At 50.1% G+C, this 1141422-nt stretch overlaps 16 protein-coding genes, 1 long non-coding RNA gene, 7 other non-coding genes and 3 pseudogenes across 45 annotated transcripts; 14 read left to right on the top strand and 13 right to left on the bottom strand.

Moving 5' to 3' along the window:
- Positions 1–3304: 3304 nt before the first annotated feature.
- Positions 3305–26230, bottom strand: BRI3BP (BRI3 binding protein). Its single transcript, XM_060027881.1, has 3 exons — positions 25881–26230; positions 13904–14006; positions 3305–8475 (listed from the first exon to the last, which is right to left on the bottom strand). The coding sequence occupies exons 1-3, from the start codon at positions 26079–26081 to the stop codon at positions 8054–8056; spliced, it is 726 nt and encodes a 241-aa protein (XP_059883864.1). The 5' UTR covers positions 26082–26230; the 3' UTR covers positions 3305–8053.
- Positions 26231–29085: 2855 nt separating this feature from the next.
- DHX37 (DEAH-box helicase 37) lies at positions 29086–60085 on the top strand. Its single transcript, XM_060027882.1, has 27 exons — positions 29086–29268; positions 32954–33123; positions 35950–36062; positions 37626–37956; positions 40077–40225; positions 41394–41486; positions 43498–43594; positions 44483–44596; positions 47276–47377; positions 47600–47714; positions 48285–48380; positions 48585–48667; positions 49232–49364; positions 49819–49895; positions 50218–50450; positions 52280–52391; positions 53751–53857; positions 54017–54205; positions 54625–54749; positions 54848–54964; positions 56225–56397; positions 57782–57896; positions 58021–58158; positions 58358–58452; positions 58543–58616; positions 59285–59382; positions 59538–60085. The coding sequence occupies exons 1-27, from the start codon at positions 29163–29165 to the stop codon at positions 59621–59623; spliced, it is 3441 nt and encodes a 1146-aa protein (XP_059883865.1). The 5' UTR covers positions 29086–29162; the 3' UTR covers positions 59624–60085.
- A 1439-nt stretch (positions 60086–61524) lies between these two features.
- On the bottom strand, positions 61525–61596 carry TRNAA-UGC (transfer RNA alanine (anticodon UGC)). Its single transcript has one exon. It is a non-coding gene; the product is annotated as a tRNA-Ala (tRNA).
- A 248-nt stretch (positions 61597–61844) lies between these two features.
- TRNAD-GUC (transfer RNA aspartic acid (anticodon GUC)) lies at positions 61845–61916 on the top strand. The gene has a single exon. It is a non-coding gene; the product is annotated as a tRNA-Asp (tRNA).
- A 1971-nt stretch (positions 61917–63887) lies between these two features.
- TRNAF-GAA (transfer RNA phenylalanine (anticodon GAA)) lies at positions 63888–63960 on the top strand. The gene has a single exon. It is a non-coding gene; the product is annotated as a tRNA-Phe (tRNA).
- A 463-nt stretch (positions 63961–64423) lies between these two features.
- TRNAD-GUC (transfer RNA aspartic acid (anticodon GUC)) lies at positions 64424–64495 on the top strand. Its single transcript has one exon. It is a non-coding gene; the product is annotated as a tRNA-Asp (tRNA).
- Positions 64496–67634: 3139 nt separating this feature from the next.
- TRNAA-UGC (transfer RNA alanine (anticodon UGC)) lies at positions 67635–67706 on the top strand. The gene has a single exon. It is a non-coding gene; the product is annotated as a tRNA-Ala (tRNA).
- Positions 67707–73870: 6164 nt separating this feature from the next.
- UBC (ubiquitin C) lies at positions 73871–76309 on the top strand. The gene is made up of 2 exons (XM_060027884.1): positions 73871–74030; positions 74863–76309. The coding sequence occupies exon 2, from the start codon at positions 74866–74868 to the stop codon at positions 76237–76239; it is 1374 nt and encodes a 457-aa protein (XP_059883867.1). The 5' UTR covers positions 73871–74030; positions 74863–74865; the 3' UTR covers positions 76240–76309.
- Positions 76310–81185: 4876 nt separating this feature from the next.
- Positions 81186–82972, bottom strand: LOC132436392 (large ribosomal subunit protein uL11-like; annotated as a pseudogene).
- On the bottom strand, positions 81645–81755 carry LOC132436680 (U6atac minor spliceosomal RNA; annotated as a pseudogene).
- An 18345-nt stretch (positions 82973–101317) lies between the features above and the next one.
- On the top strand, positions 101318–101640 carry LOC132436444 (E3 ubiquitin-protein ligase RBX1 pseudogene; annotated as a pseudogene).
- Positions 101641–107824: 6184 nt separating this feature from the next.
- On the top strand, positions 107825–187018 carry SCARB1 (scavenger receptor class B member 1). 3 transcript variants are annotated; one of them, XM_060027887.2, is made up of 13 exons: positions 107825–108079; positions 150454–150611; positions 153094–153235; positions 156588–156791; positions 159182–159277; positions 161170–161285; positions 163220–163386; positions 169619–169737; positions 174474–174547; positions 177998–178049; positions 178951–179097; positions 182216–182344; positions 186019–187018. In XM_060027887.2, exons 1-12 carry the CDS (start codon positions 107954–107956, stop codon positions 182342–182344), a joined length of 1530 nt encoding a protein of 509 aa, XP_059883870.1. In that variant the 5' UTR covers positions 107825–107953; the 3' UTR covers positions 186019–187018. The 3 variants fall into 3 exon arrangements, with proteins under 3 accessions (XP_059883870.1, XP_059883868.1, XP_059883869.1); XM_060027886.1 differs by lacking the exon at positions 107825–108079 and adding an exon at positions 147862–148301; XM_060027885.1 differs by lacking the exon at positions 182216–182344.
- A 49283-nt stretch (positions 187019–236301) lies between these two features.
- On the top strand, positions 236302–244144 carry LOC132436445 (uncharacterized). The gene is made up of 3 exons (XR_009521793.1): positions 236302–236384; positions 240621–240803; positions 243536–244144. It is a non-coding gene; the product is annotated as an uncharacterized lncRNA (long non-coding RNA).
- Positions 244145–355770: 111626 nt separating this feature from the next.
- Positions 355771–577642, top strand: NCOR2 (nuclear receptor corepressor 2). 7 transcript variants are annotated; one of them, XM_060027888.1, is made up of 49 exons: positions 355771–356075; positions 386068–386114; positions 425625–425842; positions 431886–432013; positions 435482–435659; positions 442273–442452; positions 445990–446103; positions 456256–456312; positions 463177–463229; positions 473655–473721; positions 480540–480712; positions 482066–482159; positions 484872–485050; positions 488509–488563; positions 491019–491117; positions 504809–504939; positions 506343–506515; positions 508498–508560; positions 521020–521162; positions 528708–528855; positions 532641–532691; positions 533817–534444; positions 541810–541930; positions 542777–542933; positions 547282–547446; positions 548520–548674; positions 549348–549450; positions 549656–549760; positions 550045–550148; positions 553413–553563; positions 556291–556431; positions 556815–556901; positions 557603–557901; positions 559737–560091; positions 561270–561491; positions 562064–562315; positions 563152–563301; positions 563428–563547; positions 563638–563848; positions 566040–566581; positions 567638–567787; positions 568014–568159; positions 568659–568852; positions 569720–569869; positions 570484–570632; positions 571414–571467; positions 574424–574645; positions 575715–575894; positions 576497–577642. In XM_060027888.1, the coding sequence occupies exons 3-49, from the start codon at positions 425738–425740 to the stop codon at positions 576676–576678; spliced, it is 7686 nt and encodes a 2561-aa protein (XP_059883871.1). In that variant the 5' UTR covers positions 355771–356075; positions 386068–386114; positions 425625–425737; the 3' UTR covers positions 576679–577642. The 7 variants fall into 7 exon arrangements, with proteins under 7 accessions (XP_059883871.1, XP_059883872.1, XP_059883873.1 ...); XM_060027889.1 differs by having other exon boundaries at positions 491019–491116; positions 504805–504939; positions 547285–547446; positions 548535–548674; positions 566040–566467; XM_060027890.1 differs by lacking the exon at positions 532641–532691 and having other exon boundaries at positions 491019–491116; positions 504805–504939; positions 548535–548674; positions 566040–566467.
- A 4837-nt stretch (positions 577643–582479) lies between these two features.
- On the bottom strand, positions 582480–819481 carry RFLNA (refilin A). 9 transcript variants are annotated; one of them, XM_060027900.1, is made up of 7 exons: positions 819344–819481; positions 773387–773498; positions 633695–633757; positions 627166–627355; positions 596114–596426; positions 585490–585599; positions 582480–584090 (listed from the first exon to the last, which is right to left on the bottom strand). In XM_060027900.1, the coding sequence occupies exons 5-7, from the start codon at positions 596318–596320 to the stop codon at positions 583757–583759; spliced, it is 651 nt and encodes a 216-aa protein (XP_059883883.1). In that variant the 5' UTR covers positions 596321–596426; positions 627166–627355; positions 633695–633757; positions 773387–773498; positions 819344–819481; the 3' UTR covers positions 582480–583756. The 9 variants fall into 9 exon arrangements, with proteins under 9 accessions (XP_059883883.1, XP_059883885.1, XP_059883884.1 ...); XM_060027902.1 differs by lacking the exons at positions 773387–773498; positions 819344–819481 and adding an exon at positions 770587–770704; XM_060027901.1 differs by lacking the exons at positions 773387–773498; positions 819344–819481 and adding an exon at positions 642964–643103.
- Positions 596319–596906, top strand: LOC138414252 (sterile alpha motif domain-containing protein 1-like). Its single transcript, XM_069541341.1, has one exon. It carries the CDS (start codon positions 596319–596321, stop codon positions 596904–596906), a length of 588 nt encoding a protein of 195 aa, XP_069397442.1.
- Positions 784830–819457, bottom strand: ZNF664 (zinc finger protein 664). Of its 3 annotated transcripts, none has more exons than XM_060027896.1 (4): positions 819344–819433; positions 805033–805129; positions 788808–788871; positions 784830–788702 (listed from the first exon to the last, which is right to left on the bottom strand). In XM_060027896.1, exon 4 carries the CDS (start codon positions 788104–788106, stop codon positions 787321–787323), a length of 786 nt encoding a protein of 261 aa, XP_059883879.1. In that variant the 5' UTR covers positions 788107–788702; positions 788808–788871; positions 805033–805129; positions 819344–819433; the 3' UTR covers positions 784830–787320. The 3 variants fall into 3 exon arrangements, with proteins under 3 accessions (XP_059883879.1, XP_059883881.1, XP_059883882.1); XM_060027898.1 differs by having other exon boundaries at positions 805033–805126; positions 819344–819429; XM_060027899.1 differs by lacking the exon at positions 805033–805129 and having other exon boundaries at positions 819344–819457.
- Positions 819482–820435: 954 nt separating the features above from the next.
- CCDC92 (coiled-coil domain containing 92) lies at positions 820436–850644 on the top strand. Its single transcript, XM_060027895.2, has 4 exons — positions 820436–820915; positions 846513–846659; positions 847230–847271; positions 849228–850644. The coding sequence occupies exons 2-4, from the start codon at positions 846530–846532 to the stop codon at positions 850004–850006; spliced, it is 951 nt and encodes a 316-aa protein (XP_059883878.1). The 5' UTR covers positions 820436–820915; positions 846513–846529; the 3' UTR covers positions 850007–850644.
- Positions 850645–851447: 803 nt separating this feature from the next.
- On the bottom strand, positions 851448–999025 carry DNAH10 (dynein axonemal heavy chain 10). The gene is made up of 79 exons (XM_060027909.1): positions 998553–999025; positions 994918–994989; positions 991080–991180; positions 989853–989961; positions 985497–985612; positions 981753–981969; positions 980006–980163; positions 979048–979278; positions 975574–975764; positions 974250–974448; positions 970494–970688; positions 967288–967458; positions 965399–965575; positions 964460–964585; positions 963408–963580; positions 962660–962811; positions 956383–956547; positions 955560–955767; positions 952442–952598; positions 948902–949378; positions 948644–948802; positions 945671–945787; positions 945485–945587; positions 944493–944671; positions 941868–942079; positions 940638–940791; positions 938220–938453; positions 936377–936499; positions 934145–934378; positions 932371–932594; positions 926618–926887; positions 926288–926471; positions 924487–924621; positions 923168–923320; positions 920802–920990; positions 919236–919382; positions 918464–918655; positions 916718–916836; positions 914982–915140; positions 911743–911878; positions 909265–909387; positions 907450–907584; positions 906913–907129; positions 904342–904461; positions 903153–903298; positions 900785–900937; positions 899572–899832; positions 897920–898092; positions 896770–896863; positions 896273–896440; positions 895546–895734; positions 890591–890762; positions 886289–886492; positions 885377–885457; positions 883060–883257; positions 882364–882525; positions 879994–880168; positions 874127–874308; positions 871704–871840; positions 870444–870661; positions 869067–869288; positions 868741–868888; positions 866636–866915; positions 865410–865639; positions 864399–864672; positions 862805–862909; positions 862242–862396; positions 861557–861711; positions 859769–859952; positions 858975–859175; positions 858075–858284; positions 857844–857939; positions 856946–857117; positions 856206–856337; positions 855819–856030; positions 855560–855727; positions 853426–853606; positions 852345–852490; positions 851448–851856 (listed from the first exon to the last, which is right to left on the bottom strand). Exons 1-79 carry the CDS (start codon positions 998764–998766, stop codon positions 851710–851712), a joined length of 13758 nt encoding a protein of 4585 aa, XP_059883892.1. The 5' UTR covers positions 998767–999025; the 3' UTR covers positions 851448–851709.
- TRNAG-UCC (transfer RNA glycine (anticodon UCC)) lies at positions 983315–983387 on the bottom strand. Its single transcript has one exon. It is a non-coding gene; the product is annotated as a tRNA-Gly (tRNA).
- A 3315-nt stretch (positions 999026–1002340) lies between the features above and the next one.
- On the bottom strand, positions 1002341–1038323 carry ATP6V0A2 (ATPase H+ transporting V0 subunit a2). Of its 2 annotated transcripts, none has more exons than XM_060027912.1 (20): positions 1037992–1038323; positions 1032459–1032537; positions 1030355–1030452; positions 1028268–1028405; positions 1027145–1027233; positions 1025835–1025961; positions 1019035–1019117; positions 1017451–1017544; positions 1016277–1016489; positions 1014107–1014251; positions 1013694–1013830; positions 1013007–1013194; positions 1012821–1012911; positions 1011671–1011789; positions 1010041–1010251; positions 1009315–1009434; positions 1007652–1007771; positions 1005760–1005877; positions 1003686–1003857; positions 1002341–1003034 (listed from the first exon to the last, which is right to left on the bottom strand). In XM_060027912.1, exons 1-20 carry the CDS (start codon positions 1038106–1038108, stop codon positions 1002935–1002937), a joined length of 2559 nt encoding a protein of 852 aa, XP_059883895.1. In that variant the 5' UTR covers positions 1038109–1038323; the 3' UTR covers positions 1002341–1002934. The 2 variants fall into 2 exon arrangements, with proteins under 2 accessions (XP_059883895.1, XP_059883893.1); XM_060027910.1 differs by having other exon boundaries at positions 1014107–1014257.
- A 2967-nt stretch (positions 1038324–1041290) lies between these two features.
- TCTN2 (tectonic family member 2) lies at positions 1041291–1068867 on the bottom strand. The gene is made up of 18 exons (XM_060029339.1): positions 1068567–1068867; positions 1068281–1068388; positions 1067782–1067858; positions 1066168–1066363; positions 1063312–1063412; positions 1059226–1059416; positions 1058580–1058706; positions 1056419–1056560; positions 1055063–1055128; positions 1053631–1053765; positions 1053313–1053390; positions 1049265–1049345; positions 1048162–1048273; positions 1045907–1046013; positions 1044084–1044240; positions 1042326–1042451; positions 1042084–1042172; positions 1041291–1041840 (listed from the first exon to the last, which is right to left on the bottom strand). The coding sequence occupies exons 1-18, from the start codon at positions 1068865–1068867 to the stop codon at positions 1041746–1041748; spliced, it is 2289 nt and encodes a 762-aa protein (XP_059885322.1). The 3' UTR covers positions 1041291–1041745.
- Positions 1068868–1070386: 1519 nt separating this feature from the next.
- On the bottom strand, positions 1070387–1092404 carry GTF2H3 (general transcription factor IIH subunit 3). Its single transcript, XM_060027913.1, has 13 exons — positions 1092316–1092404; positions 1089261–1089340; positions 1083278–1083384; positions 1082718–1082884; positions 1080451–1080513; positions 1079544–1079573; positions 1079367–1079395; positions 1076519–1076593; positions 1075688–1075741; positions 1072677–1072745; positions 1072163–1072298; positions 1072013–1072049; positions 1070387–1071925 (listed from the first exon to the last, which is right to left on the bottom strand). Exons 1-13 carry the CDS (start codon positions 1092326–1092328, stop codon positions 1071856–1071858), a joined length of 930 nt encoding a protein of 309 aa, XP_059883896.1. The 5' UTR covers positions 1092329–1092404; the 3' UTR covers positions 1070387–1071855.
- Positions 1078754–1078858, top strand: LOC132436699 (U6 spliceosomal RNA). Its single transcript, XR_009521852.1, has one exon. It is a non-coding gene; the product is annotated as a U6 spliceosomal RNA (small nuclear RNA).
- An 85-nt stretch (positions 1092405–1092489) lies between the features above and the next one.
- On the top strand, positions 1092490–1103103 carry EIF2B1 (eukaryotic translation initiation factor 2B subunit alpha). Its single transcript, XM_060027917.1, has 9 exons — positions 1092490–1092638; positions 1093512–1093613; positions 1095837–1095973; positions 1096083–1096199; positions 1097933–1098049; positions 1098600–1098664; positions 1099870–1099945; positions 1101242–1101367; positions 1102059–1103103. Exons 1-9 carry the CDS (start codon positions 1092626–1092628, stop codon positions 1102221–1102223), a joined length of 918 nt encoding a protein of 305 aa, XP_059883900.1. The 5' UTR covers positions 1092490–1092625; the 3' UTR covers positions 1102224–1103103.
- Positions 1103104–1103390: 287 nt separating this feature from the next.
- DDX55 (DEAD-box helicase 55) lies at positions 1103391–1119239 on the bottom strand. Of its 3 annotated transcripts, none has more exons than XM_060027914.1 (14): positions 1119108–1119239; positions 1116470–1116520; positions 1116290–1116376; positions 1115022–1115113; positions 1114879–1114941; positions 1112857–1113006; positions 1111714–1111903; positions 1110157–1110239; positions 1108147–1108278; positions 1107208–1107300; positions 1106026–1106140; positions 1105397–1105565; positions 1104091–1104383; positions 1103391–1103835 (listed from the first exon to the last, which is right to left on the bottom strand). In XM_060027914.1, exons 1-14 carry the CDS (start codon positions 1119213–1119215, stop codon positions 1103659–1103661), a joined length of 1803 nt encoding a protein of 600 aa, XP_059883897.1. In that variant the 5' UTR covers positions 1119216–1119239; the 3' UTR covers positions 1103391–1103658. The 3 variants fall into 3 exon arrangements, with proteins under 3 accessions (XP_059883897.1, XP_059883899.1, XP_059883898.1); XM_060027916.1 differs by lacking the exon at positions 1119108–1119239 and adding an exon at positions 1118814–1118968; XM_060027915.1 differs by lacking the exon at positions 1107208–1107300.
- Positions 1119240–1120825: 1586 nt separating this feature from the next.
- Positions 1120826–1130213, bottom strand: TMED2 (transmembrane p24 trafficking protein 2). Its single transcript, XM_060027918.1, has 4 exons — positions 1129933–1130213; positions 1128306–1128498; positions 1125399–1125506; positions 1120826–1122358 (listed from the first exon to the last, which is right to left on the bottom strand). The coding sequence occupies exons 1-4, from the start codon at positions 1130110–1130112 to the stop codon at positions 1122234–1122236; spliced, it is 606 nt and encodes a 201-aa protein (XP_059883901.1). The 5' UTR covers positions 1130113–1130213; the 3' UTR covers positions 1120826–1122233.
- Positions 1130214–1141422: the final 11209 nt, after the last annotated feature.

Genomic DNA, 1141422 nt, shown 5'->3' on the forward strand with positions numbered 1-1141422 from the left:
CTCAGAAAATGGTAAACTGTAAAACAACAAAAACTATCTATCATTATGCCCAGCCGCCACTCTTCAGCACAAAGAAGATGGTTGTTATTTGAGGTTTTCTGGTTGTCATCTTTTATAGTCATTGTTTTGGTGACTAATGAATATCTTTACTGATACAAGTTTGGAAAAAAAAACCTCGAAAGCCACAACTTCACCAGGAGAGAGACCATAAAGGGTATAATGACTTCTGCCATTTGATGCTGGGCAGTCTTCCTCAACGTCTCTGAGCCTGGGTTTTCTCGTTTGTATTACAGAGATAATCCCTTCTTGGCAAAGAGAGTGGGTAGCTTCAACAAGCCAGGGCAGGTAGTGCAGAGCTGACACACAGAAGGCTCTGTGTATGAGAATTACTGCTGTCACTTACAGGGACCATGTAATCACCAACCCTCTCCTCCTGTTACCTTTCTTTTTTTTTTTTTTTTTTGGCCACATGTGAGGCTGTGAGGCTTGCAGAACCTTAGTTCCCTGACCAGGGATGGAACCCACGCCCTCGGCAGTCGAGTGTGGAGTCCTAACCACTGGACCGCCGGGGCAGTCCCTCCTGTTACCTTTCACGTCAACCTGTGGGACCCTTGGTCTTAAAACTCATCTAAGAGAAAACTATTGAACACTCTGACCACCAAATGTGTGGGGTTTTCCCTCACATTAAGTACTCCTGACACCAACTACCAGAAGTCAGTGCAGACCCCACCGGTTAAAGGGTCAGTCCCACAAGACTGTCCCCCCCAACTTCAGATGCAGATCAAAAGTAGGTAGGTCCCCAGGTTGCCCACACTTCTGTCCAGCCTGGCTACGAATCAGAGTTTCCATGACACCCTCCTCAGGTTCAATAATTCGCTAGAACGGCTCAGAGTACTCGGGAAACAGTTTTATTTACTATCACTAGTTTATTACGGAGGATGTGACAAAGGATAAAGATGAACAGCCAGCGGTAGATAGGGCGAGGTCTGGAAGGGTCCCAAGTATAGGAGCTCTTGTCCAAGTGGAGATGGGAGCGCGCCATCCTCCCGGTACAAGGATGCCTTCCCCAACCTGGAAGCTAGGGGCTGGGGAGCTGAAAATTCCAATCCCCTAATTGCACTGTTGGTTCTTGTGGCAGCCAGCCCCCATCCTGGGGCCTGCCGAGAGCCACGTCATTAGCATAAACTCCAGTAAGGTTGAAAGGGCGTGTTACGAATAGCAAAAGATGCCCCTTTCGCCCCCATCACTCAGGAAATTCCAAGGATTTTAGGAGCTCTGTGTCAGGAACCAGGAATGAAGACCAAATATATATTTCTTATTATATCATAAAATCACATCATCGCTCTCTAGGACCACCCCCAGCATTTCTCTAATTCCAGCTCGATAACTGGAAATCCTCCAGCCTCATCTTTATCTGATGCTCTGGCCATTCCACAGTGGTGTGCAGGACAGAGGACCACTGTCAAGCTGGAATTGATTAACCTGAGGGTTATCAGGGTAGATTATCCTAGGATGAGACAATTTCTAGGCCCAGACTCAAGTATACTTTGTATTGTGCAGATGCATTACTGTCCTGAGTTACAAGATTCATTTGTTTCCCAACAAATATGCATTGAGCCCCTGCTGGGCATAAAGATCCCTGAAGTCATACTTCTTCCCTCCCCAGGGGCCACATAAGCCCTCAGAGTCAGGCATTCCCACCGCTATGCTTCAGGGTAATGAGCACCTGAGTGATTGAAGTTGGCCCTGTTCCAGCGCTCTTCATATAATTCAGTGAGGTCTGGGGAAAATACAATGAAAGCCACAAATGCAAACCACATGGGTAATTTAAAATTTCCTAGTAGGGACTTCCCTGGCAGTCCAGTGGCTAAGACTCCGCACTTCCACTGCAGGGGGTGCCGGTTCTATCCCTGGTCTGGGAACTAAGATCCCACATGCTGTGCGGCAGGGCCAAAAAAAAAATAAGTAAATAAAATTTCCTAGTAGCCACATTTTATTATTTTTATTTTATTATTATTTTTTTTAAAATTTTATTGGTGTATCATTGATGCACACTGCTGTTAGTTTCAGGTGCACAGCAAAGTGAATCAGCCAGACACATGCTCATATCCGTCCTTTTTCAGATTCTTTTCCCATATAGGTTACTACAGAATATTGAGTAGAGTTCCCTGTGCTATATGGTAGGTCCTTATTAGTTATCTATTTTATTTTTTGGCCACCGCCGCAAGGCATGTGGGATCTCAGTTCCCCCACCAGGGATTGAACCCTGGCCACAGCAGTGAGAGAAAGCACCAAATCCTAACCACTCCCTATCTATTTTATATACAGTAGCGTGTATATGTTATTCCCGATCTACTAATTTATCACTTCCCACCCCCGTTTCCCCTTTGGTAACCATGTTTGATTTCAAGATCTGTGAGTCTGTTCTGTTTTGTAAATAAGTTCATCTGTATAATTTTTTACTAGATTCCACATATAAGTGACATGAATCATATTTGTCTCTGACTTACTTAGTATGATCATCTCTAGGTCCATCCATGTAGCTGCAAATGGCATTATTTCATTCCTTTTTATGGCTGAGCTATATTCCATTGTATATATGCACCACATCTTCTTTATCCATTCATCTGTCGATGGACAGTTAGGTTGTTTCCGTGTCTTGGCTATCCCAAGTAGTGCTGCTAAGAACACTGGGGTCCGCGGATATGTCTTCTTTAATGTACTCTTGCAAAATGATTAATCAGATGTATTTAACTCACGCAAATGGGCAATGTTGTCATTCCTCCTTCCCGTCCCCACTTTCTCACCAGCACTGATGCTGTGACTCACTGCTGCGTTGTCCTCCATGGTGTGAGGTCCCTGCTGTTCGCTCTCCCAGTGCTGGGCCAGCCAGGGGGCCTCCAGATAACGTCACCATGACTGGCCTCAAACTGTCCCCTGGAGACCCCTGTGAGATTTTCTTGGCAACATAAATATTCCCAGGAGCAATACTCTCAGGTCAAAAGTGTATTTAACGTCTCCGTTCTCCTCTTACATTTGTTCCTGAATGTTTGCTAAGGCTAGGGAACAATTTTTAGTACCCACAAAAGCATTCCAGTTCAGGGTGGGGTGGAGGTGTGTACATCAGTTGCTATATCCTGCTAGGATTGCCTGAATTAGCAAATAAAAATATACAATGCCCAGTTGAATTGCAGATAAGCAACAACTCTTTTTTGTTTTTCCTTTGGTGTAAGTGTGTCCCAAATATTGCACGGGACATACTTACACTAAACAAGCATTTGTTGTTTATCTGAAACTCAGATTTAACTGGGTGTCCTGTATTTTATGTGGCAACACTACCTCCAATCAAACAATTAAATTCAAGATTGTATGACTCTCCTTGGACTGGGGAACAGAATCATGGAATCAGCATTACAGGTCAAGATTGGGAAAACTCCACAAATGCTTGGTTGGAAGTAATGAAATACATTTAGGAAGTCTGCACAACAAAATTACCATCAACATTTATTAAGCTGTAATTTTCACAATATTTTAATTCTGTTCTGAAATCGGTCTACAAATATCTCTACATAACACCAAAGCCAGTGATTTAATAAATAAGAGGGACGTACGGATCGCTCTGCCAAAAAAATAAGCCTTATACATTTATGTCTATTTATGATATTTGTAGAATCAGTTTCCCAAGGCTCATGAAACTAAAGTGCGCACACACCACATACGCACACACACACACCACTATATTCAAATCAAGTGGATTTATAGTATCAAATTAAATGCTACGTAAAATTTATAACCAGATACACAAAATACAAGTTTGACTCATGAATACGCTGTGGATGATGGGTACCATACCTCACAAATATGATTTCCAGTTAAGAGGGAAATAATTGCTTCGCTGGATTTTAAGTGAGAGCTAATCACCACCACGAGAAATCAAGTTAATTACAGTATTCAAAGATTTAACACACATGCGGATATTAAACTGACACTACAATAAAACCTTTAAGTATGCAAAAAGACATTAGAACATATGGTTCATAATAACATTAGCTGCCGCAGATCTTCAGTAGACGGTGCAAAGGACGATCGGCTTTTTACGCCACCACCAGGGAAAAACTGGTCCCGGGGTACCTCCTACCTATCAAGGAATCAATGAAGAGCAGAGCACAGAATCGAGTACGCTGGACAAGGTTTGTTTATCCCCGATACTATACATCATATTGCTGGTCATCCAATACTAATTTTAAGGGTACTGTATTAGATACTGCAAAAATATATACTTCTCTTATTCACAAGTGAGGAGGGAAGGTTCAACGACTCAAATGGCCATGAACAAGAATGATGATGTCTTATTTTAAAAAGCTGGGGGAGCAGGTTGACACCTTTAGGACCTTAAAGAATCCCTTTTGTTTTTAATTTTCTTTGGCCGCGCCGAGCAGCTTGCAGGATCTTAGTTCCCCAACCAGGGATGGAACCCGGGCCACGGCAGTGAGAGCACCGAGTCCTAACCACTGGACCGCCAGGGAAGTCCCAGGCATTCCTTTTAAAGTGAGCTGGCTGGATGGGAGAGCTGGTTTTTGGATTAAATCAGCCAATTCAAAACCCATCAGGGAGAAGTGCTCAGGTGTCACGTTGTAAGGCAAGTATCATTCCTCAAAAGCATCTTAAGAAGCAGCCGGAAGCACGGAGATGAAGTAAAGTGGGATTCCCACTAGTGAGAAGGTGTCTTCGCCATGTTTCAGATTCTGCACTGGACATCTGACATGTTATTCCTAAGCAGAAGGCTGCTGAATCACAGGGCCAGACTAACGACCAAAGTGATTTGCATCTTTCCTGCAAGCCAGCCCTCGTGGGTGCGCAAAAGTCCTATTATAACCCTCCCAAGCACTGACCCCATCCTACATGTTCACCCTTAGTTCCAACAGGTGATGTCCCCAACTAGCTACTTCCCACCACAGTCAGAAGAGCACAGACCCAGTTCCCCTCCGTCTGCTTCCTGACCCTGCGCGTATCAGGCTTCCTGTGGTCCCACGTGGCATGGTATGCTTGTTGTCTCCAGGAAACTGTGGGTATTAAAAACCTTCTTCCAACGGCACTAACCTCTCTCAGTGCTGTCACTCGGTCACCTTCATAAGTTAAGACCCCTGGCATAAGTCACAAGGCTAGCTTTCAGGAAATTCTGTTGCTGCACTTTGCTACCAGAAATGACGTGGGGTACAAAAACAAAAACGAGCAAACCAAAAAATCCGGAAGGCAGGTAACGCGGATTGGTACTGGAAAATATATTTACAGAAGGCTGATGTGCCAGGAAAGCATCTTTGCTAGGATGTCAAGGAAGAGATTGCTCCAAACATTATCCCCAAACACCCACAGAAATCCAGCAATCTGGAGGCAGCTGGTCCTTTTTCTCTTCTGGACTATTTTCTGTTCTCGGTATTTACTGTGATACTGAAGCACTGGGCAATTAACATTGATGACTTGAAGGTATCTAAAAAACTGAGTCTTAACCAAAACAGAGATCCACAGTAGTTTTCGTCAGGATGTTTACATACCACGTTGAAGGATGTGTTACACTAATATATTCAACAGCCCTGAAGATATAAAAAAGGTTTCTCTTCAAGGTATGAGATATGGTACAAAAATACATTTCTCCATGTACAAAAGAGAGAAAAAAGGAAGAGATGAGGAAGGAAGCTTACCCTACAAGCTTCCATGGAATGGAGAAAGCAAAAAAAATAAAAAACCCAAATTATTTGGGGTTAAGAACACGCCCAAGCAAAAGTCAAATTTACGCATTAAAAAGCAGGCGTTATTCAGATCGAACATCCATGATTTCTATCAGAATTTCAAGGACTGTTCTACGCTGAAGTGATACCTCTAGTGAACTAATTAACTATTTAACTTTTGTTAAAAATAAAGACATCATTCCATCCCTTTGAGCGTACTGAGCTCTAAAACTGGCTTCACAGCCTACACTTAGCCAATCTGGAAAACGAGGTGCATATTCTCGACGGCAATCTCCAGTTGATGCTGTGGCCTGAGTCCACCAGCACCTAGACACGTGAGCCTCCCTCGATCTACTAGAAGTTAAAATGGTTTTCCTGCCTGGATCTCGGTACAGCACAGTGCCCATCAGGTTTCCATGTGTGAGGGTGGGTGAGAGAACAGAGTGGATGTTAGACCCAGACCAGTAATTTAAGACTTAAAAGCTTTGCGCAGAGAATGTCAATTTCCCTTCTGGCTAACAGGAGCAAATACCTAAATATGCCAGATACACAGAAGCTAAATGCACAAAAGGAAGGAGGGCAAAGATGACCTCCCTGGAGTTCTTCACACCCTGCGCTAAAATAGATTTGTCCGTAAATATCTAACTGACAAAACTGGAACGGTTTCAATGCAAAAAACACGGGGGTCAAATGCCCATGGGTAAAGATTCGCCCAAGCAAATTCTACAGAACATGGTTTCAGGAAGCGAACTGAATGCAGGAGAGTTTGGGTCCCGTTATCGTGCACCTTAATAACAGAAGTTTCATAAACATCCTCAGAAAACATTTGCTTCCGTTTTCCAGGTACTTGTAACCCCAAGTAAAACGTCACAGAAGGGCGGCACAGGAGGAGTTGGCAGGCAGCTGAGTTTCCCCCCAAATGATACCTGGTCCAAAAGGTCTTGGTCCTACCTGATCTGACAGGGGTCTCTGCAAACCTGCGTAGAGGGGCTCCTGTGAGGGGGCTGCCAGGGCACGACGCAGGTAGACAGGGAAAGACAGTCACGACCCCTGGCAGCATCCTTTCCTTGCTCTCCTGTGCTTGTTGGTACCCAGAAAGGAGCATCTCCACTAGCCCCTGATCCAAACCTTGCAAAGCCCCCTTTGTCCAGGACCCCACAGCTGTCTGCCCTGCACATACCTCTCTCTGCCCCGAGGGACCAGCTAAAAATGAGGTCACCCCAGACTCCAGGCAAAAAGCACCTAACACATGTACCGTAAAAATTTCAGGAAAAATAATTCAGATCTTCTCCAAGTCTGGCTTATTCCTGCTTACTGTTCCTGAGAATGCGTTATAAGCAGCAACGGACTCGAAAATGTTATTAGCTGCTATTGGTTTTCCTTCTAAGGTCCTGAGTCACCCAAAACCGAGATGAAACAGATAAACAAAAAACCCCAGCGAGTGTATCTTTCCTGTATCAACCTAGCTGGCAAATGGCGAAATTAGGACATCACATAGACTCCTGAATGAGCTCACCCAGGCGGCTCCCGGCATCAAACCCCAAAGACATTTCTTTGCCCGGTCCTTGAATTTCCCTTTACAAAATGTTGAGGTTAAGATACATCAAAGTACAGAAGGGGGAAAAAAATCTTAGGTTTTCTACAAATAGTGACTTCTTCATTTAGAAATAGGATTGAAGGGGGCTTGGCTGGGGTCACTAGGATCCAAAAGATGTTTAGTTTCATCCTTGAAACCCAATGGCCCACATTCAGAAGCGACAACATTCATGAAATCGACATCCACGAAAAACAACGCGAAACGAAGGTCACAGCTTTGGAACCTGAAAAGACTGCACACAGACCTCACCCACCAATCCCTACGCTGCAAAAACAAATGCTTGCCTTGAAACTCTTCCAAAAGGTCGAATTAGCAATTTCTTCCCCTCCATGTAAAGTTTTAAGTTTATTAAAACTTAACTCCATCTGCCTGTGTTAAAAAACCTTACAAAAGGTGTATTTAAATGCTTGAAAAAATTAACTTTATGCTCTATGCACAGATAAACTTCTCTTCCTGTACAGCTAATATGGTTATATCCTTTGTTTAAAAAAGATTTTTTTCCACTAATGACACTTGGTGGGTAGTTCTACACCAACGATCTTGTCCCATTCTTCTCGGAAGATGTCCTAAGAGTTGACACGTGGCTGGAAACACCCTCGCAAAGCGCCACTCTCCTGCTCAGACATGTTTATTAAGATTGTTTGGGGTTTGGCGTTCTTTTTTTTCTTCTTCTTTTTTGCTTCCGGAGAGAGGGCGCTGGGAGGAGGGGACCCGGCCGGCTGGCTGGTTGTCACTTGCCGTTGGAGCGGTCAAGACTCTCCAGCACTCGGTTGAGACGGATGTTGAGCAGTCTGACCTGGTTCTCCAGCTGTTCCAGCTTCTCCTCCACGCTGGGGCCACTGGGGCTGCTACGCCAGTAGAAACCCATGGGCCCGGTCATGAAGTAGATGGCCACCACGAAGCACAGCGGCAGCACGGCGTTCTCGGGCTCCCCCTCGTACTTGTGCAAGATGTACACGCACGACATGGAGAACAGGATGACCCGCACCACCCAGAAGAAGCGGCCGAACACCACGTGCAGGACGCTGAAGGTGAAGCCCAGGGTCAGAGACAAGAACCAGTAGGCCAGGAGGACGACGCCCACCAGCAGGAGGGCACGTGTGGGGCTGTTGGCCACCGAGCTTGGATTGAAGTACTGGGACAGGTTCGAGACTGCAGGACAGAACAGAGGGACAGCGGCCGGTTACACGGGGTCAGGGGGTTCTCTGCAAGCTGGGGGTGGGCAGCTCAGCTCACTGGCTGCGCCTCTGCTACACCCAAGGAATTAAAGTTCGCTGCCTCATTAGCCTTTATACCAAGTCCTGGGAAAAGACAGGGCAACGCGGTCATATCGTGGGTTTGAAACACCTTTCAGGTGGGGCGGAGCCTGAAAACTGGCCTTCAATTTCCTTTCTTCCTGTCTTCCATAGTAACAAATGCCCAGCGTTAGGCTGGGCACACGGCTGCCTAGGATAAGGGCGTTTCCCAGCCTCCCTTGCAGCTACATAACTAAGCTTTGGTCAAGGAGAGGTAAGCAGAAATGTTTTGGGGTGGCTTCCTAGAAGTAGTGGGAATATGCCCTTTATCTCTTCTTCTTCTGCCTGCTGGAATGTGGATGTGATGGCTGGAATAGAAGCAGCTGTCTTGTGTCATGAGGGAAGGGAGGTCACGTATTGGGGAGCAATAAGATGGGAGGGGCCTCGGACCCGAGGAGAATGTGCTACAAAGCCACCTACCTGCCTAACCACCTACCTGTGAACTTTCACATAAGAGAAATAAGCTTCCATCTTGTTTAAGCTGCTGTTATTTGGGGTCTCTGTTACTCACAGTCAAACCTAATTGTAACTGGTACCCACACATGAAGTTCCATCTTAAGAATGGAGTGAGGGCTTCCCTGGTGGTGCAGTGGTTGGGAGTCCGCCTGCCGATGCGGGGGACATAGCTTCGTGCCCTCGTCCGGGAGGGTCCCACATGCCACGGAGCGGCTGGGCCCATGGGCCGTGGCCGCTGGGCCTGCGCGTCTGGAGCCTGTGCTCCGCAACGGGAGAGGGCACGGCAGTAAGAGGCCCGCGTACCGCCAAAAAAAAAAAAAAAAAAAAAGAATGGAGTGAAATGGAAGACTTGCATCTTCTGTGTGCCTGACTTAAGAAAATTTTCAAATAGAAAATTTCAAAGGATAGTAAAATAAATACTCCTATCAAAACCACCTAGGTTTAACAATGGTTAACATTTTGCTCCATCTCTAGTCACATACCTTTTTTTTTTTTACCAAACCATTTGAAAGGGGCACACATTCTACTTCAGCATGCAGCTTTCTTTCCTAGTTTTACTGAGATGTAACTGACATACAGCACTATATAAGTTCAAAGTGTACAGCATGACTTGACTTACATATATTGCGAGATGACCACAAGTTTAGTTAGTATCCATCACCTCATATAGATACAAAAAAAAAAAAGTTTCTTCCTTTTCCTGAGAACATTTAGGATCTACTAACTCTCCTGATAACTTTCAACTATACGGTACAGCAGTGTCAGCTACAGTCACCATGTTGTACATGACATCCCCAGGACGTATCTATCCTATAACTGCAAATTTGTACCTTTTGACCATCTTCCTCCAATTCCCCTGCCTCCCACTTGGTGTCTCTGGCAACCACAAATCTGATCTCTCATTTTATGAGGTTTTGTTTTTTTTAAATTCCACATATAAGTGAGATCCTACAGTATTTGCCTTTCTCTGACTTATTTCACTTAGCTTAATGTCCTCCAGGTCCATCCACGTTGTTTCAAACGGCAGGATTTCCTTCGTTTTATGGTTGAATAATACTCCATTGTATATATACACACACCAAAAATTCGTTGTTTTTTTTTTTTAAATTTTATTTATTTTTGGCTGTGTTGGGTCTTTGTTGCTGCGCGCGGGCTTTCTCTAGTTGCGGCGAGAGGGGGCTCCTCTTTGTTGTGGTGCACGGGCTTCTCATTGCAGTGGCTTCTCTTGTTGTGGAGCACGGGCTCTGGGCGCACGGGCTTCAGTAGTTGTGGCTCGCAGGTTCTAGAGCGCAGGCTCAGTAGTTGTGGCGCACAGGCTTAGTTGCTCCGCAGCATGTGGGATCTTCCCGGACCAGGGATCGAACCTGTGTCCCCTCAACCGGCAGACAGATTCTTAACCACTGTGCCACCGGGGAAGCCCACACCAAAATTTCTTTATCCATTCACCTGTCAATGAACACTTAGGTTGTTCCCACATCTTGGCTATTGTAAATAGTGTTGCAATGAACATGGGTGTGTAGTTATCTCTGTGACAGGGTGTTTTTGTTTCCTTCAGATATATTCACAGGAGTGGAATTGCTGGATCATACGGTAGCTCTATTTTTAATTTTTTTTTTTTTTTTGGCCACACTGCATGGCTTCTGGGATATTAGTTCCCAGACCAGGGACTGAACCCGTGCCCTTGGCAGTGAAAGCGTGAAGTCCTAACCACTGGACTGCCAGGGAATTCCCTATTTTTAGTTTTTTGAGGAACCTCCATACTGTTTCCGTAGTGGCTGCACCAATTTACATTCCCACCAACAGTGTACAAGGGTTCCAATTTCCCCACACCCTCACCAACATTTGTTATCTCTTATCTTTTTGATAATAGCCATGCTAATAGGCATGAGGTAATTAATATCTCATTGTGGTTTTTTGTTTGTTTTTTTTTTTTTGCAGTATGCAGGCCTCTCACTACTGTGGCCTCTCCCGTTGCGAAGCACAGGCTCCGGACGCGCAGGCTCAGTGGCCATGGCTCACGGGCCCAGCCGCTCCGCGGCACGTGGGATCTTCCCGGACTGGGACACAAACCCGTGTCCCCTGCATCGGCAGGCGGACTCTGAACCACTGCGCCACCAGGGAAGCCCTCATTGTGGTTTTGATTTGCATTTCACTAATGACTAGTAATGCTGAACCACTAGTAATGTAGTATTGATACATTTTCTTGTACCTGTTGGCCGTTCATATATCTTTTTAAAAAATTAATTAATTAATTAATTTTTGGCTGCATTGTGTCTTTGTTGCTGCGCCTGGGCCTTCTCTAGTTGTGGCGAGCAGGGGCTACTCTCTGTTGCGGTTGCGCGGGCTTCTCATTGCGGTGGCTTCTCTTGTTGCAGAGCACGGGCTCTAGGCGTGCGGGCTTCAGTAGTTGTGGCATGCAGGCTCAGTAGTTGTGGCTCATGGGCTCTAGAGTGCAGGCTCAGTAGTTGTGGCGCACGGGCTTAGCTGCTCCGCGGCATGTGGTATCCTCCCGGACCAGGGCTCGAACCCGTGTCCCCTGCATTGGCAGGCAGATTCTTAACCACTGCACCACCAGGGAAGCCCAGGCCTCCAATTCTTATTAACGATGGGCCCCTTTGTGCCAGAGCAGAGCCAAGTCCGAGGTTGCAGCCTGGAGGAGGTGGGCAAGACCCCACTCATGGGATCTCAGAAGGGAGATGCGTAACACACGCACACGGAAAGGAGATGTTACAGCTGAGGGTGAGAACTGAGGACCAGGTTCCTCACACAGGGTAGTCAGGAGGGGCCTCTTGAAGGAGGTGTCACGTACCAGAGACCCAAGCATGGGAAAGATGGGATCAGGCAAAGGGCTGGGAGGATCACCCCCAGCAGGGAACACCTGGAGGGACTAGAAGGTACCAAAGACCCCAGCGTGTCCAAGAACAGGATGGGGGCTGGGCAGATCCTTGCTGCTTGCAGTGTCCTTGGTGTGAACCTGGTCGATTCCAAGTGCAGCAAGAAGTCGCTGGGCAGCTTTAAGGACAGTGACCTGACCTGCCTTCTTTGTTTTTTTTTTAAATCACTACTATAAAAGCAGTAATAAAAAAAATTGCTCTGGCTGATTTGCTGAGAAGGGACCCTAGTTAGGAGCTGTGCAGGGAAGAGTTCACCCAGCAGGCCTGAGGCCACTCTTTAGAAACACCTGCTGGCAAGGTGGGCCCTTGGCTGGCATCTGGGAACTTGGATTTCTGGAGTGTGAGGTTGTGATGCATAATAAGAAACATGTATTTGGTGTCCATCCCCATTTCTGGCACAGACTCCTAAGACCCTTGGAATTCCCTAAGTGACAACTGCAATAAAAGTGTCTTGGTAATTCACAGCCCCTTTTACCCACACCTGCGCTTGTTAATCAGCTGATTCTGGAAAGCCTCTCAGGATGTAGGCTGGTTGCCAGGGGAACCAACCAGATGATTAGAGGCTTGGGCCCTCTAACCTCCAGGAGGGGCTGAAGGTTGAATCCATCATCAGTAGCCAAGGAGACAAGAGAACTCAGAACTGGAAGCTCCGAGTCCCTGCCCACCAACCCTGCCCCACGCATCTCCTTCACCTGGCTGTTCCTGAGTTACATCCTTTCATAATAAACCCGTAATCTAGTGAGTGAGTAAACAGACAGTGAGTAAACTTTCCTGAGTTCTGCAAGCGGCTCTAGCAAATTAATTGAACCCACGGTGCGGAGGGGTCGTGGGAACCTCTGATCTACACTAGTCTGTCAGAAGCACGGATCTGTGACTGGTGTCTGAAGTGGGGCTGATTGTGGGACTGAGCCCGTGACCCGTGGGATCAGATGCTACCTCCAAGGAGATAGGGTTAGAATTGAGTTCAACTTGGGGGCTCCTGGTCAGCGTCCTGGAGAGCTGAGTGAATTGCATACACATTGCAGTGAGGGCTCCCTCCTCTCACCAAGAACAGGGGCTCCCTGGCTTGGACGTTTTTACAATCAGTGCGGTTCACGCTGACACCTGCTTTCCTTCGGGGAGTCGGGAATTTGGAAGGTGCAGGCAGAGAGCGCCTACATGACCAGCTGCCAATAAACACCCTGGAGGCTGAGCCGCTATTGGGCGTCCCTGGTAGATGACACCTCATTCGGGGGATAAAGGGTATCCTGTGTGACCCCCCTGGGAGAGGGCTCTGGGGGCCTGTGCCTGGTTCCCCCAGACTTTACCCCGTGAGCCTTTTCCCTTTGCTGACTGTGCTTTGTGTCCTTCACTGTAATACACCACAGCTGTGAGTACGACCACATGCTGGGTCCCGGGAGTCCTCCTGGAGATGCACAGAACCTGGGGATGGTCTAGGGGACCCCGACACAGACTGCTGCAGGCTTCCTGGAGAGAGGCAGCAGATTGGACCAGGGCCGTGAGCTTGAATTCAAAGGGTTCCAGCAGCTGCCGTCCAATTCCTAGACCAGGGCAGCAACCCCCTGGGGGGTCGCACATCGCTCCTTCAGCCCTTTTGATGATTGTGTGAGCGCCGCATTCCCTGAACTAAATCCCTTTCTGTCTAAGTAACTGGAGTAGCTGGTCACGGACTCCAACAACCTAGAGACTCCACCTCCAGTCCCCGAGGTTTGCCTGGGGGCACACAAGTTGGCACTGCCCACCTGCACCTTATCCTAAATAGCATCTGGGAATCTCAGCTATTTACACACGCAACAATGACAATAAAAAAGGTCCTCTCATATCCTCACTGCCCCCCTAGTTTTCTCTTGTGCCACCCGCCGTGGGTACCACTCCCATAATTTGACCAGCACCAGAATGAAACAGTGCCTTCAGATGAACGCCCCCCACACCTACCGTCAAGTCCAAGGACGTCCAAGAGCTCTGCCCAAACTTTCCACAGGGTTTCCACAAACATGTCCACTCCCAGCACGAACCTCTCGGTCAGCCTCGTCAGGAACTGCAGAAACGACAGAGAGATCAGTACCGACCCGGCCAAAGCTCCCTCCTGCCTAGTCCGGCCAAGCTTACACTTGGAGGAGAAAACACACCTGGCCGATGACGAAGGCCACCCCAGGACTGGCCGAGTAGCCCAGGGGACTGACGGAGCTCGGGACTAAGTGTCCAGGTGCCAAGAACCAAGCGAATCTAGACAAATCTGCCTCCTACGGGGGAAGGGATGCATCGGGGGAGCCGGGAGCTCTCTGCAGAGCTGCTCACTCCACCTCCGATTCCTCCTGGAGTCCTCCTGGAGCCCTTCTAGGTCGACTCTTTTGTCAAAGTCTCTGCCTGATTTCTCATTTTTAAACAGTGGGAGGTGCTGCAACCAGCCTATTTCCCCCGGAGGCTGGGACATTGCTGCATGGGAGCAACTCTGAAGGGCGAGAACTGTGGTTCTCACACTCAAGTCCCATCAGCATCTCCCTAGCGTGTGCAAACAGTAGAGAGAGGCCACGTCCATCCCAGCTTTAAGGACCCAGGGCTACTGAAGCTCTCCGGGGATGAATATGAGGTGCAGCTTCATTTCACTGTATTTAAAAAAAATATTTATCTTTTTGGCTGTGTTGGGTCTTAGTTGCGACACGTGGGATCTTTTGCTGTGGTGCCCGGGCTTAGTTGCCCCCACGGCCTGTGGGATCGAACTGGAGTCCCCTGCATTGCAAGATGGATTCTTAACCACTGGACCACCAGGGAAGTCCCATTTTGCTGTATTTTTTAAAAATAAGTGATATTAAAAAAATAATAATAGTAAGTGATAGTCTCGGACTTCCCTGGCAGTCCAATGGTTAGGGGTCTGCGCTTTCACTGCTGAGGGCCCGGGTTCAATCCCTGGTCAGGGAACTAAGATCCTGCGTGCCGTGCAGTGCGGCCAAATTTTTTAAAAAGTGATATTCTATACACATGGTATAAAGTCTCACTCCCCGCAACCCAAACCCCCTTCCAGTGGCAGCGCTGTTACCACTCGCTTGTGGATCCTCTCTTGGATGCACCGGGTGAGGAATGGCAGGAATATTTCCCCCATAAACGGCAGCATATGTGTACCGTTCTGCCGTGTTTCTCATGGAACGCTCAGCCTCGATTATTCAACTTCAGGCAGGACAGAGAGGCCTCATTCTTTGCAAAGATGGCACACCTGCAGCTGCTTATCCAATCCCCTATGGATGGGCGCCCAGGTTATTCCCAGCTTCCCAGGGGGACCAGAGTGTTGCAAGGCTCACGTGTAGAGGTTAAACGCCTCGAAGTGAATTGGTTACAGCATTTAAAATTGGATATCCTGGTTGGAGCCATCCTCCAGGACAGGGGGAAAGAGGAGTAGTGTTGAATCAGTGGCCGGGAGAGCAAAGGATGCCATTGACCTCTGTGCTACTGCTGTCGCTTGGCTGACAGCATGCGGGGCTGGGAGCTTAACTGTCTGGGTTCAAGTCCCAGGTCTGCCCCTTATTTGCTGGGTGGCCATGGGTAGAATACATATGTGTTACATACCAGGGCTCCACCTGACAAGTGGAGTTATTAATAGCACCCATCTCAGCTGGTTGTTGTGCGCGTTAAACGAGATTTGTGTGAAATGCTTTGACGCACCCAACAGAGGTTCAAAATGTCTACTGACATCCGATGTTTTTTAAAATTTATTATTTACTTAGGCTGCGCTGGGTCTTAGTTGAGGCATGAGGACTCTTAGTTGCGACATGCATGGAGGACCTAGTTCCCTGACCAGGGGTTGAACCCAGGCCCCCTCCAGTGGGAGAGCGGAGTCTTACCCACTGGACCACCAGGGAAGTCCCTGATCTTCTAACAGAAGCTTTGGCCCCAAGACTCTTCTGCAAGGACATCATCCTTTTAGCCTTAAATTTCCTAGCTGCAAGCACCAAAGGGATTTGTATGTTTAAAGACCACATGGATAAACCTGACATATCCACACCATGGGATATTATTCAGCCATAAAAACGAATGAGTACTGACACATGCTTCGACAAGGATGAAACTTGAAAACCTTACACTAAGGACAAGAAGCCAGATACAAAGGACCATAAATTGTGATTCCATGAATAGGAAATGTCCACAAATACAGGAAATGTCCACAGTAGGCAAAGCCATAGAGACAGAAAGTAAATTAGCAGTGGCTGGGGTTAGGGACAGAGGTTGAGAGCTAAAGGATTTCTCTTCGAGGTGATGAAAATGTTCTACTGTTGACTGTGGTGATGGTTACACAACCCTGTGAATATACGGTAATGATATATGAACGATATACTTTAAATGGGTGAACCGTATGGTATGTGAATTATACCTCAATAAGCTGCTCTTTAAAAACTGGAAGGGTACTAACATAACATCGTAAATCAACTGTACTCCTATCTAAAAAGAGGTTTTTTTAAACTGGAAGAGTAAAAAGAAATAATGGAAGGGTTGATGTAAAAAAAAAAAAAAAAGGAGGAAGTATGTGTGTCTGAGAGAAGAGAGGGTCACTGTCCCTCTCTTTGGCAGGGGTAGGTGGGTGAGGGGATTTCAGAGAATGTATCATCACCTGGAGAGAAGGCACACTGGTGTTGGTTTAGTTATAATTCTTTTTTGGTTAGAGATTTACTGACATATCATTTACATACCATAAAGTTCCCGTTTTTAAAAGGTACGATTCACAGCTTCCTTTTAGAAATTCCCCATAATCTAACGTTAGAACATTTTCATTGCCCCAAAAGGAGTCTTGTCCCTGTCAGCGGTCACTCCCCATCGCCTCCCACCCCCAACCTAGGCAACCACTAATCTCCTTTCCATCTCCATGGATTTGCCTTTCCTGGACTTTCCATACCAGTGGAATCAGGCAATCCGTGACCTTCTGTGCCTGGCTCCTTGCACTCAAAATAACATTGTCAAGGTTCACCCGTGTTGCAGCATGTATTGGTACTTAATTCCTCTTTCTTGCCAAAGAGCATTCCCTTTCAGGGATCTACCGCGTTGCTGCTCCTGTCGTAATTCTTTAAAGGACGCGTGATTTGTACACGTTTGCCAATAAGTAGCAACTTGTACATTTTGTTCAAGTGGAGGAAAGAGGAAAGAGCTCCACACCAAAAGCTACCGGGCTTTTCAAGGGCACCAGCTCTCCTAGAAAGGGTGCGAGGAAGTACTTATCTGGGGAGGAAGAGACAACAGTTGCTGCTGTTGCTGACCCTGTCTGTGCCTCTACTTTCTCAGCTGTAAAATGGAACTAAGATAAGACAGCCATAAGAACCTGTAAAGGCCTCAGGACACGGGAGCTACTTGGGTTGCTTGTGTCAGACCCGAGGATTTGCTGGGTGGCAACCCAGCGCTCCCAGCGAGGATGGAGGTCCGGCCCTCTCTCCAAACGGAGCCATCCCCTTCCCACCTAACAAACGTCTTCAAGCAGGTGCTCAGAAACCCACAGGCCCAACCAGGGTCTGGCCTGGCTCAGAGGAAAGTCAGGCCCACCCTGGGGACCGGCCAGGGCAGGAGAGGGTGTTGCAGGGACAGACCCATTGTGGGCCTTTTGGACTGAGCGGTGGGAACCACACTTGCTCTCTGCCCCGGGGCTAGCACCACTCACTGTGGCTTCCCCTTGGGCAATGTGACTCCTTGGCTCCCTCGTCTGTGTGAAGACACAGGAGCCCTCAGGGAGTGTTGCGGGCTGCACCGTGTTCCTCCAAATCTCAGCAAGGGTGAAATGGGATCAGTATGAGGGACCCTGATCCAACAGGACTGGTGGCCCTACAAGAAGAGATGGGGACATAGACACATACAGAGGAAAGACCACGTGAGGACACAGGGAGAAGCCGGCCATCTGCCAGCCAAGGAGAGAGGCCTCAGGAGAAACCAACCCTGCCAGCGCCTCGATCTCAGCTTTCCAGCCTCCAGAACTTCCAGATGATACATTTCTGTGTGAGCTGCCCAGGCTGTGGTCCTTCCTCACGGCAGCCCTGCCGACTAAGACGGGGGATCAGCGGAGCCCAGAGCCTGAAGCAGTTCACAGAAATCAGGTGAAAAGCTGAACCTACGGCACAGGTTGTATGTTTTCTACAACCTATAAAATATGGCCAATATCTTATAATAACTCTCAATGGAGTATAACCTGTAAGAATTGTGAATCACTATGTTGTACCCCTGAAATTTATATAATATTGTACAATTTGTATAATATCGTACATCAAGTATACCTCAATAAAAATTTTAATAATAAATAAAAAATTTAAAAAAAAATAAAAATAAAAATAAAAAATTTAATAAAATTAAAACAAAACAAAACAAAACAAAACAAAACTTGGGAGTTCCGTGGTGGCCTAGTGGTTAGGGTTCTGCACTTTCACTGAAGAGGCCCGGGCTCAATCCCTGGTTGGGGAACTAGGGAACTAAGATCCCACATGTGCGCAGCAAGGCCAGAGAAAATAAATAAATAAAAACGAAGAGAGAGAGAGACTTAAAAGACAGATCAGTGAAAAGGCAAGTGTAGCCTTTGGATCCCAATTCAAACAAAGCAGTTATGCATAAAGACGTTTTGAGTCGATCAGGGAAATCGGAAAATGGACTTGGGTTGGTTATTAAAGAATTGTCGGGGCTTCCCTGGTGGCGCAGTGGTTAAGAATCCGCCTGCCAAAGCAGGGGACACGGGTTCGAGCCCTGATCCGGGAAGATCCCACATGCCACAGAGCAACTAAGCCCGTGTGCCACAGCTACTGAGCCTGTGCTCTAGAGCCCGCGAGACTCAACTACTGAAGCCCGCGTGCCACAACTACTGAAGCCTGCGCGCCTAGAGCCCCTGCTCCACAACAAGAGAAGCCACTGCAGTGAGAAGCCCACGCACCACAACGAAGAGTAGCCCCTGCCCGCCGCAACTAGAGAAAAACCCACGCACAGCAACGAAGACCCAATGCGGCCAATAAATAAATAAATAAATAACTTTTTAAAAAAATAAATTAAAAAAAAAAAGAATTGTCATGAGCTGTGACGATGGTACTATGGCTACGATCTTTGCAAAATGTTCACCTGTTAAAGACGCAGACCGAAGTATTCAAAAGTAAACCATTATGTCTTGGATTAGCTTTAAAATACTATGCCAGGCTTCAAAAACTTTTTTGATGGGGAGAGCAATGTAACAAAAATGGCAAAACTGAGTGATGGGTACTGGGGTTCATTATACATTTCTTTCCCCGTTTGTATCTGTTGGACAATTTTCAGGATGAAAAGTTAAAACGAGGGAGATTCAGGTGAACCAACTCAGGAGGCCTGCGACCGTGGCCATGGCTATGGGAGAAAACACAATTACTCCAGCTCAGGGTTTCATCACCCTCCTCCTAAATCTGGAGGACGTCCCGCATCCTAAGTTCTCCTCGCCCCTATCATCCCCAGGCACGTGCAAACTGGCTCCCAGGAAATCAGGCTGTAAGGGCACATGTGTCTTCACGAACAAGGCAGAGAAGGGGCGAGTTTCTGCAGTTCAGAGGTGGCCCAAGCATCTGAGGAACACAATGAGAGATGCAGGTTACGTGAACTGAAGGTGCTGGAACACACGTGCAGACCACCTGCACGAATGAATTACGAAGCGGAAAAGGCACCTCCAGGATGGAAGGCCTCAACTGAAGATCAAAGTCATGGGACAAGCCGACGCCCTGTGCCTTGATGTGCTGCCCCAGCAAGGACACAAGACTCTCGCGTAGAATTCCTGCTGGAATTGTAATTCCTCAATCTAACCCTGGGGATGCAATCAGGTAAGATGCATCGTGCGAAAATTCAAAAGTCAACTGGCCTGTCCCAACCCCACGGAGATACCATGTCAGCCCCACTAAAGTGTCTACACTAAAAGAGACAGACAACTGTCAACAGATGAATGGAGACATGTGGTTCACGCACACACATACCCCGGAATACTACTTGGCCATAAAAAAGAAAGAAATTTTGCCATTTGCACCAGCTTGGACGGACCTGGAGCGTACTACGCTTAGTGAAATGTCAGACAGAGAAAGACAAAAACTGGGGCTTCCCCGAAGGTCCAGTGGTTGAGACGCCACGCTTCCTGTCAAGCAGAAACAGAAACATAGATGTAGAGAACAAATGTATGGATACCAAGGGGGAAAGGGGTGGTGTGGGAGGAACGGCGATTGACACATACACACTATTGATACTATCTATAAAACAGACAACTGATGGGAACATACTGTAGAGCACAGGGAACTCTACTTAATGCATGTAGTGTCCTAAATGGAGGGGATGTGTGTATATGTATAGCTGATTCATTTTGCTGTGCAGTAGAAGCCAACAGAACATTGTAAAGCAACTATACTCCAATAAAAATTAATTATAAAAAAAAAAAGAGGGCTTCCCTGGCGGCGCAGTGGTTGAGAGTCCGCCTGACAATGCAGGGGACACGAGTTCGTGCCCAGGTCCGGGAAGATCCCACGTGCCGTGGAGCGGCTGGGCCCATGAGCCATGGCCGCTGAGCCTGCGCATCCAGAGCCTGTGCTCCGCAACGGGAGAGGCCACAACAGTGAGAGGCCCACGTACCGCAAAAATAAAATAAAATAAAATAAAATGAGACTCCGTGCTTCCATTGCAGGGGGCGCAAGTTCGATCCCTGGTCCAGGAACTAAGGTCTTGCACGCCGGGTGGCTAAAAAGTTAAGGAGAAAGAAAGAAAGAAGGAAAGACAAATACTGTATGATAACTGTTATATGTGGAATCTAAAAAAATACAACAGTGAATATAACAAAAAAGAAACAGATACAGAGAACACACTAGTGGCTACCAGTGGGGAGAGGGAAGGGGGGAGGGGCAAGATAGGGGTAGGGGTTTAAGAGGTACAAACTACTGTGTATAAAATACATAAGTTACAAGGATATACTGTACAGCACAGGGAATACAGCCAATATTCTAAAATAACTATAAATGAAGTATAGTCCAAAAAGATATTGAATCACTATGTTGTACACCTGAAACTAATATAATATTGCAAATCAACTATATTTCAATTAAAAAGTAAACTAAATAAAATGCATCCAAGGGGTGGGGGGAAGACAAGAACATGTGTTGGCGAGGATGGGGAGAAAGGAATCCTCATACGCTGCTAGTGGGAACGTAAAATGGTACAGCTGTACAGAGGTTCCTTGAAATGTTGAGAGCTACCGTATGACCCAGCAATTCCACTCCTAGGTACATACTCCAAAATACAGAAAACATATATTCGCATAAAAACTTGCACATGGGGCTTCCCTGGTGGCGCGGTGGTTGAGAGTCTGTCTGCCAATGCAGGGGACACGGGTCCGTGCCCCGGTCCGGGAAGATCCCACGTGCCGCGGAGCAGCTGGGCCCGCGAGCTATGGCCGCTGAGCCTGCGCGTCCGGGGCCTGTGCTCCGCAACGGGAGAGGCTGCAACAGTGAGAGGCCCGCGTACCGAAAACAACAAAAAAAAACCCAAAAACGTGCACATGAATGTTCAAAGCAGCACTATTCATAGAATCCAAAAAGTGGGAACAACCCAAATGACCATCAACTGATAAATGGATAAATAAAAAGCCATAAGAAGGTATGAAATACCGACACAGGTTACAAAAGGGATGAACCTTCAAAACATGATGCTGAGTGAGAAAGAAGCCAGATGCAAAAGACCACACTGTATGATTCCATTTGTAGGAAACGCGCAGAACAGGCAAATCCATGAAGACAAAGAAGATGACGGGTTGTCAGGGGCTGGGGGAGGTGGGGTGACTGCTAATGAGTGTAGGGCTTCTTCGGAGGGGGGTGAAAATGTTCTAAACTTGACTGTGGTGATGGGTGCACAGCCCCGTGACTATAATAAAAATCACTGAACTTTCAGGGAATGAATTGTATAGTATCTGAATTACAGCTCCCTAAAGCTATTTAAAAAAAAAGACATAAATGGCAATGTCGTAAAAGCCTCCCTTACCCCCAGATGGGTGGAGGGACTTTGACAGACTAAAGGGAACTAAAGAGACAAGCGTTGATTGGGTGCTGGCTTTTTTTTAAAAAGCTATAAAGGAAATGCAAATATGGGCTGTATATTACAAAATATTATTGTACTAAATTTAAGTTTTGGGGTGGAGGGGCCACAGTATTATGGTTTTGTAGGAGAAAGTGTCATGATGTCTGCAATTTACTTTCAAAAAAAGTGTGTGTATGCGTGTGCCTGTTAGTGAAAGAGAAACAGTTTGGGGGGGAAGATGGTGAACCCAGGTGGAGTTTCTAGTTGTTCCTTATTCAATTCTTTCAGCTTTTCAAAATAAAAACGAAATATTATTTTGATTGTGGTGATGTTTTCAGGGGTATATCCATATGGCAAAATTTACCAACGTGTGCACTTTTGTCCCACTTTAAATATGTGTAGTCTATGTCGACTACCTCTCAATAAAGCTGTTAGAATGTTGGTGGGAAAAAAAAAAAGACTGGAAAGTGTCAAAGTTACTCTGCTCAAAATATTTGCTTACAAAGCAAAAGAATGTAAGCCTCTTAAAAAAAAAAAAAAAAAAAAGACCAACAGTTCAATAATGGCAAAGGAAAACAAAAAGCAGTTCCCAGAAAAGAAGACGCCAATGGATTCTGGATAAGTGAAAAGACCAGATATCTCACAGTAAAATAATAAAACCAAAAAGTTTACTGACACTTCGTTGGAGAGGGTTTGGGAACCAGCCCTCACACGTGTGCATGATGGGAGTATAACTGGAAAGCAATTCAGTAACATCTCTCAGTACTAAAAAAGTACATGAACTGGAACTGTGCATAAAGGACACGGCAATCAAAACTAATTTACGCTGTCGGAGTCAGGAGAGGGGTTGTCTTGGGGCAGGGGGATTTCGACCATACTTTTCTAGGTCTACATGCTGGTCACATGGGCGTGTTTGGTGTGTGACAATTCATTATGTTGTATAACTTACACAGAAAAGTGCACCAATTATATTTCAATTAAAGATTTTAAAACGCACAGATCCTGTGGCTCAGCAATGACGTTTCTAACAATTTACAGATGAACTTGTCTAAGCGCGCTGCACAAAATTTATACAGAAGGACCGTGACTGCAGCCAGGATTCACGTGGCAAAAGACAGGAAACTAGTGAGACACTGGCCATCAAGAGTAGGTTGAACGACGGTGCTTCCTTACACTAAATTACACCAGGCGAACCCTTCTTATATAAATATCTTCTACCATTTACTAAATGCTTATGAAGTGCCTGGTATTGTACAACCTGACTAATCACATTCAACCCTCCAATTTACCTCCTTTGCACAAATGAGACACACAAAGGTCAAGCAACCGGCCCAAGGTCACAGAGCTAGTGAGACGCAGAGCTGGGATGAACCCATGTCTGTTGGAGAGCAAGGCCCATGCTCCACCAGAAGAAGGTCAGGGGTTAACTTTAGACAAGTCCTAGATAGAACATGGAGTGTTTCATTAAACGCCCTCAAACTTCACAACCCACTAAGCAGGTCTGGCTCGCTGAAAACTACAGTCCCTAGCAGATCCAGTTTCTTTTAATTAAGATTAACAAAACAATCTCCCCCAAGACTGGCCGGTCTAGGCTACACTAGGCAGGAAGTATCGGGGCAGCCTCATTCTAGATGCCACAATGATTAGGGGGATCAGGAAGGGTCATGATGCTGGGAGACCAGTGAGGGTAACAGTGTGGTCCCCAGACCCACTGTGCCTGGTTCAAATCCTGGCTCTTCCACCCAGTCTGACCTGAAGCCGGTCACTTCCCCACTCTGTGCCTCAGTTTCCCTATGTGTAAAATGGAAACATTAATAGTACCTACCTCACAGGCCTGTTCTAAGGATTAAGTGAGTTACTCTACCTATAAAAGGACTTAGAACATTGGACCACCTATTTGCTAGAAGGGATGCTGCCCAGTTCATGAATTGCTGAATAAAACCAATTAGATCGTTTTTAAAAAGGCGCATTTGGGGACTTCCCTGGCAGTCCAGTGGTTAAGACTCTGCGCTTCCACTGTAGGGGGCTCAGGTACAATCCCTGGTCAGGGAACTAAGATCCTGCATGCCTCTCAGCCAAAAAAAAGGAAAAAAGGTGCATCCTAAACAAGCAAATAAATTAGTATTATTGTCATCTCTGCTGAAGGCACAAAACTTCATTTACCAAAAACTTCAGTTCTGACCTCGAGATTCTCAGATTCTTTGCCAGAATACAGCTGTCTTATTGGCACCAACCCATATTAAACTCTTCAGTATCTATTTTGTATTTCACGTCCGCGGACCTTATATTCTCAGATAGGACCGTCGGCCAAGACATGGGTTACTTGTGCTTACCCTCCTCAAAAAAAGTCACACTTCTTTTTGCTGTAAAAGGAATGATTTCTGCCTTGAAACGGCTCAGGCACATGGCAGGAGGGAAGTGCAGATTCACCCTTCACACTCAGGCAGACTGGATGGCCACCTTTCTGCACTCAGGTGTTTTTGTTTTCTCCCTCCGTGGCCACCTACAAAGAGATCCCGCCAGAACCCCCAACTTCTACGGAGGCTCAGAACACCCATAGGAGATGGTAGTCAGAAGTTAGTTTTCCCAACAAATTAACTTGTATTTCACCTCATCCAATTAGAATATCCAGCCAATCTGATTTGGGCTTTAATGTTCTTTTCTTTCCCCTCCACCTCAAGCACCAGAAAACTTTTTTTAAACCCTGAAAGCCCTTTCAGCGGGGCTTCGCAATGTTGATTTGCTCCTTGGCCAGGATATTAACTAACAACAGTAGCTCACACTGATTCTGCCATTACTCTGGGCCAAGAAAGTACCAACGATTCATAATTACAAACTCATAACCAAGAGGATATTATCATTAGCCCCATTTAAGGAATAAAGAAACGGAGGCTCAAAAAAGTGAAGCCACTTGCCCAAAGCTATCCAGTAAAAGCTGGAACTTAAACCCAAACTTCTCTCCGCTCCAAAACCCCAGGACTGGTGCAGAGCAAAGGAACTGGTGCAGAGCAGTAAGGGCTGCACTCAAGGAACCGCCTGACCACAGGTAACTGTCCCCCTGTTCACTTCCCCTTTCTCGGGGGACTTTTACCCCGAATGGCTACCGAGGGCAAAGAAGGGAGAAAGAACTCCCTGCGCTTCTCCGGAGCGCTCAACACCATCCCCAGGGGTCTGAGGCTCCTCAACAGCTCCAAAGTAAACAAAACGTTCCAAGTGAAAGGCCCAGCACACAGTAGGTGCTTAAAAGGGTTGTTACGGTGCCAGGTTGCCAAAGCAACAGAGCAGACTGCATTACTCCCATCCTTAAAAAATAATTTAAAAAGTAAAAAGCCTAAATATCTTCAAAGCAGAAGAAGGAGGGCCTCAGGTGCTCAGGGGAAATGGGTCGGGTGCAAGGCTACGGGAAATTCGGGGTTGCTGGGGAGAGCGCAGCAGCGTGGGGACAGGGCGCGGGCGCTGGCTGGCAGGGCGCCCCCTCGCCCCTCCCCCCCGCACCGGGCAGCCGCCACGATGCCTGGCTCACAGTAGGCGCTCATTCAAACGTGTTGAATGAATGAATGAGAGGCGCGGCCGGCGTCAGCGCCGCCCAGAGGAGGCCCGGGCCGCGCACCCCCGGGGGCAAGGTCCAAGGAGAAGTACCGCGTGGCACAGAGGGCGCACCGAGGCCCTGCGCCGGAACCGGCCCCCAGACCCGACGCTGGCTGGGCAGGGCCTGGGCGGCAGGCGGAAGGCTCCGGGGCTCAGACCGGGCTCCCCCGCCCCAGATCCGGGCCCCCCTCTTCCCGCGCCCCGGCCGGCCTGCAGCCCCGGAGGCCGCGCACGGCCCAGGCGGGCCCCGGGTGCGCGGCGGCTGCGGCAAGGTGACCGCGGGCGCGGGCGCGGGCGCGGCGCCCACCTTCTGAGCGGCGCGCACGTTGTCCTCGCCGAACAGACTGCTGACGCTCTGCGAGAAGGTGTTGACCGTGCGGCGGTAGCTGTTCTTCTCGGTGCCGCCGCGGCCCCGTGCCCCTTGCACGCCCGGGGCCAGCAGCCCGAACAGCAGCAGCAGCAGGAACCCAGCCTGGGCCCGGGGTCCGCCCGAAGAGCGCGCGCCCATCCTGGGGCCGGTGGGATGCGGGGTCCGGGAGAAGGGTGAGAGCCGCACAGTGGGACGCCGCGGCTCCGGCGGGGACCGCGTTGGCGCGCTCGGTAGCCAAGCACCGCACCTCTGCCCGCGCTGCTGCCGCCGCCGCCGCCGCCGCGCCACCTGCCCCGCCCCGCGCGCACAGGCTCGAAGGCCCCGCCCACGCCGCGCCCCGCCCCCGGACGCGGGACCCGCCGGCGACCTGGCCGGAGCGCCAGAGGAGGCTGTGAGGTTGATGATCTCCACGCCCCCACCGCCCGGAAGTCTTCCCTGACCTGGCGGGGCTTTAACCTTTTCTTTTTTAAAAAACAATTTTTATTTTTAACTTTTCTATAAAAAGCAACCCAAGCTTGTAAAAGTGGAAACAGCCCCAACAAGGACGAGTGCAATTGATTGGAAAATATGAACTGTAAACATTTTGTATATCGCTGAATTTATAATGACACCCCAAAATTGGCCACCGTTGCCGATGGCATGGGCACGAGCTTATTCATTCATTCTGAAATGTTTAAAAGAAAAGCATTAAGCATCCCTCCTGCCCTTCTTCAAAGAACTCTATTTCAGAGTCACAAAATAGTCGAGAACCGAAAGTTCTTTTTAGGAAAGTCCCGCTAGTAAATGAGGAGGGAGTGAAAGAGATTAGAAAATTAGAAATTAGAAAATCCGTTTGCACTCCTTAATGAAATGACAGGTCCAGGCCACAATCATCAAGACACTAAAACCAAAAGGTGGCAGGTCGGTGGGGAACTTAAAAAAGGAGGGGCCAAGTGGTCAGGACCTGGACCCGCCAGTCTTAGTGGCAGAAGTGCCAGCGCCACCTATGATGGATTCTTGCCAAACACTTTGGACCCAAACTTGATGTGGCCTCCACATCTAACCAACAGTTTACAGGAAATATGGGGGATGGAGGAAAAGAATTAGAAGCAGCAGAAGCAATCAGCTAAAGCCAGAATGTGGAGCATTCACCAGGATTAACGACCCAGTTTCCTCAATAAGTAAATGACATAAAAAATAAAAGCAGGGGGGCTTCCCTGGTGGTGCAGTGGTTGAGAGTCCGCCTGCCGTTGCAGGCGAAACGGGTTCGTGCCCCAGTCCGGGAAGACCCCACATGCCGCGGAGCAGCTGGGTCCGTGAGCCATGGCCGCTGGGCCTGTGCGTCCGGAGCCTGTGCTCCGCAACGGGAGAGGCCACAACAGTGAGGGGCCTTGTTTGCATCCTAAATCAAACCATGTCTAACCAGACATTTTTTGAGACCACCAGGAAAATAAAACTTAACTTTTGTCAACCCAAAGAGTGAAAAATTGCCTCTTTCTGAACTTACATTTTTCTAGATTCCTGGTGAGGTTTTTATATATTCACTGGTCTTATACTTCTTTTTTTTTAAGGAAACTTTTTTTTATATTGAAGTATAGCGTACCAACAGAAAAATACACAGATCATAAGGTGCCTCTCCATGAATTTAAATGACACACAAGGTGACCAGCACCCAGGTTGAAAAAAGGAACATTACCAGCTTTGCAAAACGGCTCCCTTTGCCCTCTGCCATTCGCTATGCCCCCTCCAAAATTTAGGGGATTCATTTTGCCTGTTTTTGAACTTTATGTGAATTGGATCATAAAGTATGATCTTTTGTGATTGGCTTCTTTTGTTCAACATTATATTAATGAGATCCATGCTGTTGTGTATTTGCCTTTTCTCCTTTTGCTTTATAAAGTGTTCTTTATAACTTCTAGAGATAATACTTTGGTATATAATATTTTAGAAGAAAATATAAGAGAATGTTCTATTACCTACCTAATAATTTGAAGATGAACACACTTTTTATTTACTTAAATAAACATATTTAAAGAAGAAACTGTAGATCACTATCATCCTAAGCAATAAAACCTATGAAAACACAGGTTTGATTTGCTCATTATAAGTTTTCCCCCTAAATCCTTTTTACTTAATTAAAAGCATGTTCATATGTATACTATGTAAATCCTCTCACGTACCACCTGTGTGTTCGTGGGGGCTTTTTTTTTTCACACACACACACTGTATTTTATTTTTACAAGAGATAAATAAACTGACAACAAGCATTGTAAATGGATGATCGCAACAAAAGGGGGGTTTGTTTTTGTCTTTGGGGGGAAGAGGGGAGCTCATCCAAATTAATCACACTCTTCATTCATTCATTCAAACCAACAACAATTTATTGCTTACCTGCTCTGCAGCACATCTTGATCTGCGTTGGCTCAGGGGCCCAGCCGCTCCACGGCGTGTGGGATCTTCCCGGACTGGGGCACGAACCCATGTCCCCTGAATCGGCAGGCGGACTCTCAACCACTGCGCCCCCAGGGAAGCCCCAAATAAGTCTTAAAAATAACTTTATCCTTTCTAAAATTCTAAAATAACGCCTAGTGTCTTCACTTTTTTTGTGATATAATTTAAATGTTTGCCCTTAACCAATTAATGCTTTTAACAGAAAAAAGAAGACACAATATAGATGTTCTAGTCGCAAGATACAGGATTCAGAAAATACATTATTTCCCAGTGCGCTACAGACAATGGGATGTGGTCATGAGAATTCAAAGTTGTCTAATAGATGCCTTCTTTTAGTTCTACCTGTCACTGTAATGGAAATATTTAGGGCCTTTTTATTACACAACTGTTTCTTGTAGGAATATCAGAAAATGCAGATAAGCAAAAAAGAGAGGGAAGAAGATTGTATTGGGGCAGGGTTATATTTTTAAAGGTGACAGAACACTCCCATTCCCAAATAGTCAAATTAATATTAGTATTTAGAGACTCAGACCAAACCTCTGTGAGAACAGTCCTGGGCTTAAACTGAGTCCCTCCTCTAACTTGGTCCCTCCTCCGCCGCCGGCCGGCCCTGGCTTTCAGCGTGGCCCCTCCTCCAGCCCCGCCCCCAGGGATTCCGTTATTTTCAGCTCTCGCGAGAACTCAGCCCGGAAATTTTCCGGCCGGAACGTTCGGTGGGGTCCCACGTGGGTTGGGCTTCGTAGTGTGCTGGTCGTAGGACCTGCGGGAGCAGAACAGGAGCCGGGCGCCATGGGGAAGCTGCGCCGGAGGTACAACATCAAGGGGCGTCAGCAGGCGGCCCCCGGCCCTTCCAAGGGCCCTCCCGAGCCGCCCCCTGTGCGGCTGGAACTGGAGGGTAAGTAAGGCGCCCCCGGACGAGGGCTGGGATTCGGGGGAGGGACCAACCAGGTCCTCGGGGCAGGGCTGGCCAATGGGGGCCGAAGGGCTCCCGGACTGTGCCCTGCCTCCGCGACTCGGGCGGGCGACACGGAGAGACACCCCTCTCCCAGATGATACAAAGGAAGGGGGAATAGTGACAGTTTCTTTTTAACTGAATTTGGAACAATATCTGGAGTTTTTTTCCAGTGGGGTCCAGCCCAAGTATAGCTCTAGGGGGAGTTTGGGCAAGGAATTACAAGGTAATTCCATCCATTCTAATGGCTTCGATTATAACCTCCCTACCAGCGACCCCTAAGTTTGTATTTTTCAACCCAGACCTGTCTGCTTAGCTCCAGGCTGCTTAACATTTCTGCCCAGACTCCTCCGTTTTGTTAGGAATGGCTACTGTGTGACAGGCACTATTCTAGGAGAATAACAGAAGAGGAGATTAAGGGAGAAACTCCCTGCCCTGCAGAGTTCAGATGCTTCTGGGAAGAGACAAGCAAAGATAAACACAAAATACATAGGACGTTTTGCATACATTCATACTAAAGAGATAAAGCACAAGAGGTGTTTGGGCAGGTTGCAGTGTTTCATTGAGGTGGGGGGCGGCAGGGAAGGCCCTATTGAGAAAGCGTTGAATCCTTTTTTAAGACCTGAAGGCAGTCAGAATGGCTGAGTGGAGATGAAATTTTAAATGGGGCAGAAAAAAATAAAATAAAATGGGGGCAGGATCTTGTAGGGCCTGGTGGGTCATGGTGGCCCTGCAGAGTTGAGAGCAGAGGAGGGACACAGGATGGGCTTAGTTTTTTTTTTGTTTTTTAATAAATTTATTTTATTTATTTATTTTTGGCTGCGTTGGGTCTTCGTTGCTGCAAACAGGCTTTCTCTAGTTGCGGCGAGCGGGGGCTACTCTTCGTTGTGGTGCGCGGGCTTCTCATTGTGGTGGCTTCTCTTGTTGCAAAGCACGGACTCTAGGCGTGCGGGCTTCAGTAGTTGCAGCACGCGGGCTCAGTAGTTGTGGCTCGTAGGCTCTAGAGCACAGACTCAGTAGTCGTGGCTCATGGGCTTAGTTGCTCCGCGGCATGTGGGATCTTCCCTGACCAGAGCTCGAACCCGTGTCCCCTGCACTGGCAGGCGGATTCTCAACCACTGCGCCACCAGGGAAGCCCAGGGCTTAGGTTTTAACAGCATCACTTTGCTGTGTTGAGGAAAAGCAGTAGAGGGCAGAGAATCTGGGCGATCATTGACTCTGGCAGGAGTTGGTGCTTGGACCAGGGAGGCAGCAGTAGAGGTGGTGAGAGGTGGTGGATTCAGGATGTATTTGGAAGATGGAGCTTTGTTCTGGCTGTGCGCAAGAGCAAAGGACACGTCAAGAACAAATCCCAGGCGTGCGGCTGGAGGCTGGAGGCTGGAGAAAGCAGGCATGGGCAGCTTGCGGGGAGGCCGGGAGCTTGGCTTTGGGTATGAGTGGTTTGGGGGGCCTGTCAGATATCCAAGCAGAAGGGTCAGCAGGCAGCTGCTGAATCGGACGCTTGAGAGAGGCAAGTCCAGGGGAGAAGCAGTTTGGAGTCATCTGTGTATAGATGATATTTATTTGAAGTCTGAAGACCAGACCGGCTCGCTGAGGTAATGAGTCCGGTCCAGTGAGGTGGGAAGAGAACCCTGGGAGAGTGTGGTTGTCCGGGGACCAAGAGGAAGACCTGCCCTCTGTGTCAAATGTGGCTGTGGGATCAGGCAGGGAGAGAAAGGACCGTGGATGTAACACTGGGGAGGCCATCGGCGACCATGATGGGTCCAGTTTCGGGGGAGAGTTGGGCTGAAGTGATTGAATGGGTTCAGCTGTCTTGCAGGCCCCTGAGACTGAACACATTCCAAAGGTGGACTCATCCAGCTGCTTGTATAGGATCCCTGAGGGCCAAGCAGATTTAGGTGTTAGGGAAGAGTGAGTCTAGATTCAGGAGGTGGAGGGAGGGAGAGAGAGCCGGGGCCGCTGGGGAAGCCTGCTTCCCTCGACCCGCTAATCAGCCTCTTCTTCCACACTCTCCTCTTGGGCCCGGAAGGCAGTGGGGTTATAGGAAAGATTGTCAGAGTGGGAATCTGGAGTCCGAATTCCCTCCTTGGAAGTTTCAGGGATAGGCTGGGAGTTGAAGCAAGTCACCTGACATCACTGTGCCTCAGTGTTCTCAGCTGTCAAATGGGTCCAGCAGTAACAGTCATCCTACCTGCTCTCAGAGTCATGGAGGTGGTATTTTGGGAGAATATGTTTGTGACTGAAACGAGAATGCTTTGAAAAGTAAAGACAAGCTGTAGAGATGTGATGTTGTCCTGTGATGGGCGTCATCCATTGTAACAGCAGTGACAGCTCAGGAAGTGAGATGGCCCCTCTAAGAGGGCAGAAGACCCCTGGACTGACAGTTGGGTGAGAGCAGAGGGACCTGAGGTCTCTTAGACTCAAAGATTTGGGGAAAGTTGTTTCTCACCCCAGAACAAGACATCTCTGTCTATTCCTGCCTTTCTCAGGGGCCAGAGGGATCTTACAAGAATATAAAACAGGTTACCTTCTTCAAAGAGCTTTCCCCGATCCAATATCACCCTTTTTCTTATTTTTATTTTTAGCACATCTCCCCCGCCCCCTTTTTTTCTATAGCACAGTGGTTCTCAAATTTTTTGTACCGAGAACCCTTTTACATTCCTAAAAATTGAGGACCCCAAAGTGCTTTTGTTAGTGTGGGTTGTGTCTGTCGATACTTACCGTATTAGAAATTAAAACCGAGAGATTTTGAAACACAAGCGCGTACAAGCACACACTCCTTTAGCTGTCACCATGTCACACGATTTGGAGCCTTTGGAAGATGCTGCTATACACTCTTTTCTTTTTCTCCCCCTGCTTTTAATTTGTTTGAGAACTGCAGAATGGATGGCTTGCATTGCTTAAAATAGTCTCATTCTTCTTACTGAGGAGCACACAACCTCTCCTACACTTGGTAATGTCATAAAGTTGTACAAAGCCTGAGCAGTTAATAAAAGTCAGACACTGCCTGTACGGGGACTCCAGCGTTGGGTGTCAGGCAGAAACAGGTGCTCCCCAAGCCCCCTCCTCCCCATGGTGCTGCAGTAGGTTGAAGCAAATCGCCTGATTTGGGATCGGCTTTTGGGATCTTAGTTCCCTGACCAGGCATTGAACCCGTGCCCCTGGTGGTGGAAACGCGGAGTCCTAACCACTGGACCACCAGGGATGTCCCAGACTCCACCATTTAAAAATAGATGTGACGCAAGCTTGGTACTCAGTCCACTGTACACGTGTGAGAGAGCGTCTTTCAGAGTTATTGTAAAGATGGTTTATTATAAAGATGGCCCCGCTGAACACAGGGCCCCGCTGGGAGGGAGGCGCTGTTGCAACCTGTTCCCTCCTTGCTGCGCCCCCATCCCTCTCCCCGCAACGCGAGGACGGCTGACCCGTGGCAGGTGCTGGGTGGACCGGTGGAATGAAGGTGTGACGGGCCTGCGCCCCCATTCCTATGCGGGTGCCCGGGTGGCTCTCACTGTGGGCAGGAGGGTCAGCCCGGAGGAAAACGGCGTTAACGCAGCATCTTGAGACTCGCAGGCGTCCGCGCTTTCTATCCTCCAGGGCTGTGGGTCAGGCAAGCGTGTCTTTTCAGATAAGGGCACGTTGAAAGGAGTCGATGCAAGCAACGTGCTCGTCCTGCCCGGCAAGAAGAAGAAGAAGACCAAAGCTCCTCCCCTGTCCAAGAAGGAGAAGAAACCCCTGACCAAGAAAGAGCGGAAGATGCTGCAGAGAATCTTAGACCAGAAGGAGAAGAAGCTCCAGGTATGCACGCTCTGTCTGCACAGCGAGGGATGGGTCGGGGTGTCTGTGACCCCCGACGTGATCCCTGTGGCTGGACTGTCGGATAGAACTTTCCAGAAGGAGGGACAAGTTCTGTGTCTGCAATGTCCAGTACAGTGGTCACCAGCCACATGTGGCTGTTGAGCACTTGAGATGTGGCCAGTGTGGCCGAGGAATTGGATTTTTAATGTGATTTGGTTTTAATTAACTTAAATGCAAATAGCCACGTGTGACTAGTGCCCCATATGGGACACACAGATCCAGAACCTTTCCAGTCCTTGGGAGATGTGCTACTTGGGTATCTGTCAGTCTGGGACAGGTCCAGCTTTGTGGACGCCACATGTTTGTTGAACCAGGAGTTGGTCGATCAATGTGCTCACTTTTTATTCTCCCCCCTCATTCATTTTGTTGTTTATTTTTTAACTTCATTCTGGAGAATTTTAACCTTTTTTGCTTAAAATTTTTTTAAGGAGAAAAATTTGTAATGAGAAATTCAAACATATATAAAGGTAGAGACAACAGTGTCATGGACTCCAGTGTACCTGACATCAGCTCCAACGGTTGTCAGGCTCATGGTCAACCTTGGTCATCTCCACGGCCGGTCACTTTCCCACCCCCTGGGTCAGAGCCCAGGCAGCATCAATCTGTACTAGTTTCTGTGGCTGCCTTGACAAGTGACCACAAACTGGGTGGCTTAAAACAATGGAAATGTGTTCTCTCAGTGATCTGGAAGCCAGAAGCCTGAAATCGAGGTGTCAGCAGGGCCATGCCCCTTCTGAAGTCTCCAGGGGACGGTCCCACCTGGCCTCTTCCAGCTCCTGTGGCTCCAGGTTTCCTCGGCTCATGGCCACATTGCTCCAGTCTTTGCCTCTGTCTTTATGTGGGCTGCTCCCCTGTGTGTCCCTCCTCTGTGTATCTCTGATAAGGACACTTGTCTTTTTCTTTTTCTTTATTTTTTTTGTTTTTTCTTTTGTTTTTCTGTTTTGTTTTGTTTTGTTTTTGGCGGTACGTGGGCCTCTCACTGCTGTGGCCTCTCCCGTTGCGGAGCACAGGCTCCGGACGCGCAGGCTCAGTGGCCATGGCTCACGGGCCCAGCCACTCCGCGGCATGTGGGATCTTCCTGGACCGGGGCACGAACCCGTGTCCCCTGCATCAGCAGGCGGACTCTCAACCACTGTGCCACCAGGGAAGCCCTTCTTTTTTTTTTAAAAAAATGTTTTGGCTGCACCATGTGGCATGCAGGATCTTAGTTCCTGACCAGGGATGGAACCTGTGCCGCCTGCAGTGGAAGCGCAGGGTCTTAACCACTGGACCGCCAGGGAAGTCCCAAGGACACTTGTCTTTGAATTTAGGACTCACCTGGATAATTCAGGATTTCATCTTGAGATCCTTAAGCTAATTACCCTTAACTTAAAAAGACCCTTTTTCTGAATAAGATCCCATTCTGGGACATGGATATATGTTTTCGGAGGGCCACCATTCAACCCATATACGTATCCCTGAATATTTCAGTTTGCATCTCTAAAATAAGGACCGTTTCAAATTACCACAGTGCCATTAGCTTGTCTAAATTTTTTCAAAATACCATTAGATATCCAGTAAATAGTCAAATTTCTAATTGTTTCATAGATGCTCTCCACCCGCATCTCTTGTCTTTTCTCCTTATATTTGTTGGAGAGATTGGTTTGTTTGTCTCAGAGACTTTCCCACGGTCTGGATTAAAAACTTTTAATCTCTGATATAAACATGGTCTTCCACCCTCCGAATTTCCTATAAATTGGTATTTGGGTCTGGGGCAGTGACTCTCAACTGGGACCGTTTTGCGCCCCCCCTCCCGGGAACATTTGGCCAAATCTGGACATATTTGGGGTTGTGACGATTTGGGGGACGCTACTGGCATCTGGGGTGTAGAGGTCTGGGATGCTGTTAAACAGCCTGCAGTGCTCATAACATCAAAAAAATGATCCGGCCCCAAATGCCAGTGGTGTGAAGACTGAGAAGCCCTGATCTAGAGGCTTCAGGCGAGTCTTTCTCGTTAGTCTTTCTGGCACAGTGACCACACGGCGTGCTGTGTCCACCAGGGGACACACAGGCCTCCCGTTAGCAGCTCTGACGCTTGGTCCCTGGAGCCCTTCATGCAGGGGAGCCTCACTGTCCTGTGCGTGTGTCCTATTTGAATGCTGTGAGCATCTTTTCTTGCTGTTCTGTACGTTGTTTTTTATCGATTACGAAATGTGTGTGTGTGTGTGTGTGTGTGTGTGTGTGTATATATATATATATATATACATAAACACGTATAAAAGCAGATATAAAATAGCTGTAATTTCAAGAATAACAAAACAAACACTCATGAATTGCTCACCCGGGGAAAGGAACCAACTGGACCCACCCCCGCTCACTGCTTTATTCAAGGCAGAGTGGGGACCACTTCCTGTCACACACTCAGCTCTTCTTCCCTTGTACTAACTGCGGGAAGTCTTGCGTTATACAAATGGGCCCTACTTTATTTATTCCGTCTCCCGTTGATGGGCATCTGGATAGTCGATGATCTTCCCTTACGACACACCGTGGTGCAAAGAGAGCCTTGTTTATCCAACCCCAGACTCCGTAAGGGGGCAGAAAGCCACCCTAAGCTCACGCGTCTGTCGGCGTTAAGAACTCCATGAAGGATGGTAATTGCAGTTTGACCTTTGGTTTAAAAAAGACTGTAGGTGTTAGTGATGCTGGAATTTTATTTAGAGTCTCAGCTTCCCTTCTGAAGAGGGGATCATGATGCCAAATGTGTGACACACTCATTTCCTTCCCCAGCGAGCAGAGATGCTCCAGAAATTGAGCGAAGTCCAGGTTTCGGAAGCTGAGATGAGACTGTTTTACACCACGTCCAAACTGGGCACCGGGGACCGCATGTACCGCACCAAAGAGTGAGTCGGCTGGCTCCTCCCTGGAGCCCGTCCTTCCCGCCAGGGCTCCCAGGGGGGCTCGAGGGTCATGGCGTCTTCTGGGGTTATGAGAAAATACATTTGCAATGACGCGTGTGCTAAAATGCCTCAAATGGGTAGAGGCCTCAGATAATGCAAACTATCCTACCGTGCACAGGATGCTGGCGTTTTCCTGCAGCGCTGAGTCCTGCCTTACAGGTCCTTCCAGCTTTTGCAGGGACGAGTAGGCTAGAAGTTGTCATCAAGGAGGTCAAGGATTTGATTTAGCCCATTAGCAGGTTTGTTTGGGTCACGTAGCATCATTAGACATTTGGATCTTCTGCACATGTATGAGTCTCCTAGGGCTGCGGTAACAGGTCACCACAAACTGGGGACCTTGAAACAAGAGGAATTTATTCTTGTGGTTCTGACTGCCAGAAGTCCAAAGTCAAGGTGTTGGTGGGGTTGGTTCCTGCTGGAGGCCAGAGAATCTGTTCCAGCCTCTCCCCCAGCTTCTGGTGATGCCAGTCATCCTGGGCGCTCCGTGGCTGGTAAACACGTCACCGCAGTCTCGGCCTCGTTGTCACGTGGCATCCTCTGTGTGTCTTCCATGGCCTTCTGTCTGTGTCTGGGTCTCTGTTTTCTTTTTGTTTCTTTCTGGCCACGCAGCATGCGGGATCCTAGCTCCCCGACCAGAGATTGAACCCATGCCCCCTGCATTGGGAGCATGGAGTCTTAACCACTGGACCACCAAGGAGGTCCCCTGGGTCTCTGTTTTCTTATAAGGACACCAGTCATTGGATTTAGGGCCCATCCTAATCTAGTATGACCTCATCTTAATGACATCCTGAAGACCCTGTTTCCAAATAAGGTCACATTCTGGGTGGCCATGAATTTGGGGAGATGCTATTCAACAGCCAACATTTAAGAATTAGGAGATTTCACATTAAAATCCAGGGTCCCCCCTGGTCTTGACCAGTTGGATGATGTGGCTGCACCAGCTGGCCTTCCCACAGAGGAGCCGGCGCTAGATGGGGCCAGTGTGCTCCCCCCAGCCCATGCCCCTGCCCACTGCTCTCACACTTGGCCCTCTCTGCTCATTTCCAGTACTGGCCTGTTAAACCTTGTGCATTTAACGACTGCTTATCAAGTGCAAACTGCATCTCAGGCTCTCCTGTGGGCCCTAGGAATAGAGCAGTGCACAAAAGTTAAATTTCTTCCCTTAAGAAGCTCACATTCTATGGTGGGGAGATGGGCAGTGGTCCAGTGAATACATATATATTTAGTGCTGGTGAGCACTAAGCAGAAAAGAGCAGGTGGAAGGGGATGGAGGGGGTGGGGGAGGTGATTGAGGCTACACGGTAAGGGAGAGTCCTCCTGAGAGGCGTCCTTGGAATCAAGTAAGGGAGCAGTTGTCTTCAGGGAGCATGGACAGCGGGTGCAAAGGCCCTGCGGCAGGGAGGGGCGTGGCCTTTGCGTCCTGGCCTCTGAGGAGCCTGCAGCAACCCAGAGCTGCCTCAGGTTGACTGGCCCGTCCTAGGCTCTGACTTCTGGCTCTCCCGGCAGGAAGCCCGACAGCGTGGCAGCCCAGGGTCTGGAGAAGGTCAGCAGCCTCAGCGGGGCCCACCGGAAGCGCCACCACCAGGAGGCAGAAGAGGAGGAGTCTGAGTCCTCAGCGGAGTCTGGACCCGAGGAGACCCCAGCGGACGAGCCGGCAGAGGCCGGTGCAGGGTCGTCCCCAGCGCATCTGCCACCAGCTCCGCCCGGGGCCAGGGGCCAGAGCCCAGTGCCCAGCGGTCTCCCTCCACCAGCTCCTCCTGCGGCAGCCTCTGCCCTGGCCAGGCCCCCGGCGAAGCCCGCCGTCTTCGTCCCCGTGAACCGCTCCCCTGAAATGCAGGTTGGCCTCTCTGGTGTTTAATTAAGGGCTTAGGTGCTCAGGTCAGTGCTGTGAGGGGGCTGAGGGTGCAGAGAGAGGGCATCCCAGGATCTGAGCAGGTTTCATTGCCTTCTGTGCCTCAGTTTCCTTGCCTGGAAAAGGGGGATAGCTGTACCCACCTTGCAGGGTTGTTGTAGGGCTGACGAGCGGGTGCCCGGCACGTGGTCGGGGCTGCTGAGATGGGTGTCCGCTGCCCTTATCATCGTCTGGTCACCGTCACCTTCAGCCTCTGACCACAGGTCCTGGTCCAGGCATCTGCTCACTGGGACAAGAGCTTGGGCTCTGGAGTCAGTTGACCTGGAACGGAGTGCTGGTGCCCCCACCTTCCAGCTCATTCTGGGCCTCGTTTTCGTCCGTAGCATGGGGGTACCCGTCTACTCACAGGGACTCCAGCTCTCTACACTTCGTATCCTTGTCTGGTAAAATGAGGGTCTCACAGGGTTGTCATGACAACAAGATTCAGGGAGGTGAAGCCCGAGGCCCATGGAACGCACTTGGGGAGCCGTGAGGCTGGTGATGCTGCAGGGTCTGGCTCGTCACCGGTGGTGGTTCCGTCCACACGTTTCCACGGAGCACGTGCTGTGGGCCAGCACAGGAGGTGGAGCGATCTGCAGTCTCGGAGCTCTCGGTCCAGCAGGGGAGACCGAGGTCGACCACACGTGGGACAAGAGCCACGGAGGGCAAGATCGGATACCATGAGCGGGGGTCACAGGAGGGCCTGGCTTCATCAGGGAAGGCATCCGGGTCGAGAGCTCAGGGACCAGATGAGAGCATGGGGGCCGTCCCACACCGAGAAGTGCATGAGCAAAGGCCTGAGGCAGAGGGTTCCTGGGTCTTAGAGCAGCTGTTTAAAACCACAGATTGGATTGTGGGAATGAGGTGATTTCAGTCACGGGTACATTTGTGTGCTCATATATAAGCGATTAGGGTGAGCTGACTGCTCTCACAGACCCTGATGTGCCGCTGGCTTCACGCCACAAAGGTTTCCTTGTAGGTGACGTCAGAGCCCCATGCCGTCCTCTGCGAGCTGGGGTGTGAGATTCTGCTCCACACGGCCATTCGGGAACCCGGGCTCCGCCCTCCAGTGTCCCTGGTGCCCCCTGGGGTTCATCCCCTGCCTTTCTCTGTGGCTTTTCCACGTGCATGTTTTTAAGCCTAGGTTTGCCTGTTTTTATAAGCGGCCTCACATCATATATATTTTTCAGCACTTTGCTTATTTGTTAGTCGGCATGGTGTTCCTGAGATGTGTTGATCTGTGTAGAATGTGCGTCACCAAGGTCCGTTTGGGTTTTGTTTTGTTTTGTTTTGTTTTCACGGCTATGGAGCATTACGTTGCGTGAATAGAGCCCATTTTAAGGACCCTTCTCTGGCTGGGCATTCGGGTGGTTTTAGCTTTTCGCTACCATCTTCACTGCTGATTTAAACATTCTTGCCTTTTTCTCAAAGCCACAGGTACAAAAATTGGGGGGGAGCAGCGTTTACAAACTGGAAGTCACAGCCATTGTGGAGTCATGAGATGGCCGCACCTTTTTTTTTTTTTTAAACCAATGGAATGGAATAGAGATAGAGAACAGAATGTTTAAAATTAGCGTGCTAGCATGCTTCTCACATAACAAGGGCAAGCAGGGGCTCAGGAAACTTCTCCCTCGCCGTGTAATACTTGTGTGAGCATGTGCATGTGTGTGCACGCGCACCCACGTGTGAGTACCTAGGAGAGGAATCGCTGTATCTCACATTCTCGATTTTGGTAAAATTAGCACCCGGTTGTTTGCCAAAGTGATTGTGCCGTAAGTGTAGTCTCCCCCCAGCAGCAGGCAAGAGTTCCTTGTGCCCAGAGGGGCTTCTCTGCACCACGCTGTCCCTGAGGACCCAGCCCATGTCTCTGCCCCTCCCCAGCCGTCAGGGCTTCCAGCGAGCGCACCTGTTCCCCTTGGCTGGATGCCGGCTGCTGCCTTTATAGGAACCACATCACCCTACGTAATCTTGCTTTGAGCAAAGCCCCCCATCCCCTCCGCCCTTCTGCAGGGGACGACAACCCCCCACCCCCATTCTGTGAGCGCTGACTTCCCCTCTCTCGCCAGGCAGAGCGGCTGAAGCTCCCGATTCTCTCTGAAGAACAAGTGATCATGGAGGCAGTGGCCGAGCACCCCGTTGTCATCGTGTGCGGCGAGACCGGCAGCGGGAAGACCACCCAGGTGCCCCAGTTTCTCTACGAAGCAGGCTACAGCAGGTGGGGGCTGGCCACAGGGTCCCCACAGGTCCCTCAGGTGACAGTGAGACGTGGACCCCGGAAGTTGTTAGGAGCAGGGCTCCTGGGGATCTAATTCCGGCTCTGCCGTTGCCGTGCTGTGTGACTTGGGGCAAGCTCCTTAACCTCTCTGGGCCTCAGTTTCCTCAGCTGTGACATAGGGTTCATCACTGCACCTACTTCACGGGGTTGTTATGTAGATGAAATGACTGAATTTGTGTAAAACGTTTAGGTTGGTCCCTGGTGGGAGGGATGGCGTGTCAACTCCTGTTGGCCCTTCCGACCCATGTGTGTCAGGGTCCCCAAGACCACCCCCAGGTTCAGCAATTTGCTGGGAACACTCCCAGGACCCAGCATGTAATCGTACTCACGGCTGTGATATATTACAGTGAACGACACAAAGCACAGCCGGCAAAGGGAAAGGCTCACAGGGTGAAGTCGGGGGAACCAGGCCCAGGCCCCCAGAGCCCTCTCCCAGGGCGGGGGTCACACAGGACACGCTTCATTGCCCGTGTGAGATGTCATCAAACAGGGGCGCCCAGTAGAGGCTCAGCGCCCAGGGTTCTTACTGGGGCTGGTCACACAGGCGGCCTCTGCCTGGTACCAACCCAATTCTAGACTCCCCAAAGGAAAGCAGGTGTCAGCGTGAGCCACCTTGTTTGTACAAGCAGTTCAGGCACAGTGAGCCCCTCTTGTCCGTCAGGGAGAGGCGGGAGCCCTCCTGAAATCCAGGATCCCAGACACCAGCCAGGGGCTGCCCTGGAAGCAGAGCTTTGTAGGGAGAGCAGCCTCGGGCCTGCTGGGTCAACTCTTTCCTGCCCAGAATCCACCACCCGTCCCCTGGGTAGGTTCTGTGGAGGCACGTGCGCTCGGCTGGGTTGGACAAGCCCCCCGGCTGCAGGCTCAGGTCCACCCAGGCCTCGTTCTTGTTGCGGCTGCCTGGACCCCTTGGCCCCGTGATTATCGGAGCGTCTCCTGTAGAATGCCCTGTGGGCCGTTCCCTTTTGCTGTTGTTAAGTGATGCTGCGGTGCCTTGCTTGGCGCCCGTGTCCCGTCACCCCCAGTGAGGGCCGCTTCCAGAGCCGCGTGTGACTTCGGGGCAGACGGGTGGGGCGGAGCCCTCCTGATGCCTTGTGTTCTCCTCCCCCAGTGACAACAGCATCATTGGCGTCACGGAGCCCCGCCGAGTGGCCGCCATGGCCATGTCCCAGCGAGTGGCCAAGGAGATGAATCTGTCACCACGGTGAGGGCTCTGCCTCCTATGGGAGAGTTGGGGGTGGCCCTCTGGCCCCACCAGACCTGAGCCACGGCGCAGGCCCTCGTTCCCCCGGGGGGCGCCACGTCTGCATCTAAGCATAGGGCGGTTCCCTACATGCCAACAGTAGGACCCTCCTGCTAGGGGCGTCGTGAAGCAGGGACAAGCCAGCCAGGCCCTTAGTGAGGGGACAGAGTGGCCCTTACGGGCCTTGAGGGCAGAGCAGAGCAGCAGGTGGCCGAAGGCAGGCAGGAGGCGAATAGCGTGGCCGGGTTAGTTTACAGCGCAGGTTTCCAGGGGGAAAGCCCTCTCCCGGCAGTAAGGCTGCAGGACTTGCCTCGGGAAGCAGTTTGAACACAGCATAGCCCTGGCCTGAGGGTGGCTCCGCGCCGTGTTGGTAACGCAGACGCCTGCGTCTCAGCCCAGACCGTCCAGTTCAGGCTGGAAGGGGCGGCGTGTCCAGTGTGGTCTGACCTGTAGGGAATACCCTGGCGGCCCAGTGGTTAGGACTCCACGCCTTCACTGCCGAGGGCCTGGGTTTCATCCCTGGTCAGGGAACAAAGATCCCACGAGCTGCGCCACGCGGCCAAGGAGAAAGAAAAAAGAAAGCACAGAATCGTATAGAGGCAGAGTGCCCGCCATCCACACTGGCATCAGATGTTTACCGACCAGGACCTGCCATGGGTCAGGCCCGTCCTGGCTCTGGGGACAGAACCCTGCCCCCGCTGGGCCCAGCACGCAAACTGGGGAGCCTTGTTCTGTTCGCGTCTCAGGTGGGCGAGGCACCCCAGCTCCCCTCCCCGGTGGCAGCCACTGCTGCGCATTTCCTGTGGCTCCTCCTAGACAGTTGTGCGCACAGACGGGCAGTTCTGCGTCTCTGTATTTCTCGCTGTCTGGCTGCTGCGTGAACGGTTCATACGGTTCACGCCCTTCTGTATCTTTCTTGTGGCATTTCAATGCGTACCTTGAAAGTTACAGTACATACAAAGCTGCCCCTTTCATTCTCTTCAACTTAAATTTATTTATTTATTTATTTGTGGCTGTGTTGGGTCTTCGTTTCTGTGCGAGGGCTTTCTCTAGTTGTGGCAAGCGGGGGCCACTCTTCATTGCAGTGCGCGGGCCTCTCACTATCGCGGCCTCTCCCGTTGCGGAGCACAGGCTCCGGACGCGCAGGCTCAGCGGCCATGGCTCACGGGCCCAGCCGTTCCGCAGCATGTGGGATCCTCCCGGACCAGGGCTCGAACCCACGTCCCCTGCACCGGCAGGCAGATTCTCAACCACTGCGCCACCAGGGAAGGCCAATTCTCTTCAGCTTTTTAGTGTAAAATCTTCAAGCGTGTACAAAAGTGGAGAGGCTAGTATGATAAGCCCCCATGTACCCGAGACCCAGTTTGGAGCAAGTCTCAGGTCTTGCGTCATCTCAGCCTCAATGTTTCACTGTGCGGGGCTGAAAGATCATGAGTCTGGGGTTTTTTTGGGTTGTTTGTTTTCTTGGCCGCGCCCCAAGGCTTGGGGAATCTTAGTTCCCTGACCAGGGATCTCGAGCCCGTGCCCCCTGCAGTGGAAGCGCAGAGTCCTAACCACGGGACCACCAGGGAAGTCCCTGGTTTGTTTTTTTTTAAGAATAGGATTCTGAAAACATAACTGCAGTACCGCCACTAAAGAGTGTATCATAACTCCAGAGTGTGCTCCGGTCCGTGTTCCCATTTCCCGGGTTGTCTCCTAAACAGCTTTTACAGTTGGTTGTTCACATCGGACTCCAGCCAGGGTCCGTGTGTGTGTTTGATTGACGTGCTCTTCACTTGCCCGTGACAGCTCCTGGAGAGGGAGGCGGGGTGGGCCTGTGTCCGGGCCTTGCTGGGGGAGCCGGTGGGCCCTCCCCTCGGCCGCCTGCCCAGCGGGGCCAGGCCTGCTCCTCTGCCCACCTTGGAGTGGCTGCACGGCTGCAGCCCCAGGCAGCTGCAGCTCTGGGGGACCGAGCCGTAGCCTGTGCCCACAGGGTCGTCTCCTATCAGATCCGATACGAGGGAAACGTGACTGAAGAGACCAGAATCAAGTTCATGACCGATGGCGTCTTGCTCAAGGAAATCCAAAAGGTTGGTTGCTCATCTGGTGTCACAAAGCAAGGCTGGTAAGCCTGGGGGCGGGGGGCTAGGCTGTCACCTGGGGTGTGAGCAGTGAATGTTGGCAAACCACTGTATTTACCACCGTGCTGCTGTGTGACCTTGTGCAAGTTACGCAACCTCTGTGATCCTTGGTTTCTCCATCTGCAAGCTGGTACCTTCCTCCTAATTGCTTTGAAGCAAAAATCGTGTGACGCACGAAAGCACCTTAGCACACCACCTCGTAAGTGCTCGTGAAACGTGAGCTTGTATTTTCAATGTGGTTTGGTTCACAGACTGTGTGTTAGCCAAATGCATCCTGCTGCTCTTGGGCTGTATGACGTCCCCCGGGCAGGGGTCACTGGGAGAGCAGAGGCGACTCCTGCCTCGAGGCCACCTGGGACGGTGGCTGTGAGTGTGTTGTGGTGTCGACGGCCCCTTCCTGTATGCCATGTGCTGAGCTCTTGCCCCTGGTCCCCAGCCAGCATCCCCTCGTTCCTGTTTCCTGCCTGCCCTCCCCGCCCCATGGGCATCTGCATTTGGTAGCTCAGCTCTAAGAGAGCGTAGCTGTCTTTTCTCTAGAAATTTCTCTGCCAGGGCCCAGGCCCCATGCTGTGTACTTTACAGATAGTAATTGTCATCGAAACTTCACCATTGACCCCGTGAGATGGGTCCCGTTGTCCCATTTGACAGATGAAGAAAGAGGCCTGGGAGGTGAAGCAGCTGGCCCGGGGTCATAGGCCAGGACTCCCCGCAGGCCAAGTGCTCTCAGATCTGTGCTGGCTACCAGAGGGGCTCCTTGAGCAGGCACCTTGGGGTGCACAGTGACCCTGGGGTGCTCAGGCCCGGCTGGCTGGCCTTACCCCCGACCTCCCCCACCAGGACTTCCTGCTGCTCAAGTACAAGGTGGTGGTCATTGACGAAGCCCACGAGAGGAGCGTGTACACTGACATCCTCATCGGCCTCCTGTCCCGCATAGTGTGTCTCCGGGAGAAGGTAGGTGAGGGTGCCGGGGAGCCCCGAGTCCCAGGCCACAGCTCCCACAGCCCACGGCGGTCTACACCCAGGCTGCTGCCGTGAGAGGGTCTCCCGGGACAGGACCCCCCAGGCCCGGTGCTGGGCTGCGGGTCTTGGTGTAAACAGACCTTGTGTGGTCCCTATCCTGGGTCCAGCCTCATCCACTGTGACCCTTCCCTCTGTCCAGAGCAACAGGCTCAAGCAAGGAGACCGTGGTGGGCCAGGCTCCACTGCAGCCGGCTCTGAGACGCCAGCCGGGTCTTCGGAACCCGCAGCGCTGGTGGGGCCACCCAGCCAAGCCCTTATGCTCCACGTGCTCTGAGATGCTTGCCCTGCGCCCGGCCTGGGGTCTGCCTCTGCCTGCATCTCCCCCACGCCAGGTCAGGCAGGGGCGGACGTCAGAGGGCTGCTGCCCTGGGGTGGGAGCTCTGTGGAGCAGTCCTGTGCTGGCCCCTGCCAGCCCCGCCGAGAGGTCAGCACTTCACCACGCCCAGAACCTTTATCAAGTAGACATCCGGTCTGTGTGTGCTGTGTGCCAGGCACCGAGCACATCACAGTGAACAGGACAGAGGCTCCTGCCTTTGTGGGGTTTCCATTTTCATGAGGGCAACTGACAGTAAGCAAACTCAGGAAACCTGTGAGCTGGTGACGGACAAAGCCGGGGAGAGGGGGCAGTGCCAGGCAGAAGGTGGAGGGTTGGTAGTGAGAGAAGACTCACTGAGAGGGTGACCTTTGAGTGGGGGGCTGGAGGAAGTGAGTGAGTGAGGAGGGGTACTGGTGGGAGGAGATTCTGAGAACTGAGAATAGCCGGTGCAAAGGCCCTGGGGCAGGTGTTATCCTGATATCTTGGTGGGGGGGGTTGGGACTTTATTTTACATAATGGATGCCCTTACAGTGTACGATTCAGTGGTTTTTAGCATATTCAGAGTTGTTATATCATCACCACGATCGACTTTAAAATATTTCTGTCACCCTGAAAAGAAGCCCTGTGCCCTCTGGCTGTCACCCCGTCCTCCTGCACTCCCCTCTCCAGGCGTCCGTCAGGGCACTTGCTGTCTCTGTGGATTTTCCTAGTCTGGGTGTTTCATGTAAGTGAAGAGACACAGCGTGTGGCCTTTTGTGACTGGCTTCTTCCACTTAGCACATTTTCACAGTTCATCTCCATTGTGGCCTGTGTCAGTGCTTCCTTCCTTTTCATGGCTGAGTCATCATGTGTGGAGGGACCACATTTCATGTATCCATTCATCTGTTGGAGGACAGTTGGACTCCTTCCGCGTTTTGGCTCTCGTGAACGTCCGTGTCCGGGTCTCCGTGTGGACTTGTTTCCTTTGTCTTGGGTCTGTGCCCAGGAGCAGAGCTGCCAGGCCCCATGGGAGCTCTGCGTTTAACCATTTCGACCATCCCAGACCATCTTCCGCAGCGGCTGCGTCCCTTTTGTTCCTGCCAGCAGGGTACAGGCTGCCAGTTCACGTCCTCGCCCACGCTTGGGACTTCCCGTGATTTTAGTCCTCGCCATGGTCTGGATTTGTGTGTTGAGGCCTGTCAGGCAGCCTAGGGTGGCGGAGCGGAGTGAGGGAGGTGGGGAGAACAGGAGATGCAGGGAGGTACGCGGGCTGGGGCAGACGGGGAGGTTGCTGCAGGAAGGAGACAGGGCCTTTGGTCTGCGCCGTGCCTCTCACCTTGGCTTCTGTTCGCCGAAAACGCTGAACTTCGGGGTTTGGACCTTACGAGCCTCAGAGGACAGCTTCCAAGGGCTCGAGAGCAGAGCCCGCCGGGGGCACAGTAGGTGCTGCCTAGGGGGCTGGGAACCAGGCACCCGCCACCGCAGTCACAACGTCGAGGGGGAGGGAGGGCTGAGACCACCACACCCATTGTGCCGGTGTGCCCGGTGGACCCCAGGCTCGGCCCTCCCGTCTCGTCTCACACCATCAGAGCTTGACTTGGAGGAATCTTTTTTTCATTCCTTTTGGCCACGCCGCACGGCTTGCGGGGATCTTAGTTCCCTGACCAGGGATTGAACCCACGCCCTCGGCAGTGAAAGCACTGAGTCCTAACTACTGGACCACCGGGGAAGTCCCTCGGGGCTATTCTTTTTTAATAAATTAATTAATTTGTTTATTTTTGGCTGCACTGGGTCTTCGTTGCTGCGCGTGGGCTTTCTCTAGCTGCGGCGAGCAGGCCTGCTCTTCATTGCGGTGCGCGGGCTTCTCATTGCGGTGGCTTCTCTTGTTGTGGAGCATGGGCTCTCGGCTCACGGGCTTCAGTAGTTGTGGCACACGGGCTCAGTAGTCGTGGCTCTTGGGCTCTAGAGCGCAGGCTCAGTAGTCGTGGCTCATGGGCTTAGTTGCTCCGCGGCATGTGGGATCTTCCCAGACGAGGGCTCGAACCCGTGTCCCCAGCATTGGCAGGCGGATTCTTAACCACTGCGCCACCAGGGAAGTCCCTTTGGGGGTATCTTAAGGGCTCCTTTAACAAGCCACTGCCGCCCACTTCTTTCTTAGATCTTTGGCAACCAGAAAGAGGATTGAGGATTGAGACGAGGTGGGGCTGGAGGGAGGCCAGGAGGGCAGGGCAGGTCTCCCCCAAGGGCTCCCCCTGCCCCCCATCAGTGTTCCTGACCCCGGGCGGCTATGGGTTCCCGGGTCTGTCGTCCCCCAGAGGCACTTGCCGCTGAAGCTGCTCATCATGTCGGCCACGCTGCGGGTGGAGGACTTCACCCAGAACCAGCGGCTCTTCGCCCAGCCGCCCCCCGTCATCAAGGTACCGCCCAGGCCGGGGTCTCAGGGTGCCGGGGGAGGCCGGGCCCCTCTGTCGACTGCGACAGAGCGCAGGACCCCTGCTGCGGGGGAGGTGGGTGGGATCGTAGCACCAAACGGAGACCTTCGTGGTCAGAGAGTTCAGGGAAGGGGAGGGCCCGGGCCTGGGCTCAGGTCACCCCTGACCCCCGACCCCGACCCCGTGCTTCCCTGGGCGTCCTCGTAGGTCGAGTCCCGGCAGTTCCCGGTGACCGTGCATTTTAACAAGCGGACGCCGCTGGACGACTACAGTGGGGAGTGCTTCCGAAAGGTCTGCAAGATCCATCGCATGCTGCCCACAGGTGAGGCCCCGGCCGGGAGGAGGCAGCGGGACTCGGGGTCACTCGGCCTCGCTGTGCCTCAGTGTCGTCACTGGTCCAGAGCGCTCACAGCACCTGCCCTGCCGTGTTCCGCCCCAAGGATCACGAGGCTTCAGGGACTAACTGGGTGGGGGGTGCCTTTTGTCCCCACAGACGCAGGGCAGGTGAACAGGTGTGTCCCACCTGAGTCTCACTCCTGACCCCCTCACAGTTCTCACCATATCCCCGTGGCACGTGCTCCATTAGTTCCGTTCACCAGGTGGTGGACCCTTGGGTTGCTCCCACTTCCCCGGAGGAGAGCTGCTTTCCCCGTGTTTTGGGCTCATAGCGGGGGATGGGATGCCGGCTCCCACGGCAACTGTTGAGCTCCTTGTCCCAGCGCCCTCGGCGTGCGGGCAGCTGCCCGTTGCTTGTCTGGGCCTCTGCAGCCCTGGTTTGATCAGCACTTCCTTGCGCCCCAGCTCTCAGATCAAGGCCTGGCACACGGTCACGGCCAAGGCAGCGTCTGCTGCGTGAACGAGCGGGTCACGGCGGGGCTGGTTCTCCCCACAGGCGGCATCCTGGTGTTCCTGACGGGGCAGGCAGAGGTGCACGCGCTGTGCCGCAGGCTGAGGAGAGCCTTCCCGGTCGCCAGGCCCAGGCCTCCAGGTAAGCCCAAGCTGAAGCCCCTCACCCAGGAGGCTGCGGGCGGTCAGCCTGGGCTTCGGAGCCTCCCCGGAGAGAGCCGGCCCTCTGCCCGCCTTCCCATCCCCCCAGTGCATGGTGATAGATGCAGTGACCCTACCCGGGACCCTGATGACCTGGCACCAGCCACAAGATGGCCTGCTCCCTAACTTGCTCATCTTTTCCCAGAAAAAGACGATCAGAAAGATTCGGTAGAAGAAACACGGAGGTTTAAGAAGTCGCAGGCTCGGGCAAGGAAGGCCAAGGCCACAGTACGTAGAGGCCAGAGGGGGCAGCTCAGGCTCTGCAGCCGCCTTGTCCATGTGGTGGCCGCTAGCCCTGTATGGCTGCACAGATGTAAATTTAATTAAAACCAAATAAAATTAAGATTCAAGTCCTCAGTCGTGTTAGACACACCTGGGGCTGTGGGTGGCCTTGCTGGGCAGCAGGGGTCTAGAACCTTCCTGCCGTGGAGGGAGGGGTTGACTGGTGCTGCTCTGGAGGCTGCAGGGTGGGCTGCGACTTAAAACATTCCAGGCTCCCGGTACTGGGGGCCTGGAGGAAGTTTCTGGAAGGCCCAGCCCCGAGCCCTGAGCAGGGCCTGCGTGGATGCCCAGGGCAGTGGTCTCAGGGCTGCACGTGTGTTAGCTCATAGCGTCCTCACGGCAGCCCTTCGAGAAGTCCCGTGATCATCCCCAGCTCTTAGATGAGGACACCGACGCAGGACGGGGCCGAGTGACCTGCCCAGGGTCACGTGGCCGCAGGCGCTGCTCGCAGTGCCGCTCTCTACGCAGGGTCCCTCGCAGCCCGCGGTGCTGATGTCTTGTTTACCGTAGACGCTGCCCCAGATCAGTTTGGACAATTACTCGGTGTTGCCAGCGGGCGGAGGTGACGAGGACAGGGAAATGGACGAGGAGTCCCTGGGCTCCGACCTGGACCTGGACTTAGGGGACGACGGGACGGACGGAGGTGGGACCCGCCGCGGCCTCTGCTCCCACCGCATGGGCTTGGGTCGAGCGATGGCCCCCCTCCAGCAACGAGCCCCAGGGGAGCTGGGGTTCCTGCTTGCTCTGCCCCCTGCTGTCCCCTGAGCTCCTGAAACCGCCTGACACAAAGGAGGCCCTCAGGTCTCTGTTGTGCCGGTTGTAATGGGGGCGCCAACCCTGGGCTTGGCTTTGCTGGGTGAACGCAGGCCTTGGGGGTTTGCAGGGGGGCAGAATCAAGCCCTTAGGGGTCCCCACACAGGGCCTGGGACTCTTCCAAGGAGGAGAGGCTGCAGCGTGGCTGGCTTTGCCGACCCTCTCTGCCAGTGCCCAGGGTTGAGCCCTGGCAACGGGGCTGCAGGGGGGCCTCCCCGGCGGAGCGGGCAGGGTTGCTGGGCAGCAGGGGAGCTGGGAGCCGCAGGCCTCTGCCTCTCCTGCAGGTGAGCAGCCCGATGCCTCGCTTCCCCTCCGTGTGCTCCCTCTCTACTCTTTGCTGGCCCCGGAGAAGCAGGCGCAGGTAACCGTGCGGGGCCTGGGATGGATGCCCGGTGGGGAGCGCCCAGAGGCGTTGAGGTGGGAGCAGGTCGGGCGCCGGGTCACCCTCTCCGTCAGCTGTCTGATCAGCGCCCCAGACTTTTGAGAGGGTATTGGGATCTCCTGCTTGGAGGACGGAAACGCTTCCCTCATTTAGTTGGGGAGCAGTGGCCCAAGGCGAGGAGAGTCACCTCCAGGCCCTGCCCCGCCTGGCTGACTTCTTCTGACCTCTGTCCCACAAATTCTTCCCTGACTCTGGTGGGACAAAGGTCAATTTTATTGTTGCTCCCGTCCCCCCATCCTAGGTCTTCCAACCTCCCCCAGAGGGGACACGGCTGTGTGTTGTGGCCACCAATGTGGCCGAGACGTCCCTCACCATCCCAGGCATCAAGTACGTGGTGGACTGTGGAAAGGTCAAGAAGCGGTACTACGACCGTGTCACCGGCGTGTCCTCCTTCCGCATCACCTGGGTCTCCCAGGCCTCGGCCGATCAGCGGGCAGGACGCGCGGGCCGGACGGAGCCCGGCCACTGCTACAGGTGGGGCTCCCGGGGGCCCCTCCAGTGACGTTGGGGCCACTGTGCAGTGGTCACCCACCCAGGGGCGAGGAAAGGGGGGTCCCGTGTCCCGCTGGAAGCCGTCCTTCGCACCCCCTTTTCTGTTGGCTTTCAGGCACTTGTGTTATTTCTTTATTCTGCTGACGTCAGGCCCTGTGTTTATCAGCACCTCGATTTTTGTTTTGTTTTATTAACACCTTTTTTGAGGTAAAGTTCACATACCATAAAACTCACCCTTTAAAGTGTGCACTTCTGTGGGTTTTAGTGTATTTACAGTGTTGTGCAGCCATCGCCACTATTAATTTTTAAACGTTCTCTTCACCCCCAAAGAGACCGCGTTTATCAGTTGTACCCATTGATCAGTTTCCCCCTGCATCTCCCTACCACTCCCAACCCACCAGCGCCCGGCAACCACTCATCTACTTCCTATCTCTACGGACGTGCTCATTCTGGACATTTTCCCTAAATGGAATCGGACAATATGTGACCTTTCGTGTGTGGCTTCTTTCACTCAGCATCATGTTTTCAAGGTTCATCCACACTGTTGCCTGTGTCAGTGCTTCATTCCTTTTAATGGCTGAGTAACAAGCGTTGGCGTGGAGGGACCACATCTCACTGTCCATTCATCTGTGGATAGACTCTTGGGTTGCGTCCACATTTTGTCCACTGTGAATAGTGCTGCCGTGAACACTCATGTACAAGTATTTGAACGTCTGTTCCCCTGCCTCTCGGGTGTATACCTAGGAGTAGAATTGCTGGGTTGTACGATGACTCTGTTTCACAATTTGAGGAACGACCAGACTGTTTTCCACGGCGGCTACTCCATTTTATCTATACATTCTCACCAGCAGCGTGCGAAGGTTCTAATTTCTCCACATCTCACCAATGCTCGCTATTTTCTACTTTATAAAAATGAAAGTACGAGGTGGTATCTCACAGTGGTCTTGGTTTGCATTCCTCTAATGATGTTGAGCATCTTTTCACGTGCTTACGGGCCATTTGTGTGTGTTCTCTGCAGGGATGTCTATTCAGATCCGTCATTTCTTTTTTTCTTTTTATAGTATTTGTTATTTTATTTTATTTACTTACTTGGTTGTGCCAGGTCTTAGTCGCGGCAGGCGGGCTCCATAGGCAGGCTCTTTAGTTGAGGCTCGTGGGCTCCTTAGTTGTGGCTCGTGGGCTCCATAGTTGTGGCATGTGAACTCTTAGTTGCGGCATGCACGTGGGATCTAGTTCCCTGACCAGGGATCGAACCTGGGCACCCTGCATTGGGAGCATGGAGTCTTAAGCACTGTGCCACCAGGGGAGTCCCTATCGTTTACTTTTCGGTCAGATGGTTTGTGTTTTGATTGGTGAGTTGTAAATGTTCTTTCTATAATCCTAGTGCTGGGTCCTTGTCAGAGGCATCATTGGGAAATATTTTCTCCCAGTCTGTATGCTGGGTTTTATTTGTTTGTTTTCAGTAGCTGTATGCTGTTCTTTTCAACGTTGCTTTACGTTACAAAAGAAAAGAAAATCGAGAAACTATGCCAAGAAAACTCGTAAGCAATAAAGTAGTTAAAACGTCCCGAGTGCCGTGTGCCAGGCAGTTCTAAGCAGTCTTATGTGAAGATACCTGAAGTATCTTCACCAATCCCAACGGGGCAGCTGCTATGTTCGCCCATTTCACAGGTGAGGAAAGTGAGGCAGGAAGAGGGTAAACCCCTCGCCTAGTGAAGTGGTGGAGTCAAGATTCAATGCCAGGTAGCTGGGCTGAGTTTCTTCCTTATTCACTTAACATTTCCTAGTCTCTCGTGCTTCCTTCTGTTCAGACTGTATTCATCTGCGGTTTTCGGGGACTTTGAGAAGTTCCCCCCTCCTGAAATCACCCGGAGACCTGTTGAAGACTTGACCCTTCAGATGAAAGCTCTCAACATTGAAAAGGTCAGTTGCAGCCCTAGCCCTGCCATCACCCCACTGATCTGCCAGGGTACCTGTGTCCGATCTGGGGGGCAATGGCGACCCCAGCCCCTCACGGGCTGTTCCTCCTTCCCTGCGGCCCAGGAAGCTCGAGGAGCTGAGCCCTGTGGTGCTTGCCCAGCCCCCTGCCGGTTTCTTGTGGGCCCCCCACCTCCTCAGTGCTGCACCCACTGAGTGTGTCCAGGGGTGCCCGCCTCTGCCCTGTTGCGGGAGGGCTGGCGCAGGCAGAGAGAACCGCCCCCATCAGCAGTCAGTCCCAGCCCTCGCTTCCCCGCAGCCCCTGACACCCACGAGGCTGCTTTCTTGCTGTCCCTACGGATTGTACATTTTGGACGTTTCATAAAAATGGAATCATGATATTTGTCCTTTTTTGTCTGGCTTCTCTCACTCAGCATCGTGGTTTGTTTTTTTCGGGGGTTTTTTAGCCAATGTAAACGTCATTTATCAGTTCAGTACACAGTAAGATGATAGAAAAGATAGGATCATGCTTTTCATTGCTAAAAGTTTTTACATTAGTTATGTTTGGTATTTTATTTTCAGTGTCAAAGAACCTAGCTGACAGTTTGAATCAGTCAGTTTATTTCAGCAAATATTATAAATCGATACGTGTTTTATATTTCTGTTGTTTGGACCATCCACAGCTGAACTTAGCAGCGTTGTTTTAAAGGTTCGTCCACACTGTAGCACGTGTCAGAATTTCGTTCATTTTTATGACTGAGTCACACTCCATCGTAGGGATGGACGCTGGTTTATCCACCTATCGATGGATATCTGGGTTGTCCCCGCCTTTTGGCTGCCGTGCCTAGTGGCGCTGTGAACATCTGTGTACAGATGCTTATTTTAATGCTTGTTTTGAGTTGGTCGCTCTAAGGTGCCACCCTCCCTGACCCCGGTCACTCCCTGTCCCTGATCTGTCCCCTGATCATCTCACTGTCTGGGCACATTTTCTCCTGTGATGACGTTTATTCTCGTGTATACTCACTGGTCGTCTGCGGCCCCTTCTGGCTGAATGAAAGCTCAATGGAGGCTGAGTCCTTGTCTTGTTTTTCTCTATCTCCATCGCCAAGAACAGCCTCTGGTGCACACGAGGTGCTCAGTACATGCTTCTGAGTGAGTGGATGATGTGAATGAATGAAGGAAGAGGGCCTGTGGAGTTTCCCCGGCACGTGGACTTTGCGTGTGTCCAGGCCCCCGTGTCCCATGTTCTGAGCGTGAGTGGTGCTCGGAGGGCAGGCAGTAGGAGCCCCGTCCTCCTGCCAGGCCTGGTCCCCTGCTTCCTCCTCCGCATTCACCTGTCTCCTGCCATGTCTCCCTGTGTCCCAGGTCATCAACTTCCCCTTCCCGACGCCCCCGTCCGTGGAGGCCCTCATCGCCGCCGAGGAGCTGCTGATCGCACTGGGTGCCCTGCAGGCGCCCCCCAAAACAGAAAGGTAGGGCAGGAGCTCGGGGGAAGTGGGGAGCCCAGGGCCCGCCCCGTTCCCTGCCCTCTGCCCTCTGCCCTCTCCCAAGCTGGCCGAGCACCAGGCCTCTTGGTCCGAAGGCTTCTCGTGGAGCCTTCCCCGCACCCATCACAGACCTCCATCCTCCAGGGTGAAGCAGCTGCAGAGGTCCCGGTGGAGCTGCCCCATCACTGAGCTGGGCAGGACCATGGCCACGTTCCCCGTGGCACCGCGCTACGCCAAGATGCTGGCGCTGAGCAGGCAACACGACTGCCTGCCGTATGCCATCACCATCGTGGCTGCCATGACGGTCCGGGAGCTGTTTGAGGAGCTGGACAGGTGGGGGCCGGGGGCTGGGCGTTCGGGGGCCGCCTGCCCTCGGCTGTGCCACGGTGTGGAGCCCGGCCTCCTGGGCATCACTGACCTGTTGAGTGGTCTTGTGCGAGACCCTTGCCGCCCTGCGCCTGGCAGTGTTCTCATCTCTACCGAGCTCTGTTTCTGTTTTTGTTTTTGTTTTTGGCCATGCTGTGTACCTTGTGGGATCTTAGTTCCCTGACCAGGGATCAAACCCATGCTCCCTGCAGTGGAAGCGCAAGAGTCCTAACCACTGGACCGCCAGAGAATTCCCACGATCGTGGGCATGTTGATCAGTGACCCCACCAGGCATTTTGGGGCTCACCCTGGGTAACTGGCGTGTTCCCTGCCTCTGCAGCCGTGCGCGGCCAGGGCAACAGCCTGGGTGCTGTGTGTGTTCGCAGGCCAGCTGCCAGCGACGAGGAGCTCGCCAGGCTGAAGGGCAGGCGGGCCCGGGTAGCCCAGATGAAGAGGATCTGGGCGGGGCAGGGAGCCTCTCTGAAACTCGGGGACCTTATGGTGCTGCTTGGTGAGTGCCCTGCGTGGCGTGGAGTGTGGCTGGTGGGGAGGTCACGCGGGGTGGGACGGGGCAGCGAGAATGAGTGACGCCCGCCCCCCCATCCACAGGCGCCGTGGGAGCCTGCGAGTACGCGGGCTGCTCTCCCCAGTTCTGTGAGGCCAACGGTCTGCGGTATAGGGCCATGATGGAGATCCGGCGCCTGAGGGGCCAGCTGACCACTGCGGGTACGGCCCTGTGCCCAGCAGAGAACTTGACCCTGTTGACGTTTAAAGTCGCTTTTGAGCGACGTCACCCACGTACTGTCGATCTCCGTTATTCACAGAGTCCACATTTGCGAATTCACCTATTTGTTAAAATCTGTTTTAGTGCTCGCCACTTTGGTGGTCCTTCGAGGACACGCACACGAGCAGGGCAGTGACATGTGCACGCTCTCCCGTCAGGCTGTCTGTCCGTCTCATCCTTTCCTTGGTGACATCCCTCTTGTCACCCTTTGTCCCGGCTCTGGCCTGGACCAGCTGCTGGCCGCACCTCCTGCCCAGCAACCTCGTGCAGGGGTCCCTGCTCCCGAGTAGGGTCCGGCCCTGGTTTGCTTCTCCAGCAGTGGAAGGGGCCCCTCTTGTTGGAGTCGGGGAGCAGCAGACGGTTCAGCCCCTGCTTTCCGCTCCTGTTGGTCTGAGTGGTGGTGGGGACCGGACCCATTTGAAGCCACATCAGGGCTGGGCGTGGGTGGCAGGTCTTCTGCGTCCTGTCCGTGTTCTGCCTTCTTCCTGTTTCTTTCCTCTTCTCTCGCTTTTTAAGTTAAACAACATAGGTGTCACTGAAGGTTTTGTAGGGAAGACAGATTTACCTTGCAAACGTCAGAACAGAAAGCCTTGGACTTCCCCGGCGGTCCAGTGGTTAGGACCCCATGTTTCCACTGTAGGGCCACGGGTTCGGTCCCCAGTCGGGGAGCGAAGCCCACTCTCCCCACCTGCGTCCCCTGTCCTGCTCCTCTCATTTTGTCCCTGCCGCCTCCTCCCGCCACAAGCAGCAGAGCCCAAAGCCCCACCTCCTTTCTCCCCACCTGCCAAGTGTTCCAGAGCTTCAGATCCTTCTCATGCAGAGGAAGGAGGCCTCGCCCTGCGTCTCGCGCCTGGGCTCAGCAGCGCAGGGCCCTCGAGGGGAGAGGTGGCCTCCATACTTGTCCTGCTCAGAGAGCGTGACTCGTCTGTCACGTCTCCTGGCTGGGCGTGCTCCCTGCCCCAAGGCCGACAGGGAGTCAAGTGCGAGCTCTCGCAGCAGCACGGTCCGCCGCCCGCAAGGGAATTGGGGTTCGTCCCGAGGACGAGGCAGGCATGGGTGTGGGTGGGCATCCTCGGTGGACGGGGGCCGAGATGCGCAGGTCGCTGAGGCCAGAGCTCCGAGCTGATCAGCGTAGGGCCTTCCAGAAGGCCGGGCGGAGCCAGCCCCTGCCTCGCCTTCCTCACGCCTCGGTCTGCCCCCAGTCAACACCATGTGCCCCGAGGCCGGGCTCTTCGTGGACCCCAAGATGCAGCCGCCTTCCGAGAGCCAGGTGACCTACCTGCGGCAGATCGTGACGGCCGGCCTGGGTGACCACCTGGCCCGCAGGGTCCAGAGTGAGGACCTGCTGGACGACAAGTGGAAGAACGCCTACAAGGTTGGACGCTGGCTCGGGGATGGGCAGCAGGGCAGTCGCTGCGCCCGGGCCCCCCGCCCTCCCTGCCCTCCGTCTCACGTCCTGGCAGCGGGGCACTCCAGACGCCCAGCTCTGGGCAACGTCAGGATGCCTGTGAGGGGCAGCCGGGGGGACCCTTGGGTGTGGGTGGGCCTATCCTCCCGGGTCACGGGTCCCGCCGCCTCTGGGAAGGCCCCACCCAGGGCCGAGGTGGGGTGACGGTGCAGCCGCTTCTCCCTTGGGCGTGAGCTTCACCCCAACTTCACTGAATGGAGATGGAAGCACACCTCATACAACTGGCCGCTGTAAAGTATACAGTTCAGGGGGTTTTAGTCCATTCAGAGTTGTGCGCCCAGCACCACAATAATTCAGAACGTGTCTATGACCCCAAAAGGCTCCGGATGGCCGCTGTGGCCACCCCCATCCCCTCTGGGTCCCCCCACCCCGCGGATCTGCCCTCTGGGTCCCCCCACCCCGCGGATCTGTCCTCTGAGTCCCCCCACCCCCATCCCCTCTGGGTCCCCCCACCCCCCATCCCCTCTGGGTCCCCCCACCCCGCGGATCTGTCCCTCTGGGTCCCCCCACCCCCCATCCCCTCTGGGTCCCCCCACCCCGCGGATCTGTCCCTCTGGGTCCCCCCACCCCCCATCCCCTCTGGGTCTCCCCACCCCCCATCCCCTCTGGGTCCCCCCACCCCCCATCCCCTCTGGGTCCCCCCACCCCGCGGATCTGTCCCTCTGGGTCCCCCCACCCCCCATCCCCTCTGGGTCTCCCCACCCCCCATCCCCTCTGGGTCCCCCCACCCCCCATCCCCTCTGGGTCCCCCCACCCGCGGATCTGTCCTCTGGGTCCCCCCACCCCCCATCCCCTCTGGGTCCCCCCACCCGCTGATCTGTCCTCTGGGTCCCCCCACCCCCCATCTCCTCTGGGTCCCCCCACCCCCCATCCCCTCTGGGTCCCCCCACCCCCATCCCCTCTGGGTCCCCCCACCCCGCGATTCTGTCCTCTGGGTCCCCCCACCCGCGGATCTGTCCTCTGGGTCCCCCCACCCGCGGATCTGTCCTCTGTCTACGGATTTGCTGTTCTACGCCTCTCACACGAGCGGGATCCTCCACCGCGTGGCCTCTTGCACTGGCTTCCTTCGCTCAGTGCTGCGCTTTTTGGCGGGTCGCGCTGCTGCCCCTGTCAGTACCTCTCACGGCAGGGTACGCGCTCCGTCGGCGGACACTCGCCGCCAGGGTGGCCGTTCGCTGGTTGACGGATGCTCTCCTTTCCTGGCTGAGGGTGTGACTGGATTCAGGGGGTCAGCCTCACCTGGCGCTCACGCATGCCCCAGGCTCACGCCCACCCGCCGTCTCTCTCGCAGACCCCCCTCCTCGACGACCCAGTCTTCATCCACCCCAGCTCCGTGCTCTTCAGGGAGCTCCCCGAGTTTGTGGTCTACCAGGAAATTGTGGAGACCACCAAGATGTACATGAAAGGTAGCGCAGCTGGCCAGCCCCTCGCCTGACCCGCGTGGCTCTGGTGAGCCGTGCCGCTGGGCCCTTGAGGGGAGAACCCACGAGCCTTCGCCGAGCCCCCAGCCCTTCTTTCCCGGGCCCCCAGGCGTCTCGACGGTGGAGGTGCAGTGGATCCCGGTGCTGCTGCCGTCTTACTGCCAGTTTGACAAGCCCCTTGAGGAGCCGCCCCCCGCCTACTGCCCCGAGAAGGGGCGGGTGCTGTGTCACCGGGCCAGCGTGTTCTGTGAGTCGGCGTGACTTCCCGGCGGCCTTGGGCTCCGCTGGACACGTGGTCCCGCCTCCCGCGTGCCCTGGGCGGTGTGTGTGTCCTGCGCCGTGTCATCCCAGGCTGCGGGCCCCCTTGGCAGGCGGGGAGGGGGCTGGCAGGGGAGGATGGCGTGGGGCTCCATCGTGGCCCCTGCTCACTGGCTCACGCGCCCCAGGTCGCGTCGGCTGGCCGCTCCCCGCGGTCCAGGTGGATTTTCCGGAAGGCCTCGACTGCTACAAGCACTTTGCCCAGGTTCTGCTGGAGGGGCAGGTAGGCGACAGCTCCCTCGGCCCCTTCCTTGGCACCTCGGGTGGGACGTGAGCCCCAGATCTCTCACCCCATCCTGTGGTCTCTCCCCAGGTCTTCCACAAGCTGGCCTCGTACAAGGGCTGTTTGCTGTCCAGCCCCAGCACGATGCTGAAGACGTGGGCCAGGTACAGTCTCTCCCGAGGGCGTCGGCTCGGCAGGTGGTGGTGGAGGGAGCTGAGACTAGTGTCCTGGGGCCGCCGTAACAGATCCCCAGCCACTGAAGGCCTTAGGACGACAGGAGTCTCTTCTCTCGTGGCACTCCCGGGGACTCGGGGTGAGGCTGTGGGTCCAGGAGCCCCTGCCAGCCAAGTTCTCCAGCCAGCACTTGGTTCTGAGCATCCGCTCTGTGCCAAGCACATCCTCGTGTTAGGGTCGAGCCATGACCCTGTCCCGTGGCATGTCCCAGGGCAGGGAGGTTCTCCCCAAACAGAACTAATACAAGTGGCAGGGGTGGCACAGCTACGAAGGGTCAAAGCAGGATGTGGAGGTGAGGCGGCGGGCGGGCGGACTCAGTCAGGAAAGGCTGACGGAGCAGCGTCAGGGGAGGCAGGGCTGCGAGCCGGGCGGGAGTCTGGAGGAAGGTTCCAGATGGACAGGCACCGTGTGTGGGAGCAGCCTGGGCGGGCGGGTCAGAGGCAAGTGGTGGGAGGCGATGGAGTCTGGATCCTTCCATCCGGCCAGCACCCCCGGCCTGCTGGAGGGAAGGGGACTTCCTGCAGTTCCTGGGCAGGCCTGGCAGTGGTACCAGCGTGTGGGCCTCGTGACGCCCCACGTCCTGCCTCCCCACCTGCAGGCTGCAGCCCAGGACAGAGAGCCTCCTGAGAGCCCTTGTTGCTGAGAAAGCCGACTGCCGAGACGCCTTGCTGGCTGCTTGGAGGAAGAACCCCAAATGTGAGTCTGACCAGGAAGGGTGCCCCGTGGCGAGGGCATCGCGGGGGGGACAGGGTGGGGCCACCGAGGGAACCCAGGCTTAGCAGGAGGGTGTGCCCTGCGGCAGGCGGGCGGGCACAGAGCTGCTCTGACCGTCCTCCCTCCCACCCCTGCAGACCTGCTGGCCGAGTACTGTGAGTGGATCCCGCAGGCCGTGCACGCCAACGTCGAGAAAGCCTGGCCGCCCACTGCTGACTGCTGACCTGGTGCCGGCCTGCAGGGCCGAGGACTGGCCTGCGGACCCAGGGGCCTGGCAGTGGCCGGTGTCCGCCATGGGCACCCTGACCCCAGACTGCGCCCAGCAGGCAGGTGGAGCCCCTGGACACCTGTGGTCGCCTTGGCTCGGTTCTCGGCACAGCTCGCTGCCGCCCTGGGCAGTCCCGCGCGGGGTGGCTTTTGTAACTCTTTATTACAGGGTGGGTCATGGTTTCATCTCCCATGCTGGTCCTGCTTTAAACGTGCTCTGTGGACGACACTAGTCCCTTGTAGAGCAGCAGGCGATCACGGGCCCTTCCTCCGCTCCCTGTTCCCTGCGGGTGTGGTGCACCCTGCCCACAGCCAGCGAGGTCCGCCAGGGCTCCCGCCGGCTCCTGTGGAGTGGGCGTCCCCTCCCCGGAGTCAGCTCCCCGCTGGCTACGTTGCTGTAATAAACCTTGACTGTGACAACAGGTGTATACCGCGTCTCCTGAGTTCTTTGGGCCAACCCCTGAACGTGGGGGTGGCCCGGGGACAGCCTGCACGTGCGCGTACACACACGTACGTGGAGACTAGTTTGGACGGATGCTCATGAGCGTGTTAGTGGTAATCCTGTGGCACGGTGAGCCTGTGGACGTTGATCATTTTTCTCATTTTTACTTAGGTATTTTTCCTGAATCAGTTTGTGTTAATATCAACACATAAATTCGGGAATTTCCTGGTGGTCCGCTGCAGGGGGCACGGGTTCGATCCCTGGTTGGGGAACTAAGTTCCTGCAAGCCGCGCAGCACAGCCAGAAAAGTAAAAAATAAACACAAATTCTGTAATATAAACACACACGTAAGACAAAACAACAGAGATACGTGTTTAATATTCCAAAACTATTCACTTTCTCCACAGCCTAGCTACTAACCCTACTGTTCCCCCAAACTAGGCGGTCTCCCCTACCCCACTCCCCCCGCGTTTAAGCCATCTGCAAGGTCTTGTTAGTCCACGTCCGGGATGTGTCCAGAAGCCCCTTGTGTTCCCCACTTACCCTGCTGTGCGCTTCCAGCGAGCCTCCAGCAGCTCCCGCCACGGCAGTGGCTTCCTGGCGGGTCTCATGTCCACTCTTCCCGCCTATGGTGGACTCCACATGGCAGCCAGAGGGAGCTGTCTTAAAACCTAAGTAAATCACGTCATTCCCCTGCAACAGGCCTTCCAGTGTCTTGAAAGATTCAACCCTCTCCTTCCCTCATTCATTAACCCTGCACAGGGCTTTTTTCTGTCCCCTCAATGCAGATTCCTCCCCCTACCCCCCTTCAACCTCAGGGCCTTTGCATCTGCCATTTCCCCTTTCTGCAGACAGGACCCCCTGACACTTTATCTGCGGCAGCCTCCACGTCCTCCCCCTTTAGTCTCCATCTCATCACAATTACCGTATTCATAAAGCTCATTGCTACTTGCTTATTGCTAGTTACCTAGACTGGAATACTGAGGACAGGAGGGCTGAGAAACCTTGCCCGGGGTATCCAGGGATACAAGGGTACTTGACGCTACCTGAGCACACAGTAGGCGCTCGATGTGTCCACATTTCTTGGCACTAGGTGCTCAGGAGTTACGGAATGAATGGACAGTTGCAAAACCCTCCTTAGAAATCCAGTGCTTCCTAACTGCTTGATGACGTGAGTCACTAGGAGTGTTTGTTTAAAAACGCAGCCCACTGCTGACCTGAATCCGAATCTCCAGGGGAGAGGACACGGGCATCTGTGATTGAGACCAAGGGCGTTTGACTAGCGCCACCCTCTCCAACGGAGCTCCCTTCTTAAGCCAGCTGATGCGGGGGCTTTGGGTCCCCTTCCCTGCTTTGCCTTCTGGTTGTGTGGCTGTGAGCCAGAGGGGGAAAAAATTAATTCTAGGCGAAAAACATGGAGATGCCGGGGATTGAACCCGGGGCCTCATACATGCAAAGCATGCGCTCTACCACTGAGCTACATCCCCAGACCCGTAGGGCTGCGTGCTGGAAGTGAGAATATAGGAAGTAGCGACTTCGCTCCTCCACGTCTCTTCCGTTCTGGTGGCTCAGCGCCTTCAGAGACGCAAGTAAGTCTTTCCCGTCCCAGGAAGCCCACCAACCAGGGGCGCGCGGCACTGCGCCCGTGGAGACCAGTGTTTGGAGTAGATGGGTGTAGCAGCCGAAGAATGGTGTTTCTTTATGGGTTTGGCGGGAGAGCATGCGTTGCAGCTCATCCTCGTTAGTATAGTGGTGAGTATCCCCGCCTGTCACGCGGGAGACCGGGGTTCGATTCCCCGACGGGGAGACTGCGTGATTGTTTTAACTCACTCCAACACACACACAAGATATTTGGGCCATCTTCTCCAGAATGATATGACTATGATAGACAGATATGCGTGGAAGCGTGTAAATTTGGTTTTTGGAATATGTCCATTTCTTCAAGAAGAGAGTGGAGGATACTGTATACTCAGCCACGAGCACTATAGGCTCCCTTCTGTGTAAGAATAAATATACATAGTGAGTATATCCGTATTTATGATCGGATCACAGCAACAACTAGAGCGAACTAGCTCCCATCATGCACCAGGCAGTATTTGTAAGCGCTTTACAGGTGCGCACCCACAATAAGCCTCGGAGGGGCTGTTTTATCACATCAGACAGATGAAATGCAGGCACAGAGCGTGGATCCAGTAACTTGTCCGAGGTCACATGAATCAGTCTGGTCTAGACCCTGGTTACTTCCGGGGAGAAGGACTGGGATAAGGTGGGAGTGACTCTGCCTTTCCGTTCGGTAGTTTTCTGGACTGTTTGAATTTTATTTTATTTTTTTTCGCTCTCCTTCCCTTCCTTCCTTCATTTCTTCCTTACTCGATTTTTATCACATTGGTACACTTAGTTTTTCAAGAACTACTACGCTTTTGTGGAAAGCAGCAGTAGGGTCCCGCGCTGGATCCCCTTGCTCCTGAAGTTGCTCCTGAAGGGATTTAGGACACCCCGTTTTGGTGTACTGTTTACTTTGAGCTGTCAGCACCTCACTGGTCTCCTTGCTGCCACTTGAGCCCCTCCTGTCCATTCTCCGTACAGCAGTCAAGGGAGACTTTAAGAGGTAAATCATATCACTCCCCAGCAGCTTTCCAACACAAGAGAAAGTACAAACCCTTCACCGTGGCTTTCAAGGCCGGCACGATCTGGTCTCTGCCCACCTCTTTGTCCTCGCCTCCTATCTTCTGTCCCCTCACCCTCTTCACCTCTTCCACGCTGACTTTCTTTCCATTCATATAACTAGCCGGACTCTGTTTCAGCCTCAGGGCCTTTGCATCAGCTGTTGCCTCTGTTCCAGAGGCTCTTCCCCCGGCGGGCTCTTCATTCTCCAAGTCTTCTCAGCACTCTCCTTCTCTTACTGCCCCATCCCAGGTGTTCCATCCCATCACTACCATTTATTTTGCTTCTTAGCATTCCTATTATGACTATTTTGTTACTGTATTTGTGACTGGGTTACAGGGTCATTAGGTGCTTAGCAAACGCTTATTAAATGACTTCACATCATGAAGGACGTCCACGCTTGTTCATCCTGTCCCAGACAACACTCCCCAGCCACCCATCTCCCAAAGGGCAGGGAAGCAGAGAGAGCCAGCCTGGATGCCGACCTGTTGATTTCCTCATGCCCTGAAGCTGAGCAGTTGCCACAGGTGGGGTGGCCATGCTTGGAGGCCGGATCTCAGTCACTGCCCCAGGGAAAGTCCATACGGCCTCCCACATGCCCTGGCGTGGTCAGCATCCCTGCCATGCCTTGGGCTGCTTGGTGAGCTGCACCCAAGGGGAGACCTTGTTCGGTTGCGCAGAGAAGGGAGCCTGAGAAAGCGGAGCTCTGAGCCAGGTAAGATTCGTTCTTTCCTTAATTCAGCAAATATTTTTAAGCACCTAGTAGGTGCCAGGCACTGTTGTCGGCCTTAAGCGATACAGCAGTGACAGAGGCTGATGAGTTCCCTGCCCGTCGTGGGTCTGTCATTCTAGCCGGGGGGGACAGATAATGGACAAGGAAAACAATACCTAAGCTAACAGTAAACAATAAAGGGCTGGGGTCGCGTAGGGAGGCGTGATCAGGGAAGGCTTCTCGGAGGCGGTGGCTTTGAAGGACGAGAAGGGGCGGGTACGGGCGAGCCTGGCAGGCATGCGTTCCCGCCGACCCCGGTTCCTCAGCAGCGGATCCCCAGATCGAGGACCCAGGGCCATTAGACGACGAGGAGGCCAGAAGCGGAGGTTAGCGGCAACAGTAGCCGAAATAGCTCAGTTGGGAGAGCGTTAGACTGAAGATCTAAAGGTCCCTGGTTCGATCCCGGGTTTCGGCAACTTAGTTTTTCTTCCCATGTGTCGGGGGAAAACAAAAAAGACAAAATGATTCTTTCAAATGAATAAAGGGGTTTCATTTTCTTTGTTTAAAACATCTCCGAGCAGTATCGAAGGGAAGCCAGAGGGTATGGGAACCTCTTTACAACTCCCCAACTGGAAAAATCCGACAAGACCAAGAGTTCCTTAACTCCGTTTCTTTCACTTCATAGGCATTTAACCTCTGTTAGATGTCTGTTAGTTAATTTTTGCTGTTTATTAATTTTTGCTCTCTGAACCCTCACGGCTAAATCATGGACCAGGGAGGAAAAGTATTCTTTAAGATGGAATTAAATAAAGTGGGATTTTTCCTTCTTTTGTTTTGTAGGAAAAGATGAAATATTTAACCTTTTGGAACATGTGACTATTTAGGGAACGCTGAATGTACCTTTAAGAGGAGAGCCGAAGGACGGTTTACAGAGCTCGTCCTCGTTAGTATAGTGGTGAGTATCCCCGCCTGTCACGCGGGAGACCGGGGTTCGATTCCCCGACGGGGAGGCGCGACCTCTTTTCGAGCTGTAATACATTTTTTCATTTCTCTTCCAAACAAATAACTTTCATAAAAATTCCTTATTCTTTGAAGGAATCAACCTGGCAGGCAAGCGAGATTTGCACCGGCGGTTGTCTATCATCCGCTTGGTTTTAGTCACGGACGAGCGTCCTCCCGTCACATGGTTACAAGAAAGAAAAAAGGCAAAGTTCTCACGTTGAAGTGGAATTTTCCACTTTCTGCATGCCACAGCGCCGCTGTCAAGTGTTTGATTTATATAATGATCTCCCAGAATAAAACTGTCAACTCCTAAGGCCAGGAAATGCTCATTCGGCTGCAAATTTTTTTTTTTTTTTTTTTTTTTTTGCAGCAAATATTTCGTCTTCTTATGTCTTGCACTGGCCCAGAGGTTGGCCCTCAGAAAATGTCTATGGATTTGAGACAGGAGGTAGGGTGAGTCTAAACTGGACGGTTTTTTTGTCTTACTTCAGTTGCAGACTCAGCTTCCTGAACATGCCTATATCACCCTTCCCAGGCTCCTAGTCTTCATTCATTTATTTGTCTGTTCATTTATTTTTTTTCACATTAATTCCATACATATTTACTGAGTACTTATTATGCGCCAGGCACTGTTCAAGGCTCAGGGGATAGAGCAGGAAACAAAACAGGCAAGGCTCTGCCCTACTGAGCTTAGGACCAAGGCATGGACACAGACAATCAGCAAATTGTATAAAAACAGGTTCTGAGAGTGATAAATGCTATGGAGAAAAAACAAATCGAAGTGATGCGATAGCGAATGCATGGGATTCACAGGTCCCTTCTTCTTCTTTTTTTTTTTTACTTTTTTTTAAATTAAAAAAAAATCTTGGCCACACCATGCAGCATGCAGGATCTTATTTCCCCAACCAGGGATCAAACCCTCAGCCCCTGCAGTAGAAGGGCAGAGTCTTAACCACTGGACCGCCAGGGACGGCCCCATAGGTCCCTTTAGAGAGGTGGCCAGGAAGGCCTTCCTGAGGACCCCGCCAATGAAAAGAAGCCAACCAGGAGGAGATCTGGGGAACAGCTTTCCAGACAGCGGGAATGGCAAGTGCAAAGGCCCTGGGGTGCATAGCAGCCTGGTCGCCTGAGGAACAGCTAGGAGGCAGGTGTGGCTAGAGTGCCCATAGAGAGGAGCAGGAGCGTAAGGGAGGGACGTTATGGGGGGTCAACAGAGGCCAGATCACCGAGGGCCTTAAAGGCCAGAGTTAGGAGCATGGATTTGATTCTAAGTTTTACGCAGAAAGCAAACATAATCGGGTTTGTTTGGAGCAATCAGGAGCACCTGCTGAACTGACTACAAGCCCTCAGCTCGCTCCCGAACCACGTCCAAAATACCACCACTTATGCTGCCGTCCTTCTTCCGTTCTGTGGCTAAGGTCGCTTGCTCTCATGGCTGCCCTCTGGAGCTAGAACGATAAGGAGAGAGGATGGCTTTCAACGGAGCCCCATTCCGCAGCTCACCCCATCGCCCTCCTGCTCCTTTCCTGTTTCACCCAAACAGTATCAGCAAAGCGTCAGTTCACACACGGGGTGAATATGAGAAGTAGTAGGTCTTCGCTGGAGTTCGTATAATAACAGCATTTTTAATAAAGGGAACTGGCATTTCAGAGCACGGGCCTCGCACCAGGCACTGTTCTACACCTTCTCTGTGTAACTCATTCAGTGGCCACAACCACCCTGTGAGGAAGTTACTATTCAAATCTCCATTTCACAGGTGAGGCCCAGAGAGGTGAGGTAATGAAATCACAGCTGCTGGGTCCAGTGTCCCGGGCACCAGCTCATTTGGGACTTGACTATGAGGGGTTTCAGGTACGGGCAGGCTGTAAGGGAGATGATTAAAGACTGAGGTGGCAGTGTATTTTGGGGTGCGTTCTCCACATCATAGTAAAGTGACTCTATTTCTTGCCAGGAAATCTCAAGTGCTGGTGGAAAGAGGCGTAGCCTCAGTTTTCGGTGTCTCCTTGTCTCTCACCGAACCAGTGAGTGGCACCTTGATGACTTGAGGGACACTCCATAGCATTGTGACTTCTCTCCCCTTGGGGAGCACTCTGGAAAAGAGGTGCTAATTGACAGCTAAGGAATGGCTCTTTTCAGTGAGCTATCTCACGGAGATTCCTTCCTTCCTCAGCGTTTTAGTGGGGGTGGATCTGGTTTTTTTTTAGTTTGCTGTTTTTTTTTTGAATATACCTTTTTTAATTGAAGTGTTGCGTTAGTTTCAAGTGTATATATGTATATATTCTTTTTCAGATTCTTTTCCACTGAGGGTTCATGTTGACATTCAGAGCTCTTTTTTTTTTTTTTTGTCTGAGTTAGGTCTTCCTTGTGGTGCGCGGGCTTCTCATTGCGGTGGCTTCTCCTGTGGCGGAGCACGGGCTCCGGTTGCGCAGGCTTCAGTAGTTGCGGCTCGCGGGCTCAGTAGTTGTGGCTCACAGGCTCAGCAGTTGTGGCTCACGGGCTCTAGAGCACAGGCTCAGTAGTTGTGGCTCATGGGGCTCAGTAGTTGTGGCTCGTGGGCTCAGTAGTTGTGGCTCACGGGCTGTAGAGCGTAGGCTCAGTAGTTGTGGCGTATGCGCTTAGTTGCTCTGCAGCATGTGGGAATCTTCCCAGACCAGGGCTCGAACCCGTGTTCCCTGCATCGGCAGCTGGATTCTCAACCACTGAGCCACCAGGGAAGTCCCAATAGTCAGAGTTCTTGTTGGAGAAAAATAAAAAGAAAAATAAAGGGTCTGCAAACCTCACAGTCACCAAAGGTTGGCATGGTTTTAAAGACCAGGAAACCGGAGATTTCTGGGTGGAGGTGCGATGCAGGCAATGTCCTTATTTATTGGAAAGAAACCCTTTTATTTTCTGTTCCTTCTCTTCTGTCTGTGAGGAGCAACATTCAAGAATAGGTCTGTCTCCCTTTGCTCTTTGGCTCCGGTATCAGCTGGAATTTCAGCTGCAGAGCTGTGAACGATGGGTTTAGTTGGGAAACAGAAAACGATTGATTTTGGTTTGCTTTAAACTTTAACACCCATTTAGGTATACAACATTTTAATTTAGGGAAAAAAAAATTTAAAGAATAGACTATAGCAGAGAATTTCAGAAAGTAAAGAGAAAGGGGAGGGGGATGTAGCTCAGCGGTAGAGCGCATGCTTTGCATGTATGAGGCCCCGGGTTCGATCCCCGGCATCTCCACTGTACCGTCCCTGGCTTATTTATTTATTTATTTATTTTCCCTCAAATTTCTGCCCCTGTTCATCATACAGACACCCTGGACGTGATTATAACGGGCATTACTCCTCCTGTCACTACTTGGAAGTGGGATTTTCACAATAGGTGGGATCTGCCCTTCTTGAAGTCCCTAACACTCCAAATGTAATTTTATTAGAAGAGGCAAAGGGAAGCAGTTACAAGAAACATGTAAAGGCAAAACCTGACACGATGACTGAAACCACGGAAAAAGTGAGAATGATCATTTAGGGAAGGTACCCTACGCTTCCTGGCATTGTGACTGCAGTCAAAGGCCTGGAGGCCTGGCGACTCACTCCCGGCCATCAGACGGCAAGCGCGGGCGTCATTCAAAGGTCTGAGCGTCCGTGCGGGCCCTTGCCCTTCAGTTGTGCTCTCAATGACTCCCTCTGAAAATGAAGCCATTTTCGGAGGGAGCCACCCAAAAGGAAACCAGCAGACACGGCAGGCGGGACCGTGCTTCCCGCTTCCTCAGCGACAGGCCACGTATGAACGCACGAATGGCTGTGGCGCACATACTGTTTAAACCTATGTTTATACACTGTACTTTATCATTAAAAATAAAAGCTATTTTATTAAAAGAAGGGGTCCTGTTGCACTCTGGGTTCGCTGGTTCTTTGTCTGCGGAAATAATGAATTCCTCGTCCATCAAATCCTGTCTCTCATTTGATTTGACCTCATGTTTTAAATCATAAAAACATCTCATCTTAGAGCTGGAGGGATCTGACTCTGCACAGCCTTCGTTTTTTGAGATGAAACAAATTCATGAAATGACTCCCAGTTAGGGAGTGGAGTACTGGTGACAGCTTCTCTTTGTAATGAACTTCCATGAAGGTTATTTCTCCCTAAATGTCAACAAGGTTTTAAGAGAACAAAACATTGAGGTTATCTCTAAAGTTATCAGGCCTCACGTGAAATGAATCATATGATTCTGTTTTACTTTGTATCTTACACTTAAATATTTCTAATAGCACAATGACAAGGAAAACACCATAAGGAAAAAAGAACAAGGTGTGCTGAGAAATGGAGCTTTCTAGAAAAGATGTCATAAATCTTTGAAAAAAATGTTTTCCAATGATTAGATTTGATTTTACAATTTAAAAAATCAAAATCCATTATATGAGGTACCAAAGGTAGTCACGTTCTTGCGACTTCCCGGCGGTCTAGTGGTTAAGCCTCCGCGTTCCCACTGCAGGGGGACCCAGGTTAGATCCTGGTCTAATATCTAAAATTTAAAAACTAGCCAAATTCATAGAAACAGAAAGAATGATGGTTGCCAAGGGCTGGGGGTGAAGGGTTAGTGTTTAATGGGTACAGAGTTTCAGTCTTGCAAGATGAAAAGTGGAGATGGATGGCGGTGGTGGCTGCACAACAGGGTGAAAGTTGAAAGGTAGCAGAACATGCCCCTGACGTTATTTTGAGCTACCAGCACTTGAAAAACAGCAAATGCAAAGCAAGGCTTTCACTGAACTCCCCTTCTCCGCCCAAAGACAGATCCTTCCAAAGGAACTCCATGGTCCTAGATTCCCTCCCCAGGAGTTTCACCAACCAGGGAAGATTGGCTCTTGACACAGGAGAGACTAAAAGTTGATACCAAACTGTGTCACAAGCTATCATATCTCTATCCATTCTTCTATTCTCCCAGTAAAAATCATTTACTCTCCCTTAAGAGGACTTCCCCTGTTAAGATGGTATTTAAGCCTAAATTCTAAAGTCACATCTTTGAGTGACACATTTTCCCTCCGGGGTATCTCCCATATATTCAAGACGTGTGCATGTTAATAAATTATTGTGCTTTGTTTTGTTTTGTTCCTCTTGTTAATCTGTCTTTCATTACAGGCATCTCAGCTAAGGACTCAGAAGGGTAAAAGGAAAATTATTTTTCCTCCCCTACAATATACTTAACACTACTGAACTGTCCACTAAAAAATGGTTGAGATGATATATTCTGTGTGCGTTTTGCCACAATTTAAAGACAACAAATTAAAACACAAAACAAAGGCCCAATAAGTTAACTAACTTCTTAACGTTCCTATACTAGGCAAAATTGGGGACTGGAACTTTCTGACTTGGGGGGGGGATGAAATAGGTTATTTTGAAGCTGGAGCAGTTTGTTTTCTGCCACACAATGCAAATACACAAACCTAAGCAGGAAAAGGAACAGAGCCTCTAGGGCTTCTTCTTCTTCTTTTTTTCCCCCTCTAAGGCGCAGATTCCCTTGACTTCCTTTTACGGTTATGTAACTGATGACAACACAAGGCAAACCTTTCCCATCCAGCTCTCCGATTTCACCCTTCCCTTAGGAGGAAAATGTTTGCTGGTCGTTGTGCGAACATTCTCATGATGCTGAGTTAAGTCCCATACAAGGTTGTGTGACCTTCAGGGGAGCTGAATCCTTTGGGGGAAGGAGGAAAGGCAGGCGGACAAACAGGCACCAGTCCGACCCCCTGCAGCCCAACACCCAGGCCCTTTGTGAGCTCAGCTCATCACGTGCTCACGCCTGCCCACCAATCCCGCCTTGTTGCTGGGTCTCTGTCACGCTTCCATTGGTGCCAGCTCTGACGCAATCCCTTCTGGGGCGCCTGCAAAGGATGGGTCAGTGGATGAAGGAGCTGAAAATGGATCCAGTGACTCAAGCTGCTTCTAGCGCGTTCTAGCACATTGCATTCCAGGTCCGGGGATTTTAGGAGCGTGACTTGATACCCGATTCCTGAATCCAAGTGGGACATTCAGACTTTGGGAGCCCTTCTCAGCAAATAGAAAAGCAGTTGTAACAACAGCAACAAAAATCCCCTGTACAGCAGGGTTTATCAACCCAATGGATTACTGACATTGGGGAGCGGGTAATTCTGTATTATGGGGGACCGTCCATTGAAGGATGTTTAGCAGCATCCCTGGCCTTTATCGCTGGGTGCTAGTGGCATTCCTCATCCCCAATACCACAGTATGACAACCACAAATGTCTCCTGGGAATTCCCTGGCAGTCCAGTGGTTAGGGCTCAGTGCTTTCACTGCTGTGGCCTGGGTTCAATCTCTGGTCAGGGAACTAAGATCCCGCGAGCGGAGAGGGGGCCAAAAAAAAAAAAAAAAAAAGTCTTCAGACATGGCCAGATGTCCACCGATGGGCCAAATCACTCGCGGTTGAGAACCACTGCTCGAGGTAAACGGCAGCCACCTGTCTTTGGGGCAGTCATTTTTCCCTCCCCTCCCCCTCACCTCAGTGCCCTTGGACAAATGTTTATTTCTATTGTGCTTCAACCGAACCCACAGTTAGACTTAAGTTAGGGACCGCAGGGGTGGTGCAGAGAATTTTTCTGCTAGAGACAACACAGTGTTCTCAGCTCGTAAGAATGTTGTTCTCTCTTTGGAGATAACCCAGGGCCCATTCCTCCACCCTCTGAGCCTCTCTTCTCTCTCCTCTCCCCCCTCTTTCTCCTTCTTTCCCTCCCTTGCCTCTGAAATCAGGCCTGTTTTTCTCTGTACCTTTTGGACCATGAAAAAAACTATGTCACAAAACTCGTGACTCAGCCTTTAAACAACAGGCATCACAAGGTTTGCAGGAAAGGAACAGCCCAAAGCAAACAGGGTGTGGTTTGAAGCCAGGTCTGGTCACCTGAGAACGTGTCTCAGCTTTTTGTTCCTCTAAAAACTTCTTTCTGAAATTTAGGGAGAAAAAAACTTTATAAAGAGCCTTGATGTTCTGTTCCTTTAAACTCCCTTTCCAAAAATTTAGAAATAACGTTCATGGAAGTCTGTACTGGAAGTCACTGTGAAATGGCAGAAATGTGTCGGGGGGGGGGGGGGGGTGGGAGGCTCCGAGGAGCTCCAGTTCTTTATGTCTCAGCTCAGAAAGAATTCAGCGAGAGGCAAAGTGATAGCTAAGGAGGGATTTATTAGACTAGGACGCTTGTGAGGCTTCCAAGCGGGTGGGCGAGAGGGGGCTGCACCTCGAGAACTTAGTGGGCTACAGTTTTAGAATCCAACAAAAAATGGGGAGGGGGAAAAGACCACCTTCTTCCTCATTCTTGAGTAGATGTTAAGCTTCCATCATCAGTTCCTCCGCCATGTCAGGCAGGGGAGTTTTCTTGTCCCTCCATAGTCAAGTCAGGACTGTCATGGCACAGTGGAAATGAGCAAAAAGGTGGTAACATATATTAAAAATGGTAAATCATCTCAGGTTTCAGTATAATGTCACCCTCTCCTTATATGTTTGTTTTTAGTATGCCCAGAGGAGCATGTCCTAGGGATCATTAAGTTACTGAGCTCACTGGGCACGATATGGGTCTCCTTCCACCGTTGTTTGTTTCGGGGCATGTCTCATGCTTCTGTTGCATGGGTTTTTTGTTAAGCAAGCCTGATGGTTCTGTGGTTAAGTAAACCTGCTTTCTTGAGTGAAAGACCCCTTAACTTACATACTTTTTTCTCTACTTACAATCCCCTAGTGGGATTAACTATAATGTTTAATCACCAACTTTGTCTCTTTACTCTGTCCCTGTCAACTGGGGTCTCCTGCTAACCTGAAAAATGACATTTTATTTTTATTATTCATTCTAATTTCCCAGTAATAAATTCATTCTGAAAAATGTTAAAAATGATAGAGGTTAAAGTCTATTTTGAAAATTGCTCAGACCTTTTTCATAAGTGCATACCCTGGTTACCAAAGAAAATATATAGCAGTTTTGTTCTGATTCACGTTTTAAGTATAATATTTAAATAATATAATGTTCATAATTTCAAGCACGAATGTAGTCTTTTCCTAACGGCAGAACATTTTTTAGTCAGTTGCCCCTTTTTCTCTCTATATATTTTTGAAGGCTTTAAGGGTAAAAATTAAAAACACCCTCCCCTCATTTGTACAAATAGGGAATATTTCTAGAAGAGTCCAGAAAGAACGGTGGCTGGGGAATTGAAGGCATGAGGAAGATTTTCCACTGTAAACTTCAAAAAAATCTGTTGGCATCATGTTCATATATTTCAAAATACTTGAAAAATCTGCTGGTGAAAGGACATAGAGATCATAAAATAGATTGTCATAAAAAAAGGAAAAAGATCTAACTGACGATCTTTTTCTTTTCTTTTACCCAAAGGGAATTTGCCTAGGGAATTAAATTTTATATTTGGGATATTAATTTTTTTCCCCCAGGAATAAACAGAACTTAGATTCAATAAGTATCTTCTTAAAATCTCGGGCTTAAATAGGTTTGATTTCTGATTTCTGAGCTCAACTAAATGTCAACAGAATTCAAATTCCAACGCCTCCCTGTTGATAATCAAGCACAAACCAGGAAGGCTGAAGAACAATCTGGAAAGTTCTGTCAGCTTTCAAGTCCAGCGCAAAGAGTTTTACACAGCTATGTGGAATATCTGCTTTTCTTTTCAAAATTCAATGTAGACCTGCCATAGGCATTTCTCCCTTGGAAACTTAGTTTCCACTCCTGTGTTCTGAGGAATTCCTGAGGCTCCTGACGACCCGTCTGAGGCGGGCTTGAGGCCGCGGCCCTGGGATTTGTCGAGTCATTCGTCTTGTCTGGGTGCCCGCCCGGTGGGGGATGGGCGCGGCCGCCGCAAGTTCGGGGGCTGGACTCCCAGAGTAGGCCTCGCGACGGGCTGAGGATGAGGGGGAAGTTCAGGGCAACAGAAACACTATCCATATCTAAATATGACTCACAATAAACACCCCTCTTTATTCGCGGGGGGTAGGGGCAGGGCGGGGTGTCCGCTGGGGGAGCGGGACCCCGACTCGGTGTGAGGCGCTCGGCCGGAGCCCTGTACGCCTAGGGCGGGCCTCGAGCACAGCGGGGCCCGTCCGGGCCGTGGGGAGGGGGCATCGAGGCCGGGCGGTGGAGACGGCCCGCTCCGGACGTCTGGGGGACTCCACGCCAGGTTTTCAGGCCGCCGGCTCCCCACTCTCCCTCCCCCCAATTCGAGCCCCGGGCAAGTCCGCGGACGCAGCGCTCCACGAGCGCGCTGATCCCTCCGCCAGGCCTCTCGGGACGGCGGCCCGCTCCGCGCCAGATTCGGCCCCAAAGCTCCAGTCTTCACAGGAGAGCATTTTATGAGTGGAATTAGTTGAGCCTGGGGTTTCTCTTCAGAGGGCAGGAGGGCTGCGAAAAGTAGTCCCTTCTCGGCGTTTCTGCGGAAGGATCTATCGGAGCGGCGCTACCTGTAACTATATAAGGCAGCGCCGGCGGGAGCGGTGCGGAAGCAGCTTCGTGAAGTTTGGGAGTCGAGTTGCGGTTTTTCTGCGTTCGCTGCCGACACCACCATTTGGTAAGGAGGGGGCCCGGGGGTCTCGCGGCCGCGGGGGGCGAGGGGTGTCGACTTGCCCGCTGCGGCAAAGGGAGCAGCCGAGGCCTTTAGTCACCCGGGGCCGGCTAGCAGCAGGGCAGCCCTGAGAGGGAGGAACGCGGCAAAATGGCGTCCGTTCCCCGTCCCTCGGTGGGAGAAGCCGGACTCCGAAGCGGGCTATGAGGTGGGAGAGAGAAGATGGGGGGCGGGGGAGGGGACTGCGCCTGAAAAGGAAACGCGAGAGGCCCGGGAGGCCTCCGTGGCGGCGGGCCCAGCTTTTTGGGGAACGGGGTTGGGCGGCGTGTGAGGGAAGCGAACATGAGGTCACGGTTTGACTCGAGCGAGAGCTCGGTTTCCCGTCCCAGTAAGGGGACAGTAACTGCCGACGCCACGGAGCCGTCCTGCCCCCGCGGTGGGGGAGGGGACCCGCTCGCCACCGCGGTTCCGAGACGTCATCCCTTCCGTGGGCTCATAATCGAGGGTGGGGCCGCCTGCTGGTATGTGTGGAGGGAGAGTTTTTCTGGTCTCGGGGCGCAGGGTTTGGGCCTGGGGTGGTCGCTGTCGTGTTGGCAGGGGGCAGCCAGCCAGTGAGGCGGGAGGGTAAGTGAGGCCCGCGAATTGACTGCTTTTCTTTCTTAAGTGCATGAAACGTTGCTTTTGACCTTATTTGTCAAGCTTCTGAGTTTTGGGGCAGGTTAGTCATTTGGTTAGTATATAGTGACGTATAATTTTGTAGCATTAGGTATGTGTTGACCTCTGAATTACCTGTTAAACGCTGGGGTTATTTTTTGTGTTAATTTTTTTGTTGCAACAGACAATGCAGATCTTCGTGAAGACCTTGACTGGTAAGACCATCACCCTGGAGGTGGAGCCCAGTGACACCATCGAGAACGTCAAGGGGAAGATCCAAGAAAAAGAGGGCATCCCACCAGACCAGCAGAGGCTGATCTTTGCCGGGAAACAGCTGGAAGATGGGCGCACCCTGTCTGACTACAACATCCAGAAAGAGTCCACTCTGCACCTGGTCCTTCGCCTCAGAGGTGGGATGCAGATCTTCGTGAAGACCCTGACCGGCAAGACCATCACCCTGGAGGTGGAGCCCAGTGACACCATCGAGAACGTGAAGGCCAAGATCCAGGATAAGGAAGGCATCCCCCCAGACCAGCAGAGGCTCATCTTTGCAGGCAAACAGCTGGAAGATGGCCGCACTCTCTCTGATTACAACATCCAGAAAGAGTCGACCCTGCACCTTGTCCTCCGTCTGAGGGGTGGTATGCAGATCTTCGTGAAGACCCTGACCGGCAAGACCATCACCCTGGAGGTGGAGCCCAGTGACACCATCGAGAATGTGAAGGCCAAGATCCAGGATAAAGAAGGCATCCCCCCAGACCAGCAGAGGCTGATCTTTGCAGGCAAACAGCTGGAAGATGGCCGCACTCTCTCTGATTACAACATCCAGAAAGAGTCGACCCTGCACCTTGTCCTCCGTCTGAGGGGTGGTATGCAGATCTTCGTGAAGACCCTGACCGGCAAGACCATCACCCTGGAGGTGGAGCCCAGTGACACCATCGAGAACGTGAAGGCCAAGATCCAGGATAAGGAAGGCATCCCCCCAGACCAGCAGAGGCTGATCTTTGCAGGCAAACAGCTGGAAGATGGGCGCACTCTTTCTGATTACAACATCCAGAAAGAGTCGACCCTGCACCTTGTCCTCCGCCTGAGGGGTGGTATGCAGATCTTCGTGAAGACCCTGACCGGCAAGACCATCACCCTGGAGGTGGAGCCCAGTGACACCATCGAGAACGTGAAGGCCAAGATCCAGGATAAGGAAGGCATCCCCCCTGACCAGCAGAGGCTCATCTTTGCAGGCAAACAGCTGGAAGATGGCCGCACTCTTTCTGATTACAACATCCAGAAAGAGTCGACCCTGCACCTGGTCCTCCGTCTGAGGGGTGGTATGCAGATCTTCGTGAAGACCTTGACTGGCAAGACCATCACCCTGGAGGTGGAGCCCAGTGACACCATCGAGAACGTCAAGGCGAAGATCCAGGACAAGGAGGGCATCCCCCCAGACCAGCAGAGGTTGATCTTTGCTGGGAAACAGCTGGAAGATGGGCGCACCCTGTCTGACTACAACATCCAGAAAGAATCCACTCTGCACCTGGTCCTGCGCTTGAGGGGAGGTGTCTAAGTTCTCCCTTTTAAGCTTTTGACAAGTTTCATTGCACTTTTCTTTCAATAAAATTGTTGGCATTCTCAAATAGTGTAATTTATTTCTTTTTAATAAGTGTTTGCAGAAGATTCTTTTTAATTAGGGGTGGGGTGTGAGGGATCAAAGTTTTGGTCTACCAGATGATTCTGTGGTAACCTAGAGGTAAGCAGTGTCAGTAAAAGGTGGCCTTAACATAGAACTGTAGTGGGTGAGTATAAATAAAACCCAGACAAGTTGGAGGTTGAAGTTAGAATTTTCCATGTGGACGCTTAGATGTAGGTTTACTTGTAAACTACTGACTTTAAAAATACTGAGTTTGGGTGTGGTCCCTGAGAGTGGGAGAGTTTCTGGAATACGAGCAGGGAGGAGCTATTAGAGGGCCGGCGTGGTGGAAGGGAACCTACAGAAAAATCAGTTTTAGTACATAGCTCTGTTTAAATTCACATTGAGCTGCATAGAAAGTCATTTGACCAGATGTTTTTTAAAAAGGATGTGGCAATGTTTTTTTGAATTTTATGTTTTATACAGCAGGTTCTTACTATCCATTGTATACATATTAGTGTATATATGTCAATCCCAATTTCCCAATTCATCACACCACCACCCCCTGCCACTTTCCCCTCTTGGTGTCCATAAGTTTGTTCTCTAGGATGTGGCAGTTTAATTTTTACTAAAGTCTCATTAGGCGTTATGCTAGAAAGTTTAGGAGTTGGTAGTTAGAGAAGTAAAGCTATTGTCAAAATTTTTGCTAAGATAAAGTTGTCAAGATTCCTTAATTTTCTGTGACTAGGTGAAAGGTTTGTATATAGCTAAATTGGTGGGTGAAGCCATTGGCTCTTGGCCTTTTATAGTAGTGACTTACCAATCAGATGCTACTGGTAAGTATCTTTGTATGTCATAACTAGAGCCAAAGGTGAAAGTTGCAGGGAAGCTGATTTAATATAAGGAGCTGGCACTGGTTGGTAGGTACCCCAGAAGTCAGAGGCTTATTTGAAGGACTCGAAATAAGGGATTGTTCTCCAAAGAGCATCACTCCCGCTAGCTTCTCCCTTCCTCTCTCCCACTTTTAGGGTATGCATGTGTAACTTCTGATGCAGAGGAAATTCTGTATTACTGCCAGTCCTAAAATACCTGAAGTCAACAGGCTTAAGTCCTCGCTTTAGGGCATCACAACTAGGAAATGCCATTTGAAAAGTTTGTCTTAGGCAAATCTGTTTCTTATTGTGAGTTTTCACTTTATTGACACCAGAGCATGTATAGTTCACTGGATTTCCGTGATTCACCCATGCAAATGAACATACAGGTCGAGAAGCAACATTACAAAAATCCCTGGAACTCCACCAGCACCTGTAACCACGTCCAGTCGCTGTGAGTAGTTTTTGTGTAATTTTATTGCTCATTAAAAGTAAGTGGTCATAGCATAGGGGTAAAACGTCAATAGCATCTTGAAAATGACCGCCCTGCAGGACAGGCTTTGCAAGCTTCCTAGGGCGGTGTTAGTGATGAGTGCTTTGTCTTCGAGTGTGAGGCGGTCAGTGGCTAGTGATGTTTCAGAATGTGGGGCTGGGTCAGCTCATGGGGGGAACCATGTGTGCGACACGCAGTTAGAAGGATCTTGGCATTAGAGCATAAAGCTGTGTGGGTGTCCTAGGGGTGGGGATGCTCAATGGAGAACTTGCTGAGGAACACTTGGCTCCTTCCTGTCAAGTTTAATGAAAGAAATTGCTAACTACAGGTGTAAACACTAGAAAAGATTTGAAAAACAATTAAAAACACTAAAATCAGTGATGGTACAAACTATATGTAAATATATTAAATATTAAAATATGCACAAGATAGTACAAACATTAAAATCATGATAAAGGAAGTGAAAGTTACACATAAGCTTACTCCCAAGAAAATGAGTATATTTGCCTCTTACTGTATCTAATTACAATGTATACATTGTTTTATAAAGTCAAAGGTAGCCCACCTAAGTTCCTAAGTAGTTAACTAACCATATTCCTTCCCAGTGATAACTAATTTTAAAGTTCGGTATTCCTTTGGGCTTTCCTCCTGTGTAGTAAATACATATAGATGTATACATAAATACAAATAGGACCATTCACAGCATAGCGTTTCTCAGCTTTCTTTTTTAAACTAGGTAATTATGGACATCTTTCCATGCCAGCATATCAGGATCTCCATCATTTTTAATACTCCAGCTAGTATTTCATTGTATAGATGATCTGTGACTTAATTTAACTTGTCCACCAACATTTGATTCTAGGTTTTTGCTGTTACAATCCTGCTGTAAAGTACATCCTTATACACATATCTGTCATATACTAATATTTTGAAAGGATAGCATAAAAATACAAGATTTCTATTTAATAAGGCTCTTGGGGATAATTTTAAAAATCAGCCTTAAAACATTTTTATAAATAATAATTACGGTATTTGTTACTGTCTCGTATTTTCCTACTTTTATTTTTTTGAGTAGATAATACGTTCATGTGTTTCAGACATATAAAAAGTTTAAAACAGTATATAATGAAAAGTTTTCAATTTTGTCTCCCAGCCACGTGGTTCTCCACCTCCCCTAGTATGTGCTTTCAGAGTTTCTCTATGCATGTACAAGCGACTGCTAATTATTAATTCCCCTTTATGCAAAAGGTAGCATACTGGCTTGCAGTCTGTCCTGCACCATGCTTTTTCACTTTATGTCCTTTATAGTTTTGACAGAGTTCTAATATCCTTTCATTATAAAGGAAAAATACCTTTCATGTAATTTTCTCAAGAATAAAGACCCCGAGAGCAACACAATCCCTAGTGAACATTTACAGGACCCTTCACCCAACAAATACAAGCATGACAGGAAAAATAGTGATATAGTGATGAACGAGAAGCGTTTCTATCATCAAGGGATTCTGAGGCTGAAGAACAGAGATGCTAGACTTGCTCAGTTTCGTTGAATGATCTTAAAGCACCCCAAAGTTTGGTTTCACACGTGAGTTAATACTACGTAAGGATTCATTTACATAGATGTGATTGTGTGAATCTTGAATAAACCAGAAGAAAAATGCGTGGCTCATTTGTTTAGTGTTCCTTTTTATGTTTCGTCTGAAAGCACAACGAAGTCCTCGTCAAATTATTATAAATATGGTCCTCAGAGAGGTATGCTGTTTAGAGATTGGCAAGCGCTTGTTAACTCAAGGATGTCAGCCTTAGTGTGCAGTGATATCTCTGCCGGAAGAGGGAGCTACTGGAACAGACTTTGGTTTAGTCATGAAGCCTGCAGCGCCCCCAAGCGGTGTGGCTGACTAGGCAATTTATGCTTTTACTTTTCTATTTCTCACAGTGGGTTGTTTACTCATTAGTAAAAGTTAATTTACTGTCCTCCCAAATGCCTTTTACTTTATCCTGTTTCTGCCGGTCCTGAAGCCATCTCCATTTTTTAAAAAAATTATTTTTTGGCTGCGTTGGGACTTCGTTGCTGCATGCAGGTTTTTCTCTCGTTGCTGAGAGCAGGGCTACTCTTCATTGAGGTGCGCAGGCTTCTCATTGCGTGGCTTCTCTTGTTGTGGAGCACAGGCTGTAGGCGCACGGGCTTCAGTAGTTGTGACGCACGGGCTTAGTTGCTCCGCGGCATGTGGGATCTTCCCGGACCAGGGATGGAACTCATCCCTGGTTCAATTGCATTGGCAGGTGGATTCTTAACCGCTGTAACACCAGGGAAGCCCCAAGCCATCTCCTTTTCCATTCCAGCTGGAATGACTCCTCCATAGCATCTAACGTAGCTATTATTCAACGTAGGTTCTCTGTTTCTTACAGTATCTCATCAGATCTAACCCCTCAAAATGCCCTTCTCCCTGATTCTCTTATCTGCTGACCACTTTCTTTTTCCCCATATGCTCCCTGACATTTTCTACGTCCTTGTTTCACTCCAGCTTCTCCCTCTTTCTAAAATACCACCTTTCCCCTATGTCTGACTTTAATAAAAACAAGTCTATAGCCTTGGCTGCAGTAAGGAAAGAGCTGGGTTCCTGGGACAGCACAGAGAGGTTATATTGCAGCCCAGAGAAGGCGTGTGTAGGATGGCAAGAGGTCACTGGCAGAATTTCCTGAGGCAGGAGGCTGGCTGAGCAGCAAGGGGCTATCAGCACAGATTTGTGGAAAGTGTAAGCATTCCTCAGAAACCCCCAAAAATACCAGGGAAGGGAAACTGGTAAGTGGACTTCCTAGAGGCGGTCACACACAATGCAGAACAGACCAGTCATATGGGCTTTAAAGGAAATGCTGACTCCTCCACACTGGCCCACACAGATGCTGGGTCACAACTCCCTGCCCCCTCCCTGTTGGTCATTCCCCTGGCATAGTCCAACCTGATGGGCTTCATGAGAATTTTCAAAGGCCCCCGTCCAAATGCTCGAGACTGTAAAAAACACATTGTATCCAATATATGAAAATTACAAGATTGAATTTAAATATTTTAGAATCTTCAGAAGGTAACACATAAACTGGCACAGACTTCAGTGCTGACATAGGGACTTGTATTTAATGGGGGTACTTTTTAATGCAAAATAGAATATGAAATGCTTTATATTTGGCTGTGGCATCCAAAGTAAAAATGTCTAGAGCCTACATGGGTCTTAAAATGGCCCTGTTCTTTTCTTTCATTTAAAAAGAAAATTGAAAACAGATTAGACATTTTTTTTTCAAATGTTTCCCTGCCAAAAGAGAATTTTGAACGTTTTTGGAATAAATCATCCCAAGAATGTCAGTATAGCTGATTTATTTTTTGATCCAGGATCCAGTAAAGATTCATGCTTTGCATTGGTTATTATATCTCCTTTATGTTTCTCTCTCTCTCTTTTTTTTGGTTTGGTTGTGAAATGATTCTTTATTTATGTGCTCCTTTATTGAAACACTTCCCTTTCTAGTTTTTAACTAACTGGGCATTGCCTGGCACCACTGTTGATGTCATCTTTCATGTCGTGATGGTGGTGGCCATCAGCACAGACTGGGCAGTGCTCAGGGTCTCTTGATGGTTCCAAGAGAATTCTCTCACCAAAGACTGGTGCTGCATCTGTCGAGCAATGTTGACAGTCCCATCAAAGTGATACTCCCACTGTGCTTAATGTTTTTCTGCTTCTTTCCGTCTCTTGGCCGTTCCTTGAGGACTTTGATGATCAGTGCAGAGGCAAAACATACCACCTCAGTCTGAGCCTGGTTGGTTCTGAATGGTCAGTTTCACTGTCATCCTCAGACGCTTCCAGTCACTGGTTGCCTTGGTAATGTCATCACCAACCTTTTTTGGAGACAGACCTACGGGGCAGATCTCAGGGGTCACGGCAGATGTGGCACTGAATTCCCCACCAGTGTACCTCAGGCACACAACTTTGAGAAACCGTGGGTAGGTGGCTGTACTTTAACCATATCTGTGTTGTCAGGCCTGAGGGCCTCTTCTGTCCTAGTCCAGGGGAGAGCTAACCTTCTCTCTCTTCACACAACACCTCTCCTCTGTCTCTCTTTTTCTTTGGCTGTTCAGCGTGGCCTGTGGGATCTTAGTTCCCTGACCAGGGATTGAACCCAGGACCTCAGCAGTGAGAGGCAGAGTCCTAACCACTAGACTGCTAGGGAATTCCCCACACCCTGTCTTTCTCTTAATCTAGAACAACCCTATGTCTTTTGTATTTCCTAGGACACTGACTGAAGAACCAGGCCAGCCGATTTAACTAATGTCTCCCGTTGTGGATTTGTCTGATTGTTTCCTCATGTGTGTGCCGTTTTGAAAAATATATATAATAGAACACATTTATTGTCTCCCAATTTGCACTCCACCTGTCTGTCCCTTCGTCTTTCTGTCTCAGCTAATATCTCCTCTGTGTCTTCCTGTTCCAGCCAAAGTCTCAACCTCTCTTTCATCCATCCAGTCCAATTCATCAGCAAATCCCATCCACTCAGCCTCTAAAACATAGCCAGACTCTTGTGGCTCTTTCTCCAGGCCAACACCCTGATCCGAGGCACCCATTTCTTTCATCTTAACCCCCAAACTGGTCTCTGCTCCCACTTGGGCCCTGGATGACCCACCCTCCTCCAAATAGTGTGGGATGTGCAGATTTCCAGAAAGTTGATGGCTTGAGCCTATGTTCCTCATTCCTCATTTCGGACTCTCTCTTTGGGCAAATACAACAATCAGGAGGATGTGAAGGGCATGGGGAGGGGGATGAGGCCCAGGGGACCCCCAGAAGGTGACAGTGTGTCAGCACATGGACCGCCGGCCCTCGTGTCCAGGTCTTCCTGCTTGCTGGTTTGCCATCCCAGTTAGTTATTGAAAACAAGAAGCCCTCCCCTGCGTAAAAATCCCCAAAGACCAGCCGTCCTATCTCTTGGCCTCATTGCTGCTCTTCTGCCCCTATTCATTCTCCCTTAGCTGCACAGTTTTCTTTACAGCTTAGGAACAGCCCGAGGCTTTTCCTGCTTCAGGGCCTTTGCACTCAGCTCTGCCTGGAATGCCCTCCCCTGGATCTTCCCATCAGAGGACCCACCTCCTCTCTCAGGTCTCAACTCCAACCTCCTTTCCATGACCACCATTTTAAACGAGTCCACTGGCTTTCAACTAGTCTCATCCCATGATCCACTCCTAGGTCCATCATAGCGCTTCTCAGTATCTGGAATTTTCTGACTGGTTGGATATTTGTCTACTGTTAGTTCCCCTACCTGTTAGCATACTGATAACTCAGTCCTCATCATGCATGGCACTCCAATCCGAAAATTCTTCGTTGTCCTTTTATTTTTTTAATTTTTTTGGCTGCTCTGTCTGGCATGTGGGATCTTAGTTCCCGACCAGGGATTGAACCTGTGCCCCTTGCACTGGAAGCTCAGTGTCTTAACCACTGGACCGCCAGGGAAGTCCCAGTCCGAAACTTCTTAACGACTCTGAGACCAAGGCACGGTGAACGTCCAGATTTTATTGATGTAGAAGCTGAGGTACAGGGAGGGCACCAGGCAGTCTGGCCCCAGTTCCACACTCTTTTTTTTTTTTTAATGTTATGGAATATATATTTGTATAGATTTTTATTTATTTTTTTGTATTTTTAATTTTTTAATACAATTTTAAAGGTTACTTCCCATTTACAGTTATTACAAAGTATTGGCTCTATTCCCTGCATCGTACAGTATATCCTTGAGCCTACCTTACACCCAATAGTTTGTACCTCCCACTCCCTCACTCCTAAATTGCCCCATCCCTCCCCTCCCTACTGGTAACCACTAGTTTGTTCTCTGTATCTGTGAGTGGGCTTCTTTTTTATGATATTCACTAGTTTGTTGTATTTTTTAGATTCCACATTTTTTTTTTTTTTTTTTTTTTTTGTGATACACGGGCCTCTCACTGTTGTGGCCTCTCCCGTTGCGGAGCACAGGCTCCGGACGCACAGGATCAGCGGCCATGGCTCACGGGCCCAGCCGCTCCGCAGCATGTGGGATCTTCCCGGACCAGGGCACGAACCCGTGTCCCCTGCATTGGCAGGCGGACTCTCAACCACTGCGCCACCAGGGAAGCCCTAGATTCCACATTTAAGTGATATCATACAGTATTTGCCTTTTTCTATCTGACTTATTTCACTTAGCGTAATGACTTCCAAGTCCCTCCATGTTGCTGCAAATGGCAACATTTTGTTCTTTTTTATGGCTGAGTAATATTCCATTGTATATATATGTACCACATCTTCTTTATCCATTCATCTGTCGATGGACACTCAGGTTGCTTCCATATCTTGGCCATTGGAAACAAGGCTGCTAGGAACACTGGGGTGCATGTATCTTTTTGAATTAGTGTTTTTGTTTTTTCTGGTTATATATCCAAGAGTGGGATTACCCTGCTCCACGGTCTTAACCACTATGCTCTCAGGTCCCCGTGGAAGCACCGCGAAGATTGGGGTTTTTTCTGTTTTATTGCTCTGACCGCAGCTCTCGGTGCTTGGAACCCAAAGCGTCTGATTCAGGCTCTGATTCCAAGAAGAAGCCTTTTATCTTCTTGCTGGGCTGGGTGGTAGAGCCATCACAGCAAGCCCAGGGCCTCAAGAATGGTCTGTCGTGTCTCACATTTAGGAGCGGCAGGATGAACAGCTTCAGGGAAGTCTCAGGGATGATTCATTGGCGTGGATAAAAGAAAGACAAGGCCAAGTTGTTAGAAGTTCATAGCTCGATTCCAGGAAGCTAACCACACATGGCTATTTACATTTAAATTAATTAAAATTAAATAAAATGTGTTCACCCATTGCACTGGCCACATGTTAAGAGTCTAGTAATGGGGGAATTCCCTGGTGGTCTGGTGGTTAGGATTCGGCCCTTTCATTGCTGTGGCCTGGGTTCAATCCCTGGTCGGGGAACTAAGATCTGGCAAGCTGTGTGGCGAGGCCAAAATTAAAAAAAAAAAAGTTTAGTAGAAACATGTGACTAGTGGACATGTTTCCATCATGGCAGAAAGTTCCATTGGGTAGGGCTGGTGTAGGTGGACCATCACTTAGTTAAGCATCCTTCTGCTGTTGGCTATTCACGTTGCTTCCAATATTTTTCTACTATAATCAGTGGAACAAGGTAATAAGACTATTCTTTTTTAATTTTTTTTTAATTTTTTAAAATCAATTAATTAATTATTTATTTTTTGGTACGCGGGCCTCTCACTGTTGTGGCCCCTCCGTTGCGGAGCACAGACTCCGGACGCGCAGGCTCAGCGGCCATGGCTCAGGGGCCCAGCCGCTCCGCGGCATGTGGGATCTTCCCGGACCGGGGCACGAACCTGTGTCCCCTGCATCGGCAGGCGGGCTCTCAACCACTGCGCCACCACGGAAGTCCAAGACTATTCTTTTTTTAAATAAGGTTTTGTTTTGTTTTGTCCTCACTGCGCGGTTTGTGGGATCTTTGCTCCCCGACCAGGGATTGAACCCAGGCCCTCGGCAGTGAGAGCTCAGAGTCTCAACCACTGGGCTGCCAGGAATTCCCTATATGGCTATCCTTACACGTAGATCTTTGCCCGTGTGCGCATGTATATCTGATAGATACGCTTCTCAAGGGAACTTGTGGGTCAAAGGGCACATGCTTTTTAAATTTAGACAGACTTTGCCAAGTCCCCCTCCAAAGAGGTTACACAAATTTACACTCTGCCAACAATAATCAACAGCCCCTGTTTCCCCACACCCTGGCCAGCACTGGGGCTTTTCAAACTTTGATCTTTGCTTGTCCGCTAGGTGAATAATGGTATCTTACAATAGTTTTAATTTGAAAATTATTTTAAGTTTCCCCTAACCTTATTCATTATTTCACTGGCAAAAGCACTTTCAATATGAAGAACATTTCTCCAAGTTCTCTGTATCTTAGTTGGGGACTTTGCCCTTCAGGGCAGCGTCTACCGTTTATATTGATTGCCTCACCCGTCACTGGTGTTGAACTGTGTGCTGCTAATTATTAGCTATGGTGGATTCAGAAGGAAGGGTAGAATTGGATATGGAACGCCCAAAGCTACGACAAATTATAAAAGGGCCCGGCTGTCACTTAAAAAAAAATATGATGTTTCTCATAAGAGACTCCATCATCAGGTACAGATTGTTCATTTAACTGCACAGGTAAGGGGCTGTCACTTAGTCCTTTTCCTCATGAGTAATTGACTTTTTGCTCTCGGAATGCAAATCTGCAGTGGCAGATACACAGGACTGTTGACTTTAAACTATATAACATTTAAAGATAATTTTGGCCACCCATGTTCGGAGAAGCACTATTCCATAGCCAAAAATGTGGGAAGAATGCAAACGTCTATCAACGGATGAATGGATAAACAAAAGGTGGTGTATCTATACATTAGGATATTATTCAGCCATGAAAAGGAAGGGAATTCTTTTTTTTTTGGTACGCAGGCCTCTCACTGTTGTGGCCTCTCCCCTTGCGGAGCACAGGCTCCGGACGCGCAGGCTCAGCGGCCATGGCTCACGGGCCCAGCCGCTCTGCAGCACGTGGGATCTTCCCGGACCGGGGCACGAACCCGCGTCCCCTGCATCGGCAGGCGGGCTCCTAACCACTGCGCCACCAGGGAAGCCCGAAAAGGAGGGGAATTCAGACACAGGCTGCAACATGGTTGATCTTGAGGACATTGTGCTAAATGCGATCAGCCAGTCACAAAAGGGCAGATAACGTGGGATTTCAGTTATATGAGGTCCCTGGAGATGTCAAATTCATGGGGACAGAAAGTAGAATGGGGGTTGCTGCCAGGGGCTGGGGGAGGGAGATGAGGAATTGTTTAAGTGGGACAGAGTTTCAGCTGGGGAAGATGGAAAAGTTCTGGAGATGGATGGTGGCACAACAATGTGAATGGACTTAACGCCACTGAACTGTACACTTGCAAGATGGTTAAAATGATTAAAGAAAAACAGTGCACACATGGAAAAGTGTTTAGGAAATAGGTGGAGAAACAGAAAATAGTCATAGAGGCTCCCATTTGGGAACTTCTTCTATTAGGGATTGAACCCATGCCCCCAGCAGTGGACACACAGAGTCCTAACCACTGGACCGCCAGGGAGTTCCCTGTTACGTGTCTTTTTATTTATTTATTTATTTTTAAAAAATGTATTTATTTTTGGCTGCATTGGGTCTTCACTGCTGTGCTCGTGCTTTCTCTAGTTGTGGTGAGCGGGGGCTACTCTTCATTGCTGTGCACGGGTTTCTCTTGTTGCGGAGCATGGGCTCTAGGTGCGTGGGCTTCAGTAGTTGTGGCACGCGGACTCAGTAGTTGTGGCTCGCGGACTCTAGAGCACAGGCTCAGTAGTTGTGGCGCACGGGCTTAGTTGCTCCGCGGCATGTGGGATCTTCCCAGACCAGGGCTCGAAGCTGTGTCCCTGGCATTGGCAGGCGGATTCTTAACCACTGAGCCACGAGAGAAGCCCTCTTATGTGTCTTTTTAAAATCACAATTTAAAATGTTTAAAAAGTATTTTTAAAAAACAAGCGCACCAAATATGTCATAATATTAAGGTTCAATAGAGCTGGATGCTGAATATGTTATTCCCTATCCTTTCATGAATGTTTAAAATATTCCACAATCAGGAAAAAATTCTGAAAGTAGTTCTTTAGGATACATGGGCAAAAAAAACTATGATGTAGAATCTTTTTAGCTTTTATGTAAATCTTTAGACTGTAAAAGCAGCAATAAGGCTTTATCTTTTTAAAATTATAAATTTATTTATTTACTTATTTATTTATTTGGCTGCGTTGGGTCTTCACTGCTGTGCGCGGGCTTTCTCTAGTTGCGTGAGCCGCGAGTGGGGGCTGCTCTTCGTTGCAGTGCATGGGCTTCTCATTGCGGCGTCTTCTCTTGTTGCAGAGCACGGGCTCTAGGCGCACGGGCTCAGTAGTTGTGGCGCACGGGCTTAGTTGCTCCGCAGCATGTGGTATCTTTCCAGACCAGAGCTCGAACCCGTGTCTCCTGCATTGAGCACAGAGTCTTAACCACTGGACCGCCAGGGAGTTTCCTGTTACGCGTCTTGTTGCAGAGCACGGGCAGATTCTTAACCACTGTGCCACCAGGGAAGTCCCATGTCTTTTTTTTTTTTTTTTTTTTTTTTGGGATACGCGGGCCTCTCACCGTTGTGGCCTCTCTCATTGCGGAGCACAGGCTCCGGACGCGCAGGCTCAGCGGCCATGGCTCACGGGCCCAGCTGCTCCGTGGCATGTGGGATCTTCCTGGACCGGGGCACGAACCCATGTCCCCTGCATCGGCAGGCGGACTCTCAATCACTGCGCCATCAGGGAAGCCCCCCCATGTCTTTTTAAAATTAAAAAAATACCTAATACATATTCACGATTTAAAAAAATTCAACAGCATTGCTTTGATTATCTATTGCTGCTTCATAAACCATTCCGAACTTAGTGGTGGAAAACCACTATGATCTATTACGATGATCTCCCATGGTTCTGGGGTGAGTGGGCTCAGCAAGGTGGTCGCTGCAGGGATCTCTCCTGTGCTTGGGGTCAGAAATGGCTGGAGGAGTCGGGGAGGCTTCCTCCCTCACTCGTTTGGCATCGGGAGCTGGTTTTGGCTGGGACCTCAGTGGGGGCTCTTGCCAGAACTCTACGCAGAGCAAGTTCATGTGGTTAGGGGTTCCTCCCAGCATGGCGGCTGGGTTCCAAGAGCCAGCAGCCCTTGAGAGCCAGGTGAACACTGCATCACTTCTGCCACCTTCTATGCATGAGAAGCAAGTACAGTTAGAAGGTACAACTTCAAGGTCATGTTATTAAAAAGGAACCTGGTTGTCCTTCACTCACTTTCCCTCTGCCCTCGGGCTTGGATGGGGACGGCCTGCCAGTGAGCCAGCTCTGACTCTCTGGGCGGGGTGTGTGTACAACTGCCTAAACATTCAAGGGGAAGAGAATTAGTTTCTGCCTTTTTGTTCTGGTTTTTGCTTTCTTTCCCCGCCCCCCGCAATGTGGTTAAAAAACACATAACATATAATGTACCATCTTAACCATTTTTAAGTATGCAGTTCAGTAGTGTTAACTATATGCACATGATTGTACAACAGATGCCCAGAACTTCTGCATCTTGCAAAACTAAAAGTCACTGAATAACAACTTCCCACCCCACTCCACCCAGCCTCTGGCAACCAGAATTCTACTTTCTGTCTCTATGAGTTTGACTACTCTGGGTACCTCATATAAGTGAAATCATACAGTATTTGTCTTTTTTGCGACTGGCTTATTTCACTTAGCATAATCTCGTCAAGGTTCATCCATGTTGTACCATGTGACCGGATTTCCTTCCTAATTTTTAAGGCTGAATAATATTCCATTGTATGTGTATACTACCTGTTGTTTATCCATCCATCAGTGGACTCTTGGGTTGCTTCGACCTCTTGGCCGTCATAAATAATGCTGCTATTTGCATGGATGTGCAAATATCTCTTTGAGATCCTGCTCTGAATTCTTTTAGGTGTATACTCAGAGATGGAATTGGTAAATCATATGGTAATTCTATTTTAATTTTTTGAGGAATTGCCATACTGTTTTCCATAATGGCTAAACCATTTTACATTGCCACCAACAGTGCCCAAAGGTTCCAATTTCTTCACATCCTTCCCAACACTTGTTATTTTGTTTTGTTTGTTTGTTCATTTTGCTTTGATAGTAGCCATCCTAATGTGTGTAAGGTGATATCTCACTGTGGTTTCGATTTGCATTTCTCTGATGATCAGTGATGTTGAGAATCTTTTCATATGCTGGTTGGCTATTTGTATAACATCTTTGTAGAAATTTCTATTCAAGTTCTTTGTCCATTTTTAAATTGGGTTATTTGATTTGGGGGTTGTGGAGTTGTAAGAGCTCTTTATATATTCTGGATTAACCCCTTAGTAGATATATGATTTGCAAATATTTTCTGCCCTTCTGTAGGTTGCCTTTTCGCTCTGTTGACTGTGTCCTTTGGTGCATAACGGGCTCCACCTTTTCATGGATAAATGTCAAAGAATTCACAGGCATGTTTTAAAGCTACCACAAGCATGAAAGTGTTCTGGGGGGGGAGGAAATGTCTCCCTCTGCTCTGACTGCCTTCCACAGAGATAACCTCTGTCACTGGTTTCTTGTGCAGCTTTCCAGAGGTTTTCTTTGAGGCTTTGTGATGTAAATTTTCCATAGAAGTTGTGCACAGTTTGTATTTATGCAAAATGAACTATGAGGTGGACCTTGGATCCTCTGGAACAGGTCTCTCAGGACCTCATAACCCTCATTTGTAACATAGGACAGTTGGAGTGGGTGATTTGCAAAGACCCTACATCCTGGATGAACACGGGCCACATGCTGGAGAAGAGCACTTTCCCACGTGCTCCTGGAGCCTCCTTTCACTCGGTTTATGGAGGCTTGGTCTTGCCTTTCGCTCTGAGCAGAGTCTGAGTTGCTCATTCACGGGAATCTAAGAGTTTGTGTTTTGTTTCACTTAAATAAGAACACATTTCCTTTTGTCGGGCTTCCCTGGTGGCACAGTGTTTGAGAGTCCGCCTGCCGATGCAGGGGACGTGGGTTCTGTGCCCCGGTCCGGGAAGATCCCACATGCCGCGGAGCGGCTGGGCCCCTGAGCCATGGCCGCTGAGCCTGCGCGTCCGGAGCCTGTGGTCCGCAACGGGAGAGGCCATAACAGTGAGAGGCCCGCCTACCGCAAAAAAACAAAAAACATTTCCTCTTGTCAGTTCTGTGCTGGGCAAAACTCTAATTTCAGTTCTTACTTTTCAAAAATTGCAAAAGATGTGAAACGTGGCACAGGAAGAAACAAATTTGATCTCTTGGCCTAAGATTCTTCTTCAATCTGAGATTCGTAGTGTTGAATGAAGAAGGTTCTCAGACTCCAGTGAGTGTCATGATGGGCTGGATTGTGGATTAACAGTGCAGAATTCTTGGAGTTTCAATCCATACCTGCTGAATCAATCTTTGGACTTGACTATAAAAACACAACTTTACTTATCATGGAAGAAAAGATCCAATTTACAATAGCAACCATAATGATGTAATATTTAGCAGCAAACTTCTCAAGAAATGTGGAGGATATAAATATAAAAGGTGTTAAAATTCTGCTATTAAATATAAAAGGAAGCTTGGATGAGTGGCGAGATGATCTTTGTTCTTAGAGAAGAAGAATCCATTTTGGAATGATGTCAGAGTTCCCTAAATATAGCCAGAAATCAGTGCAATCCCAGTTAAATAACCAACAGGAAATTATGGAGGACTTTGAGAAAATGGTGCTGAAGTACACAGAAAAAAATGAATACGTGAGTAATCATTAGAGAAATGCAAATCAAAACTACAATGAGATATCATCTCACACCAGTCAGAATGGCCATCATCAAAAAATCTAGAAACAATAAATGCTGGAGAGGGTGTGGAGAAAAGGGAACCCTCTTACACTGTTGGTGGGAATGTAAATTGATACAGCCACTGTGGAGAACAGTATGGAGGTTCCTTAAAAAGCTACAAATAGAACTACCATATGACCCAGCAATCCCACTACTGGGCATATACCCTGAGAAAACCATAATTCAAAAAGAGTCATGTACCAAAATGTTCATTGCAGCTCTATTTACAATAGCCCAGAGATGGAAACAACCTAAGTGTCCATCATCGGATGAATGGATAAAGAAGATGTGGCACATATATACAATGGAATATTACTCAGCCATAAAAAGAGACGAAATTGAGCTATTTGTAATGAGGTGGATAGACCTAGAGTCTGTCATACAGAGTGAAGTAAGTCAGAAAGAGAGAGACAAATACCATATGCTAACACATATATATGGAATTTAAGAAAAAAAAATGTCATGAAAAACCTAGGGGTGAAACAGGAATAAAGACACAGACTTACTAGAGAATGGACTTGAGGCTATGGGGAGGGGGAAGGGTAAACGGTGACAAAGCAATAAAGAGGCATGGACATGTATACACTACCAAACGTAAGGTAGATAGCTAGTGGGAAGCAGCTGCATAGCACAGGGAGATCAGCTCGGTGCTGTGTGACCGCCTGGAGGGGTGGGATAGGGAGGGTGGGAGGGAGGGTCACGCAAGCGGGAAGAGATATGGGAACATATGTATATATATAACTGATTCATTTTGTTGTGAAGCTGAAACTAACATACCATTGTAAAGCAATTATGCTCCAATGAAGATGTTTAAAAAAAAAAAAAAAGGTTATCTTCAACACCTTAATATAGCTAATAATGAAATGTATTTAAACTAAAAGCATATATATGCATACACAATTATATACAAAGTGAATATTTATGTACACATATATACTATACATAATAAATAAACATATAATTAAAAAAAATGAATACGTGAGAATTGTCAGGAAAATTCTGGAAATGGAGACTAGAGAAGGGAGATTAGCTTTACCAAATATTATAATGAATTATAAAGGTGGAGTATTAGATACAGTTGGCCCTAAAGAAGGAATGGCTGGATTGAGCATTGTCGAAAGAGAAAAATCCAGAGAGAGATGAAAGTATATAAAGAAACTGGCTTGTTAAAGATGGTGACTTCATTCAGTGGAGAAAGGACTTGTAATACATTGGATTGGCATAACTGGATTCCTTTCTTACTCCATAGCTGAAAACAAATTAATTCCAAATGGAGCAGAGATATAAAAATAGAAACACCTACAAATCACTGGAAGGGAATGCAGATTTTTAAAAAATGCTTGGTTTGGGAGACTTTTCTGAATATAACACAAAACTAAGAATTCATAGAAAAAGTAAATCTGATCACGAGAAAATAAAATTTCATCTTTTGCAAAATATTGAACGCAAAGCTGACTTGGAAAATATATTTGTAACTCTGATGTTAGGCAAAGAATTGGTGTCCTTCATATACAAAGAGCGAGTGCTAACAAACAAGACAGTAGAAGAAATGATCACAGGAGGTCAACGTGAAGTTCACAAATGGCTGATAACTATACGAAAAAATGTTCGGCCTCATTTATAATGAAAAGAAGTGCAGAGCCAAGCAATTAGTCATTTTTCACCTCTCCAGTGTGTGAAAATGAAGAGTTTGATAATACCCAACTGTTGAGGATACAGAAAAGGTTCTTGTGTCTACTGTCACTGGGAGTATAAATGGTGATACTCTTTTTGGAGACTGGCTTGGAAAAGCTTTTCAAAATGAAAAAGGTGCATACTTTGGATCCAGCGGGCTCAGGGCTGGGTGTTCAATCCCATGGAAATGCAGGTGGCATTGGTGGTTGCCCTGCCAGGATCTTTCTCCTCCTTCCTCCTCTGGGGCAGAATCCCCTCCTCTACAACGCACGTGTCCTGCGTGAATGCTGATGGGCCCACCCAGCAAGATGTAGACAGGGCCTCCAGCAAGCCCCTAAAATAAGACTTCTGGTAATTTTTTTTTTTTTTTGCGATACACAGGCCTCTCACTGTTGTGGCCTCTCCCGTTGCGGAGCACAGGCTCCACACGTGCAGGCTCAGCGGCCATGGCTCACGGGCCCAGCCACTCCGCGGCATGTGGGATCTTCCCGGACCGGGACACGAACCCACGTCCCCTGCATCGGCAGGTGGACTTTCAACCACTGCGCCACCAGGGAAGCTTTCTGGTAACTTTTAAACAGAGGCTGAAGTCAAAAGGACGGGGAAGCCGCAGCTGGTCGGAGAGTCTTTCCAGGCGGCGGGAACAGCATGTGCAAAGGCTCGTGGCTGGAGGGACCTGCAGCCGTAGGGGTGTGGGTTTCTGGGTCATATCACTTTGAGGGCTCTGGGTGGTAAGTAAGGAAAAATCCAATCAAAAGCGACTCGAACAATAGAGACCTTTGTTACGTTGCGTAACAAGACGCCAGAAGTGGGGCTGCTCCAGTAGGGGTTAATTTAGTACCTGAACATCGCCACAATGACCCAGATTCTGGCTTTTCCCGTTGGCTGTCAGAGCACAGAATTGAATGAACTGTAATCCGTGGTTCGCACCCCAACCTCATCATTTGGTCCATTCAAGTCCTGCTTACATTCTTTTTAACAGTTGATTGGATTCCATCTATATGAACTGTGCGAATAAGCAAACCCACAGAAACAGAAAGCAGATGAGTGGTTGTCGGGGGCTGGGGGAGGGGGAGCAGGGAGTGACTTTCTAAAGGGCATGGGGTTTCTTTTGGGGGAGATAAAAATGTTCTGGAATTAGATGGTGGTGAGAGTTGTCCAACATTATGAACATACTAAAACCCATGTAATCCTATGCCTTCAAAGGCTGAACTTTATGTTGGAAATCAAGGTGTCGCATGCTCTCCAAAGCCTCTACCGGAGGAACCTTCCTTGCTTTTTCCAGTTCTGGTGGCTGCCGGCGTTCCTTGGCTTGTAGACCCATCACTCCAGCCTCCCCTGTGTCCCCTCCTCTTATAAGTACACCAGTCATTGGATTTAGGGCCACCCCAATCCCGGATGACCTCATCTTCACTTGATCACACCCACAAGACCCTATTTCCAAATAAGGTCACACTCACAGGTCCTGGGGGTTAAGACTTGAACATACATTTTTGGGGGGACACAATTCTTCACTTGATCACACCTGCAAAGACCCTATTTCCAAATAAGGTCACACTCACAGGTCCTGGGGGTTAAGACTTGAACATCTCTTTTTTGGGGGACACAATTCTACCCACTACAGATGGAGAGAAATAAAAGGATTCGAGAAATATCAAGACAAGAGAAATCTTAATGGTTAGCTGGGGGTAGGAGGGAGAGAAAACAGAACGAAGAGGAAAAACGACTCAAATGCTTTTACATCAATAACAAAGCCTGGGCTGACGCTGGTGTCTTGTTGCTCTCTGAATGAGTTCCTTCGGGTAGAGTTTCAGGAACTTGATTCCAGTATCTTAGGACCGGTAAACACCTTGCTGAAATAAACTCCTTCCCGCCTGAGAACCTGTCTCCCTTCCCTGCGGGGCAGGTCTGGGGAGAGAGGAACTGGAAGAGAAGATGCCCTTTGCCCATGGAGCCCCCAGCTGATTGCACTAACTTCAATTCAGGCCACACTTGAGAGCCAAAATCAAAATCAAGGTCACAGAGCCCGGGGACATCTGAAGCTGCTGCAGATCTCAGCGGCCTCAGAGGAAAGGATGGAATGGGAGACCATGGGCCTGTCTCCTGGTAGAGGAGCTGGGGGACCCGTCAGCGTGGGAGTCCCTCCCTCCCAACCACAGGCTGCACTCAAAGCATTTGTTCTTCTGGAAGATTCTTCTCCTCCCTTCTCGCAGTCCCCAGGAGTTCTGATCCCCTGGACGGCTTGTGAAGACCCAGATACTGGGCCTCGCCCTAGAGTGTCTGACTCAGCAGGTCTGGGGTAAGGACCAAGAATTTGCATTTCTATCTTGTTCCCATCTCTCAGAACGGAGAACCACAGCCCGAGATGAATGGCTCTGAGCCCCCGTTGCACGTAGGGGTCACACAGGGAGTTAAAAACACCAACCCCAGTGCTGGACCCCGGACCCCGAAAATCTCCGAGAACGGGGCATGAGCTCTGACTTTGAAGCCCCCCAGGATTCTAAAGGTCAGCTAAGTTTGAGGTTGACACCATTCCCTCACTATGATTGGCTGAGAAGTGGACACATGACCAAATTTTGGCCAATAAGACATGGGGGTGGTGTGCTGGGGGACTTCCGGGTTGATGGCTGCCAACTTGCCTTGCAGCAGATGCTGGGGCAGGAAGATGGAAAGAACGTGGGTGCTCAATGATGTCCATCCTTGACCACGGAAACTGAGAACCCCAAAGCTGCTCCGTCTCAGGACTTCCCCCTTTTGTGGAAATAATAAATGTCTTCATTGTTAAACGGCTCAGGTTGGTGCTTTCTAGTACTTTCAGCCAAAAGCATCTCAATGGCTGCAGGTGTGAAACCCTCTGGCAAGTAGCCAGCAGCCGCAGTCAACCGCTTTATTGATTTACTTATGCGGTGAATGTTTACTGAGTGTCTTCTATGTGTCAGGATGGTTCTGGGTACTGGAGAGCATGAGAGAGGTCCCTGCTGTTGTAGGGCTGCATTCCAGCGGGGGGAGACAGACACAAAAGCAAGTCCACAAATAAACCAACAGAATAATTTCAGACAACGTTCAAGAAGGAAAATAGAGTGGTTTGCTGGAGAGTGAGGGAGGGTGGGGCTTCTCTGGGAAGGTGACATTTGAGCAGAGAACTGAATGAAGAAGCGCCAACTATGTGAAGAGGGGCAGGGGAAGGATTCCAGGCAGAGGGCACAGCAGGTGCAAAGGCCCTGGGGTGGGAGTGAACTTTGTTCAAGGAACTGAAATGTGGAATGTGAAGGTGGCATGATTATGCCAGCAGCCTTCAGGGGAGTATCTAAAAGCACACAGAAGCCCCACAGTCCAACTTTTTCTCTCTCTTTCTCTCGATTTCTTAGGGCTTTTGTTTTCAGGTCCAAAGTGTACTAGCGCTGGTTTGTGGAAATCTGAGTGGAGTTTTTCAGGCTTCTCTTCCTAACTCAAGAGAACCACTTAACCTCTCACCGTGTGTGGCCTGCTGTACACTGGCTTTCTTCAATGAAAGCCAAGGGTTCGTGCTTCAGCCTAACTAAACAGCTCTGTCTGCAGCAGGTCCCCATCTGTTTTGCTGTTTCTCCTGACAGAACATTTTCTGTCCTGCCCAGAAAACTGCAGCTCCTGTCACGGCCCCTTCCTTTACAACACCCACCTTGTCTGCCTGGGGCCTGCCGATGCCTGGGGACACATCCCACAGCATCAGAGCAAGAGGACGGCCGCTGTGCCGCCAAGCAGGAGTGTTGTTGAGGCCAACGTTGGTACAAAGAATCCTTTAGGATAGAAAAGGCCTTTGCCCTTTTAAAAAATTCACTCAACTTTAGAACAGCAAAGTTGCAATTTTCTTTCCTCAGTGAGGACACTGCTTCTGGACACCAGGTTGAGGTGTGTGCCGGGGGTGGCTAAAACCCAGGTCCAAGCAGGTTCTGGAAATATTCTTTGGCAAGAAATGGATGGCAACACCATTCTGCACACGGCTGCCAGCAGCAGAAAGTCCTGTTTGGGCAGACATGGGGTGGTGCCGAGAGGGACCACAGGACACTCACTCACAGGGTTCTTTGTTTAACTGTGTTTACTGAGAGTTTCCTGTGAGCAAGGGGGACACGGTCTCACACAGGTCCCAGACCAGTGGGGACAAAGATATTATTCTCACACCACTGAGTCTATAATGCCACCTGCACCTGGGAAAAATGCTCTCAGGGAAAGGAATCTGCTTCTGGGAGGGTGTATTACAGAGGTCACAGAGTGAACCTTTTTCAAAGCAAACAGGATTGAGTTACTTCCTGCTTAAATCCTGCACTGGCTTCCCGTTGCCCAGGTATAAAGCCCAGACCCCTCTCCAGGGCCCACAAGGCCCTGCAGCTCTGGCGCTGGTCCAGGTCCCCCACTTCTCCCCCTGCCACTCCCTGAGATGCAGCCTCCCTAGCCTCTTGTGGATCTTCTGATGTGTTCAGCCTGTGCTCACCCCAGGACCTTGGCACGTGCTATGCTCACTGCTCTAAGCACTTTTCACAGGTCCCCACGTTCTCCCTCAAAGTCTGGCTCCAATGCCACCTCCTCAGAGAGGCCTCCCCTGGCCGGCCCATCTCAAGTAACTCTCCTTACGACGTCTTCTTGTTTTATTTTCATGGCACTCTAATTTTACCCAGCCTGATGGCTTATGTCTGTGCCCCCCACTGCTATGAAAGCACCACAAGGGCAAAGACACCCCTGTCTTCACAGCAGGGCCCAATGCATGCCATGGTTTGTGGAATGAATGAATGAATGATTGAGGGACCTGACCCCATCTGGGCCAGCCAGTGAAGGCGTTCTGAATTGACATATGGTGGAAAAGGAGGGCCTCACCTCTGCTTTTTTTGGGGGGCCTCACCGCGCGGCATGTAGGATCTTAGTTCCCTGACCAGGGGTTGAACCCGTGCCCCCTGCAGTGGAAGCTAGGAGTCTTAACCACTGGACCACCAGGGAAGCCCCACCTTTGCTTACTTTTTGACCTCACATCTCATATTCTCACCTCTCCCCTCTACCAACCTGAGATCTTTCAGTTTGTTTGTTTTATTAAATAAGCACGCTAAAGTTCTAAGGGCTTCACAGATAAGAGCTCACTTGGTTCACACCACAGCCCTCTGAAATAGGTATTATTAGCCCCATTTTACAGATGGGGCAATTGAAGTCCAGAGAAGTAAGTATCATGCCCACACGTGAGCCGAGATTTGAACCTGGATTATCTGGCTCCAGACTTGCTGTTTTTAATGACTATTCTTTCTTACCTCCAGGCTTTTCCCCAGAATGCTATCTCTAGGATTCTCTTCCTCTTCTCTAATTAGTTCCTTTTTCACCACAGAATCAGTTCTCATATCTGTCAGGGTCCAAGCCGGAAGGGGACAGTGCATTAAAACTGGGAGATTTTGAAGAGGTTTTAACACAGGGACTGTTTTAAAGGTGTGAGGAAAACAAAAGGAGTTGTGAAGCTGTTCTCACTCCTAGGGCTGAAGGTTGGAGGGGAGGGAATGACCTTGGAACCTGGAAGGAGAGGGGCTGCCTTACTTGGAAAGGGTCGTGACCAGCCTGAGCATTTCTGTTATTTGTTGTTGCAAAAAAAAAAAAGCAAAACACCCCAAAGGTAGTGACTTAAAACAACAAAAATTTAGTATTTCTTATCACCTTCTGGCTTGAATAGTTCTGGAATGCCAGGGTGCCGGGCAGGTCCACAGATGCTGGCTGCCAGCTGGGCTGGTGGCTGGGGGCATGGTCCTCACTCACGTGGCTTCTCCACACAGCTGCTTGGGCTTCCTCACAACATGGTGGCCGAGTTCAAGAAGGAGTGTTTTAGGAGGTGAAGGTAGAGCTGCTGATGGCTTAAGGTCCGCTCTTGGAGGCTACCTAGGGTCACTTCTGCCACAGTCAACCCGTGGCTGACAGAGGTCACGGTGTCAGCCCAGATTCTGGGGGAAGGAACATGGATTCTCAGTAAGCGGAGTAGCAAAGGAGCATGAACGGTATCTTTACGAAGAACATACCACCAGAGGAGGCTGGAGAACGTCTCATTTTCCCTCACTCAACTTCTTCAGATCTCCTACCTCCCCGTGGCCAGAGCCAGCTAGAAACCAGAGGACAAGGGAGGCTGCTGACCTGGCTTCTGAGGGTCACCTTCTTGGGGAAGACGTCAGGATGGAGAAGCAGAAGGTAGTCCTTGAGGGACAGAACAATATCCTGGCGTAGGACCTCCCACTCTCAAGCTCTGCGAGAACTCTCTCTTTTTCCTTTGTTTGTAATTCTAGACCTCTGTGATTATCTATTGTCAGTCTCTCCTCCAGTACGGTGAGCTCCAAGAGGGCTGGGATCACGGCTGCTTCGCCCACCACTGGATCCCCCAGCGCAGCACTGTGTCTGGCACAGGGTAGATGCTCAATGAGTCTTTGTTGAATGACTGAGCCCTTCCTGATATGACACAGATTTCTTCCCTGGCTTTACCCCTCACCCCTGATCCATCCATCCCAAATACACCTTCCATCCGTCCAGGTCTCCCTGGCTTCCCCAACCCGAGTCATTACAACCCAGGCTGCGCAGGGCAACCTCACTCTCATCCTAGCAGAGCCACACTTTTTACTCTTGACCCTCAAGCAGCAGTCAGGGAGAAGTATTTTTATTCTTTAAAGAAAAAAAGGGAAATTGTCTTAGTTTGCTGTGTCTGCTGTAACAGAATACCGCAGACAGGGTGTCTTATAAACAACAGATATTTTTTTTCCTCATGGTTCTGGAGGCTCGAAGTCCAAGACCAAGGGGCTGGCAGATCCTGTGTCTGGTGACAGCCCACTTCCTGGTTCATAGATGGTTATAGGTTCCCTGTGTTCTCATGTGCCTGAAGTGGTGAGGGAGCTCTCTGGGGTTTCCTTTATACGAGCACGAATTTCATTCAAAATGGCTCCAACCTCATGACCTAATCACCACCCAGAGACACTCCCATCTCCAAATACCATCACGCTGTGGCTTAAGATTTAACATATGAATTTTGTGTGTGTGTGTTGTGTGTGTGGGAGGTACAAACATTCAGTCTATTCTAGGAACAGACACAAAAGTAGAGAAAATCGTACCATGAACCTCCATGGACCCATTTTTCAGATTCAACACCTATCAAGTTTTTTTGTTACAGCTGCTTCATCCAGCCTCTTCACTTTCTCTTTTAGTGAATTATTTTGAAGCTACTCTCAGTCACGATGGCCTTTCTCCCCTACATCCTGCAGTACGCACCTCGAAAATGCTTCACGTAACAGTTATCACCCCTTCAAAATTAGCAATCATTGAAAGCTTTGTTTTTTTGGTCGCACCGCGCAGCACGTGGGATCTTAGTTCCCCAACCAGGGCTCGAACCCGCGCCCCCTGCAGTGGAAGCGTGGGGTCTTAACCACTGGACCGCCAGAGAAGTCCCATATATATTTTTTTATTTTTTGGCTGTGCCGCGCAGCTTGTGGGATCTTATTTCCCCGACTAGAGATTGAACCTGGGCCCCGGCAGTGAAAGTGCAGAGTCCTAACCACTGGACCGCCAGGGAATTCCCTGAAAGGTATTTTAAAATCTAAATCAGATCACTCTGATTTCGGTTACTCTTCTGCTATGAGATCTCCACGGCTAAAATTGGAATTCTTTACCATGGCCTAAGAAAAACCTAACAATTAATTTATTGCACAAACTTTGAGAGTAAAAGGGGGAGGGTGCTAGTAATAATCATATTGGGACAAGAGATATAAACTGGGCGGTCTTGCTATCTGAGGGGCCTGCCCTTCATGGCACCGTCTCTGCTTACCTGTTCCTTGAACAGATGGGACATCTCCTTGCCACAGGGCCTTTGCACTTACTGTGTATTTTGCCAGAATGTCCTCCCCAGTCTCACCCTTCTGGTGTCACCCCTCCACCCCCTCATTTCTCTGTGGTGTTACCTCATCTGTTTCTCTCACTGGCACTTTAGCATCATATAAAATCCTTATTTATTTGCATAGGTGTGTTTTGTTTTGTTTTAAAATCTCTCTCCCCTGCTAAAACGTGAGGCCAGGACAGAGGGGACCTGTCTGTCTTGTTCACTATTCTATCCCCTGCCCGTAGCACACAGTAGGCCTGGCACAGTGTGGGTACCGGGTGAATATCTGCTACATGAATGGATGGATGGATGTTCATCCCTGCAGGTCCGGCGGGGCCAGGTGACCTCAGAGGAGCCTCCTGCGTCCTGGGACTGGAACCATCCTCACGTCTCCAGCCGTCTGGGCTGTGGGAACAGGCAGAGGCTTTTCTCTTGTGATCCGGCAGACACAGAGCAGAGTTGTTAGCTCCTGGTTGCCAGCTGAGCCCTCCCACACACTTACACCTTTGAGATGGAAGGTGGTTTTGCGGGTGATTCTGCAGGGAGTCAGGGTTTTGTAGGGGCTTGGCTGAGTCTCCTAGGGGGTGTGGTGGTGGTGGTGGGACTCCGGAGACCTCCACTAGCATTAACATGCACACAGCTGCGAGGGTCTGTGTGTTTCCAAAATGGTGGCGGTGATGGATGTGGATACCTGGGGTGGCACCAGCATCAGTGCAGGCAAGAAGCGCTTTGACATGAAAAGGGGGAAATGTGGTAGCCCTCTGAGCCTGGGATAGCGTGGTTGGTAACTGTGCCACCTGCAGGAACCACGTTATGAATCTTTGCATAGAATGTCAAGCTAACCAGGTGTCTGCTACTTCTGAAGATGCGCCGTTGCATGGGGGAGTTTAAGCACTTCCCCTGCAACTCCTGCTGCCTCAAAACACGGTAGTTGTGTCCGCTGGACAAGAGAGAGCGGGAATTCCAAAAGTATGGGCATTAGAAAAAGAGCATTCTTTGATCAAGCTCAACTGTTTTGTTCTTCATTTAATGACCTGCCCTCTGTTACTTAATTGTTCAATAGAACTGTGTCTCTCCTGCTTTGTCTTTTCAGTTTGCTCTTCCTGCAGCCCTACTGTACTCTGTGTCAAATAAAATCTACTTTCCTAAATTCTAAAAAAAGTGTTCTTGGAATTCCCTGGCAGTCCAGTGGTTAGGACCCTGTGCTTCCACTGCAGGGGGCATGGGTTCAATTCTTGGTTGGGGACTTAGGATCCTGCAAGCAAGCCGCCTGGCATGGCCAAAAAAAAAAGGATTGTAAAAAAGAAATTGCAGGAGTCATTTTCACCTACTGAAGAAAAACAGCTCCTAAGAAGTCATTTGCATCAATGGGATATTACAGCATGTTAAAGAGCATCTATCCAGGCACACTCCTGCCTCAGGACCTTTGCACTGACTTGTTGCCTGGGCCTGGAAAGACCTTCCCCAGATATCTACGTGGCTCGTTCCTGCACTTACCTTAAGTCTTTGCTCAAATGGCATCCTCTCACAGAGGCCCTCCCCCAACCACCCCATTTAAATTGCAACCCTGCCCACTGGGGGCACTTACCCTGTTCTCTTATTTTTCCTGCTAAATCGTATCATCCTCTAACACAGTGCAGTCCAACAGAAATGTGCAATTAAAAAAAAAAATTTTAGCGGCAGCATTTTATTTTTTTTTTGGCTTGTGGTATCTCAGTTCCCCAACCAGGGATCGAACCCGCACCCTCAGTAGTGAAAGTGTGGAGTCCTAACCACTGGACCACCAGGGAATTCCAGTAGCTGCATTTTAAAAAGTAAAAAGAAACAGGAGAAATTAATCTCAGTAGTATATTTTTAATTAGCCCAACATATCCCAATGTTGTCATTTCAACGTGTAATCAACATCAAAATATTGAGATATTTCATGATCTTTATTTCACAGTAAGTCCTTGAAACCTGGCGTGTGTAGGACACAGCAGCTCTCACGTGAACATCATTTCAAGTGTCTTGTCGCCGCGCGTGGTCAGTGGCTACCGTATAGGGCAGCACAGCCCTGGCATGTTATAAAATTTACCCATGATTATGTTCACCATTTATTGATCTTGCTTGTCTGCTGGAATAGAAGGTCAGCAAGGCTTTGTATGTTCACTGCTGGGTCCCCAGCACCTAGCAGAGTGCCTGGCGCATAGTAGGTCGATATCGGCTGAATGAATAAGAGCAGCGAATGTGAACTCTGGGTCTGTCTTCACCTGGTGGCGACCTAGGTGGCAGACGTGGCCAAACGTGATTGTTTCCTCTTCCTCGCTGGCTTTTTCTTTTTTCCCTGTGCTTTCTCTCACTCTCCCCAACTACTTCCTCTTTCCCCTCCCTCCACTTTTTCTTCAGCAAAGAGTAATGATTCATGTCTGGGCTCTGGAGACAAGCGACTTGCTTCCATCCCTGCCCTGCCACTAACCAGCTATGACTCTTCTGAATCAAGCCATTCAGCTTCCATGCAATACCGCTCATGCATTGCCCCAGGTGGTAATAATAATTCTCCCTGCGCTGAGGTGGGGCGGACCAGGTGTGGCAGCCTGCAGGCAGTGATGATCCCATGTAAGGGTGGCACCTCGATAAGTGTGTAACCAGGATTAGCTCATTTAATCCCATGACTACGCCAGGAGGTGGGCACTGTTGAGATGATCTCTACTGCATAGGTAAGGAAGAAGCCAGGGCACAGAGAGGTTAAGCAACTTGCCCAAGGCCACACAGCTATGTAACCTGGCTGCAGGTTCTTAACCATTGGGCTCTTATAGCTGTTGTTTATCAACGCCTATTGATTAAGGACCTACCGTGTTCCAGGCACTGTTCTAGGAGTTGGGGATACAGCAATGAACAAAATAGACAGATTCCTGCCCTCGTGGAGACTTTTTCATTCCAGAGGAGGAAGAGAACCAAATAAAACAAGCAAATACAGGAATAATGTAGTGTTGGATGGTGGTAAGCATAATAGAGAAAAATAAAACAGGGCAGGGAGATGGGGGGATTGTGGGTGTGGTTGTAATTTGAGAAGGTTGATAGGAAGGAAGTCTTTGCTTTGAAGATGACATATAAAGAAGGACTTGAAGGAAGGGAAGGTGACCACGTGGAGGTTTGGAGAAGAGTGGTTCAGCAGAGGGACCAGTAAGTGCAAAGGCCCTGAGGCAGGGGCAAGGCAGCAGGTTTGAGGAACACCTAGGAGGTGGAGCAGAGTGGGCTGGGGGAGAGGGGGACGCGAGGTCAGGGAGATGAGGGTGACCCACAGAGCTCACAGAGGGGGCTGTGGTGAGGACTTGGCCTTTTACTCTGAGTGAGGTGGGAACCACAGGAAATATGCTATACTTCATATAGCACACAACCCACTCATGTAGAATGTACAATTCAATGGGTTTTAGTCTATTCACAGAGCTGTACAACCATCCCCACAATCAATCTTAGAACTTTCCGTCACCCCAAAAAGAACCCTTAACAGTCACTCCCGATCCTCTCTGCCCCCAGCCTAGGCAAACACTAACCTGTTTTCTGTCTCTGTGGATTTGCCTGTTCTGGACATTTCATGGAAATGGAATCATACTGTATGCAGTCTTTTTTTTTTTTTTTTTTTTTTTTTTTTTGCGGTACGCGGGCCTCTCACTGCTGTGGCCTCTCCCATTGCGGAGCACAGGCTCCGGACGCACAGGCTCAGCGGCCATGGCTCACGGGCTCAGCCGCTCTGTGGCATGTGGGATCTTCCCGGACCAGGGCACGAACCCGCGTCCCCTGCATCGGCAGGCGGACTCTCAACCACTGCGCCACTAGGGAAGCCCTGTATGTGGTCTTTTGTAACTGCCTCTTTCACTTAGGGTAATGTTTTCAAAGTCATCCGTGTTGCAGCATGGATCAGTACTTCATTTTTAAATATTAAATAATATTCCATTGTGGGATATTTCACGTTTTATTTATCCATGCGTCAGTGGGGGGTATTTGGGTTGCTTCCACCTTTTGGCTACCGTGAAGAGTGCTGTCATGTACACATTTTTGTGCGGACACAGTTTTCATTTCTCTCATGTATATCCGGGAGGGGAACTGAGGGGACTTATGGCAACTCTGTGTTTAGTCTTTCGAGGAGCTGTTTCCAGACTGTTCTCCACAGTGGCCGTGCCATTTTACAATCCCACCAGCAGTGTATGAGGGTCCCGATTTCTCCACCTCTTTGCCAACACTCCCACTAACTGTCTTTCGATCGTGGGAGGGTTTTGAGCTGAGGAGGAACGTCATCTGACTTGGCGTTTACAGGATTTCTCTGACATGCACGTTGATAATATTTTACTATCATTAATCTTTCTTTTCCTTCTGCATCATTGTCTTGCCTCATCCTGGCAAAGCCTCTCTCTGAAACATGATGAAGTCTTTTCTCTGGCTTCTTAGGTCACCGCCCCCTACGCCCCCAGTGGATGTGGCTCCCCACAGCGAGGTCACGGCTGGTCATGTGTCTCAGACATCCTTTCATCTCTGCTTTCTCTCTTGTCAAGTGACAGTGTGGCGTGACATGAGAACACTCTTGCCGTGGCCTTGGGGGCTCTCTTGGGTAAGCATCACGTACATTTGGACCTTGAAGACTTGAAAGTTAGATTGGGTGAGATGGTCAAGGCGAGCCAGTCCTTGCCGAGGGAAGCTGGGTATCAAAGAAGGGGGTGGTGTCAGGGTGAGCACAGACCCCAGATTTTAGTTAATTAGTTAATTCCCAAGAACTACAAAAGTCAGCAAACATAAAACAATCCCCACAGCTGATGGCCGCTGAAGGCCTTAAGGAATTCAATGAAATTATATTAATTAATGAATGAGTTGGTTGATTAATTAAAGGTTAATTATGTCAAGCCTTTATTGAGTATGTACTAGGTGCCAGGCATTGTTCCAGGTGCTGGGGTTACATCCACTCACAAAAACAGACCAGCTTCTGTCTCTTGGGAGCTGGGGAGAGAAAGAAGTAAACAGATAAACGAATAAGACAATTTTAGATAAAATGGGGTGATCTGATAGAGAGTGACTGGTGGGTTGGGACTTTCATTTTGGACAGATTACACAGGGAAGGCCTCTCTAAGGAGCAGGCTTTGAAGTGAGACCTGCAGGAGGAGAAGGCGTCAGGTGTGGGGAAGTGTATTCTAGGCAGAGGGAACAGCAAGTGCAAAGACCCTGAGGCTGGAAAAAGCTGGGGCTGTTTAAGGAACAGAAAGAAGGCCCAGAAGCCTGGGGTAGAGAGAACAAGGGGCAGAGGTTGGGACATGGGGGCAGAAAGGTGAGCAGAAGCCAGGTCAGGTAGGTCCTCGGGGCAGCAACAAGAACAGCTAGCCTCATGGTGCTCTCACCTTGGGGCACTATTCTACGCACTGGCACATCTTCCCAACTCATTGAATCCTTGCGATAGCCCTTCGAGAGAGGCTCTTATTATCCCCATTTGACAGGTGAACAAACTGAGGCACAGAACGGGCCAAGCCACTTTCCCCAGGACTCTAGGGTGGGAAATCCTGCAGCACGGACTTCTTGGAACCTGTCCCCATCTGACACCACAGCCGCCTCATCTAGCCACCTTTGCCCCAGCCATCTTGATCTAGGTCAGGGGTTGGCTCCCTGCTCCCAGTACCCTGGACAATGTCGGGTCTCCCAAGGGGAACACAATGCCAGGCAAGGCTCTCTGGCTAGTCACAGCAGGTGCCTGATAAATACTGACTCAGGCCAGGCTGTGTTGCTTAAGGGTGGGCCTGGGAGAAGGCTGCTTCCTTCCAGGGTTGAAGAAGAGTTTCAGAAGGCCTCATTCTGAGCCCTCAGGGACTGGCCTGCCTTACGCAGGGGCTGGGGACACTGCCCTCCTATCCCTGCGTGGCCCCCACTAGAGACTGAGGGGACTGGTCTACATCAGGGATCCAGAGGTCCAGGTGGGGTGGAGGGCTGCAGGCATTAGGAGCAGGTGGGCTTGAGGACTGCAGCGGAGCACGCACCCAGGTTTCATTTTCTTGGAGCACTTATCTGCAATCCATCGTTCATTTGTTCACTTGCCAATCGTCTGTTTCCCTGTTCGTTAGAAAGCAGGGGCTTGGGTTTGTTGACCTAACCCTCTGTGCCTATTTCCTTATCTGTAGAACGGAGTCGCTGTGGGCCAGGCACTTAGCACAAGGACCCCACCTAGAAGGCTCCTCCCCGATTCATTCTAAAATGTTCCTTGGGAGCAAGCGTTCCCAGCCAGGCAGCGCTCAAGCTTTGTCTGCCTGGAGCATTCTAGCGCCTGGCGATGGTCAGAACGCAAGAACATATGAACGTGGAACAGGCCAGGTGGTGGCCCGGTGATAAGGGTGAGGGGTGAGGGGAGAACTGGCCGCTATTTTATTTCACACAGGGTGGCAGGGAAGAGCCTTTCTGATAAGGTGGCGGAGCAGTCGTGAAGGAAGGAGCCGGGCAGATATCTGGGGGGGACAGAATTCCAAGTCGTAGGGGTACAAGGTCCTGAGGCGGGAGTCTGCTGGGCTTGTTCCACGGAGAGAGAGGCTGCAATAGCATGTGTGTGCGCACACGCGGGAAGGTGTGTGTGGCGCCCTGGGGGGAGAGGAGGTCGCAGAGCTGGGGGCGGGCGCTCTGGAGTCCCTGCCAGAGTTGGGCAATTCGTACTAAATACGAACGGTGACGACGCTCAGGACAGAGGAAGTGGGAGGGGAGGAGGGGAGAAGAGGGGAGGAGGAGGGTCTGGGAGGCAGGGGGAGGAAGGAGAGGCGGGGGGGGGACGAGGAGACAGAGGAGGAGGCGGGAGAAGATGGGGAGGCGGGATCAGGTACAGGGGTGAGCGGGGAGCACCTGGGAGTGAGGAAGGGGAGAATGGTTACGAGGTGGAGGGGGGCCAGGCGCAACGTTGCACGTAGCCCACGAGAACTCCGCGTCTCCCTCCCGCGGAAACGGAAGCTAGAGCTTGGGGCCGGCGGCCGTGGCCCCGCCCCAATCGGACCATCTCTCCGCGCCCCGCCCCGGCCACGCCCCTTGCTAGCTTAGGCCCCGCCCCTCAGCTCCAGTCCTCTGGCGCCCGCCCAGATCCTGGTGCCCAGGGCGTCCCGGGGGCGGTCCGCCCCGGCGATGGCACATAAAACCGCTGGCCACCTGCCGGGCCGCTCCTCCGTGCGCTGCGGTCCGGGGCCCGCCGTGCCGCTGCGGCCCGCGTCCGCGGAGTCGCTGCTTCAGTCACGTTCGCCCCCGCCTCGGTCCCTCCACAGGCGCGGAGCTCCGCGAGCACCGCGCGGGCGCCGGGGCGCGCAGACATGGGCAGCCGCTCTAGAGCGCGCCGGGTGGCCGCGGCGCTGGGCTTCGCCGGGCTGCTGTGCGCCGTGCTGGGCGTTATCATGATCGTGATGGTGCCCTCGATCATCAAGCAGCAGGTCCTCAAGGTGGGTGAGGGGCCCGGCCGGAGGTCAGTGCACGCGGGCCCCTCAGGGGCTGGAGGGCGCTGGGCGCCGAGGAGGGCCGGGTGTCCTGGGCCGGGGCCCCTGAGCACCGGAGAGCCCAGAGGGCATGAGGAGGGGCAGCAGGCCACCTTCCCAGGAACCTCCCCGACCCAGGACGCAGGCTGAGTTTGGGGGCCAAGGAGGGCATCCAGGGCTTTTGCTGGAGGTGCAGGCCCGGGTTGGGGAAGCCTGAATTAGAGACCACCTGGGAGCCTGACCTCACCCTAAGGGTCTGGGGTCCAAGGCGGTCCTGGAGTGTGGCCACGTTTCTGGTACTGCCTGGAGGAGCCCAGGAGCGGGCTCACATGCTTCTTGCCTCTTCTGTGGCAGCCTGTGACAGTGTGTGGTAAAACTAGGGCTGCACTTTGCTTGTTTCCTGTGAGCACAGGAGGACAGGAACCCTCCATGCACGTGCACATGAGACTCACATGGGTGCCCAGGCCGGTGGGTGCTCAGGACAGCGGTCTCTGCTGTCCAGAGCCTCCCCATGCAAACTCCTTCTCAGAGGCAGAATGGGCTGCTGTGTCCTTCCCGGACGCTGCCTTCCTGATGCAGATTGGCAGCGATAAGCTGCTTTTCTCCCCAGATCCACACAGAGGCAGGCATAAGCCCAGGGCTGCATAAGCAGGGTCCTCGGGGAGTCCACAGCCTGAGAGCTTTCCTGCGATCCTAACCTTATACACCACTGCCCTTTCAACCAGGGAGACAAATGAGGCTGTCAGCTGGCCTTCAGACCGTCAGACTCTGCCCTGGGTGTCTGGCGGCATTTTTGAATGAGCCTGGAGTCACTGAAGGACAGGGAGATTGCAGAGTATCACACTTGAGGTAAAAGCATTCAGCTCTTTGAAGGAAAGGCCAGCACCTGCAGGGCCGGGAGGGGAGACTGAGGCTCACCTTGGCCCAAGATCCAGCCAGACACATAAAGATGTGGCTGTCATCACTTGCTAGTTGATTTCTCTTTTCCCCTTAACCGGCTTCTTTAGGCGAGTTTCTTGAGAACGGGGACTTGTCCCCATTTCGTGTCTGTGCCCCACGCCCAGCGCAGGATGCCTGGGAGATGAATGAATGAGCGAATGAATGAAGGCTGCATCTGCGTGGACCTGGCTGCCAGGTTTTGGCTTTAAAGATGGAGCAAGTTTGGTTTTTCTCGAGGTCTCTGGGTGAGCGGTTGTCTGAGTCATCTTGGCCACACTGTGTCCTTTGTTTTGTTGTCAAATCTTGTCCCATTAAATCCTGTAATCTGATTGCAAGGAGATCCTGGCCGATGGTGACATTGAGCTGCGAGTTTCTCTTAGTGTTTTTTTTTTTCTTGCCCGTGAAGTGGCGGGAAAAAGTTTCTTGGGGAAACCTGAGAGCGGCCAGAACTGCTTCTTTCTCTCCCGTGGTGGCCAACGGGTGTATATGTTTTGCTTTTCAAAGTAGCTGTGAGAGCTTTATCTCAGTGAAAGCCGGCCGTAAACGCCCGCCAAATTTGTGGTTTCTGTACTGTGTGAGCCCTGGAGAGACCATCACTTGGGTGCTGTAAGCGTGGCAAGCCCGTCGTGATCCCGTGCAGAGAGCCTGTTGCTTTGGGGGTGTGGGGATGAGTGGGATTTATAGCTGATGCAGAATCTTGTCAGCCCAGTCCTTCTTGGACTATAATTCAGGTGTTTTCTTTTCACGGCTCTCAATCAGATGAAGGATGCCTCTCTCTCTCTCTCTCTCTCTCTCTCTCTCTGTGTGTGTGTGTGTGTGTACATGCACACCTGCATGCCCTACCTAATTTCCCACTCCTCCTCAGGGCTTCCAAAGAGGAAAGCGCCACTGTCCTCTGTTGTCCCGGAACTAAGATTTCTGGGCTTAAACTTGAGTGAGAGCCAGGCAGCGTCCTCCGTGAATATCCCAAAGGTGATTGGTTTGTGGCTGAGTGGCGTGAAGGCACGGAGGCGAGTCCAGACTGTGACAGTTTCTTCTTGAACAGCTCAGGCTGAGCCCTGGCCAAGAGCCTTCCCTTGGAAGAAGGGCATCTGTGTTCAGGGGACCGAGTGGGTGGGATGCTAGGAGAGGGAGGGACAGCCTGCTGGTGTTTTCTTTGGCTGCATGTGTCCATGTGCCACTTGAATGGGAGGGCTTGTGCTTTGATTTCTACTTTTTTTTTTATGCTTTGGGGTTAAAGAAGTCCGTGTATATAAAATACATGGATTCTTGTTTGTAAAAAAAAAAAAAAAATTCAAGTGGAGGGGAAAAAAGGTTCCCCCCATTTTATTCCCCTCCTGGGATAGTACCACTGTCATCCGAGAGTATCTTTCTAGATTTTTATGGAGATACACATCACAAGCATGATTTAGACACATTAATATATATATATTTACATATATTGAACTATAAACTACATCGAAATAGCCTGCAGTTTGCTTTTCAATTCACAGATATCACTTGGGAATTTTTCCATGTCAAAACATTTAAATCGGTCACACTTTTCACTGCTGCATAGTATTCCTTTGAATGGCTGTACACTTAATTACTTACCCGTTTATCCATTGACTGATAATTTTCTCATACATACTTCTCTATGTACCTGGATGAACATTTCCACCGGGTACATTTCTAGAAGAGAAGCCTCTAGTCCAGATGGTGTGTCCAGTTTGCATTTGGACACAGACTAATGGCCCTTCTGAAGACTGAGGGCATTTACATTCCCTCCACAGAGTATGGAACTAGTCACTCCCTCACATCTCTGCCATTATTGGGATTACCGATTTCTTATTATAATTTTTTTGGGGGGGTTAATCTGATGTGTGTGATTTACATTTCTCGGGTTACTGGTGGGGTTGCATAGGGGTGTGGCTCGTTTTGAAACTGATGTCAGTTTCCAGAGCTCAGGGTTTGCAGACCTGGCTGTGCCACTTGCTGACTGGGGGCCCCAGGCCAGTTACTTCACCTCTGAGCCAGGGCATGTGTCTTCAGCTCTGAGGCAGGGGGTGGATTTAGTTTGTTTCCTGGCAAGATGATAAAGTACAAAGGCGGTGACCTGTGTGTGAAACTGCTCCGGAGGTACCCGGTTTACGCAGCTCGTGGCAGTTTCGGGCAGGAATCCTGACCGCCAAATCTGGTCTGCGTTTCAATAGGGGCATAGGAATTAAAGCAGGAGTGCTTCATCCAGTGGAGTTCTAGGTAAAAGTTAGAGAGAAGGAGCTAGATATTTACGTCTGGGCACAGAAAAGTAGAAAAAACACATTACTAATTGAAAAAAAGCTTTGAGGCTACTCGTGTTAAAAAAAAAAACCAAAAAAACTCCAAAAAACCTCCACAAAACGATACTCTGTCTTTTCACTGGGTTTCCATCAGTGCATGTAAAAGCACAGAGAAAGGTGTGGAAGGGTGTGCACCAGACTGACGAAAGTGGTTACTCTCAGGGGACTGGGGGTGTGGCAGGGGGAATATTTATGCATTATCTGGAAGACTCATACTTTTTCTTTGTAAATAAGGAGAATGTATTCACGTATTGTGTGTTTAGTTAAAACTTAGTAACGAATCCATAGCTTTCCCCAGAGAATGGCCAAAGGAGTTAGATGAAGAATGCAGGAGGCACACAGTGGAGGGGCCCTGGAGACAGAGGTCGCTGGGAGAGGCCCTGGGGGAGAATGAGACTCATTTCTTCTCCTTTCCCCCAATGGGTGGGGCTGGACAAGAGGCGTTCAGACCGAATGCACTCTGGAGTATAATCGAGGATGACTGTGCGCCAGGCATCTTTGTGAATGTTGATCATCTCGTTTAGTCCTGGGAGAATTCTGGGACACACATCTCACTGTCATCCACAGTTAGGGAAACAGAAGTTGAAGAGAGTAATTTGCCCAAATTACCTTGCTGGTGTGTGTGTGTGTGTGTGTGTGTGTGTGTGTGTGTGTGTGTGTGTGTGTGTGTGTGTGTGTGTGTGTGTGTGAAAAAATCCTGAGGCAAACCCCAGGAGGACGGGCGCTCTTCTATCCACAGCCTAGAACAGAGCCTGGCATGCGTGGCCCTCTGTGTTTGCATGGACTAGGAAGCACAGTCCAGGTCCCTGGGCGTGTATTTCCAAGTTACTGGGTGTCTCTGGTCCACCAGGGAAGGCCCCGCTGGGCCACAGGGGAAGGGGTTCGTTTGCTGGGCCACCATGTGCAATGATGGGCCTGGTGGCCTTCTCCACGGCCGGGGGTGGGGGGGGAAGCTGAGTCCCCCTCTGCTGTCTTTTATGTTTTCTAGTGGGAATCAGCCTTGGGTGCTATATCTGTGAATTTTTCCAGCTGCCAAAGTCTTCTCCCATCCGTGTCCCCATCTCAATAAGTGATATCTCCATTCGTTCCCTCCAAGGGTAGAGGCAAAAACCTTGGGTCATCCTTGACTGCAGGCTTTCTGTGATACCCCTGTATCTGGTCCATCGGCAAATCTTATCGGCTTACCTTCAAAGGCATATCTGCATACTGACCCCTTCTCAACGTCTCCACCACTCTGCCCTCCTCCATCCACTGCTTGGACTAGTGCAATAGTCTCATCTCTGGTCTCCATAGACAACCAGGTCATGTGGCCCCTCTGCTCACAACCCACTGAGGTTTCCTGTGTCACTCTGAGTGAATACCAAGGTCATTTTAGTGGCCTGAAGTCCCCCCGCCACCATGCGGCCCTCCTTCCCTCTGTCGCTGCACCCCCTCTTGGCTCCTTTGCTCACCTGCCACGCTTATCTCTTTGAAGTCCTTGAACCCAGCAAGCCTGGTCCCACCAAACTCTGGCTTGCTTTTTCTACCGCCCGGAAGGCTCATCCCCAGATATCTGTACAGGTCACCCCTCATGTCCCTAAAAGTCACCCCCTCATGTTATATGTTGATTTGTGCATTCTCTTTCTGCCTCCTGAGCCGGGGCGCGGGCTGTCCTGTCGCTGTCCCTGCAGTGTCCCCAGGACCAGAGCAGTGCTGGGGTTCACAGTAGGATGGTGGGATGGGCGGGCGCTGAGCGCTCTGAGGTCGGGCTGTCTCCTTAGCCCCTCCCCACCGCCGCCCCCAGCCTCCGACTCTATTTTGCCCCTCCTCCCTTGGCGAGGGCCACCCAGAGAGCCTTCAGGAGCACTGTGCCCTGCCCCCGTGCTTCGTGCCCTCTGGCGAATCTCCTTTGCCCATCAGTTCAAAGGCAGGGGCTGGGGAGAGAGAACAGTCAGTGGACGCTGATTATGCACTAGACGCTGGCCTACGTGTTTTACCTGTACTCAGTTGCTTCATTTCGTATCTAAATAGCTCCCTCTGCCTCTCTCTTATTGAGGGAAATGGAAGCACAGAGCCGGAAGGACACTTGCCCCAGGTCACACAGCTGAAGTGGCGGAAACAAGATTCCAGCGAGTCTGCCACCTGTGGACCCCGTCCTCCCCACTCTCTGTGCAGTATTTCTGAGCAGCTCGACTTGACGTGGGGGGCAGGGCAGGCCCTTCCCCTGTTCTCTGCTTGGGTCCACCTTTCCTTGTCCTTTTCCTGCACAGACAGTGGGGCAGCGGGGTCCTTCCCAGGCCTTTCCCCTGATAATCACCTCCCCCAAACTGCGAGTACAGAGTACGTCCTGACGTCTTCCCTTCAGGGCTGTCTGCTAGGCCCGGGCAGCTCTAGAATCGCAGATGCCAAGGGAAGCTGGGGAGGGCAGCCTCTCCCTGGCCCGTGGTCCCAGCGACCCTCAGGGTGACCCCGCCTGTCCTGCAGGGTCTGCTCGGCCAGCTCTGTGCCCTGCCGTCCGTCTGAGCCTCCACAAAGCCCCAGGGTTGCGTCTCAGAGGGCGTCACGGCGTCGCGGGCTGACCGCCTCTGACCACATCAGGCTCCATCTGGCCGCGGACTTGACCCGTGGCCGCGGACGGTGGGGCGGTGCTCCCTTCTCGGGGGGCAGTGGGGTCGCAGGTGTGCTCCGATTCGGCTCTGTTTTTCTTACTCTTTCCTGCCGGGAGCTTCCTATCCCTCCAGAGCCACAGCTGAAAATACGGGCTATTTTTAGTCTCCCCGAGCGTTGGTTATTTTTGTTCCCCTCTTTGCTGCTGACAGATTCGTTCCTCTGGCTTCCTGTGTGTGCACACGTGTGCCGGCTGTACACGCTGACTGGTGACACGGGAGCGTGTGTCGGCATGCGCCATGCACGCCTGCGTGTGGCCACCTGCTGAAGCACGCACACACAGACAAGTGCTGCGTGTCAGCGTGTGTCGGCGTGGAGCACAGTGTCTCTGTGATGGCATACACGTGTGTGTGAACGAACACGCGTGCACACTCATGATCTGTGCCCGCGTGTGGTAGCCTGGCACACGCGTTCACACGTGCGGTTATGTATGTGTCTATGTGTGGCCTCACACATGTGTGTTGACACCTGTTGAGTGTACAGTTACACACGGGGACATGTGGACACACGTGTTAACACGTGTCTGCGTGTGTTGGGGTGTGTGCACAGACGTGTGGCCATGTGTCCCACCATGGTCTGGCCTTCCCGAGGCCCGGCACGGGGCTGTGTTCGGTGCGCCTGGCTCTTCCCATTTCAGGACATGTTCCCCATCCCTTCCTAGAATGACTCATGCTGGCTGGGCCTCTGCTCCGTGACTCATGTGATTAGCTAGTATTTGGTGACACTCAGCTACCTGGAATCATCCCGTTCTGGCTTCAACTTCTAGCAAACGGGACAGAAGTGAGTCTGTGTCGAGGACTTGTTTGTTGAAGAGCTTCCCCTGGGCAGTTCGGTCCCGCTGGAGCCCCGGCACAGGCATGTCTGCTCCGTCAATGACCGTGGGTCCTCCCGGCGGTCATGGTGCCCGGAAGGGTGATCCTATGCCCTTGGCCAGCAGCAGAGAGGCCCCTGGGGTCATAAGCCGCCCCCAAGGCTGGTTTCAGCCACAAGGCTGACTTTTCTGGCTCATAATCTTAGAACTAGAGAATTCGGTTATGGGGAGTCCTGCCTGAGCACCCACCTCCCTCCCACACCCCCGGCCCTTCTGTGCCACAGAGATCTAGCAGCTTCGTCCCCATAAACACATTTATGGTGCAAAGAATTCAACTGTAGCAGTCGGCCAGAAATACAAAAGCAAGACAAAAGTTGAAGTCCTTTCATGTGCCTCGTCTCCCTCCCCCTTGGTCAAATGCGACCTTGGCCTCCACTGGCTCTGGGAGTGGCCACCAGAGCTGAAACGCAAAGAGAAACGAAAACAACACACAGAAGTTCACTCTTGGCTTTGGAGATTTCCAGGGCCCAGGAGCTGCTGAGTTATAGGTGGTTCTGATTTGAAGCTCAGGATCGTTTTGCTCAGAACCTCCCCAAACCCAGAGGTCCGGGCCCCTGATGGCCCAGGGCACAGCTGGCTTCATTGTCTTGCTTCCTTCCCCCACCTCCGCCCCACTGTTTCCTCCTGTTCCCCGCTTGCTTCGTGCTGGGGGGGAGGAAGGAACAGGAGTGGCCTGACCTGTGCTTACTTCCTGGTATTTGGGGTGAAGTTCCTTCCACCTTTTCTGGAAGCTTCTAGAAGGACTCTTTTTTTTTTTAATACAGCAGGTTCTTATCAGTTATCCATTTTATACATATCAGTGTATACATGTCAATCCCAATCTCCCAGTTCATCCCACCACCGCCCCCAGCCCCCCTGCCACGTTCCCCCCTTGGTGTCCATACGTTTGTGCTCTACCTCTGTGTCTCTATTTCTGCCCTGCAAACCGGCTCATCTGCACCATTTTTCTAGAAGGACTCTTGAGACGCTTTAATGTGTGCTCTCTTGGGCCGCTCTTGGACTCAGATGCTGGTGTCTCCTTATCTCCCTGACCGCCGGCCATTGGCACGTCCCAGGGCTCAGGCCTTTCCTGGCCGCGCTCACCCGGTCTCACGTGTCAAATGCCATCCCTGTCCTGGCACCTCCCAAATTGATATCCCAGGCCCGGACCTTTCCCCTTGAGCTCCAGCCTCAAGCATCCAGTGGCCAACTCCATATCTCAACCTGGGTGGTCAAAGGCAGCTCATGCTTACCCTAGCCAGCGCCTGACTTCCCATCACTCCCCGTGAAACCCACATTCCCATCTCAGGCCGTTGCTTGTCCATTCTCCAGCTCCCCGGGCCGAAAGCCTTGGGGTCAGCCTTGACTCTCTCTCACTTCTCACACTGGACCATCAGGGTATTTTATGACTCCATCTTCAAAATAGAACCAGAATCCAACTTCTCTCCACACCCACGGCCACTGCCCTGGTCCAGGGTGCCATCGGCTCTCACCTGGATTCCTGCAGGGTCCCTGTGCCCGCCTGTGCTCCCTGGTCAGGTTTTTCAGCACAGCAGCCCAAGGAATCCTATGAAAATTGCACCGTCCTCCTCTGCTTAAAGCCCTGCCGTGAACCTGCCCCATCCCCTCCGAGTCAAGGTGAGCCCTTATGTTGTGCCTTGAGGCCTTTGCCATCCGATCCTGACCCCTTTCCGTCCTCCCCTCACCTTGACTTTGCACATGGCCCTTGTAGCACTTCCTCAGACTTACTGGCACATGTGCCTTCCTAAGTTCTTCCCTCTGCCCACATGCCCACAGCTCTTTCCCTGATGTGACATGTGCGTGATTCACTCTCCCACCTCCTTTAGGCCTTTGTTCGGATCTCACTTGCCCACGGAGCTCTCTTTTTGAATATTGCAAGTTCCCTTCCCATTCCCTGGTGCTCTGAACCCTCCTTACCGTGCTGTTTTTTTCTGTAGTCCTGTCACCTGCTGAGATACCGCGGAATTTACCTATGCACCCCGTTTATCACTTATTGTCTGTTTCTCCCTGTGAGAATGTCGGGCCCACGAGGGCAGGGACCTTAGTTTTTGTTCATCGCTGTGTCCCAAGCACTTGGAACGACGCCTAGCACATAGTGGTAGGTTCTCAAATAGTTACTGAACGGATGTTTAGAAGACGAGGGTGGTCTCACTGGGAGGTTCGCGATGAGTGTCAGGTTGTCGTCCTGGGCGGGGACCTGGGGACCGCGCCCCTCCCCCTGCGCGGCCCCCACTCCACATCCAGCCCTTCCCCCTCTCACCTGCCGCAGGAGCTTCCTCTCCTGCCTGTCCGCTCCTATCCTTGCCACTCTGTTGTCAGTTTCCCCTGTCGCAGCTAGAATGCTCTTTAAAATAATGCACATTGGATCATTTCACAGCCCTGATGAAAACCTTCTTGCGTGGGGTCTGAAACCCGTCTGCCCACCATGGCCTGTAAGCCACTTACCTCCACTCCCTGCACTTCCGCCCTGCTACAGCCTCACAGGCCTTTCTTTTCCTCCAATACACTATGTTCTTTTCTGCCTCAGGACCTTTGCACAGACTGTTCCTTTCTCCTGGCTTTTATGTTTGGTTCCTGTTATGTTTCAGCTCAAATGTGACCTCTTGAAGAAGAGACCCCCCTCCCCCCATGAACCACACCCCATCTATGTTATAAGCATTCCATGTTACTGTCTTCCAAGCCGTCACCATGCTCTGGAATTATATTGTTCACTTGCTTGAGGTTCCATGAGGCAGGGGCCTATGTCTCTCTCCTTCATGACTGTATTCCATGGTTGGGGACCCTGGTCCAGGGCAGAGACCTGGCTGGGGTGGGACCTTGGGTCGAGGCAGTGAGACGATTCCAATCGGGATTCTCAAAAGCACAGATTTTTGAAGCCAGACTCCTTGGCTTCCAATACTGGCTCTTCCCCTCCTATCTGTGTGCCTGGCACCAGGGAGCACCCGGGAGCCTGCTGTCCATGATGTGTTCGTGGATTCAGGGCCTGAGTCTTAACAAGCCCTGCCTGGGTTCCAGAGACGTCTCTCTGACTCCAGTGACTGGGTGTTTCTACTGGCTGAGTGTTGATTGACCCCTCCTCTGTCCCAACGTGAAGGCGGAGTCGCCAGAAGGAAGGGACACAGGTTTACAAAGATGTCATTGGGGCCATCTGGGGATGGTGGGTAAAGAAAGAGCATCTGTCCTGTCTAAGGGGCCAGCGGAGGCGTGGAGGCTGGTCTGAGGCTGCCTCGCTCTGCCTCTTGGAAGGAGAAGGGATCCTCATGCTGGCATCTTGGCCTCAGCTGGGTGGCTTGGGCTGGGGGTGTGGCGGTGTTTCCCTCCTGCTGCGTTTAAGCCCAAGTTCAGCCTTAAAGTGGAACCACTTGCGTTTCCTGTCCTTAGGAGTGGAAACCTCATGAGGCTGGAGTCGGGAGACCCAGGTCCAGTTTGCTGGTGATACGTACTTGCTCTGTACGTACAGGATCGCACATCAGCTCAACCAGGCAAAATCTTTTACCTGCTCTCAGGAAACCACAAGTCGACTGGGTTAGTGTTGGCCTGGAGAGTGCAGAGAGGGTGGGGAGCGAGCTTCTTGTGCTCTGCCCTTCCTCCTGTGGGGTCCCATAATGAGTCCAGCTTGAATGCAAGCCAAGAGTTAAAAGTTCATTTTTTGTATGTGTGCTTTCGCATCACTGGCCAGCAGCTTTATCTGGGGCTCAGACGGCCATCTGTACCACATGGGGGAGAAACTGGCTCCTTTGAATTTCCCCGGAGGTCTCCAAAGGGAACCTTATGGAGGGACCTTCAAAGATAATTAGAGAATTTTCCCAGTGGCTGGGAAAAGTTGTGGTGGGAATGCTCTTGGGCTCTGATTGGCTGGGCTTGTCTCTCATGCTTATCCCTGAGCCAATCACTGTAGCTTGAGAAATGGACTGCTCCGATTGGTCAGGCTTGGATTACATGCCCATTCTTGGAGCTGGAGAAGGAGGACTTTTCTTCCCCAAAGCAGAGGGACTGAGGTGGGGTGGGGTGGTGCCCTAAAGGAAGAGGTGTGTGTGTGGGCACTGTTAGCAGAAGGAGGAAAGGGTGACAGGCAGCAAAAATGATTGATGTGCCCTTTTCCCCAGGGTAGCTTTCTCACTTCATCTCATTGCTTCTTGTTATTATAGTATTAGAGATTATTTTCTTTGGCTAGACCCAAGACCTCTGGAGGAGATGGTAGCTTATCAGCTAATTGTTTTTATCAGGGAAGGTTTCATACACTCAGATTGTTAGATCTGGAGCTTGGATTTTACTCAGTTCCATCTTTTATTTTTTCTTTGGGGAAACCAGAACCCAAAGGGAGCAAAGATTTAAGTAAGGCCACAGAGAAAATTAGCAGTGAGTACTGGCAGGGAAGACTGTCTCAAGTGGGCGGGGGAAGTAGGTGGAAGTCAGATGGGCCCCCGGAGCAGGGCTTGGAAGAAGCCAAGTAGTTGTAAAAGCAAGTCATTAGTTAGCATTCTTCAGGCAGAAAGTCCCCAGGGTCCCCTGTCTGCATTCCTGTCCGCCCACCTCCTGGCAGGATGGGAAGGAGGTGTTTGTTGTAAACTGGGAGAGGTGTCAGGGCTGGGGTGTGCCAAAGTGCAGGCTTTGTCTGCCCCGGGTGGGAGGCGCCAGTGGTGTGCCCTGGAGGGGTTGGGGCAGAGGAGGGATGAGTAAAGACTCTGATCTTTATCAGAATCTGCCCAGGTACAGCTGCAGAGGACTTGATCTGGAATCGCTGTTGCCAGCAGGTGTGTTCTGCAATGTGAACCAGCCCACCTGTCATCAACAGTCCCCCGGATGAACGGCTGCCAGCTTGTTGGCCCTTGCCCCAAACTCTGGGGCACACCCTTCTTCACCTAGGACAGCAAGGAGCTGTGTGTGAGAGGGACCTGCCTGGACAGCCAGGCCCCCAGGGCCTCTGGGAGCATCCCTTTGTGTGCTGAGAGAGCCCTGTGTGCCCACATGAGAACCTTCCTCCTGAGTGAGAGGCATGAGGCAGACTGGAACACGGGGAGCTGGAAGGCAGTGGTGGCATGTCACCGTCTCAAGGTCAGGCATGGGTTCTCAAACCCGCATGACTCTCTCTAGCCCTTGGCCAGGGTTTTGGCATCCAGGAGTTTAGGTGGACCCAAGAGCATAGACTTTGGAGCCAGACAGCCTGGGTTCAAATCCTGGTTCTGCCCCTTCCCAGCTGTGTGTCTTTGGACAAGTAACTTAACCTCTCTGTGCCTTATTTCCCCCACTGTAAAATGGCATTAATGGACGTATCTCCTGTACAGGGCTCTTATAAAGATGGAGGAGTTGGCACATGTAAAGCACTTAGAATAACAGCTTGGCAAGTGTCACATAAGTGTTTGCTGTTGTCATCATCTTAGCCTTATACACACACCTATAGTAGGATTAGTTAGTCTGTCATTTTACCGAAACGGGACCATACTACGCCCACTTCCCCGCATCTTGCTTTTCTCACTGCGTCTCTTCTCTAAACTTTCCCCGGTTGCTTGGGTAGCTCTGACTGGGTGTCTAGATGACTGAACATCCCATGGTGTGGATGTACGAGCCATTCCCAGGAGGGAGCTTTCAAACTTGTGAAATAATCCATAAAGCAGCCGAAAGTGTTCTTCTCCCACCTCGATGTTTCAGTTTGAAAAATTTTATTTTGGAAAAATCGCAAGAACAGTGCAACGAATTCCTGTAAGCTGTTTCCTGAGCTCCACCAATGTTTACGATTTGCTGCCTTTTCATTCTCAGTCTCTGTCTGTCTGTCTCTCTCGTTGCCAGACCATTTGAGAGTTGCTTGCAGACGTCAGGACACCTCGCCCCAGAATACTGCAGCGTGCGTGTCTTAAGGACAAGACTATTTTTTTCTGTAACCACAGACCACAGTCACACTCAGGAAAGCTCGTAATAATTTACTGCTTTGATGCTCAGGTTACATTCAGAGTCTCTTATTGACCCAAGAGCACCCTTTATAGCAGTTTTTTGGTTTTTATTGTTTAAATCACGTCCTGTGTCCAGTTGCCTTGTTTCTTTCTCCTCCTTTAATCCAGACCAGTCCTCCAGCCTTATTCTTTTTGCTGGGTCCTTCACAACACTGGCGTTTATTAAGGGACCCGACCAGTTTTTCTGGCGGAATGCCTGTCGATCTGGATTTGTCTAATTGTTTCCTCGTGAGTGCACGCTTTCTTCCGACAGAGTCCTACACAAAAGCCTCCTTGTGTGAGTCAGAGGGGAGTAGAGCTCTCCTGGCTGAGGTGGGATGGGCGCCTGGACCCCACCCCCATCCCAGCTTGGTGACCCCATCCCACAGCCGGCCTGCGCCCCCAGGTGAGTTTGAACCTCCCCTCGGACTGGAAGAAGCCAGTGATTCCATCAGGCCTTGCCTCGCTCAGCTGTTCCTCCATCTGCTTCCTCATTTTCTCAGCTCTGGTTCCTTGCCCTCACGCCCAGGCGTGCGGATCCTTCCAGCGGCCCTTGGCCAGCCTGTCTCCTCCCCTCCAGCCCTCCCCATCTCCCAGCGCCATGGACTTGGGGGCCACGGGCTGGATCGGATGCCGCCTCATCCTCTGGGCTGGAAAGGCGTTGCAGCCCTGGGGTGTCAGGGCCTGTCTGGTCGAGATGGGATGGCAGGTAGGAGGGCTTCTCGTCTCCGCCGCCTGTCCCTCTGAGGCTTGAAGAAATTCTTGTGCCAGGTCCCCCTGGCCCCATCTGGCCTCTTGGCTGGCACAGGAAGTCACTGTGGCTTTACTCGGCCGGGAGCCCGCTGTAGCTGGAATCCCTTGGCAGCTTTGAAAGACTCTCTAAGCCTCAGGACTTCCTTAGACCGCCTGTTCCCAGGATCCCTGGATTCCACCTGCTGCCGCCTCCTGCTTTGGACTTTCAACTTTGATTTCTTTTTATTGTGAAATCTTATGCACTTCAAGGAAAGTGCCTAAGACACACACAATTAAATAAATAACTATAACGAACACCAGTGTGATCATCCCCAGATGAAAAAGCAGAACCTCAGCTGCCCTCCAGAAGCCCCTGCAGAGGAGACTTGTTCCCAGCTCGCTTGACTTTTTATCGTGTTACCCCATCTACATCCCTAAACACTGGGCTTAGTTTTGTCTGGTTTTGAGCTTCACTTGAACGGAATCATATTGCTATGGTCTGAATGCCTCAAAATTCATGCATTGAAATCCTAATGCCCAAAGTGATGGTGTTAGGAGGTGGGGCCTTTGGGAGGTGATTAGGTCATGAGGGTGGAGCCCTCGTGAATAGGATTAGTGCCCTTGTAAAAGAGACCCCAGAGAGCTCCCTCAGCTCTTCCACCATGTGACGACATAGCGAGAAGTCTTCAAGCCAGAAGAGGGCCCTCATTTGACCATGCCAGCACCCTGATCTCAGACTTCCAGCCTCCTGACCGAACGAGATAAATGTCTGTTGGTTATAAGCCACCCAGTCTGTGATGTTTTGTTACAGCAGCCCAGCCCTGACGGAATAAGGCACATACTCTGTATTTTTTTATTTTGTCTTGCTGTTCTTGCTTCCCATTATATTTGTGAGACCCATCCGTGTTGTTGCAATAAACTGCACCCCATCTTTTTTTTTTTTTTTTTTTTGCGGTACGCGGGCCTCTCACTGTTGTGGCCTCTCCCGTTGCGGAGCACAAGCTCCGGACACGCAGGCCCAGCGGCCATGGCTCACGGGCCCAGCCGCTCCGCGGCATGCAGGATCTTCCCGGACCGGGGCACAAACCCGTGTCCCCTGCATCGGCAGGCGGACTCTCAACCACTGCGCCACCAGGGAAGCCCCATCTTTTTTAAAATTAATTAGTTAATTAATTTATTTGGCTGCGTCGGGTCTTCGTTGTGGCGCACAGGCTTCTCTAGTTGTGGCGTGTGGGCTCTGTAGTTGTGGCACGCGAGCTTAGCTGCCCTGCGGCATGGAGGACCTTAGTTCCCGGACCAGGGATCAAACCCATGCCCCCTGTGGTGGAAGCATGGAGTCTTAACCACTGGACAGCCAGGGAAGTCCACAAGTTTTTTAGTGAATAACTTACAGAGATGAAACTCAAAGAACATAAAATTAATCATTTTGAAGTGATCCATTCAGTGGCAGTTAGCACATTCACAGTGTGAAGCATGACCTCTTTCTGCTTCTCAAATGTTTCTGTCGCCCCAAAGTGAAACTCCACTCCCCATCTTTTCTTCCTTCCAGCTCCCCCACTCCCTGTCAGCCATTAGTCTGCTTTCTGTATCTGTTCCGGACATTTCCTATAAATGGAATCCCACCCTGTGTGGTCCTTTGTGCCTGGCTTCTTTCACCCGGCATCACGTTTTCAAGGGTCTTCAGATTGTAGCTTGTGCCGGTGCTTTACTCCTTTTTATGGCTGAATCATATTTCACTGTGCGGATGGACCACATTCTGTTTACTCATCCACCAGTTGAGGGGCACTTGGGTTATTTGCAGCCTTTGGTCACTGTGAAGAGTGCCGCTGCGGATATGTGCGTACATGTGCCTGTTGATCTATTTTCCCTCATCTCCTTCTATTTCCTCTTCTTCCCCTTATCCCTCTCATGTCTCACCCCTCCTTGCCCTGGCACCCATCCCCTGGGTGGTATGTCTTTAAATAGGACGTGTGTGTCCTTGTGCCACAGGCGGTGCCGGGAGTCTGCTCACAGAACAGTGGGCTGGAGCTCAGTTCTGGAGCCAGGCGGGCATGGGGGCCAATCCTGGCTTTGCCACTTGCCTGCGGGTGACCTGGGGTAGGTTCCTCGGGTCTTGCGTTTGGATAGGCTCCTGCAAAACGGGACAAACCACACCTTCCCGTAGGGTTGAGGTGAGGACTGGGCAGGCTAATAAGTGGTAAGTGCTTTGAGCTGGGCATGGCCGAGCAGGCCCCACGCGCAGCACATGGGCTGCCGGAGCCTGGGGAGAGGGCGACCTCTGACTCCTGCTCTGAGCCCTACTCTTCTCCCATCACGCTCTCGGAAATCTATCTATGGTGCCGTGTTCTCATCTGGCCCATGGCTTCTTGCTACTGCCTGGGTTTCCAAGTTTACATTCCTCATGTTTTGTTTATTCCTGGTTCCGTCCACTCCTTCCCCCCCAGACAGCAAACATCCTGGAACCTTCCATCTTAAAGTTCCCAAGAATTTCCTCGGGATGTGCGGGGAGTGGAGCTGCCAGGTCGAAGGGCACGGGAGGGGGAGGCAGGGAGCCAGTGCCATCAAATGTGCCTTCCAGAAGGGCCGTTGCCGTTCCCTCCCCCATCTGCTCCAGCGCCCGATACCGTCTGGCATTCTAGGCTGTGTGTGGTTGTGACGGGTGTACTTCTGGGTTGTGTGTTTGAGCCTTCTTCCTTTTCTAAGTCAGTGGGGGGATGGGGTCTGAGGCTCAGAGAGTTTGAGGGGTTTGCGGGTGGGGGGGCACACACAGAAAGCTAGGGATAGATCCCGGGACTTGGACTTGGTTTAATCAGAAATCTTTGGACCCCGGTGACTGAGGTCAGCTGCAGGGAGAGGACAGAGGATGTGAGGGGCCTCTCTTCAGCTGAAAAGGCTCAGAGGGAGACGTCAGCCTTGTGCAGGACGGAGAGGGAATGTGGCTGACCCCGCATGCCCCCCTGCTGTCTGCAACCGGCTTAGGGGTCCCCTCCCGCAAAGGGCGGGACTGTGGCCTCCTTGCTGTGTAACTGTAATGTGTGTATTACTTTCCGAGGCCTTTGTCCTCACATGGCCGTCCCCTCTGTGTCCTTGCCTCTTCTTTTTTTTTTTTTTTTGCGGTACGTGGGCCTCTCACTGTTGTGGCCTCTCCCGTTGCGGAGCACAGGCTCTGGACACACAGGCTCAGTGGCCATGGCTCATGGGCCCAGCCGCTCCGCGGCGTGTGGGGTCTTCCCAGACTGGGGCACGAACCCGTGTCCCCTGCATCGGCAGGCGGACTCTCAACCACTGCGCCACCTGGGAAGCCCCTTGCCTCTTCTTATAAGGACACCTGTCATTGGATTTAGGGCCCCCCCTAAAGCAAGGATGATGTCATCTCGAGATCCGTAACTCGTTCGCATCTTCAAAGGCACCATTGCCAAATAAGGTCAGCTTCTGAGGTTCCAGCTGGACGTGAATTCTGGGGGACACCATTTGACCCACGACCAAGTGTTTGCCCGACCTGCAGACCCACAGAACTCCGGGCTCAAATCCAGGTCCTAGTTCTTGGGTTCTCTGGGAACTTGATTTTCTTTAAAAGCCGATGTCCTCTTTTGCAGTTGGGGCTGATTTTCTTACCTCCCACAGACTAAAATTCAGGTAGAGCAGCCTCGGATGGTCGCGTCACTTATGACAGCTGGATGGGATGTGCTGGGCAGGGCCAGCTGTTGCCCAGAAAGCCCCCACTGGCATCAAAAATAAGGGAAGTACAATAGGGGTACAATGAAAAAAGATGGAAAGCGTGCAGAAAGTTACAGCCTCAAAAAAAAAAAAAAAGGCACAATGTGAAAAGTCACCACTGCCTCTCCCCACAGTGGGTCTTGGCTCCAAAGGCAACTTGGGTTAATAGTTCCTTCCTGAAAAACATTGTTTGTGTCTACAGGGACCGGGATATCCTCCTGTCCCAGGCCCACCCTTGAGGACCCTGCATGCCTTTTTCCACCTTGGGTTTGGCACTGAGGGGTGGGTCTTGGAACTCGCCCTCCTGTGGCCTGTGGGCCTGCCTCTCTGCCCTGAGGGTTTTGTACACAGAGCGCTGCAAAGGACGGGGCTGTTTCCCTGTTACTGCTGGAGCAGTGATGAAAGGCCTGCGCGGGAAGCAGTCCTCGTTCGTTGGCAAGGGAAGGTGCAGGTCGGGATCCATTCTAGAAAAAATCTTCCTGCTGGAGACGCCTGTGTGTCTTCTGGAGCTTTCTCAGGGAGCATATGTTTCCTGGGGCTGCCGTAACACGTCATCACAGACGGGTGGTTTAGAATAGAGATGTATTCTCTCCCGGTTCTGGAGGCCAGAAGTCTGAAATCGAGGTGTCGGCCGTGCTCCCACTGAAGGCTGTAGGGGAGGATCCTGCCTTGTCTCTTCTGCTCCCGGTGGCTCCAGGCATTCCTTGGCTTGTGGCCGCATCCCTCCAATTTCTGCCTCTGTGTATTCTCTTCTAAGGACACTCATCGTTGGATTTAGGGTCCACCTGCAAAATCCAGGATGATCTCACTTTGAGATCCTTAATTAAATCGGCAAAGACCCTTTTTCTAAATAAGGTCACATTCATAGGTTTTGGGGCAGAACTTAGTATGTGCCAGGCACCAAGCTGCGTGTGGTACAGGTTCATTGTCTTCATAACCCCCTCCGAGGTGTGGTTGTGCTTAGTTTCTGGCTGCAGTCCTGGCGGCTCAGAGAGGTTGAGGCACCTGCCTGAGGTCACACAGCTGGTGGTAGAAGCGGAACCTGGAACCCTCACTTTTGTCCCAAGGTTACAGCCCAGCCTCTCCCAGACCCAGACCTGGCTGGAGACGTGTTTTGTGTGGCCCACGCTGGTATTAAAAAAAAATTATATCGGTCGCCAGCATTTAAAGACAGGCAGATTTAGATCCAAATCTACATTTTGAGGCACTCCTGACAGTTTGGAAACTCTACATGGCCGCTGTCGGCCGGGGGCTGCCCCCGTTGGATGAGGTCTGTTCCTCGGCAGACCTCATTCTCACCAGGTTGATGCTTCCCAGCTCCTTGGCCGTGGGCAAGTGACTTGGCCCCTCCAGACCTTGATTTCCTCATCTGTACAATGGGGATAATCATAGCCCTGGCCTCATGGCTGTTGCTGCAAGGGATCAGTGGGCTGATAAGTGGGGAGTGAGTGAGCGCTGCTACGTCAGGCTGGCCTTGTGGCTGTTACTTACCAACCTTCTTTCGGAATAAATTCAGACTTAGTTCATGGAGGCCATCCAGGGTCCTGAGTGATGGACGAGTTCATCACAGAGGAAAACCGGGCAGTCGGGAGCCCCTCGGGGTTCTAATGCAGCTTATGGCCTTAGGCTCATCGTAAGCCTCCTGCCTTAGTTTCCTCATCTCTAGCAGCACCTGTTCTTTCTACCTGCTCAAATGAGGGAATAATGAAAAGAATTTAAAAATATAATTTTTTTTTTTTTTTTTTTGCGGTATGCGGGCCTTTCACTGTTGTGGCCTCTCCCGTTGCGGAGCACAGGCTCCGGACGCGCAGGCTCAGAGGCCATGGCTCACGGGCCCAGCCGCTCCGCAGCATGTGGGATCTTCCCGGACCGGGGCACGAACCCGCGTCCCCTGCATCGACAGGCAGACTCTCAACCACTGCGCCACCAGGGAAGCCCTAAAAATATAATTTTTGACTGTAATTATGAATATATGTGGCAGTATATATAGAGTTGAGGATTCAGAAAAGTGGCCATGCTTGGGCAGTGACCTAATCTCCCTGAGTCTCAGTTTCCCCAACTGTAAGGTGGGATGATGTTAGCATCCAGGGCATGGAGCCGTCGTGAGGACTCAGGGAGCAAAGTGCTTCGAGAGTTGCCCCCTCCTGGTGAGAGCAGTGGGGATGGTGGGGGTAGGGGTGGTGGGGCGGTGGTGATGAAGGGTGTGTCAGGCACCTGGAGCGTCATGGCCTGGGGGCTTGGGAACGGAGGTGGCTGTGGCCATAGGCCTGGGTGGGAGCCTGTCCTTGGGGGGCAGCCGGGCCCTCCCTGTCCTATCCTGCAGAATGACGTCACCTCCGTGCTCCCTTGGGCTCCAGCAGCTTGTGTGTGGCCGCGGAGCCCAGATAAGTGGGGTACAGCTGTCAGCAGTCCTGGCCATCTGTGTCCTTGGCGGGGGAGGGAGAAAGGCCGGGGGCTGGGGCAGCGTCCAGCTGAGGTTTCAGAAGTCCTTCAACCCGGGGAGCAGGTGTAGGGAGGATGTTCTTTGACTCCTCTTTGTGGTTTGGGACGTAAGCAGCCTTCGGCGCGTGTGTTCTGAGCTCGTACTGTGTGCTGGGCATTGTACCAGGCAGGGGAGCTGCAGTCCTGGACACCCCAGGCCGGGTCCTTCTCCTTTGGGTGGGTGGTCAGGAGGCCCTCCCTGAGGAGGGGCCGTTGGAGCTGCTGAGGAGTTGGGCGTAGGAACAGCACGCTAGGCACAGGGCACCGCAAGTGCAAAGGCCCGGAGGTGGGAAGTGGCTTGTCACATTGGAGTGAAAAGCAATCTATCACTCCAATGTGATTAGCAGGCCGTGGGCTTGGGGAGAAGTGGGTGGTGAGAGGGGAGAGGCGGGCCGGGGCCTTGTAGGACATGGGGAGGAGTTGAGATTTGGGTTTCAATTCCTTGAGATGCCAGTGGAGGGTTCTGAGTGGGGGGCAGGGAACGATCTGATGCGTGTCTTACAGAGCCCTCTGGCTGCTGCGGCGCGCGGGGAGGCAGTGTTGGGGGGTTGAGAGGAGGCACGGGAGGACGGTGGGTGCCTCGGGCCAAGGCAGAGGCAGTATAATTGGAAGGAGGGAACAGAGTCAAGGTTCCTCTTGTAGGGAGCGTGAACCAGGGATGCCGATGGCTTAGGCTCGGGATGGGAGGGGAGGAGAGAAGTAAGTCTCTTGAACTTCTATCTGAGGGATTCAGTGGCTGGCGGAGCTGTTTTCTAAGATGGAAATATCCGGGAGGGCAGTCAAGAGCAGATGGAAAGTGTGGGCCGTAGATCTGGTCCTAAATTCTTGGTGGGACAACTCATTCACAACAGAAACCGACCCGATTAGAAAACGCGCCGAGGACTTCATAGAGATTTCTCCGAAGAAGACACGCAAGTGGCCAACAGGCACACGAGGAGGTGCCCCGCATCACTCATGATGAGCGGAGTGCAAATCCTAACCACAGTGAACCATCACCCCGTGCCCACCAGCCTGGCTGCTGTCAAAAAATGACAGCGATTAGTCAGGATGTGGAGAAACTGGAACCTTTGTACAGTGTTGGAAGGAATGTAAATGGTGCAGCTGCTGTGGGAAAGTCTGGCAGTTGCTCAGATAACTGAACCATAGAATTACCATCGGATGCAGCAATGCTACTTCTGGGTACATATCCAAAAGAATTGAAAGCAGGGACTTGAAGAGATATTTGCACACTCATGTTCACCGCAGCACTCTTCACAGTAGGCAAAAGGTGGAAACAACCCAAGTGACCATCACTAGATGGATGGATAAACAGGATATGGTCCCTCCATACACTGGAATGTGATTCAGCCTTAAAAAGGAAAGAAATTCGGACACAGGCTATCACATGGATGAACTTTGAGGATATTATGCTAAGTGAAAAAAGCCAGTCACAAAAAGACACATATTGTGTGATTCTGCTTATATGAAGTCCCCATGGGGGGGGGAAATTCATAGAGACAGAGAATAGAGGGTGGGTGCCAGGGGCTGGGGGAGGGGAGTTAGTGTTTAATGGGAATAGAATTTCAGTTGGGGAAGATGAACATTTCTGGAGACCGATGGTGGGGATGATTGCACGACAGTGTGAATGTCCTTAATGCCACTGAACTGTGTGCTTGAAAATGGTAAAGGTGGTCCAGGTACTGTTTTGCGTATTTGACCACAATTTTAAAAAGTGATGGGGGAAATTCCCTGGTGGTCCAGTGGTTAGGACTCCACACTTCCACTGCAGGGGGTGCGGGTTTGATCCCTGGTCCGGGAACTAAGATCCTGTGTGCCGAGTGGCCCAGCTAAAAAAAAAAGAAAAAGAAAAAGTCACGATGGGGTTTAACCTGAGGGGAGATCAGTGCCGGTCCCCCTCCCGCCCCTCCCCACCGCCCCGCCAATCCGGGCGTCAAGGATCGGGTTCGGGTTCGTAGGTGGTAGACCGGATGGCCCAGCCCCTGGCCAGGGTGATTACAGGACGCTGAGCCTCTTGCAAAAGATCGAGCTTTTGGAGGAGACAGCCCCTGAGCCTCTGATTCCTCCGGGCTCAAACCACCGTTGCGCCATCTTACGAGACCTTGGCAAGCTTCCGCACGCGTTCTGGAACCAGGGCCAAGGTGAGTGGCGGAAAGCTCATTTAGCAAGCGTCCTTGTGGCCCGTTTACACCCGGGTGCTTTCTTCAGATCAGTGCATGTCCTTGTCACTTGATTCTCGGTGCTGCCACCGAGGAGGAGGGGGAGGTGCTCACGTCTCCATGTGGCCGGTCAGGGGACCAAGGGGCAGAAGGCAGGGGTTGGCACACTCTCTGTAAAGAACAAATAGTAAATATTCTCAGCTTTACGGGCCAAACAGGTTCTGCCTCAGCCTCTCACCTCCGCAGCCGTGGTGCAGAAGCTGCGTGGACCATATATCTGTGAGGGGGCTGGCTGAGTGCCACACAGCTTTATTTGTGGACACCAACATGTGAACTTCATGTAACTTTCATGTGTCTTGCGTTAGTATTCTTCTTTTTTTTTTTTCAAACATGGAAAAATGTAAAACCGTTGTTAGCTCCCGGGATGAAGGGAAACAGGCCGGATGTGGCCGCAGGCTGTAGTTTGCTGAGCCCTTTCTTTATTATTGGGGTGAAATTGTGGTGTTTGAAGGAAGGGCTGTCCTCTGCCTGAATTATGTGGAGAAAGTGGGGCAGAAGTCAGCCCTGGGGGAGACTGTGCTCGTCCTAAAGAGCACAGACAGGTAGACTGCCTGGAGTTCCCATGATGGTAGTGTAGTTGGTGGGTCCAGGTGAGACCCTGGCTTACAGGTGGAGGGTGAGATTGTGCTTGATTTTCCTGGGAGCCTGGGATCGGAACTGCGTGCGCCTTCCAGCAGTCACCTCCCTTCCCTGTGATCCTTATCTATCCACACCTGCGGTGAGCCTTTATGGAGGCAGTAGAATGTTAGAGCTCAGGCTCTGGGGGCAGACTGGAGTTGAGGACCCTCTGTCACTACTGGGTTTGTGCCCTTGGGCAAGTAAGTAGTTTAATCTCTCTGTGCCTCAGTTTCCTCATCAAAAAAAACAAAACAAATAATCGTACCTACCTCACGGACTAATTGTCATATTTAGATGAAAGCGAGCATTGCATCGAATGAGATGTTTTGGGCTGCAAGCAACAGAAAAGCTGCTTCCAAGTGGCTGGTATAATACAGAGGTTTATTATTGTGCTTCATGGGAGACCGGAGGTGGTGGATGTCTCCAGATTTATTCAGCTGTTCAGTGATGTCAGGGGACTGGGTCAATGTCTATGCAGCTCTCTCAGCCTTGCCCTCATAGCCTCATGATGGCTGCCACAGTGCCGGACATCACACTGTCACACACATCATTCAAAGCCAGAAGGAGGGATGGTGCCATGGGAGGGCTCTGTTCAGTTCTTCCTCTTATTGGAAGAGGATCTTTTTTTTCTCAGAAGCTGCCAGCAGACTTCCTTTTCCTTCTCATTGGTTAGACAGGCTCATGGGCCTGGTCTACTGTCTGGGCCCATTTTCTCTGAGATTTAGGGCTTTCTCTCCAATACTAGAAGCAAGTCAGGGTTCACTTAGTGGGAGGAGGGGATAAAGGTGGCCTTTGGGCCTGCCACATCAAATGCTCATTTAGCATATGGCCTGGCACCCAGTAAATGCTGGCATCGTTGTCAACGTTAGCCTAGTACATGTCGGGCAGGCAGAACTTTCACAAGTGAACATCCCCAAGTAATCAGCAGCGCCCCCAGAATCCCCTTGCACTCCCCCCTGTTGCTACCCAGCCCCAAGGGTGACCGCTACCCTCACTTCTTCCAGCATAGCTTAGTTTATCGAAATGGAATCACCCAGCGGGTACTGTTGTGGTCTGGCTTCTTTGCTCAACATTAGGCTTGTGAGATCCACCCACGTGGCTGTGCTTTCTCACTGCTGTGTGAATGTATAGTGATGTCTGGTTAATATTTGGGTTGTTTCTGGTTTGAGGCTACCAGGAGTAAAGCTGCTGGGAACATTTGTGTACAAGTCTTTGTGTGGACATGTGTTTTCCTTTCTCTTAGGTGATACCCCGGAATGGAATTACTGGGACGTAGGGCATGGACTTTAGCTTTAGTAGCTAAAGTGCCCCAACAATATTCCAAAGTGGTTGACAGTCCTGCCAATGTTAAACGATGTTCTGGTGCTGGCCAGTGGTTGCCAATAAATACATTTGATGAGCTGAGCTCTTCCTATTGTGTGTCTGAGTCATTTGTGAGTAACCTGTCATTTTTCCAATCCCTGCTCAGCTCCTCTCTGATGAACTTTGCCCCCCATAGCACTGAGGACCAGCTTTGAGCATATTAGATGCTCAGGCAGGGTTGGAATGAATGAATGAATGAATGAGTACCATGTTCTCATCCTGTGTTACTGTAGGACAGGCATTGCAAACTCAGATACCGTGAGGGCCATGCAGCAACTCCAGTGAGTGAAGCCACCTGGTGTGAGGTGATAGGAAGCAGTGAGGCCTGTGGTAACCTGGAGAGCAGATCCCACACCAGGAGCAGCTGCTACTCAGCTCAGCTGGGCCATGCGGGGAGGCCCAGGCCCAGTGCTGGCACGTCTCTTGGTTTTTCAGAAGAAGCCGGAAATCCAGAATTTATCTGCCATTTTTATTTTTATTTTTAAAAATTATTTATTTATTTATTTTTGGCTGTGTTGGGTCTTCACTGCTGCGCGCGGGCTTTCTCTAGTTGCGGGGACTACTCTTCGTTGCAGTGCGTGGGCTTCTCAATGCAGTGGCTTCTCCTGTTGTGGAGCACGGGCTCTAGGCGCGCGGGCTTCAGTAGTTGTGGCACGTGGGCTGAGTAGTTGTGACTCGCGGGCTCTAGAGCGCAGGCTTCAGTAGTTGTGGCACTTGGGCTCAGTAGTTGTGGCTCACGGGCTCTAGAGTGCAGGCTCCGTAGTTGTGGCGCACGGGCTTAGTTGCTCCGCGGCATGTGGGATCTTCCTGGACCAGAGCTCGAACCCGTGTCCCCTGCATTGGCAGGCGGATTCTTAACCACTGCGCCACCAGGGAAGCCCTATCTGCCGTTTTTAAGATGTTGTCAGCAAATTCAAATATTTTGAAATTCCATGTGATCTAAAACTCATCCACTGGCCAAATCGGACAGTTTGTGGAGTTGGCTTCAGGAAGACAGAAGACCTGTCTTTTTCTTTGGGGGTGGGGGAGGGGTTCGAATCTTTAAGTGGTTTAAAAGAAACTTGTTATGAAAATTTCAAATGTCCCTGAAAAAAAAAGAGAGAACACGGGACTTCCCTGGCGGTCCAGTGGTTAAGATTCCGCGCTTCCACTGCAGGGGGCGCGGGTTTGATCCCTCGTCCACATGCCGCGGGGTGTGGTCAAAACAAAACAAAAAAAGAGGGCTTCCCTGGTGGCGCAGTGGTTGAGAGTCCGCCTGCCGATGCAGGGCACACGGGTCCGGGAAGATCCCACATGCCACGGAGCAGCTGGGCCTGTGAGCCATGGCCTCTGAGCCTGCGCGTCCGGAGCCTGTGCTCCGCAACGGGAGAGGTCACAATAGTGAGAGGCCCGCGTACCGCAAAAAAAAAAAAAAAAAAAGAGAGAGAGAGAGAACAGTATGATTGCCCTGTGCCACTCCTCTGCGTTAATGGACATTGAGTCCCGTGCCCTCCGGTTTCATCTGTACCACCACCTGCATCCATTTCTCCTTCCCCGAGTTACTGTGAAGCATGTATAGAGGTTCGTCTGAGTCTCTAACACGGTGGTTCGCTAGCTGCCTCCTGCAGCAGAAGCCCTGGAGGGCTTGTTAAAACACAGATGTCTGGGCACCCCCCCAGCGTTGCTGAGTCGGCAGGTCTGAGATGGGGCCTGAGAGCCAGCTTTTCTATCAAGTTCCCAGGTGATGCTGGTGTTGCTGGTTCAGGGACCATGCTTGGAGAACCACTGCTTGAACAGGTCCATGGTAAACAAGGACATGAAGCAGAAGCCCCCCTGCCCCTGACGTTGCCCCCATGCTGTTATCCCGTGAAAACGAATTCCAAGGAGTAGCGATGAGTTTTTGAAATGAGGAACCTGATCAGCTATTCAGAAATGCCCTGCGTCCCCACCCCCTGCAGTTGGGTCCCTTTTGGGGGGCTGAGGAAGTGCGGCTCAGTGGTCGATCGGTCTTTGCCCAGCCAGGAAGCTTCCCGAGGCCCCCTAGAATCCCGAATCGCTCTGTCCTCTGACCTTTGCTCCCCCCAATCTGTCCTGTGGGAACCTGTTGGCTTTTGGAGGCCTGCTTTGGGGAGACGCCCCCCTGGTTCTGATGTTGCCCCAGGAGAGGGGAGGCTGGCCTTCTAGGGCCCCTCAGTCCCTCCTGCGCCGTGTTCCCAGCTGACACTGCAGCTGGCTGAGCTCTTTGGGGGGTGTCTCAGTTCCTGTTCTGAGGGACACCCTTGTGTCACCGTGAAGCCAGACTATCCTTTGGTCTTAGAATTCGGGAGGAGGCAGGGGCCCGTCTGCAGCCCAAAAAGGGCTTCTCTGCAGATCCAAGCTTTGAGAACAAAGTCCCTCCCACCCCGCACTGCAGCACTTGCACGAAGTCCCACGCAGACTGTGTTCAGCCCTGTGTTTCTTTTAAAGAGGGTTGGACCGAGCGTCCTGGGCTGGGCGTGGGGCTGCACTTCGGGACAGGGGGCTTCCCACGGCGGGACCTGGTCCACCGTGTCCCCGGCGGGGGCCCCGCCTGTTGGCTACAGACAGCGATGCTCTGGAAAGGAAGCGGTACATGAGGAACAAATGTCCCTCTGCCGCGGCGTTTGGGTGCTCCTGGGTGTGGCAGGGGCTGTATGGGAGGAAGCCCCGCATCTCTGAGTGGGTGTGGCAGGCGGGACGATGGCCCCCCAAAGACATCCTGATCCCGGGACCTGTGAATGTATTGCTCCACGTGACAAAAGGGACTTCGCAGCTGTGATTAAATTAAGGATTTGGGGGATGGGATTATCTGGGTGGGACCAGTGTCATCCTAAGGGTAAGAGGGAGGCAGGGGGGTCAGAAAGAGTGTGATGATGAAAGCAGAGGCTGAAGGAATGCGGGAGGATTCTAGAAGCTGGAAAATGCAGGGACTTGGATTCTCCCCGAGAGCCTCCAGAGGGAGCGGGCCCTGCCGACACCTTGATTTTAGCCCTATTTCGGGGTGAGACCTATTTTGGACTTCTGACCTCCAAAGCTGTAAGGTACTAAATTTGTGATGTTTTAAGCTGGTACATTTTCGATAATTTGTTACAGTGGCAATAGGAAATGAATGCAATGAATTTGCTTCCATTAAAGCCAGGGAAGTAAAATTATAACAAATTCTGGTTCCCGTTTAAGTAAAATATTTAAACGTAAAATCATATTCTTTTAACATATCTACTTTTTTTTTTTTTTTTTTTTTTTGCGGTACGCGGGCCTCTCACTGCTGTGGCCTCTCCCGTTGCGGAGCACAGGCTCCGGACGCGCAGGCTCAGCGGCCATGGCTCACGGGCCCAGCCGCTCCGCGGCATGTGGGATCTTCCCGGACTGGGACACGAACCCACGTCCCCTGCATCGGCAGGCGGACTCTCAACCACTGTGCTACCAGGGAAGCCTAACGTATCTACTTTTAAACATTTCAGTATTTTTTCAACGACTTTAATGTTCTGGAAAAAAAATGTATCTAGGGGCTCACATTCTTCCTTTGCTTCAAGCTCTGATGTGACTTGGCCAGGCACTGATTTGAACCTCACGGTAGCCCTGTGAGATAGGTCCTGCTTTGTGTTTCAATAGCTTCCTATCTTAGAACAGTTTTAGATTTACAGAAAAATGGAGGCGATAGTGCAGAGTGTACCTCGCACCTGGTCTTCCTGTTGTGAGCATCTTTAATTAGTGTGGTCTGTTTATTACAGCGAATGAACCAGGGGTGATACATTAGTATCAACTAAAGTCGCCACTTCGTTGAGATTTCCTTAGTTTTTATTTCACCTCCCTTTTCTGTCGCAGGATCCCGTCCGGGACACCAGGTCACACTTAGTCACTGTGTCCCCTCAGGCTCCTCTCGGCCGTGCCCGTTTCTTAGACCATCCTTGGTTTTGGTGACCTGGACGATTTTGAAGAGCACCGGTCAGCGCTTTTGTCACATGCCCTTCTATTGGGATTTGTCAGATGCTTCGCTCATGATTCGACTGTGGTTTCTGGGTCTGGGGAGGAAGTGCACAGAGGGCGAGTGCCGTGCTCATCCCGTTATGTCAACATGACGCCCCTGTTGAGGTTGGTCCTGTTTCCAATCCCTTTTTACAGATGAGGAAACTGAGGCACAGGAAGCTGTGTCGGGCACCTGCTGGCAGGAGGAGAAGGGCAGGAAGTTGGGAAGTAGGGAGCAGCTCGCTGCAGACGTAGGGCTGGGTCTCCTTGCTTGTAGGGAGTCGCTCCTGGCCCCCCCACGCCCCGTGCCCCCATTGGTCTCCTTGCTGTTCTCCAGGGGGCAGGTGGAGAGCTTCCGAGGTCAGATTTTTTTTTTTTTTTTTTTTTTTTTTTTTTTGCGGTACGCGGTCCTCTCACTGTTGTGGCCCCTCCCGTTGCAGAGCACAGGCTCCGGACGCGCAGGCTCAGCGGCCATGGCTCACGGGCCCAGCCGCTCCGCGGCACGGGGGATCTTCCCGGACCGGGGCATGAACCCGTGTCCCCTGCATCGGCAGGCGGACCCTCAACCACTGCGCCACCAGGGAAGCCCAGAGGTCAGATTTGATGGAACGCAGCCCCCTTGTTGAGCCTTTGTGGGCTGAGGCTCCCCTTGAGGGAGTGATAAATGGCTTAAAAACGCTCACCTCCATATTAAAATTTTTTGCTTTAATTTTCTTTTTCATTAAAAAAAATCTAAATTTAGGGACTTCCCTGGCGGTCCAGTGGCTAGGGCTCTGTGCTTCCACTGCAGGGGGCACGGGTGTGATCCCTAGTTGGGGTACTAAGATCCCACAAGCTGCGCGGCTCAGCCACAAAAAATAAATAAATAAAAAAATATCTGAATTTAACATCCATACAGGAAAGTGCACAGCCTTAGGTGTGGAGGTTGATGAATTTTTACGTGGGCGTGCACACTTGCCATGCTCACCTGTAGAAGGCTCTCCTGCACCCCTTTCTGTCAACGCCCACCCCTATCACCAGAGATGAGCTTTGCCCGTTCCCTGGAACAGCACATAAACGGACTCACACAGCGAGTTCTCCTGGGTGTCGAGCATCTCTTCGTCACGTTGTGCTCGTACGGTTCATCTGTGTCCACTCCCTTTCCTTGCTGGGTGACGTCCCATTGTACGCAGGTGCCCCCACTTGTCACCCATCCACTTGTTTGTGGACATTTGCGTTATTTAGCTTTAGGAGGTAACGCCACAGCGCTCTCTATGGCAATCGTACCGAATTACACTTCCGCCAGCCGTGTGTGAGCATTCGTGGTTGCTGCACATGCTTGCTGACATTTGCTATTGTCAGTCTTTTTCTCATCCTTTTTTTTTCTGTTATATATATGTATTTAATTATTATTATATGTGTATTGTTTCAGATTATTTTCCATTATAGTTTATTATAAGATATTGAATGTTGTTTCCTGTGTTATACAGGAATCCTTGTAGCTTATTTATTTTATATATAGTAGTGTGTAACTGTTAATCGCATACTCCTTATTTATCCCAGTAGGGTTTTTTTTTTTTTTTTGGTCAGTCTTTATCATGTTAGCCTTTTTGGTGTATGGTGTAGGATCTCCTTGTGAATCTAATGGACCTTTCTCTGATGACTACACTGCCCAGGGCAGGTGGGGTGGCTCTGTGAAGCCACGGGGATTGAGCTTCCTATCTTTCTACTCTACCATCCTTTGTGCGTGGCTTCCATTCTCAAGACTGCCTCATGATCCAAGGTGGCTGCTGTAGCTGAGTCCATCATGTCCGCAGTCCAGGCAGCAGGAAGGGGGACTTGTCAACAAATACGTAGGAATTGCCGATGTTGATAATGCTGGGAAGACAAAACGGTGATGGATAGAATGTGATGGGGGAAGAGCTACTTTAGAAAGGGTGGTTTCTTTGTCCATTTCATTCACTGCTAGAGTCCCCAGACCTAGAACAGAGCCTGACATGCAGTGAGAAACCAGTTAATATTGTTGAGGGAAGGTCTCGTTGAAAAAGTGACATCAGACTTGAGAAATGAGGGGGTCACCTATGTGGGCATCGGGGGGAAGATTGCCCTTGGAGGAGCAAACAGTCAGTGCAAAGGCCCTGTGGCAGAATCTTGCCCAGTGGGCTCAGGAACAATGAGGCCAGTGTGGCTGGATCAGAGTGAACGAGGTGGACGGCAAAGGGAGCTACGACTGGTATAGCTGCAGGGAGCCAGATGGTGCAAGACCTCATAGGTCACTGTCAAGAGATTTGGATTTATTTCCAAGATAAGTAGGGAGCCGTGGGAGGTGTTTGAGTGGGGGGAATACCATGATCAGATGTACCTTTTAAAAGGGCAACTCTGATCTATGCGGGAAATAGACTAGGGACAAAAGCAAAAGTGAGAAAACCAGTGAAGAGGTGACTGCATCTGTCGGAGCAAGTGATGATAGGAGCTGGGGTGGTTGGATGGATTTTTTGTGCATCTTAGAGCAAGACTTCCTGATGGATGGTTTTTGGGTGGGAGAGAAATGGAGGAATCAAGCATGACTCAACTTCTTAGCTTAAGCAACTCACCCCGCTGTTTCAGCAACGTGCTTGGGTTTTCTATAAAAAACCTTTTCTTTCATTCTTCTTACCTTTAAAACCAAAAGAAGTTGGAACATTAGCCAAGGGTGTGACGTTCCCAAATTCCAGACTGAATCAGCCCATGCTGCAGTCTTCCCTGCGCTCATGGGCCCCACGGGGCTGGGGACATCTCTGGAGCCCTCGGATGCAGGGGGTAGGAAGTGACTGGAGTGGGAAGGGTCTGGTCCTGTCCCAGAACCTGGCCTCAGACAGGTGAATCAGCCTCCTGGCCCATCTGGTCAGAGGTGTGTTGCCTGTTATCACTGGGGGAGGGATTGGGTTTTGCAATTCAATGGCCAGGTCAAAATTAATGATCAATTTGCGAAACTCCTGTCCTGTGTGCTCTGAGCTCAGTGGGAGAGAAATGTGAGGGCACTGGCCTGCATGTTGGTGCAGGACCTGTGGCTTGGTCTCTTCCTGCACCTGTGACATCGGGGTGGTAATTGGTCCTCGAGCTTCAGTGTCTGTGTCTGTTCCATGGGCCTTTGAGAATGTAATGAGGTGAGGTAGGTGGAAGTGTTTTGCTACCTGAGTAGTGCTTTACAGATGGTGGATAGGATTCTCCAGCTCCCCGACCCTCCCCCAGCTTCTCAGGGGCCCCGTCTTGTTCATCTTTAAATTCAGAACATGTCGTCTAGCACAGAGTGGGTGACTGTCCACAGAATGGCCTGGGTCCTAATTAGGTCAGAGCAGGCTCAGCGTAGGTAGTTCCCCAAAGGCTTCGTGGAGGAGGTGGCTCCTGGAGAGTGGGGTTTTGGATTTGGCACTCAGGGCCATCCTGGGAGCAGGGAGAGTGCCGTGGGAGGGCAGTGGCCACTTGTGGGTTCAAGCGACACCCTGATCACTTCGCTTTGCCCTGGCTTTTTGCCCCTGGGTTGGGCTGAATAGGGTCCCCCCCAAAAAATGGTACTTCCAAGTCCTGTCCTAACCCCTGTTACCTGCGAATGTGACCTTATTTGGAAATAGGGTCTTTGCAGATGTGATTAAGGTAAGGGTCAGGTGGGCCCTAAGTCCAACAAGAACGTCCTTATAAGAAGAGGACACAGAGAGGGGGGGATGTGATGACAGAGGAAGAGGTTGGAGGGGTGCGCCTAGGAAAGCCTGAGACCACCAGGAGCTAGAGGAGCAGGTTAGGAGCCTGCCCTGGAGCCTTCTGGAGGAGCGCGGCCCTGCCCACGCCTTGATTTCGGACTTCTGGCCTCCAGAACTGGGAGGCGTTACATGTTTTAAGTCACCCAGTGTGTGACTTTGTTCCAGCGGCCCAAGGGGCCTAACGCAGATGCTTTACTGCTCGGGAGATGGGCGAGAGATTTCCTGGTAGGTGGTTTCACCGGGGGTCGCGGACTTCCTGGCCCTCGAGACCCAGCAAGAGATGCTCTTTCTGGCCTCTGTGAGCTGAGGTCCCGTGCTCTGGCTGCTGCCTCCTGAGGGTGAAGGTAGAGGTCCCTGGAGTCATGGGGCCCCTCTCAGCCTCTTCCTGCTTCTCTACTCCAAGCTCATCCCATGCGTGTGCAGGAGGCCTGCCTGGCTGGCCTGAGGCCCCTGGAGGGACAGCCATGTGAGGCCTGGGCCTCTCCCCTGCCTTCCGCTGGCCTCTCTGTGAAACAGAAGGCTGGTCTGCTGTCCCTCACCCTGCATCCTCCAGGCCTCAGGACATCTGCTCTGCCCCTTCCCTAGGCAGGGTCCTCACTGCCTGGCCTGGAGAGGAGATGGGGTCTGTTGGAGGTGGGACCACCCTTGGATGGGATAGTGGTCTGAGTCTCATCATCCGTTTACCCCAGTCCTGAGGCTGTGGCCTGGCCTGTGAGGTTGCAGCTCACATTTTTTTTTTTTTTTTTTTTTGCGCTACGCAGGCCTCTCACTGTTGTGGCCCCTCCCATCGCGGAGCACAGGCTCAGCGGCCATGGCTCATGGGCCCAGCCGCTCCGCGGCATGTGGGAGCTTCCCGGACCGGAGCATGAACCCGTGTTCCCTGCATTGGCAGGAGGACTCCCAACCACTGTGCCACCAGGGAAGCCCGCAGCTCACATTTTTATGAAAATGGTGATTTTTAAGATGTATTTAATTGAAACATGAAATTTTCATTTGTTCCATCACACGTCCACTGAGCTGCTTGGGCCCCAAATAGGCCATGCTCTCTGTGTATTTAAAAAAAAAAAATTATCTCGGGAATTCCCTGGAGGCCCAGTGGTTAGGACTGTGCGCTTTCACTGCTGTGGGCCTGGGTTCAATCCCTGGTCAGGGACCTAAGATCCTGCAAGCCGGGCAGCACGCCCGCCTCCCCACATTCCCTCCATTACGAGCTTTTTAAAACATACACAAAGGAGAAAGCAGATCGCCGCTCCCTGGATGTTTCTACTTTGATTCTGTTTGTTCCCGAGCTCACGTTGCTGAGCACCTGCTGAGCGCCAGGCACTGTTCCAGGCCCTGGAGAGACATCAGTGAGCAGCTGAGGATCCAGTCCTGGTGGGTTTCTGATCCAGCGGGGCAGACAGATGAAGAACAATTGACACAATTAATTAGAATTATGCTGGAAGGTGACAAGGACTATGGAAAACCCAGAGCAGGCTGGGGGGTGTTCAGGAATTTGAAGGTGGATGGGGTGGGTCTTCCTGAGAAGGGGGCATGTGAGGGAAGATTAGGAGGGGTGAGAGATGTGGCCATGCTGCTACCTCGGGAAAAACATTGAGGGCAGAGGGAACAGCCCATGCAAAGGCCCTGGGGCAGGAGTGTGCCTGCATATACAGGGGACAGCAAGGAGGCCAGCATGGACGGGCTGAGTGAGTGACAGGGACATGGTAGGATGTGGGGCCTGGAGAGGCCACAGGGGCAGACCAGATGGAGGGACTTATAGACCAGTGCTGAGCTGGCAGCTTTTAGGTTAATAGCATTTTCAAGAAATAAAATGTTCCACATTATTTTGTGTGTTTGAAAAATTCATGTGAAGAGCCAATAGTGACTGTTACCTTTCTGCAGCTTGCCTTTTTTTTCACTCAAGATTCTTTCTCTGAGCCTTATCCAGGTAGACCCGGTCCTTTCATTCATTTTGCCTGATATAGTTGTGTGCAGAAGCCCGATTTATCTCTGGCTGAGAATCTGCTGAACCGTCTGTTCTGTTTCGAGATTCGATGATTCTGAGGCATGCAGGATCTTAGTTCCCCGACCAGGGATCGAACCTGTGCCCGCTGCAGTAGAAGCTAGGAGTCTTAACCTCTGGACTGCCAGGGAAGTCCCTCCACGATTCTTCTGCAGCCCTCTCGCACACATGTGGGACTGTCTCTAGGGCAGAGTTGTCCAGCTGTGGGCTGTGATCCGAGAGAGGGATGTGAGACGATTGGGGTCAGTGGGGGCCAACACTTAAAACAGAATGGACTGGGAGAGAATATCTGAGGAGCAAATAATCCATTGGGAGTGTAAGTGGCATCCTATTGGAAAGACGGGTGTTCTTTCCTGAAGCTTGTTTCAGTCACCCCAGGTGTGTAGGTTGTGGTCCTGGGCGGGGCCAGCAGTGTCTGAGAGCCAGTGTGCAGAGTGGGGGACTGCAGGGTCATGGGGGCGTGCCGTGCTCACGTTCTGGGGCACCTCCGTTTCCCCACACCTTTACCCGCACTTGGTTTTCTCAGGTGACTTAATTTGTGTCCATCTTTTGGGAAATATCTCGTTTTAATTTGCAGCTAATCTTTTTTCTTTTTGAAATTGTGGTAAGATTCACTTAACGTAAAGCTCACCATTTAAACTGTTAAAAAGCGTACAGTTGAGTGGTATTTAGTACATTCACGATGTTGTGCAGCCATTACCACCGTCCGGTTCCAGAACATCTTCATCACCCCAGAAAGAAACCCTATACCCGTTAAGGAGCCCCTCCCCAGTGCTCCCCTGGCAGCCACCAGGCTGCCTTCTGTCCCTGTGGATTTGCCTGTTCTTTTCTTTTCGGCTGCGCCGCGCCGCTTGCAGGATTTCAGTTCCCCGACCAGCAATTGAACCTGGGCCACAGCAGTGAAAACCCGGAATCCTAACCACTAGGCCACCAGGGAACTCCCTTGCTCATTCTAGACACTTCACATAAACGGAATCATACAGTGTGTGTCCTTTTGCGACTGGCTTGTTTCGCTTAGTGATGTTTTCAAAGTTCATCCATGGTGTATAGCCTGGGTCAGAATTTCCTTCCTTTTTAAGGCTGAATAACACTGGATACACCACATTGCATTTATCCACTCATCCATCGATGGACACTGGGTTGCTTCCACCTATTGGCTATTGTGGATAATGCTGCTGTGAACATAGATGTGCTCATATACACCCTTTTAAAAAAGGCTTGATGAAAACGTCCCATCTCTTGATTTTAGTTGCCACACCGATGAGGTATATACATTGGATAAAGTTCAACAAACTACACATAAAAAGGATGAATGATCAGGACCTCGATAACATTTTGTTAAGTGAAAGAAGACATATGTGGCCTTTTGTGTCTCTGCTTGTTTTTAAGAAATAGAGAATTAGGGACACATTTGAAGACTTGTGTGATTCTCTTTATCTGAGAAAAGGCAAATCCATAGAGACAGAAAGTAGATTGGTGGTTGCCAGGGGCTGGGGGAGAGGATTGAGTGCTAATGCGGTTTTGTTTTGGGTGATGACAATGTTCTGAAATTAGATGGTGGTGATGGCTGCGCGACTCCGAGAATAAACTAAAAACCATTGCGTCGTACACTTTGAATGGATAAATTGTGTGGTGTCTGAATCAGATCTCAATAAAACTGTCAGAAAATCTTAGTGTCGTGTTTTCAAGGTTCATCCGTAACATGCATCCTTTTTAAGTGTCGTTCGATGAGCTTTATCACATGTGTACATCTCTCCTGTCTGGCAGCCAAAATCAAGGGATGGGACATTTTCATCACCCCAAGGAGCTTCCTGATGCCCTTTTGCAGTCAGCTTCCTCCCTCCCCCGAGCCCCTGGCAACCACCGATCTGGTTTCTGTCCCTCTAGAGTTTTCCCTTTTCCACAGTGTCATATAAGTGAAATCATATAGTATGTAGCTTTTTGTATCTGGCTCTTTCAATTTAACATAGGCTTTTTTATCTAATTTTTTTTTTTTTTTGGCCTCGCCGTGCAGCATGCAGAATCTTAGTTCCCCGACCAGGGATCGAACCTGTGCCCTCTGCCTTGGCAGCTCAGAGTCTTAACCACTGGACTGCCAGGGAAGTCCCTAACATAGGCTTTGAGGTTCCTCCATGTGGCGTTTATCAGCAGTTGGTTCCTTTTATTGCCGAGCATTTATTCTGTTGTGTGGAGGCACAGCAGTTGGTTTATCCATTGTGATGTTTGAGTTGTTTTAAAAACATCTTTGTGATTGATGGACATTTAGGTAAGTCGTGCTCTTAAAGGCTTCCTAGCCTTTGCAGAGGCGGGGCCCCTGCCAGGACCGCCCTCCCCATCTTCTTTCCCTGGCAAAGCCCAACTCCTTTGTTCAATCCCCAGCTCACATGCCCTCTCTTCCAGGCAGCCCTCCTGACTGTCCAGAATGAGCCTGGAGAATCTGGTTGGATAAAAGGGAGTGGCGTCCAACGAGGGATCACCTTGGCCTTCTCTCTCAGTCTTTGTTTTCGGGCTGTGATCTTTGACCTTAGGGGAGGGGGCAGGGATAGAATCAGTTGTTAGTCAAAAGGCCCTGAGCTTGGCCTGTGCACTGTTATCTAATCAGCTTCCTGGTCCTGATGCCTGTGGTCCGGTGTTCGCAAGCGGTGCAAAGTCCAACCCCCACTGGAGGTGGGGCAGTGACAGGGGGAGGAGGAAGGGCCGGTCACTTCGTGCCAGGTAACTGCATGGCTGATCTTCTGGGTCCCCAGGCTCTACTGGACCCTGTTCTAAGCACTTTACCTCTACATACCCACTTACTTTGGACGCTATCATTACACCCATTTTATGGATGAGGAAACTGAGGTGCAGAGAGGATCAGTGACTTATCCCAGAAAGCAGAGCTGGGTCACAGGAGATTGCCCGATGAACAGGGGTGGGACCCCAGGGCCCCAAAACCCCTTCTGTTGGAGGGAGAGACACATGGCTTCATCTGGTGACTCATCGGTTTGGCACTGATTTATCCCTGAACTGGGTGGGCAGGCCAGGAGATTAGGAAAGCACAGAGGGATTCCGGAATTCCAAAAAAGCCTTGTCCGTGTCCAGGTACCTTTGCCAAGAAACAGGGCTGGGGGAGGGAGGCAGGAACTGGAAACTTTTTAAAATTTTAAACCACTTTATTGAGGTATGATGGACATTGAAAAAAGCTATATGTATATAATTATGCAACTCGATGAGTTTGGAGAGAAGTATACACCTGTGAAACCATCACGAGTTTGGAGAGAAGCATACACCTGTGAAACCATCACCAAGTGTACACCTGTGAAACCATCAGCACGATCAAGATGTCCATCACCTCCGAAAGTTTCCTCCCAACCTCTTTATTTATGTTTGTTATTATTGGTAGTAGTAGTAACAGTAGTTACGCATGATGAATAGGAGTTAGCAATACTGCATTGTATATTTAAATGTTTGCTAAGAGGGTAGATCTCATGTTACATATTTTTACTACCGAGTCCAAGCTCGCTCTGCTTGCCGCACGACAGGCCAATAAATTGGAGACGAGGTGTTGAGGCAGGGAATACGAATTTTTTTTAAAAAACATTTTTATTGGAGTATAATTGCTTTACAATGGTGTGTTAGTTTCTGCTTTATAACAAAGTGAATCAGCTATGTGTATACGTATATCCCCATATCCCCTCTCTCTTGCGTCCCCTTCCCACCCTCCGTATCCCACCTCCTAGGTGGTCACAAAGCACCGAGCTGATCTCCCTGTGCTATGCGGCTGCTTCCCACTAGCTATCTGTTTTGCATTTGGTAGTGTATATATGTCCATGCTACTGTCTCACTTCGTCCCAGCTTACCCTTCCCCCTCCCCGTGTCCTCGAGTCCATTGTCTATACAACTATTCATTCGTAAAGCCAGCAGACGGAGAAGACAGCCGACCAATGTCTCAAAGTAACCATCTTACAGGGTTTGGATGCCAGTTTCTTTTCTAGCACAGAGAGGGGGAGGAGATGAGGAAGACAGTACAGAGGCCATAAGTTTTGCGAATGTCCCCTGGAATGGCCAGCCCCGGGGAGGGGATGTGTTCATTTCTTCTTTCTTGCAGCCGTGCACAGGTGGACAGGGTCCGGATGCTTCCCTGAACAAAGGCATTTGGTTTAACATTCAGGCAGAGGGACAGGGTTCCCCGAGGCAGGCGGTTCTGTATAGACAGTCCTTTTAGTGAACAAAAGCAGCGGCAAGCAAAGGTTAAAGTGAAAGAAACAGGTCCAACATGGAGTCAGATTTGGCTCTTCCCTGTTACATTTTATCCCAAACACGTCAAAAGAAGGAAACTGGATCGATGTCGCTTTTCTCCTGGCCGAGTGCGCTGACTGAAGCCAGGACAGGCGGGCCCCCTACCTACTAGCCCCGGGTGTATCTGTTCTGTGGATGGGGGATGGAGAGAGGGCGTGATGGCACTGCCCCTCTGTCGCTCCTCCCTGTGGGCCTGTCTTTGTTGCTTTGGGTTAAAGATTTCCGTCCTGCATGACTAACAACCCCGCCCCCCCACCTGCAACCCCAGGAGCAGACTCCAGGCTGACGTTTGAATTCCACTCTCCAAGCCTTTGGCTGGTGGGGGTGGGGGGTGGGGGTGGGGAAATGGCCTCTGGGGTGGGACCTGTTGTGGGCCAGTGGGGAGGGGGAGAGCTACCCAGCCTCGCGGGCCCCAGTCCCGCCCCCGCCGTAACACGGAGAAGTCCCCCCCTCTGGGAGATGGTGCAGGTGAGGTGCTCTGTCAGGCGTGGCAGAGGGGCATCCCCGCGGTCCAGCCGTGGCCTTAAGATGTGTGACCCGCCTCCCGGGTGTGTTTTTTTTTAAATGTGATGGAACTGCATATTTAAAAAAATTTTTTAATTTATTTTAATTTTTTGGCTGTGTTGGGTCTTCGTTCCTGTGCAAGGGTTTTCTCTAGTTGCGGGGAGTGGGGGCCACTCTTCATCGCGGTGCGCGGGCCTCTCACTGTCGCGGGCCTCTCACTGTCGCGGCCTCTCTTGTTGAGGAGCACAGGCTCCAGACGCGCAGGCTCAGTAGTTGTGGCTCACGGGCTTAGTTGCTCCGCGGCATGTGGGATCTTCCCAGACCAGGGCTCGAACCCGTGTCCCCTGCATTGGCAGGCGGACTCTCAACCACTGCGCCACCAGGAAAGCCCCCAGGTGTGTTTGATTTTGAAAAATAAGTTGCTGCCATTGAAACAATTGGGAGATGCCATAGAAACATCTGGATTTCTGGCAGCTCACAAAACATGGGAGGAGCTGGAAAAACCCAAGCCCCGGGGACCTCAGGGGCCCAGAGGGAAGTTGCAACTGCTGCCTTTGTTTTAGGGGGGGTGACCCCTTCCGTTGACCATGTCGTCCCCCACCTCCGTGCTCACCCGAATTGCCCTCTCGGTTGTATGTATCAGGACTGAGCTGGGGACGGGCCCTCCCTACAGCTGTGCACGGGGCTGCCACTCTGTCCCTCCTCCCCTCTCCTGGCCACCCTGGGATGTGCCCTCACTGGGCTCTGCAGCTCCAGAGCTGGGGGCTGGGAGGCCCGGATGCGGGCTTCCCCCTCCCTGCATTAAACTTGGGAGAGGCGCGCTCAGGGCCGGCCCCCACCAGGGTCTTGTGGCCTTTTCCCTCGCACTGAAGAGGTCAGCTGTCACCTGTCACAGTGGACCCTCCTGCACCCCGCACCAAACTCCCTCACTTACGTCTTCATTAAAACTGACAAAGGAGACCAATAATAATAGTAATAATAATGATAATAATATTAATAATAGTGGCTGCCTCGAAGGATCGTGGTGCTAGTCAGGGAAGTGTGACAGTGCAGTGAAGAGTCTAGAGCAAGCACCTGACACACAGGCCCGCTTGGGAAATGCTCGTGTTTTTTTTTTTTTTTAGTTTTATATTGGAGTATAGTTGATTTACACTGTTGTGTTAGTTTCAGGTGTACAACTAAGTGATTTATATATAGTAGTGTCTATATGTTAATCCCAACCTCCTAATTTCCCTTTGGTAACCGTAAATTTGTTTTCTGTGTCTGTGAGTCTGTTTCTGTTTTGTAAATAAGTTCATTTGTATCATTTTTTTTTAGGCTCCACATACAAGTGATACGTATGATATTTGTCTTTGTCTGACTTACTTCACTTAGTATGATCATCTCTAGGTCCATCCATGTTGCTGCAAATGGCATGATTTCATTCTTTTTTATGGCTGAGTAATATTCCACTGTATATGTGTACCACATCTTCTTCATCCATTCGTCTGTCAATGGGCATTTAGGTTGCTTCCATGACCTGGCTATTGTAAATAGTGCTGCAGTGAACACTGAGGTGCATGTATCTTTTCGAATCAGAGTTTTCTCCGGATACAGGCCCAAGGGTGGGATTGCTGGGTCATATGATAATTCTATTTTTAGTTTTTTGAGGAACCTCCGTACTGTTCTCCATAGTGGCTGCACCAATTTACATTCCCACCAACAGTGTAGGAGGGGTCTCTTTTCTCCATACCCTCTCCAGCAGGGAAATACCCGTTTTTGTTGCTTTGTACGAACCATGTTTACTAGTCACCTTTATTTGCAGGTACTGGATGCTCGGGTTATAAAAATGATCCTTGTGACTCCTGTAGCTGGTAGGAAGACGTGTTTATCAATAAAGGATTGTTACACCTGAAGGCAAGTCTCTGATCTCCTGATATTTTCAAGAGAACCCTGAAGTCCAGGTTTTATGTTAAATCTCCCAGTTTTTTGTTCTTGGCAATGAGTTCAACTTTTCTTCATTTAAATGCCACGTAGGTCAAATGAGGCACAGCTGAGGCTATAGAGTCACTGGCCCCATTGTACAGATGGGAAGACTGAGGTTCAGGGCCGACTAACTTGCCCGGAGGGCCCTCGGGTCAGACTCCCTCCAAATCTGCTCCTTCCCAGAGCCTGCCGGTTGGGTACATGGGGCTGAGCCTGATCTCCAGCTCCAGCCTTCTGCCTTCTCTGGGGCTGCTGCCCATTGGTTCTGGGACAGTCTGTTTGGGGACAGTGGGGGTGGCTGTCCTTGTCCTGGAAGACCACGTTCAAAGAAAGGGTGAGGGTGACGCAAGCTGCCCAGACATCTAGCTTTGCAACATTGAGCGTCTATCTGATGGGCTGGGTCAGGCTGGGCGGGGGCAGGGTTGGGTGGCACTGGGGGGACCTCCTGTGTCACTGGGGCAGGGAGCTCAGAGCTGGAGAGCGAAGCAGGGATTAGAGGCCAGTGTATCTGACAGACTCTCCGAGTGAGCTTCAGACCTGTCATCTTCCGCCGTTTAAGGAAATCAAGTTCTGGCCAAGCTTTATAAATCTGGAGACTTAGAGTTTATATAAATTTCTGCCTTGCCGGCTTTTCGTGGAAAACCGCTTCTGTTCTCATCTCCTTCTGCTCTTCCCCTCATAGACCCTGCTCTGGCCATGCTGGCCTCCTTGCTGTTCCTGAATGCTCTGTCTCAGCTCCTCCCTGCCTCAGGGCCTTTGCACGGACTGTGGCTTCTTCATAGACTTACCCACCACCACCAAATACACGTGTTCCCCTCAGTGCCCTTAGTTTTTAATTTTGGTTTAGTTTTGGTCTTTTGTTTTTCCTTACATTTCACCTGCCTTACTCCTCTGTTTAAAATTGCAGCCTTCTTCCCTGTCCCTGCTGTGTTCTCACTATGCCCTGTCACCTAGCGTGCACTTTACCGTAATTATTGAAGACCTCTCCCTTACTGGAATAAGAGCCCCACGACGTTGGAGATCTGGGTCTGTCTTGTTCGCTGTCCTATCCCCAGCTCTTAGAAGAGGGCCCGACTTGTAGTAGGTGCTCAATAAATGTGCGTTGACAGACATAGAAAACAAACTTATGATCACCAAAGGGGGAAGTGGGATGGGGAGGGCCAAATTAGGAGTTTGGGATTAACAGATACACACTACTATATATAAAGTAGGTAAACAAGAAGGACCTACTGTATAGCACGAGGAACTATATTCAATATATTATAATAACCTATAATAGTAAAGAATCTGAAAAAGAATATATATATATATATGTAAAATTGAATATTTTGCTGTACACCTGGAACATTGTAAATCAATTATACTAAAGTTTTTAAAAAATGTGAATGAATGAATGAATTGAATGAATGAGTGAATGAATGAATGACGCATTTGGCACACAGAGCCCACTTTCCGCTGGGTGCCAAGTGCTGTGGTCAAGCAGCGGCCACCTCCTGGTCCCCCAACCAGGCTGCCGTTATGAAAACACATTTTAAAAATAACACATAAGGGCTTCCTGGTGGCGCAGTGGTTAAGAATCTGCCTGCCAATGCAGGGGGTAGGGGTTTGATGTCTGGTCCAGGAAGATCCCACATGCTGCGGAGCAACTAAGTTGTGTGCCACAACTACTGAAGCTCACGTGCCTAGAACCTGTGCTCTGCAACAAGAGAAGCCACCGCAATGAGAAGCCCGCGCACTGCAACGAACAGTAGCCCCCGCTCGCCGCAACTAGAGAAAGCCCGCGCGCAGCAACAAAGACCCAACGCAGCCAAAAATAAAATAAATAAAAAACAAATTAAATTTATAAAAAAAAAATACCACGTAAAAATAATATTACCTATTAACATTAATTATGTCAACTCCAGAGCCCCGTTCCCACCTCCTCCTGCCCCCAGAGCACCCCCTCCAGGGAGCCCCTTCCCAGATGTGCCTGTGGAGTCTGCAGCACAGGCTGGCACCAGGCAGCTGTTTGGGAGCTGGGTGGGTAGGTGGGCGGGGGCCCTGGCCCTCCTCCTCACGGACCTGTTCTTCTCATCCCCCACAGAATGTGCGCATCGACCCCAGCAGCCTGTCCTTCAACATGTGGAAGGAGATCCCCGTCCCCTTCTACCTCTCTGTCTACTTTTTCGATGTCGTCAACCCCAATGAGATCCTCCAAGGCCAGAAGCCGCAGGTGCGGGAGCGCGGACCCTATGTGTACAGGTGAGGATGGAGGGGGCTGGGCTGGGACTCAGGTCATCACCCCATTTTACAGATGAGAAAACAGGCCCCTCGCAGTAGTGGGGCTTGTTCAGGGTCAATCTGCTTCTCCCAATCTGGTGCTCTAGCGCTTGAGACTTGGAGAGCGACTGCCTGGCTTTGCCACTCAGCAGCTCTCTGACCGTGGGCACAGGCCTTTCCTTCCTTGTGCCTCAGTTTCCCGCTCTGTAAAATGGGGATGACAGTACGCACTGTGGGTGGTTATGAGGATTGGATAAGATGCTTAGCGGAAAGCCCAGCACAGTGCCTGGCATGTAGTAAGTGTTCAATAAACATCAGCTGTTAACATATTATCGTTACCTGAGTTCAGCTGCTCGCTGCTCAGAAGGCAAGTGTTGGGACTTCCCTGGCGGTCCAGTGGCTAAGACGCCGAGCTTCCACTGAAGGGGGCACAGTTCCCCTGGTTGGGGAATTAAGATCCTATGTGCCGTGAGGCCAAAAAGTAAAAAAAAAAAGGCAAGTGTTGGTTGGAAAGGAAAGGTTGCTTTATTCAGGAGGCCAGCAACCTGGGGAGAAGGCGAACTCATGTCCAAAAACTAGTTTCAAAGATTCTGCTTGACCATGGAAGTTTTTAAAGGGAAATCATTTGGGGAGCGGGTCAGAGCCTTCATCACCTCCCACTGTGTGCAAAACTTTCTTCTGATTGGTTGGTGGTGAGGTAACTGGGTGGTGTCCCAGGAATCTAGTGCTCAGCCTGAAGTTACCATCCTCCACCTGGGTGGGGGCCTTAGTTCCTACAGAACAACTCCAAAATATTGTTCTGTGTATCCTTTGAGGGGGAACCAGGACCCTGCCCCAAGGCGGCACTATTGTCTCCTGACTGCTCCTCCTTTGTTTCTGTATCCCCTCCCTCCCCTGATTAGCAACTGTGTGAATCTACCCTTTGGAACTCAGGGGAGGTCAGGGAAGCTGAATGAAGCCTATTTCCTACAAACACAAAATGGGGCACATGGAAAGGATTTGTTGGGGTCCTGCTCCGTTCCATTCTGACCACTGCTGCCACAGCCTCTTCGTTTGATTGTTTTCTTTGAGAGGGTGCAGATCTCCAGTGGCTACTGGGCTCATTGGATTGGCCCAAACAGTTTTCCGAGAGGCAGGGAGGCCTGTCGGAATACGAGGCCCGATTTCTTGTTCTGCCTGTTGTGCCCTCAGGAAACTGTGACCCTGGCTTAGCTCACCCATGACAGGCTTCTGTGTCAGAGCTGAGTCTGGTTTGCAAAGTTCCTATTTATTCCTTCGTTCCGTAAGTGTTTATTGAGTGCCTCCTGTGTGCCAAGCACTGTGCCAGTTCACTGTTTTTGTTTTGTTTTATTAAATATTTATTTATTTATTTGGCTGCGCTAGGTCTTAGCTGAGACAGGCGGGCTCCTTAGTTGCGGCATGCAAACTCCTAGTTGTGGCATGCATTTGGGATCTAGTTCCCGGACCAGGGATCGAACCCAGGCCGCCTGCATTGGGGGAGCAGAGTCTTAGCTGCTGGACCCCCAGGGAAGTTCCCCCGTTCACTGTTAAAGGCAGACAAAAGCCCCTGCCTCACAGAGCTGGCATTCCGATGGGGAGCGGGGAGGGAATAAACAAGTGGACAAGTAAGGTAAAACCAAGCAGCGTAAATGCTGGCGTGTTAGGAGTGAGGGGGATAGTGGGAGAGAGGAAGCCCGAGAATGGGATGGTGTCAGATGGTGAGGACCCCGGAGGCCACAGTAGGAGCTTGGTTTTATCCTGTGTGCAAAGGAGGGTGGTGGGCGAGAGGATGACGTGATCTGATTTCCCCTTTCCAAAGATTCTTCTGGATGCTCTGTGGAGAACAGTTTGCAGAACAAGGGAGAATAATGACAGCAGAGCAGCAATGAAACTTGCCGCTGATTTGTAATGTTTTCAATGCATCTGACAACCATTAACTCACTTAATCCTCACAAGTAGGGGCCTAATGAAGTAGGTTTTGTTATTACTCCCATTTTATTTTATTTTATTTTTGGCCTCGCCCTGCGGCATGTGGGGTCTTAGTTCCCGACCGGGGATTGAACCCGTGCCCCCTGCAACGGGAGTGCGGAGTCTTAACCACTGGACCGGCAGGGAAGTGCCATTACTCCCATTTTATAGGTGGGAAAACTGAGGCTGGGGCAGTAAATGATGGAGACGGGATTCAAGACCCCACCCTCTGTCTTCAGAGTGCATATTCCTCACCACCATCCTCCCTGCCTACCCCGGAGGAGCAGGGAAGCCCGGGAAGAGACTGATGAGGGACAGCGGCGGCTTGGCCAGGGGGAGGGGGCGTGTTGGGATTTGGTTACAGAGGCTTTGGTGCCGTGTCCTGCAGTGGGCAGGTGGCGGGAGGACAGATGGAGGGGAGGCGGCCAAGCTTGGTGCAGACATCCGAGGGCCTCTGGCTCCCAGGCAGCTGACCTACCGGCTTCCTCGCCCACAGGGAGTTCAGACACAAGAGCAACATCACCTTCAATGACAATGACACGGTGTCCTTCCTCGAGTACCGCAGCTTCCAGTTCCAGCCTGACAAGTCCCGCGGCCTAGAGAGCGACAGTATCGTCATGCCCAACATCCTGGTCTTGGTGAGGCGCCCCTTCTGTCTCTCTGTCTGCCCCCTGCACCGGTCAGTCCCTTGAGAGCACAGCCTGTGGCTCCTGCGGTGGCATTAAGCCCAGTGGGCTTCCTGGGCGCATCCTGGGCTCTGGTTTGGGGATATTGGCCAAAGTCACGGTCTTCCTCTTTTCAATTCTGCAAATCTAAAATCTCCAAAACGAGGTACTGGCGGGGGGGGCGCTGAATGGGGGTCCGTGTCGTCGTCTGTGGTGTTTAGGGGGAGGTTAAGGGCAGGGTGTCCGTTCTCTGCAGGTGAGAGTCATTGTAGTAGCTGGATTCACTGCCTGCCATGAGTGTCATGGTCCCCAAGACCACCCCCAGGTTCGCTGACTCACTAGGAGGGCTCACAGGACCCAGCAGATGTGGTCCTGCCCTTGGCTGGTTTGGTAGAGTGGAAGGAGACAGAACAGAATCCGCAGAGGGAAGGGGCACGTGGGGTGGAGACCCGACACAGGCTTCCAGAGCCCTGCCCCAGGGGAGTCACACAGTGCACGCTTCGTTCCTTCAGCGGTGACTTGTGACAATACAGGTGGGTGTCCTCCACCAGGAACGCCCACTAGAGACTCAGCGTCCAGGGTGTTTATTGGGGGCTGGTCACGTAGGTCCAGGAAAGCAGGTGGTCCGCGTAAACCACGTTGGTACAGTCCAGGCGCAGTGAGCCCCTCTAAGGGGGTGGTGAGAACCCTCCTAAAGCCAGAATCTCAGACACCAGCCAAAGGCCGGCCTGGCCAGGAGGCCTTTCTAGAGAGAGCAGTCTCAGGCCTGCCGGACGGGCATCTTGCTAACACTGCGTGTTAGAACTTGTGCTTAAGGCTGTACACATGTTACCTTGTTTACTTGTCAGCGATCCCATGGTCGTTAGGTACCATTATTTTCTCCATTTGTAGAGGAGGAGAACTGAAGAACAGAGAGGTTAGGTGACTTACCTAAGATCGCTCAGCTAGTGAGTAGCAGATTAGGGTTTTGAACCTACGAAGTTTGGGCTGTGAGTCTGCCCTCTGTGGCACGCAGACCTCCATTCAATCCTACTGTCCACCCAGTTGAAGGTCATCAGGCATTTGGTCTGGGCCTGGCCCAGGGCTGGGCTCAGGATCAGACGTAAAGGCACCTGGTAAGTCCGTTGGGTGGACAGAACAGAAGCTCAGAAAATGCAGCCCAAAGCCTTGCAGCTGCCCCCCTCAGAGATACACATGTTTTGGCAGTGAAGTCATTTTCTCCCACCGAGCCGGTTGGCAAAGACTGTGTGATAACGCCCAGGGCTTAGGAGCGTGTGTGGAAACAGATACTGTCGTTAGGCACGGAACTGGTATGAGCTGTTGGAAGGTAGTGATTTTCAATATAAATTGCATGTGCCTTTGACCTCAGAAATTTCATAGGTAGGAATTTGTCCTCTTGACAGAATAACACACGTGGGCAAAGATGTTTGTTCTCAAGGATATTTATTTCAGCAACGTTTTCAGAGCAAACATCTAGAAACAACCTAAACATGTGTTATGTGGAGTTATGTTGTGATAATCTACTGTGGGCGGGCAGTAGACTAGTATAAAGCCAGCAAAAGGAGGCAGGGCTGCAGGGGGTGTCATGGAACAGTCTCTTAGTCATATCTAACTGGGGAAAAGCAAGGTGCAGAACACATGTGTGAGGCCCCTACTTCAAATATTTCTAAAGGAGAAATACTTGCACGCACGTACCCACTTCCACGCAAGCGCCTTTACGTGCCTAGACCAGGGTGAGCTGCTTCTGTAAAAGGCCAGATAGATATTTGAGGCTTGGACGCCTAGATGTTCTCTGTTGCAGCTGTTTAACTCTGCCAGTATAACACAAAAGCAGGCCAAGACAAAAACATAAATGAGTGGGTGTGGCTATATTCCAATGGAACTGTTTCATGGATACGGAAATGTGAGTTTCATATAATTTTCATGTTTTTCAGAGTAGTCTTCTTTTGTTTTCCTTTCAACCATTTGCAAATATAAAATAACATTCTTAGCTCCCGGACTGTACAAACGCAGGCCGTGGGCTGGCTTTGGCCCACGGGCCGTAGTTTGCTGACTGCTGGTGTAGATTCTCTCTGCAGGAATACTCAAGAGCCCAGAGCAGTGGGTTGCCTTGGGGGAGAAGAATAGGAAGAGGGGGGTCAGGGGTCGGAGAGGGACTTTTGCTTTGTATCCTTTTATGATTTTTAAAAACCATCTATTTATTACCTTTAAAAAATCATAACGTAAAGGAGACCCTTGTGAGTTCCCACGGAGTCAGACCTCTATGTTTTAGGAAATGCTGGCTCTGTTCCCTTTTCTACAGGTGGAGATTAGCTTTTGGATGAGGTGCCTTTAAAACGTAAACCAAGTGCCAAGACAGTATCTCCAGAGGAAAGCGAAAATTAGAAAATAAATTCACCTAAATGCTAAGCACCCAGATGTTGGGTAGAAGAGGTGCTTGGGGTCTTGGAGTTTGGGAGGCGATGCTAAGGAAGTAGAGTCGAGTCTCCATGAAGATTCTTTTGGTTACAAGGTTATAGTAGAAGGTGCTCTGAATTGGCATAAGCAAAAAGGGCATATGTGGGCTCTTGTTACTGAAAGGGCAGGAGTGGTTTCAGATGTGGCTTGATGCAGAGTGCAAACAAGGTTGCCCGGATCTGTGATGGTTCCATGCACTGGCCGACCTGCCCCTCAGGGTGGCTACGGCCTTGCACACCCCCCGTTCAAGGACAGCCACAGGCACTTCCCCTCTCTACCCCACAGTCCCAGCCGACTGGCTCCTTGGGGCTTGTTGGCTGTGATTGGGCTACGTACACATAGAGAGGAACGTTTCTTTCTTACTGTTTTTTTAAAAAATATTTATTTATTTGGCTGCATTGGGTCCTGGTTGCGGCACGTGGGATCTTTCTTTGCGGCGCGCGGGCTTCTCTCTAGTTGTGGTGTGCGGGCTCCAGAGCGCACAGGCTTAGCTGCCCCGCGGCATGTGGGATCTTAGTTCCCCAAACCAGGGATCAAACCCACGTCCCCTGCTCTGGAAGGCGGATTCTTAACCACTGGACCACCAGGGAAGTCCCGAGAGGAACGTTTCTGATTGGCCAGGCCTAAGCCACATGCCTGCTAGGGGTGGAGTTAACTCGGCCTGAACTCAAGAGCACAGGTGGTCCTATTCCTGAAGGATCAGGGAATGGTTCCGGATGACCCAGACGCCCCGCGTGTCCACTGCAGGGACCCTTCTAGGCCTGAACGTTTCCCTAGATGGGCTGTGCCTGGAAGCCTGGCTTGAAGTTCAGGGAGGACAGACCAGCTGTGTCTGGCCTCTAACCCGTGGTGTCCCCTGGCTCTGCAGAGTGCAGCGATGATGATGGAGAATGGGCCCATGAGCCTGAAGCTGATCATGACCTTGGCGTTCAGCACCCTTGGCGAACGTGCCTTCATGAACCGCACTGTCAGCGAGATCATGTGGGGCTACGAGGATCCCCTCATCCACATCGTCAATAAGTACTTCCCAAACATGTTCCCCTTCAAGGGCAAGTTCGGGTTATTTGCTGAGGTAAGTGTGGCCCAGTGAGACGTTCAGGGCCTCTGTCTTGTCCTCCACTGACACAGCCTGGGAACCGGTTACCAGCTCGCTTTTGGAGCTGGTTGGGGGCCCAGGAGCTGTGGGTTGTAAATTACAGAAAAAATTACAGAAAACTCTAACTCAAACCGGCTTAAGCGAAATAGAGAATTCATTGGCTTATATAATTGAAAACTCTAGGGGTGGTTTCAGATGCAGCTTGATCCAGGCGCAAATGATGTGACTGTTGCTGAAAGAAAGGGGCGTGGCTGCTGGGGAGGGAGGCGGGTCACAAATGTCAACTATAGCATTGCTCTGAGTTGCCTGCTTTTTCTTAACCTTGACCCCTGCTGACCTAGTAGGGTCAGTGATTGGGATCCTGAATCATGATCTGATGTAGAGGCAGATCCCTGACCTTGGCTCCCTCAACCACAAGTTGTAACCAGTCCTCTGAGTTGCTCCAGCTTCAGCCTCCTTTTGGGGCTCCGCTGATCTGGCGTTGGGGGCAGTGGGAGGGAGAAATCATGATTCTGTTCTGGGCACATGGTAGCTGCTCAGTACATTTTTGACTAGGATGACAGGTTCTGGGTGTGTGGGTAAGTTGGCAAGTTTAAGGTAAGTGACATGATTCTTGTCAAAGCAAACTGTAAACTTGTAAACAAATGAAAGTTATTACCAACTGAGTAGCATGTTAAAACTTATATTTGAGTATGTATAGTGGAAATCCCAAAATAACAGTCCAGCAGTGACTGTTCAGTGTTCCTGTGGTGGTTTCACACTCTTCAGGGATCTAGAATTCTTCTCCTCCTCTGCTCTGCCCTCCTGAGGGTGTGGTTTCCATACTCAAGATTACCACATGGTCCAAGATGGCTGCTAGAGCACCAGCTATCACATCCACATTCTAGGCAACAGCAGGAAGTATGAAGTGGTGGGAGTTTTAGGGGCAGTCAGGGGAGTTGAGGACAAAACAGCATGTCCCAGCTGTTTCCCTCTTTAGGAGGGAGAAAACCAATTTCCACTTGTTTTCCATTGCCCAGAACTTAGTCATGTGGCCACACTTAGCTGCAAGGCAATCTGGAAAATGTTACCTTTTAGCTAGTGTGTTGATGCCCTGAGTAAGGTTCGGGTTTTGTTAGGAAGGAGAAAGGGGAGAATGGACTTCGGGTAGTGACTAGCAGTCTCTGACACACTTTGTCTATTATAACTATTGTGTTAGTATCCTTTTGGGTGAGCATTTATTAATAATAATAACAACAACAACAATAATAATAATAAAGCATTTTGAGTTCTTATTATCTCTCAGACACTGTGCTCAGCAGTTTTTACACATTAGCTCTTTTAATATTCTCAGTACCTCTTTGTAGAGGCTCCTGTTACTGTCCCCTTATACTGGCTAAAGTTTGGGTTCATGAAGCTCTAAATGGACGGGTGACAGAATACACAGATATTAGGAAGCCAGAGCAGGCTTTGAACTTGGGCCCTGCTGGCTTAACCAGTCAGTAACCGATGTAGCTATTCGGCCACTCAACAAACCCTATTGAGTTCCTAATGGGTGCTACACCTTACATTGTATGGCGTCCTCGGAAGGGTGCTTTCTAGATTTGACCCAGCAGTCACTCATTTCTTTGTACGCTCTGCATGTTTTTGCTCTGAATTAGAAATCTTTTTCTAAGAAATACCCTCAGAGTGCCAGAGCCTGCGCTTCCTGCCTAGAAAGTACTTGATAAACGTCAGGCCCTGTGTGCCTGTGTGCTTCAGGATATGCCGGGTTTAGCAGCCCCCAGATCTCAGTGGCTTAAAACAACAAAAGTTTATCTCTTGCTTATATGCCATGTCCAGTGCGGGTGGCCAGTGGGCCTCTGCTCTTTGTTGTCACTCAGGGACCCAGGCTGAGGGAGGCTCCAGCTGGACACACACTTCCCTGGTTTCTGTAGCAGCGACAGAAAGCACGGTGAAATTGCATGCACTGGCTCTCAAAGCTCCCACCTGGAAGTGACAGACCACTTCTCTCCTCATTGATCGTTTTCACTGATCAAAGAGGTCACGTGGCCATGCCTTAGTTTAATTTTGGGGGAGTAATGGGGTGGCTTTACTATTCACCTAGGAGGAGAACCAGACTCTCCTAGAGTCTGGGAGGGAAGGTGGGACTCTTTCTAGGACGGATGCTGTCATCAGGGGAGCGTCCCTCCTGGAAAGCCCCCAAGTCTTCCTCCTCTTGACCCCCAGTTGCTGGGGATGCAGCGGTGAACAAGATAACGAGGCCCCTGTCCTCTGGGTGAAGAGGGAGCCGCCTGTAACTAAGCGGGCTGGCTTGACCCCTGGTCCCCGGGTCCTTCGCCTCCATCCTGGGGCTTAAAGGTGTCATTCTCTGCCGTTGTCTGCAGCTCAACAACTCTGATTCCGGGCTCTTCACCGTGTTCACGGGGGTCAAAAACTTCAGCAGGATCCATCTCGTGGACAAGTGGAACGGGGTCAGCAAGGTGAGGGCAAGAGGCCTCAGCCAGCGCCTGTCCCGTACAGGGGCCGGGTAGGGATGGCAGGGGCTGCCAGGGCAGGCCACCCAGTGCACCTTCTTCCTCTTCAACAGGGGTTTGGGATTGACATGTACACACTGCTATATATAAAATAGATAACCAACAAAGACCTACTGTATAGCACAGGAAACGCTGCTCAATATTCTGTAATAACCTAAATGGGAAAAGAGTTTGAAAAAGAATACATACACGTATATGTATAACTGAATCACTTTGCTGTACACCTGAAACTAACACAACATTGTTAATCAACTGTGCTCCAATGAACAAAACAAAACAAAACAAAAACAGGAGGGGGTTGCATCCGCAGGGAAGATGCTCTCAGAGTTGGGGATTTTACCTATGTTTAAGGCTCAACTAGGACTTCCCTGGCGGTCCAGTGGTTAAGACTCCGGGCTTCCACTGCAAGGGGCGCGGGTTCAATCCCTGGTCGGGGAAGTTCCACATGCCGCAAGATGTGGCTAAAAACCAAAACAAACAAACAAAAAATCCCAAAACTCTAGCTCTTTGTTCCAGGTGTGTGGGGGGCATAGACACCGATTATTTCCGTGTATGCTGGGAACAGAACTGTTTCTTTGATGCCTCACTTACGAGAGCGCTTGGAATATTACACTGATGATATAACCATCCATTGCAGTAAAAGATTATTGAGTAAAAAAAAAAAATTAAGCTAGAAACACAGGAAGACATTCGCATGAAAAAATAAAATAATAGCTATAAAGTGCACTTTGTACGACTTCACACATCCAGCCCCACTCCCTCCTGAGTCACAGAGGAAACCCAGAGTTATCAGCGTTGGGTGTATTCTTCCTGTCTATTTGTAGCGATTTGCACGTGTGTTTTGTTTTTTTTTTCCTCCTTGGAGCAAAGTAAAATCATCCTATGTGCATAGTTTTGCAACTTGCTTTTTTTACCTGGTGGCCTTTTGTTATCACGCACGAGAATGATTGTGCGGTGGTGGTGCTCACACCTTCCAAACGCTTATCTGCGTGATAGTGGCAAAGACCTGAGCGGGGGGGAACAGGTTATTCCCCATCAGTGCCCAGAGCGGCAGGGTTACCATTTGCAACCATTAGTAACCGTTCCGAATGGGCGCTACTGAAATTCTCTTTGGCTTGCTTTTTCAATATAAAAATGTACAGGGACTTCCCTGGAGGGCCATTGGTTAGGACTCTGTGCTCCCACTGCAGGGGGCCTGGGTTCGATCCCTGGTCGGGGAACTAAGATCCCACAGGCGGCCCAAAAAAAAAAAATTATATATATATATATATATATATATATATATATATATATATATATATATATATATATATATAAATGTACACATGCTTAAAAACCTTCTCCTAGGACAGAGGGGTAGAATGTGAGAAGTCTGTTTCCTTTCTGTGCAGGTCTCACTCCCCAGAGGCAACTACTGTTTTGAGATCTGGTAGCCACCATTATTATTTTAAATATTTTGCTTACTGGGCTACCTTCTAACCTGATCTGTTCTCAGGAAGTGTCCTTCCTCTCTTAGAGGTGAGGAGGTCAGTGTCCCCTGCTCACCGTGCTCCTTGGAGATGTGAGTGATGGGTCCATTTTACAGATGAAGTAACTGAGTCCCCAGCAAAGTTGCACATTCAGGGATCCATGGTTAGGGAGTGGGGAGCTGCAGTCGACAGTGTTTCTGGCTGTCTACACAGCCTGCTCACCTTGCACCAGGCTGTCTCTCCGAGGGGACAGGCTTCTGTCAAGTGGGTAGTGACATCCCCCAGGGCACATGGCCCGTGAAGTCACAGCTCCAAGTCAGGTAGGAAATGCCCGAGAGCATTTCCTTACGAGGCCTTGCGTCCCCACAGGTCAACTTCTGGCATTCCGATCAGTGCAACATGATTAATGGGACTTCCGGGCAGATATGGGCGCCGTTTATGACTCCTGAATCCTCGCTGGAATTCTACAGCCCCGAGGCCTGCCGGTAATTGCCCTGACGTGGGACATTCTGGGCCTCCTGGGAAATCTGCCTTGCGGCCGCTCAGAGCAGAATCAAGCGGCTTGTGGTGTGAACTTGCAAAGCGCTCGTCTCTCTGTGTGTGCAGCGGCCTTTGGCGCCATCTTGAATTATCTTTGGTTGCGCCATGAAGGGCAGACGCCAATCGCTGGTGCTTTTGCAAGGCCCAGAGAGAGGCTGCTGGCCGTTGTTGGAGCTCGGTCGTGGTGGGCAGGAAATGAGCAGGATTGCCGGGGACCGTGCGATAAGGCAAGCGATGGGCCCCCTGTGCTGTTTGCTCGGCTGCCCTAATTCCCCATTGGGTGCTGTGACATCTGGGTGCCTCTCCTGCAGCCCCTCCAGTCTCCAGAGTAGCAGCCTCGGAGGTCAGCTTGGGGCTGAACAATGGCGGTGGCCCCGGCCGAGGGGTGAGAAGAGACAGTGGCTCCTAGAGCTCTTCTCTGGGTGCTGTCCTGTCCTCGGCTTCTCTGTTCAGGCCACTCTGGAAAAACCCTTTGCTTGGGATCTCACTGATGTGAACTCTGACCCACCCCCAGCAAACCCTGATGGAGCCCTGTCTGTGCGAGACACTGGGGTTCCCGCAGAGACAAGATGGTTCCCTGGGAGTCATGTCCTGGCGGGGGACTCAGGCCCACGCACCCCAGGGGAGCGTCAGAGAGCGGAGGCGCTTTTGCTGTGTGTGTGTTCACTTCTTAAAATTAGGAATTTCAACCTAGAGGAAAGTTGCGAGAATGTGCAACTTTCTCCGCATCGACTTCCCCAATTTCCCAGTGGTTTCTCTTTGGCCCCTTCTGCTTTATCCTCATCCCACACTTCTCTCTTTCTCTCTCTCTCCTTCTGTATATTTTTCCTGGACCCTTTGAGAGTACATTGGACGCCTAAATACTTCAGTGGGTGTTTTCTAAAAATGACATTTTCTTACATAACCCCATCATGTCACCAAAATGAGGAAATTTAGCATTGACGTGATACTATTGTCTAAGCCAGCAGTCTCCAATAAAAATATAATTCAAGTCCCATCTGCAGTTTAAAACTTTCTAGTGGCTGCATTAAAGAAGAGTAGCGAGAAATAGGTGAAATTAATTTTAATGATGTTTTGTTGGACCCAGGAGATCCAAAATGGTATCATTTCACAATGTGTAAACAGATGTAAAATATTGAAGAGCTGTTTTCCATTGTTTGGGGGTATCAAGTCATAGAAATGTGGAGTGCATTTGACACGTAGAGCTGCATCCTGACTTGGACAGGCCCTGTTTCAAGGGCTCTAAGGCCACGTGTGCTGAGTGGCCCCTGTGGACAGCACGGGTGGAGCAGTTCTGATCCACAGCCCATGTTCAAGGTTAGACGTGCCTTTGAGAAATACGGCAGGGTGAGCAGAAGAGGGAATAGGGTGTCGGCCACGTTGCTGCTGCCTACGGAGCTGACAGCCGCACCGTGACCTGAGTGAAGAACTGAGGTCTGATGTGGGGATGAGGGAGGAACGTTCCAGGCACCAGGAGTAGCAGATACAAAGGCCCTGGGGCAGGATGGAGCATGTGGGAGGAATACCACCTGTGGGGTGCAGTACAGGTAGGCAGGGGCTGGACCCTCTACAAGCTTGTGGGCCATGGTGAGGACATTAGATCTTATTCTAGATTAGACTGGAAGCAATTGCAGTTGTAAGTGGGGTCGCGATATAGTCTGACCTTGTTTTAAAGCTCCGTCTGCTTGCGGAGAATGGATTGGCGTAGGCGGGGGAGGCAGGGAGACCCATAAGGGAGGTCGTTGCAATTCGCCGGGCGAGAGACGGCGGCTGCTGGGACCCGGGGGGTGGCCGTGCCCGTGGGGCGTGGCTCAACTCGGGCCACCCACTTCCAGCCACCTCATTCTGGGGTGTCATCCTCCATCGTTTGTCCCCGCAGGTCCATGAAGCTCATCTACAAGGAGCAGGGGGTGTTCGAAGGCATCCCCACCTTTCGCTTCGTGGCTCCCAACACCTTATTTGCCAACGGGTCCGTCTACCCGCCCAATGAGGGCTTCTGCCCGTGCCGGGAGTCCGGAATTCAGAATGTCAGCACCTGCAGGTTCAGTATGTGTCATTCCCCACGGGAGGGCGGGAGGGTGTGGCCCGTGATGAGGGGCTTATCTGTCTGTTTACGCCATGGCCTCCATACTCTTGATAATCCCATTAGGCTGGAGATAAATAGGGCAGCAGAAGGATAACCAGAAAAAAAAAATACGTTTTGGGTATATCGGTTGCTGTCGTAATAAATTCCCACAAACCTGGTGGCCTAGAACAGCACAAGTTTATGATCTTAAGCAGCTCCGTAGTTTAGGGGTCGGACACAGGCCTCTCCGGGCTAAGATCCAGGTGTCAGCGGGCTGCGTTCCTTTCTGGAGGTTGACGGGGACTCTCCGTTTCTCTTGCCTTTCCCAGCTTCTAGAAGCCCCTAGAATCCCTTGCTCAGGTTTCCCTTCCTCTGTCTGCAAAACCAGCAACATCACAAGTCTTTGATCCCACTCCTGTGGTCACATCTCTTTTTCTGAAGCTCTTCTGCTTCCCTTGTCCAGTTTTAAGCGCCCTGGAGACTATATCAGGCCCACCTGGATAATCTAGGCCACTGCTCTCTATTTTTAGCGGATTAGCAGCCTTCATTCCTCCTGCGACCTCATTCCCTTTGTCGTGTAACCTAACTTATTCACAGGTCCCGGGGATGAGGGTGCGGACATCTTTGGGAAGGGCATCGTTCTGCCTCCCAGGTCGTGATAGGTGGCTTGAGAGGCAGGCTTCATGGGGAGGACCTTCCACCCCACCTGGGGAGGGAAGGAAGCTGGCAGCAGCCTGATGGTTCCGTGAACTCTTGTTCTGCAGTTCTGGGCTTGGATGCGGCCCCTGGCGCTGGCACACTGTCCTCTGACATCGTCAGTGTTTTCCAGCTGTGTGCCAGTCCCCGAGACGGCCCCGCCTCACATGCTCAATTTGGACACTCGGATGTCAGCTCGATTTCCCTCTCCCAACCCTCATCCAGGTCGCCAGCAAGCCCCGTGCGCCCTGCCTGCATCCTTGCTTTCTTCCGTTCCCCCGCCGCCTCGTGGTCCAGGGCCCTTTAGCTGGCCCTCCTCTTGCATTGTGGCCGCCCCGTGTACCATCCGTTTCCCAGACTGTCCAGTGCGGTCACCGCTGGCCTCGTGTGGTTATTTAAATTGAAATCGGGGACTGCCCTGGCGGGCCAGTGGTTAAGACTGCGCTTCCACCGCGGGGAGCACAGGTTCAATCCCTGGTCGGGGAACTAAGATCCTGCAGGCTGCACAGTGCGGCACCCCCGCCCCCCCCCCAAAAAAAAAGATAAATTGAAATTGGTTTGAATGAAATCAAATTAAAAAGGCAGTGCGTTCCTTGCACTGGCCACATTTCAAATGATTTCCACCCACACGTGCCTAGTGACTGCCCTGTGGGACATACAGTGAAAAAAGAGAACATTTTCATCATCGTAGAAAGTTCTGTTGGACACTGTTCCAGCAAGCAGCCCAGGGGACCTTTCAAAATCTCGGATTGCCACCCAGTCCTTTGCTTGAAATGTCTACTAGCGCCCCGTGCGTGTAGAGCAAAATCCCTACAGAGGCCCCAGTGCCGTCGGGATCTGGCCTCTGCCAGTCTCTCTAATGTCATTTCTTCCCGTACTTTCCCCACTGATGTTCTTCAGCCCCGCCCCTTCTCCCTGTTTCTAGGATATAGCTCGTTTGGTCCTGCCTCAGGGCCTTTGCATCAGCTGTTCCCCAGGCTGCTGTAGATCTGTGTGAATCATTCCCTTACCCGCTTCTGGTCTGTTCAAATGCCACCTCCTCCAGGAGGCCTGCTCTCTGATTTCCATCCTGAAGTTGCCCCCCTGCCCCGCCTCCCAGCTGCTCCTGTCGTTTCACCCTTGATTGTCCCCGAAATCACTGAGTGTGTCTTTTATTTCACTTATTGTCTGTCTCCTGTATTGGTTTGTAAATACTCCACGCAGGACTCTGTCCTTAGCTTCTAGAATTGGGCCCAGTATGTAGTGGGTGCTCACACGGTATGGGAACGTATGGATGTGTGGGTGTACCTTGCACTGAGGGAATTGAGGCTCGAGGCTAGGGTGTGACACCCTAGCTGGTAGGACAAGGAGCCACGCCTTATCTTCCGAGGTCTCGCCTTCTGCGGCCCGTTTGGTTGGAACCACATTTCCAGCTGGAGATGGGAATTTGGGAGGGGTAGTTTGCTGCAGGGTTGAGAGGAAGGACTGCCATCAGGTTGGATGGTTTCCCCAAGTTCAGGCAGTGAGGTGCTCCGTGGGTGAAGGGTGTGGAGCTGGGGCCTGGAAGTGCCCACCTCTGTCGTGCCCTCTTCTGGCCCACCTGCCCTTGTTCCCTGTTCGCTTCATTCTTTCTTCACTGGTGTTTACAGGAACTTCTGCTTGTAGGTGGGCTGACAGTGCAGACACCTGGTGGGCTGTGTGCTACACGGTTGCCGTGGGAAGTGGCAGGTGCTACACCAGCCTGATTAGGCCTAAAAGGGTGCTTCTCGGTTCACCTTTGCATTAGGCGTAGCTCTAGAGCTCAGCTGTTGTCCGAAGCCGCCTTTCGCCATGCGCCAGCTCAGCTTTCCTCCAGACCGCTTTGTTACGAGGCAGGCTCTCCCCTCCCGCCTCCAGGCTCACCTCCTCCCAGCTCTGGGTCCTGCAGAAACGGGACAACTGGCTCCTCCTCACTCCAGCAAAAGTTCTAGAGTTTGCTCTGATTGGGCTGGCTTGCATCACACGACCAGCTGTGAACCAGTAAGTGGCCAAGGGTGGCCTATGCTGATGGGCCAGGCTGTGTCACATGCTCAGCCCCTGGCTCCAGTGGGTGGGGCCAGCACCCACATGACAGGCGGCTGAAAATAGGGGAGGGGCTTTCTCGGCGTATAGGTTCCAGGAGAAAGAGTGGGTGCTGGACAGGCAGAAACTACATAGCCACCCACTGCCAAGGGCTAGGGATGAACATCGCACGGCCTCATCTTAGCACACGTGCCTAGAGAACTTCAGAAGTGCAAGGGAATTATGTATGTATTATGCAAATAAAAAGTCTTCTTTTACGCTGAAATAGACGTATATACAGGGAGAGGCCCAACTGACACGTGCACTTTGAGATTCCACCAAGTGATGGGGAAAGAGGACAGGAGTGACCTCCCCCCCGCCGTCACTGGCCTGACTGCTGGCAGCACAGCTTTGCTTGCCTTTGGTGTTTATGTGAGCGGAATCCTACAGCATATATTCCTTCTTCTCTACTTATGTCCTCTTTCGCCCACTTTTGCATTGGTGAGGTCTGTCCCCGTGGTCGTGGGTGCCCTCTTCCTTGCTATATAGTATTCCACGGTGGGACCACACCTCCATTTCCTTACCTCTTTTGCTCTTCATGGGCATCCGACGGGGTTCTGCTTGTGGACAGTTACCCCAGCGCTGCTAAGAACTTTCTCTCATACGTGTCTTTGGGTGCACCTGTGTCTGTATTTCTGTGGCATTTCCCTTGCTGGGCCTTGAGTAGTTCTCGGACCCAGAGAACTCTTCCTCCTCCAACCTCTGTGCTGTGTAGGGTCCTGAGGCTTGCTCAGTGGAGGCCCTTAATCTGTGGTGATCCCGGGCCATTAGGTCTGCTTAGATGCGCCATAAAGCTATAAATGAATTACCATTTATTACTTGGGTGTTGTCTCTCAGTCTGTTTGGAAATAAAATAGAAAGAAACACGTACATGCATGCATGCTATTAAAACACCAAGCAAGTTGGGCTCCCCTGGTGTCGCAGTGGTTGAGAATCTGCCTGCTGATGCAGGGGACACGGGTTCGAGCCCTGGTCTGGGAAGATCCCACATGCCGCGGAGCAACTAGGCCCGTGAGCCACAACTACTGAGCCTGCGCGTCTGGAGCCTGTGCTCCGCAACAAGAGAGGCCGCGACAGTGAGGGGCCCGCGCTTGCCGCAACTAGAGAAAGCCCTTGCACAGAAACAAAGACCCAACACAGCCAAAAAAAAAATAAATTAATTAATAAAAAAAACAACCAAGCAAGCTGAAGCAAGGGAAGGTGACGGCAAGTTGGTCCAGCCCGTGTCAGTCTCCCCCCAACCCTGCCACCCTGGCCTTGGAGGCAGGATGGACCTTGTCTGAGATGCGCCGCCTTCAAGGGCCTGGCTCGGTGACTGCTTCCCTTACCGAGGGAGGGGGGCGGTCCTTGTGTTTGCTCTGTTGATCTCCTTTCACAGTGAGAGGGGAGAATGGGAAACAGCGTTTTCCAAATTGTGAAACATTGTCCCTGGTGGTGCCCAAGACTTCAAAGATCCAAAGACGTAGCTTTATATAACATTGACTTACGTGGTGAGAGAGGTCTTCTGCTTTCCATTCTCTCTCTGTCCTTCTGATCACTTCCAGAAGAAAGTACCTGTCTAACACTCGTCTGTCTTTCTTTTTGACAGAGAAAGAGAAAGTCTCAGGGTCCAAGTCTCACGTAGGTAACAGTCTCTCGTTAGAATCTGCAACATTCATTCATCCGCATTGTATTTATTCCTATATTTATTTTCTGATTCTGGCAAGTGTTTGCCAGTTATGCCGCAGATAGCAAGCTCGTCCTTGAAAATATAGCTGTTTATGTAGAGCAATAGCAGTTGCTTCAGAGAAGCACATTGTGTAACAGGGCAGGGGGTAGCTGAATATGGCAACACATCAAAGAGGTACTAGGATGAATACATTAATGTTGAGAAGCATTAAGGCAATGAATGTAAAAGGACTCTGGGAAAAATGAAGTCAGACAGCGGTTAAATCTCAGCTTTTATTCCAAACCAGTGCTTGGCTTTGCTAAGAAACGCAGAAAGAATCTAGACATTTGAGGTTGCCAGACACACAGAAACAGGAATGCGGGTCACCTGGCTGGCAGCAGACGGGCTGCTGGTTTTAGGGAAGAAGACCTTGTGAGTTTTGTTTGTTTTTTCTTTCTTTTTTTCCGTATCGAGGTGAAGTTCGCTAATCCGCAATTAGCCTTTTTTTTTTTTGCGGTACGCGGGCCTCTCACTGCCGTGGCCTCTCCCGCTGCGGAGCACAGGCTCCGGACGCACAGGCTCAGCGGCCATGGCTCACGGGCCCAGCCGCTCCGCGGCACGCGGGATCCTCCCGGACCGGGGCACGAACCCGTGTCCCCTGCATCGGCAGGCGGACTCTCAACCACTGCGCCACCAGGGCAGCCCCGCAATTAGCCATTTTAAAGTGCACAATTCAGTGACATTTAATACATTCAAAACGTTGTGCAGCCACCACCACAATCTAGTTCCAGAACATTCTCATCAACCCAAAAGGAGACCCCGTACCCATTTACACTCACTCCCCATCTCTCTGCCCCGGCCCCTGTCACCGCCAGTCTGCGTTCTGTCTCTGATGTGCCGGTTCTTGATCCTCGTCAGTTTTGAGAGAGGCTTATTCTTTTCCCCGTTGACTTGTTGTCCGTCAGGCCTGTTGTGTGTTGTCCTGAGCACACGAGCATGCATTGGCGTTTGCCTCGCTTGGTCAGTTGATGGACAGCTTCAGCCTCGGGTGTCTGGGTGTGAATTTCCCACTCAGAGGGACCCAGGTCAGTCCCTGTTCTCACACGTTGGTGTCCCTCCCACAGACCAGCTGCTGGGAGAGAAGGAGCAAAACAGGTGTGTCTTCTCCCCTCCCGTGGACGTTAGGGAGACCTGGCTGCAGGTGTGCACACCTGAGCGTCTCTGATCATTGCCGTGTCGCCTGCAGAAGACAGTCCGGGCTGCTTGGCTTGGCGGTCCAGATGCCCCTCCTCTCACCCAAGTCCGAGTCTTTCTGTCCTCAGCTGCCGTCATTCCCCTCCGGGCGCCGTCTGCTCCACATGCACGGCGCATTTCCCACCTCCCTGCCTTGGCTTCTGCCATCCCTTCCACCTGGGACGCCATTCCCTCACCTTCTCTGTCTGGCATCTTTGAGCCGGCTTCTTCTCCTTCCTTTGATGTCTCCTGGCAGAAGCAGCAGCTCCTATGTTACCCTTCCTGTGGCACCGAGCTTGTCCCCTGCTGGGTGGGTTCCGGTTCCTGGTGCCTCTTGGGCGCTTGGTAAACATTTGCAGACTGAACGAATTCTCTCTGTCTAGTTATTGTTGTTTGCATCTTGTCATCATCATGAGGGGGGTGCACTGCAGGCAGTGGCTGTGTTTCATCACCTACGCATCCCCTTGCCCAGCTCAGGGTGTGACAGGGGCAGGTCTCTGGATGTGCCAACATGCTGCCTTTGTCTGACATCCCCTCTCTGCCCCTCTGCCTTCTAGACGCACCCTTATTTCTCTCCCATCCTCACTTCTACAACGCTGACCCAGTCCTGGCAGAGGCAGTGTCTGGCCTCCACCCTAACCCAGAAGAGCATTCCTTGTTCCTGGACGTCCACCCGGTGAGCCCCTGCCTGTCAGCCTGTGGGTGGGCGCGGGGATTTCTGTTTGGTGCACACCTGGCTTTCTCCTCTCCCCACTAGGCACCAAAATGTTCCAGTGTGGGGGTGATGGGAAGCCTGGATTTCTTCGGCAGTGATAGCTTCTAGGCTATCAAGCCTTCAAATTTTGCCCCGACTTCATAGTGCAAGGACTTTATCTCTTTATAAGGAAATTGTCTCTATAAAAGGATTATAAGAAAGTAAATTAATTAGGAATTATCAGCCTGCAAATTAGCCAGAGGCAGCCCTCTGGCTGCGCCAGCATACCGTAAAGATCTTTAGGTGCGGACAAGAGCCTGGAACATCTTGTGGATAAACTGGGTTCTGGGGAATTTGTCCTGTGTGTTGTTTTGTCTGCGAACAGGGACCAGGAGGGTATCAGACCTGTACGTGTGGCCCTCCCGTGGGCATGTTTTTACCCAGTTGCTTCTTTTCTTAGTGCCTCCGTTCCCTGGAAATTTGCCCATTTGGACTCGGTGGCTTTTTATCATTGATTAAATAAATTCTGTGGGTTTCTGTTTCCTGAGTGGACATTTGTGGTCTCCCCCACAGGCCTTTTTGGAAGCTCTTCTACCCGGTGCTGTTCCCTGCCGTTTTCCTTGGTACTCCTCAGATTTTCTAAGCCGCTGACTCAATCCCCAGCCCCCAGCACTCCACCTTCTAGCTCTCTCTCTCTTTTTTTTTTTCACTAAAAATCCAGGCTGAGCCTTTCCTGGCGGTCCAGTGGTTAGGACTCCGTGCTTTCACTGCCGAGGGCACGGGTTCAATCCCTGGTCGGGGAACTAAAATCCCGCAAGCTGTGCGGCTCGGCCAAATTAAAAAAATAAACAAAATAAAATAAAATAAAATAAATAAAAATCCAGCTAGTGAAGTCAGCTATGACTGCACACACTTCACATTCACCAAATATTTATAGAATGCTCATTATGCTACAGGTATAATTCTAGATGCTTCCACCCACACCAACTCATTTAATTTTCACAATAATCTGAGAGGTGGGCATTGCTATTCCCATTTTACAGATGGGGAAACTGTAGCCCAAATAGTTAAGTGCTACAGCTAGTAAATGGGATTCTTGGCTCCATAAGGGAAAGGTCTGTTCTGTCTTGTTAATCGCTTGGATTCTAGTAGTTACCACAGAAGTACTAGTATCTCAGTAAATATGGGTTTGATTTACTGAGATATTAGTGCTTGAGAGTGAGTAAGGGATGAGGCCGAATTCAAACATAGGTCTTCTTTGTTTTTTTTTTTTTTGCGGTACGCGGGCCTCTCACTGTTGTGACCTCTCCCGTTGCGGAGCACAGGCTCCAGACGCGCAGGCTCAGCGGCCATGGCTCACGGGCCCAGCCGCTCCGCGGCACGTGGGATCTTCCCGGACCAGGGCACGAACCCGCATCCCCTGCATCGGCAGGCGGACTCTCAACCACTGCGCCACCAGGGAAGCCCCATATGTCTGTTTTTTAAAAAAATTAATATACTTTCATTTTTGTTTGTTTGGCCGTACCATGCGGCACATGGGATCTTAGTTCCCCGACCAGAGATCGAACCGGCACCCCCTGCAGTGGAAGTGCTGATTCTTAACCACTGGACCTCTAGGGAAGTCCTTACTTTGGTTTTTAGAATAGTTTTAGGCCTACAGAAAAACTGAGCAGAAAATACAGAGAGTTCCCAGACGTCGTTTTCCCCTGGCACGAAATTTGTCGCAGTCGATGAAGGAACATTATTATTAACTATAGTCCATAGCTTACATTAGGCTTCATTCTGTGTCCATCAGGTTTATGGGTTTTGACAAATGCATCGTGACCTGTATCCACCATTACAGTCTCCTGCAGAATGGTTTCGCTGCCTTAAAAATCCCGTGTGTTCCACCCACTTATCCCCCTCCTACCTTCACTCCCATCCAACCTTTGGCAGTGACTGACCTTTTACCGTCTCTGTAGTTTTGCCTTTTCCAGAACGTCATATAGTTGGAACCGCAGAGTATGTAGCCTTTTTTTAAAAATTGAAGTATAGTTGACGTACAATATTATACAAGTGACAGGTGTGTAATGTAGTGATTCACAATTTTTAAAGGGTATACTCCATTGACAGTTATTTAAAATATTGGCTGTACGAACAGTTGTTTTAATGCCCACTACGTTCTGTCCTGTATTAATATGTAGTTAATTAAGTGGGTATTAATGAATTAAGTTGATAGTAATTTATTAATAGGAATCTATTGCGTGCTCTATGTTAAATCCATCCTTTATTGTTAGTTGTGTTAAGGCTTTTCCATACTGTCTTAAACTTTTAACCAGTTTTTAAAAGGCTTTTATTATAAAGCTAACAAATGGTTTTCCACTTTCTCTTTTAGTTCATCCACTTCACTGCTTCTCTCTCTCTCTCTCTCTCTCTCTCTTTCTCTCTCTCTGCTGGCTTCTGGGTATTCCAGCAAGAGCAAGATCTTTTCTCTGTTGTCACTGGTGACTTGCATTGTGCTGCGTGGATTTTCTTGTTTTTTCCCCACATTGAGAGAGAAACAGTTAAGTTTGGGAGGCTGGAGAAATGCAAACAGCTGTTTTGCAGCAGCACATCAGCTGATGCAGAAGTAGACTTCTACTCATTTCAGGTCAGGGGCAGACGGGGAGAGGAAGTGGCCTTGGATTTTGTTGTCGATTTGGGGAGGATGGTCATGGGGTCGATTTGCTGCTTTCTGATCTCATTAGCCCGGAAAACAGAATGCCTGCTGGAAGCGGCTTCTCTGGTGCCTTCTTTCCTGCTCCTGAAACCGGGGTGTGTGTGTGTGTGTGTGTGTGTGTGTGTGTGTGTGTGTGTGGTGACAGACGTGGGCTCACGGGTCCAAGTTTCTGTTCTGAGATTGCGGGGTGGTGGGGGACAGGCGGGGCTTTGCCCAAGAAGAGGGGGCTGGACAGTCAAGGAAGGAAAGAGACACATTTCCTGGAGAAGGAAGTGGCCTGAGTGGAGACCCCAGAATGTAGAGTCTAGAAAGCAGGATGTGTCGGGTCTCCAAGATCACCCCCAAGTTGGAGGATTTGCTAGGAGGACTCCCAGGACCCAGCATATGGTGGTACCCACAGCAGTGATGAATTGCAGTGAAAGACACAAGGCACAGTCAGCAAAGGGAAAGGCGCACGGGGTGAAGTCTGGGGGAACCAGGCACAGGCTCCCAGAGCCCTCTCCCAGGGCAGGGGTCACACAGGACACCCTTCATTCCCCGAGTGAGGTGTCCTCTACCAGGGACGCCCAGTAGAGACTCAGTGCCCAGGATTCTTACTGGGACTGGTCATATAGGCGCTGTCTACCTGGCACAGACCGAAATTCCGGACTCCCAAAGGAAATCAGGTGTCAGCATAAACCACAGTGTTTGTACAAACTGTCCTGGTACAGTGAGCCCTTCTTATCTGTCAGGGAGAGGTGGGAGCCCTCCTGAAATCCAGGATCGCAGACACCAGCCAGGGACAGCCTTGCTAGCAGGGCAGCCTCACCCCTGCTGGCTCTTTTGCACACGGGTGATCTCACTCCCATCCCACCGGGTTCTCAAGTTCAAACTCTCCCCCGTCCTGGGAGCATGGCCTTTGGCCAGTTGCTCTGTGCCCCTGGGGTCCCAAAGGACCTCAGGATGCCAGGCTGTATTGGAAGATAATGCCCTCTCCCACTGGTGTATGTGATAACAGCACAGCGTTTATAGCTCTGAGTGTGGCTGTCTTGCATCCCTTATTTTGCCCTTGCAGAAACCCTGTGAGGTGGGCAGAGTTGTCTCCACTTTCCAGATGAGAAGAGTCTCAGCTAAGAAGCAGCAGTCTGTCCTCAAACCTAGGTTCCTTTCCACTCTCATTTCCTGACATCATTCTGGAAGCACCTTCCTGGTTTTGGTCCTATATGTGTGTCACTTTTTGTGTTATTGACTTACTACTTAAAAAAAAAAAACTCATAAAAAAAAATTCCTGCACAAAGGAAGCTTTCTATCAGGACCTCAAATCGGAAATTAAAAATGTCTCTGAATAGGGAATTCTCTGGCTGTCCAGTGGTTAGGACTCTGCGCTTCCACAGCAGGGGGCGCGGGTTCGATCCCTGGTCGGGGAACTAAGATCCCGCAAGCTGTGCAGTGCAGCCAAAGAAAAGAAAAATCTCCAAGTAAAGAACGCAAAATATCACTGGGCTCTCTGTAAAATAGCGTCGCCTGCCCTTGGCACGAGCCTGAGGCCAGCTCTGTTGAAATGGAGGTCAGGTGGAGGTGTATTGCAGAGGCACTAGGGGCCGAGCCAGCTCCCTGCAGACTTTCTCTTTGAGACGCTGGTGGGGAGGGAATGGGGGGGTGAATGGAGAAGATAGTGACTTTATTAACATGTAAATCTATTTTATTTTATTTGGAGGCTGGAGGGAGGGGCGATGACTGGGAAACGTCCTTCTGCACTGGGGGATGCATTATGCAAGAGAACAGATGGAAAGGGTTAGTTCTTTTTCCATCCAGAGCGAGGCTGGCTCACCAGAGGGGATCCCTCGAGGTCGTGGACATCAGAGCCATTTGGGGAACATGTGTTTACCCATCAGGGCTTTGAATGGGTAGCGGAAGCCCCATCGGATGGGCAGTTCATTTGGGATACGTACCCTCTTGAGCGTGACCAGGGAGAGGGCCATTTGAAGGGGTCCCCAGGGCTCCAGGGAAGCCGGGCCCCTCACTGCTCTTGTCACTGCAGGTCACCGGAATCCCCATGAACTGCTCTGTGAAACTGCAGCTGAGCCTCTACATTAAGTCTGTGAAAGGCATCGGGTGAGTGGGGTCTGGGAGCCCCGGGCTGCCTTGCTGTTGAGAGATCAGGGACTCGGGACTCTGGCCATGTCCTTCGGAACCTGGCATCTGGGGAGAGAGATGGTCCTTCGGGATATGGAATCTGGTCCCTGCCCCTTGAACCCCTGAGGGGGGTCTTAGCTCTCAGCCGAGCCCAAACTGCATCCTGACATCCCTGCCCTGTACTCTCTTGACATTTGTCCCCCAAATTAGCCAGACTCTTCCATCCAAGCTGTCTCCCATTCGACAGAGTAGCAAAAATTAAATCCTGCCAAAACCAAGTGTCTGTAAGTGGAAACTTAGCAAACAGTCTTCTGAAGTGAGACCGTTCACTTGATGGGAGGAATTCTTTAAGCACTGGGTTTCTTTTTCTTTTTTTGGAGTTGGTTTTCAGTAACCGCTTTATCAAGATTTAATTCACACAGTATAAAACTCACCCTTTAAAAGTGCACAATTCGGTGATTTGTAGGACATTCACAGAGCTGGGCAGCATCACCCCAATCAATTTTGAAACATTTCCATCCACCCCCTCAAAAGAAACCCCACGCCCTTTAGCAGTCACTGCCCATTTCCCCAGCCCCAGGCAACCCTTAATTTACTTTCTGTTCCTGTGGACTTACCTATTCTGGCCATATCGTGTGAATAGAATTATATAATATGTGTCTGGCTTTTTTCACTTAACATGATGTTTTCAAGGTTCATCCACGTTGTGGCCTGTGTCACTGCTTCATTCCATTTTATGGCCGAATAACATTCCATTGCATGGAAAGACCATGTTTTTATTCATCAGTTGATGGACGTTTGGGTTGTTTCTACTTTTTGGCCATTATGAATAGTGCCGCTTTGAATATTTAAAGTTTCTGTGTGGATGTGTGTTTTCTCTTGGGTAGACACCTTGCAGCAGAATTGCTGGGTCATATGGTGACTCTATGTTTAAGCGTTTCAGGAGCTGCCAGACTGGTTTCCAGGGCGGCTGCGACATTTTACACTCCCACCAGCAGCGTGGGAGGTGCCAGTGTCTCTACATCCTTGCCAGCTCTTGTTATAACATCGAGTTAGGATAGAGTGGGTGAGGGAGCACACTGGTCGTTACGTCAGGGTCTGTACTTCTTTATTTTTAAAAATTTTTTTGGTCGCGCTGTGTGGCATGCGGGATCGTAGTTCCCCAACCAGGGATCGAACCCGTGTCCCCTGCCTTGGAAGCACAGAGTCTTAACCTCTGGACCACCAGGGAAGTCCCCTGTACTTCTTAGCATATTTGAAATAGTTTCATTAAAAAAAAATTCCCCCAGAAAGATCCTGGGCTGCAGGAATGTGAGCATCTGTTTGGTTTTGTGAGATGCCTCTCAGCTGGAAAGAATAACACTTTGTCTGAGCTGGTGAGCATGTCAGTGCAGCTCATCCTTACTCCCCCACTAGCTTTTCATTTTTACATTTTGAGGCTGCTCAGAGAGTTTGTTCCTGAAGCGTTTGTGGCGGGTGAAACAGCCCCACGCGTGCGTTAGGTGTCTGCTGCCCAGACGTGAGCTCCACAGGGCTCCCGTCCCTCAGCGCCTGGGCTGCTAACTTGGATGTGCAGGGCCGGCAGGTGACTAAGTGGAACCCGTGGGGATGGGACCAAGGGCCAGCCTCTGTCCAGCGCCAGGGCCCACGCACTCAGTGTGGCCACATCCTATGCATTTGCAAATGCATTTTTCAAAATCTGGATGTTAGCACACATTTCACCTGTTGGGAGTTCATTCAGATTTTTGACAAATGCTGCTCAAGCCAGCAGTCTGTCTGGGTGGCTGGATTCTGCCTGCTGGTGGCCCTGAGCCACCACCCTGATGTCTCCGGGCCTCTGCGTTCCCATCTGTTCGGAACCAAGGCCGCACAGCTGCCTGGCTGCCCCTGTGGGCTGGGATGGTGGTCTCAGGGGCGGTGGTCCAACAGCAGTGCTTGTCAGCATCTCCCAGGGCTGTCGAGGAACCTGTGTGGGAAATGTCTGGAGACCGCCGCCCGCCCGGAAGCAGAGCTGTCTGGCTGTGACTTGTCTGAGGAACTTTTGTGCTGTTTGCTCACAAGATAAAGGCAGCAGGGTTGCACACTCTGTGCATTCAATTGACATCGGTTCTTACAAACTCAGATTAAAGAGGCTGAAGTGAGGGGGATGCGCCATTGTATTTCCAGAGCGTCCTCCGTGTGTGTCTCCTCTGTAGGTGATACGGTGTAAATTCATTTCACTGCACAGTACTCTATTGAACAAGCGCTTTTTGAGAACTGTGATTGAGGATTTTGACCTTCTGTGCTGACTCTGGTGCCTGTCCCCTGAGAGAGTACCAGCTCCCCTCCAGCTGTGCCTTCTTTAAGCAGACCCAGGAATGGTGAAGTTACAGAATATTTGTTTGTCCAGTTGTTTGCAGGCATTTGACAACAAGACAACAATAATAAACATCGAGCACTATATGTCTTTTTTTTTTTTTTTTTTTGGCTGTGCCACACGGCTTGTGGGATTTCATTTCCCTGACCAGGGATTGAACCCAGGCCACAGCAGTGAAAGCCCAGAATCCTAACCACTAGGCCACCAGGGAACTCCCCTAGAGCACTTTTTATATGCTGGGTATTTTTCATGGTGTCGCGTTCCGTCCTCACTAGAGCCCTGTGAGGAGTTCCATTATAATCCCCATTTTACAGAGGAGGAACAGAGAGGGTAAGCAGCATGGCCAAGGTCACACAGCTATCTAGTAGCTGACTGTGTCGGGGGTCCCCAAGACCACTCTCGGGTTTGATGATTCACTGGGAAGACTCAGGGGACCCAGCACGTAGTTAATAGTCACGGCTGTGATTTACTACAGAGAAAGGATTCAAAACATAATTGGCAAAGGGAAAAGGCTCACGGGGTGAAGTCTGGGGAAACCAGGCACAGGCTTCTAGAGCCCTCTCCCAGGAGGGTCACACCAGGACACGCTTCATTTCCCCAGTGACAAGTTGTGACAACACGTGTGAAATGTCCCCTACCAGAGATGCCCAGTAGAAACTCAGCACCCAGGGTGTTTACTGGGGGCTGGTCACGTAGGCGCCTTCTGCTTGGCACGGACCCAGATTCCAGACTCCCCAAAGGAAAGCAAGTGATCAGCATAAACCGTGTTGTTTGTTGTCTGGGCGTATTGCCATCCGGAATAAGATTGGGATTCTGTTTCTAAAAAAGAACACATGGATATCAGCTAGGTCCCTGGCAGCCCCTCCACGTAAGAAGTTTTCATTTAAAGAGATATTGTTGGGTCATCAGGTTGCGCCCCGTCGGGAGATGCCCATCGCTCAAGCTCACGCCGACCAAGTTGCTGCAACGTCAAATCCCTCCTGACCCTGGGGCTTCCGATCACAGGTCCAGAGCTGCCTGATCTAAGACACCCTGACATAACTTCTCACTTGCTTGGTCTCGCTTATTTCCAGACAAACTGGGAAGATCGAGCCGGTGATCCTGCCACTGATGTGGTTTGGAGAGGTAAGGCTGCTTCCCTCTCCCCGGGTACTGGGCACCCGAGGGCGTGGTGTCTGATGCCTCAGTGAGGAGTTGATGTGGGCATTTGGGGCAGGAGGCTGTGTGTGGTGGGGAGGCCAGGCTGGGGGAGCTGGACTGAGTAACGCAGAACCATCTGTTAGAAACTTCGCCCTCTCCAAGCACTTTATGTCAGTTATCCCACTGGGTTGAAAGGATCACACGAGATGAGGAACACAGGAGCTGCATGAAACTGTAAAGTCCCTGGTCAGGGTGTAAAATAATTTTGTTAACGCACATGGCCCCTTCTCCTGAGATGAAGGGAAGTTGGTTTTCAGGGTGTCAACTTTTTATTGAAATTTCTTCTCTCCCAGCTTTTCAGGGTTCCTTCTGGCTTAGCTCGTTTTAAATCAGGGTGAGCTAATCGCTGGATCAGACAGGCTTCAAATGTCAAGTTCACTTCCCACTCACATCACAGTCTGATGGGGGGCAGGCGGAGCTCTGCTCCACGCAGACATTCAGGGACATCCAGGCTCCTTCCATCTTCTGGTCCTGCCCTCTTGGAGATCTTCAGAATCCGTTTCCATTCAGTAAATTGGGAAAGAGATGGAGAGAATCATATGGGAGCCAGGCGTGGAAGTTGCAGCATCACTATGCCCCCATCCCATTGGCCAGAACAAGTCATATGGGCCTGCCTAGCTGCAAGGAGTCTGGGAAATGTAGTCCTGTTGTGTGGCCCCAGAGGAAATAAGAGGCATGGCTGGCTCCATCCATCGCATGCTCTGGCCAGTGGGCTTGAGATGGGAAAGGGGTTGGGGGACAGAGGGGTGTGGTGTGGGGTGGCGTCTGCACCCTCAGCCCACAGTACGTGGCACCAGTCCACTTGTTTGTCTTTCTCCTTCGCCAGAGCGGGGCAATGGAGGGTGAGACCCTTCAGACGTTCTACACCCAGCTGGTGTTGATGCCCAAGGTGCTGCGTTATGCCCAGTACGTGCTCCTTGCCCTGGGCTGCGTCCTGCTGCTCATCCCCATCGTCTACCAAATCCGGAGCCAAGTAGGTGGTGGCCAGAGCCTGGCCGGGGCCGAGTGGCCCCTTGCTTGCCTGCTTGGGGGAAGGAGGGGCTCAGATCAGATCCCCCAGCAGCCCCTTCCTGCTGTGCCCACGGACACCTTCAGCCTGCAGCCCGCCTCGGGCGGCAGTCCTAGGTCTCCGCCTGGGCTGGGGAGCTGTTGCCGCATCCTTGCTTCTCTTGCATGTTCTGTTGCCACTTCTCTGCCTGTTCTGGGAGGCCTGGGGACCCTCCCTTGGAGGGGCTGCAGGTGGTTTTGGATCAGGAGACCTGGTACTTGAATGGTTTGTTCTTCAAGTCAGCAGCTGCTGGCTTTCAGGCTCTGGCAGGTACAGGGATACGACAGTGAACAAGGCAGTTGCTACTCCCGGGGGAAGGGGGGTGCGGGGACTGGCATTCTAGTTGGAAAGACAGGTGGAAACCAAGTAAATAAACAGAAGAGATGATTTCACCGATGATAATAGAAAATGTGATGGGCTTAGGGCAGTGCTGTCTGATACGAATACAACATGAGCCACGTGTGTGATTTTAAATTTTCTAATAGCCACCTTAAGTAAAAGGGAATTAATTTTAATCATATCTTTTATTTAACCCGAATATATCCAAAATATCAATATGACCATGTCCACGTGTAATCAATATAAAAAATATAAATTTTTTACATTTTCTTTCTGGTTAAGTCTTTGGAATCCGGTGTGTATTTTACATTTACATCAGGTCTTGACTGGGACTCGCCCCTTTTCGAAGCCTCAACGGCCACATGTGGCTACCAAGTTGGACACCGTAGCATCCCAGGGCGTTGGCGACAACTATAGAGATAATGTCAGAAAAGGTTTCTCGGAAGAGGTCGAATTTAAGCTTAGAAGTGAATGCTCAGCACAGAGTCAGGGAAAGAGTGCTCCGGGTGGAGGAATGGCCAGTGCAAAGGCCCTGAGGCAGGGGTGGGTGAGGTGTGTTGGAGGCTCCCGCAGGGCCAGGGTGGCTGGAGGGGAGTGGGCATGGGGGCAGCGGGGGAGGAGGTGGCGTCTGAGAGGCCGACGTAGGTCATGCCTGGTCCTGTAATGCAGGGTGAGCAGCTTGGAACTGATTCTGGGGGTGACGGGAAGCTGTTGGAAGCTGTAAAGGAGAGGAGTGACTAGGTCAGTTAACGTGTGGCCGCTTGGTCTTCAGATGGGAAAGCGGAAGCAGGGGGACCAGTGAAGAGGCCCAGGTGAGCGAGGATGGTGGCTTGGACCAGGATAGGAGCAGGTATTTGGGGAAGGGAGCACGGATGGAGAAGAGCCCTGAAGAGCCAGCCCTGGGGCATCTACCATTCAGAGGCAGGAAAAAGAGGGGCCAATAACAAATGCCCCCCTTTTTTGGCCACGTTGTGAGGCATGCAGGATCTTAGTTCCCCAAATAGGAATCGAACCCATGCCCTCTGCAGTGGAAGTGCATAGTCTCAACCACTGGACCACCAGGGAAGTTCCAACAAATACACCTTCTTGATTTGCATCATTCATTCATTCATGGCATTCACTGACACCTTCACAGCTTATGGGGGGGTCACTGTGCACAGTTCTGGGGATACAGACATGAGTAGGATGTGAGGTCCGGAGACCAGGGGGCTTTAAGCAAGTTACTGCCGTCACATGGTGACAAGGCCCGTGGATGCAAGGCCCCCGGGGCAGCGGGGATCGGTGGGCAGCTACCTGGTGGACAGGGGACCCTGTTCAGTGGCAGGGAGTCTTGAAAGGCCATTTTGAATCCATGAACCAGAACCTCCCCCCCCGGTGCCCCCTGCCCCCCGAGTTGTCCTGGAGCCACAGGCCTCAGCCTCGGTCGGGGGCTGCGCAGCTCCCCTGCTGCCCCTCGGGCCACCTGCAACGCCTGCTTTCTCGCTTTAGCTCCGGCCAACAGCGTTTTCTCTTCTTCCTCTTCCTCGGAGGCAGCTCGCACGCTCGCTCGCTTAACTTGCTTGTTTGCTGGGGCGAGGACAAACCTTTCCAGGCTCTTAACCTGGGCTTTCAGACCCTTAACCTGATTTCCCTTCCAAATTCCCAGTCCTTTGGGGGAAAAGGTTTGCACTGGTGTGAGGGTACCGGGGCCTCTGGTGTTTTGAGCCCCCAGTGAACGTTGGGGGCCCGGTCCTCTGTCACTGCCCCAGCCAGAGCAGAAGGGAACTCCCTAGGGTTTTTGGGATGAATCATGCTGGGAGGACAGAGGGGCCAGAAGCCCTAGCCCCCAACCTGTGGATGCCTCCCTGGGGCCAGCATCACCGTGGGTTTCCAGGAGTGAGGGCCAGGGGAGCAGCGGTGAGGGGCTGGACCAGACAGCCTCTGCCCTCTGCCTCTCCTAATGGTCCGTCAGAAGGGGGAGGGGGAAGACGGTGAGGATGAACAATGTGAAAGCTTCCCTGCTTCACATCCCCCATCCGTGTCCCCCAAATCCGATGAGAATATCATCGTCTCTACTGACCATGGTTGAGGCCCCCTCCCCGCAGGTTTTGCTGGACGCCCAGTCGTTGAAATTTATCCCATTATGTATTTTTTGGTTTAGCAGGGGTTAGGCCTTATGTGTTTTTATGTATCTGTCCTGATAGGGGAGAAAAAAAAAAAAAAAAATGGCGTGTGGTTAAACTCAACGTATTTTAATTTCTCTTCAAAGACGTTTTTCTTGTCAAGTCATTCTTGAAAGAAAAAAATTTTTTTTTAGACAGAAATGTCGCTGTTTCTGGTCGATTTAAGATGCCACCCACTAGCTCAGTCAGTGGAGCACGAGACTTAAAATGCCACTTGCTCAGCTCTCTGAGTCTCGGCCAATCCACCTTGCCCAGCACGGCCCATCTCCCCTCCGTGATTCGGCTCAAATTTTCAGGCTGACAAACCCTTTTCACCTCAGCTTGCCCGTCTGACCAAGTGTGTTTCCTGAAGATGCTCGTCTTTCTGTCTTTGGTGAAAGACACCATCACTCCCCAGGTCTCAGCCAACTCCAGTCACTAATGGTGGTTGGACTCTAGAACTCTGTACCCCACCCTCTGCTTTTTGAAAATCGGAGAACCGTGTAAAAACCGTGTGTGTTCGGCTGCAACGTCAACTATAAATTAGCTTGGTTATCTTCTAGGAGAAGTGCTATTTATTTTGGAGTAGTAGTAAAAAGGGCTCAAAGGATAAGGAGGCCATTCAGGCCTATTCTGAATCCCTGATGACATCAGCTCCCAAGGGGACTGTACTGCAAGAAGCAAGACTGTAGGTGGGTACCAGGTAACACCTCTCGCCCCCCATCCCCTCCCATAGTGAGTAGAACTCTGGCGGCTTGAAACGCTTGGGATCTCACACATCTCTTCAGCCTGAACTTCACCTGGAGTGTCTACAGATTGAAAATACGTATTTGTGTATTTTGTTGTCTTCTTACGTTCCGAGTGATCCCAGGCGTGGTAGGCGATGGAGGGTGACTAGTGGGCTGGTGTCTTGTTTGCAAGGTTGTCTTAGAAAGGCAGGATCGAGGTTTAGGTCTCAGCTGCTTCTCAAACCTCTGGTGCGATATAGACTCTTCTGGGAAAGTCTGCGAAAAAATGCAGGTCCCCAGACATCCTTCTAGACCTCTTGGAATAGCATCATGGGTGGGGCCCGGGAATCTGTATTTTAATGGCCCCCTAACAGGATTCTGATGTGGATAAGTTTAAATAAATCCGGATGACTGGCCAAGAAAAGAGAATTTAGGCATCAGCTGGGCACCAAGTGTAGATCTAGGACTCGGTCTGAGGGTATGGTTGCCAGACTGAGCAAAAACAAGCAGCCCCAGAAACAACAACAACAAACGGACGCTCAGTTAAATGTGAATTTCAGGGAAACAGTGAATGATTTTTAGCCTAAGTGTGTCCCATGGAATTATCAGGACACGCTTCTACTGAAAAACTGTTTGCTGTTTACCTGAAATTCACATTTAACTGGCTGCCCTCCTTCATCGGGCAGCCTACCTGCGGGAGACGGAGGCTAGTGCCTTTGGGGGTTCACCTCCTGGGCTGTGTTCCTTTAGGTCTGAGGTCTTAGGAGAGCCGAGTCCCGCCAGGGGATGTGACAGGCAGAGCTCTGGGCCCTACGGTTGGGGTTTGGGCGGGGGTGAGTCGCCCTATGCTTATGCCTCGGATTATAGCTTTTGGTTTCTGAAAAATGTACCACCTCTCCAGCTTCTGGGGCTGGGCCTGCTCGGGTTTAAATAGCTTTCCTGAGAGCCACAGGCTGGGGATGAGGTGACAGCCCTACTCTTTGGGACCAGTTGGCGGCTTCCAGTTTGCTTGGATTGCCAGGGCCGGAGGAGGAGATAAAATAGAACATGGGCGCTGGGCGTGGGTGTGTTTGTTGGCAGGTACTGCCAGCCCTGCAAGGAGCGGGAGGGAGGGACCGCTGTGCCCCCAGCCAGGCTCTGGGGGGCTCCTACTGCCGATCTGGGGATAAGAGAGCCCGACCACGTCAGGGCTGGGTGTTAAGGGGGTTGTCTTCCTGAGCTTAGGGGGCAGGGTGTCCTAGCTGGAGACGAGCCCCCCGTTGCCTTCCTCTCTCCCAGAATTCCTCTTGGGACGCCCTTCTTGTGTACAATTTGGCCCCATTGGCACCCCTGCCCCCTTGCAGCCACGATTCCCTTCTGCAGAAACTTGCCTGGCGTTCTCGCGGTGCAGGGGTGGGGTCTTCAGGCACAGAGATGGGGGTTATTTGCTTTTAGCATAGATAGAGCTGGTGTTTGTGAGGTCTCAGCCCCATGGCTGCACCTCCCTGGACACAGCCAGGATGTCCTGCTCCCTGCCCCCCCCAAAATAAAAATAAAACAAAACCAAAGCTGGAGTCTCTTCGTGATTTACCAGCAGAATCCAAATGTCAAGTTATTAGGGAAGTTTTTGATTAAAGAGATGCTACTGCTCTGTCTTCTGGAAGACAGGTCAGCCTTCGGCCCGGATGAGACCCCTACCCCCCGGTCACGTGTACTTGGGGAAGGCAGTGTCCTGTCGGGTCTGCTTTAGGGGACCAGGCACCTGGGAAGCGGCCAGTGGTCCTGGAGACCTGGAATCCCTGCAGCTCGGCCTCTAGCCTGTGCTGAGTCCCTGGGGACGGTCCTATACCTTGCCCCGCGTCTGGGCACGGGGGGTGGCCTTGAGGGGCTGCTTTGCTCCAGGAAAGGGAGGACATGGGGCCTCCACTAGCCCAGAAGGGTGTTTTTGTGTGAGTAAGAAAAGACAGCTCCTCTGTGCAGACATGGCCTGCTTTAGGGCTGAGGGCTTGGCAAACGGAGTACACCCCGTTTATACCCACTTGGCTGGGTGCCCTTGTGCAGTGAATAGCCTGGACAATGGTACTGGGCAGCCCTTCAGGGACATGTTCCAGGATCACCTCTTGCAGTCTCATGATTTCTCTCGTTAATTCCAAGTCCTCATTCCTCAGTTAAACGGAAGTGTATTCCCTGAAGGTTTGTACATGTGTCTTTCTTGGGAAGACAGTTTCCCCTTTGCAATTTTTTTTTTTTTTTTTTTTTTTTTTTTGTGGTACGCGGGCCTCTCACTGTTGTGGCCTCTCCCGTTGCGGAGCACAGGCCCCGGACGCGCAGGCTCAGCGGCCATGGCTCACGGGCCCAGACGCTCCGCGGCATGTGGGATCTTCCCGGACCGGGGCACGAACCCGTGTCCCCTGCATCGGCAGGCGGACTCTCAACCACTGCGCCACCAGGGAAGCCCTCCCCTTTGCCCTTTTGAGCGAGGCTTTCTCCAGTCGTGGCTCTCTGGGCCCACATCGCTAAGAATCCCCCGCCCCCCGACCCCCGCTGTCCCATGCTGCCTGTGTGTCGGGGGGTGTGTCGGCAGAGGCGCACACCCACCCCTCCTTGCCCCTGGCTGGAATGTGGCTCGGTGCGCGGAAGCCTGAGCTCTGTCCCCGAGGAAAGGAGTCAGGAGTCCCCCAACGCTCCCCACCCAGAGTGGGGTTTGATTTACCCCACCCTGCGGTGAAGCAGGCCCCTGGGGGTTGTGAGCAAAGGCCCAGGTGGGTAGGGGCGTCCGGGGTTTTCCGACCACAGCTGCTGGGCAAGGAAGCGTCTCCGTTCTTCGAGGGGAAGGAAGCCAGGGCCTGGGGGGATGAAAAGTTGCCCCCAATTCTTATCATCATGGCTACCTTTAAAATTTTCCTTAAATTGAGAAACTTAAAAATGTAAAACTAGATGAACTGCACGCTCTGAGTTCCCTCTCACCCAGACCCAACAACCCTGCTAACATTTTGTCGTATTTCACCTTTTCCCTGTGTGTCCTTTGCCCCCCTCGCCAAGTCCCACTGCCCCTCCCCCTCTCCCCAGAGACATCCATCGCTAGGAATTTGGTGTTTGCATGTTTCTTCCCCTCTAAGTCTGTATATATGTATCCACGAACGACAGATAGTTTTTAAAAAGCTTACCTCCGTGGTGTCAAACTATATGAATCACTCCGCAGCTGGATTCCCCCTCTTCAGTTTTCTGTGTGACAGCTGTGTAGGTTGACTACGATCTTGTAACTCTGTCTTTTAAATGCATTCTGATATCAGTGGACATTTAGGTGGTTTCCAGCTTTTCTGTGTTAACGGTATTGCTTATATAAGCCCTGGACTCCTTGCTCTGCCCTTCTCACTGTATTAGGCAAGTCTCTTAGGGTCTCAGTTTCCCCATCTCTAAGATGGGTGAGAGCACGGCAAGATGGTGTTTCATGAGATTAGGAGACCCTTTGTAGTGGAGTCCCAGGAGTCTGTAGGTCACTCCAGTCTTCTCTCATCTCGAGCTTGATGGGGGGGGTGCAGATGGGGGCTCCAAGGGGGGTTTCCATGCTGGTGGAGGATGTACGGGGCGGAGCCAGGGTCCGGGCGGGGCTTGGTGGGCGGGGCTTAGTGATGCAGCACCTCCCCTTTTCTCCACAGGGTCCCGAAGATGCCGCCAGCCAGCCCAGCTTGGCTACTCAGCCAGACCAGCTCTCCAGCCCCTACACCCCGCTTCTTCAGGACTCTCTCAGCGGACAGCCCACTAATCCCAAAGTCTGAGCCACCCCCTGCTACCACATGCCTGTCGCACACTGCACACACCCCCAGCACGTGTCCACGTGTGTGCACAGGTGTGTGCAGACACTCAGGGATGGAGCCGCTGCTGAGGGGACTTGGGGAGAGGCTCGTCAACAAGGACTGTTCCGGAACCTTCTCTCCAAGTGATCCACAGGCCCGACCACAGGTGTTGTGGGCACAGGGTCCCCTCCCTTGGGTGAGCGAGCCTGAGCTCTTGAGGACTCAGGTCACCTCTCCCCAGCGGTCCTCTCCATCAGTCTCGAAACACTGCAGCCCCCGCCTGGTGGCTCGCCCAGGCAGGACAGGGCCTTTACTCCGAGGGGCTGTGGCCGCTGTCCCGAACCCTAGCCCAGGAGTGCAGACTGCTTGTGCACCAGCCAGGTGGGCCGCGGGCCGTGGCTCAGCGCCCAGCCCGGACCCGGAGCTGTGGCCACTGGACACCCATCTGGGCCTCAAAACGGAGATGCCTCCGACCACATCCTTAACCCCCTGCAGGATCGTGATCTCCCTGAAGTCTACACAGGCGCCGGATTTGGGTGTCTGCGCCCCTTCCCTCCAACCTAAACTGACATCATCATGTATACTGAGCCGGCCACTCCCTGGCTGGGGTGGCAGGAGGCTGTGCCCCGAGCCGCCCCCCACCAGGGTCCTCAGCTCTTCGGTGCCGGGGAGGAGGTGGAGAAGCCCCGGGCCCATCAGCCTGGGTGTCTGGTCGGGTGACCCGTCTGCCCGGGGCTCCTGGTCTCCAGGGCAAGCCTCTGTCTCTTTTCTACTGGAAGAGAAATGAATTTTATCATCTTTTAAAAATAATTCACAGTTGAAATAATAAACCTTTTTAAAAAGTGACTGAGTCTGTGACAGCCTGTTTGAGGGGGGATGGGAGGGCCCCCTGGGAAGTTCTGGGCTCTTCTTTTCTTAGCCAGTAGCTCCTTTCTGGTTACTGCCATGAATGTCTCTCAGGGACTGGGCTGCAGACTTGCCTTTCCCTTGTTTTAAAATTTACTTATTTATTTATTTTTGGCTGCGTTGGGTCTTCGTTGCTATGCGCGCGGGCTTTCTCTAGATGTGGTGAGCGAGGGCTACTCTTCGTTGCGGTGCGTGGGCTTCTCATTGCGGTGGCTTCTCTTGTTGCAGAGCACGGGCTATAGGTGCGTGGCCTTCAGTAGTTGTGGCTCGCGGGCTCTAGAGCGCAGACTCAGTAGTTGTGGCGCACGGGCTTAGTTGCTCCGTGGCATGTGGGATCTTCCTGGACCAGGGATTGAACCCGTGTCCCCTGCATCGGCAGGCGGATTCTTAACCACTGCGCCACCAGGGAAGTCCCTAAAATTTAAACTTGTGTATATTTAACATTTTATATAAATTCTGTGTGAATTCAGTTCTTGTTTAGAAAGCATAGCATCCACGTGGACCACTCCCCCGACCCCGCTTTTGATCGTTGAGTAGAATTCCATCGTAGGCACGTACCACAGGTTTCCAAGCATTCACGAGTTGAAGGACATTTCAGATGTTTACAGTTTTTGACGATTATGAATATAAAGCTACTAAAAACACGAATGTACAGGTTTTTGTGTGAACATATATTTTCTTTTCTTTTTCTTTTGTTTTGCTTGCGGGATCTTAGTTACCTGACCAGGGATCGAACGGGGGCCGACAGCAGCAAAAGCGCCGAGTCTTAACCACCGGACCGCCAGGGAATTCCCGATTTTCATTTCTCTTAAGTAAAATACCTAGGAGTGAGAGTGCTAGGTCATATGGTAACACGTGATATAGGTCTGTGTTTAACAATATTCATGGTAACTGCACCATTCTGCATTCCCACCATCAAGGTATGATCGTTTCACCTGCTCTGCATACAGGCTGATACCTTGGCACTTCCAGCTTTTAAAAAACTGTCGTCATTTGTAGTGGTATCACACTGTGTTTTTTATTTGCATGGAAATACATCTCCTAATGAGCTGGTGATTTCCTCTTCACCCCCAACGAATTTATGTATCTATGAATGACTGTTACTGCCAGGATGCGACCAATTTTGTCGTAGATTCTATTCTTATTTTGTATAAGTGCAGAGAAGCCTTGTTTACATAAGTACATAGCTGGCAGTGGAAGGAATATCTTAATAGAGTCACTCAATTCTTAATACTGCTGAGTAATGGGCAAAAATCAGGTGACAATCTGTCATCAAAAAGTATGTTTACTGATTTATCAGCTGACGCGTCCATCTGACCTTTCTTCACATTTGTAGAAGGCAGCAAAGTGGAAACCACGGACTTGCAAAAGAACTGCAAAAAGATTACTCAATCTTTAGATCAGTTCTCGAAGCCAGTGTTTGGGAGTGTCCCTCAGGTCGGGGCTGGAGGGCTGGGGAGAGCTGCGCCTGCCTGCTGCGGGGTCGGGGGCCTGGGGAAGGGCGCCTGCCTCCTGGCCCTGATCCCTGGGAGACCCGAAGGTGAAAAGCGTTCCCCAGCTTGAGTCTGATGACCACTGAGAGGATTGTTGACTTCCCTGTGTCCAAGCCGCGTCACAGACACCTGCAACTTTTGCATTCAGCCCTGCCTGCTCATAAAGAGAAAAAAGAGTCAATCTCCACAAAGCATTCTGGGGTGTGTGTGTGTGTGTGTGTGTGTGTGTGTGTGTGTGTGTGTCCTCCAAGGGAACATGGGATGGAAGAGGTGAATTTACCCTCCACATGTCTCATTGTGTGAATATCTTGCTTGTGAACACCTTGGTAAGGTTCAAGCTGATTTGTGTGGTTTTTTTTTTTTTTTTTGGTACAACTGTGGTCCCTAAACCCAGCCAATGACTTCATCCAGGGCTCAGAGGGAAACTGCCCTCTGGTCCCACATGGGAAGGACGGGCTGTGAGGCCACCTTAAGGGACATGGCATCAGACCTCCTCGTGGCCTCAGGAATTCTCAGGGGTGTCTTTGACCCCGAGGCTTGATTCCTACCCTCTCACTTTACACCGCAACCCCACCCACTATGTGACTCTGCTAACAATATATTTTTTTTCAATTTGAGCCACTTTTTTACTTAAATTTTCTTTTAAAAGAAAATTTTTCTGTAAAAAGTTTGTTTCTTTTGAAAAAGCAGTTTTATCTGAACTTGTGGGTCCAACAGGCAAGTTATATTTTTCTAGTATCCATGAAAATAAATACTTAACTATGTGGAATCTAAAAAATGAAACAAATTAGTGGGACTTCCCTGGTGTTCCAATGGTTAAGGCTCCCCACTCCCAATGCAGGGGGCCTGGGTTCGATCCCTGGTCAGGGAACTACATCCCACATGCCACAACTAAGAGCCCGCATGCTGCAACTAAGACCCGGTGCAGCCAAATAAGTAAATAAATATTTTAAAAAAAAACCACTAGTGAATATAACAGAAAAGAAACAGACTCACAGATGTAGAGAACAAACTAGTGGTTACCAGTGGAGAGGGGGAGGGGGAGGGGGGAGGGGGGAGGGGAAGGATAGGGGTAGGGAACTAAGAGGTACAAATTACTATGTATAAAAAAATTAGCTATAAGGATATACTATACAGCACAGGGAATACAGCCAATATTTTACAACAACTATAAATGGAGTATATAACCTTTAAAAATTGTGAACCACTATGTCGCACACCTGAAACTTACATAATATTGTACATCCTTTATCTCAATTAAAAAAGAAAAAATAGGGCTTCCCTGGTGGCGCAGTGGTTGAGAGTCCGCCTGCCAATGCAGGGGACACGGGTTCGTGCCCCGGTCCGGGAAGATCTCACATGCCGCGGAGCGGCTGGGCCCGTGAGCCATGGCCGCTGAGCCTGCGCGTCCGGAGCCTGTGCTCCGCACCGGGAGAGGCCACAACAGTGAAAGGCCCGCGTATCGCTAAAAAAAAAAAAAGAAAAAAAAAGGAAACATATTAAAAAAAATACTTAACTGTTAAAGCTTAAAGATGTTCCTCCAGGTGCTACCAAACCTGCCCTATTTGAGAACATTTCACTGTGCCTATCGTGTCCTGCACTCCCTCATCTTTCCACTCTGCCTGTGGAATAAGTGTGTGGAAGGTTCCCCTCCTCTGTCTGGCTCAGTCCTGGCCATCATCAAAGACTCAATTCCAACTATTGCCCCTCCTCCAGGAAGCCTCCCTGGTCACTTCTGCTCACTCAGCTCTCCCCCCTCTTGGAATTCCTGGGTTGCTGCGTCTGTACCCTAGATGATACTAGAATGTTCTAGAATACTACAAGTCCTAGCTCCAGTTGCTGGAGCCCCTAAACCCCAAAGGCCTGTAATGTAATCCCTGGTACCTGCAATTGCACGGGAAACTGGAAAATTGCTTAACCAAGATGTTTACTCTCTATTCCTTCGCTAACTCAGATGGTCACTTTTTCCACCAGTATTTATCGAGTGCTCGCTATGCACTGTGACTAAAGTTACCAGGGTGGCTTTTCTCGTCTGAAAAAAAAGGGAGAGGGATAATCTAATACCTGCCTGGCAGGGTCAGTGTGGCATTCAAAAGAGTCGGCGGCCCTGCGTGATGGGTTCAGCACTGGGGACCCTGCATTCGAGCCAACTGTTCCAGAGCTGTCCTGACTGACGCCCCTGGGGTCTCTGCCAGCCTGGCCCACTTGGCTCCCACAAGTGTCCTGTGCGGTCAGTTTTCCAAGCAGCGGCCTGAGAGGTCTTCCTGAAATGTAAACTATCAGTAGGTTCATCCCTTGTTTAAATCCTTGGGCGGCTTTCCCACACCTGGAGGATCAAGTTCTCGAGGGCTGCTGGGAAAATCCTTCCCGGTTTCTGGCTGCGATTCGGCGCTTCTGGGCAATTCCCGGAAATTCCGGGCTCGGCCACTGGGGGGCGAGCTGCGCACACAGGTTGTTCAGAGGTCCGCGTTCTCAGAGGTGCTGAGATCACCTCTTACATGCCTTAAATTGTGAGGTGTTATCTGGGGGTCACAGTCTGGCTTCAGGAAATTGCAACCTCCAGAGATTTCATTTTATGCCTATGTCTGAGCATTTTTTTTTCCTGGGAAGCGTTTTCTTAATATTCTTCAGATTTTCAAAGGGACCTTGACGCTCTCCAAGGGTCCCATGGGCAAGAGTGACACTCCTAAAATAAAACCAGGGTCATGGGATATTCGCGCTTCCTTAGCATGTAAAGGAAAGGGCTCTGGCCTTGGAGGCAGGCTGCCTGCATGTGCCAGCGGCTGCGCAGCCTTGCAGCAATCTGTAACCTCTCTGAGCCTCAGGTTTCCCACCCATGAGAGTGAAGATCGCTGCTCTGTGAATCCCCAAGAAGCCTTGTGAGGGTGGAATAGAAATGGCGGTGTGAGCATGCTCTACGGGGTCCAGGACCATTGTGAAAGATCTCAGATGCTGCGCCTCCGGCAAGCATGTATTTAGATACCTACTGGGTGCTGAGCACTGGCTGGGCACTGAGAGGGAGTCAAACTGGAAGACCAGCAGGTACTAGGTTTTGAATGCGAAAGTATCCGGAAACCAGAGGGACTCAGAAACAGTCAAAAGGTGTCTGTTTGGATTTGTTAGAGCACCAGTGTTATCTGCCGCAGAACAGTGGTGGAAAAAGCAGGAGAGGTCCCTGCCCTCGTGGGTTTATCTTCGGGTGGGGGAGACAGTGAACAAGTAAATGAATAAGTGAGATAACTCCAGAGAGTGATGGGTGCAAGCAATGAAAGAAAACAGGTGCTGTGAGGAGAGGAGGTGTTTGGGGGAGGGAGGTGCTACTTAGATGAGAGACGTGTCCTCTGAGAAGGGCCATTTATGCTGATTCCCGAAGGATTTTGAAGGGATCAGGAAAAGAGCCCGTTAGGAACTGAGAACTGCACGTGCAAAGTCCCTGGGGTAGCGACACACAGACCAGAAATGAGTGGGGCGTGGCTGGAGTGTGGTAAGCTGAGAGGCTGACGAGGTTGGAGAGCTAAGCAGGGGCTAAACACAGCAGGGCCCCGTAGTTTGGATTTTAGTACAATGGGAGCCATTGGAGGGTTTAAGCTGGGCAGGAACGTGATCGCTGATTGGCTGTATGGGGAATTGCGGTGGGGGGCAGGCGGGATGCAGACACATTCGGCAGGAGGCGCTCTACAGTTTACAAAGTCTCTCTTGACCCCTGCTCTTGCCACGGGACCCTCGGAGGCCCCGTGAGATGGTGGGGCAAGAGCATCAGGCCAGTTTTACAAGTGGGGAAACTGAGGCACCTTCCTGGCTTCTCCGTCCTTTTTGCTGTGTAAGTGATCCCTTTAGGGGAGGCTGCATCCCTTTGCTTTTCACTCTCAAGGCCCCTGCCCTTTGGGCTTTGATCTTTATTTGTGTGTAAGCAGTTGGTTACGCTCTGCCCCCGCCCCCAGACTGTAAGCTCCTGAGGGTCGGTGCTGGGTCTGTGAGGCTCCCGGCTGCATCCCCGAGGGCCTGGCTGGAAGGTGTGTGTGCAAAGTCTCTGCGGAATAAAAGAACGACTCGTGGGGAGTGGTGGCGTTGGGGGGTGTGGCTGCCGGAGGAGAGAGTGCAGAGCCCGCCCACGTGCAGCTGCCCCACTCCGCACCCCTCCCTCCTTTCCCCCCCTCACCCGCCTCCTGTATTCAGGCCTCAGAACCCGCCCAGGGCGCCGCCAGATGCTGGAAGTGTAGGCTTTGGTCACCAGGGGGCGCTGTGGGCTCGCCCTCCGAACGGCAGCTCTTGGTCCAGCGTACAAAGACCTGGGCTCACCTTGGGCCTGTCTGGCCAGCCTGGGGGCCTGAGCCACGTCTGAGCCACGTCTATATTTTGAGGATCTGGGTATATTAAAAGTAAAAAAAAAAAAAAAGAAGAAAGAAAAAGAAAAATTGACAGACCAGGGCTGCATAACCTGTGCTCCTTGTATGTTTCCATGGAACATGTTAAGAGTCTCTACACATAAAAATATGTGTAGCATTCCTGTGTGAAAAATAGGGTCTATAAAGTTATTAATTAGCAATGTCCACAGAGGGCAGGATTAGCTGATGGGAAATGACTACGATTCTTTCAGTCTGGGGGGCCGGGCTCAAGGACAGTACGTTCACCCTGGTCTGGAGAATGGCTCCTGGTGAATGCAGGGCCCAGGCCATGGGGCTGAGGGCTTCCTACGTGCCATGCACTGTTTTAAATCCTTGATCTGAGCGCCTCTCATTTTCCTCACAACCCAGGTAAACGCTATTATCGTCACTGTCCTCCTTTTACAGAGGAAACAGGTGCAGAGAGGCAACGTAAACGCCCAAGTTTTTGTTTGTTTGTTTTTAAAATTATTTATTTATTTATTTACTTGGCTGCATTGGGTCTTAGTTGCGGCCTGCGGGATCTTTAGTTGAGGCATGCGAACTCTTAGTTGCGGCATGTGGGATCTAGTTCCCTGACCAGGAATCAAACCCGGGCCCCCTGCATTGGGAGTCTTAGCCACTGGACCCCCAGGGAAGTCCCTGTCCAAGGTCTTATGGTTGGAAAGTGTCAGGGTCCAGATTTGAAGCTCAGCGGGCAGGTCCAAGGCACGTGTGCTCAGCTGCTGCTGTCTTCATCTCCTCGTGGTCCAGTTAACCAGGACTCGTGACTGTTGCTGGGGCGTCTCCACCAGAGACTCCTACTCTCTTGTATCCCCTTCTGGAATCACGCTGGGGAAACCAGCTTCGAGGAACGTCATTTCCAAGCAAACTGTACAGACGGGTCCTGATTCTGGAGCATCTGCGATTGAAAAACTCATTTACTCCAAACTCAATCCCAGCTCCATCCAGCGTGTGCCCAGCGACTGACTCCTCCGGAAAAGCCTCCAGCAGGGAACATGCAGGCTCATTCCAGAGAGGTCGAGAATGGGAGGGGAAGAAGAGGATTAAGAATAAACATTTCTAAAAATAGCGCTTGGCTCTCTCATACCCACAACAAAACTCCAAAGGGAGGGCAGGGGAGACTGGAGGAAGCCACCCAGGACTTTTGCCAGAGGGACGGCTACGGTCCACCGCTTCGGTGGGAGCCATTTCTCTGACTTGTCTCAGGTGCCAGCTTCTGAGGGTTCCAGGTCTGGCGTGTCTTCCCAGAGGGTGAAGGCCAAATGGCTGTGTCTTGGAGTCTGGAGTCATGAATGTTTCCAGATTTTATGGACACATTTGCCGTGAAGCCTGAGCTGCTGCAAACTTGGCAAGATCCGGAGTCTTCGGCTAAGCACGAAGGGGGGCCTTCGAGACGGAGGTGTTTGTTTTTGACTTTAAGCGACAGATGTGGGAACAACATTAGCCACGATGCACATTTCTGCAAACTGGATCTCGCTTACCTCCTCCACTTCCATTACAAAATGGGACTTCCACTGCCCTGGGAAAGCGTCCCAGCAGATGGGTTGGAACGCTGTGGTGTGGAAGGCATTCACGTGGTGGCCCAGCCTGTGGCAGGCTTTCAGAGCTGTGGAACATTCTTCTGGTCTCTGGGACCTTCTGTCTGTGTGTCTTCCATCTGCTATTCCCTGGGCTGCTGGAATTGCTTGCATTTTAGGGGACAGGAACTCCCAGATGAGACACTAAGATCTCTGGTCCTGTTCATGGTATGCTCAGCCCTATGGTCTCCAGCTGTGGCAGCAGCTGCTGTTTGGGGGAAGGATGTGGTTTCTCCCATGAGATCAGCCCCAGAGATTAGGCAGGTGGTGGGGTTTGGAAGCCAGAGCTGTTTGCAAAAGAGGCCTGGACATGCTGTGTCCTGCAGGCAAGTCACTTTGGCCCCCTCGGCACCCCTGCCCCCTCTTCTTTCCAGCAGGCACTCTAACTCCTGCTGCGTTGATTTCACAGGTCCTCATGGGGGTCACACAGAAGGACATTTTATGCACTTCAAGATGAAAGTAGTTTGAAAATACTTTATTTTATTTAAGAAATTTTTTTGGCCACGTATGCAGGAATCTTAGTTCCCTGACCAGGGATTGAACCCGTGTCCCCTGCAGTGGAAGCACAGAGTCTTAACCACTGGACCACCACGGAAGTCCTGAAAAGACTTTCAAATGTGTCACAAAGTACTCCTGAAACAAACAGGAAGGTTCAGGACGCAGTTTATCTAAATATTTACAAGGTCTAGTAGAGCTGAGCTGTGAAACTGTACATCACCAGGAGATGTCACTGTCACACACGGCATGGGCATTCTCACACTTGAATCATCCGGTGGCTATCCTATTGTGAAAAACTAGCTTCTTTAAATGGTGTGTTAGATCAGTGGAGGCGAGTTCAGCCCACAGAGCAAAGCAGCAGTGTCAATACGCCCAGAAGCCCAGATGTTTGGTCTCTGGGTAGGGTAGCTAGTGGGGGAAGGTTTTACCTGCCCAGAGCTTAGCTAGACAGCGGGTGGGTACGCGTGGGGACGGCCGATGCTTTCCTTCCCCAAAGTGGCACATTTTCAACATTTTTAAAGGTACACGGTTGACACCATTATTGCTAAGACTTCAATGGAATTATGTTAAAGTGTGAAAGTGAGGCTGTTACATCTGTAGTTAAAGAGAGCAGGATTTTGTGTCTTGGGTTCTGGGCTAATTGACACCCCTCCTTGCAGACTCCAGTCCAGGCTGCCTTTCTGTCATCTGAGAGCCTAGCTTTGTCTTCAGTCATGCTGACAACTGCCTTATGGGAATGCAGGCTGTTGCTGCCAGGTCTTTCCTTTTTTTTTTTTTTTTTTAATTTCAAGAGAAAATGGTTTTTGAAACCCTGAAATCTCCTGATTTTTAATTATTGGCAACATATTCCAATTTAATAAAATACTGTGTGGGCCGAAGCAAACATGCCTTGGACAGGACTTCGTCTATTTGTTTTTGAGCAGTATTTGCCTTTGCTTGTTAGTTGTGTAATTTAAGTATAAGTGACCGTGGTGATACGCCCCTTTCTGGAGGTGTGTAGGTAGGTGTCTTGCATCAGCCCAATTCACTGAAATGAATTTTAATCTTTTTTGGGGGCAGCGTTGCATAGCTTGTGGGATCTCAGTTCCTTGACCAGGGACTGAACCCGGGCCACGGCAGTGAAAGCCCGGAATCCTAACCACTAGGCCACCAGCGAACTCCCAGAATGTGTTTATCTTATGTACAAACAGGGTAGAACAGCTCATACTTTGGGGTTTATAAATGGTAATGGCTGAGTTACTAGTTTCTAGAGTCAAACAGAGCAGGGTATTGGATCCCAGATCTGCTATTTACTAGCTGTGTGATCTTAGGCAAGTCACTTAACCTCTCTGAGCTTCAATATCCTCATCTATAAAAATGAGGATAATAAAAATACCAATGTGGTAGCCATTGGTAGTCTGTACACCAAATCTTTTTACTTTCACCTTCTGGGCACCTGGGAGGAAGGTACTTCCTGGCCTCTGCATGGTTGGATAGGATCATGTGATTCATTCTGGCCAATGAGATGAGAGTGGAGTATCACTTCTTGGGCTGCAGCATTTAACTGTGGGGTTGAGAACCTTCAGAACTCCTTTTCTCTCTGCCCTTGTGACAGGCAATGTCTGAGATTTTGGGTACTCCACCAGCCCAGGTCCTGGAATGAGGACTCCACAAAGTATGGCCCTATGTTGACTTCTCTAATGTGAGCAAGAACTAAACCTTTGTTATTTTAAACTACTGAGATATGGGGGATTGTTTGTTACTGCAGCATAACCTAGACCATCCTGACTGATACAACCCACCTCCCGGGAATGTAGTAAGGATTCAATGAAACAGGCCCTGGGGGATAGAGTAGTGAACAAAAGAGACCAAAATCCCTGACCCACCGAGTTTCCTTTCTAGCCACCCGGTGGCTGTCTCCTCCAGGTGGATTGAAGGAAAGTCCACAGATGCAGGGAAGCAGGGATTGGGGAGCCCCTCCCCTTGGAGGAGGAAGCAGGCAGGTTGTGGTCAGGTTACCCCAGGCTGCCCACCGTGATGTCATTAACAGCCAGGCCTTGGGCAGAGGCCGGTACTGACACTGCCTGGGGAGCAGGAGACACAGAGCTGGTACAAGACACATCTGTGTGAACTTGGGGAGGAAGGCACCGCACATCTCAGAACACCTAAAGGTGTGAAGCTTTTAGTTCAAGCTCTTCGATACCTAAACCAGGAAGCAGGTGAAAAGAGGACGTGGGGAATTTCTGGGAGGACGCTAACATTTCAAGTGCCTTTTTATGTGCTTAGTGCTCTTTAATCTTAGGCCTTTCAGTCCCTACAAATTCCTCCTACAAGGAGAAATTCATCCCAGATTACAGGTGAGGAAACCAAGGCTCAGAGAGGTTGAGTGAGCTGGTCAAAGCTGCACAGCAGGGTCGTAGGGCAGCTGGGCTTCAAACCCAGGTCTTCTACCCTCAGGTCCTATGCTAACCTCTCATGATATTCTTGGGAACAAGAGGAAAACACAGACAAGACAGCCTTGGGGCCCCTTCTCTTCTCCCAGAGAATCCAGCCAAGGCCATCTTGTATCGTTCCTTTTGGTTTCGATGATTTTTGCCCTGGTGACTGAGAACTGCTGTGTTCCGGGCCCTGCTGGACACCCTCATTCCATGATCACAGCGCCTCACAGAGGCCCATTATACAGAAGAGGGCACCGAGGCTCAGGGAGGTGACCTGACTTAGCCAGTGGCCAGCTGGCTTGGGGCGTCTTTGTGGAGATGATTTGGCTCAGAGCTCGGGGACAGGTAAAGGGTCAGCGAGCTTCAGGTGCATGTTCGCTGGGGCCCATTGGCAGGGAGCCACCATGGCTGTGTCTCCGGCCGTGACCCGGGGCAGGTGAATTCTAGGGTAACTCCAGGCTGGTGTGAGGTCATCACCCAAGGGAGAGGAATGGCCGTGGACCAGACCAGAGGGTGCAAACCAGTGGCCTATAGGATTGTTGTCTTTGGCTTATGCAGTGTTTAAGGAGGGTGGGACCTGAATTAGTGGCCAATATTTAAAAATCAAGGGACTTCATGGAAAAATCTGCATTTCAGCTACTTTTGCAAAATCTAGTAAGGATCTGGCCACAATGGGCCCTCGTGCCTCCCTGGCAGCTGTCCCCGTCCCCCTCCCCTGGGGTCGTGGCTGCTCTGAGCAGGGACACACATTCTCCGTGTCACTGCCCAGGCCAGCTGCGCTCGATAAATGCTGACGTGCCCTGGTGGCATCTGAGCCCTCAACCTTGCACTGAACCTGAACTCTTGGGACAGACTTTTAGAAGCTGGCAGGGGGCTGTCCAGGATGCGGGAACACGTTCTGAGAAGCAGGGCAGCGCCTCATTTCCATCCTGCTGCCACCTTGAAAACGACCCCTCGACGCTCCAGGTTTTCTCTTGAGTAGCAGCATTGAACAGTGGGGAGCAAACCAGATTGAGGGGGCGTGGGACGGAGCCAACGGTAATGATGATGATTGTGTGTCCCCTCCCTCACGATGTCCATGTCCTCATTCCCAGAACCTGGCTTGGTCTCTCCCCCGCCTCCATGCATGATATTCCTTCCCCAGCCCCTTTCCCTGTTCCCCTGGCAACAGCTCCGCACTGGTGCCGGCCCCTGGCTGCCTCACCACCCCTGCCCAGCATTGCCCACGTCTCTGTCCGTGGTTCCTTTGATTAAAATCTCCTAAACCACTGGGGCTGGCTCCTATCTCCTGCTTGGTGTATAAGGGCCATCTCAGCTCATTCCTGGGGCAAACTCGTGGGGCAGGTTTATGAGCCCATTTTACAGATGAGGAAACAAAGGCCCTGAGACGTCAAGTTGCTCACCCAGTGTGACCAGCTGGCAAGCGATGTGGCCAGGATCTGAGCCCAGGCCACCCTCTTCCCGGGACCCCTGCGTCTCCCTGACTGCCGTAGTGACTGGGCATTCCTACCTGGGGAACCTCCGTTTCCTGGTCTGTAAAATAAAAAGAAAACGTAATAACAGTCTCAAAGGGCAGATGAGAAAACTCAACTGAGACAGGGTTGGTTTTTGTACTTATACTCCAGGATAGGCTGCTTTCTTTCTTTCTTTTTTTGGCCGTACCACGCAGGATCTTAGTTCCCCAACCAGGGATCCAACCTGCGCTCCCTGCAGTAGAAACGCGGAGTCTAAACGACCGGACTGCCAGGGAAGTCCCAGCATGGGCTTTCATATGCTCCCCTTTCCCCGCCATCTAGAAACTATAGGTTGTATTCCCTCCTTTTAGAGGCCCCCCCGGATGTTTAAGCTATTGTAGTTGTACATTTTCTTCACAAAGTGGGTAGCTATTTCTAGATTCTTCTCAACCACCATCAAGGCTCTTTGTCTTCTCCAACAAACTCACCAACCCCTCCCCTCTCATCACCATCACTGTTGACCTTTGGACCGGACAGTTCTTTGTGGTGGGACCATCTTGGGCATCAGCATCTCTGGTCTCTACCCACTAGATGCCAGTAGTGCCCAACCCTTGGTTGTAACAACCAAAGCCGTTTCCACACGGTGCCGAATGCCCCCGCCCGCAGGGGGAGGGCAAAACCACCCCTGGTTGAGAACGGCTGGTTGAGAGTTTGAGTTTTCACTGGTTTGTGTTTGGAGCACTGAGACTTCCAAAGCGTGAATTCACTCGGCCCTTTTTGCTCCCAAAGTGTCAGGTTCCCATAAATGTTAATCTTATGAGTCTGACTTTTGGTTGACCCCTTTCTGCTGTCCACCAGTTCCAAAGGGGTGTCCAGGTTTCTTTCCTGCGTCATTCCAAAGCCGCTGCGTGCCCTGTCCCCAGGCACCCCCTCCCGGAACCCTGTTCCCTCTGAACTTCGGCAGATGTTTCTTCGGCTCTTAAGGACCCAGAGGAGTTGCAAAATGGGATTTCCTCCAGACTTTCTTCCCTCGACCTCTTTGCCCCTGAACGGAATTAATTTCCTGGGGAAAAAAAAAAAAAGCACTACCTTTCTCCTCTATGCTCATAGCAAACCGTTTTGCAGGACTGGAGTTGAAGCCTTATTAATTGTGATCAGGGTGAAGTGCACTCCGATTTGGGGATGGGGATGGATGGGACGGGGTTGGGGTGCAAGCCCAGCTGATGCCCTGAAATCATCACTTCCCTGCCATCTCCCACCACCCTGTGAGCTTTGTCATTGAAGAGGCAGGACACACACGGAGCCCCCAGAGATTCATTTGTCTCCCCTCATTTGCAAGCGCTGAATGAAATCGTTCAGCATTTCCTCGACAGGACAGAATGCAGCAACTCCAAACGAGCTATTTATGGGCCATTTTTTTCAGCATTACTTGCATATTATAATTAAGAGATAATGTCAGTGGAATAGAACATTGTCACCGGGTAATGGCTTCCCGCTGCTTCCGAAATGTCAAGGCAAAGTCACAGCATTTATCAAAAATAAATGTTGGCGGGAAGACGCGATGTTTGTTTTCACAGCAGGGACATTAATCCTGGGACAACGTTACGGCAACGTCTTTATTTCTTCTCTCTGGAGTGATGGATGCCAGTGGATGGTCGTGTTTGACGGATGCGGGGTCTTGCGGATACAGAGGGAGGCCAGCTGGGGCAGGGGCGCCGGGGGCAGGGCCAGGTGGCCACGTTTGGATGGGATTGGCAGGAGGGTTCTGGCCCTGTCACTGCCCAGAATCAGCAAATTCACTCTCCACCGATGCGCTGGAGGTGGCCTGTGGGGGGTGTCCTGGTTCCCGATTGGGCAGGGCGTCTTCTGCAGCTGGTGGTGGCCTGCTGATTGGGTGGGGAGAGGGCGGACATGTGGCAGAAGGCCTCCTCTCTGCCTCCTCATTGGTGCCCGGGGACAACCTCAGTTTCTGCATCGCTACCCCAGAGGGAGCCAGCCCGGGAAAGGGCAGCCGAGACAGCGGGGACACTGACGACTCCTGGTGACCCGGGCACCGTCCGCACTGCACTCTGGCACAGGGACCTCTGACTCTCCAGGCAGCTTTCACAGCTGGGCTTAAGTGCATGCTCAGCTAACACCCCTTCCGCACTGCTGCCCAGTGATCTTTCTCAAGTGCACATCTGATCGTGCAGCATACGGTTGAAATCCACCCGCCCCCCGGCCCCCAGGATAAAGTCCTAGCTCAGAAATGGCTCCAGCACAACTTTCTCAACGTCCTTGCCATTCTTCCAAGCAGCCAGGCTCTGTCCCCGCAACAGGCCAAGGCCTTTACCCTTGTTCCTTCTGCCTGGGACACCCTTCCCTGATTCTACCTACACACAAACGTCACCTGGCCGTCTCCCACTTCTTCATTTCAACAACTGCTCTTCCAGGAAGCCTTCCCTGACCTCCCAAGCCTGAGATATGTGCCCTTCTCATGTGCTTCTCCCACAGCCCCTATACTTAAGACCTTCACTTAATCACATTGTCATAAGTACTTGGATCTTGGTCTGTCTCCCCCCTTTCAACGGTGGGCTCCAGGAGGGCCTTGCCAGCTGTTCTGTCCTGGATACAGAGTAGGTGCTTAAAACTTATGTGTTGGAGCAGCTGAATAAATGATTGAAGGGCTGGAGGCCTTTTATGTGAGTTTGTATCAGTCATCTACTGGCAAAATAATGCTGTGTAACAAATCGCCCCAGATATTGATTACCTCAAACAATAAGCATTTATTTGATTCAAGAATCTGCAGGTCAACAGTTGGGGCTAGACTTGGCTGGCGGTTCTTCTGTCTCAGCTGGGCTCCTGCACATGTCTGGGGGTGGCTGGCTGTTGGCTGATCTTGGGTGGCCTCTGCATGGATTGCTGGGAGAGCTCTGCTCTGTTCCATGTGTCTCTACCAGCAGACTAGCCTGGATGTGATCCACGGTGATGGCGGAGGTGCAGGAGGGCAAGCAGGAATTTGTTCATCTTGCAAAACTGGAACTCTGTCCCCATTAAACACTAACTCCCCATCCCCTTCCCTCAGGCCCTGGCAGTCACTCTTCTACCTTCTGTCTCTATGAATTTGACTCCTCCAGGGACCTCATATGAGTGGAATCATGCAGAATTTGTCTTTTGGGGACTGGCTTATTTCACTTAGGATAATGCCCTCAAGGTTTATCTATGTTGTAGTGTGTCAGGATTTCCTTCCCTTTTTCAAGGTTAAATAATATTCCATTGTATGGCTAGACCACATTTTGCTTATCCATTCGTCCATTGATGGAAATCTGGGTGGCTTCCACCTTCTGGCCATTGTGAAAAAAGCTGCTATGAACACGGGTGTGCAAGTATATCTTCGAGCCTCTGCTTTCAATCCTTTTGCGTATAGAGTTGATCCTTGAACAATGTGGAGGTTAGGGGTGTGGACCCCCACTCCCAATTGAAAATCTGAGTATAACTTTGTAGTCAGCTGTCTGTATCCAAGGTTCTGCGTCCATGGATTCAACCAGCCCTGCACCGTGCAACCCTGTAGTGTACACGGTACATTTATTAAAAAAAAAAATCGGCATGAGAGTTCAAACCCATGTTGTTCAGGGGTCAACTGTATACCCAGAAGTAGTTTTGCTTGCTCACAAGTCGTGTGGCTTTAGCCTAGCGGGAAACCCTTTGGGACGTAAAAACTGATCCACACATTTGACAGAGCAGCAGTTAATTGGACAAGCTCTGTACTGGGGCCCGACGGTTTGGTGCGGATCCCAGCTCTGCTGCTTCCTAATTGTGTTTTCTCAGCTGAGTCACCCACTCTGAGCCTCAGTTTCCTCCTCTGTGAAAGGGGGATAGTACGGGCATCTATTCAGAGAGTATGAAGATTAAATGAGAAGGTGTTTAGAGCCAAGCCTGGCACAGAGTAAATGACACCCATGTGTTGTTTTATGCAAAGTTCTTGCCTTGTTTTATGCAAAGTTCCTGCCTTTGACCCCACCCCTGATGTACTGCTAAGGGTGACGTTTTTCTGCTCTTTCTGAACGTAGCCAGGGGTTATCTGTCCTGGGCAAACCCCAAGGACAGCTGGGTTAGTTCTTGGTGACAGGCACTGACACAGTGCCCCTCTGCTGATGTGTCCTGCTGGGTCCTGGGGAGGCGAGGGGCCCGGTGACAGTGCAGCCTTGGTTGGGGGGGGAGGGTTTCCTGCCACAGCTGTTCGGCTCCCCGATTCAGGCCTCCGTCGCCTTCTCTTCCCCTGGTGCAGATTGCAATTTGGGCCCGCCAGGAAGAGAGAAATGAGCTTGCATAATAGAGGAACATTTGGTTCTTTCGGGCTGGGCCTGGAGAAGGTTTTTGTGCTGAAGTGTGCAGTGCGGGGGCAGAATGGAGATGTTTCCTGTGTGCAGGGCTGGAGGGAGCCCAGTCCACCTGGAGGGATGGAGACACCGAGGGCCAGATGGACGTGAGGGGCGGGAAGCTCCCCCAGGAAGGGCAAACAGGGAGGGGCAGAGGGTCCGTGACTTTGCTGTTTCTAGCAGACAGGAGGGAGGGCTCGAGGGAAACCACACAAGGCGGCACTGTGGCCTCAGGGGCTCTGGGCCAAGTGAGCGGCCACAGCGGGCTGTCTCTCCTGGGGCCTTTCGGGGCACTTCCTTCCTACCCCAGAGAGATCTGTGTCCCTGGCGCGGAGTTGAACCTGAAATTCCCGATCCAAGGGAATGGGGTCTGAGCTGCACCGTGGGGCCTCTCCAGGACCACCAGGCCAGGCTGAGAGACACAGACTGACCAAGATGTGGATGTGACGCCGCCACCCACAACTGGACCCCTGGCTCTGGACCCCGTCCCGGAGATGGGACAGTCACCCCTGTCCCCTGCAGAGATTTAAGGTGGAGGTGGGGTCAGAATCGTGACTCTGGGAGGGCTTCTGTAACTCCCGGAGTGTTGCTTGCATGCCTGACCTGGTTTAGTCTTCATGACAGTGTAGGGAGGTTGGGGACAGCTTCTCGTCTTTTGACAAGTGTTTACTGAACACCACCGCTGTCCTAGGCCCTGTTCTAGGGGCCGGAGATGCCACCACCGCCAGGAGCAGAGTAGGAGCCACACACAGGAGGAAGTTATACTCCGGTGGAGAAGCAGACACTGAGCAAAGAAACAGATAAACAAAGATGGTCACATCTGCATAGAGGAATGCACACTAGGGCTCTGTTTTTCACCCCTCCCTGCATCTATGCTCTTTGCTGTGTGACTTGACACTTCTGCTCACCAAAGGGATAGAGCACATTTCTCTACCCTTTGACTGTGGGTGTGGCCACGTGACTTGCTTTAGCCAAAAAAAGAAGTGGAAGTGATTCTGGGCTAGCTCTGTCCCTTAAGGGGCTTTGTACTTTTCTGCGCCTTTGCCATGGTATGTGACAAACACACCCCGGATTAGCCAGCTGATCCAAGAGGGTGAGACACAGGTGGAGCAGAGCTAACCAGCCAGGCCCCAGCCTGGATCAGGTGACCCCTCAGATGCAACTGACAGATGTGTGAATGAGAATGCACGACTGTTGTTTTAAGCCACTGAATTTAGGGGTTATTTGTTACACAGCATATTGGTGGCAATAGCTAACCGATATAACCAGCTATTGGTAAGTGCTATCATTAACTCCATTTCCATAGGCAAGGAAACTGAGATGAGGAGAGATTCTTGATGTTACAGAGTCGATTTGGCCGAGTCCAAACAAGAACCCAGCTGTCTTGACTCCAGCTTGCTTACTCATTCATTCAGCCCATTTTACTGAGCACCTACTACATGCATGTAATTGTGCCAGCAGCTAGAGACAGCACAATGAAAAAGACATTCATTCTGCAAGCAACCACTGTTAAAAGGGAACTTCTCATACACTACCAAATGTAAAATAGATAGCTAGTGGGAAGCAACTGCATCACACAGGGAGATCAGCTCGGTGCTTTGTGACCACCTAGAGGGGTGGGATAAGGAGGATGGGAGGGAGATGCAAGAGGGAGGGGATATGGGGATATGTGTATACGTATAGCTGATTCACTTTGTTATACAGCAGCAACTAACACAACGTTGTAAAGCAATTATACTCCAATAGAGATGTTAAAAATTTTTTTTAAATAAATAAAATATTAGATCTATAGTCAAGAAAATAAATAAATACACTCCTCTTATTTAAAAAAAAAAAAGACAACTTCTCTTTTCTTAGAGTTTCAACAGAAATCTGAGAATCGAGTCCCATCACCCCAGGGTATGTCCCCACCCTGAACCGATCATGGCAGTGACAGGATGTGGGGCTGCGAGTGGCTGGGCTAGATCACGTGTCCACTCTCTGAAGCTGGGTGAAAGTCATGACCCCACCTGACCCATCCGGACTGAGAGATGATTTTCCCCAAAGAACAAGTGTTGCTGTTAAACCTTAAGAAGGGGAAATAGATGCTGGGAAGATTAGAAACCAATGATGCTCACCTCAGACCTCTGGGGTCCTGAGGAAGACCTCCCAGCAGCTCTGTGGTCCTCAGTGAAGTCCCCCAGGGTCCGTGGCTGCTCCAGGCCACCCTCCGGCCTCTGACGTCCCTCAAGGGAGCTCAGCCTGACTCTCGGAAGATCAGATGCGATTTATTCCTGGCATCTGTGCTGCCACTGGCGGCGAGGTGCTTTGCAGCAGAACAATAAGTTACAGGGCCATTTATCTTGTTGGCGGCTCCTGATAAAATGAGCAGCCTGAAAAGACAGGGCCTTCAATGAACATGATCGGGGCTGTTCATTTAGAAACCAGAAGACCTTGAAATTGGCTCTAATTGAAGGGGTTAGCAGCACGGGGTTTGGCTGGATGTGTTGAGGGTGGAGACACCCCACCTCCGGAAAGGTTGCAGAGATGGGCAGGCCTGGCTTTGAGTCCTGGCTGTGCCCCATGTTTGACTGTGGGTAAGCTATGTGACCTCTTCCAGACTTTGTTTCTTCATCTGTGAAATGGAGGTGTACAGGTCAGCGTCAGCTCAGTTACGTTGCAGTAACAAACAACCCCGGGAATCCTGCGGCTTAAAACAACCAAAGTTCGTGTCTCATTTATGCTGCATGGGCTCCTCGTTCTGAGACACAGACGGATGGAACATGCCATGTGCAACATGGACCGTCACTGGGCATGGGGGAAGTTGTTCACTGGTTCTTAACGCTTCTTCTCAGGAGCAACTTACATCACTTCCACTCACATCGCGTTGGTCCAGGCAAGTCACACGGCCATGCCTAACTTCTGGAGCGGTGGTGAGAGGAGAGAAGAAAAATCCTACCACGTGACCATTAGCAGGAAAGCCAGAAGGGTTAGTATTTATTAGAGATAGTTGTTCTGCTGAGCCATCACAGAAGTCAGGGTTTTTCTTCTCCCTTCTGGAGATGCTAATTATCTGAGTCTAATCCATTATGCATTTCCTGGCCAGCTTCGTCACCCTCCCCCCACCTCTGCCACGTCACTCCATCTGCTGTGCGCTTCCATGTCTGTTGCTGAACACTAGAGCTGGTCAGCCTGGCATTTAAGAAGCCCCGTGGTGGGACCTCTCAAGGCCCCCAGATCCAGCTCACAGAGGACTGTGACTAGGCATTTCTTACCCCCCAGCCATCTCCACAGAATCTAGAACAGTGCCTGGCACACAGCAAGTGTTCAATAATTACTTGTTGCCATTGTGAAATGATGTACCCAGCATCACATGTCCTGGGAAGCCTCAAAGGCAGGATCCTACGTGCTCGGTGCCCCTGCCCCAAGGTTCATTGCCACTTACAGGGCACTCAGTGCAGGCCAGGCCTCACGAGCCAGCTGCCCTGTGTGCATGCGTTCCCCCCTTCATCCCTCAAACAACCCTCCACAGTAGGCATGGCTGTAGCAGGAGTCTTTTGTTTTTCAAGTTTAATTCCCCTCCCGCAGTTTCACTGAGACATAATAGACACAAAATATAGTATTCCTTTTAGGAGTTCCACATGATGATTTGACATATTTATACATTGTGAAATGTTCACCACAATAAATTTAGTTAACATCCACCCCCTCACATAGTGACAAGTTTTTCTTTCTTGTGATGAGAACTTTTAAGGTCTACTCTCTTAGCAAGTTTCAAATATATGATACGGTATTGTTAACTATTGGCAGGATTCTTCACGGAGCTGCTCACTCGTGTTTATTCACCCTGTAATTTTCTTTCCCCGGATTCCAAGGCAGACTTCAGCCCTTTGTATTTTCTTGATTTCTGGTTTTTTCCAAGTAGAGGGTAGAAGTTTCTGGAAGATAGTCTATTTGCCTTGTATTAATCTGGGCTCGTTAGAGACACAGACCAATAGGATACTGTATACCTCTATCCCTAGCATCTCTATCCATCTATTTATAAGGAGATTTTTTTTTTTTTTTTTTTTCTGGTTGCACTGTGTGGCATTCGGGATCTTAGTTCCCTGACCGGGGATCAAACCCATGCCCTCTGCATTGGGAGCGTGGAGTCTTAACCACTGGCCCGCCAGGGAAGTCCAAAGAGATTTATTATAAGGAATTAATAAATAAGGAATTGGCACACATGGTGATGGGGGCTGAGAAGTCCCACAGTCTGCCATCTGCTAGCTGGTAACCCGGGAGAGCTGATGGTGGGAGCTCCCGTTTGCGTCTGGGTCCCAAGGCAGGAGAAGACCAATGTCCCAGCTTGAAGACAGTCAGGCAGAGAGAGTGAATTCTCCCTTCATCACCTTTCTCTTCTACTCAAGCCTTCACATGGTTGAATGAGACCCACCCACATTAAGGAGGGCAATCTGCTTTACTTGGTCTCCTGATTCAAATGTCAGTCTCCTCCAGAAGCTTCCTCAGGACCATACCCAGAATAGTGTTTAACCAAATATCTGGGCAGCCCAGGGTCCAGTCAGGACCATAAAATTAACCATCACAAACATTTTGTGAAAACCCCACGTATTAGTCAGGGCATAAGCTCAGCTGCTGTAACAAAGACCCACCTCCCCACCAAAAACCAGAGAAACCACATTGATTAAAACAAGAGAGAAGTTTGTACCTCTCTGAAGTAAGAGGTCTGAGGGAGGGGAGTATGCCCAGGAGGGCCAGAGGTTCAGCTCTGCAGCCATTTGGGGACCCAGATCCTTCTGGCTTATTCCAGCACCTCTAGGATACGGTCTTTCACGGCATGGTTGAAGCAGAGTGAAAACCAGATCCACATGCTCTCAGAAATGGGGAGAAAGAGAAAAAAAAAGTGGAGGCAGGCAACTTCCTGTTGAGCAAGTGGTGTGCAAGATGAACAAACCATTCCCGGTCGCAGCCCAGGGGAGCAGAAGCTGCTGGGTGAGGGCGTCTCTGGCTCAGCAGCCAGGTCCCAGCGGAAGTTCTCTTCCTGTAGGACAGGAGGCATCCCGGAACTGGCTGTGAAGTTGCCTTTGGTTCTGGAGGGAGAGCGAGAGAGGGAGGGAGATTTGCACACGCTGGAGTTGGCAGGAGGGAAGCAGGCCTGATGACCTCATTTGGTAGCGGTGCTCCTGGGAGGGGACAGGATCTAGAAGCTACATCGTGCACCAGGAAGAGGGTGCCCTGACCGAAGAGGTCCCAGGGCAGGCAAGCTCCCTCCCCCCTGACCCCACCACACAGATGCTGAAGAATTTCCCACCAGAAGCGGCCACATGGTCCTGGATCCCAAACATCTCCCGGGTCCTCAGTGGGAACCAGTGGCCAGAGGGACCTCTCAGATTTGGTCTCTGACCGGAGCCAGCATGGAGGACCCACAATCCTGAGACTGAGACTAAATTTTCTATCATCTTGGGAGGACGAGGGCTTGGAATTGACTCTGCGTCGATTGGAAAGAAATAAAAATTGATTCTATCTTGTAGACCTGGATTTGGGGCCTGGGATGTAGAGCTGCTGTATCGATGTCCCCATTTTAAGTGAGGAGATAGGCTCAGAGATGTCAAGTCACCGTCCCCCGGTCACACAGCAAGTCCGTGGTAAAAGTGGGATTTGGAACAAGGCCTGTGGTTAGTAGACCTCACGGGCATCACTGCTGCACCCTCATGCCCCTGCTTGGTGGGCAAGTGTCGTTCGGAGTTGAGACACAAGGCAGGAAAGAGGTGTTGGGGTGCTGGAGGATTCTGGTTGCCTGAGGAGACGGCTGCGATGTGTGATGTGGGTTGGCCTAACGTTCCAGAAAGTTCAGCAGGTCCCAGGTTGGGAAGACTCTTGGAGGCGCTTCCATATGTATGTCTCAGAAGCAATGGGCTGTTTTCTAAACAAGCTGTCACCTGCTGTCAGCTCCGCACCCAGGCTGGGCTGCAAGCGGCTTCTGTGCAAGGCCCCTCCCCACGCCCTTGCTGCTCGCAGCGCGTCTGCCTGGGGAAGCCCGTCACTCACGCTTGCAGGGGAGTTTGCTGTAGGACGTGTGGCCGAGAGCTTATGTCTGGTCTGCCCCTCCTGGGCCGGGCCAGTTCATTCACTTCTCTGAGCCTCAGCATTCTCGTCTCTTGAAATGGGTGAGAAAACAGGTAGATCTTTAGCCCAGTGCCTGGCGTCAGTAGAAAGTCCTTCATATAACGGCTGGCATTTTCTAGTAAACTTTCCTGTTCCTTGTGACTCAGTCATTTTTCTCTTAGGTATGTGCCAAAGTGAAACTCTCTCTCTCTCTTTTTTTTTTTTTTTTTTTTTGCGGTACGCGGGCCTCACTGCTGTGGCCTCTCCCGTTGCGGAGCACAGGCTCCGGACGCGCAGGCTCAGCGGCCATGGCTCACGGGCCCAGCCGCTCCGCGGCACGTGGGATCTTCCCGGACCGGGGCACGAACCCGCGTCCCCTGCATCGGCAGGCAGACTCTCAACCACTGCGCCACCAGGGAAGCCCTAAAGTGAAACTCTTGCATGTGGGTCCTGAGTGACGGGTACAAGAATGTGCACGGCAGCTCTGTTCACTGTGGCAAAACCGGGGACCAAACCAAATACGCACTGGCAGGAAATTGGACAACTACATCGTGGTATGTTCACACCATGGAGTATTACACAGCAGTGACAATGAAAAAGCAGCAGCTCCAGGCCCACACAGGGTGAATCTTAGTGAGACAGTGTACGGCAGAATTCCTCAACTTTGACGCTATTGACATTTCTCTCATTATTATTTTGTTTTTGGCTGTGTGGCATGTGGGATCTTAGTTCCCCAACCAGGGATGGAACCTGCGCCCCCTGCAGTGGAGGTGCAGAGTCTTAACCATTGGACTGCCAGGGAAACCCCTCGTTATTGTTTTTAATAGCAATTTTATTGAGATGTAATTCACCTAGGACGCAACCCACTCACTTAAATCGTACAATTCGATGGATTTTAGTCTATTCACAGAGTTGTGCAACTACCGCCACAATCCGTTTTAGAACATTTGCATCGTCTCTGAAAGGAAGCCCCTCCCTCTCGTCAGCCACTCCCCTTTCCCTTGTCCCTCAAGCCCTAGGGAAACGCCAATCTACTTTCTGTCTCCGCGGATTTGTCCTTTCTGGGCATTTCACATAAATGGAATCGTACAATATGGGACCTTTTGTGTCTGGCTTCTTTCGCTCAGCATCACGTTTTCAAGGTTCATCCACCCTGTGGCATGTGTCGGAACTCCATTACTTTATACGGCTGAATCACATTCGTTCGTATGGATGGACCGTATTCTATTTATTCATCTATCGATGGACATCTGGGCGGCTCCCGCTTTTCGACTCTTGTGAATGCTGCTGTGATGAACATTTGTGTACAGATTTTTGTGTGGACAACTGTTTTCATTCCTCCTGAGGTTGTTGACGTTTGGGGCAGGATCTTTCTGTCGCAGGGAGCTTCCTGGGTGTGGTAGGATGTTTTAACAGCATACCTGGAGCCGACCCACTAGATGCCAGTGACACATCCCGCCCAACCAGTCATGATACGAAAAATGTCTCAAGACATTGAGCAACCACCCCTGGAGGCAAATCTGCCCCTGGTAGAAAAATCACAGGGGTTGAGTGACAAAACCTAGCCACAGAAGGCCACCTATAACATGACACCCTGGTTATGAAGTTTGCAAACAGCTAAAACTCCATACTATATTATTTAGGGCCGTGGTTCTCAAAGTGTTGTCCTCAGAGAAGCAGAATCCGCGTCCCCCGGAAATGTGTTAGAAATGCAGATTCTTGGGCCCTGCTCCAGACCTGCAGAATCAGACACTCTGGGGTGGGGCCCGGAATCTGTTTTCAGAGTCTTTTGGGTGATTCTGAACACACTCAAGCCTGAGGACCACTGGCGCGGGCACACATACCCACAGACGCAACCAATGACCTTGATCCAAAGAAGCAAGGGAATGGGGACTTCCCTGGCTGTCCAGTGGTTAAGATTCCACGCTTCCAGTGCAGGAGGCGTGGGTTCAGTCCCTGGTTGGGGAACTAAGATCCCACAAGCTGCGTGATGTGGAAAAAATAAAATAAAATCAAGGGAATGACAAACACAAATTCAGGATTGTGTGCCTGGCCCGGAGTGAGGACAAAATAAATGCTTATTACATCAAGGAGTGGTGCTCACTCCTGGGGAGAGGTGAGGGAACACATGGGTGCCTGTAGGAGTCATAGCCTTGTTCTTGCATTGGGGAGTGATTCACATGAGTATCCACTATATTATGGAATAATAAATTAAATGGTACAGAAAGTACTAAAGAAATAGACAAGCCTATGAAATAAAAACAGGCCAGGTACCCACCAACAATGGGAGTGAGTCAGGAGACTATGATTCACCCAGTTTTGTGTACCTGAGGTCATTCAGAACTAATGCTGGCTATTACTGCTACATCCAAGTTTATTCATCAAAAGGGGAGGAGGGGGTCTTGATGAGACCGACAAATAAGCCCTGGCTTCTGCTGCCTCTTGGTTATTCCTCCTCCCTTTTTTCAGACATCCCTTGGCCCTAGAAATTAGGAGTATTGGCTGTGATTTATTGAGCAGTCACTGTGTGTCAAGTCTATATTGGCTTAAGTCCTCCCAGTCACGCTGGTGGGCATGGTGTCCCATTTTACAGACGAGGAAACTGAGTCTCAGAGATTAAGATTTGCCTGAGGGGTTCAGTGGCTTGGGAATGGAGCCAGACAGTGCAGGTCTGGCTGGACCTTCAGGGGCTGGGGCAGGGTCACTCTGAACATCCAGGCCAAGGCCTTGCTGGGATTTCTTCCAGCAAGAGCCAAGTTCAAGATGTCTTGAACTTGTCTCATAAATGGCCCTAATCCTGTCTGTTAAAGGCTTGGCTGACTTGGACTGTTTTTCTTGAAGTCCCCAAAAGATGACAAGGCCCAGAGAGGTGAAGATATTGCCTAAGATCCCCAGCAGAGACAGGATTCAAACCTGGCTCACCTCCTCCAGGAATCCCTCCACGCCTGCTGCATTCCCTCAACTCCTACAGAACTTGGGGGCCTGGGGATGCATCCCCAGAGCCTGTTTGTCTTCAAACCCAACTCAGTTGGTTAGAGCAGAGCCCAAACCTTGCAGTTCTTTTCATGTCCCTTCTCTTACCTCCCTGCTTTTCTCCCATCAGCCTAAGATGGGCACACACCAGACACCCAGTAGGTCCTCTGGATGTGAGTGCTCAGAGCAAGAAGGCAACCCCGGGGCTCACACAGAGGACCCTCTCTGAGCATTTGCCCTTTACTCCCCCACCTCAGAGTGGTCTGAGGCAAAGACATTCAAGTCTGCAAACTGACACAGGGAAGCGCCAGCTCCCTAAACAGCAAATCCAACGATCACCAGCTGTTACCAAACACTACATGCCCACCACCCTGCCTGGATGAACACATTCAAGACAACCTACGGGGGGCTGGGTGGGGGAGGGATAAACTGGGAGACTGGGATTGACATGTACACACTACTATATATAAAATAGGTAACTAATAAGGACCTAACTGTATAGCACAGGGAACTCTACTCAGTACTCTGTAACGACCTGTATGGGAATAGAATCTAAAAAAGAGTGAATATATGTGTATGGATAACTGACTCATTTTGCTGTACAGCAGAAACTAACACAACGTTGTAAATCAACAATACTCCAATAAAAGTTTTTAAAAAAGAAAGAGGATTTCCTGTAGACAGACAAAAAAAAAGAAAAAAGACAACCTACAGCCTTTCCTAGGATTATCATCATCCCCATTTTACGAATGAGGAAACTGTGGCACAGAGAAGTTAGGTGACTGGCTCAAGGTCACACAGCTACAAAGAGAAGGAGCCAGGACGTGAACCCCTCCTTTGTCCAATTAGGACAATATTTTAGGCTCCCCGTTGGTAAGGATACGAACAAAACCCGGGAGGCCTGCTAGGCTGCTTTTAGGTTTTTGTCACGTTTCTCCTGGGGTAGCCAGCCTGGGCGGCAGCTCTAATCCGCGCTCAGCCCCAGCCAAAGAATGTCACCGCGCGGCTGTCGCTCAGGGGGCGGGGGTGGGGGACAGAGGAGGGAGTGGCATCTTGGCAGCTGTGACAAATAGAAAACAGATTGTGTTTCCCTTCGCTTCCACCCCCAGCCGGGGGAGGGGATGCGCCGGAACCCAATTACCCACTTACAATGGACGCTCTATTGTGGGATGAAGCAAGGTCAGGGGCAGTGGGGCGGGGCGCCGTGTCCCTGGCACAGCCGGTTGGCTGGGCTCTGGCTGACCTGGCTTCCTCCTGCCAGCTCCACCCACCCCCTCCTGGCTCACAAAGACCCCGTGTCCCTTTCCAAAACTGGGGTTTGCTCTCCAAGGAACCTCGGCACTCTTACTGTCTAGGACAAGATCTATGGACCTTGCTCTGAGTGCTTCAGACTCTAGAAAAGGCTTCTGTTCTTCATTCATTCATTCATCCCTCCCCCCTCCTCCCTCTCCCTATCTCCATCTATGTTGTTAATGATCTAGAAAGGTTTGAACAACCAGGCAGCTTGACTCCCACTGAGATTCATTCATTTATTCACCAACGATTTGTGCAACACCTACTAGGTGCTAAATGCTAAGGTCACGTGCATTGATTCGCCACGTGTCTTGGGAGCACCTCCTGTGTACAGGTGGCGGGAATGCTGCGGTGAACGAGATAGACATGTGCTCTACCCTCAGGCATCTTATGGTCCAGTGGGGGGCAGTCACTCAATGACGATTCAATGTGATGTGCGTTTACTGCGCACTGACTGTGTACAGGGTTCTTCGGCTCTTTGAGGGCAGGATGGGTGATGCATGACGGTCAGTGTTAGCAGCAGGAGTGTGAGTCAGACTCAGATGATTAGAACCCTGCCTCCCTCATGAACTAAGTTTGTCGCCTTGAGAGACTGACTTTTTACCTCCAGGATCTCAGTTTACTCAACTATAAAATGGGTGGTAGTGAAACTCGGCAAAGGTGCCTGGGAAGTGTGAGTTGGGGGATTTCCCTGGCGGTCCAGTGGTTAAGACTCGGTGCTTCCACTGCAGGGCTCCTGGGTTCGATCCCTGGTCGGGGAGCTAAGATCCCACAAGCCACGCGGCGTGGCCAAAAACAAAGAAAAGAAAGATAACAGAAATATCAGTTGGCTTCTGTAGGGAACAGAAGTTGCTTTTGACGGCTCAGCACCTGTTCCTCCTTCTGATAACGGCCCCCTGAACTTGTATGGGGAAACGATTCCCTTCTCTCCTCTCCGCGGCTGTGGTTCGGGTGGGGCGGATCCCTCCCACCACACTCCTGGAGGAGCACATGAGCAAACCTGGCCAATCAGCTCATTCCATCCCCTGACCACAGTCATTGGTTGGGAGGGGTCACATGATCCAGACAGCGTTCAATGAGATTCAGTTTGGGAACATTAAGGAGAGAACCTCTTTAGACTGGGCTTGGCTAGTGGAAGGGATGCGGTGGTACCATCTTGCCTCACGAGGGGAGAGCCTCCCTGAGAATGAAACTAACCCGGAACAAAAGGAGAGGATGAATACTGATGGTGTCCCTAGATCCAGCTATGCCTGAAGCTTGTGCAACTCCTGGACTTTTCAATAACATGGTCCAATAAATTCTCTTTGTTGCTTCAGTCCTTTTGAATTGGGATTTTATCACTTGGAACCAAGAACCCTGACTCATAACTAGGTCTTTTCTCTTCCTTCATTTCATAAAACAGAAATGCGACCTCACCATGCGCGGAACAGGTAAAATTAGTTCCCTTGCTTTCTAAAAAGCTGATGAGAAATGGATAACGAGAGAGGCCGCACGACCACTCCTTTCTCTTTGGTGTGTGAGGACATCCATTCTCCCGCGGCCCCTGGCCTCGCCTCACTGAGCTCGAGCAGAAATCACTTAACCTTCTGGGCCTTGGCTTTGAAAGGTTTATGATGGACCATGCTTGGCCTCGTGGGCAGAAATGGAAAATTCTCTGCTGTCTGGTCCGTCCCTTCGTTCTGCATTTCCCAGCTCGTCCAGGCTGGGAAAGTTGTTCGGGAGCTTAAACTGGTGGGATTCAGAGGCGGCAGACTTTTTCTGAAAAGGACCAAATAGTAAATGTTTCAGGCTTTGTGTGCCGTAAGGTCTGTTGCATGTTCTTCTTTGTTTTTTTGTTTGGTTGATTTTTTTTACGACCCTTTAAAAATGTAAAAAAAAAAAAAAAAAAAAAAAATCATTCTTAGTTCTCAGGCTGCACAGAAACAGACTGGGTTTGCTCCCAGCTATAGTTTGCTGACTCCTGGATTAGATTATAGTTATGGGGACCGAACATCTCTTCTTTCTCCTTTTTCCTTATTTTTTTCTTTCCCCTCCCTCCCTCTTCCTCCCTCTCTCCTTCCCTCCTTCCTTCTTTTTTTCCTTTCTTTCTTTTTTGGGACAAAAATCCTCATTCCCCCAAGCCCAGGAAATATCCTGGAGGTTCTAATATTTTGGTGTCAAAACTCATATTTACAAGTAACCGCTGTCTCCTTTGCCTGCCGTTTCTTTCTGTGGAACGTATCACAATTTGTAACTATAGATTTCTTTCTTTGATTGTTTGGGGGTGTCTGCCTCCTCATTCTAGAATATAAGCTCCATGAAGGAGGAAAGGCCTAGGAGGCCCAGGGTCTGGGGTTCCTGGCAATTTGGGACTGATTTCAATGGCTGTGGGGCTGGGGGAGGATGAACGGTGAACTTGACAAAGTACAGAGATGCACTTGCAGCTGTGTGAGCAGAGCTGGGCAAGCGGGTGGCTGCTGGAGTCCTCTCTGCAGAGGTGAACTCAATTCATGGTCCCGGATCAGGAACTCAGAAAGGAGTGAGCTCCCCGTCTCTGGGGGTGTGTAAGTAGAAGTCGGCTGCCTGCTGGGGCCAGCTTGCAATTGTAATTCCTGTCCCCAAAGATAGGTCGCTCCTCTGCCAGAGGAAGCCCACACATGCTGGCTCGCGTGAGAACCCCTGTGGCTATAATTTGTCAAGATCCAGATTTGGCTTCATTAGATTAGGAAGCTGCCAGGATTCATCCTATGATCTTACACTTGTTAAGCAGAATCAGAGAGTTACGTGGGTTCAGAGGCTTTCTCTGAGCCCAGCTCTCTGGGGGACTCCTGGCTTGGTGAATTTCAGCAGCCTGGACTTCTAAAGTCCCGAACCATCCGTGGGACCTCTAGCCACTTGCCTGAACCAGGGGAGAAGCCCTGCCTGGCAGGTATCAGGACCGGGCAGGCCTCAGAGTCTCCCCTGGGTGTGGGGAGGACAACCTGGGTGGAGAGTGGAGGGTGCGCCCCCCCGCCGGTTTTTCCCAGGCTTGGCTACTGCCCCTGGAATCTGCAGAGGGCCTCAGTGACTCACTCATCCTGGGCACCGTTCCTTCTCCTCTAAGATCCCCCTGGCTTGTCACAGTGCAGGTGTGGGCTGGTTGGAGCACCCACCTGGCAGAGCTGCATCCCCTGGCAGGTGCCCGGGGGGCCCAGTTACCTGGATCCATGCCAGTCCACTGTCCTGGGTGAAGTTTATGGCTGGTTTCGTTCTGATGGTGGGTGCCCAGGCCGGCAAGCCTGTTAATATTTATAACATCACCCCTTTGGGCCTCTATGGGGCAGTGTGACCTCAATCACAAACTTAAAGATGTATTTTGAGACCACCTCCCCATCTCTTGTTTGAATCACTTTTGAGAGCCCCCTAAGTCCTGTAAGAGGAGGGACTCAGGTCCACCCTTGTCAAGGTGGGTGCTCTGATCATCCCCCTTTCACAAAGGAGAAACTGAGGCACAAAAAGGTTAAGTGCCCAAGGTCACGTGGCTTGACTGCATCCTCAATTATTTATGTATTTACACATCCATTCAATGATGGTGCTGGGGGTTCAGAGGTGAATGAGGCAGTTCCCATCCTCATGGAGCACAGGGTCTGTTGGGGGCTGGTGGCGGACACAGCAGAGGACTTGAGTAAAATGCAGGGGTCCAGGGAGTCTGCCCCGAGGCTCACAAGTCCCCAGCTTGGTACAGCTCAGGGGTTAAACAACCAGCCCTGTGGACAGCTTTGCCTGTCCGCCACTCACCAGTTGTGCCAGTTTTCGCCTCTTAGACTTTTGGTGAGGATTAAGTGAGTTATGCGTATCTATAATAGAAGGAGCAGAGTCTGGTACATCCTAAGTGCCATGTATATATGTCATTAATTCTTCGTATCAATCTCAGTTGATTAAATAAACAAAAGTGACACATCTACTTATTCTTTGAGCATCAGTGGGAGACAGTAGCCAGTCAAAGGTATAGCCAGTGTGGGGAAGGGTGTTCCAGGTAGAAGGAACAGCATGTGCAAAGACTTGCATTGTTGCTACACCTAAATGCACTTTGAGCTGAGTGCAAGGCTTAGTGCAGATGTGGCAAAGGCTGAGCCCTGCCCTTCGGAGTTCGCAGAGGAGACATGAGACCCTCTAGTGTGGGGTGGGAAAGGGACAGGCAGGTGTGTTTGGGTGGGGTGGGGTGCAGGAAAGAGAGAAGGCACACTCCCTCAGACCTCATTTCTCAGACAGGCGTGGGAACAAAAATTGCAGGAACTTTGTTGATTAAAATGATAGCTCAGTTCTGAGGACAGAGACAGGTTTTCCAGGGAGATTTTTCTTCTCTCATTTCCTCTCCTTGCTCCATGGAAACCCTCCTCACCAGGCCTTGGCCGGCTGGCCCTGCAGCCGCGGAACATGAGGAGTCTGTCTTTTCCGGGTGCACAAAGGGACCTGCTGTGATTCTCATTTAAGAGCGAGGCGCTTCCTGACCAGAAATGACTCAGATAGATTTGTCGGTGGAGGGCTGCAGCTGCCATTCCTGGATTAATTTGGAAGTGCTGGCTCAGGATGGCAGGGCTGCTGGCTGCCCACGAAGGTCAGGTCTTCTCTGAGCCTTCTGTCTGGGTCACTCTCAGGGCCTCTCTCTGAGTAAGCTGCCACCCCCAGAGAGGAAATCACTGGCCTGCAGTTCACCCCTGGAAAATTCTGCTGAGGGTTCTCTCTGCCCTCTTGTCCTAGTGATGGTCCTGAGGGAGGGCACATGGGAGGGTGTTTATACAAATTGTTATTCAATCAGCAAACACTTGTTCAGTACCTCCTATATGCCAGGACTGTGCGTGGTCCGAAGATGCAAAGTTAAATAAGGTATTGTCCCTGCTCTCAGAGAACTTCCGCCTCATGTGAGAGAGACTCTCAAGCCGGTAATTACTCATTGTGACATTCTTATGGGTTCAGGATTGTATTAGTCAGGCTCTGTTTGCAAGTGATAAAACAAAGCAAAAACCTCAAACTTGGTTAGGCAAAAAACGGATGCGATAGTCATCATGTAACTGAAAGGTTCAGGTACAGCTTGACTCAGGGGCTCAAAACATTTACTAGGATTTACTTTCTCTCCAGCTCAGAACTCATGGTTTTGATTTCTGTGGTAGGCTGAATAATGGACCCCCTCCAAAGAAGTCCATATGTCCTCATCCCAGGGAACCTGTGACTATGTTACCTTACATGGTAAAAGGGACTTTGCAGATGTGATTCAGTTCAGGATCTTGAGATGGGCAGATTATCCTGGATTGTCATATGGGTAACATGATCACAAGGGTCCTTATCAGTGAAAGAGAGGAAGGAGAATTAGTCAGAGAGAGGAGGCGTGACTCTGCGGAAGTAGACATCAGAGCGATGCCATTGCTGGAAGGGGTCACGAGGCACGGAATGTGGGCAACCTCTAGAAAGGGCTGGGAAAGGCAAGCCATGGCTTCTCTCCTAGGATGGCCAGAAAGAACACAGCCCTACTGACATCTTGATTTTAGCCCAGTGAGGCTCATTGCAGACTTCTGAGCTCCAGAACCATAAGATAATAAATGTGTGTGGTTTTTTAGGTTTTTGCTACTTTATTTTTTAATTTAATTTTTATTTTATATTGGACTATAGTTGATTTATAATATTGTGTTAGTTTCAGGTGTACAGCAAAGTGATTCAGTTATACATCTCCATATATCCATTCTTTTTCAGATTCTTTTTTTTTTTAATTTAATTTAATTTTATTTTTGGCTGCGTTGGGTCTTCGTTGCTGCACGCGGGCTTTCTCTAGTTGTGGCGAGCGGGAGCTACTCTTCGTTGCGGTGCGCGGCCTTCTCATTGCAATGGCTTCTCTTGTTGTGGAGCACGGGCTCTAGGCACGCGGGCTTCAGTAGTTGCGGCACACGGGCTCAGTAGTTGTGGCTTGCGAGCTCTAGAGCGTAGGCTCAGTAGTTGTGGCGCACGGACTTAGTTGCTCCGAGGCATGTGGGATCTTCCCAGACCAGGGCTCGAACCCGTGTCCCCTGCATTGGTAGGAGGATTCTTAACCACTGCGCCACCAGGGAAGCCCCTTTTTCAGATGCTTTGCCTACATAGATTATTACAGAATATTGAGTAGAGTTCCCTGTGCTCTACAGTAGTAAATCTGTGTTGTTTTAACTCACGTCTGCCTTGGTTCAAGTCTAGTGGAAAAGATGGAACACTTTCTCCCCTGTAACTCCTAAACAAGTCCTAGTTATTACTCTCATTGGACCAGCTTAGGTCACATGCCCATCTCTGAGCCAATCACCTGGCTAACAATGCTCTGATTGGCCAGGTGTGGGTCAAGGCTCTGCCCCTTGAGGGGGTGGAGCCTCACAGGACCATCCTGTACTGAAGAGTCTTGGCAGGTGAAGGAACTCCAGGGTTCTGCTCATGTTAGAAAGGGGAGTGTAGCTAAAAATAGCAACCATTCTTACAACAGAGGAGGGAGAATTCTCACCTGGTTCTGAGGTGCGAGGAAAGAGCATTGCGGGGGCATTAGGAGACTTGGGTTTTATTCCCAATTTTCTGTCTCATGAGCTGTGTGACCTCGGGTAGGTGGTGCAACCTCTCTTGTCCCCTGTTTTCTCACCTGTAAAAGGAGGCTGATGGCCACAGCCTTATGCCTTCCTCAGGCTGGGATCATTCTCGAGTAACAGGCCAGCTCTGACCCCTCTTCAGTTGCTGCCAAACCAGCCCCAGGGTCCTGGGTGGCGCGCACGCTCAAGCTTCAGCGGTTTCAGTGGTTTTGCTTTATCGGGGCTTTAAAATAGAATCTTCATCTGGTGACTCAGACTTCAGAGGAGTCTGAACTTCTCGGCAAATCCTCCCTGGTCTGTTGGTGGCATGGGAGAAAGAAATGTGCCTCCTTCCGTTTGCGGTCTAGTGGCTCCTGACCCCATCTGCATGCTTCTCGTGCTGGCGTGGGCGCCAGCCATCTTTGTTTGTCAGGGGTTCCTGTCAGGAAGGCTGGGACTTCGGCCCATTTGTTGAGAAGGGACGGGCTCATTGAGGGCCAGCTCAGCCCCTGGTTTGACTCAGAGTGGGTGTCAAGGGTTGCACGATCTACTAATTAGGACTACTAGCTGATTAAAAAATCAGCCAAATCAAATGTGTTCAAATCCTAGTGCTGCGACTTACTAGCTGTGTGACCCTGGGCAAGTCACTTGACCTCTCTGAGTGTCAGTTTCTTAACCTGTAAAATGGAGGTAACCTTCTGTGGGCAGCTGGCTTTGTTTTGTATTTACAGACTGTGGCCACTAGGAATTCCCTGTGGACCCCCGCCCTGCTCAGTAAATGGATTCTCTATTACACGCAACCGAATCTAATTCAACCTCTGAACTTTACATTTCTCTGGCCCTTTGTCCTCTGGTTCCCTGGGTGGTGCCTCCTCTACCCCTCTTGAGGCTCTGTCTTTTTCTAAAATTTATTTTTAATTTATTTTCTTTTTGGCTGCATTGGGTCGTCATTGCTGTGCGTGGGCTTTCTCTAGTTGCAGCGAGCGGGGGCTACTCTTCGTTGCGGTGCGTGGGCTTCTTATTGCGGTGGCTTCTCTTGTTGCGGAGCACGGGCTCTAGGCGCCCAGGCTTCAGTAGTTGTGGCGCACGGGTTCAGTACTTGTGGCTCGTGGGCTCTAGAGCGCAAGCTCAGTAGTTGTGGCGCACGGGCTTAGTTGCTCTGTGGCATGTGAGATCTTCCCGGACCAGGGCTCGAACCCGTGTCCCCTGCAACCACTGCGCCACCGGGGAAGTCCTGAGGCTCCGTGTTGAGTCTGGCTTTCTCCAGGCTTGTCCCTGCTTTCCTTCACTTCCCCTGGATTATTCAAGAGCGTCTGGGTCACGCAGGGTGAGGAGTGAGCAATTTGTTGCTCAAGGTTGGCCAGTGGAGGATTCCCAGTGAGACTGGGGACACCACCCTGGGGGCGGTGTCTCTGTGCCCTCCTGGGACTTGGGGTTTGGCATCTGTATCAGGCCAGGCCTCCACCAAAAGCTTTGTCCTCTATGGTAGGCAGAATCCTAAAATAGCCCCGAGACCTTCCCTCGTCTGGTGTGCATGCCTTGTGCAATCCCCACTGCTGGGGTGTGAGGATGATGGGATGGACGTTCCCTTGATTAGCTTATGTTAAAGGTTCAAAATAAATAAATAAATAAATGTATAGTCACTCCCATGGTTACGTTATACAATAGTTTGTATTAGCAAATGGGAGCGAGACCACCTCCCCTCCCCCCCCCCCCCCCCCGCCCCGCCCCGCCCCGCTGGCTTTGAGGAATTAAGCTGTATGCTGGGCGCAGCTTAATTGGTGTCTGAGAGCCGAGAGCCAGCCCCAGCGGACCCCCAGCAAGAAAGTGGGGCTCTCAGTCCTAGTGAATTCTGCCAACAACTGAAGGGGGTTTGCAAGAGAAACCGGAGCCTCAAATGGGATGGCAACCCTGCTGACACCTGGATTCCAGCCTGGTGAGACCCTGAGTGGAGGACCAAGCCAGCCTTGAGCCTGCATTCCCACCCCACAGAAACTGTGAGATAATAAATCTGTGTTGTCAGCTGATACATTTGTGGTGATTTGTTACCCAGCATTGGAAACTAATATACTCTTTGAATTCTGGGAGAATCCCAGTTTGGAAGGAGTGAGAAGGAATGGCCACTTGGCTTGGAGGGTCCTTTGGACTCTGACCCATGAATCTGTCTCATGTAATGGTCTTCCCTCCCTATCTAAAGTGTATAGCCCTCCAACATCCCTTCCTTCTCCTGGAGAAACCCACAGGGTGAGAGAGAGGAAAGAAGTTTAGACTTTGCTTAGTGTTTGAGTTAGGATTAGATTTGGCTGAGTAATAGAAAATCCATTTAAAAGTTGATTAGGTAAAAGAGCTTTTTCTTTTACTATAGGAATTCTGGAGGCAGGTAGACAGTTGAGGGCTGCTGTCTTCAGGTTTCTCCTTCCATTTTACACTACCATTCTTATTGTGGCCTCTGTTTGTCTCATGGTGACAATATGGCTGCTGTAGCTCCAGTCATCATGTCCACATGTAGGTGGGAAGGAGGGGAGAGGGGCAAGGGCAGATTCAATAAGTGAATGGATAAATAAACTGTGATGTACCCATACAGTGAAATAAGAATGAGCCACTGATTCATTCAACAACATGGGTACATCTCAAATTCATCTTGCTAAATGAAAGAAGATGTGTGATTTCATTTACATGACATTCTGGAAAAGATGACGCTAGAAGAACAGTAGACAGGTCAGTGGTTGGTAGGGACTAGGGTGGGGGAAGGCTTGACTACAAAGGAACTAGAGAATGTGGGGGGTGATGATACAGGTTCTGTATTTTGATCGTGATGAATACAGAAACTCTATGTATTTGCCAACATTCATTGAACTGTTCATAAAAAGGCTAAAATGTATATCAGTTGCATCTTTTAAGTCAGTTTTTTATTTTAGGTTGGGGGGAGTAGGAACAGGTAGCCGGAAGTCCTGATGTGTAGTGCTTGCCCATTTCCATGGTGTAAATACTCCCAGCACTGCTGATCTCAAGATGCCAACAGTTTAACCTCTGCACAAAATTCTTGAAAACTGCTGGAATGCTACTGAACACTGTGTAAAATTATGCCTCAATAAATCTGACCAAAAAAAAGAACGGTTTCCAAGAAGTCTGTCCTAACAACTGCTCGCCACTCATTGACCACCTATGTCTGCAAGAGAGGCTGGAAAAGGAAATCTTCAGCCAGGAACACACCACCCATGGCCCCCCAGCCCCTCGAGTCAAAGACAGCTTCTTAACTGCTCCAGCTGCCTCCAGGGTTTCCAGAAAGAGTAAATCTTCTCTAACAAAGCCCACAGAGTCCTCCTGGTCTGATTTGACTTAATATCCAGGCCCTCCAATCATATTCACACACAGCCTCGGCGGCACACACGCTGCCCCCCACACTCACAGATTTTCCTTTCTTTTCCTTGGTTACTCTCCCACTTCGGGGCTTTTGTGTTCAACGTACTTTCTACCTGGAACCAGCCTCCCCAAGGTCTTAGCACAGCTGGCTCCTTCTTACCTAGTTTTTGGCTCAGATGTCAACTGTGCAGGGAGGCCTGCTCTGACCTCTTAGGCAGAACAATCTAAGGCCTCATCAGGCTCTCCTTGCATCCCAGCATGGAGAAGTGTTATCTAAAATGACCCTGTTTTTTTTTGTTTTCTTATTTGTTGCATCTCTTTCCCCAGGACAATGTAAGCCTGCTAGCTGGGGGTAATCTTGTTCCTGCTATTTTCTTGGAAACTCAGAAACACCAGGCACCAAGTTGGTTGTTTGTCAATCCCGGCCGAATGAATGAAAAGAGCAGCACACACCTATCAGGTGCCGTCCATGCCCCCTGCAAACACAGACCCACTCACACACGCTTCACCCACTCCCCCTGAGAACACATAATCGCCGATGTGGACAGACGCTTGCACACAAACCCAGCTGGGCTCCCCTCACCTGGGAGGGGGTGGGATGGAGTTAGGGCCGACATTCGACGAGTCCCGTTGCAGGTTGACCTTCCTCTTCTGAGCTGCATTCTGGAATCGCTGAGATGTTTCCCACAGGGAAGTGAAAAAGCAAAGAGCTTTTGCAAGACAGAAAGAGAGGGGACTGGCTGAGTGCCAGTGGCTGGCTGGGCTGCGGTCGGTGCCAAGGAGGATTTGAGCTACCACCAAGCCCAGCCCCCAGCTCCACTCCAGATGTTTCAGTGGTGCATGGAGAGGGGGGCCCTGGACCCTCACTCAGAAAGCCTCAGGGTGGGCTCATGTAACTCACCCCTTGCTTCCAGCTGTGCCTCCCACTGGGCCCTCTTGGGGGAATCAAGTCTTGGCGTATGAAATGAGGCCACCTGGACTGCCCCTCACTTTTTGCCATGTTGCCTTAGGTGAATTCTCTCAGGCCAGCAACCTGAACATTCCTAAGATGGCAGCCAATTCAGTTAAATAGTAATCTACGAGCCAGGCAGGCCCTGGTGCCACAGCAACTCTTCCCTGTTTTTCTTTTCCAACAGAGCCTGGATTTTATTTGGAGGATGAGCTGCCCTCTCCCAGGAGATTAATCAGATAGGTCCAAGGAAATCCTATTTCTTGTAGATCTGAGGTGGGCATGAGAATCAGGTCTAGCCAATGAGATGTTATGGGAACTCTGCTGGGGACAGACTTCCCCCCGTAAGAAGAGAGAAGCACATGAGAAGAAAGCTCTTCTTGTTACCACCCCCTTCTTTCCTGCTCGGTTCACTGTTGTGTGAGAAAGTGTTGCCTGGAGCCACAGCAACCTTTTTATGGCTATGAGGCTAAACATGGCTGACCCACTGAGTTTGGTAGGGCAGAAATTTGGTAAGCTCCTAGGTTCTTTTTTTTTTTTTTTTAATATTTATTTATTTAGTTAGTTGTGCTGGGTCTTAGTTGTGACACGCGGGATCTTTTAGTTGCAGCATGTGCAATCTAGTTCCCCGACCAGGGATCGAACCTGGGCCCCCTGCATTGGGAGCGTGGAGTCTTAACCGCTGGACCACTGGGGAAGTCCCTTGACTGTGGAGCCAAAATCAACCTGAAACTGATGCTCTCCAGGCTTCTTATTTATTATCTGAGATAATTCAATTGCTTCATAGCTGTTACTTGCAGCCGAAAGCATCCTAGTTCATTCATGGCCTTGGTACGTGGAGTTCTCTTCCCTGCCTCCTTCCCCCTCAGCTAGGTAGTTCTTCCTCATTATGCAGAGCTCAACTCCTATGCCATTTCCTCAGAGGAGCCTGCCCCGACTCCCTCCCCCCAAGAGCAGATCATGCTTTCTGCTTCACACTCTCCTAGCATGACGTGCCTCTGAAGCTCCTGTGGTTCAACAATTGGTAAATTTCAGTCTCGTACACAGAACGGAGTGCGCCACAAGTTTGTGCTTGCTTTCATTCATAGCTGTGCATAGCGCAGTGCCTGGGGCTTTCTGGGTGCTCAGCCAATATGTGTTGAATGCATGAGTGAATGTTCTGGACCTGAAAGATCTCGTAGTCCAAAATCATGATGAGATACCACTGCACACCAACTAGAATGACTAAACTTAAAAAGACAGACAGGGGCTTCCCTGGTGGCGCAGTGGTTGAGAGTCCACCTGCCGATGCAGGGGACGCGGGTTCCTGCCCCGGTCCGGGAAGCTCCCACATGCCGCGAAGTGGCTGGGCCCGTGAGCCATGGCCGCTGAGCCTGCGCGTCCGGGGCCTGTGCTCCGCAACGGGAGAGGCCACCACAGTGAGAGGCCCACGTACCGGAAAAAAAAAAAAGACAGACAGTATCCAGGGTTGATGAGGATGTGGAGGCGCAGGACTCATCCACAGCTGGAAGGGATGTAAAGTGGCGCAACTGCTTTGGAAAACAGTCTGGGAGTTTCTTAAGAGGTTAGACATATACCTGCCGTAGGACCAAGCAATCCCACTTCTAGGTACTTACCTAAGAGAAATGCAAGCGTATGTTCACAAGGAGACTTGTACGTGAATGTTCAGAGTTGCTTTTTTGGGGGATAACCAAAAACTGGAACTAGAGCAATCGTCCATCAACAGGTGAACGGATGAGCAGACGGTGGTTTAGGCGCACAGTGGGACGCTCTTCAGCAGCAATAAGAGATGAACTATTGATACGCATAACCATATGGGTGACTCTCAGCGTAACTATGCAGCAGGAAAGAAACCAGACAAGAAGAGGGCAAACTGGGCTGAGAAGGGACTGGGGAAGGGGCAGTGGAGACCAGTGCGGAGACCAATACTCTCAGAGTGGGAGCCCAAGTCCTTACAAAGTCCCACGGGATCCACAAGATCTGGCCCTGAGACCCCTCTGATTTCATTTTCTCCCCCTCCTCCATCCACTCCAGCCCTCCCCACCTCTGCCCTGCTTCCTGGACCCACCAGGCATACTCCTGCCTCAGGACCTTTGCACCGCCTAGTCCCTATTCCCCTAGATCCAAACATGGCTCAGACGCTTACTGCCTTCTAGTCTTTGCCCAAATGTCACCTCCACGGAGAGGCCTGCCCAGATCTCTTCTCTGTCTAAAAGAACTCCAGACCCCTCTTCGGCCTTGCCTTTTGTGCTTTATTTCTCTGTTAGCACTAAACTCCATTTGGTTAAAATTATAGGTATATAAACACACAAAGGAGCAACATGGATGACTCTCAAAATAATTATGCTAAATGAAAAAAGTCAGATACAAAAAGAGGACCTACTCTGTGATTCCATGTACATGAAATGATTCTATTTATATATATTTTAATCGTCTCTCTCCTGCCTTGCCCCAAAACAATAGCTGCATGTGACTGTAGAGCACCTGAAATGTGGTTGTTGAGACTGCAAAACAATTTTAAATTCTACTTAATTTTAATCAATTTAAGTTTACAATGAAAAACCCAGCTGGTTTCGACAAATGTGGACGCAAATATTAAAACAAAAGGATTTTTGGATATGCAGTGCTTGGAAGACTTCAGTCTCTGCAGAACAACTCAGGTGGGTCCATCTACCTTACTAACTGTCCATTTTATGAAATCAAACTACAGATCAAGTATTTCCGATGAGAACTGACCATCCACATTGGGATGGGCTGCAAATTAGAATATACAGTGGATTCCAAAGTGTTCACATGAAAAAAAGGAATGTAAATATCTCACTGATAGTTTTTCATGTGGATTGGATGCTGAAATAATAATATTTTGGATCGATTAGGTTAAATAAAACATTAAACTTAATTTCATCTGTTTCTTTTTTAAAATAATTTTTTATAATTTAATTTTATTGGAGTATAGTTGATTTACAATGTTGGGTTATTTCAGGTGTACAGCAAAGTGATTCAGTTATACATATATTCATTCTTTTTTTTTTAAATATAAATTTATTTATTTATTTTTGGCTGCACTGGGTCTTCCTTGCTGCGCGCGGGCTTTCTCTAGTTATGGAGAGCCGGGGCTACTCTTCGCGGCGGTGCGTGGGCTTCTTATTGTGGTGGCTTCCCTTGTTGTGGAACATGGGCTCTAGGAGCACGAGCTTCAGTAGTTGTGGCACAGGGGCTCAGTAGTTGTGGCTCGTGGACTCTAGAGCACAGGCTCAGGAGTTGTGGCGTACAGGCTTAGGTGTTTCACGGCATGTGGGGTCTTCCTGGACCAGGGCTCGAACCCATGTTCCCTGCATTGGCAGGCGGATTCTTAACCACTGCACCACCAGCGAAGTCCCATATATTCATTCTTTTTAAGATTCTTTTCTCATAGGTTATCACTGAATATTGAGTAGAGTTCCGTGTGCTATACAATTTCATCTGTTTCTTTTGCTTTTTTATTTTTCTTTTTCCTTAACGTGGCTACAGGGAATATTTAATTCTGCATGTGGCTCACTTATATTTCCGAGCTGCTCTGGAATGCCAGGTGGGTGAAGGCAGCCACTGGTCTCTGGACTCACTTCTTTATCACCAGCATCTAGAACCTGGGCTGCCGTGTGGTCTGCGTCCTCGTTTCTCCCAGCGGAAGGGATCATCCTTCATTTGCTGACCGTGGGCGTCTGTCCTCAGAACCAGGGCATTCCCGGCCCACAGGAGGGAGAGCAGCTGCTGGGGGGGTGGGGTGGGGGAGGGGGCGCGGGCAGGGTGATTCAGTTCCCGCGCCGGGAAGGGGAATTGGGCTTCTGATGGGACCATGGCTCCTTCCCAGGTCGGGTTTGCCAAACGCCTTTCTCCCTGCCCTCCCGCCCCCTGGACGGCCACGGCCGGGTTGCCGGGACGCCTCCCTGTTGGCTGCGGAAATGGTTTGCATCATTTCGTACCCGAGGCCTGTGGGCATCTGAAGTTCAGATCCACTGGAAGGAAATCAGCCTGTGCCTTGTTCTCTCCACAAAACAAGAATCAATACGGCATTGATTCAGAGGAGACCGCCTCCCTCATCAAGTGCCTCCGAGCAGGAATGTTCAGAACCGCCCCCTTCGGGGAGGGGGGTCAGAAATGGGCCACTGGGTGGCGAAGGCTTCGTGTGTATTGGCTCTCCCCCGCCCAAGCATTTAAATAAATTGTGGTAAAATAGACGTAACATAAAATGTACCATTTCACCATATTTAAGCGTGCACTTCGGCGGCATTAAGTTACATTCACATTGTTGTACCAGCATCAGAACTTCTTCGTTTTCCCCAACTCACTGGCTTCCGGATTTGGGGAAGGTCAGGTGGGGTCGGGGTGCCTGGGGGCGGGGCCGGTGCACGAGGATCACGGGAGAAGGCAGGTGTCCCGGCCCGGACTGGATTTCCTCTCCGCATCTTTTCTGGGAGCCAGACTTCAGGAAATGTAGGCGCAGTCACAGAAGGGTAATTCCAGGAGGGTTGAATAGAGGGCCTATTTGCAAAGGTGTGGGCACGCCCGGGGGAAATCCTGGATTAGAAATGGAGGAGCTGTTATCACCCGGGGCTGGAAGGGAGGAGGGGAGGGAAAATTGCAGAAACCAGCAGGAGAGAGGAGGTAGCATCTGCTGCCTTGAGAGGCCTGGTGCCCCTCAGTGGAAGCAAACAGCCAGCCCTAGGGAGCCCTTGACCTCGCTCTCCCCCAGAGTCCTGCAGGGGCTCCGCATGGGCCAAGTCCATACAGAAGGCGGAGAGCAGCGGGCTGCGGGCGGGGGTGGGGTGGGGGGGTTGTAGATCAGCCTCCAGGCAGAGAGCCGGTGGCAGCAAGGAGAAGAGTGAGGCGGGCAAACAGAAGACACCGCACACAGTGTCAGATTCGCTTCCTGGCCTAGTGAACGTCTGTGTCTGTCTTCACAGCACCCGCTTCTCCTTTTCTGACAGCAGCCCTATTTGTCTTCAGGAGATCCAGCCCTCCACTCTTAGTCCAACAATGGTGCATCCCCAACTCCAGGGAGGAGGATCCTGATCTAAGCCAATCAGCTTATTGCATTCCTCTGACCTCTGTGATTGGTCGAGGATAGCCAATTAGGGCTGATCCTGGAGACTTGGCTGTGGGACCATCTCTTTCCTGTTAGAGCCCCATCTGGGGGATGTAGCATAAAACTCCTGGCAGCCATTTTGCCACCATGTGGCATCTGTGAGTGAAGCCAACATGGAGAGAGAGAGAGAGAGAGAGAGACCCTCAGGCCTGATGACATTATATAAGCCCCTGGATCCAGCTATGCCTGAAGCTGAAACTATTCCTGGAATTTTAGTTACTTGAGCCAATAAATTCCCTTTTCTGCTTAAGCTCCTTTGATTTGCATTGGCTTGCAAGAAAGATTCCTGACATTATCAGTTTTTTCTTTTCTTTTTTTTCATTTTAAGCAAGCTACAGCTCTGGTTCTGGCATTCTCAAGGATTTTTTTTTTTTTTTAAGTTCAGCACGAATGCTGAGCAAGCAGCAGATGTGAAAAGTACCAAGCCATCTTCTGCCTCTGATCTTTCGGGTCAGCATTATCTCAGCAGAGAGTGGCAATGGGCCTGGAAAGGGTGGGGTCCATCGGGGCCTGTCTGGTCAAGCTGCATGTGGTGCAGTGAAGGCGAAACCCATTCACCTCTGGCCTGGCATCAGGTGCTCCCGGGAAGCGATGGGGGAGCCTGGTGGTTAGAACACTGGCTCTGGGTCAGATAGGTATTGAGTCTGCTTCCACGCAGCTGCGTGGTCCTGAGCAACCTGCGTCACCTTGCAGAAGCTCAGTTTCTGCCTTTGCAAAATGCGCTAACACGGGAAAGAAAAGAGGTAAGGCCCAGAGAGGCAGTGGGGTGCAAGGTTAAGGGCCCAGGGCTCTGTGCTGGAGTCCCAGCTCCGCCACTTCTTAGCTATGGAACCCTGGACACGGCACTCCACGTTTCTGTGCCTCCGTTTCATCACCTGGAAAACAGGGACGATGATAACATTTCTTCCCTTCTTGGATTGTCCTGAGAACTAAACAACTGCGTACAGACAAAGGCCTGAAAACAGCACTAGGCACGTGGTGAAAACAGCTGCTGTTTTTAACCAAGGCCCGGTAGTCAGTGTTAATGTTGGCAAAGTTCACAATCTCTCATACTCTTGGCAATTCTCTATACAATGTCACGAAGTTTCCTCCCGCTGTGTCTGAAGGCCACTTGCTTCTTGCTGCTGGCCTGGTATTCGCCGAGCCACTTGATCTCTACATGCCCCAATTTCCTCATCTGCAAAATGGAGCATGAAGAGTCCTAACTTCACAGGGCTCTTGTTGGGATTAAATGAGAAACTACTGTCCAGTGCTTAGCACAGCACACGCCCTACGCACAGACGAGGGCTCACTAGATGTGAACCATTTTTAATAACAGTATTACTATTCCCAGCAAGATCTCTGGGGAAAAAGCCATATGTTAGTTCTGGGCACCAGAGCCCAGATGGCCAGTTCCTTCATCCCATTTCATTTTAAAGAAAATAAAAATTTAAAAAATATATGTATTTGTAGTTCTTAAAAGCAAAAGGAGATGGTTGGAATTTCACTCAGGGGATATTTTCAGCAGAAAAAAAACATCAACTTGGCCCCCGAGTCAGCCCCTGCCCTTGTTCCAGCAAATTCTTGACCTTAACCAACCCCTTAGGATCCGCTGAAGCCTTATTCAATTCCTTGCTTGGTTTAAGAAGTCATATGGGGCCAGGCTCTGGTGTTCCCAGCCTGGGTGTGACTCCCAGGCTGACTGTATCAACTGGAGGACCTTGGGCAAGGCGCTAGAATAAGCCCCAATGTTCTCATCTGGAAAGTAGGGATAATTTTACTTACCCTGCAATGTCACCGTGTGCATCAGAGCAAAAGGCATTGAAGTGGTTTCTCCCCGTGCTGGATTTATCAGTGCCTGCAATATGCCCAACGTGCATCTCTAAGTGGAGCTGCGGTTTTCCATTGAATCCCTTTTTCAAAGAGCATCTTTGTGCTCCAACAAGTTTGCTGCAGAGCACCCTGGATTACTGATGTGAAAGGCACCCAGAGAATGGAGTCTATTTCAATGATCGCATCTCCTCTCTGACTTTCACCTTCCCGGCTGCATTTAGGAGGGAACAGTTATCTTGTGTGACTGGAAAAAAGGTAAAAACCCAACAAGCAAATGAACTGATTGATTAACGAAGCATGTGAAAGCACTTTGATAAAAACAAAATTCCATCACTTCAGTGAAGGATTGAGAGCCCAGTGGGATGAGTTATCAGGTTAAACAGAAGAGGAACCTGAAGAATAATGTAGGTCCTTGAAGTTCTTCCAGAAGAATATCTTGAGAATATGGAAATAGAAGCTTTTGTGCCGAGAATGGAGAATGGAGAGTCAGCAGAGGGCAACAAAGTCGGACAAGTGTGCTGACGTGACTCAGTGTGTTCACTGTCTACTGTTGCTTTTCAAGTCATCACAAAGTGAGTAGCTTAAAATGACCCACACTTCTTATCTCACAGTTTCTGTGGGTCGGGAGTCTGGACTGGCTTAGCTGGCTCCTCTGCAAGGCTGCAATAAGGTGTTGGCTGGACGGGGTCTCATCTGGAGGCCCAACTGGGGAAGGATCGCTTATGTGCTCACGTAGTGTCGGCAGGACTTCAGTTCCTTGTGTGCTGTCAAAGGAGGGTAACCAACCATTATGGGATGAATTGTGTCCCCTCCCAAATTCATATGTTGAGGTCCTAACCCCCAGTACCTCAGAATGTGACTGTATTTGGAAACAGGGTCTTTGAAGAGGTAATTAAGTTAAAATGAGGTCATTAGGGTGGGCCCTAATCCAATGGGACTGCTGTACTTGTAAGAAGATGAAATTATCATACTAAGGGAAGTAAATCAGGGAAAGACAAATATCGTATCACTTATATGTGGAATCTAAAAAAATGATACAAATGAACTTATTTACAAAACAGAAGTAGACTCCCAGACATAGAAAACAAACTTATAGTTATGAAAGTGGGAAGGGGGGACGGGGGATAAATTAGGAGTTTGGGATTAACAGATACAAACTATTGTATATAAAATAGATAACCAATGAGGACCTACTGTATAGCACAGGGAACTCTACTCAATATCTTGTAATAACATATAATGGAAAAGAATCTTAAAAAAATATATATATATTCTTGAGCAGCTCTGCTCTTGGTAAACAGAACATTTGAAGGGAGGTGAACGCAGTGATTCATGGTGCACCGTGCATGGGCTCTTAATGCAATACTATCACTCCCATTCATGTTTCATTGGTGGAAGCAAGTCACATGACCTCACTTAAATTCAAGGGGTGGGGAAATGCAATCCTACTGTGTGCTGGGGAGGAGAACCAGAAAGGCAACAAACGGTTTAGGGAAGAATGGCTATCACACTTCCTCCCCCGCTGTGTTATGAAGTAGGTGTAGTTATTGTCGACATTTTTCAGATAAGAGAACCGAGGCTCAGAGAGGTCAGGTAGCTTGCTCAAGGACACACAGCTTTTAAGTAGTTAAGCAAAGAAATCACCCGATGTTCTCAACCTTCACATTTCTCATTCATGCCACGTCTGTTTATGGTGTACTCTGGGACACAAACACACACACACGTGCACACACACGCGTGTGCACACACACAGAGCAAGGTGATGATTTGGAGCATGTGGGGCTGTGAGGGTCCCTCCACCCTCCCCTTGTTCCTTCTGCAGCTCAGCTGAGATCACTGTGATTTCCTGTTACTTTGTAATAATTTATGGCAAATCTAATGTGCCCGCCGCTGTGTGAGCTCATCCGAATCCCCTTCTATTGTCTGAGCCTCATACCAGGAGACGTCCTCTGAGGGCCCTGGCATCATCGCTCGGTGATTTATGGCGCCAGCTGCCCAGCCGATTGAGGCCGACCCAGTTGGAGGCTCGCTGCGCTCAGGAGAGATGGTGGAGAAAGGTCTGGTCGGTTTGTTTTATCCCCAGAGGCAACAAATCTGACAAGTGAAGATTTTCAGAAGCTTCAACCAGACAGTGCATTACATTTTCTGCTGCTGTGTCCTTAGAGGAAAAGCTGGCTAGCTGCAGATGCCTCACGGGCAGCTCGTGTTTAAAATCGACCTCAGACCTGCTCCTGCTGCCGTCTGCCCATCTCTGCGGACGCTAACTTCATCTTCTGGTTGCTGGGCTAAAATCCTCAGTCATCCCCGACTCCTCTTTCTGCCAAGTGCCAGCAGCCTGAGGCTCTCACTCCCGGCTTCCAATCCATTAAGAAATCCTGTTGCTTTTCTGTTCACAATAGATCCAGAGTCTGATCACTTTACCTAACCTCCACTGCCCTCACCCAGGTCCCAGCCTGGACTGGCCCCACTGAGTCCATTCCCCACATGGCAGCCAGAGGGATCCTCTTAAGACCTGCTCCTCTGCTCTAGAGCCTTCCATGGCTCCCACTTCCCTCAGAGTAAAAATCAAAGTTCTCACTGTGGTCTCAAAGCTCTGTATGCTCTCACCTCCTGTGATGAGAAAAACAACTTTTTTCTTTCTGAGTTGCTGCCCAGACAATTTATGGTTTGATAACCCTGCTCACACCCAGAGTCTGGACATTTAGATAAGGCCCTGGGTTTAGGCTGCCCGCCACGAGTTCCCACTTTGATCTTCCCGGGGCACATTTTAAAATAACCACTTAGAGTTAAGCTCGCAAAAAGTTACCGATCTCTGTCCCGACCACCGTGTAAGTCATCAGTGCCCGCTACCCTGCTTTCTGTCTTTTGCTGGCTGGTGACCTGGGGCAGAGAACTGCCCTTCTCTCCCCAACTCATTATGTGCCCTCGTTTCTGGGATGTGTAAGGAATAAATCTTGTGACTCTGCTTCCTTGGCAGGGGTGTATTGAAACTGCATCTTCCGTGAGAACAGCCCCGTGGGTTTCACTTCCCTAAAGTGGGAGCTTGGATGCGGAGGGAGCCGCCTGTCTCTGACCCCCGTTTTGGGCGGCTTGTGCACATTTTTTTTTTCTTTTCTTTTTTAAACCACACTGCACAGCTTGCGGAGCTTGCTGGATCTTAGTTCCCTGACCAGGGTTCGAATCCAGGCCCCCAGCAGTGAAAGCACCAAGTCCTAACCACTGGACAGCCAGGGAATTCCCAATCTACACATTCTGTTTTTTTTTTTTTTTTTTTTGGCTGTGCAGCATGCAAGATCTTAGTTCCCTAACCAGGGACTGAACCCGCGCCCCCCTGCAGGGGAAGCGTGGATTCTTAACCACTAGACCACCAGGGAAGTCCCAGTCTGTACATTCTTAATGCAACATACCAGCTCAGGCTTCTCAGCACACGCCCCCACGCCCTTTCTGCCTTCGTTTCCCAATACTGATCCCTTCGCTGACTCAGCACGAGCCACACTGGCCTCCTAATAGTTCCTGAAATTTTCCAGGCACATTCCAGCCTCCGGGCCTTTGCACTGGCTGTGCCGTCTTCCTCTTTTAGGTGAACCGACCCCTTCCCGGTGGCGACGCCTCTGCTACTCTACTTAAAATTGCACCTCCTGGGTTCCCTGCCCTGTTTTATCCTTAACACTTACCAATATCTGACATAGTACATGGGGGAGATTAATAGAATGGGTCTTAGAGCACTTGAAACAGTGCCTGCAGATGGAAAAGACTACGTAAGTGTAAGCCAGCATTAGGTTTAAGTCATATGTAGTGAGAAGAAGAGGGGAAAAGCACATCTACTCCATCTTCTGGGAAGCACCAGTCCTGCCACTACTGTGGTTTAAAAGCAGAGACCTCTAAGAGTTGCTCTGAGCTGCACATGACTTGTTAACAAAATACAGGTTCCGTCAAGATCCAAGTTGACAGTTATTGACTTCAGTTCTGCCACTGTCTTTCTATTTTAGACGCAGCATATGCTCTGTTTAAGGTCCTGGACATTGTCACCAGCCCTTAGAGCTGCCAGATTCTGAGTGTTGTGCCCACCGGGCCATCAGCCGCAGTGCCCTGGGGGCTGGTGTTCATAGCGTGCTGCCTGTACCCGCGCTCCGCCACCAGCCTCCCCACCCTTCTCTGCCTCTGCAAGCAAACTTCTCCTCGCAGGACCTTTGCACCTGCTGAGCCTTCCTCCCAGGATGCTTTTCTCTTCCCTCCTCACAAGGGCATTACCACGCATCTCTCAAGGTTCAGCTCCATCATCGGTGGTTTCCTTAGGAGAGCTTTCCCTCAGCCCCCAAGGCTAGGTCAGGTCCCGTATTATAGGCGTCCCTAGCACAAGCGCCTCTTGTTTGCAACGCTAAGCACAGCTGACATTCATGCACGTGGTACATTGTTTTGTGACCTCCTCCCCCTACACACCCTGTAAGGACCACCAGGGCAGTGACTTATCTGTTTTTGTTGACAAGGGTTTCTCCAGCACTCCACGGTGCCGGTTCCACAGTGCTGGCTGGCAGGCGCTCAGTAAATATTTGCGGAATGTATGAATAAGTGGCCCACACTCAGTGTCTAAAACAATGGCTTCCTCAAGCGAACAGCACAGAGTCTGGCACAGAGGATGTGCGAGCAACATATTTTGGCCTTGGCTTCTGTTCCTCACCCTCTACGCCTTTCCACCTCCTCCCACTGCCCAGCTCCTTCCAGTCTTCTAGCTCCTCCCACTGCCCAGCTGCTCCCAGTCTCCTAGCTCCTCCCACTGCCCAGCTCCTCCCACTCTGGGGGCGGAGTTTGCTTTTCCACAGCTTGATTTTGGCTTTAACCACGTGGCATAGCCCTTGCTGGATTTTACTTGTGCTTCTGCTCCTTTTCCATCCCCATGAGGAGAGGATGCTGGTCCCAGAGAGGATGAGAGAGCTGAGCCTCTGAGCCGCTCCATCACCCAACCTGCAGCGGCAAAACCCATCCAGGTGACGCCTCTAGAGACTGCCAGGTGAGCCAGCCTAGAGCAGTGGGTCCCGGCCACCCTGTACTCAGCTAAATCGATGCTCATTTTGTTATGCGCTGAGCTTCTGTGATTGTTTGCCGTGCAGCTTATAGTAGGTGTTCAGTAAAGCTTTGTTCATATTTGAACATACAGCCACAGGCAATGAAAGGTATCCTGATAAAGAACCCATCAGGGACGTAGTAGGTGCTTAACAAGCGATGTTCCCTTCTCCCCACGTCTTCTTCTCTAAACACCAGTAGGTCATGGAGGGCCATATTTGGAACATCTTGGCAATCTTTACACTGTTAACACTTGACTATTAATTAGGACAAGAGACCCGGATTCCACCAGCCACCTGACTGCCCTGTCAAACAGGGCATATCTATCTTTCTCGATTTCTGGTCCAGCAAAGTCTCTTGTTCCCCTAGTGAAGGAGCCCACGTCTGGCCAGAAGTCACTCCACAGCCCCAGACAGGGGTGGCTGCCTGTCTCTCTGCAAAAAACTGGAAACTCTCTCTTTATCCAACTCGGCTTCTGCTATTTACTATAAATAATCAAATAAGATCTTCTCCCTCCCTCCCCTCCCTCCCCTTTCACATGCAAAAGCCATAATTATTTCAATGCAACATCCTGTCACCAGTCCTTTCAAAGGAGACACAATTAGTGCTGTCTGGGGACCCAATATTTCATGTTTGTACACAGTGATTATTTCAGCAAAGAAAGTCGAGAATGAAACCTGGAGCTGTGTGTATCTTTGAGACACCCCTTCTTGCTCTCTGTGCCACCCAGAAATGAGACTTCCCAGGCCAGGCCCCGGGCCCTGTGATTCCCTTCCCCTTCCCCCTGTGTGCTCTGTGCTCACGGCTTCAGCTGGTAACCCCTTGGTGAGGTCACGGGGCCGCGCCCCTGAGATCAGAGTCTGGGTCAAGCGTGCTGACTGTGGATTTAATAAGACACGGTTCGCTTCCGGCAGGCGGGGCCCGGGGACAGGTCCCAGGGAGTAGAGGCCTGCTGTTCCTGGCCGTTCCTGGCCATTAGCTCTCAAACTAGATTTTCCACAGGCTTCAGAAGGACTTTTGGACGCTGGGGACAGGCTGGTGCCACATCAGCTCTACACTTAGACAGCCAGGCCGAGCCTGCCGCAGGTAAAGAAGGGGATGGGGGGACTTCCCTGGTGGTCCAATAGTTAAGGATCCGCCTTCCAACGGAGGGGACATGGGTTTGATCCCTGGTCAGGGAACGAAGATCCCACATGCCCTGGGGCAACTAAGCCCGCGCTGCAACTACTGAGCCCGCAGGCTCTGGAGCCCATGCCACAACTAGAGAGAAGCCCAGGCGCCGCAACGAAAGATCCCACATGCCACAACGAAGATCCTGCCAGCCGCAACTAAGACCCGATGCAGCCAAATAAATAAATCAATGTTAAAAAAAAAAAAAAAAGAGAGAAGGGGATGGGGAGGTGGACGCCCAGGGCTGTGGTCTGAGTCCCCGTGTGGCCCCTGCTCCTACAGAACCTTGGCCAAAGCAGGGTACTTCTCTGCACCTCCGTCCCCTTTTCTCTGAAACAAGAGATTTCAACTCCTTCTCTTCAAAGTCGCGGATGCCAGTGGCCTCATGCAAGTTTCACCCTCTCAGCAAGGCCTTCCCGGATCACCTTATAACTGCAGCCCGAGAGAGAGGGATACTTACAGGAGTGATTTACTGGGGCAGAAGGCCGCAGAGAGAGGCAGCATGGAGCACGGGAAAAGCACAGGAAAAGTAAGCACGTGGTCTCAGCCTGGTTCCGTGCAGGGATCTGGGCTCTGGAGCGTAAATTGCACCAAGGTCATTCCTGTCTTCAGCCAGGCGGGTCAGGGTTTGTGTGTGTGCGTGTTTTATATATATAATGTTTTTTGGGGGGTTTTTTTTTTTGCTTTATTTTTTATTGTAGTAAATGTACGTGCTATAGACAATGGTGCTTCCCCTACAAAATTCATACATTGGAATCATCCAGTATCTGTCCTTTTCCCTCTGGCTGACTCAGCGTCACGTTTTGAGGTTTACCCATGCCGTAGCGTGTATCAGTACTTCATTCCTTTCCCCCCCCATATACACTCTCTCTCTCTATTTTTTTTAATAGACTTTATTTTTTAGGTTCACAGCAGCTTCGTTACTTTTTATGGCCAAACACTATTCTATTGTATATGTAAACCACATTTTGTTCATCTGTTGATGGACTCGTGGGTTACTTCCACCTTTCGGCCATTGTGAATAGTGCTGCTGTGAACATGAGTGTGTAAGTATTTGTTCACATCCCTGCTTGCAGGGGCGGGGGGGATGTCTGTTGTCCCCACTACCATGTCAGTCGTTGGTCATATTGCCAAGCTGAGAGAGAACTTCATGGTCAAAGGTAAGAATTTTTATTGAGGAACGATACACAGGAAGGTGCGCAAATCTTAAATGTGAAGCCAGATGGATTTTGCCCGTTTATGCCAAGGTTATTAGAACCCTGATCCAGACGTGGGAGATTCTGATCACCGCAGAAGTTGCCCTCGTGCCCGGCAGAGCCCACCCCTCCCTTCCAGGGGGCACTATTGTTGGGCGCTGCATCACCGTGGATTCCTTCTACCCATTCCCAAACCTCACTTCGATGAAACGACAGTGTATGAGCTCTTGACAGACACGGTGTCTGGCTTCTTCCGCTTTCCGTTGGTGGCGAGAGTCGTTCGTGTTGACGTGTAAACCAACTGTTTGTTCTTTTCAAATTTCTGTGCAGTTTTCAGTTGTATGAATAGATCACAATTTATTTTTCATTCTAGTGCTGATGGACGTTTGGGTTGTTTTCCGTTTGGGGCTATTTCAGAGAAAGCTGCCGTGGATGTTTTCGTCTATGTCTTTTGATGGTCCTCTGTACCCATTTTTCTTGGGAGCATGTCTGGAAGTGGGATTACTGAATCATAGACTAGGCATGGGCTTAGCTCTAGTAGCTACTGACAGTTTTCCAAAGTAGCTGTCCCAGTTTTCACTGCCATCTATAAGGTCTGGGAGTTCCGGTTGCCCTACTTATCAACACTTGGAATGCCAACCAAAGGTACATATTTTTGATATGACATGGCCCCCAAACATTGTTCAGTACGTATCCAATCAGAGTCCAGTCAGGAAAACAGAAATCACCCTAGGTGTTTCAACAAAAAGAGTCTAATACAGGGATTTGGTCACACAGGTGATGGAAGAGCTGAGAAGCCCAGTGGTCAGTAACAGCAGGAAGCCACTGCCGTTGCTAAACTAGAGGGACAGATGGAGGAGGTGGTGGCGCCCAACCTAGGGGCTTGGCCATCCAGGGGAACCAGAGCCCCGGCAGGGCTGTCTGGCAAGAGCTAGAGTTACAGTAGACACGCAGCAGAGATGCAGCCACTACTGGAGAAAACCACCAAAGGAGAGAATTCCCTGGCAGTCCAGTGGTTAGGACACCTGCTTCCGTTGCAGGGGGCATGGGTTCAATCCCTGGTCGGGGAACTAACATCCCGTAAGCTGCGTGGCAAACAAACAAACAAACAAACAGAAAACAAAGAAGAAAGAAGGGGAGAAATACCCTGAATACTCTGGGTGCTCTCTTCCTCCCGCCCTCCAGTTCCAACCAGTGCCTCCCATTGGCTGACACTGGGTGGAAGCCAGCTGATTGGACACCCCAGCAAATAAAGGTCGCAGACAAGGGTAGGGCAAGCAGGCAATGACCTGCACACACAACAGAGGAACCACTCGCTGTGCTATACTTCCCAAGGCATGGTCCACTACTTTAGGCGTGATTTAAGGATAACTGGTTATATTAATTTTTTTTTTAACTCACTGGTTCACTTTAGAACCTAATCCACAGGTAAAGATTCTCTACTAGTATTTAAGGTCTGACTCGTTATGGGTGCCCCTGCTCTCAGGCCAAATGTCAGCGGGTCCCACGTCACAATCCCTTCCCAAGATGCCTTAGAAAACAGAGAGTTGCCCTTTTCCTTCAGGAGGGCTGAAGGGCACTGGCTAAGTAAGCGTCTGGGCCAAGAGCTGGTCAGCCTGGGTTTAATTCCCGCCTCCCCTTTGACAGCTCTGTGACCTTGGCCTTTTCTCAGCCTCTCTGAGCTTCAGTTGTAAATGAACAATAACACTACTTCCTGGGCTGTTGTGAGGATTAAGTGAGCTAGTCTGAGTAAAGCAGCTTAGAACAGGCCTGGAACATGGTGAGCATTCAATAAATGCTTGTTTATTTGTTTTCAGCTGCACCTGAGGTGAAAGGGTGCCCTCTACACCTGTCACAACTGCAGCGTGAATAAGCCCGGGCTGGCGACTTTAAGACCAGAGTACCTGGGATTAACTGAAGTAACCCTCGTGAAATGGACAAGTGGCTTAAACATCTCCCTGCAGAGAAGCGACAGATGGAGGATAATTCCAGTAATACAGGTGAGCAGTAAGAAAATGGCTGAGTAATACAAAAGGACACATGAATACATTACAAGTTAAGAAATATTCCTATCATGGGGATTGGTGCTCAAATTTTATTTTTATTGTCACAGGGTACGATCAGAAGTGTATGGAAGATTCTAGTTTGGCTGACCTTCGGAGGAGAATGGGGTCACAGACTCCAGCTCTCATGGGACTGGTTAGACTGTGTTCCCAACTGGTAGTGTACCGTTGGTGGTATGCAGGATAATTTTAGCTGGTACACAGTTCAGCTGTTTCTTTTAATTTGAATAACTTACACATTTACTGCAACATGGACTAGAGAAAAATAAAATAGCACATATGTCTTTGGGCAATATTGGTGGAATAAAATTTCCCCAAAGACCTACATCCTCCCAATGGGCGCAGTAGTCTGACATAAATTGTAGTAAAGTGATGGCTTCAACTATGTATGAGCAAATGAATTTAAATAGCATAAGAAAGGGTTTTTTTTTTTACCACACCACCTATAGTTTATGGAGACAGTCTGTGTAGGAGAAGTCTGGGTTTGGAGGCTGGGGTGTGGGGCTGGAGGAGAGGAAGCTGTGTGTGTTTGTGGGAGGAGGAGGGCTCTAGCTGGATCTGCGAACTTTTAATTCTGTAAAAAGAGAGATCTGCAGCAAATTTGGCAAAGTGTTAATATCTGTTTAATTCGCATGGTTGGAGATAGACAATCTGTTACTGCTATTAACTTTACCCTTTCTATGTTGGAAATAGTTTGCAATTTACAAGATATTGAGAAAATGAATTTGGAATAGGGATGATGTAATAGTTGCTGGAGTTCAGTTTGCTATTTGAAATATTTTTCCCTATGGCGGGTAACACTTGATGGGTTAGAAGTATTTAAATCACATTGCCTCTACACACAAGTCCAAAATATACAAGCATGGTTGGGTCCTTCTGTCATTCCAAATGTCACCTCTGTGATCAGTGCTAAGGCCTCAGGAATACCCTCAAAAAAGATCACTTCCTTTCAACCTAAACAAGGCTACTTGGAGGCTACCCCCAAAACCTTGAAACCCTGTGACTGCTTGGACACTTTATTGTCATTATGAGTTAGGAAAACATTTGAAAGAGAACCCCGGAATGGGAGTTTAAACAAGATAGAAGTTTACTTCTCAGAAGAAAAAATCAGGAGGGAGTCATGGCTTGCATCTCATGGTCTAATAGGGCTGCTGCAGCTCCAGCCACCACATCTGAATTCCAGCCAGTAGAAAGGAGAAGGCCAGAAGACGACCATTTCTCTTCCCTTTAAGGATCCTTCCCAGACATCAAACATATCGCTTCTACTTACATCTTGGTGGCCAGTACTGAAACAGAGCAGTATGCCTGTGTGCCTGTGGTGCAGGAAGCCATACTGAGAGTGGGAATTTGCAGCAAAGTAAGAATTTATTACACGGCACCAAGCAAGGGAGTGGGAGACAAGCCTCAGATCCACTCCAACTTGGTGTCTGAGTTAAGGGTTTTTTTTAAAATAGGAAGAACAAAGGAGGCTGAGATTACTCATCATCGTGTGACATTTCTTAATCAGGATTCAGGATGTTTCTGGTTTATGATTTTCTGGTCAAATGATCCACGGCTCAGGGGTCTGTGAGTCCACATTGCCCTGGAGAAACAACCTGAGTTTGTACGTTAATGATGAGATCTATAAAGAGCAATTTTAGTACATTAATGATGTCATCAACAACTGCAATTTTAGCATCTGACTCTGGGTGATTGGTGTTCAGTTAACACAGGATCGAGGTCAGAGGGGACAAGAAAGGGAATAAAGTTTTGCATGGAGAGATTAATCGTAAACTCAATAAGGGAACTCAGCATTAGGGGGACTCAGATTCAGGACTGAATTGTTCGGCCACGCCTAGCTGCAAGGGAGCCTGGAAATGTTGGCTTTATTCCCGCCAGCTGTGCGCCCAGCTAAAAGTCAGCGTTTCTCTTACTCAGGAGGAAGGGGCCATTGGATTTGGGGGGACAACTAGGACAGTCTCTGCCACTGTGCTGCCAGGGTGGAGAGCACAAAGGGCCCTGGCTCGTTGCCCTCCAACCACCTCCTCTTCTCCTGGAGCTCAAGGGAGGATCTGGGGGCTGTGGCCATGAAGCTTCATTGGAGTAACTCCGCTTTGCCCACCACACTGTTCTTGGCTAGGACTGGGGCAGTATTTGGAAGGATTCATAGGGTGAAAAGGATGTGGTACTTGGGGGGGTGCGGGTGAAAGGTCCATCTGCCGGGTTCCAACTGTGCATCCTCGGAATTACTGCCTTGTTGTAAAGTGGGAATAAAAGTCGTACCAGCCCCCGAAGGTGGTCAATCCGTTTTATAGGATTTAACACTTAGGACATTAGTGACCCAAAACTAACTTCCTTCCATCCTGTCCTCCCCTCCCCTCCGCTCTCCTCTCCTTCCCTCCCTCCTTCCAATGAAATATACGTACGTATGCATTTACATATATATGTAAAGGGAGCTAATCTTAAGGTGCTTGATGAATTTCCCCATGTGTGTATATACCCAAGTAACAACCCCCCAGCTCCAGATACAGAACATTTCCAGCCCCCAGAAGTCTCCTTTGGGTCCCTTCCTTGTCGGTAGCACCCACCCTGCTGAGTGAACCACGATTCTGACTCTCTCCCCGTAGGTTAGTTTCCTGGCAGAATTTCATAGAAATGGCATCATCTAGAATGTGCTTTTTTGTGTTTAGCTTCTTCCGCTCAACATAACGTCTGTGAGATCATCCACGTTGTGTGTATCCGTGGCCCCGTTTCACAGAGGAAGAAACCCAGGCTCAGACAGACTAAGGGAAGTGGCGTCGGAGGGAAGCCCCAGCTCTCCGAGGACGTCCCGTTCTTTGTTTGAGCACCGTCCCCTGATGGTCCATGCTGATCGCCAGTGCAGGCATTCCTTCCTGTGCTGGGGCTTTCCTCCCACGCACAGTCGGTTGGGGATCGTGCCATCAGCAAAGGCTCTGACCTGCTAAATCTCATCCATCAGACTGGCCACACTCCTTCCAACTGAGCTGGTAACGCGATCATGTGATCACGCCGTGGCGACTCGGTTCCCGCGGCCCGTTCGTCATCACTTCACAGGCGCTTTCTGTGGACTCGGGTCAAATCCTCTGTGTCAGCACGGTGTGTACCCTGTCGCACCCCACAGGTGACCCTGTAGAGGTTCCTGGCTGCATCTGTGCCCACAGACGCGTGTCCACGTGCGCACGTGCCTCTCTCTCTGGCAGAAAATCTTTGAGGTGGAACCCAATGGACTGGGTTTAAATCCCGACTCCACTACTTACAGGCTGTACCACTTTGCCCTAGTTACCCTCTCTGTGCCTCAGTTTCCCATCTGTAAAATGCGGATGAAGACAGAACCCACTTCTTGGAGTGTATTCATTTCCGGGGCTGCCACAACAAAGTACCGTAGACTTAGTGGCTTAGAAAACTGAAATCTAATCGCTCACAGTTTTGGAGGCTGAAATCAAGGCATCCGCAAGGTTGCCTTGGGGTCGCTGGGGGAGAATCTATTCCATGGCCCTCTCTGAGCTTCTGGTGGTTGCCGGCCGTCCTTGATGTTGCTTGGCTTGTAGATGCATGACTCCAATTTCTGCCTCTGTCAACACATCACTGTCTTCCCTCTGTGCGTCTCTGTGTCCAAAGTTCCCTCTTCTTATAAGGACACCAGTCATTGGCTAAGGGCCCACCCTGATTGGTATGACCTCATCTGAACTTGGTTACATCTGCAAACCCCCTATTTCCAAAGGAGGTCACATTCATGGGTTCCAGGTGGATGTGAATTTGGGGGCGACATGGGTTAATGTGAGTTAATCTCTGTGCCATGCTGAGAACAGCCCTGGGCACCTGCGTAAGTCATGTTCCACAGTAGCATTTGTTATCATCACTGGCACACGGGAGGAATATAAATCCCGCTGTCTTTTAAGTGGTTGTCGGGGAGGGAGTTGCCTGGCCGCCCAGTGGTTAAGACTCGGCGCTTTCACTGCTGGGGCCCGGGTCCGATCCCTCATCGTCGTCAGGGATCGAAGATCCCGCAAGATGCGCGACTCGGCCCAAACAAAGAAAGAAACAAAGAAAAAATGGCTTCGGGGGTTCTGTTCCATGTGGCCAAATAGAACCCTGACGGGGACGTGAACCTCATGCCTGAGGCTGGCCGGGTCCTGGCTCTTCCCAAGGACCCTCCTCTGTCTCCAGGCCCCTCCCCCGCCAGCATTCAGCTGCATCATTCAGCTGGGTAGGGTGCAAGAAAGCAATGGAACAGAGGAAGAAGCTTTCCTCCAATTCTGTCTCTCCAACAAGGAGAGCTTAATGAGGCAGTTAAGCAGAACTATTTTCTCTTTATCTCCCTCCCCATCTTCCCCAGCGATGTCAGTGCACGGAGCTGGAGGGCCCTCGAAGATGAGAAGAGCCTGTCCCCCTCGGTTGCAGGAATAGGTGAGGACTCAGAGGGGGGCAGCGGCTGGGCCAAGGTCACACAGCGAGTCGGTGGGATCACCGGCTTGGCAAACCCTGGCAGGAGAGGGGTTGGAATGGTCCACGTGCGGCCTGTGGCAGGCTGGGATACGCGGGGCCTGGCCAGAGAGCGACGTCACTGTGAAGTGGCACTGCCCAAGTGGACGACATGGACTCTGTGTATGAGGTCAGCTGAGTTTTCAAGAGAAGCTGAAATCCACCTTTATGAAGGACGCCATCTAGCAATTCAAAGTTCTAGAAAGCCCAGCGTAGGCCACCCAGAGTGGTCCTCGCTGAGAACAGCGTCTTCACTCAGCTCCTAGGGTGCCCGTGGTGGGCACAGCCCAAAGGGCAGATGGGGAGTAGCGTTTGGCCCTGTGTGTGCAGGGTGTGCCTGGCCTTCTCCTGGGGCCCCGCGTAGTGAGATGGGAGCTTCCTGGCCCCCCTGCATTAGTGTGCCCTCCAAAACCCCCTCCAGCCAAGCGGCCTTCCGCAGCCTGCCACGCACAGTGTGTATGTTGTGCACTGCACAACGGCGCCCACTGGAGAGGTGACTGGGGTGCCCTCGGGCTGTGCTCCGCTTTCTTGCTCAGCTGCTTATCGTGGAAGAAGCATCTGATTGTTGTCATGCATCCACCCAGGGAGTTCTCTTCTTCTAATTCTCACAGTGCTGGGTCAGTTTGGGTCCTTCAAGAAGATGCCGAGATGAGGGACTTCCCTGGCGGTCCAGTGGTTAGGACTCTGGGCGTTCACTGCCGTGAGCACAGGTTCGATACCTGGTGGGGGAGCTAAGATCCCGCAAGCCATGCGGCACGGCAAAAAAACAACAACAAAGAAAAAAGAAGATGCCAAGGTAAGATTCGATGTGCAAGTGAATCATTAGGGGAAACAGCTCTAGGAGAAAAGGAGGAGGCGGGAGAGCCTTCAGGCTGAGATGCAACTCTGGCCTCCGTGCGGAGTGAGACAGGAGGGGCTCAGGCCTCAGCACAGTTCTAAGGAAGTTTTTCTGCAGGCTGATGGGGAATCCTGGAGCCAGGGTCCCCCATTGGAAGCATCCCACATCCTACCTTTATTTCCCTTCCTTGCTGGGTCATTGGTGGGAGAACCTGTGGGGCTCAGGGTGGGTCCAGAGCACAGCAGTGGGGCTGTCAATCAAGTCATTCATGTGCCCTGCAGCAGGAGACCCCAGGGGATGACGGTCAAGGCTGTCATGGTGCTGAATCTGCTAGTGGGTTCCCTGATCTGTGAAGACACAGTTAAAAACAGCCGGTGTGGTAAATCAGACAGAGAAAGACAAATATCATAGGGTGCTGCTCGTATGTGGACTCTGAAAAAAGGGTACAAATGAACTTATCTACAAAACAGAAATAGAGGCACAGATGTAGAAAACAAACTTACGGTTACCAGGAGGTAGGGAGAGGGGAGGGATAATTTGGGAGACTGGGATTCACATATACACACTACTATATATAAAATAGATAACTAATACGGGCCTACTGTATAGCACAGGGAACTCTACTCAATACTCTGTTATGGCCTATATGGGAAAAGAATCCAGAAAAGAGCGAATATATGTATATGTATAACTGGTTGACTTTGCTGTACCCCCGAAACTAACACAACATTGTAAATCAACTACACTGCAATACAACAAGCAAACAAACAGCCTGTGTGCAGCCTGGGATGTCTTTGACGGCTTGTATTTTAGGGTAGCCATTCAAGCACGTCTTGCATTGTGGACCCTAGAAGATCTGAAATTGTTGCAGCCTAAAATATTTTTGCTCTGTTGTCTTTGAAGTCTCTCCTACCCCATGGTAGGTTTGATGCCTCATGCCCAAGGGGAACGCGTGGTCTTACACAAGCATATTCGTTTCTTCTCACTGCTGTGACAAATCTCAAGAACTCAGGGACTTAACACCATCTATGTTTCTTCTCTTACCATTCTGGAGGTCAGAAGTCGAAAATGAGTCTTGCAGACTAAAATCATGGTGTCGGCAGGGCTGGTTGCTTCTGGAAGCTCCAGGGGAGAATTTGTTCCTTGCCTCTTTCAGCTTCTGGAGGAGGCCTGCATTCTAGAAGGGCCATTGCCGCTTCCTCCATCTTCAAAACTGGGAACTGCTCCTCTGTTCCTCCTTTTTTGGGAACTGCCCCTCCCCTGCTTTCCGTCCACCTGCCCTATGTGGATCTGACCATCCTCTTCTCCTCTCCAGCTCAAGGATGAGTGAGGGGCCCGAGCCTAGCCCATCAGAGTGGTTCATGCCCTTGGCCATGTCAGTGAGAGATTTACCTGGGATCTGGGGTATGCTCTCTTTCTGCGAGGTGGCTAAGCCAGTAGAATGAAAATCTGGAGCTGCTCTGGTGGTTATCTTGATGGAGAGTAAAGTCTATAGAGAAGAAAACAGACTAAGGAGAGAAAGGCCAAGTCCTATTGACCTGGAGCACCTGGATTCAGCTGTACCTGAAGCTTGACAAGCCCTGACATTTTCAGATACTGAGATAAGAAATCCCGTTCCTGGCTTAAGCCAGCTTGAATTGAATTTGTAATTCTTGCTACTAGGAGTCCCGGATGGCACTCCCTTCTCCAATTTTGAACACCCAGCCCAAAACGGCAGAATCAACACGCCGTTCTGTGTGCAGGCACAAAGCTCACGTTGGCCTTGCTTCTTTTCCATCCTCTCCCTTCTCTCCCCCTGCCAGCTATGCTCCTGGGTGATACAGCCTAACGTATATTTAACAGTGGCTCAAAATCGAATTAATTTAGATTGGTTAATAAACGGTAACATCCGTTGCTAAATCAAGCTACACTTTCCTCTTGAGCAACTAAATTCATGCCTGTTGGTTTAATTTGTTGCTATTGTAATCCTTTAATGCTGATGAAATTATGGAAAGGTTTCTAGTGAAATTATCCAGATTTGATTAGGGTTGAACTTATTAATATTTTTCCTTCCCAGTGGTCGTTGGAGAGTGTACAAGTTCCCTGTGTTGTGGAGCACGATCTGCTTTTGGGTGTGCATTTATTGAGCACTGACTGTATGCCCAGCCCTGGCCGTTAACATTCCTAATGGAGCATCTGCAGGAAGAGGAGGTTCTGGGCTTCTATGCGACAGTTGTTGTAAGGGATTTAGGGGCACCAGGGGTCCCCTGAACTTTGCCTCCCAAACGGCCCCACCTCCAGGTAGGATGGAGCCTTTGCTGTCTGGTTCCCCGTAAACTCAGTGCTGGCCTGAAGCAGGTGCTCACATGCAAATCAGTTTGACCTTGAGCCTGACCCTGAAGAATTTCCCGCTGACACACAGCACCTCTCCAAGATCCCATGGCGAGCTGGAACAGGCTGAGGCCAGAGCAGGAAAAAGGTAAAGTTCAAAACTGGATCCAGACCCAGCAGAGAAGAACGAGACCCAGACAGGTGGGTCTCCATCTGCCCCCTCTGCTCTCCTCCCCTCTAGTCCCTGCTGAAGGGGTACCAACTCCCCCCCGAACCCCCCGCTAACTCCATTTTTTCTGGAATGTGCCAGGCTTCGCCCCAGATGCCCCAAACAGCATATAATCGCACAAGAATCTGAAGTGTGTCCAGGTTCCCTCCTTCAGGAAAGAGGGGCATGGGGCAGGGCCTGGGAGCTAAGACCTGGGTGGTGGATTAGGTCAGGCCCAGAGAGGCCCAGAAGAGGGTCCCCCAGTTCAGATTTCCAGCCGGTCCACGGGGAGGGTGTCTCCAGGGTAGCCTGATTCACCCTCCACTTGCTGGCATTCTGGTTGGTGATTCCTGAGCTTGGCACGGAATTCTCTAGAAGGGTTGCCCCTTTTTCCCACGCGGGTGAGAGATGTAACAATCACCCCTTGTGTTGGCAAGGGGTCTGTGTCGTGCTGGATGCCTTTCAGGTCCCTAGGCCGGCAGGTTAAAGTCCCGCTGCCGAGCCTTTGCTGAACGCTGTTCCCTCCACTGGGCCCGCCTGCCCCCCTCACCCCACCAGCTTAGTCTTCAGGTCTCAGCAGAACCATCTCTTCTTCAAGACACTCCCCCTTTCTCCTCAGAATGCACTTTCCCGGCTCTCAGTGCTTCTCCTTTAGAGAATGATCGCAAGTGGTAAATACAGAATTGTGAAATGTTTTCCTCGTAGCCGGCTTCCCCCCTGTAATGCCCAGGCTGCACGGTCAGCGAGAGCGGAAATCCCATGTTTCTCACCGAGACGTTGCCTACGGGTGGTCCACAAATGGCTTTAGTTGCCCTTGCATAGAGTTTTATCATTTTTAACAAATTAGTTGGCATCATTTTAAAGTTAGGGGATTTCAGGAGTTCCCTGGCCGTCCAGTGGTTAGGGCTCTGTGCTTCCACTGCAGGGGGACGCGGGTTCGATCCCTGGTTGGGGAACAAAGATCCCACATGCTGCATGGAACGGTGAAGAAAAGATAATAAAGTTAAGAGATTTCACATTAAAAATCTGGATCTGTGGCCTTTGTTAAAAAAAAAAAAAATCAGAAGATTTGGTAACCTTGGGCCCTACATTCTGACATGAGGACAAGTAGCCGGAATTGGCCTTTAAACAAGGCGGGTGCTCTCTTGTTCACGTCACCCCACTCCCCACCAGTCCCTATTGCCCCACACCCAAGCCGTTTTACTCATTTACGTTACCTGTCTGATCTCTGTAGGTTTTGGGTTTCAACCCCTTGTCTAGTCCTTTGTGTCCCCGGCCCTGACTGTGCCTGGGGCATAGTAGACCTTTCGTGTTCATTCATTCCTTGCAATAGCCTAGTGGGACACAGCTTCCCATTTTCAAGATGAGAAAACTGAGGTTTCCAAGATCACACAGCCACTGAGTGGCAGAGCCAGGATTTGAACCACTGATTATCCGGTTCCCAGTCCTGGGTTCATACCACGCCATCCCACGCCCGCACTGACCAGGATGGAGAAAGCTTCTTTTCACTTAAAGTACCACCCGTAACCTCTTCAGAACTCCTGCCCACTCCATTTAGAGAAGGGATTGAGAACTCAGATGCTGTCAGAGGCCATGTGGGAACATAAAGGAGGGGACAGCAGTGACCTGGAGCGCAGAGGCCCCAGCCCAGCACAGCCGGGCAGGAATGCGCCCCAATGTGGCAAAATCTCTGATGTTTCCAGAGAAGCCAGACATCTGGGGTATGTGTGGAATACCCCGATCTGTCGGCAGGCTGGGTTCCCCCACCGTGGTGCCATGTTGTGCCCTTGGCTTCAGAGCTGGCTTTTCCCCACTGGCTGTGGAGGGCAGGCAGAGGGGGTCCTGGCCTTTTCGCTCACTGCTATCAGTGTGGTGCGGTCAGTGTCGTCTCAGCTGGGCTGAGGACTCTTCATGGGGGCCCCCGAGTGGCCGCCACCTCCAGACCCAGAATCGCCACCCACCCTACCCGTATACCCACTGTTGCTGGGCCCTCCCCTCCTGGTGTTTGGTGGTTTACCGTTCATTTTATTACAACAAAGAAAAAGAGAAGTGTTGACCTATGTACCAGGTACCACACGAAGCCCTGCATAGCTTCCAAAACGAAATCGGAAGCTACTCCCAGAGTCTGAAACAGATGAGTTCTCCCACCTTCTAGAACGTCACCTCCATGAGGGCAGGGATGTTTTCTGTCTTGTTCCCCGCTGTCTCCCTGGTGCCCAGAACAGAATCTGGCACATAGTAGGCGCTGGGCAAATGTTTGTCGACTGACTGCTCGACATCATATCAGCAGGAAGCATTTCCCATGCATTTGCTAATGACGATTCCACAAAAGGAGCTCCCGTGATTAGCCTTCCTTTCGGGGGGCGGCGTCTAAGATGACGAGAGGGGAAGGAATTGGCCAGCATTCGCCCAGCTGTTCAGGATGGAGCCCACGGCAGAGCTCAGGCCCCTTCCTGCCGCCGCCGAGGAACAAAACCCACTCTCTTCTCTCTCTCTTCGCTCCATCACTGCAACTTGAGCCTTTATACACAGTGGATTTTCAGAGCCTGTGGTTGACATCCAACGAATAAATAGATACCTCTTGGAACAACGTCAGCAAAGCTCTTCAAGACCACTCTGGGGGGCTTACTTCTTGGAAAAGGGCCTCACCTCTTCTTTCAGAAAGAGCTTCGTTCTGGAATCCAGGCAGCAGGCAGGGCTTGCTCCTGGAAGGGTATTTCAACATTCATCAAACGTAATTATTTCCTCAAGTAAAATATTTAAACAGAGCTTCACAGTATCCAACAAAAGAAAATGAGTTTTAGGGGAAATACACACGCACACGCACACACACACACACACACACACACACACACACACACCCCAAATTCTTTCCTCAAAACATAAGCTGGAAGGATTTTTATCTGCTCTCAGAGGGAAAACTCAAGAGGTTTAATTTAAAACTTGGGCGGGCTCATGGCTTTTCAATGGGGTGATTGTTCCATAGTCAGGGAATGAGATAATAAGAAAACGTTTTCGAGTCCAGTGTTTGGTTTGGCTTCAGAAATTCAAACTGGAGTTCTTCTCAAAGCTCTCGGGGCCCTGTGAGTGCCTCGGCTGGAATCTCCTCAGGTCAGAGACCAGATTTGCAATAACATTTATGCAATCAGAGACTTCCAAGGGAATGCAGGCCAAGTGATTGCCTTGTGCATGTGCGCAGAGCTGGGACAAGGACGTGGTTACCTACCCTGGGGGCTTGTCACCCAGCCCCCAGGTGCCCAGAGCCTCTGTATTGGTGTGAAACATGTACTGAGCAAGGCTTAAGAATCACCTGCCCTTATCTGGAAGCCCCCGGGGCAAGACAGCATCTTTTGACCTGTCAGGAGTTCATCATTCTCCCGCTGTCTTTGTCAGCCCACTAGCCAGGAAGTCCAAAACTGCCTTCTCAAAAATGCAGCCTGCATCCTCCCAGCTTCCCTGGGATTCTTTCCGTGTGGATTCTATCGGGTGGAAATGGGCAAAACTGGAGCACGAATGCTGACGACCGTCTTTCCCCTTGGCGTTGCTTCTCTCGCTCTGCTTTGGGCTGTCTTGGGAAAATGCTCATTTCCTATGAGAACAGGGCTTCCCAGGGTCAAGTTCAGGGTGCAGGGGAAGCCGGGCAGGACGTCTTGGTGGCTGTTATCCTGGAAGTAACCGGCACTTTGGGGACGGCCTCTGATCCGTGGGTGGCTAGGCGGGAAGGCAGCTTTGGGGTTGGACCACCACCCCATGGTGTCTCCCTAGGGAGGACACTATTCAACCCAGTGTAGTCCCCAAGGGCCTGCACTGAACTGAACTTTCTGTGTCTCCCTACTTAATCCCCACAGCAACCCGTGGAGGCAAGTACAGTTAAAATCCCCATTGATGGGATGAGAAAACTGAGACTCGGAGTGGTGACATGCAAGTACCCAAGATCACACAGCTGGAAAACAATGGAGCTGCGATTGAAACTCAGGTTAGCCTGACTCTGGAGATTCTCTCTTGTCTAAACCTTTACAGTCTTTGGCCCCCTGAATTTTTTTTTTTTTGGCTGCATTGGGTCTTGGTTCCTGCACACGGGCTTTCTCTGGTTGCAGCGAGCGGGGGCGACTCTTCCTTGCAGTGCACAGGCTTCTCACTGCGGTGGCTTCTCTTGTTGCGGAGCACAGGCTCTAGGCGCGTGGGCTCAGTAGTTGCGGCACATGGGCTTCGTTGCCCCGTGGCATGTGGGATCCTCCCAGACCAGGGATCAAACCCATGTCCCCTGCATTGGCAGGAGGATTCCTAACCACTGCGCCACCAGGGAAGTCCTGGACCCCTGAATGTTAAGTCCAAGAGAAGCCCGAATAAGAAGGATCACTCTTGCAGCCTCTTTTCTTCCAGGCACTTGGGTTTTAGAGCCTCTGTTCAAAACACATGAGCTCAACCAGCCGATATTGGGGATCCAAGGCATTACGTTTTTCTAGGGGAGTTCCCTGGTGGCCCAGCGGTTAGGATTCCAGGCTTTCACTGCCGTGGCCTGGGTTCAATCCCTGGTCGGGGAACTGAGATCCCGCAAGCCGTGCGGCCAGGCCAAAAAAAAAAAACGTTTTTCTAGGCAAATACTGAGAGAAAACACAGACTGCCAGGGGCTGGGGAGAGGCGGCAATGGGGAGTGACTGCTTCATGGGTGTGACGTCTCCTGCTGGGGTGATGAAAATGTCCTGGGACTAGACAGAGGTGGCGGTTGCACCTAGGGAATGGGCTAAATGCCTCTGAGTTGTACGTGTTAACATGGTTAATTCAGCGTGTTATGTGAATTTTACCTAAAATTTTTCTCTCTTGATACCTTTCCTTTATCTAACGTCTCACCATGGGAGTTAATCTTTGGTCTCAAGGTGTTGTCAATGCCACCATTGGGGTCACTTCCTTGGTTGGAAGGTGCTGAGCTAATACCCAGGCATAGGTTGGGGTATCTCATCGGCCAGCTGTCCTTTTAGAAAGCACAGGGAATGGGATGCCAGACAGGTACGTTTTGCTGTTTTTTTTTTGTTGTTGGGGGGAAAGGGATACGGGAAAAGTGTGGTCAGCTGGAAGGCGGGATGTTGAAGTTCACCGGCTTTTCTTGTCTGGGCTGCTGGTCAGTCCAGTACATCCGTGTCCTGACTCCATCAACTGTCCCCAAGACCCTGGCCCTGCCCTCCAGGACAGCTGGGGTTCCTGAACCATCAGCCCTAGGAGCACAACTGCCTGTGTATTTGCCGAAAGGCCTGATACAGCAATAGCTCAATTTTATTGATCGTGTCAAAAGCAGTAATTCAAGAAAGCTATTTAAATTCACCGGAGGAAGCCAGAGCAATTATCCGCGTCTGCATCAGATTCTCCATCATCTTTGTTATCGGCTCTTGAGCGTGGAGACAGGCATTTTGTGTAAGGCTGACGTGGCCGCACAAGGGCCGGTGAAGGCTGGGGGAAAAAATAACAATAACAGTTCGCCGGATATAAATCTATATGCATAAAGGTTTACGGGGTGTTACCATGGGGGCGTGCGGGCACCCAGTGGCTTCAATCCATTTCGTCCCTAATCCCAACCAAATCCCCCCAGCATAGTCCCACGGCCCCTATTTCAGCACATAATAACATTGTGATTTGTGACGAAGCAGGTGATTTTTGTTGTTGTTGCAGTCTTTCCCCCGTAGTTAAACTTTAATGAAAGCTTAAATCACACCAAAATTCTTGTGGGTGACAAGTGAATGAGATCAGTGGAAGGGACAGTGAGTCTGGTTGGAAGGGCTATGGCTGCAGGGAGGCAGGGGAAGGGGACCCACCCCAGCCTCTACCACAGTGCCTTGGACCCCAGAGGATAGCATCCTCCCTGGGCAGGAGTCATGATTAATTCAGCCCTAAATCCCTGGCACTTGGTATATAGTGCCTGGTACACAGCAGGCGCTCAATGAATAATTGAATGAATGAATGAAGGAGCTGGGTGGCTACTTACTTTAAATTGTGGTTTGCCAAACTCAGCTACTCCTGTATATCACGATGTCGTGATATTTTCTCTGTCTGTGCTGGACATCTTCCGTTTGTCTCTGCAGGTCTACTCTCCACCCCTTTTCCATTCTGTTCCCTACAGGCTGACCCCTGTGAGCTGCATCCCCCAAGCTCCCAGCCCTCTGGCATCCAGCTGGATTCAGCCCATGGGAGGTACCAGCTGGCAGCTGGAGGCCGGTGGAAAAAGAAGCCAGGGTATTTATTCCCCGGCTTCCTCTCTGCCTTGCTTCAGGAGGGCTGAGTCCCTTCAATAAACGATAAGACTCCTGTTGAGTGTTCCCCTCCTATAGCGCCCGGCTTCAGGTTCTAGTAAGGCTCTCACCCTTGTCCCTTTCGTGTGCAGTAACAACTCCCCGTATTGCTATTGGGGGGAGGGGTACCATCCCCTGCCCAGACTTTTACAAATGGTCGCTTTGTTAAGTTTTCTCAGTTTCCCATCTGACTGTGCCCTCCTCTATTTTCTTTTGGGATCCTGACTAATAGTATAGCTAAAGCATTGCATTCCCATCATTAGTCCCTTTAAAAACAATTCATGTATTTTTATCTGAGTATTGACTTTGCCTTGCCGTCAGCAGTTCTCGTGTAGTGTCAGATCAGCAGCCTAGAATCACCTGGAAGCTTGTTAGAAATGCAAATGCTTGGGGCCCACCCCAGACCTACCGAGTCAGGCACTCTGGGGGTGGGCCCAGCTACCTGTGTTTTCACAAGCCTTCCAGGGGATTTTTGACACATGCCCAAGCATGAGAACTGCAGCTCTAAGTAATAATTCCTGCGAATCATAGGTTTGGTGTGTGTAGTTCACACTACGGGTTGCTTTCCCAATATCCATTCTTCTTACCTTTCTTTGTAATAAAACCCTGTTTTATTGTTTAGGACAGCACTGTACCCAGTTTAAACTCCACCTTTCCCAGCATCCTTTGCACGTAGGGGTGGTTCGTGATCCGCCTCTGGTCAAATGAGATGTAAGTTTGATGTGGTTGGGTCTGTGAAAGTTCTTTAAAAAGTGAGGGGTGGGGGTGGGGAACAGAAGGAACTAAGGCTGATCTCTTTCCCTTTGTTCTTTCCCTTCTTCCTGCCTGGAATTTAGATGCAATCCTGGAGGTAGAGCAGCCGCCTTGTGACCATAAGGTGACCATTAGAATAAAAGACTTAGAAAAGGGCTCGAGTTACCATGGCATGGTGGAGCTGTCTCTTAACAAAGAGAAATAAATCTCTTATCTGAGTAAGTCACTGTGATTTGGGTTTTTAGATATATGTAGCCAAATGCCATTCCCAGTTAAAATAAATACATAACCATGACAGTAAAAAGTGTTCCTCTGTGTGTGCCACTCCAAATCATGCAAGCCACGAAACTCTGTTTGCATGAAAGCCTCATCATTAAAGGCAAAGACACTGCTTGAAACTGGAAAAAAGAGGCTAGCCTAGGAGAGAGCTGGGTACATAGCAGATGCTGGGTTTTATGTGTTTGTTTTTACCTACATCCTTGCAAACGTGGATTTGAAAAGATTTCTGGAATCAAGTTAAGCTGAAATGAAATTGGGAGAAGAGTTAAGGACACCTGGGAGGTCTCAAATGACATTTTCGCCCGTCATCATTGTCATCGTCATCAGCATCAGTCTCAAAATCTCTAGGATACACACGTTTGCAGGGCCACATGCCAGGCATAGGGGCTCTGAAGGCACACTGGCCTGATCTGAACTTCCAAGAAGCCAGTGTGCAGGCAAGAGGAGAGGCCACGAGGGCATCAGAGCTGTGTAATCACAGAAGACTGCTTGGAAGAGGTGGCATTTGGACTGGCAGCAGGGGTAAAAGAGAATGCCCATTGAATGAATATCTACTTTTCCTAGACACTGTGTAGAGGCTATTGCCAGCCTCATAACCTCTCTGTGATAAAGGGATTATCACGAGGGAACTGAGGCTCAGAGAGGCAAAGTGACTTGCCCAGTGTCACACAGCCTGTTATGTGTAGATCTAGGGCTCAGCTCTGAACTGTGAGAACCCAAGCTGAACTTATCAGCATTTTAAATGGGGTTTCCCTAGGACACTGAGAAATGCGAGGGAGAGGACCCCAACCCCAGAGAGACCATAGCCTCTTAATACAGCCAAAGGCTTAGAATCTATCAGAGCCCTCCAAGGTGCTTTTAATTATCTGCATTTCCAGAAGAGGAGACCAGCTTAGAGAGGTGAAGCCACTTTCCCAGGGTCACACAGCTGGAGGAGCAGAGCTGGAGCTCAGGCCCAGGTCCATGGGGTTCTAGGGGCTCAGAGTGCACTGGGTATCCCAGGAAGTCTTCCTGGAGGAGGAGGGCTGAATGTGGCCAAGAAGGTAGTGGAGGGAAGATCTAGGCAAAGGTGTGGCAGTGGGAATATGCAGGGTCTATGTGGCCTGGATTAACAAAGAATCCAGTGTGGTTTTTAAAAAATTAACTAATTAATTAATTAATTTTTAGCTGCATTGGGTCTTCGTAGCTGTGTGTGGGCTTTCTCTAGTTGCAGTGAGTGGGAGCTACTCTTCGTTGCAGCGCACTGGCTTCTCATCTTGGTGACTTCTCTTGTGGAGCACGGGCTCTATGCACACAGGCTTCAGTAGTTGCGACATGTGGGCTCAGTAGTTGCGGCGCACGGGCTCTAGAGCACAGGCACAATAGTTGTGGTGCACCGGCTTAGTTGCTCTGCAGCATGTGGGATCTTCCCGGACCAGGGATCGAACCCATGTCCCCTGCATTGGCAGGAGGATTCTTAACCGCTGCGCCGCCAGAGAAGTCCCAAGAATCCAGTGTTCATCGTGTCTTTCCTGTGTGCACCATTCTGAACCCTTCACAGTTATTATCCCCTTTCATCTTCACAACCTTATGAAGTTGGTACTATTTTTGACCCCATTTTACAGAAAGGAAACTGAGGTGCATTCTTAAGCTCTCTGTTCTTGACTTTCAAAGTCTTTTTCTTATTGCTCATTCTGCAGGCAGCCCTGCACCCTGAGCACGATTTCTGTGCAATTTCAGGTGACCGTAGGCAGCAGGGGCCATGCGGTTTGATCACTTGAGGCTTCTCCCTTAACCTCCTAATCTCACGGGTGGATGCTGTTGTAACTGTTCTCTTCTTCCTCCTCTTCACCTCAGGGCCCCGCAGTGGATGTCTGTGGCCCTCTTGCCTAGGGTCTTTCCTTCTGCAAGGAAATTTCTCATGTCCCACTGGGGAATCACCCTTCCATTATACTTCACTCTTTAAGTGAGTCAAACTCTCCCCATTGCCACAGCCACTGGGTCAGGGACAGTCTTGTGACCCAGCCATGTGCCTCAGGCTGGGCCAATGAGAACCTTCCCTGGGACTTTTGCTGGAACTACTTGGGAAAAAGATCTCTCTTTCTATGCTATGTTGCTATGCTGGTGGGATGTAACTGAACCTGCCTGAGAAGGAAACCAGCCTAGAGGAAAGTAGCAGCAGGAAGGAGAGACAAGTGCTGACATTATTTGCACCCCTGAATCCAGCCAGGCCTGAAGTCCACCTGGGACTTTTCAGTTCCATGAAACAAGAAATCTGAGAGTTGGATGTCTATCTCTGGCTATGCAATTGTCCCCTCCCTATCCCCCAACCTGGATCATTTCTGGTTGCAGCAGACTTTGCTGAGGTTTGGGGAGCGAGGGAGAGGTCTGGCAGCCAGTCTTTTTTCTCAAGACTCCCCCACTTTCCTGTTTTCCAGTGCTTTCCTTCTCTCACTCCCCAGGCAACTCTATTATCGAAACATTCCTATGCAGCCCCCTACCAAGGTCAGTCTCCAAACCCTCATCATTGTGTCCTACAAAGGAAATGGCCACCCGCTCTCTCCCCATACCCCAGCCTCAGACAAACCAGCTTTGGCCTTTGCCATGTCCACTTTCCCCTCCCTTTAGTGAGTAAGTTAATGGCACCAGAAGGTCTAAGTTCAGGTCCCAAACCCTCTGTTCAACAGTTGTGTGACCTTGGGCAGGTTACTTAACCTCTCTCTGCCTCCGTAACCTGGTCTGTAGAATGGGAATACGGATAATGCACTTGTCTCAGGGTTGCTGTGAGGATTAATTGAGTGAATTTATGGAAAACGTATATAGCGATTTCTCTATAAGCATTTGTAGAGAATGGTACAGGATGGCATAGGAGTCAAATGTTTTGTACCACCTCCATTAGGAAGCAGAAGTAGTTACCAACGTGTTCTAGAGTAATCATTCCCCTAACCCCAGTGCATCTGGAGGACTTTGAATAAAATGTCTCCCGGGCTTCCCTGGTGGCGCAGTGGTTGAGAGTCCACCTGCCGATGCAGGGGACACGGGTTTGTGCCCCGGTCCGGGAAGATCCCACATGTCGCGGAGCGGCTGGGCCCGTGAGCCACGGCCGCTGAGCCTGTGCTCCGCAATGGAAGAGGCCGCAGCAGTGAGAGGCCCGCGTACCGGGGGAAAAAAAAAAAAAAAAAGTCTCCTGCCCAAATAGAAAGGAGGAAGCAGGGGTGAGGTTAGGGTTAGGGAACCTTCAGCATGGGATGGGGGTGGAGGGCTTTGGACTTGATTCCTGGGTGGGAATGAGGTGCTATTTCTAGTTTTTCAATAGAGAGAGGAGATTTCCCAAGAGGTTGCTGTGTGGGGTGGTATGCAGTGGCACCACATTCTTGCTATAACTTAAGGACTCCTCCCACCCCGCTCCAGAGCTGGATAATAAAGGCGCCGTCCCCCTGCGTGAGCTGAACAGCCTAACAGCTGACGTGGAGATGAAAAAAGGACCCAATCAAGCTAACAGCCCTTCCCGGCTGCCCTGCAATGATTGCGCTTTGTGCTGAGCTGGGGAAAATATTGGCCATTTAAGCTTTCACGCTCTCTGGGGAGCAGCTGCGAGAGGAGGGGCAACCGCTGGGTTAGACTGGAGAGAGTTTGAGCCGCTGTGGGCAGCAGAGAGGGGAGTCTTATTCCAGGCAAGCTCAATGCCCTTCCATGTCTGAAATAACTGCATACTCATGTTCATGCAGACGGCAGGCTATGGTGGTCTTGCTTTGCCCCATTTTACAGATGAGGAAACTGAGGCTCAGAACGAGAAGTGAGCCACTCAAGGTCAGATCAAATGCGGAAAGTTCCAAATGTGGACCAGGTCTGTCTGACTCCAAACTCCATGTAATTTTTGTTGTGCAGGTGGCCTCACAGATCTGGTAGGAACAGGATGGAGGAGGTGGTGTGGGAGTGGAGAAGCCAATTTGGGAAGCAAACCAGAGAGGGCTGAACCTGGGGGCTTTGCATGTGAGAGCGAGGGCAACATAGATGCAGCCAGTTGGAGGAAAAGTGTGTGTGTGTGTGTGTGTGTGTGTGTGCGCGCGCGTGCGCAAAAGAGAGAGAATTGTCAGCCTCTTTCTTGGTTCTTCAGAATTCCCTGATGTCCCAGATCACTTTCAGGGCTGTGAAATGTCCACTTATTTCTTATTCTACATAAACCATAAACATATATTTAATTGAGCACCTACTACATACCAGGCACTATGCTCAACTCTGGGAAATCTAGCAGAGGACAGGACAAAAATCGGATGATTCATGGAGTATATATTCTAATTGGGGGTAGAGACACCAACAGAGGTAAATAACCAAGAAGGGACAAAGTAAGGTAAGTTAAGAGCAGAGTCTCAGGCAGTAAGGCAGAGGGGATAGGAATGAAAATCTCTGCATGGGCAGGGAGGAGGAGATGTTCAAGCTGGGATCTGGGTGTCAGGAAAAAGCCAGAGACTGGGTGTCTATAGGCTGGGACTGGATGAGCTGACCTCTGACGCCCTTTACCTTCACCTGAAGGGAGAGAGAGTGAATAGAAACCCCTCAGATGATAGCAATTACCATTGATATCTTGACTGCAACTTCCTGAGAGACCCCGAGCCAGAATTACCCCTGAAGTCACTCCCAAATTCTTGACCCACAGAAACTGAGATAATACTTAATTGTTGTTTAATGCTGCTAAGTTTGGGGGACTTCTGTTATGAGCAATAGATAGCTAATACAAGAGCCATCTCGGATGGATTGTTTCTCTTTGAGGGTGAGAAAAATCTTTCCTAGAAACTTGCTTGCCATTGGCCAGATTGTGTCACATGATCACAGCTAGCCCAGTCTCTGGTTGGGGGCATGATCATCCTGGACCAATCAGGACCCAGGGCCTGGGGCTGACTCTCTAGAAACACTGAGGTTGGCCGATGCTGGAGCAAAGCCCCGGAAGAAGATTTACAAACACTTCCTCCAGACCTCTGAAGCCTCCCACGGTTTAACCCCCAATATACCCTTTACAATGACCATTTATGGAACACACACTGTACGCCTGCATTTTTACCCGTACGAAGTTCTGGCTCCACAGTTTTCATGCCCGAGTTCCCAGTTAAAATCCCACCCTTCCTTCAAGGATGACCCCAGTCTCCATCTCATCTTGGGAGCCTTCCAAGGCCCCCCACAGAGGTTCATCAGACAGATACGGGTGATTTAACCACTTGCTGTCACCGCCTGGAGTTATTTCGTCACTTGTTGCTTTGTTTATAGTTGGTTCCTCCTCTCCCAGCCCCATTAGGACTAAAGGTCTTGTTGCCTCTTTATTGCTTAGAAACACTGGTTCAGGGGTCTGGGCGCTTGGGTTAGAGTCATGGCTCCTCCAGTTCTCAGCTGTGTGACCTTGGGCAAGATGCTTAACCTTCTGTTGCCTCATTTTCCTCACCTTCAAGATAGGGATGATAATAGTACTTCTGTCAGAGGGCTGTGCTGAAGTTTCAATGAAGCTTGTGTATCCAATGCTCGGCAGTTAATACATTGTCATTAAAGGATTAATTAATTCAACAGAGCCCCTTCCCCTCCACTTTTGGAGGCTGACTCCCTTTGTTGTGGCCTGGGACTCAGGAAAGAGATGTTTTTTTTCTCCCTCCCCCTCCCTCCCTCCCTCCCTCCCTCCCTCTCCCTCCCTCCCTCCCTCCCTCCCTCTCCCTCCCTCCCTCCCTCCCTCTCCCTCCCTCCCTCCCTCCCTCCCTCCCTCTCCCTCCCCCCTCCCTCCCTCTCCCTCCCTCCCTCCCTCCCTCCCTCCCTCTCTCTCTCCCTCCCTCCCTCCCTCCCTCTCTCCCTCCCTCCCTCCCTTTCCCTCCCCCTCCCCCTCCCTCCCTCTCCCTCCCTCCCTCCCTCCCTCCCTCTCCCTCCCTCCCTCCCTCCCTCTCCCTCCCTCCCCCTCCCCCTCCCTCCCTCTCCCTCCCTCTCCCTCCCTCCCTCCCTCTCCTTCCCTCCCTCCCTCCCTCCCTCTCTCCCTCCCTCCCTCCCTCCCTCTCTCTCCCTCCCTCCCACTCTCTCTTTTTCCCCCTCCCTCCCCCTGCTGCAGTAGCTGGCAGCCACCCTGGCATTGATCGAAAGGGTGATTTCCAAGCCCTGTGCACCTGACCGTGATGCTGACAGCCAGCCCCTGAGCCCCTGAGCCCCTGAGCCCCTGGCAGGAGACAGCCTGCCTTGAATGTGTCCTTTCCAGACGAGGTGTCTGGCAGGAGATTTCTTCCTCAGGCGGCTCCTTGCAGGAAGCCTTCCAAGGTGCCACCCAAGGGCACACCTGTGCCCAGGCTGGGGGAGTGTGAAATCAGGCCTGGCTCAATAGAAATCAGACGCTGGGTTCCCTCAGCTTCTCCTTTCCATTCATTGCTGCCCTGGGGGATTACTCTTGGGGACAGGACTCTGGGTACTTAGTAATAATAATAGTGATAATAATAACACCGTCTGTTGAGATCTCCCTATGGGCCAGGCTCTGTGCCAAGTGGATTATTCCACTGAATCAGCACAGCAGCCCTGTGAGTGGGTTCTAGCGTCATCCCCACTTTACAGATGAGAATGCAGAGTCACTGAGGGCAAGGCACTGACCCTGAGGGGACAGGAGGGAACAGAAGCCTGGAATCTGACGAGTTGGAGAAGTTCTTGAGGGCTGTACCGTGGGTTGTGGGTCGGAGCACCGCAGCTGAGAGCAGGAAGACCCTGCGCTTGAGGTCAGGCTGGCCTGGGTGAATCTGCTCCCCACTCACTGGGCAAGTTCTTAAAGCCCCAGCACCTCAGTGTCATCATCTGTAAAATGGAGCCAAATGTGGTCTCCCTCCTAGGCTGTAAGAGTGTTGATGGAAAAATGAACCTGGAGCCCATGATACACATGGATATGTGGAATACAGTAGGTGCTCAGTAAATGAGAGCTGGAAAGGGAATTCCCTGGAGGTCTAGTTTTTAGGGCTTTGCACTTCCACTGCAGGGGGCACGGGTTCGATCCCTGGTTGGGGAACTAAGATCCTGCATGCTGTGAGGCATGGCCAAAAAAAAAAAAAAAAAAAAAAAGCTGGAAAGGCCGCAGGAGGCTGGAATTCCATATCGAATAGTCTCAGAAAGAGGCCTCTCCCTGTCCCCCTACTTTTTCTAAGATGCTGGCTTTTAACAACCAGTTACTTTCAAGTGGGAATAAGAGAGAGTTAGGAAGGGAGAAAAGAATATTTGGTATGATCTTTGGCTACAAGTAACAGAAAACCTAACCCAGTGATATAAACAAACAGGGTTTAATTTTCCCATACAAAAAGAAGTCTGGGAGGTGGGAGTAAGTTCCAAAGCTCAGGTCATTCCAGGTCACTGTCTGTGCTTCTCTTCGCCTCTCCCTCAGATCACAAGGTGGCTGCCATGACTCCAGGCATCACATCCATGTTCAAGGCATGAATAAAGAGCACAAGGGCATCAGCTACCTTTGCTCCTTTTATTAGGGAAAGCAAAACCTTTCCTACAGTTGTACCAGTTGGCCTCAGCCTCCATCTCATTGGCCAGAACTGCAGAGGATCCTGAGGGAGCAAATAGTTAGACTTTCTGGACATGGTGGTTGATGCAGGAATGGAGAAAAGGCTGGGAATTTGTGATGGGTCAGTCACAGTGTCTGTCACAGAGAGTCCATTTATTGCCAATATCTATACAATCACACAACACTCCATAGAGTTAAGAGCACAAACCATGGAGGTGGGTCTCCCGGGTTCAAATCCCAGCTTGGCCATTTTTCTAGCTGTGTGACCTCGAGCAAGTTACTTAACCTTTCTGTAGCTCAGATTCTTTATCTGTAAAAGGGTGATCATATTAGTACCTCCCTTGTTGGGCCATTATCTGAGTTAAATGTTAATTCATGCAAAGTGTTTGGACAGTGCCCAGCCTGTACAAAGCTCTTCATAGGTATTAGCTACTATTATCCCCACTGCCTCCCATCCCGTTACCCGTCAAGGCTGAAAACTGACATAGGTCACGTTGTCCTGGTTTTTATATGACTCATTGTGGATTAACATATGCACCAAAAATATACTCAGTAGGATGGTGGCCCACAAGGCAAACTGTAGTGTTCTGAGATTACCTTGTGAATTCCCTCATCTAAATAAAACCGGGAACTAGAAATGGCTCAGCCTTTTCCCCATCCACAAACCAGTCCACTTCCTCCTCCTCTATGGAGTGCACAGGGCTGCAGAGAATATTACTTAGAAGAATAGAAAAGGCATTCCAGAATCCAGTGCTAATAACATTACTCTAAAAGCATTTCTCCCCTGTTCAAAGTTAACTCGCCCCTAATGATGATAAACTCCCCCTGCCGCTGCCTGGCCCTACCAGTCTGAGGAGGCCAGATGATTCTCCAAAGGAGTACGTTTCAACCTCCAGCCAGGGTCCTGGTGTCCTATGTGCTCTGGGGCAGCCTGGGTGCCAACAGTACCGGTTTGGTCCCTGGCAGGAGGCAGGTGCTGGGAGGCATGTGGAAACCGTCTGAATGTTGTCCTGGGGAAGGAAATGGCCACCCTGCTGTCTCCTGACCTCCTGGGTTCCTCTTTATGAACTTTCAAAAACAAAAGCCGCAGGGAGAAGACAATGCGCCACTCGCAGGTACCTGAGGAAGACGCTGGCATGTTTGGCTCATTTAAGCTGGATAAGACCCAAATCTCGGAGGCAGCTCTGCGGGTTTGACACTTGGAACAATACTCTGGTTTTCACCGGGTGAGTCACGCTTGGGAGACAGAGAACTGGGTTACTGGCAGTTTCGTTTTGACTTTGTGACAACTCCTGCCCTTCCCTCCTCACTCCCTTTATGCCAGCCCTAAAAAAGCATCCAGGGCCTGAAGTGGAGAGAGGATTTGTTTCTCTTGATCTGCTCAGGGGAGACTCTGAGTAGGACTTTCTTTGGAGATGTGGATAAACTGTGGTGTACCTAGGGTTGCTTTGTGAATTACCAAGCATCGTTGTTCAGGGAATGAGTCACAGTACTTTGAAGGCTTGACATTCTGGAGTCCTTAGACGTGTAGCTGATCAGCAAAAGGGACGTTTCACCCTTGTGGCCTCTTTGGAGCTGGGAACATTCTGGATAATAGTGCATTTACTCTCTCCACCAGCACCATCTCAAGATTTAGTCTAGAGTCTGTGGGTGACAGGGAAACTTAGACCTTCTCCTGCCCAATGAGCCCAGATCTTACCAGTTTTCCCCAAAAGTACTCACGGTATCACATATTTACTATAGGACACATTCAAATGAATTATGTGCTGAGAATTTAAGATGATCACAAATGGACCATTTTGACCCAAATGATCACAGTAGTTCTGTGCGGTGTCAGGGGCTAGTGATACAACATGGATGGGGTGACCTACGTATGTCTGCCATGAATTTTTTAAAGAAATATTTGGTTACTTTTTTGGCTACACCTCGCAGCTTGCGGGATCTTAGTTCCCCGACCAGGGATTGAACCCGGGCCCTCGGCAGTGAAAGCGCCAGGTCCTAACCTAACTGGACGGCCAGGAATTCCCTCCGCCATGAACTGATGTCCCAGACATGGAGTGTTAAATGAGAAAAGCAAGTCAGAGAACAACATGGAACAGAAAATGGGAAAAAAAGGAAAACAAAAGTTAAAAACCAAATCAAGAAATTTTCTGCCAAGAAGTGGTATGGTATAGCGGTCCAAGTGAGGATCAAAGCCAGACCGTCTGAGTTCACCACTGCCCACCATCGGCTAGCTCGGTCCCTATCTGAGCCTCACTTTCTCCATCTGTAAAATGGGGGTAAGAATATAACAGCCCTAGAGGATTCGCTAGGGGCACCATACAAGCATGTGTTCAAGGAATCCAGTCCTTCCCAAGGGCACCACCGCCTTTGACTGTGGTTTTCATCTCTGTGCTGGGGGTTGGAATCTGGGGACTGACGATCTACTTCCCACTAGAAATGCTGGCATTTTTCACTGTCAGCACATGTGGATTACATGTGTAAATTTTTAACAAGAAAAAAAAAAAAGAAAATTAGTAATGCTATTTTTAAAGGGAGTTTTTAAGATCTCCTGGCCCGCTGAAGGGCCATTGTGCAGTTTGGGGGCTGCCGGCTGGGGAGTGAGCACGGGGGGGGCTCAGCCCGGGGCCAGGGCTGTGCGTGGAGGCATGAGGCCTGGAGAAGGTGATGGGGCCGCTGGACGCTTATCAGGGGTGGGGTGGGGAGCTGTGCTTTCCTCCTGAGAGGCCCCTCTCATGTTACCTGGCAGCTTTAGGACAGAAGTCCTTGAGCAAAGCAGGCTCCTTCCTGCCCAGCGATGAGCTGAGATTAAACGCCTGGTTGAAGCACAAAGGAAGAGCTTCATCTGGAAAATTCCACTGCAGGGTGAGGCTTACCAGGCCTCGAATGCAGGGGCCTGGGGAGGCCTGAGTGTTCCCTAAGAGGTCGGCTGGGTGCCAGTGGGAAAGGGGTTCATTCAGTCAAGTAGCAAATTTTTCCCGAGCACCTACTATGTGCTAGCCACCGTTCTAGGCACCAAGGACGTGGCCAATGGATAAATAAATGCCTGTGAGAATTCCACACTCCAGTTGTGAGTTCTGTCAAGACACTAAAGTAGTTTGATGGGACAGAATGCGACTGGGTATTGGTGGGGTGGAGGTAGGGGTGGAGTGAGCGTGTCTACTTTTGATCAAGTGGCAGGGAAGGCCTCTCTGAGGAGGTGACATTCGCACAGAAATCTGAGTAAAATAAGGGAGCCAGGCCTGGGTATCCGGGGAAAAGCATGCCGGCCGAGGGCACAGTGTGTGCAAAGGTCCTGAGGTTGGAGTGGGCTTGGCATGTTTTGGAAAGAACTTGGAGGTCAGTGTAGTTGGAGCCTAATGGTTTAGGGGGGAAATGGTGGGGATGAGGCCAGTAAGATGAGCGGGACCAGGTCATGCTGGGTCTTGTGGGTCACGGTGAGGAATTTGGATTTGGGAATTTACTTCCTCGTTCACTCAATATACCTGGTTTTTCAACACCAGTTAGGTGCTCAGGGTACACTCCTGGATGTTTTCAGTTTATCTAAGTCAAACGGACTTTGTCTGTTCACACAGTAAATGTTGGGGCAGAGCCCACCTGCTCCCCTTCCACAATTGGGAACAGAGGCCCAGAGGAGGTGTTTGGGATGACAGGCAGAGCTGAGGACCAGCAATGGTCAAGAGTGAGGTGGGCACGGCACTCAGGGCACAGAGTGGAGGGAGGTGCGCCCTCTCCACAGAGGCGGCACCTGAGAATGAATGAGCGCTTCCTTGGAACTTGCACCTGGATGCCTTGCTTGTCTCACTCTCATCCAGGAATTGCTGAGGATTCTTGGACCTGGTTTCTACAGACCCAGGAGGTCCCTGGAGCAGCTCAGACCCTTGAGGGCGGCAGTTGAGGGGGTAGAGATGCTCTCCTTGAGGCCACCTTGGGCCAGCTACCTTCAGGAAGCTTCCAGCAGAGCTGGCCAGCTGTTCCTCCATCAGCCCTGTCCTCCCCCCAGACACAAACATGTGTGTCCCCTTTTCACCTGTGTGTCCTGTGTGGGCAGTGCCACCACACGTTATGGGTTGAATCGTGTTCCCCATGAAGATGTGTTGAAGTCCTAATCCCTGGAACCTGTGAATGTGATCTGACTTGGAAGTAAGGTTTTTGCAAATGTAATCCAGTTAAGATGGGGTCATTCAGGGCCCTAATCGAATACGACTGGCGTCCTTAGAAGAAGAGGAGAGATACAGAGGGAAAAAGTCACGTGAGGATGGAGGTGGAGATGGGAGGGATGCAGCCACAGCTGAGGAACGCCTGGGGCCCTGGGAAGCTGGAAGAAGCCAGGGAGGATCCTCCCCTGGAGACCCTGGAGCGAGCCCAGCCCTGCCTATACCTTGACGTGGGACTTCTGACCTCCAGAACTGTTGTCCTAAGCTACGAGTCTGGGGAACCTTGTTATGGCAGTCCCGGATGCTAACATGTGGTGTTCAGCGGGTGAGGGTGCTAAGACCCTGAGGGGTGGCCAGACCTGCCTGCAGCCACACAGCTGGTCAAGGTCACAGTCGGGACTTGAACCCAGGCCGCCTCAGTGTCAATCCAGGGCAGCTGCCCATCTGTCCCCACCTGTACCTTCAGCCCTCTGCAGGGCTAGGGCTTTGCCCACGCACACAGACCCCCTGGGGACTCCTCGGTCAAACGTAGGTCCTGGCGTGCTCGGTCTGGGAAGCGGGGTAGCCTGGGCTCTGCTCTGCGTGAGGCTCTCGCCACTTGTCCGTGGACAACGCTGTGAGCAGCAAAGACCCAGAAGATGACTTAGCCGCCAGTCCAGACACCAGCCTACCTCACTCAGAGAGCGCCATGTTGTTCAGTATTCATCCCTCGGAGACAGTGACTCAGTCCAGCATGGGGTGAATCCCAATTAGCTGAGTCAGGGGTCAGTAAACTGATACTCTGTAAAGAGTCAAATCATAATCCTTTCAGGCTTTGTGGGCCAGAACGTCTCTGTTGCTACTAACTGGCTCATCTTGGGCCGTACTTTGTCCTGGTGAGATGTGATGACTGGACCTGGGCAGCCATCTGGGGACCTTGAGGAGCATGATCTATATTGATGGCAGCAGAAAAGAGAAGAGAGGGAAAGAGCCTGATTCTGATGCCACCCCTGAGCTGCTGAATCAACCAGCCCGGGAGCTCCTTCACCTCAGGATTTCTTATCATGGAAAATAGAAATCTTTTTCATTATTAAAGCTGTTTGAATTCGGAGTTTTTAATTTGCTGCCTAAGACATTCTGACTGATACAACCTCCTCCAGGTGCCCCAGGCCTTTGAGCTGCTAACTTTCCTCCTGCCCAAGTAAGCAGCATCTTTTCTAGGTGCTGCAGAAGGTGACCCATGACCAGGTCTGAGGGTGCAGTGAGAATTGCGCAGAATTGAAAGTCTAGAGGTTTGGCTCCCCGCCCCAAAGCTGTGTGACTCTGACCAAACCAAGTGGCCTTCTGGTAAAACGAGGGCAACTCTACTGGTCAGACAGGTTTGCTGTGGCGTCCTAGGAAGGTAAATAACAACGGCTAGGACAGCAGGCAGGGCTCCACCCACGAGTCCTGGGTCTCTCCTCTGATTCTGCAATTCTGTGGTTCTGCAATTCCGTGTGCTTTCCTCCTGACTGCCCGTACTCTTGCCTCGCTTCTGCACACAGCTTTGGCCCCGTGTCCAGAAAGCCTGGCCGGCCTGGGAGTTGTCATCCCACTGGGACAGCCCTTAGGCGACCATTGACAGTGTGGGGGTCCGGCCCCCTGCTCTGGAGGCAGGACAAACTTCGAGGTGTAACTCACGCTCCAGAGACCCCTGCGGATCAGGCGAGGTGCCTCAAGTGACACCTCAGCTTGGCATCCCCTCCTTCTCTGTCCTCTTCCCGCTGCTGGCCTCCCCAGGAGGACCTGGCTGCAAATCCTCATCCGTTTCTGGGGGGAAACTGGGTGAGCCCCAGGTGTGTACTCCGTGCTCATTGTTGCTCTAAGAGCTTTGCATGTATTAACTCATCTCATCCTTCCCAGGAGTCTCTGAAGCAGGTACTATTATTCCACTTTGCAGAAGGGGAAACTGAGGCCCAGAGAGGTTCAGTCCAGGCTCACACAGCTTGTCTCACTCCAGAGTCTGTATCTTAACCATTGCATTATACTATGCAATGGCACTCCGGGGCCAGCATCCTGGGTTCAAGCCCTGGCTTTGCTTTTTACTAGTCATGTGACCCTAGGCAAGCAATTTTGCCCTTTTGGACTATAGTCTTTTTATCTATTAAATGGGTTATCATGATAATTAAGTCATTACTACTTGTACAGAGCTGAGTACTCAATACATGTCAGCTGGTATTAGTTATTATTAAGAGAGGGATGTCTTAGAGCTGGCTTTGCTCTGCTGGGGTAGCAAGTGGGCAGGGAGCTCTCAGGACCCCCGCGTGACCCCTGGGGGAGGAGGAGGGAGGGGTAACCAGCTGAGCCCCAGCCCACTCAGTCAGTGCCCAGGAGAGGCAGGATGGGGCCCACGCGGAGTGAGGGCAACCAGCACTGTTGCCATGGCAGCAGCCTCCAGCAGGTTCCCAGCTGTCCAAGGAGCCTGTGGGGTCTCCACCCACCTCCCTGGCTGAAGGCAGCCAGGTGGCTGCGGGACCTCCATGCCCATGCGCAGCCCCCTGACTTACAGCCGGAGTGACTTACATCACTCAGTGATGACCCAGGGGGGCGGCCACACAGGGAAGCGTCAGGGCCACCCCTGAGGCCTGATTAACAGGAAGAGCATCCTGCAATCTGAGCGGGTTTGGGAGTGGGCGGGGGGGGGGGGGTGGTGGGGAAGGTGAGGGCGTCCTGAGGCCAGCAGCCTCCTTCCCACCAGGGAACCCCGCCCCCTTTCCTATGCCATTTATCTGTCTAGGAGGCTGGAACCGGGTGAGAGGTTTTGAATCTAGCTGTGAAGACCGCCTGTCTGCCAGGGGCTTTGCTTGGATCGGTCCCACCCAGTAGCTCCGCCTTAAAGAACACTTGCTGCGTACCAGGTGCTGTCTTTTTATTTTTTTACCTTTATTTTTATTTTTAATTTTTTGACTGCACAGCAGGGCGTGTGGGATCTTAGTTCCCTGACCAGGGATCGAACCCGTGTCCCCTGCAGTGGAAGTGTGGCGTCTTCCTCGGAGTCTCAACCACTGGACGGCCAGGGAGGTCAGCACTTTGGGAACAGGTCCTCGAATCCTCATGAGTCTGTGGTGTTGTTCTATTTCCTATTTTACAGATAGGAAAACTGAGGCACAGAGAGCCTAAGTCACCTGTCCCAGCAAGGCCTCTGCTTCCCCCAGTCCTTCTCTATTTCACTGAACAGGGGCCCTCAGATGACACCCGGGACACACAAGCAGGCATTTACTGGGCCCCTACTGAATGCAGGCATGGTTCTGGCCACTGCGGTGTGTGGAGATGAATCACGGCACAGCTGGGACCCCCAGAAAGAAGCGTGCAGGTGGCCCAGAGACCCTGTTCTCCACCTCCACTAGGATTGCTCAGCTCTGGCCTAGAGGGGGGAGTCAAGTGTGGCCTGCAACCTTTTTTTCCCTCTGAAGGTAGGAACAAAGACCATCTCACTTGGCAATTACAGCAAACTCAGCTCTGCTGGTCTCCAGCTGTCTCTTCTGCCTGATGGGGTTTCTTTGGGGTAAATATTAAATCAAATCAAACTTCAAGCTCCCTGGCAAGCTGTTCTGTATCCCCACCACCTCGCTCCCCTCCCCGGCAAGATCTCCCCTCTCGCCTCCTTCCCTCTGGCATCCGGCTGGGGGAGGCGGGATGCATGGATCCTCAGGGTGGCAGCAGGGCAGAGACTCAAGTTCAAGGGCTGGTGTTGTGTGCCCAGGGGATACCAGTGCCCAGGGAGCTGGGGCTTGTCCTGACAGAGGTGAGAACTCTCGGCAGACAGCCCCTGGGGTCAGCCCCCGACCCTCCTTTTCACAGGTTTCGCTCCTGGCCACTGTGGCCAAGCTGTGGGAGGTGGGTATTTGCTGCTCCTTCCAGAGCCTCAGTTTCCTCATCTGTAAAATGGGGCTGCAACCCTTTCTCTGCTCTGAGAAACCACCCTGTTTTGCAGACCTCATGAAAATAACACAGAGCAAGTGCCTTATAAACTGTAACTGTATCATTGCGACTCACTTCTGTACCACCTTCGTAACTCACAGAGCAACTAAAAAATATGAAGTGTGAAACTCCCCTCCCTCCTTTCCTTCTCTTTTTCTCCTTCTTCCTCCCCCTCCTTCCCTCTCTCCCTCTCCCCTCCTCCCCTCCTTTCCTTCTTCCTTCCCTCTCTTCCTTCCTGCTTGCATAGAAAAGAAATTCTGAGCTCAGATCATTTTTCCCCATGCAGGGGGTTTCCGCCCCCATCATGGGCGGGGGGGCGGGTGGTCAGGGGACCATGGAAGGCGACAGCTCAGGCACCCAGACCTGCAGGCGGGCATGAGGAGGGAACATTATTCTCTGTAATGTCACGGTCATCCTCAGTACTTTTTATGTTCAAAGTGCTTCCTTGGCGCTGAATAATTAATTCTCGCCACACTCCGTGCGAGGGAATAAATAAATGTCACTTGTATGGGGTGACTAAGCCCACGGGGAATCAGGGCTGACAGCTTCAGGCGCCAGCAGAGGGGTCGGCTGGGGACGTTGCCGTCAGAGCCCACGGCTGGGGCAGCACTGACTGGGAGGGGTGATGGGTAGGGCCCACGTGGGCTTTGGGCGTCTCCTTCGCTTGCTCTGGAAGCATCAGGAGCTCCAGTGAGATGCAGGCCCCGGACCGCAGTGTTCTCATGTGCCTCCACCTTCCGGTCTGTGAAATAGGAATCATCCTGGCGCTTATTTCCCAGACTTACCGGGACCAATGCAGATACAGCCCTCACGGAGGTTGGCCCCAGGGAGGACTTTTGCACAGGATGTTGGGATGTCGGGATATCACTGCCACCTCACATGCCCACTGCTCCCCCACCCCCCGAAATCCCTGGGGTCTCTTCCCAGGCCTCACTTTCCCCAGACTCCCCACCAGGGCCCCACTCACCCCTCATCTCCCACCCCTGCCCCTCCCTGGGCTCACCTGCTCTGGCCCAGGGGCCCCGGTTCCCCACAGCTGTCTCGGGCACATGAAGCCCGTTCCCACTGCAGGACTTTCTGCTGGCTGTTCCCTCAGCCCAGAACATTCTTCCCCAGGGAGCCTGAGGGCTGACTCCTTGCCCCACCCAGGGCTCTGCTCCATGTCACCTCCTCAGAGAAGGCATCCCTGACTGCCCGTCTAAAATGATCAAATGGATAAGAATACCACTGTCCTTCCCTCACCCCTTATTTTTCATGTATTCACTATAGCTCATCCGTCCCCTCTGCCCCGGAGACTGCAAACTTGGTCAGGGCAGAGACCTTGTCCTTCTTGGTCACCACTGTCTCCCCAGTGCCTGGCATGTAGTAGGTGTTCAACAAATAATTAGTTTGTTCACTGCTGTATTCCCCATGCCTAGAACGGCTCCCAGCACATAGTAGGTGCTCAATGCACATTTGTTTGCTCGCTGTTGTCATCAGCCTAGTGACTGACACAGAGTAGGTGTCTAATATATATTTGTTGTCAAATTTGTTGATTCCTAGAAAAGTGCCTGGATCCTGAGGCCAGAGGCAGACCCAGTGGGCCCAGATGAGACCCAGAAGTCTGGGAGGGGACAGGCATCCCTCGCTCCACCCTGGAGACCCCAACTTGTCCAGCTGAGCAGAAAGCAAGAGGAATAGGTACTCAACAAATATTTGTTTTATTTGTCATTGTATATCTAGGACCAGCACCTAGTAGGCACTTGGTGTTTGGGGAATGAATGAATGGTTGGATGAAGGGGTTGGATTCCGAAGCCCCAGAATCTTCCAGAACAGAGGTGCCTGCACTATGCGGGGAGAGGTTGGGCCACAGCAGCCAGGCGTGGCAGGCAGCACACGTCTCCACCGTGCTCGGCCAGCTCCGAGGCCGCTCGCCCCGGCACCAGGCCCGACCACGGCAGAGAAGGAGGGGACTGCAGATGGCTGGCCATCTGGCCGCGCAGAAGGCTGTCTGTGCCGACGCCCCCCCGTTCCCCACCGGCCCATGCTGTGCTTCCTCTTCCTCTCTGCTCAGCGGGGCCAGCGGGCGCGGGCTCGAGGGTGGGTGGAGGGGTCCCTGTCCCCTCCCAGATTTCTGGGCCTCATCTGGGGCCCCTGGAGTGTGTTGGGTCTGCCTCTGGCCCCAGGATCCAGCATGGGCCGGGTGGTGCACGGGTCAGAAGGAGTATGATCAGGGAGACAAGGACCAGGCCAGGTGGGCTCTGAGGACAGGGCTGGGGCTGGACCCATCCCTCTTCCCAGCACACACACCGTGCTGCCTGCTACCTCCTACCCTGGCGAGGGTGGGCAGGGCGGGGCCTGGGGACAGAGAACAGGAGCCTGGGCAAGTACCCGAGTATGCATCTGCATGTCTGGGGGTGCACGGGAGGAAGGTGGAATTTTGAATATTCCAGTTCACATATTTGAGTTAGATATTTTTCTGTCTGTGATTGAGTTCATGGTACACGTGAATTTTTAGCTAGATGTGTGAGGATACACACGCATGTATTCGTGTGTGCCTACCCGTGCTGTCCCAGTGGTGAGCGTTAGATTTTATTTTTAGGTGTAGGCCCCTATGTAGGGGTGTGTGGGCAGGTGGGCTTCCTGCACGCCTGTGTGTACACGCCTACGGGCTGGTGCATGGTCTAGCATGTTGTATGCGTGTGTGCCAGGAACAAGCTTGTGCGAGGGGCGAGCGCGTCTGGTCTATCTGCATGTCTATGGGGTGTGTGCACATATGTACGCACATGCATTCAATGGTCACACATGTGCAAAAGAATAGGACTGTGTGTGTTCGTGTGTTGTGTGTACATGCATGTATTTATAGACGTGATGTGCATACGTGTGTGTGGAGTGTGTGAGCATGTGCATGTGTGTATATATGGATGTGTGTACATGTGTTTATATGTGTGCAGTTAGGGATGTGTGTGTGTGTGAATGTGTATGTATAGCCTCATGACAGCATAGACATTGGAGCCAGATCACCTGGGTTCATGTCCCAGATCTGTCACTTGCTGGCCCATGTGGTTTTAGGCAGGTGATTTAAAGTATCTGGACTATGATGGGGCAGCACAGTTTCTGTGGGAGGTCCAGGGATCTTGGGCTCTTTTTGTTAGATTAGAGGTGGGTTCAGGGAGTCAAGGACAGTTTCCTTAAAAAAGGGACATTTGAACTGGGTCTTGACGGGTGAGTAGGAGTTCAACAGTCAGAAAAAGTTTAGAACTCTCCAGGCAGATAGCACAGCATTTAAGAAGTCAGTCACTGACTCTACCCCTGGTCCAGGCTATCTTTTCTTCCCCAGATGGCGCAGAAAGCCTTTCTACTGGTTTCTCACACCCTCTTTCTGAAGTGCATTCCGGACTTTGGAACAGATTCCTCCCCTTCCTCATGACCTTGCCCTTGGGCCAGCCCCTTAGCTTCTCTGTGCCTCGGTTATCTTTTCTCTTGTGAGGCTTTTGGTAGCTGTTTCTCAGGACTGTACAGACGAGGAAGTCAATGCTGAGATGCACAGAGGTTTGCTTAAGGTCACACAGTAGAGCTGGGAAAAGAAGCATTTCCGAGGAGTAGCCTAGGCTCTGTTAGAGGCACCAGAATGCGGGTCTCCATTTTGCAAAGTTTAGCTCGGACTTAAGAGTTTAAAGCCAGCACCTCCTTCAACAAACATGTTGTAGAGGCAGTATTCAAATTTCATTAATTGAACACGTTAATTGGGCACCTGCTGTGTGCCTGGCTCAGGGGACACATCAGTGTCAGATCCTCTAGGAACGGAAGGTCCAGGCCCGCGTTGTCCAGTATGGTAACCACTAGCCACGTGGGGTTTGGGGGGCAGAATAATGGCCCCCAAAGATGTCCGTGTCCTAATCCCCGGAACCTGTGAATATGTGACCTTACATGACAAAGGGACTTTGCAGATGTGATTCAGTTAGGGATCTCAGAAAAGGGAGATCGTCCTGGATTATTGGAGGGGCCACCCAGTGTAACCACAAGAGTCCTCATAAGAGGAGGCAGGAGGGAAGAGGAGCTGGGGAAGATCCAGTGATGGAAGCAGACGTCAGAGTGATACGGGGCCATGAGACTCTAGAAGCTGAAAAAGGCAAGAAAACACATTCTCCTCCCTCCCACTCGGCACCCGAGTCTCCAGAGAGGAGTGCAGCCCTGCCAACACCTTGACTGCAGACCAGTAAGGCCCAGTGCAGACCTCTGCCCTCAAGAACTGTAAGGGAATACATTTGCATTGTTTAGCAAATCCCCTGGCCGTCCAGTGGTTAGGATTCCGTGCTTGCACTGCAGGGGGCGCGGGTTCAATCCCTGGTCCGGCAACTAAGATCCCCCATGCTGTATGGCACGGCCAAAACTAAATAAATAAGTAAAATAAAAAATAAAATAAATTCCGCTGGACAACACTGGTTTAGACAGACACAAGCAGGCAAACCAACAGATGAGGTAACTCCAAATGGTGAAGAGTCCTAAAGCCTAAATCTACTGAGATAGAAGAGCTGCCTCCCGGGGGTCTATTTCTTGCTAAATCCATGACAGGAATTGGGGGCTCAGAGAAGTTAAGCCACTTGCCCAAAGTCACACAGCAAGAGAAGCGTAGGAGGACCAGGGAAGGTCAGATTGACCCAGCAGGTGTCAGAGCAGGTGGGGAAAGCTGGGAATTCAGCCTTTCCAACAAAAAACCAAGAGGCCTCCTGCAGCGAACTCCAGGCCCCTTTCCCATGAGACTCTCATCCTCTTGGGAGACATTTCCCCCCAAACACTGGCCAAGGTGACTGTATTCATTTCCTGGGGCTTCCATAACAATTACCACAAACTACGTGCCTTAAAAGACAGAAACGTATTCTCTTAACAGCTCTGGAGGCCAAAACCCTGAGATCAAGGTGTTGGCAGGGCGGTGCTCCCCTGAAGAAGGCTCTAGGGGAGGATCCTTCCACGTCTTTTCCAGCTTCTAGTGGTTGCCAGCTTCCTGGGTATTCCTTGGTTTGTGGCCCCATCACTCCCATATCTGTCTCCATGGTCACATGGCTGTCTTCCCTCTGTGTATCACTGTGTCCAGATTTCCATATCTTATAAAGACACCAGTCATTGGAGCTCATCTTTTTTTTTTAATTGAAGTATAGTTGGCTTACAATGTTGTGCTAGTTTCTGATGTACAGCAAAGGAATTCAGTTTTATATATATATATATATATATATATATATGTATGTATATATATATATTCTTTTCCATTATGGTTTATCACAGGATATTGACTATAGTTCCCTGTGCTATAGAGTATGTCCTTGTTGTTTATCTATTTTATATATAGTAGTCTGTATCTGCTAATCCCAAACTCTTAATTTATCCCTCCCCCACTTTCCCCTTTGGTCACCATAAGTTTGTTTTCTGTGCCTGTGAGTCTGTTTCGGTTTGGAAGTAAGTTCATTTGTACCATATTTTAGATTCCACATATCAGTGGTATCATATGATATTTGTTTTTGTCTGTCTGACTTACTTCACTTTGTATGATAATCTCTACGTCCATCCACGTTGCTGCAAATGGCATCATTCCATTCTTTTTTATGGCTGAGTAGCGTTCCATTGTGTACGGGTGTGTGTGCGTGTGTGTGTGCACGTGTGTGTGTGTGTATCTCACATCTTTATCCGTTCATCTCCAATAAGACCTCATCTTAATTTAATTTTATCTGCACAGACCCTATTTCCATATAAAGTCACCTTCACAGGTAGACACAAATTTGGGGGGGGGGGTGGATAGGACATTATTCAACCCAGTACAGAGACTCCAAGCAATTGTCCTTGGACCTGACGGATGTAGACCTGTGCTTCCCAGGCAGTGAGCTGGGGAGCTCGGGGTTCAAATCCCTGCTTCACTACTCACTGGCTGTATGACCTTTGGTAAGTTGTTTAACCTCTCTGGGTCCCATGTGAGGATGATAACAGCACCTACTTCTACTTCATAGGGTTGTTGAGGATTAAATGAGATGGTGCACTGAATGTCCTGGAATTGACTCAAGCCCACAGCAAGCTCTTCTTAAGCATTCACCATCATAACCTTCCTTCCCCAGTGGTTGAGAGGACCTGGGGTGGATGCAGACACAGCATTAAATAATCCTCAGTGACAAGAAAGTCACTCCCTTTCTCCTTTCCATTCTTCTGCCAACCTGAAGGAGAAAGTCTCCACGGGGTGCTGATATGTCTTTGACGGGGCTCACTGAGGCTGGCTCAGTTATCTTTACAACAAAGCAAGAGAAAGTTTCCATCTCAAAAAAACTTCATCTGGTCAGGCAGCAGGATGGAAGCCAGATTTTGGTGATCCCCTTCGTGTCTTTGTATTTATTTTCACGGTCACCTTCTATTTATGACATGTGATATTGGCTTTCCAATTATGGGGTAATCTAACCTGTCTTTTTTAAGTCAATGTATTTTCTTAAAGAGAAAGCAAGTGGTTGATTTTAAAGAATTAAGCAAATGGTAGTTCTGGTGTGGAGAGGGCAGGAACTGGTCCCATGAGTGCTGCAGGGGGGATGGGGCAGAGCTGCACGGGGATGCCTGAATGCCCCGGGAGTGTGTGTGTGTGTGTGTGTGTGTGTGTGTGTGTGTCGCAGCAGTTTGGGCATTTGAGGTCCAGAGTGGAATGTTTCCTTGTAAGCTTCAAAGGATCCAATTAGCTGGATTATCTCCTGATCTGTGTAGACGCCACCCGGGTATAATTCACATTCAACATCATCTCCCTTCTTTCAGAGGTGACCTGCCCAGGGTAGCAGGACAGAATGGGAACCAGGAAGTCCCACAGGACCTGAGTGAGGGAGTGGAGAGCAGAATGGGGCTGAAAAGTGCGGGACTCATTGCGATTCAGCCTCCTCCAATCTCAGCAAAAGGAAATTCTCCAGCCTGGGTTATGCAAACATCTAGCAAGTTCACCTTCAAGGGTTTAATTTGCTTCCCCACTCCTCCACTCTCAGAAGTGCCATTCACGAGTCAGTGAGAGCGGGCTGGGCCTGAGCTTCTGGAAGGACCAACACTGTAAAGGACAGTTTGTCCCAAAGCACGTGGGCCACTGCTTTGTCCCGGGAAATTCACAGCAAGTACCGAGTGGTATGGCTGAGCCAACTTCTGCCAGCAGGCACAGGGCTGTGTGCAGCTCAGGGTCCTCGGGGGACTCAAGCGTGGCCTCTCCTTTTTTTCTCGCAACAGACTAGCATTAACCCAGGCATGGGAGTGAGTGAGCTCTGGAGACAGATTCTGTTGTGCAATCAGACAAGTAATAGCTCCCCATGAGAGCCTCCACCCACAATCCCTCCGACTAGCTCACTCTTCCCAGTATCTGTTGCTATGTAACAAACCACCCCAAACTTAGTGGCATAAAACAACAGCAGTGATTTTATTATGTCACGGTTCTGGCATCAACGAGGCTCGGCTAGGTGGTCTCAGGCAGGGTCCGAGTTGCAACTGAGGTCTCAGTTGCAGTCACATGGTCCCTGGGGCTGGGGTCATCTTGCTGTTTGCTCACTCACACATCTTGCAACTCACACAATAGATGCTGGTTATCAGCTGGGACCTCAACTGGGACTGTGGCCTCCTCGGGCAGCTTGGGCTTCCTCACAACATGTCGGCCTCACAACATGTAGGAAAAAGTATCTCAGGAGGGCCAGGAAGAAGTTGTGTCACCTTCTGTAACTTAGCCTCAGAAGTCACATAGTGTCACGTCCATCATAGCCACAGCCCTGGCCAAGAGGAGGGACATGGACCCCGCCTCTCAATTGCAGGAGTGACAACTTCATATTGCAAAGATAGCTTGTGAGATGGAAGAACTTGTGGCCACCTTGTAAAATACACTGCCGCTCCCACCGTTTCCTGCTCTGATTCCAGTCCAGATTCTTCCCAGCTTCTGATTCTGTGGACTTTCATCAGGCACCTGGTGAGCACTCGCTGCTTTCATTAACATCCGCACATTAACTCTCCACAACTCCACTTTGTGGTCGGCCTGCAATATTCCCATTTCACAACCATGGGCTCTGAGGATCAGAAAGTCTAAGGCACCTGCCCAAGTTCCCACGGCTGTTCAGCAGTTTTAGGGAACATCGGTAGCTTTGGATGCCTCTTCTGGTCACTGTCCTTGCATTTCCTCGAAGATGACCCCTCCCCCACCTCAGACCATGTGGTTTGGGGTTAGTCTGACTCCACCCATTGGTCCATAGATGGGCATGTGACTAAAGCATGGCCAATCAGAATTTTCCAAACCTGTAGCCTCGGTGATTGGTTCAGGGACCATCAGGTGACCCAGTTTGGTCCACTCAGAGGTAATCCTAGAACAGTTGGGAAGAGAGAATTTTTGGGGTGACTAACCACCATGAATGCTCAGCTGAGCCTGCTGGATGCCTTTTGCATCTTGAGGGCGAGGCCTACCTGAGAATAAAGCCAGCATAGACAAAAATGACCACGAGACAGAAAGAGATAGCATCCTGAGGTCAGTGCTTGAGCCCCTGGATCCAGCCATACCTGAAGCTGGCCCTACCCTTGGACTTTGTCATTATAAAAGCCAATATCTTTTCTTTTTAACTGAGGCCATTTTGAGTTGAGTTTTCTAGGATAAGCAAAAGACTCTTGGCCTATAATGAGGCAGAAAAAGAATTTGAGTCCAAGCCTATCTAAGTCCAAATTCCAAATTCTTTCCCCAGAACCATGCCACCTCCCTGAGTCCCACCCACCTTCCGTGTCCAGATCAATTCTTCCTTTTCTGTGATGCCTTCCCTACAGACATCAGCTCACAGCATCTCTCCTCAACTCTAATTGTTGGAGTTTGTGGACTTTGGTCTAAGTGTTTTACAGGGAGGGCCCCCCTCATCCACACCGTGCCCTCTTCCGTAATCACGGGTGCTTGAAGTTTCACCATCAGAGCAGAATTCCTTTGGATTAAGCATTGCCCTCCTCAAGTGATTGTTTTAGAATCCTGATCCCCTGAGAGTGGAACTCGACTCACTACGGCCCAAGGAAAAATGGATAAGGGTGTTCAGGTTGGAGATACAGGGCAGTGAAACCATGAAGGCGGGTGTGTTTGATTCTGACCAGAAAGGAGGACGTGGCATTTAAGCTGCATCTTAAAAAAAAAAAAAAAAAAGACAGGATTTGACAGTCAGGGATGTGGGAAAGGGCATTGGAGGTGGAAAGAGCAGACTAAGATGTGAGAATCTGTGGGGAACGTTCAGGAAACAGCGTAAAATTAGCTGCTGTGGATGGTGTGTGATGTAGGACAGAAGGCTGCTCAGATGATCCTGGGAACGTGAAACACCAGGCTGAGGAATTTGATCTTTATTCTCCTGGCACTAGGGAGCCACTGAAGGTGCTCGAGCAGTGGGGAGAGCCTCAATCAGAGCAGCACTTTAGGAAGATTAATTTGTGCCCCGAGGTGGGGGAGGGAGTGGCTTGAAGAGGCCAGAGGCAGGGCCAAGGGAAGCCGAGAGAGAAATGAGTTCATCTGGATAAGAGTCAGACAATGGATGGGTTAGGAGTGATGGGGAACGTTCTTGGGGACAATTGCCTTGATAGAGACACAGACTGCATGCCAGCACAGGGGTGGAGCATTAGAGAAGCCTGTGTTTTGGCCCCTTTGCCACGCAACGTCCAGGCTCAGCATCTTCCTCCTTTAAGAATGGCATCCAGGGAATTCTCTGGCGGTCCAGTGGTTAGGACTCGGTGCTTTCACTGCCGAGGTCCTGGGTTCGATCCCCGGTCGGGGAGTTAAGATCCCACGGCCAAAAAGAAAACAAGAAAAGAATGGCCTCCATCCCCAGCCCTCCACATGTAGATCCTGGTGTGCAGACCAGGATGGCGTTACTTTGCTGAGCAGCTTTCCACTGTGTGGACGTACCACAGCTCACTCACCTATTCACTGCTGGTGGCCATTTGGGTAGTTCCCAGTAAGCCCCTTTTTAATTGTCAATAGATGTCACCTCGCACAAAGCAAAACTCTGAGAAAGCGCTGATGGGATGGGCCAGCTGCCTTTTATCTAGTACACCTTGAAATAAATGCGTAAGTGTCACAAATCACACATGTTTGTCCAGGACCATCTTTCTCCTGCTCGGGGCTCGCCCTGGCAGAGGCTGTGGGAATCGCTGCTGCAGTGGTTGTGTTGTTGCACGAGGATGCCGCCGCGGGACCGGAGATGGGCATGGACGCCAAGCCTCTTCTCATCCTTGGACGAGAGGGCTTCTGGAAGCCGCTCTGGCTGGGCCCCTGCCCCCCACCTCCAGTCTCAGCTGGATGGAGACATTGAGCCCAATTCATGCTGCCTTCAAAGGGCTCCTGTCTGAACCAGGCTCTTGGGCTAACCTCAGCCAAATCCTCGCCTAAGGAAACACACTGGGCCCTTGTTCAGACGGAGGCCCGCCTGCAGGAGGTCAGCCCAGCTGCGAGGGCAGAAGCCCCAGCTCAGCGGTGGAGTGTGGCACGGGGGCCTCCCGGGCTCGCTGCCCGCCAGCCCCAGGCCCACCACCCTAGACGAGACAGAGGCTGCCTGGGAAGGCGGAGGCCTCACCTGGGGGTTCCCACACGTGTCCGCTGCTGAGTCGGGAAGGGCCGGTCCCTCGGCCTGGGGTGTGGATTGCACTCCCCTCCACCGCGCAGAAACTACACGCAATCCACTTTCCTTTCTTCCTCCTGGGATTGGAACTGCTTCTGCCCAAGCAGAGCTCTTCTGTTGGCTATTAAGTGCCCTCCAGGCTGCAGATCTTAAGAATCATTCTACTGGGAGAAGCAAGCCTGAGAACCTGCCTACATACAAGGGGAGAGGATTACACAGGGGCTTGAACACCAGAAAATGACAGGGATCCGTCGCGGGAGAACACCTGAGGGTCTGTCTCTCCACCTCTGGGGAGATCCCCAAGGCTGTCAGAACCCTGTCCCCTCCCCATTCTATAGTCCCCCTCCCCCACTGCTCTGGCGCCCACCCACGTGTCAATGAGTCCCACGTTTCTGTCTCTATCCACCTGTGTACTCAGTATTGCCACTCAGATGTCTCAAAGGGACCTAGGCACATCCAAAATCATCCTCTCCCACCTGAACTCCAGACCCAAATCTCCATGGTGTTGAAGGGAGAAACCTCTATGAGCATCTTCCTGGGAACGGTCAGAACTGCCAGTCTTGGGGGCAGATCTCCTGGGGAGATAGGAGGGCAGATCCATCCCTGCGGAGACCCTACACTCACCACCACACGTTCCTGCAGACAGGGCTGTGCTCTCCAAGGCCACCACCTGGTGGGCCCGTCCTGGACCGTGAGATCTCCAAAGCCCTCCCCCTGCCCAGGGTTGCTGTCTCCTTAGGTGACAGCACATTGCCAGTGGGTGGAGGGGAACCGAGAGGCATTTATGGAAGAGAGAACTGACGATGGGGAGATTTAATTCACTGCGGATCCACTGCTTTTCAGGCCGGGCCTGGAGGAAGCTGCAGACCCATGTGCTTGTGACCTTCATTCATTTCAGACTTTCCTGGGAAGGGGCTGGGTGGGAGGAGGCCGCAGGTGGGGAGGAGGGAGAAGAATGGGCTGGGAGCTTGTCCACCCACCAGGGTACTCGGGAAATGAGTCCCAGGAAATTGTCTTGCAGAAAAGGAAAGAGAGGAGCCGGGGTCCATTCTCTGGTTTCTAAAAGGAGGCAGGAAAAAAAATCATTCTGTAAATTTGCAGTCCTCTCTCCCTGAGCTTTTTTTTTTTTTCCCCTCTGCAAGCACAGAGGACATGGTCCCCGTGTCCTGCCACGGCGAGAGCGGCTCGTTAATTAAACAGACGACCAGATGTCACCGTTCATTAGACCGCGTGCGCAGCCCCTCCAGGTGGCTCCTTCCCCAGACCCCCGCCCCTGGCGGCCCCAGCCCTGGAGAAAGAGCCTGGCACACAGCGGGGTGGAGATGCCCAGCCCCCCCCCCCCCCCCCCCCCCGCCCCCGAGTCCTTGTCGGTAGGGGCACCGCAGCCAGACGCGAGGCGATGGAGACTTTTAATTTTCATCGTGCCTGTCTGTCGAGCTCCATTTTAAATCACTTTAACGGCAGATTAAGAATATATAAGCTGATGTTAGAGGACATTCTTAGTGCCTTTACAAATATCTTAAATCAAAAGTTCGGCTTAATTGCACTTGGGCGTTAGAGGAGGCTGGGGTGGGGGCAGGGTGTGGCTCCGATGAGCCCCGGTAGTAAGGGGCCTGGGAGGGGAGAGGGGAGCCCCTGGGGTGTAGCGTGGAGGGTCCACAGGTCTCCGAGAGCAAAACATCTGTCCCGTTTGCACGTGATGATTGAGTTTTCCCTTCCCGTCCAGACCTCGCGTGCACACCAGGTACACCTGCAAACCAGGGGTAACCACGCCCGAGGCAAAGCCCTGCCCTGCCCTCTCTGGAGCTGCAGCCTGGCAAGGAAGATGTCCAGTAACCAAGTGACCACAGCAGCAGTTGTTGACCACATATGATGTATCAGGCCCTGTTCCACGCACCCGACCGACATATAGTATCTCATTTAATCCTCTATGGGTGGGATTATCATTCTCCTCATTTTAAAAAGCAGGCTAAGAGAGGTTAAATGACTTGGTTGAGGTCACACTGCTTTTCAGTGAGAGACCAAGATTTGCACCCAGGCAGCCTGTGGTGCCAGAGTCTGTGCTCTAACCACTGCACCTTTCTGCTTCTCCCTCCATATGGGATGAGTGTCAAGAGAGTTTCCACGGAGAGACGGAGCGGGGGAGCTTAACTGGGGGCTTGACTTCACCCAGGGGCACAGAGGAGGCTTCCCAGAGCAGAGATGCTTCACTAGGACCTGATGGGTGAGTAGGAGTGAGGCTGAGCGAAGTGGGAAGTACGTGGCAAGGGAGCTAGAACGGCATGTGCAAAGGCCCTGAGGCAGGCCATCTCTTGGTATGTTTGGGGAACAGAAAGAAGGATTTTTTTCCTTCTGTTTCACTCATGGTTATATATCCAGGGCTGAGTGCAGTGCCTGGCACCAAGTAGATGAGGAGTGAATATTTACTGAATGAATAAAGAGAGGAGGTTCCACTGCAAGGCCAGATGTCAGTGATCGAAAGAGGCCTGTGAACAGCCACCCCGGGATGCTTCTACAACCCACCCCTTCTGCCAGCCTTCTGGTGGGGAGGGGCCCCCACACGGCAAGGGCTGCGTGGGCTGCCAGTGCCATTGTCTTTGTGTCTTGCGGAGTCTCTTGACACTGACATGGCCGTAGGAGGCACGCAGAAGGAGACGCCCTCCAACTCTGCAGTGGGCATGCTTGCTTCGGCCTCCCCAGCATCCTTTCCTCCCGTTTCTTGCTTTTGCATCTCCATTTTCCTTTGGGACCATCTCTCTCCCAATTGCAGCCCGTGAGAAGGAGGAGGGGTGCCACATCCCAAGTTCTAGGGATGGCCAATCAGCAAAGTGCATTCCCTTGACCACAGTGATTGGCTCAGGGATGGCCATCTGACCTGATAGGAAGCAATGAGAGTCAGCCCTGCAACGTTTGCTGAAATTACTGCAGCAGAGAAGCTTTGTCTATGTGGAGTTTGCTGAGCTGCTGATCATCCTAGGTGCTCCTGGGGTGCTTCTGTCATCCTTTGGGGAGAGGCTGCAAAGGCAAACAGGACTGAGAGATGAAGAGAGAGTGACTCCTGGAACCTTTGAGTCCCTGGATCCAGCCATTCCTGAAGTCACTTTCCCCTGAAACTTTCCAGTTACATGACCCAATAAATTCTCTCCTCTGTTTACACCGGGGAGTGTCGGGTTTTCTCTTATGTGTCAGCCACTGGCTCAAGAGATTTCCAACCATTGTTCAATCTAACTGTCACACACAGAAAATTGGCACGCATTTCAGAAGTTCTGCAGAGCCTCCCATGGAAGCCAGGCTTACTTTCTCTGCCTTGAGTTTGCTGAGGGAGTCAGGACACCCACTCAAATCTCAATTCTCTTGCACGTCAGCTGGTGACTGACTTGAGACTTGCCCTCTCAGAGGGGGCCCTGGTTTCATTAGCCGGAACATAGAGTTATAATCTCTGGCTCACCAGTTTCACTCAGTTGTGGATGTGTTTGGTGGCCAGTGATGTTGGCCAACAGGCTTTAGAGCTGCAGCTCTTATGTAAGACCCACCACGTCCCACACTTCACCTCCCATGACTCTTACCCTGCTGTAGTCACACTGGCTATTTATTTGGTTTCTTGGACACAACAAGCTCATTCCTACCTCAGGGTCTTTGCACTTACTGTTCCTTCTGCCTGAAATGCTCCTCCCTTGAGATTAGGCACGTCTGGGTCCTACTCCATCTTCAAGGCTCAGCTCAAAGGTTGCCTCCTCCAAGAAGCCCTCCCTGACCTTCCCCTAAGGTCCCTGACTCCTCATCTCCCTATTTTATCTCTTTCCAGTCCTTATTATTTCTGAACTCACTTTTTTGTGAATGAATGTCTGCCTCCTCTCACAAACCTGGAAACTGTGAGCGCAGGGAGGCTGTTGGTCTTGCCCTCTGCTGTCTGTTGTGTCTCCGGCACAGTGGGTGCTCAGTGAATCTTTGTGGACTGACTGTGTGACCTCAGGCTAGTCACTTACCCTTTCAGAGGCCACCTTCTTTTTCTCACTTGTAATTTGGCATCTTCATTCGTGTCTGGCACTCATGGGATCCAGTGAAATGATGATGACTCTGTAAGCCCTTGAATTATATTGCAATCATATTAAAAAGTGAGGGCTGCTTATTAGGTTGTGGGCGGGTCTTCCACCCTCCCAACAAATCTCCTACTTCCTTCCATCCTTAAATCCAACCCTAAAGGAGAGATTCTCCTTGCCACACAGACTTCAATCCAGGAGGACTTCCTGGAAAAGGGGGCATTCTTCACCCAGCTTTATCAGTCTCTTGAACCCTAGGGTTGACTTGCTCCTTGCAAAACTTCCTCCTCGGGGGCTTCCCTGGTGGCGCAGTGGTTGAGAGTCCACCTGCTGATGCAGGGGACGCGGGTTCGTGCCCCGGTCCGGGAAGATCCCACGTGCCGCGGAGCGGCTAGGCCCGTGAGCCATTGCCGCTGAGCCTGCACATCCGGAGCCTGTGCTCTGCAACGGGAGAGGCCACAACAGTGAGAGGCCCGCGTACCCCCGCCCCCCCCCCAAAAAAAACTTCCTCCTCGGAACTTCCCTGGTAGCCCAGTGGGTAAGACTCTGCGCTCCCAACGCAGGGGGCCAAGGCTCGATCCCTGGTCCGGGAACTAGATCCCGCATGCGTGCCACAACTAACAAGTCCGCATGCTGCAACTAAAAGATCCCGTGTGTCACAACTAAGAGGACCTGATGAAGCTAAAATAAATAAATTAATTAATTAATATTAAAACAAACAGAAAAACCCTCCCTATTCCCTTCCCAAAGCCCTGACATGCTTCCCTTCCCTAAGCCCTCACCATTGTCACTGCCCGCCCCCCACCCCCAACCCAGAACATTTTCTTCAAGAATGCAAGCAGCGGTCAAGGGCATGGCCTCCTCCCCCAGCATCCCCGCCCCCTAGACTGGGGAATTAGACTCTGGGCCATGCCATCTGTCTGAAAACAATTAGCAGTAAACGCCAGCACACTGGGGCTCCAGGTCACCAGGGGACGAAGCGGTGGGGTTATAAATCCAGAAGGTTCCCAGCTGAATCAGCCTTCCTGTCCGTGGGCCAAGAAAAATCCTCCCAGCTGCCCCTGGGGAGAGAGGTTCCCAGCCACCTCTTGGGGGATGGAGGGGAGGCTCTAGCCGAGCGTCACAAAGCCCTGGCCTCAGCTGGGGAGGCGGATGGGGGACCATCTGGCGGAGTGCAGGGACGTGTCCGGGCCAGACGGAAAAGCAGCCTTATTTGCTGTGTATTGTGTGTTCCTTCTCAAAACACTCCGCGCATATGCTTCAAGTGCGTGGCTCTCCGCCAGCTGGGACCAGGGGTGGGTCAGTGGGAGTACTTCCGAAGGGAGGGGTGACGGGTATGAGCCTGTCTACGGGGTGGGGACAGCTCATAGTGCCCCACCCCACCCGACTCGGCCCGGGGTTCCTCTTCTCCAGCCCCCCTGCTTGGCCCGTGCCTAAGTTTCCCCTATTACGCCTCCTCCCCCCGCGCCCCCCCACCCCCGCTCAAATGTCACTTCCCCTTACAACGGAAGGGGAGCCCACTTTGCCAAACTTGACTGCGTTTAGCTACATAAGGTCTGGCTCACCAAGCCGTTTCTTCATTTTGGTAATTTGAATAAGTTGCTAGTGAATTAAAAAAACAGGAGATGCTACATAAAAATCTGATGTTCAGCTTGTTATGAAAAATCGAGAACTCTGGCAAGCCTTTGCCATCAACGCAGCCACGATCGGCCCAGGTTGGGGGTGGGGGGCAGGCAGGGAGGGGGGAGAGGAGGTGCCTGCCCCTTAAGCCTGGCATGACTTTTCTGTTCCAATCCTCTGCTCATTCATTCACTCGTTCAATAGCAGTGGGACCTGTCGCTGTGCCTGCTTCTTTATACGGCGCTTTGATTCTCACAGGGAAGACAGACGTTAAATCCTAAACCAGGGCATATGTAATATAATGTCACATGGTGATAAGTGTTACTAAGGAAATATATAGCAGAGAAAGGGGTTGGAGAGGGATGGGGGTAGGAGGGGCTGCTGCTAAGGCAGACCCATCAGGCCTGAATGAGCTGAAGGGCCCCCATGGTGCAGGAAAAGCACGCCTGCAGGAAGGAACAGCAGGTGAAAAGCCCCTGAGGCTGGGAGCTGGAGGGAGTGAGTGAGGGGTGGCCAGGCTCTTCTGAAGCAGGTAATCTGGACAGGCCCGGCTTGGGGTTACCCCAGGTGGAGCCCTAGCTTGGGGTTACCCCCAGTGGAGCCCTATTCTGCTTTAGCCTCTGGGAAATCCAGCTAGTGAACCCTGGAGGACTTCCTGAGTGGGGCCGACTTTGAGGATCCCAGGTGGTTTGATCCTGATTCTCAGCCTCTTCCGGACTAGCTGGGGTGGTCCTGGTGGCAGGGATGGGGGGGTGGGGTGTGGTTTCCCCAGAGGCAAGGCTCCTTAGTGGTTAAGTCTCCAGCTTCCTGGGTTCAAGTCCCCTCTCCCCCTCACCTCGGGCAGGGGACTTCCCCTCTCTGAGCCCAAGTTTCCCCATCTGTAAAATGGAGGATCTAGAACTCCCCTCAGGGGACTGTTGTCTTACTAAGTTAATACCTATGTGCACATCTATATAAAAATATCTATGCAAAATGTCCAGGCAGATGCTCGGCACATAGAAAGTGCTGTGTAACCGTTAGCCATTTTAATTTAAGGAGCAAAGGGAGACCATTGTTTAAAGGAGTGGTCCTCAAACTTTTTGGTCTCCAGACCCACGACACTTAAAAATTATCAAGGACCCCAAGCAAAGAGCTTTTGTTTATATGAGTTCTGTTATTCAGGATTTCTCATATTAGACATTGGTAAAATTTTAAAACATGAATTTATTAATTCACTCAAAAAGGAAGATAATACACTTATTACATGTTAATGTCAATAATATATTTTTATGACAAATAATGATTTGTCATAAAAATGATTTGTCTCAAGCCAAAAACTATGTGGCAGGAGTGGCCTTGTTTTCTGTTTGTGCAAATCTCTTTCATGTCCGGGATCTGGATGTTCAGATCTGCTCCACGTCCAGCCTGTTGCCATTTGTCTTCTTGGTGGAAGGCAGTGAAGCAAAGCCAGCTCACTGGCTGGGGGCTGGAAAACGAGGGCCTTGTGGATCCCCCCAAAGGGTCTCAGACCCCCAGGGGTCCTTAGGCCACACTTCAGGAATGGCTGGTCTAGGGCTTCCCTGGTGGCGCAGTGGTTAAGAATCCATCTGCCAATGCAGGGGACACAAGTTCGAGCCCTGGTCTGGGAAGATCCCACATGCCTTGGAGCAACTAAGCCCGTGCACCACAACTACTGAGCCTGTGCTCTAGAGCCCACGAGCCACAACTACTGAGCCCACATGCCGCAACTACTGAAGCCCGCGTGCCTAGAGCCCATGCTCCACAACAAGAGAAGCCACAGCAATGAGAAGCCCGTGCACCGCAATGAAGAGTAGCCCCCCGCTCGCCGCAACTAAAGAAAAGCCCTCACGCAGCGACGCGGACGCACCGCAGCCAAAAATAAAAAAAAAAGAATGGCTGGTCTGGGGGGCCGTTCAGGGTGGCTTTGTCTCTCCGAAGTGCAGGGTGGGGACGGGGCCCCAGGAGACAGTGTCTGGATTCAGCTTGCCTGCCGAGGCTCGGAGGGGCTGGTCCTGGGACCTAGCCGGCGGGAGGTAGGAAGGGCTCTGCTCTGCTGACATCACAGACCCATGGGCGAGGCCGGCAAGTAAGCGGGGCGTTATAACCAGAATATGGGGGGCATGCTGGCCATTGGGGAGCATGACAGAGACACCCCGACCCTCTGCGGGGAGGGGATGGCGTCCCCTGATCAGAATTCTCCTACTGGCCCCTCGTATGAGCCCCAAAGTGCCCAGACCCGGGCGGTTCAGCGCTGGCTCTGTGAGTCCCTTCAACAGCCTTCAGGGCTCCATTATCCCCATTTCATGGAGGGAGAAACTGAGGCTCCTGCCCCACAAAGTTGAGTCATAGGTGTGGGCGGCAGAGTCTGGGAGGGCATCCCAGGCCTGGGGTCCTCGAAAGAGCTGGGGGACCACCCCAGGCAGAATCAAGATGGTCCTGCCCCTCCAACATGAAGGTCTCTGGGGCACTGGACGGCATCAGGCCAGGGGACAGACGACCCAGTCTCTTCCTTTCCCAGAACGTCAGGAAAGGAGAGCTGCGGCTGAGAGGGGGAGAGGGAGCCACCCTTGCCAACGGCTCTCATAGCCTCAGTTTCCTCATCTATAAAATGGGGCAATAATACTCCCAACTGTGTAGTTCTCAAGATGAACCAACTGCATGCCCCCCAGGCGCCTGGCACACCGTGGACACATGACCCACATCCCACTCCTGCTGTGACCTCCTCCACTTGCAGAAATTTCCCCAGGACCCGCTTGGCCTTGTCAGCAAGTCCCACTTGTGTTATTTTTTTTTTTTTATAAAAGCACTGCCTTGTATGGGCGCTTACAGGCTTTGCTGAGTCCCTTGTGACCTTTACCTCCTTTAAGCCTCTCGGCGGCTCCTCCAGGAGCGCAGCACCCGTATCCCCGTTCTAAGGAGACAAGACTGAGGGGTACTTGCACAGATACACAGGCAGGAAGACACACATTTCCCTGCCCTGCCATTGCAGAAACAGCAGCAAGTTGCAAGGGAACAGGGCAGGTGGACAGGCCTTGCCCGCACGGGGACAGAACAGAAAGCCCCCAGTCCCCGCCGTGGGGGGGGGGTCACCAATTGCCCCCCCTTGCTCGGAACTGAGAGGTTCCTGGGACGCAGGACTCTTGGTGCTACACCAGGGACAGTCCTGAGCAAATCAGGGTGGAGCTGGTCGTTCTACCCTCACAGCACCACTATTTCCCATCCCAGGTCTGGGATGAGAGAGGAAAGGGGGGTTTGAACAAAGCCCCAAAGTGCCTCATCAATGGGGACTGATTCCAGCAAACCCAAACCTCAAAGCTGTCAGAACGGATCCTCTGGCCCGAGCGGAGGCTGCAGGGCGGATCAGGCAGCCGCAGGGCCTGCCCGAATGACCTCATTTGCTCATCCCGGGATTCGAAGATGATTTCACCAGCGGCCCAGGCCAAGAGGAAGGGAGCGTTTCACGCCTTGTTCCTACTCCACAGCAGTTGACAGGTTGATCCCGGTGACCCAGAGTGGATGGAGACACTTAGCCTCCTGGCTGAGATCAATCCTTAGACAGCCAGACAGCCTGGGACCCTGCCTTGCTGAGCCCAAGACCCTTTGGGGGCTGAAAGCAGAAAAATAACAATTAACACCAATTCCCACCTGGAATTCCCTAAAATGCTGGCCTGATTCCCCAGACCTCACCACAACCTTCTGATGAGGAAATCAAAGCAGTTTATCTGGAGTCAGATTTGCTACTTCCTGGCTGTGTGTCCTTGGTAAGTTGCTTAACCTCTCTGAACCTGTTTCCTCATCTGTACCTAAGGGACAGTTTAGTTGATATTCTTGTTACTTGGTTCATTCTTTCCCTCCTTTGACCTTCTCAGCCACTCTCTGAGAAATGGGTTATGTTCTACATCAGGATGGAGGTTCAGAAAGGTAAAGTAACATGGACAAAAAGCCCACGGCTCTAAGAGTAAAGTGAGATTTGAACCTGACCTTGACAGGCTGAAGCCCATCTCATCCCCATGACACCTGGGCTGCCTGAGAAGTGAGTAAGATGAAGACATGCTGTATGAGACATTAGTACTCTTTGCTTCTCAAAGTGCGATCCCCGGACCATCAGCATTAGGTTGTTGAAATGCAGAATCTCAGCCTCCACCAGAAACCAGCTGAGTCACAATCTGTCTTTTAAACATCTCCTCAGGTGATTGGTGTGCACGGTAAAGTTCGAGAACCTCTGGGCTAGATCAGGGTTTCCTAGAGTTTGTTCAGGAAAATGGGAGTAGGTATAATTAAAATAAAAGATAATAGGAGGGTGTGGTTTAGTACCCAAATCAATCTGGGACATGCAGGGTTAAACAAAAAGAAAGTACAGGACTTACTAAGGCCTTTAATAATCAAATGTACATTCTGTGTCTGTAGGAGACATATCCCAATTGTATCAAAAGATCAATTTTTTTGGACACAGCATCTTGTGTTCTGCAGAATAGAGTGGAGGGAAAACCTGGGTCCTGTAGATATTAGTGATAAAATCACAGCTCCCATTTATTCAGCACTTATTACACATCAGGCCCTGGACTCCTCCACATCTTACTGTGTAACTTTCATCCTCAAAGTTACCTCATCGTCCAAGATGGCTCCTGTAGCTCCAGCCATTGCATCTGCATTCTAGGCAGCTGGAGGAAGGAAAGAGATCATCCTTCAACTGAGTCATTCTCCTTTAAGGAGCCTTCCTGGAAGTTCCATGAAACACTTCCACCTTCATCTCACTGGCCAGCTTTAGCTACACAGCTGAACCTAAATGCAAGTGAGGCTAGGAAATGTTGCCCAGATAAAAATTGATGTGTTGTGGCTAAAGAAGAAGGGGAGGGTGGATATTGAGAAGATAATGATCAGTCCCTGCCCAGAAGCTTTCCTGGGGGAGAGGGGCTTGTCCAAGTCATACTGCTGGTCAGTAAGAGAACCATATTTGAACCCACCAAGGCCAAGTATCTCAGCTTTTGCTACCTTTGCTAATTGTCTAAAGAGGAAAATCAAAAGGTTTGATTTAAAACGTTCTTTTAAAGTTTTCTTTTTTTTTTTTTTTTCTGCTCAGAGAAGTGCGAGAAACATTGGGTAACACGAAGGGAAACAGATTTCTTGGCTCCAGGACTTTTCCAAGTGAATCAAGAGGCCATAGATAACAGAAGCCCTGATTCAAAATGGCTTCTCCAAGGAAGAAGTGTGTACTATGTCACAGCACTGGAAGACAGAGAGGGTGTCAGGGCTGGTTGACTCAGCAGCCCACTTAGTGTCAACCAGGACCTAGGCTCTTTCCATTTCTGTGCTTTGCCATCTTTAGGCTCATCCCCTCATGGTGCAGTATGGCTGCTGGTGAGCCAGCCATCCTGTCACAAAACCCTAAAGGCAGCAGAGTGAATAGCCTTTCCTCACAGCCCTATGTAAAGACAAGGAAATCTTTCCCAAAGCTGCCCAACACACTTCCCCTATTCCTAGAGTTCTCCACGTAACCCCTCCTAGGCCAGTTGTGAAACCGGAGAGGCCTCGGAACTCCACTATTGGTTTAACTGCGGGGCAAGGGTGGGACCAAGGCAGCACCTGGACAAAATCAAGGTTCTATTGACAGGGAAGGGGGATCGCTAGTAAGGCCAAACCAACATGGCAGGTCATGGAGACTTTGAATGTGCCAACACACTTTGTGTAATCCCTGTAGGGGAGAAGGTGGCTCAGCCCCTGCCCAGAGAGCCGGCTGGCTGTGGGAGAGGTGCTGGGTGAGGTGAGGGGCCAGGGCATTTGCCCCCAATGGATTGTGGAGGAGATCACATGAGATTAATTTTTTCCCAAGTTGCATGTTGGGAACACGGTGTTTTACTGTTTTATTTACCTCCATTAAATATTTTTCTGGGAAAAAAAAATATATATATATTTTTCTGGGGACTTCCCTGGCGATCCAGTAGGGGATCCAGTTAGGACTCCACTCTTTCACTGCCGAGGGTGCGGGTTCCATCCCTGGTCGGGGAACTAAGATCCCGCGAGCTACGTGGCTTGGCAGTTCAGTCAATCAATCGATCAACATTTTCCTGATAACTTGTTAGGGTGGAGGCTAAGATGGTCACTCAGACTGTCCTCCAGGAGGGACCTGTTGCCTTAGCTTTGGGGAGTGCTGTCGGGGACTCCCTCGGGAAGGCTGCAGTTGCTGAGCCACCTCTGCTGGGTGACGATCCCCTGGAACTGCCCTCGTCTGAGGACCCCGCAGTTCTCAACAGGGCGATTTTGCCACCCAGGGGACATTTGGCCTTGTCTGGAGACACTTCTTGTTGTTACAACCGGGAAGGGGGTGGTACTGGAACGTAGTGGGTAGAGGCCAGGGATCCTGCTCTCCCGCAGCACAGAGTGATCCGGCCTCAAATGTCAACAGCCCCAAGGTTGGGAAATCCTGTGATGACTGAGGAAGGCCAGTGGAAAACCCTGGACAGCTCACTGCCCACAGGACTCCTCTGGGAGGGCTTCCTAGCCCCAGAGGCCCCGTGTGGTGGGTTCACAAGCTGCCCCCTCTCTCTGCCCCTCCTGTTTCCCTCCCTTCCCTTCCCATGGGGTTGATCCCAAGGGCCCACCTTAATACACTTTGTGCATGCTAACCTCCTTCTCAGAATCCGCACCCCTGGGAATGCAAAAAGTCATTCTTCCAGAAAGTTCTAGCAAGGCAGAAGTCAGCTAGCTATGCATCCTGTAGGCAGTGAAAACTCTGCAAACCTCTGACTCCCACGATAACTGCTGTGAGCCACTGGCAGGTGTTCATCCTGGGTTCGTTTTTTTTCCAGGCACCTAGCAGGTACCTGTTGTTTGTCCTGGTCGGCTCCCAAGCTCGCTGTTTCTGGGAACCACACCTGGAGGACCTGTGCTCCCCTCCCCTTAGGCCGTGAGGCCGGCCAGGACCTGGCTCCTGCCTTTCCCCTTTTCCCCCTTTCCCCAGAGATGGGCATGTGATTCAGGCCTACCTAATCAGTATTGTCCCACCTCCTGATCTCACTGATTGGTTCATAGGTAGGCACATAATCCCAGCAAGGCAGCTGGGTGTCAGCCTGAGGAATTTGTTGGAAGTATTGAGAAAGAAGAATATTTTCTGCTTTTTTTGCTCATCTGGGAGAGCAGGGATCTGGAGCTGCCTGGAGTCCCCACATGGAGAGAGACTGCTTAAGAATGAGTGGAGAGATGGGGGGTCCAGAGATCGAATCATGAAGGCAGTGGGCCCTGGATCAAACCACACCTGAAGACACACTCCAGGTATTTTTCTTATTATGCAGACCAGTAATTTCCATTTTTTGGGTAAATTGAATCACTGTTACGAGTTGAATTGTGTCCCTTCCCACAAAAAGATATGTTGAAGTACTAACCCCAGTATCTCAGAATGTCACCTTATTTGGAAATTGGGTTTTTACAGAGGACATCAAGTTAGGATGAGGTCATTAGGGTGGGCCCTAATCCCATATGACTGGAGTCCCTATAAAAAAAGGGAAATTTGGACACAGGGACAGACATGCACAGAGGGAAGATGATGTGAAGATACAAAGGGATAAGGCCACGTGACTGGGATGACGTATCTACAAGCCAAGGAACACCTAGGGTCGCCAGCAAACACCAGAAGCTAGAGGAGGAAGGAAGGGTCCCCCCGACCCGGCACCGTCAGAGCATGGCCTTACTGACACCTTGATTTCACACATCTGGCCTCCAGAATCGTAAGACAATGAATTCCTGTTGTTTTAAGCCACCCGGTTTTGGGTACGTTGTTATGGCAGTCTAGGAAATGGATAAAGTCACCGTAGTTGGTCTCTGTCCCTTGCAAGCAAGAATTCTGAGTCGTGCAGTGTTACAGCATCATATAAGTAATTATTTACAAAAATGGTAAGTTTCCCATTTGAAATACCAGAACCTAACATTTTAGGTGGTACCCAGAGCACTTACACCGACTTCACCTTCCTCCATTCTCTTTCCCCCAAGCCATATCTCTAGTGCAGTCTGACCTTGACAAGCTGCACCCAACTCCCTCAGGATGTGTGATAATTTGGTCCCCATGGTTAGGCCAAACATGCTTTGTATTATCCTTGTAATAGGGCTTATTCCATGACAATGTCCCTGAGTGCCATGAATACCTATGATGTTATATGAGATGATTTTAAGTAGAACGCCACTGTATGTTTTTGCTTTAGTAATCAATCTTTATTTTAATGTGTTCAAGCCTGTGATGTCACAAATATCATTGCTCAGTGTATCTGGATGAGTCCCAGCCCTCAAATGGGATAATTGGGAGAGTTAACAAAGGGACGGTCTACAAAGGTGGAGGCAGGGTCTGTGTAGGGAAACCAAGAATAAATGTTGCAGCGTCCAGGGCTAGAGAAAACAAGGAGTTGTTACCACCTTTAGGCTGGAAGGAGTGGAGAAGGAGTAGCTACTGGAACCCAGAGGGAGCTGTAGCTGGAGGAGAGGGGTCATCAACAGGACTCGACTTTCAGAACACAGCCCTTGTTCTAAACACAGTGAGGCAGGAAGGGAGGTGGGGGAAATACCCCAACCTCTCTCCCTTCCCGCCCTCCAGTCTTCTCTCTGTGCTTCCCATTGGCTGAACCCAGCAGGAAATCAGAGTGCAAAGGATCCTGGGAAATGTAGTCCACAGGGTCAGCCTCCTGATGCACAGAGCAGGGAGGGTCTGAAAGGGCAAGTGAAAGTTAACCAGCATACTTAAAATGAGGCTACGTAAATGATAAATGTAAATGTCAAACGTAAGGAAACTACTGAGTTTTAAGTAGGCACCCATTGGTCTGCATGCACGTGGCTATGTTTTCAGGACAATTTATCTCCTTTTTCCGAAGGTATACTGACCTCTGCTTCTATGCCACCTTTGTCCCCACATCCCGGCTTTGGTGTCACACCACACATTGCACCAGCCACCTCTGACTTGGGGCACTTGGAGGCCTTGGAGGGGGGGTGTTGGCAGTGGGAAGGCTCAGTCGTGTCCAGAACTCTCTCAGAGCTAGCCAGCACCCCTCTCAGCTCCCAGGGGAGCGCAGAACCCTGACTGCTTCCCTGTGAATGCTGCCAGTGTGGTTTTAACAGGCCGTTGCTGTGCAAGTGCCCATTAGGCTGAAAAGAATGAAGCAAATCAGCATGTGCTGGCACAAGGGACAGACAGAAACGTGGCGGACGGAGTGGGCCCTGGGAGGGCTGTAGATCGTGCATGCAGTGGGCAGAATAGTGACCCCCGAAGATGCCCAGGTCCTAATCTCTGGAACCTGCCGTGGCAAAGGGAACTTTGCAGATGTGATGAAGGATCTCAAGATGCAGAGATCCTCCTGGATGATGGCGGGGGGCGAGGGGGGCCTATATGTAACCACAAGTGTCCTTTGAAGAGGGGGGCAGAGGGACTTCCCCTGCAGTCCAGTGGTTAGGACTCCGCGCTTCCACTGCAGGGAGCCCGGGTTCGATCCTGGTCGGGGGAACTAAGATCCCACATGCCGTGCGGCGCGGTCAAAAAATAAAAAACTAAAAATAAATTAAAAAATTTAAAAAGGAAAGTTTAAAAAAAAAGAGGGGGACTTCCCTGGCAGTCCAGTGGTTAAGACTGTGCTCCCAATGCAGGGCGCCTGGGTTCAATCCCTGGTCGGGGAACTAGATCCCGCATACTGCACGGCACGATCGAAAAAAAAAAAGAAAAAAAGAGGGAGACAGAGAGAGACTTGACCATAGAAGAGGAAATAGGAGCTGTGACAACAGAGGCAAGAAGTAGGAGTGATATGAGATCAAGAGACAAGACATGTAATGCTAGAAAAGGCCAGGAAGCCAGTCTCCCCCGGAGCCTCAGGGAAACCATGTTGCTTAAGCCACTAAGTTTGGGGTAATTTGTTACAGGAGTAATGAGAAACTAACTTTTTTTTTGACGGAGGTAGTTCAAAATTTATTTATAAATTTGTTTAAAAGAGAATAAGTGACGATTATCGTTTCCTTTTGCTCACATGTGTACACCGGATTAAGAACGCAGGGATTAAAAGCTAAAGAGTTACCAGAACTTCCCCCAGACCCGATCTGAGAATCAGATAAGAACTACCTGCTTAGAGAGACGAGCACACAGCACCCATAGCTCTCACTAACCTGAAAGCGCCAGGGCCTTGAGGGCAGGGGTTGTGTCCCTCTCACTTGGTACTCCTGGTATTTGGTGGCTGGCCCAGGGAGGCACTCCATGAATATTTGGGTGGCCGTCTTGTCATTATGCCATAGCTGCGGGCTCCCTCACTAGACCAGAAGCTTCCTGGGCTTAAGTTTTCTCACCTCTGCCTCCCCGGAGTCCGGTCAGTGCTCAATAAATGTTTGTTAAATGAATAATTGAGCACCTAGTCTTTGAGAGCAGCTGGGCTAGTGAGATAAATTTTTAAAATGAGATAAAAATATACAGGTCCCACCTTCAAGGGTCCTGCAGCTAGTGAGGGAAATTTACAAAATAATGATGATGAAGGTGTGCTGAGAACTCACCACGCCCCGGACGCCAGGCCGAGGGTGTTACAGGTACACACGAGGGCTTATTTTGTCCTCAGACAGCTCGGAGAGACACTTTGAATGGAGGTCAGTGGGGAGATGAAATGAAAGGATGGTGGACAGTGGGGTGTCCTGGCTAAGGGAAGCAGCAGGGGTGATGGAGCACCCGGAGGCTAGCATCGTGGGGACCCCTTCCTGTTCCTAGACCTGAGGGTCAAGCACCAGAGCAGCACAGAGCCAGAGCGAGAGGCAGAATAACGGCCTGCAAAGACACCCACAGCCGGATTCCCGGAAACTGTGCCTATGCTGGCTTGTATGACCAAGGGGAGGGAAGGTGACCAGGAGGTGGGAAGACTATCGTGGGTTATCCAGCGGGCTCGTCATCACAAGGGTCTTTAATAGTGGAAGGGGGAGCCAGGAGTTCAGAGTCAGTGAGATTTGAGGATGGAGGAGGGGGGACATGACCGAGGCACTGACGGCTTCTAGAAACCGGAAAAGGCGAGGCACAGATACTCCCCCAGAACTTCCAGAAGGAGCACAGCCCTGCGGACACCTTGATTTTGGCCCAGTGAGACCTGTGTCAGACTTCTGACCTCCAGACACTAGAGAAGTAAGTTTGTGCTGTTTTAAGCCACTAAGGATGTGCTCATTTGTTCCTGCAGTAATAGGAGGCTATTACAGGCGGCTCTCAGAAAGGGCTGCCCACCAGGAGCTGCGACCTTCAGCAGGGGGACAAGCCAAACCTCAGCCCTGGAGGGAGGGACGGAGGGGCACCCCGCTCCTTCTTCTCCCCCAACCTGCGCCCTCTGATCTGCTCTGATGCTTCCTGTCGGTCAGCCCCTACCAGAGCCCAGAGGGTAGGGGGTGTGCTGGTGCAGCTCCTCTGTTGCAGACTCAGCCCCTGCAGACACAGGGCAAGGACGAAGAGGGTGAGATCGTTATAATTAATCATCTGCACCTTACGGTTGAGGACTAGCAGGCCGAGAGAGGTCAAGTTCCTCGCCTGAGAACCCTCAGCTAACCAGCAGCGGATCCAGGCTTTGAACCCAGGACCCGCGGGCTCCCGAGTCCCACTCCACCACGACACTGGGGAGCAGAGCGCGGTGTCTGCGCTGGGAGCCCAGCCGCGTGAGCCCGTGGCGTGCGTGTGTGTGCGTGCGTGTACTTGCTGCCGCTTCGCACGCCCACCCAGTGCGCCTCGGCCCCCAGGCATGTGTTTCTGTGGGCGTTCTCTCTTCTCCGACCCCTGTTATCACCAGCAAGCTTCAAAAGCAGCGAGAGAGAGATGAAATGACACTTTTACTAAACAGGAACCATCTCCCACAACCTCCGCTAGCTCGCAGTGCCTCCGTGTCTAATTAGGGGTTGTGTCGTTTGGGGTGTGAATTGCTGCTCCCTCCCCAGTCAGGTGGCTGGTGTGGGCGCCGCAGATGCCTGACTCCCAAGAAGCGGGGGCTCCTCTTTGGGCCCTGATGAGGCTGCATCGGTCCCTGGAGACTGTGGAAGCCCTGAATGCCACGTAGCAGAAGGGCTGTGTGTGTGCACCCATGGGTCTTCCGTGGAGCGGGGAGGTGCCTGATCTCTTATGTCGGTTGTGTTACAACTGTTCTTCTTGGCTCTCAGCTTTGGAGGCTATTTCCTTGAACTTGAACTGAAGGGGGAAAGAAAAGATTTCATGCAGGTGAGGACCAACTGCGTGTGATTCCATTTCATCCTGGCAGCAACCAGGGAGCTCTCATTACACCCAGCAGAGGGTGAGAGACACGCTGGGACCAAGAGTAGCTCTGAAGTTCTGCACTTGGCCCTGGGGCTCGGCGGGAGCCCTGTTCAGCGACTCTGGCCATCTTCACTGTGCTCCAGCCTCCAGGCCCTCCGACACCACAGCTGCTTTCCAGCGTGAACTTTAGCACATGCTAGTCCCCCTGGTGAAAACGCTCTTCCCTGCTTTCCTAGGGAAAGCTCGTGCTGACCCTGTTCATCTTTGAGGCCTCATCTTAAAGACCGGTTCCTTAGGGTGCAGGCTAGACTCAGGTTCGAGGGATTTTGGAGTCAGACCACCTGACTCTGCCACTTGGACTGGGTAACCTTAGACAAGTTGCTGAAGCTTTCTATGCCTCAGTTTTGCCAACTGTTAAGTGGGCATAGAAACACCATCTACCTTATGACGTTGTTAAAAAGACTGAGTGAGGGAATTAAGAAAAGAACATAGAACAATGTCTTTATATATACTGGAGGGCAAAGAGCAAGAAGCATTGGCTACTATTGCTTCCTGATTCATTCACACAGGTCTCTCTGGTACCAGCATGTGTAGCCCTTCCTAATGCTTCTTCATCGACTTGGCACAGATACAAGCAAACTGCAGACACCTGTGTCATTATCTGCTTAATATCTGTCTGTCCCACTTGTCCGTAAGCCCCTTGAGGACAGAGATCATGTCTGTCTGGTTCTCCCTGTAGCCCTAATAGTTTAGCATTAAGTCTGGCGCATAGTAGGTGCTCAAGAAGTAAATACTTAAGGCATGTTGAACACCAAAGCCCATGACTCTTCACCTCCCAAAATAGAGCACAGGTAGGGAATAGTACATGAACAGAGTGGGGAGTATAATTATGAAACTAGCATCATGTACCAGCACCCAGGGCAGGAAGTAGAGCTTAGCTGCCACCCCACACCCACGGCCCGTGTGGTCCTTCCCGATCACCACCCCCTCCGTCTCCCCAAGGGCTAACCACCTACCAGCCCCTGTGACATCCCTTACATTGCTTATGTGCATTATAATTTAACCACCCAGCTAGACATCCCTAACACTGTTGATCAGTTTTTGCCTCTTTCCAAAAAAAACAGAATCATATAGTATGTTCTCCTCTGAGTCTGGCTTCTCCACTGGCATGAGATCCACCCAGGTTGTTGTGTGTCTCGATTCTTTGATTCCGTGGTGTGAATATGCTTCGATGGGTTCATTCACCTGTTGATGGACATTTGTTTTTCCAGTTTCCAGAATAAAGCTACTATGAGCATTCATCTCTGTGTGGACATAAGACTTGATTTCTCTTGAGAGTCAGTACCAAGCAGTGGGATGTCTGCATCATGGAATACGACTGTCTTCAATTTTGGTACTTAACGTTGCACTGATGTCCTCCTCTGCCATTGCACTGGCAGTGCTGGTTTACATCCCGACCTGCAAGCACGAGGGGTCCCATTGCTCCACGTCGCCACCAGCACCTGGTGTTGCTGGACTTTATACTTTTTGTCAGTCCGTTGGGCGTTAGTTGTATCCTGTGGTTCCCCTGCTCAGTAAGAATCGCCATGGTCGCAGATGATCATGGTGGAAATCTTGGGTTTGGGAGCCCAGGTGCCTGAGCTGGAGCCCAGCTCTGCCATTTCTTTGCAATATGACCTTGGGCAGGTTACTTATCCTCATCTGTAAAGAGGGAGTGGCAACAGTACCTGCCCCAGGGCTCAGTGACTTAATACATGTAAAGAGCTTGACCCGGTGTCTGGTACAAGATGGGTACTCAGTGAACGGCGTCTCTTATTATTTTAAAATATCGTCACTCTGCTCTGGGATGGGACACTTGCTTCTCTGTCCCACCTGTAGAACAATGAGTTCCTTAAAGGCTGGGACTTCCCCTTTTTTGCCATGGCATCTCCAGCTCTGGGGCACAAGGGAGCATGAATATTTGTTGAGTGAATTACTCAATGGCTCTGGCTGGATGCTGTGTGAAAAGCGTTCAGATCCAAAGGTTGGTAAGATGAGATTTAACCCTGATGGAACTGGAGCTTCACTGGGGGGTGGGAAAGGGCAATGCTGGGACCTTTCCCTGCAGAGCTGGGAGCAAAGAACTGAGGCTTCCCACCAACTGCTGGTAAAGACCTGAGGTCTGCTCTTAGGGCCTGAATTGTGTCCTACCCATTTCCTATATGGAAGCCCTGAGCCCCAGTTCCTTGGAATGTGACTGTATTTGGAAACTGAGCCTTTAAAGAGGTAATGAAGTTAAAATGAGGCTGTTAGGGTGAGCCCTAATCCAATCTGACTAATGTCCTTATACAACGAGGAAGAGACGCCAGGGATGCACACACGGAAGCAAAGCCATGTGAGGACACAGTGACAGGTAGCCATCCGTAAGCCAAGGAGAGACGCATCAGGAGAAACCAGACCTGCTGACACCTTGATCTTGGGCTTCCAGCCTCCAGAACTGAGACAATAAATTTCTGCTGTTTAAGCCACCCAGTCTGTGGTCTCTTGTTACGGAAGTCCGAACTGGCTCAGACACCTACTAACAGCCATTGAGGGTGTCATCTTGGAAGCAGGTCCTCCAGCTCCAGTCAAACCTTCAGATGATCACAGCCCTGGCTGGCATGTTGACTGCAGCCTCACGAGAGACCCCAAAGCAGAACCACCCAGACAAGCTGATCTCAAATTCCTGACGTACAGAAACTATGTGAGACAATAAATTTTTATAGTTGGTTTATGCCGGTAAGTTTTAGTGTATTTTGTTACGCAGCAGTAGATAACAAATACACCTGCCTTGGAAGGAGCCACATCTAGCTCCCAGGCTTGGCTTGACACTCACAGCCTAAGATCTCTCGTGGATACAGAGACACAGATTCTAGCTGTTATTGTTGCTCTTTAATTCGACGACTGATTTACGCTTGGCATATAGTTGATGCTCAGCAAACACTTGTCGAGGATGAATGAATAATAAACTCAGAATTCTGTGGGAGCCTCCCAGGCAGATGGGTACTTAATCAGGGCTTTTTTTTTTTTTTTTCCCAGACTATTTTTAAAGTCCTGCAAGGAAAGATACTCTGAAATTTTCCCTTAGCAACTTTTCTAAACGTCTAGCAACGCTTGATGTCATGAATTTCTTCCTCACTTCCAACCCAGTTTCCACCTGTTGCAGCTGGAACTCTTTTTTCTTTCTTTGGTTTTCGTTTATTTAATTCCTGTGATTTGTTGAACAAATATCTGCTGTAGCCAGGTCCTCTAGGGAAGACATAAATAACAAATGTCCCCTTGCCCTTGAGGAGTGATACCATAGGCTGGGAGTCAGGGGGCCTGAATTCCAGTTCTTTCCCATAAGTGGGCCTCAGTTTTCCTAGTATACAGTGAGGGCTTTGTGCTAGACTGGGTGAAACAATGAGCTTTCATCCTGTGCCGATTCTTAGCAATGGGGTGTGGCTGCCTGCAGGTCCAGGTTGAAGAGGTGATGTTCAAGCTCAGTTGGAGAGGGAGCGATTAGTGATGTCTGCTCGGATGTGGCACAGAGAAGCGCTATGTATTCACCAACCCTGGGCTTGGCCATCTCAGAATTTCCTGCAAACTCTGACCATCTCTGACTTGGGGAAACTCGTGGAATATTAACTCACAGACATCAAGTTGGTGACTGTTGCAGCCAAGATTCACGGAGAATTCTGAGCAGGGAACAGTAGCTGGGGCCGAGGAGCCTTTCCAGTCGGCGAGTGTGTTCAGAGCACACAGATGGTGGCTTTTCCAGGGAGCTGAGAGAAGGCACGGAGTGAGTTGGGGGGTTGATTCAGCCCGTTCTGGACTGAGAAACATTCAAAGGGCGTGAGAAGGGACATCAGAGGTGGGTAGTCCCAGCTGACCCTTCTTCCCCTGAGGTCCTAGAGCCTTCTTTGGGCCTGAGGACGGGGCTCCCTGACTTGGAGGAATTAATCTTCCCAGACAGATTCTGAGCTTTGGGGGATTGGATGCATGTCAGGATTGAGGTCTCTGTTGGCAGATGGAAATGCAATCCTGATAATAATAATATAACAACAGTATCCACATTGACCACCATTAATCAAGCACTTACTATATGCCAGGTATGGCGGGCATACTTCGTACGGATTCTTACATGCAACCTCCAGGACGTTCCTATGAAGTCAGTGCAGCCCTTGCCCCCTGTAGCCCACAGAAGCCAGAAAGACCTTTGCAAATATCACCCAGACCATGCCACCCTTCTGCTCTAAACCCCAGTGGTTCCCATTGTTCCCAGAGGAATAGCCACTCGTGTCACATGACCTTCAAGGCCCCCCGCCTCTCCCCATCTCATCACCTACCCCCCTTCCCTTCCATTCACTCTGCTCTGTCCTCAGTGGCTTTCCTTCTTCTCTTCAGACCCAGATTTGTTCCTGCCTCAGGGCGTTTGCACTTGCTGTCCCGTCCGCCCCCCCCCCCCCCCCCCCCCCCGCCCGCGCTAATGCCTTTCCCCCAGAAGTCACATTGCTGGCACCTTCTCACCTGTCACCACTCATGTCAATTGCCTTCCCCAGCCTCCTTATCTAAATAGCCTGGACCCTCCCCATCCCCATCGCTCGCCCACCCTCATTCTGCTCTATTTTCTTCTGACCCTCGTGTCTCCCTGACATTATAATGGAGTGTTTCCTGTTCATCCGCTTTGTTGCCTGTCTCTCCCTTGCCCTGGAAGGTCATCTCCACTTTAGACCCCTCCCTACTGAAGAGGCCTTGTTGCCTTAGGGCCACCTCTGTGCCTTTAATTATAGCAGAGAGAACAATGATGTCACCAAGGGGTGGTCCCCCTGGTCACCTGGGGGTGGAGGGCAAAACACCAGGACCCCAGCCTGTGGAGTGGTCTCTGGGAGGACGCTCCCCAACCCCCCATGAAGGTCAAGGTCCAGAGGTTGATTCCCCTTGGGGAAATTAGTGCTGCTTTTCACCCCTTGCCGCAAAATAGGAGAAAGTCAGAGAAGAATGGTCACAGTGACAGCACGACAGCGCCGGCGCCAAGCCCCATTAGGCTGGTTGACACAAGCTTGTCACTCAGAAGCCCATTTTCCCTCATCGCTGAAATCAAAACATTTCTGACAACCTGTGTCTTGTCGCAGTTTAAGTGGCAGCAGTTTTTTCTTTGTGCTACATAACATCACTGTGTGGCTTACATCGACGGCAGCTTCATTGTGATGGAAGACGGTATCATCATACCCACTTTCCAGATGAGAAAACTGAGGGTCAAGGAGCCTGACCTTGCCCAAGGTCATGGTGTGGTGAGTGGGGGAACCCGAGCTCTGGGCGGAGCAGCTCCCACCGCCACCGGTCTTGGAGAGTCTGGCTCTCGTGCCCACGGTGAGTCAGAACTGCTGGGCACCAGCATCCCCCCGGAGCCTCTGGGAAGTGCCACGTATGTGTCCGTGACCCAGCATGCACTGGGGAGGACACAGCCCGGGGCAGCGTGATTGTCTTTCTATTTTTTGCCTGGGTGAATAATGGCTAGGTGTTTCCCAGAAATCCATTTGGAGGCCAACAGATTTTTATCTTCAGAGGCAAAGATGAAAGGCACCTGGCCGTGGACAGGTAAACGCCCAACACGTCTACCTTCTGCAGAGGCTCTGGGGTGGGGGAAACAAGGAGGTCAGGCTGGCTCTCTGGGGCCAGTGTCCTCAGGTTGGACCCTCCAGAGCCAGGCACGTGAACAGAAGACAGGAGGTGCCGCTTGTGGCCTGACCACAGTGGGGCTGGGAGGATGGGGGCTCCCAGGCTCTGAAGTCAGAACTCCTAAATTCCTGATCATGTCCAGTCTGCACCCTCTGACTCCAGATGAATAAGAACAAAGCCAGGAGAAGCACACTGTAGTGGTTAAAAGCAAAACTGGGGGGAGAAAGCTGAGTTTGAGTCTTTGCTGTACCGATGAACAGCTGTGTTACCTTGGGCAAGTCACTTCCCCTCTCTGGGTCTCATTTTCCTCATCTGGAAAGTAGGGATTAGTAATAGCCACTTGGATGAATTGTTATGAAAATTAAATGTATTAATATATATGAAATGCTTAAGAAACAGTGCTCGGTATATAGTAAGTGTGTTAGGAAAGTTAGCTACAGGGACTTCCCTGGCAGTCCAGTTAGGACTAGGAGCTTCCGCTGCAGGGGGCACGGGTTCCATCCCTGGTTGGGGAACTAAGATTCTGCATGCCGCATGGTGCAGCCAAAAAAAAAAAAAAAAAAGAAAGTTAGTTAAAATCCTGTGTCCATATAAATGCATAGAAAAAAGACTGGAAAGAAATACATTAAAATATCCTGGAGATTTTTGCACAACAATGAGATGATAGAAGGCTTTTATTTTCTTCTTTAGACTTGTAAGTTTTTTCTAAACATTTTGCAATAAGCAGCCATTGTCCTAAAAAAAGAAAAATCCCCATTTGAAGCCTGTAGATTGGAAAGTTCTTTACTGAGGTGTCATTTACAGCCCTTGCTGTCTCTGGAGGTGACCAGGTCTTGTGTTTATAGCCCACTTTGGAGCTGATGGCTCTGGATCCCGGAAGGCAGGAAAGAAGTTAGTGGGGGAGGGCTGGATGACGCTGGGACAGGAGACTGGACATAATGGGTCACCCAGTGTGGGGTGCTGGGGCTCCTGAACATGGGGGCAGGGACACTTTCAGTCACTTTGGAAACAGTTCAGAAGTTTCTACTGAAGCTGAACTTCACCTAGCCTCTAACCCAGAAATTCCCTTCCTTGTTTTACAGCCAATGCACCCCTATTTCCAAAGGGAGACACCTACGAGGATACTCACTGTAGCTCTTTTCCTAACTGCCCCAGCAGCCCAGCTGCCTCTCAACGGGAGAATGGAAAAACAAACTGTGCGTGTGTGGGGGGGTGTCTCACAATGAAATACTACACAGCAATGAAAAAGAACTGTCTGGCACTGCACTCAACAGTGTGGAAGAAGCTCATAAATGTGGTGTCAGGTGAGGAAAGCTAGACACACAAGCACGTTTAGCTGCGACTCTGTTTATATAAAAGTCAAAAGGAGCCAAGAGTCGGCTGCAGTGATAGAGGTCAGGAAAGCTATCACCTTTGAGGAGAATGGTGGGGTAGTGGCTGAGGGAGAGTAAAGGGCTTCTGAGTGTTTCTGGTTATTTTGTCTGTCTGGGTGTTGGCGACACGGATGTGTGGCACTTCTGGAAATATATTGCTCTGTGTTCTCATCATCTATGTGCTCTTTTGTATCTTATACTTCAATAATAATGTCGGGGACAAAAGAGAGATACAGGATCAAGACCGTTTCCTCTTCTGTTGGGTGTTGCTGTGTTTGTTTAAAATGCTGGATCCTCAGCAGGCATCTTGTGACCATGGGGCTATTAGCTGAGCCCAGAGCAAGATCAGTAGAGCAGAAAGACGGAAGGCTCCTGGATTCTTGGTGGTCATGTTGAGGCATTGGAGAGGTGAGTTCAGGTCCCTCTCCTTGAACCTAGGTGGACCTTTGTGATGGCTCTGACGAGTGGGTGCACAGGAAAGTGAAATGACTTCTACCTGGCTCTCTTTTGGGACATGCTCGAGACACCTAGCCATGAACTGTAGTGTTAAATGTCTGGCTTTTCTGAGTCTGCCATGCTGGAAAGAACACATAAAGATGAAGGAAGATACCTGAGAAATGCCAGCTGTTTGTCTTCTCAGTACAGGTACCAGACACATACATGCAGGTGGTGTTTTCACAACCTGGCATGAACCTCCAACACCTCCATCTGCAACCTCTGAGACACCTTGAGCTCAGAACACCCAGCAGAGTCACTCCTGAATTCATGACTCACAGAAACTATGAGATAGTAAATGATTATTGTTGCTTTAAACCTCTAAATTTGGGGGTGAGCTGTTGTCCAGTCATAGATAAGTAGTGCACCACTTTCACTGTAAGCATTCATCAGATGACGTAATTAGTCTCCTTTATAGTTCAAGCTAGAGGCTGGCAACCCTTTTCTTAAAGGACCAGAGAGTAAATACTTTAAGCATTACAGACCAGACAGTCTCTGTCGCAACTGGTCTACCCTGCTGCTATAGAGTGAAAGCCGCCAGAGGCAATATATAAATGGGCATGGCCGTGTTCCAATAAAGCTTTATTAACAAAAACAGAGAGCCAGGCTTTGAGTTGCTCACTTCTAGTTTAAGCTCTTTTTGAGTTAGATTTTCTGTTACTTGCAGCCCAAAGCATCCCAACGCTTACAACCATCCAGAGAGCTTGGGGCTAAGGGTCAGCCATGTATGGGCTCTGGGTGTGGGCATGGGCTCTTAGTGTCCATGCACGAGCTCTGATGGTATTGCACTGAGCTCTGGTGTGCACGCATGAGCCCTGGGCAGGGGTGGATCCCACCCCACTCACCCTCTTATCTGCTCAGATAAGAAGGGCTGGGCTGTTCCTTCACTAAGGGCTCTCCCGATCTGAGCATCTCTTATCAAGAGATTACTAGCTCCCGTCTTTCCTCCTTGCTGGCTCTAGAATCTCTGGAATCCTCCTTACTGGACGCTCAGCAAGGCAGGCAGGCAGGAGGTTGAGTCTCCCCCAGATGGGGACCTTATAGCTAAAGCCAGGGGTGGGACAGCCCCCTGCAAGAAAAGAGAGGAACGAAGGACAGAGGCATGCCCCTCCTCTCCGGCCTCAGATGGGCCTGAGGGGGGGCTCCCAGCATCAACCACAGTGGTGATTGTGTACCCAGCGCTTGCTGTGTGTGATGTTCCGTGCTCAGCGTTCACAAACCGGGCGTGGAGAACCCTTGGAGGTGGACATTCTTATTAGCCCCATTTCACAGATGAGGAAAGGGGCAAACAGAGAGGGGAAATCACTGTCCCCAGAACACACAGCAGGAAATGGGATTCACATCCACGCCGACAGCTCCACGCCCAAAGAGGGTTTCTGGCCGGAAACCCACTGCAGAAAGACGAGGCCAGCGATATCCCAAGGCAAGGGGCACGTGAGGCCCGTAAGTCTCCTCCCACCAGGCCTGGGACCCGGGCCCTCCCTGCTGGTGGCTCACCCTGCCTGGGGGCTGGAGCCTGCCCCGCCCCCTCCTGCCAGGTGGGCCCTGCCTCCCACCCGGGCCTACGAGGGGCTGATGTGGATAGCACTGTTGTTCGCTGTCTCCTTGCTCATCTTGTTTGTTCCAATTATGTCAAGTAAGCCATTATAATTTGACATTTTTTAGATTAACATTTTTGCTCAAGGGCACAGTAATTAGCAAAGGCTGGGAGTTGAACAATTCTGAGCAACAGGGAGGGAAAGTTTTCCCCTGTACATCTTTGGAAAAGCCTGGAGGCTGCTGGGCCACACATGCAGCCCCTCAACACCAGGAGGGACGGGGCTTCTGTACGTGCACACAGGCTGGGTGAGGGAGGAAACCCCGGCCCCGTCCCCAGCCCAAGGCCAGCCACCACTCTGGGGGACGTGCAGCAGGGGGATTTCCAGCAGCCTGGATTGCCCATCGCCTCCTGTCCCTCTGGGTCTCTGCGGGGAAATCACTCTCCCCTCCACAGTTCCCTAGGCTGTGCCTTATTTGTGCGTGGCACACAGTAGGTGCTCTATAAATGCTTGTTAATTGAACCAATGGACAGAGATTGCAAACTGGTGGCCCAGAGGTCAAATCCAGCCATAGATGTGCTGAGTCGAGCCAGCACGAATGACTTGCTGCCATTTGATGAGGAGGATATACATACATCAAAATTTCCAGCTTCTAGAAAAGTCAGGTTTGGGACTTCCCTGGTGGCGCAGTAGTTAAGAATCCGCCTGCCAATGCAGTGGACACGGGTTCGAGCCCTGGTCCGGGAAGATCCCACATACCGCGGAGCAGCTAAGCCCGTGCTCCACAACTACTGAAGCCCACGCGCCTATGCTCCGCAACAAGAGAAGCCACGGCAATGAGAAGCCCGCGCACCGCAAAGAAGAGTAGCCCCCGCTCGCTGCAACTAGAGAAAACTGGCACACAGCAACGAAGACCCAATGAAGCCAAAAATAAATGAATAAATAAATAAATAAATTTATTTTTTTAAAAAAGAATCATACAGAGGAAGTTTGGAGGGTCAGCCTGCAAGAGCTCAGTCACGTGGTCACTGCTAACTGCAAAGGATGCTGGGAAGGGCCATCTTGCTGCTTGCCCAAAGGAGAGGAGAGCAGATTCTGATGGGCATCTGGTAGTGTGTCTCCACCCACTGGCTTCTGTGTCCCAGCCCCAGGAGCCCTCATCTCCTCCTGGGCTCACAGTCTGGCTTACCACTATACATCCCCCACCACCACCCCAATCTATTTTGTGGGGCACCAATTTGATATCCGGAGCTCTTCATAGCTCTGGCTTTGCAGCTCAAAAGCCCAGGTTCTTGCAACTCAAGAGCTTTGACTTCTGAAACTAACAGGCTTTTTTATGCTTTTCTACTCTCTTATTCTTCCCCTCGGCAATGAATGCTTTGGGGTCTAGTTTGGCAGAGGGCGAGGGGCAAAGGGCAAAGAAGGAACAACCCTTCTTTGGGAGAAATGGAATAAAAGGGACATTGGTTGGAAATAGCATACTGCCATTATGACCCAGCAATTCCACTCATGGGCATTGACCCAAGAGGAATGAAGACATATGTCCCATATCTTCTCATACACAAAAGTGCATAGGTGCTTTACCCATAATAGCTAAAAACTGGAGACACCTAACGTCCATCGGCTGGTGACCAGATAAATTGTTGTGTACTCACACAATGGAATCCTATTCAGCAATAAAGAGAAGTGCAGGGGTTTTTTTGCTTGTTTTTGTTTTTGTTTGTGGTACACGGGCCTCTCACTGTTGTGGCCTCTCCCGTTGTGGAGCACAGGCTCTGGACGCGCAGGCTCAGCGGCCATGGCTCACGGGCCCAGCTGCTCCGCGGCATGTGGGATCTTCCCGGACCGGGGCACGAACCCACGTCCCCTACATTGGCAGGCGGACTCTCAACCACTGCGCCAACAGGGAAGCCCGAGAAGTGCAGTTTTTTGTTTTTTTTAATTTATTTGGCTGCACAGGGTCTTAGTTGTGGCACGCAGGCTCTTAGTTATGGTATGTGGGCTCTTACTTGTGGCATGTGGGATCTAGTTCCTGGACCAGGGATTGAACCCAGGCCCCCTGCTTTGGGAGCGCAGAGTCTTAACCTCTGGACCACCAAGGAAGTTGCAAGGAGTGAAGTATTAACATGCACAACAACATAACGTGAATCTCAAAATCACTCTACTAAGTCAGAGGTGGGCAAGCCTTTTCTGTAAAGGGTCAGGTAGAATGTTCTTGTGTGGGACTTACCATCTCAACTCTTCTACTCTACTTTTGTAGTATGAAAGGAGCCATAGATAATACCTAAATGAATGGAGGTGGCTGTGTTCTAATAAAACTTTATTTATAGGCCTTGAAATTTAAATTTCATGTAGTCAGGGACTTCCCTGGCGGTCCAGTGGTTAGGACTACGCGCTTTCACTGCAGGGGGCACAGGTTCGATCCCCGGTCAGGGAATTAACTGAGATCCCACAAGCCTCAGGGCAAAAACAAACAAACAAACAAATAAATAAATTTAATGTAGTATTCAGGTGTCATGAAATATTACTCCTTTTTTTTGAATTTTTGAACTTTATTTTATTTATTTTTTATACAGCAGGTTCTTATTAGTTATCTATTTTGTACATAATAGTGTATATATGTCCATTCCAATCTCCCAAGAAATACTACTCTTCTTCTGATTTTTTTTCAACCATGAGAAAGTGTAAAAACCCAGGAACGAGACTCTCGTTCATTGCTGGTTGGAATGCAAAATGGTGCAGTCACTTTGCAAGACAGTTTGGTGGTTTCTTACGAAACTAAACATATTCTTACCACGTGCTCCAGCCTTCACACTTCTAGGTATTGACCAGATGACTTAATAACGTCTGTCCGCACAAAAACCGGCACAGGGATATTTATAGCAGCCTTACTCATAATCGTCCCAACTGGAAGCAGCCATGATGCCCTTCAGTAGGTGAACGGCTAAAAAGCGGTGGTCCGTCCGGACAATGGAATTTTATTCAACACTGAAAAGAAATGAGCTCTCAAGCCATGAAAAGACACGGAACATTGCATGTTACTAAGTGAAAGCGGCCAGTCTGAAAAGGCTACAAACTGTATGATTCCAACTCTATGACATTCTAGGAAAGGCAAAACTATGCGGAAACAGTAAAGAGATCAGTGGTTGTCAGGGGTTGGGGGGTAGGGGTGGATGAATAGGTGGAGCAGAGGGGATTTTTAGGGCCGTGAAGCTATCTGTGTGATACCACAATGGTAGATACCTGTTGTTATACATTTATCAAACCCCACAGAATATACAACACCCAGAGGGAGCCCTGATGTAAACTATGGACTATAGTTAAAAACGATGTACCCGTGTTGAGTCCCTGGAGGTAACAAATGCATCGCACGAATGCCAGTTATTACTGAGAGGGGAAGCTGTGTGCCGGGGCGGGGAGGTGGGGCAAGGAGGGAACATGGAATTCTCTGTACGATCTGCTCTGAGGTCAGGGCTGTGTCTGTCCTCCTGGTCGCCTCCTGGTGAGAATGGAAGAGACACTTGGTAAACGTCTGTTGAGTGAGTGAAAGGAGATTAATTCAGCTGGGCCAGGCAGGGGCGGGGAGGACGTTCTTTGGAGGCTGACAGTGAGTCAGGCACACAGGGACACCAGGAAGAGGAAACAGCCGGGCCCAAGGCCGAGAGAGGTGGGAAGGGCCTGGTGAGTTTGAAAAGAGCAGCTGGGTGTGGCCGGAGAGGAGGCCAGGAGGTCAGGGCGGGGTGGAGGGTGGAGAGTGTCGGCGTTTTGTCCCCCTGGTAGAGGGAAAGGGATCCGCCCTTTGGGGTCGCGTGTCCTTTGTATTTGCTACGAACTCCTACAGTCCCCCACCGTCCAAGGTGGTGGCTCTGGGTCTTTGGGTCCCTCTGTCTGGGGGCAGAGTAGGTCTGGGGGCGGTTTCTACAAAGAAGGGTGCTTCACGGGTATCAGTTTCCTGTGGCCGCCCTAATAAATTACCACAAATTTAGCGGCAGAGCAACACAAATTTATCATCTGACAGTTCCAGAGGGCAGAAGATCAGAATGGATTTTACGGGGCTGAAATCGAAGTGTCGGCAGGGCTGCTTCCCTCTGGAGGCTCGTGGCAGGCGGGGGAGTCCATTTCCTCGCCTTTTCCAGCTTCTAGAGGGACCTGTGCTCCTTGATCGTGGCCACGCCAACCTCGGCCGCCACCCTCCTGTCTCCTTCTCTGACTCTGACCCTCCCGCCTCCCTCTTGTAGGGGCCACGTTGATGCCTTTGGATCCACCAGGATAACCCAGGATCATCTCTTCATCTCAAAATCCTTAACTAAATCACACCTGCAAAGTCCCTTTTGCCATGTGCTATGGGTTGACTCTGACCCCTCAAAACTCACATGTTGAGGCCCTAACCTCCGGAACATCCAATGTGACTGTATTTGGAGATAAGGTCTTTAAAGAGGCAATTAAGTTAAAACGGGGTCATTAAAACTCATCCGATGAGACTGGTGCCTGTATGAGAAGAGATTAGGATACAAAAAGAGACCAGAGGCATGCATGCACAGAGAGTAGACCACGTGAGGACACAACGAGAAGATGGCTGTCTGCAAGCCAAGGAGAGAGGCCTCAGGAGAAACCAGCCCTGCCCACACCTTGACCTTGGACTCCAGCCTCCAGGACTGTGAGGAAATAAATCTCTGTTGTGTAGGGCCCCCCAGACTGTGGTATTTTGCTATGGCAGCCCCAGCTAACACACTGTGTGAGGTAACATTTGCTAAAGTAACACGCCTTGGAAGGTAACGTAGGACAGCATCTTTAGGGGGGCTGTTAGTCTGCCCACTACAGGTGGGCTCTGTGAGGGTGGGTGCCCGTCCCTCACCAGGCACAGGCGGAAATAGACCCTGGAGGGGAGGGAGGGTTGGGTGGGACCCTCGGGGGTGCTGGACCCAGATACCAGCCACTGCGTCCTGCAGACTCTGGGGCAGCACAGGCTGCTCACATATTCCTTTTTCTGGGCATTTCCTGAGCCCTGGTGGGTAGTGGGGACCGTGTGACTGTTTTCAGCCACTGAGTGTGAGTGGAAGTGATGATTCCAGGCTGCACGTTCATTTGCCAGTGTGAGACCTTCCAGAGCTCGCTTTCGTTCTAACACACCTTCCAGCAGGTTGGGTCCTGGTGTGAGGACAACCTGGGACAGAGTCCACAGCTGACTCATCATGGCCATGTAGTGCGAGGGACAGTAAACCTTTGTGTGTCAAGTCACTGACATTGCAGAGTTGTTTGTTACCACAGCACAACCTGGCCTATCCTGACTATTACAAACTCTGGAGCCCAATCATCTGGGTAAGAAATTGCCCCCAGGGCCTTCCCTGGCAGTCCAGTGATTAAGACTCCTCACTACCAATGCAGGGGACATGGGTTCAAACCCTAGCCGGGGAACTAAGATCCCACGTGCTGTGTAGAGTGGCCAAAATTTTTCAAAGATAAATAAATAAAAAAGAAATTAAAAACAAAAAAGAATTTACCCCCAAGAATCATACCGGCTTGGGCAATGAGTGTGTCTAAATAAGGTAATATGTAAGACGTGCTTAGAACAGGGACCGGCACAGGGCAAGCCCACTAGCATTGTTACTGCTGGTGGTGGTGTGGTTACTGTGTGATTACAGTTTTGGGAGTGACCATAAGAACGGGAGACCGCAGGAACTTTTACCCTACCTTCTAGAAGGCTTAAGTCTACTCTGACCATTTTGACCTTGGGAAGACAAAGTGACCCCTTGAAACCTCTCTAAGGTTTCATTTCTTCATCGGGTGGGTGGGAGGCCCGCAAAGAGCTAGGTGACAAAATCTGATGAAAGATGGGCACGTTTCCTACCCTCAGAGAGAGGGGTGAAGTAACATCCCCCCCGAGGAGTTCTAAACAGGGGAAGGGCCTGACCTGCCGGCTGGGTGGTAGGTGGCTGGGTGGGACAGAGTGGAGGTGGGGAGACCAGTGAGAATGTGACTCAAAGGCCCTGTGGAGGGTAGAAGGGTACTAGTTCTGGGTGACAAATCCCTGCCCCAAACTCCATGGCATCCTCCAACTGCTGTCTGTTTTGTTTTTTTTTTGCTACGTCATGCAGTTTGCAAAATGTTAGTTCCCCAACCAGGGACTGAACCACTGCCCCCTGCAGTGGAAGTGCAGAGTCCTAACCACTGGACTGCCAGGGAAGTCCCACAGTCGTCTTATTATACTCACAGATACTGTGGGTCAAGAACTCGTGCAGGGCATTGCGGAGGCATCTTATTTAGTGGTTGGAGCTGACTGCTGGCTGGGACCTCGTCTGGACTGTGGGTCAGAACAGGGCCACCTGGCATCCTGTCGTGGCTACTTGGGTTTCTCACGACATAGCAGCCCTGGCAGTCACACCACTTACATGGCATCCTGGGGCTGTTGCATGAATGTACCTGCACCACCCTCTGTGACCTTGGCCACACGCATCCCTTCCATCGCATTCTGTTGGTTACAAATGAGTCATAAACATGCCCAGATTCAGGAGGGAGGTGATGTAAACCATCCCATTAGGTGGGAGGAGTGTCAGGGTCCTACAGTGAGAAGACCATGTGGGATGGGCATATTGCTGCAGCCATCTCTGAAAAATGCAATCTGTCACTAAGGACCGAGGCCCACTACTGCTGTACCTCTCCTCCAGGCCCGGGCCCTTCCCACGGCCGCCTGCTTGTTGCTTGGAAACTTCTGTCTCATCCCTCAGGCTCTGAAGGTTGCTCTCTGTGCAGTTGTCAGCAGAGCCCGCCAGCTTGCGAGCTTCTCTTCCCCTGTCCTGCCCTGTGAGGGGTCTGATTGCTGCCAAGAGCAGCCCTGAGGCCTCGCCTCACTGTGCACGGACCCCGGTGCCTTGGACAGAGCCTGCTCTTGGCATTCTGGAAAAAAAGCTGCTTCCCTGCGGGGTTCTCCAGCAGGAAGCCAAGAGCTCAGCTGCTTTATGGCCCCTCCCCGCCGCCAGCCTCCTGCCCCTGCAGAAACGTCAGGCAGCTCCTGTCTGCAGACCCAGCGGGGAATGGCAGCTTCAAAGCTTTGCTGCTGCACAGCGCTGGGGGGAGAATGGGGCCCCTGGGGCAGGGCCATCAGCGAGCTTTCCCCAGACTTGAGTGTGCCAGGGGCTGCAAGGGGAGTGGACACCCTGCAGGCTCAAGCCATCACTGTGCATGTTGCCATGATTAACCCCACCCCAAAACAAGCTCCATCATTCATTCCTTCATCCATCTATCCATCCCTCCATCTACCCATCCATTTGTTCATCCTATTCTTTCATCCATTGGGGCTACGACAGTAAAAGAGACAGACCATAAACAAACAAGGCAATTCTGGAATTCTGGGCAATGGGAAGAGAGAATTCCATAAAAAAGTGTTGATGAGGAAGAGAGTGACAGAAGGGGTGCAGCTACTCTAGAAAGGCCATTGGAGACCCCCTTTTGAGGTGATCTTTGACCCAAGCTGTGCCAAGATCTGGGGAAGAATGTTCCAGGAGAGAGAATTGCAGGTGCAAAGGCCCTGTGGCAGGACCCAACCAGGCATGTTCAAGAGCCCATAAGGAGGCCTTGTGGCTGGAGCAGAGGGTCCAGGCCCAACACAGAGCTCTCCCCTCCCCCACCAGCTCCCCCCACCCCCATAGCTCTCTGCTGCCTTCCAGTTCAGCCCAAAGCCCTCCGCTCGGCACTGAGTACCTCCACCTTTCCGCCACCCCTCCTCATTCTCTGGCCCCACCCCCAGGATTTCCTGCAGCCTAGCTTTTGCTCATATTGCATTAGGATTTGCCCTTATTTTTTTTAAACAAGAAGCAGTGAGTCTGCATTCCTGAGGATGGGAACATTTTTCAGAATCACTCCCTCGAGGATGGAGGTAGGAACAGCAGTTGGTCTAAGAAGGCCCTCCAGAAGAAGGCCCGGAACAAATGGCTGGGAAAGCGAAGGTGGGGGAGACTGAGGAAGGCCGGGCTGAACTGGGGGTTGCCACAATGCTCACGGCCAGAGCACTTTGCCACCTTGCAGGTGCATACCTACTGCAGGTCCAGTGCAGCTGGCCACCTGGACCTCCCACCTCTGCAGGGGCGGTGGGTGCCTCTGCCTCCAGGATCACCCCAAAGTCTCCCTGGGCCTGTCTTAGCCGGTTCAGGCTGCTATAACAAAATACCATCGACTGGACGGCATAAACAACAGACATTTATTTCTCAGTTCTGGAGCCTGGATCTTGGGATCAAGGTGCTGGCAGATTCTGTGTCTTCCTGGTTCATGGAGGGCTGCCTTGTCTGTGTCCTCATGTGGTGGAGGGAGCTCTCTGGGGCATCTTTATTAAGGACACTAATCCCATATATGGGGGCTCCACCCTCATGACCTAATTACCTCCCAAATGTCCTGCCTCCTAATATCATCACATAGGGGTTAGGTTTCAACATAAGAATTTGTGGGGGAACACAAACATTCTGTCTATAACAGCCGCAGGCGAGGCAGCTGGGGAATGAGTGTAAGATTGTTCAGCCAGTTTCCCGACAGTTGGAAGATGAACTCAGCCTTGCTAATGAGGTCAAAGCTGCCACCAACCCCTCCCTTAAGGGGCGTGAAAACACCCCACCCTCGCCTTGTGGCCACTTGCAACTTCATCTTACCTGCTTGCTCTCGACTCCTCAGGGTAATGGACACCCTGTTAGGTGATCTTGCCTGTCTCCCAGATTCCCTCGTCCCTCCTGGGAGGGGCAGTGCCGCTTCTTCCAACCACCACTTTCCTGCAACGACTCAGTTCATTCCAGGGGATCCCGAGTGTCAGCACAACAGGGGGGCCAACCTTGAACTCAGCAAAGAGGAACGCTTGACTCATTTCCAGCTGGAAGGCTGTGCAGTGGCTGGGAATTTATGAGCCTTCTCTAAGTAAATGCTCAGCGCTTTTGTTACGGGAGAAGGGAAAGTAAAACCCCCAATCAACACTGCATCTTGTCCTTTCCCCAGCCAGCAGCCCAAGCCCTCTGCAGCTTCCGCAATTCAGGCGGCCAGAAAAAAAATGCCACAGCCCAAGACTGTGGCCGGGGACAGTCCTGGCCAGACACAGTCCTGCATTGCCATTATTTTTTGTTCCCAGGGTAAAAGGGTCATCCTGCTTCCCAGGGAATAGCTGAATAATCCCCTACTGTGTACCAGGCACATGTTGACATCCTGTAATGCACTAACTTCACACCATCTACATTACGAAAGATATAGCACTATTGTCTCCAATTGGCCATTGGCAAACTGGGAGCCCAGAGGGGTGGAGCAATTTCCCTGTGGTCACACAGCTGGCCAGCCCAGGTTGTGATGAACTCAAAGTCTCTCGTCGCTAACCTTGAATCCTGAATCCATAGAAGGAGGAGTGTATTGAATCCACTGGGAATACACTTGGCTGCAAGTAACAGAAACCTGGGCTAGGAGTGACTTAAACCATGAGGCCATCCATTATTTATTTAGTAGGACATCAGGAAGTAGGCGCTGCCCGGGTGGGTTCAATAGTTCCTCAATATCATAAGAGGGCTGACATCTCTGAAATTCTCTTGACCGTCTCCTCATGGTGACAAGGTGACTGCCACAGCTCCAGACATCACTTCCTCACACAATGACATCCAAAGGCAGGAAGGGAAGTGGGCAGAGGGGAACAAGTCTCTCTTCCTGTATCTTTCTCATTTTATAGTGAGACCTCTCTTGCCCAGGAGCCATCAGCAGACTTCCCCTTATGTCTCACAGGCCACAAATGGGTCACAGCCTCTCCCCTGGGCACCCCTCAAGCCCAGAGGGGCAGAATTTAGTTCCTGTTACATGGTAGACTGGATGACTTGAAATCAAAAACAGTTCACTCAAGGACAAAATTTAAAGGATGCTGCATTTTAAAAAATTCATGGGGAATTCCCTGGTGGTCCAGTGGTTAAGAATCCTCCTTCCAATGCAGGGGATGCAGGTTCAATCCCTGGTCGGGGAACTAAGATCTCACATGCTGCAGGGCAACTAAGCCCATGCAATGCAACTACTGAGCCTGCGAACCACGACTAGAGAGGAGACTGTGTGTGGCAACAAAGCTCTCACGTGCCGCAACGAAGATCCCATGTGCCGCAACTAAGACCTGATGCAGCCAAAAAATAAATAAATCAATCAATATTTTTAAAAACATGAAAAAATTAAAGTCCAAATATTTAAAAATAAATAAAATAAAAATTTGCGGTAAAATATACATAACATAAAATTTATGATTTTAATCTTTTTTTTTTTTTTTTTTTTTTTTGGCTGCGCTGGGTTTTCATTGCTGTGCGCGCCGGCTTTCTCTAGTTGCGGCGAGCGGGGGCTACTCTTTGTTGCGGTGCGCGGGCTCCTCGATGCGGTGGATTCTCTTGCTGTGGAGCGTGGGCTCTAGGCGCGTGGGTTTCAGTCGTTGTGGCACGTGAGCTCAGTAGTCGTGGCTCGCAGATTCTAGAGCGCAGGCTCAATAGTTGTGGCGCACAGGCTTAGCTGCTCCGCGGCATGTGGGATCTTCCCGGACCAGGGCTCAAACCCGTGTCCCCTGCATTGGCAACCAGAGTCCCAACCACTGTGCCACCAGGGAAGCCCCGATTTTAACCATTTTTAAGAGTACAGTTCCGTGGCATTACGTACATTCGCACTGCTGTGCAACCACCACCATCCTGCATCTCCAGAACTCTTTCGTCTTCCCAAATGGTACTCTATCCTGGTTAAACACGAACTCCCCATTCCCCGCTCCAGCTCCTGGCAACCACCCTTCTACTTATGTCTCTATACATTCGATTACTTTAGGTGCCTCATATAAGTGGACTCATACGGTACTTGTCCTATTGTGACTGGCTGATTTCTTTTAGCGTGATGTCCTCAGGGTTCATCCATGTTGTAGCTTGTGCCAGAATTTCCTTCCTTTTTTGGTACAACAGGGAAGAAAACAAGCAATATTTGGGCGTTTTATTTGTTTGGGTTCCATACGACCAGAAGTTGTGTCAGTGGTCATGCCAGGTGGGTATGTTATAAAGACACTCATTTGATGATTTCAATGCCTTGCCGTCTCTGTGAGCTAGTCATTTTAAGGTCATATTCACAAGGACAGCACCAATGGCCTCCAGGGGCATTCTCAGCCTATCTGGCATGCGGTACCCACGGTGGGAGGGGGCACTTTTTAAGGCTGAATAGTATTCTGTAGTATGTATGTGACACACTTGATTTATCCGTTCATTTGTTGATGGCCTCTTGGGTTGCTTCCATCATTTGATTATTATGAGTAATGTATGGGCTCTTTTGTTACTTTAACATCTTCAAAAGCCTCTTCAACAATAAAATGACAAGCAATGTACCAAGTGCTGGTGAGGATGTAGAAAAACTGGGACTCTCACCCGTTGCTGGTGAGGGTGCAACATAGTACGACCGCTTTGGAAGACAGTTTTGCAGTTCCTTAAAAAGTTTAACATACACCTATCATATGATCCGGTCATTTCACTGCTAAGTAGAGACTAAGAGAAATGGAAACATACATCCACAGAGAACCTTGTATATGAATGTTCATAGCAGCACTATTTACAACAGCCAAAAGATGGAAACAACCCAAATGTCCATCAACTGATGAATGGGCAAACAAATTGTGGTCTATCAGTAGGATGGACTCTTTTTCGGCTATAAAACGGAATGAAGTTTTGATATGTGGTACAAGGTGAACGAACCTTGAAAACAAGCTACGTGAGAGAAGCCAAATACAAAAGGCCACATATTGTAGGATTCCACTTATATGAAACGTCCAGAATCAGCAAATCCATAGAGACAGAAAGCAGATTGCTGGTCGCTATGGGCTGGGGGCAGGGAATGGGAGTGGCTGTGAAGGGTTGGGGCTTTCCTTTTAGGCTGACGAAAAATATTCTGGAATTAGACAGTGGTGATGGTTGCACAACCGTATGAATATACTAAAACCACTGAACTGCACGCTTAAAAAAAAGATGAGTGCCAGCCCTGGCCCAGCCTTCTAAAAAAAAAAAAAAGATGAGTGACCATTCTGGAAACTATCACTGTTCCCATTTTACAGATGAGAGCATTGAGGCTCAGAGACTCAATGACTTCACTGAGGAAACAGAGCTAGTGGTTGGGGAAGCGGGGATTTGAACCCCAGCCACTTCTGCCTCCAAAGCCCCACCAGTAACGCCACACCATGAGGGGCTTCCGGGGCCTTGGGTTAGCCTCCTTGCCTCTCTCTGCCACGGTCTCCTCGTTTGTGCAATGGTCGTGAGTCAAAGAGGCGTGAAAGTGGCCAGCACCCGGCTAGGCACAGAGCAGGTGCCTGAGGCAGCGCACCTCTCCTTCCTTCTTCACGTCAGGGAAGTTCTTGTTCCTGGGAGGGCAGACACGAGGGCTGGGGGAGGCCATGGCTGCTCAGGGAGGCTTGGCCACCTCCCAGCAGCTGTCCCCAGGCAGGGACAGAGGCCACGGCGCCGCCGTGTTCCTGCTGCCAGCGTGTGGGTGTTTCCCGACACCCCCTTTTGTGCAAATACATCCCGGGTGACGTCTCCGTTGCCATGGCGAGAGGCGCCCTCTTCTATCTAGAGTGACAGTCACCACCAGGCTGGGACCAGAGCCAGCGCAGCCCAAGGGCAGATGAATTTTGCCTTCACAAGTCAGACTCTGCAGGCTCTGCGCCTCCCGGGGAAGGCCAGCTGCCTGGCACCTTCCCTCCTCGCTGGCTGCTTCTCCCCAGGGGGCAAAATGAGGGCACGCAGGGACCCCTGCAGAGCTTCACCCTGTTTTCTGAGGGGCTCTGGGCGGGGAGAGAGCTGGCTGACCTGGGTTTCAGTCCTGGCGCCTCTGTTTCCAAGTCACGTGACCTTGGGCCTCAGTTCCTTTATCTGAAAAGTGTCGATGTCAATACCTCCCTGCAGCCTTGTTTTAGGGGGTCTCTTCTTCATTCAACCAACATTCGTGGTTCCGAGGACAACACCTCCCAGCCCAGGTGCTTCGTCCTCTCGGGCCTCCCTCCAACCCAGGCCGACCCCTCAGCTGACCTCGGCAAGGCCCTGCGTGGTGGGAAGACGAGGCCTTTGCTTGGGACAATCATTAGGGGAAGCCATTGGGTGGGAGTTCTAGCCCAAAGAATGTTCCAGAAACAAGATATGTTGTTCATGGAACTGCATGGCTGGAGGAAAGAGGGATTCTCGTTGATTCTGAGAAGAGGCAGGAGGAGACACACAGACAGACAGATAGAAACTGCCCCAGAATGGGTCCCCTCCTTGCTGCTCCCCCGCCAGCAGCCCTGACCCCAACTTTCAGGAACAGTTCTTGTTAAAGTTACAAGTGCTCAGGGTTTGGGGTCTCTTCGAGGGAGGCCCTGGCAGGACTGGGATCCACACAGCATGGTGAATCAGCAATGTGGGGTCCAAACGGGGACGGGCCGTGAGACCACCAGCCCTCCAGAAGGGGGTCTCAGGACCCAGGCCAGGAGGACCAAGGGTTAGCTGACTGTGGCTCAAACCCCAGCTTGCCACTCACTCGCTGTGGGACCTGCGCCAGGTCTCTAACCACTGTGCTTCAGTTTCCTCCTCCGTAAAATCAGGATGATGATGATCTTACTGCATCACAGAATTGTGGCGATTCCATGAGACAGGGCATGGAAGATGCTTGGCCCCATGCCTGGCAATAGTGCCAGTCAGTAAATGTTAGCTGGTAACGTATTTTGTTATAGTTTTGGGTTTTTGTTTTTGTTTTGTTTTTGGCTACGTTGGGTCTTCATTGCTACACACGAGCTTTCTCTAGTTGTGGCGAGCGGGAGCTACTCTTCGTTGCGGTGCGCGGGCTTCTCATTGCTGTGGCTTCTCTTGTTGCAGAGCATGGGCTCTAGGCATGCTGACTTCGGTAGTTGTGGCACGCGGGCTCAGTAGTTGTGGCGCACGGGCTTAGTTGCTCTGCGGCACGTGGGATCTTCCTGGACCAGGGCTCGAACCTGTGTCCCCTGCATTGGCAGGTGGATTCTTAACCACTGCGTCACCAGGGAAGTCCCTAGTTTTGGGTTTTTGATAAAAGCTAAGGCAGGGACCTTGCCAAGTAACGTGGGCTGGAAGCTCATGAGTGGGACATCATGAAGAAATCACAGACCGTCTGGGTCGGGTTAAATAAATGCCCATTAAATGATTGGTTTCAGGATAGAAGCTGCTCCCTTCACTGGCCCCTGGACGAGCCTGGCTCCAATGAAAACGGTTCTGAGAACCACAGGAAAACTGGCCGATGACGCCTCCTCAGACAGCTATCCAGTCTGCCCAATGGAGAAGGCAAAGGATAGGGCGTGTCCACACTCGCACACACCTTCACAGACACCTGCAGAGTGGCACACGCTCCCAGACACACACTCAGTCCTGGAAAGCAAGAAACACTCGTGTTAAGCCTTTAGAGGCAAGCTCTGTTATTATTTCCATTTCATGCAGAGGGAAACTGAGACAAAAGAGGTTCTGTACTTTGCCTGGGGTCACATAAAGAAGTGGAAGAACTGGGATCTGAACCCAGGAGGCTGGCACCAGTCCAGATCACTGCCCCAAACGATGCCTACAGTCACGTGCTCCCGGGCACGGCAGGTGGGGGCAGAGCAGGGCAGCTACGGGACCCTGTGCTAAGAGTGGCACTTTTGTTTTCCTCCCCGCTCTGTTTTTCTGGGTCTGCAGCAATGCTAATCCGGCATCGCTTCGAGGGCCACGGTGAGGAAGTGGTGGGGAGGTTCGAAAATAGGCAGCCCAACTCCAGGGGCCCAAGTGCTCAGGCCACCCCCTGCTGCCCATCTCCTGAGCCACCCAAGTCCTCTTCAGGCACACGTCCATAGCTTCCCTTCCTAGAACATAACAGATCATTTATTATACCTTTTATTAAGACGGAAAGAGGTAACTAGAACCTTCCCGATTGTTCCAGATGCTTATGAGCTCATGTCAACGTTCTGGCAGGAATTCTGGGAAACTGGCAGTTTCTCAAAAGTTAAGCAAACTACCATACGGCCCAGCAGCAATCCCACTCCTAGGTACTTACCCAAGAAAAGCAGCAACGTGTATCCAGACAAAAACTTGCCCATAGCGGCATTGTTTTTAAGGACGTCAGATTGGAAACAACCCAAGTATCCATCAGTTGGTAAAGAGGCAGACAGAATGTGTCATGGCCACACAATGGAATGCTATTCAGCCGTAAAAAGGAATGAAGCAATGGCACAGACTACCACACGCGTGGACCTTGAAAACATGATGCTAACGTGAGAGACGCCAGACGCAAAAGGCCAGAGACTGTATGATTCCATTTATGTGAAATGTCTAGAAGAGGCCAATACGTAGACACAGAACGTAGAGAAGCGGGTGCTTAGGGACTTAGGGGAGGGGCAGTGGCGGTGACTTCTGTTGGGGAGTGAAGAGAATGTTCTGGAAATAGAGATGCTGGCTATGTTACCTTGTGAATGTACTAGATGCCACTGAATTGTATGTTAAAAGGCTGAACTTCATAGAACATGAGTTGTGTCTCAATAAAAACTGGCTGCTGCTCTCTTGCCCCTTCTAATCACCTCCCCCTTCACCTCCCCCTTTACCTGCCCCCCCCCGCCACGCCCTCCGCATTGCAGGAAACCGTGCACATGCTTGCAGTTCCTCTAGGCTGGCTGCCCATTCTCGAACTACACACAGTGAAATTGTACAACATGTGCTTTTCTGCATCCAGCTTCTTTCAGTCAATAGAATGCCTTCGGGATTCTCAGGTGTTGCTGGAGGTATCCGTGTCTCATTTTCCTTTTCATTGCTGCACAGTATTCCCTTGTATATGGACACGTCATGGTTTGTTGGTCACTGACGGACATTTGGGATGTTTCCAGCTACGGAGAGTGTGACTAAGGCTGCTACGAGCGCTTGTGTCCACATGAAAACAGACGTAGCAACCACAGCAGTCGCTCTCTGGAAAGGGTGGGTGCTCAAGGAGAGGGGTGCCCTTGGCAGCGTGCTCACCTGCCTGGGGCGCAGGGCGCTGAAGGATGCTCTGCTGGGTCATCAGGACGGAGACCCTTAAAAAACGCCCAGGGGCATGTGGGACAGAGTCCCTGGGACCTGGATCTTCATGGGAAAGGGGGCAGGGAGTCCCAGACTCTAGGGCTGGAAGGGGCTGCTGGGTCCACAGGTGAACTATATTGATGACCGTGCACCGGACAAGTGGAATCCACAAGTGATAGTGCATTTGTCTCCCCGCTGCGTCCCCAGTGGGCTCTACCCTGGTCCGAGCCGCCTTCAGCTCCTGCCTGGGCCATTGCAGTAGCCCCCTCCCTGCTCTCCGGGCATCCTCCTGGCCCTCTAGCTTTCCTTACAGCAGCCAGAGGGAGCCTGGTCCTGTCACTCCTGCGCTCCCAACTCTCTGTGGGCCCGTCTCACTTACAGTGAAATCCTAAGTCTTTGTAAAGCCCCAGGCCCTGCAGAGTCTGCACCCCACACCCCCTGTGACTGTACCTCCTAGCCTTCTCTCTCCAGCCACTGGAGGAGGAAGAAGGGGATGGGGCCTGACAGGTGGGCAGGGGTGACTCACGCAGGACCTTGTGGGCCACTGGGAGGGAGGCTTGTTTTTATTCTCAGTGTGAAGAGCACATGTCCTACGCTCAGCTGTGAGCCAAGCCCTTGATGTTCACATTCACATCCATCCTACCAGCAGCCCTAGAGATCAGGTGCTCTCAACACCCCCAATTCGCAGATGAGCAAACTGAGGCTCAGAGAGGTGAAGCTGCTTGCCCATGTGGCCTGGCAGGCACATCCCACTCCCTGGAGATGTTCTGAGACAGCCCCAGGGGCTGACATTTCCTTCCCTCCCCAGAGGTGAATGACGCTGGCCCCAGGTGGGCCTTCTTGGGCAGGGCAGCTCCTCTGAAGTCCTTTGAAGTCCCAGCCAGCCAGCTGCCTGGCCAACTGTTTCCCCATCTCACCTTCCTCCTGGACTCCTGCCAAGCTCTCAGGGGCTGGAGAGACGGGTGGAGGCCCAGGGCAGGGGGCATGTTCTGTTTTATTCAATTTATCTCTGTTTTTTTTCAGCTGCATGTACACATGGTTAAACTTTTTTTCAAATGGCCCAGTGAAAAGGACATCTCTCTTCTACCTCTTCCCGCGTGTCCACTTTTCTGCCCCTGAAGCATCTGCAGGGACCAGTTTCTGTGTGTCCTTCCAGGGGTGACCTAGGGATGTACAAACAGAAATATACAAATATAAATGTGAAAATATTCCTTAAAGTACCAGTTGGAGGACCCTGCCTGGTCTCCTGCACCCACCTGCCTTTCTACCCTGAACAATACAGCTTAAAAAAATCCCTCGAGTTGGTAACCCCAGTCCAAGCTTGAGAAGAACATTAAGCCAGTCCCAAGTGAGGAGCAACCTGCAGAAGCCCTGCCCAGGGCTCCTGCAAACTGTCCGCCTCGTCAAAAACAAGGACGGCCTGGGAATCCGTCACAGCCGAGAGAGCCCTAAGGAGACATGAGGACCAAATGTAACATGCGGTCCTGGATGGGATCCTGGAGAGAAGAAGGCCATTAGGAAACACTGAGAAGAATCTGAATAAAGTATGGACTTTAGTTAATAAGAATGTATCCATATCTATTTGTTCATTGAAGCAAATGCACTGTATGGATGTAAGATGTTAAGAACGGGGAAAACTGGGCGTGGGGTGTTTGGGAACTCTGTACTATCTTAGCAATTTGTCTGTAAATCTAAAACTGTTCCATAAAATAGTTCATTTTTTAAAAGGACATAAAAAAAAATCCCTCGAGCTGTACACCAGACGCTAATGCACCTGACGCCCTTCATTACGTGTATGTCATCTTTCCGTTAAAACAAAAGAAAACAAAAAGAAACAAACCAAAAAAAAACCCAGGGGCTTCCCTGGTGGCCCAGTGGTTAAGAATCCACCTGCCAATGCAGGGGACACGGGTTCGATCCTTCGTCTGGGAAGATCCCACAGGCCACGGAGCAACTAAGCCTGTGCGCCACAACTACTGAAGTCCGCACACCGAGAGCCCGTGCTCCACAACAAGAGAAGCCACCGCAATGAGAAGCCCGCGCACCGCAACGAAGAGTAGCCCCTGTTTGCCACAACTAGAGAAAGCCCATGCACAGCAGCAAAGACCCAACACAGCCAAAAATAAATTAAAAAAAAGAATAATAAAAAAACCCCAGAAACGACATGTGAACGTAGATCTTAGAGGTTGCTCTGTGCCCCGGCTCTGGGGCAGCCTCCCCCTTCGTAACGGCCGAGTAATGTTCCATTGTCTGGCTGTCCCATAACTGACATCCTGGGTCCCCTATTGATTGGTACCCAACCTTGTTTTCGGGCCTTTGCTGCTGTCAGCAACCTGGCTGTACACTTTTTTGTCTGTCCAAGCTTCCGTGCCCTGTGCCAGCATCTCTGCAAGATCAGTTCCCAGAAAGGGAACGGTGGCTTCAAAGAGTGCCGGCAGGATGAGTTTGGGCTTTGACTCCATGAAAGAGACCTTCTCCCCAGAGGGGATGGAGAGACATGGTACAGGGTTCAGGGGAGGGGAGGGGGCTCAGCTATTTTATTGAGGTGGTCAGGGAAGGCCTCTCTGAGGAAGTGACATTTGAGCAAAGATAGGAAGGAAGAGAGAGCCAGAGTCACGTAAGTGTCTAAGGAAGTGGGATTCCGACAGAGGGTATAGCGTGTGCAAAAGCCCTGAGGTGGGGCCATTTCTGGTGGGATTGTATTGTGAGCACTTGGGGAACTTTTAAGGAGTGATGGCGGGCCTGATGCGGGGTTTAAAAGGACCCCTCTGGCTGCTTCGGGGAAAAGGGGGCAGAGTGGATGCTGGGAGACCAGGCAGGAGGCTACCGCAATAGTCCAGGCAAGACAAGATGATGGTTGGACCAGGGTGTTCACTACAGGTGGGGAGAAGGGGCTGATCTGGGGTGTATTTTGAAGGCAGAGTCAACAGCACTTGCTAAAGTCCCAGGTTACTAGGCCAGGGCACAGCAGGAGTGTATTAGTTTGTTAGGGCCGCTGTAACGAAGTACGGACCACAGACTGTGTCCTTTCACAGTGCTAGAGGCCAGAAGTGTGAAATCAAGGTGTCAGCAGGGCCATCTCCCCGTGCAGATTCTAATGAAGGATCCCGCCTTCCCTTTTCCAGCTTCTTCCCCATGGGCTGCCGGCGATCTTTGGAGCTCCTTGGCTTGCAGCTACATCCTTCCAATCTCAGCCTCCCTTGTCACGTGACCTTCTCCCTGCCTGTGTCTGTATTATGGCCTTCTCCTCTCTTATAAGGACACCAGTCATATTGAATTTAAGGCCCACCCTACTCTGATCCGACCTCATCCTAACTTAACTCATTCCACCTGCAGTGACCCTATTTCTAAACAAGGGCGAGGGGAGGAGGACGGCGTTTGAGGCAGAGGGACTTGTAAGTGCAAAGGCCCTGAGGCAGGAGAGGGCTATTGGTCTTATGCCCTTGTTTCCTGCAAATCTTGTTCATGAAGAAATGACTGAGGTTGAATTCTGATGGGGAGGGAAAGGAAAGGAAGTTCTGTGCCCGTCGGTACACTGACAGCCCTCCCTGAAATTTGCCAATTCTCCCCCAGGCTGCCCCCACCTTCGTTCCCTCCCTCCCTCCTTCCGGTTCAGGCAGCTAGACCCTCTCTTATCACCCCTGCACACAGTTTCCTTTTTAGCCCAAAGGTCGTTATTTTAACACCTGTTGGGAAAACAAGCAGGCGCGCTCCCAGGGGGTGGGGAAGAGAGAGTACATGGGGACAGGCTGCTTGCAGGGCTGACCCTCAGGACTTAGCGGGGGGGGGGGGGTCTGTCTCACTTTGTGTGGGCTGGGGTGCTGACTGGGGCTGGATGGTCCACATGGTCTTACCCGCAATGTTTGGCACCAGCTGGAAGAGCTGGAAAGGCTGGTGGGGTCCCTCTCTCACGTCCTCAAGCTTCACTCTGTCCACGTGTTTGCTTGTCCCGTCTGGAATCTGGCCTGAACTTCTTTACGTGGCAGCAGCTGGGTCCCAAGAGAGGGAAAGCAGAAGCTGTCAGGTCTCTTGTCCAGAACCGGCCCATGCACCACTTCTGCTGCCTCCTATTGGTCAAAGCATTCACAGAGCCCACCCACTTTCAGGAGACTCCACCTCCTGGTGGGAGGAGCTTCAGGCACCTGCCGGGAGGGGAGGCGTTGCTGGTGGCCATCTTTGCAGGAAACCCTCACTCCCCTCCAGCCTGCTTCTCCTGGCCTGGTGAGGCCCGGAGGCTGCAGAGGACAACATGTCCCACCTGTAAGATACCAGAAGATGCGTGGGCTCTGAGGAGTCTTGTTTTATTAAAAAAAAAAAAAAAAAAAAAAAAAGCAGGGAGGGGGATTATACCCCACCAGAGAGCAAACATTCTGAGCCACTTGGCACTGCCCTCTGACTGGGAGGCTGAGCACACAAATCAGATGTTTATGAGAATAAACAGTCATTAGAACTCGAGAACTAGAGAGGAAATAAACACCATCTCAAGACATTTTGCGAATTTGGCTCTGAAGCCTGCCTGCCTGTGAATTGACTAGCTTCTGGCTGGCAGAGGTGCGTGTTTACGTGCATGCAGGTGTATGTGTATGCATGTTGTAAGCCCTCTAAGTAAAGTGTCTTTTCTGAGTGCCTCAGTCTCCTCCTCTGTAAAATGGGGGCAAGAATGGCACAAAACTCAGGGTCATTATGAGCGTTAAATGAGGAAATACATACAAACTGATTAAAACAGTGCCTGGAGCCTAGTAGGTGTTCAACAAATGTAAGTCATAATTTTCATTCATTCATTCATCAAATCCTAAGAGGCCCCCAAGCAGAGGATGCCCTTTGCTTAGTGTTCAGGATCTGAAGACTGTTCTAGAGTCCTTGTACTAGCCAATGTCTCGACACAGGGGGTGCCCTGGAATCGATTTCTTGAAGAATGAATGAACAGGGCATGGACTTTTCCCTCCAAAGCTCCGACCTGGAGAGGAGACAGACTTGTAAATAAATCATCGTAAAAACTACAATGAGAGATGAAAAACAGTTCAAAGCATGGGTTTCACCCAAACGAAAAAGGATTGCTTTGATGGAATTTCAGACCCAGTGGCCAAAGTAGGCAGGATGTCCTCCTGGACCCCTTTAATTGGTACCAGGTAGACATGGCCTCTGACCCCAGTCAGGAGAGGAGAGAGCAGGGTGAGGAAACCTTCCCACGATGGAAGATGCAGGCTTTGCCAGACTGTGAGCCATTCCCCTGCCCCTCGGTCCTCAGCCCCTGAACGAGGGACTCCTGGTTTCTGGCAGGAGATGCAGGTGGCAGGGATGGGGGGGGGAGGTTTTATATCGGGAGGGCTTCCAAGTCTGCTTGTGGGGCAAGTTAATGAGTGACTGTGGGTATTTAATCTAAACCAGACATCACTTCACGGATGTCTGCTAAGAGCATCTCCGACATCTACAGAGATTCGTCCATGGCAACATGGGGGCTGCAGAGTTGCCGGGGGGATCTGCAGGCCACAGCATTAGGAGCCTCGAAGTGAGGCTACAACTCACATCTCCACTGGCTGCTAGGGACTCTGTACATGCGTCTAGAACGGGGTCCCTGTACGTGCGTCTGGAACGTGGACCCTGTCCAGGCCAGCCACATCATTTGCCAGGTCCTGGTGCAAAGTGAAAACACAGGATCCCTTGTTCGAAAATGATTGAGAATTTCAAGATGGCGACAGCAGAGCATTAAAGCAAGCCTGGGGCCCTTCTGAGTGTGGGTCCCTGTGTGGCTGCCCAAGTGGCCCCCTCAGGAAGCTGGCCCTGTCCCCATCACCCGCATGTGGCTGGAGCACGCAGCAGGAGCCCACGGTAGGGTGCGGAAAGTCCAGATGTGCCTGGATTCTTGCACCTCTGAGTTGGCCAGGCAGGGAATGGGAATCAGGATTGCTGGGTTCTGGAGATCTGGTTCATTTTCCTAACCTACCAAGTAGGTACCATCAGTCCTGTCTTTCTGCCCCCCGCCCCCCCCCCCCCGGGGATGACAAAGGCCTGGCAGGAAAGCAAAGTAAACTCTCAAGGGCCATAAAAATACAAAGAGTGATTGTGTGGGCTCCTCGCTGCAGCCTCAGACGCAGGTGTTGTGGAGACCTTGGTGGTCCCACGCTGAGGTCAGTACCTGGTCTCCAGGAGGAGGTGGGTCCTCATTCCCACAACTGAGTTGCATCGTACAGTTGGAGGTTACTTAACCTCTGGGGCTTGTTGCGGCCCCTCCCTGCCCTGAGTGTTCTCTTGGAGAAGGAGGAAGGTAGGAGACAGATGGGGAAGCGGGAAACATTAATACTTCCATCCTGGAGGCCCCGAGAATGCTGGACCCAGCTGTGGACAGAGGTCCTAGATCTAGAATTATGAGGGGTTACCTCTCACTCAGCCCCAAAGGAAGCGGGCACTCCTGGTCCGTCAGACTAAATACGATGCACCTCCCTCTGGGCCCTGCAAGATCTGGCCTGCCCTGCCCACTCTCCCCCCTCCCACTGGCATCCTTGCTGTTCCCTGAACAGTGCCAGCGTGTACCCACCTCAGGGCTTTTGCACGTATAGTTCCCAATACCAGGTATTCTCTTCCCTAAGATATGCACAAGGCTCAATTCCTCTCTTTATTCTGGTCTCTGCTCAAGGGGAACGACACCTCTCCCTGGTACTCCTTTCCTTCTGTACGACTTTAGTTTTCATCATGGCACTCATTGTGAGACTGTATTTATTCGTTTGTTGTCTTTCTCCCTCTAATGTCAGTTTCCTAGAGGCAGAGACCTCATCTGTCTTGTTTACCATTGTACTGAAAAAAAAAAATGTATATCTCCAAATGATGTAAGGTAACTCCCTTTTATAGCAGTGAGAAGGTTCCTCTCTCCATGTTTTCGATAAACTTAAGTATAAAAGTTTGGTGGTATAAATTAAATAGTCAAATGTTTACTTGCACATTCATATTAGTAATAAAGTTATATATGCCTAGTTACACCTATTTAAAGTCACACTTAAAAAGTTACATAAGACATTAAGAAATATGTCTTTTTGTTCCGGGCTTACATTCATGAAATAATGTTCTTCGAGTCCTCCACCCGTGCCCTTGACGTTGTGTTTTGAATCATCAAACGGAGGTTGGCTGATCCCATCTGCTCCCCGTATGTCTAGAACTTTTCAAACATGGCATTTTCTGAATCTACATATGATGCGGCCACTGGAAATGTTATCCCAGACCACAAATACCCTTTTGCATAAATTTGGACATTGCTTGTTTCATTTGCTTTGTGGGTGTATATTATTGATGAGCTCCAGCAAGGAACCGCTTCCTGTATTACTTTTTAGAGTGACCTTTAAGAGGTTTGTTTATAGTGACATCCAATACCTATGAATGCAGACTTATAACGGCTAGATTGGATTAAATTTCTTGGCGCTCTCTCTGTATAAATGATTTGGAGATCTGACATAAGACTCCCACACAGCTTAGTTTGAGGTGGTTTCAGGCAGAGGCTGTGGTTCTCACCTGTGGTTACTCCTGAGAGGAGCTTTTCACCTGGTGGTTTACTTAGAATCTCCTGGGGGGAGCTTTTCACCTGGTGGTTTACTTAGAATCTCCTGGGGGGAGCTTTTCACCTGGTGGTTTACTTAGAATCTGCTGGGGGGAGCTTTTCACCTGGTGGTTTACTTAGAATCTCCTGGGGGGAGCTTTTCACCTGGTGGTTTACTTAGAATCTCCTGAGGGGAGCTTTCCACCTATATGGATGTCCTTGGGTTCCACTGCTAAGCCAGTGGAATAAAAATCCTGGGTGGCAGGAGACAGGCACCTGCAGTTCTAAAATGATGACCCTAATGTCTAGCCAGGCTGAGACCCATGAGGGTAATTTTGATACAACAAAACAGTGGTTCCCAAAGCGTGGTCCTCGGGCCCCAGCATCACCATCTGGGAACTTGCTAGAAATGCACTTCTCAGGCCCCAGGCCACACCCACGGAATCAGACAGCTGGAGGTAGGGCCCAGCAATCTCCTGGAGGGTTTTCACAAGCCCTCCAGGGGATCCTGATGCTCAAATTGGGGGATTGCTGCTCCAAACCAGGCTGTGATGTTAAAAAAAAAAACCAAAAAAAGGTAATGAAAGAGAAATAAAGAAGTACAAGGGGCTTCCCTGGTGGCACAGTGGTTAAGAATCCACCTACCAATGCAGGGGACACGGGTTCGAGCCCTGGTCCGGGAAGATCCCACATGCTGCGGAGGAGCTAAGCCCGTGCGCCACAACTACTGAGCCTGAGCTCTAGAGCCCGTGAGCCACAACTATGGAGCCTGCGTGCCACAACTGCTGAAGCCCACGTGCCTAGAGCACATGCTCTGCAACAAGAGAAGCCACTGCAATGAGAAGCCCACGCACAGCAAAGAAGAGTAGCCCCCGCTCGCCACAACTAGAGAAAAGCCCACGCGCAACAATGAAGACCCAACACAGCCAAAAATAAGATGCATAAAACAAAAATTAAAAAAATAAGAATTATTAAAAAGAAAAAGTACAATGCTTTGTAAGGACTCAAATATCAGGTTGCTCCTGTTTTTCTAAAGGATGACTATACTATTTGTTGAGGGAAAGAAGTCTTTATTGTACTTTCGATGTCTCGAGTGCTCCCTGGGTGCCAGACACTGGGATAGATGCTTTGCATGATGTCCCAGTGAGATGGGTTCTATTATTATACCCATTTTACAGAAGAGAAAACTGAGGTCAAAGTGGAAATTTCTTGCCCAAAGTTGCATACTTGGGAAATGGCAGCGGGTGCTCCATTGCAGTGCTAGCCCCAGGCCCATGTTATTTACAATGATGCCTGTCTCCTTCAGGGGCTGGGGTCCCAGGGTCAGCCACCAGCCCCCAGGATGTGGCCTCCTCCATCTTGAACAGTGTGGGGCATATCATGGCCCAGGCGCCAGCTACCCAGAGGGACCTTTCTCTGGACTCAGGGGCCTTACAGGACAGGAACGCCTTGCCATCCCAAGCCCAGGCAGGGATCCCAGGGTGGGCTGGGTGTTCTCTCTGAGCCTTACATTAAGAGATGAAGCCGAGAGGCCTCAAGAGGGAGGGTGCTTTCCACTCTGTAAAATCTATGCACATCAATCACACTGCTCCTCAAAGAAAGCAAAACCACAATGAGAAAGCACTACAGACCAACTAGAAGAGTTGACAATAGAAAGACTGATAATGCCAAGTGCTGGTGAGGAGGCAGAGCAACTGGACATCCCACACGTTGCTGGTGGGGATACAAAATGGTATAGCCACTCGGGAAACCTGTTGGGCAGTTTTTTGGGTTTTTTTTAATTTAATTTTATTTATTTTTTTATACAGCAGTTTCTTCTTGGTTATCCATTTTGTTTGGCAGTTTTTTTACAAAGTTAAACACACACTTACCACATGACCCAGCAATCTACCTCCTGGGTATTTAACCCAAGAAAAATGAAAACATATGTCCACACAAAGGCCTGGACGCTCAGGTTCATAGCGACATCATTCATTATGGCCAGAAACTGGAAGCAACCCGAAGGCCCATCACTAGGTGAATGGATAACCACACTGAGGTATATCTACACCACAGAATACTATTCAGCGACGATATATGAATACGTGCAACGACACAGATGAAGCTCAGAAACGCTCTGTGGAGTGAAAGAAGCCAGTATGACTCAGTACATGAAACTCTGGAACAGGCAAATCTAAGCTATAGAGATGGAAATCACATCAGCGGATGCCAAGGGTCGGGGTGAGGGTGGGGTAGGCCACAAAGGGCATGAGGGAACCTCCTGGGGTGCTAGAACGTCCTACGTCTTGATTGGAGTGGAGTGTATACATATGTATACATATGTGAACATTTGTACGTGTTTCTGTACGTAAGCTATACCCCAAGTTTTAAAAGAGACTCCTACAAATGTCTGTCTACTAGCCCATTTGTAGTTCACAGGAGAGTTCTTGTTGCATATGTGCCTTGCAAAACAGCCCTGTTCTATAAGATGGGGTCCTGGCCCGGCCCACCAAGGCCTGCCTGGTCTTGGCATGGGGTGGTGGCATCTCTTGAGGAAGGCAAAGCCCAAGCCCTTTCAGAAGGTGTCCCTCCACAGGTCTTTGGCCAGAATGAGGGTGACCGTCTGCCCCCCAGATCTAACTCACTCACTAGAAAGGGGTTTGCCGGTGTGGTGAGATGTAGCCCCTGGGCTGGAAGGGGTGTTGGGGGGCTCTGTCACTGAGTATGCCTCCAGAGGCAAGTAACAACTTTTCTAGCTAGAAGATTCCACACAAAGGATTTAGCCTAATCTCACAAAAACAAAGGTGGGCACAGGATTGTTACTCCAGGGCATCAGGAAGGACCCGAGACCTTGCCTGCCTCCACGGCACCCTCCTCAGTGTGGCAGACATGGTCTCAAAATGGTCGCCACAGCCACCCGTTTCCATACAACTGTGTTTAGGGACCAAAAACGCAGGGGGATCGCCCTCACAGGTCTCACTCTTTCATCAAGGAGGGAAAACCTTCCTCAGACTTCCCTCAGGTCCATTGTCCAAAACAGGGTCACAGGGCCTCTCCCAGCCAAGAACGGGTGTCTTGGGTTGGCCTCCTCAGAGGCAGACTCTGCGGTGAACATGTTTGTGCAGGTGATTTATTATTAAGGACGTGCTCCCAGGCCAATTTGGAAGGGGGTGGGGAAGTGGGGCAGGAAAGTGGGAAGGAATCAGGCAAAGGGGCAGTTTGAGGTCAAGTCTTAGCCTCAGCCTGGTCCCATGGGCTGCTTGGGGCACCAGCAGCACCATAAAGTTTGTCCCGCCTTGAGGCAGGGGGCTGGGCTATCGTCCCCTGCTCCAGCCAGTACAGCCAGACGGCCGTGACAGGGGACGTACACTCTAGACTAGGAGGCAACGAGGCTCCAGTAGCACCAAGTCCGCCTCCTGAGGAAGGTCATGGGTGTGAACCATCAGAGGTCAAGTTCACAGAACCTGGGGGAGGAGGTGCAGATTCTGTGAAGGGCCTCCCAGGGATCAAAGCAGGGCACCAACAGGGTTCCCTGCACTGGGGAAGGAAGGAGCTGGAATGTTTGGCCTCCACTGGGGGAGGCAACCTCTCCCATCAAGCACAAGTCCGGGGAGAATGGCCATTGGGTGGGCAGATGACAGCACTGCCACAGGATCAAGCCGCCAGATGGACCACAACCTGACCACAGCTGGCCAGTACGGCCATGCCAAGGTGGGGGCAAGCATCCTCTCCCCACACCTCGCATCCTCTGGAGGACTCCCAGGGCCCCCTCTGGCCCGCTTAGTGCCCTCGGCTTTGTCCAGCCTGGGGGCCAGGAGAACTTGAGATGCGCCCACCGAAAGGGGAAGTTCTGTCAACCCCACATCACAAAACTGTCTGAGAAGAACCAGAGCATCAAGGAGGTGGGGATGGAAATTCCCTTGACTCTCTCTTCGCCCGGCACCCAGGGAAAAAATGCAAGGTTACAGATGGATTACTGGCCGCGGTCTATAAGTTCTCTTTAATTCCTCTTGCAGTAATAAACAGAAAGGTTATTAACACGAGATGGCTGGTAATAGGCTAATTATGGTGCTGGCGGACCAGGGGTGTGAGGAGAGGCCGAGCCAGTGCCCCGGGTTTCCTCTGAGCAAGCAGTTCTGAATGATTACGGATGTGACCAAGCCATCGCTGGCTGGCTGTGCCACGGAGTTGAGTTATTTATTTGGCCAATTGGCTGGGGCACAAATACTCAGATAGGTATCTTTGAACTCTTGGGCCCTGAATGCCTCCTTCTGTCCCAAGATGAGTGATGGGAACTCAAGGAACTGTAGAAAATGCAGGGACTTCCCTGGTGGTGCAGTGGTTAAGAATCTGCCTGCCAATGCAGGGGACACGGGTTTGAACCCTGGTCCAGGAAGATCCCACATGCCACGGAGGAACTAAGTCCGTGAGCCACAACTACTGAGCCAGCATGCCACAACTACAGAAGCTCGTGTGCCACAACTACTGAAGCCCACGCACCTAGAGCCCATGCTCCGCAACAAGAGAAGCCACTGCAGTGGGAAGCCCGCTCACCACAACTAAAGAAAGCCCGCGTGCAGCAACGAAGACCCAACACAGCCATAAATAAATAAATAAATAAATAAATAAATAAATAAACATACACACCTATTTAAAAAAAAAAAAGAAAATGCAGATGCCCAAGGAGACGGAATGCAGGGTACTTCTCCACTTTCCTTGACTTAGTAACCTTGGCAGTGCGGCCGGGAATTTGCTTTCTCTTGGCTGACGGACTCTGGCTTGCCTCACTGCGGGTCATGGTCCCAGTGCCTCGCTGGGGCTGAGTGTGAGGGGAAGTTTGTGGGTAGAGGCTGCACAGGCCAGCGTGTGGGGGAGGGAAATGAGGAGTCAAGGTTTTGGGTTCAAGTCCCACCAAAGCCCGCGAGTCCCAAACCAACAGAGGAAGGACGAAAGGCATAAATGACTCATGGCAATGTGTCCCCAACACAAGCTGGACGACTTTCCAGACCACAGTGGTTTCTCTGGGGCTTTCTGGGTTTTAGCACTAAAGCTCCCACGTTCTGGGAAACCCCTCTGTCCCGGGCAGACTGGGAAGGTTGGTCACCTTTTTCCAGATGTCCCAAGCAGGAGAGCTGCCCGGAGGTGATGGGCATGGCCCGGGAGTCAGACAGACCAGGGGTTGGACCCTGTTGTCTCCAGTGATCCTGTGAAACGTAGGACAAGGATCCTATGTTCAGTGGGGATCCTACACCCAGTCTCCCCCCCTGAAAAATGGGTGTTAAAAAAATCATCTCAGAGAATCAGTGGGGAAGTAAATGGAGTAATGCATGGAAACTTAAGTACCTGGAGTAAAAGAGATCTCAGAAAGAGCACTCATTTTTGTTGGTTTTCTTGTTGCCGATTCTGGGAGACCAAGATGAAGGACTCTTGCAGATAGAAATTAGCAGGGGGGGCGGCTGCCCTTGACTTCAGGGAAGAAAAGTTAGAAAACCAGAGGAACACCCACAGAGATGTACACTGGGGGATGTTTGTTACAGCATTATGTGGAATGAGTAGACTGATACATTCTTACACCCTTCAGTAGGGGACTGGCTGGTGAGGCAGGACAGTGGATTACTATGCAGCTCTGGGAAGAACATGGATTCGATATTAAACTGATATAGAATAAGCTCCAATTATAGATCATTCGGTGAATATTCAAGAAGCAAAATGGTGTGTATAGAAGTCTATGTTTGTGTTAAAAAAGGAGAGTATCATTAGTCATCAAGGAAATGTAAATCAAAACCACAAGGAGATACCACTTCACATCAATTAGGATGACTATTGAAAAAAAAAGAAACAAAATAAGTGTTGGTGAGGCTGTGGAAGAATTGCATTGTGGGTGAGAATGCAAAATGGTGCAGCCACTGTGGAAAATATTATGGCAGTTTGAAATGTTAAACATAGAATTACTCTATGACTCAGCAATTCCACTTCTAGGTGTATATCCAGAGAGACCTGAAAACAGGGATTCAAACAAATACATGTACACGAATGTTCACAGCAGCACTAATCACAAGGGCCGAAAGGTATGAACATCCCAGATGTTCATCTACAGAGGAGTGGATAAGCCCAATGGAGGCTATGAATACAATGGAATCGTTTTCAGCCATAACAAGGAATGAAGTACTGACACAGTCTACAACATGGATGAATCTCAAAAAGATTATGCTAATTGAAAGAAGCCAGTCATAAAAGGCCACCTACTGTAAGATTCTATTTATCGGAAATGTCCAGAATAAGTAAATCTATAGAGATAGAAAGCAGATTGGTGGTTACCAGGGACTGGGGGAGGGGAGGAATGGAGAGTGACTGCTTCAGGGGTACCAGTTTCCATTTGGAGTGATGAAGATGGTCTGGAACTAGATAGTGGTGGTAATGGTGACTATGCTAAATGTCATTAAGGGAAAATTTATGTTATGTATCTCTTCCCACACGTGCACGCAAAAAAGTGGCAGGGAGAGGCTCCATACAGACGCATATATGTACACACACATACATCCTGGTATATGCAACAAAGTATCTCTGGAAGGAAAAACTGATAACTGTGGCCGTTCTTGGGGATGGGAGTCAGGGGGCTGCAAGCCCAGGTGGAGGAGACCTTTGGGTCTGTTGGAACTTATTTTATCATATGTGTGTGTTACTTTTAACAAGTAATAAGGTATTCAGGTGAATTTTACAAGAAGAGGAACGTCAGAAATTCAGGGGAAATAAGGAGATGTCAAAGATGGATCCCTTGTGTGTGTGTGTTGGGGGGTCATGTGCTGAGGCAATAGTAAGAACACTGAATTGTGCATCTTTGATGCAGCTGTACCTTCACCACTGAGGACAAATGTTCTTTCAAATACCACAGGAGGAAGATATGTTCTATAGGGAGAGTTGAATTCATGGCTGGCAGGGAGACAGTAAAAAAAGACGCAAGAGAAGAGCCTGAAGATGGGCAAAGACCCCAATTTTCTAAAAGGGAAAAATAATATGGATTCTGGAAACCCCAGATGGGGTATGTCTGACAGCCAGCGTTCTTAGCAGAATTCTGGGACAGAGCTCTACACAGATGGCTCGTGAGTATTTAGAAGAAAATATGATAATCACGAGAAGCTAACATGGGTTCACTAAGCTACCTTGCGTTGACTGATATCAATTTCCTATTTTCACGGGGAGACCCCTTGGTAGAGCAGATGGCCCCTTAGGACCCCATCCTCCTAAAGGATCTGTTGAATAGTGATGGGGGGAATTGTTATCAGTTCCTTGATTGTCTGCCTTGTGTCTTCTGCATCTGCTTTATCTGACAATATTATTCCTATCCCACATGTTTTTAGGACATTTCCCTTAATAGTTTCTTGTCTATTTATAAAGCTACTCAGACTTATTTTAATATTTATATATTTATTTACTTAAACCTGTATTAATCAAGAGTCTTTTTTTTTTTCTGCGGTACGCCGGCCTCTCACCGTTGTGGCCTCTCCCGTTGCGGAGCACAGGCTCCGGACGCGCAGGCTCAGCGGCCATGGCTCACGGGCCCAGCCGCTCCACGGCATGTGGGATCTTCCCGGACCGGGGCACGAACCCATATCCCCTGCATCGGCAGGCGGACTCTCAACCACTGCGCCACCAGGGAAGCCCAATCAAGAGTCTTTTGATTGCAAGGGAAATAAATCCAATTTAAATAGTCTTAAGCAGAGATGTCTAGAGGTATGGTATGGATTTCAGGTACGGCTGGATCCAGGTGCTTAAATGATATCATTGGGAATCTGTATCCTGCCATATGTTGGGTCTGCTTTCCTTTGTATTGGTCTTATTCTAAGGTTGGATTTCTTCAAGTGGAGGAAAGATGGTGCCAACAGCTGTTAGGTTGCCTCTTATCACCTTGGCAACCTGAGCAGAAGGGGGGCACTTCTTGCCTGAATGCTCCAGTTACTGGGCCAGCTATGATTGGCCCACTTGTGTCTTTTTTTTTTTTCCTTTTGCGGTACGCGGTCCTCTCAGTGCTGTGGCCTCTCCCGTTGCGGAGCACAGGCTCCGGACGCGCAGGCTCAGCGGCCATGGCTCACGGGCCCAGCCGCTCCACGGCATGTGGGATCTTCCCGGACCGGGGCACGAACCCATGTCCCCTGCATCGGCAGGCGGACTCTCAACCACTGCGCCACCAGGGAAGTCCCCAGTTGTGTCTTATACCGATTCCTAAAACAATCACCACGACTCTGCCCAAGTTGGGCCATATCTTCTATCCAAACCACATTAGAGATGATTTCATTTAGTAGTGTGAGAGGAAAGGTTCCCTAAAGGAAAACTGAGATGCCGTTATTGGGGAGAGAAGGAATGGATGCTTGCCAAGCAAAAACACAGCCTAATCAAATTACGATTAATTATGCAAAGATTTTGCATGGCAGAGAGTCCTAAATGGCATCCCAAGGTCAAAATGAATCTGCTATTATCTCCCTGTGCTCCATGCCTCCATTAATACAGAAAACAAGAGTTAACTGACTGATAGCACTCTGGCTATGAAAACGAGATGGTGATTTTGTGGGGTCTGTTTGTATGTGGGTCGTACAGCTGGACACATGCGAGGCCCTTCTGCCTAGAAGTGAAGGCTGTGTAGAAGAGGCAGAGGTGGGGTTGCAAAAAGGCAGCTGCAGGCTGGGCAGGGAGGACCACGAACAGAGAGATGGTGTCCAGGAAACACACAGTGTGAGCTACCATCTCAGGCAGAAGCTGTCAACCTCTCCTCTTCCACACACTCTGGTCGTGGTGAGTCTCCTGGGTGTGCTCCAGGCAGAGGTGGGACCCATGGCTTAATATCTTCCTGATTAAGACAGGGCAGAGGTTTCCATCTGGAATGTCAAGTAAATGTCAGCCAAGTGCCAGCTGCAGTTGTTGGCAGCAACTCCCTTTGACATTGTATTCCGAAGAATCAAAGGCTTTGCCTGGAATCAATGGACGAGAGAGAGGATTGATTAACAATGCCTGCCCTGGGAGTGGAATATGGAGGGATAGTAGGCATGCCTCATATTTGCTGAGACTGGGCTGGGCCTTCCCAAGGCTATTCTAAAGAAAGAGGATGTCAAGAGGCCATCCCAGCAACTGAAGACAGATTTACTTCCATTGAATGCTAAATGAAATAATCTCTAAGCAAATAGCACTCTCTACGCACCCGTCTGTTCTCCTGAGCCTCTTTCCTTAGTGCGCATCATCAACAACAGGTGTTTGCTGTTCATGTGACTCCAACCACCAAAAGTAGGCATGATAATAACGAGGGTATAAGCTTCTCAGACTTCAGTCATTCCTGAAAACCTCCACATATTCATAAGCCAGTGTACCATTGGCTTTATTGTCTAGCTAATATTTTTCTTTTAATTAATAGTTTTTTTTAATTAAAAAAAATTTTTTTTAATTTATTTTTGGCTGCGTTGGGTCTTTGTTGCTGTGCGCGGCCTTTCTCTAGATGCGGCGATTGGGGGCTTCTCTTCGTTGTGGTGCACGGGCTTCTCATTGCGGTGGCTTCTCTGGTTGTGGAGCACAGGCTCTAGGCATATGGGCTTCAGTAGTTGTGGCATGCGGGCTCAGTAGTTGTGGCTCTCGGGTTCTAGAGCGCAGGCTTCAGTAGTTGTGGCATGCAGGCTCAGTAGTTGTGTCTTGCGGGCTCTAGAGCGCAGGCTCGGTAGTTGTGGTGCACGGGCTTAGTTGCTCCGCAGCATGTGGGATCTTCCTGGACCAGGGCTCGAACCTGTGTCTCCTGCATTGGCAGGCAGATTCTTAACCATTGCGCCACCAGGGAAGCTCCTAATGTTTTTCTTTAAAGTGCTTTACCTTCTAGAACTTTTTATTGAAATACGTTAGACAGACAGAAAAGTCACAGGTGTTAAATGTACAGCTTAAAGAATTTTCATCAAATGAACACACTGGTGTAACCAGCACTCACTTCGAGAAAAACAACCTTCCCTAACCGCCACAGGACTCCCCTGCCCAGACCTCTTTTCAGTCACTAACCCGCAAGGGTGACCACTATCCTGACTTTTAACTACAGATTAGTTTTGCCTCACTTGGAACTCCAAGTCAATAGAATCTTACAGTTTGGACTCCTTTGCGTCTGGTTTCATCCACGTTGTCATGTGTAACTGTGGTGTAGCCTTCCATGGTGTAAATATACCACAATGTATTTATCCATTCTAGGTTGATGGGTATTGGGGGGGGTAGTTTTTATCCTGGGATGTAATGAATATACCCTGTGTAGACATCCTCCTGTGTGTGTTTTTATGAACACATGGACACATTTCTAAAGGGTATATACCCGGGATGGAAAGCGCTGGGGTCATAAGGTGTGCGTATGTTCAGACATAGTAGATAGAGTTTCCAAAGTGCTTGAACCATTGGACGCTCCCACCCGAGTGTATGAAAATTTGGCTAAGCTTGTATTTATTTATTTTTAATCAATGGTGGGACCTAAACGTATTTTTAAAAGGCAATTGTATGGCCATCATAAAAGAAAACTCAGGATCACTTGCCACAAATAAAAGGTAATAATAACTACTCTAAAAACTAATAACTATTAAAATTGTTTGTCTAAAATCTGTTTAAAATTTCATCCCCTAAAATCACCACATGTACCATCAAGCAGTACAGATGTCACACTTCCGGAAAGACTGGCCTAGGCAGCATTGCTGGTTCTTACCCAGCAGGAGGGACCTTGATTTTATGGGGCTTCTCCACCAGCTGTAAGACCTCAGGGGCAGCTGAGCCCCGCCCCCAGCTCCAGGCAAGACTCTGATTAGTGTGAGAGTGAGCCAATCCGCTTTGCCTGGGATGGTTCAGGAACGGGCACGTGACCCAATTCTGGCCAATCAGATGTTTAAAACAGTGCATAGGGCACAGTGATGCGTCTGCAGGCTGGACCTCAGGGCCCATCAAACCTGCGTTCAGATCCTGCTTCTCTGCTTCTGCTCTTGGTAACCTGAGCCAAGTTGCTCTGTGTCTCTGGGCCTCACCTGTTACTGGCGGCTGATAAAGGTAAAGTTGAGAGAGGTCCTGTGTGCCACTTAGCCAGCACCCCGATCTTAGTGAGCACCTCTCAAATTATTGTTGGTTCTGGGAAGAGGGCTCACCTGAGTCCTCTCCCCACTGGCTTCTAGGATGGGGTCTTGAAGTACAGTCACTGGGGGCAGCTTTCCATTGTAATTTGGGGAGAAACTAGAAAAACATCTTCTACAGTCAAGGCAATGGAATAAGACTTGATATTCTGAGCCCCACCCTGAGGAGTAGGTTGAAGGAAAGATAATCGTAGCTGAGGTATGTTGAGAGCTGGGCTTTGCAGGCATTGACTCCTTTTACTCTCATAACAATCCTATGAACTAGGTCCCATATTCTATCCATTTTACAGATAAGGAAACTGAGGCCCAGAGAGTTATTCAGAGGGAGCATGGCAGAGCCAGGATACGAACCCAGGCCATTGGATGAGTGAGCAATTATCCCCTTCTTTCTTGCTGTGGGAGCCTGGGTTTATTTAAAGGCCCACGTCTCTTCATGTGACACAGGAAAGTGCGACACATCCCCAGCGCTGGGGAGAAGTCAGATTGGTCTCAGGCCATTTATCTGATCACCTTTCCTTTTCCAGAGATTGGTTAAGCCATGGGCCTGGCACCCGGTTCTAGCCGATGATACGTGAGTGAAAGTCTGCAGCGGGCTTTGGGGAGAGGTTTCTGGTTCTCCATGTGCTACTGGCCGTTGTGTCTGGATGTATTAGCTGGCAGCCGTTTTGTGATCATAAGGGAATTTGAGATGAGAGCAAAGTTGAGGATGGGAAACAAAAAAGATGGGAAGAAACTGGGGGTCCATGACAGCGGCACTTAATTAACCAAACTCAGAACGACCGCCTCCTCCTGATTTCTTGCTCTGTGAAATAACAAATGATCTCATTGTCCAAGCTGCTGTGTGCTGGGATTTGTTACTTGGATTGTAATGGATATCATCGAATGACTGTCAGCTTCATGCAGATAGGAATGTTCTCCTGTCTTGGTGGCTGGTGTATGTCCAGTGCCTGGAACAAAATAAGTGTTCAGTGAATAGTTGTTAAATAATTTTAATTTGGGGAGAAACTAGAAAAACATCTTCTAGAGTCAAGGCAATGGAATAAGAACGGCTGAGTGCAGAGTGGCTGGTGCCCCCAGATGCAGGTTCAAATAATAAACACAGCGAAGCCAGAGTCCCGAAAGGGTGATGACTGTGAAGCTCTGCAGTCTGAGAGACCTGGTTCAAGGCCAGGCTCTGCTCTTGAGCCAGGTGACCTTGGGCTGATTCTCTCACCTCGGTTTTCTGGTGTATAAGATGGGTGTGGTAGGCAGAATAATGAGCTCCTCAAAGACGTCTGTGTCCTCATCCCCGGAACCTGTGAATATGTGACTTTACATGACAAAGGGACTTTGCAGATGTGATTCCGTTAAGGATCTCAGAAAAGGGAGATCATCCTGGCTTATCCAGGGGCCCGATGTAATCACAAGAGTCCCTATAAGAGGGAGACAGGAGAGTCCGAGTCAGAGAAGCAGATGTGACGATGAAGCAGGGGTTGGAGTGATGCAGGGCCACCAGGTTCTAAAAACTGGTAAAAGGAGGGGATTGGATTCTTCTCAAAGCCCCGAAAAGAACACAGCCTTGCAGACATCTTGATTTTAGCCCTGTACGACTCATTTCGGACTTCTGATTCCAGAACTGTAAAGTAATAGGTTTGTGTTGTTTTAAGCTACGATGTTGGTGATAATTCGTTATAGCAGCCACAGGAGATTTATAACAAGAAGCTGATAATTGTGTTTACCTCCAAGTGTTCTTACACGGATTCAGGAAGTTCAAGCATGAACTTGGCATGTTGTAAGAGCCCAGCCAGCCCTAGCTGTTATTAACCAGTCCCAGCACTAGTCATGCCTCTGTCAGGAAGTCATCCCTGATTCCTCCAGCCCACGCCCACCTCTCCCCTTCCTGGTAACCACTAATAAAATGAGTAAGGTTGACATTTATGTGGCCCCAGCACTGTGCTAAAGACTTTATATCAGCATCTCATCTAATTTTCAGGCCCGGGACTTCCCTGGTGGCACGGTGGTTAAGAATCCGCCTGCCAATGCAGGGGACACAGGTTCGATCCCTGGTCTGGGAAGATCCCACATGCCACGGAGCAACTAAGCCCGTGTGCCACAACTACTGAGCCTGCACTCTAAAGCCCGCAAGCCACAACTACTGACCCCATGCGCCACAGCTACCGAGCCCAGGCCCCGCAACTACTGAAGCCCCTGTGCTCTAGGACCCACGTGCCACAACCACTGAGCCCACATGCTGCAGCTACTGAAGCCCGTGCGCCTGGAGCCCGTGCTCTGCAACAAGAGAAGCCTGCAACGAGAAGCCTGAGCACAGCAATGAAGACCCAACGCAGCCAAAAAAAAAAAATTTTCAGGCCCACTCGAAGAGGAAAGGGCTTATATGATACCCATTTCACAGAGGAGGAAACTGAGGCAAGGAGCAGTTAAGAATGATAATGAGATGGGATGAGAGGAGGCCTGATCCACCTGCATCAGACACCCTTCACCGGCTTGGCTTGGACTCCGATGACCTTGAGAACAAGATGGGCCTTGCACCCTTAGTGTGAGCCTTTCCATAAATAGCTTCAAAGGAATCACAGGGAACATAAACTGAAATTTTTCCTCCACGCAGCTGCCAAAGCAAACTGTTTTACAGGTACAAACGGGCTCCACTCCCTTCGCCTGGCCCAGACTTGTCTCCACGCCCAGCCCTGCAGGTCTCCCCCTGTGCCTGGATGCCAGGGGGATGGGTCATCTGCATCCTGCCTTCTGAACCTCCCCAACATCTGTTTCCTCTTCCCCGCTTCACTGCCCCTGACCTGACACATCATTTCTCACTGCGAGGCCTCCCACCTTGTGCTGCTCAAAAGGATAACTGTTCTGAAACATGACCCAGACCTGACCACAGTCCTACTGAAAACCCTTCAGGGTCTCCCCAGTGCTGATAGGGGAAGTCTGGACTCCTTGTGTGGCGTAGAAGGACATTCATATTTGCCAGGCTCCTCTATTCTACCTCAGGACCTTTGCACTTGCTGTATCCCCTGCCTAAAATGCCTTTTCCATGGATATCCTCATGGCTGGCTCTCTCCTCTCAAAGAGGCCTTCCCTGACCAACCTCTGTCACCCTCTGCTTTATTCTTCTTCCTTCAATACTAGCTGACATTACGACATACCATTATGTATTGATTTGTTTATTTGTCCAATGCCTCTCACCAGAAGATGGTCCCTGTGAGATCAGGGAGTGTGTCTCAGGTCTCCAGGTGATAAGTGCCAGGAGGAAAGTTAAGCAGGAGAGGAGGATTGAGAGCTTTGGGGAGGGGCTTGTTTTAGAAAGAGTAGGAAGATACCATTTCATCAAAGACATGTAGGAGGTGAGAGAGCAAGTCATGGCCATCTGGGAAAAAGCATTCCAGGTAGAGGGAACAGTTAGTGCAAAGGTCCTGAGGCAGCATTCTGGGTGTGTCTGAGGTGGCCAGTGTGTTGGAGCAGAGTCAGAGACGGGGAGAGTGGGGATGATGAGGCTGGGGGGAGTCAGGATAGTCTCCCCCAGGCTCTCTCCCTCCCCTGCTGCTGTCCCTCTTGCTTCCTTGCCTGTTCAACATAGTCTAGTGAAACTGATTGTTCCGGCATGGCAGGTGCTATGACAATGATGATTCATGCCAACCAGATTCTGAGTAATGTTCTAATGCACAGGGGACCAAGGTGGGGACAGTGAGCCATATTTTGGGGGTACAGGGACATCAGTCCTGCACCCTCATTCGATCACTGTATGAATGCCTCCTCTGAGCAGTGGAAATTACAGTCAAAGCAATGACCCAGCTGGATCTTGTGGGATGGTGCAGGGAAAGCCCAGGAGTCAGATAGAGCTGAGCTTAAAGGTGAATTGCTTCCCATTGATGGCTTTGAGCTGGTGATTTACCTCTCTGAGCCTTAGTTTTGTCATCTGTGCCTTAATTTTCCCATCTGTATAGGGGGGATGGTAGCAGTTCCAATCTTACCTGGTTATGAGGCTCAGTGAAATACCATAAAGGGTTTATGCTTATAAAAGACTATGTGCCAGACATTGCCTGATCTACACACATTGATTCATTTAATTTTCACAGTAATCCTATGAGGGATGGTCTGTTATTTTCCCCCATTTTACAGGTTAGGAAACAGGCTCAGAGAGGTTGAGTAACTTGCCCAAGGTCACACAGCCGGGCAGTATGGTTCCAGGGTATGTGTGTGTAACCATTATGCTATGCAGCTCTTGTAGATCAATAAACCCTGGGAAATGCTGAGCTAGCTCAGGGCTCATTATAGAAAGAGCTCTTGAAGAATGCTCTTGAAGATTTTGAAGTGCCCCAGCTCTTTGGAGTTCTGAAGGGTGTTCGGCTGTCTTCGCTCACTGAATTCCTGAAACCACCTGTTAACGCTGGCCAGGCAGTGAGTCATTTTACAGATGAGGAAAACTGAGGCCCAGGGAAGTAAAATGGGTTGCGTCTCCTAACACTCCAGCCACTCTGGGCTTCTATCCATTCTTTGAACACACCGAGTCACTTCCCACGGTATGGCCTTTGCATACCTGCCTCCTTCTCAACCTCTGCATGCCACCTCTAGATGTCACCTCCTTAGGGAGGCCTTTCCTCCCTGATTACCTAAACTCAAGCCTGTCCTTCTCCCTTCTTCCCTCCAGGTTTCTTGGTCCCCGAGTAGCTTCCTTTTGGCAATCACCACCATTTTTAACCTTATTCTTTCTTTCTTTTCTTTTTTTTTTTTTTTAAGATTTTTTTTTTTGATGTGGACCATTTTTAAAGTCTTTATTGAATTTGTTTCAATATTGCTTCTGTTTTATGTTTTGGTTTTTTGGCCACGAGGCATGTGGGATCTTAGCTCTGCGACCAGGGATGGAACCCGCACCCCTGCATTGGAGGGTGAATTCTTAACCACTGGACTGCCAAGAAAGTCCCACTTGTTTGTTTTCTGAGTCCCTAAATCTCACATGGAAGAGAATGGGCTCTGGTGGTTGAAGGATATTAAGGGTGTTAATACCATTCAGGGTATTAAGTGGCCTCTGCATTTGAGGCAAAGCTTCCAGACAATGACACTCAGAGACACACTGCAGAGCTGGACTGCCCGGGGAGCTGCTGCCCTCGGGAAGCCACCCTCTGAACGAGGTGCTGCCCTCAGATGCCAGTTCCAGAACCTGCCCCACTACAGTGCACCTAGTCCAACGGCTGGACCCTCTCTCTACCCCGTGGATAACTGTCCTGAATTCTAGAGCTACCTGTGGATTGCTGGAACCAGAATCCACACAGAACTCTCGCTGAAAGGGAGTCTGGAAAACATAAGCGTTGGCTCCTGCTGTCCAGGAAGGCATGCCAGGAGGAGGGAGGAATGGACGCTGCCCTGGCAGAAAGCTAGCTCCATGCGAGTCCCGTTCACTGCTGGGTCCTGGGGCCAGCATGTTTGTTGAGTGACTTAATGAGGTGTCAGAGTTGGGAGTAGAACCCAGATCTATCTGATTCAAAACCATGAATCCTTTCCATTTCAACTTGCTCTTGCTACATGGACCCTCCCTTGGGGTTTTAGGGCTCTGCACACTTTGCACACGCAGTGCTGGGTCTTCAGTAATTCCCGAGGGCGCTGAGAGGCCTGGAGGGCCCTTCTGAGTCAGTTGAACCTGCCACACTGATATTTTTAAAATGAGAGTTATTATTGGTTCTGTTGGGTAAAAGCCAGAGGGGACCCAGGAGGGACACACATGCCCAGCTCCAAGACTTCCAGCCTCTCCGGCTGTGGACAGGCCTCTGAGTTCTGATCTTGACTTGACCAGGGGCCTGTGCTCTAGGCCTATATGCGGGGAGGTTCAAGCCAGAGCTGCTCTGAGAACCACATGTGGTAAACACTGCAACGTGGATTCTTATACTGTCTGGACATCCACGCACAGCCGCCACCCTGGGAAGGCTGGGGCTTTTTGCTGGTTTCCCAGGCCCAACCGGGAGGTCAGGCCACCCAGGGGCTAATTCCTAACATTCTCTGGGAGGCTGGAAAACAGCAAATGTGGTGCAAAGATGCCAGAAAGGAGACCTCCTTGAATCTCAAGAAAAAATCCAGAAGCGCGTGCAGGGATGTGTCCAAAACCAGATGTCCAAGCTAAAAAAAAAAAAAGAAAGAAAAGAACTTTCAATATGCATCTTTAAACAGTCCCCTCGGGATGTGGTCAAAGCAAATTGCTGCCCCCCCCACCCCGCATCGGAACCCCAGCTCCCAGGCACGCCCCCTCCACCCAGAGGCAACCGCTAGGATCAGTCTCTCGTGTGTCCTTTTACCACTCCAAGCTCCCACAACATCCCTCCATCCTCACTGCGCACTCATTCATTCTTCTCCTACTGGCCTCACTCTTGTTTCCTGAATGCACCAGGCACATTCCCGCCCTGGGGCCTTTGTCCCGGCTGTGCCCTCTGCACATTCGGCCTTTGCCTGGATGCTGCACGCATGGTTCCCTCCCTCACCTCTACTGTGTCTTTCTTTCCCGACTTACTTTTTCTCAGAGCACATACCACCTCCTAGTACAGTGGATGATACATTTGTTTCATTTTCCTTATGCATCTGGGCTTTCAGGATGTCAGCTCCAGGAGGGCAGGGACTTTGCCTCTCTCCGTCACTGCAGAATTCCCTGAGCCTAGTTAGCATGGTGCCTACCACCCAGTAGGTGCTTCTGAATTAATAAATACCCTTCCGGAAGTGGCCATGCACAGGCAAGCACGCAGCTGCACATTAATTCCCCTTTCTGTTTTGTGCGTGAGGTACCCCACTGCAAGCCCAGGTCTGTACCTGCTTTTGTGCTCAACAATGTATCTTGGAGCTCTGCCCCCATCAGAATGCACAGCCTGTTCTGTGCTTGTCCACGGCTGCCGAATGTTTCATTGGAGGAACGCCCAGGCTCCACACAGCCTGCCCCGTTGACGTCCATTCTGGCAGCCCTGACCTCTGGCCACCACGAGTGATGCTACGGGGACCATCGTCCCCCCTGGATGTCTCTTTTCGTATCCCACCGGCCCCTGAGAGCAAAGACTCAAGCAGATGGGCAGGGGAACACCCCAGAAGTGCAGCCCTGGGAGAAAACGAGTTGTTTATCTTCAGATATAATCAGGCCTATGAGACAGGGGCTTGATCTCGTTGCCTGCTTCCTTCTTTCTGAAATGAACACAGTGTCATAAATAAAGGCACAGACCTCAGAGGAAGCCGGGGGTGACACGGCAGTTTCTTGCAGTGAAGGGGGGGTGGGGTGGCTGGGGGCTCTGAGTGACATTCTCAGTGATGTTTTTGCAGGACTGTGAGATTGGAGGGGCACCCTGGACTCGCCTGTGCAGGAAAGGACGGGGATTTGGGGAAATCCTGTCCTTTCCAAAATCCTCTGTGTCCTGAAATTTAAATATCCTTCAAACACCAGCATATTTTTCTCTCCCTTTAAAGGACTTTTAGCACACAGGCGTTGACATAACTTTGATTTTGAGTGTCAACTCCCCACTGTATGCCCGTCCCTGAGGCTGGGCTTGATCTCCTTTGCTCTTCCCTCTCGCAGCCCCTGGCGTACAGTAGGCGCTTACTCAAATACATACTGAATGACCAAAGCTGGGATGCATTCATGGAAACGAGGCTTTCCCTCCTCCTGCCCATACTTCCGGAAAAGGGTTCCCTGTCCACTTAGGAAGTTTCCACTTCCCGCCCGTACCCGGCCCCTCCACTAGGGGTGGGAAGCATGGGTCACTGAGTAGAAAACCAGCCTGGGGAGCGAAGGCTTTGCAGGGTCACAAACAAGCTGGCCCCTGCAGACTGTGGCCCACCCAGGCATTTGCTGTTTGGCTTGGCCATGCTTGTGTTTTAAACAGAGGGTGACTCTGAGTGCCTGGGGACAGGCATGGGGTGTGCCAATTACTCACCTCTCCTCCACTCACAGACCTGCTATTCCTGCCCCAAGCCCTGTGGGCTTTTGCGTTTGCCCTCCCCATTATATATTATATTATATTATATTAATTTATTTATTTTGGCCGTGCTGTGTGCAGCATGGCTTGGGGGATCCCAGTTCCCTGACTAAGGATGGAACCTGGGCCCCCTGCAGTGGAAGTGTGAAGTCCTAACCGCTGGACCACCAGGGAAGTCCCTGCCCTTCCCATTTTAAAGCACATCAAAAGTATGAAGAGTATATGTCAGATCTCCTGTGTCTACACTGTTCTGAGGTGCGCGTGAAGCTCGCCCCTGTGATGCTCATCTGGGCATCTTTTGGCTTGCCGCCGATAGGGGTCCTGAGAGTGAGGGGCTTCCTTTGTGGGTGCTCTGACCGGCCAGCCTGGGAAGCTCTTGGGGCCACTGGGGTCAAGGAGGCTTAGGGCACCATGCCCTGCATCCTGTGTTCTGACCCTTTAAATGCCTGGTTTCTCCAGGGTTGGCCAGGGGGGCATTTTTCCAGCCACTGGAGTGGCTGGAAGTTTGATCTGACACCGTGGCTGTCCATATGGACTCAGTGACCCTGAATGGGCATCTCCTGGGTGTCAGGCCCTGGGCTGTGCTCGGGGAGCAATTTTCCCGCTCCGCCCCCCGCTACCTAGAGGATGAGAGATGGAGGGAAGTAAAGGCTCGACTCTGAAATATCCCAGAGGAGTGAGTGCTAGAAAACAGGCCAGCCATCCCGCCTTGTTTCTGGATTCTCCAGGGCCAAGCCTGACCCCCAGCCAGCCCCCTTCTCCCCTGTGTTGTATTCATTTATTCATTTGTTCCCTTATTCTCAATACATTTTTTAAAAATATATTTATCTATGTATTTGGTTGTGCTGGGTCTTAGTTGTGGCAGGCGGGCTCCTTAGTTGTGGCATGTGAACTCTTAGTTGTGGCATGCATGTGGGATCTAGATCGAACCCGGGCCCCCTGCATTGGGAGCACAGAGTCTTATCCACTGCGCCACAAGAGAAGTCCCTCAATACATTTTAATTGAGTGCCTACTATATGCTGGGGATACAGCAGTGAGCCAGGCAGATGAGGTCTCTGCTTTCATAGAGCTGACATTCTGATGACAAAAGACAATATATAAGCAACATGCCCAAGATAATTTTAGATGGTGAAAAATGGTGAGGAAAAGGAATAAGGGGATGGGTTAGCGAGTGCCTTGGGGGTTTTAGATAGAGGTTCAGTGAGGGCCTTTCTAAGGAGGTGATATTGACCTGGGACTTGAAGTTAGAAGATTACTGTCTCAGGCAGAGGGAACAGCAAGTGCAAAGGTCCTGAGGCAGGGATGAGCTTAATAGTTTGCCAGGTATTTAGGAGGGAAAGGTTGAATGATTGGAAGGGGGACAGTGGGATCTTAGCCTAAGGCAGAATTTGGCTCCATTCAGGCCAGAGCCCCTTCGATGCATACTTTAGAAGCTCTTAGCTAACCCTCATTCCCGAGGGGTGTAGGGGCCCTCCAGAGAGGCTGTTTGCGGGCCAGAGTGTTCGGCAGTTTTTCAAAGCTGCTGTTCCCATTAGTTACATGTGGATCCCTGGGGCTGCTGCTCAGAGCCCAGTAGCGAAAGATGCAGAACACGGAGTAGCAGTCAGGGCATGGGATGCAACCTGCGGAGGGCTGGGTAGAGGGGCTCAGCCGAGACCTCTTCCACCTCATCCTTCCAGAGTCAGGGTTCAGAGCACCCATCTAGAATTGCTAGCTGAGTGAGTCCAGCAAGTTAGGTTCTTAACCTCCCAGGGCCTCAGTTTCCCCATCTGTATTGTGGGACCCATCTCAGGAGTCCCCAAGCCCCCATCTGAGGGTTTCTGGAGGGAATTCATGAGCTCTGAGGACATGCACTTGTGTTGCTCCCTGCAGCCCATGAGGATGAGATTAATAACCAGAGAGACAGGAGTGGGCAAGAGGCCAGTCTTCTGCAGAAAAATGCCACCCCTTCTCCTGGCCTGGGCGTTTCCATCTGTCACGGGGTTGGTCCAGAGGACACTGACGGTTGAGTCTCTACTTGGCTCTTCGAGGCGTTTCCACGTGACCCCTGGCACATTACAAAGCTGACAGTCCCCCTGCCTGCCTGACCCCCTCCTATGCCCCTAGACTCAGCCAGAGCCCCACGGCAACCCTTGGGAGGCAGAAGCTGGAAGAAGGAACCCCTGAATTTACCCCAAACCCTTCTCTTCAGTGCCAAATCCCAGAGCGGAATCTCATTGAAATGCAAATCCTGGGGAGTGTTCTCAGGTGACCAGGGGTTGGGGGTGAGGGCTCAGGAGCCTGGCTGGTGGGAAGGCTGGGGAGGGCTCCCCAGTTCCTGCCCTCCCTTCCCTCCCCCAGACCCCTCTGGAGGGCTAGTCCTTCCTTCCTTAGGTCTGGCTTTTGACCTGTGGGTTCCCACGCTCTGGAGCTGGTGGGACCAGAACGGGAAGGGAGGGGCCGTTGACCTGAGACACCCCCTTCTGTTCCAAACTGCAAACTGCCCCTCCACAGACACTTCCCTTTTTCCAGACTTCCTCAGCCTCAGGTGCTCCCCCCGACCCTCCCCAGGAAAAAAGGACCCGAGAATCCTGAGGGGGCCGAGAGGGACACATTGCTGCCGGGGCAGCCGGCAACCCCTGCAGGCCGGCTGGAGGCAGAGGCACGCCCAGCCCCTGGAAACCGCATGGCCGCCTCCCCACCGCAGCCATACCCCACTCCCCCTGGGGGTTCTCAGATGTTGGCAGATGGCAGAACTGAATCTGCTGAGACGTCGCTCCAAAAAAGGAAAGTTGAACTGAAAAAAAAAAAAAAAATCAAACTCTCGTACATCTTAAGGGAAAGCAGAGGAGGAGGGAGGGTCCCGGTCTGGGGCTCCCAGTGCCCTCTGCTGTTTAAAAGATCTCCCCGGGTTTGAGAGGGCTGTCTGGGAGGGGCAGGAGGAGGGTAAATGAGGACACACCGTTGTCAGGGCAGCCAGTGGGGCTCCTGTTGGAGCGGTGAGCGCCTGCGTGTGCGCGGGCGAGTGTCCACATGTGTGCTCGTCTGTGACCCTGCCTACTCGTGCTGTGTGTGCCCGACCACAGGCTTGCAGCACCGTGTCTGTGCATCTGTGTCCCTGAAAGTCCCCAAATGGGAGTTCACGCAACGCACTGCGTCCCTACTGTGAAAGGGCAGTGCACAAGTAGTCAGAAATCCTCGCCCTCTAGAAACGGACATTCTAGTGTGTGTGTGTGTGTGTGTGTGTGTGTGTGTGTGTGTGTGTGTCTGAACTCCTGTCTGTGTCCGGGGTTTGTTTATCTGTGGGTGACCTTATGTCGTATGAGTCTATGTCCTAGGCTACGCTCACGTCTGCGGGGGTTTGCGAGTTTCCCCACGTGTTCACCTGGGTTAGATGTTCTGTCTGCTGAGGCCCAGTGTGTGAATGTCCACTGGTGAGAGTTCTGCACCCTACTGTGTGCCAGAGCCCCCAGAGCGAGCTCCACCGTGGGTGTCGCTGGGCAACTGTGTGGGTCCCTTAAAGGCCCTGTGTGTGGCCCTCCCCATATGACCCCTCCCCATCCACTGGCCGCTCCTGAGTTATAATTTAATAGCTGAAACGCTATTCCAGAGAAGTATCTGGGGCTGGGGAGGAGGAGGGCGTACGGCCCGCAGGAGGAGGAGGGGGCGGGACGGGGAGGCGCTTTCCCCCTCCTTCCTCCTTCGCGGAGCTGCTAAAAAGAAACTCGGCGTCGCGCCCAAGTGTGTGTGTATCTGTGTGGCAGCCTGTGCACGCGCGAGTGGGTGAGCGCAGGCCCAGGGGTGGCGACGCGGGCCCTTTAAGGAGCCCGAGGGGGCCGGGCCGGGGCGCGTCTGTGCGGGCGGGGAGCCAGGAGCCGGGAGGCCGAGCCGCCGCCTCCCGGGCTCCTGCCCCGCCCCCTCCTCCCCCTCCCGCCGCCGCCGCCGCCGCTGCCGCCGCCGCCGCCGCCGCCGCCGCCGCGCCGCCGCCGCCGCCGCCGCCGCCGCCGCCGCCGCGCCGCCGCCGCCGCCGCCGCCGCCGCCGCCGCCGCGGAGCGGAGCCGCGGGCAGGCCGGGCCGCACCGGAGCCCCGCGTCCGCCCGCGCCCCGCCCGAGCCGTGCGCCCGCGCCCTGCGCCCCGCGATGCGCGCCAAGTTGCGGACCAGGGACGCGGGGCTGGCGCCCTAGGAGGCGGCGGCGGGAGGATCGCGCCCCGGCTGGAGGCCGGGCCTGCTGCGCGCCCCCAGCCCGATCGGCACCGCCACTTGCCTGAGCGCCCGGGCAGCCCGAGCGCGCCCCGTGCTCGGGCGCCGCCGCCTCCACCTCCGCGAGGTGAGTTGGGGCCGGGGGTCCCCGCGGAGGGCCGGGGTGAGGCGCAGGGCGCGCTTCCGGGGGAATCGGGGAAGATCGGGCGGCGCACGCGGCGGAGTTGGCGGGGCCCCTGCACTCCCGAGTTGGCGCTCTCGGGGGTGGCCTGCTGGGGAGTGAGGCGCCTCGTAGACACTGCGGCCCGCGTGCGTGGAGGTGCCGGGGAACTTAGGGGAACTCCAGCTCCCCAGTGAGGGGGCGGGCAGGAGGGAAGTGGCGTGGGGGTGGGCGGGTGGGGGGCGCCCTGGAACTGCGTAGGGCAGCCCCCCACCGTGTGCCACGGCCCTGGGGGCATGGCCGCCATGCGCCTCCCTCCTCCCCAAGCGGCCTCGGACTTGGGGGGGGGACACTGCGCCTTATTTTCCAGCGGGCAGTGCGGCTTTGGAGAACCCCTGGAGATGGCACCCTCGGCTCCCCGGCCTGGCTGCTGCGGAAGGCGCCTGGGGGGTTCCTGCCACCGGGGGTGTGTGTGTGTGTTGGCGGTGGCGCTCCTGGGCGAGGGACCGGAGGGCTCTGGGTGGGGGTCTCCGGGGAGAGGCACCCCTTGCTCCCCCCTCCCCCGTGGGCTGGTGTTCCTGGTGTCTGGGCCTGCCTCCCGCGGCTGGTGACGCCTCATTGGGCCGCCTCCTGGTCCCTCCCCCAGGCTGTGCGGATACTTGGGATGCCACTAGTTTGGGAAGTTGGAATTCGGAGCTGATCCCACTTGGGCTGGACCCGGAGGCCCCAGGCCCTGGTGCTGGGGGAGCACCCCCAGAGACTTGGAGGGGAGTGGGAGGGATCCGTGGGGCGCGCCTTCCCTACCCCGGACGCTTGCAGGAAAAAGCCCGAGGGAGGGAGAGAGGGCTAGGCAGGCGGGCGGGCGGGAGAGACACGCTGTACCTGTGAGCTGCTGTCGCCCGGGCCCAATTAGCGTAGGGCGCCCGGCGTTATTTTTACATTGTAGGTTTAATTTTTGGGAAGCGAGGGCCCTCGCGCCGCCTGTCGTGCGCTCCTGCGCTCCGAGGGTCTGGTGCAGGCAGCGGGGGCGGATCTGTTCTGTCGGCTCAGCCGCCTCCCTTCCTCCCCCTCCTCCACCCCTGTTGGTGAGAACTGGTTATATTATGATTTTTTTTTTTTTTCCCTTTTGCAGATTTGGAGGAAGGATGTGTGAGGGAGGCAGGGAGGAGGGAAGGGGAGAGGATCCCTGTGGAGTTCTGGGCTCGTTGGGTTGTGTTATCGGTGGCCTTGACTTTGCCCTTTTAAAACCAGATCTGGGTCCCCGCGGCTGCTTTGATAGAAGGGGCTCTCCGGGCCAGGAGTGAGCTGGGAGGGCGTCCCAGGGCATTGTTGTGTATCTCGTCGTGGGTGGCCTTTTCTTTTCTTTTTCTTTCTTTTTTTTTTTGGATTGGTGGGTGCGGGGAGAGCCCTCGGAGCAAGGAAGAGGTGTGAGGTGGGATAGCTGAGCCATTCACAGCCGACTCTGCAACTCAACGCCTTGAGTTGGAATCATACTTTTGCCACTTTACTGGCAGTGTGACCCTGGACAAATTACTCAACTTCTCTGTGCCTCAGGCTTCTCGTCTGTAAAGTGGGGTAACAATAGTACCGAGTTCCGAGGGTTGTTGTGAGAAGTGAGGTGGTAATACATAGAAGGTATTCGTATTTGTGTTACTACAACCACTGTTGTTGTTATTATGATTCCTGGGTTCTAAAACTTGGCCTTTAATCCAATGGCCTGGACATTTTGTGAGAAGAGGCTGCCTTGCATTTTGCCTGAAGATCTGGTGAAGGGAAGGGGCCTTCTTTGCACCTCCCTTTGCTTTTCCCGGTGAGGACAGAGAAGGGAGGTGGCACCTTCAGCCCATTGAACAGATGCACAGACCGAGTCCGGCTGGCCCGGAGCCGGCGGTGAGCGGGGAAGCGGCAGCGGCGGTGGGGCGGCTGCCAGGGCATCCCGGGCGCTGTCTGGCTTCCCCGCGCCGGCTGCCTTGTCCCTGCTTGGAAACTTAACCACCGCCGCCGCCGCCGCCGCTGGGTGCCCGGGGAGTCTGCGGTACCCAGACGTGGGGGCGGGAACGCAGCGGGCCCCAGCCCCGGCCTCTTCCCACCGAGCTATTTACGCTTGCTCCGGGATCAATACTATTGATAAATCCATGTAAATGGTAATGTGGCTGTCAGGCCCCGCTGAGGGATGGAGACCCCTCGTGGGGCTGCGCGCACCCCCCTCCCTCCCTCAGCGAGGGTTTGGCTACGTGGGAAGGATTTATTTGGCATAATCCGTTCTTTTCACCCAATTAATAATACTCATACCACCTCCTAAAGATTTCGGAGAGCTCTGCAAACACGAATTTAGCTGCGTGAAAGGCGCGAGCTGGGAAGGCTTGATTGTTCCCAGGGCGTGGGGGTGGGAGGCTTGGCCGCGCTGATGCTTGCCCGCTGGCTGGCGTTGGAAAGACGCCCCAGGAGTCCCGGCCCCCAGCGTCTTGCCATTCAGGCTGGATGTGGAGGCTGGCTGGTCCGGATCCCCCCCCACCCTCCCTCCGACTGCGAGTTGCAGGGGGGAGGTACCTTGTGCTGTGTTCCCACCCAGACCTGAGGCCTGTGGGTGGAGAAGTTGGAGGGGGCTCCCTTCTTAAGAAGCAGAGATGCACAGGCAGGAGAGCTGGGACTCTTACCGCTTCCTTCCAACAGCTCTGAGAACAGAAAGTCCCCCACATCAAATGCTGCCTCTGACAGTAGGGGGTTGAGAGCTTTTATTTGTGTGTGTTTTTCCCTCCTCCTCTGTTTCCTCTTCATCTCTCTAATGCCAACAGCAGCCTCCCCAGGTGACACCTCCGAGACTGGACTCCCTGCAAGGGGAACAGCTTGCGGGAACTGGTCATTCCTGCCCCAGGCACCCAGGAAAGGGGGCCAGGAGGGGACCTGAGTCTGGGCTGCTGCTTGGGGAGGGCCAAGCTGCCCAGGGTCAGGCCAGGGGTGTCATCTTAAAAGGCTTGTCCCATGGGTGGGTATGTGGAGTTCCCAGGGAAGTGATCCTTGGAGGAGGGGGAAGGGACTTGACAACCTGTCAAGTGAACTTTTGGCCTAGGAGCTGGAAAATACTATGTAAAATGCAATAGTAATAACAGCCAACACATAGAAAGCACTTACCATGTGCCAGGATCTGCCCTCAACAGGAATCTACCCCTTTACTCTTCATTACCATCCTGTGAAGTCAGGGCTATTATTATCCCATTTTATAGATGGTGAAATTGAAACAGAGAGGTTAAATGACTTGCCCAAGGTCACACAGTTTGGATGTGGAACTAAGAATTAAGACCTGGGATTACCCGTGGTCGCATTGGTGCAGCAAGAATGAACGTACTGCAGACCTGCTCTGTGGAGCTGCCAAAGAGGGTAGGAAAAAAGAAATTATGTTTCTTATTTGAGCAGCAGCTGCAGATCTTTGCCCCAGGGGGCAGGAGACTGAGAACTTGTTCTTTCCAGGATTTGGGGAGGGGCAGTGCCAGAGGCAGGTCTGAAGTTTCTTTGAAGTCTCCTTTTATCTTAAACATTCATGCAGATTTGGCATTCGCTCTGGCGATGGGGCTGTGTTTATTTTGAAATGAAAACATGGTTTTGAATTATTTAGCATGGCATATAACGGGACTCCAGAAAACTGCATCAGATGAGTGCCTGTACGCTGGCGGGCAGCCCTGGGGTACTTTGTAGCTGGAGACCTTGAGAGGTCCTGGGGCAGATGACAGCTTTTTCCCATTTTCCAGATGAGGGCGCAGGTCAGAGGTGCCAGGCCATCCCAAGGTCGCATGGTGGTGTGACTTTTGCTTACGATGATCAAAATCATCATCATTATCTTTCTTTTAGACCAAAGTGAGGCTTTTCTGCCTGGGCACTTCCATACCACCACGCCCAGCTGGGCTCAGGCTAGCCCTGGGGGAAGGAGCTTTCCGTTTATAGATCCGTAAAGAATCATCCTAAACCTAAAACAGTAGAGGATAGTCTGGGAGTGTTTTGTTGGAGATCCGCACCTCTGATCATTTCAAGTTCTGGTGAGTTGAAATCCCGGCTTAGCGATGTGCAAGCAGAGTGCCCTGGGGCTGGTCCCTGCCCCTCTGAAAGTTTGGGTGCCCTGGTCTGTACACTGGGCACAGTGCCCACTGGGGGTAGGGGAGAGGATTAAGGGGCTGAAAGTGAGAGCGCTGGGTTTGATGTTCGGCCCTGCAGTTTCAAGCTGTGTGACTCTGGACTGGTTACCTAACTTCTCTGAGCCTCAGTTTGCTCATCTCTAAGATGGGGATGATGATGATGATGATGTTGATGATGGTGATGATGATGCTGCTTCTGATTTTATTGTTGTGAGGACGCGATGGATGTCATGATAGATCACAGGAGCTGTTGCTACTTTGTCCCCCACCAACCACTGGAGAGGAAAGGCTTCCCGCTGTAGAATTTATTGTTCACCCCAGGTCCTCACTGACAGGCTGGTTGGACACAACCCCTTCCTCCCTCTAAAGGGCTGCTGGGAGGGACCCTCTCATGGCACAGTCTCTTCACCTGAGCCCCAGGCCTGGGCTTGTTGCTCTCTGGAGGCGGCAGGCTCTTCTGCTGTCGGGCTGGTTGGTGAGTCACAGATGTGCCCAGCTCTCTTCCTGGGCCCTTGAAGACTGAGGTTTTCCATTCCGCCTTTAATCCCCCAGTGCCTATCAGGCACTGAACTTGGAGGGCTTGGGCAGCCTGGAAAGTGGGGGGAAGACTGATGGGGAGGATACAGGGAGCCTCCTGGGGGAGGGCCGAGTTTCCCCTTCACCTGGCAGCGGGGGGCGGGGATGGTTCTAGAAAGGGCTCCTTTGAAGTCAGACCTGATTCAAATCCTGCTTCCCTCAGTTCAAAACTAAGCGAAGTCTCTGAACTTGTGGCCTCAGTTTCCTTATCCTTAAGTGGGGGAGGGGTGGAAAATAACGCCCCCTCAGAGGACCGTCCATAGCTGCACTGCCCGGTCGCTCCCAGCGATGGTGGGAACTGTTCTAGATCTTTGCTGTCCCGTAGCCACTAGGTGTGTGTGTGGCTCTGAGCAATTGAAATGTGGCTAGCGCTGTCGGAACTGGTAATTTTATTCCATGTTAATTAACTGAAATTTAAAAAGCCACATGTGGCTGGTCCGGATCCGAAGGCCCAGGACTGGATGATGAAACAAGGTTCTGTGTATGGGAGCAGGGCCTGGCTCTTAGCAGCTGAGTGTTTTCCTTCTTTTGTGTGTTTTTTTCTCTGCCTGGTGCCCCTGTATCCCTGTCATCTTGGAAGGACACCCCCCCTTCTGTGGTCCTGTTTCCCAGCAAAGCCTGAGGCTCTCCTGGATGCTGGCCCAGGCTCCTGTGCCCTCCGTCCACCTCCCCTTGCCCCCATTCCTAATGTCCCCACCCCCTCCTGTCCCACCAGCCTGTGGGGCAGCTCTGACCAGGAGACCTTTCTGTGATGGCGCGAACGTTCCGGACCTGCCCCATCTGCCCAGCACCTTAGCCGCTCTCCACTCTTCAGGTGGCATTTGGCACCTGAAGTGATGCTGCTGCCACCTGGGATCCGAATGTTATTTGCTACTTGGTTTTAATACGTTTAAAATGTGACTAGTGGGCACCGTCCCTCTTGGGCAGCGTGACCTTAGAGCCTTGCCTTCTCTGTTGACTCAGGGCCAAACGCCTGTATTCAGGCCACTGGCTGGATGTTCTCACCCTTCTTGGTCCTACCAGGCCACCGTCCCTGAGACCGGAGAGCTGGCTCAGTGCCCCCCACTTCCTTCCCTGGCTGTCATTTCTCGAGCACAGGAGACAGCCCCAGGTCTGTGCAAAGTGTGGGCAGCTCCCACTGGGAGCTGAGCTCAGGTCCATGGGTCTTGGACTCAGGCTCAGAGGAATCCCGGCTCGTAGAGGTGATGGTCCAGCCCCCCCTTGTCTGTTTCTGCACCTGCAGATACATCCGGAAGGCCTGCTTCCCGTAGGGGCCGCCATGGTCCATATGTTTTTCTGCTGTGAATTAACACATGGATGTCTTTCCATGTAGATAACAACTAGATTAACTTTTTTTTTTGGCGCGGGGGGATAACGTTACTTTTATTTTTTATTTGAAAAATACAGAAAACCAAAAAGTAACGCACTGAAACCCTGCTACTTGCCTCGGGCTTTATAAAAATGTGTTTTACTACAAGAAAAAGCATGGGCATGTTAAAAAATTAAAACAGAGCCTAGAGGTGTCGAAGTAAGTCTCATTCCTGTTCCTACCCTCCCATTTCTGTCCCCCAAGGCAGATACACGTGGGAAAAGTTTCCTCTCAGAGATACTCTGGCCATATGTCTGCCTCACAGGGACTTGGATGTGTGTGCTCCGTTTAAAAACAAGCACACAAATGATATCACGCCCTATTCACATCTTACTTTCCTCCTTTAAATTATAATACATCTTAGTAGTTTGTTCTGGAACATATAGAGAGCAGGGGTTAGCAAACTACGGCCCGCGGGCCAAATCCAGCCCACCTCCAGTTTTTTATGTGGTGCGCAAGCTAAGAATGGTTTTTACATTTTTTGATGGTTGAAAAAAATAAAAAGAAGAGTATTTTGTGACATGTGAAATGAAGTGAAATTCAAATTTCAGTGTCTGGAAGTAAAGTTTATTGGAACGCAGCCATGCCCATTCATTCATGTGTAAGTCTGTGGTGGTTTTCAGGCTATAGCAGCAAAACTGAGGAGTTGTGACAGAGGCCGGAAGGCCTCCAAAGGCTAGAATATTGATTCTCCTGCCCTTTACAGAAGACATTTGCCGACCCCTGATAGAGAGCTCCCACATTCTTTTTAACTTCAGCATAACCTTCCAGGGTTATGTCAAGGAAACTGGGGCCCTGATGAGTTTGAGGGTCACACCCAGCAGGCCCGAAAACCCCTCCTTCTGCCTGGCTCACTGTTCTTGCTGTTATGCTGTTGCTGTTGTAGAATGCAGTAGGGCAGTGGGGATGGTTAAAGCAGATGACCTTTGGCACAATGCTCTGGCCTCTTAGATGATGTTTGAGGCTATATAATCCCTTCTGTCCAGCGCCACAGAGTTGCTGTATGTAACACCTTCTGGGTGGTGCTACATGGTTTTCACAAAGTTTTGCAAAGTCTCTCAGAATCCATCTTGTTTCCCTCTTTGCTTTGACTGTTAGGATGCTCGGAGCCAAGTTTGCAGCCTGCCTTCAGCAATCTGATCTGGTCTGTGTTTTGGTTTTACCGACTTCATCCTGTTTTCAGATTGGTTTGTCCCTGAGTTTTCTTTTTGTCTTGACCTTGCTCTCTGATTTTTAAAAAATTAATTAATTAATTTATTTTTGGCAACGTTGGGTCTTTGTTGCTGCGCGTGGGCTTTCTCTAGTTGCGGCCAGCGGGGGCTACTCTTCATTGCACGGTGCGGGCTTCTCATTGTGGTGGCTTCTCTTGTTGTGGAGCATGGGCTTCAGGCTCGTGGCCTTCAGTAGTTGTGCCGCGTGGCCTTCAGTAGTTGTGGCGCGTGGGCTTCAGTAGTTGTGGCGCACAGGCTCAGTAGCTGTGGTGCACAGGCTCAGTAGTTGTGGCACTTGGGCTTAGTTGCTTCGCGGCATGTGGGATCTTCCCAAACCAGGGCTCGAACCTGTGTTCCCTGCATTGGCAGGCGGATCCTTAACCACTGCGCCACCAGGGAAGCCCCTTGCTCTCTGATTTTACCTTATCCTATGCATTCCTGACAGTTGCCTCAGTTCTTGAGGGGTGGGCTGGAGCAGACAGGAGTAAAGAAGAGGAAAACACTTGCGAGATGTTTCCAGGTTTGTGCCCCCTGCGTGCCTGCGGGGTGGTGGGTGGGTGGTCTCCTGACAGATGATTCCAGAAGGAAATCAAGGCCCCATGGAGTGTCTTAACCAAGGTCAGACCCTGGGCAAGAACCAGGGTCTTTGGGTGTCCATCCTGGGTCAGACTTGGGAAGGTGACAGTGAGTGAGTTGGAAGGTGCAGGATCCCTACTGGAGGCCCTGGGGCCCTTGGGAGCCACTTGGCCTGAGGGAAGACCCTGCAGTGGGGTAGGTGACGAGCTTACCACTCCTGGGTGGAGGGTCACTCCTGTCTGTTCCATATCCGGGGCGCAGGGATCGTGGAGTTGTTGCGGTGGCAGTGCTGCGGGTGTGTCCGCGTGGAGGGGCCTCTGGGCTCCGGTTCCAGCCTTGGTGCTCTGCGGACGCTCTGCGGACGCTTTCCAATGTTTCTGCTTCCTTCTGTTGACCCTGGGATATTTCTCTGAGCTGGAAAGGAAGTGGGGGGAAAACGTAACCCACGGGTAGAATCGGATGAGACCGGCAGCTGGCCGCCCACTGGAGGCCATGTGTGGGTGTGTCTCCCGGAGACCTGGGGGCCCAGGCTCTCTGCCTCCTGTCTCCTGGGGTTGGCTTGGTCTTTGGTGACGTGTGTTTGTGTTTTAGGGCTTGTGAACGGAGCTCAGATGAGCCACGGGGCGGAGTCTGGTGTCTGCCTCTTACTGGCTGTGCGATGCAGCCTGGGACAAGTAATGGAGCCTCTGTGCAGAGCTTCTCAGTTTACTCACCAGTGAAATGGGGTGATGAATGACACGCGACCTCAGAGGGTCTGGTGAGGCAGAGGGAGCTGAGGGGCCATTCGAGGCGTGAGTCCGTCCTTCAGGCCGTGTCTTTAGTCCCTCTCCTTCCTGTCTGCGGCTCGTAAACCCTCGGAGCCCGCCCTGGGGCCAGGCAGGTGGACCCAGCAGCCTCCTTCCCTTTGTCCCAAAGGGGCTTCAGGCCCGATCTGTCCCCAAACGGATGTGCGGTCCCCCCTCGCCCCCAGACCCCCCAGCCTGGGCTTCCTGCCTGAGTGTGGGGCCGAGCCAGAGAGCTGGGGGTCACCCCAGCTGCCCTCTCACCCGCCCAGCGCCTGCAGAAGCCTCCGTGCTGCCCCCGTCTGTTCTGTGCAGAGCTGCTGGGTGGACCCTGCGGGTGAGCGCCCTGACCTGACTCAGAGCCCCATGAGCCCTCAGGGCCTCCCGGCACCTCTTGCATGAAATCCAGGCCCTTCTCACTGCCTCGGAGGCCTGTCTGCCCCCGCGTCTGCTGACCTCCGACCTCCCCTTGGCGGACACCCCTGCAATAACTGTGTGCTATATTGGGGGGGGGAGGGGGGTGGTACTTCTGGGCGGGAGGTCAGGAGGGGTGGGTGGGAGGGGAGTGGATTTTTCTTTGTGGCCCAGGGGGCCTCTCTGGGAGATGCTGGCAGTCAGAAGTCCCTGAGGCCAGGCCCGAGGGTGCACACAGCCGGGGCCCCGTGGGGAGGGGGTGCCTCGGGGGTCCCTGCTTGTCCTCACGCTGAGCTCCGGTGCCCGCTGCACACCCTCCGGGAGCATCGCCCACTGCTACTGTCTCCTTGGCCATGGCAACTGCCTGGCACCGCGGGCCTGCTCGTTAGGCTAACGGGGCGAGCCTGCTGGGCCAAGGTGGGGGGCCAGGACGTGCTGCCCTGGGGCTCAGTGGGGCTTGTCCGCCGGGCGACCGGCCACCGGGCCAGGAGCGGAGCGGGGGCGCTGGAGGGATTCTGCAGAGCCCAGCGGGAGTCAGGGGTCCCCAGGGTCCTGGGGGCTTGGGCCAGGTTTGCAGGGTGGGGTTCTGGTGGGAATTACGTGTGGTGGTGACTCCTGGGTAACTCCTGTGACCAGTTAAACGAGGGGAGGATGAAAGCTGGGGGAGAGATTGGGAGGCGCCCACTTTTCCCTGCCCCCCACACCCACCGACACTGTCTCCCACCCTCCTAAGTATTCTTAACCATTTTCACTTTTGCCCACTTCTGCTGCCTACACTCCATCTAGGCCACCGTACTGGGTGGAATAGTGTCCCCTCCCCCAATTCATGTGCTTCCCAGAACCTCAGAAGGAGACCTTATTTGGAAATAGGGTCGCTGCAGATGTAATTAGTTAAGATGAGGTCATGCTGGAGTAGGGTGGCCTTAAATCCAATAGGACTGGTGTCCTTATAAGAATAGAAAGTCGTGTGAAGGCGGAGGCAGAGAATGGAGGGATGTGTCTACAAGCCGAGGATTGCTGGCTAGATCCATGCAACAGACTCCCGCGGAGCCTCCAGGAGGGACCACTCCACCCGACGCCTTGATTTCAGACTTCTGACCTGCATAGCCATGAGAGAATAAATTTGTATTGTTTCAAGCCCCCTAGTTTGTGGTAAGTTGTTATAGCAGCTCCAGGAACCTAATACAGCTCTCATCATCCCTTGCTTGGACTACTGCAGTAGCCTCCTCACCCGCCAGCCTGACCCTCTGTTCCCCACATGGCAGCCAGAGGGTTTTCTTTTAGGCCTGTCCCTCCTGTGCTCAGAGCCCTCCCATCTCAGACAGCATAAAAGCCAACTCTTTATCTTGCTTACAAGTCCCTGCACAGTCTGTGCCCCCCCCCCGCCCCATTCCCTTTCTGATCTGCTCCCCTTGTTCACACTCTGTACCAGCCACACTGACCTCCTTGTTGAAATTTACCTGACATGTGCCTGCCTCAGGATCTTTGCACTTGTTCTGCCTGCAACACTCTTCCCCCAGGTGTCCGTGTGACTTGCGTCATTTCTCTGCCATCTTTGCTCAGATGTCACCTTTATGTGGGTCCTTCTCTGGCCTTAATTAAAATTGTACCCTCTCCTCCTCAAGCCCTCTCCTCCCCTCCTTCACATGTCTCCTGATGAACTGTGGTTTTATCTGTTTAACTTGCTGTTGTCTGTCATCCCTGCTAGAATGCATGTTCCAGAAGGGCAGGGACTTTGGTCCACATTCCCTGCTGCACCGCCATTCTAGAACAGCTCTGGACACACAGTAGGTGCCCAATAAATGTGTCGACTGTCAGGTTCTGGCTGGGCATGGCCTGACCTGGCATCCCAATGCAGGATGTCTTGGGATCCCAAGTTGTCTGCCTTTCCCTGCATCTGATACCTCTTCCCTCACCTGTGGCCCTCCTCAGACCCCCGGAGGTCGCTGGGTCTTCAGCTGCTCCCTCCCTGTCTTTCCTGTGGGTGGTCATGACAGTCCCCTGCGGAGCAGAGCTGATTCCTGAGCTCTGAAGTGGCTGAGGTTTGAGATAATAAGGTCCTGGCTACTTCAGGCCTCAGTTTTCCCATCCCCAAAATGGACACAGTCAGATTGCTCGTCTCTCGAGGCTGTTGGGAGCGTTAAGTGAGGTCACACAGGAAGGGGCTTGCTGCCTGACACTGAGAGCACAGAGAAAGACTTCAGTCCGATTGGTGCTTGGTGGCGGTGGTGTCAGTTTGCTGTGCTGGTTTTCAGAGGAAGGGTGAGACATCACAGCCGGATGGCTCCAGGTGCCTGGGGGACTTTAAGCCCGTGTTCCCTTAGGCAGGTGGCCTCTGGATGCTCTTGTGGCCGGAGACGTCTCCTTCCTGGCCCCATGCGCCCATCCCCTCCATCACAGGAAGGTGAGCTCTGTAGGGTCCGAGGGGGGCATTCCCAGGGCCTGTGAGGCCTGTCTGTTGTTTGCTGAGAGAGAAGACCCCAGGTAACTTCACGAAACCCAGGGACAGGAGGAACCCTTCTCCCTTTCTTGGGCTGGGTTCTTCTTTCACTCTGTGCCTCAGTTTCAGCATCTGTAAAATGGGGATAAATCTCTTCCCTGCCTCCTAGGGGAGTGGGCTGGATTAGGGCACCTGGGGTGGCCTCTGTGTTGGTGACCTGCCATGGATAGGTTGTGTGCATGCCGTCTTCCTCCCCACCTTCCTTGTCTGGTCTCTGGGCAGGGCTGGGGGCTGAGCTGACAGAGGTTTTATGGGCGAGCTCACTCCGTGTTGTTGTATGTTAGCTCATTTAAGCCCCACAATGACCACAATGACAGCTGTGGCCAGAACTGTTAATTTCCCTGTTTAATGATGGGAGAATCAAGGCACAGAGTGGTGATGTCATTGGTTCAGGGCACACGGCTTGTAAGCTCTTTCCTTGGTGGGTGGCTGTCACAGGCAGGACCTGGCCTTTCCTCCTGTCTCCCATTCCCGTGGACTGTGGATCCCCGGGCAGGGGGGTCGGCCTGGGTCCACCATGTGCCCAGCCCTGGGCACCTCAGCTCACCTCTCTGGCCTGGCCTGGCCTGTTTCCCTCGAGGTCACACTCCCAGGCTCCCCGCAGGCTCCTGGGCTCTGCCTTGCAGGAAGCTGACCCCGCTGTCTAGACTATAAATAGTAGCCGCAGCGGCGGGCAGGAAGCTGCGTCTCATGGCACCTGGCGCTGGCTGCTGCCCCCTTGCTGCAGCGCCTCCTGGAACTGTGCTTCTCCCGGTGGGAATGCCGAGGCGGAAGCGTATGTGCACCCCAGGCGCTGCTCTGCAGGTTTGCTGTGTGACCTTTGGGCCCCCGTTGCCCTCTCTGTGCCCCTGAGCCCCTGGCCATGTGTCCGGGATGCCTCTGATCTCCCCGTGCTGTAAAGAGCGCCTCCACGGTGTTTGGATGGCAGCCAGGGAGGTGTGGAGGGTTTGGTGGGTGGTCTGACACTGGGGGGACAGTTAGTGTTTTCCTTGGAGGGGAGGTAAGTGGGAGGGGGCCATTGAGGGAGCCTGGGGAAGGGAGATGGGCCCTTTCCAGATGCAGGGTGGAAGGGGTGTGGGGGAGGCTAAGGTGGAGCTGCCTGGAGGGTCCTGGACTGGGAGGCAGGCCATGGGGTGGGCGCCGGGCATTTGCGACCCATCTTGTTTACTGGGTTGCTGTGTAATTTTCGTACAACCTCTCTGGGCCTTGGCATCCTCCTCCCAGATTTTCTGGCAGGAGAGAGACGCACAAGGGTTTCGCAGCAAGGAGAGTATTTCGTCGTGTCCTCTGTCATCTGTCGCGTTGCGACGGCTATTATTGTTAATATCGTTCTGTTGTCACGGGGCAGGTTTCACCTTGTCCCTGTCCGTACTGCCAGGTCCTTGGAGACCCGGCTCTTGGGCAGGGGTCAGTGAGGTGTGCTCACCAGCAGCCACGGGGGGAGGGTGCTGACTCACACCAGGGATGCCCCTAGTGGCCGTGCTGCTGGGCACACTGGGTGGCCTCTGCTTCCCCAGTGCCCGCTCACCACCCACCAGCTGTGTAGTGAGGGCTTGGCCCCTTGGGTGGTTTTCCAAGCATGAGTGTCGTGCTGCCGGTCAGTTGAACCTTGCAAAGCCTTCCATTTTCCCAGAGGTTGTGTGCTCTGTTGGTGCCAGTGGCGTTCCTGACCTGGAATGCAGGGACGTGGCGGCTTCAACAGGGCGTCTTCCCTGTATGGACCTTGCTGGAGTGGGGGATGAACAATAGGGCGATTCGTGACTGGTCCCCAAAACCCACAAAAGTTGCCCAAGAAAATGGATTGATGAGTTATTTGTTGTCATCTTAGGGAAGTCTCTGGTGATAAGCCCCAGGGCTCTGCCTGCTTCACGTTTTCATCAAAGGCTAGACTGGGCACCCTCGGGGTATGTGTTCACCGCGCAGATGACAGAGCCGGGTGTTCTGTAGGAGTGGAGAGACTGAGTCACGTGGACTCAGTACTTGCCTGCTGGAGCTCAGGGTTTGTGGGGTGGGCCTTTGGGGCAGTTCCCTCGAGGCCCAGAGATTTTTGGAGCCTGTGGGGAGGAGGATAATGGTCTCCTCCAAAGATGTGTACGCCCCTAAACCCCAGAACCTGTGACTGCGCTATGTTACATGGCAAAGGGGAATTAAGTTTGCAGATGGAATTAAGGATGCCAGTCATTTGACCCTGAGGTGGAGGAAGTTATCCTGGATAATCCTGGTGGGCTCACAAAGGTCCTTATATGGGAGGCAGGAGGTTAGTCCAAGAGATTTGAAGGTGCTGTGCTACTGGCGTTGAGGATGGAGGGAGGGGCATGGAGCCAAGGAGTGCAGGCAGCCGCTAGAAGCTGGAAAAACAAGGAATGCGGGCTCGCGGAGAGCCTGCTGCAGGAGCACAGCCCAGCTGACACCCTGGTTTTCACCTTGTTAGATCCATTTCAGACTTCTGATCTCCAGAACTATGAGATAAGAAATCTGTGCTGTTTCAGGCCACCGCGTTCGTGATCCTTTGTTACAGCAGCAAGAGGAAACTCAAACAAGAGCCCTCATCTTCCCTGAGACCCCTAGCAGCCAGGTGCCACCTGGTCATTTAGACCGTGTGTGTCCCTGCAGCCAGTGGCCTTGGAATCAGGTGACCGCTCCGTGTCTTGCCCTTGCCCTGGGGCTATGGGTGAGGGACACGGAGTGAACAGAAGGACCTGCAAACTGTAAAGGCTTGTGCTGGAGAAAAAAATGAAATGCAAGGGCTTCCCTGGTGGCGCAGTGGTTGAGAGGCCACCTGCCGATGCAGGGGACGCGGGTTCGTGCGCCGGTCCGGGAAGATCCCACGTGCCGCGGAGCGGCTGGGCCCTTGAGCCATGGCCGCTGAGCCTGCGCGTCCGGAGCCTGTGCTCCGCAACGGGAGAGGCCACAACAGTGAGAGGCCCGCGTACCAACAACAACAACAACAACAAAAAAAATGAAATGCAAGAAAAAAATCTAGAAGCAGAGAGATGACCAGCAGGGAGGGAGTGGTGTGAAGTAGGGATGTTTTGTGTGTTCATTTATTCCTTCAAATCCGGTGGGGGTACCTGGCTCCAATGAAGGCCCAGAGGGAAAAAAAGTGTGTCCCCAGCCTGTCCGCCCCAGCCGTGACGAGCCACAGATGATTCTTCTGGGTGGGGTCTCCCTAGGGGCAAGTGCTTCACATTCTCGGAGCAGACGGGGCAATGCCACATGCTGCTTCCTTCCCGGCTTTATTGAAAAGAGAAGGAAGATGGCCCACGCCTTCGGCCCGAAGGCCCTCTGGGCCGTCGTCCAGAAACCTGAAGCCTGCAATTAAATGAAACTGGATCCTTAGGTGGGGAGAGCTTCTCTCCCCTGAAGAGGAGGCTCTGGAGACCGGGCCCTGGGGAACCACTGCTCGCGGATAGGCTGTATGGGGTCTGGGGAGACGGTGGGAATGTTCTAGCCAGTCTGAGTCCAGGAGGCTGGACTCTGGGCCACCAGCTAAGGTGGCGGCTGCCTTTTATCCAAAAAAAAAATAATAAAAATTACAGGTGGCTTTCTCGTCATTTGAGCTTCCTCCCCAGAGACTGCCACTTCTCCACTGGACATGTGCTCGTCTAAGAATGTCGTCACACTTGCACAGGCCTGTGCACGGTTTCCTGCACGGCCTGGGGCCCCTGTCTCATCTCCAGGCTGGAAGGATGCACGTGGCCGCGTCTTTCTGTGTTTGCCGCTCTGCAGTTTGCTGTTAGAATGGGCCACGGGACTCTGCCCGTTTTGTAGGTCAAAAGTGGTCGAATATTGACAGCTTTTATATAACTCGGCCTCGTAATTTCCTCTCCACGTTGAGACAGGAAAGCAGACCGGAGTGGTTCCGAGCAGGGATCCTGGCGGCGTGGGTCCCCATCCCTCCTGCCTCTTTCCAGCTGTGAGATGTCACTCTGTGCCTCAGTTGCCCTATAGGTAAAATAGGGACTGAAATAGTACCTATTTTCTAGGATTGTTTTGAGGATTAGAAACGTAATACACAAGGTTTATCGTGTAGCTATTATTGTTATTTTAAAAAATTCCCTGGCGGTCCAGTGGTTAGGACTCTGTGCTCTCACTGCCGAGGGCCTGGGTTCCATCCCTGGTCGGGAAGTAAAATCCCTCGAGCTGCGTGGTGTGGCCAAAAAAGAAAAAAAAAGAAAAGAAAATAGGATTTTGCGACGTGTTGGTGCAGTTAGATCTAGTTGATGAATTTTAACTTCTGTAGAGATAGTATCTTGTCATGGGGACCCAGGACACGTGATTGGCGTAGTCCCTAGATACCGCTTGGGTTGATGGCCGTGTTTGGAGCTTCTCTGGGTGCTTCCAGGTGCTCACGTGCTCTCCTCCTCCATGTGTTCCTGGGAGTGGGACTGCTGGCTCGTGGCTCTTCCCCCGATGCTGGCAGGTTCTGCAGGGGGCTCCCTGGCTGGCCCTCTGTGGTAGGGTGTGAGGTCTCCCCATGGCCAAGGCCGTGGGCAGGGCGTGTGGCTCGACGGCTGCTTTATGAAAAAGACTTTCTTGATTTTCAGAAGCAGAACCAACCAGTTCTTTGTATTTTTATTTTATTTTATTTCATTTTATTTTATCTTATTTTATTTATTTTTGGCCATACCACGTGGCAAGGGTCTTAACTGGGAAGTCCCTGTGTTCTCTAGAAATTGGAAAATTAAGACACAAAAAAAGCCTGCACACACACACACACACACACACAAAATACAACCATGTTCTCACCCCCCCCCCCCCCCAGAGAAAGAGACTGTTGGCATCTTGGTGGTGACTTAAGGCCCGTTCCTGCCTCAGTCTTCTCATCTGTGAAGTGGGGGAGGTGTTGCCCTGAGGGTTGCCGGTGATCTGGCGAGGAGCTCTGTCACCTTCGTGGGCTGGCTGTTTCCTTTCCGGGCCTCAGTTTCCCCATCTGGAGAATGGAGTTTCCCCTCCCAGAAGCACTTGCCTTCTGGGAGGCTGTGGGGATTAAGAGTCTCTTTGACCGGGCACGGGGCGCACAGTAGGTGCTTTGTGATGGTGAGCAGGTGACCTGTGTGCACAGACTCGGAAGGGCAGGGTGCACACACCTGCCCTTGGGGTGGGGGGCGCTGCAGCGGGCCATGCGGGGCTGGGGCCGAGGGTGGGCAGGGTGTCCTCTCCATGCCTGGCTGTGCAGGTGGGGGTCTTGGCTGGAGGGGCTCAGCTGCCCTCCTCCCCGGGTCCCCGAGGAGCCGGCTCAGTGGAGATCCCTAAGGCGATTAAGTGGGTTCATTTGATCCTGAACGTGAACTTGAGCAGGCGGCTTATCTCCTGGAGATGAAAGCCGGGCTGGCGAGGAGCCACCTGGCCCACGCAGGGAGTGCAGGATTTTCTCCTCCACCCCCTGCCCAGCCGGGGCCTGTGCTGGGGCCTTTTTCCCCACCCGCCTCCAGCCCCTTCAGCCACATGCGATGATGGACCGAGGGCCAGGTGCTTTTCCGGGTCTCAGAGCGGCAGGCTTGCCGTGTTAATTCGTTTGATCCTCTCAATCTCGCGAGCTAGCAACGATCGCATCATCACTTTCCCTGTGTTACAGGCAAACAGCTAAGGCTCAGAAAGGTCGGCTGGCTTACCCAGAGCCACACAGCATCCTGACAACCCCTGACGATATTCAGAGCGTATCCTTGGAAAATCCCCTTTACTCCTTGGTGCTGAAATTCCTCCTGAATACGGTCTTGACTTTGCACAGAATTAACAACAACAATAACAACAATCAGTGTACACTGTAGTGTAAAAGGAAATGGGAGGAAGTGCTGCTGGCTCCCACTCAGAATGAGTAAGTGTCGATGCGATGCAAGTGAGATCAGAAGCGTTTCGGTTCTGGAAACACATGAAAGTGATGCTAAAGAAAAAGCTAGCGTCTGGATCGGTTCTGGCAGGTTTTTTTTTAAACGGCCAGGTTATTTGAAAATTGTGTGGAGAGGGTGGCTTTCGTGGCGTGGGACTGTCCCACTGGCCGAGCGCCAGTCCCAGGACAGCCAATAACATCCCTGCCAGTTTCTGAGGTGTTCCAGGGTGGGGACCCTGCCTTGGAGACCCCCTCGGCCCTAACAGCACAAAGACAACAAGATGCTGTGAGTGGGGGGGTGGGACCCCCTGTGCTCGAGACCCTCCCTGCTTTCATAGTGGCAGACCAGACACTGTGGTCCCCCTCCCCCATCCACTGTCTGGCTCGGCACCCACACAACCTCCTCCTGGCCCCTGAATCCATCCTCTCTTGCCCCTGCTGTGCTCTCCATGCTGCAGGCAAAGGGAACCTGTCCGAAGGAGAATGAGAATCTTCAGCTCCTTGCCTCACCCTCTCCCTTCCCTTTTTCCTCCTCCTCTGAGAATAAACCCAGAGGCCCCAAGGGTACCGGGGAGCTGTTCACCCTCACTGACCCATCTCCTGGCTCTTGCTCCAGCCACATCCCTCCCCACCCCGGCCTCTGCACTCAGCCGCTGCACTTGCTGTTCCCCCACCAGGCATTCCCTGCGATCGGCATGGCGGCTGCCGTCAGGTCTCAGCTCAGATGTCACCCTCAGGAGGACCTCCTGGCTGCCCAGTCAAGGGCACCCCTGCAACCACTGTCCCAGCCGCCCACTTAGGTCTGTAGTTGTTGATCGATGAAGTTTCTTGGTTGATTTCTTCCCCTGGTGTGTGTTGTTGGCCTTCCCACATCAGATCACTTCCGACGAAGCAGGAGCTCCTCTGTCTTGTTTGCTGCTAGGCCCCCAGTGCTTGGAATGGTGTCAGGACGTAATAGGGGCTTTTGGTCAGTTAGTGTTGACGGCCGATGGGTCCCTTGGCAGCGAGACCAGCCCTGGCCTGACCTGGAGGAGGGGGACTAGGGTCCTGGACACAGGTCCCTTGTCACTCAGGTGGGTTCTACCCTGTCTGGAACTGACCAGACCAAGGGGCTGGCCCAGCGGAGGGTGGGTGCCACTGACTGCTATTTCCTGCCCAGGAATAGAGGCCCTTAGGGGTCAGGGTAGGGGTGGGGCCAGTGTGGCGACGTAGCCCCCGGGATTCTTTTGGCAGTGTCTGAAGACATTTCGTTTATCCCAGCCTGGAAGAGGTGTCACAGGCATAGCGGTTTGACGCCAGAGATGCTGTGAACATCCCCCAGTGCACAGAGCAGCCCACAATGACGAATGATCAGGCCCAAGTGTCTTTAGCGTGAAGACCGGGCATCGGGCCTTAGGAACTCACATCTTGATTGTGCCCCGGGCAGGGGAGGGCAGGAACACCTAGATTCCCTTTTCATGCTGCGTCCGTATTTCTGTGGCCCAGAGCATGCTCTCCCCTCCCCTCCCCACCGGGCACTTCCCTGATAGGGCTGATGGGGCGCTGGATGGTGGACGAGGCTGGATGTGATCTAGCGGCCCTGGGGCCAGTTCACAGCTCGCCTAGTGGCTGTTCTGTGCCCCGGGTCCCCCGCCTCCACTCCACCACAGAAGCAGGAACTTTCCAACACAGAGCCCGGCTGTGAATCAGCGCCACTCACTCTGGGCAGTACGTGGGGCCTCTGGGGCTGTTTTCAGTTTCTACCAAGTTTCTCACTGTGACTCAGTGTTGCCCCCCGGCCCCTTGACCCAGGCTTCTGAGCACCTTCTGAGCTCCTGTGGGACATCACAAAGAGCTGGCTTTGAGGCTGCCCTTTGCTGGGTGCTTCGGGCCTCAGTCTTCTCATCTGTGTAGTGGGAACAGCGAGGGAGATGTTACAGGTGTTTACTGTCATCAAACAGTGGATCCCAGGGGCCGCATGTGCCCAGGGTGTGCGTGGAGGGAAATGAAGCAGACACTAGGGGGTGAAAGCTGGGAGACTCACTGGGGGACTCACGCAGGGGAGGCCCGTGCCCTGTACCCCCTCCAGCTCTGTCCGTGGAGGATCTGGGTGGAGGACCGTGTGTCCAGGGGCTTCTGTTCTCCATGACAGGCAGTCGCCAAGCCCAGTCGGGGATGGTGGCCTCTGTCTCTCACTGGGTCGTGCTTCAGAGGCTGGGGCGGGGGGCCCGTGCCCCAGGTATTCTCCTCATGACCTGGCTCAGGGCTTGAGCCTGGTGTCCTAGGTGCTGAGGGGCTGGGCTTGCGTCCCTGGGGAGGCGGGCTGGTGAACCCTGATGGCCAGCTTGCACTGAGCACCTGCCGTGTGCCAGACTGTATATTTCTGCACAAAGTAGCCCTCAGCATCACCCCCATTTTACAGATGGGGAAACCAAGGCTCGGAGGAGCAAGGTGACAGCCTCAGGCTTAACAAAATGGTAGAGCTGGGATTTGTGCCTGAGCCGTCCTGGTTTTAACTCCCCTGCTTATCACCTTCACCTTGTAGCAGAGGAAACAGCCTCAGAATTTAGGCACCGGCGTGGGGTCGCCCAGCTAGACCCTGGTGCAGCTGGGATTGGGTCCGGGTCTCCGGCCAGATCCCGGGCTGCTGGGACTCTGTGTATGGACTCCCTTGCTGGGCCTCTCTGTCCCCATCTGTGCAGGATGGGCTGGTGCCCGGGTCACAGATGCTGGGGTGGGTCGGGGCTGGTCTTGGGGAGCGGGAGTGTGCAGAGGGAGGCCTGTCGGGGTGGGGGAGGAGTGGGGTGCTCCAGTAGTGTGCAGAAGTCCTGATCTCCCTTCAGGACCAGGTCAGCGGGAACCACCCCTCCCGCCTGCGTTGCTGGACTCATTGGAATATCCCCTGGGCCCCCGGTGACAAATCTCTTTCACCATCTCTTGACCCAGACAGTTAATTGCTTCTGGCGATCAATTGTTGGTTCTGTGACACCCCTGCTCTCCCCGGCAGCCCCTGGCCCTGCCCTGCAGCCACGAATGGCCCAGACCCTGCTCCTGGGCAGGGAAGCTTGGGGCAGGGTGGGAGGCTCTGCAGTGGTTTTCCCTTCCAGCTGACCGTCAGGCAGCCTCCTCCCGGGGGACCCAGCAGCTGGCATTGTAGGGCCCTTGGCCTGTGCTCCTACAGGGTGGAAACTGAATTAGCTTTACAGAGAGCCTATGATGGGGCCTCTGAGGGACTTTCAGAGGCTTCTGGAAGTTTCCACCCCATGCAGTCCCCTGTGCCCCATTCCCAGAAAGCCCACTCTCTTATCTCCCACCCCTCAGGGGATTCCCAGGTGGAGGTGATGTGTGGTTAGAGTGGATGCTTGGATGCAAATCTTAGCTGTGGGAACCCTGGGTACACTTTCTTGCCTCTCTGCCTCATTGCCCCCATCTGTAAAATGGGGAGAGTCATAGTAACTCGTGTGTACGGTGGTTGTAAGAATTAAACCAGTTAGTAATTGACAGGGCTTAGCACGGTGCCCACGCAGTGAAAGCCTCAGGGGAGCTCCAGGTGTCTGCAGCTGGCGATGCCGCTGGTGGACAGACAGGTAGACGGACAAATGGCTTCTCCGTGCTGCCGTCTTGGGCCTCCGCAGGCCTCGGAGCGAAGCCCCTGGCCCTCCCGGCCTGATCTGTGCTGCCTGCCCTGACTTGGCCTGTGCTGGGCCGGGAGCCAGGCTGCCGACACCCGTGTGGCCCGAGCCCCCGTCTGCCCCCCTTCCCTCCAGAAACGGTCGATATCCTGGCTCCTTCCTGGCGTCTAATTGCTCTTGTCGGCTGCTGTCTCCGCAGATGGCCCCACGCCCCGTAGCGAGGAGGCGGGCGGGAGGTTTCTGAGCAGTGTGTTCTGGGGCCAGATTGAGAGTGGAGTGGGGGGAGAACGGGGCAGCCGAGGGAGGACGCCCGGGCCCCCATCTCCCTGCCCCTCCCTGACTGTGCCATCTCGGGCAGGTTGCTGAACTTCTTTGGGCCTCAGTTTCCCCATCTGTGAAATGGGGTCAGGATAGACGGCCCAGGACCTGGCACACGGTGACTGTGCACGCAGGAGGGGCTATTATTATTGCTGTGGTGACCATCGTGGTGGTTTGGCCTGTGATCAGCGCAGGTCTCTTTTGGGAGCCCGGATAGGTGGACTGGGGGCTGGGGGGCCTGCGGGCAGGGTCAGTGCAGATCCTCATTCTCCTCCTGACGGTGTGCCCCCCTTGGATGGGCCTGAGCCCCCTGGAGTGGGGCTGTGGCCCCCATGGTTGGATGGGCTGTGCCCCCTTTGGGTGGGCCCATGTGTCCCTCTCTGATGGGCCACAGCCCCTCCTCCCCTCTTGTCCTCCCCCAGGCCCTGTCCACTCACATCCACACTGGCTGTGGCCTTGGCTTTGCTGCGCCACTGCCCTGCCCCCACGCCCCGGCAGTCGCCGGCTGCTGCAGGCTGGTGGGGAATCAGAGACCTGGGTGAACTCTCCACGATTGCCTCTCCGCAGCTTCAAGGAGAGCCGGCCTCAGCTGTCACTTGAGAAGGAAAATAAAATATCCCAGTGGCTTCTAAGTGGAAGAGCTGCCTCCCTCCCGCTCTGGCTGTCTGGGCTGCTTGCTACGACAGTGACAGGGAAGGGCCACACCCGGTCCCAGGGGACAGGGGAGACTTCCCTGTTCATCGGGTGTGAAGAGACGTGTCTGGCAGACCCAGGCAGCTCTGGGAGGGGCGTTAGGTCCCCCACACCCTAACACCTCAGGACCCTGGCCTGCTCCTGCCCTGGGTGCCTGGGTCACACTGTACCTGAAGTCCCCAAATCCAGCCTGCAGAGATGGCTTCCGGAAGTTATGCCTGCCCACTGGGGGCAATGCCCGGATCTGCGGGATCGCGTTTAGGGCATCGGTAGAACACGTTTCGTGGCTTTTGCTCATCTTGGCCTCGTATGGTTCACGCTGCCACATGGAGGCTCACGTGGGCATCACTTCCCTTTCCTCAAAGTGGCGGGCATTGCAGCAGCCCCTGGGCCCTGGATGATTTTGTAGAACTTGACCTGTGCCCACTGAGGGGGTTTGAGATGGGAAGGCAGGGGCTGCAGGTGGAGGAGCATCTTTTCTCCAAGGCTGGCTCGGGGACCTGGTTCCAGCCCGGACGGTCCTGGGCAGGGACCTTGTCCCAGCCTCCCGGGCTCATTGGCAGATTGGTCGAACTTGACCTGTGCCCACTGAGGGGGTTGAGATGGGACAGCGGGAGCTGCAGGTGGAGCGTCTCCTCTCCGAGGGCTGGTGCCGAGGCTCCTGGGCTGGCGCGGCAGAGCCTGGCGGGGGGTCCTGCCCTGGGAGAAGGTGATGACTGGGGAGGGCTATTGTGGGTGAGTTGTGGCTCCTGCTTCTCGTCAGGCGCTGGCTTCTGGCCTCTGCACTGACTGGGGAGAGAATCATGGAGAACCCGCCCCTGGGGGTGGGGTGGGGAACCACTGAAGTGGGTGGCAGCCTGGCTGTGTGATCCCCTCTTGGAGCCTCAGTCTGTCCATCCAGGAAATGGGTAGCAGCAGCTCAGGAGGCTGCAGGGAGGGTTAAGTCGGGTTCCTGCTGCCCGGCTCAGGGTCTGAGAACATAGGGTAAGGGTACCACTAACAGTAACAGCGCTCAGCCCTGTGTGCACGGTTAAGGCCGCCTGGGTGCCCGTCCTGACTTCTCTCATCAGCTGTATAACCCCTGGGACAAGTGACTCAACCCGCCCCCCCAAGTCTCAGTTTCCTCATCTGTAAAATGGGGATAATAACATAACCTACCTGGGGACTTCCTTGGCAGTCCAGTGGTTAACACTCCACGCTTCCACAGCAGGGGGCACAGGTTCGATCCCTGGTCAGGGAACTAAGATCCCTCATGCCATGCGGCGCGGGCAAAAAAAAAAAAGCTCTGTAGACTTTTAAAAAAATAATAATAAAATAAATAAAATAGCCTACCTGGAAGGTTGTCGAGAGTTAAATGAGTATGTAAAGGCTCAGCTTGGTGTCCTCACAGGAGTAACTAAACGCTAGTCATGGCCACTGTTATTATTGCCGTTGTTGTTGGTTTTGTGACTGCAGCCAGATTGCATGTAGCTGAGTATGAGGGAGTGTGGGCTGCCTGGAGGAGGAGGCCGTTGGGCTTGTGAGTGTAGGTGGGACTCGCATGGGTATGGGAGGCGCATGGGGGGCTTTTCAGCGGTGGGGAGTGCGGGGATTGGGTGAAAGATGGCAGGCAGGTCCAGGCCTCCCCCAGTGCCTTCTGTGATCCTGGCCCCACTGTGCACCGGGCACTGTGTTAAGTCTGTTGTGAGTCGGCTGGGCCCACTGTGTGCCAGGCCTTCTCTCAGCCCTGCTGTCAGCTGCACCTCACAGCGTAGGCCCTACTGTGCTGAACCCTCCTCTGTATGCAGTCTCTTTTACTCTGAGCCTCACCCTGCTGTTCCCACTGTGCATCTGCCTTTGCGTCAGGCCTTGTGGCCTCAGTGAGGGATAAGGCAGGCCCTTTCCTGGAAGGCTCAGGGTCTGCTGGAGGTGGCCAGGCAGAGTTTTTGGGTGAGATGGCAGTGAGGGCCAGGATATGACTGGACTAACTGGAAAGGCTTATAACATCGAGGGGAGGGGAGAGGACATCATAAGCTGGGCTTTGAGGGATGTGTAGGAGTTCTTTGGAGAGACAACTTGCTATCACTTATACCAGGGCAAATTGTGGGCACAGACCTGTCTGATACGGGTCTGTTTGGCTGTGAAATGAGCACACTGGGGAGGAATCTGCCAGGGTCCCTGGGAGTGGGGGTGGGTCAGGGGATTCAAGAAAGCGTTCATGTCCCAGCTTTTTTCTTTTGCTTCCAGCTGAGAGACTTGGGACAGGTGACCATTCCATGCCTCAGTTTCTCTGTTTCCCCATTTCTCTTGGAGTGTTGCTGTGAGGGTCCTGAAGTGGGGAGATGCAGAAAGCGCTTACTGTGATTAATAAGCTTGTTGAGGTCTACGCTGTGCCAGGCGCTGCTCTAAGGGGCTCTGCTGTATTAACTCATTTAGTGGTCACAGCAGCCCTTCGAAGGGACACTGTTACCATCCCTCAGTTTATAGACAGCGAAATAGAAGCACGGGGAGATGAAGTGACTTGGGCGTCCAGTGCAGGACTGGCCGAGCCAGGACTGGCACCCCGGCTGCCTCTGTCACTGCCTTGCCCGTCTGCAGGCACTGCGGGGGCTCTATCAACACCCCTCTCCTTCTCACACCTGGAAAGTGTGCCTCCTGGGGCCCTGCCGAGGGTATGGCCCACGTGGCTGGAGGCCCAGAGGAGGCTGGGCTGGGAGGGAGGATTTGTTCTGAGCCCTGGCCTGTGCAATCACTTTTAGCAACCTGCCCAGGAGCAGGTGGAGGCAAAGGCCCGGTGTTGCTAGGGCCTCCAGGGGCCAGTGGGGTCGGGGCCTTGCCTCTGGGTGGCTATAACACAGCCTGGTGGGAAAGGTTTGGAGGTACTGAGGTTCAGCTACAAAGCACTTGCCTGGCACTGAGACTTCAGCCCTCAGGTTCTGACCTTAGGAGAGACTCCAGTGCAGAGAGAGGCTGAGGCTTGGCCTGGGGAAGAGGACACCACCTCCATGGAGCCGACAGGGATTGACACGGAAGTGTCCTCCCTGGCCATGCCTCACGCTGTTCTACTTGGTCATGCGTTAGATCCGAATGTGCCCCTCCCCTCCCGTGGCCTCGCCCTGGAAACAAAACCCAGGCCGGTATCGCCCCCCGCCTCGCCCCGTCCACCACCGCTTCCAGTTTAGCTGGGTCCTGTCTCCAGGCCTCTGCATTTGCTGCGCCTTCCTCCTTATCTCTTCAGCCCTGGGCTCCAGTGTCACCTCCTGGGAGACCCTACCTGTCTTCTAGTCCTCCCCCATCCCCCATCACGCCTGTCATTCATTGCAGGTTTATGCTGGTTTATGTCTGTTACTTCAGTCACTGCCCTTTGACGTCGTCTGGCTCTTTTCTTTTTTCTTCCTCTTTATTTTATTTTTTTATTTTTGGCCTCGCCACACAGCTCTGGGATCGAAGTTCCCGGACCAGGGATTGAACCCTGTGCCCTTGGCAGTGAAAGCTTGGAGTCCTAACTACTGGACCATCAGGGAATTCCCCATCTTGCTCTTTTCTTGATGTATCTGTGTGGTGTTTGAGTGTGGGTAGGTGTGACTGTGTCCCCCGAGGACCCTTGTCTTTCGTATTCATGGCTCCATCCCTGTGCAGGGGCTCTGTCAAGCTTGTCAACTGGCCAAAGGTTGATGCTGGTATCCCAGTCAAAGCTGGACAGCTCTCTGGGTTTGAACCCAACTGGCTCTGCCCTCCTGCACCTGTGTGGCCTTGGACTGCTAGCTTCCTGTCTCCGAGCGGGGTGGATGGACACTTTGGGTCAGCCTCTGTGGCTGGGGTAATCTGGGTGGGCTTCCTGGAGGAGGAAAAAGGCAGTGTTATGCTGGTGCTGGGAAGGCAGAGGAGGGGGTGGGAGGGCAAATGGCAGAGTTGAGGGCCAAAGCTCTGAGGGGGGCCTGATGGGGCTTGTTTGGGGGCTTGGTGCCATGTGGGGGCAGGTCTCAGCCCGTGGGCCCTGGGGAGCTGTTGAAGTGCTTAAGGGAGGGTTACCGAGGGCCTGGGGGAGGGGAACCCTTGGAAGCCGTCCTCTTTCCTCTATCTGCTTTGCTGGGCAACCAGTCTGGTCAGCCCCCCTTCCTTCCCTCCCCCACTCTCTCCCCCAGGGGTTGGGGGAGAGGAGGTTGTGGCTGGGATTCAGCAGTTGGGCTGGGCCACGACAGGACCATGGCTGGAAACACGGTGCGGGGGGCTGGCTCCCCCGCGGAGCCTTCCTGGGCCAAGCGCGTGTGTGTGGGCGTGCGTGGGAGCACAGTGTGCGCAGGCATGCACGAGTGTGAACAAGTGAGTGAATGAGGCCGTGAGTATGTGCGTGTGTGACTGCGGATGTGCAGCAGTGTCCGCACGAGCGTGGCTGAGACCTTGAATGAGAGGGTCTGCTCCCTGGCTTGAGCCCCTCGCACGGGGGTCAGAGCCGCCCCCCTCCTAGGAGGCCCAGGGACCCGGGGACCTTCAGGGCCCACGGAGGTCCCACTGGGTGCAGCTCTGCTTAGGGAGCTGTTGAGCCCCCTCCCTGCTGGGGGTGCCCGGGGTCAGCCTGGGAGTGGCCACCTCCCCACTCCCGCTCTCCTTGTTCACGCTCAAGGAGGGTCCCCCCACCAGTGCCCTGGCTCCCGAGGCTTAAAGCGCTTGGACCTGGGTTCAAATCCTGGTTCTTTCCCTTCCCTTCCTGACCTTGAGTGAGTTACTGCTGAACATCGGCTTCCTGGCCTGGAAACAGAAGCCCCCATCCCTCCCTCCCTCCCTCCCTCCCGGGGTGGTTGTGAGGATTACGTGAGGTACCCGGGAAGCAGCCCGAGCACAGCAAGGCCGCAGGAAGTGCATGTGGTTCTCCTTCCCTCCCCCACCCAGAGTGGTCGCTGTCCAAGCCGGGAGCCCAGCACAGCCGCCAAGGCTCCCCTTCCATCCCTCGCCCGCCCGCGTGAATTCTACTTGCAAAATGCTCTCCATCCCATCCACTTGTCCCGCTTCCACCCTCACCCATCCTCCACTCCACAGCCCGAATGCACTCTCCAAATTCCGGTGGGACTTGTCCCTTCTCTGCATGCGAAACCCTCCTAAGGGTCTCCCTGCCCCTGGGAATAAAATCCCAATCCGAGGGGCCCTGCGGCGATCAGCCCTGCCCCCCCGGTTCACACACACACTCACTCCGCTCCGCTTCCTTCCAGCCTCCGTGCTGTGATCAGCTGTTCTCTGCCCGCATCCCCCATCCTCTCGCCAAGCGCACCTTTCACCTTCCTCCGTGGGGCACAGCGTGGCCGTCGCTTCTCCTGGGAAGTCCCCAAGTTTTCTAGGCTGGGAACTGCTCTCTGGACCTGCGTGTTGTGGGCATTGCTGGGAGATGCTCTGTATGGCCCCCTGGGGCCGGCCCAGGCCGGTCTTGACCTCACGCCATCAGGTGCTTTGTGTCCATTGGGGGACTGCAGGGGGGACTGGCTGGGGCTGGGAGATGGTGGGAAGCAGGTGGGGTCTGATCTCCCAACCCTTCCACAGTGGTGCCTGGGGAGAGCGCCCAGCCACCTGACCCCGCCTGAGCCCTTTGCAGGACCTGCTGCAGGGGGCTGGCCACAGAGGCTTCTGGGAAGCTGGGATGGCTACGGAGACATGCCTGGGCCTCCCTGTTTCCAGCCTTCCTGCAGGGCCCTGTCTCTGGAGCTGCCACAGATGGCAGGACAAGTGTCAAGCCTGGAGGCACTGTAGCGAAAAAAACCTTAAAAGGACAGGAAAGAAGGGGCAGGGTCCTTCCCCATGTGCCGCCTGCAGCTGCCCCTTTTAGGGTTCCTTGGGGTCTTGGAGCTTAGCTGCCAGCCCCTGCCTTGGGGTCATAGAACGCCCCGCAGGAACTGACTGCTGCTAGTGAGCCCACGCTGGCTCTGAAAGCACTTTACCTCCACGGCATCCCTGTAAGGTCGGTGTTTTTAATGTATCATCGTTCCCATTTTTAAAAATGAAAAAAAATTTTTTTGGCCACGCCATGTAACTTGCGGGATCTCAGTTCCCCAACCAGGTATCAGACCCGGGTCCTCGGCAGTGAAAGCGCGGAGTCCTAACCACTAGACCACCAGGGAAGTCCCCCTCGTTTCCATTTTAGAGATGAAGAAACTGAGGTTCAGAGAGGTGAAGCTACTTGTCCCAGGGTGCACAGCTAGGAAGGGCAGAGCCCAGATTTGAACTCAGGGAGCCTGGGCCCAGAGCCTGAGCCCTGCATGCAGCTGTCTCAGCCTTGTGAGAGCCGGAAGCCGCAGCTCCACTCGCCTTTGATCCCTGGGTGGGGGCAAGGGGTGCAGAAGGGGTTCCCTAAATGTCCACTCGAGGCTGAGATGTTTGCGAATGGACGGGTCTTGGAGACAGCCGTGGGGAGTGGGCCCATTTTCTGGATGGGAAAACCAAGGTCAGAGACTCCAAGGTCACAGCCGTTAGTAGAGGAGCTGGGACCACAGCCAGGGTTTTGATCTCTCTCTAGTGGTCTGCCCATTACTATTTGTTTACTTGTTCTTTTTCTTGCAGAAGCTAACACAATAAAGAATGCATAGGGACTTCCCTGGCTGTCCAGTGGTTAAGACTCCACACTCCCAATGCAGGGGGCAGGGATTCAATCCCCGGTTGGGGAACTAAGATCCTACGTGCCGCACAGCACAGCCAAAAAAAAAAAAAAAAAAGAATGCATAAACATGTGGCTGCAGATTAATGAATAATTTTAAGGAGTCACATGCGGTCTTCTTTCCAGAGGTGCTTAACATCCTAACTTTTGTGGGAATCATCTTTCTGTTCTAGTGTGACTGCCCCTGCAGACCTCTCTACTCGTGAAAGTAGAGTCTTGCCATTCCCAGAATCTTATAAATGGAATCCTCGCGTGTGCTTAGCCTCTGAGTCTGACATCCCTCCATGTGGTTGTGTGTCTGTAGTTTGTCCCATTTTATCGTGGGGTAGTATTCCATGGTATGGATGTACCGCTGTTTGTTTATCCCTTCATCTATGGATGGACTGTGTTCAGTTTTTTGTGATTATGAATAAAGCTGTTATGAACTTTCATGTACACATCTTTGTAGGAGCATATGTTTTCATTTTTCTTGGGTAAATACCCAGCAATGGAGTTGCTGGGTCACATGGTCACCCAAATGTATGTTTAACTTGGTAAGAAACTGCCAAGCTGTTTTCCAAAGTAGTTGCACATTTTGCACTGAAGTAGTGACGTCTGAGAATTCCAGTTGCTCTGCATCCTCGTCAGCACTTGGCATTGTCTGTCTTATTTTAGCCATCCAGGTGGGTGCGTAGTGGTCTCTTAGTTTGCACTTTCCTGATGACTAATGATATTGACCATCTTTTCATGTGCTTATTGGCCATTTCTATATCCACTTCTGTGAAGTTCTATCAAGTCTTTTTGCCCATTTTTCTGTTGGGTTGATTGGCTCTTATTTATTTGTGAGCGTGCTTTTTATATTCTGGACACTAGTGTTTATTGTGCTGGTTTTGACTTTGAATGGTGACTCAGAAATTCTTGAACGAGAGTCGTAGGCCCACCCCTCCATCAGGTGTCACTTACTGACTTTTCATAGGGTCCCCTGGGAAGTTAATGGGGGATTTTCACAGCGACAGTGTGATCTGGGCCCGGGGTCCCCTGGGGGCTTGGCTGGGGTGTGAGCTGCCTTTATAACCACATAGTTCAGATTGGAATCCCAGCTCTGTGACTTCCTAGCTGTGGGACCTGGGGCGTGAGACTTTGATTCTCTGAACCTCAGTTTCCCCCTCTGTCAAATGGGGTAGCAGTACCACCTCATGGGGTTGTCGTGGAGAAACACTTGGCCTGATGTACACAGTGCCCCAAGTCCAGGCCAGTGGGCCTTGCCGTCTCTACCTGCACATTGATGTGGTCATACCTTAGCCCATGGGGATGCTGTGATCCTTGCTAACAAGACCCGTGTTTTCCCCTGCAGGTCCCCCAGAGTCTTTGAGGACACAGCGTTGCTGGTGGCTGTTTCTGGTAGGTTCACATCTATCCCTCCTTGCTGTCTCCAGCGGGTTCGTGTTGCTGGGACCTTCTCGTGGACAGGGGGTTGGCAGTTGCTGGGGTGCCAGGTTCTGTTGGCGGATGTGGTGGTGGGCTCTGTGTGGCCTTGTGGGGTGGGGTCTGGGCAGCAGTGTTGCCCAGGGTGGAGGTTGTGGGTTCCCCCGGGATGGGGTATTTTCTGGCTGAGTGCACTGATGTACAGATGGTGCCTGGGAGAAGGGGTTGTCCCAGCAGTGCAGCTGTGTGACAGTGGGTTTTCTCTGTCTCTGGGGTTCATGGCCACATTGCTTCTGTGCCCTGATGCTGGGCTGCAGGCTCAGAGAGGGCGGAGCCTGTGTGCTGGCCCTCGAGTTGGGATGTTGGACGTTGGAGGAGGCCCTCGAGCCAGACACCTGTGTGCCACCGTGGTCGCCGTGCCCAGCAGGGGAGCTGGGGTTCCAGTCCCGGCACTGCCACTTTCATGCTGGGCGCCCAGGACAAGTCACTCATCTCCCTGTGCCTCCATTTCCCTGTCTGTAAACTGGGGTAATGAGTGTCCCCTCGTAGGGTTGCTGCGACAATTAAATGAGCTGATAGGGAGCAGCGCCTGGCACAGAGGAGCTGCTCAAAAGCCCATCACCACAGTGCTTTTCACGTCACTGTGTCTTGTGCCCCTCACAGCGGTGCTCCAAAATGGGCTGTTATCCTCATTTTATAAAAGGGGAAACCGACGCACAGGTGGGTCACCTGTGCCACGTCTCAGCTGGAAGCAAAGAGCGGGGGCTAATTCTTTGACTCTCCCAGGGAACCTGGCAGATTCCTCCCCAATGCACCCATTTTGCAGCCAAGCAGACTGAGGCCCCTGTGGAGCTGGTCTATGCCCACTGCCCTCCCTGTCCCCCCGCCGACCTGGTACATCTGACGGCAGGGGTCTCCCCAGAAAGCTTCTCTATCAGGGGGAGTGGAGAGCGGTCCTAGGGGCACTGGCAGAGTTTGGGGTTTCAGGGAGAGGGAAGGCAGTCCAGGTGAGAGTCAGTGGGGTGGGCACAGGCTTGTTTGTTTTTTGTTTGTTTTGTTTTTGTTTTGTTTTTTTGGCCACGTGGTGCGGCTTGTGGAGTCTTAGTTCCCCGACCAGGGATCAAACCCAGGCCCCAGCAGTGAGAGCGCCATGGAATTCCCAGCACAGGCTTGGAGGAGGGGATTCAGGTACTGGCCTGGCTGGTGGTAGAGGGAGGCATCTTTTATTTTATATTCTTTTTAACCAGGAGAGGCAAGTGGTCCCAGGCGGGGACCCTGGAGCCTGGTTGCCTGAGTGCATATCTCTGTCTGCCGCTTGTGATTTGCGTGACCTTGGGCAGGGTCCCGAGCCACCCAGTGCCTCAGTTTTCCCATCTGTAAAATGGGGATGGAATCAAATCCCCCCACAGAGCTGGTGATCGTTGCTGAGATTTTTGGTTTCTGTATTTTTTTTGAAGCAGCCGGGAGCCCTGGCAGAGGAGGGAGCTGAATCTGCGGGTCCCCTCCCTGTGTCTTGTCCTTGCCCCCGCGGGGACAGGGTGACCAGCTGACCCAGGCCTGGGAGAGGCAGTCATGTGGTCAGAGACCCCCCTGTGGGCGTGGTGAGGAAATGCCCCACCCCCACCCCCCACCCCCCAGGCTTCTGGAGAGTCAGGCAATTTGGGGAAGCAGTGGAAACACATCTGGAGGGCATGTGGGGTGCCTAGCCCCTGTCCGTGCCAGTGAGGAAGGGCTCGTCAGTGGGTGCAGCTGCTGGGGCGCAGGCACTGGCCCCCCGCAAATGACAGCTTGACCCCTTGCTGGCTCTGTGTCACCGAGCACTGTTCAGCTGCTGGGGCTCGGGACGTGGGGCGTGGGCTGCTGCGAGCACCAGTACTTAGTAGGTAGGAAGCGCTCACTCAGCGCTCCCAGCATCTTTCTTTACCTCTTACCGACTGAGCTGTTCTTCTAGGGCTGGGAAGGGTTATCAGCCAGGCCTGGCCCCAAGGAAGGCCGGAGGAGGGTCTGAGGAGCCCCCAGCCCAACCCTTGGCGTCCACGATGGGGTCTCTCTGCTTAGCACTTCTGACTGCTGTTCCCTCATCAGGGCCACACCTGTGCGGTAGGGACTGCAGGGCAGCGTCCTGGGAGGGACAGTGGGGGGAGGTGGTTACCTGTGCAACCCCATTTTGCAGAGGGGCAAACTGAGGCTGAGAGATAGGAAGGGGCCTCCCTGAGGCTGCAGCGCCGAGAAGCAGGTTAGGGGCGGGTTTCAGTCCTTGTCTGTGACACCCAGCCGTGGACTGGCGTCCTGGGTCTCTGGGGTGGTTCTGCAGTGGGCGGGCCTCCTGCAGACCTGGGTGCAAATCCCAGGGGGCTGAGACACTTCTGTGCCTTGGCTTCCTCGTCTGTCAAATGCTTGTCCTCCAAGGATTGCTGAGGGCACTACTGGGCACGTCCTGGCTCAGGACCGGCTGCTATTGGGAGATTTTAATTTTCTTCATTCATTGAACGATTCTTCCTAAAGCACCTACTGTGTGCTGGGCCCTTTTCTGGGTGCTGGAGATAGAGCTGGGAATAAGCTGGACAAGAATCCCGTCCTCCCTGGGTGAGGCAGACAGTTCACAAGTCAGATACGTAGTGTGCCCTTCGGTGGGGAGCGCTGGGGTGAAGCACCAGCAGAGAGGGGGTTTGGGGAGTGTGTGGGTGATCTGGGGGTTGCCGTTTCAAATGGGGGGGTCAGGGTGGGCCTCCCTGAGAAGGTGGCATTTGAGCAAAGACCTGCAGGAGGAGGCAAGGGAGCCTGCAGGTCTCTGGAGGAAGGGTTTCCCAGGCAGAGGGAACAGCCCGTGCAAAGGCCCTGAGGCTGTGTGGAATGGGCCTCCTGGATTGCAGGAGTCTGCATGAGTCAGGCCTTGCTCCTTTGTTCCTGAGCCTTTGGGGGCCCCCAGTAGGCAGGAGGGAGGGACAGCCTTGGAGGTTGCCTGCTTCCGGAGCCAGGCCCTGGGCCCCACAGAGATGGGTTTTATCTTGGAACATGGGGGACACCGGTGGTGGCCCCCCCAAAGTGATCAGCCCAGCCGGGTTTTCTACCTGGCGTTCTCGGTGCCTTGGAAGTTGGAAGGGAGGCGGCCTTGCCTGGGGTGATCTTCCCTCCTTCTCCTCTGCCTCTCGGTCCTCCATCCATCTGCACCGCAGACCTAACGGAGAGCCTTCCTCCTGTGGCTGTTATCCGCTTGTCACTCCAGTGGGCCACCCGAGGACGATAAAAGGGCTTTTTGTCTGCAAGCACTTAGTTTCCTCCTCTGGGGCGATCCATCACGTCTGAGGGAGGCCGAGGCAGACAGACGGGGGAGGGGGCGGAGGGGGTCCCTCCCCCTGCCGAGGACTCCAGTGCTCTGAGGAGAGCCCCCTGGCAGGACCCAAGGGGCTCCTCAGCCCAGAGACAAGGCCTGTCTGGGGACAGGCAGGGGCGTCTGGCAGCGGGACCACCGGGGGGCATGGAGGCCGGGCAGATGCTTTGGGTTCCCCTCCTGAAGGCAAAGGCACAATATGGACCCCACATGGGAGGCCTTTTGAGACCCTCCTCATCTTGGGGGGGTGGCTGGGCTGGGTCTGGTGGACCCGGAGTCAGGGGCAGGGGAGCAGGCACTTCTGAGAAAGAACCACAGTAAGAGGCAGAAGGGGAGACGTGTGCGGGTCAAGGAGGACAGAAGTCCTGGGTGATCATGTAACAGCAGCAAACACTTCAACACTGCACTGTCCTTATGCCCATTCTACAGATGAGGAAACGGAGGCACAGGGAGGTGATGTGACGTCCCCTGTGTGCAAGTGGCAGAGGGAGCCCAGCTCCAGAATCTTTTGTGAGGGTGGCGGTCCTGGGAGGAGGTGGCGTGTAGGCTTTGACCCTGCGGTGGTGGAGGTGGTGGAGGGGAGCGCTGGGTATCCTGGGCGGGGGAGCTGTGTGAGTGCAGGGCACCGTGGGAAAGTGGGGTTTGCCCCAGCCTTGAACCTCTCCCAGCATGGTGCCTGGTAGCAAAGAGAGGAGGGGGGAGGGGTTGGGGGTGGGTGGAGGCTGAAGGTGGATGGGAGGGGGGCGGCCGGGCTTTCTGGATCCCCTGGGGACGGCGGGGGACGTTCACAGGGCTGGGATGGGCAGAATCACACCTCTCTGGACTCTATTTGCCCCACCTGGGCAGTGGGTCGACGAGCTCTGCCCCTAGTTGGGGGGACGCTGGTCCCTTCATTGGGTGGAGGAGGAGAATGTATGGGTGGTTCTCTCTCCTTCCAGCTCAGGATGCTCAGCCCTGGGCAAGCTGTCCTTCCCCCTCCTTCCCCCCACTTCCCCTCCTCCCTGCATCCCCCACCTCTCCCTCCTCCTTCTTTTCCCTTCCCCTCCCCTTCCCGCAGCCCCCCTCCTTCTCCCCACAGGCCACCCTCAAATGACAGCAATTAATGGTACCTCTGATGGCGGGCTGGGAGGACGAGGCTGACAGTTGAGCGCGTCTGTCTGCGGCTGGCCCTCTAATCGGGCCCGAGGGACGCCCCTCCTGCCATGGCTGCCAGGCGCTGCCTACCTGCTCCATCACTCCCAGGGCAGCAGCAGCCGCCTTCAGACAGGCGCATGGGAGCTGGCACAGAGCCCCTCAGTCCCTGAAGCCCCCTCCCTGCCGTCCTTTTCCTATTGTCTTTTTCCTTACGTAAATGAGTGGGCTCTGGGGTGACCCTGTCCTGCCCCAGTTGGTGTATATGTGATGGCCTGACTGCCAGGACGCCCCTTCTCCATCAGGATGTCTTCTCTGCCGGCCAGCTCCTGTCCCCAAGTGACCTCTAGGGCATACTGTCCCGCCCTCAGGGCCAGCTCCTCTCCACAGGGCCCTCATCCTTTTGTGTCCGCTCTCCCGGGAGGAGTGAGTTGGGTGGAGTCAAGGAGACTTGTCCTGTCCTGGACAGCAGGCATCAGTTAAATGCTGGAACCCTGGCAGTCTGGACCCTTCAGTGGTGGAGGCAGCTACCCAGGCTGGGAGTCTTGTGGCCGGGGGCTTATGTATGGTGGGGGGACAAGAAGCCTGGCCAGCCCTGTCCACACTGGGCCTGGAGCTTGCCCGTTCATCATTTAGCAGCAGCAGTAACGAGGCCCCTGCTGTATGCCGGAGCCTGCAGCAGGTAGTTTTACCTTGGTTCATTTTAGTGTACAGTAACTCCCCAAGGACCATGCTACTTATAACCCTGCTTTTGTAGATGACAGGCAGAGAGGCAAAGTGATTTGCCCTAAATGACCCAGGAAGGAAGGGCTAAATCTGGGATTCAGTCCTTACCTGACTTGTCCAGGGCTCATAAATCAGGGGCTTTGGGGGAACTTGAGGGGCAGTGAAGGAACCAGCAGACCTGACCTGGGCATGGGGATTGGAGTTAGTGGTGTTAATAATATATGTATATATTCTTCTGTTATAGTTAAAAAAAAAAAAAGCCTATTGAGATGTAATTAACCTGTAATAAGATACACCCATTTTAAAGGTTCATTTCCGTGAGTTTTGACAAATGTAAACATTCCTATAACCACCACCATCAGGTTGTAGAGTGTCTCCAGCACCCCCAAAAGAATCTCCACCCACCCTGCACCAGAAGCAACCACTGATCTGCTGTCATAGAGGTTATAGAATCTTCTAGATTTTCATAATAAAATTATCATAAAGTATGTACTTTTTGGTGTTTGGGTTCTTTCACTCTGCGTGAAGCTTTTGAGATTCACTTGTCATTGTGTGCATATATGATTCCATTTGTTTATCAGTTCATGAGCTGATGGACCTTTAGGTTGCTTCTAGTTCTTGGCTATTAATGAATGAAGCTAGAAAGTCTTTAAACCACTTTGCTTTTTCTTGCCTTATTGCATTGGCTGAGGCCACAGGGTAGCAATAACTAGCAGCAGTTGGGGGTTTTAGGGTTAGCTAGCTTGTGAGTGTTGTTCTTAATAATCCCATCTGACAGTTGAGGAAAGTGAGGGTCTGAGAAGTCAGGTGACTTATCAAAGGTCATTTGGCGAGAGCTGGGTGCTTTCTCCTTCTCCAAGCTGGGAAGTACCAGCCCCACTGGGTGCACCGATGTGCTCGCTGGTCCAGAGGGTCACGTCAGGAATTGGTGACAGGGTGGCGGTGCCTAGAATCACCCTTCTTCCCCCTGGGTTTCCTCTGCTGGAGAGATGAAGGTGTAAAGGATGTTTTGCACCTTCCACCTTCCAGGCTGGCACTGAGCACTGTTGAGTGAATGTCAGGCTTTGTGTCTCAGTCACGGAGGTCTTCTGGGGAGGTATTTTGGGGCGAGGCAGGAGCATGGGGAGTGGGGGTAGGGACAGAGGAGGGGGTCCCCTCCTCCCTCGCCCGAGGGGTGTTAGCCAAGATGACTTTTCAGAGAAGGAGGACTGTAAATTAAATAAGCAATCCCGTAAATAAATAAGTAATGAAGTTAGTGGGGTGCCTAATTACATCAAATTCATAATTATGGATGGATGCCTGCCCGATAATTGTACTTGTTTTTAATCTTCAGCTCTGACATGTATCTCTTTCCGTCTGATAGGAATCCCTGCCCCCAGCTGGAGGGAGGAGGGAGGCGCTGCCTTTCTGGGCTCCCAGTGAGAGCTGGGTGGTGGTGGTCCCCCAGACACCAGGGATCCCGGTGGACTTGTGTCTTTATCCTGCAGTTGGGTTTCGAAACCTTTTGAAATTGCAGCAAATGACAGCAATAACAGTAACAGCGTTTATCACAGTAATCACGTTGCACTTTACCTGTTATAGTTTATATAATCTTCCAACCCCCCTGTGAAGTAGGGATCGTTGTCATTCCTACTTTACAGATGAAGAAACTGAGGAGCAAAGAGCTTAAGTGACTTGCCTGAGGTCACACAACCAGTGAGTTTCGAACCCAGTCTGTCTGCCCCAGAGCCCGCATCCTTCCAGGTCTTCTGACTTAGCCTCCAGGTCCTCTTGTGTGGGTTACCTGGAGCGCTGTCTCTGCTGAGCGTGTGCCCTTTGAGGGAGATGCTAACTTAGGGTGGCTCAAGGCACCCAGAGGCTTAAATGCTGAAAAGATCAGCTCATTCCTTCCAGGACTGCCGTAAATCCAAACAGAAACCATTCTGAACCATGAAATAAAATTTTGTTTCATTTAATGACAAAGCAAAAGCCCATTTGCAGAAATTAAAATAGCCTCTTTCTAGATCTTCTCTTTCTTTTTTTGTGACTTTGATTTGCTGTCTCTTTGGACACTCGTTGTCCTGCCTGTGATAATGATCGTTAGACCCATTTTCCAGATGAGGAAACTGAGGCTCAGTGAGGTGGAGGGACTTGAGTGAGGTCACACAGCAGGTGGGTGCTGGGGCCGGCATTCTAACCAGCTCTTACCACCTGGTTTGGGGCCACATCAGGTCCCCGGCATGGAGGGGTCTGCCTCTCCTGTCCGAGAAGTGAAGGGCCTGTGCATGCCAGAGGCTAGCTTCGCTGGGGTCCTTGCTGTGCTGGGTGGCCAGGAGACCAGCTGCACCCGTATCATTTAGGGGACAGAAAGGATGGCAGTGGCTGGAGGGGCAGTATCGTTCTCACACGCCATCTACGCAGACCCCAGACCCCCAGCCAAAGTCACTGCCTCTTTCACGGTGTGCCCTGTGTCTCAGACATCTGACCCTGGCAGGGGCAGTGGGGCCTGAGCCCTTGGGATGCCCTTGGCTTGCCCAGGCCTCCACCAGGAGTTGCCCCACTGCAGACTGCAGTGAGGGAGCATGTTTCACTTTCTGGGGTGCCCGATGGGGCCTGCATTTTTGGGAGTCAGCAGGGGCTGCAGCTTGGGCTGGTGTGGGGCATGTACACCCTTGTGCTGACTTCAGTCTCATGGGGTTTGGGGGCTCTCCTGCCCCTCCCTGTAGCCTGGGACGGAGAGGGGAGTTGAGGACGGACTCACATGAGGAATTGTGTGTGTCCCTGTTGCTCCTGAGGGTTGGAGCAATCCGGGGAGGCTGCCTGGAAGAGCTGGAACAAGCACATTGAATGAATAATAACAAACATACCTTGTAGGAACTCCTGCGTAAAGCACTTCAAACAGGACCAGGCACAGAGCAAATACTGCATTTATTACCCAAGCCAATATTTCCTGACTTCTTGCTTGCCTTAGTGCTATGTGAGAGTTTGCCATTATCATTATTATTAACCCTGTAATTTCTAATGATTCCTGCACATTTACTTTATGCCAGGCTGTGTTCTAAATGTATCATGTACATTCACTAATGTACTTCCTGAGGCAGCCCTACGAGGTAGGGGCTAGTATTATCATCCCCATTTTGTATGTAAGGATGCTGTGGGCGCAGAGAGGTTAAGTGGCTTCTCCAAGGTCACACAGCTGGCAGCTGGCAGAACTGGGATTTGAACCCAGGAAGCTTGACTCCACAGCACCTGCTGTTGATTATGGGGTCTGCAGGCACCACCTGCAGCCCTCCCTGAGCCTGGAGCCAGAATGAATCCCTTGGCAGCGCTGCACCGGCGGTGGGCCAGCCTCCCCGTGTAACATAGGGCCCTCAGGCATGCAACAGCTGCTCTGGGCTGGTCAGGACTGGTCAGGACATGAGGGTCTGCTTCCTGCCTCCTTGCAGCCAGCCTGGTGTCCCCATGGCCTCCTGGGAGTGGGGTGTGATACACAGCAAACAAGACACCAGGGCCTCGCCTTGTGGATCCCACAGACTGATGGGGACATGGGCAGTACAATAAACAAACATGCTACTGCAAGGCAGGGAAATGCTGGTTGTGGAATAACGCAGGGTGGGACGACCCTGCTTTCTGGGGGGCTCGTCTTAGGTAGAGGAATCAAGGGTGGTCTCTGAGGAGGTGGCAGTTGAACTGAGACCTGGACCATAAGAAGGAACCAGACCTATGCAAGGAAGAGGGATGAGCCAGCTAGGTGTGTGTGTGTGTGGGGGGGGGAACAGCATGTGCAAAGGCCCTGGGGTCATGATGTTTCAGGAATGTTGAGAGCCAGGGGCAGCAGGAGTAGTTCTCTGGATCTGAGGCTGTTCTATAGACCTCAGGGGTTGGGTCCTTTACCACATTTAAGGCAGAAATCAAGTTTAGTGGCTTTTGTTTCTCCCGTTTGTTCTTTTGCTGGTTGATTAATTTACATTTATTGGGCACTGGAATGTTCTGGATGTTTGTAGGCCGCTGGGGTCAGAGTGATGGAATTCAGGCATGGTTCGTGCCTTTGAGGAGTTTAGTGTCCAGAGGGAGAGGGTCAGTTAAGCAGTAAGGGTCATGTGGCCAGAGTTCAGGCTGTATCACTGGAGCGTAACAAGTTTCGAATTTGCCTGTGGTCGGGACGGGCTTCTTTGGACAAGTATCAATTGAGGCGAGACCTGAGGGTGATTAGTTAGGGCTCCTGAGTTGTGGTGGAGACACATTCAGGTTTAGGCCACAAGGAGGAACTGATGGGAGCTCCTAATGGCAAAGTCCAGGGTAGGACAAGTTCAGGCATGGCTGGATCCAGGGGCTCAAAGCACACCTTGGAGAGCTGGCTCTGTCTCAGCTCTGCTTCCTTCTGTGTGGGCCTTCTTCTCAGGCAGGTTCATGCCACCAGCACAGCAAGCCAGGGGGGAGGGAGAGTCACCTGCAGCCCCAAGAATGGCACTCGCTTCTCTTTGCCACTTCCTTGCCAAGTGAGGCCTTCAGTGGTTGTTCAGCTATTTTTAACACTGGGGGTGGGGGGTGGCCAAGGTGAGGGAAAGGAGTGTCCCAAACTCAGACGCAGTCTGAGGAAAAGGAATGAGGCAAAAGGGAGGGGTGGGGATTGTGGCTAACTGGCATGCTGGATATTCTGATTTTTTTTCCAAGAGAACCTGGAAATCTGGATTTTATAAGCAATGTCCTAATTTAAAAAACATTATGTGTGCCAGAAAGAGCTTGCCTGTTGGCCGCAGCTGGCTGTCATCATTCTGCGGCCTCTGTTCTTAGCTGCGACTTTCATCTCAAAATATTTTGTCCTTCGTGATCTGGGCAAGACCGGTCCAGGGAATGTCACAGATGGTCCCAAGACTTGAGAATTCACGTTTAATGCCTCCAGAGAGACACCATTTCCAAAGGTGGAGGCCTGAGGCTGCAGAATTTCTCCCAGAGCCCTCCAGAGGAGCTCAGCGTGTTCTGAGAGATAGTAAACCCTAGTGGTTAGTGATGTAGATTTGGGCATCCCCTCCCCCCGCCCCCGCCGTGTTCAAATCCTGACTTTGCCACTACTAGCTGTGTGTCCTCGGGCAAGTCACTTCACCTCTCTGTTCCTTCGTTTCCCCATCTGTAAAATGGGGATGATAACACCCCGTGGGATTGCTGTGAGGCATCGAGGAGCACACAGGTGTGACACCTGTTCCCCCCAGTGCCTGGCACATTGCGAGTGTGTGTCCCTGGTCTGGGGTCATTTGTTCTTCCTGGGTTGGGTTCCGGCATCTGGCTGGTGGCGGCCAGGAGCTTTTCTGGACACCTCCTCCTTCCTCTGCTGCCCAGGCGTGGGCTCCCCTGCCCCAGCCGTCGTTGCCAGTTGCTCTGTGCCCTTGGCTGCAGGATGGCACTGCCATTCGATGTGAGCAATTAGCCCTGCCTGCGGCCAGCTCACAGCTGCTGGGGGTGGGAGCGGCACCTTTTTCAAATAAAAAGAGGGACTTCCCTGGTGGTGCAGTGGTTAAGAATCCTCCCGCCAATGCAGGGAACATGGGTTCGAGGCCCGGTCTGGGAGGATCCCATGTGCCGCGGAGCAGCTAAGCCCGTGCGCCAGAACTACTGAGCCTGCGCTCTAGAGCCTGTGAGCCACAACTACTGAGCCCGCATGCCACAACTACTGAAGCCCGCGCGCCTAGAGCCCGTGCTCCGCAACGAGAGAAGCCATCACGATGAGAAGCCCTCGCACCGCAGTGAAGAGTAGCCCCCGCTCGCCGCAACTAGAGAAAGCCTGCGCGCAGCCATAAAAATAAATGAATAAATGAAAAAAACAGCACACGGGAAGCCAGCCCTAAGGGACAGTTCACTACCTTTAGCCACAACTGCCAAGGGGTTAACTGTGATGCTTTTGTGCCTGGAAGAAGTAATGAAGTGCAGTGCATTTGGTCTGGGGAAGTCTCCGTTCAGGGGCAAAGGCTTCCCCCATCAGGGAGGCCTCTTTCCTGCCAACTGCCTGTGAGTGGCTCATGGGTACGTCTTTCAGGGAAGGGGGTCTGGGTTCTTTGGGGTCTGTTCTTGTCTGGCTCAGGCCGGGAGAGGGCCAGCTGCAGGGGGCCCCCGGGAGAGGGGATGGATGATTTCCTCGAGATGCTCAAGCGTTTGCCCCTGCAGCTTCCAGCCTGGTCCCCTGGAATCCATGTGGAAAGGAGAGGAGGAGATGAGGGATGTTTCCCGGCATTTGGTGCTGCTGAATTGGGAGTCTTGATTGTGACAGTGGCTTGAGCTGTGGTCCCGCAAAGAAATATCCACTTGGAACGTGTGAATGTGACCTCATTGGGACAAAGGGTCTTTGCAGATGTGATCAAGTTAATGGTCTAAGATGAGATCATCCTAGATTCGGGTGGGCCCTAAATCTGATGACAAAAGTCCTTATAAGAGAAGACGCACTGGGGAGCAGGCCATGTGAAGATAGAGGCAGAGAGGGGAGTGATGTGGCCACAAGCCAAGGAAGCCTGGTACCACCAGGAGCTGGAAGATGCAAGGAAGGATCCTCCCCAGGAGCCTTTGGGGGGAACACAGCTCTGCTGACACCTTGATTTGGGGCAGCTGGCCTCCCGCACTGTGAAAGAACACCCTGCTCTCGCTTCAAGCTGTCCAGTCTGTAGTAATTTGTTTCAGCAGCCGTAGGAAACTAATGCAGTTGTGAATTTTATTTATTTATTTATTTTTTTGTTTTTGTTTTTGTGTTTTTTTTTTGCGGTACGCGGGCCTCTCACCGTTGTGGCCTCTCCCGTTGTGGAGCACAGGCTCCGGACGCGCAGGCTCAGCGGCCATGGCTCACGGGCCCATCCTCTCCATGGCATGTGGGATCTTCCGGGACCGGGACACGAGCCTGCGTCCCCTGCATCGGCAGGCGGACTCTCAACTGCTGCGCCACCAGGGAAGCCTTGAATTTTACTTTAATCACACGTAAAGATCTGTTTGTGGACTCTGAAGACCTACACGATCCCTAGGCTGACCTTCCCTGCCGTGCTGCGCCGGCAGCTGGCTGCTCCTGGAAACTCACCAAGTGCGATGCAGCCTTACCTGAGGGCCTTTGCCCTGGCTGTTTCCTTGGCTCGGATACTATTCTCTGAGAAGTTTCCACGCCTGTCTCTCTTACTCCATCCAGGCCACTGTCGAGCCGTCACCACCTCAGAAACCACCAGTCCATAGCTGCTGTCACTCCTTGAATTTCATCGCATCTTTATCTGTGGCTGAATTCCTCACGTTTCCCCAGGTTACCCCCACGAGGGCAGGGATCTTCGTCTTGTTCCTGCTTATTCTTTGTGCCCAATGCCTATCGCTGGCACTCCATAAATGTTCGCTGAATGCCTGATGTCTCCAGGCCTGAGGTCAGGGACTCTTAAAGGTAGACACGGCTTTCAGAAGATCAGTAAACTGGACTGGAACGGTGGCCATTCAACCAAACCAACGTTTTATTTATTTTGAATTGAGGCGAAATTCACATCACGTAAAATTAACCATTTGAAAGTGTACAGTTCATTGGGTTTTTTTAGTATGTAAACAAGGTTGGGACTTCCCTGGTGGCGCAGTGGTGAAGAATCCACCTGCCAACGCAGGGGACACGGGTTCGATCCCTGGTCTGGGAAGATTGCATGTGCGCCACAACTACTGAGCCTGCATGCTGCAACTACTGAAGCCTGCGCGCCTACAGCCCGTGCTCCGCAACAAGAGAAGCCACCGCAATGTGAAGCCCGAGCACTGCAATAAAGAGTAGTCCCCGCTCGCTGCAACTAGGGAAAGCCCGTGCACAGCAAAGAAGACCCAACACACCCATAAATAAATAAATAAATAATCAAACAAACAGACATTGTACAGGGACTTCCCTGGTGGTCCAGTGGTTAAGACTCTGCGCTTCCACTGCAGGGGGCACGGGTTCAATCCCTGGTCAGGGGACTAAGATCCTGCAAGCCACGCGCATGGCAACCACAAAAACCCAAAGAAAACAAAAACAAAAAAACCAATGCTGTCAACCAACTCCTCTGTCTACTTCTCAAATATCTCCATCACCCCAAAAGGGGACTCTGAACCCAACAGCACTCACTGCCCATCCTGCCTCCTCGCAGCCCCTGGCAGCCACCAGTTGGCTTTGTCTCTCTGGATTTGCCAGTTCTGGACATTTCATATAAATGGGATCATACAAAACGTGACCTTTTGTGTCTGGCCTCTCGCACTTGCCATTGATGTTTTTGAGGTTCGTCCACGTGGTAGCATGAATCAGTACTTCATTCCTTTTTATGGCTGAAGAATCTCTCATTGTGCGGATGGACATCCACAGAATCATCTTGTAAGTGGCTTTTCAGATGAGGAAACCTAGGCTGCCCAGGGAGGGGGTAGTCACCGCCCAAATCTGGGAGCACTGGGGTTCAGTAAAGGAGAGGAAGAGGTAAAAACACAGCTGGACGTTTCTAGCTCTTTCTCTCTTTCTCATCCCCCAGCCCCCACCCTGCTCCCAACCTTTTTTTTAAACTTAATTAATTAATTAAATTTTGGCTGCGTTGGGTCTTGGTCGCCGCGCACGGGCTTTCTCTAGTTGCAGCGAGCGGGGGCTACTCTTCGTTGCGGTGCGCGGGCTTCACAGGCTCTAGGCGCGTGGGCCTCAGTAGTTGCAGCACGCGGGCTCAGTAGTTGTGGCTCGCGGGCTCTAGAGCGCAGGCTCAGTAGTTGTGGCGCACGGGCTTAGTTGCTCCGGAACATGTGGGATCTTCCCAGACCAGGGCTCGAACCTGTGTCCTCTGCATTGGCAGGCGGATTCTTCACCACTGCGCCACCAGGGAAGTCCCCCTGCTTCCAACCCTATCTCGGAGCCTGGCCGGGTCAGGAGGCAGCCACGTGGGGAGGGAGTGAGTGGGGATCCCTTCCACCTGGAGCTGGATGCTGAGTGGGAGCTGTGACTGTGGGTCTCCTCTGGTCCCTTGAGCCCCCCCAGAGATGTAGTTTCTCTTAACCCTGACAGAGACAACAGGCAGGTGTGCCCCATTTCAGAGCTGAGCAGACTGATGTCTGCAGAGGTTGGGGGTCTTACCCAGGGCCACTTGGTCTAGGGACCCCTCCTGCCTCTTTTTGGGGACCCCATGCTTCTGTGGCCCCCATCACAGTGTATCCTGTAACGTCTTCACTTATCTTTCCCACCGTCCAAAGCTTTGCCCGAAGACAGGTTCCTAGAAGTACACGTTGGCGAATCTTGGTTTTTTTCAGAGCACCGAGGGGTGCTCACCCTCAGAGACGTGGGGGACGAGGCCTTCTTTGGCTAAGCAGACGACCACAGACTAACTTATTCCGAATGTGAACTTGGTTTTGGTGACTGGCTCTGCCTAGAGTGGGCTGCCAGGGGCTGTTTCTGGTTTTTGATGGTTTGCCATCCTCATAGAGTCACTCAGCAAACCATTTGCTACCCAGCTTCTTGGAGGAGAGACACAAAAAGTGACCCCGGAATGACACAGCCCAGTGTCCAACCTGCCCAAAGCATAAATAGCTCTGGTGGGGTTGTGGATGTGTTACTGCTGATTCCAGGGCCGGCCTCTGAGGAAGTCTGGGTGCAGGTCTGTGTCCAAAGAAACAGAAAAGAACAAAAGGAACCCGTGTGTTCTGAGCCTGCTGCTTTGGGCCCCGCCGCCTGCCCGTGTTTTGGTGGGGCCGGTTTGGCCCGTTCCTGAGCTTCATGGCCTCCTGGCAGTCAGGGTGAAAGTCGATGGGTGGGATCTTTGGTCTAAAAATAATAGCTTTTGGTCGCTCACGTCTTTCTGTGCCTTGTTTTCCTCACCTGTAAAAGAAGGCAGATCTGTAGAATTCTTCCATAATACTCTGGGAGAGGCTGGAGGATGAGCTGATGAAAGTCAGCACACATGTGGCCTCCACGGGGGCCTCTTCACAGGTCACCTAGTGGCCATTCCAGTCCCCCGGCCAGTTCAGTGGCCAAGGACCTTTGTCACATACAAATGTGATCTGCCCCAAACACTCTATGAATCCCTGCTGACTATACCCAATGGCAGGGTTGATGCAAGCCAGATTTGCCTGGTTCAAACCTCAGCTCAGCCACTTTCCAGCTGTGTGACCTTGGGCAAGCCACTTGACCTCTCTGGGCCTGTTTCCTTCTTTGTATATTGGGTGCCCCTGCCTTTTGTTGTGCTGTCCTGAGGACAGATGGGTTAACACGTGAAGTGCTTACACAGCGCTGGACACACAGTACGTGTTACCGTTAACTGTCGTTGTCATTATTATTTTGGGGAGGGTCTCCAGTCCACGGAGTTCCGTGATTTGCCCAGAGTTCTCATGCTGTTCCTCCCCCACTCCTCTCCCATCGCTCCCTGACCTTGACTTCTAACGCTCTCCCCGCTTCACCACTGCACTCGGCCACACCATTTTTCTCTGTGCTTTTGCAAGACACCGAACTCCATCCGGTCTCCAGACCTTTGCAGTTGCTGTGCCTTCCGCCTGTGCTGCCCGTGCCCGCATCTGTATCCCGTGGGACCCCTCGGCATCGCTCAGGATGCCGTTTCAGGCAAACAGCATTGGGCCCAACTCCTGGTTGCTGGGGGCAGGGGAGCGAGCCTGGAGATCCCTCTGGAGCTTCCCCTGACACCTCATCGCTGGCGCCCGGAGCGCTGGGGGAGCAGAGCAGAGCCTGCCCGGCTGCAGATGGGAAACTGACACCCAGAGAAGCTCAGACCTGTCTCTGAGTCACACAGCTAGTTGCAGCCAAAGTTCAGACCCCTGGCTGACCACCAAGCCGTCCATTTTGGACTGTGTGCGTGTGTGTGTGTGTGTGACTGTCTTTTTTTACCCTCTGGGCCTGTCACTGGTACAACCCTGGTTCAGAATACCAATGTGAGGGGGTCATGTTTGCTTTTCCTGAGATGACAAGGGCAGAAATATATTAAAGACAGAGCCTGCCCAGTGGCCATGTCACCCTGGAGACTGGAGGGCCGGGAAGGGACGGGGCAGCGGCTTGGGTTCACGCCGGGTCCAGGCTGGGCCGGCCATGCTGCCCTCTGGGTGGACGGTCCGGCTGGGAGGAGACGGGTTAAGGAGGAGACGCTGGCCTGGAGCTCGCTTTCGCCTGCGAGCGGTGAACAGTGAGGTTTTTCTACCGAGCTATAAAAAGGCCTCCCCGTGTTTCAGCTCCCGGAGTGTCGGCTGGAAGCCCGCCAGGGTTACCATGGCGATGAGGAATTATTACTTACTGCCAAGGCTAGGAGAAAAAGCTCGTACTTTTGGCTTCCCAACGAGAGGAGTGGACTTATGTAATTCCCTGTGTTTATAGGCCCGGAGGGGCAGGAGGCAAGCAGGGATCCTGGGGCCCAGCGCCGCGCTTTCACCCTGCTGTGGGTCGGGTGGTCCCGTGGGTGGTCCCTGGGGGACCTCTGCCCGCCCCGTCTAAGGGGGGCATTGGGCCGGGGGCCTGGGGGGCCGGGCCGGCTGCAGGGCCCCCCCCAGCCGGGGCGGGAGCCCGCAGTCTCGCGGGAAGGCGGCACCGCTGCTCGGCGGGGCCGCCCCTCTCCCGGGTCAGCCCTGGAGGAAGGATGGGTTTGAGGTTGGCCGTGGCGTGTCCTCTGGAAGCCAGCAGGACAGTGTGTGTGTCTGGACTCCGCTGACCCACGTGCTGGCGCCTTCTACTTCTCTTTCTTTTTCTTTTCTTTTTGTTTTTTCTGTTTTTGTGGGAGAGTTCCTTCAAGTTGTGTTTGGAGCTGACGTGAGCGAGAGGCCGGTCATGTGCTCGGGTAAGAGAAGTTTCCGGGCTTGGCAGTGGGCAGGGAGATGTGGTGTGACCCGGCCGCCCGGCGGGGGGAGAGGGGGCAGAGATCGGGGGCCACAGATCGCAGGAGGACCGGGACCTGCGCCGGAGACCCCATTTGGTGGCCGACGGGCTTGTGCTCTGACGCCCCAGTTCTGCCCCGGCAGGTGGGCGATGGCTGGGGCACGGTGGTCCCTGACGCCTTATCAGAGTTGCTGAAGCCCCAGAAAGGGTGCTGGGCAGGCAGGTGGCCCGGGAGGATGGGAGCGATGCGTGGGGGGCACAGTGCTGCTTTCCCGGAGCCCCCGTACTGTGCGCGTCCCTGCGGGGGAGCGGGCAGGGCCAGGGATGTGGTGCTCCTGGCGTCTGTTCATCGGTGTTGGCCCCGGGGGGTGGGTTGGGGGCCTGGGGATTTGGGGGGCCGGTGCCTCAGTGGCCATGGAGCAAGGGGGGGGCAGGTGCAGGCAGCGCTGCGGCTGCCCCGGCGCCCGGCTCCCACCGTGGTGGCTCTTGGCTGGGCGCCCGTGTCTGGTTTGAAATCAGCGCCACTGGCCCAGGCTTGCCCAGGGACCTGGCAGCGAGGAGCTGGGATAAACACTGGAAAGTTGGAAGGGCTTCCCGAGCTCACAAGGAGCCCTCAGTTGCAAGCGGAGGGGATGAGGGAGTGATTTGTCCTGAGGTCTGGGTGCGCCGGGGCCGTCGGGAGGCAGCGGGACGTCTCGTGGGGCATGTGAGCACAGGCCGGGGAGGGCTGGGTTCCCAGACGGCGTGGCTTGGTTGCCACCGACCTGGGTTTGAATCCTGGTTCTGTCCCTTTGTACATTGGGCCTCCCCTGTGCGAACCTCAGTTTCCTTGCCTGTCAAATGGGGCAGTAATAGGGGCCACACAGGCGTGAGGATGAGGTGGGGGGAGGGATGCAGGCTCCTGGTTCGCTCTGTGGCCAGACTGCCTGGGTTCACATCCCGGCTGTGTGACCTTGAACAAGTCACTTCACAGCTCTGAGCCTCGGTTTCCCCATCTGGCAAATGGATACTTCATCTGTCTCCACCCCTAAGTTGTTGAATGGCGTTAAGGGGGCTAATGAATGGTCCCTGCTCCACCCCTCACAGACAGGGTGACCTTGGACAGGTCGTGGAGCCCCATGGAGCCTCAGTTCTCCTGTCCATTCAGGGAGAGCAGCCCACACATTGCCTTGGAGAAAGCCGTGACACACCCGCAGGGGCCTCAGGTGGGCAGGTGTGGGGAGGCTCCGTCAGTGTAGACCACAAGCTTGCATTAAGTTAGTTACATCTTGGTCTCCATCGGTTTTTCTTTTCTTCCCTGTTGAGAGCCCTCCTATTTTATAGAAGTGAAACTCCAGCGACGTGAGAAGGGTCCCTCCCCAGCCCCAGCCTCGGTCTGCATTTGGACCTGGGCTGCGGTCCCTGGGGCTTCCCCAGTGCGTGCCTATTTCTGCCCTGTCCCTCACCAAGCCTGGGCCAGGCACCCCGACGGTGCCTGGCGTGGCTGGGGGCCGGGTGCACAGGGCTGGCTCTCCCGCCAAGGGTGGCAACTGTCCTGTGTTTGTAAGTGACACCGGATGCTGGGCCAGTGGCTGGCTCGGGGCCTCTCCTCTGAGGCCAGCAGGAACCAGTGGGGAATTCCCTGGTGTCCAGGCTGCCCACTCCAGCTGCCCGCTGTCCCACTGTCCTCAGGCCTCTCCTGGGGACCTCGGGAAAGGCCTGTGCAGCAGAGGATCCCACGCATGTCCCTTTGCTGCCCCCAAGCCCTCAGTGCCCACCTGGGTCAGCCACAGAGCTATGTTGTTGCCACCACTACCCTGCCCTGAGGGTCTTGGGGACTCGATCCCCCATCCACAGAGAAAGACAGTCACATGTGGTGGCTCAGACCAGAGGTCGCAGAGGAGACCCTTGCGGTGGAACTGTCCTGCATTGTTGGTGGTGCCTACACGAATCTATACTGAGATAACAGTGCATAGATCTACACACACACACACACACACACACACACACACACACACTCACAAGTGAGCACATGTAAACCCCCGAGATCTGAATAAGGCCAGTGGCATCAGTGTCAGTTTCCTGGTTGCAGCTATCGTAAGGATGATACCGTTGGGGGGAGCTGGCTAAAGGGTCCACGGGATCCAGCTGTGTTATTTCTTATAGCTGCATGTGATCTAAAAAGAAAGAGAGCACAGGCTCTGGGGCCTGGCTGTCCTGGGTTTGATCCCAGTGTGCTCCTTTGTAGCTGTGTGAATTACAGCAGTTGGCTTAACCCTGCAGTGCCTCAGTACTCCTCATCTGTAAAAGGGGGGTCGTGTTTGGTACCTCACAGGGCTGGCACGAAGATTAGATGTGTGGATTCATGCTAAGTGCCTAGGAAGGTGCTGGCGCATGCTGAGGGGGAGGGGTGCTGTCACCGGTACTATTATAACCCTGATGTGATGGCTGTAGTGTGCCCCGCGCTATCTCATTTCATACCGAAATCAGCCACGGGAAGGGAGCGTGCTGTATGAGCCCCACTTCTCAGAGGATGACACTGAGGCTCGGGTCAGGTGACCCACTCAAGGGCACACGGTTTGTAAGGGCCGGAGCTGGGACTCAAACCCCAAGCCAGAGCCTGTGTGTGGAGGTTCTTTCGCTGGGTGACCCTGGGGAGGTTGTTTGCCCTCTCTGAGCCTCGGTCCCCTCCTTCTTCTCTCCCCACTTGTCAGCTAGACAGGGCGCTGGGCTCATGAGCTGTGACAGCCAGAAAGCCTAGACTCTGGGCCCCTTCCCTCACTTCCTGGGCCCACCCAGAGCTCACACGTCTCAGTCACCTCCTCTGAGGCCTGTCTTTGCAGCCCCAAGGTGGGACTTGTTCTCAGCTCTGTCTGTGGGCTCACTCCTGGGGCGGCTGACTTCGCCTTTACTCTGAGCACTTTGACCTCCTTGCTCTGTCCTGTGGGTGCAGCCGTACCTCCTGCTGTTCCCTGTGGTAGGTACTGGTTTCCCTCGGACTCCTTCCTGCCTCTAGCAGTGGTGAGAAGGCCTTTGGGGTGTAACCAGCTAACCCTAGAGTGAGCTGGGTTATCTCCGTCGGCACTCAGCGTGAGAAGAGCATCTCTGTCTGGCCGAAGCTGACCCGAGGGTAGACGCTTCTCCAGGGGCTCCTGGGAGAGGGTCAGCAGATGGTTGTGCCCCTTAGAGCCGGCTGGTAGCTGAGCGTGGGCCCTTGGGCATCTCAGGAGGTCCAGGAAGGTCCGGGAAGGGGCTGCCTCAGGATTCTGGAGGCTTTCAGAGCACCCCAAGCTGGAGACACGTGGGTGTCTGTAGGACCCGGGGTGGGGGTCTGAGCTGCTGAGAGGGGTTCCACCGTCATGTTGGAGCGATGGAGGCTTGTGTTGGCAGGGAGGACATCAGTCACAGCTGAGCGTCTCAGGTTCTGGCTTTGCTGGGCAGAGCCTGGAGGGGCAGGGAGTTGGGTGGGGGGTTAGGGGCGTTCCAGCCCCACGAGCCTCTTTGCTGTTTCTCAGAAGCCCCGATCATGGTCCTGCCTCAGGACCTTTGTACTTGCTGTGCTCTTCTTGAGACGCCGTTCTATGAGATCTTCACAGCTTCCTCTCACTGAGCCTCTGCTCACATGTCACCTCCTGAGAGAGGCCTCCATCATCACTCCTGCCACCTTGCCACTGTCATCACCTGGGATTTACATATGTCCATCAGCCGTGCCCCCCCAAACCCTCCAGGTGGGATTTTGTTCATCTTGGTAACCGCTGTGTCCCTGGCACTGGGCACGTAGTAGGTGCTTAGCAAACAGTTGTTCCTGACTCAGTGTCCCCCACAAGCTGTGGACCTGGGCCTGTCCCCTCGAGGTGAATGGGGACAGATATGCACACCTGCGAGGGCTCCGACTAGGGAGACCCAGGCCCCTCGAGCTGGAATTCATGGTGAGCTCACCTCCCTGCACCCCAGACGTTCTGCTCCCAGGGGTTGAGAATGCATTTGGGGACATTCTTGGAAAACTAGAGTCCTTGGAAAAGCAGTAATTGTATGTTTGCTCAGGAATGCCCTGTAGGAACCCAACAACCATGCCCAGAAAGTCTGCACCTCCTAGGTAGTCAGAGAGGTGGGGCTGGTGAGCAAGGAAACTGGTGGTGGTGGGGGGCCCTGAGGGGTCCAGGGTACAGGGGAGGGGTGCTGACAGCATCTGCTTCATGTGCTGAAGACTGACCAGGTGGGGCGGGCATTCTGCACAGCTTAACATATTGAGTCCTTCCAACACCCCTGTGATGGGGGCCCTGAATCACCCTTTCCAGATGAGGCACAGAGAGGGTAAGCAGCTTGCCCAAAGACACACAGCCGCAGGCACTCAGTACTCAGAGGCGTAATAGGTAGTGGTGCATGTGCACACTGCTGTATTTAAAATAGATAACCCACAGGGACCTACTGCATAGCACAGGGAACCCTGCTCAATACTCTGTAATAACCTAATGGGGAAAAGAATTTGAAAAAGAACACATACATGTATATGTGTAACTGAATCACTTCGTTGTACACCTGAAACTAACACAACATTGTTAATCAACTGTACTCCAATATAAAATAAAAAGTTAAAGAGAATAGGTAGTGGCGTTTCCTGTGCAGTCGTTCCTGTGCGCAGGGCGCCACTCAGGTCTTTGAGATGATTTTATTTCACCCTCAGAGTCCCTTTGGCCATCCCTGTCTCACAGGACAGTGGCACAGCTGTAGAGAAGGCAGGATTGGAACCCAGGTTCTGTGGGGGCCCCTCCTCAGAGCAGGTGCTATTTTCCAGGGATCTGGCTCAGACCTGGGAAAGGGCCCACTTCCCAGTCTGCCTCCGAGGCCTGGAGATGCCCGAACTCTTTAGGAAGGCTGGGAGTCGGTTTCTCAGCGCAGCTCTGAAGCTGGAAGGCAGGAGGGGCTGCCTCCTACCCCCCCAGTCGTGGATTTACATGACAATGAGCGCTTTGTGCCTGGCTCCTGCCTCCTTCCCAGGCTAATAACATAATTCCAGGCCTGTGACGTCATAATGGCCCTTTCTGTGCCGAGGTGGGGGGCTGGGCAGCTGTGTGAGCGCCACCAGGGGTGGTGATTATCAGGGGCAGAGGCTCTCGCCTTCCAGGACCCCCTTTCATCCTTCAGGAGGTGGGATTTGCTCCCATTTGACTCAGGAGCAAACTGAGACTCTGGGGTTTGTGTCCTTCCCCGCCCCCCGCCCCCCAACAGTGCGGAACCACTTCTTGGCCTGTGAAGAGGGAGTGAGTCATCAGCGGTGGGCCCTCTCCTGGAGGCGTGGGTGTGAGAGCGTTCTGCTTCCTCTAAACGGGAGGGAGGCCCTTGTGCCCTGCTCAGAGAAAATGGGTTCAAACCCTGGGCATGTGGCCTAACTCTCTGCGCCTCAGTGTTCTCATCTTAATGCGGACTGTGCTGGGCCTTGGCTGTCAGGCTGAACAGGGGGTGAGCTCTCAGTAGGCGGGCAATCAGAGAAAAGCTGAGGCCAGTGTAGTGGGGTGAACGGAGGCCCCCCAAACACATGTGCACCTGGTAATACCCAGCCCATCTAAATGTGACCTGCTTTGGAAAAAGGGTCTTTGCAGATGTGTCTTGAGATGAGGTGATCCTGGGTTACCTGGGTAAGCCCTAAATTCAGTGACCGGTGTCCTTATGAGAGACAGAAAGAAGAAGAAGACACACAGAGGGTGGTCGTGTGACGATGGGTAGAAACTGGAGGGATGCGGCCACAAGCCAAGGGATGCCTGGAGCCACCAGGAGCTGGAAGAGGCCAGGAAGGATCCTTCCCTAGAGGCTTTGGAGGGTGTGGCTCTACAGACAGCTTGAGCTCGGACTTCTGGCCTCCGGAGCAGTTAGAGAATAAATTTCAGTGGTTTTAAGCCACCCGGATTGTGATTATTTGCTTACAGTGGATCTAGGGAAACTCATACCGCTGCCCTGCCGGAGATCCCCAGTCTTTGGAGGTTGGGAGAGCTCTCCCTGGGAGGGGTTTGCGTGGTGCCTTTCCCCACCCAAGCCTGAGGGCCCAGGACAAAGTGAGGTGGTTGGGTGCCCAGCGGTGTGGGGAGCCCCATCTGAGGAGCCTGGAGCCAGCCTCCCACAAATTCCAGAACCGCCCACTGCCTGCTGCTGCCTCTCCCGCCCCTAAGGAGGAGGCCCAGGACCTGGAGGCTCCCTGGTTCCACGCTGGACCCTCCCCAAGCCCAGAATGCCCATTCCCCACATGCCTGGCAGCTCACCTAGTACCCAGATTGCAGCCATTCCCCAGCAAGCTGCCTCATTTGCCAGGTGCCCTTGAGAAATGGGTACACCAAGGCTCAGCGAGGGCGGGCTACCTGGAGAAGGCCACACAGCCCCTCGGTGGTGGTGACGGCCTTCAGAGTCCCAGTCATGGCTAATGGATGGGCTGGCATTGCAGCTCCCAGGAGGGAGGGATCAGAGTCCTGGGCCACCTTGAAAATGGAGCAGGCGGTGTAGATGGGCATCGGTTTCTGGGACGCGTTGGCCCCGTGTAGATGACACCCTGAAATCTGGCTTTACGTAGATCCTGCCTTGGCCTCGGTTTCTCTGTTTACACAGTGGTCTTTGAGCTTCAGCCCAGAGCCTGGAATTTTGCTCTTAGAGTGTTTGTAGATATAACAAGCATTTATTGAGCGCTTGCTGTGTGCAACATGCTGGGACTCAGCGATGGACAAAACAGATGTGGTTCCTGCTTTCATGGACCTTGTATTTGGGCTTGTGGGGGGATGGGAAATAAGGCAGCAGGACTCTGGCAACAAGGATTCCAGGTCCTGATACGGGCCGGGGGCTGGGGTGGAGGCAAGGATGCTGTCTGCCTTCCCCTTCTGAGGCCTGGGGTCGGTGGTTTGCGGCAAGCTTTGGGTGCTGGCTGGTTAGACATGGAGGTGGCCGCGGCCCATCTGCGGTGATCCGTGGTCACCTCCAGCTGGCAAAACTTGACCTGGACCCGTGAGCAGTGATGTTGGGTGTGCCACCTGGAGCCTGGTAGGGTAGATAGGTCTCCCCCAGCCTGAGCAGGGTGGCAGGGGTACAGAGGTTATGGGGTCCCATCACACATTGGATAAGAGGTGGATGCTGGAGAAGGCTTACCTGGGTTTGCATCCAGGCTGTGCCACTTGCTTGCTGTGTGACCTCAGACAAGTTACTTAGCCTCTCTGTGCCTCAATCTTGCCTCTCAGGGCTGTTGGGATGATCAGATGAACCGATGGCAGCGAGCAGCGTGTTAGGGATTGGCTGTGATCATGAGCGCGAGGTGCTCACCTTGGATCTCCTGTAGTGACTGCTGAGAACCTGGGAGCTAGAAGTCGTGTTTGTTCATCTTTCCCTGGCCGCGTTCCTATCTGTGGGACATTGGACAGGCTTCTTCGCTCCCAGACCCTCAGGCTCTCTGTCTTTGAAATGGGAGCCAGCGCAAGTCTGTGGCCGCATGGAGGCCGGGAGGAAAGGGATGGTGGAAGGTAGCATTTATGGGGTTGAGGGGGGTGGGGTCGGGATCTCCACCTGCTGGTTCAAGCCTTGGCCACCTTCCAGGCCAGGAGCAGCTGCCCGTTTTACAGCCCAGGGAACTGAGGCCCCAGCGGGAATGGGACCCATGGCACGCCTGTAGGTGGGTGCAGCCCGCGTGGCCTCCTGGCTGCAGACAATGCCTGCCTTCTGACCTGGCTGGGGCTGCTGGGACCTGCTCAAGCGGCCTCTGTTTATCAGCACGTTCAGTTCAGGAGAGCAGATGTTCAGAGAGAGAGAGAGAGAGAGCGCGCGGCGGAGAGAGGGAGACAAGTGCACTCGGGATGTTACTCCAGAAACTGAGGCTGGAGGCTAAATTTACTGCGCAGGGCAGTGTGGGTGGGGTGTGCCTGCGGCTGAGGAGTGACCCAGATCTGAGTCAGCCAGGAGGGGCACCTTTATCTGCAAAGCCACTGTCTGCTGTATCCCCATTAGAGCCACTGACGGCTCAGGACTGGGCTGGGAGACGCCACTTCTTCTGGGTGAGAGACAGGGCAGGCGTGTCCCAGGCTCCTTCCTCCTACGTTGAGTCTGGCCCGGGCTCCATCTCATTTCTCCTTGCCTCCTTCTGGCTGGCTTTAGACCTCTCCCTACCTGTACAGGTGAGGAGACCAGAGGGCGGAGGAGATCTGATTCTGGGGAGAGATTTCATGGGGCTTAGAAGCTGGGCTTTCGGGTGTTGCTATCGTAGGTCTCTTGGTTGCAATTGTCAGACTCCCTGCTTCTCCTGTATTTAACACAAAAGGCTCAGGTAAGCTTCAGGCAAGGTTGGATCTAGGGGCTCAGGTGACGAGGTGCTTTTCCTTGTCCAGTCCCTGGTAGCACAGCCTCATCCCAGCTCAGCGGCCCCAGTGGAAGGTAAGCCTGTCGTTCCCCGTATTCCAGCAAGTCTTGGGAATGAACTTTTATCAGCTCAGCTTGAGAGTTAAGCCCCTCCCAAATCAATCACTGCAGCTGGTGCTGGTTGGCCAGACCTGGGAGGCGGGGTCAGCCTCCCCCAAGGCCAGGAGTGAGGGCTGCAGGAGGGTTGGTGGCCCAAGGACAATGGGGTTTGGTTTGCCATGGACAGCTCCATGTGTTGGAGATAAGCCAGTGCCCCTTTCACAGCCAGTGTGTGTCCTGTTGGGGTTAGGGTGGTGTCGCTGATGGGTAAGTGGCCCAGCCCCTCTCATTCCCTGTTGTCATTAGGGGCCTCCCGGGCCCCGCCTCCGGCCTTTGCCCAGGCCAGACACTTGCCATCCCCGCTCCGTGAAGCTCCCCGGGCTTTGCTGGACCCTCTCTTGTGGCTCCCAGCTGACCACATGTCAGAAGCCACAGGTCACATCCTGGCAGTGCGAGGGCTGGATTTGGATGTCAGACTGATTTATTGCATTGGGTTTATAGTCAGTGTTTTTTTGTTTTTTTTTTTTTGATGTGGACCATTTTTAAAGTCTTTCTGGAATTTGTTACAGTATCGCTTCTGTTTCACGTTTTTGTTCTTTGGCTGCACGGCAGGCGGGACCTTAGCTCCCCGACCAGGGATCGACCCCACACCCCATGCATTGGAAGGCAAAGTCTTAACCACTAGACTGCCAGGGAAGTCCCCGAGTCAGTGTTTTTTTAAATAAAAATTGCAAATTGAGGGATGTCTGAAAATCAGACTTTCTTCTCCTGAAAGAACTGGAAGCTGTGATCCCCTGGGCCACCCCCTTCCTGTGCCCTTTCACACACACACACACACACACACACACACACACACACACACACGCACACACACGCACACACAGCCCCACCTGCCCCTCCTTGTCACTGCCCCAGCCTGGCCTGAGGGTATTGCAGGCCAGGCTGGTGGATGTGCACAGCCCTCCTTTCTCTTTCCGCCTCCCTACTTCCGGCCTGGGACCCTCCGCCCTGGAGCCTTTTTGCTTCTCCTCCCTCCCTGGGGCGCTCTTGCCGCTCCTGGGCAGGGAAGCCGTTCGCTGTCTGGAACTCCTGGCTGCAGGGCTGGAAGACCTTTTGAATTCCTGATCACTCCTCCGTCATCAGAGACTCAGCAACGAATGTCCTCGAGCTAATTCAGTGGCCTGGTTGCGTCCACATTTGGACAGAACTGATCAAAGTGGATCCTTTCTCCCTCGGCCTGGGCGTCTGGGTGGCAGCAGGGGCCTCCCAGCCAGGCCTGTGGGAGGTGGGCCTACAGGGGTCCAGACTGGTAGTTTGCTGGGGGTCCGGGATGGGGGGGGCGGGATGCATGGGAGGACGGTAGGTGAGTGGGTGGGCTCCCGGCCTAGAGCAGCTATTCTTAGCAGCAGAAACATTTGTCCTTGTTCACATGTGGCGGAGGACGTCCCCCAGAGATCTGCCCTGAAATATTAGGGATGACCCCATAAATTCTTCGGAAAGCCGTCCTTGAGGGCTTGTGTGTGTGGAGGAGGCGTTTCCGGCAGCTGCACAGCTGTGGACACGTTTGCCAGATGTTGGTGCAGGGGAGTTGGTGGGAACCCAGGGGCTGCCGCCCTCACCCTCGGGGTCTCTGCACTGGCTGTGAGCCATGGGGTGGAGACTGCAGTCCAGCGGGCATTGAGAGAGCTGCTTTGGGCCTGGCCTCAGGTTTCAGGGTCCAGGGGCCCATCTCAAGGGGCAGAGAGTTTCTGGTCAGCCCTTCCCTGGGTCCAGGCCATATGGTTGGAGGCGGCTGGTCAGTGGAGACTTCTGAGGGACCAGCGCTGTGAGACACTGGTCTGCGGGCCCAGTTGTGCCCCGTGGCCATTGGGTGCTGAGGTGAGATGGGCTGAGACCGCCCTTTGACTGTGGTCCCTCTCAGCCCTTGGCTGTGAGGGGCTGCTGAGTGCTAGGCAGCGCCCTTGGCCACACTGTCTTTTTTCATGGGGGCCGCTCTGACAGTGGGAACCACCACAGGGCAGCTGGGTGCTCTTAGCTAGCAGTCAGGGAGTCCTCCCTGGAGGAGGTGTGTGTGTGTGTGTTCAAAATTTAAAGAAAAAAATTTTAAACTGTGGCACCACACACATAACAGAAAGCTGACCATCTCGACCATTTTTAAACGTACAGTCCAGTAGCGTTCGGTGCGTTCACACTGCTGTGCAACCATCCTCGCCAGAACTTTTTTTATCTTGCAGAGCAGGAGCTCTGTGCCCATTAAACACGAGCTCCCCCGTGCCTCCCCCAGGCCCTGGCACCCACCCTTTTACCTTCTGTGATTCTGACTCCTCTGGGCACCTCATCTGGGCGGAATCTACAGTGTTTGCCCTTTTGTGTCTGGCTTATTTCACTTAGCAGAATGTCAAGCGCTGGGTTCTGTGGCCTCTTTTCTCTTCAGTTGTTGGTTCAGTCCGACCCAGGCAGCCAAGTGGACGGACCCAGGACCCCAGCCCCTCATCCTTTAGAATCCCAGGGTCCTCCTGGGGACCCCCTTCATAGGCGCACCCCACATCCCAGCCTCAGGGCAGGGGGTTAATCGGTTTGCCCAGGTCACACAGCCGCCGCCCAGACACCAGCCTCTTTTCTGTGTCCCGTCCCCCCCTCCACCGCTTCCCTCTGCAGAGAAAATTGCCGTTTGGAAGGCCAGATGGAGGAGCCGGGTCTAATGGAAACCACGTCCCTCCCAGGGTGCCCAGAACTTAATGAGGAAGAGCCTGGAAAAATCCGGCGTAATGTTTGTGAAATACCCCAGAGGGGGGTCGTGTCGCAAGGCAAGGGTTCTCGTGCGGAACCCTGTGACCTGGTGTGCCAGGAGGTTTGTCAGGGCTGTGGTTTCTCTCTCAACCTCTCTCTCTCTTCCTTTTAAAATTAAAAGGGGAAAAAAGAAAAAGAGTCACAGAGGAAGTGATTTTGAGCAGCTCTTGCCCTGGCAGGGAAGCTGGGCCGGGAGGCTGAGCTGGCCGCAGCCCAGCGGACACAAACGTACCAATTAAATTGGAAACAGAAACGGGCCTCCTTGACAGCTCCAACCAGTGCCGCATCCCTGCTTGCTTTGGGAGGGGGCCTGGGCTGGCGGTTTAGGGCATCAGAATGACGCCTGGCAGCTTTCTGGCTGTGTGACCTTGGGCAAGTGAGTTCACCTCTCTGAGCCTCGGTTTCCTGATCTGTTGAATGGGGATGATCATGTTTGGTGACGGAAATCAGATTCTTCCGGTGAGTGGGAGCCTGTGGATGAGGTAGAACCTGCCGGTAGCAAGGGGCGGGTATGAGGGACCTGGGAGGGTTTCTCGAAGCAGAATCGGTGGCAGGGGGTGGGCGGAGGTTCTCCCAGTGGCTGGGGATCCTTTTTCAGGGAGGTAAGAGGTGGGGCAGGTGCTGGGGGCGTGTTTTTCCCTGGAAGGTTTTTTGTTTTCTTTTTCCTTCTTCTTTATTTTTTTTTATTGGCCGAGCTGTGCAGCTTGCAGGATCTTTGTTCCCCAACCAGGGATCGAACCCGTACCCCCTGCAGTGGGAGCGCAGAGTCCTAACTACTGGACCGCCAGGGAAGCCCCTTCCCCGGAAGGTTTGATGCAGGATGTGGCGTTTGGGGGTCTCTCCTCCACGGCCTCCCAGCCAGGCTGCAGCGGCATTTCTGTCGCGGGACCTGGCTGTCCTGGTGCAGCTGGAGCCCGTCCCCCCTGCATGGCCCCTGGGCTCAGTGCAGGCCACTGTGCCCACCTCCTCAGACGCCTGGACCACGTGGGCCAAGCGATCCGGCTGAGGAGGGTGGAGTCTGGCCATTGCAGCACCAGCCTGCTGACCCTCTCTGGGCCTCAGTTTCCCATCTGCAACAAGAGGGCAATGAGTGAGACGTTGTGTAGACAAGGTCTCAGGGCTGAGAAGAGCAGCACCCCCTTCTCCTTGTTTCCAGACTGCGAGGGCCTGCTCACCCTGGGAAGCACCCTCTGCTTTTTCTGTTTTCAGGTGTGGGTGTCCCTGGTCTCACCTCCTCATTAGGGACTCAATCTACCGTTTGGTCGGCTCCCCTCCCGCAGCCTCAGTTGGCTCATCTGCAAAGTGGGGATAGTCAAGGTCACTACCTCTGCCAGTGACATCATCACTGCCGTGGCTGCTTACCTTGCCTGTCTCCCTCCCTCGTCCCAGTTTTTGGAGCAGCGCAGGGTAGTAACAGCCACAGCTCTTGTTCTGGGGACTCATTTATGGGTGTTGAACTTCCCGTAGATCTTTTCCCAATGAATCCTCTTTCCACTGGCCCTTGGAAGAGAGTTTTACAGATGGGACAATAAAGCCCAGAGAAGTCAGGACCGCGCCCAAGGTCACACAGCTACGTCGTGGCAGAGTTGGGATTTGAACCCATTTGGTCACTTTCCACACGTAGCAACGCGCGGGCAGGAGGTGGCTTGGTGGAGGGGGTACATGTCTAGGGTTAGGGCAGCCTGCTGGAGGGCACCACCTTTCCTTAGTGACTGAGGGGCTGTGACAGCTCACAGCCTCCAGGGCTCCTTCTATGCATGTGATACCCGGTGGGGCTGAAACTGCAGGTCAGGAGCTCAGACTGGGGGCAGGGAGACAGCGGGTCAACAGACGGTGGTGGTGCATGGCGTTGGGCCCAGGGGAGCGGCGGGAAGAGAGAAGCTTGCGGGAGCCCAGGCTGGCAAGTTAGAGTTGGGGTCGGGTTCTCGGGAAGTGATGGTGGAGGTGAGAGCTCCAGCCAGCCAGCCAGGCCGGACGGAGAAGGGGAACTGAGCCCTTGGCCTTTGAGTACCGTTGGCCTGGCTGGGGATAGAAACGAACATAGCTGACCAGGAGAGGGTGTGTCCATCCCATGTGGGTAGCTCCTGCCCGCCTCCAGCCGGTCGTGCCCCTAAGTGATTTTGTTGTAGGAAAAAACACACACGATTTACCATTGGAACCATATTGAAGTGTACGGTTCGTGGGCATTGAGTAGAGTGAGTGGTGTGTCACCATCACCGCTATCTCGTGCTGCAACATGTTCATCCCCTCAAGGGGAACCTAATACCCATGAATGGTCGCTCCCCTTCCTCCCCTCCCCCAGCCCCTGGCAGCCACCAGCCCGCATCTGACTCAACGGATCTGCGTCTTCTGGACACTGCACATAGATGGCATCATTCAGCGTGTGGCTTGGCATGGTGTTTCCATGGTGTATATGCCCCTTTTCACGGCTAAATACTATTCCAGTGAATGGATGGGCCGCGTTCTGTTTATCTGCTCGTCAGTTGATGGACATGTGGGTTGTCTCTATGGATACGTTTTGGCTGTTGTGAATAGCACTGCTGTGAACATTCATGTGCGTTTTGTCTCGTCACCTGTTTTCGTTTCTGGGGCTGGATGTCTGGGAGTGGAATTGCCGGGTCCTATGGCGTCTCTGTGTTTAGCTTACTGAGGCGCTGCCAGACTGGTTTCCGCAGAGATTGCACCATTTTACGTCTCCACTGGCAATACGCGAGAGTCCCTGGTTTTCAGAGAAGCCAGACGTTGGGGTTTTTCTGTGAAATCCTCTTCATAGCGCCTCGTGCTGAGCTGGTCGCTGGGGCCTGGCTGAGCTGGGTGGGGAGGGGGAAGCAGGTCCCTGGAAGACTGCCCGGCTGGAGCAGATCCGGGGTCTGGGCCACAGTCTGGGCCCACGGGAAGCTGTTGTTCTGGCTGTTGCTTGGCGCATGCGTGTGGCGTGATGGCTCGTGTTACCCGGGGTTGTAGATCCCTTGGCCACAGGGGAGATGTTTCTGAGGCTGGAGTGGGCTGGCTTTTCTTTTCTCCTTTTCCCCAGGAGGGAGGGGTGCTGGCTATGGCTTGAGGAGGAGAAGTGGTGCCCCGGGGAGGGTGGGCCTTGAGTCCCTCCCTTTGCGCTCCTGGAGTTCGGGACCAGAGGCAGTTTTCCCCAGGGATTCTGTGCCCAGCAGCCTGGGGCTTGGGGAGCACTTGTGTGGGCTTGGGCCATGGGGAGGACGGTGCTTCTGTGTGTCCCCCATGGTGGCTTGCAGGGAGCCTGACGTGGGGGGATATTAGTGGAATAAAGACACGCTTGGCTCTGGGGGTTGGTTAAAAAAGTAAGACCAGAAAACCCCTGGAAAATGGAACAGTTAAAATGATATGCATTGGTTGATTAGCCCATCCATCCATCCATCCTCCATCCATCCATCCATCCATCTGTCCTCCCTCTCCCTTCCCTTTACCTCTCCTTTATCCATCCATCTCTCATTCATCTTAGCATCAATCCTTCATCCGTCCATCCATTCTCCCTTCGTCCGTCCATCCATCCATTTCCCAGTGAGCACCTGGCTGGGCGCTTTCCCTGTTGGGACAGACCTGTCACTGGATGTCAGCTCTGACTGGCAAGCCTTTTTGTCTGACTGGTTCGCTGCTGTAGCTGCAGTGTTTGGAACAGTGCCTGCCCATTGTAGATACCCAAATAATTTCCTGATTGGCCAGGATGTGTGGAGACCCCATTGGCATGGGTTTGTTTAGCTTGGTCCCAGCTTGCGGGGGGCAGGTGGCACCTCTGTGGGCAGCAGCCTGAGTTGGCTCTGAGTATGGTGACCCTCAGCTACTCCAGGCCACCGCCCCTCAGGCAGGGCCAAGGACAGGCTGTGAGTGGGGTCCTGGCTCCTCCTTAGGGAGCCCAGTGACCTCTTTGCCAGGTAAGGGGCAAGGAAGCTGATCTTCCTCCTTTAACAGAGTTAGGATTACAGGTGGGTCAGCCCTTTTATGCACAGAGGCCTGCACCCGTGGCTCCTTGACAGGGGGCGCAGCTGAAGTTTCCTTGAGTGCAGAGATGCCAGGGGCAGGTTTGATATAGGAGACCCTTCACATCACCCCTGCCCAGAGGTGTGGCATCCTTCCCATCTCACTTGGAGTGAAAGCCCCATGTGACCTCCGCTCTCACCATTCGGGTCCCCCTGCTGTTCCTGTCCCACCTCAGGGCCTTTGCACTTGCTGTCCCCTCTGCCTGGAACACCCTTCCAAGACATCTGCTGGTTCCCTCTCTCCCCTCCTCCACAACTTTGCTTAAAGATGCCTTCCGGTGAGGCTGTCCCGGACCACCCACTTTAAAACTGCACCTCACCCCCCATCCCCTGCCTACCCACCTCACGCTTCTGTTTTTCTCCATAGCACAGATACTGTCCACCACCCTATAATTACTCCCGTCTCACCCAGTGGAATGTCAGCTCCGCGAGGGCGGGGAGTTTGGGTCTGTTATTCTCTGCTGCGTCCCAGCTACCTGTCCCACAGGAGGCGCCTGTAAAGCGTGGTTGGCAGCGGGCAGCAGCCAGGGCAGGGGGCAGGAGCTTTGCCTTTGCCCCGGTCCATGTGGGCCATACAGGCTCCGTGAGCCAGGCCGGGTGAGGCTCCCCACGCCACTTCCCATCTTCATCTTCTGACTTAGTTCAGAGCTGGGCTCCCGGGAGTCTCTTCTGTGCCGTGAGCCCCTGCAGAAGGTGGCCATCAAATGCTTGGCCGGTCCCCGATTTTTACAGCATGCCAGAAGCTAGAAACACAAGGTGGGAGCAGTCAGCTTCATCCTAGCTGCTGTCTCCGTAGCAGCTTAACCTCACACCCCAGCACTGCTTCTGTCCTCAAGTCCTGCCCCATCCGCCCTCCACTGCCCCAGGGCTGGCCTCCGGGTCTCCATTCTCCTCGGGCCAAGCCGCCTGACACCTTTTTGTTTAGTAGATATTTATTGGGTGCCTACTTTGTGCCAGGCTCTGGGATATAGCAGTGGACAAAGCAAATATTTATTGAGCACCTATTGTATTGGGTTAAATGACGTCCTCCCCAAATTCACGTCCACCCGGAACCTATGAGTGTGATTTGATTGGGAGAGAGGGTCTCTTGCAGATGTAATTAGTTAAGATGAGGTCACACTGGAGAGCGTGGGCCTTAAATATAATTGGAGTCCTTATAAGAAGGGCAAGCATAGGCACATGGGAAAAAAGGCCACGTGAAGATGGGCAGAGATTGGAGCAATGGGGCCTCAAGGAAACCTGGAGCCGCCAGGAGCTGGAAGGGACAAGGAAGGATCCTCCCCTGGAGCCTCTGGAGGGAGTGTGGCCCTGCTGACCCCTGGAGTTTGGACTTCTGGCCTCCAGGTCAGTGGGAGGATCCACTTCCGTTGTCTTTAACCATCCACTTTGTGGCGTTTTGTCATGGCAGCTCCAGGAAAATAACACACCTACTGTGTGCCAGGCACCACGCCCCTCATGGGGGGTCAGCAGCCAATTAAAACATTTAGGGAGCAGCTACTGCACGTCAGACACTGAGGAGACCGGCAGGGCCCCTGCCCACAGGCTCCCAGCACACCTGTGTGTCCCTGGCCCGAGACAGGCTGGCTGGGGTGGGGTGTCGTAGACCGTGTCCCCTCTGTGGGCCTGGCGGCCACTCGAGCGCCGCGGGGGGTTCTGAGGAGCGCGCGGGTCAGCGCTGGCAGCTGACCTTAAATTCTGAAGCTTCCCCACCTGCCACAAGTCCCAGCGTCGGTCCGGTTAGTTCCAAGAAAATGTCAGGCGTGTGCAGTGCAGACAGCTCCCCTTTCATCTTCCTGGGCTCAGGTCTGAAGGCTCCCAGGCACATTTCAGCTTCCGTTCCGGCCCCTTAGCAAACGCCCCCTCCGCCTCCCCGTGCCCTCAGAGACATCCCAGCCCCAGTGGCTGTAACCCCACCCTCCCCGATCTGAGCCTGGCTGCTCAGACTCGGAAAATCTGTGGAATGTGTCTTGGTGTGGCCTCCCTGGCCGTCTTGCCTGGGGCCCGAGAGGGGATGTCCGGGCAGGACGGAAACTTCCCCCCGGAAAGAGGCCTCTGCCCAGCAGGGTCAGGGGATGCAGGTGTGGCGGGCTCCAGCCTCACCTCGTGTTACTGGCGCTCACCTCCGCCTGACAGTTTCGTTCGTTGAGCACCTGCTGTGTGCCCGGCGCTATGTTAGGTCCTGCAAGGCAGACACAGAATCACAGGCAGTGAGCTTTCTCCGTGGATGGAACACGGGCTTGGCAGGCTTGTGGGGTGCTGCCGAATCAGACCCACAGCCTGTGGGGCTCTCCCAGGGTGGCTGCGTGGCCCTGGCCGTGTGCACGGGTGCTCCCAGCATGGGCTGGGCCTGCAGTTGCAGCCCTCCTCCAGCCGGCTCTGTGGGCCCGTGGTTTTTGGTTTGGATATGCGAGGCCCGGTGGGGCTTGCGGCGTCCCCGTCCTGTGGGACTCGGCAGCATCGCATGCCACCTGGCAAAGCCGGTCCTTAACCTCGCCAGAGCGCTCTCTCTTCCCCGCGGAGCCCTGACGTGGCTGAGTTTGCCTTATTGAGCACCTGCTGTTTACCAGGCACCCTTCACAGGTGTGCTGTCCTCCTGGGTCCGTGGAGCGAGGACATGCATGTTCCCTGTCTACAGTGGAGGAAACTGAGGACAGAGCCCCGAGGCACCTTGCCTGAGGGGGGAATGACAGGCCCCTGTCCCTGGGGGGCTGCTCGGCCTCCCTCACCCCCAGAGCAAGATGTGTCTTTGGCTGGCAGGCTCCTTCTCGACTTGCACGCCGTCTGCTGCTGCTTCTCTGTTCCTGCTATCCCGATCCCACTGGTGCCATCTCGTGCAGGGACACTTGCGAGAGCCCCCAGGCCTCTGGGTTACACACTCGCTCTTCACGGCGCCTGCTTGTCAAACACCCCGATCCTTTCTTCTCTCCCTCCACCACCTTCCGTGGCTCCCCATTGCCCTTTGAACAAAATCCATCCTTTCCATGGTTCGTGGGCCTTGAATGACTTGATGAATTTCTCAAGCACGAGATGCCTGGTCTCATCTCCGGGGTCTTGCTCAGGTGGTGGCCTCTGCCCGGAGCCCCCTCCACTTCCCCCTCCCCCGGCTGTGTCTTGTTCACGCTCCAGAAAGTTCTCTCTGCCACCCCCTCGCCCTCCCCAAGGCTTCCAGAGCCCCCAGCCTGCTCTCAGAAGTCACTATTTGCTGGTTGTCTGCAGTCCGCCGGGGCACCGAGACCCTCTGTGGCCTGGACGCTGCCTCGTTCACTAGCCTGGAGCTCAGCTCACAGTGGGGACCCCAAAGGGTCTGGAGATCAACGGATGTCCACCACCCTCTCCTGACCCCAAAGCTCCCAGACCCTGCAGTGATATTGGGGTCCCTGTATCGCACTCCTGCTCTGACCTGGATCCATTTCTCAGAACCCTTTTCAGCCGAGACCAGATCCAGGAGCCCCAACGTCGCCCCAAGGATTGCTCGCATCCTCTCCTACCCTTGTCTTTGATGAAGTAATGTCATATGTTTTCCTGGCACGCACCTCCAATGCTGCTGATGAGGTCGAAGCTTAATCCCCACCCCTGCCCCGCCCTTCACAGTGTTATGCAAACACCACTTTTATCTAGTTTCGAAACATTTCCGTCATTGCATGGTAACCCTCATACCCATGAGTCGCTCCACACCCCTCCATCCCACCCCCCGCCCTCGGCACCCACCGGTCTGCTTTCTGTCTCTGTGGATTTATCATTCTGGACATTTCCTATACGTGGAATCATAAGGTGTCTGTCCTTTCGTGTCCGGCTTCTTTCACTTAGCATCGTGTGTGCAAGGTTCATCCACGTTGTGACATGTGTCAGTGCTCGGTTCTTTTTTATAGCTGAATCATATTCCGTTGTACAGATAGACCACGTTCTGTTTCTTTCTCCACTCATTGGTTGATGGGCACTTGGGTTGTTTCCACCTTTGGCTATAGTGAATACTGCTGCTGTGAATACCTTGGTTTGTTTCAGTCTCTGTTTTCCATTCTTTTGGGTATACGCCTAGGAGTGGAATTGCTGGGTCCTACGGTAATTCTATGTTTAACATTTTTAGGAACTGTCAAACTGTTTTCCTAAAAATAATTTTTTTTTTCAAGTTGGCAAAAAATATGGCTAAGGTTGGGGGCGATAGAAATGGAGCTTATTAAAATAAGCTCGTGGTGAATGCAGGAGGTGCAAGACCCCCGGAGTCCCCTGGCTTCGGGGACAACCTGCACACGAGGATGCTGGGCCGTGGAGCTGGCGGAGTGATCCTCTGACAGGTGGGTGGTGGGGGCATGAACCCCGAGCTCGGCGGTGGACACTCTGTGAACGTTGAGGTCGTGGGAAGCCAGGCCTTGGCGCGAGGAGGGTGGGGAAGTGGCCGAGGATTCTCCAGGGCTGCTTTGAAAAGGTGTCACTTCCCTGGCGTCTGGAGCCCACATGCAGTGCACGCCGTGAGCATCTTTCCGGGGCTGCCGTCCCTCAGTCGGCCTTTCATTAGGCAAAGGAGGTTAGAAATCTGCTGGTAAATTAGACTTCTCACCGCCTCATGCGATGCGAAGTCACATAGCAACTTGGAAGTTGCACGTGGTGCCCTTGGAAAGGCAAGCAGATTGGGCTTCTCTCTGCCCAGGTGCTGCTCTCTTCCTCTTGCAGAGAGCCGGCAACCGTTTAAAACCCAGAGAGAGGGCTTCCCTGGTGGCGCAGTGGTTGAGAGTCCGCCTGCCGATGCAGGGGACACGGGTTTGTGCCCCGATCCGGGAAGATCCCACATGCCGCGGAGCGGCTGGGCCCGTGAGCCACGGCCGCTGAGCCTGTGCGTCCGGAGCCTGTGCTTTGCAACGGGAGAGGCCACAACAGTGAGAGGCCCGCGTACCGCAAACAAAAACAAAAAAACCCGAAAAAAACCCAGAGAGAGGCCGGAATAGAGCTGGCTTTGCTGCATCAGACCACCAGGGTCTGCTGGGCTTTGTGATGAGCTGGGACACAGGGAATTCTGGGACAGGGCCCAGCACTGGTGGCCACAACTGACCCCACTCCCAAGGCCAGTCTCTTGTCTCTGGGCTGCCGGAGGGCTGCCGCGTTGCTCTTGGTGGGGACTGGCGGGGGCAGCTCTGCCTCCCTTCCATGTCCACAACATCACTGTGACCGGGCTGCAGCTACTGCAGTGACAGAACTAGTGACTGTAGTAACAGTAGCTCCCATTTGCTGAGCAGGACTGTTCCCACGTTCATAAGAATTACGCAGTGCACCCTGTCGCGGTGTCTGGGAAAAGTCCACGTGGGCTTTTTTCCTGAGGTGGTCATAGGTGTGGCAGTTTGGGCTCTGGAATTCTTTGGCTTTGCAGTGTTGGAAGGATTGACAGCACCCGATGGAAAGGTTGCCTCCTTTGTGACTCCCTCCTTCTCTGGGTGAGTCAGAACTTTTGATGGCAAAGTGACAGAAAGCTGGGTTGGGCTGGCAAAGGCAAAACACACAGAAGGAGTGCCTTGGCTTCCCTAAATGAAGAAGCAGCTTTGATCTGCCTTCAGGCATGGCTGTATCAGGACCCAGCTGTGCTCTCTCTACCCTTCAGATCTGCCTTCCTGGGAGTATGGTCTCGGGTAGGTCCCTGCCAAATGGTGGTCCCCGAGAGCGCCAGGCTTTCACCCTCCTGGCTTACAGCCCCAGTGGATAGTGCCTGTTTCTGGTTCCTTCTCAGAGTCTCAAGACTGACTCTCATTGGCTCAGATTGGGTCAGATGCCCATCCCTGAACCAATCGCTGGCCCAGGGGCAGCAGGAATCTGATTGGCCAGGCCCAGATCACATGATCACTCCTGGAGTCTGGGGAGGGAAGATGGTTGCTAAAAAAAGAAAGTCGAGTCTACTGTAGCAGGAGATGGGGGTGGGAAGTGGGATGCAGTCATGGCCCCCAGGTGGGAGGGAAGGGGGTCTTGTTCTTCCTTTGACCACCATGATCTCAATCCTCCCCCCCAATATCCCTCCACATCAGGCCTCCAAAGGGCAGAGGTTTAGGGCGTCCACGCCCTTGAAACAGTTGTCAGTGGAGGGCAGGACGATGAGGGACGTTGTGATGAAAGTACAGGGAGCTGGGGGTACACATGAGATGCAACCCCAGCCCGAGAGGGAACGTCACATGGGGCATCCAGGTGCCGGGCCCCTGCGCCATCTTGGATTCTCCTTAGCTCCTGGGTGGCGGGTGTGAGTGGGGGGTTTGCACATGGCAGGGGCCTGATGGACACCCCTTTTCTGAGTGGCTGAGTGTGGAGGAGGCCTGAGACCTGCCCGGCTTTCAGCCCGGGCCTGGGCGGCGGAGCCAGTTATAACCTTGGGCAGGCTGCATTGAGCAGTGGCTGGCGGAGAAGAGAGAGAAGGGTCCTGGAGAGGTTGGGGCCCCCCGGAGATTTCTGGGCAAAGGCCCCTTCTGACCAGGGGCTCTCTTGCTCTCTTGACTTGAGTCCTTTCTTCTTCCTGGGCCTCAGTTTCCCCATCTGTAAAGCCAGTGGACTCCTTCCATCATGGACACATGAGTGCTTTCTTCCCCGTGGACAGCATCCTTTGCCTGCCCCTCCGGGAGCCACAGGGGGCCCAGCCGGCTCTCATCCGTGTCCTCGGCTGTTTTCCCAGTGTGGCCCTCGGGCTCCCAGTCGCTTCGCTCTCAGTTCACGTCCGGGCCAACCTCACATCTGTCCTGCTCCCCCGTCGTAGTGTCACTCACCCTCCCCAGAGGGTCACTGGGAGGCCCAGGCAGGCCCGACCTTGCCCGGGGTTACACGGTGACCTGTGTTCTGCCCGAGCCGACCCTGTTCACCGCCATCACCCTGGACGGGTGTACGGACTTTTCCCCTCCCGGGACAGCAGTCGCCTGCCTGAGCTGCCAGGTGCTTTCGGGGAACCTTGCCCTGGTGACTCAAACTGGCAGAGGACTTGGGGTGGGGTGGGGTGTGCTGAGGGTGCTTGGGAGCCATGGGGGGGTTGTGGGGGCAATGCCCGCAGAGTTAGAGCTCCCGTGCCTGCTGAACGAGGGCCTTGGCGGCGGGGAGGACACGGCTGTCACCAATGTGGCTTGTGCCGCAGCTGCTGGCCTGTGGCTTGGAGAGGCCCCAGACACCACGTGGCGTCTCCCGCTGCTGTCGGTGGGCACGGAGCTTGCCAGTGGCATGGAGGGGGGTCCCGGAGGACCCTGTCTGCTCTCTCTTCCTCACAGGGGCCACAGGAAGGACTTGGGGCCCCGCCAGGGTCTGCAGGGAGCAGCCGCCCTGGGACTGATCTCGCTTTTGCTTTTCTGGTCTCACAGGTGCCTGGGACAGGGTGGCCCTCGAGCAGATGACGGAGACTGGCTTTTAATCCTCGGAGACCATTGAGAGGGAGCTTACAGGGGCCCACGAGCCCCCCTGGACGCCCACCACCATGTCGGGGTCCACGCAGCCCGTGGCACAGACGTGGAGGGCCACCGAGCCCCGTTACCCGCCCCACGGCGTTTCCTACCCTGTGCAGATCGCCCGGCCACACACGGTAAGCGGCACAAATGTGCACCTGGGGTCACGTTTGGGGCCTTCTCTTGTCCCTGGGTTCCTATTTCTCCCCATCGTTGTGTGAGTGGCGGGGGGGGGGGGGTTGGCCTGCTGGGGAGGGGGCGGGCGTGCCCTTGGTCAGCTCTTTCTTTTTTAAAAAAAATGTTTTGCTGCGCCGCATGGCCTGTGAGATCTTCGTTCCCTGACCGGGGATCGAACCCGTGCCCCCTGCAGTGGAAGCATAGAGTCTTAAACATTGGACTGCCAGGGAAGTACCGTTGGTCAGCTCTTCCGAGCTGCACCCCACTCTGTCCACCTCCTAGCGGGGGCCCCCTTTCCTGACTTTATCTCTAGTTGCATGTGGCCCTGAGGATGAGGCTTGGTTATGTTCTGTATCCTCAGGGGCTTGCCAGAGGGCTCTCGGGGTCCTGGGCCTCCCCCGTTTGGCCTCCTGGCTGCTTGGTGAGGGACTGTGAAGGTTGCAGCTGGGGTCAGAGCTTGCTGTGCCGGCCCCTGTGTGAACACGCCTGGATCTGTCCTGCTTGACTGGTGTGGTCCCTCCTAAGATGCGGAGAGGAAGTGGCATGGTAGGGCTTTTCTACCTTCCACGAGCGAGATGTTTCTGCATATGAGCCCAGCGGACCAGCCTGAGGGTGTCCCAAGAACAGTGACCTCTTGAGGATTTGGGCCCCCAAGATGCTTTTGAGAGCCAGCTGTGATAAACGGGCACATTCTGGATGGGGTTGTGGAATCCTCACAAACAACCCGATGAAAGAGCACCTTGCATTATCGTCCCATTTCGCAGATGAGGAGACTGAGGCCGGGAGGTTAAACGATAGGCCTCGGGTTAAATCACCGTGAGAAGGCAGTCGGCTTCCGCTTCAGGACTCTGAGCCCCTGTGAAATGGGTGACTGTTTACTGGTCACCTACTGTGTGCCCAGGGCCGAGGACCGTGCTCCTGGGGGCCCTTTGCTGTGATGTGTGGTCAGCACCTTTATCATAATCACAATCACAAAAGTAAGCATTGTCGTCGAGTGCTTACTACAGGGTGAGCGTTTTGTTTATGCCCTTTACGTATACAGTTGCACTCGCTTCTCCTTATCACTGAAGTGAGGGTACGCGTATGCTCTGCACTTGGTAGGTGGGGAACATTTTGCAGGTGAGGAAACAGGACAAGTCGCTTAGTGATTCTGAGCCTCGGTTGGTCATCCATAGAATGGAGTAATGAGAGCATCTGTCTCCTAGATTCTCCCGGGGATTAAACGTGCTGATCTGCGGAAGGTCCTCATGACAGTGCCTGGCAGACACTCAGCCAGCTGTGTCCACTTGCAATATTGTCACTGTCACTGCAGCTGCTTGGAGGGGCTGCCTCCCCTGGGGGCTCCTGGAGGTTGCCTCTGGTTTCTCTTCTTTCTCGTCCCCTCCTGCCAGATTCCTACCCCGCTCCCACTCCCTCCCCAAGGGCCCAGACTCGGTTAGTCCTTGAGTCCTTATGGCCCCTGCCATCCTGCAACCCCCCCATCCTTTGCCCCAGCTGGGCCCTCTCACAGTCACGTGGAGTCAGCAGCTGATCTCAGACACCGCCCGCACTTTTCCCGCTGGGCTGTCAGTGATGCAGGATGGGGCCGGGTAGGACCCAGTGGTCACTTCCTCCAGGCAGGGGGCTGACGCCGGGGGTGGGCAGGGGCCCTGGGTAGCTACGAGGCAGGGCATCCTTATCCCGTGTGGTGGCAGCAGTGGGGCCCCACGTCCTGATCACCGTGCCTCGTGCTTGGGCGACCCAGCTGGGGGCCCCTGCTTGTTACTGGAAAGGCAGGAACAAGAATTCTAGGCGTCCTGGGGGGGGTCTTGCTCTCCTGGGCATGTGTCCGGGGCTGGAGCCACTGTTCTTTGGCTGGTGAGAGGTGAGTGTTGGGACTGTAATCTGGAGGTCCCCCTGCAGCCCTGTGCCCCCTAACCCCTTACCGCCAGCCCACTGTACAGGCAGGGTTTGTGAGATGCCCCCATTTTGGGGGGCAGAGGGTTTTTGGAAGACAGAGGGCGGAGGAAAAGGGAAAAAGGCGTGGAAGGCAAATGCCCCATCCAAGGGCCAGGTGGGAACCCAGCTCCTTGTACAGTAGTTGAGGCAGGTCTGCTGGGCTGAGGGGGCGGGGCCTGGACCCCGTGACCTGTGACCTTCCTGGGACTCAGCTCACTCCCGTACCTGCTCCCAACAGGCTTCCATCCAGGGTGGCACCTCCTGGCCCTGGAGGCTTCTTCCAGGGTGTCTGGGCATGGGGCTGCTTTGATGGCGAGTCCCCCCCGCCCAGCGCCCAGAAGAACCTCCAGATGTGGCTTTGAATCCCTGTTCCTCCAACTCACCTTGTGACATCTGGCTGCTCGCTTAACCCCGTGGGGGCAGCCCCAGTTTTCCCAGCTGCAGTATGGGTGTTGTGGGCCTAAGCATCACTGGCGGATGTTTGCGAGGTGCCCGGGGCGGTGTCTGTACGTGGCAGCCGCCTCTGTCCTCCTGGCGGGGTGGCAGGAGACCAAGGAGGCTCTGCACTCTGAGAGGGGCGGTGGGAGCCGCCTTCTCTGCTGGCCTGTACCTCAGCCTGTGTCATGTCCAGGCTGCCTGGTGTGTTACGCCGGCGCAGATGGAGGGCTCAGTTCCAGGTGTGCTTACCCTGACCCAGCCTCAGGCACACTCCGAGCCTCTCTTCATGGTGCCGGTACGCATGGCTCGTTCAATCCCACCTGCTCCACCCTCGGAGCCTCTCTGAGCCCTGTTCTCTCCTTCTCTGTGGTCTCGGCTTCCCTCGCTCACAGTATCAGGACCCCACATCTTTCCCTGAGGGTCCTGGCGGGCTCCTGGCACTGAGGGTCTCCCAGGATTGAGGGTCGCAACACATCCTCCCCTCCTTGTCTCCTTTCCAGCTTTCTAGAGCCCAGCTCGATTCTGCCTTCTCTCCCAAGCCCCGCGGGACCCCCTGAGCTCTCTCGAGTTCCTGCAATCTTTGCACTAAATGAATGTGTTAAATAAAGTCCAAAGACACGGGAATCGATCCCAGCGCCACTCCTGCCTGCTGTGTGGCCTTAGGCAAGTTACTTAGCCTCTCTGTGCCTTAGTGTTAGAAGGGCTTTTCAGAGCACAGACTCTGGAGCCAGACCGCTGGCATTCATATCCTGCTTCAGTGACTTCCTAGCTGTGAAACTTTGGATGAGTGGTCTTACCGCCCTGTGGCTCAGTTTCCCCATCAGTTGAGCGAGGGTAGTTCTAAGACCCTGAGGATCAAGTTAGTTGACACGTGCAGAGGCCTCTGCACAACGCCCGGGCTGAGTAAGCGCGACTGATACAGTGCAGTGTTGATGACTTTGATGCTGCTGCTGTCATGACGACAACGTGCCCACTAGTATCCTTTTGCGAATGGCCCCCAGGGTACACTGTGGGCTTTTCCTCTGGAGGAGGGACTGGCAAACCTTCTCTGTAAATATTTCAGGCTTCTCCAGCCACTCGGTCTCGGTCACAGCTACTCCGGCACTGCTGCCATCCTAGCGTGAAAGCAGCTCAGCCAGCACGTACAGGGATGGCCGTGGCCGTGTGCCAGTGACACCTGACGAAACAGGCCGAGCCTGGCTTTGGCCTTGGGCCCCGTTTGCTGACTCCTGCCCTAGATCGGTGCTTATCAGGCTCTCTGTGGGAAGGACCAGTCTGTTTCATTTCCAGTTTGTCACAAATGGATACATGGTCCTTCCGCACGTGACGCAGTTCGCGGGCACGGGGATGGGTCTAGGCCGAGGCCAGCAGGACTGTGTTGGCCGTGCGCTCAGATGCCGCGGTCCCGTCAACAAGCTCTCAAGTAGGAACTGAATCCTCTCGTCTTCGGCGCTCCCCCCAGACCAAGGGTCAGGGACGCAGGAGCCTGCTTGGGCCACGTACATGTGTGAGGGCAGCAGGTGGGGTTGGAATGTCTTGTTAACATGGGGAGGGTTCTCGTGTTCTGAGACGTGGCTGGAGGTTTCTAGCCTGAGTGCCTGGTGTCTTCAGGCTCCTGTGACCACAGTGAGCCCCACCTTCGGTCTCTCTTGGGGTCTCCCCAGTTCTTGCCTTCCTGTAGAGATGCAGGCACCCTTGGTGGTCCCTGGACTCAGAGCCCTGGGGTGGAGATCAGTGTGGACACCACAGAAATGGCCCCCAAGATGGTCCTTGGAGGGACCGTGCTAATGAGGTCATCCTGCTTGCTTCCCAGACTGAGAAACTGAGGCCAGAAGGGTTCATGCAGTGGCCGCCCATGCCCCTGCCTCGGGAGCCCCAGGGGCCGTGCGCCTTTTCCCGCCTCTGTTGGCAGTGGTAGGCGCCGTCCTGCCGGGGCCCTCTCCCAAGGGATTGGACCGTCTGCCTCTCTGCTGCTTTGTTCATTTTGCTTTTGTGTGAGAGGGAATTTTCCTCCCAGCATTCTGCAGTGCTTGCCGATTTCTTCTCACACCTCTGCATGCGTGTGCATACCGGATCTGTGCCTGGCAGCCGTGCCGGCATGATCCCAGAAGCTGCCGCCCCCTCCCTCCAGCCCTTTCTTCTTGTTCCGTCATTCGCACCCGGTGCCTCGTGCACGACATCGTGGAGTGTGGTGGAGGGGGGAGGCTGAGTCCTCTGTCTTCTGGAAGCTGCCCTCAGTCTTCAGGGAAACCCTTGGAGAGTTAAGGGGGATGCTTGGTTGGAGACACAGAGGCCACCTTCCATCTGGGTCAGGCATCCATTTCAGTTTTCTTTCTTTTTTTTTTGGGCGCGTCGCGCAGCGTGCGGGATCTTAGTTCCCCGACCAGGGATTGAACCCGTGCCCCCTGCAGTGGAAGCGCGGAGTCCCAACCACTAGACCACCGGGGAATTCAGGCATCCATTCCACTGATGAAGAAACTGAGGCTCAGAGAGTTTAAGGGATGGACAGATACCTCTAGCCCGAGGCCGGGCAGCTTCTTGCTTCCACATCGGGCTGCCCAAGAAGGCCCTTCCCTCATTTCCAGCCTCTGAGGTTGACAGGATCCCTCTTGATTCTAGTTACTCATCCTCTCTCGCCTCCAGCCTCCCAGCCTCTTACATGTGTTTGTTTTGGAGGGTCTGAAACACATACATTTCCAACACACCTACGTGGTATCATCTAATTCTCTTTGCAGAAATAACTGCTTAAAAAAAAAAAGCCAGACAGCAAAAGAATGACTAGATTTTTTTGGAAAATTGGGAGAATTAAGAAGGGTGCCAAGAAGAAAACAAATCACCTACAATCCCACGCTTTCCCAAGCCTTACTCGTGTCAGACATCACTAATTGATTGCCACCCCACAGTATAACTGGGTGTTCTCTGCAGGCACAACTAATCGATTTGGATTGGTACACATAGGAAGCCTGTCCTGTTTTCTCCTTTGAAAGGCTTCTCTTTTCTATCTTTCTTTTTTTTAAAAAAACATTTTAACATGTCTCAAATCAGGGTGTAGTTGCTAATCGGGGTACATCGAATTTGTTAGTGTTTAGTTTTTCCAAAGATGGCAATGGGTAATGGATGGCATATTACTGAAGAAGGCATGTTTTGCCTGGAGTTTATTCTTCTGACTTTGAGCTATGCTTGCCTGTGTGACACACGTGTGTAGGTTTTCCCTCTGTAACATGGGGGACTCCCACGTCGGGGCTTTGTTTTGGAATCTGGTCTTTGAGGCTTGCAGACCGTCAGCATTTGCCGTGGCGTGGATGCCCGTGTCTTGCTGTGTCACTTGCACCCATGGCAGACTTGCAGGTTGTGCCGTTTTCCATTTGTCTCTGCTAACACGTGGGCTCGGTTGTCTCATCTGGAAAGAGGGCAGGACCAGGTGTCCTTTAGCTGAATGTGTCACTTCTCCTTGGCGATTGGCCCCAGGAATGTCCTCTGGCTGGACTGGGTCGGAGGGCCGGGAGAGGACGCGGGAGGGTCCGCAGGTACAGAAGCAGCACCGGGCAGGGGGCTCTGGCGCTGCCTCGCCGTGTGGGCTGCACCGCGGCGGGATGGGTGCCCACTGGCCTGTGTCCTCTGCTGCAGGACGTCGGGCTGCTTGACTACCAGCACCACCCCCGTGACTACACCTCACACCTGTCGCCTGGCTCCATCATCCAGCCCCAGCGGAGGAGGCCCTCCCTGCTGTCCGAATTTCAGCCCGGGAATGAAAGGTGAGGAGGGGTTTGTGCGTCCATTGCTCAGACGGGGAAGTGGAGGCCTGTGCTCATGAAGAGCTCGCAGGGTCGGTGTTAAACAAAGGGGTGTCAGGCTGTGCCCTTGTCCTGGTGCGACTGTGACTGGGACAGGGCTGGGGATGGGCAGGGAAGAGCCATGTGGCCCTTGGATTTCCCGCTGTGAGCCCGCAGTGGCCTCTGGGTGTGTGGCCCAGGCAGGAGGGGGTGACCACCAAAAAGTAGGGGAGTGGGGCTGGGTTGCTGGTTGGGAGTGACTGTCCACAGCTGGGTGCACATGGGGAGCCCCTTTCCTCCCATCCCTTTGTCATCCCCTTTTCTCCGAGTCCTCTGCCATCCCTCAGCTGGCAGCCTGGGCCTGTGGGCCTGCCTTGCCTTCCTTAAATCCAGGTGGGAGAGAGCAAGCCATACGGGTGGGGACCCAGTGAGGGGAGGGCCAAGGCCAGAGCAGGGCCCCAAGGTGCCTGAGACAGTAACAGCTCTAATTGCTAAGAGTCGTGAGCTGCTGCTGCTTCTTTTTTTTTTTTTGCTGCTTCTTTTTTTTTTTTTTTTGCGGTACGCGGGCCTCTCACTGTTGTGGCCTCTCCCGTTGCGGAGCACAGGCTCCGGACGCACAGGCTCAGCGGCCACGGCTCACGGGCTCAGCCGCTCCACGGCATGTGGGAACTTCCCGGACCGGGGCACGAACCCGTGTCCCCTGCATCGGCAGGCGGACTCTCAACCACTGTGCCACCAGGGAAGCCCCTACTTCTTTTTTTTTTTTTTTTTTTATGCTTGAAAATCTTTTATTGATCACACTATCATACTTCTTTGTGACAAAATTATGTATATAAATGTTTTTTTAACATCTTTATTGGAGTATAATTGCTTTACAATGCTGTGTTAGTTTCTGCTTTATAACAAAGTGAATCAGTTATACATATACATATGTTCCCATATCTCCTCCCTCTTGCGTCTCCCTGCCTCCCACCCTCCCTATCCCACCCCTCTAGGTGGTCTGCTGCTTCTTTTTGTCACACCACGTGGCTTGTGGGATCTCAGTTCCCCGACCAGGGATTGAACCCAGGCCATGGCACTGAAAGCCTGGAATCCTAACCACTAGGCCACCAGGGAACTCTCGAGAGTCCTGAGCTTCTAACACGCGATGGCCTACTGTAGGCTGTGGGCTGCCAGCGGGCACTTAAACAGGCAGCCGTGCCTGCAGGAAGCCCACAGTCTAGCAGGGGAGGTGCAACAAACGCACAAGGTGCCTCCAGAACGAGGCAGGTGACGTGTTTCCTGCAGGGCAGGGAAGGGCTGCTCTTTGGCTGGAGAGGCCGCGAAAGGCCTCTCAGGGGAGAGATGCTTGGCCACTAAGTAGCCAGCCGCTCAGAGAGCCGGGTGAAGACCTTCCAGGTGGAGGGAGCAACACGTGCAAAGGCCTGGAGGTGGGCATGTGCTTGGCGTGTTCCAGAAAGGCGAGGAGGCCGGGGGGCTGGGCTGAGCCAGGTGGCTGGGGGCCGGGAGGGTGAACTTCGAGGGCACTATGGGAGGTACGCATAGGAGGGCCAGGATATAACTTCCACCCTCAGATCCTTCCGGCCATGTGCAGTGATTCTAGGGGCAAGCAGGGACCGCTGAGGCTGGGCTGGCCCAGGGGCCCTGTCCCATCGTCTCTTCCTTTGTCGCCTTGCTGAGGCTGCGAGGTTGAGGGATGGCCTAGGTGGGACCAGAGTTCCGGAGAGCTGGCCTGGGCCTTCTGTGCTGCCGCAGCTGCATGGAGGCATCCAGGGCCCTGCAGGGAGGCCACTGCCGCGGGCCATGGCTTCAGTCCCTCTGCACCGGGTGGTTTAAAACAGCAGAAACGTGTTCTCTCCCAGTTCCTGGGGGACAGAAGTCTGAAAGCCAGACGCCAGCAGGGCCGCACTCCCTCCGAAGGCTCTGGGAGAGGACCTGCTCCTGGCCTCTGCCAGCTGCTGGAGGCCCAAGGTGTTCCTTGACCTGCTGCTGCATCACCCCAGTCTCTGCCCCCCTCTGTGTCTGTGTCCTCGGCCCTTCTTAGGAGGACGCTTGTCATCGAGTCTAGGTCCCAACTTAATCCAGTATGACCTCATCTCAGTTAATTACGTCTGCAAAGACCCTACCTCCAAAGAAGGTCACATTCTGATGTTCTGAGATGACATGAATTCTGGGGGGACACTAACCTATGATGGTGCCCTTTTCATGTTTCAATGTGGATTCCACCTGCTTCCTGCAGGGCATCTTGTAATTGTGAAGCTGTTGGTTCTCAGGTGGGCAGGAGGGGCATCTTGTGACCTGGCTTTGGCGAGAGACGGGCCCCCCAGGGAGGAGAGGACGGCAGCATAGCCTCAGCCCACACTGCAGTCAGTAACATTCATTCAGTCTACACGCACTGATTGAACACCTGCTGTATGTCAGGCCTTAGACAGATGAATGTCCCTGCCCTTGTGGAGCAGACACTCTGGGACGGGGGAGGCGGCCCCCAAACATGCATGAAGCAACACGCAGATGGTGATGGCTGCAAAGAAAGACGGAGAAAACAAGATGGGGTGAGACGGGGCGTATCTGGTGGGCAGGGAGACTGCTGTTAGGAGGAGACGCCCCATGCACTGGGACAGGAAGGAAGAGGAGAGGCAGCATGGAAGGAGCTGGTGTGGAAGTGTTGAGCCTAGCCAGCGCACAGCCCCTGAGGCAGGAATGCAGTGGGCAAGGTGAACAAGGGCCAGACCAGGCAGGGCCTGAGTGTGGGGGGAATGCGTTTGGATTCTATTCTAAGTTTATTGGGCAAAAAACATCAACTGGAAAAGCATTTCAGCAGGGGCAGTATTTGGGCAGGAGCTGGAGGTGGAGGCTGGGAGTTGTGGCTCAGCTGTGTGTGCTCAGGCAAGGCCATGGCCTCTCTGGGCCAGTTTCCTCCTCTGCAAACTGGGGAGGAGGGTTAAGGAGAGTTAGTTGGGAGTGATTAGGCTGGACAGCTCCTATCTCTGCATAAGGCTGCTGGGCTAACTTGCAAAGGAGGCAAGGCCAGGTTGAGCAGCCAGAGTGCTGTGATCAGCTAGTGATGTCTGCTTTGGGCGAGTGATTTGCAAACAGCGTCATGTGTGTTATCGTCTGTGTTAGACCCACAGTGTTTTTCAGACTTTCCCCGTGAATCACCAGGGATCTTGTTTCAACGCAGAGTCAGCTTCAATAGGTCTGGGGTGGCGTTCAAGATTCTGCATTTGTAAGCAGCGTCAGGAGGGGCTGGTCTGGGGGCCACACTCAGTGAGGGAGCAGGGAATCCATCACCAGTACGTTCTCTTGCTGTAAACGTAGTTAGTGAATGCTGACTCGGAGGAAGACAGAGCTGTAGTTGAGTCCTGCCTCTCTGTGTGCCCTTGAGCAGATGGGCACTCCTCCCGCAGGACGGGCAGCAGACGTGATGCCGTGTGCCCTTGCCCCCCACAGGTCCCAGGAGCTTCACCTGCGACCCGAGTCGCACTCATACCTGCCTGAGCTGGGCAAGTCGGAGATGGAATTCCTGGAGAGCAAGCGCCCTCGTCTGGAGCTGCTGCCTGACCCCCTGCTGCGGCCCTCGCCCCTGTTGGCCGCTGGCCAGCCCGGGGGCTCCGAGGACCTGTCCAAGGTAAGGCCTGCTCAGCCGGGAGCTCCTCTGAGGGTTTGGGTGCTGCTGCGATTGGGCGGGGAACAAGGGAGGGGGTAGGCATGCTGGGCTGGGGGGATGGCTTGAGCGAAGGCTGGGAGAAGGGCTGAGCCCGGGGCGTGCAGAGGCTGGGCAGCCAGAGGAGGGTCCAGGGACGAGCTTGGCTCCGTGGGCCATTTCTTGGCTGGAGAGGGACCGCTTCCCCCACTGCCCCCTCCAGCTGCCGGAGTGTGTCCAGCCCGTGGGGATCACTGTGCCCTGGAGGCACCTGCATTTTACTCTTCTTTAAGCAGAAAGTTGAGCTGAGATGGAGCGGGAGAATGTGCACAGATTAAGCACTCATGGTTTGCTGCTGAGAGAGGTTTTCCTGCTATTTCAGTGAGCCTCAGGACCGTCCACGCTAGAAGCTCATTTGCTCTCTATCTAAACGGAGGAATCACAGCCAGTGGCCCAGATGCTTCTGTCCCCTGGGGTCCCCCAGCTGCCTCAGAGGCTGTCATTTCACTGTCACTGCCTAGGGTGGGGCAGGGACTGTGGCCGGATGATACGCTCATCCTTGGCCGGCTGTGTGATGGATGTCCTTTCCGCACGTGCTGTGCAGTGCGTTTATGCTCCTTCATGACCATGAGGATGCACATTAGCTCATTAACGGCCGCCCAGCTGCCGAGTGAGGTCAGTGCTCATCTCACTGCAGCACCAGTGAGGGTGGGTGGGGCCTGGGAGCCAGGACAGGGGAGGGAAGTGGCCCACTCGGACCTGCTGGATCCTCTTCTCTGCCCGACACTGGATTGGTGGGGTTTCAGGCTGAGGCCAGTTCTTCATCGGGGGGCTGACAGGAAAGGGGTTTCCCAGGGTGGTCACGATGATGATGACAAGCTAACATGGAGGCCCTGACTGTGTGCCGGCTACTGTGCTGAGCGTGAGTGTCCTTCCATTGTGCCTTTCCAGCCTGATGAAGCCCGGTCTGCGATCACCTTTTATAGGCGGGGCCCCAGGCTAAGAGAGCCACTCACCCACGGTCACTGGGAAGTGGGGAGCAGGCCCTGAAGCCCAGGCAGCCCGGGTCTGTAGCCCAGACCTGCCCACTGGGCTGTCCCACCTTGGGCTTCCCCTCTGGTCCCCTGTGCCTGCCATTCTGCCATCCCTGTGTTAGCCTGCTCCTCATAGATTCCATCACTGCTCAGCCTCCTGGGAGGGCTGTTGCCATTGGAAAAGCTATTCCCTGAAGTGGGTCTTGGGCAGTAGGGGAGTGGGGTGCATGTGAAGGGGGGCACAGGGCCACACCAGGGATGCTTGATGTCCACCCCCCACGAGGGACCAGAGCCCCGAGTGGGCCATATCCCTGTGCTCGTGTCTGGTTCTGCCCAGAGAACAGGCTGACGGGTGTCTCTGGACAGCCCTGTTGGGCCTCTGCTGCCTGCCGCGCATCTCTCCAGAACTGGGCTCTGAGTCCTCAGACCTGTGGGTCCATCTGAGGGTCTCCAGGCCTGACAGTGGCTCTGTGCTTGTCCTCCTTCTTAGGGCTCCCTGGGGATGCTTCCTCTCCCTCTGTGGGTCCTTCTCAGTCTTCGCTTCTGTCTCTGTATGTCTCTGTCTCTCTGTCCCTGTGTCTCTGTCTTTCTCTGCCTGGGGTGTGTGTGTGTGTGTCTGTGTCTGTCTGTCTCCGTATTTCTGTTTCTCTCTATCTCTGTCTCTGTGTCTGTCTGTCTGTCTTTCTCTCTCTTCTCTTCCTGGACCCCATGGGTGTGGGGGAGTGATGGGCCCAGTGTAGGGGCCTGGCTGGACCAACTACAGTAATTGCTCCAGGCTGTTAAGAACATTTGGAAAGTATGAGCAAATTTTGGGCAAGGGAAGAAGCCAGGGGAGAAACACAACTCTGAGGGAGTTCAGATGTTTTTTGCATCTGCTGTGTAGAATTCAGCTGGGTACGTGAGATGGGAATTTGATGGGATTTTTTTTTTTTTTTTAAACAGCACCTCCCTCCCCACCGGCCCCGGCTGTGTTCCTTTTTCATATAAAAATATGCAATATAAAAATGTCCTGTTTTATAATGCTTCCATGGCCTTCAGCCTCTGGAGTCCTGTGGCATCAGAGGCTGCCTTTGGAATTCACCGAACTTTGTTCTGGGACTTTAGAATCATCACAAACAGCACCATTTCTGAAAATCTCTTTGTCTTTTGGGCCCTGTTGGCTGAAAGGGACAGAAAACCCATGTCAAGCAGGTTTAGGCAGGAGTCCTGCTCATATAACTGAAATCGAGGGGTTGTTGGCTTCAGGCACAGCTTGATCCAGGTGACACGTTACCAGGTCTCTATCTCTGTCCATTTCTTGGCCCTGCCATCTTGCACGTGGTCTTGGTGTATTAACAAGGAGAAAGTTTGAGTTTCCAGGCCTTCTGCTTCCCACATTCAAGGCCAAAAAAAAGAACTTTCCCTCTGTCTCCACATTTCCAGGACAAAGCTGTTTATCTCCCTGCCTTTGACTGAGGCCCAGGCCTGTCCTGGAACCCATCATTGTGACTCGGGGAGAGGACTGTGGGTGCCTGAGGCTGGCCCTGCCCTTTCCTGGGTCTGAGACAGGGGGAGCCCCAATGGGTCCTCTCCAGCCCCTAAGGCTTTTGCTGCCTCTGTGTCTGTAATTTTACATAATGAGTTTTTCTGTTCCACATTGGCCTGAATTTTTACACCAAGGGCGTCTGATGGGGAAAATGGTGCCGACTGCTACCTAGCGGTGACTGGTGAGGGTATAGGATTGTTGTTTTCCTCCTGTGGCTTTGGGCCTAAACGAAGGCCAGCAGCCATCGGGAGAACCATCTGGAGGCCCGCTATCCAGGCTCCCTTGGTCCCATTCCTGGAAAACTCAGCACTGCAGAAAGCACCCTTTGCCCTTCAGGCTTGCATCATCTTCTATTCAGATTGAGGTGAAATTCACATAACATGAAATTAACCACTTTGAAGCGAACAATTCAGTGGCATTTAGTATAGTCACGGGTGTTGGGCACCACCTCTGTCTAATTCCAGAGCACTTTCATCACCCCAGAAGTAAACCTGGTACCCATCAAACAGTCACTTCCTCCTCGCAGCCCCTGGCAACCACCGATCTGTTTTCTGTCTCTGTGGACTTGCCTGTTCTGGACACTTCGTATCGATGGGATCATGCGATGTGTGGCTTTTTATGTCTGGCTTCTCTCACTCGGCATCATGTTCTTAAGGTTCATCTGTGCTTTACCATGCGTCTGTATGTCACTCTGAATCATATTCCATTGTATGGAGAGATCACACTTTATCTGTCAGTTGACGGATCTGCCTGTGTGGTTTTGCTTAGAATAAAAGCTAAGCCTGAACCTTAAGGAAGAAGTCATTGAAGAAGACGGATTTTCCCCATCAAGAATTTAAGAAAAAGTTTCCAGCAACTTTTCCAACAGTTGCTAGCGGTTGCCAACTGCTTCGTCTCACCCCTGCGCTGCTCCTGTCGGGTTTGGGGATGGAAACCTTCTTTTTGCTCATGTCATTTTGAGAATTATCCCTGGGTTGGATGAACTGTTTCAGGGTGTCCTGGCCCCGAAAGCCTTCTGTCCACAGCCCTTGTTCTTGCTGTGCTCCTCTCCGTCCCTTCTCAGTCCTGGTGGAAGATCAGAGGTGGGCAGAAGAGTGGTTTCCTACAGCAGGTAGCAGGACTGGGCTCCAGGAACCATATCGCCAAAGCCTTTTGTCTCAAGAAGCCTGAGAAATGGGACTTACCTGGTGGCGCGGTGGTTAACAATATGCCTGCCAATGCCGGGGACGCAGGTTCGAGCCCTGACCCAGGAAGATCCCACGTGCCGCGGAGCGGCTGAGCCCGTGTGCCACAACTACTGAGCCTGCGCTCTATAGAGCCCGCGAGCCACAACTACTGAGCCCGCGCGCCTAGAGCCCGTGCTCCGCAACGAGAAGCCACTGCAGTGAGAAGCCCCGCGCACTGCAACGAAGACCCAACGCAGCCACCCCCAGCAAAAAAAAGAACCCTGAGAAATGATTGAGGCTGTGGAGGGAGACCAGCCAAGCGCCCTTGGGCACAGAGGGAAGGGGCAGATCTCAGTTAAGGGCTGGGGGAGGGGGCGTGGATCGGGGGGGTCTGATTTCAGGTGGCAGAAAGGTGCAGTTAGGAGAGGGAGTGGCTGGTACAAAGGTCCGGAGATGCCACGGTGCGCAGGCTGCTTCTGGTCTGGCGTGTGTGGGGTCAGGTGCCTGCAGCCCCTGTGTCTGCCCTCCGCCCTCCTATCTGGGAGCAGTTAGGGCCAAACACACACACACACACACACACACACACACACACACACACACACACACACACACTCACACACACTCCTTCTGAGTATTTCTCTAGGGGATCTGTCTTCTGTGCACAGTTTTGCCTCTAATTTCAGGGGGTCTTAGACCCTGGAAGGGATCTTACTCTTGCTTTTCTGCCCAGACACATGGTTCTGAGGGATGAATGAATGCATGGTGGCGACCCCGCTTCTGCTGTGGGACCCCCAGCAACCTGGTTGCATGCTCTGCCTGCTTCTGGAGAGTTCTGAATGAGGCCTGGTCTCTCCCGTCCTGTGCCCTCCAAGCCAAGGCTCCATCGCTTTGTGGCTGGTGACCTCGGGCACGTCGTTGAATCTCACTGGACCTTAGTTTCCTCATCTGGAAAATGGGGAAAACCATATTTTCACTTCCAGGGTGGGCTGTGACAATTATGTGAGTTAAGAGCACAGGTTGGCAAACTCGGCAAGCTCCAACCTGGCCCTCAGCGTGGGTCTGTAAATAAAGTTTTATTGGCACTCAGCCATGCCCATTCTTTCGTGGCCTGTCTGTGGCTGCATTCCCACTACAGTGGTGGGTGAGTAGTTGGGACAGAGGCCGTCTGACCTACAAAGATTGAAGTGATTTTCCACCTGGCCCTTGACAGAAAGCGTGCCGACCGCTGGCTTAGAGCCGTGCCAGGCCTGTGCCTGCAGGTTCCCGTACCCTCATCTGTGCCATGGGGATGCAGGGGCAGCCCCCTGGGAGAGCCGCAGCCGGGGCCAGGGTGTGGGGTATGCCGAGGACTGGGACGGTGCCTGGTTTGGTTTCCTAGGCGTCCCCGAGGAGCGTGGAGGCCCACCTCAGAGCCATGGGGCAGGGCCACATCAGAGCTGTTGAAGGGCTTGAGATCTTTTCTGCCTTTGCCCCCAGGGCTCTGGGTGTGTGGAGGGCCTGGGAGTCTCAACGCCAGCTCTCCCACGTCTCAGATGGCAACGATGAGGCCAGGGTGATCCCCAGACACTGGAGCCCTGTGGGCTTCGGTGGTGTGTGTGTGTGTCTGTGTGTGTGTGTGTGTGTGTCTGTGTGTGTGTGTGTGTGTGTGTGTGTGTGTGTGTGTGTAGGACCAAGACCCCGAGGCCAGGAGGGGTGGACTTAGAATGGCACAGGCTCTGCTCAACTCGAGCTGGGGGGTGGGGTGGCACTTGGCAGCCCTGGGGCTGCAGTTGTCCCCGGGAATAATGTGTCCTCTGTCCTCTGCCAGCAGCTGCTGGCTTGGCCTTGAGGATGGTACAGGGCGGGGCTGGTTTGGGGGCAGGACAACCCCAGCCAATGCCTGTGGAGCCCTGACAGTGTGCCAGGCTCTGAGCTGAGTGCTCTGCGCATATTAACTCATTCAAGCCTCTCAGCAGGCAGGAGGTGGGACTTGTCCCATTGTACAGATGAGGAAACGGAGGCAGATGATCTGCTTGTGGTCATGATGATGCTGGGAGGTGGCAGGGTGGGTGGGGATTTGAACCCGGGGCTGTACAGGTGAGTGCTCCGGGACAAGGACTGGGTTTTATTTTTTTATTGAGTATCCAGCACAGCTCGGATGCTTAATAAACTTTTGTTGGTGGAATGAAGGAGTCGCCGAATAACTCAATGAAGGATTCCCTTGTTTGTTTAACACATTTTTGAAAACAACTTCATTATACAAAGAGTAATACTCAGTGAAGGAAAATCAGAAAAACGCTGGTAAATTAAAAAGAAGACAGTGAAAATACCCGCCTTCTCCCCCGCTGCCCCGGTAACTACTTTTGACGTCTCTGTATCCCGTTCTCATAGTTTTCCTGTGTGTTTGTGTATATTGTCTACACAACTGGGTTTGCACTGTGTGTGATATTCTGTAACTTGCTGGTTTGGACTGAGCATCGTGAATAAGTGTTCACGGAGCATCAGTCTGGAGGTCGTGGGTCTTGGTTCTCGAGGAGCTTGGTCTGGTGGGAGGGCACAGATGGGGTAAGTGGGGTAAGAGAGAGGTGTGTTATGGGGAAAGGAAAGAGGGAGGGCTTCACGACTTGAGGGACGGTTGGGGAAACTTGCGTGTAGGAGGGTAAAAAGGATCTGCACTTTGGAAAAGGCTGCGGAAGGAACACCTGGCAGGAGGACCAGTGAAGGCAAAGACAGCGAGGTGGGATCAGTAAACAACCCTGTATTTGGCACATGGGGGCTGGCACGACAGATGCCCGGTGTGTTGGTGCCTGAAGTCATGGCTGGAAACTTGTGGATTTTGGGGGGATGGGGGTGCCCCCTGCGCTGATTCCACACCTGTTTTTCCTCCACCACAGGACCGCAGCCTGACAGGCAAGCTGGAGCCGGTGTCTCCTCCCAGCCCCCCACATGCTGACCCTGAGTTGGAGCTGGTACCTCCACGGCTCTCCAAGGAGGAGCTGATCCAGAACATGGATCGGGTGGACCGCGAGATCACCATGGTAGAGCAGCAGATCTCCAAGCTGAAGAAGAAGCAGGTGCGTGTGGGTGGGGCAATGGTGGCTCTCAGCTCCCGATTCAGCAGCAGCTGCCACTGAGAAGACATCAACACTAGTAGTAGAGCAGTTGTGAATGCGTGCTGAGCACGGCCCATCGTACTGGCTCATTTTTATGCCCTTTACGTTTATTGGACAAGAGAGCTGTTTTGTGTGGTGCTGTCCAAGGGCGCTTTCTGCAATGACAGAAATGTTCTAGATCTGCACTGTCCACAATGGTAGCCACTACCCGTATGTGACTGTTGAGCCCTTGAAATGTGCCTAGTGCAGCTGAGGAACTGAATTTTTAATGTCGTTTAATTTGAATTGAAATGAAATTTACACTTGAATAGCCACGTGTGGCTACTGTCCTGGGACGGCACAGGAACGATGGGTGGGAGGTCAGCATTTACAGGCAGGCTGTCCAGACATGTGGGGTGGGCAGTTACTTCTCTGTGCCTCACTTTCCTCATCCACAATGTGGGGGCAGATATCTGACCCTGGCTCTGGAAGCTGTATGAGCTGGGCCTCCTAACTCTGCCTTGGAACATTCACCTCTCTGAGCCTCGGTTTCTTGTCTGTAAGATGGGCACAGATGTGACACCACCTCATAAGGTTGTGAGGAGAGAACAGAGTCATGTGGTGAAAAGAAGTCCTCGTTGTCACTGTCGAAACCAAAAGAAAAGTTAACGTAAAGATTAATAATATTAACTTTATAATTTTAGTTTTAATATTATTGATAGAAAGTTGATAATCTGCCTTTTCCTGGGTCTCCTCCTGCTTCCGTCTGTGGCATCTTCAGGTGTCTGCTCAGATGTCCCCTCCACTGAGGGACCCGCCCTAGCCTTTACAGGAGTCCTCATCCCCAGCCATCCTCTACCCTGGGGGTCAGCAAATCCAGCCAGATCCAGCTCGGTGCCTGGTTTTGTAAATAAAGTTTTATTGGCACACAGCCTCGTCCATTTGTTTACACATCATCTGTGGCTGCTTTTATGATACAGCCTCAAAGCTGGGTGGTCACGACAGAGACTGTGTGGCCAACAGAGCCTAAGATATTTACTTCCTGGTCCTTTACAGAAAAAGTTTGCCACCCCTGCTCCAGCCCGTCATCCTGCCTGATGGTGTCACCACTTGAACGAATACATATCTTGCTTTGTGACACTGTGGTCGTCTCACAGTTCTTGTCTCCTGTTCCCTGCTGTGCTCCTAGCAACGCCAGCACGGAGTGGGTGCTCCTTAAAAACTGTGGATTGAGATAGTGTGACACGTGTGTTGACCCTGGGGGAAGCAGGGTCACACCCGATCCCCTCCAGGTGAGGATGTATGGGCTCCATGGAGGTTCGAGGACCCACTCTGGCCACCATGGGCAGTAGAGGGAAGGCTGGTGAGAGATGCTTCCCGGAAGCCAGTTCGGGGCTATGAGAGTGGAACTGGAAAGATGTGCAGTGGGAGGGAGCATTGATCCCAAGAGGCCTCGTGGCTGTCGTTCACCTGGGGGGACCTGAGGATGGTCCAGAAGCTGGACTGGCCAGCGAGGCTCGGCCAGCTGGGGTTGGTAGGTGGGTTTCCAGGATGGCAGCTCAGCATGTAGGGGGGCCGGGCCCCAGTTGGAGTCAGGCAGGCGTGGCCAAGGCCCGTGGAGCGCTGGGACCTTTAGTCCCCCTGGGCCTGGCTTTGGGCCCAGGCTGAAGCCACAGGCCATGTGCACACGTTTGTGACTGCAGCCAGAAGCCACGTGGCTCAGGGCAGCCCTCGATAGAGTTTTGGGTTTTAATTCCACTTTGGCATTTTTCTTTTTTAACTAAAATTCACAAAACATAGAATGACTCATCTTAAGGTGGACAACCCGGCAGCCTTTAGTACATTCACAGCGTTGTGCAACCACCCGTTCTATCTAGTTCTAGTTCCAAGACATTTTCATGACCCCGAAAGGAGGCCCCGTACACATTCGCAGTCACTTCCATTTTCCCGTCCCCACCAGCCACTAATCCGCTTTCTGCCTCTATGGATTTGTCTGGACGTTTTCTATAAGTGGGATCAGACACTGTGTGGCATTTTGTGTCTGGCATCTTCCACTCAGCATCATGTTTTCAAGGTTCGTCCATGCCGCAGCCTGTGCCAGTGTTTCATTCCTTTCACTGCCAAGTAATATTCCACTGTATGGATGGATGGACCACGTTTGTTTATCCATGCGTCAGTTGATGGACGTTTGGGTTATCTCCACCTTTTGACTACAGTGAACCACGCCGTGAACTTTTGCGTTCATGTTTTTGAGCACCTGTTTTCGATTCTGTGGGTCTGTACCTAGGGATGGAATTGCTGGGTCCCGCGGTAACTCTGTGTTTAACGTTTGGTGCCTCGGGGAGGGGCACCTTCACTGACTGGCGAGAATCTCCTTTCTGGCCATGTATGCCTTCCATTTCTTGCCTTAGTTTGTTTCGCACTGTTTGGAGGGATTTCAGTGTTTTGGCAGGTGCTGGCTGCCCTTCTGAAAGCTACCAACAGGGGTCACTGTGGGACTGAGGCAGCTGGGCTCAACCCTCCAGGCCTTCTGCCAGCAGAAGCCAAAACGATCCTCTGGCTCTTTCTGCGTTGCTCTCCTCTTGGCCGTGTTTTTGAGTTCATAACGCTTTGCTCCATGGTCAGGGGCAGGATGTGTGAGCCTTGTGAGCAACGAACAGTGTTCTCATCTCGCTCAAGATGGCCTGTCAGATTGTACACCTGCGCACTGGCCTCCTGTGTGACCTTGGGCCAGTGTCTCAAGCTCTCTGGTCTTTGCTTTGCCTTTTGGGTATAAAGCAGACAGCAGCACGAAGGGAAGTCCTTTATGGTGTTTGGAGGAGGGGGGTCCAGTATGAAGACCGCAGGGCAGATGGCGATAACGACGAGGATGAGAAGCTGCCTTTTAGGTGCTGAGTGCTTTGCGTGCGTCAGCTTGTTTCGTTCTCATAGCAACTCTCTAGGATGGAAACTTGAATTATCCCCACTTTCCAGATGAGGAAAGTGAGGCTCAGGAGTTTAGCAAGCTCCCAAGCTCACACGGCAAGTAAATAGTAGAAATAGCGTCTGGTCTGGACAGTTTGGGTCCAGAGTCGCCACAGCCTCTCCTGAGGATGACGGTACCGATGGCGGAAATAATGGATAACGGCTGGCCTTCAGCGAGCCCCCAGTCTGCACAGTACATACATTAACTCATCAGGGAGGCACAGCCACGAGCCCCACTTTACAGATGTGGAAGCTGAGGCACAGTGGAGTTAAGCTGCTCGCCGATGCTCACCTAGCGGATAAATCGCCACGGTTGGACTTGAACCCAGGAAGGCTGGCTGCAGAGCCCGGAGTTGGCCCTGGTTGGGCCCTCCCCTTTGGGAACTGGGGCCTCTCCGGGGCTCGGAGTCCCTGCGGGTGACTCAGGGGAAATGGTTAGCAGCCTGACTTCCTGTGTGGGGCCACCCGCCCTCCCGCCCAGGGGCAGGGGGCGCTGTCTCTCCTTCCTCCTGCTGGCGTGCTCACCACTCCACTCTCCCCGCTCGCTCCCCACAGCAACAGCTGGAGGAGGAGGCCGCCAAGCCACCGGAGCCCGAGAAGCCCGTGTCGCCACCACCCATCGAGTCAAAGCATCGCAGTCTGGTGCAGATCATCTACGACGAGAACCGGGTACGCCCTGACCTGCCCGCAGAGCCCCTACACCAGCTTCTCCTGCTCTCCCTATGCCGGCCACCAGGTGGGATGCAGGTGTCGCTGTGAAGGGCCTGGCTCTCTCCCGGGGCCTTGGTGTTCCCATCTGTGAAATGGGAACCTGTATGACCACCCCCCCACCCCCACAAACCTGGGTGTGTGTGTGGGAGGGGGAAAGGGTGCCCAGTGGAGACCCATCTTGGTGTGGCTGTGGTCTGTTCTGCTCAGACATGCCGACTGGTGTGGACCGTGGCTGGCCTGTGGGATGCAAAGGAAAATGCAGGCATCAGGTCATAGGAGAGCTTCAGGGGCCAGGTGATCAGCAGGGGGAACGGGCAATCAGTTAGGTACTCATGCAGAAGAAATTCCTGTAATGCAGAAAACAATAGTAATATTATTCATCACGACAGCAAACATTAGGTGAACAGCTCCTCCAGGCGATGGGCCAGGTGTTTTACATAGCAGTCCTCAGAGGGTAGGTATGGTGATTGTCTCCATTTAACACAGGGAGAAATTGAGGCCCAGAGAGGTTAAGTGACTTGTCCAAAGTCACACAGCTGGGAAGCAGTGGACCTGGGATTTGAACCCGTGGGCCATCAGATCCCAGGGCCTGATTCGTCAGCACTGGCCTCTGCTTACATTTAGCTCTGGAAAGGGCTGTTGGATGGTTGAACGCAGGGTCTGTAGCAGACAGTGGGGGCTTACAGAGATCTGTGGAGGGCAGCTGCTGGGTGTCTGGAGGGGGAGGGGCTCAAGGTACCCAGAGCAGAGTGTCTCCCAGGGGCTGAACCCCAAGGCTTGAGCTGCTCTAGAGCCTGGGAACATGTGCCTAGGGCTATAGCTCCAGGCAGGAAGCTATTGGATCAACTGGTGGCTCTGCCTCCACCTCTTGAAGCTGCAACAGATGCAGGATGAGACTGAACCTGCTGGAGGCCTGGGAACTGTGTGCTGGGCCTTGCAGGGCCGGTCACCCTTCCATGCCCTGGCTCCCTGCCCCAAATAACACTAATAACAATCACAGTGATAGGAGAACTAAGGGGCCACATGTGCTTTAGCCAGATGTCCTGGGTTCAAATCCCATTTCTACCACTTCCTGGCACTGTGACCTTGGGCAAATTAATTAAGTCTCCCTGCAACCCATGTTCCTTACCAGTAAAATGACGATAATTATAGCACCTACCTTATACCATGGTGTGGGGATTAGATGAGTTCATTATGTAGTGCCCTTGGAACAATGCCTGGCACCATGTAGGTGCTAGCTGGCACTATTAATTGTTGTCATTGTTGTAGTCTTTGTTATTCTTTTCTTCTTGTTATTGTTTATATTGTGCATGATTTCATTTATTCCTCTCCAGACCCATTTAAGATGGGTACTATTATTCTTTCTATTTCACTCATAAAGAAGCCATGGCATTAAAAAAAAAAAAAAAAAGAAGCCATGGCTCAGAGAGGGAAGGTGACCTACCTGAGACTGCACAGCAAGTGAGCTTTGAGGCTGGGGATCGGAGCCAGGGTTGAGTTGGCTCCAGGAGCCTGTGGTAGGGGGACAAAAGCGGAGCTCTGGATCTGTCACCCTGGCAGCCCCTCTGCCTGCCCTCCCTGATCCTTGGGTGGGAAAGCAGGCACAGTTCCTTCCAGCAGCTGTGGTGGCAAGTTGATGGCTTTGCCCAGGATGTCACCACAGTGCCCTTGGCCCTTTTTGGGGGCTCAGTCTTTTGGGGGCCGGCAGACTCTAGCAGGCTGGAGCCCTCAGCCCTCCCCAGCCAGACTCGAAGGCACAGGCCTTTGGTGCCCCCTGTGGGAAATTGGCTCCATGTTCCATCCCAGCCACTCGTCCCCACTTCCCTGGGGATTTGGGGGGTCCCCTCCGGGTCTCACCAGGTTCTCCCCAAAGAGCTATAGCTACAGATCTGATTGGTCTTTGGTTCCTTGGCCTCAGCACTCCCCCTCCCCCAAGAGCAGTTAAGACACCCCTTCCCGGGTCTTACCCTGGGTGGTCTCCCTGCCAGAATTCCCGCTTCCTCCCGCCCTGATTTTCTGCAGCTCTGTGTGAGGGAGGGTGGTGGGTGGGCCTGGATTCCAGTCCAGCCTGTGCCCTCATGAGCTGGGTGGTTTATTTCACTTCCAGGCCTTCCATCGTCCCGGGTCCTGGCCACAGTCTTTTTTTTTTTTCTTTATTTTAAATAAATTTATTTATTTCATTTTTGGCTGCGTTGGTCTTCGTTGCTGCACACGGGCTTTCTCTAGTTGCGGTGAACTGTGGCTACCCTTCATTGTGGTGCAGGGCTTCTCATTGTGGTGGCTTCTCTTGTTGCGGAGCACGGGCTCTAGGCACACGGGCTTCAGTAGTTGTGGCGCACGGGCTCAGTAGTTGTGGCTCACGAGCTCTACAGCGCAGGCTCAGTAGTTGTGGCGCACGGGCTTAGTTGCTCCGCGGCATGTGGGACCTTCCCGGACCAGGGCTCGAACCCACGTCCCCTGCGCTGGCAGGCGGACTCTTGTCCACTGCGCCACCAGGGAAGTCCCCCTGGCCACATTCTTGAGGCCACAGAGTTGATGTGGCTGGGACGGTGACTGGAAGGGCTTTGTAAACTGTGAAGTGCTGTGCCAGGAAGGGTCCAGGAAGTCAAGATTCTTGGGTACAAGAGGCAAAAACTCAGCTCAGACTGGTTGAGGCTTAAAGAGGGGTTATTGAGTCTCGCGATGAAAGTTGGTGTTAGTTTACTTCAAGTATGTGTGGACTCAGGTGCTCACACAAAGATGTTTGGGAGCGCTCTGTCCCCACCTCTGCTCTCTCTGTGCCAGTGTCATTCCCAGGCGGGGTTTCCCAGGACATGGAGAAATGACTGCCCGCAGCTCTAGGCCCACTGACCACTCCCAGGCCAGGTGGGAAACTCTTCCCAGACGTCTCAGCAACAGTCCCAGGGTTGGCTCTCATTGGCTGGCTGGAGTCACAAGCCCACTTCTCAGCCAGTGGAGGCCAGTGGATTTGAGTACGCTGATTGGTCAGGGCTGGATCTTAGGCCAACCTCTGGAGTCTGGTGGTGGAGTCAGCCCCCTCCCCGCCCTGCCCCAGGGAATAGATAGAGGAGGGGGGCGCTTCTCCCAAGAGGAGGTCAGGGGCAGTGGAGCGGAGGCTGGCGGGGCCTATGCAGCCTGTGCCCCCGACCCTGGGCTGGTGCCTACCAAGTTGGGGTCCCAGAGCACAGGCATTGTCCTCTCTCCCCCCCAGCTCCTCAGGCTGGGGGCTTTATGCCCGTTTATGCTGATTTCATCTTGATGGGGTTCTGACAGTGGGAGTCAGCACCCCTACTCTGTATTTTCAGATGAGGAAATAGAAGCCCTGGTTAATTTCCCTGCGGCCTTTCAGCTAGTGAGTGTCGGGCTAGGGCTCCAACCCTGGTTCCTGGGATTCTGAGACCAGGCCTCTGCCTGGTAATTTCAGGTGCGCAGGGCCTGTCCATTCATTCATTCCTTCAGCAGCCGTGTAACTGGACATCTGCTCTGGGCCTGCCACTGTTCCAGGCACTGGGGGTGCAGTGGTGACCTCGGCCCCAGCCCACTCATGTTGGCTTTCTGATGGGGGGAGACGGAATCACACTCAAGCCACCACATGCAGGCACAACGAGGGCCTGAGGAAGTTGCCCCTCCTTGTCCCGATCCCCCTTTCTTTCCTTTCATCTCTGCCTCACTTTGCCCCAGCCCCGTTGACCCTTGTGTTTCCTGACTATGCAGGCGTGCTCTTGCCTCAGGGCCTTTGCACTGGCTGCACCCTCTGCCCGCAGCTCCTTTTTCCCACTGGGCTCGCTCTCTCACTCTTTCAGCTGTTTCTTCAAATGTCCCCTTTTCAGCCAAGGCCCATTTTGACCCTCTGTTTAATCCTGAAAACCGTCAACGCCTCCTCTCCCTGGCTTTAATTTTGTCCTTTGCCCTTGTTCCCACTGGACATAATTCATATTTTCTTGTTTATTGTGTTTATTGTGAACAGGGGCTCTGTGAGGACAGGGATATCTGTCTTTCTCTCCCAGCTATATCTCTAGCACCTAGAACAGTGCCTGGCACACAGTAGGTGCTTACTAAATGTCTGCTGAACAAACGAATGAATGGCAGAGGGTAGGGAGACTCTTCCTCCGGAAGAGTCCTCTGGTTTGGGGGCTGTGGGGGGACTGGCCTCTGCCCCCAGTGAAGGCTGGCGGGGGTCCCCCTGCCTGGGCTGAGCTTCAGGGGCCGGAAGCCGAGTGGGCAGGAGCCCCTCAGATGCCTTGGGCAGGAATAGCCAGGACTTACTGCCCCTTGGGGGATCAATCGGATTAAATTTTAATCCTCCTTCCTTTCCTGCTGGTTCCTCTGAGAGGCGGACACAAGGGTCTGTCTCTAAATGCCCCACCGGCTGGAAAACGCAGCTTCCCGCCAGGCAGGGCCTGCGTGGCTGTTCTGCAGACTGGGCTCTGGCTCGTCATCCCTTCGGGGCACGAGGACGAGGCGTCAGCGCGCATAGGGTGGGGAGGGGGGGTGGCTGCGAGGCGGGGCCGGGCAGGTGCACACAGATGGCAGAACAGGAAACAGGGTTCTTCTAGGCCCCGAGGGGCAGGAACGGGCGCTGCAGGGCCAGGACTGGGAAAGGCCTCTTGGAAGCAGTGGGTGGGCCGTCGCCCCGAGGAGGGCATTCGGGCGCGGGGGTCACAGCTCAGGCGAAGGCTCACAGAGGAGACAGGGTCTCCATTGATCTTCAGAGGGGGTGTGTCGGGGGTGGGAGGTGGAGGTCTGGTGGGTCTGGAAGGATGCTCACACTTTGAGTTCAGGTAAAACAAACACGAGCAGCATTCGTCAGCGCTAGCGAAGGATGTGTAAATAAGGGACAACTGGCACAGCGCTGGTGCTCTAGGAATTTAGGGCAGTGGGCGATCCAGGTAGACGTCCTGGGGGAGACTTGAGCTAGGTCTGCACGATGGGCTCTGTTGGGAAAAGGTAGAAGGATATTTGCAGTGGAGAGGACTGTGGCCTGTCCGAAGATGGCGAGGAAGCAGAACTCCTGGAGGCCCTCTGATGGCTGAGGGTGAGAGGGAAATCAGAGAGTAGGACCCAGGTCCCCTTTGGTCTTCGATTTTAAGCATCTTACTAGTAAAGTTTTTTATCCAGTGTGATTATGACTAAGCAGGACAGAGACGAGCAATTCTCTTGGTAATGACCAAGACTGGGAAGCATGTTGTAGAGCATTTTGGGGGTCCAGGCACCCTGATTCTCAGCTTCAGACTCCCTTCCCACCCGAGTCGTGATTCAGGGCTTTCAGAGCAGCGGCTCAGGCCCTGTCCTGAGCCGGGCCCTTGCCTCTGCCTCTGCGTCTGGCCGTCCTAACTGCTCCTGGCATCCGGGGCTTCCTCCAAATTCCTCCGCCTACAGAGAGCGTCGTCCTAACGGACTTGTGAACAGGAGTCCACGAATTCCGCCTCACTCACTCAGTCGTCTCCGTCACACACCCGGGAGGGCTCTGGAAGGGGTCTTCCGGCTGCTGGTACAGACGAGGACGCCGGGCCTCGGGGGTAACTGCTCCCCGAAATGCTGTAGCGCTTGGCCCCTGGACGCGGTGTGGAGGGCTGGGCAGCGGGGGCCTAGCGGGAGGTAGGGGCTGGGCTCCTGGCTTCCTGGGTACGTGGGTGCTGCCTTCACTCTGCAGTAGAGGAGGGTGAGGCCTGGAGCTCAGGCTGGAGCTGACGAGCTAGAATGGGGGCTCCAAGGGGCGGGGCGCCGGCCAGGGGGCTGGTCAGCGTGAGATCCGGCCGCCCTGCTCATCAGGAGCTGGGTTAGCTTGTGTGTGTGTGTGTGTGTGTGTGTGTGTGTGTGTGTGTGTGTGTGTGTGTGTGTGTTGGGGGTACACGTGCGCATGTGTGTGGGTTCGTGTATAACTGTGGAAAGCTGTGCTCACATGTGTGCAAATGGTGTGCGTGGCTCAGCCCCGGTAGAGCCCGTGACTTCTGTGCGCTTGTGCATCCACGCACATATGTATGTGGACACACGTGTGTTTGGGTCAGCACGTGTAGGCGCAGCTGTGGTTACGTGTGCGTGGAGACACCCGGGCGTTTGTGGGTAACTCGTTAGCTATGTGGCACGTGTAGAGGCACGTGAGTGGCTGTGCGCACGTGTACGCAAAGTGGCTTGCGTGGGGCACGTGTGTGACTGTGTGTTTATACTTTTGCACACGCACGTGTCCGCTTGGGTACACAGTGTATTTGTGCATGCTGTGCGCGTGCATGTGTGAAGGCGTGTGTGTGTGTGAGTCGTCTGGTATGACACACGTGTGTACATGTTTGTACTCTTATAGATGTAGACGTAGTGTTTGGTCATGTGGGTCCACGGGGCTCGTGTGCACCTGTCTGCACAGGTGACTAAGGTCTTTCGTGCCCCAGGTGCTCTGGCCCCCGGGAGGCCAGGCCGCTCGGACCCTGGGGTCCCCAGCAGGAGGAGTGCCGTCACCCTGTGAGACCCGAACCCCCAGTGTCAGGCAAGAGCCCTGGCGGCGGGTCGAAGCCAGGGGCGGGCGGTTTGTCCCGTCCTGTTGGCTTGTGCTCCTGATTTGTCCCCCGCAGCTGAGCAGGGTGACCTCAGGCAGTGACTTCCCAAAGGCTAGGCGCTGTGGGAGACCCGGTGGGCCTTGGCCAAGAGTTTGGCTTTGGTTCTCGTGGTGGCGAGAAGCCGTCAGCCGAGCGGGTGGGAGGGAGTTCCTAGTGTGGGTCTGAATCTGTGGCCGTGCTCCATTCCAGGGTGTTGGGGGGAGCCTCCCCTCCATTTGCAGAGGGACATTAAAACAGAAGCGACAGCATACACTTTATTCCTCGTAAAACTTCCTTGAAAAGGTCCTGGGAGTTTGGTACCTGGGGTGAGCGCGGCTGTCGCGCGGATGGGGAGACTAAGGTCCAGGCGGGTGAAGCGACTTGCCGAGGGTTAGAGCAGAGTGGACTCCCAGACGCGGGCCCCTGCTGGACAGATGTGTGTTTCTCGAAAGGCCTGCCTGTCTGGGGGAGGGGCCCAGGAGGCAGAACATCCCCCCAGCTCCCCGGGAGCTGACAGCAGATTTCGTACCCACCCCACACCCATACAAGCTGGACCCGTGAAGCCGGGAGCGGGAGTGTGGTAGCACGAGGTGGAAGAAGTGTCCTCGCGAAGATGTGAAGAGGTGGGGTGCCGGTTCAGGGCCTGCCTGTCCCAGCCTTTAGCTGCCACTTGAGCTGCGCGCTTTGGGTCGGCTGTGTGACCCCAGTCTCAGCTTCCTTGTGTGCAAATGGGGCTGATGCTAGAACCTTCCGCAGAGGGTTCCTGCAGGAATCCACACAGATGGGGCTTCTAGAGGATCCAGCCCCGGCACGTGTAGGGGGTCACCTGGTGTGAGCCGTGACCTTGTCGTTATTGTTGACAGCAATAATCATAACAGCCGGCCCTTACCCAGCTCCCACCGCGTGTCAGATCCTGATTTTCGCGCGGTACGTGTGTCAGCTCATTTAATTCTCTTAGTAGCTGCATGGGGCGGTGCTGATGTTATCCCTGTTTCGTAGATGAGGAAGCTGAGGCTCAGGGGTGGTGAAGGGACTTGCCCAAGACCACGCAGTTGGCAAGTGGGTCAGAGCGCAGGCTGGCTGGCCGTGTAGTCTTGCTCTTGGCCGCCCCGCTGCCCCGTGTTCCAGTGTTGCGGCATCTTTAGGACTGTTCTGTGGCAGGTTTCTTCTGGGTGAATCGTAGGTGTGCAGCCTTTTGGAAACTGAGTTGTGTTAAAAGGCCCCAGGGCCGCTCAGGGCTTAAGAGCAGAGCCTGGGGGAGGGTCCGTTAGGGAGCAAAGGAACTCTCACGCCAGGTGTATGACGGAGAGTTGGTGGCTCAGGGTACACCTGGCCGCCTGGGCTCCCCGTGGCTTTGGCAGGTAAGGAAGGGGCTCCTCCCTGGTCTCTTCTCCAGGGGCTACAGGAAGCCCCCTCCCCAGGTGCCTGTGTTCCTGAGACAGTGAAGATGTGGTTGAAGATGGAATGCACTCTGGTTCATACGACACACACAGGCTTCTAGAGGCCCTATACAGGTCCCAGATCTGAGACCCAGGCCCAGTCGTGTGATGCGGCAGTTTCCAGTGGCCCAGTTGCTCCAGCCCTGCCCTTCCTGTGTTTGGCATCATTCCTTTATCTAGATGGGCAGTTGCTGCTGTTCCTGACAGAGCCTCATGAGTGCACACAAACTCCTATTGATCCTTCAAAACCCAGCTGTGTATCCCTCCTGTTACCTTTCTGGAGAGAGTGACTCTGACCCGCTTAATGCCTCCCCCGTATACCACACGTTCGTTTCCTGCCTGAGCATATTAATCTGCCATCACTGCTCATGACCAGCTGCCCACTAGACTGGGTTCATTGTAGGCAGAGGCCGATATCATTCATTTTGTTTCATGCCCTGGTGCTTAATACAGAGTGAATGCTCAAATGTTCGGGAAGCTACCCTGTTCCCTCCTCACCCTATACCTAGTCCTTCACTTGATCCAGCTAGGGAATTCTTCCATCTTTGATACCCCATGGCTGACACTTTCTGGCTTTGAGGTGTGGCCAGGCTGGAACCTCTCCCACTCCGCACCCCCCCTCCCCCAATAGAAGACGCTGGACCCATGCCTAGTGGAGGCCCTGGATGGGACCAGCCCATATCTTTCTCCCCTCTTGGAGCTTGGAGATCAGAAAAAGGACGTTTCCTTACATCATCTTTCTGTGCCTCAGTTTCATCAGCTGTAAAATGGGGATACTCCTTAAACCTGCCTGACTTCGTGTTATGTGTGATTCAAGTATTAATAACGCGTGCCGTGTGCTCAGTGCTTGGCTCATAGTAGGTTCTCAATAAAATGGCCATCGTTACAGTAATAATTTGCCCCCTGCTCTCCCGGCCCCCAGCCACGCTCTGAGGCTGCTGCTCTCAGGGTTTTGGCTTGCACAAAGGGGGCCGAGATCATGGCTTGCTCTTGGGTGGGCTGGGCCCAGGGCTCTAGGCGGAGCTAGTTCTAGGCGCCAGCTTGAGCCCACCTACATACCTACCCTCTGTCATGGGGGCTGGGGGAGAGGGTGAGGCTGGCCTGTTGCCAGCACCGCTCCTCCCTGCTACGACACCCGAAGCCTGGGCCTCGAATTCTGTTGTAAGCAGGGCTCTGGGTCACCCGCGTTTAGTGGGTCTGGATTTGGGGGTCATTGCGAGACGGTTTCGACCTGTTGATGGTGTCTTGCTTGGCTGGTCCTGCCAGCCCGCGCTGAGCCCTGGATGGTCTTCCTGAGTTTGGCTGAGTCAGGAGCACCCAGCCTTTCCTGGGTCGCAGGAGGGGCTCAGGTCTCCCACATGTGCGCCGTGGGCACCCCGCTTTCCATCTGACAGAGACCTGCCCTGAAGTCATCACCTTCCACAGCTCTCTGCCCACCCCGTCCCCAGGCTGGCCCGGCCGAGCAGGCCCTGTGGTCCCTGCCTGGGGGCCTGGACCAGACACAATGTCCGCCTTCACGGCCAGGGGCCCCGGGGGTCCGGCCTGTTGAATTCGCAGCCGCTAAGCCCTTTCTGCCATATGTTCCTGTTTTCCTAATAAGTCCGGGTTGTGAGTGGGGAGGCGGGGAGGCCCCAGGGCAGCTCAGAAATAGTCACATGATTGTGAAATACAAGAATCCTAGAAAGGGTATCTCCCAGCGCCTCTATCTCGTCCTCCCTCCCCCTCCTCCTGCCCCCTGACTGCGGAGGTAATTGTAGACACCCAGCCGGCTTCCAAGGCGCAGGAAGGCATCTCGGGCCTGGCGGAGCTGTGCCCGCCCCGGGCCCTGGGGGGCGTCAGGCTGGGGGCTTCAGGGGCCCGGCGCCAGAGAACAGGGTGCGTTTGTTCGAACCGAAACTTGGCGGGCTTGCCAGGGCCACTGCGGGGATGCTGAGGCCCTCTGTGTTTGTCTCCAGCCCCGGGAGGGCTTGTAGGGGGACCCTTCCCCGGCCCCGTCTCCGCCCCTGGGCCTGGACGGGCATGCTGGGCTGGGCAGCTGCCTGCTGTTCTGTGTGTGTGTGTGTGTGTGTGTGTGTGTGTGTGTGTGTGTGTGTGCGCTGGTGTTTTTTTTTTTTTAATTCCTCCTCTTCTCCGTCACCCTGCAGAAGAAGGCCGAGGCTGCACATCGGATTCTGGAAGGCCTGGGGCCCCAGGTGGAGCTGGTGAGCTGGGGAACAGGGTGGGGCGCTCTGGGAGGGGGTGGGCAGGGGGGCAGGTGGGGGTGAAGGGAAGGAGAAGTCGTCTGTTGCCAAGCCCTGCCCTGTCCTCGGAAGGGGGCACGAGATCCACCCTTTGGATGAGAGGGGCGGGCAGGTAGCGACGGGCAGGCCGCACCGGGGGTGAGAGGGGGTGCGTCGGCGCTCCAGCTATGCTCCCAAGCCCAGCCAGTCGGGCTGCAGGATTCACCAGCTGGAGTCCAGCCCGTTTGGCCCAGTTTATCGTGGAAAGCCCGTGCTCTGGGCCCGGTCCTCTGAGTTCAGCTCTCAGGTCTGCTACTTCATAGCAGGTGTCTTAACCTCTCTGTGCCTCAGTTTCGTCATCTGTAAACTGGGACTAATAATAACACACATCCCACTGGGCTGTAGTGAAGATTAACCACACTGAGTTTTGGAAAGCCTGACGGAGAGTAAGTGCTGAGCGTTAGTTCTTGCTGTTGTTATTGTTACTGTTGTCAGTATCATTTGACTGATGGGAAGATGCCATGTCAGCAGCAGAGCTGGGAAGCAGACTCAGGCCTTTTCTCTCTCAGGCACCCATCACCCTATGTGTCACCAGAGATAGGAAACAAGGGAGCACCGAAACTCCCGGCTGGTGGCCTTGGAGTCCTGGGAGAAATGGCCAGAGTGCCCACCTGCCTGGGACCGTCGCTGTCCCGCCGAGCGGGTGGGTGCAGAACCACGGGGGGCAGCGCGTGGGGACACGCACACAGGGTGGATGCGAGGGATCCCCGTGCGTGTGCGCGTGTGCAGGCTGTGGGGCAGAAAAACATCGGACGCGTTTGGAGCCTAATTTTAAACTTGGCTTCACCGTGTGTTTGCCGAGTGGCCTTGGGAAAGGGACTCGGTTTTCTCATCTGTGAAATGGGGAAACCGAGGATCTGGATGAGGGAGCGCTGAGTTGGTGCGGGGAAAAGGCTCACTGACGCAGCTCTTGGCCTGTGGTGAGCATTCAGTGGCGTGGACCCTTAGGAGGGAAGAGCTCTTTGCTCCGGAGTTTCTTCTGCAGTGACAGCTGCCCCTCAACCTGGGGTCCGTGCGCTTAGGCCACTGAGAAACTGTGAGCAGCTGGCCTCCTACCGCTCCCAGGTCCTCTCAGGGGGCAGAGCCAGACAGGGAGTGGGGGGCTCCTACGGCTCAGGGGCGGGCCCAGGGCCTCTCCTGGGGTGGGTGACAGGCTCCCAGCCTGCGGCCTGGCTCCCCTTTGGGCATGCTTTCTGGGATGTCTCTAGCAGCCTCTTTTTAAAAAAAATTAAGTAGCGTTATTGAGATGTGATCCACATGCCGTACAATTCACCCATTTAAAGAGTACAAGGTAGTGGGTTTTCGCACATTCACAGATGTGCACAGCCATCTCCATGATCGATCTGAGAACATTTCACCATCTCAAAAAGAACTTTGTTCCCTGAACTATCACCTCCTTATCTCCCATCCCCCCCTCCCCCCCACCCCCCTTCCGCCCCCTCCCTCCCAACCAACCACTAGTCTGCTTTCTGTCTCTATGGGTTTCCCTCTTCTGGACATTTCGTATCAGTGGAATCATACAATACGTGGCCTTTTGTGTCTGGTTTCTGTCACTCAGCATCCTGTCCTTAAGGTTCATCCACGAGGTAGCCTGTGTTGGTGTTTCATTCCTTTTTATGGCTGAATCGTATTCCATTGTACGGATGGACCACGTTTAGTCTATCCATTTATTCATTGGTGGGCGTTAGGTTGGTTTAGCTTTCGGACATTATAAAGGAAGTGGCTGTGAACAGTAATGTACAGGTCTCCATGTGGATGTGTGTTGCCCTTTCTCTTGGGTAGATACCTCGGCCTGGACCTGCTGGATCGTGTTCATTCTGTGTTTACTCTCTTGAGGAATTAATTACCAGACGGTTTTCCAGAGTCGCTCCACTGGTTTCCATTCCCACCAGTAAGCTGCTGTTCACCTCGGTTTCCCTTTCTTGCCAATGGGGCTGGCAGGACTAGAGGCGTTGCCCAGGCATTTCCAGACCTGGAGGCTCTCCCTCTCCCCTTTCCTGACCTAATTAGTCCTGGAGGCTCCTGGGTAGGGGGCTGGAGTGTGAAGGGAGCCGCTGAGAACAGCAGGGCATCTGCCGGGCTCACGATTTCAGTGATTCTTTCCTGGGTGTTTGGGGGTGACGAGGCTGTCCTCTGCTTGGTGGTCTCACAGTAGAGGCTTCCTCAAGGCTGGTGGCGCAGGAGGCCGAGGTCTTGGGGGGCGGCGTGGCTGTCACCGGAGTGCTCTAGAAGCACTAGAAGGCGGTGGGCTCTTGCCTTGGTGGCCTTCCGTGGGGCTGGAGAGGGGCCTCACATTGCCAGGGCACCTGCTGTGTGTCAGGCTTGTGGAAGCGTCGCCATCCATTTTCTAGGTGAGGCTCAGAGAGGGCAGGGCCTTGCCCAGGGTCACACAGCACGAGACGAAGCGGGGAGGTGTGCTGAGCCCATGGGGTTGTGGCTGACCGCTTCTGCCCTGGTCTGCCCTCTGTCCTGGTTCCCACAAGGCCCGAGTGACCAGAGGCGTCCTCCAAGCAGAGGCAGCTCTGAGGCGCACCCTCAGCGGGGCCTGCTTCGGGCCCCCCAGGAGTCCGAGCTCAGGCCGGGAGGAAGGGCCCGGGGCTGCTCACCCCGGGTCTCGGGTCCCTGGGCTGCACCCCGGGGAATCCAATTCCCTGGAGGTGTCTCCCATCTGCAGCCCAGGGTACAGTCAGCCGAGGAAGACAGTGTTGAGCGCTCTGTGACCTCCCTGGTGGGGAGGCCTGGGCCCGGGAGAAGCCCACGTGGGAGAGGAAGATGATGAACGGCGTGGGCGGCTCCAGGCAGGGCTCTGCGCCCTGGGGACCAGGCCTGGCCCCTAGCGGGCAGCGGGGGGAGGGTGTGGGCAGCCCCATCCCCCCGCCTCCTCGCCCTGCCGCTTTGAGTACTGGTTTCCTTCCTGTTCAGAGGTGTTATTTTAAGAAGCCGTGTCACCAGAGGGCTGAGGGCCAGCGCAGACACTCCGTTTCTAGCAGCTCGTCCGCCTGGTTCTTCTGGGCCACCCGCCGGCCGCCTGCCGTCAGGTCTGGAGGGGACCCTCCTTCCTTCTCCCCGAGACCCAGCTTCTCTTCCTTAGTCACTTCTGTCTGGGGCCCTACAGTCTGGCACATCCTCCCCTTTGTGCTCCTTCTCCCTCCGATTAGTTGGCTGCACCCCCATTTCTAGAGGAGGAAATGGAGGCATGGAGGGGGCGGGCCTTCCTGCAGGTACCCTAGGCCCCCCAGCCTCGCTCCTCTGGGGTCCGCGGCAGGGACTTTCCCTCTTAGGTCTCGCGTCCCCTTGGCGGGGGCTGGAAACCTGGGAGGTAGCAGAGAAAGCTGCTGTGGGTGTGAAGGCCAAGGTGGCCACGTGGCCGCTGACTGGGGACATGCCTCCTGGGACAGAAGGAGGCCTTGCCTGGCCTTGTGTGTTCCCCCACCTGCAGGTGGCGAGGAGGGGCGTTAGGGGGGACGCCCTGTGGCCCCGCCCTCCCCTCAGCAGTGCACCAGCCAAGGAGGTGTCATGATCCTTCCTCACCCCCGACCCACTCACACGTCTTCCGAGGCGGCAGCCCGTCACCATGGCAACAGACAGCCAGCGGAGGCTGCCCTGGGCCCAGAGGCTTGCCTTCCCGCCCAGGTCTCAGTGTACCTCGAAGGATGCCCAGCAAGTGCCTCCTTGGGGGACAGCCCCTGTGGTCAGAGGCAGCGCACCCCACGGTGTTCTCTGACTTCTCCCTGGCCTTTTGCCGAAGGCCACCCGGAGGGGCACGGTGCTGTGTCCTCCTCTTACCCAGTGGGGCTGGAGGGTGAAAGTGATTCCTTCCCCTGCGAGTTTGGCGGGTCAGAGGCGGGCTGGGACCCTGCTGCCCTCCCAGAAGCCAGTCTCCCCTTTTCTGGCCCATCCCATTTTGTAGAAACGGGCCGCCCCCCCGCCCCCCGCCCATCACTGGCACCCGGGGTCTCTCTATGTGGTCCTTCAGCCCCTCCTGGCCTCCTTAGACCGTGGAGACTTTGCCATCTTTAAAAGCAAAAAAAAGCAGCTGAGTCGCCAAGTGTGACATTCCCTGGGCTACTCGAAAGCCCAGTGAGGTAGGTCCTATGTGCTCTACAGCCATTTTCCGTATGAGAAAACCGAGTCCTGGAGTGTTGAAGGCATGTGTCCAAGGTCACACAGCTAGTGAAATTGGGGCGCATCTGTTCCTGGAAACCGAGCCTTTAAGCCACACTCATTCCCGCCCGGCCTGTGTTTTATTGGCTTGTGAGGAACGTAAAGGACTGGGCGCAGAGTCACCTGGGGTTAAACGTGGGCATCTGATGCCCTGGCATTCAGCACAGGCATCTCTGTGGGGCTCCTTGCTGTCCTGAGATGTGGGCTCTCCACCATGTGCAGTAACGTCTTGCCCCTCTCTGGTTGGGAAGTTTTGCAGTGAGTCTGACGGTGGTCTCCCCTGTTGCCTTCCTGTTCAGACACCCAGAGTGGGGGTGGGGAAACCTCCCCATTTTGAGCCAAGCACCTTGGAAGGGCGGCTGACCCAGTGTGGCGGGACATGGCCTGTGCTAGCCGTGAGGCGACATCTCCATCCCAGGTGGAGCAGCTGGCCTTGGGGCCTGCAATTGCCTGAGTGATGGTGAACTGTCACGGAGGGAACCTGGGGGACACTGGGAGAGAGGCGCCGTTTTCCTCAGCCAAGGCTGCATGTGATTCGCAGGGCAGCAGAGGCCCCTCCTTGAGCACCCTGCCCTGTCCACAGAGAGCAGGAGGCCTGTCCCTGGGGACACGGCAGGTTGGCCCTGTGGCCATGCTGCTTGTGGGTGGTCCCCATCGGCTGGGATGATGTCAGGAGGTGTATTCAGGTCCATGATCAGGGAGAAGTTCAAAGGTGGGGCCTGATGTGCCCTCTTCCCTCACCCCGGGGCCCTGCCCTGAGGCTTCAGGACACCACGTCTCCATCTTCACCTGCCCAGCCTGACCCGTCACACTCTGTACCTGGTTTTTGTACCACAGTCATCCATGGCTGTCTGGGAGGCTCCTGCTACCTGTGTGGGTGTGTGAGACAGAGAGGGGGAAGGAGGGAAGAGGGAAGGGAAGAGAGGGCAACACAAAAAGAGACACACAGAGACATAAAGAGGGGGACATGCAGAGAAGGGAGCAAGCAGAGAAAGGGCAAACCCCTTCCTCCAGGGCTGGAGCTGAGAGGCGGGATGCCTCATCTCTTACCAGCCAGAGGCAAATGTTTTAACTTCTCAGGGACTAGATTTTCTCACCTGTAAAATGAGGGGATGGTAATTGTATCAGTCAGCGACTGCTGTGTAACAAATCAGCCCCAAACATAGTGGTTTGAAACAACAACATTTTGCTGTTTTCCGCGAGTGTAGAAGTCAGCTGAGTAATTTCTCTCGACTGGGCTCAGCTCACTCACATCTGTGGGCAGCTGGGAGGTCAGCTGGCGGCTCACGGTTTTGCTGGGATGGTGCTGCTGTCCTCCATGCAGCTCTCTGCCAGGCTACACTTGGTCTCTTGACGGGGGTTGGGGGGGCAGGTAAACAAGAGAGGAAGAAAGAGCAGAAACGCCTCGTCTACTTTCATGAAGTTTGCATCTGTCCCATTGGCCAAAGCCAGGGCGTGAGTGGGGACGGGGGGAGGGGCAGGAAAAATTGCTTCCACGAATGCAGTCACTGCACCCTGATGGTGATACTGACCCTGAGACTTCTTGGACCTCTCAGTCTGCCAGGCGCTGGGCTGAGGGCTTGCACACATTACCTCCTTTGATCTTCACGACGACTCTCTGAGTTTAACCCCATTTACAGATGAAAACCTGGGGCACAGATGGCTTGAGTAGCTCACCCAGAGACACACAGCTGGAAAGTGGCAGAGCCGGGATGCGAACCCGGGGGTCAGCCCCTAACTGCAACGCTGCCATCCAGCCGGGAGATAACACACATCGAGCTCAGCTCTTGCCCCATCGCAGATGCTGCAGCAACTTCCTCCTTTCCATTTGCGGATTTGTTGCTGTGTGTGCACCCAGTTCATTCATTTCTCACTGCTGTGCAGTCTTCGAGGTGTAAACGCGTCCTAACTTATTTCTTCCTCTTTCTGGAGGTGGACACTTAACTTGCTTCTAATGCGTTGCTGTCATGAACAACGCGGTCCGGGCATTCTGGCGTCCATCTCCTGGCGGGACACAGTGCCCGACCGCTTCCAGGGCTTCCGCGGTAGGGGAAGGGGGTCGTAGGGCACGCGCATCTTCATCCTTTCCCATCTCCGGGACACGTGTACCTGCGTACGTTTCTATCGGCCATGTGCACGCCTTCCAGTGTCCTCACGTCTTCACCAGCCCCTGGCACTCTGGCTGTTTTATCTTCTGCCGGTCAGCGGCGGTGACGGGGCATCTCACGGTGCCTTGGCAGTCTTCCCCGTTCAAGACCATTGCTGATCTCAGCTTCCCTGGGATGTGTGTGCTTGTCCCTGGGCGCTCAGGCCAGCCCTGCCCCGTGCCCTGCAGAGCAGTCACGGCAGCCACTGCGGTGAGGGCTCCTGGTACCCACAGCTGTGCCCAGAGCGTTACAGCCTGTTCCTCGCCGGGGCTGAGGGCTGGGTCCCCGTGTTCCGTTTCATGCCTGCCAGCAGCTGGTTCCCACACCAGTGGATGGCTCCCTGGTGCCAGGGCCTGGGGCGCTGCGGCTGAGGGGCCCCAGGGCTCTGCAGTGGGGTAGTAGCTGGCCCAGCTCGCACCGGCTGCCCACAGCCCAGGCCCGGCTCCGACGCGCCTCCCTGTCTCTTTCCTTGCAGCCATTGTACAACCAGCCCTCCGACACCAGGCAGTATCATGAGAACATCAAAATGTGAGTACCCGTGGGCAGCCGTGCAGATGCACAGCGGGGTGGGGGCCTAGGGTGGGATGTGGGTTCTCAGTTCCCAGCGGGCTCCCAGCCAGGGCCAGGTGCTGGAGGAGGGGATGGAAGGGGGCAACCTGGGCAAGAGTTCCGGGCCTAGGATGGAGAGGCCTGTGAGGCCAGGGGAGGGGCAGAGGGCGTGGCCCCGTGAAGCTCTGGGAACAGACCTGGGCTTGGGGAGGGCGGGCCAGCTGCACGCACAGCTCTGGAGAGGTAGAGGAGGGGGGCTGTTAGAGGAGGAGCAAGTGGCCGGGCGGGGGCGGCCATGGAGCAGGCAGGGGCCCGTGGTGTGGCCTCTGATGGAAGCACATTCGGGACTGCCCGATGGTCTGCACAGGGCGTCCATCTGTGGCACAGCCCAGTGTGGAGCAGCTGGGAGCACTGATCCAGACCCAGAGGCTTTGGAGGGGCCGATAGGACGTATCCCAGTGACGGGGCCTTTTCCCAGATGGATGCTAGAAGCGAAAAGATATCAGTGAACTGCCCCCCACAGTTGGTGTGGGCCGAGCTGGCAGAGCAGGGACAGCCGGACCGTGCTGGGGACCAGTGGCTTTGTGTGTTTAAGCTGGGAGCCAGGTACTGGAGGCGTGGCTGCCGGAGGGGGCGGGCTTTTTTCTCGGGACGCATTAGTGGGAGCATAGCCTCCTCGGCTGAGGAGGGGATATTACCTCATGTTGTTAACCAGGAGCCCAGAAGGTAAAAGGGGTCCTGCCCTTGAGGAACGTGTGGCTGCGAGGACTCCGGGACTGTTAGCTTAGAGGAGACCCTTTGGGATCACAATCATTGAACTGTTCAAGGTTCCTTTTTTTTTTTTTTGCGGTACGCGGGCCTCTCACTGCCGTGGCCTCTCCCGCTGCGGAGCACAGGCTCCGGACACGCAGGCTCAGCGGCCATGGCTCACGGGGCCCAGCCGCTCCGCGGCATGTGGGATCTTCCCGGACCAGGGCACGAACCCGTGTCCCCTGCATCGGCAGGTGGACTCTCAACCACTGCGCCACCAGGGAAGACCCCAAGGTTCATTTTTTTTTTTTTTTTAACATCTTTATTGGGATATAATTCAAGGTTCATTTTTGTGTGACCTCAGGAGGGCGGTGCTTAGCTGGTCCAGTGGGCAGTCAGTCCAGTTTGGTCTGATTGTCTGAGCTTCCTTGGGGTGGAACTGCAGGGTGTACGTGCAACAGTGAGCTCCCCATCCCTGGAGGCATGCAAACCTCCCAATGGTTTTAAACTCCCTGGCTCTGGACTAGTTGTTGCAGAGGTCCCTTCTGTTGTAGTTTCTGGACTCGAGTGACTAGTCTAGGCTCTGGTGACCAACACGGCCACCCACCCCCGAGTCTCTGATGGAGGAACCTGGAAAATCCCGTGTTGACAGCAAGGTCCTCGGCCCATTTGGGCTCGAGAGCACCTGCCGAGGATGCGTCACCTGTATTGCCGGCCGTCACTCAGCCTGTGGCTGGCAGGGGCTGCGGAGTGTCCTGTACTGGGAGCACTGGTGTAGTGCTAGGCTTTCTGTGTCCCATGTGGCCTGTGCTTTTGTCTGGCCTTAGAGCGTGTTCGCTGCTCAGGTACCAAATCCGTCTCAACTCTACACGGTTTATTTTCCAATCGGGCCACCGTAGTCTTTATAAGCTTCCTGGGACCTGCCTCATCGTGGGGACAACTGCTGGGAGTGGGGGAGGCCCAGATGGGTGTCAGGTGAGGACAAGGGGGCCTTTCGGGCCTGTCACAGCTGGTTTAGGCTTTGGGGGTGAGGTGTTCTCATCTGGGCAAACCTGCTGGGAACATTCGCTCGTTCAATACACACTTGCTACACTTACTATGTGCCAGGCCCTGTTCTAGGGACCTGGGGATTCAGCTGTGAACAAGACAAAGTTACCCATACTTTCATTAAGTTTTATCTAGCAGGGGAGACAGAAAACAAGTGAGTTAATAAGTGAATAAGAAAACGTCAGCTAATAAAAAATGCTGGGGTCACATAGCTATCTTAAGTTCTTTATGCTTTAATATACCTAGTTTTATTTTTCCTTTCAGCATAACAATTTTGATAGCAATATTATTACACTGAAACTTTTACATAAGTTTTTTCACTAAACTAAAAATGAGTGATGTTTTAAGCCGAATAATGTGGATGATTTCAGGCTATAAAAACAGCCACAGAGTCCAAACAGCAAAGGAAAAAGGTATCCCTACAAATAATACTAGCAAACAAGTAGAATACAACTCTAAGCTTACTGAACCAACGCCCTATTTTTATATCCCATAATCTTCCTCGGAGGATGGCTCTGGTCTACTAGAATGCATTTTGGCTATGTAAGTAACCGCCTAGTGAAATTTGTTCCAAATCTAAGTCACAGATGAACAGATGTTTAAGTGTAAAACATAGAGGTAAATAATTTTAAGATTTTTCCTGTTATAAGTGGTCAGCTTTATGTTAGAAAAATGTATTTGTAAGCAAGTTATTTGAACTGATTTCTTCTTAGAACTTTCATTTTTTTTCATAGTTTGCCTCTGAAATCCTAATCACTTCTGTAATTTTAATTTCAGTGTGGTCATCATTAAGTCAGTGCAGTCATGTACTTTAAAAAATGCTGTGAAGATGGCAAACAGGGTGATGGGAGAGGAAGTAAGGGGGGACTTTAGCCAGGGAGATCAGGGCAGGACCTAACAGTTGAGGGAACCTTCGGGGACTGTGCAGCAGCGGGAGTGTAGTCCCCCCAGGCAGGTAGGAGAGGCAGTGCAAAGGCCCTGGGGCTGGACGGAGCAGGCGGGTATGTCCCAAGGGGGTAGGTGAGGGAGAGGAAGGTGCCAGCCAGATCCCCCAGAGCTGGTGAGGGGTTTGGGTTTTATCATCTGTGCGAAGGGAGGCCAACGATGAAGTTTATGCTGAGAAGTGATTGGATTGGATTTTGGGGAGCCGATGGGCCAGGGGCATGTTGAGAGCCCCAAGCATCTGGCTCATGTGGCTGGTCACTTACTACCAGTGCCTTGGTTGCCCCATCTGTGAGATGGGTTGCTGAAGATTCAATGAATTACTGTCCCTGAAGTGCTGAGCTCGGTGTCAGGCGTGTAGGAAGTGTTCTGTGATTTTTGTTCTTTTTACTTTATCAACAGAGACCAAGAGTTATCCCTCAGTCATTCATTCAAATATTTATGAGCACCTGCTCTGTGCCAGCCGCTGTTTGGGTCCTGGGGAGACAGCAGTGGATGAGGCCCGCCATTCTGGTGCTGCAGACGGACCATAAATAAATACGCCTGTGATAGAAAGACAGCTTGATAAGGACAATAAGACAGATCAGGGCGCAGCGCTTCACCAGGTCACCCCAGCCGGGCCTCCCAGCCTCTCTCCGGCTGCTGTAATTGCCGCCAGGTGGAAGGTTATCCCCTCCCCAAGGGACCTTGCCCTGTCACTTTAATTTCTCAGTGTTTGCGCGCTGGGGCCGCGGAGTTAAAGTTAATTTCACGCTTGACTTCCTGCTGCACTGGCGGTTGCGGATGTGTTGAAGTCACCTGTACCCACCTCAACTGCTGTCCTCTGCCACCTGCCTCTTCGGGAGGTGTGGGGATGGCCACCCCTGCTCCCGGCGGGGTCGGGGACGGGGGAGGCGGGTGACTCACTGTGGGGTCTTAGCCCCAGGCCTCGGGACTGACTCCTCAGACCTCCCAGGCTTTGGGAAGCAGGGGAAAGGGCAGGAGATGGGGGCGGGGGCAACCCCAGAGCCGCATCAGCCCGTGCTCCGTGGAGGGACTGGCCTCCTCTCTGCAGGCCGGACCTGCCGGGAGAGCTCGGAGCTGAATTCACTGGGTTGGGGAGCCCACAGGTGATTCGGTGAAAGGGCATGGGATTGAGGCAACGGTGATGGTTGAGGCTCCTGTGTGTTCTGCTATGGGCACCCCTTCACCTGGTGTCCTCTTCTCCCCTCGGGGCCTGGAAGCCTGCTAGCTCCTGGTAGCTCTTCCTTCCCAATTTTCTTGTCTTCAGACTGATTTTTCCCCTCCTCAGCCCTCGCTGAGGGCTGGCTGATGCCCTGGGGCCGTGCAGGTGGAAAGGGTGCTCAGGACCCAGGTTACTGTTAACAGGTCCTTGTGGTCTTGCTCTGGAGGTTCAGAGATGTTAAGTAACTTCCCCAGGGCCTCACAGCCAAACTCCTAGACCAGCCCAATCTGTGCACCCACCCTGCTTCCCTCTCCTGGGTCTGCAGTCCGGACTCTGCCTCTCGCTAGCCCGGTGACCTCGGGCAAGTCACATCACTTAGCTTGTCAGTAAGTTGGTCTCCTTGGAGTCATCTTGCATGAGAAAAGTGCTTGGCCCCTAGTAAGCATGTTTTGGACCATCAGTCACCCCAGTCTGACAGGCTTTTCCCAAAGCATTCAGGGCCCTGCATGGGCTGCTTCCCCCACAGTCAGGGGTCTGGCTCTCCCTGAACGCCCCTCCTCACTCCCTTCAAATTCACTGTCACCCTTATTCCCCCGGAACCCAGTATTCTCCTCATTTCCCTCTGCCCACCCCATTCCTTTACTTCTCCCAAGCTTCATCTCAAACCTCTCCTCCTCCAGGAAGCCTCCCCTGATTGCCCCCACACTTTCCTTTTTCAGAACTCCATAGACCCCAGGGCCAGTCCCACCCAGGGCCTGGCCAGACTCTCCTTGAACGTCCACAGACTTTCCAACTCCTTTTTCCTCCTTCCTGGTTCCCGTTTCTCCCCCTAGTCCAGTGTCAGCCGACAAGGCCCGTATGTCTTGACAGGCTGTGCTTTTTTAAACCCTGCCTTCTCCAGGAGATTGAGATATCCTTTGCACCCTATAAATGCCTCCACCGGCAAACTCATCACATTGCTGGTCTGTCGGTCCTTCCAGAGCCCTCTGGACTCTGTTCCCTAATTTTGGACAAAATCTCAGCAGAGAAGATTTGTCTGCAGTATGCCATTAGCAGCTGCAATACCTAAACACTTCTTGGAACAAAATAAACACTCAAAAAGTGTTTGCCAGAAGAATGTTGGACAAGTGGTCACCCCAAACCAGATGTCTAGGGGCTTGCGAACCACGCAGATGCATGCCTCCAGGGCGGGAACAAAGTTAGAGGGGAAAGGGCTGGTGGGAGGCGGTAGGGAGTGGTGAAGCCTGGGGTGAGTGGTGAGCTCCTCACGCTTTTAAAGGGACAGTTAGTTCTTAGTTCCTCGTCTGTAGCCACGAGGGAGCGTGGCCAGGCTGCCTGATTTTTTTTTAAAGAGAAGCTTTATGTTGAGCTTTTTATGCAGCAGCTTCTGATTTTCAATACTGGCAACAAATTCAGATTTTTTAGAAAGCACCGCAGTCCAAACACAACAGTCTCACGAGCTGGCTCCACTCCGTGCACTGCGCCCATTTGCAACCTGTGGACTTGACATTTGTCCTCTTTGGCAGTAAGCGGATGCTTCTGGGTGCCAGCCACGGTGCTTGCTTTGGAAGGAAACCCGGATCAGCAAAAGGGAGAATTCGTGCCCTCTGGTAGCTGTGGGGAACAGAGGCGGCTCCGTGCATCACCTCTGCCCCCACGAGTCTTTGCTCTCACCGAGGCCTCTTCAGCTCGAAGTCACAGCACCGTGCTTGTCGAAGCTGTTACAGGCTGTGCAAGTTTCCTCGGGCTGCCAGAGCCTGTCCCAACCACCTGGGTGCCTAAAAACTAGAACAGTTCATTTTCTCTCCGCTCTGGAGGCCAGAAGTCGGGAATCCAGGTACCGGCAGGGCCTTGATCTCCTGCAGACGCTAGGGGAGGATCCTTCCATGCGTCCTCCAGCTTCTGGTGTCTGCTGGCTTCCTTGGCGATCCTTGGCCTGTAGACGCTTCACTCCAGTCCTCCGTCTTCACGTGGCCTTCTCACTGTGTCTTTTCCTGTCATCTTCCCTCTGTGTGTATCTGCCTCTCTGTCCAAATTGCTCCTTTCTATAAGGACACCAGGCATATGGGATCAGGGCCACCCTGTTGACCTCATGCTAACCTGATGACCTCTGTCATGACCTGATTTCCTGATGCGGCCACATTCTAAGGTATTGGGGGTGGGGGGTCAGGACCCCAGCATCTTTTTTGTGGGGGGACACATTTCAATTCATAACATACACCAGGCCCCCTGCTAGCTCTCAAGTAAATTGTCTTTGATCTCACTATGGCATTTCAACGTAGGTCTTGTCCCTCTTTTTTTTTTTTTTTTTTAAGTCTAATTTAAAAGAGCTAGATTTACAGGAGCATTGCCGAGGTAGTACAGTGACGGGGGGTGGTTGCAGGAACCCCGTGGATACCAGAATCCGCGAGGCTCAAGTTCCTTGTATAAAGTGGCACAGCGCAGTCGGCCCCGTATCTGGGGACGTGGAGCCCATGGACCGTACTAAGAACTCCCCGTGTACCCTCCACCCAGCATCCCCCAATGCGAATATGTGACACGAACAAGGTACATTTATCAAAACTACGAAAGGGACAGCGGTACAGTCCTATTAGCTAAACCACAGACTTCCTTTGGATTTTCCCACTAATGTCCTTTTTCTGGCCCAAGATCTGATCCAGGTTCCTGCTTTGCATTTCATCCTCATGTCCCCTTGGTCTCCACTCTGTGATCATGTCTCAGTCTTCCTCGATTTTCCTGACCCTGACCCTTTTGAAGAGGACTGGTCAGGGATTCTGCAGAATGTCCCACAATTTGGGTGTGTCTGATATTTTCTCCGGAGGACGCTGGGCTTGTGGATTTGGGGGAAGAGTCCCACAGAGGTGAGGGGGTGCCCTTCCCATCATGATCTATCGGGAGCACCCGACACCCCTGACTGGTGGTGTTTATGTCACTACAGGTGGTGTTGACCTTGCCCCCTTGCTCAGGGAGGTGTCAGCCGTGTCTCCACCGTTGAGTTGCTGTCTTTCCTGTCCCTACTCTGTGCTTGAGAAGCAGGTCACCATCCAGCCTACTGTCAGGGGGAGGGGAGTCCAGCTGCACCTCCTGGACGGGGAATAGCAAAGAATTTGTGGGCACAAGTTAAACTGCCACAATGATTAGTAAATGTTTGGGGGAAATGCTTCGAGGCTGTGCAAATTTCCTGTCTCTCCTCAAAGTTTTGCCGACCGATTTCACGTTCATGCAAGGGTCTAGCCTGCGGTAATTAGCACCGTGGTATCTAATAGTGATTTTCAACTTCCCTCAGTCCTTCTCCGTTTATTAATTGGAATTCTGTAAGGAACATTTGTCCGTCCTCCCTCCTTTATTTATTTATTCGGTCATTTATTTATATCCGTGTGGATGCGTGGTTATTTATTTTATTCTTCGGGCTATAATCTAGTGCTAGCGTTATTTATTTTGCCTCTTAAATTGTTCCAGCTTTGGCCGTCGGAAACTCTTTCTTTACTTAAAAATGTTCTGGGCTCATCTTGTATATTTCCTGCCGCAGCTCTGGATGCAGCCATTCCTCCAGGGAGAAATGGCTCTTTTTTTTGTTTTCCTTTGTCCGTGCTGCACGTGCAGCATGTGAGATCCCAGTTCCCTGACCAGGGATCGAACCCACGCTGCCTGTACTGGAAGCATGGAGTCTTAACCACCAGAAGGGAAGTGCCAGGGAAGTCCTGAGAAATGACTCCTTTTATTGGAGAATGGGGTTAGACACCAAGACCCTGGTGCTAGTGGGCTCATTGCTCTGGGCTGTCATTGCTTCTTGGCCTTCTCAGCTGCCGTCTCCAAGTCCAAACCCTCTCCATTGCCCCGGCCCACAAGGCCCTGTACAGCCGGCCCTGCCAACCTCTCAGCTGTCCTCCTCCTTCCTGTCGCTCCCCTCTGTCCCTGCCCAGCGCTCTCCAGCCACATGGGTCTTCTGTCTGTTCTTCAGACGCTCTGAGTTTGTTCCCACCTTAGGGCCTTTGCACTCCCAGTGCCTTCTGCCAGGAGTGCATCTCCCCCTGGATCGCCCCACAGCTGGGTCCTCCTGGTGATCAAGATATCAGCTCGCAGCCGTCTCCGAGAGACTTTTCTGCACCCTGGAATCTAAAATAGCTACACCCTCCCCTCCCCCAGTCACTATCCCACCCTCCACATAAGTTCCTGACTCCAGGATTATCTTGCTTATTGTCAGTGTGGCCCCTCTAGGCGTCACCTCCGTGAGGGCTGGGGACTTTGTCTTGTTCACCTTTATGTCCCCAGGGCCCCAAACAGTTCCCGGCGCAGAGTAGGTGCTCAGTAAACGTTTGCTGAATGACTGAGGAGATGAATGCACAATGCTACTGCTCCCATTATTCGGATGAGGAAACTGAGGCTGAGACCATCTGAGATTTGTTCAGAGACACCTTGCTGTGGAATGAGGGGTTGTGGTCTCAGCCTGTGTGACTGAGGACCCCCAGCGCCCGTCCTGCTGGGGAGGGGGAGGCTGATGTGAAGTATCGAGACCTCGAGGCGGGAGGCCTGGCCCATGGGAGGCGAGACCGGAATGACCCAGGGAGCTGAGGGTCCCCTCACTGACCCTCCTGGAAGTGGGCGTGGCCTTTCCTTGTCAGGAGATGGGTGGAGACAGGGCTGAGCTTGGCTGGGGTCCGCAGGTGAAGAGGGACCATGCGGGCCCAACAGCATCTCCGACTTGAGACCAGGTAGTGGGGATGCCGACCTCCTGCTGGAAATCACTGCGAGGCCTGGGGACCCTGGTCCACCCGGGGACGAGGTGTGCTGGCAGACCCCGACAGCCGCTGGGAGGTGGGTCTCTGAGGCCGTGGTGTCTGTTTGCGGGGGACGAGGGAGCAGAGAGCGACTCCCCACGGGGTCCCCAGGGCAGGTTGATTTCAGGCCCTTCAGCCCCCGGGAGGCGTGTGTTGGGGGCTCTTCCTCGTCCGTCAGGGCCTGGAGTGTCCTCCTCTTTGTCTTCTTCCTGAGGTTGGGGTCCTGGGGGCCCACAGGTGCCACACCTCCTGGAGGCTGGACAGGGCGGGGCTCCTGGTCATCAGTTTGTAAGCTTTTGGTAAGAGTTTGGACGCGGCTGAGAATGTGAGCAAGTCGGGGGACCCCTCCCCAGAAAAGTTGATCTTGCTGTACACCCGGCTGGGGGGCAAGCAAGTTCACGGGCCTGGTGGGCTCTCCGGGGCCCGTCTGTGACCCCCGCAGGCCCCAGCTGCTACACGCTGCTGTGCGTCGGAAGTTGTGGGGAAAGGGCCGGGGGGAAGGGGGTGCTTGGGGGTGAGTCTTCCGTCCTCTTCCGTATTGGTCCGCATCTCTGAGTCTCCCTCTGCCTCCTTCTGGGCCTCCATCCCCCTTAATTTGTTTTTTACTTTATTGAAGTATAGTTGGTTTACAACATTGTATTAATTACTGCTCTACAGCAAAGTGATTCAGTTACACATATATGTACATTCTTTTTAATATTCATTATGGTTTATCACAGGATATTGAATATAGTTCCCTGTGTTACACAGCAGGACCTTGTTGTTCGTCCATCACCCCCCTTTCTTTGAATCTTGTCTTCCTCTGCCTTCCGGCCTGTTCTCTCTCTCTCTCTCTCTCTGTCTCTCTCTCTCTCTCTCTGCCAGGCCCCAGGCCCCTCTCCCTCTGTCCTCATTTGGGATCTGATCTCATCCACCTCTCTGTCGCTCCCTCTCCCTCTGTCTCCCTGCCTTCCTCTGGAGCTCTGTCTGTCTTTTTATTCTCCCTCATTCCTCGTCTTGGTGTCTCTCTCCTGTGCCTCTCTCTCTCTCTCTCTGAACAGCCCGCATCTCCCCGGGGGGAAGCGCCGGCTGCCCTCTGAGCCCGCAGTGCTGTGTGTGGCCTCCTTGGTTGAGGGCTTTGATGGCGAGAGGGGTCTGGCTTCCCTGAGCCGAGGCATGAGACCCCTCAGGTGCTTCCTGGGCTTCCTGCTGTGCTGGCTCCCACCAGCCTGTCGCTGGCTTGTCCATGTCACCCCCACCCCAGGGGGACAGAGCAGGGGCTTGGTTGGAGGTGGCTTGGGGTCACAGAGGCCAGACCCCAAGACCCTGCCTCTGTGCAGCTGCAGGTCTCGGGGGCTTGGTCTCCCCGGCCTGCGTTTCTAAGGCTGTGGCAGTTTCTCTGTGGCCAGTTTCCCGTGGCAGGTGCGGCTGACGGGAGAGGGGAGCCTGGATGCGTGTAGGGGTGATGGCAGCTCCGGGGAGGGCAGGAAGACCTCGACCCCCTTTGGAACGCTCTTTTCTGCAGGCCACGCTCAGCCCAGGTGTGGGTGGGGACACGTTGTAGGTGACGGGGGAGGGACACACATTGGCAGTTCGTGGGTCACCCTGGGGGGGGCGGCTACGGATGTGCCTTAGCTCACCGGGAGCCAACAGGGGCAAGTAGGGGCAAACTTCAGCAAGGGACGGAATTCCTGAAAGCCTGCATTTCTGACCTGCCCGGTTGGCTATTTCCATCCTCCTTAGAAACCAGGCGATGCGGAAAAAGTTAATCTTGTACTTCAAGAGGAGGAATCACGCCCGGAAACAATGGGTAAGTCATCACCTCGTCCCCCACCCCTGGGATCTCTTCTGCTGCCCCCTCCCCTCCACGGACCAGGCTTCCTTGAGAGCCGAGACCGTCCAGGCCACTCAGGCCACACCCACCGGGATCCCTGGGTTCTGCAGCTCATTCCTGCGTGTCCAGGGTGTGAAGAAAAGCCAAGGGCAGTGAGAGAAATGGGAAAAGACAGCAGCTGCTTCCGTGAAGCTGGGGGCTCAGGGCTCGGCTGCCTCAAGGAAGCTGGGGTGTGAGTGGGTGGGGAGGCTGGGAACTGTGCCCCTCCTTTTCCAGCCTGGAAGGGGAGAAAGCAAAATGTTGGCCGGGAAAATTGGTTCCTTGTCATAGGCCCTACTGTGGCTATTTTAGGCAGAAAGAGAGAAGTTTGTTGGCAGAGGTGGAAGACTGGGGTGGGCTGTGTGCTGGGTGGCGGTGACTGCAGGGCGCTCCCTGAGAAATGAGCTTTGCCCAACCCGCTGTGCCCATTCCGGGCTCGGGAAAATTCGGGCCCAGAGAAGCAGTGAGGCCCCCCTTGCTTAGAAAGTGGTACGGCCTCCTGCATCCCACCGCACACTCTGCCGTCTCAGCTGGGAGGCATGACCAGGGCAGGGGGAGCACATGTGAAAGAACACCTTTTGTTGTGGTTTAGGGTGGGGGTTTACGTCACCGATTCACTGGGTGAGGTTAGGGCTGAGTGATGGAGGGGGAGTTACCCATTAGTATTCTTTCAGCTGTGAGAGGAAGAAGCAATGGCTCAGATGGGCTTAAACAGTAAAGGAGTTTGTGTAGCTGATGAAGTCCACTGAGTGGAGTTCAGGAGTGGTTTGATCAGGTTGCACCTTCATTTCTATGCCGTTTTTCTTCAAGTCTGCATATTAGGACATTGACAAGCTGGTTTTCCTTTGGGACCTGAATTTCTACAGCAGGTTTGAGTCCTTCTAGAGCCAGAGACAGAGCTGCTCTTTCTCAGACCATCTCACAAAAGCTCTGATTTCACCACTTGAGGGCCTCGGTCCCTCTGAACCAGTTTCTGAACCCACCCTGCTCTGGCCTTAGACCTCGGCTGGGCCCTTGGAGAAGGGATACATTTCTGGCCCACATGCTGGGCGACTGGGAAGCTGGTTGGGCGGCACCCTAGACCCCAGGGCCCCACGGGGTGAGAAGTGGTGGGCTTCCCTTTTCTTTCCAACCTCCTCAGACTCCCACATTGACTGGATGGTGACCAGAGGCGCCTGGCTGGATAGATGGGGTTCATGAAACGGGGCATCCCATCTCATTCATTGAGTTAAGAAATATTTACTGAGCACGTGCTGTGTGCCTGAGTGGAGGAGACGCAGTGATAGGTGCCGTGCAGAGGGATGGGGTTGGGGACAGCCTGGATATCCGACCACGGTACTGAGAGAGGAATGACCAGAAAGGACCACCCGTGTGAATATCTGGGGCTGTGAGGGTCAAGGAGAGGGCGCAGCAAGTGCAGAGGCCTTGAGGCAGGAACTGGCCTGGGGGGCAGCACAGGACAGCATGCAGCAGGCAAGCCTGAAGTACAGGGCACGCGTGGGGGACTGGGGTCGAAAATCATGGGCGCCAGGTCACCTGGAAATGGAATGTCTAGATTTTACTCTAAATACAGTCGGACACTTATTCTTGATGTATTCTTAATAAAGAATACAAAATCTTTAAGAATTTTTAGTTATTCGGAAAATTTGACAGTGATACAGGAAATCTGACAGAAAAGTAACAGTGAACACCTATAAGCCCGCTATCTGGAATCCATCATGGTTAACATTTCTTTATATTCGCTGTGTGTGTGTGTGTGTGCGTGTGCGTGTGTGTGCGTGTGTAAGTATGAATGTTTTTGTGTTGAGCTGTTAGGACGTAGGTGCAGACATCCAGACCCTCACCTGGAACACTTCCTGGAGGAAGGAAATTCTCTCTTTATCACACCTAACGATTCACAGCTTTTCCCCTGTAGTCCTGCCCAGGGGTGGGGTTCTTTTGGGGCTGGAAGAAGGAGATCTGATTTACATTTTAAAAGGATCCCAGTGGCTGCTGGGGGGTGGAGCTGGGTGGGTGTAAGTTGTTAGGAAATCTCCCAGGGCTCCTCCTGGAGGGGTCCCTTGAGGGGATGGAGGGGAAATGGACTTATTTAAAGATAGAGGAACTGGAGAGACTTCTGAGAAATTCTGGGTTTGCTTTGTGGCCAAGCTGAGCCCATCTTAAGAGAGGCCCTTGTGAAAACGAGTTCCTAAACCACAGAAGCGGCAACGGGAGGGCGTCTGGAATGATCTCATTCTTCTTCTTACATAAATGAACCCAAAGCCCCATGCGTCGTCATCAGCAAGGACTGGGAGGGCGCTTGGCCAAGACGGGCCCCCTCAGATCTGCATGCTCCCCGCCCGCCCCCTATGTCAGTCAGGTCCCCTTCTGTGGGGCCCTCACTCCTTAGAGGTTCCGGGGACCCACGCTGCCCTACACTCCTGCTCTGCCCAGAGAGCTGAGGCTCTTGCCCCAGAGGGGCGCCCAACTCCAGCAGGAGCCTCCACCAGGCCTGCCCTGCTCTCCCCTGGGAAGCTGAGCTCGCCCACCCCACGCCCCCTGAAGCCGCTGAGGTGCGCAGATTCAAACCCTACCCACCATACCCTCTGTGAGTCATCTTGGGACAGCCGTCTTGCCCTAAGCCTCACTTTTCCTCATCTGTGAAATGGGGTCATGGTGGGGCTGCAGGAAGGGTTAGCGCAGTGCCTGGCGGGGGGAGTGTGTGTGACTGATGACCTGGCAGGTTGGGTTAGTCAGGGGCTGAGCTCAGCCTGGACGGTGGGTGTATTCATTTCCTGGGGCCGCTGTAACAAGTGACCACAAACTAGGCACCTTAAAACAACAGAAATGTATCCTCTCGCTGCTGGCTCTAGAGGCCAGAAGTTCAAGATCAAGATGGGAGCAGGGCTGTGCTCCCTCCAGAGGTGCTGGGGAAGCCCCTCCCTGCCTCTTGCAGCTCCTGGTGGCTCCAGGCCACATGACTCCCATCTCTGCCTGCATCCTCAGCTGGCCTTTCCCCTCTCTTCTCTCACACGGACGCCTGTCACTGGATCTAGAGGTCACCCTAATCCAGGATGACCTCAAGATCCTTAATGGCATCTGAAAACACGTTTTTTCAAATAAGGTCACATTTGAAGATTCAAACCCCCTAACCTGGGGGTTAGGATGCGGCACATCTTTTGGGGGCGGTGTCACCATTGAACCCACTACGGTGGGCACTGGCATATTTTCAGCATAGTCTGCCTTTTCTCTTTCTCCTGGCTTGTCCCCGCTTTCCTTTTTTATCTATTTCTTTTTTAGAGACGGCTAAAGTTTTGCTCACTCCTCTCACATCCCTCACACCTCTTATTTTTCACTTCTGGGCCTTTTCCTGACCTGCCCCGGCATCCGTGACTTGCTTCTGCAGCCTGAGTTACAGGCAGCAGGACAGGGGCTGGGAGAGCTCGACCTCGTCACCGTCACGCATCGCTGAACACGCAGGACAGCCAGCAGGGGAGCATTCTCCAAGTCTGTGGTGCCTGGGCCGCTGAGCCCAGCAGAAGGCCTTTGCATGAGGCTGCAGGCTCCCTGGGGGTCTGGAGGACGCCGGGTCACCAGGTGACCACAGAGGCCAGTTCCCCTGGCCAGTCAGCTCCAACCACCTCCCTAACACTTCCCTCCTTGTGCTCTGTCCGTCGGCCTGAGGCTGTCTTCCTCAGTTTTGGGGGTACCTCCTGGTCACCCCATCTCTCATTGTTTCCCTGAGTGTAGAGCTCCATCCTGACACACCTGGCGGGGTAGGAGGGGTTCAAATCCTGGCCCTGCTCGGTGGCCGGGGCAAATCATTTTATTCCTGGTCTCAGGTTCCTGTTCTGTTTGGTGGGGATTATAGTAACACGCACCTCATCAGGCCACTGAGTGAAAGGCTGCAAGCAGTGTGCTCACAGCAACGCCCGGACTGCAGTGGGTGCTCAGAACCGTCAGCTGCAAGCTGACCCTAAAATTCATGGGGACCCCAAATAGACAAAACAATCTTGAAAAAGAACAACCAGGTCGGAAGAGTCACTTGCTGATTTCAAAACATCTCACAAAGCTACAATAATCAAAACAGCATGGTTCTAGCCTAAGGACAGACATGGAGACCAATGGAACAGAATAGAGAGGCCAGAAACAGGCCCTCACATCTGTGGATGCTGGATTTTTGACAGGTGGCCATGTCCAGTCAATGAGACAGGACCGTCTCTTTCAACAAATGGTGCTGGGACAATAGGACTGCCACACTCACAGGAATGGAGTTGGATCCCACCTCACAGAATTAACACAAACAGTAACTCAAAATGAATCAAAGACCTAAATGCAAGAGCTAAAGCTGTACAGTTCCTAAAAGAAAACCCATAGGGGTGAACTTCACGACCTTGGATTGGGCAGCGGATCTTGGGTTTGACACCAAAAGCATGAGCAGCAAAGGGAAAAGTAGACGTACTGGACTTTATCAGAACAACCATCAGGATCCTGACCTCCCGTCCCTAATTGTGTGATCCCGGGCTGACGGCCCTGAGCTCTGAGCTCCTGCCTCTACAGAGGGGATGGCGGTCATGGCCTTTTGTTGTTTGGGAGAGTCAGTCGCGGGAAGGACTCAGCTCTGTGCCTGGCATGTGACACAGTGGCACTTAGCTGGTGTCAGCGGCGATGCTGATGGTGATGATGACGATGGTGATGCTGGTGGTGATGATGGGGCTACCAAGAAGAATTCCCGCTGAGGGGGACCTGTTTCCGTAACACACACACACTGTGGTCGCAGGGGCCGTCCTCCTTCTCCTCTGCAGATTCTTGCTCCTGGCACCCGGCGGACTAGCTCAGCAGCGCTTCAGCCTCTGAGGCGTGAGTGTGACTGTGAGAATGTGTGTATGTGAGTGTATGAGCGAGGGTGTGGGTGTGAGTGTGTATTGTAAGTGTGAGAATGTAAGTGTATGTATTTGTCCACGCGAGTGCATGTATGTGTAAGGGAGTGTGCATGTGTTATGTGTGAGTGTGTGCATGTGTGTATGTGAGTGTGTGACCTGCTTTCTTCCCTGGCCAGCAGGGCCGCTATGTGGACACCCCCTGGCAGGGTCATTGCTGCCCCAGGGAAGGGCCGCAGCCACTGCTGTGTTCTGTCCCGAGGCGCCCCGTGCCCTCGGCCCTCGGTGGACGGACAGCACCTCCAGTGCACAGGCCACAGCAGGTGGCACTGTGGTTAGACGTGGAGGGGGACTTCCTCATCCTGGACAGTCCTCAGGAGCTGCTCACATCTATGCGTGTGGTGCTCGGGGCTGGGCAGTGTGGCTGCGGGTGCCTGCACGGCTGTTCCTGTCCCTTGCTCCACGAGGGCCCCAGGCAGGGCTGGGGCGTCTTGCTGGCCGCCCTGCTCGCCCCTCCACTGGGCAGCTGGTTGGTGGCCCTGCGGGTTTCTTGCCTATCTTCACGGGTAACTGCATTCTTTTCCTCTGCTGGTTTTTGGTGAACATGTTCTTGCCTTTTCCCCATCTGACATATTTTCTCACTCTCACCCATCAGATCGAGCCCTCTCTGGCAGGGCTGAGAGCATGGGGAGTGTCCCCTGCTCTGATGGTGGGCTGGGCTGGGTTTCCTTCACGCCCATTCTCACCCTCAGGGGTGCTGTTCTCGGCACCTTGCCACGAACATGTGTGGCTATTGTCTCTACTGGAACTTGACCTCCCAAGGGTTCTTGGGGCAGCCCACATACCTGGGGAACCCCCGGGAGCTGGAGGTCAAGTTCTGCTCCTCAAAGCTGGCCTGACGGCCACTTGGGGACCATCACGCCGCTGGGTTTGTTGAGGACCAAGGTCACAAGCTGCCTTGGTCAGAAGCTGAAATTCAGGATGGGGAGGGGTGTCTGGGCACGAGGACCAGAGACGGGTTTTCTGATTATGCTGAAGTGTCGAGGAGGCATTCAAGCGGGACTCCCAGACCATGCCATCTGTCCACGGCAGCTGTTAGAGACGGGGAGATCGGGTCTCACGGACAGCCAGATGCTCCCTGCCTGCTTGAGGTCCGGGTCACCTTGGAGACTTGGAAGCCAGGCAGCTACACTCTGGGCCGGGCCGGGGTCTTTTCTCTAAGGAAGGACATACAGCAGGAAGCACTGTGGTTAGACTTGGAGAGGGACTTCCTTGTCTTGGATGGGCGGCAGCTTGAGTCTTCATACCCAGTCCTTGGGTGTGGGGAGCATGGCTGGCCTGAGGCCGGTGGATGAGGAGCTATTCAGAAAGAGAATGCTTTCCATGCGGCTGTCCCGGGCCTGATGGACACCCCAGAGCTGCCCCGTCCGACGCAACTGACAATGAGGGAAATGGTCTGTGTGCACTGCCCACTATGGGTGGTAGCCCTGGCCTCACATGGCTACTAGCATTAGAAATGTGGCACAGGGACCAGAGACCTGAACTTAAATGTTACTTAATTTTACCTGATTTAAACTCCACAGCCACATGTGGCTGGAAGCACGAGGCCTTTCTGGAGGGAGGCCGGCAGGGGGTGGCCCGTTCCCCAGGGAGCGAGGCGGCCGGGTCCTTAGGGCAGCCTGTGGGTTTTCTTCAGGGGCCCGGGTTGGCCTGGGTCTGCTCAGGTCTGTGCGTGATCGCGTGTCTGCCCACGTGCCTGGGTCTGCCCATGTGCCCGCGTGTGATCGCGTGTCTGCCCACGTGTGCCCGGGCACACGGCGAGCGGGGAGCCGGGGAGGGGCTGGGTGTCGGATGCGGGAGGAACGGCTGCCGCAGGGCTCCCCCGCATGCCCCCAGGAGCAGAAGTTCTGCCAGCGCTATGACCAGCTCATGGAGGCCTGGGAGAAGAAGGTGGAGCGCATTGAGAACAACCCCCGGCGGCGGGCCAAGGAGAGCAAGGTGCGCGAGTACTACGAGAAGCAGTTCCCCGAGATCCGCAAGCAGCGGGAGCTGCAGGAGCGCATGCAGAGGTGAGCGGCGGGGGGCCGGGCCCACCCCTCCCCCCTCCCCTCCCCCTCCCTCCCCTCCCCTCCCCTCCCTCCCCTCCCCCTCCCCTCCCCTCCCCTCCCCTCCCCTCCCCCTCCCCTCCCCCTCCCCTCCCCCTCCCCTCCCCTCCCCCTCCCCCTCCCTCCCCTCCCCCTCCCCTCCCCTCCCCCTCCCCCTCCCTCCCCTCCCCCTCCCCCCTCCCCTCCCTCCCCTCCCCCTCCCCCCTCCCCTCCCTCCCCTCCCTGCCCTCCCTCTCCCTCCCCTCCCTGCCCTCCCTCCCCCTCCCCTCCCTCCCCCTCCCCTCCCTCCCCTCCCCTCCCCCTCCCCTCCCCTCCCCTCCCCTCCCCCTCCCCCCCTCCCCTCCCCCCTCCCTCCCCCTCCCCTCCCCTCCCCCCTCCCCCTCCCCTCCCCTCCCCTCCCCCCCTCCCCTCCCCTCCCCCCTCCCCTCCCCCCTCCCCTCCCCTCCCCTCCCCCTCCCCCTCCCTCCCTCCTTTCCTGCTTCCCAGGGCCTGGGTCAGCTCGAGGCACTGTCCACAGAGGCGCCCTGGCCAGCGTGAAACAGAAAGCAGAGCAGCGTCTCAAACGGGCAGCCCAGGGGCCGCATCAAGCCCTTGGATGTGTCCCTTGGTGCCTGCCCAGCCTTAATAATTGAAAGAAGCTTAAATCCATTTTGGTGGAGTGAGTTCTCCTTCCTTCCGGTGTGCCACAGGCTGGTACCTCCCAGCTCCGTTCATTTATGCGGCCCCTGAAGGCAGCTGAGTTTGAGATCCCTGGTGTGGATCAAAGGAGAAGGATGCTGGTCTCACGTGGTAGCCGTGAGGATGGGGTGGGATCCTGCGTAGGAGTGCCCAGCGCAGAGTAGGTGCTCAGTGACATGCGGCCGTGACATCTGTTGTCACACAGATAAGGTGGTGGGCCACGAGCAGGGATGCTGGATTTCACTCTTTACTGGACACTCACGGTGCGTACCTCACCGAATGCCTCCTCCAGTCCTGGGAGCCACGTGCCACCTTATCCCCGTGGTACAGGGGAGACGTTGAGGGACAGGTCCGAAGAGGCAGAGCTGGGCTTTGTCTGTGGGTCTGTGTGGCTGGCCTTTTGGTGGGCATCTTAGGAGAGAAAAAGGGTCCTGGCATTTCTGGGTGAGTCTGGGGGCTCCATGCCCTCCCCTGGACCCCTGGGCTCGAGGCTGTCTCTGTGGGTGTGAGGCCTGGCCCCTCCTCACTGCCCACACGCCGCCTCTGGGGAACCTGTGGGCTCGGGTCTGTGCCGCTGTGCTGGCCGCGTGTCCCTGGCTGCCGAGGGGTCGATCCTGAGCGTGTCCCTTTGGTCTCCAGCAGGGTGGGCCAGCGGGGCAGCGGGCTCTCCATGTCAGCCGCCCGCAGCGAGCACGAGGTGTCCGAGATCATCGATGGCCTCTCGGAGCAGGAGGTAAGTCCACGGCCTTGACCCTGACCTCAGCTCCACCCGCTGTGTCCCCTGCGCGTGGAGAAGCTCCCAGCGGGAAGCAGAATTCACCTGCATGCTTGAAATCAAGGGGCTTGTTACTGAAGTGTGGGCAGAGGCAAGGTGGGACAGTGGGGCACCGGGGGAGTAGACATTGCCCATCCCCAGCCTGAAGGACAAGCGGGGAGAGGGGCCTTCCTGGGGCTGTGGAGGAGAGGAGGCCCCCTGGTAGGACATGGCCAGGAAGGGCCCCATCCATGATGCCACAGCGGGGAGGAAACAGGGGATAAGTACCCCCGCCTCTCACTCCCCAGCCCCGCCCCCGTCTACTTTCAGTGCTTCCCATTGGTTGGGCCTGACCAGAAGCCAGAGGGCACGAGGGCCTGAGAGCTGTGGTTTCTAGGTCAGCCGCCCCGTGCCCAGAACTGGGGGCAGAGGGGGATTCCCATCTCACCAGCTGTTCACCAAGCCGGGGACCTTCTGTCAGGAGTTCCCAGATGACCTTGTATCAGCCAGGTGACCCTGGCTGTGGTCACCAGAGCCCAGAGGTGACCAGGAAGCAGAAAGAAGAGGCGTTTGCTCCTGGGGCAGGGCTGGTGCTGGCCTGTCCCCTCCCAAGTCTTGTCGGTCAAGCATCTAATGTGCCAGTCCCCCCGCCCCACCCCCATGTTCCCAACATCACAGTAGACAAGAAGCAGCGTCACAAGAGGAGGGGCCACATTCTTCCTCCCCGGGGCCTTGTGTCCAGGCAGAACTTTTGTCCAGATGGGAGGCGCTGCGGCTCCAGCTCAGCGCAGTCATCTCTAGCTGCACGTGGCTATTTAAATGGAAATTAACACAAATGAAATAAAATTAAAACTTCCGTTCCTCTGTGGCACCAGTCGCATTTCAGTTGCTCAGAAGCCACATGTGGTTAGTGGCCCCATGTTGGACAGAGCAGGCAGTAAACACCTGTATCGTTGCAGAACATTCTATAGGGTAGCACTGCTTAGGCCACTGATTCTCACTTCGGACAGACTTAAGAGTCCTGGGGAGGGGGAGTCCGGCTTGAGTTGCAGTTTCCTAGGGCCCTGCCCCAGGAGTTCTGATTTAGCCAGTCTGGGGCGGAGCTCAGGAATCTGCATTTTCACCAGGCTGTTCACGTGAGTCTGATGCAGGTAGTTCAGACTCTCTGGCCGTTAAAAAAGAGCGTTCGTTTTAAAACTTCACGTGCTGTGTCCCTGTTTTGAACACCCTTCAGTCTGCAGAAAGCAGAGCTTGGAAAACCTTTGTCCTCACACCTGTGGGTTCGCTCGAGCTCCTGTCCCGCCGACGCTGTGGCCACGTACACGTCCCACAGGGGCACGTGGGAACAAGAGGAGGGCGGCCCTTTCCCGTGTGTTCCCTGCCTCATGCCGGCAGGGCGCCTGGCATCCCAGCTGGTTCAGTGTCCCCCTCCCACCCACCCCGGCCCCCATCCCAGAGGCCCACTTCCCCAGGTCCTGGCCGCACAAGAATGCAGCTGCCAGCGTCCCCAGGGATGCTGAGGGACCAGCTTTCACGGGTGATGGTTGGAAAGGGAATTCAGGGCAGAAACTTCACCCCACGCAGCCCAGGCTGACCTGAGGTTCCCTGGGAGGGTGGGAAGGAGGGAGCTGGGCGGGAACGATGCTCTCCATCTGGGGGGAGCTTGCGGTAGTCGGTTGGGGAGAGGCAGCAGAGCAGGGATGAGGTTCCTGCCAGGAGAAACCCTGCCTGGGCTCTGCCAGTGCTGTGTATCTCGGACAGCCGAGGAGATGGGGGAGGTGAAGGTGCTGGAAGGCTGCTCCAGTGCCAGGGAGGGTCAGGCCTCTGTGGGGGGCCCGTCTCAGCCGAGGGTCAGGGCCCTGCCCCCGCTGCGCTTCCCTGCCCCTGTTGGGAATCCCCAGCACTGAATGGAGAGCCTGGATGTGGGAGGTTGGGCAGCGGAGCCTTTGAACCGGCTGACCTTGGCCGGCCTGGACCCTCGCCTGCCTCCGGAGATGGGTAATTAATCGCCAGTAATGGGCTGGCTGCAGAGATTTGGGGAAATGAGTCCAGCGGAGTGGCGGCTCAGAGCCTCTTAATAGCCATCCTGATGCATTAGGAGTGAGCCCGCCTGACTCCTGCTGAGCCCGGGGCTGGGCAGGCTTGGTCCCCAGTGGGCACGCTTGAAGGAGCTGGATCCAGGACTGGGGGTGGGTGGCGGGCGAGGAAATGGTTCTGCAGCCTCACCGGGCCCCCCCAGAGCAAGGCAGCCCCCCACCCCCACCCCGCGTGCCCTCTGCAGCTGGAGGGCCAGGCCCCGTCTCCTGAGCTAGTCCGGCCCAGCTGGGCTGCACATCTTTCTTGCGGTATTTTATAGCACTTGCGTTTCCAAACGGAAGATTCATTGCTCCCCTCTTTCTGCAGATAAGGTGGCTGCTGCTCTCTGCATTTAATTTAACAGCCCTGCCCACCATAAACCTCTCTGGGGCCGCCTTTAAATTCTCCCTTCCCCTGCACGGGCTATTATTTTTTAACTCATCATCCGCTTTCTCTCTGGTTTTGCGTTTCTCCTGTCTTGCCCGGAATATCCCTACCCTCTGCTCTTCACCTGGGTCCCCGGTGCTGGCGCAAGCACCCCTCCCCCTCCCCACCCTGTCCCCGCTGTCTTGTGCTTTCCAACCGGAGCCCTCTGCCATCTCCATTTCCCTCCAGAACCTGGAGAAGCAGATGCGCCAGCTGGCCGTGATCCCACCGATGCTGTACGACGCCGACCAGCAGCGAATCAAGTTCATCAACATGAACGGGCTCATGGACGACCCCATGAAGGTGTACAAAGACCGCCAGGTCATGAACTTGTGGAGCGAGCAGGAGAAGGAGACCTTCCGGGAGAAGTGAGTCCCCGTCACTGGGGGGCGGGCCTGGCCGGGCCACCCTCCCCTGTCCCGGGAAACCCGTCCTGTTGAGGCTTCTGTTGGCTTCCTAGGGCTGCCATGACACATGACCACCAGCCGTGTGACTTTAAACAACAAGAATCTATCCTCACACAGTTCTGGGGGCTGGAAGTCCAAGATCAAGGTGTGGTGTGGGGTGGTTCCTTCTGAAGGCTCCAGGGGAGAGTCTGTCCCAGGTCTCGCACCTGGCTGGCACCTGCTGGTGGCCGGCGATCGTTGTCATCCCTCGGCCTGGAGATGGGTCTCACCGTCTCATTGTGTCTTCACGTGGTCTTGTTTCCTGTGTGTCTCTGTGTGTCTTCTCCTTTTCCTATAAATTCACCAGTCACATTGGATTCAGGGCCCACCCTACTCCAGCATGACCTCATCTTAACTAATTATATCCGCAAAGGACTCATTTCCAAATAAGGTCACCTTCTGAGGTGCTGGGAGGACATGATATTGGGGGGGACACTATTCAAACCAGTACAAAGTGTCAAGGCAGTTTTATGTGAAATGGGGCAGTGTGTATCAGAAGAACAAGGCAGGAGGACCTTCGAGGCTGGGCTGAAGCCTTGGGCAGGGTTATGTGGCTGGCCGGTGACTTTTCGGTTTTCATTTTACTTGGAAAGCGGCTATTTGTGGAGCGCATCCTTCATCACAGACACTGGACAGATGTTTTCTGGGGTTTGTGCATTTGTCCCTCTTATCCCTCATAACAGCGTTACCAGGCCATCCCCATTACGCACATGAGGAAACAGAGGCTCAGAGAGGTTAAGACACTTAACAAAGGTCACACAGCTTGCAAATGGTGGAGGCAGGATTCAGACTCCCCCAGCTTCAGGGCAAGGGCTCAGCTGCAGTGGAGAGGCTTGTCGGGGGAGAGGGGGCTATGGGGCCAGGGAGCAGGGTGGGGGGGGTCTCGGAAAGCAGAGGCAGGAACTGGATGCTAAGAGGTGAAGCTTGGGGGTTCTTCTAAAATGAAAGAGTAGAATGACTGTTTTGGGGAGACGAGTGAGGAACCAGATGGAGAAAGTGCTCCTTTCCCCCACCAGACTCAAAATGTGTGTCCCAGGGAACCACATCCTGGGCACAGAGCGCCTCCTCAGGACCCAGGACCCCCATAAGGCAAGAGGGTGGGAGACTGAGGCAGAGGCCTCAGCGCTCAGCCAGGAGGGCGTGGGGGACTCAGCTGCAGGGCGTCCACATTCACCTCCGCCTCCCGAGAAGGCCTCAGATTTTCTTCAAAAGAGGTGTCCCACGTTCTCCAGCCACCCACCGCGGGGCCAGGCCGCAGGGGCTGGGGCTGTCTCTGCCCTTTGCAGAGCTGGGTGGCCCCAAAGTGCCAGACTGGGCTTCAGGGACGGGGATGGCTCTGGGTCGTGGGCAAGGTTGGGGTGCCTCAGCCAGGGCAGACACCAGGACTTGGAAATGCAGGAGGAGCGACTGAAGAGGGTCTTGTGTGGAAAGTTTTTGTTTGTTTGTTTAAATGGCTTTTGATTATGGAAATTCTAAAGCATACATAAAAACAGAGGGACGGTGTAATGCACCTTCGAGCGCCTAACACAGATGTGGCGACCTTCCACAGGAAATAGCGCTTTGGGGAGCAATTCCTCCCGTGTGTTTGGGGTTTACTGCTCAGAGACAGGAAACGCAGGTAGTTAGTGGCTCATTTCTAGGTCCTCACGGTCACAGACGTCAAATCAAGTCATCCCGTGTCTGGTGTTGTACAATTTAAAAACCAGTGAAGTGACTGTAGGATGGTCATGGATGCTAAGAATTACTGTTGCTTTAGGTATTTAAATTCCCCCTGGTATGTTTGATATTTTATTTATTTATGCTTTCTTTAAAAAAAAAAAAAGAGGTTTCTGGGAATGCTTTCTGTGTTTTGGCCTTTCTAGATTTTTCATGTTGCTGTTCCGACCTAAGGATTTCACACTGTTAGTCCAGTAGCTGCAGAATGGGGGCCCCAGGCTGGGCTGATGTCTGCTGAGACCCAGTTTGGCACCTTGAGTCTTTCAAGGTCCTGGGTGACCTCTCGTTTTCAGCGGAACTGATAGCACTCAGGGCCTTGGAGAATCACGTGCCGGTGGCGTAGAGTTCCATCACTTACTGTTTCTGTGACTTCGAGCAGCCACTTCCCCTCCCTGAGCCTCAGTCTCCACGTCTGTAAAATGGGTGTAGCCTCAGTGCCTCCTCGCTTAGCCGTCTGGAGGTACCCAGTGTCAGAGTAAACTCTCCGGAAACATGGCAGAGGACCCAGGTGTAGGTTGGAGGGAGGTGGAACAGGTGACCTAAGAGATTCCCAAGTGTGCTTCTGGGTCTCCTGGGGCCCCATCTCTGCGTGGGGAAACCCCAAGGAAGGGATCTGTGGGGAAGGAAGTGTCACTGGGGCAGGGAGAGGGAGGAGAAGGGAAGACTGTCTGTCTGGAAAATCAGGGCGTTAGGCCGCCTCCAGCTTTGCGAGCTGCCCCAGGCAGGATCCCAGGCTGGGAAGCCTGCCTCTGACTCGCGGCTTCCTCTGGGAAAAGAGAAGAGGCCGCTCTGGCTTCTCCAGTGTCTGGTTGGGGAGCAGGGGAGGGACCCACTGGCCTCCTGCCCAGCCATCTGGAGGGCTGGGCAGGACCATCGCCAGCGCTGGCCCAGGCTCCCTCCGGCGGCGGCGGGGGGGTGGGGGGACCCCGGGGCCCCTGCGTCCCCAGCAGCCTCTCCTCTCCCCAGGGAGGCCGCGGGGCGGTGGCGCGTCTTGGGGACGGGCGGGCCGAGGCTCCACCCAGCATCCCCGGGGCCCCAGCAGCCGTGACCCACATCTCCGCCCCCGCTGTCCGCCTGCTCCTGTGGCCCTGACATTTCAGTCTGGCCCAGCTCTTTCCCAGTAATTCTCCCTGTTTCGCAGGAAGCCAGTTGGTGGGGTGCCAGCTCCCCGCCACCCCTCCAGCTCGGGTCCCTTCCTTCCGCCTCCTGGGCCGGCTTGCCTGCCTCCTGGCGGGCACTCGAAGCCTCTGCTCTCACCTCTCAGGGTCCTGCCCCGCGACCTCGCCCGTGGCGGCCCCGTGTGGGCCGGGCGAGGCCCAGCTTCCCAGGCCCAGCCAGAGACAGAAACAAAGGCAGAGTGTAAAAGGGGGGGAACCCCACCGAAGGGCTGCATGTCATGTCCTCATTTTTCCTGGAACCCGCCTCCAGCAGGACAAACAAATGTATTTTCAAAGGCGCTAAAACCAGTGACTCACTCCAAGGAACGCCCTCCCTTAGCCCTCCGTCCCGCCTGCCGCGGCCCTTCCCACACCCCCCTGGGCTTAATTGCTCCGAGCGGGGCGGTGCTGGGCCAGCGGAGATGGCAGGCGCCCGGGAGCTCGGCGGTCGCCCAGCTGGGCAGCCCTCCTCGGCCTGGTCTCAGGCCCGCCCTTCTCTCCCCGCAGATTCATGCAGCACCCCAAGAACTTCGGCCTGATCGCATCGTTCCTGGAGAGGAAGGTGAGTCTGCCCGCCGGCCCAGCGCCACCCGCCCCGCTCCCCTCTGGGGGCCACTCCTGGGGGCAGCCGCTTGGGCTGGGCCGCAGGACCCTCCCTCCCCACCCACGAGGCCTCTGCCTGCTGGCCCCATGCTCTCCTTGCTGTGTCAGACCGCACTTCCCTCCTTCCTCCCTCCTGGGAGCAGCAACCGCAGGCCCCGCCCCCTTCTCCCAGGGCGGAGCTCCAGGCTGGGAAACCCCAGGAGAGCTGTGTGCACCAGCTCCTCAGCGTGGCAGCAAGCGTCCTGGCAGACTGGACATGGGTTCTGGAAGCCGTGCCATGCCTGGCGCCCTAATGAAGGCCTTATAGGCAAGAGCGGCGATCTTCCAGGGTGCTGGATGGAATGACCTTTCTAGGTCCCCCTGATGGTCACTGTGCGCTGACACCCCTGATGGGAAGCCAGGCGTGTGGCTGGCGTGGGGTTTATCCTCATCCCCCTTTCGTAGAGCTGAGGCTTGAGCTCCGCCTTGCCCCCACACCCAGCCTGGAGCGGTGCCTCTTTCTGCTCAGGCTCCCTGTTGGCAGGTGGACACAAAGCGTCCCAGGAAACGGTACAGCCCCCTTTTGTGTATCCACGAGGCTAGGCTGGGCAGCGGCCGCAGCGGCCGCAGATAGGAGGGAGCCGGTCTGGGGGGCTGGACGTGGCCCTGTGTCAGAGTCGCCCGCTGGACCCCAGCATCATCAGGGCGGAGCCAGACAAGCTTCCTGAAAAGGTTTACTTTCTGGGGCTGCTGTTCCGGGTGTTCAAAGCAGCGTTTCGCCGAATCTCGTCTCTCAGACGGGGTGTCTGCCCACTCCCGGCTTTGCAAATACCATGCTACTGGAGGCCTCATGCTTCCTTGCTGCGGGAGGGCGGTCGGAACCGGATCCAGGCGGGTATTTTAAAGGGTAACAGTTGTTCTCAGCATCTGCCCTCAATGAGCCGATACCCATAGAAGGAGGGAGATGGGGCAGCGTGGGGAAGCGAAATCTCTCCCGGCCTGAAAAACCAGTGTGGAGAAGTGAGCTCTATAAATAGCCTCTCCTCTGAGTGCGCGACAGCTTCTTACTAGGGGTGTGGACAACCCGGGAGGCTCCAGGTCGGGTCTCCCCGGAGACAGAAGCAGGGGTTTCAGAAATTGGCAGTTGAGCAGAACTGTTTGAACGAGGGAATCAGAGGTCTCTACGCTGGAGAATAAACTTTACGGTGTCCTTTGGCTAAGAGGCAGCCCAAGCTGAGACTTAAATAGAGCTTCCAGAAGGGTCTGAAGCTGGGGCTGCCAGCTGTGCCTTTGGGGATTGGCGGTTCCTGGTGGTAAGTGAGGCCAGTGGCAGGGCGGGAGCTCTGTGGACTGGCCAGCCCGTGCCTGTCTGCTTAGGGCCAGCCCGTGGCCGCCCAGCACAGGAAGGCAGTCTCCTGAGTTGTTCGAGGGGAAGTCAGACACCCACATCCCCCAGTTTGCAGATATTGGCCTCTGATTCTAAAATGTTTTTCTGAACCATTTTGCGGGCCATGCTTGTGGTCCGGTTGAACTTGGGAGCAGCCTCTGTTCACAGTCCACTCTAGGAAGTGGATGAGGACGCAGGGGGTTTGAGGCCCAGCTGTCCTCTGCACCCAGCGGCCCTCACGATTGCCCCTCAGAGGCCAGTTCCGGGCTTGGCACCAGCACCGAGCATCACAGAAACATTTTACCTTATCTCAGTAACAGCTGCTGGCATTGGCGAGCTGTCACCTGGACTGGGCCCCGTGGCCGCAGGGGGCGGCATCGTCGTGTTCTGTCCTTCAGTTGCTCTCTGAGGACGATGCCCTCTTACTGGTCCCGTTTGGACGAGGAGGTGGTGGGGTTCCAAGAGCGCCAGTCATTTGCTCAGCAAGTGGCGGTGCCAGGATTCAGACCCCGGTCCGCGGGGCGAAGACCGAAGCAGAGAAAAGACATAAACGTCCCAAGAGACGAAGAGTTGCATGGCGACATTAGGCTGGATGCACGAGGCTTGGAAGAGGTCACTCAGGCCCCTAAATGTTAGGGAGGAGCAAGCTAGGGTGAGCGAACGGACCCGAGCTGGGGAGCCGGAGGCGTTGTTCTCTGGGGCTGGCATGGCAGGTGACAGCTTCGTCCTTACGACTGCCAGTAGCACCAACCACAATGCGAAGAGGTTAACACCTCTGCAGGGTGTGTTCTGTGGTCCTAAGTCCTTTACACGTATGTGTGTTAACTTACTTGGTCTTCATGACAACCCTGTGAGATACGTGCTGTTAGTACCCCTACTACACAGGTGAGAAAACCGAGGCCCAGAGAGGTTAGGTAAGCTGGCCAGGGTCACCCAGCCAGTACCTGGAGGAGGTAGGATTGGAAGCCAGGCCTCTGGCTCCCGGCCTCCTGCTCTGACCACCTGCACTGCACACGCCTCAGAGTTCTTTTCTCTCTCCATCCTGCAGACGGTGGCTGAGTGTGTCCTCTATTACTACCTGACCAAGAAGAATGAGAACTACAAGAGCCTGGTGAGGCGCAGCTACCGGCGCCGCGGCAAGGGCCAGGTGAGGAGGGGGCGGGGCGGGCTCCCGGGCGGGCTCCCGGCATGCTCAGGGGCAGCGTGCGGTGACATCTCCTCGTGTTTCTCAGCAGCGGGTCCCTCAGTTTGGGCCCCTTCCCTGGCGGCTGGGAGACCCTCTCTGGGGGTGTTCCTCCTATCCCAGCAGCAGAGAAGGGACCTGGGAGAAATGGCCGCTTCCACCCTCAGCCTGGAAAATTCTAGAACTCCAGGCTTGGTGACCCACCGTCCCTGTGGTGGATTAGGGTCGCATTCCCAGAGCAAGGGCCGGGCTTTCAGGATGACTTGGGCTGGTCTACAAACTTAACATTTAAAATTTAGAAAGAATTTTTGGTGTTTTGTCGCAATGCATATGTGAAAGAAAAAACAGCCAGTACTCTAGAGTGCCGTTTTTCAGACATCAGTGCTTTGGATATGACTGAAGGATGATTTAAGTTAGAGCAGGGCTTGGCAAACTGTGGCTCTCGGGTGAGTCCAGCCTGCCACCTGTTTTTGTGAATAAAGTTTTATTGGCACCCGGCCATGCCCATTCGTTGACATACTACTGCGGCAGCTTTTCTGTTACAACAGCAGAGTTGAGTAGTCCTGACAGAAGCTGCAAAGCCTGACATATTCACTATCTGGTCCTTTATAGAAAAAGTCTGCTGACCTCTGAGTTAGACGAAAAGGGAATTCGTTTAAAAACAGATTCTGTAAATTATGTTAAAGATGAAGGGGGTCAGTGGCACACATTTTAAAGGGGGCTTGCGAGTGTTTTGGTGTCGGGGAGATGGAGGGAAGGGGAGGGATTTGTTTCACTTCCGGGCTGTTAAGAATCAGCCCAGAGCAGATGCTGGGACTACGGGGGTGAGGGGGGGAGTGGACTTGTGCTGCAGGCGGAGGGATGCGGGCCGGAAGCTGCAGAAGCTCTGGGCACTGCTGTTAGATGCCGGACTGGAGGGGGTTGGGGCAGGCCCTTCCCTGGGGCCTCTGGCGTGGGGGACCGGACAGGGGAAAGGGACGAAGGCCGGGATTAGCATGTGCTGGGAGGACAGGACACAGAGGTTCTCTTAGGTGGGTGGTCCCTGTCATTGGCGTCTTCCAGCCCAGACCCCCACCCCTACCCCAGGGCCACCGTCTTCCCTTCCCGAGGCTGGAGAGAGCCGGACCCTGAGGGCATCAAGTCCAGCCATCACCTGTGGGGTCCCAGTGTCCCCTGTGAAACCATCACTCTGTGATCAAGCCCCATAGCCTACGATGGGTTGGTCCACGCAGCTTCCTAGCCTGCATCCCGTGTCTCCTTTCTTGCTTTCTGGGAACTGTGCTTCAGGAGTACCGACCCACTTTTCTGTTGGCTAAGCCACATATAATCGGGAAGCAAGTCTGCTGACGGGAGAGTAAACCCCTCACTGCATTCTGCACGTCAGGCTAAGATGATTGAGACTGAGCATTGGTTGTCGTTGGCCTGGATCGTTGAAGGGTGGCTGTGTTTGGTTTGTGGATAGGGTTTTCCTCTAGTTTTGTGCAGCCACCGTTGGCCAGCCTGCTCGCCCATCTAACAGATGTGTAAAACCGAGGCCTACTGGCTTGGCGCTATTCAGTTGTAAAGACCTAGCTGGGGCGTGTTAGAAATTGAAGTGCATTTAGGAATTTGTCTAGACCGAGATGCAGAAACTCAAATAAATGCCGGGGCAGGGAGCATAAATGTGCCGGCATAAGAGGCAGTAAGGAGGGCGTGGCGTGGACTGTGGCAAAATAAAGGGGGAGATAAAGGCCTCTAGATTGATTTTAAAAACGTTGTCGGCTATTTGTTGAGCATCTCCTGTGTGCCAGTTCTCTTGCTCGTCTTCCCAGTGCCCCCCGACTCCCTGCCTTCGTGGGGGCCCTGTGGGTGGGCTCATGAGGGCCTTGCTGGTGGCTGGGCTGGGGGCTCTGGAGACGAAAGGGTTCTGGGTCAGATGGGGAGAGATTGGGCCATTCTCACCCTGTGCTGAGAGCCACATTTGTGTGGAGGGAGGCAAAGACTGTGTGCTGACGTCATTTAGGGAGGGGCTATCTCCAGATGAGTCCTGGGGAGTCGGGGGCCGTTGGTGCCCCCTGCCCCTGGTCCTGGCTGCCATGCCTCCCACTTCACGGTGTTAATGCCTGGCTAGCTGACTCATCTGCCCGTCGGACATTTGTGTGCTGACACAGGGGACTCTGTGCTCGTTGTCTAGACCAGGTGTACACAGGTGGTTCCGAGTCAGCATGTCGGTGGTCTGCCTGAGAGGGTCCATTGAGTAAGGGACCCCAAAGATGAGGTTGAGGAACAGCCTCTTGGGAGGACGAGGACAGAGGTGAGGGTGTCCTGGGCAGAGGGAACAGCAGGTGGAAAAGCGCCAGGACACGAGAGAGTGCACAGTACCCTTAGAGTCCTAGGAGCAGGGGTCTCAATACCTTCCAGGGTCTTACATGAATGAAGGGATGGAGAATCCATAGGAGGCAATAGGGAGTGGTGAGGCCCGGGGCTAACTAGAGAGCTTGTGCCTCATCAGCTCCAGCTGACTCTTGACTACCTGGCCCTGTATTACCAGATCTGATATTTGATGATGAGCTGGAGATAGGGAATTATGTAAAATTGCCTGACTTTTAAATCTTAGGTCACGTAAGAACCAATAACGACAAAGCACCGGATAGGCTGGGCAACTCACATTTGCTCTCGAAATCTGTCCTCAGCCCTCAGTATAAGACCTCTGGGCTGGAGTATGGTAAGGCTGAGGGAAGAGGTAGGGAGAGGATTATGTGACTTGGGACAGAGTCCAGGGTCGGGGCCCTGGGGGCCCTGGAGTGTTTTATAGCAGAGGAGAAGCGTTGGCTTCGTATTTTCATCTGAGCTGCCCTGGGTCAGCTGTGGCGTCCTCAGTGCTGAGAGACGTGGGGCTTGTCTGGTGAGGTTTAACGGTCTGCTCAAGCTGGCGTCTCAGGCTGGGGCTCCCAGGATGGAGCAGAGATGCCTCTGTGCCCTGCCACTTGCAGAAAGAGAGAAGAAGGCAGGGCACGAGGCCCCTGTCTCCTTGGGAGATGGGACATATCTTTGGGGCTCTGCCCTCCCTCTCATCGGCTGTGGCTGCAGAGGCACCACGTGGCCCGGGCCCTGCCGGGGACGGAAATTAACGTGCAAACCCTGGAAGGACTCCTGTGCCAGGCAGATCCGCTGCCCTCACCACCGCCTGCCAGCCCTGTTCATAAGTATGGAATAAATGGGTCAACCCAAGTGTTGACTTTGTGGCCGTAACTCTTCCCTCTGCCCCGTGACAGCAAAGTAAACGGCAGACACACCAACCCTGCATCCCCTCTTGGTAATTCAAGGTGCAGTTGCTGCAGCGGGCCTGATGTGATAAAACCTGTGATCCTGCTGATAAAACTCCCAGTGAGACGGGTAGGGGTTCCCCAGCCTGGCACGGAGTGGGTGTGGGTGTATGTGCTTGGGCGCCTACACGTGGATGGACGGATGGGCACCGGCGGTGGCGGCCCCCCATGGGCTGATACTGCAAGCAGATGGCGGTCGGGCGTCAGGCAGGCAGAGACCCTCTGCTCTGTGAAGCCAGAAGAGCCAGGTGGGAATGAGCCTGGAGAGCGATCCACCGTGGGGTGGGGAGCAGTCGGCCTCGGAGGCATAGCAGCCACCCAGGTGACAGCTCTGCTGTCCCATCCTTGTGTCCGATCCATCCTTGGCCCGCCTCTGGCAGCTCAGAACCCTGGGACAGGCTGTGATCCTCACGTGGTTCCCGTGGCTCCGGCCACGCCGAGGCTGAGGATGGCCACGCGGCACCGCTCAGCTTGTCAGCCCGACAGATGCCCCTCGGATGGGCCGCTCCCGCTTCACTTCTCTAAGGTTGACCCCCACTCACCTCCACAGAGGCGTCGGATGCACAATGTTGTGTCGTCATCCAGTGGGCAATTATTGAGTGCCTACTGCATGCCAGGGCTGTAAAGCTTCTCCTTCAGAGCCGCACGAGGCCACGATCCTGCAGGAAGCTAGAGAGAGGGTGTCAGCCGAGCCCAGCTGTCTCGGCGTCTCACGGCCCGTCCCGATTAAGAGCCTCTGAGGTAGACGTGAGGTGGGACTTCCGAGGTGTCAGCGAGCGGGGCCCTTCTCCAGGCTACCGCCTTGTAGAAGGTGCATTTCCTGAGTTGGCTGGACACGGCCCAGGGCCAGAGACAGAGGGGTACCCACCTGCCACCAGCACCCCTCCCCTGGTCATTCCTGCCACGGTGATGAGGGGAGGCTGTCTCGGGCTCCAGGCTCAAACCCCCACGTCTGGGGAGGAGGGGAACCCACAGTGGGAAGTTTCTCTCCCCAGACCGTAGGCCCTTCTACCTTCTCCCGATACCACCATCCACTCCAGATTGGCCGTGGCCAGTGTCCTTGGGCTGTGCCCTCCTGGGGTCCAGGGAGGGACGTGTCTCGGGCTGAGATGGAGCTGGCGTCCAGCTGAAGTTTTTGAACTTTCACCACGAGGATTTGTGGAAACACAGACTACTGGGTGGCGCCCCTCAGGGGGCTTGAGAATCTGCATTTCTAACAAGTGCCCTGGCAGCATTGCTGCTGGACCTCGGCCTTCGGGGCGTTTACTGGGGAGTCCCCACTGCCAGGGAAGGGGAGGGAAGGGAGCAGAGCGGCAGAAGGGGCAGTCGAGGCAGGGCACAGGCTCAGCGGCAGCCTGGACCAGCCCTGGGGGCGGTGCTCTGGCGCTGGAATGGCCCTTCGCAGGTGGGCAGAGGGGGCCATAGAGGCTGAGGGCGTTCGTAGCGGCTGAGGCCCCTTCTAGAAAGGGACCTGGCCAGTCCATCCTGGGGACCAATCCTGCATGTTTGCATATTTGCAAACTACACTCTACGGTGGTCCTGACCCGCCCCAGTGCTTAAGCAGAGAGTGGGCCGCAAGATGTCACCTCGTGTGTTCAGGTGCCACACGCCCCGTCGCGGCCTCACCACACCCTGTGCTGAGCCCCTTGTTCGTCATTGCTGTGGTTGCGTTTCGAAAGCGTGGATGGTTAGGAAAGGGGATATAAAATTCCTGCATGAAAAGCATCGGCTGTCTGATGTGTCTGGTCTCAGACCCTCGATGACCCGAGAGGGCAAGGCCACCCTGGCGTCCTCTGCGCTGCTGCCTGGCCCTGCCGTGGCTGGGACACGTGTTGGCCATTTGGAGTGTCAGGATGCCCTTCTTGTTTAAGAGAGGATGCCACCCACTTTCCAGAAGCTTCCCCGTATTCTGACAGAGGGAGTCGCAGGAATTCTAGCCCCCTCATGCCCACCCCCTGCCAGCCGTGCACACCTGGGCTTCGGCAGGAGGGCGCCGAGCCCTCACCTCCTGGACCCCAGCCCCCGAGATCCAGCTGTGAGTGAGTGGCTGGTGAGCGTGTGGGTGGTGCCCCAGCGTCCTCTCCTCGAGGTGAATCACCGGCCGAGCCGGGGGCCAGCTTGGAGCACCGGTGACGGCACAGCAGTTTATAGTTCATGATTCATGGATGCAGGGGCCACATTATCCCAGCTAATTGCAGCACTGGAACCCAGGAATGCTGCGGTCAGAAGTCGGCTTAACTATGCAAACTGTCGGGGAACCGAGGCTGTGAGGCCAGCGCGGCCCAGGCAGCACGGCCCAGCTCCGCAGCAGTGACCGGGGGTGGCCACGTGGCCCTCCTGGCGATGGGGGGGCCATGCTGCGGAGGGGGCTGTCCCCGAGGGTGAGTGCCCCTGCTTCCATCCCCCAGGGTGATGCGGCCGCAGAGGGGAGGGGGCCCAGCTGGGAGCTGCGCTGGTTGGGGTCTCCTCCTCGAGGCCACATGGGCTGTCTTCTCTTCCCACGGAGGTGGGCACGGGGACAGGGCGCCCAGCCTCCCACTCCTGGGGGGTCATGGGGGAAGTCCAGGGAGGTGGGGCCTGCTCCTCCCCCACCTCTGGCCTGCAGGCCCCCTTCCCCCCATCTCTCCTGCAGGCTCCCTTCCCCCATCTCTCCTGCAGGCCCCCTTCCCCCCATCCCTCCTGTCTCTGTCTGTGTCCCCCGCACCCACCCTCCTTCATCTTCCCTCCCCTCCCCCGCCCCCCCTCCCAGCTCCCTGCCGAGGGACAGGTGACCTTGTTCCCAGTTGCTCTGTACTCCAGAGACTCCCGCGCCTCAGGCAGCTTGCACAGGGGACAGCGTGACCGGAAGGCATTCCAGGCCAGGGCTGGCCAAGCACAGCCCCCGGGGGGAGGGGCAGCCACCGTGCAGTCAGTGCCGGTTCCCAGACCCTGGCCGCCCCCCTGGGCCGGTGAGATCTACGGAGGGAGCGCGTAGCAGGCCCCAGACTGGGCTGAGCTTGTCCCTGCCTGCTGTGCGAGCGCGCGCGTGCTTGCCCCAAGCCGCCACCCCGGCCGGGTGGGCCTCCAGCTTGGGGGTCAGTTGGACTTTCCCGGGCCGCCCAGGCCTGAGGGAGGCAGCCGCTTCCGCTCTGCTGGGGACGGGATTGTGTCCAGATTTAGGGCTCCAGCAAGCAGATGTCCCTGATTCCCTGCCCAACTTTGTGCTAAGTGGGCAGGGACCTATGGGAGGCTCGTCTAGGCCCACAGTCGCCCAGACACATCCCGGGGGACGCAGTTCTCAGGAAGGCCAGGCCCCAGGGACCCAGCAAGCTGGGCTGCCGTTTTGGGAGACGAGAGACACGACCTTCTCATGGGCTGTGAGGCAGTGGCAGGGGAGACCCAGCTCCCCGTCGGCACCGTCTGAGGCGGACCACACCAAAGGGACAGGAGGACGTGGAAAATGTGAGTGTGAATCAGTCAGACCCCAGGAGGTGAGAGGCTGTGTGGGGCTGACAGACCTCCCATCCAAGCGTTTCAAGCTCGGCTAACAAGAATCAGGAAATAGTTACCAGAAGAGCAGCATTCGTGTGCCTGGGCCAGCTCCAGCCACAACAGGAGGGGGCCCCGGGGGAGGGCAGGCGGCGACCAAGTTCCGGTCTGTTTTGTCCTTCCATCACAACGTCACCATTCTAGGTGATGCCCCAGTGAACAGGACAGACGAGGTCCCCAGAGCTGTCACGTCCACGTGGGAGAGGGACAGTGCACAAGTAAATTAGCATGGTTCTTTCAGGTGGTAGCAACGGTTACAGACGGTAAGCTGGGGTCAGGAGGCGGTTGACAGGAGAGAGGGCAGCTTTTAGGGAGCAGACTCTGAAGGCTTCTCAGAGGAGGGATCCTTTGGGCTCCGACCTCAGCGATAAGAAGGAACTGGTCAGTCAGAGCTGGAGGGAGAGTCTCTCAGGCAGAGGACACAGTGAGTGCAAAGGCCCTGAGGCAGGAACAAGTGTGGCATCTTGCAGGAGGAGAAGGTGGGGATTAGGGAGGTGAGGTGGGCAGGGGGTAGATCGCCCAGCCTTGTGCCGTGGACCACTGATTTTATTCCAAGGAGCGGGACAAGATCGACTGACAGTAAAACAGAGCCTTAGCTGCCTCATGCAGCCAGCTCCTTGCAGGCAGAACAGACGTCACGGGCGAGGGTGCTGAACGTTGCTCAGGTTCTGGGGACACGCCTGTGTGCGGTGGAGTGCTGGTGAGTGTCTAACAGCCAGCTTTCGGGGTGGGGGGGGGCGAAGCCCCGACTGTAGCGCATGCCGATCACCATGGTGTAAATGCTCCCATCATGCTGATTCGCTGAACGTGGAATTGGGAAGGGGCCGTGCATAGCGCCTCGGGGGACGGGACCATATCCTCCTTCTGCCGTGTGGATGCAGTGGCATACGAGAGCACAGATAACAGCCAAATGGAGTCAAGTAATTGGGAAGGGATGCATTTTGAGTACTTAACTACCATTGTTTTTATGATAATTTCTTTAATTGTAAGGTTGTGCATTTCCATTTTGAATAATGGCTGTTTTTAACAACTAACCTGCAAAATTCATGGAAACTGAAGTCTGCACTTGTGAGCTGGTATGCGCTGGCCCAACACACCTATATCTGTGTGTCTTATAAAGGCCGCCCTTCACGGGCCAAGGCGGCATCCCCTGCCTGCCTTTTCCTTCCAGGAAGACACGTGAACTGGATCAGAATGGTGGGGGCCGAATGTCAGGAAGGGGCTGCCAGCAACAGAAAACTCTTGTGTCTTGGTCCTGACCCCTGACCCCACTCCTCCCACCAACCTTGGGCTCCTGCGATCTCCCTTCCCCCACTGCCAAGAGATAGGGTGTCTCGAGGGCAGCCCCCTCCTGGATTTGCTCACTAGAGGCACTTGGCACGTAGTACATGCTCAGCAGAGTGTTTGTTGAATGAATGAGTGAGATTGTGCCGCAGTCGGTGTTGCTGGGTGTCGGGAAGGTCTCACCAGGCATTTAGAGGACCCGTCCTCTGAGCACTAAACCTCACCGGCTCCTCCCTGGATGGTTGGTACCACCTTTTCACTGGACTCTCTCCTCTCATTCTTGGAACCAATGGCCACCCCTTGACCCACTGCCGCATCGCCCTAAAACACGGCATGGAACACATCAATCCTGCCCACCCTCCACCTTCTGAAAAAAGCCCTCAGTGGCTGTCCACAGCTGTCAGGGCACCTCCCGTATTTCCGAGCACGGGCGTTAAAGCCAGTCCGGCTCTGTAGCCAAGTCCGGTATGTCATTCTGTAAGGACCGTGGGCGATTTCATGTCGGCATGCTTTTGCCTGAAGAAGTCCCCTCCCTGAAACGTCCCCTCTCACCCTTCTCCGCCAAAAGCCTCTGGAGATTCAGCTCGGAGGCCTCCTACCTCGTCCCCGCTGGTCAGGACGAGTCACTGTCACACCTGCCATGTGCTGGGCCTTTTTAAAGCTTTCTCATCCCTGCAGCCTCCATCGGTCCTGTCCTAGCTCCGAAAGGTTGGGGACTGTATTTTCTGTGAGCGTGCTTGTGGAGGGAATGAACAGTTTGGCTTAAATGGGGGTGAAGAGGGGCCTGGGATTCCCCAGGGTGAGAGGCAGAGCACCTGCCTGTAGGATCTTGCTAGGAAATGCTGTGTGACCTTCGGCGGGTTAAGGTCTCTGTGTCTTTGTACGCTCTTCTATAAAACAGAGACAGTGCCAGCGTTGTTGGGAGGATTTTATTAACTGCAGGTATCACATGAGGAGGAGAAAGCCTCGTCACATGTTCGTGTGCTTCATCAGCATTTGTTGTTTGTATTCATATCATTTTCTGCACAGCTCCCAGCCAGTCTGGGGCTGCAGCACAGAGCACGCTCAGTCTGTCCAGCACTCAGCGCTCCGGAAGTAGGGGTCCCTCGGGGATTTGAACTGATGGCTCTGGCTAACCATAGATCCGGGCAGGTTTTCCTCAGAGCTGTGCTGTGGTTTGGGAGGGACGTTCACGACCAAGCACTGGGCACGGAGCCCATTGTCGGCGTGACCGATGGCATGTCTGGAAAGCAAAGGTGAACCTCGTCCTGCGCTCCGGAATCATTTGAGACGGTGGAGTCTGGCTTCTGGTTCTTCTCCCGTGTCCACAGGCATCCGCTGCTGCCCGTGGCAAGGGTCCTGGACGTGTTTTGTGAAACAGGGACCCCCGGAAGCCTTGCTCCTCACGCTGTCGTCCGGCAACCAATAGTATCTGGCGTCCCTGGGAACTACCTAGAAATAGAGGGTCTCGGGCCTGCCTCAGGCCCACGGAGTGGGAACCTGCATTTTCCCAGTATCCCCAGCTGGTTCGTGTGTGCATTTCAGTTTGGACAGTGCTAGCCGGTAGCAGAGGTGGGCACACTATGGCCTGCAGGCCGAATCCGGCCCTCCACCTGTGTTTGTAAATGGCTTTGTTGGCATGTAGCCATGCTCACTTGTTTACACTTTGGCTGTTTTCAAGCTACAAACGGCAGAGTCAGTTGTTGCAAAAGAGACCGATGGACCGATGGCCCTGAAGGGTCTACCATCTGGCTCTTACAGAAAGTTCTCTGGCTCCTTGTCTTATGCTCTGGTCGTCAAACCTGGCTGCCCATGGCAACAACCTGGGAACTAAACACGCTGATGCCGGCCTCTCACCCTGAGATTCTGATGCGACTGGTGTGGGTGGGTCCTGGGCGTCGGGACTTCCCAGAGCTCCTCAGGTGATCTGTGTGTGCAGTTGTGAGAACAGTGGCTTTAAATTGCCCATGAAACCCGGCAAGCGCCGTCCTGCAGTCCGCGATGGGCCTGAGATCAGCTGCGGAGACCTAGCGCGTGTGAATCGGCCCTGAGTTAGCCGTCGCTGTATCTGCTGTCCTCTGATGTCGAAGGCTTTCGGGGACAGAGGCGACTGACTGGGGCCTGGCAGTTGGACCTCCCTCTCACGCCGTCAATCTCCCAGAGTGAGAGGAGCATCCCCACGACAGCCGCTCACCTCCTGTGCCCACCAGGAGGCCAGGCAGGTGGTCACCATTATGCCTGACGGTCCCTCCCAGTGGAAACCACGTTTAAGACCAGGACTGCCCTGGGGTTTCTCCCTTTCATCCTTTTCCACTCGCATCACTCAGCTCGGGGCACACGGACACCTCTCCAGAGGGAGGTGGAGTTCAGGCCCCAGGAAACCGGGAGCCCGTCCATGGGGTTCTGCGCCACGGCTCCAGGGTGGCTCTGAAGTCGCCGCACCCACTTCTCCCAGAGGGTGAGGTGTGGGAGTCGCCTGCCCCTGCCCTGGAGTGTCAGGGAGAAGAAGGTCACGGGGTCTGACACTGGGATCGCGCATCTGGGTGGGACGCAACCGATGGGAATAATGACCGGGTTCTAGAGCTGACTAGGTCTTTGGACCCTCCTCACGAGACTGGGTGGGGGCAGGTGGGGGGGTGGAGATGGCAGGAGGGAGAGAGGCCTGGGTGTAACCAGGGTCAACTCAGGCTCTGGGTTTGAATCCTGGCGTTGCCGTTTCCCAGCTTTGGCAGTGCCTCAGTTTCCTCTTCTGTAAAATGGGAGCAAGATGGGGGTTGGTGAAGGAGATGAGGGAGTACATAAAACACGTGCCTGGCACGTGGCGCTTGGAGCTCTTTTTGTTACTAATGCTGTGAAGAGGATGATTATTCAGGGGAGGGGGTCGTTATGGGCTGGCCCAGGCCCAGATCGGGACTCGAGGAATCTTGCAAGGGGGCCAGGGTAGGCTAGGCAGAAAGGGGCAGGGATCCCCGTAGCACCCCCATCTGAGGCCCAAGATGCTGACCAGGGTGTGGAGTTGGGTGAGACTCTCAGCAGGGCTTTGGGGACGACAGGATCACGCCCGCTCCCCACTCTGGGACCCCCTTTTCCCTCGCTCTGAGGTGGGGCAGCTTTGCCAGTCTGAACCTCAGTTTCTTCCTCTGCAGAATGGGAGCAGTGATCACTGCCCTTTTCCCCCTGAGGCAGGCTAAGGGCAGTAAGTGGAATAGTATTGATATTTGCAAGGTGCTCGGCGTGCTGTGGGGGCGGAGCAGCCCCCCTGGACGACCCCCAGGTCACTGTTACTGCTGTTTTTTTCATCTTTGCCTTTATCCTCAGGACTGCAGAGGGGCTGGGAGCAGCTGGTCAATAGACTGTGCACAGCGCAGTGTCGGGCGTGTAGGAAGCTCTTGGGAAATGCTGGCATCTTCCGCAGTGGGGCTTCTTGAGGATTTGGAGGGGGGACGGCGGCAGGAAGGCCCTGGGCAGGAGGGCGCAGGTGCAGACTTGCTGGGCAGCGACGTGCTGGCCGTGCCGGGGGCAGACGGTGGCCTGCTTGGCGGCCCAAGGATGAGATTCCAGGGGGCCTGGAGACCCCACCAGCCTGGACCCAGGGGACAATAACAGCTGCTCCAGGAGGGAAGCCTGGAGTCGGCTGCTGGGAGGGACGGCAGGTAAAGCTTTGGAGTGAGGCTGCAGCCCAGCCGGGCGTTCTTGGCACCAACGGTGGTCTTAGGAGACGTCACGCTCCCTGCCGTTGGAAAGCCCCGGCCCTGCCCTTTCTGGCCCTGGGCGTCAGGTTCCTGGGTGTGCAGAAGCCGGGCATGTCTCGCTGGTGGCCACAGCAGCCATGCCGAGCGGCCCCCTAGGAGGGGGAGTCCTCCTCAGTCGGCCGTGCCACCTCCCCCGGCTCTGGGTCCTGGTCCCTGGTCCCCCTCGTCTGCTCCGCCCCAGCTACCATCTGCGGGGCCAGCTCCAGCAGAGGCTCCACGTGTCAGGGGTGAGAGGCGGCCACAGCTCCCCGGCTGTTGGAAGTTTAGTGTTTCAGGGTTTGGGGCGGTGGTGAGGGACAGGCTAGTTCAAGGACACTGGGCCACGCGTCGGGAATTGACAGCAACATAGCAGGGGGTAGAGGGAGGCTGTTCCCCCCCTCCAGCCCCTCCTCTTACAGAATAGAGAGAAGGGGGCAGACCTGAGCCAGGAGGTTCCGGGGTGGACACTGCTGCAGCCTCGGGAAGCCCACGGCTCCCCGTGAACGTGCGGGCCCCCGCTGTGTGCCCCGGCGTCCACAGGATGCCTGTAGCTGGCCCCAGTGTTCAGCCGCATCGTAGGCCATAAATTAAAGCTACAGAGAGGGGCGGGGGGGATTGGCGGTGGTGAGGTCACAGGCCAGGGCAGCCTGTGCCAGGGACTGGCTTGCGTTCCTGGTGTGGAGGAAAGATGGGGAGAAAGGGAACCGGGAGCCCTCGAGCCCCACCCTTACTTTCCCCGCGGGCTTTGGCTTCTTTCTCCCTGGTTGGAGAGTTGGTGTGACCACGCCCCTCAGGACACACTGAGAGGCTTTGCGGCGTGTTTGTTTTCGTTTCACTTGGCTCATCTTTTCCAAGGGCTGGAAAGATGGTCTGGTCTGGCCGCTGCCCGCAAGGAGGACTTCGGGGTGGCCGAGAGAATCAGTGTGTGCCTTAGGAGAAATCAGGCTGGACAGAAAGGGTGACGGTGTGGGGAGGAGCTCCCACTCCCCCCCCCCCCCCCCCCGCCCCCTCGGTGAGGGCAGTGTCAGCAGCCTGGTGCCAGCACCTGTCCCGCCCACTTGGGAAGGAGATGAAAGGAACAGGCCTGCAGGGTGGGGGGAGGGTGGCTGGTTTTGCTGTGAGCCCCTTTGATCTCTCCTGTCCAGCGGGGCCTGCTCTTTTCCCCTCTGAGGGCTGACTGATGTGAGAGGAAGAACAGGCCCACGGCAGCAAAAGTGGACCCTCCTTATAGCAGCAGCCATCCTCACACGGGCCCCCGGGGACCTGGGAACAACACTTCCATCTGCCCATTTTACAGACGTGGAGACTGAGGCTTAGAGAGATGGCCTGAGCTTTGTCAGAGGCAGGCAGGCTGGGGCGTCAGGGTGTGACCCAGGTTCCCCTATGTTCACCATGCTCTTGCCTGAAGCTGACCAGGGCCCCCTCCCTCCTGCCTTGAGGGCTTCCGCCCCACGTAAATACTGGTGCCAGATGCCGGCTCTGTAAGGGGCCTCTCATTTCAGCTTCCCCGCCCCTGGCTAAGGGGTCGGCACGATTTCATGGGGAAGAATCAGAGCACAGAGAGGTCAAGACCCTCATCCAAGGTCACACAGTCACCAAGTGAAAGAGGCCAGGCGTCTGACACTAGCACTTTCTATACCTCACCCCGTGACTCCTGCCTCCCCCCAGTGCCCGGGGGTTTCTGCCCAGCTCACACCACGGAGGGTGCTGGGTTCTCAGCCCAGCTCAGCCCAGGTGCAGAGGCTCACCTGTCTCACTGTTTTCCTCTCCCCCACCCCCACCCCTGCCCTCCCCTGGGGCCCGGCAGCAGCAGCAGCAGCAGCAGCAGCAGATGCCCCGCAGCGGCCAGGAGGAGAAGGAGGACAAGGAGAAGGAGAAGGAGGCCGAGAAGGAGGACGAGAAGCCAGACGTGGAGGATGGCAAGGAGGAGCTGATCAAGTAAGGCCGGCGGCCGCGCAGCAGGAGCCCGGCCGCGACCCCCGGGTGGGGGGCACGAACGGGGCCGTGGACGGCCCCCTGGAAGGGTGTGCGCGGAGGTGGCGTCTACAGATCACCTGCCTCGAAGGGAGGCACTTTCTGCTCCGCCTGTGCCCGACAGCCCCCCTTCCGGAAGCCCGCTCTTCTCCCCGCCCGCCCGCCCGCCCTTTCTTTCTCGAAGCCTCTGGAGACCTCAGAGACTGAGAGCTCATTTGAGCTCCACTCCTGAGCGAATAAATCCAGGCAGTGACTCTGGAACTCTTTGCCTCCTCCCTCCTCGGCCGAGTCTCCTGAGATGCTGGGGGCAGGAGGGGGGGTCAGAGGCGCTCGCTGCTCACGAAGGAAGGACTAGGTATGCAGGCAGGCGGCGGCCCTCACCTTTAGAATGATCCGCTGTCGGTGTGAGTTCTTGCAGATCAAGGCACAGCCTCGCCTCGGGGTGGGGGGGGCCCCCACCGGCAGCCTCCCGTGCCTGCCAGGGGCGGGAGCACAGCCAGCTGGAGATTCACTCCGAGGAAGGGGGGGCAGTGGGCACGGGCTTAGCGCCAGGTACCTGGAGTGGGCTCAGGAATGTGGCTTCTGAGAGCATCTGGCCTGTTACCCCTTGTCTCCCAGACGCTCCTGCGAGGCCCTTCAGGAAGATGAATGGAAGGCGGAGGTGATAAATCTGAGAACCCCGCAGTAAAGTCTCCCGAGTCGGCTTCTGAGAAAGTCCCCGCCCCAGTTATTGAGGTCACATGCTCCCCACACGCCGGGCTCGGCCTGCATAAGACCGGCAGGAAACTTTCCTCTTGCGTTTTCTGCAGGACACGGTGGTCCATGATAATACGGAAGGCAAAGTCAGTGTCGTTTACAGGACCCCTTGGGGGACGTCTCCTCTTTGGGGAGTTAAAGTGGCCTGAAGATTGTGCCAGCCTGCACCCCCCATGCCGTTAACCCAGTCATCTTGCAGACAGAGAGCAGAGAGCATCTCTGTTTGGTGAATAAAATGGTCTTGCAGATAGCCACCAGCCCACACCCCTACTTGGTGAATAAAATAGCCAGTCGGTTAACTCCCAGCCCACATCCCTGTTAGGAGAGCAAAGCAGACAACAGCTACCAGTTCACACCTCCCTTTTCATAACTAAGATGGCATCGCAGACGGCTACCAGGCATACTCCCTCGTCTGGTGAATAAAGGAGCCTCGCAGACTGCTACCAGCCAGCCCTCGCCCCAAGCTTTTTCCCTCTTTCCTACCCTCTGATTAGTAGAAAACCGCTGGCAGCCAGCACTCATCTTGCTAAGGAAAAGCAGGTCTCTTGAAACCGCCACCTAGGTTCCCGGCTCCGGTGAAACCATCCCTGTCTCCCCTCCCTGGCCTTTAGGGAGAAAACGGATGACACCTCTGGGGAAGACAACGATGAGAAGGAGGCAGTGGCCTCCAAAGGCCGCAAAACCGCCAACAGCCAGGGCAGACGCAAAGGCCGCATCACCCGCTCAATGGCCAATGAGGCCAACAGCGAGGAGGCCATCACCCCGCAGCAGAGCGCCGAGCTGGGTGAGTCTCGGGCTGGAGAGGGGCGCCGCAAGCACAGCAGGCTCAGGATCCCAGCATGAGCTGCACGCTCGCTGTGTGACCTGGGGCGAGTTCCTTAACCTCTCTGTGCCTCAGTAATGCCTGTAACCGTGGGGGGAGCGTTTTGGTGACTTCGTGTGTAGGAAGGGCCTAGAACAGTGCCTGGAGCGTGGGAAAGTCTCACTGGCTGTCAGCCGGGATTATTCCAGAGCTGGAGAATTCACATAAACTTCCAGATCACCAATTTGGTTTTGTTTTTCACTCAGAAAATCTGGCCTTGGGACTTCCCTGGTGGTCCAGTGGTTAGGCCTCTGCTCTTTCAGTGCCAAGGGCCTGGGTTCAATCCCTGGTCGGGGAGCTAAGATCCCACAAGCCACCGAAAAACCACCCCTTCTTGCGGGATCTTAGTTCCCTGACCAGGGATTGAACCCGTGCCCCCTGCAGTGGAAGTGTGGAGTCTTACCCACTGGACCACCAGGGAATTCCCTGTACCTTCATTTCTGTGGGCCTCAGTTTCTCCTTCTGCCCAGTGGGTGCCCACCCCCAGGTGCTCTGAGCCTCACGCCCTACCCCAAGGGGGAAAACAAGAGAGAAGAATTGAGTAGCAGTTCCCAAGTTCGGCCACAGGGGGGCAGCCGGTGTGTGCTTGCTGTCTGTAGCGTTTTGGCCGTTTGGGGCCTGCCCTCCGGCGTGTGCGGGAACCCGGACCCATGGCCTGAGTGTTCAGGCTGAGGCCCCAGCCACCTGGATGTCTTCCCGGGGTGGGAGTTGATGGCGGTGATGTTCCCTGTCTCACAGACGCCCGCCTCGTCCACACCCAGGGTTTGTGCCAGGCACCTCTTCCTTCTCCGCGTCGGAGGTCATCGGTACCCGTTTCATACATGGGCTGTTTGAACCTTAGAGAAGGGATGTTGCCTCTGTAAAGTCCCAGTCAGTTGGGGTTCAAAGCCAGCCCGCTGGCCACAAACCCCGTGCAGCTCCTGTGGGCTGGTGCTGGAGTGCCTGGAGACCCAGGGCAGGAGGGTTCCCTTCAGGAGTGCACTGGCGCACCTGACTTCCGGGGAAGCTCTCCTGGACCCCAGGCTGACGCTGGGGCCGGACAGCGGAGTGGAAAACACAACCCCAGGCCCTCTGATGGGCACCTCCCACCCCAGGCTCCACTTCCACAGCCTGCCTCCGGGGGTGCCGTGGGAGGGAAGGGGAAAGCTGGCCATGGTAGCAGGGAGCGGGGAAGCTGCCCGAACTTCCCTCTGATGGTCAGCGGCCTCTACCAAGTGCATACTCTGTGCCTAGCGCGGTTCCAGGCACTGAGTCCGTGACGCTGACGTCCCTCACGCTCGCCGCCCTTGCGACATCTTAAGCGACTTTCAGGGAAGAACGAGGGCTCACGTGTAGGGGAACTTGGAGGAGAGGCTCAGAAACAGCCTTAGCAGACACTCGGCTAACTCCCCCGACTCCAAGGCAGCTGCGTTCCTTCTCAGTAACACGAGCAGCCCCATCCTCGTGCCGCATGAGTCAGGGGAGAATATAGTGATCACCCTGTAGAGCAGGGCCCTCCCGCAGGGGACAGGTGGCCATGTCTGGAACCGTTTCTGATTGTCCCAGTTGGAGTGGGGGATCCTGGCACCTAGTGGGTAGAGGCCAGGGCTGCTGTTCCACACCCGCAATGCCCAGGGCAGCCCTCACGGCAGAAGGTCACCCGGCCCCAGTGGGTCCACGCGCAGGTGAGGTCCCTGCCCATCACGTCCCTCCTCCTCTCCCACCTCCTCCTTCACGTACTCACCAGGCTCCCAGCCGAGTGCATACAGAGGCAGCTCAGGGTCCAGGCCCTGGATCGCCTCGGCGTTCCCCTCTGCAAAACAGGTGCCTGCACACCCTCTACCCAGCGGGCGCCCCGAGTAGCCAGAGGCAGAGAAAACGCCCCGCTCCAGGCTGCTGCCAACACGCTGTGTCTTCCTTTCCAGCTTCCATGGAGATGAACGAGAGTTCTCGCTGGACCGAAGAAGAGATGGAAACAGCCAAGAAAGGTGAGGGGTTTCTGGCTGCTCTGATCGCCCTCGATGGGCATCCGGGTCCTGCAGCTCGTGTGGTGGGGAGGAGGTTGACCTGTGCCCTTAAACGGGGCTGTGGTGTGGTCTGCGGTGGGTGTTCTCAGATTGGCCGCGTCTCCTCGGAGCCTCAGTTTTGTCCTCCAGAAAATGGGTCTGTGTGGCCATGTTGTTGGTGTACGGCTTCCGTGGCCACTGGGACCAGCACGTCATGGCCTTGCAGACTGAGTGGCGGCAGAGCACCCAGGTGCCTTGGGAGGTGCAGAGCCTGCTGGTGGCCACCGTGGCGGGGTCACGGGGTCAAGCTGTTCCCCTTCGCTGCGCCGTCTCCCTGCGCTGTGGTGCTGACCCCGCGTTCTCTGTAGAAGCCACCAGCACATTCATTGTTCATTGGAGCCAGAATGGCTGGACCCTTGACTTCCTGGCTCAGTGACCAGTCTGTGGGTCTCAGTTTCCCCATCTGTGAAAAGAGAGGGGCATCCGGGTTGGTCAAGAGAAGCCGGAGGTAACAGGCACTAAGCGTCCCAAGGATGGCCCGGCACTGTCGGGACTACGTCGGTGTCGATCCCCCGGCCCCCATCTCTGGGAGATGCTCTAGCTGCCCCTCCCTCCCCTGTGCCCAGGGCAGGGGCCGTCAGACCAGCTCAGCGCCAGCAGGAAGGCCAAGGCTGAGCTGGCATCTGAGCCCCATTTTGCCTGCTTGCTCTCGTTCATCTTGACCCCAGCCCCGAGAGGTAAGTCTTGTTTCCAGCCGTTTTGTGGACGAGGGAGTGAGGGACAGAGGCCCAGGATGGCCCGGTCCTGGAGCTGGTGACCTGGGCCTCCCAGCTCTTGTCCCCAAGGTCCTGCTGAGGCCCCACTGCTGAGGTGCAGCTCCTTTGTGCCCAGAGCTCCAGGTCATGACTCAGGGACGGAGCAAATGGCCTTTCTAATGAAGGACCCAGGTGCACAGGGACAGTTGTGTGCGAGGACAGCTGGGCCCGGAGGCTGAGACCTTGGACCATGGGCTGCCTGCCCTGCCCACCCCCTCCCCTCCCTCTGCCCCGGGAGAGGGTGCCTGGGGGCCTGAGCGTCTGGTCCTGGTGTTTCAGAAACTGACCAGGAGCAGCTCCAGACCTGATCAGGCCCCTACCGGGGGCCGAGCCCCTCGCCTCAGGGCTCCTGTCCGGGCACGCTGTCCCTTGGAGGCTCCAGACCTCCTTCCTCCAAGCTCCCAGGCCTCTGGTGAGGCCGGCCTGGAGGAAGGGCCGGGCTGGACCCTCAGCCTCATTCAGAAGAGGGGGAGCTGCCTCGGTTCCTCTCGCAGGTGAGGCCCTATTTTCAGCGTCTCGGGAGCACTAACGGGGGCCTGTGCGCATGGTCTCTGGCTGCCGGGGGTCAGTGGGTGCTGTCAGCCCCCCAAGGGGGCCACGCCGTCCTTTTCTCCTGTCTTCTGTGTCTACTTTGTGGCTTTTGGTGTGGATTCACCATGGGGTGCAAAAGAGGCTTTATTTGAAAATGTGTGATGTTTTCCCCCCTTTAAGTTTGGTGAGATACATATAATGTAAAAATCTACCATTTTAATTATTTTAAACTGTACAATTCAGTGGCATTAAGCACCTTCACAGCGTTGTGCAGCGATCACCACTCTCTAGCCCCAGAACTTTCTGCCCCCCCGAGCGGCGACCTCGTACCCATTAGCAGTCATTCCCCATTCTCCCCAAGCCCTGCCAACCTCTGGTGCCCACTAGTCCGCTTTCTGTCTCTATGGCTTTGCCTGTTCGGGACTTCGGCGTGAATTGAATCACGTAACATATGCCCCTTTGTGTCTGGCCTCTCTCAGCATCGTGCTGTTGAGGTCCATCCACGTCGTAGCCTGTGTCAGCACCTCATTCCTTTCTATGGCTGAGTTGTGTTCCTCCGTGTGGACAGAGGAGTTCTATTTATCCATTCATCCATTGCTTGATGGACACTTGGGTTGTTTCCACCTCTTGGCTATTGTGAATAATGCTGTTGAGAACATTTGTGTAGAATTGCATGGTTTTTTTAACCACACGTGAGACCCTGGGATCTCAGCCACCGGCAGCGATATTGCCTGGGGACCCACCCACCAGGGCCGTGAGGGGTGCATGTCCCAGGGCTACCAGCCTGTGCTGTGTCTTCTGTCGTCATGGCAGCCCCATCCCCAGCTCCTTCCCAGTTGCCCGGGAACCGGGAGTCGGCTGAGTCAGAGGCTGCCCTCTCTCTTCCTTTGGGAGACGGCTGGGGATGACTCACCGGCTGGGACGGGAGTGCGCCCCACTGTCTCAAGGTTGAATCCTCAGTGGCGGCAGCGAGCTCATCCTGGGTCCTGCCCGCGGAGACGGCAGCGTGCGAGCCCCCCCGGGGACTGTGCACGCCGAGGCCCTGCTCAGTGACATTTGTGATAATGTGATGAGTGCCAGTGTGCTTGTCCGCCGTGAATTATAGCAATCTGGACGATTACCGCTCGGGGTGGCTGCTAATGGCTGCCTGTTCCAGGCGGCGGGAGGGGATCGGGGCCAGGAGGCAGGTGCTGGCAGCCCCCAGGACTCCTTCTCCACAGTGGGCGGGGGTGGAGAGGCTAGGAATGTTCCAGTGCCCCCGGCCCTCAGAAACCCAGGAAGGTACCCAAAACCCAGCTGTGCCCGAGACAGATGGTACCCACCCATCCTCCTACCCATTTACATCGACCCAGTGCCTCACCCTGTGCAGGGCAGGGGTACCCAGAGATGAACCAGCCCCGGTCCCTCCCTCAGGGAGCCCAGGAAGTGAGCAGCCAGGTGTCCCCAGGGCCTTGGGACCACTGAGCCTGCCCCAGGCATCCCAGGAGACTTCCAGGAGCCAGGCCTAGAAGGATGAGCTGCAGAGGGTCCCCCGTCCCCAGAGAGAAACTGGACCTCAGCCTCTGGACCTTTTAGCTCTGTGACCTCAGGCAAGCTAGTCAACCTCTCTGTGCCTCGGTTTCCTCATCTGTACAATGGGAATTAGAGCATCACCCACTGTATGAGTTTCCTGGGGGCTGCCGTAACAAGGTACAAACTTAGTGGCTTAAAAACAACAGAAATGTATTCTCTCCCAGTTCTGGAGACTGTGAGTCCGAAATCAAGGTGTGGGCAGGGCTGGGTTCCCTCTGAGGGCTCCAGGGGAGGGTCCTGCCTCTCCTCCTCCAGCCTCTGCTGTTGCTGGCAATCTCGGCCCTCCTTGGCTTCTAGACATTCCAATCCCTGCCTGCATCGTACATGGCTGTCTTCCCTCTGTGTGTCTCTGTCCAAATTTTCCTCTTCTTATAAGGACCCACCCTAATCTAGCATGACCTCATCTTAACTCGATCACATCTATCAAGACTTTTTTTCCAAATAAGGTCACATTCACAGGTTACAGGTGGGTGGACATGAAATTTGGTGGCGGGTGGGGAACACCGTTTAATCCAGGACAACCACCTGTGTGGGGTTTTGGTGAAAGAAAACAGAAGCGCTTACAGGGGTGGTGACTTAGACACACTGAGTTCCCTGTCACTGTTTGTAATGATAACCACCTCCTCAGCCTTGTGACCCTGGCCCATCCCTGTCTTGGCCTCATGTTCCCTCGTCCTCCAAAAGGAGGCTGGGATGCCATCACCGAGGGGCATCCTAAGAGTGGCATGAGCCGTATTCGTGCAGCCCTTGGCACACAGTACGTGCTCAGAAGGGGCGGGCCTGCAGTTCAGCACAGACTCTGGAGCCTTTCTTCCTGGGTTTGAGTCCCAGCTCTGTCCCTTGTGGGTGTGTGACGCTGACCAGTGCCTGCGCTTCCCGGGGCCGCAGGGAAGGGGCTGGAGGTGAGCGGCCTGCTGAGCAAGCGTAGAGTGACATTTGGAGGTGGTTTCACGGCGCTGGGGAAGGGCCCTTGGGCTGACACCCAAAGCACGGAATAACATGAAGTAACACTGTCAAGTACTTGTCGGGACGCCTGGGTACCAGGTACAGCTAGAGGCGTCATGTATGTCAGGTCACTTCATCCCCACGAACCTTATGAGGCAGATGCTATTACTAGTGTCTTTATCCAGATGATGAAATTGAGACCGAGAGAGGTTAAGTGAGCTGCCCAAGGTCACACAGCTGTCAATTGGTGGAGCTGGGATTTGAACTCACGCACTCTAGTTACAGAATGGGAATGGGGCTGGTGTGAGGTTTGGATGAGTGAGTCCATGGGCCTGGCTACTATTAATCAGATAACGAGAGAGGGAAGGGCCTCCCAGCCAAGGAGTAGCATGTGCAAAGGCCCTGTGGCAAGGGCAGCGTGGTCAAGTGAGAAGCTATCAAAACCCAGAGAACGAGAGGAAGAGAGGCAAGGAATGGAGAGGCCGTCGGGAGGGCCACCCCTCACCCCCCGGCCTTACCAGCTGTGGGACAGAGTTTGGCTGTTACTCTGAGAGCATGGGGAAGACCATGGCATGGGGAGGAGTGGGACAGGGGACAGGATGGCTGCAGGGTTCCAGGTTGGCAGGTGGGCACCTGCTCCTTCCTTTGTGCTTGGAGTCAGGGCTGCCTGTCCTGGGGCTCCTACCAAGTGAGGACTGAGCATGTGCAGGGCAGCCTCAGGGAGCTGGCTGCCTGCCCTCGGGCCCAGCGCCATGCTGGGCAGGCACTAGGCTGGGATGTGAGGCTCTAGTTCCCCTGGGAAAGGTCAGCCTGGCCTGGCTTGCAGTCTCGACCCAGCTGTGTGGGAGGCCCAGGGCTCTGCTGGCAGCTCCTACTGGTCTCCAGCCCCCTTCTCTGGTGGACAGGGAACCAGCTGTGGAGGGGGCAGGGAAGCCCCCAGGCACACCATTCCAGACCAGAAATAGGCACTGGCCCAGCTCCTGGCCACCGGCCCCTCCCTGGCCTCGAGTGGCCTGCCTGGTGAGGAGGGAGAAGGCGAGGTGTGCGGCCCCAGAGTAGGGTGCTGCAGGGACCAGGATCTGGTGGCCCCACGCAAGGCCTGTCGGGCCGGATGGAGCCCAGGTGGACCCCGAACTCTCCCCCAGTAACTTCAGGCTGTCTCTGCCTGCAGGACTCGCCCCCTTTCATGGGGACCGAGGGAGAAACCACTAATTGCTTTGCACCTCCACAACGCTTGTTGTGCGCACTGGCTGGTTTAATTAGTTTTTACGGATGAAGAGTCAGGCTTGGGGAGGGGAGGTGTGAGTCCCCAGCCTTGGAACTTGGAAATGTGGGGCCTGCCATCCACGTGTCCATCATCAAAGCCTCATGCTGTCCTCACTGCAGGGACCAAGAGAGAGCGATGGCCTCTGTGCTTGGACAGCCGTGCACCTGCCCACCGGCGCTCACGACGGGCAGCGTGGCGCTGTGGTTAGCGCACAGGTCTGGCGGCTGATGCAGCAGGGGTGCTGGGTCACTTCTGAGTACGGGAACCAGGGAGGGCCCAGCAGGAGACGGGGCCAGCGCCTGGAGCGGGGACTGAGGACAGTTGATGTACAGGAGTGGGGCGGCCGTAAAGGTTGTCAGAAGGGAGCCTGCAGCATCCCGGGGCTGGCATCGGCGGGGAGCTGTCGCCACCTCCGGCTGGAGAGAGAATGCTGAGCTTTGTCTTGGGTGCGCGCTCCCCCGACCTGGATGCTTCTGACGTGTGGGAAACTGGCCACTGTGATGGCTCAGAAGGAGGAGAGAGTCGGGGTTTCTGCATGAGCGCGGGGGACAGCCAGACATCAGGGCAAGCTCCAGGCCACTCTCTTGTTCCTTGTCAGCACCCTGGAAAGTAAAGTCAAGCATCTCCCAGCCCACCTGCACTCCCAGGGGCAAAATCCACACGTGGGCGTTCCAGTTGGTGCTTCCTCAGGGAAAGAGCCCCCTGGTAGGTTACACAGCAGTGATGATGTCTGTTACCACGTGGTGGCTGCTGGCTGGTTCCAGCATTTTGCACGAATGATATTACTTAATCCTCCCAAGGGACCCTCAAGGCGAGTTCTCCATATTTGCGAACGCACATGTGCGTGCACACACACACATGCACACACACGCGCACACATGCACACGCACACATGCACACGCACACGTGCACACGCACACGTGCACATGCACACACGCCTTCTGCTTCACAGATGGGAAGACTGAGGCCCAAGGGGGCAGTGAGCTGGGACTTGCCCGGCAAATAACATAGTTTGGTCCTGGGAGCAAACCACTTGGCTGTGCTCTATGGGAAGACTTGACATTGAACACATAACATGGCATTTTTCCCAAAGTGCTAGGGTGTCGGGTCGCACACAGGTGATTTTTTTTTTCATCTTAATAGGTGATCATGTATTGGGAGATCACTGGCTTTGATCATGTATTGGGAGATCACATCGTCACTGCGATTTGCAGGTGTAATAGCTGAAGCTGAGGCTTCTGCAGGCGCCGAGGCTTATTTTGAAAAGGGTAGACGGAAAGAAAAGTTAACTTGGACTTACTTGGAAGGTAAGTCCAAGTTCAGGTGTGAAGTTGTCTGGCCGAATCCCCCCGGGGACTGGCGGGACTGTCAGAGGTTCAGATACACAGTAGGCTCCTGGCAAGGTCGCCAACCAAGGGCTGGGTCCAAGTCAAACCCACCCAGGGCTTGGAGTTTCCAAAATAAGGAAGTGGCATGACTCAGAACTAAGTCTGCTGGATTTTTCCCCCCTCCTTTGACAGTGTTTTAGGCAGAAAATCTTGTTTTGCAAACTGGAGTTTCTCTTGGAAAGTGGCATTTGGCGGGAGGGGTGTGGATATGTCCCTCTTGTAGGCGGCCTGTGCTTCTTCATGAAGGGAACAGAAAACTTCAGGGCTGGCTGGGGTAATGGGGAGCGAGTGTTTCGGGGCGGGGGCGAGGAGGGGGTGGCGGACGCTGGTTTCCCGAGGGAGCAGCTGTGACATTCCCAGGATGCAGATGGATGACAGTGTGGTGACTGCAGGTGCTAGAAAGGCTCCTCCTGCCCCCAGGTTATCAGAACTCGCCCATGGCAGGGGCGGGGGGGAGGTTGGCTACTGGTACAGGTTCGAAGACCCCAGAGGTGAGAGCTGCCTACAGCAGGGACCCTGAGCGGGTGGCAGCGTGCGGAGGGACAGAACAGGGACGAGGCCTTTCTGGGGGCCAGTGTACGTGAGCTGAGGAGGGTGAGTCACTGCTCCCGTGAGAACAGTTCGTCCCAGGCCCCCAGACAGTGTATGGGAAGCTCCCCACCGAGCGTAGCCAGGACGGCCAGAGTGGGCTGGCCAAGCCTCCACACGCCACCACGCAGAGAAGCCCCTCTCACTGGCACCTCTGCGGCCACCCCCTGCTCCTTCACCTCATTCTGCGCTCCACGTCTGTGACTCAGACCTCCTGGCTTGACTTCCTGTCTTGGTCAATTTCACTTCCTAGTTCCCGCCTCTTGACACTTCAGAACGAAACTCCTTCCTTAGGAATTAGAAGTGAGGTCAGGGAATCCAGACCACAGGGGATGTTGGCAGAATCTGCCGTCTGGGGCACCGGCAGAGTGTGTGTGGACGTGCCCCTCGTGTGAGAGGTGGGCACTCCCTGACGTCTCTTCTGGGGAGGGGAGGGTCCAGGACCCCCCCGGGGGATAAACTGCCCAGCTCCCGCCTCTCTTTGGAGCTCCTAATTGGGAGCCCCAGAGAGGCAGCAGAGATGCCTGGGGGGGATGCCCAGAGGGCTCCCAAACCCAGATACCCAGGGTGTCTGGAGTTTTGTCCATTTGCCTAATGCCTCCTGCACGCCTAGCAGTTGTGGGTGCAGAGACACGGCTGTCCACGACCAGTGGAGCCAAGGAGCTAATTTCGGGGAGTGATAAGTGCTCTGGAGATAACAAAACCCCACGATGGCAGGGTGGCTGGGAGGGCGACTGTGGAGAGAGTGGTCAGGGAAGGCTTCTCTTGAGGAGGTATCACTTGAAGCTGAGAACTGAAGGAAGACAGAAGGAGAGCTGTGAAAAAGCCATGCAGGCAGCAGGGACAGTGAGTGCAAATGTCCTGGGGCACATCCAAGGGCTGGGCAGAAAAGGTTCCAGTGGCTGGAGCGAGGGGAGAGGTAGGAAGCAGGCTGGACAGCGGGGCAGGACGGGCTCTGCAGAGCCTCATGCCCCACGCTGAGGCCTTCGGATTTGATTCCAAGAGCTTTGGGTCATCATTGGAAGATTTGAAGCAGAGGAGTGACACGACGGGATTGGCATCCTTGAAAGCCGTCTTGGGCCTCCCTTGCAGAGAACGGATCATGGGACTCAGGCAGGACGTCCGGGGTCCCTGATGTGGTTGGGATCTGTTGCCTGCCCTGGAGGGTGTGCCCCAGGGCCCAGGGCGAGGGCTGGGGGGCGAAGCAGGGGTATCGGGATGCTTCAGAGACCTGTGGCCTGTCGTTCCTTGGGTTTCTTGGGCAGGATGGAAAGGCTGAGGGCTGAAGGGACAAGCAGGTCAGTGACCCCGGAGTTGGAGAAATTGGTCGTGACCTGGATCTCGCTCCAAAGTTCAACTCAGTTAACTTTCAACCTCCCGGGAGCTGCCTGGGTCGTCCGTAGCAGGTGTTTGTACGGGGCGCGGGCTGACCCAGTCGTCACGGGTATCTCAGAGAGGGAAGAAAGAGGCCGCCGTAGTCCCAAGACCCTCGGGGAGCAGAGAGCCCTCTGACGGGCTCCAAACCCTTCCCCCCATCCTCAGGGATTGGAGGTCTCATTTGCGCTTGGAAGAGTCCCCTCAAATTCTAAGCTTCCTCCTAGAATGGTAGGCTAGCCCTGCCCACCCACTGCCGCCTTCCAGCCCATCCAGACCTCCAGAGCCCCCCACGAAGGGCCTGGCCACCATGGCAGCATCAGGCTGGGAGGGGGGCAGACCACAGGTGGAACCAGCGCAGGGGGAATGACAGCGGAAGAAGCTGTTTGCTCCCGGCTGCCGGGGTGGAGAAGCTCTGTTTTTCTGAACCCTCATCTGTTCTTACCGCTGCTGACGCCGCCACCGCCACGGATGGGGAGAGAGGGAGGGGGAAGCCAGTGCCAAGTTGGCCCGCCCCTTCCGAACCTGGGCTTCTGCCACACTCCCCCGCCCCTCCCGCGAGCCTCCGTCTGGAGGTCACATTCAGCCCTGACGCGTCTCGCTGGGTCAGGCAGCAGGAAGATCGGACGAGCCCTGGCGCGTAGCGAGGCTGCCGGGCGCTGCTGCCCGAGAGGCTCTGGGGTCTTTGGATTCTGCCCCGCGGGGGCGTCGGGGGTCCGGGGGCTGAGCGCCCGCGCTGGGCACATTGGTGCCCAGAGGAGCCGCTGACACTGTGCTCCCTGGTGACGCCTGGCACAGCCAACACCTTCCCGCCGCCCGCCCGCATCGGCGAAGGGCACCTCGCACACCCGCAGCTGGGGCGGGGGGGGGACGGCTCAGGGGTGGCAGCGCCGGAGGAGCCCTGGGCCACCACGGCGCGCAGCACGGAGCCGCTTCCCCGCCCTCGTCGGAGCCAGCCTCCGCCTGCCGCCCTCCCACCGCCCGGCCCCTCCCTCCTCCCTCCCTCCCTCGCGCCGTTGGACGAGAAGGATGTGAGGCCGAGCTGAGCCGCCAGCAGACGCCAGCCAGAAGCCTTGCGGAGCCGGCACCAGGGCCGCCCAGCCTCCCGCCTCCCAGCCCGCGGCTCCCAGCTCCGAGCCCTGGAGCATCCTCCAAGCCGTATGTTTCCGGAAAACTTGGCGGAGGGGGAGACGCAGATGAGAGGATGTGAGTGAGTGGCTCCGGGGAGGGGACTGGGATGGGGGGGGACTTTGGGCCACAGTGGCAGGGACCCCAGGGGAGACAGGGACCCCAGGGCGGAGGACTCGGGAGTTCTATACTCCCCCAACCACTTTCTCCTGGTGCCCCTTCCCTTGCCTCTCAGGCTGTCGGCTGGGGCTCTCCTGGAAGGAGGTCTGTGCTTGGGGCGAATCTTGGGGGTCTTGGTTGGCGCTTGCTCAGAGGTGCTCTCTCCAGGTAGAGGGGTGTCGGCGGGGGGGTGGGAGGGGGCTTGCAGCTGGGTCTGGTCCATGTGGTCTCCGAGGCATGGAGGGGTCTAAACTGCATCTCCCTGTGCCTGGCACCCTCAGTCTGGGGTTCCCGGGACCAGAACCAGAACCGGAAGGAAGCTCGTGCCCGTCCACTCCCACCCCAGGGACCCTAGCCAGCAATGCTAGGACATTCACCCCAGCCCTTCACGCAGCAGCTGAAGAAACTGAGGCCCAGAGAGCAGAGGGGATGGCGGCGACCACACAGCACGTTCTTGGCGGGGCTCCTGGACAGCTCAGTCCAGCACTCCTTCGAGAGCAGCTTTCGGGAAGGCCCGGGTGACCCCTCCACCCCGGCTCCTGCTTCTGCCACCAGTGGAGTTGAGTAGGACCCCAACCCCCCAGCCAGCTCCAAGCGCCCTCCTTATTTATGTGTTGAGTCTGTAAATGTCAGCCTGGCTGAGGTTCGTACCCCCCCACCCCGCTCCGGGCCCTCGTCGCCCCCCCCCCCGCACCCCACATACCTACCCCTCAGAAGGCCCAGATGGGAGACCCGCCCTCTCCCTCCCGGGGTTCCGGCCCAGCGTGTTTGCCTGGGCTCTCTTGGCCCCGGCTGCGGAAATATAAATAAACGCGTCCCCGTCGTCCTCCGCCAGGTCCTGTGGAAGCGGCAGCTGCTGCGGGCGCAGGCGGAGGGAAAGGTCAGGGGGCTGGGTTACACTTGATCCCACGCCCCAGCCCTCCCCTCCGTGCCTGTCCTTGAGGAACCCTGAGGAGCTGCCCTGGGGCCATGTGGCCCCGTGGCCTCCGCAGGGGAGCAGGTGGCCTGTCAGTCTAGCACCCCACCCCCCAGGGCCAGAGGCCCCAGGGCAGACAACCTGGGTCCCACGTCCCCTCGGCCCCTTGGCCCACCCCACAAGCTGTGAGCTCCTCTGATCCCTGGAGCCTCGGTTTCCCCCATCCTGCGGATGGGAAAGCAGCCGTGGCCTCAACAGCAGGGAGGAGAGGGAACCAAGTCTGCAGGGCTCCGCAAACTCCGGGTTGCTCGGCCGTGTGACCTGGCGGTTTGTTGATGCTGTTTTCGCTGCCGTTTTATTTCTGTGCGAGCCTTGTATGTAGCAAGCCGCCGGCACACGTTTGAATGAATGGATGGATGGATGGATGGATGGATGGATGAATGAATGAAAGAAAATACCGCCACACACACTGTCCGCCCCTTACGCTCCCGCACCCCTGAGAAACACCCGTCGTGGCCCTCCCCGCTTGCAGCTTGATTTGATTCAAGGAAAACAGCCTCAAACTTCTTTATGGGAGATCTTTCGCTAGTCCTTATGAGTCTAGCTCTGGGGCTCAGAGGCTGCTGTGTTCCCAGCACCGTGACTCAGGCTTCACGCCTGCTGCCCTCTGGGGGCCCAGTCCTGCCCCGCAGTCCCCGGAGGCCGGAGCCTCCCATCTGCCCCTTCTGCAGCCGTCAGGAAGGGGGCAGGCCCTACCTGCTCGGGCTGACCTGGCCACACAAGGCGCGCTGCCTGGAGATGCAAGGCATAGAAACGCAGAGGCGCTGGCCTGTGCGAGGCGTGTGCTGGGAGCGCTGCGGGCAGACGGGCTGAGACTCGGGGCTGGCTTCCAGGGGAGCTGGGGGAATGATGTTTCTGCAGAGCCTGGTGTCCGTGGCATTGAGAACGGCAGAGGGCTTGGAGGTGCAGCTCTGGCCTGAGTTTGTGGGGATGGAGGGAACTTTCTCTGCCCTAGGTGAATTTGGGATGGGGTCTACCAATTCCTGGGCGTTTCTCCCCACATCAGGAATCTGTGAGGCTGTGTGAGAAGCTCATGGAGATGGGGGGTTGTGATTTGGGGGGGCAAGTCCACTCCCAGACCCTGAACCACGCCTGGTGGGCCCCGAGTCCAGGGTGGGCCTTTAGGCGTCCACGGGGAGCTCTGGGTTCTGGGTGTGCCCCAGTTAACCTGGGCGCGGAGGATCCTGGGCCAGCTCACCCCAAGCCGGACTCCACCCTCCCAGCCCTGCTCACACGTTCCTTCCTTTCTCTGGCCTGGTGCGGCCGGAAAACAGCCCGTCTCCCGAGGCCTCGTCTGCAGCTGCGAGCAAGTGTCAGTGCCGGGTCAAGACAGCCAGGGGAGGAGGAGAGGTGGGGCCCCGGGCGGGGTCTGCGCCCCAGACCTCAGCCCTCAGCCCCCGGAACCCTTGACAGTGGCCTCAGCAGCGGTACCCCCAGGGCTGCACCCACCTGCCCCTCCAGTTCCTAGAGCCCAGGCTGTCCCATGCAGCCCGGGGAGCCCAGGCCTCCCACACCCTTCTGGTGTCCCCCACCCCAGCCATCTCTTTCCGGAAACCTTGGGCCTGTGCAGTGAGCCTGAGCCCCGGGATCAGGGCTGCTTTCGCCCAGGGCTCTGTCTGCCCTCCAGGCTGTGGGTACGGGCCCCTGCTGCCCGTCCAGCCCTCTGCCGCCCCTCACCTGCCGCCCTCCCCCGCACAGGTCTCCTGGAACACGGCCGGAACTGGTCGGCCATCGCCCGGATGGTGGGCTCCAAGACGGTGTCCCAGTGTAAGAACTTCTACTTCAACTACAAGAAGAGGCAGAACCTGGATGAGATCCTGCAGCAGCACAAGCTGAAGATGGTGAGTGTCCCCGCTCCCACCCCGCCCCTGCCCTGTGCATCCCAGCCAGACCTGTGGGCCAGACCTGCAGCCTGGGAGCCTGGGTGGGGAGGGGTCTGCCGCCAGCTCTCTTGCCCAGGTCTCAGCCCCTCGAGGTTCCCGCTGCGTGGTCCCCCGGAAATGCTGCAGGGGTGGGTCCCTGCCGTAAGCATCCCTCCTGGGTACTGCGATGCGCAGGCCCACCTCTGCCTCCCCATCTCCACCCCCAGCACTCCTCGGTCAGACACCTCTGAGGGCCCGTAGTGCCTCTGAGGGCTCAGGGCAGGGAGGAAGGAGCTCGGTGGGCCAGGCACTGACTCCCCAGGGACTCAGGGCTGTCAGCGTATGCAGAGGCAGAGGAGCCCTAAGTCAGCACCTCCCGCACTCCATTTGAACTCAGTCTTAGGGCCACCCCGGGGAAGGAGTGGACAGGTCAGGCAGCAGCCGGCCCAGCCCTGGCCTCCAGGGCATTGAGAAGAGGCACGGACCTTCCCTCCTCCAGGAGCACAGACGGGGCAGGCTCGCCTCACTGAGCCCGTAAATGGTCTCCACGGAGAGGCCGCTTCCTCCGCAGCTGTTACTGGGAAGCGAGGGCCATTTGGGGGTGGCTTGTTTTTTTTTCTTTTCCTTTCCTTTCCTTTTCGTTTCCTTTTCTCTCCCTCCCTCCCTTCCTTCTTTCCTTCCTCCCTCCCTCCCCCCTTCCTTCCCTCCTTCCTTCTCTCTCTCTTTTTCTCTCTTTCTCTCTCTCTCTCTCTCCCTCCCTCCCTCCATCCCCCTCCCTTCCCCCTTTTGGGCACACTTGTGACATGCCAAGCATTGTCACCATTTCAGATCTGGGGAAACTGAGGCTCAGCCAGGCTCATAAACAGCTGGCTTGGGCTTTGCACCCACAACTACGTGACCTGAGGACGCATGCTTTTAATCGGCGGGCTGCATATTTCCTTGTAGATATGAAGGTACAAGAGGGGGACGCACAGCTCTCCACCCTCCCCATTCCCCCTGATTGGGCTGCTTGTGCACCCTGTCCTGGGAGGCTGAGTTGCTCCCCCATGGAGCCCGCCTTGGTCCAGAGAGGACGAGCAGGCTGCCGAGGTCACACGGCATGGCAGGCGGGCCAGGGACAGGATCACCCTCTCTGAACGCTCCTTGAGCACTGTGCAGAATTTAGGGGCACCCCTCCCCAGCTCCCCACCCGCACCCCAAGCATCCTAGGCCAGAGGGGGACGCTGTGCCCTGGCCCTGTGGTCAGGGCTGAGGCTGGCCGCCAGGTCTCCTTCGGCCAGGCCCCTGCCTGTGCCCGTTCCCCGTGGTGTCTGCTTAGGCTGTGCCTCTTGCCCCTTCCCCGCCTGCTGTGCAGTTGGTTCCCGGTGCTCCCTGAGCTTCAGGCAGGGCCCCCTGAAACACAGGGAGCTCTGCTTTTTTCTAGAGCTTTCAGGACTCTGGTTTCGGCAGGGTGGAAGGCTCAGTGAGGGCCAAGGCCAAGGAGCGCCTGTCCGTAGCGCTTGCTGAGATCCCGCAGCGCAGATAGGATCCAGCTCTGTGATGGTGGTGCTGGCCGTGGTGGTGGTTGGATGGGGGCGGGATGTCGGCCTCTACACACCAACTCAGGATTAACTGGGCTGGGAGTGCGGCCCTGAGCATCGCCCCAGGGACAGAGGGATCTTCCTGCTTCATCCCCTTCTCCCTCTGACCTGTCCTCCCTGCCTCTCCCCTCCCCCCATTCCCTGCTCAGCCCAGCCCAGCCCAGCCGGTGCCCACACACCAGCCCGCTTCGCCCAGGCTGTTGGGTTACAGGTATCTCCTCTCACAGCCTACTGGCCCCCACCTCACTTTCCAGGTTTCCTTGGGGCACGGCCCTGCTGCGCCCCTGGGGGCCCCGAAACTTGAGAGGGTGGGTCGGGGAAACAGATTCCAGCCAGGTAGATGGTGCAGCTTGGGCTCCAGGGCGAAAGTGGGGTCAAGCGCCAGCTTCATGACTTGGCACCTGTGTGACCTCGGGCAGCGGCTGTACCCCGTGAGCCTCAGTTTCCTCATCTGTAAAGTGGGAGAATGATAGCCTTTACCCCGAGAACTCAGGTGAAGAGCGAATGAGTTACCACATGTAAAGGACTGAGTGCCTGCCAGAGGGGGGCGCTCCATGGGGGTTAGCTGCTCTAACTACTGGTAGTAGTATCAGTATCATCATTATTTTATTTTAAAGCCACTGACCCCATTCTTCTCAGGGGCATTCAAGGTGCCCTCTTGAATAAGGTGTGCAGAAACAGCCAGGGTGGGGACTGTGGGCCCAAGACACCCAGGTTCAAATCCAGATTCTGCCACTTCCTAGCTGTGTGACCTTGGGCAAGTGGCTTGGCCTCTCTGTGCCTCAGTTTCCCCACTTCTGAAATGGGGATAATTCCCACCTCAAAGAGCTGTTGTGGGAATGATTCGAGTGAATGGGTGTGAAGTGCTTAGAACGGGGCCTGGCACGTCGCGCCGTAGTGGCATCATTGGTAGCAGAGGTGGTGGCATCAGTAGTGATGTGCCCATGGCCGCCAGATGCCTGGCGGCTTGGGTGCCGTGTCTCCCTTGGTTGTTAACTGGGTGTAGAGTATGCCTGCTCCTGGATTGCCTGAGCGATTGATTAGTCGATGGATTGATTCATTCACTCGCTCATTCAAAGAGGCAGCCGAGCACGATGGTATGGAGTAGGGCTCTGGGCTAGAGGGCTCACACCCCAGCTCTGTGGCCTCCTGGCTGTCGCCCGCAGGTTCGTGGCCTCAGCACTCAGCCTCAGCTGCCTCCTCTGTAAAAGGAGGTAAGACCCAGACCCACTCATCGGGTTGCTGTGAGCAGCAGAGGCTGCCAGCCCCGGCCCTCGGTCTGTGCTCAGTAAGTGTTGGGCGTTATCCTTATCACACACTCAGCCAGCCTTTATTGAGCGCCTACTATATGCCAGGGAAGCAATGGCAGGTGCCCCGGGTATACGTGTGGGTGGGGTTTCCTGCTGGGCAGAGGAGCTGGGTCTTTCTTTAATGGACAGTGGGAGCCATTGAAGGTTTGTGAGCTGAGGGGTGACCCAGCGTGGGCCGGGCTCGGGGTGGATTGTGCTGGTCTGAGTGAAGTGTAGCCAAAGCTGATAGAGACGGTCGTCCTCCTTGTCCCCAGACTCTGAACATGCCGGTGGCTGGGCAGCAACGCTGGTGGGCCGGGGAGGGGGCGTGAACAGCAGGGGTACCCCGAGGCCCAGGTTGGGCCCCTCCCCCAGACCCCCGAGGTCGCCACCATTGGCCCGTCCTCAGGTGAAGATGCTGAGGACAGGAGGGAGACACCGCAGAGGGGGTTTGGACCCAAGTCTGTGGGGGCCCCTGGCTTCCCTTCCTGGACCCGTACCTGTATTACTGGACATGGCTCCCACAGAACTCTGCAGAGGCTGGGCCTGCTGGGAAGCAGGGGACCAGAAGGTGGGGGCCGGTGGGCCGTGTTCTGAGGCCAGCAAACAGGGGAGCCTTGCTTGTCACTTGTGGACGAGAAAGGGCTGTTGGGGAGAGTGGGACGGGTTCTCGTTCCCTGCTGACAGCGAACGAGCGGACTTAAGTTGAAGGCTGTGGAGAAAGCTCAGTGAGGGATGGGGGGCCCGTCAGCCTGGGTCCGTCAGTCCTTACAGTGGACACCCATGGTGCCTGGGTGAGTTCCCTGTCACTGGAGAATGCAAGCAGTCCTCACAAGATGCTGTCCCACACCCTCCAGACCCTGGGAGGGAGACAGGTCGTGGTGATTCCTGCTGGCCGGGCCCCGTCTGGAGCTCAGGAAGGCACGTCACCCTCGGCCAGTGGAGGAAGCAGTGGGGGAAGCAGAGGGTCAGCGGGTGTCCCCTCCTGCCTTGCACCAGGCCTGGCCTGAGCGTGGCTACGGGCGACGTCAGCAGGAAGCAGGATCGGGCGGGCAGGCGGAGCGCGTCCCAGCGTTATGTAACATTTGGCACCAGTGACTTCTCCAAGGTTTTCCCTCCCCCTCCTAATGACCGAAGGTTACCCTTTTCTCCCATCTGTGAATCCAGGCTCTCGGGCTCAGCTTCCATGTTTCTTTGTCTCTGTCCATCTCAGCCCAGGCCCCGCCTTGCCTTGTTTTCCTCTGTTGCCTCTTCCATCTGAGGCTGCACAGGCCTGCAGAGAGAGATGGTCAGACAGGGAGGTACTTGAACCTGACCTGCATTGAAGTCTGGGCTTCTTGACCCACGAGCTGTGTGATCTTGGGCAAGTGTCTCTGCCTCTCTGGGCCAGTGTCTTTGTCTATCAGGTTCATGCATCTAAATTAGTAGTTACAGAGTGTCTCTTCTGTGCCAGGCGCTGTTCCAGGTGTCCTGGGAATACAGCTGAGAACAGACAAAGATGCCTGCCCTTGAGTTAATTGTAGTTCTAGAGACAAATTAACTCACAGATAATTTCAGATTGTGGTCTGAAGATAGATGAGGGATAGTAGTAGAAAGTGATTGATGGGGAATGAGATTAGCTGATTTTGACAGGGTAATCAGGGAGGACCTCCCTGAGGAGGTGATGTATGAGCAAAGCCCTGATGGAGGTGGGTACGTGAGTCATGTGGGTGTCTGGGAGAAGGCTGTCCAGCCAGAGAAGTGACGAGTGCAAAGGCCCTGGGGCCGGGGCATTGTAAGCCCATTTGCACAAGAAGGGCAGTGTGTTTGTAACAGACCAAGGAGGGTGAGCGAGTTAGAGAGCTGGGCGGGGTTCAGATCTATATCGCACTGGACTGTGTGGAGTGGGGAAGACTTGGGTTTTATATCAAGAGGTTCCGGGAGCGTCTGCAGAGTTCGAGGTAGGGAGTGGCATGCTCTGATTCGCAGAGTAGACGTGCAGATCCAGTGAATTAATAAGTAAAGAATGCTTGGCCCATAGTAGGTGCTTAACAGACGTCAGCTGTAACTACCAATACTACTATCGCCGGCATCTCCTGTTCCATACACATGCCCCGATCTTGAGGTTCGGGGCCACGTGTGGAAGGGTTTGGTATGATTCCTGGGACACTAAGTCCCAGCCTCTGAAACCCAGAGCCGGGGGGATCCTGGTGTTGACATCATACTCACCCCACTTGGCCTGAGGTGGCCTGGGCTGCTGGCTCAGAGAGACCTCAGGTTCCCAGCAGGACGTGCATCCCAGCCAGGCCCATAGGAGCCCCCGTTCCCTGCGAGGCTCCGAGCATCCCCCCACCCCCCGGGCAGCCAGTCGCCTGCCTCACCCAGCTCCAGCACTCGAGTGAGTCCCTGTCTGCTAAAGATAGATTGGGGAAGAAGGGGGATCCCTCAGCTGCACCCACAAACCCACAGGCCACACAACTTTCTCATGCCCCCGCGAGCTCCAGTGGGGGGCCCTCCGGGAGAAGCTCGGAGTTTGGGACCGGGGTGCGCCAGCCCCCAGAGGCAGGCGGATGGTGGAGCTGGGCGTTCCCACAGTGGTCCCGTGGACATTCGGCAGGGTGGGGCTGTGGTCCTGGCCAAGTGCTGGTGACGGAAACCGTGACTAACGGGCAAACAGACGTTTCCCTCTTCCTCCCCAAATTCTGAGCGGCTGCACCCCGAGGTCCCCCGTTTGCTCAGGAAGAAGGCAGGACAGGAAGTGATCCCACCCCCCAGGCAGGGCCTGGGGACCCCTGAGGCTTGCGCCCAGCCCTGCGGGGTGAGGGGCCAGGCTGGGCAGGGCCGGCTGGCGCCTGGAGGTGATGGAGCCTCTGCCCGAGGGCGGGCTGTGCCGTGCTTTCACTCACGCACGGTGATGGTGGCTTTCTCCTGGGGGCCGGGGGATTGGTGGAGGGGAGGTGCGTTAGTTTCCTGTTTCCTGTAACAAGGCACCACAGACTGGTACAGGAACGTATCCTCTTGCAATCCTGGAGGCTGAGCGTCTGAAATCAAGGTGTCAACAGGGCTCCGCTTCTTCCGAAGGCTCCAGGGGAGGCTCCTGCCCTGCGCTCCCCGCTTCTGGGGGTCCCAGCTTCTGGGGGTGGCCTGCAATCCTTGACGTTCCTTGTCTTGGGGGTGCATCCCTCCCCTGGGTGCCTCTGTGTCCGAATTTCCCTCTTCTTCTAGGGACAGCAGTCATTTTGGATTTAGGGTCCACCCTAATCTAATATGAACTCATCCTAATTACATCTGCAAAGAGCTCATTTCTAAGAAGGGTCACATCCTGAGGTTCGGGTGGACGTGAACTCTGGGAGGAACCGAGTCAGCCCAGTGTGAGGGGCTTCGCTGGGAGCTGCTGGCATGTCTGGGAGCGTTTAGGTTCCATCTCCTTCCTCAGGGACCCCAAAGGGCTCAGGCTGCGACCCCTCCCGTCACACCAGCTGTACTTGGGCGGGTCTCCTCTTAGGGACCAGTCCACTCCCCTGGGAGCCCCTGGTCACCTCGGACCCCCAGCACACTCTGCCTCCACATATACCCCGACTCTGCCGACCGTGTGTTCAAGCCCTGGACGCTGCCCATTCAGTCACTCAGTAAGTCAATCAACACTTTCTGGCTGGCTCAGCATGGGGCTAAAGAGACACCCTTCTGGAACCCCCGGCCCAGTGCGGTGCAAAGACGGGAGCTGTCGAGGAGGAGTGATGATGAGCTGGGGGTGGGTGCCTGGCCCCATGCGTGGGGAGCAGGGCTTCTGGGGACTGGGGGAGGCGTGGAAGGAAGTGAAGGGCTGCTCAGCGAAGGCCTTCTTTCTGTTCCTTGAACCACCCAGCTGGTTCCACCTCTGGGCCTCTGTACTTGCAGTTCCTTCCACCTGGACCACTCATCCAGAGCCTTGCCTGGCCAGCTTCTTCTCACGACTCAGACCTCAGCTCAGATGTCACCTCCTCCGAGAAGCCTTTTCCTTGCCCCGCCCTTGCATTCTCACCCCACCCTGTCTGTCCCTCTCAGCAGCCGTGCCCCCACCTCTGAGTCATCTTTTTAATTGATGTGTTGATTGCTCATCTCCCCGACTAGGTGGCCTGTGGGGCAGGGACCCTGTCTCCTCATTCGTCGTGTATTCTCAGCCCCTGGGGTGCCGTGTAAAGACTGGTGGGGTGAAATGACATGCTGCCCAAGCTAGCCTGTGCCCCGGGGCTCAGCTGGGGACAGATGAGGCTGCAAGGAAAAGCTTCATTCATTCATTCTCTCCAGTGTACTGACCGTGCCTGGCAGTGTGTCCTCCAGAGGGTGTGGTCACTGCTCTGGCTAGGACAGCTGGCAGGGCTGGAGCGATCATGGGGGGCTTCCAGGCAGAGGCAGTCCTTCCTCATCTGTTCCGGAAGGATGTCTGGGCAGCCTATAGGCCAGGTTGCGCCCCAGGTGTATCTGGGGCATGATGGAAGAATGAAGCTCTGGGTAAAAATAACCACTGGCATGTCTGGCCGTGCAGTGGGGCACGAGGGGGGAAGGGCACCCTCGAAACCACGTGGATGGGATCACTGTCCCTTGCAGCTGTGGCAGGCCTCCGGCAGCAGGAGTCCCCGGGCTGACAGCCCAGGCCCTTGCCCTGGCCCTGACCAACTGCTATCCCTGTGCCCTAGGAGAAGGAGAGGAACGCACGGAGGAAGAAGAAGAAAGCACCAGCTGCTGCCAGTGAGGAGGCTGCCTTCCCGCCCGTGGTGGAGGATGAGGAGATGGAGGCGTCAGGCGTGAGCGGGAACGAGGAGGAGATGGCGGAGGAGGCAGAAGGTGAGGGTGGGCGGTGGGAGCTGACCTCTCCCAGAAATGCCTGGGTGCTACCGAGAAGGAGCCTGGACGCCCCAAGAGGAGAGCATGATGGCGATGGTGGTGATGGTGATGGTGATGGTGATGATGATGATGGTGGTGGTGGTGATGGTGATGGTGGTGATGATGGTGGTGATGGTGATGGTGATGATGATGGTGGTGGTGGTGATGGTGATGGTGGTGATGATGGTGGTGATGGTGATGGTGGTGGTGATGATGGTGGTGATGATGGTGTTGATGATGATGGTGGTGATGGTGGTGGTGATGATGGTGATGATGGTGGTGATGGTGATGGTGGTGATGATGGTGGTGATGATGGTGATGGTGATGGTGGTGGTGATGATGATGGTGATGGTGTTGATGGTGATGATGGTGGTGATGGTGGTGGTGGTGATGATGGTGGTGATGATGGTGTTGATGGTGATGATGATGGTGATGGTGATGGTGGTTGTGATGGTGATGATGGTGATGGTGGTGATGATGATGGTGGTGGTGATGATGGTGATGGTGGTGGTGATGATGATGATGGTGGTGGTGATGATGGTGATGGTGGTGGTGATGATGATGGTGGTGATGATGATGGTGGTGGTGATGATGGTGAAAATGACAGTGATAATGATGGTGACAGTGGCAACAATAATAATGGTAATCGGCATCTCTGCGCCCACAGGACACTTGTCCATTCAATCCTCCTGACCCCTGTGAGTTCAGTCTTGTGCTTGGTGACCTTACACGTCCAGGTCGCATCCAGCTCTGGTGACGCCTGTTACCTTGCCCAGCACCTCTGGTGTCACATTTTAGAAAAAGAAAGTTTATTTTTGAAAATGGTTTTTTTTTAATTTTTTTAACCACACTGTGCTGCATGCGGGATCTTAGTTCCCCGACCGGGAATCGAACCTGCGCCCACTGCAGTGGAAGTGCGGAGTCTTAACCACTGGACGGCCGGGGAAGTCCCTGAAAATAGTTTTTTGACCTGAAATATTATTTTACAAGTTGACTGATATAAGTACAACCAATACCGTTGGTCGATAAGTATTCAAAAGTTATACAATTATGCTTCATTTTACTCCCGAGTGTCTCGATGATAAACTGCATAGCCCCCACTTTCTGTCAGCGGGCACTGAGGCTCAGGGCAGTTACTCCAGGCACCCCAGGTATCACACAGATGCATCGTCTACCCTGATCTTAGATGAATTCTCCCACCAGGTGAGGGCTGCTAAAGAGAGAGCGAGAATCAGTCCTTTAAATTGCACCGGCCGTTTGGCCCACTTCTCAAAAGGAGGATTTCTGACTGCACGAGATGGTCGCCTAACTTAGAGCCCGGCCCCCACGTAACCTGCGGCTCCGCCATGTAATCAGTGTTGTAGACTCGGGAGTTACACCAGGCTGCCCGACACCAGGCTTGCACCCCTGGTCACTGATCAGTCTGCCTTTGGCCCCCGCCCCTCTCTCCCTTTTCCTTGGTCTACACCAGCCCTCAAGGCATGACACCCCTGAAGACCCCAACCCCCGCGTAGCTGAATGTCCCTGCCTCTCCTTCCGCCACCTCCCCGGCCAGAGCTCCCCAGCGGGGCCTCAAGTTCTCGGTGAAGGGAACCTTTTCTCCTCCTGTCCGTGCCAGGGTTCCTTCCTGTCCCTCCTATCTGCCTGTCTCTGCATTTAAACTCCCAGACTTCTGCCAACGTGTGAGGAAAGTGTGAATCACCCCCTGGCTCCGTGAACAAGACATGCAAATAAACTCAGGCTATACCAGCCCGCAGTGTATTCACCAGCCTGAATCCTGCTTCCTGGTTGAAAATGGAGAATCAAGCCATTTGGTTATTACTGTCTTACCCTGGGGATGGACCTGGGGGGGTGAGTCTGGCCTCCTTGCCAGCCTTGGGTCTTTCTAGCCCGAGCTGACCAGAGGCCTGACCAGTGTCTGATGGGAGGCTCCAGACCCCTCTGCTCTGTGCATTCTGGGTCTTGTGTCTGTAGCCAGGAAAAGGGAGCCTAGGGAGCAGAAACGCAATCCCCTCATTAAATATCCATCCGGGCAGGAGGCAGGCTTGGTGGGAAAGTTAGAGGAAGCCAGTCTTCGGCTCAGCATTAAAAGCAGAACAGGCGCTGCCCAGTAAGAGAACTGTGCGGTGGTGAGCTCCCTGCCACTTGTAGGGTTCACACAGCCTATCGAGGATGGGGAGAGAGGCATTCTCTGCTGGGTAGTGGGGCGGGGGTGCTGGTCTGGCTGAATCCAAGGCTTCTGTGACCACCTGATGGCTCTGTGCACATCAAGGAGGCAGTTTAGAAGATCCTGCCCAAAGGCACAGGGTGATGTTCCCATCTTACAGATGAGGAAACCAAGGCCCAGGGAGAGGAGAATCACTCACATGGGGTGTCACGTAGCTGGTGGACTTGGAATCTGCCAGTCCAGCCGGCATTCGCTGCGTAACTCTGTCCCTGTGACCAGGATAGGGGAAGTGAGGTAGGTTCTGGGTTAGGGCCTGAGGTCACTACGATGGAACCTTCTGGAATACCCCGCCAGCCCCAACTGCACTGCAGACCCCTCCCTGCACGGGGCAGGCAGCAAGTGCCTTGTCGTATCCAGGGGGGAGGTGAATCCAGGGGAGGGAGGAGTGATCCATTTGGCCCCGTAGTGTCCCTAGTAAAGATCGTGGTCATAAGAGCAACAGCCTTGAGTTATTTCCTTTAATTGTCACAACAGCCCAGTGGGTGCTGTCATCACCCCATTTTACAGATGAGGTCACTGAGGCACAGAGAGGTTACCCAAGGTAACCAGTTGGCCTGTTTGGGGACCAGGATTCAAACTTGTCTGGAGTGCTGATTCTCAGGCCCCACCTGGACCTACTGAGTGAGAAACGTTTTGGGCGTGGGCCCAGCCATGTGAGTCTTCATGGCCCTCAGGCTCTCTCGGGTCTGAGAACCCCTGACGGAGACAGACAAGCCTCTGGGTAAGAGAGAGAGCCAGGCGTGAACCGCCCTCTTTGTAGATGAGCACACGGACTCTGGGGCGAAACCACTTATCCAGGGGACCTCAGCGCTGGCCCCCTCCATCCTGTGGTCTGATGACGTGAAAGGAGGGACTGACATTGCCGGAGTCAGAAGGCAGGGGCAGGAACCGGTGGTTAGGGACACAGGATGTTGGGGTCAACCCCCTCCTGCCTCCACGCAGTGTGGCCTGGGGCAAGTGACTCAACCTCTCTGTTTTCTCATCTGAAAAGGAGAATGGTGATCACCTCCAACTTAGAGGTTATTGAGGGTGAGATGAGTCGTGTGTGTGAAGAGCTTTGCCCGGAGCCCAGCACCCACCGAGCGAGCCCTGTGTTGCTCTTGTTGGGATTATTATTTCTGGAAGGGATGGCCTTTGCTCTGGGCCTTAAAGTGGGAGAGGCCGGGGGTCTGGAGGCAGTGAAAGCTGAGGGAAGCGTTTCTGCAGGGCACCAGCAACCCCTGCTGACCCGGCTCTGCGTCTGAGGGGTGAGACGGGGCTGGGCAGCCCCAAGGGCCTCTCCCCCAGCCCTGCCCACCTCTGAGGCCAGCACCTCCCACCCCAGGACCCTGGAGCCAGTGACTTGTCCAAGGGCACCCAGGAGTGTTCAGGGGTGAGGGCTCTTGGGACAGGGCTGTAGGTCCTCCTGCTGCCTGCTGGGCCCTGGGCCCCTTTCCCAGCCCTGCCTGGCCACCCAACCTCCCACCCCACCTGCTGCTCATGTCACCTCGCTTCTAACCCTTCTCTCACTTCCTTCCAGCCTTACACGCCTCTGGGAACGAGGTACCCAGAGGGGAATGCAGTGGCCCAGGTACGAATGTGGCCAGCTGGCCGTTGGGGGCGGGGGTAGGGCCTGACCAGGGCGGGGGGCATCCCAAGGGGGCCTTTTCTCTATGAGGGGCCCCACCTCTGTGAGCACGCCTCTGCATGTGAGCACCACCATTTGTGCTGCCGCCACCTCTGTGCCCCCTCCTCCGCGCAGTGTCTGTTCCCCATGCCGTTCCCAGGCTCAGTCGTGCAGATTAGTGTGCTGGCTTGACTGCTTGGTTGATTTTTCATTAGTGTGTTCACCTGCGACGCTTACCCAGTTTGATTTCCCCAACAGGAAGTGTGGAGGAGGGGGGTTTCGGATGTGCCCATTTTGTAGAAAATGGGGAAAATTGAAACCCAGGAAGTGACAGGAGCGGTTGTTAAGCCCAAAGAGCCAGGCCTGCCTGGAGCTGAGGTCCCCTCTCCCTTCATCTGTACACACGTTCAGTCATTCGATGGATACGTATTGTGCCCCTGCTGTGTACCAGCCCTGTGGGAAATGGCTGGGGGATGCAGTCGGTGTGGACCCTTTCCCCGGGGGCTCCTTCGAGTTCACTGGCCCCATTTTATGTCATCGTGTTACGATGACAGCAGGGGTGATACGACAGCAGACAGTTACCAGGCGTCACCCTGTGCTGTCACAGCCCCTGTGGGGCGGGGACTGTTCTCCCCACCCTGCAGATGGGGAAAGCAAGGCTGGGAGGCCACCGGTGTTACCACGGCCAGGCCACCAGCTGGGGCAGAGCCAGGGTTTGCAGCCCAGATGAGAAAAAGGAGACCCCAAAACAAAGGCCTGCAGCCCTGGCCGCCCCCAGCCTGACTCTGTGGGGTGCGGGCCGCCCACCCGGGGGGTTGGAAGTTAACAGGTTGCTGGGCTCCAGGGTCAGCAGGTGGAGAGGGCGGCCAGAGGAGGACAGGGCACTGGGAGGGGCCGGCGGGGGCGCTGCCCAGGCGTGTGGGAGCCTTAGGGCTGCGTGGTGTCAAGCGATGGGGTCGCAGCGCCCTGAGCTCCTGCCTGGAGCCAGGGTGTGCAGTCGGGGCTGTCGGGGGGCCGTGGGGAGGGCCGGGCCTGCCTCCACCCTGAGCCCCCGGCACCGCTCACTCCATCTTCACTGTCCCCGCACAGCCACTGTCAACAACAGCTCCGACACCGAGAGCATCCCGTCGCCCCGCACCGAGGCCGCCAAGGACACCGCGCAGAGCGGGCCCAAGCCCCCGCCCACCCCGGGCGCCGATGCGCCACCTCCTGAGCCCCCCAGCCCGCCTCCTGAGGACGCCCCGGCCCCCAGCGAGCCCGCCCCGGCCCCCGAAGCCGCCTGCCCACCCACGACCCCGCCGGCGCCTGCCTCACCCGCCGCGGCCCCTGCTGTGGTGCCCAAGGAGGAGAAGGAGGAAGAGGCCGCAGCCGCCCCCTCGGCTGAAGAGGGAGAGGAGCAGAAGCCGCCTGCGGCCCAAGAGCTGGCAGCCGACGTGGGCAAGACAGAGGAGCCCGGCGAGGTGGCCCCCTCGGAGCCCATCAAGAGCGAGCGCGAGGAGGAGGCCGCCGAGGAGGGGCCCGACAAGGTCAAGGGGGGCGCGGAGGCCGCAGCCGAGGCCACACCCGAGGGGGCGCCCAAGGTGGAGAAGAAGGAGGGCGGCGGCCCTGGGGGCAAAGGCCCCGCGGCCAAGGGCTCGAGCGCCCCCCAGGACAGCGACTCCAGCGCCACCTGCAGTGCCGACGAGGTCGACGAGCCCGAGGGCGGTGACAAGAACAGGTGAGTGGGCTGCCCGGCTGGCAGCCTCGTCGTCTCCCTCGTGAACGCTTACTGATCGCCACCTGTATACCGAGACAGCAGCGCACGAGGCCACGTCCACGCCTGCCCTCGGAGGGAGAGGAGGCCGCCACTGAGTGGTCCGGACGCGGGAGCTCCGTGGTGGGAGAGGGCAGCATCGGGGGCTTGGTCCCCCCCAGCGGTGGCCTCTGAGCTGAGCCCGGACGGGGAAGGAGGAGCCACAGGGAGGGCCAGGGGACGGCGTGCCGGGCAGCGTGGGTTAGCGTCCAGAGCCGCCGCCACAGAGGGCCGCCCCCCAGTCAGAGCGTCGGCAGGGCCGTGCCTCGCGAAGGCTCCTTCCTGCCTCGGTGGCGCCGGCGGTTCTTGGCTCGTAGACGCATCGCTCCGTGGTCCCGTGACGTCCTCCCTGTGCGTCTGTGTGCCCTAATCGCCCTTGTGCGCTAAGGACACCAGTCCACTGGGTGAGGGTCCCCCCTAAGGACCTCATCTTAACTTGGTCACACCTGCAAAGAACCTGTTTTCAAAGAAGTTCACGTTCACCGGTACTTGGCTGTTTGGACTTGAACGTATTGTGGGGGACGCAAGTCTCCCCTCAACACAGTGGGAACAGCAAGTGCAAAAGCCCCGGGGTGGGGCTGAGCCTTCGTGATCCAGGCCCTGAGTGGTGGAGCGGGGCGGGGGGTGGGGGGGCAGCTTGGAAAGAGGCAGGGTCAGCAGACCGGCCCACCTCGTGCAACCCTTCTGGCTGGGTGGGCGGCTGCATTTTGCCCTCAGAGGGAGAGAGCCTGAGAGAGTTGGGGTATGTCTGCCTCAGTGTGTTGGGAGGGGGCGGGGGGTTAACGGCGGCCACAGGGGCACAGGGGTACGTACGGGTTGGAAGGCGGCAGCAGCCGTGTCCCAGGGGCCGGTGAGGCTGGTGGCGGTGGACACGGGGGAAAGTGGCAGATCCCGGGATCCTTGCTGGTTCCTCTTCTGCCCGCGGAGGGTCCCCGAGACCCCCGACGAGAAGCAAAGCTCGTACACCCCACTTAGGGCTAAACGTGGGCAGCGGAGGGCAGAGCTGCGGAGATCCGCTCCAGCTCACGTCTGGGCGGCTTGAAGAATTCAGCGAGGCAGGCCGGCCAGTTTTATTTTGACTGAAAACAGTGCAGTCTGTTTTCTCTCCTCTCACGTCTCTCGGAAAAGTTCTGGGCGGCACGAGAGGGAGGAAAATCTGACTTTCAAACCCGACCTGTTCCCCAGGAGCCGTTTCCTCTGCCCCACAGTTCACCTCGGGGCGTGTGAAAACGGCAACTTCTAGAACGTTTCGTATGAAACGAGACTTACTTGGTCAGAGCTCTCTGGGTCCCCACGTGGTCCACAAAAGCCGGTGAGCCACGTCGTCCCCTGCCTCCTGCGTCCGGGGGTCCCTGGCGGGACCCTCACCCCGCTTGTGTGGCCCTTTGATAAGCAAAGGCCTGGACAACAGGTTTCTGAGGGCGCAGAGGCCCTGAGCTTCCTGCCCAGAGGGCGCAGCTTGGGAAACAGTGCTCGTGGCGGCTCGGTCTGCCCGGGAGGGCCCTGGGCCAGGGTCTGGCCACTCGGCTCACTCTTTGCGCCTGGGTAATGGGGTCAGGGCGGGCGGCTCCCCACCCCACTCCTGCTGGCCGCGGGGACAGAGTCATGGAGACACATGTTTCTGCTCTTAGTGGGGAGAGCGCTGAGCTCATGGGACAGCCACGCTGATAAGCGGCCTCCCGGAGTCTGTGTTTCGGGTGCACACGGCCTGACGGGCTGGACGGCTCGGCCGCTTGGCCTGGGTCCCGACAGCCCGCCCGCACCTCACGGGCCAGGCCTGAAGCCCCGCAGCCTACTTTCAGCGGCCCCCCACCCCAGCCCCACCCAGGGACGTGTCCTTCCCTCCCCGAGCTGGGTCTGGCTTCCATCCACTCTTCCTGCCTGAGCGGCCAGCATTCGATCCCTCGGGAGCAGGGGCCCTGGGCTGGGAGTCAGGACACCTGGTTTGTCACGCCCTCTGTGACTGAGGCCATTCCCCCGGCCCCAGGGTGAGGCTGGACTCAGGCCAGCCTCCTGACCTCTTCCCTCCCGGGCCACAGCCACACAGGGCCAGGCAGGCGCCGGAGGACGCAGGCGAGATGCGTCAGAGCGCGCCCCGGCAGCCAGCGCCTCCCGGGAGGGCCGGCGGGATGGGTGGGCCCCCAGGCGACCCCCGGTCCCGGCCTCCTGCCCACAGCCCTCCCTCCCGCCTGGCAGTCCCGGCGCAGTGAACTGGGCGTCCCTGGACAGACACAAGATGCATCTCGTTCTGGCCCGTGCCCGGACGACTTGGGGAGGAAAGATCATATCCTGCTTTTACTCTCCCTCACTCTCTGCCAGGCGGCTCCACCTGGGAGTCTTCTTGGCCCACAGCCAGAGACACGATTGCAGAGCCTTGAGCTTGGCGGGCCCCGCCTGTTCCACTTCCCAGAGAAGGTGCCTGGGCACTTGCCGGCAGGGCTGGGCCTTCTGAAAGTCCTTTCTCTGGACCTCAGCGTTTTCACGTATAAGATGGGTGTGGGTATCCCGGCTTATGGGCTTCTTGTCAGGATAATGGAGTTACGAGCCAGCCTGGCACTTTGGAGCTGCCCTCCTTTGCAGCCGCTTCAGGCTGCCCGCACAGGTCACTCCAGGAGGAGGCTGGAAGGCGGCTTCTTCTGCTGAGCCCCTGGAACTTTGAAAGAATGTAACAGCAATTTCTCCTCTATTTCTTTATTCCATAAATGATTAACTGGGCACCAGTGTGTGCCATTCTGGGCTCAAGGGGTGCCGGGAACAGGACAGACGAGGTCCTGGCTCCAGGGAGCTTACATTTTAGTGAGAGCGACTAGTACGGAACTGGAACAGTAATGGAATAAAGGGAATGCTCGTGTGATAAGTGGATGATGGAGAGATTGGGGGTGGGGGCAGCGGGAGGGGCAGTCAGGGAGGCCTGTCTGAGGAGGTGACATTGAAGGATGATCAGAACACGTAGTGTGAGACATGGAGGGAAAGCCAGCAGTGGGAACAGCCAGTTCAAAGGTCCTGTGGCCACATGAGCTTATGTTCAGTAGACAGCAAAGAGGCCTGTGGCTGAGTGTGGAGCAAGTGAAGGGAAGAGGGGAAGGCAGGAGAGGAGGCCACAGAGGTGGGCAGGGACCTGGCCCGACCTGGCTCCACAGGGCCCCAGGGGTCGAGGTAAGGAGTGCACTTTTATCCTGGGAGCACAGGGGAGTAACATGACTTCGTCTGTGTGGACACCTATCCCAGCAAAGCGATAACGAGAAGCTGGGGAAAGGGGGCTCAGCAGAGAGGGGGCTACTGCTGCAGGACCCAGAGTCCCCTGTGGCCCCTCCCCTCCCCCAGCCCTGGTCTTCCAGGGTGGGAAGAAAAACCACAGGAATGGGAAGGTGCCCGAGCCGCTCAGCGCCAGGCGCCGTTCTCGGGGCTTCCTGTGTTCCACCCACAGGACAGTCCTCGGAGGGAGCCACTGTTCTCATACCCATTTTACGGATGAGGGGAAACTGGGTGAGGCACAGCTGGTTAAGTCATACGGCCAAAGGTGGGATTTGAACTGGGAGCCAGAGCCCTGAATACGGGGTGGTGGGCGGGACCCTGGCTGCTCTCGGCCAAGTTGCTGGCTTCCCCCGCCTGTCCCGGGTCATGTGCACAGTGCCAGGCTCCGAGAGCCCCTACCCTGCCCAGGCCTCCAGGGAGGAAAATAAAAGCCCTGTCTTCCAAGAAGACAAAGGAAAGAGAACAGAGGGAGGGCGCTGCCACGAGGAGGCCCCTGGAGGTGGTGCTCGCCCACCGTGGACGTGGGATGAGGGGGTTGGGGGCCACGTGAGCACCAGGCATCTTCCCGCTCCCCAGTGGGGGGAACTCAGGACCCTTGGGCTTGTTGAGGACCTGAATCCAGACCGTTGTTCTTGGATGCCGCCCTCTTTTTTTTTTTTTTTTTTTTGCGGTACGCGGGCCTCTCACGGTCGTGGCCTCTCCCGTTGCGGAGCACAGGCTCCGGACGCGCAGGCTCAGCGGCCATGGCTCACGGGCCCGGCCGCTCCGCGGCACGTGGGATCTTCCCGGACCGGGGCACGAACCCATGTCCCCTGCATCGGCAGGCGGACTCTCAACCACTGAGCCACCAGGGAAGCCCCGGATGCCGCCCTCTTTACCGTGAGCTGTCAGGCTGTCATCTCGTCAACTGTGAAGTGCTGTGCCCATGGCCGCAGTCCCCACTGAGCTCCTGCCTTGCTGGGTGAGGGTTAGGGGGGACTCAGGAAATCCTGAGGGGTCTGGACCTCTGTGCTCGTACCCACCCCCCCAGCTGGTGCCTGCTGAGAGCATTCGAGGGGCGACCCCTGCCCCCTCCAATCTGACTGCCCCCTGTCTGGACGAGAAGCCACCGGGAAGCCGAGGCAGGACACAGGTCTGAGTAGGAGGTCCTAGTTCGCCGACAGAGTGAGACACGGACACTTTGCTTATTTTATATGTATCATAAAAGCATATTTTGTGTCCCTATAAAATTATATTTACAAAAATATGGAAGTTTATATTTTAACTTTAAAATCTGCGTTTTAGAGTAATTTATACGGCAAATAATAGTATAACATTATTACTTTATTGTTTGTAGAAAGAGTACAGTTACTATAACGAACCCTTGGTTTCATGGCTGGCAAGTAGTATATTCTTTATGTTTTCCTTGTCACAGCTTTACTGAGACATAATTCACGAACCACACAGTTCAGCCATTGAAGTGTGCAGCTCAGGGCTCTTAGTACATTCACAGAGTTGTGTAACCATCACCACTGCTTAATTCCAGAACATTTTCACTGCCCCAAAAAGAAACCCCAGACCATTAGCAGTCATTGCTCATCCCCCACCTGCAGCCCCCGGTCCGCTAATCTCTCTTCTCTGTCTGTGTCCATGGACTTGCCTCTTCTGGGAATTTCATAGAAATGGAACCATGCCGTGTGTGGCCTTTTGCAACTGGCTTCTTGCGCTCAGCGTCGTGTCTGAGGTTCATCCGTGTTGTAGCCTGTGTCAGCCCTTCACTCATTTGTGGCTGAATAGTATTCCGTTGTGTGTGTGTATATATATATCTCTCACATTTTGTTTATCCCTTCATCTGTTTTGGGCCATTTGGGTTGTTTCCACCTTTTGGCTCTTGTGAATAGTGGCTGCTGTGATCTTGTGTGAACGAGTGTTTGTGTGGATATGTTTTCGTTCTCTCGAGTATATGCCCAGCAGTGGAATTGCCGGACCCTATGGTGACTCTGTTTCACCTTTTGAGGAACTGCCAGTGTTTTCCAAAGTGGCTGCAGTATATTCCTTTTAAACTTAAGTCTACAGATGCAAGTTGGTTTAAACGGACATTGGTAATTTGTTGCGACGGGTGTGTGGGGCGGTGTTTGGTGACAGTTGAAGCTGGAGGTGGGGAATGCAGGACAGGTGATAACATCAGTTCTCAGACCTGGTCAGGGTGCCTTGGCCCGAGGGTGGTGGGCAAAACGGGGCTGGGCCTGAGTCCGGGGGAGCAAGGACGGGCAGCCACAGCAGGAGAGGCTTCAGGGGGTCCTCAGAGTGCGAGCAGGGTCTGGAGAGGTCGAGAGAGGTGAGGACGGCAGGGGGGGGTGAGCCAGGTCGGGAGGACCGTGGAGACCAGCTGAGCACAGAGAAGTCAGGCCGACCTCTGCGCCCGGCACCACCTGCATGCCGTGGGCAGCGCCAGTGGGCGTCGCCGAGACTGACTCCGCTCAGCTGAGTATGTGGCAGATGCGGCCGGGGGTTAGCGCCCTCGGGACTGGCTTGTCACAGGTTGTGGTCCCGGTCACAGGCCATGGTCTCACTGCAGAGAGCAGAGGGCACCTCAGCTGCACATCACCCGTCTGTCCTGCTCCATCTGCAGGAAGCAGCCGTGTTCTGCTCTTTGCTGGGTGTCCGGCAGCCAGCACTGGGTGGCGTGAGCTGCGTCCTGGTGGTCATGGATGTTACCTGGAAGGCAGTGGCTGTGCTTACAGTCTGCATGTGGCATCAGCCAGGATGGTCACAGTGCACACCAAGGGCTGTACCAACAGGACCCTCTGGCTTTGGGGGCCTGGCCTTCGTTGTGCCCTCTGACTGAATCCAGCCCGCAGCCAATGCCTTTGTGTGTCCCGTTTGATCATCTAGCCAGCTCCGGTGCCCTGCAAGCAGACATTGGATTCTGGGTCTCCAACCACGCACCCCAAGCACAACACCAGGCCTGCTGTGTATTCAGCAAGTGCGGGTCACAGGAGGGAACCGAGAGCTGGGCCGGAGCCAGGCAGCCCCGGTGGGTGGGTGAGGGGTTCTGAGGCTGCAGCAGACCCAGCTCCTGGCCTAGAGACTCTCATTCCAGCTGGGGAGGCAGACAGGGATTGTGGCAGGACACTGTGGTCAGTGCTGGCGAGTTCTGGAAATCCCTGAAGACTTCCTGAAGGAGGTGACACCCGTGAGCAGCTCTGGAACCACACCCCAGGGCAGGCTTTGCTCCGGTGTCCCAGACACTGCACCTCTACACTGGGGTGACCCTGTCGCTGGCATCCCACTGTGTTTCAGCCCCCCCACTCCGCCACCCCCCCGACACACACACCATGCACCCTGTGCAGGTGCGCTGCCCCATTCTGCATGTCAGCATCAGACAGACGTGACCTTGCTTTAGAGGACGAGGCACCTGCAGGCCCTGCTGAGCGCCACAGCCCCACTTAGGGCCGCTGGGCGGGCCGTATACACGCTGACCAGCCCCTCCAGGCAGAGCCTGTACCTCCTGCTTTAGCGCCCCAGCAAACGGTGTGCAGGCGAGATTCCCAGTACCTCAGGTTGCATTTGGGCTGAGTGGGGGGCTCCCCAATTCTGGTCTCCAATAAGCAAGGTCCTCTCAGTGCCACGCCCCAGGCCCTAACCCTGGTACCTGAGCCTCTCCTATCTGGGTGACGGATATTCTCCCTGAACCTCCCAAGCTCCCCAAGCCTTAAGCTGGTTGATTCTTGGCCTTTCTGGCAGCTTCCAAAGGGCCGAGCGTGGTGTGGGCCCTGAGTGTGGGTTTCTCTGGGGCTTTCCTTGCCTTGGGCTGTCTCAGGAGTGTTTGATCCTGGCTGGGCCTCTGGGCCGGGGTGGGAGGGGTCTTGGCCCCTTGTGAGGCCTGCATGGACCAGAGGAAGGAGGGAGGGAGGAGACCCCACCGTGACCCCAGGCTCCTGGGCCCCGTGATCCTGGACCTTCGCCTCTCTCTGGCAGCCCCTCCGGCCCCGTCATCCAGGCTGGAGCCAGGAGGCCGGGAGCCCGTGGGCCTGACGCTAGTCTCCCCCGCAGGCTCCTGTCGCCACGGCCCAGCCTCCTCACTGCGACCAGCGACGCCAGGACCAACGCCTCGCCCCAGAAGCCGCTGGACCTGAAGCAGCTGAAGCAGCGGGCGGCCGCCATCCCCCCGATTGTGAGTCCTGGGCCCCTGCGACCTCCGCCTCCTGTTGGGGGGACGGTAGACCTGGCCGGGCAGGCGGGGCCCCCGCACCTGCAGCCTGGCTCTGCCCACGTCTCCCGTTCCCTGGGGAAAGCCCCATGGAGACAGGCGCGGAGGCTGGGGGACTGGCGAGGTGTCCGCCCTGGCCTCTCTCCCCACCCCGCCCGCCGACAGTTCTCCAGGGGCGCCCAGACCTCGCAGAAAGCTCCCCAGCCCTCTGTCACGGCTCCTTGGAGCGGAGGGCGGCGCCCCGCAGTTACCGAGAGGCCCTTCGCTGGGGGAAGGAGGGGAGCTGGAAGATTCTTCCCCAGGCCCGGCAGGAGGACCCTCAGAGGTGCCCCTTACTCATGATGGCTCAGTCGTGGCCAAAGCCGTCCCTCTCCGAGGAGGTGGGCCGGGCCTTCAAATGCTCTGGTCTGGAAGGCTCTGAGCTGAGCAGGGCTTTCCGAGTGAGGGGCACGAGGTGCGCCAAGCCACGCTGCCCACTCCCCGAGGCCGGGTCCACTCCCATTGGTCAGTCCCGCTCCCTCTGAGACCCCCAGCGATTTGGGGAAGGGGGAGGGGGCTGGTGGGGAGGGAAACGGGGGCTCCCCCATCCACGGCTGGGCAGCTGGGATGGGCGGGCACACCCCCTACACTCTGCGCAAAGCCCTACCCTCCTGGCCCTCAAGCCGCGTGCCCTTGGGCACGTCGCTGCCTCCCCCTGGGCCTCAGTTTCCAGGCTGGTCCCACGCAGGGGGCCTGGAGGGCTTTCCCTGATCTCTGTGACCTGTGGACGGACGGGCTGTGAAGATGCTCACTCCTCCCGGCTTCCCTCAGCAGGTCACCAAAGCCCACGAGCCCCCCCGGGAGGACGCGGCGCCCCCTGTTCCTCCGCCACCGCAGCACGTGCAGCCGGAGAGCGACAGCCCCCAGCAGCCCAGCAGCAGCCCTCGAGGCAAAAGCAGGAGCCCTGTGCCCCCTGCTGAGAAGGAGGGTAAGTGTGTGCTGGGGGCCCAGGGAGTACGGGGGAGGGGGGCAGGTGGGTTGGCGTAAGGGGCCTTTGCGTGTGCGGAGCAGCTCCTGCAGACTCCAGGGCCGCAGGGGCCCGACAGGCCAAGTAAATGAGCGTAACATGGTGGGGCGAGGCAGTGGGGGGGTGGGCACCGGGGCAGTTGGAGACGCCTGTTCTTTCTAAAGTGGGTGCATGTTGGCTTCAGTCAAGAGTCACCATGTGGTAAGACAGGCCTGGGGTGGTTCTTCCAGAGAAGCTAGAAATCCATCTTTTCATGTGAAATCTTCGAATTTCTCAACATTGGCAACTTCTCAAAACTTTCAAAAGCACTGTGCATGTACGGAAACAGCGTCGAGGGCTCAGTTTCTGGCTCCATGTGATTCAGTCCACACATGAGCTTCTAGAACCGTGAGGCTCAGCTCCGGCTGGCAGCCACTCTGGGGCCTGGGCAGGAAGCACTGCCCTCCTCCAGCTTTCACCCTGACCTTATTCCCGGCCAAGGTCGCTGGGTTCACTGGGGAGCCAGTGAGGTGATTCCCCGAGCAGCTGCGTTGCAGCAACTGCTGGGCGGGCTTTGTTGTCACCACGGGAAGTGCGAGGTCTGGAGGCAGGTGGGGCGTGGCTTCTCATTCTCTGGATCTTCTGTCTCTGCCCCTCCCCCACCGGACCCAAGAAGTCTCAAGCCTGTGCCCCAAAGGGACACCCGTCCCAGACCAGCCTGGCACGTCTCAGGCACTGGGGGCTGACCCCCCAGAGGCTCCCCCCACGCTGGGCTAGCCCAGGCTCTCCTGCAGGCTGCTCTAGGGGTCTGAGGGCAGCAGGACCCCAGGCCATCCTCCCTGACCGACGCAGCCCAGGGACAGGTGTGGGCAGCCAGGGCCACCTGCGTGCCCACCCCCGGCAGCCTCTGGCACGGCGTCCCGCTTTCTCTAGAAAGCCGGGTGGCCCTCGGCCGTGGGCCTCCCTGAGGGCGGTACTGTGTGCCGGAGGACAGGGCAGGGCTGTCCCTGAAGGAGGCCAGCTCCACACTTCACAGTGACAGGGCCTGCCAGACACTCCCCCGCTGATCAGCCCGCCCTGCCGGCCGCCTTCACCTGCTGCAGGAAGTCTCGGATGCCACCCACACGGGTGGGCACGCATCCTGGCTGGCACACAGGCCAGCTTGTGGCCACGGGGGCCAGGACATTGGTTGGACACCCACGATCGCCAAGCACCGTGCCAGGCAGCGGGGGTTCGGCAGTGGGCAGGACGAAGTCCCTGCTCCGAGGAGTTGCTGCTTTTGCAAGAGGACGTTAAACAGGGGGACACGTAAGGAGGCAAGGTGACCTTAGGCTGGTTCATGCCGCGAAAGAGACAAAACAGAATGAGTGATGAGGGGCTCAGGGAAGGGTCTCCGTGAAGAGGAGAAGGCAGTCGTGGGAAGATCAGGGGGAAGGGCGTTCAGGCATAGGGAACGGCACGTGCAAAGGCCCTGGGGTGGGAACAAGCTTGATGTGTTGGCGGAGCTGCCGGGAGGTCGTGGTGGCTGGGGACAGGGTAGGATAGGAGGTGGGATAGGGAGATGGGGGACCAGATTGTGTAGGGCCTCGTAGGCCGTGGTACTGTGGGGATTTTGTCTTGGGTGCAGAAAAAGCCTTTCCTGGAGGAATTTTAAGGGTGTGTGTGGGGGGGGGACTGGGGAGAGGTCAGGCAATCTGATTTTTATTTTAGAAAGATCTCTTCTCTCTCTGCCTCTCCGAGCCATTGTTGAGGAGAAAGGGCGGCAGGGAGTTGTGGGCAGATGCTTTTCCCGGCCAGCGATCGTGGCAGCCTGGACTGTGCGGGTGACCATGAAGGGGGGCATTGGGATTTTGTTTCAGAGGCAAACATTGGGACCTGCTGATGAACCCGCGTGTGGGGTGGAAAGCAGAACGTCTGCCTCTTCCTGGGCCCCTGCCAGCCACCCACGCTGGGACCGGGACTCCCCATGGTGGGGCTGGGGTTCGCTGGACCAGAGTGTAGCGTGAGATGTGGGGTCTGGCTCTGGAAGGACATTCCAGGGCTGGGGCACCAGCCCAGGGCGGATAGCTGCGTGGCAGTGTCAGGGGCCCAAACAGCCTTGGCCGGCACCAGACCTGAGCCGGGCTGGGCCGTACTTGAGTGGCTGGACACCACACGGGGCCAGGCAGGGCCCGCTGGGGTGGGTCACAGGCCCTGTCCTGGGAGAAGGTGAGCCAGCACCTGTGCTTTCTGAGCCTGGCATCCGGCCTGTTGGCACGGCGGAGGGCCGCGCCGTTTCCTGGAATCGCTCCGCACAGGAGCCGGGGCACCTGGCGTCAGGCGCCACGGCCTGCCTTGCAGCTAGCACCCGTGCGCACATGCATGAACTTGACACCTAGCATGACCGGCCTCTCTGGTCTCTCAGGAGCCTCCCCTGCCGCCTGGCTCCTGTGTGGAGCTGCTCCGCCCGCCCACCCCTCGGGCTCCCTGGGCCCAGCCGGAGGAACAGGTTGTCTCTCCAAGCTCTCGGCCGCCGGCCCATCCTGGCCGGGCCCCAGATTTCCCTTCCAGCACCGGAGGCCACCCCCCGCCCCTGCCCCCTCCCACGGCAGCCGGAGCTGAGCTGGAGAGAGCAGCCCAGGCACGCGCGCGGTCGGGTGGCTGGACGAGCGAGGTCCAGGGCGTGCACGTAATTTCCCGGCCGGGTGCAGGCCCTGGGTGGGGTGGGGGTGGGGGCGCCCCCACTGGGGGTTGGTTGAGCATGAGAATCCCCACCCCGGGTTACTCCCCACATCTGCGGCCCCTCCTGCGGGCTCCCCACGTCAGCAGGCGCACAGGTCCGGGGGGAGCGCAGTCTCCCAGGAGAGAAGTGGAGGGAGTGCAGCGCGCACGCCTCCACCCCACCTGCTGTGCCCACAGCAGGCGGCTCTCATGCTGCCAGTGCTCTCCTGCTCGCCTTGCTGCGTCTTCAGAGCCTCCCTCTGTCATCTGGAGGTGGCCCGAGGGATGACACCTGCCTGCCATTCCCATCCCAGGCCCGGCATTCCCAAGTTGTAACCAGCTGGCTACTCCCCTGCCCCCCCCCCGCCCCCCGTACCCCGCCCTCGCCACCATCGGTCCTCTAGCCTGACATCAATTCTCAAGGAAGAGGTTTGGCGCTTAGGACCGATTTCAGCAGAGTGGGTGGCCAGCGGGAGAACACCGTGAAGACAGCCTGGCCTTTGGCCGGGTCTGCGGCTGTGTCCCCAGGCCTGAGAATCCAGGGCCAATCGTTGCTCCCCTTCCTGTGGTCAGTGTGTGTGGCAAAGGTGAAGGTTACAGCCTGCAGCCCATCTACCTGGGCTCAGAGCTCCCCTTGCTGGCTGTGGGCCTTTGACCAGGTGACTTCACCTCTCTGAGCCTCCGTGTTCCCATCTGCAAATTGGGGATAATCCTCGTCCGTTCCCTGAAGGGTGTTGCGAGGATAACCGAGTCAGTCCACGCAGAGCACTTAGTTGGAGCCCCCGTGGGAGGGCTCCCTCCGCCGTCTGCAGCGTCCGGGAGGTTCAGTGGTCAATTCCTGACTTGGCCAAATATTTGCTGGTGACCTTAGATAAGTCCGTCGATGTGTCCGTACTCCGGTCCCTCTCAGCACACTGGGCCCGGCCGCTCTCTTTCTCCCGAGCCTGCAAGGAGGCTCGTTGAGTTCACGCTTTCGAAACGCCCAGCCCAGCCCCTAGACATGGGACACGCTCGGCGCATGGGCTGACGTGTGTGCGCCGTCATCCCGGGCATCCGGGCCGTAGCTGTGCTGGCGGGAGCACATGTACGCGGATCACGGCAAACCGTTCTGACCGCCTTCGTCATCTGAAGAGGTCAGCGAGCCTCTTCTGGAAAGGGCCAGATAGTAAATATTTTAGGTTTTGTGGGCCAGACAGACGGTCTCTGTCGCAACTCCTCAGCTCTGCTGCAGATGATAAATAGACGGGTGGACGTTCCAGCACAAGTGTACACACAGAACGGGCAGTGGGCAGGCCCCGTGCCACCATCTGCCGCCCCCTGGTTTGGAGGTTTGTCCAGGCCCCTTGATGACCCAGTGCCGGGCAAGTGCCTGTGGGATTCCAGCGCTGGAATCAGGGGCCGCCGAGAGGCCCAGCCCAAGCCTGAGGCACATCCGTGCTTGACAGGACATCACAGGAGTCAGCGTGGTGCCCGGTCTGCAGACTTGGGGGGCTCCATCACTGTTGGCCAGGACCTTCCCCTGGCCGAGGCTGGCGCTGCAAGGCACAGGGGGTCTTGTTTGAGCAGGGCAGCCAGGGCTGGGGGCCTGAGGGCTGGCCGAGTGTGGCTGACTGCCTGCCTTGCCCCTCAGCAGAGAAGCCCGTGTTCTTCCCGGCCTTTGCGGCTGAGGGCCAGAAGCTGCCCACGGATCCCTCGTGTTGGACGTCAGGCCTGCCCTTCCCCGTGCCCCCTCGCGAGGTGATCAAGGCCTCTCCGCACGCCCCTGACCCCTTGGCCTTCTCCTACGCCCCGCCTGGTGAGTAGTTCACCCGAGCCTGGCCTCCTTGCCGAGTCAGCCAGCGTGCAGTCGTTGGGCGCCAACTGTGTGCGCTGACTCGGAACTGCACGCAGAAGGACCTTAGGGTCCTGGCGGGAGGGATGGTCTGGTCAGTGAAGGGGAAGGGGGCTCCGCTGAGACGTGAGAAATCTACAGAATTGCGATTGAAGCACCTGGGGCTGGGGGTACCTACGAGGTGCTTGAGCCGGTCGGGGGCAGGCTGAGAGTGGGAGCTCTGTCTTCCACCATGGACTTCGAGGTAGACGACGGGCAGGTGGAGAGAAAAGCGTGAGGAGGGACGGGCCTGCTTTGATCTACAAAGACAGTCAGGCTGGATTCGAGACCCTTCCTGGGCTCTCCAGCCCTGCCAGGCCCCACCAGCAATGAAAGGGGCATAGCCAGGGGCCAGTAAGGGCTGTGATGTCAGCAAAGGCCGTCCTCAGCAGAGCTGATCCTGCAGGATGAGTGGCCAAAAGAGCCAGGAGAAGAACAGGGAAAGACATGCCAGGCAGGGGGAACAGCATGTGCAAAGGTCCAGAGGCAGGAGAGAGCAGGCGAAGCTTGAGACACTGAGTCAGGCTGTCATGGCAGAAGCTTGGTGCCCAGGGAGCCTGGGGAGGCTGTAAGCGCCAGGTCAGGTGAACCTGAAAGCTGTGTCAGAGGCTAAGGCCTTACCCTGGGGGAGCAGTGGGAAGCCATAGGAGGTTCAGAGCAGGGGAGGATGTGAACTAGTGGACTTTGCAAAAAGATCCCTTTGGGTCCTGTGAGAGGAGTGGACTGTTGGAGAGCAACAGGGGAACGGGGAGACCAGTTAAGGAGTCTGGGGGAGAGTTGAGGGGCTTGGCCCAGGGCCTGGGAGGGGGGAGGCGTGGAGGGAGACTTCCCTGGGGTAGTGGTGTCTGAACCAAGGATGCAGACGGCTCATCAGGCAGAGACAGGTGGAGCAGTGGGGGCACGTATGGACGGGCACCCGCCTGGGCAGGACAGGGACGAGGTGGGGAGTGGCCTGGGGGCTCTGCCTCTGACCGCTCCTGGGGCCCTGTGATGGACAGATACGTGCCCTGCAGGTCACCCGCTGCCCCTGGGCCTCCATGACAGCGCCCGGCCCGTCCTACCACGCCCACCCACCATCTCCAACCCGCCGCCCCTCATCTCCTCCACCAAGCACCCCAGCGTCCTTGAGAGGCAAACGGGTGCCCTCTCCCAGGTGAGGTGGGAGGGGCGGCCCCCCAGAAGCACCTGTGCAACCGGGTCCCGGAGAACGCCCCTTCCTCTTTCTGGGGTTTGGTCCCTCCATCTGTAAAGTCGGGGTGGGGGTGATCCCTGGGACGGATGGTGTCGGGGTGGGGGTCGGGCACCCAGGGGGCTGGGTCCAAGCTGGCTGTGCCTGACCCAGGCATCAGGGCCTTGGGAGGTCACTCCACGGGGCATTCAAGAGCATGGGCTCTGCGATCAGACTGTGTGGCCTTCGGCAAGTTACTTAACCTCTCCGTGCCTCAGTTTCCCTTCTGTGAAACAGAAAGTCGCAGGCACTAGACACACAGCCCTGGCACGTGGTGAGCCTCGGTCCACCTGCCCCCTCACCTCTCTGACCTGCCCCCATGTGGCGCAGGGCGGGGGCAAGGCGTATGCTTTGCTCAGACGCTGTGGGTACCATTTCCTTTAAACCAGGTCATGACCGCCACATGGGTGAGGGCACTGAGGCCCAGGAGAGGCAGTGACTCGTTCACAGTTGCTCAGAGGGGCAGCAGGGCCGGAACTGAGGCCCCAGGCCTTGGACCCGGGTGTGATCCTGAGGTTCCCCTCCTCTTGGGCTCTCATAAAAGCGGGTTGAGGCCCTGGTTGAGGCCTCTGTGACCCCACGGCCTCTGCTCCCACAGGGAATGTCTGTGCAGCTCCACGTCCCGTACTCAGAGCATGCCAAGGCCCCCGTGGGCCCCATCACCATGGGGCTGCCGCTCACCATGGACCCCAAGAAGCTGGGTAAGGATGTAGGGCCCCCCAACCTCGATGGCCCAGGCTTGGCTCCCACTGTTTGCGTTGGGGGCTTGAGGGAGGGCAGTTCACCCTAAGGGACTCTGGCCCACGCGTGGCGGGGGGGTCCCTCAGCCCCGGACAGGGCAGGGAGGCGGCCGTCCTTCTGAATCCCTGCCCAGAGGCTCGGCTCACTGCTCTCGCCCCTCTCCAGCGCCCTTCAGCGGAGTGAAGCAGGAACAGCTGTCCCCACGGGGCCAGGCTGGGCCACCGGAGAGCCTGGGGGTGCCTGCGGCTCAGGAGACGTCCGTGCTGAGAGGTGAGGGCGTGCGAGCTAGGCTCACCCCCGGCGGCTGCCCCTCCATCCCTGGGAGGGTCGAGGCAGGAATGGGACCCTTTATCCAAAACCTGCTAAGAAGCTTCAGCTCCCAGAGGGTCCAGGAGCCTCTCTTCGCAGGTGTCTACTTCGCCATTTAGGGGCAGGGGGACCCTCTGCGTTGAGACACCGGAGGTGGGGGGGACTTGCAGGTCTCGGGGGCTCTGGGACTGGGGCCTGGGGAGGGGCTGCAGACACCCCTTCAGCCCGTGTCTCATGTCTTCCAGGGACGTCTCTGGGCTCGGTTCCAGGAGGGAGCATCACCAAGGGCATCCCCAGCGCGCGGGTGCCTTCCGAGAGCCCCATCACGTACCGTGGCTCCATCACCCATGTAGGTGTCCTGGGGCCGTGGCATGAGGGACCAGGGTGGCACTAGCAGGCCGTGTCTCCAGACGTGGCCCTGCCTGTGGACAAAACAGTGGGCAACCCGCCCACTCCCCCCAGCGTCTCTGCTCAGCGTCTGCCTCAGTAGATGGGGTGGCTTCGTGGGGGTGCCCACCCAGCTCTGGGAGCCTGGGAGCCAGGCATTTTAGGTGCTGAGCAAAACACAAAACTCAAGGGCCCCAAGGAGCTGGGAGGGTAGCAGAAGGAAGCAGACAGGTAAAAACTGAGCAGGTGATTTCAGAGTAGCCAGTGCTTTGTGCTGAGTAAAACACTGCGATTGAGAATGGCTGGGGCTGCCGAGGCCGCAGAGACAGGTGAGCCGGGGAGGCCTCTCAGAGGTGTGAGCCCTGCGGGAATCTCAGGGATCGGCATTCCGGGCCCAGGGAACGGCACGCGCAAAGGCGGAGAGGTGGAGGGTCCCTGGTGTGCGCCAGGTCCAGCAAGTGTCCGCGGTGCCTGGAGCAACGAGCAGGAGGCGTTCGGGTCAGCCAAGTTTCGGGGGCCGGTGAGGGAGTCTGCACATCCCCCGCCTTCAAGGGGGTGAGTGGACAGACGCTCCTGCAGCTCAGCTGAGCCCGCCCACACCACTGGGGCTCCCGCTGTGCTGCCGTAACCCTCGCTTTTGTGACTTCAGTCCTGGATGACAGAGGTTTCCTCTGGTGCCAGCCTTGGCCTCGTGGTGTTGACAGGCTGACGGCTGGAGTTGGCATCCTGGCCACGTCCAGCTCCGCAGAAAGTGTGGGATCAGCTGGTGACATCTGTCCCATCCAAGGGTTTGCAGAGGGACCACTCTGCCCCTCCGGTGTCGGGACTGGGGGTTCAGAACTGAGCTCGGGGGTCCTAGTGTACACAGGGCCTGTTTAACCCTCTCCTTCCTCCCTGGCTGGTGGACCACAGAGGGCGGTCCCCCCACTTCCTGGGGTCCTTAGCTCCTAGGGCTTTCTTTTCCTTCCCTTCCACCCGCTCCAGACAAGATGGTTTACATTAGCACAGAATCCAGGTCAGCCCATTTTACAGATGAGAAGACCGAAGCCCAGAGATTAAACCCAAGGTCGTGTAGCCAGGAAGCAGTGGACCCAGTGTTTACACACACACACACACACACACACACGCACGTGCAACCCCCCCCAACACACACACACACACACGCACGTGAATGGTGGAATTCAGGCCCCAGGCTCCCATAGGAAGGTGTCTTTGGCTCCAGGGGCCGCAGATCACACCACAGAGGAGAGGCCCTGATGCTTCATGTTCCTCTAAAACCTGTTGGTCTTGAAATCATGAGCTTAAGAAGGCAGCTGCGCAGGTACCTGGGGCCACAGCCGGGCCGCAGACACTCAGGTCCCAGCCCCACCACATGCTGACTCAGGCAGGGGACCGACGCTCCCTGACTCAGTCTTCCCTTTGCTAGAAGTGTCTCTTGCTGAGTCATCCTCACAGAGGTGTCAGGGATTAAAGGCTCCCGGGCATCCGTCGGCCTCCAGTTTCAGGTGGCCGCGGCCCAAGCCGTGTGGGTCACTCACAGCCTTGCGATTGTTTCTGGCAGCTGCCAGATGTGTGCGGGTCAGGCTTCCCCACAGCCTCACTCCCAGGTGATGAAATCCGGTCATGGGACACACACAGGCTCACACACACACACAAACTCAGGAGCACACGGATATACACACATACACAAACTCACACCCACACAGACTTACGGCGGGTGGGCTTCTATCCGCTGCCCCGGGAGGGGCCTTTGCTGCGGGGATGTTGCCGGCTCCCCGGCCGTGTGCTCTCCTGATGAGAGAGGTGGCTTCCCGCCCCTGGGTTATCTGTCACCCAGACTAAAGCCCGTTTATTCTGCACTGTTCGTGCACAAGCCTTCTGAAGTGTGGCCAAGGGGTCCCATCTAGGGCGTCTGCTTTGAGACGTCGGGAGACCCGTCCGGATTCAGGGCGTCTTGCGTTTCCCTTGCTCGCAGACCAGGATCTGGGATGAAAGCCCGGGGTGCCAGTCGCTGCCCTTACCCCACAGAAGGGTGTTTCTTGGCAGAGAAGCTCCCGGGGGAGACTCAGAGCGCACCAGCCTAGGGCTTGGCACGCAGTTGGAGCTGCATGTCTCAGTCAGCCCTCGGAATCGTAGAAAGAGAAGAGAGACGTTTGATTGGGGACAGCTTGTCTGTGACGGGTGCCTTTGAGAACCGTATACAGAGACTGTCTCCGTTTTGTAGATGTACAGGCTGAGGCTCAGAGAGGCAGAGTGACTTGACAGAGGTCACACAGCAACTTGTTGGTAAAGCTGCTGTTTGCCCTCCAGCAGTCTGACTCCAGATCCATATTCTGACCCCCCACTCGTGTTCGTGAAAGTCGCCCAAGGCGGGACACTACCCCACGTGGCTGTCTTCTCTCTGCCCGAATACAACCCCCAACAGGGAGCTCACTCCCTCTAAGGCACTGGTTTCTTGATCAGGGATCGTTTTGCCTCCCAGGGGACGCTGGGCAATGTCTAGGAACATTTGTGATTGTCACATCTAGGGGGGAGCAGATTGGGGGTCACATGCACTACCGGCATCTAGTGGGTAGAGCCCCGGGGAAGGCTGCTGAATGTCCTATGGTGACCAGTTGGCCCCCACCTCAGAGAATCATCTGGCCCTCAGGTCACAGTGCCGAGGTTGAGAAACCCTGGGTTAGAGCTAAGATATCTGGTGTCCTGCCCGGATTTGAGTCCCCATTCTGGTTTTGGGAATGACATGTGGTCACAGGCACGTGGCTGACATCCCAGCGTCCAGGCTCTGAGAAAGGAAAATCCATATAGTACAGGTTGCAACACAGACTCCAGGGCCAGACTGCCTGGGTTCCAGTCCCGGCTCTGCCCCTCGTTAGCCAGGGGACCCTGGGCGAGGTCACCTTGCCTCTTGGCGCCTCAGTTTCCCCATCTGAACTAGGCACGATAGTACCTGACTTAGGGTGATTTCCAGGGTTAAATGAGTCGATGTAGAGAAAGCGAGCAGCACTTATTATTAATGTTACTGGTGCTTTGTTCTGCGTGATTGTGTTCCGGCGGGCTCTGCCCTTTTGAAGCAGTACGTGCATGAACACGTGTGCACTGGCGGACACACATGTACCTGTGTGTGGATTTGGAAGGTGCACACGTACGCGTGCTGGGTCGTGTCTGGCGAGCGTGGGGGTCCCCGGCCGGAGCCCGCGGGCACTCACCCTCTCCGCACCCCCAGGGCACTCCAGCCGACGTCCTGTACAAGGGCACCATCACCAGGATCATCGGTGAGGACAGCCCAAGCCGCCTGGACCGCAGCCGGGAGGACAGCCTGCCCAAGGGCCACGTCATCTACGAGGGCAAGAAGGGCCACGTGCTGTCCTACGAGGGTGAGTCCCGTCGTCCGTCAACGGCTGTCAGGAGCTGGTGGGCGGGCAGGGGCTGGCCCGGCCCTCCCATCCTTGGGCATCTTTTTTTTTTTTTTTTTTTTTTTTTTGGTGGTACGCGGGCCTCTCACTGCCGTGGCCTCTCCCGTTGCGGAGCACAGGCTCCGGACACGCAGGCTCAGTGGCCATGGCTCACGGGCCCAGCCGCTCCGCGGCATGTGGGATCTTCCCGGACCGGGGCACGAACCCGTGTCCCCTGCATCGGCAGGCGGACTCCCAACCACTGCGCCACCAGGGAAACCCCCTCGGGCATCTTTGATGCCCAGGAAGGACCCTCTAGGTGAGAGGACCAGTGGTGACCTGGAGGTGGTTGGTCATGTGGTCACTTGGTATTTACTGGGGGCCACCCATATGCTGGGGGCCCAGCGGATGAAGCCCCCTCACAGAGCTCTCAGGACGCCCGCCCAGGATGCAAATGGGATGTCACCTTGTTAATCTTGAGTCTTGGAAACCTGCCCGCATCCAGTGTGGCTTGCCCACCAAACCCCAGACTTTGGTGTTTCTGGAGTTGGTCGGGAGAGAAGGGTCCAGAAAACATGGTTGGGGTTAAAGGGTAGCCAGATGTTTTCAGAAAACGAATCTAGGGGAGTGTGTTACCCTCCTGTCGGCTTCGTGTGGTCGAGAGCCAGGGTGAAGGAGTGTCTCCCCATTTTACGGATGTGGGAGCTGAGGTGCAGTGATGTCCAGTAGTCCTTCTGTGTGTCCACCCTCCTGGCCCCTCAAGAGAAAAGGAGGCCTGGGACTTGGGGAGCAGGGGCGGGCGTGTTTGGCCCATTGAGGTGGGTTCACAGGGAGGCAACAGGAAGGGGTGACCTCCCCGTCCCTGCAGGTATGTAAGCCAGCAGCAGGTGAGGATTGGTTTTAGCTGTCTCCACCTCTGCCTGGCTCTTTACAATTTAGGAAGCAAACTTGTGGCCAGCCTTGCTAGACGTGTAGTAGGGGAACAGGCCCAGGCAGAAGAAGCCCAGGCTCACTCCCCCAGGCGTCTGGCCCAGCGCTCCTGGCAAACGCCGTGCTCTCTAATTGACACCACGTGGGTGGCAGGAAGGGGCGATGACCAGAGTGACGCGCCACCCCCTTGAGCCCTGGGCCCCCACTTCAGTGCCCCTCACTCCTCTCACCCTCTCTGTTCCCCAACCCGGGAGCCCTGCCTGGAAGGAGTTAAGGAAGTAAAGGGCTGGGCTGGGAATTTCCTGGCAGCCTCGGGCACCCAGGGGCGCAGAGATAAAAGCTGCTAATGGGAGCCCCTCTCAGCAGCTGGCAGCTGTAGGGCCGCAAACTGCTTCTCCTCTGGCGGCGGTGGGCGCGTTTTCCTCTCCCTCCGCCTCCGCCTCCGCCTGGCCTGACTGCCCTCCCGCCCCCCAGGTCCTGGGAAGCAGAGGTGGTACTGTGGGGCTTAGGCACTTGCCTCTCTCTGCTGCCAAGTGGTGGAGACAGTCTTGGGGACAGGGTGTCAGCTGCGTCTTCTGTGCCAACCTCGGTATCCGACTCAGGGCCCTGGGGGATGGTCAGGGGCCCTGGAAGGGCAGAGGGAGAGGCTGGCAGTCGAGGTGTTGTGAGCAGAGCCCTGGGTGGCATCTCAGCTCCGGCCTCCAGATCAGTTCTTGAGCCCCTACAGGCCTAAGTTTGTCATCTGCAGAATGGGTGTAAATCAAGGCTTTCAATTTCTCACGTGCTTCCTGGGAACAGCGAGGGCCGCAGGCCGGATGGAAGGCAGTAGGGGCCGGGGAGGACCCGGAGAGTGATGGCTGTGTCTACAGGGGCCCCGCCTCTGTCCTCCGATAGCTGACTGTCGCCCTGTCACGAGTGTGAGCTCGCTGGCCAGACTTCTGATCTCTCTGTTTTCATCTGAAATCTCTCCGTGTTTAAACGTCAGCAATTCATTTTGAGCAGCACCGCGGTCTATCCGCTGGCCGCCAGCTTGCAGCCCCTGGAGTAGCTCACGCCCTGAGGATCCCGCGGGGTCACGATCGGAAATCCTGGGAGAGCGAGCGTGCCCTTTATCCCAAGGGGCAGGCACGGGGCTCTCGGGAACTTGCTTCTGATACCCCGGGACGCAGCCATCCTTGGAAGGAGAGGCCCACTCGAGGAGCCCCCAGCCTGATGGGCGAGACCGAGGCTTGGGCTCCTCCGGGCTTGCCTCCTGGCTGCTCAGCCCCTCGGCCTGTCGGGGGCCCACGTGCCAGCCTGAGGAGCTCGCCCTTGGGGCTCAGCCTGGCTTGGCGAGGCCGCCTCTGCTGTGGACACTCCTCGTCCCCTCCCTCCCCCCCCCGCAGACACACACTCTCCCCACGTGGACACCAATGCACACAGTTTATTCCATGTGGCCTCACTTTGTTCTCAGTGGCCAGGTGTGCACACACACACACACTGAGACCCACGGTGACACACACAGATGGTTGTGGTAACCCTGCACGTTCACACTCGGCTGGTGCATCTTTGCTCCCGTGCACGTGGTTACACATGTTCACGTCACACGTCGGCTCCCACGAGTGGCCGTGTTTGTGCAGTCACACACCCGCGCGTGGTCAAAGGCACACACCTCCCTGCCAGCAGAACCGCAGGCTGTTGCCTCCTGCCCACTGGGCCCGGCCGGTTTGCTGGTACTGGGCCCAGTGCACACAGGTGCTCTGGGGCTGCCCCTCATCGTGAGATCGGTCTGGTTTCCAGGTGGCATGTCCGTGTCCCAGTGCTCCAAGGAGGACGGCAGGAGCAGCTCAGGACCTCCCCACGAGACGGCCGCCCCCAAGCGCACTTATGACATGATGGAGGGCCGTGTCAGCAGGGCCATCTCCTCAGCCAGCATCGAAGGTGTGTGCCCTGCCCAGCTCCCTACTCCAGGGGGCACAGAAGGGCCAGGGGAGGGCCTAGGACCTGCCCCAGGGGCTTCCCTACTTGCTGGGTGAAGGAAAGGGAGAGAATTTCTCTTTCTCAGCTCCCCCTGGAGGGAGGAGATGGGATGGTTGGCCCTACTTTACAGATAGGAAAACTGAGGCAGGGTTTTTCTGAAGCTCCACCTGGAGGTAGCACAGGGCCCGAGAAGTGGTCCTATGCCGCCACCACTGTCATCGTGGGGACTGACACTAAGTGGCTGGAGGGGCCCGCTGCTGGGAGGGGGCGCTGGAGACCCCGGCTCGTCTGCCAAGGCCGGCTCGGGGAGCCACGAGGTGATGCTCTTGCTCTCCCCCTCCCAGGTCTCATGGGCCGCGCCATCCCGCCTGAGCGACACAGCCCCCACCATCTCAAAGAACAGCACCATGTCCGAGGTTCCATCACGCAAGGTACCCTGCCCTCTGCTCCCCAGGTGTCCCCACAGGCCCGGCCACCACGCCCTCGTGGCAGCTACAACAAGCCCTTGGGTTTACGGTCAGGGTGGGCGGGGGAGGGAAGGCATACCGGAGTGCCATGGGTGCCCAGGTATGTGGAAAGGCATGTAACACACGTGTACGTGACAGGTATGTGTGCAGGTTGAAAGGCAGGGCAAGGCATTCCTTATGTATTTGAAAACAAAAAGAGAAGCAAGATACTACCCATCACCCTCGACTCTGTGGATGTCATTTATTCAGCATCTGCTGGACTCTGCGCTTGGTGCTACCCAAGTGCTCTCTGTATCTTATCTTATGGAACAGACTCCAAGAGGAACATACAGTTGGTGGGAGGATCAAAGAGGTCGGATACCCTGCCCGGGTTCTCCTGGCTGGTCAGTGGCAAACCAGCTACTGAGAGCCCCATTCTATGCATCTTATCTATGTTAGCTCACTGAATGTTCATGACTTGGTGAGGGGTTTCAGTTACTCCTCCCATTCTATATGTGAAGAAATTGAGGCTCAGAGAGGGCAAGTCATGTGCTCAAGGTCACACAGCAAGTGAGGGCCTGAACCCAGGTAGTCTGGCTCCAGAGTCTGCCAGCATGGAGGCCCCAGGTTAGGATGGGTGAGGTGGGGTGCAGGTGCAAGGGTCAACGCCCCGTCCTCCCCGGCAGGGATCCCACGATCCTACGTGGAGGCCCAGGAAGACTACCAGCGTCGGGAGGCCAAGCTCCTGAAGCGTGAGGGCACGCCGCCCCCGCCCCCCCCGCCCCCACGGGACCTGGCCGAGGCCTACAAGGCCCGGCCCTTGGAGGCCCTGGGCCCCCTGAAGCTGAAGCCGGCCCACGAGGGCCTGGTGGCGACGGTGAAGGAGGCCGGCCGCTCCATCCATGAGATTCCACGGGAGGAGCTGCGGCGCACGCCTGACCTGCCCCTGGCCCCGCGGCCGCTCAAGGAGGGCTCCATCACGCAGGTACGGGCGCGGGGCTGGGCGGCTGGGCCAAGATCGGGGCGGCGGGTGCTGATGGGCACCGCTCTGGCCCCTACAAATGGGGAAACTGAGGCCCAGACTCGTGGAGTGCCATGCCCAGGATCACACAGCTGCTCATCACTGACCGTCATCACGTCCGTTCCAGATTCCATGCCAAGGCCTTTAGACTATATCCACGACCTCGTTCACTTGTATTTACAGCCCAGGAGAGTCATGGCTATCATCCCCATTCTCCAGGTGGAGAAACTGAGGCCCAGAGAGGTCAAGAAGCTTGCCAGACCCCAGAGCTAGATGTGATAATGAACACCGGTCATGGATCGAACCCCCGATCCATGACCATAAGACATCATGACTTATCTAACCCTCACAGCAGCACTCTGAGGTAGTTCTCTTACTGTCCTCATTTTAGTGGTGAGCAAACAGGTTCAGAGAGGTTAAACAGCTTGTCCAGGGTCACACAGCAAGTAAACGGCAGTTGTGCATCTCAAATCCAGATGTCCCTAAATCTGCAACGTCTTTGCTTCTTGGCATCCACTTCTCCCACCAGCATGTTGCACCTCACCCTACCCCCACCCCCGTGGCTCTGGCCCCCCAGAGGCCCCAGCCTGGTAGGGGAAGATGAGCTCTGATTGTGTGAGGAGCTGGTCGGTGGAAACCACCTAAGAACCAGTGTCTCTTCCCTTGGTCAGAGGTGGCTGATGTGAATGAGGAAGGAGCGTGGGATCCATCGGGGGCTGCGTGGCTGTGAGGTGGCAGGGACTGGGGAGGGTGTCCAGGAGGCCTACAGTTAGCTAACGGCACAGAGGTGCCCCAGGAGAAGGCGGGAGCGGTGGGAAGATTGTCGAAGGCCAGGGGACGAGTTTGGCGCTCGGCCTCTGGGCAGTTGTAAAGCCATTGGCAGGAGTCCACCATGGATCCAAAAGGGAGGCCAGTCTGATTCTGGAATATTCTTTTTAAAATAAGGGCACTTCCCCTTCTTAAGAAAGTAATTAAAACACTCCCGAAGGGCTTCCCTGGTGGCGCCGTGGTTGAGAGTCCGCCTGCCAATGCAGGGGACACGGGTTCGTGCCCCGGTCCGGGAAGATCCCACATGCCGTGGAGCGGCTGGGCCCGTGAGCCATGGCCGCTGAGCCTGCGCGTCCGGAGCCTGTGCTCCGCAACGGGAGAGGCCACGACAGTGAGAGGCCCGCGTACGGCAAAAAACAAAAAAAAACCACTCCTGAATAAAAGCAGAGTTCTCTTACTTGGCAAAGACACAGAGCCCACCGTATCCTGGGTTTCCCCGGCCTGCGCAGACAGGGTGGGGTCTTCTCCCAGGCGGCCGGGCTGCAGCTCGTCCGTGACCCGTTTCTTCAGCTGCCCTTTCTGGCGACGGAGCAAACATAAACCTGTGCCCTGACCGCTGAGACTTGAGCCTCAGGGCGGTGGAACTGGATTTTGCGGCTGGCTTTTCTGGCTTGGCATTGGGTGGGCCGCCGAGGGTCCCAGACTGACAGGAAGAAGTTATTTGCCCTCATGGGGGTGTTAAGTCTCTTGCCAGCAAACCCCAAGGGCCAACAGAGGTTCCCCCACTTGCTCCAGGAAAGGCTGACCTCTGAACTTTGTGCCCCCTTCTGCAGCCCCCCAGGTGGCTCCGGTGGCCAGGGTCCAGGACAGGGGTGGGCAGGGCAGGGACAGGTGTGCGCTCATCTTAGGCTTAGCAAAGCCCTTCCTCCCCCGCCCCTGGAGGCATGAGATGTCGCTCCCATTTCATAGCTGAGAAACTGAGGCTCAGAGCGGTTGTGTAGCTGATGCTTAGCCCCCCCCTTGCCCCTCAGGGCACCCCGCTCAAGTATGACACCAGCACGTCCTCCACCGGCTCCAAAAAGCACGACGTGCGCTCCATCATCGGCAGCCCCGGCCGGACGTTCCCGGCGGTGCACCCGTTGGACGTGATGGCCGACACCCGGGCGCTGGAGCGCGCCTGCTACGAGGAGAGTCTGAAGAGCCGGCCGGGCGCTGTCAGCAGCTCGGGGGGCTCCATCACCCGGGGGGCCCCGGTCATCGTGCCTGAGCTGGGCAAGCCACGGCAGAGCCCCCTGACCTACGAGGACCACGCGGCGCCCTTCGCCAGCCACCTGCCCCGCGGATCACCGGTGACCACACGGGAGCCAACCCCGCGCCTGCAGGAGGGTGCGTGGGGCGGGGCGCGAGGTGGGGCGGGGCGCGAGGTGGGGCGGGGCGCGAGGTGGGGCGGGGCCACGGGGTGGGGCGGGGCCACGGGGTGGGGCGGGGCCTCGGTGGGCTCCGGTCTCTGAAACTGCCTTACCATCCACTCCTTAGCTCAGGAGCATCCTCGGGGCCACCACATCCATTCCACCTGCCAGACCAGTGGCTTCTACCTCCAAACCATCCTCAGGCTTCTCTCCATCTCTCGGCCACCTCCAGATCACCCGGCTTCCCTGACTTCTCTCTTGTCCTGCTAATAATCTGCTCCCCAAACGGCAGCCTGAATACTTTTTTGAAATATTTACATCAGATTACGCCACTGTTCTGCTTAAATCTTTCTAGTGACTTCTCACTGCACTTAGGAAAAAGTCACCCTTTCCCGCCATGGCCTTGGGAGCCTGCAGGATCCCGCCCCACCCACCTTTCCATCTTACTGCCACATTCCTTTATCTGCTGCTTTATGTCTCTTCCTTGACCACACTCAGCTCATTCTTTGCTCAAGACCTTTGCACGTGCTGTCCCCTGTGCCTGAAATCCGCCCCCGCCCACCACCCGCCTTTCAGATCTTTACCTAACTGGTTTCTTTTGCGCCCTTCAGGACTCTGTTCAAATGTCACATCCTCAGGGAGGCCTCTTATGACCACCCTCCCCCCTTCAGTATTCTGGTCACATTCTGTCACATTTAAAAATTTTCTTCAGAGCATTTATTTCTCTGAGATTCTTTTTCGATGACTAGTTGATCATCTGTCTCGTGCATTGAATGTCAGCCCCACGGGGGCCGGGATTTTTCTGTTTTGTTCAGCGGGGGAGCCCTAGCGCTTAGAAAGTGCTCGGCATGTCGTAGGCACTTAATAAATATTTTTGGTTGATTGAAGGAATGTACAAGAAAGGGAACGAAGGAAAGAAAGAATGAACTTTTTAAAAGAGCTAAAAAACAGAAGCAAGTGAGTGAATGAATAAATAAAAGGAAAAATGAACTAGACGCAAATGGATGGATGACGAGGCCTGGTCCCTGGGGATCCCAGAGACCCTACCCTCAAATGACTTCCCCTAAGCGCTAGCCTTGGCAGCCCCCGTGTTGGAGGCTGGGACACCTACGGCACAGAGGTCTGATGCCATCCCCACTTGGCCCGTCCCCACAGGCAGCCTCTCGTCCAGCAAGGCGTCCCAGGATCGGAAGCTGACGTCCACGCCCCGTGAGATTGCCAAGTCCCCGCACGGCACTGTGCCTGAGCACCACCCCCACCCCATGTCGCCCTACGAGCACCTGCTCCGGGGTGTGAGTGGCGTGGACCTGTACCGCGGCCACATCCCGCTGGCCTTTGACCCCACCTCCATACCCCGTGGGATCCCTCTGGATGCAGGTGATTGTCCCGGACCCATAGAACCCTGCGGCATCAGTGTCAGCCCGAGGGCTCCTCGGGCATCAACTAGCTGCCACTAGGTGGGGAAACTGAGGCATGGTTGGGGGGAGACCCAACAGTGTAATCATGTCAACAGTTTAGGTGAGAAACAGAATTTCTCTTAGGGGTCTGAGGGACATGCTGGGTTAAACGTTTTTCAGTGGTTTTCTTTTCCTGCGGAACTTATCAGTGCCTTTAAAATTGCAAATGTATCAAAAGAGGGCTCAAGGGTGAGCGTTCCCCAGACGGACGTGATCTGAAAATCCGTTTAGAAGGATGCAGCCCTTAGGTATTTTAGTGATCCCCATTTTGGATGCCCTGTGTTTGGGGGGATTTCCGTCCAAAGAACATTATCAGTCAGAGGCGCCCACATGTGTGTTGGGGCAGCGAGGGTTTTTCTCCTTCTAGGCTCTCAGTTCTGTGTTCTGGGGGGTGTTTGGGAGAAGCTGTGAGGGCATTGAGACCGGCGGGGTGGGGTGGCATTTCCAGCCGAAGTGTGGGCCGGCCTGACCTTGCTCCCCTTCTCCCAGCAGCCGCTGCCTATTACCTGCCCCGGCACCTGGCCCCCAACCCCACCTACCCACACCTGTACCCGCCTTACCTCATCCGCGGCTACCCCGACACGGCGGCACTGGAGAACCGCCAGACAATCATCAACGACTACATCACCTCGCAGCAGATGCACCACAACGCGGCCACCGCCATGGCCCAGCGAGCTGACATGCTGAGGGGCCTGTCGCCCCGCGAGTCCTCGTTGGCGCTCAACTACGCCGCCGGCCCGCGAGGTGGGTGGGGCAGAGCGCTGCCAGTCACGTGGGTGGGCAGAACCCACCCCCCAGAATTGGCCTTATTCCTGGTCTGCGCAGGGTCCTGAGAGCACAGGACACGTGCGTGCCCACGCGTGCACGTCTGTCCCTGCCGAGGCGGCTAGAGCAGCTGCCTTAGAGGCTCGGGTTGTATCACTGCGCTGAGAGCACACACAGACCTGGCAGGTGGTGCAAGGTTGTGTGTGCTGTGTGTCCTGGATGCACACACACGGGCTCTGCACGTGCTTGTGTCCTCTTGGTATGTGTGGTCCCCGGAGTTTAAAAAAAAAAGATGGAAATGTGAGGCTGTTTGAACTTCAGGTTCCCTTGAGTCGAAACCAGCCCGTGGTTGCTTTGCATATGCATATTACAGTCGCCCTGTGGAAACACTTCTGGAATGTGCTTCCGGAACAACCAAGTACTAGTTACGGTCCAGTTGGTAAAACTGGTCACACTAGGTATTTCATACAGTGGGGATTGAGTACCAGGAAAGGACTGCATAGGGTCAAAGGCAAAAACGGCACACCAAGAGCACAACAAAAGAGCAAAACGGGCATAGCGAGGTATGCAGGGCTGCCAACTGCAAGCCACATCCACTTCAGGGTTTGGGAGCGAAGGGACGGGGTGCTGTGAGCACCCGGCATTCAGAGAAGGGTCCTGCGGGCCCGGTGCGGGGACCAAGGAGGGAGCATCCGACCGTGCTGCTTCTCAGAGGACACGCGGCGCTCCACCGGCTGGGGTGGTCCAGCCAGGAGGCAGCCTGGCCCCTCTCCTCCCCCGACCGCTGCAGCCCGGCCCCACCTCCTCTCTCACAGGCATCATCGACCTGTCCCAAGTGCCACACCTGCCTGTGCTGGTGCCCCCGACACCAGGCACTCCAGCCACCGCCATGGACCGCCTAGCCTACCTCCCCACGGCACCGCAGCACTTCAGCAGCCGGCTCAGCAGCTCCCCGCTCTCCCCAGGTAAGGCCCCCACCCCCGTTCTGGGTGTCCTCGGGCAGATGCCTTGCCCTCTCTGTTCCACCCTGGAAGACAAATCCAGAGCCCTTCCTGTGTCCGGGGCTGAGCCACAGGCCTTTGGGTTTCCAGGAGGCCCCACCCACTTGACAAAACCCACGGCCACGTCCTCGTCCGAGAGGGAGCGGGAACGGGAGAAGTCCATCCTCGCGTCTACCACCACGGTGGAGCACGCGCCCATCTGGAGGCCCGGTAGGACGGCGGAGCCGCCAGCACGCGCCCCAGCGGTCCCTGTGGCTGCGCGTGGCCCGCCCCTCTGATCCCACGGCTTGTTTCCACCAGGTACGGAGCAGAGTGGCGGCGGCGGCGGCGGTGGCGGCGGCGGCGGTGGGGGTGGGAGCAGCGGCAGCCGCCCCGCCTCCCACTCCCACCAGCACTCGCCCATCTCACCCCGGACCCAGGACGCCATCCAGCAGAGGCCCAGCGTGCTGCACAACACGGGCATGAAGAGCATTATCACCTCCGTGGAGCCCAGCACGCCCACGGTCCTGAGGTGGGCCAGGTTGGCACAGGGGAGGGGACAGGCGGGGGGGGGGGGCGGTCACTGGATACAGGTTGGGGGGATGCACAAGTATACCGATGGGTTGGGAGGTATACGGGAGAGTGAGCGATGGCTGGGCAGGTAGGTGGGTGAGAAGATAAAGAGATGGGTGATTGGGTTAGTTGGATGGGTGGGTGGATAGATGAATGGATGGACGGGTGGATAATAGACTTTGGGTGGGTAAGTGGGTGGATGACAGGCGAGTAGGTAGATGCCTAGGTGGGTCAGTGGTGGATAGATGGGTGGCGGAGCTAGATGAACGGGCAGGTGGGGGGTAGATGGATGATAACAGCGGGTGGGTGGGTGGATGGATGGACGGTTGTGTTAGAGAGCTAGGTGAATAGGTGGATGGATGGAGGTGGGTGAACAGATGGTGGGTAATTGGATGGAGGTTGGGTTAGATGGGTGAGCAGGTAGGTGGATGGATGGGTAGATGGGTGAGTAGATAGGTGATGGGTTGAGTAGGTGGGTGGATGGGTGGTTGGGTTGGGTTAGGTAGGTAGGTGGGGAGGTGGGTGGATAGATGGGTAGGTGGACAGGTGATGAGTTGGGTAGATGGCTGGGGGGGTTGGGTGGGTAGATGGATGACGAGTTGGGTGGGTGGATGGGGGAGTAGTTGGGTAGGTCGTCGAGTTCAGGAATGGAGTCTGGAGCGGAGAGGGAGAGGCAGAGTGAGGCCTGTGAGGAGGGCCTTTCTCGTTCCTCCCAGGATTCAGCAGGGCCCTACAGGGAGGAGATGGTGTCTCTCTTGCCTGGACAAAGTCCAGAGGTTCCGTGAAGATGGGAGAAGCTGCAGAGGTCCCATATGTGTCCCCCCCGCCACCCCCCGGAGTCCACTTCCTATCACAACAGGCCCAAGACCCACCTCCCACCCCCTGCCCAAGGTCTGTGGGCAGAGCTGCCTGACGGGGGAGGGAGCCTCCCCGATACCCCTGCCCACCAGCGACAGTTCAGAGGCGGCTGCTTCTTCCAAAATGAAGTATCCGTTCATGCAAGCGTGCTTCCATTTGGCTAGTCTAAATCATACCTTCCCCACCACCATTCCCATTATGAAAAATGACATCATTTCCCAAGCACACAGGCTTGTCCCCTCTGAGTCAGGTCCCCAGCGGGTACGCATGGAAGGAGCGCCTGAGTCTCAGAGTGGGGCACCCAGGCGTGAGCTCCCACCAGCAACCACCAGGGAGAGGCTATAGCAGGGACATCAAGCTGAATTAAGACCCCTGGGAGAGAGGGTTAGCACAAGGCTTCCTCATGGAAAACGCTAGGCTTGGCAGGCCACAAGAGATGGTGTCGGGCCAGCTCACGTCCAAGCCTGTTTCCTCATCTGCAGAGCAGGGATAGTTACATTGACCCTGTGAAGGTCAGAGAGAGGGCATCTGTGCACTCCTTCTTCCTGGTAGGCCTGCGGTGGGTCTCCTGCCCTGTGCTGGGTACGGGGGACACGGTAATGGGTGACGCACGCAGTGCCCTCTGAGGGCTTGTGGGCTAGACCCATAAGCCTCTGGGGTAAGGAAGAGCGCTCCAGGCAGAGGGGACGACAGGGAGCCCCGTGTGGCCCCACTGCCCTGTCCTTTAACCACCCGCCCTAGCCCGCCCTCTGGGCCTTTGCCCTGTGGCTCCCTCATTTCCTCCCCAGCGCATGTGCCAGCCCCTCAGAGTCCTCTGTGAGCCCTGCCTAAGAGCTCCCTTTGCCATTCTCGTAGCAGAACGTGACCCAGACTCGTTCACCGAGCAGTTGCCACACTGATAGGGGTTTAATTTATCACGTTATCCCATTAAGACGTGCGTAGTCTGTCTTCTCACCTAGAACGTACGGTGCTGTTGTCTGTTCTGTGCACTGCCGTACCCCAGTGTCTAGAACGGCGCCTGACACGTAGTAGGTGCTCAGTAAAAAGTTTTGGGCTGACGAGCTGATGGGCTGGATGGACGGCAGGTGGATGGTGTAGGTGAGGCCACATGGCACGGGGGCTCGCAGGTCACGGTAGGCAGCATTTATTCTGAGAGCAGTAGGGAGAGTGGGAGCTCTTCCGGGCAGGGGAGACTCCGCAGGGTGTCAAAGTGAGGGAGTGACCCTGCCTCGGCCTCACAGGCCCCGGCTGTGGCTCGCGCAGCCGCTGACCCTCCCTCTCTCCTCCCCCAGGTCCACCTCCACCTCCTCGCCTGTCCGCCCGGCCGCCACATTCCCACCCGCCACCCACTGCCCACTGGGTGGCACCCTCGACGGGGTCTACCCCACCCTCCTGGAGCCTGTCTTGCTGCCTAAGGAGGCCCCGCGGGTCACCCGGCCCGAGCGGCCCCGAGCAGACGCCGGCCACACCTTCCTCGCCAAGCCCCCAGCCCGCGCGGGGCTGGAGCCCGCGTCCTCCCCCGGCAAGGGCTCCGAGCCCCGGCCCCTGGCGCCGCCTGGCTCCGGCCACGCAGCCATCGCCCGCGCCCCGGCGAAGGGCATCACGCCCCACCACGCCAGCCCGGACCAGCCAGCGCCGCCCGCCTCGGCCTCGGACCTGCACCGGGAAAAGACTCAAAGTAAACCCTTTTCCATCCAGGAATTGGAACTCCGTTCTCTGGGTAAGACCACCCTGACAGCGGCCACCTTCATAGACGCGATAATCATGCGTCAAATTGCTCACGATAAAGGGCCGCGAGAAGGAGGTTCGCTGGCCAACGACTCCCCTCGCGATGGTAAGACTCCTGGCCCCACCGCCCACCCGCTCCGTCTTGTGGCCTAAAGATATTTTCAGATCTCTGCTTTTTATTTTTCCCCCATTTTTCGTTGGTTTTGGTTTTTTGTTTTCAAAGTCGTCTTCGTCGATTGCACGCTCTGATGGTTCCTCCAGCCGCGCACACCCGCTCTGAGCGGGGGGCAGCCTCATCCTTTGCACATCGTTTTATCATGATTTTTTTGTGTTGTTTTGGATTTTCGCTTTTTTTCCTTTAATGAATGGATCTGTGATTTTGACTTTAGCCGCGCCTCCCATCTCCCCCTTTGCGCCTTTGTCTGGGGAGCGGGGCTGCAGAGGGGCGCAGGCCGATGCCTCCCGCCCCCCGGCATTCGGTGCAGAGAAGACGGGGTGGGGGGGAGCGCCGCCACTCTCCAGAAGGAGCTGGGAACCTGCCCCCTGCGTCCTGCCCAGGTCGTGAGGGCGTCTTGGGGGTACTCTGCCCCACGCTCCCCTTGCCAATCCACCAGCCAGCAGCCCCGGGGACGAGGGGCGTCCTCCATGCTGGAGCGGGGCTGTGGCCCGGCGGGGACACTGGGACCTGAGTGTCGCTCCCGCCCCAGCCCTCACCGACCTCACTCCCTCACTGCCCGTCCGCTGCCCCTACACTCCCTTCGCAGAGCCTCATCCTCCCCCGTCACTCTGCCCGCCCCTGGCCCGCCAGCACCACCGGGTTCCGTCTCCGTCCCTTTTCCCACCTGTGCTGCTGTCCAGCTCTCCCTCTGCTTGGATCTCTCCCTGTGCCCCTCCGCCCTCCTGCCTGTACGTCCTGTTCTCTGCGCTGCTTCCGTGTCCAGCTCTCTCTACAGCCCTCTCTCCCTGCAGCCCCCGTCCCTCTTTTCTCACTCTGCCCCCACCCCTGGCCGGCCAGCAGACCCCACGCTGGCTCACTCCCTCTCTCTCCCTTGGCCCCAGCTCCCACCCCCAGCCTGGGGGACCCCGCCAGTGTGGGAGGGGAGGCTGGGAGGGGCAGCCTGGCCCTGGCGCTTGCCTGACTCGTGGCCTCACCCGGCTTCAGGTTACCACGGCGGTGGCTACAGCCCTGATGGGGTGGAGCCCGTCAGCCCCGTGAGCTCACCCAGCCTGACCCATGACAAGGGGCTCCCCAAGCACCTGGAGGAACTCGACAAGAGCCACCTGGAAGGGGACCTGCGGCACAAGCAGCCAGGTAGGGTCCCGCCCTGCCTCCGAGCCCCCTCCCGCCCCCCCGCGTGTGAGACAGGGACAGTTGTCACCCCATCGCGCAGGTGGGGAAACTGAGGCACTCAGAGGTGGCGGAATCGGCCTCGCACCACAGCTCAGAGGGCAGAGCCGGGCTCTGAGGGCAGCAGCCCCGCCAGGCACACGCCTCGCGCCCCTCAGCCACGCCCTGACCTGCTCTGCTCTGCCCGCAGGCCCGGGGAAGCTCAGCGGCGAGGCTGCACACCTCCCACACCTGCGGCCGCTGCCCGAGAGCCAGCCCTCGTCCAGCCCGCTGCTCCAGACCACGCCAGGGGTCAAAGGTCACCAGCGGGTGGTCACGCTGGCACAGCACATCAGTGTAACTACCCCTCCTCTGCCCCCTCCTCATTGCCTTTGTACCTGGGGTGGGACCCGGCCCCGAGGAAGGGGGGGGAGGGTCCACGCACTGTCTGGTGGGTAAACTGAGTCCTGGTGAAGTGAGCCAGGGATCTGGGGGTTGGTGAGGGCAAGCCATGCCAGGGGTCCCAGAGTCTCAAACTCAGGTGCTATATCCGCCCCCTCATCCAGCTGACGGAGCCTCAGGTGCACGAGCCCAGCCGCGATCCACATCTTACACACGCTGGGCAGGGGAACCCGACCCACCTGGGGGCCCACTTTGAGACTCGGGCCAGTGCCCCCACCCCATGCACTTGGGGGCATTGAGGCCGTGTGGGCAGGCCCGAAGCCCCCTGGGGAGCCAAGGACCAAGCCCCCGGGTTCTGCCCCCAAAGCTCAGTCCAGCCCTCACCCCGCCTGGAAGGTTCTGGCAGATGGCTGGCGCCTGACCCTGCTCCTGTCCCCTGACCCTTGGCCTACAGGAGGTCATCACGCAGGACTACACGCGGCACCACCCGCAGCAGCTCAGCGCGCCCCTCCCTGCCCCCCTTTACTCCTTCCCTGGAGCCAGCTGCCCCGTCCTGGACCTTCGCCGCCCACCCAGCGACCTCTACCTCCCAGCCCCGGACCATGGCGCCCCGGCCCGTGGCTCACCCCACAGTGAAGGGGGCAAGAGGTGAGTGGCGGTGGGAGACAGGGTGCCCCTTGCTGGTCACCACCAAGAGGGCTCTGTTAGGTGTCTGCTGCGGGAAGCTTGAGCCCAGTAAAGTGCGAGGCCCGCCTGGAGCCATTGCACATATGAGAAACCGAGGTTCAGGGAGACCAGGGAGTTTGCTCAAGGTCACGGCGCCGCTGGACAATAGCTGTTACATACGCCACACTCGGGGGGATTCCAGGCACCAAGCTGAATACTTCACACCTGTTAACCAGGATCCTCACCACAACCTTGGGAAGCGTAGGCAGTGTTATCCCATTTCACAGACAAAGAAACCGAGGCACAGAGCAGTGAATTCACTTGCCTATAGGGACGCAGCCAGTAAGTGGCGGAGCAGGGATTCGAAGCAGAGCCGTGTGATGTGAGAGCCGCCTCCTAACGGGCACATACACACTTGCACTCCTGGTTACCCCTGGGGGGCTCCCTGGTCAGAGGGGAGAGGAACGGGGAGGGACCCCCGCTCTAGGATGAAGGAGCCATTCCGGGTGGCGCACAGAGTTGGGGAGACAGCGGCATGTCTTTGGGGGAACAGTGGGGTCCCTAGCGTCGGGGTGCAGCAGGGGTTCAGCCAGATTCAGCCCACGGCCTGTGCTTGCGTGGCCCACGAGCTAAAGATGATTTTACGTTTCTGAAGAAGGAGAATATACAGCAGAGACTACAAGTGGCCACGACGCCTGAAATGTTTGCTATCCGACCCTTTGCAGGAAAAGCGTGCTAACCCCTGGTTTAGAACGAGGCAGGGCTTAGCGGGGAGTGGAGAAAGGGATGCGCCCCTTTCAAGAGGGAGCCCTGAGCTCTGACCACCGCGGGGACCCTCTCTCCGCCCAGGTCTCCAGAGCCAAGCAAGACGTCAGCCTTGGGCAGCAGTGAGGATGGTATAGAACCTGTGTCCCCGCCGGAGGGCATGGCAGAGCCCGGGCATCCCCGGAGCACCGTGTACCCACTGCTGTACCGGCACGGGGAGCAGGTGGAGCCCAGGTACCTGCACAGCAGCCCCTCCCCTTCCTGGGGCACTCAGGACTCGGGCCCTTGCCCACCTGCGGCCTCGATCCACCACTGTGCAGCTGGGGGCTTGGCAAGGGCTTTGGGGTGCAGCCAGGGGGCCTCAGACCCGCTAAACAAGGTCAAAACTTGACAGACCTCCACGGCTGCTTCCTGAGCCTTGGGCTGGGGTCTCTTAGCTCAGGCCCGGCCCCTGTTGCCGGCACTTGAGGATCTGAGAAATAAAGAGCTAAGTGTACTGGACCAAACTGGGGCCCCGGGGAGCGGGGGGGATGGAGGTGGAGAGAAAGGGCCCCCTGACCTCAGGGGCAGACGTGGTCTGAGCCCACTTTGGTTCCCGAGGCTCTTTTCTGGGAGTCCGGCTATTGCAGGTAGACAGGCGTGGCCCACCGGGGCAGCTGGGGCTCTGCAGAGACACCCTGAGCCCAAGGATAGGTGGATGACAGAGGGGATTTCGGAAGACATGGGCCCTAAGAAGTGGGGGAAGCAAGCACGAGGTGGGAGAAGCTTCATTCTGAATTTCTAAGGCAGCTCAGGTGGTAAGCTCCCCGTCGTCAAGGGAACTGACCTGGGGTGTCTGACCCTCGCAGCAGGATGGGCTCCAAGTCCCCCGGCAACACCAGCCAGCCGCCGGCCTTCTTCAGCAAGCTGACCGAGAGCAACTCGGCCATGGTCAAATCCAAGAAGCAGGAGATCAACAAGAAGCTGAACACCCACAACCGGAACGAGCCAGAATACAGTAAGGGGCCCACCCTCCTTGGGGGCGGGGCTACCAGGGCCCACCCTCCTTGGGGGCGGGGCCGCCAGGGGCTGGGGGTTAGCACAGCCGGGTGGACCCGCCGGCCCGTCACCTCACGTTCAGGGAGCCCGCGTTGTCCCTCCTTTTCCCGTAGGCATTTGCTGGGTTGTCACAGCATGATGCCCGGCACACGGGGGGCACTCGGGGGGTATTGGCACGCACGGGTCTGTTCGTAGTGGGCGCCAGAGATCGGGGTCACGCCCTTACGAGGACCCCGTGTGTACCCCACGCACGATGCGCCTCACACCTGTGATTTGTTTTCCCCATTTATGCGGTTACTGGACGTAAATCCTAGCTTAGCTCTACCCTGTCAGCACAGAGCCGGGCACATAGCAGCTGCTCGAGAGAACACATGAGCGGGTGAAGCAACGAGTGAAGGAACCTCACATCCCGGCCTCGGAAGACTCACTAGCGCGGGGAGCTCGGGGCCCTGCAGAGGCTTTTCTCTTTCTGGGGCTGGAGTCGCAGCCTTGCAGACAGTCCCTGGCCCAGGCTGCTAAGTCCAGAACCTTGCCAAGTGGTGTGCCTGGGCCAGTAGGTCAGCAGCCTCAGGGGGCTGGCTCAAAATGCCGACTCTCAGGCCCTGCCCCAGCCCTGCTAAATCTGTCTGCATTGCGCAAGCTCCCAGGTGGTGCACCTTGCCGAGACCAGACAGGGGACATAGGGGGGAAGGTGCTTTCCGGGACCTGTAGGCCTCACCCATCTCGTCGTCCCCCTCCAGATATCGGCCAGCCCGGGACGGAGATCTTCAACATGCCCGCCATCACCGGAGCAGGTAACCCGGTCACCCTGGGCTGCTCGGCCGACAGCCCGTCCCCTCCCTGCCCCTCCCCCGTCACTGTGCGCCCAGGGAGGTCAAGCTGGGTGTCTGGACCTGGAAGGAGACTTGGGAGTGAGGCCTCGGAGGTCACTGGGCCTCACATCAGCCGTAGCCATGGTGACAGGTGGCCTTTCATAGTTCAAGTGTGTCCCCTCCTCTGCGGTGGGGATGCAGACACACACAAGAGGCCGGCGGGGTCTGGCGAGGAGTGTCTGTTTGGAGTTCAATTTCAAGGCCTTCTGGTGCATGTAGGACAGAATTAGAATCACACACAACTACCCGGAACCTGTCTGTTGGGATCTCGGATGGAGATGTGAGTGTGTGGAGTGGGCCTGTGTGTGCACGTGGGCGTTTTTTGTAGGTGGAGCATCGGTTTTACTGGAAAATTCTATCCAGGGAGCTGGGGAAACAGTGCAGATGTATTCCAGAGATGACTGTAAAATTCACACACATTTTTTTAAATATAAATTTATTGTATTTATTTATTTTTGACTGTGTTCGGTCTTCGTTGCTGCACACGAGCTTTCTCTAGTTGCAGCAAGCGGGGGCTACTTTTTGTTGCCGTGCACGGGCTTCTCGTTGCGGAGCACAGGCTCTAGGCGCGTGGGCTCAGTAGTTGTGGCTCGCGGGCTCTAGAGCGCAGGCTCAGTAGTTGTGGTGCACGGGCTCAGTTGCTCCGCGGCATGTGGGATCTTCCCGGACTAGGGCTTGAACCCGTTTCACCTGCATTGGCAGGCGGATTCTCAACCACCACTGCACCACCAGGGAAGCCCTCACACACATTTTTACACTGAAACGTAAGCCTTCTATGATGGTTTGGAGCCTGTGGGGTTACACTGTGCATTTCGGCTGCCTCTGTAGAAGGACTGGGACGGGGCTTTGGGGAAACACCTGGTGTCTGGTGTGAAGCAGCTGAGCCAGAGCAGGCAGGGCTGACCCTCCGCCAGAGGCCTGCCCGGTATGGGGAGGAACGAGGCATCTTTGGGGGGATGTGCTGACCTTCCCTGAGGGCCGTCGCAGCTCTGGGAATGTGCTGAGCAAAAGGCAGCCATTGGATTTTATCAGGGGGCCACGGGGCCTCTAAATGGGGGTCCCCACTGGGGAATGTCCACCCACCCAGAGACTAGACGCTGGGGGCCTGGCTGAGCCTCGGGCAATGGGGAGGAGACGATTCGGCCAAAACAACAAGATGGACAGAAATGAATGTTTTCATGTTTCCATTTCAGAGATGCTCATACACTGACCCAGGTGCGTGTGTGTGGGTAGAAATTCATGCGGTACAAGGAACTTGCATATAAATTAGACTCAACTATTTTTCAAAGCAGTTTAGGCCACACACACAGAATTTCCCCAGACCCCCGTCTCTGCTGCTTTAGGACTGGAGACGGTCAGCTTCCTGCCTAGCACTGACAGACCATGGACCCGTGACCTTGGGTGGCAGGTTCAGTAACGTCTGTGATCGTAGGATGCCAGCCTACCGAGGAACCATCATGACCTGTATCCCTAACATCTTTTTTTTCCACTTCCCAGTGTCTTAGTTTGTAGGATCATAAATGCTTCTCCCCCCTCCCCGCCCCACTCACCCCTGCTGGAGATTTTGCTTTTCCTTGACCGACGTGACTTTTTTTAAGTGCTGATGAGGCATGGCCGAGACACAGCTAAAAACCCGTCAAGGGGTCCTGTGGCTGTGAATGAGCTTGAAACTAAAAGGAAGAAAAGAAAGTGAAAACGTAGACAGCAAATTGTGGCTTTAGAAATGTGATTTTAGATGCTGCCGTGTTGCTCCGAGCCTCCCAGGAACCATCGGTCCAGTTTACAGACGAGTTAGGGGTCAGCAAGACCCGTTATTCGGCCACTTGGTAATCATACAACTGACCTGGAGTGGAAGTTTTCAAATCCGTGAAAACTTTGCCCAGTGGCAGGCAGAGAGCTTCGTCGGAGGTTTTTGGAAGCAAAGTCTGGTTTAACAAAAATGCCAAAAAGAGGCACGTTCCCCAGGGTTTGCAGACGTCCCCAGAATGGTTCACAAGCAAACAAGAGAGGGACAGAAAACCTGGTAAACAGAAAACGAGGCGTGACTGGCGTGACTTTGAAGTGGGTGTCTGGAAGGATTCGTGAGGGACAGTTGTTGATCGGACCACTCTGTGCCGGGCGGCAGGGCCGGGGGCGGCCATGTGATTGTTTCCAGCTCTGCCCTGACCCCCCGCACGCACGTAACTGCATGGCTGGACCCCCCTCTCCACCGTCCGTCTCTGCACCTCTTTCTCCTTGTGGCTCCCGGGCGGGGAGAGGGGGTGGGAGGAGAGTTAGGCCCAGCTGCGGGGGCAGACAGGGGGCTTGAGGGTCCCGGGCCTCGCAGGCAGGGGCGGCCGGAGGACCATCTGGTCACCTTCCCTCCATTCCTCCCAGCAGCCCCCGGGAACCAGGGTGGACCCCCCAGCGCCCAGCACTGAGCTCTGGCTTGTCTTAGTTTCCCAGCAGCCCTTCCCCCAAATAAGGGGACCCCCTGATCCCGCTCCCCGTTCCTTTGTAAGGCCACTCGATTTTTTCAAAAAGAAGCAGCCCCAGCTGGGGGTTAGGGATCCAGAAGGGGCTTCTGATTTCCCCAAGGGCAGAGTAGGAATGAGGCTGGGGGGGGGCGGTCATCTAACCACCCCGAGCCCACCTCTTCCCCCACCGGGAATTCCTGAGGGCTTCCAGGGCCCGAGTCAGAGGGAGCCGTCCGCCCCCACCACCCTGCAGCGGAACCACGGGGGGAAGACAGGGAAATCAAGAATCGTTGCTTTGCCAAAATGTGCTCACTGTGTATTCTTTCTTCTCCTCCCTCTCTCCCTCTCTGCTTCTCTCTCCCTCTCTCCCCCTTGTCCCCCCGGCCCCTGCGGCCCCCTTTGTGTGTGTGTCTCTCTCCCAGGCCTCATGACCTGCAGAAGCCAGGCGGTGCAGGAACATGCCAGCACCAACATGGGGCTGGAGGCCATTATTAGAAAGGCGCTCATGGGTAAATATGATCAGTGGGAGGAGCACCCGCTCAGCGCCAATGCTTTTAACCCTCTGAATGCCAGTGCCAGCCTGCCCGCTGCTATGCCCGTAACCGCTGCTGACGGACGGAGGGAACACGCGCTCACCTCGCCAGGTCTGCAGGCCTCCTCCACCCCGTCTGTCCCACCCCGGTGTCATTAATCCTCCCGCCTCCCTCCGCGTTCCTCTGACCAACCCCCCTCCAGCTTTGGAGCTTGTGACTCTATTTTTGTGCGTGTTTGACGTGGTCCTGGAGTTGGGTAACCCCGAGCTGGGCGGACACCCCCCCAGGTGTCTGCGTGGCCCCGGCCCGCCCGCGCCCGCTGGGCCCGAAGGAGCTGCCGCTTTTCTAAAAACACTCACGCCGCTGCCCGAGCCCTGCCCTGCCTCCCTCCCCGGCTGGGCATTCGTCCCGGGATGCCCACGTCCTGGCCCAGCTTGTGTCTCCTTGGGGGAGATCGGGCTGGAGTGAGGACCCACTCTCTCTGTGTGGATCAGGGGGGACCCTTGGGCTCACGGCAGCCAGGCCAGTGGGCCCGGTGTCTGCTGCGGCCACCAAGCATGTTCACGGCTGGCCCTCGGGGCTGATGGGGTGGAGACCAGCATCTGTGTACCAGATCCGAACTCATGAATCAGGGAAACCAGACGGGCTGGCTCGCCCTCTGCCCTGGGTCCCTGATCAACACTCTGCGTACCAGAGCAAGGGCCAGGCAGAGAGTTCTTGAGCCAGTTTTCTGACCTGGACACTGTGGCCCTGGGAAGCTTCTGGACTTAATGAGGGCCCAGGCCTGGCCTCAGGGGCCCTGGCTTCTCTGCAGAGGGCCTGCAGCCTGCCCAGCCCCAGCACAGTCCTGGGGCGGTGGTCAGGGTCAAGCCAGAGGCCTGAGGCTCCGTGCTTGAGGTATTAGCCCCTGGCGGGTAGGGGGCCTCGGGGCAGCCTGAGGGGGCTTTGCAAATAGTTCTACCCCCTCCCCTAGCAGAGACCCCTCCAGATCCAGGCTCCCGGCTGGGGCTGGCCATCTGGTTGATCTCCTTGGCTTCCCAGGGGGCTGGGCTGCTGTTCCCCCTCCCCGGGGGGCCCGGGAAGCAGGGGTCCAGGGCCTCACCCACCCACCCCCGCCACCTCTACAGTGCGAGCACTGTCCTCAGTCCAACTCGGCCCCTTCCCATGTGTCCCCCTGCAGGTGGTGGCGGGAAGGCCAAAGTCTCTGGCAGACCCAGCAGCCGAAAAGCCAAGTCCCCGGCCCCAGGCCTGGCGTCTGGGGACCGGCCACCCTCCGTCTCCTCAGTGCACTCGGAGGGAGACTGCAACCGCCGGACCCCACTCACCAACCGCGTGTGGGAGGACCGGCCCTCGTCCGCAGGTGGGCCCCGGGGGCGGGCAGGTGGGCCTGGCCGGCTGCCCGAGCACCTACTGTGTGCAGAGCGCGTGGTCAGGCCTGTTCTGAGACACTCGCCCAGGGCCCTGGCCAGCTGAACTGGGGCTCGCAGATGGTCAGGATGCTTCTCGTGAGGGCCCAGGTGGAGGGAAAGAGCACGATTTAGAGCGAGGATGAAGGATTCGGGAAGTGAAGAGAGAGGCCTGTGGGCAAGGGCCGGTCCCACAGGCTTGGGGGGGCCTCAGGGGAGCCCCCGACTTATCTGTGCATGCGAGGAGGTCCCTGGGGGAGGTGCGTGATCTCCCACGGGTCCAAGAGAGCTCTTGGCTGCAGGACAGACGCAGGGGGGCAAGGACAGGAAGAGCGAGGCGGCTCCCGCTGGGCCAGGCGACAGGCTGCCGGGCATGAATGGCGTGGGAGTGCTGGCAGTGAGGCCAGGTGGGCAGTTTGAGAAAGCTTCCAGGAGATAGAAGGGGTGGGGAGGCAGGAGGCCGAGGCCCCAGCTCCTGGGGAGGCGGGTGGGTGGGCCCCTGGGGGCCGCCAGGCTCACCGGGGCCTCCGGGGCTTCTCTCCCGGCCTCTCCGCAGGGTCCACACCGTTCCCCTACAACCCCCTGATCATGCGGCTGCAGGCGGGGGTCATGGCCTCCCCGCCCCCGCCTGGCCTCCCCGCGGGCAGCGGGCCCCTGGCTGGCCCCCATCACGCCTGGGACGAGGAGCCCAAGCCGCTGCTCTGCTCGCAGTACGAGACACTCTCCGACAGCGAGTGAGGCTCAGAACGGGGTGGGCCGGCGAGCGGCCGGAGCAGCGGGCGGCTGCCGACTCCCCCCACCGAGGAAGGAGCCCCCTGAGTCTGCCTGTGCGCCCGTCTGTCCGTCCGTCCGTCCAGAGCCGGCATCCTTGCCTGTCTAAAGCCTTAACTACGACTCCCGCCCCGGCTGGCCCTGTGCAGTGACCTTACTCAGGGGATGTTTACCTGGTGCTCGGGAGGGGAGGGGCCGGGGAGGGGGCACGGCAGGCGTGTGGCGGCCACACGCACACAGCCGGGGCGGCCAGGGACCCAAAGCAGGACGACCACGCACCTCCCACGCCACTGCCTCCCCACCTAACGCATTTGGAACCAAAGTCTAAACTGAGCTAGCAGCCCCCGCACCCGCCCTCTGTCCCCATCCCGCTTAGCACTCTGGACAGACGGACACAGGCCCTGTCCAGGCCCCAGCGCTCTTGTCCCAGTCCCCACGGGCTGCCCCAGCCGACAAGACCGCTGGAAACCAAGTCAGGCCAGATGGGCGGGCGACGGGGCCGGGTGCGGCCTGGGGTGAGCGGCTGCTCCGAGGAACTGGACTGTTTTTTTCATACATCGTTGCCGCAGCGGTGGGAAGGAAAGGCAGGTGTAAATGATATATTGGTTTACAGGGTATATTTTTGATACCTTCAATGAATTAATTCAGATGTTTTAAGCAAGGAAGGACTTACCCAGTATTATTGCTGCTGTGCTTTCGATCTCTGCTTACTGTTCAAGAGGCGTGCGCAGGCCAACAGTCGGTGACCCCATAGTCCGCAGGACCGAGGTGGGGCCGGGGCTGCCAGCTCTCGAGCCCCCCTGCGTCCTCCCTCCCTCCCTTCCTTGGGCAGAATGAATTTGAAGGGGATTCTGTGACCGCCATCTGCGCACGGCGGTGGCGTCCTGTCATTTACACACGTTCTTCTCATTAAAAAGCGAATTATACTCGACTTACAGAGGCTCCTTCTCTCTCTTGGCCCTGGCAGCCAGGAGGACAGGCGACTGGGCCGTGGGGGCGGGGGGGGTGTGAACGGTTGGAGTGTAACCCTGCGGGGGACAAGGGCACATCCCCTGACTCACCAGTCTCTCCCCTCTGCAGGCGAATATTTACACCCACGGTAAGGATGTCACCGTGCAGACCTTGAACAGTCCCACCCATGGTGAGAGTATTGAATTTTCACACCCACGAGGAGGGTGTCAGATATTCACAGCCATGGTGACGGTATCCAAGAAGGCCATCGTCAGCTCTTAACTGTTAAATACTTTAAAAATTATTCCTGCCCACACTGTGTTAGGGAACAAACAGACCCTTTGCCGTCACTGCTTTGGATACGCGGCAGAAGAGAGAACAACCCTCCCTCCCAGCTTGCGTCTTGAGGCAGCTGCCAACTGGCGTCTTGCAGCCTTGGTAGAACGTGTCTCAGACACGAGCTGTGTTCCTCCAGGAGCAGAGCCGGAGCTCCAGAGAGGCTGTGATTCTTTGCCATGGACGTGCATGCAGGATTGGGGCGGGGCAGGGTGTGGGGAGCAGTGGAGGAGAGAACCGAGACCCCCTGGATGCAGAAATTCCCATCCCCTGCCCAACCTGTGAACTGGTGGTCAGCCCAGCACCGCGTCTCCCCAGGGTGTGGGCCTGGGCATGCGGAGAGATGTGCGTCCTCAGGGGACTCTGCCCACCCTCCCTGGAGCTCCAGGTTTACCCTGCGAACCTGTGCGGCAAAATGAGCAGGGGGTCTTTGGAGCCCCGCAGGGCTCAGCTTGGCGCCTGGGCTGTAGTGCTGATGCCGACAGGCAGGTGGCAGTGTTGGGCCAGAAAACAGTCTTGTCCAGCTCCGGCCCTCCCTCCGGTCCCGGGTGCAGGCCAACCCCAACCTGGAATCCAGGATGGGTCAGGTCGTGCTGGCCACACCAGCCACAAGGGGTTGGCCGTGCCTGCTGGTGCCACCAAGCATCCCATGGCAGTTCCCTCAGCTGTAGTCAGACCAGAGTGATACGGGGGTGGCAGGGATACAAGTGTCAGCCCACAGGCTCATCTCTGCCATCCCCCTGTCTGCGTGGCCTCAGAATTGACACCACTTGGCACCTAGGGCCAGTGGCACAGACCCCACACAGTGATGTTTGTGGGGTGTAGGGAGAGCTCACGGCCTCCTGGTGCCTGTGAAGGGTCCACCCTCTCTTCCAACCTCACCCAGCCAGTCCTCAGCCCCCCACACCAAAGGGTTCATCCCACCCCCATCATGTTTGGTTTTCTTACTGCTCCATCTTAAAATGGAGGCTTCTGCTGTTCGCTGATCCCCATCTCTCTGGAAAACTCCTACACATACTTCAAAACCCAGCTGGGTCATTCTCTCCTCTAAGAACCCATTATCCCTCCCCATCTTCTCTCTCCTCTGGGTCTTTGCTAACACCCTGCAAGCTACTGGACAGAACCCCACGAGAGCAAAGATCTTGCCTTTCTCTTCCTGACTCTGTTGTTGACTGAGCCCCTAGCGACTGTTGAGCTGAACTGATGCTATGAGGATCCGATTCCATAGAAAATGAGAACGTGATTTGCAAAGTGTAGGACACTTGCTGGCTAATTTCCCAGCATCTTAGAACACTGTGACGTTGGTTAGAGTGCAGATTCCTGGGCCCCACCCAGAGGATAGGAATGATTCTCTAGGTCCAGGGTTGGGGCTGGGAATCTGTGTTTTCATCCAGCGGCCCAGGTGTTTCTGATGCCGGTGACTTGCAGCCCTCACTACGATGGTGAGGGTGGTGCCCAAGGTCAGAGCTAGAACCTGGTCCCTTCACTTCTTTCTGGCCAGGAGTTCTCCAGTAAGGGCACAAGCGGCTCTGCAGAGGGAGTCCCGGCCCACCAACCCGAAGAGCTGCCGCCCACAGCGGGGGCAGGAACGGGCTGGTCCCTACAGCACTAGGGTTGGCTCAGGACGAGCCCACCTCGGGCCAGGTGACACAGACACTGTGACAGCTGACCTGGAGCAGTCGGGGTGGCTTCCTGGAGGTGGTGGTTCTTGGGGAGGGGATGGGCTGAGTGGAAAGAACCTGTGTGGGCAAAGGCTGGGAGCTGAAACCCAGCTGGGGGCATTCAGGAGCCCAGGGTGGCTTAGACAGAAGGCAGTGTGGAGGCCCTGGAATTTCTGAGACGGAACAGTCAATGCCCAGCAAGGTGATTTGCTGGTTTTCTGAAATTGAGTCTCGTTGGCTTGCAAGGGTGCTGGGTGTATTGAGGGAGAAGCAGGCCAGGAGGCTAGTGCAGGGCCAGCGTGGGGGTTGGCACGGCAGAGAAGGCCAGGACAGAGCCCCACTGCCTCGGGGAGTGGGGATGGGGCCAGGCCACGTATGGGGCAGGCAAGAGGGCGTGTGCAGCACGCGAGTAAAGACAGACTGTGGAGCCAGCTGCCACGTAATGGCCATGTGACCCTGGCCAAGCCATTTGAACCCTCTGTGTCTCTGTTTCCCCATCTGTAAAATGGGATAATGATATTGCTGTGAGGAGTACCTCAGAGATGGGCTGTGTAGCTCTACAGAGACACAGTTTACTCACCTGTGCAGGAGTCAGTGGGACAAGGCAAGGAAGAAAGAATGGGTTTGCGAGGAAAGGAGAGAGAAGAGAAAAAAACTCCAGGTGGTCCGGCAACAGTGAATCTTAATTTGCATATTTACGGGGATAAACTGATTTGATCGCTGGCAGCTGGTGGGAGGGCCCCCTGGTCATTCCACCTTTAGAAGGCCAAGGAGGGCCCTCAGAGGAGACGCATGTGTTTTCATGGCTTCTCCAGGAAGCCGGGAGGGTTTAGCTGTGGCAGCCACGTGACGGGCTGTCCTTCCAGCCCACCTCCTCCGGGGTTCAGCCAGGTCACGCTTCCTCATCAGAATGTCTCACCAGCTACCTCACAGGCTCACTGGGAAGATAAAATGCAGAAAATTCTGACAGCAGGGCCAAGCGTGTTTGTGGGGCGGGGGCCGCCGAGCTTTGGAAGCCTGCGAGTGGGAACCCAGAGATGAACCCAGAGACTGGTCGGGGCGACAGCAGAAGAGGCTGAGCGAGGCGGCTCAGGATGGGTGTTTGGGGCCAGAGCCGGCCCTTGACATTGGCGAGTGTTTGTGCCCCTTCGAGAGAGATGGACGCCCTGACCCGCCCCCAGCAGGGTCGCGGCTCGATTCGATGGCAGCCCAAGCTTTACCAGCACGGATTCTCACCGTCCCAGCCGCCAGGCAGGTAAGGCCATGTGCCTGCCTTGCAGATGCTTAGAGAAGTTAAGCGACAGGCTGCTTCTCCAGCCACGTGCCCTGCCTGCCCGTGTTGGTCTTCCCCTCCCGGTGGCTTCAGTGAGTGACCTCTGCCCCCGTTGCCCAGTGCATCTGGATCTGGGGAGTGTGGAGGAAAAGCAGAGGACAGAAGGGCCCTCTGCAGGCAGCAGCCTAAGCCTGGCAGCGGGGTCCCTGGCCTCCAGGCTCGCTGTTTTGCGGGTGGAAATCCCAAGGGCTGGGGCAGGACCCAGACGAAGTTGGTGCCTCTTTCTGCCGGGTCTCCAAGTCCTCTGGGTTCCCGTAGGACAGATGGCTGCTTCAGAGGCAAAGCGGGGCGCACTTGGGGGCCTGACGGGCCGCAGCCCTTGCACCCCACGTCCTCTTCCTCCCAGGCTGGAGTTCCAAGGTCATCAGGGAAGGCGGAAGCCGTTTGCATGATCAAAGGAGACGGTCTTGTTTGACACGTGCGGCCCGGGTCCTCAGGGAGATGCTGAGATGGAGTCAGGAGGGTATGAGGCCTGTCAGGGTGATGCTTGCGAAAGACAAAAGGGACAGGAAGCAGGACCTGGCAGGGACTGAGCCTCGGTCAGCTGGGCCCGTCCCACTGCACTCCCATTGGCGGGGCGCCCAGGAGGAGCCTGACAGCTGCTGGAAAGCTCCACTTAGAGGCCATCCGCTAACTGCATGCCTCAGAAGTTGTTTCTTGAAGGGACCCCAGAGACATCTCCAAGGTCACCGGATTCGTTGGCACCGTAATTGCACGTGTCAGGAAGCCCAACCCACTTTTCTTTCCAAGTGGGGAAATCAGGGCTGTGACTGGAAAGCAAACTCGTGCAGCTGAATTTGCCTGCTGCCAGCGATGCGCCCCACAGCGTGTCTGCACAGAATCCCCTCTCTACACAGGCTGCGCTCTCGGAGCTCCCAAGGCTGTGTCTGCACCCCGCTTGTCCGTACTGAGTGGCCGAGGCCTCCAGGTTCTTCCTTTCAGTGACATGACCCTGTCCTTTGGCCCTGCCCTCCTGGCTTTCACCCTGGCCCCGCCCTGTTAGACATCGTCCTCCATCGAGGCAGGAGCCCCTGCAAAGACACCGGCACTCTCCCACTCAAGGACACTGCCCCGAGTGTCCGCCTCACAGTCTGGGGCCCCAGTGGCCCCTCCAACGATGTGGACCAGATGTGCAGAGGGTGTAACAAGGCCGAGGCCACCTGCTTTGCAGAGGCAGCCCGGGCCCTTCTCCGGGGACAGGTCTGGCTTTGGGTGTCTGCAGGTGCCGAGGGCTGGTGTGCGAAGTGCAAAGCACAGGAGCGTCAAACATGCAGATTCCCGGGACCCTCCCCGGAGTCAGACCCAAGTCCCTGGGCCTGTGCATTTATTACCCAGCTCCTGGGCGGGGCTGGCGCACTCAGGCTGTCTACAGGGATCGGGTGAGGGGCACAGGGCTCTCTCTGAGCCTTCCAAGTGTCTCCCTGGCCCCTGTGTGTAGTGGGGAGGGACCATGGGCCTATGAAGACCAGTCCCACCCACGGTGGGGTCTGAGGGTCTCAGAAACATGGAAGAGGGAGTCTCTTCGAGTCTGCACATTTTATTAAGATAATCGATTCTTAAGTTATTTCTTTGTTAATCAGAAAGCATCTCTGTGGCGAGAACATGCAGTCTGTAGATATATAAAAATGTATCAGTCACTTCGCCTCTCCTGAACGCTAGCTCCGAGCCGCCCCTCCCCACAGCAAGGGAGCTAAAGGCCCGTCTCGGGGGGATGCCAGAGGAGCGGCGGGGCAGCCTCCACCTGCTGGGGCCAATCAGGTCGGAAGGCATCTCCGTGGCCACGCTGGGGGCTTCTGGGGCATTGGTGGCCGGCAGCCCCAGGCCGTGGCCCCAGCACCCACGTATCCTGGCTCTTCCCAGGGAGCACAAGGGTCTCCCGTCTTCCTCCCCTGACCTTGCACGTGTGTGGTGAACCCTGCTGCACTGGCCACTGCAGTGTCATCACTGTAGGAACGGGAGGCCTGAACGAGGGCAGCTGGACCCCACGGAATCTGAAAGCTGACAGCTGGCCAGGAGCCTCGGGCAGGTGGCAGTGGTCATTTCCAACGGCTTAGATGCCTCCCCTTGGCACCTGGCTCAAAGGCTCTGACGGTCCAGAGTCCTGGTCCTGAAGGTGTCGGGACAGAGGTTAGCAGGATGCCCTGCGGGTGAGGCTCCGGACACAGAGCTCAAAGGCCTCGGTGCTGACGGGCTATGCCCTCCATCCTCCGCACTGGGGCACGGGCACTGGGACAGCGCGGGCAGGGCTCCTCCAGGCCGCTCCCCACACACAACCCACAACCAGCCCTGGCAGCGTTGCCGGCTTTCGCCCAGCCTCCCGGCTCACCGTCCACCAGAGGTTGCTGGGCTATGGCTCTGGGCGTCCAGCTGCACACACGTGAAAGGCCTGCTCTGGAAACAGCCCTCTCCAGGGGCGGCGGGTGTCTGGACGGCACCCCTCTTCCCTCCCACGTGGCCTGGGAGCCGGGGTTGGTGGGGGGGCCCCCCGGCCAAGGCCGGGCCGGACGCCTCAGTCCTGCCGGCGTTCGGGGTGTCCACCGCTTCACGGGCAGCCAGGGCCCGCACAGCTTCTTCACTCCCAGGCCGTCGGGGCGAGCACCGCCTACACACCTGCCCCCGCCCCGGGCTCCTCGGGAAAGCCAGGCCCACGCTGCCTCACCGGGTAGGTGCTGAGAAAGCGGCTGCGGCGCGGGCAAGACACAGCCCGGGGTCCCTCCCGATCGTGGAGCCCGTGCTCCGGCCGCCGCGGGGGCCGGGCTGCCGGTCAGAGCGGCGCGGGGCCCAGCAGGCCGGGCCCGGGGCGCGGGCACAGCTGCAGCTGCACGCTGGCCGTGAACCAGCGGCGGGGCCGGCCCAGGCTGAGGTGCAGGGTGGTGCGGAAGGAGCTGCGGGCGCGCTTGGGGAAGATGATGGTGGTGCTGCGGAAGCGCAGGGCGCGCGGCCGCGGCTCCAGGGTCAGCTGGCTGCGGTAGCTGCGCCACGTGCAGTTAGGCGCGGCCACGATCGTCTCGCTGTAGGCCGTGACCGTGGGCACCGGCGCGTAGAAGACCTTGTCCCGGAAGTGCTTCTCCGAGGCGTACTTGACCTCGGAATTGCAGCTGCGGGGGAGGGCGGGAGCACGGGGGTGAGCCCCGGAGGCGGCAGCCAGGTCACCGTCCCGCGTGGTCGGGGGGCGGGGGCAGTGCGAACACGGAACGGGCTGGGCTCTTCCGAAATGCCCAGGTCAAAAGGGCAAGGAAGGGCTGAGGGACCCAGCTGGCTTGGAGGAAACTCGAGAGACGGGACAGTTAAATGCCGCACGTGACGCTGGCGGGATCCTGAACTGGGATAAAAATAGGCCATAAAAGGACATTTGGGGACAGTGGGTGGGACCGGACCAGGCAGTGGCCGTGTTTCAGCTCTAGCTGGCCCGGTTTTGGCAAGTGCACTGTCATTATGTGAGAGGATGTCACTGTCCTTAGGAAGGACACCAGCCGGAGTTACTTAGAGGTTCAGGGTCACGGTGTCACTAACATCCTCTTAAACGGGTCAGAAGAAAGTTTCGTTTACGTAGAACGAGACAGTGAGCAGATATTCAAGCCAATGGAAAGAGTCATATGAATCTGTCTAACGGGGGTTCCCTGTACTCTTCCTGCAACTTTCCTTAAGTTTGAAATGTTATCAAAATAAGTTTCCCCCCAGGTAGCCTCAGCACCTCTAGGTGAGTGACCCTCCTTACGAGGGACCAACTGGTCAGTGCCCCCAGCTCTGCTCCCAGATCATCACACTGGAAGGAAAAGCTCCGGGGAGGGGCGTGGGGACTTCACCTGTCTCCCTCCCTGCTGCACCCCACAGGTGACCCGCGTGGGAAGGGAAGCAGGGGTCCCTAGAGCCCAGGCAGCTCGCATCCACCCTGGCTGGGGCCTCTGTAATAAAAACTAAAAAGGAGAGCTCTTCGGGAAGAAAAACTTTTAAAGGGGACCTGTTTGTCTCCTGGGACCCTATCCAGAGGTGAAGCGGGAGGAGGTAGTGGGTCCCACACCCCTGGGCAGGCCGGGGCGACGTGGACAAATCCATCCTGAGCGGCTGAGACCCACGGACCCTAGACTCCACCTTCTGGAAGCCCGATCCCCAGAAGCCCTCCGAGGAGGGCAGATGGCTGGGGGAAAGCTCCCGGTGGGGTGGCCTTAACTCAGAAGTGCAGGTGCCACCTGAGACGTCCTACACGTGGGAGGGCACCTGATACACATTCAGGGCAATGGCTCCCCGGGGAAAAGGGGCAAATTCAAAATAAAACCCAGCCAGGTTGGGGGTGAAGGTCAGTGTGGAAATGGTTGCATGTAGGCCGGGAAAGGCTGGAGAGGTGGCAGGGAAGGCCACCCGGGGATAGAGTCTCTTCAAATCACGGCTATGCCTCCTCGGGGAGCAGCACGCGGAGGGGCTGCCTAGAGGGAGGGGAGCCTGCTGAGCGCCCCAGCCTGGCCACCCCGCCCCACCCGGCCCAGCTGCCCCACTCACCGGATCTCGGGCGTGGGTTCTGGGTTCACCTCAATGCTCTCCCCAAAGAACACGGGCAGCATCCGGGGCCTCATCGCTCGCGCCGGGGTGCTCGGGGGGAGGGGGAGGGGCTGTGGGGAAAGCCAGGGACACAGGGTCACGTGAGCAGCCCTTTGGCACTGCAACCTCAGCTCCCCGCCAGGCACAAGGGTTGCCCCACACCACTCCAGTCCTGGTTTTCTGGAAGCCTGCTTTGCGGGGTCCATCGGGAAGCCCACCCCAGCGTCCCTCTGTGGAATGCAAGCGCTCTGATGCCCACGGCTCCCCACCCAGCCACCGGCCTGCCCCTCACTTCCTGGGCATCTCAATAAGGGGACGTGGTAACGGCCTCTTTCTACAACGCCCAGCCCACCCGAGCCCCAGGAGCCAGGCTCAGAGCCCTGTAGAACTGGGACCCCTCTCAGGGAGCCCCTGAGCCTGAGCCTCGCAAGCTGCGACCCTGGGTGACACGTCAGGTAGGAGCTCTGCGAGGGACTGAAGACCGTGCTCGAGGGAAGAGTTCCCCGCGCTTCTTGGTGCATGGCTGCGGGCCCCTCCTTCAGCTCCTGCACAGGCTTCCCCTGTCCTCGCCTGGACGAGGAGAGATCACAGCAGCTATGCCTTCTGAGCGCTAACCGCACCGGCCGTTGCTCTGAGCTCTCCATGTATCCATACATTCGATCACGGGAGGGAGCTGTTACTAGCATCCCCATTTTATAGATGCTGAAACTGAGGCCCAGGGTGGCTAAGTAACTTGCCTGAGGCCACACAGCTAGGAAGAGGCAGAGCTGGTGTTGGAACCCTGGCGGTCTGGCTCCAGAGTCTGCGCCCTCACCCATGTTCCCCGGCTGCCTCTCGGGTCCACGGGACGGGTGCTGCAGCCCCAAGACCTGTCCTGTCACCTCCTGCTCGGAGCAAGCTTGCCCTCACACACAGGATCAGGGCGCTTCCCACACAGGCCTCTGCCCATATATCTTTCACTCGCCTTGGCCACGGCCCAGGCTGCCTCTGTGCCTTGGTTTATGCTGTTCCCTGTACTAGGAACGTCCTTCCCTTTTCTTCTCACTTGGTCCGTCCAGGGTGACAACTCAGGCACCAGCTCCCTTGTCTTCCCCCAACATCCTGTGAGGGGTTCCTGGAGCTCCCACCTGCTGGTCTCCATTGCTGCGACCCCTTTGTGTGTTGCCCCCAGACCATGAGCTCCTTAAGATTCAGGACCTGATGACCTCTCTGGCCCCAGGGCCTGGCACCTCGCAGACCCCATGGTGTCCAAGGACAGGACCTCACACGTGCAAAGCAGCGCCCTGCTCCCCTTCCACCTCTCCCCGCCGTCCTGTGAGCCCTTGGGCCAGGCCCACACCTGTCTTCAAATCCGCTCTCAGCCTATGGACATGGTCACCACAGCCCCCTCCTCAGCTGATCACAGCGTCCCCAGAACAGGGGCCGAGGAAGGACCACAGGAAGAAAAGATCTAAGACTTGGAGAAAGAGGGGGTTCTCCATAGGCCCCCAGCAGCTGTCGTCAAGCTGTCCCATCTCTCCCTTGCTGGGCATGGCAGGTGGAATAATGACCCCCAAAGTGTGCATGTCCTAATCCCCAGAACCTGGGAGCGCGTGACCTTACAGGGCAAAAGGGACTTTGCACATGTGGTTAAGGATCTTGAGATGGGGAGGCTGTCCTGGAGTGTCCAGTGGGCCCCCAATGTCTTCACAAGGGGTCCTTATAAGTGAAAGAGGGAGGCAGGGGGGTCAGAGTCAGAAAGAAATTGAGGACATTATGCTGCTGCCTTAAGGGTGGACGGGGCCAGGAGCCAAAGACTGTGGACAGCCTCTAGAAGGCGGGAAAGGCGAGAATTCTCCCCTAGAGCATCCAAAATCCTTGCTCTTAGCCCGTGAAAGCTGTTGTAGATTTCTAACCTTTGGAACCGTAAGATCTTAAATCTGTGTTGTTTTAACCCACTGTGCGTGGGGTCATTTGTTAGAGCAGCGACAGGAAGCTAATACACCACGGGACCCAGCAAACAACTCCCCTCTCGGGGCTGCCGCCTCCTGGGCCCCGAAGTGGGGCCACAGGCGCACCCGCCTCCCAGGCCGCAGTCATGACAGTGATTCAAAGTGTGTGAATGTGTGGGACAGTGCCCGGCACGGGGCAAGCGCCACATCAAGTCTTGTATAAAAGTCTCAGAATACGGAGAAAAGGCTTGTATTCTGCGTGCTTTTCACAAAGGCTCGAGGGGTGGTGGCTGGTGCGGGGGGCGTCCTCTCAGGAGAGAGAGGTACAATCCACACTCTTTAACCTTGAGACAACCCTGCTCCTACCTTTCAGAAGCAAGTGCACCCCATTCAGGCGCTTTAAATTTAAAAATAAAATAGTGATGGGAATTCCCTGGCGGTCCAGTGGTTAGGACTCCACACTCTCACTGCCATGGCCCGAGTTCAATCCCTGGTTGGGGAACTAAGATGCCAAGAGCCGCGCGGTGTGGCCAAAAATTTAAAAATATATAAGTTAAAAAAAAAATAAAACAGAGACAAGATATAGGCACTTCTGGCATCCTCTGTGGCTCTGTGAAATCAGCACCGGCCTCAGCTGTAAAACTCCATGATCTGATGCTCATAAAAATCATACTCTCTCCCCGCGAGACTATCCGAAGCGTGAAGTATGGCGCTTCCCCAAATGTGTGCAGGGGTTTGCTGAGCACCTACTGTGCGCCAAACACCTACTGTGCGCCAGGCCCTGTGTGAGTCGGATGAGGCACAGTGCCTCCCAGGGCTCTTCTTGTGGACACCGAAGAGGAGAGAGGGTGAGGCAGGCGTGTGAGGGGCTATGGACATGGGTGCTAAGGTTTTGGGAGGTGTCTCTAGGTGGAAGGGCCGGAGGGAGGGAGGGGCAGCCTGCTACTGGTCTCCATCCCCCCACCCCACCCCCAAGAAAGCACAGTTCCCAAGCTCATGGGCAGGGAGGGCTTCCTTGGGAGGCAAAGCCTTCGGTGCAGAGCTGGGTACCACCATCCCTCTCGGGTCCCCCTGAGCCTCCTGGCGCGGCCCCGGTGCACATGTGGGGCCCCATTCTGGCCGGATCTCACTCCCCACACTGGCTGCCAGCAGAGGAGACAAGGCCGACCTCACAGACTAGGCCAGGAAGCTGGAGCTCTGGGCACCGTTTTCCAAAGGGCCCTGGTGAAAACAGCTAAAATCTGCCCCACCTGGGAACACGATACGAGAAAGAGAGAGAGGAAGCCTCTGAAAATCCAGACGCAGGCTGGCGTCCAGGGGCCCCGGGGGCGACGAGACAGCTCAGGCAGTCGTTGCCGAGGCCTGAGGCTGCCCCCGCAGAGCTCCAGGGACCAGTGGCAGTTCCGGCGTCCCGCAGCCGCCGGGCTCTGGAAGCTCAGAGCCGAGTCTTGCAGCTGCAGCGGTGTTTTAACATCAACATGGCACCGCTGCGCGCGGAGCCCGGCCAGCCCCGGGAGCCGGCCAGGAAGGCACACCGCTGGCCCTGCAAGGGCAGCCCTCCAGCCACGCTGGACTCACATTCCCATCGGAGCCGCCGGCGTGGGAGGCGGGCTGAGGACGGGGCTTGGGCTCCAGCGCCCAGGGGACCCCCTGCTGCTGCCGCTGCACCTGATGGCCTGGCCTGGGCCACCTGGAGCAAAGAAAGCTCCCAGGCGCCCTGCTCCCCTCACCGCCCCCCGACCCTGGGGCAGCCACATCCCAGCTCATTTCCCCAAAGGCCCTGGTGCTTGCTTCCCTCTGAAGAGGACCCGTCGAGAAACCCACCTGTGCCGGCCACCTGCGCACAGTGCCTCAGTTTGCTCGTCTGTACGAGGAGGCTGATGCCCGGGCGTGAGCTGGCCGGTGTCCTCGGGTCTCCTCGCAGCCCTGGGCTGCAGGGGCAGGGGAAGGCACGGGGAAGCTGAGAGCTGAAGGCCGGACCCCAGACTCCCAGATGCCACACATGCCCACCCTGGGATGGGGACACAGCTGGGCCAGCCTCCAGCCCCCAGCTCCTTCTAGGGACCGGGAGAGCCCTGTTCTAGCCTGGGGAGGGGGCTGGTCTGGCTCCCTGGTCTCCTGGGCAGGCAGGGTGTGTGTGTAGGGACCAGGGAGTGCTTCTGAGAGAGTGGGACCCAGAGAACAGCGGGCTGCCCTCCACCTACCATGCCCCCCCCACCCCACCGCCTCACCCAGTGATTCACACGCCTTCCCTGGAGCTGCCGGGTGAGGATACATACTCCACGCCTGGAAGTAAAAATACACCCCGGCGTCTGGAGAGCTCCCCCTTCCTGGCTGTGGTACAGGGCACGGCCCACAGGACGGCAAAGAAAGATAAGTCCTCCGTCGTGAGAGCTCCGTGCCGCGCGGTGACAGCCCAGCCCCACCGGGGATCCGGGCCTGGCCGGCAGTGACAGGTAGGGATGGCGCAGCGGTGTGACACACGGCGGTCCCCCACCTGCCACCGCACGGGATGTGGCTGAAGACCACGTGTGACCCACAGAACCTTCCGCTTAGGGAGCATCAAGCCATCAGCGGAGGGTAAGTGGCAGGAGGAAGGGTCCGGGGAGACCCCACACTGACATGGGAGAGGGGCGTCCTCACCAAAGCCACAGGGAACCTTTGTAAGGGCCGAGACAGTCTTTCTCAGGCCACTGGCCTCACTGGCGGGGGATGGCTTCAACCACGATTGGAATTAAACTGAAGATCTTCGGCGTGTTTGGGATTTGAGACCAAAAGCTCCCGTGCTGGGCTAAGGGGACGCTGACCTGCACCCGTGAGGAAAGTGATCAAGGAGGGACATTTAAGCCCCAAGAACTCTTATCCTTTTTATGAAAGGCTTCGGGTATCGGTGGCGAATCCTGGGGTGAGGGGAGGGACTCCAAAAGGCTCGTTGCACAACACGGCACGACAGAGGCAGTGAGTGGGCCAGGCTCGGGGAGCCCAGAAGACCCCAAACAGCGCAGGCGCGGGGTCTGGCACCCAGGCCGGAGGCAGGGCTCAGGGACGGGCCGGCTCCCCAAGATGCCCTTGGGGGCCCGACGGACCCAAGCCAGCAGGATGGTGGTGGGTTGGTTTGTGGCCTCCACAAAGATATGTTCATGTCCTAATCCCCAGGACCTGTGAATGTGACCCTCTTTGGAAACAGGGTCTTTGCACATGTGATCAAGTTAAGATGCGGTCCCACTGGACGGGGGCGGGCCCTAATTCGACATGGCTGGTGTCCTTATACAAAGAGGGAACTTTGGACACGGGACACACAGAGGGAAGAAGGCCATGGGGGAACGGAGGGAGAGATGGAGGGGTGCATCTCCAAGGTAAGGCACGCCGAGGATGGCCGGCCACCACCAGAAGTTGGGACAGACACAAGGGAGGGATTCTCCCCTAGAGCCTTCGGAGGGAACACCCGGATCTCAGACCTCAGGCCTCTTTGTACCTTATCTGTTTCCCCCACCCCACAGCAGGGAGGCCAGGAGTCCCAAGGGCACAAAGGACAGACCACGCCCACCCGAAGGAGAGTCCCTGTCAGTCCCCGCCTAGTGGCATCTTCCCAGGAAGGTGGCTCCTGTCCACTCCCTCGCTCCCAGAGCGCCCAGCAGGGCACGGGCGTTAGTGTGACTAAGGCTACAGGCAGAACTTCTCACTCGGATGAGCCTTTCACAGAGACGCGAGGCTGCCAGAGACGTTGCTGAATTCCCGCTGGAGGCCACTTCATCCAGGGTTAAGCGGACGGGGGCTGAAAGGAGGCGCCAGGGTTTCTGGCCCCTCATGGCCTTCCTTCCCGCCAACAGGCTCCTCCCTCCGTGGCCTGACACACCTGGTTCTCTTGCACCTCAGCTTGCTCATAGGCACCCTTGCTGGTCAGGGACACATCGTGAGCCTGCAAGGGGGCCATGGGGTTGACTCCTGTCTCCTCAGTTCACCTGTCCATCCATCCATCCACCCATCCATCCATCCGTGTGTCCATCCATCCATCCATTCATCCATCGGTCCATTTATCCATCCATTTGTCCATCCCTCCACCCATTCATCCTTCTATCCATGTATGCGTTCATCTGTCCATCCTTCCATCTGCCCATCCATCCATCCATCTATCCATTTGTCCACCCACCTGCGCTGCCATCCTTCCTAACGCCGGGCACTAACTCCCTAAATGCCTAACTCCCTCCCCTCTCTGCCCTCACCCTTGGTTTCACCATCATAGACCAGAAACAGAGAAATGGGAAAATCCAGGTGTCCTGGGTTGGGGGCAGGGGTGGTGACAGCCGAGATCCTGAGAGTTGGCAGCGACGAAGACTTTCAAGGGCTGGGCAGCCCCGGGAGATTTTCGAGGATGGGCAAAGACAGCCCACTCCCCACCACCAATTCTACCTGGTTCCGGCCCCAAGGGCTTCCCTCGGAATCTGGGTCTGGGGAACCAGCACCTCATCCTTAGGGCGATTCCCCAGTGTGCCCCTCGGACACACACTCGACGTGTAAACGAACCCCAGGAGACCAGAGGGGGTGACGGGGCAACGCACGAGGGGGCCCAGGCCACTGGCTTCTAGGGAACCCACATCCACATCTGAGGGGCAACAGCTCAGACTGTCACCTCCAGTCACCACTCCACGGAGGGCCGAGCCCCTCATCTGCCACAGATGGGTGATCTGTCCTCATCTCACCCACCCCAGTGGTGGCTGTCCCCTCAAAGGTGCACCCCAGAGAAGACGACTTGCGACCCCAAACGCCGTCTGTGCTCTCCCTGAGGGTGGTAAGAGGGCACAGGGCTAGTTCCCTGAACTGGCCATGTTAACCTGGGGAGATGGGTGTCTGCCACACACACTCGCTCATCCTTCCTGGCAGCACGACCTCTCCCCACAGCTCCGCCAGGTAGGACGGGGAGGGGGGCAGGAAGGACATGGGGTGTTCCCTCAATCTGGAGCCGGAGGTCCAGGCCCCGAGAGCTCAAAGGTGACACAGACAGCGGCTGTCCTGTTCACAGCTGTATCCCTCGCCAGGCCTGGCTTAAATATTTGTGGGATGAATGCAGCTGACAGGCGAACCCTGGCTGGCCCGGCAGGCGGCCTTGGCTGGCCCGGTGTCCTGCAGGCGACCAGGGGCCCTGCAGGGAGACAAGCCCTCCGCAGAGGCTGTTCTGCAAGGCACTTCTCAGTCACGTCTCTGATTTGCGTTTCTAATTTGGAGGGTCTGGGAGCTCCTGAGGCCTTTTTAAAAAATAAAAATAAAACAGTCACAAGTACATTTTGGAAAGACCAAATGGAATTTTACTTTCTGGCCTCAGCTTAGCCTACAAGTCCCTGCACTGCCCTCCACCAGCCTCACGGCTGCAACTCAACCACGCCTCAGGACCTTTGCACTTGCCATTCCCTTGGACTGACACACAGTTCAGCCCTATGACCATAAAGGCCACTCTCTCATGTTTTCTGGTTTCCATTAAATGTCACTTCCCTGACCATCCAGTCTAAAGGAGCTCTACCTGAACCCAGCTCTTCATCTTACGGGCACTTAACAATCCACCTGGTGTTTTATCACATGTTTAAGTTGGTGACTGTCTCTCCCACTAGAATGCCAGTTCCACGAGGGCAGGGCCCTTGAACATCTTGTTCACCACTATGTCACCCACAGCCCAAAACAGCACATGGCATATAGTAGGTGCTCAATAAGTACCGGTGGGACGAATGACCGATTCCTAGATCTTCCTTTGGTTTGGGAATTACCAGGAACGGTACCATCGTTGGTCCAGAGTGGGCCAGAAGAAAACCTATGATCAAGTTAGGGTGGGGTTGAGGGATTCATTTATACCCAGCCTACTCCCCAGTGCCTTTTATGTCTTGGGGGACAATGTCGCAGCCAGCCAGTTACCCTACATCCACGGGGTACTGCCCAGAAGTTAAGTCCAGCTTATTAAAACAAAGTGGGGGGAAATGGAGCCTCTTTCTAGAGGGTGAGCAAGTTTAACATGCACTTGCAGCATAATAAATACGGTGACAAGCTAGCGAGGACCTCAGTGGCCAGGGGGCTGGGGACAGAACTGCAGCTCATCCCCCTGGCTGGGGTGTGCGCCACCAGTGTCGACCAGGAAGGCAGTGCTGGAAACTGGGTGTCAGAACAAAGATGCCTACCCCAGGCTGAACCCCAGGCCCACATGGTCTGACAGGTGCCAACCAAGGGGCTGCCAGAGGAAAGCGGCCCTGCTTGCGGCCACCTGAAACCACCAACGCCAAGACACAGGAGAGGAGAGCGGCCGAAATGTTGCCTACATCTGCACCTGGAAAGCATTGTCAGTGAGTCGCCCGCAGGCAGGATTAGCAACATTTAACAGGAGTTAACCTGCGGGGGGCGGGGGGGTGGGGGGTGGGGGGGGCGGGCGGGGGATGGGGGCGGCCAGTGTGACAATAACTTAGGTGCCCGGGGGCCCAGCTGCAGGCGCCAGGGCTGAGAAGAGGCTTCCCTGTGGCAACCATTCCCTCTCTTTTTATTAAAAGCAGCATTTCCAAATCCTGTAGGTTCAGAGGTATTTTGTTTTTTTAAAAAAATCAAAACAAAACAACAACAACAAAACGCAGGTAGTTAATTAGCTGCACAGTGAAAGGTAGGATAATGCAAGGTTCAAGGGTGGAGACTCCGGAGCCCAATTCCCTGGGTTCTAACCCAGCACCGCCACTTAGTTTAGGCAAGTCGCTAACCTCTGTGCCTCAGCTTCCCCCTCTGGGAAATGGGTGTCATAAGAGCACCTACATACTTCTTGGGACTACTGTGAAAATGAAATGAGTTGATGCAAGTAAAGCGTTTAGGACGGCTCCTAGCACCTGGGAAGGCTATCTAAATGCAGATGTCATTACCTGTGTGGAAACAGCCCCAGGTCTTGCCTTCAAGCCAAATTAGAAAGATCAGAGACAGCTCAGTTCCATACCTGGCATCTAGTTAGCAAGGAGGGGGAAAAAATAAAATCAACTAGGACAGCCAAGACAAGTAAGCCAGGCCCACTGTTCTTATGGCCGCCCCTGGCTGGCCTGGCCGGCAGGGAAGGCCTCCAAAAATCCTTCTATAAGGGGGATTCCGGGTCATCCGAAGACTCAAGGGGAAGGCTGGTTCCCTGTCCCTTTCCTCCAAGGCCCACTGTGTAGGACACCACAGGGATTTATTCCCAACGCGCGAGCTCAAATACCACCCCCTCCATTCAACTGTGCCAAGTCTGAGACACTCTTTCAGGAAAGCTGGTACGTTCAGACAGTGGGATCGATTTCACTGCCAACAGCCTGGGTCACATCTATCAATCCCTGGAAGTCCAGAACGCCTCTCCTACCCCCAGCCCCCAAAAGAGAGACCAAAGTTCAAATTCAACGCATGATTTTGGTCTAAGCCAGCGGTTCCCAAACTCTGCTGCACATGAGGATAACCCGGGGAGGTTTTAAAAATCCTGATGTCCAGGTGGCAGGCTCTACCAATCAAATGACACTGTCTGGAGGTATGAGGTGGGCATGGATATTCTTGAAAGATCTCCAGGAGAGGGATTTCCCTGGTGGTCCAGTGGTTAAGACTCCACGTTCCCAATGCAGCGGGCCTGGGTTCGATCCCTGGTCGGGGAACTAGATCCCAGATGCCGCAACTAAGAGTCCGCAGGATGAAACTAAGACTTGATGCAGCCAAATAAATAAATACTTAAAAAAAAAAATCTCTGAGAGATTCCTGAGCCCACTCAAGTTTGGGACCCACTGGACCAAGGAGCAAGGGAGACACCAGTGACATTCCCATCAATAGGCCTGGAGGCAGGGGAACCATTCCTTTCTGCTCCTGGGAGGATTTCCAACTGGGGGGAAGCATTTACCGCCCTGTGAGGTACCAGGTGGGCATTGCCGGGGCCCCAGGAAAGCGGCGCCGGGCTGCAGTCGTGCTAGGACACCCGGCAGAAACAACGTGAAGGCGTGCAGAGCGCCGCAGAACAGGGAAATGCCACTGGAATTGTTAGCAGACTCCGGATCTCAACTTGTCATTTCCTCAAGTCCAAAGGCGCCCGATCCCGCCTTCCTGGCTCCCGCCTGCCGGGGAAGGGGTGCGGGGAACCCAGTCTCAGCCCAGCACCAAGCTGGGTGACCCCCGGAGCCCACCTGAGGGCCCCACTAAGTCTGGCAAGAGGGAAAACTCTTGCGTCTCCTGCCCTGGGGTTCCAGCCTTCCCCAGGCACCGCCTCAGCTCCACGTCAACATACCTCAACACCCCGGGAAGGAAGGGCTCCTGTCTGCGTTTGGTTAAAAAAAAAAAAAAAAGTCTTTCACGTTGGCAGCACAGGGGGAAGAGTAAACAGGGAACCTGGGTACACTGCTTCGGCCAGGGGCTCCAGCTCACCTAGCCTGAAGCCAGCCTCTTGGAGGATTTCGGACAGTCCTCAACCCCTGCTCTTTCACTGCTGACAGTAAGACGATCACTCCTTAGGCCCACAGCCAGGGAGAGGGCTGCAGGGGTCAGGCTGGACCATCCCCACCTGCGGAGCGTGGCTGTCACTTGGCCACCTTCTTGGCTGGGGGGATGGCGGGGGGAACCCAGTCCTGGCTCCTGAAGTACCCCATCCGGGGGCTGGCTCTGTTCCCGGTTTCTGCGCGAAGCCGCGTGCTTACCGCTTTGGCCTCGCCGGGTCCGGGGGCCTCCGAGGAGGCGCCAGAGCCCCCCGCGCGAGCGTCGAGGATGCCAGGCGCCAGGGAGTAGAAGGGCGGGCTGGGGCTGGGGCTGGGGGGCAGCCCGGAGTCAGGGCTGTCCAGCAAGCCCTCCCGGCTCTTCTCCTTGAGGCTCTCCTCCATGCCCTGCAGATGCAGGTGGCCCACCATGTCTGGGGGGCGCCGGGCGCGGGCCCCCGGCTCCTCGGGGGGCTCCTCCACCGCGCTCCGGGGCCCGGGGCGGGCGGCGGCGGGGCGAGGGCTGCGCGCCGGGGACCTGCGGGCAGAGCCGAGAGGCGGTGCGTCGGGCCCGGCGCCCACCCGCACCCCCCGCCCGAGTCCCCGGTTCCCCGGCCGCCCCGGCCGCGCGCGCGCGCGCCGCGCCCAGGAGGGGCCGGCGGTCGGGCGCCCGGCTCCGTGCGCTCGGGGCGGCTGCCCCTCCGCGCTGCCACGCCGGGCCCGCCGCCCGCCGCTGCTGGCCGCGCTCCAGCCACGCAGGGCCCGGCCTCGCCTTCGCGCTCCGCCGCCCGCCGCCCGGCCCAGCCCGAGGCGCACGCCGCCGCCGGGCCCTCTCCGCACCTTCCCGGCCGCGCCTCCTTTTCTAGGCGCCTCCTCCCGGCCCACCCCGCCCCCGGCCTCCTCCGCGGTGGGCAACCGCCCCGTCTGGCGCCTCCACCCCCCCAGCCGGCGCCCGGGGCGACTGCACAGCCCAGCAATCCTCCGGAATAAACACCCCAGCGGCGGCACCAAGGGGTGACTCGTGGGGTCCCCAAGTCATCCCAAGTAACAGTAGTAGGAGTAGTAATGTCTGAGGTGACCTTTCGAGGTTTCTCCAGCTCACTGTAGTCCGAATAAAAGAATCTTCAGAGACCTCTGTTTTAGAAGATCTGTAACTTACAAGGGAGGGGGCGGAAACCAAAGGCTTCAATGCTCCGCAAGCTTCAAGACCTGTTCCTTAGCTCCCCTTTCCAACGGGCCGATCCGCCCCTTTGTCAATGTTCTAAAACACGAACCAACAGTCCCGGGGTATTTGTGTCTCCATCATTTGGGTACCCAAGCCCAACATACTGGTCCTCTGGGGTGGAAAGCCTTGGGTGGAAATGGGGCTGGGGCAGGTGACCGGGAGATTAGAAACATTTCCTGAATCCTCCAGCACCTGGCTGTTTCCCCAATTTCTTCCAAGCAGGTTCTTGAGCACTGACGGTCTCTCCCATCTTTCCCTTCTTTTCCTTCCTCGGAAGGGAGAAGTCACTTGCTTCCGTTTCTTCAGATGATTGACAAGGAGGTCCTTGTCAGTCCAGCTCCCACCCACACAGACACTCCCCCCCACCCCCACCAGGTGATCCAGCCTTCCATTCTGAAAACAGGGAATCCAGGGGTACCTAGAGGTTGCGCTGTAGAACAGGAATGTGGGAGAGGCTCCTCGTCTAGCCAAGGGAGCAGAGGAGGCAGGGAAGGTGTGAGAGTGTGGACAGATATACTAGTTTGGTTTCCCTTTGGTGTCTGCTCTTCAGACACCCCCAAACTGAGGGCACCAGGCTAAAGCACGGTCATTCCATCAGGACTGATCAAGCCGCCACTGTGCCCCCAGCGCTGGGTCCACTTCAGAGCCGCCCACGAGCAAGATAGCCTGGCCCCCGGGGCGCCCAGTCAGATGAGGGGGGAAAACACACCAAGAAGCAAAGGCCGTGAGTTTCAAGGAGGGCATTGACGAGGCACTGCCAGCAAGAATCATCAGAGGGACAGTTCATTGCTGGGGTGTTCATGAAAGCCCGCTCTGAGGAAGGGACGTTTTAAGATGAGTCCTGAACAGTCCCACGTGAGCTGGAGAAAGAGAACTAGCCTTCCAGGCGGGGGGACGACAAGGACAAAGGTGCTCTCAGTAGTGAGAATGAGTTGCATTCCAGGAAGGGACAGAAGGGTTGGGGGGCTTCCTAAGAGCGCTGCGGGGGGACACAGAAGGACATGTTATCAGGTGAATTTGGAGCCCATTTCCATACCAACCAGGAAGACCATGGGAAGTCTGCTGCCCAAACAGAATTAGCCAGAGCTTTGAGTACCTGGAGCATTGTGGAGGAAAAAAACAAAACAAAACCCAACACAGAACAGCTGACTCCGTTTGCTTCAGTTCTTAGGCAAGAATTCAATTCAATTCTTCCTCAGCCTTGGGCTCCGTGACCAGAAATACGTGGGTGACTTATCATCTCACAGGACAAAAGCGGGGGCTGTGATTTGCAGAACAGACGCACATTGAGATGCAGTTCCTTCCCAAATGCTCACTCACTCAAGCCCCCAGAAGCGAGATCGCCTTCACTGCCCTCACTGCCGGGCTGCCCTGGAGAAGAGCCTTTGATAAGAACGGATTACTTCTCAGCCCAGGGAAGTGAATCTGGCAACAACATCCACCCGAGGCTGGTGGGGAATTAGGCGGAGGCATGTGGGGCAGGGTTGCATCATTGAAGTGTCATCTTGACTTTATTTAAAATGTTGCTATTTTCATCATCTGGAATTTTTTGCATCATTTTGGCCTTTCCAGCACTGCAGTAAAATATAGTATGTGTCGCGATTTCCGCATCTGGGACGTTTCCTTAAATTTTGGACTCCAGGTGAGGGCCCTACTCTCCTCACCCTAATCTTGGCCCCCTTGTGCCATTCATGCTTATCAGGGGTGCCTTCATAACCATGCCCACTCGGGTTCTGGAAGTTTCCCTGCGCCCACACACAACTTCCCCTGAAATGGAATAACGCTGGAGATGTGTCCACACCCAGCAGCAGGAAAAACATGACCGCACTACAAATGTCAAACATGCAGTGAGTGGCCCACACACATGACCCCAGTGACCGTGACCTCTGACCTATTTGGATCTCCTGCCGCCGGCTGGGGGCTGCCCATCCGCTGAAAGCTGGTACTGTAAAAGCTTCTGTTTCTCACTGTGTCAGATGGTCCGCAAATGTCAAAGAGGGGAGAAAAAGCCGAATTTCCATAAGTTAGCTTGAGCCAGGAGCTAGCAGTGGGTGGGGGGCTGTCTCGGCCAGTCGCTGGAGGAAAGGAGGCTTGAATCTCTGTAACGTGAGGCCGGTAGAGCAAGCAGGGCGGGGTCTTTGCAGATCCGAGTGCCTGCTCTGGACCAGGTGCTGTGGGCGGAGGGCGAGATCGGGTCTGCGGAGACCCGTATGTGGGGCTAAGGTATTTGGACTTTATCTGCCAGGGGATGGGGAATCTGTAGAGTTTAGGAAAGATCTGATGCAAACGGCTTCCGAAGTTGGATTACAGAGAGGAGAGTGGAGGGACTTCCCTGGCGGTCCAGGAGTTGGGACTCTGCGTTTCACTGCAGGGGGCACGGGTTCGATCAGGGAACTAGGATCCCTCGTGCCACGTGGTGCAGCAAAAAAAGAGAGGAGAGCGGAGACTGAGACAAATCGGGCAGAGAGAGTCGGTATGTAACAGAAAAGAAGTTATTAGGGTACCCCGACAAGGGGTCCTGAAGTGGGTGTCCCGTGCTGGAGAGAAGGGGAGACCCCCCCATACCACACACTTCCGGGAAGGGAGACGTTCGTTCAGGAGCTCGTGGAGTCACCTGCTTTTAAGAAAGGTGACCTAGGGCTTCCCTGGTGGCGCAGTGGTTGAGAGTCCGCCTGCCGATGCAGGGGACACGGGTTCGTGCCCCGGTCCGGGAGGATCCCACATGCCGCGGAGCGGCTGGACCCGTGAGCCGTGGCCGCTGAGCCTGCGCGTCCGGAGCCTGTGCTCCGCAACGGGAGAGGCCACAACAGTGAGAGGCCTGCGTACCGCAAAAAAAAAAGAAAGGTGACCTAGAATGGTCCCAAGCTCCATGGGGCTCACCCAGCATCCCGGCATCAGGGGGGCTTTCCCAGGCTGCTTTGTAAGGGGGAGAGAGAAAGGCCAGAGGATGCAGGGGAAGGGCACAGAGGAGAAAAGGCTTTTTCATGGAGAGCCATTGGCCACTTGTTCCGAGCAGCAGTGAACATTCATGAAGTGGGGCTGTGCCTTCAGGGACGGCTGACAAAGGCCTCTGCTCACACGCTGTCTCACCCTGGAACCCCACAAGCTACACTGACACTCCAGATGCATGCGTATTACTTCTAATTTAAAATAAAGGAGATCAATCCATGGAGGCTCAGAGAGGTTAAGTGACTTGCCTGTGGTCACACAGCTACTAAGCAGAAAGGCAGAGTGGATGCCGCGAGGATGGACGTGGGGGAAAGCTGTCAACGGGTACTAATGTATCGTGAAATGGGGGAGGCAAGACTTAGGTCCCAATGCCTGACAAACCGGCATTTCTGTGACCTGCACAGAAAGTACCGAAGCAAACGGCCCATCTGGGGAGCATGTTGAAGACCCCAAAGGACCAGGCTGAACTGGAGGCAAAGAGCCTGCTCATGTGACATGGTGATTGTTCACGGATCACCTCCTGCTCTTGCCAACTGCACTGGAAGTCCCCTGAGGACAGGGCTTGTCAATCCTGTTTCCTGGTGGGCTGTGCACACCACACACAGGAATCTGAGTAATTGTACTTACGCGACGCACCCAGAAGGGCCCTAGTCACTCACATAGCAGTCCCTGGGGAGGTGGTGGCTGGTTTATTTAATCAGATCTGTATAGTTCCCCATAGTTCCTCAATGGTTGACATCATATTCTGGAAAGATTAGCAGAATATGGAGAATTACATCACCTTTAGAGATGAGAAAATGGAAGCACAGAGAGGGTAAGCGTTTTGCCTAAACTCACACAGCAGAGCCCATTCTTAAAATCCTCATCTGGGACCTGTCTTGGTTATCATTCAAGAGTCTGTCTGAAACAAGGAGCTGTCCCTTTGCGGGGGCCAAAGTCAAAACCCACCGAAAAGCCCCCTTCTCCTCCCAGTGAGAATGCAGGGCCTGTGGGCAGATCAGAGCTGTCTGCTCTTATTTCAGGAGCCTCTGTCAAATTCCAGATGGGGAGCTCTTGCTGGCAGGAATGGGGTGCACCCCTGGGTGGGGTGATGGGGCCCATGAGGCACAGGTTCGCCTCACCGCTGGGTATGGTCACAGCTTTAAATACTGCCTAACCCCCCAGGAGAGCTCCCACTCGAAGGAAAGGGGATCTTCTTGCTGTCCGCATGCTCAGCTGCCTGGGTTTGAACCCCAGCCCCGTGTGATCTGGGCGATTTGCACGCCCTCTCTGTGCCTAAGCACCCCGTCTATAAAGCGGGGATGTTAATAAAGGGATTAAATGAGGATTAGATCTACTGGGATTAAATATAAGTACAACTAGAGACCGCTTCCAGGCCTGCCAGTGCCAGGCTGAGCCCTCGGCACAATGCCAGCGAACATTCTCCAGGCTTGGCCCGCCTGCGCTCTTCATCCCAGCACCTCACTTCCTCTCTAGGTAAAGGGACCAAAGTAATTAACATATTAAATACATACGTGTGTGAGCTAAGTCTTTATCTTTTATGTGCAAAGTGCACAGATATTGTCTACCATTAGGGAATCCAGGAAATAACAGTAATCAAACATTATTTAGTTTTTTTTTTTTTTTTTTTTTTGTGGTACGCGGGCCTCTCACTGCTGTGGCCTCTCCCATTGCGGAGCACAGGCTCCGGACGCGCAGGCTCAGCAGCCATGGCTCACAGGCCCAGCCGCTCCGCGGCACATGGTATCTTCCCAGACCGGGGCACGAACCCGCGTCCCCTGCATCGGCAGGCGGACTCTCAACCACTGCGCCACCAGGGAAGCCCCTCCATTATTTAGTTTTTGAAGGTAGCCACCAGGATTTAATTGGAGTTCAGAGAGGCAGAGGGCTGAGAGGTGAGAAACAGTTGCTTTGGTATCATAAACTCTGGACAAATCCCATTAGATTTTTTTTTTATTGAAGTAGAGTTGATTTACAATGTTGTGTTAATTTCTGCTGTACAGCAAAGTGATTCAGTTTTACATATATATATATATATATATATATGCTTTTTTCATATTCTTTTCCATGATGGTTTATCACAGGATATTGAATGTAGTTCCCTGTGCTCTACAATAGGACCTTGTTGCTTATCCATCCTATACGTACTAGTTTACATCTGCTGACCCCAAACTCCCAGTCCATCCCTCCTCGCCCCCCTCCCCCTTGGCAAGCACAAGTCTGTTCTCTGTCTGTGAGTCTGTTTCTCCCATTAGATTTGTTCCCAAGGGCATGGGATCCAGTGGAATAGGTTTTCAGTGAGAGGCCCGGTACCATACAATGACAATGATATTCGGGCTGTGAGTCCAGCCAGGCCCAGCCCGGGGGCCCGGCCAGTGGGTGCCCTGCCCACCCCTGCTGGCCATCTGGCCTGAGAGTTTTCCATAGCGCCCTTGCTCAGTCCTCAGCACAAGCTACAGGTGTCCCCGCCGGGACATAGCTTCACCAGTGACTCACCTCTTCATTTTTAGTACGTCCTCTGAGCCCGCGGCTCTGTCTCTGCAGCAGCTGTCTGTCTGGGGGTCAGGGCCTGCTCTGACCTCACCGCCCTCGGGCCCGTGCACAGAGGGCAGGGACCGAGGTCCGCACTAGGAGAGGGAAGTGAGGACAAAATGCATCCAGAGCGTATCTGGACCCGGGACTGCATTCTTCTGCTGACCTTCGAATGCGTGGGTCTGGACCAGCCTCAGGATCCTCAATGCCTTGAGCGAGATCATTAAAACTCTGCTTTAAGGGTCTGCGGGCTGCCTTCCCAGCTTGGTATTTCTGCTGCTGTTCCCCTCTCTCCTTCCAGAAGGGGGTCGACCGCATCACTTCACAGCCACATGCAGAGGCGCCCACAGCTGAAAGGGTTTTTGCAGCTGTTAACTTACTGGTTCACACCTTCGGGTTTACGGAGCTTTTAGCTGAAAAGGCCTTTTCTGCCAGCCTCTCCCAAGCCTGAGTAAACAAAAAACCTATTTATGTCTTCAGAGCACTTAATTAAGGCAGGGCAGGGATAAAATCAGTGACAGCAGTGTAGTAAAAACACAGTCCTTTAAGTCAGGAGAAGGGGGGGTGGGGTCGCGCCAGCTGCGCGTTCTTGGGGAAGCCGTGTCCCCTTCCAATCTTTGTTTTGTAAAGTTGAAAGAATATCATGAAAGCCCAAACACCCTTCTCCTCCACACCTCAACTGTTAATGCCATGATATTATATAGCCTTGATTTCATATCAAAACTCCCCCAATTATCCCAACGATGTCCTTGAAAGCTGCTTTGTTTTTCAATCTGGCGCCCAAGCATACGACGTTCTTAGTTGTCATTGCTGAGGGTCCGTTCTCCGGGGGTGTCCTGTGTTTCAGAACACCTTGGGAGCAGAAGCCCTGGCTGCCCTTTGTCTGGAAAGGTAGAGATAGTGTGTCCTTCCAAAGCAAAGTGTAGGCAGGCTTACCGTCCAGTATAAGAAAGATGATATCTCCCTCTGGCCCGGGGCGGGCAGGGTAAGATCAGGCAGGCATACTGTCCATTATAAAATACTTGGGTTCCTTCAACTCAAGGTTCCTCTGCTATAATGCAAGGCACTGTGTGTGCGGGTGTCACCTGGCCTTCTCTGAGTGGCCCCGTGGGACCTGGGGCTCGGGAAAAATGGCACGAGAAAACGCTGGCAGTCTGTCTACTGCGAAGGCTGTGAGTCACGACATCCTCTGTCTCTGACCCCGGAATCTCCTGTGCTTTGCCAGGGCCCAGGCGACAGTGGCAGACTAACTTCTTAGCTGGCCGGGAAGGTGAAATCTCACATCTTTATAGTGTTTGATAATCATTTTCAGACAAGAGCATGAGTCACTTCACACCCTCAATAGTCATTTCTCTTTTGTCCTTTCTTCTAGAATAATCCCTTGCCTTTCGGTCTGTCTAGGCACTGACCGTTTCAAAGCGTTCAGGCCAGTTGTTTTTCTGTTTGTTTTTTTGTTTGTTTTGGCCGTGCCGCGCGGCATGCAGGATCTAGTTCCCTGACCAGGGATCAAACCCGCGGCCCCTGCAATGGAAGCGCAGAGTCCTAACCACTAGACTGCCAGGGAAGTCCCAATACATTCATGTTTCTCTACCACTTTTGTTGCCATTTTTTCAATTTAGGGGTTCACAGTTGTCTTGCTTACAAGCTGCACTTAAAAGCAAACGCAAATATCTTCAGGGTCTGACGCATGTGGACCCGGGGCCCACGCACAGGGGACTAAACGCTGTGGAGGGCGGTCCCTTCTTCACGCCTCTCTTTTGGCGAATCTACGCAAGGCAAAATGTTTTGGGGTTTTCCAAATGTGGCACACCGTCCAGATGGGTTTCAAATGATTTTCTCTGACTAGAAAGCATGATGTCACGTGAACTGGTGTGTGTGCGTGCCTGGATCCGTGATGCCAAAACATCACTTCTTGATGTAGAGGGTTTGGGGGATGAAAACGTTGTTATGCTGAGAAAAAAGTCCTCCTAGAAACACTACGGCCTTTCAAGAGCCGGCATGGCAAACACTCTTTAACTGGACAGTCGTTCTCAGCTACGTCTGAATAAAGAAGCAGACAGGATATCTGTGCACATTAAACATACATAAGACTAAGTCTAACCTGGGTAGAGCCAAAGGGAAGCCAGAGTAACCAAGAGGGGTGCAGAGAGAGAACAAGCTCCGAGCTCTTTCTCTGCACCTCAGAGGGACCGAGGGAAAGCTGCCAGGGGCCCTGTATCTCCCCCGCGAGGGCCCCGGGGTGAGCACACTGCGGAGAAGGGCAAACAAATACCATTTCTATTCATTCCTGGAGGAAGACACAAGTCCGGACAGATTTTTTGGTTGTGTGGTTTGCGGCTGAAATGGAGACCAAGGGCATTGAGTAGGAAGCAATGGAAAGGCTCCAGGCTCCTGGCGTGATGCCCGGGGGCTCTGGGGAGGCAGAGTCTGGGTACCAGACTCGAGGGAGGGCATGGCTGTGGGCCGAGAGCTCAGCAAAGCTCCCGGTTCAGCCCCGAGACACTGAGGGAAAGGGAGAGGGCCTCTTGTCTGCTATCCCTTCAATCAGTAGTTATTAATTGAGCACCTACTGTATGTGTGGCATTGGGGATACAGCCATGGACAAAGTTGGTCCCCATTCTTATGGAATTTCCAATCAGGGCTGAGATGGGTGGTAGAGAAAATAGTTCATCAGGATAACTTCAGAGACTTATGAATACTATACAAATACAATAGGATAGAGAATAACCAGTATGGAGCTGCTGTTGATGGGGTGGTGAGGGGAGTCAAGGAAGCCCCTTGGGTGGTGGGTTTGAATGGTGAAAGGAGCTGGCCCCGAGTAGAGCCTGAGGAAGGGCATTCCTCACAGAGGACACTGAAGGTGTGAAGGCCCTGAGGCCACCACAAACTTAAGGTGCTCTTTGTAAAGGGAAGAATGTAGAGAGAGACAACAGAGAGAAGACTGGGGGAAAATAAACAGAAAAAGGGAGACAAGATACAGGAGACGGAAGGGGGAAAGTGAAAGAGACCAGTTGTGAAGGACTGGAGGGAAAGGACAGAAAAATTCATGGAGGGTGTGGGGAAGAGAGCCACTGCCTACAAAGATGAATCGATGCATCGTGTGCACATGGGGGAAGGAAGGAGACGGGGTGCGTGCAAAGAAGGCCCACATCGCCTTCACTCCTGAATGATCCCTACTTGTCTCTGCCTGTGTGGACTTGGCATTTTTGCTGCCTTCGTGTGTGTTTAGTTCTTATTTCCCCAATTAGACTATGAACTTCACAAAGGCAGAGAGCATGCCTTGTAAATTGTTTTCCCTCTTTCTGCACAGCACTTACCACAATGCTCTGTATACTGTGGGCTCACTAACTATTGTTTGAACAAAGGGATGGATGGATGGAGTCTCAACCTAGACCGTGTCTCTCTGCAATTAGCCATGCTGTTTATATTTTGCAAAGGTTTGGATAAATATTTTGCTCACGCACATGTGCCCACGTGGAGCACAAGAATGAACGTGCACTCTAGCTTAACTTAAAGAACATCTCTGGGGCTTCCCTGGTGGCGCAGTTGTTGGGAGTCCGCCTGCCGATGCAGGGGACACGGGTTCGTGCCCCGGTCCGGGAAGATCCCACATGCCGCGGAGCGGCTGGGCCCGTGAGCCATGGCCGGTGAGCCTGCGCGTCCGGAGCCTGTGCTCCGCAACGGGAGAGGCCACAACAGTGAGAGGCCCGCGTACCGCAAAAAAAAAAAAAAAAAAAAGAACACCTCTGACACTTGAGATTAGCAAGTTGGCAAACTGATGCTAGGAGGTTTGGGAAGAGGTAAGGATTACCTGCTACATCAGGGTGAACATGGATGCCTGAGCCAGACACACCAGTGTTTAGCAGAGATGAACAAGAACAGGGAGGAGATATCGAAAAGAAGAGGGGAAAGGAGGTTAAGTGCGGCAAGATTGCTAACGCTCACTAGTTTTGAAGTTCCACTCTTCTTCCAGGGAACAAGGCTGTACTATATTCCTCAGGCTTCTGGGCAGTTAGGTGTGGCCACAGGATTGAGTTCCAGCTACTGGAATGTGGGTGGGATCCACGTGTGCTACTCCTAGGCCCAGTCTGTAGAACTTCTCCTGCATACCTCCTCCAGCCACTGGCTGAATTGAGAGGACTCCAAGGACCTAAAGGAGGGAGGAGCCACAGGACAGATGGAGCCTGGGTCCCTGAGTGACTGTATGGAGAAGAGCCTGCTGACTGACGGCTCTGCAGCCACTGAGATGTGGAGGTTGTTTGTTACAGCAGCTAACACTGCTTATCCTGACCCATTCAGAAGAGATGGGGAAGGTGAGAAGCAGGGCTTTTCCTTCACACGGAAGAATCCAGAAGAAGGAGCTCTCTACTCAGTGGTATCTAGAGGCCAGCTACAGAGACATCACCCAGGAGCATGAAACGCTTCTCCCTGTGACACCAGGGTAGTGGACAAGCCCAGGAAAGGAAGGACAGAAGGGCTTCATTTCCCACAGGTAACAGAACAGGGGCATCTGAAGTCAAGCCACTTGACATGGGGGCCACAAATTCCATATTTTATTTATTTATTTGCGGTATGCGGGCCTCCCACTGCCGTGGCCTCTCCCGTTGCGGAGCACAGGCTCCGGACGCGCAGGCTCAGCGGCCATGGCTCACGGGCCCAGCCGCTCCGTGGCATGTGGGATCTTCCCGGACCGGGGCACGAACCCGCATCCCCTGCATCGGCAGGCGGACTCTTGACCACTGTGCCACCAGGGAAGCCCAAATTCCATATTTTAAAAACAAGAGGAAAAAAAAGGTATGATAAACAAATAGGAAAAAAGAGGTTTGATTGGAACTTCATCCTGAAAAATAAATCTAAAATGATAAAAACTAAAAATAAGCCAAGTTCATTTTTATTTACCAAAGTGTGGTAACCGCTTTAATGCTTAGAGCAGACAAATGACCGAGGATGATTTTTTTCTTTTACTTTCTATGTTTTTCCCCCAAGAAAACTGTCTAAAAGCATGATTGACATCCTTCCCTTCACATTTGACCTTTTCACAGCCCTTGTGGTTCAGAGTTGATCTTTTTTTTTTTTTTTTAAGTTCAAGGGTTTAGTTCATTACAGCACTATTTACAATAGCCAGAACATGGAAGCAACCTAAATGTCATAGACAGAGGAATGGATAAAGAAGATGTGGCACATATATACAATGGAATATTACTCAGCCATAAAAAGAAACAAAATTGAGTTATTTGTAGTGAGGTGGATGGACCTACAGTCTGTCATACAGAGTGAAGTAAGTCAGAGAGAGAAAAACAAATACCGTATGCTAACACATATATATGGAATCTAAAAAAAAATGGTTCTAATGAACCTAGGGGCAGGACAGGAATAAAGACGCAGACGTAGAGAATGGACTTGACATGGGGAGCGGGAAGGGTGAGCTGGGACGAAGTGAGACAGTGGCATGGACATATATCCACTATCAAATGTAAAATAGATAGCTAGTGGGAAGCAGCCGCATAGCACAGGGAGATCAGCTCGGTGCTTTGTGACCACCTAGAGGGGTGGGATAGGGAGGGTGGGAGGGAGACGCAAGAGGGCAGAAAATGAGGATATATGTGTGTGTATAGCTGATTCACTTTGTTGTACAGCAGAAACTAACACAATATTGTAAAGCAATTATACTCCAATAAAGATGTTAAAAAAAAAGATGTGGTACATATATAGAATGGAATACTACTCAGTCATTAAAAAGAAGAAAATAATGCCATTTGCAGCAACATGGATGGACCTAGAGATGATCATACTGAGTGAAGTAAGTCAGACAGAGAAAGACAAATATCTTGATATCACTTATTTGTGGACTCTAAAAAAGTGGTACAAATGGACTTATTTACAAAACAGAAATAGAGTCACAGATGCAGAAAACAAACTTAAGGTTAGCAGGGGGGAAAGTGGGAGAGGGAGGGAGATTGGGACTGACATATACACACAGTACTATATATAAAACAGATAACTAATAAGGACCTACTGTAGAGCACAGGGAACTCGACTCAATACTCTGTGATGGTCTATATGGGAAAAGAATCTAAAAAAGAGTGGATATATGTATAACTGATTGACTTTGCTGTACAGCAGAAACCAACACAACCCTGTAAATCAACTGTACTCCAAGAAAAATGTATAAATAAATAAATAGCAAAAAAAGTTCAAGGGTTTAGTTGCCATTTCCAAGGGCTTATGTGAATCCTTTCAAATTCCAGTCACAGTCCTGCAGGCGCGATTTAGTATCGCTGGGTGAAGTTGGATCAGCCACTGTCCCTCAGGTGACTGAGGATACAAGATGCTCTATCACCAACTTCACCCAGCAGATGGTTCCAAAGTGTGTGTCTTTCTTTGTTCCCTACAACAGCGGTCCCCAACCTTTTTGGTACCAGGGACCAGTTTCGTGGAAGACAATTCTTCCATGGACCGGGGGTGCGAATGATGGTTCAGGCGGTAATGCGAGCAATTCCGGGGGCGGGGGGGGGGGGGGGATGGTTCACGCAGTAATGCGAGCGATGGTTCAGGAGGTAATGCAAAAATGGGGAGCGATGGGGAGCCGCCGATGAAGCTTCGTTCACTAGCCCACCGCTCACCTCCAGCTGTGCGGCCTGGTTCCTAACAGGTCGCGGACCGGTACCAGGGGTTGGGGACCCCTGCCCTACAGGACGCGCTAAGCCAGGCCTCTGCAATTGCCACGCCCCACCTGAGGGACTTAAAGAAGCGGCATCTTGCAAGGGGGATCCCCTCCACGGAACTTTAAGCCACTTTGGCTTTGGAGCCACTGGCTGACATGAGCTGAGTCTGGAATGCTGAACCTGGATCTTCTGGAATGTTCCCAGGCTGCTGTTTACCCTGATTCTGGCCATCCACTGCATTTCCTACTACTGTTTTTCCAGCCCACTTAGCTATTCATGGGGAAAATATCACAGTGGGTAGAAAGTTTTTGCTCAAAAGCCAAACAAAGAGAAGAAAAACCAGGGCAAAGGGAAAGCAGCTTATTAAAAAAGAGACTTTGAGACATACCGAACGCTCTCGTTAAGCAAATAATTTCCCAGGGTTCCTTAACGTACAAAGAAACTCAGGAGCTGCAAAAATAATCCAAGTTCAAGAAAATACCCCCGTTTCAGATTTGCTTTCTGTACATTCGCTAGAGTTTGCCCATGGTGAGGCTCCTGGCACCTGCCAGGATCAAGGACCCCGGGAAGACTCTACTTTGAAGCCAGCTGGACAGAAAGCTGGACATCTGGAAGCTCCTTAGAATCTCTCCTCTTGCCCGGACCCAAAAAAGCGGCTTCTCTATAGTCACCCTTTGTGCCTAGGTTTCTAATCAAAGAGGAAGTGGAGGGGGAGGAAATGTTTTTTCTTGGAACCAACAGCTGGATTCTTCTTACCATTCAGGGCTCTGCTCAGATGTCACCTCCTCTGGATGCCTGCCCTGATTATTCTGCCTAATCGCCCCACCCTCCTCTCCCAGTCACTCTATTCGGGTACCTTGCTTTGCGGTCTCCATATAATGTATCGTCACCTAAAATTATGAGGTTCACTGTTTTGTGTCTCTCACGCTATTAGCTAGCAACGCCATGGAGGAAGGAACTTTCTCTGTTTTATGCACCAATCAATCCCTAGCCCCTGGAAAAATGCTGGGCACATAGTAGATGCTCAATAAAGGTTTGTTGAATTAAATTGAATCCTCACGTTAGAAACATTGAAGAAGAAATGGTAGAAAATATTATTGCATTCCAGAAGGACTGGACCCTACCTCCTGGGAGTTTCTTTACAGAAAAATGGATATATATGCTTTTTTTTTTCCATAGGAGATGCAATGAATGCAACTCTTGTGCAAAGCATGGCATGAAATAACCAGGGTCATTGTGAAGAACACAATGAGATAATTGTGTAAAGTATTAATACTTAACGGAGCGTCTGGTATATTGTGAGTGTTCAGTGAATATTGGCACTTAATAACTCATACTGAGCTCAAGGTCAACTAAGTTCTGTCTTTTCCACAAGTGCTATTATAAATTCATATCTTCCATTTCCAGTCCTTCTGTTTTTTTAAGATGTGGTTTGATCTCTGTACAATTCATCTTACTATGCTTTGCTCAAAGCATTACATCATTCATCAGACTGTTCTTCCCAGCTTTGTATCATTTTTTAATGTGATCAGCACATCTTTGAAGGTCTTGTGAAAAACCACTCATAAAAATGTTGAGGTGAATGAGACAATGGAATATTATTCAGCGCCGAAAAGAAACGGGCCACGAAAAAGACATGGAGGAACCTCAAAAGCATATTACTAAGTGAAAGAAGCTGATCTGAAAAGGCTACATATGGTATGATTCTAACTATATGACACTCTGAACAAGGCAAAACTATGGAGACAGCAAAGGGATCTGTGGTTGCCAGGAGTTGGGGGGAGGGGCTGAATAGGTGGGGCGCAGGGGAATTTTAGGGCAGTGAAGCTATTCTGTATAATAGTGTAAAGGTGGGTACACGACCTTATACATTTGTTAAAACCCGTAGAACCATACAACAAAAAAGAGTGAATCTTAATGGGCTTTAGTTAATAGAAAGAGACCAATACTGAGTCATCGATTGTCACAAAGGTACTGCTCTAGTGCAAGATGTTAATAACAGGGGAGGCTGTGGGGAGAAGACAGGGTAGGTGGTGCACTCTCTGTACTTTTGCTCTATTTCCTCTAACCCTAAGACTGCCCTATATAATAGCTTTTTAATTTTTAACAAATGCCTTCTCTACCTAAGGAGTCTGGGTTTGAATTCTGTCTCTGCCACCGACTCCACCGTCACCTCTAGTCATCACTTGGACAAGTTACTTAGCCTCTCTGAGCCTCAGTTTCCTTGTCTGTAAGATGGGGATCATAATAGCATCTACCACATAGGGCTGTTGTTAGAACTGAGTGGGCTGGTACGTGAAAAGTACCGAGAACAGTGGTTGGTGCAGAAGCGTTCTGTAAGTGCTACGTAAGTGTTAGCTGACATTATTCTTATTATTATTGCCATCATCACAGGGATACACTAGAAGCGTCAATGGTAATTGTAACTTGAGTTAATTAGAGGAAGAACAGAGCTGGTTGGGGCACCACTGATCAGCACCCCCCCAATCAGACAGAACCCCAGGACACTGGCTGTCGACAGCGCCAAGTTCTCTCCACCTGAAAAATCATTAAACGTGCGCAGTGCCAATTTCCTTCCGGGCTAAGCCAGTTGGGAAACCACTGGTGTCTGGTTCTCTTCACCAAGAGAGTAAGCTTTTGCAGTCCTCCTGGGGAGAAGGTTTGAGCTTAGGAAGCCCCAGCACCCCATTCCCTTTGGCTGAAGGGGGCCAAGCACTTGTTCACTTCAGAGCAAGGTTCCCAATGGGCTGCAGCGGTGGGAAGAGTAGAATCCCATGATGACGCAGGGCAGGCGGGCTCAGGCACCATGACCCAAGCCGGTTGCTTTGCACCCCTCTTCTCTGCCACCTCCCGTCACCTCGACCCACCGCATCACCTCGCAGGCTCCGCCCAGCTCCGCGCAGGCGCAGTGGGGCTGCTCTGACCTCAGGGCACTGCTCAGACGTCTGGATGCTTCCCTGGGGTTTCTCACACGTGTAGGGACCTGCCTGGCCCTTGCGCATTTGAAACCCGAGAGTGTGGGGCATTCAGATCCACGGGGTCACCAGTGGGGACAGATGCTGATGCAGGAGCGCTGCCCCTTCCCATCCTCCCGGGGGACAGTTGTGAGGCTGCCTCTCGTAAGAATGTCCTACAGGACAGAGCTCCGGCTGATAAGGACGGGACCCCTCCTGCCCTTCTCCCTCAGTTCTGTTCCCTGGGACCACAGTTGCAAACAAACCACCTTCTTGCAAGCCTGAAGCTCTGCTCTAGGACTGAACCCAGGCTAAGACACTGGCTGTCTGCAGGTGGCATCTAGTCTATCCCCACCTCATGCATGAATGTGGTCCACAGACGCGCGCGCGCGCACACACACACACACACACACTGCTGTGTTCCCATCACCCTCCCAAACGCCATCCACAGGGAAAGGATCTCCCCAGCAACAGCCATGAAGAACCAAAGGACCCAGTCCCCAGGGGTGGAGTCGGATGTGCTCTGTGCTGTCTGCAACACGCTAGCAGCACCCGAGGGGCTGGGTGCAAGTCAGCCGGGACACGGAGGTTTCTGGGGGCGGGGAGGGGTGATGTCTGGTGGAAGAGCTGCAGACGTGCACCCCTAAATTACAATATTTTCCTTCTCGAGGCGGAATGAATGCAGCCTCAGACAGAAGCTGCCCTGCAGCTGTTTGCGGCCGGGGCCCCGGGGCAGGCCAGTGACTTTGACAAGGGGGATTGGGATGGAACCTGACAAAGGGACCACTGTCTCTGAGGGAACTTGACATGAGCCCGGCAGAGCCAAGCGGCGGGAGTTTGCACAGCTGCGGCTGGAAGCAAACATGTACTTTTAGCTGACCTGGGCCCGTGGCTTCGTGCATTAAACCTGACACTTTCCAGATGTCCGGCACCCTCCCTCTGGCACCGTCCACAGCACCAGGTCCCCGGGTCCAAACGCACTCCCGACGCGGCCCTGTCAATGCCGCATTGTGCTGGGAACCCCGGGCCTCTCCTGCAAACTCTGCACCCCGACCTGAAAGCGAGTCCCCCAGGCTGAGCTGAAGATTTACAAGCTGGATTTCAAACTAGTTCAAGTTCAAAGTCAGCTCAGCAGCAGGTGCCACTCTGACTGCCATCACTCTTCACGCCTGGCTCCAGGTTGGGAGGCGAGGGGGTACTGAGCATGCCTTCCAGAGGGCTCTTTTCAACCTGCCTTAGGGTGAACCCCAAGTCTTCCACCACCAAGGGGGAGGCTCAGCTGGAGTTTGGAGATACAGGCGGGTATCCCGACATGGCCACTGCCTCTCAGTCCCACCTGGGCTGAAGGAAAGCACGTGACCCTGATACATGGACACAGGCAGGCCACTTGGGGACCCCAGCTGCCGTGGGCACCCCAGGAGAGGGGGTCACAAACCCACGCCGTGGCACGAGCCTTCTCCAGCACCATCCGTTCTGGAAATTACACCACTCGGCAGTCCTAACTGGAGGGTAGGGGTAACAGATGCTCTAGGGCACTACAGTGATGGAGGCCAAGTGACAGAGGCATGACAGAGATGGGCAGGACACTTGGACATTCTCTTGGGCAGGAGGTGACTTGCTTGGCTGGGGGACTCCCCCGCCGTGGCGTCTCTGAACTCAGGCAGGAGAAGCTAGGCTGGACCCTCAAGTCCACGGAGGGTGTGGCCCCGCTGCTGGGCACAGATACAAGAGGAACCATTGTCCCACCTGCTCGTGGTTGAGGAAGAGGGTAAAATGAGGTGACCGGTGGTGGGGAGAGTGCTTTGCTGAGTCGACAGGACCGACTCACAGGGTGTTTTTCCTCCTGGGACAAACCTGAGGAATTGAGGACACACTTGCTCAGGGGAGCCAGAAAGGGCACCCGGAGGCTCAGAGGCCCCAGAGCTCACCCCTCAGGCAACCCCAGGAAGCAGCGAGCAGCCTTCAATTCCTTTCCTTATTAAAGCATTTATTAATGTGGGCTCTGAGTGTAGCGCGCATCATTTCTCTGCATCTTCATTTTTACTGGGGTACAGTTTTCACATGCAGGGAGCACACATCTCAAAGGTCCAGCTCTGTGCATTCTTACATATGTGTACACTCCGTGACCGCCGGCCAGGTCCAGATGTAGAAGATGTCACCCCGAGGCCTCCCTCAAGCCCCCTCCCAGTCAGTAACCCCAGAGAGCCCTCCACATGGACTTTTATCATCACTGACCACTTTTGCCTAAAGATGAACTAAGATTCATCGTTTTGTCTCAAGGCAGAGAGACTGACAGCTTGGTAGAATGTAAATGGTGTCATTTAATATGTCATCTTGATTAACCCTTCATTTGTTTTTTTCCCCTTTCTTCTTCCTTGTCTCTTTTTCCATTTCTGACACCATAGAGGACGAGGCGATGGGGAAGGGGGCGGGCTGTTTCGGGTCTTGTCGTCTTGCGGGGTCATCTGCTGATGCATTACTGGGCCACGTAACAATCAGACACAGTACCTCAGAGAGGGGCCAGCTGAGTGACTTGGCTGGGCTCGCTCACGTGTCTGGAGGTCAGGTGGCCACTGGCTGCTCTGGGTTGACCTTGGTGGGGAGTTGACCTTGGTGGGCTAGCCTGGGCATGTTCTGCAAGTGGAAACCTGCAAGACCCCTTGAGGTCTGGCCCGGGAACTGCTTCACTATCATATCTACCTCATTTCTATTGGCCAAAGCCCAGAGTTAGAATAGGAAAGCACCACAGCATTCCAAAGCGAAGAGCTCATGACCTAATCCCCCCAAAGACCCCGCTCCTAACACCATCACATTGGGGGTTAGGGTTCCAGCCTATGAACATTGGGGGGACACAAACGTTCAGTCTATAGCAGTCATGGTGCAAGGGAGTGTCTGGATCCTTGAAGATAATCATCAAAGAGGGTCTTTATTAATTGAGGAGGGGGATTAAGCCTTTTATCTCCACTAACTTCTGGGGAAGAAGGAAGGGGGTGCCCTCAGAACTCACCGCAGCATTCCTGGGCCTCCCCATCGGCTGCGAGGCCCCCGGTTGTGAGTCCTGAAGCTCTGTTCCTTTTGTTCCGTGGTGCGGAGCCCTGGCGTGGGCTGGGTCCCTGTCCTCCCGGGGGAGGCCGTGTCCCGGAGGCCCTGGGGAACCACTATCCCGGCTCCCTGTTCTCCACTCCTCTGGTTTCTGCAGATCTGACCTCCTTTCCATCCGCCCTGTGAACTGGTCCATTCTCCTACCCACAGCCTGATCACACACTCCACCTGTCTGGTTACCTCCACAGCTCTGAATCCTCCCTTTGTGGAGCTGGTGGGGAAAGGAGCTCTTTGGAGCACCAGAGAGACGCTCTCTGAGCCCTGCCTGAGGACAGCAAGTATGGGCTTGGTGTCTTCCGGGAAAGGAATGAACAAAAAGAAATCCGGAGCCGTGGCTCTCAGACGGGGAGAGGTCGGGTGGCCCGGCGCACTCCTGGCCACGGGAGGAGATGCCAAGGTAGGGCCCTGTGATGCGGCTGGCAGCCTGGACAGCATCCACGAGTGTGAGCTCCTGTGGCCGGGGCGTCTGAGAAGTGCAGCCCAATTAAACACTGAGGTTCTGGGGACTTGCCTGGCGGTCCAGCGGTCAGGAATCTGCAGGGGGCACAGGTTTGATCCCTGGTCGGGGAACTAAGATGCTGCATGCCGCACGGCATGGCCAAAAAAACAAAAACAAAAACAAAGCATTGAGGTTCTTGGAAGTGTAAGCTGGTGAGATGAATTCCCCATGAGTTAGTACACACTCACACACGTGCACATACACGTGCACACAGAGGGAGACAAGTAATAGGCAAAGAAGAGCCCTGTAGTGGATTGAATTGTGTCCCCCCAGAGAAAGGTCCTAACCCCAGGGACCTGTGAGTGTGACCTTATTTGGAAATAGGGTCTTACAGACGTGATCAAGCAAAGACGAGGTCGCCCTGGAGTGGGGTGGGCCTAACCCTAATGTCAGGCGTGTTCAGGAGAAGGTCAGAAGACAGACATACAGAGGAGGAGGCCGTGTGCAGATGGGGGCAGAGACCGGAGTGACGCGCCTACCGGCCGAGGGGCCCGGGGACGGCCAGTGCCTCCAGAAGCCGGGGGAGAGGCCTGGGACAGATCCTTCCCTGGAGGCCAGAGGGAGTGGCCCTACCCACTACCTTGATTTCAGACTTCTAGCTTTTGGGACTGTGAGAAAACAAATTTTGTGTTAAGCTGCCTCGTTGTAACTTAGCCATCCTAAGAGGCTAACACGGGGCCTTAGGAGGGGCAGGAAAAGGAAGAAACCCCTCCCGTCTCCTGCCGCCTTTGCATACTGGCGTTTGAACACAATGTCCTATTTGCCCAAACATACATTTATCTGCTTAAACATTTGCCACATGGCCAGCGGCCTGGACTTATAGTGAAGCGCCAGGGTTACACTGCTCTGCTCAGAGGTGATACCAATGTCACTACTATGCCCAGAAGACCCTGCAGGATCTGGCCCCACCCTCGTGCTCTGACGGAGGCTACAGCTCTGGCCTTTGCTCAAAGCCGAGTCAGCCACCCGGCCCTCCTGCTGATCCGTTTCTGGGAATTAGGATGTGGCTGTCTTTGCGGGGCCTTTATTCATCCTACCACACACAGCAAAGCAGACTGTTGATACTTAAGATTTATTTGGGTGGCTTGGGAGGGGGGCTGTCAGTGGGGATGTTGGGAAGGTTCTCCTCAGAGCATCTCCAAGCTGGTGCCCTCGTTATTAATATTGTTATTGGTGACCCAGAGAGATCTGAGCTCCCCCTCTACAACTGGCGAGCTCTACAGACACACCGTTGGAAGGAATATGGACACACGCACACCAACATGATGCATAAAATAGGGAGCCCCTCTGAAGACGTTCACAAGGGAAAAATCATCAGAAATCCCTTAATAGGGAAAACATCACACAAAGGAGGTAGAGGGATGGGTCCTGAGCTAAGACGGCAGTTTGGAAAGAGCTTAAGGACTTTCTTCACGAGGGCTTCGTTGAAGCAGATAAAACAAAGATTCTTCTTGCCAGCAGGTTCAGGACGTGGACGTTCCAGCCATTCTCCTGTCCCCAGGAGCACAGGATAGCCCTACCCACCCGCCACGGCCCCAGTGCACAGGCCAGCCCCAAGAAATGCAAATCCCCAAGCATCACGGAAACACGACTTGCCCCAGGGTCTCAGTGACAGACATGATGGGTCATGATTTCAAGAAAGCTGACCTCGTGCTTCTGAGATTCCACACAGAAGGAACTACCTCTGTTTCTCTGTGATGAAATCAATACGGAGGCTCTGCTTACTCTGTTTGGTTCCCAGAAGCCTGGTTCAGGAACTCCTGGAGGATGGGACGTGGTCGGTGTGGGGGGGAGGGCGGAGATAACGGCCACATCTTTGTATCCTTATTTCTTCCCTTCACCGTCTCCCCTTCCCAGTCCCCACGCGGGAGAAAGAAGGGCTGAACAGACCTTCAACCCGGCCAGCCCACTCTTCCAAACCCGTCCGTTTGCCCACGTGAGGCCCACGCGGAGGCAGCCGACACTGGGCTGGGATGTGTTAGGGTTCTGCAGAGCAAACAGGCTGGAGGGGGCCCTGGATCACCGCTGGGCTCCCACTCGCTGGAGGCGGGGTCTGCTCGCTCCTGAGAATGGGGAGGGGGTGATTCTGATGACTTTATTTTTTTTGGTTCTTGGTTTTTCGATAAATTTCTGCCCAAGGTTTTACGGAGTCTGGCACACGTGGGAGTGTGGAGCTCCGCACAGACCTTCTGGGATCAGGCGGGGGGGCAGTGTGGCCACCGACAGGGAGACCCCGCGCCTGCCTCTCCCCTTGGCCGCCTAGGTCAGGGGCATCCCAGGCCAGGTCCAGGCCCCCTCCTCTGCACACCCACCCTCTGCTTTAGCTCCAGCCCTCACACACCACCTGGATGATGACCCCAATTCCCCTCCCTAAAATAGTTCCCGTCTATTCACCTCTTACCGTGTGCCAGGTGGCTGCTAAACCTTCCAGGGTTTTTTTGGTTGTTGTTGTTGTTTTTGTTTTCTCTCTGCGGTACTCGGGCCTCTCACTGTTGTGGCCTCTCCTGTTGCGGAGCACAGGCTCCGGACGCGCAGGCTCGGCGGCCATGGCTCACGGGCCCAGCCGCTCCGCGGCATGTGGGATCTTCCCGGACCGGGGCACGAACCCGTGTCCCCTGTATCGGCAGGCGGACTCTCAACCACTGCGCCACCAGGGAAGCCCCCTTTCAGGTTTTAACTCTTCTAAGCCTCCTCATAACCTTATAACGTAGAGACTAATTTTATCCCCATTTTACAGGGAAGGAAACTTAGGCACAGAGAGTAAACTCGCCCAAGACCACATAACAAGGGGCAGAGCCAGGATGTGAACCCAGGCTGTTTCCCAGGCCTACGGTCTAACCACTACCCTATACTGCCACCCTCTACTCTGTCATCCTGGTGTTTTGTTTTGTGTTGTAGTGATTTTCTGTTTTTAGAGAGCAAATCTATGCATGTCAGTTTCCTCCTTAAAGTCTTCAAAGTTCCCCCGTGGCTTTCAGGGTCTCACCTCCACGGCATGACAGGTGAGGCCTTGCGTGATCTGGCCTCCGCTGGCCCATTGCTTGTTATTTCCTCTCACAGTCCCCTGGGCGAGCCTCTGGGCCTTTGCACAGGCTCTTCCCCATCTTGGCGGTCCCTTCCCCCAACACCCACCTGGCTAATCGGTGCTGGTCTTTTAAGGTTCAGCCCAGAGACCACTTCCCTCCCCCACTGTCACCTCGACGGCCCCTGTCTCCCCGACCTCAGTGAGGACCCACCCTCCTTACGGTGCTTAGAACTCAGTGTCCTAACTCTCGTTGTCTCTTTACGACTGTTTTGCCCATCAGACTACCGGCTCTACAGGACAAAACAGTAGTTTATTCACCTCTGCATCACCGGAGGCTCAGAGAGTTGCTCCAAAAGGTTTGTTGATACCTGAATCGACGTTCCCCATCCCTCCCGAGGGCTCAGCGGCTCAGATGGAGCACAGAGTAGCGCTTGATAGAAGCTTGTGGCTGAGCCGGGAGGGAAAGCGGCTGGCCGATCGCCCAGACACCCTCCGCGAGGCCCAGGGCGGGTCTGCATTTCCCCCAGGTCTGTGTGAAGGGCTGAAACGCGGACTTGTCCTCACTCGAGCTGTAAGAGGAACACTCCATGCCAGTCACGTCCTGTCCTGGGCCTCGGTTTTCCTTGGAAAGGTCGGCTGTATTCGTTTTCCTGGGGCTGCTGGGGCTTCTGGGACAAGCGACCACGAATGGGGTGGCTTAGAGCAGCGGCAGCGATCCTAAGAGCAGCTCCCTCCAAAGTGCTCTCCGTAAAGTGCAACACACTCCTCCCCCGAGCCCCGAAGCTCCACTCCCAGGTAATCACCCGAGAGGACGGAGCGCGGATGTGCACGCGAAGCTCTGTGTGTGAATGTTTCCAGCAGCTTTCTTTGTAACAGGCTGAATCTGGAAACTACCCAAATATCCATCAGCAGGTGGGTGGACAAACCCCCGGCGGTGTGTCCACACAATGAAGGCCTTAGCCCGTGACCCAGAGGAGCTGCAGGCACACGGCGCGGACGAGTGTCCGGTTCACGAGGCGCAGGGAGAGAAGCCGGATGCAAAACCACCACGTGATTCCATTCATGGGCAACTCTAGAGCGGAGGAGACCTGGCTTAGGTGACGGAGGTCAGCCTAGCGGTTACCTCTGGGGGGATTAAGCGGAAGAGGCTGGACTCTGTCTGCGGGGGTGGGAGACGGGATGTTCTAGATCTTGACTGGGATGTTAGTGATGCAGGTGTAGACGAGTGTCAAACGCAGATCTGCGCGTTTCATTATATGTAGATGACGCTTCCCCTTTTAAAAAGCTCCTTCCGAGGTTTAATCCGGAGGAAACGGCCGAGGCTGAAGCTGTGCCCCCAGGGCGCGCCTCCTCCGCCTAGATTGATCCTTTGCTCACAGCTCCGGGCCGGGCTTTGGAGGCAGCAGGTGAAGCTCTGGGCCCAGTGGAATCGCCCCACCTCCAGCTGCCACCTCCTGGGCCTCGCTCTCCTCCCAGGCTCTTATTCCACTGCTGTGGGGCTGCCCTGAACAGACGGTAGGCAGGAAGCAGGTTCGAATCCTGAGCGGGGTCTGCTCCCTGCTGCCCTGAGGCCCTTGGCACCCCCTCCCCTTCCAGTCTAGGATTTGAGTGTCTGGACCAGGGAAGGGCAGATTTAGCCTGTTTTCCCAGCCTTGAGCCCGCAGAGGGGTGCTCTGTGAAATGACACCTGTAGAGATGCTAAATCTTAAAATCCTTTCAGATTGCCACCCCCGGTGAGTCCAGCCTCCTCAGTTCAAACCAAAAGGCTGAGCTATTTTACTATGTTTTCACTCCTCTAAAAACTAAAATCCGAGTAAGGTCTCTGCCAGAGTTCATAGCATCTTCCTTGTGTGGATTCCCTACATTGACACGTGCTCTGGGTGTCAGAGGTCAGCACTGGGGGAAGCTGGGTGAAGGGTACGTGGGATTCAGGAGAGCAGGCAGGACTCTGTACTTTTTTTTTTTTTTTTTGGCAACTTCTTGTGAATCTTAACCTATGCTAAAATTAAAAGTCATACTAAAATGAAAAAACAAACAGCAACAGCAGAATCTCTGGGCTCCTGCCATGCAGGTTGTCCAAGGAAGGAATCTTTTATTAGTGTGTGTGCTTGCATGTCTGTCTGTCTGCCCAGGGGCGTGTGCTTCTCCATGCTTTCCTCTGTCTGAAAGCATCAATATTTTGGGCACACGTGTAATGCAGGATTTTCGTGCACGGGCTCCCAGACTGCCTGGTTTTGAATCTCATATCTACGGCTTACTATCTATGTGTTCTTGGGCAAGTTACTTAACCTTTCTGTGCCTCAGTTTCCTCATCTGTAAAATGGGCGCTCACAGTGCCTGCCTCCTTGGTCTGTAGTGGGGATGAATCAACTTCTAATAATTGTAAGTGCCTGGCACTTGGTGGGCACTCACACGGCGTGTACGGTCACCTTTGAAGCACGATGCTAGCTTGTGATCAGTCCCCTGGGAGCTGAGCATGACTTGGTGGTGTCCTGTGTCCCCTACTTCATTCGAATCTTCAGGGAACGTTCATAATGAGAGCGCCTTATGTGCCTGGTGTTAAATTCCCAGAGTCGTGAGCACAGCGCCTACAGAATTACCCAGAGCCCAGCCCACCACACCCTTCTCTGTCTATACTGTGAAGAGACCTCCATGAAGTGTGTGGTTAGGGGGACAGAAGAGTCAATGGTGATTTCCAACCTCTTGAAAGCCCCGAAGCCCCTTCCTATAGGTTTGACTAAATGTGCCCACTTTCCCTCCGCCACCAAAGTTTCACAGGCCTCTATTTCTTAACATGAAAATTGTTTTGTTTTCAAGTCACCTGAGATAAAGAAGCAGGCAGGGGATGGGGTGGGGTGAGGGGAGCTGTCACCACAGAATTAAGGGGAGACTCACTGTTCTGGGGGCCCCAGTTAAGCAAGTTCGACCCCTTGTAGTAGCAGAACGCAAGCCCCCTGCCCTAGCTGGCAACCTCAGACCTGCCTGCGAGGAGAGACCCATCTCAGTGCTCAGAGCTGGATCCACAGTTGATCCCGGCTTTGGTCCTGCCTGTTCTCCTGAGCCATCAGGCTGTGATTCCAGTCTTACGGGGGCGGGGGTAGGGTGAGGCTTGGCCCTGGAAGGGCCCCCATCTCCCCTCTCCACGGTGGCTCCCGGTACAAAGCTCCCTTTGATTCTCCACAGCCTGGTTTTCTGGTTTTTTAACAGGAGGTGGGGATTTTTTTTCCTCCTCTGGCAGCATGGTGCCGAAATGTTTACACTTGAGGGGTAGAGGAAAGGGGTTCTGCTCTCCTTCAGTGCCTTCAGACATTCCCGGGAGGAAATGAAGTGAAGGGAGATCAGAAAAGGCTGCCTCTGTTCAGAGCCTAGTGGGAAAAGCACGCCATGAACAGCGTGCTCTCACTTGGTCTCCATAGGTCTGTGGTGAATCTATACCCACTAATGTAGGGACCAGAAAGCGACAGGGACCAGGAGAAGACACAGCAGCCTGACAGCAAGGTTCACGTGCCAGCGCCTCCACTTCCTGGCTGACTCTGAGCCTCAGTGTTCTCATCTGTGAAATGGGAGCAATGACAGTCCCTACCGTGAGGGCTGCTGGGAGGCTAAATGTGTTCACTGTGCCCAGTGAGCAGCAGCCACACAGGAAGCGCTCAATAAAGCATCACTCTGTGTGCGAGAACGGGCACCACTTGGGTAGATGTTACATCTTCTCAACTGAATATTGGGAAGAAAAACATTAGAAGGGGAGGGACAGAAGTAAGAAAGTAGAGCGTGAAGGAGGGAGGGAGGGAGGGAGGGGGAAGGGGTCCTTCCCATGCAGATGCCCATCAAAGGGGTGCCTGGGGCAGGGGTTGGGGGGGTGGGGGGCTGATAGAATGTCCGTCACAACTACACACTGTCCACCCAGCTTCCTTGAGGGCCGTCCCCAGTGTGGAGAGGGGAGTTCCATACACCAAGAGCAGAAAGGCCACTTTTCTTCCCATTTAAAAAAAATTGCCATAAAATACACATGACATAACATTTACCTTGTAAATCCTTTCTAGGTGTGCAGTGCAATGGCATTCACACATCCACCTGTCGTGTAACCATCACCACCGTCTATTTCTTTTTGTCATCATCGCAAACAGAAACTCTGTCCCCATTAAGCAGTAACTCCCCATTTTGCCCTCCCCCAGCCCTCGGCAACCTCTAATCTACTTTCTGTCTCTATGAATTTACATATTTGGGGTATTTTATGTAAATAGAATCATACAGTTTTTGTCCTTTGGGGTCTGCCTTCTTTCACAGGACACGATGTTTTCAAGGTTCATCCGTATTGTAGCACGTGTCAGGGCTTCAGCCCTTTTTACGGCTGAATCATATTCCACTGCAGGCATGGACCACATTTTGTTTATCCATCCATCCGTCAATGGACATGTGGGTTGTTTCCACTTTTTGGCTGTTGTGAAAGGAAGGCTGTACCGCTGAACACTTCAGCATTCTCGAATCCCCAAATGGTGTGTTGGCTGGTTTCCTACAATGCACACAAGGATGAATTTATTTCTGATCCCCAGAGAAAGCTGCCTCTTCATGAATAAGCATGACATGCCTGGGACAGGACGAGAGCCAACAGCTTGGGGAAAACAGGAGTGAACCATGAAGACAGGTGTCAGGGAGAAAACAAGGCGTGTTGGGGAGTTTGGGGCCTGGGGCTGCCTCGGAGATGTTTATATTCTGAATTCCAAATGCCTGGAATGATTTCTGAATATCAGCTCCTTGGAGAGAGGGAAAGAGGGGTCTCTGAGTAAAAGACTTGAAAAATATTTAGCTCACTGTCAGAACGGAGGACCAGGGAATTGTGCTGGGGTGGGGGGTTGGGGAGGGTGAGGGAAAGGAAAGGATGGAGATCAAATTTCAGGCTGGTTTCAGCTTTATCTTCTCAGCAGTGCGACCCAAAGCTGGGTTATTTGGTGCTAAGAGATTTTATCAATATGGAGGGACCGACCTGAGGCTTTGCCCTTGAAAAGTCTCCCTCCTCCGAAGAATTCAGTGCCTCGTCTGCTTTACTTGCTTTGTGTCCCTCCATCTCTCCCAATCCTGTTCTCTCTTCTGCATTTTTCCCCTCACATTTCTTTTTCTTTCTTTTTTTTTTTTGCGGTACGCGGGCCTCTCACTGTTGTGGCCTCTCCCGTTGCGGAGCACAGGCTCCAGACGTGCAGGCTCAGCGGCCATGGCTCACGGGCCCAGCCGCTCCGCGGCATGTGGGATCCTCCTGGACCTGGGCACGAACCCGTGTCCCCTGCATCGGCAGGCGGACTCTCAACCACCGCGCCACCAGGGAGGCCCCCCTCACATTTTTGTCGCGCTGTATTTCTAACCTCACCGTGTCCCTTGTATATGGCGTGCAGTTGGATTTCGTTTCTTGAATCAGCGTCTGTCTTTGTGTGGCTGAACCAACTTGAATTTATTTTTACAACGAATACACACTATCTCCCTTCTCTCCTCTTGTTTTAGGTTCTGTTTCAGTCAGCCTTGCAATTTCTACTCTTTAATACCCTTTATCTACGGATACTACTGTCTTCTTTTTCCCTCTAGTGATGTGAAAGATGTCAAACGGTTTTGGTTACACTAATGTCAGCCTTTAAATAAAGCGGATTCAAGTCTCTGTAATTATCAAGATCAGGAATGAAACGGTCTCTGTAAAACGAGACGAAGAACATTAAACTAGTTTCCACTTTCTGCTGCCAGTTCCCAGCTTTTGTCTGTATGTAAACGGTGATTTTAGAATATTATTTCTATTTTCAAACATAATGAGATTTTCTTTCAATGACCATTTTTGACCAACATATGTGATTTTGTTGGCGGCCGTACTTTTGCCAGTTACTTAGATCCTGTCATCCATCTCTACCGACATCCTCTTATCTGTTTATCTTTTCCTTCTGCAATCTGGGCGAACCCTTGTTCATTCTCTGTCTCAGATGCTGTCTCTCCTTTGATTTCTCCAAAACACTGGTTTTTATTTAAATTTTTTTCTATTTTTGGCCACACCGCGCAACTTGCCGGATCTTAGTTCCCCGACCAGGGATTGAACCCAGGCCACAGCAGTGAAAGCACTGAGTCCTAACCACTGGACTGCCAGGGAAGTCCCGCCAAAACACTGTTTTAAATAGTCATCGTAGTTTCCCTTTTCTTAAAACGTCCCCTTCTCTTACCCAGATCACTTTTTGTCATTTTGGTTTGTTGTCTCGCTTGTTATCTCTTCTCGTCAAGACTGTGGTCCTGTGAGTTATGCTAGAGGTTGGATTTTTTTCCTGTAGGCCAGTGGCTCCAAAGGCCTCTGAGGACGAGAAGGACACAAGTGACTTGTGTTTTACAAAGCACTGGGGCTGCAGTGGCGATGCACACTTCAAGGAGAGGAGAGGTAGCTGGTGCGGGAGCGGGACCAGCTGGGAGGCTGCTGAAGGGAAGGACATTTTATTCTGCTCCCACGTGATTTTGTCAGAAAAATCACACCCGCTCCCAAACCCCTGTAGAGTTATCCTTTGTTTTTTTGCGGTACGCGGGCATCTCACTGTTGTGGCCTCTCCTGTTGCGGAACACAGGCTCCGGACGCGCAGGCTCAGCGGCCATGGCACACAGGCTTAGTTGCTCCGCGGCATGTGGGATCTTCCCGGACCAGGGCACGAACCCGTGTCCCCTGCATCGGCAGGTGGACTCTCAACCACTGCGCCACCAGGGAAGCCCTATCCTTTGTTATTTTTAAGTCTTAGTGCATTAGTACAATTATCATCTGATAAACGTTTATCACCTTGTTTCATTTTTCAACATAAAGTCCCAGGCAAAAATCCCCCTCCTCTGCTCTTCTCTATTAAATTTGGTTCCTGGCTGAAGGAGATGACCTCAAGCAACTTGTATTGATACTGGTTTTCTTCGGCTAACAAGAAACTGACAACAACCATAATAGTAGCTGAACTTTTTGAGCACTTTTTACGTGTAAAGCATGATTCCAAGTGCTCGACCTGTATCAATTCATTTAAACCTCAAAACAATCCTATGAGGCTAAGGTTACACCCATTTCACAGATGGGGAGACAGAGGCACCAAAAGGTCACACAGCTTGAATGCTGCAGAGCTGGGATTCCAAGCTAAGCAGCCCCCGTTCTTAACCAAGAGAACAAACTGTAGAGACTAAATGCCCAACAAATATTAACTCTACGTCGTGTTTAATGTGTTGCTGTGGGTCCTCCCCTCATCCCCAATACCACCTCCTGGCAACGGTCCCGTGGGTGCCTCTGAAGGAAGGTTGCCAGATAATACAGGACGCCCGGTTCAGTTTGAATTTCAGATAATCAATGAATACTTTTTTAGTTTAAGTGGGTCCCGACTTGTGGACATTTGGGTTGTTTCCACTGTGGCGCTATTAGGCGTAAAGGTGTAAGCCTTTGTGTGGATATGTTTCCATTTCTCTTGGGTGAACGCCTACCAGCGGGACTGCATCCCGACCAGCTGAGAACAGGCGTTCCAGCTGCTCACATCTTTTTAACATTAATCGCTCTAGTGGCTGAGAAATGGTGGCACCTTTGACTTCTGCCCCACCTACCTCCTTCCCCTGCCTCCCAGCCCTACTCAGTACTTCAGCAATTTGATAGCTGGATTCTTTGAGTCTCACGTCCACCCAAACACAGCCCATCAGGAACAAATACAGAGGGTTAGAGGGCAACCTGGGCTGCTCAGCGGAGGAAACATTAGCGCGTCCGCTCTCGAGATGAAGGATGTGCAGAAAGAAAGACCTAGACCTTTTTATTTTATGCCGGTGCTCAGGGAGTTGGATTCTCCTGGGAGGTGAGCTCTGGAATGAGCCCAAAGCGATGCAGCTTGAGTGTGTGTCAGACACTGGTCTGTGTCGAAGGGGAAAGAGGATGCAGAGAAAAACGGTACGCCCCACTCCCGCCTCAGGGCACAGACTCAAGTGTGAGGGGCACACTCCCTGCTGGCCCTGGTGCTGCCCAGCCTCTCCCCAGTCACTGGGCCCCCTCTGTTCTCTTCCAATGATAATGAAGCTGGTGTTTACTGAGCACCTGTTTACAGCCCGGTGCTCTGCTCAGGGCTTCAAGTCGGAGACCTCACTTAATCCTCTTCGGCCCCTGAGATGGTACTATTATTGTCCCAACATACAGAGGAGGGGAAGGGAGGCATGGCGTACCGTAAATGCCCAAGGTTATACTTGGCCAAGGTCATCCTGCCAGGGCGGGGCATTCTGTCTCAAATCTCCTTTCTTAGCCATTTCCATGCTCTGCGCGTCCACCTCACCTTCCTCTCGAGGGACCCCAACCTCTCCTGCCTCTTACCTCGATGGAGGTCGTGGCACCAGTTCAACCCGTTATGGAGGCAAAGCTTTTGTCCCAGAGCTGATGTGACAGTTCCAGCATGATCAATATTTTGCCTGAGATAGGTCACCGGGGGCGAGAACCCAGGGTCTCAGGGTCTGTGCCTGCGAGGACGGGGCCTCCGAGAGTCCAGGTTCCTCACGTCACCCACCTGGGAAGATAGGACCACAGAGGCAGATTTTCAGTAAGATGAGGGTTGACTTTGCTGTCTACCAAACTGGGCAACAGAAGCAGGATGGAGGCCCAGCATTCAGAGATGTGTGCTACAGACCAACCAATGTCCTAGGGAAGTGGTGGCGTTCCTGTGGGTCGCTCTGGCCGACCACAGAGAAGCCAGTGAAAGATGGGAGCAGAGACGGGGCCGGTCAAAAACGAGATCGTTCCTGCCTACATCCACTCGCTAACCCCCTACTTTTCCACACTTGTGGGGCCTTATTTCTGTTCTTGGAAACATTCCAGAATCCTCCCAAGCTGGGTCAGTGCATCCCGTGATGCCTCCTGCCTTAATCTGCTCTCCAAGGAGACCCGGTTACAGCCACACTTTCCTCCCTGCTCCCTTTCTCAGGTGCCTTAGCTGCTCGGTCAGTAACTCACTCCACAGTACCTAGTTGTGTTGTTTATAAAGGCCAGCCTGCCCGGGGATCTCTATTCATTGGTTCACCATGAAGCCTTTTACAAGAGAACTGGAAAGAATTTCTTGGAGGGAAAAGGGGTGGGGGCAGAGTCATAGTAAATTTAAGCTGAGGTCCCTCCCCCAGCCCCCTCTCCTTTTCTTCATTCCTTAGGCCATTAAAAGCACTAAAGACTGCATGTTTCTGAGCAGTCTTTCTTAGTTATGGGCCCAGGGCCAAGGGGCGTGCGGCAGATTTTCCCTTATAAATTACTGTATTTTAACATAGACAGTGAACTGAACACGGTGGAGCTGCCGCGCTCGCTGGGTCTTCCACACAGCGTTTGTAACTTAAGATTTTATAAAGGGTTGGAGCAAATTCTTAGTTAATAAGGGTTGGAATGCAGCAGAAACTACTCAAACTGCAGGCAAAATGGCAACTCGGCAGCCGGAAAAGAAATGAACATCAGGTTCTCAATCCTGTTATCTTTTCTTTTTTTTCTTTTCCCCATAGGCTGTTACAAGATCCTGAATATGGTTCCCTGTGCTATACAGCAAGTCCCTGTATTTTATCTCTTCTACATACAGTCATTTGCATCTGTTAATTCCAAACTCCTAATTTATCCCTCTCCCACCTCGCTTTCCCCTTTGGTAACCGTAAATTTGTTTTCTATGCCTGTGGGTCTGTTCCTGTTTCATAAATAAATTCACTTGTGTCAGGTTTTAGATTCCACCTATAAGTGATATCATATGGTATTTGTCTTTCTCTGTCTGACTTACTTCACTTAGTATGATCATCTCTAGATCCACCCATGTTGCTGCAAACGGCATTATTTCATTCTTTTTTAGGGCTGAGTAGTATTCCACATATCTTCTTTATCCATTCATCTGTTCATGAACACTTTCTTTATCCCTGTCCAAACTACATATTTAACCCACATTTGCCTCATTGTTTTCCTTGATCATGTTTCAAAAACCCAAACACCTCAACCCTATAAAGTAGGAAGCAACCCTATGAAGCACTGTGTCTTGATGGTCAAAATGTGGTTCTGAGGACAAACCCTTCAGCTTCACAATCTCTTCTCTGTAGTCTATTAGCTTTAAGACTTCAGGTGTGTTACTAAGAAGACTCAGTGTCACCAGCTGTAAAATCAGTCGATTTGGTTATAGAAGCCTGAACTAAGACAGCCGTTTTTCTCAAACTTTTCATCATGACTCACATTTGGGAAACTCTATATCTCAAACCAGGCGGCACACACAGACACACACACACACACACACACACACACTCACATACACACACATTCCTGATATAAAAGTTTCATGAATCCATGCTTCGTCTTACTATGTGTGATGCACTCTAATACTTTGTTTCCTCGTCCCCTTTCTTCATGGCACAGTGGACTTGGGCTCACTAAATTGATTTCCATCCTCTTTAATGGGCACCACCCTCACTTTGAAAAAATAACTGCCCTAGAGAAACTAGGAGACACGGATAAGAGTATTCCTAGCAGCTTTGTTCGTGATAGGAAAACAAACCAAAGCACCGTAAACCAAACCAGGGAACGGCTTAAGTATCCGCCAACAGGAGGATCGATAAATACCTGATACGACATTCAAACAAGGGGCTATTATACTTAGTGAAAATGAATGAACTAACATAACATGTATCAACGTGGATGAACTTACAAAGACAATACTGAGTCAAAGACACAAGTCATGGCAGAATGGATACAGTACTATATATATATAAGCATATATATGTACATATTATATATGTATATATATAATATGTGTATATATATATATATATATATATGCTTAAACACATACAATGTATAGTGTTTAAGGAGATGTTCATCCACATGTAGAAATGTTTAAAAAAATGCATAGGATTAACTAACACCAATTTCAGGATAATTGTTAACTCTGGTGAGACACCAGGATTTCAGTTGTTTGTTTGGTGATGTTTTCTTTCTTAAGCCAGTGGCAGGCATGTGGCTTTTGTTATATTCATCTTGAAATCTTCTTAATCATCTCTAGTTTTAATTTTTTCAAAAATCAAATGAAAGATAACAGGATTGAGAAGCAACCTAAGTGTCCATTGACAGATGAATGGATAAAGAAGATGTGCTATATATATACAAGGGAATATTACTCAGCCATAAAAAATGAAATATTGCCATTTGTAGCAACATGGATGGATCTAGAGTTCATCATACTAAGTCAGACAAAGACAAATATCATATGATAGCACTTATATGTGGAATCTAAAAAATAATACAAATGAATCTATTTGCGAAACAGAAACAGACTCACAGACATAGAAAACAAACTTATGGTTACCAAACAGGAAAGGGAGGGAGGAGGCATAAATTAGGAGCTTGGGATTAACAGATGCACACTGTTATATATAAAAACAAGGATTAACTGTATAGCACAGGGACCTATATTCAATAACCTATAATGGAAAATAATCTGAAAAAATATATCTGTATAACTGAGTCACTTTGCTGTATACCTGAAACTAACACAATATTGTAAATCAACTATACTTCAATAAAAAAATTAAAAATAAAAGAAAGTTCCTTCTTCCCTGGAAAGAAGAAGGAAGAAACGATACAGTTGTAGTGCATTGTGAGGAAATGCAGATTCATTGTTTGTCTACATTTACCCAACAAACAAACAAGCAAAAAAGGAAAGTAAGTCTGTTAGAAAAAAACATAAAATGCATCCCAAGAAATGCCTTTTTTTAAAAAAAATTAATTTATTAATTTATTTATTTTTGGCTGCATTGGGTCTTTGTTGCTGCACGCGGGCTTTCTCTAGTTGTGGCGAGCAGGGGCTACTTTGTTGCGGTGCGCGGGCTTCTCATTGCGGTGGCTTCTCTTGTTGCAGAGCACGGGCTCTAGGTGTGTGGGCTTCAGTAGTTGTGGCATGTGGGCTCAGTAGTTGTGGCTCACGGCTGTAGAGCACAGGCTCAGTAGTTGTGGCACACAGGCTTAGTTGCTCCATGGCATGTGGGATCTTCCCCGACCAGGGCTCGAACCCGTGTCACCTACATTGGCAGGCGGATTCTTAATCACTGAGCGACTAGGGAAGTCCCAAGAAATGCCTTTTTTTTTTTTTTTTTTTTTGCGGTACGCGGGCCTCTCACTGCTGCGGCCTCTCCCGTCACGGAGCACAGGCTCCGGACGCGCAGGCCCAGCGGCCATGGCTCACGGGCCCAAGCCGCTCCGCGGCATGTGGGATCCTCCCGGACCGGGGCACAAACCCGCGTCCCCTGCACCGGCAGGCGGACTCCCAACCACTGCGCCACCAGGGAAGCCCAGAAATGCCTTTTTAATGATTCACCTTTGAACATCAACATCATAACTCCTGTATTAGTTTCCTAGCGCTGCCACAATGACACACTAAGTGGTTTAAATAACAGAAATTTATTGTCTCACAGTTCTGGAGGCTAGAGGTCCGGGATCAAGGTGTTGGCAGGGCCCTGCTCCCACTGGAGGTGCCAGGCTCCTGTCCTGGCTTCTGGTAGTTCCTGGGCTTGTGGCAACTAACTTCAGCCTTCACAGGGCCATCTCCCTGTTTGCATGTCTGTGTCCAAATTCCCCTGTTTATAAGGACACCAGTCATATTGGATTAGCACCGCCCTACTCCAGTATAACTTCACCTTGACTAATTGCATCTGTAAAGACCGTACTTCCAAATCAGGTCCTATTCTGAGGTGCTGGGGGTTAGGACTTCAACCTACGAACCTGGGGAGGGGGACACAGTTAACCCATCACAACTTCTCTTTACTATAGAATGATATAGTGTCGACTTCAACCAGTTTTTCCAACTTATCCTTGTTGAGTGCCAGAGGGCCATGGAAACTGAGACGAATTCATTACTTACAATTCTCTATGGTGTTAAGTTCCCAAGTTCCTATTCTCTGTCCGATTCCCCTGTAATATGTGTGTGCAGACAGGCCTACCCATGCATGCACACACACGCATATATGCACACACTCACACACACTCACACACCCGTACCCACACAAGGTTAAAAAGCCCGTGGAGTTACGAATAAGGTTAAAGTGAGGGGAAAGCGCATAACCTGGAAAAACTGACTTTGGATTTTAACCAATCCCCCAGCGTTTGAAAAATAGCGTGAGGATTTCAGGGAGTCCAGAGCGGCCCCCGACGCCCGGGACCTTGCCTCTCGGTTTTGCTCCAATTCTCTAGCACAAGGGCCCAGTGTGGGTGGGTGGGATGTCTGGGGCAAAGACACAGATACTATTATTCTGGGCTTCTCCTCGTGCTGGCAGCCACAGCTCCCACCGCCCCCCGAAAAGCCAGACTGTAGGTTCAAACCAGAGGTGTAACTGATGGCCTGGAGTGGCAAAGATGCCCCATCGCCCTCAAAAAACTACCACTTTGTTTCTGCGCTAGAGCAGGGCAGACCAGACGCCCACCACGCCAGCAACTTCCCAGATCTCGGCTGGTCGAGGATCTGTTACCCACTCTCAGGTTAGGAAAGGTGCCCCAGGCGAGCGTTTGAAGAGCTGGGGGAAGAGCTCTAGACTTTTTCTCTCTTCAAAATTTTGCTTCAGCTGAGAACATTCATTTTTAACTCGTGTTTTTCTAGTTGGTGAAACAGAGTGGGGTTTTTGCCAAAGACCGACTCCGACTCTTAAGAATCGAAACTTCTAGAGATTAGGGACCCTGTGTGAATTTTCTTTTTTGTTCACAGTATTCCTTGTAATTTTTTTTTTTTTTTGGACCAGGTGGAGGAAAATAACTGGTGTCTGCTAATACCCCTTGTGATGGCTGGAACCATTCTGAAGCATCGTTCATGCTTGTCTAACTTCTCTCTCGGCCCCAGTTGCCATCTGTCTACATCTGGCACAAACTCCTCACTTTGGTCTCCAAGGCGCCCTCACGGGGTTCCCGCAGATTCACCAAGTGTGAATTTATGCACCACCTTCCTTGGCCAGACTTTTCTTTCTCCTGGGTTCTCAGTCCGCCAGCCCCGCGCTAGAGGCGGCCCCCTCTCTGTCATGTCCCGTGTCTCGTTCATTACCAGGTGTGATCATTTTATTGCCTAATCTGTGCCTACTTCTCACCCCTGTCTCCACCCGCTGACTTAGTCTCCTATTATGTCCCAGTCACAGATGTTGAATCAGATGACACATGAGATTAGCTCACTGTTCCAACAACAATCTCAAAATCTAAGCGGTTTGACAGCAATGAAAATGTGTTGCTCACTCATGCTGACGTGGGTTGGTCTTTGCTCTCGTGATCTAGGGGCCCAGATGCCTTCAGTATTGTGGCTCCATCCAGCATCCTCCGCTGGATCTTCTGTGTTCAGCTGGGAGACTGGAAAGTGCTTGGAGCTTCTCTAGGGACGTTTTAGGGGCCAGGCCTGGAAGTGCTGGCATCATTCTTGCCCAGAACTAGTCACATGACCCCACGGATGGGGCAAAGGGTTCTGGGAAATGTAGTCTTGTTGGGGGGGCACCGAGGAAGGAAAGGAGCACAGGGAAATAGGGGCAGCTGGCAGTCTTTGTCACCAAGCCCTCAAATTCACCCTCCACCACACAGAGTGACTCATAGAAGATGGCAGGATGGACGGCACATCCTTCAGGGACTCTCTCATCACTTGCTGGATGCCGAGCCAGCTTCTTAAAATGGCATCAAAGTCCCTCCAGACCCACATCCTGCCTCTTTGGTTTATGTCACAATATCCCCAACACCTCCCCACCCAGGAAGTGTCTCTCAGCCTCTCTTCTCTCACAGCACAAGTCCGGCCACGCTCCGACCCGGCCCCCAGAACTCGGGTGGTCTTCACGGCCCCTTCACCCTCTCTCCCAGCGCGCCCCACCTCCACCTCACTCACTCATTCGGGAGATCGTCTTAGAAGCTGATGGTGATTCTGCTTCTCTCTCCAGACGATGAGCTCCTGCAAGGCAAGGATGGTGTTTAATCCTTGTGAGTTTCCCTGTCTACTGCTCAGCACCCAAAATGCTTAATAAATGTTGATGGACTGAATGGAGACCGAGAAAGGGCCCCCTCCCCGTACAGGCAGGGGATATCCAAGGTGGGGCCAGCATCACCTTCCAGGCCCCCATCCCCCCTGAAGCCTCCACTTCCCCGAGGCTCTGAGATTCAACTTGCCTTTATTTCTAAATGTAAAATTTGAGAGGCTAGTTGTTGCTTGAGAAAACTGGCACTGTGTGCTTTCATTTCTTAGGGGGCTGGGACCCTCAGACTTGGAGATGTTGGGATTTGCTGACAGGGCCTGGACGGCTCTTTCTCCCTCACATTAAGAAGCCAACTCGTGAGAAACCAACTGGCTTGGCCTGGCTTGCTGTAATCCTGTGGCCTTGCAGCTCTCGGAATTGGGTTTATTTATTCATTTAAATTGCTTTCTGGCATTTACTCGTGTTTGTTCTCTCCATAAAGACCTTTTTATTTTGGTCCCAGAGAGCTGTTTATTGCTTAGCACATGTGGCAGAAGAAGATGATTGGACTGGAGATGCTAATTTTGCTCTCTCCAGGGACCGTGGGCTGGAGGGGCCCCAGGATGGGGCTCTGCCCCCACACAGGGCACCTCTTGCCTCCAGGCCACTGGGAAGGGCTCCATCCAGAATGAAAACAGCCATCTGCAAACAGGAATGTCCTCATGTCCCACATGCAAGGAGGTTAGAGATGAAGATAGAGGCAGCCTCCACCACCCATCTCCAGGAAGTTGCAACCTCTCAGACACCCTTTGGGAGAAAGCTGGATTGCCGTAATAAAAAGTACGTGTAAAAAAAAGAGCATCCCTACGTTTGTTTTTTGTTTTGTTTTTTATTCTAAAAGGTTGAGAACGATGAGACTGGGCAAGGGGCACGTGAGATAAAAGTCACTGGCTACGTTTTAAGATGGTTTTGGCCCGAGGGGGTGAGCGGAAGCTGGGTTTGCCAGGGATCCTGAAAGGGGGTAGATGGATCAAAAGTGGAGGAGCAAACCCACCATCCAGAGATCGCACTCCGTGATATTTACCCAAAGGAGTTGAAAACTTACGCCCACGTGAAAACCTGCACATGGATGTTTATAGCAGCTTTATTCCTTCAAACTTAGAAGCCACCAAGATGTCCTTCAGTAGGCGAATGGATAAATAAACCCTGGTACGTCCAGACAATGGAATATTATTCAGTGCTTCCAAGCTATCAGGCCATGAAAAGATGCGGAGGAAACTTAAAGGCATATTACTAAGTAAAAGAAGCCAATTTGAAAAGGCTATACCCTGGAAGATTCCAACTCTATGACATTCTGGAAAAGGAAAAACTATGGGGACAGTAACAAGATCAGTGATCGCCAGGGGTTAGAGGGTAGGGAGTGATGTACAGGTAGAGCACAGAGGATGTTTAGGGCAGTGAAAATACTCTGTATGAGACCATAATGGTGGACACACGTCATTCTACATTTGTCCAAACTCACAGAACGGACAACACCAAGAGTGAACTGTAATTGTACACCACGCATGTTGGGTGATGATGATGTGTCCATGTAGGTTCATCAGTTGTAACAAATGTACCACCTGGTGGGGATGTTGATCACGGCGAGGCTGTGCCTGTGGGGGGCAGGGGGCACATGGGAAATCTCTGTACCTTCCCCTCAATTTTGCTGGGAACCTAAACTGCTCTAAAAAAAAAATGAAGTCTTGAAAAAAAAAAGTAGAGGAACGGAATGTAGGCACTCATGTGAGTTGCAAAAGAAAGGAGAGAAATTGGACAGGAAGTAGTAAAACAAGTCCAAATAAAGGTATTTTTCCCTTGAGAACTGGCGGAGACCAAGCATCTTGGAAGATGGAAGCGTTCACAGGGAAAGAGGACCAGGTGCTACCAAGGAGGGATCAGAGAGAAAACCAACCTCCGAAGGAAAGTAAAAGGAGTCAGACTTAAGAGTAGGTGAAAGGAAGGGGGTTCAAGATGAAAAATAACATTTTATTTATTTATTGAAGGCTTGCAGTATGGCAGGCAAGGCACTAAGCACTTTACACGTAACACCTCTTTTAATCCTCATAACAGCTCCCTGATGTGGACCCTATTATAATACCCATTTTCCAGATGACGAAAGCGAGGCTCGCACAGGTTAAGGGATCTGTCTGTGGTCACACTGGGTGGATTCAGAATGGGATCTCATGTGGCTCCATCAGAAGGGAAACACCTCACCCACCAAGGATGGAGGAAGGACCCTCTGGAGCAGCTCCAATAGAAACAGGATAAGAGCCAAAAACGCAAGGCGCAAATGCAAACCACGTGAGTATTTTAAATTTTCTAGTAGCCACGTGAACAAGGATAAAAAGGAACAGGGGACATTCGTTGTAATATATTTTATTTAACCCAATACATCTAAGCTATTATCCTTACAACATGTAATCAATGTAGACAGATTATTAATTAGACACTTTACATTAGTTTTTCATCCTAAGCCTTTGAAACATGATGTACCTTACAGTGTGGATCAAGTACTCAACAGCCACCCGTGGCCAGCAGCTACCACGATGATGAGTCAAGGGCAAGAGAATGAGTCCTGTAGAAAGTGCTAAGCCGTACGTTGCGGACATAAAATAACGGGTCTCCTGGTTGGTTTCAAGTCCAAGACGTGTTATATCCTTTTAAAAAATAAACTTTTAAATGTGAATAACTTTAGATTATGATGTTACATCCCCGAGCAGGCCCTCAGACTTGGTTTCCTCATCATCCTTCTTTCCACCTTTCACACAGACAAGGTTTTGCCAAAACGGTTGGCTTAAGCCAACGGCGTCTGCTTTGGAGACGGAGACTTGCCCGGGGCAGGCCTTGCCGTTGTTTTCCTAGATCCCGCTTTGACCTGTGGTGAAAAAGTGCCCTGATGTAGTCTGTAGGTCTTCTGCCCACTGGAGGAGCACTTGGCAATGCCACGGGCATTCCTGGCAGAGAAGTTGGGGAGGGAAATCGTTCTCTATGTTGATCTCGATTGTCTTTCCTATCCCCCCCCCCTTTGGCACTTGAACAACAAGCCACCGCTTCCCAGGCAGTGGCTACGAGTGCGTTTGTCTTGGCACCTGGGCGAGGAGGCCCCCTGAGCCTTGGTCATGCTTCTATTCTTGCTGCTTGAGGGGGACCCACTCACTGAATTCTGGGTCTTTTCTAAGTGCCTAACTTAGAGTAAGCAAATACATAAAAGGCAAAAGGAGTTTTAGAACATGTATTTGTGGGCCACTCAAATATAAAATACAGGGGCTTCCCTGGTGGCGCAGTGGCTAAGAATCCACCTGCCGATGCAGGGGACACAGGTTCGAGCCCTGGTCCGGGAAGATCCCACATGCTGCGGAGCAACTAAGCCGTGTGCCACAACTACTGAGGCTGTGCTCTACAGCCTGCGAGCCACAACTACTGAGCCCACGTGCCACAGCTACTGAAGCCCGTGCGCCTAGAGTCCACACACCACAACGAAGAGTAGCCCCCGTTCACTGCAACTAGAGAAAGCCAGTGTGCAGCAATGAAGACCCAGTGCAGCCATAAATAAATAAATAAATTTATAAAACTATATATATAAAATACAACTTGCTCAGCCACAGATACTTTTCCTGGAGAAGTTGAGCAAAGCCGTAAGAAGATTTATCTTCCTGACAGGGGACAGCCCTGACCCGTCTGTTTCCAGCCTAGTGGACATTGCAGAAGGGGGCTGGTGCTTTGGCAAGATAGGGGTTCCCTAATATTCTTGAGAAGCTTTACCTCTAACACTGTTTGTGGTGCCCTTGGGGTATTTCAAGCATTGAGGCAATTTCAGGTTGGCTCATTTATGTGATAGTGATAGTGGAGGTGATGGTGGTGATGGTGGCAGTGATGGTGGTAAAGACTGTGGTCGTGGTGAGTTCCACAAGGTGTGAATTGTCCACAAGGTGTGAACTGTCCACAAGGTGTGAACTGTCCACAAGGATAGGTCGTGTCTTTCATTTTTGTATCTCCAACTTAGAATTTAGCTCAATAACTGCTTATTGAATGGGAGGCAGACACTGTAATTAAATAATTAACTGGGAAAAGAGGATTGCTCAGAGCTACCAGAGGACTAAATGGGAAACCAGGCATAGGTCTAGAGCCTTAAGTTAGTAGAGAAAATTAAAGTCTAACCAGACAGGAAAAGAGAAGGAGAAATTGAACATTTACACCCCTGTTCCCAATACCAGCTTCCCAGAACCAGGGAAGGATACATAACACATGGAATTCCAGCTCATGTGGTCATCATAGCAGTATCTCAGGGTGAAAAGTAATCAGACAAGCAGACGCTTGGTAATTTTCTATGATTACCCAAGGCCCTGAAACTCACACTCAGTTTCATCAATAATTTCCAAATTTTAGCCCTTTGTTTATCACTTTCAAATTTTTTGCTGTATCAGTGTACCACCTATACCAGGGATCAGTGAACTTTTCCATAAAGGGCCAGATGGTGCATATCTCAGGCATCGTGGGCTGGACGGTCTCCATTGAAACTACTCAACTCTGCAGCTGTACTGTTAAAGCAACCAGAGCAATATAATGTGTCAGTGGTGGGTGTGGCTAAGTGCCAATAAAACTTTATTGACAAAAAACAGGCTGCAGACTGGATTGGGCCCAGGGCCACAGTCTGTAGACCCCAATTCATACTACTATTTACAAAGTATATTAAGGACTCAGTGTAAGAATAAATAAAGTAAAATAAATTAATCTACATTTCTTTTCATATCAATCCTCTAAATGGAAAACCATGCCATGCACACACAACTGCAAAAGTAAATTCGATGAGAATGAAACAAGGTTATTAAATTCTAACCAGGTGGATGGACTGTGTAAGACTTGCAGCCCGAAGCCTAACCTTTCTTGTTAAAAAAAAAAAAAAAATTAGGAAGTTCTAGAGAGGCAAGACTCATTAGCGCCAGGCTGAGGTTTTTTTCCTTGTAAGAATCAGCTGGATTAAAGAGCATCGGAGGGGGGATAACTTTCTCAGGATGTGACTTAATCTCATTTAAGTCCGTTCGATTTTCCACCTGAAGTCATCTGCTCCCCTGCAGTGACTGTTTCTGAGAAACCCTGGTTTCATTTGCTGTTAAACTCTGACAATGAGAACCCCGCATTTAGGGAAGGTAACATCCCAAACCATCAGGGCTGATTACCTTCCAAGAGGCAGGAGGCCCCACTCCCCCCACCCCCACCCCCACCCCCACCCCCACCCCACCCCAGGAGGACAGGCCCCTGGGCAGCAAGCTCTGCTGGGATGTAGGCTCTGCCCTCCCGGATCTCGTGCAGAGAAGGCAAATAAACCCTCCTGCTGGGTTATTACCCTTGACAGGCCCTGCTGGGGAGCTTCCCCCACTGCCCCCCAGGATGATGCAGGACAGGCCGGCCCTGACACCTGGATGACCAAGCAAGGTCCAGCGTGACTCACCCAGCCCCGCCCGGTCTGGCAGCACGCTCTCCGGACCCTGCTGGTGAACCGTCCATCAGTTCGTCTCCAGACCAGCAGGGGCTCCACGTGGGAGGTGGTAACCCAGCAGCAGAGGTTGTAAAGCCTGAGCCCTGGGGACCCAGATGATCCCAGGGCAGGAGGGACCAGGGGTTTCCATAGGCAGCCCTGATGCTCTTAAGCTCCAACCTATCATAGATAATAAACGAGGGATGCAAACCAAACAAGGCCTGGGAGCCAAGTGGACATGTGTCAGCTCGGGAATTATCAGCCGCAATCGCTGAGAGCGAGTCAAACACCTGATTCAGAGACAAACTCAGCTGCTGGGCTCCCACGCGCTGCATGAACAGCTGGGGTAGAGGTGGAGGGCCCAGAGATGCGTGGGTACCAGGTCTAGACCCCACCCTGTCTGGAGCCTGGGAGGCTCCTGCAGGCCTCGTGGAGCTCATGAAACCGGGTATTGAAGATATCAGATGGCGACAAAGGGGGATGGGGATTGGGCCTGAGGACTCCGAGGCCCAAGCAGGGTTCCCACCTACTCAGCATCCTGGTGCTTCCCTATTGTCAACCTCCAGGGACAGAAGAGGACCAAGAGGGGAGCAGATGCTCTGGATGCTACACACTCATGCCCTCGGTGCTCCTGGGCTGGAAGTACCAGGGAGTTCGTGCCCCTCCCCCAGGGGACGGTGTGACCAGGGCAGCCCCCTAGGCGGGTGGCTCTAAGGCAGGCTCCATCCTGGCTTCCAGGGCTCCCCAATGGGTGCTGAACTGAACCTCAGTAGCCCAGCAGTGACCTGCCTGAAAATGCATCCTTTCCTGCGGCCTTCCGGTCCCCATCTCACTGCCCACACTTCCCTCTGGCTGCTTCCTGGGCTCGCCTCCCAAATCCTTATCCCCTGGTACTCAAATCCTTGTCTCAGAGTTTTTATGGTTTCATGTCTTATGTTTAAGTCTTTAATCCTTTTTGAGTCGATTTTTGTGTATGGTGTAGGATACGGGTCCAATTTCATTCTTTTGCATGGGGATAACTGGTTTTCCCAACATCATTTATTGAAGAGACTATTCCTTCCCCATTGGGTGTTCTTGGCTCCCTTGTCAAAGATTGGTTGACCACATTTGTGTGGGTTTATTTCTGGGCTCTCTATTCTGTTCCAAGGGTCTATGGGTCTGTTTTTATGCCATTACTGTACTGTTTTGATTACTATAGCTTTATAATATAATCTGAAATCAGAAAATGTGATGCCTCCAACATTGTTCTTCTTTCTCAAGATTGCTTTGGCTATTTGGGGTCTTTGGTGGTTCCATATGCATTTTAGAATTATTTTTTCTTTTTCTGTGAAAATGCCAGTGGAATTTTGAAAGGGATTGTGTTAAAGCTATAGATCACTTTTGGTAGTATGGACATGTTAACAATATTAATTCTTCCAATACATGAACCAAAAAGTTTCTGTACAACAAAGGAAACAATCAACAAAATGAAATGGCAAATTATGGAATGGGAGAAAATAGTTACAAACTATATATCTGACTGGGAGCTAGTATTCAAAATATATAAGGAACTCACACAACTCAATAACAAAAAAAAAAAAAGAAAGAAAGAAAAACACACACACACACACACACACACAAATAAACTGATTAAAATATGAGCAGAAGCTCTGAATAGACATTTTTCCAAAGAAGACATACGAATTGCCGATAGGTATATAATAAGGTGCTGATAAATAACACTAATCATCAGGGAAATACAAATCAAAACCATAATGAGGGTTTCCCTGGTGGTGCAGTGGTTGGGAGTCCGCCTGCCGATGCAGGGGACATGGGTTCATGCCCCAGTCCGGGAAGATCCCACGTGCCGCAGAGCGGCTGGGCCCGTGAGCTGTGGCCACTGAGCCTGCGTGTCCGGAGCCTGTGCTCCGCAAGGGGAGAGGCCACAACAGTGAGAGGCCCGCGTACCGCAAAAAAAAACACCAAAAAACCATAATGAGATATAACCTCACACCTGCTGTGTGAGAATGGCTATTATCAAGGAGACAAGGAACAGCAAGTGCTGGAGAGGGTGTGGAGAAAAGGGAGCCCTCACGCACCATTGGTGGGAATGTAAACTGGTGCAGCCACTGTGGAGAACAGGATGGAGGGTGCTCAAAAATTAAAAACAGAACTATCCTATGACCCAGCAATCCCACTTCTGGGTATATATCCAAAGTATCTCAAAGAGCTATCTGTACTCCTACATTCACTGCAGCCTTATTCACAAGAGCCAAGATCTGGAAACAACCTAGGTTTCTGTCGACTGATAAAGACGTGGTATAAATACATATAATGGAATATTATTCAGTCACAGAAAAGGAAATCCTGCCATTTGCGACAACATGGATGAATCTGGAAGACATTATGTTAAGTGAAATATAGTCAGACCCAGAAAGACAAATACTGTATGATCTCGCTTGTATGTGGAATCTAAAACAGATGAACTCATAGTAACAGAATAGGATGTTACCTGTCGGGGGCTGGGGATTGGAATAGAGGGTGACATTGGTGAAAGGGTATGAGGTTTTAGTTATGGATAACTTCTGGATAGCTAATGTACAGCATGGGGACTGTAGTTAATCGTACTGTATTGTATACTTGAAATTTGCTAAGAGTAAATCTTGAGTTCTCTCTACATGCACAAGAAGGTAATTACGGGAGGTGGTGGATGTGTTAATTAGCTTCATGAGGTCATCATTTCACAGTGTGCACATATATCAAAGCATCACATCGTACATCTTAAATATACACCATGTTATTTGCCAGTTATACCTCAAGAAAGCTGGAAAAAATAGACTAATTGTTTAAGGCCATAAAGGCTCATACTGCATGAATTTGTTTATATGAAATTCTAGAAAAGGCAAAATCATAGTGACAGAAAGAGATCACCTGGGGTTGGAGGCTGGGATGAGGTCTGACTGCAAAGGGGCACGAAGGAACTTTGGGGGTGATTGGAAAGCTCTAAGTCAGGATGCCAATTTGGTATACAATTACCAAAATCTATCAAACCGTACTCTGAAATAAAGCCCAGTAAAGCTGGGAAAAGAAGTTCCAGAGCACAAAGCGTGGCTACAAAGAGCGACGAAGAATGGGAGCCGTTAATGCAATCCACCGGCAGGGTGGGGTGGGGATGCAGCACATCCTAAGATCTCCCGTGCGTGCCGGAGCCCCAGACAGGATGGCTTTGAGGAGGGTTGAGTCAGGCCCCCGCCAAGAGCCCCCCACCATGGAGTCTCTCCTCCCCTCTGGCAGGCACCCTCTGCGGTCCTGGAAATGGTGGTCACGTGCGTGTTGTAGGCAGGGGCTGGCTGGCCTGCAGGGGGCTCAGAGCTGGGGCACACACAGCCCCGTTGTTACCTGGAAATCCAATGTGCTGAGGTCAGAAGGCTTCCCGCCTCCGCCCTCCTCCCCAGCAAGTGCGAACGCCGTGTGGACCTGCACAAGCCTATCCCAGCCCTCTTCTCTGACAGATTCAAATCAACAAAACCCTGTGGGGCGTCCAGAGAGCTGCAGGGGTCCTCCCGGTCACCCGTCCCCCGGACACGCAGCCCCAGCTCCTCGCTTACTGCTGGTTCCCAGCCCACCGTGAGCAGAGCTGACCGCGGGCCCCCGCCTTTTCCCAGGCCTTCTGTGTTTCTGACTCTGCTCCCACCGATGCCGACTTACTCGAGCCGTGACAGTGGCCTCCCTGCCCCGGGTCCTCCTTGCTGCCTCGGGTCCTCGGATCACAAGCAGAATGATACAAAAGGGTGGAGTCCCCTGGCCTCCCCATCGCCACCGGGACGAGAGTCCAGCCTCGGCTTTATCGTCCAGCATTTCTGTACTTAAACCGCCCCCGTTCCCTCTTGCTCCTTGACTGCCAAACACACCTACCTCATGCCTCCTCTCACAGTGATGATGATATATTTCAAACATTCAAGAAATATATATATAACAAGGCCTTCTGTGCCTACGACCCACGTTTAGGAGATAAAACATTTCAAATCGCTTGAGACCCTCTGGGCACCCTACTCAGAGGGCACCCCAGACCACCTGCCCCTCCCCCTCTCTGGCCACGCCCACCGCCTTGAATTGGGGGTTGAACATTCCCAGACGCGTCTTAGCCATTTTGCTACCTGTGTGTGTATCCCCCAAGCAATACCTATAGTACTGTTTTGCGTGGCTTAAAACCTTATCTGTGTGATAGGGTATCATGGGTGTTCGTCTAAGTTTGGGTTCCCTTAAAAGCAGAGGCTGAGAGGATTTGGTGCAGAGTTTACGTGGGAGGTGAGGCCAGGAAGGCTGGTGAGGAACTGGGGGTGGGAGGAAAGGCACTGAAGGCTGAGCCAGCCACGGGCGGCTAGGCAGCTGAGGCTGGGTCCCCGGGGGGCTCTGAGTGTGTAGAGCGACTCTCTGAGTGTGTAGAGCGTCCGCTGAGGGCGGGGATGCTGGAGTACACATCCCCTCCCACCCCTCAAGGTTGAAGGTCACTCCCACAGGCAGAGAGAGTCCTTGGGGAGGGGTCTGAAGTGCCTGGGTCGTGGGGAGCGGCAGGCAAGGGCCCAGGGAGGCCGAGGGGATGCGGGCTGCTGACTGCTCCATGTTCTCCTGCAGCTGGGTTTTTCCTTCCAAAGTTCTTTTGAAATATATTCGTGTTCAGTGAAATGCAGCTCTAGTAATCACCCTCCCACACACTTTTTTTTAGCCTTTAAAAATATACATAACGTACAATTCACCATTAGTGGCACGCCTTCACAATGGCGTGCGGTCACCGCTTCTATCTAGTTCCAGAACACTGTCATCACCCCAAAAGGAAACCCCATACCCGTGTACCCATTAAACCGTCACTCTCAATTCCCCCCTCCCCCGGCCCCTGGCAACCACCAAACTCCTTTCTATCTCTATGGATTTACCAGCTCTGGACATTTCATATAAATGGAATTGTGTAACATGCAGCCTTTGGAGTCTGGTTTATTTCACTTGGAACAACATTTTCAAGGTTCGTCCATGTGGTGGCCTGTGTCAGAGCTTCACTCCTTTTAATGGCTGAATACTATTCCATTGTATGGATGGACCACATTTTCTTTAGCCATCCAGTTCTTGATGGACATTGGGTTGTTTCCATCTTTTGGCTATTGGTAGTAATGCTGCTATGAACACCTGTGTACACATTCTTGTTAGAACACCTGTTTTTAGATCTCTGGGCAGTACACCCAGGAGCGGAATTGCTGGGCTCTATGGTGACTCTATGTTTCACCCACTGAAGAACTGTCAGACTATTTTCCACATCAGCTGCACCATTTTACGCTCCCACCGGCAATGTACAAAGGTTACAACTCCTCCACACACTGACTGACACTTGTTATTTTCTGCAATTTTCATTTAGCCACGACATGGGTATGGAGGCTAGTATTCCTTTGTATGAATCCACCAACCAATCCCTCTGTTCCTCTGTTGATGGACATGTAGGGTGTTTCTGATTGGGGTTGCTACAAACCACAGTGCTGTGAACACTCTCCCACATGACAGCCTAGCTTGTGTGTCTTCATTTAACATTTTATCCTATACCGTTCTCATTTGGGAAAATCTTTCCTACCCTTTCACATCCTTCCTGCCTGATGGGTTCATCCGAGGCAGTGTTCAGGGCAAGCAAGCACCCATCACTTAGACCCACACTGTCCAATTCTGCAGCCACTAACTTCACATGGCTATAAGGCACTCACAGTGTGGCCAGTCCAAACTGAGGTGGGCCATGAACGTAAAACACACACTGGATTTCAAAGATGTAATCTGAAAAAATGTGAAATATCTCATTAATAATAATGGTAATGTTCCGTATCAATTAATAATGTTGAGATGATAATGTGCTAAATAAAACATTTATTAAAATTAATTTCACCTGTTTCTTCTCACTTTATAAAAAGTGGGGCTACTAGAAAATTTTAAATGTGTGGCTTGCATTTGTGGCTCATCTTATATTTCCAGTGGACAGCGCTGTTCTAGATTATTCATTTGCCCTGTCATGTGTTCCCTCAACAGGGTTCTTTTCTGTTTCTTCACCCGGATTGTGAACTTTGCAGATGGTGGGAATTTAGCAGAGTGATCTCTCCAAGAGCAGATCTGATCATGTCCACACTGTTTCAACACCAGCTCTGTCTTCCTTTCACATCTTTCAATGATTTCTGTTGACTTTAGGATAAAGCAAAACTCTTCAATGTGGCTGCAAGGCCCTGTGGGGTCTGGCCCCCACCCGCCTTTGTGTACCCCCTGTGCCCCGACCACCCTGGGCTCTTTCCTCCTTGCTCCTGCCACAGGGCCTTTGCACATGCCACTCTCTCTGCTGGTGATGCCCTTTCTTTCCTTCATCACTGGTCCCTTCTATTCATCCTTTGGATCTGCGCTCAAACAGATTAGCCTGACTCTAATCAAGGCTCAGGACCACAGAGAGCTCCCGCACACCTCAAAATAGGCAAACTCCGCAATGCATCTTCTTGGGCTAATTTGTATGTGCCCTGAGAATCCCTGGCCCTGTGGACCATCCAGGTAACACCCCTGCAACATGCTCCCCACACTAGCTGGAGGAAGACACGTGAACTGGGGAATTCTATATCTGGGTCTCAAGTGTCTTTGAAACGAAATTTTGGTCCAAGAATAACACTGGTAACAAGATGCCTCATGTCAATTTTATGGGCTGCAAATACCTTCCAGTTAGACCATGCGGTAAGTTAAAGGCTTGAGCAGACCCCGAGAAGCTGCCAAAATGTTTCTCAGTTGCTCTTCTAAAAATGTCTTTGTCCTTGACTGTGGGTTGGCCACCCCTGGCCAGGGGGCAGAGGGAGCAGAGCCAGCAGTTTCCAGCTAGGACGTGACTGGGGCCAAACAATCGCTGTTGTCCAACACTGGGACATCTGAGCCACTGTGGGGATGGGAGCTTCTTTCAGGCCCATCCAGCGTGCCAGCTTTTGTTAGAATTGATGCCAGATTTCACGTGGAGACAAAGGAAACTTTTCCCCTGAGGCCCAAGGGAAGACAGATGAGCTGCTTTCCTATCTGTAAATGAAAGCAGGCTGAGAGGACATCACCCCAAATCAAGTCACGCGGCGGCACTGGGCCACCACAGCGCTCTGTGTCTCTCTTTTCACACTCCCTAATTGTTAAAAACGTTTAATTGAAGCATACCATATACATAAAAGTGTACAAATCAGATACATACAGTTCACCGAATTTTCATCAAGTGCACATACCCATGTAACCAGCACCCAGGTGGAAGACCAGCACCTTCCCAGTTCCCCAAATGCCCTCCTTGGGTCCCGTCCCAGTTCTAATGTACACCCACCGCAACCACCATCCTTGCCTCCTGACTCTGCGGGGACGCATGCTGGCTTCTGACCTCCACATAAAAAGAATCAGACGGGGGCTTCCCCGGTGGCGCAGTGGTTGAGAGTCCGCCTGCCGATGCAGGGGACGTGGGTTCGTGCCCCGGTTCAGGAGGATCCCTACATGCCACGGAGAGGCTGGGCCCGTGAGCCATGGCCGCTGAGCCTGCGCGTCCGGAGCCTGTGCTTCGCAACGGGAGAGGCCACAATAGTGAGAGGCCCGCGTACCGCAAAAAAAAAAAACAAAGAATCAGACGGCACGTGCCCCGGCCTGGCCCACTCAACATCATGTCTGTGAGTCTTCCATGCTGTGTGCAGCAGATGTTTGTCGACCTCACATACAGCACCTCACACAGAAACCCCATTTGTCCTGTTCACCTGTTGATGATCTTTGGATGACCCCCAAGCTTGGGGCTATTTCAAGGAGTCCTGCTCTGCATGTTCCAGTACGTGACTTTTGGTGAGCATCCGTGAACGTTTATAGAATGACTGGATCACGGGGTAAGTGTATGTTGAACATTTGAAGAAATGCCCAACTGTTCTCCAAACTGACTGCACCGTGGTCCATTCCCACCTGCACTGCAGGAGAGTTCCAGTTGCTCCACATTCCTGCCAACACTTGGTATGGCTGGTCCTTTTCATCTGGACCAGCCTTCCGGGTGTGTACCGATGGGTATGAACACTCAGTATCCCTAATACAAACAAGCCCAAGGACTCGGAAAGTTTGGGGAAGGGTGAGACCACTTCCTTTGTGTGCGTTTGGGGGGGGCAGTTAGAAAGACGCATAGGACAGTTTTTCTCGTGTGTTTGTTTTTAATTCTTAGTTTATTTGAGCAGGTCATATATAGCTCAGACCTGGACAAGTATATAAAGGATATGTTATGTTGAATAAGACGTGTCTCTGAGGAAAGCAGAAGGACAAGCTCCCCTGCTCTGTCCCATGCCCGAGCTCCCAGACCCAGGCGGTGGCTGTCTCCCTGGGGAGACCACCCTGGTGGGTCAGGGGAGCTCCCGGCAGGGCATCCTGATGGGAGCATGGGAGCCGTTCCAAGCCCGGGGAGGGCAGGCTCATTCTCAGCTCATAAACTTGCTCCCTGGCACTTACAGTCAGCGTTGTATCCTTCACAGGAGTCCTCCTGACCGCTCACCAGGTTCCCCATTTTGCAGAATTGTTTACGGTCTGTGCCACTTACTATTACTTTATGCATTTTATTTAGTTAGTTATTTACACAGGCATATAGTTTTACCAACTTCATCTGGAACCAGGTGATGAAAACAAAATAGGCACGAGCTCATGGGCCCAAGGATCTTGGCAGCCGCAGGGGCCTCAGGGCCTCTGAGCTGACAGGCAGCCCTGCTTTGGTCGGCTTCTTTGGGGTCCTCTCTCTGGCCAGTGGAGTGGAGAGCTGGGATTTGAGTGCCTGATCAAGAGGCAGGCTGGAAGTGGGGCTAATGGCCTGGACTTTGGAGGTGAAGTGCATGGACTCAAAGCCTCTCCCTACTACCTAACTCTCTGTGCCTCAGTTTCCACAGCTGCCAAATGGAACCGCCATGATGATTACACAAAGTGATTTATGGGAAGTGCATAGAGCAAAGTCTGGCATTCAGCAAGGGCCCTATAAGAGTTAGCTGCTATTATTAACAGCGTGGATGACAGGGCTAATGATATCATAGCTCTTAGGTGGCAACCCTCCCTGTTTGCCAGAGACCAAGGACACTGGACTTTCAGTGCTAAGCCCGGGAAAGTCCCAGCAAACTGGGGCAAGTCAGTCACCCTACAGAGCCTTGTCATTGGATGAACCAGCTGGGACCCTTCTCTTTATTTCAACAGAAAGTCCAAATGAGGAAATAAATATTGATTAGGCATTCGTTCATTCAATAAACATTTAGTAACTGCTGTCCTGTGTCAGGCACTGTTCAAGGACCTGGGAACACAGGATAGAATAAAGCAATGTCCCAGCTGCCCTCATGCAGTTGACATTCTAGTGGACAAGGTAGGTAATGAGCAAACAAACAAATAAATATTATAATATCAGGTAATAGACAGCCGACACACAAAGCTAAACACGGTGAAGGAAGAAAGCACGATGGGCGCTAGCTAAATAAGGTTAAAGAAAGACCCTTTAAGGAGATGATATTTGAGCAGAAAAACAAAGTCAGAGAGCAAGCCATGAGACTATCCAAGCAAAAGGCACAGCAGGTGCAAAGGCCCTGAGGTAGGGATGTGCTATCACTGAAATGCTTTGAGAAGGCAAGAGTTTGGTTGGTTTCATTTCAACCAACCTTAACCATCATTTGGAAGCCAATGCCAGGTGTTGCAGGGATAAGCAACATCAGTCCCATCTCTGGGAAGTTAGAGGCAGTGCTCAGGAAAGCGTACCTGAGAAACAGAGTGTGACATCATGAAAAGGACACTGCTCAGAGAGGAGGGGAGACTAGAGCCTCCTCGTGGATGCTGGGTGACCATGGTCAAGTCATTTACCTCTCTGGACTTCCCTTTTCTCAGGCTCAACATAGGGAATCAGAGAAAAAGTCCTCACTCTGAATAGGCCATGAGACCTGATTTTAGGATGCCACTTCAGAGGACACAGCAGGAGAGACTGTAGTTTCCTAAGAATGTTTGTCCCTGGCAGTCACTGAAGCTGGGGCAGGGCTGTGGATCTGTGTTCATGGCCCAGCTCAAAGGCTCCAAGCTTTCTCAAGTGGGCCCAAGGGTGGCTATGCCCATTTGAAAAATTGGATAATTGAGGCTCAGAAGGGGAAAGTAGTTTTCTTACTACCAAGATGCTTCTATTTGTTGGGGTCTCCTGGGCAGAGTTGAATAAATTGCAAGTTGGTTCCAAAAATCTCCTGAGAAAACCTGTAAACAAATATCCCATGGGCTTGATGCTCAGGTTCTAGATCCAGCACTTGCTGGTTCATCCAAAGCTGCTTTTTTTGTGAAAATTCATAGCTCTGCCTGTGTGTGAAGTGGGTAAGAAGTCTAATTTCCTGGCTTGGTTTTCACAATGGAATAGGAGCCCTGCCCCTAGTCAGTTTGGTTTTCAGACAAACGGATCTGTTGTCTATCATTGCATGGCCTATTCCTGGCTCTCCTTAGGGAGGTGAAGTGGGGCTGGCCGAGTCAATGATGTGCCCCATGATTCAAGGAGGGAGAGGCTGCCCCACCTACAGACCTTTTCCAGGGCAGAGCCTGTTTTGTACCATACACCTTTCACCTCATGCGTTCAGCTGATTGGACAGAGGTGACAACTCAGTGTCAGTGGCCAAGACATTAGCTGGTTGGCAGCCAATGAGGAAGCTGAGCATGAAGATTCTGCCCAAATAGGACAAATGAGACTAAAACGATTTTCCCTCTGGGGAATTTGAATTGGGAATGTGGAGAGGACCTGGTGACTGGTGACAGGAACAAAAAGGCACGAGGTTGAGAGAAGATGTGGGCAGTAGGGGCGCTAGAGAGCCATGAGCAAGACAAAGCTATGACCAAGATCACCTGAATAGAAGTCCAGGTTGTCTGAATGATAGAGAGAGGACACACAAGAAGACCCAGAGAGAAAAGTTGAAACAAAGGGAGTAGTTGAGTCCTGCCAGTGGGTGTGCCCTGGAGGGAAGAGCCTCAGGTCCTGCAGCTGGGGTCTTTGTACCTTCTTGGGAATTAGGGCTTTCCAGTTCCCATCTCCAAGAGGACCCAGTACCCCATGGTTGCTGCACATAGCTGTGTAAGGTGTACAGTGAATGTCTTGGGAAGGGGAGTGCCGTACATAAGTGGCAGCACCTCCTGCAGTTGTTGTGCAGTGTACAACATCTACAACTCTACGTGACAGCCTTGACCAGAGCTCACATTCTGGGCATGAGACAACCAAATATCCATTGTAAGTTTATTTATTCATTCATTCAACACATCATTTTTAGGCATGTTTTAACTGCCTGGCACTGTTTAGGGCACTGAAGTAAGAGACACGATCCTGGGTCTCATGAGGAGAAGAGACAGAAAATAAACAAGTAAACAAGATAATTTCAGAGTGACAACTGCTATGAAGACAAAATGAAGTAAAATAATATGATGGAGAATGACTTGAAGGTGAGAAGGGCTGCATTAATTATGTGGTCAGGGAGGGCCTCTCTAAGGAGGGGACATCTGGGCACAGATTTAAGAATAAGTAGGAACCTAGCAATTGAAGAACTGAGGAAGGGGTGTTCTGTGTGGAGGAACAGCAGGTGCAAAGGCCCTGAGGCAGGAATTGCCCCAGACAGGGCCTGATCATATACGGCCTTGTAGGATTTACTCTAATTGTGATGAAAAGCATTTAGAAGGCATTAAGCATTTATTGTAGGCTTGCAATGGTCATTACTTGAGAAAGCCAGTGTGGGTCCCTTTTCTTTGCAACTAAAATAGCTGAAGTAGCATGGTTTGCTGGAGTATTAATATCATTCCTCCACTCCTCAGAAAGGATCCATTTTCAGATCAAATGAGGTCACAAGGAGTCTTCACACATGCACCATGTCAGATTAGCTCCTTGAAGAATTACCTTCACCATACTGGCTTTCATCCAAGATTATTTCAAGAAACCATCATAGGAATTCTATATTTGCATTTGCTCTAAAATGGTTGTAAAGAGCATTGTAACTTGATATCCTTTATATGAAGCCCAATATAAGAAATTTATTTCAGAACTTGGTATCAGAAGCAAACTAAAAATTTGCTGTTTACCTTCTTTCTATAATGAGAGAGATGAGACTTCCTGTGTTTCCCTTTTTGACCTGGACACCAGGAAGCTCAGGGCTGAATCATATGCTTTATCACATAGAAACTGCTAAACCTTGTAGTTGGCATAGTCACTCCCTCTTTCAGTGGACCTAACTTGCTGTTTCTGTTATACTAATCTTTAAAATTTTATTTTTTGAATGATATCCTTTGCTGTAAGCTGTCTCATTCTTTTCTGGAGAGCAGTGGGGAGAGACGTAAATAAAGGCTTTATTCAAACAAGGTGTAAGCATATGCAAAGTCTGGTTGACCTAGTTCCCCAAGTCGTAAGACTTGTAAGTTCAAGCATACCCACCTAGAGGGGGGGGCTAGGGAGGGTGGGGGGGAGACGCAAGAGGGAGGAGATATGGGGATATATATATATATGTATAGCTGATTCACTTTGTTATACAGTAGAAACTAACACACCACTGTAAAGCAATTATACTCCAATAAAGATGTTCAAAAAAAGCAAGCATACCTAAAGAAAAACAAACACGAATTTCATTTCTTACAATTAGCTTTGGGGTTAGAAATGAAAACAAATATATCTCCTGGAATAGCTCATAATTCACCCATGCCCTGACATTTGCTGCTGTTTGTGAGCTGATACAAGCTCACTTTATTCCTAACACCACCCCCCTGCGTGGCGTCTGTGTCCCAGCAGTGTGACATGACCCTTCTAAAAGAGAACGGTGGACCCAGCAAGCAGAACAGAAACCTTTTTCAATTAAAAAGTCACTCATGCTCAGGCTGACAGCTCACCCGAGCTACCTCTGACAGCCTGGTAACCCGTAATTTTTCCACTTTGCAAGGACGATTATGTACCTTCAAATGGCAGCGTAATTAACCAGGTCTATTACAGGCTCCCACATTTGTATAGTTTTGCTGGGATGTTTCTCCAGAGCTGGGGCCAGCGGAGACCCGTCACTGTGCCTGCTAATGAGCCCTTGCCTGTCGGGCACCACTCACCAAGGAGGTGAGGCCATGGGTGGCATTTCCTCTGGCACAGGGACCCCCACCAGGCTGCCCCTCTCCTGCAACATCTCAGTTCTCACCCACGGGGAAGAAAATAGCACAGCAATTCCATTCGTAGTCCCAAGGCTGCTATCTTTTATCCTACGAATGCTCCCCGCCTCCTCCAAATTAAGCACGCAATTAAGATGGAGGAATAGTCCAGCAAGCAAACCATTGACGCTTATGAGTTCAAACAGGCCAGTGGTTCTCAGAATGTGGTCCCCAGCCCAGCATCATCTCTTGGGAACTTGATAGAAATGCAGCTTCTCTAGCCCCACCCCAGACCTGCTGAGTCAGAAAATCAGGCTTGGCCTGGCGATCTGTGTTTTCACAGGCCCTCTAAGGGATTCTGATGTACGGTCAAGTTTAAGCATCACCGGAATGGAGCATAGCATCATTGGTTTGTTAATTTTGGAAGGTTCAAGACCTGTTAATCTAACCCATGCACAGAGCCGAAATGAGGATTCAGGAGGTACAGAAAAGATTGAGCCTTAATTCTGGTCTTCAGCTTGCTTTATCCCATCACTTCTCTCTGCATTTGTTAAGAGAAGGAAAAGGCAGGGGAGGCAGGAGAAGGATTTGAAGGGATGAGGGGGGAAAGGATGTCGACGAATATGCAGCCATGTTTTAAAACCTCCTCAGACAATAAACAGAAGACAAATGAATAAACAAAAGAAGTACTGATGATAGCAACTGCTATGAGGAAAGGAAAAAAGGAGGGGAAAGACCACATTTCACCAAGCAGGGTTCTCATCCAGGGTGATCATGCCCCCAGGGGACACTTGGTTACTCTGGTCTCCTTTCTGTTCTGATTTATGTCTTTTGAAGGTCACTTTAGTGGTTGGAAGGAGAATAAATGGATTGTGGGAGCAAGGGAGGAAGTGGGGAGATTAAGGGGAGGCTGTCACTGCCACCCCGGTGAGCAGTGTTGATGGCTTTCAGGAGAGGGCTAGGAGTGAATGCTTCTATTTGTTGGGGTCTCCTGGGCAGAGAAGAATAACTTGCAAGTTCATTTCCAAATCCCCTGGGCTTATGCTGAGGTTCTAAATCTAGCACTTGCCAGCTCATCCAAAGCTGCTCTTTGGTGAAAAATCATAGCTTTGTCTGTGTGTGACATAGATGGGTAAGAAACCCGACTTCCTTGTCGGGTTTTCACGATGGAATAGGAGCCCTGTCCCTTGTACACCTGCTACTCTGGTAGTAGCAGGAAAGATGGAGAAGGGAGATGTGTGACAGAAAACTTTCCAGGTTTCCTGATGTGAGGGGTGAGGGAGAGAGTCCCAGATGACTCCTGAGAGCAGCAGGGGTGGACATGAACCTATAAGGCAGCCCATATGCCAGGGACTGATGTCTGGGGCAACAGATGAGGGGGACAAGATGAAGGAAACCTAAGAGTAGATCCCCTGGAAGAGAAGTCACTAGGATGTCCACAGCTCCTGATAGCTCACTCACTCCCTGAGGACTAGGAAACTCAGCTGTCCCCACTGGAGCCTGGCATTCATTACCAAGGTTACAGACAGATCCCCCCCCCCCCACAGGGAGACCCAGGTCCCCTTCACACGCCAGGGAGGGTGTTGAGAGCACCCCTGAGTTTCACCAACATCCGACACAGACTGGAGAGCCAGCATGGCTGTCTGGCGCCTGCAGAGACCAGGGATGAAATCCAACCATCATCCGTCATCTGTAATATGTGGAGATTAGGAAGCCAGTGAGGGCTGCGCGTGTTTTCACATTCATCCTGCAGCACGACGAGGCCCCCCTCTGGAGCCAACAATGGCGCCAGGAGAGCTTTCACAAAAAGATGTGAGTGAGCGAAATTTTCCATTCCTTTCATTGCCCTAAAATCGTACGTACAGGCTCTGGTCCACATTTGAACTTTCCAGAATAAGGTGATTATTGTTTTTCTTGGTTACCTGCTGCTCGGTCTCTGGGCTGGGCTTTTTTGGAATTTTTGTAGAAGAATTTGTAAGCACGTGTGACAATTCTGGTTTGTGGTGACAACGGATGTGCTCAGGAGAGAAAGTTCCATGCCAGGGGGTCCTCCTTAGCCCAAGCTGGGCATGTTTCAGAATCAAACCAAAAGCATCTCCCACAGACCATCCAGCAGGCTGCCATTTATCCTCTGGGTCAAGTCAAGCCTGTGCAACTTTCATGTTATCATTCTCATGCCTTGGAGCCCAGAGAGGGTAAAGGGATTGTCTGAAGTCACACAGCAAAACAATCTACATACCTTCCTAATTCTTGTTTTCTGCACTAAGGAGGGAGGAATCCTTCTGCTCCAAGGAAGACATTAGTCAATTGTATTTTATATAAGTGTCTGTAATAATGGGAACAGTTCAAAAATGGAATGAATTGCTTTTTGATTCTCTGAGCACTTCCTTGAGAGAGAGCAAGGGTGTCACGGAGGGCAATCAGTGGTGTGCTAACGCTGGCTCCCACAGCTTGGTGAAGGCCATCCTGTGCCTCTCCCAATGCCACATGTGGTGACATCTCATGGGTACCTTAAGATCAGTCACACGGTGAGAGCACTTACACCATGGAAACTGGTAAATGCTACAAACCAAAGCTTTTCTTTTTTTTTTCAATAGAGTCAGTTGTTCAGCTAAATTTTACAAGCACACTCCTAGGACTGACTCATTCATTCATTCATCCATTTATTCATTCATCCCACAAACCCTGATCAGGCATCTACTGTACGCTTGATACTGGGTGAGATGTTGGGTCTCAAAGAAATGAAGGAGAGTCTGCTTTTTAAAGAGATGCACATGGGAGGGTGGAAGGGAGACGCAAGAGGGAGGAGATATGGGGACATATGTAGCTGATTCACTTTGTTATAAAGCAGAAACTAATGCACCATTGTAAAGCAATTATACTCCAATAAAGACATTAAAAAATAAGTAAATAAATAAAGAGATGCACAGTATGGAAAAGGGTGTGGGGGGTAAATACCCACCCCCCCACCTTCATTCAGGAGCCTCCTTATTTATTTGTTTGTTTGTTTATCTAGGCAATGCCTAATGCTTGCAGGGTCTTGGTTTCCCGACCAGGGATTGAACCTGGGCAGTGACAGCGCCAAGTCCTAACCACTGGATCGCCAGGGAATTCCCCCCTTAATTATTTGTAAACAACAACCAAAAAAGTAGAACTGACAAGAGTTCCATTGTACTGCCCCAGCTATAGAGAGCCACCCAGCTCACCAAATGGATGTTTTCCCCCCTTCTCCTCTTGTATCTTACTATCAGAAGAAAGAAAACGCACAGAGTGAGCCCTCAGCTAGGGCACCGGGTAATGATGGAGGGCACACTGACCTGGGGGTAATGTCGTGATCTGAGTGTAGTAATATTCAGCGAGCACTGATTCTGTGCCAGCACTGTACTAAGTGCTCTGCGTGCACTATTATCTCACGTGCCCCCGACCACAGCGTGTAAGGTCAATGGAGAAGTGTATGATCGTAGTACATGCTTCCAATTCCCCCACCGCACACCCTCACCCCACCCCTCCGTGGAAGAACAATACCTTCCCACGCTGGTGAACTTAGGTGCGGCCATATGACACATTTCAGCCAAAGAAATGTGATTATCGGGGATGTGTTTCACTTCCAGATGAAAGCCTTAAAAGACAGTACGGGCTTTGTCTCATCATCTGTTCCCTCTTTCAGGAGGCTGGTAATGTTTCAGATTGAAGCTCCATCAGCCTGGTCCTGAATTGAGGATGAAATGGAGCGAAACTCTCTGCCTCCCCGGAAGGACGCGGGTTAAAAGGGAGAAATAATCCTTTGTTATAAGCAACTGAGATTTTTAGGGTCGTTTGCTACTGCAGCATAACCTAGCATATCCTGAGCGATACAAGGGAGGTAATAATTCCTTTCCGCACAATATACGTGAAGAGACTGACACCCAGAGAGGTTCAGTTCTATTCCCACGCTCACACTGCTAGCAAAGAATAGTACTAGAACTTGAACCCAAGGAGGCTGATGCCAGAATTCGTGCTGTAAATTGCACCATGGAACAGTGGGAAAGGAGTCAGCTGATTTTTCCTTCTAATCCTGATTGACACTTTGGGTCCTAGCAAGAACCTAAAACTCATTGCCCTGAGTCTCTTTCCAATCCACTATTCCTAAAACCCATGTTTATTTTAAAAGGAATCTATTCCATATGTTTCTGACCCTCCGTGACTTAAGCCACTCTAACTGCATTTGGACAGAGTTTGATATTTGGAGAAACTTCTGGGTCATCTTTCTTTTTTCTTCAGTAAGAGAAAGTCAGATGTCGCCTAGAGGCAAAGTGGTCCAAGCAGGCTCCTGAGGGTGAGACAGACAGGAGGTTTTCTCCACTCACTTCACCATCCACTGCAGCTTCGGAAATGAGGGGAGAAAAAAAGAGTATTTTCAGACAAATTCTAAGGAAGCCAGAGTTATAGTAGACGCTAAAGGATCACACATATTCTGCAGGGGCATGGGGAAAATGTACATTTGCCTGGAGCTGAATCCTTGCTTGTTGATCCCATGAAGGATGTGAGATCTTTATCCCTGACTGTCTTTTTTTTTGGCGGTACGCGGGCCTCAACTGCTGTGGCCTCTCCCGTTGCGGAGCACAGGCTCCGGACGCGCAGGCTCAGCGGCCGTGGCTCACGGGCCCAGCCGCTCCGCGTCACGTGGGATCTTCCCGGACCGGGGCACGAACCCGCGTCCCCTGCATCAGCAGGCGGACTCTCAACCACTGCGCCCCCAGGGAAGCCCCTCCCTAACTGTCCTTTAAAAAAACAAATGGAGGGTGGGAGAGGATGAGGATCAGATGAGGGCGTCCTGAGTTGAACAGCGGCCCCTCAAAAGGTGTGTCAGCATCCACACCCCTGGAGCCTGTGAATACGACCTTATTTGGAAAAAGGGTCTCTGCAGATGTAATTAATTTAAGGATCTTGGGATGAGATCAGGCTGGATTATCCAGGTCGACCCTAAATCCAGTGACAATTGTTCTTATAAGAGAAAGGCCTGGGGAGATTTGAGAGAGAGAAGAGAAGGCCCTGTAAAGATGGAGGTGGAGCCTGGAGTGATGTGGCCACAAGCCAAGGAACAGCAGGGACCACCATAGCTGGATTCTCCACTAGAGCCTTCGCCAGCAGTAAGCCCCTGCTGACACCTCGATTTGGGCCCAGAGATACTGATTTTGGACTTCTGGCTTCCAGGACAGTAAGAGAATAAACTTTTGTTGTTTTCAGCCACCAAGTTTGTGGCAATCCTTTATGGAAGCCCTAGGGCAGTAAGACACAGGGCCTCTTTACATTCTTAAAACGGACTGAGGATTCCCGAAGAGCTTTTGTTTTCTACATGCACTGTGTCTGTTGATACTCACTGTACTAAGAATTAAAATTGAGAAATTAAAAAAAAACCTATGTATTAATTCATGTAAAAATAACAATAACCTATCTATTGCGTGTTGACACAAATGATACTTTTTTTTCAGAACAAATAAGTTTTTCCAAAACAAAAACTGCAGTGAGAAGGGTGGCATTGTTTTACATTTTGCAAAGTTCTTTAATATCTTTCATTTCTTTCTACCCAAAGAAAATCTAAATTTCTTGAATCCAAAGAAAGCTGGATTCTTACCTCTTCTTCTGCATCTAATCTCTTGCGATACGTTGTTTTGGTTGAAATACATGAAGAAGATCCTGCCACACAGATAGGTTGTTGGAAGGAGAAAGCAGCCTTCTTAGATAATCGCGCATGTGTTGTGCAGCCTCTGGAAGGCTCCACTGCACACTCATAAGAGAATGAGTGCAACACAGGCAATTCTCTTAGCACTATCACAAAAATGGTATTGACGTCATGGACCCCAGAGAAGAGTTCCCTCAAGGGTTCCCTGGACCATACTTTGAGAATCAATGCCGTAGAGGCAGGAAGTAAAGGGATAGAGAAGAAACCAAGATTCTCCTACATGAGCTGTGGGTAAACAAAGGGAAGGAAATGATGCTGACTTGGAGTCACAGCCCTCCTCACCCTCCTGCCACGGAAGAGTGAAGGGCAGGCATGGAGCCCCAGCCAACGGGGAGGGTATTTTTCCTCCAGCAGTTCTGGTGGAGAAAGTCCTCGGTCTTTGTTTTGGCACCAAGACTAATGAGCTATGCAAGCTTCTGTTACACATGGCAGGGCAGCCGAGGGTTCTGAGCCCAGCTGAGACCTGTATCCCAGGTCAACATGGCGGCCTGGAGTTCCCTCCAAGACAAAGCAGGGTGACAACACCTGCCCCCTCCTCCACAGGATTTGCAAGAGGGCCGCTGAGATACACAGGTGAAAGCACATTCGAAAAACATGAACATTTCCCCGCATAGACAAGGCTCCCATTTTCAATCTGCAGTAAGTGGCATCAGGTTTCCTGGTTGGTTTTGGTGTTGGTTATTTTGCTTCTCTGGACAAATCACCAAGCCATTCTACCTTGGTTTCCTTATCCATAAAATAAGGCTGGTGACAAATCGTCCTTTCTCCTTCCTCTTGCAACAATCCAATGAGATAAAATATGTTGAAGTGTTTTGAGGAAGTGAAGACAACAGAGAAATAAAAAACCCCTCCTTCCCTTCTTTCCAGAAACACGTGTGGAGCCCCTAGCACATAGGTGCAGTGATACTGAGTGAGTACCAGGTGCAGAGTTGAAATGTATGCAAATGACATGAAAATAGGCACCTCCCACAAACCCAGTTCTTCCACCTGGGAGTCCTGGCTTTCACCCAGCTGTCTGAGGCAAATTAGCAGAAGCACCACAATGACGTGCTCAGCCAGAACAATCCTACCCATCCCAGCGACACAAGCTTATGCTCCCTTGTAGTTCTGTCGCATGGGTGTTGTCAACCCTATTTGTGACAAGGGATTCATGTTGGAAAAGCGAGAATCAAGTTGTGACAAGATAAGGACATTAGCCTCAGCTCTGGGGACTGGTCTCTCTGACAAAGCTTGCGGCGGTAAGGGGAAGAGGGAAGAGGGAAATATGGCCAAGCCGGCTTGCCTCTCCGTCCTCACATCCAGAATTATCCTGCTCGGAATCCTGTCTCTGCTAAAACCTGTCTCAGGCTCCAAACCTTTAACGGCAGCAGCATTAAAGAAGAGAGGAGAGGGGATCTCCAGTTTTCCCACATGGTTGGCTTTCCAGATCTCAGGATGACCTAGATCTGCCTATTCAGCACCTCAGCAAACCCCCTCCCAACCCCAAACCTTCCAATGACCTTCCGTCAAATTAGCATGTGGAAGAATCCAACTCAAGCCCTAGTGGAACTGGTCTTGTGGGATCAGCGTATTGATTACAAGGAAATCTGACTATCTGGGGAGGGGTGGCGGTGGGGAAGCTGGCCCTAATGAAAAGGTTCTTTAGTAAAAGAAAAAAGAAAAGAAAGAAGGGAAAGGACCCAGAAAATGCCCAGAGGTCAATCCACCCATGAATCAGAGATCGTCCAGAGTGAAGACCCAACAGTTTTAGGAAAGAATTATAATCCTTTCAGGATCTTTGACTGTGTTCCAGGTACTGTTCTAAATCCTGTACGTGTCATACCTAATCTAGTCCCTGAGCACAGAATTTCCACTGCTGCATTAACAAGGATGTGATCACAGCGGGGCAAGGAGCAGACCAGGGTAGAATTCCCAAAATAAAGAAATTCAAATCATTACAGAAAACAGTACACATGAGACCAAAGATGCAGAGAACTGATAAAATGGAAGAGCCTAAAAGCACAGACTAAGATTCAGGAAGAAATTTACAGAGATAAGAACGGGAGAAAGGATGAAAGTTCTTCAAACTCCCAAGTAGAAAAGACAGATTTCTCTCAAAGATGTCTAAAGCAGGATATTTCTGGGGACCCTCCTGCTGCAATGACCAAATCAGAAGTCAATCTCCAAAAACATTAAAGAAAAAAAAAAAAAAACAAAGAAAGTGATGATAGCTAAGAAAGTGGTCTGCCTTGCATTATTCAAATGTGACTGCATTAGAAGGATATTCTTACCCTAGCAGACTTTCACAAAATTTACCACCTAAGTACCATTTCGTGAGACATCAGTGGAGAAGACATTGTCAAGAACTCCAAGGACTAAAGAAAGGGGAAAAGAATTTTTAAAACTCTTGCTGTGCTAGAAAAGTATGTATGAAGACCAGAGTAGTTTAGACAGAATAATGTAAACTGGGATGGAGCATTTTGGGGTTAAGATGGTTGATGGAACATATACGTCTAACTTTGTTCCCTCCCAAAACCTCACTAAAACTACTAGAAAGGCAGTTTGTTGGTTTTGGTTTTTTAGAATCTTAAACCTTCAAGGAGGGGAGGAGGTAACAGCAAGAACATTTTGGAAGTCGAGAGGTGGATGGATGAGTCATAACTGACTTAGACTCAAAAAAAGCCAAATCCTAAACCAACAATGGGAAAAGCTGAGACCAAAAAAGAGCCTACTTCTTATGGGTGATGTTAAAATGCAGGTATTTGCCATTTAAACATACTATTTTTGAAAACAGAAAGTTCACAAGTAAAAATCATTCTAAGAATGTGAGACTGAAGAAGCCAACAAAGAGAAAACAAAATCAATTAATCAACAAGAAAAGAAAAACCATTATAACAATAAATGTAAATAGTCCAGATTCATTCATTAAAAGCATAGGGTTTGAAACAGGTTGTTCACAAGAGACACAAAAAGCAAATAGAAAGGCAGACTATAATGGCAAATGACTTTCAATCAAATTCATATAAAAGAAAAGGGATTAATACTCAATAATGTAATGTATAAAGCAAAATATTTATCAAAATAAAAATTGGTTATTATTAAAAGTTATAGTTTGTAATGAAATCAAGATAAGGATTCATAAACTATCAGCTAAATAATGTTAGTATAAAATGAATAGAATAAAAACTAGTCGTAACACAGGGACAAATTAATAAAAGGGAGTATGTTTAAAGATCTGCAAGTTCATGCATAAATAAAGGAAACAAACAATAAATCAGCTGCACAGAACTTACAGACTTGCCTAACTTATACCATATAAACAAGAATTAGACCCTCTTTTGAGAGTTCATTGTTCTTATATAAAAATTACCCACAAAGGCTCAATTTGTGCAACAGAAAAAAAAATGTATGTTCAATGCAGCATCATCTATAAAGTAAAAACTTGGAAACCATCTGCATGTCCCATCTGCATGAGAAGAATAGTTTCATAATTCATGTTCTAGCATCATGGTGAAATATTATGGAGCCATATAAGGTCACTTTGAAGACCATGTGGAAACAAGGGAAAATGTTTGCTATGCCAAGTTAAAAATGTATGAATAGTTTTAAAAAGTATGAGTACAAAATGTTACGGACACTATTATTTCATAGTGAGTGAAAGAAAATGTCCCCAAATAAAATTAGTTTTATATAGGGTGATCAGATTATTGTGGCTCTTCTATATTAATATTATCATTATATTGGTTTTCAATTAAAAATAGATACAACAAGATAGGTCAAAATAAGACAAAAATCCAGGGCAAAGAAAATAGGACTTTCCTACCAGATCTTGTATTCTGTCAGTAGGTTTTTGAATGTTTTATAAAATCCCTGGGGGTGGATAAGGCTTTGGCACAAGGGATAATCTGAATGTTTTTATCTCTTGGATAGGGTCAAAAGTTGCTGATAAATACTCCTTTGGGACAGAAATTAAATGATTTAGTAGATCTCAAACCAAGAGGTACAAATAGGAGAGATCCGTTTCCTCCAATCCAGGGACCCAAGTAGCTTGGGGATCCTTCCAAGCTAATATTCTCAGGCTGCTCCTGTGTATCCCACTGTGTGTGTGTGTGTGTGTGTGTGTGTGTGTGTGTCCGCGCGTGGGCCCAGACAGGAAAGCATCTCTGTTTCTTTGCATCCTCTGCCCCTGATTGAGGTCTGTTGTTCAATCCCCGCCTAAGCAGCTCATTTTGTGTTCCACTTGGCGGACGCGAGTTTGATGCACACAGAGAAGGTTCCCTGGAACTGTTGACCCATTGGGAAGAGATTACAACTTTCCAGTGAAGACAATGAGAAATGTTATTTCTGGAAAAGGGGGCCTGTGAATATTTTGACATTTTCTTACAAGGTTATATTCTCCACAGACAGTAAAGAGGTGAAGGGGTAAGAGAAAGAAAAGAAACAGATGTTTGGCACCCACCGTTTTTTGGAACAATGTTTAAAACCCTTTCTCTATTCTCGTGAAAAATTTGGGAGTCTGACAAATCTTCAACCTTTTTGAAGGTGGACTCAGTTTTTTGCAAACAGCCTAAAGTAATTCAGAGCTCAGTGTAGTGAGTAAGTGTGGTAATTTATCTTGTTAATGATGTCATTATTAAAGCAGGTATAGCTCTATAAGATTGATTTTCATGTGTAATTTATAGGCTGCCTCGAAAAGGAATTTATAAAGATAATATTAATAGCAGAGCCGTTGCTGGAATAAGCATAGAACGATCCAAGGTCATTCTTTTGAAGGAAAACACTTGTTTGAGTTAAAAGACTTCTTATATTTGTTCAAAAAGTATGGATTTATTATTTTATAGGTTATTTCACCCTTTAAAAACAGAGCTATCGGTTTTTCTCTAATTTTAAAAGCGATACGTGGAAATCATACATTGAAAAATACAGAAGAGCATGAAGAAGAAAATAAGATTCCCACGCTATCCTCCAGAGATATTCATCGTTGAAGTGTTGGTGTGTATCACTCCTTTTTTTCACTTACAGACTTTTTATTGGGAGGTAGATCTTAAAATTTAGACAGCCGGGGAAGCGACACTTGCCGCACCTCGATCCATCTATCAGTGGGATGACGTAAAATTCCTCCACGGCCACCTGAGGTGGCCCCAATTGCATGAAGATCCAGAGCCTACATGGTAAGGGATTTAATTAATCTTGAATGGAAGGTTCTAGAAGAATTCAATTAGCACCAAATCATTGGGAGGAAAAATTGGTTATGGGAGGAGTGTCTATACACCAGTGTTGACCCATAGAACTTCCTGCAGTGATGGAAATATTCTACCCCTGTGCCGTCCACTGTGGTAGCTGCTTGCCCCCTACGGCTCTTGAGGCCTTGCAATATGGCCAGTGCAAGCGAGGAACTGAATTTTACATTTTATTTCATTTAAATGTACAGTCACGTGTAGCTAGTGGTTCCTGTATTCGCACAGCTCAGTGCAAATACCCAGGCCTGAGAGAGCAAAGAGGAACGTCGGAAAATTATTAACGTGGGGATTTGTTTTCCTGCTGTAGATGCTTCCCCTTTCAAGTAATTTAACCATGAAAATATGCCTTTAAGTTCCCTTCCAACAGCTTTGACAGAGCAAAAAGATCTTTACTTAGAGCTACTGTTATAGAGGATGCTCATTTGGACTTCATAAACACTGGATTCCCCAAGCTGGACTCATTAGTGCTTAAGAAGTTTAAACCCATTGAGAGAGAGGAAACAAAAGCTTTAAATATTTCTAAAAATGTACACCAGCTTCAGTTCAAACAGACAATTGAAATATCCAAGTGACAAGGATGGTATCCAAAGCCGAATATTGGTGGCGTTAAATTCTTGTTTTGCATGAATCTTTCTGATTTTCCTTATGGAGGTGGCCTTTCATTTCCTTTGGAAGAAGAACAATGCTTAGAGGAAGAACAAAGCCACATCTTTCTTTAACTGGACCTGCTTTTCCGGGTTTCGTGGATGAGTTAATAGGAATTCAAAGCCAATGAGGCTCAGATCCCAAATGTCAACCTAAAACATTTCTTTGTGGGTTGAGGGAACGTGGATAGTGGGTGATGGCGCAAAGGGGAAAAGTGAGACCGGTCCCCGGTTCTTTGGCCAGAAGAAATGCCTCAGAAAATGCACAGAGTTTGGTTGAAAGTGGGTACTGAGTATAAGTGCAGCAACTGCTGTTCTTAGAGCCTTTTAACATCCCTTGTTGAATTATCCGTGGTTGGTCTCAACAGCCTCACTATCCTCTGAAAATGAAAAAGAATAAGAAGGTCAGAAAAGCCACGGAAAGTAGACAAGAGGGTCACTTGGATTCTAAGCCCGAGAGAAAGTCGAATCCAGGCATATGACTTTTCACTTTCTGTGTGCTCTCCCGGGGACTGAGAGGCAAATGGCGGTATTGATCTGAATCCGTGGTTGGTTACATACAGGAGGGAAGCTGGCGGAAGCTTTCTTTATTTGTGGAGGGGACGGAAATGAACTCGGGATAGCTGGCTGGCCTGGGTTTAGAAGTTGCTGAAGTCGATAGATTTCTGGTGCCACCTCGGAGGACTTTCCACTGGGCGGTGTGTATTCCGCACCAGGCCACGGCACACAAGGTGACAGTCTCTGTTTGCAGGGCAGAGGCCAACGTCTCTAGAGCAGCCTGGGCAAAGCCCCAGGAAGGCAGGGCTTCAGCTCAGGACACAGTTGTTCCGTCCCCAGCCTAGCTCAGAGCAAATCAGGTGACTTCTTCAGGGCCCCAAAACCCACCCTACCCCCTTCAGGTAACTCTCTGGGGTGCTTGATAAGGAGATCCAGAAGATGGAGAGTTGGTTTTTTTTTTTTTTCCCCATAGAAGCAGCATCAGCAAGTGCAAATGCTAAAGCATGTACCTCTAAGCCAAGTTTAAAGCATTAACATTAATTAGAGACGGTTTACCCTGTTAACTTGCAAATTTTACACGCTAAGATATTTATGTTAAAGAAATTCCAAATAACAATACCTTACATAATATAAACATATACGAGAAATCTGCAGTCAGGTAATTTAGGATTGCTAAGTTACCCCTGATATCAAGGACCTATACTCCTATCTTGTTTCTCTGCCATTCTTTGCACTGGACTTCCGCCTCAAGATACAAAATGACTGCTTAAGCTCCAGCCATCATATCCTATTCTAGCCAGCAAGAAGGAAAGAAGAAATATCAGAGTGCCCTCTCCTTTGAAAGATACTTCCTGAAAATTACACATAATTCTTCCACTTGAATCTCATTGGCCAGAACTTAATCACTTGGCCACATCTAACTGCAAGGGAGGCTGGGAAATGTAGTTTTTATTTCAGATGGCCATATGCCCAGCTGAAAATCAGGAGTTCTTATATTGGTGGAAGTGATACTTTCTTACTTCCAAGGCTATGTCAAGGATGCACCTTCCACTTGGCTTTCTTTGGATGCTCGCTCTTGGGAACCAGCTGTCATGCTGTAAGGAAGCCCAAGCAGCCATGTGGAGAGGCTACCTAAAAGTGTCCCAGCTCATAGTGCTGGCTGAGGTTCCAGCCAAGAAGCAGCGTCAACTCATAGAGGCATGAGTGCACAAGACTTCAGGTTATTTCAGACCTGAGTCATCAAGTCACTGCCAAACTTTAAGTCCCCCCAAGCTGGAGGCCCAGATGTCATGGAGTAGAGGTAAGCTATCTTCCCTTTAATTCCTTGAACCACTAACTTTAGGGTGGTTTGGTCCTTTTTTTTTTTTTTTTTTGGCCATAGCAAGCGAGTTGCAGGATCTTAGTTCCCTGACCAGGGATTGAACCCGGGCCACAGCAGTGAAAGCACCAAGTCCTAACCACTGGACCACCAGGGAATTCCCTGGGGTGGCTTGTTATGTAGCAAAAGTAACTGGCACAGGGGGCTACAGAGTTTGGCTATTTTTCTGTAAGTGGCAGATGGAGGGCTAAAATAGGCAAGGAGGCCACTGCAGCCTCTCCCCTAACACCAGGCCCGCTTCCATCCCTCCCTCCAAGGGAGTAGGAGCCGCTGATCTGATCACAAGCACTGACTCAGCTAACAACAAAGCTGATGTTAATTCCTTCTCTGATACCATATCCTATGTGTATAGCAGCCCGAGGGCACGACACCCATGGATAGGAGAGGTGGTTCCCAGGACACGATGCAGACATTCTTGGTTATAAGTCCAAGTAACATCATAAAATTCTTTACTTCTTATCAAGTGATATTGTCAGGGTGTGTCTTACATGCATGTCTCTCTGGCGTAAAGGATGGGCTTACTGATTTAATGCAGGGTGTGGGAGGAAGGGGACAAGACTAGAGGTGGGGACACAAATAAGAGGCTGCTGCTATGCCCAGCTGAGAGGCCGAAGGGTTTCCAAATGGGAGTAGTGTTAGAAAGGAGGTTAGAAAAATATTTTGGAGGTAAAGTTGGAAGAGCTTGGATATAGGCTGGATTGGGGGTGGGGATTAGAGGAGAGTGAAGGGTTTTGGATAATTCTGATATCTCTGGCTTGGGTAGGTAGCTGGTGATGCTATCAACTGAAACTGAAGTTTAGGAAAGTTGATGACTTCGTTCTGGGATATGTTGAGTTATGTCCAGCCAGACAGGTGGAGATGTCTTGTGTGTGTGTGTGTGTGTGTGTGTGTGTGTGTGTTTAGGTGGGATGCTTCATCTGGGGAGGGAGGAGGTAAGATGTCTACATGATGGCCTGAATCATATTTGTCATGATTTAATAGAATACATCAAAGGCTTGAGGAAATATAAGTGCCACTTTCAAGGGTGGCTCAGCACATCCTTAGGCTGCTAGCAGAATTACGGAAGTTAGGAGTTGGGGGGGGAATGGACAAAACAGCTCTTCCTATCCACACCTCCCTATCCACAGCCCTTGGCAAAGTCACTTTGCAGCTTCTCCCCTCAAGAAGTAGAGTCTATTTCCTCTCCCTTTGATTTGAGTTCAGCCATGTGACTTGTTTTGGCCAACGGGACATGGTGGAAGTGATGGTATTAGCCTGCAGGAAGAAGAAAGACCTATGGAACTGAATCACGTCATCCCAACTGAAGCCAAATTCAACCAGCCACCCCCCAGCGGATGTATCAGCTGCCCACAGATAAGCAGAGGTCAGCTAAACCCAGCCCAAATCAGCAGCAGGGGTCAGCTAAACCCAGCCCAAATCAGTAGCAGGGGTCAGCTAAACCCAGCCCAAGTCAGCAGAAGTGCCCAGTTGACCAACAAAGTCAAGAGTCATAACAAATGACTGTTGTTTCAAACCATGTTTTGGAAAGTGTTGTTACACAGCCTGTGTAACTGATACAACGACTCTAGGAAATAAGTGGGGGGGGGGTGGTTCTGTAACATACAGCTTGTTTACTTGGAAATGTTATACACAAAAAGGATAAGCCAGCTATGTGCACAAGCATTAGTCATCCTTTCCTTGCCACCTTCCTTCATACTCCCAGGACTTTGGTGATATCATCTCTTTCTTGGTACCAGTCTCACCTGGGCACCTCAGAACTGAAAGGACAGAATGGCTGGTGGAGCTTCTCAGCCTCAGCGTCACTGACACTTTGGGCTGGGAGAGTCTTTGTGGTGGGGGTCGTCCTGTGCATTGGAGGGTGTTTGGCAGCATCCCGGCCTCCACCCACTAGATGTCAGTAACATGCTTCCCCCCCCTCCAGTTGTGACAACCAAAAACGTTTCCAGGCATTGACAAATGTCCCCTGGCGAGTAAAAAAGATCACCCCCAGCTGAGAACCACTGGGCTAAAGGATTCCAGAAAAACCATACGACCAGCCCTCATAGAACAAACTGGCAAATGAAGGCCCCCCCAAAATACGCCAATATGGCTGCTACAAGAGCTTCACGCACTCATTCACTCATTCTTGCAATCACTGCATGCCTGCCGTATGCTGGCTGCTGTACCAGGGGCTGGAGATCCCAGGCCCTGTCTGGGGGAGCTCATAATCCAGTGGAACACGACCACTAGACAAGTGCAAGCCCTGAGAAGTCATAAAAGAGGCATTTAATGCAGGTTAGTGGAAGGCATTCAGGGACAACTTCCTGGAGGAGGTGGCTTCTTAGCTGAATGCTAAACACTGAGTCACACTTCTTTCAGATGAAAAGGGGAGTGTTTAGAGCACGTGAGCAGGTTCTGCAGGGAACTGGGTATAACTGGTGTGTGGAGCAGCACCTTCAGGGAAACACGGCTATTGTCCTTCGGAGCTGTGATGATCCAACCACTCCCAGCCACACGTCAGTCACTTCCCACGAATCTGCCACAAGACAGAAAGCAGACTCGGGCATCTAAGTCTCTGCAACAGAGCTGAGCCAGGCCCCGGGGAGGGCTTTGCCCAGCCGGCAGGGTTCAGGCAGAGGACAGAGGAAAACAAGGCTCTACTGTGGGTCCTGCCGTGTGGGAAGGCCCCGCCCAGCTGCTCCTAAGGGCTGGCACAGGGCTGCATCTGAAAGATGTGAAAAGCAACATTGTGGACGGCCAGGCAGGAGGGGCTCTGGGCACCTCACATCCCTGCCTTCGTCCTCCCTTGATCCGAAAGACCCATCATGCTGAGAGTCTGACACCCTTGCACCCCATCTCCGTCTCCAGGTAGGTAAACAGAAATACCATTCATTCCGCAAATATTGACCAAGAGCCCGTGTACACAAGGCCCTGTATTAGGTGTGGCTGAGAGTATAGTCTCCAGGTTTATTGGGAGGCAGGCTGATAGTACAGAGCATTCAGTAGTAACTTCCAGGAAGTATTTATTGTGCATCTGTTATGTGCCAGGCACTGTATTAGGGATCCGATGTTGAACAGACCCTGAAGTTTCCTGGCATCATGGCGTTCACATTCCAGCACGGGGAACAGACAGTAAACCAGTAAGTCAATAAACAGGATCATTATTAGATAGCAGTAAGTACCTCTCAGGACACAATGAAATACCTCATTATCTCATTAGAAGGATCTGAATGCCAGAGAGTTTCAGTGGGAGGGCCACAGACAGCTTCTCTGATCAGGTGACAGGTGGGCTGCAACCAACAGGATTTATTCATTCATTCAACCAATGTTTACTGGGCACTGCCCAGGTGCCAGGCATTGGAATACATCAATGAATGAAATTGACAAAGACCCCTGTTCTCAGGGAGCTATTATCCTGGGAGTGAGGAGAACTAAGGAAATAAAAATTACTTCATGAAAAAAATATCTTACGTGTTAGAAGGTGATGAAATGCAATGAAACAAGAAAACGTGGGGCAGGAGAAATGAGACTGCAGTGCCAAGGCTAAGGGCTGGGGTGGAACAGGGTAGGGCAGGGAGGAGCTGGTCAGAGTAAACCCCCTCCGGGTGACATCTGAGCCCAGAGACAAAGGACGGAGCCACATGAGTATCTGGGGAAGTGTGTCCCAAGTGAACCCAGGCGCTCACAGAACTGTGAAGGCAACAGCAAATTGTTTTTAGCAACCAAACTTGGGGATGTTTGTTATGCAGCAGTAGACAACAGGAAAGCTAAAATAAGCTCAGGACCTAGCCTAGAATCTGTCCCACCTCCAACTCCTTCCACTGTGCTGGGCTACGTCAGCTCTCTGTTGCACATGAGCGAACACCTAAAAGTCTCAGGTCAAGTTTCCTTGACTTTTTTCTCTTCCTTCTGATCTGCTGCAGCATCTACTTCCTGAGCCCACGTTCCTGACTGGGTCAGCATCCAGACCTGTCCCACCTCTGGAGTGTCCCACTGGTGGCCATCACCTCTGCCTCCCTGCCCCCCTCATTGCTTCAGTTTCTTCTTTTTTGGACTTTTCACCTGCCCCTTCCAAGGCCCTCAGAGCCTCAACAACACTTCTCCTGTTGGTCACACTTTGTAAACCTTCACTGATCTCACCTCTTTTTCCATTCTCACCGCCCCCCTCGGGACGAGGCTTCCTCATTTCTCCCTGGGTTATTGTAGAAACATCCCTCTGTCTTCAATCCTCGCAGTCTGGCTTTCTCACAGCTGTGAGTGTGTACTCGCTAAGGCACAGGTGTGGATCACCAATGGGATACAAACACCAGTGCATCCCTAAGGCCCCCCCACAAGAGGCCCTTCCTACTGTTCCTGCCCTCATTTCACTTCCCCATAGAGACTGTGGTTTCTCTGAAGACCCAGAGGTCCCCAGGTGGGTCAGCCTCACATTTGCACAAGACAGCCCCTTGCCTAGATTCCCTTCCCCCACTTTGTCTTGGGTGCATGCCTTCCCCTCATCAAACATCACCTCTTCTGGAAAGCCTTCTCTGATATCACCAAGAAGCACTAGGATCCCCTAAGCAGAGTTGCCAATGCATCTGCATTATAGTACTGTCCATGTTGATTTGTCCCTGCTCTTTACTTGTGAGTCTATCCCATTAATCAGACTGTGAGCACCCTGAGGACAGAGCTCCTGCCTCATCCATCCGTAGCCTAATGAGCACCCAGCATAGGGTAAAGATTTATCTGAGAGGTCAGCAAACACAGCTCACAGGACAAATCCAGCCTGCCTGTCCCACTGCCTGTTTTGTATGGCCCATGAGCTAAAGATGGATTTTACAGATGAACATTTGCCATGAATCTGATGACAGGGAACATTAATTTTGTACTCCAATTGGACAAAATGTTATCCCTCCCCCCAAAAGAACTCCATTCTTCTCATTCATTGTTATCATAAAACATTGTATTCAATTGTGATGATTATTTTTTTAATTTTATCAATAAAAAATCTGTGGAAATGTGTTCTATCTCTTATTATATAAGAACCTGCATTTTATCCTAGATTGTGCCTCTCAGCTCTCAAAGTCTAAAATATTTATTTGCTGCCCCTTTACTGACAAAAGTTTGCTGACAGTGTTTGTAAGACCTAAATTTCCAAGTGCTTCCTTGACATCTTTGAACCTCACAGAGCCCCAAAGCCCTGCGTGTCCCTGCTCTCAACCAGATACACTCCCCACCCAGCCAGCTGGTCCTCAACGTGATGGATTTCACCCCTGATCAACCTGTGAAACGATTCAAACAAGCCATTATATCCTCCTGTGGAAACGATGGATCACCTCATCCTCTTGTTACTAGGAAGCTTGCCACCCGCAGCCCTTGCTACTTCTGCTGCCCCTGCGTCCTGGGTGGCATCCTTCTCCACGAGGCTGTGAATATGTGCGATTCACAAGCTCCTGCCAACCTCCTCTGTCCGGGGTCGGATGTCGTGTGTTTGGCCACCTCATACCATTTAGGGCCGGGGATCCCTCCTTCATCAATGGGGTGCATAAGAGGTGACTGGCGCAACGATCCCTGGTCTGAATGAATGAATCTGCCTGATTCCGGATCCTGTTTCATCTCCTTTGTGCCATCTTGCCTCCCTGAGCCCCACCCCCAGCCGTCAGGCCCCTCCCTCTCCCTTGCTCTGAAACCCAGCCCCAGATTTCACCCCTCCTCCTCTTGGCCCTTTCACACCATCACACTACTTCTCGTGTGTGTCCTTCTGCCTGGAAGAATAAACCACCACATCCTGCCAGCTCGTTCTTAAAATCTTCTTGAAAGCTCGCCTCAGCCCCTCCTTTGCCCAGCTTGATCCAAGAAAAAGAAGTGATTTTTTTTTTTAACGTTTTGAGTTGGAAGTGTTCGCCGGCTGGTCTGTCTGGACGCTGCATCAATAACCTTCATCCTCTTATGAAAAGCCCTGTATGTGAAGGTGGGTTGGGGGTGCTTTTTTAAGGCAAGGCTGCCAGCTCCCTTCTTATTAGAAGTCTGATAGGTTTACATGACACCTGAGAAAATAAAGCAGGAACTGTGCGTGCGGCATGTTGATAAAGTGATCCGAAGGCGGGAAAAACCCCGGAATGTGCCTCAATCCCGGGGACAGAACTTTGGACCCTTTGTGTTTCTTTACAGCCTGAAGCCAACTCAAAAGCAACAAACTTTGCTTTGCTCAACCCAAGAAAACCCAGTCCGCCACTGTGTTTATTCTAGAGCAAATCTGAAGGGACTGTTGTCTGAAAATTTGCAAATGTGGGCATTTATCAAACGTCTTTGCGTCTCCCTGAAAGAGACTGGGCTCCCCTGCAGCCGGGAGAGGAGCAGGGCATGCCGTGCATTTGTGTGGGTAAAGCAATTCGAAAAGAAAACTCCATGAACGTGCCTGCCTGAATCATGGGAACTGGACGTTGGACGCTCTGGACCCTGTGTGGGTGGGTGGGTGTGCAGGAGGAATGGAGAGGGACCCCTCTGCTCTTGTTCTCAGACATGGGGGCTCAGCTCTTGTTCACATACGGCAAGTATCAGTGTGTGTAGTTGACCAGATGGCCCTTTGAGGTTCTGCTGGAGAGAGACCAGGGCAGATGTTGGCTGAAAGTGGCCAGAGCTTGCGATTCCTGTGCCACGCAGAGAGCACGGGCTGGATCCTGTGTGGAGAGAGACACCACAGACCCGGCAGTACATTGTTCAATGGCCGCAGATTCTTCGCCTCTCAGTGCACAAGCCCCTTTGCGGTGTTTGCAATGTCACTTTGTCCCTCCTCCTTCCCAGAGGCAGAGTCTATTTCTCCACCCCCTTGAATCTGAGCTGGACATGGGACGTGCTTTAACCACCAGGATCTGGTGGAAGTGATGCCATATTGGAGCCTAGGCCCTAAGAGTCTCTGCCGCTTCCTGTCTTCTTGGAACGCTATTCTAGGAGCACCAGGCAAGGAAGCCAGTCTAGCCAACTGGAAGACGGGAGGCCACATGATGGAGACCCAAGGCCAGTGCCAGCTACCTGTGAGACCCATGAGTGAGGCCATCTTGGACCTTCCAGCCCAGCAGATCGTCTAGCTGAATGCACTTGAGTGAACCCAAGTAAAACCAACAGGGAATCTCTGAGCCAACCCCCCAAAGCACAAGAAATTTGTTATTTTAAGCCACTAAGTTGTGGGAATGGCCTATTACACAGGCATACATAACTGATACAGATGGATGGACAATCAGAGACTGATACACTTCAGACCATTGCTGTCCAATAGGTATACAGGGCAAGCCACATTTATCATTCTAAATTTTCTAGTCATGTTAAAAAATGCTAAAACGAAACAGGCGTAATTCATTTTAATTATGTATCTTATTTACCCGAATGTACCCAAAATATCATCACTTTCAATATATGATCTATACAGAAAATATTATTGGGTATTTTACATTTTTTTTTCATACTAAGTTTACGAAATGAATGTGTCCTTTACACTTATAGCACAAGTCAAGTCCAACAAGACACATTTCGAGGGCTCGATCGCCACATGTGGCTAGTGGCTGCCATACTGAAACACAGCTTCCCAAATTTGGAAGATGGCTTGGAAGGAAAGAGACTAGAGGCAGGATGAGAAAGTGGGGACCTTCTGAGAGGCTCAGACAGAGATGATCAGGTCTGAACTGGCGTCCACTGGGGTGGAGAGAAGGTGACGGGTTCCAACGACATTCCTGAGTTGGAAGTTGATGACCGTAGCGGGTTGAACGGTGGCCTCCCCAGAAGATGTGGCTGTGGATGTGACCTTATTTGGAAAAAGCGTCTTTGCAGATGTGATTCAGTGTAGGATCTAGAGACGTGGGGATCCTAATTTATCCAAGTGGGCCCTAAATCCAATGACAAGTGTCCTCATAAGAAGAGGAGAGAAGGGAGACACCAAGGGGGACACAGAGGGGGGCAGGGGAAGGTCCTGTGCAGACGGAGGCAGAGACTGGAGGGACGCAGCCCCAGGCCAAGGGGCACCCAGGTCCACTAGAAGCCTGAAGAGGCAACAGAGGATCCTCCCCTGGAGCCTTCAGAAGGAGCACCGCCCCGCTGACGCCGTGATTCTGGACGTCTGGCCTCCAGAACTGTGACAGAAGACACTTCTGCTGTTATACGCCCTCAAGTCGACGGTGATTTGCTACAGCAGCTCCCGGGAAGCTCAGACACTGGCCTCTTAGATCTGGGTGGTTAGCGGACTCCGGGGCTTCAGGGACCGGCAGGCGGAGGGCGGGCGCCGCGAGGAGCTGCATCTGGAGCCTCGGGGCGGAGCGAGTCCGAGGGCAGCCGGAGCTGTAGCGCCGCTGCGGAAATACAAACAGCTGGCGTTCAGCAAACACGGAGTGTGCCACTGCTTTAAATGCCTCTTTTTGTTGTTGTTGCTGCGGTACGCGGGCCTCTCGCTGTTGTGGCCTCTCCCGTTGCGGAGCACAGGCTCCGGACGCGCAGGCCCAGCGGCCGTGGCTCACGGAACCAGCCGCTCCGCGGCATGTGGGATCCTCCCGTACCGGGGCACGAACCCGCATCCTCTGCATCGGCAGGCGGACTCTCGACCACTGCGCCACCAGGGAAGCCCCTAAATGCCTCTTTTTATGAGCTCCATTCATCCCCTCAACAGCCAGCCCTATGAGGCAGACGCTACTCTAATCGCCATTACACAGAGGACAAAATTGAGGCACAGAAGGGGTACTTCACACAAGGTCACAATCTGGTAACTGGAAGAGCCTGGATTTGAACCCCAGCTGTGTAACCTCATTTCTGCCGGGGCTGCAGAGAGGGACGAGGGACCGAGGCAGACCGCAGGCAGATCTGCGGTGAAGGACAATTTTATCGATATTCACATCCAGGCCGTTTTAGGGGGATGAACTGTCCATCAGTTTTCCTGTGTCCACCCACTCAGAGGTCATCGCTGAATGACCGGAAGCCACACAGGACATGGGAAGTCTCCACGGCTGCCGGCAGAAATCAACCCAGTCAGCCCCAAATGGCAAGCAAGGCTGCATTTTCCATTTCTAAAATGCAGCCTGCTCCCCGGCTTGGCTCCCTCCAGGAAATCCTGTTTGTACTATTTAAGGAAAATTGTTGGCTTTTTTTTTCTGGCCCTTCCAGAAGCCCGACAGATGGTCTCAGATTTTCATGCTGTCTCCAGGGTGGCGTCTGAGACGCCGCCTTGACGATTCTTTCTACTGTCAGGCATTTTAACAATAGGTGTTGCTTCAACAGATACTTTTTGAAAGCCCGCTTGTATGCAAAGTACTAGGTCTTGGGAGATGAATCAAAATGTATTGACTGCACATGTATATGTTCTGGGGCACGTGGGAGTCCGCAAGATTGTAGGGGAGATCCCAAGCCATTCCGGTGGGGGGGCTTGGGGCCTCCAACAAAGCACATTTATGTGCTCCACGCCTGTTACCCCAGCATGTGTGCACACCCTCAGAACACTTTTATCCAAGCAAGAGCAGATTAAAAGAAAGAACCATGGAAGCCTTAAGATGGAGAAAAAGTGACAGAAGAGCAAGTAGAGGGCTTGCCTTGGTGAGAGGAAGGTGTGTGTCTTATAAAGAGTGTCTCGAACTTGCTGGAGATTTAATTCCTTTTCCTGTGTCTGGGGGGGAAAGGAGGGGCACCAAACAGGGCAGACAGGAGCCCGAAGGCGCAGACTGCTTTGTGGAGAAGATGCTGTTCCAGCTCTCAAGGAAACTGTATTATAAGAAAGTCCAATGAGAAATGACACAAGTATTCCATGGCACTTAAGCCATAGACACTGCGTGGATTCTGCCATGACGGCCACCTACATTTTTGGCAGTAAGAGGGCTGGTTCTGGATCCCACAGACCAGATCCCACAGGTGAATGCCAGCTCCACCTGTCCATATGACTTCACATACGTAAATGCTCTCTCGGGGCCTCAGTTTTCCCATCTGTAAAGTGGGGGTTATAATGGCGCCAACCTCATAGGGTTGGGGTGGGGTTGAATGTGATGATGCTTGTCTCCCTGGCCCACAGCAAGTTCGTTGCCAGCATTATGCTTGGACTTGGCCAGGTCAAGACTGATAAAAGGCAGCCTCTTCCTCCAGTGAATTCCATCGGGGATCGGGCTTCCTGGGGAAGATCAAACTTCCAAAGCAGAGTGATATTGTAGTCTAAGGAGAAATGGTTTCTGGACGTATGGAGCAGACTATGGCCTGTGTTGAATTTCAAGGTCAACAATCATCCTAGCTCACGCCAACCCAACATTTTGGAGGTGTTTAGGCAAAAGAGATCAGGAAGCAAGGCCGTGCTTGCTGTCCACGCTGGCCCCAGATGCCCAATCTAGTTCCCAAAGCTGATTCTTCTGCTACCTGCCTCAATGCCAGGCTGGCGCCAGGAGATACCAGAAGCTTCTATGATCTTGAGGCTCTCCTTTAGAAAACCCCAAAGGATTTTTTTCATGCAACCTGTTAGATTTATTTTTTAAGCCGTTTCCCCCCAAAGCATTAAAAGAATTTTTTTACCGTGAACATTTTCAAGCACAGAGAAAACCAGAAATACATCTACTACCGAGAGTCAACAGTTGTTAACATTTTGCTTTCTATATTCTGCCCCTCTCTCCGGCTAAACCGTTTTAAAGTAAATTACAGATAAATTACACGGCGCTTCACCTTAACGCTGTGGCATCTCTAAGAAGAAAGAGGAGGATTCTCCCACACACCCGCAGTTCCTTTATCATATGTAACTAAATTAATAATAATTCCCTAATAGCATCTAATACCCATATTCAAACTTCCCCAATCTCTCACAAACTATCTTCCCAGAGGATTCTTAAGTGAGGTCTAGACAAACAGAGCAAATAAGGCTTATCAGCCATTGAGGCGCATTCTGAATCTGACATTAGCCTGGATGGCCAGGAGCTGTCCACCAGGGTCGACTTTGCCAAGGAATGAGAGGCCACACCACACCATGGGGCTGGGAGACTCGGGATAGAAAGGGGAGAATCACTCTATGTTTCTTTATGACTTTAGTTTCTGCGAAAGCCGTATCTTGCATAGGCGTTGGCCCAGCCCACTGGCTATGAAACTGGACCCCTTGGTCTCTGTTTTATATTAGGAAGGTAGAGTCCACAGCATGGGGTGCTTTTCTTTCCCTGCCCCGTAAGAATCCAGACAAAATTCTTTGGTTATCAACTTTCTTTTCTGTGGCTGAACTCCCTGGGTCCACCACGCTTCTCTCCCATCACTCCATACGGCTGCTCCCCAAGTCGGCTCTACCTCAGCAACACGCCCAACACGCAGACACACACACACGCATGCATGCGTGTATGCACTTGCACACACATGCACACACAGGAGTGCACACCACACATGCATTCAAGCAGTGCACACACAATCACACACACTGAAGGCACACACACGTGCGTGCACTGCACACCGCTGCACACACGAGCATAGACACATACCTACACGTACACACACAGGAGTGCACGTGCATGCACACACACATGCTCACGCACACAGTGCGGACACACTTGCACACCCACACACATGCACGCATACACACACACAAGTGGTGCACACCCTGAATACACACACGTGCACGCACGTGCACACCTACGCACACATGAGCATACACGTACACGCACATACATACACACACACTGAATGCACAGGTCCTTCCGTCCAAGGAAGAATGGAAACTCCAGCTCCCAGAATGCGGCTTCCCCACCTCCTCCCTCCCCCTTCAACTCCACTGCCTCCAAGTCTCCCCCCAGCTTTTGATAAGCACCCCCCCACCCCGGCTCCCTCCCACCAGAAGGAAGGTTGCAGCCTGCCAACCTCTGCTTGTAAACAAGCTGACCTGGCATCCCCAGCTGGGCTGGCAAAAGAGAAGCCAAGCCTAAGAAACGGGAGGGACTCATTGGTTTCACGGCCCCGGGGCGGGTTCCCTCAGCCTCTGCCCCCTTCCGGGCCCCCTCCCCTGGCAGCCCACTGCGAACAGCGAGAACGCAAGCCCTTAGCTGCAAGGAGAAAGTCCCCTAAAAGAGGATGTGGACCCAGGCAGGCTGTTGCAGGGGGAGGGTTTAACGAGAGGCCTGGGGCCAGGGGCAGGGAGGAACTAAGGGAAAGGAACTGGAGTGCACGCTTTTAACAGGAATTTGATTCAAAACAGTAAGGGTCTGTCTCTAAATTGGCCCGCAGCAAAGCTGGAAAGCGAGGGGCGCCTCAGTTTTATAGGCTTTTAACAGTCCAGCATCAGCCACAGGTATGCTGTGTAATCACTTCCCTCTTAGCGGGAGGTGGGGGGGGGGGGGTGTGACACTGGAGCCCCGAGGGAAGGAGGGCCTCTCGCAGACATGGAATATTCCAGTCCATTCCAGAAACCATGCCACATGCAGCCTTCAAGTCTCAACTCCGACAGGTTTGCCCGGAGATCATGGGCACCAAGGATCCACTCCACAGTCAGTAACGGGGTTTACTGAGCACTAGACCCTCGAACTTGACCCTGCGCTCCGGCATCCAAAAGCCGAAGAAACTGCGTTTTAGCCTCACAGAGAACCTGTAATTCGATTGGGGGCATAAAAGAAATACAGTTGATTCTCATTATTCCTGGAAGTTCTGTTCTATGAAGTCACCCCAAACACTGAATTAACAAGTACCAAACCACTGCTCCTAGGGGAGGATCCGGGGTTGGGTTCCTGTGAGCCTCTGGTCACAACCGTTTCATCAACCAATCGGTGTGTCTCTGTTTAAAGATGATTTAATTACTATATATTATGGATTCATTAACACTGGACTCACAGCCAACAGCACTGTCACTCACTCTTGAATGAAGCTTATGTAACACAGGTATTTTCTGCGTAAGGCACGTCACAGCCTTCTTGCACTCACGGACACTAAACAGTGCTTTTGGACTACACGTGGGGCCATTTTAAACAGCAGTCACCAACAGAAAGCAAAAGACGTGACACTACACAGACTGCAAAAAGGATGATGGTTTACAGCAGGACGTGAGACAAGAAGACAGAATTGCCCTGTTTGTCCTCAGTTGGAACACGCACACTGGGCAGCTCTGCACGTGTCTGCAAATGGCCGAATGAAATGCCACTAGCATCGACTTGGGGGTGACCGATAGATGTTAGCAAGTAGGTGAATTCGCAAATATAGAAACAACGAATGAGGATTGCCTGTACTTTAAAAACCATGATGGAAGATCTACACGTGTGGAATTCCACCCCTGCCTACACATAGCTTTGCAGGGCTAACCAGGAAAGAAAAGGAGAGACCGGCCCCGAGCAGAGAGCCAGGGCCTTTTTGCAAAATTCACCTCAGTCCACGGGATTCAGGAGCCTGGAAAAAACACACTTCCTAAAGGTCAGCGCACGTGGACCACTTTCTCTGCCGTCTTGATGAAGTCCAAGCTGTGGCCATGAGAACTGGCTTAAGCCTCAGGCCAACCTGAGCTTCCTTTACATGATTCTTGACACATGGAGCCTCTGTTTCCTCATCTTGTAAATGGGTATAAATAATACCTCAAAATTCGGTTATGATTGGCACAGTGTTTGCTAAATGACAATTACTTCTATGATTGTTATTATTACTACTACCCAGGCTGCTATTAGTATTGTTGTTGGTGGTGGTGGTTGTTATTATTACCATCATCAGTATTTACTACCCAGCCAGGCATCCGGCCTGTAATCCATCACTATCTTTGATGACGGGAACAGATCCAGTCTGGGGGGAGTCTGAAGCTTATACAATTTCAGAGGACTTCTTTAAAAGAAAAAAAAATGAAATTGAAAATTAAAAACTAGATCCAGGGCCTTGGGGCAGGGAGATGTTTGCATGAGCAGCCAGAAGTTTAAGCTCCATTACCTTCAAAGTAAACCCACCTGTTTGGATCTTGTACTGATACATAAACTAAGTCCTTGGTCATCTATTTCTTTCTTAATCAGTTAAAATAATTAAGCATGTCTTTTTATTTCCTACTCTGTGCCAAGCATAGCAGTGATCAAGACAAAGGCCCTGCTCTCATGGGAGAGGCCTTCTTGGGGTGGGGGTGAGGGACAGGAAATAAATATGTAAACCAATAAATGATACGGAAGGAGGAGAGGTCTGCCATTGGTAGAGAACTCAGGGCAGGTTCAGAGCTGAGATTTTTCCAGTGAGAAAGAGCAAGCCCTGTAGAGCCCTAGGGGAAGAACTTCCAGACAAAGGGAACAGGAAGTGAAGGGACAAGCGTTCTGCAATCATGGAACAGCAAGGCCAGTGGCTTAGAGTGAGTGATGCAAGACTAAATTGAAGAGATAGGCAAAGGCAGATTAGGGAGGGCATTGGAGACTACAGAGAGGAGTTTGGACTTGATGCTAAAAGCAAAGGAAAGCCCGTGGGAGATTTTAAACAGAGGTTGATGCAATTTATGTTTCTGAAAGATCTTTCTGGTTCCCATGAGTAGAATGGATCATGGAGGAACTTGACTGCTGTCTTTTGGCATCAGCAGCTTGGGAGGCTGATCAGGTAGGGCTGGGACGCAGGAGTGGAACAATGAGAATGGAATCATCCACCCCCCAACCCCGGGGGCCACCCTCTCCCAGCAGCTCATGAGAATCAATACCTGGAACAAAGCCCTTGGGTTACTGCTTTGTTCTACTGGGAGAAAAGTAATGAAAGAACGGAAATGGCTTGGCCAACTGGGCCCCAGCGGGGCTTGCACGGCTGGGCCCGTGGGAAGCAAGGATACAGCAACTGTGAGGAGAGGTGTCAGCCCTCCCTTCCTGTGCCAGGGCTTCCCTGGCTAGGGCGCTTTATTACACGGCCTGTCGATGGGTTTTTGGCAGCGGGAGCCGACTGTCAGAAGGGCTCTAGTCCCATTTAGTGGAGTTAGGTGGAGGGAAGAGTTTGCCTCTGCGTGTTCTGCTTTCATTTGGCAAAAGGCGGCCTTGTAAGGGGCCCAAGGTTGTGGAATTAATTACAGCCAATTACCCTGCATATAATACTCAGGTTCCAGCTTGCTGAGAGCCTTTTAGAGGTGGGAGAAATTCACAGGCGAGCAGTCAAGAAAAGGCTTCCTCCCAACCATCTCACGGCCCAGCCTCCTGTGAGATCACCCTTTAACTCCAACACTCTTTTTAAATAAATGGCCCAGGTTACCCTTCCCCCTCCCCATGTCCTCAAGTCCAAAAGTGAGAGAGTAGCATGGACATATATATACTACCAAATGTAAAACAGACAGCTAGTGGGAAGCAGCTGCATAGCACAGGGAGATCAGCTCGGTGTTTTGTGACCACCTAGAGGGGTGGGATAGGGAGGGTGGGAGGGAGATGCAGGAGGGAGGAGATATGGGAACATATGTATACATATAACTGATTCACTTTGTCATAAAGCAGAAACTAACACACCATTGTAAAGCACTTGTACTCCAATAAAGATGTTAAATAAATAAATATGGCCTCTTAAAAGCACTGTTCAAAATTCCCCCAAATAAGGATTATTGCAGTTAACACATAAAAATAAGATTCAGAGCTGCTTCAGTTTAAATGTCGCCTGTATTCACCTCCCTATACCTGTGCTTATTAATGAATGACAGAAGATCCCCTTAAAAAATTGACCTAAATCACAAAAATACATAAAAGATGCATTGCAGCCATCATAGAGCAAAGCAATATTAATAATAGTAATAAACACTATCTTCTGCAAATAATGACATGTGTCTTCCTTTCCATCACTTGCTCCCCTTTCTAATATTCATGTCGTATTGCATTGGCTTACTTGGCTTATCTAGAACATTAAATAGTGCAGCAATATCAGGCATTCTTGTCTTGCTCCTGATTTTTAATGGGAATGCCTCCGTGGCTTCAGCATTTAATATGATGCCGGCTATTAAGCTTATGATAAATCATCTTTATCATATGAAGAAAAATTTCTTTTGTTCCAAGTGGGTTTTTTTTTTTACTGGTAATTTATTTTTATATTTTTTCATATGAAAGGGATCATAGAAGGATATACAGTGAGAAATCACTCCTCTTTTCCTAATCCACAGACACTCAGTTGCCCTCTTCACAGGGAACCTCTGTTATTAGTTTCTTTTGTATCTTTCTAGAGATGTTTCATGCTCATACAAAAGTATTAGTCTGCTAGGGTCCCCATAATAAAATGTCACAGAATGTGTTCTATGCTTAAACAACAGAAATGTGTTCTCTCACAGTTCTGGAGGCTAAAGTCTGAGACCAAGGTGTGGGCAGGGTTGGTTTCTCCTGAGGCCTTTCTCCTTGGCTTGGAGACAGGCTTCTTCTCACTGTGTGCTCCTATGGCCTTTTTCTGTGCGGGTGCATCCCTGGTGTCTTCCTCTTCTTATAAGGACACCAGTCCTATTGTACTGGGTCCCACTGTCATGATCTGCTTTAACTTTAATTACGTCCTTAAAGGCCCTTTATCCAAATACAGTCACATTGGGGGTTAGGCTTCAACATAGGAATTTGGAGCGGGGGGGGAGCATAAGTCAGTCCATAACAACAAACAAATACGAATACGTGTGTATGTGTGCATGTATGTGTGTATGTGTTCATTTTTTTCCACCTTTTCCACAAATGGCAATATGCTATTCACATCTTGCTTTTTTTTTTTAATGAATATGTTGAAGTCCTAACTCTTAATTAATTATTTTTGCTGTGTTGCGTCTTCATTTCTGTGCGAGGGCTTTCTCTAGTTGTGGCAAGCGGGAGCCACTCTTCATCGCGGTGCGCGGGCCTCTCACTATCGCGGCCTCTCTTGTTGCGGAGCACAGGCTCCAGACGCGCAGGCTCAGTAGTTGTGGCTCATGGGCCTAGTTGCTCCGCGGCATGTGGGATCCTCCCAGACCAGGGCTCGAACCCGTGTTCCCTGCATTAGCAGGCAGATTCTCAACCACTGTGCCACCAGGGAAGCCCCACATCTTGCTTTTTAAACTGAACACTCTATCTGGGAGATCTATCCTCACCAGTATACAGAAAGTTTTCTAGTCTTTAATGGAATGTAATTTATGGAACCAGCCCTCTATGAATGGACTTGAGGTTGTTGCCGATATCCTGCTATATTAGGATCAATTGCCCTGTGCAGCCTTATCTTTCCTCACTTTCCGCTGGTGCATGTCTCTGTGGGATAAATTCCTAGGAGGGATGTGTGCATTCGTCGTGTTGACACATGTTAACAAACTGCCCCCCACGTGTGGCTGAAGTCCCTGACTTTCCCGCCAGCCGTGTCGGAGCATCCCCGCCGCCCACCCTGCCGACAGGATGCTTTCTCACTTCCAGTCTCTGCCAAACTGATGGTGTGGAAATGAGGGCACAGTCTTGGTTCCAAGTTGCCTTTCTCTTACTCCGAGGGCAGCCGGGAATCTTTTCACAGTGCACGGGCCAACTGAACAGCATTTTTCTGTGGCGTCTGCACGTGTCCTTTTCCCAGTGCGTCACTGTCTTCCTCTCATGGATCTGTCCGAGACGTTGACGTCATCTTCAACCCGGGATCTTTTCTCGGCTTCTATTGGGCCTTTCTGGGTTTTGCTCTGGTTTCTTCCTCAGGACCATCCATCGCTCATTACCCAACTCACTTTTCTGTCATTCATATCCTATCACCTCCTCTGCGTGTGTTCTTTCCTCCTGCGCTTAGGGGAGCTCCTCGAACTTATCCTAGAGGGGTGTTTTTAGCGACAGGGAGCAGAAACTCCCCCTGCCAGTGACTTAAACAATCGGAACATTTGTGGTCTCTTAACTGACATCCCTGTCCAACATCCCCCGCAGAGACCACCTCATGAGTCACTGGCCAGCTGGGCACCCATGACCAGGCTTAAGACAATCACTGACGAAGGGGAATGACACCCCCGTGGTTGGCGTAGATCAACAAAGATTCACCTCCTGGGTCTCGGAGGGGCCAGTGCCTGCCCCCCAGAAGTGCATACGGCTCCAGGAAGATAAAGTAATAAAGGTTCTGTTTGTGTGGAAGAGATGGGGAGTATGATCTTGGCCAATAACCATCAGATTCCCCCATTTTCCTGAGCATCACTGATTCAATTTTCTACTGTCTCCTGCTGCTTCCAGTGTCAATGTCCTTTCTTTGGGTGTCTTGTTAGTTCCCCTCACGATCCTTCTAGACACACCCAGATCCTTTACTGCTTCTGCCTCATCTCTGCCTGCCTCCCTCCATCACAATCCAGTGCCCTGTCATCTCACGTTTACCGCATTTTAAAATCTCAGTTCCTCAACCTATGGCGAACCCAAGATAGAGGCTTTCTACAATTCACTTCTGTTTTCTGCAGAAAATCTTTTTCAAAAGTGTGTTTTTCTTCTGGGGGGTAAATTTCCCCATCTTTCCCATTGCAGGATGGTTTCAGCAAATACAGGGTTTCTTTTCTGGTGCTTTCCTTGGATCAAATGTCTGCTCAGGTCTGGCATTCGGCGGGTGCTGGCTTTTTGGTCCCCCTCCCAGTACACCTGGGTAGTTGCTATTAGAACCTTCATTTCGGATCCTTAAGCCCGAGCCTTGGCTGTTAAGACCCAACCTGGAGCCAAGTTCCCCACGTCTGGCAGCGGTTTTCCTGGAGGGGCTGTGCTAGCTGAGGAGGCATCTTCCATTTCTGCTGCCTGGTTGTCTGACGATCAGAGGGAAATTTATTCACAGATAATTGGAAACAATCTGAAGTCCTTCCAATGCGAGAGAGAGTGCATAAAACTCTACAAGCCCCCAAGGGGAGCACTCCCACCACTGTTCCTCTCTTCACCATTCCTTTCTTCTAACTTGACATCCCAGAAATGATGACCACCACCCACCCACCCACTTCTGCCTCGGGCCAGTTCACTGCTGGGAATTGAGTGCTGGATTGGGCATGAAAGAGAGGGGCTAATGGAGGAATGAGGTGCAAAATGTCTGTGGTAACCTCCAGAATACAACCTCTGTACAGCTGGGGGTAGCTACCCCCTCCGTCGTCAGAAATAGCCCTAAGTCACTGAGATGAGCCATGACACAATGGAACCCACTTACTGCCTCTCTGCTCAGCCCCGCCATTTTGCCATTTGACGGCACCATTGATGCTTTTGCCCTTGGGTTTGACAGGCAGGAGTCCATATTCCTAGTTGTCAGGACTGTTGCGACTCCTTCTAATTCTTCAGGAGTGAGGAACGCAAAGCTGGTCCCTTTGACTCTACACGCTTTTTAGTTTTTGTTTCTCAATAGTGCACTGATGCATTTTTCCCCTTTTGTTTGTTTGTTTGTTTGTTTGTTTGCTAGCATGCTAGGAGGAAAGAAAGAAAAATCACCGGGACCTTTGTTTTTCTCCATATGAGTCTCCAGCTGGTTCCTATTCTGGGATCCCGTTCCTGTCAGCATAACCAACTTCTGATGGTTCCACAGGCAAAGCTAGTGGTATTTTTTTGTTCCATTTAAAAAAAAAAAAAAATCTCCAACAGAAGCCCCAAACTTCCCCCCTCAGGATATCCATAATCCACATGCACAGGGTCCCAAGGATGTGTCCCCAGAAGGACAGCAGCTCACACCCACAGCAGCTTGGGGGCAGCTGCAGGCTTCTCGTTCGTTCCGTACTCCTCGGCGGCGCCCTCCCCAGCCAGCACCATCTTGGCTCAGGCTGGCCCCATCACTGGGTTGGGTTTGTCCCCTCTCCCCCATTCTCATTCTCTGTTGGAGGATTCTCCAGGGCCGTGCAGTCAGGGCGGGTCCACCCAGTAACCTCCAGGAATAGATCTTCCCGTTTGGAGCTGGTCATTCTGGTACACGCCCCTCTGGAACCAGGTGAGGTGAGGAACCACCTCTGAACCAGCCGACCAGCCACCTTTTCTCCTCCTTAGTCAGGCTCCCAGCCCAGGACCCCCTGGGGAACGTGTGTCTCTGCAGAAGGGAGCCTGGCTGCAGAGGCTGAGGCTGGGGGCGTGGCTGGTGTGGGCCTTCACGCTCCCTGAGTAGCTGGCACACACCCCGGGCTGCCTGATGGGTGTGCATCACCAATGGACGGACGATGGGTATTTGGGTTGATAATCAAAAGCAAGATATTTCATTTCCATTCCAGCAAAAATGAGTGTCTTTAGAAAATGCATAATATGTGGGTATCTAGAACACTTTAGGAAACTGATACTTTTCTTTGTCTTCAACAGTGGGTTTTCTATCATACTTTATTTTCCAAAAGTCATTGCCTTATTTTCTTGTAGCCCCTTATAAAGTGAGTATAACGGGTTGAATGTTTGTGTTCCCCCAGAAATTGTATGTTAAAGTCCTAACTCCCAATGTGATGGTATTTGGCGATGATTAGGGTTGGATGAGGGTGGGGCCCTCATGATGGGATTAGTGGCCTTATAAAAAGAGAAAGGGAGAAATTTCTCTCCCTCCCCCTCTCCCTCTTTCTCCCTCTTACTTCCTCTGTCTTCCTCTCTCTTCCCCAGGCCCCCAAGTGCAGGCCATATGAGCACACAGCAAGAAAGCAACTGTCTACAAGCCAAGAAACGGGTCCTCACCAGACACAGAATCTGCCAGCACCTTGATCTTGAACTTACAGCCTCCAGAACTGTGAAAGACAAATGTTTAAATCACCCACTCTGTGGTATTTTGTTATAGCAGCCTGAGCTGAATAAGACAGTCAGAATGACAGTTTTGTTCTCATTTTATAGATGGGAAAACTGCAGCCTAGAGAGGTTAATGGCTCATCAAAGAATACGTAACCATTTAGCATTAAAGCCAGGACAGAAACCTACATTCCCAGTATTTCTAACAAGACTCACTTTCCCAGACCACCATGGCTCAATTCTGGTAAGACTCTACTGAGTAAGGGAGATACCTCCCGACAGGATGGAGAGAAACTAGCACTCACTGCTCACCTCCCATGTCCTAAGAGCACCAATAAGCACTTTCTCACCTATTTTCATTTCCTACAAGTTAGAACTCCGAAGATCAGAGAGGATAAGTAACTGGCCCAAAGTCACACAGCTAGTAAGCAATAGGGGTGGGATTTGAACCCAGGGGTGTCTGGACCAGGTGATGCTTTCTTCCTGAGCCACCTGGGCTCATCAAGGATCGCCAGTGTCGGCTACCTCAGACCACAGGACAAGTCTCACTTTGGGGTCTATATGTTTCCAGCCCAATTCACAAGCAGCTTGCTGCTGGAGACAAAGCACCCTGCCCTGCAGGCCCAGCCTGGAGGCCAGAAATCAGTCACTTCTCCTCAAGCAACAATTTCAATCCATTTCACATTAAATTCTTACGAGAAAACCTTCCCCCCCTTCAGTTTTTCCACGAATGTGGCAAGGCTTCGGTCCAGGAAACAAAAAATAAAAGTATCACACGATTTCAGAACGCAAGAGAAACTAATTAAATCCAAGTTTTCACAGAACGTTAAAAGTTGAACACAACTCAAAACACACTTGAGATTCAGAGTGGATTTCAAATGCTTTCTGAGAATGGAACAACAACCCCCCAAAAAACCCCAAAACAAAAAAAACCCAATGACTTTTCGTTAGTAAGTTCTCCCTAAATATGCAGGAGGGAGCCAGAACTGAATGGACCACAAAAGCACGTGGGAAGACGGGGGGGTTTTCAGGGGAAGGTGAAAAAAAATTCAGGGTTGTCTCTTCATTCTCAGTAATCCTGGGGTCTAGACAGACCCCGTTGGGTGAAATGAATATCAGGAAATACAGCTTGGAATGTGGAACCCAGGCAATTTGAAACGGGGCATGAATTAGGCAGCAAGGGAAGGGGTATCGCTCATTTGCAAAGTGCAACGGAAAGAAAACAGAATGCTTTCACCCAGAAACTAGCTGAGAAGAGGTATTTGAAGGCTGGAGCTAGGGGTTTCTCTCTGGAAAGAACATCACCAGAGGTTCATTTTACTTGTAAAGACAAAATGATCATCTCAGAGTGTCTCCTGTGAGTGAAAGTTCTCTCCAGAGAACATTTAATCTCATAAAAATCATGCCAATAGTAGCCAATGTATAGTCGCTATTATTTAGTATAAATACGATGGAGCATTTATTGAGAATGGACCCCAGGTACTATTGTGATCTCCACACAGCCACAAGGCATTGGCAAGAGGCCCTCAAAGCTTCAGGCTGCACTGGCTTTAAAGCCCACCTCGGGGGAAAATCCTGAAGCCCTGGATAGCGGGGGCAGCTCTCTTTCTGCCTTGGTAGGTCTACACGACTGAGGTGTCCTGCATTGTTTGGAAAGGAGGAGTTTCAGAATAACAGCTCTGACACACGCTAGCTGTGTGTTTTGGGCAAGTTACTCAACCTCTCTGTGCCTCAGTTGCCTCATCTGTATAATGGGATTGTGCCTATAACCACCTCTTGGGGTTGTCATGAGGATTGGATGAGATAAAGCAGGTGAGGGACTAATCCAGGGCGTGGCACACCTCGAGAGCTTAAACATGTTCGCTGTTATCGTCATCAGCTCTCCGGGCCCCCCATCCTAGACGGTGGACCCAAACTGTGCATCCCCAGCAAGAAGCATGTCCCACTGGACGTGTGGTCCCTCCATTCTTGGCTTCGTTTCAATTCAGCAAACATTATGGAGTGCCCACGGCAGCCAGACTGAGGATGTGGGGGGAAGACGTCTCCCACAAGGGAATGAGATGCAAGAGTTAATAGTACAGGGCGTCAAGGATGACCAGCCAGGGGAGGGGACACAGGGGCAGCCTCAGGGGGTGGTCAGGGAAGGCCAACACCTCCCACCTCACCTGCCTCCCTCCTGTCCCCCTGTTCTTCCTCTGCCCTCCTTTTTCCCCTTATTTAACACCTACATACATACACCTGCCCTGAAGATGTGGGAAGAAGAAAATTGATAAAAAAAAAAAAAAAGAGAGAGAGAAGAATACCTCAAGTGTACACGGCACTTAGCAATTCCAGGCAATGTTTGAAGCCTTTTGCAGGTATTAAATCATTTAATCCTCACAACAACCCCTCAAAGTAATTACTGTTATCCCTGTCCTTTTAAAGACTGAGGCACAGAGAGGTTGAATAACCTGCCCTGGGTCACACAGCCATAGATATGGAGCTGGGGTTCATGCCAGGACACTCCTCTCTATGGCTGGGAAAACACAGGCCCCTCTCGGGGGCTTACACCAACATGTAAGAGCAGTGAACCAAAGCTCACACGGGCCCCAGGGGCACAAGGCGGACACAGGTTACCCTAGGAAAGCCTCTGGAGAGGTGAGAGCCAGGGCTGAGTCTGGAAGGGTGAGTGCGTGCTCAGGAAGAGAGGAGGGGGCGTTTCCAGGAGGGGAAGACTCTTGAGCATGGGGCAAGCGTATTTGAACACCCGGCACCCTGGAGGAAACTCAGGTCCCACCATGCAGGTCCCACCAGCGTGCATTCATGAATGTTCACTGGTCATGGCGGTGTGGGCAGGGCATTGCCTGGGGCCACGTGCTTTCTCCTGTGGGGACTCACTGTTGCCAGGCTCTGTTCAAGGAAAGTGTTTAGGGGGAAGCACACATATGATGCTTGTTTATAAAAAGATGGATGTGGCTGCCTGTGGAGGACGGACTGGAGGGAGGTAGAAGGGTGAGGTGGGGACGCTGCCACTTCCAGGGCAGAAGCCCAGTGGCCGCACCAAGGATGGTGGAGTGGAGACTGGAGGGATTGGAATGTGGGCTCCAGGGGTGCGGGAGGAAAAAGGACCTGGTCTGATGAAGTGGGTGGATCATGGAGTCACTGGGCCCCCCTGGGGGGACAGAGCTACAGAGCAGGGGAGGCTGGTGGATGAGGGGAGGGCCCCAGGCAGTCTGGATTTTATCCTGACGGAGGTGAGCTGGGAGTGTCATGGAAGGAAAATGGCATGGACCACTCTGTATATTAAAAACATCTCTCCAGAGGAATAAACAGTACAAAGACTGTTTATTTTATATGTACTAGGACCTAGCTCATATAAAAGTTTAATACACCATAAATGTAGCATTGCAAATCAATACAGAAAGAAGGAATTAGTCACTAGTGCTGGGACAATTGGTTAGTTATTTGGGGAAAAAATAATGTTGGCTCCTCAACATCATAAACCAAAATAAAATCCAGATGGATGAAAGAAGTAAATGCAAAAGAATAATAATAATAGAGCTCCAAAACAAGCAGGAAAAAAACAGAGGCAAATACTTATTTGATTTCTGGATGGGACACAGCTTTTTAAGCACCAAACAATGAAAGAAATCTGAGATTGATAGATCTGACTACATTAAAGCAAAACCTCTGAACATCAGAGTGTGTCACAAAATTCAAAAGCAAACACACTGAGGCAGAATATTTGCAACACTGCTGATGGATCAATGATCAATAGCCTTCATATATTAAAAGTTCTTGAAAACAAACAAGAAAACATGCAATCACCCTAACAGAGAACAAAAGACCTTTGTAGAAAAAGGGAGGCACATGCTTAATAGGTGAATGAAAAAATGTTTGCCTGTGTAACTAAAGATATACAAAGACATACAAGTAAAACAACACTTTTAAAAAGCTTACCAAACTAAGAAAAAAATGTTAAATAATAATTTTTAGAAAACCAGTGTTAGTGAGGATGCAGAAAAATGGGTACTCACACTGGTGGGGTTATAATTTGGCCTCTCCACTAGGAAAAATCTGATAACAGCAGAAGCCCTAAAAGTGTTCTCACCCTTTGGTCCAGTAATTCCACTTCTAGAAATGTAGTCTCAGGAAATAATCAGAGATGTAAGCAAAGGTTCACGTAGGTGACTTATACTGCAACATAGTAATTTAAAAAAGGAGAAATAATTCAAAACCCCAAAAAAGAAGAGTAGATAAATAAGGTGTGGTATATCCATGTGCTTGAATATTATACAGCAATTAAAATCAAGTTTCCAAAGAATATTTAAGGACACAAAAAGCCTTAATAAAATAATATTATGTGAAAAAAACTGAATATAATAGAAATTCCATGTGATTCAGAATTACATATTGCACATATTATATATTACATACTATATACAGCATATATAAAATTTTATATAGTATACCTACTATATATAATTATATAGTACATTATGCTAAATATTATATATCATATAAATTGAACAACGCAGAGGTTAGGGGCACCGGACCCTCCACGCAGTCAAAAATTCTCATGTAACTTATATTTGGCCTTCATATCCACTGCCCCTCAGTATTTACCACTGAAAGAAATCCATGCGGTTCAAACCCATTTTGTTCAAGGGTCAACTGCACTATATTATATATATTACATAATATATAGTATGTGTTATGTATATTAGTGTCTGGTCTACAAAGGGCTGTCTTCTCGCCGTGTTGTTGTTATTACTATTGAAACCTCTGGAAGTAGAACCTCCAGAAGCCAGCAAAAACAACTCCAGGGAAACTGAGTCTGGAGACTCCCCCCTCAAAGCTAACCGAACCCATGGGACTTCCCTGGCGGTCCAGTGGTTAGGACTCCATGCTTTCACTGCCGAGGGCCCAGGTTCAATCCCTGGTCGGGGAACTAGGATCCCGCAAGCCGCTCGATATGGCCAAATAGAAAAAAAAGAAAAAAAGCTAACCCAACCCAATCCACACGCAGAGAGCCACTCATGATGGCAACAGCCCCAAGAGGAAGCCAAGACCTCCAGGGCGCCACCTGGTGGTGACAGAGGTTATACCCGCACACATGCCTAAGCACACCTCTCATTTATAATGCAAACTCAGGGGCATCCTTTAAATCAGCCACATTAGCCCTACTGATCGCCCCCAAGCAGGTACTGCGGGTGGATGTTGTGCTGGTAGGATTTCAGGATTTTAGCATTTGCTTAATAAAAGGAAATTTTGCTCTTAATTTTCTTCTGTAAGAAAAGCAGACACACTGCCATCGCATAAAAACATTAAAATCAATTCAGGTATTATAGTTCCTGTATCTGGGATTTTCAGAGGACTCTCCTTCAACAATAGTTCCAGAGGGGAGGTTTCAGTACCTGTGGCCACCCTGTTTCCGTAGCTAATCTAAACACGTCTTAAGGGAAGGGATGATGTGTACACAGTACATTTCTAGAACCTCAAATTGCATGTGCGGCACATAATGGAAACTCAATAAACACTTAGTATTACCACTCATTTATTATATAAACATAGATTTATGATCCCACGTGCCTATTGCTGTGTAACAAATTACCCCATAACTTAGTAACTTAGAATAACAATCAATACTTACTGTCTCACCCAGTTTGGGAGGGTCAGGAATTTGGGGTGACTTAGCTCAGGGTCTCTCGTGTGATTGCAGTCGAGATGTTGGCCAGGGCTGTGGTCATCTGAAGGCCTGACTGGGGCTGGAGGGTCCATTTTGGAGTTGGCTCATTCATGTGATTGGCAAAATAGTGCTGGGTGTTGGCAGGAGACCTCAGCTCCTCCCCATGTAGACCTGCCCAGAGGGCTGCTTGTGTGTCCTCCTGACATGGCAGCTGGTTTTCCCAGAGAAAATGATCCGAGAGAGAGAGCAAGACGGAAGCTGCAATGTCTTCTGTGGACGAGCGTTGGAAGTCACACGCCGACATTTCTGCATTGGTTACACAGCCCAGCCCAATTCGGGGTGAGAGGGGAACACCAGGAGGCCAGGATCACCAGGGCCATACTGGGGGCTGGCTGCCACCCAGGGACCAAATTGGCCACTTATGTATATTGTTTCTAATCTTCACAACACTGCTACGAGTTGGTTTTATTGTCCTCACTGCATGGATGAGAAGACATCCCCAAAGTAGGCACGTGTCTTATGCAAAAGCAGAAAGATGAAGGGCATGGGTTTGGGATGCGGGGAGCGATGGGGGGTCAGATTCCAGTTGGATCGCTCAGTGGTAAAACATTGCTTTCCCCCAGCCACAGGGCTTCCTCCTCCATTGAAAAACATGCACCAGCTATGTATTTTAACACCCCGCAATCGTTATTTTAAACATCTCCCTGGCTAAGAATTCTTTTTTAATATCCAAATTGGTAAGTAACGACTGCATCTTTATAAAGACATGAACCTCCCTAAGTTAGAGGTTGTGCTACTGGAGAAATTAAACTTTTATAAAGTAGATATTATTTGATTTAGGTATGAAAGTTCTGCTATGTTGGTGAATCTTTTCCAAATTTTAAACAACTGCCTAAATGTATTAAATTAAACTGAACTTAGATGAGACACTTTAACAGAAGACTTCTGGAAGTTAGAATGAAGACCCAGGACACCAAGTTGAGAGGCTCTCTCCCCAGCCAGCCCCATTTCCCCACCTCTGAAACTGGAATCACAGCAATCGTGATGATGCCGGTCACGATGATGATATAATAATACTGCATATTATCTCATTTTAGTTTCCCCATAACCTCAGAAGCTGGAATGACTACTTGCCCTTAATTGTACAGATGAGGGAAATGAGATTCCAGAAAGGGTAAGCGATTTCCTCAAAGTCACACAGTTCATTTTTTAAAAAATTAATTAATTTATTTATTTTTGCTGTGTTGGGTCTTCGTTTCTGTGCAAGGGCTTTCTCTAGTTGTGGCAAGCGGGGGCCACTCTTCATCACGGTGCGCGGGCCTCTCACTATCGCGGCCTCTCATGTTGCGGAGCACAGGCTCCAGACGTGCAGGCTCAGTAGCTGTGGCTCACGGGCCTAGTTGCTCCGCGGCATGTGGGATCTTCCCAGACCAGGGCTCGAACCCGTGTCCCCTGCATCGGCAGGCGGACTCTCAACCACTGCGCCACCAGGGAAGCCCCACACAGTTCACTTTTGAAGCAGAGTTGAGTGAGAACCTGGGTGTCCTACCTTCCAATCCTGTGATAGTTTTCACCACTCCCAGAATTTGAAAGCCAGCAAAATGATGGACCAGGGGTTGGGAAGGATGAAATGAATTCTCAGGGTGTTTGTGGGTTTCTCATTAGAAGAGTGTTTCTTTCTATTGCTTTTCCACTGTGGGTGCTTTGTTTTTTGGGTTTTTTCCTGATTTGAACATGAACCACCTCATTCAGATACACCCAAACCTAGCTTCCTGGAACCGTGCAGAAAAGGATCCCCTGAACCCACCTTACTCCCGTTTTTTTCTCTTCTCTTTTTCCAGCTTCAGCTGCAGGCTGAGCCCCCAGCGCCTGCTCCTCAGTGGCTGGGAAGCCCTGTCAGAGGGTGCAGTTTGGGGAATCCAACTGGCCAAGGCACTGTATTATTCTATCAGCAGCAGGCACCTTCCCTAGAAGTTCCGCCAGACCTTTGTAGGATTCCCTGACGGTCTAGCGCTGGGCTGGAAGAAACAACTGCAGAAGGTTAAGACTCATAAAACAGATTCCATCTTAAAAGATAGCCAAGTGCTCCAGAGATGGCAGAAATGGGGACAGTTGCCTCTTGAACGAAAACAGCACATCATCACTGGAGTACAAGGAATTTCCTGGTACCGTCATTGGAAAAGTGGGAAAAGGTCCCGAGCCACAAGCTGGAGGTTAGAAAGAACAGAACCAGAGAAAGCCAGGAACCCCAGGCCAGCTGCTCGGGGCCACCCAGCCCCGAGCAGTAGCTCCCAAGGCTAGTGTGCATCCCAGAGCGGTACAAGGCTGTGTGGTTCTGGAATCATCCGTCGGGGGACTGAGCCGGGGTGCTTGTGGGTAACATTGAATAATCACTCTCATAGTCTATTTCAGTAAAGAGCACCCTCGTTCAGCTCCTCCGAGCCTCCGTCAGCTGTGCTACTGCGACCCCTCTGTGCCTCAGTGGCAGCCTGGGACCCGCCTGGGTGAGGTTCTCAGTCTCCCAACACAGGGCTCAAAGGGCTAGTCCACTGCATCAGTCCCCTGACCGAGTTTAATGGTTACGAGCAATTTCCATCTGGGGGGCTCGTATTGAGGTTAAAGAGGGTTGGCTGTTTTTTCTTTTTTTTTTTCTTTAATTAGGGTATAGTTGCTTTACAACGTTGTGTTAGTTTCTGCTGTACAGGTGAAGTGAATCAGCTATATGTACACATATATCCCCTCCTTTTTGGATTTCCCTCCCATTTAGGTCACCACAGAACATTGAGTAGAGTTCCCTGTGCTACACAGTAGGTTCTCATTACTTATCTATTTTATACATAGTAGTGTATATATGTCAACCTCAATCTCCCAATTCATCCCACCCCCTTCCCCCCCTTGGTGTCCATATGTTTGTTCTCTACGTCTGTGTCTCTATTTCTGCTTTGCAAATAGGTTCATCTGTACCGTTTTTCTAGATTCCACATATATGCATTAATAGACGATATTTGTTTTTTCTCTGACTTACTTCACTCTGTATGACAGTCTCTAGGTCCATCCACATCTCTGCAAATGGCACAGTTTCATTCCTTTTTATGGCTGAGTGGTATTCCATTGTATATATGTACCACATCTTCTTTATCCATTCGTCTGTTGATGGGCATTTAGGTTGCTTCCATGACCTGGCTATTGTAAATAGTGCTGCAGTGAACATTGGGGTGCATGTGTCTTTTTGGATTATGGTTTTCTCTGGGTATATGCCCAGGAGTGGGATTGCTGGGTCATATTTATACTTTTTAAAAAAAATTAATTAATTCATTTATCTATTTATTTTTGGCTGTGTTGGGTCTTCGTTGCTGTGTGCAGGCTTTTCTCTAGTTGTGGCGAGCGGGAGCTACTCTTCATTGCGGTGCGCGGGCTTCTCACTCTGGTGGCTTCTCTTGTGGCGGAGCACGGGCTCTAGGTGCGCGAGCTTCAGTAGTTGTGGTTCACGGGCTCTAGAGCGCAGGCTCAGTAGTCGTGGCACACGGGCTTAGCTGCTCCGCGGCATGTGGGATCTTCCCGGACCAGGGCTCAAGTCCGTGTCCCCTGCATTGGCAGGCGGATTCTCAACCACTGCGCCACCAGGGAAGCCCTATTTTTAGTTTTTTAAGAAACTTCCATACTGTTCTCCATAGTGGCTGTATCCATTTACATCCCCACCAACTGTGTAGGAGGGTTCCCTTTTCTCCACACCCTTGTTATTTATTTTCTATCATTCATTTAACCAATATTTATTGAGCACCTTCTACATGCCAGGTGAGTTACTTCACAGGCGAATTCTATCAAACATTTAGAGAAGAGCTAACACCTATCCTTCTCAAACTCTTTCAAAATATAGCAGAGGGAGGAACACTCCCAAACTCCTTCTACGAGGCCACCATCACCCTGATACCAAAACCAGACAAAGATGTCACAGAGAAAGAAAACTACAGAGAGGCAGCAGTGAAGAAAATGGCCAAGATCCCTGCCCTTCTGGAGCTGACATTCTACTGGGGGAAACAGCAATATACCAATATACATAAGGTAGTAGTCAATGACATACTTTGCTAGAAGAAAAGGTAGAGCAGGGGCCCTGGCTGGGCAGGACAAGCCCCACTGAGAAAGTGACACTGGAGTAAAGACTCAGGATCAGGAAGTGTGGCAGACACGTAATGGCCCCAAAGATGTCCACGTCCTAACCCTGACACCTGTCTGTAAATGGCAACGTGCAGGGACCTTATGTGGCAAAAGGGACTTGGCAGGTGTGATTAAGTTGAGGATCTTGAGACGGGGAGGTTATCTGGGTGAGCCCAATGCAATGACAAGGGTACCATGTGTTGATCTGATACACTTGCATTAACCAGCACCTCCATCCCATCCCATAATTACCATTTCTTTTTCTTTTTTTTTTTCTTGGCCGTCCCACGCGGCTTGCGGGATCTTAGTTCCCTGACCATGGATCAAACCCAGGTCCTCGGCAGTGAAAATGCAGAGCCCTAACCACTGTACCACCAGGGAATTCCCACCATTTCTTTTTCATGGTGAGAAACTTTAAGATCTGTCTTAGCAACTTCAAGTATATAATACAATCTTTTTAACTATAATCACCATGCTGCATGTTAGATTCCCAGAACTTATTTGTCTTATAAGTGGGAATTTGTACCCTTTGGCCAACATCTCCCCAATTCCCCCCAACCCCCCAGCCCCTGGTAACCACCATTCTACCCTCTGTTTCATAAAACTCATAGAGTTCAGCCTTTTTCAATTCCACACATAAGCGAGATAATACAGTATTTGTGTCTGTGTCTGACTTAATCTCACTCAGCGTAATGCCCTCAAGGTCCATTCACGATGTCGCAGACAACAGGATTTCCTTTTTTCTCATGTCTGAATAATATTCCATTGCATATATACACCACATCTTCTCTATATGTATTCATTCGTCCCTTGACGGACATTTATGTTGTTTCCAAATCCAGGCTATTGTGAATAATGTATCTCCTGTGTTTTCAACGCAGCACCTAAGACACAAGAACTGACCTATTATTCTATGTAAAGAAAAACAAGTAACTTCCTGTGGCTTCCCACCTCTATAATGTTTTAGAAGTTAGCAGAAATAACTATCCTGCCCCCCCAAATATCAGCACTCCTATCACAGTGCCTGAAATTCCACTATTTGACATTAGCTCCTTTAGATACAATCCCCTATGCATTCATTCATTCAATGCCTGCCATGTTGATCGAGGGCTTGCCGCGTGCCAGGCACTATTCTGTGTGCCGAGAATTTAGCAATGAACAAAACAGTCGAGTTCGGGGAAGACAATGAGGCTGAAAAGTCATAACTAGTGCAGTAGGAAGAAAACCCAGAGAATGGAGTCCCAGAAGCCAGGGAAAGGAAGAGTTTTAAGAAAGAGGTGTGATTGACAAATGCTGCTTGCTGCTAAACTGAGTAAGGTGAGGACTGAGAATTTACCTTTGGAATTCGTAAGATGGTTGTCACTGGGAACCTTGACAAGAGCTGTTTATCTAGAGTAGTGGAAGCAAATGTCTGATTAGATTAGGTTCAAAAGAGCCTGGTAGTTAAGGCAGTGGAAGCAGTGAGTATAGTTCAAAACTCCGATGTGCAGATCTGCAAGTTGCGCACTGCACAACTCAGAGGTGCCCTTAATACAGGCCATGATGTGAATGCTGCTTCTTGGAGTTATCCAGCTAGATAGCCCTGGTACAGATGAATCTTTCTGGAATTTTTGCTATAAAGGGGAGCAGAGAAATGGGGCAATCGTAGAGGGATGTTGAATCAAAGAAAAATTTTTTTTCAAGATTGGAGCTATAATGACAAGTTTGTCACTAATAGGAGTGACTTAGTAGGGAATGACAAATTGATTGAAACCAAATATCCCATAAAACGTAATGACTTATCAGCCGGGGGAAAATTACTTGACAGCAAACTAAAAGCAAACCAAAGCTGGGGGAGAGGGAAGAGACCAAAGCCTGGAAGGAGAGAACCAAACTCAGAAGGTTCAAAGATGAACTTCATCGGTCCCCCTGTTTCTACTTTAATATGAGTTGATGTGCCCATAAATGGCAAGCTTAACACAAAGGATGCATCTCTAGTAGGTGAATTCCATGCACAGTGGCAACTGAATAATAGAGAGGAAATTTGATAGGTATATCAATTAGGAATACCTTTGGCTGCAAATAACAGACAATCTAAACTATCAGTGAACTGAACAGGATACAAGTTTATTTCTTCGTCACTTAAAAGAAGCCTGTTAATAGGCAGCCAAAGGCTGGCATGGTGGCTCCCTGATGCCATCAGAGACTCAGGCTCTTTCTATATTTCTGTTTCATTCTCCCAGCCTGTAGCTTCCATCCTCAAGGTCATCTCATGGTCCAAGATGGCTGCTGGAGCTCCAGCCATCAAGACTACCTTCCAGGAAATAGGAAGAATGATCAACCAAAAAGGGCTATCTTCCCAGCTGAGTCAGCGCTCTTTAAGAAGACTTTTTGGAGAATAAAAAAAAAACAAAGTTAGCAGAAGGAAAGAAATCATAAAGATCAGATCAGAAATAAATGAAAAAGAAATGAAGGAAACAATAGCAAAGATCAATAAAACTAAAAGCTTGTTTTTTGAGAAGATAAACAAAATTAGCCAGACTCATTAAGAAAAAAAGGGAGAAGACTCAAATCAATAGAATTAGAAATGAAAATGGAGAAATAACAACTGACACTGCAGAAATACAAAGGATCATGAGAGATTACTACAAGCAACTATATACCAATAAAATGGACAACCTGGAAGAAATGGACAAATTCTTAGGAATGCACAACATTCTGAGACTCAACCAGGAAGAAATAGAAAATATAAACAGACCAATCACATGTGCTGAAATTGAGACTGTGATTAAAAATCTTCCAACAAACAAAAGCCCAGAACCAGATAGCTTCACAGGCGAATTCTATCAAACATTTAGAGAAGAGCTAACACCTATCCTTCTCAAACTCTTTCAAAATATAGCAGAGGGAGGAACACTCCCAAACTCCTTCTACGAGGCCACCATCACCCTGATACCAAAACCAGACAAAGATGTCACAGAGAAAGAAAACTACAGGCCAATATCACTGATGAACATAGATGCAAAAATCCTCAACAAAATACTAGCAAACAGAATCCAACAGCACTTTAAAAGGATCATACACCATGATCAGGTGGGGTTTATCCCAGGAATGCAAGGATTCTTCAATATACACAAATCAGTCTGTGTGATACACCATATTAACAAATTGAAGGAGAAAAACCATATGATCATCTCAATAGATGCAGAGAAAGCTTTCGACAAAATTCAACACCATTTACGATAAAAAGCCTGCAGAAAGTAGGCACAGAGGGAACTTTCCTCAACATAATAAAGGCCACATATGACAAACCCACAGCCAACATCGTCCTCAATGGTGAAAAACTGAAACCATTTCCACTAAGATCAGGAACAAGACAAGGTTGCCCACTCTCACCACTATTATTCAACATAGTTTTGGAATTTTTAGCCACAGCAATTGGAGAAGAAAAAGAAATAAAAGGAATCCAAATCGGAAAAGAAGAAGTAAAGCTATCACTTTGCAGATGACATGATATTATACATAGAGAATCCTAAAGATGCTACCAGAAAACTACTAGAGCTAATCAATGAATTTGGTAAAGTAGCAGGATACAAAATTAGTGCACAGAGATCTCTTGCATTCCTATATACTAATGAAAAGTTTGAAAGAGAAATTAAGGAAACATTCCCATTTACCACTGCAACAAAAAGAATAAAATACCTAGGAATAAACCTACCTAAGCAGACAAAAGACCTGCATGCAGGAAATTATAAGACACTGATGAAAGAAATTAAAGATGATACAAACAGATGGAGAGATATACCAAGTTCTTGTACTGGAAGAATCAACATTGTGAAAGTGACTATACCACACAAAGCAATCTACAGATTCAATGCAATTCCTATCAAACTACCAATGGCATTTTTGACAGAACTAGAACAAAAAATTTCACAATTTGTATGGAAACACAAAAGACCGTGAATAGCCAAAGCAATCTTGAGAAAGAAAAATGGAGCTGGAGGAATCAGGCTCCTGGACTTCAGACTAAATTACAAAGCTATAGTAATCAAGATAGTATGGTACCGGCACCAAAACAGAAATATAGATCAATGGAACAGGACAGAAAGCCCAGAGATAAACCCACGCACATTTGGTCACCTTATTTTTGATAAGGGAGGCAAGAATATACAACGGAGAAAAGACAGCCTCTTCAATAAGTGGTGCTGGGAAAACTGGACAGCTACATGTGAAAGAATGAAATTAGAACACTCCCTAACACCATACACAAAAATAAACTCAAAATGGATTAAAGACCTAAATGTAAGGCCAGACACTATCAAACTCTTAGAGGAAAACATAGGCAGAACACTCTATGACATAAATCACAGCAAGATCCTTTTTGACCCGCCTCCTAGAGAAATGGAAATAAAAACGAAAATAAACAAATAGGACCTAATGAAACTTAAAAGCTATTGCACAGCAAAGGAAAACAAGACGAAAAGACAACCCTCAGAATGGGAGAAAATATTTGCAACTGAAGCAACTGACAAAGGATTAATCTCCAAAATTTACAAGCAGCTCATGCAGCTCCATATCAAAAAGAAACAACCAACCCAATCCAGAAATGGGCAGAAGACCTAAATAGACATTTCTCCAAAGAAGATATACAGATGGCCAACAAACACATGAAAGAATGCTCGACATCACTAATCATTAGAGAAATGCAAATCAAAACTACAATGAGGTATCACCTCACACTGGTCAGAATGGCCATCATCAAAAATTCTACAAACAGGGCTTCCCTGGTGGCGCAGTGGTTGAGAGTCCGCCTGCCGATGCAGGTGACACGGGTTTGTGCCCTGGTCCAGGAAGATTCCACATGCCACGGAGCGGCTGGGCCCGTGAGCCATGGCCACTGAGCCTGCGCGTCCGGAGCCTGTGCTCCGCAACGGGAGAGGCCACAACAGTGAGAGGCCCGCGTACAGCAAAAAAAAAAAAAAAAAAAAATCTACAAACAATAAATGCTGGAGAGGGTGTGGAGAAAAGGGAGCCCTCTTGCACTGTTGGTGGGAATGTAAACTGATACAGCCACTACGGAGAACAGTACGGAGGTTCCTTAAAAAACTAAAAATAGAACTACCATATGACCCAGCAATCCCACTACTGGGCATATACCCTGAGAAAACCATAATTCAAAAAGAGTCATGTACCAAAATGTTCATTGCAGCTCTATTTACAATAGCCAGGACATGGAAGCAACCTAAGTGTCCATTGACAGATGAATGGATAAAGAAGATGTGGCACATATATACATTGGAATATTACTCAGCCATAAAAAGAAATGAAACTGAGGTATTTGTCGTGAGATGGATGGACCTAGAGTCTGTCATACAGAGTGAAGTTAAGTCAGAAAGAGAAAAACAAATACCGTATGCTAACACAAATATATGGAATCTAAAAAAAAAAAAATGGTTCTGAAGAACCTAGGGGCAGGACAGGAATAAAGACACAGACGTAGAGAATGGACTTGAGGACATGGGGAGGGGGAAGGGTAAGCTGGGACGAAGTGAGAGAGTGGCGTGGACATATATACACTACCAAATGTAAAATAGATAGCTAGTGGGAAGCAGCCGCATAGCACAGGGAGATCAGCTTGGTGCTTTGTGACCACCTGGAGGGGTGGGATAGGGAGGGTGGGAGGGAGGGAGACGCAAGAGGGAAGAGATATGGGAACATATGTATATGTATAACTGATTCACTTTGTTATAAAGCAGAAACTAACACACCACTGTAAAGCAATTATACTCCAATAAAGATGTTAAAAAAAGAAGAAGACTTCTTGGAAGTGCCGTGCCACACTTTCACTTCCACTGGTCAGAACTCAGTCACAAGGGCATACACTGAGCCACAAGCGAAGCCAAGGAATGCAGTTTGTGGTTGGGCACATTATCCGGACTCTCTTTCTGATGAACAAGGAGAGAATGGCTATTTAGGTAGGCAACTAGATGTCACTGACTCACAGTTTTCCCAGAGTCATTCAGACGATGCCTTATCATCAATACCGAGGTTAACCTCAGACCAGCCACAGGTTGGGGGAGGGAGACGGGGAGGCCCTTGATCTTGAGCTTGGAAACGACAGAGAATTCACATTTAAGTGTGACAGCTCCATGTGGGTGGAGACATAGCTACTGCTGGGAACTGGATGACCCTCACAGACCAGCTGCAAGCTCCCCAGGGCACACCAAAGCCACATGCTTGACCTGGGGCTTGTAGCATTAACCCTAGGATGCCCATGGGGTTCTAGATTTTCAGGGGATGTGTTCCCAGGACACAAGCAGGAAACCCAAGCCTCTAGGCCGGCTCCCCTGTTGTGGCTGGTGCGTTTCACCTCATTGCAGCCTCTGAGCTTTGGCAGAGAACGTGAATTCCTTCCTGTTCCCTTTACTTTCCAGCTCAGGAAATGGTGGAGAGATATTGGGGTCCCAGAACATGCCTCATGTGGCCCAATATTCCTCGTGGCTGCTGAGCTGACATCAATTCATGGAATTTTTGACAACAGGCTTCTCTCTTCCTGTTGAGAAGTTCCCCAGATATAACGACAGAGAGAGACCTACGGGGGTTCAGCCAGAAAGGAAGGGCTATGGGTAAGTCAGACCTCATGGCTCCTTCAAACACTCAGAGGCAACATTAATCTGGACACTTGGATGAAAGGCCTAGCTCCCTGCGCCAGGCCATTTGTAAACTACGTGTCCAGAAAGCATCTCTGGACGCAGAGACCTACAGCTCTCCTTTGCGGGGCGCAAGCACAGGGCTGGGAGGACTCATGCTTTCCCTGGCCATCTCACCGTCTTTTTTTTCAGCTACAAATTTAGAAGCAGCATTTAATAAGAAAAACAGAAGCCACAGGAAGAAGGAGGCCCTGGAAACAATATATGTTGCAAAAGACCTTGCGTCTCAGCTGCTCCCAATTAGAGGACATCCGGCTGTCTCTAGGGCAAGAACCCAGTGAGGGGCTGATTGATCAGGAATTAAAGATCAGTGATGACCACATCTGAACGCAGCCCCCCTCCCCCCGGGAATGTTCTTTGCTAGCCAGGGCATGATGGTCCCTGTGGACCCCCTGCCCCCCTCTCCTTGACATTGGCTGCTTTTTCTTCCTCCCCTCCTTCCCTCCTGCTCTCTCTCCACCTCTTCTCACTCTTTCTTCTCCCTGTCCCGTTACCCTTTTCCCCTCCTTTGTCAAGGTCTCTAGTCCTGTTAGAAGACATCCCTCAAACATTACAGACTGACTGTGTGACGTGTAAGCTAAATGCATCCCTGCTTAAGACATCGCCTGGCAAAGAAGAGAAGAATGAATAATAACAGTAGCCATGCTTACTGACTGCTTATTATGTGCCAGGCAGTGTCCTCAGCACTTAACAATCATTACTAGCTCTTTCATTCCCCAGAACGATCTCCTGTTGCAGGTATTTATGTTGCCCCCATTGAACAGAGAAGGTGGCATTCAGATGATAAGGTTTGAGGGAGAGACTGAGTGACCTCTTCCTTTCTGCTGTTTCTGCGGGGAACTCCTCTTGAAACTCCCCATGGGGTCCTTGTGAAGAAGCTCATTTCCTTCAAGGAGGCTGGAGAAGATGCAGGCTTGTGACCTGGCTCTAAAAAGGCAGTGGAACTTCTCATTCTATAGGCACAGGTTGATGAAGCAGGTGACAGGGGGTTAACTGGTATGGTATTTTCCCTAGACGCAACTGGTCAACCAGTTGTCCCACCTGTTACTTCTATTCCACATGATTTGGAGTCATTGAATCAGTTGGCATGTGCTTCTTTGGAAGTAATGGGAAGCCCAAACAAACTGTTTCAATGATGAAGCCATTGATCATCTCCCCTAGCAAGACATCCAGAGGTAGAGTGGTTCCAGGGCTGGTTAATTCAACAGCTCACTGATGGCATCGAGGACTCAGGTTCCTTCTATCTTTCTTACTGTCATCCTCAATGGCATCCCTCATGGTCTCAAGGTGGCTGCCACAGCTCCAGGCAAACATCCACACACAACATCCAGAAGTGGAAAGGGGGCTATCTCCTCCTTGTGTCTCTATAGGAGCTAAGAATCCTTTCCCAGAAGCCCCCAGGAGACTTCTCACACCTCATTGGCCAGAACTGGTCACATGTCCATGTCTAAGCCAGAAACAGGAAAAAGGGATGGAGCCACATGTTTGCATCAACGGATCAGGATTTACCCACATCTGCGCGGGGGAGCAGTGGGCATGGAAGAGGCACACGGCTGTTGGGTTGAAAACCAATATGTTCTGCCTCAAGTATCTTCCTTAATGACACATTCCCATCTACCCCACCTTACAAAGTGTTGTCATGCCAATGAGTTCAATGTTCAGTTTCTTTGCAGGCTAGGGAAACTACCTGTTCTAAATGCAAAACATGTGAAATTCACCTTTTTCCGATTCTTTTAGTCTTTTGCCTGGACGCACAGAGCTTTGCCTTGCCAGCGTGTACCTGATCAAACACCAATAACGATACAGTTAAAACAAGAAACAGTCCCAACCTCCTGGCTCGGTTCGATTCAGAGGTAACCACATACAGACTTTCTGGGTGTTTCTGTAACGGATTTTGAGCTCTGCCTGTGTTTAGAAGAGATTGGTGTCACATATAAGCAATGTGGAGCCAGGGGAAGTGTAGGCTGATTCAGCAGGGGGTCTGAAAGAGGGAGCCAGAGAGTCAGGAGAGACCGCGATGGACAGATGGACACCACAGAAAGATACGGACAGACAGCGAGAGAGCTCGTACTGGGCTTCTCTCATCTCCTTCCCAGGCAGGATATGCAAAGACTGCTCCAAAGAAATGGACAGCTGATCTCTTAAGACGCAGAACATCTCACGGAATCCCCAAATACGTCACCCTATCATCCCATAAGCAGTCCTAAATCCTAGACCACAGGACCACTTGTGCGAGATCTCACAGCTAGCCCGGAATAGAACTCAGTATGCTTAGATCCCACCACCAAACCTGGCACTGTTACAGAATAATAAGAAAAATAACCCCCATGTGGTCAGCTTTCACCATGTGCCAGGGACTGTCCTCAGCATTTTATATTCCTCACCTCATTTGCTCTCCCAGGAATGCTGGGAGGTGGGTGTGATTTTTAATGCTCGTTTTTCAGTTACCCATTAACACCTTGGTGAGGCTGTTCCGTGAACCACCTCAGTTTCCCCAGCTAGTAAGTGGCAGAGCCAGGAGTTTAACCTAAGCCTGTCTCTCTGACAATAAGCTATGCATACCGCCATAAGCATTCCAAGCATCTTCCTAGCACTGAAGTATTTTTTTTTAAGTCTTTGTTGAATTTGTTACAATATTGCTTCTGTTTTATGTTTTGATTTTTTGGCCCTGAGGCATGTGGGATCTTAGCTCCCCAACCAGGGATCGAACCCACACCCCCTATATTGGAAGGCGAAGTCTTAACCACTGGACTGCCAGGGAAGTCCCTAGCACTGAAGTATTTTATTAACATGGACAGTGGTGGCAATGAGCAAAGATTATTCTAGAGGCTGATTAATAGCATTATGATTATTTAGAAAACTCTAATAATCCAATAAGTGGCCATGCACGGAAGTAATGCAGAAAACTGTGTGAAGCCACCAGGAAAAGAAAGGAGTATGGGAACATTTCCTTGGGGAGAGAGCGGTCTCGCTGACCCTCTGTCTCAAGAATCACTCACAGGGCTTCCCTGGTGGCGCAGTGGTTGAGAGTCCACCTGCCGATGCAGGGGACACGGGTTCGTGCCCCGGTCCGGGAAGATCCCACGTGCCGCAGAGCGACTGGGCCCGTGAGCCATGGCCGCTGAGCCTGCGCATCCGGAACCTGTGCTCCGCAACGGGGGAGAGGCCACAACAGTGAGAGGCCCACGTACCGCAAAAAAAAAAAAAAAAAAAAAAGAATCACTCACTCCTCAAACAATTATATGTATACAAAGGTTCAGAGCAGCTTTATTCAAAATAACCAAAAAGTGGAAACAACTCAAATGTCCATCAATGGATGAACAGATAAATTGTGGTCTACCTATAGAGTGGAATATTATTCAGCCATAAAGATGAATGAAATTCTGACACATGCTACCATGTAGGTGAACCTCACAAACGTCGTGCTGAGGGAAGGGAGCCAAACACAAAATGTCACATATTTTGTATGATTCCTTTTCTTGATTATTATTTTGTTTGGCCATGCGCACAGCTTGTGGGATCTTGGTTCCTCTGCCAGGGATCGAACCCAGTCCCTCCCTCAGCTGTGGAAGCATGGATTCCTAACCACTAGACCACCAGGGAAGTCCCAGTACGATGCCTTTCTATGAAATATCTAGAATAGGCAAATTCAAAGAGATAAGAAGCAGATGGTTGGTGTCCAGGGGCTGGGGGAGGGGGGAATGCAGAGCAACTATTTAATGGGTATGGGGTCTTCTCCTGGGGTGACAAAAATGGGCTGGAACTAGATAAAGGTGATGCTTAGACAACATCACGAATGTACTAAGTGCCCCTGAGTTATTCCACTTAAAATGGTCAGTTTTATGTCATGTGAATTTCACCTCAATGAAGAGAAGAAGAAAAGAATCAGTTATCCTGATTATAAAATCATCACATTCTCATCAAAGCATCTGAAAGAGACACAGCCACTCTCCTTCCAACAGGTGGGATGAGAGCTGGCGCTCCAAGGACGGCTGAAGCTGCTCACTGCTAGCAACTGCTAATACAGGCGCTGCTTGATACAGTCAGATTGCTAAGTGCGGAGTAGCCCAGTGGAATAACGTAACAGCGTTTCAAGAAAGCAGGATGTATTTCTGATGGCTGAGGTCTGCAGGACCACTGCAGGGAAGCAGCAGGACCACTGAGAGATCTGACCCCATATCAGAAAGGATGGCTGACTCTGGGTCTGCCTGGGGAAACATCTCTGAAATTAGTATGTTAGAGAAAAATGCAATCATTAGGTCTGAAATCGGCTTTGTCCTCCAGGAGGAAATTGAATTAGCTTCCTCTGACATCAGTTACCTTTTAGACGAAGCCTCCTGTGTTCCTGATTTGAAATTTCATTGGGCAGGGGGGCAGGATCTGGCTTCTGTCTGCTTGGGACGGGAGGGGTGGGGGGGGCAGGTGGAGAAGAAAGGGGATCAGGCAGCAGTTACAGGGCTGGCGGAGGGAATTCTCAGCCACAAACATCCAAGGCACCTCGTTTGTTGAGAAAGAGAAAATTGCAGTGACCCTCAACTTTTGATTTTCAAAAGCTGGGTGACTGTCGAGTGTGTATGCAAACACTGACATCTCGATGACAAAGCTGCGCTGGAATACAGGCTCCAGATTTCCTGAGGGGTGAGGGTAGATGGCCTTCATCTAGTGGAAGGAAAGGGGAGATCCCAGCCCTCCACACCAAACAAAGAGCTTCTGGAAAACATCTGGATCCGTCACTTCTGCAGGACCTACCCTCCACCCACCGGGAGTGGCGTGTGCATTGTCCAAGGGGATGTCACAGCAGGTTGGCGTATCCCTTCGGAGATGGTACACGGTAATGTGACAAAAGACAGAGGCCTCCCGGCTCCCAAAGTTTCCTTCTTCCATTTGCCCCTTTAGCGAAGATGTCGCTGCCTTACCTCCTGCGCCTGGATCAAAATGGGCTTTCCCCCAGTCTTTCCCAAGGTCTTCCCCGTGGTCCACCTTGGCCTCACCTGACCCTCTCTGCATCCCACCACTTATAATAATTTTCTTTCCTCCTCCGCGCTGAAGCCATAAGTATGGCCCCATCATTCTTACAGCCCTTTACATACTGCTTGGAAGGTTCCCCACTTGGCACCACTGGCCTCTGCTGACTCATCCTCCCCTCCTTGAAGGCTCCCTCTACTATCTAGCACTTCCCCCTGCACTGGGACCTCCCCAGCTTTAAGTCTCACCCACAGAAAACATACGGGTGTCTTTCCAGTTCAACACACCTATTGGGAATCATTCTTATCCAGGTATCGAGTTGAGAGCTTTCACGTTATTTTCACATTTATATGAGAACTCTGGAAGACTTGAAGGAACCCTGTTTCACCAGCACTATGGAATATTATGCACCTGTTGAAAAGAATGCGTGAGGGCCATGTGTTGACCTGAAGAGGTAGCTGATACACCAAGTTAAAAAACAATCAGCACGTGATCAAGGTTAACCTCATCAGCAACGGGATGATCGCATGTACTGCTGATAGGATGTGATGAGAATTTGCCTGTGTTCTTCCTCCCCAGAACCTACCGCAGAGTCTACACAAGAGAAATAAATCAGACAAAGACCCACTGAGGGGCATTCTACAAAATAATTGGCCGGTATTCTTCAAAAGCGTCAAGGTCATGAGAGACATAAAAGACTAAGGAACTGTCTCGGATTGGAGGAGGCTGAGCAGACATGACGACTGAATGCAGTGTGGCGCCCTGGATGGGGATATTGGGGGGAAACGGGTGACACGTGAATGAGGATGGAGTTTAGTTCACAGTAATGTACTGGAGTTGGTTTCTTGGTTTTGACAAATGTGCCATAGGAGAAACTGGGTGAAGGCTATGCGGGAACTCTTCGCAACTTGTCTGCAAATCTAAAACTATTGCAAAATTTAAAGTTTTTAAAAACAACAGCAGGTTGTAAGGTGAATAGTATACTCTAATTTTTTAAAAAAATCAAAACCAATAATGGATGGACCTAGAGATGACCATACTAAGCGAAGTAAGTCATCTGTAGTGAGGTGGATGGACCTAGAGTCTGTCATACAGAGTGAAGTTAAACCAGAAAGAGAAAAACAAATACCGCATATCCGTATATTAACGCATATATATGGAATCTAGAAAAATGGTACTGATGAACCTAGTGGCAGGGCAGGAATAGAGAGGCAGACATACAGAACGGAATTGAGGACACAGTGGGGGAAGGGGAGGCTGGGAAGAAGTGAGAGAGTGGCATGGACATATATACACTACCATGTATAAAATAGCTAGCTAGTGGGAAGCAGCCGCATAGAACAGCGAGATCAGCTCGGTGCTTTGTGACCACCTAGAGGGGTGGGATGGGGAGGGTGGGAGGGAGGCTCAAGAGGGAGGGGACATAGGTATACATATAGATGATTCAGCTTGTTGTGCAGCAGAAACGAACACAACGCTGTAAAGCAATTTTAATTCAATAAAGATGTAATAAAAAAAAATAAAAAATCAAAACCAATAATGGATGGACCTAGAGATTATCATACTACGTGAAGTACGTCAGACAGAGAAAGACAAATACTATATTGTATCATTTACATGTGGAATCTAAAAAACAGTACAAATGAACTTATTTACAAAACGGAAACAGATTCACAGACATAGAAAACAAACTTATCGTTACCAAAGGGGAAGGGGAGAGGGATAAATTGGGAGCACGGGATTAACAGATTCACACCACCGTACATAAAACAGATAAGCCACAGGATGTACTGTACAGCACAGGGAATTATATTCAATACCTTGTAATAAACTATAATGGAAAAGAATCGAAAGAAGAATACAGATATATACATATACATGTATAACCAGATCACTTTGCTGTACACCTGAAACTAACACAATATTGTAGATCAACTATACTTCCATTAAAAAAAATAAACATGCCCCTATGTACAAACATGGCATAGAAGGATACACGCTAAACGTGGGGTGGGGGTGAGATGAAGGGTAAGGGGATTATTAACATCTTTCTGTTACTTGAACTGCTGCGATTAACAACCTGTTTTTATGCTATCTGACCTGCTGCAGAGAGTAAAATATGCAATCTTTTAAAAATCTAATAAAGTTTGAGGTGGGGGGGGGTGCCTCTCTATCTCCAAAAGCAGTGGCAGGAGAATATTTACTGGAGCTTTAACAAGGAGGGCCAAATTACACCCTCCCCCAACCCCTGAAATAGTTTCTCTCTCCAGACACACAGTGGTATTTCCACTGGCCCCATTAGGCAGTTAAACTTGATGCCAAGTATGAGAACAATTATTACCCACAGTTTGGCAGCTTGTAAATAACAGCCCTCAGTGGTATCCCGCAAAGAATTTTATATATTAAGAGAGGTTTACGGGAAAATGTCCACTTCATACTACCCATGAAACCTGAAGATGTTGAATATGATTTTGACTCATGGAATGGAGGAGTTCTGGTAGGGGCCGGATGGTGTAGGATGAAGCAGGAAGAATAAAGAGGGAAAAGCGCTAAGAAGAGGTGGAGGGAACTGAGGATTAAGAAACCACTTACGTGCCATTTGCAGAGATGTGGATGGGCCTAGAGACTGTCATACAGAGGGAAGTAAGTCAGAAAGAGAAAAACAAATATCGTATAATATCGCTTATAGGTGGAATCTAGGAAAATGGTACAGATGAACTCACTTGCAAAGCAGAAACAGAGACACAGATGTAGAGAACAAACTTATGGATACCAAGGGGGTGAAGGGGAATGGGATGAATTGGGAGATTGGGATGGACATATTTACACTACTATGTATAAAATAGATAACTAGTGAGAACTTACTGTATAGCACAGGGGACTCTACTCATTGCTCTCTGGGGACCTAAATGGGAAGGAAATCCAAAAAAGAGGGGATATATGTATATATATAGCTGATTCGCTTTGCTGTACAGTAGAAACTAACACAATATGGTAAAGCAACTACACTCCAATACAAATTAATAAATATAAAATAAAATTTGGGAGAGCAAGCAATATGGTAATATTCATTTAGTGAAAAAAAAAAAAAAGAAAAAGAAAAGAAACCACTCCTGAGAGAAGAGACTGAGACAAACTGCAGAGCATCTGAGGAGAGAAAGGGGGCAAAGATTCCCATGAGGAGAACCAGCTGAAATAGTGTTATAACTAAGAAGGTTTCATAGGGTGTCCAAATACAAGATAAATACACAAACACCAGTAACTTTCTTTTATGGCAGCCTCAATCAATTACACAATGTCAGGGGCCAAAAGATCTATCCATGTCAACAACAAAAAGCAGACACACACACACACACACACACACACACACACACACACACACAATACTGAGGCATAAAGTTACAAGAAATACCCAAGATCTATGTGGTAATACTTATAAAACTTCACTGGAGAACATGAGTAGACCTGAAAAATGGAAAGACTTATCTTGTTCTTTGGGTAAAAAGGTTCAACATCATAAAGATGTTGATTTCGCCCCCACTTTAATCCAGAACTTCAATGCAATTCCAAGCAACCTCCTAAGAGGGTTCATAATATAACTTGAAAAGCTGATGCTAAAATTCACCTAACATGAAAAGCCATGAAATTGTAAAAGAACAGCCATGAGATAGTAAAATATACTAAAAGCTATAATCATCAAAAAGGTGTGGTCTCCATAAATGGAGGTGTAATTGTTTTTTGTTTGTTGTGTTTTTTTAAATTGTTTGGCCACGCTGTGCGGCATGTGGGATCTTAGTTCCCCAACCAGGGACCAAACCCACACCCCCTGCATTGGAAGCACAGGGTCTTAACCACTGGACTGCCAGGGAAGTCCCTGGAGGTGCAATTGTTGATTCCTTGCCATCGTGAGCATCCAACCTCCCCTTCCCATTCCCAAAGAGCACCCTGAATAGCCAGAGTTTAGGTGGGATTGACCTTATCCCCACCTCTAGGGTGACATCTGATTAGCACAAGCCAGTCTGCATGTTCCATTCTCCTACCCCAGTGCTGGGTTCAAATCAGATCACAGAAGGACAACTTCACCTAATTCTGGAATGCCTATTGATGTAGACTCTCTCTGTTTCCTGTTGGATATGACCAAGGAAGCATGTAACCTTGGAAGCTCCTGGATTCAAACCAAGGTGGTGCCAAGACAAAGAAAGCAGAGACGGTAAATGCAGAGAGAGAAGGCAGGTCCTGCCTACGTCATCTGGGTTGTGAGATCCCGCCTTGCCTGAAGCCCCGGACTTCTCAATTATAAGTCAATCAATTCATTGCATTTTTTAAATCCGTTCTATTGAGTTTTCCTTGTTTGCAACTAAAAATACCTTCCCTGCTTCGATACAGATTGGACACATAGATAAATGGAATAACATAGAGTATCCAGAAAAGTGTGTGTGTGTGTGCGTGTGTTTCACATCCCAGTGTGTGTAACAGGGAAGAACAAAATCTGACTCCCTGTTGGATCTGTTTACTTTAACCTTTGCTCTGTTGCTTTTGTTACTGTAATCGCTAAAAGGATGTTGTCTATAGCTATCGGCATACATAATGGCCTCCCTTGGGGAACCCTGCCCCTCTGCCTAAACGTTAAACTAAAGTACTTTTGTTCAGCTCACAGGGAAACACTCTGACCCTGCTTACCTGTGAATGGCTGCAAGAAAGAAGAAATAACACATCCCCTCCCCAAGGCTGGCCAAACCAGGAGATGTTTTGCGAGACTTATGGCCTTTTTACTTTACTTCCTCACCTCCTCCCCCTCTCTGCTCTATAAAAGAAACTAGGATCCAGACCCTGGTAAGATGGTACTCTAGGACATTAGTCTGCCATCTTCTCGGAGATGGCTTTCTGAATAAAGTTGCTATTTCCTGCCTCAACACCTCATCTCCTGGTTTATTGGCCTGTCGTGCGGCGAGCTTGGACTTGGTAACATGTGGACGCGTGTTTTTGCACGAGTGGTTCTTTAAGCCACCCTCCTCATCAGCATCACTTTGGGAACTTTGGGGACTTCTGAAATGCAGGCTGCAGGTGAGCAGAATTAGAATGGGGACTCTGCCTTTGTAACAAGCTTCCCAGCTATTTCTTAGGCATGGGGAATTCTGAGAGCTACCAGAAAAGAGAAGTGTTTCAAACTGTGGGTCATGACCAATCAGTGGGTTGTGAAATCAATTTAGAAGTTCTGGGTCAGCATTTTTTTAAATGAAAGAATGGGTTGGGGTGGGATGGAATGGAACAAAACAGAATAAGGCAGAACACGTCAGAGAGTGTCACAGCAGAAAAGGTAAATATTGCTTTGTGGAATTTTTGTTTTAGTTATACATATGCAAAGCTGAGATCCAGCTGGCATTCAGCACTACAACTGTACCCGTGGTTAAAATACCAAAATGCATTTCTACTGGTTGGGAGACAGCTGTTGCCTGACCACGTGCCCTCCTGCTGTCTTGGGATACCCTCTCCCCACAACCTCACTCAGATTCAGCAACAAAAGGGTTAACTTCTGGCACAGCAGGGGGCTTCCAAAACCTGGCTCGGCTTTAAGACCAAATTCTGATGGGTCAGCCTCCTGGCCTTCCCAGATGTTAAATATTTTGACTCTCACCTCTGTACATGTGTGTGAGCATAACGGATTGGAATATTAAAATGGATTGCAATTACTGAGGAAGTTTGAAAAGCACGGTTAAGGGCCAAGGGTTCTCAGAGGACCCCGGTGATGGGAAGGTGGCGGGGGCGGGGGGGGGTGGGGGGTGGGCGCTGGGTGTATTCAGGTTCGTATGTCCATCCCTTCACCTGGCCGGGCTTCACAAGGCAAAGCAAACGAGGAATGGCCTTTGCTTCTTTTGCACATATTTAATCTGAAAACAAACAGTGGGAGGTGTGTAAATACACGCGCCAAACCCACCACGGGAAGAGCAGGTGGTGAGAACACCAGATCGAACGGGACGATAATGATGTCCAACTACTAGCCAATGTCCAGAGGGGATCCAGAGATCGGGAGGAAACTGAGAGAAGACAGAAATGAAACACTGCTTCTCTGGTCCACTGGACCAGCATGATCAGATTCCAGCACTGATGAGAATTTTAAATACATCAGTTCTTCGAGTGCTAAATAATAAACCTTATGTTTTGAGATAAGATTCGGCAAGAGACAATGTTTTCATGAGTTCAACATGGCCAATATCACTCAAACCTTAGACTCCAAGTAAAATCCATTTCCTAAGACGCTGCCCATCTTGTGACTCTCTGTCTTCCTATCCCACTCGCTCACTTAAATATGATCTGCCCACATTTTAAAAAACTGTTCATCCTTAGGGGCAGGACAGGAATAAAGACGCAGACGTAGAGAATGGACTTGAGGACACGGGGAGGGGGAACGGTAAGCTGGGACGAAGTGAGAGAGCGGCATGGACATATATACACTGCCAAATGTAAAACAGATAGCTAGTGGGAAGCAGCCGCATAGCACAGGGAGATCAGCTCGGTGCTTTGTGACCACCGAGAGGGGTGGGATAGGGAGGGTGGGAGGGAGACGCAAGAGGGAGGGGATATGGGGACATATGTATACATATAGCTGACTCACTTTGTTATACAGCATAAACTAACACACCATTGTAAAGCAATTATACTCCATTAAAGATGTTAAAATAAATAACTGTTCATCTTTAAGTCCACTCTCAATGACTTTGGAAATAAGTACACACCCTTGAAACCATCACCACAATCAATGCCATAAACGTATCCATCACTTCCAAAAGTGTCCTCCTGCCTCTTATTTTGGGTGTGTGATAAGAACACTTATTAAACTTACCCTCTTAGCAAAATTTTAAGCACACAGTACAGTGTTGTCAGCTACAGGCACTGTGGTGTACAGGAGGTGTCTAGGACTTACTATTCACCTTCTCTAACTGAAACTTTGTGTCCTTTGACAAATCCTTCCCGTTCCCTCCTCCCCTCAGCCCCTGGGAACCCCTATTCTACTGTCTGCTTCTGAGGTCTGTTCTTTTATATTCATCATGTGAGTGGTATCATGCAGCATTTGTCCTTCTGTATCTGGCTTATTTCACTTAGGGTAACGTCCTCCAGGTTCCTCCATGTTGTCACAAATGGCAGTATTTCCTGCTTTCCCGTGGCTGAAGACCATTTCATCGAATTAGGCACCACATTTTCTTTATCCATTTGTCTGTCAATGGACGTTTAGGTTGCTTCCATATCTTGGTTATTGTGGATAATGCTGCCCTGAGCATATAATGAGAATAACACTGCATCTTCGAGATCCTGATTTCAATTTCTTTGGATATATATCCAGGAGTGGGATTGCTGAATCGTACGGTAGTTCTATTTCAAATTTTTTGAGGAACCTCCATACTGTTCTCCATAGTGGCTGCACCAACTTATATTCCCACCAACAGTGCACAAGGGTTCCCTTTTGTCCACATCCTCACCAACATTTGTTTTTTGTTTGTCTGTTTTATTTTGTTTTGAAATAACAGATATCCTAACAGGTGTGAAGCGGTTTTTCATCAGGGTTTTAATTTGCCTTCCCTTGATAATGAGTGATGTTGAGCATCTTTTCATGTATCTGTTGGCCATCTGTATATATCCCTTGGGAAAATATCTAGCCAAGACCTTTGCCCATTTTTAAATCAGGTTATTTGGTTTTTGGCTATTGAGCTGTAGGAGTTCTTTAGATATTTTAGGTATTAACCCTTTATCAGATAGACGGTTTGCAAATGCTTTCCCCCATCCCGTAGGTTGTCTTTTCAGTTTGTTGATTGTTTCCTTTGTTGCAAGGATCCAGCTGTCGCCAGCACTTGAAAAAATGTTCCACAGGAAGACTGGCAGAATGAAGCTCACTGCAGTGCTCGATTCACTCCAGTAAATTCCTCCCACCCAGTCTCAGTTCAGCTAGATTCTTCTGACTCTCAATCCTACTGCTAGGGATTTACCCCACAGATGTGCTTTGGGGAGAGGGTCTAGGCGGGGAAGGGATAGGATTGCCAGACACAATACAGGATGCCCAGTTAAAATTGAATTTCAGATCAACAAAAATTTTTAGCATAAGTGTGTCCCATGCAATATGTGGGATATACTAAAAAAAAAAACATTGTTTATCTGCAATTCAGATTGAACTGGGCATCCTGTATCTTAATTTGCTAAATCGGGCAGCTCAAGGAAGGAGGGGCTGCAGGAAAGAGGAGAGGCGTTCATTTTCCACGTTGTACTTTTCTGTACTGTTTGAACTTTCAAACATTATAAAATTTAGGATTTTTTAATGTAAGCAGGAATTACACGAGACCTCCCTCGACCATTTCTGTGGGTTTGCTTTCCTCTTAATTCTTTGTAATTTTTATACATTTCTTAATGGTTAAAGACATCTTTTAAGATTAAAAAAAAAAAAGTCAGCTCCGTGTAAGTAGAAAAAGGGCAATAAAGAAGCGCTTTTCAGATGAACGGATGGGGGGAGAAAGGGTTAAAGTTAAATATGGAAAGTGACCGGAAAAGTCAGGGCTGTTTGAACAGTAAATGAACCGAAAGAAAATACCAGAAATGGAAGCAAAGCCAAAACACGGCAAGAGGGAGAAGTGGAAACAGCGGTGGGCGTCAGTGTCAGGTGGCCGCATGGTAGAACACTGCGTCTTATTTTAACCAGCCCTGAACCCTCTCCGGTATTTATTTTAGCATGACTCTTACATGATAAACTACATCTCTCTCATTCCTATCATTCTGGTTTCAACACCCTTATTGCACAATCCATCTGCAGAATGCAGACAGTCCTGAATAATTTACACTTTGCTTTTGTGACTCTGGAATTCACACGTTTATGAATTAAAACGTTTTGCCCTAGGCTGAAAATAAATATTTTCTCTGTCCTTGACAGCATTTCAGTTCCCGTCAGGCAACCGGAAACTTTCCCCTGAAGGTTGGACAATTCTCCTTCTGCCCGCAGGGACTTGCCAGCCCCGATTGAGCCTCCAGAGGCAATTGAGAAAGTCGAGTGAACATTTTCCATTAAATCCTCCTGGAGCATCATTTATCTTTCTCAAACCTTCCTAGGAAAAATTTCCCTGTGAAAACCAAAAAAAAAAAGAAAGTCGTTTTGTAAACTGTGAAATGTAGCACACACCACACTGCTCAGGAGGAGGCTGGCCTCTCCAGGCCAGGAATTCTGGAAAGTTCTGTCTGCCTCTGGCCGGTTTGTTTGTTCTGTACACTGGCCCTTGTGGTTGGGAATTCGCAGCTGCACAAAAGGAGCTTTCTTGGAGTGAAGAGGAATATCCACAAGGCCTGCATAACAGGTGATGGTAATGAAGCCAGTGGCCAAAGCAGCAGGTGGTGCCTGTAACACGCATGTCATTGGGTCGGGTCCCCGGGAGCCCTGGGGTTGGGCGGCCCAGCCCAGGGAGCTTCCTGATGCTTCCTGATGAGGTCTGTATTTATCTGGTCCCCGCTGTCTGCGGCTCTGAGGATGAGGGGCTAGGTGGGACACAGTGCCTCACATTCCTTCTAGCTCTGGTTTTCCTTCTTTTTTTTTTTTTTTTTTTTTTTTGCAGTAGGCGGGCCTCTCACTGTTGTGGCCTCTCCCGTTGCGGAGCACAGGCTCCAGACGCGCAGGCTCAGCGGCCATGGCTCACGGGCCCAGCCGCTCCGCGGCACGTGGGATCCTCCCGGACCGGGGCATGAACCCGTGTCCCCTGCATCCGCAGGCGGACTCTCAACCACTGCGCCACCAGGGAAGCTCTGGTTTTCCTTCTTGATTCGGAAAACACATCGACTTCATTCCCTGGAACCCAGAGCTTGGCACAGACTAGGCTGCTCCTACCGGGAGACCTCCACGGGCCCAGAGCAGAGACCCAGGAGGAGGGGATGGGGGACATCCTGTGACAGTAGACAGGCCTGGGCTCACCAGCCACGCCCTCTTTAGCCCAGCTCACCTGCAGAGGGAGCATCCTGGCTACACCAGGCAGACTGGCCCTCTGGTAACAACAGCAAGTGACAGGCACTTGAGGAAGGAAAGAAAATGACCTCTGGGTTGACATTCAGGACATAAAGGGGAAGATTGCACGGGGTAAAGGGCCCAGAACCTGAAGCCAGGTGGCCCTGGGTTCAAATGCTGCCCCATCACTCCTGGCTGTGACCCCGGGGAGGTGCTGAAATATTCAGCGTCTCCATCTGGGAACTGGAGGTGGAATTAACAGTCCCTGCCTCAGGCGAGGTGACTGGTTCCTCTCCGGGTGCACTTAGAGCAACAGCGCTGAGTGTTGAATACGAGCTGTCGCGGTGCTTACAGTCACACAGGTCATTTTCTTGGCAAACTTCCACAGAAAAAGTAGGAGGAAAATTGGATGAGTGTCCACACCGGGCTCAGCAGACCAGCACCTCTGACGCAGCAAATGTTGCAGGGCAAGGAGACGGATAAAAACTTCTTTCCTTTGATGTGATCCTTCACGGCTCTCTATCTCCTTCCCCTTGGAAGGCTTCCGCCCACCCGTGGGAAGTTAATGAAAGAGCAGGGGAGGGGAATTCCCTGGTGTTCCAATGGTTAGTACTCCATGCTGTCACTGCCAGGGGCCCGGGTTCAATCCCTGGTTGGGGTACTAAGATCCCACAAGCCACACGGTGTGGCAAAAAGATTAATAAATAAAAATAATAAAAATAAAGACACCTGACGATAGCCAGTACTGGAGCGCCCACACACACATAAAAAAGAGCAGGGGAAAGACAGTGGTGCCCAGTCTGTGCCACGCAGCTAGCGGGGAAGCAGGACTGCCTCGGGTGACGCACGTGTGGTTTCCGCTGTCAGCTTGAGCAGGTGCATGCACTTAAGTGCTGAACAAAAATGTCGGAAGAGCATTTGAACCAGAAACCGTGTGTTCACAGGAAGGGGTTAAATGAGGATGGACTAAGGTGTACCCAACGTACGAGGCATTTCAACCCCCCGCAGATACAAGCAGATGCTGAACGCCCCTATAATATGGTTGTTCCAAGCTCAGGTTCTTGAGCCAGAGACACTGGGTTCAAACCCCGACTCTCCCACTTTCTAATTGTGTGATATTGGGAAAGACATTTATCCTCTCCAGCAGCGCTGCCTGGTAGAACTTTCTGCAGGAATGGAAATGTTCTGTACCTGTGCTGGGCTGCGTATGGAGCACCTGAGACACTGGCTAGCCCACAGTTTGGTTAATTAATGCTCATTTTAATTTAATTAAATGCTGTTCATTACGGTAGCCTCTAGCCACATGTGACTATTTATTTTACTGGAGTAGAGTTGATTTATAATGTTGTATTAGTTTCAGAATTCAGTTATAATATATAGACATAGATAGACATATATATGTTCTTTTTCAGATTCTTTCCATTATAGGTTATTGCAAGATATTGAGTATAGTTCCCTGTGCTCTACAGTAGGTCCCTGTTGTTTATGTATTTTATACATAGTTGTGTATATCTGTTAATCCCAAACTCCTAATTTATTCCTCCCCCACTTTCCCCTTTGGTAACCAGAAGTTTGTTTTCTATGCCTGTGAGTCTATTTCTGTTTTAAAAAAAAGTTCATTTGTATCATTTTTTTTAGATTCTACATATAAGTGATGTCATATGGTATTGTCTTACTTCACTTAGTATGATCATCTCCAGGTCCATCCATGTTGCTGCAAATGGCTTTATTTCATTCTTTTTTATGGCTGAGTAGTATTCCATTGTATATACGTACCACATCTTCTTTATCCATTCATCTGTCTACGTACCACATGTGACTATTAAAACTGAATTGGCTAATTCATTTGATTTCATAAGCCTCTGTTTTTCCCCTCTGTAACATGGGTATAATAATAGTATCCACCTCACAGAATTAAATGAGATAAAGTGTAATAGGCCAATTTCATGGTAAGCATTTAATAAATGCTAGCTACTAATATGGTGAATTTTATTGGGTACCCAGTAATCTCTCTCCTCCCCGCCCACAGCTTGCAACTCTTGTGTGACCTTCTCACCCCACCTTGGGGAGGCAAAATAACGGCCTCCCAAAGATGTACGCGGTACAATCCCCTGAGCCTGTCAATTTGTTAGGCTACATGGCTAAGAGGAATTAAGGTTACACGTGGAATTAAGGTAGTTAATCAGCTGACCTTAAAATAAGGACACCATTGGGACTCCCCTGGTGGTCCAGTGGTTAAGACTCCGCACTCCTAAGGCAGGGGGCACAGGTTCGGTCCCTGGTCAGGGAACTGAGATCCCACGTGCCGCAGAGCACAGCCAAAAAAATAATAATAAGGACACTGTTTCGGATCATCCAGTTGGGCCCAGTGTAATCACGAGACTCCTTAAAAGGTGGAAAAGGGGAGAAGAAGAGACGGTCAAAGGGATGCGGTGTGAGAAACACTCGAATGGCCACTGTTGGCTTTGAGGATGGAGAAAGGGGCCAAGGAATGGGGCAGCCTCTAGAAGCTGGAAAAGGCAAGAAATGGACCCTCCCCTAGAACTTCCAGAAGGAACCAACCCTGCCGACACCTCCACTTTAGCTCAGTGAGACCCATTTCAGACTCTGGGCTTCCAGAACCACAAGATAATAAAGTTATGTTCTTTTAAGCCTCGAAGCGCGTGGGAATTTGTTACAGCCGAGGCAGGAAAGGAACACAAGCACTGCCTCGCTGATTCCATGAAAAGACTGCCCGTCTGGCCCCGACGAACCTCCAGCGGTGTCCGCTTTGGATTTCACTGGTCAATGTCATGGTTAATCACAAACCTATAAATCAAACGGAGGGAAGGGGGGAACCTGAAAGACCTCTCATTTAAAGTGTCTTTTCTGCAAGAGAAGGATCTGCGTTCCATTATATTTTCAAAGTCCCATTTATATGTTTCAAGTCAGTTCTTCTCTAAATGGTGCAGAACGAATTTTAGTCCCCAGTGCACACCCTTTAGAGGATTGTGGGGTTAAAATGAAAATAAATTGACAATGGGTGTATATTGTTCCTTGCAGTGAAGTATCTCTTTCTTTGCCAAACCGCTTCTCCGTTTCTGAGGCACCCTCCAAGGAAACAGGGCCATTTTGGGGTACCTTGGATGCCTTAGAGCTGGAGGGATGACAAAGGGCGGGGTTGTACCAGCTCCAGGGAATCTGGCCCGACGCTGAGGAGGAGGGAGGACAAACCCACGATGACTTTTGACTTTTGCTTATGTACCTCTCCAGCTCACCCACAACCCCTACCACAAAGGCATTCCTGCTTCTCTCCCCAAAAGCACAACTTGGCTTCCAAGAAACAGGGATGCCGTGTTTTATACCAGATTCCGCTTGGTTCGATCAAAGATGTTGATTCAAACTTTTCCGGCAAAGGAGGAATCATACTGTCAGCTTCTCGGGGTCAGCCTCACTTCTAATGTCAGGACAGGAGAAACAGGTCCACAACCCCTTATGCACAAATCTGAAGTCCAAACAGGTCTGAACACCAAAAGTGTTCCCATAACTCCTCTGGCAGCAAAACCTGAGTGACTCACCATGAGGTGATGTGATGTTTATCCAGCTTAGTGTCACTATTCCTACAACTTACTGCAGAAAATAATGTGTTATTACAGAGTTCTTCCCCAAACCCTGCTGGCAGGGGGTTTCCATAAGATGCAGTATATGTAACAGATTACTTTTCAAAATTCCAAACAAATTCCGATTTCCTAAACACACTCGATTTGGGTAACACAGAGGTTTTGGATAATGGATTATGAATTTGTACTAGATTTGCATTTCTCATTGCATCATCATTTTCCCTCTCTTATTACACCTAGGAACCTAAAATTTTTGAAGTATCTTTTCCCTCGATAATATTTTTCATTTAAAATGACATGCAGGGACTTCTCTGGTGGCACAGTGGTTAAGAATCTGCCTGCCAATGCAGGGGATGCTTGTTCGAGCCCTGCTCCGGGGAGATCCCACAGGCCGCAGAGCAACTAAGCCCGTGCGCCACAACTACTGAGCCTGCGCTCTAGAGCCTGCGAGCCACAACTACTGAAGCCTGTGTGCCTATAGTCCATGATCCGAAACAAGAGAAGCCACCGCAATGAGAAGCCCGCACACCGCAACGAAGAGTAGCCCCTGCTCGCTGCAGCTACAGAAAGCCCGCACATGGCAACAAAGACCCAGTGCGGCCAAAAATAGAAAAATTTAAAAATAAATTTATTTTTTAAAAATGCCATGCAAATATCAACCTTGGGAAAAGGCACCATGGGGAGTCTGGATCACCTGCTGTTTTATCCAGGTCCCTGACCCTTTACAATGAGGTGCCTGACTTAAGCTCTCACCAACCCCCAGTGACCTTGCTGGGGCATGGGACTCTCTAGTCAGCCTAGTCTTTGTCGATGCCCCAAGTTCAATAACACTATGGCACTCGGCACATTTACTCCACCGCCAGCCAGGTTTTCTGGGAGCCAAAGGTGAAGATGCAGTATGTCTCTGCACAACAACAACCAGACCTGATTCCAAAATCTCTTCCATCCATGGATCCTCTAGCCAGGTGCAAGGTCTGATCACCTCCATTTAGCTCTGAAGCCTTTTAGTTTTTCAACCAGTTGACTGCCTAAAATGTAACAGAAGGGAGGTCCTCTGGCTATCCATAACTCCGCATCTATCTCTGCTGAACACTCTTGGTTCTCCCAGAAAACAGCCTAAGTGTCCAGCTGGGTGGGAACCCAGGGCTGCCCACAGGAAGCCAAATTTGTGCTGCCATCTGCCTGTGCAAAAAGAATCCCATTGCTTCGGCACATTCACTTGGGTGTCTTCCAAAGATTCTAAAATATAATCTGTTAGGCTGCATTCATTAGGCAAACCAGGAGGGAAAGTTGAATTAACTAACCAGATTATTTAGAGAAAAGAGTGGTCAGCTGGGGAATAAGTGGAGTCCAGGGTTTCATGCAGATTTCATGATTCTACCCCAATCGATTTCACTGAGTAGCTGCTCAACTAACCACAGCTCTTCCTGGGGTCACTCTCATACCTGTCCCATCTAGTCAGTGGGGAGAAAATGTTTTTGCCTCTAGAGAAGCTGTCTTACTTTGGGCTGTCGCAGAAGCTGACCCTGGGTCAGGATTTGAGTGTAGGAATGCCATTTGGAAGATGCAGGGAGCGGCACTAGGGAGTGAGGAAGGAGAGGAAAGAAAGCCAATGAAGGATCAGTCATTTCAAGCTACCACTGTGGGCAACAGAGCTCAAGCCCACGAGGAAACTTCCGGGCAGCGGTGCAAAGCACGTGCCCCAGAATAGCCCGTCCCGGAAGGGACAACTCTTCCTTAAAATCACACTCCAGTTCATACATGTACGACATTATGTAAGAAATAATTGTGTAAATAAAATTAGACAATGCATTCATAAATTCCAAGTAAATTCATGAAGGAAATACGAAATCACCATGAGGCAAACTACACTAGTAACTGCAGCAGGCAAGACCCATCAACGGATGCTAAAATCACGGGGCCAGAGTTTGAGGAGAAATAGGATATCTGCAAGGTCCTCAAGGGTCTCCCCCAAGAGCGTATTCACTGTAAAGGAAAAATGGTGATATTTCAAAGGAAAAATTTGACAGGTGCTACGTTAACCAAGGGAACAAGGTCAACATTACTAGTAGGAAGGTTTACCGACAGCATTTGCCCTGGCCATCGTGCCATGGAGAGCAACCCGACATCACCCCTGGGGCATTCTTGCCAAAAATGTATCTCATTTTTAAATATATCTCATTTTAGGGAATTCCCTGACAGTCCAGGGGTTAGGAGTCCACGCTTCCACTTCCAGGGCACTAGTTTGATCCCTGGTCGGGGAACTGGGATCCCGCAAGCTGCGCAGTGCTGCCAATTAAAAAATAAATCAATAAAATAAATAAAATGTATCTCATTTTAAATCTCTAAATTTAAAGTTATGTACATTTTAAATACATTTAAATTTAAATGTATCTCTGTTTTAAACATGGGAAAACATCAGAGAAACCCAAACTGAGGGCCATTCTCAGAAATCACTGACCTGTGCTCTTCAAAAATGTCAAGGTCGGGACTTCCCTGGTGGTGAAGTTGTTAAGAATCTGCCTGCCAATGCAGAGCACGCGGGTTCGAGCCCTAGTCCGGGAAGATCCCACATGTCGCGGAGCAACTAAGCCCATGCGCCACAACTACTGAGTCTGCGTTCTAGAACCCAAGAGGCACAACTACTGAAGCCCGTGCACCACAACGAAGAAGAGCCCCCGCTCGCTCCCGCTCGCTGCAAATAGAGAAAGCCCGTGCGCAGCAACGAAGACCCAATGCCACCAAAATAAATAAATAAATTTATTTATTTTTTTAGATGTCAAGGTCAGGCCAGGCAAGGAAAGAGAGAAACTGTCACAGGTTGGAGGAGACCAAAGAGACCCCCCCCCCAACTCACTGCACTGTGGGATCCCGGGAGGGATCTTGGAACAGAAAAAGGACATTAGTGGAAAAACTTGTGAAAATGGAATAAGGTTTGTCGTTTGGTTAATCGCATCATATCAACGTCAGTTTCCTAGTTTTGATCTTTGTATTATAAATGTGTAAGATTTCAACATCGTGGAAGCTGGGTGAAGAGTATACGAGAACTCTCTGTGCTATTTTGCAACTTTTCTGTAAGTCTAAAAAAGTTATTCCAAAATAGAAAAGTTTATTTATTTATTTTGAAAGAAGAGTTAGGCCACCTGAGGAGGGAGGGAACTGAGGATTTATACCTCGATTGCCCAGTGCCACTGGTTGAGGGCTTCCATGATGGCTGCTGATGCCCTAGCATTTCCGGCTTGTCAGGTGGGCAAAGTGACCTTCCCTTCCGGGATTCAGGGAAGAGGCTTCAGGCAGTGGCGGCTGGATGGTGAGCAGAGCTGATGACCAACTGAGAGACACAGTTGGGGCCCTGGCAGCATCACCCACAGGTGTCCACTGTGAGAGGCAGCAAGGAACATTTCAGGGGCTTGGAGATTAGACGCTATGTCTTCCTTCCCTGCTGGCAGAGCCTTTCCAGTCCATTTCCATGTAACCCAAATAACCATTCAACACTGACCCCTTCCCTTGCTGGAGGGGACCTGGTGATCTCTCTCCCTCCCGAGTGACAGGTTCTTTGTCACCTTTGGGATGTCTACATCTGTGGGCAGAGAATGGAGTCTTCTTGGTATTTTAGAACAAAATTCAGTATAAAGTTCAGTAGATAATGATTGGTAAATTTAAACAAACAAACCACAAAACGCTGCCATGTATTCGTAGTTCCATTTAGGCATGTAAGTCCGACCTAAATTCAAAGGAAATGATCTGGGACAAGGAATCGGCCTTTCTTTCCACTGTACATCAAGGAATTACCATTTATGTCATTCTAAAATCCACAGAAGGTGCTGTGCTGTCAGCTTCCCTCAAACAGCACCTACAGGTCCCCGGCTCCCAAAGGTACAGTCTTTTCTTAGGAAAAGTAACCTCTTTGGTGGATCTGATGGTACATTTATTTTGGAAAAGAGGGGGAGTTCCTTATACACACTCCCAACCTCTGTTTTAAATTATTGCTTCAGGCCTTCCTGCCAAACCCATCATGTATAAAGGGACTCACGGCTAAGTATGTAAATAATTTTTAAAATTCCAGTGGTAGTGATTTGGAAATAAGGGGGGTTTTCTTTTCCTTTTCTTTCTTTCTTTTTTTTTTTCCCCCTGCTAGGGTTACTAGAGAATTTAACATTGTTTTAATTTGGAACACAAGTCGAGTCTCTTAAAGCCTCTTGCTCCCTGTGTATAAAACTTGTGCTTTACATCATCATAACGCTTTAGAGTATTAAGTAATTGATTTAATTAAACAAGCAACTTTTTTTGCCCTTGGGCCCAACCCTGGATGTGTAAAGGTTTAGAAATTTCAAAGAATGTGGAGACATGGGATAGATCTTACAGACCTAGAAAATCAAGGTCATCATTTGTGAAGATGTGTCGATGAACAAAGGCCTGGAGTGCCCCCAGGTTTAGGCAAATTTGAGAGTCTTTAAATATCCGTATTTTTCATAATAGGATTTGGTCAAACAGACATCTGCTATTTTTGCTGCCCACCTTTTGTGCATTTTCTTTTGGAAAGGCTCTCAATTTCCCTCCAGGGAGTCAGTCCCTGACTAACTCAGATAACGATGGGTTCAGATGGGGTTCCATGCAGGGATCCAGGAACCCAGGACCACAGTGATTGGTTCATGTGACTGAATAAGAGCCAATAAGAAGCCACTGGGATGTTGATGGGAATGCTGGGACCAAGGAGCTTGCTTTGTTTTCTTTAAAGCACTAGATCTGGGGCTGCCATTTGTGACTGCCAGAGGTGAGAGTGCCAGTGGCCAACAGGAAGAGCTCAAGGATGGACTCAACATGGAAGAGATGGGGCCGAGAATTAGAGGGAAAGAGAGAGCCAGAAACTGCATCCTGATGATATTGTTTAGACCCTTATTTCCAACTATGCCCAAAGTCAGCAATTGTAGACAAATGAGTCAAGAAAGTATTTTTAGTGCTTAACCCAGTGGGGGTTTCTGTCACTTGCAACCAAAAGGGACATAAGCCAATTTGTCTGGGAAATTAACAAAGCAGAGCCCTAGTAAGTTTAAAAATTACTCCTGAGGGCCTCCCTGGTGATGCAGTGGTTAAGAATCCGCCTGCCAATACAGGGGACACAGGTTCGAGCCCTGGTACGTGAAGATCCCACATGCTCCAGAGCAACTAAGCCCATGTGCCACAGCTACTGAAGCCCGCGTGCCTAGAGCGCGCGAGCCACATCTACTGCAGCACATTGCATCCATGCGCCACAACTACTGAGCCTGTGCGCCTAGAGCCCGTGCTCCACCACAAGAGAAGCCACCACAATGAGAAGCCAGCGCACCGCAACGAAGAGTAGCCCCTGCTCGCCGCAACCAGAGAGAGCCTGCACACAGCCACGAAGACCCAATGCAGCCAAAAATAAATAAATAAATTTACTTAAAAAAACACACACACACACATCATTTAAGATAAAATTAAAAAAAAAAAAGTTACTCCTGAGGTGTACTATGTCAACTACGCTCTTCAACCGTAGATGCCGTGTGAAGGATGGTGAGGATTCTCTCAGGCCTGGAGGGTAAAGGCCCTGTGGTCTGATGCAGGAGTGACTTTGGACCATCAATCTCTCACTCTGGAACTCAGCTGCTAAATGAGGAAGTAGATGAGGCGGTCTTTCAAACGCCACCTCCAGAATGGTCTGATCTGTGATTTTAGGGATTGTGGCGAGCGATCACAAACCTCATGAGACCTACACGTGCACGCGCACACACACGTATACACTCCCAGACACAGGCACACATGCACACATGCCTACACACATACATAAACACACACACACGTCTCTTCCCCCACACACCCCTTATCCAACAGACTACTCAGCCTTCCTCTGTAGGATCCACTTCTCTCTGGAGCCTAAAGACTAGGTGCCCCGCTGGACACCACAATGGTGCAGGGAAAGTGGGACACAAAAGCTGAGGCGCCGCGTGCTTCTTGGACCCACACAAAATCCTCAACCCCATTTTAGAACGCCAACGGGAAGAACAGAGACGGCGCACATACAGCATTCCACGCCTGAGTTTCTGGGATGCCACTGTGGAAAGTTAAAGAAACTTCAAGAAAAGAGTTCTCCTTCGTGACTAAGGGAATAACGGTAGCAACAGCAGCACATTGCATCTTGGGTGATATTCAATATCTTTCAAAGTGCTTTCTGGTGTTTCTACCCCTGGTCATGTTTGTAGATCCAACTCCAATCCTAATGCCTGCTCAGTTTTTAAACCACTGTGATGCACATAATGATCTGCAAAGATGCCAGCAGGGCATTAGAGAAACCCAACTCTTGACCTAAATTTTTTTAAAATGAGGAAAGTGGGAATAGAAGGATATGCTCTCAACTACAGACACACACACACGCACACACGCACGCACGCACGCACACACACACACACGGCGTGTACCTGTCCCGAATGGTGGGTATACGTCATATATTCTGCACTGCAAGAAGCCTTCTGCTCACTCAGAGTGAGCCCCAGCCTGCACACCCAGCCGCACGCACAGTCCCCTGAAAGCTGCCTCCTGGCCACCCCTCGGGTCTGAGGACCAGACACCAGCAAGGTGGTCTACCCCAGGCTCAGGCCATTTGGGCAGGGGATCCTGGGGTCCCGGGTACCAGGAGTTGTCTGGGGCCAGGGCTGGGATGCAGGTGAGGCAGGAGAGGGGCTCACTCTCATGCCCAGCTCTGTACTTGCACCCTCGGAGGGGAGGGCATGGCCCGAGCTGGCTCCCTAAATCCCAGGCCCAGGGCAGCCCCCGCCCCGGGCCAAGCTTCAGGGCATTGCTGGCCCCCAGAGAGCATCCTCCTCCACCCTAGGACCCTCATAGAACACCGTTTAAAAGCCACAGCCCCAAAGCACACCTGTCAACCCTTGCCCCACAGCATCCATGAAATATCCCCTCTGGGAGCTTTATTTTTGGTCCCCCGAGCAGAAGCTGCCCCCCTTCCTCTGTTCTCCCAAGCGCAGCGCCTTTCAGACCAGGCACGAAGAGCACAGTGGTTTCCTACTACTTGGAAAAACAGAATCTCAGCTTCCTCTGTCACAGCCAGCTTCAAACGCATGGGGACAAGTTGATTCTTCCAGGGCTTCATTAATTGTCCCAGAGAAGCACTTTAATCTCTTCCGTCCTCTTCTATTTTCAAAGATCTGTTTCTCCAGGCACCTCTGACCGCTTTCAGGGGCTGGGAAGGAGCCCTCTGCCACCCTGGGCTGACATGGCCTGAGATTCCAGGAGGAAGGGATAGGGGGCCGGGGTGATGTCTGCCACGCATGGCTCCCACCTTAATGCAACTAATCACGGTGCCTGGGGTTTGTAAAATTCTGTTCTTCCCAGGAACATGAAGCTCACTCCTCTGTTAACCTTACCTACCTGCACATCAGTCAGATGAGGGATAAGGCATTTTTAACAGCAAGACTGGGGGCAGACCCCAAATCTCGTGTCCCATGGGTCTGCCCTGTACTGTCATATCCGACGGGGGGAAGGACTGTGTTGCTTGGGGGTCAAGACAGAGACCCACCTTCCTCGGACACTTATTCGGGGGCTGTCCTGGGGAATGCTCCAGGTGAGTTAAAGAAGCCGTTTTTTTCTAAGCCAAATACCAAAGTCACTTTCATGGGACTTAAAATAGAATTGTCCTATGACCGTGGAGAAGGGGCGATGACGCTTGCCTTGGAAAAGGCTGTGATGAGCAGTTATGGGAGGAGACAGAAGAGAAATACCTAGGCACGAAATGGTCCAGATCTTCATTTCACCGTTTTAAAGGGAGCAGACAATTATTTCCACTGGAACCCAGAGAGGACTGAGATTCCCAATTCTCCTACAATGCAGGAAGGAAATTGAGACTTTCAGTTCTGGTTCATTCATTTCGGCTCAGAATCACTCTCTGGTTGGAAAACTCCAGCGGCCTTTTCGGGTTGAATTTTCATGCCTTCATTCCTGCCAACTCCCCGTGCACTTAGCTCCAGATCTTCCTTTCTTTTTCCTTTGGGCTCCAAACTATTGTTGCAAAATTATCCTCCTGTTGGGAATTCACGATGCCTCCATTTTTCAAGGGTCTTCCATCAGACACTTCAGCTGTGAAAAAATGACCATTGTTCCTAGACCTTTGGTAAATTCCTTCATCATGATTTATGGACTTAAGGGGTATCCATTCTTATTGAGGTGTCCGGGGAACCAGGAACTGTATCCACATTTGCCCCTTGGTCAATTGTCCCTCAGACTTAAGTCAAGGGTGCTGTGTTTTAGGGGAGGAACAGGGTATATGCCTGCCCTGAGGTGGGTTATTACATTTGCTTCAGATCGGCACATACTCCAAACCCTGAGACCACGGACCACCCACCATAAACCTCCAAACACGGACCCTCATGGAAACTCACAGACCACCAACCACTGGCCCTCATGGCCCTCCATCACCCACTTACACAGGGCCTCTCAACAAGGACACGTCAGTGTGCTGCATCCTGGCCCCTGCCCACTAGGAGACAAGTGTATGATGGGAAAGACATAATTCATTTCATGCCAACTCTTTTCATTTCCTTGTTAAAAACATAAAATAGGATAAGAGTCTTTTTGGAGGGAGGGAGAGAGGTGAAGATGGGGAAAGTCAGTGTAGAGCCTAGATCTGTACTGCCAACATTTGCTATTTTCTGGAACGGAAGCTTGGCCCCATAATACTGTTCCATATATTTATCAAACTCACCCTTCTCCACATCACGTGTTCCCTGGCAGCCACCACCAGGAATACAGCCCTGTCCAGTCTTTGGAAACTTCCTTCAAAACGCTCTCCATGTTCTACTTAAATGTTAGAAAGTCACAGCTTTCTGGAAGCCTGGAAAGAGACAGCTATTTTAAAAGGTTCCTATGTCTCCCCACCAGCTATAAAACAAAGTACCTTTGTAGTTTGTACAGTGACAAAACAATGCACATAGTAGGTCCCCAATACATTTGTTGAAGTGATTTAACCTGTGTTAATTTCCTCATCTGGAAAAACGAGCATAAAAGTGTTTGACCTGCCAATCCGGAAACGCATGGGGAGCAAAAAGGCCATTTCAAGGGCTTCCCATAAACTACCAACCTTCACGAGATACCTTTTTGTCACTAGCTCAGTCATGGTGTTTGCCAGTGAGTTACTGCTGCGTAATAAGTGGGTCCAAAAACATAGCCACTTAAAATAAGAACCATTTTATTGTATCTCACAATTCCGTGGGCAGGAATTCAGGCAGGGCTTGGCTTGCTGATGCTTCTGTTCTACATGGTGTTGACAGATCACTCAGTGGTACTCAGCTGGCTGATAGGCTGGTCCGGGAAGTCCAAGATGGCTTCACTCATATGCCGCATCTTGGGGGCGATGGCTGGAAGGCTGGACTCAGATGGACTGTCAACTGGACCATCACATGAGGTCTCCCCAGCATGGCAGGTGCAAGATAACCAGATTTCTTCCATGGTGGCTCCGGGCTCCAAGCATGAGTGTTCCAGTGAACAAAAGAGATGCTTCATGGCCTTTTATGACCTAGCCTTGGAAGTCATATGGAGTCACTTCCACCATAGTCTATGGGTCAAGGCAGTCACAAGGCTACCCAGTTTCAAGGGAAGAGAACCTGGACCCCATCTCTCAACGGAAGGAGTGTCAGAGCTTTTGCGAGTAGGTCTTCAAACTGCCTCCACAGTGTTAACCATCTTCTGTTGCCCACAGTGGGTTGGAAGTTCCACAGACTAAGAGCCGGTCCTTCAGGAAGATGGGAGAGCTTTACCTAGTACACCATGGCCCAGTTTGAATTTTTTTTACACCCTTCCAGATGGAAAGAGGACATGGTGAGCTGAATCCCTGAAAAACCTGTGTGATGGGTGAGTTAGTTCCTGAGAACAGGCCCAACCAAGATGGGTAGCAGTCATACCACCCTCAATCCTGGACCCAATCATTGGCGTTTAATCCCATCTCTGCCCTCAGTCCATCCTGCTGACAGCTTTGTGTGAAGGCCAAAAAAGAAGCCGGAAACACTGAATGAGAGTTCGTGAAGAGAGAGCATGACTACCTAACTCAAAAGATCAGGATTGGGGCTTCCCTGGTGGCACAGTGGTTGAGAGTCCGCCTGCTGATACAGGGGACACGGGTTCGTGCCCTGGTCCGGGAGGATCCCATGTGTTGCAGAGCGGCTGGGCCCGTGAGCCATGGCCACTAAGCCTGCGCGTCCGGAGCCTGTGCTCCGCAATAGGAGTGGCCACAACAGTGAGAGGCCCGCGTACCGCAGGAAAAAAAAAAAAAAAAAATCAGGATTTTTAGTATCCCAGATAATCATAATAATGCCCAACCATTGTTCCTTTTTTACTCTTTCTCTCTTCCTTTTATTCTCTTTTTAAAATTCCTCTCTTTATTTCTCTCCATTCATTTTCTTCCTTTCATTCAAGAATATTTACTGAGTAACTGCCAAATCCTGAGCCTGCGTCTGGAAGATGCAACAGAAAATCACATAATCTTAACACCAAGTGCATCACTGCAAACCAAGATTAGCGCTCTGAAGCAAGGGTCAGCAAATGATTGCATAAAGAGCCCAATAGCAAGGAAGGAAGGAGGCCACACGGTCCCTATTGCAACTCTGCCATGGTAGCAAGAAAACAACCATAAGCATTATTCACAGTAGCTAAGACATGGAAACAGCCTGAGTGTGCAGGGATGCATGAATGGATAAAGAAAATGTGGGGAAAAAATATATATATATATATATTACACTGGAATATTACTCGGACTTTAAAAAGAGGGAAATCTCACCATATGCAACAACAGAGATGGACCTGGAGGACATTGTGCTGAGTGAGATAAGCCAGGCACTGGAAGATAAAGACAGCATGACCTCACGTGTACGTGGAATCTAAAGAAAAAGCTGAAGTCATAGTAACAGAGAGCAGAATGATGGTTGCCAGAGGCCAGGGGATGGGGAAAAGTGAAGACGTTGGTTAGAGAGTATGTTCTGGATATCTAATGCACAGCATGGTGACTATAGCTAATAATAATGTATTGTGGGGCTTCCCTGGTGGCGCAGTGGTTGAGAGTCCCGGGTTCGTGCCCCGGTCCGGGAAGATCCCACATGCCGCAGAGCGGCTGGGCCCGTGAGCCATGGCCTCTGAGCCTGCGCGTCCGGAGCCTGTGCTCCGCAACGGGAGAGGCCGCAACAGTGAGAGGCCCACGTACCGAAAAGAACGTTGTTCTACGAAGATGTATAACAAGGCAACTTGATCTACTATGGTATGGGAAGAAAAGAGAGGAGTCTTTCCCTGAGGAAGTGACTTTTTAATAAGTAGGTATTTACCAGGTGAAGGGATGCACAGAAGGATGGTACGGACAAGTCAAAGGGGAGGCATCATTGGCAGAAGTTTAAAAAGGCCAGTTTGGACAGAGGGAAAATGGGTCAAGGGAAATTAGCAAGAAATGAGATTGGGGAGAAGTTGACTGTGGCCAAATCATGCAGGGTCTTGGTAAGCATGTTAAAATTGGGGGAGCTTTGATCCCAAAGCAATGGAAAACCAGTGAAGGATTTTAAGAGTTAAGAAAAAAAAGATGTATGCATACTTATCTTTTCTCTCAACTAGGTCCCATATTGACCTATCTCAATCAGCTGAGGTTGCATTTTCTCGAAGTCCTCAAAGTATTAAAAGGCTATTCAAGCGTAAGGTCTTATTATTAGTCAAGGTTGGTACTCGGAGGGATTCCTTGAATAATTAACTAATTGGTCTCACACGTCTCACCATGGATTTAAAATTTGTTTCTAAGTATTTGGCTCCAAAGGTTTTTAAACTATTCTGTTTCGTGGTGTTAATTTTTCCATTGTCTAGACAGCTGGAGAGTCAGACAGGATTATCAGGAGGAAAGGGGCGATTTATGACCAAAAGTCAACCTTCTCAGCCAATGGAATTTACATATTAATGACCACTGTGGCAGCTGTCATAAGAAACCTTTAAAAACTAAAACTTTTCATGTTTGTGCATTTCTGGAATTTGGCATTGGGTAGATATTTTGCATTTTTAATACACACGAAAGACCTTCTAATAAAACCACAGAAGAAAGATTGATGAGTGTGTACCTGGGGACTGGGGTGGGGGGGTTAGAATCTGGGCTTAATTTTAGAGGATACATCAACTTTCTGGAGTCTTATAAGGAATAAGGTGAATTCTAACTTCCTTATTAACATGAGGAGGAACTCTAGGAGTCTTATGGCCACTTTGCTTTGACAGAATCAAAATGCAGAAAATGTGCCCATTAGCGCTGGGTCATAAAACTGAATCCAGAGTACGAGGAACGTCAGAGGTTACACTATTTTATGCTTGTACCCCTTTCCACATTCTCCCCAAATGGGTATTCCATTCCTGTTTGAATATCTCCGTTGATAAAGGAATTCACTGACTTCCTAATTGGAATAACTTCTTTCTACAAATAATATCTTCTTTGTTGACGTTTCCATTCATTGGTCCCAGATCTGGCCTCTGAAGCCAGTGGAAGATGCCCAGCCTCTCAGATAGAATGTTCTTCTGCTTCCCCGTCTTTACTGGGAAATATCCCTTCAGGGCCCCAAAGTGGCTACTCCACCTCCAGCCTCAAGCCCTCAGTTGAAGCAAAATGAAAAAAAAATAGCAAGGAAGAGGGGCGGTACTTATATAAGGAAAGCAAAACAATCCCAGAAGTCTCCACTGGATTTCCACTTAGAACTCATTAGCTGGAACTGAATCACGTGACCACCCAACATACAGGTTCTTTATATAGACGTGGGGCGCCGAGACAGAAATGTGACCGTGTGTGTCAAGAGCCTTTAAACTGTTCTTGATTTGGCCATTCGCTTCCAAGCATCTACCCTAGACAAAACTTTGTGTTTAAGGATGTTCATCCCGACAGAAGAACCTAAATGCCCACAAATAATAAAACTGCTCAGGAAACTGTTAGAACCAACCAACGACATGAGACAGGCATTAAAAACTGCCTGTGAGATTATTAAACACATGGAGAAAATCTGTAATAGAACTCAGTAAAAACCCTTCAATAGGAGAACAAATGAATAAACTGTCTACTCATAAAATGTTCTATTCATACTGCTATATTTTTATCATACCATTGAATTGTAGAGCAACAGTAAAGAAAAACCTTGCTGATTCATGAGGCAGCATAGATGAATCTCAGAAAGATAGTGCTGAGCGAAAGATGATAAACAAAAAAGAAAAGACACTGGATGACTCCATTTAGTTCAAGTTCTAGAACTTCAGAACGAGTAGAAATGGAAATCAGAACAGTGGTTTCCTAGAACGGATAAAGGGGAGACTGACCAAAAAAGGGTTCAAGGGACCTTTCTGGAGTGCTGGAAATATTCTAGATCTTGACTGGGATAGAGGTTACACATGTTGTATACACGTGTAACATACACGGGTATATACATTTGTTAAAACCCATCACCCTATACATTTTAAATGGATAGATTTTATTAAATGTAAATTATAGTGCAATAATGTGGTATAAAACAAAATTTAAAACTAGGTGGCAGGGCCTTCCCTGATGGCTCAGTGGTTAAGAATCTACCTGCCAATGCAGGGGACACGGGTTTGATCCCTGGTCTGAGAAGATCCCACTAAACCCGTGCGCTACAACTACTGAGCCCGCGCGCCTAGGGCCCGTGCTCTGCAACAAGAGAAGCCACCGCGATGAGAAGGCCACACACCGCAACGAAGACCAGCCCTGCTCGCCACAACTAGGGAAAGCCCGTGCACAGCGATGAAGACCCAACACAGCCAAAAATAAATTTAAAAAATTTTTTTAATTGTGTTAAAAAAAAAAAACAAAACCTAAGTGGTAAACTCAGGTGCCATCTTGGAAACAGTATTAACTATATTAACAAAGGCGGAAAAAAAGCCAGAAGGGACAACATCAAAGAGCTCACAGTACGGGGTTTTATCTTGGGGTGATGGAGAGGTTTGGGAACTAGATAGAGGTGTTGGTCGCAAAACACTGTGAATGTACTAAACGGCATTGAATTGCTCACCGTAAAATGGTTAACTTTACATCAAGTGACTTCCACTTCGATTAAAAAAAAAGTTAATTACGGGTGTGTCTAAGGGGAGGGCTGGCAGAGAGATGACTTCTCCTGATCATTTTTATCATCCTTCTCTTCCATTATCCCTTTTGAATTTTCTGCAGTGAGCACGCATTAACTTTATAATTATGCGATAACTGAGCAACTGATCTTTAGCAGGGACCCTCAGGAGTTTCAGAGGGTAGAAGCAGAGTCAGCTTTCCTATGGGACCCGGCTCCCAAGGGAGCTCTGGGCACAAAGGAGATGAATTTAGTGAGTGCTTTCTGCTCTCCTGCAGCTTACAGCCGAGCCCCTTGCCGCCCGTCCCAGCACTGGAGTGAGGCACCTGCCCTTGCCCGTCGGGACCTTCTGCCTCACAGAGGCCACCAGAGAATTTCCTGATTGTGTATAAGGTGAGATGTACATTTCAGACGTTTTCCGTGTAAAATGGAGAAGCAATGGCCCGACTCCCTGCCTTGACGGTGACGTCCAGACTGCTTAATGGGGGGTGTCCAAGCTGTGTGTGTCACTGGAGCTTCGAGCAGAGTTGAGGCCGATGCGGGTGAGGGCTCCTGGTTCCGAATTAGGAGATCGGGGACTGTGCCTTGGATGGCCTTCCTGGGGAGAGTCCTTCGTAAGGGGTCTGAGCACCCCAGCTCAGGGCTCCAATCTGGACTCCGTCCAGGCAGCCTTCAGTGGCAATCGGCTCAGAGCAGAAACTCAAGAGGGAAGCAGGCACCAGCGGCAGCCCGGATTCCTGATTCTTGAAAGCTTTGGGGCGAGGAGGGGGGTCGTGGTCTCAGGAGGGAACAGCTCAGTCTCAGGAAGCTGTAGCCCTGCGGTTAAAACATGAATTCCTACAAAAGGAGCATTGTGCGAGCCACAGGAAGTCTTTAAGGGGGCATCAATCTTGTGTCACCCAGAGATGTTTATCCTAAAGGCAATGCCGTGTGGCCAGGCACGGGGGAGTCTCAGGCAGACAAACTGATCCAGGAGGTGGGGGAGGGGGACAGTGAGCCAGAAGTGGGCCAGGCACCAGCAGAGCCCATGCGTCAGATCCACCCACGACCAGCACCCGAGAGGTGCAGGTAGATGAAGACTGAGACAACTTCCCTTGGTCTCATTAGCAAGGACAACACCTGAGACCAGACCCAAGCGGGTGGCAGAAGGACCTCAGTCTGGCAGGAAATTAGGACCTTGGAGCAGTGGGTCAGAGCGCTGAGTGGAACCACATCCGCCCCCTGCAGAGAAGCCAAAGGCAAAACTTCGCACATTACGGGGAGTTGACGGGACACTCCAAGGGCTTTACTCCGAAGTGAAGCCCCGGCAGGTTGGTAAGAAGAACACAGCTTCATCCACCCTCTAAAGACAAAGACACCAGACTTATCCTCACATCAGAGAGCCAGGGTCACGATCTAAGATAGACAGCCTTCCCGTGCACAGAGCCAGCAACGGAGGCAGCTCAAGCAAACGTCAGAAAGGCCAGCTGGTAACGGCTGCTTGTGGATGCCTCTGGGCTGACACCGGCGGGGCAGCACCAAATTATGAGAAACAACCAGGGGGATCCAGGCCAGGGCATCTGGACCAGATTCCACGAGCCACAGGGCATCTGCACCAGATTCCACGAGACCTTCTTTCTTCTTCTTCCCTCTCCCATGGAAGAGTCCAGATAGCCCAGGCTGGTGTGCCTAGAGGCCAGAGCCCTGGGTTCTAGGGCCATCACTGCTGCATGCTGCCATGTGACCCTGGCCACTTAACCCTCTGCGGTCCAGTTTTCTCAGTGTGAGGATTCCATGAACAACGCGTGTCAGAGCCTTTCCTAATCCAGCAAGGATCCAAATGCAGGTGCCACCGCTATGGCCTGTCTCTGGCTTTGAGCAGCCATTTCCCCCATAGAGGGCAAAAGAAACCTCCAAAAGAACCTATGGTCTTTGCAAAATAAAACTCATTCTTTCCCTCACTCACACGCAGCACCTTTCAGCCAGAGAGCAGCCAGCAGGCTCATGTTTTGAGAGCTGGATTTTTCCATTTGGGGGCACCGAGGTTTATTTGGAAAGAGAAGCGTCCTCATTTTACATGCCTGGCTCCAAGTAGTATATTGTTTCAGTTCGACTGCTGGTCTCTTTAGCCAAAGCAGTCTGAGCCACACCAGAGAGGAGAAAGAACAGTGGGGAGAGAGAGAGGGACAGAATGCGTGAGGTATTTCCTGAAACGAAATCCAATCTGATTGAACTTAAAAATAGCTGGAAAATCAATACTTCAGAGACTGACTTTTTTAAAAAGTCGGGGGTGGGGGGTGGGGCGGGGTGAAGGCAGGTGGAGAAAAGAAACCTCCCAGGTTTGGCCCCTGAAATGCCAAGATCTTATTTGCCAGAGTGATGGGCTGAAGCCAGTAAAAGGAACACAGACTGTCTGTCCTTAATTTGGTGGCAACAGGAGAAAGGCGGGGTTTGGATTCTGAGAAGCAGAAAAGAAATAAGGCTGGGGCTTTCCCGTCTTTCTTGGAGAAGGAAGGAAGAAAAGGCTCCCAGCTGGGAAGGATTGTTACACAGTGTTCATACGGCTAGAAGGCTGGCTCCCCCAATTAAGAAAATGTAAGGGGATTCCACACAGAGGCAGGAGAATGGAAGAGACGGTCATGGTCACGGGAGGTTGTTCAGTCTCTTGATCTAGCCCACCAGGTAACCCTAGGGATGGTGGAACCAACCACGCCCCTCTCCTCCTCCAGGTGAGACAAAGATGAAGTGCTTTCCCCAGGGGCGGACAGGAATGAGTAATAGGGTCAAAAATAAGAAAGCAATGGTGGCGACTTTACTAAGCCTCTGTCTGAAGCTGGAACAATAGGAGAAAAATGGTGATTTCTCACAGCGCACTTAAGAGATGAGGCAAGGGGACTTCCCTGGCGATCCAGGGGTTAGGACTCCGCGCTTCCACTGGCGGGCGTGCGGGTTCGATCCCTGGTTGGGGAACTAAGATCCCACAATCTGTGCAGTGTGGCCAAAAAAATATAAATAAATACCTTGACACTGTATCTAAAAAAACGAGAGAGAGAGAGAGAGAGAGAGAGAGAGAAAGAGAGAGAGACAAAGACGAGGCTGGAAGTAAGATTTCAAACAGGAGATGCAAATCTCTCTCCATGTATTGGTTAGAGACGGGGCGGGGGGGGCGGTTCTGGCAGTACCTCTCACCCCTGATATGGGAATTGATGATTTGCAAAGGATGCTCCAGCCCCAAAAGATTTGGGGGGAATTAAGAGAATATGAGTCCTTTCTGGCTTGGCAGGAGCAAACACTGGGAAAAAAATAGGTTGATGAGGGTCAGAGAGCAAAACACGCTTATGTTTGTCCTTGATCTTGCATTTCTTTGGAATGTGAGTTGCAGTTACCTTTATCTTGGCATCTGAGGCCTTTCAAAATGCCGCCCCAGGTGGCCGTGTCTCACCTGGGGGAGCGGGAGCCACACTCCACTCCTCTGGGTGCGTTCTGCCCGACTGCGTTCATTTTCCTCCCTGCAGCAAACACTGTCTCCCCCTCCTGACTGTTGCCACAGCATCTGTTAGCTGTCTCATCCTGTGGGCACCCAGTTCTATTTCATTTGCCCTTTGAGGCGTGGTTTGGATGAGTGTGCTAATTGTTTAATTTATTTCTCACTTGTTCGTTCTCTCCCGGCCCCCTCCAAGGTTACCTCCTGCCCAGCTTTTAAATCTTCTCGCCTCCCTCAGTCAGTGATCCTCCATCAATTCACCCTGCCTCCTGTCGATCTAATCTCTCCCCCTACGTCTGTTCCTGCTCCTTGGATATAAATTACCCAGGTCTCTGCAAGAGCACGAGCGATGATTCTCAGCCTCCCCTCTTTCCTAGCCTGCGTCTCAACCTTCACAGAAATGCAGTCCTGGTCTCGGTTTCCCTTTGCCTCTCTTTGGCCCTCGTCCCTTGCAATATACATTTCTGCTAAAATGATTCTATCTGTGCTTCCCAGCGACCTTCTGGCCACAAAACCCCAGGATGCCCGTGGAGTCACCTGCTTTTACAAGCAAGGAGACAGAAACCCACAGAGAACAACAGCCTTGCCCAAGGTCATAGCCATAGTTGGTGGCATAGTCATTCTAGTGCTGTGTTAGTGCAAGCCACAGATACGGTTTTTAATTTTCTAGCAGCCACATTTTAAAAAGAAGAAAAAAAGAAAAGGTGAGATTAATTTAATAAATAGGTGTCCTCTAACTCAATATATCCAAAACCTTACCATCTCAACATGTATGTAATCAATATAAATTATTAATGAGGGCTTCCCTGGTGGCACAGTGGTTAAGAATCCACCTGCCAATGCAGGGGACACGGGTTCGAGCCCTGGTCTGGGAAGATCCCACATGCCGCGGAGCAACTAAGCCCGTGTGCCACAACTACTGAAGCCCACGCTCCACAACAAAAGAAGCCACCGCAATGAGAAGTCCACGCACCACAACGAGGAGTAGCCCCTGCTCACCGCAACTAGAGAAAGCCCGCGCGCAGCAACGAAGACCCAACACAGCCAAAGAAAAAAAATTATTAATGAGATCGTCTACATGCTTTTTGTGTCCTGGGTGTTTGAGATCAGTGTGTAATTTACACTTGCAGCCCATCCAGACTCAGACAAGCCCCCTCCCCAGCACTCCAGGGCCACGTGTGACTGGTGGTTTCCAGGTTGGACGGCCCAGCTCTACAGCTCCAGTGCCGGGCTCCTGTTCCAGGGCTCTCTCCATGATGCCCAGCTAGGTGAGGCCGCTGGGGTCTCTGCTGTCACACCGCCCGCACCACTTGACTCTGGCATCACCACTGCCTGCTCCTGCCTGCGGTGCTCCTGACTCTGCATCCTCTGGGTTTTCCTTTGCATCCCTCTTCCCACTCTGGCTCTCCCTTCCTCTTCACACTCCAAACGTGGGCATCCCTCAAGATAAGTATATTTAGGTCAATAACAGTAGTAATGATCTTCTCCATCATCATCGTCATCACCAATGTGATATTGACCCATGCACCGTTCCAAGTGCTTTCCATGTAATAATTCACTGAGTACTCATAGCTACCCTAAGAGGTAGGTACCGTGATTATCCCCCAGGTATTAGTTTCCTTTTGCTGCTGTAACGAATAATCACAAACTCAGCGGCTTAAAACAGCAGAATGTATTATCTTGTAGTCCTGTAGTTAGAAGTCCACCCCAGGTCTCACTGGGCAGAAATCACAGGGTCAGCAGGATACCTTCCTTCCCGGAGCCTCTGGGAGAGAATTCATAGCATTGCCTTTCCCAGCTCCTAGAAGCCACCTGCATTCCCCTGGCTTATGGCCTCTTGTTCTGTCTTCAAAGCCAGCCATGGTGGGCTGGTTCCTCCCCCCATTGCATCTATTCAAGCTCCTCTCCCATCTCCCTCTTTGTTGGTTCCACCCGGATAATCCAGAATAACCTCCCCATCTTCAAGTCAGCTGTGATCTTAACTCCCCTTTGCCAGATAATCTAACATCATCACGGGTTCAGGGATTAGGACGGGGGCGTCTTTGTGGGAGGGGGCGTTATTCTGGCTCTCGCACTCCATTTTACGGATAAGGAAAGAGAAAGGTTAAGTGACTCACACAAGGTCACACAGCCGTAACTCCCCCTGACTTTGATGCTTTTCAGACACTTTGATGCTTTTCAGACACTTTTCAGACCCAGCCCTTCCATGTCACTCCCACTGCTGGCATCCCGGTGCGGGATCTCTGACCTTAGACTTTGGGAGATGCCAATCCGCCCACCAAAGCCTTTCCTTCCGAATCCCAGGCTTGTTTACAGCTGTTATTTCCTGGGTGCTTTACACCGTGTTACTTAAAACCAATGGATTAATTCAGAAAGTGTAAAGAAAGATGGATTCTCTGAAGAATCATCCACTGAAAGAAAGTCTTTTGCAAAAATTCATATTCGACGTCATGCTCTCCGTGGGCTGTGCACACAAGGGATTGGGGTGCTCATAACGTACGCAGGGGGACCGGGTCCATCTCTTTACCTTCGCCCCACCCCGAAAAGGGCAGCCTTGATTGAAATGTGCCTCAGAAAGGTCAGTTCCAATCAAGGTAACCATTCTCACCCCAGCCAAGAAAAACACCAGGGCTTGTTTTCAGACCATTAAGCATTGTCTCCCCAGTAGCCTGGTTTCCTTCGTTTTTATATACAGACTGTTCAGGAGGAGAAAGAAAACCTCAAATCCTTCCATGCACTGCAGCTGAATGTTCCAGAAAGGTCGATTTGGGACAAATCACCCGCAGGCTTCTCCAGCCTCTGTAGCTCCCCCCCTTGTCGGAAGCCCCCTGAGCCCCATAGAAATGGAAGAATAAGGCATCCCTCTTCCCCACACCCCACCCCAGCTGACCCTGGCTAATTCCCAGTGAAGGACATAGAGACCAGCGGAAAAGGAACCAAGAGCCGCCGCAGCGCCTTCCCTGAATCTGCCTGACTAGCCAGGTCAGGTCCTCAGTCCCGTCTCCTTACGTTCTGCCCCGAACTTCACTCAAAGATAAAGGTCACAGTTTAAGGTTGAAGAAGCCTGAAGCTACACCCACTCAAATTCCTGAGAACTCACAGACCCACCTTCTACTCACCAGAATGTAAAAGGGTAGATTCCACCTCGTGATGCTGTGATTTATAATAAGAAATATGTATTTGAACTTCATCCCTATTCCTGGCACAGGGCTCCTAAAACCCTTGGAATTTCCTAAGAGATAAGAGAGATACGGGTTTGTTGTGCTAGTCTTCTTTTTTAGAATTTTTTAAAATTAATTAATTAATTTATTTTTGGCTGTGTTGGGTCTTCGTTGCTGCGCGCAGGCTTTCTCTAGTTGCAGCGAGTGGGGCTACTCTTCGCTGCAGAGCACGGGCCTTCTCATTGCGGTGGCTTCTCTTGCTGCAGAGCACGGGCTCTAGGCGCATGGGCTTCAGTAGTTGCGGTGCGTGGGCTCAGTAGTTGTGGCATGTGGGCTTAGCTGCTCCGCGGCATGCGGGATCTTCCTGGACCAGGGCTCAAATCCGTGTGCCCTCCATTGGCAGGCGGATTCTTAACCACTGTGCCACCAGGGAAGTCCAGTTTTGCCATTCTTAACAAGCCCATTTTGACCACGGTTTATGTTAATGAGGTGACTTTTGGAAAGCCCCTAAGGATGGGGGCTGGTTGCCAAGGAAACCAACCATGTGCTTAGAGGGTTGGACCCGTCAGTCCCACCTCCTGACCCCCCACATCCAAGGAGGGGAAAGGGCTGGAGGTTGAACTGATCACCAATGGCTAATTATTTTATCAATCATGCCTGTGTAACGGACCTCCATAAAAACCCCAAAAGGACGGGGTTCAGAGAACTTCTGGGTTTGGTGAGCACGCAGAGGTGCCGGGAAGGTGGTGCACCCGGAAGGGGCATGGAAGCTCCGAGTCCCCTCCCACAGGCCTTGCCCTGTGCATCTCCTCCATCTGGCTGTTCCTGAGTCGTATCCTTTGATAATAACCAGTAATCTAGTGAGTAAACTGTTTTCCTGAGCTCTGAGCCACACTAGCAATAATGGAACTTCAGAAGAGTCTTGTGGAAACCTTCGATGTATAGCCAGTCAGTGAGACGCACAGGTGGCAACCTGGACTCGTGATTGGCACCTGAAGCTAGGGTGGGGGCAGTCCTGGGGGACTGAGCCCTTCACCCGCGGGATCAGCTGCTGTCTCCAGGTAAACAGAGTGGGAATGTGAGTTCAGCTGCAGGACACCCAGCTGGTGTCAGAGAGTTGGAGAACTGCTTGGTGGGGGGCGCCCCGCTCACACCTGGTCGCAGGAATGTGCGAACCGGCAGTCCCCATCTGGCCCCGGGACCAGGCTGAGCTTCTCCTCAGCACCGGCAGGAGCCCCTGCCTGGTAGCCTGCAGTGCAACTCGCCTGCAATCACACACCTCACCGGCGGCGGCTCGTCTGACGGATGCATGCAGATGGCCCACGAAATTCATTTCAGGCCAGGTTTGAACAGCTTTCTCATCAAACCTGCAATCAGAGCTCTTACCAGGAGCAAGGTGGGCCCGTTTCAATTTCATCTCCTTTCACGTATTAAATGAAAATAAATGGAGACTGAAAGAGACAAGGTATGTGAGAGCACTTCCAAGGGTGCCCAGCAAGATCAGGAACACAGGCTACAAATTCATCTCCCCCCGGCCGTGGGAGTGCCTTGCAGGAGGGTCCAGGCCCCTTGGGGTGCCCCGGAAGTGAGCAGATGAGAAAAGACAGCACCCCCAGCCCCCGGAGAATATAAATATTAGATGCGCGTTCTTTGAGCAGTTAAAAATCCTGAAATTAGGGACTTCCCTCGTGGTCCGGTGGTTGACTCCGCGCTGCCGATGCAGGGGGCCCAGGCTTGATCCCTGGTCAGGGAACTAGATCCCGCATGCATGCCGCAGCTAAAGATCCCGCACACGGCAACGAAGATCTCTCGTGCTGCAACTAAGACCTGGCGCAGCCAAATAAATAAATAAATAAACGTGGGGGTTTTTTTAATGTTTTTTCAAAAACCCTGAAAATGGAATAAACTTACATGAAAAAGTGAGCATTCGAAGATGAAAGGCTTAACGACATGGAATTAGACACAGACATTGTACCTGGGTCGATGTCCTGGTTTTGATAATGAGCTATTGTCATGGAAGATGGAACTATAGGGGTAAGCTGAGTACAGGGTACACCAGATGGTCTATACTATTTTTGCAACTTTCTGCAGTCTATCATTATGGCAAGATAAAAAGTTTTGTTGTTTTTTTTTTTTAAAGGAAAAGGGCTTGTCGCTGAAAAAGAGGGGAAGGTGGGAGGGAGGGGGAGACAGAGAGAGGAGAGCTGGAGAAAGAGAGGGGAGAGGAAGAGAGGGATAAGAGCAGAAAGACAGAGCCCTTGCACTGTATCACGGGGTAACAGACGACGCTTTCAGGGGGATCTGGCCACGGCGGGGGCGCGGCTGGCAGCACGGCTGCCTTCGGCTTTGACGCGCCCTGCTCCGTTCTGCTTCCAACTGGTCTGAATTAAAAGCTGACTCCACGAAGCGCTTGGAGGGGCAGATTTCTCTTTATTATTTATTCTGGACCCAGTGGAAAAGTGCCTTCGAAGGCATTCGCCTTAGCTCTGGGGCCTGTTTTATTTGGAGAACAATTGGAGATGATGAGCGGCATTAAATGCAAATTCTCCTCGGCAGCTCCTTGACGGAGGCTGGAGGGGATGCCTTTCCCATCTGCGGGCCCACGTGCGGGAAGGAAGAGGTGCAGGCCTGGGCTCACGGCGTCCACAAGGCAGCCGGGCTACCGGGTCTCTGTTAGTTTCCTCCGAGGAATCAGCGCTTTCCAACCGCGAGGTGGGTTATTCCAATGGCTCCCGGCCTGACTTGCAGCTGCTCTGATCCTGGAAGATTAGTTCCAAATTCTGCCGTCTAAGGTCAAACATTTGGATGTTCTCGGCAGAAACTAGTTTCATTTGACTTAAAAGAACACAGACCATGGGGTGTGTGTGTTTGGGGGGGGGTTCATTGTGAGCAATGGAAAATTTATTCCAAAGCTCCATTTCTCATTAAAAAAAAAATCTTTTTAACCAAAGAGACATACGTTTTCCTGACAATGTGGAACAGAATAAGGCAGCCGTTCCCCAGTGTTAACTTTCAGATCATATCCACAAGGTAAATAAAGCATAAATTAACCAATTACAATAAAATACCAGATAAATGCCTCTGACAACTCCGAGCTTCCCAGGAAAATGCTTCCAGCTGTGACCCCTGACTTGCAATGCATGGGCTGAATGAGACCTGAGTTTGTTTATAAAGGATGGAGTTGTGTCACCATCTTCCTGCTCCAAGGGGCCTCTACCTTTCATGTGAATGGAATCAAATAGAACCGAAGCATTTTAAAAGTCAGTGACAAGAAGAGATAAGCCTAGATATTCCCAGGGCATCCCATGACGACACATCAATCAGAAATCTGCTTTTTATAAATTGGAAATAGACTCCTAAGGCTGGAGCAGAAAGAATGCCAAAGTTAGCAGCCTTGTTCTGGTGAGAGTAATGGTTCATCAGACAGAGGACCGGAAGTGAATGGGGTCTGAGGGCAGGAGGGCCCACAGCTTGTTTTTTTTTTTTTCCACAGCTTGTTTTTGTAAATAAAGTTTTATTGGCACACAGTCATGCTCGTTCCTTTACATACTGTCTATGCCTGCTTTCTTGTTATACAGGCAGAGTTTAGTTGTGACAGAGAACAGATGGCCCGCAAAGCTGAAGATGTCTGCAGCTTACCAAATGGGGAGCTGAAATGACACTCCCTGTGGTGGCTGGAATAAGAAAAGAACATGGAAGGTCATGGTTCAACATGGCAGAGTGGCCAGCAGAGGGACTAAGGTAGCAGTAGCCAGGCTGGCAAAGGCACAGGGATGATAAGGAGTGATGAGACAGAGCTCCAGCCTCACACCATCGTACACTGCTTGCATTAGCTGTCTACACTGAGTAACAAAGTATCACAAGCTCAGTGGCTTCAAACAACGTTTATTAGCCCACAGCTCTGTAGGTGGGCAGTCTGGGTTCCGTGAGGCTGGGGTCTCTGCTCAGCATCTCGCTTGGCTTAAATCAAAACGGCACTGTCTGGGACTCCCCTGGTGGCCCAGTGGCTGAGACTCCATGCTCCCAGTGCAGGGGGCCCAGGGTCGATCCCTGGTCAGGGACCTAGATCCCACGTGCCACAACTAAGAGTCTGCACACCGCAACTAAAGATCCCGTGTGCCACAACTAAGACCCGGCGCAGCCAAATAAATTTAAAAAACCAAACAAAACAAAAAACTGCACTGTCATCTGGAACTTCGGGTCCTCTACCAAGGTCACGTGGCTGTGTCAGAATTCAGTTCCTTGGGCTCGTAGGACTGACGTCCTCATGTCCTTAGTGGCTGGCTGTCAGCTCCCAGAGGCCACCCAAAATTCCTTGCCACACTGTCCCCTCCATCTCCAGCAAGAGAATCCTTCTCCAACATCAAATCCCCCTCATCCTTTGAATCTTTGACTTCCTCTGTCTCTGATTTCTAGACCCAGATGTAAAGGGCTCCTGTGACTAGATCAGGCCAACCTGGCTATCTCCCTAACATAAAGTCAATTGACTGGGGACCTTAATGACATCAGTTGCGCCCATAATCGTTTTTGAATAACTGGGAGAAGGTGTGTGTACACCAGGGGCTGGAATCCTGGCCCCATCTTATAATTTTGCCTGCTCCATCATCTTACACCAGCCAGCACAGCAGGGAGTCAACAGACGACGCTGGAAGTTGGTAAACCCAAAATAAACCACAGAAGCCTGCATTCAGAGGCGTGGGGTACCCACCAGAACTAAAACCCAAGACTGTTCAGTAGAGGTCGGTTCCAGGGCTAGAAGAGGCCAAGTGAGAGGTGGGGCAAGGAGCTGTCACTCACCACGAGAACACTATTCTAGACTCTGATTTTTTAAATTATGTGCATACATTATTTTGATTGTGATTTGTTTTTTAAGAGGGTAAAGAAATCAATCCCACTGGATTTCTCTCCCTGGAAGTCCTTATCTCAGTTTCCTCTGCGTTCAAGTTACCTACACCTGCAACCATCTTTGCGTTCTTTTCTCTAACCCTGAGGGTCCCTCCTCAAAAGCAAGTGGCCCACCTGTACCCTTGACCCCAGGCCTCCCTCGGCCTCTCCTGCAACCTCACTCCATCTGGTGAGCTGTGTCCACCCACCATCTGCAAACTCTCCCTCTCTTTTTGGGCTCCCCTAGAGCCAGAAGTTGAATGTAAATGGTTTATTTGGGAGGTGACCCCAGGAAGCACCAGATGGGGAGCAGGGAAGTGACACAGAGAAGGGAGGGTGGCCCACGAAGTGCTTCCAAGTTGGTTACCACTGGGGGATCCTAGAAGCCACGCAGAGGAGCCCTCAGCCACCCCAACCAAGGGGCGAGATGGTGAGAAGAGACCTGTTAAAGAGCAGAGCCCCAGTTTTTAGAGACCCCCCGGGGTCCGCAGGGAAGGATTCATAGCACTTGCTAATATTCCTTGGGAATTCCCAGAAATAGGTAGAGTGAGGAACCTAGTAAAAGACCAGATTTCCTGGGTGAAGCGAATGGAAACTCACACTGGTTAGCGGGGCATGAAAGAGAAATATGCTATCCAGACCCAGAACCCTCAGGGGTATCCCTCCCTACCCCACTCCCTTCTCTTGTTTTCTTTCCTGCCTTGTTCCAAAAGGGATTTGAGGCAGCTTACGAGACAACATACGATTCGTCATGGTGGATCATGAGAAGATGGAAAAGAAAAAGAGACCTGGTCCAAGAATGAGGCTCCTTCAAGACTGTAGCCCAAATTGCCCTGCACATTTGAACAAGCAGATGCACGAATTTGACTCCGATTTTTCTAGAAGCCCCAGTAAAAATGAAAATCTGGTTATACAGCCTAACTCAGTGTCCCTAACAAAAGATGGGGCAATTGCTCAGCACTCTCAGGTGTTCTCAAGGAAAACGACCCAAAATGTCAGGGCTGACGTCATCCCAAACATCCTAAGTTTGGACACAGGGTGACTCTGGTGGGGCAGCTTCTCCAGCAACGCCACCACTGTCAAGGCAATAATTACAGGTTAACATACAGTAACCCCTACACTAGGTCATCTGAGATCATTCTACAGCGGCTGGCACACGTCAGTCCCCGGAAAGCACTCTGTGCTGGTTGCCTTAATCCATCCAGTGTTAGATTCCAGACTGTCTAGAGCAGGGGTCTGCAAACTACAGCCCAAGGGCCAAATCCATCTCACAGCCTGTTTTTATAAATAAAGTTTTATTAGCACGCAGTCACGTTCATTGCTTAGCGTATTGTCTGCGGCTGCTTTTGAGCTACAACAGCAGAGGTGAGTAGTTGACTATTTGGTCAACAGAGGTGACTATGTGGTTCAAAAATCATAAAATTACCATCTGGCCCTTTACAGCAAAAACACGCAACCCCCAGTCTAGAGGAATGGAAGGACCACATGCCCTTCAGGTCAGCCCTCCATAAAGACTGTTCTCAGCCCAGTTCCCAATAGATGTGGCAGAGCAGTGAGTTCAACGTCATACTTCCTGGCAAGTACCTGGCATGCAGCACCTGACTCTGACAGTTATAAATGGGACGATGTGCCTGAGCCAACGTCGTGGGTTGACCTTCAGAATCCTGACAAGGACAGGGGCCTGCGTAAGAACCTGTACACCCCAGGTCAGCAGTCAGAGAAGAGAACAGCCATGTGCCAAGTTGATCTTTAAAAATAATTAAGGAGCCCGCAAGCCGCAACTAAGACCTGGTGCAACCAGATAAATAAATAAATATTTTAAAAAATAATCTTGATAACTTTGCATCCCCACTCATGCACAGGTCGGCGAGCTGTCCAAAGCTCCCATTTCTGTTTCACCGAGGATGGCCATGCTAATTTTAGCCCAGAAATTTCTTAAGGTCCACGCACCCAACCCAAAGCCCTGGTGGACAGCTCAGCACTGAGGTCAGTGCTTTCCCGTGAAGGGTCACAGCCCCTTTGAGATGCTGCCCAGAGCCCCTCGGCCCATCTGAGTTTACCTGCAGCTGCGGTGAGCACTTCCAGTGCAGGCAGACGGCTCCTCTCTTCGAATGCCTGCCTCTCCCATTCTCACCCACCCTGAGCTTACTCTGGGGTACGCTCAGCCTGTCCCCAGGGAAGCCTGGAAGGGCTGGGGATTTAATGCCTCCAGAGCAAACGTAACCAATAAAGAAAGAGGGACTTCCCCAGCGGTCCAGTGGTTAAGACCCGCGCTTCCACTGCACGGGGCACGGGTTCGATCCCTGGTGGGGGAACTAAGACCCTGAAACCGAGTGAGGCCTCCTTTTGTCCACCATTTCTTATAGGCAAGACTCCAGCCTCCATGACCCCCTTGAGTTCCAAAGGGATGTGAACAGTTGATAATCAAGGGGGGAGCAGCTAAGAAACCACCTGAGGCGAGATTAAAGGGAACAGAGAAGCGCATCAAGATTAAGAGAGACCACTGTGTGACGAGATGAAGGGAGGGCAGGCCCTGCTGACACCCTGATCTTGTCAGAGACTCCACCCTTGAACGCTGCTATAAAGCCCTTCACCAAATCCTCTGGGGTGGAGACACAGTTTTTCGAGGCAGAAGCCTTACCAGAAGCAATAAAACTATCCTTTTCTACTTCACCCAAAACCCTGTCTCCGGGATTTGATTCGGCACCGGTGCACGGAGAGGCCGAGCTTTCAGTAACAATCCCACGTGCTGTGCGGCACAGCCAAAAATAAAATAAAATAAAAAGTTAAAAAGTGAGAGTCAGTGGATAAATAGCCCAGCTTGCCCGCCCCTCAGTGGGACAACTCTGAGGCAGTCCTAAAGGGGACCCCTGGCGGGACGGAGCCCCAGTGACCCACAGTCCCATCCACCTCCTTAACGCATGCATTTGGGGGTTTTCCCCCCTCCCAGCCCCCTCATATGTGCTTCCCAGAATCACCTCCTGGATAAACTATCTGCCCCCAAGGGCTGTCTCAGCATCTGTGTTTAAGGGACCCAAACGAGCCATGTACCCTCCGAAGATGGAGTGTTTGCAAATTATACAATGAATTCGTTAACTCACATGACCCACTCCAGGGGACTGCTATTCATCAGCCTGTTAAAAGTTGGAAAACATCCACCAAAGTTAATAACATGGGCTTTAAAAAAAAAAAGTTGAAATGCTATCCTGGTTTGTTCTGGAAAGAATTAGAGAGGGGCTAATTGTCTGTTAAGACCACTCGAAGATGACAATTACAACACCATATCCTGCATATTAAAAAAATAATCTTACATGTGCAATCTCTGTGATGGCCCTGGCTATAATGTATGACAATTTTCTGAATATATATCTGTCTCCCCTGCCGTGTCGTGAGTTGTAGGTGGGGACACAGGAGGTACCCCTCTTTTACAGGGTTAGCAGGTGTCCAACAGATTCACGTTCTAAAAATGGTCTGTTTGCTCTTTTTTGCCTGTTCGGTGGGGGGGAAGCTTTTCCCGGCTTTTCTCACTGCTGGGTTATTTCTCCCAAGAGTAGCCCTGCGGGACATCGCAGTGAGCCATCGACCAGAAAGTGAACTGCTCAACACACAAAGCCTTTCAGGTAAAGTGACCCACACCCTCTCCTAGACCCACATTTGCAGCAAGATCTACATCTCCTCAACCTCTTTGGATTTCAACTTTGCTTGGAATATCCACAAATCCGTTTTCCTCCAAGGTTTAACTTAATTTTTCTTTCTGCTTCCCCCAAACTGTCTCCTCCCACAATCCTTGTCTTTCTTGATTTTAAGTCATTTTTTAAATTATAAAAGCCCTGAGGTTTGTGAAAGAAAACCTAGAGACTTATAGGAAAGTGCAGAGAAGAAATGGAAATTGCCTGTTTAGTCACCACGTAAGTCCGATCACTGTTAGTTCTCAGGCTGGTGAATTTCCTCCAGGTCTCTTGTAGGTGTCGCTGGGTGGGATTTTTTTTTTTTTTTTTTTTTTTTTACCAATATGATCGTGCTATGGAGATCCAGCTCTTGCCCCTTAATATTATATTTTTTAGGTTAAGTTTTATGGCTAGGGTGGCTAGTATGCAGTTTGAGGTCATAAAAGGCACAAGTCTGCATTTGTTACCACGTAAAATTTCATCAAAAATATTCTTGTGGTTTTAATATCTATCCATCACAAACACTTTTTTAAATGACAACAGAATAATCCATGGAACAGGTATCTTGATAAATAATGCTTCTACAAACGTGTGTGCTTGATAAACTTTATTTAGAACTAATTCCTTGAGCTAGACTCCCAGAAGTGAAATTTGAAGGTCAAAGGGCATAAACCTTCTTTTAGGTAGGCTAGTGAAGCATAATAGACTTTGCACAACTGCCTGGGTTCAACTCTCACCTCAGTTGCTAACTGGGTGATCTCGCAAATTACTGCCCTCTGCCTCTGTTTCCTCAGCTATCAAATGGGAGTGATAATAACAGGCCTACCCATAGGATTGTTACATTGTGAGGATGAAATGATGTGCTATATATAAGATGCTACAAAGAGCTGAGTAGGCCCTCAACAAATGTGAACTCTTATGATTGGGATTGTTACTCTAGTTACTATTACTGTTAACCTCCTCACTGCTCTGATACCTAATGCTAGATTGTTTCCAAAGTTCAGATCAAAAAGAACACTCTTTCATTAGAATCTCATACACTGCAACAGTATTGCCTTTTATTTTATTTTCTTCTCTATTGATTTGATCAGATGAAACGTGATTTTAACTGGCATTTCTTTGAATCCAATTTAGGTTGACCTTATAAAAGGTGTTTTCTATATTTTCCATGGTATAGGTTTGTCAATTACCTGTCCGTATTCTTAGCTCACTTATATAGAGAGACCTTGGTGCATTTCTAACTCTTCCTGCATTTGCACGTTCACTAAAACGTTCCTGATGGGAGCACACCTGTTCTTTGCCACACGGAGTGGGAGACCATGGGGATAGATGGAGACAAGGGAGACAGAGGGGTGTCTGTGCCCCCAGAGCTTTCAGATGGGAGGAATAAACTGATTATTGCAACTTGTCACGGGTTGCTGGGTGTGTCAAGAGCCGCGTCAGAGGGATCGCCCTAGTCTAGGGGATGGAGCAAGGCTGCCCTGAAAAGGGGATGCTAAGCTGAGAGATGTGAAGGAGGGGAGACAGAAGAAGAGGTGTGAGAGGTGAGAGCCACGCCAGAAAACCGGGGCTATTTTTTAATGTATATGTAAAGAGTAGAATTTTATTACCACAACCACAGAAACGTGGTTTTGCTACAAAATATGAGAAGTGTTTCAGAGTCTTGGGCCGCTAAGCATGCTAAAGAAGTATCATCATCGCCGTCGTCACCACCACCACCATCATCATCCAGCTCTTTCTCTGAGCCGTTCATGATCTCACGTAAAGACAAATACTCCCAGGGCGGTGTAGCCTTAGGTTGCCCCGTCATCCACGCTCCGCTCTGCTCTGCTTTCTCTCCATTCCTCTTTAATTGTCTCGGTCAACATAGCATTCCCTTGTGCTTCCAACTTGCCCAGAAATGCAGCTTTTTACTTCTATGTTACACCTAACAATCTATTTTAAGATCACCCCAATGGCTGGAAACCAGCTCACACTGGGACTTCTAGGAAAGATTTACTATTGGCTGTGAGGAGAGGCAAGGGCTTTCAGCTCAGTGCACCACGCCAAAAGCTCCCTCTTTTCTCGATGCTCAGAACACTGGGCAGAAATCTGACTTTAAGGTTTTCTTCAAAATATGCAATGTTAATTCTATGCGTTATAAGTTTCCAAATAAATAAGGTTGGATGTTCCCCGCTCTTGACTAGACCCCCAGATATGCAAAGGTTCCCTCCCGAAACCATTTCCAAGTCTCCTGGAATGTTCTAATTAACATAGGAAAAGAATCCAAAGACTCTTCCAACAGAGAAAACATGATGACCAAAGGCAGACGATGTGATAGAAAAGAGGTGGGGACTGGTATATGAAAGTCCCAAACCCTCCTGTCCTGGTAGCTTCTCTTTCCAAACAGACCCAAGTTCATTTATCTGTAAAAACCCTCCAAAGTGAGCAGGGAGATAGAAACCCTTATCCTAAAAATGGTAGTGAATTTCCAACTCAGAACACTGGGTGATTAAAAGAATATAGATGGGGGTGGGGGGGTTCATCTAGAGAAGAGGGAGGGTGTTTCCCTGGATCAATGTGTACATATGTACATACATCCATCCATGTACATAACAGACGTATGCTCATATGTATATACACGCATATACATATATGTCAATGTGTGTGTGTGTGTGTGTGTGTGTGTATATATATATATATATATATATGAATAGTTTTCCTTGTCGGAAACACAATTTTATAAGCACATACACATATAGATAGATACGTATACATACATATATATACGTACACACATATATATGTATCTATGCGTGTATCTACACCTATGTACGTATAATAGATACATATACACATAGATAGGTAGATAGAAAGACAGATAGTTAGCTAGTTAGCTAGCTAGCTAGCTAGATAATGTATGCACTTGTAAAATTCTGTTTCCAGCAAGGAAAACTATTAATAACATCTAGTATGAGACTCTTATTAGGGGGTCATATTACCCAAGTTCCTCTAAAATCCACCTGCTCAGACTGGCCGTGGGTGAGAAGAGTCAGCCTATTCATTTTTTTTCCCCCTCAGGGAAAGAGGTCTGTTGTTAGAGACGTATAATGACAACAACTTTGACCAACGCTCTGACATTTCTAAGCATTTCCACATACATACATTAATCATTTAGATCAGCGGTTGGCAAACTCTTTCTCCAAAGGGACAGACAGTAAGTGGCTCTGTGTACCAGTCGGTCTCCGTCACAATTGTTCAACTCTGTCCTAGGAGTGTGACAGCACCGCAGACACTGAGTAAATGAATGGACACGGCTGCATGTCAATAAAACTGCATTCACAAAATGGGGGGGCAGGCTGTATGTGGCCCCAAGACCATCGTTAGTCAGCCCCTGAGTTAGATGCTGTCAGTGACAGATAGGTGCCGTTTTTATTCCCATCTTACAGATGAGGAAACCAAGGCTCCGCAAGGTTGATTCTGTTCAGCCACTCAAGCCAGCATCAAACCCAGATGCTCGGACCCCAAAGCTCATGTTCTCTTTCTACTATATCATGTTTCAACATCTCTATCTTAAAAATAACAGATGAGGGCTTCCCTGGTGGCGCAGTGGTTGAGAGTCCGCCTGCGGATACAGGGGACACGGGTTCGTGCCCCGGTCCGGGAAGATCCCACATGCCGCGGAGCGTCTGGGCCCGTGAGCCATGGCCGCTGAGCCTGCGCGTCCGGAGCCTGTGCTCCGCAACGGGAGAGGCCACAGCAGTGAGAGGCCCGCGTACCGCAAATAAATACATAAATAAATAACAGATGAAAGATGGGGGATGGGGGTTGGGGGGAGATAGTCTCTCTCTGAGCATGAGCTCATTCGTTTTGAGCTACCTGGGATAGTTGGGGCTCCTGGTATTACTGCCAATGGAAGAAAATAATAGACATGCTTCTCTCAAGGGCCACAGTTATTAAAGGATGAAAAATCCAGTCCTCTGAAAAATGTCAACCAGGGAGAGGAGACAGCCTCATGATGAAAAATAAATGAATAAATACACTTCCAACTGCAGAACTGGCATCCGTTTTGACACATAAATGTTTTAACTAAACATTTATATTTTGAGATAACTGTAGATCCCCACACAGAAGAAATAAAGCAGAAATTCCCTAGTGCCCTTTACCTGGTTTCTCCTATGGTAATTTCCTGCAAAACTGTGTCACAACCATGAGAGTGACACTGATACAGTCGAGATACAGAATCTGTCCATCGCACAGCGTCCCACACGTTGCCCTTTTATAACCACCCTCTCTTCCCTTCCATCCCCACACCCCAGCAACCACTGATCCCTTCTCCATTTCTATATTTCTGCCATTTCCATCATATCGTACAAATGGAATCATACAGTCTGCAAACTTTGTGGACTGTTTTTTTCTTCCACAAAGCGCAGTTCTCTGGAGGTTCATCCAGGTTGTTTCAGACATCAGTATTTGCTTCTTTTTTTTTAATTAAAAAACTTTTTAACTGAAGTATAGTTGATTTACAATGTTGAGTTAGTTTCAGGTGTACAGCAAAGTGATTCAGATAGATTAGAGACAGATAGATAGATAAATAGATAGATATTCTTTTTCAGATTCTTTTCCATTATAGGTTATTACAAGATATTGAATCTAGTTCCCTGTGCTATATAGTAGGTCCTCGTTGTTTATCCATTTTATACGTAGTAGTTTGTATCTGCTAATCCCAAACTCCTAATTTATCTGCCCCCCTCTCCTTTCCCCTTTGGTCACCATAAGTTGGTTTTCTATGTCTGTGAGCCTGTTTCTGTTTTGTAAATAAGTTCATTTATATCATTTTTTTTAAGATTCCACATATAAGTGATATTATATGATATTTGTCTTTCTCTGTCTGACTTACTTCACTTAGTATGATCATCTCTAGGTCCACCCATGTTGCTGCCAATGGCAATATTTCATGGAGGTGCCTTAAAAAAAAAACTAAAAATAGAGTTACCATAGGATCCAGCAAACCCACTCCTGGGCATCTATCTGGAAAAGATGAAAATTCTAACTCAAAAAGATACATACAGGACTTCCTGGTGGCGCAGTGGTTAAGAATCCGCCTGCCAACACAGGGGACACGGGTGCGAGCTCTGGTCTGGGAAGATCCCACATGCCGCTGAGCAACTAAACCCGTGCACCACAACTACTGAAGCCCGCGTGCCACAACTACTGAAGCCCACGTGCCACAACTACTGAACCTGTGCTCTAGAGCCCGCGAGCCACAACTACTGAAGCCCGCGCGCCTAGAGCCCCTGCTCCGCAACAAGAGAAGCCACCGCAATGAGAAGCCTGCACACCGTAACAAAGAGTAGCCCCCGCTCGCCGCAACTAGAGAAAGCCCGTGCGCAGCAACGAAGACCCAACACAGCCAAAACCAAATGAAGTAATTAATTAATTTAAAAAAAGATACATGCACCCCAATGTTCATTGCAGCACTCCGTACAATAGCCAAGACTTGGAAGCAACCTATATGTCCATCGACGGATGGATAAAGAAGTTGTGAGAGAGAAAGATATATATATGCAATCGAATAGCATTTGTTCCTTTATTATAGTGTGTCCAACCACTCACACGTTGAACTGTGAGGTCGCCTCCCGTCAGCCTCCGTCCCCACCGCTCTCTCTGCATCTTCTCTCCTCCGCCCCTCCCCAGCTGTGCGGAGGCAACAACAGCATCACACTATTTTCTCCCTTCTCCTGCGTGTGCCATACAGAGACCCTCTCTCTTCTTTTCAGCCTCTCGCAACCTGCTGGTTTCTTTCCTCGACCTGAGAACATCCTTAGATCTTCCCTATCCGGAAATCACATCTCTTCACCCAGATGTCCTTTCCAGCTGACAGTCCAGCACAGAATCTCTCTGAAAGGATAGTAAGAACATGCCTCTCGAAAGGACTGGAGGGCTGGGGACAGGAAAAGGAAGACTCTGTGCTGTACTGGCGGGACATGACTACCTTTTGCACTGTGCACCTATTCCAACTGTACCATTCCACGCTCCCTGCCCCCGGGAGATCTTTACTTCAACAATATCGTTTTTCATGTGCCACGTATTGTTCAGTTCTTGGCCCCAGATTATTTAATCAAATCCCAGGCGTTAGACATTTTATCTGTTCCCCAATGTTTTCACACTATGATGACTGGCACAACAACCCTCTTCGTGCTCAAATCTTTGGCCACATCTCTGATTATTTCCTGAGGATAAATAGTGGAAAGCCAGTGACCCACCAGATAGGTTCCTAAAAGTGGACTATTGGGTCAAAAAGAGGCTTCCCATCGCTTGTGCCAAGCTCCCCCTGTAGAAGGTATAAACGTAGATGCCCCTGGCAGCTCCTTTCCCCACACAGACTCCCAGCTTTGCATTTAATAAGTTAAAACATGTGGTCTCGTGCTGTTCGTTTTCATCTCTTTTGTTACTGCTGAGGCTAACAATTTGTTCAATTTTTCATTTGCTATTACAGTTGGCCCTCTGTATCTGCGGATTCTGCATCCGTGGATTCAACCAACCACGAAGATGGAAACTATTTTTTTAAAAAATCCAGAAAGTTCCCAAAAGCCAAACTCGAACTTGCCACTTGCCAGCAACTATTTACATAGCATTAACTTTGTAGTAGGTATTGTAAGTAATCTAGAGAGCATTTAAAATATGCAGGAGGATGTGCATAGATTTTGTGCAAGTACTATGCCATTTTATAAAGGGACTTGAGCACCCGTGGATTTGGGTATTCACGGGAGGTCCTGGAATCCAATCCCCTGTGGATACCAAGGGGGTGTTGATTGTCTAATTACATTTCCTCTTCCATGAATTGTCCATTCAGTCTTTGCTCATTTTTCTTTTAGGATCCTAGTCCTATTCTTATTAGTTTGAGTACTTTGTGCACGTAAAGTTATGACTCTAAAATATTTGAACAAGCATTTACTTTCATGGTTCATTTTTGGCTTTTCATTTTCTATAGGAAAAAAGTATACATATATCTATGGAAATTTTAAATTTTAGGTGGTCAATCCATTTCTTTCCTTAGGGCTTTCTTTCTATTGTTTTTTACACTTGGAAAGAAAGAATTTCCTTATTCAGAGAGCACCTAAACACCATCACCCATATTTTCTTCTGTATTCTTCATTTTATTTACATATGTATTTCCTTGATGCAATTAAAATTTATTTGGAATATGGGATGAGGTGAGACCGTTAACTGATTTTTTTCCCAGAGTCCATTTTTCCTGAAGTTATTCATTAACTATTTATTAATCAAGCTTTCCCCTTCCGTTGTTTGGGAGTGCTTCCTTTAATGCAATTAAACATATCAAGTGGGGCTTCCCTGGTGGTGCAGTGGTTGAGAGTCCGCCTGCCGATGCAGGGGACACGGGTTCGTGCCCCGGTCTGGGACGATCCCACATGCCGCGGAGCGGCTGGGCCCGTGAGCCATGGCCGCTGAGCCTGCGCGTCGGAGCCTATGCTCCGCAACGGGAGAGGCCACAACAGTGAGAGGCCCGCGTATCACCTATCAAGTGATAGGGTTTTTTTGTTTGTTTGTTTGTTTTTTTCTGTACGCGGGCCTCTCACTGTTGCGGCCTCTCCCGTAGTGGAGCATAGGCTCCGACGCGCAGGCTCAGCGGCCATGGCTCACGGGCCCAGCCGCTCCGCGGCATGTGGGATCGTCCCAGACCGGGGCACGAACCCGTGTCCCCTGCATCGGCAGGCGGACTCTCAACCACTGCACCACCAGGGAAGCCCCAAGTGATAGGTTTTTGAGTTCTCTCTTCTGTCCCTTGATCTTCATATTTATTCTTGATCTAAATCCACTCTCTTCAATTATTACAGCTTTATAATATGTTTACTGTTTGGTAGGGTAAGTCCCCTCCCATTACTTTTAGCAAAAATTCCCAGTTACCTTGTCTTTATTCTTCTTAAGAAACTTCAGAATCATTTTGTCAAGTTCCTAAAACTCTAATAGGTTAATTAGTTCAACTAATCCTGTTACTGAACAAACTTGGGTCTGCTTGGCCGAAGAGCAGCAAAGCCAATCTACTGACACCGGGTTGTGGTGAAGGAAGGTACAGTGTTTATTGCAGGGCGCCAAGCAAGGAGAATGGGCAGCTCATGCTCAAAAGACCCAAACTCCCCAACAGCTTTCAGGGAAGGGTTTTTAAAGGGCACACCAGGGGTGAGGGTTGTAGGGTGACTGATCAGCTCGTGCACAATTCTCTGTTCGGTGGTGAGGTAACAGGATGATGTTTCAGGAATCTCAATCATCAACCTTCTGCTTCCAATGGTCTGGAGTCTAAGTGCCAGTGGTCAGCAGGCAGTTAACTTCCCCCACCTGCTGGGGGTTTTAGTATCTGCAAAACAACTCAAGGATATGCCGCAGGACATTATCTACAGCCCTTGAGGAGGAACTAAAGGTTCTTGACTTTGTTTTTTGGCTAAACTATTATTATTTTGTCTTGTTTGACTGCCTTCCTTTGTTTCTGCATCATTTCTCACTTCTCTGATTAAATCTGCTCTTTGGAACTCGGCAAAGGCCTAAGAGGCTAAAGCTTTTCTACAAACAAGAGGCAGGGGGACACGGGGGTGTATCTCTCCCCGGGAAGGCCCCACAGGGTCTTGCTGGCTTTCAATTCTACCCCCCCAACATATTCTCTATCCGTTCATGTCTTTTTGTTTCCACTGTTACTCTCTAGGTCTGTCCATCACTTTCCTGGTAAATAATTGATTTTTCTCCTAGTGGACTTATAAGTTGGTTTACTTAGGATATCCAGAGGCCCCCGTTAAGGAAATCAGCTGGTACATACAACAGCAGGTTAAACTCTAACTACACAATCAGTGCTCTCCACGCACCAACTGCGGCAAACTATATCATTGTTCCAAAATGTCTGTTGTCCCTCCCCGAGGGAGGGTTGTATTTTCTTGCCCCATGGGTAACAGCCTTGGTCACATGAGTTGCTTTGGCCAATGAAACGTATGCAGAGGTGCTAAGTGTCATTTCTGAACCAACTCCATGAAGCATCTCCTGACCCCCTGCAGAATGTCACACCTCCCTCTTCACACTTGGTGTGCATGTCCCTGGTGACGGTGACGGGCTTAACTTTACTTTACAGCCATTTGTGAGCTGTTGGCTCCTCCCTAATCACAGAGAGCCCTCTTGACGGCACAGACTGCGCCTCAGTCACCTCAATATTCCCTGTGGCAACTGTCACACCCACCCATGGCGGGTGATCTGCCTGCATAACTGCTGCATCAAGGATGGCAAACATACCTCTGGTTTGAACTGTAAGGTGAAAGTTGGGACGGTCTTCTTCCATTCTTTCTCTCCAGCCACCCTAAGACCCATTCTAATTCTAAAAATAATCACAGTGGTTTGTCAAGGGGAGATTTCCATATGCCTGTAAAACCCCATCATTGACATTTATACCTATGTCCCACTTCTTTCCACAATTCAGTATATTTTTCCACTCTTTATGCCAGGCCAATGGAAAATGGATTTAAAAATAGGCCAATGTATTACAGGAAACATCTTGATCCTAGACAAAAAAAAAAAACAGAGAGGGACCCTTCAAAAGAAATGGACGGTGTGGCTGCCCTGCCTGCTTGAGGACAGAAAGGGTCCTCGTGCCGTATGTGTTGTACTTGGCTGCCCCCTTGCTGACGCTGTCCATAGCCATGTCACCAGCCTCATCCTATTCTAGCTGAGAGAGAGAGGGAGGGAGGGAGGGAGGGACAGAGGCTTTGAAGAAATAACCTTCCCAGGAAATGTCTCCTGAAGCTGTCTGCACAGGAAATATGTGCAAAGGAAGGAGGAGAAGAGAGAAATGTGGAACGGATCTAGTTTATTCTCAACTGACACATCATGGGTAACGTTTTCTATCATATTTCCTTGTTCAGAGTAGGAGATGGGGTGTTTTCCCTTCTCTCCTTCCTCTGTAACCTGCCTTTGTTTTTCTGAGAGAAGGCTTTTTTGCTCACTTCTACTCTCTCACCTGTAAGCTCTCCCTCTACTCTCTCCTTTAAGGCAAAGACTTGTTTCCGCCCTGCCTTCTAGAGTCGAAGAGACATTGACTTTTCAAGCTGGGAGGAGACTGATCAATAGTCTACAGAGCTTTTTCATTTTCTGGAGGGTGAGCATCCTAGGAATTCCTCTCCTCTTATATGTCACATCTTCCATTAAGGATTTTCAATTAAAAACCAGGACTGTAGAATCCAATTCATGAAAAGGCTCCCAACCAGAGCCCCTGAGAGAGGGATTTCTGAGCTTGGAGGGTGTTTTCTAAGCTTGAGGCAATATTTACATGGCCAAGTGCACCTCAGAAGCAGTGAGGTGTCTGTAGGGCCCTCGACATCGGGAAATGACATTTGGAGGCCCCTCGTGCATTTCACAACGCCCGTTACTTTTCAGACTGTCTGTACATCTCATCTCCTCCCACGACATCAATAAAGGAGGCAAATATTTTTTCACTTAAAAAAAAAACAAACTGAATCCATGGGAGGTAAAATAATTTGCCAAAGGCTGTCCATCACGTTACTGCAGGGCTGGGATTCAGCTTTCCACATGCACGTATGCGGTCTCCATCCCTGTTCCTGGCACCGACTCCTAAAACCCCTGGAATTTCCTAAGTGCTGAGAGCCATAAAGGTGTCTTTTGTTATGTTAAGGAGGTGACTTTTGAAAAGGACCTGAGGGTGGCAGCTGGTTGCCAGGGGAACCAATCACGTGATTGGAGGGTTAGAACTTTCGGTCCCACCCCCTCCCACATCCATCCTGGGAGAGGAGAGGGGCTAGAGGTTGAGTCAGTCACCAGCTGCCAGTAATTTAATCAATCATGCCTACATAATGAAGCCTCCATACCCCAGGAGGACAGGGTTCGGGGTTCTGAGAGCTCCCAGGTTGGTGAACTTGTGGAGATGCCAGGAGAGTCGAATGCCCAGAGAGCATGGAGGATCCCCACCCTTTCCTCAGACCTTGCCGTACGCATCTCTTCCGTCTGGCTGTTCCTGAATTATATCCTTTGTAATAAACTGGTAATCTAGTCGGTAAAATGTTTCTCTGAGTTCTAGGAGCTGCTGTAGCAAATTAACCGAACCCAAAGAGGGGATCACTGGAATCTCCAATCTATAATCGGTGGGTCAGAAGCACAGGTGACAACCTGGACTTGTGACTGACATCTGAAGCGTGTGTGTGTGGTGGGGGGAGGCAGTCTTGTGGGGCTGGGCCCCTAACCTGTGGGGTCCGATGCTGTCCCCAGGTAGAGGGTGTCAGCGTTGAGCTGAACTGTAGGACACCCAGCTGGTGCTGGGGACTTGCTTGCTGGTGTGGGGACCCCCCAAAACCCACACGCAAACACACTGGAATTGGTGTCAGAATTGACAGGCAGTGCCATTGAACTCTACTCTGAACAATGAAAACATTAACACGTTTTAACCCTCTCCCATTTTCCTTCCTCCAACCTCTAATTGCTGTTGGCTGTATGTTTTTAGCTTTGTCACGATTTATAAATATTTCCAAGATAACCATAAGACGCCCCCTAAAGACCTCTTATTTAAGTGGATGATTCAGGGCTTACCACTATTTGTAAAACTGTATTCTCTCCATTCCTGAGTTCTTTATTTCAATTTATTTCTTGGTTGGTTTGATTTCAATAAGAATATTCCCTGCTTGAGAACACTTTTTTGTTGCCTTTATAAGCTAAGGACAACGTGTCTGGGTATAAAATTATTGAGTCACAGTTCTTCTCTTTGGAGTTTGGTAAACATTGCTCCGCTGTGTTCCTGCACTGATGTTGTATGAACCCTTTTGCTACCGTGTTTCCATTGCTGGGTTTTATCTTCAAATAACTTTTTCAAAAGGAAATAAAACCTCAGAATCATTAGACTTCTCCAATATTTGAAAAAGACAGCCTGTTGCCTTTACATACGAATGCAGGGAGAATCAAAAACCAGAAGAAATCATCAGATATACAGAAGATGTTAGGTGGTGATGTGTTAACAGAGAATAAAGCATTTAATAGATATGCCTCCTCTATTTTCTAGCACTGAGTATTAATGTGGAGAAGTCTAAGGTCCTATTTTCCCTTCTAAATATTATTACCTTTCATGCCCAAATGCCTGAAAACTTCATTCTCCTTAATGCTCATTTAACTGAACCCAAGTAGTTTTAGCATCAACCAAACTGTCTAAATTTTAGCAGGAACACAGTGTACTCCCTTGAGCTGAAATTCAGCACTTCCTCCATCTCCAGGAAAGTTTCTTCCAACTTTGAATACTTTTTGGTTCCACTTGTTGATTTCTCCACTCATCCTTACGTTGGATTGTTTTTGCCCTCCACAGCGCTTACATTCTTTTTAATTACTTTACTTTCTTTCTTCTATTTCCTCTGGGCCAGAGACGATTAGGGTGGACTGTCCAAAACTGTCATTTCTTTGTGGGTCAAAATCAGCAATTTCATATGGTTCAACCTAGTTTGGAGATTCCTTAGAGCTTCAGTGGTAGCTGAAGTTATGAGAACAATGCTATTCTCCCCTTGTGTCCTAAAGGAAAATCATTCCCATAAGCTCCCATCAGAATTTGCCTTATGTCTCATTGGCTAAGACTGGGTCACATGCCCACCTCACTGACCAATCACTGTCAAAGGTAACAGCATGGACTTACTGACTTATCTCAGTCAGGATTCATCCTATCTCAGGGCTGGACACTGGCCACCCAAACAAAACCAGGATTTGGGGTTAGCAAGGAAGAAGGAAGGATGGCTGTTAGGTGACTTAGACGGGGGGTAGGTTTAGGTGACAGCATGGCTTTAGGGGTCAGTGCTCACACAGTTTTCTGGGAGACTCATACGAACAACCCAGGGTCAGGGAATGATACTTAACTAAACTTCCTGGCTCTTCAGAGGAGGCTGGTCGCTGTCAAGGATGAAAGGGATGAGGTCAAGGGCTCATAACGCATGGGAGGTTCCGAAATAACATGAAGGAGCTGCCTTTCTGCATTACTGGAAAAACGCTAGAAAGAAGAGACTGGATGTCTGGCTCTGCTGCCCCTTTAACTGGCCTCATATGAACCTGTTAAACAACAGATGAAGAACGAGAGTTTTGGCGGTTTTTTTGTTTGTTTGTTTTAAGGAAAAGCAATTCAAGGACTGAGCTGCGGAGGACACTTATTTCAAAACTCTTTTCCAGGGCAGCTGGCACCTTGGACATTTTTGCAAACGCAAAGACGGAGCCTTTGCAGTCGCTTTTTACTTTCTCACAGCAGCTCCCGAAAAGGGGAGCTGCCAGTGTGAAATGAAAAGACAAAGAGAGGCTTTTCCCTCTGCCTCCTGATGTCCTTTTGGGGGTCCTGATCTACCAAAAAGAGAGAGAGAGAGAGAGAGAGAGAGAGAGAGAGAGAGAGAATTTCCATTTTGAAAACAGGCCAGCCTACTCTTGTGTTCACTAAACTCCCCAAGCCCGGATCCCAAGGCAAGCTCACCGCCTCCTGGTCTGTAAAATGCCAAGTTAGGGAAATCTCTGCGCTCTCAGATTTTGCATCTGGAAAGCAGGGGTGAATGCATCCCCTCCTGCCCTACGGGCCATGTGGTAGAGGATAAGTGAGGTCACCTCTGAGCCAGGGATTAGTCTCCAATCCCTCCCTCCCTTCAGAACTGTTCCACAGCGCCCTCTCCAGCAGGAGCTCTGAATATTTTTAATCACGCATCCCCAGGAGGAAACCACGCGAGCACTGTGTCGATTGGGTCCTTCTGGAAGTGGATGCGGAGTTAGGAGGGCAAGAGGTTCACGGGGGGTGACACCTGTGACAGACAAAGGGGAGAGGAAGCAGGACCAGGCTGGGCAGACCTGAGGGTCTCAGCCAGCCCACCGGGGCTCCAGAGCAAAGACTGCCTATTAGGGAGGTCCTGCATGGGGCAGAAATGGCCAGCCCTGGGTCCCTGCCTCGCTCAGGCACTGGCTGGCAGGCTGCCTCTGCTCAAAAGCAAAGATGGAGCCTAGATGCACATGTAACAGCTGGAGGCTGCAGTGGAGCAAGATCTTTCTGGAAGGCAGGTCTGAGTGCGCGCCTCCACAGTGGCCATGCATGCATGCGTGTGCGTGTGTGTGTGCGACACCCTAGGAAACAGACAGCCCCGTGCACACGGCCCGGGGGGAGCCCTCCCCCTCCTGCTTCCTGAGTCGTGTCCAGCAGCTACTGATTATTCCTTAGACCCCCACGAGCTGCAGGGCCAGCTCTTTGCCTTCCCTTGTTTAAAACTGGAGTTGCAGTATCAAAACCCTATCGCTTCAGTGGGTTTTTTTTGTTTGTTTTTTTTTTTGCGGTACGCGGGCCTCTCACTGCTGTGGCCTCTCCCGTTGCGGAGCACAGGCTCCGGACGCGCAGGCTCAGCGGCCATGGCTCACGGGACCAGCCGCTCCGCGGCATGTGGGATCTTCCCGGACCGGGGCACGAACCCGCGTCCCCTGCATCGGCAGGCGGACTCCCAACCACTGCGCCACCAGGGAAGCCCCTATCGCTTCAGTTTTTACGACATAAACTCACAAAGGTCCGCGCCAAACTTAACTACATGCCGATCTTGTCCTTCTCTGGGTCCTGGAGTAAAGGAGCCACCAGGAGACAAGACCCTTCAGATCCTAAAAGGGGAGAAATCCCTCCTTTGCAAAACTGTCTCCAATCTGGCTCCACGATTATTTACTTCGCCCACGTGTTGAAAAATCCCCCAACGCGTGATTCATTCCAGAAGGGTGTGGGAAAGGTCGCGCGCTCAGCCTCCAAGTGAAGCCCAGATACAGCTTCCGGTTCCGGAGGTTACAGAGAAGCGGAGCTTCCCCGACTCTTCAGGTGTGGATGCTCCCAGGACCAAGGAGCCCCAGGTCACTCCTCAGGTGCTTGAGAGGCACAGAACTGTGTGCTTGACTTGCGTGCTCTCTGCTCTTTGCAAACTTAGAACGTGAAGCCAAGGAAAAGAGAGAAAAGAGAACGCGGATGTAAAGGCTTGGGAGGAGAGCTGAACAGTTTGACGGCAGCGGCGGCACGGTCATTTTATAACATCACACATAACACCGCGCTCATCACTGCTGGAGGTCAAGTCCCCTGCCCCCAACCCCGAGAGCAGATTTTTGTCTCGTGTGTTCCTTTATCTTTTCAGAGAACTTGTATCAGGGCCTGACTTCGAATGTTGCTTGAAATCTGCTCTCCTCCTAGTATTTAAGTTTCGTGGAGGAACTGAGGCATCCACAATAAAAATATGAATTCAGGAATACGGAGAGCTGCTCTTTTTTCTTCTCTTGTGCTTTAGAAAGTCTGGCTCCTTTGTGTCTGGGGCGGGGCTGTGGTCCACAGCGACTTCATAATGTATTTGATCTGCGTGTCTTGTCCCTTGATGAAGAGCGGGCGGCAGAGACGGAGAGAAATCGAGACCTGTTGCCAGCGAGCACAGAAGTTCTTCCAGATGCCTCGTGCACACACACTCTCTGCCCCGCTCCTACTTTTAGGGTTGAATCCTGATCAATCCCGTGGCCCAGAGCAGTGCTTCTCAACCAGGGACATTTTGTGCCCCCTCCTTCCCCCCAGGGGACATGGGACAATGTCTGGAGGCATTTTTGATTGTCACAACTGGGAGGATGCTTCGGGCCTCTCATGGGCGGAGGCCAGGGACGCCGCTCAACATCCTGTAAGGGCCCACAGCAAAGAATGACGCATCCCAAATGCCAGTGGTGCTGAGGCTGAGAAACCGTGGCCTCAAGTAACACAATACACGGGCAGCTTCTTATCTTTTTGTCTTGTTGCATTCTTCAACTTCATGATGCAAAAAACAAAAACCACACACCCTTGAAAAAAAAGCCTTTCGGCTGGCCCTCAGGCCCGCGGCATTTCAGGATGACAGTGGCCAGTAACAGAAATGGTGAAGCTGGGGGTGGCCTTCGCGTGAGGCATCTGGGCGGCCTCCTGGGTCACCTGGGAGCCTGGCTACAAGCTCAGACAGAGGTGACTGGAGCGCTGGTTTTCCGAGAGCCTTTTCCCTCAGTCATGCCAAGGACCTTGTATACGACTTGCGGTGATTAGGTGGGGCACGAATGTGTTTTCAGCCAGCCGGGTGCCGTATCCCTCGCACGGCTACTGCTTTGTGTGCAGCGAGCTGCAGGTGTCACTCTTCTGAACGGCCGCACAGAGTGCCGGGCAGAGGTCAGGGAGGGGCGTAGAGGGCAGCCCCTGACGGGTCCTTGTCTTAGGTGCTCTCTGCTCTTTGTGAACGTAGGACGTGCTAAGGAAGGGGAGCTGGTCTCTTGGCAGCTCTGATGGTCATACTTAGGGATGCGGGAACCCCCTCAAATCTGCAGGCCTGGGAAGAAGAAATGCCTGAGAGCCGATACTCAGCCGTCTCCTGTGTTCGTCGTCATGGAGATAAATGCTTCTGTAAGAAGAGTTCTTGGCCTCCCATGAGGGCAAAGACAGAACTTCTTATCAATCAGGCGGCTCTAGGATACCCACCATAGAAGAGAAACATGTCCTGGTTGCCTTGAGGGCCCTAATATGGGGAAAGATTCACTTCAATTTGAATCCATCGGTTCTAATAAATTCACTCTCTATTCATTGATGGTTGAAAAGATAATGAAAGTAGAAACAAGAGACAATTAAGAATTAAAGATAGGGCTTCCCTGGTGGTGCAGTGGTTGAGAGTCCACCTGCCGATGCAGGGGACATGGGTTCGTGTCCCGGTCCGGGAAGATCCCACATGCCGCGGAGCGGCTGGGCCCGTGAGCCATGGCCACTGAGCCTGCGCTCTGCTACGGGAGGGGCCACAACAGTGAGAGGCCCGCGTACCGCAAAAAAAAAAAAAAAAAAAAGAATTAAAGATATTGCTAACTTTTAGGTTTATACTGATGGAGCTGGTGTAATCTCATTATCGCAATGAGGTCATACAGTTGGGAAAAGCCTCCCCTTTCTGACTGTCAGGCATCCAGGCATCTTGCTTCAAGACAGGCCCACCTGTGTTAGCAAAGGTGGAGACGCAGATATTCCTGCTCCCTGGTAGCCCAGGTGCAGGCACGTGGCCGAGCTGTGACCACCTAGGTACCGTGCTGGGGTGAACAGTGTCCCCCCCAAATTCATGCCCACCGTGAACCTGTGAATGTGACCTTATTTGAAAATACAGCAGCCATACAGACACCCCTGCTTGGGACCTTGAACCCCGAGGGTGTGATACAGAGCCCAGTGTCGGAGGACTGGCCGCCCAGGTAAAATGGTACGAACTTTTGGTTCTTAATTTCCTTTTCCTGCCCCACCAGGAGCAAAAGAAATCTGCTTGGTTTCATCCATTTCCCTCTTTCATTCTTTCGGAGTTTCCATCCCCCGATAAACCGTTCCATGGGTGATGATGTTTTTCGAACAAAGGATAAGGTCATTCTACCTACTGCAAACTCACCCAGGGCCAAATCACGGGGCTGCTGAGTGGGCAGCACAGAGAAATGAACCATAGCTGATCACTTCCGACTGTGGGCTCCAGGGCCAACTTCCCAGCCACTTTCCAAGTTAATTCTATCTCTGCAAGCGCCGTGTTGAAGATGGAACTTGTTTCCTAGGTGTGTACACCGCGTTCCATTTTTAACATCATGGGCTCAAACATGAGGGAGAAATGGATTTTTAAAGTTGGGCGATCCCATAAAAAAGAAGCATTAAACAGGGTCTTCTGAATTTTCTTGGATGGAGGGCGTGCTGCTAACTCGGCCTTAACCACATAATACAAGAAGTTCAGGGATGCATCAAACTTCACGGGCAAGTTGGAAAAGTGATTTCTCTTTTAATCCACAAGGCAGAGTGAAGTGGCTGGACTTCCATCTTACACCAAACTTGGGTCAAAGACTGTCTCAGCCGGAAACACGGACCGTGCCTGGGTGGATGCCAGGAACTGTGCCAGCCCTGCCTCCCTCCTGAGAGGCTGCAGTATTATTACCCCCATTGCACAGTAGGGCAAACTGAAGCCACATGGCCGGTGTGAGACGGTTCTTGATTCGAAGCCAGAACCCATGCACGTAACTGCCCCTTGGTGACGAAAAGGGGAGTCTAAGGGAGAATGGGGGAAAAATATATAAATTTTCAGGGAAACATTTGTACCTTAAACTTAGTAAGGTGTGTTGGGGGAAAGATCAATATTTATGTAAGTCGGTATATGTGTGTACAAATCAGCCTATTAACTGGGGATCTAGTCATGACCAAAGATACCACCTTACTTCAATGGACCAAAAGCATCTTATATTTTCATTTTATTTAATACATCTATTTTCACTCACTAATACCATCTCTTTCAAAAGTATGAACGAAAGATCACTTAAATCCTTTCTTTATCTGCCGCTTCATTTATTTTTGTAAATCGAACAGACTTCTCCCACTGACTTACAATGTCAAGAAGGCTTTCTATTTGTATGAAAATGATTTCAGGTTTCATCTTGCTTAAAATGTATGTATTTCGGGGCTTCCCTGGTGGCACAGTGGTTGAGAGTCCGCCTGCCGATGTAGGGGACGCGGGTTCATGCCCCGGTCCGGGAAGATCCCACGTGCCGCGGAGCGGCTAGGCCCGTGAGCCATGGCCGCTGAGCCTGTGCGTCCGGAGCCTGTGCTCCGCAGTGGGAGAGGCCACAACAGTGAGAGGACACAACAGTGAGAGGCCCGCGTACCGCAAAAAAAAAAAAAAAAAAAAAAAAAAAAAAAAGCATGTATTTCTTCATTTCAACACTATCATGCTCCTATTTAAATAATACAAATACCTCCCACTTTTAAAAAATACAGACTTTCCACTTGAGAAATACTTCCCACTTCACATATTGAAATTTGCATTTAGAGGAGATCTGGGTAGCGCCTGAGGCAGGACATGGAGCCTCTCCTTTTCTAAACCTGGGTCCGGCTCCTCTGGTCCCTCTTCTCCCCAGGCCTCACCCATGGGCCCTGTCTTCTGTCTGCTGGTCTGGCCGTAGCAAGGATCCTGCTAAGTCCCTTTAGAAAGGATCTCTTACCCTTGATATCTGATCGCCTTGTCCTACCTTCAGCAAGAATCCCGCTAAGTTGGTTTAGCAAGAATCCCTGCCCTTGATGTTTCCTCTTCTATCCAACGACCCGACCCGTCATTGACTATAAATCCCCAGCTGTCTTTGCTGTATTCAGAGTTGAGGCTGGCCTCTCCTTCACTGAGACAGTCTTGACACCTACAGTCCTAAATAAAGTCTTCTGTACTATTTTCACAAGTGTCAGAATAACTTTTTTTTTTTGTGGCTGTGCCGCACGGCTTGCGGGATCTCAGCTCCCCGACCACGGATTGAACCCAGGGCCACAGCAGTGAAAGCCTGGAATCCTAACCACTAGGCCACCAGGGAACTCCCCAGAATAACTTTTTTTTTTTTTAACAGGCAAAACATCTCACCACTTGAAACCATCTGAGTGAAAGAGTATTATTAATATAATGCAATATATTAAAAACCCATATATTTAAAAACCAATATTCAAAGTAAGAGTGCTCCGAGAGCATTCCAGAACATGCCTTCTTTCTCTGCTCTCCCAGGTGGTCTTGTTCACGCCTACAGAATTCAGAGGTGATTCTCAGCCATTCTCCCCATGTCATCCCAACATAAGTCCCATCACTTCCGACTGGACCAATTGTTCTCCCCAACTCCCCCCCACTGTCCCCTCTCCTCTCCAACCCACCAACACCACCAGTCACTGCCCCACTGAAAACTCCCCCGTGGCATTCAGAATAGTGGATACGTTACAGACCTCCTAGCTCTGGGCCACCCAATCCCTTCCAGCCTTCCTAAACACATCCTATGTTCCAGAACCTTCTGGCCTTTCCACCTTTGCTCCCGACATCATGACATCCTGGAACATCCCCAGTGCCAGCTCACACCCACCTGCATGTCTGAGCTTGACTCCTCTGACCTCAGGCTCGCGCTGAGATGTGCTGTGGCTGCCTTACCTTCCCTATGGGGGCGGGAGAATCACCAGCCGGGAAAACGTTTCATTTCTTTGCCACCCACAGCGCCTAGCCCGATGAATCAGACGTGGTGGGTATTCAGTAAATGCCCATTAAGCAACTGAACAAACGTCACCATTGAATTCAGCAGGACAGAAAACACGGACGGAAAATCTGAAAAGATTTGTTTTCTAGAAGGACGTTTGATCCCTGCTTGCCAGGCCTGACGAATTTAAATCATTCAAAGCGAGCAAGCGCCCTCTTGTGGCCACAGGATGACAGCACATCACAGAAAAGAGTTCAATTACGGAGTTCTGAGATTTCCCACCTGGGGGTTTTCTTCCTCCTGAGCGTAGGCAGGGGCGCAAAGAAACCATTCCCGTGAGGAACCCAAGGTCAACGCAAGTGGCTCAGTAGCTCACTCGGAGAATTTAGCTCCTCCTCACGCCAACCAGGTAACAGGAACTGTGGCTACATCAGGGAATTTGATCCCTCCCGCTTGGAAAGCCCACCAACTAATTGCAACGTGGGGACCTTGATTGGATCGTGGCTAAAACAAACCAGCAGGGACTTCCCTGGCGGTCCAGTGGTTAAGACTTCGCCTTCCAATACAGGGGGCGCAGGTTCCATCCCTGGTAGGGGAGCTAAGATCCCACATGCCTCGGGACCAAAAAGCCAAAACATAAAACAGAAGCAATATTGTAACAAATTCAATAAAGACTTTAAAAATCATCCACATCAAAAAATAAATAAATAAAATAAAACAAACCAGCAGTAAGAGGCATTTGGGAGAATCAGCAACAAAAAAACCTTGTACGCAAATGTTCGCTGCAGCCTTGTTCATTAGCGACGGAAAAAAGAAACAGCCCAAGGGTCCACCAACGAATAACGGTGGTATATCCATATACTGGGATAACACACGGCGATAAGAAGGAGCAAACTACTGAGACACACACAACGTGGATGGGTATTACACATCGTGCTGCATTAAAAAGGCTCACACAAGAGTACATTCTATTTAACCGAAGTTCCAGAAGAGGCAATGGTAGGAAAAATTGGAACAGGGGTTGCCTGTGGTTGGGGTGGGGGGGCTTGACTGGGGCCTGGGGGAACTTTCTGGGGTGATGATAATGTTCTGTAACTTGATAGGGGTTTGGGTTACACAGGTGTATGCACTTGTCTTAACTCATCAAATGTTACACTTAAAATGGGTGTCTATCATTATATATGTAAATTTTACCCCAAAAGGAACAAAACGACAACAAAAAGATGCTAAATCTTATAAATGACATGCCGATGCTGAAGTGTTTGGGGAGAAGAATACTGAGATCTGCACCTTGCTTTGAAATGCACTGAAAAACTAAGATGGATTAATGGACAAACAGAAGGATGGCTAGATGGACAGGTACATGATAAAGCAAACAGCAAAATGTTAATTGCAGGACTAGTGGTGGTGGATATGTATATAGATGTTCACTGTAAAATTCTTTCCACTTGTCTGATGTTTGAAAAGCAATATGATAAAATCTTGGGTGGAAAGATATTGGGGGATATTTGGATATAGACTGAGCAGTAGATGACTGAATAAATTCCGTTCATCTTTACGTATGATGGTGCTGCTGTGGTTAATAGGAAAATGTCCTTATGTTCAGAGATCCATATTCAAGTATTTAGAGTGAAGTGTCATAATGTGTGAAACACACTTTAAAATACTCCAGGGAGAAAATGAAGCTAAGGGCTTCCCTGGTGGCGCAGTGGTTGAGAGTCCGCCTGCCGATGCAGGGGACATGGGTTTGTGCCCCGGTCCGGGAAGATCCCACATGCCGCGGAGCGGCTGGGCCCATGAGCCATGGCCGCTGAGCCTGCGCGTCCGGAGCCTGTGCTCCACAGCGGGAGTGGCCACAGCAGTGAGAGGCCTGCGTAGCGCAAAAAAAAAAAAAAAAAGAAGCAGCTAAAATTGCAAAATGTTAATAATTGTTGTATCCATGTGATGGATGTATGGGTGTCAATTATTCCATTTTCCGTCTTCGAAGTGTTTCACAGTAAAAAGGAGACACGCTCTCTCAAGGAGCTTGAACTCCAACAGTGAGTGAAAGTTCTGTCCCTTTTCCCTTGTCTGCTCGCATTGTTATCTTTTTCCTTTTAAAAATTAAGTCCATGATGAGGATGAAGAAAATCTGTTGATAACGGGTCATCTGGTGATGAGCATCTCATGAGAAGGGAAGTGTAAAGAGAATGAGTGAATGATGAGATAAAAGACAAAGTTAACAAGGAAGCAAGTAATGCAAAGGGAGAGGACAGGTGCCTGTGAGAAGGAGGGACTTTACCTGTTCCCGTAATTCTAGACAGAATATTTGCAAACATGCCCCGCCCCCCAGGTTTCCTGTCTTGGTCACTGTCATTCCCCGGTATCTACCTCCAAAGTCAAGACCGAGATGCTGCTTGCCACATCCCATGAGCCACCAAGTCCAGGGTCTTCTGCCTCCTACATCTCTCTCTCCAGTTAACCTTGTGCCCCTCAATGACCTCGTCTGTAAACTGGGCATGATGACACCTGCTTCCTGAGTTGTTGTCAGGATCGAATACTATAGCACAGTGTGTCTGCTGCGGCCAGAATACACAACTGTGTGTTTCTTTATTTCCCTTGCGCACACCTCCCTGGCACTTAAAGCCCTCTCCCAAGCGCTCTAAATATATCACCCAGATGCTTCAACTTCCAGCAATAACGTCTTACTTACAGTTTCCCCAACGCACGTCGTAACTTCACGCTCCAGGTCGTCATGGAAATCAGCAGCTCTCAAAGTGTGGTCAACAGGTCCCCATGGTCCCAGCATCAGCATCCCCTGGGAACTTGATAGAGACAAAAATTCTCAGGTGCCACCCCACACCCACGGAATAAGAAAATCGGGGTGGGGCTCGGTGATCTCTTTTCACGAGTCCTCCAGCTAATTCTGAAGGATGATGAATTGTGAGAACCGTTGGGGTATTCCATCTCCTCTGCTTGGAGTATGCTTTCTCATTGTACCTGTCAAACTCCTATGCATCCCTTAAAGCCCTCCTGTAGGAAGCCTCTCCTGGATCCATAGCCCTAGATAAGGTTATTCATGCTCACCTCTGCACTAACGCTGTACCTTGATCCTACTTCTTCTGTAGGTGTTCTATGACCCTGTGCTATAGTTATTTGTTTGGAAGTCTTTCTCTCCAACTAGGCTAAACAAAGGTAGTAAGGAGCATGTTTGATATCATCCTCTGTATTTTCAGCCCTTAGCAAGTAAGTGCCTTTCACTCAAGGAAAGTTCACCTGCTTGAGCTGCCTGGTGGCCCAACTAGCTGTCCAGGTGAAGGAGGTAACTCCCTAACTGATAGAGCAGCGGTTTGAGATTCAGGATACCTGGTGCAGGTGTTTGCTTTGAGTGTACTTTTATTTTATTTGAAAATCATATATATCCATCCTTCAATTTCATTTATAGGAAGAGTCGAATATTGGCAATGTTGTAACACCTTTAAATTTCTTAAATGCATTTTCTGATTATCCTTAAGCTGCAATGATTTCCCTCCAAAGATGGTAGCACTTTGCTTTCAATTCGATCCAATAACATGATGTGTGATGTGTTCACCCAGATGGTAGAAAAGACTGGCTGACATGCCTTTTGCAGGAGATGCGGCTATTTACCAGAAGCGAGTCCTTGGCCAGGTTAAACTCTCTAATAGTAGTAATGCCAGCCAATATTTACTGAACGCTCCGTCTCTGCAAGGCCCTGTACTCGTCTCCCTTCAGCTTTACCAGAGCCATATGCAGTAGGTACAGATCCTATTCCCACCTTACAGGTGAGGAATCTGAGGCACAAAGAGGTCAAGCAACTTGCTCAAAATCACGAAGCTAAATAGGGGACCAGGATCACAGCCAGGAAAAGTGCCTTCAAAATCCACTCCCGGGCTTCCCTGGTGGCGCAGTGGTTGAGAGTCCGCCTGCCGATGCAGGGGACGCGGGTTCGTGTCCCGGTCTGGGAAGATCCCACGTGCCGCGGAGCGGCTGGGCCCGTGAGCCATGGCCGCTGAGCCTGCGCGTCCGGAGCCCGTGCTCCGCAACGGGAGAGGCCACAACAGTGAGAGGCCCGCGTACCGCAAAAAAAAAAAAAAAAAAAAAAAAAATCCACTCCCACTGCGATGGATGTTTTGTTTTGTTTTGTTTTTCTGACTCGGCGCTCTAAATATTCCTCCAAGGGGCCTTTCCTTTTTTGGCTGCTTTTTCCACCGTGTTTAATATACACCATGTTCACCGTTTTAGCCATTTTTAAGTGTATGGCTCAGTGGCGTTAAGTACGTTCACCCTGTGTGCAACCACCGTCCATCTCCAGAACTTTTTCATCTTCCCCAAAACAAACTTTGTCCCCATTAAACACTAACCCCCCACTCCTCCTTCCCCAGCCCCTGGCACCCACCCTTCTACATTCTGTCTATGAATCTGACTACTTTAGGTATCTCATATAAATGGAATCACACGACATTTGTACGATACTCAGCATAACGTCCTCAAAGTTCAACCATGTCGAAGCATACATCAGAATTTCCTTCCTTTTTAAAGCTAGTAGCCCATTGTGTGGATAAACCCCATTTTGCTTATTTGTTCATCCATCAATGGACACTTGGGTTGCTTCCACCCTTTGGCTATTATGAATGATGCTGCTGTGAACATGGGTGTACAAATATCTGTTGGCGTCCCTCCTTTCAAGTCTTCTGGGTATGTACCCAGAAGTGGGATTGCTAGATAGTATGGTGATTCCAGGAGACCTGGTTTCTTGCTTAGCTTTGCCCCCTCACTTTCGTAAGTCACTGAACACTCTTTCCAGTGTCCCATGCATAAAATGAAGACGGAATACCTTTTTCCCTTTGAATTACTATGACCATGACAATGATAAGTATATTAAGACAGAGATATCAGCTTCTGAACTATAAAGGGGGTTTATGAGTTCCATATATTGTTGACTGGAGGGGGAGAAAAGGAGGCAAAGAAGGAATATATATATATATATATTTTGTTTGTTTGTTTGTTTGTTTGTTTTCGGTACGCAGGCCTCTCACTGTTGCAGCCTCTCCCGTAGTGGAGCACAGGCTCCGGACGCGCAGGCTCAGCGGCCATGGCTCACGGGCCCAGCCGCTCCGCGGCATGTGGGATCCTCCCGGACCGGGACACGAACCCGCGTCCCCTGCATCGGCAGGTGGACTCTCAACCACTGCGCCACCAGGGAAGCCCAGAAGGAATATTTTTTAACCACCCATAACCTCAAAAGCTTTTCTGTTCTCTAAGCTAAAATCTGCCCTCCTGGGCTGCTGTGCCGTCTAACTAACTTCTTAGCATTCTTATATTTTTAGCAGAACTTTCTTTGGTCAGATAATGGTCACTGATAAGCCCTACAGGAAAATGAAAAGGGAAGATAACGTTAATCTGCTGACACACACGCTTGGGATATTTAGAGCCAAAAGAATTGCTTTATCAATAGGCTGTCTTATCAGAGATGATTCTTGGCATGCTTCACCAAGCAGTCGTTTAAGAGTTTTTTAAAAACATTGTCATTTGTAGTATGATTTACATGCAATGATCTGAGCCCTTGGAAGGAAACCCACTTTTTCAAGCCACAGCACAAGTGAAGTAATGGTTTGTAACTCAATGATGTATATGCTAGACTATCAATTTTCATTTTATATTATCTCAGAGAAATTGCCTGATGAAATCACATCATGCTTCTACTTTTTATAGAGTACTACCTCTTGTAAACGCATGCACACACGCACACACAGTCTTCTTAGCATTAATAATTGTATCTTTCAATCTTTTAAATCAGTGATCACTGAAGGACGAGCCTAGAGGTAATTAACAACTTAGAAAGAATTCACTAAACATATGAAACAAAGTAAATGGATTTGGAGCATGAGGTTCAACATTAGATAAGAAAGGCGTAAGTCAGAGAGAGAATGGGTTACAACTTGGGACCATGAAGTTATACATGAATAGTGGTGGTTTAAAGTAATTCAGAGAACAAGTGGAGGATGGCAGTTTTGGGGTCTCCCCTCCCAGGGGTAAAAATATTTAGAAAGCTGCATGGAAATTGGGGACCCGGATGGATAATCACAAGGAACCTGTTATCCCAGCTCCTGACCCGCCCCTTTTGACCACTAGAGGGGGCCATCTGTGCATTTCAAGCCACATCACCGCTTCATTTTTCCAAAGCGAAATGACTCCATTTTAACTTGGTGGACCCCGAATAATCAAGGACTTAATTTTTGGCCTCTCTAGTCAGGCAGCATAGAACTGTCAAGTTTTTAATGCCCAGCAGCTCTTATTTCTTTATGTAAAATAACTTTGGCATTTGACTCTGCCATGTTAATAAAATGTATCTCAGCAGGTTTATTTTATTAGTTTTGTTCTAAAATGTATCAACTCTAGAAATAGGTGAGGGAGACTAAGAGGTACAAACTTCCACTTACAAAATAAATGAGTCCTCCGGGATGAAATGTACAGCGTGCAGAATACAGCTGAAATTGTAAGAGCTGTGTACGGTGACAGACGTAGCTAGACTTAACCTGGTGATCATTTTGTAACGTAAAGAAACCTCAAATCATCATGTTGTACATCTAGAACTAACGTAGTGTTGCAGGTCAATTATACTTCAATAATAAATAAATAGATGTATCAACTCCAATAAAGGCAAGAGCGACACTATTTCCAGTAAAAAGTAAATAACAAAGCAAACTGTTCTTCGGTCTTAGAGGTTTTTTTGTTTGGAAAAAGGAAAATGAACATCTGTCTTAAAAAATACCCCAAACTATCCAGAGAAGATAAACTCTTCAGTGTATGATTAATATTCAACTATGCATGAGTGAATCAGCAACTTCTAGGTGACTATTCTTTACACGGAGAAAAAAAAAAAAAAGGACCCCAGGTTGGCTTTTTCCATCAAATGATTGGCTCTTTCCCAATCACCTACATAACTTGCATTTGCTCAAGGAATGTCAGCTAATCTGATTATATTATTCAAAACTAAATCATGAAGGCAAATGAAATATAATGAATTCCAAAGCAACCTATCATTTTATTATTCCATATTCGCGGGGGTTATCCGAGTGATTGCTTCACCCCATCAGTCTGCATATTAAAATTGTGTCGATACTCAGAGGCAGTTATCAGAGGGGCCAGAGGACTCTGGGGGACTTGTACGCTATTCTGTGCATGTCCTCTGAGAGTGTGAGAAAAAGAAGAGAGAAGAGACCCCAGGTGATGCTACAGAGCTGATGAGGATCCCAAGCCATTTCGCTGCCGGGGTCCCTGATGACAGCGGCCTCTCGAGCCTCCAAGGACACCCTGCGCTGGGCACGCGAGGTTGGCAACAATCTGTTTCCCAGGCATCTCGAAGCCCAAGGATCTCCTGAGGATCTTGACTAGCACTTCCGCTGAGATGGAAACTCTTAATGCTGGAAAGAGCTATTCACACTCGGTCTGCGTTAGGTCAGCACCTCGGCCGACGTGAGATCAGAGCACGGGGGAAATCGGGAAAAGACCTGAGAATACCGACTGGCAAACGCCCTAATGCGTGATTGAAGGCTGGAGTTCACGGGCTCTGGTTTCTGGTCCTTCCCCTCCTCAGAATGACTGTCCTGTAAGTACCATTTTTGTTTATTCACATGGGGCAGAAATTTCCGTTGGGCTGGTCTCAACTGATGCTGTCGATAACTCAATCCCTGCAGGTGCATGGTCTGGACGGCCCTTGGACCTGGTCAGGAGGGGCCCCTGCCCTGAGCCCCATGCTTCAGAGGGCCCCTCTCAGACCCTCTCGGGGGCCATGGGGATGTGCCCACCTGGAGCCTTGCCTCTACACCGTGCTCCAAATATCCACACACACACCCCCACCGGATGTTCCTTCCCAAACAGCCCAGGCCTGCTCTCAGGGTCTACGTGAGCCTTTCTTCCTGTGCACCCCCCTCCAAGCGAGCTGCTGCTAGAGATACCCCAGCCCAAAGACCCACAAGGGGGCAGCTCCAGGGTGGAGGTAGGAGATGGACAGCACTTGGACCGTGGGCTGGGGTGTCCTCCCTCCCGGCCCACCACGGCCAGCATGGAACTCCAAGGCTGAGCGGGCTTTCAGTAGGAGAAGAGAATATATTTTAGCGAACACTTCGTTAGCTCGATTTCTAACTTTTAAAGGAACAGACACATGGGGTGTGGGTCCCCATTTGTACTCTTACTCCAAGCACCAAACAAATTAGGGGCTGCATTAGCCAGGGCTCTCCAGAGAAACAGAGCCAACGGAATAGAGACAGATGTATAGCAAGAGACTTTCTACAGGGACAGGCTCAGGGGATTAGGAAGGCTGCAAAGTCCCGTGATCTGCCATCTGCAAGCTGGACACCCAGGAGAGCTGGTTCCAGTCTGACTCCACAGGCCCCAGAACCAGGAGCACTGGAGCTTCATTTGCCAGGTTTCTCTACATTCTGCCCAGTGCCACCACCGCCACCACCGCTTCCAGGCACAGCCAGGGGCGCCAGACCCTGCACTGGCTCAGCCCAGCTCTGACGGTCAGCGCCATCCTTTCTGCAAGATCCAAACATCACCAGGGACTGCTGCCCCCTCGACACGGTGGGCACCCACTCTGTGCCAGGCACTGAGCTGAGGCCTGGACCATCCTATGAGGGACAGACTCTCAGTCATAAGTTCTGTTTTACAGATGAGGAGACTGAAGCTTGGAGGTGAATAAACTTTTTTGAGGTCACACTTAGACACGCTGGAGGGACCCTGAATCCAGGGTGTTTGGGTACCACCGCCCTCTGGCCCCGCTGATTCTCCTCACTTATGTAGCTCTGAGCACAGCACAGATGGTATTTTGTTGGTACGTGACTAGATCCAGGGGAACCCTACAGTGTGAGCAGTATCAATTGAGCATCTACAGGGCACGTAAAGCCTAGTAGCATCTGCCTCTTAGGATTTCCGCCTCATCCCCCTTTGAATAATTCCAAACCGCTAAGACTTAGAGAGTCCCGGAAAACCCAGACCACCCCCCAAGAGCTGTACCCCAGCGGGCTCTGCAGCCTACGGCTCTCGCTGCATCCCATCACCTCAGGGCAGTGCCGGGACGAGAGTCGACCTTGGCGTAGATGGTTGGCCCCAAGTCGGTCCAGTTCCATGTGTCTACCCTGGGGAAAGTGGTCCACGTGGCCCGGGGTGGCCCTGGCCTTGATTCCTGAGCCTCACACAGTCTTTTCCCAAGGTGCAGGTGCCCAGAAGCCCTGGGTCTGATTGTTCTTGTGAACCCAGGCCCTTCTTCCCTCTCCCCGCTCCCTGGGGAGCATGTCACCAGGGCGTGCAACCTCTCTTTAGAAACCAGCATGGCCTCCCTGCTCCCTGTGCAGCCCAAAGGGCTCCCCACCCACCCCAATGAGGGTCTCCTGCACTCCCCCTATGACACCCCTTCCCTGAACACTAGAGCCCCTTCTCATCCTTCCCTCCGGCAGGTGTGCCAGGCTTGGCAAATGAAAAAAACACACGGCACTCGGCTAGATGCGAACTTCAGATTAACAATGAATAAACGATGAATAGGTTTTAGCATCAGCAGGTCAGATATCTGAAATTCAAATGTGACGGGGCATTCTGCACTTTATCAGGCAACCTTACCTAAGGGTGACTCCCCAGGACCCAGGGGCCCCACCCCCTCTGCCCGGGGACCTAACGGTGCTACATGTTGTGTGTTATCCTTATTTTTCAAAATGACTCAGCGCAATGATAGGTGAGAGGAAAAGAACATATAATGGTCTTGATAAAGATCAACCATGTAAGTTCAAAGGCTTGGTTTACTTTTAATAGTTCTTATCTAATAGAATTTAAGTCTATGAAAAGTTTTACTCATTTTGGTCTCATCCGAGATGTGTTACGTGATACCATCACTGCCATTCATCTCTGAACAGTTTTACTGGTCTTGATCTCCTCTCTAGCTGTCAACTTGAGGGAAAGGGGATGCTTTGCTTGTTCTGTTTCTAAATCTCCAAGTGGATAGGATTTTTGTCCCTTTCTCAGCAACTTTGATATGTATGATGTTATAGGCAGAGAATGTGGCCTGTGGGATTTATGCATTTTGAAATCTGGTGAGATTTTCTTTCTGGCATGAAACATGGTCAGTTTTTATGAATGCTCCAAGGGGGTTTGTTGGCACAGAGTTCACGGACAGCTGACAGATCACGTTTGTTAACAGTGCTGGTTGATTTTTCTTTGTCTAGTTGATTTGCAGATTTCTGAGAGAGGAGGATTAACATATTCTGTTGTGGTTGGGAGTTAATTTCTCCTTGTACCTCTAAAAACATAAACTGTATCTTTCAAAGCTATGTTTTTAGCCGAACAGATGTGCACAACCATTTACCTTGACAAATTATTCCTCTGATAAATTGATGCTTTTTACCTTGCATTCTATTTTCATTGGCAAGGCTGCCACCACTGGCTTTCTTTCTGTTAGCATTTTCCTGGTGTTTTTCCATTCCCTTATTTTCAACCTTTTGTGTCACCTCTGTATTGTAGGTGGTCTCTTGTAATCAACGTGTACACATATTTGTGGTGAAGTTTATCATTCAACTTGAAAATGTCCGTAAACAGCAGAATTTAACCCATTCACGTTTACTATGATGAATGCTATGTTTACATTCACTCCTGCCATCTTATTTTATACTTCTTTTTATTTCTTTTCCTGATGTTTACTGGATCGAGTGAGCTGTCTTTGCATGCAACACGTAGAGAATTCATTCCTCTCCAAACATGACCTGTTGTCAACAGTGACACTGTGTGCCCTGCTTGTCATCAGCTGAAATCTCCAGCTCCTTCCCCACAGGACATTCGAGGCCGGACTTACCCTCTGGACTAAGTCCCTGTGGGTCTTGAGTTTATCTCAGAAAGGGAGAAGGGGGGGCATGCAGGGGCAGAGGAACGCCAGGGTAAAAAGGATATTTTGGGGACAGACCGGATGAAGGCTCAAGGTGGTTGATTTAACCATTAATAAGGAGATATCGCCTTAATTTTGTATGCCAAGCAAGTGGAGTGGACACAGAAATTAAACACAGAAGGACACGACACCAAGTGATGTGAATAGGTTTATTTGAGAATCTAAACACAACCCACACAGGCACTGGGGACCTTGCTCCAGTTTTACAGCAAGAATTGCCTTCCCTGCAACCGAGAGCCGGACTCAGTTGTGGCTCCAGCACTTTCCATGCATGGAGCCGACTCTTCCCACCTCCAGCCAGTCCCTCTGAAGGACCCAGCTGTTCTCACCCACACGAACTCTCTCACATTGCTCACAGGACTTTTCTCTTGAGCACATCACGTTCTACTGTAACACGGCCTTGCACTGAGCCCAGGGTCACAGCACATGCACGCGCAGCTTTCATGTTATGCCAACAGCCTCTTCTTTCTTCACAGCACAGCACGAGGTTCCTTTTTTTCCATTCATTACACCATTGCTCTCTGTTTGTCCCAGTGACCCACCACTGTTCTGACCTCTTAGATGCCCCTTTGCCCAAGGTCCCTACACAATGAATAACAGTGTGGCTCAATCAGTGTTCTTTATCCATTAGAGTCCCAAAATAAATAGGAAAGCCCGCCTTCCTAGAAAAATGTCTACACCCACAGATACACAAACCCCTGCATACACTTTAAGAAGGTTCTGGACCTCTCTGAAAACCACCTACAGACGCTAGGTTTAAAAGCTCTCTAAACATGGCGCTCCTACCATAATTCATGATGCAGAGAAGATCTGGGCCAGGGCCAGCTTCATTTTCCAAAGGAGGAGGGGAAGTCTGAGTGAACCCATTTTCAGAAGTGGCACTGAGGGAGCAGAACTGGCAGGGTGCACACAAAACCGGCTACAAAATGTATACATTCACCTGAAAATCAGCAAGAGCAACTTACACATGCTATTATTTTACTTTAAAAACGTATTTTATTTGCATATACCTACATCTGAACAACAAAAGTACTTTGGTCTAACCGTCACCTTCCTCCGAGACCTCCGCCGACACGTTTAACAAACACAAGGCCCCGGAATCTCTGGAATTGCTCGTGTGCCTCTTAATATTTTAAAATATAACATGAGAATGACTTTTCTTTTTTAATGTTTTCATGTCCTTCTGACCTCAGAATTACTCTGCCTTATGCACACCAGGAGTGGGAACCAATGGGTAACACACAGAGGCCTCCCTGCCCGTAGGGTTTGGGGGACCCCGGCCTGTGGAAGCCGGAAGCTCTCCCAGAATTTCTGTGCAGTCCTCGGGGCGTACGTCTCAGGGCCGCCCTCTCCGGGCCCCGGCGTCTCTCAAAGTGGTGTACTTACATGTTCTGCCCACTTCAGTTTGGACACAGCACCTGGCCCTTCCACCAGTTTCCATAAGAAAGCCACTCAGACCAAGCATCCCAAGCCTTTTGGGAGGGATTCTGTGGTCCTAAGGGTTCATACAGGAAAGTGTGCAACCTGACACCATTCTACTCCGCTGGGTCCCTTTCCAAGTCTACTCTGTATTTTCTTGTCTCAGACTATCCCAGGAGACTGCAGTTCTTCGCTTTCTCACCACGTGGAACAGTTCAGCCCTCTCCAGGTCCCACCCCAAACTGAGATGTCCTAACCCCCCACAGGGCTCAGCAGAACCAAATAACACGATTCATCTTCCTTCATAGGCACCTGGGATTAATAACAATTCTTCTGTTGCATTACTAAAGGCTAGGCACTTGATGTGTGTTTACTTAGTTTTCTCAAATGTCTCACAGGTTAGGTATTTTCAAAACCATCTTACGGATGAGAAACCTGAGATTCAGAGAAGTGAAGAAACTGAGTAAGGTCACAGAGTAAGTGCTGTATCACCTTCGTGTTTCCTACCTCTCTTTATCTCAATCCATGTACCAACTCGGCAGTGCTACTTGTATTTGCTTCCTGCCCTGTAATGGTATCAACCTCTTTCTCATCTCTTCCTCGGGGTCTGATTTTACCATTGAGTACTTTTTCCATCCGCTGATACTTGCTTTCACCTATTATTTTCAAATTCCTGAGGATAACAGCAGGTTGCACAGAAAGACTCGCTTAATAATTTTAAATCTGGGGGGGATAACTGAACCAAGAGGTGGAAGGTCCCTTGGAAGGCATCGTGTCCAAGCCTCACGCAACACCAAAGACACACCCACAGCTTCCTCCAGATGGCCCGCGACTGGCCTGGGCACCCACCTTCTCTAGAGCAGACCACTGCAGGCTATTGGGCTGACTTCTTGAAAGAGTTCTTCCTTAAGGTAAGAGACCGTAAAGATACAATCTGCCATTTACTCGGGCTCCCCTTAGAAACTGTGAAGTCGGCCCTGGCTTTTCTCGCTCACACCCTAACTCCTAGCAGGCACAGGAGTGACCCAGTGGGAGAGCTCAAGCCACGTGTGACCCACGTGGGGTCTTCTGCCCCACCCCACTCACATCGAAAGGGCCGTCTGGATGGCTTCCGCCTCAACTGTGGAAGCGGAGCCTAGACTCGCCCCGAGAGGCAGGTGGACGCCAGACCCACCCGCTGTCAGAGACTGGTGTGCGGGGTCTGGGCCACCACTGCTTAGCTGAGAAGTGTCAGGCCTTAGCATGGGTGGGAGACAGCCATCAGGGACCAGAGCACAGCTTGCAAAGTGAAAGAAAAGCCTATGGGCACCATGCAGGTAATACAAATGACGAAAATGGGTCACACAGGGAACATGAATTCGTTGCCAACCTTTAAAAATCATTAAATTTTATGTAAAGATCTGGATTGTTGGTTTTTCCTTAAAAGAGCAGATGATGCGGGACCCTTAAGCCTGTATCTCACATGGAAACAAACAGCTACCACTGAGCAGGCGCTGTCCTCTCAGGAGGGCAGGCTCTCTCCAGTCTGCCAGACCTGACGACTCCTTTGTCAATTGCTTGACCCCTGGGCCAGAGGGTCCTCGCAACTTGGTTTGCTGGGGCAGTCCCAGTTTAGGCCTATTGTCCTTGTTGAAGTATCAACAGCATCACCCCCTCACTTTATTATATGGTCACCTAGACATAATGCACAAGCCAACACACACACACACACACACACACACACACACACACACACACACGCTGACCACTGAATTCACACAACCACATGTCAAGCACAGAACCCTGTTATAAAGTGATTTTATTAAATTGATTTGGACATACTGTAGGTCAAATAATATTTTCCGAAGATAACAATTATGGACTTTAAAGCTCGACATAAAATTAGTAGCTTCAAAAGTGTTAGTCATATTCCCCAGCAACAGCATGATAAAATAATTCAACTATGTAGAAATATAGAACTCTAGGACTAGCTGGAAACTCAGAAATCATTTAGCCTAATGTCCTCATTTTGTAAGTGAGAAAACTAGACTCAAAGATTAAGCAATTTGCCCAAGCTCACATACCTAACAGTAATACAGCTACAAATCAAACCAATTTTTCCTAAACCTATAATTCTATCAGTGATATTTCAACTGGCTCTCTATCAACTAAAAGTCTAGGCTTTTCTCTAACGCTCCACACTACTGTGACATGGAAGTGTGTTAAGACACTACAGTAAATCGTAGTCGAGGAATTCAGGCCTGGAAGGGGCTTTATCAAATAACTAAGCCAGCCCTCTCTTTGCGAAAATGAGGAAACATGAGAAGCAACTTCCCAAGGGCTTGTTAACAGAGATGTCTGGATCAAAATTCAGATGGTAACAAATTTACCCCCAAATCCCACCTCCAGTTTCATGGCTCACCCAGTAAGTTATGTGCTCCTTTTAAATCTCCTTTATGCATTGAGGTTTTAGTTATACAAGAAACCCTTCCAGTCAAACAGAAGAAATTAATTCAAATATGAAGAGAAAATCAAGCTTCGTTTCAGTATTTCGATGACTATTTCGGGTAGTTCATTTTCCAACCTCTCAGACAGTGGACACAGACCGCTAACCTGAACACCCATTTCAGAGCTTTCAAAGAGCCTTAATTTCCCCAAAGACTTCCTGAGCAAAAGGACTACATGTGGGAAATCAATGAGAATAGGAATGAGAAGGGAAACAAAGTTAAAAATTAGTTGCTTTTTGTTGTCATTGGGGACTTTTGGTCTTCTAAACATTCCTTGAGTTCCTCCACATGAGTTTTTAATACCAATCTAGCCAGAAAAAAAAAAAAAAAGAAAAAAAAAAAGGCCTATAAATGTCAGGATACTGAGCAGCTCAGTATCTCTCCCCCTCCCCGCTGCACGCTGCCCTCACCGCCGGCCGCCACCTCCTGCTCCGGAAGCTCCCCGGCAGGACCGCGAGCCCCCTGCAGCCGCCCCTGTGCTGCCCCCGGAAAGGCCTCCCTGCCCGCTACCTACCGCTGCCCCCCGCCCCACCCCCACTGCTCTAAATCTTCACCCTAGGTTATTTTCTCTGTATCACTTAATCACTACCTCAAACTACATTATTTATTTGTTTACTTGCTTATCATCTGTCTCCTCCACCAGAAGTCAACGCCACGAGAGTAGGGCCCTTGTCTGTCTTACTCAGTGGTATTCCCGGTACCTGGCACAGTGCCTGGCACGTAGGAGGTGTTCAATAAATACTTGTTGAATGAATGAAGAAAGTTCATGCCTACAAAGGAACTGATATGTAATCCTCAATGAAAAGGTATCGAGGACTCCTACACATTATTGCCCCAAAATCACAGAATCAGAGACTATTATTAGTGAGGCCTCCTACCATCCGCTTCTCCTATGGTCTCCCCAAGCCAGTAAGGGGTTCCCCTTGTTACCAAAGGAGCCTGAGAGGGCAATTCTGGATGGAGAAGAGTTCTAACTTTGCTTGCCTCTTCCTCCCTATTTACATTCAGCTATTTCCAAAAAAATTCAAGTTAAAAATATGTGATGTAGCCACTAGAAAATTAAGTCTGACTAACATAGAGACACAGTGATTAGCAGAATTCACAAAATTAAAGTTCAAGGGCATGTATGTCTGCCAATGATTTCGCCAACAGACAAAGTAAATGGAAATTATGAGTCACCTAAAATCTAAAATGAAATTTAATGCCATCTAGGAAGGGGTGGATATTTATGGGTATTTTGAGGATATACAGGTACAGTGAGTTCAGAAGTAACGGGATATATGGACAGATACGTAGAGGCTGAATCGAGTGGTGACCTCAGAAATACCAGAACACTACTTCGTGGGAGCCAGCCGTTTTCAAATGCATTCACCAGTATGCTTGGATCAAGAGAAGGTCGGTCATGAGCTCCCGAAACGGGGGAGTATCTGGGGTGACTTTTAGGTAAAGTGTAGACAGAAGGTGACTCAGGAGGCTGGGCAAGGATCATGGTTTCCTGTGTAGTGTTTCAACTGTGGAGGCATCGCGCCAGAATCCCAGGAAACACACACCCACGACTGGGACCTCACAGCCTGTCCTGGGCAAACACGCGGAGGGATTCCAGATTCAAAGTCAAGCTGTGGAACACACTTGGCATGAATCCAAAAAATCAACCTCACACGTGCCTCTTGGAAAACAATGTTCTGCTGGGGCTTGCTGTAAAAATTTCTTGGGTCAATGTAGGTATTTACAGGGTTTTCCTTCCTAGTGGCACTTATGGGTTTTAGGATTTTTACCTCTTAGCAAAACGCTTTATATAACTGATATTTTGAGATGGTTTCTCTCCTTTGTGTGCACTCTCTGGTGGATGCAGAGGCTGGTGCTCTGACTGAAGGCCTTCCCACACTCATCACATTTGAAAGGTTTCTCCCCCGTGTGCACTCTCTGATGGATGCAGAGGCTCGAGCTCTGGCTGAAGGCCTTCCCACACCCACAGCATCTATAGGGCTTCTCCCCGGTGTGCACTCTCTGATGGATGCAGAGGCTCGAGCTCTGGCTGAAGGCCTTCCCACACTCATAGCATTTATAGGGCTTCTCTCCTGTGTGGACTCTCTGATGCATGCAGAGGCTAGAAGTGTGCCTGAAGGCCTTCCCGCACTCTTCACATTTAAAGGGCTTCTCTCCGGTGTGGACTCTCTGATGCATGCAGAGGTTTGAACTATTGCTAAAGCCCCTTCCGCACTCACTACAGACATAGGGTTTCTCACCTGTGTGAACTCTCATGTGAATCTGAAGGTGTGAGCTCCAGTTGAAGGCTTTGCCGCACTCGTAGCACTTATAGGGCTTCTCCACCGTGTGGATCTTCTTGTGTCTATTGAGCTTTGTCGTGGTGCTAAAGTCCTTCCCGCAATCATCACATTTATACGCCTTCTCTCCCGTGTGGTCTCTCCAATGGATATGGAGCTCTGACAGATGAAAGAAACCCTTGTCGCACTTGTCACACTTATGGGGCTTCTCAGCAGTGTGAATTTTCTGATGCATAAAAAGATCTGCTCTCTCAGAGAAGAATTCCCTACACATGGGGCACTTGTAGATCATGTTTCCTATTTGGTATCGTGATTTAGCGGAGAAGATTTCCTCACAACTACTACAGTTACAGGGCTGCTATTTCACAGAGTCTCTCACTTGGCCATTTTGGTGCTTATCTCAGGCTGGCTCTGCTCGGGAGGTTCGAGGCCGGCCTAAGCTCTCCCCTGCCTGTCTTTCTATGGAAGGTTCCTCCCTGCATAGTGCTCCTCACTCGGTATTATTATTGATTAGAAAGTGACATTTACTTCCACGTGGACTCTGTAACTCGTTAACACAGAACTTTCTTTGAGATCCTGAGCTGCCAACATTCCAAGGGGCTCCCAAGGTAGAAACCTTTGCGTTTTTAAGCCCCTGGAATCTTCCTCTTGCAGAATAATCTCGTACTTCTCAGTTGCAGGAAAAGGTCTGCACAGTGTACCCTGTAGCCAAGGGTGCGATACTGCGTGCTGGTCTCGGTCACCAGGAGCCTCCCCTTGCAGAGTCACAATGACATCCTGCCTCCTGCACATCAGACAGGAGCCTCCCGGGAAGCCAGCGCCTTGGGTCCAGGTGTGTCAGTCCTTCCTGGTGAGGATTCCCTACGCAGGTGTCACTCCGGCAGTCTCCTATAACAGAAACATAAATACTTACACTGAAAATGCCTTTCTTGTCCAGAAAATTGCTATGGATTCCATAATTAATTTTATAAACGTGACAGCAGTAACACAGACCTTTTTTGATCTTGAGGAAGGAGCTCTTATCTTCCAGAGAGATGTGTCTCTTGGATTTGCAGGTCTGAAGAAGAGAATTTGTAGATATCATGCTCCTGTTCATAGCCCAAGTACATAATCCAATTACAACCACTTACTGTAATTATCTGAGCAACATCAAGGGAATACTATTGAAAAAGAAAAGAAATCCTCAGAAGACCTACATGTGAGTATGAGAAGCAGCTGTCCTGCATAAAAGGCACACGAAGGAAAACGCACTCCACTTGGAACTTCAGAAGGGAAAATGTTGCTTCTGGAGCTGAAACATAGTATCGAGTCACCTCCCAATCCACAGAAAGAATAAATATATGACAGCATCAAATGTCATTCCCTTGCTTAACTGTCCTCCATGGTTTCCTGATGTACTTAAAATCCAAATCCTTAACCTAAAAACCAAGGTCCTGCATGGCCTTGCCCCCAAGCTCCCCGACCTCACGCGTGGCTTGGTGTGTGAGCCGCCTCTCCCCTACGTAAAGAAGGCCCCTGGCTAAGGCTCTATTTTAACCTCTTATTTGATTCCTTCAAAGCGCAGAGAACCTGTAATTATCTTGTTCCTTGCTTCTTGTTCTGTGTCCCGTACTAGACTATAAATGCCAGGAGAGAAGAACTCTGTATGTTGCTCGCTGTTACATCCTGGCAAAGGGGAGGTGGGGAGGTGTTTCAGTTAGCATTTGTTGAACACATCTCCAGAGTACTTTATGACACCGCCTCTCTCCTGCAGACGTGGCCTGCTTTCTTCTGCTACAGCAGATAAAGGTACATTTTCCAGTGCCTTGTTACCAGGCTTTTGATAACCAACATGGGACAAAATATATACCAAACAGAAGGAGAGGAAACAGAAGAAAATTCCAAAATATTCAATCTGAAATCTTTTGAGGTTTAGGATGCCTTAGCCACCTTTTCATGCCCTGTTCTTTATACTCAGTAAATGATACTTCAATTAATTAATGAAATTAACAGATCTTAAAATAACACTCTCCATAATATGTTTTATATAAATAAAGACAGGGTACATGAGGGATTGAGATTTCTTCAACATTAAAACTGCAAAATAAATTGCACTGTTTCTAGATGGAAGTGTTAGAATAATGAAATTCAACTAGATAAACAAAATTTCAGCAAAAAAAAATATAGTCAATGTCTGAAAAAGTATATATGCATCTATCCTCTGACCCAGTAATCACACTTCTAGAGCTCTATCTCAAGATATACTGCAAACTAGGAATGACTGATGGCCCAGTTTATTGAGGCAGTACTTGTAACAGCAACATTGCCAGCAACCCAAGGCCCGTCCACTGGGGAGTGGCTGAATCAACTCTGGGACTTCATTCAGTGGACAACTGCTCAGCCATTGAAAACAGGGAATGAGGAAGAGCATGATGTACTGATGTGAGTGAACCCAGATAACACTGTTCACTAAAAAAAAAAAAAAAAAACACAAGGCATAGAATAATAGCTCAAACATGCTACCTTTTGTGCAAAAAAAGAGGGGAATATGAATTATTTAAATATTTCTTTACATGATGTATAAAAGTAAACATGGAGAAGGATAATACAAAATGAATTTTTTATTGAAATATAGTTAATTACAACGTTCTATTAGTTTCAGGTGTACAGCAAGTGATTCTGTTATACATATATATATATTCCTTTTCAGATCATTTTCCATCAAAGGTTATTGCAAGATATTGTGTATAGTTCCCTGTGCTATACAGTAGGTCCTTGTTGTTCACCTATTTTATATATAGTAGTGTGTATACGTTAATCCCAAACTCCTAATTTATCTTCCCACCCCCATTATCCCCTTTGGTAACCGTAAGTTTGTTTTCTATGTCTGTGAGTCTATTTCTGTTTAATACAAAATGAATTTAAATGGGAGGAAGGAGAAAAGGATGAAGTAAAGTTTCTCTGAATGTAACTTGTGATGTAGTTTTGACTTTGGAGACATATGAATGTTTATAAATTCAAAAAATAAAACTAAATAAACAAGAAAAGCAATCCCTAAATTTTGAAAACAAAATGAAGAAAATGAACCTTAACTTTCAAGTTGGTGACACAGCCACAAACGACTTTTGAGTACAGCAGACTGATCATACATACTCAGGGGACATTCTGTTGATAAGTAAAGCTGCAAAGAAGTCAAACTTCTTTCAATAGTTTAACTTAGTTATAATAACGGTGGTGTTTTTATAAAGTAGGATAATGCAAATAAGTCATTATGGTAATGTTGTTAGGAACCAAGATTCGAGGTGAAACAAATGAGATACAAATATAAAATCAAAGGTAAGGGAAAAAATCCTGTAACGTAAAATTTGACTTAGAAACATCAGTTTGAATTCATATCTTTTTTTTTCTTAAGGCTGTCCATCAAAAAGGCCTGGAAGCAATGACAACCGACAGCAATGGTCCCTTCCCTTATAGACCCTTTTCCACCAAATGGCACAGGGATCCTTGCAGAATGCCTGGTCTCAAGGCCAGAGCAGCACTTTATGAAGTGAGCCTGGGACACCTTGTCATGCCAGAATGTAAGAGAGTCATGGCAAAGGAACACAGATGCCAATTCATGAAGAGACTCCTGCTGGCCAAAAATGGGACAACTAAGCATCAAAAGGAATAATGAATGCAAGCCACTGAAACACACTAAATATACAAAACCCCCGAGTTCACAATGACGACAAGGGTTGGGGAGGAGTGGAAAAAGTAAGAGAGGGACAGACAGAGGCAGAGAGACAGACTCAAGGCACTAGACTAAACTGAAAGTTATAGGACACCAATTTTTACCTTTTTTGACACTTGGCAACTAAAAGGAAAGAATGAAAAATCCTTCGTCTATGAACTATCTTTCAAGATGATGCAACAATCCAGCTAGGAAACACGCAACCCTAACGAAATGCGTGATTCAGACCCCGGTAAGAAATGGGTGAAAACGTCAGATGAAAGGCTGATCGAGAACGTTTTACATTTTGAGGATCTGGCTGTCAACCCCTGAACCCACCAATCCATGATGTCAGCGTAACTCCAAGGGGCAACAGGAAACACACAGCGTCATCTGCAACATTCCTGCCAAGCATGCCTCCAGGACTCATTTTTATTTGAAGGAACTAGGAGGGCTAGAGGAACTACCAGGATACCAGCAGAAAAATATCAAAATGTGACGCAGTCCACAGGACAGCTACCCATTTCTGCAACAAGTAAATGGCATGGAGAAAGGGGGAGGGGGGGGTTGGGCTGCTCTAGATTACAAAGACTTGAGATAGAACAACCGTACCAGCCAAATGTAACTTGAAGACCTACCTTCTTCAGAATCTGATTCAAATAGGCCAGCTGCTAAAACGGACAACTGGGGAAGCACCGTTGTATCAGATGACACAAGGAACACTGCTCACTGTATTCGGTGTGACAATGCCTTTGCAGTTGTATAAACAAATGTCTGTATTTTTTGAGATTTATACTGAAGTTTGTAAGAATGAAAGGACACGATGTCTGAGATGTGTCTTAAAATGCTTTGGCCAAAATAAAAACGACAAAGTAAATGAGGGAGGATTGTTGTAACTGTTACTTCTAGGTGATGGATAAATGATGAATAAGCTAATCTATCTTCCTTTGTGTATGTCTGTAATTTTTCATGATAACAAAACTGGTTCGTGTCGGGAAAACATTCTTTTCCTGCTCCTCCTGCAATGACAAACTGATCCCAGGACCCGGCACATTGCACAGAGGTGAAACTGAACTAAACAGATGCACTCCTCCAATGGCTGTGACTTCCCCAATCAATCCTGAGCACGTGAGAACGTGTGCACCGCAGATGTCGCTGGAGAGCAGAGGGAAGGTGACGGTGACAAGCAGGGGACACAGGGAGCAGTGCTGCACTCCGCCCTCCTTCCCTCCTGAGCTAATTAACCGAGACGCCATGCGGTTCTCCTGGTGCCCTCCCTCAGAAATGAAGCAGTGAAGGTCAAGGCATCCATCCAGACTGGCCTCAGGAGAGGCTGACTCTGCTCAGAAGGGTGGAAACACCAAGCTCAGTGATGTGAAACTCCTACAGTTGTCGTACATGAACTCCCGCCAGAGTTTCTCTGGACGAGGAGTCAGGTACTGCCATTCCTTCCAGGTAAAATGCCTGTAAGTCTCACCGCATGAGGGCAAGCTACATTCTGCAGGAAAAAGCTCAAGCAAAAGAACCTCCAGCAAATTTGCCATGTGACCAACCAAAAAACAAAAGGAGGACAAACCACCACCAAGGATCCTCACTGTAGCCTTTCCTAAAATAGCACCTGCCTCACTGCTTCCGTACATACAAAGGAGACTGTAAACCCAGCGAGTAGGTAGATGCCACAGAAGTCTACAGATCCCAAGGGCACAATGTCCCCAAGATTCTCTCACTCAAGACGACGTCTCCTATCCAATGTCCCATAATGGCTTTCAAGGGGACAGCCCATTGTTTGACTGTGAGGCCACCTGGGAGACCTGAGGAGGGAGGAACCTTGCACTGAGGTCACCTGGCACTGCCACGGGCAATGTCCCATCTGTCCACGAGACCTCAGGGGCACCCTCAGCAGTACAAGCCTTCAATTTATATTTGAGGAGAACCTCTCAAACAGGAAGGTTAGAGTCCGGCTGAGAAGTGACGGGAAGAAAGCTTCAAGTAGCCCATCTGCCCCAAGTCCCCACCTTCCATGAAAAGAGCCCTCTTCTCTCCCTGTAGTTTGTCCATTAGCAGCTGTGCCTCATCTAAACCTTGTGACACCAAACAATACCTGAATTTGTACCCATCTCCCAGCACAGTTAAAAGTGAGGGATCAGCTAATAGACAACTGGGGCTGAAATGCGAGGAAGTAAAAAAATGAGTCCTAAATACAAAGAAACTATGCCCTGAGAGAATAAAAGCTCTGGGCCCTGGCATTGGAAAGGGTCATCTGGAAATGGAGACGCAGGATTAATGGGCTGGGAGAACGGAGCTGTTGCCCTTTGAGTGCTGATCGGGCCAAGAGCTCTCAATTCTAGACACAGATTCAACCACCACTGTGCTCAGGAGGTAACACTACCACCGGACTGTGGTCTGAGGCACCGCGTCTGCTGCAGTGGCCTTGAATTTCCTTGCAGGCAGATATGCCTGCAGGGAGAGGAGCCCACTCTGGTCACACCTGCAGGGGGCAAAGGTCAAGAGGAAGGTACAGAGGGGGGACGCTGATTTTCTCTCCAAATTTCGGCCTGAATCTGTTGCAGAACTTGAAGATAACAGTCCCTCCACCCTAGGAGGAAGCTCAGGACACTGGGGAGGAAGATTCTGAACGTGGATTTTGAAAGAGGATTATTTAAACTACTTCTGTATACGCCTTTCACGTATTACTCTCTTTTACACAGCTGTCCCCAGAATATGATTCTGCACAGGAAAAATGGGCGAACTAGTTTTTCAGATTTCTTATTAAAATGATCCGATGCTTGCAAAATAGAAGGACCCAGGCTGCACAGGGCAGGTGTTGAAGAACGAACAGAAGAGCAGGCGAGCAGGACACTGAGAGTCACTGTCCCACAGGGCCCTGGCGCTGGGCTGACAGGAGGCGTCAGTGTGGCTGCACTCAGCAGAACCAACCACCCAACACAGAGGCGCAGGCCGGGCAATGGCGACCAGCAGACGCTCCAGAACGCTGACTCGGATCTCGATCACACTCAGTACAGGTTGGACGTGAAATCAAGACCAACCACCCTGACCCAGCAGGAGAGAAATCCAGTCACGCTCGTCAAGGAGTTGGCACCAGAAGCCTCGCCCTCAGACTGTACCCGCGCACCAGGCCGGCTGCTGTTGTGTGCTGTGCTGCAGGTCCTTCTACAGTATTAAGGTTCCTATAAAGCATTAAATATAAATAACCCCACCCTAGAGTAGCAGACTCTTTAATACATCAGTTAAATCTATGTCAGCAGAGATCAAACTAACTTCCCATCTAGAACCAGATCTGCCAGAACATGTGGCTTATAGTTCTGTCACTCGAAGGGATAAGGGCACACTTTCTGGGAAAGATAAAAATGAAACAGAATAGGAAAGAAGACATTCCTATGCCTCCAGCCTCAACCAAAAACCCCACCACCAACTGCAGTGCGCTGCACCGGCCATGTGACTCATCTCCCCCACTTGTAGAGCAGGCATTGTGTCATGGGGCCTGGAGAAGATTCTCAAAGATAACCAAAGTGCCGTAGCTCAGATGATGATGCCCTAGACTAGTCACTGTGAAATATAAAGACTCCAAATCAACTTCCAGGTCTCTTAATTACTGGGAAGTGTTTTACAGGAAGATCCCTGTGTTCCCAGCTGCCCTAACACATGTTGGTTCATGCCATGTTGTTTAGTGTTTGATTTATAAATGATACTCAAGAGAATCCAGCTCACCCAGAAGCAGGCCTAGAAGAAAGTCACCATTGATGCAACAGTCCTGGAAACTGAACTCAGATGCAGGATCGGCACATGCGTGCATGCAGGTATACGTTCCACAAACATGTAGCACCCAGCATTTGTCAGGCAGCGGGCTACACTCTGCAAGATCCTATGAAGAACAACACAGCCACGGCTTCTGCATTCGTGTGGTTTACAGTCTAGGAGAGGAAGGAGACAGGCCCAGCATCATGCAAGTGGTGCTGTGGCCGAGCAGGCCCCAGGGACACAGCTGCACGAAGGGGGGCATACTAACTAGTCTTTCATGACAAGGAAGACTTCTAGTAAACTCTACTTTTAGACTGAAACCGAAAGGACAAACCGAATTAACCACGAAGGGTAGGAGGACAGAGGGTCTTGGCCTAGAGATGGGCAAGTGTCTAGAGACAACCAGGACTACCAAGCCTAGGAGCACACGTTCAGCATGTGGAAGGCAAAAGGGGGGCTCTGCCCTGCTCTTACCTCTACCAGATTATGATGTGAAAGGACACTTCCTTAGAATAAAACTCTAAGGTTCAAAGTCAAAGGGGAGTGGGCAGCAATGGAAAAGAATGTTCCGTCTGGAAATGAGAGGGGAGGCTTTCTAATTGATTTGTAGCTTCTGCTGTGGCCACCTCAGCCGTAGGAATCCCTCCTCAGAGCCTGGCCAGTGAGGGAGTGTGGCTCATTCCCGCGGGACCAAGACAGAGCCTGCCTGCGTGTCACAGCCTGGGACAGGGTGGGGAGCATACATACAAAACTCCACTCACCCGTCCCTGCCACTCCCCTTCCCACAGCAACGGTGACTCCACATCTCCCGAAATCATCATAAACCCTGCCAAGGGATCACCTGCTAGAGCAGTCGAAGACTACATGCCCCCTAACGGGCCAAGAATATGAAAAAGCTCCAGCCTCACCCAGAAGTCCTGATCGCTAGAAAACATTCCAAAAAGAAATAAGATTCCACTCTTCCTCTACACTCGTCAAAGCCGATGAAAACCTACAGTCAATCCGACAGCATGATCCTGAGAGCGTGAGTCTCTGTGTAGCGCCAGTCCCGCTTCCCCAGCTGCCCCCACTCCTTCCAACGCTCAGCCCACTGAAAGCCGCCTCTCACCCCGAGAAGTAGCACTTTCTGCCAACCTTTTTTATCCTGCAAAAAACACACACTTGCCAGCTCTTCCACCAACAGTGTGACTTTAAGCAACTCACTTAAGCCTAAGACTCAATTACCTCAAACGTAAAAGAGAAATGATACTCATATCCATCTCTCGGGGCTGTTACGAAAATGAAATGAGACAATGCACAAGCCTAGGCCCCATAAACTCTCCCCCGTCCTTCCCTCAACTCGTTGAACATCGGGAAGGCATGCTGTTTACTGGAGGGTGGCTTCAGGAACCTGCAGTGCTCAGCCGTCAACCTGTCACCTCCCAGCGTCCATACGCTTTCCTGACTGCAAACTCACTTCCTGTTCGGGATCACCTCTCCCTGTCTACGCAGCACTGATGGGCCAATAAATCAGGGTGCTCTATCCTCCCACAGTGAAAACCGAGTCCCCAGACCTTCCCCTCCTGAGTTGGGGAAAATGCTAATAAATACTGGCTACAGAATGACAAAGCAATTCTTTTCCCTAAAAACTCCTCTTTTATCCAATTTCCTAGCTCAGAGTCAGCTGGGTTTGCCGTGGTATCCATCTCTTCCTTCTCCTCTGTCCCTGCTACGCACAGAAATGTTAAAGTCTGCTCTAAAATACGTCCTTCACATTCTGTTTTCCTCGCTCACTCCAGGTTCAAGGCCTCTCCTACAACACACTAAGCCAAGAGCCTGACAAACGGCCTGGTTCACCTTAAAACCATGCTCCAGCAAGGCGCGCTAGGTCAGATGCCTTCTGGGATCCAGCAGGGAATATAACCGTGTGCTCTTGTCTGGCTTAAGACATCAGGGGCCAGGGGGCCCCTCCCACCTACTCCCCTTAAAAGCATTCATTCCTACAAATAAAACGTCAGCAGGCTGAAATCAGTCCACCAGCCACAAGCTGAGTCTCTTGCAAAAAACCCAACTTGTGAGCACGGGATACTGAACAACTGTCCAACCTCGGGAAGCTCAGTTCTTTCCAGTTACTGTCGTAGACCAGCAGTTCTCAAAAACCAAGACTCTTGGGGGTTCCAAAACCCTTATAAAACAAGATCAAAATGATTTTCAAAATAACAGTAAGATGTAGTTTACTTTTTTCACTGTGCTGACACTTGCATGGAGGGTGCAGAAATACTGGCTGGTAAACTGCCGACTCCTCAGGCCCCTCACACAGAGCCCTACGGCAGAGGCACCAAGTGATACCTGTAGTCAAAGTGTTCTTCACCTCCAGGGGCTCACAGTAAGCCAAAGTTTCACTTAAGAATATCCTTGGGCTTCCCTGGTGGCGCAGTGGTTGAGAGTCCGCCTGCCGATGCAGGGGACACAGGTTCGTGCCCCGGTCCGGGAGGATCCCACATGCCACGGAGCGGCTGGGCCCGTGAGCCATGGCCGCTGAGCCTGCGCGTCCGGAGCCTCTGCTCCGCAACGGGAGAGGCCACAGCAGTGAGAGGCCCGCGTACCGCCAAAAAAAAAAAAAAAAAAAAAAAGAATATCCTTGAAGAAGCAATAAAAAAATAATTTTACTAAATCTAGACCCTTTTATTATATTAATTACATTTATGTTAAACATATTATGTTTATTACATTGATATGAAATACATACAAATATATTTTCAATGTATATTTATCATATTCTAGATTAAAATGGAAGCATACCAGGTCGCATACCCAAGGGCAATGGTTGCCTAAAGGAAAAGCACTTGTACAAATGTAACTGTCTGAGCTGCAAGCTGAACCGCCTCTTCTTCTCGACAGAACATCATTTTTACTTGAGTGACTACACACTTGCTATGCAGACTTAGGTGCTGGACAGACATCTCAGATAACAGGAAACTGATGGTATTTACTGCCAACTGTCAAATCCGAGCTTTCAAGTGAAAATTGGGATTTTGGAAACCTCCTGTCACCATGAGCTCTCCAGCTTCCTGAGACTTGAAGACTTTCCTGATGAGACTGACAGCAACACTTACCGTGAATTTTCTGATATTACATGTAATGGAACATATAAACATTCTCAGGATCTGCAAAAAGTGAACAATGTTGCCCAAATGACCAATGTGTCAGGTAACAAATCACTGTGGGTAAAAGATCTATTCAAAGTACAAAAGAGACCAGGGATTTTTAACATAGCACAGTACAAAAGGTTCACTGATAGGACTGCACACTGCAACTAACCTGTAGGAACCTACCACTTGTCAAGTTTCGGTATCGTGTCACAAATGAACTCACAATTACCTGAAAAGGCTACCGAAATCCCTTTTTCAATTCTCTTGTCTGTGAGGCTGGATGTCTTCATCTACTTCAGCTAAAACAACATATTGCCAAAGATTGAACACAGAAGCAGATGTAAATATTGCCACTCTTCCTACTAAATGTTTTCTTGTTTTAGAAAATAGCTATTTTTCATACAAATGTAATTTGTGTTAATGTGTAATGAGTTTGTCATTATTTTTAAATTAATTTTTTTGTGAAGTTTTAGTCTTCATTTCTATTATAAGCATCAATGCCCATAACCCACACAGACAGAAAGCTCTTTGAGGTCCGTAAATAACACTTCTTAAAGCGTAAAAGGATCCAAAGACCAAAAAGGGGTTGAGATTCCATCTCAAACCGACTTTTTTTTTTAAAGCTGAAAGTATGTGAACAAACTGTAAGATGAACACTTACTTATAGCTAGTAATTTCCATCATCAGCCATCATTATTCTGGTTGTAAGAAAAATACCCTCCAAATTCCTCTACAATAACCCCAAAGTCAAGTTCCGTACATGAGAAGATTAAAAGATGAACACTACAAGAAATAACTCTTTACCCAGAGAGATGTTTTATAAAGGATTCAGAAATTATCCCATTAGGCAGAAGTCACTAATGTGTTCCTCTAAGACCTTGATTTCGGTTCCAAGGCCTTGTGATTCTTATTATCCTATATGGTTCCCCCTGGACATAATGGATGCCCCTGTTCATGGACAGAGAACATGGAACGTGTCCCCAGCACGGCTAGGAACTTGTTCTCCTCACAAACCATCAGGAAGTCCCACAAATCAACTCACTCAGATAGTAATTGGGCAGTGGTATGCTAAGGAACCTCTGCTTGGCCCTTTTCTACAGGCCTCGGCAACAAAAAATAAATGGAAAGGCTGTTCAGGTCCCTGGTGCCTGTATGCTGCAGAGGAACAGGGCTAAGAAGTTCAAGGCCATCCCCCGTGTGCTGCAGGGACCTGGGCACACGACATAGGCAGCATCTACCTCCTTGTTAATCTCACTACCAGAAAATTCCAGTCTAAACTACACATAACAGGGTATAGCTGACCTAGATACTCAAGCTCCACAGGCCCAGTCCACCTCATCTCTGCTCGGCTACCTGTCTCAGAATAACTTGATTATAGCAGTCACTTGTAACGCATCGATTAGGACTGTGAATGTCAAGCCCACTCTCTTTTGCTCCTACATCACCATCGGTCCTTCAATAGAAGATATTAGCGGCCTGGAAGACACCCAGGCTGGCTGCCCAAAAGGCCCTTCCTATTTCCCACACTTTTCCCAGTACGTCACTTCTCAAGCTACCAGGGCCGCTTCTCCTCATTACAGTCCCTCTGCACGGGCCCCGGGCCACCTCTACGGTACCGGGTCACAGGGAAGTCCACCTTGTAAGGTCCTAGCCCTCGCACCTTGGTGGCTGGCTTCCCCCAACACTCTACGGCAGCCCCAAAGGCCTCCAGCTAGTCCGCTCCCACACCTCATCTGCCCTCAATGACAACCCCCTGCAAGGCCCAACTGCGGGCCGCGTTCCTGACGTGTGCTTCTCACTCACAAAGGTGAGAACGCAGGCCTCCTCATCCTCCAGGCTGACCTCAGGAACGGGAAGCTGGAGGCAGTCCAAGCTGAGGGGAGCCTCGCTTACAGTGGCTCAAGCACGCAGCTCTCTCCGGGGCCTAAATCTCCCGGGGCCAAATGCCCAGCCTCACAACACGGTCCAGGCTTCTATCCACCTAAGGGCCAGTTCAGGTGCTCACGCGCTGCACCTACTCACTGGCGTGCCACACGCTTCGGAAAACCACAGTGGCCTCAAAGCAGGCTCCTGAAACAGTCCGTCAGTCACCGGCCACTGGCTGCCATTCACGCGGCGTCTACTCAGTAACCTGCCCTGACCCCTGTTCCAACACTCCCCGACCTGGCGCTCAAGCAGCACTTCCTGAATCCACCACTGATTATCAGCTGCCTTGGTAATTTATAGGGACAGTTTCCCTGAGGGCACTGAGGCCAACTTTTTAGGTCAAAGGAGTTTCTGAGTCTGAGCAGGAGTCTCCAACTCACCTTTAATGACAACAGTGGGTTTTACATCACTTCTGATGCCTTCCTCTCTGCTTCCCCGCCACCAGTGGGTGAGAAAAGACTCCAATCTAGTGTGACCCCTGAGCACTAAAAGAGAGCCCCTGCCACTGGCTTCCTCAGCCGCTCGCCCAGGATCTCCCAGGGGGCCACCTTATCCCTACCCCGACCACGTTTCCTACTTGGGGCCCCACGTGTGTGGGCTCCTCTCTCCCCGCCCCCTATTCCTGCCCACACGTCCTGAAAGTCCTAGGTTCCCTGACCTCGCGCCTAATAAAGTTCTCAGTGGCTAAGGATCTGGGCTCTGGGTTTTAATGATCCGTAGGGAAGAGAGCTGCTTTGCTCCTGTCCTTGGGACAACTGCTCTTCGTGTGACTTGGTTTAATGACTCCTAATGGAAAAAAGACAAAAGGAACCACGCCTGATTTTTCTTTAACTAGAAATTATCTCAGAGGCTATGAAATTAGGTCTGGAGAAGGGCAACAAAAAGTATAGAGGGAGTGAGGCCAAGTTTTCTTCTGAGTCTGAGAAGGAAGTCTGAGAAGGACAACTGCCTGTGTGATTACGGTGATAAAGGATGACATAGGTATATACTCCTCAGCTTCCCTCCAGCCCAGTCCTCCCACAAAAATGACCTCTGGAATGACACAGCGGGGCGTGGGCCTGGCTCTGCCGCTTGCTGTGTGACCCCGGTTGACCTAAGACTGATCTGTAAAAATATGGATAGTCGTGTCTACAACCCTTTGCTGTGATAATTAAAGAAGATAATAAGTGGGAAAGTACTTATCAGAGTGCCCACAGCTTGGCTGAAGCCAAATAAATGCGAGTTTCCTTATTTCCCTTATTTTGACTAGTGCATGACACACTCTTTCATTTGCCTCATCTCACAGGCAGAGGCCTCCCAAGACCCCCCAGTGTGCCTCCCAGTAATTACGGTTCCTCCTCTGCTCCAAGTCAAGCGCTGCTTTCACACCTTCGTGTCTGTCTCCTGCACCTCCCGCTTCTACCCAGCAGTTTTTCCTTCTTGACTCTCTATTCATAGGATTGTCTTAAAATCCTTGACTGCAGTGACATTTCCTCACACTCTGGACTCCACCACCACACCACCTGTTTCCTGCTCTTCGACACTGTACACAGGAACGCCCAAGGAATGGGACACGATGTGATTTGCTTCACTGATGGCCCCTATGTGAGTACCACATATAAGGCCCAAGTTTACCTTATCTAGTAAATGTGTAACATCTATATACATTAGGAATCATAATAATTTGGTGGGTGGAACACTGGGCTTGCAGTAAGAAGTTCTAAGTTCAAATTCTTGATCTGACACTGAACAGCTGTTGTGGCCACAGATCACTCATTCTCAGCCTCAACTCACTCATCCAGGAAATGGATGGTCAGATCCACTGTTAGTCATACAGATGCTCACCCTCGCTCTCATCACGGGGCTTAAGGGCCTCTGCCTCATTCTGTCCCCAGGAAGGAGCAGCAAAGACCGGGAAGCAGTGGGGGGTATGGGAGGGGGACTGAGAACAAAAGCTTTTCGGGACACAACAAGGATGCTTAGAGAGTCAATGCACCTAAGCACTACAGCCTGTAAGACTGTGCCCTCGCCTGCATAACCTGCCTTTTCCTGTCCCTTCCCTTTGGCTGATTCCATTGGCTTTGTCTTCCTCAGGGGACCAGCCTTTCACAACTGGGCCAGGGGATTCCCCTGCTCCAAGGCCTGCAGGAGTGGGGCCGGGGCAGGGCCGGGACAGCAAGCACAGCAGGCTCAGGTCAGAGCTCTAATGCGCAGTGAGAATGACTCTCGTTTATCAGACTTGATTCCTCCTCGTACTGCTGGAGGAGTAAGACCTACAGGGACAAAATCCATGTTCGGGCCTAGAAGAAAAAGGACCAGAGACTAGAAAGCTCAAGCCACCCTCAGGGAGAAGCAAAGGAAATACCTGAAGGTCACACAGGGCCTGGCCAGCTAAAGGAAGGATACACACAGACTGGGCCCAGGAGACCACGACAGAAATGAAAAGTGGATTTTTAACAGGACTGTCCCCAGTGATGCTGGGATTGGGAGTATAACGGTAGTTGGCAGGTCAGAAAATTAGAGATTTGGGATTCTGTTTTTTTTATGCATTTTAAAAATTGTGGTTAAAACTACATAATATAATGTACCATCTTAGCCATTTTTCAGTGTAGAGTTCAGTAGTGTTAAGTATGTGATGTGCACATTATTGTGAAAGCTCTCCAGAACTTTTTCATCTTGCAAAACTGAAACTCTGTACCCACTGAACAACTCCCCCTTCCATTCTGCTTTGTTTCTATGAATCTACTTTAAATATCTCAGATTCTGGCTATTTTTATACCTGGGTCACAACCTGTAACTTGTTCTGTTTGGCAAACCAGGTAAGTATGTATGGGCGTGACAGAGCTGTGCAGCAGGCTCACTCAGGAAGCACGAACTGCAAGAGCAGCTAACTTCCTACAGCCACACAGAGACAAGCATAATCCTACAACCGCACAGGCCATGGCCATCAGAATTCAGGATTAGCATGGAGAGAAACGCATCACCACCCCACTCTCAAAATGAGCCAGGGAATGGTTACAAAACCCAGTGCAGAACGTCAGCATTCAGGCTTTTGACCTGGTAGGACTAGCACCTGAGGGTGATCAGTGCCATTTTGGAAACATACGCTATTAAAGACTACTAACAAATTTGGCCAGTGGTCCCAGCGAACACTCCTCACCTCCAGGAACTCTAGGCAGAAATGTGCAATAGGACTGAACCAGAAATACAAAACACATGAATACTTCATCATTAGCTAGGCCTGTGAATCCCATTCCTGATGCAGCATTCCACAGTGGGGCTACATCACATGGAGAACTCCTTTTCCCTCTGTTAGTGGTAACCTTGAGCTTGAGACCAAAGTAATTATGGGCAGAACAGGAATTCATAAACTACTAGGCCTGTATCTCAAGTCTTACTACTCATAAAAAAGGAGGCTGACTGAGGGGACCCAAGTCAACACCAGAGAGAATGGAGCCACAAAGGGACAGAGAAGAGAGAAAGATCATTTGCCACCATGCCCAGGTAGACTCGCCCAGGCTTCCAGACAGGGCCGTGGCCTGGAAGTCAACCCAGCACCCGGAGGAAGAGAGGAGAGCAGCCTCTCTTCCCCTGGGCTGGTCAGGAGCAGCCCCAGCCTTCCCACCCTGCCAAGTAGAGTCAGGAAAGAGAAAGACACCACACCTCCCCACAGGCTTAACCTTCTCACTGTGCACGGTAACTACACCCACTACGGCAAAGGCCACTGAAACGTCCTTTATCTCACTGAGTCAGTTCTCCTCGTGCAGGAGGGACGTGAAGTCAGGGCAGGGAGAGGCCCAGAGCTGAGAACTCAACCTCTGGCAGTGAGGGAAAAAGATGAGAAGCCACATGCCCCAGGCCAACAACCACTGAGACAGGGTTCTCCTTCCTCTTGCTGACCAGCCATGCATAGCAAGAATGTAAAGTTTTATCATGAACGTAAACCACAGCGATCCAGACTGCGTGTTCAACTGGAGTATTTTGGATTTCAGCAATGACCAAATAAAGAGGAACAAATACCTGTCCTACGTAAAATATATGTTGTCTTCTTGAGTCAAGCTGAAGGAAAAAAAAATTATTAAAAAATGATCACAAATCCAAAGGCTCAAAAGAAAATGAAGGAAAAAAATGCTTGTGCTGGAAACACGCTGCTCTCAGAATCATGTCTGCACAGAGACTGATGTAACAGAGTCCCCAGTAAGAAGACTTTCAGGAACTCAAATTTAAGGAGAAAGCTGCTGTTCAGACTTTGGAAGAAAACACCAGAAACTTACGGAGTAACAAACTCAGCTTAAAAACAAGCTGTGATATCTCAGTGAAGACAGGACCAATGGGAAAGAAAACCAGGAGGGCATCAGTCTAAAAAGCAGGTTTCTGGTCCCGAAGGCCTTCAGGACAGCAAAGGAAAATGGAACAGAGAGAGCGAAGCTTTAGTAGCCAATGGCTTACATGAAATCAAGAAAATCAGACTCCAGAGGTACAAAGAGGAACTCCAGATGGGACAAAGGTGCTTCTGCTGTCTTCAGAGTTAAGGAAAGTTGTCTAAGGCCTAGAGACCTCAAAGCCAGAGAGAGGCAAGAGCTTTCTTAGAAAAATCATGAGACAGGGAGACTTTCTTCCTCACTGAGTCCGAAAGGGAACATGCTCAGAAAAAACTCCAGAGACAGTTTCGGTTTAGAAATAGTTGAGGGCGATTCTCCATCGAGGAAGACGGTCAAACAAGGGGAAAACTTACCACAGTGACAGAAGTCAAAACCCCCAAGACATTCCAGAAGAAGAGGCAGAGGCAGGGCCCACAGTGGCTGAAGGGCAACAAAAGCCTCGGGATCCTGCTGGGTTAGAAACATGCAGAGAGAAAAGTAGAAGGTTTGTATTATGGAGAATTTAGGATCACAAAGCTTTTTGAAGAGCTGACTATTATACATGTGGGGTCCCAGCTCAGAAGATAGGTAGACCCACTTATATTTAGGATTTATATAAAAATATGGAATTCAAGGCCTATAGGGCCGAACAGAGGATGAGAAAGCCTGAGAAACTCTAGAAAGGAAATTCCAGGCAAGCCTGCACAACTTCCCTTCAAGATATAGGAATTCTAGTATCATAAGTAGCCTCTTGATAGGAACTTTATCCAAATTGAGTTTTAGGTTCACACTGGATACTGAGTAACTGACTCGGATTGGCTGGAATCCTAGAGAGTCTAAAATCAATACTGTTTTTCTCACTTATTTTCCAGGTGAGAGGCTGCTGAAGGAGCAGAGACTACAGGCGGGGTGAACGAGTTCATACCCTGGTTTTACCACACGCTAGCTGTGCAACCTTCACCTAAGAGATTAAGAGTGGGGTTAATGGAGATAATAAAAGGCAACTGACCTTGAAAGGTAACATTATAAGGTAGTTTAAGGGTTAAATAAATTAACGCATGACAAGTATTTAAAACAGTGCCTATGGTCTTCCCTGGTGGCACAGTGGTTGAGAGTCCGCCTGCCGATGCAGGGGACACGGGTTCGTGCCCCGGTCCGGGAAGATCCCACATGCCGCAGAGCGGCTGGGCCCGTGAGCCATGGCCGCTGAGCCTGCGCATCCGGAGCCTGTGCTCCGCAATGGGAGAGGCCACAACAGTGAGAGGCCCGCGTACCGCGAGAAAAAACAAAAGAACAAAAAACAGTGTCTAGAAACTGTTAAGGGCTCAACGAAGTTTAGCTATCATTATCATTATTTTATTTATTCCATCTACTTCCTCCCCTCTCTGCTATATTCTAAAACTGCTAAGAGTAGTTTGGGTATAGATTCCAAGATGTATTTTAAAGTTCGGGGAACATCTCTTTTCCTTGGGAAGTGATGACACATTAAGGGAGTTAGGGATCAAACTGCTGCCATGTTAACATTCGGATGCAACATTCTCCTAAATTTGGGGAATCTAGGGACGGTGCTAAGTTACTATATGTCTATATAGCTCCCCAGAAATCTGGGGGGAAGGAAACATGCAAATGATACGAGGTTGGAGTTAAGCCAACTCTGCTAACATCTATCTGAAGCAGCTCTATCACTTCAGCAGAAACCACTAACATGAGAAATGGAGTCCTACAGACTGCCCTGAGTGACCCTGCAACATCTGAAACTGAATCAAATGGGGAGAAAAAGGAAAACCAAAAATGCTTTCAATATATTTAGGGATTTTAGTTTCTAAAATGGGAACAAAGGGTTGACTCAGAATGAAGGTTGTTAATAGGATATACTTTAAAGGGCAGGAATTTCAAATGGTTGAGAGGGGGCCAGGTTTTTTCTTCCTTGCTGAATTACACATGCCAATCATGGTGCCTGCAAATCCTACAGGTGGGAACGGCCTCCGCTTTAAGGATAGGCCCAGCTGCTGCAGACCATATAACCGCTCCATCTCACCTCACCACAGGGTCTTAGACTACGTGCAGACACCTGACCCATGAGCTTAACAGTGACCTCTGCTGTGGCCTGGAATAACAGTAAAAGCTGCAACAAAGTTGTATTCCCAATCTCTCTCTCTCAGGAATCTAAACAATATTGAAAATGAGGTGATTAGCCAGGAGACATGAAGCTGAAAGGTTACTACGTACAAAGGAACTGGAGCGGTCACGAGCAATCACAGCAAACCAGAGTCATGAGGAAGTAGAATCTCTAAGTAAGGTAGAGAAAAGATAGATGGGATAGGAAAAAAGAAAAAACCAGATGGCAGCAAGAGGAAAAAGACACAAAGGAAAGACAGCTGCCTTGAGACCCCACTGTCGATTGGAGAGACTGCTTGTCTCCGAGCTGACTTAGTTAACGACAGTTTTCTGGCCCAGGTGCATCCTTACGCCATATCCCGTTTCCTAAAATGGAATGGATCTCTGCTCCTTGCAACAGAAAATCGCTAACTAAAACAGTTACTTCAGCTCCCCTGAGGATGGAGTTTTCCCAGGAGGCAGCTCGGTGCCTCCAACCAACAGACTCCTGGCAAGTCCACCCCAGCCAGACGTGCCTAGATGTCGCAACAGAACGGGGCGGGGGGGGGGGGGGTCTCATTCCCTAGGCTCCTTCGGCACAGGCCCTAGGGCTTATGAGCATCTCAATGGCCTATGAAAATGTTTGAGACCTGAAAAAAATATTTACTGGATGTAAAATATGAAAATAAAATCATAAAATCAAAGTTAATAAATGTTTAATGCCTACAACTAGTCTAATGAAGCTTAACTCACAGTTTTGTATAAGCTAATTTCATGTGGGATGTGGGTACATTTTTTTAATACGTTTGATACGTGACATGGTAAAGGCCACCGAAGATAAGAGTGCTGAGGCCTTCTAAGGACTGCAAACCAGTCCCGCGGAAGGAGACATGCTTGGGTGTAAGCTGCAACCCGCCCACCCTGCCCTCCGCGGAAGTTTACACTTAAATATTATGCCTTACTACTCAAAACTGAGCAGTCTGAAGTTAGAACTCAAGCCTCACCTCCCAAATTTAAACACACTGTAACTTTGGCACTCCTGAATTAGGGGTCTATTATTTTTTCTTAATGTAATATTTTACAAAAATGAAGCCAAACAACTTCTACTAGCCATCCTATTAGTTTTACCAAAAAGAAGGGAAAACATGTTATTCAGGCTACAAATGGTCCTGTATGTTTGAAGGACATCTGTCAGCATAATAAATCAAAAATTGGTCACATTTACTCTCTCCTTGTGCAAGAGTCACCATGAATGTCAGGAACAGATCCAAACATTCTCTCCCATTTGGCCAGATTCTTAATCTGAGAAAAACAGGAGGTAGTTCAGAAGTTATACGAGATTTAAATCTTATACCTGTAAAAGCAGAAAGGCAAATATAATTCTCCTTCCACAGTCACTGCTGATTAGGGCTCTCACTGGGTGAGCACAGAGAAGCTCACCGTCTGTTCCAGCTACGACCACTGCCCTCTCCCCACCTTCTCTGCTGGCCTTCCCTGCAGACCTCTACACTTCCCGGTCCTGCCCCCCCACACCCACTCCCCCTTCTATACCCCACCCCCACGACGCCTCTTCTGCAAAACTGTTCCCTGGGAGTTCCCTGGCCGTCCAGTGGTTAGGACACTCCGGGCTTTCACTGCCGAGGGCCCGGGGTCCAGTCCTTTGTGAAGGAACTAAGACCCTGCAAGCTGTGTGGTGCAGCCAAACAAAACAGAAAAACCAACCAAACAAACAAAACCATTGCCCCCCTCGTCAGAGCGCAAGGCCAGACCCTTGCTTCTGTTTCACTCTTTGACCCTAGGTTACACACGTCTCCTCTGTCCCCAGTTCCCTGCACTTTCTCACCTCTCCTCAGGCCTTGCTGAAGGCACTGACCATTTCTTTTATTCCTTCTTTCTAAACACCAGTGTCCGCTAAAGGTACATCCTGACTCCATTTTTTTTTAGCTCAACCACCTGCCTGGCTTGAATGAGAACCATTTCCATGATGACAATTCCACATTCTCTCATAACAGGAATATTTCCTTATCATCCCACAATGAACTGAAAATCACTAATTCGCCATATGAAGTCCCTATAAAAGGCAACATCTTCCCCCAACAAGTCTCCCAGGCTGGGAGCTTTAAATCCAACTCTCTCCCCCTCCCCACCCTACACATCTTTCCATTTCATCTGATCTCTGCTTATTTTCTCCTCTCAGCGTTTAAACCAACGCTAAGCCTCTTCCATCTTAAGGAAAACCCATATTCAATCCTATGCCTTCTCTAGCTGCCATGCTCTCTCTCCATTTCCCCACCCAGGCTTCTTCAAGGCTTATCTTCCCGACTTCTATCGCTCCACTTCCCACTTACTCCTCCACCCATCACTACGCCACTGAAGAGCCTCCGGGCGCAGCCTTCATCTCGCAGGACTCTCCCTCTGTGACTCCGCTCTCACCACCACAGTCTTATGCTCAGCCTGCTGGAGACCCCTGCTCCCCCTAAGCACCGGTGCTCCCGTGGGCTCCACCTCAGCCCTCGCTGCTCCCCACTTACACCCCCACCAGGCCAGCCATCCAGTCCACGCGTTCTCAACTCGGGCTGTTAAAGAGAACCTTTTGTAGGAGTTGTTTTAACCATGCAGAACGCCTCCAGAGGGCGCTCAAACACTTGCTCAGAAATCTTCATGGCCATTTACACGACAGCATTAGAACCTGAAACGAATTTCACAGTGGATTACTACCTCTAACTCGTTGCTAAGCAGCATGAAGATTTGTACAACCTGCTTTCTGCAGGTTCCCTGATCCTAACTGTGAGTCTGGGGGCTTGCTTATCACAAGGTCCTAATCCTAGCATAATATAGAGATAAAGTAATGTTACTGCATATTGGTTAACTAAAAACCTGACTTATGTTTGCTGGCCGATGCCAAGTATTTTGAATCATTGAAATAGTCTTAAATCCTATGAAGCTTACTTAATCCTACACGTTTGACATGCACATCTAAAAATAATTTTGAAAGCCAGAGGGACGTAATGGGGTTTACTCTGAAGGGAAGGGGTTCGGATTATTTTTATGAATTGTTTTATCATTTACCTAACCCCTTTGGGACAGACGTTTGCTCTGGCTTTAATAAGGGCTTCCTCACAAGATCTGTCACAATACTGTGGAAGGCGCTGCAAAATTACATGTGGAAATAAGCTATGATTATTTTATGAACTTGCAGGTTATGAAAAATAAATGAGCTCTAGAATAGCTTTACTGAATTTCTTATATCAGGTGACACAAGAGACAATGCATATTCTAGGGTTAGAATAAAGCTGTAGAAATGCTTTCGTATTAGCAACACATATGACTGCTTTTTAAAATCAAACTTTGAATTCTTCTGATACAACGCCAAAGTTAACCTTCATTTTTTTGAAAATCTCCCTTCTTCCAACTTCTGTCCAAATGAGTATCTACCAAAGCCACTGGTTATCCATCTTGTAGTTCTCCCAATTTGGATAGCTGTGGTGATTCTTTAAACTTAGGCTAAACACTTCGATTTGCCCAATCTAGTTTCACTCCTTATCCCTTTATCACATCTGTGAACATTTAAAACTACTGCCCCTGCCACTTCTGGGAACTTCCTCCTCAGCTGCCAGGAACCGCCCTCTCCTGAGCCCCTCCTCTGCACTCACCGCCTGGCGCATCTGCCCCTGTAGGCCCTGCAACAGTGAACCCAATCAGCTGGGCTGAACCAATCAGATGCTCTTCCCTGAGAGTTTAGACTTGGGACGTGGAAAGTCTGGGTCTATAAAGTGACCTGGCAGGGACAGTGACTCAGGAGGGACAAAGGCAGAGAGCAGCTGCACTGATTCCTGTTGACGTTCCAGCCACCACTGGGTCTCAGCCAAGAAACAGCCCTGGATGCCATGGTGGCCTCCTCAGAAATCCCCCTTCACTTAAGCCATTTCAAATGCATTTTCTTTTAACCAAATGTCCTCTAAGACATCCTCCTCCTCTCTGATGAATTCTTTTGAGAATTTAAAGGTCTCCCCTACCTTTTCCTTGATGGGTCATATGCCCCAGCTCTGCTCTGGGCTCCTCCTCATTCTGGCCTACACAATATCACCCATCCACGGTTTCCATGCCAGCTGTGCGGTGAGGACACTGTGAATGATTCTCCAACCTCTATCCATACTTCTGCTACAGCCTGAATGTTTGTGTCCCCTAACTCCAGTGTGATGGTGTTAGGAGGTGGGGCCTTTAGGAGGTGATCAGGTCACGTGGGTGGAGCCCTCACAATGGGATGAGTGTCCTTATAAAAGAGACCCCAGAGAACTCCCTCGCCCCTCTGCCACGTGAGGACACAGCGAGAAGACGGCATCTATGAACCAGGAAGCAGGACCTCATCAGACACTCAATTTACTGGCACCTTGATCTTGGACCTCCCAGCCTCCAGAACTGTGAAAAATAAATACTTGTTGTTGTAGCCACCCAGTCTACGGTATTTTGTCATGGCAGCCCAAATAGACTAGGACAATTTCTAATGGCCAGGTAGGCACCTGCGGATGGATCAGACCTAGGGCACCCCTCTGCCTACGTCCTGGCCCACCTCTGTGTGGAACGACCAGTTTGGAAACATCAATAGAAATCGCTCCAATTATTCAGCAGTACTGACAACAGGATGACTGACTTTAGGACCACCACCTGCTCAAAGAGTCAGAGTCTAGCCCAAAAGGCAACCAGAGTATTACCCAAAGTCAGGGTCATGAAGTCTTAACTCCATATAAAAGACATCAACAGTCCAGTCTAAGCTAGACAGATACCCCAATCTTAAACAATACATAGATGTGTAATCATATTCCAAGAAAAATTTACCACACAGATTTATGCACAGCACTCAGTCATTCATATAACAAAGCATGTATCTGCATCATAAAATCATTCTTTGCAAATTCTCTCAGGAAGATCCTACATGTCCTACAAGCCCCATACACTCAGCACGTCCAAAACTCAATCTGTCACCTCTTCACCAAAGCCAACTCTGTTCTCAACTCTAGTAAATGGGTCCACTAGTCTCTCAATTGCAAGTCAGAAACCTGGTTACCATCAACCCTCCTCCCACTCACGAAGTTCTGTCACTCTATCTCCTCAATTCCTCCTGAATTTATCCACCCACCTCACCGACATTCAGCTGCCATTCAGGCCACCACCTTCCCCGGAACACTGCAAAGCCTCCGGGCTTGCCTTCCTCTAACCCATTATCCACTGTAAGGCAATCCTCCTAAAATGCAAAATGGATTGTTGATTACCCCGCTTAAAGTTTCTCAATGGGTTCCATTAATTCTCAGTGTAATTTCCGAATTTATTCATATGGCATATATTTGTTTGTTTCTTTGTTTTTGGCCATGCAGCATGCGGCATCTTAGTTCCCCAATCAGGGATCGAACACCGTGCCCCCTGCATTGGGAGAGCAGAGTCTTAAACCACTGGACCGCCACGGAAGTCCCAGGCTTTCAAACTCTGATCAGCGTTAGCTACTATTTACCTCTCCTGGTTCATCTCTCACAGCTGCCCACGCCGATTCTAGCTCCAGCCAAGGCAAACTTCTTCAGACTCGCCAGGTTCTGTCTGCTCCTAGGCCTCAATCACTCCCTGCCCCGCCACCCAACACTCCTTTGAACTCTGGGCCCTCACACTTGCTGTTCCCGCCATTTACCTTCGGGGCTCACCTTCTCTAGAAAGCCTCCCCTGACTGGCACCCCTACCCTCAAATCTGGGTCATGTAGGGTACCTTCTTATGTGCCCCCAGAGCCCTTCCATGTCCGCAACGCTATCTCCACTACCACACTTCCTCGGCTTTGTCCTCCACTAAGCCACATGCCACTCCACGTCCACAGAACCTACTGCAGGTCCACAGTTAACCCCTGGCAAGGGAACAAATGCACATGCCTTTAGAATAACCCCTTCAGCCTCACCTACACTGCATACCCCGAGGCACCCTGAGCTCCACTCTGCCGAGTCACTTGCAGGCCCTGCATAATAATCAGGCTCTCAACGCTTCTGCCCTTGGTCCAGCTGGCTAAGTGCTACTCATCCTGACTCAGTTAAATGCAACTGCTCTGGGGCTGGGTCTGTGTGTTAGGGACACGAAGAGTTAACAAGAGTCAACCTAGGAAATTCCACGGCCCATGTTTTAAGTTTCTGCATTTATTCTACAGTTACAAGAAACGAGAACTATTTTTATTCTGCATATTGCTAAGAAGCAATTTTCCTCCAAAAGTTGGAAGAGACAAAATTCATTCAAACTTACTCCAAATGTATCACTCAAAAAATGTTTAGATATTAGTTTTTAGAGAACATTTTAGAGGACACTTTAATATATAAGACAGATCTATTTTTTTAAAGGGCATGTATCTATTAACCATGCAGCTAACACATGTTCTACATAGGATGTACTTTTTTAAAGTAAACGTTCCAAAATAAATGAAATAACAAATTATAGATGTAATAACATAATCCTGAAAAATAAAAAAAGCAAAAAATTTTAAATCATCCTACATCCTACTACCTTAAATACACAACTTTTAAGATTTTCATTTAATTTCTTCTAGACATTTTTCCATCATAGGTTTTTGTGGAGGGTTGTTGGGACTTCTGTTTAACTAAGGGTTTTAATCATATCACGTATGCAATTTTGCATCCTGATTTTCCTTCAACATTGTCATAAGCACTTTAATACATTTTCTTCCTAAATATTTTAACGGCCAGTAATATATTATCCAGTGGATGTACCATAACTTAACCCTTAAAGTTATAGGAAATGCACCCTTAAAAATAATTCCACAATACATATCTTTTGTATGCAAAGCCTCTCTGTATTTAAAAATATTCCTCTGGGCTTCCCTGGTGGCGCAGGGGTTGAGAGTCCGCCTGCCAATGCAGTGGACGCAGGTTCATGCCCCAGTCCGGGAGGATCCCACGTGCCGCGGAGCGGCTGGGCCCGTGGGCCGTGGCCACTGAGCCTGTGTGTCCGGAGCCTGTGCTCCGCAATGGGAGAGGCCACAACAGTGAGAGGCCCACATACCGCAAAATAAATAAATAAATAAAAATAAAAATATTCCTTTGATGGCTCCTAAGTGGTTGCTACATCAAGGAATATGATTACTTTTAAGGCTCTTGATACATATGTCTAATGTAACATAAGAGTGTGACATTTTTGCTACATCCTCACAAGTCCTAGGTCTTAAAATTTTTTAGTCTAAATTTAGGCCTTTATTAAGTGAGAAATTGTAAAATCTTCATTACAAGTAAATCTCATTGTAAAAAGGAAAAAAAAACTTCAACAATCCAAAACATTGTGAAATAAATATAAAATCAGTCCCAGAAATAAAAATTCAGTCTCCCCTATTCTCTTCCCCTCAGAAGTAGTCACATATCTTTCTAGATCTGTCTCTATTTTTATTCAGAACACACACACACACAACCACACACACTATTTTGTTTTGTATCTTACAAAGAAACGGAATTAAACCTGCTCAAAAATATATTCTAGACATCTATCCAAGCTATGTCAATACATACAAATCTACCTCTCTTTTAAAAAGCTACGTAACATTCCGTAGTGTACAGGTACCAAATTTTTTGTGTTCATCTTCAGTTTTTCCTCATTCTAAGTGATGCTGCGACAGACTTCATTCAAACTAACTTGTATCTTCTTATTAGAATATCATCAATTCCTTGAAGTGTATCTGCTAGATGAAAGCATATGGGTGTTTTTAAAATTTTGACAGGTTTGGGCAAACTGTCATCTGGAAAGGTCGAACCAATTTTATGTTCCCAAGAATATACGAGGTACCTTTTTCTCTACATCCTTGGGCAGCTTTTAAATTTTAGCCTGAGAGCCACCCCCCCCCCAAAAAAAACCTCACTGTTTTAATTTCCATTCCCCTAATCACAAGTGAGGTTGAATTTCCTGTCATTGCTTTGATATTTTCATTTCTCTCAGAACTATTCATATTCTCCATTCATTTCTTAATTGTGTCAATTCTATTATCCTTTGTTTATACATGTTACCAAAACTTTTTCCCCAGTCTGTCACCTTGTGATGTTTTTTTGTCACTCAGAAATATCAGCTTTGATGATGTTCCAACTTATCATCCTTTTACGATTTGGGGCCTTGGTCTTACCTAAATGGTCTACCCCAAAAACATTTTTCCCAACATAATACATCCTCCAACATAATAAATTCTTATATTTTCTTCTAGTACTTTTATAGGTGTTTTTGTCTTTGAGTTAGTTCTTTAATTCAAATAAAAGTCATTTTTGAATATGGGGAAGTAGAATCTTTCTTTCCAAATAGTCATTTTTCCCTATACAATGCATCAAACAACCATTGCCCAACTGTTTCAAAATACCAACTTTATTATATAATAAATTCCTATATATATATATATATATATATATATATATATATATAGGTCTGTTACTGGATTCTACTTGTTCATGTACCAGCTTGTCTATTCTTGTGCTCACCATTTACATTACTGTACCATTACAGTATGTTTTGATATCTGGCATAGCAAATCGTTCATCACTATTTTTCCGCTTGAAAAATTTCTTGGCCACTCTAGCACAATTAGTCCTCTGGACAAATTTTAGAAGCAATTTATCAAGTGTCCAGAAATAAGTCTCACTGGGATTTCAACTGGAATAACACTGAAGTTACAGTTTAATTTGTAGAGTATTGCAATCTTTACAAAGATGCCGTCCCTTCCAGAAACATGTAATGTCTGCCCATTTATTTAGGTTAGCTTTTAAATTCTTCAGGTAAAGGTTTTTACTTTTTTCATAAAGCTCTTGTACATTTGTGTTTTACTCTTAAATGTGTTCTGGTTTTGTTGCTACTGAGAAGAGACTTTTACTTTTCTATAGGAGTAATTACCAATTATTTGATTATGAGTGAGATCACACATCTTTCCAAATGTTGAACAAATTATACTTCTATCCAGTGAACTATCCACATCCTGCAACCACGTGTGGATTTTCATGATTTTCCTCATTGATTTGTGTGAGTCCTTTGCATGTTGAAGATATTAACTCTTCACTTATATTTGTCATAAATATTTTCCTACTTTGTGGTTTAGTTTTTGATCCTAGGGTTTTGTTTTCTCTTTCTTCTTAAAGAAGTTTTAAATGTGTACATAATCTAATACATTGATTTTAACTAGCAACAGATTTGAGTGCCCCATAGGTGCGAAGACCTGTATCTCTCTCTCACAAAAGCTGCACGGTGGGTATTACTTTCCTCACTTAAAATAATCCAGTTCAAGTCTGTGTGACTGCAAAGCCTGTGCTCTGTCCACCTCAGCGTGCACAACTCTTTTTTCCAGATGTTTAATATTTACTTCCATATTTTCTTCCTGATTTGAAGGGCATTCACGATGGTTTGTCATTTATTACATTCCCATATACAGTTTATCTCTGGGGTGCTGAATAGGTTCCAGTGACCTGTACAGAACAAACATGATTCTACAATATGTTTAAACAATCAGATAGGGTTTGTCCCACCTCATTACTCACTATTCTGTCCAGTTCACCCAAAAAAGGGCATCTCTATAACGTTTAAACATCACATCCAGGAATACGGCCTGTCCTTCTGTTTAAGACATTGTCTTATCTTTCAGGATGTTTTCTGGTCTCCTCCAGGCAGACCGCACTTGTCTCGGTGAGGCTGTGCTTACCTGTTTCTTGTTTTTTGTTGCATTGTGATCAGAGCCTGCTGTTTTGGTTGTTTATCCATTTAGTTTCTGCCAGGTTATTTTTAGTATTCAGAAAGCTATGACTTTTATATACACATTGTGCGCCCAGTCACTTTCTCGATTTTTTTGTCTGTTTTTTCTGTTATTCTCATTTTTTTAAGCCAACAGCATCTACAAATGTTTCCCTTCTTTTCATTTTAGAGCCTTGCCTCAGTCTTATTTCATGTATTCCTGCTTTGACAAAACTTACCAAAAACATGTTAAATACCCCAAATTTTAATTTGACTCTGATACTTTTCTGTTAAGCATAGTATGAATAATTAGTTTAACATATGTGTGCCTTTCGCATTAAAAAAGTGCATTTTTATGCCTACGTTTTAGAAATAAATAATTATTTATTTTTAAAATCAATTATTTATTTTTAAAATCAAATACCTATCTTGATCTTAGTTTAGCTGGTAGTTTAAAGTCAACGTGAACTGGACGGGAAAGACCACTTCTCTTCTAGAAAGGCCTCTGAAATGGCCTACCTGGTCTCCCCCACTTCGACTCTCCACCCCTACATTCTGCACGCAGCTGCTGGAGTGGTTGTTTAAACATGCAAATCTGATTATGTCACTCCCCTACTTAAAACCGAACCCTTGTAATGGTTTCCCATTTCACTCAGGGTGAAATAAAACATCCTTAACCTGCCCTACAAGACCCTACACGATCTGGCCCCTGCCTAGCCACACTTGCCCCTCACCCACCATAATCTATCCACACGTCATTCTTTCAGTTCCCGGAATGGGCAAAGCTTCCCCCCTTCTGGGCCTTCCTACAGGCTGTTCCCCTGCCTGGAAAATTATCCCCCATCTCATTCTACACTGACGCCTACTCACCCTTCAGATCTCAGCTCAAACCTTATTTTTGCAAAAAAGTCTTTCCTGGGCCCTCCTTCTGCAATCTGAAATTTGGTCCCCTTTTTATACTCTCTCATAGCCAATGCTACTTCACTTTCATAGCAGATACCAGTTTATGATTCTACACGCAGCTGCGCGATTGTGTTTAATTTCTGATCTCCTCTCCCCCCATAGATCAATTACAAGAGAACAGGGTCAAGTTGATTTTGCTGACCACACTACAAACATTCATGCATATATGAATGAAAGAAAAACACCTACAAAGCCCCTAATGGTATCTCTTACATCTTAAACGATACCCATCACATTATTCAATAAATATTTACCGTTAAAACTCTGATACTGCCTGCAAACTCCATAAGAATCCATTTTACTCAAAGGACATAAAAACTAACCTGAATCTGCTGCTGCTTCAGAAAAACACATACACAAATTTACATCACTAGGAAGTAAGTTCTGTTTACATATTATGAGAGTTTTATGTAGTGTTCAAGTTGCTGATACTTTATTCTCAGGCAACTAATTTTTATGCCTTATTTTTAAGGTATGTAAAGCACTATGAAAAGTGCTTTGTAAAATACTCTTTCAGAAGTCTAATGTATTAACAGTACTTGGTAAAAATATAGCAAAATCAGAAATTAAACAGCATTCAAAGTTGGCTATCTGTAGTATTCTGTAATATACATATCTGGTCAAAAAAGAAAATATAAATTATATTGTAAATTAAAAATTCCTTCAGATCACAAAGGCCAATTAAATCAACATTATATACCACTTTACACTCTACAAAGACTTTCACATACATCATATGACTGAACTTGGTGGGACAGAGCAGGTATTAACATCATTTGTAGAAAAGAAAACTGAGGCTTAGAGTAATTAAATGTCCTCCCCAAGGTCACAGGACTTGAAAGTAGTAGAGTCACAATTACAACGGGGGGGGGGGGGTGGAGGCTCCTACATGTAAATTTCTGAACCAAAGAGAACTTCCATCATAAAAGCTTAGGCTCTGTAATTAGTGTAGATTTGTGCTCCCTTCACTAAAATGTCATTTCACTAGAGAACGACAACCAAAGAAGCTGTTTAAGTATCAAGTTAAAACATCCATTGCCATCAATCCAGGAAATGGCTAAATAAACTATGGTGCACTCAAACTATGGAACATGATGCAGCAGTTCTGCAAAATGAGTGAATGCATCACATGCTAAAACTGAAAGCTAGAGTACACTTGTACTTGTTAAAACAGTCAGAGATAATACAAGTACACACATTGTTTAGATCGTAAAAACATTTTTAAAGATCTAGAAGGATACACACCAAACATAATAGTTGTTATCTCTGGGGACAGAGATTTGTAGTCAAAGACTTTAGCCCATCTCTGTAATGTTTTCATTTTTACAACGAAAATGCTTTACTTTGCTAATTTAAAACTAATTTTTAAAATTTAAATTAACCTGTGGGTTGAACACGAAGGTCATTTTTCTGTTCTAAAAAGCTGTGCATCTACCAAGGAAGTAGGGCCCCCCCCCCAAAAAAGGACAAAATATAGAAACAAAAACAGTTCGATCCTTTTAAAACAATAAACTATCACAAAACGTTCCTTTAAAAAAAAAAACAATAGCTCAGAATTTTTAAAAAACATCTAGTCTCCTTTGTTGCAATAAGACAACCAATCAACTATCAACTAGAAAAGTCCGGAACAGGCTCCTCCTAGAGAGATTTAGTTGTTAGAGTTCGGCAAGGAAGGTTTCACAAAGGAGCTGAGTTTTGAGGGAAATGAGAGGTGACTTGGCAGAGAGATGCGGGAAGATTAAGCCAGATGGGGAAATGTCTGGGAGGTGGATATGTTGAGTTAATCAGAAGCAGGGCACAGGGAGAAAACTGGAGTAAAGTCCTGAAAGAGGAGAGGAGGTTCCTTTGGATGTGGGAGGTGAGAGGGAGCTCGACGGCGCTGCCATCCAGTTTACCTGGGTTGAGAATCCGGCCCTTGTTATGGTCAAACAATGGAGGCGTCCAGCGGCAGCAGCGATCTGCGCTGGGTGCCGGGAGGGTTCCTCATCACCTGAGTAGGATGCTCGGCTGGCTCTGCTGGGACGCGAGGCGCTCTAAAAAAAAACACAACATCACATCATGCAGCCAAGCTTCTCCGCGACACAGCCTGGCTCCCTGATCCCACGGCGCGGCCATTACCGCCTCTCCGCGGACCCGCCTGGAAAGGCTCCAAGGCGCGGCTTCAGGGGTTTCTAAAGCTGTTTTGCTCCCCCTTCCCTCAGCTCCAACAACAATGGAGCCCGGCTCGGGAGTCCGGCTCCCGCGGGGCCTCCGCCCGGCCTCGCCCCTGCCGCTGCACCTCCGCCGCCGCGCACCCTGCCGCCATCTGTAACCCCCGCTCCCCGGCACTGCGGGCCCACGCCGGCTCGCCGAGGCCAGAGGCCAGGCTGCCCTCCCCGGGGCCGGCCCGGTGGCCGCCAGGCCGCCCAGCTGCGCGGTAGCTGCTCTGACCTTTCCCACCGATGCCCGGGCACCCGCCCCGGCTCGAGGCCCATCCTAAGTGATGGGTTGTTTTTCTTTTCTTTAATCCACTCATCCTTCTTCCGACCCCGAGCCCACTCCCCGGCCCCCGCCCCCCGCCCCCGCCTTGACTCAGAGAAGAAATAAAGAGACTGCAGCTCGGCCGCCCCACAACTCACTCCAAGTGAGGGGTTGAAGCGCCCCAGGCCGCGGACTCCGCGCACCCACCCTCCCTCTCCTCAAGGGACACCTCACAGGTGCGCCTCCAAGCCGCGCGCGCGCGCTCCGCACACCCAGACGCCTCCGGGGGACAGCGCGCGTGCGCACGCACGAGGCCAGCGAGCCCCAGGGGAGCGGGGGCCGCACGCATGCGCGCCGCCCGGCCCTCTCCCCTTCCCCCCTCCCCTGCCCCCGCCCCCGTTGGCCGCCCGCGCGTGCCCTCCCCCCAATCCCAGGCTGGTCCCGGGTACCCCCCAACCCCCACCGCCCAGCGCGCGCGCGCTCCCGCTCGTCCGCCTCGCTCCTCCTCCCCCGCGCCCCACCCGGGCCCGCGTTACCCCGGGCAACCGCAGTGCGGCCGCACCTGAGCTTTGCGCCTGCGTCCCACCGGCCAGACCCTCCCTTCCCCTCGGTCCGTTCCCCAACCCCTAACAGCTGCGGGAGGGGGGCGTCGCCCCCTCCCCGGGAAGTGAGTATCGATCGGCCTCCCCCGCCCCTCCCCGCAGACACAGACCCGCCGCCGCGCCGGCGCCTCTGCCGCCCTCCCGGTCAGCGCGGACAGGCCTCGCCGCCCCGGCCCCCGCTCCCAGCGTGCACCGCGGCGAGCGCTCGGGTGGGAGCCGGCGAGATGCGCTCGGCGGGCGGTGCCCACTGACCTCCCTCGGCGGCCGGGCCGGGGCAGGGCCGGAGCCGGGAGCCAGCCCCGCCCGCCGCCCCGCCCATGGACCGCAGGCCCCCGCTGCCGCCCGCCCGGAGGACCGCGCCGAGGGGGGGAGCCGCCTGAAGGACCGCGACGGCCGCGCCCGCAGGTGAGGCGGGGCCCGAGGTGTGACCGAGTCCAGCCCCGCTCACCTGGCGGTACCTGCAGTGAGGCTCTGCGGGCGCCGGTGGGGGGGCGGAGGCATCTGTCGCGGCAGAAACTCATTTAGATAATTTTTAAAGCCCTCACTGCAGGGGGAGGGGTGCTCCCGACCCACGGGCTGTGGAAGGGTGTCCCCTTGCGGAGACATCTCGGGGGGGAAAAACCAAGAGGTGGAAAGGAGGGCAAAAGTGAGGCGCAGCGACTCCCGCGCCGGCTGCCTGCAGGGTCTTCCAGCCCGTTATGGGGAGGGGGATGCCCTTGCCAGGGCTCCAGTCGAGGCTGCAGTCCGTCCCCACCGCTCACCCAAGCCAATCCGAAGGGGGAGGAGAGGACAGCCCAGGGGCCGCTTCTGCCAGCCCCGGGGTGGGATTGTAGGGTGAGGGATCCGCATTGCAGGTGCACTAGGAGCGCCCGAGGGCCTGGCCCTGCTTTGTTTGGGATGCTGTGGGGAGGAGGCCGTCTGAATCCACATCGCTATTTAAATGCGTTTACCACCTCGTGGACGTTAGAGACCCTCCCAGATAAGTTGCATTGTCTCCTGTCCTGATAACCCTTTACGTAAGTACTCTATCTTTACAGCCCCTTTCTAAAGCTTTGATATGGGCTTTAGTTTACCCTAGATAACGATTTGCTTGTGATTCATGAAACTGAGCATAATGCAAATATGCAGCAGAGCTCCAGGCTCGGCGACAGAGCTGCCGTCTGCTACAGCGAGTTAGTCTAGTTTATCTAACTTACGTTTTCATGCTGACCTGTATTAATTTTAAGCTTTGATATTGAGCCGTATGATCTATTCCAATTATGCAAATGAAGTGGTCTGAGAGGAAGTATGATCGTGCTCTGTAATTTAGGTTGCAGTAATCGGTCTTATAACAAAATACAAGCTGTCATACGGTAATATATTACACATTTCCAGAAACCAACCTGTAAGAGTGTTAAAGCTAGAATTGACGTTTTAATACTTTTAAGTTTGACGTTTATTTAAAAAGCATTGTTATTGTTTTATTAAATGGGTTTTGTTTTGTTTTGCACAGTCAAGAATTCTCTTGCATTTTCTTGCCATTGAATTATAAGGAAAAGAATGCTAACATTTAAAGTGACTTTTACCTCCAAAGACGTTCTGAATTCATTTCTTTAGGCTAAATGTTCATCTTACGTGAAATATTTTTGGAGAAGGTTTTAAAGCTTATGGTATGTTTATGTGTATATACACATATGTTTACGTATACATACACACTATTGGAAAACCTTAAAATAAAATAGTTTTTATTGTTCCTCTGCATCATGTTATAATTACTCAGTAAATTCAGTTTAGGTATATTTAAAATCTAAAGTACCAGGCAATAATTTGTGTGTATCAGATTTCTACTGTAGCACATGTAAATACAACAGTCTAACAAACAAGTTTCTTGAAATTAGATATTTTTATTGTTAATTCTTTTTTTAAAAAAATGAATCCTTTTACTTACGACAGAAAATCACTCATGTGGGCGCTTAACTCTTTCATCTGTCATTCGTTGCATAAATTCATTTTAACATCATCATTACTTGATGGAGTGCATTTGCAGCAATACTGATGTTAACAGTGTTGAGGCTTTTAAGAAATACTTATTTTTGTATTATATTTATAATTTTCTTATATTTCTGGCAAGAAAAGACATGAGCCTTTTTTCTTTTATCTGGAACAAGGTCAGCCATAAAAAGTTCTTAAGATATAGTGGGCACACTATGTTTATTAACTAAGATTAATTGTAGCTACTGGATTGGATATCCTTAAAGGGCAGAAACTAGGCGCCTTTATATGCTTCACACACCAAGGGTGCAATAAATGTTTGACTCAGATTGACGTTCCAGACTAGTTAGGTAGGTGCTAGCTTAGTGACACCAATTTTCACATCGCCAGCTTTGACATTTAAACCTGCAGAAAGGTTGGGTAGGGAAGTGAATGTGTCCTAATTGTCTTCAAGTATTCAGGGTCTGTCACGCAGCAGAGGGATTTTCTATTTCCGCGAGTTCCAAAGAAGACAAGTAGTACTTACAGGAAGAGAGACTTCACTTTGGCATAAAAGCACAAGTTGCTTATGATTAGAACCTCCAGTGACAAAAGGGGCTGCTCTTTCCCTGCGGAGTTTCCGGATAAGCTGGTCCCCCGCTGGGCAGGAATGGCTACTAGGAGGTGTCACACCGGCCTGGGAGAGGCCTCGTGAGGGGGGGCACTGAGGGACTCCAGTGGCAACTAGATTGGAGGGCATTGTGGTTCTGTTTTATTTCTTACTCTGGCTTCTGCAGTTGTGGGCATGACAACATCCCAGACACCTACTTCAACCCTAGAAAGACTTTTACTGGGGTAGAGGCCACCCTGATATCAGAGGTGATTCTAATCCTACTTTCATTTGCGTGGGGATTTACAGGTAATAAAGCACCCTCACATTCAGTGTTTTATTTTAAAAGACTCTTCTTAATTACGCTGATTTATATTTCTTCTTTTGGCTTTTATTTTCTGTAATAAACATTTAATCAAGAAGAAAATTACCCTTTTCTATGAAGGCAAGCAGAGGAGTCTTTTTTTTTAAGCTCTTTTTAAAAATGGAATGATGTCAGTCATTCTTTTGAGAGTCAGCATGTTGTGCAGGTGAATAGATTCTTAGCTGAAATTATTCTTTGAAAGATACTGATTAAGGGCTGATTCTTGTGCTTGCTGTGCATTTTAGTTTCTGTTTATTTCATTGGTCAAACATGACTCAAATTTCACAGCAAAAAGTCCATTCATATCCACTAACAGTAAGTTGCACTGGACTTTTCAGTTTGTCTACCTCGTTTTTAAATACATGTTGGCAGGTAAAACACAGCTGAAGAGAAGCAGCATTTCAGTGGACCGAACAGATTAGGTGGATTGGAGTTTTGTGTTTGAAGAAGAAAAAGACGTGTCCCATTTGTACTAAGTGAAATCTGGGAATGATAATTTATCAACAATAAGAATGATGCTCTATCTGTTATAACAAAGATTAGGCTATTGACTGTCAATCACAATACATGTATTAAGTGGATCAGTGGGAATAGGACTCTGTGGCCCAGGAGCAGAGCAGAGCTTCCTGTAAACAGCAGAGAACCCAATAAATGCTGTCTGCACAAGGATTTAAGTGGAACATGATGGTAAGGAGGCCAGTTGAGTTAAACCAGATTCTGACCTCTCCAATTTAGGAAGAAGTTAGAGGGGGGGAAAACAGTTCTGAATTAATATATACGTGTAATTAATTTTTAAAAACCTTAAAAAAATAGTTCCTCTCTTTTGTTCTCTAGCAGATGAGTTTGTCCCATACTTTTGTGGCTCTTATCCACCAGCTGAATTTGGGTGTGATAATTTAAATAAGACAAAGATTTTAAAATTTTGTTTGAACCAGAGGTGCATCGTTTATTTATACTTTATGCACGAAAGGAAAAGAGAAGAATACCAAGTTCTTCTGGTAAACCAAAAAATAAAATAAGGAAATCTTACAAGTATTTATTCCTTCAAGGAAAAAAAATCACAGATGCTGCTTTAAATATTATGAGCAGAACAGCAAATTATCAAGTAAGGCAACCAGTTAGAAAGTGGCCTTTTTAGAAGTGAAAGGTTACATTTTACAGCTCCTCACCATGCTCTCTGAAGGCATCTCACAGATGTCTTAAAAGACTTCTTTGTTAATCAGAAAACAGGAGTTTATGTTTTTATGGGAGTTTCCACACTGGGGAGCAGACTGAAATGAATACCTTAGTGATTATCCCAGTTTACCACTTTATCAGAAATAACTGTTTGAAGCAAGAAGTCTGTACTCCTCTGGAGCTGTAAGGGAAGAAGTGTTCTCCTCTTTTCAAGATTCTTTCTCCTAGCCAGATTCTCAGGATTGAGCAGTGAAATTCCATCGGCTAGCACAAAAGAATAAGCCGGAGATGCTTAAAGCTTACAATAAAGGAGAGGAAAAAGAAGAACACTTTTAATAAATGGAATTCTAGGCATGTGATACTCTGCTGCTACAATGTTTCTCTTTGTTGCCTCTTTGACAACACTTAATATGTTACGTTTAGATAGTATAGGATCCATTATCCTTTGCTCTTGAGATTTCCTTCCCACCCTACTTCTAAATGCACCCTGGACCCCTGTTATTTACCATGTAGGTAAGAGGGTTTATGAGGCATTTTTTTAAATAATTTTTAATTAATTAATTATTTAGTCTGCACTGGGTCTTAGTTGATGGCACGCGAGATCTTTAGTTGTGGCATGCAGACGTCTTAGTTGCGGCATGCAGGCTTCTTAGTTGCAGCATACAGGATCTAGTTCCCCAAACAGGAATCGAACCCAGGCCTCATGCATTGGGAGCGCAGAGTCTTACCCACTGGACCACCAGGGAAGTCCCTATGAGGCATTTCTTATGTGACATTGCTCACACATTGCTGCCACGTATCAATTATAATTCCCAGTATTATTACAGTACTGTTTTTCTTAAAGTTACACATTCCACCTAGAAATGAGTGGCACCATACTCTTAAAGGGCCATCTTTGGTGCAAAGTCAGTGTGAAAACATTAGCTCCCCAAGGTACAGTTCCATCACTGTCGTGGCTTAATAATCCAGGGACCGCCATATTTTTCTAATGGTTTCTATCTAATTCTTTTAGTGATGATCAAGTGTAGGAGGTTAGGTTCCTGCCATACTCCAGACATTGAAGGAGGCTTTCTTTTTGCCCCTGTCTCTCCAACTGTCACAAGTGTCAACTCAGGTAAAGGGCACTGGTATTATTTTCCCCTCAGTGGCTGTGGCATTTGGGAGCAGATCCAGTTTTTAGAAATATGTCTTGCACATTGACAAGAAAGATGAAGAAAGGCTTTGTTGTTTTTTAATTTTCTGTTCCCATAGATAAGTACATAGCAGAGGTTGTTAGGTAGGGCCTGTTCTTTCCAAGGAGGGGTCAATCCTTGTCTTTGAGAGTGAGTCATCTTTATCTTTTGGTTACGTCCTGGTGACCAGACAAGAAATCCTGGTGGAACAGAGCAGCAGCTTTCAGCCACTGAGATACTTGCTCACAGACATGCCCTATTGCACCGGGTCAGGGGAGGCGGGGACATAGTCTTTGATGACAGAGAGAAAGGCTGTGTCATCCTTCTCAGCCTCTGCATTGTGTGATGGGTTTCAAGTGAGGAATTAGTTCCCATCAAGAAAGTGCTGGAGTCAGTCTTTGACAGAAACAGTGTTCTCAATATAGTAAGGCTGTGGTATTAGGACCTGGTTCAGAGATGAGCAAAGCCCAACTTTATTGTTTGAGGGCAAAGGCAGGGTTTTGGGGGGAAGACAAAACAAAAATCTGAGTTGGAACAAATATGGCCAGAGGTGAGACCTTCTTGGAGACAGTTAGGAGGTGTTCTCGTGTCTCATCCACAGTTGTAGGATGGAACTCAGAGCAGTTCAGGATGATCATTGACTGGAAAGGTGCATTGACTTCTCCCCCCCAGCAGGCTGCGGGTGGAGTAGAGCGCCTTCCCACGTAGGCTCGGGGGCCACCGGGACTGGACCTTCCTGGGCAGCTTATCATCACAAGTCTGAAACTCAAGTGGGAAGCAGATTATCCATCTCTGAGCCTTAGAGGAAAACCGAGTGAAGTTAGAAGTTGTTAAGCAGTTGAGGCCAGTGTCTCCCTACCAGAGATGCTGTGAGTCTTCGGTACGTTAGTGTCAGTTGCCCACAGAACTATAAATCCCTGCGGGAAGGTTGACATGACAGCGCAGACTGTTGAACCCTAAAGTGAACCCCGTCACTCGGCTTCTTGCACCTGTGCATGCAATGCGTCGACACCCTTTATCAGTGCTGCCCAGTGATAGAGCACAGCTTCATCCAGCACATTAACAATCTGCTTTTAGAAGTCTCATAAGCCTACTCAGTCTTTTAGATGAAGGTCCCAGTTTTTTGTTTGTTAAAGCTCTCGTGTTCACAATCTATAGGTAGAGCGTCTGGCTGCTTCCGTCCAGTTTTTGCATAATCCTGCCAGGCTATTTTTCACAATTTCGTCTTGACATTTAACCACCTCTTCTGATTCTGAATGATACAGCAGATGTGTAGGGCCTTACAGCTTTATTTACAATCTGACCTGTATATTGTGGACTCCAATTATAAGAAGACACATTTAATGTGCCAAATCCAGAAATAAAATATTTCAGGAATCTTTTTGATGGTCATTTGTCAGCCTTGGTACATAGGTATCTTCTACATCTGGCGAGATTACTAAATGGTCACATGGAAATCATTGCCCTGTTTGAATAAGACAAATTTGAATGTATTTACAAATGCCACCCCCCCCAAAGGGGATAGCGAAGCTGCTCTCTTTGATGTGAGCCTGACAAATAATGTAGCTCATACAATGCTGTTGAACTACACTGGGGAAACTGGAGCATACCACTCCTGTCGAATTATCCCTAGCATCCCCTTACATGTGCGTGTACAAGGCCATGGGCACAGGAACAAGATGAGGAAATTAAATCCTTTGGAGCTACTAAGGTGCTGTCTGGGGAATGCCAAAATGTCTGGTTACAAGGACTCCCTGCCAGCCTCCAAACGACCTTATACCATGGAGGACCTGATCTGGGACAAGTGCAGCATGGATAAGAGCTGCCAGAAGGGACCGGTCAGTCTGAAAAGGATGCCTGGTCAAAGATAGCCTGCACCATGTTATTCACCAAAGGGAGAATGTTTCTAAAATGGCCCCAACGTAGGGTAACACGAGGACCATTAGAAACGTGGGCTCCTCCCCAAGTGAGGCGCCCTCGCTATTTTCACAGTTGACCACAGTCAGAACGAGGGTCAGAAAAAGAGTAAGAAGGAAAAGCAGCATTACATGTTGCACTGGGGGCAATATGTCTTGCCTTTGGACGTACCCTACAGAGGCAAGACGAATACAGATCCTTCTTTGTTGACAACAGTTTGCATCCCAGAGAATAATTTTCTTTTCTGTGAGCTACTAGTCTTTTCTCCTCAATTATACACAAGTTTTTACTGATTTACTTAAGTATACCTCAATTCACACATACATAACATGGTTCCAAACAGTATATTTCAATGACAGTATATTATTTAGAGATTTTAAATTGTGGTTTTAAAATGTTATCAGACATATCAGATGCCCATTATATATCGATTGATTTTACCTTGTTAATTTGGGCTTTAAGAATAAGTGTTCAAAAATACCTAGCAGATGACTCACAGGGATTGTGAGGTGATAAGGTGTGTTTTTTCCTATTTGAATTTTAATCTCTGTACAAGTCTTTAGGTAAATATAAATTATTAACTACCTCACTATCAGTCCAAAGAGAATTAGGGATTTTAGAAAATAACATATAATTTACACTAACTAATGCAGTTGTTGATACTAAAAATTTTTCAGAGAAGTATGGCATCTTAAAACATTACTCAGCTAATGCAAGTCGTTTCATAGGCTAACACAGTGTAATATTGTCTGAGATTTGTAAAAGCAAATGATGAAGGTACCAGTTTCTTATGATGTAACTCGTTTTAGTTGTATGCTCATGTTTAGGGTTACCCACTCTTAAACAATGGTCGGTAAGGAATTTAGGAAGTTCAGTTTAATGTAGCCTTTTGGCAGAAATCCCACTGCTTGGTATGAACTGATACGTGTAGGATCGTCTGTCCCTCCCCTGTCAGGTCTGTGGCGGCCGGGTTCGCATCTGTTTTATTCGTTGCCATCTCCCAGATGACCTCAGAGGCGCCTTGCTCAGAGGGGCTCAGAGAAAGGTGTTTTCTTCAGTGAAAGAGTGAACTGTGATCCTTTATATCCCCCAGCAGAGGGAAACAGAACCTTCATTTACATCCCCAAAGTCCCTAAACAATATACGAAAGGATTTGCCCCAAGAGTATTTTAATAATTTAATTCTTCATGTGTCTTCCATGTTCTGCTGGAATACCTTCTTTCTTGTTCTTAGTACGGAAGCTTTTTAAAGAAGATAAATAGCTTTTCAGTTTGCACCTGTATCTTCTTTCCAAACTGGGAGTTTATAACCTGAGTAATTGTTTTGACTCTGGAAGTGACCTTTTCCAAGCGGAAAACCATTTTTGAAATTGGCAGCTCAACACATTTCTTTAACTTCTCCAATATATTTCTGCAAATTACAAAGTTTAAATGATGGCCCTTTTTCATAAACAGGGTTTCCTGGGTGGCCATGGAGCCTGTACTTTCACTTCTCCCAGCCTGGAAACCTTTTCGTGTCAGTACATGTAAAATATTAAGAGTTCTGGTATGATTTCATAAATTTCTTAGGAGTCTTTAGAAGCGTCTTAAGATTTATGCAAGTATTTAGTGGTCCTCTTAAAAACAGGAATTCCTTTGCGTTCAAGAAATGTTAAAGCCTTTTCACATCATCATTTCCTAGAGATTCCCTGATGGTTTAGAACAGAGCACTCCTGCTGAAAGCGTATATTGGGTCAACTTCGATATATACATTTAATGTCTGCAGAAATATGCAGCTTTATAACCGTAAATCTGGAGTCCCTAGTTGGGGGTTGCAGAATTCTCTTATTCACCCTCTCCATTTCTCAGCTCACTTAAACATTCACAGAGGAAAAGCAACATCTCATGCCATCCGAGAACAGGAGGAAAATGATTTATATTCTTAGGCACATTTTACCCGCAGCCCCTTTCTTCTGAGCCGAAGAAAGGAGATTCACATATCCTGACCCAGGACAGTGAGGCCGGTAAAGCGGTGCCTTTCTGCACACCTGCCTCACCAAGAGTTGAAGACGTGGAGAAGAAACCGTCTCCAGCAGGCACCCTGGGAGTCTCTCACTGATGGTTGCCTTTCCTCCAAGGTCAGGAGCCCTCTGTTATAGGAAGGAGGCTGCACGTGGCTGGGACCTGTCCCTCCTGAGCACTCCGTCACCCACGGTTTACTAGCAATCCCGGAAACCCAAGGAGAGCAGAGTAAACCTCGTCAGAAGGCACAAAAGGCCTGCCTCAGATTAGGTTGACTCTGACCCAGTGCTGAGACACGGGGCAGGACCATTCTGCATTGTGAGGGCCCTCCTGTGCGTCGTAGGCTGTTTTGCAGCACCCTTGACCTCTACCCACCAGGTGCCAGATGTGCCCCTTCCCCAGCTGTGACAACCCATAGTGTCTCCAGACCTCCAGTCTCCCCGGGGGTACCACTGCCTAACTCGGTCAGACCCGCAAATGGGGTTCACCAGCGGGATGCTCCCCCTCAAATTCTGACTGCCTACACTTGTCTCAAGTCATAAAATTTACACACCAACTCCGTGTATTCTCTGGACCAATATAACCAACTGCATCTTGCAGCAGCTGTAAAACAGTGACTGTGTAGATTCTCTGAGGAAAACGAAAATCCTCCGTGGAGGGTATTCCAAGCAGGTCAGTCAGATTGCGGAAGCAGGCAAGCTCCTCAGCAAGACCCGATGGGCGTTACCTTCGCCCCTCTTTGCTGGATTATATTTATCTCAGCAAGGAGCCCCTGTCCTCCTCTTTCTCTCCTCCCCATGCTGGTAGCCATCCGGGTTGTCACACCAGTTGTTGATCTGAACGGGCAGACTCAAACTCCATCTGAATAAAGAATATGTTAGTGTCTGCACTTAATTCAGCCTTCTGTATGAAGAGCAAAAGCCCCTCCTCTAACTAACCAGGAAGCCCTAAAATTTCTAGAGCAGGGAGGCTCAAGCAGGAGGGGATATGGGGATATATGTGTACGTATCGCTGATTCACTTTGTTATACAGCAGAAACTAACACAACACTGTAAAGCAATTATACTCCAATAAAGATATAAGAAAAAAGGGGGGGTTAAAGGTGTTTTAATAATAAAAGATTATTTTTTTAAAAATTAAAAAATTCTGTATCTTCAAAACAGAGATATCTCTTTAAATTATATTACTACGATGATAAATTATCAAGTAAGGCAACCTATTAGAAAAGCAAACTTTTAGAAATTGAGTTACATTTTAAATGAGTCAGAAATAATCTCTGAAGTCGAAATGTCTTAAAATACTTGTTTGATAATAAAACAGAAGTATATAACTTTATACACATTTCCACACTGAATAGCAGAGTACGCTTATGGTTCTTTACCAGAACTATAGCTTCTTAACCCAGAATAGTGTCTGCTTCTCTGCAGCTTTAGGAGCGAAGAAACATTCTCTCTTATTCTGAGATGTTTTCTTCACAAGCATCAAGAATAAGCACTGGAATTCTCCCGGTTAGCACTGAGCGAAAAAGAGTAGACTGGAGAAGCTTAACACTTAAAATATGGGGGAAGGAGCAGAAAAGAGCGGAAGAGGAGTTTTAACAAGTAGAATATGGGGCAAAGGATGTTTTAACAAGTAGAATACGGGGCAAAGGATGTTCTGGCTCTGTAAGGCATGCATGCCTTTCATCTCCATCTGGGGAGAACAGTGGCGTTCATGGGTAAGGGCGTGGCCCTGGAGTCAGCCTGGTTTGGGATGAAGCCCCACCCAGCCACTTGCTAGCTGTGACTTAAAGGAAGTCCTTTAACCCTTTCAGCTTGTTTGCTAATGTGTGAGATAGGAGGAGGACGTCTAGTCGTCAGAGTGCTTCTACCATGTGTAGCTTGGTGCTCCCGGATATGTGAGCCCTCAGTACAAGGCAGTTCTGTTGTTTACTATGTTTATGCTGATTTCCTGGAGCTTCAGGCTGTGTTGCTGCTGCACTTCCCTTCCCTTCCCTTCCCTTCCCTTCACCCTGCATCATCCCCACCAGACTCAATTCCCTCTGGTAGAGCTTTGGCTGTAATGGGTAAGCTCAACTTTTCCCATTTCCTCTCTCTTCCATCTCAACTATTCTGAGCGGCTTTTAATAAGCAACTCAAATCCAGTCCTCGCTTTTCTATCTGATTTTATTTTCCACCACTCCCCAGAATGTTCTTTCCATGTCAGACAGTGTAATGGTCTCACTGTGACTTCTGAAACTTCATTCTCACTTACCTCCTCCTGTGTAAACCCTGCCCATCCTTAAGGACCAGCTCCAGTCCCAGCCTCTTCAGACCATCTTGGTCACTGCAGTCCTTAGCCACTCAACATTCCTTAGGCACCTCCATGTGCCCAGCAATGTGTAAGGTACCAGGAACGCTAAAATGACTGGGGCATGGTCCTCACATGCCGGGGATTCACAAAGTCTCCTATGAGAGGCAGGCAGGTAATTGAGAAGGAGCTTCAAGTGCTGTGACGGGTTACCCTTCCCCTAGCTCCTTACTGAGCATCCTCGGGAGGATTTAATTATACTTTGTTTTCTGTGTACTTTGGTGGCTGAGTCTTATATGCCCAATAAGCTACAGGCATAGGACTGAGTACACAGCTAGCACTTTAGACCATATGCTGGCTTGACCTTTAACCTCGAGGTGCATATGTAAAAGGAAGCTTGGTTGCTAGGCCTGTTGCAATGCGCCTCGTAAACTCCAAAAGATAAATTAAAAAACAAAATCGATGATGATGTTAAGCTCCTGGCCATCACCATAACCTCTTGGCGACTCGAGTGGTTTCTAGGCTTGTAGAATTCATGGAACGGTGCGTTTTTTAATTGGGAGGTTCTAAAATGAAAATAAAAACGTGTCCTTTGAACTGAATAAAGTTAGCTTTATGGAAAAGTCACTGCATTGTCCTCTTTTTTCTCTCTCTGTCACTGACCAGGAAAAGCATCATCAGAGCTCGGCATGCGCATTTCCTGAATTTCTGAGTTTCTGCCACCACCGAAAATTGAGAAAGCGCAAAGCCAGCCCAGTTCACGCTGGCAGAGCCAGCTGTCGGGTGTGGTGCTGTGCCTATGTCAGCGCCAGGAACCCACACAGTCAGCCCCTAACAGGAGTAACTGTCCAGGTGTGTAAGCTGCACCCAGTGAGATCCCGTGTGTCACAGGCTCTGCAGAACGTCCTGAACAGGCGCACACTTTCCCTCCCACTGAAATTAAACTGTATCTCATTTTTACATGGCTTGATAGTTTTCTGGCCTTTTTATTTGTGAGCTTCCCAAAGGCATGCGTGAACTAGCTCTCCTTCCTCCTCTGCCTTATTCCCATGCCAGTCAGAGAAGTATTTCCAAGTCCTCTCACGTCACTAATACAAAAGACACTACCTAATTGCGGGGGGTGTCAGACCAGAGACTGGGTGAGATTACCACTAATTCTCAACTAGAGAGAATGCTTTCTTAAAGGGCCACCTTAGATTCCTAGAGGGAGGCCTTCCCTGGGTGCTGGCATTATAGCAGGGAACAGACAGAAAGCCCTTCTTCTCATGGAGCTTACATTCTAGTCCTGTAAGAAAGAGCAACCAATGACCTCATTTTAGGTAGTGATAAACGCTATAAAGACGCAAGATGGGATGGGATGATGATAATGACAGTTAGAATAAAGTCCGGTTGAAGTGTTCTTGCAGTGCAGAGAGCAGCCACGGCGGGCTCCACAGTGGAGTAGCTGCGAGCCAGGGAGCGCTTGGGGATGGCTCTCCGTGTCGGAGCACCGACGGCAGCCAGTACGTAGTTCTAGGCACAGATGTAAACGCTTTAAATCTGCGCCGCCCAGTATGGTCGCCCCCAGCCACGTGGGACAACTTAAATTTGCATTAAGTCAAATCAAAGTAAATAAAAAGAAAATTTCCTTTTCTCATACACACCAGCTACATATCAGGGGCTCAGTGTGTCATGAGCTTCACTGGACAGCAGAGAAGAGAATATTTCTACCACTGCAGGAAGTTCTATTGGATAGCGCCTCCTTATTTTTTATTTTTATTTTTTTGCCACGTGGGATGTGGGATCTTAGTTCCCTGACCAGGGATCAGACCCGCATCCCCTGCATTGTAAGCACGGAGTCTTAACCACTGGACCGCCAGGGAAGTCCCGGATAGCGCCCCTTTAGGTCAACTCATTTAATCTTCACAACAACCCCAATAAAGTAGGTACTATTTTCCCATTTGGCAGTTTTCCCATTTGGGCAGTTATACATAACTCGCCCAAAGGTGCATCGTTAATAAGTGGCAGGGCTAGGAATCAAACTGCAGCACGCTGGCTCCGGATCCAGAGCCCGGGGGTTCATCCCTACCTGCTGCGTCGCTCTGGCTCATCCCTGAGTACAGCTCATCTCTGCAGCTTACTTCCAGCTGGACTGCAGCCGATGGAGACAGTTACGCCTTGGTAAAGTCTTGTCACTGGATGCTTTAAGATTCAGCTAAGAGAAATTCTGAGCCAAGGGTTAGATCTTTCCTAATAAAAGTGTAGACCTACGTTAGCACAATTTCTCCCTCCTTAAAAAGAAATGGGAAGAGGGAGCTACAAAGCACCAGGAGGATACCCAGTCTGTGTGTGATCTCCATAAGGCTCTGAGCTCTCTATGCCTCAGTACATAAGGTTGGGAAGATAGCAAGTACCTGTCTCAGAGCTGTTGGATTTGATGAGAAGGCACGGAAAGCACTCAGCACAGTACCGAGCACACGGTACGCTAGGTACGTGGCAACTCTTGTCACTGTCAGCATCGTCACTACTGCTGCATTCTGTAGCGGCCATCCCGGGACGGAACGTTCCACAGGGTACAGAGAGCACCCAGAACTGACACCTTCTCCCAGAGCTGTCATGAGACCTTCTGGTTCCAAACTCCACACGTCTGGAGGCAGAGGAGGTGCCCGCCTTTGGAAACAGTTTGCATGTGGCTCATGGGCCTCATGTACACTTAGGCAAAGGTCTTGCTCCTCTGAGCCTTAGTTCCGCAAAAAATGGGTACCGTATACATATAGCTGATTCACTTTGTTATACAGCAGAAATTAACACACCATTGTAAAGCAATTATACTCCAATAAAGATGTTTAAAAAAAATGGGTATCGTACCTCTCTTGTGTGATTGTTTCAAGAATTAGGTGGTTACCTATGAGCCTGGCACAGACACTTGGTAAATAATAGCCGTAATGTCGATTTTTGTGAATGATTTTCAGCTTTTCACAATAAAAAAAATGCCTTTGAGTATGGTCTAAGTGCCTTAGACCAACGCAGAGGCTGTGTCAGGGTAGAGTGGGGGAGACGGAACAGGTCTATCTATCACCAACACCATCTCCATCAGCAAGCTCACTTTAAACTGCGGTGGTCACACCCTAGAAAAGCAGGGTAAAGCCAGCGGAAAAGGATCTTGGCGCAGATGTTTCGCTGAGATGGAAGCTGCTTCACACCCTCCCACACAACCAGCAAGAAACCATGTGATCTGAGGTGACCATCCTGCCCATTATGAAAAATGGGAGGAAAAACAAATTCCACTGGCTCCCAACTGCCTGATAGACGCCACCAGAATTGGATCAACCAGAAGAAGCTGAAACACCCAGCCTCAGGATTTTGGACTTCAAATGGAAAATCTGGGCACTCTAAACCAATATTGCCAAGTTCCAAAAATACGGATACATCGTATGCTTATTATTAAAAGTATCTAAATTAAAGTGGGCCCCGAAAGAGTTTCATGATTATAATTAATCCCATTGTGGGAGTATGAGGTCAAATACGAGAGGAAAACAAAACAAAGGCTGTCATACAAATGGAAAACGCGACAAAAGTGCAAAAGAAAAATAGTGTCAAGGACAGGAAGAGTGAGAAAATACTGCATTGCATCCCCTTCTTTGAAAATTCCAAATGAATATAAAATGCCGTGATGGTTTTCTTTCCCCAATTTCTTCTGCTGTCCTCCCACAGGTGACAGGTAATCTGTGAAAGACAATTGCCCTCCCTCTTATTTTACCTTTATTTGTTTTTAGTTATTTCTACTGGCTAATGTACTAATGGCTCGTTTATCTAATATGATCCAAACTTGGCTGCAAAGACAAACCCTAACTTACCTGCACAGCACCTGCATGCCTTGCCTCATTCTCACTCTTGGCAGCTTCATCTGGATCTCAGTATCGTTTGTTTTAAATGCCAGACCCTGTTAATAGAGCAGTATTCTGTGGGGAGGTTTTCTCCTCCCCTGGAACTCAATGCGTGACTTACTAAAGAAGTGGAGTATAGGATTCTGGGAATTCTCCCAACCCCTGACACAATAAAAGAATCATTGTGAGTAGAGAGAACTTTATGGGAGTCACCCTAAATGTCATCAGTAAACGTGCCTCATTTATTCTACACGGCACAGGAGGCTCACAGAAAGGAAACTTTTAAAGATGTGGATAATGTATGTCGGGACTGTCAGAGCAGTAGATGGGCAGTCGAGAGGTCAGGCGTCCTTAGGTGGACATGCTGGAGCCATCAGAAACGTTCTAGGAAGCGAAGATCCAGGTAAATGCCTTTTTAAAAGAATAGGTTTGTCTTCTTTTAAAAATATTTGTACTCCAGCTGTTATTCCATAGGGAAAGAAGTCCCGTAAAAATATTTTATCACGATCACCAGAGGGTATGTAATTACTAAAACTGAATGCTTGGGCCTGGTTCCTTTAGTCACTGAATTGACTACTGTTGGACTGTTTTAATGATTTCAAAGCTCTCTACTATCCTTCTTCTTTCAACTTGTCTGAAATAACTCGTGTGGGCCATTTTGTAGAAGGGCACGTCGGGAGGTGTCTTGTTTTTGCTTGGTTGCCTAGCCAAATTGTAATGCTGTCCAAGATGACATGGCTGGAACCGGGCAGAGTCCTTTCTAGAATAGCACGAGGATAAAGTCTCTTTTCTCTATCAGTGATCATCTGAGATGCTTAGCGAGGGTTTAGCTAAATATGTTCTATTAGCACTAATGAAACAACCGACTAGTTTACTTTAGTATAAGTAATAAAGGAAAAGTATGGCTAAATTAAAGTGTATAGAGCTTTGGTTAATAATACCTTTCTTTCGGGGGACTTCTCTGGCAGTGATTTAAGACTCCATGCTCCCAATGCAGGGGACACGGGTTCGATCCCTGGCCCTGGTTGGGGAACTAAGATCCAGCATGCTGCACGGTGCAGCCAATAATAATAATAATAATACCTTTCCTTCTTTTTGGGGGCCTAATTAGTCAGGCGCACAAAATGGATAAAAGAAGCCCTATCAGTTAAATCAATTGAAATGGTTCATCCGTTTGGCAGACCATAGAGAGAGAGATCTTTAAAGCAAGCGCACACATCTCAGCCTCGGAAATACAGTTTAGGGTAGTGATTGTCAGGCGCTAAGACTTGAGAAGTACCTCCTGTTTCGTCAGTGTAAGAGGACAGTTTGGCATTTGGGTCACCATACCTTTTCGTCATCAACCAGCAGACAATTAAAATCTGCAGTAATCACAGTCAGATGTAGAAATGGAAACACTAATCAGATATGACCTGCTAATTTTCCTTTCCATTTAAAGGCAGATATCACTCGGTAGAGCTATTTGTGTGGGAAGGCTTGAGATTTTATATGTCCCTAAATGATTGGCTCAGGATCATCTTGGTAAAGGACAAGGTTGTCAGGAGCTCACAAATGGCATCTCTCTTTAGTTGCAAATGTTTCCTGCCCTCGCTTCTGAAATGAGGCGATTTGGGTGATCCCGGGCCGGGGGCGGGGGGCAGGGGGCAGGGCAGTCAGCTGGAGGCTGCCCAGGAAGGGCAGGAGGGGGATGCAGGGAGAGCAGGAAGGGCCAAGTGGCGTCACCACAGACCCGCCGGCCACCTGGCCACCCCCTGCCCTAGAAGCAACTTCCCTGAAACAGGAAGTGCTGAGCCGACTGTGTGCTGACGTGATGCCCGGGATGGCAGCCCCTCACAGCCAGGAGATGGGGTGCTGGTGCGCCTGCCTCCTGGGGTGGGGTCTGCCACAGGGCATAAGCATTCTGGCCATGAAGTCGCCCAGTTTTCTGGGAGGCCCTGGGCACTCCCAGAAGGTACTGTGTGATTTCAGACCGTGGGAGTGCATGTGTTTCTCTACCTGGCCACGGCCCACTCAGAGGCACTTTTAGACAACCTGAAACACAGACTTGCTTTCTTCCTGAGACGTTTACACACAGAGGGACCGCGCCCCTACCAGCGTACAGACACGTGACGTGGTTTTTAAATAGAAGTCAAATAGAAACTCTTAAAGTATGAGATAATCAGACTGCAGAGAAACACGGTTCATAAATCCACCACGTACGCCTCCAGTGACTGCAGCCTTCCCAGACGACCACATATCGCGTTTCCCTGTCTAATTGCTGGTGCCTCTAATCACATCTATTACAACTTTAATGTCAGGCTGTACGTTCTTTCAGAAGGAAATGGCTGTCAGTGTCTAAAGAATTGTGATGAGCCTTGTATTTTATGACAGATAATGTCAGAGAATTACAGGAATGTACAATGCGTGGGGGTGGGGAGGCGCTCGAGGGCTCGTCATGATCGTTTTCTGCATATCTCGGAGACACTAAATTGTTGCTTTTATAAAAATTGCCTTCCCGGGCTTCCCTGGTGGCGCAGTGGTTGGGGGTCCGCCTGCCGATGCAGGGGACATGGGTTCGTGCCCCGGTCCGGGAAGATCCCACATGCCGTGGAGCGGCTGGGCCCGTGAGCCATGGCCGCTGAGCCTGCGCGTCCGGAGCCTGTGCTCCCCAACGGGAGAGGCCACAACAGTGAGAGGCCTGCGTACCGCAAAAAAAAAAAAAAAAAAAAAAAAAAATTGCCTTCCCGTTAATTCTCCTTGGTTCTGGTAAAGCATCCCAAGACTACCCTGGAACAACATCATTAAAACATATGATACCACTTTGCTAGTGGATAGTTAGTGGTTATGTTTTGTAAGAGAAACAGCTTTATAGTTTTTTCTGGCTATAAAGTAATATATTTTCATCATTAAAGAAGCTTTAGGTAGTACCAAAATAGAATTTTTTTTAAGTAAAAATCACCCACAATCCACCGTCTAGAGATAAATGCTTTTAATGTTTCATTGTGTATACTCTAGAATTTTTTTCTCTACTTGTATCTACAAAAATATGATATATACAGCTTTTAATATACTCTTTTGACTTAACCTAGTATAGATGTATTTCCTTGTCAATAAATATAGATGCACATTATCATTTTTAATGATATCATAGTTCAGATGTGCCACGCTAACTCCTCACTGGCAGACATTCAGATTACTCTGTGAGGTGGTTATCTTGCAAAAGATGCTTTTCTTCTTTTGATTTCTACTGGCGTTCTCCTCTTTTAGCTTTTAGAGACCAGCCATTAAAAGGTGATGTGCACTGCCCACCCAGGCAGAGAACAGGACCCCAAAAAGCGTCTCCATCCGAAGTTTCCACATTTGGATGAGTGCAAATTTAGTTCAGTTACCACTTTATCACAGTAGACAGACACATGCTAAGTGTTTTATCTAAGATAGCTCATTTTATCCCCCCAGTCACTATGTCTTGTAGGTACTGTTATTGTTCCTCATGTTATGGGAGAAGAAGGTGAGGGCACAGAGAGGCTGCAGCTCGAACGTGGCTGAGTGCGAACTGGAGCCCAGGATTCTGACTCCTGTGCTAAGCTCTTGACCCGCCTATTGTCTTAGTTTTAAAAATATCCCAATTGCTTAAGAATGATTAATAAACAAGATTTTTTGTCACTTCAAAAACATAATTGCATCTTTTGCTTTCAACGTTTTTTTACTTCCACTTTTTAATGGTGTTCATTCTTTTTACCAGAATGTTTTTGGAGTGATTGTTGAGTGCTTACGCTTCCTTGAAATGCTGTCCTTTTTCTTAGTGTCCTAACTCTTTGGGATTCTCAAATAACTTATCAGCTGAACTTCTTAAATACACGTGCAAGTAGAAATAACAGGGTCGTGCAACTTAAAACAGTTTCTTTGTCCAGGATTGTTGTGAATTCAGAATAACATCAGGCTTCATTTTTCAGAGATGGTAAGTTTCCTTTCCTACAAGCAGGTATTTTAGATTGAGAGTTGATGGCCTAATTAGCCATCCACCTTTTTTTAGCTTCTTGTAGAGTACTATAGATTGATTCAACGTAGGAAGTAGGTTTTACTGTCCCTTAGGGTGCCTGATTCTGCCTGACTCTCTTTATTCGCTTCCCTGAATGGCTCCTCTCCAGTGAAAATGGAAAAGGCCAGCAGAAAATGCTTGTGTTTGCTTTTATGTTGCCCTCTTTGGAAGTAACTGGAATCCTTTGCTAGCTCATTTCCACACTTAGATGATGTTCAGGAAATACCCTAGTGTGGGAATAAGTAAACAATATTTATATATTGATCAATATTTACATAAAATAATATAGGTAACAATTATTGAGCACTTACTACATGCCAGACACCATAAGTGATTGCATTTAGCACTTAACCCTTTAAGTTAGATATTACGATGGTTTAGGTGACAAGATAGGGTTCAGATTTAACCCCAAACACTCTAGCACCTCAAGACTTTGGCCATTCTGCTCTTTTTTTTATCCCGTTGTGCTAAGCGAATCTTCTTTGGGCCACAGGTTCTTGATCTTGAAATAAAGAGGTGTTGGAATAGTTGATTTTGAAGGTCTCTGCCACCCTCAACATTTCCTGAGTCCACGAATCCACTCAGGACACCACCTCCCTGCTGGGAACCATCTCTTCTCCTCTTACATTTAATCACTACACTTGCCTTTGTCCTCTGGCCAACCTTCATTTACTCCGTGACAGTGCTTCAGCCAGAGGACACCAGAGCCACACAGACAGTTCCCACAAAACAGCCACAGAGGTCCTTGCGCACAAGACGCTCGCCGGGTCCCAGGCCCTGCCGAGCACGCGCAGAGGCAGTGGGACGCCAGTCATTCTGACGGTTCACGGCATGAGAACCAGATGTGAATGGGTTATAACTTATTCATGACTAGGATCTAAAATAGCTTGTTATAACTAATTCACAGCACCACGTGAGTACTGGGTGTACTATTTTTTTTTTCAGATTCTAAAATTATTACCCTATTTCCACAAGCTTTGTGTTGAGAGAATAGATAGGTCTACTTTTGATTGCCCAGGAACAAAGAAGTGTCCCATTTTTAAATGGTGAGACCTTTTACTATCAAAGATATTCCATTTCTGTTAGCCTAAGAAATGTGGTCCAGGGATACTTTGAAACATTGTTTCTGGCGTATGAAGAAATTACAGGATGAGGTCATGTTCAAATCAGTGCTGCTGCAGTGCTTTTTGATTAATGCCGCGTAATTCTTGTTGAGATCTCCAGTCGGTATGATCGGGGAGCCGTATAAAAGTAACTGAAGCCCGTACGTAATTTGGGAGTTCAGACACGAAGGAAGAATGGGGGCTGATTAGGCGGGGGCGGGGTGGGGGGAGGTGGTTTGCCAAGAGCAGTGCGGATTGCGGGAACCAGTGTGCAGAGGCCCCGTGCTGGGGCTGCGGCAGATGCCAGGGGTGAGAGGGCAGCAGTGTAGGTGGTATGGGGCGAGGCCGGGGCAGGGGTGGGCAGCTGAGCAGGCAGGGTGGGCCAAGAGCATCGGAGGGACGAGGCAGCGGGAACTAAGATCCCGCATGCGCACGGCGTGGCCAAAAAAAAAAAAAAGCAAGACTTGTTGGTGAGTCTTTCTGCCGTACCGGGTGGTCGGCAGGGCCTTCCTGGTTGCTGACTGTCCCACCTGGAGCATAGGGAGGGTGGGTCCCACCTCCTTGAGCAGTGCGGCTCCGGGCTCGCCCCGCGCTGCGCTGGGGGAACGCGGCAGACCTTCCCGCCGAGAGGCTGCTGCAGTGCACTGCGCACATTTCCCCCTCAGCTTCAGAGCGCTGGAGATCACGTGTATGCTTTGTGGAAAGCATCTGAATTTCTGCCTGAAGGTGAAGGCCACCCCCGCCCTCCAGATTCTCGCCCACAGGATCTGAGGGCGAGGAGCAGCCTCAAGGTTCAGATGCAGCATTTCTTGATTTATGTTTTCCCTTGTGGGCAGGACGTTCCTGTTTTTCCTTGGGTGTTTGTGAGAACAAACGACGTAAGTGATGGGGAAGCACTTTGTGCTTGTGCAAGTGGAGATGGTCCATAAATAAGATCACGATGTCATCATTTATACATTAATGCCCCCAAAGGGAGGAAAGGACATTACTTTGAATTGGGTTGAGAACTGGACGTGAGCTACTGACAGGCAGTTTGTCCTCATGCGGATACAGAGCAGACCCAGTGAGGTCGGGGTCCTCACGTCTCTCTGAGAACCGTCATTAAAAGCATGTTGTCACCACGAGGTGATGTTAGTATCCCTGCCCGCTCCGGGAAGCTGTCTCGGCCAGGTGCCAACCTCTATAGAACTTGGCCCTTTTCAAGTGTTAACTTTCTGACCATATAGAGGGAACAGTAAATTCACAGAAATTTAATGTCTAGTGAATTTGGCACGGGAAAAATCATGGATGTGGCCTAACCTCCGAGTCACGATCAAGGTAACCTGCCCCATGGGTGGTCTTGCTTTGAGATGCCCACGCCCTTTGCTTCTGCCAGGGTTCCACGGGAGGAAGCGGGCAGAGTGGGGCTTGCTCTCTGGCTGCCACCGTGGCTGGAATGCCATCCTCTGCAGTGAGGGCTGCATCTCTGGGGAGAGAAGAGGGCCCGTGTCCAGACCACGCTGCCTCTGACCGAGCAAATAACTGTAAAATTGCCGGTGGCTCCCGGTGACACTGAGACACGAAATGGGATTTGCCTCGAGACAAGGAGCTGCAGTACAAAGCGCCCACGACATGTAGTGTATGCCCTTTTGACAGGGAAAGTGCAGTGTTTTGTCAGCCACGCTGCACTACTGGCTGACACACGGCTGAGAGGGCCTGAGTGCCTTTTACTCAAGCAGGAAGCATTATTCATCTGCAGCAGACGCCGGCACCTTACCTTCATCCATCACGCTGACGCTTTCAGGGAGGGGTCGTCAGTGCTCCTTCACGTCTCTGGCTCCCATAGCCAGAGATTCTGAATCAAGCCTCCCAGAACCAACGCCATCCCTTCCTCCATGTTATCTGCATCTCTCAGCTGTGTCTCCTTGGCCTGAACAGGATGCTTCTGTAGCTTCATTCACGTCAGCTTCTGGGAAGGACTAAGTCGTTGCAGTGATTCCACGTCATCAGTAACTAATGAGAAGACATTAAACCATCACCTTCTTTTAAGCAGCAGCAACTCCCTGTCCTCAGCAAGTCAGTGATACTATGTACCCTTTCGAGCTGATGAGAAAATACTGTCGTAATTTGGATCCCATCTGGAGGTGTGACTTGTTTCCTCGGACCTAAGTGGACCTGTCTCGTGCATGTATATCCAACAACCAGAGAACGCCCCACACAGATGGCATCTCCTCCTCTGGGCCTTTTAAGTCAGCATAGAGTGTGGAAGAAGAGAGACCAACCTCCAAATGGAATATCACGGGGCTGAAAAACCCCTGTCCTCTGGTTGTCAGGGCTCCAAACGGAGCCGTCAAAGCTCACTTGCCGGCTTTGCATGTTATATAATCGCGCTCCTCTATTCACCTCATGTTCCTTCTTCCCCAGACTGCCTGCCCAGGTAATGGGAAGCTTCAAGGGCACGCTTGTATTTCTGTAGTTATGACGGTGAATTCATGAATTACAGATTCAGTGCCATTCAAGTCGCCGACTCGCCAAGGCCGTTAGAATGTGAATACTTACTTAAATCATATTAAATTTGTTACAAATAAAATTTAATACCAAACTGTGATGGGACTGGGGTGCCTGCTGAGGCCACATTTCCCCTCCCCTCCCTGCCCCCCACGGTAGGTCACAGAACACGTTTATTTCTGGTCTCGGCGACGCCTCCTTTCGTGCCGTCAGTGCCAGACGAAACTGGTTTGCAGCTTTAGCACGTCGCGCGCTCCCCGTGCAAGGCACGCCTGTAAGTCAAGCCAGGAGCGCGTGGAAGCAAAGGCTCTTCAGCCCTGAGGGCCTCAAGCTCCCCTGGTGCCGCACCCACGCTGGACAACCCGGCGCTGGGCCCACTGGGTTAGCAGGTGCTGGCGGTGGGCCTCCTGGGCGCCAGGCACCGTGCAAGGCCCGGGGTACAGCGGGGACCGAGCCTGCAGTCTGCGCGTGGAGGCGCGAGACCGTTAACTAGTTGTGGGCAGGCCGTGAAGGCTTAGAGTGCGTGACGTCGCCCAGCCCGGGGGCCAGGGCTTCCGGGAGGAAGTGAACTTGGGCCGAGAAGTAAAGGACACGCAGACGTCAGCTCACGGGAACGGTGGGGCCGAGGGAGGACCCGAGAGGAGCACTCCGGGCAGAGGAGCCCAAGACAAGGCCCCGGGGTGCGGAGGCGAGGCCCAGCCAAGGCCCTGGAGGCTCACCGAGCAGCTGAGCACAGAGGGCACAGGGCCAGGCCCGGGCCCATGTGGACCAGCCTCACTCAGAGCCGTGGGGGCCCCCGAAGATCCTGTGAAAATCACTCTGCTACGACGTGGGGACGGAATCGAGGCGGCGAGAGAGGACAGAGGGAGGATTCCACAGCGATTCAGGTGAGGGTGGTGTGGCTTAGGTGTAGAGACGGAGAAAAGCAAGTGGACTTGAGAACTGTTTTCCAAGTGGGGTCACCAAGACGCAGCGGTGGACCCTCCAGGCCGCTGGGCAGCGAGGGGGCAGCTGTACACCCGGCTCGTTCTTCATCCTTCCAGACACACTGAGTTCTGGATCAAATGTAAATTGTTCTTTCTCGTCAATGGCAAACCCCTAAAACACAGGCTCTGCCTGCTGCATCAGCCACCAGGAGCGCAGATTTGGGTCCATCCTTTTAAAGAGGAGAACAAGGCATCTCCTCTGGCGTTGCCACTTGCGAAGCCCATCGTAGCGCCTAGGAGTTGATGTTCCCGGTGAGACAATGGAATTGATGCCAGAGTGACCGACTCAGGTCTGCTGAACAGAAGTAAACGTGGGCGTCTCTACCGGAAGCTCCAGAAGCGGTCCTGCATTTGCCTCCGTTCGATGTCGAGGCTGTCCAGCTTTCGGACAGCCCTTCACAGCTCACGCCCCGGACTTGCCTTGTTCCGGGCTGGCTCCTTTGTTAGGTCAGTGTCCTCCTCCCAAGGCCACGTGCTGACCACACAGGGTCGGGATCTCAGGCACCGTGGGGCTCCAGTTAGAATTAGTGTCTGGCCCAGCAGCCCCATACAAGGAACTTGTGGCTACAGCAGGGAGACAATTCGGGGGCGGAAACCTTCCTCGCTCCTGTGGAAAGGCTGCTCTCAGCTCCCCTGAGGAAGGCTCTGGTGGATGGAAACTCAGCTGGCATGGCCTGCAGCCAGCTTTAGGTAGAGCTCAAGGCCTGGGGAAATCTGATCTTCCTTGCATAGAAATGATCCTGTATTTACTCAACCAGTTCCCTCTTGCTGGATTTTGAGTTGTCTCTGGTCTTTTCTGACTGTGAACTGCACTGTAATGACCGTCCTCCTATAGCTACACCTTCTCACACGGAGGCCATCATTTCCCTCTGGGGGACTCCTAGAAGTGGAACCGCTAAGTCAGACAGAAGCTAAATTCTAAGGCGCCAGATACACTGCCAGATCGCCTCCTGTAATAGGTGCAGTGAACACTCCCACCCAAAACTGCGCTGTTTCTTTAGTCACAGCTGTCTCTCGCCAGCTTCCCCCCTGACAGGCGTGTCCCTTCCAGGACGTGTCCGTGTGCACCCTTCGCCCAGGCTTTGTCCGGCACGTTCTCTGTCCTCTGCACTCCCTCACTTTCCTTTCCTCCTTCAGCCTCCTCGTGTGAATGAAAACGCGTGTCCTGGGTTCCAGCTACGCGCCGTTCTTAGCTCCAGAGCTGGGGTGTAAATATCTGTAAGCTGCGGGGCTTACAGGTAACAGACAGTGCTTGGTGTTGCCCGGCGTGTTGCCACCTCCAGAGCGGACCCTCGTGCCACCCTGCCACACACCCGCTCACCGGAAGCCCTCTGAGGGGTGGTATTTCCTTTGGGGGCGCTCGTTGGCCCAGCAGATTAGGAAAAAGGCACCCGAGGCTCTGTGTTCACAGGAATAATTTATAGGCAGATAATCCACGTTTCATCCTCAGCCTGTTTCAGTGCCGCGCAAGGCGTCTTGAATTACTGGGCTAGCTTTTACAGAATGGCCGACTGACTTCGCCACATTTCTCGAGTTACAGCGAAGGCCCTGAGCGAGTGGCTGATGATGGAGGATGGAAGCTGGCGGCGGGGGGCGGAGGGTGGCAGATGGCAGGGTCTGGGTCCGGCCTCCAGACACCCGCAGCCACCACGTGGCCCGGTGAGAATGGTTCTCAGGAAATTCCCAAGGAAAGAAGGACTTGGGGGGCTCTCAACTCTGTGAGGTCCCGGGGCTTCCCTCCGAAACACCACGCTTGTCCTCCTGGCCTGCCAGCTCTAGGTTCCACTTCCCCGCGCCCGGTTCTCCTGAGCGGAGGCAGCAGTGCTTCACCTCCTCAGGGAAGTCTGTCAAGGGAGATTTTGCTCTCAGTCTGTTGAAGTCGGGTAGCCCACGGAGAGCCTAGGATTTGGAATCGGGGAGCCCTCTGCATCCGGAGCGGGGCCTCACACTGCCCTCCAGCCCGCAGAGCCAAGGAGGGCAGGCGGCAGGCGGCGTCCTCTTCCAGCCCGCCACCCCGAGACCCTCGTTGTCGGGGACAGCCACCAGGCCCTGTGTCCCCTGCAGGTCATCTGGATGCCAGCATGGCGACCGCAAACCTGGAGAACCAGCTGCACAGCGCGCAGAAGAACCTCTTGTTCCTTCAGCGGGAGCACGCCAGCACGCTCAAGGGGCTGCACGCTGAGATCAGGCGGCTGCAGCAACACTGCACAGGTACGAGCTCCGGGGACCAGGGCGGGGGGCAGCCCCAGGCCTGCCGGGGCTGTAGAGCAACGCAGGACCTGTCGTCGAGGTCACCTCGCACCGGCTGGCTCAAAAGCTGTGCGGGGTGAGCGAGGAGGGGGCCTCCTTCTTCTCTCTCTCTGGTTAACCCTGTCATCGCTGGGGTCCATTTGAATGCGTCACCTCATCCTCTTTGCCAAGGCCACACGCTCGAGCGTAAAGCTGTGAAGCCAGTTCTCAGCTTACTGAGGCCCTGAAGGGTCCAGGTGCAATGGTTAGAAGCTACCATGCGTCTTGGAACCAGGGACCAAAGTGTACCACACAGAGCAGGCTGCCTGCTAATCGTGGGCGCTGGCGTGTGCACCAGGGAAAAGAGGGCCCCCGGACCCGAGTAAGGACAGCGGCCGCCGACAGTTGCTGTTCTCACTCTTGCCTCTAATGCTGCCAACCTCTGCCCTGTTCGGGCAGGACTCGCAGGCTGATCGTGCGTTTTCAGAGCTGATGAAGGTCTTGAAATACACTGTAATCATACAAAACTAACATGTATGATCTCCTTTTTAGATTTAACGTATGAGCTGACACTTAAAAGTTCGGATCAGACAGGTAAGAACTCCCTTCCCAAAAGCTGATGCTTCCTGTTGTTTCCTGTTGAGGCACACGTCGGTCCACCTGTTTTCACTAATTACACACGTAGAAGAAAACACACTTGCTGTGAAGAGTTGCACATGTGACCAGGGCTCTCTGAGAAAAGGTGGGAGGGCAGTTTGGACCCCTCGGTGTGTCGGTGGGGTGGGAGGGGTGAGTGCTTTTATTTCCTTCTGATCGACACACGTACTTGGAATGCCTGCTCTGTGTTCTTCTGGGTTTTCTGATTTTTTACAGTGAGTATGTGTCCCTTCTGTAATCAAGAAATAGATGTGATTTAAACCGGAAGGAAAGAGGAGATGGAGCGGGGTCCCACCTCCTCTGTGTCCGTGAAGCTTAGCACAGGACCTGGCACAAAGTGTGTGCTCTCTACAGACTGGTTGAGCGAGGGGTCACATGACTGGGTGGCCCCCAGAGCAGCGCTGAAGGTCTTTCTCTAGACTCTAGTCCCAGAAATGCTCCCCCAAAACCAGAATCCTCAGGGACCCCCAAAACTATCAGCCTGATGGCAGCTGGAGCAGAGGAGACAGAAGCCGGGCCTCTGTGGCCTGTCCCAAATAGCTGCTCCCCAGACCAGGGTGAGGCTTTTAAAAGTGTAGAAGCCGCATTTGAGTCGAGATGACTTTTCCTAAACAGGCCTCATACGAGCAGCGACTATTCACGAGCGAGTCTAGGTCCTCGTGACCGTTCCCCCGAGCCCGAGAGCGCCGTCCAGCACTGACGTTCCACCTGCGCCACCCGTGCCACGTCCCCTAAGCGTGCCTTCCGGGAGCCAGGACCCCCTCTTCCTGTGTGTGGTGGATGAGGGGCCTGGGGACGGGGTTCAGGAGAGCAGGATGGCCGCCTCCAGTCGGGGACTCCAGCCCGCACCCCGCCATCCATGTCACCGAAATCAGGCTGTCCTTACTTCCTGTTCCCTCTGAGCCCACGCTAATCTGTAGAAACACCATTCTTGCCCTATATCCTCTCCAGACGTGGTTCTCGGCCCTGAGTCCCCAGGCCACCCGCCCACCAACCCGGCCCCTCATCAGGGGCTCGTGGTAACAGCTGGCGTGGGGCGTCTCCTGTGGGGGCAGAGCGCAAGCCTCTCAGGTGGGCCTGTGCCCCGCCCAGGGGTGGAAGCGCACACAGACGCGGCTCTCAGAGGAGCCGTTCGGCAGCTTCTCTGACATCCCTGAACCCGCATCCTCATCTGAGAGGCACCCACAAACACTGGTTCCGGCCTCACCACCAGGGCCTCCTACCTTCACGGACCACCCGCCCCGTTCAGCCGCCCTGCACAGCGCGAGCACAGCCAGGGAGAGTCTTGCCGAAGGGCGGCCTGTGTGGTGTTAGGGGCAGGCCAAGGACCAAGGAGGGGCCTGAACTCAGGCCCAAGGATGCCATGCTCTGAGAGGTGCAGAGAGGGGACCCGTGTCGGGGGAAAGGTGGCAGCCTGGCATCCAGCCTCCTCCGCAATTTCAGAGCTTTGGTGCTCTAGACATAAAGGAAGTCTACATTTGCCTTTCCAAACCGTGCTTGGAATGGCGCAGACAGATGGCTCTGCTAACAGTTTAATCCTCAGCCTTTGGAGAGGTCTAATACTCTGAAATTGCCCATTTTAACGTCAGCATTTTTGAAATTTGGAGACATCCTTTTATGCAATAAGCTGGAGAGCTGGATGGGGCCTCAAAGACCGCCTGATCTCCCACCTTTTCCTGGGGGGAGAGGACACGGAGGTGGCACGAGCGATGGGGGTCCTACCCTCCGTGTGGCCTGTGGGCACCGCACCCATCTTGGCCAGGGGAACCGCCACCGTGGGGAGGGGGGGCCGGCCTAGACCCCCGATCCCCGCACAGAAGGTCTCCCTGCCCCCCAGGGCCTGGCCGCCCTGCCCTCGGGTTCTCACTCCGCTCCCTCGGCTTGGCCTTCCAGGAGACAGCTCTTCTAGAAGCAGCGAACTCAAGAAAAGATGTGAAGACCTGGAGGCGCAGCTGAAGCTGAAGGAGGACGAGAACAACGAGCTGCTGACCGAGCTGGAGCAGAAGAGCGCGATGGTCGTCGTGCTGGAGAACAGCATCAAGGAGCGCGAGAGGCGGTACCTGGAGGAGCTGAAGGTGAAGAGCCACAAGCTGGGCGCGCTGAGCAGCGAGCTGGAGCAGCGCGCCGGCACCATCGCCTACCTGACGTCGCAGCTGCACGCCACCAAGAGGAAGCTCCTGAGCTCCGGCGGCACCTCGGACGGCAGCCCGGCCGGCAGCCCCGCGCTGGCCAGCTACAAGCCGGCCCCGCCCAAGGACAGGCTGCCCGAGACGCCCCGGCGCCGCATGAAGAAGAGCCTCTCGGCCCCGCTGCACCCGGAGTTCGAGGAGGTCTACAGATTCGGGGCCGAGAGCCGGAAACTGCTTCTGCGGGAGCCGGTGGACGCCATGCCCGACCCCACCCCGTTCCTGCTGGCCAGGGAGTCGGCCGAGGTCCACCTCGTCAAGGAGCGGCCCCTCGTCATCCCCCCCATAGCCTCGGACCGCAGCGCCGGCGAGCAGCCCAGCCCCGCCCGCGAGAAGCCGCACAGGGCGCACGTGGGCGTGGCGCACCGCATCCACCACGCGACCCCGGCGCAGGCCCCGCCCGAGGTGGAGACGCTGGCGGTGGACCAGGTGAACGGAGGCGGCAAGGTGGCGAGGAAGCACTCAGGGACGGACAGAACTGTGTGAAGGCCCCCCGCGACCCTTCCCCGCGCTCTCGAGGCACTGTGATCACTCCTAGGAAAAACTCAGCCGCACCTCCTCTGTTTCTTTTCTTTTTCAATTCCCATGCATGCCGAATTGTTTTCACGCCTGTCAACAGATTATTCTCCTGCTCCCCCTGCCCTCTGACCGACACCGAAACACGATCGTGTCCCTGCTACGGAATCCGTACTTACTAATCGCTGCGGCCAAACACCTGTGTGCCGACTCGCTTGCTTCCAGCTCGGCTCCGCGGAATCTCAGCGCGCTCGCGGACAAAGCACGGGCCGCAGGCTGCGCCGCTGCTCGACGTTAACGACATCAGATAGTCACACGCCTAATTATAAAGTCGGAGCAACACATAACGACCTTGACCTCATCCCTCCCGTTTCCAGGGCGGCCTGTCCGGAGCAGCCCTGCTCCCTCCAGGAGACCCCCCCCCGCCCCCCCGTAACCTCCCGACACACCCTCCCCCGGGGGGCGGCACGGATAACCGAGCAGATGTATGTTAAGTCACGGGAACTAAATAAGATGACGTCACTCCTCATATCACCACGACCTGAATGTGTTGTTTTTTGTTAGTTTTATCCAAAATGTTCAAGATCCCAACAAACTTTATTTTCTAAACCTGCCTTCTTTCTGTTCTGTGTCTTTTATTAAACCACCCGAGGGTGGGCCTGGGTGGGGGGGGGAACAGTGGGAGGGAAAGAAATAGCGCCCGCTTCTGCCCCTCGCCCCCAGTAACCGCTGCCCTGACAGTGGGCTCACCCAGGGGTGCGTCCCGGGCTGGGGGTTCACTTCCGGAAAGATGAGTCCCCTGCCGTGTCTCACTGCCCTGAGCCATCCCTTAGAACGTTCTGCGCCTCGGAAGTTCTAGCAAAAGCCAGTTGTCCCCGTGACTGGCCTCGCCCTCGTGTCCCGCTAGCGCTCAGCTCAGCCCAGCCCCGTTCCTCCCTCGCAGGGTAAAGCCGCTCCTCGCCCCCGGCCGGGCCTGGCCGGAGTAGCCCCAGGGGCGCAGGAGGAAGGGACGCCCGGCAGCCGCCGGTCCTTCAGGTTCTTCGTCTGCACCCAACCCCTCACAGCCTCACGCAGGAATCAAAACACCAGGCTCAGCACCCTCACCCACACGCTGCCAGGCCAGCGCCCGGGGAGCCGGGCTGGAGAGTTCTGGAAGGGTGTGGGTGACTCCGGCCTCATCAGCCCAGGGACGGCGGCCCTGCTGCCTCCGCGCAGCAGCCTCGGCCTTCTACCCCGCGCCCCAGCACGCAGCCCTCGCTCCAGAGAGGCGTCTGCTGAAAGAGACCTGGACCATCAAAAAAACCACCTTTGACAATTTACGTTAGAATTCTCACTTGTGCCATCGACATGCAGGCAGTTTTGCTTAAGTGGTTCCCCTGAGAAGGAAAAGCAAACTCGACACGTCTTAAAATGCTCTTGTTGAATTTACTTTTTGAATACCACAGAATCCTTTTTTTTAAAGTTAAAAAGAATAAAACCATTCAGGTTAACTTATATGGAAAGACATATATAAATGGCTGATTTCAAATGAAAGAAAAAAATCAGTGTCAACCCCCCTCCTGCCTCGAGAGGCCCCAAGAAGTGACAGCAGATGATGCGTCTTCACGAATTCCCAGCACATCCGTTGCCGGCCACAGACTTAGAATCTCGTGCCGTTTTCTTCACCCAGAGGGTTAATCAGAATTCAGGGTGAGGCATACCCCTTGCAGGACCCAGTGAGAAATGTGCTTCGTGGTAAAGAGATCGGCTTCAAAAACCAAGCCGACCCCCATGGCGTTCCTTCTCATGGAGGTGGTGTAGACGGGCGTCCGGAAAGTGTTCTGCACGGGAAAGGGGCGTGAGGTGCCGGCGCGGGCAGAGGGGCGCGCGGGTCCCGGGGAGGGCGAAGGCTCGTCTAAGCGCTACGGGTGCGGAGGGGCCCCGCGAGGTGCCGGGCTCTGCTGACACCCATGAGAAGCGGGGTCGACCAGCAGAGCAGGCCGTCCTGCAGGGGCGCCTGCCGTCCACACCGGATGTAGCTACCTTCCGATCCACGCAATGAGCGCAGAATTTCACCAGAAGGGAGGAGTCGCTCCTCAAGCTTGCCTGGGCCACAGCCTCCAACCTTGAACCCGTGCCGCCCCCGCAAGGCTCTGCACACACGCACGCGCACGCATGCATTGTTCCCCCGGGACGTGGCTCAAAGGCTTCCCCCAGCCCTGAAAGGTTAAGAGCCCCTGTGCTAAAAGGCAAGACTCTTGGAAACCACCTGGTGTCTAACTCCAGTCAGAGGAGAAGAGGGGAAATGGGGCAGGCGTCGGCCTTTCACCTGCAGTTTGAGGCGATGGGCTTCAGTGGGGATGATCTTCACGACCGGCAGGTTGACGGCCAGCACCTTGGATTTGCTCTTGATAAGACATCCTTTTTCTACATCCCAGTCAGCGCCTTCTAGATAGAGTCCTGAGACAAAGCATCCTAGAGGCACCAGGAAGAGAGCCGCACTTAGGCGGAGGCAAGTGTCATTCTGCCCAGCATTCGGCAGCTCTAGCAGATGCGCATATGGACAAACAAAAGGGTAACTAACTGATTCTCCCTCCCCATACACAGCCCCCGCCTTTTCCCAAGAGGGGTGGCCACCATTTCTACCCCGCCCACTTTCCTTTTGTAGAGCCCAGATGGGACACCCTGGAGACCCCGTGACCCTCCATACGGCCACAGCGCCATGGAAGAGGGGTGGTCGCCTCTCCCCAGCAATGTGGCACGAAGGCCCACAGACTTAACTGGCCTCGGGCCCCAGAGTCAGCTGGCACCATGGCCACCCCAACACTGCCGGTCCCTCTGAGACCTCGCTGGCCTTCTACAAAGAGGACTGAGCGCTCCACAATGTTCACCATAAACCCCCTCTCCCTAAGCTAGCTGAAGAGGGCTTTTGTGCTTGCAGCGAGATGTCCTCTAAGACACGACCCCCCGGGAAACCACAGTTTCCAGCCGCAGTTCACACAGCCAGTCACCAGTGTCTGAGGGACTTGACGTTATAGCACAGTTGAACGGTTCCCACCTGGCCCATCCTGCTCTCTGGCTACCATGCCCCCGGGCCCTCATGGGTTCCAGGGAAGCCACCTGGCGATCCAGTTCTTTCTAACCTAGTAGCCCATTTCCCACAGACAAGCTGGGCGAGTGTGGCTCAGCTCTCCCCTGACGTCAGCCCACGTCTCAATGGAAAAACTGGAAAAGAAACACCTGGACTCACCCTCAGAGACGTCAAGCCCCACGTGGACAGCACACAAACATGGCCAGTATTTGCAGCAGTCTGACTTTCCGGGCCCACACTGTGCTCAGCCCTTCTGAGGGTAGCTTGGGGAGGGAGACCCTACGTGAGAGGCCGTGAATCCGCAGGGAGCTGGCCGTACCTTGTCCCGCCCGCTCATTCACTTCGTCTGCATCTTGGAACTTGGTCACTTGCGTGAACAAGGTGGAACGGTCCAGCGGCCAGCCGTTCCTCCGGCAGGTGGCCTGCACCAGGGCCGTGAGGTAGGATTCTGGGATGTGCAGCCCCGAGAGCCACATCACACTGGGTTCACTCTCAGTGACCTGGAGAGAGAAGGCAGCTGGTGAGAGCCTGGGGCTGCCATCCAATGCCGGGGTCAAAGCTGACAGAAGATGTAGTTCACATTAGGAGCAGGAAGATGGTGTTGGGACAACTGGCAGCCCACTGGGAAAAACAAGCGGGATCACCAAACTCCAGGTGCAGCCAAGATTTAAATATAGAAAATACACCACATGCAGACTCAGCGCTTCCACTGCAGGGGGCGCAGGTTCGATCCCTGGTCGGGGAACTAGGATCCCGCATGCCACGCAGCGCGGCCAAAAAAATAAAAACAAAACTAAACTAAATAAATAAACCACAAAAGTACAAATCAAATCTCCAGTGAATGTTTTCAGAATCTTGGAGTGGAGAATACAAAACCCAGAAGCCATAAAAGAAAAGACTGATCTATTTGACTACATTAAAATGTAAAACTTTCCTATGGAAAAAATACCACAGAATCAAAAAGCTTAAGGCAAGCTGGGGAAATATCTGTAACACCAGCAGACAAAAGACTTAATTCCCTTGATGTACAAAGAGCTCTTAAAAACCAATTTTAGAAGGTGGAGAATTTGAGGGGCTCCCCTGGTGGCGCAGTGGTTAAGAATCTGCCTGCCAATGCAGGGGACACGGGTTTGATCCCACGGGAAGATCCCACATGCCGCGGAGCAACTAAGCCACAACTACTGAAGCCCGCGCGCCTAGAGCCCATGCTCTGCGACAAGAGAAGCCACCGGAGAAGCCTGAGCACCGCAACGAAGAGTAGCCCCCGCTCACCGCAACTAGACAAAGCCCCCGCACAGCAACGAAGACCCAACGCAGCCAAAAATAAATAATTTTTTTAAAAAATGGTGGAGAACTTGATAAAAATGAAATCAAGATACAAAGACAGTTCACAGAAAAACACAAAATGTCTATAAACGTGTCAAATACACTCAGCCTCACCATAATTAAAGAAATACACAACCAACATAGTTGATGTTACTTTTTGCCTATGAAGGAGAAAAAGATCCAAAGTATTAAGAACACACCATGTTGCAGAGAGGTGAGGAAATAATCATTCTCGTACGCTGTGGTTTCAAGTTCTCTAGAAAACCATCTGACAAGAGCTGTCAGAATTTAAAATGCACACACTCGGATCCAACTCTTCCATTGTACCCATGGAATATACTCATATGAGTCTCCAAAGGCATGTGCACCAGAATGTTGTTCGTACTAGCAAAACAAAAAATCCAAAAAGAGAACAAAAAACCAATGGTAACCACCTAAACATCCATCAGGGGAAAGGATACGGGATGTCTGTGAGACGGAGTAGCCTAGAAGGAATGACGTCTAGATGTACTTAGATGGAACAATTGCCAAGACAGACTCTTGGATGGATAAATCAAGTTGGGCATAGTATGCTTCAAAGTCTTTCTTTTTTTAATATATTTATTTTATTTATTTATTTTTGGCTGGGTTGGGTCTTCGTTGCTGTGCGTGAGCTTTCTCTATCTGCGGCGAGCAGGGGCTACTCTTCCTTGCGGTGGCTTCTCTTTGTTGGGGAGCACGGGCTCTAGGCGTGCAGGCTTCGGTTGTTGCGGCACGTGGGCTCAGTAGTTGTGGCTCGAGGGCTCTAGAGAGCAGACTCAGTAGTTGTGGCGCACGGACTTAGCTGCTCCGCGGCACGTGGGATCTTCCCGGACCAGGGCTTGAACCCGTGTCCCCCGCATTGGCAGGCGGATCCTTAACCACTGCGCCACCAGGGAAGCCCCCGAGGAAGGGAGGAAGGAAGGGAGGGGGGAAGGGAGAAAAGGAAAAAAAAACAGATACGCTTGCAGAGTCCGAGACCATTTCCAGAGCACCCAGTCAGCTCCTGACAGAGGTACCACTGGGGAGGGGAGAAGGAGTCGGGAAGTGGTTTGAGGGGGTCCAGGCCAAGCCTTGAACCAGCAAGCAGACCGCTGCCTCTCACTCACCCACGTCGTGTACTGGCTGAACCTCCGCAGGAAGTAGGGCATCCAGTTTCCGAGGGACTTTAAGGTGTCAGGGGCAAGCTTTCTCCAGATATTAGGGATTTGCCCAAGAAAGAGGGACCTGGCTACATCATCTAATTCACTGCTCATCCCAACTTCTCCAGCCAAGGCCTGTTTATAGAATCAAGAGCAGTCAGGCAAGACTAGCGGAAAACCCAGCACTCCACCGAGGCAGGAATTTGCACTCGAGGAACAGGCTTACCCTCTGAAGTTCAGCCAGGGACGTGGACATCCGTATGACAAGCTTGTTGAAGCGCTGCAGCTCCTGCAGGAGCACCACTGAGGTAGGGGAGGCGACCGTCCCCAGCTGCTTCCTGACCAGGTCCAAGTCAAAGACTTTGGGCATCTTGTTTGCTATGTCCTTGGCCACATGGCCAGTGTAATCATCTCGGCTGATGGCGGTGCTGCATTCCCCTGAAATCAGGACACTTTTCAGAGAGAGCAAGGCATCTGAGCACAGGACTGGGGTGCCTTCTGGCTCTCAGAAGGGCACCAACGGTACGGAAGCTATCAGAACCCGAAGCAGCACTTTGCGCCAATGCCCTTTGTCCCCAGTCCGATGGGCACAGTCCTCTGCAGGGGACTTTACCCGTCTGAGGCTGCAGCTCCAGCAGGTGAGACCACATGTCTCGAGCTGCCTGAGTGTAATATCCAGTCTCAGCGTTGAGGTGCAGCCCAAACACTTCAGGCGTGTTGGCCAGAGGGAGGGCCTCGATGGCTTCTGTAATGGGAGAGAACAGCGGCTGCACTGCCATGCCACCTCCGATTCCCGAGGGCCCACAGCCTCGACGTCCCCACACACGCGAGCCCACGTTCCACCTCCGAGAGGGTGACGTGCTTTTAAAATAAGAATTCTACACCGCCATGCCCAATACAGGCCTGTGTGCATCTTTTTTTTTTTTTTTTTTTTTGCCATGCCTCGTGGCTTGCGGGATCTCAATTCCCCAACCAGAGATCAAACCCAGGCCCACAGCAGTGAAAGTGCAGAGCCCTAACCACTGGGCCACCAGGGAACTTCCTCTACGTGTATCTTTTATGAAAATGGCTCAGTGACTTTCCCAGGGGCCACTCTGCCCTTCCAGGGAGACTCTGATATATTTACCATCATTCCAGGACAGGAAGTCTGAACTAACTCCATCAGCTCTGAGGCTAGGAAGAGCCCACTGGGCCCCGCTAAAAGGCATAAGAAACCACCCCGAGCCGTCAAAGAGTCCCACCAGGGAAGGGGTCAGAAGCATCAAGCCAACCACAGAAACCAGAAGAGCTGAAATGTACGGGCTCCCTTAGAATAAAACGTCTACATACTTCCTGATGGCTGAGAAATCTCACCAACAAATTTTTCCTTGACATCCCCCGTGGGGATTTTGTAGTCCACTTCCTTGTTCCGGAAAAAGTGGAATGGCTGGAAAGTATCGAAAAGGAAGTCCCCCAGGTATTCATCCATGTAGATGGTCAGGATGCGCCGGTCAAAGCTGTCGATGGCCCGTCCTCCGTACATGACCTGACATGACAGGGAGTGAGAGCCGGCCGGGACCCGGAACCTACGGGGTGGGCCCTGAGGCCCCGGGCCCAGCGGACAGTCCAGGGTCAAGCCTGGATGCGCCCTTAGAGAGACTCCTGCCGCCCGGCCACTGTACAGCTCAAACCGTGCTGACTTGCACAGGCTTCAGGCCACTCTATACAAGAGGGCTCGTGTGCAGACTCATAGAGCCCAAGGTGATAGCAGTCCTCATGAAATGCTGGGAGCCAGTGTGCAACTGGCCAACTCCCCAAAACACAGCGAACGAGCAAACAAAACAACCCAAGGAGCCAGCAGCCGCTTTTGTCTTTGGAACAGCGATGTCTCTGTTTGAGCCACACACAGGCCTCCGGGGAAGCTTTCCCACGAGCGCTGTATAAGGCCGTGGCCTCCAGAGTGGACCTCCAGGCCCACCGAACAGAAGCAGGGCTCCCATGACGTGCCTGAGGCATCCTCAGCGAGGAACAGGAGTCCCCAGGGTGATGAGTCCAAACGCCCAGGTGACGGTTGCTCACTTAGGACAAAGAATAACAGGGTGACGAACCGGGGCGCGAGGGGGTGGTGTTTCACAGAGACCCAGGGGCCTTCAGCTGATGGGCAGCAGCAAGAGGGGAGTCCCAGAAGACTCGGGGGCCATGGACCAGGGGCACCAGGCCACAGCCCAGCCTGCCCCAGGGGGCCTGCAGCAGGTGCCCAGGATGCTCCTACCTCCCCGATTAGGTACTTGAGGCTGCCCCACGGGATCCGAGGGTCGTGCTGCCGGAAAGCTTTTGTTAAGTATGTGTTCAGAATTTCCATGCAGACCTGCAAAGAGGAGGAACGGGCCTGGGTAACCGAAAACCCATAAAGTCATTCACGTTCTGACTGTTTTCTGAAAACGTGGGCAGGAACAACGAAGGAAGGAGTGTCCCCCGGGAGAGGCAGTAGCCGCCTCTTCACCTGGAAGTCAGACTCGTTGAAGTCGTAGTACACGTTCCACCCGATCTTCCCGAACTTTCTCCTCTCCTGCACCACAGCATGGAAGAACGCCAACACGTAGACCAGGGACTTGAAAGCAGGGTGTGGACACTGGTCCAGCTTCTCAGGAGAGATCTTGAAGTACGTGGCTCTCATGTTGAGTTTCAGCCCGTTGGGTGGCTCGGTGACAACCTGTTGGAGGCAAAGACCGATGGTGACGGAAACCCCAGGCCCCCGAGCAGGGCTCTGAAGGGTGTGCAGACTGCAGTCGTCTTGGCTTTTCCCTCCGTCCTTGCAAAGCTATCTTCCCTATTCCCAAGGGCCCACGTGAATGAGTTAAAAACGAGACGTTGTTCCAGCTCTGCCCTGACGCATCGAATGACCCCAGGAAGGCTCTTTTAACCTCCTCTGATCCATGGGGTCCTCAAGGGTAAAACAGAAGTAGTTAAGCTTTTCCCTCTCCCTGTCCTGGAGGAAGAGAGAGATGATGAAACCATTCCCCAAAATGTTCCCAGAGACTAAATTAAACAGGGCAGGTAAACTCCTTGAAACTTACACACACAAGCACTCACTCCAGTTCTGCGGGCTGTGGGAGGGCCGATCATTAGAGTTAAAAAGGATAAATGTGAAGTCCATGAAAACTAACCCAGAAATTGTTTTGAGGACATGCAGAAGTGATAAAGATGGGCCTGGGAGTCAACACTGTCACCCGATAATTGTCACCCTATCCGGACAGTGCTTACCTCTGAAGGGAGAGGGAGAAATGGAACTGGGAAAGGCGGGGGTGTCCAACTCTATCCTAAACACACACATGCACACAGCAAAACGGGAGTGAGGTAAGGAACCGAGCCGTGGGCACGTCTGTCTGTCCTGCTGCCACACCTTCAAGGACTTCTGCAGGATCCCGATGGGGAAGCCCTCGGTGGGGTCCGTGGTGAGCCACAGGCGGAAGTCGGGGTGGGGCTTGGTGACCCTCTCCAGGGACTTCTCCAGATCCTTCAGCCACTGGACCAGGAGATGGCAGTTCTGCAGCATCAGCCACTGCCCTCGAGCCACCGCCATCTCCAGCAGCTGTAGGGCCACCTGCTCCGACAGAGAAAGAAAGGAAGCGTCGGCGTCCCACTGCCACACCACCCTGTGCTCTCCCAGAGACCCGCTGCAAGCACCAGGAAACTACTGGCCACTGCAGCAGAAGCCACAGAGGAGCCAGCGGTCCCGGAGCCACAGAGGGAGCCTTTGAAGAAGCAACCCTTTAGACTTCCCGCGGGGCCACCGGGGTCCGCTGGGCTGCACTCATTGGCCTCCCTCAGCCCCCAGAGCTCCAACCTCGGACTCAGTGGCACCTGCCCCCTGACCAGTTGGCCTTGCCACTGGGGCAGTGACAGCCCTGATCCGAAACGCGGCTCTTGCAAGGGCTGAGGGAGATAAAGACTGGACGTGAAAGGGCTTTGGAAACAGCAGAACACACCGACGGTACCAGGCTGGGCAATCACAGCAGGTTAGCTCCAGAACTATCCTACTGTTCACACTGTCATCGCTGTGACGTGTGATTACTGCTCCGTAGACCGGAAATGCATGGCACTCGTGGGGGGGGGCAAACATTCGTTAATTCATTCCTAACAGGGGCCGGTGACCTCACCCACGTTTAGGGCTTGTTCCCTCCAACAACAATTTACCTTTTCTTGACCTTGACCCATGGCAAGGAATTTGAGGCGGTTCCCTCCAAAACCGCTGTGCTCGGCTAATTTCATAAGGTCACTGGCAGGGTCAGAGCCAGGACTCAGGATAAACACAATGGGCGAGTTGGGTGTGCTCTGCTCAAAGATGGCTTCAAAGCTGATCACCGGAGGCTGCACGTACCTGGGGAAAGAAACACGACTGGAAAACGCGCCCGGGAGGACAGCGCCAGGCAGGGGCCGGCCAGTCCGACCAGCACTCTTCCTCCCAGTGTCCAGAACCTTCTGACTGTCCCTCTGGTATGGCTCTTTGCTCAGCCTTCCTTGTTTTGGAATCCAGGTTTTACACACATCTCGTTCACTGGATGGTAATAAGCTCCTGGGTGATGGGGACCTCTCCACACAGCCCAGTACATCCGGGTTGGGTGGTTCAGGAGACTTGTACTGAGCTGCATGCCTCCTGACAAGCCGGCCTTCCAGGTGCACGTGCCCTGGGCACCGAACCCAGAGGTCCCACACCGGCGGCTCCACAGGCGTGTCCTGAACGGCCTGCATCTCGAGATTTTTACAAAGTTAGTTGCCAGCACATAACGATTGGGAGATTTCATGTAGAGATCCAAATTTCTAGTTTCCATTGAAGAGTCAGAGATCTGAGTCCCCGCCGCCACCTGGCATCAGTCAGCAGGAGTTCAGGGGCTGCTGGCCAGGGCTTGACCTCTCCAGTGGGCCCGAGTCCTCATCCAGCCACGCCCAGTCCTCTCCATCACCCGCCGGCCGTGGAGGCAGATTTGAGTTTGTCACCCTAAGTTACCCATCCGGCCTCGCCCTCGATTCCAGAGCTACCAATACGGGAGCCATGAGGCACGTGTGGCTACTGAGCAGTTGAAGTGTGGCGAGTGCAAACTGAGATGAGCTGTACGTGTGAATTCACACAGGATTTTAAAGCCTTGGCATCAAAAAAATATGCCAAATATCTCAATCCATTACATGCTGAGATAGTATTTTAATATTTGAGTTAAATATAATTAACTATTAATACATATTATTTATATGATATGATGTATTAATATATATAATATAACTTATGATGATTGTTATTAAAATTAATTTTGACTGTTTCCTTTTTTATAAATTTACTTTTTTCATTGACGTATAGTTGATTTACAATGTTGTGTTAGTTTCAGGTGTACAGCAAAGTGATTCAGTTATAATATAAATATATATTCTTTTTCAGATTCTTTTCCCATCTAGGTTATTACAAAATATTGAGTAGAGTTCCCTGTGCTATACAGTAGGTCCTTGTTGTTTATCTATTTTATATATAGTGGTGTGTATATTTTACTCCCAAATTCCTAATATATCCCTCCCCCTCCCCTTTCCCCTTTGGTAACCATAAATTGGTTTGCTATGTCTGTGAGTCTGTTTCTGTTTTGTAAATAAGTTCATTTGTATCATTTAATAATTAAATACAGTTACTTATTATTAGTAAATATTATATATATAATATATTGTTATATATTAATATATTATATTTTATATGCTTATGATAACTGTTATTAAAATTAATTTCACCTGCTTCTTTTTGAATGTGGCTACCAGAAGACTTGAAATGACATATGTCACTCACACTGTATTTTTCTTAAACAGCGCTGCTCTAGAGTGGCTACCGAATCATGCTCAAAGGCAGTCCCCTCTGGCCACCCACTGCCATCCGTGAGTCCAGGAAGGGGTGACATTAGATATTCTACCCCACAGAAAGGGCCAAGCAAACACAAACAGCTCACTTACTTCTCTCCCACTGTTACAGTCACGTAGTCAGTCACGGCCCGATATACCCGATCCACACGGAAACAGCGCAAAATAAGCAACTTCTGGAAAGGGGTGATGTTGTCATCATAACCCAGGGGGAATGGAAACTGCTCAAGTGAATCCAGGTCATACCACTGGGAAAAGCAAAGAACATCCATGCTGGCGTCAACTGAGAAATGATATAGGCCCCCCTTTTTATGTGAAGGTCCCAAGAGCCCCTGTAAAGGGATGAAATCGACAGGCCACGTCTAGTCAGATCTGTCATTTTCTACCCCCCAAACTCTGAACTTTAGGAAGGGATGGACTGAGCCTTATGGACTGTTGAATTCCCACTGCCCATCAAGGGACGTGGTCCAGCCACAGATGCTCAAAGTTTCTTGAATGGATGGATGAATGGATGGACAGATAGAGGCAGATGGACAGATGGTTGGATGGACAAATGGATGGATGGACAGATGGAGAGATAGATAGATAGTTCTCCCGCAAAACTAGCTGAACTAGATAAAGGAGAATTCCATCCAGGGAGTTAGAGGGCGTTGGCTACACTCTGCACGAGCCACTCAGAGGCAGATCTTCAAACTCATGGGGAGTTAGGCTACAGATTGAGTGTGGAGATGACTGACATGCGGGGAAGGGAAGGAGGAGAAAGAGGACACTTGCTCACCTCCTGCCAGACAGTCAGATGTTTCTCCACATCATCAGGAAGAGTCCCAAAGTTGTCTGGAAACATCTCTGATAAAAGAATGATATCTTCCCATCCCTGGTCGGACAACCAAGCACAGGGTTTTCTCCGTTTGCTTTTCTCCAGGGAAATGTTTCCTAATCACAACAGGATAAGAGAAGTAAACAGCCGACACCAACACACGGGGAAGAGTAAGCAACTCCATTCCTGGGCTTCCCTCACTTTGGGGAAAATCCACTTCTCAAAAGGGGGCTGGAAAGAGAAGAGGGTTAGGCTTCCCCTGTCACCATCCGTAACTCCAGCCAGGAAGCTCGGCGTGGCTTCCAGCCTCGGGGCAGCCTTAAGGCAGAGGCTGGCTGCTCTGAGTTAACTCGAACTATCTCTGAGGCTGGAACTGTCAACTGAGGTATTTACTAAAGCGGTGCTATTGGAAGCCAAGTTTTAAGGAAGGCAAATTTCTGCTGTTGTTTTGGTGAACAAACTCATACACATGTGCAACGTGGGTCCAGGGAGTCGGGAAGCATGAAACGAGGCAAATTCGTTACCTTTTAAGAAGAAATCTAATTCTTCCTGGGGGACTCTCCCCTCTGCTTGTTCTATCTTGATAGTCATATTGAAAGAAAAAAGTAACTTGTGCCTCTCAAACAACCCTGAAGAGAAACAACAGATGGGTCTGGATAAAACAAATGCATTTAAACCCAGGGTTTCTCATGCACACCACGCTTAAATTTCAGAGAAATGAACTGAAGCACCTCAACTGCACAGTCAGTTGCATTTAGCCATCTTTGCATTTGGTGTCCGTGAACACCTGCAAAAACTATGAGCTCAACTGACACGTCATGCCCACAAGTGCAACGGGCAGTGACCCTCACTCGTACGCATCTGCAATGGTCACGTCTCCGGGCGGCACTTACCACGCCCTCGTGGGAAGAGGAGGCGGGGTGCCCCCCCCAGCAGATGAAGGACCGTATGATGGAGGTTCAGAGCCACCTCCTGAATGAAGTGCTGGTCATTTGCCGGACTCAAAGCAAAAGTTCTTACAGTGGAGAAGAGGTATTAACAAACTTTCTATAAAGGGCCAGAGAGTAAATCGACTCGGCTTTGCAGACTAGACAGTCTCTGTCATAACTACTCAACTCTGCCATTGTACTGTGAAAGCCGCCATGGACGATCTGTACAGAAGCGGGTGTGGCTGTGTGCCAAGATAACTTTATTTACAGAAGCAGGCGGTGGGACGGATCTGGCCAATCTCTGTTGCAGAGTAAGCCCATTCCATCAACACACTCTATGGATAGGAAGACGCAAAACATTAGAGTTCTTTTTTTTTTTCTAACGGAAAAAAAAAAACCACGTAAGTCAAAATGTGTGATGTGAATTCTATCTTATACGTGTTAGAAGGGTTGGTTACTTAAGTGAGCCCTATAGGACAGCCCTCAACCTGTTTCCTGCCCTACACAATTTTGAGCTGTGTCCCCCTCAAAATCTATAAGTTGACACTTTAATACCCAGTACCTCAGAGCTGGAGACAGGGCCTCTAAGAGGTGATTAGGTTACTCAGCATAAACAAGAACGAAATCATGCCACTTGCAGCGACATGGATGGACCTAGAGATTGTCATACTGAGTGAAGTAAGTCAGACAGAGAAAGACAAGTATCATATGATATCGCTTATATGTGGAATCTAAAAAAAAAATGGTACAAATGAACCTGTTTACAAAACAGAAATAGAGTCACAGATGTAGAAAATAAACTCACGGTTACCAAGGGGGAAAGGGCAGGAGGAGGGATAAATTGGGAGATTGGGATTGACATATACACACGACTGTATATAAAATAGATAACTGACAAGAGCCTGCTGTATAGCACAGGGATCTCTGCTTAATACTCTGTAATGAATCTAAAAAAGAGTGGATGTATGTATATGCATAACTGATTCACTTTGCTGTACACCTGAAACTAACACAACATTGTAAATCAATTATACGCCAATACAAATTAATTTAAAAAAATAAAATGAGGCTGTTAGGGAGGGCCCCCATGCAATCCCAACTGGTGTCCTTATAAGAAGAGGAAATTTGGACACACGGACAGAAGCGCACAGAGTGCATCGGTCCTAAATCGGTGCGAACAGGTGCTCACCTGTGCAGCCATAGTTATAGATGTTGAAGGTCAGCGTGTCCATGATGTTCCTTAATCGCTTCAGAAGAATGGAGTCAGGCAGCGACTTCTTGAGTGACAAGCGGAAGACCTCCAGGAAGGAGATCAGGGAGTGCTGGTACATGGAGCTCACCAGGGCCATCTCCGACAGCGCAAAGAACAGGATGGCTCCCCTCCGGGCGGCCGGCCGGTAGCCATCCCGCAGCCTGTCGATGTCCAGGGCTGTCTTCTCCGCCAGCTTGAGCTTCTCTGATACCTGAAGAAGAGGCGCACGTTGCCACTTACAGCCGAAACCAGGAAGACATACGAAACAGGCGAGAAAGTAAGAAGGCGGGGGAGGGGGGCAGCCAAGAAAGCCATGCAGCGCTCACAGGAAGGGCCCCCAGCCTCTCGCGAGATGTGGTATATATTTGTGGCTCGACCCCCCGCTGCCCCCGTGCCCCCTTCTTCTAGTAACAGTCCCTGAGTTTGATCTAGAGACCTACAGTTTCCTCCTTTCATTCATATGTGGGGCTCAAGCCCGAGGCCAGGAGGGGAGCGGGTGAGTGAGGTCCAGAGAATCCACACTTGGCATCCCCAGCCCATGGGAGTGGTCTGGGGTGAGCACGTGACTTCAGTGACAGGAAAAGATTCTCATTCTTCTCTTTTGGACTTGAACCTCAGTGGACATGAAGCCAGACCCAGCTTGTGACCATGAGCGGAGCTTGGCTCCACAGGGAGGCAGAGAATGAAGCCAACACAGCAGAAGGTCCAGAAATGGAGAGAAACTGAGCCCTGGATGATATGCTTGGAGTCCTGGATCCAGCCCTGCCTGAAGCCATCCCTCGACTTTTCTGTTTTCTAGGCCGATCAATTCCCTTTGGACTTGAGGCACGTAGGGCCAGATTTTCTATCGCTCTCAATTAAGAGAGGCTGACTGGGTGCACAGGGGTCCCTGGGAACATCTCTGGGACTCCGTAGCAGGATCGATACACTTTTCCACACAGTTCATACCTCCATGGCTTTGGACTTGGTCTCCTCCAGGGTCTGCACCAGCTCCACATTGTCCAGCATGTTCCCCGTGGAGGTGGCCAGTTCCCGGAGGAGGGAGTCCTCCAAGCCCTTCAGCAGGTTCTTGTTCTCACTCGTCTCCTGGATGAGATGCTCTCTCTGCTCTTCCAGCTCTCGCCTCTCGAAGGCCACCAGCACGCTCAGCAGCTGGTCCTCCAGGCCTTTCAGTGTGACTGTGGGGGGACGAGGGAGGCCCTCACCACCACGTCCCCCTGCCAGGCTGCTCACCATCTCGTCTCCCCCGCACAGCAGTGCCTGGGGCAAGTGGAGGGTGGGCCCGGCATCCCAGGAACACGAGGACTCACTCTCCCACCAATGCCATTCTAAAGCCCCAGGTGACAAATATGGGACAGAGCGAAACAGAGATGCTGTTACCTGGAGTAATGGACAGCAAGTGTGAAGATGCACTAAAATCAAATCCAGGGCTCCCACATCTTGGGGGACCCTCGTTAGATATCTGGGTTTATACCCAAACTTTTTTTTTTTTTTTTTAAGCCACGCGGCTTACGGGATCTTAGTTCCCTAACCAGGGATCGAACCCAGGCCCTTGGCAGTGAAAGCACGGAGTCCTAACCACTGGACCACCAGGGAGCTTCCTAACGCGTACTGAAACCTGATTAACCTACCTAGGAACCCGTGTGACTACCCTAGAAAATGTGGGAAGTTCATTCAAGTTCATAACGGAATTCAATTGAGAGGAAGAGGGAAATCCAAAATCATACTGTGTATTTAGATGCACAAATACAGTATAACTTCCTGCTGCGGCAGAAAGGGGTCTCGCCTCGCTCCGAGGGTGAATGTCTGAGCCCCGTGGTCCAGACTCAGCACATCTCAAGACACATAACTCATTGCCTTCTAAAGGCCCCCAAACCTTTTGGTGTTGCTTCCTCATTAAGAACTGATTGGTTGGGACTTCCCTGGGGGTCCAGTGGTTAAGACTCCGAACTCCCAATGCAGGAGGCATGGGTTCGATCCCTGGCAGGGGAACTAAGATCCCGCATGCCGCACGGTGAAGCCTCAAGAAGCAAACCAAAAGGAACTGATTGGTTGACTATGAAAGCTGTGACTCTGAGAATGATTCACCGAATGAAGTGACGTCCCTTGAGAGCCCTGAGCTCAGACTGTGGTCTCCACCTGAAATTCGGCACTGCGGCTCTGTACGTGCTTACCAGTATAATTGATCACCATGGCTTTCCCAAACACGGATGGGCCGTATCTGGGGTTGGCCAGCTTGGTGTTCAGATACAGCCTGAAATTCGAATCATAGCCCACTTCCTTGTCTCCCAGTATGATAAACTGCCGTCCTTGGGAGACCTTGATGTTTTTTTCTAAGACGTTATCAATCACAGGGTCGATGTACTCATCCACATCGTGGAACAGGAAAGGCGTCCCGTACTTTATAGATATCTCCAGCTGCTTGAGGAAGTCGGGGTCATTGAAGGAAGCCACCTGGAAGGGAGGGGAGGCAGATGCTAAAAATCAGCTCACTCGCCAAATTCAAGGGGAAAAGAATCCTTGGAGGTGGCAGGGGACATGTCAGCACCTTGAAGGGAGGCAGAGGGGAAAACACAGAACAGGGAGAGAAGCAGGGCACGTAACCTGCATAAACCATGAGGTTCAGGCTCTGAGCAGCCTCTCGTTCAAAAAGCACAGGTCAGCAGCCAAAAGGGATTAGGAGAGAATCTCTTCACATCTCTCAGAAGACCTCAAAAAGGATCCAAACACAGAGTCCACACAAAAAAAAAAAAAAAAAATTCACTCCCCTCCAAACCTTAGGCTTGCTTTCTTATCTCTTTTCTCAAAACATCTGTAAAAATTCTTCCTCTCTTCCAGCCCCTGGGACCTCCTCTTCCCTTCCTCTCCACCCTCTTTTATTACATTGATGTACTTAGCCACTCACCCCATAAGTTGAACCCTCCCTCTTTAAGAGATAGGATGGGGATAGGAGTAGGATGGGGGGCTAGGAGAGGTCTGGCAATTCCAGAACTCTCTGGAAGGCTCAGGGAAGAGGGACATCAAGGAATATTCCTGCACTGATGATATCTGTCCCACTACAGTTCTATGTGAATTTTGGGAGTGGATGTCCCCCCGCCCCGACCTTGGGATGCTTCCCCTACCTGCATGTACATACCCGGAAGCAAGGACCAGAAAAAACAAGGAAAAGATAAAAATGGAAAAACATGAATTGTTAATTATTTCAGTAAAAGGTAACTGGGCCCCCAGCAATTTCACCCCCAAAAATTAAAAACACACGCCCACAAAAAACTTGCACATGAATGTTCACAGCAGCACTGTTCATGACAGCCAAAAAGCAGAAACAACCCAAATGTCCATCAACTGATATGCAGGTAAACAGACTGTGGTCCATCCATCCATGCAACACACTATTATTTAGCCATAAGAAGGAATGAAGTCCTGATACCTGCTACAATATGTGTTGATTAAGCATTTGGAAACAATGTGATTACTACTGTACTCAATACATATCTTTGAGACAGAATGTGTCCCACAAACGTTTATCGAGGCCCGTGTTAGATGCTGGGTTCTGCTGAGCCCTGGAATTGAACGAAGCCTTTGAAAACGCTGGATTCGCTAAGCAGGGAAAATGTATTTTGAAAACATGATGCTAAGTGAAAGAAGCCAGTCGCAAAAGGCCACATACTGTACAATCGCACTCATACTTCATGTCCAGCACAGGCAGATCTATAGAGACAGAAAATATATTAGCGGTTGTCAGAGGCTGGGGGTTAGGGGCAGGAGGGGAAATGGATGTTCTGGGGTGGTGATGTCTAAAGGATACAGCATTTTTGGAGGAGGGTGATAAAAACTGATCCTGGTGATTGCTACACAACTCAATGTATAATATACTAAAAGCTACTGAACTGTATTCTTCAAACGGATGGATTGTACGGTAGATGAATTATATCTCAATCAAGCCCCTCCCCTGCCCTCCAAAAAGAAAGTGACCGAGCATCTGAGGCCACTTGGCTCTGCACTGAGTAGGGGGGACGCAAAGACGAACACAGCACCGTCTTTGCCTTCACGTGACCCACAGGGCAATGAATAGGCAAAGGGCAGAGTGGAATCCGAGGTGGTTCAAGCCGCCCTCCAAGACTCAACAGGGTGGGCGGGCCAGGAAGGGGAGGGCTCTGCTTGGGGCCTCAGGGTGGTGGCATTTCAGCTCGGCCTTGTGGAGGCCTGGGGACACCGGGGAGCACTGGGCTGGGCCCCAGGATGTGGAGCGGTGTGGGGTGTGTGTCGGGGGCAGCCGTACCCGCAAGTTGTTCTTCTCCTCTTTTCTCTTTATCCAGTTGAGGGCCTGCTGCTGCGGGTCGATGCAGAGGGGGAAGCGGCTGGCCCGGGTGGTGAGGATGCCGTTCTGAACCGAGAGCTCGTCGGGGGGCAGCCCCTGGGAGCCCCACCTGGAAGGGGCAGCGACAGGGGAAATGGGGATTTTTCTGGCCGAGCTGCGAGCCAACGGGGAGCCTCCGAGGCAGGGGAGCTGGGCGGGCAGAGCTCCCTGCCGTCTCTGTGCAGGTGGGTCAGCTGCATGCCCCCCGGGCTCTGTGCCCCGTCCTCCCAGCCCAGGGTCGTCCTCACCTGCTGATCTCAACGTCGTCCGTGAGCAAGTTCTCGAGTCTGAAGGGCTGGCTCAGGGGGATCCCCCGCTCCAGGATGTCACTCTGCCAGACCTGGTTGACCATCTCGTCCCGGAAGTCCCACGTGAAGGCGCCCTCATAGCTCAGGAAGGCTGCGCACAGCAGGCAGTCGCCCAGCAACTTCATGCGCCGGTGCATCAGCTCGTCCAAATCGTTCAGCCACCTGGCGTGGGCGGGGGCTGCCGTGAGCAGTCACATTCCGGCACAACCCGAAGGAACCTTCTAGAAGAGCCAGCCTGACACACGGCCGGGAGGGGGCTAGCCAGAAGGAAACCTTTTCTGAGATGTTCTTTGCTTGTAGAGGACAGAGATCGCCAGCTCACTTTGACATTTCCCTGTCTAGTGAACCCAACGTTTTCAAAGGCTTTGTTCAACTCCAGAGCTCGGCAGAACCCAGCATCTAACAGGAGACTCGATAAATGTTTGGGGGATGAATTTTGTCTCAAAGATATGTATAAAGTACAACAGTAATCACATTGTTTCCAAACACCTAATCAATAGCTTAAAAACACGCCCAGGGCTTCCCTGGTGGCGCAGTGGTTGAGAGTCTGCCTGCCGATGCAGGGGACGCGGGTTCGTGCCCCTGTCTGGGAAGATCCCACATGCCGCAGAGCGGCTGGGCCCATGAGCCATGGCCGCTGAGCCTGCGTATCCGGAGCCTGTGCTCCGCAACGGGAGAGGCCACAACGGTGAGAGGCCCACGTACCGCAAAAAAAAAAAAAAAAAAAATAGACATATTGAAAATGGTTTGTTTCCCATAAGCAAACAATATTTTCCAGTGCTTTCCATACCATTTTTACAGGTGCCAGGTAAGAAACTATTGTCACATCCAGTGGACCAGCTATGGCCCAATGGGCCTCTTGCCCATAAGCATCAAACAGCTCCACCTACTGAAAACTGAAGCTCAGGACTGAACCAGCCACAAGGGTCCAGAGACAGAAGTGGGCTCCTCCTCCAGATCCTTCCAGAAGGGACTTGGGGTTAAAGGTCATCAAGAAGCAAACATTCCCAGGCCCTAGGGCACTGGTTCCCCACCCCCACCCCCCCCCCCCGTCTCCACTGCTGCCATGCCTCCCCTTAACAGTTACTCAGTAAATAACACTCGATACCTATTTTTAAAAGAATCTATAAAATGGCCATTAGCCGCCTTTAAACATGATAATAGTAAAATCAGAACTTTTTCACACGGTTTTCAGCTCAAAATGCAGTGTGGAATAAAGACTCCACATGGCGAGAAATGGTGCTGTGGACGTTCACTCACAAACCACAAAGTCTGGCTTAGAGCTACTTAGCGGGAAGGCCCATTACCCAGGCTGACCTGACGTTCTCAGACCCCAGCCCCGAGATGAGCTTGTCGGCCGCGATCAGCCGTCTCTCCATGATCTCGGCTTCTTCCTGCAGCTTCTGCTTCTCCAGTATGGCCGCCTCGTACTTGGTCCCCAGAGCTTCCAGTTCTCTCTGGATCGCTGCCAGCTCATTCTGGATCCTCTCCAGTTCACGTTTGGTCAAGGAAAAATTCCGCTCCAGCCTGGCCAGCTATGTGAAGACAAGGGAAAAGCACAGCAGTGAGGTGGGAATAAGACAGTCTCACACCTGGGCTTATGTCCACCTGCAATTTTTTTTTTTTTGGGCCATGCCACGAGGCTCGTGGGATCTTAGCTCCCCGACCAGGGATCAAACCCAGACCCACGGCAGTGAAAGCGCTGAGTTCTAACCACTGGGCCACCAGGGAAGTCCTCCACCTGCATTTCTAATGCTGTCCCTACCCTCTGGGGCCACCCTATGTCATAGCGAGGCACATGGCTTCTTTTCTTAGTGACCTCTTCAATGGTTTGATGCAAAAGCCCTACATCCCATTAGAAAAAAGACGTCCTGCATCTGAGTTAGCAGACGGCTTAATTTTCGTGGGTACTAGGGTCCCAGTAAGAGGACCCTGTGATTGTAAGCCAAAAACTCAAAAGAATGCACTGAAGACTGTATTGGTCCTACTATGGGTTCTAAGTTTTCTGAGTGATAAAATCCTGACTTATAAAGCAATGTCAAAATATGGCTCAAAACGATAGAATCAACCTTACACAATTCTCTTTGTATTGTGTCTTCTGCATGTTCCTTTAACCCAGTGGTTCTCAACAGGGACCGACTTTGCCCCCCAAGGGACACATGACAATGTTTGGAAACATTTCTGGTTGTCAGAACTTGGGGGAAGGGACGACGGCATCCAGTGGATGGAGGCCAGCGAGGCTGCTTAGTACCCTGCAGTGTCCAGGACGGCCTCCCCCAAAAGAAGGATCCAATCTAAAGCGTCAGTAGCACCCAGGGTGAGAAACTCTGTTTTAGCCCTCGAGAATGATTTTACCCTCTTTTCTTCAAACATCTTTCAGACTTTGGTTCTGTCGGTTCACATTACATCTAAATGAGAGCTATAATTCAGGGTTATCATTTACTGGGGGAAAAAATGTTTATGCAGTTTAGAACCAGAACCTTGCCAGAATTTCTCCAGTAAAGCTGTGGACACATTCATTCTGACTCCAAAACAATCTCTTGGCAGAAGTGTGCAGGTCTTACAGATGGGCAATACCTGGTCTCTCTTGGGCTTGATTTCTCTAAAGACGTCACAGTAGCCCATCACAGCTTCCACAAATTTCAGCATCCCCAAGCCTGCCCTGCTCACGGCTTCCATTTCCTCAGTCGTGGTATTGAGGGTCTTCAAGAGGCCTAAAGGTCAAAGACGCAATGATTTCGATGAGCGGTGAGCTTCGTCTTGGGAAAATAAAATGGGAAGTAAACTGCCTACTAACAAAGTAAGTGTAACTAGTTCCTTCTCCTTGGTAAGCCTGTGAGTGGGATCTGGACAGCTTTCCCAGGGACAACAGGTGGGTCCAACCCCGAATGAATTTTGTGTAAGTGGATGTTTAAGATGTGAGTGAGGGGTACATGTTACTGCCACCCAGGACATCCTATGACACAGGAACTTGCGTGTGACACCCAGCAGCCCCCAGAGACCCAGGGCATCAGTGGGGACCCCCCAACTGGGCACCAAGGTGGCTCAGAGCTGGCAGCTAACTGGGGTTCATAGGTCATTACAGGGCACCATCACCTCCACCTGCACCCTCACCCTGGGAGTAACTTCACATAAATGGAAACCCATCCAACGATCGGGTAAAGAGAGTCCCTTGGGTTTTTGTAGTTGTTGTTATCCTTTGTGTTTCGATTAGCTTTGTTTTTGTGGTTTTTTTTTTTTTTTTTGCGGTACGCGGGCCTCTCACTGTTGTGGCCTCTCCCGTTGCGGAGCACAGGCTCCAGACGCGCAGGCTCAGCAGCCATGGCTCACGGGCCCAGCTGCTCCACGGCATGTGGGATCCTCCCGGACCGGGGCACGAACCCATATCCCCTGCATCGGCAGGCGGACTCTCAACCACTGCACCACCAGGGAAGCCCCTGTTTTGTTTTTTTTTAAGTGGCTGAAAAAATGCATTGACGGTCAAGTTCTGAACAAACCACCGTGATAAACAGTGACACAATGAACTTTTATTGCTTTTGAAAAAGACTAGCATCATTCTCACTGGCTAAGCTCTGGGGCAGGTCAGGAACCAGGCTCAGGGGGAACGCAGGCATCTGTAACTGAAATGCGGGCATGGGGTGGGTGGTGCCGCCCCCCCTCCTCACCCACCCTCCAGGACCTACAGAAGACTTCATACTGGCAAAAGGCACAAGGGAAGTCAAGGTTAGACCAACTTTTTTTTTTCTTCCCCGAATACCCATTTTTAAAAATTGAGGTAAAATTCACATAACATTAAATGAACACGTTAAAGTGTCTAATTAAACATGTTCAATAAACATGGTAAACAATAAACACGCTAAAGTGGCATTTAGTAGATTCACAAGGTTTTGCAGGCCTCACCTCTGTGTAGTTCCAAGACATTCTCGTCATCTCAAAAGGAAACTTCAGAGCTGTTAAGCAGTAACAACCCACTTCCCCTCCCCAAACCCTGGCAAACACTAATCTGCTCTCCATCCCTGTGGATTTACCTGTTTACCTACGGACACTTCATATAAATGGAATTACAATACGTGACCTTTTATGCCTGGCTTCTTTCACTTAGCATCACGCTTTTGAGGCTCATCTACGCTGTAGCACACAGCAGCACTTTGTTCCTTTGTATGACTGAATAATATTCCAATGTGTGGATATGTTTGTTCTTGTTCATCCATTCATCCACTGATAGATATCTGGGTTGTCTCCACCTTCTGGCTATTGTTAAACAGTGCTGTCAGGAACATCTGTGTATAAGCTTTTGTTTGAATACCTGTTTTCTATTCTTTGGGGTCTATACATAGGCGTGGAGTGGTTGGGACACATGGTAATTCTATGATTAACTGTCTGAGGAGCTGCCAAACTGTTTACCACACCATTTTACATTTCTACAAACAACGTACGAGGGTTGCAACTTCTCCATATCCTCCCCGACACTTGTAGTTTTGTGTGGTTTTGTTTAAATTATACCATCCTAGTGGGTCTGAACGGTACCTCATTGCGGTCTGATCTGCGTTTTCCTAGTGACTAATGTTACGCATATTTTCATATGCTTATTAGCAATTTGTGTATCTTTTTTGGAGACATGTTTATTCAAGTCCTCTGCCCACGAGACCAGTTCTTGGCACCACTACGCCCATCGGACAAGATGCACAGAAGACCAGGCAGGGCGGGCTCCATGAGAGAGTCATGTATCCTACTAGGGAAAACCAGACCCGTTGCTGAACCACACATTCAGCGGGCATCCACTGCCACTGCCCAACCAGCAACCATCCTCCCTGCCGCTGTCTTCCTCTGGGGACGATCATTCCCCCCCTTCCATCGGCAACGCCACGGCGAACACCATCTGACCACGATGGGCGGGTCTGCCTGCGACAAGCCCTCTCCTTACTCTCCCTCCCGGCCCCAGAGACTGAGCCGCCAGGCTGGCAACCAGCCTGGCTGTTCCTACATCTGTCTACACTCACCTCTGATATTTTTAACTTGGCTCTGGGTAACTGAATCAAAGTCAATCTCCATCAGAGACCTCAGGAAGTTGGGGTCGGACATCATGCCTTTGGCGGTTTTCCAGTTGAGTTCTCTGTACCCCTTCATGATGAGGATGCATTCACAGACCGTCTGCACCTGCTTCGGGGGCTTAGCAAACGACCTGGGGAGAAACGGATGCACACGCGGGTCAGACACAGGATGTGGCCAGGATCTGGCCTGAATGAGAGTTCCGAAAAATCGGTGAGTCGTTTCTTGGCTGCGATACCGCGTGGAAACAACGGAAGCCACATCTCAACACCGACTCGTGCCCCTGGGGGTGGGCTTCTCCAGGGGCAGGGACTGGGTCTCATCTATCATGTGCCACGTCAGGCTCCTGGAATCGGACTGGGCACCAGGAACACAGCAGGGTGTCGTTCAACGCAAACCCAGGCCACCCCTGAATCCGCAGCTCAGGGTGGAGCCTGAGCATCTGTGTTTTTAAGGACACCCTGGGGTGATTCCTCAGACTCTAGGTGGTAGCCGCTGTCATTATTGTCATTATCATCATCATCCTATTTTCCACTTAGGAGATAAAGAAACAGAGCTCAAGTGTTTGGATGGCCTGCCTGTGTCCACATGGCCCATCCCGCACCCTGGCGTCCTTCAGGCTCTGGAAGTTGTTGTCTCTGTCTTTGATGAAGTTAGACCATCACTCTGCTGCTCCAACACTCAGGTGTCCAGCACCCTCGACCCTCCGGAGAACTGGAAACCCAAAAGGATCAGGAGGCGGAAAGGCTGCATCGGCGTAAAGACCCAAGAAGGAATGAGTCGCACACTGACTGTACCCAGTGGGCCCGCTTGGCAAAGTCTATAAAAGCCGTGGAGAAGACGATGAAGAAAAAGCAAAGGAAAGGAAGAGCCCCCGGAGGGCAGGGAGCGGCCTGGGGAGAGGCCAGAGTGCCCCAGAGGGAGGGGGAGGGAGACACGGAGCGAGAACAAGCTGACCCGCACAGCAGTGTGGAGGCTCTGAACCCGGCAACCCCCAGACCCCTCCTGGCCCCGGGACCCCCGCTCACTGCCTGAGGAGCCACACAGCTTGGGGACAAGCCAGGGCAATGCCTCCAGCACCAAGCCCGATGATTAAAGTAATGGTCCTGAGTCACCAGGGAAAGGTTCAATGATGCGGCCTTAGGCGCTCACGAAAGCAGGCATGCTGCCAACTGTTTTTAAAAGGTTCCCTTCGGGGCTGCTGAAGGTCAGGGCCCGGCCACGCTCTCTGAATAATCCGAGGAGGAGGGATGATGATGACGATGATGACGATGATGATGATGATGATTATCCTCAGTGAGATGTTTTCAGACACAAGTCAGAAAAAGCCTCGGGGTGGCGTCCTGAGCCCTCCGGAAAGTTAGGAACGGTCCGGGGTTCTCAGCTTTCCCATCTATCAAATGGGGAAGCGGACCCGGAACCTTTCAGCTCCCAAAGCCTTTGAGTGGAGTTCTCTGTTACCAGTGTACAAACCATGCCCAGGAACCTCGTTTATCCAGAACACAGTGTTGTGGTGCCAGATAACCGAGGGGCTCGAAAAAGTAAGGTTACAAGTCTGAGAAATGAAAGCGTTTCTGTTTCACTAGATTCCTTTCTTCTATCACAAAAGAAACTCAGGGGGGGACTTCCCTGATGGTCCAGTGGGTAAGACTCCACGCTCCCACTGCAGGGGGCCCGGGTCCGATCCTTGGTCTGGGAACTAGATCCCGCATGTCACAATTAAGAGTCCACATGCCACAGCTAAGAGTCCACATGCCACAGCTAAGACCCAGCGCAGCCAAAATAAATAAATAAATAATTTTTAAAAAGAAAAGAAAAGAGATTCAGGGAGAGAGAGATAGACAGACAGAGGTGACGCCATGTTGCCTTCCCTGGAGGAGAATACCCATCACAAGCCCCACTCCCCACCCCCTCACTCTACCCCAGACCCTCTGACCGTCTCCGCTTTTCCCCCCTGAGTCAACCTCCTTCTAGCCCCGCTCCAGCCTCCATCCCACGTCTCAGTTTAAATGTCACTTCCTGGGTGTCATCTTCCCTGACTACCCACCCCCCAGACTAGTTCAGGTTCCCCCATTATCCACAGTCATAGCAACAAAGACCCTCCCTTCCTGACCTCCTCCTGGGTAATTTTGCTGTACACGTGAGAGTCCCACGTGCACACCCGTGCCTCCCCCAGACCATGGGCTGGCTCCATGCGGTGAAGACCCCCTGCCTGGCCCATTGCCTCTCAGCCCCAGTGCCAGCACGGGGTGGGCGGGCGGTAGGCACCCAATGATACTGAATGAAGGAAAGGAAGCAAAGTAAAACTGCAGGCCAGTAACAAAGGGAGCCTTTTGTACTCCAGAGGAACAGCCACGCTAATCTTCATTACTCCTAATCTTCCTGCCTTAACACTTAATGATCTCTGCAAAGGGGATTGAGCATTACAGAAAGGAAGTGCTATTGAAAGAATTAAAGGATTATAAAATTGTCAAGACCTAAATGCTGGCTCATCGCTCTTAACATCCCAGTGGCCTAAACAAAGCCAGACTGTACTCCTCTGCATCCAAACTCATTAAACCCGAAGAAAAATCCCAAAGAGATCAAAGATTTAAAGGTAAACACTATAAAAGTATTAAACTATAAAAGTACAGGATGAAACCATGGGGAAATTATTTTACAATCTTCCAGTTGCAAGGCCTTTTAAGTATGAGGTAATAGCGAAAGCCACAAAATAAAATATTGCTAGAAGCTGCCACGTAAAACTAATAATTTATACACGGCAAACACAGGCACGCACAAAAACCTCCTAAATAGTCAAATGGCTGATGACAAACTGGGAAAACGATTCGCAACTCGCATCATGAATGAAAGCTAGTCTCCCATTATATAAAAAGCCCACAGAAATGCATAAGAAAAAAAAAAAGGCAACAGTAACAGCAATCCACAAGATAAATGGGCAAAGCACATAAACAGTTCACAGAAAATGAAATACACAGGACTCTGACACACATTCTTCACATATGAAATAAAGGCCCACCTCACTCAGCAAAAGGGGAATGCACATTACAACGACACAAATACCATTTTTCATCTATAAAACAAGCAAAGGGTTTCCCTGGTGGCGCAGTGGTTGAGAGTCTGCCTGCCAGTGCAGGGGACACGGGTTCGTGCCCCGGTCCGGGAAGATCCCACATGCCGCGGAGCGGCTGGGCCCGTGAGCCATGGCTGCTGAGCCTGCGCGTCCGGAGCCTGTGCTCCGCAACGGGAGAGGGCACGGCAGTGAGAGGCCCGCGAACCGCAAAAAAAAAAAAAAAAAAAAAAAACAAGCAAAAAGCCAAGTGTTTGGTAGCGCCCTCTGTTGGTAAGGCCGTGGAAAAGCAGGTGCTCGCGTGTATTGCCAGTGGGAGTGTAAATGCGTTCCACGCCTACGGGTGGGCATTAGGCAAGAGCTGCTGACGTTATAAACACACACACCTTGGAAGCCAGCAATTCCACTTCTGAAAATGTGTCCTTCCAGTGGACTTGTGCAGAGTGAAGTAAGACAGGGTTATTCTTTGCCACACTGTTTGTAAAGGCAAAAGACTGGAAATAAGCTAAAAATTCATAAATTGAGGTGGATTAAATAAATGACGGCACAGCCATCCAATGGATTATGATGAGCTATTTTTAAATACTGAGGAAGTTCTCATATAACAACATGCAAAAGATCTCCAAGGTCTCAAGCAAAAACACTAAGATGCAGAAAAATACGTATAGTATATTACCAATTATATTTTAAAAGGAAAGAAAAAAGGCTACGGAAGTATCCCTTGTTCTACAACCCTTAGAGTCCAACGTCGGGAACTGAAGAGACACTTGTATATCTGGTTGCCTTGAACATGTACAAAAGCTGTCTGAATGGATGTGTCAGTAATGAATGGCAACAGTTACCTGTCGGGTGGGTGGTGAGGGGAACTAAGCTGAGGGCGGACAGGTGAGAGGGGGCTTTTCATAGCACATCATTTTGATGTTGGAACCATGACCCTAGCTAATGTTTACATGGCACTGACTCTGTGCTCAACTCAGTTCTGAGAGCTCTTTACGTAATAGCTCACTGGAACCTCGTAACAACCCCGATGCCATGGGGACAGTTATTATCATCCACATTTTACAAACAAGGAAATTGCAGCACAGAGAGGTTAGGTGACTTATCGAAGGTCACACAGCCAGTAAGAAGCAAAGCCATGCATCAACATATTACCTGTTCCAATAATTACAATTTTAAGAATTATTCCTTTTGGGCCATAGGCCACTTTCATTTTCTCGGGGGTGATGCAGGCACCCCATCTAACTGCAGGGGACACATATCAAACTCTCCATGTGGTCCCATGGAAATCCACTCTTGGATTAGATAAATACTCCTTCCAAACAAATACTCAAACATCCTTCCCAACTCTCTGCTCTCAGAACGCTTTTATGCTGCTGACCTGGGAGGAGTGCCCCAAGTCTGTATAACCAGTGGTTGGATGTTTCCTTTGGAAAGGTGCACGCTGAGGGTCTCTCCCACAGCTCAGTCTAAACTCCCAGCGCATGCTACTGCAGTTTTAAAACGTCCATCCTTATACCTTCACTGCGATCACACTGCGAAGCTCTGAAATCATGACCTCTTGCTAAGAGCAGCAGCAGCTCCGGATGACCCCCCCAGGAGTGACTAGGGCCCCTGCCCTGGAACTGGCTGAACGTTCTGTTCAATCCACATGTTCCACAAATGAGCCAACCGCCAGAGCACAACCCTTAGCAAAAGCGATGAGCTCCGAGAAGCAGCCCCACCCGCCAGGAACGCAGAACGCAGGGCAGCTCCCAGCCTGCAGACAGGAGTCTCTCTCACAGGAGACCTGACTGCGGGACCAGAAGGATGGAACCCCTTCTGAAAACGAGGCTGCGACGGGGAGTGAGGAGAGAGCCGAGGCTCCTGATGCAGGGACACGCGTGGGGGGCCTGGCAGCACGATGACGGGCGGGGGGTGGTGGAGGGGGCAGACGGGACACCGTTTCTTCCTGGCTTCCCTCACGGTGCTAAACTTACCAGCGAGAGCCACGAACGGTGCCCTGGGGGGACCACGCCCCGCGGGGGGAGGGGAGAAAGTGCCACACCAGACCCCTCTTCTGGACAGCAAATGGGCCCTCTGGCTGCGGGGGATGGAGTCATTTTACAGACTGATTTGCAGAATGTCTGGGGCCACAGTAAAGACCCACCCTCCCAGGACTTCCCTGGCGGTCCAGTGGTTAGGGCTCAGCGCTTTCACTGCCAGGGCCCAGGTTTAACCCCTGGTCAGGGAACTAAGATCCCACAAGCCGCGCGGTGTGGCAAAAAAACAAAACCAAACAAACAAACAAAAGACACTACTCTCCCCACCTCTAAAAGGCCAGCATTTGGCTAGAAATGGATGCGGGCACACCCCATCCACTCTCAGCCTGTGACACGCCTAGCCTGCATCCAGGGCCCTGCCCCTTTTAGGGCAGACACTCCTCTGTCCTTCCCGCAAAGAGGACTGACTTACAAGGCTCCAGCTCTCCCACCAGCCCCTTGGGGAACCCAGCCTCCTTCTGTGAGTCAGCCTGGGTTCAAGGCCAGTGGGCCATGGTACCAACTGGCTGGGAGGCCTGAGGCAAGTCAGCTCACCTCCCTGGGCTCCACGTCCCTCAGCTGCGAATGAAGACGGTGACAATCCCCACCACGGAAAGTGCCGGGCACAGCGGCCGGCACAGAAATGCCGAACAGCCATGATTATCTCATAATTACTGTCAGGAGTGACCCTGGTGGCCGAGCACGCTGTGGGGGGATGGCCAGCCGTTACCTGATCTCGGTCACGTCCGACTTGTCCAGTTTCTGCAGCTCCAGCTTGGCGGCCTCCAGGATGGGCATGACCTCGGCCAGGGCCGCCTCGGCCGCAGCCTTCTCCGCCGCGATGATCTTGTTTTGCTCCTCTATCTCCGTGGCTTTTTCCTCCGCCAGCTTCTTCTTTTCCTCCGCTATGGGGGGGAGGGGGAGGTCAGTGAAGCCCCTGGGGCATGGGGAGGACGGACCACCGCTCCCGAGCCAAAGCAGCGCAGCCCTCAAAGGTGGGCGCGGGGCGGAGGGGGCTGAATGAGCTTCGGCCAATATGGCGGCCTTGGGCGTTCCCACTGGGACAGATGTCCTCACGGCGCCTGGGGTCCCCAACACAGGGACAGCTGCTGCGACTCGGACCCTCCTTGACTGTGTCCCCCTCCCCCCACCCCACTCCATCCCACAAGACAGCCTCCAGCCCTGCCTGGCCAGTGTTAGCTGAGGACATCAGAGTGCCCGCCCTGTTTTTCTGGCTGACAGACATCTCTCTGGTTCTTCGTCAGCTTTTCCTACATTCATTCAGCCCAGCTCAAAAGCCACCCTCCCCTGAGGTCACTCTCAGTCTCGTCACTCTGTTCATTTGCTTCATGACACTAATCACAATCTGAAATTTCATCTGATCACTGGCTTGTTGATCGGCTCCACTCACTAGAAACGTAAGCATCTCCCCGACGGCTGTGACCCCAGCGTTTAGAACAAAGCTTGGCTCACAGTAGGTGTACTGGCTCGAATAGTGTCCCCCTCAAAATTCATGGCCACCCAGAACCTCAGAAAGTCACCTTATTTGGAAAGAGAGTCTTTGTAGATGTAATTAGTTAACACGAGGTCATACTGGGTTAGGGGAGGTCCTAAATCCAATGACTGTGTCCTTATAGAAGGCCATGTGAAGACACAGAGGGGGAAAGGTCACGTGACAATGGAGGGGCAGAGATGGGAGGGATGCGTCCACAAGCCAAGGAGCGCCCAGGATCGCGGGCCACCACCAGAAGCTGGGAGAGGCCAGGAAGCGTCCTCCCCTAGAGCCTGTGGAAGGAGCAGGGCCCTGCCAAGACCTTCACTTCAGACTCCTGTCCTCCAGAACCGTGAGAGAATAAATAAACGCCTGTTGTTTTAAGCCGCCCAGTTTGCGGTGCTTTGTTATGGCAGCCCCAGGAAAAGAACACAGTAGGTATTCAATCAACGTACGCTGAATTCAGCAGTCTCTCCCTGATGGGGCGTTCTCTCGGGACTCATCCTCACAAGTCCACAAGCAAGTGTTCAGGTTGGCTGATTCAAAATGTGAACTGCAGGAGAACGTCTAATGGATCCAGCCAGGGCTGGAACAAGCCCAACCCGGCAGCCCAGACTGCAGGTCAAGAGCAGACAGGGTGCCAAAGCCAAGTTGGGGTGCTGTGACCAGAGTAATGAAAAGTGGGTCCTGTGGATAGGGCCTGACACGATACGGCTGGAATCGAACTGAACCGAGGTCCTATGCAGAAGCGACACAAACGTGGGCTAGGAAGAGAATACCCAGAGGCAGGGAGGTTGAGTGGCTTCTGCAGAAATTCGAGGAGGAGCCGAGGAGGACACGCGTCAGAACATGGGATTCTGAGAGACGACAGAAACGGGGGTCCCAAGACCCAGGAAGAAGGAGGGTTAGGGGTCGTGGCAGAGCTGCAGCTTAGGAGTTGTCCTATGTGAGAGTGGTGTAAAGTAAGCCAGTTCCAGGAATTCCCTGGCGGTCCAGTGGTTAAGACTCTGCACTCCCAATGCAGGGGGCCTGGGTTTGAGCCCTGGTCGGGGAACTAGATCCCGCATGCATGCTGCAACTAAAAAAAAAAAAAAAAAAGATCCCGCATGCCGCAACAAAGATCCCGTGTGCCGCAACTAAGACCCGGCACAAATAAATAAAAAAAAAGAAAGCCAATTTCTTAGAGCAGGAGGGAACCAGACCAAGGGCAGCCGCCAGGCCAGGAAGATCAGGTGAGGGGCCCAAGAAAGGACCCGGAGACAGGCTCACCTTAGAACCAAGCAAGTCCCAAGTGAATGACGCTCAGGCCGAGGTCATCTAAACCAACCCAGTTCACTAGCTCATTGAGGGTAAAGAGATGACTTTTCCACATCCTGGCAAATCCTCAAGCTACCAGCTGTGGGTCCTGCCTATGGTAACGTCTTAGTGCCTATTATTGGGGGCTTGACGCTAAGTCAGAAAAAATAGCAATGCGAGGGTCAAAAGATGCCAGTTCCTACAAGTGGCTTCCCAGGGATGTCCCCCAGTGGAGCCCTGTCCTGTTTGGGGTTTTTTTTGGCGGGGTGGGGCGTGGGGTGTCCCGACCCCCACAGTTGGACCCGCACTCACCTATGGCTGTATTGGTGGCGATCTCCTCCAGCAGAGCCTCGCAGGCAGCTGACTTCTCCGCCAGCACAATCTTCTGCTCGGCCAGCTTCTGGTTCAGCTCGTCCAGCTGGATGGTGGCCTCCTTCAGCTTGTCCAGCCCCCCCTCCAGACGCTTGCACTGAGCTGAGGAAAGGGAACACAGGTATTCACCCTCCAGGGGGCGCTGTTCCCAACACACCCAGACAAGCGTTCCAGTGCGATCCGTCCAAGTTGGGCTCACCGGAAAAAAAAAAAAATCATTTTCATGAGATGTCAAGCATCTATCAGTACCTCCATTGCTGTTTGGGGATGGCATCTTCCAAAATGAATGTATTTCTGAAAATAACCATTTGTTGGTAAACAACCAGAGCCAGAGCATTTTAAAAAAACATCGTCCAGCAGGGCATGTTGCTCTCATCAAATAGTATCTCTAATGCAATGAACATTTAGAGCTAAGAAAGTGCATGGCCCAGCACAGAAAAACAAAAATAAAAGCATGCCAGGCCCACACAGACAAATCACTCTGAAATGCAAAATCCAAAATGTGCTTTGCTTTGCCTCAATCCTGAGTGTGCCCAATCTTGCTAAGAAATGTCCGCTTAAGGAAAAGATCAGCTGTTGGATCTTTATTCGTAAGTAATAACAATTCCTGTTAACCGTCCCATTCCCAAGTCTTACCTATATTATACTGAGTTTTCTCATCCAGTAATTTCGAATACGTGTTAATAAAATCCAGGTAGTTTTTGGGAGTTACGTAGTTGCTGCGCCTCAGTTTCTGCAGAAATTGTTTACTGAATTCACCCACGGATTCGTGGACCAAAACAACGTGTTCTACCAGATCTTCCATATTTTCTACTGGGATCAGCGGATTAGTCCCTGAAGAGGAAGGAATGGAAAAGGGTGGCTCATAAAGAAAGGAAAGGAGCAGTTCCTCAAAAAGTTAAACATGGAATTCCCATGTGACCCAACAATTCCACTCCTAAGTTTGTACCCAAAAGAACTGAAAAATGGACACAAGGAGATTCTTGGACGCCAATGTTCTTAGCAGCACTATTCACAGTAGCCAAAAGTGGGAACCACGTCCAAGTGTCCATCAACAGATGGATGGATAAACAAAATATGGTCTGTCCATAAATGGAATATTATTCAGCCTCGAACAAGAAGGAAATTCTGACACACGCCACAACATGAATAAACTTGGAAAACACGCTAAGTAAAAGAAGCTAGACACAAAAGGACAAATGTTTCATCATTTGACTTACATGAAATATCTAGAGTTGGCAAATTCGTAGAGACAGAAAGTATATTAGAGGTTACCAGGGGTTGGGGGCAGGTCTGGGAGGACAAGCAGTGAGTGTTCAGTGGGGACAGAGTTCCAGTTTTAAAGATGAAAAAGGTTCTGGAGATGGATGGTGGTAGCAGTTGCACAACATGGTGAATGTAATTAGTGTAACAGAGCACACTTAAAATAGTTAAAAACGGTTAAAATGGCAAATTTTATACATTTTACCACAGTAAAATATGATATAAAAATGTTTTAATAGAAAAGAGCAGTTATCACTTGCCAGTGGCTTTTCTGGACCACAGTACTGATCCACGCTCTGGTAATTTCTCTAAGAACACAGAAAGCCAATTCTCTGTCCCTACTGGTAGGAAGGCTAAGGCAGGGTAGTAGGAGGGGCTTGAGATTCCAGGAGGGAAATTTGCTCAGTGTCCCTGCTGTATCCCCTGTACCCAGCACATACTGGGCACAAGGTAGGTCTTCCTGTAAGTCTGCTGAAAGAATTAATCATCACTCCCGGTGCCAAAACCACATCACTTGGATTATCTCACAGATGGCAAAATACTTTCACCTCAAAGCAGAAAATGAAGGAAGGAAGTATGACCAAAAGCATGCATTCATCGAGATTCTGCATATTTGATCTTGAATTATACCAGGGATTAGCAAACCACAGCCATGGGCCAATTTAACAGCACGCATGAAAAGCTTTGCCTCACAAATACCCATACTTATGGGTAAACCTACAGCCTGCAGGACAAATCCGGCCGACCACCTGTTTTTGTAAATAAAGTTTTATTGGCACACGACCACGCCCGTTCATTTACATATCGTCTAGGGCTGCTTTCCTGATGCGATGGTGGGATTGAGTAGTTGCAACAGAGACCATATGACCTGCAAAGCTGAAAATGTTTATCATCCGGTCATTTACAGAGAAAGTTTGCTGATCCCTGAGTTATATCATCAGGAAAGAGTCATTCTCTTAGCCCCCTTCCCCAGAAGACTGCGATCTGCCTCCCAAGGGGGACGAGTTATTTACTTATTGAATACGTATTTATAAGGCTGGCGCTATTTACAAGGTCACCCAGTGTCATAAGTCTGCTCAAGTTAGGTCCAGATAAAAAGTTCTTCCCTGAGGATAAACTGACTTGCTTTCTTATTTTGAAGATTAAAATTAATAATCAAGGCCTCAGGGCTTGGAAACTGTACATCAAAATCAACATTGATGGATAATCAGTTTACCGAAAGGTCCTTCAGGCATCCTTGGGGTCAGGGGTCAGCACACTTTCTCTGTAAAGAGCCAGACAGTAAATATTTAGGCTGTGTGGGCCGTAGAGTCTCTGTGGCAATTACTCAGCTTTGTGGTTGTAGCATAAAAGCAGCCGTAGACAGTGTGTTTATTACGTGTGTGCCAATAAGACTGCATTTGCCAAGGCAAGCGGTGGCTGAATCTGGCCTTCAGGCCAGGGTTTGCTGACCCCTACTTTGGATGATACCGAATCAATTTTTATCCCACGTTGTCCTTGTAAATCCCCCGAAATCTCTTTGGACTAAAACACAATATAAATCAAAACACGCTAACAAACTCAAACACCATTCACAGCCATGGGGGTTAATGGTGACAGAATCTACTGGACCAAAATTCAGAGTCAGAAAAAGGATAACAAATTGCTTTGTTATACTGTTAACATGGTCCCCACGTTAGCTGTCACTTACCTAAAAATGACTTAGCCACTGCGTGCAGAGCTTGGGAAGGCCAGGGCGTGAACCAGTCGATACCAGTGTTATTTACTAGACCTTGAAAAGAGAGAGAAACAAAAGAGATGATCGCTCTGCAACTCCGCGATGCTCGGGAACATGGATGCCAGCTTTGGTACCCAACACATTGGTGAATGAGCCGGGCGGGTCCAAAAATAATGATCAAGGGACTTCCCTGGCGGTCCAGTGGTTACAACTCTGCGCTTCCAATGCAGGGGGCGCGGGCTCGACCCCTGGTCGGGGAACTAAGATCCCGCATGCCGCGCGGCCCGGCCAAAAATTTTAAAAAATAAGTAAATACACAAAAATAATGATCAAAAGCAGGGCTTCTCAGCCTCAGCACTGTCGACACGTGGCCGGATAATCCTGTCTGGTGGGGCTGTCTGTGCACTGTGGGATGTTTGGCAGCCCCCTGGCCTCTGTCAACTAGATACCAGTTGGATACGTGGCCGCCCCCCCCAGAGTTGTGACAACCAAAAATGTCTCCAGGCATTGAGAAATGTCCCCCTGGGGGAGCAAAACGGCCTCCCTCTGCTCTAGGGCAGGTTCTGCACCTTCCATGAGGTTGCCAGAATCTTCCCTGATGGAAGGGCACGGAGAGCTACACTGCACTCGCTATGGGCCTTGCACCTGAGACCTGAGCATTCCCTCGTGTCAGAAGGATAACAGCCATCCAGCGGCAACACGAGAGCCTGTTGGCAGATGTGAGGGGCCGCTCGGGGCTCATCCGACATGGCAGGGCCCACATTTCAACCTAATGACCATGGCATGGGTCACTTTGCTGGTGGAACCTCATATGTCATTCCCTCCCTAAGGCACGTGCCCTGCTGAAGGGGGAAAAATGGATTTGCAGGCTCTGCTCAAGGGCACCTGGGAAATTTCTGCAGCGGGTCCTCAGGGTGTCCCCCACCGGCGACATGCCCAGGACGATGTGCAGGTTATCCGCACTCTTGTTCACGAAGTACTGCCACGTGGACTCCTTGGCCGGGCCCATCCCTCGCTCCAAAGCCTCTTGTCCAATCTGACTGAGGATAGACTCCTTCTCCTCTTCTGGGAAAAGCGTGGGCACGATTCCTAGAAAACAAAGGCCAGGATTCTGTTTAAGTTCCAGGGTTATTATCTCTCGCGGCACTGAAATGGCAAGAGGCACTGCGTCACGAAAGGGCAGTGGATGCCGAGTCCAGAGCGCAGGGCTTGGGTCCTAACTCTGAGACCCAAGGCTCACTTGTTGTGTGTGTAAATCCCTTGAGCCTCAGTCGCCTCATCTGTGAAATGGAAATAACAAGTGCCTCCTGCTTACCTGGGCAGGTGATAGTGAGCATCAGAGCAGGGCTTCTCAACGGGGGACAACTCTGCCCTTCCCAAGGGACATCTGGCGATGTCTGAAGGCATTTTTGGTTGTCCCAACATGTGTGTGTGTGTGTGTGTGTGTGTGTGTGTCTGTGTGTGTGTGTGCGTGCGTGTGTTGCTGTGTGTGTGTGTGTTGTGGGGCGGCGGTACTAATGGCATCTGGAGGCCAGGGATGCTACTAAACATCCCATAATACCCAGGACAGCCTCCACAACAAAGAATGATCCCACCCTAATGTCATCAGTGCCAAGGAGGAGAGGCAAAGCCTTCATTCTGCAGCAAAGCATAAGAGCTTCAGAGCTATCTGCCCTCGATCCTTTGGGGTACTATTAAATGGACCCACCGGACCCTACTCAGTCTTCATAGAAAATACACCCCGAGCCCTGCAGTGGGGTTTACAGACAGAGAACAGGGCTGACATTGACACCCCGGATCACAAGTTTGTGACCCATGTATGAAAAGTCCGCTGCCAACCCAAGGACACGTGTGCTAAAGGCCACATCAACAGCCTAGACAGTAGGTGCCCCAGGCATTCGGGAGACGGGAAACTGGCACGGTCGAGGAGGCTTCCTGGAGGAGGGTGACCCTGCAAGGCACTAGAGCTAAAACTGGGGGGAAAGTTTCCTTGGTGGTGGACTTGCAAGTGGAGTTCTGTTGTTTTTGCCCCCAGCCCCCATGCATTCCCCCCGTTTCTTGTCATAGGTCTCTCTCTTCCTTTGGAGAATCACTTCTCAGCCATTCTAAGTCTGGATGTGGTTTTGGGTAGTCATGACACTACCCCAGGCCTGACCAATCAGAACCCTGCATGACCCCGGCCAAAGTCATTGGCTCAGGGATGGGCATGTGATCTGAGCCAGCCAATGAGGGCCCTGCTAGGCACTTTGGCCACAACTCCTGGGAAAGAGAAACCCTCATTCACTGGACTAAGAAAGGAGGATGCAAGTCTGCAGCTTCTAGTGCCATTTTTTAAAACTACTTTGGGAAAACCCAAGAATGCAAATAAAAGAAAAACAGTAAAGCCAAGAGCGAGGGAGAGACCAGTTCCTGATGATATCATTTGAGCACCTGAATCCAACCTGGACTTTTTCAGTTCCAAGAATCAATACCATCTCCTTCATTTCTCCCTAATTTTACGTAAGCTTGTTTGGGTTGAGCTCCTGCCACTTGCGGCCATGGAGGCTGATAAAGAGATGGAGAGAGAGAGTGTACCAGGCATGGGCAAGATGCAGAGGCAGGATGCAAAGAGTACACCTGGAGAATGAGAAGAGAAAGGCGGCCAGGCTGCAGAGACAGAGAAGTCAGTCCACGGAGACCCGGAGCAAAGAAAACACAAGTGCAATGAGCAGAGAGTGGTATCTTAGGAGGAAGGGCAATACGGAGATGTGTGCAAAAAGTCAAGGCCAGACACGACGAGGGTCTGGCTTAGATGGTAAAGGGGACACAAGGGAAGGGACAGGCTTTAGAGACAGAAAAGCATTCGCACATGTGGGAGAGGCTAAGAGTCGACACGCTCCAGGGTTTAGACCTGATGAGAGTTATGGAATAACTAAACACATGGGGACAGGCAGGGGAGACGAGCCCCCTGAGGACGAGAAACAGCCAGATTGTGGCTCGTTGGGCTTTGGGGTTTCTGTTGGGTTTTTTCTTTTTTTGTTGTTCACTATTTGTACCATTTCAAATTAGTACAAAACATTTTTATTAAATATCAGATGGGTTCCCTGAGAAAAGAGCTGACACAGCAGGTCCGAGGCTGCTCCCCTTACAAAAGCCTGCTTACAGTGTTGGCCCTTGGCTGGCTCCTGGGAACGCAGACTCCACGAGGGTTCCGACCACCATTCACCCATCAGACGGGCTTACCATGCCCAAGCTGTTTGTACAAACTGCGGTTTATGCTGACCACCTGCTTCCCCCCCGGAAATCTGGAATTTGGTACGTGCCAGGCAGAAGGCGCCGACCTGACCAGCCGCCAGTGAACAGCCTGAGTGCTGAGTCTCTACTGGGCGTCCCTGGTTGAGGATACTTCACACGTGTTGTCACAGCTCCTCGCTGGGGGACTGAGTGTATCCTGTGCGACACCCCAGGGAGGGGGCTCTGGAAGCCTGTGCCTGGCTCCCCCAGACTCTACCCCACGTGCCTTTCCCCTTGCCGATCGTGCTGTGCGCCCTGTTGCTGTGATAACTCACAGCCGTGTGGACGACAAGATATAAAGAGGAACTTGCTCCTGGCTCTCCTCTGCGTTCTCTTGCTCTGGTTCATTCTTCCTCTTTGAATTCAGTCCTGGACTCGCTTTGCTTCTCACACTCTCCCCCAGGATGACTGCATCCATCCCCAAGGTTTTACAAACTACAGGCCAGTGACTCTGAAATTGACATCTCCACCCGAGGCCCTTCTTCTGAGCCTCAGACTCATCTATCCTTGGAAATAGGGTCTTTACAGAAGGAATCAAGTTAAAATGAAGTCATTAAGGTAGGTCCTAATCCAATATGACTGGTGTCCTTCTATAGGTGGGTATTCGGACAAAGAGAAAGACACAGGGAGAACAACAAGAGAACACGAAGACAGAGATCGGGGTGATGCCTCTACAAGGCAAAGAAGGTCAAAGATTGGCAGCAAACTACCAGAAGCCAGGAGAGAAGCGTGGGAGATTCTCCCTCAAAGCCCTCAGAAGGAACCAGCCCTGCCAACACCCTGATCTCGGACTCCTGGCCTCCAGAACCGTGAAACAATAGACGTTTGCTGTCTAAGCCACCCCTTCTGTGGTACTCTGCTACAGCAGCCCTCAAAAACAAACACACTACCTAACAGCTTGTAGGTGTAGCGGACTCCACAAGCCCCACGTGACACAGGCCCGATCTGGTCTTCCCTTCCTGGTAAACGGAACCACTCATCACTCACTCAAGCCAGGAACCCGAGAATCATGCTTGACACTCTCTTCCTCACCTCGTCTGGTCCATCCAAGTCCCATTGGCTCTACCTCCAAAATATCTCGAGAATCCACCAGTTCTCTCCGTTCCCACTGCCCCACCCTCGTCCAAGTCGCTGTCACGTCTCACCTGCACCTGGGCAGCAGCTCCAAGCTGGCTGCCCTCTCGGGGTCTGATGCATCTCTAATCCAGTTCCCACAGGGCAGCCAGAGGGCTCTTTTAAAAATAGAAATCTGGGGACTTCCCTGGCGGTCCAGTGGTTAAGACTCCGTGCTTCCAAGGCAGGGGGCGTGGGTTCAATCCCTGGTTGGGGAACTAAGATCCCACATGCCATGCAGCACGGCCAAAAATAAAATAAAAAATAAAAATAAATAAAAATGTAAGTCCGTACCACAGCACCGCACCCAGAATAAAATCTAGTCTCGGGCTTCCCTGGTGGCGCAGTGGTTGAGAGTCCGCCTGCCGATGCAGGGGACACGGGTTCGTGCCCCGGTCCGGGAAGATCCCACATGCTGCGGAGCGGCTGGGCCCGTGAGCCACGGCCGCTGAGCCCGGGTGTCCGGAGCCCGTGCTCCACAACGGGAGAGGCCACAACAGTGAGAGGCCCACGTATCACAAAAAAAAAAAAAAAAAAATCTATTCTCCATTAAATGGCTCACAAGGCCCTGCGCGGTGTGGCCCCTTCACCTGGTTTGCATCCCGTCCACCAGCTCACCACGCTCCCGCCGTACACACTGTACCCTTGGCCTGTGATGTGCCTACCCACCTGTGAGAGCCTGAATGATGCCTCCTGTGCAGGTAGGAAGTGCTTTAAAAAGGTAACGCTTATCAGACAGCCTCCGCTGAAAGCTGAGCAGCGGAGACCAGCAATGCCCGTGCGAGACCAGCGTCCTGGTACCTGAGGTGAGCATGTTGTTGATGAGCTCCAGGAAACCCTCCTCGGCCACGTGGGCATCCGTGAGCAGGAAGATCATTATCTTGTTCTCAATGCCAAGTTTCAGGTAAAGGTTCTTCAGATCTTCCCGGAAACTGTTCTCAGAGTAGCCGCGGCTCAGAAGGATCTCAAACACCTGCCGACACGGAGCACAGCATCCCCGTGAGACCACCGGCCCTACGGAGGGTGTCCAGGTAAGTGCAGAGGGAGAGGACAGCTCCAGGCAGCGCAGCTCGGGCTGAGCCACGATCAAAGAGGGACCAGTGACAGCAAATCTGGATGACCTGGGCCATTTTCACAAGATACGGTTGAGTGAGAAATGCAGGACACACAAAACTGACATCCCTTTTTGTCAAACAAACCACAGCGGACGTCCTGTGCGGGCGCACACGTGTGCGAGGTGAGAGCTTATGCAGGGAACAAGGCCTGCAAAAAGAGGGGTGGGGGTAATGCAAAGGACACCCTCAGTCATTAAAATGAGTCATTTGATGGGAGTTCCCTGGCAGTCCAGTGGTTAGGACCTGGCGCTTCCATCCCTGGTTGGGGAACTAAGATCCCGCAAGCCACGTGGGGTGGCCAAAAAAACAAAAGAGTCATTTGAGTTACTGGGAGGGAGGGACGGCAGAGGATAGCCAAGCAACAGAGGAAATGCGTGTGGGTACAGTCACTGTGCGACCTCATTTAAAATGCGATAAACTGGGGGAAGATGTGTAAAAAAACCGAATAAGAAGCAATTTAAAAAATCTTAAATTCAAAAGTCCTATTACACACAAAATAGATAAAAATGGAAATAAGGACACAAATGTCAGCCAAGTCTTCCCTGTTCAAGCATTTCCTCCGGCTCACATGTGTAGAAGTTTAACTGCGACCAACGGTTTAGAAAAAGCTCAGATTTATGGAAACAGAAAGATCCCTCATTTCCTCCCTCCCCTCTACCTCTAGTGTCTCTCTCTCTCTCTCTCTCTCTCTGTCACACACACACACACACACACACACACACAGCCTCTTTCACACTCACAGGTACTCACACATGCTCACACGCAGCCACTCACACACTTTCACACCCACACACGTTCACACTCACAGTCAACTCTCAAACACGCACTCAGTCGACACACTTCCATGTTCGTAGGTACACACACAGGTGCTCACCCATTTTCACACTCAAAGTCCCTCACACACATTCACACACGGTTACACACACGTGGACACCCGCACACCCTCTCACACAGTCACAGGCACAATCTCAGGGCAACATGGAAGCCCTCCAGCCACATATAATCAGGTCTCCAGTTCTACCTGCCGCCTGCAGACCCCGTTCATCCTCCCCGAGTGTAGCTTTCACTGCGCCCCCTCAACAGGTCCCGGCACCCCTGGCATGGACAGCTCTCCTGGTCCCCCTGCCCAACTGCCCCTCCACTTCCCAGGACACAGGGACGGCCCAGCACAGCCCACTCCTTCGCCACTTCCCTCTGACATCCTCTCCGCCATTCTTCGAGCCCAAGATGCACAAGCACTACCTCAAAGGAAAATGCATCCATTTTTGTTTGTTTGTTTGTTTCTTGGTTTTGTTTTTCTGGACGTGCATCATGCCATGTGGGACTTTAGTTCCCCAACCAGGGATCAAACCTGCTCCCCCTGTAGTGGAAGCGCAGAGTCTTAATCACTGGACCACCAGGGAAGTCCCAAAAATGCATCAGTTTTACCTGGAATAATCAACAGAAAAGTCAACTTGCCCAGAGGGTAACATTACATCCTACAGAAAAGTGTAGGAAACAATAGTAAAACAATTACATTTGAATAATGGATGAGTTTGATTACATACTTTATCTAATTTTAAAGGTACATCAACCAAGTTAGTTTAGAAATACTTTCAACAAAAGGTTAATATTTGTGAAATACTGCAAGCTAGATTCATTGAATTAACTGTGACTCCTCTTCTATATAAAGAGTTCTCACAAATCAATAAGCATATAAAGAGGCAACTCAAAAGAGGGAAAAGACAAATATCTAATGAACGTATAAAAAGATATTCAAACTGCACTATTAATTAAAGAAATAAATTCTCATTTGAACTATAATAGTTTTCACCCATAACCCTGGCAGATATCAGAATGACAATACCTGGTATTGGCAGAGTAGGGAGAAAAGGACATTGCTGGTAGCATAAATCAGTTTAGTCCTTTGTCATGGGACTGATTGGTTGTTAATGAAGACATTTTAAAAAATAAACCAAATACAGTGAATAATAGAATGACACTGTAAACCCCACCCATCTTTAACATTTGCTAAAAACCCAAAAGTCATATTTGCTTCAAAACTATTTTTAACAAAGTTATGGATAAAATTAAAAATCCTTTGCTTCTCCTCTGAGCCTCCATCTCCAGGCTTTTCTTTTTTTTTTTTTTTTTGCGCCACACCGTGAGGCTTGCAGGATCTTAGTTCCCTGGCCAGGGATCGAACCCACGCCCCAGCAGTGAAAGCACTGAGTCCTAACCACTGGACCGCCAGGGAATTCCCTAGGCCGTTTTTACTCCTGATTCAAGGAGGCACACTCCACCATGAGTTCAGGTCCAACCTTTCTAATGTGAAATCTGGTGCCACAGATCAAAGGTCTTTTAAAAACATATACCCTTAAACCCTCCAGTTTCCCAATTTCAAAAGAAAATGTTTGCATGGAAAAAACTGATCGGTGTGCAAAGAACAAGAATGTTCATCACTGCACTGTTTATAATAACAAAACAAGGAAAAGGCTAAGTGTCCACCAACAGAGAGGCTTATGTGTGGCATATCTACCCAAGGGAACATTGGGCAGTGTTTCAAAGGAAAATGCAAATATATAGCTATTGACTTTAAAAGATGTCAGTGATCTAGAGTTAAATGGAAAAAAACAGATTACAAAAGTTCCATATAGATGTTAATTATATAATATTGCAAAATTGTAATATTTCTAAAGTCTGACTAAAGAAGGATTTTTAATTAAAATATTGTACTACACCTTCATCAAATTTGGATTCTGAAAGGTGTCAAACGACAAGGGATGTTGACATGTTAAATGGAAAAGGTATATATTATTTTTATACTCTGAACAATATAATTTGAAAATAAAATTTTACAAGACCCTCTTAAGAAAAAGTTACATTAACCCATTGCTAATAATAAGTTAATATATTTGTAGACTCATAGGAAAATTCTGGAAGGATATGCACCAAAATGTTACTTAGGAACCAACAGTGGTAATCCTTAGGTGATGAGATTACATGATCTTTATTTTCTTTAGATGTTTCTGCATTTTCCGAATAGCTGCAACGAGGGCATATTACGTGTATATAGAGACCAGTGATCCCATAACAGCCGTGATCACTCTGTGATGATGATAATGATGCTGAGTTCAATCTGATTCCAGAAGACACGAGAAGACGAATAAGACAGTTTGTGCAAAAGGACACCTTCTAATGCTAGTAGAAGGATTACGGAAACCCAACAAGAGGTATCCCCTCCGAGGATGGATCAAAGGGATCCAGGGTAGGCATCAGGGGTAGCTGAGTGCCTGGTAATGACTGAGGCTGAATAACGACCCTGTTCTGCCCAGGAAAAGCAGGCACGCCAGGGGGCGGCGGGGGTGGGGGGGTGTCAAGGCACCTGGGGCTAGTTTTCAGCAAAAACAGAGACATTGAGGATAATGCAAGACCCTAGTAATGAACAAGATCAGATACCAGAGAACTAAGGACAGTGTGGGAGGGTGAGTTGTGGAGACGACTCCTCTTCAAAATTGATTCTCATTGCACGGTGCACGTCTCCACGGTGATGGGCCAGGCTGGCGAGTTAACCTGTGGGCACTGCAGGACTATCTGTAAGAGCCTAAGGACGGTGTGGAGAAACAGGACCCTTCATACAGTGCTGGGGGGATATAGAATGGTGAGGCCCTTTGGAAAACAATCTGGCAGTTTCTCAAATGAGTCAACAGAGAATTGCCGTTATGACCCAGCAACTCTGCTCTTAGGTATCCACCCAAGAGAAATGAAAACATATGTCCACACAGAATCTTGTACATGAATGCTTAGAGCAGTGTAGTTCATAATAGCCAAAAGGTGGAAATGACCCAAATGACTGTCAACAGATGAATGGATAAACGAAACGTGGGCTACCACACAGGGAACGTGATTCAGCCACAACACGGAGTGAAGCACTGATACATAGATGAAGCTTGAAAACGTTATGCTAAACGCAAGGAGCTGCCACAAAAGACCACATGCTCTGATTCTATTTGTATGAAAATACAGGATAGGAAAGTCGAGAGAGACAGAAAGTAGAGTAGTGGTTTCCTAGGGCTGGGGGGTGGTTGGAAGGACAGGAAGAGAGAGGGCAACAGCTAAAGGGCTTGGGATTTCTTCTTGAGATGATGAAAATGTTCTAAAATTGAATGTGGTAATGGTTTCACAACCTTTGGAACATATTTTTATAAAACTATTGAATTGTACACCTTACGTGGATGACCTGTATGGTCTGTGAAATGTATCTCAATAAAACTTTTTTTTTTTTAAAGATTCTAAGAATGTGCCAGAACCACGCATGCTGGTTGTGCTGATACGTTGCCGACCCTCAACACTGGGTCCATGGAGGTGTAGGGCAACCCCTCCTCCACACGAGCACAGGTCACAGGTCACGGGATTTGCTCGTGTTTGACTTTCGAACTTGATTTGACAGATTCTTCATTCCAAATACAATACAATAGTTAGATGCTTCAAATATTCAGTTAAAATAATATCAACCCCCCCCCCAACAAAAACACTTTATACTCTATGAAAACATCGTGTTATGGTCTGTTATAGATAGCTCAAATATTTGCAGGAACTACTAACTGTGGAAATTGGGATACCAAACCCATTTCTGGGGGGTGGGAGGGGAGCTCGGCTCACCTCATAGCCAGCTGTGAAGGCGGCCAGCCTGGCCAGAGACTGCTTCCCGGAGCCCCCGACCCCGACCAACAGGGCGTGGCCACGGTCCAGTCGAATGATGCGGTGCACACGGGTCAGGTGCTCCAGAGCATCGTCAAAGAGAACCAAGCTCATTTTGGTGTTGCTTTCATTATACTCTTCAAGAATTTCCTGAATTTTAGAAAAAGAAATAATTTTCTTTAAGAATCACTGGTTTTTAAGAGACAGACTCTCTCCTTTTGTGCCAGAGTGACTAAGAACAGAGGAGAGATTTTTCTGAATGTCTATAATTGCTGGAATTATTCAATCATTCAGGTTGAAGAGACTAGCTTTTACGATCAAGATTCCGATCTGCTGGTCTGTGACTGGCCAGCAGCGAGACAATGCTAGTTACAAGGTTCGACTCATGAATTAAGATGAAGATGAATATTAGGGGGGCAGATGAGTGGTTCCCAAAGCTGGCTGCGCATCGGAACCCTGGCACCCTTCATGGGCTTGATGAAGGGAAACGCACAAAGATGGGCCCCAGGGGTCTGTGTGTTGAACAAATTCATCAGACCGTTCCCATGCACCACTGGACATGGACACCACTGGATCAGACACAAGCCCACATCCTGAACCAAGAGACAGAGGCATGGGTGCCCTTCCTAGCTCCACCTCCTGGGCACCCATGCAATGCGCTCCCGGAAGAGGTGAGCCGTGTCCGCACCTGGAACAAAGCCTTGGCTGCCTCATAGTCCTGAATGTCTTCATAAATACGCGTTTCCTCTTCGTGCAGAGCCATCCGGAAGTCTCCAAACAGGATGGGGTCCCTCATCACCACCTCCGCGTCATCCTTAAAATGTTCCGTGACCAAGCTGCCTATGTGCTCTTCAACCTGACAATACAAGACCACTTCAGGAAGCCAAACTCAACACCATGGACGTGCTAAGACTTGTCAGAAAAAGAGTGTATGCTAGGATTATCTGAAGTAATTTGCATTCGATTTTTTTCCCCATTGGCTGCAAGGTACTTAATAATCCACCCTACTTTACCTGTTGACTCTCGTTATTAGTCTCTATTTTTCTGCAGTGTCCCATACAAAAAACACATTGAAAAAAAATACATTGGGTTTTTTTTGATTTGTACTTTTTCTTTTCACCCAGAGAAGAATTTTGTGGTTAGAGTATTTTTTTGCATTTGCTGGTCCATATTCAATGTACTGACCAGTTGCTTGTCTGTTTCATCGATTAACCGGTCGTGGAAGACTCTCAGACACTCGTTCCTCCAGACTCTCACCATCTGGGTCACCGTCTGGAACCTACAGGATGGAAGGGGCAAAACCAGCCACAAAGTTATCTAGAGAAGAGCAGGCTGAATGCTACTATTTTCAGATGGGTACACAGGGTGCAGAAAAGGACAACACTCCCGTAGCCTTTTTTCCCCCCTGGTTTCACATTAATTGAAATTTAAAGCAAGCTAACAATTTAATTGTAAAGACCGTAACGTTGTCATTCATAACTTATCCTGCTGCATGGAAGAAAAAGAACATTGTCTATAAGTGACATAAATGACCTGAGAACCTGACAGGACTCCTACTTGCTGGAATTTATGAATTTAAAATCAGCAGCAGAGCCACTGGCAGCTCCTTTTTCTAAGAACCAACTGAGCCCAGTTCCGGGTTTTTTTCTGGTTTCTGGCAACGAGCTCTCACTCCACCCTAAATACCTAGAGCTGCTCTCTCCGGAACTGCCATTCTGAAACCTTCAAGGGCACCCAGGAGTCAGTGTGGGTACGGGGAAAGTTCCTAATTCATTTTCCAATATTTTGTGGATTCGTAACATGAATCCGCGAAATTGGAGGATCCCTGCAAACCTACATAGATGGAAGTTTACATTAATGTAAATACACAGATACGTCCAGCTTTCATGAGTCAATCTCTAGACCCAGACTTAAATCCCTTCTGTCCTCCATGCTTAACTTCTCCCAAAGACACATACATTGATAATAGAACCAGTTAGCAACTGACAACAATTCAGGTGTACGAAGGAAAGGCTCCACGCGGGCCAATTTCACCTTTAGAACTGAGAACAAATGGTTGTCACAGCAGTCCTACCGCGGGGTTGAACACACCTGTCCACACGGCCACACACCTGCGTCTCCTGGCTCCACCTGCCTTCAACTCAAGGGCTCAAGAGGCATCAGGTCTTAACCAAGCATTTGACTCTGTTCTTTGTTTAACGTAAACAGAAAGACACTGGGTAATTAACTGATACATGGATTCGCACCACATTCCTTGATAGCTCCTCTGTCTTAAAAGAATAAGAAAACCCATCGTACCGATGGGACACATGTTAGTGAGAGAAAACAAACTCACCGTTCTGGCTTAGTGAGGACAAGACCGTTAAAAACCCGCGAGAGATCTCGAAGGTTAAAGATGTAGTGGAACTTGGATGGGGTGGGCAGTAGATCCTGAACAATGTTCTTGTAAAGTGCCAAAGTGCAGGATGTCAGCTTGTCACTTACAGCCACAATGCTCTCATGAAACACCTACAGAATGAAAAGACACCCCCCAAGTGTCTATCAGTGAATGAATGGATAAGCAAAATGTGGTCCATCCATACCATGGAATATGACTGGGCCATAAAAAAGAACGAAGCGCTGACACCTGCTACACTGATGGATGAACCTTGAAAACGTGATACTCAGTGAAAGAAACCAAACACAGAAGGCCACATATTGTATGATTCCATCAATGGGAAATTTCCAGAATAGGAAAATCCACAGAGACAGAACGCAGATCAGTGGTTGCCGGGGGCTGAAGGATAGGATGGAATAACTGCTTTTGGGGTGATAAAAATATTCTGGAACTAGACAGTGGTGATAGTTGTACAACATTGTGAATGCACTAAATGCCACTGAACCGTATACTTTAAAATGGTTTTAACAGCTAATCTTATGTTGCATGAATTTTACCACAATTTTTTGAGAGGAGGTAAGAAAACAATTAAAGAAATAGAGAAACTAATCATCTGATCTGCTTTTGTTTCCCTAGGTTTTCTCATTAACTGACTAGTCAACGTGATATGAAACCAAAGCCCCAAACCAGCCCTCAGTTTGAGGTTGATTTGACTGGCACAGACCTCACTGTTTTGGAAGCGAATGGCTTAACGTAGGGCATGAACACGCCAGGTGACCACTGATCCCACACCTTTATGTTTCCTGCCTGGCCCTTCAGGACTTTAAGTGTGCAAGCCTGCTTTAGAAGGCAAATGCCAGGATCAGAAGGTCATTATTTAAATGAACGGGTTCCATTCATGGGGGTCACGTAAATCACAACGATAACAGCAATAACTAGTATCTAGTGAGTATCGGACATGTGCTGGGCACTGTGCCACACACTTTACATGCATTTTCTCCTTTCATTCTCCCAAACCCTAAGTGAGGGGTACCAGAATTATCTCCCTGTTCCGGAGGAGGATGGGGACTAAAAGCTCTCAAGGGACTTGCCCAAGGAGCAGAATGGGGACTGACTCCAGAGCCCAAGTCCTCTAGTTGGTTCCAAGTCCTCTAGCTGGTTCACTGCTGTCACTCAAGGTGGCCTAGGTAACTCAGGGCCACATCACAACTTCCATGGGACCCAGGCACCTTCATGGGTCCCCTCCTCCATAAAAATACATTACTTATATATCTTATTATATATATTATATTCTTTATATATATTATATAAATATATTACATTCTATTTCTAGAAAACTATATTTATACATTATTTTATTTAATTATAATTAAATATATTATCTTACATATATATTATGACTGCCTTGGTAGAAAGATGAATATGATGCAGGCTGAATTATATTGATTCCTTTCTTCTGGTTTTGAAAGAAATGAAAACATGTTCACGGTCCCCTAGAAGCACCGTGGGCTGTAGGCATTGTGTTTGCTGTGCCAGATGCACACGTTGCTACCACGTTTCTACCCAACACATGGCCCTCCGGTTTAGACTTCTAATTAAAATCAAATTACCGAGGTATGGCCTTTGAGGATGGAGGAATAAATTAAGTGCAGAGACTCCTCTGAAGGAAATGGAATGTTGAAGACACTGAACAGCGAAATAAATCTCGGGTCGACTTCGTTGCGGCCTCCCCCCGCTTTCCCCATCGCGGCAATAAAGCCACAGTCTCGGATGCTTTTACAGTTCAGCTCCTTCCCCCGGTCGTACAGGTAGCCTTTGTCCAACAGCAGTTTCAGCAGGGCGATCGGCTGCTGTGTGCCATATTCGTCCACCTTGATTTTTTTTTTTTTAAAGAAAAGGAAGAACAGTGGTATCATAAAGCAGAACTCAGCAACGCCTCTGCTGCCCACCTAAACTAAATCTCATCTCTCCTCTCGCTCTCTCGGAGTGCTCTGGCTTGAGTTTCATTGGGCTTCTCAGAGTTTGCAGTTCTATATACTCATGTGTAATTTTTTAGAAATCTGTGTCCCTGTCTAGACTGTAAGCTCCCTGAGGGCAGGAACTATATACGTTTTGCTCATCACTTCACAGCACCAGTCCCATAGGAGGTGCTCAATAAATATATCAGTTGGATGGATGGATGGAAAAACAAGTGTGTGGATGGCTGGCTGGATGCAAAGATAGACAGAGGCAAAGATGGATGCACAGATGCATGGATGGATGGATGGATCCTGGCTTTGCAAACAGTCCATCTGGAAGACAGATATTTCAGGGAAAACATGGTTCTGCAGAAAAGATATAAATCTATATCCCAGTGCTAAGAAAACTGTGCACCTCTCAGGCTCTGGCCCCAGAAACACACCCATTGTGCACGCTAAAGTTCCCTTTCCTTGGTAAACCCAGAGGAATCCTGAGGAAGCGCCTGCCCCCATGCTTCCCATGCTTCCCGAAGCCCATGCTTTCGGGCCGAGAGCAGCATTACTACCCGAAGTACAGCTCATCTGGAAATCTCTCGCTCAAACATATGCTGAATATAGTTCAGAGGCTGCCGTGCTACCTACTTCCCTCCTTTGAGAAACTACGGGACACAATCTAAGGAAAGGGTCTCTCTGGTTAAGAAGACACTTCCTGTCACACTGTCCCTTAAGCTGACTCCTCGTAACCTGGGCCCTGCAGACATTGTGCAGAATAAAGACAGGCGTTCTCACGCTCACCCACTCCACGCACACACACGGCCACACAAACACAGCACACTGCCCCGCCCCTGCCGTTAACCCCACCAACCTTTGGCATGTTCATGTCATCCATGAACACCAGGAGGCGTTTCCCCATGGGTGGGCCGTACGTGTCTTTGGTTCGTTTTTCCACGCTGGCTTCTAAATTTCTTTGGATATCCATGGACGTGGTGCGGGAGGAGAAACTGACCATTAACACAATCTGAAACAGAAAGAGATTATTCCAAAGGTGGTCTTTTTTTTCACAGTACCTGCAGGGAATGTTTGATCGTAAGCTAGCATCTCTTTTGCAAATTCGTTGGTATCTGAACTAACTTTTTTATAACCCAACGTGAGTCTGAACTTCATTCTATCTTGTAGTGCTAAAGCAAGAATTCCTCTTCCCTTTTGGCAGGTTGTGTGAAGCAATAACTGGTTGCCAGGTGTGACAGCGTGGACTTCTAACCAGGCGACCTCAGAACCATCACTTAACCTTTCAGAGCCTCGTTCTTCTCATCTGAAAGATGATTTTAATGAAATCTTCTTGGACTACTTCATAGAGTGACTTTATCATGTGAGATGGAATACACCAAGGTGTTTTCAAAACGACAAAGCAATATTCAAACATAAGTTACTATCGTGCCTGCTACATCTTAATAAATAAGTCAAAGACAGCATGAACAAACACTAGTTAGTCCTTGGAAGTAACCACTGAGAGAAAGGTGAGGGAGGCCCCCCGATCCCTGTGTGGGGCGCACATCCCTCACGCACTCGTACTTGGGGCTTCTCCCCTGCCCCTTCTTAGAGCGATGGGTGAGAGTTCACTGATCAGTGGCTCCGACACTTAATTATGCATCAGAGTCAGCTGGAGGGCAGCCTGATGGGGTCCCACCCTCAGAGTTTCCGATTCAGTAGGTCCCATTGGTATAAGGAAGTTTTCAGGTGATGCTGATGCTGTGGGTCCAGGGACCACACTTTTGGAACTGCTGCCTTAGATGACACCCTTCTACAAGGTGTCCACAAGTGCAGGTGCACCTGAGCTGAACATCTGAAGGTGAATCTGCTTCTCTTTGTCATGAACGTATCCAGATATGTCTTGTTGGGCCGATAAGCACGAGCTGCTGAGTCCCCGTGGGAAGGGTCACAGCGGGGGGGGGGGGGGCTTCTGAACACGGGTTCCCTTTGCTCCATAAACTGGTAGGTCCTTCTGGCTGTAAACATCCTTCGTGTGCCCTCCACAATGGCATCCTCAGAGCTAAATAAACCATGCCTGCACGTGCTGGTATGTGAGTGACCTTGACCATCCATTCGTGGGCAGTGCAACCCAGTCCCGCCCACATCCCTTACGTGCCCATCGCCAAGCTGGGCTGACCACTCCCCAGCCCAGAGGGCCACGTGGCTTCCCGGAGCCTCTTTGCTCCTGGAGGCACCAGCCTAAGGGAGAGTCAGAGGAAAGCAGTGGGGAACTGTCTCCCCTCTGAGGTTCCAGAAGGCCAGAACAGGAATTGGGAACTTAAATGACGGGCAACATTAACAAGGAACTGAGTCAGTGTGTGGACTGGGGACAAATCTATGACAGCTGGAGATCCTGAGTCACAGGCAGCTTCTTGGAGGAGATAAGAGTCTTTACATGGTTATTAAACATAAAGCAGGACTTGTTTAAGCCAAGAGAGCTGCAGTGGTGAGCAGGTGGGCCCCGCAGGACCACTCTGAGTACGCAGAGGAGGAATGCCGCGCTCTTTCATAACGTCTCGGTGCACCTGGCACATTCTGCACGATCGTGTTTCATTTTCGCGTTTTGTCTCCCCTCCTCACAAGATCGGGCCTTAACAGCCTTGTTCACTGTCGTTTGCCCTGGGGCACCCAGACCCTCCTACGTTTGACATGTGGCTGGAGGAAGGAGGGGAGAAACCACAAAGTGATGTGGTGATGAGGAATGTGAATGCCAGCCTCCAGACGACTCCCAAGCACCCTCACCTCCAGGCACCCACACCCTGTGTAGCCCCCTCCCGTGCTGTATCAGGGTGGGCCATGGTGGTTTCTGTGTGACCCACAGAATGTGGCAGAAGCGATGGTGTGTGATTTCCTGGGTCATATGAAGCATTGCAGCATCTGCTTTGATATCCTGTACGTTCATTCTGCGGGGAGCCAGCTACCATGTCAAGAGGACACCAGCAGCCCTTGGAGAGGCCCACATGGTGGGGAACTGAGGCCGACCATTTCGGAAGAGGGTCCTCCAGCCACAGTCAAGCCTTCAGATGACCACAGCCCTGGTCAACCTTGCAATCTCATGAGAGAGCCTGGGCTAGAACTACCCAGCTAACCCACTCCCAGATTCCTGACCTGCAGAAACTGACATAGTGTTTGTTGTATGAGCTGCTTCGTGTTGGGGTAACTTGTTACGTGGCAATAGATAACAGATACAAATAATGACTTACATTAGTTTCTTCGTTCAGGTTTTTAAGGAAGTTCTGGGTAGTGGCTGTCTTGGAGGTGCCAGATTCACCAACCAAAATAACAGGTTGCCTAATCTTAACCATTTGTTCCAGCGTCCAGGTAGTACGGGTTGTATCCACTGTGTGAACTAAGGAATATATGAAGAACAGGAGCATCACAGAAATGCCAACAAGGTGTGCATTGGGCAACCTGGAGCTTCACAGGATCCCATAAATCCCATAAAAAGCATCAGCAAAAACCCAAGAGGTGACCTTGAAAACATATATATGGGTGAAATCATCTTAGGAGAACCTCACTATCCCAACCATTATTTTTAATAGCTTTATGGAGGTATAACCCACATACCATAAAATTCACTCCAATTTTAAGTGTACAATTTGATGAGTTTGATACCTTTCTACAGCTGTGTCATCATCACCACATCCAGGTGTAGAACACCCAAACGGTTTTAATATCCCATTCTGATTTATACTCAGGATATTAAAAACTCAGCTTCTCCACTGCATATGTCACTCACTTATCACTGATCAGGATTTGGTTTCCTGACCAACAATTTCCTCTGACGAGAGCATGAAGCCTCAAAGTCAGGTCCGGCTTACTCCTGCATTGGCAATTTTTAATCCTGATTGGTTCCTGAGAAAATACGTACACCTCACTCTGAAAGAACTCCATACAAACCAAAACCAGATGTTCGTTATGTGAAATGCTTCAGCCTCTATGTTATCCAAATAGCCAGAGGTGTGCACGTAAAATGCGACTCAGTACACAAAGCCCATGGTACGCGACCCCTCAAGGCGGCATCTCTTACAAAACGCTGCCTTGTTCATTCCACTTTCACTCCTTCCTTCGTCCCTCCCCACGCCCAGTCAGCTCTATGGGGCAGAAGGGAGCCTGTGCAAAGCAACGGGAAGCAGACCGGCACCCTACCTCTTGCCCCGACCTGTCAGGATCCACCTGCCCAGGGAAAGAGTTGAGAGGCACAGCCAGCAGCACATAAAAGGAATCCGAAGTGCCGCCCTCTTGGAAAAGCCCACGGCTCACGTTCCTCAGTTTCTCCCAACCAGCACTCCGGGTGGGACTCAGAGTACCACAGGGACCTCAGAATCTTTTTCCCTTCCTCACAGAACGAGAACCAGACACGCTTAAACCGAGGGTTTGGTTCTCACTTACCCAGGATGTCAATAAATTTCCTCTCACGGGAATGAACATACTTTGGAACTAATTTATTCCATGGTATCCATTTCTTCTGTGTGGGATCAAAATGGAAGTCAAACAAGGTTGGAAGGTGACCTGTAACAAACAGTGGTCTGTTTCACTTCGATCGTGGACATGGAAATACAGGATCAGCTTTGGCTCATGCTTGAAATGAACTAATGCTATTTGCTCCCTGGACAGAAACTTAATTGAATAGATAGATAAGGATGGATGGATGGATAGATGGATGGATGGATGGATGGATGGATGGATGGATGGGTAGATAGAGATAGATAAAAATGGATGGATGGATAAAGATAGATAGATAGATAGATAGATAGATAGATAGATAGATAGATAGATAGATTTAAATATAACTGGGCTAGGGAACCCAGGAAAAGGCTCAGAAGGGAGGGGATTGGAAGTCAGAGCTGTGGACATGGTGAAAAGTCTCATTAAGAGTGAAAAGAGGGTCTAGGACCAAATCCTGACGTGAGGGAGGGGCAGAGGAAGGAGACTCAACAAAGGAGACTTTGAGGGCATGGCCAGGATGGAGCAGGATGGAGGAAGAACGTTTTCAGAAGGCAGAAAGTGGTACCATGTCCAATGCTGGGACAACGTCGGGGAAGCAAAGACCAGAAGGGGTCACCAGATCCGGTAACGAGAAGGCAGTGCATGTGCAGTTTGGGAGGAGCAGTTTGGGTAGAGATGTCTGAGAGCCTGTGGGATGGGATTGGTAGAGAGGGACAGATGGAAAATATAGGAGAAAGAGCAGAAAACCAGTGAAGCCAGGAGCCTGATGAGGAGGGTGTGGGTAGACCTCAAAGCACAGGGCGGGTCCAGCTGGGAGCTGGTCTCCTCTCCCCTGAGAAAGGAGACAGGAGAAGATGGGGGCTGGAAAAATTCCTATCTGACGGTGTCCATTTTTCCTGTTGCAGGAAGAAGGAAGGTCACCTGCAGAGAGAGGGGAGAGGGCCATGTGGAGATTTGGAGAAAAAGGGAGATGAACTGCCCCCGTGGGGACAGGAGAGGGAGTTCAAGTTCAAGACTGAATTTATGGAGGTGCCAGACTTCGTGGTTGTGTGATTGTCTCAGTATCCCTCAGCCCCTGGAGAGGCAGAGAAAGCAGGCTTGGGTTTTCTCAGAGAGATTCGACAGAAGGGCAATTAGGCAAGAGGGGTTGAAGCGACAGGGCGGCAGAAGAGGATTCAGAAGGTTCAGAAGGTGGTAGGAAGAATGGCGGGGGGCGGGGGACGGTCCCCACGAGGCCAACTGGGGTCACGTGTGGCAGGAATCACAGAAGCCGACTGTGAAGCAGGGATTGGGAGGTATGCATTTATGATGCGGACAGAACTGTGCCAGGTGCTATGAGCTAGGATAATGTCGAGGGACCCGGATCCTGGAGCTGAGTGCAGAAGGCATCTGGAAGGGGGTTGTCTACACGGCCATTCAAGTCCCCAAGATGAGAGCAAACTAGGGAGAAAGACCAGACCGGGACCAGCATCGTCTCTGATGGCAGCAGCACGTAGCCGGCATGGTATGCATAGCTGGGAAGCACCCCCCGAGCCCGCCGCCAAAGGAGACTCAGGGTCCCAAGAAAGTACAAGCAATCTACTCCTCAAAAGACCATAGAGTTTTTTTTATTGGGGTATAGTTGTTTTACAATGTTGTGTTAGTTTCTACTGTACAGAGAAGTGGAGTTCCCTGTGCTACACAGCAGGTTCTCATTAGGACCTATTTTATATATATTAGTGTATATATGTCAGTCCCAATCTCCCAATTCATCCTATCCCCCCTTTCCTCCCTTGGTGTCCGAACAAAGACCAAAGACTTTTAAAACATCTTTTATTTGCTCAATGACTCTCCACTAGAAAGACCTACGATCATTTTACTTTGCGCTTTAAAAAGAACAGCCCAGGTAATGATTACAGGATACAGCTTGGGTCTCCCTGCCAAGCCATATTCAAATGTCATTAAGAGACAGACAAAGAAGGATCCTAGTGTCAGCTATAGTTCTTGGAGAATGCCACATTTTCATCATATATGGTTCTTTGAGGATGCACATTCTTCATGCAAACAGTTAAACCTTACTATAATGATTTCCTATGAATGGTCTGCAAATCCACACGTGATTGTCTCCTGTGCAAATACTCAGGAATAGAGCAGATGAATTAAGCGGTGGAATTTTAGAGAGAAAAAAAAAAAGAGAGAGAAGCCCAAAGGAGAAGAACTTCAAAGGCAAGCACAATGTGAAAATTTTAAAGAGCTTAAGCAGAGTGAAGGAAGCTAGCGCCTAAGCTAGGGGGGAAAAGGGTAGACTCAGCAAAAAAGGCCATCCCAGGGAGCTGGGCTCTGCTATGGCAGTTCACACATTTGAATGTCTCCTGACGGTACCACTGGGTGCTCTGACCATTGCACATTTCTCTACAGGAGCAAACAACCTGGAAAACCCACACAGGCATACATATGGAAAAGCAAGGTCACGTCCTCTTAAAAACCTAACCAAAAACATTCTGAGCAGGAAAACAAGCTACCTTTGGTTCCTACCTGGCAGTTCCCCAGGGTTGGCCCAAACCCCTTCCGTATCAACAGTAGGCAAAGAAGCGATGTGTTTAATGCATTCATCAAATTTAGCCCTTCCATCCTCGAGCAGGGCAGCGCCCAGAGAGCAGCACAGAGCCTCTAAGAAGTAGCACTCCAGAACATCGCGGTCCTCGATTTCTCCCTCTAGTAACGAATCCAGCATCTTGGTTAACTGGGTTACCTGGTTCACAGGAAAACACCTGGGTCCGTCCATATATTCCACACATCCCCACCAGGGTGAGTTCTGGTCATAAATCCCGGGATCCCAGATCCCAAAGCGGCGGGAACTATATGACCCGCCATATTGGTTTCAACAGATGGAGCCCAGTATCTTGTCTTGCACAGGGTCACAAAAGGAAGTATTGTGTCCTCCTTGTCAGTAGCTGGCAATGTTAGAACTTACCCATCTGGCATCTTTGCTCCCCTTGAAAGCCCACTGTGGGGGGGGGGGTCCATCTTTAGGGAAGAATTTCTTTTTTGCCGACAAAGATCCTTACTTACCATATTTAGGCTTGTCTGCGGAACTATTGTCTTCAGCTTCTCTCCTTGTTTTCCAGCCACTATTCCTTCCGTTATCATGTCAATGAGATAGGGTACATATTTCTCAAACAGACTCTGTAAATCACCTTGCTCCACCTATAAAAGAGCAGAATTTCAAAGCATTTTCAAGGGTTCCTTTATTTAAATGGAAGTTCGTGGGAAGCTTTGCTTGTAAAAAGAGGGGGGGAGAGGGAACTTCCCCGGTGGTCCAGTGGCTATGAGTCCACGCTCCCAATGCAGGGGGCCAGGGTTCGATCCCTGGTCAGGGAACTAGATCCCACATGCCACAACTAAGAGTTCGCATGACGCAACTAAAGATCCCGTGTGCCACAACTAAGACCCGCCTGGCGCAGCCAAATAAATAAATAAATATTAAAAAAAAAGAGGGGGTGAGAAATATTTTCTGATGAATGAGAAATTTGGCAGGTGAGTAAACTCTGATAACTCATATATTTGTAGAGAAATTTGTCCTTTATAATGCTCTTTCATTTCATCATGAAGCCTTTGATTTCACTGACCTGGGAGGGAGGTGCCACAAAAGGTCCCATTTGATAGGAAAAGCGCAGGTTACCTTAGAGCTCAAACGACATGGCCACAGTCATTGAGCAAAGCGTGCAAAGCCGTGGAAGGTCCTTCTCCCTACCAAGGCATTGATGACCACCAGGGATTGCATGGGCGGTCATCCCCTATTTGACAGTGTGCCTCAAATGGTCCCATCATGTTTCCCTTGGTCTTCTTTGGGGTAATTATGTCCTGGCTTCCAATTCACCATCAGCCTAGTGGTCCTTCTAGAGACGCATCCTGTGTGGTCATGGTGTCCCAGGTGTGGTCAAGCCACAACGTTCACATGACTGTCACATCTATCTCTGCAGCGTTCAATGAAGCCTACCATTAAGACAATACACATTTTTGAGCAGCCATGTGATACGTCACAGGGTTTGAGGTCAACTGAAACCATCGGCTCTCAATTCCATGACAAACTAGGTCCTTCACACACTGTATTCATCCAACTGAGCAAAGCAGGAGGTGCTGGGCACCTAATAGAGACAAGTCTCCCAACTCCTGGGCTTGGCTGGATAAGGGGTTGCCAACTACAACGCATAAGCCAAATCTGGCCTGCCACCTGTTTTTGTAAATAAAGTTTTATTGGTATATTGTTATGCCCATTCATGTACTGTGGCTGCTTTCATACCACAATGGCGGGGTTGAGTAGTTGCAAAGAAACCACATGGCCCGCAAAGCCTAAACTATCTACTCTCTACTCTTTCACAGAAAAAATTTGTTGCTCCCTGGTCTAGACTATCAAAATCACTACCTATCCCACCTGCTGTGAATTATCTGGAAATCTAATAAGGGTGTCTTCCATGTTTTTTATTTTTTTATTTTTTACTTTTTTATTTTTATTTTTTTTGCGGTACACGGGCCTCTCACTGCTGTGGCCTCTCCCGTTGCGGAGCATAGGCTCCGGACGCGCAGGCTCAGCGGCCATGGCTCACGGGTCCAGCCGCTCCGTGGCATGTGGGATCTTCCCGGACCGGGGCACGAACCCGCGTCCCCTGCATCGACAGGCGGACTCCCAACCACTGCGCCACCAGGGAAGCCCCGGGTGTCTTCCATGTTTTTATCCAACTTATTGATAACATTAAGTGCTCAAGATCCTGGGCAGGTCAAGGTCAAGGTCGTGGCCTTCAACAACAAACATCCCTCTGAGTTATTTTTATCCAACTAGCCACCAATACTAGTAACTGGTAAGTTCATTTGGGGAATAATTTTCACCTTGTTTTGTATTTGATTAACCCATTTTTTCCAGTACGGTTGATATTTCAAGTTTTTCGGATCCACGTAAACCATTCCACACCGAGACACAGTCGCAGGGGAGGCATACTGTAAATCTCCAACCTGGAGAAACAAACACGATCAGTGTTTTCTACAGCCACAGACAACTGGAGTGCGTGTTTTAAAGCCGTTGCTTGTACAAAGTTTTTACAAATGCATAGAACCCAAGTCATACCCCAGTTAACACAGCTTTTATGAGGTTTCTAATTGAACACTTAGGTTTATCATGGGAAGATTATGCATCTCTGATGTAGCACTTTTTAAGTTTCTTTTACCATAAAATTAATATGAAAATTAACATGCTGTAGAATATCTGGCCAAAATTAAAAAGTATAAAGAAGAAAATAAGTTAACCAAAATCCCACCACCAAGAAACAAACACTGTTTTGGGGTGTTTTCCTTTCAGTCTTTTTTCTTTATTTTTTATAACATAATTGAGATCAGGGAATATGAAACTTAATAAGTATGCATCTAACAGCAATATCAACACACCAGTCTCTCTTCATCTGAAAAAAAGACACAGTTCAGTCAGTCAACAAAATAATGATATGCATAAATACTCATACGTCGACAAATTTTGCAGGCCAAGTTAGGAATGGTATTAGCACTAAGCTAGAGTGAAAGCAAGTCTCAGGACCACAGCTGTGAAACAGGTTCAGAGGATATGACAGAAAGTTTGAAAAATGAAGATAAGATAAAGGCAAATAGTGAGAGAGAGAGAGGAAAAAAAGGCAACTATAAACTCCAGTAAAAAAAAAAATGGCTCTAAAAGAAAGTAAATGTATCACAGTTCCTGGATTTCTTGCTTCGCCAGCAAGTATATCACAGTATACTAGTTGGCTCTACGGTAAATATTTCCTAATTCATAATGATGTAAATATGTTTACTGGTTTAACTGACTTAGCAGTATAGTATTCTATGGAGGGGAGGTGGGCTGATGGTATAAAAGATGAACCCTCACTTTCATAGCAGTCAGTCAACAGATAATGTGTAACCTTGATAAAGGAAGAAATAGCACGCAAAGTGGGTTCCTTTAGACACTAGAGTAACCATCAGAAGAAACAAGTCAAGTGTGAAATGGAGTTACCTCTGGGATACAGTAAGGAGGGATGACGAGGGCAGCAGGTAGAAGAACAGAGTTGTACTCATCATAAATTCTTCTGCATTGTTTGGGTTTTCTTCAATCATCTATATTTATAGCTATTTTAATAAACATTTTAGTCTACAAATAACAAATGCGGGAGAGGGTGTGGAGAAAAGGGAACCCTCCTACACCGTTGGTGGGAATGTAAGTTGGTGCAGCCACTGTGAAGAACAGTATGGAGCTTCCTTAAAAAAACTAAAAATAGAGCTCCTATATGATCCAGCAATCCCACTCCTGGGCATATATCTGGACAAAACTATAATTCAAAAAGATACATGTACCACAGTGTTCACTGCAGCACTATTTACAATGGCCAAGACATGGAAACAACCTAAATTTCCATCGACAGATGAGTGGATAAAGAAGATGTGGTACATATATACAATGGAATACTACTCAGCCATGAAAAAGAATGAAATAATGCCATTTGCAGCAACATGGATGGACCTAGAGATTATCATACTAAGTGAAGTAGGTCAGAAGGAGAAAGACAAATACCATATGATATCACTTATACGTGGAATCTAAAATATGACACAAGTGAACTTATTTACAAAAGAGAAACACACTCACAGACATAGAGAACAGAATTGTGGTTGCCAAGGGGGAGGGGGATGGGGGAGGGATGGATTGGGAGTTTGGGATTAGCAGATGCAAACTATTATGCATAGGATGGATAAACAACAAGGTCCCACTATATAGCACAGGGAACTATATTCAGTATCCTGTGATAAACCATAATGGAAAAGAATATGAAAAAGAATGTATATAAATGTATAACTAAATCACTCTGCTGAACAGCAGAAATCAACACAACATTGTAAATCAACTATACTTCAATAAAATAAATTTTTTTAAAAATAAACATTTTAGGGACTTCCCTGGTGGTACAGTGGTTAAGAATCTGCCCGCCAATGCAGGGGACACAGATTTGATCCCTGGTCCAGGAAGATCCCACATGCAGTGGAGCAACTAAGCCCGTGCGCCACAACTATTGAGCCCGCGTGCCACAACTACCGAAGCCTGCACGCCTAGAGCCCATGCTCTGCAACAAGAGAAGCCACCACAATGAGAAGCCTGCGCACCGCAACGAAGAGTAGCCCCCTCTCGATGCAACTAGAGAAAGCCCACGTGTGTCGACGGAGACCCGAAGCAGCCAAAAATAAATTTAAAAAATTACAAATGTAAATAAAAAATTAAAAGTTAAAAAATAAACATTTTAAATTTTAATTAAAAGAAAGACCTATTTGAAATTATTTTTCATCACTACTTGCCTCGAAGACCAGGGCACAGTGTGCTTGAAGCCGAATACGCTCACCGTTGGCCAACGTCAGCAGCTTGTTGTCGTCCATCACAGAATTCATGTTCTCCACCCACAGAGCGTCCACATCACCATCAAATAAAATATACCTGCAGCAACCAGAGAAAAGTGAGCCATGTAAGGCTTCCAACTATGGAGCTTGGTGCAACCTCCCTGTTCATGTTGAACGTCTTTTCCCAGGGTTTCCTTTTTTTCTTTTCATTTTTTTTTCTTGCAGTACGTGGGCCTCTCACTGTCGTGGTCTCTCCCGTTGCGGAGCACAGGCTCCGGACGCGCAGGCTCAGCGGCCATGCCTCACGGGCCTAGCTGCTCCACGGCATGTGGGATCTTCCCGGACCGGGGCACGAACCCGTGTCTCCTGCATCGGCAGGCGGACTCTCAACCACTGCGCCACCAGGGAAGCCCCTTTTTTTCTCTTTTAAAGATTTTTTTTTTTTTGATGTGGACCATTTTTAAAGTCTTTATTGAATTTGTTACAATATTGCTTCTGTCTTATGTTTTGGTTTTTCGGCCACGAGGCATGTGGGATCTTAGCTCCCCGACCAGGGATCGAACCTGCACCCCCTGCATTGGAAGGCGAAGTCTTAACCACTGGACCGCCAGGGAAGTCCCACAGGGTTTTCTAACCAGGATCTGAGATAGGGCACCCTACTTGGTGCTTACAATAGTTTATATATATATAAACTATTCGAGTTAGTCACCAACATTTAAGAATCAGGAAACCTGACCCAACAATCTGGATTCCCTGCTTCCCTGGCAAACAGGAAGGTCTGACGGTACATACTTGCATTCCCGCGTGGGAACGATGCGCTGCTGCTGGTAGTAGCTGCCCATGAAGACACAGTGTCTCAGTCCACCTCATTCTTTTCTTAAATCTGAGCATCAGCTGCTATTTACCGCTGGTTTGGACACCTAGTCCTCTTATGGTCAAGTTAAAAGGATTTCATATACCCATGTGTACGGGATTGAATGGTGGCCCCCATAAGATAGGTCTATCCAGAAGCTGTGAGTGGGACCTTATTTGGAAAAAAGGTCTTTGCAGATATAATTAAGGTAAGGATCTTGAGATGAGATCATCCTGGATTATCCAACAACAAGTATCCTTACATCGGGGGAAGCCACGTGAAGATGGAGGCAGAGATTGGAGGGATGCGGCCATAAGCCAAGCAATGCCTGGGGTCACTAAAGCTGTCAAAGGCAAGGGAGGACCTTCCTCTAGAATCTTCAGAGGCAGTGCTGCCCCGTCTTTGTTTCAGACTTCTGGCCTCCAGAAATGATGAAGAATAAATTTCTGGGTGGTATTGTTTTAGCCACCCAGTTAATGGTAATTTGTTACAGAGGCCCTGCAGAAGCTAATACACCATGTAACTTGGCCCATTTCACTCCCTGATGCTACCTGCTGGGCCCCTAGGAGCATCTGCATTTGCAAAGCCCTGGTTTACACACCATCCTTCCTGGCAGGAGATCTACTTTGGCTTCAGGGCCTCCGGTGTTCAAGCTACGTGACCCTTCAGTTCTGTGGCTATAGTGGGTCACATCTCAGTAAAGCCCAGCTCCGAGGGAGACTGAGTTGGACAGGGGGATTCTACTGTGCTGGAATGCTGATTTGATATTGCTTCCGTTTAATTCACTGATATGAGTAGTTGGATTTTTCCAGCATTAACCTTTTGGTTTATTTTCTTCCAGTATTTTTTTTAACTTCTTTTATCTTAAATAATTTCAAACTTACAGAGTTGCAAGAATAGACGAGTGCAAAGAAGTACCATATGCCCTCCAACCAGAGGGCAGTTGTTAATTTTGCCCCGTGGACGCTCTTTTGTTCTCTCTCTGTTTTCCTGAATCATTTGAAAATAAGTTGCGGACATGACGCCCTGTATTCCTAAATGCTTAAGCACGCGTTTCCTAAGAACAAGCACCTTCTCTAATATAACCACATTACAGTTATCAAAATCAGGACATTTAGCATCGATAGACTACTGTTAGCTAATATACAATCCATGTTCAAATTTTACCAACTGTCCCAAAAGAAAGTCTCCATTTTATAGCATCGTAGGAAGACTAGATTCAGGCTACAATCAATACATGCTAAAACCGTCGGGTGAAGGTTTGACGAGGAATATAGGGTATTTACATAGTCTTAGGGTATCTCCCCACACCTTGCATATCAATTGCAGAAGGAAAAATGGCAGATACCACCCTAACCTGATGATCGAAGTTAAAGTCACCAATAAGGGGGCAAACCAGTATCACGTGCTTCCGATGAGACGCTGAGAAGGGCACCATGTCCCTCTGAGAGATTCCTGCAAGGACACGTAGCCTGCATCCAGTTACGAGAAAGCAACAGACAAACCCAAACCGAGGGCATATTCTGTGCAGCAGCTGGCCTGGAATCTTTCAGAACATCAAGGCCATGAAAGATAAAGAAAACCTAAGGAACTGCTTGAAATTAGAAGACGTCAAAGCGATAGGACAACCGAGCACAGTGTGAAATCCTGGACTGATCCAGAATCAGGGGAGGATTGCTAAAAAGAGGCTGTTCCAAAAGTCACCAGTTGAGACGTTAGACTCGTTATTTAAGGGATTTTTAATTAATGGGGTTGGACTAGAATATACAATCAGGATCATCCCTGGGTTTACCTGACAGGTGTCACGGGAGCAACTAACACCGGAGAACGCTTTTTACCGGATGTTCCAATAGAGCATTTCCCCTCCCGGCCTCACTAGACCCTCACCGCAGTGGGCAGTGATTGGAGCAGGGCAGGCAGCCTCAACCGCGCCTGCAGGTGAGAAAGTGCAGCTCTGAAGGGTGTTCCAGCACTTTCCACGATGCTTTGTCGCTTCTCCTTGACGTACCTTGCCGTAGAGGCAGCCTGGTGTGGTGCCCGTTTGAGGGCTTGGACTCTGATGTCCCAAGTTCAAATCCCTGGCCTTGAGGCAAGCTCTTTCCTCCCCTTCCCTGGATCTCAGCTTCCTCCATGGTAAGCTGGGATCCATCGTAGTCAAGGAGCATGATTTAGACAACACATAAACAGCACTGAGGTGGTACCTGGCCCTTCGTGAGCAGAGCCCCCTGAGTCTGTTTGCTTCCAAGCATGAAACTACAATACTATATACATCATTTGTTTCTTTGTAAGCTTTGGCTAACTCACTATGAACCCACCCAGGCTCTTCCCTCCCTACAAAGATACTCACTTTCGCTCCTTCTTATCCGTCGGCTTGTTGACCTCCCTGAAGATGTTGGACAGCACCCCATCTGTCCAGTCTCGGGTGGTGGGGTCCAGGATGCCGTAGAGCTCTATGACACTCATCGCCTTGGGGTTCAGGACATACAGCTTTGTCACCAGCCCGAGCCTAAATCGAAGGAGAGGTTTCAGCCGTGGCTCGGGCAGACTAAACGCATTAGGAGAACAATCTAGGTCACCCATGTGGGGGATCAGATCCCCTGTGTTTTCGATCCAATCCAAAATTTAAAATGCAAACCATCCAAACTCTGCACTGGGCTTCCCACTCTCTGTTAATGACTTGTGCTAAACACAAGGGAACCACCTTTCACCAGGAACGTGGCCCCAACACAAGTGAGGTCTGAACTGATAACACGGCTTTGACTTCTGAGGGCAACAGAAGCTAACCTTCATGTATATTTCATGTTTGTGTATTTACATATTCATGCATATGGCACACTCAGGCAAATATTTCACAACGAGTGTCAGGAGATTATAGTCACCAGGATAACGTAAAACCTTTGGACTCCCGACGCTCAGTCCCTCATAGTTACAGAACGACATCTGCCCTGCGTTGCTGGCTTTACAAATCACGCAGACAGGGTATTTCCCAGTATAATGCCTGTAAATTCCCGCAGTGCCGTGGGATTAACTCATCTATAGAAAACTAAAGTTCACACAAAACATAGTTTATAATTAACAAAATAAATAAATAAAAATAATCGTGGCATACCTATACTCACATCTGTACGTGACAGTTCTATAAATTATCTAACAATGAATTAATTACAGAACGAAATACAGGATGGCTATGGAATAACCCTCTTAAAATCAGTAAGCCATCGTCCACTGATTATCTCACGAGAAACATAAGAAGGAAGAAGGAACGACTGTCACTCAATTGGATTTTACAGCCTACTAGAACTGGTAAAGTCACAAAGATTATAAGGCTTGATTTAGATGTTTGCTGGAACGTCAGCGTGCACTGAAATCTTTCCGGAATGCAGCTATTGCTTAGGAGAAAGGTGAGAAGTCAGAAAACCCATATTCAGTATAAGGGCATCGATTCACCACAGGTCTTTGTGATATTCTATATTAGGAGTGTGAAATCACTTTTTCCTTCGAGTAGTATAGCTCTTGCAGGGCTGGTGATGATAAGGCATTTGGGGAGGGGACACTTTTTTGGCCACTCTGATACCATAACAGTGTCGCCTAACGGCCGGGGGGCCTGACCGACTTTACAGGAGCAATCTGAACGCCAAGAAAATACGACCTAAGTTAATTTTCAAAACATCCTTATAAGATAGTTTTTGAAATACTCATTTCACAAATAAACCTATTCACAGTCTGATGCACAAAAGGCTAACTGCTTTGCCTTCTAAAATATATCGACTAAAGCAGCAATGAAACAAGTTAAGATGCTCTGGGTTTGGGACTTGCCTGGCCGTCCAGTGGTTAGGACTTCGCACTCCCACTGCAGGCGGCACAGGTTCCATCCCTGGTCAGGGAACTGAGATCCCACAAGCCACGTGGCGCGGCCAAAGTTAAAAAAAAAAAAAAAGATGCTCCGGGTTTAAAGGGGGGTGTCTGGGACAAACGTAACCTCCCAGGAAATCAGAGAGCAAAGTGGGACTAGGTAATACCGCCACCGACCTCACCGTGAAACCACCGTGGCAACAAAGCCCTCCCCGAGGATGCCATACTCACCTGGTCTGGGCCTGACACAGGGCATTTATGACCACGGACTTGCCCCCTCCCGTGGGCCCCACCACCATTGTCGTGTGGCGGGTCATCATGGTCTCGAACATCTGAACCACCTTATCCACCTGTGGGACAAGCAGTGGCAGCTGGGTTAAAACATAGCTTTTTGTTAAAAACAGCTTTATTGAGCTAGAATTTGCACACCGTACAACTCACGCATTTAAAGTGTTTCAACAATTCAGTGGTTTTCAGTATGTTTAAAAGGTTGTGAAACCATTACCACGTTCAATTTTAGAACATTTTCATCACCCCCCACAGAAAAAAACCTCTGTGCTCATTCGTCATGTCTCCCAAGCCCGTTGCCCCCAGCCCCTGGCACCCACTAATCTACTGTCTGTCTCTATGGATTTGCCCGTTCTTGACAAAAGAATGGAATGATATAAAGGGAATTGTGCAGTATGTAGTTTGGGGTGTCTGGCTTCTTTCACTCAGCATCATGTTTTTAAGGTTCACCCATCAGTGTAGCCTGTGTCAGTACTTCCTTCCTTTTTATGGCCAAATAATGTTCCATTGTATGGATGGACCACATTTTGTCTATCTCTTCATCCGTTGATGATATTTGCATTATTTCCACTTGTTGGCACTTACGAATAATGCTGCTATGAATATTCATGGACAAGTTTTCATGTGGATAAATACGTTCTCATTTCTCTTGGGTTTATACCTAGGAATAAAATTGCTGTTCGTCATATAGTAACTCTATGTTTCACTTCTTGAGGAACCACCAGACTCTTTCCAGAAGTGGCTACACTACACCATTCTACATTCCCACGAAAAACACATCTTTTTAAACAACCACCTCTAGAGGAAACCACCAGGGCCAGGAAAGGTGCACAGAGATCTCTCATCTGTGGTCAGTACCCGCTGCCCTGGCCTGAGGCCTCTGGGTAGCCTGATGCCCCAAGGTGGCCCGTCCAGAGGCAGCCACCCCAAACCTGCAGCTTTGGGCATTTACGCCCTGAGCAGAACACTCTGGCCATAATGTATGGCTTACAGACAACATATACAATCTCACAGGCTTCAGATGATCAAAATTTTACTTGTAATATCTAATTTAAAATTTTTTCAAGTGTGACTCTGGGGGAAAAAAAGGTGGGGTGGGGAGAGAAGATTAGACGGTTGGGCCCCAAAACAAAATACTTAATTTATCTGATCACATTATGCCAAAAACATTTTTGGAAGGTGAGATAACCATAGAGTGGAATATAACTCAGCCTCCAAAAGGAAGGGAATCCTGACACATGCTACAACACGGATGAACCTTGAGGACGCTATGCTGAGTGAAATCAGCCAGACACAAAAGGACACACACTGTATGATTCCACTCACATGAGGTCCCCAGAGGAGTCAAATGCCTAGAGACAGAAAGTAGAATAGAGGTTACCAGGTGCTGAGGGAGGAGGAGGGGGAATTAGTATTTAATGGGGACAGAGCTTCAGTTTTGCACGATGCAAATCTCTTTCACCACAACATGAGTATATTTAACATTACTAAACTGTACTAAAAATGGATAAAATGGTAAATCTTATGTGTACTTTACCACAATAAAAAAAAAGAAAAAGAAAATGGGGGTGGGGAATGGTTAAGATGGTAAATGTTATGTGTATTTTACCACAATTATTTTTAAATGAAAAAAAAAATGGAAAGGACCCAGAAAAAGCCAGTGAACTCTCATCCTCAGCAGCATTTTACCTGGACAGGTAAGACAATGTAGCCATTTTCCTGGAGCACCTGTTCTACAGCATCATTGAAATCGGGGTAGCGAACCCGCGGGCAGTCTAGTCCAGGAAACAGATCGGAAATCAAACCAAGGAAGAGAGGGACGTCTTCAAACACGAACTTGGGCAGATTCATGTCTCGAAGGGCCCTCATAAGCACCACATCCTGGATGGAACGAAACAGACGTCTTCAAAGATGTTTCTGAAAGCCCCCAGGGCTAGTCTAGAAATCGTCTTATGAAGTAGACAATGAAATTTTATATGAAATACAAAACATAAAGCATTCCAAGTACAGTTTCTGGAGAGATACACGAGTCTATTGCCCACAGAGTGGCATTGATCAGACTCTGTTCTGGAGTAAGTCCCGTGTGAAAGAAACATGACCACCCCTCTGGCTTTTATTGCAAAGAGGAAATAACTCATGTTCGTGCTTTCTAGAGAATTTTATTCACCCCCACCCCTCCAGCCCATCATCCTGCAATTGTAGATTGATTATTATCATTGAAGTATCACAAACATTGGCACCATGAAGACATTGAACTGGACCTTATGGTAATATGCCAAATTCAAAGAGAACAATGTAATGAAGAAGAGACCAAATGAAGGCCAGACAAGTAAATGAAGTGACAGCTAAGAATAAAACTTTCTCTTGATACCTGTGCTCCCCGTCACCTCCATCCCAGCATTTAGTCAATACACATGAACCAAATTAAAAAACCAGAGAACTTAGAGCATGTGGCCCCTACCTCCCTAAGCTCAGAAGAACCTCTCTTCAGCTCACCAGCCATCACCAACACTGATTTAACGGCTCTGAGTCCAAAATCATAATGATGTTGCTTGGAGAGCTGCTCCCGGGCCAGCTTATACAGAACGGTCATCTTTTTGGCCAGAGTCTTTTGTGATAAAAGACAATGAAAAATAAATGAAGAAAATGCCCTGAAAACACCAGAACGTCATGACACAAAGAAAACTGACATAAAGATGTTCAGATGAAGCTGCTCTACAAACCAGCAAATCTTGCCTCCAACAAATACCAGGATGGGTCCCCCGTTTTTAACAGTGATAAATTACAACCTAATTTAAAAGAACACCAGCCTTACCAGACAGAGTTGGATGACAGTCCTTGAAAGCCAAGGAAAATCTTAACCACCTTAAAGAACAGAATTCATACAACTTTTTAAATCATAGAGATTACACTCCAGAAATGTGCTTCCTTTAACCTAAACATGTTATTAAAGTTTTCTCGTAACTGTTTTTGGGGACAAGTCATCCACCTGGTCTACATCAAGGATTCAACACTTGCTGGTCCCTATGGATGGCATGGGGATTTTGCTCACTGAAACTAAGAACCAGAGATCTCTCCGCTCCGGCTCAAAATCCATAGACAATAGGATTGGCAATAAGAGCCTTTACCAAAACACTGCAGAGAAGCAACCTAACAATCCTTTACCTTAAAAATATTTGCAGGCTTCCCTGGTGGCACAGTGGTTGAGAGTCCACCTGCCGATGCAGGGGACGCGGGTTCGTGCCCCAGTCCGGGAAGATCCCACATGACACGGAGCGGCTGGGCCCGTGAGCCATGGCCGCTGAGCCTGCGCATCCGGAGCCTGTGCTCCGCAACGGGAGAGGCCACAACAGTGATAGGCCCGCGTACCACAAAAAATATATATATATATATTTATTTATTTATTTATTTATTTGGCTGCAGCGGGTCTTAGTTGCAGCATGCGGGATCTTATTTTTTAGGTGCTGCATGTGGGATCCAGTTGCCCGACCGGGGGTCAAACCCAGGCAGGCCCCCTGCATTGGGAGCGCGAAGTCTTAACCACTGGACCACCAGGGAAGTCCCAGTTTCCTGGTTTTGATGTTATCACTGCGGGAAGCTGGGTGAGCGGTACCTGGAACTCTCTGGACTACTGCTGCCATCTCTTGTGAGTCAAATGATTCCAAAATAAAAGTTATAATTTTAAAAAGAGAGAAACAGAGGACTTCCCTGGTGGTCCAGTGGTTAAGACTCCACACTTCCACTGCAGGGGGCACAGGTTCAGTCCCTGGTCGGGGAACTAAGATCCCGCATGCAGCACAATGTGGCCAAATAAATTAATTTAATTTAATTTTAAGAAATGATGCACTCCCAGCTTTAAAAAAGAGAAAAAGAGACAGAGAGAGAGAAAAGGGAGAGAGATAAAGCAAAACAATTTGAAAAGCCACACTTTTCAAATTTCAAGCCCTGGGAATGAAAATGTCCCAGGGCCCCCATCTGCGAGCAGACCTAGGCGGGTGCAGGGACGCCTGGCGGTAAGGGACCTCACCTTGGCCCAGAAGAAGCCCTCGGAGAACAGCATGATTTCACAGATCTGCTGCAGGTCAGGCACAATCACCACCACGGGCCGGAACAGGGCCTTCACTGACTCGGGCAGTTCCGTGCGGCCCGCGTAGCCGGGGTTCATGGTGATGAAGATGCCCATTCTCGAGTCCAGGGAGATCTCCTGCCCTTCAAACTAGGGGACAAGAGGAAAGGAAGGAAGGATTATGCTGCTGGCCAGCCTACCATGGGGCAAGGAGGCCTGGGGAGCCACATGGCTCTTCCTTTCATGGGTACAAGACAGACACCACCATCTGTCTCTTGCCCTTTCCCGGTGATAAATGCAGAGTCCTCGTGCTTATGGCCTCAGTGTTCTGGGGTGCCAGCCTCAGCCGACCCCCAAACTCTGATGTGAATCAAGGGTCTGTCCACTTGAGAAGTAGCTGATGTTGGGAAAGTGTGCAGCCGGGGGTTGATTCGAGGCACTGTGTGACCTCCAACAGGTCACTTACCCTCTCTGAGTCTCTGTTTCCTTCTCTGCAAGGCTGTGGCAGTTAAACGAGACAACATATTCAAGAGCACCCAGCCCACTGCTTCGTGCAAAGTGGACTTTCATTCATGTTAGCTGTCACTTCTCTCCCCATTCCCACCTTCATGCTGGTCTGGCTGCCTGGGTGTCACCTGGACCCTTCCGACAGAATCCTACCTCAGCATCCTTCAAGAAACCAGCCTGTGTCCTCCAGGGGCCCCATGGACCAACAAAATGCAGAAATCTCTATATTTTGAGTCTCTTTAGCCTACAGTTGAATTTCAACTGTCTTAACTTTCCTTTCTACTAAGATTTTACTATTCTATTTCTTTTCATGGTCCACCAGAGAGACAGACGACAGATGTTTTATTTTTATGAGGCACAGCCTGCCTCAGGGACAAGAGGGCAGCCCAGCCTGAGAGCTGATGCTCCCCAGAGATGGAGGCTGCTGTCTTGTCTCTCAAGTCTGCACTGAGACTACACTCACCCACGCCTCAGTATCTCATGTGAGTCCCAGATCAACCTCTGGAGACAAGACACAGCCCTGCTCTTAAAAACACAGGCTCTAGGGACTTCCCTGGCGGTCCAGTGGCTAAGACTCCACACTTCCACTGCAGGGGGAGTGCGTTCTGTCCCCGGTCAGGGAACTAAGATCCCACATCCTGCATGCCACACAGCACGGCCCAAAACACAAAACAAAACAAAACAGCTTCTAGAAACCCAAACACATTGCAGGCTCAATGTGTCTCCCATGGGAGTAGTAAGCTCAGCCCTAAAATGTTTCAGAAGAACTAATTAATAGAAATCCATCCAGAATCCTCAAATGTTTAACAGTACCCAGTTTACATAATCTCTTGACCATGAGCCCTGAGGTCCAGGGAGAAAGCAGGTGGGGTGCAGGGCCGCAGAGGTGCCCACAATGGAATCCTCACCAACCCATGCTGAATTTGGGTCCTGAATCTCCCAATGAGGCTCTGTGGGGCCTTGGAGGATGTACAGGAGTTTTCAGGTGAAGGAGAAAAAAGGACAATTCCAAGCAGATAGGGATGCATATGGTGTCCCAGGGCGTGGAATGTTTGTAGAGCAAGTGGCGTAAAGTGACAAGTGTTCAGGGCACGCAGGGGCAAGGACAGTGGCCGGAGGAGCAGTAGAGCAAGCTGGGATCACAGTGTAGGGAAACGGTCCAGCCATTCTGGTCTCTGTTGTCAGAGAACTCACTCTGGGCTACCTAAATTACATACGGTCCTGTTTCTCCAAACTCTCAACCAGTTTAATCTGATGTAACTTCATACAGACATCCCAAACTTGAGTCTACAAATGTATTGTTGGACGGGGAGAGATTAGTAAATTCTCAAAAAATTTTTAAGTTTGCCTTTTCACTTTGATAACAATCTTAATAATCTTCCTCATTACAGTGCCGTAATTTTACCAAGTACGAAGGCAAATGTTCTTGTTCACTGTGATAATTTCTACTGAAGATATTTTGATTGAATGGAACGTTGATTTTTCTTCTTTAAGTCGTTTTTTCTCAAATTTGGGAAGAATATTTCCTGACCTTGAAAGGGGGCCTTACACATCACTTATTTGAGAATCCTGCCCTACCCGTCTGTAACTATGGATCACATGTCTGGAATTATTTTGAAGTTCTTAGACTATTACAGTCCTTAATTATCAAAGATGTTGATAATTTGGGGAAACCCAACTATCTCCATTTGAAAGCAGAAGTTGGGCAAATCTTCATCTAGGGGGAACCTGGTCTGGATAGACGACTGTCCACCACCTGATATTTCAGCACGTTCCCAGCCTGGGGACATGATCCGGGCTGGCTTCACACTTATCCTCACCTGGAACCTGGTCAACTGATGGATCAGAGCGTTTCGGATCGTCTGGATCTGGGACGAGATGACTGAGAGCACGGAGGCATCGATGCGATTAAACTCGTCAAAACAGCCCCAAGCCCCACACTGAGCCATGCCCGAGAAAATCTTCCCGACGGCCTGGGATGAAAGAAGTGTCAGGACAAGGGCAATTTTCATCTTGAAAACTGCAAGCAATCCATGTATGGATACCATTTTCTAAATTAAAAGCGAACGACAATCAGAACCTACTGTAGAGCACAGGGAACTCTACTCAGTGTTCTGTAGTGACCGAAATGGGAAAGAAATCCAAAAAAGAGGGGATATATGTATATGTATAGCTGATTCACTTTGCTGTACAGCAGAAACTAACACAACATTGTAAAGCAACTCTACTCCAATAAAAATTTTAAAAATAAAAAATAAAAAAAGCAAATGACGCTCATCAGATTGGCAGAGAAGAGCCACCCCAGGAGTGGGTCTTCCTGGCAAGACTTCCAAGGCCTCTCGTGGGCCAGCTACCACTCATAGGATTTCACAAATTAAGGATTTTTTTAAAGATTTGTATTAGACTATAGTTGATTTACAATGTTGTGTTAGTTTCTGCTGTATAGCACAGTGAATCAGTTATACATATACATACATACACTCTTTTTTAGATTCTCTTCCCATATAGGCCATTACAGAGTATTGAGTAGAGTTCCCTGTGCTATACAGTAGGTCCTTACCAGTTATCTAGTTTATATAGAGTAGTGTATATATGTCCATCCCAATCTCCCAATTTATCCCTCCTCCTCTTTCCCCCTGGTAACCGTAAGTTTTTCTACATCTGTGACTCTATTTTTGTTTTGTAATTAAGTTCAAGGATTTCACAAATTAAGGATTTTAACGTAAAAACCCAGATTTCTGGCTTCTCTTGAGATGCTGGAAAATCTAACACTGGGTCCACTTTTCCAAGTGGCAACAATTGACCTAAGCGCAATAGCGGCTCCCCCTTTAGACGGAGCTTTGCTTTCCAGTTGGCCGCAGTCCCCACCACTCTCTATCGTCTGTCTGCTGCTTTATTCATTTACACTATCTAGCTGACTCCAGTGGGCATTTAGTTTGGGACTCTTGCCCTACATGCTGCTAACAAAGAGATACAGCCAAGTTCCTAGACTGTGATGGTGAAACGTTTCCTACTATGTTCCTCCAGCTGTCACCATGTCATCTCATGGAAGCGTATGGGGTGAAATGCCTTCCCACGCTGTCCCCCTTTTAGCTCTCCGCCTAAGAAGACCGTACCAGAAGTGACGCCAGGGCCTTACTTTGTAATCCATGCCTTCGCCGCAGTTGGTTACAACACAGAGCAAGCCCAAGGCTTTGGCCAGGTCCTTGGTGGTCTCAGTTTTGCCAGTACCTGCTGGGCCAGCAGGGGCCCCACCCAGATACATGGACAGCGCCTGTTAGAAGCCAAATGCAAAACATACGTTGTCTGATTCACGGAAAGAAACAGGTGTCAATTCCCAGTTTGTGACAGTCTGTGCAGGAGTATATAAATGGCAATGGACCAGTTCACACTCACCTTTTCTGACAGTCACCATTTTTTTTTAAGTCTTTATTGAATTTGTTACAATATTGCTTCTGTTTTATGTTTGGTTTTTTGGCCCTGAGGCATGTGGGATCTCAGCTCCCCAATCAGGGATCGAACCTGCACCCCCTGCATTGGAAGGCGAAGTCTTAACCACTGGACCGCCAGGGAAGTCCCTGACAGTCACCATGTTTAACATTTCTTTTCTGTCTTTCTCCGTTGACCTCCACTGACCACCGCCCACCCGGCCCCCCATTATATAGGAACCAGGGACTCTGCAATATGCTGGACTCTGTACCCACCCTGAGCACAGTGCCTATAGCAGTTCCCAGAGCTGAGGCTCATGGAAACATGGACATCTGTGCAGGGAAGGATTAACTGTGCCCAAAGAAAGGTTTGGCCCTTTGTCTCTAGATCCTAGGAGCTGACCTCTAAGCCCTCAGAATGCCCTGCCTGAGAAGGGTGTCCTTGTTTATCTGGGGACCTTGGGCCACGCTGGACAGTCTAACAATGTGATTTATGGTGGGAGCCTTGGGCCACATGGTATCATCAGGTCAACTTCTGCAGGGTCTGGGGACTAAGGTCAGTCATTCAGGGGGTCAGTCATGTCTGCATGGCAAGCCCCCAGTTAAAGCGCTGGCCACCAAGGCTCGGTGGGCTTCCATGGGTGGCAGGACTTCACACATGCGGCCACACAGAGCTGCCAGAGGAAATGATGCTGTCTGGACAGCTGCATCAGAGAGAAAACTGAAGGCTGGAAGCTCCTGGACCCTGTCCTATGCCTTCCTCCATTGCTGATTTTGATCTGTATCCATTTGCTGCAAAAACCATAACCAGGACCATAATGGCTTTACTGAATTCTGTCATTTCTTTTAGCAAACTATTGAACCTGAGGGTGGTTTTAGGGGCCGCCTGAACTTGCAACAGCCCAATCCCAAAAGGTGGCACGTAGGTCATATTCCAAATGGAAACTCTTTTATATAGATTTTGAAAGTGTAACATCCCTTACTCTCAGCATTAACTTCCTGGGGCTGCCGTAACAAAGTACCACAAACTGGCTGGCTTAAAACAACAGAAATGTATTCTTTCACAGTTCTGGAGGCTAAAAGTCTGAAATCAAGGTGTGGGTAGGGCCACACTCCTTCCGAAGGCTCCAGGGGAGGATCCTTCCTGGCCTCTTCCAGCTTCTGGTGGCCCCAGGTGTCCCTGGCTTGTGGCCGCATCCCTCCTGTCTCTGCCTCCGTCTTCACATCACTTTCTCTGTGTCTCTGTGTTCTCTTCTCTTCTTACAAGGACATCAGTCACTGGTATTAGGGCCCTAATCCAGGATGTTCTCACCCCAATCCTTAACTAATTCGATCTGCCAAGACCCTATTTCTAAATAAGGTCACATCCGAGCTTCCGAGCAGACCTGAATTTGGGGCAGGGTAGGGGACACTGGTCAACCCAGTACACCATCACAATTAACATAGTCACCCTTAGAGAAAAACACACAACCCCAGGTGAACGATCACCAAGAGACCCAGGCTGCCAATCACCTGAGTGAGAGTCAGGTAAATCCGGTCCGTAAGGGGCGTGATAACCAGCCTCCCGTTCAAACCCATGTACTCGTAGCCGTAGCTGAAGGTCCCCGTGCACTGGCGGATGTTCAGCTCATCTGGTTCTCGGTCCCAGTAAAACCGTAGCTGACTTTCCCATTCGAACTCCCGGGCCTCGAGAATGCTGGAAGGTGAGCAACGGGGTATAAGTGAAGAGAGAAAGAGATGCAGAAGAAGGTGGACAAGGGGGAGGAAGGAGAGATGCTGAGAGAGGCCAGAGGACGACAAAAGACAGGTTTCGAGACGCCAGTGCCCTAGGCAGGTCCCTACCTGTCCCGTATGAAAGAGTCAACTATATCTCGGGCGTGTACGTCGATGATGAGGACGGTGTTGTATTTCTTTCTGTCGTTTCTGCTTAAGGACATGGTGATCCGAGTGACCAGCTCATCAATCTGCCGGTGCATCTTCTGGCCGTAGTTCTTCATGGCCTGCTTCTCCCCTTGCTGCACTTTGCGGAAGACATCTTCCACCTCCCAGGTCCACCACACCTGGCTGGCGGCCAGCACCACCATCCCTTGGTACAGGAGCATCCAGTCGACCCTAAGGGAAAAGCACACCTTCAACGAGATTCTCCCAGGATTGGGACCGAAAACGGTCCTGTCAAGAATCTAATTCTTTCAAAAGGAAATCCTGCTGTACACTGTTGTAAATTGGTACAGCTACTATGGAGAACAGTATGGAGCTTCCTTTAAAAAACTTAAAATAGAACTACCATATGACCCAGCAATCCCACTCGTAGACATATACCCGGAAAAAACCATAATCCGGAAGGATACATGCACCCCAATGTTCACTGCTGCACGATTTACAGTAGCCAAGACGTGGAAGCAACCTAGATGTCCATCAACAGAGGAATGGGTAAAGAAGACGTGGTACATTTATACAATGGAATATTACTCAGTCATAAAAAGAATGAGATAATGCCATTTGCAGCAACATGGATGGACCTAGAGATTATCATACTAAGCAAAGCAAGTCACACAGAGAAAGACAAATATCATATGACAGCACTTATATGTGGAATCTAATTTTTAAAAAAGATACAAATGAACTTATTTACAAAACAGAAGCAGACATAGATATCGAAAACAAACTCATGGTTACCAAATGGGAGAGTTGTGGGTGAGTGATAAGTCAGGAGCTTGGGATGAACATACACACACTACTATATGTAAGACAGATAACCAACAAGGACCTACTGTATAGCTCAGGGAACTCTACCCAATATTCTGTGATAACCCATATGAGACAAGAATCTAAAAAAGAATGAATGTATGTATAACTGAATCACTTGGCTGTACACACTAAAACTACAATGTTGTGTAGACACAACATTGTAAATCAACTATGCTCCAATAAAATTAAAATATTAAAAAAAGAATCTATTTCTTTCATACAGATGGCCAACAGGCACATGAAAAGGTGCTCAACAATGCTAATTACTAGACAAATGCAAATCAAAACTGCAGTGAGATCCCACCTCACACAGGTCAGAACGGCCGTCATCAAAAAGTCTACAAACATAAACGCTGGAGAGGGTGTGGAGCGAAGGGAACCCTCCTACACAGTTGGTGGGAATGTAAACTGGTGCAGCCACTGCAGAGCACAGTATGGAGGCTTCTTCAAAAACTAAAAATACAGTTACCGTATGATCCAGCAATCCCACTCCTGGGCAGATATCCGGAAAAGACAAAACTTCTAATTCAAAAAGATATATGGGGACTTCCCTGGCGGCCCAGTGGTTAACACTCCACACTTCCACTGCAGTGGGCGTGGGTTCGATCCCTGGTCAGGGAACTAAGATCCCATAAGCTGCGCGGTGCAGCCAAAACAAAAAGATATACGCACCTCAGTGTTTACAGCAGCACTATTTACAACAGCCAGGCCACGGAAGCAACCTACTGCAATGGAATACTACTCAGCCATAAAACAGAATGAAATAATGCCATTTGCAGCAACATGGATGGACCTAGAGATGATCATACTCAGTGAAGTCAGTCAAAGACAAACATCATATGATATCACTTATATGTGGAATCTAAAAATTAATACAAACGAACTTATTTATGAAACAGAAACAGACTCAGACATAGAAAACAAACTTATGGTTACTAAACAGGAAGGTGGGAAATAAATTAGGAGTATGGGATTAACAGATACGAACCAATCTACATAAAATAGATAAGCAACAAGGATTTACTGTACAGCACAGGGAATTATATTCAATATCTTGTAGTAACCTATAAAGGAAAAGAATCAGGAATGTATATATGAGTGTGTGTATAGCTGAATCACTTTGCTGTACACCTGAAACTAACACAATATGGTAAATCAACTATACTTCATTTAAAAAAAAATCTATTTCTTTGATCTGGAATAGGGAAGGCAATGTATGAGCTGCAGGTAAGCAAAGGAGAATAAAACTCTTCTGGTCAGATAGTAAAACACCAGGCCAACAGAGACATGCACATGAAAAAGTTACAGGTGCATGACTGTGTAAAAGATGCCAGATCACTTTAAAGATGTGTCTTTACAGATGTTTAAAAATTATTTAACATTATGGGCATACTGTAAGAATTTTTTAATTTTTAAAAATTCCGGGCTACCCTGGTGGCGCAGTGGTTGACAGTCCGCCTGCCGATGCAGGGGATACGGGTTCGTGCCCCGGTCCGGGAAGATCCCACATGCCGCAGGGCGGCTGGGCCCATGAGCAATGGCCGCTGAGCCTGCGCGTCCGGAGACTGTGCTCCGCAACGGGAGAGGCCACAACAGTGAGAGGCCCGCGTACCGCAAAAAAAAAAAAATTCCAACAAAAAAATTAATTATCTCTGACCACACACCCCCATGGTTCCTTGTTATAGTTTCCTGAGTGTCACTCGGCACTCTTTTCCATTCTCATACAGACCTGTTCAAAGTTCAAGATACACAAATATGGGGAGAAGGGGTTGTAAGGGCTGTTTCTCCAAAATCGGCATCAGGGAACACAAGCTACACTGCACCTTGCTTTTCTCACCTATTGGTTCTAGTGGGCATGCGTCTAGGTCAACGGACATAGGTCTGACCAGGTCCTCGTCAAAGCTGCACGATATTTCAGAGCATCAAAGGATCGCAATTTAAGCAGACGTTTCCGCACTGATGTCTATTCAAGTTGCTTCCAGTTCTTTTGCCAATACAAACGATACCGCGGTAAACGTCTCTCTACATTGTCTGGCACTGTCTGGAGGCATTTTTGGTCGTCACAACTGGGGGAAAGGGTATTGCTGGCATCTAGTGGGTGCTAGAGGCCAGGGATGCTGGTAAACATCCTACAATAAACAGGACGGTCTCCCACAGCAAAGAATTATCCGGCCCCAGATGTCAACAGCACCGATGGCGAGAAACCCTGCTTTATGCACATCCTGAGGAGTCAGAGCGGCTTCTAGTGTTGTGGACCAGAATCCCAAGTGCAGGGCGACCAGTACAAAAGCACTTGTCTGATAGTTTATTTTAATAGGAAAACTCAAATTACTTTAAAACGTTGTAGCAATCCGTCCCCCCACCAGCCATGCATACTGCTGTCCTTCTCACCACACCCTCGCCAGCACTAGGCGTTATATTCTTTTGAATTTTTTGCCAATCTGAAAGGTGAACAAAACAATATCTCATTCGGCCTTAATCTGCAGATCCTGGATGACCAGTGAAGTCTTTCCTCTTTTCACATGTTTATCAGCCGCTTGGATTTCCCCTACTGACATACTAATTTCCAAAGCTGGTAAGTGCCTTGAAACACATTAGGGTAAACTTTTCTTCTAAATCGTACCTAAAAAAATAATGGACCCAGAGCTATAAGTTCCAATCCAGTAAAAGTGACTGCAAATGACGAGTCATTATCTTGATGATGGGCAATTAATGGCAAAATAAATTTTAAAGAATACTTAAAACAATAAAAAGCATTTGGCTTTAACGTCTTGTGTTAAAATTGTGCGGTGCCTCTAAAACCTAAATAGTATGTATAGTTGTGTTCCCGACACACAAGAGAGATGTAACGAAGGTGATGGAGGTCCAGAGGACGGTACTGAAATGAACAAAGGTGGATCTTGCGAAAGGCAACAAACCTGGGAAGTAGGAAATCAGGAGAGGTGGAAACACTATAACCAGAGAAAATCAAGTGGTTCAGGGCAGAGCTAAGATGAACGTGATGGCGTCTGGCAAATCCCAGGACAGCGGGTGTGCTCTGGGGCTACATACAGCTGGGCCTGTGCTCTCAGTGATGCTGAAACATGTCCGCTCACGTAAATCAATATTATCATTTCAGTGACTCACCCCCTTCATTAGGAGCGACAAGTGCGCTTTAGCAGAGCGGTACTTAGGTGAGGAAAGGGTGGCTCAGACATTTCCCGATTAATCGGGTTGAATTCTCTTAACTCTGTCTTCCACCAACCACACGTTGTCACACATAGCAACACCCTGGCAAAGTAGCAGTTATGAGGCAAATAAAATGAATAAATGCGGATATAAAATTCATGCAATTTGGAAACATTGCAGAGATTTTTAGATATTCTGCTTCTGAAGGGCAGTGGTTTCTGTCTAGTTCAGTGTTGAAACAGCATCAAGCACAGTGATTAGCCCAGAGCAGGAATCCAGTAAACGCTAGTAAAATGAATGAATACAGCCCATGATGGGTTAAGGCCACCTCCTATCAGCTCATGAGAGGTAACTGACAAATATTCAGGAATTTTGCAAGTGGTGTGTTAAACTTCTTACCATTATTCCATTCAGTGTTTTTGTTTTGTTTTGTTTTGTTTTTTTTAATTTTGGCCATGCCACGCAGCTTGCTGGCTCTCAGTTCCCCAACCAGGGACCGAACCCAGGCCCTTGGCAGTGAAAGGGTAGAGTCTTAACCACTGGACTGCCAGGGAATTCCCTCCATTTAGCCTTCTTGAAATCAGACATGTGGGAGTATTTACACGATGATATATATATATATATATATATATATATATATATATATATATATATATATATGGACACCTGATTATATAAAGAGGTACCAATTTTTTTACATGGTGCAGAACCTAAGAAAAAGCAGGATCCTAATCAGACAAATATTATGCTCTGTTCTAATAACTTATTTAAACAGACATTTTCAGTCTGCAAAATCAAAAAGGCAGCAGGCGAAACCAAGAGGACGGTGTTCTCATGATAATAAAGACTTTGTGTCTGCACAAAGGCCCTGCCAAATACACAGCTCTCCTGGAAAGTTACCCAAAGATGCTTTGCGGGCTTTGAGTTCAGCCCTTTGAGTTCAGCTGAATCAGGCGTGGTTCAGCTCGGTGCTTGGAAGCTTCTAGGCCACAAAAATCAAAGAATGGTTGAAATTCATCAAATACTTTAGAAACAACTTTACCCGTTAACCTACACATAGAATCCACCTTAATGAACACCTGGTCTCTGGTGGGTCACTAGGTTCTCACACCTGAGCTCAGAATCCCCTGGGATATTGTGAAAACCCAGATCCCTGGGACCCACCCTGAGAATTTCTTTTCTTTTTTCTGATATCTATTTGTTTGTTTGTTTGTTTTGGCTGCACCAAGTCTTAGTTGCAGCACGCGGGATCTTAGCTGCAGCATGTGGACTTCCTGGTTGCAGCATGTGAACTCTTAGTTGCAGCACGCATGTGGGATCTAGTTCCCCAATCAGGGATTGAACCCGGGCCCCCTGCATTGGGAGCATGAAGTCTTACCCACTGGAGCAGCAGGGAAGTCCCTCGAGAATTTCTGTTGGGGCAGGTTTGGGATGGGGCCCAGGAATATGCATTTCTAACAGGCTCCCAGGGACCCTGATGCTGCCGGTCCGGGGACCACACTTTGAGACGTGCTATATGAGGTGATCCTTACAGGACAGCTATACATCAGCTTATTTAGCTACGGCAGGAAAAGAAAACCTCATTTGAAATGTCAGTTGATCGACTCCAAACTTTGAAAATTGATTCATTATGACCATAAATATGATAAAGTAACACACAATCACATTTACAATCTTACCTGGTTCTGTCTTCACAGTATCTAAAGATAGCCTCTTTGGTAATTAGCCTGTTAGTTCTTCGCATTTCATTCAAAATTGCTGTCATCCAGTCCTCCACGCGCCCCTCGGCCCGGATGATCTTCCGGAACTCCATGACCTCTCCTTCTGCTGAAATCATGGCAGACACCAGTTTTTCTCCACTGTCCCCGTCATTAAACCTCAGCAGTGCTATGTTGTCGTACATCTGCAATACAGTGGGAGAAGCCACCCTGTAATACCTTCCCTGGGTTCTGGAATCAAAGAACAGCCTGCAGTGCCTCATCACACATCAGCGCTGCCAGGATGCCAGCAATAGCATCAGAGACCACATGCTAAATAGATGTCCATTCATTCAATGACTAACGTTCATTGGGTACTTTCGCTTATCCTGAACTATGCAAAGGTCGGTGGTAGATTAAACAAAAAGAAAGAGAGAGAAGACAGACTCCCCCCCAACACACACACTTGAGATTCTAGGGTATATGCTGATATAGAGAGGTATCTGGATATACGGACCAGCTGAAATCAGCATTCATCGAAGGAAAAGTGTTGCATTAAGTACTTGATCCTTAGTGCTTTATTTATTTGGAATAAAGGAATTGCTCGAAAACACTGGTTCTCCACCACGGATGATTTTGCCCCCAGGGGACACTGGGCGCCGTCTGGAGACATTTTTGGTCGTCACAGCTGGAGAGGGATGCTCCTGGCATCTTTTGGGTAGAGGTCAGAGATGCTGCTGAACATCCTACAATGCATGGGACCCCCGTGCAATTGAACATCCTGCAATGCACGGGACTCCCACCCCCGACACACACATATACACAGAGAGAGAGAAAAAAATTATTTGGCCCAAGATGCCAATAGTGCCAAGGCTGAGAAACCTTGCTCTGGGCTGATACTAAATATAGAGCTTTGATTAGTTGACCAAAGATTACTCCTGGCCCAGCTCTGATTCTCTATCATAAGAGATAGTTTTGTCTGTTGTGTTTCCTGCCATTCAATATCGCTCACAGATACACATAAGTTTATGTAAAAGTATGAAAACATGGGCTGGAAGGAATCACATCACAGCCATGATAGTGGCTGCCTCTTGAAAGTGGAGGAAGAACTGTGAACGGGCATGGAATGAAGAGTATGTCAACTTTATCTCTACAAATTTATTTTACAAAAAAAGAGACAAAGCAAATATGACTAACTGGTAATAAGAGTGTCAATTCTGGGTGGCAGATAAGGTTCTTTAGCCAACACTGTAAGTCAGGCACTGTTCTAAGTACTTTACAAATATTAACCCATTTAATCTTTATCGTTATAAATTTTTATAATTGGAGTTATCTGCATTTACAGAGAAGAAAACTGATGCCCAGAGAGGTTAAGTAACTTGCCAAAGGTCACACAGCAAATCCATGTAGAGTCAGGATTCGAACTCAGACAACCTGGCTGGATGTGCTATACCACTATCCTGTATTGTCTCTCTGCTTACTATATTAGTCTTTGTGTATTTCTGTATTGTTTTAGTTTCTCTAAAAAATGTTGTTTGGGGGACTGTGGAAAAAGAGCAACAGATAGCAGCTGAGTGCTGGTGTGACTTCAGACTACAGTGGATTTCATCAGATTTATGCTTCAAATAAAAACCCCAGCAGCGGTTCACAGTCTTAAACCCCTGGGTTGAACCGAACTGTGTAGAAGACTTGAATACAACAAGCTGCAGTTACAGAGCTTACGCCACCCCTCCCCTGGGAGCCCCGGGGGGCCGACCTTGATCATGTGCTCCTGGACGCAGAGGGGGTCACTGCTGCCCAGGATGCTGAGCAACTCGTCATCAGAAATGAAGAAGAACCTGGGGAAGGCGTTCCTCTTGGAATCCAAGTAGTCGTTCAGGCTCTTCTGGCACCTCTCCAGGCCCTCGCTGATGTTCTGCAGGTCTTTGAGGCGGTTCGGGGCCTCACAGCATCTCTTGATCACGGGGTCTTTCAAGGTCTCGCCCATGATCTGGACAAAGTCAAGAGGACAGCTGTCAAGCCAGGGAAGCAGGAGCCCGGCTCCTGTCCCGGGTGGGCATCTGCCAGGGTCCAGGCACAACAGAGCAAACCCGACAAACCAGAACCCCGCCTTCAGGGAGGCCAAATTGGCAAAAACTGTTAAGTGTTTAAATAAGCACCTTCAGGGACTTCCCTGGTGGTCCAGTGGCTAAAACTCCACTCTCCCGATGCAGGGGGCCCGGGGTTCAATCCCTAGTCAGGGAACTAGATCCCACGTGCCGCAACTAAAATCCCACATGTGGCAACAAACATCCCGCGTGCCACAACTAAGACCCGGAGCAGCTAAATAAATAAATATCTATTTAAAAATTTCAAAATAAATAAGTAAATACTTTCTAACATACTATATATACATAACTTACTTATTTCCGATGTTTATTTTTTTTCCATCTTCCTGCTAGAAGGTCAGCTGCCCTGAGAAGAGATCTTTCTGTCTTTTGTTCAGTGTTTCCCCAAGTGCCTACAACAGTGTCTGCACACAGCTGACCCTCCATCAGCATTTGCTGGGTGAATAAAGCCAGCAGTTTCACTCGGAGCAATTTGTATGCACCTGAATATTCCCCCCTCTATATAATGGCAAAAACATAATGATAAGAAAGGAAAAGAAAGAAAAGGAAATAGTCTAAATGTCCAACAAGAGGGAATTAGGTCAAAATTTGCTGTGACAATTTAGATGTTTATTTATTGACATATATGATGAGGATGTTAAATTTTAAAAAGATCATACTGATAAGAATGATCCTATTTCATAGAATAATTACATATTTATTGATATGTTTACATAGGAATTAACAAATTCTGGAAAGATACATGTTGAACTATTGAAATGTTTATCTTGGGCGTGCGATTGTAGCTATTTTTTCCTTTCTTTTTCTTTCTTTCTTTCTTTTTGCTTTTTTATAATGTCTAAGTCCTTCTATATAATGAATAGGTATCTGTTGCATAACTTTTTTAAGTTTCAAAAAAAGCTTATGCAGATGGATAAGAAAAAAAATCATAAACTCTAATGGACAAAAGAGATCCAAAACGGGAGCTGGCTGCCCGTAACTGGAGAATACAACAGCATCGCTGAGTAGCAAAGTACCTGGGCTTTGAGGTCAGGTGGGCTGGGTGAAAATCCTCGCCCCACTAATTACTAGCAGCAGTGACCACTGGTACCACCCTTTCTGGAAGGACTTTAAAATGAGCATAGTCTCTCATGGGTAATTTACTTGTAAACAATCTATCGTAAGATACCCTAAATATGGAAAAAACTTTAGACACAAACTGCAAATTATTTATGAAAGCAAAGAATTTCGCTTCAAACAAGATGTCCAGTTACTAGACAATAATCAACTAAATTAATGTCAAGCCACTCACCAGAACATATAAAGGCATTAAAACATTTTCTCAGATAGTTTCATAATATAAACTATGTTTCTTATAATATTAAGAGAAAATGATAAGATAGGATTATATAAAATATCTTTATTAGCGTGTTTTTAACCCATATACATAGAAAAAAGATAAAAGAAATATATATTAAAGGCGATAGAACTATGGAAGATACATTTTCCCCTGCTTTTCTACATTTTCCCAAGCTTTTTACAGAAGTACTATTTTTTCCTTTTTTTTTTTTGCCATGCGTCATGTGGGATCTTAGTTCCCAGACCAGGGATCGAAACCACACTCCCTGAAGTGGAAGCGCGGAGCCCTAGCCACTGGACCACCAGGGAATTCCCACAAGTACTACTTTTATAATAAAAAATAAATATGAAAACCTTCTGGTGCCATAGGCCAGTGGCTTAAGATCAAACAGAAATTTTTACTGAAGAGATTAAGTTCATATATAATGACAGAAAAAATTGAGAAGCTACTAATAGACAAAATACTACATGCAAATATGTAAGTAAAAGTATCTCAAATCACTGTTCTTCTTTCAAGACTAAAACAGAAGCCAGTCACTTGCCCTTTTAAATACTTTATCGATGTTGTCAAACTTCTTTGCTTCATCTGGAAGTTGTGATCTGATATCTCCACCAATAAAGATGCTTTCCAGATACATCCATTTTCTCTGAACCAACATCCAAACCTGTAAATGCACAATGTTATCATCAACACAGGTTCCCAGGTACCTCGAGGTGTGTATGGCAAAATCCCACCTTAACACGGGAGAGATTTAAACCAACTCAGGTCATAAGACTTTCCAGGCAAGAGGGCAGAGTGAGTGCATACACTCCTTTCCAAATATATAGGAATGATAGAGGAAGCATAGCTAAATATTCTAAAATACACAGCTACACTCAAAAGCAAAAGAAAACTCTCCACCCCAGCCTGGGACAGGGAGGAAGCTTCTAGTTGTGAGCAGGGATTGGAGCCCCGTGACCCAAAGGACAAACCGTGCAGAAGCCCAAGCAAAAACTGATCCAAATACTACATGACCCACAATTCCACTCCTAGGCATAGACCCAGAAGAACTGAAAACAGGAACTCAAAAAGTAGTTGTACACCAACACTTAGAGAAGCACTATTTCATGAACCAAAAGGTGGAAACAACCCAAATGTCCATCAACAGGTGAACGGGATACACAAAATGTGGTCCATCCACAAAATGGAATACGATTCAGCCACAAAAAAGAATGAAGCACTGACACATTCTACAACATAGATGAACCTTGAAAATATGATTCTAAGTGAAAGAAGCCAGACACAAAGGCCACATACTATATGATTGCATTTACGTGAAGTACCCACAATAGGTAAATTCACAGAGACAGAAAATAGACTGATGGCTGTCAGAGGCTGGAGGGAGGGGAAGTAGGGAGTAATTGCTGTTTAATGGGCATGGGAATTTCTTTAGAGATGATGAAAATGTTCTGGAACTAGATAGAGGTGGTGGTCGCACAACATTGTGAATCGACTAAATGCCACCGAATTGTGGACTGTAAAACGGGTAATTGTATGTTCCATAAATTTCATGTCAATTAAAAAAATTTTGTCCTAACAAAGAAAAAAAGCAGTACTATATCCAGGCTAACAGATGCCACTAATAAAAAGTAATAGAAAATCCGCACAGCATTGTAAATCAACTACACTTCAATTTAAAAAATTAAATTAAAAGTTTAAAAAAAAGTTTCAGTAATAGACAAAAAACAAATTTAAAAAAGCAAGTGACGGAAGCCCATGCATGACCACACTCCTAGCCAGGGAAGCAGGCCTGGCTCCATCCCACCCCAAGCTCAGGGTGTGGCAAGTATAAGGCACTTGCCTAGGTCTGAGGAAGAAAACAAGGCAGCCACACAAAACTGGTGAAATGAGCCTGGGTTGCTCACAGAGGTCTGGACACAAAGCAAGAAAGCCCTACACCCCCTAATATAAGAAAAATCAAAGTCACACAGAGAAAAAACCCCTACCATGAAAGAGAGTCACCAAAAAAAAAAAAAGTGGTGGGGGGGATTCTGTCCTAAGAAAATAAAAAGTAGAAGGAAATCAGAAAAGAGCTTTAAATATGTTTAAATTCTTCAATGTGATACAAGAGGTGAAAGCATTCTTGCAACAAGAACAGGACAGAATTAAACAAGAATAAGGACATATGAAAAAGCACTGATTAGGAGTTGTGGAAATTAAAAATGCATTCATTGAAATTAAAACTCAGATTGATGCTTCTAATCATCCCTCCCCCCAAAATAAATCAAAGACAGAAAAAGTATGAAAGAGGATCATTAGTTTCTGTGCACAAAATATTCTCATACAAAGTTTCCTTCCTGCTATGAATCTGCACCTTTCCATCTTTCGTGCGTCTTTTTTCTCACCTCAATGACTTCCCCTATTAGAGAAAGCATTTTCTCCCATTTGTGAACAGTCTGCAGAAAAGGCCCCACAAATCTGCTTCCTGAGATGCTTTGCAGGTTGAAAGTGTTGTCATCCAGGCACTGGATAATATCATCAACAGACCCCAAGATGTAGCCTCGCTCCTGGGTGCCTTTGTAATACTTGACGACGGTAAATTTCATATTTTCCCATGTGTCCAGGATTTCCTTCACAGCCTGGCCAGGAATATGAAAAGAATGATTCAGGCACAAGGATTGAAAAAACAGAACCCCAACCCAACAGCAACTTCCTGAGTTTGCCATGGATCAACTCAAACCCAGACTTCCAGTCAGTGTTCCAAATAAGCAGAGATTCTGGTAATCCTAGTCATCATTTACCAAGCACTTGCTCTGGTAAGCACGTGCCATTCACGATCTCCTTAGTCCTCAAAGCACCTCAGTGAGGGAGGGATTATTATTACCCACACTTTACAGAGGCGGGAACTGGGGCTCAGAGAGGGGTCAGCTTGCCACGTTCACTCGGCTACTGAGTGTCAGAACCAGGGTCTAAATTCTGTAATCTGCCTCCACTCTACATCCTCATGAGATCCTGCCCCTCTGTTTACTCTACTGTTAAGCAAGAAAATCAAATTACAGGGTTTCCCCGGGGGCGCGGTGGTTGAGAGTCCGCCTGCCGATGCAGGGGACACGGGTTCGTGCCCTGGCCCGGGAGGATCCCACATGCCGCGGAGCGGCTAGGCCCGTGAGCCATGGCCACTGAGCCTGTGAGTCCGGAGCCTGTGTGTCCGGAGCCTGTGCTCTGCAACAGGAGAGGCCACAACAGTGAGAGGCCCGCGTACCACAAAAAAAAAAAAAAAAAAATCAAATTACAAATTAATATGCCTATTTTTATGACATTTTCAAAAACACCCTGTTAATATTTATGCATATGTGTATATAAAAGTATGTGTGTATATAGGTGGTGTATATGTGTGCATAGGTATGTATGTATATTATGGGTATATGTATGTGTATATTGTGTCTGTGCATACGTGTGCATATATGTATGTGATACATGTGTGTTTGTGTACATGTATATAGGTGCATGTTATGTGTATATATGTGTGGGCATGTATGTGCATGGGCATACTACTCATGTATGTGGATGTGCGTGTATATTTTATACATCCGTGTGTATGTGTATCCATGGATACATGTGTACATGTGTACATGTGTGTATACATGTGTGTATGCATTTTTTTGTTTGGTTGTGCCACTCTGTGGCATGCGGGATCTTAGTTCCCCAACCAGGGATCAAACCTGGGCCCCCTGCAGTGGAAGCGCAGAGCCCTAACCACTGCACCACCAGAGAATTCCCTGTATATGCATTTTAAAGTGTTAAAGGAGGGACTTCCGTGGTGGCAGCAGTGGTTAAGAATCTGCCTGCCAATGCAGGGGACACGGGTTCAATCCCTGGTCAGGGAACTAGATCCTGCATGCATGCTGCAATTAAGAGTCCACATGCCACAACTAAAGATCCCACATGCTGCAACTAAGAGCCCACACAGCCAAAAAATTAAATATTTTTTTTAAATAATAATAAAAAAATAAAAATAATAAAGACAATTTATCTTCAGGTGGTAGAATTATGAATGATTTCTCAGTTTTCTACCTGGAACACCCATTATTTCTTTCTTTTTTTAAAAAAAAAATATTTATTGGGCTTCCCTGGTGGCGCAGTGGTTGAGAGTACTGCCTGCTGATGCAGGGGACGCGGGTTCATGCCCCGGTCCGGGAAGATCCCACATGCCGCAGAGCGGCTGGGCCCGTGAGCCATGGCCGCTGAGCCTGCGCGTCCGGAGCCTGTGCTCCGCAGCGGGAGAGGCCACAACAGTGAGAGGTCCACGTACCGCAAAAAAAAAAAAAAAAAAATTATTTATTTATTTTTGGCTGTGTTGGGTCTTCGTTTCTGTGCGAGGGCTTTCTCTAGTTGCGGCAAGCGGGGGCCACTCTTCATCGCGGTGCACGGGCCTCTCACTATCGTGGCCTCTCTGGTTGCGGAGCACAGGCTCCAGATGCACAGGCTCAGTAGTTGTGGCTCACGGGCCTAGTTGCTCCGCGGCATGTAGGATCTTCCCAGACCAGGGCTTGAACCCGTGTCCCCTGCTTCGGCAGGCAGATTCTCAACCACTGCGCCACCAGGGAAACCCCCACCCATTATTTCTTTAATAAATAAGTCAAGAGTGAAACTATAATTAAGAACTACAACATTTAACTGGGGCAGAAATTCTATTTCTAGAACAGATCATTCTTTCTTGCTCAAACATAACAGGTATCAGGGCAAACGGGTCTTCTCTCTGAATTAAAAAAAAAAAATTCTCTTTTTTTTCTGTACCGTTTTACAACCAAAAATAGTCCTACCTTCTCAATGGCTATCTCCTTGACGGCCGACGTCACAATCTCGTTGAGAACATCCGTGTGTGTGTGAAGCTCCATAGCAAACATGTTTTCCAAGGTGAATGTTTCAGTCATTTCAAACATCACGCCTGTTTTCCGCATCAGCTCTTTCCAATGCCTAAAGGTGCATCCACATTAAAACCTTTGCCTACTCACTTTAGTGATGGATTCAATTATTCCCTCTTTAACCCCAGGATAAAATCCCATTATAAACACTTCTTGTAATGGAATTTGGAAATAAGAGGACATCACTGGAATTATCTGTCCAAAGTTTTCCAAGATCCCACTGGCTGCCGGAATTAAACCCAGGAAACAACATCTAGAAGATATTTTCTTAGATGGCTAGTCTTCACTACCACCTAAGAAGATACACAACTTTTCGTTTGTTGGTAACTGCCTCTGCACGGTCTCTAGACGGGTGATCCCGACCTCTCCTGGATCACTCAGCCCGTCTGAGACCCTGGTGCAAATTATGAGCACTCGTGTATTGGATAAACATTCAGCAAGCACTAACGCTGTGCAGGCAGTGGGCTGGCTGCTGGGGGTTCAGAGTGACTCAGAGGCAAGGCCCCTGCCCTGGGGAACACTGCCAGCGACTTGGGGAGACAGTCAGGGACCGATAAAACAAATCTATAAATTAAATAACCGCAACTTGGGGAGACAGTCAGGGACCGATAAAACAAATCTATAAATTAAATAACCGCACACTGTTTCGAGCACTGTGAAAAAAAACGCAGAGTGATAAAGTTAAGAAGGGGGAACAGGACAGACACAGCACCAAGCAGCGCTGCTCTTGACCCAATCTGGCCTCCTTTGAAGGGTCACATTTGCCCACTTTTATGGTCCCATGTATATGGGATGAATGCAATAGGGCAGCTAAACATGGCGCTGGACCGGCAGAATGCCAGGAACCCAGCATACAAGCAATAACCGTAGAATCACTGATTTTTGCTGTGCACAGAGATGGTCAGAAAGGAGAATCTACCGCTTTTTCTCTCTCTAGTCCCAGGTCTAGTGCAGGAGTTGATATAGGAGAATCCTTGTGGTTGATAATTTAATGGAAACTTTACATAGAAGCGATATTATAGAAATATGACTTGCGTATTTCTAGCCCTGCGTTGCTGTTGGAATCTCGTCCTTCAGCATCAGAGCTAAGCAAAGGCATATTTTAAAGTACAAGCTCCTCCCACAAACCTGTCTCTTAAAGCCTCGTGCTTCAAGTCGAGCAGCAAAGGAATCGAGTCTTTGAACGCCTTCATTTTTGCTTCCAGGTGGTAGGCCACTGATAGACTTCGGACCTGCCGGGGCAGCTTTCTGAGGGACTTGAGAAAACCTTCAATTCCTTCCTGGAGAAACTGAACATTGAGGTTGACCCAGAGTGTCTGAGACCATTCTTCCTTTGCAACCTGGAAACAGGCAAGAAATACTCCCATCAACAAGACCCCTTTGGAAACTCGAAGGTGGCTCTACCGGGAGAGCGCATTCTTAACCCTTGGTTATTCTCACTTCTCTCCAAATATCATCACCCAGCTCCCCAAAACAACCTCAAATCCGCAAAAGAAAGATCGATTCCAAGGCTCTAAAACGTAAACAGAACATTCCAACTTTTTGAAGCCCTCACAAAAATAATGCTGTATCCGAGGATGTTTACGATAGAGAAACATGTCTTCCTTTCCTTCAGGGAAAAGGAAGAAGCAGGATGTCAGAAACAGGTATTTTTAAATCAGGAAGTCACTTGGGTCTTAAATATGTACTTCATTCAGGCGCTGTCCTTTACTGATAAAAGAAGCTAAGGTTACGAAATACCTACAATTTAGATAATCCTGCTTGGTTATCATAAAGAAAAGACTTTGTATTCCAGCTCCCTGAGATTTAATGTAAACAGTACCATCTCGTGTAAAATTTACCATCTTGTAGAGCTGGCATTCGCAACCTGTGACATCCAGGCTTGACAGAGTTGTTTGAGTCATGAAATATATTTGACAGGAAATTATGTTAATTGATGAAATACGTGTATGATATATTTTTTTTTTTTTGGCTGTGTCGAGTCTTAGTTGCGGCGCGCGGGATATCTTTGTTGAGGCATGTGGGATCTTTCATTGTGATGCACAGGCGCTTGGGCTCTTCGTTGCGGGGCGCAGGCTTCTCTCTAGTTGTGTGCTCGGGGTTTTTTCTCTCTCTAGTTGTGGCGCGCGGGCTCTCTAGTTGAGGTGCGTGAGCTCAGTAGTCGTGACGCATGGGCTTAGTTGCCCTGCGGCATGTGGGAACCTAGTTCCCCAACCAGGGATACGACCCACGCCTCCTGCATTGGAAGGCGGATTCTTTACCACTGGACCACCAGGGAAGTCTCGTGTATGATAATTCTTTAAAGTGTAGATGGCACTACCTATGATGTATTTACATTTTTTCGTTTCTCTTCTTTTCTTGCCTTCTAGAAAGATATTAAAAGCTCCAACTGTTTTTTGGATTATTTTGAGATGACTCCCATGATTCATTACCTCCTTTTTGCAAAAATTTAATGAGAAACAAATTAGAAAGAAATCATCATGAAATTAAGTACCTCTTGGAGTTTCTACCCCTAAATATACAACCAGTCAGTCACTATCATAATGCCTTTCCTTCATCCACCCTCCATGCCTTTGCCTGACACTCTCTCCACTGGGCGCATTTGTTAAAACCACAACTATGGTTAGGCCCACAACCCCACGTTTATCAGGACCCAACACCTACACCCGGGCGGCCAACCACGATTGCTCAAAACTCAACCTTGCCCACGGCCTCAGTCGAAATCCAGGACCGTGTGGGCACCATCCGTCACCCCGCATCTCCTTGGCCTCTTGCTCCCCATTCTTCTAGAGGGTCATTTCACCCCCACTCCACCATCCTCAACCAGCCAGCATCCCCACCCATGGTCCCCTCTGCTGATGACCTTGCTGTGTACAACCCTGGGGAAGCGGACGCGATCAGAACAGAACATCCAACATCTCCCGCTAGAAGCATCTCTGTGCGTAGGCTCTGTCCTCCCCATATGACGGTCGATGAGTCTGCCTCTTACTTGAGGCCACCTCTTGATCCCATCCCTTTCCCACCTACTCAAGGACACCAGACATGAAGACTCCCTTCTCCCTCCTATTACCTGCGTCCCCTCCTTACTGGATCACTCCTATCAGTACACAAACTCACGTTGTAATTTCTCCCACCTTAAAAGAAATGTATCCCGACCCCACGTCCCCTCCACCCATCACTCCTCATCTCCCTGCTTCCCTCCGTAACAAGACTCACTGGAGGAGTCATCTACACTTGGCGTTTCTCATGCCTCTCTTCTCTTTCTCTCTGTTTTTCCTAAGCTTTATGGAGGGTTCACGGGTGTACAATAAGCCACACATGTCAAGTGTACAGTTGGGTAAGTTTTGACATGTGCGCACACCGTGAGACCATCACCTCCGTCGAGATAAGGAACGTATCCATCACCATCACCCTGGGTGGTCTCCTTCTGCATCTCTGTAATCACCCCCTCCCACCCTTCTCCTTCCACCCCACCCCTAGTCAACCACTGACCTGCTTTCTGCCAGGAACATGTACAGTGGCAACCAGGACATTCACAATGTTGGGCAGCCTCACCTCCATCAGGTTCCAGAGCTCTCTCCACACCCCAAATGGAAACCCCATATTCATTAGCAGTCACTCCCCACGACCTCCTCCCGAGAGCCAAAGTGAGAGTTTCTATGAAATCTGCCCCAGGCTCTGTACGATTGCGGCCTCAAAGTCCGCTGAGTTGCATTCCCTCCAGCGAGGCCCAGTCTGTGGGTGGACGCTTACCTTTAGTGCTTCATAGAGCTCGTAAATGGCCTTCAGCCCGCTCATTTCCTTCTGCACTTTTAGCAGCTCCGGGTACATCGTAATTGGAAGATCAAAAAGCTTCTCAGCATTCGCCAGCTCCTGACGGTTCTTTTCGTGTCTCATCAGCTCTTTTTCAAAAGTGGCTAAAAGGCCTACTCCTAGTAAATAAGCAGATAAATGAATGCATACAAATTTTTTAATTTAATTTTTATTTCATACTGGAGTACAGTTGATTTACAATGTGTTCGTTTCAGTGCACAGCAAAGTGATTCAGTTATACATGTATCTATTCTTTTTCAGATTCTTTTCCCATGTAGGTTATTACAGAGCATTGAGTAGAGTTCCCTGTGCTATACAGTAGGTCCTTGATTATCTATTTTATATATAGTGGTGTGTATAATCCCAAGTTTCTAATTTATCCCTCCCCTCTCCAACTTTCTCCTTCGGTAACCATAAGTTTGTTTTTGAAGTCTGTGAGTCTGTTTCTGTTTTATAAATAAGTTCGTTTTGAATACATACAATTTTAAGGTATACAAAATTGAATAAGAAATCATGAACAATATGCAAAACTATCATCTCATCCATAGAAGCCAACCAGGAAGACAAACTTAGAATGACCAGACTTTATCTTGCCATCATTCTAACTAAAACCAGAGGGCCAGTTACTTGTGCAAGCTCCTCCAGTTAGAAAGCCCTGTCTCCTGAGCGTTCTCGCTCTAAGTGGTCTCAGCTTGGTCTGCAGATTAGAATCCCCACGGGAGCTTTAAAAACCTTGAAGTCCAGACCACTCCCCAGACCAGTGGAATCAACTCTGTGGACCTGGTGCCCAGGCAGAAGTGGTTTTTAGAGATCCCCAGAGGAACCCAGTGTACGGGCAAGGTTACACACCACTGCTCCATCCCATCTTCCCATAAAATTCTTAAGCAAAACACATTCAAATGCCTCAGTAAGACCAACGTGAATACCCTTACCTCTATCAAGATCTTCACCAACAGAGCTAGGGCCTTCATGATAAAAACGTCTTGCAAAGCCCTCTATCTGCTGTCTGTAGTTTAATATTTCACCTCGAGTGATCTGAGAAAAGCAGGGTTGCGTTAGTTTAGCCCACTGGATATTTTTCAACATCTTTACTCGGAAAGTAAAGCGTTTCAAGGTACCTCTGTGAATGTTCTCTTTATACCTCCCAGACTATGCTCCACATTCAATGCATCATTAAACAGATTTGACCACATGCTCTCAGTCTTGTCAACCAGTTCTTTCTCTGCATCGGAAGGCTAAAAAAAAAAAAAAAAAATTGAACAAACAATAAATGATCAGCAGTTTGGAAATGAAATTTCCGGTCAAAGCTTCTGCTTTCCAGGACTTCCGCTTCTGCATAATGGCAGGCTAGGTCATTTGAACAAATGCTGGTTGAATTATACCAATTAGATATTTATAATAAAAATAAAATCAGGAGAAAATAATTTTTTAAAAGAGATAGATGACATAGGCAGAAAGAGAGAGAAATAACCTAGAGAGAAAAACCCTTCATAAAGTAAAACCGAGCTTCAAATCAACCTCATCTCTGATTAAAATAAGGTTATCTTGACCTGTTAACACACCCAGCTGTGTTGTCATAAGCAAAACTAAATCTCCTATGATGAAACATAACATCATCTGGAGCCTCCAATTCTCCCTACAATTTGTCATATATGATGTCCAGAACTCAATCAGAAATAACAGGACAATAAGGATACAAATGACTTGAAGGAAACCAAGAGATACACAGACAGTATAAGCAGACAGTAATGGAGTTCTAAGATATAGAATTCTAAATAATGTTACTTGATAAAGAAAACAAAAGACAGAACTGAAAATTTTGACTTTATTTTAATTATAAAAATATAAATTTTGCATACTGTGCATTTTTCTTTTTACCTTTGGAGGATGCTAGAGAACTAATTTATTATTCTGAAAACATGTAATTACAGGGTAAATAACCTGCCCTTGTTATATAAACTGTATCTCAGGGTAAACAGATAGTTTTTAAGGAAAAGTTTCTCTTTTTTCATTTTTATTATTTTTTTATTGAAGTATAATTGACAATACTATGTTAATTCCAGGTGCACAACATAGGGATTCGTTATTTCTATACACTACAAAATGATCGCCACTACTGTGCATTTTCTGATGAGAGGATCTCTAGCTTTCAGCCAAGGCTAATGCTCAGTGAAGGTGATTAAAGCACTCAAGCAGTGTAAATTCTGAAATACAAATTTTATGCAAATTCAGGCTTATAACAGCTCTTTGTTTCTCCCTTCTACTTTGTTTTTCCAGTGGATTCTTTTCTAGGTATTATGTGATGCAGAGCACGCAAAATTTTGCATACAATTTCAAGGAGATCCCAGATACCCTCAAACTCATCCACAGACTTTCTAAGGGTCTTTGAAACACACATTTAACAACCCTAAATAAAGACAATTGAATTATTATCTTCTACCAGTTTCTTTTATCGTCTTATCTCTCTTCTTCCCCCTTATCATTTTTGCAACAGCCATTTATTTATAAAAGAAAATTAACATAAAAAAAAGAGGGGCTTCCCTGGCGGCGCAGTGGTTGAGAGTCCGCCTGCCGATGCAGGGAACACGGGTTCGTGCCCCGGTCCGGGAAGATCCCACATGCCGCAGAGCGGCTGGGCCCGTGAGCCACGGCCGCTGAGCCTGCGCTTCCAGAGCCTGTGCTCCGCAATGGGAGAGGCCACAACAGTGAGAGGCCCGCGTACCGCAAAAAAAAAAAAAAAAGAAAGAAAGAGGGAAAAACCAAAATAGTGTGCAGTTACAGACCAGTCGACAAAAAACACTACTTGATCCATGCAAGATCGAGAAATAATCTCTAAGTTGTCATTATTCTAAATAACCATGCTTTACATTTAAATTTTATTACTTAAAGTCATAAACAATTGACTTTATTGTATATTTGAGAAGTCTTTCTGAAAAGGGCCTTAGAATTCAACCCAACCATAAAAAGCTTCAGAAAAGAGTTCGCTTAAAATAAAATAAAAACAACTATTAAAGAAATTTTGTGCATATCCTTTTGGGTGTATTGAGAAAAAAATTAATATGCAAGTCATTTTTGGTGGGTCTATATACTACAAATTTTCTATGTAGTAAACATGGTTTATATATAAACTGTAAATTTATCCAACTAATTTATTGAAATAATTCCAGTGAATTGGAACTGCTAGGACTAAGGCTATCCAAAATTTATAGTTTGAGTTCAAACTAGATTTCCCCTACTATTAATATATAGATGGGACCTCATCAATCTTGTCCCCCAGTGTTTATGTGGGTCTGTTTCCTGAAACTGTATAAATGTTAGATTTTTAATCTTTGGTAATATGATATTACAAAGAAATGGCTTTTCTTCTGTTATTGTTCAGCTCAGTCATCTTCATAGATGCTTAATCCTTACTAGTCACTTGTGTTATTTCATTTTCTTCCATTTTTTTTTTTCATTTCCCTTGGTATATCAATGTCTTTGTTACTGGTTTGTAAGAACTCATTTATGACTAAGGATGTTAACCATTTGTCATGCAATACAAATGAAATACCATATTTTACTGCCATCAATTTAATATGGTGTTTTGCATTTTGGTTGTGTATTGAAATATAATCATGTTGTATTTTTAAAAAATAAAATAGGGCTTCCCTGGCAGCGCAGTGGTTGAGAGTCCGCCTGCCGATGCAGGGGACACGGGTTCATGCCCCGGTCCGGGAAGATCCCACATGCCGCAGAGCGGCTGGGCCCGTGAGCCATGGCCGCTGAGCCTGCGCGTCCGGAGCCTGTGCTCCGCAACGGGAGAGGCCCGCGTACCGCAAAAAAAATAAATAAATAAAATAGGAACTTCCCTGGCAGTCCAGTGGTTGGGACTACACGCTTCCACTGCAGGGAGCACAGGTTCGATCCCTGGTCAGGGAACTAAGATCCCACATGCCGCACAGTGCAGCCAAAAAAATTTTAAAATAAATAAATAAATAAATAAAAACACACAAAGGAAGGAAGGAAGAGAGGGAGGGAGGGAGGGAGGGAGGAAGGAAAGAAGGAAGGAAGGAAGGAAGGAAGGAAGGGAGAAAAGGAAAGAGTTCACTTACAGAGAGACTGTACATCGCCATGGTGCGGTACCTCTCCTGGACATCCCGGTATCTTAGTTCCATCACTAAAGATTTACTTTTAATTTCTGCGATTGTTCCAAGGACAAACTTGAGATCTTCAAGGGTACTGGGGCTCTTCTTCAGGTTTTTGGTCAGGAACTATAAAAGAGAGTTCAAAGTGACACTGAATAAGCATAGAGGAAAAAAATATAGCGCTGAATGAAGCCCAGAAGATCATGAAACCCGGGGCCCTACTACCTCTATCTCTTCGTGCAGATTATGGAGCTCCTCTCTGGCTGACTCATTAAGGAGCTTCCCAAGTGAAACCACCCAGGACTTGGCATTTTCCTGTACGGTGTTCGCCAGGGGTCCAAGCTGAAGGCGGATGCAGTGCTCATCCTTGATCAAGGGGTGATGCATCACTTCAGAGGCGATCCTGGAGTAGAACTGCAACTTCTCATCATAGGCAACACAAGGGGGCTTCTTGGCAGCAAACTTCTCCATCACGATGGCTTTGTCCAGTTTCCAGAGCGGTCGGTACCGCTTCCATTTCTGCAGGTACTTCATAAGATTGATCAGAATCCTGTGGATGTTCTGGGGGATCATAACGGCCTGCTCAATTATCTGAGGGTTCTGAGAAATATCACTGTAAAAGTTGATTGTAACAAGTTCTTCTTCCTCTCCCTTCTGAGGGGGGCATTCTATGCAGCTGCCATTCATCCAGCGAACAAAATTCTGGCAAAATAAGAGTCGGGGGAGAAAAGACAGCCCTTCAGTATCTATTTTGCTTCCTATGTACATATCATGTTCAGTAATAAGTCTTGCTAGTAAGGGATCTCACTTTACTATTGATAAGCTGTGCTAGGTTGCAAAAAATCACCACAATCCTTTGTTCCTTCCATCAAGAGATGCTGTCTGTTGACAAAATGGTCTATTGGGAGTACCTATTTTCCCACTCTGGGCTAGCCTGTGACTTGGCCAACAGACAGGGGAAGTGGCATTATGCAAGGTCCAAGCCCGGGGCTCAAGTAGCCGAGCAGCTTCTACTCTCATGCTCTTGAAACCTTGCAGCCACCAGAGGCACGAGCTTCAGCTAGCCTACGTGATGATGGAGCCCCAGGAGAACCGAGGCTCCCCAGGCAACAGCCAGCCAATCATCAGACATGTGCTTGAGCACAGCCAAGTTCGGGTGTATAAAACCACATTAGTTTCCAGTGTCCCAGCACAAATCTGTCATTGGACGTCTCCCTGCTGTACAGTCAAGAGCCCCTCTTCTTTCAAGCAAACCATGGGTGGTTATACATAACATCTCTGAACCGTAGTCTGGCCACCTGTAGAATGGGAATAACAACAATTACTAATTCTACTGCTCGCTGTAACACTAATACCAAAACTGATAGCTAACGTTTATTGAGAGCTAATTGCCAAGTACTGTGTTAAGTGCTCTTAACACATGCCATTTAATTCTCCCAACCCACTCTAGAACATGGATCGTATTATCATTTCCACTTAATAGATGAGGTAATTCGGTCCTAGTTTAAAACTTTTGCTCATTGTTTTCAGTCATGAAATATGAACCCTGAAGCTCAAATAGTGCAGTCAGGCCGACTTAAGTCACCTTCGCCGTAAGTGTTTATCTGCAGAGATGTTTGTTAATGAAAGGCATTTCCAACACTTTCCAAGAGGACAGGTAAAAATTCTTTTCATTTAAAACAAAGCACTGATAAAAATATAATAAAAATAAATAAAAGAAAGCATTTATGAAGATAAAATAACCGTCTTCACCACAAAGCCTCAAGCCCATCTATGGCAGGGGTGGGAATAAATTGGCAAGAAAAGCTAGGATTAACATCCATAATGTTTCACAAAGAGTCTCTCCTATTTATTTACCCCTTGGAGATTGTTTTGTTTTCCTGTTCAAAGACTTGGTAATGTAACACCTAAAAGTTAAGAGAATGTATATGACCGAGGTTTAATAAATGACCTATTTGCACAGATTATAAAACATGTGCAATTTATTCATTAATTTCCAAGTACAGTGAAATGAAATTCCCTATTTGTAATATCTACACTTAGTTTTACGCTAAAAAACATGCCTGAGGGCTTCCCTGGTGGCGCAGTGGTTAAGAATCTGCCTGCCAATGCAGGGGACATGGCTTCGAGCCCTGGTCTGGGAAGATCCCACATGCCACAGAACAACAAAGCCCGTGCGCCACAACTACTGAGCCTGAGCTCTAGAGCCCGCGAGCCACATCTACTGAGCCCACGTGCCACAACTACGGAAGCCCGCGCGCCTAGAGGCCGTGTTCCTCAACAAGAGAAGCCACCGCAATGAGAAGCCCACACACCGCAAAGAAGAGTAGCCCCCGCTCGCCGCAATTAGAGAAAAGTCCACGCACAGCAACGAAGACCCAATGCAGCCAAAAATAAATAAATTAATTAAAAAAATTTTTTTTAAATGCCTGAGATATGTTTGACTTTCTGAACAAACCAAGTGAAAAGAACGATATTAGTGTCTTGAGGGGGTGTGACATCTCTTATGCACAAAGATGGCCCTATTTTCCCAATGTTGGTAAGACGTAAACTTTGGGTTATTTGCCAACTGACAGTCATTTGACAAGCACTGACTGAGTGCCAATTATGTGCTAGGCGCTGTGCGAGGTTCTAGGGGCTCCAGAGTGAACAGACACACAAAGTTCATGGTGTTGTGGAACTTGCATTCTAGTGGCATGAGCTAGTCAAAGCATGAACGAGCAAGTAAATAAATAAGAAAAGGTCAGATAGTAATATGGGCTAGGAAGAAGATGGAGTAGGGTGATGTAACAGAGAAGGACCAGAAGGGGCCAGCAGGTCAAGGTCTGGGAGCAGAAGGTTCCAGGCAGAGGGAACAGGGGTGCCACTATTTCAAGGAGGAAGTGGTGTTACCTGCTGGAGGTGCATGAGGCTGGGGCACAGTGGGGTGTGAACAGGTAGGAGCTGATCAGAAAGGTAGGCAGGTGCTAGATTGCAGAGGGGCTCATAGACCAGAATGAGGAGTTTGGATTATGTTCTAAGTGCAACGTGAAGTCATCGGGGGCTTTTATACACGGATGACATGAAACGATTCACGTTTTTAAAGGATAATCCTGACCACCTGTGGAAACATTACTGCAATAGTTCAAGTGAGGGACGATGAACTTGGGATGGACTGGTAACGTGGAAAAGGAGAGAAGCGGGGAGATCAGAGGCGTGTTTGGGGGAGTGAGTCAACCAGACTTACCGACGGGCTGGATATGGGTGGACGGGAGAAAAGAGGGATCAAGGATGGCTCCCAGGGTTTTGACTCAACCCCTCGGGTGGATGTTGGCGCCGTTGCCTGAAGTAGGGAAAATGGGGGCAGGACCAGGCTGCACGTTGGAAAGCCAAGAATTCCATCTTGTACTCGCCAGGTCTAAGGTTCAAGGGGAGACGGCCGGTCGGCGACTAGAAACATGTGTTGTGTAGTAGAGAATTCTGGGTTGGAGATGGAAATGTGGTGGGCTTGCCTCCATAGGGTTGGTAATAACGGCCACGGGACCGGTCGTGAGGATGCACAAAGAAGATAGAGAGGTGAAAGGGAGCCGGCATCAAGCCTTGGGACACCCCCAAACTTCAGAGATTTACAGAGGAGGAGCCAGGAAGAGACTAAAGCGGTCTGGACAAAGGACAGGGTGGAGCCTGTGTTCTTGGCCTCCTGGGTCCCCTGCTGTCCGCAGCTGGCAGGCCCAGCCCTCTGTGACAAGGGGTCAACCAGGAAACAACACACAGTTCCGATCCTACCTTGGTCACCTCCACACAACTTCGGACACAGTGGACGCACATCTTGTCAATCTCGCTTGCGCTGGGGTGCAGGATGATCTCGGGCGCTGTCAAAATGGTTTCCATTTGGAACAAAGGGACGTTTCCAAGGATTAAAGAATTAAAAGACTGCAAATTCCTAGGAGGGGTTAATAAAACAGACTCAGTACTCAGCAGCGTGAAAGATATCCGACAGCGGGTGAAAATGGCTAGAGTCCCAGCCGCCACCTATAAAAAGCCTGCGACAAGGAATAACACATTCTACGGCTGTAATGGACAGTGTGGGATGAGTTTCATTATGTACCCTTTTTATGGCCCAAATTTTACAAATAGCTCATTTCTACTTTGGGGAAGTTAGAATACCTATTAGTTGGAAGATACTTAGTAATGGTAACTCCAAAAAGCTGTTTGACTCTGGTTCAGGAAAAATGAACACTCATGTCCCCACTCCGCCTGGCCCACCAGACTCTGTCCTTTCCAGGATTAAATCAGGGACAACACAGGGATGGACACTTCATTAGCCTGCAAACCAGTCTTCCTCTTCCCCCCATCCCCAATTCAGTGATTCCTACAGCCAGAGAGAGTGTATAAAACATGCAACTCGGGTTTCCCTGGTGGCGCAGTGGTTGAGAGTCCGCCTGCCGATGCAGGGGACACGGGTTCATGTCCCGGTCCGGGAAGATCCCACATGCCGCGGAGCAGCTGGGCCCGTGAGCCATGGCCACTGAGCCTGCGCGTCCGGAGCCTGTGCTCCGCAATGGGAGAGGCCACAACAGTGAGAGGCCCGTGTACCGCAAAAAAAAAAAAAAAAACCAAAAAAAACCATGCAACTCTTCTCTCTCTGAGAATAAATGCAAGCTGCTTCCAGGCTCTTCACGATCTGGTCCCTGCCTGCTCAGCTTCCTCTCCTACGCACTCCCTTCACTCTCTTTATTCCTTCCTTCTGTTCCTCCCACGTGGCCTCCAGGTCTGTACACTGGCCTTTGTCTTCCCCCAGGAAGCTCCTCCCCTTCCAGCTTTGCTCCTTAGCTTCAGGGCTCCGCTACAGCATGGCCTCTCCATGGCCTTTCTTGACCACCCAATCACAACAGCCCTTCCAGTCTCTCCCTGGAACATTATTCTGCTTTATTTCTTTCACAGAGAATATTTATTTCCTTGAGTCTTGCATCTCTCTCCTATGAGGATGGAGAAGCTCCAGAAAAAGAGGGGCTTTATCTGGTCCAGTGCCTGGTCCAGTCCAGGCTCTAATAAACCTTGGAATGAATGAATGAGTGAATAGATGGACTGATGGGTAAATGGATGAATGGATCAAGGGAAAACGTAGTGTATTAGAAAGAGAAAACTCAGGAGGTAGCCCTGTACGAGGGGCTGCTGTTTTTTTTTTTCGGCTGTGCCAGGCAGCTTGTGGGATCTTAGTTCCCCAACCAGGGATCGAACCGGGGCCCTTGCCAGTGAAAGCGTGGAGTCCTAACCACTCGACCGCCCAGGAACTCCTAAGGGGCTGCTTTAAGAGTCAAAGTTAGAAGCAACATTAAAAAGCAAATGAAATATGTAGAAAACAGATTTATTTAAAGGATCAATGAAGTGAAGTTTGTCAAACTGTATCCAGGGTACTCCCCTGGTGGTGCAACAGTTAAGAATCCACCTGCCCATGTAGGGGACATGGGTTCGAGCCCTGGTCAGGGAACTAAGATCTTGCATGCTGTGTGGCGCAGACAAAACAATTTTTTTTAATTTTTTAAATTGAATAATAACAAAAATTTTAAAATCATAATGAAGAAGTTTTTTAAAAACAACAAAAAATGAAAGAGGAAAGAGAAGAGGAAATATATTTTCTCAGGAGGCTAAGATCAGAAGGGAAATTAGAGAAACTTCTCCTGGGGTTCTTCATAAAAAAAACATACGGGACTTCCCTGGTGACTCAGTGGTTAAGAATCTGCCTGCCAATGCAAGGGACACAGGTTTGAGCCCTGGGCCGGGAAGATCCCACATGCCACAGTGCAACTAGGCCTGTGTGCCACAACTACTGAGCCTGCACTCTTAAGCCCGTGAGCCACAACTACTGAGCCCACGTGCCACAACTACTGAAGCCTGCGCGCCTAGAGCCCATGCTCCGCAACAAAAGAAGCCATCACAATGAGAAGCCTGTGTACCACAACAAAGAGTAGCCCCTGCTCAATGCAACTAGAGAAAGCCTGTGCGCAGCAACAAAGACCCAAAACAGCCAAAAATAAAAATAAATAAATTTATTAAAAAAAAGAAAACATATGATAAAATGAACACCACCCTTGTCAATATGGAGGTAATAGCAACAGTGATGAATTTCATAGGCCAGTTTTTTAGAAGGACCCTAAGCCAATGTGAAGTCCAGGCACTTAGCTCTCGGCCAGTCTGAGCTGCAGAGCTGTGGAGCTCCAGGAGGGAAGGGACAGCCTCCATGTGTCTGAGGCTAGCACACACAATAAGCATTCTACACATACGTGATGCCCATTCTGGCCAGGGGTTACTTTAGACCTTCGGGAAGAGTTCATGCATCATATATCCTTCAAATCAGCCTCTCTCAGTGTAAGTGAAGGCGTCATCTGGGATTTTGTTAAATACTGAGTGACAGCAATTCTCTGTTGCCAGTTGAACACAGACATGTGTATGTCTTTCAGACAGTGGGGAGAGGGATAATTTCCTTTTCTGGATGTTGAGGGACCTAACAAGAAGATGAGCCAATATGACACTTTGTACTATAGTATCACCACAAATTACAATTCTGCCCATAATGAACCTCTTATTCACCAGAATTTCATATTATTATCTTTTAAAGGTTATTTGTTGGGACGTCCCTGGTGGTGCAGTGGTTAAGAACCCTCCTGCTGGGCTTCCCTGGTGGCGCAGTGGTTGAGAGTACGCCTGCCAATGCAGGGGACACGGGTTCGTGCCCCGGTCCAGGAGGATCCCACATGCTGCAGAGCAGCTGGGCCCGTGAGCCAGGGCTGCTGAGCCTGCACGTCCGGAGCCTGTGCTCCGCAACAGGAGAGGCCACAACACTGAGAGGCCCGCGTACTGCAAAAAAAAAAACCAAAAACATGCAATATGAACATTAACTTACTTCAGGATGAGCTTTGTCAAGACCTCGTAAATTCTGTTTTCCCAGTATTCGTAGTAGGAGGCCAGCCTGGGGGCCTTGCCCGTGTTGGTGTGGATAACCAGCCCCTCGACTCTGGTCAGTAGAGGCCCAATGGCAAGATACCACCTGACCATGTGGTCCACATCTTTGGCCCTTTCTTGTTCAATGTGCTCAAAGAATTCCTTCATGCCTGCAGTGGAAGACACCTGTTACAGCTCTTCACAAACACGGGAAGGGACATTACTCAAGAAGCAACCCAAACATTAGCTGTATATCTTGCAAATATGAAAGCAGCCTCCAATCTTGATCAAAAGCAGAAAATAAATCAACACCACCCGAAGCGAGACACATCCAAAGCAAAAAATACATGACAACATGGGAATGAATGCCACTTGTGCATGCTTTGCCTTTGGGCAATCTTGCTTGTCTTAAATTGCTTGTTAACTAATCCTGAACTCCTTGGTGATTAGTCCAAGACAGCTTAAAATACCCTGTTTGAACAAGTAAATGTGAGCCCATAAAACACAGTTCACCGTACTGTTACAAAGTTATTGACAAAAGTACTATTGATTTTCATAGACTTAGGAATTTGTAAAACTATGTAAGCAACACATAAAACACGGCAAAAACTAAGAATTACCCATGATCTTTTCAAGTAAATGCCTGAGATTAGGAGGCATGTTTTTATTCCATATGTGGAATAAACTCTGGGTGTGTGTGTGTGTGTGTGTGTGTGTGTGCACAATCATACCCAAGAGGTTTTTCCATTCCTTCCATAATCAAAGAAACAAGAAGTCAGATCTACCTGGGAGTTCTTCCTCACTTTTAGGTGCTGGATACTTAAAGAGATTTATGGATTCTATTAAGGTAAGTCTGGAAGAAATGTCATCTGCATTCTTATGAATCTGGTGGATGAGGGACTCAAATTTCCCAACGGCCTGCTTGCACCGAGTTATGTAGTCAGCAATACCTTTGGAGAAAAAGACAAAGAACAAAAGAAAGATAGCTGGCTTTCAACTCTTCCTTTCCATATCCCTCCCGCCAACATCCCTTCACAGGAAGGATCGTGCTCCTTCCATCCCCTTGGGTTTTTGAGGTGACAAAGATCCACGTGGTCCCTGGGGACTGGAACAAGGAGCTGGTGCTCAGGATCAAGCAAACGATACATTTCTTCTGTTTGCTTTTTAGCATCATCGTATCTGAAGCGCGGTGGGGAGAAAGAGGAGGTACAACCCTCATGCCTTCTCATTGCCATGGCAACACAAACCCTCCACTACATGCAACCCTGCCTACAGTTAGGCAACCCTCTGGCCTGTTGCTTAGAAAAGTAAACAGCAAGAATGTGAATAGTAAACCCAAGTTAAGCACTTATGATCAGTTGGGCGGTGGCCTAAGCATGTGACGTCGATTACATGATCGAATCCTTACAACAGCCCTATGAATTGGGTACTAAGATTATGCCCATTTTAGAGATGAGGAAACGGAGCCTCCGAGAAGTTGAGTCACATGGGTAGAAGCTGGACTTTTAATCCAGAGGTTTCACGCTGGAAGCCACAGTCCAAACACACATGTTCTCTGTACAAAGGAGAAGGGAGGAAGGGGAGAAAAGGAAATGACAACCAAAAACGGGGAGAAGATTTGGAGCAACGGAAGGGAAAGAGGAAGAAGGAAAAAAAATAGCATAAATGCCTTGTTTATTTTTAAAAGTAAAGGAAGAAGAAGTATGTACTTTTCCTTATTACTCCTGCTAAATACAACTAAGAACCCTGCACATTAGCCATAAAACAAATATAAGACGCTGAAAGGGGGAGAGACAGCCAACCAGCGGGGACCCCAGGATCCGAGGAATGATGTGGTGATGAGGGCCCTGGGATCTTTTTCCTGGGATCTGTATCCCAGACCTGGAGCTGAAGGAGCCGGCGACCCATAAGTGCCCATGGGTACAGACACACATGCACCCAAAAAAGGCCTCAAGAAAATCCTGTTTTCTCTGGACCAGGAGAGGGACACCCTAGCAAGACAAAAGGATCAGGAGAGGGACACCCTAGCAAGACAAAATTTTAGACAATAACTGCTCTGCTCCAGACAAACACCACAGATAAAAATGTGACCCTGCCCTCACCCATGCCAGAAGGGCCAGGAGGAGGGGGCCTAGACTTCCACCCTCAGAATGTTATAATGAGGTGCCCCAAACCCCTGTCCCCTTATGCCTGCCGTGCTGGCATCAGAGGAGGCCATGGAGGTAGATGGGACTTTCACCTCCACGGTCCAGCCACGAGCACCGCCCCCTGCCACCCCACAGTGTCAGTGGAGACTGCAGGGGGGCTGGGACCCCCACCCCTCCCAGCAGTTAGGTGGACCTTCCCCTCGACTGTCAGTGAAGGCTGACTAGGGAACCTGGATTTCTACTTCCACCTGACAGTAACAAAGGGGAAATCAAGATATTCTCAGAAGGGAAACTAGGCGATTACGTCACCAGCAGACCTATGCTGCTACAGCATAGGGTGTAAGGATGGCCACAGGGAGTTCTGTAAACAGAAAGGACCCAGTGAGAGAAAGACCCTGGGAACATCAGGGAGGAAGAACGAGCACAGTAGGTAAAAATAGAGGAAAATACAATAGCTTTTTCCTTCTCTTCTTGAGCTTCCTAACTTAGGTTTGATGGTTGCAGCAAAAATTATAACACTGTCTGTTGTGGTCCAAAATGTATTTAGAAGAAATATTTAGACAGTTATACCGTAAGTGGGAGAGGGTAAGGGGAGTTAAGGTTTCTATACTTCACTCAAACTGGTAAAATTCTATAGATTTCTATATTTCACTCAAACCAGTAAACTGTAATGTTATGTATATGTAACCTAGAGCAACCACTAAAAAAATGCTGTAAGAACACTACAGATAAATCAAAATGGAATTCGAGAAAGTGTTCAAGTGGCCCATGGAAAGGCAAGTAAAAGAAAAACAGAGAAACAAAAAGAACAAGCAGAAAACAAAAAGACTGACAGACTTAAGCCCTAACAAACCAATAATTACATGAAATGCAAATGGTCTAAATGCACCAAGACAGAGTAGGTTAAAAACATGACCCAACTATATGCTGTCTACAAAAAACTCATTTCAAATACAATTCTATCAGCAAGTTGAAAGTAAAGGATGGAAAAACATATACTGTGCAAACATTAATCAAAGGAAAACCAGAATGGATATATTAATATCAGGTAAAGAAGACTTTAGAACAAAGAAAATTATCAGAGAGAGTTGAATATTATATAATGATTAAAGGGTTTAATTCATAAGAAGACATAGCAATCCTAAACTTGTATGCATCAAAACAACAGAATTGTAAAATATGTGAAGTAAAAAATGATAGACCTGAAAAAAGAAATACGTAAATCCACATGTCAACATTCCTCTCTCAGTAGCTGACAGAACAACTAGACAGAATATCAACAAGGATATAGAAAAACTCAACAACATCATGAACCAACAAGGTTAATCAACATTTATAGAACGTTCTACTCAGCAAAGTAGAATACATATTCTTTTCAAGTGGCCACAGAACATAAAACAAGATAGACTATATCCTGAGCTGTAAAACAAACCTCAACAAATTTAAAAGAATTGAAATTATACTGAGGATGTTCTCCAACCACAGCAGACTCAAATTACAAAACAATGACAGAAAGATAACAGGGGAAATCTCCAAACACTCTGAAACTAAACAACACACTTTTAAATAATCTCTGAGTCATGGAGGAAGTCTCAAGGGAAATTTTTCAAATACACTTAATTGAATAAAAATTAAAATACAATTATCAGAATCTGTGGGACACAGCTAAAGCAGTGCTGACAGGGAAATTAATAGCACCAAATGCATACATTAGAAAAGAGGAAAGATCTCAAATCAATGATCTAAGTTCCCACCTCAAGAACCTTGAAAAAGAAGAGTAAGATAAATCCAAAGCAAGCAGAAGGAAATAATAAAGATAAGCAGAAATCAGTAAAATTAAACACAGAAAAACAACAGATAAAATCAATGAAACAAAGAGCTCCAGTAAAACTGACTAGTCTCTAGCAGGACTGAAAAGAAAGAAAGAGAAGACACAAATTAACCATATCCAGAATTAAACAGGAGGGATCACTAAAGATGTACAGTCTTTAAAAAGATAATAAGGGAGCAACAAGAACAACTCTGCAAAATAAATCTGACAACTTAGATGAAATGCACCACTTCTTTGAAAAGCACAAGCTACACAACTCACCCAATAGGAAATAATCACTTGAATAGTCCTATAACTATTAAGGAAACTGAATCTGTAATTTTAAAACAAACAAAAAAAGAAGAACAAAGAAAAGAAATCACTACACAAAAACCTGCACATGAACATTTTTTGCTTTATTCATAATTGCCAAAATGTGGAAGCAACCAAGATGTTCTTCAACAGGTGAACAGATAAACTACAGTACAGCCACACAATGGAATATTATTTGGTAATAAAAAGAAATGCACAATTATACAGAGGAAACTTAAATTTTATTGCTAAGTGAAAGAAGCCAATCTGAAAAGGCTGCACACTGTATGATTCTAATTATATGACATTCTGGAAAAGGCAAAATATAGAGACAATAAAAAGATCAGTGGTTACCAGTCTACCCAATTTTAAGACTTACTCTCTAGCCACAATAATTAAGGCTTCAAGGCTCTGTGATATTCGCAGAGGGACAGACACATAGATCAATGGAACAGAATAGAGAACCCAGAAATGGACCCATACAAATACACTCAACTAGTTTTTGACAAAGGTGTAAAAGTGATTTAATGGAAAAAGTTAGCCTTTCCAACAAACAATGCTACAACAGTTGGAAAAAGAAATGAACTGCAACTTAAGTCTCTCACTTTGTACCAAAAAAAAAAAAAAATCAAGATTGATCACAGTCTTAACTGTAAAACATAAAATTATAAAATATTTAGAAAAAATAGAAAACTTTTGGGATCTAGGGCTAGGCAAAGAGTCCCTAGACTTGACACCAAAATCATGATCCATAAAAGGAAAAACTGATAAATAGGACTTCATCAAAATAGCTCTGCAAAAGATGCTATTAGGAGAATGAAAAGACAAGCTACAGAGTGGGAGAAAGTATTTCCAAACCACATATCCAATAAAGGACTAGTATCTACAATATATAAAGAACTCTCAAAGATCAACAGTAAAAAAGCAAGTGATACAATTAGAAAATGGGCAAAAGAACAAAAAAAAGACATTACACCAGAGAGGATATATAAAGGCAAACAAACACATCATTAGCCATTACAGAAAAATGCAAATCAAAACCACAATGAGCTATCATTACACAGCTATCAGATGGCTAAATTTTTAAAAATAGTGACAATACCAAAGGCTAGCCAAGATCTAGAGACAGTGAAATGAATATTGCTGGTGAGAATGTAAAATGGTACAGCCACTCTGGACAACACTATGACATTAAAAAAAAAAAAAGACTAAACAAACAACTAATGAATATAACAAAAAAGAAGCAGACTCACAGATATAGAGAACAACCTAGTAGTTACCAGAGGGATAGGGAAATGGGGAGGGGCAATATAGGTAGGGGATCAAGAGGTACCAACTATTATGTATAAAATAAGCTACAAGGATATATTCTACAACACAGGGAACACAGCCAATATTTTATAATAACTATAAATGGAGTATAACATTTAAAAATTGTGAATCACTATACTGTATACTATACTGTATATATAACTTATATAACATTGTACATCAACTATTCTTCAGTTTTTTTTAATTAAAAAATAAAAAAGACTAAACACACAAGTACCATACAACCCTGGGCATTTATCCCAGAGAAATGAAGACTCATGTTCACATAAAACCCTGTACACAAGTGATTCTACAGCACAAATGTATATTCATAATAGTTAAACCTGGAAACAACCTATATATTCTCTAGGATATCTAGGTGAATGGTGAAACAAACATTGATATCATACTGTTTTTTATTCACTGATAAAAAAGAACAAACTGTTGAAACAGGCAAGAACTTGGAAAAATCTCCAGAGAATTGTGCTGGGTGAGAAAAGCCAACACCAAAAGGGTCATATAATATTTTATGTAACACTCTTAAAATGACAAAATTATAGAAACAGGAAACAGATTAGTGGCTGCCAGGGGTTCAGTAGAGGATGGGGATAGGAGGGAAGTGGGTGTGACTTTAAAAGGGCGACATGAGGAATCACTGTGGTGTGGAAATGTTCTGGGTCTTGACTATATCGATGTAAAAATCTGGGCTGTGGTTTGCACTACAGTTTTGCAGAAGTTGCTGTTGGCGGAAAACCAGGCAAAGGGTACCCAGGATCTGTCTGTATTAATTCTTGCAACTGCGTGTGACTCTGTAATTATCTCGAAATTAAAATTTCAATTTTAGGGCTTCCCTGGTGGCTCAGTGGTTAAGAATCCGCCTGCCAATGCAAGGGACACGGGTTCAAGCACTGGCCTGGGAAGATCCCACATGCCGTGGAGCAACTAAGCCCATGTGCCACAACTGCTGAGCCTGCGCTCTAGAGCCCGCGAGCCACAACTACTGAGCCCGCGTGCCACAACTACTTAAGCCCGTGCACCTAGAGCCCGTGCTCTGCAACAAGAGAAGCCACCGCAGTGAGAAGCCCGCGCACTGCGATGAAGAGTAGCCCCCGCTCGCTGCAACTAGAGAACGCCTGCGTGCAGCAACGAAGACCCAATGCAGCCAAAAATAAATTAATTAATTAATTTTTTTAAAAAAAATTTCAGTTTTAAGGGAAAAAAGTAAAAGTCACTTTATTTTTGGAGGAGAAAGCTCTGGGTCAGTCGAATGTCAAAACGGCACCCTGTCTACTCACCTTCACCCCTAACTAAAGCCTTGAGATGGATTCCATGTTCCACAAAGTGTACTTTACTGATGCTGAAAACGTATTTGTTAACCATATCTACATATATAGAAAAATTATAATTCAACTAAGACAATCTAAAAGAATGATTTTTTATATCCCAAAGTCTAAAAGGCAATAGATAGATGAATTATATTACCTAGTGAGTTCCAGTTTAACCTCTTATATCCAGACCTAAACACTCTTACTAATTCCTGGGAACGGTCGTCAAGGAGAAAAGCCTCTGCCTCATTTAAGGTTCCAATGAGCACGTGATAATGATCCAACATACGTTGTATCCCATCCGTGTACCTGCACATTACAGGAAAGTCACTGACGTGAGAAAAATACAATGGAGCTCATAAAAAGATTAATAACCTTACAGGTAGGATACAAAAGACCATTAACCAGACTAAAAATTTTAAAGAATGCCACTCTTCCCACTAACTTTCTTTTTGGAAAATATTGGTTACTTTTTATTTAAAAATGTTACTTACAGGGAACTCTACTCAATACTCTGTAATGACCTACATGGGAAAAGAATCTAAAGAAGAGTGGATATATGTATATGTGGAACTGATTCACTTTGCTGTACCCCTGAAACTAACACAACACTGTAAATCAACTATACCCCAGTAAAAATTAATTTAAAAAATGAAAAAGTGAAAATGTTATTTAGGTTAACATGAAATAGATTTATCGTTGTTATTTTTAGATGAATGAATAAACACATATTTTAAACATTTCTTAGTTTTTATTTCTAATTGGCAAATATTGGCGGTTATAAAATCCACAAAAATGAAAGCTCTGGCATGGGTAGGGGGCGTGTTTTCAATAATTTTGAAGAGTGCAAAGGGGTCCCAAGACAAAAAATGTTTACTGTTGATTTAAGAGAAGAATCTTCTTACCTAAGAAATTTGTCTTCCTGGAGGGCAACACTCTTTGCTAATTCCGGGACAGGGAACCCCAGCTGTTCCAGGTACTTTGCTTCATTAATAATCTCCCTGAGAGCAGGTGAAAAGTTGATTGCAAAACCAACCCCCCTGTCAGAGTTCTGGGCTTCATCACCAGCAGCAGAAGTCTGTGGGAGAGACGGTATTTTTACAAAACATCGTGGGAAGGGCGGTCCAAGAAGCAATTAGATCAACGCAACCCAAGTTAAACGTGAATTTGAAAAAGATCAATGGCCTGCCCTGACAGACTGGGGAGCTGGCCAGAACTAGCTAGAATTCATATTTTGTTTGGTGAACAGAGTTTTTAAAGAATTCGATTTAGTCACCCACGTTCGAAATTTGGGCAACGGAAGGTAAAAATCCAGAAATCTGGTTTCCTTTGAAAAATTGGAAAAGCTGATGATAAATGGCAAAGAACAGACTGAAGCTGGGTAGCAGCTGCCCCTTTTGAATAGGACACAAGGTGTCCAGTTCCTGACAGGCCCTACCTGGCCTCTTCACTCCTTTTAGTACCGAAGACCGAAAACCGCCAGGCCCAGGTCTTCCCTTGAACCTCCTAGCTAGTGTTTATTTACTGAGCAATTGCTATGTGCCGGATCCTGTGCTAAAGATGCGGCTGAATCATGGGAAGTGACATTTTCCTGTAGGTTAAAAATGATCAACTGTCAGCTGTTTCATATACGGTTCAACTAATACTTTGCATGTTTCTGATCCAACTCATTTTACAAACTGGGTCACTGGAGCTCAGAGTTAAGCCACCTGCCCAAGGAGTCAGGAGGGCTGCCTAACCCCAGCGTGTTCCCTGACGGTGACATTTTGCTTCCTCCATCTATTCTCTTTCTGCCTCTCTTCTTCTCCCGGGTCAGCCTCTGCCCTTCTGTGCCTTTGATTTTGGAAATACCTCGCAACTTCATGAGAGTCAACACATCAGATCTCAAGGAAATAGTAGTCACCACCACATTACGAGGCCGCCCGGGAATCTAGGACGCGGATCTAGAAAGACACACCTTAGCGAGCAGACTCTTCCTCATGAGAGTCGGCAGGACCTGTTCTGTCGTCTCTTTCCACTGCTTATACTTTTCATCTTCGTAGCCTTTCATTGTCCTACCCACTTCCAGATATTTTTGCTTTACCTACCAAAGAAGTCAGGCAACGGTCATTTTGTCATTGAAAATAACATTTTTTTTGTCTCTCTTTAAAACAAAAAATTATGAGTTAACACATTTTGCAAAAGAAAGCAGGCAGATTTGCACAAACGTTGGAGGGGTGGTCTGCCATGGTAGGGCTTGAAATCTAGGCTGATTAACTGGGCTCACAGACCTCAGCCCGTGGGTTTGCTGCAGCCCAGGAGCTAAGAATGAAGGAACTCAAAAAGAACAACAGTGCTTCATGACGTGTAACAAGCATACGAAATTCAAATTTCAGCGTCCATAGTGATGTTTTATTGGAACACAGTCACACCTGTTTGTTTACGTGTTATCGATGGTCACTTTCTTGCTACAAAGGCAGAGTTGAGTAGTTGCAACAGGGGCCATCCGACCCTCAAATGCCTAAAATACTTACTCTCTGGACCATTAAAGAAAAGGTTTCCCACCCCCTGTGATATAACAGACAAAAATGCATGGGTGGGGGAGGGAGAGTATTATCGGAAAGTTGCTGGTCACCCTCTGGAGAGGCTGAAGATCAAGGTCAAGGGGAGGTCATGTGACTGCCACCTGGAAGATGTCACAGGTAGGTATGGAGATGTGGTCCCCAGGGACCACAGAAAAGACCTTCTAAATTGCAGACATGGATTTGAAATGGAGCTGTTTTTACGCAGGCAACTCTGCGTAGCCCACTCCATGCCGGCAGCCACCTGGACTGAAGGATCAGCGCCCAGGGAGGCCGCCCATCTAGAACCGAACCATGAAATACAAAAGGGGACATTTCCAGCAGAAGCAGCATACTTCTCGTCCTCTATCACTGTCCAAGATCTCCTCTACTTCTTGAAATCTGAGGATGGTGTGCTTAATCCGGAAGAACAGGGACCGTTCCCAGTAGATGGCACCTGCTACGGGCGGGTGATTCTTATACAGCGGTGGGTTGTCAAGGTTCTGAACAAAGATTTTGTTAACAATGTCAATCTGCAAAGCAATCAAACGTATTCTGTAAGTGATAAGCATCAGTCTGTGAGCCAAGAAAAGATTGAACTTGAGATTTGTATCTTTAAAGAAATGAACATGGAACGTCAAGAAATAGTCTGAGGTACAGAATAGGGTTTTTACTACTTATTATTTACTACGTTTTCCTATACTCTGTAGGAATTTTTTTGTTTGGTTTAAAACATGCAATGATCCGGGCTTCCCTGGTGGCGCAGTGGTTGAGAGTTCACCTGCCGATGCAGGGGACACGGGTTCATGCCCCGGTCAGGGAAGATCCCACATGCCGCGGAGCGGCTGGGCCCGTGAACCATGGCCGCTGGGCCTGCGTGTCCGGAGCCTGTGCTCCGCAAGGGGAGAGGCCACAACGGTGAGAGGCCCGTGTACCAAAAAAAAAAAGAAAAACATGCAATGATCCAAACTGCCTTATACTTATAGACTGTGTACAATCATTTGACCAACCTATTGGAAATTCTGAAATCTGTTCTAGACATGATTGGTGGCCAGACCTGCACTGTGTGTGTGTGTGTGTGTGTGTGTGTGTGTGCAGGTGCCACTGAGGTTTTATAATTATCTATCACGTAATATTTTTTAAATTGTGGTACAATATGCATGACATAAAATGTATCATCCTAACCATTTTTCAGTGGACATTTCCGTGGAATTAACTACGTTCATGTTGTCGTGCAGGCAGCGCCATCATCCACCTCCACAACTTCTTTCATCTTGTAAACCTGAAACTCTGGGTACACATTAAACACAGTAACTCCCCATTCCTCCCTCCCTCAGCCCCTAGGAACAACCTTTCTACTTTCTGTCTCTATGACTTTGCTCTAAGTACCTCATATAAGTAGAATCATAGAGTATTTGTCTTTTTATGATTGGCTTCTTTCAATTAACACAAAGCCCTCAAGGTTCATCCATGGTGTAGCATATGGCAGAATTTCCTTCCTTTTTAAAGCTGTATAATATTCCATTGTAGGGATAGACCACATTTTGTTTACCCATTCATCTATCGATGGACCCTTGGGTGATGTCCAGCTTTTTGCCGTTGTGAATAGTGCTGCTACGAACATTGATAATCAAATATCTCTTCGAGACTCTGCTTTCAATTCTTTTGGGTATATACACAAAATGGGGTTGCTGGATCATATGGTCTGGGCTTGCATTTTAAAATAAGTATTTCGCACTCTTATGTGAGTAATTAGGTGTCAGAGGCAAAACGATACCTGCCCCATTAACGGTCCTGATCCATTCCTGACAAAGAGGAATTAGGTAGCAGATGGAGTTAAGGTGGCCAGTCAGCTGACCTTAAAATAAGGAGATTATCCCGGATTATCTGGGTGGGTCCATTGTATAACAAGGGTCCTTACAACAGGAATGTGTATGTGAATACACCCGTGACCTTCACACATGGGTAGCTGTGACTACTACACTGTTGTTACTGTGATTATGCCTATGACTAACTCACTCAGGGTCCATCACAACGTGAGGCATACAATATTGTACTTCATAAATTCTTACTGAATTTCTCCACTAAACAAACAAACCCACTTCGTTTCGGTTATACGACATGCTTATTTGGGAAAAGTACAGTTTCTCTGAATTTAGATGAGAAAGACAACAGTGTGATCCAACTGTTTACATTTTGCCAAGTGTATTTTTACTGCTACAGCAGCCATAGATTTTTCAGTTACCTCTTTACAGTACTGTGCAAGAATATCATTAAATTTCCTCATCATTTGTCGATTAATGGCCTCCCGTGAACGAATATGCTTAAATTTTAAAAGCATGTCAAATGCTGCTTCAGCTGATCGAAGAGTCTTAAAAGATTCGTCAATAAAATTTTTTGCTTCTTTCTCAATAACCTGCCAAGCAAACAAACAAAAAAAGCCCAGAAAAAAACCCTTATGACCCTGTAATTACCCCGCAAAAATAACAAATTACCTCACAAAATACCAAATCAGTGCCTTGAGAAGGATTTCCATTGTGCTTTGGTGGAAGCTGAGATCTAGTTAAAAATGGCAGACTGGGGGCTTCCCTGGTGGTCCAGTGGGTGAGACTCCGTGCTCCCAATGCATCGGGCCCAGGTTCGATCCCTGGTCGGGGAACTGGATCCCGCATGCATGCCACAGCCAGGAGTTTGCATGCCGCAACTAAGGGTTCACATGCCACAACTAAGAAGCATGCATGCCACAACTAAGAAGTCCGCATGCCGCAGTGAAGATCCCCCATGCCACAACTAAGACCCAGCGTAACCTAAATAAATAAATATTAAAAGAAAAAAATGGCAGACCGGCTGCATTGGTTTTCTGCTCTCTCTCCTCCACTAGTTCAAAATGATAGAAAAGGGAATCTTTAAAGTATTAACTCATATAGACAAAGAAACGGGAGAGGAGATAGTTCAGGAATTTTTGGAAGGAGAGTAACTAACTTTACAGAAGGCAGAGAATTACTACCTAACACTGGCAATGGGTGGGGGAGGCAGGGGGCACCTGTTTGTCCCATGGAAACCTCTGGGAGGCTGAGCATTGGAAGGCACCAGGCACCAGGAAGGGGAGGGGCAAACAGAGGATCCCTTCTCCACCCCACACAGCCAGGCCACTCAGTACACATACTCTATATCTCCATCCCCAGCCCACCCTATGCAGAGTGGAAGGTTAATTCTAGAAAAATTAAATCAGAGTGATATCAGACTTCTAATAACACTGGAAACTAGAAACCGATAAAGAACATCTTCAAATTTCTGAAGAAAAGTTATTTTCTACCTTGAACTCTATACCTACTATTTCAGAATTCACACATGCAAGGCTCAAAAAAAAATGCATGTCCCATGAAACCTTTCTCAGGAAGCTACTAAAAAATGCACTCCAGCAAAACAACAGAGCAAACAAGGAGAGGGGAAGCTGTGAACTCTAGAAAGTAGGATCCAACACAGATGACAGAAGATAGGAAGTCCTAGGGCAACTGCTTCACAACAGGTCTGAGGAGCAAACAATCTAGACTGGAGCAGAAAGACAGCAAGCTCTGGAAGAAAGGTCTCTGGAAAAATAATAGCACTGATATGTCTCAGCAGATGGAACCCACTATTGATAGGTGAGTGAAAAAGATGTTAGGGCAGTTGGAAAAATTAACAGTGTATATGTAACTAACCAAGCAAATGCAAATAAAAGCAATGATTAACTCCAGGAAAAATGAAGGGTTGGACAAGAAAGGTTGTATGGTGGGACTTCCCTAGTGGCGCAGTGGTTAAGAATCCACCTGCCAATGCAGGGGACATGGGTTTGATCCCTGGTCCAGGAAGATCCCACATGCTGAGGAGCAACTAAGCCCATGTGCCACAACTACTGAAGCCCATGCACTTGAGCCTGTGCTCCGCAACAAGAGAAGCCACTGCAGTGAGAAGCCTGAGCACCACAATGAAGAGGAGCTCCCTTTCACCGCAACTAGAGAAAGTCCACGCGCAGCAACGAAGACCCAACACAGCCAAAAACAAAACAAATAAATAAAAATTTTAAAAATAAAAATAAACAAATAAACATTAAAAAAGAAAAGAAAGGTTGCATGGTTATGATGGGCTTCTTGGCTCAGCAGTGAAAATATCTGCATAGACATAATGAGTAAATGCTGAACATTAATGTAACCAAAAGTTATTTAAAACTGTGTTAGGGCTTCCCTGATGGTGCAGTGCTTAGGAATCTGCCTGCCAATGCAGGGGACACGGGTTTGAGCCCTGGTCCGGGAAGATCCCACATGCCGCAGAGCAACTAAGCCTGTGCGCCACAACGACAGAGCCTGAGCTCTAGAGCCCATGAGCCACAACTACTGAGCCCGCGAGCCACAACTACTGAAGCCCCCACGCCTAGAGCCTGTGCTCCACAACAGGAGAAGCCACTGCAATGAGAAGCCCACGCACCGCAACGAGAGAAAGCCCGCGCGCAGCAACGAAGACTCAAAAATAAAATAAAATTAAATAAATAAATTTTAAATAAATTTTAAAATAAAAATAAATAAAATTTAAAAAGCTGCCTGCCAGGGCTGACTGTGCTGTTTCTGCACGTAGCCCCCTCCTCCATCTATAAAAGCTCTTGCCCACTGACCCTCAGTCGGGGGGAGTTGGCCTTTGGACAGGAGTCCGCCCCCACCCCTGGTCGCCGGCAGCCAAAATAAAGCAAACTTTCCTTTCCACCAACCTTGCCTCTTTATCGGCTTTTGCGCAGTGAGCAGGGGATCCCACTTTCAGTTACAATATGAAAGATGCTCCGGGGTTATCAAAACACTTACTTGAAACATAAAATGGGGATGCTACTGATGGTGTACCGCACAAGAGGCCGAAAAGGTGAGTGTGGTGGGCCAGCCTGTCTGTGCCGTATGCAGGGAGGTCGTATTCTCTCTGACTGGCCCTGACTCACACACACCTAGGGCCACAAGCTCTTATACCACCTCCCCACCTCCTCTCCTTCCCTAGCTCTGATCCACCTACGCTGCAGCCAGAAAAACCCTCTTCGGTATAAGTCTGATGACATCCCTGCCTTGGTGAACAACCTTCAATGGCTCCCTACTGCTTACTAAATTAAGTCCCATTCTTCACCCCGGCCGCTCTACATCCTCTCCAGTTATACACCCAACCCACCTTGGTAGCCATTCTAGGGTGTCTAGCTCGCTTCAAACTTATTCCACCTGGGGAGTAGGGGTGGGGACAGAGGACACTGAGAAATATTCGTTTTTACCTTATGCTCTTCTGCATTGTTTCCATTTTTCACCAAAAAGCAGGTATCCCTTTTTATGATTTTTTTTAAAAAAAAACCAAAAACGCTAAACATAACTAAATAACCCAACAGATTTAACATGGAGAAAACATGGTATCCACTTCCAAAATCGAATCGAAGGATGTGTTACTTACCAGGACTTCGATCTTGAAGTCGTCCATCACGTATTTCCAGTCCTGGGAGCACTTGATGCTGAAGGGGTCAAAGGTCAGGCTTTCCATGGGGGTGACCAGGCTGTCCACCCTGCACAGCACATCGTCGATGCGCTTGGGATCCCCAGTCACTGCTTTTAGCTCTGAACCAAATATGTTGTGGAATTCCTCCCTGACCTGTCCGATCAAACAAAACATGAGGAGGTCACCACTTGGCTTTCTTATGCTTTTGCTCTAACGACCAGCGGGTTGCATATCTAGGTTTACCTGAGGGCAAGAATCTGGTCACACAGGTAGCCTCCTCCCTTTGGAGTACCAAAGCCTAATCCCTTTGGTACTATGCCCACTGCACAAAGGACCCGTTCCAGATGGCCTGACACAGCTTACAAAGTCTGCATGCTCAGGCCCCTACCTACTGCTTCCATGTCCTCCCATACTGCTATCCCCCTGCCGCCTGGCAGCCACCTCGGGCCTCTTTCAATCCCACGTTCCTTTCTGTCTCAGGGCCTTTGCACCTGCAGTGTGAAATGCCAGATACCTACTACTCATTATTAAATATGCCTTCATCGAGTCCGACCCTTTAGAACAGGCCATGCCCCTGTGCACACTTCCACAGCCCCCTCTAGTCTTCTTTCCTAGCACTCACCTCAGCTGTAGCTATGCATCTGTGCGATTATTGTCTACCAGGTTTCTCTTCTACTGGACTGTAAGCTCCATGAGCCATAGACTACGTACAGACGGGGCTGGCTTCATAGGTGTGGGACCCGGGCAGGCGCACAGGGCCCCAGGCTCCAGAGGGTCCCGTGCTGGGTTTAAGGCTCTGCTGTTACCGTCTTGAAATTCTCAATCATTTTATCTCTGAACTTGTGTTTTGTAAATGAAGTCTCAGGGGACAATCGGGCACACGTGTGAGCAGAGGCGATAAATGAAATCTGCGTGTGTGCTGTTCACAACATCCCACTGACATGCAGCGTGTGAGGTCCCATGAGCAGAGAATCCCGGTGGAGCCACAATGCACGAGAGTTCAGGGAGACTCAGAACGAGTACCAGTCAGCGTGTGGCAGCTACAGTGAGTAAAGGAGGACACCAACAGCTCAGAGAGGCCACCTTCTCCTTTCAAAACAGAGCTCGCTTCCAACGCAGAAAAAAAAGGCTAAGAAACATACCCGACCAAGGAACCCTACCTACCATATTGCTCCTCACCCCTGTACTTCACCGCATCGGCCAACTATTCACGCTGAAAATGACGACACAGAAGGAATGATGGAGATAGGAAAACCCACAACTCCTTTTCCTCTCAGCCTTCCTTCCCCATCAGTGAGCTGAAGCAGAGAACGCTGGTGGAACTGCACACATCAAGAAGTGAAATGAAACCAGCCGAGTTAGTCACATGAAGCATTTACATCTGCACTTAAGAGCTGCGAAATAGGGACTTCCCTGGTGGCGCAGTGGTTAAGAATCCGCCTGCCAATGGGTTCGAGCCCTGGTCCGGGAAGATCCCACACGCCGCGGAGCAACTAAGCCCGTGTGCCACAACTACTGAGCCTGCGCTCTAGAGCCCGCATGCCACAACTACTGAAGCCCACACGCCTAGAGCTCGTGCTCCGCGACAAGAGAAGCCACCGCAATGAGAAGCACGTGCACCACAACAAAGACACAATGCAGCCAAACAGAAATAAATAAATAAATTTATTTTAAAAAAAGAAAGAGCTGCAAAATACAAACTGTGTCATTTCAGTGATTCCACACACCAGACAAATACCCTTCTCTTTGCATGTTAAGCTGACACTGCACAATATAAAGAAGAACCGTAAAATTCATGCAAATAATTTAAACGTTTAATTTTCTTTTACTTTCTTTTCTTTACTTTGCTACAGTCGTTAACAAACCAACAAACAAGGCCATGCCAAGGCGAGACATGTCAGAAGGAAAAGGTTTTATATTTTAAGACTTTTAACAGCATTTTTTTCCTGCTTATTGAATAAGGAGTCAACATTTCTGTTTGCACTGGGCACTGCGGTCACAGAGCTGGCCCTGGTCTTTGCTCATCATTTCTCTAGCAGCAAGGACAAGTGCATGGCACGTTGTGAGCGCCTGATAAATATTTAGAGAATAAATGAATGGATGGACCTTCATGAGACAAGGGCTGGCTAATTCAACCCATCAGCCACTAAGCCTTGCGGACATTCATTCAAAAGAGAGTGGGATCAGATCAACAGGAAGCCCTGGCAGATAGACGGGCAGTCATTGTGGCCATGGCAGGGATGGCATGGCTTCAGCGGAGAGAAGGTCTCTGACCGCCTTTGAGGAATTCCAACATTTAATGGAAAGACAGAGGGGGAAGATTTTGCAGAAGACACTGAGAAGGCGTGGCCAGAGTCAAAAGAAAACCAAGACATGGAAGCAACCTAAATGTCTATCGACAGAGGAATGGATAAAGAAGATGTGGGGGCTTCCCTGGTGGCGCAGCAGTTGACAGTCCACCTGCCAATGCAGGCGACACAGGTTCGTGCCCCGGTCCGGGAAGATCCCACGTGCCATGGAGCAGCTGGGCCCGTGAGCCATGGCCGCTGAGCCTGCGCGTCCGGAGCCTGTGCTCCGCAATGGGAGAGGCCACAACAGTGAGAGGCCCGCGTACCGCAAAAAAAAAAAAAAGAAGAAGATGTGGTACATATATATACAATGGAATACTACTCAGCCCTAAAAAAGAATGAAATTTTGCCATTTGCAGCCACATGGATGGACTTGGAGGGTATTCTGCTAAATGAAATCAGACAGAGAAAGACAAATACTACATGATAATCATTTACATGTGGAACCTAAAATATACCACAAACTAGTGACTATATAACAAAAAAGAAACAGACTCACAGAGAACAAACTAGCTGTTACTAGAGGTGGGGAGTAAGAGGTACAAACTGTTAGGTTTAAAATAAGCTACAAGGGGCTTCCCTGGTGGTGCAGTGATTGAGAGTCCGCCCGCCGATGCAGGGGACACGGGTTCGTGCCCCGGTCCGGGAAGTTCCCACATGCGGCGGAGTGGCTGGACCCGTGAGCCATGGCCGCTGAGCCTGCGCGTCCGGGGCCTCTGTTCCGCAACGGGAGAGGCCACAACAGTGAGAGGCCACAACAGTGAGAGGCCCGCGTACCACAAAAAAAATAATAACAAAAAAAAATAAGCTACAGGGATATATTGTACAACATGGGGAATATAGCCAATATTTCATAATTATAAATGGAGTATAACCTTTAAAAACTGTGAATCACTATACTGTACGCCTGTAACTTATAGAACATTGTACATCAACTATATTTCAATTTTTTTTTAATTAAAAGATAAAGAAAACCGAGGGAATTCCCTGGCAGTCCAGGGGTTAGGACCCGGCGCTTTCACTGCCGTGGCCCCGGGTTCAATCCCTTGTCGGGGAACTAAGATCCCGCAAGCCTTGCAGTGCAACCAAAAAAGAAAAGGAAAGGAAAGGAAACCAAAAGCAGGGGGAGAAAGAGGGCTGTCACAAAACTCAAGGGAGAGCTGCAAAGGTCAGGTGTGCTCTGGGACATTCCGGCACATGCTGTCTGCTCTGCAGGCTTTTCTCCTGGCCAGACCCTCTCTGCCTCCCACCCGACACGGAGAGGCCCACTGTCAAAAAGCCAAACTGCCTTCCATCGGGCAAATCCCAGCTCTAACCACCTTTGCATGCATTGAAGAGGACGCCACCACCAAGCCCCCCACCCCACCTGCAGGACGTCGTAGAGATCCTGGCAGATGGCGGCCATGTAATCTGTTCTCTCGAACAGCCGCTTCCGATCAAACTCCCACCGAGCCTCTCTCCCCGAAGCCTCGATCTTGGCCCGGACGTCGAAATAGGCCTTTTTCCACATGTTGAGGGTGTTTCTGGCCTCCAAGATTTTGTGTTGCGCACTCGCTCGGTTTTCTCTGGGAAGCAAAGAGATGCTGTGATGGGCAGGAGGGTCTGAGCCGTAGGGGATCTGAGCCACGCTCCCCGCTCCCCGGGGGAAGCAGGCTTCTAGGGGGACAATTCTAAGCAAGGAGCGGAGCCCCTCTGATGTCATGGTCTCACTGCAGAAACCTTCCCGGGTGAGCTGCTGTTCTGATGAAACTGGCAGGGATGTGATTGGTGGGGTTGCAGGCAGGATTCCAAGCCGCGGCCCAGGCTGACCTTTGATGCAGCTGCCCCAAACTGCAATGTGCAAAGCCTGGTAAGCTTTCTGTTTGAGCTGGAAGGGGAGCAGGTGGCCCTGGGTCCTAAGCCGGAAGCAACAGCGGAGTAAAATGATAATGCTGAGATTTTGGTACCTATTTCACTTATATAGATTGTTTTTCAAGAAAGTTAAAAAAAAAAAAAAAGGGAATTCCCTGGTGGTCCAGTGGTTAGGACTCCATGCTTCCACTGTAGGGGGCACGGGTTCGTTCGCTGGTTGAGGAACTAAGATCCTGCATGTCGAGCAGCCCGACCAGAAAAAAAAAAAGAAAGTAAAAAAATGATCTGTGTCTCCTTCCACATTTGATCCTCAGAGGCTGTTCCACCTGAGGGGGTCTGGGGTCCAGGAGTAAGGTTCCCTTGGACGATCTGCCTCGGTCTCTCCGAGGATAACCAAGGAAGACGGTCCTGAGTAATCCACACCGTGGAGTATTATTTGGCCATAAAAAGGAATGAAACACCGATGCAAACTACACCATGAATGAACCTTGAAAACATGATGCTGAGGGGGAGGGGCCGGTCATAAAAGACCACGTGTTGTAGGATTCCATGTGCATGAATGTTCAGAAGAGGCGAATCCACAGAGACAGACAGTAGATCAGTGGTTGCCCAGGGCTGGGGGGCTGGGGAGGGTGGGAGTGAGGCTCGAGGGGACAAGATTTCTTTCTGGGATGAAGAAAATATTCTAAAATCATGGATGGCTAGGGACGCACATCTCTGTGAATATACTAAAAGCATTAAATTGTACTTTTTAAACAGGTGACTTGTATGGTGTGTGAATTATGTTTCGACAAAGTGGTTTCAGATCTTAAGAAAAACACAGTGCCTTTCCTTCCTACCTGAACAAAGTCCGAAGATTCACCACTTTGCAGACTCTCTCCGCGATTTCCCAGGCAATGCGCTCCATGAGCGGAATCATCCTCTCGTCTTTATTGTAGTGTCGGGAGATGATCCACACCATCCTCAGGGCACTCATCATGGAGGGGATTGTTTCCAAGACAACGTGAAAGCTGGATCCATGCGTTATGTTCTAGCCGGAGAGGCACATGTAAGAGAGAGAGCAAAGCAAGCCACCTTCGCCTTGGGGCCAACCGTGTAAGAAAGCAAGTAGTGTGCAGGAAATTCCCCTCTTCTTTTTTCTTTCTTTTTTTTTCTTTTATTTTGTATTTAAAAGGTATTTTAATTAAACGCAAGGGTATTTCTGGGTTTTAGTACTTTCAGGAAAAAATGGGCTTCTGTTTAAGGTCTCTCAACTTAAAAAAAATTTTTTTGGCATCCTTTTTCATATGCTTTTCCATTCTGGTTTATCACAGGATATTGAATAGCGTTCCCTGTGCTGTACAGTAGGACCTTGTTGTTTATCCATTCTGTATACACACAGTTTGCATCTGCTAATCCCAAACTCCCACTCTTACCCTCTCCCCCTTGGCAACCACCAGTCTGTTCTCTATGTCCCTGATTTTGTTTGTTTCATAGATAAGGTCATTTGTGTCATATTTTAGATTCCACATATAAGTGATATCGTGGCATTTGTCTTGCTCTTTCTGATTTACTTCACTTAGTATGATAATCTCTAGTTGCATCCATGTTGCTGCAAATGGCATTATTTCATTCCTTTTTATGGCTGAGTAGGACTCCATTGTGTATACGTACCACATTTTCTTTAGCCATTCATCTGTCGATGGACACTTAGGTTGTTTCCATGTCTTGGCGGTTGTGAATAGTGCTGCTATGAACACAGGGGTGCATGTATCTTTTTGAATTATAGTTTTGTCTGGATATATGCCCAGGAGTGGGACTGCTGGATCATACGGTAGCTCTATTTTTAGTTTTCTGAGGAACCTCCATACTGTTTTCCACAGTGGCTACACCAACTTACATTCCCACCCACAGTGTAGGACATTCTTCTTAATTTTAAAGAAGTCCTCATTATGGGATAAAATGTTTAACAAAGAAAAGAAGTTTGAAATAGGTCTGTAGGTGCTGACATGGAAAGATAAGATTTACAATTAAAGTTAATAAAGCAATTTGCAGACACGTATGTGAAGCATGGTGTGTGTATACATATTATAGACATATAATTATACTATGTTTAGTGGCAAGAGTGCCACTGAATGAATCAAAGCTGGCATTCTAGAGGTGCCCTAGAGGTGCCAGTGTTTTCCAGGGTATGTGTCCCCCAGCAGGAAGGGAGACGATTCTGACAGCACTCAAACCTTTTAAAAAATATGGAGGCTACCCTGGTGGCGCAGTGGTTAGGAATCCGCCTGCCAATGCAGGGGACGCAGGTTCAATCCCTGGTCCGGGAAGATCCCACATGCCTCGGAGCAACTGGGCCTGTGCGCCACAGCTACTGAGCTTGCGCTCTAGAGCCTGTGAGCCACAACTACTGAGCCTGCGTGCCACAACTACTGAAGCCCGCACGCCTAGAGCCCATGCTCCGCAACAAGAGAAGCCACCGTAATGAGAGGCAGAGGCCTGTGCACTGCAGCAAAGAGTAGCCCCCGCTCACCGCAACCAGAGAAGACCCAATGCAGCCAAAAATAAAATTATTAATTTTTAAAAAAAAATTTTTAAATATCACAAACCATATCAAAAGTCAAATGACACAAGAAAAAAAATTTTAAATAAATAAATATATATATATATACTTATTTTACTGCGTATTAGAAACAACTGGTATATCAAACCCATGACTGCACAGGTATGATTGTTTGAGGCTAAATTACACACACACACACACGTACAAATTTAAAGTCAACTTAAAGAGGGACTTCCCTGGTGGTCCAGTGGGTGAGAGTCCATGCTCCCAATGCAAGGGGCCCGGGTTCGATCCCTGGTCGGGGAACTAGATCCCACATGCATGCCACAACTAAGAGTTCTCATGCCACAGCTAAGACCTGGCACAGCCAAAATAAGTAAATAAATAAAATACATATTTTTAAAAAGTCAACTTACAGAAAAGTAAGTTTCAGATGCACAGAGGGATGGAAAAATTACAAAAGTGATGCATGAGTGATGTAAGCTTGACTCTCACTGATCTCTGCAAGCCACTCATTTTGCAGAGACGATAAATAAATCTCAGAGAAGGAGATGATGTTGCCACTAACATCAGCTCCATGGCAGATTCCACTTGGACCTCAAGCCCTCAGATTCGATCACTTGTTGTACCACTTATACAGGACCACATAGATCCTTATCCGTGGACCACTCATACAGTTGTTGGACAGTTGCTTCCCCGATACTACTCTTGATGTGCTAAGTGCTTTGCAGTCATAAGTTCATTTGAACCTTCCAGCAACCATTTGAGGTAGGTTCTCTCATGATCCCAGTTTTCCAGAGAAAGAAACAGGCTCAGAGAGGTCACGTATGCAGATGTGGGATACTCGGGACCTGGGCCTGTATCTCTACAGCGCTTCACCACACACATATTAACCCCTCAGCAACACAAACAGGACTTTTACTGGTCTCATTATTGGGACAAGAGTAACGACTCCTGGCCTTGGAATATGGTACTGTGTATGATAAATCAGAGGGGAGGGGAATCCCGAAAAAGGAAATTACACTTGCGCACTGCTGGTGGGAATGTAAAATGGTGCAGTCACTGAGGAAAAGAGTTAAACATAGAATCTTCATAGATGGTTAAACACAGAATTATCAGACAGTTAAACATAGAATCACCAGATGTCCCAGCAATTCTACTCTTGGGTATATGCCCAAACGAACTGAAAGCACAGACTCAAACAAATATCTGTATACCCATATTCATAGCAGCATTATTCACAATAGCCAAAAGGTGGAAATAACCCAAATGTCCATCAACAGAAGAATGGACAAACAAAATGTGGTGTATACATACAATGGAATGTTATTGAGCCCTAAAAAGCAATGAGATTCTGACATATAACTACAGCATGGATGAATCTTGAAAACATTATGTTGAGTGAAATAAACCAGACACAGAAGGGCAAAGATGGTATGATTCCATTTCTATGAAATACCTAGAACAGGCAAATTCAGAGAGACAGAAATTAGAAAAGAGGTTACCAAGGGCTGGCGGAAGTCGGAGTTGTTTAAAGGGATGCTGAGTTTATGTTGGGGATGGTGAAAAAGTTCTGCACATAGATAGTGATAAGGGGTACCCAGTTATGCATTTAATGCTACTGAACTCTTACAAGTGGCTGAATAATAAATATCACGTTATATATTTTTTACTACAATTTTTTAAATGCTGAACAAACAAAAGGAAGTTAAATCCGTGTGAAATCTAGTTTACAGAGCTGACTTTCCAAAGTGCAGTGCACCCGGCATACTTTGAAATGACGTTCCACTGTGGAAAGAAACCGCACATTGTCTGAGGCCTCCATGTGCAACTTGAACAATTCAGTTAAGACAGGCTGCAGGTTGGCCACAAGCATAGAATTGGATTCCTTGATCACATCCAAGACTTTTCTGACTACTGGAAGCTTTGTTTGTTCATGGAGTGCACTTAGGGTGGCATTTCTTTCTCGCCAGAATTCAATTTCGGCCAGAGGACCATTACCCTGAGAGATGACAGGAGCACACAAACAGCATCATCATTAGTGGGGAGTCCACACCTGTGGTTGCTCCTCCAGCATCCAGGCCTCTCCTCCCAAACGCTCTAGTTAGGGGCTAATCCATACAAGGACTTCGGGGGTGGGCATTTGACCTAGGATGATCCAATCAGAGTGAAACCTCAGGACTCCAGTCGGGAATGGTAGACACTCCGTCTTTCTCTGGACAAGGTGGTATGTGGATGTGGGGTCAGAAACTATTACCAGTTGCCACCATGAAGGAAACCAGCCTGAGGAGGAAGCCCCCTCAGAGAGGAGTTTGGAACCAAGAAATTAACAGAGCAACACAGCTAGAGTGCCAGAGTCATGATCAAACCATACCTGAATCCAGAATTGCCTCTAGACTTTTCAGTTACGGGAGCCAACAAATCCTCTTTCTTATTTAAGCCAGCTGAGTTGGGTTTGCTGGTTGGTTTGGTTTTTCTTATTTTTAGCCCAAACATCCCGACCCATACACAGTATTATCTTTATCAACAGCAGAGAGTCATCTATTAGCACACTAACGTCAGAAAGCCCAAGAATGACATCTTGGGTACGTTTACTTTGATATTTTTAAGGAGGTCACAAAACAGTAAGAAAAGAGGCTAGATCGCTCAGATCCGCAGACTCCTGGCTCGTTCTCGGGATGGCAAACATGAACTGGATCAGGGATCGTCAAAAGCATTGCACACATTACCTGAGGCGTCTTTTTTATCTGGACCTCAAGAGCTACTGATATCTGATTCAACCAGTTTATCACGCACTGCTCCAAAATTTCCACGGTTTCTGGGTCAGCTGCCAGGTCAGACACCTCTCTCTCTACACTGATGCTTGGCATTTCTAACTTGATCTCACCTAGTAGAATAAAAATGGTCAGTCAGCCACTAGTTTGGGGAAAATGATTACAGACAATGTATGTTCCAGTTAATCAGCTGGCTTGTCTCTCCAGACATCAGTATATGGCCTGGTACTTCCCTGTCCTAATATTTCTATATCTCATTCCCTTTCATTAGAATGTAACTAAAACACTTTAGATAATTAGATCACTGCTCCAGTGTTAAGCTCGATCAAAATGATTTAGCTATTTAAGATGGTCCTGAGTTTACAACCTAAGTGATGTCAATTTAAAAATTGAACAAACAGGGACTTCCCTGGTGGTCCAGTGGGTAAGAATCCACCCTCCGATGCAGGTTTGATCCCTGGTCAGGGAACTAAGATCCCACATGCCATGGGGCAACGAAGCCCACGCGCCGCAACTACTGAGCCTGCGCCCTATACAGCCCGTGCGCCACAACTAGAGAGCCCACATGCTGCAACTACTGAGCCTGCATGCTCTGGAGCCTGCGTACCACAACTAGAGAGCCCACACGCCACAACGAAAGATCCCGTGTGCCGCAAAGGAGATCCCGCGTGTTGCAACTAAGACCCAATGCAGCCAAATTAAATTAAATTAAATTAAATTAAAAATTGAACAAACAACCAGAGCTCAACAGATATTCGAGAAAGCCTCCAGCATGAAACAGACAGTCCAAGAATAAATCAGAAACAATGACTCCAGAGGAAACTGAGAGAATGTAAAGAACAGACAAAAAAAAAGTTTTAATCCCAACTATTAGTCTCAGAGATTTGAGACAACATGGCATCCAGCAAACTAGAACAGAAGTTTGGAATGTATGGAAAAGGTACAATCACAGAATAAGAGGTCTTAAAAATTAAAAAGACGATAGCTGATGTGAAAAGCCTAATCAAAATTTGTGAAGGTAGAAGCTAAGGAACTCTTCAGGAAAGTAGAATACACAGACAAAGAGATGGAAAATGCAAGTGAAAAGATAGGAAACAGAATCAACAGCACATATCCAACAGGAATATTAACAAGAGAAAACAAAGACAAATAGTGGAGGAAATTATCAAGAGAATTTTTCATACTGAAAGGCTAGGTCTTCAGACTGAAAATACAGAATGCTTAGCAAACTGAATCTCATAGAGTACTTAGCAAAATGAATGGAAAAAGAACCACCAAAGGTCCATCATTCTCCCTGCCCAAAATGCCCTTGCTCCCCAACTCCACCTACTCCAATGCCTTGCTCATCCTTTCAGATGAGGTCAAATGCTGCCTCCTTCAGAAGTCCTCTTTGATTCCCCCACCACTTCTCCAATATGGTCTCACTCTTCCAAGCCCTAAAGACCCTAATATCTCTCTCAAGCTCCTTATTCTGCCATAGTTCTTTGGGCACCGGATTATAAGATCCTTGAGGACAAGGATTCGTCATTTTTCATTCCTCTTTGTGTTTCTTACAATGTCCAGCTTGGTGTCTTTCATATCACGAGCAGGTAAACAAGAACGATCATAAATTAAAACAATAAAAAAAACCTCCTGAACTCTAAAATTCTTCTTAAAGTAAACGTATCCTGCTTAACTAAGGAGGAGAAAAATAAAGCCTTACCTTCAAGTTGCTGCATTGTTCTTTGAATATTACTTGCAAATTTCTGGATGTTCATTAAAAATTCATCCCGTATTAATTGAATGCTGTGATATTCTACTGCTTCCCCGGGCATGCTAGGTAGGTCTATGTCGTACTCAGAGGAGTCCAAGACTTCTCCAGATGTGAATCCCAGGCTCGCATCCTTGTGCTGACTGAAGGACAAGGCTGGCAAGAAAACCTGAGAAGCCGAGTTTACGAATCAAATCATTTGTACCATTTTTTTAGATTCCACGTATAAGCAATATCATGTGGTATTTGTCTCTCTGTCTGACTTACTTCACTCAGTATGACAATTCCTCGATCCATCCATGTTGCTGCAAATGGCATTATTTCGTTCTTTTTTATGGTTGAGTACAAATGAACTTATTTACAAAACAGAAACAGAGTCACCGATGTAGAAAACAAACTTACGGTTACCAGGGGGGAAAGCAGAGGGAGGAGGGATAAATTGGGAGATTGGGATTGACATGTACACACTACTCTATATAAAATAGGTAACTAATAAGGACCTACTGTATAGCACAGGGAGGACTCTTCTCAATACTCTGTAATGACCTATCTGGGGAAAGAAGCTAAAGGAGTAGATACATGTGTATGTATAACCGAGTCACTGTGCTGTACAGCAGACTAACGCAACACTGTAAATCAACTATACTGTAATAAAAATTTTTTTAAAAAGAAGCAAATCACACGTCATATTCAACAATTCATGCACTTAAGTTGCCTCTGGCTTTGAATACGCGATAATAGAAAGTAACAATACAGTGACAAAGTGAACTACTCCAGCCCGGAGCACAGACCTAAAGAAAGAGAAATTATATTTGACTGAGAATGGCCCAAGGGTAAAGAGTTTGAACCAAGCCTGAGGTGACTACCCAGAAGATAATACTGTATTTCTTTAGCTGCCGCCAGCCACAGGGCAGCTGAGTTAGAAACTATGGCACAGGGAAGCGAGAACTGCGTGTTAACCCATCAGCTAAGCTCCAAGTTTGTGTGAAGGTGAAAATAAAGAAGATACTGAGCACGCGGTCTTTGGGAAATTCAGTTGACAGAAGCATGAATTTATGAAATCACGTGAATACAATTACATAACTTACCCTCACATAGAAAGTGATGTACAAATGCCCACAGGTTGGTTGGCTTCTTTGTTTGTTTGGTGGGTTGGTTGATTGGGCTGGGTTTTGATTTTTAGTTTTGCCCGTTTTTCCTAAAATTTGACGCGTCTTTCAGACTCTTTTAATCTACATGTACTTCCAGTGTATTGAAGATCCCAGAACGTTTCGAGTCTCCCAGCTTGGATTTTGCTGACTGCACACTCATGGTAGAGCTCAACAAGCTCCTCTTGTCTTTTCCTGCAAATTGGCAGCTGGGTCCAGAGACTGGCTCAGAATCCCTTTGCCAAGACTATTGGTGTTTCTTCTATCAGGAGACAAATAATGTTTGGTTTTTCTCTCTTTTGGGGGGGTTGTTTTTTTGGTTTGGGGGGGTTTTTTGGCCACCCAATGAGGCATGCAGGATCTTAGTTCCCCAACCAGGGATCGAACCTGTGCCCCCTGCAGTGGAAGTGCAGAGTCCTAACCACTGGACCACCAAGGAAGTCCTCTCTCTTCCTTTTTTTCTTTTTTTTGACTTTAGCATCCATTGATGTTCAATACCTAGATCCTTCAACACGCTGAGAGCTGCACTACTGAAAGAGTCTCATTCTAAACTTTCTTTTTTAAATAGCTGAAATGCTTTTATAAAGAGACACTTCTCTTATCTACTATTTGATTATCCAGTTCATATAGAGAAGGCAGAATAAATGGTTAGAGCCTTCCCTTTATTTGCCCAATTTTCAAAAATAATAAATTGGCCCCCTATCATCCTGCCCCCTAGTTTCCCTCTCATCTCATTCTCCCCCTTCTATATTCTCTCCCTTGGTTGTTTCATCCAGTCCCTTGGCTTGACACCATGTCAGTGGCTCCCGTTCTGTAAAGGATCTCTCTGGTTGGCATGTGGAGAATATAGTGTAGGGGCAAAAGCAGAAGCTGGGAAATCTATCAGGAGCCAACTGCAACAGTCCCAGCAAAAGACAACATTGAGGTCTTCCTGGCCACCCTATCCAAAATTTCAAAAGCCCTACTTTTACCACCTGCCAACATTTCCTAAGCCCCTTCCCAGCTTCATCTTTCTCCTGAACTCCTGTCACTATCTAACACACTGTACATTTTCTCATTGATCTTGTTTAACGTAAATCTTCCTGACTAGGATGTAAGGTCTGTGAGGCACAGACCTTGACTATGTTGATTACTGCTATAGAATATAGTAAATGCTCAATAAATATTTCTGGAAGAACCCCTTGAGCTCTTCCCTGAGCTCCAGACTTATACATCCTGCTGCACACCTCAACTTGGATGTCTAGGAGGCATCTCAAGCTTAACATGTGCAAAATAGAGTTCTGGGGTTTTCCTCCAGATCCCCCCACCCCCCCCATCTCAGTAATGACCCCCAAATCTCCCTGCTTGTTCAAACACAAATCCTAGGAATCATTCTGGATGCTCTTTTCCTAAACTTCCATATCCAAGTCATCAGCAAGTCCTGTTGGCTCCATGCCCAACATATTTTTTTTTCTTCTTTGCGGTACGCGGGCCTCTCACTGCTGTGGCTTCTCCCGTTGCGGAGCACAGGCTCCGGACGCACAGGCTCAGCGGCCATGGCTCACGGGCCCAGCCGCTCCACGGCATGTGGGATCTTCCTGGACCGGGGCACGATCCCATGTCCCCGGCATCGGCAGGCGGACTCTCAACCACTGCGCCACCAGGGAAGCCCCCCAACATATTCTTGATGCTGTTTGCTTCCCGCTCCCTCCCCTGATTGAATTCCGGAGCCTAAACAACCATCATCCACCACTTGGACGTTTCCACGGCCTGCTATTAGGTCTACTGGTCCCATACACTCTTGCCACTGCATATGTTGTTCACACAACAGCCAGAAGAAAAATGCAAACCAGATCATTTTATTGCCGTGCTTCAAACCTACCTTCCTCTCCAAACTTCCCTCACTACTCTCCAGCTGCACTGGTCATCCTTCTGTGTCTGGAGCAAGTGAAGTCTGCTCCTGCCTCAGGACCTTTGCATGTGCTGTTTTCTCTGCCCAGGATGCTCTTCCTGCAGATCCTCACGTTTGATGCCTTCACCTCATTCCCCCCTCAATTCAATGCCACTTCCTCAGAGGGGTCTTTCCTGACCACCTCAGTCCCACCCTATTACATATCCCTAATAACTTATCATTAGTGAACAAGGCTGCTTATGGGCTATTTTATTGGTTGTCTATAAAGAAAGCTCCGATGTCACCTCCCCAGAAAGGTCATCCCTTACCACCACCCCCTGCACACACACACACACACACACACACACACACACACACACACGCATGCACACACACGTGAACAGGTCATTTCTATCACATTACTAGGGTTTATTTTCCTAATGCCACCTGTCACTACCTGATATTTTCCAGTTTATGTGTTGGTGTTTGGTGTCCTTCCCCCAGTATAACCTCCCATAGCACAGGGCTGTCATCTGTCCTGCTCACTGCTCCACTGTCCTCAGGGCCCATGACAGCACCTGGAATCTAAGAGCTGCTGACCACCTCTTTGTGGAATCAATGAATTAGATGGCCTTACTCTTAAACAGTGCTGAGATTCTTTTTTCCATCCGTACTTACCTGACATATAATATCCTTCAGGAGACCAAGCACATGTGAATTTATAATTCCATACTCCAGTGTTTGGGGCATAATTTCCATAGCTTCCTTCATGTCTGTCGCCTCAGAGATGGTCTCTAAACAGGAACAGATTTGGGGAATGAAATGAGGAGGGAAGTGGACACAGATAACATTTCCAAGTGTACAGGAACCAGCTCCTCCTTCACAAGTAACTACAAAGGAATGTTCCAGGCACAGGTCAGGATACGCGCTCATTGAGAAACAAATACACGCTGAGGGTCGTGCTGTGGTTCAGAGGTTCACAAAAGCAACACCCAGGAGCCACACACACGAGCTGATCTAGTTGGAGCGTCTACAGCTGAACAAGGATAGAAACACTTTGGATTTTCTAGAAACGTTTCTTGGGCTCCTTGCTTGCTCTGTCTCCCCACTCCCAGCCATGCCTCCCCAATTCATCACGAAAGTACCTTTCAAGTCATGGGCTTTTTGGGGGTATTTTTGTTGTTTTTTCTTTATTTTTTGGCCACACCGCACAGCTTGCAGGATCTTAGCTCCCCGACCAGGGGTCAAACCCGGGCCCCGGCAGCGAGAGCACAGAGTCCTAACCACTGGACCACCAGGGAATTCCCAAGTCGTGTGGTTTTAAAAGACAAGTTTGGGAACAGTCTACCTCTCGGCCAGGTTTTCTTTGATGTGCACTCCCTCCCTCCCCGTCTCCCCACCGGCCCCCTGATCAAAAAATCAGTCAGCACCAGTCAGCTCGGTAGACACTTTAAAGGTCCCTTGGACCCTTCTCTCAATCTAACTGGGAAACACAGCAAACATATCAACTGCAATTATTTCACAAGCTTCAGTCTACATGCCTTTCCCAGCATCTGTGTAGACGCGCACTCTTCTTTGCCTAATAGGTTTCTATCAGATGCTTCTTTACTGAAATAAATTTACTTCAAGGGAAACTGTAAAAACTAAGTATGAAAAAAGAAAGAAAGCTTGACATCAGTGAAAGATAACTGTAAAAAAAAATATGATGAGAGTAAACAGTAAGTCGGGGTAAATGCTGTTCCCGCCCCGCCCAAAGCTGATTATTGTTGTTACAGTAAGTCCCCTACATACGAACCTTCAGGTGGAGAATTTTCAAAGGTGCGAACGTGCATCTGGTTCCAGCAAGGAACCGGAACCTGTGCCATCAGCGTCAGGCGTGAGTGACATTGCAGCTCGCCCTCCGTCCCCTATTGCTGACGGTCCTTCAGCTCTACCATCTCCCACCCCCCTCCCTCCTCCAGTCAGTAACTCTTCCTGCCTGTTCACTTGAGGCCAGCCCCTGTGTGCCGGCTGTTGTTCTGTACTACTGTACTTTTCAAGGGTACAGATTAAAACTGCTTTCTTTATTTTTTGTGTTTGTTTATGTATTATTTGCGTGAAAAGTATTATAAACCTATTACAGTGCAGTACTATATAGCCAATCGTGTTAGTTGGGTACCTAGGCTAACCTTGTTGGACTTACGAACCAACCGGACTTACGAACGCGCTCTCAGAATGGAACTCATTCGTATGTAGGGGACTTACTGTATTGGGTTGTGATTACTGTTAAAAGGGAAGCATTGGGCTTCCCTGGTGGCACAGTGGTTAAGAATCTGCCTGCCAATGCAGGAGACACGGATTCGTGGTCCAGGAAGATCCCACATGCCGCGGAGCAGCTAAGTCCCTGTGCCACAACTACTGAACCCCATACGCCTAGAGCCCGTGCTCCGCAACAAGAGAAGCCACCGCAATGAGAAGCCCGCGCACCACAACGAAGTGTAGCCCCCGCTCACCACAACTAGAGAAAGCCCGCACACAGCAACGAAGACCCAGTGCAGCCAAAAATAAATAAATAAGTAAATTTAAAAAAGGGAAACACTGAGCTGAGATTGGCCCCTCCCCAGACAAGAACTGTAACAGGAGTAGCTGTTTAATACTGAGCCTCTATCTGTCATCTTTCTTCTTATTCCCACTCACTTGGGAAGAACGAATTACAGAAGCTCAGAGCTTAGCGGTGAGGTCGTGACCCAAAGGGCCATCAAAGTTCAAAAAAGGAAAAGAAAAGCAACAGAATGTTTGTTCTAGAATTTAGGGTATGCTATGCACAGGTTGGGAGGTAGAGGCAACGGCAGAAGAAATGGGGGAAGCGCAGTCAGAGAGAGAGGAGAGTCAGCCTGGATGGAATACGGCAAGAGGAAGAGCAAAGGGTCAGAAGAGACCAGAGAACAATCACTTGGGCAGTGCAGTGGGAATGCACAGCGGGAACATCCAGCCAAGAAGTTACCCTGAAGGATGAACTTGGCTTCTGAGTGGCACCTCTGTCTAAAATCACACAGCCGAGGGAAGAGATATGGGAACACATGTATATGTATAACTGATTCACTTTGTTATAAAGCAGAAACTAACACACATTTTAAAGCAATTATACTCCAATAAAGATGTAAAAAAATAAATAAAATAAAATCACACAGCCGGGACTTCCCTGGCGGTCCAGTGGTTAAGACTGGGCTTGCAATGCAGGGGGTGCAGATTCGATCCCTGGTCGGAGAGTTAAGATCCCACCTGCCACGAGGCACAGCCAAAACATTAAAAAAAAAGAAATAAAATAAAATCACACAGCAACGTGGAGAAAGCCCACCAAAACTCGTCTTATAACTCAGGGTGACGTCATTTTGAATCTTCCTCTAATTGTTATAAATAGAACTGAGATGACATCAATACAGTCAATTCTCATTATTTGCAGTACTTATGTTCTATGAGGTCACCACGAACACAGAATTAGTGGATGCTGAGCCATTGTTCCTACAGGAAATATGGGTCTAGGTTCCTGTGAACCTCTGGTCACAACATTTTCATCAACCATCAATATAAGCAGACCTCGGAGGTACTGTGGTTTCGATTCCAGATCACAGTAAAGCAAATATCGCAATAAAGCGAGTCACACGGATTTTTTGGTTTCCCAGTGCAAAAGTATGTTTACACTATGCTGTAGTCTATTAACTGTGCAATAGCATTATGTCTAAAAAAAACAATGTATATACCTTAATTTAAAAATACTTCATTGCTGGGAATTCCCTGGCGGTCCAGTGGTGAGGGTTCCGCGCTTCCACTGCAGGGGGCACGGGTTTGATCCCTGGTCAGGGAACTACAATGCCACATGCCGTGTGGCACAGCCAAAAATGAAAGAAAAGAAAAACTTTATTGCTAAAAAATGCTAACCATCGTCTGAGCCTTCAGTGCATCCTAGGAGTAACTTCAAAGATCACTGATCACAGATCACCATCACGAATATAATAAATAATGAAAAAGTTTGAAATATTGAGAGAATCACCAAAATGTGATGCAGAGACATAAAGTGAGCAAATACCGTTGGAAAAATGGCCCTGATAGACTTGCTCCACACGGGGTTGCCACCAACCTTCAGTTTGTAAAAAAAAAAAAAAATGCAGTATCTGCGAAGCGCAATAAAATGAGGTCTGCCTGTATATAACCTTCCTTATGTGTGTTTCCGTTTAAAGACAACTTATTTAACATTACTGTTGATTCACTAACATTGAACTCATGGCCAACAGCACCATCACTTACGTCTGAACGAAGCTTACGTTAACACACGAGTTTTCTCTGCCAGGCACATCACAGCCTTCCTGTTCTCTGAGCACTAGCCAGCGCTTCAGCACCTTCCTTGGGGACATTTTTTTTTCCCCCTTGGGGACACTTTAAACAGCGAAATCACCCAAAACCCCCACAAAAATTAGAAAACTGTGGTACTAAACAGAGCACGATAAAGACACTTGTTTATAGCATTCAATGAAATAAGAAGGCAGTGCACGGCCTTGCCTGACCTCAGCTGGGTCCATGAGTGTTGGGTGACTCAAATTTTCCCCACTCTGTATGTGTCCTTAAATGACCATGAAAGCATCGAAATACTGATTGGGAGTTACAAAAATTTTGAGTGAGTCGGTGAATTTGCAAATATGGAATCCGTGAACAATGAGGATTGACAGTACTGATAAAAAAGCTATCTTCTCGGGCTTCCCTGGTGGCGCAGTGGTTGACAGTCCGCCTGCCGATGCAGGGGACACGGGTTCATGCCCCAGTCCGGGAAGATCCTACATGCCGCGGGGCGGCTAGGCCCGTGAGCCATGGGCGCTGAGCCTGCGCGTCCGGAGCCTGTGCTCCTCAACGGGAGAGGTCACAGCAGTGAGAGGCCCGTGTACCGCCAAAAAAAAAAAAATCTATCTTCTCAAGGACATGTAAAAATTAAAGAGTCTCAGACATATACACACGCACATGCACGCACACCCACACTCACACACACTCGTGCTGGAAAGATACCTTTTGTGTTTCTGAGAAAATATACCACATTCTCGTTCAGAAACTCCTCAGGAACAGGAGTACAAAGCACATGGAGATATGTCTTTTCCACGGTTTGCTTAACAGTTTTCTGAAACACAGGGAACAAAAAAGTCATGAGGAGATACAACCGTGCATCCAAATCCCCTAATATTCACGTACACCTGAGCTCTCCACTCCACGCACTGCTGAGCTCATTTCCCAGCAGACCACACACAGGAGCTGAAATTCACCCAGATGCTGAACTCTAAGCCTCACTCTTTCACCAACCGGCCACTGCAGCTACACTTGAATAAAGTGACCTGGGAAATGTCCAGATCGAGCTTTTCTGGGCCACAAATTGCAACAAACCTGTTCTGAATTCGGGTATTTTGTGGGGAGGCATATTCACAGAGCAGCTGAACCTAATTGCATTTAGCATGGCTCAGGCCAAATGTCTACATCCTAACATTATGCTCCCTCCCTGGGATCTGTGCAGTAAATGGTTAACTCAGCAGGCCTGGGCTGTCCAAACCCTGCACATTCCAACGGTTCTCAAGACTAGCCCGGAACCAGCTCCTGGGTGACAACCTCTAAGCTTTTGGAACATCCTGGCTGATCTGAGCATCTCTGTACACCTGGGGCCTTGGCTCATGCTGCAGAGTTTATACTAACAACGTGATTTATGCTAAATGCCTGTCTTTGTTTGCCTGGGGCCCCGGGTCACACCGCATCCGTTTGTCCTCTGGGGCAGCCGGGGGGCACTGCAGACTAACTGTGGGCACTTCACACCTACGTGATTGACCCCCATAAAAACCCTGAACACCAAGGCTTGGGTGAGTCCCCCTGATTGGCACAATGTCCTGCGTGTTGTCACACATGGCTCCTGCGAGAATGAATGCTGTCCTTGAAGCCCCACTTGGAAAGGACAACTTGTTCGTATTTTCTCCTGGACTCTGCCCTGTGTGCCTTGTTCTCTGTTGATACTCATCTGCATCCTTTCACTGAAATAAACTATAACCATGAGTATAAAAGCCTTCCTGGGTCCTGTGAGTCATTGTGGCAAATCATTCAATCCGAGGGTGATCTCGGGGACCCCCAGACACAGGATTCTATCATCTCCACTCCAATGCAATATACTCCTTGTATGAGCTGTGGCGGTTACCCAGACTCATCCGAGGGCGTGAAATTCCCATTACCCCACCCAAGAGGAGAAAGAGACGTGCGTACTTTGACATGGGGGTTCTCTACCCTCTCTGGGTCCATTTCTTCATCCTCTAGGCCGGTGGAAGGCTGAGGTATGGAATACGTTCTCAGCTGCAAATTCTTAGCTGCAAAACATGATTCAATGCGTGAGATGAAATACTTGGAAAATGAGGTTTCCTACCGTCAAGACCAGACCTGCATCTTGGACAACAGCATATTTCATTCAGTCGGCGTGTTATCAAAAAGCTGAATGTACATTTTTCACAAACGAATCCTATTGAAGCCTTGACTTGCATTATCATTAGGAGAGTTGTGCTGCAGTTTTGAAGGGTCCTCAGTCGGAAATTTAACATGTGCGTGTGTGCATGTGTGCATGTGTGTGCGTGTTCCAGCTACAGGGTCCAATGAGTGACTTCTCTGAGATTTGTACTTAGAAGGGGGGGTTTATCCTTAGGATGAGACTTAGAGTTAACATGTTAGCATCTACTCCTTTTTCACTATAAAACTTGAAACGGATGGGGGATGGAAAGAAAAGTAATCTAAATAAAATGAACGTATGTACAACTTGCAAGTCTACGGTTATCGATGTGGACCTGGAAACCTCACAGCCGGCCAGGCACAGCCCTGAGAGCTGCTGACGAAGCCTGCAGAGAAGGGGGAGCTTTCCCCAACTGTGTGGCTCTTCCTTCGAAAGGCACTGGACAAAGTCAGTGCGACTCTGGAATCAAATCAACACGTGGGGTCGGAATCCTCTCTGCAACGGGTTTTCTCATCCACAAACTGGGACAATAACATCTACTGGGTCAGACTCAGGAGGACTCGATTATAGGTTGGCTGAGTGTCAGGCATGCTGGCTGGCAGAGGAAACAGTCTGCGGCCGGGAGAAGCAGCATTATTACAGCAAGAGCAACAGCCTGGACTCAAAACTACACTGATGAGTGTACTCAATGCCACCGAGCTGTATGCTTAGAAATGGTTAAAATGGTATTTCACGTTACATGTGTTTTACCACGATAAAAAGAAAAGAGAAAAGAAAAAAATACACTTGGAAGGAACGTTAATTTGCTGTGTCAGAGAAGAGTTTCCTGACCTCTTCCTCAAGCAGCCTCCTCTTTTCCAAGTCTTTCCTGATCACGGATTTATTGGTGCCAAAGCAGGAAGCCATCAGTAAACATGGCTGTGGCCCTCACGACCACCATCTGTCTTAGCAAAATCCAAACTAGACAAGTCTCAGTAAGAATGGATGGTCAGGCTTCCCTGGTGGCGCAGTGGTTGAGAGTCCGCCTGCCGATGCAGGGGACGCGGGTTCGTGCCCCGGTCCGGGAAGATCCCACATGCCGCGGAGCGGCTGGGCCCGTGAGCCATGGCCGCTGAGCCTGCGCGTCCGGGACCACAGCAGTGAGAGGCCCACGTACCGCAAAAAAAAAAAAAAAAAAAAACAATGGATGGTCTGTATTTCTAAACCTGTAGTTCTCCCTCTCCCCTCCCCCAATCTGTACTAGGGAGGGGATTATTTTGTGGTTAAAAATAAATTCTTCTGAAAAAACTAAGATGACTATAGGAAACACTGCACATCGCCCCAATCCTTTTTCCCCTCTGGTTTTCAAATACTCAGGATCTTGGTAAAGTGCGGTGCCTAACCCACAGCTTCTGCTGTTGTAAGTGAAGGTGAGTTATGGGAGAAAGGGGGCTGTTTAGCTCTGCTGGCGACGTGATGGTCTGGAGCAGGGTTTCAATCTCAGCACTTCCGGCACTTGGGGCTGGATCATTCTGTGTTGTAGGGCCAGACCTGAGCATCGTAGGACGTTTGGCAGCATCCCTGGCCTCAACCCATGAGATGCCAGAAGCCCCTGCCCTCCAGTTGTGACAACCAAAAATGTCTCCAGACATCACCAAAGGCCCCTGGGGGCCAAAATCACCCCTGGTTGAGAACGCAGCCCAGGGCCAACGCAGGTAGCCACGGCTGCTTCATCACTACAGGAAAGTAACTCAAAGCCTGCAGGGGACCGAGTGCCACGGCCCAGCCAGGAGTGTCACAGCAACCTCTCTAATGTAGACATTTCAATTCCTTAGCAGCCAAAGCCTTGACTCGCGCCTCTGATTCGCCCAAAGAAATGGTATCTGTAGCTGGCACAGTGGCAGCCTTCTCCACACAGCCCACACCGTGCGCTCTTGGCTGAGCTGTCGGAGACACTGCCGTACAAGCCTGGGTGGTTTTATGTTATGTGCTGTTCTGCATGGAAGAGTGCCACCCCCCCGCCCCGATTCGTGTCCACCCAGAACCTCAGAATGTGACCGTATTTGGAAGCGGTGTCTTTGCAGATATAATTAGTTGAGATGAGGTCTGATAAAAGAAACGTTCACATATTGAGATACAGAGAAGTCGTTCTGGCTTCTACATGAGTTCACTTGGATTTGATGCTAATTTAAATAGCTTGTATGTGGCCTATCAGACCGACATTGTACATCTGCTTTAATTATTAAAGAAAAGGGCGCACTGACCAGAAGTAAAGAATGTCCACGTTGAAAATAAAGATTATAGAGTTTCAGATGTAGAAAATAAACGTATGGTTACCGGGGGCGTGAGGGAGGGAGGGATAAACTGGGAGACTGGGATTGACACATACACACTACTATACATAAAACAGATAACTCATAAGGACCTGCTGTAGAGCACAGGGAACTCGACTCAATACTCTGTAATGGCCTATAGGGGAAAAGAATCTAAAAAGGAGTGGATATACGTGTTTGTATAACAGATTAACTTTGCTGTACAGCAGAAACTAACACGACATTGTAAATCAATTATACCCCAATAAAAAAATTTTTTTTAATAAATAAAAAATAAAGATTAAAAGCCTCCCTTCCTGGGACACCAATGCTGGTCCTCCCTTGATAATACGACTCCCTTCCCAGGTGCCAAGGCCTTGCTGTATGTGCTGTGCATGTACGTGCTGGTCTGTTGTTTTGTTTGTTTGTTTGTTTTTTGAAACCTTGAAGAAAGGTTTCCTGACTTGTTTAGTGTTCTTTGTTCTGACAAGATATAAAACTGTGCTGAAAACCCTGATTCTCCAGAGCAGCTTCTCAGAGTAACATGGGAAGCTGGCCCCCAGGCCGCAGTCCTCAGTTTGGCTCGAATAAAAATCTTTTCTATTCTTATTATTGATTGTTTATTATTTTCGTCAACAGGTCATAGTGGAGAGGGTGGTCCCTGAATCCAATGACTGGTGCTGCTATGAGAGAAAGGAGGTGATTCAGACACGCACACACACACACACACACTATATAAAAACACATACACATATATACACACACACATATATACACATGTATACACACAAATACACACATTCACACACAAATACACACGTACACATGCGTGCACGCACACACATACATGCATATACACATGCGCACATACACATACATGCATACACACATGCGCGCACGCACGCACGCGCGCACACACACACACACACACAGGGCAGACAGCCATGTGACGACAGAGGCATAGATTGGAGGGATGTGTCTACAAGCCAAGGAACATCAAGGAAGCCTACAGCCACCAGAAACTGGGAAAGGCCAGGAAGGATCCGGCCCCAGAGCCTGCCCACACCTTGATTTTGAACTTGTAGCCTCCGGCACTGCCTCCTTCAAGGCAGTGCTGTTGTTCTAAGCCCCCCAGTCTGTGGTCCTTGGTTATGGCAGCCCCGGGTAGTTCATAATGAACCTATGCACACCCAGCACTTTCTCCTTGTACTTCTTACCAAGTCGCAGCTTCACAAAAGTAAAAAGCAGAAACTGATTCTCGTCTGGGCACGCGGACCCCTCCCCACGGTGCCGCTCACTCCCAATTCCAGACCTGATGCTCTATCCGCCGACTGGGTCTCTTCTTCCTCTTCTTCCTCCTCAGACGGGCCAGGAACCTCGCCGTCTTTATAGCCACATAAAGCAAAAGAAACAAAAAAAAACATAATTGTTCCACTGCTCTCCTTGGCACTGAGGGTTGGTCCGTGGCCCCAGGAGAGTCGTGCCTATTACAGTCGGCTGGAGGAGGTCATCGAGAAGACAGGACCGCTGCCCGACCTGTGAGCTGACCCCGGGCAATCGGAGGCCCCTTGCCCCTGCCCTGTCCTGGGGATGTCCACCTTGCCCACCATGCCCACTGTGGAAGCCATTTCAAGAATGCACCTGGAGAGATCAGGTGTGGCTGAGACTGCCAGACAGTGTGGGTGCCTGAACCCCGGGAAGCCCTCTCTATAAACTCTTAGATGCCGGCGGGAGGGCAGTGATCTCGGCCAGCCACGCCCAAGACCGCCACCTATTGATCCAGAGTGGCTGGCTGCCTCTTTCTCTGGTCTCTCCTTGCCCTCCGTGTATGAGGGTGGTTTGCGAACCAACACACAGTCCCACAGAAACATCCCAGTTACTGGAAACAGCCTTAAGGGACATGAAAGAAAGATCTGTGCAAATTCTCCATGAGATGAAGGACACAGGATGATCACATAGTTACAAGCACCCCAAAGAAATATAAATGACCATCATGCATAAAAAAAGAGGCTCAACTCCACTAATTATGATACAAATGTACATGAGAACGAGGAAGTGCATCCACCTTTCATCTGTGGGGTTGGCAAAAATTTTAACGATAATACCCAACGTTGGCAAGGATGTTGGCAAACGGACACCTCAATACCGTTGCCAGGTGTGGAGTGGGAGGGCCATTCTAGAGAGCAGTTTGGCAGGACCCATCCAAACTGTAAATGCACACACCCGCCAAGCCCACAGTTCCACTTTTAGAAATCTCTCCCACAAAATACCGCAAGAGCACAAAGGTAGACGCACATCGTGACGTGTGTAAAATAAAATACTGTGGAAAGATAAGTGTCCATTCATTAGGGAATGGATAAATAAAATATGGTACATCTATAAAGTTACATAGATCTATAGGTACTGACATGAAAAATTCTGCAAGATATCTTTGAGGGAGGACCAGTCACAACATACTACATAAAGAGTGATCTTATTTATGATTTCAGGAACTCTCTATATACATCTACATATTATCATTATATACGTACCATTATCTGGAAAGATATAAATGATGATAGATAGATAGATAGACAGATAGATCTGAGAAGAGCTCTGGCAGGATATACACCAAACTATCACTAGTGGTTGCCTATAGGAATGGGAACAGGGCTGAGGGAAGAGTGAAGGATTATTTTTTCACTTTTTATTTTCTGTGTTTCTAAATTCTATGTTATGTGAATTTTTAAGAGAACATCTTTCAGTAATACTTACTGGAAGTAAGTATTAATTACTTAATACCGTGTAATTTTTAAATTACTGTGTAATTTTGCAATTTCTAAAAATTACTGTGTAAAAATGTAAGCAAGTTATCAAGCGATATGGACAGGATGGTTCCATTTTGTTATTTCAAGAAACAACACATGCTTAGCTATTAGAACAGCATCTTGGACTAGCTGCTGCTGGTCTAGACACCCCTCTTTCCTCAAGACCACCCTGCCAGCATCTGTCTCCATTCAAATAATTTTTAACTAGGAGCAGAGAGAAGTCTTGACCAGGGGAGAGGCAGAAATAGAGAGAAAAGAGGGATGAAGGACATGCATTGACCCCACTCCAGGTCCTCTGGACAAACCAGAGACCCCATAAAGGATCCAATAAAACTGACCAAGGGTCTTTGTGAGTCTGCAGGCTTAATAAGCAGAGGGTGAGTGACAACTTGAAACCCAGAGCTGGAGAGGAGGTCCCGTCTCCCCACCTCTGTCCAGAACCCAACCCCCAACACTCAACACCATTCTAGTGCCCCCAGGAGCAGTAGCTTTGAGTTTCTGGGGACGGCATCCTCAGCAGGGAATACATTGCCATCCTCAAGATGTGATGACAGTGAGAAGACCAGAAAAGGAGGGGAAGAACGTTGGGGTGGGCTGAGGGGTGGGTTAGAGACAGACCAGAAACAGACATAGTGCTCGGGGGATTTCCGAGGACGCTTTGGAGGAATTAAGCAAGGGGACCCTCGGAAGTGAGACTAAAATCTCCTTTCACAGAGAACAGGGGCATCCTGCCAGGAGACACTGGGCTGAACATGTGGTAGTACACACAGCACAGAAAACAGCCACGAACTATTAACAGAAGCCCTCAGAGGCCACGAGAAGTCCAGGTTGCATTCATTTCTTAGGGTCTTGGTGTATGTATATATATATGTTCAAGTATACAAAATCAGGGTTACTGAAATATGGTACATGTAAAAGTCAATCCTGTTAGTGTATCAGAATTTCACTTGGTGATCATGAGAGTCTAAATTCAAGGTCCTATTATAATGTAACATCCAGGTCCAAAGGTCTCCCGGGGAAGGGAGCGGGGGACAGAATTAGATTCCAAATGTTACAAGGGTCATCTCTCTGGGTGTCATTGGCAATTTGTTATTGTTTATGGGCTTGGATTTTTCTACAGTGAATATGTGTATTATTTTGTGCAAAGAATGTACATTTAAAATAAATGTGCCTACGGCCTTTTAAGAAAAAAAAACTTCTGCCTGGCTCTGCCATCCCACCCTGTGAAAGGTCCTGGAGGGGATCCAGAAGCCTCGTGAAGATGTGACACTAGCACGGGAGACTGACACTGATGGGACACATCACACAAACCCGGTCCGTGACAGCTGCACTGACACTGGTGTTCCTACTGGGAGAGAACTTGTGTGTCTCTCAATCTCCTTTCTGAGTGTCCCCTGCACTCTGTCCTGTCTCCCCCTCCCCCCACCCCAGGCTGTCTCTGTGTCCCTGGGCTGGACCGGCCACCTCCACAGAAGGTTCTGGGCATCAGTCACTGTCATTATTTTTATTTAAAATGCTAAATTGTTCAACATAAACGTTTAAATCTAATGTAATCTTTTTAAATTGTTTTAAAAAATTGTTTTGGTGTTACTTTACAGTAGCACGTCGGGAGCCTGGGAAGATAGGAAGGGGCACTCTTCTCCACCTCTAGGAGACCCTGTCACCATCTGAGAGAGTGAGGATGAACTGACCCTCTCAGCCCCTGGGCCGTTTCTCTATCCGTCTGTGAGACGTCATTGGACAGCGACACATATTCTTCTGAGTCTTTACTATGTGACCTGTGTGGATGAGCTAGTTAACCCTCTCTGTGCCACAGCTTGCTCATCTGTAAAATGGGATAACAATACACCCACTTCATGGGATTAGTAGCTGATATACGCATTTGGAACTGTACCTGGCACAGAGTAAGCGCTCAATGAGTGTTTGTTGTGATTATTCACTCAAGGTCTGACTTTCCAAGTGGGCTTGTCCAGTTCACCCAGTGCCTGGACTGTGCCTGCACACGGTGGGCGACAATAAGCATTTGCGGAATGCACGTGAGGCCAAGAGCGGGGTGGGCGGGGGGTCTGCAGTCCCCGCGGTGGTGAGGTGGGAAACGGGGCAGGAGGGGGCGCGGCGGGAGGGCGGCCGCGGGGCTCACCGATCTCCACCTCCACTTCCTCGGGCACCACCTTGCGGTAGAAGAAGAGAGTCGAGGCGCCCTCCTCGTCGCTGGTCTGGTTGAGGAAGTGCAGGATGAGGTCCTCGACCTCGCCGTCGTTGCGGTTCAGCAACTCCTCGAAGATCTGGGGGTCTGTGATGCCGAAGGCGGTGTACACTCGGTCACGCATCCACAGCACCCGTAGGTCGTCCATGGCGCCGCAGAGCTGGCAGCACCGGGCTCAGGGAGTGTAGCGCCGGGCAGGCGTCTGTGGTAACGGCGCCCCTAGCAACGGGCGCCCCGGCAACGGCCGCCGCGGGCACGGGGCCCCACGGTCCCCGGGCGCCCCTGCACCCGGGCCCCGCGCTCTCAGAGGCGCGAAGCGGGACTCGGGAGGGTGGCGCGGAGCCCCTGGGGAGGGGCCGTGGCGCCCCAGCCTGCGCACGGAGGAGGGTCGGGGCTCTTCCCCCGGTTGGGCGCCCCCTTCCTCCTGGGAGGACCGAGATGAGCTGGACGGCCGCACGCAAGCCCCGGGGACGGAAAGACGTGTAGGAAGGCAGCCGACTGCAGACCTGGAGGTGCGCCAGGATCCTTATAAGTGCTGCATGCGCAAGGCCTCCTGTGATTCTTAACCGCCACGGCGTCTGGGACTGTCCTGCCCGCTTTGTCGATAAGGAAACAGTGGCAAGATACGTGACAGACAAAGTCACGGTATCTCGGAGGTGGTAGAGGCAAAGTTGGACGCGAGGCAAAAGGACTATAGTCTGAGCCCTCGGGTCGCTATGGATCAAAGGGCGTCAGAAGAGCAAATACACAGCGAAGATTCCCAAGAAGGGGCAAGCTCCTTCCGGTGTACCAGGATCAGGGAAGGCGGAGCCCCAAGAAGGGACACTGGCTACAGAGTAGGAGAAGCCGAGCTCTTCAGCTCTGTAGCCAATCCAAAGCATAATAAAGCAAAACACCCACGTTTCAAAAATAGAGATAAATTTATTTTTCATTAATAAAGGGAAGTTCAATACTGATAGGAAGATGCAAATGTGTCCCTTCATACATCTGTAGTTCTTTAACTTGTTCAGTCGTTTTCCCTCACAGAGCCCCTAGAGATTATTGGGCTGACCCTAAGAACCTAGCCTTCTTATTGGATTTTCCCATCAAGGAACAGGTAGAATGTTCTAAGTATTTCTTAAAATTCTAAACCAAAGTTCAGCATCATTGGCCTGGCTGTTGGAAAATTACTACTCGGACCTGTCTTATTTTCATCATCTTGAATAAGATTTCTTAATAACCTTGCTGGAGATATACCAGATGGCATGCAAGCAAACCTGGCTTTTAAATTTTTAATAAAGTTGTTTTTAAATGCAGACTGCAGAACAGTTGAAGTTATTTTTATTTCTGTTTTCCAAAATGAATCAGGCCCTAAAGTGTCTGAATTTTTAATTCGTAAACATAAGAGTTACCTATCCTATAGTCTACGCCTTATTAAACTGCTGCAGAATGAAAATTCAGATCAGAATGTTGTTATAAAATACCCATTCCAGAAATGAGGACAGAGTGGCACTCAGTGAAAGGTGAGTCCCCTCAACGTCCTAGCCGCGATAAGCTGCCAGGCCACGAGCTCAGCGTGACCCCCATCAAACCCCCTTTGCACTCCTTAACTCAGCACAATCACATCACCACGAGGACCTCCTTCACCCTTGCAGGCCGAAAGCAAACTCTATTTTTCTGAAGAAATCCCTTGGATTTCTATTTTAGGATGCACACCTGAATGAAAACCGGAAGACGTGGCAGTCGTGACTTTTCGCGTTAGGAAAATAAACAGGTTAACTTAGCATCATCCAGACAACTGAGCATTCTTCCCCTGGATGCTTGCTATCAAGGGCATGAAGTTATGTCTTAAAAACTGTACACATAATAGTTCTACCAAACAGCTTAACAAACAAAACAGAGCAACTGCTCTGGTAACATGACACTGGAACCAGCAGCTTTATATTAAGAAAGAAAATATACCTTTGTGCCTAAAAGACACCATCAAACTGTAATTCTAGAGAGTTCTTTCACAAAAATTAGGACTGACAATCCGTCTTTTATACCATTATGTTCTACAGTACTACATAGGTTTCAGTTGAAAAGTGACTCTTCACCCTCTGTTCTATGCCCTGATAGAGGCGTTCACTGGAATTAAAAAGTGGCCCCCGTGACAACTGCCAATGGGGACAGAAAAGAATTCTAGCAGATGCTGTACGTCTCTTGTTTACTAGTCGGTTAACTAGTCAGTTTACTAGTCAGTTAAAATGGTGGGTTTCCTAAGGATGAATTAGTTACCATCTTGGAGTAAAATAATAAAAATAAGAACTTGTGAGGGACACATTTGAAACCTGGAAGGCATTATTCAGATTTCATATTCACCCAAAAGAAGTGTCCAAGTGCCTTTCTGAAGAAACTTAACGTTGACAGCAGTATCATTTTTTTTTTTGCGGTACGCGGGCCTCTCACTGTTGTGGCCTCTCCCGTTGCGGGGCACAGGCTCCGGACGCGCAGGCTCAGCGGCCATGGCTCACGGGCCCAGCCACTCCGCGGCATGTGGGATCCTCCCGGACCAGGACACAAACCCACATCCCCTGCATCGGCAGGCGGACTCTCAACCACTGCGCCACCAGGGAAGCCCAGCAGTATCATTTTTAAGAGTTTCATCAGCATCATTTTATGTTTGATATTATGAGGGACAGCATCTCATATGAGAGGAGTAGCATGGAATCTTTACTACAATTTAAAAGGTTCAGGGCTTCCCTGGTCAGGCGCAGTGGTTGAGAGTCCACCTGCCGATGCAGGGGACGCGGGTTCGTGTCCCGGTCCGGGAGGATCCCACATGCCGCGGAGCGGCTGGGCCCGTGAGCCATGGCCGCTGAGCCTGCGCGTCCGGAGCCTGTGTTCCGCAACGGGAGAGGCCACAATAGTGAGAGGCCCGCATACTGCCAAAAAAAAAAAAAAAAAAAAAAAAGGTCTAATGTCAGAGTCACAGTTATGTCATGATGTTCAATTCATGCCTCTCAGCAAATAGGCCTTGAAATTACCTGAAAAGATACGCTTAAATTCAGGGCTACCATGATCTTAACTTGTAATGAAAACACCAAACTCTCTACCACCAGCCAAGGTGAAGGAGACAAGCGGGCCTCTTCATGTGAGTTACTCAAAATGTTAAGAAAGCGAAAATACTGCAGGTTTCTTTTTGAAAATAATTATCTAAATTCAGTTACAGTAAAATATGAAAAACGAACATAATTTACAAGAATACAGGACAGATCAAAATGTTCAACAGGACTGACTCAAATGTCAAGTGAAAAGATGAATTTAATCTGAAGATTATATACATTAATGGCTTAGTAAGAATTGGTTTTCAACTGATCTAAATAGTTTTTAAAAGTTTAACTCTAAATGCCTTTATTAGACATTTATTTCGAATTAGTCTGAAACTGAATCATTATAATTATACTGTTCTCAAGGATAGGTGCAACCTCTTCATGGTAAAATACCTTAATTTATATTTTATTATAAAAATATACAAAATCCTACTTTTTATCTTTCCTTCACTCAGTATAAACCCCTTTTGGTTCAGGGAAGTCAGCCAAGCTGGTCACTACGTTCGAATCATATCCATATTACATCGTCTACAGTCACACTGGATTTTAAGGCTCAGTACACAGTTTATCTTCCCAAACATACAATTATCATAATTGGTTTTATGTAAGGATAACAAGAGTCTTTAAAAAAATATACAAGTGGGATAACCATTTGTTGTATGTTATTTTATCCCATTTTCTCCAATTATTATAACAAGACAAAATCGTAGAAACAATTCTACTTGCAATTCTAGATAGCATACGATAAAAAAAGTTTGCATACTTTTAACCAAGCAAAATAAATGTGAATCTTTTGATTAACCATCATTAAATTTTTTTAAAAACTACTTAACTTCAGCTGTTGGAAAATATTATCTGACAACTTCAGGTGACAGAATAACTCTAGTTTTTTTTTTTAAATAAGTTGAAAAGGAATCAAGTATTTAAGACCATTTTCAATTAGCCATTCAAAATTGGCTTCTCTCCCCCAAGACTATATTTTTAAAAATAACTTTAACATAACTTTTGGCATTAACTTATATTTGCTCATCATAAAAACTGAAAGAAATTTATATATCTGAAATTGAGAAACTTTACAAAATTATTTAACATATGAGGAAGAGGTATATCTTACAGAATCATTTGGCTATCTCATAAGGCAGTTAATGAAGATGGAATTTTTCCTATCGTCAATTTAACATAAGGAAATTCTACAACATGATAATTCTCCTTAAATCTGAAAGCTTGTTGGATACGGCAACATGATCATGCCATGTCGTCACTAAACTTCGAAGAAAGTAATCTGAGTGAGAAAGGAACAAATTTGGTGCCTGCACCAACGTAGAATTTGTTCTGAAATTCTACCCTAAAAAAACAAAACAAAACAAAACAAAACCATGTATTAATGAAAGATTCTGAATAACACTTGCTACATTCCTTAAAACAACATTTATAAGTTAAAAAAGAAAAAAGTTCCTGTGCTTCTGAAGTTGCTTCATTCCATACATGCTCTTGGCACAAATACTTTTGCTTAGATAAAATACACACACACACACCGGCCCTTTGCTGGCTTTCTCATGAAGAAAACGCTGACACCTCACGTCACCTCCCACCCTATGGATATACACATGAGTATTGGGAACCTCTCTCTCCCCAGTAACTGGATACACAGACAAGTAATCTGATATACACTGTAAAACATTAAGAAATATGGTTTACAATAAGATAAAGCAACCTGTCAGACCCAAAGTGAACTGAAAGTGTGACATACACAGAATTGTTCAGCAAGCGCAAACTTGCTTTTATGTGTCGGCGACAAAAGCTCAGAAACAAAATACAATTTTAACTCAGGGGATCAGAATACATATCCCAATCCCGGGAAGGGGAGAAGTAGCCTAAATAATATATGTATACGTATACATATCACTGGAACTGTTACACATATATGTACGTACTGGGGGAGTAGGGTGTTAGATTTTTGTTAAGTAACAGTTCCAAAGCTAAATTCCAAACTCACCAGTGGAGGCGGATGGCGTGAAGAAATGCAGAAAGCCCTTCCATGATCAAAAGGATGAAAATGGTCAAAACCGCAAAGAGAGCGATGACTGGGAGAAGCAGCAAGACCCCGTAGGTCGTGTCTACGCGGAGGCCGACCCGCATCAGCATGGCCCACAGCACGTCAGATAGCTCTGCAAGGCAAGCATTTTGCAAAGTTAACTTCTGTTCACCTTCAGTGAGTCACTTCAATTAGCTAGTTAGACTGGGTTTCCTTCTGAAACAATTTTGAATTGTTATCCCTAAAATAAATACACACCCATTTAAGACAAACGTAATCGGCTTCCCACGTAAAAGTTAACCAGCAACTTGATCATCTCAAACACGGAGGAAGACTTGACATTCCAGAGAAATCAGAGCCCTGCCTGCCTGCCAATGAGAGATCCTGACCCAAATAGGGGTCCGGCTGGCTCTGTCCCAACGCAGCACTGGGCCAGGCAGCGGGAAGCTGGGCATCAGTCCTGACTCGGCTACTGACTGACCAGGTGGGTGACCGTGCGCCAGCACCAACCCTCACTGGGCTTCAGTCTCCTCCTCTGTAATATGAAGATGATGGACCCCCTCCCGCCAGCAAGTTCTAGACTTGCGGCTATGCTTACAAAAATATCAATGTAACAACAACAACAAAAACCTCTATCATCTGGTAGTTTTCCCAAGTACAGTCTTTGCACAGTAATGCAGGAGCAGAGCAATGACCGTCCAAAGCATCCTTAAATGGTCAACGGGAAAAATTACAATTGTTCTAGGACCTTTCAAAATTTTTGTCAAAACATTAAAAACTCTCTTACTGTTGGTTATAAATGCACAGAGAAATGAAAAACAAGAGTAAATCTATTCTTAAAACATTAGCAACATTGAGCATTCAATTGCTGGGGGGTTTTGGTAAGAACTTATCAAGGATGCTTTGAACAGCCTTCTTCTCATGTGACTTGGGCTTGGCTGGGCACCTTGACACGGAGTGAGCATCTTCTCTAATGCTTGGCATCCTACTTGGCTGTCCGACTCTTTTCTGAGTTTGGATCAGCTTCTAACACGGTATGCTTTGCACCTTCAATGTCCTGAAATACCTCCTAGAGTTCCTGTGGCACCACTTCTGGGACACCTGCATCTTCTTTCTGTACATCACCAAGTTCCTCTGGCTGCAGATTTCGCCTCTCGAACGGCACCAGTGTCACCACTCCCGTGTCAGCTCTTTCTCCCTAAACTCCAGTTACATTCGATCTGCATTTCACTTCCAGCATATCACTGTTTGTTCCTCTGCTGCACTTCTTCATCTCTGTTGGCCAATTCCCTCGGTTCAGCAATCCGCTTTTAAATGCCATGTGGGTTTACCACCGGCCCACAAGGAGCCAGCACCACCATGCGCCTTGCTATCTGCGCATGAACTGAGCAGCAGGTGCACAGGGTCCAACCACAACAGACTCCGAGAGAAGTGATGCAGCTGGTCTCTGTTCGTGATGCGCGTCTGTGCTATTTACATAGTGGCTTGCGGGCTGAAGGGCCAGCAGTGAAGCCTGCACTTTGCACCCATACACACAATTTTTACTGTAGTAACTGAAATTTCAACCATGTTCTTGGGGGACTGCTGAGACTTAACTAAACGCAGGTAACTGAAATCCACGCATCAAAACTATTAATCAGCATTGTTTTAGAACTTGCTTGACATAACTAGACATTCACACTTGGTAAGGCAGCACTGAATACAATAATAGTAATAACAAAAACAATAATGGTCAGAGCAGAGGGAGCGAAATGCCTACGCCAGATGTTCCCAAGCCTTCTCGGTCCTTGAAGCCCTCGTGTGTCCCAGTGATTTTTTTCACAGCACCCTGAGGCCAAAAGAAATACCCAGGAGACCAGTGCAGTAAGTAGTCAAGTCCAAACAACTTAACAGTCCCTGTTCACATAGTATCTGAAAAATAGTGCCCTTTCCATCAAAATTTTTCAATGTCCCATGGTGCCCCCATGACTTAACCGAGGCGCTGCGGGGCGTCTCGACACAGAGTTCGGGAGCTACAGGTCTAAGCAAAACTTACGTGCGTGAGCCAAACTGAGTGCCCAGAGCCTCAGGTACGAAGCGGTGTTGGAGATGCATCCCAGACAGTACTCGATGGAATGAATTACTTGGGTCATTAATATTTCTCCAAAATTAAACTGAGAGAGATGACACAACATGTGTTAGACTCCACCCGTGACATGCTTACTTCCACAAGCTACAAGTCTGCTCCACTTTCAGGATTACAGTGAAAGGACTGGCTTCTGGAATACTGGTGAGGATGTGCTGGCGTGTGAGGAACAGAGCTCTGCTCACAACTCCGCCACTAACCAGTTCCCCGACCCACAGAGCTCCCGCCCCCTTGTCCCCAGGCCGCGGTCCTGCACGTAAGGCGAGGGTGGCTGGACCAGAACTGTGATGGCACAATGCCCACGGCCCTCAGGCAGCCCAACGAGGTTCTTGAGGTACTCTTAGTCATTACAAAACGTGTAATGAGAAACAGACATCTACCAACCACAAGATTAGGAGACTGTGAACACGTGTGTGTGTTTAATAGATAAGAGCATCTTAATACAAGTCTGACAAGGGGAGATTATAGAAGAGTCCCTGATAGAGAAAACGCTGCAGAACACTGGGCAAGATGGCTCCCACATTCTTTCCAGCTCCGCTTTTTGTTTCTTTATGATCTTAAAAACTTAATTATTAATTGTCCCAAATTAAAACACTAAATTACATAATAATTACAAAAGGTTGACTAAGAAATTCTGTTTTGTCCTCATCGGACAGCCAAAAAAGTTTCCAAGAAAATAAAGCAGACCACAGTAACAGACGTGCTCTGTTCTGTCTGCCAGGACTGTGCTTCCCTTCTCTGGGAGGAACTGTTTCTTCTGCCATCTAACCCTGTATCGCACAGTTGTTATGGGCTGAATTGTGTTCCCCCCAAAATTTGTCTGTTGAAGCCCTAATCCCCAATGTGACTGTGTTTGGATATGGGGCCTTTAAGGAGGTAAGTAAGGTTAAATGAAGTCATAAGGGTGGGGCCTGACCCAATAGGACTGGTGTCCTTATAAGAAGAGGAAGAGGCACCAAAGAGGCACGCACAGTGAAAAGGCCATGTGGGGACACAGCGATAAAGTGGCTATCCACAAGCTTGGGAGAGAGGCCCCAGGAGAAACCAACCTGGCCAACATCTTGACCTTGGACTTCCAGCCTCCAGAACCGTGGGAAATACATTTCTGTAACCGAAGCCCCCGAGTGTGTGGTTGTGGCAGCCCATGCAGACTACTGCAGCAGTCACTGGTCTAGGGATGGCAAGTGACCCTGGCCAGGCCAATCACAGCACTTCCCTGGGATTTTTCCTCATGGTAACAAGCAGGGAAGTGCACTTTTCTCTGATTGAAGAAAATAAGCCCAGTGCTCACTGTGGCCACGGTTCCAACACCAAGGGGCCAACTGGCTTCAGAATATGAGGCAAACTTGCAAAGAAAAACTAACTCAGACTAGCTGGGATTGGAAATCCAAAGCCCCACCCTCCTGAGGCCCACTCTGCCCCATCCTGATGTGGGCCAGCAGATTCCCCTTGAAGCCAGTGTGAATAGGGTCTCTTTCTTACAACTATGGGCAAGTTCTAATGAAGACGAGAGTCTTCTCAAAGCAATGTTCATGGCACCTTAAGTCACTCAGCATCACAACTTGTAATGTTAACACTATAAATCCCACTGTAAGACTGAAACTCACAAAATGTTAACCCAGAATCATTATATTATGATGACAATTGTATGACCAGAACAGCATGTGGAAAGCTTGGAGTAACGGTTGTTTTGCTTTCAATTTTGTTTTCTAAGATGATTCTTATCACTCTCATAATGACGATCATCTCTGTGCAAGCCTGGCTCCTTACCTAACATCACCAACAGTAACTGAAAAGGTTACCTCTTCACACGTCACTTCTCTACAACCATCTTCCATTTGGTTGTTTCCCTCTTCTATGTCTTGGCTTCCCAGCAAAGAAACTTCTTCCTCGCTATCTTTCCTTACAAGTGTGTAACCACTCTAAAAAGACAACCCAAAGAATACAGAGTCAGTGCCTTTAAAATCACAAGGTTGTGGGTCTTCCCTGGTGGCGCAGTGGTTGGGAGTCCGCCTGCCGATGCAGGGGATGAGGGTTCACGCCCTGGTCCGGGAAGATCCCACATGCCACGGAGCGGCTGGGCCCGTGAGCCATGGCCGCTGAGCCTGTGCGTCCAGAGGCTGTGCTCTGCAACGGGAGAGGCCACAACAGTGAGAGGCCTGCGTACCGCAAACAAAATCACAAGGTTGTGACAAAATCAAAGTTAGCACCCCTTCGATTCTTTTAAAAATTCAGCTCTTTAGGAATAAAAAAAAAAGTCCTTTGAAAGAAAATAAGCATATCATACCCACTAGGATGGCTATTGTAAACAAACCAAAAAAAAGAAAATAAATAAGTGCTGATTAGGGTATGGAGGAACTGGAACTCTTGTGCATTGCTGGTGGGAACATAAAATGGCGCAGCCACTGTGGAACGTTTGGTGGTTCCCAAAAAATTAAACAAAGAATTACCATTTCTAGGTATATACCCAAAAGAACTGAAAGCAAGGACTCCAAGAGATATTTATACACCCATGTTCTTAGGAGCATTATTCACAGTACCTGAAAGGTGAAAACAACCCAAGTGCCCATTCATGGATGAACTGATAAGCAAAATGTGGTCTATCCATATAATGGAATATTACTCAGCCTTAAAAAGGAAGGAAATTCTGACACAAGCTACAACATGGAGGAATCTTGAGGACATTAGGTTAAGTGAAATCAGCCAGTCATAAAAGCAGAAACACTATATGATTCCACTTATATAAGGTACCTAAAGTAGTCAACTTCATAGAGACAGAAAGTAGAAGGGTGGGTGCCAGGGGCTGGGTCGAGGGGAAATGGGGAGTTAATATTAATGAGTAAAGAGTCTCAGCTCAGGAAGACGAAAAAGTTCTGGAGACGGATGGTGGGGGTGGCTGCACAACGTGAACGCACGTGATGCCACTGAACGTGCACCTAAAAACGGTTAAGATGGAAAATTTACGCCATGTGTATTTTACCACAATTTATAAAAAATAAAATAAAATGAGAAACTAGACACACAAGAAAACAGTCTGGAAAGAAACTCAACAAATGGTTAACACTGGTTATAACTGAGTAGGAGAAATAGTAGGCATTATTTTCTATATTTTCCACATTTCCTTTAGTTACGTTATTTAAATTAAACAAAAAAACCTTGAAAAATCAAGAGGCAAGAATAAGGAACAAAAATGCTTTATGACAAGCAGTACTGAGGGATTCAGTTCCATCTACTGATAGGTTTGTGGTTCATTACCAGAGGACCTGTCTCCCGTGCCCAGACACGGCAGGCTCTTTGCACCACGCTTCTACAGAACAGGCAACGCGAAAGTTCTCGATAAAGGAAGCTTTGGCTTTTAAATCAGAGTCTGGGACCCCATGGAAGGCATTTTCTTTACAAAACCTCTCACAACTAAAAACAGACTTTGCTCACCATTTACAAACATGCAGCCAAATCCACACTTACCCTGCTGACCCCAAAGCAACTGCGCCCACGGTGAAGCCACAACAAGAAGAGTGGCTTTCCCAAGAAGAGCACAGGGACAGACAACGCTGTGATGACCAGAAGCAGCCTCTGGACGTGCTCCTGTTGGTGCAAAAGGGGAGGAAGCCGGTTAAAACGTGAAGATGTGCTAACAATGTCACTGGTGCACTTAAACTAGTGGAAACCAAGTAAAATGTCTCTTTATTAACAAGGAACATAAAGTAAACGCAAGCTAAATTACATTTGCCAGGGTGCCTTTTCCTTTCGTTTCCTAAACTCACAGCTGACGTGCATGGCGTCACACAAATGCACAGTTACAGAAAAGCCACTTTTGGAGAGGGCCAGCGCGCCGTGGCCCAAGTGCCAGTTCTCTGAGGACCTGGCTTAGTCAGAGGTTGATTTTAAAGAAACTGGAAAAATGGATGGATGGACAGCCCTCAGGAACCCTCCAGTAATACATTCTCTTCCCACCAGTTTTCACGGCTACCGAGGGGCAGCGAGTTTGGAATACACAGTCTGACCAGGGCCCCCGAGACAGCTCTCAGAGCAGGATGGAACCCTCTTGTGATAACACACAGAGGAGCAGAAAGCCCCTCTGTGCCCGGGAGGCCTGTGGAAAGCACCTTTAATCATTCTACTGATGAAAACAAAAAGGCTATCAGGAGGACTTCCTTTGAGTTCTTCACAGTGGAAGACACAACTGCTTACCTGCCCTGGGTAAAGACCACCTGTGTCACTAGCCGGGAATAAAAACATATTAATAAATTCAATCAGAATGCTAGGAGCGACTCTGGAGGTTTCTGCTGAATAAACCAGCCACTTATAGAAAATCATAAAGACAAGGTAGCCAAAGATGCAGAGCATGAAGAGAAGTTCCGGGATGGAAACCAGGTAAATGTTGAACTTCTTCCTGAAATGTCTAGGGAAAAAAAAAAAAAGGAATCGATCAACCCATGAACAACATTGGACTAAGAGAAAAAGGAAAGAGTAAATTAATCTTAAATTCTCTGTGACAAAGTCTATCTCAGCATAACGTCATCTGTCTTACGATTCAGATGTAACCACGAAGAAAAGAAATGTGAAGACAGTAGAGATGACTAGTGTTTCACTGTCAGATCCAGCTAGAGAGAAAAGACATAATTTCTTTCCCCTAATATACCAGCTCTAAGAAACAAACAAAAGTTTTCTAATTTAGAAAATGAAAAAAAGATATGACAAAAATCACCTCTGGAAATAAATATGAATGTACATGTTGCATGTCTCCCTCACTTGAAAGTAAACTCCATAAGGGCAAAAACTTTTTTCTGTCCTCCTCACTGTTCAATCCCTGGTGCCTAGAATAGTGCCAGGCACCTTCTATGTGCTCAACAAATATTTGCTGAATCAATGAAGCTGCCAAAAACCTTATCATCAAAACAGAATTGGGGCCCCCTGGTGGCGCAGTGGTTAAGAATCTGCCTGCCAATTCAGGGGACACGGGTTCAAACCCTTGTCTGGGAGGATCCCACAGGCCATGGAGCAGCTAAGCCCATGCACCACAACTACTGAGCCTGTGCTCTAGAGCCCACAAGCCACAACTACTGAGCCTACATACCACAACTACTGAAGCCCACGTGCCTAGAGCCTGTGCTCTGCAACAAGAGAAGCCACCACAATGAGAAGCCCGCGCACCACAACGAAGAGTAGCCCCCACTCGCCACAACTAGAGAAAGCCCGCATGCAGCAACAAAGACCCAATGCAGTCAAAAATAAATAAATAAAGTAAATTAAAAAAAAAAACAAAAAACAGAATCAAAGGACTTCTCTGGTGGCTCAGTGGTTAAGAATCCGCCTGCCAATGCAGGGGACACGGCTTCAAGCCCTGGTCCGGGAAGATCTCACATGCCACGGAGCAACTAAACCCGTGCACCACAACTACTGAGCCTGTGCTCTAGAGCCCTAGTCACAACTACTAAGCCCATGTGCCGCAACTACTGAAGCCCGCGTGCTCTAGGGCCCACAAGCCACAACCACTAAGCCCGCGTGCTGCAACTACTGAAGCCCGCATCGCCTAGAGCCCACGCTGCGCAACGAGAGAAGCCACCACAATGAGAAGCCAGCGCACCGCAACGAAGAGTAGCCCCCGCTCGCCGCAACTAGAGAGAGCCCGCGTACAGCAGCAAAGACCCAATGCAGCCAAAAATGTTTAAAAATAAATAAAAAACAGAATCATATTAATACAACAAACCACTATGCTGGTTGCCTCTAAGATCCATGTAGTCTACCATCAAGAAGCAAAGTTTAAGAAATAATAAAAACTTGGCTTATAAATACCGGTTAAAAAATAATCTGTACTTACAAGTGGTTAAATATTCCCAGAATGACTCCAAAAGTCATGTGAATAATTCCTAAAATCACAGACATTTTCATTTTGAAAGAGTTCAGAAAAGTGAGACGATTTGTGGCCAAGTTCCAAATCTAAAGACAAAACAAAACCAAAAAAGAAAACTTTAACTTCCTTCAACTGCCTTAGGCGAAAAGTGCTGTTCCTTAAGGAGACTGTTGTCAGGTTTTTTCAAGTTTCCAATTATACTGACAACATTAAATTATACCAATTATGTTTAGAGATGAGAATGCACATTCAGGAGAGAACTACCTTGGAGAGCTCAGATTTGGGAATGCTAGACTTTTGTCACAGTTTTTTTCACTACTGTATCGCATCACTCCAAACCAATTTCGAGGTAGTTTCTAAGCTTTTCTTTTAAGGCTGAGATTCCCCGTAAAGACCCCTGGGTCTAGGGAAATGCTGCCTGGGCCTCATAAGCAGCAGCCTGCTGAGCCGTGTTGGGGGCAGGACAGGGGCAGCCCCGGCCCTGGAGCCACGGCTTCACTTTCCTTCTCCCCACACTTTTTCCCTTTCAAACAACCACCTCAATAAGCACCATGATAAGCCTAAGCTCCCTTTCCACTCTAAAATTCCATACTATTTCTTTCTACATCAAAGGGTAAAAAAACAATTCACTTGTACAAAGAAGATATCGAAGAAACAGTGCACATTACATGGCTCCGGAAGTGCCACTTCTCACTAGAGTAAAACAGGTCAGGAAGTAGGACAGACCGTAGCCCCAGCTCCCTGTGGTCTTGTATTCGGGCACTGACCGTCAGCTTCTTCTGTACAGCAGCCTGACTCAGATCACACAGTGAGCCTCTGGCATCCAGGCAGAAACCCCCAGAGTACCACCCCCTCGCGTACCACCACCTGAACCGTGCTGAACAGTCTGAGAAACCTCTGTGACAGTTAAAGCGAGGTGGCACTGGGAATTCCCTGGAGGTCCAGTGGTTAGGACTCCGTGCTTCCACTGCTGAGGGCACAGGTTCGATCCCTGGTCAGGGAACTAAGATCCCACAAGCCGCACGGCATGGCCAAAAATTTTTTTAAATTTTAATTAAAAAATTAGGTGGCAGCACCGAGGAACCTGAGATAATGGGGAGGCGGGGGGGACACTCACGGGATCGATGCCAAGAGGATAAGGGCCTCGGAACACTCCGGGAACACTGGGATCCAACTGCAAAACCCTGTTGTGCTTGATGACGCTGTCACTGTAACGAAAAGCAGGGTGAGGGCCTCCTGCGGAGGGGGAAGGAGACTCGGAGAAACTCCCCTCCACCTGAGACACTGGCAGCAGGACACTCACTTCCAGAGCATCATCTTCCTCTGCTCCGCTGGGCTGTGACCGGAGCTGTACATGGCAGACACGTTCCACCCGGAGCCAAAGAGGTTGAGCGACTTGGAGAAGCAGTCGTTGTAGATGAGGCCCGTGTACACTGAGAACAGCCCCATCAGCAGGAGGATGTAGCGGCCGTTGAAAAACATCCGCACGATCTGTGGGGAGCGAAGCGGGGCCACCGGGAGAACAAGCCGGCGTGACCGACCGGGTTTGGGCACTTTCTTAACCGCTCCTCTCAGGGCTGCTCAAAAGCAAGCTCACGGCACAGACGCCCCCATCACACAGGGGTGAAGGCCCACCCGCCCCCGCAACCATGTCTCAGGTGGGTTACGGTTACCGCCCAAAACTGAACATTTTTTTTTGCGGTACACGGGCCTCTCACTGTTGTGGCCTCTCTCGTTGCGGAGCACAGGCTCCGGACGCGCAGGCTCAGCGGCCATGGCTCACGGGCCCCGCCGCTCCGCGGCATGTGGGATCTTCCCGGACCGGGGCACGAACCCGCGTCCCCTGCATTGGCAGGCGGACCCCCAACCACTGCGCCACCAGGGAAGCCCCTGAACATCTTTAAATGTCTCTTTTTATAGTTAAACAGAAGAGAATCACTACTAATGCTGCCCAAACAGATATAATGAGCCCGAGTGTTTATGTTTTTACCTCTTGTGACTGACTTAGTCTGGGATGATCTTCATTTAACACCAACAGGAGGGCAAATAAGAACATCACAAAGCCATGTCCAAGGTCTCCAAACATCACGGCAAATAAAAAGGGGAAAGTGATGATGGTAAAGAGAGCTGCAGGAAAAGCAAGCGATTTCTGATTCGCAGCAAAGGCAGAAAATTCTAGTTAATTCAAACATGACCACATACTGTATAATGACCTTGACTTTCTCCCAAATTCTCAGGAGAGAACTGACAGGTTAAAATTAACACTTTATACTAAATAAGATAACAAAACAGTAACAGTGGGCCTATTTTTCCAAATATCTATTATATTCTTATAGGGAAAAAAAGCAGCAGTGATGTATAAAATGTATAAGACACAAAGACTGGCAAATTCAGGCTTCCAACCTGGGTTCACTTCTCGGTAGCTCCCAACCCCGTAGGCATCCACGATGTTCTGAAACCCCTCGGTGAACTTGTTGGTGCGGATGAGAGTCGGGGGTGTTTCTTTTGTTGGGATTGTGTTCATGAATGAGGGGATCGAAGCACCGCTCTGTCTCTTTCACGTGAAAAAAAAGAGACAGAGGAAGAAAAAATTACCACCCAAGAGCTCTTTCAACAAATCTTCGTTGGCTGCCATGGCAAGGCCCTGAGCACGTGGGGAACCACCCGGCTGGAGGTTCAAGTACAGCAGAAGTGACAGGAGGGACTGAGGAAGGCTCCTGGGGGACGTGGTCTTGGAGAAGGAAGAACCTAGCAAGGCTGAGTGGTGGGAAGCAGGCAGGGACAGGTATGCCAAGAAAAAAACAAAACTTTGCCGTACTGACATTTTGGTTTATTCTTGCCTGTTTTTCAGTTTTATGAGGTAATACTGTAGCTGTCTCTAAATTCCTCTTGAACATTTTTAAGAGCTAAACCAGTAAATTCCAGTTGTATGTTGGTGATCCTGGGACTACTTATATATACTCACACACACAACAAGAGTATTAGTCATGTCCCTCAAAACCGATGTTACCTCAATAAATAAGAATCATCTAGAGCTTTAAAATATATAAATAAAATAGATGTCCCATACTCCAAAATAACTAATTTATATATTTCCTTCTTCTCAGCACTGCGTGTTTTACGTTTGTGCCGTAACAGAATTATGTAATGAGACAAAGTGATTAACCAAAATCTCCTATGAAAACTTGTTTCCTTAACTGCCACTTGAAGTTTGTAAACCTGCTATTTCCAGTAAAGAACTAAGATTTTTTTGTTGTTTTTTTATCTTATATTGGAGTAAAGTTGATTTACAATGTTGTGTTAGTTTCAGGTGTACAGCAAAGTGATTCAGTTATACACATACATCTACTTTTTTCAGATTCTTTTCCCATACAGGTTATTACATAGTATTAAGTAGAGTTCCCTGTGCTATACAGTAGGTCCTTGTTGGTTGTCTATTTTATATATAGTAGTGTGTATATGTCAGTCCCAACCTCCTAATTTATCTCTCCAAGAACTAAGTTTTGATACAGAAAAAACCCTCACAGGAACGTGGGAGACTGACCCCATAGCCCAGGAGTGGAAAGAAGCTATTATTCAAAGTTCAGAGGCTGTAAGAGCAGAGGTGGATGGGTTCAACTATATTTAACAAAAAACTTCTGCACGACCAAAGCAAACAAACAGAAACACCAAAAGATAAGGGACAAATTGGGGAGAATATCTGTTCTCGTATCACAGACAACGAGCCAAGGAAATTAATAAGAAAAAGACCAACAACCCAGTAGAAAACGGGCAAAGCATATGAACACAGCATTCACCAAAAAAGTGAAAGTTCAAAGGCTCTTCTTAAACATACAAAAGGATATTCAATCTCACTCAAAATAAGAGAAATGCAACAACTGGCAACATTTGCCAAAACTGATCCAGCAATTCCATGCTGGGAATTTACCCAGAGGTAGGTTTGTGCGTGTCTGAACCGTCAAAGGTCAAGTGCTAGTCACTGCACTGGTATTCATAAAGTTAGAAACCACCTAAATGACCAGGGAACTGGTTCAATAAGCCACGGTACATCCATTCAGCAGGATATTAAATAGCTATTAAAAAAACAGGGAAGTTTTCTTATGAGAAAAGAACAGTATGAATAGCACACAATCTTTTGTGAAGGAAGGGAATTCTCTCCCTTTATATATTCCTATCTGCTTATCTATGATTAAGAAACTCAAAGACGTAAGAGAAGTAAAACAAGGGTTGTCCTTGAGCAGAGGAACTGGACATATGAGGCTCTGGATAGGAGGAAGCCACTTCACTGGGTCTTTTATATTTTTTAATTTTTTTTTTTGACTTTTAAACCATGAGACTGAATTCCTTACTCTAAAGAGCAAATTAAAAATGCCTGTGCAAATCACTCTGCTGCACACCTGAAACAACTGTAAATCAACCATACATCAATTAAAAAAAAAAATGCATGTGCACACAGAGCCTCGAGGGACCGACTCTCCATAATTTCAGTTCAAAAGAGTCAACACGGCGTCCTCTCCTCCTCTATCTTACTTCCCGCGGGGAAGGGCTGGCAGGGAGGGAAGGGCCGCCTCACCGAGCCCTCCTCCAGAGCAAGGCGCAGCTCATGCAGGTCGGCCTCGGGACACCAGACCTCGGCGATGAGGCACTTGTTGGTCACGTCGAAGCTGCACATGTTCAGCATGTGGTAAATGGCTTTCATCTTCTTCACCTGGATGACGCGGCTGTAGACTGACTCGGCGGCTTTACAGAGCACTTGCCTTAAGTAATCCTCGGTTTTGTGAAGCACCTGGGTGAGGACAAACATGGACTTTCAGCAGAGTGTCCACTGGGCACCTGACCTCCTCTGAGGGACTTTCTCCTCAGTGATGGGTGGGGGGGCGAATTCCAGGCACCTGACTCTCTGGGGACAGTTAAGCAAGTTCAGTCCTTCTCCTCCAGGCCCTGGAGCTGCCTTTCCAGAAGGGACCCCAGGACACAGGAAATGGTTAGAAGTCGTGGTCCCTGTGGCGGCATGATGGCCCGGCTGGGTCCAGAGAGCTGGGGGCCTGGTTCTTACCCACTCTCAGCCTCGGCCCAGCTCCCTGTCAAAACCCGTGAGCCACCAACTCCCATCCCATCCCATCCTGCCAAGAAATCCCCTTTCACTCAAGTGGGTCAGAGTCCGCTTCTTGTTACCAAGAGCCCTCGCTGACCTAAGCAGAAATGGGAATTGAAATAGTGCAGGTAAAATTACAGTCAGCACTGTAAATGGGGCTCGCTTGTCCTCTCTGATCAAGAATTACACTCCGGGGCTTCCCTGGTGGCGCAGTGGCTGGGAGTCTGCCTGCCGATGCAGGGGACGCGGGTTCGTGCCCCGGTCCGGGAAGATCCCACATGCCGCGGAGCGGCTGGACCTGTGAGCCATGGCCACTGAGCCTGCGCGTCCGGAGCCTGTGCTCCGCAACGGAAGAGGCCACAACAGTGAGAGGCCCGCGTACCGCAAAAAAAAAAAAAAAAAAAAAAGAATTACACTCTGACAGATCAAAGATGACCAGACTATTCTTTAAAGCCCCATCGTTTAGAAACCATCTAGGTCTCTAACAGCTAAAATAAAACTCCCACGAAGAGGAGGGAGGTACCATTCCAAACTCCCTAAAACACCTTGATTTGTCCACAACCAAAATTTTCCACATTAAAAAAGAAAGTAAATGGATTTGTAAATGTTTTGCAAACCCTCGGATAAGGAGGCAAGTTTCTGGTTCACTCACAGTATACAGATCTTGAATCCGGGTGTTCAGGCCCTCCTGAATCTCTCTCCGCTCCTCGGCGGTATTCGGGTAGGGGTAAACGTGGCAATGGTAACTAGAAGACAGGATTCAACACAGTGCCGCGGCTGTCAGAACTGCAAGAAGCTAGGTCAAAAACTAGAGCTAAATTCAGTCTACTGCCTGGGCGCATCTCCTCCCAAACCAGAATACAAGCAGCCCTCTGGGACAAAAAGGTGCAGACACAGGCACCCAGCCACGGTAAGGCCTTACACACGGACGCTCAACAAATTTTCTACGGAATTCCACAGATTTAGTGAACTCTGTCGTGGCTCCACATTCCATTCCTACCCTCGATGATTCCCAAAAGCTCATTCCCAATTCCAACTTTCTGAAATTCACCACCACCCTTGAGCTGGAAATCATTAAACAAGTGTGAAATATAAATCAAAGACAAAGAACATACAACAATAATTACCTTTTACAAAAAAGAGAAAATCGGGAGAGGAGAAAGCTCTGGATGCCTAGCAATCGCCTCTGACATGGGCTTCAGTAAACGTCCTCTGGGGCCACGTGTGACACCAGGACGCAGGGGAGGCAGAGCCACGCCCCCCCCAGCTGCAGCCACACCCCCTCAGCTGCTGCGACTCCCATGCTGCCTTAGTGTTTTAATGCCATGCTTCATGTTCCTCTTTAAGCTCTGGCTACGAAAATTAAATTCTTACTCCAGCCTTACCCTAAGCAATGGTATCTGTGAAGTCACAGGTTTGTGTGCTGGCTACAGTTTTTCTAATCTACATAAAAAATAAATATATACCTATTAAGTAAGAATAGGCTAGTCCACGTATCACCTAAAGTTACTTTCCATAACACCAGTGACTGAGTATCGAACGCTGGTGAACACTGAATCCGAAGGAAATAACCGAACCCCACCCTTACTTACCCCAGCAAGAAGCAAGGCCAGCTAAAAGCTCCCCGAGTATAAGAAAACAAAAGGCCGTTCTTTTGAGTTTTCATGTGGTTTTGCGTGTTTTCCCACTGGTGACAAGACTAAGCCACAGACCGATTCTTGCTGTGACACTGCTCCACGTTTACCGGAGGCTTACGCGGTACGGGAGCCTTTTACTTGTACCATCTCGTCTGGCAGGCAGGCCTCTCCGAGCCCACACTCTCCACCACCTGCCAGGCCCCCTTCCCCAGGCTGCAAAGAAGGTAACTGCAGAGGGCTGGGAAAGGATGAGCCGTACGCTGCATGAGGACAGATAAGCCTACGCGTAGCTAAAAGCAACAGAAAGGCACCAAATATTAAAACTGGATTCCTTCCCCAGCCTTCATTCCTAAGGGAAAAAAATCAAATCTGGGAATGTTCTTAACATGGTGTCTATTTTTAAATTATTTTAAGTATTACACTGGCAAGAGAGATGACAAATTAAATGTTTTAAAACATGGTATTACAGCAAAGAAATCATGTAACAAAACTCAGCAGCCTTTGCAACCACTGTGTTTCTCTTCAGAGACATATTTTAAGAAAACTAGAGGTTACTGAGGATAAAGAAATAAATGAAATAAAATGTTTCTTTTTCTTACCAGTCACATATCTTCTTAACCTTGTGGCCAATCTGCTCTCCCCAAAAGGATATCAAAAACACATACCATTTTATGACTTCTCCCTACAAAGAATAAAGGTAACTGTTACTTCTCTGTCTAGAACTTTGAAAACTCTGGCAGCTCGCACTCTGTCAGTTAGTTCATTCATTCATTCATTCAACAAACACTAAACACTGTCCATCCTCATTATCTGCAGATTCCATAATTGCAAATTCACCCCAGAAATCATTCATAACCCCCAAATCAATACTCAAGCATTTATTCATTTGTGGACATGCATTTATTCATTTGTGGACAAAAATTTTGAGTCACCCAATGTGCATATTCCTGCTGAGGTCAAACAAGGTGACCCTCTGCCTTCTTATTTCAGCTCATACTATAAACAAGTGTCCTTTTTGTGATCTATTTAGCGCCAAGTTTTTCACAGTTTTGTGCTTTTTTTGGTGATTTCACTGTTCAAAATGGTCCTCAGAGCTGTCTAGTGTTTCCGAGCCCATGAAGGCTGTGACATGCACTTACGTGTGTCCCATAAGCTTTGTTCAGACAGGCGTGATGGTACGGTTGGCAGTGAGTTCAATGTTAATGCATCAACGGTACATATTAAATAAGGTGTCTTTAAATAAAACAAGGTTATGTAGTGATCGGCTGACAAGAACGTTATGACCAGAGACTCACAGGAATATAACCCTGTGCTTCCCCTAGAAGCAAGGGTTCAGTTCTCACGGAGACTGTACAATGTTAACTACTACGAATAATGAGAACTGACTGTATTTACAAATATTCTACAAATAGAACTGAATAGGTTTTTGGCCAATTTGCCAGGCACTGGTTCCCAGTGCTAGGAATACAGCAGTGAACAAAACAGACAAAAATCCCTGACCTGGGAGGGAAGGGAGGGGAGGGAAGCTTATATCAAGTTAGCAGCAAGAGACACTAGGAAAGTTCATAATATGCCAAATGGAGATGAGGGTGATAAAGACAATAAAGCTGGGAGGGGTGACAGGGACAAAGAGGCTGGGGGTTGAGCTTTTAAATCAGGCGAGGAGGGAAGGCCTCCTTGAGAAGGGGACATCTGGGCCTAGAGGAGTGAAGGGGGTGAGGGAGCGAGCCACGTGGATCCTGGGGAAGAGCCTCCTGAGCCCGAGGAAAAGCTCGTGCAGAGGCAAGACGAGGGGAAGCGAGCAGGCCAGCCTGGCTGAAGAGGAATGGCCAGGGGGTGACAAGATGGGACGCCGTGAGACAGGAAGCCACAGGAGGGCTTTGAGGCGGGACGGGGGGTGTGGTGGTGAGACGCTCCGACTCGTTTTACAGGGATCATTCTGGATGCTGGGCGGAGGAGAGCTGAGCTGGTGCTTACTGAGACAGGCCAGCCTGGATGGGCAGGTCTGGGGGGGAAGATGGGCAGTTCAGTTTTAGGTGTCACATGGAAAGGTCTTCCAGAAACTTCAAAGGTATGTAGGAGCCAGTTAAATAGAAGTCTGGTATTCAGGGGAGAGGTCCAAGCCAGATGTATACATTCGAGGGATGGTATTTAAAGCCATGAAGTTACACGGGATCCCTAAGGGCACAGAGGAGAGAAGCAATCCAAGAATTGAGCTCTGGGGCGGAGGGGATGGGGAACAGGCTGGAGAGCTTCAGGCAGAGCAGAGGCACTTGGGTCCCGAAGGCAGGGACGCGGGGCGGCCGGGAAGGGGAGGCCAGGGAGGTGGCGGGCGGAGGAGATGGCTGAGGTGTCTGGGAGGCTGGTTACGTGGGATAAGCAAGCGAATCGCACAGTGCATGAACCACACTGAGGATGAGGGAGGCCAGATTTCTCGCTGTCAGAAGAGAGTGCAAAACACCGAAAAAGAGACGTCCAGAATCGTAGGTTAGAGTCTGAGCAAACGGTTTTATAATAAATATGCACAGGTAGCTGCAGAAGCGGATACAGCTCTGTGCACGTGTGTGTGTGTGTGTGTGTGTGTGTGTGTGTGTCCATGTTTTGACTGCTGAAAGGGCTCAGAAGCAATGACACTCCAGTACATGATGAGAACTCAAACACCCAGATCCTTGTTTCTAAATTCCATCCTCTACTAAAAGGAACCAGCGGTCCTTGAAGGAATGGCTGACTCCAGACAGAGGCAGGGACCATCCTGTGGCGCCAGAAAGTAAGGGGTTGCTCAGTGAATGCTGCAGACGTGCCAAAGGCCAGAGGAACACGCACGAAGGGACTCCCAGTGGCCAAATCAGGGACAATTTGGGCATCAAAGTAAAAAGGACTGGGACTTCCCTGGTGGCGCAGTGGTTAAGCATCCACCTGCCAATGCAGGGGACACGGGTTCCAGCCCTGGTCCGGGAAGACCCCACATGCCACGGAGCCACTAAGCCCGTGCGCCACAACTACTGAGCCTGCGCTCTAGAGCCCGCGAGCCACAACTACTGAGCCCACGTGCCACAACCACTGAAGCCCACGTGCCTAGAGCCCGTGCTCTGCAACAAGAGAAGCCACTGCAATGAGAAGCCCGTGCACCACAACGCAGAGCATCCCCCACTCGCTGCAACTAGAGGAAAGCCCACGCACAGTAACGAAGACCCAGCGTGGCCAAAAATAAATAAATAATTTTAAATAAATAATAAAAAGGATCGTAACAGATTACAAGTCATTAAATAAATAGGAATGCCTAAGTCCGTGGATGAATGAGCGAGTGACTGAAAGGGCAGGGAAAGCACGGCCTCCTGGAGGACGGTAACTAGTAAGTACAGAAGGAAGGATGGGAACAGAGTAACCACTGGCAACCGCAACAGAGGTGATGGGGTCAAGAGAGTCATCGTGGAGGCTGAGGCTGGTGGGCAGAGGTCTGCGGAGGAACAAGGCCCCAGTAACCTAGGAACACCTCCTCACCAGCTACTCATCAATTAAATAGAGCAATATGGTGACATGAAGGTGGAGAAACCTGGACGACACCAACATGACCAGGCTGATATTACGTGCCTCCTGATGGGAGGTGCTGAGAGGACCAGATAATTGACTCCGTGGTGTTCCCACCAGCAACGTGTGATCCGAGCCTGGTCAAGAGGAAGCACAGAATGGACCCCAAGGGAGGGTCATCCTGCAGAATGTGATGCCTGTCCCGAATGCAAAGCACAGTCCCAGGCAGGGCAGTGGACCAGAAAGGAAACAATGCAAACTGTGGGGAATTTGATGGCATGTTTGTATTGGACCAAGTGTTGCATCTGTGTTGATTTTTCTCATTTTGCGGGTTGTACGGTGGTTATATAAAATAGCGTCGTTATGAGGGGGCAACACACACATGTCCACGGCTTCCTCGCAGAAGGTCTGGAAGGAGCCTAATGAAAATGGGGATAGATATGCAGAAAGAGTGAGTGGAGTATATGTGGCAAAATGTTAATAATTGGGAAATCTGGGTGAAGAGACAGAAGACTTTGTTCTCTTCTGGTAACTTTTCTGTAAACTGAAATTATTTCAAAATAAACTATTGAAGAAACTACACAGGGGGGACTTCCCTGGTGGCGCAGGGGTTAAGAATCCGCCTGCCAATGCAGGGGACATGGGTTCGAGCCCTGGTCTGGGAAGATGCCACATGTCGCGGAGCAACTAAGCCCGTGCACCACAACTACTAAGCCCACGCTCTAGAGCCCACGAGCCACAACTACTGAGCCCATGTGCCACAACTACTGAAGCCTGCGTGCCTACAGTCCGTGCTCCACAACAAGAGAAGCCACCGCAATGAGGAACCCACGCATCGCAACGGAGAGTAGCCCCTGCTCGCCGCAACTAGAGAAAGCCCATGCACAGTAACGAAGACCCAAAGCAGCCAAAAAATAAAATCAAAAAAAAAAAAAGTAATGTTTGTGAAATTCTTACCTAATAAACTAGGATATTCATTTCTAAAAAGTGTTTAAAAAAAAAAAAGAAAGAAAATACCCAGGGGGAAGAAAGAAATGGTATTTATAGTGCATCTGAATTTGAAGATTCCTTAACAATTTTAAAAATAGTACTGTGTCAGGGAACACAACCACCTAAGACATAATATGGAACACGGATGTATGCAACATAAAAAATACAAATCATAAAACCATATGAAACTGCCTGAGTCTAGCTTTGACAGAGAGACTGGTCAGCATCTAGAAACAATACTGACAAAGGAGAAAATGGCTAGAAATATGCTCTGGGGTCTGTAAGGACTTCAAGGGGTCGACCCAAAAGGTATTAAACATGACACTATAAATAAATCCTCGAACCTGAGTAAAAGTTACCAAATCAAATCTCATATCCTCCCCAGAACAAAGACTAACAGAACGCACACTGAAACATAAATAGCGACTCTCTCTAAGCAGGAGGATTACAGGTGACTGATTTTCTTCTTCATGTTTTCTATATTGTTCCCAATTTTCTAATAACGAGCACGCATTTCCTTTGTAATCATGGGGGAGGGAGGAGTTGTAGTTTCAAGAGAAAATCTGCCAATTATACTTCAACAAAAAAATTAGAAGTGAAGAAAAAGTAAAGAATTTTTAAATATATATATATATATATCTCTAACCATGTCTCCATATTTCTTCACAGACATTTAATGCCCTTTAACAAATCCGGTAAAAACTCAGCACAAAAGAGCTTAGACACTGTATAGAAAAAAATTTTTTTTTACAGAGTAAATGCTCTGCAGGAGAATGATGGACATGTTCTTTTAATTAAAGAAAAAACTCAAAGAACATGTAAATGCTACTTCAGAACAGTTTTAATCTTCACCTCTACATAAAGAGATCGTAATGGTCACAGGCAACATATTGCTACTGGCAGTTTCAGGAGCCACAAAAAATATTACAGGCGTATGGTTAACGAACAGCTTGACTGATTAGATTTTCCAACATGTGTGGTTTACTTAGGCTGAACCTTATGAAAATTATTTCACAGCTAAACTCCTTTAGGTGTCAAAACTATTAATCTTATAGCCAAAAATCCTGAGGCAAATCTAGGAAAGAAAACACGAACGCTTTTCTCAAAATTGAGAATCCCAAGTTCCTTTTCTACCCTTAGTAGATCAGTTCATCCTCACTTAGACCAATATATAATAGTTATTTTTATGGTGAAGTCTTTAAAAAAAAAAAATCAGCTATTTTAAAAGGTAATGATGGCTTTGGCTGCCCTGCTTCCCTTCCTGAATAATTCATTCCTGAAGCCTTAGATGTGCATTCGGGGATGGACCTGGGGTGGGGGGGAAGGGCAACAGTGGCCCAGGGCAAAGCCAGAGCCCAAGCAAAGTGAGGAGGCCCTGCAGTCCACACTAGGGGACAACCCGGGCTGGGGGCTGGGGAACTCGGAGCTCCAGGCAGAGAGAGGAGCGGGGCAGCAGAGATGGGAAATCAATGGGCAGACTGGTCACACACAAGGGGACTGATCAAATCAGTACATTAACAATAATGGGAGCCAAGTTTCCCACCACTGAAGAAAGGAGTTACAAACACAGAAAGAGAGAAACTTAGAATGAACCCTGTGGTGTTGGACTGGAATTGGATGTAAACTCACAGTTTTCATATATACACACAGGTACAGAAATAAAGCTGTGAGTGTGTGTGAGCCGTGTGCGTGTGTGCGTCCTAGAGCTGTCCACTGACAGAGCTGGGAACAGCGACACCTCAGTCCCCATGGGCACACCCGGAGACCGCATCCTGGCTTCTAATTACCGTTCTCCACTAAAGAGAACCAGGTTCCTTGGAGAACTGATTCCAGAGCCGCGTGAGGGAAATTACAAGATGAATCAGGACATCTTGTTATGCAGGAAAGCAAAGAAGCATTCAAAAAATGATGGGAACATGTAAAAAGATGATAAAAGCCAGCTAAATGGGCTCCAATGGCCAAATCTAGAGCATGTGAATACTAAAATAAAGAATTACAGTAACAGAGTATAACTCATTGAATAAAACAGGAAATAAATTAATGCACTGAAAATCTGATGAGAAATTGAGTACTTACAGAGTTTCAAAGCACCTCCCCCAAAACACGTACTAAATACAAAGGAAATGGAGTAATAAATTCACAGTGGAGCAGCTTAGGAGTCGCTACCTTGAGCAAGTGATCAAAGTGAACATCACTAGTAATGGGACAAAGGAACTGTGCACCCCTGATGGGAAGCAGCATCACTTCCTGCCCAAGACACATAACTTGAATCTAACCATGAGAAAACATCAGACAAACCCAAACAGAGCGGCATTCTACCAAAATAAAAACCACTGGTCTGTAATAATTTTTAAATGTCCAGGTCACGAAGGTCAAGGTAAGACTGAGAAATTATCCCAGAATGAAGGAGACCAAAGAGACATGACAATTAAGTCTAAGGCCTGATTCTAAACTAGATCCTTTGCTATAAAAGACAGTATTGTGGGAATTCCCTGGCGGTCCGGTGGTTAGGACTCCGAGCTTCCACTGCAGGGGGCCCGGGTTCCATTCCTTGTCGGGGAACTAGGATCCCGCGTGCTGCGCGGCCGCAAATAAATAAATGAATAAATAAATGCCAAAAAAAAAAAAAACAGTGTTGGGACAGCTGGTGAAACCCAAACAGGACCTGAGGCTGGGAGGGTGGCGACGCATCCACGTCAACGTCCCAGGCATACTATGGCGGTGCGGGAGAGAGTCCTCCATGTTAAGAACTACCCCCCAAACGCATCCAAGGATGGCAAGGCACGTGGTGGACAGCTCACTGAAGTGCTCCGCTCTGCGCTGTGCCTCCAGCTTCAGCGCAAGTCCGCCGCTGCTAAACGGGGAGGAGGTGCCCACTTACCGTTTCAGGGTCTTCCAGGGGCCCCTCCAGTTCTGCGTGCGTCACGATGCTGTGCCCCCTGCAGGCTCGCCACAGCGTTTTCCCGAATGCTTCAGCTTTCCCTTGGTTAATGAGGCCAGACACAAATCTGTGAGACACCAAAGGCTGTGGTCCAGTAAGCGCAATGAGGATTACCAAACCGCATGAAGAGGGCGGCAAAGCCCTTCACGCCTGCCCAAGTGCTGGCGATATCCTCAAAGCCCTCCAACTGCAAAATATCTGAAATGCTGCATAAAATATTTTTGAAACGTCCTCTTCAATGTAGAGCTGAGCCCATAATTTCGAGAAATTCTTGGAATCCAAAAATAAAACAGGACCTCGTAGCTGTGCCCTGATGTATTATACTGACCCAGTATCTTAAGGCCTTGGGTTTCAATGCCAGCAAGGGAGACAGGAGATGGGCTCTGGGTCGATATCAGGTGAAGAGATGGAACTGAACCCCCAATCCCCACAAAGTTGGGACTCTTGCCCCCCAACAAAGGGTTACACCTTAAGTGAATGGGTGGACTAGAAAAAAATCCACCTTGCAAAGGAGCCTACAAGCAAACTTGTTTATTTCGGCTTTGGTTTTGGAGAGAAGGGGAAGAGTGTTACTTGAGAATTTACAACCACATCTTAGGATGCATCAGGCAGAGAGAAAACAAACAGAAAAACAAAGAAACTCAAGCTGAGAAATTAACGTAAAATGATTCCAGGTAGGTAGAGTGCTCCCAAGTACCTGACATATGTAAAAATAAGTTCTCTCTGAAAGAGTACAGCCTCAAACTAAACATCATTGAATTCCTACACATAAGGAATAGAGGAACAGTTCATAATAAAAAGAAATCACAAATCACATGAGGAAACAAGTTACCATTAGTTCAAGTAAACAGAGAGAGTGAACAGTGGAAAGACACCCTTAAAATACGATTAATAAATTAACCAACTCAGTTTAGCCCCTATGTTTCCACCAAACAAAACAGGACTTGACGCTTCAATGACCAATTATTTTAGGCTATGGAGTAACGAAGAATGGCATAACTGGCATAAATTCCTCCTTTCCACCTCATTATATCGAAAGAAGAAATTTCCATCGTATTTAGCTAAAAAGTCAATACAGCTGAGTGATTCAACTCAACAAATACAGGAGTACAGTGTTTTCTTAAACAAATATTCACTTTCTTTCATTCCATCACAGGCTTTCAGATGGTGGCCGTCCTTCCACTCAACACAGCTCGTCTCCCACTGACAAGAAGGACAGTGTAAAGCTCGACCCGCCAGTTGCCACTTACCCCAGTTTTGCTCCCAGCCTCTGCATACAGCTGTAGTCCAACAAAGAATCGTTCTCCAAGGAAGGGAATTCTTCGTAAGTGGGTTCAAACTAAAAAGAGATATGAAACCAAGTGTGTCTCACTGAAAGTGACACTTTAATTCTCAAGTCGTGTTTCCAAACAAGTCTGCAGGGCATAGGAACTCAGATTTGGGTGCCAAGGCCCCAAGGTAACTCAGACACGTAACTCAGCTCTGATAGATGAAGAGCATAACTTCCCTGTCCCTTATTTGTAAGCTAGTTGAAGACATATACTTGAAAGTATAGTTATAATTTATGCCATTGCCTTAATTCAAGACAGAGTAACTGTATCAGAGGTCACCGCTACAGAAAGTGAAACAAAGTTCATAAGGGACATACGTCTCCCCTCTCTGATACTCAGCTGAGTACTGTGCTACTGCATAGGCTGTTCTTTATTCCCATACAGATTTTTTTTTTAATTCCATTACTCTCAGCAATTTGAGAAGAAAAAAAACAAACTAAATTTTAGAGTTTGACTTCCAGTGTTCAATTTTTTCTCATGATCATAAGATTTTTTTCAACTGCAAACTAAAGCATTTCATGAATAGGAAGTGGTTATGGTTAAAACCAACCAACAAAGGAGAGGCTTAAAACTTCTTTTAATGTCATATAATCCAACTGAAAGATAAAGGTAAGATCAAAATGTATCTAATTTTTTTTAAATGTATCTCTTTTTTTTTTTTTTTTTTTAATTTTTAGCTGCGTTGGGTCTTCGTTGCTGTGTGCAGGCTTTCTCTAGTTGCGGCAGGCGGGGGCTACTCCTTGTTGAGTAAGGGGTATCTCTTCCAATGAGGAAGTCCCTCTATCTCTTTTAAAAAGCAACACCTCTACAGGAGTTAATAACAAAACCCAAAACTTTACGAGAACGAGAATTTTATAAAAGAAATATACTTCTGGGACTTCCCTGGTGGCCCAGTGGTGAAGACTCTGCGCTTCCACTACAGGGGGCACGGGTTCAATCCCTGGTCAGGGAACTAAGAACCTGCGTGCCGCGTGGCGCAACCAAAAGAAAGAAAGAAAGAAAGGAAGGAAGAAATGCACTTCCTCCCGAGCATCGCCAGCACCTGCATGTCGCGCCTGACGAAGGCCTTGCTCACTCGCAGCACGTGGGTGTACTCGGTCAGCTCCAGGAGGTTCTTCCTCAGCCTCTCCTTGTTCTTCGTGACCTCCCTCAGCTCAGCCTCCAGCTTCTGCAACTGCTCCTGAAATGAAACGGCAGCAGGGTTAGTTCCAAGTCTGGTTCTAATACTCTTTTCACAGTACCCCAGAACTAGTAGAGGTTTTAAAAAGCCATAATGTATGAGAGTTTGATAGGGATATGAAAACATGCACAGGTTTTTGGTTTTGTTTTTTTTTGCGGTACACGGGCCTCTCACTGTTGTGGCCTCTCCTGTTGTAGAGCACAGGCTCCGGACACGCAGGCTCAGCGGCCATGGCTCACGGGCCCAGCCGCTCCGCGGCATGTGGGATCTTCCCGGACCAGGGCACGAACCCGTGTCCCCTGCATTGGCAGGCGGACTCTCAACCACTGTGCCACCAGGGAAGCCCCACACACAGGTTTTTAAAGTCCATCATCTGCTGCTTCATATTAATTCAGGTACCTGTGATGGCAAGCACGCAGATGCCGTGATGACTATGAGTGCCCTACGGCTGGACCCAATCTCTAATCTCAGGTCCTATCATTTCTTCTGGTTTCCCTTCATCTGCTTATCCATTACCAATACACCAAAGAGTTTTCCTTTTTCAAGACTACATTTCCTTTTATTTGCAACATAGAAAAATTTTAGATAATCTTTCCCAAACATATTATTCCTGGTCTCTAGCTTAAGAGCTTCTATGCAGCTTCACTTAACACAATTAATTAAGCATAAAAATACTTGAGAACGAATCTTCTTTAACAATTAGTTATATACCAAGCATCCTTAACAATCCTTAAGTATTAAAATGATAGAAGCAGAAATCTGTAAAACAACCCACGGTATTCAGACAAATCACCTGACACGCTACATTCAGTACTTGTGTTCTGCCTTATAAAAAACGATAAGCAGCCAGTAATCACTATATTTGTAATTACATCAAAAGCGACACACCAAACAGGCCAAGCCAGATGACTGCTCTCATCTGACCATACAGTTCTCTCTCGAGTCCATTCATATACCAACTGTTAAATGACATCCTCCCAGAAAAACAAACAGAGCAGCCAGCAATGGAATGGTCCTAATTATACAGTACTAAGAGCTGTAAAGGGCTCCAGTCTATTTCCCAGTGTGATGAATTAGATGATTAGAGCAAAACCTCAGGAGATAATTCATGGGGGGGAAGGGGGGATGCTAATGTACAAGCCAGTGCTCTCACGGTGGTGGGGGACTCCAGAAGAAGGAATCTCATTTGCTGCCCATGGGGAACCACCTGGCACCTTCACACGAGCTTCTGAAAATCAGAGGGGGAAGGGCCAGGGTGAACTGGGGAGAGTGCGAAGGGCACAGGCCTGAAGCCTCCATGTGCAGCAGGAGAGGCTTGCTAAGGCCTGCACAGGCCCGGAGTCACATCACATGAGCCCAGATCTCACAACCTAACTCTTGTTAGTCTCTGTTCAATACCACCTGTCTTACATTTTATTTTTTTCTAATATAGTCTTTTTTTTTTTTAATTTATTTTTATTTTTGGCTGCGTTGGGTCTTCGTTGCTGTGCGCGGGCTTCTCATGGTGGCTTCTCTTGTTGTGCAGCACAAGCCCTAGGCGCGCGGGCTTCAGTAGCTGTGGCTCGGAGGCTCTAGAGCACAGGCTCAGTAGTTGTGGCACACGGGCTCTACAGCGCAGGCTCAGTAGTTGTGGCGCAGGGCTTAGTTGCTCCACAGCATGTGGGATCTTCCCGGACCGGGGCTTGAACCTGTGTCCCCTGCATTGGCAGGTGGATTCTTAACCACTGCACCACCAGGGAAGCCCTGTCTTACATTTTAAAAGAAAACCGAATTCCAGTTAAAATTTATCACAGATAACCTGTTACTGAGAATTAACCATAATACGGTCTTTTGCTTTTCATTCCACGGTTTTGAGAAGAAAGGCAGAAAAGCACAAGACAATATAAAGTAAGTGAATAAGCAGTCTCTGAGGTTAGTGACCTAAAACCGCTTCTTCAGAAACCAGTTACCTGCATTTCGAGCACTTGTTTAAGGGGTGGTGCAGGAGGACTGGTCTCTCCCTCAGGGAGGGGAATATCAGCTCTATTAATTTCCTGCACCAAATATGCTGTGGAAATAAAAGTTAAACAAATTAGACTCAAAAACTTACTACAGGACATTTCAGTGAGAACATTTTACATCCCAACCTTTCCCAGGTCATCTAAAAACTAATGTCTAAATGCATAAAATCTCGCCTGTCGCAACTGACTGATAGGATGCCTTCTGCAGCCTTGTTTCCAAAGATCTGCAAAATAATGCTGCCTAGAGAGATCAGCGTGCAGTGACAAAACAAACAGTAACCTGGATACACATTTTCTGAAATTCCCCACGTCCTTCATTTCTAAAACTCTAGTTAAAGAACTTTGGAGTCACAGCTGCCTCTGCACCTGTATAGGAAGCAGAAGGTTAAGGACACACTTGGAAGTGCAGGAATAATCCAATGATAGACCTATAATCGTCCCCACCAGAGACGTTAGTGCAACCTCCCTGCAGACACCATTAGGAGGAAATACACATCCATCAGGAAAAACACATCCTCTATCAGTCTCCTCTATAAGGAGGAGACCACAGGACAGAAAGTCAGGTTCTCCTGAGTCCCCAGTTAGCCGTGATGTTTTAACTTAGAGCAACTTACACTGCCTTCTCTACTTACATTAAAAACTAGATTCATGAAACTAATAATGAACCAGCCAAAAAAAACTTAATTTCTTTAGTTTACATTTTCAATTCCATGAAGCGTTCTTTTCCTTAGGATAAAAGTCATAATACCTGGTAAAGTCATTACCAGATATAATATTTTGGAGAAATGTTAACTAGTTATTTTATTAGAAAGAGAGAGAGAGAGAAAGAGAAAGAAAGAAAGGAAGGAAGGAAGGAAGGAATAAAGGGAGAAAGAGAGAGAGAAAGGGAAGGAGGAAGGGAGGAGGGAGGAAGAAAAGCGATGATGTCTTACCCATAAGATAGCAAAGGAAGCACTGGGTTTAACAGCTTTCTGGAAATGGATGTAAATTTTTTTAACCTATCTTTTATACCTAAATTTACTTGAGAGTTCATTTTCTTTTTAAGTCTGCATTCTTTTCGAAATAGTCTAAGCTACAGGAAGTCCTGGACACATCTAATGTGTTGTCACTCCTGCCCCGCCTTTGAAAACTCATTCCGAATATACAACCTGTCCAATGACTTATATATATGGCAAGGTTGGGGATGTGGTATCACCCTACCCTACATGATCCACACAAATAACTGGGACCTCAAACAATATGCAGACAACTAGACTTCAGATGACTAACAGGTTTCTTTCGATCTTAAAAACCCCCAATTAAAAAATATAAAATCCACAATAATTAACTGCTATTAGAAATCATTCCAAAAGTCATCTTCTCTCCCCTCCTCAACACTCTCACTCCCAGGTTTTTCTGTTCACCCCTCTAAAAACAAATTTGGTACTTTAGACAATTACTGGCATCGTTCCCCCCTCTCTATTTCAGTCAGAATTTCAAGGTTAGAATTGATAAAAACTATTTTATTTTAGGCTAAGATGTTAAAGGTTTTACGGCTGAGTTTTAATGGTTAACAGTCAGAGAACACTGATCTCTGCAAAGGAAGCCCTGAAAAAAAGGAAATTATAACCAATGTATCTGCCATTTCCTACCTCCCCTGTTCTCTGATAAAATTTTAAGTAATCTATTAATGTGTATACAATGTTTTTAAGTTATAATAGATTACAAGGGATTGGCTAAACAAATTATAGCACATTAATACCATAAAATACTATGCAACCATTATAAACAATGATGAGTCAATCTGTTTATTGACATGAAAAGATGTTAAAGTACCATCAAATGAGAAACAAAGCTAATAACAAAATAACCTGACCATTATGTATGTAAATCCTTACTTTTATAGATGAACAGTAAAAAAATATATAAACCTACATAATAGTGAATACATGAATGGTGAGAATATGGACGACTTCTTTTTTCCTTTCTACTTGTCTAGATTTTCTAATTTTTCTAAAGTGAACAAGGTTTACTTATATAACAATAATTATTTAAGTTATTAAAATAAACTTACCCAATATTCGCTCTAGTTCTTCACACCTCTTCACCTCACCAACAAATTTTCTTTGGAAAGAACTTACATTCTGGTTCAGCTGAGAAAAAGATGAAAATTTTGCTTTGAATTTTCTCCAATTTAAAAATAAATTCGATTTTATAAATAAAATATGATAGTCAAGGGTTTGGGGGGAAGCACATCCTCGGACACTACTGGATAGGAGCATAAACTGACACATCTTTTCTGGAAAGCGATTTGGCAACTGTTACCAAAAAACCAGCCTGAAAAGTATCCTCTGGCCCAGAAATATCCCATGAAGAAATTCAACCTAAAGGAACAAACTATGGATACGGACCAAAATGTATCTAAAAGAGCATCCACCTCAGGGATAGAGAAAAAATGCTTAACAGTGGAAAACTGGTTAAAGAAATCACAGTCTATATCCACACTGGGGAACACCACTCAGCAGTAAAAAGGAACAAACTGACACATCAACATCACAGAGGATGTTCAGAAACATGATGCAAATGAAAGACACAGAAGACCACATATTGTGTGACTCCATGTCTATGAAATGTCCAAGAAAGGAAAACCTAGAGGCAGAAAGTAGGTTAGTGACTGCCTGGGTCTTGGGGTAGGGAGGGGGATGACCTGTAAATGAGCATAAGGGATCTTATTGGGATGATGTGACGGCCTAAAACTGGATTGTGGCAATGGACGTGCTACTCAGAAAATTTTCTAAAAACCAACGAATTGTACGCTTGAAATGGGTAAATTTTATGATACACATCAATAAAGTTGGATAAAAATTATGGTTCAGTAATATAATTGATTACTATGCACTTATTAAAAATTATGTTTTAAATGATGAGGTATTTGATTATATTAAGAAATTATTATTAAAATTTTTAGGTATGATAATGGTATTGTGGTTATGATTTTTTTAGGGTCCTTACCTTTTAGAGAGACTTATTGAAATATTTAGGAGTGAAATTATACATCCGGGATTTGCTTCAAAATGATCTTGTCTGATGGGTGGGGTTTTTTGGGACCACACGACTTTTGAGATCTTAGTTCCCCAACCAGGGATCAAACCCGGACCCGGCAGTGAAAGCGCCGAGTCCTAACCACTGGACCCCCAGGGAAGTCCCACCATTGGTTTATAATATGGGTCCACAGTTCACTGTTCCCATATACTCTCCCCTTTACTTAAAATCTTATCAGGACTTCCCTGGTGGTGCAGTGGTTAAGAATCCTCCTGCCAATGCAGGGGACACAGATTTGAGCCCTGGTCCGGCAAGATCCCGCATGCAGTGGAGCAACTAAACCCATGTGCCACAACTACTGAGCCTGCGTTCTAGAGCCCACGAGCCACAACTACTGAGCCCCTGTGCCACAACTACTGAAGCCCACGCACCTAGAGCCCATGCTCCGCAACAAGAGAAGCCACCGCGATAAGAAGCCCGCACACCGCAACAAAGAGTAGCCCCAGCTCACCACAACTAGAGAAAGCCCGTGCGCAGCAACGAAGACCCAACGCAGCCAAAAATAAATAAATTTATTAAAACAAAAACATCTTACTATATAAAGCTTAAAACCATAAAAAATTGTAAAACAATATTTAATAAAATGAGGAAATTAGTCATGCATGATTTATGTGTGAAAAAAGACTAAAGATATTATCAGTGTGGCTCCAATTATCTAAAAATACCTATGTACATACATTTTAAAATATTACTAGAGGGATTCCCTGGTGGTGCAGTGATTAAGAATCCGCCTGCCAATGCAGGGGACACGGGTTCAAGCCCCGGTCCGGGAAGATCCCACATGCTGCGGAGCAACTAAGCCCGTGCGCCACAACTACTGAGCCTGTGCCCTAGAGCCTCCGAGCCACAGCTACTGAAGCCCACGCGCCTAGAGCCCATGCTCCGCAACAAGAGAAGCCACCGCAATGAGAAACCCGCGCACAGCAACAAAGACCCGACGCAGCCAAAAATAAATAAATTTATTTTTAAAAATTAATAATAATATTAGAAAAATAATGTTTGATTGGACACTATGAACCAAAAAGGTAAAGTGTTTGTTTCTAGGTAATGGGATCATGGAAATTAGTATCTCATGCTTCCCAAATTTCCCACAATGGACGTATATTACTTTCACAATTTTTTAAATTACAGTAATCATTCATGTTGAAAGGCATTTGGGGCAAGAATTTTACCTTCACTCTGTGCAGCATTATACTGGGCACTCTCAAAAAGGAGAATTAGAAACAGCTTGGCATGAAGCTGCTTGAACAACCTGAGAATGTCTATCCCAAAGGCTTGGTTCTTGTTCAGTTTTTGGAAATTTTTTTTAAAGAGTTAACCAGAAGAAAGATAAAAATTTGAATTTCACTTGTTTGTCACATTCGCATTCATTTCCGGAAGTCATATTAATCCAAAGTAGTAACCACTTTCGAGTCCTAATGATTCAGACACAATCTATCTCAATAGAACTAAGAATGAGCAGAGGAAGCTACCCATCAAAAGCTGTCTATTAACGACAGACATGACTTCTCAGTTTCACCGTCTTTTTCGTCAATATCAAACACTAACTCAAATTGGACACTATGGTTCCACACATAGAATCTTCAGGAAGAGGCAAACTTCTGTGGCAACACCACACAGGATTGGATCTGACATCCACCGTCACCATCTTACACAGTACGTTAACTGGTTTTTTCTGTTGCATGGTTTCTTTTATAAAGTTTTGCTTCTATTTTCTTTTTAGGGAGGCACCTTTAATTCCAGGCTAACGCTATGAAGTACATTTTTTTAAATTATTTATTTATTTATTTAATTTATTTATTTTTGCTTGTGTTGGGTCTTCGTTGCTGTATGCAGGTTTTCTCTAGTTGTGGAGAGCCAGGGTTACTCTTCGTAGCGGTGCGCGGGCTTCCCATTGCGGTGGCTTCTCTTGTTGCGGAGCACAGGCTCTAGGCACGCGGGCTTCAGTATTGCAGCATGCGGGCTCAGTAGTTGTGGCTCAACGGCTCTGCAGGCTCAGTAGTTGTGGCACACGGGCTTAGTTGCTCCGCAGCATGTGGGATCTTCCCAGAGCACGGATCGAACCTGTGCCCCTGCACTGGCAGGCGGATTCTTATCCACTGCGCCACCAGGGAAGCCCTATGAAGTACATTTTAATGCAGATTTGTTTTAACACTAACATTTAACCTAGAAAAACCAGCAGAGGCTGCCTGGTGCTGTTGTGACTGGTATCCACGCCACCCATCTTCCCACTCCAGCAGCTAACGGACAAAAGGTGAACGCTGTCCTCAAATTCCAGACGCTTAGAAAAGAGAGATGGACTTGCCCTTCACTGAGTCCTACTGGTGAGTTGAATAACCTTTCTTTTCCATGTCTTCTCTTTGGCTGTCACTACAGAAACCCTTGCCCTGCCTCCTCTCCCTTAGACGGATCACTAAAAGGAAAGGCGGAAACTCTCCAGCCTGTGCAAATCAGAAAAGACGGATGTCAGGGATCCCACCTGGTGAGCACAAAGTCAGGAAGAAATTCCAGAAGAGCAGAAGTGTCAGGTGACAGAGCTTTCTGCACTAGCACTGGTGCTGCTTGACAGTCATCCCAAAGACACACACACACACACACACACACACACACACACACACACCCCCCTGAGCTCCGAAAACCTAGCATCACACACACACACACACACACACACACCCCTGAGCTCCGAAAACCTATCTCTCACACACACACACACACACACACACACACCCCTGAGCTCCGAAAACCTATCTCACACACACACACACACACACACACACACACACACACACCCGAGCTCCGAAAACCTAGCATCACACAAAGAAGAGCTCATTTTACACGGCAGCTTTATTTCACTTCTGGAAAAAGATGAACTGCACTTTCTTTTTCTTTCCCCAATTTTCAGTTTAAAAGAATCCCAAGTGTCCCCTACTACCTAATGTAATGGCACTCAATGAAACTTGCATCTTTGCGGTAATTACGGTGTTTGTTCAAACCTCTAAGATTTAAGCTTGCTTTAAGCCTCTTGGCCTGAGTACTAACAGGATGGAAGAAATCTACCTGTTATAAAGAAGGAAGCCCATTTCTCTCACAACTGTTTCCTGAATCTTTCGGGTGCTACTAAGTCACAGCTCAGCACAGCAGCACCTGCCAGCAAAGTGGGCACCGCGTGCTGAAGCCCAAATGGCTCCAGGAACCAGGAAGAGCTGGGCCTTCTCTGCAGCCTCGCCTCCCACTCAGGAGTTTCTCTCTGACCTGGCGGTTGCCTTGTGAGGCCAACCCAGGGATCAACGACACCAGATCTTAGGTACGGGTGGTTCCCTCTTGAAACTAAGGAGCCCTCAGAAAGACGAAGGGAAACCAGAGGAGATGAAAGCTGGGTCCCAGGAAATAAAATGTTCATCCAAGTGAATTCCAGTTCAATTAGCAAAGGTCCTGCTTCATAATCTCCCTTTCACACTGCTCTTTTCCTTCATGGCACTTATCACAGTTCATAATCAGTGTCTCTCCTACATTGTGAGCAACAAAAACACAGGGACTTTGTCCACCCTGCTCACCCCTGAGTCCCCAGCACCAAACTCAGTGTCTGCAACAGAGCAAGCACTCAATGAAAGCTTGTTCATTCATTCCACAGAGGCATACTAGTGCCCACAAAGTCAGGGACTGTACTCAGGAATCAGGAATAAACAAGGCAGGCAAGGCCATTACCCCACCCCGGGGGGGCTGACAGTCCACGGTGGAGACAAACAATAAATAAACAGATATATAAACAAGGGTTTATTACTACTTGCTGGGAAAACAAGTCTCATTCAACAAATTCTGACTGCACTCCAACTCCTTCCTAGGCAGTGATATGTACATCATCAGGTATCGGTGAACAAAAACGACAAAAACCCCGCCCCTCAGGAGCTTACACCGAATTCATTCCCAGTTCAGGCTCCTGGCTCTTCCAGTTCCCTCCACCTGGGAACTTGTTCCCCCAGATCTTCCCAGCGCCGGCTCCTGCCCATTCAGGTCTCAGCCCAAGAACACTTCCTCAGAGAGACCTCTCTGACCACCCCCAACTGAGGCACTATCTCATCCCCCCGTTTTATTTTCTGTATAGCAAACATATTCCTGTTTACGTATTCATTTGCTTAATATTTCTCACGTTCCCCCTGCCCCGTAAGTTCCAGAAGGGCTCCAAGAGGCCTTATCAGAGTTGTTCTCCCGCTTAGCCCAGTGTCTGGCCCAGAGTCGGTGCTCCGAAGCATCAGATGGCACGACCCGAGTGGACGAAGACGACGCGGAGCGTTCCTAACTAACCCGGCCTGGGCTGCCGCGGACCGAACATTCGGCGACCCTGGGCTCGGGCCCCGCTCTGCGGAAGTTCTGGCCGGAAAGTGGACCTCAGCTTCCCCGTATGGGAAATGGGCGCCCAGGCGCCCACGGAAAGGAGGCCCGAGCGAAAGGCTCGATGCGGGAGTTCCGCGGGCAGGTGCGGCCCGCATCTCCCGGGCGACACTCACGTCTCGGAACTGAACCAGGCCCTTCTCGCCCAGGGCGCTGAGGCACTCGTAGGCCGTGCCGGACTGCAAGAAGAGCTGCGCCAGGCACATGGTCTCGCTCCGGAACAGGGACCCCATGGCTGGCCGGCCCGCGCCCCCGCGGGGCCCGAAGGGCGGCGGCGGCTCCGGGCCGCGCGGGCCCGCACGGTCAGCTGGGGCGGCCCGGAGCTCGGGCTTCTCCTGCGGCCTGGCCGTAGCCCCGCACCATGGGACTCCGGTCTGCACCAACTACCCCCGGTCCCGCCGCCGCGGACGCCGCTCTAGGCACCGCCAGAGCCGCCCTCGAGGCCCCGCCCCCTGGCTACAGCCGGTTCCGGTTCCGCCCCCCCCCCCCGCGCGCTCTTGGCCCCCCCCCCCACGCCGGCCGACCAATGGCGCCCGGAGTTGCGGACGACGGCGGCGCAGGCGGCGGGGCCAAACGGCGCAAACCCGGCGGCATTGCGGTGGGTCACGGAACCTGTCCGGACTCCGACCAAAAGCTGCCACTCGCTCCAATGTTCACAGCTTTTTAAAAGGAGTTTTACTGAGTTTACGTGCCATAAAGTTCACCCGACTAGAGTATACAAGTTTGTGATATTTAGTAAAGTTACAAAGTTGTGCAGCCATCGTCACGATCAATTTTAGAATATTTCCATCAACCCCAGGAGGATTCCTCCTGCTCGGCTGCAGTCAATCCCCTGCCCGTCCCCAAGCTCCGGGCAATCGCTAAACAACTTCTTCTCCATAGATCTGCCTGTTAGGATATTTCCTATCAACAGAATTACACCCTGTGCGGTGTTTGCAGCTAGCTCCTGCCGCTGGCTTTTCTCTGGGGTCCTGGCCTGTGTGCGGACCAGAAAGCAGGGTCTGATGCCAGGCTGCTCTTGCCTTATACGCTCCTGCACACAGCAGCTACAGAGATCTCTGGCAGGACGAAAATGGGATGTGAGCCTACTGAAAATCCTCTGGCTTCTCCCACCGCGTTCGGAGTAAAATCCAAACTTCTCACTACGGCCAGCAAGACCCCACCGGGTCTGGCCTCTGATTTCCACAAGCCCTGGTCTCCACCTGCCTGCCCTGGGCTCCCTTTGCTCCCCTACTCCTGCTTTCTTTCTCTTTCCAGGTGGGTGCACTTGAACTTGCTGACCCTTCCCCTGTCTCTGCCTAGAATACCCTTCTCCCAGACCTCAAAATTAGCTCCTACAAGTCTCAGCTCAAATGTCCCTGCCTCTGAGAGGCTGTTCCTGACCAGTAGCGGGAGTAGCCCTACCACCCCACTCCACCACAGTCCTGTTTTATTTTCTTCATAGCACCTACCACTGTCTGACATTATCTTCCTTTATTGCGGGTTTTCTCCCACTGGAAATGTAAACTCTGTGGACAAAACAAGTTGCCTGCCATTTCAGTAAACAAAGGATGTTGCAGCCATCAAGCCCTCAGCCACTGCAGCTGCCCCCAGTCGTTCACCCTGAGGGGATTCAGAATGGAGAAAAACAGGATACTGACCCTAGATAGTTAAGATGCGTATCAAAGGAAAATTTTCCATGACCCCAGACTCTTGCATCTTCCCATACATAGAAAAGCACTAAAATCCTTAATTTGTGATGACTGTTTTTTTATGATTAGCAGTAATCTTTTGATGTTCAACTACTTGGTTTTTTTTAAACAGAAACTCCTGGCTCTTCCTTTACCTCTTCCAAACAGCTCCTCAGCTGAGAGGCTGCCTTCCAGAGCTGTAGTCCTCAGTAAGATCCCCGAATAAAACAGAATTCTCGAGACTTCCCTGGTGGCGCAGTGGTTGCGAGTCCGCCTGCCAATGCAGGGGACACGGGTTCGTGCCCCAATTCGGGGAGATCCCACAGGCCGTGGAGCGGCTGGGCCCGTGAGCCATGGCCGCTGAGCCTGCGCGTCCGGAGCCTGTGCCCGCAACGGGAGAGGCCACAACAGTGAGAGAGGCTCGCGTACGGCAAAAAAAAGAAAATGAAACTCTCAACTTTCAGTTGGTGGGTTTTTTTGTTTTTTTCAGTCAACAGCTCCACTGGATGAGGGGCACTGTCTTGGTATCTCCAGTGCCCAGCACAGTAGCCACTCAATAAATACTTCCCAAATGCATATATGAATGTATAAACTTAGAAAAGGCAAAACCACAGTATGCTCCCGCCCCCTCCACCCCGTTCTACTGCCAGAGTTTTTCCCTTCTTGCGTACAAAATCACCCTAACAAAGCCCACAAAATCAGGCTAAATTACCTGTCATTTGGAAATTTTAAGTTAACTTTCCAGAGCTAGTTATACCAACTGCCATAGAAAGACTTTCTGAATCTCTGCAATGAGTCAGTTGGGTATTTCGTTTTCTTTGACAAAAAAAGACAATTTCAACTCCTAGTGGGTGTAATCACCTCAACCCACAGAGATCCACATCAAAGAAAGAGGCAGAGGGGGGAGAAATCCAGTGTTTCCACGGTGTGATACAAACAGTGGTACTTGGGGGGAGGGATTTTTTATGTCATTTGTTACATGTTTAATATGAATTAGGAAAAAACAGAACTAGATTTGTAGATTTAGAGGGGAAGGAAGATTTGAAACTCCTCTGGGCAAGAATGCTGAGCGAAGATGCAACAGCCAGGAATTCCCTAGCGGTCCAGTGGTTGGGAATCTGCACTTTCACTGCCGAGGGCCTGGGTTCAATCCCTTGTTGGGGAACTAGGATCCCACAAGCCGCATGGTGCGGGCCCCCCCCCAAAAACAAACAAACAAAATGCAACAACACAACGTAGGTAGCACCGGGATGTCAGGAGGCACTCAAAATTCAATCAAGCAGAGTGAGAGGGAAGAGACCCGCTTTTCAAAATTCAGTTTATCCACGGTGCACAAAGTCCATGTGAAACGATGACTACGTTTATCTGACCCACAAAGAAACCTCACTGGACGTGGCCGTGTGGCCGCTCTTGGGCTGTGGTGGGAGACGTCCGTTCTGCTTCCCTCCCCCGGCTGCCTCGTGCTGTCTGTCCCCCAGGGGGCCCCAAGAGGAATTTCTCTCAACTGGGAAAAACTGTCCTTCCTTGAAAGCCAGCTTGTTTTTTAATCGATGGGCCCCATGATTCCTATAGCTAATCATATTTTGGTTTTTTGGCAAACTGAACATTACATGAGGGGCCTGCCTTTGCTAAATGCAAGGTCTTTGGCGTACTGTCTCGGGGGCTTGTGTTCTCTCCTGGTTCTGTTTACTTACCTAGTCATGTCCCCCTCCTGCAGCACCCCCCCCATCTTGCCTCATCCATTTTCTTAGACTTTTGCACTAATATACACTTTTAAAGGCTTTAATGCATTCTTAATCCTGTCTTTGGAACAGTGGGAACTAACCGGATCAACATAAATATATTAAAAATTAAAAGACTGACTCTCTATGGTGCAAATAACATTTGGACCAAAACTCCTATGACTTTCATCATTTGTGAAAAAACTAAAGTTCCTAATAACATTTATTGACATGGTTGACCCTCTCCTGCATTTTGCTCAGTCTGGTATAGCGGTGAGGACGCCCGTTCTGCATTGCTTTGAACGTCTGGCTAGCTGTGTATGTGAAGTAAATTTGCAGAGCACCTAACAAAATCTTCTGTAAAAATAAAACATTTCATTTATTAAGATTTTATAGAGAGGCGCACGGGAGGACAACAAACCCCTGAAGTAGAAGCTGATGATCTGTAAGAGGTCAGACGGTAGCTGAATTCCACGCTTTCATATTCCAGTCCAGGGGTTACTGAGGAACACCGCCAATGTGATGAAGGATGCCAACAGTAAGCTCTTGGCAACACACTGAGAATAAGGCTCCCCTGCAAGGCAATGAATCAAATTAAGCAACGTTCCTGTTTCTTAACTTTTTGGGTAATTATTTAGGTAGAAATAAGCCAAAGGATAAATAGTGATCCTTTCTAAGTGGCAACATGATCAGTAAATGTTTTCTTTTTAAAGCTCTGCTATATGTTTTATGTTTTCTGTGACATTTACACTTTTTTAAAAGTTTTTTAATTGACACAACGTAATGATAACCATTTCAGAAATGTGCTTTACCTTACCTTGGTAATACTGGGTCAGCGGATATAGAAGTTGCGGCCAACAAACCTCATTTCTGTTACAGTTGTACTCTGTAAAATTGATCTGGAATCTACAAAACATTTTAGGAAGTTACAGTAGCTACAGCAAAGCACATGCCTTTGATGAGAAGCATCAAAACCTAATTAAAGAAATAAACTTCTTACTTTGGAACATATATTTTTCTGCTTCTTACTAATGTCACTTAGGTCAGCAACTGTATTACCTTGTAAGTGGACGGGGTAACTCTGCAGGTATCTTAATAAACTGGACAGATGCACTGATGGGGAAAAGGCTGACCTCATCCTCACAAGTCAGCCCACACTGGAACTGCCAGCTCACCGAGGAGAACCTGGGAGGGAAAGGTTAAGCAGACAACAAATCCACCGCTCGTTTCCGGTCTGTTAAGAACATCGGGGGACTTCCCTGGTGGTCCAGTGGTTAAGACTTTGCCTTCCAATACAGGGGGTGCGGGTTCCATCCCTGGTCGGGAAGCTAAGATCCCACTTGCCTTGCAGCCAAAAAACCAAAACATAAAACAGAAGCAATACTGTAACAAATTCAATAAAGATTTAAAAAAGAAAAAGAACTTCAGGTAACTGACAACAAGAATATGAGCTGAGAGTCTCCTAAAGAAGTTTCCCATATTCTGCTGGTGCTATATTTTCCCCTTTGTATTATATAAATTTTCAAACGCACAGACAAGCAGAGACAGTTGTATAATGAACCCTCATGGCCCTATCACAGGCTGCAACAGCTGCCAGCATTTTGCCAATTCTGTTTCATCTCTCCTCCCCCTTCAACTCATTTCATACTGGTGCTTTTAAAATTCATTTGTTTTACCACTTGTTTGTCTCAAACAATATTATAATAATAGTAATAACAACAATAATAACAACAGTAGCAGCTAATGATTTTTAAAGGCTTTCCATGTTATTTCTGCCTACCCAGCATGCCTTTGCCTTTCTTCTAGTAATTGCACCCCAGTTTTCCCTGGCAGAACTACCCCTCCCCACTCTCAGTTGAGTGGACAAGAAGGGACCCACCTGAACCTCGGGATGTGCCCATAACCTGCGCCTGGCCAATCAGAGCTATGCCCCTGGCCATAGTAATTGGTTCAGAAAGGAGCACATGACTGAAACTGGACCAATAAAAGTCTTCCCAGAACATTTTTGAGAAAGTCCATCCATTGGACTTGCTAAACTGGAAGAGCTTTTTTTTTCCCCCCCCCAACCACTGAATCTCTAGGGAATTCCCTGGACTTGCTAAATTGACATAAGCCTGGATTTGCTGGTGTTCATCTTTGCCAGCTCTTGAGGAAACCACCCCCCCCCGAGAATGAAGCCCACCTAAAGAAAAGAGGAACCCAGAGATAAAGGGGGAAAGACCCTTGACCACATGGGAACCATGAACCATGAACACACGGTGTATGGACTTTTCATAACTTGAACCAATAAACCCAACTTTTGCTTACGTCAGTGTCAGCTGGGACCCTGTCACTTAAAGGTGATAGAGGTCTGACGTGTAAAGGTCCATCACCATTTTACAGATGAGGAAACTGCAGTTCAGAAGAGGTGGAGTAACTGCCCAAGGTCACACAGCTCACACTGGAATAGCCATGATTTGAACCCACCCATCTGCCACCAAGATCTCTAACCCCTGGGCACTATTCCCTGATCAGTAATGCCAATGGTATTCGTGAATTTCAAAATATGGCGAGCACTAAGCAGCCCCTTACTCATCTTTGTACTCCCTGAAATACCTGGCAGACTCCCTTATACGTAGCTTTACGGATACTTGTGAGTGAGAATGAGTTTCCATTACAAACACAGTTTACCCATATTCCATTTATACATGTAATCATTTGCTAATCATTGCAATTTGTAAATAAACCAGTCAGATTCTAAATTAGCATTCCCCTATTCTTCGGAGCGGCCTCAACTTTCCTGTCTCTAAACCCCACTTATCCCCGATATGATCATACCTTGTTTCTATGCCAAGTATCTCCTGCTGAGTCATCCCTTCTACGGCGCCAGCATCCGAGAAGAGGATGCGGACATTCAGCTGAGCGGGAACACCCAGGCAGATGCCGCTCGCGTTGCTGACAGGTGGGTCTGCACCTGCATCGGGGGCATCTGCACCTGGAGGAATGGTAAGTTGTGCATATTGGAAAGAATTATTTAATAACAGTTTTCCTACAATGCTGTGATACTCCCAAAATGGGAAATATTATCAGACAGGAATCCCAACGAATGAGGCTTTAATCTCTAACAGGCTCTAGTTACACGTCTCTAACTGTGTTACCCTCGTGTTCAAAATGTTCCCTTGGATGCTAGGTCAATCACTGGAACTTTAAAATCCCTGACCCACATAATAAAACCCTAAATCATGATTCAGTTCCCAAGCTCCTCATTGAAATCCACCCAGAGTTTTAACAGAAATACCATATACTTGCAGTAAAATGCCATGAGACTTATCCCATGCAGTCACTATTCTAGTAAAAGCTGTATAAGACATTTAAAGTCCATACTAACAACTTTAGTTACTACGGATTAAATAGTTCAAAAGCAATTTCCTGATGTGTTGCCACAGCAGTAGTACAAATGGAAGAGAATAAAACTGAGTAAGAGATTAATTTTCATTCATCTTGAAAACTGGCCCTTATGGGGGAAAAAACAGCAAGGTCAGTTACAGGATGTGGATGGCAAGTCCTATGAGACTCTGGAGGGGATTTCTTTGTTCCTTCAGGGATTTGGAAGGTTGGCAACACTGTTTCCAGTTTCCTCCTCCTTGATATATGTGTTCAACATCATTTCTCTTCTATCAACCAGGATCAGGATTGATTTTAATCTTAGATACGAAATAGAAGCTAACAGCTTCCACCTTGAAGGCAACAAAACACCATCACCTCTGATTTCCCACCTCACCAACTCCGGTTCTCTGTCTTGAAATTTCCCATGCTTTTTACTTCTTAGATGCTTTACTGACCCCTTCCCGCCATCCCTCAGGCACTCCACGGCCCACCTAGCTGGCCTAGAGGTTCACAAGGGGTTGACAAGCCCAGACCTCTGGGTTCTGTTTCCAAACAAGGACCTAACTCTGCGCCTAGTGACTTGAGCGCAGACTGTGCTGGCAAATCGTGGCCAGCAGGACTCCCTGCCTGAGTCAGAGAGTGGCCGGGGCACCTCAAGCACACAGACATATTACGTGATCCGTGGCCACCCCACGGGGCAGGGGAGAGGCCTGCAGACCACAAAAAAAACAAAAACAAGGGGGCTTCCCTGGTGGCGCAGTGGTTGAGAGTCCGCCTGCCGATGCAGGGGACACGGGTTCGTGCCCCGGTCCGGGAAGATCCCACATGCCGCGGAGCAGCTGGGCCCGTGAGCCATGGCCGCTGAGCCTGCGCGTCCAGAGCCTGTGCTCCGCAACGGGAGAGGCCACAATAGTGAGAGGCCCGCGTACCACAAAAAAAAAAAAAAAAAAAAAAAAAAAGGAATGCAAACTGACACGCACTGAAAATCCTCAAACTTCATTAAGACTTCCTTTTCCAAAGACCGTTAGCTTGTAAAACAACTGGGCAATTTGAACTTACTGTTGGTATCCTCTTTAAAAAAAAAAAAAGCCATCATGAATAAGAGGTAAAAGACATGAAAAGCCTCCTGCCCGGAAAGCTAACCTCTAAACAAATGTCCGTTGGGCCACAGTAAAGAAAGACAACCTGTCAGGTCAGGCTGTAACACTACACCTGACGCTATGTAATCATAGCAACAAAGGTACACATTTTACACGTGTGCAGCTTTCACTTACGTATTATTTCAAGCCAGCCATCACTAAGATTGTTGTAATTGGAGTTGCCTCTCATTGCAACATGAGTCACTTGTATTAACGAATCAAGTAGTTCAACAGCATTCTCCCTACAAGAGAGGAAGACATTTCTCAGCGCATGGCCAGCAGGTCTCGTCCTGAAGTCCTTACAAAGAGTGTCCAGCGAAGTGAGAGAGTGGCATGGACTTATATATACAACCAATAAAACAGATAGCTAGTGGGAAGCAGCCGCATAGCACAGGGAGATCAGCTCGGTGCTTTGTGTCCACCTAGAGGGGTGGGATAGGGAGGGTGGGAGGGAGATGCAAGAGGGAGGAGATATGGGGATAAATGTATGTGTATAGCTGATTCACTTTGTGATACAGCAGGAACTAGCTGTATCACACCATTGTAAAGCAATTATACTCCAATAAAGATGTTAAAAAATAACAAAAAAAGAGTGTCCAGGCTGTGCTTGCTGGGTGTCTAAACAAAAAGCTGCCAGGGGATCTGGCAGGGAGTCTTGCCTCTTTCCGAGGCCTTCCTGGGATGAACTTACACAGCAAGGGGAGGACATATAGAAACAATCTTTCACTTTGGCCTTAAAATGTTAGTAACTTATGTTGGTATCATGTGGTTTACAGGTTCCTTTGAGCATCGCAAAACTTGGGAGGTGGGTAGATCACATATCAAGTTACCAGGATAAATTCATGGGACACAGTGACCCAATAGTAAAAGGAACCTAAATATTTAGTTAGAATTTTGAGCTATAAAATTAGGTGAGGGTTAAGAATTGGAACTTGGCACCTCTCTGTTCCAGTAACGTCACTGGAGGGTACAAATCTTACAAACCACAAGGGAGAGGCTCTGACTGCCCCGCACCCTGCAACCAGGAGCCGCCGTGGGTGACGTATACCCAGTTTTTCTTCCCTTCACAACGTCCCCCCACCTTTTCCCTGCTCCCCAAAGAACTGCACCACTTGGGATAGGAGATACCACTTCACACCTGCTAGGATGGCTATTATTCAAAAAATGGAAGATAACGAGTGTTGGCGAGGGGGCCTTCCCTGGCAGTCCAGTGGTTAGGGCTCCATGCTTCCACTGCAGGGGGCACGGGTTCGATCCCTGGTTGGGGAACTAAGATGCCACATGCCGAGTGGCATGGCCAAAAAAAAACAAGTGTTGGCGGGGATGTGGAGAAATTGGAACCCTTTTACGTTGTTGGTGAGACTGTAAAATGGTACAACCACTGTGGAAAACAATATGGCGGTTCCTCAAAAAAATTAAACATGGAATTACCATATGATCCAGCCATTCCATTCCTGCATATATGCCCAAAAGCACTGAAAACAGGTATTCAAACAAAAACTGATACATGAATGTTCAAAGCACTATTCACGACAGCCAAAAGGTGGCAATACCCCAAATATCCATCAACTAACGAACGGATAAACAAAATGTAGTGTATCCATACAATGGAATAGAATTCAGCCATGAAACAGAACGACGTCCTGACGTACGCTACAACACGCATGAACCTCAAAAACAGGATGCTAAGTGAGAGAAGCCAGACGTAAAAAGTCACATAGTGTATGATTCCATTTACATGAAATATTCAGAGTAGGTAAATCCATAGAGACAGAATGCAGATTGCCTGTTGCCAGAGCTGAGGGGAGGGAGGAATCGGGAGTGACTACTAAAAGGTACAGGTTTCATTTTGCAGAGACGGAAGTGTTCCGGAACTAAATAGAGGTGGTGGTTGCACAACACTATGAATGTACTAAATGCCACTGAACTGTTCACTTTAAAATGATTATGTTGTATGAATTTTACCTTAATTTTAAAAAAATGCATATGCATATCCATCAATTTTCTAAATGCCACCCAGATAATTAAGTGGAAAATACTTTATACATCATGTTACACAGCTTAAGAATTCTTTAAATGTTAATCACTGACTATACTTGGCTCCAGCCCTCCTTCTATTTCATGGGTTTCCAATGATGTGAACAAACTTCCCAGAGAAATCTGCATAAATATGGATGAAATAGCTTTAGTCCCAAGAATGTCTATTTTCACTTATATTGATGTTTGAATCAACTCTAAATTGTATTGGAAGTTTGTATTATTTACTATCACTTTTATATGTTTTTATTCAGACTGAAATTTTTCACATTCATGTTGTTGTTAGTATTCATGTGAATTAAATTTAAGCAAACCACTCAAAATGTAGATAAATTCATCAGTGACACACTCACCTGAGCTGAGTACAGTTTTCATTAATTCCAACTTCTAAAAGGCACCCAGACAGTGCATTTTCTCCAAATAAAATGGGTTTGAAAGTTGCTGATGTACACAAACCCCTTCCAGCTATAAAATAAAAAGATTATCCTACTTTTGCAAAATAAAAGTAAGTAAAATATTTACATTAAAGTTTTTCTTACAAAACAGAGAGAGAACAAAATGCATAAATAAAGTTTCCAGGGACTTCCCTGGTGGCACAGTGGTTAAGAATCCGCCTGCCAATGCAGGGGACACGGGTTCGAGCCCTGGTCCGCGAATACCTCACATGCCACAGAGCAACTAATCCCGTGCACCACAACTACCGAGCCTGCGCTCTAGAGCCCGCGAGCCACAATTACTGAGTTCTCAGGCCACAACTACTTAAGCCCGTGTGCCTAGAGCCCGTGCTCCGCAACAAGAGAAGCCACCACAATGAGAAGCCCGGGCACCGCAACGAACAGTAGCCCCTGCTTGCTGCAACTAGAGAAAACCCCACACGCAGCAACGAAGACCCAATACAACCAAAAATAAATTAATTAATTTAAAAAAAGAAAAGAAATAAAGCTTCCAATTTCCGAGAACTGAGGTCATTGTTACTCTAATCCTTTGAAAGCTGAACAAAAGGCTCTTTCTGTATCAAAATACCTGGACAGGGATTAAGGGTTTATTCTGAACCTGAAATTTAATGCCTTCTGGCAGATGTGGGTAATTACCACTGTTGCAAAGATTTTCCACAGTTTGGAATAAAACTATTCTCATGTCTCCGATTAGCACCATCTTGGGCTAATCAATAACTACAAAGACAATGGACTCTCCAGCCACTTTCATATTTAAATCTCTATTACTAAAAACCAGCACTTCGAGTGCAAACAATGTGAACATTTTTTACAAAAAAAAAAAAAAGAAAGAAAGAAAGAAAGAAAAGAAAGCTGCAGAAGGATGGAAAACCCCACACACACACAAGCTAAATAAACAAACTCGGCTTTAAAGTAATTGGTTCCTTAATCGGATTCAAAATATGGTAATATTTCCAATTCTAGTTCACCAGAGAGCTAATCATATTACCAAACCAGATTACCGGATTGCCAAAGGTGTAAAGTCGTGACATTATTCATCCTGTTGGTGTTTAGAGCTCGAACAGGCTTGCCAAGTTGGTAACCTAGACAAACACAATGCAGGAGAGTGAGCATCTTTCCCTCTAAAGTTATTTTAATGCAACAGGTGCTAGCTCATCAAATAACGGAAAGGAGGAATCCACAGTAAAAGGAAATATGCAGGCAAAGCTTTTTCAGAATACCCTCGAGAAAAGGGACGTCACCTTCATTTGTTTTTGGTTTTATTTTGTTTTTTATTGAAGTATCGTTGATTATAATGTTGTGTTAGTTTCAGGTGTACAGCAAAGTGATTCAGGTGTCACTGAATCAGATTCTGAAACAAAGATGTCCATGTGATTTTTTGGAACACATTTTTAAAGTAAAAATCTGAAAAGTGAAAAGCAGGCAGGAGTTGGTCTTGGATCTCTCACCCTGGAGAACAATTAGCTGCTGGGCAGGCCGGTTCATGCATACTTGCTGAGTGATTAATACCACTTATCACAGGGGCTCGTAAGGGAAACTTAAACCAAAGTTACCTTCTTAGGGAATGATTTGCCGGTAAACCAATTCAACCCCAAGATCTGATTTAAATCCTATTCCCATCCATCTCCTAGTAATCCAGTTTATTGTTTCCACCTTTTTTTTGTTTATTTAATTTTAATGTCATCAAGTGCTTTTCTTTTCTTATTTATTTTTGGCTGCGTTGGGTCTTCACTGCTGCGAGTGGGCTTTCTCTAGTTGCGGTGAGCGGGGGCTACTCTTCGTTGTGGTGCGCGGGCTTCTCATTGCGGTGGCTTCTCTTGCTGCGGCGCACGAGCTCTAAGCGCGCGGGCTCCAGTAGTTGTGGCACGTGGGCTCAGTAGTTGTGGTGCACAGGCTTAGCTGCTCTGTGGCATGTGAGATCTTCCCAGACCAGGGATCAAACCCATGTCCCCTGCATTGGCAAGCGGATTCTTAACCACTGCACCACCAGGGAAGTCCCTCCACCTTTTTAATACGAAAAAGTTCACAAGTACAGAAAACTTGAAAGTGAGCCTCATTCAATACAGCCAACACCTAAAATCAACAACTGTTAATATTTAGCCATATATGTCTTATCTATTATAAAAGCACATATACATTGGAGGGGAGGGGCAGGACCATGTGAAAATAAGTTGTAGACATCATGACACCTCACCCCTAAAACCTCCATCACACATCTCCCCAAATTAAGAACATTCCCCTACAGGGAATTCCCTGGCGGTCGAGTGGTTAGGACTCCACACCTTCACTGCCGTGGTCTCAGGTTCAATCCCTGGTTGGAGAACTAAGATTCCACAGGCCAAGGGGTGCAGCCAAAAAGAAAAACAAACAAACAAAAAACATTCCCCTATATCACCATGATGCCAATATTTCTCCTAAGAAAATTAATAATAATCCCTTATAATCATATCATATCCAGTTCATACTCATATTTCCTCTTAGATTCCCTCCAAAAATGTGTTTTAGCGCTGTTTTTACAAACTGGGATGCAAATGAGGTTCATGCATGGTGTTTGTGTTTCCAGCACTACGCCCCACCGTTCCTGAACCAGAGGCCTCCCCTCTGGCCACAGGTCCAACCCTGCCCGCATACACATCACACTCACGTCTTCGTCCTTGGCTTCCGCCAGGTTATTCCTGTTCCCAGCACCCTTTCCAATTATCTGCTTCTCGAGGCGCAATCTCCTCTTTGCAGCCCAGCGAGGAAACCCGCCAGGGGCAGGGCTCTGACTCGCTCACTGCTTTTCCTCCAGCACCGAGAACAGAACCTGGCAAGCGCTGGACACTCAACACTGCTCCTTAGTGATGCAAAGTCTGGGAGAGCGGTCAACATTCTACTCCTCTGAATCCTGGAGTAACTGTCCCTAAGTCCCTCACCCGTTTATTAATTATCTTGGATTGTTCACTGTTGTTTCCTGTAACTTGGTGCTGTCATTCCAAATGAGAGAGTGAATTCCTTGAGGACAGGGCCCATGTCACATAGTCCTCTGAAAACCCCGTCCTGCCTCAGAAAGCGCTAGAGACAGTGGCTGTATCTATTCAAGCTGTTTCGCTGCCTGATCAGTTCTGGCTCTTAATTTATTCGTTTTTGATGACAGTGTCAACATTTTTCACATATTCTGATGGTGCGTCTCAGAAATCTTGTCAAATTAACTCAGTGAAATGAAAAACCTTAAATTCCAGGAGCCCACTTTTAAAGCCAACAGTAAACCCCAAGCTCCACATTAATAAGTACATTAAAATCCTATTTAAAAGAAAAAAAATATATATATATATATAATGGGTCGTGTATGATTAAATCAGTATATATAAGTATTGAAGATCATGCAAAATAAAAACTTATTTAAAAGTAAAAAAAGGATAGCAAAAGGACGGAGAAATTTTTTTAAGAAACAATGACAGGTTTATCCAACAAGTATTTACTGAACACCTATTATGGTCTAAGCCACAGTTGTCCCATAGAAATATAAAGCAAACCTCATATTTGATTTTAAAATAATATGTATCTTTAGAATTTTTTAGAAATTAAATTTTTTTCCAGTATCCCCATTAAAAAAGAGAAAAAGAAATAGGTGAAATTAGGGACTTCCCTGGTGGTGCAGTGGTTAAAAATCTGCCTGCCAATGCAGGGGACACGGGTTCGAGCCCTGGTCCGGGAAGATCCCACATGCCGCGGAGCAACTAAGCCCGTGCACCACAGCTACTGAGCCTGCGCTCTAGAGCCTGTGAGCCACAACTACTGAAGCCCACGCGCCGAGAGCGTGTGCTCCACAGCAAGAGAAGCTACCGCAACGAGAAGCCCGCGCATCACAACAAAGAGTAGCCCCCACTTGCCACAACTAGAGAAAGCCCGTGCACAGCATTGAAGACCCAACGCAGCCAAAAATAATTAATTAAAAAAAAAAGAAATAGGTGAAATTAATTTGAATAATGTATTTTATTCCACCCAATATATACAAAATATTATTATTTCCACATATGACACTGGCCACATTTCAGGTGCCCAGCAGCTACATGGGGCTAGTGGCTAGAGTACTGAACAGTGCAGTGCACATACTGGTTTAGGCCCTGAGAAGGCAGCAGTGAACAAAAGAAATAAACAAATACATGACAAAGCGGGTGGTGATATATCTGCACATAAATACAAAATGCGCAACGTGACCGGGAGTTCACAGTCCCCGGGAAGTCTCTCCACAGATTCCAGGTTAGGAACCCATCATCTGCAGCTTATTTCTTTAAAAATTAATTTTACCAACACTTTATTTTTTATTTTTTGGCCATGCTGTGCGGCTTGCGGGATCTTAGTTCCCCAACCAGGGATCAAATCTGGGCCCTGGCAGTGAGTGTGGAGTCCTAACCACTGGACCACCGGGGAAGTCCCCCTTACCAACGCTTTAAATGCCTTATTTTCTTTTTCAAAAGACGAGAGTTCCCTGGAGATCCAGTGGTTAGGACTCCGTGCTTTCACTGCTGAGGGTGTGGGTTCGACCCCTGGTGGGGCAACTAAGATCCCACAGGCCGCACAGCACAGCCAAAAAAAAAAGAGAGGGGGAGGGAGGGATAAATTAGGAGTTTGAGATTAGCAGATACAAACTCTTATATATATAATAGATAAAGAACAGGGACCTACTGTGTAGCACAGGGAACTATATTCCGTGCCTTGTGACAGACCGTAATGGAAAAGAATATGAGGGGGAGTATATATAAATGTGTGTAACTGGGCCACTTTGCTGTGCACCAGAAACTAACACAACATTGTAACTATACATCAATTAAAAAAAAAAAAAAGACCGGTAGCTAAAGAGAAAGGATGTTTTAGGTTTACAACAACTTGTTACAATATACACTTTATGTAAAACATTAAGCTGTTATCAGGAAAAGAATACAGTATCACAAAAGAAAAAACAGAGTCACAAACTGAAGTTGGAGCTATTTATGATCATCGTTATAGCACAGGAGTGTTGAACTAAAATATGTTTGTAAGATCAGTGACTGACATATACTATCTCACCTGGATTTCCAGACAATTCCTTTTCATTACCACTGTTATAGCTTAAAAATTTCACTGTAAATCTCTGTGTCATGATCCCTAGAAATAAAACAAAATAAAAATATGTCACCACATCACTAGGAAAAGAAATTATCCCCCATAGTGTTTTCTTTACCTTATAATTGCATTTTGACATGCAAAAAAAAAAAAATACTGTTTTCTGATTAAATCATAAATACAAATAAGAAAAACAGGTCTGAATTAATCTGTTATAATTATGAAAATCATGAAGAAAATATTTTAAACTGAAAGCATTCTTGCTGCCCTCCACCAAGTTACCTTTCTGGTGGGCATTAATTTTTGCCCTAATGATTTTGACATTTATTTCACTGATTGTATTATTATTCCATCTGAAAATATAATGTTCTTCCACATTCACATTCCTGGGGGCTGATCCAGTACTTAAAAGTGTTTCTGCAAAAAAAGAAAAAAAAAAAAAAAACAAGAATAGAATACTTTCATAAATTAAAGACCTAAAAAAAAAAAAAAATTAAAGACCTTCTTTGGGCTCAAGTTGGTGGTTTTCTCTGCCTGGGCGGCCTTCCCCCCACACCCCACCCCTGCCCTGCCTACCCAGTTCCCTTACACAGCAGGGTCATGACTTCCTCCAGAAGCCTTCCCCATTCCTCTGCCCAAGTCAGCGTTAGCCACCTTCTCTACACCATCCTCATATGCTGAGTGAGCTCTGTCCTTTTCATTTCAGCATCCCTGGTCCCCGGCTCATAGCTTGATGCAGAGCACATGCTTGGAAGAATGTTTGTTAAATGAAAGATTACAGAATGTCAGCTTTTTAAGAGCAGGGGCCTGCTGTTTAGTTCACTAATATATTGTACTAATATCCGATGAAGTAAAGAATAAGTTCTAGAATTACAGCACGTTGAAAAGAACCACTAGTAGTATCCTTCATTAAAAACAAAAGTCCTGGAAATATCGGTCAAACTCTACATACCTTATTTGGCTGCCTCACAAATGCAAAGTTTAATGATCAGAAAAAGAAGAGCAAGCGAGAAGTGAAAATGCTAGGTCCTAAAGAACTCTTTTTTTTATTTTTTTAAATTTATTTTATTTATTTATTTATTTATTTTTGGCTGTGTTGGGTCTTCGTTGCTGCGTGCGGGCTTTCTCTAGTTGCGGTGAGCGGGGGCTACTCTTCGTTGTGGTGCGCGGGCTTCTCATTGCAGTGGCTTTTCTCATTGTGGAGCACGGGCTCTAGGCGCACGGGCTTCAGTAGTTGCGGCATGCAGGCTCAGTAGTTGTGGCTCACGGGCTCTAGAGCACAGGCTCAGTAGTTGTGGCACACGAGCTTAGTTGCTCCGCGGCATGTGGGATCTTCCCGGACCAGGGATCGAACCCATGTCCGCTGCATTGGCAGGCGGATTCTCAACCACTGCACCACCAGGGAAGTCCCTAAAGTACTCTCTAACTCTCTGAAAAACATCTAAGAAAAGGCCCGCAGGCCCTGAGAATGAGGAGGGACCGTGGAACCCACGTCATCGAGGACTGTGAAGGGTCTGGCTCAGGTCACAGATGTTACTCCAAAAAGGCAAGACGGAACAAGGAACGAGCAAAATGGTAGCGGGATATCTTTCTAACGGCTGTGAACCTCCTAAAATTCTCACTAAAAGTGTACTTTACCCTGGGACTACATATTACTTGCAAGAAATGACATGTATTCCCATAGAAATGATATAAAAGTGTAACATTAAAATACCTGTATTGGTGATGAATCTGTCTAGGTCAGTTGCTTCCTCATAGATTACTTTTGGTGTAACTATGCCTGAAAAGATACATAAATGAACTTCCACAGGAGTACATGACCTAACATGATCACATTTATCTATGAAAATGAAAGCTTGCCAAGCAAATACAGTAACTGTGCCCGCCCAGTATGCCAACTACTCAGCTCCCCCCAACTCCCCAAACGCCATCAAATGGGAATCCCACCATTCTTGGCATCTAATTCGAACTGAGAAGGAGAATCTCAAAAGTCAGTGAAAATAATCTGGAGAGTCACTCTTGCATAAGAACCAATATGCAGCACGCTGCTGGTCTGGAACGTAAAATGGTACAGTCACTGTAGAAACCAGCTTGGCAGCTCCTCAGAAAGTTAAATTACCCTGTGACTCAGCAATTCCGCAGCTAGGTATCTACCCGAGGCAAGTGAGAATGTATGTCCGCACAGACACTTGAACACAAGTGTTCACAGCAGCATTATTCACAATAACCAATAGCTGGAAACAACCCAAATGTCCATCAACTAATAAATGGTAACAAAGTGTAGTATATCCATATGATGTAACACCATTTGGCTACATAAGGGGATGAGGTTTTTAGAAAAATGGTACAGATGAACCAGTCTGCAGGGCAGAAGTTGAGACGCAGATGTAGAGAACAAACATATGGACACCAAGGGGGGGAAAGCTGCGGGGGGGCGGTGGGGATGGTGGTGTGCTGAAGTGGGCGATTGGGATTGACCTGTATACACTGATGTGTATACAACTGATGACTAATAAGAACCTGCTGTATAAAAAAATAAATAATTTTTTTTTAAAAAAAAGGAATGAGGCTTTGATCCATGCTACAGTGCAGATGAATCTCAAAACCATGATGCTGAGTGAAAGAAGCCAGTCACAAAAGGCCACGTACTGTATGAGTCCATTTATGTGAAGCGTCCAGAACAGGCAAATCCACAGAGTGGCTGCCAGGGCTCAGTGTGGAGGGAGAAGCGGGAGAACTGTTAAATGGGTGCAGGGTCTCCATCGGGGGTGATGAGAATGTTTCGGAACTAGGTAGAGGCGATGGCTGCACAACACTGTGCGTGTACTAAACGCCACTGAACTGTACACATTAAAATGGTTAATTCTGTGTTATGAGAATTTTAGCTCGATTTTTTAAAAAAAAGAACAGATATGCAATATGCTGTCTTATGGAACTGAACTTTTTCCAAAGAAAACACCTTCCTCAGTTGGCAGGTGAAATATTATTCTAAGTTGATCCAGTAGAAGTGAGATCAGAATTTATCTCAACACTCAGGTCCATGCTCTTATTCTGAACGAACGTCACTTACCTCCCATAGTACCATTCTTTACCTTCACGTTGGTGATTCTGTCTCGTTCTGGGTACACCTCCAGGCTAGTAACGCACTGAACATCGAAATTCTGAAGGAAGGCCACCGGGGCATTCTGCATGCACTGCCCAGCCAGGGATACCTGAGGGCCAGGGGAAATCCCGAGAGATTCACGACCTCCCTTCTAATCATAAAAAAGAGATCAGTGTTTTGTAAAAGTACTCTTTTTGCAGCCTGCTCCTACTGCTGGGTTAGCTTCAGCAAAGGCCAGGACACTGACTGACTGACCAACTTCAGTAAAATGTCCAGCTGACTTGCTACTCGAAGTCTGGAAGCCACTGGCTGAGGGGTCACAGTAAGGACAGTCGCTAAATAAAATTCCCTGCTGTGCATCATTTACTGTGCAGAAACATGATTATACTCAGTTTCATGTTCCCTCCCTCATTACAACCAGATTTTTGTTAAAACTGTAAAAATGGATTCTGGGAATTCCCTTACGGTCCAGTGGTTTAGGACTCTGCGCTTTCACTGTTGAGGGCCTGGGTTCAATCCCTAGTCGGGGAACTAAGATCCCACAAGCCGAGCGGCAAGGCCAAAAAAATAAATAAATAAAAATGGGGACTTCCTGGTGGTGCAGTGGTTACGAATCCGCCAGCCAATGCAGGGGACACAAGTTCAAGCTCTGGTCCGGGAAACTCCCACATGCCGCAGAGCAACTAAGCCCGTGCGCCATAACTACTGAGCCTGCGCTCTAGGGCCCGTGAGCCACAACTACTGAAGCCCACGTGCCACAACTACGGAAGCCCGCGTGCCTAGAGCCTGTGCTCCACAACAAGAGAAGCAACCGCAATGAGAAGCCTGCGCACCGCAACGAGAGAAGCCCCATTCACCACAACTAGAAAAGGCCCAGATGCAGCAACAAAGACCCAATACAGCCAAAAATAAATAAATACATTTTAAAACAAATAAATAAATAAATAAAAATAGATTCCTGTGGATAGTAAAGAAAAATGGTTTAGCCTCCCATGTTTTCTTCCCAAAAATATTTTCTCCTAATTTTGAACTTAAAAAAAAATAAAGATTTCACATAAAACTCTACAGTCTTAAAATATTTTTCAAAATTCTTTAATATTATATTAAATATTATATTAATATTTAATATAAAAATATATTTAAATTTTAATATTTAATATATTTAATATTACATTAAATATTTGGCTTACAACATTGGAAGCCAAATATATTTCAATAAAACATAAATAAATAAATTGGGCTTCCCTGGTGGCGCAGTGGTTTAGAGTCCGCCTGCCGATATAGGGGACACGGGTTCGTGCCCCGGTCTGGGAAGATTCCACATGCCGTGGAGCGGCTGGGCCCGTGAAACATGGCCGCTGAGCCTGTGCGTCTGGAGCCTGTGCTCCGCAACGGGAGAGGCCACAACAGTGAGAGGCCCGTGTACCGCAAAAAATAAATAAATAAATAAATAAATAAAATTTTTTAAATATTTATAGCTTACTAGAAATTGGCTATTAAATTAATAGAAGTGAAAAATGACAGTTACTTCCATGGAAATTTCTAGAAAGTCTTTTGGCTTTATTTAGTAAGTTCACTCTGAGATTTAGCAAAGACAGATTAATTTAAGAGTGACTACTGGGGGCGCAGTGGTTAAGAATCCGCCTGCCAGTGCAGGGGACACAGGTTCGAGCCCTGGTCCAGGAAGATCCCCCATGCCGCGGAGCAACTAAGCCCCTGCACCACAACTACTGAGCCTGCACTCTAGAGCCCACGAGCCACTACTACTGAAGCCCGCGTGCCTAGAGCCCGTGCTCCGCAACAAGAGAAGCCACCACAATGAGAAGCCCATGCACCGCAACGAAGAGTAGCCCCCACTCGCCGTAACTAGAGAAAGCCCGCACGCAGCAACGAAGACCCAACACAGCCAAAAATAAATTAATTAATTAAAAATTTTTTTTAAAAAGAGTGACTATTAAAAGGAAAAATAAAATCCAGAGGCCTTAAATATTTGAGTGCCTGAAAAATCCATAGGAGAAAAATAAGTAACTTAGGAAGCAATTTTTTTTTTAGAGTAATATGAGTTAAATTAACAAGAGGAAGGGGAAAATGAGAAAAGCCTCTAGCATATTAAAATTGAAATGATTACCTGCGGAATAGTAAAATATGCCTTATCTACAGTCATAACTGGATCTCCTTGTTTGTAACCAAAGTCTGATAAGTCTTTTAGATCAGTATGCAAATACATGTCAAAGGGAGCGTGTTGTCCAGAGGAACTGCAAATCAATGAGAGAAACCATCACTAATGTGCTAAAAACAATTCTTTTAAATTTTTTCTCTGTTTTTTTAATTATAAAAATAATATTTGTACTAAATGCCACTGAATTGTACACTTTAAAGTAGTTAATGGTTAATTTTATGTTCCATGAATTTTACTTCAATAATAATAATAAAGTTGTTGTAAAATTTCAACAAGACAGAAATGTAAAAGACAGAAAGTTAAAGTCCCCCATGAGCCCACCACTCTTTCCCCCAACCCAGAGAATCACTATTGACTATCTGTGGTATCAATCAATTTCTTTTCGGTGATTCAATTGATTCAGTGACTCAATTTCTTTTCCAATTCTTTCAAATACTTAACACAATATAAACTTACTAACTGAAATCTAGAATTGAATCTAGAATGGAGGAATTGAAGCATGGAGCCTCTGGAGAGGTCCCGAGAAGGATGTGGCCCATATTCTAGGGTCACCTGGGCGCACGGCCCTCTCCTGGGCAGCCCCTTGGACACTTACACGGAACCGTGATAGAAGTACCCGAGGAAAGGCGAGTTGGTGAGCTGCACACACAGGAACGGAAACCAGTCGGGGATTCCACGTGCCGTCTGAACAGAGCAGAGCTGATCAAAGGGAGGATTAACGTCTCCTCCAAAAACGCCAGGGAAACAGGACTCCCTGAACAGCGCTGTTAGATCTGATGAGCATTCCTGGAAAGAAGATGTAAAGGAGAAGCGAAAAGAGGAAAGTTTCCCCTGTGCCCGCCATCAGGATCTCCTGGCCAGTGTGATGAACACACGGCTTGAGGCCAGCAGGACCCCCCCAAGGAAGCAGAAACAAACACAGCCTGCATCCAGGCTAAGGGTGCTTTGTGCTTTTTACAGAAAGTAAAATCATGCTAAAATTTTAGTCAGCGCCCTACAAGCCTCCAAGTCAGGAACTTCAAACCTTCAAGGAAATCACATCTTAACTGGGGACCTAAGATATACCACACACAAAAAAAAAACAAGATGGGAAAAAGAAAAGATAATATGGAATAGACAACAAATGGAGAATTTTCAGTTGTCATCACCATTCAAATCCCTAGCCCAGAGAAACCTAAGGACATTTAGAGTTAGGGCAGACAGTCCACATTCCATAAGAATCCTTGAAGCTCTCACTATTGTGATATCACGACCCAATTAATGTCAAGAAGTCACTTTATTCACGCTTTCATTTACTCATCTGTATTCTTCCTTGTTTCTCAAAGGACTGAGAGAGCTAAAAGTTAAATACGTTCTAAATCCCTTGTTTACTGAAGGTAGAAAAGTAAATGATCTGATTGTTTTAAACAAGGGCAATTCAAATTAAAAATTGATCATGTCTAAAGTGGTAGGTAAGTTGAAGCTGTCTGAAGATGTCACTGACCCAGAATCCTAAACGATTCCAGTGGCTGGTGCTATAAGTATACATATACACCATATATAACAAACATGAAGGAAATTAGAAATAGGACACAGTGATGCACTCTGAAAGAAAGAGGGAGAGAATACATTTGACAGTTCTGTTGATACCTGAACAGATTTATGATGTGCTGTATTTTTAAAATTAAACATGACTGTTATTATAAATACAATTGCTAGTATGAGTGCTCCAATATAGACCCTAAGCTTTCCTTTTCCGCTTTGTAAAACCAACCATGACATAAATAACTGCACTCATCCAAAAGTGGGAGTGACTTGGGTCCTCGTACATGTGCCTCTTTTGCATCTCTTACTCCCCTTCAATCTAAAATAAGGATCAAAAATATGTATTTGACCTGGGATTGGCCAATGGTTTCTTAGATATGACACCAAAAGCACAAGCAACAACAACAACAAAAAAAAGTGGGGTGGAGAGAGAAGGAACTGGATGAAGGTGGTCAAAAGGCACAAACTTCCAGTTATAAGATAAGTAAGTATTAAGGATGTAACTACAACGTGAGAAATATAGTTAACATGCTGTGGGTTACACATGAACGTTGTTAAGACAGCAAATCCTAAGAGTTCTCATCACAAGGAAAATCTTTTTTCTATTTCTTTAATTTTGTATCTATAGGAGATGATGGATGTTCATCAAACTTATTATGATAATCACTTCATGATGTATATAAGCCAAATCATTATGCTGTACACCTTAAACTTGTACAGTGCTGGAGGTCAATTCTATCTAAATAAAACTGGAAGAAAAATATGATAAACTGGACTTCATCAAATTAAAAAACTTCTGGGCTTCAAAGGACACCAACAAGAAAGTGGACAACCTACACAAGAGGAAGCTTTTTGCAAATCATATATCGGATAAGGGACTAGTAGCCAGAATGTATAGTGAACTCTTATAATTTAACAACAAAAAGACAATCCAATTGAAAAGTGGGCAAAGGGTCTCAACAGACATTTCTTCAGAGAAGATATACAAACAGCCATGAAAAGATGTTCAAAACCATTTGCCACTAGAGAAATACAAACCAAAATCACAATGAAATACCACTTCACACACTCGAGGATGGCTATAATCAAGATTATTCTAACAGCTGTTGGTGACAATATGGAAAATTGCAATACTTATACACTGCTGATGGGAATGTGAAATGATGTAGCCGCTTTGAAAATCAGTTCCTCAAAAGGTTAAACATGCAGTTACCATATGACAAAGCAATTCCACTCCTAGGTAACATAACCAAGAGAAATGGGAACACACATCCAAACAAAAACTTGTATACAGATACTCAGAGAAGTATTATTCATAACAGCCAAAAAGTGAAAACAATCCAATGTCCACCACCTGATAAATGGGTTAAGCCCTATGGGATATATCCATTCAATGGAATATGATTCAGCCATAAAAAGGAATGAAGCACTGACGCATGCCGCAACACGGGTGACCCTTGAAAGCATGACGCTAAGTGAAAGAAGCCAGACACAAGTCCTCCAGACAGACAGACTGTAGGATTCCATTTATATGCAATGTCCAGAAGAGGCAAACCCACAGAGACAGAAAGTAGATTAACAGGGGCCTGGGAAAACAAACTAGTGAATATAACAAAAAAGAAGCAGACTCACAGATGCAGAGAACTAACTAGTGGCTACCAGTGGGGAGAGGGAAGTGGGGAGGGGCAAGACAGGGGTAGAGGATGAAGAGGCACAAACTACTATGCATAAAATAAATAAGCTACAAGGATATATTATACAGCACAGGGAATATAGCCAATATTTTATAATAACTATAAATGGAGTATAACCTTTAAAAATTGTGAATCAGGGCTTCTCTGGTGGCGCAGTGGTTAAGAATCCGCCTGCCAACGCAGGGGACACAGGTTCGAGCCCTGGCCCGGGAAGATCCCACATGCTGCAGAGCAACTAAGCACGTGAGCCACAACTACTGAGCCTGTGCTCTAGAGCCCGCGAGCCGCAACTACTGAAGCCGCGTACCACAACTACTGAAGCCCGCATGCCTAGAGCCCATGCTCCACAACAAGAGAAGCCACTGCAATGAGAAGCCCGCACACCACAACGAAGAGTAGCCCCCGCTCACCGCAACTAGAGAAAAGCCCGCGCGCAGCAACGAAGACCCAACTCAGCCAAAAATAAATTAATTTTTTAAAAAAATTGTGAATCATTATGTTGTACACCTGAAACTTACATAATATTGTAAATCAACTATACCACAATAAATAACTAAACAAACTTAATTTCTAGTGAAAACTGAAAAAAAAAAAAAAAAAAGTGGCCTGGGGATGAGGGACAGGAATGGGAGTGATTGCAAATGGACATGAGGTTTCTTTTTTGAGGGAGATGGAAATGTTCTAAAATTCGATTGTCATGACAGTTGTACAACCCTATAAATTTACTAAAAATCATTGAAAAAATATATTTTCTTTCCTTTTTATATTTTCTTAAAGGCTTCTAAATAAGACATTAAAACCATCCTCCCAGTATCATCACAATCAGGACTTTATCCAAAGAGATATATTTTTTTCATCCATAAACTAGGCTGAACAGGCTGGATAAGGAAATACTCAATTTCAGGACTTCCCTGGTGGTCCAGTGGTAAAGAATCCATCCTGCAACGCAAGGGACGTGGGTTTGATCCATAGTCAAGGAACTAAGATCCCACATGCTGTGAGGCAACTAAGCCCATGCACCACAACTACTGAGCCCATGCGCCTCAACGAGAGAGCCCGTGTGCCCCAACTAAAAACCCGATGCAGCCAAAAAAAAAGAAAAAAAAGAAAATACTCAATTTGAAAACTATGTGCAACACAAAATACTATCTCAGTTTTTTTTTGTTTTTTTTGATGTGGACCATTTTTAAAGTCTTTATTGAATTTGTTACAATATTGCTTTTGTTTTTATATTTTGGTTTCCTGGCCAAAAGGCATGTGGGATCTTAGCTCCCCAAACAGGAATCGAACCCGTACCCACTGCAATTGGAAGGCAAAGTCTTAACCACTGGACCGCCAGGGAAGTCCCCATTCGTTTTGTATTTTAAAAAGGTTTTAAAAAGCTGTTGATGGGGAACTGTTGGTGCTCTTCACATGCCAGCTGGTACCACAGCTTTCGTGCCCAATAATCAGAAAGACCATACCTGGTCACAGCAGCAGCGAACGTCACAGGCCCCGGCTGTTAAATTACAAGGGCAAGGACCGAGGGGCTGATACACCTGGTTAGGAATAACAGTCACGTTCTCTGAAAAGTACAAACAACAGAGAAGTTCAGCAGTGAAACACTGACAAAACACTGCCACAGTTTTGACATTCAAAGAAAGCTGAATCGTTGTTTTACCAACCACCATTACCAATATTCCACATTAAAGAATCCCTGAAATGAGCTATGCATAGAGCACAACCGAGGCTTGTATCTACTCCTCCAACAAAAACCCAAATAGAAGAAAATACGCTAGTTATACGAATTAAAAAGAAGTCACAGCTGAACTTGAAAATAACCAAGTGACTAAAATTTACGAGTTAAGATAAATGTAATGCACTGCTTTTATTTTTCAGTACACTGAACGATCCCTTTCATAACACAGACTGATTTTAAGCATTTACTCCTTCAAATTCATTACCCCTTTCAGCAGATAAAACTGAAGCCATGATGACATTTCAGACAGCTTATCAGGAAGTCATCTGACCACAAGATCACATTTATTTATGCTACACGCTCAACCTCAAGTCCCACCACACTGTGAATCCAAATTTTCACATCCTGATTCTAGTTCACGTGTGGGGGAAATCAGTAATCTTCACATTGATTGGAAAAGGAACACATTATATTACATTTCAGCCTCCTAACTGGGAATCCAGAGACTCATAGTTGGAAAACTATGTAGCGATTATTTGTTTAAACTCTATGTAACAGTCAACTTCAATGACACAACAGCTGAAGCATCTAAAGAACAACTATTATACATTCTATGCTATAAGGAATAAGAAGGTCCGAGTAACAGACCGTGTCACAAGGGTAAGGGTCTGACCCTCAGTTTAATCAAACCCGTGTGACATAAGCAAGGCATTTTAGAATAGGGTTTTGCTATGTGATAAAGAGACAGATGTTTGTATATCTATCTATATGTCTCCCACGTTGTTTGCTACTTTCCTTTTTACCAGGCATACCACTTACCTCCTGGCTGTCCTTCCACCCTTTTTCTTGTTCTGAATTCTTGTCTGACTGGGTACAAAATTTTTCATACCTTCGTGGGTCAGAGTGGACATCTCATAATTACCAATATACAGATACTCTAATTTTCCTAAGTTTGGCTATTTGTACAAAGACATTCCGAAATATTACCTAAATATAGTCAAGTATATTTTTTAAAAGAAAAAAAGTCACTGCCTTGCGTGATACAGCTACCATTAAGCCCTCCTGTCAGTTTTGGGTTTTTTTGTTTTTTGTGTTTTTTTGGCTGCACCGCACAGCTTGTGGGATCTTAGTTCCCCAATCAAGGATGGGTGAGCCCCCTGCAGTGGAAGCACTGAGTCCTAACCACTGGACTGCCAGGGAAGTCCCCCTCCACAATTTCTTTATGCAAATATGAATATACATATTCTTATTCCATGCTATATGCACCCATCTGCACCTGCTTTTTGCACTAGCAATATAGCTTGGAGAGCTTTCCAAGCAAATACACTGAGGGCAGAGTAGCCCACTGAATGTCATTACCGTAACTTATCTAATCCTTCTAAACTTCCAAAACCACAAGGAGGACCACAGTTACAGGATGTGATGTGCGAAATGGCACTGTGGGAGTCTCAAAGTGGCAGACCTTTGCTACTAAAGAGGAACACTTCTCCCTTCATCCCGGGTGACCATAAAGGTAAGAGGTGCTAGCATTTGTCACAGGCAACAGGGGACATGGTGGTGGCACCTATCGAAGTGGACCCTTCAGCATCAGCACATCTTTTGTCCTTAGGACACTGCCGTGATGTGAAAGGGAGAGCAACACAAAATCATTTTCTCATGTCCAGAGATGTATGTGCACAATGATATTTGCTGTAGCACGAGTTAACAGTATCCAAAGCTGGAAAACTTTTAATTAAATAAACAATGGTTATTCACCAAATAAACAATGGTGTATCCACACAAGGGAATGCTATGCAGCTATTAAAAAGAATATAAGAATTATATTAAAAAGAATAGAAAAAGAATGAGGAGAACTTACTTGCATTCCTATGAAAAATTTTCTAACTTATACTACTTTTTAAAGGTATAGAACAGCAAATTGTACATTATTATTGTGTTTGTTCTTAAAGAGAGGAAAATGTGCTCCTATGAGCATAATTAAGCAAGCTGCCTCTGGGAAAGGCAGCTGGCTGTCAAAAGCATTCACTGAAAATCTGCTGTTTTTCTATAAACTCATTCATCAGTCTCTCCCTTCCTTCTGTTTTGTTTTGAGATGGAGTCACAGGAATCAATACAAGGAAAAAAAACTTTACTTTCTCCCAAAAAGGATTTAAAATGGCTTACAAAGATTCAAACAGTAGATCAAAATACAATACATCTTTTTTATTTTTTTATTTCTCTTTGGCTGCGCCTCGGCTTGTGGGATCTTAGTTCCCTGACCAGGGATTGAACCCGGGCCTGTGGCAGTGAAAGTGCTGAGCCCTAACCACTGGACCACCAGGGAATTCCCAAGATACAATAAATCTTAACTAAAATAATACAAAGTGGAAACTTTTAAAATAAGAAAATTAAACAAAATGAAAATAAGTTTAGGAAAGCAAGACACACTCATGATTGAAGCACACAAATTGCATGGCACACACAATCAAACAATGTTTGCAGGGACTTCCCTGGTGGTCCAGTGGTTGGGACTCTGAGCTTCCACTGCAGGGGCACGGGTTCCATCCCTGGTTGGGAAACTAAGATCCCACATGCTGCGTGGCACGGCCAGAAAAAAAATATGTTTGCAGTAAACGTTTTGACAGTCAGAGACTTTACTTGCCTGATGCATTTTGGGCCACAGAGGAGTTGGCATAAATTTCCACTTGAACGAGTAGATGTGCTAAACAGGATGAATGACGAGAGGCTGAAACCAGAAGAGTTTGGACAATACACGGGGCCTCCGGGAACGGATCTGTCTCATTAGACAAACATGATGGCAGATCCCTCTTCAACTTCACAGTCACTTCCAAAGAATTCTGAAAGGAAAATATTGCTGTACTTTTTATAGTGACTCAAAATGGCATCTATAAGAACACATAATGGAAAGCGCAATCAGCCTCCGTTCATTTTACAAAAGAACTGTACATAAGAAAGACATCACTCTGCTCAATTCTACCCTGTACACCTACAGCAATATGCAAGCCCTGATTCCTAATACTCAACTGAACATAAAAGCAAGCAAGTTGTGGCTGCTTAGAGAAAGCTGAACACAGGTCTGATAAGGTAACTCAGTTTGTCTAGCACCTTTATCATCCTACCAGCAGAAGATTAAATACACACAAAAAAGTCCACGAAAACAGGTCCCGGTTCCTGGGGTGCAAGCAAAGTTTGTCTTTCTCATCCTTTATCTCCGGAGTTGATGCTATGCACATACCGGGCACTCAATAAAACATTCATTAAATGGAAAATATTTCATTTCTCCAGGCTTGAGTGTCCTTACACATAAGCTCAAGAGTTGGGTGAGATCAGTGGTTTATGAAGCTCTTTTGAGTCACAAATCCATTTGATAATCTGACAGAAGCTGGTAACGCTCTCACCAGAAAAAATGCACACATGCATAATTTTACACACAGTTTCAGAGGGTTCACAGGCTTCTTGAAACTCATCCAAGGACCCCTAAGAACCTCTGGGTTGGATGGACGTCTATGAGATCTGATAGTCCACAGTTTCATGGTGGTTCCAAGCGCTCAGAAAGCTTTCTGTTTGCTTGTTTGCGATGTGTGGGATGTGGGATCTTAGTTCCTGGACAAGGGATCTAACCCGTGCCCCCTGTAGTGGAAGCACGGGAGTCTTAACCACTGGACCGCCAGGGAAGTCCCAAGAAAGCTCTATCTTGTTCGATTAAGAGAACACTGCAGGGCTTCCCTGGTGGCGCAGGGGTTAAGAATCCACCTGCCAATGCAGGGGACATGGGTTTGATCCCTGGGCTGGGAAGATCCCACATGCCACGCAGAAACTAAGCCCGTGAGCCACAACTACTGAGCCCGCGTGCCACAACTACTGAAGCCCGCGCACCACAACGAAGAGTAGCCCCAGCTCGCTGCAGCTAGAGAAACCCAGCGCGCAGCAACGAAGACCCAACGCAGCCAAAGACAGACAGACAGACAGATAGATAGATAGATAAATAAATAAATGTGTGTTCTTAAAAAAAGAGAGAAAGAGAGAGAACACTGCAGGGGGAGTTCCCTGGCGCTCCAGTGGTTAGGCTTTCACTGCCATGGTCCCAGGTTCAATCAATCCCTGGTAAGGGAACTAAGATCCCGCAAGCTGCTCGTTGCAGCCAAAAAAAAAAAAAAAGAATAAAAAAAGAAGAGAGAGAGAGAACAACACTGCAGGAACACTAGATGTGGGCCTCCGCAAATGCTACCCAAAAGGTTTTCACCTCTGGCCTTACCACAGTGGGGCTGACAGTCAAACTCCAGTCTCCGGTCTCATTGCTCAGCACTCCGCAGGTGGGAACTGGCAAGAAACCTACGGGAGAGAAGATCAGAATGCAAGGCACTATTGCCCAGACACTAACAGGGTGCACTCTTGAGTCAGGAATCCCTTTCCAAGCCTAGGATTGGACCCTTTACAAGCTGTGTGACTTTGAACAAGTGACCACCTCTCTGAACTTCAGTGTCTTCATTTGTTAAACAGATTAAAAGGTATTTAGGAAAATGAGGTGATGCATTTAAGTACAGCGGATAGCTCAGCGAAGGCTAACTAGTGAGATTTCAAGCTTTCTTTTACTGAACCTGTCCTTCGGTCCTCTGCTCCACAGCAGCCGCCCATCCCGACTTTGAAGTGGACAGCGGCAAGGGACCCAGGGGATGCCACCTGGCCAAACTTCTTGGGCGGCCTGGACCTGACCCAACCTCCTCCCTCCCCACAGGAAGGGCCGGGCTCTTTACCCATCTCGCCCCGCAGCTGGGTCAGGGACACGGTCACATCCTCGGTGCCTCCAACCAGGGACGCGCTGACTGCAGGGCCGGACATGCGGATGACAGGAGGCATGAAAACTAGCGGGAAGAAAGGGACAAAATGGAGTTAATAGTTGCAGAGCCCCTGACTACGCTGGGTGGTGGCTTCCTTTGGCGGGGTCTTCCGCAGCTCCCGGAGGAGTCCCAAATTTGGCCTCAAAAGCCTCGTCCCCTTCCTCAGTCCCGGTCCTGCAGGCCCTTGCCCCGCCTTACGCACCCAGGTCCCCCCACAGAGGCCTCAAGACGCTCTGCAGAAGAAGGAGCCTCAAGAGCAGAGGGACCGGCGGCGGCAAACGCATGCCTGGGGTCTCGCTGGGCCTGCACGGCAGGACCGCGCCCGGCTTAGAAGCCTGGAAGCGCGGGGACGCCAAGACGCGACCCCGTCTAACGCTCCGCCATCTTGTCAAGCGAACACCCGGAGCTATGGCAACCACCAATCGGCCGCCGGTCTGGCGGAGCGGCGCACCGTGATTGGGCCAGCAGCAGAGAGCGCCCACCATCAAACCCAGCGGCCGCATCTCAGCCCAGCCCACGGGCCTTAAGTCCTTCCGCCGCCTTCATTCCACGCAAAGGATCACGAAAAAGTAGGAAAGCGTGTTCATGTTAAAAGCCAGAGTTGCTCCAACCTGCAGTTAATTCAATCAACCTGGAGTTAATGCAAGAGCGAGCCTACAGACACTGGATTGTAAACAAGCAACTTAATAAACTTGATTTTTATGGTGATTTGGGGGGAGGGACAAAAAGGGGGTGAGGCTGCAGTGCTATAATTGTGTTGTTGAATTGTTTTTATTATTTTCCCAGTTTTTTGAAGGCTTTGTTTGTACCACACAGAACTCTCAGAACTCCGAAAGCAGCTCTTATCAAAGAACACACAAGAGGTTTTGCCCAGCATTAGGGAGATGCAAAAGCATCAAAGTTCTGCCTGAAAACAAATTCCTTTTTATGTCGGTAGCCTCAAAGTATCTCAAGCGTTATTATAGTTCGGTAACTAAGCGTGCAGGCTCTGAGGTCGGACTGCCTGGTTTGGGTTTCACCTTCCTTCTACATTAAGTGACCTTGGGAAAGTCACTTAACCTCTCTAAGCTTGGGCTTCCTCATCTTTATTATTATTATTATTTATTTTTGGCTGCGTTGGGTCTTCGTTGCTGTGTGCGGGCTTTCTCTAGTTGCGGTGAGCAGGCGCTACTCTTTGTTGTGCGGGTTTCTCATTGCGGTGGCTTCTCTTGTTGAGGAGTATGGGCTCTAGGCATGCGGGGTTCAGTAGTTGTGGCTCACGGACTCAGCAGTCGTGGCACGTGGACTGTAGAGTGCAGCCTCAGTAGTTGTGGCACATGGGCGTAGTTGCTCTGCGGCATGTGGGATCTTCCCAGACCAAGGCTTGAACCCGTGTCCGTTGCACTGGCAGGCGGATTCTTAACCACTGGGCCACCAGGGAAGCCATTCATTCATTCATTCATTCATTCATTTGGCTGCACCAGGTCTTAGTTGCAGCACTCGGGATCTTCATTGAAGCATGCGGGATCTTTAGTTGCGACATGTGGGATCTATTTCCCTGACCAGGGATGGAACCCGGGTCCCCTGCATTGGGAGCATAGAGTTTTAGCCACTGGACCACCAGGGAAGTCCTTCCTCATCTTTAAAAAGGAGATAATAGTCTCTCCCAAATAGGATTGTGTGAGAATTAAGTGAGGTAGCATATCTAATGAGCTTAGGCTAATGCCTGGCATATAGTAAGCACTCAATAAATGTTCACTCATTTTGTTAGCCATCAGAGCAGTGGTGAACCAATTCACTGCGAGAATCCAGGTATGGTGTGTAAGAAATCTTGTATTAAAAATTTCATATCAATCTATAATTGTATAGTATTTGTAACAATATTTTTGTGAGAGTTTTGGCAAGATTTGAAATTAAAGTTCTTCAGAGTTGAATAAAAAACTGTCTGACATGTGACCAAATCCAGGTAAAAAGTACAGAGTTGAAGATGAATTGAATGAGCATGAAATAAACAATGAATGAGGAAATAAGCAAATATGAAAGTTTAAATTATTTTATTATAAACATTTATACAAAATAAACAACAAACACAACTGTTAAAAATAAAATTTAAACAGAATTAGGCCAGTTCATAAAACATGTCAAATGAAAAAGTAATAACAAAAACCTTATCAGCTTGTTTGAAATATTCATCTTTAGATATATGATTCTTTGTTTCCTAGACTTAAAATAGAGATCTCCATTACACATAGTTAGGCTGTGAAATATTAAATATTATTTTTAAAAGACAGATTCTTAAAGGTTAGCAAATACTTGCAAAGTGATCACCAAAATCTTTGTGTATTTGTTAACAAAATTGAAAATGCAGAATATAAAATCTACTTGAAATAATCCAACCAAACACCAAATTGCTTAAATGAGACTCAGTTTCTGAGACGGTATCAAGAGAAAATTAAAATCTTATTTATATACAAGGTTGTATACACAAATAGGTCTTTGTCAATTTACTTTTTAAAAAAAATTAAATTGGCCACCATTCCTAAAAACGCTTCCTACACTCTGCTGGAATTTAAAAGGACTTTTAATAACTTCAAGGTTACATAGAAAAATAAGTTTTTTATTGTTGCAAATAATTTTTCTTTTGAACTTATAGAATTTTTCAGTATTAAGTCCAAAACTTCTAGAGAACAGTTCTCCAGTATTAATGCTTTCCCCCTCCTCATTAAAAAAGGGATGAATTCTATGTGGGGCAACACTTCACTGTACAGAATCCATTCTCCCCAAGAAATTCCCCCTCAGAACCCAGACCCTGGCTTTCACAAATAAGCTCTTCACACAACTGTTCTTAAAGAAAAAGTTCCCACCAGACTACTGCACTCACTCTCCTTACTCACTTAAAATCAGATTTTAGAGATATTCAGTGACAAACTATCATTTGGATAACTCTGACCAAACATGTACTAATGTCAGACAAAAGAATAAGTATCTGCTAATATCTGGAGCTAAATCTCAATCTAGAAAACAAGGATTTTATTTATGTGACTACCGTCGAAGTGTTGACTCAAGTAATATGTTCTATCTTGATTAATGCCATTACTCCATAAATAGTCACTTTTTCCAAAACTGTATTCAAATTTCACATCATACATTTCACAGTAAGAACCTAGACTTGGTAGGTTCTGACGCTTATAATCAGTCAGTACAGAATGGCTTTGACAAACGATCACCTCATTTAAAAAAAAAAAAGTCACAAATTTGTGCTTTCTTCCTCCATTTCTGGACAAAAACCAGTCAGAAAAAATTTTAGGGTACATTGCATAGAATGACTCCCTCAAATAAATCAGCCCCCAGGAAGCATAGGATGAGGATGATGTTTTAGTATATTTCCTGTAAGAAAGTTCACTAAAATTTATCTTACACATATCTCTATTTTTTTCAGCGCCTTCCTAACAAAGATTCTGCCATATAATTTCTATTAATAGCTCTAAGTGATGGGGAAACAATTTTTACTGTCATGCGGACATTTTCAGTTTCTTTTTCTTGGCCTTCAGTACAGGAGGGAGAGAAATCTTAAAGGCTGTCCTGAAATAATACAGAGAAGGAAATACTTTTTAATGCTCTAAGTCTCTATAAAGGGCAAGCCAGCCGCACAGCCTCAAAGATACTTACTCGCATGTAGTGCAGATAGGACTGAAGTTGCAGAATACTGCAAATTGAAAAAACGAAAAATGAACAAGACGGTCTAACAGTCACATAGTTGGAGATGTTTTCTGCACACTCCTCCACAACATAGAAAAACTCAGCGCTACGTGAACTTACTTGACAAGCACACAGAACACACGTAGCCGATTTCAATGAGATTTCGATGGCAGAAGCAAGCAGCCCGGTAGTCAACGTGAACTGGGGGTGGAAGGGTTAACTGAGACCTCTGATCTTGATCAGGAAGAAAAACCCACTGTTTAAAAAAAAAGCAAGGAAGTTTTATTTAAAACATTGGGGAAAACAACCCGAAGCCAGGACACAGATAGCAGATATTAGCCAGTAAACACTGAGAATACTAAATTAGATTTTCCTTGAAAGTCTATTAGAAATAGACTATTAGAAATGTGTTTCTAGCCATTCCACAATTATTGAGCACCACCACACAGGCATACAGCATTCCGCATACAGCTTACAGGGTCCAAAGACTCCCTTAAGTTCGAATTCCCTAGGTCACCCCTCTGTTCCTTTCTTCCAGTTACTAAGCATCAGCCATCTTACTCCCGTTCATTCCCCAGGAAACAGGGGTCTCACTGGACTCAAGGCATTAGGTTCACTGTTGACATTTCCTTACCAGTAAATACTGCAGAAGGGAGGGCATCTGAGGCACCTTCAAGTACAGTCCCCCTGTGATGTCACAAGCCTGCAAGACAAAGGGCTCTCAGCCAAACCAGCACTCGCTTAGCTTTTCCAGCGGGAGGTCATTCTCACCAGCAACTCTTCAGGTCTCCAAAAGGAGAGGAAGATACGACACAGCGAATTAAAAGGGAATCTCTTCCCAGAGTGCAGGAGGACCAGAAACTTGCAGCTACCTCCTCAGATGTTCAAATATCTTGCGTTCCCCTTGGCCCACACCCTTTCATCCTTTGAAGACTGTAGTATAAGAGTACAAGCCCTTTTTCCTGTTAGTTTGCTACTGATAAATTTCTATTCTTGCCATGTTTATTCATTCTCATTGTATCTTTTAGTAACAGTTTGAGACGTAATTCCCATGCTATTAAACTCACCCTTTTAAAGTGTACAATTTACTAGTTTTTAGAATATTCAGAGTTGTGCAACTGTCACCGCTATCTAGTTGCAGAACATTTTCATCACCCTAAAAAGAGATCCCATCCCCATTAACAGTGATTCTCCATCCCTCCTTTCCCCTGGCAACCAGTCATCTGCTTTCTGTTTCTATGGATTTGCCTATTCTGAACACTTCATACAAATGGAATCAGACAATATGTTTCCTTTTACTTCTTGCACTTAGGATAATGTTTTCAAGGTACATTCATATTGTAGCATGTATCAGTACTTCATTCCCTTTTATGACCAAATAATATTCCATTTCATGGATAGACCACAATTTATTTATCCGTTCATCCACTGATGGGCATTTGAGTTGTTTCCACTTCTGGGTTATTATGAATAGCACAGCTATGAATATTCACGTACAGTATCTTTTATGGACACGTTTTCATTTTTCTTAAATATATATCTAAGAATGGAATTGTGGACTCAACTGGTAATTCTATGTTTAACTTTCTGAGGAACTTTCAGACTGTACTCCAAAGTGGCTGTACCTTTTCACATTCCCAACAAACACCATGCACTTACCATCAAGCTTAAGAAATAGGATAATTCTAGAACCTTTGTAGCTGGTGTACTTTCTGGTTGTATCTCCCTTTCCCCACGCATCCCCAGCAGTAACCTAAACTCAAAGTTTTCTACAATTTTGTGCTTTTAACTAATCTTTTAGGAAATAATATTTCTTGCAGTCAAAAAACGTTTATCAAAAGTTTAGTAATTTCTTCAGTCTTATTTCTGTTTTTTTTCTTTTCCCTTTTTAAAGTAAAATTCAGTTTCATATTTTGATTAAAAATAACATCTGGTGGCGCAGTGGTTAAGAATCTGCCTGCCATTGCTGGGGACATGGGTTCAAGCCCTGGTCCGGGAAGATCCCACATGCCGCATAGCAACTAAGCCCGTGCGCCACAACTACTGAGCCTGCGCCCGAGCCCACAAGCCACAACTACTGAGCCCGTGTGCCACAACTACCGAAGCCTACGCACCTAGAGCCCGTGCCCTGCAACAAGAGAAGCCACCGCAATGAGAAGCCCATGCACTGAAACAAAGAGTAGCCCCCACTCGCTGCAACTAGAGAAAGCCCGTGCACAGCAAGGAAAACCAAATGCAGCCAAAAATAAATTTATTTTTAAAAAAAGAGATAAAATTAATTTTAAGAGCATTTTTATTTAACTCAATATATCCAAAATGTTATCATTTTAACATGTAATCAGTATAAGTACCATTAATGAGATATTTTACATTGTTTTTTTCAATACTAAGTCTTTGAAATTCAGTGTGTATACTTATGCACACCTCAATTCAGATCAGACTCATTTCAAGAGCTCAGCAGCCATATGGCTACCATAAAGAATAGCGCAGATCTGGAATATGATCCTATTTTTATAAAAGTCTTTGCTTAGTGACCTATTCTTCCATCTGTATGTATAGAGAGATCTGTCATGCTGTTCACCTAATACTAACAACAGTAACTTTCAGATGATAGGATTTGAAGGGAATTTTTATTTATTTTTTTTTTTTGCGGTATGCGGGCCTCTCACTCTTGTGGCCTCTCCAGTTGCGGAGCACAGGCTCCGGACGCGCAGGCTCAGTGGCCACGGCTCACGGGCCCAGCCGCTCCGCAGCATGTGGGATCTTCCCGGACCGGGACACGAACCCATGTCCCCTGCATTGGCAGGCGGACTCTCAACCACTGCGCCACCAGTGAAGCCCTTTTTTTAACTTTTAAAAAATACTTTTCTGTGTTGCTTGAATTTGTTTTAATGTGTAAATTACTTTTACAAATTCAACCAAATCATTGTGTAAAATGTAAGTAAAAATATCAAAGAAACCAGAGAGATGTTGGTGCTCTAATCTAAAGCATCATACAGGCTAATCCCTAAAGATGTGTGGGGACTTCCCTGGTGGTCCAGTGGGTAAGGCTCCGAGCTCCCAGTGCAGGGGCCCAGGTTCAATCCTTGGTCAGGGAACTAGATCCCGCATGCCGCAACTAAGACTCAGCACAGCCTAAATAAGTAAATAAATAAAATATTAAAAAATAAAAATGTGTGAAGACTGGTAGATGAAAAGCATTTAACAAAAAGTAAGAGAACACACCACACTTTCATAACCACCAACACCAAACGTTCATTTAAAATATACCTTTTGGGCATCCCTGGTGGTGCAGTGGTTAAGAATCCGCCTGCCAATGCAGGGGACACAGGTTCGAGCCCTGGGCCGGGAAGATCCCACATGCCACGGAGCAACTAAGCCCATGCACCACAACTACTGAGCCTGTGCTCTACAGCCCGCGAGCCACAACTACTGAAGCCTGCGCACCTAGAGCCCACGCTCCACAACGAGAAGCCACCGCAATGAGAAGCCTGCACACTGCAACGAAGAATAGCCCCCACTCGCCGCAACTAGAGAAAGTCCGTGCACAGCAACGAAGACCCAATGCAGCCAAAATAAATTAAATAAATAAATAAATAAATTTATTTTAAAAAATAAATAAAAATAAAATAAAATAAAATATACCTGTTGGAGGAGTCCTGAATCAGAGTCTAACACACAGGCATCAATCAAAATATTCTGAAATGAACATTTCAAAAAATATTATAGGAATAATAATGACTACCTTACAGTGAGAACCTACTATATGCCAGACGCTATTCTTAAAATGGCTCATTTAACATGCATAATAACTCTGCAAGGTAGATATCTGATTTTCATTTTACAGCTGAAGCACCCAGGCCTTGGCCGGGCGGTGGTCACAGAGCCCAGGGGAAGCAGTGCTGCCACCCCCAGCCTGCCTGTCCCCAGAGTCCGTGGTCTTTCCACTATGTCGTGCTGCCGCCCCAAGACGGAGAATATTTTACATGGCTATGGTAGCACTTCAGGTTAAAACTGAAGTTTTAAGGAAGTTTTTTTTTTAACATATCAAAGAAGAAAACGTATTAGTGATAACTCATCTGAAAACTTCGGTTATTTGCAAAGTAAAAATATCAAATCTTTTTAAGACCTCCCTGAAGCAAAGAGACAGAGAAATTGAAGCAAGGTATGCAGCAAACTATAAAACCTAGAATTCTTAGCCTAGGGTCCAAGGATGGGCTAAATGGTTGCAGGAATACCACAAAACTATCTGCAAAACTGTTTGAGTGCATATTTTTCTGGGGACCCATCAGATTCTCAAGGGTCCAGGACCCAAAATAGAGAAATGACTAGTATTGTACAAAATATGGATTCTAGATTCCCAATCCCTTAATAAGTATCTAGTCAGAATACCTCTCTAAGTAGGTCATTCAAACAATAAAATTAACTCCTTCATTATGAAACCAATATTCTTTAAAAAGAAGGCTCTCAATTCACCTGCTTCTGTGCTGCAAAGATGACATTCATGAAGTTCATATACTGCAACGTGCTGTCTTCTGCAGCCTTAATAACCTAAAAATCACATCCATGTTAATACCTTTCAGCCACATCCTAGTATTCTCACTCAAATGTCATCACAATATACTACAAATTACAACCAATATCACCTTTCTAATTTGTCTTTGAAGTTGTTATTAAATAATACCTAAAACTGTAAAGATGACTGCAAAAATCTCCCCCAAATCCTATCCCTCAAGAAATAACCCTTGTTAATAGTTTCTAAAGAGCACTTATGTGGCCGTGTATATATACTCACACATACACCCCCCAGGATGATACTCTATCTAGTGTTCTGCAGCCTGCTTTTTCAGTCCACAATATCTGGGGGTAAAATCTTACATCAATAAATTTGGATGTAACCATCCTTCATGCTGAGTTCATAGATTTCCACCGTTTAACCAATTATCTATAGAAGACATTGAAGCAGTTTCCAAACCTCGGTTTTAGACAATGCTCTAACGAACGCTCTCATCTACCCTTTGCACAACTCTCCGATTAGCTCCTAAAATAATCAGTGAGATTACTGAAGTGTCTGCACATTTAATTTTGATACATACTACCGAACTGCCCTCCAGAAAAGCTGTACCAGTTTATCCTCCCATGGGCGATGCAAGGGAGTAACCACTAGTAGGGCTGACCGTATTTCCAAATGCTAACTGGTCATTTTCATTTCCTCTTCTGCAGATTGCTCGTTTCCCACTTGTTTCTTTAGAGTCAACCCTGACTTTTAAAAATGAATTTACAAGAGCTCTTTTTTATTTTAGAAATATTACATTAATCCTGTCAGGTAGCTATACTGAAAGTACTTTTTCCTAATAGTTTTTTTTTTCCCATCCTTGTTTTGGGGGGTTTATTTTTTTGAGGTCTTACGCCTCCTTTTAAAGTTTCATATCATGCTTAGCAAGATATTCATCAACACAAGACTATAAACAGATATTTTCTTCTAGAGCTTTTATGACTTGAATTTTTACATTGAAATGTTTGATCTTTACTAGAATGTGTTTAGGTATAAGCAGTGAGATCTAGCTTTGCTTTCCCGCAAATGGCCAATCAACTGGCCCAGTACCTTTTATTGAATAATCCATTTCCCTCCCACTAACTTGAAGTGTTTCGTTTATCATATGTCAAACCCCACTGTACCTGGTTTCTGGACTCTAGTCTTTTCCATTATCTGTTTGCCTACTACTATACCAGAACCACAGTTACTGTAGCTTTATAATGTGTTTTAATGCCTAAAGGAGTGTGCACAAAGAAGAACAAAGAGAACTGCTCACTACCCAGTTCTACAAGGGTTAACGGGGAACTCACTGCAGCTGCCCACGGACAGCGCACCCTGAGAGGAGTTCAGGATGAAAAACAGGATGAGGGACTCTGTGCTTTGGATAAATAGGCCTTTAGATAGTTAGATGCATATCTCAGGAAGAATTTCAATGACCCCAGATTCTTGCCTCTTCGCAGACAAGAACTGAAAAAAGAAATAGAAAAGCACTAAAATCACTAACTTGAGATATCTGTTCTTCGTGATTAGCCGTAATCTTTTACCAAGATATATGCTTGACTGCATGAATTTCCTAGCCAAAAAATCACATATAAACTGGCTTCTCCCCTACCTCTTTGGGGCAGTTTCCTCACAGCTGACTGGCTGTCTCCTGGGCTATAATCCTCAGTAAGACTCTGGATAAAACTTAACAACTCACAACTCTTATGTTGTGTGTCTTTCTTTAAGTCAACTGGAGCAAGTTCCTGCCTACCATTTTCTTTCAGAAAGCTCCTGGCTATTCTCATTGATTTATTCTTTCAGATAAACTGTTGACTTTCTTAAATCCCCCCACTCTGCCAGGAAAAAAAAATCTGATTAATATTCTGAGATTGCATTGAACTTACAGTTTAATATTGGAAAAATTGACATTGAAGAATAAAGTATGGATCTCCAAAAACTAGTGGTTACCAGTGGGGAGAGGGAAGAGGGGAGGGACAATATAGGGGTAAAGGAGTAAGAGGTACAAATTATTATGCATAAAATAAGCTACAAGGATACACTGTACAACTGTACAAAAATATGGGGAATATAGCCAATATTTTATAATAACTATAAATGGAGTATAACCTTTAGAAATTGTGGATCACTGTATCATACACCTGTAACATAAATAATATTGTATGTCAACTATACTTCAATTTAAAAAAAATACAAATTTTATTGGAACCATACAGAGAAGATTAGCATGGCCCCTGCGCAAGGATGACACGCAAATTCGTGAAGCGTTCCATATTTTTAAGTGAGACAGTGGCATGGACATATATATACCACCAAATGTAAAACACATAGCTAGTGGGAAGCAGCCGCATAGCACAGGGAGACAAGCTTGGTGCTTTGTGTCCACCTAGAGGAGTGGGATAGGGAGGGTGGGAGGGAGGGAGATGCAAGAGGGAGGAGATATGGGGACATATGTATATGTATAGCTGATTCACTTTGTTATAAAGCAGAAACTAACACACCATTCTAAAGCAATTATACTGCAACAGAGATGTTAAAAACAATATAAATAAATAATAAAGTACGAATTTTAAAAAGAAAAAAATATGGCTCTCCATTTATTCAATTATTTCATGTCTCTCAGAATTTTCATTTTTCATCATAATCAATTTTACGTATTCCTTGTTAATTAATTCTGGGTACTTAATAATTATTGTTTCTATTATAAATGGGTCTTATTTCCCATTATGTTTTCTAATTGGCTTTAGCTGGTATAAAAACATCGTTTTGATATCTTTTTAATCTTACCAATATCCTTGATTTCATTTCCTGATTATCTATAAAGAGATAAAAACAGTGAACAATTTAACTGAATCTTATTAAACATATTACATATAAGGTTTTCTCACCAATTTTTAAACAGTACCTGAAAGTTATAGTAGTAAAATAAAGATTACAGTCTCATAGAAGAATGTAGGTGCCTACCTTTAACATCCTTGCTCATTCTATGAATGTCTTATTTTCTTAGCATTAAGGAATTTAAAAATATTATTTCATAAATACTAATAGTAAACAGAAAAATAACCTCAATTTTAGTTAAATAAATCCAGCATCCACCCAGCTGAAAAAAGGAAAAGCTCCAAGGCCCACAATAAACACATAAAACAAGACTGATTGGGAGCTTCCAATTACTAACTCTGTAATCAAGTGGGCTTTGTAACCCGACCAAAATATGATCTTTATCCCAGAAAATTAAAATTAGTAGATTTGATTGTTCTTTGATTATCCACCTGCTTGTTCTATGATTATCCACCATGTCCTGGATTTGAATACTGGGAACACAAGTAAATCAATACACCATCAAATGAGATAATGAATTTGAAAAGCATACCCAGCTGATCAGACACCCCCAATCAAGGTCTGGACAGACTCAATATTGTACAAAACTAACAAACTAAATTACTTAAGGCTGAGAAAATATCACACAAACATAATCAAAATGCTTATAAAGGTGTGCAAAATAATGCATTCTCCCGCAGAGAAGCAGCTGCTCATTTAATAAGCCCCAGGGTTAGTAAATGGCTTTTTAAATTAAACCCTGCTTCCAACATGAGAGACGAAAAAAAATTTTTTTTTTAATTTGTCTCAATAAGAAGCATCCTGAGGAACAATGAATTACGAGCAAGACGTGCTGGAGAAACTAGAGTCTTCTCATTCTTAGCTTGTCTAAAAACATGTCAAAGCCAAGATAAACTACTTTTTGATTATCTACCACTTTAGAACACTCATGCCTTCCATTAACACGGGCACCCAAGGTTCTGAGAACTATCACAAGTTCAGATCTCTTTATTACAGGAAAACACCTTCTGCATGATTAAAACACCAAGGATACAGCAAAGAGCTTTGGCAAGGGATCCTGCCAGCAGAGTTTCTGTATGTTGACCCTCTATGTCACCTGTAGATAACAAAAAACATTAAAAAGGGAATTTTTAGGTACTTTCTTGACCTAAAATCATTTTCAAACCAAAGCATTCTTCTTCATGAATGAAATCAGATGACATTTTCAAACTGGGTTTAAAAACATAGATAAGCAATTTTTAAACATTTTCTCAATTTAAAATACCCCGGTGGTTGGGGGCTGAAGGGGCAGGAATGGGGGGTTGTTGCCTAATGGGTATAAAGTTTCAGTTTTCGATGATGAAACACTTCTGGAAATGGACAGTGGTGATTTTGCACAACAGCGTGAATGTACTTAACGCCACTGACCTGTACACTTAAAAATGGTTAAAATGGTTATGTTATAAAAAACAGATAATAAAAAGTATCCTGGTGTTACTGGGGAAGGTTGTGGTTGCTCAATGACCTAAGCAGTAGCAGAGGCCCTGTGCAACTGCAGGCAGCCTGGACAGTGGCCCCTGGCCAGGCCCCGAGCCCTTCCCACTGCCTCCCACCTGCCTGGGAAAGCCGTGATAAGAGGACTGGAGAAAGTGCCCTGGCTGTGGGAGGCAGGGACGAGGTTTACAACTTATTCAGAGACTTGAGTGAAAAACAGTCACTCTCATAAAAATAAAAATTCTATACCTTCAGCACAAGAAGGTGGGGAGACCAGATTGACACGCTGTGCGAACAGGGCCTGCAACTGGTCCAGGAGCACTGATACCCCATGGGGAGGTCAGACCAGGAAAGGTCTGGAACACTATACTGAGAAGTTGGGACTTTGCCCTAGGGGCCAGTGGTTGTTCAAAACATGATTCGAGAACCAGCTGTAGGAATATCACCAGGGAACTCAATAGAAACACAAATTCTTGGGCCCTCCCTAAACCCACTGAATCAGAAACTATGGAGTGGGGTTCAGTATTTCATTTTAACAAGCCCTCCAGGTGATTTTTAACAGTTTTATTGGGGTATAACTTACAGATCACAAAATTATCTTTTTAAGCACACAAGTCAATGATTTTTAGTAAATTTATAGGGATGTAAATCCTCGCCACAATCCAACTGTAGAACATTTCCATCACCCCGAAAGATCACTTGGGCCCATTCCCATAACTTCCCTGCTCCTCCCCAGCCCCAGGAGAAATCATTAATCCACTTTCTGTCTCTAGAACTGCCTTTTCCCTACAGGTGATTTGGACACAGGAGACAGATTGAAACCACTGCCTGCAGGCAACAGGGAATCAGCAAAAGGTCTTTAAGGGCGGGAACAGCAGCTCTGATATTTAGGATGATACCTCTAGATGCTGAGTGGAAAGACTGGAACGGAGAGAGCCAGGAGTCGGTTAAGAAGTTAGTAACAACGATCTAGAGCAAAGGCTCTCCACCTGGGCCACTGTGCCCCATGGGAGACATCTGGTTCTCACAACCGGGGGATATTACGGCATCCAGTTGGTTGAGGCCTTTCCTTCAAAGCACAGGAAAGCCCCACAATAAAGAATCACCCAGCCCAAAACGTCAGCACTGCCAAGGCTCAGCTAGATGGCAGGTAATTAGGGGTCAGACTTCGGAGATACTGCTGAGGATAGATTAATAGGATCTCATAGCTGATTAGATGCTGGATGAGGAGGAAGCAGTCAAAACAGAAAATTTTGCAAAAGTAGGTGGCTGGGGGGTGACAGAAATAGGAAATGGAAATGGTGGTCTGAGAGAAAAGACAATGAAACTGGTCTGGGCCGTGTTAATGAGACTGTGGGACATTTAAGTGGAGATATTTGCAAGTTGAAAGAAAGGCTAGATTAGAGACAAAAACTGGGAAGTGTTCATAAATAAATGATAATTAATGACAAGAGTGGATGAGAACACGCAGAGGGAGAAAATAAGAAAATAACCCGGCAGAATAAAAAAATGTATATATTTTTAAGAAGAAAAAGTCAGAAATGGAAGAAAGAATGGTCCAAAAAAGAGGAAAAATAGGTCAACAGGCTATCCTCAGAAACCAGAGTATTTTAAGAAGCGGAGGATGGTGAACAGGGTCAATGCTGCAGAGGTCAGGCAGCTAATGCACAGGCTTTGATGGAAAAGATTTTTTAAAAGAAAAGAGAGAATGAAGTAAATAGTATCGAGATGCTCAAAGTTTTGGACTCAAAGCCTCAAGGACCTCCACACTCAACTCCACGTGCAAACAGCAATAATGGAAGAAAAAAAAAAGCTGAAAGCAGTTACTCTTGGTCATTAGATCTTTGATCTCTTCAACAATAACTTCATTTGCTGCTGTTAGCAACTCATATTTTCCATCTTTGCTTCCTGAGGGAATAAATTCAGAAGAAGCATTGCCAGGGTCTCCAAAGAAGTCTCCAAGTCTGCCATTCTTTCCAGGATATAAGAATCGACTGAAACAGAAAAACAAAACACCGAAAAGAACCTAGTTACACCAGGACTTGAAGCCCTCACTAAACATCAAAGTGAAATCCAGCACACGTAACAAAAACCACACCAATTCCAGACTCTCAAGATTCCATAATAAATTTCAGTTTTAAAGAATGTAGAAAATAGGCAAGTGGGCAAACATGAGTCTACCACCACAGAATATCTTGATGATTCCACTGTTTTCTTAAAAAACGAGAAGAATAAAGAAGGTACTGGGTTACTGTCTCTTGAAATGCTTCATACCAAATTCTTACCTACTACCAGTTTATTATTTGAGGTATATTTATCTACCCCAGTAATATCTGGTCCAAGGGTCCCTAAGCACTGAACAGGAAGAATAATCATAATGGTCATACCTTTCTTGAATGTGACTTGCTATCACAGCAAGTTTGTTGGAACGATTCATGAATAAATGAGAATTTCCTAGCACCATCACTGCATCTATGCATTTTGATAAAGTAAACTGTTGAAAAACAGAAGACAAAAGAAAGGTAAATTAGCTATCCAAATAGCTACGTCAGGTCTTGAAATGATTAAGATTTCATTTAAATTTTAGACAATTATTCACTTCTAAAAATTTGCTCTGGAGCTCCCCCCCTCCAAAGTCATAAGCAAAAACATTTGAAACCTACAGTTTTCCAATACTGAACAGCACAGACTTGCTCATTTCTGACTTGCTTAGAAAAACAACACATGGCAGGTCAGATCCCACGGAGCAGAGCAAAATGAAGGAAGAATTGCTGTTGGGGGATGGGATGGAACTGGGGAAGTAAGGAGATAGCGTCCTTTTTTATAAACATGATGACTGATTTGTGCTAGAGATGACCTAAATATAATTTAGTCAGTAGCATCAATCTTTACTAATACTGGTTATAGAGAATTGCCCTTACTTTTTCTTCTCCCTTACATAACTGTCTACCAGCTACATTTTCATCCTCCACGATAATGAAAACAGTCCAATTTGAAATATAAACCCAAGAAAGACAAAAATTCCAACTGAGACAAGAAATCATATGCAAAGACATTCATTTTCACTGTTATTTTTCCAGCTGTTATACTGTTAATTGATACAACCTATTTATTCATAAATAAATATATTCATAGCAAAAATATGGATAAACCTGAAGAAAAGAAACTATAGTTTTCTAATTTTACTTATGAAACCAATTCTACATCACTACAATATTCCACAAATGTTTTCTGCATAACATTCAGGGAATAGCAAACATATCACAACTTCTATGATAAAATTACTAGAAAACTATTGCTACACATGGAATAGACAATTAATATATACTGATTAAATTGGTAATTGTAAAACTTTTGAATTCATTCATTAAGTATCCTGAGCACCTATTATATGCCAGGCGAAGACCCCTTCTTTCATGGAGTTTACATTCCGACAAGTACTAATATTACTAAAAAACACAGGTGGATATTTTTATAATCATGTAATAAAGCATGTTTCTCTTAAAGAAATACTTCAAGCAGAAAATAAAACTGATAAATTTCACTCATTCTATTTTTGAAAATGTAAAACAAACCTATTAAAATTTCTGTATGGCAAAAAAAAGACTGAACAAAAAAAGTGAGGGCTTCCCTGGTGGCGCAGTGCTTGAGAGTCCGCCTGTCGATGCAGGGGACGCGGGTTCGTGCCCCGGTCCAGGAAGATCCTACATGCCGCGGAGCGGCTGGGCCCGTGAGCCATGGCCGCTGAGCCTGCGCGTCCGGAGCCTGTGCTCTGTAAGGGGAGAGGCCACAACAGCAAGAGGCCCGCATACCGCAAAAAAAAAAAAAAAAAGTGAGAGGCAAATTACAAACTGGAAAAAAATAATTGCAACGTATGACAGATGAGTTAACCTTTAATATAAAGAGTGTCCACAAACCATTAAAAATAAATAAATAAAAGGAATATGCAAAGAGAAAAATGGGCAATGCCCCAGAGGAGAAATACAAAGGACCATTAAATATACGAAAAGCAAATTGAGATCATTTTGGTACATCATACTGGCAAAAGATAAAATAAGAAAACAGAGCATCTTGTGTTGGTACCAAAAAAAACAAACCCAGAATCCTCATACACCACTGATGAGAGTTCAAAATAAGACAGTCTTCCTGGAGAATATGGTAATATGCAGTGATATACTGGTCTAGCTGTACAATGGAATTCTACTCAGCAATAAAAAGGAATGAACTACTGATGCATGCAGCAACATGGACAAATTTCAAAATAATTATGCTGAGTGAAAACACCAGACCAAAAAAGAAAAAAAAAAACCCAAAACAAAAAATTGTTTGATTCCATATATATAAATACCTAAAATATGCAAACTAATCTATAGTGAGAGAAAGCAGATCACTGGTTGCCTCAGGAGGGGACAGGCAGAGAGGTGGGTGGGATGAATTCAAAGGAACAGGAAGAAACTTTGGGGGTGATGGATCTATATGTTCATTATTTTGATTGTGGTGATAATTTCATGAATGTATACATTAGTGAAAACATAACAAATTAAACACTTAAAACATAACAAAGTAAACACTTTAAACATGTACAGCTCATTGTATGTCAACTCTAGCTTGATAAAGTTATTTTTAAAAAAGACACCATTCAGAAAATGTCCAACTTAAAAATTTTTAAATTGGGCAAAATATTTGAATACAAATTTCACCAAAGAAAATATATGGATGGCTAATAAGCATACGAACAAAAGACTCAACATCACTAGTCATTAGGGAAATGCAAATTAAAACCAAAATGAGATATTACCACCTACACTAGAATGACTATAATCAAAAAGATAGACAAGCGTCAGCAAGGATGTGAAGACAAGACTGGAACTCTCATACATTTCTGATGGGAATGGAAAAGGTTGTACCAACTTTTTTTTTTTTTGGCCACTTCTTTTTTTTTTATTTTATTTCATTTATTTATTTTATTTTTTGGCTGCATTGGGTCTTTGTTGCTGTGGGCTGGCTTTCTCTAGTTGCGGCGAGTGGGGGCTACTCTTCATTGCAGTGCACGGGCTTCTCATCGTGGTGGCTTCTCTTGTTGCGGAGCACCAGCTCTAGGTGCGTGGGCTTCAGTAGTTGTGGCTCACGGGCTCAGTAGTTGTGGCGCACAGTCTTTGTTGCTCTGCAGCATGTGGGATCTTCCTGAACCAAGGCTCGAACCTTTGTCCCCTGCATTGGCAGGCGGATTCTTAACCACTGCACCACCAGGGAAGTCCCAGAGTGTACCAACTTTTGAAAAGTTTGGCAACGTCTTAAAAAGTTCAGTCTAAACTTACCATATTACCCAGTAATTCAACTCATAGGTCTCTAACTATTCAAGAGAAATGCGAACATATGCTCATACAAAGACTTGTTTGTGAATTACCAGCATTATTCATAATAGTCAAAAAGGGGAAACAATCTAAATGTCTGTGAACAGATAAACAAGAGGTATATTCATTCAAAGTAGCTTTTTTTTTTTTTTTTTTTTTTTTGTGGTACGCAGGCCTCTCACTGTTGTGGCCTCTCCCCTTGCGGGGCACAGGCTCCGGACACGCAGGCTCAGCGGCCATGGCTCACGGGCCCAGCCGCTCCGCGGCATGTAGGATCCTCCCGGACCGGGGCACGAACCCGTGTCCCCTGCATAGGCAGGCGGACTCTCAACCACTGCGCCACCAGGGAAGCAAGAGGTATATTCATACTATAAAATACTGTTCAGTAATTAAAAGGAACCACCAATATATGCTACAACATGGATGAACCTCAAAAATATTATGCTAAGTGAAAAAAGCCAAAATCAAAAGACTACCTATTACCAAAACTCACCCAACATGAAAAAGATCATTCAAATAGTTTAATTAATACTAAAGAAATTTAATTCATAGTTTAAAACTTCACCAAAAAGCAATCTCCAGGTCCAGACAATTTCATTGAAGAACTATACCAAAAGTTTAAAGAACTGATACCAATTTTAAATAATCTCTTCCAGAAAACGGAAGAGAACACTTCCCAATTCATTTTGTGAAGCCAGTATCACCCTTAAGCCAAAATCAGCCAAACAGTACAAAAAAGAAAAAAAAAAAACTATAGACTAGCATCTATCATAAAATAGATAAAAACTGAATCCAAGTAGGGTTTATTCTGGGAATGCAAAGCTGGATCGATATTTGAAAATCAATCAGTGTAATCCACCATATTGACAGGCTAAAGAGAAAAATCATTAATTGATGAAGAAAGATCATTTGACAAAACTTAACATCCATTCATGATAAAAATCTCCAAGCAAAACTAGGAAGAGAACTTCCTGAACTGGATGAAGAGCATCTACAAAACAAAGCTACAGTTTACACCATACTTAACAGTGAAAGACTGAATGCTTTCCTTCCAAGATCAGGAGCAAGGTAAGCATGTCCACTCTCACCACTCTTACTGAACGTAGTACTGTAAGTCTTATGAGTACAATAAAGCAAGAGAAGAAAATAAAAGGTATGTGCATTGGAAAGGAAAAAAATAAAACTGTGCCTACTTGCAGATGACATGACTGTCTATTTAGAAAATCCCAAGGAATCTAAAAAACACTGCTAGGTGGGCTTCCCTGGTGGCGCAGTGGTTGAGAGTCTGCCTGCCGATGCAGGGGACACGGGTTCGTGTCCCGGTCTGGGAAGATCCCACATGCCACGGAGCGGCTGGGCCCGTGAGCCATGGCCGCTGAGCCTGCGCGTCCGGAGCCTGTGCTCCGCAACGGGAGAGGCCACAAGAGTGAGAGGCCCGTGTACCGGAAAAAAAAAAAAAAAAAAAAAAAAACACTGCTAGGACTAATAAGTAAGTGTAGGTTAAGCAAAGTCCCAGCATATAGGAGCAACACACAAAAATCAATCATATTTCTATATACTAATATTAAATAGGTGGCAACCAAAATTTGAAACATATTACTCATTTACAGTTGCTAAAAACATGTATTTAGGTATAAATCTACAAAACTTGTCTGATGAAAACTATAAAATGCTAACGAGAGAATTCCCTGGCAGTCCTGTGGTTAGGACTCTGTGCTTTCACTGCTGAGGGCCCAGGTTCAATTCCTGGTTGGGGAACTAAAATCCTGCATGCTGCAAGGTGAGGCTAATAATAATAATAATAATAATAACAGCTAACATAAAAAAGTCACAACAGCAAATGCTGGTAAAGATACAAAGAACTTTGCTGGTGGGAATGTAAAATGGTATAGCCACTCTGGAAAACAGTAAAGCAGTTTCTTATAAAATCAAACATGTGATTAACATACAACCCAGCAGTTGCACTTCTGGGCATTTATCCCAGAGAAATGAAAGCTTACATCCACACAAAAACCTGTATATAGATTTTCAGAGCAGCTTTTTATGTAATAGCCAAAAATTGGAAACCACCCAAATGTCCTTTGATAGGTGAACGATTATACAAACTATGGTACATCACACCATGGACTACTACTCAGCAATAAAAAGGACAAACTTCTGTACATGGAACGACTTGAATAGATCAAGGGCATTATGTTGAGTGAAAAAAAGCCAGCCTCAAAGGTTGCATACTGTCTGATTTATTTACATAACAAAATTCTAGAGATGAAGAACAGATTAGTAGATTAGTACCAGGGACTAGAAAGTTACAGCAACCATGAAGGATGCCTCCACCAGGGAGCTCCTGTGCGATGAAACAGCTCTGTATCTTTTTTTTTTTTTTTTCCAGCTCTGTATCTTGATTCTGGTTGGGGTTACACTAATCTTACATGTGATAAGACTGCAAGAACTAAACATACACACACAAGTGGATGCAAAACTGCTGTGATTTGAATAAAGGCTGTAGATGGTACTGATGTCAATTTCCTGGTTTCGCTATTGCACTACAGTTATATAAGATGTTACTACTGGGAGACGCTGAAGCCAGGGCACACAGGACCTCTCTGTACCACTTTTCTAATTTCCTGTGAGTCTGTAACTATTTCAAAACAATATATTTCAAAATAGAAAGTGTTTTTTAAAAAAGACTACATATTATATGGAATCGATATATGAAATGTCCAGGAAAGTCAACATAAAGACAGAAAGTAGATCAGTGGTTGCCTACAACTAGGGGGTAGAAGCAGTGACTGCAAACAGGCACACGGGAACTTTGGGGGGAAATAGAAATGTTCTAAAATGGAATTGTGGTGATGGTTAAACAACTTTACTGTGATTTTTACTTAAAAAAAACACTGAACTGTACATTATAATGGGTGAATTTTATGATATGTAAATTATACCTTAATAAAAAAGCAACATAAACATATACTCAGTCAAACCAGAATTATCCAAAAGCCTTCTCAAGCAATCTTACCTGAGATTCCTTTAATGCTTGCTTTCCCCACCAAATTGGGTTGGTATCAACTATGATAACCAGAAGATTCAATTCATCTTCTGAAAATATTAACAAAAAATAAAAAACATTAGCCTCATAAAAGTGAAACAAAGCTAACATTCTCGATTTGTAAATTAGATCCAGAGCAAGCACCACTACATGCCTTCACATGTTTATCATCCTACAATCATGAAATTAACACAAGGCCAAGTTCTTTTAAAGATTTAAAGCTCTGGGGGCCCTTAGCAAGCTCTTGCTTGCCTCCTGTACATCTGTACCTTTCATGCACTAGAATGTAAGCTTTGTTTCTTTTGTCACTGCTTATCCTCTGCTCTGAGCACAATGCCTAGCATGTGGTGGATGATCAATAAATATCTCTTTTGTGAATCCAAAGACATATGCATTTTAAATGGCTGGTAAAGGACAGAAAGCACTGATTAACCAGTAGTTAGAATCACTAGTAGAATTTCAGGCATGGGATGGCAGGGGGGGTAGATTTAAAGGGAGACACAGAATCAATTTGGCTCCAAGTCCATCAAATCACCTAGCAGCAAGGTCAATTATACTTAGGAACCAATCTTTAAAAGGTGAAAATGAGGGGAATTCTCTGGCGATCCAGTGGTTAGGACTCCAAGCTCTCACTACAGAGGGCCCGGGTTCGATCCCTAGTCGGGGAACTTAAATCCCATAAACCGTGAGGCCAAAAAAAGAAAAAAGAAAAAACAAGGTGAAAACCAGAGTGGAAAGCACTTGCTATGTCAAGATTTTACTGTGAAAAAAATTAGGCTACTCTCTACAAAGTGACAGACACAATTAAAGAGGCTAACTTAACATATTAGTTCATTCAACAAACATTTACACTAAGTACCAGTGTTAGGTGTTGGGGATAGGTGTTGAGGATACTGAGTCCAAGCCCTCAAGGAGCCTACATTCTGAGGTGACAGACATATGAACCCATAAGCACACACTGTTAACGAAAAAAACAGGATGCTCATTTAATAGCAAAAAGCAACAATGCCTTTCCTGCCCCCATACTTTCCATCCTCCAGTTCCCTGTTCCCTGTATCAGGATAATCCCACCCCGTCTTTGATCTGCTTACATACCCAAATCCTATTTACTCTCTAAGGCCCCAAACCAATGCTACGTCTTCACCCAGAAGTCCTCCCTAGGTCTTCCAACAGGTCCTGGCTCCCCCATCTCAGGAGACTGGAAATCTCAGCCCCTCTGCATCAGGTCCGGCACATGTAATCCTATCATCCCATCCCATGCTGACAACTCAGCAAGGGACTTATTGCTATCTTTTGCTATCTTTCACCACTTATAAGATGTACTCCCTCCTTTCTTTTCTTTTCTTTTTTTTTTTTTAAGTTTGACAGATGCTGAACTGAGGATGGCATCTTATCCTTATGATTGATCACATTTTATTTTCTCTTAGTGGTATATTAAATAAAAGCACGTTTCATAATCAATACTATCTTAGATTAGGGGAAACATGGTATTTCTCTTTTGCAAGAGAAAGTAACTTGCTCTAAGTCACATGGCCTGCTAGCAAGTAGCAAAGCTAACACCCAACTCTGAAGACAGATCTGCTTGACTCTAATGACTGTGGCTTTTCAAAGCCCCACTGCCTACTTCTGAACACCAACAGCATCACTTCTCTTCTCATGACAGCACTCACTACCTCATTTTACACTTAGCTGTGTTTCTGATCTCTCTTCCCAGCTCTGCCCTCTAAACCATGGACTCCTCAAAGAATGAGGAATGAATAACATAATGTTGCATAAATCACAGAAGAAAGTGCCTAGCACAGAAGAGGCACTTAATTGTGTCTCCCACAGGCCCTCACTCCTCTACCCAAAAGCCTTTGGCCTTATTCTCCATCAGGTCCCACCTCCCAACTCTCAGGGCCTTCCTTGCTACTATCAAGCCTGAAAAAAACAGAAAGTGCTGCCTGTCAGGAGAGGTGTGTATCCATATACACATGGAATGTCACTATGAATTTCCTCCTTTGGGTCTCTACCTCCACATTTGTAGACAGGGGCCATACAAGGTCTGCGTCCCTCAGAGGGCTGTGATATTGATTAAAACAGATGAAGGATGCGTGCACAATTGTTATGGCCTCTGAAAGGACCTATTTCTACTCTTGCTCTCCGCAGTCCATTTCCCACACAGCAGCCAAAGTAATCTTTTAAAATCATAAATCAGGGACTTCCCTGGAGGTCCAGTGGCTAGGACTCCACGCTTCCACTGCAGGGAGCACAGGTTCTATCCCTGGTCGGGGAACTAAGATCCCGCAAAATACTGCGTGGTCAAAAAAAAAAGTAAATCAGATAGTAAACCTACCTTGCTTAAAGCCCTAAAACGGCTTTGTATTACACTTAAAATAGAGATCAAGCCCCACAAGGGCCCTGCACCTGGCTAGCTCCCTGATCTCATCCTTCTAGCCCACCCTACTCCCACCACCCTGGCTTTTTTTCTCCCTTTAAGATATCAGGCTCTATAACTGGTAGCTTAATGTATGAACGAAAGTCTCTCCACCTTCCTCTACCCCCGGGTGCCCCCTTTCCGTCTTCCCATTGCAAGGTAGTGGCTCAACTTGCCACAGGGTCTTTATAAAGTCACTCAAGTCTTAGTTTCAATATCACTGGTCTTCCCTGGACCCCTATCGAAAGCAGCTCCTTCTTGATCATCCCCTAATCACAATCGACCCCATCATCACTTTATATTGTCGTCACAGCTCTTGTCACCCTTCGAAATTATTTTTATTTACTTGCCTACTGTCTGTCTCGCTCACTAGACGGTAACCTCCACGAGTCTGTAACGTTCTCTATGTATCTCCCAGGGCATGAAATAACGCCGGGCACACAAGAGGCGCTCCAAAAATATTTACTGAATGAGTACATTCGCTACTCCTCTAAAGACCAAACAAGCTCCACCCAGCCCCCAGAATATACTGATACTCCATTTGGCCGGCCCTGGCCGGGTAAAGTCTGCTCAGCCCCGGGGTCCGGGTCCCGCCATCGCAGCCCTCACCGTCTGAGACCATAGCTGCCCGTGTCCCTCAGCGAAAAGCCGCTTGCAGTCAAGCGGGCCTCCGGGGTACGGCGCACCCCAACTTCCGGCGCCTCAGAGTGACGTAAGAGAGTGCTGGGCTCAGGCCGCGAGCCGTAGCCACAGCCCCGCCCCCAAGGCGCCGGAAGTGGAGTGTAGAGCCGTGCAGAGCCGTGCAGAGCCGTGCTGTACGCTGTCGGTCACTGTGATTCGGAGCCCGCGCGGTCGCTGGACCCATCCAAGTGGCGCGGGCGGCTCTGGGCCCCTCGGGCCCCGCGGTCCAGAGGGCACCATGGACGACAAGGGTAAATTGGGACGCGACGGGCCTGCTGGGCCTAAAGCGGAGCCGCGCAGGGATCCCTCCACCTCGCACGCCCAGACTGGGCTGCGGGAGAGGTCACTTTCCAAGCTCAGGCTGTTTGGCTGGATGTGGTTCCTCTAGTCACAACTAAAACCACTCGCTGCTCCTGTATCCAGGGAATGGGTCCTGGGGGTACCCGCGGACACCCCTTCTCCCCACGCTTTCCAGTGCCGTCCAAAAAAGTGAGATTTCGGACGCATGTGCAGGTCTTCGCAGTCTTGATTTCCTCATATGTGAAGTATAAGTAAGACTCCCTGCCCTGTTGGATCTGGTACTAGAATTAAAAGAAAGGCGTATTTGATTTGCTTGTCTAATGTGGTTATCAAGGTGTTTTATTAAGTGAAGAAGAAGGGCAAACTAATGTGTATACAGTACCTTTCATGTAAAAAAAAAATACGAGCAGGGTGGACCTCTGCATCACATACATGTACATATGTATGTAGGTGAATACGCTTGACTTGGCATAGACTGGAGGGTGCAGGAGAAATCGGTAAGGAGGTTGGCTCTGGGATTCTTTCCGGACTTGGGGTCTAGGATAAGGGGGAGAATGACCTTTCACTACCTTTTGATGGGGCTTAAATTTTATGCCATTGTACATGGCTAGCGTTTGCAAAATGAGAGAGAAAGAGTTTGCAAATAGTAGAGTGATGTCATATCTGTTCCCGTCAACATTTATGGTGCCCCTGAAGCCAAACACCCTGCAAAGAAAATATTTTTTAAATTAGTTTGCTTTTTAAAGTCAACAGTCATTGATAAGCTCTCTGGTCGTCTATCCTGCTAAATGAATTTGATGAATCACTTTTTTCTCCCTTCCCAGAGTTAATTGAATACTTTAAGTCTCAGATGAAAGAAGATCCTGACATGGCCTCAGCAGTAGCTGCCATCCGGACTTTGCTGGAATACTTGAGGAGAGATAAAGGTAAAGACGGTCATCCTCCATCACTCCAGGTGTTAGGAAAGTCTGCTCATAACTGTTAGAAGTGTAGCAAGTGAGAGACGGATGTGTGCCTACATAAGGTAATGCAGCCCCAAGCTCAGCTCCTCCCTCTTTTTCTGTCCTTTTAATGTGAAGAGAGCCCTCAAGTTATCATTGAATGGGTCTCCTTTCAATGAAATATACTTTGAATCAAGAATGACCATATTGGCCTTTCTCACCTTCTGAGATGGCCCACGCTCTGTCTGTGGAGTGTGTTTCTCTCTAAATAAATGCACTTCTTATCTATCACTTTGTCTCTCACTGAATTCTTTCTGTGATGAGACATCAAGAACCTGAGCTTCATTAAGTCCTGAAACCAGGTGTGTGATCTCAGTTGGAAGATGGTACGTTTTGGCCGGGTTCGAGTCCCGGCATGTGGGTTCAAGTCCCAATCTGAGGTGCACCGTCTCACTTTGAGAGTAGCAGCTGAAATTGGGGGGATGCTGTGGTTCTTCTCACTACAATAGCAGGTGAGTGCAGGGAGCCAGCCAGATGGACTGAAGGGGCTAGACCAGCATAGATCCTGCATTTTCTCAAAACTGACCTGCCAGGGCTTCTTCCTGCCAGGGTCCCCACTGAATAGTGGGGAGTGGAATCAAAATTGCAGAAGGTTGGAGTAATGAAAAATAAAGGAAAAGAAAGAAAGAGAAAGTCCAGAAAAGATTTGGGGAGGAGAACAGAACCAAGAAATCTCAGAAGGCAAGCTACTGTATTTTTTAACACTACATAAAACAATGGAAGAGGGAGCTCTGTGGGGTTAGAAAAGACAACTGAACAAAGTCTTTTTCTAAAAGTTCAGGAAAACTCATTTCACTTAAAAATGAAATGGTTGTGTCCAAACGCCATAAAAGTTACTGTAAGGAAGACAGAATGAGAATAACATCCCTGCAGACAATGAAATCACACCAAAACATAAATAAATAAATAAATAAACCTCCAAAAAAAGAACAACCAGAAAAAAAAAAAACATAACACGCTATTTTACAATGAGCTAAAATTTTTTTAAATGGTACAAGACATGAGACATAATATAAATCAGATTTAGAAAAACAGAAATGTAGTGATAGAATTCAAGAAAGAATTAAAAATAAAAGAAAAAAACATTAAAAAAAAAAAAGAATGACCATATTATACCAGGTTAACTTTGAAGCTTAAATTATAGCAATAGTTGAGCTTTACAAGGATTTATTGAGCTTCTGTCTTGTGGAAGTTTCTTTGCAGTTGCTGTAGAGAATGTTCCAGTATAAATTCTGGTTTTAATGTCATCATTGTGATTACTACTAATTCAGACATCCTAAATGTAAGCATCTGGGTATAAACAAAATAATAATAATAACAATAAAAATAATAAAGTGTTCTTTAATCTAAAGTGCTGGCCTAGAGATGCATGTCTCTAAGACAACCTCCAGCCTCTTCCCATTGCACTTACAATAGCATCCAAACACCTGGGACTTCCCTGTGGTCCAGTGGCTAAGACTCTGCACTCCCAATGCAGGGGGCACGGGTTGGATCCCTGGTCAGGGAACTAGATCCCACAAGCTGCAACTAAGAGTTCATATGCTGCAACTAAAGACCCAGGGCATCCAAATAAATAAGTATTAAAAAAAAAAAATCCAAACACCTAAGCCTTACCTACCCCACCCCGCAGACCTCTTCTGTCACTGCTACTTAATTTCCTTCTATGCTGTCCCTCACTGAGCTGTGCTTCACTCTGGCCTCTCTTTGTTTCTCATACCAAGTTTATTCCCTTCTTGGGACCTTTGCGTTAATAGTCTGCATCTGAGACTTTTCCCACTGGATCTTTACTCGGCTGGATCCTTTCTTACTCGGGTCTCTGCTTAGGCCTGCACTCCGAGAGACCACCCGTGTTAACTCTGTCTAAAGTAGCTCCACCTTTCTCATCATTCTGCTTTTTTCTGTCCTCATTTCAGTCTGTAATTGTTGATTTCTTTGTGTGTGCTTGTTTACTGTCTGCCTCTCCCACTAGAAAGGGAGTTCCGTCAGAGCTGGGACCCTGTCTGTCACGTTCACTGATGTATCTCTGGCATCTAGAACAGCGCCTGGCATACAGCCTGCACCCAGTAAACACTGGTTGAATGAGTGAGTGAATCACAGACCCATCAAGGGTCAAAAATGAACGTCACATTCCTCATGTGATCATTCCAGGGGAGACACTCCAGGGCCTGAGAGCGAATCTCACCAGTGCCATAGAAACCCTGTGTGGCGTGGACTCTTCTGTGGCCGTGTCCTCGGGCGGGGAGCTCTTCCTGCGCTTCATCAGCCTTACCTCCCTGGAATACTCCGTAAGCCCCTGCGCTCCTCGGTTACCTCTCTGTTTCTCTGTTTGGCCACAAATATTCTCAGCTTTATCTGGATCCTCCCCTTCACCTCATTTTGCTCTTTTCTTCCCAGGATTACTCCAAATGTAAAAAGATCATGATTGAGCGGGGAGAGATTTTTCTCAGGAGAACATCACTGTCGAGAAATAAAATTGCAGATCTGTGCCATACTTTCATCAAAGATGGGGCGGTGAGTAGATCTTGATCATGTGTGGTGATTGGGAGCAAGGACTTTGGAGTTAGACTCCTGGGGTAAAATCCTGACTCTGCCACTTACTTGCTGTGTAACCTTGGACAAGTTACTTAACCTCTCTGTGCTGCAGTTTTCTCATCTGTTAAATAAGGGTAATAACAGCACCTACCTCATAGGGGTGTTGTGAGGATTAATGAGATGGTATGTGTAAGGACTCTGCACTATGCCCGGCACATAGTAAGCACTGTCTAAATGTAGATATTATTATCATAGGCGGTTGTCATTTTAAACAGGCAGAGAAAAACCCTGGGACAGCATGGATGATTCTTGATTTGATAAGGTGTCTTACTAAAAAAAGTATTTTTTATTACTGGATATGTACTAAATTAATCTGAATTAAATTAACACAGCTCTTGTCATTGGTTCATACTGACTGTCTTCCTGCTGAATGTTAGCACTGGATTGAGATTTTTCATCTTCATTCCAAACGCTCTTACAGAGATACCACCAAGTGTTGATAAGCTGAGTGAGGAAAGACGGGAGCTGCACATCAAGTCAGTCTCCCAGCAAAGGGGTCGTAAAACTTTTATGACGTCTCCTCTCCCGGCAGCACGCCTTCTTTTGCCATCTAAGCCTCCATCGACCATAAAAGTATTCACTTGCATCTGGACTCTTGTCCACTGTCTATTACCCCTTTCCCAATTTTTGAAGCCTTTTTTTTTTTTGGAGTATGTTATTAAATAAATGACGTAATAGATGCGAGTGGAACTTGTACGCAAGCCAGCTGCAAACAAAGCCATTTTGGGGCCAAGTGGAGGCCAGCCTGTGACTGCCTCCCACCGAGGCCTTCTCCTTCTGCAGACGCGCTGCAGGATTCGTTTGCTCTAGTGGAGTTGAATGTGTAATAACCACCCGCATCGGTGCTATTTTGGCTAAATTTCCAGCACAGCTGCTCAAATTTGAACATGCAGATGAACCCCCTGGGGATCTTTCAAATGAAGATTCTGATTCAGTAGGCCAAGGGTGGGGCCTGAGAACCTGCATTTCTAACAAGCTCTTGGGCGAGGCCCAGAAAGGAGCTAGGGAGCTACATCCCTCCTCCTTGCTTACACTGTCCTCTGCACTCTATTCCCCAGAGCAGAGATTACATCTAAGTATCTGCAAATTGTATCCAGTCCACAGATGGGTTGTGTTTACCCCAAACAGCGTTTATAAGTTTTTAAAAATTAGCCAACATTGAAATATTGGATTTTCAGCGCCTCTAGAAACACCAGATGATCTGACCACAGTGGGCCCACATGACAACAGCTGGAGCTCAGCCTTTCCACTCTGCTGCTGGCCCCAGCCGGCCCCCTGCATTCCTTTATGCTACCTGCCTGGTGCCTGTATGCCCAAGAGTGCGAACCATTAGGGAAGCCAACCCAAAGGAACCTAACAGAGCCTTCAGATATAAAGGCTTCTGTATCTGAGTAACACCACATGGAGATGTCACTTCTGCGCTTGCTACGAGAAGAGGAGACCCATAATATATTCCTCCGGCAGAAAACTTTTTCAGCTTGTATATGGGCTTAAACTCAGTGTACTATCAAGGATCTCCTTTCTGATTACAGCTGATTTGTGAGAAAGCATACGGAGAAGCTTTAGGGTACCAGGAACACGCATCAGAGGGTCATAGAGTATGGGTGATTGCCAGAAGCTTGCCCTTTTGACAGAGCTTTCTGTGCCCACAGAGAATATTAACTCACGCCTACTCCAGAGTGGTCCTGAGAGTCTTGGAAGCAGCCGTGGCGGCCAAGAAGCGTTTCAGTGTGTACATTACAGAGTCACAGCCTGATTTATCAGGGCAAGTATCCTTCCATTTGGTTATGAGCCCAGCCGTCCTTTTAAAGAGCAAACTGAGGATTGGAATCCATTGTAAGAGGAGCCAGAATAGGCCCCTGATTTGCCAATCAGTCAGCATTGCCTTTGACAGTGCCCATTCCTGCCCCTGGAAGAAAAATCACCATGAATCTGAAGTAGGTCACAGTACAGGATCTAGGGGTTTTATTTAGTACTTAAGTCAGAGGAACAGCAATTGAAAGATTTTTATCAAGGAATAGATAATTCACCACATATCTAGCCAGAACATAATAAAAGAAAAACGCTTTTTTTCTGAATTTACATATCTTTTTGTATCCCCAAGAGCGTAGTTCTCCTAAAACACATACTTCCTTCTAAAGGACCCAAATTCTTGTTTCCTTAGTCCAAAGTCTCAGGATGTGCCCCTTAATCCATTACTTGAACTGAGTTTCCAGCTAAAGTGATTTATCATTGTCCAAATTAAGTGACTCACCATACACCACTGTGGGACTTTCCTGGACTTTTTTCTAATGCTCTCAAACTGTCACTTTCAGTAAGAAAATGGCCAAAGCCCTCTGCCACCTCAGTGTCCCCGTCACTGTCGTACTGGATGCCGCTGTTGGGTAAGTGCCTGGCTTCCCCCGCCACAATTACTCTTCCTCGCCCACTCCCAGGGGTGGCTTGGAACAGCACTTCCAGTTGGAAGGTTTGAGTCTCGTTCATAAAACTGGACTGGGCGGCGTCCCGCCTCTTAACTGATAGCTGGGCTAAACCAGCAAGCTCATGATAAGGCCTTGATAGTGTACAGACAGGGCCGTAGGATGTCAGGGAGAGGGGGAGTCATTGACGTGGCAGTCTCATAGTGCATTTTAAGAGCAAGGTGCAGAGGTCAGGTCAGCACATGTGACCAGTGCTCCCTCTTCATCTGAAGACACGGGCTGCCCTCAGTGGCACTCTGGGATTCTTCGTCTCACCTGTGCAACTTCACTCCTAAAGCCCAGGTGACATGCTCCATGGATTGGCAGCGTGCCTCCCAAGAGAAAACAGGAGTAATAATCCCTTGGGAAGAAAACACATAAGGAGATGATTAAGGAAATTAGGAATGTGTTTAAGAGTAAACATTTTAAAGAATTCTACTAATTGCTCATTTTATTTTCTTTTAAGATCTATGTATTATTTATTTATTTTTGGCTGCGTCGGGTCTCAGTTGCGACACGCAGGCTTCTCTCTAGTTGAGGCGCACGAGCTCAGTAGTTGTGGCTCGCGGGCTTAGTTGCCCCGCGACATGTGGGATCCTAGTTCCCTGACCAGGGATCAAACCCACGTCCCCCACATTGTAAGGTGGATTCTTTACCACTGGACCACCAGGGAAGTCCCTAATTGCTCATTTCAAAAGGTAGATTGGCCTTCAGCCTACCTGCAAGATTCTTGAATTACATAACATTTTTTCCAACTTCAGATCACATCAGGTCTTTAAATTTTGTTTGTATTAATGTAGAAAGGAAAACAGAATGTGCCACACGTAGTAAGGATAAATGCCGGGTCATGAAATCCTTGCTTCAGCTACACACATATGCATGTACATTACTGGGTGGCAGGGTGAGTTACACGTCTTATTGTGGTGTCATGACCAAAACAGGTCTTGGTGCCCCTGTAGCAGAACCGGTAACAGTGCCAGGGGTTGTCTCATGAGTTCAGTGCTCTTTGGAAGAAAGTTATGAGAGGAACTTACCTTGGTGAAAATGGAGTATTAATCTTTGCAGGCGATGTTCCTACTAAGAAGAGCAAAGAAGAGGGAGCATTAAAAAATTGTTTTTAATTTCCTTAGCTACATCATGGAGAAAGTGGATCTTGTCATTGTTGGTGCTGAAGGAGTTGTTGAAAACGGAGGAATCATTAACAAGGTAGGAGCATCAGTTCTCCGCAGGCCCTTGCTCAGGGCGTGGAGCTGCATCACTGACCTCAGACATCCAGCTAGCACTGTATTGTTAACGATTCGTTCCTCTAACCCTGCTTAGCTTCAAGACTCCACCACTGCAGCCAATGGCTTCCCAGTTCCCATGAGCCATTGCAGCGGTCAAATTTTGTTCAGATTTCTTCCTGCTTTGGAGACTGATTGGTGTAAATTAGGAGAAAGTAATTTATATTTTTTCAAAACATGCTTTAACTGGAATTTAGCTTTTGGTTGGTTTTTCTTTTTAATGGAGCATATTTGACATCAGTGTAATGTTTAAAATTTATCTGTTGCTTAACATGGAAAGATTTCATGATAGTTTGTTGTATGTGGTAATATATAACATAAAAATTTGCCATTTTAATCATTTTTAAGTGTACAATTCAGTGGGATTAATTAACACTCACATTGTTGTGCAGCCATCACCATTGCCTGTCTTCAAAACTTTTCCATCGCCCCAAACTGTCACCATCAAGCAAAACTCCCCATTTTTCTCTCCCCATCCCCTAATCTTTCTCCCTCCATGATTTTTGCCTATTCTAGGTACCTTATATAAGTGGAATCATACAATATCTGTCCTTTTGAGTTTGGCTTATTTCACTTAGCATGATGTTTTCAAAGCTCATCTATATTGTAGCCTGTGTCAGTGCTTCATTCCTCTTTATGGCTGCATAATGTACCACGTCACATTTGTTTATCCATTCATCTGTTGATGGATACTTGAGTTGTTTCTATCCTTTGACTATTGTAACTAATGCTGCTGTGAACACGGTGTACGATCACCTATTTGAGTTCCTGTTTTCAATTCTTTGAGGTATATACCTAGGAGTGGAATTGCTGGGTCATATGGTATTTCTGTGTTTAGCTTTTTGAGGAACTGCCACAACTGTTTTCCACAGTAGCTACACCATTTTACGTTCCTACCAGCAACGTACAAGGATTCCAAATTTCTCTACATCCTTGCCAACACTTGTTTTTTTAACTATAGCCACCCTAGTAGATGTGAAGCAGTATCCCATTGTGGTTTTGACTTGTGTTTCTCTCATGACTAAGAATCTTGAGTATCTTTTCATGTGTCTATTGACCATTTGTATATCTTTGGAGAAACGTGTTTTCTTTTTTAAAGGTCTTCTGTAATTCCAAAGCCAGAAGTACATATATTACGTTCACTCATATACTTTCTGTTGCTTCCACTTCAGATATGCCATAAGATCTCACCCTTCTCCGCTTTTCTCTGACTTCCCAGATTGGAACCAACCAGATGGCTGTGTGTGCCAAAGCACGGAACAAGCCTTTTTATGTTGTTGCAGAAAGTTTCAAGTTTGTACGGCTCTTCCCACTAAACCAGCAAGATGTCCCAGATAAGTTTAAGGCAAGAGTTTTACATATTTGAAGGGGTATTTGAGTCTAAACTGAAACCTTTGAAGAAAAATGCAGTGCTAAGAATGTTCCATTAAGTTGTTCACTTCCCACTATTTTTTCCAATACTCAGGATACAAAGGTAAGTTGGTGGCTGTTGAACAGCCTAATTTGTCCCCAGAATTTAAGTCTTTGTCTCTCATTCAGTTAAGCACTAGATACAGGCCAAGGAGGCAGGGGAAACTGGTAATAGTCGAAGTTTTGGCTCAGCTGTCTGGGCTCACTTGCCATCTCCACCACTTACTAACCACGTGACCTTGGGCAAGTCCTTTCATTGTAAGCTCTGTGAACTTCAGTTGTCTGCACAAGGGTTATGACAATTCTGAGATAATCCATGGGAAGAACTTAGCACAGTGCCTAGCACTTAGTAAGCACTCTGTAAATGCTCTAAACGGTTGTCTTGAGAGGTCTGGAGGAGTTAATACAGCACACCAGTGAGGGGACACGTGGCTTAAGTTTTTCTTTAATGATCTGCTCACCCAAGCCACACGCATCCCCCTCGCCAGTGTGCTGCACAGCTGGCCTCCCCCCGTTTCCAGAGAGCACTTTGAGGCAGGAGCACACTAATTGGTCAGGCCAAGGCCTCTCCAGTTCAGAGCCTTGAACACGTGGGGCAGACTAACGTATGCTTCCTGTCTCCTCAGTACAAGGCAGATACTCTGAAGTCCACGCAGACTGGACAGGATCTCAAAGAGGAGCACCCGTGGGTCGACTACACCTCCCCTTCCTTAATCACACTGCTGTTTACAGACCTGGGGGTGCTGACGCCCTCAGCAGTCAGCGACGAACTCATCAAGCTCTATCTGTAACAGCCGGGCCCTTTCCTGCCGGCGAACAGCTGATGCTGGGAGCAGCCTCTTGGCCCCTCAATGAGCCAGGCCAAAACTGAATTGTTTTTTATGAAATTTTATCGACTAAGGACTTAAAATCATATGTCTTGGAGAATTTTTTATTCATTTCAGTCCCATCTAAAATATGTTCATGGTTCCCCTAGAACCCAACCTAAATTGTGCTTATGGTTTCCAGACACTTTCATTCATTTCCAGTTTCCAGAAATACAAGTTAGATTATTGGCTACTTGACTGATGAAAGAAGATGTGCCGCGTCCCCCTCCCTTCATCTTCCCCACACTCCAGACTTATCTGCCAGAAGCATCAATGAAAGCCATGCAGGCCTAAGAGAGCAGGGGTCCTAACTGCGGCCAGGCGCCCCTCCAGCAACCAACAGCCGCCCAGGATGCAGGCTACATGGTGCCGTGTGAGAAAGGCAGGAAACACTTGCTGAAGCTGCATCAGGCTTCCAGCAGTGAACATGAGCTGAGGGCTGTCATCTCCAAAAAAAGAATCAAGCCAAACAGAGTGGAAACTAACATGAGAACCCAAGACAGAAACAGCGTCTTTGGCAGGAGTATCCTACATGCCTCACCACTTACGAAGATGCCTTCCAGAATATTTGCAAACTTTAATTCTGTATCTGGGAAAGATGTGACTTTAAACATGTTTGGGTCCTGAACAGCTTTTTTAAAATTGTTCTTGGGAACAATTCAGCATCTTTTCAAATTGTATGAAAGATTTTGATATGGCGTTGCATCGGTACTGTAAGCTGACCCCAGGCCCAAATGTATTGTCCATCTTGGTAAAGACACTATGCAGCCACCTTCACACACTTAAGGCACAGTTAGAATGAAATACAGTTTATTCAACAGAAGGCATAATTATTTTCTTTTCCAGAATGACTTGCTTCCTCTGTTTTTCAGATACTCACCAATAAAACAGTACTGGGGGCTGTGCAGGGGTTCTGCACAGTACATCAAAGAGAGAACTGAAGTCCAGGGAGAAGGACATCCAGGGAGATCAGGTGCCTGAAAACACTGAGGAATTTTAAAAGGCCTAAAATCAAGTCTACATCAGTATCTCTGTGTTAAAAACTAAGTATAAAATAGCCACCGAACAATGAGCTCTTTGAGTAACCCATCAAAATAAATACTGACATCTGTTATTTACACTCAGTTAATTTACATTTTCTTCTGTTAGACTCCAAAGGCTGGTATGTTTTCCATAAAATATTCATGAGCGTGAAACCCCTCACATGGCCGTCTACAACAGCAGCTTTGGGAGAGGTGGTTCTTCCCGGACGTCTGCTGAAGTTCTGCTGTTCAGTACACGCGAGCGCAAGCTATCTGCGAGCGCAGGGCAGCTTGTGGCATTCCCGTTGCTCTCGTGCACTTCGCCTGAGCGGCAGGAATCAGCAGTCATCTTCCAAATCTGAGATCCCCAAATCTGCTGTCTTGACTGATCCTGTGCCACTTGTCAACAGCCCCTTCTCGAGTTCTTCTTCAGTAATTTTGCCTTTTTTAAACTTTTTCAAGAGCCTTGTGTCATTAAGAAGTTCTTCCATGTCCTCATCTTCGATATCAGAACCCTGAGTACAGAAGAGATCAACAAGCTACTGAATTTCTCAGCAACAGTGTTCTAAGTGAAACCAGCAATTTTTAATCAGTAACTAGCTTAGATCAGCTTCCACAAACAGCGCATTCCCCACCCAAGCCACCAAGGGAGTATAGAAATCTGAGAGTCCTATGCAATTCCTATTAGAAGATAACTATATACTACACTTCAGTGAAACTTGTTCAGAATTCTAAGTTGAGTATTTAAATAATAAAAATGCAAACTTTACCTCTTCCCTTTTCCTTTTTTCACTCCGTTTTTTCTTCTTTTCCTTTTTGGCCTTCTGCTTTGACCAAGCTTTATTTTTTATGAATTTTCTTCTCCCTTCATTTTCTGTTTTCTCTTTTCTTTGTTGCTCCAATAGCTTCTGCCTCTGCTTTTCTCTGATTTTATCTTTAAATGGAATGGTGTCTGTACTGACGTCCACAGGCACGAAATCTGGAAACTGCTTTCCTCTCAGCTCTGGCATCTTGGGCATCCTCAGCAGGCCAAAACCTCGAGCAAGACTTGCAAAATCGAGATCTGATTAAACCAAAACACTGCAGTTAGCACACCCAAAATAGGATTATAGGCATCAACCCACAGAACATTCATAGCAATATAATTTTGTCTACCTAAATGACCTAATGGGCTCATTTTAATTAGAATTAAAATAATTACATTTTTACTAAAAAGGAATACTCAGCAGCCAGTGTATTCTGTCTACTCAAACCCAAGGAAGACTGTCTTTTATTTTATTTTTATTTATTTTTTTGGCTGTGCTGCACAGCACACGGGATCTTAGTTCCCCGACCAGGGATCGAACCCATGCTCCCTGCAGTGGAAGCTCGGAGTCCTAACCACCAGATCACCAGGGAATTCCCAGGAAGACTTTCTTTTAAATGTTTAGAATACATTAAACCTGGCATAGGCCTGACTTTTTTTTGTTTAACATCTTTATTGGAGTATAATTGCTTTACAATGGAGTGTTAGTTTCTGCTTTACAACAAAATGAATGTTATATATATATATACCTATGTTCCCATATCTCTTCCCTCTTGCGTCTCCCTCCCTCCCTCCCACCCTCCCTATCCCACCCCTCCAGGTGGTCACAAAGCACCGAGCTGATCTCCCTGTGCTATGCGGCTGCTTCCCACTAGCTAGCTACCTTACGTTTGGTAGTGTATAAATGTCCATGCCTCTCTCTCGCTTTGTCACAGCTTACCCTTCCCCCTCCCCATATCCTCGAGTCCATTCTCTAGTAGGTCTGTGTCTTTATTCCCATCTTACCCCTAGGTTCTTCATGACATTTTTTTTTCTTAAATTCCATATATATGTGTTAGCATACGGTATTTGTCTCTCTTTCTGACTTCACTCTGTATGACAGACTCTAGGTCTATCCACCTCCTTACAAATAGCTCAATTTCGTTTCTTTTTATGGCTGAGTAATAAGGCCTGACGTTTTTATAAAACAAAGCAGTTTCATACTTGTAGTACTTCTAAAACCACCAGATGTTTCAGACGGAGATAAAATTATGTGAAGAAGTCCAACTTACCCTTTAATCTGAAGATGAGGTTACACTCATGCTTTGCATAAGCCTGGACGAACGACACAAAAGCCTTCATGCCCTTTTCAAACACAGCTCTGTCGGCCAGGGCCATGGACTTGAGCTTTGGAAGGAGGTCTACTGTGTTCTTCTGGACTTTCATCTCCTGCAGGGGGCACTGCATAGGGACCACAGCGTCACTTCTGGCTGGAATCACCTCATCCCCAACCAAGGCTACCCCATAAGAGCCAGTGCCAATAAAACCAAAGGCAGAACAATCCATTTTAATCTTAAAGCAGAGGCCTGGAAGCCCAAATCCAAGCAAAGTATTTTACTTGGTCCAGAAAGTATTTAAAAAATTTTAAAGCAAGGTTTAAAATGAGATTTTACCTAACAATCCTGATTTCTGCTTGGAAAGTATGGTAACATAGGTCTATGTTCCCAACTAGTGATACTTAGCTGGGGCCGAGCAGTGGCCATACAGCCATAAAGCCAGCCAGGTTCCCGCACGGACATCACCAGCCTGGCCCCTGTGTGCTGCAACCCCTAATCTAAGTTCTGGACCCCACTTGCTGGAAAAGAACTTTTTCAACTACCCCAGCACTGGACATTCCATAGGAAAAAGGAAGACAGCTTACTTTCTGGTTAATTGCAAGGAAACTGACGTACGACTCTTCCATGGGAAGGAGAAACACAAGTGCGCTGCCGCCGTGGCCGATGCGGGCTGTGCGGCCACAGCGATGCACGAAGGCACTGTGAACAACAAGGAGCGGGAGCGTGGTCACCACGTGACGGTGGCCGAGCAGAGCACAGGCGTGCAGCCGCACGGCTGATGCACCTAAAATGACCCGAGGAGCTCCATCCCAACCCGCCGCTTATTAGTGCTACAGAAGAGCTGGCTATTAAAGTACACGTGCAAACCAGAGAGGGTTCTGTTAGACATTTACTATGAACTATAAAACTTTTAAATTTATGCCTATCTGACGGTATAGGTAGGAGGAAGCAGTCTCAGTAGAAAAACTGAAAAACAATGAAAAGCGTAAAAAAGAAAATAAAAGTGACCTATGAGGAACCCCCCCCCCACAGGAAGTAACAACTATTGCTTAGGAGTTTGTATTTACAGGTGCTTTCCTATGTTTGGAGGCATTTATCAGGAATATATGCTTGCTTTCAGATAATAACTGACATCTTCATATATGGTGTATATATTGTTCTCCTTTAAACACTCTATCATGTGCATTTCTGCAAGAACTTTAAGGGACTTCCTTGATGGCCCAATGGTTAATACTCTGCACTTCCAATGCAGGGGGCATGGGTTCCATCCCTGGTCAAGGAAGTAAGATCCCACATGCTGTGTGGCGCAGCCAAAATATTTAAAAATAAGTAAATTAAAAAGATCTATTAAAAAGTATTTGAGGGGGCTTCCCTGGTGGTGCAGTGGTTGAGAGTCTGCCTGCCGATGCAGGGGACGCGGGTTCGTGCCCCGGTCCGGGAAGATCCCACATGCCACAGAGCGGCTGGGCCCGTGAGCCATGGCCGCTGAGCCTGCGTGTCCGGAGCCTGTGCTCCACAACGGGAGAGGCCACAACAGTGAGAGGCCCGCGTACCGCAAAAAAAAAAAAAAAAAAGTATTTGAAAATGACTGAAATTTCAGTGATAATATAGTATCACTATTGACCTATCAATGATAACTCACCAGTTCCCCTATTTTTGTTATTTCATAATGTTTTGACAACCACCATTATGTTTTCTTCCTCAGGATTCCTATTTCATTAGCCTAGATTCCTAGACAGAGTGGGTAACATTCTCTCATGCTGTACCTGGCATTGCTGGGAGGGTCGTACTGCAAAACCCAGTTTACTTCAGGAATATCTATTCCTCGGGCCATCACATCAGTGCACACTAAAATCCCACTAGAAAATGAGAAAACACCACACTGAGTAAGGAGGCCACTATTTCCCTCACCATCAAGCAGTCTTTACTGAGGGATAACAGTAATAACATAGGTTGCAGAATCTCTCACAGAAGCAAATATACAGGAATAACATTTTGATTTTTCTTCCTCCTAAGAACCTCTAGGACTTTACAAGTTGAGAGTGAAATCTGTAAAGAGGTGGGGAGGAAACACTGAAAAGATTTTTTAAATTAGCATATTTCCATTGAGGGAAAAGAAAAAAAAAAAACCCACAGTATTTGGTCTAATCCTTTGCAGCCGTTTTAAAAAAACAAATGAAATTTTCCCTCCCAGACTGTCATGTATCCATCAATTCTATCACTTTGCCTAAAAGATTGCTTTTAACATAGCCAGAAGGCTCAATGATTAAGAAACACAGAGAAGTATTATTTCTATGCACAAACAGAATCAAGTTATGATCACTAGAGCCACAAGTTCCCTACAGCCTAGCCACCAGCTGACAATCTACAGCCTTTAAGGGTTGCTCCTGTCTGTTCCGTCATTCAACAAACAGCTACCAAAGCCCCACTGGGGGAGCGAACACAACACACAGGTTCCCGTTCTTATGGAGCTTACAACCTAGCAGGGAAGTTGACAGATAAGTAAGGAAGTCAGTGTAGCAAAGTGTAATGGGGTCAGGATAGAGGGCAGGGGCTCTGGATATTTATACAGAGAAGATGTGATAACCAGGCTGAGGAGGAAGAGAGTTCCAGGCAGGGAAACACATGTGAGGGTTTCGAGGCAGAGCGACCTGCAAAAGAGCGGAGTGGCTGGAGATCCGCCATCTCCAAGGAAGCCAACCCACCTTTGCAATTTGCGGAACTCCGTGAAGATCTTATTGCGCTTATATTTCATCTTTCCGTGAATGCACATTACCTTCACGCCCTTCACCAGGGCCTCCAGAGCCTTTCCATAGTATTCCACGCAGGCGCAAGTGCTGCGAGAGGGGACAGAGGGCTTAGAGTCGTAGGCCGCCTTGGTCCTCCTGCGATGGGGGGAGGGAGGCCGCAAGCACTAGATGCAGTGGGGACCACCCAGTCGTCCCAGGAGACTGCAGAGGAGAATGGCTGTGCTTATCATCCACAACTAAGCTCTCGGCCAGGGGAAGGCCAATCTTCTGACAAAACCCCTTCAGCAGGAGTTAAAACCCAAACAACGTGTTCCTCCTGTCTAAAGCTGTTCTAGCAAGGGGATCTCCCTGGCTCCCGGAGGAACTAATTAAACGGAAGGAGTCCTTCTCAACAAGAACGATGACGTCTTAAATATAGCTTTACTCCTGCTTTTCTTTCAGGGAACTGCTTCTTCCCCATTCAGTGCAGTTCCCAAGGGCTCAGCAGAAGTCATACCTATCAGGTCCTCTATCCTGGATATTGGACTTGGAGTCGAGGACAAAAGTGGACTGGAGCAGGGTCATCCCAATGAGGCTGTGCCCTAAAGAGATGGCCATCTGGGTCCCCCAGATCCTGTCTTCCCTAGAGGCGGTGCACCCAACTTTCTCTTTGAGTCTGTGAGCTCCCTACACAGCCCCCTTCTAATAAAGTTCACCTTTTTTATTTGAGGGATTCCAAAAGGATGTCACATCCTTTTGTAGATGAGGGACCTGAAGCGTCCAGAGAGGCAGTACAAGTGAGTGGCAGAGAACCAGAAGGAAGGTGTGATTCCGTCTCCCATGTTCTCCCACTACACCAGGCTGCAGGATTCCAATTCGGGCTAACTCCTGTCTAAATCTCCTGTCTTAAACACCTGTGGCTAACTGACTGCTGCCAGATTCCCCAGTTTCCACCAAGAGTCACATCAGTACATAATAAAGCAGTTTTGCACACTAGGGTCACAACCCACAGATCCTGAAGGCAATCTGGTGGGTTCTGAAATCAATTTAGTGAGTCTGGACCAACCAGCATTTTTAAAAAATTAGAGCAGAACAGAACAGAAAGCATCAGAATGCATCCCACCTAGTCAAATGCAGTTTTATGAAATCTTTGTTTCAGTTTCGTGTGTGTGTGTGTGTGTGTGTGTGTGGTGTGTGTGTGCACCAGGTTGTATTTCTAACTGTGGGACAGTACAGCTAATGCATTTTATTGGTGACATGATGGATGGAAAAGAAACATAAAATTATTTTGGTATTGCCAAAAAGACAACACCACAGGTATATCTGGAGGCGGAAAAAAACAGCCCAAAGGATGCACACAACTGTTCCTATCTTGCGCTCTGACAACAGGACACACCCCAGTGTGGCAGACACTAGGCTGGTGGATCAAACACCCTCCCAACCACTTCCTCCTTCACCTCCCTCTACTACAGAGGCTGGGACAGCTACCCACTTGTTTTTTTCCCATCTCCTAAAGTGAGGGGCTGCTGGGTGACCCACCTTTGGCCCATACAACGAAAGCAGAAGTCAGCTTGGGAGGGGGCTGTCTGAGAAAGTCTTTTGCTTTTCTGATTAAAAGGGTTGGATATAGCAAGCACTGCCCTTCCCCCTCTCCCTGCCTTTCCTCTTTTATCTGCTTTCAATGCAAACGTGGCAGCAGGTGTCACAGTGGTCATCTTAAAACTAGGAGGTGACCTACAGGAAGGAAAGGCCAAGACAGTTAAAGAAACACTGGTGTTGACGTTGCCGAGACAGAAACCAATGTCAGGAACTGCCTACCTCTGGACTTCTTTTTACAGGAGAAAAATAAACCTCTCCAGCTTGAGCTGCAGAAGTCATTAGCAGCCAAACACATTCCTAACAGACAAACAACCTGAAGGGAATTCCAAACCTGAAGGCTACACACATGTGCACGTTCTGGGTGTGGCTGAACCCCCGAAGTATTACCTGAAGAAGACCAGGTGTTTTTCCTGCTTATGATTTCGAAGAAAATGTACCAGCTGATTAAATTTCTCATCTGCCTTACATACCTACAAAATAAAAAGGAAAACCAATAAAATAAAAACAAATTTGCTGAAAATAATAACCCCATAGCTATTTTCAGTTTCGACCTTAAATTTTAAGGAATCTAATTTCCTCCACGAAAAGGGACAGACTTTCGTCAGAATGTTACTCAGTCTACCGAGATGAGAATAAACATCAGCCTGGGCTGCTGACACACGTAAGTCACAAAGTCATTAACTGAGGACAGGGAGTCACCCAGTGCAGTAAGTACCTCCCAAACCCCAACATGCAGACAGCGCCATGCTGGCCATAACACCACCCCCGGGGAGGTCTTTAAAATGCAGATCCTTGGACACAGCATACAGATTACGATTCATAGCTGTGGAATTGGACCCAAGGGTCCGTATTACTTAAGAGTGCCCAGGGGCTTCCCTGGTGGCGCAGTGGTTGAGAGTCCGCCTGCTGATGCAGGGAACACGGGTTCGTGCCCCGGTCCAGGAAGATCCCACATGCCGTGAAGCGGCTGGGCCCGTGAGCCATGGCCGCTGGGGCTGTGCGTCCGGAGCCTGTGCTCCGCAACGGGAGAGGCCACAACAGTGAGAGGCCCGCATACCGCAAAAAAAAAAAAAAATGTGTCACAGGGTGTCATTTTATAGATTTAGTTTCCTAGAAAACTGAAAGCCAGTCTCTAGAGCACTTATTTTTGGCTTGCTTATTTTTTTTTTTTTTTGCCCGTGCCGCACAGCATGCAGAATGTTAGTTCCCCAACCAGGGATCAAAGCCGTGCCCCCGCAGTGGAAGCACAGAGTCTTAACCACTGGACAGCCAGGGAAGTCCCATTTGCTTGTTTATTTGTTTTAATTGCTAAGAGTTAACATATATCAGTGGGAACACCGTATACCATATTGATAAAACTTGGAAAATCTAATAAGTTGTTAAAACAATTATTATAGCTGATCATTTAGAAGGAAAAACAGGACTTCCCTGGTAGTCCAATGGTTAGGACTCCGTGCTTCCACTTGCAGGGGGCGGGTTCGACCCCTGGTCGGGGGACTAAGATCCCGCGTGCTGTGCGGCACGGCCCCAAAAAAACCATAACTAAGCTTACTGAAAGCAGTTCAAGTCAAAAAAAATTAGTAACTTTTTTCAGTAAATTGCTTTGGCTTTTAATACTTGTTTTAGTTTTTCCAGCTTTACTGAGGTACAATTGGCAAATAAAAATTGTACATATTTAAGCATATTTACACGTTAAAAATCTATACATGTATACATTGAAGGTGTACGAAGTGATGACATGTGCGTACACTGTGAAATGATTATCGTAATCAAGTGAATTAACACACCGATCACCTCACATAGCTCCCTTTTGTATTTGAAGAACTACTCTGTTAGCAAATTTCAAGCACACGACACTGTTAACCCCAGTTCCCACGCTGTACCTTAGACCCCTACATCCTCCTCGATGGCCTGCAGGAGTCAGTGAGACCACCCAGCGCTCACCATGTAGTAGTTCTCCAGGCGGGAGGGGGTCTTCTGCGTGCTGCTGGCCGCCGCGCCCTTCTCCTTCACCGAGATGCGCACAGGGTTCCGGAGGCCTGCTCTCACCAGGTTCTCCACTTCTTGTGTCTGAGTGGCCGAGAAGAGGCCCGTTCTCCTCTGCTTCGGCAAAAACTCCAAGATGGTGTTTATGCTAAAAAGAGAGGGCTCATCTTAACCCCTCACTTATCAGCATAATCAAAAAATGGTGTTTTATGATACTAAACAGGTTATTTTAAAAGACTGAAAACCATCACAATATTTATAGTAGCTACTACTGGGAGGTGAGATTATGGGCGACCTTCATTTCTTCTTTATACTCTCATTTTCCCAAGGTTTCTTCAATGTAAGCATATAATTTTACTTTTACAATGGGGGGCAATTAAAAGAGTGAAATTAAGACAAAATTTTTTGAGACTAAAAACCATGAAACTGTACACTTTACATGGGTGAACTGTGTAACATATGAATTATATCCCAATAAAGCTACTTACTTTTTTAAAACTCACAGAAACTTTTAAAGAAGCCATGAAGGAAAACACATCTTAAGAACATCAAAGACATAAGAAATGGAATTTAAATTGTGTGGTAGAATCTGAAGGATTAATCAACCTAATGATTTGAAATTCACATGTGGGGACTTCCCTGGTGGCGCAGTGGTTAAGAATCCGCCTGCCAATGCAGGGGATACGGGTTCAAGCCCTGGTCCGGGAAGATCCCACGTGCCGTAGAACAACTAAGCCCGTGCGCCACAACTACTGAGCCTGCACTCTAGAGCCCGGGAGCCACAACTACTGAGCCTGCATGCCACAGCTACTGAAGCCCACGCGCCTAGAGCCCGTGCTCCGCAACGAGAGAAGCCTCCGCAATGAGAAGCCCGTGTACCCTATGAACAGTAGCCCCCGCTCACCACAACTAGAGAAAGCCAGCACGCAGCAATGAAGACCCAACGCACCCAAAAAAAAAATAAACAAATAAATAAATTTATTTAAAAAAAGAAATTCACATGTGGCTAATAGAGACAGTCATGGAGTAATAAAGGAATTCCATCTTGAGCTCCCTTTCATCCTGTGTCACCCGAAGCCCACGAAGTCCAAACTCCAGTACCTCGCCTCGAACCCCATATCCAGAAGCCTGTCCGCTTCATCCAACACCAGGACCTCCAGGGACCTCACGCAGCTGGCCAGATCCAGGCCCTCTGCCTTCCTTCGGAACATGTCCTCCAGGCGGCCTGGGGTTGCCACAATGATGTTCCCACTATGAAAACAAAGTTAACATTTACCGCACTCGCTGGATCTCGGGGACCTCTGTGATTCCAAACACCAAGTTTTGTATTCCCCCCAGCAAAAGTCATCTAAAATGCCAGCGAAGAGAAGGGAGACCACCACAGTGGGAAGAGAAGGCTGCGCCGTGAGGGCACAGGTCTGGGTTCCAGGCTGAGATCAAGGGCAGGGCTCAGCAAACTGGCTCTTAGGTCACATCTGGACTCAGCTGTTTTCGCAACATTTTATTGGCATGTAATTACACATCCTCCTTCATTCATGGGTTGCCTCTGGCGGCTTTCACACGATAACAGCAGAGGTGAGCTGTTATGACACAGACTGTGTGATCGACAAAGCTACAATAATTACCATCTACTCCTTTACAGAAAGGGTTTGCTGACTCCCTGACTTTACTCAACCACTTTAGGTCCCAGGTCACTCATCTATAAAATGAGAATGTGAACAGAACTAGAGATAATTTTATGTAAAGACCACAAACGCAGACTGAAAGCCAAACGTGGCCCCCACAGACTGGGTGGCCTGCAGGAAAGTTCTGTTGTTTTTTTTAAATGTGAATTACATGCCAACAGTTAAAACAACCTGGAGATAACACACAGAAATCTGGAATTCCATATTCTTTTTAAAACATTCAAAACCTGGAGAACTGAGCCCAGAGTTCTGTGGGCAGCGATCAGCGGGAGGTGAGTACTCAGGCGTGAACTAGCCAGTCCCTCCCACTCCCCGCCCACCCCCTTCACATGTTTATATTATCCTCTGAGCCCTGTAGCAACTCGAGTCTGTGACCCCTGCTGCAAAGTATCTCCCGTTGTAGCTGGACACAGCAAGTGCTCAAGAAAAATAGTTTTCTTTATTGAGATTCACTGACAAACTGGGCACAAATTCTATTGCTGCTCATTACAAACCTTATTCATCATGGGACAATAAAATGCCAAGGAGTGATGGTCATCGCGTATTCAAACTCGCATTCCGAATGTTTATTAAACACCAGCCATGTGCTCAGCGCCTCACTAGGCTCTGAAGGTAAAATGCTGCCGGACAGACACCACCCCAACTTTCCCGAGCCTCCTGGAGACACGGAAGAGCCTGGCACGTGCAGCACCTGGGAGAACGCCAGCCCACTGTGGCAGCAGGGCCGGCTGTGAAGCGGGCAGCAGTGGAGAGTGGTGGCTCACAGGCCCTAGACAGACACTAGGATCTACCCCAAGGGCCAGGAGGAGCTACTGAAGAGCTTTCAGTGAGTGACATGACCCGACTGGCATTCTGGTTGCTACGCGGAGAGTGGACTATTGGGGGCAATGGTAGACACACACAGGAGAGAGAGAGACAGAGAAGCCACTGCAGGAGTCCAGGGGGGAAATGAGCAGGAGAGGTGGCGATGGGAAGGTTGACGGTTAGAGACGCGCTCTGGAGAGAAAACGCAGAGGACATGGTGCCAGCTGGCTGTCAGGGGGAGTGGAGGGGCCGGGACAAGCTGAGGCTGGGCCCCTCACTTCAGGAGAAGCAACAGGATGAACAGGAAGCAGATGAACAGGAAGCTCCAGACGAGGTGCAAGCCTGGGGATGAAAATTCCAAGCTCCTGTTGTAGACGCGTTTGCAACAGCTGTGAGATGCCTGGGGAGATGCCAAGCAGACAGGTGGATCATCTGTGTGTCTGGGGCTCGGGGCGAGGTCAGGGACCACCACGGGAGGGACGAGATCATGAGCCCGTGAGCAAAATGGGAGGTTGGCCTGAAGAAAGAACTTTTTGTGGGGAGGGGGCTTCTGAAGCGGAGGGTTTCCGGTTAAGCCTAGATCATGTGTCGATTCCTCTTGGGTTCAATGCCAAGAGCGAGCAAGGCAACTTACCCGTGTTCCTTAAACCTCGCAACATCCTCTCCAGGATTCCTGCCTCCGATCCAGAGAATCTGGCTAAAACAAGAAAAGTGTCTTTGAGCAGGTCAGGCAAAAATCACAGCCCATGGCTGACAGGGACCCTGCCTCCCATTTACCTGAACTGTGGGAAGGGCTTCGTGAAATGCGACAGGACCTCATCTATCTGAACAGCCAGCTCTCGCGTGGGTGTGATGATTATGGCGCCAACCTGCCCACGCGGGGGAAGGCACATGATTAGCAGCGCCCAGGGCTTGCAGAGCTGAACTCACACGAGACTGCACCCTCCACCTAATGGACGAAGGTTGCCAGAGAAACAGCACTTCCTGGGCTTTTTCAGCAGTGCCCGGTCATGCCCGGTCACAGTACACATCGAGAGTTGACCCTTGAATGATGTGGGGGTTGGGGATGTGAAACTTCTGCGTAGTCGAAAATCCATAAATTATTTATAGCTGGCTCTCCATACAACCGGTTTGGTTCCTCCATGTCCCAATTCCGCATCTAGGGATTAAACCAACCTCGGCTGGTGTAGACCTATAGTTATTCACTACTGAAAGAAACCCGCATTTAAGTGGACCTGCACCGTTCAAACCCATGCTGTTCAAAGGTCAACTGTAGTTTGAATTATAGTCAGTCCTCGTTCTGTTCTACAAAGTGGCCACATACGCTGTTAGTGAACACTGGACCATTGCCCCTGGGGAAACGGGGTTAGGTTCCTGCAAGCCTCTGGCCACATTTGTGTCGACCTATCAATACATAAGCTTCTTTTACACATATTTCTGTTTATAGATACCTTATTTTGTAAGTCAACTATACTTCAATTAAATTATTAAATAAAGACACCTCATTTAATATATACTGTTGATTCATTAACATTGAACTCATAGCCAACAGCACTATCAAAAGGAGCTTATGCAACATGTATTTTCTCCATAAGGCACATCACAGCCTCTCTGCACTCAGGAACATTCGATAGCGCTTCGGCACTATGTTTGGGGGTCATTTTAAACAGTGAAATCACCAAAAAAAAAAAAAAATCACAGCAGTAAGTTGACCGGGAAAAGGACACGTGCTTACAGCCTGAGAGCTGGAACGAGAAGGCAGTATCGCCCTGATGAGACTCGGCTGGGAAAGTGCCATCAGGCGACTCCCATTTGTCGCTGCCCCATACAGGTGCAGGCATGAGCACGACAGCACACTGAGTGCTGCTCTGGGGAGCTACAAACAAACGTTAGGCAGTAGGCACATTCATAAACACAGAGCCTGCAGGTAATGAGGACAGACTGTACTTTCTCCTTCTATATTTTTTCAAGCTTTTGACCAGCTTCTTCCTCAACTGTGAACTCTCCGATGACTAAGTGAAAATAAACCGTTTAGCTCTCCTCACCTGACTCTTTTTTAACTTCTCTTCCCTTCTCAGGAGAATCTCCAGGATGGGGATGATGAAAGCGAGTGTTTTGCCACTACCTGTGACCTGCAAAGGGCAGAAAGTTTCCGTCTGCTTTTCCTCACAGTTCATTTTGGAAGGAAAACAGGAAGACAAGCTGCATTTACACAAGGTACTCACCGCTTCTGCAGCAACATCTTTGTTTTTCATGAACAGAGGGATGGTTGCAGACTGAAGAGAGAGATGGCAGAGCACTGGTTAGGGGATGCCGTGACTCCACCGATGAGGCCCAAAGCCCAAGGAACACAAGGCTGGCCTTGGTCACACTGGACCCCACAACAAATTGGACTCCGATTACAGTCACCCACAGGGGCCCCAGTGGGGTCAGCTCACAGGTAATACAGCAGCGGTGTCTACACAGATGGCATGGAGGGGAAGTGAGCCAAGCTGGGATTTGGGGGTCCTGAGTTCTAGCCCTGCCTCGCCTACTCTTCCTCTCTGGACCAAGAAGGGTTTGAAGACACTGTGTTCCTTCCAGCTCTAGTATCACAAAACAACGATTTAAATAGGCCCTCTAATTATAAACACCGCAGAAAACCCACAGGGTTACAAGAGGCCTGGCCCTTTGGTTGCAGCAACAAGCAGCTGAACCTGAAGCAGACTCAGGTCTTGGCTTCAAGGTCGCCCCCTCCAGGACCACACTCCACTCCTGGTCCCCAGAGCCTGAGCTCACCCATTGCGGCACGTGTAGCACTTTTCTAACTGCTTCAACACAAGTAAGTCTCAGCCTGGGTGATTTCTGTGCCCGCAGGGAACATTTGGCAATGTCTGAAGACATTTGGGGTTGTCAAACAGGGTGGGGGGGCTTCCCTGGTGGCACAATGGTTAAGAACCCGCCTGCCAATGCAGGGGACATGGGTTTGAGCCCTGCTCCAGGAAGATCCCACATGCCGCGGAGCAACTAAGCCCGTGCGCCACAACTACTGAGCTTGCACTCTAGAGCCCGCATGACACAACTACTGAAGCCCACGTGCCACAACTACAGAAGCCCACGCGCCTAGAGCCTGTGCTCTGCAACAAGAGAAGCCACCGCAATGAGAAGCCCGCGCACCGCAACGAAGAGTAGCCCCCGCTCGCCGCAACTAGAGAAAGCCCACGCACAGCAAAGACTCAACACAGCCGAAAATAAAATAAATTTATTTAAAAAAAAAAGAATGAGATTTTTCATTTGTTTTTCACACTAAGTCCTCAAAATCCCCTGTACATTTTACACTTAGAGCACATCTCAATATGGACTCACCATGTTTCAAGTGTTCAACAGCCACAAGTGAGTGACTACCATAGTGGACAGCACCTAGACCATCGACTCCAATGGCAGACACTGGGTCTTGTCTACAGTCCCGAGGCATGGCACAGAGCACTGCCTGCTTCCTCCACACCTTTCCTGAGGAGCCTATGGACATCTCAACTTAACATTTCAAAACAGAACCCTCTTGATTTTCCCTCTGAAGCCTGTTATCCTTCCCAGCCTTCCTCATCTCAATAAATGATACCACCATCCACCCAGCTGCTAAGTCAAAAACCTCAGGGTCCCTGTAGATTCCTTCTTCATGAACCCCACATCTGGCCCCTCAGGAGCCCTAAAGCTATCCCAACATTGACTTTTCAATATCCACTGCGTCCTCTCTACTCCACGCCACCATCACCTCTAACTTGACAGTGGCCTCCAAATGGACCTCCTCACTTCTCCTCTTATTCCTCTAAAGTCTATTCTCTACGCCGCAGTCACATCCCTTCCCTTTCTGCACAGTTTCCCATGGAAGACAGCTTCCCGCTGCATTTAGAATAAAATACAAGCTCCTACAAGGAAGATCCTGCAAGATCCGGCACCCGGTTTGCTCACCTCTTACACTACTCATGCTGCTCCAGCCACAGAGGCCTTCCTTCTGTTCCTCCAAGCTCATTTCCAGCCCCAGGGCATTTGCACGGGCATTTCTCTTTGCTGGAATATCATGCCCCCAATCACCCCACAGCCAGGTCCTTCTCATTCAGGTAGCAGCTTAATGACACCTCCTCCGAGAGGCCTCCCCTATCTTATCTCCTATTCTGTACCTTCTTGTCACTGTCTCCTCCACAACACTTATCACCAGCTGAAATTACCTTATTCCTTTACCCCTTTCTCTCGGGCATTAGAAAACAAGGCCCATGAGTGGGGACCAACACTGCAAAATCCCTGGAGCCTAGAAAAAATTACCCAATACGTAGTTTGTCCTCAAGAAATTTCTTGAATAAATGAATAAACTGGACCAGGACACTTCACTTAGCCCAAGTAATAATAACAATGACAGCAGGTAACATTTATTGAGCGCCCATGATGTGCCCCAAATTGTCTTAGCTAATCTCCACAACAACCCTCTGGTAATACTATTTTCGTCATTTCACAGAGAAAGGAAATGAAACACAGAGAGGTTAAGCCATTTGCCCAAGGTCTCACAGCTAGAGGGGGTAGGGGGAGAATACGAACCAGGCACTTGGGTCCCAGCACCTAAGGGCGGGGTGGGGGGCGGTGAAGACCCTGGCACAGGTGAGCCGCCGCCTGCCGCCTCTGCCTGGCGATCATTAACCAGCTTGGCATCACCCGAGTCGGCGCAGCAGAAAGACGTGGCAAAAGTCCCAGCCGGAGGAGTAAAAACTCCAGGATGCGAGTCCTAACACCTACCGGCCGCATCCAATTAAGCGGCTGCCGGGCCCGCCCTGAACCTCCCCTTCCCCAGCTGCCCCCTGCGCACCGAGGGCCCACCTCCCCGGCCCCGGGTACCTGCACCGGCGTCATGTACGGGAAACCCAGCTCCCGCAGGACACCCAGCACCCGCGGGTGCAGCGGCACCGGGAGCGACTCCCAGGAGCCCTCCGTCACGTGCTCCATGGCTAGCTCCGCCACCGCAGCTACCAGTACTACGCCTCCCTGGCACACTTCCGCTTCCGCTCGCCAACAAGCCCCGCCCGGAACCGTGCTCCAGTCGCAAAGTTCCGGACGGCGGGGGAAGGCGCCCTCGCCGCAGGAGAGTGGAAAGCCGACAGCTGGCGGGTGAAAGCCGGCCGCGGGGGCCCGGCCATGGTGCCATTCGTCCAGCGCCTGGGCTCGGAGCGCCTTTCCACATCGAGCAGGCATTTGGGCGGGAGGGATTTTGCCCCGGCTCTCACACTTTCCCTGCCAGTCGGAAGCAGGGAAACACCGCGTCCTGGCCAAAGGACAGTAGGTCTGGAGGGAGTTGACAGAAATGTACCCCAGCCCGGGAGCCCCAAATATGCAAAACAGGGTCATGGTGGAGATCCACTGCCTACTACACAATAAATGTTGGTTTACTTCCGAGGAAGTGAGGTCAGAGACCTAAACAGGAACACTGCAGCTTATTCCTGTGTTCACCACTGGATTGACTCGTGCACGTGTACATTCATTCAGCAAGCTTTTACTGACCAGCTATTATGAGCTGGGCCCATACCTTTAGCTTGGCTTGCTCCCTTACATCCATCAGGACTTTTCAAATATCGTTTCAGTGATGCCTTCCTAATCCACTTACCCTGCTTTATTTTTCCGCCATATCATTTATCATTAATATGCCATATAATTTCTAAAAGGTAAATCCTAGGATAATGGGAATTTTTCAGTTCTATTTACCTCAGTGCCTACAACTGGTTACACACAGCAGTCATCCAAATATTTTAGGAATGAATAAATGGGGACAGTACTTATGCAAACTCCAGTCATCTCAAACTAGAAAGTGAAAGAGTAAAGAAAGCCTAAGGCAACATTTTCACTTTAATGCCATCATCACATCCTCAAAACGCCTTTGACAACTGTTTTATAAAATAGGACTTCCAAACAGGTCTGAAAGCAAAGACAGAAGGAAAACGCATAGCTGCATTTTCATTTTGGGGTCTACTTACTAATTTTCTGATCTGGGGACCCTTTCCAAGCCTGCTTATTTCCATAATGAGGATTATAATAGCACCCAAGGTAATAGATGTTTTGAGAAATAAATGAGGCAGACCATGTAAAGCGCTTAGCGTCAGCCAGAACATTACACAATGCTGGATAAACCATAGTTTCTTTTATTACTAGCAGGCCCTTAGTGTAATAGAGGAAGACGAAACATTTCTAAAGGCAGAGATCTAGATTCTGGTCCCATCAATCACTCTTCATCTGGGAGCCTTGGGCAAATCATTTGATCCCTTTTAAAGTTATTTCCCACATCCACAAACCAGATGGTTGAGTGAAAATAACTCAAACTTTTTTTCCAATGAAAAAAATACTTAAGATGTTAATAACACTCACCCATCAAAGGAATCACACGGGGAAACCTAAAATTGGTTCCTATTCACTATCCTCAAGTTTACAGACATAAAAAGTAACATATTTATAACAGGCATCATTACTCAGAAAACATGACATGTCTCATTTCAAATATGATTAGCAAGTTGGTATTTAACAAATATGAATTAATCGTTAATATATAAAACACAGAATACCAAGACTGTTTTTAAAAAGAATTGTTTATTTACTGGACCTGGGGCAGATTAGATACACAACCAATTTTAAATGTACATCTTTTAACTCAATTTTGAAGTGTTTTCACACACACACGCACACAAATTGGCATGCAACAGTTGTCCTAAGGTAAAACACAGTCACCTTAAACTGTTGCAAGTATTTTCACCCAAGGTTGAAAAATTGTTTATCCTGAACATGAAAACCTGTAACAAATTTAAATTAATTATATAAAACTCGTTACTTGTAGTTTTCCCCTTGCAAAGATCCAAAACAAATGTACAAGTAATCAATATACATCAGTCACAACATAATCCTGGATCATCCCCACACCAAAACTAGATGCTCCTTTAATTTTAAACCCATCATCAGAGGCCAAGAGAAAGTCATTTCGTTTTATACAAAATTCACATGTGCCAAAAAAAGAAAGACCCAAGAAAAACAAAAACAAACACCCTAGTACTGACAGTAATGCTCAGTACACTAATTAAACAGTGGCCAAAATGCCACCGATCAAAAATAAAATAGTGGCTGTATATCACTGCAAAGAAATCCAAGAGGCTTTTAACCCTTTGGCTTCACAAATCCAGATTTTTCCAATTATGTGAATGCATACCTCCTCCGTGCCAAGAGTAGAGAAAGTGGATGTGCCAGCATAGAAAGAAAAAGAACCACCGTTCGCTGCAACACCCAGAGAATTGGCTTTAATAGACTTCTTACAAGGTTAGGCAGAAACCAAAAAATGGTTATTAGCTGCTTGTGTCAACAATTTTAAGTGGAGGTGATTGAGTTCTAAGCAAAGTAAAACTTTAAAGGGGAAAAAGGTTGTTGGTTTAAGTCTTATCTTTAAAGCAAAAACAAGACAGACAAAGTATAAAAGTACCAACCTGGTAGCATCCTCTAGTCACAGAGCTCTGCCATTAGGCTGGATAGAACATGTCAAGATTCAGATTGTTGTTTCTGATAAGGACTCAACAACAAAATGAACCTTTAATGACTTGAACTGCAGGATAAGGGATCCCAAGAATGCAGTCCTTTTTAGTAAAGTACTATCAGTAAAGTACTATCCTGAACAAACTGCATTTTACTATGAAAACAAAAGGAAAGAAGATATAATAAGGACTATACACCTAATTCCACTTACAGTGTTTGAGTTCTGGAAGGACCTGTATATGGAGAAAGAACTGAAATATGAAATCATGCCAATCACATGTCAAATTTTCACTGTAACTTTCCTAAAAAAGTGTTTTCCCCCAATATCTATTAATCACAAAGAAACAGAAGCTGTGAATGTACAGTTTAGAAAATAAAAACATAGAAACTAATGACATTATTATGACCAAGATGTCTGGTAAACAGTGAATTATGAGTTTCAGATCATCAGGAAAAGGCTTTTTAAACAACCCTCCGGACTTCAAAAAATCTCTTCAGGTAGTAGATCTGTCCCAATGTCATGGCAACTAGAACAAGAGCTTCAAAGAAGGACCAAAGGACCACTCTGCTGTTTGTGTTGTCATTGACTGTTGAGGACAAACAAACAAACAAAATTTAACAAAAAGAAAGAAAGAAAAAAAAAAAACAGCATAGGCATCATAAATTATCCCCTATTCTTAACTCCATGTGAGAGTAATACTTCACACAACACTCACAATACTCTAAATACCTCTGTCTTTTGTCCCCAAGCAACTTAACGAACTTAGAAGCAGAGAACTTTAGATCTAGATGAGACCTTAAAGATTCATGGAGTTCAGTCAAGCCCAATCTGATAATGCATGAGAAAAGAGAGGACAAGTGACCTGCCTAAGGTCACAGTCTAGGGTTAAAACCCAATCCAACACATTAGAAAGTCCCTGCATTACAATCCTTTTTGCTGAATCAGAAAATTGACTTAAAAAAAAAATCAAGAGATTATTTCAAGATCACAGAGTTAACCAAAAAGCACTACCTACCAAGTCAAAATGTGTCAGTCTAAGTGCCTTTCTCTTTAAGCATTTATCCAATAAATATTTACTGAGCACTATGTACAGTACTTAGCATCTGCTCTAGATGGTGAGGTTTCTCAGTTTCATGGACCAGTACTGGCAGCTACTACTAGACAAACCTGTACTAGTCTCATGATTTACCCCATTTTTAAGCTAAGAATTTGATCATCAAAGGAACAGCCGTGACTATATTATTTTATTCCACTCAATTTATATCACATTCTTTCAACTTCCTGATCAAATTCCTTAACTTTTTAAAAGCACTGGGTAGTTTCTGATTTTTCTGCAAATGGCCAATACTAAAAACAATAATAATGAGCAATACAGTAATATAGATGAAAAACTGTTCTATTTTTAGATGTATGTATACCATTTATTAAAAGATAAACTAGAATTGCAATAAATACTGGACTGATGATCACTCAAAAAGAAGTGAAAAGCAATTAAATGTTTCCAGAAAGATAACTTGTAGTTATTCAAAACAGTGGGTTTTTTCCCAGACTAAAAACAGACACATGCCCAAGAACATTAACTAGAACTCTAAAAACCACCAACACTTACATTTTAGTGCTAATTCCATGGCATGAAGTTTATTTCTGCTGCAAACTTAGTAACCAATTTCTAGCATAACTGAATGACTAGCATCTTAAAATTTTTGTCTAAAAGGGGAATGGCTGAGTAAACACTTCAAAATATTAAGCAACCACATAAAAAGAAGTGTTTATCTCTCCATTCACTTATAGAAAAATGCATCTTTAAGCTTAAATAGAACACACTGAAGCATACTAACATAGGAAAGTAACCATCTAGGAAAATGTGTGTATATAAGACGCTGTTCTCTTGCCATTCACACATTAGCCTGACCTAAAAGCAACACAGAGCTATTACAATACCGTAGTGTAAAAAAAAGTCTCATTAGAGCCATCTCTGAGAAGCCAGTGTTATAGGAAGATGTACAAATAGCAAACAACATTGTGGGAACTATTTGATTTGTGAAATTAAACTGAATGTCTAAAATTCTACTTTCTTTGTGAAACAAATACAAGAGTATCTCCATTCAAGTTAACGACAAGAGAATAGGTTGGATGTCCCCATAGACTGGAAGACTGGTGCTTCCTCTGGCTGCTGTGTTCCCAAGAACCTCCTATTTCCTTAAAGCCACCTGGCCTGAACTACTTAAACTACAAAGCAGTGAAAACTCTGAGTCCTCACACTTTGTTCACTGCCCTTCTCATCCCAGAATGGGCTGGCCCCCACCTGGGAGCAAAATAACCAACAGGTAAGGGAGAGAAGGTAGGGATTCCAGAGGGTGAGGAGATCAAGAGTGCAGGCAAGGAGAAGGAATCATGGTGGAAGAGGCAAGAGAGTATGCATAAAAGCCTTGGTCCATCTCAGGCCCCATTCCATCCCAAAAAAGGGAGAACAGAGGCACTTCTCCAGTCTGTTACATTTACTCATTATTCTCCCAAGGACAGGTGAAGTCTGCACTCTAGGTCTTAAAGGGGCCTTTCCATCAGCAGCAAGAATAGTTGTAAGAGGGTGGGAAGAACAGAATCACATCTTGAAGAAATTCAACCTGTTCTTATCTATTTGAGTCGCTCTTCTCTCCACTCCCTACCCCAACTTCAAAGCAAAGATTCCAGACATAAGCCACTTTACATTTACAGACGAGCGTGCTCCCAGTGAGGTCTATCCCCAAGGACAACATGGAGGATGAAGATACTGAATGGGTGCGGACCTGGATCTAAAATATGGTCATCTGGTCTGTGGGTCAATATGGTACCTCTTAATTTTAAATGCAAAACCAACATAATTAATGCTACATCCTGGGCTAAAACAGGCTTTTGCAACCTAAGATGCGATTCCAGTTATCAATGTTTCTGAAGACTAATACATTCTCAATTCCCAGTTTACAAACTTGGGAGCCCAAACTGATCTTCACCTGGTGAGTACCTCTATTCATGGTTTAATGCTTTCTATTTTAACTAGACTAAACATTAGGTTTTAGAAAAACAGCTAAGCCTCAGCATATAACATTTACCACACTGGCACAAAAGTTTCAGATGTGTGATTTAAAACCAATGCAATACCACAGGGAACTCTGTTCAATGTTATGTGGCAGCCTGGATGGGAGGGGAGTCTGGGGGAGAATGGATACATGTATATGTATGGCTGAGTCGCTTTGCTGTGCACCTGACACTATCACAACTTTGTTAATCGGCTATACTCCAATAGAAAATAAAAAGTTAAAAAAAAAAGCAATATCCATTTTTCAGTGTTTTTCCCTTCTGCTTTACGAAAACCATTAGCTTACTCCCTAGCTGACCATACATTTTTTTAAACTAAGGTCTGGTTCAGAATGAACGTCCCAATAATAAACTAGTCTAGTACAAAGTTCTACAAAGAAACATGTATACTCAAAAAATATCTTTGCATAGATGTTTTTTTAAGTCAATATTTTAGTATGTTTATGTTTGCAAAATTTCCAAATGAGGAAAATACAAGCAAGCTCTTGGGTAATACACCATCACCAATTCACGGCCCCCAGACACAGCCCCCAGTCAAATCATTAACTTACTTGCTCTGTGTATTCTCTCCCGAACTTCCATGTATTCCTGTTCATGCTTTACAGCTGTCATTGCCACTGCGAGCTCATTAATCATTTCTTCTAGCTTGTTCTGGTGAGCTACAAACGGATTTGAAAACAGATTAGCACATACTTGGCAATCTCTTTCTGAAAAATACTTATAAAGCAGTAAAAAAAAAAAAAAAAATTCCTCCAGAGAAGGCATACAAAAGAAGCTATTTTTTTTTAACTTTTTAAAATTTATTTATTTTATTTTATTTTTGGCTGCGTTGGGTCTTTGTTGCTGCACGCAGGCTTTCTCTAGTTGCAGCGAACGGGGGCTACTCTTCGTTGCGGTGCACGGGCTTCTCATTGTGGTGGCCTCTCCTGTTGCGGAGCACGGGCTCTAGGTGCGCAGGCCTCAGCAGTCGTGGCACACGGACTCAGTAGTTGTGGCTCGCGGGCTCTACAGCACAGGCTCAGTAGTTGTGGCGCACGGGCTTAACTGCTCCACGGCATGTGGGATCTTCCCAGATCAGGGCTCAAACCCGTGTCTCCTCCACTGGCAGGCAGATTCTTAACCACTGTGCCACCAGGGAAGCCCCAAAAGAAGCTATTTTTAAGAAATGGCTCAGACATCATTTTGGACCACTGATGACAATTTAATTCTCAACGCATTTTTTCAAGTTCATTCCCAGTAGAGAAACCCTTTTCAGAGTAGGAAACATACTATACAACGTTTACTAACTAAAGGACTACAACCCTAAGAAATGTCTTCCAAGGAATTCCTAAGTTAAGTTCACTAAACTCACTGCTAACCAGCTAACCATAGTGGAGAAAATAAAAAGACTGGTGGGGGGGGTGGGGAGGAGGTGCCACAAAACATAAAATAAACAAAACCCTAATAATAATCCTATAAATAATGATATTTAAACTAAATCAAAATCTACTCTTAAAAAATCATATAACTCTAATGTTAATTTAGGAGTAGTATCAAAACTGACTTTTAATCTTTATGAAGCTGAGCAGAGAAAAACATGAAGATGTTTTGAGGAAAATCCACACCAACTCAACATTCTTCTATTACAGTCAAAGCAATAATTTCACTACCGTGGGAAACAGCAGGCACTGCAAGTGAAGAAACAAGCTCTCAGCCACGCAAGGTTTAAAAGCAGGTATTCTCTTTAGCAAGGTAAACTAACAGTTCTGAAAAATAAGTGTATGCTTCTACGTAATGCTGTATTATGACAATGAACAAACAGGTATGAAAAAAATATACCACAAGGGAAGACTGCATCGGAGGGGTTTCTTCAGGACTGCCCAAGATTGGGCCTCATCTTGAATTCCAAGATAATTCCACAGATAATCCTACATTTCTTAAGAGAAACCAAGAGCCTCTACCATTTTAAGGTAGTTGGGCTGGAATCACAAATGATCCCTCACTAGCTTCATGTGAAAAGCCCAGGCACTAGGTGGAACCTTTAGAGAAGGGTTTCTCAGGAGAAGCACTATGGACATTCTGTACCACATAATTCTTTGTGGTGGGAAGCTGTCCAATGCATTGTACAACCACCAACCCAGCCATGAGAATCAAAAATGTTTCCAGATACTGCCGAATGTCCCCTGGGGGGCAAAAATCATCCTAACCTGAGAACCACTGCTTTAGAGGAAAGCTTGATTTTATAGCTGCCATTCACTGATATTAACAAGCAAAAGCGAGCATTTTAAATATCGTGTTAAAAGATTTAAGAAGAGTATTCACATTCATCAGCCAACATTTTCTGACTATTTAGAAAGGACTAATTTCCAGAAAATGAACAAAGTCAAAGCCCTTCAAAACTCCTGATTCTCCTTGAGAATTAGCCAAGTCCTGAACTGCAAATGACCCTGGAAAGCAAGCACAGAAATTTCTTAGTAGTATGATTCTCTAAATTCTATAGATTTCAACACCTAAAAACAGTTCACCTTCTTTATGTAAATACTCTACTAAGTGCTCACTATCTAGGGCAAATGATATCACATTAATACTATGAAGTACTATTAAAACTACTACTACTACTACTAGTTTCCAAAAATCCTGAAATGTACTGTGCCCAAAAAAAAAAAAATCCTTACATGCTGGTTCCTGGTAAGCAATTTATCCAGAAGAATCAATTTAGGGTTCACTGCTGGTCAGTTGAGGAATAAAAATTAATCCAACTGCAACATATGTCTGACAAAGCTTTTGTCACCTTACCTAGACATGGCTCCTAGAACTACATTTCACATCTAACCAAGTTTCAAATGACCTAACCTGTATCTCCTGTAACCAAATAGAAAACCACCAAAAAACAACCACTCTAAAACTCTAAATTAGCTGTAGGGTTTTTTTTTTAACTAAGAGAAAAAACACTCTCATGCTAACAAACTGAGGTTAGACAGAAGGAAAGCAGAAATTAGACAGTAGCCAACAAAAATATGCAGAAAGACAGGATGCTGTCAAAAATCAATCCACATACCATCCCAGGTATCTCCACCACCTGAAGAAAAGTATAAGATATAAACACACACATACAAAAAGTTTAGCTAAACTAGTCATGTATACAAATGAGCAACTAAAAATGTGTATACCAGAATAAGCAAATTAACAGAACAAACAACCTAAGACACATGTAACCTACATGCTTATAAGAGCACAAGTGACTAAGCTGCCTGAAATAGCAATTGTAAAGAAGTAAAATATAAACATGAACCTCCAATAACTTCTTCTTGTTAATTAGGAGATTTCGATAAATAAAAAGCATATTTCACAAAAGGTTTTTGGTCATAAATACAGTCAGAGAACCTAAAATATCAAACACTCCACTCAGGTGCATAAAATGTACAGAATTAATATTAACTCTTAGAATGTGTTATCAATCTTCTGAATGTTCATCTCACCTTCTGTTTCCATGTCTTGTCCTTTGGGGGCCTCCCCAATATCAATGGTGAACATCACTATCTTTGGAGTCATGGTGGACATCCTATTGCTAAAACAAAACTTGTATGTTCCATCCATGTGAGCAGCAAATGTGTATTTCCCACTGGACTCCCGGTCTCCTTTATAAATTCCTTTATTATCAGGCCCTGTAATCTGGAAGCAGGAGAGAAACGCGTGAGATAGCTCAAAAGATTTAAAATCGTAAGTGATGTCTGTTGGCAATAGAACATTCTCTAAGAAAATGTAACCTGCCGTTGGCTCCACTTCAGTTACTGACAGTAACCTCTTTGGGCTGCAGTTCTCCCATTTAAGAAACAAGGCTCTCCGAACGCCTTTCAACTCTACATTTGTTTATGTGACAACATTTGTCTTATTTGTCCAACTTAAACGTAAACCCCTCAGAAACACACCATACACTTGTCTTCAAGTGGCCCAACACCACCAACAAACAGGCAAATATGTAGCTGTTAATATCAAAACCAGAAAAAAAGAAATCTCTTTAAAACTAAGAATTTTGAGCAAGCTACACATCTAGGTTTTCCTGATTGATCTGCCGGTAAAGGAAACTGCTTCATCTGAGATGCCTAAAGGCCTAAGGGAAAGGACTAGGTTGGAAATTGGGAGCCCCATGTTCTCACCCCAGTGTGTTACCCCACTGTTAGGCCTTGCTCAAGTCAGTTCCTCTTATGAAGCCCATGCCACCTGTAAAACTTGCAGACTGAAATAGTTGATGTCTTAAGATCTTAGCTAATTTTAACAGTCATTCCTTCCGTCATCTCCTTATTTCTGGACTTCACTTGTTTTGTGCGATTTATGTCCCACTCAGTTGATGGTCACTGTCAGATGGAAAATCCTTAGACCCAATTAATCATACTAATAGTTGAATTTAAATAGTAATTACATCTGGTTTCCTAAAAAGAAAGTCAGAAGCGAGTCATTCCCTGAACTTAAAAATAGACACAGGAGAAATTTTAGGGACTGCTAGTTTCTTAAAATAATTTTCCGTTTTCTCCAGATACTACGCTGCAGTCACTTCTAAACTGCATGACCCAACTCCACTCTCCTAGTCATGAGATGGCTAAACGAGGTATCCGAAGGTTTGTGTGAGAACGAGTTAAGTCGGGTGAAAAAATAAAGGCAAACACAACGTGAACCTGCCTAGCACTCCTCCATAGCTTCCGATTTACTTTTTCAGAAGTTTCCATGCCACGTCTCAACTTTAATTTGCGCTATGAAGGGAAGCATCGAGACCTGCCACTAACTAAACGCGACTGTGAAACGCCTCCTGGGCCCGGAGCTGACACGCGGCGCCTGGTCGACAAAGCTCGGCGAGAGGTTCCAAGGGGAACACGCCGTTCAAGCTGAGAATCCAAAGCAACCACGCAACGGCTCCGTATCCCGAGCGGAGCCCGGAATCCGGGCGGGCGCGGGGAAAGGGACCGTTAGGGGGTCACCGGGTGGCGGCTCGGGCCCCTCCCAGTACTCGGACAGCGGCCTCCGTGTCCCGCTCCCCCCGCGGGCCCCGGGTGCCGACAACCCCCGAGCGGCCGCGCGACCCCGCCTTGGCCGCGGGCAACGCGCCCGCACCTCCACGTCGATGTCCAGGAAGCCGCCCTCGGCCACCTCGAAGATGAGGCCCATCTTGGTGCCCGAGGTGACCCGCTCGAAGAAGCACTCCTCGGCATGCGCGTCGATGCTGACGAAGTAACCCGAGGCCGTGGCCAGGAGGGCGGCCAGGAGCACCAGCAGCTCAGCGAGCGTCACCATGGTGGGGCTGGGGCCGAAGCCAGGACCGGGACTGCGGCCTCCAGAGCCGCCGTCACCGCTGCCACCGCTGTCGTCTCAGCCGCCGCCACCTCAGCTCCGCCCCTTCCGGCTGCGCCACCCGAGGGGGCTGATGCGGGCGCCGTGGATTGGTGGGCGCCAGTTGCTGCCACGTAACGGACGCACGGCGGCCGCCGAGGGACAAGGCAGCTCTGCGCTGCCCGAGCCTGGACGGTGGCTCCGAAGGACCAGAAACCATCGTCCGTATCCCTATCCCCGTTCGCGTACAGCCTAAGTTTCCGTGAAGCACACTAGAAAGCGGTAGTATCAAGAAACCTCTTCCGCCCCATGCACTACCTTTTTAGGATTATCCACAAAGACGGCGAAAGATTTGGAGGCAGCAATAGAAGTGGAAGGAGGAATGGGGCTGAAGCCAAGGACTTGAGATTTTATGTTAGCCTCCCCTCACCTCTCAACAACCGACTGGGGAAGGATGGGGACGGGTATAGACTGGGAAGGGGCACGAGGAAACCTACTGCGATGTTGGAAATGTTTTATATCGCCACCTAAATGATGGGTACATGAGTGTTTACGTACGCTTTTTTTAAAACTCAGGAAGCTGTATACTTAAGAGTAATGCTCCGTATTTTACTGTATGTATATAATACAACTACAAAAAAACTTTACCTTGTCTACATCCTCCAAAGTTAGAAGTCTCTCACCTCCCCAAAGTCTTGCTGACACCCCTTTAGCTCTTGCCAGCTACTAAGACAATTTTTTTCCAGTCTTTGCCTCCTGGCATACTCCTACTCATCCCTCAAAACCCAACTCAGATGGCCTCTCCAGACCTCCTTCTGCCAAATACTAGACGCCTTCCTCTGTGTTTACAAGGCAGATTTGTGCCTACTGAGTTATCGTTATTTACCAGTCTGTGTCACTCATGAGGCACTAGTCCTGGCATGTCTGTACTATGCTCTTAGGCTGTAGCATAGGGCCACAAAAAACCTCACTCATGACATGTTAGCTGACATATCAAGTTCACTGAACTGGCCTGAAGATGAGATATGGATTGTTACTCCAGTGTTGCACATAGCTGTGTGACCTTAATTATGTTTCATCACCTCTCTGAACCTTAATTTCCCTATCTATAAAAAATGTGCCACCACATTCTTTGCTTATCTGGTAAAGTTATCATGAGGATCCGGTGACGCTATGTACATAAATGTGCTGTGCAAGTTTGAGGGATTATTTCTTCAAAGGCTATCAGGCAATAGGGGGCAGTAGTGGCCCAGTATCCAGTTTCCCACTCAGGTGTCAATAAACAGGTGCAGCTTGGGTGATGGAAGGTTCCTGGCTGTGACAATGTGTTAGTGAACTCAGAGTTCTAGTAATGGTCCCCTGATTCCCCACCTTGCAAAAGGCCCTGCTTTTCCTGGCAGGTCAATTCCATAATGTTACCCTGGCAGCCTTCACTGGAGGGAGGCTCAGCCCAGAGCTTGCTTCTCCAGCCTCACCAGCCCATTTAGAAGCCACTATTTCCCTATAGTAAATCTCTTTCTGCTTGTACCTTAAGAGGTTTCCTATTAAAGTGAAATAAACTGACAAATATAGCCTTTTTTACTTCCCAAGCAACCCAACTCTGTAGAAAAGTACCAAGAACAATTCTGTTTTTATCTGGATGTTAAATGTTCATTTTCATTTTCAAACTGATTAAATAACATACTAACTCCACTTGTCAGGGATTTAAAATGTGGACACTTAGCATCTCAGTGGACCACAGTGAATTGTATATTATGGGGGTTTTATTATGTAAGTCATGGGACCCAAATCCAAATGCCTTCAGGGATCAGGCAGTTTATATGAGATGGCATCAGCTTAAGGCAATAGGGAGTAGGGAGGAGTGTGGCAAACTGAAGCATAGATGCTGTCTCTAAATACATTCAACTCCAATTGTTGAAAACATGGTGGTGGCCAAACCAAAGATGCAGCCAGAAGTCATCTATAAATTTATATGTTATATTATAAAAGTAATGGTGCTATCAAAAATTGGAAAAGAGGCGAAAGTAACTCTAATCACAAAACTATAAAATCTATCAACTACATGGTATATTTTCTTCTTTGCCCAGGTTTTTCTTTTTAGCACCCTTGTCATAATTACTCATCAAGTATCTTTCAACAATATTTCAGGATCTGAAGACAAATTAATTCAAAGAACTACAGGCGCTCAGGATTTGTCAGGTCACCCGCAGAGTTGTTCAGCCATCACCAGTCTAGTTCCAAAACATTTCATCACCCAAAAAGAAATGCTGACTTATTAGCAGTCATACCCCATTCCCCATACCGCCCCCCACCCCAGGCTGATCTCCTTTCTGTCTCTGTGGGAGGAAATCATACAATATGTGGCCTTTTGTGACCAGCTTCTTTCACCCAGCATAATGTTTTCAAGGTTCATCCATGCTGTAGCCTGTGTCCGTATGCCATTCCTTTCTATGGCAGAACAATACTGTATTATGTGGATAGACCATATTTTGTTTACCCATTCACCCATTGATGGACATTGGGTTGTTTCCACTTTTTGGCTCTTATTAGGAAAGCTGCTATGAACATTCACGTACACATTCTTGTATGGACATAGAGTGGACAAGATAAATTATTTCTTCGTGGAATCAGAGGCTTGTTGTGGCAGAGACTAGGAAACCAGGGTAGAAAGTGATGAGGGATTTGTATCAGTTGCATAGTCAGTTCTCCAATGCTGACAAGTTTTAAAGAGAAGAACAAAGGCTGTTTCCACAGAAAGCCTAAATCAGCTTTCTCCTGTCTGGGCATTAACATTCCCCTTCCCTTCTGGTCCCACAGAAGTCTTTTTTAAAATTAGGAAAGAGTAAAGGAGACTGGAGAATTTTCTTCCATTTTTCTTTTCTTTTTTCGGTTTTTTTTTTTCCACGCTACACGGCGTGTGGGATCTTAGTTCCCCAACCAGGGATGGAACCCGTGCCCCCTGCAGTGGAAGCACGGAGTCTTAACCACTGGCCCACCAGGAAAGTCCCTCATTTTCAGTTTTAAAATGTCACTTTAGGGACTTCCCTGGTGGCGCTGTGGTTAAGAATCCGCCTGCCAATGCAGGGGACACAGGTTCAAGCCCTGGTCCGGGAAGATCCCATATGCCACGAAGCGACTAAGCCCACGCGCCACAACTACTGAGGCTGCACTCTAGAGTCCACAAGCCACAACTACTGAGCCTGCACGCCACAACTACTGAAGCCCATGCGCCTAGAGCCTGTGCTCTGCAACAAGAGAAGGCACTGCAATGAGAAGGCCGCGCACCGCAATGAAGAATAGCCCCTGCTCACGGCAACTAGAGAAAGCCCATGCGCAGCAACGAAAACACAACCAAAAATTTTTTAAGTCACTTTATTAATAACAATATTGATATACAAAAATAATGAAAATTCAATACAAGTTTGACCACAACATCAGCACTTAATCAAATAAGCTGTTCTGGGGGACTCCGTGGAGGCCTTTAATCTCAGACCCATCCCAGACCTCTCTGCTCACCTCTGCATCACAAGGAAATCTGTTTCCCAGGCTCCCTTTCACTCTGCTTCCTGGTAGGTTCAGCCGGTTCCAGGCACTGGCGGAAGATTAGAGGGCGGAGGAAGGAAGAAGCCAGAGCATTTGTCTCCCTCACTGCTTTGGGAAGCACCTCCGCTAGTGACTGCATGTTCAAGGCTCCAGCTCCTCTGAAGGTCCCGATTCCACTGGGTGGTCCTGGGTCCTGAGCTTTGACAGTCCTAATTCGTCCCTTCCTTTCTCTAGTCCTAAATGGGTTGGTGTCTTTCTGCTTTTGTTAATCTGTGCACTGTCTCACCATCCTGTTGGGTTCCTCAGCTCTATCACTGCCTGTTATGATGGTTTCAAAATATATCCAGGAATTCCGTGATCCTCCGCCCTTCAAAAGGTGGAGCCTAGGGAATTCCCTGGCGGTCCAGTGGTTAGGGCTCTGCGCTTCCACTACAGGGGGCACGGGTTCGATCCCTGGTCGGGGAAATAAGATCCCACATGCTGCATGGCACAGGCAAAAAAAAAAAAAAAATATATATATATATATATTGGAGCCTAATTCCCCTCCCCTGGAATGGGAGGCAGAATTGACTTAGTGACTGACCTTTGCCTAAAAGAATGTGGAAGATGTGACAGTCTGTGACTTCCAAAGCTAGGTCAGAAAAGGAATTGTTGTTGCTTCTTCCTTGTTCTCTCTCTCTCTCTCTCGACTTTTTCTTTTTTTATTTTTTATGAATTTTTGAATTTTATTTTATTTTTATACAGCAGGTTCTTATTAGTTATCTATTTTATACATATTCGTGTATATGTCAATCCCAATCTCCCAATTCATCCCACCACCACCACCCACTACCCACCACTTTCCCCCCTTGGTGTCCACACATTTGTTCTCTACATCTGTGTCTCTATTTCTGCCCTGCAAACTGGTTCATCTGCAACATTTTTCTAGGCTCCACGTACATGCGTTAATATACGATATTTGTTTTTCTCTTTCTGACTTACTTCACTCTGTATGACACTCTCTAGATTCATCCACATATCAACAAATGACTCAATTTCGTTCCTTTTTATGGCTGAGTAATATTCCATTTTATATATGTACCACGACTTCTTTATCCATTCGTCTGTCGATGGGCATTTAGGTTGCTTCCATGTGCTGGCTAATGCAAGAGTGCTGCAATGAACATTGGGGTGCATGTGTCTTTCTGAATTATGGTTTTCTCTGCGTATATGCCCAGTACTTGGATTGCTGGGTCATATGGTAATTCTATTTTTAGTTTTTTAAGGAACATCCATACTGTTCTCCATAGTGGCTGTATCAATTTACATTCCCACCAACAGTGCAAGAGGGTTCCCTTTTCTCCACACCCTCTCCAGCATTTGTCATTTGTAGATTTTCTGATGATGCCCATTCTAACTGGTGTGAGGTGACACCTCATTGTAGTTTTGATTTGCATTTCTCTAATAATTGGTGATGTTGAGCAGCTTTTCATGTGCTTCTTGGCCATCTGTATGTCTTCTTTGGAGAAATGTCTATTTAGGCCTTCTGCCCATTTTTTGATTGGGTTGTTTGTTTTTTTAATATTGAACTGCATGTGCTGTTTATATATTTTGGAGATTAATCCTTTGTCCGTTGATTCATTTGCAAATATTTTCTCCCATTCTGAGGGTTGTGTTTTCATCTTGTTTGTAGTATCCTTTGCTGTGCAAAAGCTTTTAAGTTTCATTAGGTCCCATTTGTTTATTTTTGTTTTTATTGCCATTATTCTAGGAGGTGGATCAAAAAAGATCTTGCTGTGATTTATGTCAGAGTGTTCTTCCTATGTTTTCCTCTAAGAGTTTTATAGTGTCTGGTGTTACATTTAGGTCTCTAATCCATTTTGAGTTTATTTTTGTGTATGGTGTTAGGGAGTGTTCTAATTTCATTCTTTTACATGTAGCTGTCCAGTTTTCCCAGCACCACTTATGCAAGAGACTGTCTTTTCTCCATTGTATATCCTTGCCTCCTTTGTCATAGATTAGTTGACCAGAGGTGCATGGGTTCATCTCTGGGCTTTCTATCCTGTTCCATTTATTTATATTTCTGTTTTTGTGCCAGTACCATATTGTCTTGATTACTGTAGCTTTGTAGTATAGTCTGAAGTCAGGGAGTCTGATTCCTCCAGCTCCATTTTTTTCCCTCAAGATTGCTTTGGCTATTTGGGGTCTTTTGTGTCTCCATACAAATTTTAAGATTTTTTGTTCTAGTTCTGTAAAAAATGTCACTGGTAATTTGATAGGGATTGCATTGAATCTGTAGATTGCTTTGGGTAGTATAGTCATTTTCACAGTATTGATTCTTCCAATCCAAGAACATGGTATATCTCTCCATCTGTTTGTATCATCTTTGATTTCTTTCATCAGTGTCTGATAGTTTTCTGAGTCCAGGTCTTTTATCTCCTTAGGTAGGTTTATTCCTAGGTATTTTATTCTTTTCATTGGAATGGTAAATGGGAGTGTTTCCTTAATTTCTCTTTCAAATTTTTCATCATTAGTGTATAGAAATGCAAGAGATCTCTGTGCATTAATTTTATATCCTGCAGCTTTACCAAATTCATTGATTAGCTGTAGTAGTTTTCTGGTGGCATCTTTAGGATTCTGTATGTATAGTATCATGTCATCTGCAAACAGCAACAGTTTTACTTCTTCTTTTCCAATTTGTATTCCTTTTATTTCTTTTTCTTCTCTGATTGCCGAGGCTAGGACTTCCAAAGCTATGTTGAATAATAGCGATGAGAGTGGACATCCTTGTCTTGTTCCTCATGTTAGAGGAAATGCTTTCAGTTTTTCACCATTGAGAATGATGTTTGCTGTGGGTTTGTCATATATGGCCTTTATTATGTTGAGGTAGGTTCCCTCTATGCCCACTTTCTGGAGAGTTTTTATCATAAATGGGTGTTGAATTTTGTCAAAAGCTTTTTCTGCATCTATTGAGATGATCATATGGTTTTTATTCTTCAATTTGTTAATATGGTGTATCACATTGATTGATTTGCATATATTGAAGAATCCTTGCATCCCTGGGGCAAAATCCCACTTGATCATGGTGTTTGATCCTTTTAATGTGTTGCTGGATTCTGTTTGCTAGTATTTTGTTGAGGATTTTTGCATCTATATTCATCAGTGATATTGGTCTGTAATTTTCTTTTTTTGTAGTATCTTTGTCTGGTTTTGGTATCAGCGTGGTGGCCTTGTAGAATGAGTTTGGGAGTGTTCCTTCCTCTGCAATTTTTTGGAAGTGTTTGAGAAGGATGGGTGCTAGCTCTTCTCTAAATGTTTGATAGAATTCACCTATGAAGCCATCTGGTACTGGACTTTTGTTTTTTGGAAGATTTTTTTTAAGCCATATTTTTTTAAATAAATTTATTTTATTTATTTATTTTTGGCTGCATTGGGTCTTTGTTGCTGCGCAGGGGCTTTTCTCTAGTTGTGGAGAGCAGGGGCTACTCTTTGTTGCAGTGCACAGGCTTCTCATTACAGTGTCTTCCTTTGTTGCAGAGCATGGGCTCTAGGAGCGCGGGCTTCAGTAGTTGTGGCTCATGGGCTCTAGAGTTCAGGCTCAATAGTTCTGGCGCACAGGCTTAGGTGCTCCGCGGCATGTGGGATCTTCCTGGACCAGGGCTCGAACCCGTGTCCCCTGCATTGGCAGGCAGATTCTTAACCACTGTGCCACCAGGGAAGCCCCTGGTGGAAGATTTTTAATTACAGTTTCAATTTCATTACTTGTGATTGGTCTGTTCATATTTTCTATTTCTTCCTGGTTCCGTCTTGGGAGGTTATACCTTTCTAAGAATTTGTCCATTTCTTCCAGGTTGTCCATTTTATTGGCATAGAGTTGCTGGTAGTAGTCTCTTAGGATGCTTTGTATCTCTGCGGTGTCTGTTGTAACTATTTTTTCATTTCTTGTTTTATTGATTTGAGTCCTCTCCCTCTTCTTCTTGATGAGTCTGGCTAAAGGTTTATCAATTCTGTTTATCTTCTCAAAGAACCAGCTTTTAGTTTCATTGATCTTTGCTATTGTTTTCTTTGTTTCTATTTCATTTATTTCTGCTCTGATCTTTATGATTTCTTTCCTTCTGCTAACTTTGGGTTTTGTTTGTTCTTCTTTCTCTAGTTCCTTTAGGTGAAAGGTTAGATTGTTTATTGGAGATTTTTCTTGTTTCTTGAGGTAGGCTTGTATTGCTATAAACTTCCCTCTTAGAACTGCTTTTGCTATATCCCATAGGTTTTGGATCATCGTGTTTTCATTGTAATTTGTCTCTAGGTATTTTCTGATTTCCTCTTTGATTTCTTCAGTGACCTCTTGGTTATTTAGTAACATATTGTTTAGCCTCTATGTGGTTGTGTTTTTTACGTTTTTTCCCCTGTAATTCATTTCTAATCTCATAGCGTTGTGGTCGGAAAAGATGCTTGATATGATTTCAATTTTCTTAAATTTACCGAGGCTCGATTTGTGACCCAAGATGTGATCTATCCTGGAGAATGTTCTGTGTGCACTTGAGAAGAAAGTGTAATCTGCTGTTTTTGGATGGAATGTCCTATAAATATCAATTAAATCTATCTGGTCTGTTGTGTCATTTAAAGCTTGTGTTTCCTTATTAATTTTCTGTCTGGATGATCTGTCCATTGGTATAAGTGAGGTGTTAAAGTCCCCCACTATTGTTGTGTGACTGTCGATTTCCTCTTTTATAGCTGTTAGCAGTTCTCTATGTATTGAGGTGCTCCTACGTTGGGTGCATATGTATTTATAATTGTTATATCTTCTTCTTGGATTGATCCCTTGATCATTATGTAGTGTCCTTCCTTGTCTCTTGTAACATTCTTTATTTTAAAGTCTATTTTATCTGATATGAGTATTGCTACTGCAGCTTTCTTTTGATTTCCATTTGCACGAAATATCTTTTTCCATCCCCTCATTTTCAGTCTGTATGTGTCCCTAGGTCTGAAGTGGGTCTCTTGTAGACAGCATATATATGGGTCTTGTTTTTGTATCCATTCAGCCAGTCTATCTATGTCTTTTGGTCGGAGCATTTAATCCATTTACATTTAAGGTAGTTATCGATATGTATGTTCCTACTACCATTTTCTTAATTGTTTTGGGTTTCTTATTGTAGGTCTTTTCCTTCTCTTGTGTTTCCCTTTAGCATTTGTTGTAGAACTGGTTTGGTGGTGCTGATTTCTCTTAGTTTTTGCTTGTCTGTAAAGTTTTTGGGTTCTCCAACAAGTCTGAATGAGATCCTTGCCGGGTAGAGTAATCTTGGTTGTAGGTTCTTCCCTTTCATCCCTTTAAGTATATCATGCCACTCCCTTCTGGCTTGTAGAATTTCTGCTGAGAAATCAGCTGTTAACCTTATGGGAGTTCCCTTGTATGTTATTTGTCATTTTTCCCTTGTTGCTTTCAATACTTTTTCTTTGTCTTTAATTTTTGTCAATTTGATTACTACGTGTTTGAGCGTGTTTCTCCTTGGGTTTATCCTGTATGGGGCTCTCTGCATTTCCTGGACTTGGGTGGCTATTTCCTTTCCCATGTTAGGGAAGTTTTCGACTATAATCTCTTCAAATGTTTTCTCGGGTCCCTCCTCTCTCTCTTCTCCTTGTGGGACCCCTATAATGAGAATGTTTTTGCGTTTAATGTTGTCTCAGCGGTCTCAGGCTGTCTTCATTTCTTTTCATTCTTTTTTCTTTATTCTGTTCGGTGGCAGTGAATTCCGCCATTCTGTCTTCCAGGTCACTTATCCGTTCTTCTGCCTCAGTTATTCTGCTATTGATTCTTCATTGCAGTTATTGTATTGTTCATCTCTGTTTATTTGTTCTTTAATTCTTCTAGGTCTTTGTTAAACACTTCTTGCATCTTCTCGATCTTTGCCTCCTTTGCTTTTCCGAGGTCCTGGATCATCTTCACTATCATTATTCTGAATTCTTTTTCTGGAAGGTTGCCTATCTCCACTTCATTTAGTTGTTTTTCTGGGGTTTTATCATGGTCCTTCATCTGGTACAAAGTCCTCTGCCTTTTCATTTTGTCAATCTCTGTGTGAATGTGGTTTTCCTTCCACAGGCTGCAGAATTGTAGTTCTTGCTTCTGCTGTCTTCTTTCTTGTTCTCTTGACTCACTTCCTCTGGGGGAAGCCATCTACCATGTCATGAGGACACTCAAGCAGCTCTGGGAGATGCCCACACAGAGAGAAACTCAGGCCTCCCATCAACAGCAATGTAAGGGCACCATCATGGAGGTGGCTTCTCCAGACCCAGTTAAGTCTTCAGATGCTGCAGTCCCTGCCAATATGTTGACTGCAATCTCCTGAGAGATCCTGTATCAGGACCACTCAGCCAAACTGCTCCTGAATTCCGGATCTACAGAAAGTATGAAAGATAATGATTATATGAGCTTCCCTGGTGGCACAGGTGGCACAGCTTCCGTCTGCCAATGCAAGGGACACAGGTTCAAGCCCTGGTCCGGGAAGATCCCACATGCTGCAGAGCAGCTAAGCCCATGTACCACAACTACTGAGCCTGCGCTCTAGGGCCTGCAAGCCACAACTACTGAAGCCCACGTGCCTAGAGCCCGTGCTCCGCAACAAGAGAAGCCACCACAATGAGAAGCCCGTCCACTGCAACGAAGAGTAGCCTCTGCTCACCACCACTAGAGAAAGCCCGCGTGCAGCAACAAAGACCCAACACAGCCAAAAATAAATAAATAAAATAAATTTATTTATTTTTTAAAAAAGAAAGATAATGATTATTGTTGTTTTAAGCCACTTAGTTTTGGGGCAACTTGTTACACAGCAGTAGGTAACTTATGCATGTTTAACCGGTTTCCTACATTAAAACTTTCTGTTGGAAAGACCTCAAGTGAGTTCTATTTTCTGACTGATACAAACTCCTGTCCTGCATGGTAAACACAATGGCAAATTAGCTTCTGTAAAAATGAAAAGTCTAAATGTGAGGCTGTGGCTGAATGTGAAGGTTGGGTCACATGACCCTGGGTCCCCGTGATGGCTTCTGCATACACACAGGGAAAAATACGTGGAAGTAATTAATTACAGGCTGAAGGGGGTAATCCAAGTAGAAAATGCTACAGAACAGAAGGGAGCCATTCTTTTTATTTTTTTTTCATGGTCATGCCACATGGCATGTGGGATCCCAGCTCCCCAACCAGGGATTGAACCTGCACCCCCTGCATTGGAAGCAGAGTCTTAACCACTGTACTGCCAGGGAAGTCCCAGAAGGGGGCCATTCTTGATCCTAGGAGCCACTGGTGAGGATATTAGTGAAGAGAGAGGAACAATACTTGAAGATTTGGATAATTAAGTGAAAAGAAAAGGATAGTCCAGGTCATGAAGGTGAAATTGAAGTATTAAAAAGAAAGTTTTTAATATCAACTTTGTCAGATGGCTATTTTTCTACAGTGTGAGCAAGTACTATCAGCTTCCTGGTCCCAAACTAAATATTAATTTTTACTTTGTCTGCTCAACATCCATTCTCCCCTCTGTAAGAGGATTCTCCTCCCTCCTATCTTATCCCATGCCACTCAGATGGACTGCCCCCAGTCTCTGGCGCTAAGCCTGACCAATCAGCAACATCCATGTCCCTAAGTACAGTGATTGGTCCAGGAGTGGGCATGTGTCCCAAGCTGAGCCAATGATATGCAATGGAAATCCACTGCATTTTCTGAGGTCACCGAACAGGTAGGATGTAATCCTAGAGGTCCTGAAT

This window comes from Delphinus delphis, chromosome 13, assembly GCF_949987515.2.
Source record: "Delphinus delphis chromosome 13, mDelDel1.2, whole genome shotgun sequence".
Taxonomy (NCBI): domain Eukaryota; kingdom Metazoa; phylum Chordata; class Mammalia; order Artiodactyla; family Delphinidae; genus Delphinus; species Delphinus delphis.

Coding starts and splice junctions, on each gene's coding strand:
- NCOR2 (XM_060027888.1), top strand. CDS start 425,738: ATGTCGGGGTCCACGCAGCCCGTGGCACAGACGTGGAGGGCCACCGAG. Junction 528,856..532,640: donor GATGGCGGAGGAGGCAGAAG/GTGAGGGTGGGC, acceptor ACTTCCTTCCAG/CCTTACACGCCTCTGGGAAC. Junction 550,149..553,412: donor ACCGTGGCTCCATCACCCAT/GTAGGTGTCCTG, acceptor CCGCACCCCCAG/GGCACTCCAGCCGACGTCCT.
- DNAH10 (XM_060027909.1), bottom strand. CDS start 998,766: ATGGACGACCTACGGGTGCTGTGGATGCGTGACCGAGTGTACACCGCC. Junction 949,379..952,441: donor GTTGTGTGGAGGTGACCAAG/GTAGGATCGGAA, acceptor TTATTTTGCCAG/AATTTTGTTCGCTGGATGAA. Junction 934,379..936,376: donor TCGATAAAGTATTTAAAAGG/GCAAGTGACTGG, acceptor GACTTTGTCCAG/ATCATGGGCGAGACCTTGAA.
- DHX37 (XM_060027882.1), top strand. CDS start 29,163: ATGGGGAAGCTGCGCCGGAGGTACAACATCAAGGGGCGTCAGCAGGCG. Junction 36,063..37,625: donor CGCATGTACCGCACCAAAGA/GTGAGTCGGCTG, acceptor CTCTCCCGGCAG/GAAGCCCGACAGCGTGGCAG. Junction 48,381..48,584: donor CGCCAGGCCCAGGCCTCCAG/GTAAGCCCAAGC, acceptor ATCTTTTCCCAG/AAAAAGACGATCAGAAAGAT.
- GTF2H3 (XM_060027913.1), bottom strand. Junction 1,072,050..1,072,162: donor GTGTTCTGTGTGCTTGTCAA/GTAAGTTCACGT, acceptor TTCAATTTGCAG/TATTCTGCAACTTCAGTCCT. Junction 1,071,926..1,072,012: donor CCTATCTGCACTACATGCGA/GTAAGTATCTTT, acceptor GTATTATTTCAG/GACAGCCTTTAAGATTTCTC.
- RFLNA (XM_060027900.1), bottom strand. CDS start 596,320: ATGGTGGGCCACCTGCATCTGCAGGGCATGGAGGAGAGCCTCAAGGAG. Junction 585,600..596,113: donor GACCCGGCGAGGCCAAAGCG/GTAAGCACGCGG, acceptor CTTTCCCCACAG/CCCCTCCCCCTCCCCCCGAG. Junction 584,091..585,489: donor GAACCCACGCCCGAGATCCG/GTGAGTGGGGCA, acceptor CCTCCCCCGCAG/CTGCAATTCCGAGGTCAAGT.
- TCTN2 (XM_060029339.1), bottom strand. CDS start 1,068,867: ATGCGGCCGCTGGGTTTGATGGTGGGCGCTCTCTGCTGCTGGCCCAAT. Junction 1,068,389..1,068,566: donor GCCTCTGTGGGGGGACCTGG/GTGCGTAAGGCG, acceptor TCTTCCCGCTAG/TTTTCATGCCTCCTGTCATC. Junction 1,048,274..1,049,264: donor TTTACACCTTTGGCAATCCG/GTAATCTGGTTT, acceptor TTTATTTTATAG/CTGGAAGGGGTTTGTGTACA.
- BRI3BP (XM_060027881.1), bottom strand. CDS start 26,081: ATGGGCGCGCGCTCTTCGGGCGGACCCCGGGCCCAGGCTGGGTTCCTG. Junction 14,007..25,880: donor ACGTGCGCGCCGCTCAGAAG/GTGGGCGCCGCG, acceptor TCGTTTCTGCAG/TTCCTGACGAGGCTGACCGA. Junction 8,476..13,903: donor GGACGTCCTTGGACTTGACG/GTAGGTGTGGGG, acceptor TCTGTCCTGCAG/TCTCGAACCTGTCCCAGTAC.
- SCARB1 (XM_060027887.2), top strand. CDS start 107,954: ATGGGCAGCCGCTCTAGAGCGCGCCGGGTGGCCGCGGCGCTGGGCTTC. Junction 156,792..159,181: donor AGTTCGGGTTATTTGCTGAG/GTAAGTGTGGCC, acceptor CGTTGTCTGCAG/CTCAACAACTCTGATTCCGG. Junction 179,098..182,215: donor TCTACCAAATCCGGAGCCAA/GTAGGTGGTGGC, acceptor GTTATCTTCTAG/GAGAAGTGCTATTTATTTTG.
- TMED2 (XM_060027918.1), bottom strand. CDS start 1,130,112: ATGGTGACGCTCGCTGAGCTGCTGGTGCTCCTGGCCGCCCTCCTGGCC. Junction 1,128,499..1,129,932: donor TCCTGGACATCGACGTGGAG/GTGCGGGCGCGT, acceptor TCCTGCTTCCAG/ATTACAGGGCCTGATAATAA. Junction 1,125,507..1,128,305: donor ACAAGACATGGAAACAGAAG/GTGAGATGAACA, acceptor ATCCGTTTGTAG/CTCACCAGAACAAGCTAGAA.
- DDX55 (XM_060027914.1), bottom strand. CDS start 1,119,215: ATGGAGCACGTGACGGAGGGCTCCTGGGAGTCGCTCCCGGTGCCGCTG. Junction 1,110,240..1,111,713: donor GCCTGGAGAACTACTACATG/GTGAGCGCTGGG, acceptor TTTATTTTGTAG/GTATGTAAGGCAGATGAGAA. Junction 1,108,279..1,110,156: donor AAACACCTGGTCTTCTTCAG/GTAATACTTCGG, acceptor CCCCTCTCGCAG/CACTTGCGCCTGCGTGGAAT.
- EIF2B1 (XM_060027917.1), top strand. Junction 1,096,200..1,097,932: donor CTTTCATCAAAGATGGGGCG/GTGAGTAGATCT, acceptor CTGTGCCCACAG/AGAATATTAACTCACGCCTA. Junction 1,101,368..1,102,058: donor ATGTCCCAGATAAGTTTAAG/GCAAGAGTTTTA, acceptor CTGTCTCCTCAG/TACAAGGCAGATACTCTGAA.
- ZNF664 (XM_060027899.1), bottom strand. CDS start 788,106: ATGATCTACAAGTGCCCCATGTGTAGGGAATTCTTCTCTGAGAGAGCA.
- UBC (XM_060027884.1), top strand. CDS start 74,866: ATGCAGATCTTCGTGAAGACCTTGACTGGTAAGACCATCACCCTGGAG.
- ATP6V0A2 (XM_060027910.1), bottom strand. CDS start 1,038,108: ATGGGGTCCCTGTTCCGGAGCGAGACCATGTGCCTGGCGCAGCTCTTC. Junction 1,016,490..1,017,450: donor GGATTCAAGATCTGTATACT/GTGAGTGAACCA, acceptor GTCCTCACCCAG/GTGCTTCACAAAACCGAGGA. Junction 1,013,831..1,014,106: donor CTACCGAGAAGTGAACCCAG/GTTGGAAGCCTG, acceptor CTTTTCCTGCAG/CTCTCTTTACCATCATCACT.
- CCDC92 (XM_060027895.2), top strand. CDS start 846,530: ATGGCGACCGCAAACCTGGAGAACCAGCTGCACAGCGCGCAGAAGAAC. Junction 846,660..847,229: donor GCTGCAGCAACACTGCACAG/GTACGAGCTCCG, acceptor TCTCCTTTTTAG/ATTTAACGTATGAGCTGACA. Junction 847,272..849,227: donor TAAAAGTTCGGATCAGACAG/GTAAGAACTCCC, acceptor TTGGCCTTCCAG/GAGACAGCTCTTCTAGAAGC.
- LOC138414252 (XM_069541341.1), top strand. CDS start 596,319: ATGTCTGGGGGGCGCCGGGCGCGGGCCCCCGGCTCCTCGGGGGGCTCC.